Source organism: Marmota monax, unplaced genomic scaffold (genome assembly GCF_021218885.2).
Source record: "Marmota monax isolate L192 unplaced genomic scaffold, Marmota_monax_Labrador192_F-V1.1 WCK01_AAM20220418_F8-fsc00030, whole genome shotgun sequence".
In the NCBI taxonomy this organism is placed as follows: Eukaryota; Metazoa; Chordata; class Mammalia; order Rodentia; family Sciuridae; genus Marmota; species Marmota monax.
In genome coordinates, this window is record NW_026691988.1 from 22,271 (window position 1) to 1,175,703 (window position 1,153,433).

The window sequence follows — 1,153,433 nt, forward strand, 5'->3', positions numbered from 1 at the left end:
CATGATGAAAAATATCACAACTGAATTACAGAAATACAGAAGATAACTAGAAATTATTTTGAAAATCTGTACTCCAATAAAATAGAAAATATCGAAGGCATTCACAAATTTCTAGAGTCATATGATTTGCCAAATTGAATCAGGATGATATACACAATTTAAACAGGTCAACTTCAAACAATGAATTAGAAGACACCATCAGAAGCCTATCAACCAAGAAAAGTTCAGAACCGGATGGATACACAGCTAAGTTCTACAAGACCTTTAAAGAAGAACTAATAATACCAATACTCTTAAAATTATTTTGTGAAATAGAAAAAGAGGGAGCACTTTCGAACTCATTTTATGAGGCCAATTTCATCCTGATTCCAAAACCAGGCAAAGACACATCAACAAAACGAAAACAAAAACAAAAAACTTCAGACCAATATCTCTAAAGAATATAGATGCAAAAATTCTCAATAAAATTCTGGCAAATTGAGTAGAAAAATATATTAAAAAGATCGTGCACCACAATCAAGTGGGGTTCATCCCAGGGATGCAAGTTTGGTTAAACATATGAAAATCAAGTAATGTAATTCATCACATCAATAGACTTAAAGATAAGAATGGCGTTATCATCACAATAGATGCAGAAAAAGCTTTCAACAAAATACAGCACCACTTCATGTTCATAAGACCAGAAAAACTAGAGATAATAGGAACATATATCAACATTGTAAAGGCTATCTATGCTAAGCCCCAGGCCAACATCATTCTAATTGGAGAAAAATTGAAAGCATTCCCTCTAAAGAATGGAACAAGACAGGGATGCCCTCTTTCACCACTTCCATTTAGCACACTTCTTGAAACACTAGCAATTAAACAGACAAAATAAATTAAAGGAATATGGATAGGAAAAGAAGAACTCAAATTAGCACAATTTGCTGATGATAAGATTCTACACCTAGAAGACTGAAAAAACTGCACCAGAAAATTTCTAGAACTAATAAATGAATTGGGCAAAGCAGCAGGGTATAAAATCAACACCCATAAATCAAAGGCACTTCTGTATATCAGTGATGAATCCTCTGCAAGGGACATGAGGAAAACTACCCCATTTACAATAGCCTCAAAAACAACAAAACAAAACAAATCAAAAACAAACAAACAAACAAAAACTTCAGAATCAACCTAACAAAAGGGATGAAAGACCTCTACAATGAAAACTACAGAATACTAAAGATCTTAGAAGATGGAAAAATCTACCTTGTTCTTGGATAGACAAAATTAATATTGTCAAAATGACCATACTACCAAAAGTATTATACAGATCTAATGCAATTCCAGTCAAAATCCCATTGACATTCCTCATAGAAATAGAAAAAAACAGTCATGAAATCCATCTGGAAAAGTAAGAGACCTAGAATAGCTAAAGCAATCCTTATCAAGAGTGAAGCAGGTGGCTTCACTATACCAGACCTTAAACTATACTACAGAGCAATAGTAACAAAACCAGCATGGTATTGGCATCAAAATAGACTGGTAGGCCAATGATACAGAATAGAGGAAACAAACCCACATAATTACAGTAATCATATATTAGAAAAAGGTGACAAAAACATACATTGCAGGAAAGATAGCCTCTTCAACAAATGGTGCTGGGAAAACTGGAAATCCATATGCAACAAAATGAAATTAAACCCCTATCTCTCACTATGCACAAAACTCAACTCAAAGTGGATCAAGGACCTAGGAATTAAACCAGAGACTCTGCATCTAATAGATGAAAAATAGGCCCAAATATCCATTATATCAGATTATGCCCCTACTTCCTGAATAAGACTCTTATAGCACAAAAATTAAAATCAAGAATCAATAAATGGGATGGATTCAAACTCAAAAGCTTCTTCTCAGCAAAAACAAACAAACAAAAAAACCCACAAAAAACAAAAAACACAACCAGTGAAATCAATAGAAAGCCTACATTTTGGGAGAAATTACCACACACACACACACACACACACACACACACACACACATCAGATAGAGCACTAATCTCTAGGATATATAGAGAACTCAATAATTAATACCAGAAAAACCCAAATAACCCAATCACTAAATGGGCCAAGGAACTGAACAGGAACTTCCAAGAAGATGATATATAATCAATCAACAAATACATGAAAAAATGTTCAACATCTCTAGCAATTAGAGGAATGTAAATCAAAACTACTCTAAGATCATCTCCCTCTAGTCAGGATGGCAGCTATTAAGAATACAAACAACAATAAGTGTTGTTGAGGATGTGGGAATAAAGGACACTCATACATTGCTGGTGGGACTACTAATTGATGCAAACTATCTGGAAAGCAATATGGAGAATCCTTGGAAAACTGGGAATGGAACCACCATAATGACCCAGTTATCCCACTCCTCAGTCTACACCCAAAAGACTTAAAAACAGCATACTACAGGGACACAGCCACATCATTGTTTATTGCAGCACAATTCACAACAGCTAAACTGTGGAAACAACCTAGATGCCCTTCAGTAGATGAATGGATAAAGAAAATGTGGTATATACACATAATGGAATATTGTTCAGCATTAAAAGAGAATAAAATCATGGCATTTGCAGGTAAATGGATGGAGTTGCAGAATATAATTCTAAGTGAAGTTAGCCAGTCCCCCAAATCCCCAAATGTTTTCTGTGATATAAGGAGTCTGATTCATAATGAGGTTGGGTGGGGAGGAGCATGGAAGGATTAGACAAACTCTAGATACAAATGGGAGGGAAGAAAAAGGAGGGGGCATGGGGATAGGAAAGACAGTGGAATGAGTTGGACATCATTACCTTAAGTACATGTATAAAGATGCAAACACGTGACTCTGTGAACAACCAGAAATATGAAAAATTGTGTTCTATATGTGTAATATGAATTGTAATGCATTCTGCTGTCATATATAACAAATTAAAATTTAAAAAAAAGAATGAGGTGGGGCATGGCTTTGGATTGGACTATTTGCACAGAAAAGGCATGTTTATGGCAAACTGTCTAACCTCCAGGAATTACCTAACCCTGGGGAGGGGATTGCCTCCCCAGGTCTTTGAGGCTCCCAAGAGATTTATTATTAAATAATTCATTTACTTTTCAGATCTATCAATATCTATGTATCTACTTGCTTAATTTTAATGAGCAAAATTTTAGTTTATTTTTAAACAATTGTACAAAATACCACAACAGATATATCTTATTATTTAAAGATAAATTCGTTAATAAGATGTCAATAAAGTTACATCAAAATCTTTCCTGCATAAGCTTTAAAGATGTTTTCACATTTTTAAGTTATATTAGCAAAATAAAATAGTTGAAGAGTTCATAAAATTCATTTTCATGTAAAGTTGAATAAAAGATGTGATTTTTTGCTTATTTTTCCATAGTTAATCAATGGACTATAGTTAATCATAGTTAATCAATTGCATAAATCTAATAGTTCTTTTCCTCTGTTCTAAAGTGCCACATTTATTATATATTTTTGAATAAGTAAAGAGGAAACTATATTATTTCTTAATTCAGAAATTCTTTTAAAATGTGTATTTCAACAAGCTAGCTATCTGTCATCTTATGCATCACCCAGTGCTCATATCTACAAAGACTATGGATATACAGTAAACTTTAATATCTGATCAAACAGTCTCCAGATATCTTTTCCAGAAAAAGTTTTTGTTACATCCTTCAGGCTTATTTACCTATAGTAGGTATTATCCAACTTTTTATACACAGGGCAAATTTGTAAATACATTAAGCTCTTTGGATCATTAGTTCTTTATCACAGTTGCTGCCTTCTGCCCTTCTAGGGCAAAAATGCAATTAACAATATATAAATGAATTAGTATGGAGCATTCACATAACTTTTATTCATGAAAACAATGGATATCTGGATTTGTACCTGATCCAGAGATTGCTCTCCTCTGATCTAGATATAACTAATAACATATTGGCTAAGGATAATGTATTGGCCCATATCACTCCCATCATTAAAACTCTTGATCTTTTCCTTATTAAGCTATATGTCAGGTTTCATGATCTCATTCAGTACCTACCTTAATGGACTTATTTATAACAATTTCTGCACATAACCTCAAACATAGCAAAATAAGTCTTGGATCCCACTGTGATATTTTCTGTTGAGAGCCACAGTTTAGTCGGAATGATGCCTGTCATTTTGCTAGAGGGAATGGTTGAAAGGTGACCCTGCTCCAGGAATAGGGTGGCTCTGGGATTAGGGTGGATCCTGCTGCCTCCGGCGCCTGCTACTTTGGAGTTCCCGTTGAGTTCTCGCTGGGATTCCAGGAGAATTGGCACGCAGAGCCCGGTGGAGGGAGTGTGTTCCCGGAAAGTGTGTGAAGAGTGTCTGTGAGAATTCGGGAATAAAGAGTTGCTGTTTGAACCTACAAGGCTTTTTGGAGGCTCCGTTATTTGTGCCCAGCCAGACTGTGGCAATTTTCTATTGCCATAGTTCTGCAAAAATTTCTGAAGTTGCCCTTCAGAAATGCTATTTCCTGCCCTTGATTTTTTTCAAACATCAACACATCCTTTTGTTTATCATAAAATATCTGCCTCATTAACATGGATTTTCATTTGTCTGAGTTCCAATTGTGTTCAGATGACATTTTATACTTTCTTTTTTTTTTATTGGTTGTTCAAAACATTATAAAGCTCTTGACATATCATATTTCATACATTAGATTCAAGTTGGTTATGAACTCCCAATTTTACCCCAAATACAGATTGCAGAATCACATCGGTTACACATCCACATTTTTACATAATGCCCTATTAGTAACTGTTGTATTCTGCTACCTTTCCTATCCTCTACCATCCCCCCTCCCTCCCCTCCCATCTTCTCTCTCTACCCCATCCACTGTAATTCCTATCTCTCCTTGTTTTTTTTCCCATTCCCCTCACAACCTCTTATATGTAATTTTGTATAACAATGAGGGTCTCCCTCCATTACCATGCAATTTCCCTTTTCTCTCCCTTTCCATCCCACCTCATGTATCTGTTTAATGTTAATCTTTTCTTCCTGCTCTTCCTCCCTGCTCTGTTCTTAGTTGCTCTCATTATATCAAAGAAGACTTTTGGTATTTGTTTTTTAGGGATTGGCTAGCTTCACTAAGCATAATCTGCTCTAGTGCCATCCATTTCCCTGCAAATTCTATGATTTTGTCATTTTTTAGTGCTGCGTAATACTCCATGGTGTATAAATGCCACATTTTTTTTATCCATTCATCTATTGAAGGGCATCTGGGTTGGTTCCACAGTCTAGCAATTGTGAATTGTGCTGTTATGAACATCGATGTAGCAGTATCCCTGTAGTACGCTCTTTTAAGGTCTTCAGGGAAAAGTCCAAGAAGGGCAATAGCTGGGTCAAATGGTGGTTCCATTCCCAGCTTTCCCAGGAGTCTCCATACTGTTTTCCAGATTGGCTGCACCAGTTTGCAGTCCCACCAGCAATGTACAAGAGTACCCTTTTCCCCACATCCTCTCCAGCACTTGTTGTTGTTTGACTTCATAATGGCTGCCAATCTTACTGGAGTGAGATGGTATCTTAGGGTGGTTTTGATTTGCATTTCTCTGACTGCTAGAGATGGTGCGCATTTTTTCATGTACTTGTTGATTGATTGTATGTCCTCCTCTGAGAAGTGTCTGTTCAGGTCTTTGGCCCATTTGTTGATTGGGTTATTTGTTTTCTTATTGTTTAATTTTTTGAGTTCTTTGTATACTCTGGATATTAGGGCTCTATCTGAAGTGTGAGGAGTAAAAATTTGTTCCCATGATGTAGGCTCCCTATTTACCTCTTTTATTGTTTCTCTTGCTGAGAGAAAACTTTTCAGTTTAAGTAAGTCCCATTTGTTGATTTTTGTTATCAACTTTTGTGCTATGGGTGTCCTATTAAGGAATTTGGAGCCGGACCCTACAATATGTAGATCGGAGCCAACTTTTTCTTCTATCAGACGCAGAGTCTCTGATTTGATATCTAGCTCCTTGATCCACTTTGAGTTAACTTTTGTGCATGGCGAGAGGAGGGAATTCAGTTTCATTTTGTTGCATATGGATTTCCAGTTTTCCCAGCACCATTTGTTGAAGATGCTATCCTCCCTCCATTGCATGCTTTTAGCTGCTTTATCAAATATAAGATAGTTGTAGCTTTGTGGATTAGTCTCTGTGTCCTCTATTCTGTACCACTGGTCCACCCTCCTGTTTTGGTACCAGTACCATGCTGTTTTTGTTACTATTGCTCTGTAATATAGTTTTAAGTCTGGTATCGCTATACCGCCTGATTCGCACTTCCTGCTTAGAATTGCTTTTGCTATTCTGGGTCTTTTATTTTTCCATATGAATTTCATGATTGCTTTATCCATTTCTACAAGAAATGCCATTGGGATTTTGATTGGCATTGCATTAAACCTATAGAGAACTTTTGGTAATATCGCCATTTTGATGATGTTAGTTCTGCCTATCCATGAACAGGGTATATTTTTCCATCTTCTAAGATCTTCTTCTACTTCTCTTTTTAGGGTTTTGTAGTTTTCATTATATAAATCTTTCACCTCTTTTGTTAGGTTGATTCCCAAGTATTTTATTTTTTTTGAGGATATTGTGAATGGAGTGTTTTTCCTCATTTCCGTTTCAGAAGTTTTGTCGCTGATATACAGAAATGCCTTTGATTTATGCGTGTTGATATTATATCCTGCCACTTTGCTGAATTCATTTATTAGTTCTAGTAGTTTTTTTGTAGACCCTTTTGGGTCTTCTAGGTATAGAATCATGTCATCTGCAAATAGTGATAATTTAAGTTCTTCCTTTCCTATTTTTATGCCTTTAATTTCTTTCGTCTGTCTAATTGCTCTGGCCAGTGTTTCGAGAAATATATTGAATAGAAGTGGTGATAGAGGGCATCCCTGTCTTGTTCCCGATTTTAGGGGGAATGCCTTCAATTTTTCTCCATTGAGAATGATGCTAGCCTGAGGCTTAGCATAGATAGCTTTTACAATGTCGAGGTAAGTTCCTGTTATCCCTAGTTTCTCTAATGTTTTGAACATAAAGGGATGCTGTACTTTGTCGAATGCTTTTTCTGCGTCTATTGAGATGATCATATGGTTCTTATTTTTAAGTCTATTGATGTGGTGAATAACATTTATTGATTTCCGTATATTGAACCATCCTTGCATCCCAGGGATGAATCCTACTTGATCATGGTGCACAATTTTTTTGATGTGCCTTTGTATCCGATTCGCCAGAATTTTATTGAGGATTTTTGCATCTATGTTCATCAGAGATATTGGTCTATAGTTTTCTTTCTTTGAGGTGTCTTTGTCTGGTTTTGGAATCAGGGTGATGTTGGCCTCATAGAATGAATTTGGCAGAGCTCCTTCTTTTTCTATTTCCTGAAATAACTTGAAAAGTATTGGTATTAATTATTCCTTAAAGGTTTTGTAAAACTCCACTGTATACCCATCCGGTCCTGGGCTTTTCTTGGTTGGAAGTCTTTTGATTGCTTCTTCTATTTCATCTATTGTTATTGGTCTGTTTAAGTTTTGAGTATCCTCCTGACTCAGTCTGGGCAAATCATATGACTTAAGGAATTTATCAATGTCTTCACTATCTTCTATTTTATTGGAATATAGGTTTTCAAAATAATTTCTAATTGTCTTCTGTATTTCTGTAGTGTCTGTTGTGATATTGCCTTTTTCATCCCGTATGTTAGTGATTTGAGTTCTCTCTCTTCTTCTCTTCGTTAGCATGGCTATGGGTCTGTCGATCTTATTTATTTTTTCAAAGAACCAACTTTTAGTTTTGTTAATTTTTTCAATAGTTTCTTTTGTTTCAATTTCATTGATTTCCGCTCTGATTTTAATTATTTCTTGCCTTCTGCTACATTTGCTGTTGTTTTGCTCTTCCTTTTCTAGGGCTTTGAGATGAAGTGTGAGCTCATTTATTTGTTGGTTTTTCCTTTTTTTGAGGAATGACCTCCAAGCGATGAATTTCCCTCTTAAAACTGCTTTCATTGTGTCCCATAGATTCCGATATGTTGTGTCTGTATTTTCATTTATCTCTAAGAATTTTTTGATTTCTTCCTTTATGTCTTCTGTAACCCATTGATCATTCAGTAACATATTGTTCATTTTCCATGTGATGTAGGATTTTTCCTTCCGTCTTTTATCATTGATTTCCAGTTTCATTCCATTATGATCAGATAAAATGCATGGTATTATCTCCACCCCTGTATATTTACTGAGGGTTGCCCTATGGCATAATATATGGTCTATTTTTGAGAAGGATCCATGTGCTGCTGAGAAAAAAAGTATATCCACTTGATGATGGTTGATATATTCTATATATGTCAGTTAAGTCTAGGTTGTTGATTGTGATATTGAGTTCTATAATTTCTTTATTCAGCTTTTGTTTGGAGGATCTGTCCAATTGTGAGAGAGGTGTGTTGAAGTCACCCATAATTATTGTGTTGTGGTCTATTTGATTCTTGAACTTGAGGAGAATTTGTTTTATGAACGTCGCAGCACCATTATTTGGTGCATAAATATTGATAATTGTTATGTCTTGTTGGTGAATGGTTCCTTTTAACAGTATATAATGTCCTTCCTTATCCCTTTTGATTAATTTAGTCTTGAAGTCAATTTTATTCGATATGAGGATGGCCACCCCTGCTTGCTTACGAGGACCGTGTGCATGGTATATTTTTTCCCAACCTTTCACCTTCAGCCTGTGTATGTCTTTTCCAATCAGATGTGTCTCCTGGAGGCAGCATATTGTTGGATTTGTTTTTTTAATCCATGTTACCAGCCTATGTCGCTTTATTGGAGAGTTTAAGCCATTAATGTTTAGAGTTACTATTGATATATGGTTTGTACTTCCAGCCATGTTTGATTATTTATCTTCTTCTTCTTTTTTTTTTAATTTAGTTTGTTTCTCCATGGTTAGTTTTCCCCCTGCCCTCTGTCTTTATAGAGGCACTTCCCACTGATGGTTTTGGTTATTGTTTTTCATTTCTTCCTCGTGTAGTGTTTTGCTCAAGATGCTTTGCAATGCTGGTTTTCTGGCTGCAAATTCTTTTAGCTTTTGTTTATCATGAAAGATTTTTATTTCGTTATCGTACCTGAAGCTTAATTTTGCTGGATACAGAATTCTTGGTTGGCATCTATTGTCTTTCAGTGTTTGAAATACGTTGTTCCAGGATCTTCTCGCTTTCAGCGTCTGTGATGAAAAATCCGTTGTTAACCTTATTGGTTTACCCCTGAATGTAATCTGCCTCCTTTCTCTTGTAGCTTTTAGTATTTTCTCTTTGTTCTGTATATTGGATATCTTCATAACAATGTGTCTTGGCGTTGGTCTACTGTGATTTTGTGTGCTCGGTGTCCTGTATGCATCTACAATTTGTATATCCGTTTCCTTTTTTATTTCTGGAAAGTTTTCTGTAATTATTTCTTTCAGCAGGTTACTCATTCCCTTGGTTTGAATCTCTGTACCTTCTTCTATCCCGATGACTCGTAGGTTTGGTTTCTTTATGTTATCCCATATCTCTTGGATGTTTTTCTCGTGGTTTTTAACCAGCCTTTCTGAGTTGGCTAGGCTCTTTTCAAGATGATATATTTTGTCTTCATTATCTGATGTTCTGGCTTCTACTTGCTCCACTCTGTTAGTGATACTCTCAATTGAGTTTTTAATTTGGTTTATCGTTTCCTTCATTTCTAGAATTATTGTTTGGTTTTTTTTTATAATCTCAATCTCCTGATAAAGATGCTTAACTTCTTCTTTTATCTGTCTATGTAATTCATTTTCAAAGTGTTCTTTCACTGTTTGGATTTGCTGTCTCGTATCTTCTTTAAGGTTCCTTTCCATCTGTCTAAGGTATTCCTTGAGTTCTTTATATGACCATTTTTCTGCTGACTCTAGGTCCTCCTGAATATTTAGGCTGTCCTTCATTGTTTGTACTCTTTTTCTTCCTTGCTTTTTTATGCTGCTCATGTTACTTCTTGTTCTGTTTGACTGCTGAGTTACTGTTTACTCTTATAGATTTATTTGATGCTTGAGAGGAAAGATATTAGAAGGGAAGGGAAGAAGTCACTAAAGAGAATGAGAGTAGGCAGGTAGAATTCAAGGAAGGGGGAATAAGAAGATTGAAAAGAAATGAAAAGACAAAAGAAACAAGAATAACAAAGATTAGATAATAAAGAAAGAAAGAAAAGACGAAAAAAAAATTTTAACAAAAATAATAGTGATAATAAAAAATGAAAATTAAAATTAAATAATAATAATAATAATAAAATAAAAAAAATTAAAAAAAAATAGAAACATTGAAAAAAAATTAAAGAACAACAACAAATAAAAATTGAAAATGAAAGAAAAAGAAGAAAAAAAGAAAAAAAACAAAGAAAAAGAAAAGAAAAAAATGATAATAATAATAATAATAATAAATGCAGTCCTAGAGTTCTATTAACTTCTCTTCCAGTAGGTGGAGCTGTGCCCACTGGGCCAAGCTTATCCTCTCAATAGGTGGGAACCATTCACTGTGCAGCAGCTCTTTCTCCTAGACTGGGCGGGTCTCCAATCCTGAGTGTCTAGGGCCTTGTCTTGTGTTTCCTCAAGCCAGGCCGTGCTCACCTGTGGCGCTCACCACAATACTGGCTACACGCCAGGTCTGCTGCTCCTGGGAGCCCTGTTTTCATGAACACCTGGGCTCACTCTCCCTGTTTGCCTCCCTCAGACCCTATGTTTGTGGTGCTTGGGGCTGAGATCCCCCAGCGAATTTGCTTGCCCTCCTGTAGCCACGCCCCCGGTAGCTGGTGCAAGAGACCTCAGTTGTCAGCACTGGTGGGAGCGGTAGCCGGGAGTTCCGCGCCGCGAGTCCCGCGCCACTCCTGATTCCCTCGGTCTGGTTATTGCGTTCACAGGAGAGCTGGGAGTGGCCCTTAAGGTTTCCCCGCTGTGTGGAGAGAGATGGCTAGGGGATTACACACCTGTCGCGCTGGTTTCAATGCAGTTATCTCCTCCGCCCATGACGCCATTTCTCTGCCATGGTGATATCCCATGCAAATGGTGACCGTTTGTTCCCTTTGCCGGATTACCAATGCAACGGGTGGGTCCTGACTGTCTCTCCCAATCCCCGTTTCAGTCCTGTGGCCACTGCCTATGAAGGCTCGGTTGGCTTTTACCTCTGTAAGTTCCTAAGGGCCAGCCAATTATTTCAGCGGGATCATTAGTGCTGAGTCACACGAAGCAGGTGAACCGGAGCTTAATTGCCTCTGATTCGGGCTCTGTGTGTGTGTTCTGAGGGGCCCAGCCTGTACACCCCAGATCCACGTCAGCTCAGCATTGCCTAGTGATCCTGAGCAAACAGCATTTAGACAGTTTACGGCTCCCTATGCCCGCGCAGTTGAAGATGTCAGAGACTTGATCTCTCTGCGCCTGCCACCATGTTACATCTCCTCAGTAATATTCATGTTGCCCTTACAGCTTCCTGGTATAAGCAAGTTCTTGGGATTATACAAACTGCTGCTTCTGTTTCCAGTCCAGATTTCTAGAAATGAAACCCTGCCGCCGTCGCCTCCGTCTCTGGGCCGCGCTGACGAGCGTCGCGCTTGTCTGCGACCGTAGCAGAGCCGCCCTGGCCTCCGCAGCTCTTCAGCCCGGTGCCAGGCCCCAGGGGCCCAAGCGGCTGCCGCCGCGGCTCTCCGTCCCCCTCCTCCGGAGCACGGGTCCCCTGGCAGGGGGGTGCAGAATGACCCCAGAGCAGGCTCCGCCCGAAGGTGCAGCGGCGAACAGGCCACCGAGACGCTCGAGGCTGCAGTCCAGCCTTCGGAGGACAGGGCTCGGCACGCAGCCCAGCTCCAACCTCTAGGTGCGGCTGCCGGACAGTGTATACAGAGCCATCAAGACAGCAAGCTGAAAGCAAATGGCGGCTCCCGCGGAGTGGATTTTCGGCACAGAAACCACAGCCCCGCCAACAATCCCAATCCACAAACTCTCCCTGTATAAAAAATATTCAAAAAAAAAAAAAAGAAAAAAAAAAAAGGCGGGGCGCACTGAGCTTTCTTTGCCTCGGGTACTTACAATCCACTGCTGATTACACATTCAGCTTCTCCGCCCGGAGCGAAGTAAAGAGGAAGCAGATGGGAGCAAAGCGCCCGCGGCTCTGAGCAGCCAAGCATCTCTTTTTCGATTTCTTTGTTCTTCCTGCTCCTTGGCAAAGTGGTCCACTACAGATTAACGGTGAAAGGAGCTTTAACAGACTGTGCGAAATCTCTATTAAAGCCGCTGCTTTGAGCACCACGCTCAGCACTTCAGCAACCCCCGTACGCAGCGGCCATCTTCTGTAGACATTTTATACTTTCATGTATTATCATTGATGTCTTTTATCTGGATAAATTTTTTTTGTAAATATGTCTGCCTCACCCATAAGCAAGAAACAAACTAATGTGTCTTTATATAACAGTGCATAGTTCAGCATTTGGCATGTTTGTTGGTGCTTTATATAATCATTTACCAACTAAATGTAATCAGTGAATCCCAGGGACCACCATAAATATATAAAATGTTGTGTCTCTGTCTACATAAGCTTCATTTTATTTTTCTTCTAGGAAAGCTAAAAGGGGAGATTCTGGTGCATATCTGTTCAAAAGAAGAGCTAAAGAAGAGAAAATCCATGGTAGAGTCACCTTTGAGATGCTCTGGTGATATTTAGATGTTTTTCTTATGTACATCAGGGAACTGAAGTTTGGTTCTGTGTGTCCATTTAAAAAGCTCTTCTTACATCATGCCAATTTCCTTAACACTCAATAACATGCTTATATGTTTCTTCTTAACATTGGCATATTTTTCTCTTGTGATCACTATCTCTTTTTCACTTGTTCCCTCTTTATCTCCTACCTTCATTCCTTCTCATCTGATTATGTCTAACTTTTATATTTCAAATATTTTCACTATGCTCTAGTGGCTACACTTATATGCTTTTCATGCCTTTTGTGATTTTTTTTCTAATTAACATTCTAATATTTCATTGAACCATTTTAAATTACACCATTTTACTCCCCAATGTGGAATGATCAATGAGGATTTTACATTTCCAATCAGTATTCTTCTCCCTCTATTTTTATTACTTACATTGAAAATAGTGTGTCAGAATATATGTCATTTAAAATTATTCTTCATACTTGTTCTCATATTTTTTACATAGGCAATTTAAAATATTTAATGTTCCCTATTCATCATTCTCCCAATTTTACCAGTAGTTTCTCATTTAAATGAGATTGTCATGCAGTAGATTCCTCAGAAAAGCCTAGTGAAAGGAGGAACTAGGTGTCTTTCAGTGTCTACATTTCTATTGGACATTTGCCTACTCATTATCTGCCCAATAGTGGCCTGTAAATAGTGTCATAGTTGATTGGACTAGAGATGACAATTGATATAGGCAATAATTATATTGCTTACTTTCAGGTACATAAAATCTCTCTCTTATAAATTTAGATATATATAGGTAAGTCATGTTTATATGTTCTCATGGACATATAAACATATAAAGTAATAAACATTCTTAAGCTTTGTTATGGTTTGGTTTTGATGTGTTCCCCAAAGGCTCATATGCGAGACAATGCAAGAAAGTTCAGAGGAGAAATGATTGGGTTATGAGAGCCTTAACCCAATCAGTGAATTGATCCCTGATGGGATTAACTGGTGGTAGCTGAAGGTAGGTAAGGTGTAGCTGGAGGAAGTGGGTCAGTGGAGGAGTTCCTTTGGGGTATATTTTGTATCTGGTGAATGGAGTCTCTCTTTGGTTCCTTATCATCATGTGAATTTAGTCCTTCCTTCACACTCTTCCACCATGATGTTCAGCCTCACTTCAAGTCCCAAGCCCTGAGAAATGGAGTTGGCTGTCTATTGACTGAGACCTCTGAAACCCTGAGCCTTCAAATAAACTTGACCTCCTCTAAAATTGTTCTTGTCAGGTCTTTTAGGCACAACAATGAAAAAAACTGACTAAAAGAGGCTTGGAATATGTTTTGAGGAAAGTGATATTTTGGGGCACATATGATTACAGATCTGAAAGTCTGCAGAGAACCAAAGGTGCATGAAGAAAATGCTCAAAGAGAAACAGAGGTGAACTAGGATATTATGCCAGATATATAAAGAATAACTAGAAGACTGACATTATCCACTTTTGACAATAATACCACAGAAAAGTTAAGTGACCTTCTCAATTCATAACTAAGAGGTGGGCAGTATTAATATGTTACTGTAGATATCAAACTTCAGGACTTGGTTAAGGTGATTTGATCTTTTTACTAAAATGCTCTTTTCCCAATAACAACATGTACTGCCAATCAGTCCCAAACAGTTTATTTTCACATTCGTTTGGGTTTAATCTTTCTGGTGGTCCCTCCACCCCACTGTCAGCTCCTTCACTGGTGTCCCTCCTGCCTAAGTCTTCACCCACGATTTTCTTCAAACTACCTTTGCTTGGTGAGATGAAGTAGAAACCTATGGGACTAGGCTTTTTTAAAATTTCTTTTTTATTTCTTCTGGTTTTATTTCCACATTTTTTTATTATAGTTGTACATAATGATAAGATTTTTTGTTATATATTTATACATGCACAAAATATAGCAATATAAATTGGCCAATGTCACTCCCCCGCACTTCCTCTCCACCTTCCTAACTCCTACCCTTAGGTCTCTTTCCTCTACTGATCTCCCTTTGATTTTCATAAAATACCCCCACCTTTTCTCCCCTTTTTCTATTTAACTTCCACTGAGAGAAAACATAAGACCTTTGACCTTCTGAATTTGACTTATTTTGCTTAATATAATGGTGTCTAGTTCTACCCATTTTCCTGCAAATGACATAATTTCATTTTTATTTATGGTTGAATAAAACTCCATTGTGTGTGTGTATACACACACACACACACACACATATATATATAAATTATATATATATATATATATATATATATATATATATATATATATATATATATATATATCTCACATGTTCTTTATTCATTCATCTGTTGATGGACACCTAGGCTGGTTCTATAGTTTGGTTGTTGTGAATTGTGCTGCTATAAATGTGGATGCATGTATTACTCTAGTATGATTACTTTGTTAGGATAAACATCTAAGAGTGGTATAGCTGGGCCAAATTGTGGTTCCACTCCTAGTCTCTTGAGGAATCTCCATACTGATTTCCTTAGTGGTTGTACTAATTTACATCCCATCAACAATGTGAAAGTATTCTTTTCTCTCTATATCCTCTCCAGCATGTATTATTATTTGTATACTTGATGACTACCATTCTAACTGGTGTGAGATGGAATCTCTGTAGTATTCATTTGAATTTCCCTAAGTGCTAAAGATAATTTGAGTTATTTTACTATTTCAGCATTGTCTGTCTTTAGGTGATGTTAAGGGTTTAGTATTAAATTGACATTCCATAGATGCAAAGTTATTTTGCCTGATTTGGGGAGGAGACTTCGGAAGATATTTAGAACACTGATTCCATTGTTTTCTGCTATCAGGAAATCCTGTCTGTGTTTTTGGATTGAACAAAAAGTTATTCATGGTCTTGGTTACACAGATCTTTTTGCTTTTTTACAAATGGAGCATATATCCATCTCTCAGCTCAATGTTTGTGACAGTTGCTTCTTTTTATGGATGTCTAGTACATATTGTGAAGAATATTAGCCACTTTATATTTTTATTGACTCCTCAAAATAATCTTGCAAAGTAGATTTTATATCCATCGTCCTAACAGTACGTAAATAGAGGTATGGCCCATACTAAAAAATGCCCCAGGTCAATTGGAAAGCAGGAGTTTAAATTTAAACTACATTTTTCTTACATCGGTGTTTGTGCCATTGAAACCACCAAATTCATCCAACTTTATTTCTCTGGATGAGGCCCTGGAAAACCTTCATATGAAAGCTTCCTGTCAGCTATGGAAATCATGTCCTACCTCAAGTGTTTATTATTGACTTTGGATTAAAGAAGGGAATTCTATCATGCCATAGTAAACATGTTGTCTACCAAAACAAGCAGAAAATTAGTTAGGTAATGTGTTCTACCTCCTCTAAAATTGTTATTTTTTTAATAAGTTTTAAATTGGCTGTCAGTATTTATTTCAATTGTTCTAGTGGTTGGTTATAAGTCAACAAGATATATTGCTCTAAGATTAATGAAATCAGGTCATATAGGATAGCAACCAAAAGAGCCATAAGTTTAATATCTGTTTATTAATTTCTTAGTGATTTTTTTGGTTGCTGCATCCAATATTCTTAGATATTAAACCATTTAAGTATTTATGAATTTGAAAAACAAGAGTTATTGCTTAAGCAAAATAATCATGTTATAAATATAAATTTAAAAGTTAGGAATGCACAAATATTTAACACATAAGTTAAAACATTAGAACTTATAAAACTATATGGTTATGGTCATATTAATTTTATGAAACTACTTATTTTGAATATGAGAAGGTTGCTTTTTTTTTTTTTTTAATTTTTTATTGTGGGTTGTTCAAAACATTACAAATTTCTTGACATATCATATTCCACACTTTGATTCTAGTGGGTTATGAACTCCCACCTTCACCCCATACACAGATTGCAGATTCACATCAGTTACACATCCATTGATTTACAAATTGCCATACTAGTGTCTGTTGTGCTCCGCTGCCTTTCCCATCATCCACCCTCCTCCCTCCCCACCTCTCCCCTCCCCTCCCCTCCTCTCTCTCTACCCCCTCCACTGTATAACCCTGAGGGTCTCCTTCCATTACCGTGCAATTTACCTTCTCTCTCCCTTTCCCTCCCACCTCTCATCCCTGTTAAATGTTAATCTTCTTCTCCTGTTCTTCGTCCCTACTCTGTTCTTAGTTACTTTCCTTATATCAAAGAAGACATTTGGCATTTGTTTTTTAGGGATTGGCTAGCTTCACTTAGCATAATCTGCTCTAATGCCATCCATTTCCCTGCAAATTCTATGATTTTGTCATTTTTTAATGCAGAGTAATACTCCATTGTGTATAAATGCCACATTTTTTTTATCCATTCGTCTATTGAAGGGCATCTAGGTTGGTTCCACAGTCTTGCTATTGTGAACTGTGCTGCTATGAACATCGATGTAGCAGTGTCCCTGTAGCATGCTCTTTTTAGGTCTTTAGGGAATAGACCAAGAAGGGGAATAGCTGGGTCAAATGGTGGCTCCATTCCCAGCTTTCCAAGAAATCTCCATACTGCTTTCCAAATTGGCTGCACCAATCTGCAGTCCCACCAGCAATGTACAAGTGTACCCTTTTCCCCACATCCTCGCCAGCACTTGTTGTTGTTTGACTTCCTAATGGCTGCCAATCTTACTGGAGTGAGATGGTATCTTAGGGTGGTTTTGATTTGCATTTCTCTGACAGCTAGAGATGTTGAGCATTTTTTCATGTACTTGTTGATTGACTGTATGTCCTCCTCTGTGAAGTGTCTGTTCAGGTCCTTGGCCCATTTGTTGATTGGGTTGTTTGTTCTCTTATTGTCTAATTTTTTGAGTTCTTTGTACACTCTGGATATTAGGGCTCTATCTGAAGTGTGAGGAGTAAAGATTTGTTCCCAGGATGTAGGCTCTCTATTTACCTCTCTTATTGTTTCTTTTGCTGAGAAAAAACTTCTTAGTTTGAGTAAGTCCCATTTGTTGATTCTAGTTATTAACTTTTGTGCTATGGGTGTCCTATTGAGGAATTTGGAGCCCGACCCCACCGACTGTAGATCGTAGCCAACTTTTTCTTCTATCAGACGGCGCGTCTCTGATTTGATATCAAGTTCCTTGATCCATTTTGAATTCACTTTTGTGCATGGCGAGAGAAAGGGATTCAGTTTCATTTTGTTGCATATGGATTTCCAGTTTTCCCAGCACCATTTGTTGAAGATGCTATCCTTCCTCCATTGCATGCTTTTAGCCCCTTTATCAAATATAAGATAGTTGTAGTTTTGTGGATTGGTTTCTGTGTCCTCTATTCTGTACCATTGGTCCACACGCCTGTTTTGGTACCAGTACCATGCTGTTTTTGTTACTATTGCTCTGTAGTATAGTTTGAAGTCTGGTATCGCTATACCGCCTGATTCACACTTCTTGCTTAGCATTGTTTTTGCTATTCTGGGTCTTTTATTTTTCCATATGAATTTCATGATTGCTTTCTCTATTTCTACAAGAAATGCCATTGGGATTTTGATTGGCATTGCATTAAACCTATAGAGAACTTTTGGTAATATCGCCATTTTGATGATGTTAGTTCTGCCTATCCATGAACAGGGTATATTTTTCCATCTTCTAAGATCTTCTTCTATTTCTCTCTTTAGGGTTCTGTAGTTTTCATTGTATAAGTCTTTCACCTCTTTTGTTAGGTTGATTCCCAAGTATTTTATTTTTTTTGAAGATATTTTGAATGGAGTGGTTGTCCTCATTTCCATTTCAGAGGATTTGTCGCTGATATACAGGAATGCCTTTGATTTATGCGTGTTGATTTTAAATCCTGCCACTTTGCTGAATTCATTTATTAGCTCTAATAGTTTCTTTGTAGAGCCTTTTGGGTCTGCTAGATATAGAATCATATCATCTGCAAATAGTGATAATTTAATTTCTTCTTTTCCTATTTTTATGCCTTTAATTTCTTTCGTCTGTCTAATTGCTCTGGCCAGTGTTTCGAGAACTATGTTGAAGAGAAGTGGAGAGAGAGGGCATCCCTGTCTTGTTCCAGATTTTAGAGGGAATGCCTTCAGTTTTTCTCCATTCAGAATAATGCTAGCCTGAGGCTTAGCATAGATTGCTTTTACAATATTGAGGTATGTTCCTGTTATCCCTAGTTTTTCTAGAGTTTTGAACATAAAGGGATGCTGTACTTTGTCAAATGCTTTTTCCGCATCTATCGAGATGATCATATGGTTCTTATTTTTAAGTCTATTGATGTGGTGAATAACATTTATTGATTTCCGTATATTGAACCAGCCTTGCATCCCAGGGATGAATCCTACTTGATCATGGTGTACAATTTTTTTGATATGTTTTTGTATCCGATTCGCCAGAATTTTATTGAGGATTTTTGCATCTAGGTTCATTAGAGATATTGGTCTGTAGTTTTCTTTCTTTGAAGTGTCTTTGTCTGGTTTAGGTATCAGGGTGATGTTGGCCTCATAGAATGAATTTGGAAGTTCTCCCTCCTTTTCTATTTCCTGAAGTAGCTTGAAAAGTATTGGTATTAGTTCTTCTTTAAAGGTTTTGTAAAATTCTGCTGTATACCCATCGGGACCTGGGCTTTTCTTAGTTGGTAGTCTTTTGATGGTTTCTTCTATCTCCTCAATTGATATTGGTCTGTTTAGGTTTTCTATATCCTCCTGACTCAATCTGGGCAGATCATATGACTTAAGAAATTTATCTATGCCTTCACTATCTTCTAATTTATTGGAGTATAAGGATTCAAAATAGTTTTTGATTATCTTCTGTATTTCTGAAGTGTCTGTTGTGATATTGCCTTTTTCATCCCGTATGCTAGTAATTTGAGTTCTCTCTCTTCTTCTCTTCACTAGCATCGCTAAGGGTCTGTCGATTTTGTTTATTTTTTCAAAGAACCAACTTTTAGTTTTGTCAATTTTTTCAATTGTTTCTTTTGTTTCGATTTCATTAATTTCAGCTCTGATTTTAATTATTTCTTGCCTTCTACTTCTTTTGCTGTTGTTTTGCTCTTCTTTTTCAAGGATTTTGAGATGAAGTATGAGATCATTTATTTGTTGGTTTTTTCTTTTTTTAAGGAATGAACTCCAAGCAATGAATTTTCCTCTTAGAACTGCTTTCAATGTGTCCCATAGATTCCGATATGTTGTGTCTGTGTTTTCATTTATCTCTAAGAATTTTTTAATTTCCTCCTTGATGTCTTCTATAACCCATTGATCATTCAGTAACCTATTGTTCATTCTCCAATTGATGTATGCTTTTTCCTTCCTTCTTTTATCGTTGATTTTCAGTTTCATTCCATTATGATCAGATAAGATGCATGGTAATATCTCTACTCCTTTATATTGTCTAAGAGTTGCCCTGTGACATAATATATGATCTATTTTTGAGAAGGATCCATGTGCTGCTGAGAAAAAAGTGTAACTGCTTGATGTTGGGTGGTATACTCTATATATGTCAATTAGGTCTAGGTTATTGATAGTGTTATTGAGTTCTATAGTTTCCTTATTCAACTTTTGTTTGGAAGATCTGTCCAGTGGCGAGAGAGGTGTGTTGAAGTCTCCCATGATTATGGTGTGGTGGTCTATTAGACTCTTGAACTTGAGAAGAGTTTGTTTGACGAACATAGCTGCACCATTGTTTGGGGCATAAATATTTATGATTGTTATGTCTTGTTGGTGTATGGTTCTCCTAAGCAGTATGTAGTGTCCCTCTTTATCTCTTTTGATTAACTTTGGCTTGAAATCTATTTTATTTGATATGAGTATGGACACGCCTGCTTGTTTCCGAAGTCCATATGAGTGATATGATTTTTCCCAACCTTTCACCTTCAGCCTATGTATGTCTTTTCCTATCAAATGTGTCTCCTGTAGGCAGCATATTGTTGGGTCTTGTTTTGTGATCCATTCTACTAGCCTGTGTCTCTTAATTGTTGAGTTTAAGCCATTAACATTTAGGGTTATTATTGAGATATGGGTTGTTGTTCCAGCCATATTTGTTTATTTCTGTTACTAAACATTGTTTGTTTTCCTCTTTGATTGTTTCCCCCCCCCCTTTACTGTCCTACCTCCCACTGTTGGTTTTCATTGTTATTTTCCATTTCCTCTTCCTGTAATACTTTGGCTAGGATGTTTTGAAGAGATGGTTTTCTAGCTGCGAATTCTTTAAACTTTTGTTTATCGTGGAAGGTTTTAATTTCATTCTCCATCCTGAAGCTTAATTTCGCTGGATACACAATTCTTGGTTGGAACCCATTATCTTTCAGTGTTTGAAATATGTTATTCCAGGATCTTCTAGCTTTCAGAGTCTGTGTTGAAAGATCAGCTGTTATCCTGATTGGCTTGCCCCTAAATGTAATCTGCTTCCTTTCTCTTGTAGCTTTTAAAATTCTCTCCTTATTCTGTATGTTGGGCATCTTCATTATAATGTGTCTAGGTGTGGATCTCTTATGATTTTGCACATTCGGCGTCCTGTAGGCTTCTAGGATTTGGGATTCTGTCTCATTCTTCAAGTCTGGGAAGTTTTCTTGTATTATTTCATTGAATAGACTGCTCATTCCTTTGGTTTGGAGCTCTGTACCTTCCTGTATCCCAATGACTCTTAAGTTTGGTCTCTTAATGTTATCCCATATTTCTTGGATGTTCTGCTCATGGTTTCTTAACAGTCTTGCTGAGCTGTCTATGTTCTTTTCCAGTTGAAATACTTTGTCTTCATTGTCTGATGTTCTATCTTCTAAGTGTTCTACTCTGTTGGTAGTATTCTCCATTGAGTTTTTAAGTTGGTTTATTGCTTCCTGCATTTCTAGGATTTCTGATTGCTTGTTTTTTATAACCTCTATCTCCCTGTATAGTTGATCCTTTGCTTCCTGGATTTGTTTGCGTAATTCGTTGTCGAAGTGATCTTTCATTGTCTGATTTTGCTGTTTAATGTCTTCCTTGATACTCCAGATCATCTGAAGCATGTATATCCTGAATTCTTTATCTGACATTCCATCTGCTGCAGCTGTTACCTCTTCTAAAGTTGCGTTGACCTGCATTGCTTGTGGTCCTTTCTTTCCTTGTCTTTTCATACTGCTTGCGTATCTTTCCTGCAGGTGCGGGCGGCGGCTCTGCTCTCTCCTTATTCCAATTGGGGTGTCGTGGCTACCACGCCGGCAGGTCACTGGGCCTGTTCTGGGAGCTGGTGGCGGCTCTGTTCTGCCCCTACTCCAATTGGGGTGACGTGTCTGTCGTACCAGCAGGCCACTGGGCCTGTCCCGCTGGTCGGTCGCAGATCTGCCCACCTTTCGGGCACGGGTGGAGGCTCTGCTTTGCCCCTACTCCAATTGGGGTGTCGTGACTACCCCGCCTGCAGGATGCTGGGTCTGTTCCTGGCAAGGGAGGCGACTCTGCTCTGTCACTACTCCAATTAGGGTGGTGTTTGTACCCCGCCGGCAGGCTCCTGGGCCTGATCCGCCGGTCTGTTGTAGGTCTGCCTACCTTGAAGGCGCGGGCGGCGGATCTGCCCTGCCCCTCCTACCACGCCTGCGGACCCCTGGGCCTGATCTGCAGGTTGATCACTGGTCTGCTCACCCTACGGGCACGGGTGGCGGTTCCGCTCCACCCCCACTCCAATTGGGGTCACGTGACCACCACACCGGCAGGGCCTGATCCAGGCGTGGGATAAGGATCTGCTCTGCCCCTACTCGAGTTGGGGTGACGTGTGTACCACACTGGCAGGCCACTGGGCCTGACCCGCCAGGCTGTCACAGGTCTGTTTACCTTGCAAGCGCGAAGGGCGGCTCTGCCCTGCCCCTCCTACCACGCCCATGTACTACTGGGTTGTGGGTCTGCCCACCTGGCGGGTGTGGGTGGCGGCTCCGCTCCGCCCCCTCTCCAATTGGGGTCACGCGGTCACCACGCTGGCGAGCCGCTGGGCCTGCTCCGGGGGCTGGCGGCGGCCCGGCTCCTTCCCTCTGGCTCGAGGACAAATTGAGGAGACTCGGGTGACTGAGCCTCACCCCCCTTACCAGGAGACCAACTGCTTATGTCACCGCTGGTATTGATGAAGATCTCTCCTCCACCGCTTTCTGCTGACATCAGATCTCTGCCATGTTGGTATCCTATGCGAATGGCAGCATTTCGTTCCCCTTGCCAGGCAACCCAAGCAATGGGTGAGTCCTGACCTGCCCTCAGCAGGACCCGGACCGAGACACAGTTTCCGCGGGCTCCTAGCCCCGGTCCAGGGAAGTTCCGGGAGCCGGAACTCGGCCGCTCCGTGCTCGGTGTAAGCTCCTATAAGTGTAAGCTCCAAGAAGCAGCCCCCGCGGGCTCAGTTCCGGGAGCCGGAACTCGGCCGCCCCGCGCTCCGTGTTCACTCCGATAAGATCAGATTTTAAGAAGCCCCCAGGCGCTGAACCCTAGCAATCTGTCTGCAAGCCGCAGGCGAATTGCAGCCTGAAATTACCTGTTCTATGGCTGAATGAGCTGCGGTCAGTCAAAAACAGGTGTGGTGACGTCAGTTTACCAACATGGTGGCTGCTGGCCTCCTCTGTGGTCTGACCGGTGTGGAGAACCGAGATGGACCGCTTCCTTCCCCGTCTCGAACCCAGAATTCAGCCCTGAGTGCGGTGCTTGCGCGTCTGGCAGAAACTGCAGCGCTGTAACCCTGCGTCTCTATCCCAGCGCGCCTTGCAGACTCTAGCCGCGGGGCGATTTGCTTAATAAGCAGTGTTACCCTCCATGCGACAAACCTCTCGCGTTTGAGTCCCCGTAGCCGATCCTCATGCGATGGAAATCCTTCCTCCAGGTTCCGGCGCACCCCACTATTGCTGGAAATTCCTAACAAGATATCCTTTAGCCGTCCTGACTTGTCATACTCCCACACAGTGAAGCAGCACACGGGGGTAATGCACTCCCCTCGCCGCCATCTTCCCTCCTCCTCGAGAAGGTTGCTTTTTACTTATCAATCAATTCTAGAGATTTTAATTAAAACTTTCAAAACTGTTTCAACAACCTCTAGAATTAACTTCCTTGCAACTTGTGTCTTCATTAAAATTTTCCACATAAACAATGAAGTGGAAAAAATACAAAATTATTACTTATAAGCTTTTTTAGTAGCAATTAGCAATACTTGATCTCCTCATATTACTTCAATTTAGTGGTAAGATCAAAAATGATACTATGAAAAGCAAACATAGCATATCATTATTGCATAACTGGCAAAGCTATTTGGCAATATCTGACCTACCAGTTTTTATTTCCTTTGTGTGGATTTAGTGATAAAATCACAAATTGTGCAAAGAGAATATACATAGAATGACACAGTTGTGCAATTGGCTAACCCACACTTACAGTAAATCCATTAAGTGAAACACAACACATCTATGAAACATGATGAATCAGATCACCTTATTTTCTGAGGAAAAGTTTCAGACAAGATTTATGCTGATGGAAGGAGACTTGGTTAACTAATAATTTTCTGAAGAAAAGCTTCTTTACTGCTAACAGTGCAGCTTTGGAGCCTTGACTTCATAATAAGGACATAAATTGCACCAACTTTTAACATGTTTGGTTGTTTCATTATTTCACATAATGCAAAGGTTTTAAAAAAATATATAATTAATTTATGGCAATTTCTTCATTTATGTTTTTCAGATTGTTACAAATTCTTTGCTTTTGACAACTCTAATAATATAATTATGTTTTTAGTTGGGCTTAATGTTTCAGTGTAAATATGGGAAAGAGGGATGATATGATGATTTTCAAACTTGAAATTATAGTGTCCTGTTTTTCACTCTGAAAGGAAATCCAGTACTCAAAAAGCCAGAGCAAAATATTTCATCCTTGACAAACAGCAGTTGAAGCAAAGAAATCTAGGTAAGCCAAATTGCTAGTAATTTTGTTAATTTTTGTAGCATTTCTTTTTAAATTATTTGATCTTTTTAGTAATTAAGAACACAGTAGGAAGATTTTTAGAACATATCCAATTTGCAAGATAAAATATATATATTGATGTGTGGTACAAAAGTGTGCTTCTGTTGATGTGTACACTCCAAGTTGCAGTATGGGCTCTAGATGAAAGGACAGGACATGAGTGTGAGGACCAAAATATGTGTTCCTTAAATATTCCTGCCATATATCAAGAGTGACTATTGGTAAAGGATGGAATGGATGTCCACAGGAAATAATTAATTTTCTTTTTGAAGTATGTTGTAAGTCTGAAATTCCAATTTTATTGTTATTTATTCCTCTGTTCAACATAACATTGATTTTTTTTAAAGTATTCTTTCAAAATATATTACCTGTGTATCTACCCACACTACAAAAATACTTAAACTAAACAGGACTATTGTGAAATTGAGTAAAATCACAGATGAATATGGCTACGTCAGTAGAAACAGGGATTTGTGGTAGCAGTGCACTAGAAATGATATACTCTAATGGCTGTAAGAAGAAAGGATGCAGCTAAATTCTCCAGAGGCACATACAACTTCCTTCAAAAAGATTTTCTGGTGTAGAACAATCTGAAGGCCAAGTGGACAAAGTATATAATAACAATCAGTAACCTCAGAATCTCAACCCTAGCATTAATAAATAACATTCATAATTTCACTATTTAGAATATAGTTTTAATAATCTGATATTATTTTCTGTACCTCAGGAGATGTGAAGATAGCTATTCAAAACTGAAAATATAAGAACATGGGAGATCTTTCCATCTTCTAAGGTCTTCTTTAATTTCTTTCTTTAGTGTTCTGTAGTTTTCATTGTAGAAGCCTTTCACCTCTTTTGTTGACTCCCGAGTATTTTATTTTTTGAGGCTATTGTGAATAGGATAGTTTTACTAATTTCTCTTGCAGTGGATTCATCACTGGATGTATAGAAATGCATTTGATTTATGCGTATTGACTATATATCCTGCTATTTTGCTGAATTCATTTATGAACTCTAGAAGTTTTATGGTGTAGATTTTTGGGTCTTCTAAATATAGAATCATGTCATCAGCAAATAGGGGTAGTTTGAGTTCTTTTCCTATTTGTATCCCTTTAATTTCATTTATCTGTCTGATTGTTCTGCCTATAGTTTCAAGGACAATGTTGAATAGAAGGGTAAACGGGGGCATCCCTGTCTTGTTGCAATTTTCAGAGAGAATACTTTCAATTTTTTTTCCATTTGTATTGATATTGGACTTCAGCTTATCATAGATAGCTTTTACAATGTTGAGATATGTTCCTGTTATCCCTAGTTTTTCTAGAGTTTTGAATATGAAAGGGTGCTGTATTTTGTCAAAAGCTTTTTCTGCATCTATTGAGATGATCATATGATTCTTATCTTTAAGTCTATTGATGTGATGAATTACATTTATTGATTTCTGTATGTTGAAACAATCTTGCATCCCTCAGATGAAGCCCACTTGATTGTGGTGCACTCTCTTTTTAATATGTTTTTGTATGTTATTTGCTAGAATTTTATTGAGAATTTTTGTGCCATGTTCATCAGGAATATTGGTCTGAAATTTTCTTTCCTTGATGTGTCTTTATCTGGTTTTAGTATCAGGTTAATACTAGCCTCATAAAATTATTTTGAAAGGGTTTCCTCATTTTCTATTTCATGGAATAATTTGAGGAGTATTGGTGTTGATTCTCCATTGAAGGTATTGTAGAACTCGATTGAGAATCCATCCACTCCTGGTCTTTTGTTTGTTTGTAAGCTTTTGAAGGCATCTTCTATTTTATTGATTGAAACTGATCTGTTTAAATTGTGTATATTTTACTGATTCGGTTTGGGTAGATCATATGTCACTAGAAATTTGTCAATGTCTTTGAGATTTTCTATTTTGTTTGAGTATAAACTTTTAAAATAGAATTAATATTGTTAATGGCCATACTACCAAAGTGTTATGCAGATTTAATGCAATTAGGTATTAGAATCTCAATGACATTATTCATAGAACTAGAAAAGGCCATGATAAAATTCATTTGGAAAAATAAGCGACCCTGAATAGCCAAAGTAATCCTTAGCAAGAAGATTGAAGCAGGAAGCATCACAAACCAGACCATAAACTATACTATAGAGCAATAGTAACAAAAATGGCATGGTGTTGGCATCAAAATAGACATGGAAACCAAAATAGAGGACACGGAGACAAACCCACATAAATATGATTATCTCAGACTAGACAAAGGATTCAAAACCATACATTGGAGAAAAGATAGCCTCTTCAACAAATGGTGCTGGGAAAACTGGAAATACATATGTAGCAAAATGAAATTAAACCTCTATCTCTCACCCTGAACAAAACTCAAAGTGGATCAAAGGCTCTATAACAGAGGCCCTATGCCTAACAGAAGAAAAAGTAGGCCCAAATCATCATCATGTCAGCTTAGGTACTAAATTCCTTAACAAGACTCCTAAAGCACAAGAAATAAAGTCAAGAATCAATAAATGGATTGGAAAGTTTCTTCTCAGAAAAGGAAACAATCAATAATGTAAGGAAAGAGCTTACAGAATGAGAGAAAATTTTTACCACACGCACCACAGATAGAGCATTAATCTCCAGGATATATAAAAATTCAAACAAACTTAACACCAAAAAACAAAACAAAACCCCCCAAAAAACAAACAAACAAAAAAACCCAATCAATAAATGGTTAAGAAACTGAACAGACACTTCACAGAAGAAATACAATTGATCAACAAATATATGAAAAAATGTTTACCATAGAATAATGAGGTTGAAGGCCATATGCAATTAGAGAAATGCAAATCAAAACTACACTGAGATTTCATCTCACTCCATTCAGAATGGCAATTATTAAGAATACATGCAACAACAAATGTTGGAAAGGATGTGCGGAGAAAGGTTTACTTATATATTGCTGACGGGGCTGAAAATTAGTGCAACCACTATGGGAAGCTGTATGTAGATTCCTCAGAAAACTTGGAATTGAACCACCATTTGACCCAGCTATCCTACTCCTCAGTTTATACCTAATAGACTTAAAATGATCATACTACAGTAACACAGCCACATCAACATTTACAGTAGTAGCTCAGTCTATATAGCTAAACAATGGAACCAATCTAAGTGCCCTTCAACATATGAATGGATAAAGAAAATGTGGTACATATACACAATGGAATATTACTAAGCCTTAAAAAAATGAAATAATGGCATTTGCAGGTAAATGGTTGGAGATGGAGAATCTCATGCTAAGCAAAATAAGCCAACCCCCCTAAAACAAAGGCTGAATATTTTCTCTGATAAGTGGATGCTGATCCATAATGGGGGGAGGATGTATGGAAGAATGAAGGAAATTTGGATTGTCCAGAGGGGAGTGAGGGGAGGGGAGGGGCTATGAGGATGGGAAGGACAGTGGAATAAGACGGACATTATTAACCTACATACTTGTATGATTACACTACTTGTGTGACTCTGCACTATGTACAGCCAGAGGAATGAGAAGTTGTGCTCTATTTGTGTACAATATGGTATGTTTAAATGCATTCTATTGTCATGTATAATGAATTAAAACAAATTAAAATACAAAAAATATCTTAAAATGGTCTCTTTAAGTTAGTTAGGCACAATAACTTGGATGCCATAGAAAAATGTGGTAGAAGACCATATGTAAATCATACCATTTGTCAATGTAGAGATAAATATCAAATTTTTGTTGGACTAAGACATATTCTGTTGATTTTATCAAAGTCATCAAATTTTGCTCAGGAGATGAGGCATGAAGATTGCAAGTTTGAGGCCAGCCTCAGCAACTTAAAGAGGCCTGAGACTCTGTCTTAAAAAATTAAAAAAGGGCTAGGGATGTAGCTCGGTGGTAAAGCACCTCTGGATTCAATCCTCAGTAGCAGCCCTCCAACCCCCACCCCCACAACAATGATCACCAAATTTTGAACATCATAAAAATATATATCTGATTTTTTGGTCTAATTTTTAAGTTTTTTTTTTTTTTTTTTTTTGTGTGTGTGTGTGTGTGTGAGTGAGAGAGAGAGAGAGATGCTGGGAATTGAACCCAGGGCCTTGTGCATGCTAGGTAAGCACTCTACCAATTGAGTTATATCCCCAGTCTCTGTTCTATTTTGTTTTTATGGAAGGAAAACTCCTAGGGATTTTACCATTCACCAGTAAGGTCAAATCATTACAGTTTACAAATGTAATAGTTTCGTAGTTGTGTGTTTCTTGGCTTCTGTTCCTATGAGTACACTGAACACACTGCTGTTTCCCACACATTCTTGTCCCCCATAAATAAACCTTGCACCCTCCCCACTTGACTCACCAGGAACATTCTCTTTCAAGTCTCATCAAAGGTGTTACCTCCTTCTCAATGTTTGGAGCCCATCTGAGATAAAATTAATCACTTTCTCCCCTATATTTTCATGATGTCATCTACATATTTAAAGGTATTGTGACATTAGATTCTAATTTTTAGAAGCCTGCCCATCCAATTTTATTTTGACAGCACCCATGTAGGATCTACCAAACAGAAGATTTCCTATGCTCATCAGTGTTAAATAAACTGTAACATAACAGATGACACTTCCTATTGCCTTGACTCCCTTATTGGTGGAATCTTCCCTGTCCCCAACCTAAATTGGTAGAGTGTCCAGGCATAAATCCTTGAAGACAGGGTTAGAATTGGATTTAGAGGTTTTTTTTTTTTTTGGGGGGGGGGGATGTTTACTGGGGATTGAACTCAAGGACACTTGACCACTGAGCCACATCCCCAGCCCTATTTCATATTTTATTTAGAGAGAGGGTGTCACTGAGATGCTTAGAGCTTTGCTTTTGCTGAGACTGACTTTGAACTCGAGATCCTCCTGTCTCAGCCTTCCAAGCCACTGGGCTTTCAGGCACGTACCACCACGCCCAAGTGGATTCAGTATTCTTGATACATCAGTTTTCTATCAAATAAAAATGAAAAGAAATGTCACTTTATATGGATTTCAAGTAAGATCCACTAATCCTTAGTAACAGCATAATAAACAAATTACAAGGGAGCGAGAGGGGAAAAGAAATGAGGGAACTAGTTTAAAATACACAGGACACATGAGCAAAAGAGAAATCCAGAAGAAACTTTGAAAATGCTTCATTTGAATGATTTTTTTTGTTGTTGTTCAGTGAAGCTAATAAGTGACACAGAATGTGGCTATACAAATTAAGAATAAGCTTCAATTATTTCTCAAAAATTAAAAACATAGATACACACAAGCCAGTCAGTCTCAGAACACAAGACCACAGAGCTTTACTGGAGTTTATGTGGGCCACAGAGAATTAGTGTTGTCTCACTTCAATAAACACTTCTTAATATTTTTTTCCAGAAGAAAGTAATTGATAAGATTGTAAGGCTGTTTGCAAGACTAGAATCTGTAGCTCCAATTGTTCCTCACTTCTTATAATCCCTTCTTTTTTAATATGATTTTCCAGTAACCCTTCTCCCTACATCAGGTAAGATACTGGAAGAACCTCCTTCCCTTTGCTCAGTCATATAACTTGATTTGGATTACATGGTATTAACTGACTTGATGAAGCATAAGCTTGAAAGGGATTTCCACAACGGATTTCTTTTTTTCAACTCTGCCACCACTGTGGACAATATCCAGTCCTGCCTGACAGAGAAGAAGGAAACTGTATCAGGGCTGAGCTTCCCCAGTCACCCTTGCTGGGGCTGGTCAGAGTCAACACACCTGAGAGTGAGGCCTGGAAAAACCAGCAGAGCCGCCCTGCTGAACCCGAATACGTGAGCCGGAAATACCATGCTCTGACACTAAGGTTTAATAGAGTGGATCCTACTACTGTGTTTTGTTGTTATTATAGTTGTTTATTTATTTTTTTTATTTTTTTCTTTAATTGGTTGTTCAAAACATTACAAAGCTCATGACATATCATCTTTCATACATTTGATTCAAGTGGGTTATGAACTCCCATTTTTACCCCAAATACAAATTGCAGAATCACATCGGTTACACATCCACATTTTTACATAATGCCATATTAGTGACTGTTGTATTCTGCTACATTTCCTATCCCCTACTATCCCCCCTCCCCTCCCCTCCCATCTTCCCTCTCTACCCCATCTGCTGTTGTTCAATTCTCTCCCTTGTTCCCCCCCCCCTTTCCCCTCACAACCTTTTCTATGTAATTTTGTATAACAATGAGGGTTTCCTTCCATTTCCATACAGTTTCCCTTCTCTCCCTTTCCCTCCCACCACTTGCCTCTGTTTAATGTTAATCTGTTTTTCTTCAACAAAATTAACAAAATACTGGGTCACACACATAAACAAACAAAACAAAAAACAATTGCAGAGCCAGGTTTTAACCCTGACAATATCCCTTAAAACCCATGTTCATTTCTATTATTCTCCCTGCCTCTTGTTGTGTGGTAAAAGATACTATATCCTGCATGTATCCCATGTACCAGGGGTTGGTTAAGCTTGATGCATGTGTTTGTTAATTAATCACCCAAAATACTCAGTGTGGCATATACCATTACTGTTGCCATTTTAAAATAAGAAACTGGAGTTATTACTCTGTTTCGCTGCCATTTTAAAATTGAGAAAATGGGATGTTTTACTCTTTGGAATCCCAGGTCAAATGGAATCAAGATTTGAAAATCAGATCTGTAGAAATCCAAATAAAAATCTTATTCTACACAATATTACTTTACTTCAAGGAACACTCAACAGCTTAGAACCTTCAAAACAGTTCAGAGAACTTGACAACCAGAGGTCTTGCAAACTGGCAGATTGACAAATGAGAGGACACACCTGAACAGACATTTGGAATCTTCCATGGTAGTCATCACTGAGAGATTTGCCTTTCACCTGTAGACCTTTGGACAGATTCAAACTGCCTGAGGAGCTATTATCAAACTTTCAAGTGAGGTAGATTAGTAGACAATATGTATTGCAACCTGAATAAATAGTGAGCCATAAATGTATCCATAATACAGCTGATCTGAAATGATCCCAATTATCAACAGAGAAGAATGTTCTAAGTTAAAGGGGTTTTTTTTGAGTAAAAATGCCAATTGTGACAGAGAGTTATACATTTTCTGCCCACCAAATCCCCATTAAAATGACAATAAGAAGAAATATAAGCAGAAAACAAAAAAGAAACTAAAAAATGTAAAAGCTGGAAAATGAAAAGAATAATTTAAATCCCCCAAACAGAGAGGAAAACTCACAATTAATGAAGATACAATTTGTAAAATTCTCACTTATTTAAGGCAGGACCTTGCCTTCTGGGAGAAAGGCGAGGCTAGAGTCAGGGAGGTGGGAAGTACACAGGTAAGCATGCACACAGTCACATCGGGACCTGCTGTTCACCCTGGGGTGGGTAGAGTAGAGGGTCAACTTGTCACAGTAGAAGGGAGGGACTGTGTCAAGGGAATGCAAGTGATCAAAGTTTCCAGGATGCTGAGACCCCGTCTCTAACTCTGTCTTCCCTCTCTTGACTTTAAGAATATCAGCAACCAGGTCATCACTTTCCCTGCAGGTGTCTGAAAGTCCCTCTTCTGGAGAACTGGAGAAACTCAAAGGATTAGGTCATTGATACCAGCTCAGAGCTTCTAAGTGCTACTTTTAAATATGTAAGGCAGGATGACTCAGTTAACCAGATACCTCAGGAGCCTCCACCATGGGAAAGATACACCAGAAAAAAAATAGCAAACAGTAGGGAAAAACTAAAGAGTAGGAGGGAGAGGTTGCATAGAAAGGATGTGCCATTGACTGTATATAGACTTTTCAACAGCAAAAGTGAAGTTAAAATTTAATGGAGAAATGACCAAGATGCTAAAAATTACCATTGTATTTTCCTGTACTGATCTAAAGCCTTAGTCATTAATAATGATAGAATAAAGTCTATTCATTGAGTGGACTCTCTCTCCACGCAAGAGGATAGAGGACAGTGTGGCTTCGGAGTTGATAATCAAGACCTCTGCAGACCAGGCAGGAAGCAGGTTCGATTTTATTGTGCAGTTACCATTATATAATCTCGGGCAGTAACTAAGCAGATTACAGGCAGCGACCAATGCAATTTCTGCTAACTGTCCTTGCAGTGACCAATTGAGGAGTGGGCTGTGGAGCAAGTGCAGGGACTGCAACACATGGCCTCGTGCCCAGGGCTGTACTGGGGTAAGCAGCCTGCCACTCATGAGCCTAGCATGGGGAGATGGCCTGCCACTGAGACCCCCTTAATGTATGCCATGTATGCAGTACTCCGTGCACTTGTCTCCACAATTCATATATACAGTGCAACAATTTTACTGATCATTTACATGTTCAGAATTGATTAGAGTGCCATATTACCAAAATTACCATATTACCTAATCAAAATAATGTATACCAAGAGATACAGAGATATGAAATTTAGAAATGGGTGATACAACACAAAATGGGCAGAAAGAATCCCCAGAGTGTAGTACTAGTCATCATAGGATCATCAATCAATCCTGTAAGTGGCTCTGAAACAGCTATTTAAGAAGAGGTTGTGGGTGGGATTCTTGAAGCTTCTAGCAACTTGAGAAGACAATTCCTTGCTGGTGCGGAATGCAATAGTGTTTCATACGCGGCCTACTAAGAATTCAAACATCCAGGGCCATGATCAAAATTTTCCAGGCCAAAGATTACAGGATATAGTGATGACAGACCAAATAATATAGACTCTGAGTATCAACATACTACTAAACAACTCTACAGACAGAGTACTGGTTATGAATGGCTTCAGTGTGTAGTGGGTACAATGTGGGCTAAACCATTAATTTCCACAGTGCTGATTCAAAGGACAATACCTAAAGCTAAAGATAAATGAAAAATTTATAAGAATATGCTTTAAAAATATCATAATAAATACACAAATAATCACAAGTGGTGAAAGTGGTGGTCTCTTTGGATACAGCACCCATTCGTTTTAAAAACACTAAAGAAAATAGGAATTTACCTCAACATCATAAAGGCTGAATGTGACAAACCTAAAACCAACATCATAATAAAAGGCAAAAAACTGAAAGTATTTCCTCTAAAATGAGGAATAAGACAAGAATGTCTATTCTCACCACTTCTATTCAACATAGTACTTGAAACTCTAGCTAGAGTGATTAACATGAAAAGAAAAGTCAAGGAATACCAATAGAAAAAGAAGCAGTCAAATTGTCTCTCTTTGCTGATGATATGATCCTACACATAAAGACCCAAAAAACTCCACAAGAAGACTTTTAAAGTAAAATAGCAGGTACAAGTTCAAAAAACAAATATCAAAATATTTCTTATGCATCAATACTGAGCTTGTTGGAAAAAAAAATCAGAAAAACAATTTCATTCACCATAGCCTCAAAAATAATTAAGTAAGTAAAAATACTTGAGAATAAATCCAATGAAGAAAGTGAAACACTTCTACAATAAAATGATAGAATACTAAAGAAAGAAATTGAAGAGCACCTTAGAAGATGAAAGATTTCCTATGTTCTTGAATACACAGGTGGACAAAAGAGTCATATTACCAAAATGGATCTACCGATTCAATGAAATCTACATGACTATACCAATGAGATTCTTCACAGCAATACAAAAATGCAGTCCTAAAATTCATATGGAAGAATAAAAGACCCAGAATAGCCAAAGCACTTTTGAGCAAAAGAGCAGTACAGGAGGGTATCACAATACCTGATCTCCAATTATGCTTCAGAACTAGAGTAAGAAAATCACGGTGGTTTTCCCATTAAAGTAGACATAAGTAGACAATTAAAATAGACAATGGAATGTAATGAAAGACTGACTTGGAAACAAATCCACATAAATAAAGTCATCTGATGCTTGACAAAGGTGTCAAAACCATATTTTATGGGCTGGGGTTGTGGCTCAGTGGTAGAGAGCTTGCCTAGCATGTGCAAGGCCCTGGATTTGATCTTCAGCACCACATAAAAATAAATAAATAAAATAAAGGCATTGTGTCCAACTACAACTAAAAAATAAATATATATTTTTTAAAAATACAGCATATTTTGGGAAAAACAGCCTTTTAAACAAATGGTGCTCAGAAAACTGGATATCCAGCTGTCTAGATCCCTCTCTCTCAATCTGCATAAAAGTCAACTGAATCAATCAGTAGGATAGTGTCAAGTTAAAAAGATTCTGCAGAGCAAAAGAAACAATAAAGACTATGAAGAGAGAGCTTAAAGAACGTGAGAAAATCTGTGGTGCTATCTTCCCAAAGGAGATTAATATTCAGAATATAGGAATAACTGAAGAAACCTATCACTAAAAGAAATAATCCAATCAATAAATGGGCAAATGAACTAAACAGACATTTCTCAAAAGAAGAAACAATAATGGCCAACAAATTTACAAAAAGAAAAAATGTTCTATATCCTTAGCAATCAGGGAAATGAAAATCAAAACTACACTGAGATCTCATCTCACTCCAATTAAAATGGCAATCAAGGATACAAATAACAATAAATGCTGGTGAGAATGTGGGGAAAATGTGCCCTTATACATTGTAGGTGGGACTGCAAATTAGTATAGCCATTTTGGAAGCAATATGAATATTCCTCAAACCACTAGGAATGGAATCACCATATGACCCAGCCATCCCACTCCTTTTTATTTATACAAAAGAACTAAAATCAGCATTCTATACTTCGTTATACAGGCATACCCATGTTTATAGCAGTGTAATTCACAGCAGCCAAGTTATGGAACCCACTTAGGTGTCTGTCAAGAGATGAATGGATATAGAAACTGTGACATATATAAACAACTGAGTTTTACTCAGTCATTAAGAGATGAAATTATGTCGTTTTCTTGCAAATGGATGTCACTGGAAATCATTAGGCTAAGTAAAATATGCCAGACTCAGAAAGTGAATGGTTGAATATTTTCTTTTGTATGTGGAAGATAGAGAGAAAATGCATAAAAGGAGAAATGGAAAAGGGATCTTATGAAAACAAAAGGGAGACTAACAAAGTACGGGTAGAGGATTGAGAGGGAGAATGAAAGGGAAGGCACGGGAAAGTACTGGGGAATGAAATCTACCAGATTATGCTATTTCATATACAAATATATCACAATAAGTTCAGTTTTTTTTTCTTTTTGTGGGAGGTCATGGGGAAGGTACCACAGATTGAACTCAGGGACATCCCACCACTGAGCCAAATCCCCAGCCCTATTTTGTATTTTACTTAAAAGACAGGGTCTCACTGAGTTGCTTAGCACCTCGTTTTTGCTGAGACTGACTTTGAACTTGTGATTCTCCTGCCTCAGCCTCATGAGCCTCTGGGAACATAGGAATGTGCTACCACACCCAGCTCCAGTTTTTATATATAGGTGTAGATGGCATTAATTAAAACAACAACAATAGTGGAGATAAGTAGAGCAAGTTGATCAGGGAAGAGAAGAGGGGAGGGAAAGTGAAGACACTAGGGAATGAGAGTGATCAAATTATATTTTGTGCATGAATGAATATGGCATAATGAATCCCACTAACATATATAATTATAATGCACAAATTTAAAAACATGAAAAATTTAAATCCTTAAGTTGTATTGCCTATCATAAACATATAGATATTTGCATATTCATATGTAAGTCTGACATTCTTTAGGATTAACTAGGCTTCAAGCGGATGTATAGTTAAAATGGGGTGGAGAGATTATGGCTCAATTCAGAAATTCTTAAACTTCAAGGGACTAGAAGGAACCAGATGAACTTTCATAGAATATTGATTTAACAATTTATTGCTTTTTATTATGAATTGAATTGACCAACATAATGAAACATGTTCCAGCCACTAAGTATTAGGTATTAAGAGTAGATTTTTAATAACGAGTCGTCCAAGAAACTGAGTTATTTTTGAAACATTCATGGCCTTCTTCCAAACTGTTAAAAATGAACCTCCTGTGAAAATAGAAACATTTGTGCTTCCAGTTAATAAAAATGTGAATACAACTCAGAAACCTCAAAATATACAAAATAAGTTTTTTTTAAATTACAAGGTTTATAGAATATCATTATAGCTCTACCTGACAATTACATTTGGCATAGAAACAAGAAAATGTGAAGGAAATGGATCTGACAAAATATTATCAAACAATGCTATAACCACCATATTATATGGAATCAATATAGGATAATTTCTAAGTATGATTATGCTATTTTAAATTTTAAAAATTAAGACCCACAGCCATGCCCTTCTTACCCCTGCTTAGAATGTTTTGTTTTCTGGTTTAAAGGTTTTGCTAAAAGGAAGGAGAGTAGGTAACTGTTCATTATTCAAATGACAATAAAACTAAGAAATATCTGGCAAGTTTATAACCCTGGGCTTAGAGTCAGTGCAAGAAAAGATGGTTTGAAGCTAATGCATCTACCCAATTCTAATTCTAACATGCTGATATTTAAATGTATAATATTTATATAATATTTGATAGCTTAAATTTTTAAGGAAGAAATGACTATATAGTGAAAAATATTCCCTCAGGGATTCAAGCTAGCCTCTAGTTTAAATCTGTTTTAGATCTAATATAAGGTGTATGACTTTGGGCAGTTATTCATCTTCAATGGAACTTTTAACTCAAAAATAAGGATATTTATCACCCACTTTGTATAATTGTTATAGACATTAAATGAAACGATATATGAAGATTTTTTTTCATTATATTTACCTGATGATCAATAAATATATAACTGCCTTTCTCTATTCCTGGTCTTTCTACTTTCACCTCAACCATCTCTATTACTCATTATATTCTCTATCTTGATGGACAACGTTAACTTACACTCCTCTAACTGAACAAATAAAAAAATCAGTGAGTCATCTTCCATGCCCCTGGTAAAATACAATTGCCAAGTGTTAATGATCTGATATCTTCAGCCCCATTGAAATCTGTCTTGTCATGTTGACTTCCACAGCTATTGCCATATTAATCTTGTGACTCTTATCAAGAGTTCCAGATTCAGACCCTTACAATTTACCCTCCAATATCTTTAGTCTTTGTAGCTTCTAAGCCTAAGACATTATATCACTTCCATGCTTAAGACGTATTAGCTCTCCTTTAATCAGTCCAAACATGAGGGAACTGTGCAACTCACAGTGATTCCCACAGTTATATATCTATAGATGCTCATTTTCTTTGGGAAAACCACCCTTCCCTCTCTGATGTAGACTCATGATCAATGGAGATAGCAACCTCTTATGTATTCCCTTTTTCCTGTATTACAATTATGGATCAGAACTTGGGCATCTGCCTTCAGTTCAGCCATTTTTACTCTAGTATCTAGTGTTTAACCTAGATACCAGAGTAAAAATGACAAAATAATCATATGTTCAGTGCACAGGAAGAAACTAACAAGTTAATCATTATATGATGTACACAATGGAAAGGGTAATACTGGAAAGTCTACTTTAATATAATAAGGGATAAGGATGCAATTCTTGGTACAGACAGGTTAGTCAACAGAATGGTCAGAGTTGTGGTCAGAGAAAGTAAACCTTTAGAGAAATTGAAAAGAGGTGCAGGGGTCCATCACTGAAGGAATGCAGGGAGGTGGATAATTATAGATAGTATGCCATGCCTGGGAACTGTGTACCCAGTCTGACAGCAATGGTATGGTGCTACAGAGGCAAGGGAGAGGTACAGAGAAATAATACAGGGTATGATTATCACAGATTGCTGGATTTTAATCTTAAATCAGAAATCAGAATGCTTTTAGGATAACAAAAACAATTTAAGATACATATAAGATATTGATTTTAGAAATGCTGTTACTGCAGTAGCTAAATGATATATTGAGAATGATTTATCCAAAATCTAATTAAGATCACATAAAGAAATAATAATGAAACTTTTTGAGAAATGATAGTTTCCCTAGAAAAATCCAGATAATAGAGAGGAGGGAATAAAATAAAGTCTGAAAAGACTGAAAATGAAAGAACTTCATACTTTAGGAGAAACAACTTATAGAGGAGCATGAGTGTATGATACAGAAAATGTAAAATATCTGTGAGATACATAACTGAAAATTTCCCAGTGTTAATGTAAGGGCAAGTGTTTCAGAGTTAATGTTTGATAGTTAGGTCGTGGCCAGATATACCAATGACCATACTGGCATTAATGCAAACAGACTGCTCAGGTGTTTTATCCAGAAAGAGTGAAAAGAGCATCAGGCTGAAGACAGAAATTATCCTAAAAAATGGAGGAAATGGAAAAGCCTAGAACAAACAAAACGTACTTTGTTAGTGATATGGGGAATGAGTTAGCTCCCTCTGTGCTTTTTCCATATGCTATATCAAAGTAATATATTAGTGTATTAATGAAAATATACTGTGATCATTTATATATCTATTTTACTTAGTATGAGGTCTTAACTTTTTTTTACAATAATTACATTCAGCTTACTAAAAGAATGATAACCAATAATTCTTATATGACTTTGAGTCATTCAAGTTTTGATTGCATTACATTTTATAAGCATACCTGTCATTTGATTTATGTTAGAAATGAGTGTAACTGAGGACATCAGTGCTTTTTCTCGTATGTTGAAGTCACTTGTGAGAATTGGATCATCTTCATCTGTGAGTGGCCTATGTGGGAAACCCACTAGAAATTCTGCTGAACTTTCAAAGAAAGAGTGATATATTGCTGCTGCACAAAATTCTATGGCAAGTAGAAAATTGAAAGTGAAGTCTCTTTCAGTTGCAGAAGAATATTGGAATCTAAAAGAGATAATTAGCAACATGAGTTACAAAATACTTTATTATAAATGCAAATAAAAGACCAAATGTGTTTTTTTCCTGTGTTCCTTAGATTTAGTATGCAATTTACTGACCAGTTTACTCACCAGAATCTACAACACCTCATGTGGGAGTTAATCCCCACAATATCTTCTGTATTCTACCTGGCTGAACAATCTCTTGAACAGAGAAAGAGAAGCCTAAATTTTGAATTATAATTTTGAAAAATATAGCATATAGCAATCCCTCTCTTAACTTCCATAAGATTTATTCTTCTCCATTCCCCATTGTATTTCTCCTATAGTTAATTTCTACCATACTCACTTCTTTGAGCATTAATTGCTATAAATGAAGGAAGCTCAGGGACTGGGTAAAATGAATTAACATAATAAGTAGAGGGTTATCTGACAGTAATTTCTTAGAATTTTCCAACAAAAAGCACATTTTACACTAATGCTTATTAAATTCAGATTGTTAGAATATATTTTCATTTATGGAAAGTAAGAAATGGATTCAGAATTTGCTATAGTATCAAAGTAACTTCTTGGTTGTGACTTGGGTAATAAGCAGTTCCACCTTTCTTTTGATTCCACTTCATTTAAAGTTTTGAAGTTACAAATTGAAATATAATTCTTTATTGCAAAAAGTAACTGTAAAAATTTAATAAAATATAATATTAAAATTATATGTTTGATGATATCAGAGAGACAACAAATTTTGAGAAATTATAAAAATGGAATTTAGAATTGTAATGCAAAATAATAATAATAATAATAATAATAGAGTTCATGTAAAAATAAATAAATAAAAATTTAAAAAAATGGAATTTAGAAAAAAAGGAAGCCATGTGGTAAGTATGATATATGTGGATATTGTCCACTCAAAATAATAGATGTTTTTGAGTGTATCCATTTTCTAATCCACATCTTCTTTTGCCTTTGAAGACTGTTGTGCAAATGTTGAGAAGATGAGAAGAGTCTGAAGAATCATAGACTAGGAGAAGAAATATTATAGTTAATGACTAATTACATAGGAGATGCCCTGATATATATTCCTAAATTTCATTTAGGACCAGGCATAAAAATAATTCTCCGTGTAGTGGAATAATACCATCCATAGGCAAAAATTTTCCCTACAATTTTCAATTGAATTTTCTAGCACACATCCAATATATCTGAGTAAATAAGAAAATAAATATCTGAAAAGCAAGAGGAAACACACAAACAGATACATGGGCATTCATGAATAACAAGATGCAAAAGAGATACATATATTGGAGCCATTAGGGGTGGACTTTAAAATAGACATAATAATGAAGGGTAAGTTGATAAATTTTAGAAGACAGCTTATATAAAAATTTAATCAAATGGAATTCCAATAGTAAATTTGTAATAACAACTTAAGATTTCAGTGGAAGAATTTAACAGCAGAGCACATGTAGCAGGCAGAATGAAACAAAAAATAACATTGTATCATGTATCAGAAGATGAGAAAGAAAAATAACATAGAAAAAAGAGATGAAAGTAATGAAAGTACATAAAATCATGAAAATTTCCTGTGGTACAAGAACAAAAGGTTTAATCTATATTTAAGGAAGTTTCTTAAAAAGAGCATTTTTACAAATCAATAAAATCAATATTGGAAAAGAAAGTGACTGAAAATTTTCCAAAACTAATGAAAGATACCCAGCTACAAATCTAGCAGCTACAAATTCCAAGCAGATTCATTACAGAAAATATGTCAAGGAATATAAAAGCAAAATTACAGAAAAGGCAAAGAAAACATTTAAAATTGGACAAAAAAAGTCTAAAAGTAATCAATAGAAAGTTAGCTTTAGATTTTAAAAGTGGACATAAGAAGTAACCTAGAAAAAAACTTCCTAATAGAAAATGTAGTTAAATATATATGCATATATAATATACATATTTATACATGAATACACAAATTTATAAAATTGAGTTATATAACAAATTAAAATATTCTTTAGAAATAAAAGCAAAAATCATAAAATTTTAGACAAACAAATTGAGAGTATTTGTGATCAGAAATCTGAAAGAAAGCAATTTCTAAAAGGACTTCTAAGGAGAAAAAAAACAATATACTAGAAGATGATTTAGAGATGTCAAATGAAATATAGAGGAATGGGAAAAAATATAATTCAGGTGCTGCTAAACAAATGTTACTTTTTAAAATAATTACTTGTAATAATATTTATCAAGTTAAATTACTACAATTGTACACCTTTCCCTTTTCACAAATAGTGAAGTCTCTATATTTACCTCCTTCAGAATATCAAACTTAACAAAGAGCAAAGCATGAATATAAGTGACTTATAGACACCTACTTCATTGGAGTACATATGGGAAATTTCTAAATTTGTTGCTCCAAAAACCAAGACTCAACAAATCACAATGGATTAACATCATACAAAATTATTTTTTTTACATCACAAAAGATTCATAACAACAACAAAAACCCCAGGAAACTTCACATACTTTATATATTTGGAAATAAAGTAATACATTGAAACTAGGTTGAAGAAAAATTCACAATAAAAATTAGAAAATAACATTTATTAAATGTAATGAAAACATGACATACTAAAATTTGTGGGATATAGGTAAAATCATATCTAAAAGAACGCTATACTCAATGCATCTGAATTATCTACAATTTCATTTCTTTTTTTTTAAATAACTTTTATTTATTTATTTTTATGTGGTACTGAGGATCGAACCCAGGGCCTTACACATGCGAGGTGGTCACTCTACCGCTGAGCCATAACCCCAGCTTCTACATTTTCATTTCTTGATATGAGTAAAAATAACAAATGAAAACAAATTAGCTGAAAAAGGCAAAATTACAGTTAGGAGAAAAATTAAATAAAATATAAGCCTCAAATAGAATTCTAGAAGTGAAAAATCATTCTTAGATAAAATGTGAGAAAGAAATTATACCAATTTTACACAAAATCTTCTAGAGGTAGTTTACAACTCATTCTCTGAGCCAGCATATCTCTTTATAGTCAAAGTTAGACAAAATAGGAAAAGCAAATATCCAGAAAATATTGCTGAAGAGTGTAGATAAAAAATTAACTATTTCAGTTTATCAGATGAAGTAACAGATAAATAGATAACCATATTATGGCAATTTGATTTATTCCAGAGGTGAAAGATGAATATGTCATCTGAAGCCAATCTATTTTTCACATTAACCAAAAAATGAAGAAAAAAGTCACATGATTTTCTAAATATCTGCAAAAATTATGTAGTGATTCAATGTCTATTGATAAGCAAAAATAGCAAGCTAAGAGTCGAAGAACAGATGTTATCAGACAAAAGTTATCTATCATAATTCTTATCCTAATTTTACCGCTTTTATTCAACATTGTACAGCAATGCAATTAGACAATAAAATTAAGCATCACAATTTTAAAGGAATAAATTCCCAATATTTACATAGTAATTTATATGTGTAGAATATGAAAAAAACCTTCTAACCTATTAGAAAGTAATAAGTGAAGATAGCAAGATTCTCAGATATTAAATTATCCAAAAAAATCACTTGTATTTGTACATATACAAGTAGCAAAATAAATGGAAAAATATTATTTACATGAAATGGCACAACTTCACTAATAAGGCATGGACTAATGGGGATAATTGTAGGCTCGTGGGTGTGGTTGAAGGAAGCAGGTCACTGGGGACATGGCCTAGTTTACACCTGTCTATCTCTTCCTTCTGCTCTCTCTCCCACCCCTCCCCCTCTGCTTTCCAGCTGCAATGAGCTAAGCAGTTTTTCTCCACCATGCCTTTCCACCATGCCCTTCCACCATAATGTTCTGCCTCATCTCAAGGTCAGAGCAAAAGAGTCAGTCAATCATAAACTGGGACCTATGAAACCACGACCCCCAAATAAACTTTTCCTCCTCTAAGTTATTCTTGTCAGGTATTTTGATTGCAATGATGAAAAGCTGACTGATTCAGACATAAGAACTATTTTAATATGAACAATATTGTCAGAGAATACCATGAAACTTCGTTCTGAAAGAAGTGAATACATACAAGATCCTTTTATTCTTCTTTGGTGGATGAAATGACTGTAATTTGAGTTGCAGATAAAAATGGTAAAGCTATTTTCTAAACATTCTGGAAAATATGAAAACTGTATATTTAAGGGAAAAAAGCAAACACCATACATATTATACAGTACAAACTAGAAAGAAACTGATATTTAATTGTATCACAGAAGGTAATTATCTTACATGTCATTGAACATTGGTTTTCCAATGTCAATGAGGGCTTGATGGGCATCCCACATGTAAAGTATTGCTGTGTCTTTATCAGTGTTGTACACAGGAGTACCTCCAACAATGGACAATATCTTCCTGGACTGCAAATACTTCAGAAAAAAATATGATCAATTGTGAATAGAATTCAAAGCCAAATTAAAATAAATTTAATCACTCTGCTCACAAACTCCCGACTGAGAAATACTAGACTAGATGATTGTCTAGACATAGATTTATTATCAAAAAAAATTTAACAATTGAAAATGGCATTAACTTATCATTTTCTTTACACAAAGATTTATGCCAATTTGCTTATAAAAATTATAATTTGATACTTATTTTTATATCAATTTTACTGAAAAACACTTTTAAAAATAAAGTTATACTAGCTTATTGCTACTTTTCCATTTAGTATCATTTTAAGATACCAAGAAGAATATTTCCAGAAAGGGATGTCATTCTATACTAATAATTGTAAATGTTTAGTAAATTTTAAAACCATAAATCTAATGAAAGATGTTTACTGTCTTTATTCATGCAACTCAGAAAAAAAAAATCACTGCATTCTTTTACCTGGTAAAACTTTTTGGCTGTATCCATAGCTTGTGGGAAGGATGCATGACATTCCTCAATAGAATAACAGAAGTAAGACCTGTGTTCTTCTGGAGATAGAAACACTATCTCCTGTGATATATTTCTCAAAAACCCAGATTCAATTGCAGCAAGAAAATATATCGTAAGCACATAGAAATTAAAGCCTACAAAGTAATAGAAGAAAGGTGTCTAGAATTAATATCTATTCAAGAGAGGAACTAGAGAAAGGACTATGGCTCTGCCTATGTAACTCCGTCAGTTTATTCCACAAACTATTGTATTGGAATTTGTTCTCTAAGAAATACAAAAGATTGAAAGAAATTAGGGTTAATCATAGTCAGGAAATCTTTCATGCTGGGGGATTGTTGGTGCACATAGTTACAAATATACATAAATCTCCCTAATTAAACCAATTTCCCAAATATAGATGTTGTATATTTCCTCCTCAAACAGGAAGCATATAAAAAAGATGTGGCAAAGGAAAATATTTCCCTCAGTTGGTGTATATATGTATGTACATAATATTTAATACTTATAACTTGTGGAAACTCTTTGCCTAAATTGAGGAAGAAGTTTTGAATTTATTTGTTTCCCACCCTCCTTTTAGTTCTTTGTGATATCCATGTTTCTTTTAAAAAAAAAATTAAAATATGTTCTAATTAGTTATGCACGACAGTAGTATAAATAAAGTATAACTTCTCATTCTTTTGGTTGTACATGTTGCAGAATCACACTGGTCATGTAATTCATACATGTGCATAGGGTAATAAAGTCCAATTCATTCTATTATCCTTCCTTCTCCATACCTCTTCCCCTCCCTTCACTCCCCTCTGCCTAATACAAGTGCCTCTATTCTTCCCTAGCAAACCTCCTCCCCTTATTGTGAATTAGCATCCATGTATCAGAAAAAAAATTGGGGCTTTGGTTTTTTGGGATTGACTTATTTCTTATTTCCTTTCTATCCAACCTGCTGGACATTTCCTTAACTTTAAATTCAATATATTTCTTTAGATTCTTAAGGCTAACTCATTTCAACCAAGGGCTCACTCTTAGACTCCTACACAAAGAGTGAGCAATTTCTCTGTTTGGATTGTTTATCTATTTCTGAGTTCCTGTGTTCACCTTGTGTAATAGGACTCTATCAGCTTCCAGGCCTGGGTTTATCATAAACCGATTTCTCAGAGGGACTTCTGTGGTCACAGGTATGATTCAATCCCTTCTGTCAGTGTAGTACATCCTCTGGTTGTTAAGTTTCTGCTTAACAACCAGAGAATAGTTTTGGTTGTCGATATGATTGATAATGAGAAGCAAAGATAAATATGACACAAAACATGAGGGCAAAAACAAGTCATGGACAAAGGATTGCAAGGAATATTCTTCTGTCATGTGGATGATAAGTTATTTCCTCATTATTCAAAGCCTGATATGCTCGATAATTTTATTCCACTTATTTATACTTTAACATGAATCATCACAACTGAATAATTGCTAATAAAATCCTTACTTTGATTTGTCTGTAATAGACCTAAAAGACCTCTATTAATTACAAAGTGTGACCATCCTTTTGAAATGTGCATTTATAAGATTCACTTTTAAAAATTTTGTCTTTAGTGGATTTTATTTGGGAATGAACCTTGGAGAATCTACATATACATTACAACTAGCCTATAGTAAAATTCTACCAGAAGGACTGAAAAAATCTTACAGTTGCAAATGTGAAATCACTATCAAGTTATTTTTTTTTAATTCTTTCTTGCAGATTAGGGGTTTAGGAAGGCAAGCTGTCACAGCAATTATAAAATAGACTTTAGAGGTAGAAGGATGATTGGGATCTATTACTGTCTTTATACAAAGAAACAAATTACTCAACTTCTTTTACATTCTATTTGATGATCTATATTATAGGAATAGTAATATGGTGGTAAATATTGAATTAAAATAATTCTCTGAAGGGGCTTTGGTAAAGTTCTAGAGTATAGTTCAGTGTGAAATAAATTGTAGAATTGGGAAAGGAGCTGAGAGTATGTGGAAAAAGCATCAGAAACATCAGAAGTCTGTATTCTTTAATATATAACTAAACATAATAATATGTTATATATTATAATTTAGAAATGACCATCATAAGAGTTATCTTTCCTATTATTTTTTTCTCATTAGAACTGATTAATCCCTAGGGAGATTAGAGAGAAAACTGCATATTGTTACAAAGGAAATGTCAGGATTCACCTAACTCATCCTGTATGATATAAAAATAGAATAAGCCTCATGGCCACAGATCATAAAGGATCATGGGGCATAACACTTACCTCCCCAGCCACTGTCAATTGATATACAGCCAGGGAATTCACCCTCATATGCACAGACTGAACTATTAGAAGGCTTGACAAATCGACCTACAAAATAAACAGAGTAGATTTTTAAAAACCCTCTAAAATGAAGTTTAAACTTTATAATAGAGAATCATGAAAAAGAGGTGAAAAGATACACAGGTTCCTTGAACAAAAATAAATAAATTAATTAATTTTAAAAAGAAGGAGGAGGAGGAGGAGAAAGGAGGATTAATTCTTGCTGGTGATGTTATCCATAGTACCTCATTTATTTACACGTACTTTTGAGTGTTGGAAGATTTTCAAAGACATCAAGTCTGTAAAAGTCTCTCTTGACTAAGCAGAACCAACAGAACATTTCACTTCCAAGGCAGCCTCTGAGTCAACTGGTTCTTCCTAAATAAACTAAGAACTTCCTAAAATAATTAACTGTACAAAAAGTGATTTTCTGCATCAAGGTATGACATTCTAATACTTCTTTCTTTCTGAGCTCAGATTGAGTTTCTTAGTGGTCTGGTCACGTCCACAGAAGACAGATTTGAAATATAATTTCAGGAAACATATTACACTTCAGTTAGGCAACCTCAGTAATAAGAAAACTGGTCTAAGGATTAGAAAGAAGTTATGCTAGGTAGAAAAATGCTCTTAGACAGAGGAAGAAAAAAAAGAACTTTCTAAAAATGCTGAGTTCCACATTGAAGCATCTAATCTCTGCTTGGTTTTCCCAACCTAGTTGTTTCAGTACAAGAAGTGAGTAGTTTATTCACTAGTAATGATCTTCCCTATTTTCTTTCCAAAGGAATTCAATACTGAGTGTGATGTCTTAGCTTCTCTTTCCATTAATATTATATGAGGCAAAACCCAGGCTTTTCAGAGAAAGTATATTGTTTCCTTTATTTTGTATAAAATTTCACCCTTGGTCTTAAACACCTTAAAACTCTTAGTAATGAAGAAAGAAAGATGCGAAATTTATTGGAAATAATTAAAATATACATACCTGTTTTATATAGCTTTCCATAAAATAAGGTGAGTCCCCACAGCACGTTGCCTGTATCATTTTTTCCAAATTGAACAAAATATTTGTTTGATTCTCTTATAAGGATTTTATATATTTGCAGTCGATCCTTATACTTCCAGAGATCAATGATTATTTTATTATCCTGTACTGGAAATTCTGCTATGTCCCCATTAATCTGGTCCCAAAAAGGAGGGTATCTGTCATTTCCATCTGTGACTGACCCTGGAATTTGGGCTGATCCCACAGAAAAGCAGCTAAGGAATAGAAAAGTGGGGATCACCAAAGCAGACCACATCTTCTCACTGCCTTTGGGATTAAGCCTAAGTCTCAAATGAGAGCAAATTATATAGCAAGTGAAAGTCAAACAATCCCTCTGCCAATTCAAGAACAAATCTCTGATCAGACAGTAAGCTGATCAAAGTGCACTTATGTAACTAATTCGCAAATAAATGGGCATCTTCCAACGTATATTTAGTAACTAAAATGGTTGAAGGCTATTTCAAAATGCTTCAAGGAAGTAATTTGAATAGAATATTTACTGCAAATAGTCAAATGGTCAATTATTTCTTATAGTTTAAATTAAACGTGGTCAAGTTTTCCAAAATAATGCTGTAAGTATTTATTCAACCCAAATTAGTACTTTAAATATTTTGCAAAGACTGTCTCCCATTTGACAATGATCAGCCAAAACAAAACAAAAAACAAAAACAAAGAGAAAGAAATCAAATAAGTTTTGCCTTGGATAGATTAAAAGATAAAATTAAACTCTATATTTAATATCATATATTAATACATTTTCTTTCTTTCTTTCTTGAAAGGCCCTTTTAAATCATTGTTATATGTAATCTTGCAATAATTCTATGAGAAATACATTTCTACCACCATTTGAAAGATTATAAAAAACAGTAGAGCCAAAACAAAAGATTTAAGTACCATTGACTGGGGTTTACACAGGATATAAACTGTTTGCATTTCTTTTCTTTTATTTCCTTTTTATTTTTATTTTTTTTGGGGGGTATGGGAGTACCAGGGATTGAACTCAGGGGCACTCAGCCACATCCCCAGCACTATTTTGTATTTTATTTTGAGACAGGGTCTCACTGAATTGCTTAGCACCTTGCTTTTGCTGAGACTGGCTTTGGACTGGTGATCCTCCTGTTTCAGCCTCCCAAGCCACAGGAATTACAGGTGTGCTCCAACATGCCAGGCTATAAGCTGTATCTATTTCTAAAAGATATATATAAAATATAATAATAGTTATAATAATAGTTATACATAAACAAACAATCCCCAATTGTTTGATACATAGCCCCACCTTTGCAATTTGGAGGTATTGAGAGTCCATCCTCTCTCTTGAAGATGCATCACCATTGTTTGAGTACCTTTTTTCTAGGTGGGAAATAGACTCAGAGATTTATAGTTCATTGTCTTTAGATTTAGTATCCACAAAAATACATTTCATTTGAACTCATTAAAGTGTTTCTCCTACAGTGTCATAGTAACAACTGAGATATTTTTTAACCCCACACAGAATGGCAATGACAACTTTCTCATTATCTTGATTATGTGTGTTTGTGCTTTGTTTTCCCCTTGGGTTGAAGCAGAAACAGCAGAAAGAGCCATGTATGTGGCTATTAACATGTAGGAGTGCTGGGCTTTCTCTTTCCCATTCCCAGTGGCCCCAGTCTGCACCATCCACTTCTCTGCAATTGCTGCCATCATCTCTCCCATGACCAATTAGCGAGGGCCTAAGCCTCCACCATGGCCATCAGTTTCCAGAAAGAGGTAAGAGAGAAGCAGAGGGTGGCCACAGGTATTATGCCCCAACCAATTAATGACTGTGAGAGCATGTGTGTGGCCTCCTGGAGAGCCCTACCCCTTTTGCCTCACTTAGCTGTGACCTCTCCAGGAAGGGAACTGGAAGGTAGATGGGAGCAAGGTATAGGTACTTGGCATGATACCGAAGTTCAGCATCCTCTGTACTCTATATGACCATGAGCAGGCGCTGCCCCACAGCTGCTATAATTTTACCGGGACCACTCCTGTTCCTTTATTTTTAATCATAATGCAGTTAACAAGCAACAATGTTCCCTCTATGTAGAAGGGCATTCATGTAATCACATGATAGCCCCTCAATACCTACAATAACTGCTACCCCCACACACATGGAGATAGAAGACCATCCCAGGAGTTTCCTCTAGCATATCTCCCCTTTTAAGCCATAGTCCTGATGCCCATGGAGTTGGTTTTTTTTGTTTTTTTTTTTCTCCTGGCTGACCTACTTTCTGCAGCCTGGCATAGTGGGATAAATTGGTAAGAAACAAACAAACAAAAATGACTAACCAGGTGTTGTAATACACCTGTAATCCCACTGGTTAGGGAGGCTAAGGCAGGAGGATTGAAATTGCAAGTTCAAAGTCAGCTTCAGCAATTTACAAAGCCCTAAACAACTTAGTGAGACCCTGTCTCAAAATTTAAAATGGCTGGGTATGTGGCTTAGTGTGTAAGCACCCCTGAGTTCAATCCCTGGTTAAGAAATAAAAAGGAAAAACAAGATGGAATGTGAGATATACCATTATTGAGACAATTTCTGAGTAGCACATGAATGATCACTATCAAAAAAACTACCTCTTAGAGATTATCATCTATGAGATCATCTAACATTAATGTTCTTAGAAATGATTTCTAAGCAGAAATATCAGCTCTGCTGTCCCTAGGTTGCATATGATCCAAATGCCGAGGTCCTCTACATTCAAGAGTTTATAGTGTTAAAATTACCCAAGCTCTCTTTAATGAGACTATACCAATATTGCTGGAAAGTAGCACTTATGAGAAGGTTGGGGGAAGTTAAAGCACTTAGTAAAACACTTTGCATGTTAAGAGTAATCAAGTACTTTTGAGGATATAGTAGATGATTTTAATGATTAAAGATCAGTGCTATTTGAAATGGAGTTTTCAACACAACGGTAAATAACCTATACACATCAGATCTCTGGAGAAATCATCCTAAAAGGCAGAAACTCTCACCATCTCAAAAGGGTGTGATATGTAGTTAATTGGTATGTGCCAGAAATACAAAGAAAGCAAATGTCGGTTTGAGGAATTGTGTTAACAGAAGAAATTATACATAAGATATTTTTTAAAAAATAGAATTCAGTGCCCCCTGTTCTGAATAGGCCAGAGAAGTATAATCATCCTTTTATTAATCTATTTTTTTTTAAGAATTGATAATATATGGCAAAAGCCAATAGACTCCAACCATTTACTGATTTTGTCCAGAATTTATGTTCTTGGAACAAGATGGCTTCCTTAGTAGATTCCTTTGTAGGGACAAATGCCATGTCCAAGGGACATGAGCATACAGCCAAGTTGACTTCTCCATTTTAAATAAATAATTCTGTTTTATTTTTAAAATAAGGTGGCATTTGTGTATGTGTGTTTTGGCTATGTTATGTGAACAAGTTATGCAAGTTTCATCAATTCTGGCACACAGGCACAATTAACTTTTGTCTATAAAGATGAACACAAGTCCTTGGGCAAGAGGAGTAAACATGGAATCCTCTTTCAAGAAACTGGCCAACTTCACCTTGGTCACATTGTTTTTAAATGCCTGCATTTGCTCAAATTTCCAAATATTTATTGAGTATTTATCATAAGTTACTTGGGCATATGTTAGGGTCTGGTAAGATAGGAATATAAAATTGGAAAAAAAACACAAAATTTCTAGTATAGTGAAGCTCAATCCAGTTTAGCAAACTAAGTAGAAAAGCGAATGAGTCTTGTATTAAAACTTCTTCCAGATAGTTGTAAGTAGGATACTTTGACAATACAGGAAATACATTCCAGCACAAGAAGAAAGTCAAGTACTTTATCCCAATTCACGTGCAAATAGACTTGCAGGGGAACTGGGTCCTTCCTGAGAGTTCTGCTTGTCCCTAGGACTGGACACTAACTGGCATTTAGTATGGAGGTAAGTAGAAAATATCCAGAGACATACAGGAATGTCACACACAAAGAGAAATTTGTCCTATATCCATACTAACTGAAGCACTTATATAGTTGCAAATAGGTAATTATTTGAGCCCAACACTAATTTCACTAAAGAAATTATTTTATACTGTCAATATAAAAGCCATTATAAGGTAATTCAAGGGAAGATTGATAAAATTTTTGTCAAGTGATGAATTCTTATGTTAGTAAAAAAAAAAAATACCAATAGAAAAGGCTTTGAGACCATTTCAATTTTCAGCAAAAGCAAGCATATATAAGTCTACATTTGCAGTAGTTATCTTTGTGTGCCTTACTTATCAACATAAACATATGTTTTATCACATTTTGTAGTGTGTGATTGTGCTTCAACATTGGCATATTAAATACATATTTTGTTTTATGTATTTCTTTTTATTTCTTTTCATGTTGCCATTAGAAGATTGTGATATTTTCCTAATGAATTGAGGATAGCCTACATTATACAAAAAATTCATTTCATGATAAAAGTGAATCTAAAAATATTTATTCTAAAAAAGAAATTTTATTTAATACAGTTCTAAAATAAGTTTAAAAAATAAATGTACAAATAGATCTGTAGGGCTAGGAAAGAGTGCATTGAAAGCTACTCAGGATTTTTAAAAGGAGGTAGGAGTTAAATTAATAAGACCTTTGTTATCAAAGAAGAAAATTTAATTGTATTCTAATTTCACTATCCTGTAGACTCACCTTCTCCTGAGTCTGCCTCAGAAATGATTTGAGACCTTTGCTCAAAATATGGTGATATTCCAGGTTTTGTAACATAATAATTTTGTTTATCAAGTAATTGCATCTTTGGATTTGTACCTTTATGGTAAATATTTCATATACTACTCACCAGAACTTTTGGTTTGGAGGTGAACCATCTGATAAGCAGTTTGCTGATGCTAGTTTACCATTGTTGTGTTGCTATATTTCTTTCATTTAAGTGTACAGAATATTGACCTGAGTGGGTTTGTTTGCTTGTTTTTGTTTTTGTTTTAAGTTGTTCTGTGTCTTTTGAATGCACTGAGTATCTATAGGGAAAAGATAATAGTTTTAGGGGCTGGGGTTGTGGCTCAGTGGTAGAGTGCTCGCCTAGCACGGGCGAGGCCCTGGGTTCGATCCTCAGAACTACATAAAAATAAATAAATAAAATAAAGGTATTGTGTCCAACTACAACTAAAAAATAAATATTAAAAAAGATAATAGGTGTAGCTCTGATAGGTATATGGAAAATTTATTTATTTATTTAAATTATAGTAACAGGGGCTTTATTAAGGAGTATCCGACTTGCCAAAATCAATACAAGGAAGTCCTTTACAATAATGAAAAATACTTCACAATAATAGTCAGTTAATGATGAATTCAAAACAATGTCTCTTAAAATTATTTTATTCTAAATTAAAATAATACCTCTTTAAATTAATGTTTATCTTCCCAAGAAATTTACATTCCATCTAACCTTTGTGCTATTTTTTCTTATCACCCCCAAATATATCCTATCCTCAGTTTTTCTTTTTCTTTTTTTTTTCCATAAAAAGAGCCAATACAATATCCCTATAAAATTGAAAGTCTGTGATTCAGGTCTAGAAAAGATGGATTTGGGCATTTCTCTAGGGTCCAGAAAGGGAGAAAGCAAGGCAGAGAGATTTTTAAGACAACATACCACTATTTTGTACCATCATACTCACAAAGACACACACATGAATTTATAAGTTCTCAGAATAATTTTTTAAAGAAAGTTTTTCTCCTGTTAATTATATTATTGATTTTTTTTCAGTTGTGTGTTATTTATTTTCCCTAAAATTAAATATTGACTTGAAAATTAATTTATTTCACTTTGATAGTTGGAAAATAAAATGATCAATGTAGAGAATGGTGCTCAAAAGACATTTGAACAACATAACTCAAGCATCTTTAGTAGTAATCATAATCGAATTATTACAAAGCTCGTATTTCTGCTTTCAGTAGAAATAATAATTCTCTTCTGGAGTGGATGACGTGTTTAGACTTGATCTATACAACTTTCCATAAATTATGATATATTCCTCAGGAAAAAAACTGCCTTAATAAGAGAGGTCAATTACACCTGTAAAACATATTTGGCTCCTTGTTTCAGGATTCTCATGTATTCTCCAATGCCACAGAAAAAAAAAAAAATTCAGGTATCTATGGCATTTTTTTTTAACCTATAACTCTTTATCCTCTTTCAGGGATAGGAAGATTTTTGTTTTGTTTTTCAACTGAACTTAATGCTGAATTTTGGGTAAACTCAATCAAAAACACAGTTTCAGGTAATTGGAATCTCTCATAGCATTCTACCTTTGACTACTGTGTTGGCAAGCACAATGTTCACAGAATCATTCAAATAGAACAAATAATTTATACCAATGTGATTCCCCCCCCTCCCCAGACCCTTTTTCCCTTGACACAATCTCATCCAATTCTGTAAGAGGTGGTACATAGGCCAATAAAGTCCTTTGTGATCTTTCAGGGTATTCTATTAATCACAAATCTCCACCAAGCAGGCCTCATGGGGGAGGAACTCTTCCCCACTAGACATACTGAACAACCAGTACATTGAACAACCAGTATACCGAACAACTAGTACATTGCCATTGTTTGGAGAAAGTGGTAGTTCAGAACTCAGCAAACAAAACAGCACAACACAAGCACCCCTGGGCTAGTGACTCTGGTATAAATATTTGCATCCAAAGCCCAGCCTCCATTCTAAGGTGACCTTATCTCTTCTTGGAAGAAGCCCTTCCTAGAATCATGTTTATGTGACGATTAATTGAATGTGTGGATGTGACTGAGTCTTGGGGTTCAGATATTTGGTTAAGCATTATTTCTGGTTGTATCTGGTAGGATGAGATTAACATATGATAGACTGGGTAAAGCAGATGCCCTCCGTATTGTGGGAAGTCATCATTTAATCTTCCAGTTAATCATTTAATCTTTCAATCACTTAATCTTTTAATCATTTAATCTTCCTAATCTTGACTAGGACAATAAGATAGAAAAAGGTAAAACTCACTCTCTCTGCCTAACTGCTTGAATTAGGACATAGGTTTTCTCTTGCCCTCGGACTGGAATTTTACAATTCCTGGGAAGAAACAATTATGGTTGTTGTTCAAAGAACACTAAAACTGAGTGATATTAGGCATCTTAGTTCTCCCAGGCCTTTGAGTCAGTCAATGAAAAGATGAGCTAAAAACTAAGGACTTCACATAATTATCTTTAATTGAAAACCCTGAAATTCAAATACATAGTTTTGATTAACGAGGTGATAATTTAATGTCCAATGAAGGTTATATTGTATAGTGGAAAAAACATGCAAGAATGGAAATTAGACAGCTCCTATTTTAAGTTACCTTCAGATATTAAGATATGTATTGACCTTCTGCTATATATATAATTTATTTATTTAGGTACCAAGGATTGAATCCAGGAGCACTCGACCACTGAGCCACATCCCCATCCCTTTTTTGTGTTTTACTTAGAGACAGGGTCTCACTGAGATGTTTATTGCCTCCCCGTTGCTGAGGCTGGCTTTGAACTCACGATTCTCCTTTCTTAGCCTCCTGAGCCACTGGGATTACAGGTGTGCACCACCACATTCAGCTCTTGTGCTTGATATCTAATGAAAATGTTTTTTTCCCCTCAAAATTGAAGACAATGCCACCAATTTCTTATTTCATCATATACATTAAATAAGTGATGTGTATGAATAAGTTACATTTAGTATAAATTGTTTAGTTTATGCTCAAAAGATGTTACAAAACTATCTCTGTCTACATATGTTAATCCTAATTCTATCCTGACCATCTCACTTTCTTAATATAGTTTTCATTTTAGGAGATGACATTACCTTAAGCTCCATCAACATAATCAAAAAAACACCAAGAATGACTTTCACTTCCTTCCTTTCCCTCAACTCCTACAGGCAAGCCTTACAGATCCATTGCCTTTAGTACCCTCATGTCATTTAAGTCTATCATAAGTACACACACTGATATTGCCATATTAATATACTTGAGAGACCTAGCAAGAGTTCCACATTTAGGCTTTTACCATTCATCTTCCAATATTCATCTTGTTAGATTTTTAAAATGGATTGCCATAGACCTTCCCTGTTTTGAGGCCTGTAACACTGTAGATAGCCTCCAAATGAGGTGAATGTGCAACTTATGTGGCTCTCATAGGTGTCATGTCTCCTTTAAGGAGACTTCTCCTCCTCCTCTGCTTTGGTCTCCTGTGTTAAACTAGAGCTTCCCTCTTCCCAGGTGTGCCTGTCCTTGGATCACAATGATAGGTCAATGATTGGGAACCTGGCCAGGCTGCATCTATTATGAATTTTTAGCCTAAGGATCAATTTCATCAACTTGCAAAGCACAGTTCCGGATAAACAGACTTCTTCTCTGTCTTTACAGCCCCCTCTCCCTTTCTGTTCCTTTTTTAATTTTTTTTTTTTTGCTTTTTTCTTTATTCCCTTCTTCCATCTTTCCTTAGTTCTCATCTGTTAATAAATATTTTTGAAAATATTTTAACTCCACTATCTGAGGTAACATGAGCTTATGGTTAAAAAACCATTAGCTTCTGATCAGATGCAATCTTGATTCTTCTTGAACCGGTTCTTGATTGCTGCTGTGATTGTGTGAGGATATCAAACTCTTGCTTCTTCATTTTTCCAAAGTAGACTCTGCCAGTGATTCTCCAGAAGACTTTGGTCTCAGTAGCACTGTTGATCCTTCTTGTTCTGGGCTTTAGCCTCTTGGACTGCATAGCTATTGGTTCTTCCAGCTCTCCAGCCTGCAGACTGCCATTGTGGACTATCTAGTTTCTGGTCATGTAAGCCAACCTAATAAATCCCTTTTTATAAAAAAAAAAAAGAAAAAAAAAAAGAAAACCTGAGCTTCTTAGTCCACATAGAGAAACTAACAATTAAATCACTGTATAATTGCAGTGTGAGAAGGGCAAATGAGTAATTTCTCTTCTATTCTAGCTTAAAGAATACAGTTATTGGTATTGATCTGAGATGGGCAGGGGTGAGCAGAGTAGTAACCCAAGGAAATGAACCTTTAGAGAATTGAAATACAAGAAATAATGTTATTTTACTTTTAAAAAATTTTTAAAAATATTTTTAAAGAATGTTATTTTAAAAGAATAATTAATTACTTTTTTCTGCCCCAGATATTAGAAAAATATTACAAAAAAAATTAGCAGCAGGACCTGGTACTTGTCTTGACTTCCTACTCTGGGTAACATCTTAGGTTTTTTATAACCAAGACTGGGAAGAAACTTTAAGTCTCTTAGGAGTCACTCCTTTTCTCCTCTCCAAGACCCTTAAGCCCTGAAGATGTTTATCATCATTGCAATCAGGGCATTAAAAGAAAGACTGCCCGAACAAGGGAAGAACTCCAAAGACTCCTTGTCCTTTATGTGGCAGGAGAGGACACTGGAGAGTTGACTTCCCTGAGGGATGTAGAGGCCTCAGATCAGATGTTCTCCAAATGATGGCCCAAGAATGAGGAGGCCTTTAGGATCAGCCAGTACCCCAAACAGTCAACATCAATAGGGATGAAACCAGAGGGTAACATTGGAGGTAGGAAATAGGGTCATTCAATACTTTTGGATACTGGTGCCACTTATAATGTTTTAGCCTCATTTCCTGGACAACTTTCTGCTTATTCCTGCTTGATAATGGGTGTCAATGGAATACCCAAGGTAAGACACTTTATCCCTCCTCTACGTTGCAGTTTGGAAGATATAATATGCACTTGTTCTTTTCTTGGTAGTGGCTTAATGTCCCCCTCCTTTATTGAGTCATAATATCTTAATGAAGTTGGGGGCTGGTCTACATTTTCCACTCAAGGCAACTAGTGTTTTCTTTTATGTTGTCAATAGTTGAACAGTCAGAACAACTGATTGATGATACCTCATTGGTATCTCCCTACAAGAAAAGACTAAATAAAATTACAATCTTTAATGCTAGAACAAAAGCAAGAGATTTCCTCATTACAAATTGCTACCCTTGCAGGTGTTACATTATGGCCTATAAAGAGACTTTATTACATAAAAACCTCTCTTTTAGAACAAATCAACTTCCAAGCTTTTGCAGTTATTAAGACACATTTGAATCCAGCTACTCCTCATCTCTCACAGTTAATGCTAGAATGTCAAGGACATAAAAATGGTTACTATCAAATTTGGGATGTATACGTACTCCAATCACAGAACATCTAGATCAGAAAGCTCCAATATGTTGGAAATAATTTAACCACATTTATGAAAAGAGGCATAATTCCACTCAGGAGTTAGGATGGACTCCAGAATCTTAATGTCAACATATTATGATTTTACTTTCTAATGATTGGTATGGAAAGATTGGATCTTCAGGCCTATAATTAGAAGGTCAACAAAATGGAACTCTAGAGATATGTGGGGCCAATATTTGGCCCTGATTTCTTCCAGGCTGTTTGTGAAGATGTCCTGTAGTAGGACAACGTGCAAACCTCCTCAATCTCAAGCAGAGATGGAGGCCATCTGTCTTTCATTAGTATGATCATTTAGCTTCATTGCTTATCCCACAAATTAGTCTAGAGGATATATTCTGGCACATAGAAGCTCTAATGATAATCAAAAAGCTCTTGATGATGCTGAGAAGGTATTTCTCTCCTTAACACAGAGGTGGATTTCAGTTTTAGAAAACCAAATGGTCCTGAATATTTTTATAGCAGCTCAGGGTGGCACTTGTGTCATCATTCAGGACTAAATGTTGTGTTTGCATTCCTGATAACTCTGATAATATGATTCAAGTCCTCAAAGATTTCCACTCCCAAAGAGGTACTATGTCTCACTGGCCTTTATATGGGGGCAGCTTTTCAGTTCATATTTTTCTGGAACTATCAGTGGAAGAAATTGCTGGTATCCATAATCATTATCTCACTCATTGGTGTATTCAAGTATTGCCATGTTAATTGATGCATTAATATTATTCCAATATTTATGTATTCTTATTTTTCTCAGAGGGCATTCATTCCCTAGATGGCTTTATCATCTGCTTCTATTTGAATCAGAGACTTACTGTGGTCCCTTGAATAGAATTTGCTAATAATGAAATAATTTCACTGACAGCAAAGATTGGCAATACCTACTTTATAAGCCTTATGCCCCTAATCAACAGGAAGTAGTTAATGGTTTGATTTTATCATTTCTAACCCCCTATGTGATTTAGGTTTCCACTTCTTGAGTGGGAGTATAATAACCACTGAAATGGAAACCAATATCACAGCAGGGTCATGGGGTTTCTTCAAGTTGCCTTTAATGAACAATCAAGTAATGGTATATACCAAGTAAGCATTTGTTGAAAGAATAGATAACTCTTTCATTCAAGGCACAGATATGTGATAACTAAAAATAAGACTTTTTTTAATTTATGGAAGGATTTTTACTGTCCTCAAAATATCTTTTTTTTTGTGAATGTAGAAGTCATTTCCAAGAAAAGGATGTTCTTGGGCTGCTAACTAACCATGAAACTGTAAAGATTTATACCTCTAACCATGTCTCCTTCTGGATAAAGTCAATGACCAGATACACTGCTCAAGTTCTTCACACTGGAAAATTTCCCACTTCTCATTGTCCTTCAGGGGTATACATCAGTAGTGCAAGGATATTGCAGATTTCACTTCTGAATGCTATCAGCTTATCATCAACAAAGATCAATTAATGGCTCATTTGTCTTTCAGAAGTAGCAAAGAAGATTCATCAATTCAGCATGCTAAGGTATTCCTAAATCTGACTTCCCAAATGTTGTTATCAATATAATTAAATTGATTTGGGGGGAAAATCCATACAAGAAAAAATCATTGAAAGGCTAAACCAGGAACATTTGTCAACAAGATGTACATTTGATTCATTTCTGAACATAAAGATCAGAAATATTTGCCTATCTATTACTCATCTCATAAAGAACCACTTCCATTAGTTCATCCTTGATATCACAGTGCCATGGATCATATAGATATGCCTAATTCATTTGTTTCAGTTAAGAATGGGTTAAAAGAATTAATACTACCTTACTATGATCACTCAGAGTGATTTTTTTCATATGTAAATAAGGTCATGTTCTTTCTTGTTTTTAGCCTACTTTCACTTTGACTTCTGGAGAAGAAAACAAAAAGATTATTTAACTTTAGGGAATCTACAAAAATATTAGTGACCGGCTTTCCAAATTTAAAGAAAAAAAAACTATATATACATCATTTATAAATTTAAATATCACACTATGTATACATATTTGTACAACCATAAGATAAAAATATTACAACTTTCCATAATGAAGTATTTTAAAATATTTTATAGCTTGTGCTATGGCACTTAGACACTAAATAATGCTACATCTATTTTTTAATACTACTAACAGTGTTGCAACATATATTCTCTTTCAAATAGCTTTCTCTATGGGAGCTTTGGATAGTTTAGCATTAATTTTACTTCAGAATTACTACAAAATAAAATTCATCTCTTTTTAATATTACCAGAAAAATTCTCAGTAAGACTGTAGCAAATCACCAAATATGATAGCATTATAGTACATAATTATGCATACATAACTCAATTTACAACTAGATATTGATTGTCACTTAACTTTGATTTATTCTCCTGAATAAATTAATAGAAATTTATTGCATGATTTTTTTCTAGTATTTTTTGTTGTTTTGGTAGTGCTAGGGCTCAAACTCAAGCCTTGCACCTGCCAGGTAAGTGCCCTTCTGCTGAGCTATACCCCTGGGCCTATTTTGGGTGTTTAACTTTTGCATTTTCCTTCTGATATGACTGGATATTGGGGATATTGGGACCCTGGATTATTTCTTTTTTCTTTTTTTTTTGCTCCCCAGCACCAATCCACCCTGTTTTCATAATGTTCAATTTCACTACAAGTCCCAGAAAAACAGAGCCAACAAACCACAGACTGAAATCTTCAAAACCCATAAGTCAAAAAAAAATGTTCCTCCTTGTAAGTTGATATACTTAGATATTTTTCCCCCAGTAATGGAAAACTGACTAACACGGGCACTATTGTATTTTTAAAAAGGAAGAAAGGAAGCAAAAGAAAACACCTAAAACAAAAGAAAAAGTTCTCCATTTGCTTTTTTTTAAATTTTTGTATAACAAGTAGAAAAATGTACTTCTAAAGACTCTAAAAACCATTTAATCTGTGAAGACTATCAGTAAAAAATATATTGGTCTTCTATTAGTACTCTGCATGTCTAAACAATTTTATAATTGTGGCTTTAAATTCTGTCAGACCATTCCAACATCTAAGTCACCTCATCCTAGATACCTGTTGATTGTATTCTTTCATCAAAGTTGATTTTGTCATCTCCATGTGCTGTTTGAATTGTATCTTGGACATTTGACTATCACAGTATGAGAATCTGGATTTTGTTTAAACTCAGTGGAGAATGTTGTTTTTGTTTTGGTGGTCAATCTATGTGTTCATATAAGTCAGACTGTGAATTTCTACCCATCTTCTGCAGACTATTTTTTTGTGTTTCAGTGAAGCTTTGATATCTTTGAGGAATCTCCATACTGTTTTCCATAGTGGTTGCACCAATTTGCAGTCGCACCAGCAATGTATGACTGTACTTTTTCTCCCACATCCTTGCCAACATTTATTGTTACTTGTATTTTTGAAAAGTCACCATTCTGACTGGAGGAGAGGGATTCTTAGGGTAATTTTAATTTTCATTTTTCTAATTGCTAGAGAAATTGTATATTTTTTCATATATTTGGTGATTGATTGTATTTCTTTTTCTGTGAAGTGCCTGTTCAGTTCCTTAGCCCATTTATTGACTGAGTTATTTATTTATTTATTTTTTGGTGTTAAGTTATTTGAGTTCTTTGTGTATCTTAGAGATGAATGCACTATCTGGGGTGCAGGTGGCAAAGATTTTCTTCCATTCTGTAGACTCTCTCTTCACATTCTTGATTGTTTCCTTTGCTGAGAAGAAGCTTTTCAGGATGAATTCATCCCATTTATTGATTCTTGATTTTACTGCTTGGATTTTAGGAGTCTTGTTAAAAAGCAGTATGAAGATTCTCAGAAAACTTGGAATGAAACCACCAATTCACCCAGTTATCCAACTCTGTGGTTTATACCCAAAAGACTTAAAATCAGCATACTACAGTGACACAGCCACAGCAAAGTTTATAGCAGTTCAATTCACAATAGCTAAACTATGGAACCAACCTAGGTGTCCTTCAACAGATGAATGGATAAAGAAAATGTGATATATATATATATATATATATATATATATATATATATATATATATATATATGTATATGTGTGTGTGTGTGTGTGTGTGTGTGTATTATTCAGCCATAAAGAGAAATGAAAGTGTGGTATTTGCTAGTAAATGGATGGAGCTGGAGACTATCATGCTAATTGAAATAAGCCAAACCTCCCAAAACCAAAGACAGAATGTTTTCTCGGATATGCGGATGCTATTCACAATGGAGTAAGGAGGTTAGGGAAGAATAGATGTACTTTGGATTAGACAAAGGGGAATGAAGGGAAAGGAGGATGGATGGGAATAGGAAAGATAGTAGAATGAATTGGATGTTACTATCCTATATGTATATATGATTACATGACCAACGTCATTTCATATCACATACAACCAGAATGAGAAGTTATACTCCATATATGTATAATGTGTCAAAATATGTTCTACTATCATATATAACTAATTAAAACAAATTTTCAAAAAGTATTTACAGTGCCCCAGAGATATTTGAGTTTGCATCATTTTGTGTACTACCCTGGTCAGTCTGGGACATGTTCAAAGGATGTGACTTAAATTCTCAAAAACCTATGACATGTTAATTGTAACCAAATGTATATACATGCATGTTAATGCCAACCTAGAACATCATAAATAACTTTATAGGTGGTTTTCTGAGCTGTTGGTTTAGGAATCTGGAGATTATGTCTATCAGTTTAAAGTTGGTGACCTATCAGGTTCATTTGAATAATAAAAGACTGAATTAAAACCATCTTACAAAGAATCTATCCAATTAAAAATAAATAAAAAATAAAAATAAATCTAACACACAAACGTTTTCTGGAAACTGTTGTAAAGTTTATTCCTGTCTAATAGCACCACCCTGTGGCTTTTAAACTCTTATCTAAGATTTAACAAAATCATAAATCTTGTTTCCTTTAGGCTATCTCTCGGTTCTACTTTGTAAGAAATAAAATTACAACCAATTTAGCTTAAAGCCTTAACTGAGTGTATCTCGTTCTACAAAATAGACTAAGTATTCTAGTGTGTGTTGCAGAACAGTTGGTTTGGATAATGTGGAACAAGAAGACAAAATACTAAAATAAAAAAGATAGGGTAAAATTCAGATAATTCAGATTATTTTTTCTTTCTTTCTTTCTTTCTTTTTAAGGGTTAAAGGAGAGAGAGAGGTCTTTCAAATTACACTAGCTTGGGTTGACTAGGCCTTTTCCAATCCAATTGGTGGCAGAAAATCCCCTGTTCTCAGGAAAATATTAACAAGTATCAATGACTGTGTTAAATTAAAATGGGGAGAGAGAACTTGTGTTTCTAGAAGTCTAGTTTTATAAAAGGGATAAGTGGTACAATTTGAAGAAACAGTTATATTAGAAATGTTGCTAAAATGAGCCATTGGATATGCTAATGGATCTCTTAGGTAATATATAGATTAGTGCTTGACAGATCCAGTACTTCATCAAATTACCTACGGTTGCTTCTGTTTGTGAAATTCTAATAATTTTCCTCTTTTGCTCATACAATCCTGCTGAGCAAAAGAGGAAAATACAATCAAGAAAAAATTAAGAGGGATAAAAATTTCATATGATGGGCAGTCTTAGTTTCAGATCTGAGGGAATGCTGTTCACAGCTTGAAGTTCTTAACTTATTCTGGCTTAAAGCTCAGAGATCTCCTGTTATGGAACCCAGCATTTACACCTCGAGCACAAGAAGTATTCTGGACTTCAGGAACAGAGTAGTTACTGTTCATGAACCTAAGTCAGAAAAGAAGGCACCAATATTGGAGGAAAAAGAAAAACTTCAGGATACGGTTTAGTCCACAAAAGATAATAAAATCTTACAAACAATAAGAGCTGTAGTTTAATAACAGGTACAGGTATGCTATAATTTTCTTCTGAAACACATTTTTCCTTCTATAGGTTTACCCCATTGATGCCAAAAATAATCAAAGTCAGGCTAATTACTTTTTCAAAATAAATCTAGTTTCATCAAACTTGGCATGATTGTTTTTAAAAGAGCAGCAAGAGTAGTGATGGACCAAATGGATTCTTTTTTTCTTTGCTGAAACTTTTTATAAGTGATCTTGAATAAGACTTCTCAAAATCTCTGAAGGCTAGCATGCCAAACTAAGAGCTCACCATCAAACTTTGCTTCTAAGATCTATAGATTTGGGTGAATTCCTCTCCTCTTGAGACGCCCAAATATCTTGAGGTTCTAGGGCATCCAAGAATTGATGCTCCTTATTCACTATAAGCCTGGGAATATTTCAATTCAGTTATTCCAGGAACATTTTCTAAATCAAACCCTTGGTTATATAAACAGTATTTATAATCTATTATAAAGAGAATAGCTCTTATTCAGATATGACAATAAGTATATCATCATAAAATAAGAATATTCTTGGAATTTTCCTGCTCTCAAATCCCCTCCTGCACTGAAGAAGTTCTATCCTCTCCCCTCTCCTCTCCTCCCCTCCCCTCCCCTTCCCTTCCCTTCCCTTCTCACTTAAATAAATCCTATCCATTTAAAAGAAAAAGAACACCCTTAAGGGATCAGATAACCAAAAAATCCCATAAATATTTCAATTTTGTTTATAAAAGTAAACATTACTAACTTGCAGTTAGGTATAAATAGCTTAATCAAAAAAGAAAAAGAAAACATTTCCTTAGATGTGGAAAACCGAATATTAAAATAAAGAACAAGCAAAGTTTCAAGTAAAAAGTCAAAAACATCCTCATTAGCTTATTTAGTCCAACATAATTCTTGCTTTACTGGATCTTTGGATAGTGGTTTTATGAAGCCATAGATTTTTTTATTAGAATTTTGAATATCCATACCCAGTTCAATAATCTTAAGCTAATAACAGAAGTCTGTATTTGAAAGTACCTGTCAAGAGTCTTCTTCATGGATCTCCTTGAAGACAAATCACTTTTGATCTGTAGCTGATGACAAACACTTTCAGAGAAAAATCAATGTAAAACAATTAACTGAGTGTGAATGATAAGTTTAATATGGTTAGGATTAAGGATCTAATAAAAGCTCATTTAAATATTAATGTAAGTGACAAGGAAATTTGGTTATTTCTGTGGCATGCAACATTTTAATGTATTAACCATCATTATTAATTATAACATACCCGGACACATCAGATTTCTAAAAATTTCATAAAATTTCTGGAACACTTATCTTAATAACACATTTATCCTATGTAACCTAAAGAAGGTTTAGCATCATTTATTATTTGACAATATTTGCCATATAATTTGACATATCAAGTAAACCTAATTAATGTCTCTGCTTCTTGACTAATCCTTTAAGATTTTTCAGGGTACCTCTAGAATGTTCCAAATTTAATTCAAGCTATTAACAGTTTAATTTAGAATTTGATTTTGGAAGTCCTCAAAAATTTAAAAGATTTAAAACAATCAAATATGATCTTGTTTTCTATTTAATCAAAATGATAATAAAAGGTTTTATAGGCAAGGATAAAAGGTTATATGCTATAAAAAAGTTCTAACGTTTTAATGGGAAGATTGAGTTCTCTTAAATAATCAATAATTGTATATCAGGGCACCTTTAAAATTAAGAATTTAAAGAAGCCTTGAATTGTTTTTCTTTTCCTCAGCCCCAGCTTCCTTGAGATAATCATCTCTTGCTAGATGAGATATCTGCCTCCCCAACTACCACAAAGTAATAGTGCCAATAGAATTCCCAGAATCAGAATTATAACAGACCTTCCAGCTGGCAGGTCTAAAGTCTGGTTGCATATACATATTTTTATTTTGTTCTATATGAATGATCTCCTATAATTGTTTTGTTATATACAGATGATCTCTCCTATAATTGCTGATGTGGGTTCAGGAAAAGCAGATTTAAAATGGTTGCTTTCCTGGTTTTGAACAAACCATGAAAAATCTGTTTCTTATTTTAGCATCATGTCTCTTTTGTTATCTAGACTCATAATGCAGGTGGGTAACTGAATCCAGTCCATTTGTATTGCCAGAATCAAGCCTTTGGCTTGAGTTCTTGTTAATAAAATGATTATCAAAAATAGCATCATGCACAAGGAATTATCTCACTTCCTAGGGCAATTACTTAAAGGGGAAAAATATCTCTTGCATTCTCAGACCAATGCTCCAAAGAAACTTTATTTTTTGCTATGTTACAAAGAAGACGAAATTCTACTTTGGCCTTAGTGCACTATTAGTACTAAAGATTATTTTAAGTAGAATATTATAAATGAATCTCTCCAATCTGAGTCAGCTTTGATCACATAAGATTTCCACAACCATATACAATCTATTTTCCTTCAGTCTTTTTTTCTCCCTACAGTTTTCTCTTTCTCAGTCTGAAATAATTACTCATTCTACCTTATTACAGAATTGATCCCTTTCTTTAAATTGTTTTTAAGAAAATACATCTTCATGCCTTAAAACTTTCCTAAAGTACATCTCAGTTTTGATAATGTTTTATATACAAAGCTGTTTCCTTTATTATTTTAATAGTTCTGTTTACATATGGAAATTATAATTTTAATTCTTGGTAACGTAGCTATTGGAGTTTTAGAGTAAAATTCCCAGCTCTGGGTGTTCCAGCCCATCCCAATCTGACAATCAAAAAGATAAGCAGTGAAGGGCAGAAGAGTAACTTTAATCAGTGTTTCCTCACTGGGAAGAACAGATATAGGGGTACAGTGACTAAAGATCTGTCTTCAAGCAGAAAAGTATTCTGTAAACAAATATCATCTCAATTTCTAGAAACATATTTCATCATAATAACATTTTTCATGTTCATTTAATAGATTTAAATGTTTAGTTTTTCTATATCTCATATAAAAATCTGCCAAAGTGTACAAATTTAAACTTAAGTTCAGAAATTCTTTCAAGTAGGTTCTCCATATACCAAGAGAGAATCCTTTGTTGCTGCTGCCACATAAAAGCTATTGGAAAGATGCCTGTTTATGGCCACCACACAAAAACCCAGGTTGGATACCTGGTATTTTGTATTCCTAGCAGTAAAAGTGGAACCTGTGGATATAGCCTATACCTGTCTCTATATTCTAAAAGTGATTTTACTGTAGAGCCCATAGATCCAGATGCCCTGCAAAGACTGGCATCTTCCTAGCAATAGGGCATGTGGATCTAATTTCAAATACCCACCTTCAGAGTTCCAAAGTTTGATTAAGACTAAACCTCAACTACTGACTATTCCAGTTTAGAACTCTATACCACCCCTGCTACAGAAATACACAAATTTTCAGTATCCCCTGCACCCTTCTCTATCCCACTCTCTACTGGGAGTCTAGAAGATAACATCTAGTACAACCAGATTTGCCTTCTAGACACAAAGGCTAACAGGTAAGTAAGGAAAACAAAGGCATTGGATTTAATAACTTCAGCCATTGACCCAAAGGTAACAGAGTCAAAAATTATTACAAAAACTAAAAATCCATCCCTGCCAATAGTTTTGACAATCTCAACCCTTTATTTCTCAGTAAGATTTTTATTCCACTTTTTAAAATCTTTTTTCCTGTATCCCTTCATTTAAAAAATATATTTTTATTTTTTTTACTTTTCTTTTTAAAAATTTTAAACTTTTAAATTTTTTAAAATATTATTTCATTATAATGAGTGGATTTTATATTTTTCCATTCTGCAAGATTTTGTGTGTATATAGGTGGGTATGTGTTGGTGGAGTATGTCTCACCGTGCAAATAGGTTTGATGTCTGTGTGTGTGTGTGTGTGTGTGTGTAATTTTGCTTTTACTTTAACTTCTCTCCTCTATATCTGTTTAATATTTAGCCTTGGTTTGACATAAGTGGGATATAAATGTATCTGGTTTTGATCTTACATTTGCTTCTTTGTTGCACTTTGGTGTTTTGTACTTCTTATTCCCTCTTCTTCATTGTTTTGCTACAGTGAAATGAAAGCCAATTTTCCCGTTCCCTCTTCCTTGTTCAGTTTTTTCAATATTTTCAGTTAATTTTTTATTCTTTCTTCTTTATAGCCGACATCTCCTACCTATTTTATGCCTCTCCTGTGTTTATTTTTAAAATAATTTCTACTTTTTCTAGCCTTCCTGCAGTATTTCTTCACTTAAAAAACTGCAATTAGAATAAATAGTTATATAGTTTATGAAATTCCTACCTCTTTTATGTTATTTTGTTTATTAGTACATAGTAGACCTCCACTGTCTAATGGGTGTTCTGGTTCACAATTGTTATTGTTGATATGTTGTTAACTGCTAACCCCACAAAATCCTATATAAATGGCAACTAGAGTGATAGATGTCAAAGTAGACACTGGACATTTATCTTAAGGCTATTAATATCTTAACGCTATCTGCTATTAATATTAATGCTATTCCTTTAAGAGAGGCTGGAAAGATATTGAGACACTTCAAGTTCACAAAATAGAGATTCTGCTGCAGAGAAATGCCCACAATTCAGCCAAGTAACAGTTAATATAACCTCATACACTGAGCCTCATTACTTTATTACTCATGACATAGAACTGGGGAGATAAAAACCCCAACACCAACAAACAGGCCCCAAGGAGGAACGGTGTCTTCAGGTCATACCCCTGGACATCTACTCATTTATCAAAAACAGAGAGAAGTCCCAGAACAATAACAACAAAGCTACACACAAAAAGACACGTGTATAAAAGAGGAAGGGAAATCAATCTCAATTGTGCACATGTCCAAGACCTCTGAGAAAATAAGTAAACAAATCCATCCCCTTCTGCCAATATTTACAATCCTCCCAAAAATAATCACACATATATGGAAGGAGAAAAAATCCTAGAGAAAGATTATAAAAAACTGAGTATTAAATGTATAATGAACTAAAACCAAAACAACAACAACAAGACACTTCTTGACATTTCAGATAGAGCTGATAAAATAGTACTTTTTGACAACACAACCTGAACACTGATGGACAGGTTCCAAACATAAAATCCATAAAGATATCTCCAACTTAAACAATACTGTAAATCAAATGGACCTAACAGGTAAATATCTACAGAATATTTCACCCCAAAACAGCTAATTTTATCTTCTCAGCAGTTCATGAGGCTTTCTCCAAAAGAGATGGTATTCGGTAACACAATGCAAGTCTTAATACAAAAAAGTGGTTATAGTCCCAAGCATCCTAACAGATTATAATTGCATGAAATTAGAACTTAACAGAAAAATAATAAAAACCACATAAACATACAAAGGTGTTTTATATGAAACACGATCAAGATCTGATCTTGTCTTTTATATTAAACACATCCTTTTACATATTCATAAGATGAAGAATGGGTCTTGGAGGAAATGATAGAATAAATTAAGAAATTCTTAGAAAAAAAATAGAAAGACATATCATGTCAAATCTCTCGAACAGTATGAAAACAGTTCTAAGAAGAAAATTTATAACATTAATTGTCTACATTAAAAAATAGAGAAATCCCAAATAAATGAGCTTATGCTTCACCTCCAGGCCTTAGAAAAGGAAGAACAAAAGAATTCCAAAACAATAGAAGACAGGGTATAATAAAGATCAGAGTTGAAATTAATGAAATCGAGATAAGAAAATAATACACAGTATCAATGCAACAGAGTTGTTTCTTTAAAAACATAAATAAGATTGACAAATTTCTTTCCAAACTCTTCAAAAGAAAAAGAGAAAATATAAAACAACAAAATTAAAAATGAAAAGGGAGATATCACAACAGGCACTTCTGAAATCCAGAGTACTGTTAGAAAATATTTTGAAAATTTATATTCCAATAAACTCAAAAATCTAGAAAACATTGACAAATTTCTAGATACATATGATCTGACCAAATTGAATCAGGAAGATACAGAAAACCCAAACAGACCAATATCAGTAATATAATTAAAACAGCAATTGAAAACCCTACAACAACAACAATCCCAGAACCAGATGGATTTCAGCCAAGTTCTACCAAATCTTTAAAGAAAAACTAACACCAGTCTTTCTCAAATTATTTCATGAAATTGAAATGAAGGGAACACTTCCAAATACATTCTATAAAGCCAGTATAAACCTGATACCAAAATCAGGAACAAAGACAGAGAGGAAAGAAAACTCTGATGAATAATAGATGAACATAGCTCTGATGAACAGATATAAAAAATTCCTAATAAAATATTTTCAAAACACATAAAGAATATAATATACCATATTCATGTAAGCTTTATACCAGAGATGCAAGGTTGGTCCAACATACACAAATCGATAAATGTAAATCACCACTTAAAGAAAATTAAAAAAAAGAATCATGTGATCATCTTGATAGATTCAAAAAAGGCCTTTGATAAAATCTGGCACCCATTTATATTAAAAATTCTGGAGAAATGAGGATAAAGGAAACTTTCCACAACATCATAAAGGCTTTATCTGACAAACACAAAGCCAATAACATACTGAATGGAGAAAAACTGAAAGGATTTCCTCCAAGTCAAAAAGACAAGGATGTCCACTCTCACCACTTCTATTCAATATAGTACTTTAGACTCTAGCCAGAGCAATCACAGGGCAAGAGAAGGAAACTAAAGGGATACAAATGGGAAAAAAAGTCAAACTATTTATTTGCTAATGACATAATCTTACATCTAGAAGACCCAAAACACTTCACTAGAAGATTTCTAGAGCTAATAAAATAGTTCAGCAAAGTAGCAGTAGCAGATTGATTTATACTCATGAATCAATACCTTTCCTATACTCCAATTGTGATTCTGCTGATAAAGAAATCAAGAAAACTATTCCTCTCACAAAAATCTAAATAAAAATAAAATTAAGTATTTGGAAATAAATGCGACTAAAGAGGTAAGAGAACTCTACAATGAAAACTATAGAACACTGAAGAAAGAAATTGAAGGTGATCTTAGAAAATGGAAAGACCTCCTATATTCTTGGATAGGTAGAATTAATATTGCCAAAATGATCATACTACCAAAATCAATATACATATTCAATAAAATCCACATCAAAGTGCCAATTACATTCTTCATAGAACTAGAAAAACACAGTTCTTAAATTAAATTGGAAGAATAAGAGACCCAGAATAGCCAAAGCAATTGTGAGCAAGAATAGCAATGCAGGAGGCATCACGATACCTGATCTCAAAGCTATAGTAACAAAACATCATGGTATTGTCATCAAAATAGACATGAATACCAATTGAATAGAATAGAAAACACAGAGACAAACCCACCTACTTAGAGCTATCTGATAATTGACAAAGGTGCCAAAAAATAAATGTCAGAGAAAAGACAGCCCTTTTAACAAATGGTGCTGGGAAAACTGAATATCCACATGTAGAAGAATAAAATTAAATACCTATTGTTCACCCTGCACACAAAGTCAATCTGAAATGGATCAAAGACTTAGGAATAGACCAGAAATCTTGCAACTGCTAGAAGAAAATATGATCCATATTTCATCACTTAGGTTCTGGCACCAACTTCCTCAACAAGACCCCTAAAGCTCAAGAAATCAAACCAAGAATGGATAAGTAGGATGGCATAAAATTAAAAAGCTTCTTCACATTAAAGGAAATGATTAAGATCTTGAAGAGAGAGCCTACAGAATGGGAGAAAGTTGTTGCCAGCTGCACCTCAGACAGAGGATTAATATCCAGAATATATGAAGAACTCAAAAAGCTTGTGCATGCCCGCACACACACACACCCCAAATAACTCAACCAATAACTGGGCAAAAGAACTAAACAGACATTTCTCAAAAGGAGAACACAAATGGCCAACAAATATATGAATAAAGTTCAACATTTCTAGAATTGGGGAAATGCAAATTAAAACTCTGTTAAGATTTCATTTCACTCTAGTTAGAATGGCAATCAAGAACACAAATAATAAAAAAAAATGCTGGCAAGGATGGGGGGTATATTTATACATTGTTGGTGGAACTGCAAATTAGTGCAACCATTCTGGAAAGCAGGAGATTCCTCAAAAACTAAGAAAACCACCTATACACTGCTTCGTATTTATCCCAAAGAACTAAGATCAGCATACTCTACTGATACAGCCACATGGATGTTTAGAGCAGTGCAATTTATAATAGCCAAGTTATGGAGCCATCCAGATTCCCATTGACAGATTAATGGATCAAGAAAATGTGCTTTATAGTTTTATTCAACTATAAAGAAGAATGAAATTATGGTATTTGCCAGTAAATGGATGGAAATGGAGAACATCATGCTAAATGAAGTAGGCAGACTCAGAAAATCAAAAGGATGATGTTTTCTTTCATATGTGGAAGCTGGAGTGAAATAAAGAAAAGAAGACAATAGGACAATCACATTTCATAAATAAACAGGGAAGATCAGTAGAGTAGCAGGAGAATGAGGGAGGGAGGGAGGGGGAGGTAGGAGGGAGGGTATAAGGAAGGGGAGGAAATATGAAATGAACTTAACCAAATCACATTATATCCATACATAAATGGACCACAGGGGACTTTACCTTTATGTACATGTAGAAAGAACAAATCAAAAATAAATAAATGAGCAAAAGGAAGATCAGTAGAGTAGAAGAAGGAAAATGGAAGGTGGAGGAAGGAGGGAAGGGAATGTGGAGGGATGGGATTGAATTCAAATTCAATGCATGCATAATTTTGTCAAAGTGAACCCATCTACTATGTTCTACAATTATGTTCTAGTTAAAAAGTATTTTAAAAATCAAGTTGAACATACAATCCAGAGGTAGAGGATTTTCATGTAGACATCCAAATGAGCAAATGTAGATGGTGGGCAAAAGTGAGAATTGTTCTTGAAATAACTACCCACATGTATGCTCATAAACAAACCAACAGAACAAAAAACTTTAATTTTAAAAATTATAGTCATGAGGGGCTAGAGAGTGGCTCTGAATGATTATGCTAAGCATGCACAGGGCCCTAAGTTGAATCCCAAACACCAATAAATAAGTAAATAAGTAAAAATTTAGTCATGAGTCAAATATACTAATATAATTTATACTTATATGTTATCCAAATTATGTTTCTGATGAAAATGGAATAAATTGAGGTTACCTATGCAATAAAGCTAAAACTTCTACCAATATTTGTTGAGCTTTTTAATACTTTTTATAATTTTCCAGTTTCCACATATTTTCCTAATTTTTTAGACAGAAACATGATGTTTCTGAATAAAGATCTTGAAAATTTGAGGGTTCATCCAAATGTCTGTTGATATTTTTTCAGTTTTATGGAAGGAAAATCCAGGCAGCCTATCTCCAAATCTTTATGTTGATTCTCTGTCCATTGCTCTGTACAATTACCAGTTAGGTTTTTCAATGTAATTTCTATCTTTTAGCCACTTAAACTACTACAAATGGTTAAACTGAGAGACCTGATTTGAGGCTTTGTAAGTTTGTAGAACTGGTGTGATGTCCCTCTGACTTGCCTGATCTTTGCTTGTATCATGTAAAAAATGTTTTCCAACACAAAGAAAGGTGAAGGCAAAAGATTCAGTTAAGTCTAGATGGTGGGCAAAACTGAGGATTGTGTGTAGATTTTTTTCAAAATAACTACCCAAATTTTAGAAAGGCATATTTTGGAGGCAAATTAACTTAGGATGCTTTCAAACTCAGGTGTTTTTAAAATAGATGACCACATTCAGGGAGCAGCCATTGATGAACAGGGCAAACAAGCATTTTCTTTCTTTTTAAAAAATTTGTTCTTTTTAGATATATATGACAGTAGCATGTATTTTGACATAATATACATACATGAAATATAACGTTCCAATTATTATCTTGTGGTTGTACATGATGTGGAGTTTCACTGGTTATGTATTCATATACGAATATGGGAAAGTTACGTCCGATTTATTCTACTGTTTTTCTATTCATCTACCTTCCCTTCCCTTCATACTCCTTTATCCAATCCGAAGTACTTCTATTCTTTCCTTCCCCTGCCCTTTATTTTGTGTTAGCATCTGCATATCAGAGAGAACATTCTGCGTTTGGTGTTTTGGGGTTGGCTTATTTCACTTAGCATGATGGTCTCCATAGATGACCACATTCAGGAGGCAGCCATTGATGAATAGAGCAGAAAAGCATTTTCTATATCTGGACTTAGTATGGATATCTATGAAAAGAAAACTGTGACCAGAGCATAAATGTGGTTAAAGAGGCAAATGTGGTTGGCCTGAGGTTGTAGATTTCTTCCCAAATTCAGGTGAAATTGGTAACTAAGCCAAAGGCTAATAAATTCTTATCCATTAAGTGTTTAACCTTTTCACTTTTCATAAGTTGTGTGGAGAGCAGAGTGTGCCCTGCTCTGAATTACTCCATGATGTCTATAGAACAGTAATTCTCAGACTGTACAAAAACCTGTGTGACTCCAACTTAAAAAGTAGTGGTTTATAAAAAATATTTGAGAAATTCTCAAAGATCCTTGAATTTTATCTACTTAGCAAAAACATACTCACAAATAAGTATTATTTGTCTAAGACAACAAGTACAAAAATAAATCCCCATTAGCCATGGAACAACTCTGGGCAATACATGGATATCTCTAACTTTAAGACAGAATGAAATGATTATCATGTTTATACTTTTTTGTTTTATTCTCCACTTGATTCGATTTCTTCACATCAACCACCAACTGCTTTATCATGCAATAGTGGTGTCTTAGAATTCCACAGAACTTTATTTTTGTTTTTGTGCCCTTGTTGTATGAATCTGTCATCCCCATCTCTTCCTCTTTTATGTGATGCCTACTGTCCTGCAATTTACTTACTGTCTGGATATGTGTTTGTTAAAGCTTTGCTGTCTTTACTATACTTAACAACTCACTTTTCTTCTCTCTTGTGTTTGACAGGCAGCTGTGGTATATTGGAAAAAGCAATTGATATATCGGCCAATGCAATACCAAAGCAGAACAGAATCAGAGGACTGAGACCACCCTACCTTAACACTTACTGTACACCTGCAGCAATCAGGACAGACTGGGGTTGGCAAAAGGATAAACAAATAATGGAATGGAACAGAGAGTCTAAAAACAGAATTACACAAGTAAAATCAACTGATCTTTGGAGAAAGAACAATGGCGATAATGTGAAGAAAAAGTCTTTTTAACAAATGATGCTGAAATCACTAAATATTCACATGCAACTAAAGGGAGGAAGACACAGACCTTAATAAAAATTAACTTGGGCTAGGGATATTGCTCAGTTGGTAGAGTGCTTGCCTTATGTGCACAAGGCCCTGGGTTCAATCCCAGCACCACCGATAAACAAACAAACAAACAAATAAATAAATAAATAATTTTATTTCAAAATGAAATAGAATTGGCTGTAAAACACAAAAGGTTGCATAGAGGGAGGGATGAATGGGCAGAACACAGAGGAATTTTAACAAGTGAAATATTTTGTTATCTTCTAGTATTATCATAGTAATAGATACATGGCGTTTTTGACAGACTCACATTTTTCATTATAGACAGATGTATAATGTCAATTTGTAGATTTGACTAAGCATTTTCTGAAAGTAAGGGTTATTTAGAAGGGAGAAAAACACTGGATGCTTATTAAGTTTTCCTGTGACAAAAGGGAGCCAACAAGCTGGGAGTAATTGTGCTTCCAACATCAAATCCCAAACAGAGAGCAAGTACTGTGGCCTGGCTTGTGCTCCTGTTTAGTCATCATTAGGAGTTATGAAATCAGCAGCTGTTGTGTAATGAAGGCTGGGTGGCTAGAGACTAGAGAACTGGAGAGCAAAAAAAAAAAAAAAATCTAATTGTGTTTCACTATAGGGAGCAAGAAATAGGAGAATATAAGATTTATTCTTTTTTTAATTTTATTTTTTATTCTAATTTGTTATATATGACAGCAGGATGCATTTTAATTCATATTAAACATATAGAGCACAATTTTTCATATTTCTGGTTGTATACGAAGTATATTTACACCATTCATGTCTTCATACATGTACTTAGAATAATGATGTCCATCTCATTCCACCATCATTTTTACACCCCTTGCCCCCTCCTTTCCCTTCCCTCCCCTTTGCCTATCTAAAGTCCATCTAATCTTCCCATGCTCTCCCCCCCAATCCCACTATGAATCAGCCTCCTTATATCAGAGAAAATATTCATCATTTGTTTTTTTGGGATTGGCTAACTTCACTTAGCATTATCTCCTCCAACTCCATCCATTTACCTGCAAATGCTATGATTTTATTCTCTTTTATTGCTGAGTAATATTCCATTGTGTATAAATGCCACAATATTTTAATCCATTCATCTACTGAATGACATCTAGATTGGTTCCACGGTTTAGCTATTGTGAATTGTGCTGCAATAAACATTGATGTGTCTGTGTCCTTACAGTATGGTGTTTTTAAGTCCTTTGGGTATATACCACTTGCACATCAGATAGAGCACTAATCTCTAGGGTATATAAAGAACTCAAAAATCTAAATACCAAAATAACAAATAACCCAATCAATAAATGGGCCAAGGACCTGAAGAGACACTTCTCAGAAGATGAGGTACAATCAATCAACAAATGTATGAAAAAAAATGTTCAACATCTCTAGCTATTAGAGAAATGCAAATCAAAACTACTCTAAGATTGCATCTCACTCCAGTTAGAATGGCAGCTAGTAAGAATACAAACAACAATAAGTGTTGGTGAGGATGTGGAGGAAAAGGCATATTCATACACTGCTGGTGGGACTGCAAAATGGTGCAGCCAATATGGAATATATCATTTCTACAAAGCTAGCTGGACATACAAAAGTGATTAGCTTGGCTCTTAAAGATACAGGAAAATAGCCTGAAAGATGACCCATAATCTTCAGTCTTGAAGGATGAGCAGGACTTCACCTGGTGAGCTGGGAGGGTAGGGACACCGGGTAGGGAGATGGCACAGAAAACATTGTAACAGAAGCTCCTGCTGCATGCCTAGGCAGTTAATTGGGATAGCACAAGGAACTGTGTGATTGAAACACTATATTTTGGCTTCAATATTTATTTGTAAACTATTACCCACTGAAGATTACTTTTATTTTATTTTTTTTATTTTTTTTGCTAGTTTAGTAGGACATATAGCTACACTGACCACTAACTTTATTTTTTTTTTATTGGTTGTTCAAAACATTACAAAGCTCTTGACATATCATATTTCATACATTAGATTCAAGTGAAGATGACTTTTAGACAGGAAAAGCTAGCTTCAGGGTAACTATCAAGAGAGATAACACATTTTTAAAGAAAGAATGCTGATTTTTTTTTCCTCAGTGGTGCTTCATATTCTAAGTGCTCTGATTTCAGCCAAAAAGTCTTACTTCAATGATTTCCTGATTCTAGCAGAAATGTCAAATTCCAAATTTTGTGTTTTAACTCCAATTCCAAACAGTGTTATTTAGTCATGGCTCTAGACGTGGTATTTTCTGATATTGGATTATACTAAGAATAATTACATGGAGCAAATAAGTAAAAATTAAACATTTGATGAAACAATCCTTTATGAATTGAAAGGTCTAAGAATCAATCAGGTTACACATTTCCAAAGAAGAAATGCTAAAATCACCAACACCTCCAAAAATATACATTGTGCTGAGTGAATTCATGCATTTAGTTTGAGGAACTGATAACTATTTAGTCATCTCTCTAGAAAATTATGGAAGGTGAGGCTCAGAGACAACTAAATCAGTTTGCATGTATTTCTAGTTTCGGATTTTAATATTTTGAAGCATAATTTGCAAGTTTGGGCTAAGTTTGAGGACTACACCCTTATTCTTACAATCTCATTACATTAAAAAAAATTTTTAGTTGTAGATGAACACAATGCCTTTATTTTATTTATTTATTTTTATGTGGCACTGAGGATCAAACCCAGTGCCAGCATGTGCTAGGCAAATGCTCTGACACTGCACTACAACCTTAGCCCCCAATTACATCTTTTTAACAGAGGACCTGTCACCAAGGGTTCCCACTCTTGGAGATAAAGACTTCTTCATCAGTGGTCTTGTAATTTTTTGTATGCTGTCTGACCTGAATTTTTTCTACAAATCTCCTAGTTCTACAAGTAATAACTTTTGATACATTTTATATTGTATGACATGAATAAATGAAAATTTAGAAGTTGAATCATAGGTATAAATCATTGCAATGCCTTCTCAAAAAAATGTGACTTCCTTTTATAATCTTCTCCCATGTATTTGCCGAAACAGTTAATGGGGACCTCTAGGGTGTTCCCACAGTGGGTTTGTTCTCTGCATGGGGTTCTCAGCTGCAAGCCACTGTTACACACTTCAACTGATCTCTTCCTTTCCTTGGGCTCATTATTTTGTGTCTTCCATTACTATTCAAAGGAAAAAAAAATAAACACAAAGCCTTCCTGCTTTACCAGCATTTTGCCTATATATTTTGTGCATAAGCAAAACAAAAATCTCTTCCCCAAATCCAAGACTTCTAATGAAACCCTCCCTGATTCCTAGTTATGAAACAAAGGAAGAAACAGAAGCAATTGAAATTGTGAAAATTAGTTCTGGGAAAAATGGGCTCAGTTGAGACAAGTTATAATTGAGTAATTTGCCATCCTACAGCAAGAAACTAATGAAGGTATAGAAGGAATCAGGGTATACATTTTTAAAATTACATTAAGAATAACATTTTAGATACTAAAACTATATTATAGATTTGGAAGATCAATATTTAGAATACCAAAAAAAAAAAAAAAGAGGTAGAGTGAAGAGTTAGAACTTTTTAAAAACTTGGATGCTTTATACTTTGTGACATTCAAGTTTACTCAATATTTGCATCAGATTAGATACTGTGTTTGAAAAAATCCATACAAAAATGGAGAAGCAAGCTTTTAAGGAATGTAACTTCTTAAATATATAAACTAGACAACTAGCAACATCTAGTGGTCATTTCCATGATCAAATAATCTCTTCATTACTGTTGTTACAATTCAATTACAGGCCAAAGTTTTGGCAGGATTTTGAATTAAGTTTAAACAAAAGCATAATAAGAGAACTAAAAATAAGCATTAGCTTTAATGTATATATAATGCAATCAGACATCTCATAAACTATTACTTGCAACTCTGATCAGTTTCTGATCAACATAAATAAAATCATCATAAAATATATAATAATTACATAATAATGTATAATGTAAATATAATCAATTTAAATATTATCATTGAGTAAAGCTTATCTAAGAAAATGTTTAGCTGATTTGTTTGTCATAAGAAGGGCTATGATTTGGCCATACACAAGAGAAAGAACTTAAATGTTGAATTGATACTTTAAGGCTTCCATTATAGATAATTCCATTATTTTAACTAATCGAGTTGACATGAATTTTGAACTTGTATTTATTCTTTATCAGCTGTTTGAAATTGAATATAAGCACAGAAGCTTCTAATCTGTGGGATATATATATATATATATATATATATATATATATATATATATATATCAGATTTTATATATTTATATATGAGTTTATTCACACAAGAAATAGTAATAGCTAATAATAATTTGGCAAAAAAAAAAAAAAACGTAGCCTGGAGCTTTTACATTTTTCATGGTAAATCTGCAAATAAAGAGGTAAAAGTTGAATACAGATTAACCTGCCAAGAAATGGATGATTCCTACTAAGATAATTCAAATGCTCTAAAAGATTATTTTGTAGGGTGCTAATACATCTTATCAACACTGAAAATTCAACAAGATTCCAAGCTAAGAGCAAGGAGGCAAAATGAAGGAAAGAGATTAATGATTATCACGTCTATTTCAAGCACCAGGCACTGGCTTGGTGCTTCATGTGTTTCCACCATCATCCTCCATCCCCATAACAATTCTGGAAACAGATGTCTTTTTCTCTGTTTTTAAAGAAGGAGAAATAGGGGAGACCCATCCTTGTGATAACCCAAAGGTGAATCTGAATTTGATCCAATAAGACCCCAAAATTGATATTCTCAGAGTTTATCAACTCATCGGATACACTAAATGTATAGGCTGATCAATAAATTTGTTTATGATTAAGTTGGTATTATACCATATGTTGGAATTTTGACCCTATGCTTTCTTTTAGCTGTTGCAAAGATTCTGGGCTAATTCCTAAGCTTTTAATGCAGTTTGAGTTGATTTTTGTGCAGGGTGGAAGACAAAGATCTAGTTTTATTCTTCTACATGTGGATATGCATCCTTGAACTGCTTGTAAAAAGTACTATCTTTCCTCCAACAGGTGTTTTTGGCATCTTTGTCAAGTATCAGATGACTCTCTCTGTGTTGGTTTCCCAGTGTCTTTTATTCTATTCCATTTATCTTCATCTCTGTTTTGATACCAATATCATACTGGTTTTGTTCTGTTGTAAAATTTTAGATCAGGTCTTGTAATGCTTTCTACCTTGCTCTTGTTCAGTTTTGTGTTAGATATTCTGTGTCTTTTATTGCTCCAAATAAATTTTAGAATTTTTTAGTACGATGAAGAATAGCATTGGTATTTTGATGTGGATTGCACTGAATCTGTATACTGCTTTTGGTAGTATGGACATTTTGACAATATTATTTCTGTCTACCCAACAAATAACCTCATCAATAAATGGGAAAAGAAGAGAACAGGCATTCCTCAAAAGAAGCAGCACAAATGCCTGGCAAATATGTAATAAAAAATGTTCAACATTACTAGAAATCAGAGAACTGAAAATCAAAACTATATTTTAAGAATTAAAAAAACACTATATTGATATTTCATCTCATTTCATCAAGAATGGCAATCAAGAATACAAATAAAATCAAACATTGGCAATACTGTAGGAGGAAAGGTACACTCACACATTGTTGATGGGGCTGCAAATTAGTATAATCACTTTGAAAACCAGTAAGAAGATTTTTTTTAAAAGACTGCTAATGGAACAACCATAAGTCCCATCTATCCTACTCCTTGGTAAATATTCCAAAGAACTAAAATCAGCATACTATATAGAATCAGGAAAATCAATGTTCATAGCAGTGCAATTCACAACCATCAAATTATGGACTAATCCAAACACCTGTCAACAGAAGAATGGATAAATGAAATATCATTATATATATATATATATATATATATATATATATATATATATATATATATAAAATGGAGTTTTACTCTGCCACAAAAAAAGAATGAAATTATGGCATTTGCTGATAAATATATGGAACTGGAGAACATCATGTTGAGTGAAAGAAGCTAGATTTAGGAAGTCATGTGTCAAATGTTTTCTCTTATATTCAGAAGCCAGAACAAAATGAGACAAAAAAAAAAAAAACGGTAGGAATCTCATGAAAATAGAAGGTAGAGTGGGGGAAGGGGATAGAGGGGGATAGAGAAGGGATGGTAACAAAGAGGAACTGTGGAATGAAATTGACCAAATTATGCTACGTGCAGATATGAATGTAACACAGTGAATTTCACCTTTATTTGTATCTATAAAGCACCAATTTAAAAATAAATATGTAGAAGGAAGTCTGGGAAAGGAAACAGAAGTAAGGAGGAGGAGAGGAAAAGAGGAAGTACTAGAGACTGAAATGGAGCAAATTGTATTCCATGCATATATGATTATGTGAAAATGAACTCCATTGTTATGTATAACTACAATGAATGAATAAAAATATTTAAAAATTATACATGGCAAGTAAATTAAATTTACAAAGCGTTAGAGATTTATTCATTCAAAAATCATACATTGTATAACTACATGGTGTCACTGAAGATGCAAAGACAGATGACACAAATAGTCTGAACACCAGGAAATCAGTGAAGAAACTGCATGCAAACAGATTCACAATGCTGAAAATATGTTATTGTTTATGTGCTACAGTTAGTAGAGGACCTGAGGGATGATTTGGATTACATAAATAAATCTTGCAGAATTTGCAGAGATGTTTGAACTCTGCACCTGGTAGTCCATCTGAGGTGGAATGAAAAATCATGACACTTAGCAAGAGGAATCCACATAAGGGAAAGGAAGAGGTGGCAATAGCACAGGACTTGAGAGTTATTTTAAAGATAAGAACACCTCAAGGGTATGACTTGTCATAATGCATCATTTCCAACAGGAGACCCTGTTGACATGAGAAGGAGCTATTGACTCTGGCACATTATCTGGTCTAAACTGACATGCTCCCTTTCCTGACACCACTCCAAAAGAGCTGATAATTATTCATTTCTGGTTTCAATAATGCTTACTACTTAAAATAGTTGAAACACTGTTCCTTGGTTATTTTTAAAAGTATGATACAATTGCTATACAAAAGTTGAACTATATACCTCTATAAAAATCACTCAACAGAGGGGCATGGTTTTAAAAATTTTATTAACACGTGTTCATTGTACACATGAAGTTGTTCAGTGTGATATTTTCATTCATGCATACAGCATGCACTAATCAAACACCATGTCTCATTTCCCACCCCACCAACATACCCTCCCAATCTCTAATAATCACTCTTCTACTTTCAGGTTGGCTGAGAAGGGAAATTTTGGTATTTTTTTTAACAACTTTTTGATTAAAAAAATTAATGTGTTTAGTCACTCTTATACACTCACACTATCCACAACTGCACCATCCCTTATTTTTCTTATATGTGTGTGTCTCATAGTGGTACATATTGATGGATACTTTAATGTTTGCAATTCGGCACTACTAAAACAGTGTCCATGGATTCCCCACTCCTGGTTTTCCCTAATTTGTGATTATAGCCTAGAGTAAATCCCTGTAAATAAATTGGTAAGAAAAAAGAAATGATTTTTGATATATTTAGCTGAATTGAACTCCAAAATTTTGTGTTACTTTAGGTAGTCACCAAAAAACATTAAAGTTCCTATTTCTACATACCCACACTCAATACAGGAATATTTTAAATGTGTGCCTCTATCATAGAATGAAATATGGTACTTAAACATTAAGTCAATTTGCTTTTATTTTGAGTTTGCATATTTTGCCAAGTCTTTATTTCATGATTTATATTTATCTTATTGTTTTGTAATGCATAAAATTTTGTTATTAAATAAACATTTTATTTAAATTAAATTAAATTTATTTTAAAATATTTTAAAATTTTACTCTGTAGTTTAAATTTTAATCATGCTGGTTTAGATATGTTTTCTGGAAAGTTTTAATTCATTTTCTATATGGGAACTAGTAATGAAATCACAAGTTTCAAAGAGGCTATTCTGAAATCTTTCCAAATTACTCATTCAATTATTTAGTCATCTCAAATCACTTTTATCTCCTCCAATTATTGTTGATAACTTTGATTCTAAATTCTAGTATAAATAGGGAAGCAAACAGAAGGGAACTTTCACTACTTCTGCTATGAACTGAATGTTAGTGTCCCTTCCCCAGAAATTTCTGTTGAAATTCTAATCCCCAGTGGTGTTTGCAAATGGAGCCTTTGGGAGGTAATTACATCATAAGGATGGAGGCTTCACAGTGGGATTAGTGCCTTTATAAGAAGAGATTTTTAAAAAAATTTGCTCTTTCTCTCTTCCTTGGGAGGATACAAGACAGTCTGGAACACACAAACCCTTAAGGAAACAGACCAGGAAGGAAACTCTTTGCTCTTGAAAGTTCCAGTTTTCATACTTCTGAGAAATCAATTCTTGTTGTCCCAGACTCAGACTTGGGTAGTTTTTATGGCAACCTGAACTGACTAAGACCACTTCCTGCTGTCATCTCTGCCCTCCTATTTCTGTGCCTTTGCTCTTGTTCTTATGGATGAATCATGCATACTTCTAACCAAGGCCAATTCTACTTTCAGTGTCCTAGAGCCAATATTAATTTTGAAACAGAATTTTATGATGTGTTTCACTCTCATTTAGACCCTTTGTTTTACTGACCATCAATAATTCTCAGTTACATGGTTGGAAGCATTAAACTGTTCCTCTGTATTCTATGGTCCAAGGTATAATAGTGTGCCCTAAGCTTAGCCCTTATACATTTTTCTGGTATTCACAGATGTTCTGTTCTTAACTTATATAAATAGCAATAAATACAATAAATACATACAGCATATATAAACATATGTATGTGTACACATACATATACATATAAATATGTATGTGTATATATATATATATATATATAATGTATATATAAATGGTTATAAAATGGTTACTTTAAACTATATGAATAGTATAAACACTTATGCCATATATAAATATGCAGTTCTTGCTTTACACAGTAGTGCAGGAGGATAAAAATGACTATCCCAGCTGAACCTGGGCAAAGTAAACTCAGTAATCAATGGGAACTATAAAAATTGTGCTACAATATAAAAAATGTCAAAATATTTTAAAAATCTTACTGTCGTTTATGAGCATATAAAATGGAAAGAATGAAAGTATAATTACCCAGTTTATTATAATTTAAAATATTAGAAATACTGAAAATTAAAATGTGTTATTTCTTCATAAAACTCCACAAGAGCCAGTTACCAACTACTTGGGAGACTCAAGCATCAGAATTCTTGAGCCCAGGATTTCAAGGCCAGCCTGAACAACAAGTGGAACCCCATCTCAAAGAAAAAAAGAGGAAGAGAGAAAGGAAGGAAGGAAGGAAATCAATCATATTGTGAAGAGTCGCCATGTGTCCCACAATACAGAGGAGGCATACCTTGGCAACTTGTTGTACTCTCTTCTAAATTTGGATCAACTTCCAGCTTTGCCTCCTTCCAATGATGTAAAATATCTCAGAAAGTTCCCTTAACATGCTGCCACAGCCTCCTCTGAGCACCCACTTTCTCTCTGTCAGAACCACTTTCCTTATTGTCACTGAGTGTGCCCTCATTGAGATCCTCCGACTGTATACACAGAGTCCTCCCCAGTCAGCAGGGTGCCCTTCCTCACAGTGGGCTATTTTCCCATAACTCCTCTGTGCTTGGTTCTGATTTCACCATCATGTCTTCACTCTTCCTTTCTTTGCTGCACGTTCAAATTCACTGGCTTCTGTGATTCCCTCTTTGGATCATTCACTTTTGTAAAATGTACAGTGGATTTATCAGTGGGAGACCATCCAGGATCTCTGTGTGAACTAATTACAGATCTTAAATGACGGATCAGCAATTCTTTAAAAGAGGTGACACAATGTGTCACTGATATCATGTGCCTGTGTTGTTTACCTACAGGGATGTGGACTAGAGAGCTAGCAGTATTCTTAGTTTTTTCATCACTGCTATCAAGAGATGACAGGAACAAGAGAGAGGAGCTAAAATATACTTGGGGCTCATGGCTTCAGAGGTGAATGGCTTAAACAATAGAAATTTATTTTCTCATAGGTCAGGAGGCAGGAATCTGAGACTGAGGTATTGGCAGGGTTGTGCTCTTTCGAGGCCCCTCTGGGTTTGTGTAGAGCAGTCTTCTCCCTCTGTTTTCTTGTCATCTACCCTCTGCACTTGGTGAGTACATTTCCAAGTCCAATCATACTGGATTGCAGCTCTCTATTTAATTTTTATTTACTTCACCTCTTTAAAGCTCCTTTCTTTATAAATGATCACATTCTAAGGCACTGGGGTTTAGAAATTCAAGACATGAATCTGAGGAGCCTCATTCATCCCAAAGACTCTGCCCCATGGCGCCCCAAATTTATTTCCTTCTCAGGTACAAAATATTTTTATCCTTCCTAACCATCCTAACATTATTTTTAATTTTTTTTTTTTAGTTGTTGATGGACCTTTATTGTATTCATTTATTTATATGTGGTGCAGAGAATTGAACCCAGTGCCTCACACATGTGAGGTAAGAGCTTTGCCACTGACCAAACCCCAGCCCCACCATCCTAACTGTTAGGGTCTGTAAACAAGTCAAGATGGCGCCTGACATTTTGCCAGAGGGAGTGGTTTGTGAAGTAACAACAGCGAGCCATTAAGTGTGGAGATTCCTTATTAGTTGACTGCTCTATCTAGTTTATGTTAATTAAGATAAGCTGTGTGTAATGTATATATACCCCTCCTGTCCTACAAAAAACAGCTCCCCCTCCTGCTGTATCAATGTACACAAGTTGCTCGTCACTCACCCCCCAGTTATTTTGCTGCAGCCGGACTGCGGTGCCTAACATTTTTTTTTTTTTTTTTTTTTTTTGGTTTTTTTTTTTTTTTTTTTTTATTGTTGGTTGTTCAAAACATTACATAGTTCTTGATATATCATCTTTCACACTTTGCTTCAAGTGAGTTATGAACTCCCATTTTTAGCCCATATACAGATTGCAGAATCACATCAATTACACATCCATTGATTTACATATTGCCATACTAGTGTCTGTTGTGTTCTGCTGCCTTTCCTATCCTCTACTATCCCCCCTCCCCCTCCCCTCCCCACCCTTCTTCTCTCTCTACCCCCCCTATTGACCTTCATTTCTCCCCCTTGTATTATTTTTCCCTTTCCCCTCATTCCCTCTTGTATGTTCTTTTGTATAACCCTGAGGGTCTCCTTCCATTTCCATGCAATTTCCCTTTTCTCTCCCTTTCCCTCCCACCTCTCATCTCTGTTTAATGTTAATCTTCTTCTCATGCTCTTCGTCCCTACTCTGTTCTTAGTTACTCTCCTTATATCAAAGGAGACATTTGGCATTTGCTTTTTAGGGATTGGCTAGCTTCACTTAGCATAATCTGCTCTAGTGCCATCCATTTCCCTGCAAATTCTATGATTTTGTCATTTTTTAATGCAGAGTAATACTCCATTGTGTATAAATGCCACATTTTTTTAATCCATTCGTCTATTGAAGGGCATCTGGGTTGGTTCCAAAGTCTTGCTATTGTGAATTGAGCTGCTATGAACATCGATGTAGCAGTGTCCCTGTAGCATGCTCTTTTTAGGTCTTTAGGGAATAGACCAAGAAGGGGAATAGCTGGGTCAAATGGTGGCTCCATTCCCAGCTTTCCAAGAAATCTCCATACTGCTTTCCAAATTGGCTGCACCAATTTGCAGTCCCACCAGCAATGTACAAGTGTACCCTTTTCCCCACATCCTCGCCAGCACTTGTTGTTGTTTGACTTCATGATGGCTGCCAATCTTACTGGAGTGAGATGGTATCTTAGGGTGGTTTTGATTTGCATTTCTCTGACTGCTAGAGATGGTGAGCATTTTTTCATGTACTTGTTGATTGATTGTATGTCCTCCTCTGAGAAGTGTCTGTTCAGGTCCTTGGCCCATTTGTTGATTGGGTTGTTTGTTATCTTATTGTCTAATTTTTGGAGTTCTTTGTATACTCTGGATATTAGGGCTCTGTCTGAAGTGTGAGGAGTAAAGATTTGTTCCCAGGATGTAGGCTCTCTATTTACCTCTCTTATTGTTTCTTTAGCTGAGAAAAAACTTTTTAGTTTGAGTAAGTCCCATTTGTTGATTCTAGTTATTAACTTTTGTGCTATGGGTGTCCTATTGAGGAATTTGGAGCCCGACCCCACAGTATGTAGATCGTAGCCAACTTTTTCTTCTATCAGACGGCGTGTCTCTGATTTGATATCAAGCTCCTTGATCCATTTTGAATTCACTTTTGTGCATGGCGAGAGAAAGGGATTCAGTTTCATTTTGTTGCATATGGATTTCCAGTTTTCCCAGCACCATTTGTTGAAGATGCTATCCTTCCTCCATTGCATGCTTTTAGCCCCTTTATCAAATATAAGATAGTTGTAGTTTTGTGGATTGGTTTCTGTGTCCTCTATTCTGTACCATTGGTCCACCCGCCTGTTTTGGTACCAGTACCATGCTGTTTTTGTTACTATTGCTCTGTAGTATAGTTTGAAGTCTGGTATCGCTATACCGCCTGATTCACACTTCCTGCTTAGCATTGTTTTTGCTATTCTAGGTCTTTTATTTTTCCATATGAATTTCATGATTGCTTTCTCTATTTCTACAAGAAATGCCGTTGGGATTTTGATTGGCATTGCATTAAACCTATAGAGAACTTTTGGTAATATCGCCATTTTGATGATGTTAGTTCTGCCTATCCATGAACAGGGTATATTTTTCCATCTTCTAAGATCTTCTTCTATTTCTCTCTTTAGGGTTCTGTAGTTTTCATTGTATAAGTCTTTCACCTCTTTTGTTAGGTTGATTCCCAAGTATTTTATTTTTTTTGAAGATATTGTGAATGGAGTGGTTGTCCTCATTTCCATTTCAGAGGATTTGTCGCTGATATACAGGAATGCCTTTGATTTATGCGTGTTGATTTTATATCCTGCCACTTTGCTGAATTCATTTATTAGCTCTAATAGTTTCTTTGTAGAGCCTTTTGGGTCTGCTAGGTATAGAATCATATCATCTGCAAATAGTGATAATTTAAGTTCTTCTTTTCCTATTTTTATGCCTTTAATTTCTTTCGTCTGTCTAATTGCTGTGGCCAGTGTTTCGAGAACTATGTTGAACAGAAGTGGTGAGAGAGGGCATCCCTGTCTTGTTCCAGATTTTAGAGGGAATGCCTTCAATTTTTCTCCATTCAGAATGATGCTAGCCTGAGGCTTAGCATAGATTGCTTTTACAATATTGAGGTATGTTCCTGTTATCCCTAGTTTTTCTAGAGTTTTGAACATAAAGGGATGCTGTACTTTGTCGAATGCTTTTTCCGCATCTATCGAGATGATCATATGGTTCTTATTTTTAAGTCTATTGATGTGGTGAATAACATTTATTGATTTCCGTATATTGAACCAGCCTTGCATCCCAGGGATGAATCCTACTTGATCATGGTGCACAATTTTTTTGATATGTTTTTGTATCCGATTCGCCAGAATTTTATTGAGGATTTTTGCATCTAGGTTCATTAGAGATATTGGTCTGAAGTTTTCTTTCTTTGAAGTGTCTTTGTCTGGTTTAGGTATCAGGGTGATGTTGGCCTCGTAGAATGAATTTGGAAGTTCTCCCTCTTTTTCTATTTCCTGAAGTAGCTTGAAAAGTATTGGTATTAGTTCCTCTTTAAAGGTTTTGTAAAATTCTGCTGTATACCCATCCGGTCCTGGGCTTTTCTTAGTTGGTAGTCTTTTGATGGTTTCTTCTATTTCCTCAATTGATATTGGTCTGTTTAGGTTGTCTATATCCTCCTGACTCAATCTGGGCAGATCATATGACTTCAGAAATTTATCGATGCCTTCACTATCTTCTAATTTATTGGAGTATAAGGATTCAAAATAATTTTTGATTATCTTCTGTATTTCTGAAGTGTCTGTTGTGATACTGCCCTTTTCATCCCGTATGCTAGTAATTTGAGTTCTCTCTCTTCTTCTCTTCGCTAGCATCGCTAAGGGTCTGTCGATTTTGTTTATTTTTTCAAAGAACCAACTTTTAGTTTTGTCAATTTTTTCAATTGTTTCTTTTGTTTCGATTTCATTAATTTCAGCTCTGATTTTAATTATTTCTTGCCTTCTACTTCTTTTGCTGTTGTTTTGCTCTTCTTTTTCTAGGATTTTGAGATGAAGCATGAGATCATTTATTTGTTGGTTTTTTCTTTTTTTAAGGAATGAACTCCAAGCAATGAATTTTCCTCTTAGAACTGCTTTCAATGTGTCCCACAGATTCCGATATGTTGTGTCTGTGTTTTCATTAATCTCTAAGAATTTTTTAATTTCCTCCTTGATGTCTTCTATAACCCATTGATCATTCAGTAACCTATTGTTCATTCTCCAAGTGATGTATGCTTTTTCCTTCCTTCTTTTATCGTTGATTTTCAGTTTCATTCCATTATGGTCAGATAGGATGCATGGTATTATCTCTACTCCTTTATATTGTCTAAGCGTTGCCCTGTGACATAATATATGATCTATTTTTGAGAAGGATCCATGTGCTGCTGAGAAAAAAGTGTAACTGCTTGATGTTGGGTGGTATATTCTATATATGTCAATTAAGTCTAGGTTATTAATTGTGTTATTGAGTTCTATAGTTTCCTTATTCAACTTTTGTTTGGAAGATCTGTCCAGTGGCGAGAGAGGTGTGTTGAAGTCTCCCATGATTATTGTATGGTGGTCTATTAGACTCTTGAACTTGAGAAGAGTTTGTTTGATGAACATAGCTGCGCCATTGTTTGGGGCATATATATTTATGATTGTTATGTCTTGTTGGTGTATGGTTCCCTTAAGCAGTATGTAGTGTCCCTCTTTATCCCTTTTGATTAACTTTGGCTTGAAATCTATTTTATTTGATATGAGTATGGACACTCCTGCTTTTTTCCGAAGTCCATATGAGTGATATGATTTTTCCCAACCTTTCACCTTCAGCCTATGTATGTCTTTTCCTATCAAATGCGTCTCCTGTAGGCAGCATATTGTTGGGTCTTGTTTTGAGATCCATTCTACTAGCCTGTGTCTCTTAATTGGTGAGTTTAAGCCATTAACATTTAGGGTTATTATTGAGATATGGGTTGTTGTTCCAGCCATATTTGTTTATTTATGTTACTAAACATGGTTTGTTTTCCTCTTTGATTATTCCCCCCCCTTTACTGTCCTACCTCCCACTGTTGGTTTTCATTGTTATTTTCCATTTCCTCTTCCTGTAATGTTTTGCTGAGGATGTTTTGAAGAGATGGTTTTCTAGCTGCATATTCTTTTAACTTTTGTTTGTCGTGGAAGGTTTTAATTTCATCTTCCATCCTGAAGCTTAATTTCGCTGGATACACAATTCTTGGTTGGAACCCATTTTCTTTCAGTGTTTGAAATATGTTATTCCAGGATCTTCTAGCTTTCAGAGTCTGTGTTGAAAGATCAGCTGTTATCCTGATTGGCTTGCCCCTAAATGTAATCTGCTTCCTTTCTCTTGTAGCTTTTAAAATTCTCTCCTTATTCTGTATGTTGGGCATCTTCATTATAATGTGTCTAGGTGTGGATCTCTTATAATTTTGCACATTCGGCGTCCTGTAGGCTTCTAGAATTTGGGATTCTGTCTCATTCTTCAAGTCTGGGAAGTTTTCTCGTATTATTTCATTAAATAAATTGCTCATTCCTTTGGTATGGAGTTCTATACCTTCCTGTATCCCAATGACTCTTAAGTTTGGTCTCTTAATGTTATCCCATATTTCTTGGATGTTCTGCTCATGGTTTCTTAACAGTCTTGCTGAGCTGTCTATGTTCTTTTCAAGTTGAAATACTTTGTCTTCATTGTCTGATGTTCTATCTTCTAAGTGTTCTACTCTGCTGGTAGTACTCTCAATTGAGTTTTTAAGTTGGTTTATTGCTTCCTGCATTTCTAGGATTTCTGTTTGTTTGTTTTTTATAACCTCTATCTCCCTGTATAGTTGATCCTTTGCTTCCTGGATTTGTTTGTGTAATTCCTTGTCGAAGTGATCTTTCATTGTCTGATTTTGCTGTCTAATTTCTTCCTTGATACTCCAGATCATCTGAAGCATATATATCCTGAATTCTTTATCTGACATTCCATCTGCTGCAGCTGTTACCTCTTCTAAAGTTGAGCTGACCTGCATTGCTTGTAGTCCTTTCTTTCCTTGTCTTTTCATACTGCTTGCGTTTCTTTCTTCTTGGTGAAACTGTTGTGTTTTTGAAATTTTTCCCCCCCCTATATATTTATGTTGCTCTTGTATAGTTGAAAATTCTCCCTTGCAGGTGCGGGCAGGGGCTCTGCTCTGCCCCTCCTCCAATTGGTGTGAGGTGTCTACCACGCCCGCGGACCCCTGGGCCTGATCCGCTGTTCTGTCGCAGGTCTGCCTACCTTGCAGGTGGGGGCGAAGGCTCTGCCCTGCCCCTCCTACCACGCCCGGGGACCGCTAGGCCTGATCTGCAGGTTGGTCGCAGGTCTGCCCACCTTGTGGGCAAGGGTGTCAGTTCCGCTCCGCCCCCACTCCAATTGGGGTCACTTGACCACCACACAGGCGAGCCGCTGGGCCTGATCTGGGCGCGGGCTAAGGCTCTGCTCTGCCCCTACTCCAGTTGGGGTGAAGTGTGTACCACGCTGGCAGGCCGCTGGGCCTGATCCACAGGTCTGTCGCAGGTCTGCTTACCTTGCCAGCGCGGGCGGTGGCTCTGCCCTGCCCCTCTTACCACGCCTGCAGACCGCTGGGCCTGATCTGCAGGTTGGTCGCAGGTCTTCCTACCTTGCGGGCGTGGGCGGCGGCCCCTCTCCTCGCCTCTGGCTCGACGACAAAGCGAGAGAGACTCGGGTATCTGTGACTCACCCTCCCTACCAGGGGACCAACTGTTTCCGTCGCCGCTGGCACCGATGAAGTTTTCTCCTCGGCCGCTCTCCGATGACATCAGATCTCTGCCATGCTGGCATCCCCTGTTCTATGGCTGAATCCCATTTTCTTCTCTTCCAATAGGCGGAGCTGTGCCCTCTGAGCTGAGCTTCTGCCCTCTATGTGCTGACAGAAATCCCTGTACGGTGGCTCCTGGGAGTCTCTCAATCCTGTTAGTCCAGAGCCCTTTCACTTATCCGGCCCCTCCCCCTGTTCCTCCTCCCAGCCAGCCAGCCAGGTCCTGTTCACCAGAGGCGGTTCCCCAAGGATCTGATTACACTTGCAGCCCCACCGCGTGTCCTATATCCCGAACGATGAACACCCTCTCTGTCATTCAATTAAGCCCCAGTGCTGTGGTGGGGTGATCTGGGAACCAACAGTTAAATTTTTCAGGACCCCTTTGGTGGGCACGCCCCCAGAAACTGGCAGCTAAGATCTTGGGTGTCGCCGCTGGTGTTAAGGGGAGGTGGGGATCTGGAGTCCCCTCTGCTTCCCTACAGACACGCCCCCGGTGGTTTCCTGGCTGCTTGTATCTGGAGGGGGTGGGAGTCACACACCTGCTAATGTGGATTCCGCTGGGAAGGAATTCTGTTGGCGGAACTCTGGTGATGTCACCACTCTGCTATGGCAGGCCCCAGGCTCCTTGCCAGAGTGTCCGAAGGGAGGGGTGGGACTGGTCTGTCTCTGGTTGGTTTCAGCTCCCGGTTTGCTATTTCATGAAGGCTTGGCGAGAGACCTCTTCCTAGAGTCCCTGCACCGCTCCTGCTGCGCTGCGCTGCGCCTCGGAGGCTATCCGCCCTGACGCGGGCCGCGTGCAGGCAGCCGACAGTCGCCGAGTCGCGCGGGCAGCGGCTGGCGGGTCTGGACCTCTGCACTGAGTGGCGGAGATTCACTCGTCTAGCGCAGACTGTCACCTCCAAAAATCCTTCCAATTCCCGGCCGGTCTCTCTTTAGTGGAATTTTGCTAGGAGTTTCTCAGCAGGTCATATCTAAGCGTATCCATGCGTCTCTCTGACCCCTTTGTTGAGGAGGTACTGAAAGCGCTGCCTCCCCTCTCGCCGCCATGTTGGATCCTCCTGCCTAACATTATTAACTCATTCTAATATCAACTCTGAGCTCAGAATTTCATCTGAATATCATATAAATCAGGCATCTTGGAGACTCAAAATATGATTTATCTGAAGGCAAAATTCTTTCCAAAGTGGTTCTATAAAACAAGTTATCAGATTTCAAGATTCAATAGAGAGACAGGCATAGAATACACATAGCCTTTCCAAAAGTGACATGCCAGAACAAAAGGGGTCATGGTCCTAAACAAGTCCCCAAACTAGCAGATCTAATTACATTACATGGTATGGCTTGAGAATACTTCTTTTTTTAAAATGCATTGTCTTTCAGACCAATTTGGGGGTGGTGACCTTGCTCTCCACATCCTCAGGAGTGGTGATCCTACTCCCTTGGTTTTAGATAGTGGCACTCTGTTACCAGTTGTAATCCCACATTTTGAAACTGAGGAAGAGACATCTCTATCTCTCTGGCCTATGTCGTTGGACACAGAAATGATTGTGGCTACCTTGTCAATCTCTAATTTACTTTAAGATCATTCTTTCTTTTCTTGAGGTATAATATGCATTTGTAGGCAGATACCTCTGGTGGCCCATTATGTAGAATCCCAGCATATTATATCCTTTTTTTAAATTTTTTGCCATCTCTGTCACCTTTAGTCCAAGCTGGCAAATTTTCTTTTTTTTTTTTTAATTTTTTTTTATTGGTTGTTCAAAACATTATAAAGCTCTTGACATATCATATTTCATACATTAGATTCAAGTTGGTTATGAACTCCCAATTTTACCCCAAATGCAGATTGCAGAATCACATCGGTTACACATCCACATTTTTACATAATGCCCTATTAGTAACTGTTGTATTCTGCTACCTTTCCTATCCTCTACCATCCCCCATCCCTCCCCTCCCATCTTCTCTCTCTACCCCATCCACTGTAATTCATATCTCTCCTTGTTTATTTTCCCATTCCCCTCACAACCTCTTATATGTAATTTTGTATAACAATGAGGGTCTCCCTCCATTACCATGCAATTTCCCTTTTCTCTCCCTTTCCATCCCACCTCATGCATCTGTTTGATGTTAATCTTTTCTTCCTGCTCTTCCTCCCTGCTCTGTTCTTAGTTGCTCTCATTATATCAAAGAAGACATTTGGTATTTGTTTTTTAGGGATTGGCTAGCTTCACTAAGCATAATCTGCTCTAGCCAAGCTGGCAAATTTTCTACAGGCATGAAATTCACAATAGTCTTTTGGGCTTGCTATGCGATTCACAAGGGTCCAAACCATCAGACAACATCGTTCTCTACAGATCTTCCTGGAAAATTCCATCTCTGTTCCGGGCTTCTGCTTGAATGGTTAATTAGATGCATGAGTCACACTAATGATATAATTAAATCACTACCCAGTCACTCCTCATCCCTCCAAAATAAACTTTCTGATTTTTTGTCATATAGATAGACAGGATTTTCTAAATTTTCATATTATGTCTCCTTTTAACTTAATATTTCTTTGATTCATCTCTCCTTTTGTATTTTATTATAAATAGCAAGAATAAACCTGTCCATACTTCCAACAATTTGCTAAAAAACCACCTCGGCTGAATATCCATGTTCATCATTTCAAAATACCTTTCACAAAAATAGAGGGCAATTTAGCCAGGTTCTTTGCCACTTAAGAACAAAAATCGCCTTTTCTTTGTGGCCCTAAAATGCTCCTTATTTCTACCTAAGGTCTTACAATAAATGCTCTTATTGGTCATGCTTCTACCAATCGTTTCTTCAAGGTAATCAGGTTTTTCCAACATGGCATCAACAAGCCACTTTCACATTTTTAGTTGTTTGTGATAGTAGCCCATCACTCCCTGTGCCAAAATCTGCATTGATTTGCTGGAAATGCCATAACAAATACCACTTGCTAGGGCTGAGGGTAAGGTGGGGTTAAATAACAGATATTAATTTTCTCACAGTTATTGAGGAAAGATATGTGAGCACATGATATTAGTTGAATTGGTTTCTTCTGAGACCTCTCTCCTTGACTTGTGGATGACTTTCTGCCTCTATCTTCATAAAGTCTCTCCCCTATGTATATTATGTCTGTGACTAAATTTCTTCTTCTAATCAACAACAGTCAGGAATGGATGTATGACTCAATGTTAAAGCATTTATGTACCATGCATGTAACCTGGGATTTGATCCTCAGCACCGAAAAAAAATACATTAAACAAAATAAATACATAAAACAAAAAATTTGATCCCAGGTCAAATTTGATTTGAGTCCACTGATATGACCTCATTTTACTTTAATTAACTCTACCCCAACTGTTGTCACATTCTGAGGCATTGGGTGTTAAGACATCAACCTACAAATTTGAGAGAAATACAATTCACCCCCAAAATACGTTTGTGTGTGTGTGTGTGGGTTACTCTAAAATCTGTGAATCTAGTCTAAATCATTGTCCTGACCCACGTATGGAATTTCTTGGTGTCTTATAAGCATCTAAAATTAACGTGTCCATTGTAGACATGAACTGAAATGTCATACTGTAGCTTACAAATATCTGCAATTATTAAATATTAGTAAAAATAATTTAGAAATGCTTAAGGAGACAGGAATATAAACTACTCTAATTTGATCATTAAAAATTATATCCATGTATTGTGTTATCACACATTACCTCATAAAAATAATGTAATTTATCACATTAATAGACTTAAAAATAAGAATCATATGTTTATCTCAATAGATGCAGAAAGAATATTTCACCATCTGGGGTTGTGGCTCAGTGGTAGAGAGCTTGCCTGGCATGTGCAAGGCCCTCAGTTGGATCCTCAGCACCATATAAAAATAAAATAAAGGTATTGACAACTACAAATAATAAATAAATAAATAAATAAATAAATAAAAAAGCATTTCACAAAATTCAGTACCCATTCATGGTCAAAACACTAGAAGAACTAGGGATAGTTAGAAATATACCTCAATATTGTAAAAGCCCAAGCCAACATCATTCTAAATGGAGAAAAAGTGAAAGCATTTCCTCTAAAAACTGGAACAAGACAGTGATGTCCTATTTTCTACCACTTCTATTCAATGTTCTCCTTGAAACTCCAGACAGAATTCAATATAGTTCTCAAAATACTGGCCAGAGCAATTAGACAGACAAAAGAAATTAAAGGCATTAAGATAGGAAAAGAAGAACTTAAATTATCACTATTTGCAGATGATATGATGCTATACCTAGAAAATACAAAAGGGTCTACAAAGAAACTGCTAGAGCTAATAAATAAATTCAGCAAAGTGGCAGGATATAAAATCAACACGCATAAATCAAAGGCATTCCTGTATATCAGCAACAAATCTTCTGAACTGGAAATGGGGTGGTTTTACTCCATTCACAATATCCTCAAAAAAAATAAAATACTTGGGAATCAACCTAACAAAAGAGGTGAAAGATTTATACAATGAAAACTACAGAACCCTAAAGAGAGAAATAGAAGAAGATCTTAGAAGATGGAAAAATATACCCTGTTCATGGATAGGCAGAACTAACATCATCAAAATGGCGATATTACCAAAAGTCCTCTATAGGTTCAATGCAATGCGAATCAAAATCCCAATGGCATTTCTTGTAGAAATAGATAAAGCAATCATGAAATTCATATGGAAAAATAAAAGACCCAAAATAGCAAAAGCAATTCTAAGCAGGAAATGTGAATCAGGAGGCATAGCGATACCAGATTTCAAACTGTACTACAGAGCAATAGTAAAAAAAAAACAGCATGGTATTGGTACCAAAACAGGCGGTGGACCAATGGTACAGAGTAGAGGACACAGAAACTAATCCACAAAATTACAACTATCTTATATTCAATAAAGGGGCTAAAAGCATGCAATGGAGGAAGGATAGCATTTTCAACAAATGGTGCTGGGAAAACTGGAAATCCATATGCAACACAATGAAACTGAATCCCTTTCTCTCACCATGCACAAAAGTTAACTCAAAATGGATCAAGGAGCTTGATATCAAATTAGAGACTCTGTGTCTGATAGAAGAAAAAGTTGGCTCCGATCTACATATTGTGGGGTCGGGCTCCAAATTCCTCAATAGGACACCCATAGCACAAGAGTTAAAAACAAGAATCAACAAATGGAACTTACTCAAACTAAAAAGTTTTTTCTCAGCAAGAGAAACAAAAAGAGAGGTAAATAGGGAGCCTACATCCTGGGAACAAATCTTTACTCCTCACACTTCAGATAGAGCCCTAATATCCAGAGTATACAAAGAACTCAAAAAATTAAGCAATAAGAAAACAAATAACCCAATCAACAAATGGGCCAAGGACCTGAACAGACACTTCTCAGAGGAGGATATACAATAAATCAACAAGTACATGAAAAAATGCTCACCATCTCTAGCAGGCAGAGAAATGCAAATCAAAACCACCCTAAGATACCATCTCACTCCAGTAAGATTGGCAGCCATTATGAAGTCAAACAACAACAAGTGCTGGCGAGGATGTGGGGAAAAGGGTACACTTGTACATTGCTGGTGGGACTGCAAATTGGTGCGGCCAATTTGGAAAGCAGTATGGAGATTCCTTGGAAAGCTGGGAATGGAACCACCATTTGACCCAGCTATTGCCCTTCTCGGACTATTCCCTGAAGACCTTAAAAGAGTGTACTATAGGGATACTGCTACATCGATGTTCATAGCAGCACAATTCACAATAGCTAGACTGTGGAACCAACCTAGATGCCCTTCAATAGATGAATGCATAAAAAAATGTGGCATTTATACACAATGGAGTATTACTCTGCACTAAAAAATGACAAAATCATAGAATTTGCAGGGAAATGGATGGCATTAGAGCAGATTATGCTAAGTGAAGCTAGCCAATCCCTAAAAAGCAAATGCCAAATATCTTCTTTGATATAAGGAGAGCAACTAAAAACAGCAGGGAGGTAGAGCATGAGAAAAAGATTAACATTAAACAGGGACAAGAGGTGGGAGGGAAAGGGAGAGAGAAGGGAAATTGCATGGAAATGGAAAGAGACCCTCATTGTTATACAAAATTACATATAAGAGGAAGTGAGGGGAAAGGGAAAAAAATAAATCAAGGGAGAGATATGAATTACAGTAGATGGGGTAGAGAGAGAAGATGGGAGGGGAGGGGAGGGGGGATAGTAGAGGATAGGAAAGATAGCAAAATACAATAGTCACTAGTATGGTAATATGTAAAAACGTGGATGTAACCTATGTGATTCTGCAATCTTTATACGCGGTAAAAATGGGAGTTCATAACCCACTTGAATCAAATGTATGAAATATGATATGTCAAGAGCTTTGTAATGTTTTGAACAACCAATAAAAAATATATAAAAATTGAAACTCCAGACAGAGCAATTAGACAGAAAAAAGAATTAAAGGGACTTTATATACAGAGTTATGAAAAATTGTGCTGTGAATGGATAATTATGAATGTAGTGCATTCCACTATTGTCATGTATGAAAAAAAGAAAGAAATTTAAAAAAAAAGAATTAAAGGGATCCAGTAGGAAAAGAAGAACTGAAACTATCACTATTTGTTGATGAATGATTCTATATTTAGAAGATCCAAAAATCTCCACCATAAAACTTCTAGAACTCATAAATGAATTCAGCAAAGTAGCAAGATATAAAATTAATACCCATAAATAAATTATGTTCCTATAAATCAGTGATAAATCAACTGAAAGAGAAATTAGGGAAACTACCTGATTCACAATTTTCTCAAAAAAATGAAATATTTGGAAATCAATCTAACAAAAGAGGTGAAATCTCTACAATGAAAACTACAGATCACTAAAGAAAGAAATTTAAGAAGACCTTAGAAAATGGAAATATCTCCCATGTTCTTGGATAGGCAGAATTAACATTGTTAAAATGGCCATACTACTGAAGTACTGTACAGATTTAATGATATTTTTATTGAAATCCCAATGGAGTTCTTCATAAAATAGAAAAAGCAGTCATGAAATTGATTTGGAAAAACCAGAGACCCATAATAGCCAAAGCAATCCTTAGAAAGAAAAGTGAAGGAAGAGGCATCACAATACCCGACCTTAAATTATACTACAGAGCCACAGTAACAACAACAACAAAAAAATGGCATGGTATTGACACCAAAACAGATATGAAGACCAGTGGTACAGAATAGAAGACACAGAGACAAACTTACTTACATAAATACAATTATCTCATCCTAGACAAAGGTGCCAAAAAATACATTGGAGAAAAGATATTCTCTTCAACAAATGGTGCTGAGAAAGCTGAAAATCCATATGTAGCAAATGAAATTAAACCCATATGTCTCTCCCTGCATAAAAATCAATTCAAAGTGGATCAAGGACTTAGGCATTAGAGCAGAGACCCCATACCTAATAGAAGAAAAAGTAGGCCCAATTCTTCATCCTATTGGCTTAGGAACTGACTTCCTTAACAAGACTCCCAAAACAAGAAGTAAAATTAAGAATCAACAAATGGGTTGGAATCAAACTTTTTAGTTTGATTCCAAATCAAAAGAAGAAACTTTTTAGCTTCTTCACAGCCAAGGAAACAATCAAGAATGTGAAGAGAATGGGAGAAATCTTTGCCACCTGCACCTCAGATAAAGCACTAATCTGCAGAATATATAAAGAACCCAAAAAATTAATACCCAAAACCCCAATCAATAAATGGGCAAAGAAACAGAACCAGCACTTCACAGAATAAAAAATATGATTGTTTTTTCTCCCCTATTCCCCTCACAACCTCTTATGTGTAATTTTGTATAACAATGAGGGTCTCCTTCCATTTCCATGCAATTTCCCTTTTCTCTCCCTTTCCCTCCCACCTCATGTGTCTGTTTAATGTTAATCTTTTCCTCCTGTTCTTCCTCCCTGCTCTGTTCTTAGTTGCTCTCATTATATCAAAGAAGACATTTGGCATTTGTTTTTTAGGGATTGGCTAGCTTCACTTAGCATAATCTGCTCTAATGCCATCCATTTCCCTGCAAATTCCATGATTTTGTCATTTTTTAGTGCAGAGTAATACTCCATTGTGTATAAATGCCACATTTTTTAATCCATTCATCTATTGAAGGGCATCTGGGTTGGTTCCACAGTCTAGCTATTGTGAATTGTGCTGCTATGAACATCGATGTGGCAGTATCCCTGTAGTACACTCTTTTAAGGTCTTCAGGGAATAATCCATCTACCACATCTATGGTAGATGGGGTAGAGAGAGAAGATGGGAGGGGAGGGGAGGGGGGATAGTAGAGGATAGGAAAGGTAGCAGAATACAACAGTTACTAATATGGCATGATGTTAAAATGTGGATGTGTAACCGATGTGATTCTGCAATCTGTATTTCGGATAAAAATGGGAGTTCATAACCCACTTGAATCTAATGTATGAAATATGATGTCAAGAGCTTTGTAATGTTTTGAACAACCAATAATAAAAAAAGAAAAAACAGAAAAAGAAAATAAAAGCTTATGGTTAATCCAAAAAAAAATATGATTGGACAACAAATATATGGAAAAAATGTACAACTCTAGCAGAAAATGCAAAGATTCCATCTCACTTCAGTCAGAATGGCAATTATCAAGAAGACAAGTAATTGTAAATGCTGGCAAGGATGTGGGGGTAAAAGGTACCCTCATATGTTGCTGGTGGGACTGCAAGTTGGTACAATCACTGTGGAGACCAGTTTAGAGATTCCTGAGAAATCTTGGAATGGAACCACTATTTCACCCAGTTATCCCACTCCTCAGTTTAAACCCAAAGGACTTAAGATCAGGATACTACCGTGACACAGCCACATCAATGTTTATAGGAACTTAATTCACAATAGCTAAACTATGGAACCAACATAGGTGCCCTTCAGTAGATGAATGTATAAAGAAACTGTGGTACATTAACCCAGTGGAATATTACTCAGCATTAAAAGAGAATAGAATTATGGCATTTGCAGGTAAATGGATGGAGTGGGAGAATATCATGCTAAGCATAGTAAGCCAATCCCCCCAAACCAAAGGTTGAACGTTTTCTCTGATATGTGGATGCTAAATCACAATAAGGGGTAAGAGGTAGGGAAGCTTAGAAGTACTTTGGATTAGAAGGGAAGGGAAGGGGAATGGGAATAGAGAAGACAGTAGAATTAATTAGACATTACTATTCCATGTGCATATATGAATACATGACCAACATTATTCCACATCATGTACAATGACAAGAATGGGAAATCATACTCCTTATATATGTATTATGTCAAAATACATTTTACTGTCATATATACATTTTACTGCCATATATAACTAATAAGAACAAATAAAAATACACCTACTGTCATGTATATCTAAAAACAACAAATAAAATACTGCACCTATATTGAATATTTAGTCCTTTTTCTTGACATTACTTCCTAAAGAATGCAGAATAGTGACCGTTTATATAGCATTTACATTGCACTCAGTAATCTAGAGGTGATTTAAATATAGATGAGAATATGTATGTGTTATCTGCAAATTCTATGCTATTTTATATAAATGACTTGAGCATCCACAGATTTTGGTATTCTGAGGGGTGTGGTTCTTACCAATTCCCTGTGCTATCAAGGATTACTGTTTATCTTTTTATACACAAAACAAAATAGTTAACTTATTCAAGCACAAACAACTCTAAAGGAATATAAAATAGATCACATGGTATAATTCCCATTTCCAGAAGAGACAATTTCCATATCTCTCATAAACTCAATTTCTATTTTAAATTTTTAAAATCTAAATGAGAAGTATATGTGGATATGTTTTACATTTTAATACTTTTACATTATAAGCCTTTAATCTATATAAACAATTGTTTTCATGTATGAGAGGTGAGAAATACTATAGCAGACTTCCTCTAGTAGTATATTATTGCACTAATCAAGGATATGAGCACTTAGAAACATTTTTGCTACTATATTACTAACTTACAAATATTACTCTCCACTTATCTTTTCATGCATTGGACATATTCAACCATAGCTTGTAGTTACATCAGAATGCAAACAAAAAATAAATGTCCGGGTTATCTCCAAAAGAATATAAATATTGTACATATTAAGTACTTTAAATACTTAGATAATACAGACTGGAGAGTTTAGCTTTCACTTTTGAATGCTGCACAAGATAAAAAATTGAAACACAATGTGGAAAGCATTTTCTTTCAACAAAAGGGTTTCAGGCATTTTAAGGAACATACTGAAGAAAACGTACTTCTTATCTTTTATTAGCATGTAGGATAAATATAAGAAAATATTTATGAGACCATCCCAATGGAAAAATGCATGCCAGCAAGAAAGCTGAGCAGAAACGTATGCCTAAGAACTGACATATAATTAAATAAAGTGCATACAAGGGATTCTATTATGTATTTTGAGAGAAGTTTGCTGAATATCTTCCCCCACTGTTGTCAGGGTCAAACAGCAATGCTTTCCATGTGTAGTTTTTTTGTTTCTATTTATTATAAAATATTCCATATATACAAAACATACTCCCCACACATACATGTATGTTCATAATGAGAAATATAAAACTGCCAATATATTTTAAGTCCCATAGGCTCTCTAACCTCCTTTCAATATTTACTTGAAGGGTAAGTAGTATTCTGAGATTTATGCTTGTCATTCCATTTCTTTGTCAAATATATACAGTGAACAATTCTAAAGTATAAAGCTTAATGAATTCAAATCTATGTATATCACATATAACTGCAATAAAGAAGAGTAAACTGCATTATTTCATTGTATGATTACACTACACTTATTTGATAGTTTACTGCTAATGGGCATGGGCTGTTTCTAGTATGGAGTTTTGTTAGATTTATACCAAGAGTGGAAATTCTGGGTCATAGGTTACAAAACTGTTTAGTTTTAAATATACTGCCAGTTTTCCATAGTAGATGTACCAGTTTAAACTCCCACCAAAAATATGTGAAATTTGTTTGCTCTATACTAATAAAGTATTCGGAACTTATTCTTGTCACTTAAAAAAAAATTAGCTTCTGCTGAGTTTGTAGTGATATATCTCGTCGGTGTTTTAATTTGTATTTTCCTAAAGACTGCCTGTAATTTTGAGCTCTCTGTCACATGTTTATTAGCACAATTTAGATAGCCTCATTTATGAAGTGTTGTCATAAGTTCTCTACCCTGTCTGAAAACTAGCTTGTCTGCATTTGTTTTAGCTATTTGGGGGAGTTTTTCCTTACATATTGTGGGTAGAATTCTTTGGTTGTATATCTATGATACAAATATTTCTCCCATTCTGTGAGTTCTCATTTAACATACCATTCCTACTTGATTTTCAAATCTTTCTCCTACATTTATTTTCTTTCTTAGTGTACATTCTTCGGATATTCTTATACCAAGGATTCAATTGACTATAAACTTTTTTGTTAATTTACCTGTATAAGTGATTTATTATCATTTTTGAGAGTTACACTGGATTCATTGTTCTTTTATACACACACACACACACACACACATACATGTTGTCGATGGACCTTTATGTTATTTATTTATATGTGTTGCTGAGGATAGAACCCAGTGCCTCACACATGGCTGGAAAGCGCTATACTACTGAGCCACAACCCCAGCCTAGGATTCATTGTTCTTAATGGAAAGCTCCCCTGGACCTAGCACTTAGTTTTCGAGCCTTTGTTTTGAGATTACAGAAGTCTATTGTTGTATATTTTATGCCCAGACTTACTTTTGTTTGTATCTACTCAAATTTCATTGATATGACTTGCTAGGATATCATAATCTAGGTGTATTGGCATAACCCTATACTACTCTCATAGATCTAAACAATGCAGGTGTGGTGGTCTCTGTCATATTCCCATCTAATTTAGCAGTTTGGCCTCACAAAAACTTGATAAAATATGGTAGCTGATAATGGACAAAACCATAAAATAGACCTGATTACAGCTATTGTATTTTCTCTAGATCAGCTTTACAAAGGCTCTATTATATACCATGAAATCTCTGATTTGCCAGTTACACTATTTTTAGTGCCTAAGAAGAAGGATCAAAATAGTTCTTGTGTTCATTTCACCCCAAAGCAATGCTGACTCTCCTGCTTTCTTTCAACATAGCATTTGAAGGTCCAAAATCACTTTGAAACATTGTATTGGACCACTCTATGTCAAATATTATTATATTGACCTGATGTAAGACGTATACAATCCAGGGGCTGTTAGATAAATGCTTCAAAGATTTAAGATGTTACCCTGTGGATAATGCTTTTAGGGTTCCAGTAATCTTGGAATGTCAGGACAACTCCTATAAGAGAAAGGAAGTTATGGCACTTAGTTACTTAAGGGCTGCTATAACAAAATACCTTAGATTGAATAAGTTACAAACAATAAACATGTGTTGCTGTAAGTTACAATTCTGGAATCTGGAAAGAGCAAGGTAAAGGTACATACATATATGTTGTCTGGTCAGGGCTTATTCTGCTCCTAGATGGCACATCTTGATATGTTCTCACATGGCAAAAGTGGGGAGAGGTGGTTCCCTAAGTGCCTTTAATATGGACAGTAATACATTCATGAGAATGGAGCCCTCATGATTTACAATTCCCAAAGACCCCCCACACACACACACTTAATATTAATATTATCGGGTTGGGTATCAGGTTCCAAAATATGAACTGACAATTTGCATGGTGAGACCACTGATTACTGGAGACGAGTTCTGCTCCCTCAGTGTTGAAGCATAACACAACAGAAGTACACCAAGGCAAGCATATAAATCGGGGTTTATTTAAAAAGGGGTAACATAGGCTTCTCCTAGGAGGGACAAGAGGGCCATAGCTTGTATCCCGGTATCCCAAGAAGTGAGGTGTTCTGCCTTTTTATATAGCTGAGGTTTCCTTTGTTCTCCTGCCCTCTTCCCCTTATCTTTCTCTTTCCTGTTTTCATGAGTAGGCCCAGGAAATGCTCAGTGGGATGACCAAGAGGTGGGAACCAGGTGGGCTGAAGAGGGAAGGGCAGGATGGAGCAGCCCAGGACACGTCAATTAACAATTTTATAACTCCCTCTAGGGAGGGGCTATTCCTGGGACAGGTTACCTTAGCAATAGGTGGAGCAGGGGCAGGTTATCTTGATAGGGTGGTGGAAGGGCTCTGAAGGTATTTCAGTCCCTCAGAGGGCAGTCTCCAACTTCCCAGACTCACTCAAATTGTCCTCCTTGATCTGACCTGACTCAATTGACCTATCTATACTGACTGCCCGTCTAATTCTGGCTTCAATGGGACCCAAACCAAAAAAAGGTACTACTTCAGGTCACATCTGTGGTTTGAGAGGACTTGCATCTCCCCTATATAATATAAAATACCCAATGGTACTAGAATTATTTGGTGGTAGATAGTAAATGAAAACTCTAGCAAGCCCTAACAGAATAATTACTGTGTAGTCCCAGGAAAGTTGTCACAACATTTTATGGCAAAGCTCTCTACCATCTGAAAGGCAGCTGTCACCATGCTACTGGGCCCTGGCAGACTATCTTAAGACTGCAGCTGCCCTCATAGCTTCTATGAGACACACCAATTTTCTAGGTGAGGAAATTCCTATAAGATAGAAGTGTCATATCTTGTACTGGGGTTAAGCAGGTTAAGATGATACAAATGAGCCATGTGAATGAGTGACTAAACCCTTAAGTTACCAACTACTATTATTCCCACAAGACACTACGGAGTTCATAGTAAGGTTCTTATAAAAGTTGATAAAATAAACTTCAATGACTAATGTCTAAGATGATTAATCATACACCTACAATGCACTTATAAGATGAAGGATAAAGATATCTTCAGAAGAGGATGTAGTTATGCCTATAAGAGTGAGCAGAAAGTATAAATTTTGGATAGCACATTTTGGTGTTTATCCAAGAGCATCCACTGCAGAGGATGCACCGTGAAATCAATTAAACAAGATGACTCAATCTCTAGGTAATCAATCAACCTTTCTAGGTAGTCACTTCAGAACTATGCAAAGGAGTCCTGAGTAGAGTAAGAATGGTGGCTGATAGGAAGGTAGTTTTGGGGCCAGCAACATGAACTCTTTCTTCCAAAAGTTGATGTAGCTATTGAAACTGTAAGTTGTTTAAATTCCTGCACCAAGACCAACTAACGGTAAGCACTATCTCCCTGATACGGTACCATATTTTGAAGACGCCACCTGGATATTTGGCAACAACTTTATTACCCTGGACTCCTTCCATCTAGGTTTTGTACTAACAGGAATCAACACCTATTCCAAGTATGCATTTACCCTCCATTTACACAGTGCCTTAGCCAGCACCCTGCATCTGAGGGCTTGCAGAATTTCTTTTCTCCCAATATGAGATCTGCATAATATTGCTTCAAGGGGACATGCTCTTGAGATTTGTTTGTCCTTTATATACCAAATCATCCAGAGACTGCTGACCTTCTGGAATTGAGAGGAACGCTTGAAGGCTGAACTGATCATCTGATCATCCCCAGCATGATCCTGTGGGGATGAGGCTGGAAAGATGAGTTTGGGCTTGTCATGATACCACCCATTTGCTTAGATTCTTTTGTACTATTATTTTGCACTTCCACACTCTTAGGAACACTCTTTCAAAAAACACTGAACAAAAAAATATCTACCCTAGTCTATGTTTCTAGGGAACCTAATTTAAGACAACAAGAACTAGACAGGTATTTGTTATGGCACATGATTGGAAGTGGGGAGGAAATAGCTAATGGGAAAAAAAAGATGCACGTTCCTAACAATAAAAAGACTTGTCTTAACATTTCACATCTTGTTTAGGGTGAAATATATTTTTCATGCAATTATAACTGGTAAATATATTTAAGACTTAAAAATTGTCAAGCAAAGCTCTAAGCACTTTGCATGTATTTATTCACCAAGTTTTCACAAGTAACCTATGATGTAGATTCTATTTTCAACCCAGTTTTACACACCAAGGAATCTGAAGCAGAAGGAAGTTGTCAAACTTCTCCAAGGAAACCTAATAATCAGCTGAGACAGAATTCAGACCTGACCAGTCTGAAATTATCTCTCATATATTTTATTTAAAATTCTCATCAGTTTATTCAGCAAATATATAAATGAACATCAAATATCTGTCAGGCACTATTCTAAGTGCCCAAGTAGACTGGACAAACCAAACAGAAATCCCTGCCTTCAGGGAGTTTACATTGATGTGTAAAGGAAACAAAAATAAACTAGACATGTAAAATATATAGTAAGTGAAATGCATTATGAAGAAAATTAAAAGAAGGAAGGAGATGGAAAAGACCAGGTAGGGTTGAGGTTTCAGTTTGATAAAGTATGGTCAGGGCAGACAGCACTGAGATGACAACATGTGGGTAAAAACTTTAAGAAAGTGAGTGAATGACTTTCATGAAACACCAAGCAAAAACATTCCAGGCAGGAAGGAGTACAAACGCAAAGGCCCTGAGGCAGGACCAATCCTGTCCTGGCTGATGAATAATGCCAAGATCAAGTTACTTTAAAAGTGAAAAGAGAACATCGGAGAGAAGTAGCCAGAGGGATAGCAGGAATAGATCATGTAGGATCAGGATCCTTTTAGGAATCTGAGTGAGATATGCAGTGACTGTGTTACCTGTAGCACAGTTTTTAATAAGATCATTGTGACTACTGCAGTAAGAATAGAATGACAGGTAGCAAGGGAAATAATGCAGAGAACAATTACAGAGTTATTGTAGTAACCTGAGAAATGATTGATGCTTGGACCATAGTAGAAGTGGAAACAGAAAAAAGTGGTAAAATTTTGGAAATGTTTTGTAGTGAATTTAGAAGAATGCTTTCTTGCTGTTTGATTCCAGTTTTAGTATTACAACCTATCAATCTATATTTATATAACAATTATTGCTCTTTCCTTCAACACATTTTGTGTATTCTCTTCCTTTCAGAAGTCACTTGGATCAGAAACCTTTGGATAAATATCTAGAAGTTACATTAAATATTGACTCAAATCTTACAACAGTTCTTTCAATTAAAGTCCTTGTTATAAGAGTTTAGGCAGCTCCTCTCAAGGAATCAAATTCTTCTCTATTTCTCACTTCCTTTATATTTTCATTCCTCAAACTGACTGAATTATGAAGAAGGAAACATTATTAATTTATAGCATTAATAACAGGTAGTCTTAGGATCTATCTATGCAGCATACCCATACTGCAAAATTTAGTCATTGGTGATTGGGCCCAGCACTGTAGGGCCATTGGAGATGAGGAGAGCATGGAAAATTATTCTGTCTTGACTTCTTTGACACCTGCAGCCTTGTCCTTAGGAATGAAAAATTATTTCAACCCTAGTTTTTTTAGTCAGCTTTTTCACTGCTGTGACTAAAAAAATCCAACAAGAACAATTTTAGAGGAGCAAGGATGTTTTGAGGGGCTTATAGTTTCAGAAGTCATGGTCCATGGACAGCCAGCTCCATTCCTCGGGGCTTGAGGTAAGGAAGAACACCATGGTTGAAGACTGTGGTAGAGGGAAGCAGCTCACATGGTGATCAGGAACAGAGAGAGAAAGAGATTTCACTCAACAGATAAAAAATATATACCCCAAAGGCATGCCCCTAGGGACTCACCTTCTTCAACCATAACCTACCTACCTATAGCTACCACTCAGTTAATCCCATCATGGGATTCATGTACTGATTGGGATAAAGCTCTCATAACCCAATTATTGCTCTTGTAAACATTCTTGCATTGTCCAGGTATTGGGGAACACCTAATATCTAAACCATAACACTAGATAAATAATTTTTAATTTAATAATTATAGGGAGTTGATTATTTTGAACATGGCAGAGAACACATATTGATGAAAATTATAAAATTTATTTTCAATTTTCTAATGTCTTCCATAGGTGAGCACAAAGTTTATTATAATTTTAATATAAGACAATTGGAAACACAGTATGAAAAATTGTTTTATTAGTTTTTGACTTCCAACAAAAAATTTGATGATTTATAATCAAAATAGTATATGCATTGTCTCAATTTATAATCAAAGAATTATACTTACTAAAAGTAGAAATCTAATTATTCTCCTATATCAAATTAAAAATAATAATAAATATCCTCTATTTGAAAAACATCAAATCCTATGAGTCCAAAAACACCTTGGTGCAGTTTTCTACAGCTATGGGATTGAGTGGCCATCTCTTTTGTCTTCAAAATTAGACTTTGAAAATGTGTTGTTCTTATGGGCATAAACAGATAAAATAAACAGAAGCCAAATCATCTCATATAACTTCAGAAATTGTAGATAATAAGTGATATTACCACAATCTAATCACTAAACAATCTTTAGGTTACTGGAAATCAGGATTTATTGCAACTTTAAATGAAAAAAAAATTTAAAGATAAGGGAAGTAAGCTACCTCGGAATATAAACACTGAAGCAAAGATCACTAACTGTAATTTATTTTTCCCCCTGTGGAAAGTTGTGTCATGATTTATTGTTCTCAGATACTCTTTGGTGCTAAATCATCTAATAAGTTCTCCATATAGTCCAAGTTGATTATGAGTTGAAGTGAGTTTTTATAAGGAGTATGACCTATATAAAAAAAAAAAGTCTAAGGCTTTGTACGTAACTTTAACCAAATAAATTCTGTCTCTTCATTTTCACAGGGAAAAAAATAACATTTCTATATACTTCATGCCTAATAAGATAAATTGTCAAATGTGATTGCTCTTAAAGTCATTTTTACAGATCTACAACTTTAAGTGTTATTCTAATATACAATAATTAGATCACTGTGGCTTCCAGTCACCCAAATATCTTATATTTTATTACTATTCTATTGCCCTTCTATTTGCACCAAATATTATGATTACCTAAATTGTTTTCCTACAATTCTAGTAAACATCAATATAAAGAATTATCTAATATATAGTACACAAAATAATAAGGCATAATACATTAAAGACATAAACTCAGGATTTTCAGAAGCTAGAGGAAGAAGTTTTGGAAAATTTCTACAATTCACAAAGGCTTTGACTATTGAGATTCCAAAACATTTATTTACAGTGCATTTATAAAACAAACTCCTAAACAAACTCATTTCCACAGTTCTCAGGGAATCACATAAGAAACCTGGGTATTTTAAATCATTCTCAGATATGATTATTTCTTTAAGTTAGTCTTAGAATAATGGCAAAATAAATTATAGAAAAAAGGATAAAAATACGTGGAGAGCTAGCGTCCTATTTTTAACCAATTTTACATAGAAATTGAAGTACAAAAATATTTTCACTTGCTTAATTATTGGTAGTGGAAACCAGAGACTCAAAACTGTTCACATTAAATAAACATGCCTAGTGATGAGACAATACATACAGATTTTGGCACAACAAAATAGTCTATGTGAATTCCATATCATAGAGCTCTCTTTGAGTTTTATCTGTTAAAATTTTAAGATTGTTCTCTCTTTGCAGTGGCTAGTGAAAATTCTCCTGGCGTCCTTTGGGGATAGTTGGTTTTCAGCTCAAGGCAAGGTTCCATTTCCTTTGCAACATTTATGTTCACTGCCCAAGTGGCTTCCATCACATCTTGTTATTTTTGATGTTTTTCATTTTTGAAGATTTCTACAAGTAAAGAAAAGAAAAGAGGGGTCCATCAAAAATACGTATTGAATCCATCCAGGAAGGAAACCATCTGCTTTCAAGTACTCTTTGTAAGAGACTCACATGCATATGCTTTTCAGAAATAATTGGGAACCAAATAAGAAGAGCCAAAATATAAAATAAAATAAATGGAAGAGATGCAAATTCTGCAGATATTTGGTAGACATTTCTATGAGATAGGAGATAATACATAATTCCATTCCTAAAGTGTTTTTCAGTTGACAGAATGCTTTTCCATGCATTTTAGTTTATCCTCATTACAACTCTATTTTATGGGCAGTGCAAGGTAGGCCACAGTAAAGTTGTGACCTGCCAAACAAGTATACAGCTAGTAAGGGGTTGAAGCTGATGGTGATCTAAAAATATCTGATTCCAGATCAACACTCTGGCTGATGTCCTAGACCTGCAGAATATAACCACAGAGCAGGGAGTGGGCATCTGTACATGGGAAATTGAAGGTGGAGCTATAGGTCTCAAGCATAAGCTGCATGATGTAAAGCTCTGAGTTAACCTGTAGGCAAACCTGACACTAATACAATGTCCTTCCAGACTTTCAAGTACAGCAAATAGGAATTCCATCCTCCATTCCTTCCCACCAGGGCTTTGTGAAGAATGAGGATGAGTGCTTAAAAAGCCCCACTAGCAAACACTACAGTGGTCAAGAGGCACAGAGGACCAGAAACCTCCGGTTTGCCCATACCTTGATCATCCTAAAGACCATTTGAGTGCTGGCCACTTAAATGGACAGGAGCTCTCTTTATCTTTTGCTCCTGAATAGTCATGACCTAAAACAGCCTCCTTCCTTCCTTCCTTCCTTCCTTCCTTCCTTCCTTCCTTCCTTCCTTCCTTCCTTCTTTCCTTCTTTCCTTCCTTCCTTCCTTCCTTTCTTCTGTTTACCTCCCTTCCTTTCCTTTATCCTTTGAATTCTTTCTCTGCCACTAATAGTAGCATAATCAAAAGTAAGTTATCTAACCCTGTGGGCCTATTATTCATCTTTAAAAACAGGAGAGGGGCAGGGATAATAATGCCTATTTTATGAAGCTGCTACAAAAATTAAATAGATCTATAAATACAAAGAGCCTAAAACTGTCTCAATAACTCTTAGTAATTTTTATGAGTCATGTGAAACACAAAAATAAAATACACAGCTTTGTGACTTCTGAGGAGTTCACAGACTAATTGAGAGAAAAAAAAATTGATGTCAAAATAGAATTTTTCTGAACATGTGAACCTTCCTAATGACAAGAATTTACTTTCTTTGTCAATAACACTTCTCTGTGTTAACTGGGGCTGGAGTCTGGGTCATCAGTGGCTGATGGGGAAGATAGCCAGGGCCTTGTGTCCTCTTTCATTTAAGTCTCTCTCCTCATGATCCCCCAACTGCTGTCTTCAGATCTTTTAGATCTTTCTTAAATCACAAATATCAATACAACTAGCCACTGTAGAATATACATTATAGATAAAAGAAACAAGATTTTTAGGCAGTAGGCCCAGATTTAATTCCCACTTCTATTAGTTACTATCTTTAAGATTGTATCTTCCAAAAGGGATAACAACAGTATTTCTTACTTCACAATGTTGCTTTTCTTGCTGGGGGGAGATAAGGAAAAATGAAATAGATATATTGTATTACAAAGAAACAGAATCTGAGGACTTAGTTCTGATTCCTGAGACTACAACTCAATGACGGTGCGTTTTGAGGAATCTCTGAATTTCATTTCCTTATCAGTGAATGAAGTTTGATAATAATAACAACTGAATCATTGAGTTGAAGAAATATCAAATGAAATAATGGATCTGCAAGTGCTTTGTAAAACATAAAGTGCTACCGAAATATTACCTGCTATTACCATCTCACATGCACATAAAACTATTATAGGCCTGTGGTTAGAAAGTTCAATCTGTCATCTTGACAGTTATTAGTCTCACTCTCCCTTGTCAATAAGCTGATTTAAGATAGTACATAGTCAAGTAGAAAAACAGGAAGTGAGGAAATTAGAATAAATATGTTATTTCAAGGTGAGATAATGGGATTAACCATGTGAATTTTAGAGGGGGCTTTTTAAGTCACTCTCCCCTTCCTGAGCTGGCCCTATCATTAGCTAAGTGGGGATCTTCTACATAATATCCATACTCTGGTGGCCAGCTTATGGATACAGCAGAAGAGTTCACATAGGCTGGAAATCCTGTTCCTCATCACATTAACTTTCAAGAAATCTCAAAATGTGAAGGAACTGTTTTTTCACACAATTATTTGTTTTTAAACCCAAATTCATTTGAAACGCTTCTCTTTTTGAGGAATTCATCATCCATTCCTTTTGGAAGTATCCCAAGTTCAACCAGAGGTGGTTTCTTAAACTGCATTAAATATTTACCAAACCAAATGCTTAGATGATAAATTAACTGAGGAATGCGGAGTCATATAGACTAAGTTCCATGAAGAGCAAGCCAAACACTTCAGCTATAGAAAAACAGGCTGAGTTTTATTTCATTTTTCTCTGTAAGACATATAAGCTAAAGAAGTGCCCTTTGATAGTCAGAATACATACTCTTATAAAAATAACCTGTTGTTCAGGCCACAAAATGAAGTTATAAGCATAAAATCAGAGGGGTAATTCTTTGAACAAGAAGATTGAAGTGAAAGAATATCTCCATTTCCTCATATTTTAGAGGAATCAAATTCAAGTATATCTAAAATTGATTTGCATTCCCTTTTAAAGCCGACATTTCCTAAAGTGTTAATTTGAATCCATGCTTTTCACACCTCATGCTCCCTCTTGGGAACTTTGAGTGCCAGACTCCTAAAGTTGCTCAATCTGATGTAGAACAGTAAAACCTGCAGTCAGCCAGGCACCTTCTGTGATTGCATTCTATTCTGAATATTTCATGGAATCTATCTTCAACAGTTTCAACAGGATTTCCATCTATCTTCTCCTATCTGTACCAACCACCTACTTTCCTTTCTTTAGTACCTTTTGTAATGACATTGTTGGCTGAGTCTGAATAAACAAATGGTACACATTATTAGCTGCTGTATTGTTTCCCTCATTTGCAGTGATTAAGTGGGTACTGTACCATTGTTCAGAGATGAGTCATATTTGTACTCCTGGCAACTGTTTTTGCCTACAGAAAATACAATTAGATAATTACAAAATAGAAGTCTGGGGTTTATTTCTTTATTCGGTGTTGAGAACCTATAACAGGTCAGATGCTTCCTATAGGAGACAGCACCGAAAGCCATAATATGATCAGTAGAAGAAGATTAAACCAATTAGAGAAAGCAGCCTTGGTGAGCCTTCAGGATGGAACTCCTTGGAGTTTTTGAGAATCAGGTATGTGGCTGACACAACTAAAGCCATGGGATGGGGGAGGAGTGGAGAGGCTACTATGAATTCTGAGAGGAATTCTATGATTTGGCAAAGGTTTGATCACATTTACTCTGGCTTTTGTGTTGAGAATGGACACTATGGTACAAGGGCGGAAGCAAATAGACTAGTGGGGAAGACACTATAAAAATCCTGATGCGATGATGGTTGATTGTAGTGCATGACTTGGACTAAGTTGATAGAAGTGGATTAGAAAGGAAGTGGTCATATTTGAGATATCATTGAAAATTAAGTCAGTAGTATCTTGCCAGTGGAGTACATGTGATAAGAGACAATTTAAGAAAGAGGATTCACAACTCTTTTATTGCATTATTTTTCAAAATGGTTCATAGACACCCTGCATCAGCATCTCCTGAGAAATATGCTGAAATTGTTTCCTGGTACAGTTTAGGACCTCTGAATCAGACTCTCTAGAGTAAAGGTTAGTAAACTTTTTCTCTAAAGAACAAGAGAACAAACATGTCACAACTATTCAGCTTTATGGACAGAGCACTGAAATAGAGACAATATGTAAATGAATGAATGTGGCTAGGTTTCAATAAAACTTTATTTATAGACATTGAAATTTTAATTTTCTGTAAATCAGAAAGTATAATCTAATATATAGATTGTATGTTTATGTTTTTAAACCATTAAGAAGAATAAAATGTTTTAGCTTCTGGGCTTTACAAAAACAGGCAATGGCATAGTTTTGACTGAAAACATGAATGTTGAAAAATCCTAAATAAGTGTTTTTAACATTATTGTTAAGTTTTTTTTTTTAATTTACAAAAACTCTTCTGTAAGGTAGACATTTTTTACTCTAATTTTAAATATTGCAAAACAAAATCACAAAGAATGAGTCATTCTTTGAATTAGAGTTCATTCAGTCTTGTGTCCGCCTGGTTACAAAGCCTTTTCAAATTCCACTGTACCCCACCACCTTGTGGAATATTCTTCCAGTGGATAATGATTCTGTTCAACCACAGCCTGAGTGGGAAGTAGAGTGAAAAGGAAAAGAAAAACATTGCTTTGTCTTGAGAAGTTTCTTTTTTCTTTTAATACTGTATATGGCTTTGCTTTTATAATTAACATTCTGCTGATGAGAGCTCCCATTGGTGAAGGCTGACGAGGAGGCTTGCCACAAAGAGCAAGCACTGCAGGAAATAAATTAATCTCCAGGGAAGAAGAGGGGCAAAGTTGTCAGTGCTCACACAACTGCCTAATAGGAAATGATATTTCAAAACTGTTCAAACAATAAGATGACTATGCTTCTCCCTCTAACATATTCTTAAAACATTCAAACTTCTGAGAAGAGGGTTGCTATTAAGATGAAGGATGATCATATAAAATTTTAAAGTCATAGGAAGTATGTTGTATCTATGACAGCATTCCCTAAAAGTGTAAAGGGAAGGGAATGATATCATTATTCTGTTTATATGATGAAAAATCTGCATTGATATTAAATTGAAGGAAGAAACAATATCCTATTATACAATTTATGAAAAGCAAGAAGTGAGAAGCTTGAAGGCTGCAAACATAAAGAAAGGACAATGACATGATGTTAATAATCCTGATTTAATCAGCATACATTGCATATGGCGTATTGAAATGCCACACTGTAACCCGTAAATAAGTACAAAATAAAAATAAATGATTAAAAAATTAAAAAAAAATAGAACTATCATTTGGCTCAACAATTAAAAAATTAGCATGAAAGCCATACTGGCTTTTTTGTTTGCCAAATTAAAGTTCTCCTTTTTTTTTTTTTTTTTTTTTTTGGTATTGGAGATTGAACTCAGGGACACTCAGCACTCAATTACTAAGCCACATCCCCAGTCCTATTTTGTATTTTATTTAGAGACAGGGTCTCATTGAGTATCTTAGTGCCTTGCTTTTTGCTGAGGGAGGCTTTGAACTCGTGATCCTCCTGCCTCAGCCACCTGAGCCTCTGCGATTACAGACTTGGACCACTGGGCCATGCAAAGTTATCCAATATTCTGAATGACAAGATTTCTAGTTTTTAGCATAAAAATAACTATTGGACTTAGAAAACTATTTATAATAACAGTGGACCATAGTTATTCCTCTATTAAAACTGAGAAACCATAATGTATTTTATGATAATGTTATTGAAAGTAACTGACTTTGGATAGTATATAATCAGGTATTTGATCAAGGTCTTAATATGGATCCCCACCTTATCTAATTATCTAGTCCTAAGAGGGAACTGATTTATGTTAAGGTTTTGATATGGGGGTGTCCCTTCAAAACTTCATGTGCCTCTGCAGGAATACTGAGAGGGCAAATAATTAGATTATGAGAGATGTAAATTAATCAGTCCATCCTTTTTTGAATGGACAGAGTGGGTGGTAACTATAGTGAGGTGGGGCATGACTAGAGGAGGCGGATCACTTGAGGCATTCTCTGGAAGGGCTGTTCTTCCCTGTAGCTCCTTTCTCCCAGTCTACTTCACAACCCTACCATGAGCTCAGTGGCTTTCCTCTGCTGGGTCCTTCCCCCATTATGTGCTCCTCTCTCTGGGCCCAGAGACATGGAGTCAGCTATGTATGGACTGAGATCTCTGAAACTGAATGCCAGATTAACTTCTCCTTCTTTAAGTTGTACTTGTCATGTGTTATCGTTATGGTGACAAGAAGCTAACTAAAACAGAGATTGGTACTGAGAAGTGTTGCAGCTATAAAAACTAACCTGACCATGTGGTTCAGAAGCTTTTGGAAATAGTTTGCAGAAGATACTTGGAAATGTTTGGAAATGCAGGTTGGAAAAGCCTTAGAATGTTGTAATTGGAGTTTAATTGGCAATTCTAGAGAGAGCTCAAAAGAGCAGAATAAAGGTAGGACTGCAGAATGCACTTATGAAGTTTTAGAGGGAAATGAAGACTCTACTAGGAATTCAAGTAGAGGTCACCATTAATGTTAAAGAACGTGTCTATATTTTCCCCTTGTACTGAGATTCTGAGTGAGGTTTTATTTTTAAATGATGAAATATTTAATCTGGTGGAGAAAATTGCAAGGTAGCATGCTAAGAGCCATAGCCAAATAGTAATGATGCATGGCATTTTTGGTTGAAAGGTGATGCTAGCAAGCCATTGAGATGATATGATTATGTTAAGATCTGCATTCAAATGGATATTAGATCCCTGCTGTCCACCTTGGCCTGCTACTTTGGAGCTCTAGCAGGACTCCCAAAGAGTTCCCATTGGTTGGGAAAGTGCGGTAGGAGGGAATTCCGGAGGAGGAATTTCCTGTTGGGGTAGTGTGGCCGGAGATAACACCACGTGTGTGGGTTGGCAATTTTCCCGGGAGCATACAGGGTATTGGCGGGAGTTTTAAAAATAAAGTTTGTTCCTGTTTGAGTGGCTCGTGATTTTGTGCCCAGCCAGACTGCGGCAGTAGCACAGCATTCAGTCAGTGGCATGGATATTACTGGCAACTTTTAGCCAGGTTTACTAGGAGAATTGGGAACTGAAGGAAGAGTTTAAGGATTTTAAAAACTTGCCATTTGGCCAGAAAAGTAAAGTAAAGCTGGGGCCAAGGAAGCTGTGCTTGAAGAGATTACAACCCTTAAGAGATGCTAAGTACTTTGCTCAGAAACCACATGCTTTGATGGCATCTCAGGTATTTGTAAGGTCACACCCACAGGCTCCAGGGTACATAAGCCAAAATCCCTCCGAAAGGAGATCATGAGATCACAATGATTCCCTGCTCATACAGTGGGGCCTAGGAACTCTTTTCACCATACTGAGTTGAGCAGACACTCAGAGGCAACTACAGATAGGATGCCAGGTGGCCCAAGTATTGTGCAAGTTGTCATCTACATGGTGCTGGTTTTACAGAAATGCAGGTTGCTGGAGTTAAGGGGTCATGAAGGCTTCGATAAAGATTTCAAAGGAAGGCCTTGGAGACCAGGCAAAGTTTCGCATGGTTGGAGTCCTCATCGGCTGCCACTGAGAGGTCAATGTATGAGTTGAGGAGGTGAAGCCAAAGCTGGAATGGATACCCCAGGAATGAAAAGATACCAGTAATGTGAACTTCTCAGAGAATCTGCTGGCTGTGGAGACAGACAGGCTAAAAGAGAGTCCATGTGCCTACAACCAGCAAGACCAAAGAGGCAGGGCTGCCCAAGTGATTTTGAAAGTACTTCATGTAGCCATGTGTCCTAGAGGATGAACACAGAGTTAGAGGCAGAGTTCTAGGACCTGTTTGCTTAGCTAAGTTTTGGTCTTGCTTTGACCACAACTGATTTCTGTTTTAGTCAGCCTGTGTCACCATGTCTAAAATATTATATAAGTATTATATAAATTAAAAAAAGTTTATATTAGATATTTAGATTAAACTAAATCTCAGTAAAAAAACTTCTTTACATTCTTATAGATCTATTATCTATTCTCTACCCTCCCCTCTTGGCCTCAGCAGAGTACTTTCCTATGGAGCTTGTTTCCTCTCACCTGTTTAGTTTCCCAAAATAAGGAGGATCCTAGATGTGGAGTATCACATATATGTGAGTTTTACCCAGATATGAGACAGTTTGAGCTCAATAATCTCAGCCTGTTTTGATATCAGAATAGGTTATTGAATCAAAAGCTTTCAGAATTAACAGGGCATGAAGATTACCTTGTGTGCCTCCTGGTTTGATGAGGAAAGTAAAGCTCAGAGAAAGCAAATGACTTATGAAAAGCTACATATTCAGGTTTTGGCAGAGCTGATACTAGAACTTAGGGTACTGTTTTTTGGTTTTGGGCTCAAGGTTCTACGCACTGGTTGACTTGTCTAATTTATGGAAGATTTCATCTACAAATTTGGGATAATTCAAAGAACACAGTAGAAACTCCAAAAGGAAGGGAATTGCAAAAGAGAAAATGAACCAGGAGAGTACAAAATTTGCTTGATAGAAAGATTTTATTCAGGGGGAAAAAAAAGCACATTTAAAAAATCATACTTTCTGGCAAAGATTTCGGTTTCTAGAGGGACCCACAAGGAGGAAAATGAGAATGGCTCCTATTTGGCCAGAAAAATCACCAGAAGCAATTGTAGTAATTACTGAGTGACCCACATAATAACCAGCTCCTCCTCATAACTAAGCAATAATCCTCTTTTACCAAATGACTTTGCCCTTGGCTTAAGAAAGCCACCTTATGCACGGTCAAGCCCTGTCTCAGGGACAGCTGTACCTTATTATTGACTGGTGCAGGGGGTATAGAGGCCTACCCTAATTTTGGACAACTCTCAAGACCCCCACTCCACAACTGCCTTGGGGACTTTCTGAGGTCTTTGTTGTGACTATATCATGATTCACCTTCTCCCTCTGCCCATACATACTTCTCTTATTCTGCCTTTTTTGTTGTTGTTGTTGTTGTTGAGAACATTTCCCAATAGATTTTCCATTTGCAAATCAACGCAGGGAACCGGATATGCACCAAACAGCTTAATGCAAACATTTCTACTTAACACGTGTTATCTACTAAAAATAGTTGTTTAGCTGATTAACCAAAGAAACCTTGTGCTTTCCTGAGATATTGCTTCTGAGGCAAGAAGGATAAATAGTCCATTAGAGAGAATCAGATCATCCATGTGTCTCCAATGTTTCTTAGACTCAGAAATTAGAGATGTTGCCAAAGAGGGCTTTTCATTCCTTCCCATGTCAATAGCATTAACAAAGGCCATACAGTTTCCATGAGGATATAGTTCTCAAAAGAGAAAAAAAAACAAAACCCTGTATACCGAAACTCATGGACTGAGAGCTACAATATCAGATGACTATAGCCAGCACTTTGTAGAGATGTTACAGGGAAGCAAAGTTGTCTTGAGCAACCAACTCACAAAGAGTCAGTGGTTAACTACTATAGCAATGACTATTTTGGAGTTTATCAGATGACTATACTAACTTTCATTTATTTGAACCAAAATAATCTTGAAATTAGCCTGTGGTGTATATTAACCGAATTTGACAAATAAGGACATAGAAAGTATAGTAAATTGCTCTTGGTACACAGCAAGTTGGGGAGAGAAAATTTAGACCTAGGATTCTCAGTTTAGACTTCAAAGGTCTGAACTTTACCCTCATGCCACTTAGTCATGCTATATAAGAAAAGTATACTATTATTCATGGGCAAAACAACATGTAAAGTTAGTGATAATGTTCTTAAAATAAGATGTGAGCATCACTGAGCCATCAGAATGAATTAAGATCCACAGAAGAAGGTCATCTGAGATCTGGTGAAACATTTTCATCAGTTTCTTAGTGAAAGGAGCTCAGCTGACAGCAATGGTCTAGAGTTATAGTTTATTATACTTCTGGCTGTGTGGAGTCAATTGTTATTATATAATTCATGTTCAGCTGTTCACAGCAAGACCTCCAAGTTGTTTACACTGAATATCTTGATTAAAAAATTCCCTCTAGTAATTATTGATGCATATTTGGAAAGGTTCTAACTCATCTAATTGAAAGAACGGATCTGAGGGAGCACGATCAGAAAAACAGTACCCCACCTTAATTAAGCTTTTAAAATTTTTGTTTTTTCAGTATTTGATATGCTATAAAGATTCTGCAACCCACGATTCTCACCAAAAGAGAAACTTAGAAAATGAACAACTCTTGTCTGCAAGGAAGCTGGGAGTGGAGGCACATATGTAATCCCAGCTGCTTAGGAGGTTGAGGTAGGAGAATCGTGTGTTCAAAGCCAGCCTCAGCAATTTAGGGAGGTCCTAAGCAATTTAATGAGACACTGTCTCAAAATAAATCGATAAAAAGTGTTGGGGATGTGGCTCAGTGGTTAAGTGTGCCTGAGTTTAATTCCTGACACACCACACACACACACGGAAAAAAAAAAAAAAAAAAACAGGAAAAGCTGAGAGAGCCTCTTATTTTTCCACTCTGAACACAAAGGAGGCTACTGCATATTCAGAGATGAACTATCCACACCAAGTAAGGTAATGTTAAATATGAATTTAATTAGTTATTTTGTACATGAAGTCACATATACTATATTATATGAGGTACAAAATAAAGCTTGAACATTTTTGTTTTGGTTTTATTTTACTTTTATATTTTTATGTATGGAGTTGTCACATAAATATAATTCATAATGAAGAAAGATTCTATAATTTATTGCATTTAAAAATGGGAAAAGAAGTAAATATATTGCCCAGATGTGCATATAGGGTAATTTCTAAGTAAATCCATATTGGAATAATCTTAAGAATGGACATTTTGTTTTACTCTCTTGAATGAAGTTAGGAAATTTCACTTGCTTAGAACCATTACTTTAATTCCAGTTTCTTTTTGTCTTTAAAAACATCACTTGCAGGCGTATGTTGAAAGCAGGTGCTTCCCTGGTTTATGACATACTCTGCATTATTCACTGAGTACAGAGAACCATGGCCTTGGCTGTAGTCTCCCAGAGATGCACACGCAAGGAAAGATGAGATACCGAGTTTCTCTATGATTGAAACAGAAACTTTGATCTCAGGAATTGTGTTATCTGGTATTTTTTAGGATCCATAATCTTAAAGGAAAAAAAAATAGTTTCCAATGAATTAATAATGGCTTGAGACTCAACACACGGCAGCAATTTTCACCACTGAGGTTGTTTCTTTTATAGTCACACTTGATTAGTATTTGAAATGTGGAGGAATTGCAATATGCATGGTTTTCAAAGTCCTTTACAGAATTTCATTTTTATCACTCAGAGAGAGTCAATGAAAAGGTAATAAGAACAGCTCTATGGGATATTTTTATAGGAGTGTCAGAAGCCAGTAAGCTAACTACATGAAAGAGCTCAGATTGTACAGACAGGGTTTGGAGCAGAAACACTTCAGAGACTTTATATCTAGTGTTTTGACTTTTACATGTCCTTGGAGAAAAAAGTGTGCTAGCTACAAAACCAAATAAGGAGGGAAAAGGAACAAACTGTATGCTTAAGAATAATTACAGTTTCAATTTTCCTTCAAACTAAATGTGAAGTTTCAATATAAAGTGTAATAGATACTGGGCTGGTTTGTGTATCTAAAATATTGCCAGAAATGAAAATTCTTATTTCCTTGCTAAGTCATCTCAAATTTCCACCATATGGAAGTGAGTCTGGGTAGCTTAATTGAATGCTATCAACTTCACAAGTCCATTTGTTTTTGTTTTGCCCTCAGTACACAGCAAGAATATCAGATCATCATCACTATAAACTAAACCTTTGTAATTCAAGTCTGCATTAGATTTCTTATCTGACGCTTTTTAAGATTTAAAAAAATCTCAATTATTTTAACCTCTTTTCAAGGCATGAATTTTTCTTTTTCATTCTTCTGGAAAAGATGTCAAGATATTATTTTCATGACAACACAAGCAATCTTAAAAGAAAATACTTCCTTACTAACAAAAAACATAAATGAGCGGGAAAAAAATTGGTAGTGGAAAACAATAAAGAGTCCCATCATTATTGTAAGTGTGTAGTGTCATGCTGCACTTAAAACTTCAGTGAGAATTTCAGGGCAAGGAAGTCACTTTGGCTAAGCCATATATTCCAAACAAAATGGTAGGAAGAAATTGTATATGGTGTGTCTTTTGTAGACAATTGAAACCACTATCTTGTAAGCTTAACTGACCTGTAGTAACATTGGCGCTGACTACTGCCGTGATCCCTGCTTGCTCTTCTCTCTCTCCACATTGGCCAAATCATTCGGGCAACCAACTGGTACTCTTGAATCCAGGCCAGCTTGATTTGAGTGAAGTTTCTTGGACACGCCTACATGGTGACTCTGAAATGACACAGGCCAGCATGATTGATTTTACAAGTAAATTATCAGTCCAAAATAAATGTTTCCCAGAGATATGACAAGGATAAACACTTATCATATGGCAAGTCATTTCTGTATGTCTTAAAGAGAACAGTCTATATGTCAAAGTAAGTTATAAATTATAAGTTCCTCAATATATTTTGATAATTTAAGTGTAGAATTTTTAAGGCCATCTAAGTGGCTAGAAGAAGTTGTTTGGCACACACAAAAAAATCATTTTCAAAGACTTTTTTGTATGTGTTACTTTTTTCCTTATGAAGGCTTAGAAAATATTTTTAATTTAGAGCATTTTAACTGGTTTTATTTTTATAGTTAAATAATACAGACCTTGTTATATGTTACATATTGTTTAACGAAGAGTGGGTATCATTTCTGTATTATCTGTACTCTTTACATAAACTATAACATCTATTTGAAATTTACATATATTTTTATCAGCATCTTGAAAAGCTGAGAAACTCTTCTAGTCAGCTTAAGAATAGTAATTCATTGCATAAATCAATTATATTGTATAAATGAATTATTAAGGCACAATATCAATGGCCCCTATAACTCATCTCACACATAAGAGATGCCATAGTGCTTGACATTCCACTGACATATTTTATACTTTAAAAGGATCATCAGATAGGAAGACCTAAATAAGAAATACAGCTGAGGAACTTTGATTCATACCCAGATTCAGACTAGAAGAATATCAGTTTGAATGTAATTACAAAATATTTGAAGATTCATAGTCAAAATTAGCCACATCAATTTTGGCCATCTACATTAGTTTGTCTCACTAAAGGATAGAAAGAATAATGAGCAACTTTTCTCTAAAGTTCCTTCTACCGAATAGTATAGCATTAAATTAATTAAAGATTGATTGTATAAAATCAAAGGCTTTTAAAGCTTGGAAAGGGCAAATAAGGAAATTAGAGTTCAGTGTGATTAAATAATTCACCCGTATTAGCAAAATGAATAGTGTCAAGCCTCAGGGATTTGTGCTTTTTTGTCATCCTACGATTGATCTGCTGAGCTTTTCCCTGCAGGGGACTGGTTGCACTGATGGGCCCAATTCTCCACTATCTGTATCCATGTCCTTTACATGAAATTTTGCAGAGCCATTTAAATCTGGGTTTTATCTTGTCCATTGGCTTCTTCTGGACCAACAGCATATTTACTGAAATGGAGGCTTAAGAGACGCTTGCACAATTTGTTTTGCTCATGCTTATACTTCCACTAGGCCATGAGAACGTGACCTGTGTAGATCAGCCTGCTGGAGGCTGAGCGTGAGATGGAGCGGGGTTAGGTTATCAGTTGCCTAACATGAGGCAACTGGCAGCCAGAGGAGCCTAGACATTTTGAAACTAGACATTTTGAATCAGGATAGAGTCCTATTACCCTGGTGTTGAAGACTGAACACCCAGGAAATGCCAAGGCAAGAGCAAAAAGGTTAATTTAAAGAATAGAAGAGAGAGCGAGAGCCAGAGTGAGAGCAACCTCTGGAGAGGTGGGAGTGCAGAGCTGGTGCCTGAGAGAGTAGGGTGTCTTGTCCAGATTTCAGGTTTCCCTTCTTCTAATGCCCCCTCCTCCCATTCCACCTTCTTGGTGACCAGAAGGGCAGGAAAAAAGCCAATCAGGGGATAGTTCTCCCTATTTTCCATATCTGCCCAAAATGGCAGAAAAGGAGCCACCCAAAGGGTATTCATTAACAACTGCTTGCTGGGAGGAACAATTCCCTAGTGACCTTGGTAAAAGGTGAGGAGAAGGGAGAGAAGTGTTCTGGAGGTATTAACATTCCATATCCTTTTTTAAAAAAAGTTATTCATTTATTTACTCATTCATTCATTCATTCATTCATTCATTCTAATTAGGTATATATGACAGCAGAATGCATTTTGAATGAATACTGTATGTAACTGCACCAGCTCCCATCTTCCCTGGCCTGACCAGATCACCTATCTACACTGACTACCTGTCCTTTGTTCTTACTTCAATTTGAGCAAAACCTGTCCAGTTCACCTGAAACCAGCTCAGTTTGGCTAAACCTGGCTAAAACACAATCTCATGAACTAAGTGTATTTTGAGCTTGTATGTCATTAAGTCTTTTTGGTGGCCATCCAGGATTGTGTGATAGTAGATAATTGGTGCATTCAACAACCAATTATCTATATTTTCTCAGACACTGGGTGTGATATGAGAACGCAAATATAAAAGTGACCTAGTTTCAGACTCTAATTTGTTCAAACAAAATTTCTTAAATTGTTTAAGCAGAGAATTAAAATAAGAGTATGGTAAATCATTTGTACATAATTCTCAAATTCTTTTTCTAATGATAATGTGTCCTAGTGATATTACCGGGACAAATCAGAAGATCAGAGTTTGAACGTTGATATTAACTAGAATTAAATCACCACACTTGTTTACATTTGACTTATCCACAGCCAATGAAAAAAATCTATCAGCCAGTATGACTTTTAAAATATATTGTCAGGCACACATTATCACACAAATTTTGAAGAAAAATGGATTCAACCAACATTTAAGTATCCTCCTGATTTTGAATTAGATATCTTTGGAAAATGTATTAGTTTCAAGTTATTAGGTATTAAATCATAGTTTCTTAGTATTGAGAAATGAACTGAAGAAGGAATGTACTTAATGACTTTGCATGTCAAATTCAAGTAATAACATTACAACATTGAGGGGAAATCTAACAGTTCATGTAAATTATGCATCTTACATTCCATAAAGCAATGAAGAAATACTGAATTCTAAAAAGTTCTTAAACCCTTTGTCATGAAAGCCCAATGAGAGAAAATAAGCACTTGGTCGGAATGGGGTCAGTTATTATTACAAAGGTCCTGTGCTTCATGGTACAAACCTCTGGCAGATTGGACATTTTAAAAAGATATTAATATTTCAGACATTAAGAACTCCTCTTTGCTGGAAGCAGTCCCCACACTGGAGTCTCTGCTCATCAAGCCCTGTCAGATTACCCAGCCATTTCTTTGCTTTATGTATTATATCTAGGCTCCTGTGACCTAAAGGGAGGTAGCTTTCTCTCAAGCTAGTAACCCTTTCCAATTTTTCATCTTGTTTACCTCCTCAGCCTCTCCTTCCACTTCCCTGCATCTCTGCATCATACTGAAACATGTATTTTCTGTTACAGTAAAATTCTCTCAATGCTCCATTCTTCATTGCTCTGTGCCTTTCATTAACTCCCAACTCTCTCCCTTCTCTCACCTCTTTCCTAGTGCTCAAATTCTTCCACTGTACCTTTAGAACTTTGTCCCATGGTTTTCAACCTTCACTGACTATTCCACTTTCAGAACATCGTTTCTAACTAATTGGCTAAATCCCTATTCTCCATTGAAGACATCACTTGTCTTGCAAGTGAGGATGACTACTTTATTCTTTTACATCCTGGTTATCCTCAGGTTCATGCTCTCCTCTTCCTGAGTGCTAGCCATTGCATCCTTACCTCCTTGCTGAATTGATATTCCCATAATGTTAGTCAGTAACGAAATACCTGAGAAAAATCAGGTATAAAGAGAAAAATGGTTTTGAGATCACAGATTTGGAGGTTTCTGTCTGTGATCAAGTGGTCCTGTTGTTTTTTGGGCCTGTGGTTCAGAAGCACATCATGGCAGGAGAACATGGAGGAGGAAGCCTATTAACCTTATGGTCCAGACACAAAATAGAGAAAAAGAGACTGGCATCCTGCAATCCTCTTTGAGGGCATGTCTTCAATGATCTAAAACCTCCCACTAGGTGTCACTTCTTAAATGTTACCACCACTTTCCAATGGCACCAAACTGAGAACCAACTCTTTAACCCATGAGCTTTTGTGGAAACATTCATTACTCAAATTATACCACCCACCATCTAGCTGTGTACCATCTCTCTTCTTGTTGGTATCATCTGTCTACTAATCTCTACTCATCATGCATCCTTCATAAAAACACTTTGGCAACCGCATTATTGCTGTCCCTTTTAGCTTCAGTGTAGCCATAATTCTAGATGACATCCACATATATATAAGTATCTTTTTCAATACTCCAATTGGATTTCTTTATTGCAAATGAACTTTTAATTTCTTTACCTCAGACTTCCACTACCAAAGTCACACGTAAAATTTTTCATCACCTTAAATGTTTCAAACCCCCAAATTACTAAGTGGCCATCTCCTATTCTCACTTATTTTCTCAACTCCAGACAAATATCCTATCTCTAAGACAGCTTTGTCCATGACTTCATTGAGACCTAAGATCCACCAATCCCCCTACATTCTCCATATGCATTGGGCTTTTGCTCTTTTTTCCCCCCTTTCTTCTCTATCCAGCATCCATTCCAGTTCAAAAACTTCAATTTGGCTTATAACCTGCCAGAATTTATCTTGTTCTGCCCAATAGCATCTGACATGTCTAGTTACTCCCTCTCCTGGATCTCTGATGTTCTTCTTCCTATCACTTGAAGTACTCATTCTGATTTGCTGGACCAATCTCTTTTATCTAAATATTGAGTGTTAGGCATTCTCGAGGTATTGTTATTTACATAGTTTTCTCTTTATCATCCCTAGAGAAATTTAACAATGCCATAGTTTAATTAATCATCTACATGTTTATGACTCTAGAGGGGCAATCTGCCTTATTATGAAATAGGATGAGGGTGAAACGCCATGGTAAATATTCTGAACTCCAACTCTAATGTACTTTCCACTCCACAGTCCTACCTATCTCTTCCTTCCTGTCAGAAGGTTTGGGTATTCCATTATTCTGGAATGCTGGGAGCCATTAGCCAAGTAGGTATGACAATTTCCTTGCCAGCGTACCCCATGTTGCTGACATGTTGCAGTGACATTGAATGTAGGTGACCTTGCTCAAGGACCAAGGCAGATTAGGGTGTTCCCGGTTTTAAGATAATCGTGTTTAGGGCGTTCCCAGTTTAGGTTCCAGGTTTAAGGTTTAAGATTATTCCTGCTGGGAATAGGGCGTATCCTGCTGCCTGAGTTCCCCTTGAGTTCTCACGGGGATTTAGACAGTATATTTTGGAGATAGAAGCCCAGTGGAGGTGGATTTGGGCAGAGAACATGGATTTCCCCAGAACGTGATTGTAGACGGCTGGTGTGAGTTCGGGAATAAAGAGTTGCTGTTTGAATCTACAAGCTGTGTGGTGGCTCGTGATTGTGTGCCCAGCCAGACTGCGGCATTTGGTGGCCCGTACGGGGAACTTCTGAAGCTTAGATGTAAGTGAAATTTCTCACCCTTGAGGAAGAGCGAAAGAATGGGTGACCAATTCAAAAAACAATATGCTCCTGTTTTGATTTATTTTGTTTTTATTTCAAGTTGCCTGTTCTTAGAACTTTCTCAGGCAAACTGGGGAAAATGGTTGACTCAAGGTTTGAAGTTGTTAGCCTCCGAGCAAGAGAAATTGTTAGAGGAAGGAGGCACCCCAGTGAGACCAAGAACAATTAGGGCATATGTTGATACAATACAAAAATGTAGCCCATGGCTTTTTAAAGACGAGTTATTAAGTATACCAATGGGACCATCATGGTATCCTGTAGAAGGATTTTTCTTCAACAAGAAAGAGATGGCTAATTCTGTTTACTACATTTGTCTAAGATCTTGGTTTTTACAGACATCTGATTAATTTACAAAGCTAAAGTGTTAAAATATCAACCACTAAATATGAAATCAAGTACTCTTTACTTATTAAGTTCCATAAGGTAATATATTTAAACATTATGTGTGTTTTCATAAATTGGTAAATGGAAAAATGTTTAATATTGCTTTGTGTCTGTGTCTTTGCTAAAACAAGGTTACTAAGTGTTAAGATTCTATCATGTGTAATTTATATACAAAGAGTAGAAAAATTTTCAGTTGGGTTTCAATTATAGTATTATAGTATCATAAAAAACATGAAAGTCTTTCATCTTATTAAAGTGGAGTAATTTGTCTAAATCAGAAATTTTATAAGAGTTGTTTCAAAATGTGAATTTATAAAAAGGGTTAACAGTTAAAAAAGAGAGAAAAAGATTCAAGATGTGGAAATATATTAATATAAAAGGTTAAAGGAAAAAGAAATGTTTCTAGATGAGATAATCTCTGTGTGGTAAAGTAAAAAGTTGTAAAATGCCATTTAAAAAGATTTTGAGGAAACTAGACTTACTTTAAAAGCTTGAGAAAGGAAGAAAGAAGAAAAAGGTATTTGTACATGGCAGATTGAGACAAAGCTTCTCAATGGAGTTTAAAAAAAAAAAAGCCTTTGGTTGAAGGGCAGCCATGTAAACTAACATTGAAGCGATTTAAACAAAATCTAAGCCTCGTTTAAAAGAGTGAAGTTGTAGGTGGTGAAAAAGTACATTTAAAAGTACAGTATAGATGATAATTGGAAGGCTTTAAAAGGTTAAATTGAAGGTGGTTAAAATGCCTTCATGATGGAGGAAAGAAGCTTAATCTTAAAGGCATTACTTTAAAAAAAAATGGGAAGATAATAGGATAAAAGATATTTAGATAAAGAAGATTAAAAATTTAAAGTGAAAAACTTTAAAGACAGAAGTATAGAAAGTTAAAAAGAAAAAAGATAAAGAAGATGTAGAAAGATTAAAAAAATGTAGGAAGACAAGAATTTTAAACCCACAAAATAGGAAAAAAAAAAACTAGGAGGAAAATAAGCAACTAAGGGTAAAAATACAAACCTTAGGAAAAAAAACTAGAAGATAGAAATAAGATAGAAAATGGTTGAAAATGTCAAGTAAGGTATTACACAGATAGAAAATGCAAAAAGCTAAGACAACTATTAGATACAGACATATACTTATTAAAGCAAAAAGAGGGAATTGGAAGGGGGTATATATCCCCCAAAGATAAACTTAAAATAACGCTTTTTACTCTCAACTTTTTAAATTTGGATTCATCAGGACTTAGTGCTGCGGAAAGGCATATGTATCCAAAAAATGTACATAAGCCTAAAGTACTTTGGAAAGATATTCTAACAGGACAATGGAAAGGTCCTGACCCAGTGATTGTCTGGAGTTGGGGGTCTGTTTGTGTTTTTCCACAGGGAGAACAGCAGCCCATTTGGATTCCAGAGAGATTAACTAAAACAGTTTCTACAGATCGAAAAGAAGATGATTTGACTCAAATCCATAACAGCTGATATCCAGAACTCCAGCTTGGCCATTCTTACATCTGCGACAGTGATTAACCAGGATGCTTTTTTCAATAGCTATTTTATTATTGCATTTTTCCACATCATAAGGTTCTATTTTTATTTTTTGAGCTCATACAAACCTAGGTTAATGTTTTTCTGATCAGTTTTATTTTTTGACTGTGGAGTTTTTAAACATTGCAATGGAGATTTCACCTAGGTAAAGCTACAAGGCCTTTACTATTTTCTTATGTGTTGTACGTTTGTGTACACTCTTGTGTTTTGTGTTGTATGTCTGTATGTGCGTATGTCCATATTTCTTATATGAGGAGCGCTCATGAAAAAATGGATCCGAATTATTATTATTTTTTTTATTCACGTGATTTAAATGGTTTAATTTAAATTATGTAAACAGCTGTTAAGGATTGTTTTTAAAGGTGGTTAACAGATCTGTTTGTTTACTAATTTAAATTAGGTAAAAAGCTGTTAAGGATTGTTTTTAAAGTAGGTTAACAGATCTGTTTGTTTACTTTCACCTTTCCTTTTCATTATATTTAATAATTCTTTTCAGGATAATGTCTCTTTAGCATCATTGCCAGAATTCCTATCTCCATCCCAGTGCCGGTGAAGAACTCAACAAGTAATGCTCAATCAAAGAGTCAACTTACTTTGGGAGGAAACGGATTTTGGGAGGAAATGGACATATTGATAGATTCCTCTGCTTTGAACTGCTTGCAGAACTTGCCTGGACTATGTAACTATCGTTTGGTGCAGCGAATTGTGGTAATGCTGGCGTATCTTTGCTGATGGTGTCACTAGTGATGCAATTTTTATTTCCTTGCCAGCGCACCCCATGTTAATTGTGGTAGTGCTGACATATCTTTGCTGATGGTGTCACCAGTGATGCAATTTTTCCCAAGGAGCCGTCAATTGGCTTGGTGTCGTGGCATTTCTGTATCCTCCTCCCTTCTGCTAGTGATGGTCTAAAATTTGGGGGCCAATGGCTTATGCTGGACCGGTAGTCAGTGACGGGTATGATCCAATTGCAGTGGTATCAACCTAAGACAGGAGGCTGACGCCTAAAGGTCAGTTTTCCGATGACGGGTAAGAACCATATGTTGAATTGGACAACCTACCAGGCACGGTCCATAAGCCACATTAACCTCACTCCCCCACTGGCACCAAGGCCAAATTTGGGGGCCAACAGAGGTGAGGCAAAGAACCTCACCCCCCCACTGGTGCATAGACCTATCCACAAGTATGGCTGTATGCTGGACCGGTAGTCAGTGACGGGTATGATTCAATTGCAGTGGTATCAACCTAAGACAGGAGGCTGACGCCTAAAGGTCAGTTTTTCCCATGACGGGTAAGAACCATATGTTGAATTGGACAACCTACCAGGCACGGTCCTTAAGCCACATTGCTTGTTGTTTAATTAATCAGAAGGGGGGAGATGCTGGGAGCCATTAGCCAAGTAGGTATGACAATTTCCTTGCCAGCGTACCCCATGTTGCTGACATGTTGCAGTGACATTGAATGTAGGTGACCTTGCTCAAGGACCAAGGCAGATTAGGGTGTTCCCGGTTTTAAGATAATCGTGTTTAGGGCGTTCCCAGTTTAGGTTCCAGGTTTAAGGTTTAAGATTATTCCTGCTGGGAATAGGGCGTATCCTGCTGCCTGAGTTCCCCTTGAGTTCTCACGGGATTTAGACAGTATATTTTGGAGATAGAAGCCCAGTGGAGGTGGATTTGGGCAGAGAACGTGGATTTCCCCAGAACGTGATTGTAGACGGCTGGTGTGAGTTCGGGAATAAAGAGTTGCTGTTTGAATCTACAAGCTGTGTGGTGGCTCGTGATTGTGTGCCCAGCCAGACTGCGGCATTTGTGCCCAGCCAGACTGTGGCACTGGAATATTCTTCAACTCTTTTCCCTTAATTTTACTAAATCTTGAGTTTCTACAAGTTTTCTCTTACCTTATAAATTTTAGACAGAACTCTATTTTCTATTTGAGTATCTTGTACTTCTACTATGATACAATTTTCACAATTATAATCAAATAATACCTGGTTTCATGTTTAATATATCTCTCCCTAATTAAAATATAAACACCCTTTGAAAGTAAGGACTATGCTTACACTATCTACTGTCCTCATTTTTTAATTTGAGTGTCCTAACAGTTTTAGGTTTTAAATAACTACACATTAAGTAGATGGATAAATCCATGAATCACGTGTGAACTTCATTTCTATGATGCATTTTTTTAGCCACATATCAGTGATTGCTGTGTAGTCACACATTATACACAAAAACAAAGCTGTATTATATCCAAAAAGTGTTCCTAACAGTACTACTTATTGTATAAATGAAAGGCATATATGTTTGAAGATGTTTTATCTGTAAAAATACATATTTCAAATCCTGTATTTTTAAATAAACTTATTAGTGTAATCACTGCAAACATTATAATTATGTAATGCCCCATACATCTTCGATTCAAATCAGATTGACCAACTATCAATGGCAATTATAAATCACAATAATTATCATGTTAGAAAAAGTGAGAATTGAGAATTAAGAGTGTTCACACAGTAGCCCTAGACATGAGAAAGTGACCTGACAACAATTGAAGAAATAAAAGTATCAGTCACTGGTTTGATGTCAAGTCTTCAACCTGCAGGTAGGGTCCACAGGAAATTGATAAAATATGTACAAAGAATGGATGGGAACCTGGATAAATCTGAACTGGCTTTTGCAATCACTCTATAGTTGTACTTCAAAATTTAATTCTGTGTAGTTTCCATTTAAGTAATCATTAGAAATGAGTTTTTAGGGTCTTGCTAATATAAAATGGCTATTAAATTATTTTTATGTTATTATTGGTTTATAGTTTCCATGTTGTTTTAGTGTTTCCATTGAATAATAATCCAACTACAAAGTACTAAATGTATATCTCATAAACAAAGAAAGGAACAAATGAACATCACCCCCAAAATATGTTAATTCATATATCCATTAAAAAGAATCAAAGGATTTCCCCCAAATATTATACGTAAGTTAATTTTGTTGGATAAAAATCATACTTTTCCAAACATTTTTTTTTGGAGATTCCTAGTTCACAATATGATATTCTTTGTGTCTCTTCTCTCCAAAGACCAGTAGGCTTGTTTTTCCTGAGAGAGCTATGCAGGACCTGTCTTGGGCAGGGATGAAATATTGTTCATATTTAAAACAAAATAAAGTGTCCCAGATAATGTACATTCCTTTTTACTTTGTAAAAATGCAATCATCTTCTAACTGACTATAAAAAGGTACATCCTTCTTTGCTTATAGAAACAACTGTTCCATGGTCTATACTTTTTCACTTCAGAAAGTAAATTTAAGTGATAGTTCAGAAGAAATTTCAAATGACATTTGAAGACATTTTTCATTAACTTTCTGAGAACTAAATTTGATTTAAAACAAAATTAATAGCCATAATTCAGATATTATGCATTACATTAAAGTAAAGAAGGATCAAAAAGGAATCATAAGTAATATAGGCTTGTTCGGCATATTTAAAGTATCATTCCAAAAGAAAATGCACTCCTTTATATCATGTGTCTTCACTGTGTGTGTGTGTGTGTGTGTGTGTGTGTGTAGGAGGTGGTCTCTTTTTTTTGTAGTTGTGATATGGTTAAATTACCATAAATAATTTAATAATTTAGACGACCATTGAATTGTTTAAAGAAAAAAGAAAAAAACTTAGTGAGCACACACAATTATGTGTCATTTGTCTTCCACTATGTCTTATGCGTATATATGTGTGTGTTTTCTATTGTTATATGATTGAGTGACCATAAATAATTTATAAGATTAGTAAGTGATTTATAAAAACACAAGAAATTTCTCATTGTGCATTATAAATATCCAATTTAATGGAGGCCGATTTTTTTTTTCAGTTAAGTATTTAAACAAGCAAGAATGTAAACTGCAAAAGTAATCTAAATCTGATGATCCACAAAGTCCTTTCTTTCAGACAGTATTCTCAGGTTTCATATAATTATCCATATATACTCTTAAACTGTCTTCTTTGCACAGAACAAATTATTCTTTACATCAATTAAAAGACAGTGCTTTGGAGCTTACTCCACCAGATTCCGAAGGCACACCGTCTCTTGACACCTCTCCTGTTTTCTGCAGCCATATGTTGTTTTTAGAAGCTTTGCTCAGGCTTGTATTTTTAGGTGTCACTTCATCAGCCCATTAGAATCATATCCACTTCTTCTCTTCTCCCCAGAGCTTTAGAATGTGGCCCTCTCCCATGAAACTGCTTGCTGGTTTCATTCACCCTTCTCAGGAAGTGTTCCTCACCCACTAACTGTGAACATCTTCAAATGGACCTTGCTGGCTGAACTTTACTCTGGTGGTGGATCAGGGACTTCACCAGAAGTACAGGCATAGACATGTGATAGGATATGAGACATCTTTGAGCCCAATTGTGGTTGCCAGATGGTATAGACTTGTCTTTCTTCTGCCTATTCCAAGTATCAGCACAAAGTCAGACATATGAAAGAGCTCGGGTTTCTATGTGCCCTGCCCTTTTCCTTGGCTCATAGAAGCCGCAGTAGTCCTATCAGAAAGAAAGATGCTTGGATAAGGGAAGCTTTGGAGCAAGGTGGTAGGTGAATAAGATCCTCTGGCATCTCTTCCCACAGACACACTAGGTCAAACATCTATTGTTATACCAAGGGCTAAGGATATCAGGTGAGAGACCACTCACTGGGCTGCTGTTAGTGTAACAAATGTATTGAAGAAGCCAGGGAACAGAGAGAGTTGCCTGAGCTACCCCTCTCCCAACTCCAAGCAGCCCAGGATGAAAAGAGGCACCTCCCCCCCAGGATATGAGAAAGAGAATTAAGTCAGGGCCTTAGATCTGAAACCTAGTACCAGGCCCATAGAGGAGAAATCTAGTGCTGGAAAAAGTCCTATAACCAGGCCAATACTTGCAGACTAAGCCTCTGGAATTGTCTTATGCTGGAGGACTGACAGCTTCTAACACCCTTCCCCCAAACTTAGATGTCAGAGTTAGGCATGTGACTACTATTGCTGGGGAGCAGAGCACAGAAGCTAACATAGGCCTCTGTCTCAAAGTCAAGGGTCAAGCCCAACACAGTGAGATCCAGCACCTGGTACAAAATGTAAGTGACCATGTAAGGAGACCAGAATTCACAAAGCCTCTAGACAGGCTTAACATCAAGTACAGACCTATGCACTGGCAGGAAGACACAAGGCTTGCTGAACTTGGAACAGACCTGGAGCAAACCCACTATCCTCCTGAGACTATGTATGCAGCATTCTGTAGCTGAGACTCATGGACAGCTCAGGTTAGCATCAACTTTGGTTGTAAAGGGACTGTCTCTACCACCAGCTGCCAACCTCATGCAGCATATCTGTTGAAGTCTAACCCTGGGTAGATCCTCAAAGCCTCCAGCTCTAGATCTGCCTGTGGATAGGGCCTCCAGAATAGCTCCAAATATAATTCCACTCTAGTTATCATCACCTGTGGCTGGTTTTAGTAGTCTTGGGCCATGAGTCCATATTAGAAACAGACACCCTAAGGCAGCATGGGCCTTGGTTCTAAGACAGTGTTATGCTGGTATTAATGGGCTGTGGGCTCATGTTTTGACAAAACTTGGCAATTTTAGTGTCCATAGGTGACATAGATGCTTAGGTTTGGTGTATTCACAGTGACTGGATTCAGATCTATTCCAAATCCCACAGTATCTGACCACAAGCTGGTAACTACAGACATGGCATTTGGACCAATGGTGACACCCGCTTAAATGAAAAGAATACTATTGCTAGGTACTCTCCTATTTCTTTCTGAATAATACACCAACATTATATTTGGAAATAACCTGGGCTTGGATTTCCCTCTGGGACTGAAACAGTGGCAACCTACAACAGCTAACTCCTGGGTCTTGGTGACATCTGGTGCTGAAATACTGGAAGTGACAACAGTATCAAGATAATAATCATCCTGCTCAGAATTTATGGGAGCAAGGTGATGCAAGGGCGTTTCTATATATACAAATCAATAAACATAACACACCATATCAACAGAGTGAGGAACAAAAACCACATGTTCTTCTCAATTGATTCAGAAAAGTCATTCAATAAAATTCAATGTTCCTACATGATAAAAACACTGAACAAATTTGCAAACAAGGTACAAACCTCAACATAACAAAGTCCATTTGTATTAAGCCAGTAACTAACATTATATTGAATGGGAAAACTGAAAGCTTTCTCTCTAAGATCCAGAATGAGACCACTACTCTTATTAAACATACGGCTGGGTTGCCTAGGAAGATCAATTAGACAAGAGAAAGAAATGAAAAACATGTAAATAGGAAAACAGGTCCAACTGTCACTGTTTGCAGATGACATGACCTTTGATATTAGAAATCTCCCATATTGCTACAAGAGTCTGTTAATACCAATAAATGTTTCCAGCAAAGTTGTAGCATATAAATGAATATAAAAAATTAGTAGTGTTGTTATATTCCAATAGCAAATTTTATGAAATGGAAATCAAGGAAATTATCCCATTTATATTAACCACAATAAAACCAATAAAATAATACCTTAGAAACAAATTAAACCAAAGACGTGAAAATAAAAGTTATAAAGCACTGATAAAAGAAATTTAAGAGAACACAAAGTGGAAAGATATCCCACTTTTATGGATTGGATGAATCAGTACTGGTAAAATATCCACACTATCCAAAGCAATTTATAGATTCAATGAAATCCCTATAGAAATACCAATGGCATTCTTCATGAAGCTAGAAAACACAATACTGAAATTTATGCAGAACCATAAAATAACTCAAATGGCCAAAATACCATGAACAAAATAAACAAAGCAGGGGGCCTTGTACTGTCTACCTTGAAAACATACTACAAAGCTATGGTCCTTAAAACAGCATGTCACTGGTATAAAAACAGACATATGGACCAATGGACAGAAAAGAGAACCTAGGAATAAACCCACATTATCTATTGTCAATTGATTCTTGACAAAGGTGCTGCAAACACACATTAGAGAATGACAGTTTTTTCAATAAACAATGTTGGAGTAATTGGATATCCTTATGCAGAAGAATGAAACTTGATGCCTATCTTTTATCAATTATGAAGATCAGCTCAAAATGGATTAAAGATTTAAGAAAGATAAGACCCAAAACAATGTAACTACTAGAAAAAAACACAGGGGAAATTCTTGAGGACATTGAAATGGACAAGGAGTTTTTTGGCAACAGAAAACAAAAGGAAAAATAGACAAGGTATTACATCAAACTAAAAAGCTTTTGCACAGCAAAGGAAATAATCAATGCAGTGCATAGACCATCAAAAAAATTTAAAATCACTAAAAAATTATGTCTCTATTTCCCTGGTTGCCCTGATAAGATATGACAGCCTCATATCCTAGTCCTTCAAGGACATCCTCTGCCTTCTAGAATGGCTAGGACTACATCCAAGAAAAATGATTCTTCTAGGATTCAGAATCTTATCACGTATCATCATCTATCAACAATCTTACCATTTCTCCGGGAAAGAAGTTCTTCATTTACTATTAAGACTATTTTAAATTTTCACTTTCAAGGACATATTTTAAGAATACATTATGTATTCAAATGAGATATTGCCAGCACTCATATTTCACTTATATAATTCAGCTGCATCTTCTATTTCCATGTTGAAACTGGGAAAAGAATAATTTGATTCCTAGAATTCCCACCACTTTTATTTAATGTTGATTTGATTACCCTCTTAGGAAAAATTTTTAGCTCATGGATACAGGAAAAAATTAATATAATTATACACTTTTATGATAAAAAAGTGTAATATTTTTTGCCTATGGTACTCTGGTGGAGACTTCACCACCTTTTATTAAACTCAATTAATTCTCCTTGCTACTCTAATGCTTCATGAATTCAACCAAAGATGAAATGGGCATTTGAAGTAAATGTTTAGCCAAGACTTTTTTTTTTTTTTAAGTGAGGCCTCAACAGTTAAGTAACTTAGACATTGTTGATATAATTGTCATTATAAAGGGGATACATGAGAAATCCTGCTGCCTTCAAAAACAACCCCATCCCTTCAGATACTGGACAAGCATGAAAAAGAATTAGCTGTTTTAGAACAGCAAATGCCTTCCCTGTAAAATAACAAGGTCAGCTTGTTTTAAGTGTTGATATTATGAAAACTGGAGTAGCTCTTCGGGCATAGACAAATCTTCCTTTCTTTCCCCCTCATTTTGCCTTCCAGCAAATATACAAGTAATTCATTTGCATGGTTATTGTTATAACTTTAACAGCTCCTGTTTTAATGGGAAAATCATAACTCTCAAATTCTGTGAAGGTAATCTGTGGCCAAAGGGCAGAAAAATAATCTTATTTTGAATTACAGAAGCAGGAATTACAATGGAATAAACTATGCACCACATTTTTTGGTTAGATTAGTTTTTGTTGGAATTAATTTTGAATTAAGGAGCATAAGAATAGCATTTGAGCAGTCTCCAGAGAGCAGTGCTTGCTGTAGATGGCGGATGGGAACTGTGGTATGCTATATAATAGGTCTGTATCTAAGAAAATTATTCTAAATTTATTTATTAAAAATCACATTTTAAATTATCTTAACCTTCTGTACATTAACATATCACCTTTCACATGAATTCAGAAAGTATACATCCTGGCAACTTGATTTAAAACATTGCCATGTTGTTATTCAAACTAGAAAAATTTTAAAAATTGTTTTAATTAGTTACACATGACAGTAGAATGCATTTATACACTTTGATATGTCATTTATAAATGGGGTCTAATTTCTTGTTTTTTCTGATTGTACATGTTGTAGAATCTCATTGGTCATGCAGTCATATATGTACATAAGGTAGAAACAATTTTGATAAATATGAGTCCTCTTAATATTTCTTTGAACATTTAGGTTGTATGACATACTAAAGGCATACTTGCAACTAAAGTGTTGCTAAAATATAAAAAGCTCAGTTGGGCACGGTGGTACATACCAGTAGTAATCTCAACTGCTTGGGACACTAAAGCATGATGATTACAAGTTCAAGGCCAGCCTGTATAACTCGAATGTATCTTACTGGTAGATTATTTTCCTATCAAGCTTAAGGCCCTGGGATCAACCCATAGTATCAAAATGTTTATCTATTTATCTATCTATCTACACACACATATATGCATATACCTATATATGTATATATCTATATACATACATATGTGTGTATGTATATATAGAGAGAGATTAAAATAAATTTAACTTAAGGTGAAAAATTTTTAAAATAAAATAAAAATAAAAAGGGAATCAGACATAGGTCCCTGAGTCATAAAAGGTCAGAAGACCAGCTTTTATGGAAAAGGGTTTCAAAGAAATGTCAGGATTGAGCTAAGGTGAGGAGTGGGAGAGCAGACTTCAAGGATCTCTTTCTATGTTTGACTCTTGTTCACAACAGCATGATGTATATCTTTGCTCATAATGCCCTCTTCTGCTCATCTCTCCACTTAACATCCCTCTCCCAATATGGCATCAAAGGATCCTAATATTCACACATCTATTTAGCTTTTTTCTTCATCTTTGTTAACCTCTTATAAGTATAATCAAGACTTGGACTTTATTGTCTCTCAGAAGTTCTCCATCCTCAAGATCTTGGGTTTTAGCATTCTTCTGTGCTCACACTTGCTATTACTAACCCTGTTCTTCCCTCTCATTCTTCAATTCATTTTGGCCAATGGGTCTCCTTGCCTCACTGACCTGAAGTCAAGTCCAGGGGTCCTTAGATTCTGTATGTTATCAGCTTGATTTCTGTGTTTATGAGCTCCTCACTGTCCATTTTTTTCTATTTTCTTTACCAGTCCCTAAAAATGTCTTCTTATTCTCTCACCTATCATAGAAAGTCTTTAAAGTTTTCAAGAGGAGAGGTTTTATAGATTGCACACTGTTTCCAGAAATGAAGGCATATAACATTGGAAATATTCCAAAGGATCATCCTCAATACATTCTCTACAGGATGGTTCTTTTTCTACAGTTATTTTTGTCCTATTTTAATTAAATGATCAGCTCAGGTGTGTTTGTGTATGTTCCTGGCTACTGACAGATACTTATCACAGATTAGGTAAGCAAATTTGTTAAATAAATCTTAATGCTAATACATCTTTAATTTTGGAAAAAGTGTTTTGTCAGGAGATAATCAGGAAACCTTTAAATAGTGAGAAAGAGTGGCAAAATTTCTCCATGTCGCAAAGTAACATGAGGATTTTTGCTGTTTTATACTTTTGGTTTTATTCATTAATTACATTCAGAACTTCGTCAACTCATGGTTACAATTTCTTTGCTGCTGAACTTCGTCAACTCATGGTTATAATTTCTTTGCTGTTGTGACTAGTTTATAAAGACATTGGGAAAGCATTTCATAGGTAGATTCATCTCTTTAGTGTTTCTTTAGGATCACTTTTAAAAATTCTAAGCAATCCAGTAGCTCTCTCAGTGGTTATATTTACTCAGTTCATCCATAAAACAATGCTTTCACTGAAGCAGTTATTAAGGGTAGAATAATGTCTTAATGCATAAAAATACTCCTTTATATATTTTGTTATTGAAACACAACCTAGCAACTATAATGGACAGATATCAGGAAAAAAAAAAAACTGATCTCTCATGTGACTTTATAGAAAATTTCCCTCAGTTATTTTTTCATACAAATAATAACAAAAAATAACATTTATTTGAGCATAGCAAGTGTCAAGCACTCTTCTAAGCCTATCACATACATTAGCATATTGAAATCTTCAATATTTTTCTGAGCATCTTCCAAGAGTATTTAAAATATGGGTTTTAATTTGTCACTATATCACTTCTTTTTATTGTTTTAGCTAGCAAGAAACAGTATGTTTAATAATATCTAACTCTTTCTTCATTACTATTAAAAATACCCCAAAGAGTTAACATTGATTTTAGTGAATTTTAAATGTAATGTCATAGTGGATTGAATTTAACAATTTTAAACAGTACTGGAAAATTATAGATAATTATCTTCATATTCTTATTGCTTAGTTTTAAAATATATTGTTAATCATGATAGCTTCATTTTCTCAGTGAATAATATTACATAATACAGAAGAAAATATGGTGAAGTTCATTGTCACTCAGTGTGTTTGTAAATCTTCATTTCCATTTTCTTTATAATTACAAATTTTCGGCCGACATCTTGATAGGCATGACTAGTTCCTCTTTGTTCCCTCCTAACGTGACTAATAGAGAAATATTAGAAGTGTGAAAACTATCAATTCTATTTTTTAAAAAAACTGTTTTATTTTGTCTACATTATAAGTACAATAATATAATAAATATGTTTACCACAATATATAATACTTATAGAGAAATGCACAAAGAAAGGACATAGCTCAATAATTTCATACAAATTAAAGGAACCTATGAAACAGTTGCCCAGATCAAGAAAGAAAATATTAATAGTCCCCAGATCTCTCTAATGGCTCAACCCAGTTGCACTTAGGATCACTTTCAAAAACTCTAGACAATGCAGCTACTCTATTGGTGGCTGTATTTAACCACTGACCTGATACCTAATATCATATCTTAGTTTGCATTCCTATTTGACAACCTTTGTACATTTTGAGCCATTTAGTTTATTCCATTTTGTTTTTTGCTTCTTTCTTTATGTCCACGATATACAGAATATTCTACTGTAGATATTTGTCTTTACTAGTATTGAAGAAGATTTGAGTAATTCTGAATTTATAGCTACCAACAATAATACTGCTATGAATATTCCTGTATGTGTCTTTATTTTTTTTGCATAATTCTATTGGGTTACATATGCACAATTTTGTGTAGGCATGTAATTGCTGGGTCATAGAGCATGTACATGCCCAACTATAGTAGATAACTGCAAATAATAATTTCCCAGGAAAATACACTGAAACCAGGAGTGAATGGTATTATAGGATCTCCAAATCCTCGCTAAGACTTGGTACTATCAGTCTACTTAAAATTTTCAGTGATTCTGAGATGCTGATGTTATCTCACTGTGGTTTTAATTTGCATCTCCCAGAGAACTGAAGACATTAAATTGCTTTTCATTGTTACATTGGTCATTGGAAGCACTTCTTATGAATATCTACTATTTTGATGTAACTATTCCAATGTTTTCCCCATTTTCTCTACTGTGTTGTTTGTAATTTTGTTATTAATTGATAAAAGTTCTTTATATAGTCTGAATATAAGTTCCTTTTAATATTTCTTATCTACTTGCAAGTAGCTTCCTCTGTTTTGCCTTTGCTTTCTCTAAGTGGTGTCTTCAGTTTTAATGGTGCTTTCATCTAAAGGCTGTTCACAGTAATTTTTAAAATTGTCTATTTTTAAAGGTTTCATTTTGTTTAAACTACAAAATATAATTTTCACACTGTGTTCATTGGATCTATTGCAGAATATAATTCCCTGAAATCAAGGGTGCCACCATGTCTCTCTATGTGAGATCTATCTCAGCTTGAAAGACACTCAGTCTCTGGAAACAAAAATAAAATCCAGTAACCAGAACTGTCTGATAATTTTTAGTTAATATGATCATCTCCAGCTGCTAATTTTAATTCAAAGAAATAACCAGACATTTTGTAAATTTTGTAAATTTTGATGAAAGCACAAGTACTTCCTATGGAGTAGTCTTTCTAAAAACTCAAATTTGTATCTGTTAAGCCTCAAGATTTAACTATTGATTCACAGGAAATCAAGATAAAAGAACATCTTGGAAGGAAAGTATTCAGAGGAAAAGCAATCCTAGAACATATGATAACTAGAACATGTAGAATATGTTACATTTAGTAACCAGGAAAGAAACTGATATGAAGAAATTACGTGTGAAGTACACAGAGTCTTGGAATAAGTGTTTGGGAACAACATAGAACACTAAAACATCATCAATTAATTATAAGTTTCTACTTGAGTGACTGTACAACTGGCATTTCTGCTCCTATTCACTGGCAACCATAGGAATATGATCAGTAAGATTCATGTTGTAGCAAACACTAAGAAACAAATCCAGTTCTTCCAGTATACTAAGAAAAAAATGAAGAAAACCTATAAATTAAGAGACATAAAAACATATCATTCAATTGCAATAATTAACATTATTTTAGATCCTGATTCAAACTTTAGGAAAGCATTTATGAGATACCCAGGCAAATTTAAGCCTTTACCTGATACATAATGACTTGGAAGAATTATTATTAACACAGTTATTTGTTTCTAAGCATCCCTACCTATGAGAGTTATCTGCTGAAGAATCTGCATCTGTAATTAAATGAAATGATGTCTGTTTCCACCTCCTCCTCCTCAAACATACACATACAACAACAGGGGTGAAGAGTAAAGAATATAGATGGAAGAAACAAAATTAATCTTCAGTGGATGGTTGATGAAGTCAGGGGCTGGTTTCCCAGAAGTGTGTCAAGCTACTCTCTCTTTGTGTGTATGCTTGAAACTTTACATAATAAAAAGTTAAAAATAGTTTGGCCTGAGACTTGAGAATAATGATATGCTACAATGTGAGTACACATAGAAACATACTGGATTTCAGAAAGTAGGCTATTGTTCTTAAATCTTAGGGTCAAGGGTGATGATCACTATTAGGTTGAAAGGATATTTCTGGGTCACCTATGGTCTCAGAGGAGAACTTGAAAAATTCGACTTTCCTCTAAGAACTGCAATAGAAGCTACTGTACAAACAGTTTGATGGACCAAGATTGCAATCTAACAATACTGTGCAAATAATGGCTGGGATTTTGCAACTGGCTTTCAAAAACATCTGAAAGATAATTAGAGACAGCACATGTTTCAGGCAAACCTGTAATAGAGTACGAGAACCTGCTACTAAAAGCAGAAGTTACCAATAGGCTAAAGAAAGAGACAGATAGATCCAGGATTGCACAATTACACTGTAAGTCTCTAATAAATTGTAATAGCGCAATTCTGAATCTTGGGCAGCAGCAAGGTAGGAGGATCCCTGAACCCCCCAAAAGGAGGAAAATGTTTATATGCTTAGCTACATATAGGGGAGCTGCATCCAAACAGAATGTACCTGGCCTTTCTCAAATCATTAACATGTCCTACATTAGTTAAGCAGTCTGGGCATCAGTGGCTGGCGCAGCATGCTCCCCTTACAACTTTAATGACTTTGTTTGTGATATAGGAACTGGAATGTGTTCCAGAGTCACTTGGAGGGCAAAATGGTGGTTATGACCAAGAAGATTGTCCCATCAAGCTGGATCCCTATAGCATGCTACTAAGTCTGTTTGAAATAGGTATGTTTGTCTTGAGAAAAAAAAAAATTTTTTAAATTTTTAGTCAGAAATTTTTGTAGCAACTTCAGCGTTCCTTTGATTGTCCCATTAGATCTGAAGGGAGCAATGCCTTTTAGTGAAAAGAAAACGCATAGCCAGCATATGCCCTAAATGCACAGTGATCATTTCAGTTGAGCACAGATTATCTATTAGGTGAAGATCTTCAAGTTATGTAGAACAAGTATTCTTTTTTACTCTTACTATACTGAAAACATCTATTTGTTGGTTTCAATGATCATCTTTATAAATGAAATGAATTTTTTGCATTTCTATTATTATGTTATTCCAGAAATATTGGTGTATTTTCCCCCCAATATGAAAAATGTCTGGGATTTGTTAGACTTTAAATACAGGTGCACAGTGTTTTTAAAATCCATACTGCAGATCATGACAAGTACTTGGAAGAACAAGCCAGACAACTTTTCTATCAACGGAAACTGTGTCTAGCACCTTTGGGCTGGGCTCAAGACCAGGAACAATCTGTTATGGATATTGAGAACTTGGAAAGCCAAAAATGTCATTTTCCAGGGCAGTTCCTCTGAATCTGAGCATTAATTGGTGGTGAAGCTTTTCTCACCTAGGTAACTGTGTGTCACTTGCTTCGGGATACAGAATATGGAGATTTATTTATGTAGTGATAGTCAATGATTTTTTTTAAGGAATGCCAGAGAAATCATCTGGTATGAGCTCTTTTTGAAAACTTTTAGCCACAAATCCTGTAAGTATTCATTAAACCACTACATTAAGAAAACAGGAAAGGAGACCAGGCTGACACTATGTGCAGACGGACTGTCATCTGTTCTTCTGAAAGGAAGAAAAGAATTGCTGAGACAGTTATCATTACTAGAAAGACTTTTTAACCTACATAACAAGACAAATTTTATTCACCATACATTTCCTCCCCTCATCCATCCAGAACTGGTACCTCCAAAAACTCCAATTCCTTTCTGCAGCTCAGGATACTACATTAGCTTCAATAATCTCACCCTCAAGTTTTATATTTTATGGGACTTCTGTACACAGCTATGTCATTGAATGTGGATTTACTTCTATTAACCTGTCTTATATCGATTAATGTGTTGCTTAGTCAAGGAACACAGAAGGGAGCAGTTTTTCCCTCACACACACCACTTACATAGACCTGAACTACCTGGGAGTCTTCGCGAGGGGACAGAAACAGACCAGATTCTCCAGTGTGATCCATATCATCATCCATCATGGCACTTATTCTAGGTTAATTACAGTGAATTAAAGAGAGAAGAATGTTTGAGTTCTATTGTCTTTATCACCTATCCAAAGTTCATGCTTGAGAAGAACATAAAATTTAGACATGTCATTTTTCTTTAGGTTTGTTATTAACTCATATTTTAGTCATATATTAAGAGAAAATTAATTTGTTGTATATATATATATATATATATATATATATATATATATAATTTGTACATTAAATGGAGACACAAAGTCAAACTGAAAAATTAGTGACTATATAGTTGTCACCCACAACCACACCATCCCAAACTTCCTAATATGCTTCAACCCACTCCCATGTTGACTTTGGAGTAAGAAATTCCATAAGGTTGAGACTAGCATTGATAAGGGACATTAAGAACTGAATATTTATTGATATGGTTTTATAATACCAAGAGTAACCTCAGGCTCATATAAGTGTTTTAAGTTCTTTCAAATCTCTATACAAGTACATACTTTGTCATTATTATTCACCAAAGTGAAATCAGTTGACAGTGGAGTTGTAAGAGCCAAAGCTTATAAACAAATCAAGTCAAAAGAATGAAATGATATTCTCAAATGCAAAGCAAACTACATTCTAGACTAAATACCCATCCTTTTCAGATCTATGTTTAGATTACTTTCATTAATTGCCATTTTATTTATTCCTCTATATTCTTTTATCTCCTAATGTGGTGGAATTTGAATTTTCCCTTAACCTTTTTCACAGTAAGAGGAATTATCTCAGGTTTTGAAAACTAGAAAATTGTGAGCAAGAAAAAACTGGATGGTCAAATAGAATAAAAGAAAAATACTTGTCAGCATGATATTTGCAATATGTCAGAGGATATGTAAAACAGCAGAACAGAAAATAAGAAGGAATTTGTAAAATAATAATTATTGGCTATGAATGGAAATGTTGCCTATTTGATCCCTGTAGTGTTCGATTTCAGTTTTCATTCCACACTTGCCTTAAAAGTTGGATAAACCAGTTGTAAACAAATGCTTAAGAGCAACCTGGAGTTTTACTTGTATTCTGGTAGTAACCTTATGCTTCCACCAGATGGCAATCGTCTCTGGCTTTTGGCAGCTACATTCCAGAAGCTTGCTGCTGTTCACTGCTGACAAATCAGTGACATGATATCTATGTACTCGGTTTGAATATGGGAAATCTGCCAGAGCTCTGTGGCTCTGGGATTAAATGTCGCTCATTTGAAAAGAGATTTCCATGGGCAGAGGTTTTTATTTTTTCTAGTCGTACATATATCTTCAGGACAAAGGCTATTTACATAAATTTCAGGCTTCTGTGGAGCCTCTCAGGATCACAGTTGGCACCTTCTCTTGATGTTGAAGACTCCAACAGGCTGGTAAAAGCACTAGTGAGTGTCTCAGAGTATTGTGTCTCTTAAAGCAGAGCCAACTAAGAAGTATTCAAATGCCACCCATTTCTCAAGTATTCTTATCAAATCTTAACTCCTTGAATATTTACCTAAAACATTTTCGTTTTCTTGGCAAAGAGCTATGTAAATACATTCACTTTTACTTTTTTTTTTTAAATACATATGTCTCTGAGACATCTAAATAATGTGTCAGATTTCAGGATTTTACTCTCCACCTACATGGGTACAAATATAAGTTAAACTAATTCAAGAATAAAAGGCTTAACACAATGATCAGAAACATTTGCATTCAGGAATTCTAAGCAACAGAGAGTTCAACTCCCTTTACTGCTAAAGAGAACCTTCCTTGTTTTTTAACTTTTTTAAAAAAAAAAAAATTATACCTCTAACAAACTGACATGGATCTGTATTAGTGAATTACTTTTTCTGTACAAGATTTCATACAGTCCTAGATGCTGTCTGTACTTTATACAGGGAATAGACTGGGGAAGTTCTCACAGGATGCTTGTGTAGGACAAAATGTGGGACTTGGGGCAAAGAGACTTCTTAGGGAAGGGCAGACTGTGACTTGGGGAGGGACAAAAAAAAAAAAAAAAGAAAGAAAGAAAAGAAAAAAAGCATAGCTATTGAACAAAATTATGGGTAAGTCCTCCCTTGCCACAGAGTCTCAATCTCTTCCCCCACCCCCATTCAACACAATAGAGCATGCTGCAAATCCAGAGACTGCAAATGTTTTTAATATGCATAATATAAAGAAAGTGTTAGAATTCAGTATAAATTTAAGTAAAATAAATACTCATTACCCAGAACTAAATTCACAGTCATCCACAGAGAATGGGACTGTAATCCAATTTCCAAATAATGTAGCATATGTGAATACAATCATGCATAGGAAAGAAACATTTTCTATGGACGGGGAATTAGGGACTATATTTTTTAGGTAAACAGTGCAACATGGAGAGACCATAGTGCAGTTTAGAAAACAGCAAGTTCTATCTTATTTCACTAGTAACGAGTTATAGGTTTTTCATATAAAATTAAAGTTGTCAATTTAACTCCTGATACCTCCTCTGTAATTCATTCTATTGTCCACACAACAAATTCCAGATGACTGACTGCCCATGCATGACCTGGAAGATTATTCTGCAACCACATTTTATGCCTTCCCTTCTGTGCTTCACTTTGTAATTCCCTGGTAAGCCCCTACTTTGCTAATTTGCATGTCCATTCTGCTGGACAGTGTTGTTCTAGCAGTGACTTAGCTTGCTTACTTTTCAATTTTTATTGAGCCCTTAATACATGTAACTAATCTATTAATCAAGTAGCTAGTTTTCTGACTATGCTATTTCTGTAAAATTCCTAAATGCCCAGGCAATATATACCTATTCATATTTCCTTGAGAAGTCCTAGAATCCTTGTGTATCATGTTAGTTTCCTTGGGCTATTCTAGCAAACTATCACCAAATGGGTGACATAAACAAAATTTATTCTCTAAAAGTTCTGAAGGTCAGAAGTTTATCACCCCTGGGCTGGTGGCTCCACTGTTCCAACCCCTGCCTTTATATTTGCATTGACTTTTCTGGGACTGTTTCTCAATTCCTTCAGCTTCTCTCCTGCAAGGATATGGTGATGGTATTCAGGATTCACCAGTTATTTCATAGGAAACTCCTGTTCTCCAGATTTTGCCTTATAAGGGAATATTCTAGAAGAATTGATAAAGAACATTTGGGAACTAAGTCAAAAGGAGAATAAGAAACCCAAGATGAAAACTGAATTCCACTTCTGTAGAACAAAAGAACTGAGAGCAAGACGAAACACAATGGGGCAAAAATTAATGAAAACCATTTCCAGCTGCCTCCAATGACTAAGAAAACAGGAAGGCAGGCCAGTTGGAAGGGGACAGAGACCTTGTGAAACTGGAGGGCCTGGACAGACTACTTAATGCTGTTAATATAACAAAATGTCTCCAGCAGATAGACTAAAATGAGGTTTTTTTTTTAATGAATCTACAATCTGACATTTTGCCAATATTCTTGTATTCCAAAATTTCAATTTATTGATTATTAAAAAAAATCAGTTTTTAATACCCTGAATTGCAGGGTTCACACAGCACATAAACATCCATTCTCTACAAGGCTTTTCTGATTGGCCACGATTCCCATCAGTTTTCTCCAGTACCATTTCTGGCTGTACCCAAGGACAGGGTTGGAAAACAGTCAATGGGAAAAGAAGCCTTGAATCTTGAGAAAAGATGCCCCTTCTGATCCTCTAGGGAAAGAAGTGGGATGTTAATTAGAGCATTGGCAATGAGAACCTAATAGGCTTTTTTTCTGCTTTGAGGGTCTTTTCTGGGGAAGTAGGAAATTTTGACCAAAAAGAACACTTAAGGAGCTGGACACAGTGATGCACACCTGTAATCCCAGCCGCTCAGGGGTCTGAGGCCAGAGGATCTAGAGTTCAAAGCCAGCCTCAGTAAATGAATACTTAAAAGCATTTAGAATACCTATTAATATTAGGTGCTAGAAATTCAAATGTTTTCAGAGTCCATGAAACAGGGCTTAGTCAGACAGACAGAAAAAATAAATAGATAGCATATTTGTGATTGATTCCAGGATTGAAGTTAGTTGGTGATCTCTGATAAATGAGAGAAGCTTGTCAGAGAAATCCAACTTAAGAAGCCCTTCGTGGATTTGAATGTTTCTAAAAACCTCTATTGGATACAAAGTTCAAACTGTTAATAGTCATAGTCCAGTGACTTTTAAAATTGCAACACGTGATTTAATCAAATTCAACTGCATGTCAGATCCAAATGATTCTCCTGAAAACTGTTCTTAATTGGCCTGAAACCTCCCACTGTCATCAAAAAGTGTGGCCATATATAAGGCTAGCCTTGTTTTGCTGACTTGCTGTACAAGAAATGAGAGCATAAATAACTTGGCCAGTTTTTTCTTCTGCTCTCTGAAAATAAAGCTAGTATATTGTTACAAATGGCTGCAAAGTAGAAGAGGACTTTATTTATCGAAGCAACTTGTGATGGACATAATATTATATCTCCAGAGAGCATTTATGAGTTACTAGGGCTCCCTGATCAAAACTGTGAACCACTTTCTACAGTATATTTTTTAGGAAAAAGAAATAATAACTTAGAGAGCATTTAATTGTATATGTATATGTATATTTAATAGTAAAGACTAATTAACATCCAAATGCCATTTTAGAGTGTTAGTTTTGTAATCATGTTTGAAAATATTTCCACCTCTCCCCCTCCACTGTATAAATAGAAAGACATTCACACTTTTGCTTGCCTGCACCTGAAAGGTACTTAAATTTTATAGATTACATCTATGAGAATCAATAAAACCCTACAAATACTGTAGTTCAGTAAGAAATTCTGTTTTAAATCTGCACACCTAGAACCTAACTTCACTATTCCTTAACAAACCTGGTTTATAGACACAGAAGCAGCAAAATAATTCACAATAATAATTCACAATACATAAGTTATAAATATAGGGTAAGCTTCCTTGAAACTTGTTATTTTCTGGTACATTTGAGCACTTTTTAAGGGTCAAACAATAACCTACACTTTATTTAAAATTAAACTATCATTTTTATTTCCCTTGGTGTTTCTTCAAATTTTGAAACTAACTATAAAATAGCATCATTTGATGTTGCTTATTAAATTTCACTTGGAATATTATAAACTTGGAATCATAAAAGGAAGAAGAATCTGCTGAACATATTACACAACCTACTACAAAGCAAAATAAAGATTTAAAAATGGGGCAAAGGAGTAGAATAAACCAACTAAGAAAAAAATTTCCAGAATGAATTGTTAAGGCTTGACCACAGAGAAATCTTGTATAGGAAATTTCCAGAAAGTATTCACCTGGAAATATAGAAATATTAAATTTATAATGACTTTTCCAATTCCCTAAAGTGACCTTTGGACAACATTCTTGGTTACTGTGTCTTTCATTTAATACTTTTCTACATTAACTCATTTTCAAAATAGACTTGAGCATCTAATTAACTTCTTAATCTGAAAAATGGGCATAATAGCTAGTGGCTACCCAAAATAACAGGACAAGTTTACCCAGGCTGCTCAGGTTAGATGGAAGACAAAAGGAATCATTAAAACTCTTCAGCTGACAGTTGTTTCCCCAAGAGGGTAACAAACAGGCACTTGTGAAAAGTGACAAAAGAGTTGGCTGGCAAGACAAATAAATGATAATTTAAGCAAGTCCTTTGCGAGAGAGCAAACAGAGTCACATAAAACATAGAAAAGTGGGGGAACCATAAAGGATATGAACCACTGCAAAAACAGTACAGAGGTCCATCAAATAATGAAGCTAGAGCCTGAGGGGACAACTTAGTTGTAGAGTACTTGCTTAGCACATACAAGGCCCTGGGTGTGATCACCAGCTCCAGAAAAGAAAGAAGAGGGGGGGGGGGGAGAGAAGAGAGTGGGTGGGAGAGAGATTGTATTTCCACAATATTATTTGTATTTCCACAATATACAGCAATTCCACATATAGTTATATATTGGAATGACTGAAAGCAGAGATTTTAGCAGATATTTGTATATCCATTATACAGCATTATTTATAATGTGGAAGTAACCCACATACATATATGGACAAACCATCCACCCATAGTTTATCCCTATGATAGAATATCATTCAGCCTTTAAAAAGGATGGAATTTGGACACCCACTACAACACAGATAAAAAACTTAAAAGATATTATGCTAAAGTGAAATATGCCAAAAACAAAAGGGCAAAGATTGTATGATTTTACTTCTAAGAGGTACTTGGAGAAGTCAAATGCACAGAAAGATAAGGAGAAGAGTTGTTACAATGGGCTGAAAGAGGGAGATATGGAAAGTTGTTATTTAATGGGTACAGAGTTTCATTCCAGGGAATTAAAAAAGTTCTGGTGATGTGTGGTGATAATGGTCACACAACGGTGTGGATGTCCTTATTACCCTGAGCTGCATACCTAAAAGTTGTTAAAATAGTAAACTTTAAATTATCCATATTTTTTCCAAGAAAAAAAATATGATATGGAAGTTTAAAAAGTCTATACACTTTTATAGACCTAGAGAAGATGTATAGAAACAAAGTATAGAATTGTGGCTACCAGAGGCTGGAAAGGGCAAAGAAGGATAGTAAGGAGAGGCTAGTTAATAAACACATAATTACAGTTAGGAGGAATAAGTTCTAGTGCTCTGTAGCAAAGTAAAGTGACTATAGTTAACATGAATTTACTGTACACTTCAAAATAGCTCAAGAGAGAATTTTGAATGTTCCAAACACAGGAAATAATGTTTGAGGTGATGGATATGGTTTCTGTACTTATTTGATCATCACACATACATGAATCTATCACACTGTTTTGCATAAATATGGGCAATTATCAATTAAATATAAATAAAACACCTGCAAAAAGAGGGGTATAAAGAATATGTCTTCCTGGATGTTGCAAAAATCATTTGTTAAGAACATTGATACATAAAAAGAACAAATTATTTTAGAAATAATATGTAGCATGAGGAAGGTGATTCGTTAAGGAATGAAGAGTGAGACAGTGGGCTGTTCTGAGGATGGTCAGCATGTTAATAAGTGGCCCAGTAAAGAATGCTAAAAGGCCAGAAGCACCACTAGGTGACTGTCTTCTCCAGGTTAAAATAATGATGTCTCGGCTCCAGTGGAAGTTTTGCATTACAGCCCCTTAATTTCAAATTTATCACTTGGCTGCTAATCTTCAAGGCACCAAACACTGCAGATATGAAGTCTAAGCTTGGGAAAATGCCGTCCCCGTCAATTTTTTCTCCCACCCAAAGCCAAGTTAAATGAAAAAGGCTGCTTGACATTTAGAAATGTATGGATGTGAATGAAATGAAGAAAGAAGTTCATGTAAGAGAGACGCTTGGTGCTTAAGAGGAGTAAAAGAAAGAGATTTCTGGGAAAAAAAAGAGAAGAACTGAAATGTAATGTTCTAAAGCATGCACTATTCAATAGTCCTTAAAGGTAAGGGGACAGAGCATAAAAGGTTTCTTAAGATAGATTTCTTAAGGATAATGTACAGTGTTTCTAGTTGCTAAGGTACTAGCTTTGGGCAGATGCTGAATTCAAATAAAACTGCAGACAGCGTATTGTGCCCCAGGCTGCTTGACCTACGTGTGATGATGAAAAAGATGATGATTAAATCAATTCCTTTCAGAAATCCTAGTCCAAATTTCTCTACAACACAATGCATCATAAAAGCCAATCTTTTTTATTTAAAATCAGTTTTGTTGAAAATAAAGTATAAATAGTTAAGAGGAAGTCTATGTTTTCCAATATTATTCTAGTGATTTCCGTATTATGCCTAGAGGTGCTTCCTCCGGTAAAAGAACAACTCACTGTATTTGACTTCCAACAGTATAATATACTATCCTTTAAAAATTCCTTTTGACCCAGGGAAAAAAATAGTACAGACAAATAATTGAGATCTGGAAATAAAACTATTATTAAATCCTTGAACTTGATCAACTTTTCAATATATGATATCAGGTACAAGGATCAGAGTTTCCCAGACAACAGACTCTTTATTGACTACACCAGAAATTATTCTCCAATAAGTTACAGAAGCTGCACATTTCTTTATTAGGTTACTGGAGTCATCTGTCACTTTGCTTGGAAAGTTAAACTAGGGTCGATCTTGGAAATTTTTAGTGGAAATAAAATTTGTCTTTTGTTGTCTCTTCTTAACCCATCTTCCTCTCTCGATTCCCTAACCTTTCTTCATATCCAGTGTTACCTCACACCCTCCACGCTGTATACAATCGAAAAGTATGAGAAGTAAGACTAACAGAGAACGATCTTTGCATTCACATGTTTATCACAACATTATTTACACTGCCAAGCTATGGAAACAACCCAAATGCCCATGGATAGATGAATGGACAAAGAAAATGTTACATGAATATACTATGAGATATCATTCAACCTTCAAAATTTAGGAAATTCTACTAGGAATAACAAATGAACCTGGAAGATATCATGATAAAATAAACCTTTCACCAAAGGGCAAACACTCTATGATCCCACTTATGTGAAATATTTAAAATAGTCAAACTTTAAAAGCAGAATATAGAATGGTTATTTCCAAGGAATGAGAAGGAGATGGTGGGGGGATGTTCTAGTTCAATGGGTATAAAGTTACACAAGATGAATAAGATGATACGTGCTGTACAACGTAAGCCTATAGTTAACAATATGATGATGTGTGCTACTTAAAAATTGGTTGAGGGTAGATCTCATGTTAAGTGTTGTTAACACACACACATACACACAAATAGAATAGTAAAGGGACATTTTTGGAGATGATGGATAAGCTTATTCCTCGGTGGTGGTGGTATCATGGGATCCACATATGTCCAAACTTACAATTGTAGACATTAAATACATTCAATTTTATTTTATAGCAATGAAGCTACAAGGAAAGAACAAAAAATGAAACACCGTGGAATTTGTGTTGAGAGGCATCAAAATGTAGAGATATTTAAACAGAATCCTCTTACTACATGAAACAATAGGCCAATCTGACCCCCACAAAATTCTCACATGTATCTAACTAAAGAACTTCAATTATTCACCCACCCTTATGGGCAGCAATTTGGAAACATGTGTCAAGGCCTTTTAATATGACTACCCTTGACCAATAATTCTACTTAAGGAAAACGTGTGCCTACATAATATTAACTATAAAATTCTTTAGAAAAAAAATATTAGAAACAATCATAATGTCAAATAATAATAAAAATGTCCAAATAATACAGAAAAACCTAGAATCCTGAAGTTGTGGATTCATGAGATGTCTTCTTGTTGTTGTTGCTTTTGTTTCTCTATGTTGTTCATGCTGGTCTCCAATGTGAGGGGTCCAAGTGATTCTCCTGTTTCAATCTCCCAAACATCTGGGACCACAGGTGTCAGGTACCACACCCAGCTGCATTTAGTAACTTTTTAAAGGCATTTAAAAAGATGATATATAATATTTACAATATTTCTGCTATAATCTTTTTCAGAGAGAGATAGAATTTTTAATATTTATTTTTAGTTTTCAGTGGACAGAACATCTTTTATTTTACTTTTATGTGGTACTGAGAATCAAACCCAGCACCCCGTGTATGCCAGGCGAGCGCGCTACCGCTTGAGCCACATCCCCAGCCCTCTGCTATAATCTTACATGGATAAAAGCCAATGATGGTGTTGGTATGGCTATAAAATGTATCTGTCCTATTATGTTAAACTACAAGTACTGGTCTGTTACCATCAACATGATTTGTTAGTATTATGCCCTTTGGGTACATTTGGTTTTCAATTTTAATTCAACATACTCAATTATGTTCTCTCTAATGCAATAGAAAAAATAGTGATACTGTTGGGTATTTTGTGGTAGAAATTTGGGTTATAAACAGTTACACCTGTTCAATTTCCTATTGTAAGTCATTTTCTGTTTTATTTTTACAGTTAGTGAACCATAGATAATATTAATTAATTGGTATACACAGTCAAAAACATAGTTATTCCATAGGACACACGCATGCACAGAAGACCTAGATGGTCTTTGTTAAGGTGAAAATTACCAGTGAATTCTGCTTCAATGTAAGGAATTTAACAAATAACATTTACTTAAAGAGAGAAGATTTTAGCTGTTGTCTAAGTCTCTTCTTATTTCCATAAATAAAAGTATAATTCTCAAAGATTTTCTATACTACCAGAATAAAGTTTAATAGCATAAAATGTCTGATAATATGAGTATTTAGAAGATTAAGGTTATTTGTTTCAAATTCAGCTTATAACTAGTTAACTAGTTTTTTCTGCATTTATCCCCAGATATGTTTTTTACTTTGTTCTAAAATTATTTATCAAATATCATTAAGTTTGGGCTATGTATGAAAGGAAACACAAAATATTAGTGACTCAATGAAGAGATTCTTTACTTTTTTTCTTTTTTTCTTCTTCTTTATGAGGTACTCGAGATTGAACGTGGGGTTTTGCATATACTAGGCAAAAGCTTAAACACTGTGCTGAATCCCCAGTGAGAGATTTTCTTTTTCTTTTTTTTTTTTTTCACAGAAATATACAATACGTGTAGGCTGTTCAGGGTTGGCATGAACTGCATAGTACTAGAGGTACAGGTTCCAGCTCCTCTCTCTCTCTCTCTCTCTCTCTCTCTCTCTCTCTCTCTCTCTCTCTCTTTTCTGTCTCACCAACACTCTCAAGATATTGCTTCTGCTGGGTACGGTGGTGCACGCCTAGAATCCTAGCAGCTCGAGAGGCTGAGGCAGGAGGATCTTGAGTTCAAAGCCTCCCTCAGCAAAAGCGAGACGCTAAGCAACTCAGTGAGACTCTGATAAATAAAATACAAAATAGGGCTGGGGATGTGGCTCAGTGGTTGAGTACCCCTGAGTTCAATCCCTCTTAACAATAAATAAGTAAATAAAACAAAATAATAGATAATTGCTTCTTCCTTATGGTTAAGATGGTTTCTGAAACTCCAGCTATCAGTTTACTCTAGCGACCAGCCCTGTCTTTTAACTTCCTTTAGAGACATTTCTTGCAATTTACAATTGCCATTTCATGCATATATCTCATTGGCCCTAACTGTGCACTCTAACTGACCCAGCTGTAAGAGATGATGGGAAAAATAGTGCTTATACAGGAAGCTGTACCTTACAAATTAAGGATTGTATATTATTAAGGAAGTAAAAATGAACATTCAGAAAATAATCAATAATGCGATACACAGACATTGCTCTTTATTACAACAAAATGCTTATCACAATATGAGTGCACAGGAAATATTTGATTAGTGGTATCTTTAAAATTTAATTTAACTGTGGTAACAAAATTTAATCATAAACCTGGTAATATGACATAAAAATTTCAATTCTAATTATTTGTATCTAATTATAAATAAAAATGTGCTAAAAGATTAAATAAGGGTGCATTGAATTAATATCTTATACTAAAATTTATAAACAATAAAAAGCATAATACAAGACTGATTATGTAAAAATTTACAGTATATCTATAAAATATAATATGCACAGAAAATGTTGGCTCTATGTAAAATTAATTGAAGAGCTGATTACAAATCAGACTGAACAGAAGTAAAGAAACAAAAAGGAATTTTATCAAAATTATTAAGATAATTAACTGCATATTGAATTATAGGCAAGTTTATAGTCAAGTTGTTTTTTTTCTAGATTTTCTACTGCAAGCACTTTTACATAAAAACTACTCATGATAAAGTTATTTTTTAAAATTATATTGGAATATGTAACATTGGCATCAAAAGAAGTTAGTGCACCTAATTCACACTGAATACATATTCTTTTCTCTATTACATGCATTTTAACTTCCCTTAGACACATTTCTTGCAATTTACATTCATCTTTAGATATTTCCTTTTTTCAGAAACCAGCCCCTCTCCCCTGTGCACACACACACATACACACACACTACCACACTGCATACTTACACAGAGAGCAAGTTAGCTATAAATGAAGAAAGGGATAAAGAGAATGAACTTCCAGGAAAACCATAAAAACCATTTAAACTTCAAATAGCCTAAAATGACACCATGCTATGAAGACAGCCCATACAAAAAGAGATTCAATGTTTCCACTAGTGTCTTCTATAACTGGTATTAGTTTGGGGTAGTGGCTGGCAGGATCTGTCTTATCAGAGCCCTACCCTTGCCTCCGTAAAGTGGCTGGGTGTATGTTTGGGACTACTTACTGGAAGAGCCTACTTTACCAGCACACCCAGTCAAGATCTGATGTCCAGATGAAAGTATTATGGATACTGCAGCACAATAGGAAGCAAAACCATGTCAATAATCTCAGCTCCATTACCGCGACTATATAACTTTGGGAAATTGACAATTTCTCAGAAACTCAATTTTTAAGTTAACCTTTGATAAAATGATTTTATAATGTTTAGGTGCTTCACTGAATTTGACATTCGGTAAAATTCATACCTAAAATTATTTCATAGTCAAAGCAGCTCTGGATTGAAAGACAAATTGAGATGTCCAGTCTCCATTCCATTCCAAACTCTTTAGCGATATTATTCTAGACAATGCTTTTAGGAGTTAAACGCCTATGTATAAATGAAGAAGTGCTATAAGATGAATTTCTAAGGCCTTGATCAGTTTTACAACCCATGATTCTTTGAATGTGACCTTAAGACAATTTTACATCCCAGAATATTGCCTTTGGCAAAACTCTCCTCATAGTCAAACCTGATCCAGCCCAGAGGCTATTTTGCCTACTGAATCTAGAGCTCACCACAGGGTGAAAGCTATTCTTTAAATGGAAAAGCATGTAATTGCTCAGTCTGTGCCCTTCACAGTGTGGGTAGCTTCATCATTACCCATTGTTCATATCTGACAAGATCCTAGAGATATGTGGTGATTATAAACTGACTGTAAGGCAAGCCAACTAAACTCTATATTTATCCAAACCCCAAGATTGATACTTTCTGTATCAAGTTAAGGGGTAAGAAAAATCTTCATGAAACAGGATATGAGGTATTGCACATCAGCATCTTATTTTGAAAAAAAGATTTGAAACAGAAGAATGATTTGTATTCCTAAGAAGCCCTATCGCAGTTTTAATTCTCCCTAAGGATTTTTGCTGTGTGTGCCATATGCCCTCATAGGAATGTGGAATCTCTAATACAGCAGTAAACTTACAGGTAAGTCTGAAATAGATGCTGTGACATGGCCAGAGACATTTCAGAGAATTTGTGAGAGGGGATTGACTCCAATTAAGTAATCTTATTCTATAAGACCCTGACAAAGCATTACTGGGCCATAGGGTTAAATGTTTCTGGACCTTACTAGATTGAAGATGAAGTTTAAGCCATAAAATAGACCTTATCCCTTGGACACGTAGCTGAACTGAAAGTTTATTAGAGCATAATACATCCTAGAGAATTGCTGCTGGCTCCATTGACCACAATAACACCATGTCACAAATATTACAGAGTATAGGAACAGATTTGGAGTTTTGAATAGACCAAGATATTAATAAGAGGTACTTTGTTTGATCTTTTCCTGAGGGGTTAATAAAATACCCTAACCTCACCTCATTCCTTTACAGAATGTCGCCACTGCATTCTCGAGCATTTGGAAATGCTTATCATTTCTATAAGTATCATTGTTATCCTAACAAAAAAAAGTTAATGCCTTCATTGTAATTATTGTTATTATGGAGATATTACCCACATTTCTTTCTGGGCCTCAGTCAACTTACTCGATTGACCTGGCTTGTAATGAGAAAGCTGTATTCACAGGAGCCAGAAAATTACTAGTGTCCTTTTCCTATTAATAGTATATTGTGGTTTCCTTTAATTGAAAAAGAAATTTTCTTCCAAATGAGAGAAAACAAGATTATATAGTTTACACATCAATCTATTGAGTCAGGTATAAATATTTTTTAAATAGTTGTGGACTATAAAGAAAACATCTTTTCATAACTAGTTTTTAAGGATTGACTTTGTTCATTTATTGTATATATTTTATATAATATTTCCTATAGTCAGTCCAAAGAAGAAAACACAAAACGACTCATTAATTATAGAAACAAACAGTTCATTCATGTCTGACCATAAACTCTAAGCCAGGCTGTAAATGCATCATTAATATCAGAACTATTCTTTTAATAAAAGTACAGGTTTAGATTCCCTAATAGTGGCACAAAACAGTCAAATGAGATCTTTTTATCTGATTTGAGGCAGGAAAAATCTGCTTGTTCTCAGATTGACTGGATAATTACCGCTACCATTTTAAGTTAATAATTAAAGTTTATGAGAAGTTAATATGATAAAGAAGCTGCTTAAGCAAGAGAAAAATGACTTGTCATATATAAAAGAACTTCCATAGAGAATTAGTAGATTTATCAGCTGAAACCTTACAGGTCAGGATATAGTGGGATGAAGTAGTCAAAGTACCAAAAGAAAAAAAAAATCCTGCCAGTCAAGAGTATTTTACTGGGCAAAGCTATATTTCAGAAATTATGAAAAAATACTTTGTCAAATAAACAAAAGCTAGGAAAGTTCATCACTCTTGCCTTCTAAGAAATACTTATAAGGACTCTTCAAGTTGAAAAAAATGGATTCTAATTAGCAACATGAAAATGTAAAATTCATTGGCAGAGGTCAGGATATAGTCAAATTCAGAATACTGCTACAATGAAGGTGCATAAGTCATTAACTCTCACATAAAAATGATAAAAGAACTAAGAAAGTCACTATAACTAAAATAATTTGTTAATGGGTATACGATATAATAAGAATAGTGACATTAATAACAAATTGTGTGTCGGGAAAAAAGCTAAATTATACTATTTTTGTATGTGGTTGAAGTTAATTATTATCAACTTAAAATAAGCTGTGATAACTATGTGATGTTTTATGTAAGCCTCATAATAACTACAAAGAAGAAAAAAGCCTGTAGGAGAGACACAAAGGATAAAGAGAAAAGAATCAAAGCACATCACTACAAAATTAGCAAATCACAAAGGAGCATAGAATGATAGAAGGACAGGAAGAAATGAATTTACTTCAATTTCAAGGATAAAAGTAGGCTGAAAGTGGAGGGATGGGAAAAGCTGAAACAGTCAATGGAAATGGTTACCAAATGAGAGCAGATACTTATGTTAGAAAAAAATAGATTTCAGTTAAAAATTGTCACGAGTCGAAAAGGTCATTTTATAAAATGCCAAAGGGGTCAATTATCAAGTTTAAAACAATATTAATATTTACACACTCAACATTGAAGTACCTAAATATACTTGAATGTTTGTATAACGTTCCATCCAATAGCATCTGAATATTTACTCTTATCAATCATACATGGAACATTCCCCAGGGCAGATTGTATGTTAGGTCACAATATAAATCTCAAAAATGTAAGATTAAGGGTAGGGATGTAGCTCCGTGGAAGAGCACCTGGGAGGTCTTGGGTTCAACCCCCAGCACTTTAAAAAACAATAATTAAAGAAGCTTGAAATCATGTCAAGTATATTTTATAACTACATTGTATAAAACTAGAAATAGGAGGAAAATTAAACAATTAATGGATTAGTGAATAAATAAAAAATTATACCAAAATATCTTGGAACAAATGAAAATAAAAACACAACATACCAAAACTTATGGAATATAGTAAATCAGATTTAAGAAGTTTATAGCAATAAATGTCAATATTTTTTTAAAAAATCAAGATTTCAAGTATACAACCTAACTCCACACCTCAAACTGTGGAGCCAACCTAGATGTCCATTAGTGGATGAATGGATAAAAAAATTATGGCATTTATACACAATAGAATATTGCTCAGCACTGAAAAAGTATAAGATCATAGTATTTGCAGGGAAATGGATGGCATTAGAGAAGACTATGCTAAGTGAAGTTAGCCAATCCCAAAAAAACAAATGCCAAATGTTTTCTCTGATATAAGGGGGGGTGACTCAAAGTCGGGTAGGGAGAGAGAGCATGGGAAGAAGATTACCTCTAGAGAGGGAATAGGGGTGGGAGAGTAAGGGAGGGAGAAGGAGAATAGCAAGGATGGTAGAAGGAAAATACATGTATGAAGATGTGAATTTGGTGTCAACATACCTTATATACAAACAGAGATATGACAAAATGTGGTATAAAGGTGTATTAAGAATTGTAATGCAAAAAAAAAAAAAATAAGAGAGCTCATGTATAATGGAAAAAAAAGAACTGGAAATAGAAGAACTACTGCCAAAGTGAGCAACGGGAAATATTAAATTAGAACAGAAATGAATAAAATAGACACAAGAAAAACTGTAGAAAAGATCAATAAAACTAAGAGTTTAGTTTTAAGAGAAACAAACTGAACAATCCCTTAACTAAATTAATAAAAAAGTAAACCTGAATAAAATTGTATATGAAAGACAGGCCATTATCCAAAGTATAATGGAATACAGTGAACAGTTCTATACCAGCAAATGGGAAAACCTGGTAGAAACTGATAAATTTTTAGATACATAAAACCTGCCAAGTTGGGATCACGAAGAAAATAGAAAGTCTGAACTGACCAGTAATGTAAAGAGACTGATAGTTTCACTGGTAAATTCCACCAAATATTTAAAGACGAATTAATATAAATGTTTTCAAACTGTTCTAAAAATTGAAGAGGAGTAAACACTTTTAAGCTTATTATGCTAGGTTGGGATTATCCTTTTATCAAAGCCAGAAAACGACACTGCAAGAAAACAAAGCTACAGGCCAATATCTCTGATGAGCACACATGTAAAAGTTCCAAAAAAAATACTGGCAAACTGTGTTTAACAATACATTAAAAAGATCATAAACCATGATCAAGTGGGATTGATCCTTAGGATGCAAGAATGGTTTAATATGTGAAAAATCAATAAATATGGTATAGCATATTAGCAAAATGAACAATAAAAGTTTCATGATTATATCAATACATGTGAAAAACTTCATAAAATTTTACAAGCATGTATGAAAAACAAAACTCTCAACCAAATAGGTATAGAAAAATATATCTCAACACATTATAGGCCATATATGTATAACAAACCTATTGCTAACATCAAACTCAAGATTTACAAGTTGAAATCTTTTCATTTGATATCAGAAAGAAGGCAAGCTTGCCCACTCTTGTCACTTACATTCATAGTAATAATGGAGGATCTAGTCAGAGAAATTAGTCAAGAAAAAAAAAAAAAGATATACAAACTAGAGTGGAAAAAGTAAAACTCTCTTGGTTTGCAGACGAATTGATATTATTCATTGAAAACCATGAAGATTTCACCCGAAAACTGTTAGAAATAGAAAGTGAATTCTATATAGTTGCCAGACAGAAAATCAACACTAAAAAAAAAATCAGTTATGTTTTGGTAAAAAAGAGCCTTCTCAAAAAGAAAATAAAAGGATTTTCTCCCTCTTTGTCTTTGTTAGCTTAGCGAAGTGTTTATCAATTTTATTTTTTCAAAGAACCAACTTTTTATTTTGTCTATTTTTTTTGAAACTTTTTGTTTGTTTGTTTTAATTCATTAATTTCAACTCTGATTTTTATTATTCCCTGACTTTTACCACTCTTGGTGCTGGTTTGTTCTTCTTTTCTAGGGATTTGAGATGTAAGGTTAAGTCATTTTTTTGGTGATTTTCTGTTCTTTTAGTGAATGAGCTCAATGCAATGAATTTTCCTCTTAGAACTGCCTTCATACTGTCCCAAGGATTTTGATATGTTGTCACACTATTCTTGTTTACCTCTAAGTATTTTTTTATTTCATCTGTGATTTCTTCAGCCATCCATTGGTCATTAAATAGCAAACTATTTAATCTCCAGGTGTCAGAGTAGCTTCTAGTTTTTATTTTATTGTTAACTTCTAATTTCATTCCATTATAATCTGATAGAATGCAAGGTATTATGTCTACATTTTTAGTATTGGACAAGAGCTGCTTTGTGGACTAAGATATGGTCTATTTTAAAGAATATTACATGTGCTGCTAAAAAGAAAGTGTATGCATTCATTGATGGATGAAATATTCTCTATATAGCTATTAAGTCTAAATTATTAATTGTATTTTTTAGTTTTATGGCTTCTTTGTTTCACTTTTTATTTGAAGACCTATCAATTGGTGAGAGAGGAGTGTTGAAGTCACCCAGTATTATTGTGCTGTGATCTATTTGATTCTTGAGATTATGGGGGGTTTGTTTCATGTTATGTAGATGCTCCATTGTTTGGGACATAAATATTTAAGACATAAATATTTAAGTTTGCTATGTCTTCCCTTAAGCAGTATGAAATGTCCTTCTTTCTCCCTTCTGATTAGGTTTGACTTGTAGTCCACTTTATCAGATATGAGGATACAAACTCCATCTTGATTGCAAGGTCCATGTTAATGGTGCTTTCTCCTGTCCTTTTACCTTCAGTCTGTGGATGTTGTTGCCGTTGATGAAGTCTCTTGGAGACAGTATATTGTTAAGTCTTGTTTTTAAATCCAATCTGCCAGTCTATGTCTTTTAATTAATGAGTTTAGACCATTTACATTCAATGTTATTATTGAGAAATGATTCTTATTTCCTGATATTTTGAATTATTTCTGTTTTTTAATTTGAAATAGCTTCTTTTTGATTAACTATCATTTTAGTGGAGTTACTCTCAGCTGTATTTTATTTTTATTTTTTACTTCTTCATGAAATATTTTGTTGAGAATATTTTGTAGTGCAGGCTTTTTGGTGGTGAATTCTTTTAACTTTTGTTTATCATGGAAGGTTTTTATTTCATTGTCAAATCTGAAGCTTAGCTTTGCAGGGTATAGTATTCTTGATTGACACCATTATCTTTCAGAGTTTGGTATATATTACTCCAAGATCTTCTAGCTGTAACAGACTCGGTTGAAAAATCAAATGAGATATAAATTGGTTACTCTCTAAATGTTACTTAATTATTTTCTTTGGAAGTCCTTAGAATGTTATCCTTATTCTAAAAGTGATGATAGAAAAAGAAATATCGCCACAGACAGCCCTGAAATACAGATGATAATCAGAAGCTACTTTGAAAATCTACATTCCAATAACATAGGAAACCTTGAAGACATCAACAAATTTCTAGAGACATCTGATCTGCCCAAATTGAATCAAGGGGACATAAAAAAAATTTAAACAGAGAAATTACAACCAATTAAATTAAAGAGGCCATCAAAAGCCTACCAACAAGGAAAAGCCCAGGACCAGATGGAATCTCACCCAAGTTCTACAAGACCTTCAAAGAAGAACTTACATCAATATCCCTCACATTATTCAGTGAAATAGAAAAGGAGGGAACCCTTTCAAACTCAATCTATGAAGCTAGTATCACACTGATTCCAAAACCAAAGACACATAAAGGAAAGAAAATTTAAGATCAAAATCCCGGATGAACATTGATGCAAAAATTTTCAATAAAATAGGCAAAATCACATACAAAAGCCTATCAAAAATATGATGCACCATGATCAATTGGGGTTCATGCTAGGGATGAAAGGTTGGTTCAACATATAGAAATAAATAACAGTAATCGACACATCAATGGACTTAATATTTAAGACATAAATATTTAAGATTTAAGACAAGAATCACATGATTATCTCAGTAGATGTAGAAAAAGCATTTCACAAAATTCAGCATTTGTTCATATTCAAAAATCTAGAAAAATAGAGATATTAGGAACATACCTCAACATTGTAAAAACTATATGTGCTAAACCCAAGGCCAAATTAATTCTAAATGGAGAAAAATTGAAAGCATTTCCTTTAAAAATTGGACAAAGACAGGGATACCCTCTTTTACCACTTCTATTCAATATAGTCATTGAAATCCTAGCCAGAGCAATTAGACAAAGGAAACAAATTAAATGGATCTGAATAGGAAATGAAGAGCTTAAACTATCCTAATTTGCCAAAGACAGTTTTATATTTAGAAATTGCAAAAAACTTACAGGGTGCCATGGCACACACCTGTAATCACAGCAGCTCTGGAGGCTGAGACAGGAGGATTATGAGTTCAAAGCCAGCTTCACCAAAAAGTGTGGCACTAAGCGACTCAGTAAGACCCTGTCTCTAAATAAAATATAAAATAGGGCTGGGGCTGTGGCTCAGTGTTAAAGTGCCCTGAGTTTAATCCCTGGTACCAAAAAAAAAAAAAAAAAGAAAAGAAAGAAAAAGAAAAGAAAAAAGAAAGAAATTTCAAAAAAGTCTACAAGAAAGCTTCTAGAACTCATAAACAAATTTAGCAAAGTAGCAAGGCATAAAATTAACACCAGTAAATCAACTGAATTTCTATACACTCATGAAGTACCAGATGAAAAAGAAATCAGGAAAACTATCCCATTTAAAATAGCCTCAAAAATAAATAAATAAATAAAATACTTGGGAACCAATCTAACAAAAGAGGTGAAAGAACTCTACAATAAAAACTAGAGAACACTAAGGAAAGACATCAAAGAAGGTCTCAGAAAATGGAAAGATTTCTCATGCTCTTGGAGAGGCAGAATTAATATTGTCAAAATGGCCATACTACAAAAAGCATTATACAGACTTAATGCATTCCTATTAAAATCCCAATTACATTCTTCATATCCCAATAAGAAGCCCAGAATGGCCAAAGAAAAATAAAAGGCCCAGAATAATCAAAGCAATACTCTGTGACAAATGATACAGGAGACATCACAATGTCAGACCTTAAATTATGTTACAGAGCTATAGTAACAAAAACAACATGGTTTTGGCATCAAAACAGACATGAAGACCAATGGAACAGAACAGAACACGCAGAGTGAAACCTACACAAATGCATTTATCTCATACTAGATAAGGCACCATAAATACACATTGGAGAAAAGATAGCCTCTTCAACAAATGGTACTGGGGAATCCATATGTTGCAAGATGAAATTAAATCCCTCTCACCCTGCACAAAACTCAACGTGGAATCAAGTACCTATGTATTGGACAGAGACCCTGTGCTTACCAGAAGATAAAGCAGGCCCAACTCTCCATTATGTTAGCTTAGTAACTGACTTTGTCAATAAGACTCCTAAAGTGCAAGAAGGAAAATCAAGAATCAATAAACAATATGCTATCAAACTGAAAAGCTGCTTCACAACAAAGGAAACAATCAAGAATTTGAATAGAGAGTTGACAGGAAGATGGCGGTGAATGGAATGCATCACCTCCATGTACCTCGTCACTGCGCGGGTGAATAACGAGTTAGAACAGCCAAAAGCTATCTTGTTAGGAATTTCCAGCAAAATTGGGGTGCACCGAAACCTAGAGGAAGGATTTCCATCACCCGAGGATCAGTTACTGGGGCTCAACCGTGAGAGATTTGTCCGCCCTGAGATTCAAGCTGCTTATTCAGCAGCTCGCCCCGCTGCTAGAGACTGCAGCGCGAGCTGGGAAACGGCGTCCATAGAAACGGCGAGCTAGCAATGCATAGAAATGGCGCTACTGATTCTGCGGGCTCCTGCCAGCTGTGCCCTCACTGTGCTCAGTGCTGAATTCTGGGTTTGAGACGGGGGAAGGAAGCAGTCCAGTTCTGTCCTCCACACCGGTCAGACCACCGAGGAAGCCAGCAGCCACCATCTTGGAGAGCTGACGTCACCATCGCCAGTTTTCAACTGATCGCAGCTCATTCAGCGATAGAACAGGTCTGTGACATTTAGTCCATCTCCCATACAGCAGGGAAGTCACATAAAATCTCTCCCCGGCTTTCCAGGGGCATGATTAACAGAGTGAGCGTGAGTAGAGGCGTGGGGGAAAGGTAAAGGCACCTCACCCCCAACTCCTCCCTCCCACCAGTGGCGAGAACGAAACCTGTTTCGCCAGCTCTAGGAGGAGGGGCTAGCAGAGGGAATCAAAACAATAAGGTGCCAGTTCCCAAAAGCCGCACTCCACGTCCAGGAAACTGCAGGCACAGAGTGTAATTTGAACTGCCGAGAGGTATCACACTGGGAAAGGCCTGGCTGACAGGAGAAGCCAGGGGACTAGAAACCAGGAATAAACCTAAGCTAACAGGTTTTGAGAGACACCAGTGGGGGGAGGAGGGAGCGGCCTCACACGGATTGTTTCCTACAGCCAGAGGGCAAAATCTTGGCCCGGAAGGCACAGCACCACCTACTGGAAGCGAAGAAAATAAGCCTAACAGTGTCCCTTTTTTCTTTTAATTTTTTTTTTAATTTTTTAATTTTATTTTTTTTTCTTTTCTACAATTATACTATTATTTTTTCAAATGTAATTTTTATTTTACTGCATTTTATTATTATTATTTTTTATTGTCTTTTCCTTTTCTTTTCTATTCTTTTCTCTTTCTTTCCTCTCTCCCTCTCCCTTTCTTGGTTTGCTTCCTTACCTTTTCCCCATCTTTCCTCTTAAGCATGACCACTCAGATTACGTACAACTTACTAAATGCAAATAGATGAATATTACAAATCAGTCCATAGTCCGCCTAAGCCATTAACTACCCCCAAGTACTACTGTCTTTTCTCTTGTTAATATCCGCCTGCATAGGAGCAACCCCCCAAAGAAGCTAACATATACTAACCTCCATACCTTCAGAGCACCCGACCTCAACATAAAATCCTAAGTTCAAAACTTAATTCTATACATGCCATCAAATTCTGTAGGCCTCTAATGAAACTAATGAATTTACCTTAATTCACAATTAAATCCAACATCTCTAAACATTGTCTCCCAACAAAAAGGAGATATATTGGAATTATAAAAACCAAAACAAATTTAAAGAAGAAAACAGAAACACAGCAGTCAAACAGAGTTGGAAAGCAACGTGAGCACCATGAAAAAACAAGGGAAAAAAGGATTACAAACAATGCAGGACAACTTAAATTCACAGGAGAACCTAGAGAACCTTCAGAAAAATGGACAGAGAAAGAACTCAAGGCATACCTAACTCAGATGGAACGGAATCTTAGAGAAGACATTAGACAGCAAGTCCAAACAATGAAAGTATACTTTGAAAACGAATTAAATAGGCAAATTCAAATGGCAAAGAATGAGCTATACCAGGAGATAAAGATTAAAAAAAATAATCAAACAGTAATCCTAGAAATGCAGGAAACCATAAACCAAATTAAAAACTCAAATGAGAATATTACAAATAGACTAGATCAAATAGAAGTCGGAACATCAGATAATGAAGACAAAGTGTATCAACTTGAAAAGAATATAGTCAACACAGAAAGGATGCTAAGAAACCACCAGCAATCTATTCAAGAGATATGGGATGTTATAAAAAAACCAAACTTGAGAGTCATCGGGATAGAAGAAGGTATAGAGGTTCAAACCAAAGGAATGAACAATCTATTGAATGAAATAATCCTAGAAAACTTCCCAGATATGAAAGATGGAATGGATTGCCAAATCCTGGAAGCCTACAGGACCCCAAACATACAAAACCGTAATAGAACAACTCCAAGACACATAATTATGAAGATATCCAACATACAGAACAAGGAGAGAATATTAAAAGCTATGAGAGAAAGAAGACAGATTACATTCAGGGGTAAACCAATTAGGTTAACGGCTGATTTTTCATCACAGACGTTGAAAGCAAGAAGATCCTGGAACAACACATTTCAAATGCTGAAAAATAATGGATTCCAACCAAGAATACTGTATCCAGCAAAATTAAGCTTCATACTTGACAATGAAATTAAAATATTTCACTATAAACAAAAGTTAAAAGAATTCACAGCCAGAAAACCAGCACTGCAAGGCATTTTGAGCAAAACACTACAAGAAGAGGAATTGAAAAACAGCACCCAAAACTAACATTGGGAGGTAACTCAGTAAAGGGAAGAACAAAAAATATAACCAAAAAGGAAAAACGAGCCATATTAAAATAAATAAATAAATAAGCATGACTGGAAGTACAAACAATATGTCAATAGTAACCTTAAACGTTAATGGCTTAAATTCACCAATCAAGAGACAAAGGCGGACTTGAAGATGGCGGCGAGGGGAGTGCATTGCCCCCGTGTGCTGCTTCACTGTGTGGGAGTATGACAAGTCAGGACGGCTAAAGGATATCTTGTTAGGAATTTCCAGCAATAGTGGGGTGCTCCGGAACCTGGAGGAAGGATTTCCATCGCACGAGGATCGGCTACGGGGACTCAAACGCGAGAGGTTTGTTGCACGGAGGGTAACAATGCTTATTCAGCAAATCGCCCCGCGGCTAGAGTCTGCAGCGCGCGCTGGGATAGAGACGCGGGATTACAGCGCTGCAGTTTCTGCCAGCCGAGCAAGCACCGTACTCAGGGCTGAATTCTGGGTTCGAGACGGGGGAAGGAAGCGGTCCATCTCGGTTCTCCACACCGGTCAGACCACAGAGGAGGCCAGCAGCCACCATGTTGGTAAACTGACGTCACCATCCCTGTTTTCGACTGACCGCAGCTCATTCAGCCATAGAACAGGTAATTTCAGGCTGCAATTCGCCTGCGGCTTGCAGACAGATTGCTAGGGTTCAGCGCCTGGGTGCTTCTTAGAATCTGATCTTATCGGAGCGAACACCGAGCGTAGGGCGGCCGAGTTCCGGCTCCCGGAACCGTCCCGGAACCGCCCTGGCCCAGGGCTGCGGAGCCTGCGGAGGCTGCTTCTTGGACCCTGCTACTATCAGAGCATACACCAAGCACTAAGCAGCCGAATTCCGGCTCCCGGAACTGAGCCCGCGGGGACTGCTTCTTGGAGCTTACACTTATAGGAGCTTACACCGAGCACGGAGCGGCCGAGTTCCAGCTCCCGGAACTTCCCTGGACCGGAGCTAGGAGCCCGCGGAAACTGCGTCTCGGTCCGGGTCCTGCTGAGGGCCGGTCAGGACTCACCCGTTGCTTTGGTTGCCCGGCAAGGGGAACGAAATGCTGCCATTCGCATAGGATACCAACATGGCAGAGATCTGATGTCAGCAGAAAGCGGCGGAGGTGAGAACTTCATCAATACCAGCGGTGACATAAGCAGTTGGTCTCCTGGTAGGGGGGGTGAGGCACAGTCACCCGAGTCTCCTCAATTTGTCCTCGAGCCAGAGGGGAGGAGCCGGGCCGCCGCCAGCGCCCGGAGCAGGCCCAGCGGCTCGCCAGCGTGGTGACCGCGTGACCCCAATTGGAGAGGGGGCGGAGCGGAGCCACCACCCGCACCCGCAAGGTGGGCAGACCCGCGACCCAGTGGTACATGGGCGTGGTAGGAGGGGCAGGGCAGAGCCGCCCTTCGCGCTTGCAAGGTAAACAGACCTGTGACAGCCTGGCAGGTCAGGCCCAGTGGCCTGCCAGTGTGGTACACACGTCACCCCAAATGGAGTAGGGGCAGAGCAGATCCTTCTCCCACGCCCGGATCAGGCCCTGCCGGTGTGGTGGTCACGTGACCCCAATTGGAGTGGGGGCGGAGCGGAACCGCCACCCGTGCCCGCAGGGTGAGCAGACCAGTGATCAACCTGCAGATCAGGCCCAGGGGTCCGCAGGCGTGGTAGGAGGGGCAGGGCAGATCCGCCGCCCGCGCCTCCAAGGTAGGCAGACCTACAACAGACCGGCGGATCAGGCCCAGGAGCCTGCCGGCGTGGTACAAACACCACCCTAATTGGAGTAGTGACAGAGCAGAGTTGCCGCCCGTGCCAGGAACAGGCCCAGCGTCCTGCAGGCGGGGTAGTCACGACACCCCAATTGGAGTAGGGGCAGAGCAGAGCCTCCACCTGTGCCCGAAAGGTGGGCAGATCTGCGACTGACCAGCGGGACAGGCCCAGTGGCCTGCCGGTACGACAGACACGTCACCCCATTTGGAGTAGGGGCAGAGTAGAGCTGCCGCCCCCGCCTGCAGGGTAGGCAAACCTGCAACCGACCAGCGGATCAGGCCCAGTGGCCTGCCGGCGTGGTCCACTCATCACCCCAATTGGAGTAGGGGCAGAACAGAGCCGCCGCCAGCGCCCAGAACAGGCCCAGTGACCTGCCGGCGTGGTAGCCACGACACCCCAATTGGAATAAGGAGAGAGCAGAGCCGCCGCCCGCACCTGCAGGAAAGATACGCAAGCAGTATGAAAAGACAAGGAAAGAAAGGACCACAAGCAATGCAGGTCAACGCAACTTTAGAAGAGATAACAGCTGCAGCAGATGGAATGTCAGATAAAGAATTCAGGATATACATGCTTCAGATGATCTGGAGTATCAAGGAAGACATTAAACAGCAAAATCAGACAATGAAACATCACTTCGACAACGAATTACGCAAACAAATCCAGGAAGCAAAGGATCAACTATACAGGGAGATAGAGGTTATAAAAAACAAGCAATCAGAAATCCTAGAAATGCAGGAAGCAATAAACCAACTTAAAAACTCAATGGAGAATACTACCAGCAGAGTAGAACACTTAGAAGATAGAACATCAGACAATGAAGACAAAGTATTTCACCTGGAAAAGAACATAGACAGCTCAGCAAGACTGTTAAGAAACCATGAGCAGAACATCCAAGAAATATGGGATAACATTAAGAGACCAAACTTAAGAGTCATTGGGATACAGGAAGGGACAGAGCTCCAAACCAAAGGAATGAGCAGTCTATTCAATGAAATAATACAAGAAAACTTCCCAGACTTGAAGAATGAGACAGAATCCCAAATCCTAGAAGCCTACAGGACGCCGAATGTCCAAAATCATAAGAGATCCACACCTAGACACATTATAATGAAGATGCCCAACATACAGAATAAGGAGAGAATTTTAAAAGCTACAAGAGAAAGGAAGCAGATTACATTTAGGGGTAAGCCAATCAGGATAACAGCTGATCTTTCAACACAGACTCTGAAAGCTAGAAGATCCTGGAATAACATATTTCAAACACTGAAAGAAAATGGGTTCCAACCAAGAATTGTGTATCCAGCGAAATTAAGCTTCAGGATGGAGGATGAAATTAAAACCTTCCACAATAAACAAAAGTTTAAAGAATTCGCAGCTAGAAAACCATCTCTTCAAAACATCCTCGCCAAAGCATTACAGGAAGAGGAAATGGAAAATAACAATGAAAACCAACAGTGGGAGGTAGGACAGTAAAGCGGGGTGGAAATAATCAAAGAGGAAAACAAACCATGTTTAGTAACAGAAATAAACAAATATGGCTGGAAGAACAACCCATATCTCAATAATAACCCTAAATGTTAATGGCTTAAACTCAACAATTAAGAGACACAGGCTAGTAGAATGGATCACAAAACAAGACCCAACAATATGCTGCCTACAGGAGACGCATTTGATAGGAAAAGACATACATAGGCTGAAGGTGAAAGGTTGGGAAAAATCATATCACTCATATGGACTTCGGAAACAAGCAGGCGTGTCCATACTCATATCAAATAAAATAGATTTCAAGCCAAAGTTAATCAAAAGAGATAAAGAGGGACACTACATACTGCTTAAGAGAACCATACACCAACAAGACATAACAATCATAAATATTTATGCCCCAAACAATGGTGCAGCTATGTTCGTCAAACAAACTCTTCTCAAGTTCAAGAGTCTAATAGACCACCACACCATAATCATGGGAGACTTCAACACACCTCTCTCGCCACTGGACAGATCTTCCAAACAAAAGTTGAATAAGGAAACTATAGAACTCAATAACACTATCAATAACCTAGACCTAATTGACATATATAGAGTATACCACCCAACATCAAGCAGTTACACTTTTTTCTCAGCAGCACATGGATCCTTCTCAAAAATAGATCATATATTATGTCACAGGGCAACTCTTAGACAATATAAAGGAGTAGAGATCATACCATGCATCTTATCTGATCATAATGGAATGAAACTGAAAATCAACGATAAAAGAAGGAAGGAAAAAGCATACATCACTTGGAGAATGAACAATAGGTTACTGAATGATCAATGGGTTATAGAAGACATCAAGAAGGAAATTAAAAAATTCTTAGAAATAAATGAAAACACAGACACAACATATCGGAATCTATGGGACACATTGAAAGCAGTTCTAAGAGGAAAATTCATTGCTTGGAGTTCATTCCTTAAAAAAAGAAAAAACCAACAAATAAATGATCTCATACTTCATCTCAAAATCCTTGAAAAAGAAGAGCAAAACAACAGCAAAAGAAGTAGAAGGCAAGAAATAATTAAAATCAGAGCTGAAATTAATGAAATCGAAACAAAAGAAACAATTGAAAAAATTGACAAAACTAAAAGTTGGTTCTTTGAAAAAATAAACAAAATCGACAGACCCTTAGCGATGCTAAGGAAGAGAAGAAGAGAGAGAACTCAAATTACTAGCATACGGGATGAAAAAGGCAATATCACAACAGACACTTCAGAAATACAGAAGATAATCAAAAACTATTTTGAATCCTTATACTCCAATAAATTAGAAGATAGTGAAGGCATAGATAAATTTCTTAAGTCATATGATCTGCCCAGATTGAGTCAGGAGGATATAGAAAACCTAAACAGACCAATATCAATTGAGGAAATAGAAGAAACCATAAAAAGACTACCAACTAGGAAAAGCCCAGGTCCGGATGGGTATACAGCAGAATTTTACAAAACCTTTAAAGAAGAACTAATACCAATAGTTTTCAAGCTACTTCAGGAAATAGAAAAGGAGGGAGAACTTCCAAATTCATTCTATGAGGCCAACATCACCCTGATACCTAAACCAGACAAAGACACTTCAAAGAAAGAAAACTACAGACCAATATCTCTAATGAACATAGATGCAAAAATCCTCAATAAAATTCTGGCGAATCGGATACAAAAACATATCAAAAAAATTGTACACCATGATCAAGTAGGATTCATCCCTGGGATGCAAGGCTGGTTCAATATACCGAAATCAATAAATGTTATTCACCACATCAATAGACTTAAAAATAAGAACCATATGATCATCTCGATAGATGTGGAAAAAGCATTCGACAAAGTACAGCATCCCTTTATGTTCAAAACTCTAGAAGAACTAGGGATAACAGGAACATACCTCAATATTGTAAAAGCAATCTATGCTAAGCCTCAGGCTAGCATCATTCTGAATGGAGAAAAACTGAAGGCATTCCCTCTAAAATCTGGAACAAGACAGGGATGCCCTCTCTCTCCACTTCTCTTCAACATAGTTCTCGAAACACTGGCCAGAGCAATTAGACAGACGAAAGAAATTAAAGGCATAAAAATAGGAAAAGAAGAACTTAAATTATCACTATTTGCAGATGATATGATTCTATACCTAGCAGACCCAAAAGGCTCTACAAAGAAACTATTAGAGCTAATAAATGAATTCAGCAAAGTGGCAGGATATAAAATCAACACGCATAAATCAAAGGCATTCCTGTATATCAGCGACAAATCCTCTGAAATGGAAATGAGGACAACCACTCCATTCAAAATATCTTCAAAAAAAATAAAATACTTGGGAATCAACCTAACAAAAGAGGTGAAAGACTTATACAATGAAAACTACAGAACCCTAAAGAGAGAAATAGAAGAAGATCTTAGAAGATGGAAAAATATACCCTGTTCATGGATAGGCAGAACTAACATCATCAAAATGGCGATATTACCAAAAGTTCTCTATAGGTTTAATGCAATGCCAATCAAAATCCCAACGGCATTTCTTGTAGAAATAGAGAAAGCAATCATGAAATTCATATGGAAAAATAAAAGACCCAGAATAGCAAAAACAATGCTAAGCAGGAAGTGTGAATCAGGCGGTATAGCGATACCAGACTTCAAACTATACTACAGAGCAATAGTAACAAAAACAGCATGGTACTGGTACCAAAACAGGCAGGTGGACCAATGGTACAGAATAGAGGACACAGAAACCAATCCACAAAACTACAACTATCTTATATTTGATAAAGGGGCTAAAAGCATGCAATGGAGGAAGGATAGCATCTTCAACAAATGGTGCTAGGAAAACTGGAAATCCATATGCAACAAAATGAAACTGAATCCCTTTCTCTCGCCATGCACAAAAGTGAATTCAAAATGGATCAAGGAGCTTGATATCATATCAGAGACGTGCCGTCTGATAGAAGAAAAAGTTGGCTACGATCTACATTCAGTGGGGTCGGGCTCCAAATTCCTCAATAGGACACCCATAGCACAAAAGTTAATAACTAGAATCAACAAATGGGACTTACTCAAAGTAAAAAGTTTTTTCTCAGCAAAAGAAACAATAAGAGAGGTAAATAGGGAGCCTACACCCTGGGAACAAATCTTTACTCCTCACACTTCAGATAGAGCCCTAATATCCAGAGTATACAAAGAACTCAAAAAATTAGACAATAAGAGAACAAACAACCCAATCAACAAATGGGCCAAGGACCTGAACAGACACTTCTCAGAGGAGGACATACAGTCAATCAACAAGTACATGAAAAAATGCTCAACATCTCTAGCTGTCAGAGAAATGCAAATCAAAACCACCCTAAGATACCATCTCACTCCAGTAAGATTGGCAGCCATTAGGAAGTCAAACAACAACAAGTGCTGGCGAGGATGTGGGGAAAAGGGTACACTTGTACATTGCTGGTGGGACTGCAGATTGGTGCAGCCAATTTGGAAAGCAGTATGGAGATTTCTTGGAAAGCTGGGATTGGAGCCACCATTTGACCCAGCTATTCCCCTTCTTGGTCTATTCCCTAAAGACCTAAAAAGAGCATGCTACAGGGACACTGCTACATCGATGTTCATAGCAGCACAGTTCACAATAGCAAGACTGTGGAACCAACCTAGATGCCCTTCAATAGACGAATGGATAAAAAAATGTGGCATTTATACACAATGGAGTATTACTCTGCATTAAAAAATGACAAAATCATAGAATTTACAGGGAAATGGATGGCATTAGAGCAGATTATGCTAAGTGAAGCTAGCCAATCCCTAAAAAACAAATGCCAAATGTCTTCTTTGATATAAGGAGAGTACCTAAGAACAGAGTAGGGACGAAGAGCAGGAGAAGAAGATTAACATTTAACAGGGATGAGAGGTGGGAGGGAAAGGGAGAGAGAAGGGAAATTGCATGGTAATGGAAGGAGACCCTCAGTGTTATACAGTGGAGGAGGTAGAGAGAGAGGAGGGGAGGGGAGGGGAGAGGTGGGGAGGGGGGAGGGTGGAGGTTGGGAAAGGCAGCGGAGCACAACAGACACTAGTATGGCAATTTGTAAATCAATGGATGTGTAACTGATGTGATTCTGCAATCTGTGTATGGGGTGAAGGTGGGAGTTCATAACCCACTTGAATCAAAGTGTGGAATATGATATGTCAAGAAATTTGTAATGTTTTGAACAACCCACAATAAAAAATTAAAAAAAAAAGAGACAAAGGCTAGTAACCTGGATTAAAAAAACAAATCCAACAATATGCTGCCTTCAGGAGACTCATATGATAAGAAAAGACATACACAATTTGAAAGTGAAAGGCTGGGAAAAATCATACCACTCATATGGCCCTCGGAAGCAAGCAGGAGTGGCCATACTAATATCGAATAAAATCAACTTCAAGCCTAAGTTAATCAAAAGGGATAAAGAAGGCCACTATATACTGTTAAAAGGAACCATCCACCAACAAGACATAACAATTATCAATATGTATGCACCAAACAATGGTGCTGCAACGTTCATAAAACAAACTCTCCTCAAGTTCAAGAGTCAAATAAACCACAACACAATAATTATCGGTGACTTCAACACACTGCTCTCTTCATTAGACAGATCCTCCAGACAAAAGCTGAATAAAGAAACTATAGAACTCAATAACACAATCAATAACCTAGACTTAACCGACATATATAGAATATATCAACCATCATCAAGTGGATACACGTTCTTCTCAGCAGCACATGGATCCTTCTCAAAGATAGACCATATTTTATGCCAACTCTTAGTAAATATAAAGGTGTGGAGATAATACCATGCATCTTATCTGATCATAATGGAATGAAACTGGAAATCAATGATAAAAGAAAGAAGGAAAAATCCTGCATCACCTCGAAAATGAACAATATGTTACTGAATGATCAATGGGTTACAGAAGACATAAAGGAAGAAATCAAAAAATTCTTAGAGATAAATAAAAATACAGACACAACATATCGGAATCTATGGGACACAATGAAAGCAGTTTTAAGAGGGAAATTCATTTCCTGGAGTTCATTCCTCAATAAAAGAAAAAAACCAACAAATAAATGAACTCACACTTCATCTCAAAACCCTAGAAAAGGAAGGGCAAAACAACATCAAATGTAGCAGAATGCAAGAAATAATTAAAATCAGAGCTGAAATCAATGAAATTGAAACAAAAAAAAAACCATTGAAAAAACTGATAAAACTAAAAGTTGGTTCTTTGAAAAAATAAATAAGATTGACAGACCCTTAGCCATGCTAATGAAGAGAAGAAGAGAGAGAACTCAAATTACCAAAATACGGGATGAAAAAGGCAATATCACAATGGACACTACAGAAATACAGAAGACAAGTAGAAATTATTTTGAAACCCTATATTCCAATAAAATAGAAGATAGTGAAGATATTGATAAATTTCTTAAGTCATATGATTTGCCCAGATTTAGTCAGGAAGATACACACAATTTAAACAGACCAATAACAAAGGAGGAAATAGAAGAAGCCATCAAAAGACTACCAACCAAAAAAAAGCCCTGGACCGGATGGATATACAGTGGAGTTTTAGAAAACCTTCAAAGAAGAATTAATACCAATATTTTTCAAGTTATTTCAAGAAATAGAAAAAGAAGGAGATCTTCCAAATTCATTCTATGAGGCCAACATCACCCTGATCCTGAAACCAGACAAAGATACTTCAAAGAAAGAAAACTACAGACCAATATCTCTAATGAACATAGATGCAAAAATCCTCAATAAAATCCTGGCAAATCGAATACAAAAGCATATCAAAAAAATTGTGCACCATGATCAAGTAGGATTCATCCCTGGGATGCAAGGCTGGTTCAATATACGGAAATCAATAAATGTTATTCACCACATCAATAGACTTAAAGATAAGAACTACATGATCATCTCGATATATGTAGAAAAAGCATTCGACAAAGTACAACATCCCTTTATATTCAAAATACTAGAAAAACTAGGGATAACAGGATCTTACCTCAACATCGTAAAAGCTATATATACTAAGCCTCAGGCTAGCATTATTCTGAATTGAGAAAAACTGAAGGCATTCCCTCTAAAATCTGGAACAAGACAGGGATGCCCTCTATCACCACTTCTATTCAATATAGATCTCGAAACACTGGCCAGTTCAATTAGACAGATGAAAGAAATTAAAGGCATAAAAATAGTTAAAGAAGAACTTAAATTATCACTATTTGCAGACGATATGATACTATATCTAACAGACCCAAAAGGGTCTACAAAGAAACTATGAGAATTAATAAATGAATTCAGCAAAGTGGCAGGATATAAAATCAACACACATAAATCAAAGGCATTCCTGTATATCAGCAACAAATCTTCTGAAATGGAAATGAGGACAACCACCCCATTCACAATATCCTCAAAAAAATAAAATAAAATACTTGGGAATCAACCTAACAAAAATGGTGAAAGATTTATACAATGAAAACTACAGAACCCTAAAGAGAGAAATAAAAGAAGACCTTAGAAGATGGAAAAATATACCCTGTTCATGGATAGGCAGAACTAACATCATCAAAATGGCAATATTACCCAGATTTCTCTATAGGTTTAATGCAATGCCAATCAAAATCCCAACGGCATTTCTTGTAGAAATAGAGAAAGCAATCATGAAATTCATATGGAAAAATAAAAGACCCAGAATAGCAAAAGCAATTCTAAGCAGGAAGTGTGAGTCAGGCGGTTTAGTGATACCAGATTTCAAACTATACTACAGAGCAATAGTAACAAAAACAGCATGGTACTGGTACCAAAACAGGCGGGTGGACGAATGGTACAGAATAGAGGACACAGAGACCAATCCACAAAATTACAACTTTCTTATATTTGATAAAGGGGCTAAAAGCATGCAATGGAGGAAGGATAATATCTTCAACAAATGGTGCTGGGAAAACTGGAAATCCATATGCAAAAAAATGAAACTGAATCCCTTTCTCTCGCCATGCACAAAAGTTAACTCAAAATGGATCAAAGAGCTTGATATCAAATCAGAGACCCTGCGCCTGATAGAAGAAAATGTTGGCTCCGATCTACATATTGTTGGGGCGGGCTCCAAATTCCTCAATAGGACACCCATAGCACAAAAGTTAATAACTAGAATCAACAAATGGGACTTACTCAAACTAAAAAGTTTTTTCTCAGCAAGACAAACAATAAGAGAGGTATATAGGGAGCCTACATCCTGGGAACAAATTTTTACTCCTCATACTTCAGATAGAGCCCTAATATCCAGAGTATACAAAGAACTCAAAAAATTAAACAATAAGAAAACAAATAACCCAATCAACAAATGGGCCAAAGACCTGAACAGACAGTTCTCAGAGGAGGACATACAATCAATCAACAAGTACATGAAAAAATGCTCACCATCTCTAGCAGTCAAAGAAATGCAAATCAAAACCACCCTAAGATACCATCTCACCCCAGTAAGATTGGCAGCCATTTTGAAGTCAAACAACAACAAGTGCTTGTGAGGATGTAGGGAAAAGGGTACTCTTATACATTGCTGGTGGGACTGCAAATTGGTACGGCCAATTTGGAAAGCAGTATGGAGATTCCTGGGAAAGCTGGGAATGGAACCACCATTTGACCAAGCTACTGCCCTTCTCGGACTATTCCCTGAAGACCTTAAAAGAGCATACTATAGGGATACTGCCACATCGATGTTCATAGCAGCACAATTCACAATAGCTAGACTGTGGAACCAACCCAGATGCCCTTCAATAGATGAATGGATAAAAATAAAATGTGGCATTTATACACAATGGAGTATTGCGCAGCACTAAAAAATGACAAAATCATGGAATTTGCAGGGAAATGGATGGCATTAGAGCAGATTATGCTAAGTGAAGCTAGCCAATCCCTAAAAAACCAATGCCAAATGTCTTCTTTGATATAATGAGAGCAACTAAGAACAGAGAAGGGAGGAAGAGCAGGAGGAAAAGACTAACATTAAACAGAGACATGAGGTGGGAGGGAAAGGGAGAGAAAAGGGAAATTGCATGGAAATGGAAGGAGACCCTCTTTGTTACACAAAATTACATATAAGAGGTTGTGAGTGGAATGGGGGTAAAAACAAGGAGAGAAATTAATTTTAGTAGATGGGTAGATAGAGAAGATGGGAGGGGAGGGGAGGGGGGATAATAGAGGATAGGAAAGGTAGCAGATACAAAAGTCACGAATATGGCATCATGTAAACATGTGGATGTGTAACTGATGTGATTCTGCAATCTGTAATTGGGGTAAAAATGGGAGTTCATAACCCACTTGAATCTAATGTATGAAATATGATATATCAAGAGCTTTGTAATGTTTTGAACAATCAATAAAAATAAATAAATAAATAAAAAGAATTTGAGTAGAGAGCCCACAGAATGGGAGAAAATCTTTACCACCTGTACCTCAGATAACACATTAATTTCCAGGTGATACAAAGAACTCAAAAATCTTAACACCAGAAAAATAAATAACACAATCAATAAGTGGGTGATGGAACTGAACAAACACTTCACAGAAGAAGAAAAAGAAATTATTAAAAAATGTGAAAAAAATGTTCAACATCTCTAGAAATTAGAAAAATGCAAATTAAAACTACCCTGAGATTTCAGAATTGCAATTATCAAGAAGACAAGTAATAGTAAATGCTGGCAAGGATGTTGGGGGAAAGGTACCCTCATATGTGCCTGGTGGGACTGCAAGTTGGTACAATCGCTATGGAGATCAGTATGGAGATGCCTAAGAAAATTGGAATGGGAACCACTATTTCACCCAGTTATCCCACTCCTCAGTTTATACCCAAAGGTTTTAAGATTAGGATACTACATTGATACAGCCACATCAATGTTTACAGCAGCTAAACTCACAATAGCCAAGCTATGGAAACAACCCATGTGCCCTTCAATGAATGAATGGATAAAGAAAATGGGCTATATATACAGAATAGCATATTACTAAGCCATAAAGAAGAATGAAATACTGGCATATTTTATTAAATGAATGAAACTTAAAAATATCATGCTAAGTGAAATTAGCCAATCCCCAAACACCAAAGGCCAAATGTTCTCCCTAAATGTGGATGCTAACCCAAAACAAGGGAGGGTAGGTGCAGGGTAAGAACAGAAATCCACTGAATTAGACAAAGGGGGACAAAGAGAATGGAGGGGAGAGGAGAATAGGAAAGATAATAAAATTAAACAGACATAACTTTCCTAGCCCTTTATTTGAATACATGACAGGGTTACTCTGCATCATGTACAACCACAAGAATGGGATCCTAAATAGAATAAGTTATACTCTTTGTATGTATAATTTGCCAAAATACATTCTACTGTGACCCCCCACACTCCAAAAATAGAAAGCTAATGAATGAATTTTTTAAAAAAGAAAATAAATGGAAAGATATCTGTGTTCGTGGATACAAAGTATTAATATTATTAAAAAATCCATATTATCCAAAGTACTCTATGGATTCAATGCAATCCTTATCAAAATTCCAATGGCATTTTCACATAAATCAAAAAAAATTCTAAAATTTATTTGGAACCAAAAAAATACCCCCAAAAAGCCAAATCAATTTTGAGAAAAAACAAATCTGGAAGTTTCATACTTCCTGATTGATAATTATATTACAAAAAATGGTTATCAAATTGTTAAGGTACTGGTATTTTTTATTGTATGATTCCATTTTTTATTTGTTCTAATTAGCTATACATGACAGCAGAATGCACTTTGATACACATATATAGATGAAGCATAATTTTTCATTCTTCTAATTGTACATGATGTAGAGTTACCTTGGTCATATAGTTTTATATGTGTACATAGGGTAATAATGTCTGATTCATTCTACTATCCTTCCTACCCACATAACTCCTCCCCTTCCTTCACTCTTTTCTACCTAATCCAAAGTAACTCTGTTCTTCCCTTCCCCTGTCCCCATTATTGTTAATTAGCATCTGCATATCAGAGAAAACATTTGGCCTTTTGGGGGGTATTGGTTTATTTTGCTTAGCATAATATTTTCCAACTCCATTCATTTACCTGCAAATGCCACAGTTTCATTCTTCTTTAAGGTTGAGTAATATTGCATGTATATGTACACATTTTCTTTATCCATTCATCTGTTGAAGGGCTCCTATGTTGGTTTCATAGTTTAGCTATTGTGAGTTGAGCTGCTAAAAACATTGATGTGGCTGCATCACTGTAATATGTTGATTTTTTTTAAAAAAAATATTTATTTTTTAGTTGTAGTTAGACACAATACCTTTATTTGATTTACTTATGTTTATGTGGTGCTGAGGATTGAACCCAGGGCCTTGCACGTGCTAGGCACGCGCTCTACTGCTGAGCTACAACTGCAGCCCCTAATATACTGATTTTAAGTCCTTTGGATATAAACTGGGGAGTGGGATAGCTGGGTCAGATGCTTCCTTCCAACTTTTCTGAGAAATCGCCATACTGCTTTCCATAATGGTTGTACCAATTTTCAGTTCCACCAGCAATGTATAAGTGTGCTTTTTTCCCCACATCTTTGCCAACGTTTTTTGTTGTTTGTATTCTTGATAATTGTCATTCTGACTGGGATGAGATGAAATATTGGAGTAGTTTTGATTTGCATTACTCTAATTGCTAAAATTGTTGAACACTTCATACATTTGTTGATTGATTTTATTTCTTCTGTGAAGCGTTTGTTCAGTTCATTGGCCCATTTATTGATTGAATTATTTGTTTTTTGTATTTTGTGTGTGTTAAGTTTTTTGAGTTCTTTATATATTTTTGAGCTCTTTATATATATTCTGGAGATTAATGCTCAAGCTGAGGTGCATATGGTAAAGATTTTCTCCCATTTTGTAAGCTCTCTCTTCACATTATTGATTGTTTCCTTTGCTGAGAAGAAGCTTTTTAGTTTAAATCCATCCCTTTTATTAATTTTTGACTTTATTTCTTGTGCTTTAGGAGTCTTGATAAGGAAGTCAGATTTTGAGTCTACTTTTTCTTCTATTAGTCACAGGATTTCTGTTATAGTGCCTAAGTTTTTGATCCACTTTGAGTTCTGTGCAAGGTATTCCATGAAATAGAAAAGGAGGTCACCCTTCCAAACTCATTCTATAAGACTAATATCACCCTGATACCAAAACCAGACAAAGACACATTGGGGAAAGAAAACTTCAGACCAATATCTGTGATGAACACAGATGCAAAAATTATCAATACAATTCTGGAAAATCACATACAAAAGCATATTAAAAATATAGTGCACCATGATCAAGTGGAGTTCATCCTGGGGATGCAAGGTTGGTTCAGTATATGAAAATCAATAAAGGTAATTCATCATATCAATAGACTTAAAAATAAGAATCATGATCATCTAAATAGATGTGGAAAAATCATTTGACGAAATACATCTCCCCTTCATGTTCAAAATACTAGGAAAACCAGGGATAGTAGAAACATACTTCAACATTGTAAAAGCTATATGTGCTAAACCCAAGGCCAACATAATTCTAAATGGAGAAAAATTGAAAGCATTCCCTCAAAAAACAGGAGCAAGACAGGGATGCCCTTTTTCACTACTTGTATTCACCATAGATCTCAAAAGTCTACCCAGAGTAATTAGACAGGAGAAGAAATTAAAAGGATCTGAATAGGAAATAAAAGGTCAAACTATCCCAATTTACTGATGACATGATTCTATATTTAGAAGATCCAAAAAATTCCACCAGAAAACTTCTAGAATTCAGCAAAGTAGCAGGTTATGAAATCAACACCCATAAATCAAATGTGTCCCTATACATCAGTGGTGAATCTACTGAAAGAGAAACTAGGAAAACTACATTCACAATAGCGTTAAAAAAAAATAAAATACTTGGGAACCAATCTAGCAAAAGAGGTGAAAGACCTCTACAATGAAAATTATAGAACACTAAAGACATAAATTGAAGAAGACTTTAGAAGATGGAAAGACCTTCCATGTTCCTGGATAGGCAGAATGAATATTGTCAAACTGGCCATAATACCAAAAGCGTTATACAGATTTAATGCAATTCTTATTAAAATTCCAATAACATTCTTCATAGAAATAGAAAAAACAATCACAAAATTCATTTGGAAAAATAAGAGACCCAGAATAGCTAAAGCAATCCTTAGCAAGAAGAGTGAAGCAGGAGGCATCACAATACCAGACCTTAGATTATACTACAGAGCTATAGTAACAATGGCATGGTATTGGCACCAAAACAGATATTTTGTACCACACACATAAATGAACTAAAAATGGATTAAAAACTTAAACATAAAACCTGAAACCACAAAATCTTTTAAAAAATTAGGGGAAATGTTTCTTAACCATTGGTGATGGCAATGATTTTATGGATGTGACATCAAAATCACAAGGAAGAAAATAAACAAGTGCATTATATCAAACTAAAAAGCTTCTACCAGCAAAGGAAGCAATAACAAAATGAAAAGGGAACCCATGGAATTGGTGAAAAGTTTCCAAACTATATATCTAATAGTGGGTTAATATCCAAAATTTATAAGGGACTGCTAAAACCCAATGGCAAAAAGTGCCAAATAACCCAATTTAAAAATGGGCAAGAGACCTGAATAGACATTACTCAAAACCAGATATTCAGATAACCAATAGGTACATGGGAAAAAATGATCAATATCACTAAGCATCAGGGAAATGTAAATCAAAACCACAATGAGATATCACATCATACCTGACCAGATGGCTATTTCTAAATAATTGAATGAAACACGACGAGTGTTGGTGAGGATACAGAGAAAAAATAACCCTAGAATACCATTGGTAGAAATGCAAAATGGCACTACTGCTATGGAACACAGGATGGTCAGTCCTCAAATAATTAAAAATAAAACTACCAAAGATCCAACAATCTCACTTCCAGGTATTTATCCAAAGGAATTGAAATCAGGCTCTTGAAGAGACAACTGCAGCCTCATAGTCATTGCAGCATTATTCACAGTAGCCAAGATATGGAAACAACTTAAATGTTAATCTCTGGATGAATAGATAGAGTATGTTGCATATACATACAATGGACTATTATTCAATGTGTTAGTCACTATTTTTGCTGCTGTGAACAAACAATCTGGCAAGAATAATCTTAAGGAGGAAAACTTTAATTGGGGTTTCATGGTTTCAGGGGTCTTAGTCCATAGATGGAAGACTCCATTCCTGGGACCAAGGTAAGACAGAACAGGGAGGAAGAATGTAGCAGAGAAAATGGGGAGAAAGTGGTCAAAGTACAAAGATATATAATTTATGGTGCTCTACTCTATATAATGCCTAAAGTCAACAATAATATATTGGACACTTGAAATTTTTAAAGAGGATAGGTCTTATATTAAATCACAAAAATAATAACAATAATAATAATAAAAAAAGCAGGAGTAAACTTTGGGAGATGATACATATGTCTATGGCCTTGATAATGGTGATGGTTTCATTGGTATATACTCATCCCAAACTCAAGGAGTTATGTACATTAAATATGCACATATTTTACTTGTGAATAATAACTCAAAAATGTGCTTTTTAAACAGAACTTAAAATATTAATTGCTTAATATTTTATTTCACATTACTTAAACATTTTATAAGGCATATATTATATAAGCAGTCGCTGACCTATAAAAGGGTTATATTTCTACTCCTGGGTCAAAAGCTTTGGAGATTTTTTTTCTGCAAAATCATCCTGAATCATGTTTCTGGGCTTCCAAGTACTTCCACAACAGTTGCTTTAATATAATTGAAATTTAACCTGAATATATTTTCCTAAAAACTTATATTATTTACTAGGTTACATTTAGTTCATAATTCATATATTAAAATGACGAAATGTGTATAAAGTTGTAACTTAGGACAATGTGGCCCAGTGATGCCATCATGGATCTAGATTCTTGCTCTCTCTCTACTCTGCCATTCCTTAGGATGCCAGTTTTGTCTGCTACTCATTTCTTTTCATGGTCATAATTACTAACTGCAATGCAACAAAATTCTTCTTAATTTTTATTAACTGGAAAACAAGGAAACCTCTTCCTCAATCATGAAATATAATTTCTTCCCTTCAGTTTCTTTGGGAAAACAGATCATCTGCTCATCTCCAGAACAATGATAGTTGACAGAGAATTGCCTTAAATGAATAAGAAGATAAATACAGGGCTTGGGATTGAGATTTCTATCAGGAAGAAGGAGAATAGCCATGCATTCTGAGCTTTCAGGAGGCAAAGGATTTGGGAAGGGCAGCAACAGAGGAGACACTAAAAACAAGTGAGCAAAGAGTGGTGAGTTGTGGCAACCATTCAAATTAGTGAATTGTTCATAAATTATCTTCTGCTTTGAGAGGTGCTTATAATATTCATAATACAATATATGTAGAGTTCTTAGAAATTGTTGCAATACATTGGGATTTCCCCCAAGAAATCAAGTTAAAAATTATCTTCAAACTATATCACACCCATTCTTTTTAAAACACTCTCTTTATGAAGAAAACAAAATAAGACAGCTTATTCCTTTGGTAATACTTTTTTTTTTTAAAGAAAAATCTTGGTCTGCTGATATGCAAGAAATCTTTCCATTAAAACTGCCAGAATCCACAGAACACATGTATTTCAGGAACACATATTGCTTCAACACTATAACTGACGTAAGCATCATCATCACCTACTATATCCAGGAGACACAATTTGCAGTTACAGCCCATGATAGGCACTCAATCTCTAACTAAAAAAATACTTCACTACTTTTCAAATTAAAAGTATTTCTAAGGGATTGGTTAGATTGGTTTCCTGGTCTGAGCAAGTTTTGGATTTGTACTGAGACACCAACACAGAGGTTGAAGAATAAGAAGTTTGAGGTTTCCAATAAAATGTTTAACATCTCACAGTTTAGTCTAAAATATAATTTCTCTCTCCCCCTCCCTTCCTCTCTCTCTCTCTCTCCCTTGACTGTTGGAAAAAAAAAAAAAAAAAACATCTGGCATTTTTATCCTGGTCTCAACTTACTATAGCTTTTAATTGGGTATTATACAAATATTTTCCACAAAGGAGCAGTAAACAAACAAACAAAAAACAAAACAAAACAAAAAAAACAGCAATACTCTCATTATACATATTATAATTTAGCAATTAATATTCAATGTTAACCAATCTGAATAAAGGAAAGGATTCATGGTGTGTAACCAAGGCTTCTCATTAAATAATCCTCCTTTTCAAAAGAAAATAAAAAGGATTCATTATAAGTCTCTTTTTAAAAAATAGGAATTTCATTTCAAAACAGTTCAACTAAACTTTTTTAAAAAATCTAAAATATGTAAAAATATCAATATGCAAGCAGGAGCTCATTTGTGCAACTATACATGTACAATTGCACACAGCTGCTGTCAGTTTAAAAAGTCCCACACAAACATCTCATTAACTTGTACATCAATGCCACAAATGCAACTGTAACATCATGGACAGATTTTACTATATCTGAGGTTATTATCAATCAATTTCACTTTTGCAGCAGCCAGAAAGATGAAAACTACTGTGACAGTCTTTAGCACCAGGCTTCCATGACCAAATTCAAGTTTATTCAAGATGGCTGTCTGCCCACTGTCTCTAATGTCTACGTTTGACAAGATGATAATAAAAATACAGAGAAGAGAATGATCCGTATACAAAACATTTCAGAAAAATTTCTAGCACTTCTAGAGGAAGCTCTTGTTTTTTTTTTCCCCCACAATTTCTCTAATTGCCACTCAAGTGCATCATCTAATATATTTCACTTATTATTAACTATTTACTAATATGACAGCCTCTTTATTTAGCTAAAGGGGAAAAAATAGAGTGATAGTGTATTTTCCAGTATTTTAATATGCTAGTCAAATTAATTCCAAAAGTAAGTATCATCAGAGTGGTTAGCTGTTTAGCTTTTATGAGAAAAAGTAGTAATACCACTTTGAACTCCAAAATGTATCTGCTCCACAATCCAATTATTTATATCCTAATAGAAAATGCCACCATAATTAATCTTAGATTATTTTTCCTGGTAGGTGTATAACATATCATGACTTTTCAATTCAGACATTTTCTCATTAGAACATTTCAAGCAATTTTTGATTGTTTTGTGACAAAATAACAAACTAGTACTATAATAAAAATGATAATCATTTTGTATTAAAAAGGAAAAGAAGGAAGTCAAAAATATCTGCACTTCAAGTCAAAAGAATATTCTTTTATTCCATAATAAAATTTTCCAGCAGAACTTTCTGTGACATTCCAATAGAAATGTCTATTTCTGCACAGGTATAGAACAGTTAGAGGAAGAAAAGAACTTGTCTATTTTCCATGAATAACTTGTAAAGGGAAAGTCCATTTAGAAAGAAAAAGAAGAACATCATTTAGTGTACTCAACAGTGTACTCTTTGGATGATTAAAAATTCTTAAGCCTTGATATGCATCATATAGTGCTTTTTAGTTTACAGAATGTTTTCATATATGTTACTATCTCATTAGATGATCAAAATCAAGATTTCTGTTCTATCTTTGACTGGGTTAGCTAATTAATATGATTCTAAACAAAAGTTAATTTTGAAGAACTGAAGGTTGTTTGAGGCTGGTGTTTCTGATCAAAACTAGACTTTTGATTAATAGAGTAGGTTATTATTAGAAATGATTTAAAAACAAAAATCTAAAAAGAAGGCCTTTGTCTGAAGTTTGCTATTCTTCTTATTTGTCATGACACATGAAAAAAATCACCTCATCCACTTGCAAATGATTGAAAATATATAATTAGAAAATGTCTTCCTTTACCTTCATCTTTAGATTTTTTTCTTTCTTTATACAGATCTGTACTCTACTATATGTAAATATCAGTCAAAAAAGGCATGAAAATGTGGCTAATCTGAATTGAGATGTGTGTAATATAATATACACAAAAGATTTTTAAAACTTCAAAAAGAATGTAAATGATTTCTAATAATTTTACATTGATGACATGTAAATCAAAGAAATTGACAGCATTATGTAAATATCAATGTAAAATACATAAGTCTAATTTAACCTACTTCCTTTGCTTTTTATATGGTTATGAAGAATTGTAAAATTAGAGTGTATATATGACTCACAGTTGTGGCTCACATATTACTGTTCAATAGATAATTCTGAAAGGGGAACATAATACAGAAATATTAAAAGCTTAAAAGCTTGTTTAATTAGGGGTTAGTAAGAAGACATAAGTGAGAGAATAGGGTATCTAACACCAGTTTAGAAAGAGGAAAGTTTGAAAAATAATCCCTGTCACAAAATTGAGTTTTACAATTGGTAACATTTACTCACTACTTACTAAGTACCTGGTATTGTACATATCCATCCTAGTTAATACTTATAAAATCCCTATGAAGAAGATAATAAATCGGAAACAAACTAGTTTTCTTTGTATTTTTTCAGTTATTTTCCAAAATTTAGCTTTTCTGTCTTACATTTTCTTGATGATTGTGAACTTTAAGGTTTTTCACTCTAGTAATTTTTGAGCTTCCTTTTATTTTTGGATAGAATAATTAAGATATTAAAAATAAAAGGTGGTTAACTAAAGTATGTATGCAAGAGAATCCTGTGATCAATAGAATTAAAATACCAGCAATGAATCCACAGAAAAAGAAATTAGGAAAACTACCCCATTCACAATAACCTCAAATAAAATAAAATACCTTGGAATCAATTTAACAAAAGAGGTGAAACACCTCTACAATAAAAACTAAAGATCACTGAAGAAACAAATTGAAGAAAAGCTTAGAAGATGGAAAGATCTCCCATGCTCCTGTATAGGGAGAATTGATATTGCTAAAATGGCCATGCTACCAGAAGCATTATACAGATTTAATAGAATTCTTATTAAAATCCCAATGACATTCTTCATAGAAATAGAAAAAGCAATCATGAAATATATTGGAAAAATAAGAGCCCAGAATAGCCAAAGCAATCCTTAGCAAGAAAAGTCAAGCAGGAGGCATCACAATACAAGACCTTAGACTATACTACAGGGCTATAATAACAAAAATGGCATGGTATTGGAACCAAAATAGACTTATAGACCAATGGTACAGAATAGAGAACACAGAAACAAATCCACATAAATATGATTATCTCATTCTAGACAAAGGTTCCAAAAACATTCATTGGAGAACAGATAGCCTATTCAACAAATGATGCTGGCAAAACTGGAAATTTATATGCAGAAAAATGAAATTAAACCTCTATCTCTCACCCTGCACAAAAATCAACTCAAAAGTAGATCAAAGACTTGGGCACTAGAACAGAGACCCTGCGCCTAATAGAAAAAAAAAAAAATGTGGGCCCAAATTTTCACCATGACGGCCTAGGATCTGACTTCCTTAATAAGACCCCTAAGTGCAAAAAGTAAAATTAAGGATCAATAAATGGGATGGATTCAAATTAAAAAGCCTCTTCTCAGCAAAAGAAACAATCAATAATGTGAAGAGAGAGCCTACAGATTGGGAGAAAATCTTTACCACATGCACCTCAGATACAGCATTAATCTCCAGAATATATAAAGAACTCAAAAAACTTAACACCAAAAAACACAAATAACCCAATTAATAAATGGGCTAAGGAACTGTACAGACACTTCACAGGAGAATAAACACAACTGATCAACAAATACATGAAAAAGTGTTCAACATCTCTGGAAATTAAAGAAATGCAAATCAAAACTACACTAAGATTTCTTCTCACACCAGTCAGATAGACAATCATCAAGAATATAGGCAACAATAAATATTGGCATGGATATGGGGGAAAGGGCACGTGGTATAACCACTATGGAAAGCAGTATGGAGATTCCTCAGAAAACTGGGAATGGAACCACCATTTGACCCAGCTATCCCATTCCTCAGTTTATACCCTAAGGACTTAAAATCAGCATACTACAGTAATGCAGCCACATCAATGTTTATACCAGCTCAATTCACAATAGCTAAACTATGTAACCAACCTAGGTGTCCTTCAATAGATGAATGGATAAAGAAAATTTGGTATATATATTCAATGGAATATTACTCAGCTTTAAAGAAGAATAATATTTTCTCTAACATACGGAGGCTAATTCACAATAAGGGGGGAAGGGCACTTGAGAAGAATAGAGTTACCTTAGATTAGGTAGAGGAAAATGAAGAGAGGGAAGGAGAGGGAACGTGGGGATAGGAAGGATAGTAGAACCAAACAGTCATTATTACCTTATGCATATATGTGACTGCATGACCAAGGTAATTCTACAACACGTACACTCAGAAAAGTGAGAAATAATATCCCATCTGTGTATGATATATCAAGGTGCATAAATGTATTCTACTGTCATGTGTAATTAATTAAAACAAATTAAAAATAATATATAAATGCAACTGCTTTGTAAGTGTATACAAAGTTACATTCAGGCTCTCACACAGAGCCTGAATGGAACACTGGTCCCCATATTCCTTCCCTTGTTTACCCCTTGTCTATTTCAGGCTCTGTTTCCAACAATGATGTATTTGGTAATGACACTGATGGAAGAAAGCCCCCATGGAAGAGCATGGAATGCAGGCATCACCCTAAGGTAATGCTGATTGTGTGTTAACCAACCTATAGCTCAATCAAAGCTGTGTCTTGTCTCCCATTTTTCTACCTAGTTTATCACTGGATTTTTTTGAGTATCTGTATTTTTTTCTTACACCTCTTACTTAAAATCTCCAGAAATTGCTTTAACTCTTCTTTTCTTGAAAAAAATAATATAAATGTTTTTGATTTACTCCCTCATCATAAAATTAGATCCACTTCCAACTGCAGAAAGAGTTTTGGCTTCAATTTTCATTCTGTCATCTTCATTTGTACAAGTTACCACCAAGTAAAATCTCATTAACTGGGAATTTCAAAGCTTCATGTAAACTACAAGTGTCCCATAAATCTAATTCTGTTACTGGAAAGCCTTGCACTCTCAAGGGACACCCTCTGGGACTTTCAAGAATTCTGAAAGTCAAGAATATTATTATAATCTATATTTTTTTTCCTTAAAAAATCAAAAATGCCAAAAGAAAAAAAAATGTAAGTGGTCTCTTCAGTCTCTTGATGGTTTTACAAATATAAGGCCAAGTTTGTGTATAAAGCCATTTGAGGGATAAGAATTGCTACTTTCTTGTGCTTCTTGACTACTCACCAACTTTGTCAGTTGGCTATTTTCTAGGAAATGTGAGTTTAAATGTGTAGAAAACGACCTATGGGAGAATAACAAAGACACAGATTGGAATGAATTGTCAACTAGAAAAGGTCCGTGGGGAAGCTGATTCCAGTTCACCAGCTCTGAAGAATAAGAATTTCAAATTTAGTTGGGCAAATTACAAATTGTTGTTGCACCTGAATATTATTTTTAAATAATGAAGATAATTTTATAATTCCAAATGTAAGGAACTACTGTGTAAGCTATTTAATCAAAATTGGAATATATTGGTATATTTAAATTCCAGTTCTCAATAGAAACATCTTGGGAAAAAATTGTGATTATTCCTAAATAAATTGTTACTGATACTCAATCTAGACCAAAGATTTATCAAGAGGCCAATGGCTAATGCAGAAGGAGATCAAAATTTCAAGCAGAAGCACCCAAATTTCAAAGAGTCAGCCTTTATGACTTTCAATTTGTGACACATATTTAATATAACTGTCCATAACATCCTGATTTCAGAATTTTAACAGTTTCTAAATTATCATTTATAGGGCCCATTATATTTCATTCTTAGCTTCTCCAATAACTGCTTACATTCTTATATCTTTGTGATGTCCACCAGGAATTCCCAGTGTAAATTCACAAATTCTATATACTTTTTCTGTTTGTTTAAAACAGTAGTGAACAGTTTGTTGAATGTAACATGAATGATGAACTATTAAGTAGCGCTTGGAAAGCGTTGTTTTTAACTTATGTTTGATTTAATGATATTTTGGTTAGAAAACAAGTTGGTTATTAGATGTAAGAGTTAGCTTCTTTTCTATTCTTCTCCCAGATATAACAAAATGCCCTTCCTCAAGTAAATAAAAATATAAAATTTATTCCTCAAGTACAATGTGATAAAGATATTTATTGATAGTTTTGATAGAATCCCCCAAATATTCACACATATATCTTCCCTATCTATTCATGATCTCTTTGTCTGAATTATAGCATATACTTGTATACAAACACACAGTTTACAATACTCTTTATCCTAGCTATTTAATGATTTTTTTCCCATTTGCACACATTATAAATTGGTGGAGGAATAATACTTCTCTCATTTATTTGAAGGAGAGTACTTTCAGAGTGAAATAACTGTTAACTAACACTATTTGTATTCCAGGGATTCATCTTCCTTTCCTTCTAACTAACTTAAATGCCACGCTGTGTTTCTGGATTCGTTAGCAACTCCGGGCACACTTCCCTCCAATTGCCTCTGTCAACCCAGCAAGCTGTTCCTTCTGACTTCAAAGTGTAAATATTTTTGCTTCATCATCAGTTTTGTAGTCTGAAGGGAGACTTAGCTTACCTAAAAAGAAACCATACTTTGCAAAGAAAACAACAGAATATAAATGCTAATCAATGTTTTCTTTTAAAATATGTATGCCTTTTCCTCCAAGAAGAAAAAGACAAAGAAACTTTGTTTTATTAAAGAATAAAGGCAAAGTGTAAGAGATTCCGTCAAAGAGTAAAAGTTGTATTTTTAAAATTCAGGTTATTAAAATCACACAACACATTTAACCAAATTATTTATGTATTCATGTATTCCGATAATTATTCAAATCAGGAACAGAACAGTTCCAAAAAAAATTTAAATGTTTCTAAGCAAAAGTTCCTAAGTTACTCATCATTTCTGCAAAGTTACCTGAATATAGCTGCATAATGAATGGTAAAGTATCACTTATTATTCATATTGGTTTTGCTTTCAACTAAGAGGCTTTAATCCTTTTGGCAGCCCTCATTTTAGATTTTAGAGTACAAAATCAGACTTTCTAGCTTACCACATGGCAAAACCCTGAAGAATCTTTCAACCCGGAAGTGGCAATATGTTGAACTCAATCTAAAATATAAGTGTTGCAGGCAGGGTTTCTAACAGCGGCAGAAAACAGTGTGCATTTCCACAGCAGTTTGCAAATGTCTTTGTCAGGTGGCTGTTTAAACTCTGATCAAATTTTACTCTTGTGGGGAAGTGAAAACATGAATTATACTTGGGGCATTTATTTGATTTCTTAAAACTACACTCCAAATGAAAGTTTTAATGAGAAAAAATAGATGGGAATAAAACTTTTAAGGATCCCATTGGAACTGGGTAAATCATTTGAGTTAGGGAACCTTGGCTTTCTTCAAGTTTCTCTAATTGGTAATTGAAGGAGCTGTTTTTAAATTTCCAAGATTATTATACTTACTATGAATAAATGGAAAGAAATGCCAATTTTTGAGGACCTATAGTGGCTTGGCAATGTCTGAAGTGTGGTCCTATAATTAATACCTTCTTTGCTTTCCCCCAGGAGCTTAACAGATTCATAGCATCTCCTCATTTCACAAGTGAAGAGAGACACAAAGATCCAGCAACATGCTCAAAATCTCCAAGCTCATACACTCAGGCATTGCTCTCCACTGCTAATCATGCTTATTGTCCAGGCTTAAGAAGATTTTATTTCTGTTCCATTATATAGGACCTTAAAAAAAAAAAAAAAAAACTAACTTTACATTGGAAGTTGAAATGGTGAAAGTAATTATATACAGTTCACTTATACATCATTTAAACCTAGAAATGGAATTCTCTCAAGCTGCAGGATGGGCTTTTTTCCCAATTCTTTTTACTTCTCCATAATTACAAAATTAACATATGCATATGACTTACCTCACTATTTCTCTCTCTTCCCTCACCAGAGTCACTGCAATCAGCGTGGTGCATACCATACCACATGCAAGTGTAGTAACATGCATATGATTATGTGGAAATGTATGATTTTGCTTTGTGATATTTTTAATGAATGGAAAAATATTATGCACTTTGTCTCACTATTTGCTTTTTTCACTTAATAATCAATCTTGGACACTTTTATTTTTAAATATATCTATTAGGTCAAAAAGTATATACACAGGGTATAAAAGAACCTGTTCCCTCACACACCCTTATTCTTAAGTTTTCTTAAATCACATTTTTTTTGCCTCTGATGAATTAAAATGTCTTATTTTAAAATGTGCATATTCTTGAATTTTAGTGGGATTAAGCAGTACTGCACATAATTATTGGTCACATGCATTTCTGTAAATGTTATATTTGTTGTATGTATCCCTCACACACAATGGGAAAAAAAGCATCATTTACTCATTTTTCAGAGAAAACGTTCATCTGTTTAGTAAGAAATTTTAAGATCCTAAAGGAATTCCTGTAGCTGACCTAATAGCGTTTGCTTCCTGATTTAACTGATTAAAGATCAAGCTCTTGAGGCCTTCTTCAGAAAAAAATAAATAAATAAAACAAAACTTGGATGTGATACTTTTGAATACTCAAATGTATTCTTGTTTCTGACATTCCAATGCTTTCACTCTCTACCTGTTTAGTAAGCATGCTTGCCAACAGATTTTTAATTCATATGGCTCTTTCTTGGAAACAGCAATTATATCTCTCAAGGCCAATGTCAATGATGTTTTCTCACTCAGAGAAGTCTAAAAATGTAAGAAATTCTAGTGAATGATTTAGAGGTTCAATTCTTTCATTTGTAGTTCACTGAAAGTGGGGTGAAACAGTTTTGATGTAATTCCTATTTCTATAAGAAGTCCAAATTTGTTAGACTTCTCTTGACCCTGCTAGTCATGACCTAGTTAGCAAAAAATTGAAGTTATGCTGAATCAACCTGAAAGCATTAGATAAGACCCAGAATTCAATGTCTTCATGTATATAAAGATTTGCTGACTTGAACTAAGTACCTAAACCTTAGGAACACTTTTTGCATGATTTTGAAAATAAAGAAGCTAGAAGTAATTCCTAGATATTACTGATAAAAGGATAGAACTTTGGTCTGGAATATACTCCTTTGGTGAGAAAGGCAAGCAATGTAGCTTTTTATAATACTCTCATATAAATAAACTAATGTGGAAAAATAGAGACCTATCAGAAAGTTTTTGTAAAACCATCTTATGATTCTGATCATCACACATATTCCTGATACATTTCAGTATGTCTAGTATGCCAAGTAATAGCATCAGAATCTTCCAAAAGAAGAATTTACATTTTTAGAGCATGTTTGAGTTTCTTTATTCCATTTTTACCATTAAAATTAGAACATTGTTAAAAAATATTCAGAGATCTTCAAAAGATCTATATTTTAAAGTTATCTGTTTTTCTGCGGCTGATAAACTGCTAGAAATCTAAACTTCCACTGAAGGATTTTAAAAAGATCTTTTCATGACAACAGGAAGATTATGGGTATTTTCATCATATACATGACATCTGGTATCTTTTTCCTGCCAAGATCTATAAATGGTTTAAGCTGTCACTTAACTTTGTAAAAAACCACCTTAATGAAGAAGCCAGAAAACCTAAAAAATAATAAATAGAACAACAACTACATAAGGATTTAATAATGGTGACTATGTAATTATATGTTAGTGAGAAGATATAAGATGAATTAACTTTCAAAGTGAAAAAAAATCACAGTAAATTTATTCATTTTTATTCTAAATAATCTTAAATTCTAACACAAAGTGGTTAAAAAAATCTCAGTTTCCTATTGCTACCTAACAAATCACCCCCAAATTCAGTAGCTTAAGACACCATTGCAATAGTTCTATAATTCTATGAATAAGCCACATCCAGCTCCATATGATGCCGCCTGGGTCTGCAACATCTAACACAGCTCATTACTTGTCTGACATGTTGTTGAAGAAAAAGAGGCTCTGATAGGATGCTGGGCTGAGCATCACAACAGTCTTTCCAGCCAAACAGCCAATTCTTTCACATAATAGCTCAAGTCTATTCCCTCAAAGTAAGGTAGAACCCACCACTCCCTCTTTTGGCTTAGATAGAGAACTTGCCCAGTGACACACCACATTCAATTGGTTACAGCAAATCACTGGGAAAATGCAAATCCAATATGGTAGACAACTACAAGATGGCAGAAGACTAGGAGAGGTGGTTTCTTGGGGGCCCTTTGGGGAGAATAGCTACCACAGTTAGCCCTCTTGCCAAGGATGTTTCATATTATTTCTAATTTGAAATGTACTCACTAATCTCCTTTAACCTCCCAAATCTCACCTCCATCAGGATCATATTTTAAGTTCAGGATCTCATCATATAAATCAAGTCTAGGTACAGCTGAGGTTAGCCAGGGGAGGATTAGACTATAAAATAAAGAAACAATCTATATGTATTCCACATAGCCAACTTACAATGGGGAGACAGGGTGAGGAGAACCATAAATAGACACCTCTACAGGAAGATAGAGGGACATAATAGGAGTGACAGTATAGTCACTAGTCTGAGAAAATTCTGATATCCAGCAGAACACAGTTGCTACTTCACTTTGCTCAGGAGGCCAGGAATATGTTGACGGCCCATATTTGCAGCTGCACAGTGTTCTCTGCCTGCTTCCTGACCATAGAAAGCTGCAGTCTCAAAGGCCTTTTTATATTTTATACAGTTTGTGCTCCCTTTTTCCCAACCCGGTATAATTCCTTTGAGCACCTGTGGACTCAAGTACAGTTTATGATCAAATTCATTTGACAAAACTTATAGCCCCATAGTTTTCTGGTAAGGTCTTTCTCTATTTGGGATCATTTGTGAAGGTGCATGTGGGAAGCCACCTGTGAATTACACGAGGGTCTCCTCTTGGTATGGTAGCCAGGGGGATTAGGTTTAGCATTGCAAATTACCCGTTGCTCTCCTGCAACAAGATTGCCCAATGCATGTGACCTTTATCTCCACTCTACTAGGAGGATCCTTCATAGTAGCTCCAAAGATGGGCATATCTATTGGGAACTGAACAGCCCACCATTAACCTTTTATGGTGAAGATGGAGGGCCTTTGATGTTTCCCGATATAAATAAAGCAGGCGCAGACTCCATTTTGCCTGAGTTTAGCCCAGTCCTTCTGATTGGCTTGTCCATCCTGCCCCCGCTTTTGAAATTATTTTGTATCCTGTGGATTTTTCATGGTTCTGTTTTCCTAGCTTTTATTTCTCAGCCAGCCCATTCCACTGAGGGGAACTCCATTTCCACTGTCTGTGCAGGACACAGTCAAGAGATACAGAAGTGAATAGCAGAGAGTATAAAAAATGTATGTCTTCAGGATTCTTTTTTTTTTTTTTTTTTTTTTTTAGTTGTCAGCGGACACAACATCTTTATGTGGTGCTGAGGATCAAAGCCAGCACCCTGCGCTTGCCAAGCGAGCGCCTACCGCTTGAGCCACATCCCCAGCCCTCATCAGGATTCTTAGAAGCACTTTCTACTGCGAAGAAAAATAAGAGGCACATTTTTTTTTTAATTTCAACAAAATTACAGTCAAATCTTTCGTCAGATCTTGAACTCAAGGCAACAACACTTTACTGGCAATATTCTGGATTTGACCTTTTTCTCTGAAAGTTTTTCATCATTTAAAAAAATGTTATTCCTCTTTGCAGTGAATGTTCCCCATCTCTGGCAATAAATGATATGCTTTCTGTTATTATAGGTCAGTTTTATCTTTCTATAATTTTATATGAGTGGAATCATACTGGATTTACACCTTGTTATTTGGCATCTTTGGGTCAGCATAGTGCTTTTGAGATTAATTCATGCTTTGTATTCTCTTCTCTGCTGAATAATATTCCATTGTATGGAATACAATGTGTTTTGTTTATCTGCTCATCTATGAAGGGAACTTTGGTTGTTTTCACTTTGGGGTTTTAATGAATAAAACGTATGTGAATACTCTTGCCCATGTCTTTATTTATATAAGTTTTCATTTTTCTTATAAATACCTCTTAATGGAATTGCTTAGTCTATGGTAGGTTTATGTGTAACCTCTTAAAAAACTGTCATAGAGTTCTCAAAATAGTTTGAATTATTTAATGTCCATTACCAATGTTGAGAGTTCCAGTTCTTCCACAAGCACATCAAGCATTGTTATTAACAACATTTTTAACTATAACTATTTTGAAACTCTGTTGGCTTACCAAAGATTTAAACATAGAACATATAATCATATATTTATTGACCATTTGAGTGCCTTGTTTTGTAAAATGTCTGGTCAGATATTTTTTCTCTTAAATTATACTGTTTGTCTTCCCATTATGAAGTTCTAAGAGTACTATTTTAAATGTATAACAAATGTAAGTACTTTTCAAATTTGTGTATCACTAATATTTTCTCAGACTGAGGTGTTTCTTTTAATTTTCAATACCATATCCTTAAAACACAAGAAGCTTTTGAATCTGATGAAGTTCAACTTAGCTTTTCTTTATAGTTCATGCTTCATGTGTTCTATTTTCAAATATATCTTTGAGTGCTCAAATTGTGATGACTTTTCTCCTCTGGCTGCATCTAAAATAGTAGAACTTTAACTTTTTAATTTAGATGTATGGTTCGTTTTAAGTTAATTTTTTTGCCCACTGTGAAGTTGTTTAAGTTTCATCTTCCCCCAACAGATCTCAAGTTGTTCCAATATTATTTGATAAAAAGACGATTTTTCTCCATTAAATTATTTGGGCAACTTTGCTGAGAATCAGTTAGACATTTATTTATATGTGGGCCTGTTTCTCTGCTCTCTCATGCTATGTTAATCTCTACAGGTGTGTCCTTATGCAAACAACACACTGTTTTCATTACAAAGACTTATTAGTAGCACTGAAATGAAATTATGTTATCTCTACAATCTTATTCCGCTTTTTTTGAAATTACTTTGGCTCTTTGAGGTCCTCTGCATTTCCATATACTTTTTAGTATTAGTTTGTCAATTTCTACTTTTTAAGAAGGCAGCTAGGATTCTAATTGGTCTTATATCCAGATTAATTGGGGTTAATTAACAGCATAAAAATGAGAATCTTCTAATTAATGATCATGGCAAATTTTTCTATGAATTTGAGATTTCTATAACCTTTTTAGTGTTCTTAGTCTTTTCAGAGAAAAGCATGTTAGTTTCATGGATTATTGTTTGCGCATTATCTATTTATTTAATTCCCACTTTTATCTATATTAATTTCTCCCTCTTGCTTACTTTACATTTAATATGCTACACTTTTTTTTTCTGTTTTGTACATTCTTAAGTGTTAACATAGATCATGGATTTTAGACAGCATACTGTTAATACTTAAAACTATCAATTTATCTGAAATGTTGCTTTAGATGCATTACAAAAATTTCAAAATATAGGGTTTTTTTGATAAGTTCAAATCATTTCATAATTTCCCTTGAGATTTCTGTTTTTGATTCATGATTCTTTAGAAGTATTGTTTAAATGACAGACAATTAGGAGTTTTTTTACATATATTTTTTTCATTATTGATTTCTAACTAATTTCACTGTAATCAATAAATTATTCTCTATAATTGTTTATTCTAAATTTGTTACTTTTTAAAAAGTACCTACATATATTTTGTGGTAGTTCATAAAATGACCACCCTGCCAATGATGACTGCCTCCTGCTTTCATGTTCTTTGGCAATCCCTGACTTTAAGGGTGGGCTGATTTAATAACTACCCTCTAGAAAATAAAATAGGACAGTAGATATATAATTTCCCTTCTGAAATTAGGTTGAAAAGATAATGCAGCTTCAATCTCAAGGGATCTTTCTTGAACCTCTCACTTTGGGGGAAGCCAGATGCCATTTTGATTGACAGCTCTGTGCAGAGGCTCATGTAAGCAACCTTGGGTCAGAACTTCTAAGTCCTACCCCAAACCAGATTTCTGAAAGCAGAATCTTCCTTAATCAACATTGTAGATGAGGGCAGCCCTAGCTGACACCTAGGATCATAAGAGACCCTGAGCCAAACCCCTTAGGTTAGCAGCTCCGAGAGTCTCCACCCAGAGAATATGTGACACAAAGAATGTCTGTTTTTTCCATGTCTTGTATTTTGGTATAATTTGTTATGCAACAATAGATAGCTGATGCAGATGTCATTCACATTTTTAGTGAATTAACCATGACCTAAAAATAAGTGTGTTTTGTTATTTTTGAATGGAATATTTCTTTTCTAAAAATTTTTGAAAAAAATATGTTCTAATTGGTTATATATGACAGTGGAATGCATTCTGACACATTATACACAAATGGAGCACAACTTCTCATTCCTCTAGCTGTACATGGTGCAGAGTCACACTCGCAGTGTAGTCATCATGTACAGAGGATAATAATGTCCGTCTCATTCCATTGTCCTTCCTACCCCCAATGAATGGAATGTTCTCAAAGTAAGGAAAATTAAATCAATTTAATATGAAAGTCTTGTTCAGTTCATCTATATGTGAACTTTTTCTTAATTTTTTTTCTATGAATTACTGTTATATTGGTGTTGCAAATTCTCATGACAATGGTGGATTTGCCTATTTCTCTTTATTGAAGTTTTTAGTTAAGTATTTTGAAGTTCACATATAAGAACCAGGATATCCTCTTGGTGAACTGACGGCTTATCAGTATAAAATTCCCTTTTTTATATGCAGCAATATTCCTTGCCCAGAAGTCTGTTTTGTCTTATAGAGCTACTCCAGTGTTCCTTTCACCATTTCCTCTTCATTGACTTTTAAACCTGTCTGTGTCTTTATATTTACAATGCATTTTCTGTAGATAACATATAGATGAGTGTTTATATGTTTTTTGTTTGGTCCGGCAATTTCTGCTTTTTTGCATAGAGTGTTTATCTATCTACATTAAAGTGAATATTGATGAGCTTGAGTTTCCACCTACAACTGTTTTTTGTTTTCTGTTTGTTTCATATTTCCTTTTTTCCTTATTTCTTACCTGTTGGTAATTGCAGGTCTTTTAGGATTTTGCTTTATCTACACAATTAGCTCATTAGCTTTACCCCTTCTATTGATTTTCAAAGATTGTTTTAGCATTTATAATACTAATCTGTAATCTGTGACAGAGTTGCTTCAAAAAATATTATAACACTGTTGATCTATGTAATATTCTTCATAATAATGTCTCAGATATCATGATCAGGAAAACAATTCTCAAATAAAATTGCCAACATTCAAAATATAAACAGAGAAAAGATTGTCATATGACAGAATATCCAAATAAAGACTGAGCTTTTATTCAAATAATTATATTTTTAAATAAAAGCAATTTTGGCTATTTAAGATAGCATGGTATTTATTCTTTTAGACTGTGAAAACTTTTTGTTGTTGTTGTTGTTGAATCAGGTACTATAAAAGAAGCAGATAAGGGATATAAGAAGGAGATAAGGGATAAAGCCCATCATGCATTGTTTATGTACCTTTAGCTTCAGATTATTTGATTCTTCTAAATTCAATCAGGAACTATTTACATAATACTTGTTTAAATCATGAAAAAACTGTTCATCATATTAAAAAAAAAACATTACTTAAGCTTTCTGAATAGGATGATTCATTAATAATTACACTTTTAGTTTACAGTGCAAGTGGAAAAGCCATAGCATCTGGAGCTTGAGGATCTCTGGAAGGGTGACAAAGTTCCCTAATATATACTCACCAGAATCTATTTGTGAAATCAAGCTTGTAGGAAGGCTGTTTTACTTAACTATTACAAAGGTTGGAGCTTGACAAATATACAAATGCAAAGTACTGCTGGGTTGCTTTCAAGACTTTGTTAAAATGAATGTAGAAATCTCAATATGTTCTCAATACAGGAGGGACTACTGAGGAAGTGAAACAACAGTTGTGTGTGTGTGTGTGCGTGTGTGTGTGTCTGTGTGTTTACACACACACATGCACGTGCATGCACATTTATGCATCTCAAAGCCAAGTCTTAGAAATAGCATACTGGAATTCAATCTCTAACAAACAAATGCAGATATGAAAGAAGAATGCCTTTTGATAATCCACCTTCAAAAACAAGATGAAGAGAAAGAAATTGAGACCAAATTAGATTTTTTTAAATGAGCTAGATCTTCCTTCCTTCCTTCCTTCCTTCCTTCCTTCCTTCCTTCCTTCCTTCCTTCCTTTCTCTCTCTCTCTCTCTCTCTCTCTCTCTCTCTCTCTCTCTCTCTCTCTCTTTCTTTCTCTCGTCTTCCTTCTGAATGGTAGATGTAATTATAAGCAATAAACAACTGTTCCACTCTTTTGTTTTCAACTTGTATTTTTATATTTAAAATATATTTTCTATTGACAACATATAGTTGTCTTTACTTTTTATTCAACCTGACGATTTCTGTTTTTTAAAGGAGTGTCTAGTCATTCACATTTAATGTTTTAAAAGATCCGTTGTCTTTCAGGGATTCTGCTAATCAGATGAACTTTGAAATTTCTTATGTTTAACCTTTTTTAATTTGCAGCCCCTTAGAGCTGGCTGAATATTGTAACCATTTCATTACAGTAATTCTTTTGTCATATAGAAACCATTTGTTTTAAAAGGAAATCACCAGGGCATAGTGTTTCATTTTCTTTATGTGTACAGTTTTGTATTTTATTTTTAGTAGGTTACATGTGACAGTACTTCATCCTGCCAGACTACATTGAAGTGTTTATTGTTTTACTTAAACCATATATTTATTTTAGTAGATCTTATATGTACATATAAAAGAACTATAGGTATTATATATTATTTGTTCTAATCCAATGAAGTGTTTATTAAAGTCGAGTCCTAAAATTCATTCAGATAGAAAATTTGTTGTTGTTGTTTTCTTTTTTTTCCCTATTTTTTCTTAAAAATAGTGAAATGAATGGGAGAATAAAGAAATACTATCTAGTAGCTTTCTTGAATCCAACTTCTCACTTTACGGGGTCCATTTTATCATCTTGCACAGAAGGAGATTCATCTAACTTAGGAGCTACTTCATGTTCTGCATCTCCAGCAGGTATATACTGAGTCATTACAAAATTCTCCCTCTCTTGAGAAACATAGGCAAGGACTCAATGAAAGAAAATTTCTGCAGAGAATCGAAACTACATACTGCCTACATGTGATGATCAGTCAGTCGTTAAAATAGATGGTTACTGCGCACACCTAGGGTTCAGCACGCTCCTCGGAGTGCCCCTTCTCACTTACTCTGGACTTCATCATCCTTTATGAGGAATTGAAAGCCTTTCTCTCTGACTGATCTTTCCTTAGGCATTAAACAATGATAAACTGCATCTTTAAATAGAGTTCCACTTTAGACACACTCCCTTTAAAAAAAATACCCTCCTCGTATCTCTCAGTGATGTAGTAACAATTTTGAACTCATTTGAGCATTCTCTGCCAGAAAGGAAATACACAAATAGCTTTTTTAAGAAGAGATAGTAAAATTAACTGTCTTCAGAATTTTACCAATCACATAAAATCAATCACCAATCATTTGAGTCATTTTACTTTGCTCATTCATTCACCAAATGAAATTTTAAGTCACTGAAAGATGCTGTGCTTCACAGAATAAAATACCTGTCTTGAAGGACTCAGATGAAAGACAGTATTTCTAATGCAGTGTAGAAAGTGCTATAATAAAGGTATGAATTGATGCCTGTAATTCACCTTTCTCAAAATGGAGCCTGTAAATCTGCAAATCAAATTATTTAAAGCTGTGTGATATAAGACAAATCTTGTAACCTCTCTGGCCCCTCATTGCTCCACCATTAAAAGAAATTTAGAGGGGCCACTTTTAAAACTTAATATATCCACTTATACCAATCTATATAGCTTTATTTATCCAAAAAGTCTAAAAATTCAATTTTATAAGCAGTATTTCTTAGCATATATTCCCCTTTCTAACATTCTCCATCAGAAAATTTGTTTCCTCAGAATCCATTTTCCTTCTTCAAGAAAAGTTCTGAGACTCTCATGTAGGTTTTCACTGTCTACTCAGTTCACATGATCTGAATGGAGCAGGATACCTGTCTCCAGAGCAGAATATGCAACTGATAGTCAATGAATACATAGCATCCTCCTGGACACATAGGAATGGAGACACGTACACTTCAGGGATTCACATACAACCCAAAGGAAGTCAGTGAGGGAAAACAAAACTCTGTTCTGTGGCTTCTATTTGAGGCATCGCTGAAGCAGGAGTCACACTTTTGGTGAACTGAAGTCCTGATGGCATGGCTATTAAGATACTCAGCACTGCAATAGAAATGAAGGGAACTACTCAGGGAGCCACAGACAAGACTTCTTTTGCAATTTGCCCTTAATGGAGTGCTTCTGGGTTTTCAGATGATATATATCATTATTTACTGAACCCAGTTTGGACTGAGTTTTCTATCATTAACAACTCAGAGTTCTAACTGTCATAGCATATATTTATGAAAGAATTTTAATTCCAGACTTTCACGGAGGCAGCCACACAATCTATCTACCTTCCTATCTACACACACACACTAACAAAAAAAAGTACACATAATATCAATGGTACATGTGACAAATTATATAAAACTAATAAGGAACTTTGCTTCTTAAGAAGGAAATTCTTGACAGTAACAGTAGTGCTTGCCTATGATCCCAGGTACGCAAGAGGCTGAGGCAGGAGGATTACAAGTTTGAAGCAAGCCTGGGAAAATTAACAAGATCCTGTCTCAAAATTAAAAATTAAATTAAAAAAAAAAAAAGAATTGTAGCTCAGCAGTAGAGCACCCCTGAGCCCAACCCCCAGGACACACACGAGAAAGAAATTCTTTCTCCAAATTAATACATCTAACAGAAAGTCCTATGTGGACTATTTCTCATCTTTAGTTCTGATTTAGTGTACTCTTTACCATATGAAAGGATTTTAAAAGCCCAATTATAAATATATTCCAGTTCATTCTTAAGAATGAACAACTGGAGAACTGTTGTAAATGTCTTTTCTTGATTATTCAAAAATCTGAGCCTATAGATCAAAACAAAAGAAAAAATATCATTAATGGAATGAATCATTGTAAAAATATTATACTGAAAATCATTTTTATAGAACAGAAGGCAAATGATTATTTCATAACTAATTTTTATTACCACTGTGTTTATATTTAAACCCATTCATGAAATGCCCATTTACTCTCACTAATAGGTAAATTAGGCACTGAAAGAGCCCTATCTCCCGGCATTCATTTGCCTTTAGAGGAGCAGGGCAGTGGTCTCTTGAGGAAGCAGCTTTGTTTGTCATTCAAATATTAAAATGTTTTATGAAAGCATCAATGCCATTGATAGCTATAGGTACCCAACAAAATACTTAATATTTTTTATTTGCACCTTGAGACAATCCTCTCAATGCATGCAATTTTATAAACCACATTGAAAATGTATATAAATACATTTAAGACAATTATTTCTCTGAGGTCACAAAAAGCAAAATTACACTGTTATGGTATGGTTTTCAGCCTACATATTTGAACAGTAAATAGAATCATAATATCTCCAACAGCTTGGCCATCTGTTATTGTTCCAAAAAGCTTTAGGGAATATTCAGTGTAATAGAATATAAAATAACATTATCAAATGTTATAGTCTGAGGCTTTCTGATATATAATCTGCAAACCTTCCTACCCAAATAAACCCAATTTGGAAAAAAAAATATGACTTATACTATGAATATGAATCCAAAATTTAGGGGGAAAGGAGTAGGCTTGTTAATTCTGAATGGATTTATTTTTATAATTAATTTTAACTGGCACATAAACACATTAAACTTATGTGTGTGTGTGAGTACTAATGGGATAATGTGATGTTTTGATATGTTATACATTATGTAATATTTAAATCAGATTAAACACATCTATCTCCTCAAACATTTATTATTTCCTTGTGGTAAAACCTTAAAAAATCCTTTCTTCTAGCTTTTTAAAACACACAATTCATTATTGTTATCTATAGGCACTCTATCATGCAATGACACATTACAATTTCTTGCTCCAATATAATTGTAACTTGGTACCCATTGATCAGCCTCTCCCCATTCCTCCGTCCCTGATACTATACCCAGACTTAGTTATCACCATTCTACTCTCAAGTTCTAGATCAACTTTTCTATATTCCACATGTGTGTGAGATCATGAAGTACTTGTCTTTCTGTTCCTGTCTTATTTCACTCAACTATATCTCAGTTCTATCCATGTTGTCACAAAGAACAGAATTTCATTTTTTATGGCTTAATAGAATTTCATTGGGTATATGTACCACATTTTCATTATCCATTCCTCAGTTGATGGACACTTAGGTTGATTTTATATCTTGTCATTTGTGATTAGTGCTTTAAGAAACATGGTAATACAGATGTCTCTTTAGTAGACTGGTTTCATTTCCTTTGGATGGATTGTTAGTAGTGGGATTTCTGGGTCATATGATGGCTATATTTTTAAAATTTTGAGGAAATGTTATCCTCCTATTATATATATATATATATATATATATATATATATATATATATATATATATATATATGATTTTTTTTTTTTACTAATTTACCTTCCCACCAACAGTTGCAAGGATTCCCTTTCCTTTTCCTCCACATCCTTGCCAGCATTTTCTATCTTTAGTCTTTTTGATAATAACCATTCTTACTTGAGTGAGGTGAAATTCTATTACAGGTTTTGTTTGCATTTCTCTGATGATTAAACATGTTGACAACTGATTCCCCTTCCTCTCAAGGAACAGCCCCATCACTAGGGTATTTATTGAAGAATCAATAGCAATTATTTAATATTGCATCTTCCTGAGGCGTTGAGTCCAATTTCGAAGAACAAGATATAATATATGTAGGTATTCCTTTCATATTATAAATCTCCCCAACTAGTTTTTTAATTTGTCTATGGCTCCTTCCCATACCCCATACACAGCCACACACACACACACACACACACACACACACACCATCTTCTTTAGGCTGGGAAAAAAAAAAAAAAAAACTCCGATATCTTCTCATGCAGATAAACAACTCAGGGTCACCAGTATGCTATGTTTGCAGCACCAGTCCAGTTTGCTCCTAGCTGACAATCTATTGAACACATGTCACCAAGTTCTTTGTATGACATAGCCTTAAACTAGCATTGTTTCAATTAAATTTAAGCTTACCACCACCACCAAGAAAATGTTTTCATCTCTGAATTTCAACAGTCCTACAAACGTTAACAAATACATGTGTAATGAAGTTCACACTTGTATACATATTTCTGGGAACTTTCTTTGGGCTACATCATATACCTCATAGAGAACAAATGACATACATAAACCCTTGACACCTCAATCCATAAAACGAAACTCGTTTCTCATCAGTATGAACATTCACAAGACATGAGTCTCATAAAGAAAAGACATCGTATCTTATTAAATCTGAAATTGTAAATAGCTTGTGAAATTACTTGTAAGAACTCAGTCGGCCACAGTGATAGGTAGGTAGATGGGTAGACAGTAGGTAAATGAGTAAGTAGGAACACAAGTAGATAGGTAGGAAGATATATAAATAAATTACAGATAAATGATAGATAGATAGATAGATAGATAGATAGATAGATACCCTGCCAGGAAACACAAAGTTTCTATGTCAGAACCTGGACAGTTTAGTCACAGTGCATCTTAGCATTGAACAAGACTATAAGAGCCTGGTGCTTCCTCCACATACAGAGGGAGTTTACCACACACTCACAAACTTTGAACCTGAGAGTCCTGGCTGGCATACGCATCTATTGGTTGAGGGACAATCCTTTATTTTTTAATTATAAGCACATTTCCACAAGAAAGAGGGTTCTCTAAACTCCTCAGAAACTACAAATGGTTGGCCCTTTATATTCAGAGCTTCTTCGTCCATGGTTTCAAAAAACTACCCATCAAAATTATTGGAAAGAAATCATGCTGAATATCTATAAACTATTTGTCTTGTCATTATTTTTCTAAACAATACAGTATAACCACAATTTACATAGTGTTTACATTGCATTAGACATTATAAGTCATCTAGAGATAATTTACAGTACACAGCAGGATATGTGTAAGTTTATACACAAACTCTATATCATTTTATGTAAGGAAATTAAGCATCTACAGATTTTGGTATCCACAGGGAGGCATGGAACAAATGTTCAAAGTTATTTAGGGAGAACTGTACTATCTCTATCTTGCATGACACATTTTCTAGCCAATCCTCTTATAATCAAATTTTACAGTGGTCTTTCCTCAAAAAGATTGGACTGAGTGATGGCATGAAAGGATTCATGGAGTCCTGCTTCCCAATAATTAGAATTATGGGTCTAGGCTAAAAGGTATAGGGATCTTTCCTGATTTACTCAATTGCTATTTGTTATTAAATAATGGAAGACTAGGGGCCTAATATAAAGGACTCTTCCTATTTCATAAAGGAAAAATAAAAATGATTTTTTGGCATTATTGACATCAATTAAACATGAAATTCATAATTATTGTCTTATTCTCTACTATCTGAATTCTAAGAGTAATCATTTACTAGAAATTAAAAGGTATTAAAATATATTTTTAGATTACAGGTTGATTCTAGTCTGCATCTCACTTTAAAAAAAGACATGAAAATTGTGATCATAACAGAGTTTCTTTCATCACTGAAGAAGCAGCATAGTTTTATATTTTAGCAATAATTTCTGTTTACTTTATTCTAACTCCTGCTTACTCTCCCACAATATAACAAAACTTTAGAGCCATAAAACTCATTTTATTTACTTTTACATAATAAAAATACTTTCAAATAAATTTCAAAAGCAAGACAAAATGGACCTGATCTCTGGATCACACTTGAGGAACAAAGTTTCGTTGTTCTGGCCATTACCGATGTTAATCACTTAGAATTCTCATAAAGTAACAGTGATTATGTTTTCATTTATCTATTTATTTTGATACTGGGGGTTGAACCCAGGGTGCTTTACCACTAAGCTCCATCCCCAGCACTTTTTTAAAAAATTTGCTACAGGGCCTTGCTAAGTTGCTGAGGCTGGCTTTGCATGTATGATTGTTCTGCTTTGGCCACCCAAGTTGCTGGGATTTTACGTGTGTACCACTTACCTGGCTATAACAATTATTCTTTTAAAGCAGAAATCATGTCTTTACTTAGCTCCTCCAAAGTCTTTGATGGCTTCCAATTTCACTTTTTGAATTTGATTAAACAATTGTGTATGATTAAAAAGTCTTAGAGCTATTTAGCTGTGCTCTAAAACCATATAAATTCAGTATATAATTCAAATACTTTCACTGGGAGATTTTTCAGGTGGCATAAAAATTTGTTCTCTTGTTCAACACTAGACAAAGACTTATTAAACATCTCTTGAGGATTGTCATGCACGTGTTCAGAACATGGTATTTGTTGTACAGAATATCTCAGTCTAACAAAGGAGTTAAGACATGCACAGAGAAACTGATATTACCAAATAAAACATCAAAGTAAAAAATGCTAATGAATTCCAAGCAAACTGTGGTCAAGATCATTTGATTACTTCATCCCCAAATACTACTCAACGAAATTCTGAGTAAAGTGAAAAATATCCAGAAGCCAAATCTGCTCAGAGGAAGACAGAGAAGAATAGAGAGACATTAATTTTATGAAGCTAAAGAAAATAAGCGTGCTGTAATGCCAGCGTACAATCTAGGTGTATGGCTACAGGCATAATATGAGTTCATGTGGGTAGCACACAGAACTATAGAACCAACAAAGAAACTGCTCCAAAACACCTGTCTCTCCAAAAACATGTCAGCAACACATTTTTGTGCAAAAATATAAAGATACTTTCCTCTAAACTTGTCATAGATGAACATAATCACAATACCTTTCACTGAGATGAAACAACTTATTTCAAATCATGACATTTACATATGAAACAACAGAAATTATCTCTTAGTAAGACCATATTACATACATATATATTTTATATGTATTTATATCTCTTAGGTGAGACCATATTAAATACAAATATATTTTATCCGTAGGAATAATGGAGATGTGTGTGTGTGTGTGTGTGTGTGTGTGTGTGTGTGACTATATATATATATTTACATGTCTCCATTATTTCTATGGACTTTATACAACCACCTTGTGAGGAAGATGCTATTGCTCTTTCAAAAACAAAAACAATAAACATGGCTTCTGTGCAAAGAACAAAAGAGTGAAAATTTGAAAAAGACACTCATAAGCCAGTTTCCCAGGATGCATCACAGGACCCCAGGTACCTGGCTTCTCCTGGCAGAAGACCAGAGACTCAGGCTGGCCTGGCATTAACTGTGAACCTTCCAACCCTCAGCAAGTGTCCTCAGCTATAAATGATGACCATGAAACCTATCCCACGGGATTGTGTTCTGTTGGTCAAATAAATGGAACTACATGAAACCACTATGTTTTACCATGACAGCTGCTGGGAGAGACACATCTTTAAAAATTTGCAATGTATTTACTGATAACCTGATGTTAAGAAAATTCTGGGAAATGTCATTTTAGATTGTGTTTCTGGCTGTCTTCAAATGTTCTTCATTTTGAAACTGTTCCCTGAAAAGCCTAAGTCGCCAATCAAACCTGAATTACTGCTTACCTCTATAGGACCACTCTCCCGAAGACTGATTACCTTTTAACCGTGATTCGCGATTTAGTTTTCATAATAGGAAATAACAGTTTCGCAGAGTGGCCTGGCAGGGCTTTATAGAAAGCTCCAGTCAGGCTGACATGTGCTTTTATTAACCATATTTCCTGTAGCTGCACAGACAATGAGAAATCCACTTCTGTGAGCAGAACCAATTATAACTGAACAGGTACACTTTTTCCCCAGCCTGGTCATGATGTCAAATGTTTGATTAGAAAGGTCTTGTGCTTTTAGCTAAATGAGGCTAAATTTCTTTCCATTTGCAAGAACAAGCTATTTCTGCCTTTCACTGCACAGCCTCTTAGTATCTTAATTCTGGTCTCTGGATGGCAAATAGAGTCACAAATGTGACACCCTCGAGATGGAGAAAATAATATTGTTGTATTGTCTGAAAACAAATCAAGTTGGTTTCTGGAAGGAATTGTCTATACTACTGCACAGAATGAAAGCATCAGTTGATATAGGAGGGAATGGGTGAAGCTACAGGTGAAGAATGGGTACCCTTGGAGGGAACATGGGGATAGGGTTTATAGTCATGGAGGGGAATCTCAAGAAGAGGGACAAAAAAAAGAGAAACTTTAAAACCCAACGAGTAGAAAGCCAGGTAGAGTACTGCGATGTGCACATCTGAGGAAGGACACAACCACAATAGATCAGATTGGGAATCATTGAAATGGGGAGGAGTGGTTCTGAACAGAGGTAACCCAGAAAATTCCTCTCAGAAGGTACAAAGGAGAAGCCAAGTTCCTACTGTATGCAGAATTAAAAAGGAAAAAGCTGGACTCATTAAATCAGCCATTGCTGGCAAGCACTCCTCTTTGAGTGTCAAGCACAGAAATATTCACAAGACCATGTCACCAGAAAGACCACTCTCCTCCAAAACACCACAAACTCATTTGAGAATCCTTCCTGTTTCTCCTCCTTAGAATTCTTCAGCTATAACAAAGCAGCCTGTTGATAAGTTCAGAAATGCAAATGAAGTTTTAGTTACTTATAGTCTTTTACTGGCCAGTGTATAAATACAGAATCGTAGATCGATAGAATATTAAGGTTGGGGAAAAATACAATCATTGACTCTAATTCCAATTTATAAGCAAGGACTCTGAGATTATCCCAGGTTACACTGCAAGGTAGGAAGAGGGCCCAGAAAGGAACCACATTCTCTTAATTTCTAAATAATGTTTGTTTCATTTTACCATAGTTATCTAAATTCAGACTTAAGTTTCAACATTTTCCAAAAAGAATTACTTCTACATAAAGAAGTTAATAAAAAAAAAAAAAAAAAAAAAACAGGAGTAGGGATAAGAAAAATTTTAAAGGTCTGCAGTAGAGAAGTTATAAAGAATCCTTATTGAAAGCAATAGCCAAAAAAAAAAAAAAAAAATGTAGCCAGAAAGAAATACTTTGGGCTTTGCACTAAAAATAGATCTGGAATTAACCGTTTCTTACTACAGCCCATTGTCATCCTCCTGGTCCATAGCAGCATCAGGTATAAGTGCCCTCCTAATTGGTCTGTTTCTATCGCCCCCCCAACACACATACACACACACACACACACACACACACACACACATACCACTACTGTCTAATCACATCACAAAACCAGAATAAGCCCTTTGCAATGCATGTCAGTTTACATCATTTCTCCTCCCAATCCTCCAAAGGCTTCATGTTTCATGAAAATTCAAGCCCAAATCACTAAGGTGGCCTCTTAGAAAAAGCTGTTTCTCATATTTCCTCTCAAATCTCGCTCCCTTTTATCTCCTTTAGTTGCTATGTTCCAGTCATCCTGTAACACCTTCCCCACCCACTGCACTACTCATTTTAACCATTGAAGACTTTGGACAGATGTCATCTCCTCAGAAAGACACACTTTTGGTGAAATTATCCTATCCTCATATGCTCTTATGCATTCTTATTTTGCTCTTATTTTCCACCAACTAAGACTTGCTGTTCTCCAACATTTACCTGATCATTTACTTGTATCATTTACTGCCCTCTAGAATAAAGCACTAGCTAGTTTTGCAGCTCAGTGGTAGAGCACTTGACTAGTATGTTCAAGGTCCTGGATTCCATTCCCAGTGCTGTAAACAAACAAACAGAAAAGGATGTAAACACTCAAAAGAGTATCAAATCATTTATTGAGGTGTTTTGTCACTGATGGAAAACAGCCCTAAAATATAATAATCATATTTGCTGAATGAGAGACTTCATAAAAAGCAGATGATCATCATTTCAAAGACAATTTACTGAGAAGAAAGTATATAAATCCTACATTATAGACAGGACCACAGCACAGAGGGTTCCTAATGCTTAAGGGAGAGATCTATTACTTCCATAATGAATTTGAAGAAATATCAGAAGTAAACTAGAATTTTCAAGAGAGATCCACATATCTTTTTTTTTCTGGTGGTTATGTTGTATTTATTAAACATCAGCATGTCAAACAGCAATACCAAATGTGGGTGGGACTAAAGAAGAAAGAAAGGTATTGAACAGTATTCTACTGCTAGTAAAAGAAAATTGCCAATTTCTGGAGGTACACATATCTTTAATGAGAGTATTTACCTCAATAGATTATCAACTATTTACCAAGATTAGCAACCAAAATATAAAAATTCAAGTTCTCCCAAATCCAACATATGTTTAATATAACTTCAAAAACATTACAAGATTTTTTAAAGAAATTAGTGAAGTACTTTCAAAGTTCATTGGAATTAATAGGCAGCTGAGAACCTAGATTACTACTGACAGAGAAGAATACAAAAGAGATAAAAAATACGTATCAATATTAGGATATTACTAGGAAGTACTATATTGTGAGTTACTGATACTGATTTAAGACAAGTTTGGTAAATCTAAAAAACAGACCAACAAATTGGGAAATTGCTTCCAGAACAGATGAGGCCAAATCGCTTTTTAGTGATTTAGTTAAGGGCTAAGGATATATCTCAGTGGTAGGGCACATATCTAAATTGTACATGAGTTTCATCCCCAGACCACAAAAAGAAAAAGAGTAAGAAGGAAGGAAGGAAGGAAGGAAGGAAGGAAGGAAGGAAGGAAGGAAGGAAGGAAGGAAGGAGAGTTTAATCAATATATGCTGTTGGGAAAAATGTATTAATTAACCTTTTGTCTAAAAATGATTTATTCACACCTCTTACAATATAAAAAATAGATTTCTCATGGATAAAAAATAATAAGAAAAAGATTCTGAATAAATTACAAGCAGATGACTTTCAAGGTAAATAAAGTTTTCAGAAAGCTTTACAATGAGAATGATCATTTGAATGGATTAAATTTGTTGACTATTACTATTGCTACAATTATCATTACTAAACAAATGTCCCATGTGACTGGTACTGAGTGGAACATCTGATTGTGTTAGATAAAAACACTTGGAGGGGCTGGAGTGGTGGTTCAGTGGTAGAGCACTTGCCTGGCATGTGTGACGTACTGGGTTCGATCCTCAGCACCACATTAAAAAATAAATAAATAAAATAAAGTTATTTTTTAAAAGCTAACATTAAAAAAAAAAAAACACTTGGAGAGGGTTAAGGGTCAGAGATCATTCATTAGGCATTAGTGCTTAGAACTTTTATTTCTCATTCATAGTTATCATCAAACCTTCAAAAAAAAAACCTCATGCTTATCCATAAGAGCATTCTGAGAAGTTCTTTGAAAAATAAAAGAGAATGAACTTAATCTACAGTTTAGGTAACTAAAGACCACAACGACCTGATGCAGTTGGAACACCTGTATTGAGATGACCCAAAGTGATTGAAAACTAAATAAGAAGTAAAAGTGAAGAGCAAGAAAACAAAGGAGATGAGAGAAGTAGAAGGAGACTAGAAAGACACTAGACTCTAGCACACTGAAGTTAACACAGGAATTCCCAAATGTAGGAATATCATATTTTGGGACTAATGGAGGAGGGACTGCCAAAAAACATAAAATTTAGGGTTAATTTGATTTTATTAGTTTAAAAAATACCTTACTATCCAAAAGAATAAATGAGATAATTGCATTGCACCTGCATACACATGTATATCATATATATAGATATGCACACAAAAATGCCTAGGTGTATACATATGCAAACACATACACACACACATACACACACACACACACTTATGAGGAATCTATTGAGTGAATTTGACTACACAGAGTATAATTAGGAACAAGTTGATTCTTGTTCTTTTATTTTTTATTTATTATTATTGCTTTACTAGCAAAGGAGAAACACAGGGGATTCCTATTCCCAAGGCTGTGATTCTGCATCAACAGGAACAGGGGGGCTTTTTAAAAATATATATATATATATTTTTAGTTGTCATGGATATTTATTTATTTATTTATTTATTTATTTATTTATGGTGCTAAGGATGGAACCCAGGGCCTCAAACATACTAGGCAAGCACTCTACCACTGAGCCACAACCCCAGCCCCAATTTTTGCTATTTTATATCCCTTCAAATTTCTTGTAGGGGTACTGTGTTTGGGATTGAGATCTCTGATAGCTTCGTGACTGTGGTATACTCGGTGGCTGGGAAGCATCTGTGCAAAGACACAGAATGCCTGATTGCTGGGAAAACTTCTGTGCAAAGACACAGAATGCCTAGTTGCTGTAGCAATTTTCTTCATGAGGAGACTCTAAGTTAGAGTTTTATCAGCCTCCACCTTGATCTCAGACACTCAGCTCCTGGGAATAAAAGAACTCTCTTGTTATACAACCACAATGTTTCACTGAGCCTAAACCTGTCCACATAAGTAACTTTATACAATGGACTTTCTTGAGAGCTACACAAAGCTCCTAACATTGCACATTCCAACTTAGTATGTAACTGAGGAATAAGCTGCATAATGTTGCTAAGTCTGTAACTTGCCTAGTAATATAATGAACAATATGTACTAATGATGCCAATGACCTAAAGTAACCTATGGATATACATAAAGCTAGGGGCTCGAGCAGCTTTTTGCTTTTGCCTCTGCACTTTGCTTTTGTCTCCCTTTTGCTTTTCTTTACAATCTCTGAACTAGTTGTTCTAATCCTGAAAAAAACATCTTGGGGAAATCCCATAATTTTTTAGTGAACAGGCAGTTCATAAAAATTGACATTTGTATAATAGCCACTTGACTCCAGCTCACTTTAGAATGATAGCAATGCTCCGAAACATTCCCTAATTCAAGGCTTCTTCCTGCATTAGCTTAAGTGGGCTTGAGTCTTTGCAGTCTACAACAGAGAAGCTAAATAATAGCCTTTCTATCTCATTTCTTCTCTTTCTTGACTTCTAAGCACCGGGCTTGGGGAGAAAAGGGAATAAGGAGAAAGAGTACACACTCTTGGGTTCTGACATCTCTGACATCTCTAAATTTGATAGGTTAGGAGTCCTAAACTGCCCCGTTCAGTTATGAGATACCTCTGCAGATCACATGGAAACCATTCAGTTGGGAGCCACAGTGAAGCTTCCTTACCTAAGGAAACGACTTACATCTGTCCCTGTCAGTTCCTCTGTTTCAGGAAGCACACCTGTTAGTCCAGGGCCTTCCACTCTTTCAAGTTTACATCTTGAGAAACCACACCATCTCTCTGCCACTGATGAAAGTAGTTGGTTCTCAGAAATTATATAGACATAAGGAAGCCCTCTTCAAAGCGTCCTACCTCCAAACTTTGTAGATATGCATAAGATGCCAGTTCCTAATATCCTCAAAGTCCTATGGATGCATGACAAGACCTCCAAATGCCATGCTTGTTGGTGCCATCACTCACTTTAGAAGGAAGAATGCAAATTCCTTTGCTCATAATTTCAAGAATAAAAAAGTCCATAAGACATGGCTTATAACAAAATGATCTTCTCTTCCCACTTGCTAACTTTTCCATATTTCTTTTATTTGATCTGAGGTAAGAAAAATAATCTTAGTATTAAGGACACTTGTTCCCTGGTTTCAAAAAGGGGAGACTGGCTATTACAGCTGGTACTGGCTGTAGGATCTTCACCTTCAAAGTCATTAATAGATGTTCTAGCCACTCACTTTTAAATGCCAGGTTCATGAACTGGCATTTCATTCTTAAGTTTTGGGTCTTCAATGATTTCAGGAAAAATAATCAAATGTAACAATCTGTTAAACTATACACATGTACATATGCATAAATATTCATACATGACTTTATTATAGATACAGATCTGATGGAGTAATCAGGTGTGTGCCTAAGCCTACATGTGTATTAATAATGGAAAAATAATATTGATAGAACAAAATATTAGTGATTAGATTGCTGTTGATTTTATCTTTTTATGTTTTTTTTTCAATTTTGTAATATAGCTTTCCTTACTCCTAAAACCATAAAATTGTGTATCTATATGTAAACATGATGTATCTCTTTGTAAAAGTGTGAACTCAGTTTAAAAAATAAAAGGTCACTGGAAAAATAAGAAACAGACTTTTACATAAAGACATTCATTATTTCATAAAGAATTAGAATTAGAATTCCTGCTCCAATACTTACTGGTAGCATTGGCAGTTATCCTCTGAGCCTTGGTTTCCTTGTCAGTAAATTGGGAATACCAATAACATTCATAGAGATACCGAGATAACTTAATGATAATTATTTAATTATTTAAAATTATTAAGTGCCCAATAAATGATTGTTAGTAACAAATGAAAATCCCAAAATTCCATTTGAAGATTAGGAACTCAACAGAATATAAGGTCTGTGATCTCCAAATTTTATAGTATGTTAAAATGCTAAATGCATAAATATGAAACAAGGTGTGAAGAGTGGTAGACCGGGAAAAACAAGCGATTGGTGATAAACCATCAAAAGGACTGTGACCAAGGATTGTGGCAGGATAGTTATAAAACCAGTTTTTCTTCTTAAACCGATCAGTCAGACAGTGGCATGAATAACAAATCTGAATATGATTCTGACCAGAAACAAAAAGACATGTTACAAGATGAATTCAATAATACAGACAAGAAATGTTGAAGATCTGAATTAAGAAGATACAAGATACATTTGAGAGATGCTGAAGAGGTAGCATCTTTAGAAGTTGCAGATTGGCAAATTGAAAGTTGAAAGGAAAGGACTTCCGAGATGCCTGGTTTACACTAGTCAGTAGGTGATGTTGGTACTTCCAAAGATAAGAAATATAGACGCAAGATTAAATCTAAAAGAGCTCGGGGTTTTGTTTTTGTTATTTTAAGAAAGTGTAGTAGTTCTTATATAAATTCACTAGCACCCAGTATCTATTTCTATGCTTTGTGAAATATTATACTTTATCACCCTAATGTAGACAAAGACTGTGATATTTTTTTCTGGCCAATTAAGTAAGTGCAGGGGATAGGGATAATGATCTCATATTTGTGGATTATTTTGATTCCCCATCTTCCCTTTCTCATACCATAATGATTGACAGTATAAGGAGCCAATTGAGGATGCTGCTCCTCAGAAATTCTTCTACTGACCGATCAGAGTTCTGTGAATTTCATGTGACCAGCTGAGTACCTTAATTATTTCTACGAGGTTTTGTGAGAACCAAAAATAAACACCAATCACTTACACTTGAATTTTGATTCTGAAATCTCAAATGTTTTCTATGGTTCTGAGTCCCCTAAAGTATTGTTAATTATTTCTACTTGAAAAATAATGATCCAGGCTTATGGGATGAGCTTCATCAGGCTTTTGTGAGTATTGAAAGTTTCCAAATGGAGAAAGTTTGGAATAGTGGTTGATTCACTGTTAGCATTTACTTAATAAAGTCTGCTGGGTTCCATCTTTCAGGGTTTTTTTATGTGTTTCTTTTTTTTTCCTGATATTTTAGACCTCCTCAGAGAATTCCATCGTCTTCTCTCCAGGGTTGCACTGTCTGGCTTCATCACTCCCTCTCACAGAACTTCATTTACCATTTTTATCTTCTGACATTTGAATGGTCAGCCTCAGTCCAGGCTTCTTTCTTCAATCACAGACCTAGAGCTACTGTCATACTAGACTTCTCATCGCAAACGCGTCAGACATTTCAGACACAACATACATTAAAAGTAAACACTTTTGGTAGAAGCATCCTTCTGTATCCTATATTTTTATTTTAACAAATTTCACCATATTCACTTAATGCTTATGACAGAAACCTGGATTCTATCCTTGTATTGTACCTTTCTTATTCCCTCCTTAATCAACCACACACCTTACAGACTCCATATCCTTCAAACCTCTGGAATGTGTCTCTTTCTCTTGCAGAAACAGGCATCTTCTCTCTTATATCATTGCTTTAGCCGCCTAACTGGTGTCCTCACCTCAATTTGAATTATCTTACTATAACTAAAGTATTTTAATAGCTTTATTCAGTTATGATTGATCTTGTCACTATTGTAACTCTATAATTTGTTGATTTTAATACATTTATAGAGTTGTGCAATACTGACCGCAATCCCATTTTAGAACTTTTTTATCACTGAAATGGTCCCTCAGGCCTGTTTCCAGTTCATCCATACTAGGTCCTACCCACAATTCTAGGAGACCACGGAGATATTTTCTGTGTCTGCTGGCTTGTCTTTTCTAGTTATAATGTATCTAAAATAGAAATTGTATTGTCATTTTTCTGCTGGGAATGCTAAAATGATTTCTTTTTTTTTTCCCTCTCTCGAAAGTTTAAGTTCCTGACATATTAAAGCAGTTTGAGAAGGATCAGTCTTTTTCAACATGGAATCAACTGATTCTGTTCTTCTTCATTCTCTCCTGTACTAGAACAATGAAATATTCTATTTCTTTTATCATTTTATCATCGAGAGAGAGAGAGAGAGAGAGAGAGAGAGAGAGAGAGAGAGAAGAAAATGGGAATTGGTTTAACTTATGAGTTTAACTGGGAGTAAAGGGTTATTGTTAAAGAAGGAATGAAGAGTGAGGATGGTGAAGGGGAATATCTCTTGGAAAAACAAAGAGAAAAAGCAGCTAAAAAGAAGAAATGGGTGTAATTGTGAGTAGAGTCCTTCAAAAATCAAAAGCAAGCCATGGGAAATTGGCCAAGGAGAGATACAGGTCCAAGTTAGGTAAATGTGATGGCTGAAACAAGCAGAGGTTGAGTGATGGAAGACTGAATTCTGACCCTTGGGAGAGCACAATGTGGCAGGAAACCTAATAAGTTGTGCTGCAGTGGCCTCGTTCCCCATCAATATTGGAATAATTAAGAGGTAACCAAACACTTGACAACCCCAACCTAAGAAACCTGGTAATGTTGTAGCTTTCACGCTCTGACCCTCTGTGCTCTTCAGCATCTTTACCTTTACTCCAGTCACTGTCAACCTCTTCCAGATCACAGCAGAGTCAGGCCTGCCCACTAACATCCACAGGCCATCTTCCTTCGGCCTGGGTCACATGACACCACTCTGCCTCTGACCCCAGCTGTCTAAACAGGTTCTAGCCTGGACACAGAAGTAGACTTTTCAAAGCACATTTTTTAATATCAAATTTTAATAAATTGGCCCAAGAATCCTCCTCATGTTTCCTATCAAATAGTACTTTTGTCTATAATATTAATATTTTAATTAATCCATTTAAAAAGTCTGCTGAGCATAAGCACTGTTCTTCATTCACCTAATGAATCACCACTGCTTATCTGGCAAAGGGTACTTAACGAAGGCTATACACCTGATGAACTAAAGTAAGAATCAATAATAATAACAATAATCACTATGTTAGCATTTTAAAATAATTATAGATAACTTAAAAGCATGTGCATACAATGTATAATTAGAGTAATATTCAAATAATTGGAAATCAACAGATTTGGAGATTTTTCTCCTCCATTTTATTACAATTAGATATTTTTGTTTTCCTCTAGATAGATTTTAATCTTTCTGAATTTTTCTTTGCTTCTTCAGAATAAGTCCACTCTTCTGAACTCCTTCACATGTTAATTCTTATTGGACTTTCCCCTAATAAGATCTATAACTTTCATGATGAAGAGAAGTCTTCATATTTTCTCTGGATTTTGCACTATCATCTAGTTGATATGAAATCACCAAATCACTGCTTCTGGTGTAAATCTTAGCTTTAGTTCCTGAATCTTATTTTTAGCAAAAGCCTGTATTGTTATAATACAACTTTTGCAGATACTAAAGTCCATCAGCTAAACTTTTATGTCTCTTATAGAGCTTAAGGTGTTCTTAACCTACTTCTTTTTTTTTCAATATTTATTATTATTATTTTTAGTGGTAGTTGTCAATACCTTTATTTTATTAATTTATTTTTATGTGGTGCTGAGGGTCGAACTCAGCGCCTCACATGTGCCAGGCAAGTGCTCTACTGCTGAGCCCCAGCCCCAGCCCATCAACCTACTTCTTATCATTGAACCAGGAAGGAAAACTCCTGAGTTTGATGGACCTACATTTACAAGAAGAACATGTCACCAGAAAGTCTTATTTCCTCATCTGATGACTACCCCTGACCTTTGAACTCTTCTACAGGTAGAGTTGAAAACTCTGTCATGGCTACAGACCAAACACAGTGTTATACACTGGCACCTCCCAAAGACTGAAATTTTCTTAAAAGATGACATCTAAGCACATTTAAGCAGATTTTAAAAGAAAATTTTGGCATGATTTGTGGTTGCTTTTCTTGATGAATTTATATAAATACTCCAACAGAGAACTATGCTACATGCATAATTTAAAAAATGTATGAGTGTGCATAGGAACTTAAAAAGTGAGGTTAGATATAGAAGAGATTGAAGACTGAGCTGTAAAGCACTTATGATAAACACTGCAAAAAAAAAAAAAAAAAAAGAAAAGAAAAATTTAATCACTGTAGTGTAAGGAAACCAGGACCTCATGATACTCTAGGAAATGGGGTATTTCAAAAACGAGGTTGTGCTCCACTGTGTCATTTGCTACCTAGTGTCAAAGTAATATAAAGACCAAAAAGTAACCATAAAATTTGGCAGCTCAGCAGTGTGTGGTGGCACACACCTATAATCCCAGTGAGGAGGCTGAGGCAGGAGGATCAAAAGCATGGTGCCAGCCTCAGCAACTTAGCAAGACCCTAAGCAATTTAGAAAGACCCTGTCTCAAAATAGGAATTAAAAAGAGCTGAGGGTGTAGCTCAGTGGTAAAGCACCCCTGGGTACAAAAAAAAAAAAAAAAAGAGAGAGAGAGAGAAAAAAGAAAAAAAAATGGCCTCTGAGTCTCAGTGGTAACCAGGATGCATATATACCTATCAGCCTCAATTTCTTTATCTGAAAAAAGGAATAATAACATCATCCATTTCACAGAGCTGTGTGGAGGATTAAACTAGAGGATAATACATGCAACCACCTGGCATAGTGCCAACAACAGAGGAATCAAGAAAAGCTCACTCAAAAGGGGGCAGCTGGGGTTTCTATAGCAGAAATTGTGATCAGTCTGGATCACAGATTTTAGGATTGAACATGGAATGCTTGCCAAGTCTGCAAAAGAGAATTTGGTTGAAGCAACATATAGAATGCATAGGAAATGAAGAAATGATTAAAGCTTAAAAGAGAAGTTAGAACCAAAGTCAATGGCCGTCGGAATGTCTAACAGAAGGGCTAGGGCAGTGCCCATCTTTGGATAACAACTGAGAGAACACATCTTACCCATGTGACTGTGTTTTACCCCATTTTAACAATAGAAATTGTGGACTTTTTAAACATTAATTAAGATTTTAAAGCATTTGAAAACAAACTTGTATTAAGGACAAGTGTATATAAAATAATGTCACAAGTTAGAATAGCATTCTTTTCAATTACACTCTGAGAATTCTTGTTTATTGCTTTTATATACTGAATGACTATAATTTTATAATCAACCCTTTTCAAGTTGTACATGTACATATAGAAATGAATTAATATTATACTTCTCATTGATTCTAACATATTAAATGATCACCATTTGGTTAATTTTGTAGTTACTACCTTTCTGATTTTATAGATTTCTTTTTTTTTTCTCTTCTCATCATAACTAAAATTAGTTTTGTAATTGACTCATGGTAAATATCTTTCTTGACAGCATATCCTACAAAGTAGCTAACAGTAACCTGTTACATTAGCATGTAACTTGATGGTTAAATAAAGGATAGAAGCTTTCAGAGACATCATAATGGTTAGGGTCTGGATGAAAATATATGAAAAACTGTTCAAGACTATAAAAGACTGGCTGAGAGATTTTCCTTAAATAATACATGCATGAATCATTTCTCTATGAATTTTTAGAGCACATATGGGCCCTTGGTCTCTTAAATTCAAAGTTCATTTTTATTTTCTACTGTCTTTTATTTTTAAGACAATTTCCTTCAAGTTTTCTCCTTTTCAAAATTTGGGTGAAAGTACTGATTTTTGGAAACATATCCCTATGCATTCTTTCATAGACAACTAATGTTCATTTTTCTATCCTAACACTTACCCATAAAAATGCATAAATATTTTCACTGATATAGGCCTGACATCAATGAAAATTATCACCAGGAGATTGAAAGTAATAGTTGGCTTGCAAGAACCTAGGAAGTTACAGCAAAATTTATACGCTCCCATATATAGTTTGTACCTTATCAATTTATTTAAAAGTAAGTTTTTATTCTAAAATAAATTCAAAACTCATAAATACAGTAAAATCAGATAAATCAGTTTCAAAAACTGCAAAGCCAGCTGGAATTCACCTCTTCTACTTTTCTCCAATCTATTTTGTTTTTTTTCAAAACTGAAAGAATTAAAGTGAATGCAGTGAGCTCAAAGAACATAACCTAAATACCTAGTAAACCCACACTCAATTCATTGTTGCCAGCACTAAAATTCCTACTTGATTGATTATTGGCAATTCAATGCTCTCAATTCATACACGCTGTTCCTGGAGTCCTAGGCCAGAAGCCTGACTTGGGCTCCAACAAATGAAGTCCAGTCATTTGCTCCAAAAATCAAACAGAAAAGGTAATGGTGAAAAACACATGAAAGGAACTTTAACCAGTATAACTACATCAGGGAGACAAAGAGTCCTCCCTCCTTAGTCTTGACCTTGAGGGGTTGAAAACGTAAAATAAATAAATAAATAAACAAAAATTTCAAACAAACAAAAGAAAATGACTTTGAGGTTTTATGGAAAGGGGAGTGAGGGAAGGGTTGACGTTTGCATAGCTGGTGGCTTTGCACAGATGGCAAAGCAGGTCATTGATCAGTTATGGTCTGGCCCATCATTATCTTGGGATAATTGGGGAGTGTCAGAGAAAAGAAAGTTACTATTGCCTCAGGGGAGGGGATGCTAGCTTTCACTCAGAGAAAAGGAAATAGATGCAAAAATTGGAGGCAGACATGCCTAGTCTTTAATTCCTCGTTTAGTCCCCAACTGGACACTTGCTGGTGAAATCGAAGAGTCTAAGTCCTTGTTACAATACATGCATGAAACATTCTAAACTTTGTTTTTGCTGCTGGTCATTTCAAACAAAGGATTTCTATGTCATGGAAATTTAAGAAAATGCAAATTATTCTAATTGTCTTAAAAGCCAGAAATCTAATGCAAAGTAATTTACTGCAAATTACACACATTTTGCTAATTTACTGGGAAAACATTTTTTTAATTCACATTTTTCTGTGCTAACAAGAAATAATCATTAAAATTTAAAATATGGAAATCACCATTTGGTGGTATTTTAATTCTTGACACTGCAGATAAAGGGTAGAGAAACAGTATTAACTAAAATTTTTCATCACCACTCCTGGGTAAGAACATTCTCAGTTGTTTGAAAGCTCAAAGAGGGCCAATATTCAATCATCCCAGAATAAAACAATGTTCTTTAGACATGAATTCTTCAGAGAAACTTAGTGTTTGTTTGTTAGTTCTGTGACTTGTTCATTGTTTTTTTTTAATTCTTTTAAAATCAGATAATATTTCTAGTTTTTTTTTTCATTTAAAGCTCCCTTAAAATAGTCTTTTTAGTTATTCAGCGAGGAGTGTGAACATAAACCATGTCACATCTAGAGCAAAACTTTAAAAATTGGGACTACTCTGTCACTCCTAAAAGCACAAGAGGAACTTATAAATATTCTGTACATTCCATTGGGCACAGATTTCTACCTGGAAGGTTTCAGTTATAACTCAAGCTTGGCCAGTTCTCAGCCCAGCACTGCCTTTGTATTTGTGCTCTGCCCTGTCCTCCCAGCCTGCCCACTGTAACTGGCTGTTTACAGTCCATGCTATTTCCTAGACCAACCTCAGGCAACTCAAAAACCATGATTTATTAATCTGTATATGTCATGCCCTAATGCTGAAATTGTATCTTGCAGTTTAAATCTGTTGCTTTTTAAAAGTAAGCTCCAAAGTCACCTTTATTTTTCTCTTTCCCAGATTCAAATATCCAATTTTTAAGCTTGTCCACAGTCCATTTTCATTGCTTATGGACTTTGAAAAATCGGTATAATCTTCTTTGTTTTGAGGGAAAACAGATTTGCAGCATGTATATTAGAGCAAGAGCCTGCAGAAGCTCAGAGGCAGTGAAAAGTTCACACTCCATGTCTTTATACCATACTCAGTTAATAAAAACAAAAATAAATTGCATCAGTTGTGACCGAATCCTATCAATAACAAATGAATGGAGATAACACTCTTTTCTATTCTCTACTGATCTAGATTCAGCCCAGGAGTGTGGCCTTTCTCAACACATTTCAGCCACTCTAAGTGTCACAGCAGATCAGATGCCATGTTTGGGTACCAGCAGCAGCTGTTAAAGTGCTCTTTCTGCTCCTCCCAGGAACCATAGCCCTCCTTCTGCCTTTCTCTGCTCTCACTCTAATTCTGGTACAAGTTTCTTTTCTGCTTATTGCACAGTGCCTTGCCATCACTGCCTCTCTTGCTCTTTGCTTTAATGTCTCCTGTGGGTGTTCTTGTCCAACAGAAATCTAGAAATTCTAGCAACAAAGTGGACACTTGGGTATTAAATGGCCAAACAGAGTTAGTGAAATGCAAGATTTCTGGTCCCAGCTGCAGTCTCTGAAGACATGGAATATCTCATCTTTCAACCAAAGGTTTGTTTTTCTATCTGGTTGTAGGTCCTTTCATCAGAATACAGAAGTTACATTTCTCCTGTGGGGTACTCAGAAGTCATGGCCATATATATCCACGACAAGCAAAAGCCCCAGTGAGGATCTGTTCTTCCAAACTACCTGAAACAACTTCTGACACAGAAACTAACCTTCAGGAAGGAGAGTCTACCCACAACATTCCTATGTTATTCAGCTAGGAGTGTGATTTCAGGCATAGCTTTGTTTATTTAGCCATTCTGTGAGCACGATTTTAGGCACAGCTTCCTTCATTTAGCTACTCTGTGATACTGTTTCCATCTGATTAAAAATCCACATTCACTGTGTTTAAAAATACAATTTCTATATTATTTCCTATACCTAAAGAAAATTTGGGGGGTCACTTGGAATAATCTGAAAACTTTATTTAGATTCCATGCCTGTTTTCCCAAACAGTGGTTACATTTAAAAAATAATAAAATCCTTCCATGTAAAACTGCAAAGGCCTCGAGGGAGGCTGTCATTTCTTCTGGTATTTAGGATCCTACCCTCACCTGCATCTACCCACACTTAAATAATAAAAGTCTCTCCCTCTCTCCACGACAAGCAAAAGCTCCAGTGAGGATCTGTTCTTCCCTCTCTCCCTCTCTCCCCCATCCTTCTCTTTCTCTTATTTAGGAATTGCTAAAGTTAAGAGAATAGTTGGTTGTAGATTCTTCTTAATCTTAGCTTGAAAAACAATCCTTTCTATTGCATAAAATTCTTTTTTTTAAGAGAGAGAGAAAAGAGAGAATTTTTTAATATTTATTTTTTAGTTTTTGGTGGACACAACATCTTTATTTTATTTTTATTTGGTGCTGAGGATCGAACCCAGCGCCTCACACATGCCAGGCAAGCGCGCTACCCGCTTGAGCCACATCCCCAGCCCCTGCATAGAATTCTTATAACCTGTCCTCTGGTAGTCTTAATTTCCAAACATAACTGGAAACATATATCTGATATAGGTAAATTTGGCTAAGTGCATTTTAGATTCTTACTCTTAGACTGCCCATGCATCTGTCCTGGTACTTAGCAATGCAAGAAATGACCTAAAGTTAATGATCTATTAGAAAGGCAAATATATAATAAAGCATCTTCTATAATTTTCTATGCATGTGAAAAAGTATTTTAATGAACTATATGAATCTGAATATTTAAACTCTTAATAACCTTTACAAATAGTTGTTTGAATTTAAAGCAACGTTCCATATGCAACCCAAAACCTTAGAAGCTTGTTCCTAATAGCTGCTTCCTGCCTATAAAGCATAAAATAAAGTTCTATCCAATCACTTCAAATCCATACATGTTAGAAAAGCTTTAATGCAGTTATCAGAAGAAACATAAAAGAAATATATGAAAGGGTGACTTTGTGATAATAAGAAATAGTTGGTCATAAGACTTTTTTGAGTAGATTATGCAAGAACTAACATCTTCTGTTTGTATTCCTAAAAATGATCCACTAAGCAGATTCCTATCTGCATGGTGAGAAGAATCATCTAAAATGAGACAATCAGTATGTCTGAACACAGGTAAATTATAGCATCCTCTGACATTTTAAAGTGATTTCAGATAAAATATAGTGCTTTATTTACTACATTAGAATTTATGGAGCTAACCATAAATAGGAGTAGTATATTCTTCTCAACTCTCTGATAATTCTCAATCAGAGCAAGGATCCCCTGATATTCCTGACTTACAGACCTCTATCTCCTGCTATACAATTTTTTGGGACAATATCTGCTCTGACAATTTACACTAAAAATGTGCTCCTTTTTACTTCAACCAATGTTAAAGATATTGTAATAAAATATAAATCTGCTTTCTTTGTCACAGACCAGTTCTTTAAGTGTGGAGTCTATACCATCTTGTATTAACTCCTTTGACTTTAGACTGTAACTCAATTTTTTCAAGCTGTTTGTCAAATGAAAATGGCTCCAGGAGCTTTTAACATCTTAACAACTCTTTAAAAACTCCAGTTAGTATTTTCAATAGTGGGACTCAGAACTGGACACCAAGAATCCACATGGGGGGCTGACCAAGAAACAAGCAGTTAGAAATTATTCAGTTGATCTGGAATTCAACATACATGTTAGTCAAAGACTGTATTCACTTAATTTTAGTAGCCTAGACATAACATTGTTGTTTTGTCAATTTATCTCCTAATAAAATACTTAGCTGGGCAGGAAGCCGAGGCAGGAAGACTGCAAATTCAAAGCCAGCCTCAGCAATTTAGCAAGACCCTGTGTCAAAGAAACAAAAAAAAAAAGGTGGTGGGATGGGGTACTGGGGATGTGAGTCAGTGGTTAAGCACCCCTGGGTTCACTCCCTGCTACCAAAATAAATAAAATAAAATACTTAAATCATTTTCACTTGTCAAAGGACAGTGTTTTTAAAAATTTAACCAATTATTTCTCTAAGAATGCTTTCTGGATGGCATATAGGATTTTCGATCTCTTTTTTTCTGATTATAGGAGACACCTATTATTTTGTATTTCCTAATCTTCACATACTATAGTTTCAGCATTTCTATTATTTGAAGAAATCAGACCTCACTTTCTTCCCTCCTTCTATGATTTGAATGTTTTCGCTCCCTCCACAATGTGTTAGAAACTTAGTCACCAACACAATAGTGTTTGGAGGTGGGGCTTAATGGGAGATGCTTAGGTAGGTCTTGAGAGCTCTGCCTTCAAGGATGAATTAATGTCCCTATAAAAAAGGGCCTACAGGAGTGAGTTCTCTCTCTTCTGCTCTTCTCTCTATGAAGATAAGACATTTCTCCTCTCTGGAGGATGCAGCAAGAAACAGCCTTCTTGAAACCAAAGAACAAACCCACTGGCAACTTGATCTTGGACTTCTCAAACTTCAGAACTATAAGGCAAACTTTTTGTTCTTTAAAAATTACTTAGTATGTAGTTTTCTGTTAAAGTGACACAAATACTAATACTAAAACACCTATCAATCTTACTTCTGATAAGGGTACCCAATAAATTTATTAAATCAGGAGACAGGTATTTGATCCATCCAACATCCTTCTCCCTTTAAAATTCCAGCTACATAATAACATGACATTCTTTTCTAGTGATAAAACCATGAAATATCAGATGCAAAAACTCCCAGAAGTTGTGTCACATGTGAACAAAATTAGACTGGAAAAGTAAAATCAAAGTGTAAAGTAAAATAAGGACCATTCTAGTCATTTTCAAGACCCTGGTTCCAATTGATTCTGAAGATGAGCTATACCCCTTGGTTCTCCATGGACACATGGGCTAATAAATTCATACAAGAACAACAATTTAAAAAATTTCTTTCCAATAGAACAAATCCTTATAAACAGACATATATATTTTGCCAAGAATTTTACTTATTTCTTCCTCCGTACTTTATAATACATAAGTTATTATTATTGTAGTAAATTACCATAAACCTGGTGGCTTAAGTAACATAAATGTATTGTCTTCTTACAGTTCTGTAGGTCAGAAGTCTGACATAGGTCCCATTGGCTCAAACCAAGGTGTCATCAACTGTATTCATTCCTCTCTGGAGATTTTTTGAGAAGAATCCATTTGCCTGTCTTTTCTAGCTGTTGAAGGGCATCTGCATAACCTGGTTCACAGCTCCCTTCCTCCCTCTTCAGAGACAGCAAAACAGTATCTATGAACATCCTTCTGGAGTCACGTATTCCTCTAATTCTGACTTCAACTGGGAAAAGTTCTGCTAAGGATTATAGTCATTAAGTTGGACCTGACTGGATAATTGAGGATAATTTCCTCATCTTAAGGTCCTAAGTTTTAAGCACATGTGCAATGTCCCTTTTGCCATACAATGCAACATATTCACAGGGACTGGACATTTAAGTATATACATCATTGAGTGGGTGGGTCATTATTCTGCCCCTCAACAAAAATGAGGAAAGCATTCCATGTTTTTATTTATATCTTTCCATTCAGTAGTAAATATGTTAGTAGAAGAAGCCTAAGATATACCCTCCACATTAGTAACAACCTACTAATGAAAATTATCTGTGTTTTTGTTTTATTTATTTTTTTAATGACTGAAAAGTATTTTGTAGAAAAGAAAATTTCTGTTGGTTTTATTTTTATTTATTTTATTTTATTTTCTGAAAATAAGGTTGATGATCCTTACTGAATTTCCACAGCATACAATCAAAATGCAATCTTTGAGAAGTAGAATTAAAAGTATTCTCATATCCATCTATGAGCCTGGAAGCTCAAGGCTACTATCCTTCCTGAGTATAGAGAATAAACAAGGCAACTCTCTTTGTTTTACTAATTGCCTTGTTTCCCTAAGCTGCTAGCACAACATCTGGCAGAGTGAAATGCACTCCTTCCATACACCATAGAACCACAGCCCTATAAACAACCTGCACATCCTGGTGTAAGGGCAAGTGCATTCCAGGCAGCCAGCAGGCAGTTTTCAACAGGCAAAGACCTCAAGTGGAAATGAAGCTAAACCACCACCCAAACTCTTCAGAGTGGTTATAGACTTGTTAATTCTGTAATGATCTTGTACTGTTGTAATTTTATTGATTTTGCATTTCAATAGAACTGTTAAAGATGACAATTCTAAGATAGGCAAAATGTGGGCAGATGCTCACATTCTCACACACAGTTCTGCCAAGATATTTTTATATCTTTCTGCACATAAAGCAAAATGAAGACATGTGTTATAGATGCATGTTACCAATAACCACCCAGAAGAAGTGAGTTTATTGTATGCTCATTTCCTGGATGAAGTATTCAAAAAATTCTACCTAGGAAAAATGAACAGCACTTAAAAAAAAATGCTTCTGAGGCAACTTATTAGGCATTCTTAATTGCCAAAACCCATTGAAACGGAAATTTGGGCCATCATATCCAAATGTTATCCCTGGTAGTTCTAATCAGTACAGAATCATGCCACATCTACTGGTTAAGCATGAAAATACAAAATACTGTAACAGTTTACCCTCTGTTAATGTTCATCCATCCACGGTGCATCAGAAAGTCTCATTTCAAATACTGCATGGAAGAAAGAAAAGCAGACAAAAAGCAAACTCAAAACCGACTTGAAACAAATTGCTTGCCTCAAGAAAAACACTCCAGAAAAAGTCTTCAAAATCACTGTCTTACCTTGGGAGACTTAGGCAGATCCACCGTCCTTTCTTCTGCTAAATTGAGCAGGGTAAACTTCATCTCCTCCACTGAAGGATGTTTGGGAGGGCGGGGTGGGGGGTGCAAGAGAGAACTTTCATATCTCCTCATCATATAATATTGTTCTTCAGTAATCTCTTCCACCAGAGCCCTGACTAAAAGTGGTCCTGTGTCCCTAGACAAATTCCTAACTAACTGAACAGTTATATTCAAGCGACCAACAGGAATTTCCCAACATTCCTTGGGGTTGGCAAAGTCACTGATGAGTAGATAAGAGTCTGTGATACCTTCCTCTAGCTGTAGTCCCGGGGTAGCTGCCAAAATGTCCTCTTCGATGGAAAGATCTCTCACAGACACCTTCACATTGAAGGGCAAACGGAACTGTTTACAGAGCTCAGAAATCTGGTACTGTTTCTTGTCATGAATCACCTCTACGAAACCTCCTTCCATGTACAGAGGGAGTAGGGCTGCCTCATAGGACTTTTTGAGGATCTTTTCACAGGCCAGAACGTTCACCACTTTTTTTATTCCCTCACAGAGAACTTCAGTTGTCTCTGAATGATGCACTAGAAACTGGTCCCCAATGAATACAGAGGACAGCTCCTCATGAGGAGGATGAAAGGCTTTGGTGGCCACCACGTGCAGAGGCTCCTTTTCACTCTTAGCTATCTCTAGGTCATAGGCAGTCGGGAACTCCCGAGGTCGCCGCTTGAATTTGCCTTTGTAGCTAGTGGGGATCAAAAAGTGTCTCTTAGGAAAATTGCTTCTGATTTCCGAAGCTAAGATCCTTGAAGCCTGGTACTTTTTGTGGATCACGATGGTTTTTCCAGGCTTTAAAACACTTCTGGACAGCTGATTTCCTTGAGGTGCTTCTATGACTTCAGCCACTATAGGAAACTCTTTGCTGGTCATTTCAAACAGATCTTCTGTAGATAACAGCTGAAGAAACCAGTTTGTATCATAAGAGTCAGTAATATCTTTGACTTCAACATCTAAACTGGGGAGAAGTCGGACTATATCTTTTCGAACTGAAAAGAAAAAATAATTTGTACATAAAAATGTTTATCAGAAGTCACTCTCCTAGCGTCATAGATCAAATTCATTTAGAAGAAATAAGAATTAAAAGGATTATAATATAACTTATGTGTGGACTTATTTTTTTAAAACTTTTAACATGAAAGAAATCGAATATAAAACTAACACCTGAAAACCTAGGTTCAGCTTAAGAAACAAACATTAATCAATTTCTTGGCACCCTATAACCTCATCAGAATCACGTCTTCCTCAATGCTACCTGTGGGTAACCATTTTCCTGATTCTAGTGTTAATCACTGCTATGTTTATACTTAAAGTTTTATGACACATAACCCAACGATATAGATGTGTGTGAATATGCATATAATGTATATGGGTGAATATAATGTATTTGATTTAAGGCATGTTCTTGAGGTTCAAACTTTATATGTAAAAATATTAAAGAAGAAAGTTTTAGTACTTCCAGTAAACTCCTTCACATATAAGGCCCAAGACATACATTCTTTAAATAAAATTCTATCCTTGGGACTAAGATAACATTGAAAAATCATGAATTATAAGGTACTTAAGATTAATATATGGAAATGGATATCAAGATGCAATCTTTTTCCAATTCCAGAGTTAATTTCTTTTTCTACCAGTGCTATATTATACCTGGATAGAAAAAGGGTGGTACAGATGGGTCACAGTCAGGGGAACACTTAGGAGCCCTAGGTTTACTGGTAGGTGCTTACTTATCAATGTGTCACTAGGAAAAATGAGTTTCTGTGTTCTTTCCAAGAAGTCTTTTTTGAGACTACAGAGATGCTTAAAATAGCATCAAAAAATTATTTATCTGTTCTTCATGTACTACCCACATAGTATCACTGTAACAGACTTGAATTAAAAATAAAGTTATGTGTTAGTATTAGCAAGATTTTGTAATAGGTTGTTTTCTTGACAATTTTCTAACACAAGTTTCATAGCATTTTAATCAACCAATACTGTCTTTCAATATTCTTTCTTCCTTAAATGTTGTAGAAAATGAACAACTTGGAAAACTTAAAAGAAACTATTTTCTCTTATAAACATTACTTGTTATTACCTTTTATAATATTAACTGTTTATAAGTATCTGAAAACACTCTGTCATTTGTGTTATATGGTCTGATTAATAGTTTGTGAAGACAATGTAAAAAGGTATTGTTTTATTTTTTTGAGAAGAAAAAATAAAAATTTATGGTCGTCTATAGACTGAAGTTCTATAAAAATGGTAAATATTCTTTTATTTTTAGAAAGGAAGGGGAAGGCTGGGAAGCATTTCTTCCCTTAATCAGTTCATTGTATAAAATTTTGTATCCTTTGACTTTTGGGATTGTCATCACAGGTTCCCCTGAACACTACAGCAATTTTAGTAACTAAAATTTTGTTATTTGGATCAAAATGAACTAGGTGTAAGAATTTTAAAGCTGATGGGCATCATAGGCTCAAGATTCCTCAAGTGCAGGGAACATCTAGAGAATAGCAGAATAAATGCCATCCAGGACTTTCCAGGATTTCTCAATTAGTTTGTCAGATCATGCAGGCCCTGATGCAAGCTAGATCCCAAAGTAGCTATGCTCAGTGGGAGCTGTGTGCCTTGAGTTCCCTTATTACCTTTGCATGATTTTACTGATGCCAGAAAATGCCCCCAGGACAAAGTATCTGAACTTGGTTTCTGTATCCAATAACTGACCTATCTGCAAAACTTCTGTTCCTACACAAATAAGTAATGGTACATATTTTATGTCACATCACCTATTAATAGCATTTGACAAAGTAGATTTGACTCCCTCTTTTTGACATATTTCCCTGTTATCGTACTTGTGATTTTTCTCAGGTTTTTTTTCTAGTTTCTTCTCTTTCCATACCACCCATGCACCACTCACACACACGCCATTTAGTATGTCTTTATTCTTTTCCTTTCTCTTCCTACACTTACACCTACAGTAATTTTATAGAATCTCATCTTTTTAAATATCATCTATATTCTTTTGACTCCGCAAAGTATAGCTCTAATCAAATCATTCTCTTGAATCCCAAGATCTTCTATTTAAGATCTTCACTTGGACATGTAGTAGATGTCTCAAAATTAGTGCACCCTGACTGAAATCTGATCTCCCCTACCAACGCACACACACAAAAAAATTGACTATCTGGTACTTTCTCTATATTAGTTATTGGGAATTCTTTTCTCCTTCTTCAGTTCATAAATCTTAGGGATATCTTTAAATTTCCTCTTTTTCTAACATCTGTAGCCCCTTACATCTGCTCTACCCTGGTCTATACCTGTTATGGTTTAGATGTGAGGTGTTCCCCAAAAGCTCATGTGCAAGACAATGAAAGAAGCTTTGGAGGAGAAATGATTGGGTTCTAGCCTTAACTTAATCAGTGAATTAATCCCTAATGGGATTAATTGAGTGGAGATTGGAGGCAGGTGGGGTGTGGCCGGTGGAATCAGTCCATTGGGGGCGTGGTATGGGGTATATATTTTGTATCTGGAGAATGAAGTCTCTCACTCTCTCTGCTTACTGATCATCAAGTGAGCTTCTTCCCTCTGCCACAATCTTCTGCCATGATGTTCTGCTTTACCTCGAGCCCTGAGGAAATGGAGCCATCTATGCACTAAGACCTCTGAAACTGTGAGCCCTCAAATAAACATTTTCTCCTCTACAATTGTTCTGGCCAGGTCCTTTAGTCACCACAGTGAAAAAGCTAACAAAACAATACCACATTATTTCTGACTTGCTTTATTGCAAAGATTTACTCAACAGTCCCCTTACAGTGAGATCTCAAAAGAGTGACTAGAGAGTCTTTTTAAATGCTAATCAATTGTTTCTACTCTGGGAGACTGAAGCCAGAGGATCCCAAGTTCAAAGCCAGCCTTAATCACATAGCAAGACTCCATCTCAAAATAATAAAAAGAATATTTTGTCTGTCATAATATCCATTGTTAGACCCACATGTCAATTACTTCACTTATAATAAAAGCCAATGTCCTTACCTGGCCACTTGGATTGCATTTGCTACTATGTTGCCTCACTCTACCTCACTGCTCTCTTTCTTACTTCCTTGCTATTAATCAGATTTTTACGTGGCCTGTTGCCTCTGTCTGCTACATCCTTCAGCCAAATATGTTCATGGCCAGCTCCATTTTCTCTTCAAATCTGCTTAAATATCATCTTGTCAATCAGACCTACTTTCTTTCTTTTTTTTTTTAGTGCATTGCAGTTATACATAATAGTGGGATTCATTTGGAGACCTACTATTTTTTTTAACATTTCTTTTTTAGTTGTAGGTTGACACAAAACCTTTATTTTATTTATTTCTTTTTTAATGTGGTGCTGAGGATTGAACTCAGAGCCTCATGCATGCTGGGTAAGCACTCTACCTCTGAGCCACAATCCCAGCCCCTTAAGACCTACTCTTAATAGTCTATTTAAAAACACAAACATCCTGCCCTTTGTAGGACTATTGTTTACCATGTTACCATGCACCTTCAATTATTCCATATAACTTGCTTATTTATTATGACATTGCCTATTATTTGTTTACTAAATTGGAACATGTGTTCCCCAGGGGCAGAAGTCTTTGTTTTGTTTATCAGTATATCATTGTCTAGAATGGTGCCTGGCCATAGTAGATATTAAATATATGAATTTAATGAATTTTTAAAAATTGTCAGCACAACACACTCAAGTGAGAGTTGAAAGAAATGATCTGGTAAACAGTATGAATTCCATTGAGGAGAAAAAGGTTTCCACTGTTAAAAACTCCTGCTATACATCATAGCATATTTGCATATTTCATTTAAAACATATCTTTAATATTATATTTTATCTTACTTAGTAACCTATTCAATAAATAGTTATATTGTTGAATTTCTACAAAATAATAGAGCTATTAAGGACTGAAATAGGGGCAGAGTAAAGTCTTTTTCACCCAAGGTTTTATTTTTCAGAAAAAAAAAAAAAAAAAAAAAGAAAGAAAACATTAGAAAAAGTCATGTTGTATGTCCCTAAAAAGAAGATTCACTACAAGGCAAGAGCACATGCAGTCAAAATCCACAATCTTCTCAGGTCCTTCAGAAAACTGAAGTCACAGGACAACCCCAACCCCCCAAACTAGACAGTAGATGAACACAGAGAGTCTCACCCAACTGGGAGCAGAAACCACTGCTGGAGCCCAGCAACTAGTAACACATAAAGGATAACCGACTAACTGCTAGAAGTTAAGTGTATATTTGCTTGAGAGATCAAAAGCAGTGTGAGCCATGCTTAGGAGGACCTCCCACACTTCCCTGAGTCTTACTTCCAGGAGACCCACCAAGTTCTCAGGGTGAAGACTGAAGAAAAATCCCCTCCCCTGTGCTTTTGGTAGGGTGAGGGGAAATACAACCATTCTAAAACACCCAAAGCACTCTGATCTCCTTTAAAAGAAAAAAGAAAAAAAAAAAAACTTTCCTCAAAAAATACTACTTTACCACAGCCTAACCAGCTTATAGAATTTTACCAGAACCTAACCAACATGGGAGAAAGGAATCAGCCAACCTCAGCTACCTCCAACCTCTGTATGGAGAAAGAAATACCTAACTTCAGCCTCCTCTATACTCCTACAAGGGGAGGGGAAAACCCAACTCCAGCCCCTGCTAGCCACTTTGCCCCTGGTAATGGAGAGAAAAAATACTAAGAATAACTTATAAAGGTCACATTCTAGATGTGCAGGCTCATTAAATCACTGGAACCTAATTATAAGATTATAGGATGCTCCTCCCAAAATTGATGGCCACATCAACAGGGTTTCTGTGTATTAACAGTGTATTTCCAATTGAAAGAATGACATTCAAGAGCCTATTTAAGAAGGAGTGTTTAAGGAAATACAACAAGGGAGATTCAAAACAAGACACTAAGAAATTTTAGTCTCTCACACCTATAGCTATAGTAAATTGTAAAAAGAGCCTAACTCCTAGTCAGATAATCATAAAACTTCACTCTGAAAGGTTGTTTAAATTAGTTTCTTCCACCTGAATACCTGAATCATCCTGCTTGTCTGACTTTCCACAAAAATAAATTAATTAATTAAATTAAATTACAAGGTATATTAAAAGGCAAAAGTCACAGTCTGAAGAAACAGAGAAGATATCAAAACCAATTTCAGATATATAACAGATTTAATATATGATTAATATGCTAAAGACTATTATGATAAAAATGGGACACTAAAGAAGAAAAAAATGGGTAGTGTAAGTAGAGAGATGAAAACTCTATAAAAGAAAAAGAAAAAAAGAAATGATAATAGCCGAGTGTGATGGCACACATTTGTAATCCCAGCTACTGAGGAGGCTCCTGGGGCAGAAGGATAGAAAGTTCAAGGCCAGCCTGGACCACATAGCAAGACCCTGCCTCTAAAGAAAAAACAGTGCTTCAAAGAAGTGATAGAAATTAAAAACATAAGAATAGAAATAAAAATGATTCTGATGGATTATTCAATAAACTAGACACTGCCAAGGAAAGAATCAATGACCTTAAAGATATAACAAAGGAAACTTTCTAAATTGAAAAGAAAAAGAAAAAGGATCAAGCTCTCTCTTTGCTTCCTGGTTACCATATCCTGAGCTGCTTTTCTTCATACCCTTCCACAGTGATGTTTGCCTAACCTCCAGCCTAGAGATTCAGAGTCAGACAACCATGGATTGAACCTCTGAATCCACTAATAAAAATAAACCTTTTCTCTGAAAAAAAAAAAAAAAAAAAGAAAGAAGGAAGGAAAGAACATAAAAGGAAGAAAAAAAAACTTTAAAAATATTCAAGAATTGTGTAACAATTACAAAAGATGTAATAAATGCATTGTGGATGTATTAGAAAGAGAAGGAAGAGGAAAAGGAAGAGTTGAAATTTTTTAATAAGACTAAGAATTTTTTAAAATTAATGGAGCACAGAAAACATTAAGCACAATTAAGTACAAAAAAACTCTACACATAGAAAAATTGTATTCCAACCTCATACAGTGGCACACACCTATAATCCCAGCAACTCTGAGGTGGAGGCAGGAGGATCACAACGTTTTAAAGCCAGCCTCAGCAATTTAGCAAAGCCTTAAGCAACTTAGTGAGACCCTGTCTCAAAATAAAAAAGGATTGGGAATGTGATTCAGTGGTTAAGTGCCCCTTGGTTCAACCCCTGGTATCTGTCCCCCAAAAAAGTTATATTTGAAACCACATAAAACCAAAAACGAAGAGAAAACTTGAAGCCAGAGAAGGTAAAATATCTTACTTAAAGAGGAACGAGTATAAGATACACATTGGAATTATCTCCAGAAATCATGTAGCTAGAAGAATAGAGTGACAGACTTCAAGTGTTGAAAGAAAAAAGAAACAATATTTAGAATTTTATCCAGCTAAATTATCTTTCAAAATACAAAGGAGACATAAAGAATTTCTCAAGCAACAATTCAGAGAATGTTAACAATAGACAATCCGTTCAAGGAAAAGAAAAAAAAAAAAGGTTAGTTCAGACACTCAGATGTACATAAAGAAAGGAATAGGGTTAGAGAGAAATAAATGAAGAAAAAATAAGATATTTTATTGTTTCATTTTTAATTGATCTAACAGGTAATTTCTTGTTAAAAATAATAACAACACCACTATACTGGATAATTACAGCTCAATAAGTGAAGAGAAAAACAACAGTGTTATTAAAGAAAAAAATTGGGAATATTTTATCCTAAAGTACACTCACTACCCATGAAATTATTTGTGTTGTTTGAAAATGGATTTAGATTAATAAATGTGCATTACAAACTCTAGGGCAACAATTAAAATACAAGAGTTTTTTTGTTTGTTTGGTTGGTTTTTTGTTTTAAATGGCATAATTAATAGGCTTTGATTTTAAACTATAATACATTTAATTTTTGTGGAAAATATTATTATATCTAGGGAACTCACCTCGAGAAGAATAAAGAAACCAACACACTTTTTGTTCTGTTTTTGTTAAGAAATGGTAAGTTACACTCTCCTATAAAAATAATTAAAAAGTAAAATGGGTAAATAATAATCTTTAATAAATTGATTAAAATTTTAGATTACCACTACTTACATTTTGGTATGTGTAGTTCTAGTGTGTGTGTGTGTGTATGTGTGTGTGTGTGTGTTATGAATTTTTAAAGCAATCAATCATGTACCATTTTACAATTGGAAAAATATAATCTCTCCACAAAAAGGATACATAGGGAATATAAGCTAAATTAGAAAATTTTCCAAAAAAATTCTCTTTGACTCCAGTGATAGAGATAAGAAGTTGCAACTCAGATGGTGAGACATTCAGGAAGGAATTTATTACATATTTTCCAGTTTTAAAATAAACTGAAAGAAAAGCAAAGTACAATTATAGAACCTTAATTTAGACTTCCAGAATCTCCTTGGGGTGGGAGGACATCAACTGTCTGGACAGGGTTTGTTTTCTGGTTCTCTAAAGAGAGCACCTGAGAACAATTATTTCCATTCCATCCACTCTAACAAGGTACCATTGCTTTCCCCCTTATTCTGCTGAGTCATTTCACTAAACTGTATCTTTCTGCTCGTTCTTCAGGGGAAGTCCCTTCACACTGTGGACAAGTGTTAACCATAATGTGGGGCTCTTCTTCATTGCAACTCTTAGCTAAGTTTGAGTTTTGAAAATCCCACTAAAAATTATCTTTGAAAAGAAAATAGAGGAGTTATTTTAAACTTCCTGTTAAGCAGTTGGTTTCCTTGAATAGGTTATATTCACTCATAGGATATCTCAGTCCCAACTCAGCACAAGAGGGTCTATTCTTCACTATTGAGCCTAAATTAGTATAAAACTGGAAATCTGCAAAGGCATTTTCATACAAATCTTGAAGGCATGATGATTATTTCTACGTACTTTTTTTTCTAAACAACTTTTATAAATTTTAGCCCTCTCTTCTCCCAACTCTGGTCTCTCTTACATTATTATTTAATAGTATTCATGAGAATCTAGTAGTTGCAGATTTTTGTTTTTTTAAGTTGTAAGACAGAATAGGTAGTGGGTCCCAATTAAGCCTTTTTTTTTTTTTAATATAAAGCCAGTCCATGAAGTTAACCTGTAGAAACCTTCCAAACATTCCAGTCAACTCCTTTGTCCTAGGGAGGAGGAAAAAGAGAAATGGGAAAAGGGAAGCTATTCAGATCTGAGTGAAAACCAGAGACCCAAGGGCTAACTAACAACCTTCACACTTTTCCATTACATGTTTAGCATAATTTTGACCAACAGTATTGGTACTTTTCTAATACCTATTTACCACAGATTTTGAACAATAACATTGGTACTTTTCCAATACTTGATTAGCATAGATATTGATCAATGTCCCTTCCCAGTAACTATATAAGCCCCTAGATATTACACTTACTTGGCAACCACCATTGGGTCTCCACTTACCCTGCAGGAGCTCTGTCTTTTACCTCCTCACTTGAAAAATCCTATTCTTTTACACTTCCTCTTCCACTCCTGTGAATTTCATTCTACAAATTCATGAGGTAAGAACCCAGAAGGCAATGCAGTTGGTCTGCTACAGCACTAGCTACACTACAGCTGCAGAGCTGAAAATCCAGTTTCAGTCAGATTTGTCAGTTACTTTTCCAAGACTAGCTACTTATTTTTCTCAAAAGTATTATACATTTGGCTCAGTGCAGGGGCCCATACTTGTAATCCCAGTGGCTGAGGCAGGAGGATTGCAAGTTCAAAGCCAGCCTCAGCAATGTAACAATGCCCTAAGCAACATAGAGAGAACTTGTCTCAAAATAAAAAATAAAAAGTGCTGGGATGTGGCTCAGTGGTTAAGTATCCCTAGATTGAATCCCTGGTACCTCCAAAAAGAAAAGGTATTATAAACTTCATCCTGATTTCTTATGTATTCCATCAGGTTTTTTTTTTTTTTTATTTTTGTATTGCATATTTTTATCACATGGAAGTTATTAGACTTCCTAATAATTTCTGAGTTCTGCATTGTTCCAAACTTTTAAACTAAAATTTATTTTATAGTTAATCTATTTTATATACATTTTCTTAGTGATATTCTGTGAATTATTTTTTTCCATTTATTCACTTTCATTTCAACTTAAGAGAAGCTATACTATGAATTTCCATTTTATATGGTCTCCTCTGGCTCTTCTGCTATTCATATTTTTGAAGAGAGAAAGTTTTTTTAGAGAAATCAGGAGTCATATAAAATGAATATACTTTTTTTTTCTTTTTCCAGGGCAGAGGACCAAACTCGGGGCCTTGGGTGTGCTAGGGAAGTGCTCTGCCACTGAGCTAAATCCCCAACCCCTGTACTTGCTTTTGATATACGTCACTATAACACTACACTGCCTTTCACATTTTCATTGGGTTTTAAATGCTAAGTTGAACTTAAGCATTTTTTCCACTAGGTTATGTACTTCAATATATTTTCCATTGATATTTGTGATGGTTAGTTTTATTTCTAAGCTTGACTAAGCTATAATACCTAGTTACTTAATTAAACACTAGTCTAGGTGCTGGTGTGAAGGCAATTTATAGATGTAGTTAATATCTAAAATCAGTAACCTTTAAAGAAAGAATGTTACCCTCTACAATGCAGGTGAACCTCATCCATCAGTTCAAGGTTAACAGTCAAAACTGAGGTCACCTGAAAAAAAGGAAATTCTGCTTCAAGGATATAGCATTAATTCATGACCAAATCATTAGCCTACTTTCCTGTCAGATAAATTTAGAACTTACCAACTCCCATAACTACATGATCCAATTCTTTAAAATAAGCAACATTGTATATAATAAATAATGTTCTTTATATATAATATTATGTAGATTTGTATGTAAATTTCTCTGAAGAACCCTGACAAATACAATATTAATATTTGGAAGTGAAAAAACAATTACACACATATTTCTGTTAGCAGTAAGTGTGCAGTCTAAAAGAAAGAAACAAAATGGGAGCTTACTTATGTACCTTATGGTTCTGAATTTCATGTCATCACAGTATGTTCATGGATGCATTAGGAAAAGTATCACTAGTAAAAATTCAAACTGTTATAAAAAATTGATATTAATTTGGGATCCATGAAGTTAACATTATGCTTAGCTATTGAAATCATAAGTATGTATAATAATAAATCAAATCTGGACATGATGAGTGAGAAAATATCTTGTTTCTTAAATAGGAGCTTTGTACTGTTCAACATAAATATATATGCACAAACAGAATTTTAGTTTATTTACTCATCCATGTACTTGGTTTACTGAATACTCATTGAACATTTACTACATCTCAATCACTAAAAGCTAAAAACAATTAAAATAAAAAATTTCCTTTATTTTTATAAATTACTGAAAATTATGTTTTACTGTAACAGTGGTCCCTACACCTTCTGGATGTAGCCCTCGTTGCTCTAAGGCTTATTTAAAAAAAATGTTTTTCCTCTCTCCTCCCTTTTCCCCCTCCCTAACAAAATTGGGGAAACAATGTTACCTTTTCTTCTCCTAGTTAATTGCCCTTGAACACACCCACTACAAGAAGGAGATGACTGCTAATGATCTGGGAAGTGCATTTCTCCCAAATTAACAAGATAATCCTGACAGGCATCTGGGTGCCCGCCCTGCCCAAGTCCCTCCTGATTGGGAGAGTCTCAGCCTTTGGGACAGGAGTCCCCTGTGTTTTTTCTTGGCTAGCAAAGTAATAAACCTTTTTTTTTCTTTTTCTCAAAACTGTGTCCTCATTATTAAGTGGCATTGATTGGCATTGGAGGCAGGGACAGAGCTTTTAGTTACAGTACTAAAAAATATTAAGTTTAGAAATTATATTTAACATTTGTCAGCAATAGCAACCAAGCCTTTAAAAGATTATTAGTAGGTTCAGGCAAAACTCTGGGCTAGAACTAAACTAAGTAAGTTGTAAAGTTTATGGGTGAAATATACACCTTGCCAAAACTTTTATCCTTAAAATTCACCACAAGAGCACAACAGGATAAAAGAGAGAGAGAGTGAGAAAGAAAGAAGGAGTTAGTTTGAAGCATCTAAAAGATATCTGTCTTCTTTATCCTAAATGAAGACCAATTAGATGAAAGAATGATCATGTAGAAGACTTCAAGAACTGGACACATAAGACCCCTGTAAATAATGAAATTAAGATAGGGCATTAAAAAAAGGAGTTTATACGAATGTCTGAGGAATAGTACAGCCCACATCTTTAATCTGAAGAGGATAGGTGATCACCCCCCACCTTCCTCTCTGCAGGAAATACTGTAAGTCAGAAACTAGACCTGACTGAGTAGGAGAGAAGCAAGATTCTGAAAACAAAGAGGGTAAGTCTAAATCTTTAAGGAGAGCAGTGAGACAGTAGCTGCCACACCACTTACATTCAATAATTTAATAATGCCCACAAGATATAGGAAAGATTCATCACCTGAGCAACTAAGTATCTTCCAGAGGAAAGACTAGCAGAACCTGACTGTGGGAATACCCCAGTGAAAGAGGACCTACAGTTCATAAGCTTGTATAGAAATAGTGTCTTGCTTATAAACTTAAAATGAATATTGCCTTACATGTAAATATGAACTAATGACAAATACTCACCAAGCATTTGATGAAAACCTTTAATAATCATAGACCAAACTTAAAAAAAATATATGGATGATTGACGGAGAGAGATAAAATATAGATGGCAATAGAAAATTTAAAGAAAATGTAAAATATTTTCAATATTTTCCCAGAGATAAGATATTGCATCCTTTAAGTGAGATCGGGTAGCATTTACAAATTGATGTAAGAAATAACACTTGGAAATTGAAAACATGCTAGCTGAAATTAAAATTCACTAACGCAACTGAAACTGTAATTAAGGAATTTTCACTGAAGGTTTTAAAAGAGAAAGAGGCATAGAAACTGGGCTTTCATGTGAGATTAGAAGTTGAAGAGAAAGAGAAGACAAAATATAGTGGAAAAGACATCATCAGGTAAAACATTTCAGAAATGATGAACCTATATTTTCCAGATTGAAAACTAGCATCCTAATGAAAGAACCAAACCACCACAAGCACGTTATTGTGAAACTTCAGGATGCGATGGATAACCTCTCAAAGGTAATACTGGAAGGTAGGATATAAGGCAGCAAAGCTTTCAAAATTTTGAGGGGAAATTATTTTCAACTGGTAGTTGTAAGGTCCTTGCTTAGCATCTGGATGGCCATCTGGACAGCTGCCATTTTAAGAAAAATTTTGCTTTTCTGCCCAAGGGCATTTCTGAGAAAGGCTCACCACTCCTTCATACCAACCCAATCCTTAACCACCTGCATTAGGACCCACCCAGCTCTATTCCTTGACCCTGCCCATAAAAGTCACAGAACCCAAGCCTGTATTGCCTCTCTCATCTATGGAGAGATGTGCCTTTATTTGTCAGCTCTGACAAATAAACTGTTGTGTGTATCTCTGCCTGGTCTCTATCTTCCATTTCTTGCTCACCGGTCTCCCGGTTCCTCACTTTCCTTTCATTGGTGCCGAAATCTGAGATTGGGCTCCCTGGTGTGCCTGCTCCCCTCTTCGAGGGTCACTGAGTGTCCCTGGGCCCCAATCTGAATTCCATCATGGTAACAGGCCCTCCATTCTGCCTAACACCTTCTCTGCACCCATCACCAGACATTCCAGGTAAAGACCCCTGTCTCCAGTCCAACTAAACAACCTATGGGTCCCGGGAAGTGACCATTGATCACCTGGCACTCCTAGGGTTACTGTGTTTTCGGGGGCACTCCCAGCCACAGCTTTCACAGCTACAGCTGATTCCTACTGTAGATCAGTTCTATAGGTAGTCTTTTATTTGAGTCCTGGGTTTTGGAAAAAAAAAAAAAAAAACCTGAGAGGGATTAGGAGTTGTTCCTGGTAAGCCCTCTCAGCCTTGGGCTAATCTCTACAGCTTCTGCCCCTATGTAGTCCTGGCTGGGCACCCAAATGCCTCTACAGGCCCTGACCCCCTATGCTTACACAGAGGTGGTGACTACCTCCTAAGCATAACTGTCCCCTTGACTGGGTGATACTAGTGACTGGGAGACACTCCACCTCTAAACTCACCTCCTACGTCACACCATAGGTGGCTCCTCATCCATTCCCTCCCACAGTCCTCTAGGCTGCCTGCTTTCTAACCTCGGGTCTCTCTCTGTCTCACCCCTAGACCTAAACCCCTCAAAACTTTGCCATTTGTGCAATCAGATCTGGCCACAACATCCTTTGGATTCTAAATGGCTGCTTAATGACATTCTAGATCCCAGTATTATCAGAGATATTTTCAACTATTGTGAGTGTTCAGGAAATTGGAAAGAGATATCATATGATAGGCTTTCTCCTCTCTACTTTCTAAGCCCTCTCTCTGCAACTCTTGCTCTCTTGCACAAGTCCTCTTATCTCTCACCTCCCCAATACCTGCTTCCAAAGGGACAGAAGATAATACCCAGGACTCCTTCTTCTTTGACCCAGCAGATGAGCCCCTGCCATACCACAATTCTCTTTCTAATGAAGCCTAAGCAGCAATTGTTCCCTCTGCCCCTCCACCCTTCTCTTCTCTCACCACAGGGTCACAGGCTGTCACTGCCCAACCCCCATCTCTGTGTCGTCTATACAAGGTGGCTAGGGTACATGGTGTAACCTGGGTTCATGTGCCTTTCTCTTTGTCAGATCTTTCACAGATAGAAAAGCAGCTTGGGTCCTATACTTCAAGCCCCACCACATATATCAAAGATTTTCAGTATCTGACTCAAACATATGATTTGACCTTCCACTATGTCCATACAATCTTGTTTAACACCTTCATGCCAGAGGAGTGCAACTGAGTTTAGGAGCAAGCTAGAAATTATGCTGATGAGGTACATCGGACCTCCCCTGCCCATCCGATTGGCACTGAAGCAGTCCCTGATCCGGACCCCAGTTGGGATTATAATTTGCCTGGAAGAGTAACTAGTAGAAACCAATTCATTACTTGCCTAATGGCAGGACTTAGAAAGGCAGCCCATTCCCTAAGACTACACATGGGAGACATCTACTAATAACTACTTTTTCTCCCAGAGTTTTCCCAATATTAAGGCCAAACTAATATGCCTTGAGAGGGGACCCCTAATTCCCCAAGCTGAGGTTCTGGGAGTGGCTTTTAATGTGTATAACGGGAGAGACAAGAAGGCCATGAAGCAGAAATATCAGATGCTCACTCAAACCATTCATCCGGCCTCAGTATCTGTCCCTGGTTCCACTGGCCCATGGAAGGGTCCCTCTGGACTGCCCGGACCCTGTTTTAAATGTGGTCAGATGGGTTGCTGGGCTCATATGTGTCCCAAGCCTCACAAGCCTCCAGGCCCTTGTCCTAAATGCTATCAGAAAGGACACTGGGCCTTTGACTGTCCCCAAGCCCATAGCAGCCACCAGCATCCAACCCTTCTGGTTCCACTTTCCAACTCTTAGGACTGGCTACAGAGGACTGATGAGGCCCAGGTCCCCATTACCAGACCACTACCATCACTCCATTGGAAACCAGGGTAACTGAGTATTTTAGGTAGGCCTGTCTCCTTTCTCCTAGACACCAGGGCTACATATTCAGTCCTCACAGAGTTCTGGGGGCCTACTATCAACCCTTACACTTAGCCTTGTTTGTACTTGTGGCTCTCTAATTTTTACCCACTCCTTTTTGGTCATTCCACAGTGCCCTGAATACCTTGTAGGAAGGGACATCCTTACAATGTTGGGGGCTATGCTTTCCTTCTCCCCTTCTATATGCTTCCATCCAGACTCGCGTGCCGCTCCCCGGATTCTCACCCTTACCTTAGGACCATCCCCTATTCCATCTGCCAGAGCCTTCCCATTACCCACTTCCAAGGTGGACCCTACTGTATGGGACGTTTCAAGTCCTTCTATTGCCTCACAGCACAAACCCATTCACATCCATCTCAAAAACTCCTCCATTTTCTGGCCCAATCATATTGCTCTCCCCCTTTGCTGCTGCTATCCTTCTATTTTTGCAGAGCAGCCTTGTCAGCCTCCTAAAAATAAACCCGCTTCTTATCCCAGGTGTGTGTGTGAATTGTCCTGTGCCACTTTTCTTTCATTGATGCAAGTGACTCGAGTTCTCCCATCAGCTTTGCTCTCCCCTCCAGGGAATTGAGCTGCTTTGGGATCCTGGCCTGAGGGCCCAGGACAATTACCACACACCTTCTTTCATTCACCTAGCACTATTCTTCTTCATCCACACTCTGGCCTCTTTGGGGTAAGTGACTTCACTTTTCCTCTCCACTCCTCCTCACAAGTCTACTCCCTCTCCTCTGTAGAACCTAGATCTTGGCCCAGCACCAAGATTCTCACCCATCCCTTCCCCGGGTCAAGTTCACTCTGACTTGCCATGGAGAACTCCCAATCCCTTCCCCTTGGCAAGCTCAATCTCAGGTCTTAGTTCTCAGCTCCTCAGCAAAGCTCACGAAAGCCCTGGCCGGGTAACCAAGCCCGGGACTAGAGAAGTAGTGGGTGACTTCCTTCTGTCAGTCCCAGATTCCAACTGGCCATGGGAACAGCCCAATCCCATCTAACTCAGTTCTCAGCTGCCTCCTCACCCACTTAGCCCCACTCCATTTGGATCCTGCTCCTCTTGCTCCCCTGCCCAGTTTCTACTTCTCTGGATTCCTCCAGAGACCCTACTTCTAGACAAACAAGGGACCCAGAACTCTCCTACATTGTAAAACCCTACGTAGCAATCTCCCTGGCTGAGGCCACACTGAAGCTAACATTGACAAAGGACAGACTCAGTAGGCTTGGTGGGAGGCCTAAGGGGGAAAAAGTGTCAATTTAACTTTCCCTTGGCTACAGCACAGAAGAATGACTTCAAAATTTTCTCTCTATCTCCCTGATCTCACAAGCCCATTTCAAGGCTGAAAAACAGGGATTTGCTCTAGGGGTCCTCAGATACACAACCTTTGCCCCTGTGGCTTATCTATCAAAGGGTCTTGACCCTACTGTTTGGGGATGGGTCTCTTGCCTACAAACATTGGTTTCAGCCTCTCATTAACGAGTCAAAGAAACTCACCTTTGGGGCCCCACTCTCCATCCTGGCTCTCCATCACCTAAAGGAACTCCTCACCTACAAGGGCTTACATTCCTTACCCCCGTCACCTTTTATCTCTACAGGTATCCCCGATGGAATATCCCAGTCTTACTTTCCCCATGTGCTCACTGTTAAATGCTGCTAATCTCCTCCTGCTCCTCAGGACTCTTCCACCTCTTCTCCAACCCATTCATGCAATGAAACTCTTAAGGAGTTTCTTCCACATCCCTCCCACATACAAGAAGGCCCGTTGCACCAGGCAACATACATCATTCACACATGGCTCCTCCTTCCTTCAGGACAGAGTTTGTTGGGCAGGATATGCTATATAGTCTCTAACCTCAGTTGTGGAAGAAGCTCCCCTCCCCTAAAATACATCCAATCAGCAGGCTGAACTTGTTGCCCACATCAGAGCCTTCACTTTGGCAAAGGGAGCCTCTTCATCTTCTACACTGACTCTAAATATGCTCTCTACATACTTCTCTCCCACTCTGTTATTTGGAAGGAGCGCGGATTTTTTACCACCAAGTTACTAATGTGGATTCTTAACCATCATCAGTTACTAAAGCCCCCTTTGTCTCTGATCTCCTTCAGGTCCCAAAGCTTCCCACTGCCATTGGAACTGAAAGATGTCAGCTAAATAACCCCCTTCTCCAGTGGACACTTCCTTTCCTGACCTCTCTCCTTGTCATAGGCCTTTTGCTAATGCTTGCCCCCTGTGTCATTAGATTTATTCAAGAACACATTCAAAGGATCTCTAACCAAACCGTGAACCAGCTTCTGTTACAGGACTTCCAACCCCTCACCAAAATTGGGCCATCCAGAATCAGCATCACCCGGCACCTCCTGACCATCACCACTGCCTCAATGACACCCCATGCCCCTAACAAGAGTACAGACACTGCCCCTTCTCAGCAGGAAGAAGCTACAGAAGATTGATCTACATCCCTGTCCCTTAAGGGGCACAAAAACAAACAAAAAAAGGGAGGAATATAAGGTCCTTGCTTAGCATCTGGATGGCCATCTTAAGTGACAGCCACCATCTTAAGAAAAATTTTGCTTTCCCACCCAAGGACCTTTCTGAGAAAGGCTCACCACTCCCTCATACCAACCCAACTCTTAACCACCTGCATTAGGACCCACCCAGCTCTATTCCTTGACCCTGCCCCATAAAAGTCACAGAACCCAAGCCTGTATCTTCTGTCTCCATCTATGGAGAGATGTGTCTTTAGGTGTCAGCTCTGACAAATAAACTCTCGTGTATAACTCTGCCTGGTCTCCATCTTTCGTTTCTTGTTCACCGTCTCCCGATTCCTTCCTTGTTTTCCTTTCAGTCTTTCTCTAATCAAACTATAAATTAAATGTTTATGTAGGATACAGAATTTTTAAACTTGTAGCTTCTCAAATTAATTAATATCCCATGTACTTTCTCCAGAAACAAGTGGGGATGGGACCATCAGAATTGGAAGAAAATCAAGAAAGAGAAAGTTATTTCATTGCAAACATCACTGATCAACACAGAAGCAGATCAAAAGGAAACTACCAGCTAATTTTAAACAGAAGGACAGTGTCTGAGCAGTAGGTCTATAAAACAACCAATGCAAATTGTAGTGTAAGAATGGGTAATTTCAGAAGGAACACTTTCACAGGAAAAAAAAAGAATATTAATTTACTGATAGTTTGGGCTCTGTAGAAAATTACATTGAGTGGCTTTGTTTCAACAAAGATGTTAGAGATTTAGGAGAGAAAACAATAAGGTAATCATTACAGAAAAAACGGATATACCACTTGGTTCAGCAGTGAATTGTCACAACAAAAAATAACTTACTTACCTTATACTGAGAGAATGAGGAAAAGAAGACTTATAAGAGAATACTCCTTTCATGGCCATATGTAAAAGTCAGTTGTAACTATCTAAAGTCAATGACTTGAAAAACACTAACATTCCTACTAAGGAATGCAAATACCAAAAAAATATTTAAATTAAGTATTTATTTTGCCACTCTAAGGTAATATGGGGAAAATTTGGGAGTGGTCAAGGGCAGAATGTTTGCTGATAACTTTGTTATAGTTTTCTTTACTATTTTCTGGCTTTTTAAAAATAACTTTTATTTGTGTATTATGCATAAAACTTTTTATTTTGATGAATTTTGAAATCATTTTTAAGAATTAAATGAGAGAAAAAGGAATTCTTGATACTAAAAACAAAGTACTTTTTCTGCTAATCTTTTATCACTTAAGTACAATACTCAGATGCTACCTTTCTGAGTCTTTTCCTTGTGTGATTTCAGCTCTACATTTATAAAATGAAGTAGTATTTTATATATCTAGGCAAAGAATGTACTCCCAGGTTTGGGGCAGCATTAAGGCTTTCTCCTAAATGAAAAAAAAACACCTTGTACAGTACTGATATTTTCAGTTTTTTTCTTCAGTAATATGAGTTTTATATTTCTGTGAAAAGAACACACATATCATCCAATGACATACATGTGACCACTTAGTGGTCTTGGATTGACATTTATATTTATTTTCCAAACAGGGATAATTTTTTTTTAAATCACTAAATATATGGTGAAGGTTAATGAGGTTTTAGGCCTATATGGGGCTTTGATCAAAGGTTCCAGAAACAAATATTTCATTTAAATATTCCTGCTCCTTTTCTTTTTCATAAAGCCTAAATTATCACATTAGTGACATATTAAAACCTAGTGACTCTAGTAGAATATTTTGTATTCCCTCTTCTCTCTACTTATTTGCCATGTTCTCTTTTCAGGAAATCAATATTTTATAGGTTTCTGTAGCCCCCAGTCCTTTTCTTCTTGCACTTTCCCTAAGGTTTCTATAAAACTTCTATCCCACTCTGACCTGTTCTTTTTCTTGTCACTTTAGAAAGGAAGGACTGAAGCCAAGAGGGGTTTACACTCTGCCTGATACTCAAGGCCTGTATAAAACACCTTCCCAAGGTCCCTTGACTTCACAGAGTGTTTGAGTCTTTAGTTGAAGAAAGTATAAAACTAAGACACGAAACAAGATCACAATTTGTTATGCATTTTATATCTAAGGGTGAAATGCCCATAACAACAAAAACAATATTGAATGGGGTGTTTATGAGCACACCATCTACCGTTTTCAGTGTATTCAGCAGTCAATACACATGAAAGTCAGTGTGGATATGGAAAATGAAAAACCCCAAAATAGTGTGGCCTGAGAAAAGGGAGTGAAAAAGAAAGCCATACATTGATAGATTTTCTTTCTTCCAAGATGAACCCTCTCCAACTCCTGGCCACCGGCCCCCAAACCAAAATCCAAATTCCTGAGTGCCCAAACTCACAGGCTCACTAAATCACCTCTCAGTATAAACTATATAAGCGCAAACTCCTCCTTTAGCCAGTGGCTCATTTACCACCATGGAAGTGGGTTCGTTGGAGGTATAATCTTGTTCCTGAATAAAAAGCTGAAATGACCCATGAAGTTTGCAACTGGCCTGGTCTTTTTGTACTAACAGTCAGCACTTGTCCCGAGGTAGCTAAGAACTACCATCTAAAATAATATCCAAGAAATGAAGATCCAGAATAAGGAACATGAAAACTTAATGTCTATACCATTAAAGAATGGAAATTGGACTAAAACATTTTGTGAAGGATTCTATTGCAATCAAAAATGTCTTTTAGGATCTTTTTTAGCAGGAAAAAAACCACTTAAGTCCACCTAAACAATTCTGATAGTGTTTCCTATTCCTCTACTAGTTATATTTAATAAGTTGCCCCTCCATCCAACCCAGTACATTAAGTCAGAAGACTGCGAATAAAGTTGACTGCTTTTCCCTTTCACTATACCTCCAAATTCTGCAGACTGTGCATCTCAAAAACATTAGTTCCAACTATATTTCTCTGACTTTCCCATTGATATCTGTATCATATAAACCTAAGTAGCCTACCATAGACCCAACTAATATTACTAAATTCATATCTGTGTCTTCCAGTTTAAAACTGTCTTGATTAGAATAAATTTCAACCCCTTAGAATATATTTCAAGAACATCTGTGATTGACTGTACTCCCTCTTGCATGTTTCCATATTTGTCTCAAATTGCCCACTCTTCTTTCTTTTACCTCCTAAATTTGAGCTCCCTCCTCTTGCCTACCTGCTTTCTTGTAAGCTGATTCTGCTTCCTCCAACCTTGTGCCTTCCTCTTCTATTTCCTATTCATCCTCCAAAACCCTGATCCCTAATCTAAACTCAAGTCTTCATGCTTAGCTTCTGGGTTTGCCCTCACTCACAACCACTTGGTAAGTAGAGGATTCCAGTGGTTTTTAGAAAATTAACAGATTTTTAAAGTGAGAAAACATTATATATTTTTATGAAAATGGGGAAAAAAATCAATCTCCCATTTCAATTGCCTGTTTGGGGACACCTAACAGAACACTAATGTGAGGTCAAAAATTTGCTGTGACCTCAATTTTTTTTTTTTTTTTTTTGTAATGTTAAAAAAAAATGTGAGTGGAGCTCCTATACCTTTAGTTTAATATGAACTGATCAATTTCCGGTTAGATATTTGAGAAAGCAATTTAATAGAGAGATCTACAACTTGTGAAAATACTTATATTATTTTTTTCCTAATTGTATGACTAAATAACAATGAAAGCAAAGAGAAATAGATTTTGAAATATCCAAGGAGACACCTTCTGACCAAATGTTTTCACACACTGCTTTATGTTCTCAAGTGTATTATATATAGTTCTCTAATAGTACCTTATTTCTCTCTCAAAACAACTCCATGTGGTAGATAAAAGGTTATCACTGGACAGTTTAAATGGCTCATCCAAAGCTGCCACTTGAAAGTTATTGATCCTTTTGATTCCAAGTTCAGAGCCCTTTGTTCCATAGTTGCCCAATGTATGTGTCATAATCTTGAGAACTCAAGGTGTTAATACTTTAGAGTAACACTGCTCCCTCCAGATATTCTATTTTAAAATATAAATAATTCAATAAAGATTGTATATTTAAGCACACTTATGTGGCAATTATGTGGTAATTTTTTTATATCATTGTCCCTTAAGTCAGGGAAACTCCATACTAAGAGGGATTTGTGACCACTGACAGGTGGTTGGAGGAGAAAATGATTATCACAAAATAGGATTTGGAAACTTTGCATCCTTACCACTTTCTATCTCACCTACCTCCATACAAGAAAGCCAATATCTAAACAAATGTGCTTTATTTAAAAAAGCAGTTCTTTCCCAACTATGTTTAGCTGGCACTAAGTGGAGGGAGGGGAAGGGAATAAGGAAGAGAAGAGATGGTGTAATGAGATGGACATCATTACCCTAAGTCCATGTATGAAGACACGAATGGTGTGACTCTACTTTGTGTACAACTAGAGATGTGAAAAATTGTGCCCTATATGTGTAATATGAATTGTAAAACATTCTGCTGTCATATGTAACAAATTATAATTTTAAAAAATTCAAATGAATTAGTATTTTGCTGTCTGTACCTGTTACTGTATCTTATACTTGAATAGATACAATTTATAATATACCTGTGTATACACTATCCAATTTGATTCTCTCAATAGATATGTGGTTTGCATATGTATAGAGGAGAAATCTAAGTCTGAGAGACAAGAACAGAGTCCTGTTCTTCAGTCTCTTTAAAACTCTTCCTTCCCAAACCCACCATCTCATGCTGATAGAGCATCCTTCTAAAATGTATACTTACATTTCATCACACCTTGAATCTCATAAACAGGCTTGAGAATCAGAGTACCATAAAAGTCTTTAGGAAATGGATTTGTTGAGTCCCACTTGTTTGAAAAATCTGTAAGTCTCACAGTTCTTGTTCTGTTCTTGGGAATCTTCCATTCAACAATCTCCTTCAGGGTATAAATATGTTCATCTTCACACTCATAGAATTCTCCTTCTTGTGCCAAAGGCAAAGTAAATGAATGATTTTGATGATTCCTTATTACTCCACAGTTCACCATTATTTCTCCATCAATATCTTCAACTGAATTGAGCATAATTTTTTCACCCTGTTTTATGGTGAAACTTTCTAGTTTTATATCCTTCCGATGATAGAAGCAAGGATGCCCTAGTCTACTGGGTCCAATATGAATGGTCCTTGTAATTTCTTCCATAGTAAGGTATGGAGTTTTATCAGCCACGATCTTAAAGAGACCTAAGAACATAATTGTGTGAATTAGAAAGGCATTACAATGAAAGTTCTCTTAAGAAAATCACAATAAGAGTCATAAAACAAATATAATGTTGCTTTCTGAAGTACTATTCTTTTCTAAAGATCACAGACATATTTTTTAATCCTGACTTTTTCTAGGTAAAATGTAGGCATACTGTTGTAGATTACTGGATTATCAGATCTGTAAAAATAAATGAAATAAGAAAACAGAAAATGCCCTGTTCCCGGAAATGGAAATTTTCTATGTGATACTGGCTCTGCCTCTGGTACCAATATGATCAAGACAAAGGCAATTAGTTTCTCAAGATCACATTTTTTACTTTTAATTTTTGAAAAGCAAAGATTGAATTAGATTAGGTTTTGCATCCATGTCTTCGTTAGAGACACAAAAATTAAAAGCTATTCCAGAGAGAAACTGATTCACAGCCAAATTGAAAATTTGTATTTCTGGAGCCAGATCATGATGTACAATATTGTAAATATATCAAAGGCCACCAATTTGTATAATTTAAGTTTAAAAATTTTATGTTATGTGTATTTTAACATGAAGAAAAACATTGCATAGTTCCAATGACTGTAAGATTTTTCAGAAACATTAGATGTGCTATAACTCACAAAATGGGAATATGACATGTAGAATTTCTTTCATGGTAAAACTCTGGGAGGAAACAAACATTCATAAATCATAACATAATATATCACAGCATATTGGTACTCCTTATATCCCTCCTTGGAAAATGCCAGGCTAGATCATTGTTTTACTATCATTATTTATTTTTTATTGCTTATTTAGCTTTTTCATTAAACATGTTCACTGTTTTCACTTTTGCACTAATTTCTGTTTGTTAATTTGAATTAACAAAATTGTTAATCACTATTTGAATTTTTTCTCTAATATTATCCCTATAATCATTGCCTCAGTGCAGAGATACAACTTCTTATAGTTGCATGTTTAACTGGTTCTCCTGTTTGAATTGCTTAGTTTTTATTTATGGGCACATCTGCTTTGCATCGCTTTCAGAAATTTATTTTTTGAATAAATTTGTTAAATTGCAGAGAAAATAAGAAAATTTAGTTAACTGCTTTCTCAAACAAACAAGTTAATGATATTATATAGTAGCATTCTCTAAGTAGAGAGCATATTTTAAAATTTATGAGAATGATATAGCTTATTAGTTTACTCCACAAATGTATTCCAATTAAATTCACCTGTATATCAAATTATTTGTTAACCAGGTTATAGTATATTTAGAATTACTGTACAAGCAAGCACTTCTAATAGGGTATTTTTAAAATCATGCTCATATGATAAAAAGAAATTTCAATTACTTTTAGATGTAAACTTCCTAAAGAAAATGTAAGTGACATAATTCTATAAGGAATGACTAAGTTAGAATGTCTAGTCAATCCTGAAAACCTTTAGAAACTGAAAACTCTTCATCCACTATAAGGTGTACTTGAAGGCAGAAAGGAAAACAAATGGTTACTTGGAAAGAATTTTATTATGCCTTGTATCAGGGAGAATCTAATAAATAGTATACTTGAATTTGCCACAGTAAATGAATTTGTGTGTGTGAGTGTGTGTATGTGTATGTGTGTGTGATTTAATCTCATTTGTCAGTGTGTGAAGATTTATTTCTAAGAGTCCACAATCATTATCAAGGTATAGAAAATTCAGCAGTTTTGGGGAAATAAGTTTTTTAAAAAATAGCTACCTAGAATCTCATAAAAGTAGAGACACATAGTTTTATTTTTATCCTAGGTATATTGATGACATAAGTCACCAAAGAATTAATTCACCGTCATATTTCTTGGGGAATAGAGTTCACCTAAGGTAATAACAGATCTAAAATATTATGAAGTAGAAACAGCCAGAAACCCTATGGGCCACTATTATTTCAAGTTAATCACACTCCTCAGTGCTGTCTTGTTGGATGTCTTTATTGCAGGAAAAATACATCTGTGAATCAATGTGTTTTCTCTTAGAAGTTAATGTAGCACACAGGTTAGCATACTAAGTGTCAGGATATAGGGAAAATATTTGATTAAATTACCATATCATCTATGATTGCGGCCAATCCAGAGTCCCTTATATAAACATCCATTTCATACCATGTAAACTAGGGCAGATTTTTTTTTAATATGAGTCATATTAAAAATTCAATTTTGCAATGAAAGAAATTAAATATAAACTAAAGCATCACCAGAACTGATTAACTCTAAATTTGACCAATTCTTCCTCCATCTCTTCCACAAAGAATATAAACAGTTTAATACTGGGGAAAATATGCTTTATTATTCTTCCAATGAGAAATAAAACATAATTCAAGAGCTAAGCAGTCATGAGAATTCTTATAAAATAAGCCAATATGTGATATTTCTAAAATAAGTTAAAAATCAGGAAGAAAATTGATTTGTATTTCCACTTTGGATTGTGAGCTATTAAAATAGATTTTATTGTTTTTTTAAATTAGGAGAAATTGTTCAAAAAGAACATGTCCCTTAAGAAACAAAAATTATAAAGAAATGCAATAAATTAAGATACTGAAAATTAGTTAATATGTGAATCTACTCTTTAGAATATTTTCTCTGAATCTTAGGTTTGGGAGGAGTTTGTACTTTTAACTAATTCTTAATGATTCACAATCATTTTTATTAATAGTGACAGCAATAACTGAAATTTTTTTAGAAAGTCACAAGTTTGAATACTTTTTTCATACACATCATTCATCTTCACAATAAACTTCTGAGCACAGTAAAGCTAATACTATTTCTGGGAAATACGGAAATGGTCACAATTTTCACAGGTGGTAACTGTGCCTCTAAAGTCTCAATTCAGATTTTGACATCCAAATGTTGTATCTTGCCACCATGCCAAGTTGCCTCCTTAGTACACGTATGACTTACAGGGATATCATTCACAAAAACATGTTTATTCTGGTTCACAAAACATGTTTGTGAGTCTCACCAGATGGTCCTCCTTTGCATGCATCAGCCTCTCACAAAACTCCCAGTGAGAGAAGAGCAAGAATCATTTCCCGGTTCATTGTGCAAAAGAGAGGACCACCAGACTTCTTGTCTTGTATTTTTTCTGTCTCCTTTATTGATTTCCACCCAAATAGTAACTTTAAAAATTAGATTTCCTAACAATATATCAGAATGTACACTGTAAAGATTTCACAATCTTGTTTTCCTGGTTCAAACCCTGGCCTGCTTTCCCAACTTTGACCAAATCTATTTCTTCTGCCTTAGGGTGGGCAAGAATGCCCTCAGGAGTGTGGTGCATTCCAGCTCTGGGCCATTCTGCCTGAAACTCAGGCATCCTCAAGTTTCCAAAGTCACCTTCCTTCCAACCTAGTCCCAGTTTCTCCCCCAGGTATTGATAGTGACATTGGGGACTACAAAAAACACACAGCAAGAAGGGACATACTGCCCTTGGAGATTTCCCTGATGCCTCACCATCATGATTCCCACCTCCAGCAAACCCAACTGGGACAAAAAGAAGGATTTCTGTGACCAAGCAGGTAAACCAGCCTGGCCTGCAGCTCCATCTGGTAAAAATGAACTGCCCAGACCAATTCCCTCAGCACAAGGCCAACAGGAATGCTTGAGGGAAGATACTCAGGGCTTGGTGGCATCCTGTGTATGATACCACACATGCTTCTGAGACTGTATTCATCACACTCACTTGCTCAAAGTCATTTGTGATTCTCCCCATGGTTTTTCTTTGGTGACAAATCCCAAACTCCCTGGCAAGTGAACTAATATAAGTAATCTTGGAGTGAATTTCCTACTGATTCTCATCCTTTTCTCACACATCATCAAAATTAGGGTTAGTGAAATATTAGCAACTTAGCATATAGAAGCAATTTACATGTATTATATAATTTCATTTTCAAAATAGCAATATGAGGTAGCTCATATTAACAAAACATTAACATATCATGGATAAAGATGCAAAGCTTTGAAGAGATGCCATAAATTCTCTATTATCTAAGACAGAATAGATTTTTGTGCCTCCAAAGCTAAAGGGCTTAATCATGGAGTTATATATTTCACCCTTTCATTATTATTGCAAATCATAACATGTAGAGCCTTTAACAAGCTAATAAAAATGATTCCAAAGTGAGCATTCATTCTCCCTTTGGATGCAGAAAAACATTTAACTTTTAAAATTCAATAGTATAAGAAAGTGAACTTTATTTATATTTAATACAACTTGACACTAGAATCATCAGTGTAGAAACTTAGTTGAGGTCTTGGAAAGAGGCCTGGCACTGACTGTACCAGGTTAAGGGTTTGCAGGGCTGCCCACACAAATTCAAGTACTTTCAGTACAGATCACCTGGATATATTTATGCAGGTCTCCAGAATATATTATTGTAGGCTTTAAATAAAGTAACTTATAAAATGGATATAAAACACAACTGAACAAAAACAAAAATAACGAAACTAAATTTTCTATTCCCATCTAAGTTTTACTTTAGCCATATTAAGAAGTACCAATAAAAAACTCTAGTTTTAAAAATATGAAAATTGACCAAAACATTTTTAACACTTCAAAGCTATCAAAAGGTGGACCATATCCACTATCATTATAAAGAAACTTTCCTTTGAGATATAGGTAAAGATAGGTCAAATATACAAACACTTGCACACACAATTTAAATAGATCAATATATGTATATGTGAAATGCACATTCAAAAATTTCTAACAGATGGAGGTATGTTTAAAAAAGTTTGGAGATAAATTATATTGCCATGTATTCTGACTATGAATCCTGCCCCTCCAAAAAGAAAGCAAAGGTCTCTCAGGTATTGGTGTGAAACGTTCCTCTGCCTCTTTGAACATACTTTGTTCTTCAATCAAATTACTAAACATCCTTGTTATTATGTACTTCATGATTACAATTCTCACTCCACATAGCTTTTATATCATTCTGTTGCATTCCCAAGAAATTTTTAGGTCAATATATGTTACAAAACTGTCTTCTTCAACACTATACCAAATGCAGAGCTTCTAGTAGAAATTTTCACTTAAGTATCTGTATTCAATTTCAGATTTAAATGGCATGCATAAAATAACCTATCCAAAAAAAAAAAAAAAAAAAAAAACCTTGGGCTGGGGATATGGCTCAAGCGGTAGCGTGCTCGCCTGGCATGCACACAGCCTGGGTTCGATCCTCAGCACCACATACAATAAAGATGTTGTATCCGCCAAAAACTAAAAAATAAATATTAAAATTCTCTCTCCCTCTCTCTCTCTCTCTCTCTTTAAAAAAAAAAACCTTAAAAACCTTGAGCAAATTATTCAAATATACAATAATAATGTCCCAACTGAGAAAATTTTCAGATTTTTGAGTCAATTATAGGATTATTGGGCAATATTAATGAGTGATTCTAACAATTTTTATAGAAGAATAGTACAAGGGAAGTCTAAGTTTGTATAAGAAAATGTTGCACAGAATTAATTGAATATTTGAGAGGAAGAAGTTAGATACATCAAAAAAAAAAAGTGACCCCGTGTGTTAAATCTGAGGTGAGATTAAGCCAGGCTGTAGAATTCCTCTGTGCAAATGTCTTTACATAATAACTGAAGTATAATTGTCTATAATAGCTATCAACAGTTTTAAAAACACTCTATAGAAAACTTTCAATTCATTTTTATCTCTTCGGTTCCACCAATGGATAAAAACAATTTATGTTTCTCAATAACATTTCAACTCTCTGAGAGGAGTGACTGCAATATCTAACATGTTTGAGATGTGTAACAAATAATTTATATTAATAATGTCAGTTCTTGAAATCAGGTAACATAACCTGATACATATTCCTAAAGCTCTGTTAAACCCACAACTTACTAATGAATATGCAGTACTTACTTGTTCATGTTAAAACTCTCTCCCAAGCGGTGACAAAGAGTAATAAACCTAGCTGAGGAGGGAAAATGTTTCTGTTTGTCTCATAACAGGTGAAGACATAGCTCCTGCACTTTTCGCAGTTCTTTTTGTATTACAAAAATAAGACACGTGGGGAGGAGGATGGCGGCGAGGGGAGTGCATTGCCCCCATGTGCTGCTTCACTGTGTGGGAGTATGACAAGTCAGGACGGCTAAAGGCTATCTTGTTAGGAATTTCCAGCAATAGTGGGGTGCTCCGGAACCTGGAGGAAGGATTTCCATCACACGAGGATCGGATACGGGGACTCAAACGCGAGAGGTTTGTCGCACGGAGGGTACCACTGCTTATTCAGCAAATTGCCCCGCGGCTAGAGTCTGCAGTGCGCGCTGGGAAACGAGGAGATAGCGACGCAGGGATACAGCGCTGCAGTTTCTGCCAGCCGTGCAAGCACCGTACTCAGGGCTGAATTCTGGGTTCGAGACGGGGGAAGGAAGCTGTCCATCTCGGTTCTCCACACCGGACAGACCACAGAGGAGGCCAGCAGCCACCATGTTGGAAAGCTGATGTCACCATCCCTGTTTTCGACTGACCGCAGCTCATTCAGCCATAGAACAGGTAATTTCAGGCTGCCATTCGCCTGCGGCTTGCAGATTGCTAGGGTTCAGTGCCTGGGTGCTTCTTAGAACCTGATCTTATCGGAGCAAACACCGAGCGCAGGGCGGCCGAGTTCCAGCTCCCGGAACCGCCCTGGCCCAGGGCTGCGGAGCCTGCGGAGGCTGCTTCTTGGACCCTGCTCCTATCAGAGCATACACCAAGCACTAAGCGGCCGAATTCCGGCTCCCGGAACTGAGCCTGCGGGGACTGCTTCTTGGAGCCTACACTTATAGGAGCTTACACCGAGCACGGAGCGGCCGAGTTCCGGCTCCCGGAACTTCCCTGGCCCGGGGCTAGGAGCCCGCGGAAACTGCGTCTCGGTCTGGGTCCTGCTGAGGGCCGGTCAGGACTCACCCGTTGCTTTGGTTGCCCGGCAAGGGGAACGAAATGCTGCCATTCGCATAGGATACCAACATGGCAGAGATCTGCTGTCATCAGAAAGCGGCGGAGGAGAGAACTTCATCAATACCAGCGGCGACAGAAACAGTTGGTCTCCTGGTAGGGGGGGGTGAGGCACAGACACCCGAGTCCCCTCAATTTGTCGTCGAGCCAGAGGGGAGGAGCCGGGCCTCCGCCAGCGCCCGGAGCAGGCCCAGCGGCTCGCCAGCGTGGTGACCACGTGACCCCAATTGGAGAGGGGGCGGAGCGGAGACGCCACCCGCACCCGCAAGGTGGGCAGACCCGCGACCCAGTGGTACATGGGCGTGGTAGGAGGGGCAGGGCAGAGCCGCCGTTCGCGCTTGCAAGGTAAACAGACCTGTGACAGCCTGGCGGGTCAGGCCCAGTGGCCTGCCAGTGTGGTACACACATCACCCCAACTGGAGTAGGGGCAGAGCAGATCCTTCGCCCACGCCTGGATCAGGCCCTGCTGGTGTGGTGGCCACGTGACCCCAATTGGAGTGGGGGCGGAGCAGAACCGCCACCCGTGCCCACAGGGTGAGCAGACCTGTGACCAACCTGCAGATCAGGCCCAGGGGTCCGCAGGCGTGGTAGGAGGGGCAGGGCAGATCCGCCGCCCGCGCCTCCAAGGTAGGCAGACCTGCAACAGACTGGCGGATCAGGCCCAGGAGCCTGCCGGCATGGTACACACACCACCCTAATTGGAGTAGGGGCAGAGCAGAGTCGCCGCCCGTGCCAGGAACAGGCCCAGCGTCCTGCAGGCGGGGTAGTCACGACACCCCAATTGGAGTAGGGGCAGAGTAGAGCCTCCACCCGTGCCCGAAAGGTGGGCAGATCTGCGACCAACCAGCGGGACAGGCCCAGTGGCCTGCCGGTACGACAGACACGTCACCCCATTTGGAGTAGGGGCAGAGTAGAGCTGCTGCCCGCGCCTGCAAGGTAGGCAAACCTGCAACCAACCGGCGGATCAGGCCCGGTGGCCTGCCGGCATGGTACACTCGTCACCCCAATTGGAGTAGGGGCAGAACAGAGCTGCCGCCAGTGCCCAGAACAGGCCCAGTGACCTGTCGGCGTGGTAGCCACGACACCCCAATTGGAATAAGGAGAGAGCAGAGCCGCCGCCCGCGCCTGCAGGAAAGATACGCAAGCAGTATGAAAAGACAAGGAAAGAAAGGACCACAAGCAATGCAGGTCAACGCAACTTTAGAAGAGGTAACAGCTGCAGCAGATGGAATGTCAGATAAAGAATTCAGGATATACATGCTTCAGATGATCTGGAGTATCAAGGAAGACATTAAACAGCAAAATCAGACAATGAAAGATCACTTCGACAATGAATTATGCAAACAAATCCAGGAAGCAAAGGATCAACTATACAGGGAGATAGAGGTTATAAAAAACAAACAAACAGAAATCCTAGAAATGCAGGAAGCAATAAACCAACTTAAAAACTCAATGGAGAATACTACCAGCAGAGTAGAACACTTAGAAGATAGAACATCAGACAATGAAGATAAAGTATTTCAACTGGAAAAGAACATAGACAGCTCAGCAAGACTGTTAAGAAACCATGAGCAGAACATCCAAGAAATATGGGATAACATTAAGAGACCAAACTTAAGAGTCATTGGGTTACAGGAAGGGACAGAGCTCCAAACCAAAGGAATGAGCAGTCTATTCAATGAAATAATATGAGAAAACTTCCCAGAGTTGAAGAATGAGACAGAATCCCAAATCCTAGAAGCCTACAGGACGCCGAATGTGCAAAATCATAAGAGATCCACACCTAGACACATTATAATGAAGATGTCCAACATACAGAATAAGGAGAGAATTTTAAAAGCTACAAGAGAAAGGAAGCAGATTACATTTAGGGGTAAGCCAATCAGGATAACAGCTGACCTTTCAACACAGACTCTGAAAGCTAGAAGATCCTGGAATAACATATTTCAAACACTGAAAGAAAATGGGTTCCAACCAAGAATTGTGTTTCCAGTAAAATTAAGCTTCAGGATGGAAGATGAAATTAAAACCTTCCACGATAAACAAAAGTTTAAAGAATTCGCAGCTAGAAAACCATCTCTTCAAAACATCCTCGCCAAAGCATTACAGGAAGAGGAAATGGAAAATAACAATGAAAACCAACAGTGGGAGGTAGGACAGTAAAGTGGGGGCAAATAATAAAAGAGGAAAACAAACCATGTTTAGTAACAAAAATAAACAAATATGGCTGGAAGAACAACCCATATCTCAATAATAACCCTAAATGTTAATGGCTTAAACTCACCAATTAAGAGACACAGGCTAGTAGAATGGATCACAAAACAAGACCCAACAATATGCTGCCTACAGGAGACGCATTTGATAGGAAAAGACATACATAGGCTGAAGGTGAAAGGTTGGGAAAAATCATATCACTCATATGGACTTCGGAAACAAGCAGGAGTGTCCATACTCATATCAAATAAAATAGATTTCAAGCCAAAGTTAATCAAAAGGGATAAAGAGGGACACTACATACTGCTTAAGGGAACCATACACCAACAAGACATAACAATCATAAATATTTATGCCCCAAACAATGGTGCAGCTATGTTCGTCAAACAAACTCTTCTCAAGTTCAAGAGTCTAATAGACCACCACACCATAATCATGGGAGACTTCAACACACCTCTCTCGCCACTGGACAGATCTTCCAAACAAAAGTTGAATAAGGAAACTATAGAACTCAATAACACAATTAATAACCTAGACCTAATTGACATATATAGAGTATACCACCCAACATCAAGCAGTTACACTTTTTTCTCAGCAGCACATGGATCCTTCTCAAAAATAGATCATACATTATGTCACAGGGCAACTCTTAGACAATATAAAGGAGTAGAGATAATACCATGCATCTTATCTGATCATAATGGAATGAAACTGAAAATCAATGATAAAAGAAGGAAGGAAAAAGCATACATCAATTGGAGAATGAACAATAGGTTACTGAATGATCAATGGGTTATAGAAGACATCAAGGAGGAAATTAAAAAATTCTTAGAGATAAATGAAAACACAGACACAACATATCGGAATCTATGGGACACATTGAAAGCAGTTCTAAGAGGAAAATTCATTGCTTGGAGTTCATTCCTTAAAAAAAGAAAAAACCAACAAATAAATGATCTCATACTTCATCTCAAAATCCTTGAAAAAGAAGAGCAAAACAACAGCAAAAGAAGTAGAAGGCAAGAAATAATTAAAATCAGAGCTGAAATTAATGAAATCGAAACAAAAGAAACAATTGAAAAAATTGACAAAACTAAAAGTTGGTTCTTTGAAAAAATAAACAAAGTCGACAGACCCTTAGCGATGCTAGCGAAGAGAAGAAGAGGGAGAACTCAAATTACTAGCATTCAGGATGAAAAAGGCAATATCACAACAGACACTTCAGAAATACAGAAGATAATAAAAAACTATTTTGAATCCTTATACTCCGATAAATTAGAAGATAGTGAAGGCATAGATAAATTTCTTAAGTCATATGATCTGCCCAGATTGAGTCAGGAGGATATAGAAAACCTAATCAGACCAATATCAATTGAGGAAATAGAAGAAACCATAAAAAGACTACCAACTAGGAAAAGCCCAGGACCGGATGGGTATACAGCAGAATTTTACAAAACCTTTAAAGAAGAACTAATACCAATACTTTTCAAGCTACTTCAGGAAATAGAAAAAGAGGGAGAACTTCCAAATTCATTCTATGGGGCCAACATCACCCTGATACCTAAACCAGACAAAGACACTTCAAAGAAAGAAAACTACAGACCAATATCTCTAATGAACATAGATGCAAAAATCCTCAATAAAATTCTGGCAAATCGGATACAAAAACATATCAAAAAAATTGTACACCATGATCAAGTAGGATTCATCCCTGGGATGCAAGGCTGGTTCAATATACGGAAATCAATAAATGTTATTCACCACATCAATAGACTTAAAAATAAGAACCATATGATCATCTCGATAGATGTGGAAAAAGCATTTGACAAAGTACAGCATCCCTTTATGTTCAAAACTCTAGAAGAACTAGGGATAACAGGAACATACCTCAATATTGTAAAAGCAATCTATGCTAAGCCTCAGGCTAGCATCATTCTGAATGGAGAAAAACTGAAGGCATTCCCTCTAAAATCTGGAACAAGACAGGGATGCCCTCTCTCTCCACTTCTCTTCAACATAGTTCTCGAAACACTGGCCAGAGAAATTAGACAGACGAAAGAAATTAAAGGCATAAAAATAGGAAAAGAAGAACTTAAATTATCACTATTTGCAGATGATATGATTCTATACCTAGCAGACCCAAAAGGCTATACAAAGAAACTATTAGAGCTAATAAATGAATTCAGCAAAGTGGCAGGATATAAAATCAACACGCATAAATCAAAGGCACTCCTGTATATCAGCGACAAATCCTCTGAAATGGAAATGAGGACAACCACTCCATTCAAAATATCTTCAAAAAAAATAAAATACTTGGGAATCAACCTAACAAAAGAGGTGAAAGACTTATACAATGAAACCTACAGAACCCTAAAGAGAGAAATAGAAGAAGATCTTAGAAGATGGAAAAATATACCCTGTTCATGGATAGGCAGAACTAACATCATCAAAATGGCGATATTACCAAAAGTTCTCTATAGGTTTAATTTAATGCCAATCAAAATCCCAATGGCAATTCTTGTAGAAATAGAGAAAGCAATCATGAAATTCATATGGAAAAAATAAAAGACCCAGAATAGCAAAAACAATGCTAAGCAAGAAGTGTGAATCAGGCGGTATAGCGATTCCAGACTTCAAACTATACTACAGAGCAATAGTAACAAAAACAGCATGGTACTGGTACCAAAACAGGCGGGTGGACCAATGGTACAGAATAGAGGACACAGAAACCAATCCACAAAACTACAACTATCTTATATTTGATAAAGGGGCTAAAAGCATGCAATGGAGGAAGGATAGCATCTTCAACAAATGGTGCTGGGAAAACTGGAAATCCATATGCAACAAAATGAAACTGAATCCCTTTCTCTCGCCATGCACAAAAGTGAATTCAAAATGGATCAAAGAGCTTGATATCAAATCAGAGACACACCATCTGATAGAAGAAAAAGTTGGCTACGATCTACAGTCGGTGGGGTCGGGCTCCAAATTCCTCAATAGGACACCCATAGCACAAAAGTTAATAACTAGCATCAACAAATGGGACTTACTCAAAGTAAAAAGTTTTTTCTCAGCAAAAGAAACAATAAGAGAGGTAAATAGGGAGCCTACATCCTGGGAACAAATCTTTACTCCTCACACTTCAGATAGAGCCCTAATATCCAGAGTATACAAAGAACTCAAAAAATTAGACAATAAGAGAACAAACAACCCAATCAACAAATGGGCCAAGGACCTGAACAGACACTTCTCAGAGGAGGACATACAGTCAATCAACAAGTACATGAAAAAATGCTCAACATCTCTAGCTGTCAGAGAAATGCAAATCAAAACCACCCTAAGATACCATCTCACTCCAGTAAGATTGGCAGCCATTAGGAAGTCAAACAACAACAATTGCTGGAGAGGATGTGGGGAAAAGGGTACACTTGTACATTGCTGGTGGGACTGCAGATTGGTGCAGCCAATTTGGAAAGCAGTATGGAGATTTCTTGGAAAGCTGGGAATGGAGCCACCATTTGACCCAGCTATTCCCCTTCTTGGTCTATTCCCTAAAGACCTAAAAAGAGCATGCTACAGGGACACTGCTACATCGATGTTCATAGCAGCACAGTTCACAATAGCAAGACTGTGGAACCAACCTAGATGCCCTTCAATAGACGAGTGGATAAAAAAAAATGTGGCATTTATACACAATGGAGTATTACTCTGCATTAAAAAATGACAAAATCATAGAATTTACAGGGAAATGGATGGCATTAGAGCAGATTATGCTAAGTGAAGCTAGCCAATCCCTTAAAAACAAATGCCAAATGTCTTCTTTGATATAAGGAGAGTAACTAAGATCAGAGTAGGGACGAAGAGCAAGAGAAGAAGATTAACATTTAACAGGGATGAGAGGTGGGAGGGAAAGGGAGAGAGAAGGGAAATTGCATGGTAATGGAATGAGACCCTCAGGGTTATACAGTGGAGGGGGTAGAGAGAGAGGAGGGGAGGGGAGGGGAGAGGTGGGGAGGGGGGAGGGTGGAGGATGGGAAAGGCAGCAGAGCACAACAGACACTAGTATGGCAATATGTAAATCAATGGATGTGTACCTGATGTGATTCTGCAATCTGTGTATGGGGTGAAGGTGGGAGTTCATAACCCACTTGAATCAAAGTGTGGAATATGATATGTCAAGAAATTTGTAATGTTTTGAACAACCCAAAATAAAAAATAAAAAATAAAAAAAAAATAAGACACGTGGAGGCCTTGGGGCTGGAAAGAACCTCTGTAGACCTTAGGTATCCCAAAATCTCCCACTAAACTTATTAGGAGGATTTTCAAAATACTACAGATTTACTGCTGATGGCACTAGGTGACTTTGCGCAGTGGGCTCTTTGGAGTAAGGAGGACACAACTATGCAAAGGTAGAGTGGAGTGGTTCATAGCATGGATTGTCCTTTCTGACCACCTGGGCTTTAGCTCTCAGCCTTTGCTTTGCTGGGTACATTTGAGAACTTAGTCTTGAGCTACAATTTCCTTTCCTATAAAATAGGGAAAAGTGTATCACCTGCCTTATTCAAGTAATTATGATTATTAAATGAGTTAATATGTGTAGCATGCTTAGACAAAGACTTAATACATGGCATGCACCATCACTACTCCCCCCCAAAAAAAGTAAAATATATATATATATATATATATATATATATATATATATATATATTTTATATATATATAAATATAAAATTTATATATATATATATATATATATATATATATATATATATATATATATATATATATAAAGTGGTTATTCTCTCTCCTCATTTTCTTACACTCTAGAATTCTAAGCTATTGCAGGATGTTTATGTCAGAAATATTAACGCCACTGGGAGTTCAGTGCCAAACAGGACACTATTATTTCACTCTGGAAATTAGAAGAAAACAAATATATAGAATTTACAGTTCAGCCTTTGACATAGATTGAGCAAATTTTCTCAGCAATAATAATTTCCACAGATTTTTGCCAGAGGGCTTAGTATTGGAAATGGGCCTCAGGTGACCTCTTGAGGTGGACTGCCTTTGAGGAAGAATTTCCAGGTTGCTTTCAGGGGATGGTCTGACCCCATGCTTTGATAAATGACTTAGAATTTAACCACTATAATTTCATGCCCATAGTGAGCAGATTACTGGATAGGGAGAATAAAAGATATAAGCACATTTTAAATGCAAACATTGTGCTGCTTGTAGTTATTCACAAGGTATACATTATACACAGTTACTGAAGTTCCCTTTGAACAAAGGAAACAGCAAAATGCCAAGGTATTTTTAAAATGTGCTTTATTCATGACTCTGAACGGTAGTTGAAGCCAATGGGGGGAGGAAAATACCCTCCCTCTATTTTAATGATCTTAATTTTCTAATAGAATGTTAGTGGAAAGAGTTTGGGAGCCATGTGGAGCTGATTGTGTTGTGCAGTATTGATGTTGCCTGCAAATTAAATGTACCTAAGTAGCCACCTGTTTATGCTTATGATTATGTAAAGCCCCATATGTTTCTCTCTCTACACATGGGAGGTAAATATTGAAAAATTATTCTGGTGTGAAGGGTGAAAACAGCAGCAATTCTTTCATAACTGCCAACATATGCCATGGTGTTTCCTTGTAATGTTGTGCTTTTTCTGACATATTTGCTGATTTTTGCCACACAATGTTCAGAAAAAAATGTGTTACCCATGGTTATGTAAAACAATTAAAAATCAGTTTACATTAAATTCTAATTAGGAAGAGGTATAATTTTCTGATGTAACCATAAATTTTAAATGGATTTTACAGCTTATGATTTACATAGATTTTGATTTGCACAATAAAGAAAACTGAACTTCCCCCACCCACGAAATTCACCAGAATAGAAAAAAGTGCATGTTCATGTTCTTTATAAGCACAACCTTTTAGTTCCATATACTAGTCAACAAAATGAACTCCAATAAAACAAATTTGCAAATTCCACCTAAAATCAGTACTAGGCTTTTCAAATGGCTAACTCCTCACTTCTTGCTCTAACTCACCCTAAAGGTTCTGATCTCTGAAGTTGCTTGCTGTTTGCTCTCAAGGAGACAAGAAAGGGCAACTGTCAACAGGAGCACCTGAGCAGTTTGGAGATGAACCTCCTTCCTGAATGGGGATATCTGATGGAGATAACTCCTAAGGCACTGCCTCAAACTTATTCAGAGAGTGAGCCAGACAGAAACTTCTAGAAAAGACCAGACAGACTGGAGTTGCTATTGTGTTCATTTCAGACACTGAAAATAAACAAACTGGGGTCTTCCCCATTTTGAGTCTGGTTAAGAGAGGTTTAAATACTGCATTCCAGCAACCTTAAGTTCACATGTCTTTGACATCCCAGTAAAGTATTCACAACAGGACACAGAAATTGACAGGAAAAGATAAAAATTACCACATTATCAAAAACTACATATATTAGACCAACTACTTCAAAAAGCCAGATGTGACTTTAAATATAGGGAGGACTGAGAAACAGAGACCCTCTGAATTTTTTAAGGATAACAAGAATAATATCAGTTAATAGTCATTCAGCACTTGCTATGTGCTGAGATAGTAGTAGTAAGTACTCAAAATAAGCAGCTCATTTAATTTAATTATGAGAAGAATTTTGTGAGAAAAATATTAATGTCTTCCCAGCTTCATAGATGCAGAAACTGGTAAACTGAAGTACTAAGACACATGAGTTTACTCAGTCTAAATTTTTATTTTCATGTTTAGGGGTGTAGCATGAGTACATTTATTTACTGATGCATATATATTCTCTATAAAAATTTAATATGTTCAAAATAAAATCACTTATATTCTCACTATACCAAAATAGCTCCTTAAAATTTTGGTTATTTTTTTTTCAGTCCTGGAATATATACAAGTGGGTAGAAAAGTTTATAACAACATTGAAATGCTACAAAATGCACTCATTAGGATTGTCTAATTTAACACTGAATCACAATTAAACCTCATGTTTTAAAATATTTTTCAAAAACAATTTTAATAACTGAATTTTATGTTGTAACAGATGTATCATAGTTCATTCTTTTCTGTGATTCTGGAAATTTAATTGATTTCATTATTTTGTTATTTCAAACAATTCTAAAACGATTATTAGAATTTATTCTATATGTAAAACCACTGGCCTAAAGTCCTAAACATTACAAAGGCCCTTATAACAGCAGGCTATTGGCTCTAGGGTGACAGGACCAAGACTTCAGTATATCCCTATTATCAATCATTATCTCCACACACACACACACACAAAAAAAAATATATTTGTTAAGTAACTGACAGATGGTATGTGAATTAATGTATTTTCAGAAGAGTTTATCAATCTATTATCAAATTTATTTCAATCTATAATCAAATTTATTTTCAAAAAAGATTCCAACAGTATCCTTCAGTCTGGTTTGAGAATTACCATTTAATAATATCTTTATTATTCATAATTATAAAAACTTAGCTAATTAAATATGAAGAAGAAAAATTTTTGTGTTAATTTACATGGATGGATCCAAACTAATTTCTAGATGCTTATGTAACATTTGAATTTCTTTTACCCTTTGTCCCTTTCCCAGTTAGCATTCTACTAGACATTTTTATTGATGTTTTTGTTTCACATTTCATAATTATCTAGTCTTTTTGAAATTGAGCCATTTTCATATTTAATTATTTCCTTCCTTTTTCACTTTTTGATATACAGCAAGTTCTATTGTTCTATTTTATGTAATCAAATACATTGTTTATGATTTTTCATTATATTTATAACCTGAAAGTTATTTCAAGTAGAGACATAAGCTATTTTTACTTGAAACTTTTAAATCTACTTCAAATTTATTTTGCTGTGTTATAAGGTTGATGATAAAACCTGATCTATTGTTTTCTAGATTGATAAATATATCAGAGCAATCAATTAAATAATTCATATTTTAACCCCAGATATATAGTTTTGGCTTTATCAAATAGAAAATAATATATTTAAAGTATGTTTCTAAACTAAAAAGCGAATGCCTAAGCAATTGGGGATAGTAGAATCAAATTAAAAAAGCATTATTTTGATGTTTCTATGACAATGAGTTCTGCTATTATTACAGTAATTTGTTGTTTTGGCTTTTGATTTTTAGTAATATACAGTATAATTTATTATAACTTTGTTAAGTTTTAATATTGGAAGGATAAATACTCCCTCGTTATTCTAATTTTAAATATTTGTGGAATATTTTCCTTGTTAATTCTCCCAAAAACCCAAGGACAAACATTATAATAGTTATTATAGTAATATGGAAATTGTGCTTATCATTGGATTAAACTTACAAATAATTCAGATATAAATGATATATTTATAATATGTGGTTTTCTTTTTAATAAACAAGAAAATATTATAGTATTTTTAAGTAAATAAATAAGGGAAAATATACAATATACTTATATTCACTGAATGGTTATAAATGATGTATGACTATATACATATTCGTTTTAATACATATGTATTTTACATAAATATTTTTACTTTATACATTTGGTTTTCATTCTGTCATCTTAGCAAACTCACAGATTCTAAGTTTCTAATTTTTATTTCATTTTATTCTATTGATATTTTTTGGACATTATTATTACCTGCAAATAGTGATTATCACCTCATTTCTAAAAATTTTGTAATTTGGACATTTCTGGCCATAATTACTTATCTAAAATTCTAAAACAACATTAAATCAGAGTCAAAATAAACACCTTTATAGGAACATCCCTTCTTTTGTATGACCCACCTGAAGTGCCACCATTCTGAGTGCCTCTACCTGACTTTGCATATGCTTGACCCTGTGACCCTCAGCCACACCTGTCTCATGCCCAGCATGTATTTTCTAGAATTCTAATGGTTTTAAATTTCATGTTGCTAAATTAAGTTGGGACAAGTATACCATAAACCACTGAAATATGTACTTCTACCAGATGAATTTTATTATATGCAAGTTGCATTTCAGAAAAGCTAATGCTTTAAAAAATGGGAGGTGGGAGAGATGAACAGTCAAATTATAGTCTCAAAAAATCAGTTAGATTGACACTTTTGAGAATTTCTAGTAGGAATACAAATTGTGAGAGTCTTTATGAAGCAGAATTTGGCAATATATATCAATGCCTTAAAAACATTTTACTTATGAACTTATAATTTTATATATGAAATTTTAATTTACAGAATGCAGATAAAGTTTTAGTTAAAAAGCTATTTGTTACAGTACAAATTGCTTTAATGACCATATGAGTAGATTTAATAAAATAAGTATATTTAATGACACAGGTATGTTCTTGGGATGTTAAATCATGTGAGTCTATATTGCATTAGAAAACAATGGGAATAAATGTGCCAAATATTAATTCTTTAGCTTTGGAGTTAGAATTAAACAGAATTTTTATTTACATCCCTGATTTTTCTTCCATTTTCTAATTTTACACAATATTCATGTGTTACTTATAAAACTGGGGAAAATAATTTATTTTATAAGTTTAAAAATGTTGAGTTCCTACGTCTACACAAAAGCCTAAATATGAATGTTTATAGTAGATTAATTCAAAATGCCAAAACTTAGAAGTAATCAAGAGGTAATTCTGGAGGTGAATGCATAATAAACTGTGGTTCATGCAGAGAATGGAATATTATTCAGTTCTAGAAAGGAATGTATTTCAAAGGGCCATGAAAAGCTATGGAGGAATATTAAATACAAATTAGAAAGTAATACAAATTAATCTGAAAAGACTAAATTATCATAGATTCCAACACTAAGAGTGAACCCTAATGGAAACTATGAACTTTGAATGTTAATGACATCAATAAGAACTCACCAATTGTAACACATGTGTCACTCTGGTGTGAATTTTGGTATTGGAGGAGGGCTGTGGTGTATATGTTTTATGGGTTTTAGGGAGTATGTAGAAATTCTCCTTGGGTTCCAATGGAAGAACCTCTAAATAAATTTAGTATGAAAAGAATATGCCCTACTCATCAGGTAAGATTCAAGGACCTAAAGACCTAACAACACAATTTTTTAAGGGCAATCAGGTTTCTCTCATACTAGTCCTTCCATGGTCATGCTGTTGAGATAATACCATGAAGAGAATTCAGAAGAACTGTGCAAATAGGAAAGTGGGATAGTAAGAACAAGGAGTTATGAAATAGATATTAGAAGATAGACATAAAATATCACAATGAAAACTTGCAGAATGGCACCAGCTATAAGGAACAGCCTATTTTTAAGTGATCTTTCTGTCGGAATTCTTTTCGCATGCTCAAATGCACACAGGTGGGAAAAAAAGATTATTTTAACATAGAACTGCGAAGTCTATTTGTCTTCCAGATAATACACATAGTTGTTATCCAGAGATCAAGGACTTACAGAAATAATCTGATCATGTACTATAGTGTAGAGGAAAAGTTGACCAAAAAAATTGAACTGTCAATTGCTATAAAAGCTGGAATTTCTTTTGCATGTTAAAGAATTCATGTTTTCTTATAAATTTTGTACAGAATATTTCTTTTTTATAGGAAAATATTTTACATAATAGACACAGCAGAATATTTTTAAAAACTTTTGCTTAAGTGAGAACAGTAGGAAGGAAGTTCCTTAAGAGAAGTTGACCCATAAAATTTCAAAGAAAGCCTCTTAGTTCCTTGAAAAGCAAGTTACCTGAAAGAGAAGGAGCTCTAAGTATGGCCACTTTATAACATGCTTAATTGTAATATCCAGGTAGAAAAACAGAAGTAAATTCTGCCTTACATCTTGCTTTTTTAAAATAAGTCCTTCAAAACCAGAATATAAAAATGTTATTCACTATAAAGCTAGTAAATATACTTTAAATATCTTTATAATGATTTTCTTATAATATTATAGAAACCAATATTTTAGTCAAATAAAAATTACCTATACTCATAATAACATGGTTAAAGATGAGAAATTTAGTCATTTCAATGGTAGATTAAAATACAATGAATGACCATTGAATGTTATATTAAATATAGTCTATTCAGGCATTATCCAAATAAAACAATAGGAAATTTTATTTTGAAAATGATAATGAGTCATATATTTTGGCACCAGGCAGAAAGGAACATATTTCATAAATTGGAGTCATTTAACCTGAATCAATTTCATGTGGAAGCACTTCTATTATTAATCCAATTTTATTTAGAGACAGGGTGTCACTGAATTGTTTAATACCTTGTTTTTGCTGAGGCTGGCTTTGAACTCGCAGTCCTCCTGCTTCAGCCTCCCAAGCCACTGAGATTACAGGCGTGTGCCAACATGCACACCATGTTTTATTCTTAATACTATTATAAATGTTTCATATGTTCAGAAGATTATGTGAAATAAAATTTTTTGTCTGGAGTTACTATATTTAGAGATTTTATAGAGTAATTTCATGCAACAAAATAATATAAATGTAGCTACTAAAAACTTAAAATCACCAGTGTGGCTTATATTTTATTTCTATTGGATGGTGCCAGTATTGATTTAACAAAGATATTTACTAATTGTTATGGTTTGTATCTAAAATATCTCATAAAGTCTATGTGCTAACAGCTTGCTTGCCAGTCTGCATACTATTGGGAGGATATGCCTTTATTAGGAGGCATAGCCAAGTGGAAGAAAGTGAGGCCACTGGGGGCATTCCCTTAAAGGGGATTTTAAGACCCTGGTTTCTTCCCCGTTTCCCCTCTCTCTCTCTGTAACTCTTTGCTTTCTGGCCAACATAAGGTGAGAAACTGTTCCACCACACATTCCTTGTTGATATATTTGGCCTTGTCACAAGACCAAAGCAATGAAGCCCAGCAATCAGATGGAAACCTCCAAAACCATAATACAAAAAAAATAAATAAAATAAAAAATAAATAAATAAATCTTTCATTCTTTTAAGAAGGAAACTTAAACTTTTTAAAAATTAAGTTTTAAAATAAACTTTTTTCTCCTTTGTCTATGTTTTGTCCCAACAACAGACATCTCACTAACACACAATGTGACTTTTAGTGGGTTGGTAGACCTACCTGTAGGTAACTTGATTTTCTCATCTGTAAAATGTAAATTCAATCCATAACCTATATAAACATAATAATACTCAGAATAGACTCTGGCACACTATCAGGACCCTCATTTGGGTGTGTGATATGGACAAGAAGGAGTGTAGCATAGCAGAACACCGTCCATTTCTAAATTTACTTCCACATCTCCTGCAAAACCTACCTCCAGGGGAAAAAAAATACCTATGTATAATACAAACCATACAGTCAGGTCTGAGAATATAAAAAGAATATTTTTTTTAGTCTACCTTCGTAAATTTTAAAAGCAGTTTACAGCTGTTTCCTTAGCCTTCCTTGAACATATGGTTTAGAGACACAATGTTAAGGTGCTGTTCAGGAGATGGCAGGGAAGGACTGTTTATCATAAAGATGTACTGAAACATTTTCAGTATATTTCTCATGACTAAAGACGAGACATTTATTGTTCATGCTTCATAACACTATAAAGGAGGAATAAATCTTCTAGGAGGTGATCTAGAAATTTGGATCTTCACTATAAACCAAATGTTATGTGATTTACCAATCTATGGGGATAATGCAATCAACTACTAAGTATCAAGATTTATTTTTGTTGTGTTTGTCAAGAATGGTGAGGTTTCTAGTTTCTAAAAAGGCTCAACTAAAAGAGCTATCTTTTAAAGACCAAATGTGCTTCTAAAGCAGTTTGCTTATTCCCATAGAGAACTGAAATGAGAGCTTTTTATTTCTTTTAATTTATTTGAACATTCTTTGAGTTGAAAGAGATGTACAAAAACATTATATAGGATGCAACCACTGGTATATATTGGAAGTTCAGTTTCCCATTTATACTTTAGCAAAAAAAAAAAAAAAAAATCAGGTTTCAGTTTCATTCATGAAAGTTGCTTTCCCATATTCCTACAAAACCTTCCTTCCTTGACCTTTGCTTGAACTCAAATTTTCTTGAATTCTATCTTTAAAACTGTTTATTGGTCAAAGGACAATATCTTTTTTCAGTAGATTTACTTATCATTAATTGGAAAGAAATCATTCTGGGGACCTTTCTAAGGTTTCTCCAAAACTTTTGAGTTACCAGGTGAAATTGAGGATCTATGTTTACATATTTTAATTCAGAAGAATGGATGATGCCAGCAAAAATGGTGAAATAAAAACTTCTAGAAATTGAAAATCTAGGTTACTTACATAAATATGTAAAAATTATTCAGGAATTTTTCAGGAAAAAAAAAACTGAGAAAACCCTTTATTCTCAATTCTGGCTGATTGTGATGTTCCACATTAGCAGGAAGTAAAGACTAAAAAAAGAATTTTCACTGACAAGTGTTGAAGGCATGCCCCAAATGAAACAAATCCCTCCACAAAGACTGGAGACTTTGTGGTTTCAGTTGTATTTAAAAAAATTTTTTAAAATACTCTGTCCAGATATTGGTTTTCCACTGAATTGAGCAAAGTCTTCAGTAGCTACACATGACAAAGAAAATGTGGACTTAACTGATTTAGTTCAGAAAAGCTATTCAACACGTGACAATAACAAGCTGTGGAGAAGAGAGAGAGAATACAATTTTTATAGTAACTACATTCACTTATTTAAAACATCCAGTTTTTTAGAAAAACAATAGAAATTTATGGACAAACAAAGAAAAAGAAAAAGAAAAGAATGGCCAATCACTGGATAGAAGAAATAAAACTGTCCCTGTAGAGACTCAGACATTGGACTTAACAGAAAAAAAAAAAATTAAGCTCTCTTAAATACATTAACTAAAGGAAATCATGTTTATAGAACTAAAAAAAGTATGAGAATTATGTCTCAAAAATAGATAATATAAGCCAAATTTTAAAATGAGCCAATTATGATAAAACAATCTGAGAAAGAGAAAAAAAAATTGTATAAAGAAAAAATGGAGTCTTAGAGTTCTACAAGATAAAAACAAGTATAGAAAGATGTGAAAAAATGGGAATTCCAAATGGAGAGGGGACAAAGGCATAGAAGAAATATATAAATAAAAATTGGAAAAACTTCCAAAATTTGATGTAAAAAAAAATTGTACATCAAAAAATCTCAACATACTCCAAGTAGGATAAATTTAAAGATCTACGCTTAGACACTACATGATCATGCTGCTCAAAAACAAAGATAGAGAATTTTGAAAACAGGAAAATAGAAATGATTAATCATATAAAAGAAATTTTGAAGAAGATTAAAAACTTAGAGCTAGAGGTGTAGCTCACTGGGAGAGAATATGCTTAGCATAAATGAAAAATAAATCTAGACACTTTCAGATAAAACAGAGATTCTGTCACTAACAATCTTTCCATAGAAGAAATACTAAGGGGAATGCTTCAAACTGAAATGGAGGGACATAGGGCAGGAAGTCTATTCCACATGAGGAAATAGAATATTGATAAAGGCAACTATAAAAATAAATATGAAAGATAGTTTAAATGTAGACTTTTGTTTGAAAAGATTGCTTTTTCTTGTGATTTAAATGATAATTGCACAATCAATAATTTTAAATCTCTGTTGTTTGGAACACAATATGTAAAGATGTAATTTTTATAACAACAGTACGAGGCACAAATGTAGCTATAGATAAGTTTTGTAAATCATCGAAATTAAGTTAACCCAAAATAGACTGTTATAAATTAAGATGATAATTGTAAATCTAAGGAAACCACTTGAAAACAATGAAAAAAATACATTTTAAAAATAGTCTGCTGGCTTCCATTTAAGGAGTTTTGGAGTTGACACTTGACACTTGACTCTAACAACAATCATAAAGATGAACCATAGGAAGAATCAACAACTCTTCCTAGATCTGAGGTCTGATACCCAAAGTTGAAGACACAGGCAGATAGTGAAAAATCACAACTTACCAGGGCAGAAACTTGCAAATAAAATCCTCCAGGGGAACAAGTATTGGGGGGGGGGGGGAACCTGAACTAAAATTTGCAAATTCCAGGAGATTCAGAGGAGCAAACCTCAGAGTTAAAAACTTGAGGGGACCTAGTCACAGGAGGACCTTTATACTTTCATAACTTTTACTGCCCAGTAAAAAAAACTTGACCAGACTCTCATAGTGAATATCAGAGGAAATGTCCCCTCGTGATTCTAGCAGGAGAGAGGGTAAAGAAACCATTTTGAAATACATTAGAGCATTCTGTTTTAACAAGACATGCCCTTAAGAAAAACTACTTTACAAACTACTAAACAACTGGCGTTTTATCGCATCTTATCTGACTGGGTGAAGAACAATAACAACAATACCCAGATCCAATCTACTCTGGTCCTCCACTCTAGGGAAAGAAAATACCCACCTCCACCCCGTTCTACTAAGCATCCTATCTCAAGGTAAGTGACAAGAAGCATTTGCAAAGTTCACATTTCAAAGGTGCACACTCAATGAAAGAATGAGCCCTCATCATAGAACCCGAGAATGCTACTCCTCACCCTACACATTACCACCACTTTACTTACAGCCTTTACTATAGTTCTTTGTACCCAACATGTCATATCTGGCTATAAAGTAAAAAATAAATAAATAAAATATATTACAAGGTATTCTAAAAAGCAAAAACACACTTTTGAAGATCCAAAACAAACTTGAGAATCAGACTCAAATTTGGTAGGCATATTATACTTATCGGACCAAGAATTCATGATTAATATGTCGCTAATGGATCTAAAGGATAAAGTACAGAGCATGTGAAAACAGATGAGCAATGTAAGCAGATAGACATTCTAGGAAATTATTTAAATGCTAGGAATCAATAATGATGCAACATAAATAGAAAATGTTGATGGGGTGATTGGTAGATTTGACAGGATCAAGCGAAGAAAGAATCACTGAGCCCAAGGATATGTCAATAGAAATTTCCAAGACAGAAAAACAAAGAGGAAAACACAGGTCTACCAAAAACAACAACCACAAAATCCTAGCATATTTATGGACTGAGATAATAGGCAATACTTTTTAAAAGGTTATAAAATATTATTATTGGGAATACCAGAGGGAAAGACAGAGAGAAAGAATAGAAATAATATTTGAAGCAATAATGACTGAAAACTTATACCAAACCAGATTCAGAAAGCTCAGAAAACATCAAGAGGGTAAATGCTGAAAAAAAAATGGACCCCCCAAATTAACATCATACTCAAACTTCAGAAAATCAAATAATGGACATTTATGTACTATTTCAACCAACACTGTAGGTCATCCATTCTTCACAGGTTCATATGGATATTCACAATATAAGCCACATTGTGAGCCATAAAATATTTCTTAACTAATTAAAAAAAAATAGAAATCTTAATATGTCAGCTCTTACACTATGATAGAATTAAAACAGACACCAATAATAGAAAGACAGCTAGAAAATCTCCAAAAACTTGGATATTGAACAGCATATTTCTAAATAGCAAATGAATTAAAGTAGAAAGCTTAAGATAAATTAAAAAAATATTTTAAACTGAATGAGAACAAAGACATAACATCAAAATCTGTGATCCTGTAACAGATATTCTTCAGGGGAAATTTATGGCATTTTATGCACATATTAGAGAAGGATAAAGACAGAAAAAGTTTCTACCTTAAGAAATTGGAGGTGGGAGGTACTGGGCGTGGTGGTGCATGCCTATAATCCCAGAAACTCCAGAGGATTGCAGAAAAGCTGACAAAATTGAATGGGAAAATGCGCAACTCAAAGTAAGAATTGGAAAATTTAATACTCTGCTTTCAATCTTGCATAGAACTAGAGAGCACATTCACCAGGAAATAAATTACTTGACTAACACTATAAACAAACAGATATCTTTAGAACATTCCATTCAAAGATAGTAAAATGCACTTTCTTTTTAGGTTTATATGGAACATTGTTCAGTATCAGCCATTTTTTTTTTTGCTATAAAATAAGTTGTAATGCATTTTTAAAAACTGAATCACATGAAATATATCTTCTGGTAACAGAATGATATTAGAAATTAACAAAAGAAAATTAAGAGAATTGGGCAAATAAGGCAAGATGTTTTAAAATAACACTGACTTTTTGAAATTCAAAATCTAAATGGAGTTTAAATTGAAAGTTTTAAATATAGAAAAAGATTTTGCTACTGTTAAGATTTATTAAAAATATTAATGGCCTTATTTTTATCATTCTCCTTAGTGCTATTGTAGAATTACTTCTTTATTTCAGATCATTTTCAACACCACCCAGAAGTTCTCTTGGAAAACAAAACATTTTCTGATCATCACCAATAACTGTATTCCTCTATTTTAATCCTGAGTCTTTCAGTAAAATTAGTTTGTAAAGATATTTAATTTATTTTTCTTAAATGATGAAAACTATCACTCCAACTGAAAGTTAAAAGGATTTTTCAAAATAGCAACTTCCCACTTAGACTTTAACCAAAAGTTAAGTTTTTTCACTATTCTAATAAAAAAAACCTCTTTCTACAGAAGATTTTAGTCATTTTAATTAAGTACATTTTTATTATGTACATTTTATCCTTAACACTGTGGAGATTATATCTATAAATAAGATTCAGCTTTAACCCTTTGCAACCTTATTATCTATTAAGTAGGTAGTGTTAGTCACACAGCATGCAGATAGCTTCAATTACATGCAAAATGCAATACATACAATAATTAAGACATGCAAAACAAAAATGATTCAAAAAAGGAGTTGTTACATCTAATTAGAGTACTTAGGAATGGTTTCTTATAAAGCAATGGTTCTCAACTTTGGCTATCCATGAGTGTCACCCTGGGAAATTTAAGAAATCTTGATGACCATGAAACCTTCATGACCAGTCAAATAAATAGAATGTCTTATACAAACGACCTAATCATCAGGAATTTTTAAATCTCCTAGGTGATTCCAATGTGCAGCCAATTTTAGAACCATTGTTGCACATGACAGTGATAAGGAATAGTTAGACTTGAACAATGGGTTAGGTTTCAAGTGAAAGGGATAGGATATGAGAGCACCTGAAGGAATCCCCTTCTAGAAAACAGCTACTTTACTTTCATTTTTCAAACATCAGCTCAATTATAACACTCCCTGCAAAGTTTTCCGGAATTCCTCAATGATAGCAATAATAATCTTAATAATGGTAATAAAAGTTGAAGCTTTTTTTATGGCCTGTGCTATATGCCAGCTATCAACCCAAGTACTTTAAATATATTTTAATATTAGTCCTCCCACAACACCAGGAGACAGATAATAGTACTATTCCCATTCTGCATGAAAGGAATAAAAATATCTTGTCAAGGTTACATTACTGAAAAGTGGCAGAGAGTTGAGACTGAAATTGATTCCAGAATCCATGTCTGAAACAGGACCAACTGCAGTCTAGTGCTCTTTATAAAGCCTCCCATAGAGCCCAGGTATACTTCAATCATACTATGAAGCACATAACACCAAAAATACTTTCATGTTTTCAATTCCACTACTCTTTATTTATTCAATATACAGTTATTGAGCATTTTCTTGTTTTCAAAAAGGGCATTTTGTACATGAAATATAATGTCATATATATGTCAAAGAATCTGTGAAGGAATTTTAGTCTAGAGTAGAGATCTGCAAATTATAGGCTAAAACCTAATGGCCACATGCTTTGTAAATAAAGATTCATGGAGCCACAACCACAGTCATTGGCTTGTATATAATCTACAGCTATCTGTGTAACATTAGAGTGGAATGTTTTCTATTTGTCCTTAAATTGATTGAATTAAAAGAATTCTATTTTTTTTTTTTTTAAGAACAGTTGTAGAGTGGGGCGGGGGGAGCTATCTTTTTTTTTTTAATTGTTTTTAGAGATGTACATAACTATTAACAATATAGTTTTACAAATGTGAAGTGGTTACAACATAGTATACCTGGAAAATTCATAGGCAGTTCAAATGGTTCTGGAGACACACAACCTTCAGTATTCTCACAAATTTCAGCTATAATCTTCTTAATTTTGAGACCAGTGATTTTAATCACTTCTCCTGTTGACAAACAGCATTCATTTCCAAACATTTCATAAACAGAGCCTGAAAGGAAAGAAAAGTAAAAGCAGATTTTAAAAAGGAATTAAACAGTGAAGGACAAAGTCATTGGAGTAAAAAGCCTCATGTGAAGTGTCTTTGCTTAGTTCCTCTCTTAGTTCCCTACTAAACAGGAGTTTAATCAAGCCTAGCAAAATGTACACCATGTACCAGGAAACATATTAGATTTTCACTCTATCCACTGGCAAAGTGTAAACAATCTTGTTTTTGCATTATTATAAATTGAATTTGTGGTTTCCTCAGCACTTTTAGCTCATCTTTCCAAGGTCAAAACAACAAACAGGCCTTCCACTGGCGAGTCAACAATGATTTAAGTAAGTAATGCAAACACAATCCAAGATCCAAAGGCGGGTCTGTTCCCCAGGGAAGAAGAGCACCATATCTATTTGTTAGATCTGCTCCTCTTCATTATTGTGAATATAAGACTATTTGCCCATTTTTATCTGATAGGTTTTGATAAGCTGGAAACAATACCTTTATGGCAACAGGGGGCAGACCAGCCCAGATAAACTGAAAAGCTTCACTGTGATTCAGGATTTTCAGTATCCTTCCTGACAAACCTTTCATCATAGATTCTAAAGTTAAGCTTTTCATTCATTTTCCTTGTTTGGTCCTCTGATGAAAGGACAAGGGGCAGTGAAATAACCAAAGAATAAGCAACTGGAAAGTGGAGAGGCAGAAAGGCCGAACAATCTACCCCTAGTGAAAAGAAAACAACCCAAAACCACAATTCTGGCGTGCTACTGCACTACAATTATGAAGTAAAAAAGGCTGATGTAAGTAAACATTGAGGAGCCAAAGCTTTATTTAAATAGAATATTAATGTGTTCGAACCTTTGAGATAGTTCATAGCCTCTTAATCACACTAAATTTAAAGTATTCGAGGACAAAGTTTTAGGTTTGCTTGATTTCTGAATTTTTTTTTTTCTATTGAATACTCCTTCACAGACCCTGCCTGACCTGATATATAGTAAGAACTTGGAAACACTTTTATGGCATTAATGGTTCTCATAAAAGTTATTAAGCTGGCATTCAATCTAGCTCTACAATCCAACTCTTCAATTACATCGGAGTCCCACCAGGTAAAGGGACACACTCAAATTAAAACAATTTAAGAAGGTTTAACATATGGGCTATTTGCATAGAGGTACAGCCAGCCCCAGGCAACCTAAGAAAATTAATGTCTGATCTCATTCTCCTTCCAGGTACCTTACTAGCCAATTTCCTCCAGAAACCAAAGGACTAGGGAGCTGCTAATAGTTCCATAAATGTCCACCATCCAGACAGGGTGGAAATGACCTCAGTACATCAACATTACTGTCCCTTAGCTAATGAAGAGTAATTTTGTAAGCTAGTGTGTATCTGTTCCTCAAGCTATCAGTATGTACTTCAACAACACCTTTTTTTTCTCATATTATTTCCTTAACTAGTTAAATTCTCATACTTTTTAAAAACTGTAATACATAGAATTATCAGCGGTCTCAAGTCCTTTGTGGAACAAATTGAGGCATCCAAATAAACAATAAATAATCCACAATGACATTTCCTCCAATAAACTTAGAAAAGCTGTTTGCTATAATCCTCATCAATTATTACATACTAACATTTTAAATCTTAAGTATTATTTCACCCTGTATTTAACTTTTTGTGAATTTAGTTTTTATTACTTCCAATTTAATTTTAAACTTCATGAGAGAAAATATTGCATTGTATTAATGTATGACTATAACATATCAATCTCCTTTCTCCACTGAGTCCTCAAACATAAGAGAATGGCTACTACAGTGTTGGGAGCTACTCTGGAAAGGAGCTATGTACACACTTTTAAGTCCTGAGTAAAGAGGTACTGCACTGGTGTTGCACCCATTGCAATGCAATTGGACCTTACCTCCACTTGGATAAGAAAGATGCATCACTCAATGGGGTTGGATTACAACCACTTGTTTGTTGTAACCCTACCCCTTGCCTCATTTGAATGGCTTCTCCCCAATAAAACCTGGGTTTAAGGCATGCTCCCTCTCTTTTTTGCCTGCCTTGCCCCCCTTGTGGGAGCTGTGGCTGAGGAGCAGTCACTGAACCCAAAGAAAAAGATATTTTCTGTGTCTGTGTCTTTATTTAGTTAGCCCAAATTCATTTGGAGTGACCCTGTTGATTTAGTCATATGATGCTGCACTGTGGGTCCAGCAGTGTGTTTGGCAGTATGTGTCAGATAAAATGCACAGTCTTTTTCACCAGAAGCTCTGCTTAGAAGAAGATGGCCAAGTACTGCTAACATCTGCAACAGATTATGAGAAAGTTGTAATGCAGGAAATACAGGACATTGTGGGAGCATATGATAGGTGTTTAATTAGAAATTGCATGGGGAAAAGATTAAAGGAGAATTCCTAAAGGAGAATTCCTGAAGGAGACGAGAGCTGAGCTGTATTTTAAAGGATGCATCACAAGATCATAGGACAGGTAGAGGGAACAGTATTTGAAAAGGCACTGACATGTGAAAGAGCCTGACACATTCTGGAAATTTCAAGTAGTTTGTTATGTCTAAACTGTAAGGTAATAAAAGGGAAGTGGTTAAAAACAGAGGCTAGAGAAGAACATAGAGGGAGTTCATACTGTGAATTCTTTCAAATCAAAATTATATAGGGGAGATCAGTGGAGTAGAAGAAAGATTGAGAGTAAGAGAGGAAGGATGGGAAAGAGGAGGAAATATGGAATAGACTTAATAAAATTACATCATATGCACATATAAATGGACCACAGGGAATTTCACTTTCATGTATATATAGAAAGTACCAACAAAAAATAAATTTAAAAACAAGTAAAAGGAATATGAATAAAGGGAGAGAGAATAGGGAGAGAGAATAGGGAAAGGGAAAGTGGGGTTGGGGTGGGGAATGAGGATTGAAATAAAATTCCATGCAGGTATGATTTTGTCAAAATGAACTCAATTACTATGCATAAGTAGTAAGAAAAATGCTCTTAAAAAATTGAAGAGTTGGGCTGGGGATGTGGCTCAAGTGGTAGCGCGCTCGCCTGGCATGCACGGGGCGCTGGGTTCGATCCTCAGCACCACATAAAAATAAAATAAAGATGTTGTGTCCACCGAAAACTAAAAAATAAATATTAAAAAACTCTCTCTCTCTCTCTCTCTCTCTCTCTCTCTCTCTCTTTCTCTCTCTGTCAAAAAAAAAAAAAATGGAAGAGTCATTTGAAGTCTGAAGCATCCTGAAATGCAGAGAATCTTCACCTCCAGTTCTAACGGTGCAAGAACAAATTCCAATTTAATAAGAGGTCATTTGTACTCTAGACATTTGCTATCCAGAGTTTGGTTCACTGTGTCACCTTGTTTCACCTGGGAGCTTGTTAGGATCTTACCCAGACTTCAGATCTGCTGAATCAGAACCTACATTTTTAACAAGATCCTCAAGTGATCTATAAGTACATTAAGTTTGTAAAGCATTGGTATAGGCAACAAAAGCTTAGCTGAATTTGTTACAAAACTAGAGATTGTTACAAAACTAGACAGAGAGAGGAGGACATGGCACACAGAGAAAACCTCTGGTATTACTGAGGTGAAAGATTGTAAGTGGGGACAAGGGAAAGAAATAGAGAAGTAGCATGGTAAGATTTTTCTTTGTCACCTGAAATAGAACATATTTTAACCCCCAATTTTATCTGAAGTCTGTTGTGCTTAATTTCAGTGCGATGAGTGTCTAATTGTCAACGTAATGGATAGCCAGTGGACTGACTTGAATACCATTTCTCAAAAATTCAGCAAAAATTAAAAATGGAGTGATATATTTGCATGAGATTCTGTACTAATTCACAAGACTAGAAACCAGAAAATTCTATGAGGAGAAAATTCTGTGAGTTTTGGTCACCACATAAAATGTTTTTGACTCTTCAGTTCTCTTTTTAAACATCCCTCTCATCATCTTTCAAAAAAAATCAATTTTTTTACATCTTTTAAGGAAAAAAAACTTCATGCAAATTAGGTTAACATTTATAATTTCTCTTTAATATTTTGTGACTCTCAATGTTTTTCTAACCAAGAAAGCTATTAATACACTTTAATAAAGAAATGCTTAGTGATGGCCAGCATTAGAGAGTGAATGACTGTAGTACAGGTGACAAGAACATATGGCCAATCTCAAATCCCTAAAATTGGAAAGTTCCTTGTATTTTGCTATGGCCAATATAATGTCTCTTAAAATACTTTTGGCTTCAATTTTAATATAAAACGGTGAACTTTATAAATAGACATTTTCAAAATCTCAGAAAAAACACATATGTGTAATTGCTTTTTAAAATTTTTCTGAGATGTGTGTCTGAAACATGTTTGTGTATATATAGACATACATATTAAAATGGTTTTGTTTCATTTTAACCACAAGACATGTATTTTGAATATGCAAGTCTCGAATCTCTTCTATCTTTACAGACTGATTCTTTCCAAGTCAGAGCATATGTATTCAGGATAATGCCAAACATCAGAGAAAAGTGGAACAAAGCAGCCTGCTTTCAGTGATCAAACATCCCCCCTGAAGGCTGTAATGAAAGAGCCACGTGCCTTTGAAATCACCTTCTCTGTAATGCTACTTTGCTCAATAAAAACGACACATTAATATCCTTTTATGAGCTCATCCCTTGTTGGACAATCCAAATAAGCAATGCTGTGATCATATCAGAACAGCCAAAACAATTGGTTCAATAGATTTTCTTCCCCTCAAAATGAGGCAGTCAGGAAAGAGAAAACTACATTGTTCGGAGATTTTCTCCTCTTGACTCAAATATACTCTGCCCCTTCACCTTCTCCTCAACCTGTCAAAGTCCACCTAACTCTAAAGATCCAGGTCATGCTCATCTTCTTCAAAGACTTCCTTGATTCCCACACCTGTTTAACAATTAATACCCTCCTCTGTGTCCTAATAGTATTTTGTATGTATTTTTATTATAGCTCTTAATGTGTTATTATCACGACCTGCTCTTAGGATATTACTTTCTGACCATTAATGTTACATATTTTTTGGAATGTGTTTCTAGTTAAGAAACACCATGCTAACTGTATGTATACCACCATACACAGCTAGAATCACAGTTTTTGTCACTTAGTAAATCCTTAATGAATGTTATTACTTTGATTTAATGTAGGATGACAACAAATATTATCATTTACAATGATATAGAAGGGGATATTCTCCATAAACTGAAGATTTTGGTGTGAGTTATATGTTCAAGTGGTATGTTTACTATCAAAAATACAAGCACGTGTGAGATTAGCTGGACACTTGGAACTCCCCAGGCAAGAAAATATTGAGTATAGGTGACTCTAGTATGATTTCTACCTACTGAGTTTGCCACATTTCCATTACATTTGCCATCTCTATAATGCTAGACTTGAAGAGCGGCTCATGTGATGACCTGAGATAGATATGGAGGAGTTAGGAAATTATGTCTGCAATGTGTGTGTGATAGTATATGACAATGTATAGAAAATCATATTAGATGGAAGTTACTCATGAAGATGCCTTTGCTTCTCATAAATATGTGTGACTATTCTTTGCTTAAGAATAGCACAAATTATCAAGAATCAGCAGTACCATAAAGGGAGACTTTAAGTGCAAAAATTCCTTTATTGGAACCATATTCCTAGATTTGGTGTTTGATGAGCCATTAAAGAAATATGCTCAATTTTCTCTTATATAGTTCACCATAGTAGTGAAACTTAATGGGGACTATGATTGCAATAGACATTTACATGGCCAGTTGTCCATATTGAGACTGTCTCCATTCCCTGCAAAATAGAGACAAAGTCTTTCTCACTATCTGAAGAATATATAGAAAAATAAATGACCACAATATTTGATATTTGAGTGCAGTATACAAATAAGTAGGCATGACACAGAAAGTCTGTTGCTTTACTATGGGTAAACAGTAACCATTTTTTACCTGTTTAAAAAAAAAAAAATATATATATATATATATATATATAGATACAGATATATATGTAGATATCTATATCTATATCTATATATAGATATATAGATATAGATATAGATATATATCACAGAAAGTATATGTGCCCATTGATAAGAAATGATTTTTCAAGGTCACACTTTCTTCCCCCTGACATATCAGTACAAGGAGAGAAAAACACTGGAATGGAGTAAGATAAACGATGGCTTCACTAGGAAGAACTGAGCAATAATCTCTCCAGCCTCTAAGGAAATGAGGTTCTTCTTGGTAATTGGAGATGTAAGTATTATCCAAGACAAGCCTAGAAACAGGAATGTGCTGGAAACTGCAGTGTATGTTGGTGAGTCTTTAAAAGTCTGAGCATGGGAAGAAATGAAAGTTCTAATAGGAGCTTGACAACCAAAACAGCAGATCAAAATGCTAGTAGGGTTGGAAACCAGAAAACCCAACTTTTCAACCATTCTGAGTAAAGCACATGGCTTTTGGATGACTAGGTTTTAGTGACAGAGAAGGAGTAAGTCACAATTTTATATATTACCTGAGAAATAATTATTTTATTAATGTATTTTTAAAATTGTGCTAAGAGGGTTTGCAAGAGGTTGTCATGATAGAAGTCATGATCGCAGGTCTTTGTGTCAAAAATTATCAAAGCAAATGGATTTAGGGTACAGCTGTATGAAATGAATATCCCCCCTACATATCCACAAAACTTTTACCTGTGATGGTGGAATAATTCAGTGGTTCTTTAGCTCCTTACTCATAAATCAAACATTCTTACATTTATTCAAATGTCAACCCAAAATGACATCACCAACAATAAAAAGATTTTTTAAATGAACTATACCACATTGGAAATTAGTTTATTATTTTAGGAAGAACTTAGTTTCACGCACATTTTACATATTTTAATATACTTGCCTATGCTGCATAAATTAATGTAAATAAATCTACTAGAGACCTCTATAGCCACTTAAAGCTATAAACCCACTTAATGAATATAAATGTACTGATTGCATTGATTATACAGGGCCTCCAATGCACTATAAAGTGTTCACATGATACATAAAAAACAAAGCTTTACTACGCTATATACTTCCCTATGTTCATTAACGTTAATAAAGCCTTTCATTAACTATTCTGCTTGTGAATTATAGTTTAGAAATGAGAGTAAATTTTAGATATTTTTATAGAAATGTTGGAGGTCCTGTCCATTGAATTAAATACAAATGATTTTGTTATTTTGTGTGTTTTTAATGTATATATTTTTTGGTACCAGGGATTGAACTCAGGGGCACTTGAACACTGAGCCACACCCCTAGCCCTATTTTGTATTTTACTGCTGGGATTACAGTGTGCACCACCATGACTGGCCTTAAATTTTTAATTAATTTTCATAATTAATTTATCTTGTATTTTATTGAATTATCAGTCCATGATGGATTGGAAGAAGAAAAATAAATTGGGCCTTCACCACAGATAGTTTGAAAGCCCTTCCTAAAGGCACTAAATTAAAAAAAATATGTATATGACCATAGACAAACCAGAATGTAGTTTCAAGGAACTAGAAAGAGTATGAGTCAAACATACTGAGAAAAAGAAAGTAATAAACTAAATATTTATGTAAAGAATTAGTCTGTGTTATTAACTCATCTATCTCAATAATATCAGTGGCCTGGGTCCCCTAACTAAAAGACAAAAATGTAATTAACTGGACAGTAATAGTTCTAATTGCAAATTATTACCTGGAGATTCAGATTTCTACATCATATTCATCTGAGTTGTGCAAGTCACTGCTTCAACCTAATTGACTTGGGGTGTTTGAGTTCCTCAACCTATATATTGGAAGTTTCAAAGCCATAAGCATGGGAAATCCCCTACTTGAATTCTGTGAGTTTGACCTATATGACATACCAGGTATTCTCCATGAAAGAGATGGCAAATACCTGAAATGTATTCTTCCTCCACTCATCATCTATGATGTATTTCCAACTAAGTCCAGATGTGACCTAATAATTGTCTTCAACATGAAGTTCCTGGTGATTCTCCAATCAAAGATGGTTTACCAGGTATAAATTGCTGTCAGCCCAATCCTGCACTATAATTTATTTCTTTTTGTCCCTTTGGCTGATACTACTTCTAAAGATTTTAATCCTCAAGTTGGGATAATTTACTGCCAAAGTCTTTTTCAAAAGATATGTAGCAGAATCCATCATTTATTCTAAGGCAGCTGTCTGCATTTAAGTATAAAACATCCAACTTGATAATGATCACAGCTTTATGTAGCCCAATAGCAGCTGGAGAATGAATTTAAACTTAATTTATATCTCTAAGCAAAGTTCCACCAATTCTAAAGATTTGTTGAATCACTGAGTCTCAGTGTCAGGAACTTAAATACCATCTTACCTTACTAATGTATTACAGTGATTGAGTCTCTTCACAAAAGTTTTACCAAGTGGTTGTCCAAACTATATTTGAACATTTTTGTTGATGACACTCCATTTATTTCAATAAATTTATTTTAAGGTAAACTACTGTTGAATAATCATCACCATTAAAATCCTCTTTATTTTGTTAAATGTATTTCCTGTTCCTGTCAGATACATGTGTTAGGATTATTATAGTCCTTGGAATAATACAATTATTTTAGCTCTTCTAGATAGAAACCTTAAAATGTTTGAAGACAGCTGTCATCAGTTGTCCCTTCTAAGAAGCAGAGTTGCCAAACAATTGGAGAATATCCAGGGCTTTGGCATACCATGTAGGTTACCCATTATAAAACTATTGAACCACAGCTTTCGTGGTAGTGAACATATTCTCAAAGTTTGGTAATGTGGTATCCTGCCTTTCAAAAATGTGTGTCCATAACTGTTCTTGGAGAGGCTAGATGGTACCAGTCAGGAATGTCCAAAGAGAGTTTCCCATAAGAAAATAAAATCATTGTATGAAGATCACAACATTTGGCTTGTCAGCCAACTGTCAAAAAGTTCCTATAGTATAAAAAACAAAAACAACTGAAAACTGAGTAGCAAATTAGAAAAATATTACCTGATCTAAAGCTGAATAATTCCCCTGCGTACTTTCTATTATTAAAGTCAAAACATGAGGATTATTTCCCCAGGGAAGAAAATAGAAGTTTTAGTCACTGCTTAATTCTCAGAGTTGGAATAATTTTTGAATACTTAGGGAAATAATAGTCTTTAAAAATACAGTTTTTATTAGAAGAAAAAAATCTACATCATTGCCAAAATCTTTCTTTTTTTTTTTTTTACAAATATAAGAATTAAATAATGGGAGACTACTATCATATAGTAGATTTTAAACAAAGAGGGATCCAGTGCATGAAGGAATTTCCCACTCTGATGGAAAGAAAATCAGAACTTTTTTCTAACTACTAAAAGAAAAAAGTCAAATACACTATATTTTACTTCCAAAATTGTTCTTTGTGTTACATCAGAAAAAAAAATTGTTTTGCAAATCAAAGCTTTCGATTTACAAAGTGTTTATGATTTAAAGAAGTAAAAGTCAGATCCTGAGGAAGAAGGTCATAGAATTTATGTTTTGCAGGAAAGAGAATAGAGGATTCCAAGTCTATCTTCTGGGAAAACATCAGGGAAAGAAAAATGTTAGTTCAATGTAGTGTTGTGCTGGAGAAAACTCCTTGGGCCTGATTTTGAGATACCCAAATCAGGAGAAATGCATTTCTAACCTCCAAAGCATCCTGTCTGATCAGCTTCAGGATGCTGTTGCTGAAGACCATGACTAACAGTCATTTAATGATACTTCAAATCAACCTGAAGAAACAAACCCAGTTTCTCAGCTTCTCAGTTCTGTCTGTTGAAGACCTTCTTTAACAGTTACCTGAATGTCCAGCAAAATAATATCTACTGATATGTATCAGAGGCACCCACATCCACCTTCAGGTTAAATGATTTACTAAAAGAATTCATAGAAGTCAGAAAAGCTTCCAGGCACGGTGGCACATGCCTGTAATCCCAGCACCTTGGAAGGTTGAGGCAATAGGATCAAAACCAGCCTCAGCAAAATGAGGCGTTAAGCAACTCAATGAGATCCTGTCTCTAAATAAAATACAAAATAGGGCTGAGGCCCCTGAGTTCAATCCTCAGTACCCTGTTCCCCTCAACCCCCAAAATAAGAAGTCAGAAAAGCTGTTACACTCATGGTTATAGCTTATTACAGAGAAAGGATACCGATCGAAATGAACAAAGGAAACACAGACATAGGGAAAAGTCTAGGAATAATGTGGCGGAATTGCCAATTGTCCTCTCTCAGTAGAATCACATGCACGAGCATAATTCTCTAAGCAATGGTCATTAGCATCATGTACAAACTATTGCCAATGAGTGAAATTCACTTGAGCCTTACTGTCCAGGGATTTTTTTATTAGTCACACAAGCACTGCTGACCCATTGAATAGATCTTAACTACTCAATATCCAGGTCCCTCTCCACAGTAAAACTAATACAATGTGTCCCAGACAAACAAAAAATAGGCATTCACCATAAATCACATTGCTAGAATAAACTATCTGAAGTGGCCTAAGTCCAGGGTATATTATGATATTCTTATGAGGCAGGATGTTCTAAGAGCTTCTAGGATATGTCCAAGGAGCCAGTCAAAGGTGAGGAGATATATATATATATATATATATATTTTATTTTTTTTTTGAACATCGAAAGCTGAAGTATGTGAATTTACTCAGTTAACCTTATTGAGTACTATGTCTTAAAACTTTCCATTAGCTTGTCAGGAAAAAAAAAACTGTTTAGGACTTGGAAAGGGAAAAAAAGATTGCTGTGGAGAGCTAGATATTGCCTACGAGACTCTGTGGAATTATTTGATTCTACAGAGGTATATATCTTTGGGTGCCATTATATTGCCTGTAGAAAATGGATAGAAATATAGATTATTTTTATCCATAGTAATGCAGATAATTATTTTCCATTTCAATATTTTTTCATTAGATATAAAATTCAGCTATATCTTATAGAAAAAGATAACCCTAAATATTACATAATTATGGCTGATAATCAGGGTTGAACATACTGTAAATTCATTTTAGCATTTCTGGTTGTGTGTGTGTGTGTGTGTGTGTGTGTGTTTGTGTGTGTTTGAGGATCAAACTCAAGGTCTTGTGCATGCTAACAAGACAGCTACCACTGAGATACTACCTCAGCCCTGAACTGGCTTTAATATTTTACTGGTCCTCTTACTTAATGAGTTAAAATCTTTTATACATTCATTTTATGTTCATATAGGAGTAAAGTTTTTCACTTTGTGAAAATGTTGCTTTATCAATTTTATATTAGTTATGCAGCATTTGCATTATCTTTTCTATATGTCTAGTCATTTGTAACAGAGTAGGTACCTAGATGCCCAGAAAAGCCTTGAAAATAGAAAGGAAGTCTCCAATGGCTATATATTTGCATGGTTTTGAAATACACTCTCCTTACATTTGTAAAATATCATATTAAATTTATACTGTACATGTTGATGTTGTCCCTGGTATCTCTCTTTTTTGAAAAATTTTGCACTGACTTCCTTTTCTTTGTTTTCTGACTTATTGAAGGTTTTTTTCCTTTAACTCAAATAAAATAGAAGATTAAAGACCTAGCTTGTCCTAGAAATATATTAAGTATTTTAATATTCTTTTATAAAGCATAATGTTCATTATGAGTTATCTACCTATCATGTCTTATAATTTTGCTTTATAGAGTTTTTCAATGACTAAGTTCTAAAATAACACTAACAATTATATATTTATGTCACTAAATAGTTTTTTCAACTCTAACTCTCTTTTTGGTAAGGATTTTTTAGTCATATTAAACCTAAAATACATAGAATTTCAATATCTTTGGAAGAATGATATTTTTACATTTTATGTTCAAAGATGTCACTGAGAAATTTAAAACTACAATACAATTTAAAAGTGCATTCTGAAAGGGGTGGGGCTGCAGTTCAGTGGTAGAAGGCTTGCCTCATAGGGTTGAGGCCCTGGGTTTGATCTTCAGCACCACATGAAAATTAAATAAATAAAGATAATGCATCAATTTACAATTTAAAAAAAGTGCATTATGAGAGCTCATTATTTTCTATATTGTGTTAAGTTTTTAAAACAATGAAAATGCTTCATAACAAATTGAACTGATGTGTAATATTGAAGAAATCTTACTATTCACTTTTAGTAAACAGTCTCTATCATCCACTGAGAATCTAATATTGCCTAATTCAGAGGAAAAAAAAGGTACTATCTAGAGATAACAAAAAAAAAGCAAAGGATCTTTTTTCTTAAGAGACATACATTCTAAATAGCTGGAGATGAAAGGTCCACAAATATAAAATGAACAATTAGTAAAAAAGAATACCAAACATAAAAAGCTTTGGTTACAACTAAGTTTTTTTTTTTTTATCATTAATAGTATTGTTAGTAGCCAAGAAAAAAGTTTTCTTTCTACTATAGAAAAAGAAATATGATCATTACTTTCTGATAACTGTTCCCTTCTTCCAGGGTAAAAATCATCAGAACTTTTAAGTCACATAACCCATTGTCAGTCTTGGGAAAACTCTGAGAAAAAACTGACTTGAAGGCAGCTGAGTTTAGCCAAGTAATTTCCCTGCATTAACTGGTATGTTTGATTCTTTGGAATACAAAATAGTGAATACAAAATAATGAAGAGTTGGTCATGAATCCACCGCAAAAACCCTCATTCCAGTGATGAAACAGATCCCCAAATATCAGTTTCTTAAGCAATAAAGTTTATTTTTGTCTCTCAGGTAACAACCTGGTCCTAAGTAGTCAAGGTTTACATGGAATCCTCATAGGATCTGGTTTTCTTATGTTGCTATTCGGATCTCTTCACCATGGGTTTCGTCTTTTATGTTCTAAGATGACTGCTCAAGTTTCTACCATAGTATCTAAGTTTCAACTAGTGATAGAGATGGAGAAGAAGAGGAAACATTCCTTTCATTTTAATGATATGGCAACAGAAATTTTGCACATCAAACACTATCTCAACTCAGTGACTGAAACATAATTAAGAGGCCACAGAAAGCTTCAAGAGAGCAGCACAATCTTGTCTTTAGCTAACATTGTTACTGCTGAAGGGAAGAACAGATAAAGTTCAAGGACAGCTAACTGTGTAAAGGAAATATGTTGCATTATTTAAGTTAGATTGCAGTGTGCCTGTAAAATCTTACGATTGTATTATGGAAAGATAAAAGTGTATTTTTATTTCAAACACCAAAGACAGGAAGTCTGTTGCTGAGGTCGAGACTGTAAAATGAAATTTCAGAACTGATTGCTATCTCCACTGAGGAAATAAGTCTCTCACTCTCTCTCACATACACACATACATGCACACTTTTCTCTCTCCATTCATTCTTATGCATTTCACTAGGAAAAATTTTCCAATATAAATTGCTTTCTTGGCTGGGAATGTGTAGGTTTCTAATAGTGCTTGTGTTGACTATGCACTGGACTTCGAGTCTAAACCTAGCACTAAAAAACAAACATATGAAAACAGAAAAGAAAAAAAAAAACAATGCTTTCTCTAGTGTCAAGTTCAAATACAGAATATTCAGTTGATTGATGTGTGACTAAAGTAATTTCTTCAGCTATTAAATAGGGATATGCCTTATTCCTTACTTTTCATATGAGGATAATATTACCTCAAATAGTTGCTTTGAGGATTAAGTAAGTTCATAGCTCCAACATGACATCTATTGAGGGCTTAGTATCAGCAAGTGTTATTACTATGATTATTATTTCTAAGTCTGAATAATAATAGTATGGTTTTTTAATTTGTGTATTGGTGTGATTGTTGTGATCAAGATGAAGTGTGCTTCCTCCTATGGATGGTGTTGGTTTGGATGTGAGGTGTCCCCCACCCTGAATCCCATGTGTGAAATAATGAAAGAAAGTTCTGAGGAGAAATGATTGATTATGAGTTCCTTAAACCAACCAGTGAATTAATCCCCTGACAGGATTAACTGAGGATGGGTTGAATGTGGTTGGAAGAGATCAGTTACTGGGGGTGTGTCTTTGGGGTATGTATTTTGTATCTGGCAAGTGGAGTCTCTCTCTGCTTTCTGATCATCATGTGAGCTGCTTCCTGCTACCACACTCTTCTACCATGATGTTCTGCCTCACCTCAAGCCCCAAGGAATGGAACTGGCCTTCTATAGACTGAGACCTCTAAAACTGTGAGCCCCTATATAAACTTTTCCTCCCCTAAAATTGTTCTTATCAGGCATTTTGGTCACTATAGCAGGAAAAAAAAAACTGTCTAAAACAGATGGGGCAGGTTTTTCCTTACTGAAAACTGATATTTCCTCATTAGTCATTCTAAGAAGAAAACATCAAGGAAGAGAACATAGGAACCTGTGAAAATGGATTTGGATTAGGAATAAAGATACATTCAAGGTCAATGTTTGTCAAATGTCTACCCATGAACCCTGGTATGCCACATAACCATGTTGGCTACATGGATTACATGTGTCTAACATATTGAAATCCTCATTTCCTGAAGTGATCAGGTTAGGTGGGTCTGGAATGAAAAGTAGCTTGGTAACCTTTGGATACTTGTTTCCTTGTCTGTCAGGCAAAGTAGGGGGCAAACAAATATTAGTACTGTGTATTTATATATGTCATAAGGTAAAGGGTGAGAAGGAATATCTCAGAAGTATTCCTAATGCAGAAGATAAGCTGCTTCCTTTCATGTGAAAATTGGCAGAGAAGTAACTGTTACCCAGGCAAGGATAAAAATCTATAACTATTTATAGAGGATCTCTGAGACTTAGTTGTTCATTTATTGACTTACTTTGTTTTTATGTATTCAGCAAATTAATTAAACACATAGTATATTTCAAACAAAATGACTATTCTATATAAGACTGATATATTGTTGAGCAAGCGATATACATGTTGTTGATCTTCATGAAATTGTTAACATATTAAAAGAAAATATTTTAATCAAATAATCATATAAATATATGAATACAAAATATAATTACTATGAAGGAAAATTGCATGATTCTAGGAAAACAGGTCTGGGCTTTTGGGCTCTAAGAATGTACACCTGTATCATATTTACTTAAAACTCAATTATCTGGGACTTTCCTTTCTGGGAAAATAGAGTAGATACATATTTTCCTATTCTTGTACAGTCCAAACTTAAGCTAGAGAAACTAGAAACCTAGAATTGCCAGCGGGTTCTAACAAATAAAGCCTCAACAAAGCCTGTTTTCTCTAGCTAAAAGACCAGAAAAGGAACAGTCTATAAGACCGAAGTCTTTGGGTTGGGGTTGTGGTTCAGTAGCAGAGTGCTTGCCTCGAATGTGTGAGGCACTGGGTTTGGTCCTGAGCACCACATAAAAATAAATAAATAAAATAAAGATATTGTGTTCATCTACAACTAAAAATTATATATATAAAAAGACATAGTGTTTATAAATTAACCACTGCATTCCAGCCAAGCATCATAGAAGAAACTGGCTAAATGTCAACCCCTGACAGTAAAAGCCAAGTAGAGGCCAAATAGAGGCCCTGCCAGCCTGTAATAAGACATTCCTCCAGGCTTTGCTTGGGTGGTATCAGAAAAGAAAGTTGACAGCCGGAACTTGCATCTTACTGAAGCAGCAAAAAATTCCCCAAGCCGGTCGCCACCCAAAAGTGTCCTTTTTCCTTTGCACTGGGGGTCATGGCTGTCTGGTGAAGAATCAAGACTTTGACCATCTCCCTGCCTGCCACATGGTATGAGGAAAAGCTGTTGGGAACAGTAGTAATGCACACTCATTTCCCTCCCAGGGTCTTGTCACAGTGAAGAGCTGGACTCTCACCCAGCTCAGCAGTAAAGAGGTCCTCTCCCCCCCTTAGTTGTCACACAGACTGAAGGGGAAACATGGATTTCTACCTCACCTGGTAGTAATGAAGCAATACAAGGTCCTCTGTGGGAACAGACAAGAAACAAAAAACAAACTGAAAATTAAAACATAAAATGGCAGACCGAGGTCCACCACATCATATTTACATTAAATGCATCTGATCTAAATTCACAAAAGCAGATTGATTGACAGAGTAGATTAATATATATATATATAACCCAAATGTATGCTATCTAAAAGAAGTTTACTTCAAATGTAATTATGTAGGCAGTTTTTTTTTAAGTGGATAGAAAAAGATATATCATGGAAATATTTACCAAAGAAAATAGAAATAGATATATTAATATCAGATAAAGTAAACATTAGAGTCCCCAAATTAATGTAGAAAGATACATTACAAAAGCATAAGCAGGTTCATCCACCAAGAATATATAGTGATCCTCAAAAGGCATTTGACAAATCACAGAGCTGAAAAACATGTGAAACGAACTGTTATAACCAAAATGTGAAATACACCAATCCACAATTACAGTTGGAAATTTCAGCATCCCTTCTCTCAACTATTGAAAGAAGAACTAGGCAAATTATCTGCAAGCACACAGAGAATTCTACAACAATGACAACTACAATATCTAATCTCCATTAATAGAATATTTTTCCAAACAGCAGCAGAATGTTTTCAAGTGCCCACAAGGACATAAGCTAGATGCACTGTGCCATAAAACAGACTTCAACAAACTTAAAAGAAGCATATCATGCTCTTCTATGACCACAATAAATCAGTATCAGAGAGATAACAGGAAATTCTCCTTCTCCTTGAAGGCCAAACAGCATACCTCCAAATAATCTGTGAGTCAAAAGGAAATTTCAAGAAAAGATAGTTATGTATCCTGAACTAAATGAAAATGAAAATACGACTTATCCAAATTTGTGGGACACAACCAAGATGGTTCTGACAGGAAAATTTTTAGCACTAAATGTTTATATTAGAAAAAAACAAAAAGTCTCAAATCAATAGTCTAAGCTCCTATGTGAAGACACTGTAAAGAGAAAAACAATAGAGAAAATCACTGTAGTAAACAGAAGAACTTTGAAACTATAAAGCATATTGACAAATCACCAGCAACTCTGGAAGAAAAAATGAGAAAGACAAATGACCAAAAGAGTATTGAAACAGAGGGTATCTTACAGACCCTCTAGACATCAGAAGGGTAATAACTTTACTTACATAATTTGCCAACTTAGGGAAAACGAACCAATTTCTCAAAAAATATACCACATATCACCAATATGGAACATATAATTTGTTAATTCCAGTAACCATTAAGGAAACTGAATTAATAATTTTATAACATCCCCACAACCAAAAAAAAAAAAAAAAATCCCCAGGCCCTAATTGTTTTCCTGGAAAATTCTGCCAAATTTTTGAGGAAGTTCTATTACTAATTCTATATAATTCATTCCAGAAAATATAAGAAGAAAAATAACCAATTTAGTTGGTAAAGCCAGTATTACCATCATACCAAAACCATAGACCAATATTCTTCATTAACAAAGACAATAATCCTTCACAAAATATTAGCAACTAGAATTCAGCTACATACAAAAATAGTTATACACCATAACCGACTGTGACAAATCCCAAAGACATAAAGATGGTTCAATCACAAGGAAGACGTCAATGGCCTCCACTGTACTAACAGGACAAAGAAGAAGAGGCATGTGGGTATATCAATTAAAACATTAAAATTTTTGAAAAAAGATTAAATTAAATAGCTCTTCAAAAGAATAATGAAAAACAGTCAGAAAAACTAAGAATTCAGGGAATTCCTCAAATAAAGTTTTATATATATTAAATTTCAAAGCTATAATTTTACTTGATGGTAAAAAACTGAATACTACCCACCGTAATTTTTCATTCAATATATTCCTAGAAGCTGTAGCTAATGTAGTAACACAAGAATCGGAAAGAAAAGACTTGTAACCCAGTAAAAAAATAAGTGTCTCTATTTGCAAATGACATAATTATCTACACAGAAAATCCCAAAGAATCAACAAAATAATTCCTAAAATGATTATATGAGCTCACCAAAGTTGCAGGTTACTCAATTAACATACAAAATATCAGTTTTATTTTCTATCACTGACTATAAGCATGCGGACATCATAATTAAAAAAACATATATCATTGCTCAAACAATAATTAGTTGTAAATATAACAAAACATGTATAGAATTAGTGTGCAAAAAACTAAACAATTTTGATACTAAGAAACTAAATGAAGAGACATATTGTGTCCATGGGTTGGAAGTCTCTTCATAGTTGAGATCAATTTTCCACAAATTGATGTATAGTAAATGCAATTCCTATTTAAATTTCAGCAAGATTTTTATTGTAGGTACATACAAGATTATTCCAAAGTGAATACGAAAAGGGCAAGGAACTAGAAAAGCTAAATAATTTAAAAAAATAATAATAATAAAGGCTGGGCACAGTGGCACACACCTGTAATCCAGGTAGCTTGGTGGGGGTGCTGAGGCAGGAGGATCATGAGTTTAAAGCCAACCTCATCAAAAGCAAGGCACTAAGCAACTCAGTGAGACCCTGTCTCTAAATAAAATACGAAATAGGGCTGGGGATGTGGCTCAGTGGTTGAGTGCTCCTGAGTTCAGTCCATGGGAAGGAAGGAAGGAAGGAAAGAAGGAAGGAAGGAAGGAGGGAGGGAGGGAGGGAGGGAGGGAAGGAAGGAAGGAAGGAAGGAAGGAAGGAAGGAAGGAAGGAAAATCAGCTGGGTACTATAGCACAAGCCTGACTTGTCTAGCATGTACAAAGGCTCTGGGTTAAATCTCTGGTACAGTGGACGGTGGGGAGGAGAATTGCACTATCTAAATTCAAAATGTTATTTAACCAAAATAGTCAAGGCTGTATGATATGGGCAGAAGAATAGATAACATACTTTCTAGAAATACTGCCTACAAAACACACAGAAATAAACCCTGATTTTGACAGTTGCAAAAGTAATTCAATTCAGGAAATATAAGCTTTTAAAACAAAAACAAAACAAATAGTAGGAGAAAAATTGGATATTCATAAATAAAAAATAATTAATAATTTACCTAGTACCAAACCTCACCATATACTTACAAATATTTACCAAAATGGATTATGAACTGAAACATAAAACTAAAGAACTTCCTTTTGTAAACTCAAGAAAATCTACATACTTAGTAGTTGATATGTGATTATAGCCAAATTGGGTCAATCTCAGTGGCTGGATATTAATATTAATGGAACGGGCAATTCAGAGAATAAAAATGTCACTTTCAGATTTATACAAATTAAAATTTGTTAAGACATTCAGTGTCTTTCCAAGATGTTCCGATAAAATAATAAGTCTATGGCTAGAACGAACTGAAGGAGCATAGATTTGAAATGCAGGCAATGAATGAAGTATTATTCTGAGAAAACTTTATTAACAGTTGTTTTCTTTTGGAGTGGCAAGAGACATTAGGGGAAATGAGATGTGTTACAGGGTGATGCAGGCATGCAAAGCAGGTAGGGAGACAGCTGCAAACAGTAAAACTGACTAACACGACTGGTTGAAAAGAAAAAAAATCAGCAGAAAAATAAGACCAAACTGACTTTCAGCTTCACATGTTGAGGTATAAAGATGAGGGGGTACTAAGATTCATTGATATGGAATATTGTGAATAAAATAAATAACAGTTCTTGATACATTTTTTCCCATATTAAATAGTCATCTTTAGAGAGAGAAGGTTCTATCTAGCTCCTCTTAAACAACTGTTTACAGATAGACTGCATCAGAATAAATAGGGAAAATTTTAAAAATACAGATTCCCAATTTTCTCAATCAGATTATAGAGGTAGAAGCCAGGAATATGTAATTAAAAAAAAATTTCCCTAGTAAATTTCAAAATTTAATTAGGTTTCAAATATTATTACACATTACCAAATAGATAAAGTCAAAACACTGTCAATCAGCTTGAAATAGCATATAGCTTTAGGAGTTAGCTAAAACCATAAGAGGGAGATAAAAGAAAACCAACACAACTAACTCTATGGTTAGATCTGTTCCACTAAAAGTAAGAATGGAGCAATCTGAGTGTGTAGAGATAAATATTTAAGATTATTATAATATGTAGGTAATTTACTTAAAATATTTCAGCATAGAAAATGAGATGTACATGTATTTGTTTAATATTTTAACCCTTGGGAAAGCATAAGGAAAATGCTGATTAATATTTGAAGTACACTTACCAGAAAGATAAATCCAGATGACTAGTCAGCAGGCAAAATTCCACACTCACCACAAATATCACTTACTCTTATCTCCTATCAACATATATTTTGGTCATTGTAACAATGATTATTAGTAAGGTTGCTTCATGGATGAAACCAGTGGTGCACAAAGTGTGCTGCTTAGTTCCAAATACAACATGGGCATTCCTGTTCTTGCAAAGGTGTGTGAGAATCTAGTGAGTCAAATTCGGGTTCTATGATTTACTGCTGGGGTTCAGAAGGTCTGATGAAAAGCAATTTTGTTATCTGATTCTAAGTAGAAGGGTAGCTGAATCCTGCTGCTGAACAGTCTTGAAGTCTTTAATGAACTTCACATGCAGGATACTGCCAGAGAACTTCAAAGGACAAATAGCCGGGACTACATCAAGTTCACATGAGGGTCACATAACTGATCTTATACTTGCTTGCAAAAAATTCTTTTATGCATTTGGTAAAATTTGATCTAAGGTTTTCTTTCATTGTACTAGACCAGTTCATTTGTGGGGAAAGAGACCAATAGCTGTCATGTACTTCCAAGGACTGAAGTCTATCCATATATGCCAAAAATAACCTAATTTTTAAATTAATTTGACAAAAGACTAAATCAACTCTGGTTCATTTGCAAAAATAATCATTTTTACTAGAAAGTTTGGCATGAATTTTTTCTAGCTGCCTCTAATAAGAAAATCTGAAATTAAAATTAATCAGTAGGAAATAGGAAAAACTGAATTTTACTGAACAATGAGCCTGTGATTTATTTTTTTTTTAACACAGTGCTTCCTTGAATCATTTTGCTTTGCTTTGGAAAGCTATTTGAATTAAAAAAAAAAAAAAGCAACTAGCATGAAACCCAACAGTAAAAATGTAATGTGAGAGATCACTTGTTAGATGAATAGCATCTTTTAGTAGTTAATTTGACTGTTAATTTTTTTAAAAAAAATGAGAATTCACAAAAGAATGGATTTTTTTTCCTGGTAAGAAGTTTTCAAAAGCAAAAATTAAAATTTCTATTTTTCTTCCATTTTCAGTAAATTAAAATACTCATTTAAGCTTTAAAGCATGTGTTAAGATATAATTTGCTAATTGTCAATTTATGGAGGAAAAAGTCTTTTGCAAAATATAATTTCTATAATGAAAAAGGAAATTCCCCTTAGGTATATTATGTGAAAATTCAGATGGTGTAATTAATAGTTAAGAGAAACAATATCGACCCAGTTGTCATATGACTTGCTGCACAAATATTAATGTATAGCATGTCTTGAAATATTTTTGCAACTCTTAAGTCTGACCTCACAAAGGTGGCCTTGAATTCATCAGGACCATGATGACTCCATGATCTTTATTGCTCTAAATTCATCACACTAGCAGTATCAGGAAACCATTCAAAGAATACCAGCTGAATTAACAGATATTGTTGAATATTTTATCATTGATTGAATAAAATATTTCTTTATATTTAAGTTTGATTAAAAAATAATTGATGCTGTCATTAACATAAAAAGTTTTATCATTCTCTATTAATGAATGAATGGCATAATTATATAAAACTTGTGACTTCATCAATCGACTTAAAGACAAGAATCACATGATTATCTTAATATATGCAGTAAAAGCATTTCACAAAATACAGTACCCATGATGTTCAAAACATTAGAAAAACTGGGGATAGTAGTAACACACCTTAACATTTTAAAAGATATATACACTAAACTCAATGCAAATGTCATTCTAAATGGAGAAAAATTGAAAGCATTCTCTCAAAAAACTGGAACAAGACAGGGATGTCCTCTTTCATCACATCTATTCAACAGTCCTTGAAATCCTAGCCAGAGCAATTAGAAGAAAAAAATTAAAGAGATATGAATAGTAAAAGAAGAGCTCAAACTATCCTTATTTGGTGACAACATGATTTTATATTTATAGAAGACCCAAAAACTTCCACTAGAAAACTTAAGAGAACTCATAAATGAATTCAGCAAAGTAGCAGTATATAAAATTAACACCCATAAATCAATTGCATTCCTATACATTAGTGATGAATCCACTAAAAGAGAAATAATGAAAACTATCTCATTCACAATAATCTCAAAAAATAGAATATATAGGAATCAACCTAACAAAAGAAGTGAAAGATCTCTACAGTAAAAACTTCAGAACACTAAATTTAAAAAAAAAAAATGAAAAAATCCCCACAAACTATGGAACACTAATGAAATAAATTGAAGAAGATCTTAGAAGATGGAAAGACCTCTCATGTTCTTGGACAAGCATTTTCAAAATGGCCATATTACCACATACAGATTCAATGCAATTCCTATTAAAATTCCAATGACATTCTTCATAGAAATAAAAATAGCAATCGTGATATTAAAAATAAGAGGCCCAAAATGATAAAACAATCCTCAGCAAAAGAAGTGAAGCAGAAGGCATCACAATGCTGGACTTAAACTATACTACAGAGCTATAGTAACAAAAACAACATGGTATTGGCACCAAAACAGACATGAATGGTACAGAATAGAAGACATAAAGACAAATCCACATAATTATAGTTATCTCCTATTAGACAAAGGGACCATAAACATACATTGGAGAAAAGATAGACTCTTGAACAACTGGTGCTGAGAAAGCTGAAAATCCATATGTAGCAAAATGAAATTAAACCCCTGTCTCTCACCCTGCACAAACATCAACTCAAAGAGGATCAATGACCTAGGCATTAAAACCAGAGACCATGTGCCTACTAGAAGGAAATGTAGGCCCAACTCTCCATTATGTTGGCTTAGAAACTGAATTCTTCAATGAAATTCCTAAAACTCAAGAAGTAAAATCAAGAATCAATAAGTGGGATGATATCAAACTAAAAAGCGTCTTCACAGCAAAGAAAACTATCAAGAAGGTGAAGAGAGAGCCTAGAGAATAGGAGAAAATATTTGCCGCCTGCACCTCAGGTAGAGCATTAATCTCCAGGAAACACAAAGAACTTAATAACAACAAAACCCATATAACCGAATCAAAAAATGGACAAAGGAAATGAACAGAAACTTCACAGCAAAAGAAATACAATTGTTCAACAAATATATAAAAAAAAATGTTCAACATCACTAGCAATTAGGGAAATGCAAATTTTAAAACTACATTGGTATTTCATCTCACTCCTGTCAGAATGGCAATTATCAAGAATACAAGTAACAACTGATGGCAAGAATGTGGGGAAAAAGATACACTCACACTTTGCTGGTGGGACTGCAAATTAGTGCAATGGCTATGGAAAGCAGTATGTAGATTCCTTAGGAAACTTGGAATGGAACCACCATTTGACCCAGTTATCCCACTGCTCAGCAAATACGTAAAGGACTTAACATCAGCACACTGTAATGATGTGGCTACATCAATGTTTATAGTAGCTCAATTCACAATAGCTAAGCTATGGAACCAACCTATGTGTCCTTCAACAGATGAATGGAAAAAGAAAATGTGGTATATATACACAATGGAATATTACTCAGCCAGAAATAAAAAATGAAATTATGGCATTTGTGGGTAAATGGATGGAACTGGGGATGATCATGCTAGGTGAAATAAGAAAATCCTAAAAAATCAAAGGCTGAATGTTCTCTCTGACATGCAGATGCTAACTCACAATAAGAGGGCGGGGAGGAAGAATAAAAATCCATTGGATTAGACAAAGGGGAATGACAGGAAGGGAGGGAGGATAGGAAAAGGAAAGACAGTAGAATGAATCGGACATAAATTTCTTATGTTCATTTATGAATCCATGACCAGCGTAACTCCACATCCTGTTCAACCACAAGAATAGAAAGTTATATTTTATGTATATATTGTATGTCAAAATACACTCTATTGTCATGTATATCTAAAAAGTACAACAACAAAAAAACACATTAATTGGAAGGTATAAGTATTTGTAAATTCAAAGTTAATATAGGTGCTATGGCATTCTCACTATGCTAGGTCATTCTAAAAGAGAGTAGATTTACTAGAAGTGTAGGAAATTACTTTTTTTAAAATGGGAATTATGTGGGAGTGGGGTATGTTAAAAAATTATAGTTAGGACAATCTTGTTACTAATCTAAAAGCCAGAATAGTCTCTGTTAATGAATCATTAAATAAAAACTCTCTGGGCATGGTGGCACATGACCATAATCGTAGTATGGCTCAGGAGGCCTAGGCAGGAGGATTACAAATTCAAAGCTAGCCTAGGTAATTTAGCGAGGCCCTAAGCAACTTAGTGAGACCTTGTCCCAAAATAAAAAATAAAAAGGGTTTGGGATGTGGCTCAGTATTTAAGTGACCCTGGGTTGTTCAATCTCCAGTACAAAAACAATAACAACAACAACTCATGATTTGACTTTGAGAGTTCCAGGAAAACACTATTTTGATGTTTTAAGTTTTTCCTGAAGTCAATAGAGAAGTTTGAAAAAAAAATGATAGAAAAGAAAAAGGCACTTTGGTTTGCGGTTAGAATTCACACATCCTTCATGGGGCAGGTGTTCTTTCCTTAACTGACACAAATGCTGAATCACTAAAACCAACCCTTCTACCCTAGAGAAAAACTTTTAGTTCCAATTATGCTTTTTAAAATTAGAAAGCTGAATGTAGGTAAGTAGAAAACTGCCCTAACAAAACTTTTAATAGATTATTTTTCTTTAAAATAACAAAAAAAAATACTATTGTCAAATTATAGTGTCCCATTTTCATGGAAAAAAAAGTACTATTTCACAAGAAAAGGTATAAATTTGATTTAAGTACCTTTCATGGCATAGTTTTTTTTTTAAAATTCTGGTTTTAAAAGATGTGACCATTCCAAATATTTATTAGGAGTAAAACAAATTAGATGTTCCAATTAAAAATCAAATTTTTAAATTCAAGAGGTTGAATACTGCATCAAAGATTGAGATTTCTACAAACAATTTTCTGGTTTTTATACACTAATTTCAAGTACTTTATCTTTCATTTCAACACTTACTCACTAGTCATTTAGAATTGCCTAAAAAAATCTACCAGTATATAATATACAAAAATGTAACTACTACTCTTAAGGCATCCTGATTTTATTTCCTTTCGTAAATGTTGTTCTGCGATAAGTAATTGACCAGTAATTTGTGCCTATTAAAATGAATACTAGCCAAAACTTCCATTTAATATCATTTGAAAATGATTCAGATAACAAAAATGTAATTTTATTTAAACTCTTGCTCATTATTTCTTCATATTTATGAAATTAAGAAAGCATATGATCTTTATTTATGTAAGATGAGAAATCACTGGTTACTTTTATGCATAGTCAAGATTGGTATGTAACAACACATAAGAGAAAATTTTGAATGTGAATATTCTATTATTGATGTAAATAATGTACCCCTTCATACAAAAATGTCTGCATTTTGGCAAACCTCCACTTAAATAAACATAAAAAAAATGTTTTGGCAGTTATTTTCCTCTACAGCTTTTAAAAAGAATACAACTGAAATACTTTCATCTAAGCTTCTTTGTGATGCACCTGTTTTAGAACTTTTTCCTAAATAACAAGTTCTGCTTAAGTTAAATTTTATAGAGAAATGTATTTCACTCAAGCACACATATAAAAATGCACTGAAATTTTAAACTTCAAGTTTTTGATTCTTATTTAAAAAAACACAATGTCTAATTACATTAAACCTGTGACTTCTTGCTCACCTACAGTGTTCTGCCAGTTGCATTTTGATAGCTAGAGTTTACAGACAGTAGCTGAAGTGTGAGTCTTAGATTAAAAACAAACAAAAAACATAATAATAACAATAATAAATAAAATAAAAACAAAAAGAAAACAGAATAATGATTCCAAAGTTTTTAAAAGAAAAAAATTCAAACATCATTTCTGTCAAGATTGTTCCTATAAGAATGTAGCCTAATACATAATTTTTGTACATTGTCATATTAGTATAATTCCAATAAATTTAAAGTTTCCAAATTTAGTTTGGACACTCATTTAAGTGCTTAACCATACACCATGCACACAGAGCAAATTTATATTTGTCTAATAAATAATTATCCATTTTAAATTTCAAAAGTTGTCAGTTTTTAATGTCTGAGACTGTCTGTCCTGGCTCTCAAGAGTAATTTCATACCTTGGAAGCATAATATATATATAAGCACATAGAGAAATTCAATGTTAGACATTTAACATTTAAATCATTACAAATATAAGTTCACGTAAAAAATACTACTGCTCTATTTTTCTTAAGCAGAAATTATTTTTTAAATGTAACACACTATATATCATTAGACTCTAAATAATTTTATTTCACACTTGAGTCTATATAATCCAATATCCATATTGTAAATTCATATCAAAAAGTGAAAAAAGTTTTTGTTTTTACTAAATACCTACAACCTATGAAATGTGAATAAGTACAACTAGAATATTAATTCTATAGTTTTTAAATTTGTTCTGATTTTACTATCATGTCCCTGACTGATTAAATTAAGCTAGTAAAAGATTAATTTTATTAACCATATATGAATTTTGTGGCTATTAATACAGACATAATTTTTGTCACATGAACTCTCATACAAACATTAAATCCATAGATTCATCTTTATATAATGTGTAATTCATTAAATATCATTGGTCAATATACTTATTCAATCAGATTCAGAGTCAATTCTTCAATGTCATATCATTAAATTCTCATTAGTAATAAGTTACTTAAATACAAGACAAACATGTAGCCACTAATGTTATTTCTTATGTATTTTTACCTAGGCAATCAAATTGTCATTAGTTAATTGTTACAAAATACCTTAGAGACATTGCTGATTCTATAATGAGAGCATTCATTATAGGATTTCTCAAACTCTTCATAAGGGCAGAACAAGAATAAACTTTAAGTTTAACCCACGAGCAGAAACAGGCATTATGATAGATAGGTTACCCTGAAAAATGGCAATCAACATAATAATCTCATAAAAAATTCCAACAGTTAAGTAACTTTATAAATCTAATGGATTAACTAATTTCAATAGATTAAATATTTATTTGTATATATATATATGAACACAAATGCATGTGTTAAGAAACATATAATAAGTATAATTATTATGTTGTATTACTTCTATTCACTTATTTCATAGACAAAATATATTTATTACATATGTAGTATATATATATGCTTATACATCCAACTTATATATATATAATAGTAAGTAATTATATATATATATAATAGTAATACTTATATATATACTTATATATATATAATAGTAAGTAATTATATATATATATACTCTGATGTTTCTCCTTCAATACAGAGGCAGATTTTTTGGTTTTATAGATGTCTCCTGTATCCACACCACCCATGTTGATGTTCTTTGGAACCCACGTTTTTTTTTTTTTTCTTGCGTGATACATGGACCATAGGACAATCCCTGAAATAATAAGACGTACATATCTGTAATGTCAGCCATGACCACTCCACCATTCCTTGTACTTGAGATGCATGATTTTGGCTGTCTCAAGTCTATTTGTATGAGGATGTTTTATAGGGTCCTCCAATTCATTGGAATATAACTGAATTATTCACTTTATGTTTTTATCGTTTACCATTCTACAAATCTGGAAAATTTTAACTCCTCCATTGTTCACTGCATCCCATAAATTGTCAAGCTCAGAAGATTCAACTCAAAAAGACCAGGGCTTGTGTTAGCTCCTTGCTTTTTATCTCTTTATTTATTTCCATGTGCTAAATCTCTGTTAGAATGGATATCTGATCCACTCATTCAGGATGTTTTGCTTTAGAAGTCTCAGAAATTCTTTGTTCTTTCTTTCTTTCTTTCTTTCTTTCTTTTTTTCTTGGCAACTTTCAAAATACCAATAATGGCTACCTTTTCACCACTGGCTACGTATTTAAACAGTAAGAATTAATTTTCCCTTAGTTTTAACTGATTCAGTTTTTATGGTAAGGATATTCTTCCTGGCTTGCACCCTGCTACCTTGTGGCATGGCCTTTCCCCATGTGGGTGGAAAGAGAGAGAACACTCTTGTGTCTCCTCTTATATGGACACTAATCCCATCCGATCTGAGTTCCACCCTTATGACCTCATTTAACTTAATTGCTTCCTTAAAGTTTCCTATCTTTAAATACAGTCTCGCTGGGAATTAGGACTTGAACATACTGATTGGAGGAAGGCAAATATTCAGTCCATAAAAAATAATTTATTTTATAATGTCTATTGATTACAGTAGAAATTCAATATTCTTGTTTTAATTTGGGAGCCATTTAAAATATGACTACAAATGTCTGATTATCCGCTATTCCTGAGCAGCAATTGGACCACATTTTGAATTTTAAAACTTGTATAACCTTCTAAATACTTTTCTCTCATTCTGAAAGTTTCTTATTTACTTAGTTATTTTTTATTTAGGCTACAAACACCAGCAAAATTATCACCTCTTGTTAAGCTTCCTCTGTCTTTCATGGGTGGTAAGTTACAGCTCCCTAGTGCTCTCAAAACTGTTTATGTCAGAGCATTATACACATTGTATTATAAATATTGATTTAATAAACTATATTCATCTCCTTTTACTGTCCCAAGGAGTCCTTCAGGGGAGGGATCATACTTAGTTCATTTTGTAGAAGGAAAGATGTATGAAATAAAATTTTAAAAAATGAAGGGATATGGGGCTGGGGTTGTGGCTCAGTGCTAGAGCGCTTGCCTAGCATGTGTGAGGCACTGGGTTCAATCCTCAGGACCACATAAAAATAAATAAATAAAATAAAGGTCTATCAACAAATTAAAAAGGTTTTTACTTTTTAATGAAGGGATACATATATATAATTTTAGAGAATGATTTCCATGAGTTTAACATATTTTTGCAGAAACAAGAAATATATAACATTTAATATATTCAAAACATTATACTTAAAAATTTTTGCTTCCAAGAGTGAAAAAACATCTTTTTGACATTTTAAAATTGCTACAAGAAACACTTTTGAGCATCTTATTTATGAACTCAAGACAAAATTATGCTTTGACTTCTGTGAATGTATGTATGATTTTTCATCAGCATTTTTCTTGATAAAAAGTGAAAATAAATGGTGTATGCTTTGTAAAGTCATAATGAAGAAAAATGCCTTCAGAGTTTTTAGCTCTTTTTGCTATTTAGGTTGGTATCTCCAGGTTCCCCATAATACATTACAGCATCCAAAAGGACTATATAAGATTCTCTACTGTTTCATCTTTGATAATATTTCTGATCATTTTTTTCTCTCCTAGCAGCCTTACTGGTTTCTCATTTCCCCCTCAAATGTGCCAATACATTCCTGTCATAAAACTTTGTTAAATAATGATAAACATAACCTTGAGTATAAGAGCTTTTGTAAGTTATGTGAGTCCTGGAAAATAATCAAACCCAGAGTGGTCCTTGACACACACCCATCATAAAAAACAGAAGGGAAATCTCTGACCTTGGGTTAGTCAACATAATACAAAAGAATAAGCCCTCAAGGGAAAAAATACATAAATTGGACTTTATAAGTATTTAAAAGCTTTTACTTCAAAATAAGTTTAAGAAAATGAAAAAAGAAAATATTTATAAATCGAATAATCCAGAATATATAAAGAATTTTTATAATTCAGCAACAAGTAACAATACAGTCAAAATGTTGAGGGGACATTTTATGAAAGAAGGCAAATAAATTGCTAATGAGCATAGGAAAAAGTATTCAACATCATTTGTCATTAGGGAAATGTGAATTAAAATGACAATAAGAAAATACTGGCTATAATATAAAGACAACACTTGAGTGAGGAGTGAGGATGGAGTAAAATTGGGATCCTCAGATGTTATTGGTGGAAATTTTGAATGGCACATTATTTAATATCTCCAAACATAAAACAAACTGAGCATCCTTAAACTGGCATTGGGTGTAAAAAAAATGTGATATATCCATACAATAAAACATCATGTAGCAATAAAAAAGGAACAAAATACATGCTACAATGTGGATGAGCTACACAAAAATTTGCTACATGAAAAAAGCAAGACGAAAAAGACTTTATTTTGTGTGATTAATTTTATACGAACCAATTCTGAAGGGCAAATTTATAGACAGAAATTAGATGAGTGGCTTTCTGAGGCTAGGAAAGCAAGTGGAGATTGATGGCAAACTACTTCAAGGCAGTTCTTTGAGGTGGTAGAAATGGTCTTAAATTGATGATGGCTGTACAACTCTATCAATTTAGTTGAAACTATTAAATTGTATTCTTATGAAGCGTGACTTTGGTAGTATGTAAATTATACCTCAGTAAAACTGTATGAAAAAATTTAATATGGGGAGACAGAAAAAAATGAATAATTAATTGCTTGTCTGTAAGAAGGAGATAGGTGTTTTGGTAAATAGGAAAATAAAGAACAGAATATGGAAGGTAGAGAAAGCATAGTGGGGAAATTATGGGAGTTATAAATCTCATAGAAAAATGAGTTAGCCAAGTCAATGTCTGAATACAGGAGCTTTCCAGTCCAAGGAAATAGTGTGAGCAAAACTTGGGGCAAGAGAAGAGCTCCTAAGTTTGAGGAACAGTGAAGAAGCCAGAGCATCAGGAAGAAGAAAGAATAGTAGACAACAAACTCAGGGAGACAGTACAGGGCTTTATTACTCACGGAAAGATTTTTATTCTTAGGGCAAAAAATAAAGTCATTGGAGGACGCTTAATACAACATAATGCTAAAACCTGTGAGGTTTTTGTTTTTTTTTTTTACTAACTTTTAAAAATCAATACCAAAACGGTTACTAAAGCAAATAAGGGTGAGTGGTAATGTTAGCAATATGAAGCATCCTCAAAGAAGCAATAGATCATTTCCTGAATACTAAGTGGTGAACTCACTTTCCTTTGAGCAGGTGTTAGCATCATTATTCAAGTACTTTCCCTGACATTACAAGATTCCAATATGCCTGATGTCTAATTTTTTGAATTGATAAAAAGTTCAGTTTCAACCATAACAAATTGCATCATCATATCAGTAAGAAAACCTTAGGTTATGTTAAGATAAACAAGAACATCAAAATATCAGAGATTTAAACAATAAGGTATACTTCTTATTTCATTTCATGTCTAATGCAAGTGGGTGATGATAGAATCTGCTAATTATAGTCACTTAGCAAGCCAGGATGGTGAAATTGCCATTTCAATGGAGTCTTTGAGGATGGAATATGTTAAATTATGTGCTGGTCTGTAAGGCCTATGCTCCAAAATGACACTCACTACTTTTGCTGTTATTATATTCCAGGACATGACATATGACCATTAAGGTCTGGGAAATGCAATCCTATCATGTACTCAAAGTAGGAGAAAATAAATTGATGAATACCGTGTTTTGATTTCTCAAATTTGTTCCTTAGTTATAAACCATTCTTTCAAAAAATTGAAGATGACATGATAGCACAGGTCAATTTATCTATACATACGTCATAATTATGCAGAACTTTAATCTAAGAGGGACTTATGGTGGTAATCTGTCATCTCCTAGCAAGAATCTAAAACCAGCCTGCACATTTCATTAAGTATAAGATTTGAGATAAGCAAAATGGTAAAACTTTATATTAATTCCTATAAGAAACAAATAAGAAAATTAAACTATCCCAGTATTTAATGTAAACGTTTACTAATATTTAATTTTAAGTTTACTAGTATTTGATGTTAAAAAGTTGTCAGTTATCTTTACATCAGAGACATATGATATGTGTAGTATACATTAGGCTGAGACACACTGTGAATCCCAAAACATAAGTGTCAAAAGAATGTTCCTCATGCATTCATTTTTTTTCAATATACTTTCATATAACAGAGTTAATGTTTGTCAAGTTAAGACTTGTTACACTCTAATTTTAATGATACTAGCCTTCATGAAATAGACAAGCACTTCACAGGATACCTACAAAGCCTCTCCAGAATTAAAGATTGCAGAACCTATCAAGAAAGAAAATGGCATAGAAGCACTTCTACTAGTTCAGGCTTGGCATCATCTGCATACAAATGCTATCTAATGAAATGGCTAAATTCAGATTTATGGAGGTTATTTCACATATAAATTGATAGGCACAAATATTAATGATAGGCATACTCTATGTGTAGGTTACATATGGTGTACATTGGAAGCTTATGAGGTAGCTTTCATAGCTCCCATTCAAAGTAAGTACTGAAATAATTAAATTAGAACTATTTGAATCACTGTATTATAAGGTGTTTAATCAACATTTTCAGTAATAAAAATATTTAATAGTTACATTAATTTGATGCATATATTAATTGTTAATGTTAAAATAAAGTTAGCAGGTTTTATGAGAGAGAAACAGGTTTGCATTATGAATAAAAATTAGAATTTAGAATCATTTAAAATATTACTGCTGTTTTTCATCTTCAGTACTGGGGATTAAACCTAGGATCCCTCTATAACTGAGGTACATCCTCAGCCCTTTTAGTTTTTATATGGAGACAGGGTCTCGCTAACATGCTCAAGCTGGGCTTGAAATTGTGATCCTCTTGCCCTAGCCTCCAGGTCGCTGGAAATTACAGAAATATGCCAGTACACCAGGGTCATGTATTCTTTAGCATGAAAGCAAATATTGATAGAGAAATAAAATACATATATGAAAGATATATTGATGAAATCTTTGATCAAATAAACTCCTGATCTATTAAGTCATAGATGGAGCCTTCTGATCATGATGCGATTCCTCTATGGCCAAAACTAAATTTTCAATTGTCTACTTGAAATGTCCACCTAGATAAATAATATTTACATTTAATGTGTCTAAAGTAGAACTTTTGCTATTCTCACCAAACCTAACTTCCCTTGCTCTCCACCACTTTGTCAAATGCACAAGATTTGCTCAGTGGCTTAAGGCAAAATCTTCTCATTTGCTCACACCCATATCAAATCCATTAGCATGTCTTAACATTTTTACCTCTAAAGCACATCCTGACTGTTCATTTCTCTTATACCTAAGGAAAGACACCATCATATATCTTCTGGATTATTGTATAGCCTTCTAATGTGCCTACTTAGTCCACATTTGCCCCACATCATCTGTTCTCCCCAAGGCACTTAATGATCCTCCAAAAAAAGACACTGTCAATCTCTTGCCTCGAGCAGATCATTGGCATTCACTTTCTGTAAACCAAAATCCTTGAAATGCTCTCACCCTTCTCACCTTCTCTCGTTTGACTCTCCTTCCTGCTTCCTATATGCTTGAGGTTCTGGGTTATATTTTCTCTTCCTCAAATAGTCTAAGCTACTTTGGGTCTCTGGATGTTTACTCTGTCTATTCACTCTGGAACCCTCATTTTCCAGATTTTTTCTTGGCTGTTTCTTCTCCATATTTAGATTGTCTACTGAGAAATCTGCTCTTCACAGTGGCCTTCCCTTACCACCTTATCTTATAGGCCCAACCCATTTCCTCAGCCCTATTGTGTCCCATGCTATATGTCACTACATCTTTGAGACCTATAAGATTTGGGTGGGCTTGCCCGCTTATGTCTCCAGCCTTCCAATCCGTGTCTTTTCTTATCAAATGTTCTGCTTCAGTCCCTTTGGTCTCTTCCCTGTGTCTCCACCACATGAAACAAGCTTTTAAAAGGTTTGTACTTGCTCAGTCCTCAGCAACAGTGCTCCTCTTCCAGATATTTGCAAGCCTCATTTCTAGAGTTTATTCAGACACCTGTTAAAGTTTCATTCCATCAACAATATCATAATCCAGAAGAGAGATGATGGTGCCTTGATTTAGTTTTAAGAGAAATTAACTGTTCATAGGGGTAAAAACATCAGCACTTATTAATATGTGTGAGAACATAGGAAAACTAAGGGATGAATCCTGGTTACTGGATCCAAAGATCTCCCCTCTACTTCATTTTATTCTTAATCAGTAATTTGCATATATTAAAATCTATCATTTATTTTTCATTTGTCCCATCTACTGGGTTATCAGCTCCAAAAGGGGAGACGCTTTGTGTTTTTCCAAATTATAATCTAGCCCTTGGAATAATGCCATTTAATGTATCATGCTTATTTATATAAGCTATTCCATGCTGAAGCTTGCTTAATGTCCATTAAACAAACATGCTTCTATGAGCATTCTTATAATAATCCTTATTTTTTCTTTTGTAATTATATTTTAAACTTAATTCCTAGACGTCAGATGTTTAAGCATATTTTACAATTGCAATTGCCCAGTGGCTACCTGGAAAGTCTATACACCCTCCATCTATGCCTCACCTCCTTTGTAGCCATCTGTGCTTATGTTGGGCTTTATGAATCTTTTTTCTTACCTTTGACTTTTAAAAGGTAAATAATGATTTAATTCATACACATTTTTTGTTAGATTTGAAGATATCTTATATTTTTATGGCACAAAAACTGCTTTTTACATTTTTTTTTCCATTCTTAAATTTTAGACACACTTTTGTTAATGTTACATAGTAATTATAAAAAGTGAAGATATTTACATTCTGTCTGTTGTATATGATCTGATTATTTTCCTAGTTTGTTGTTTGTCTTTTTCCACACTTGCATATTTTGGAGAATTTGGCAATAAGAAAATTATTTATTTTATGAATTTAATTTCTAGTCATTTTTAAAGTTCATAGCTCAATAGTTTTAAATCGGTTCTAGGTTAATGTTTTAATTTTTATAATTTTTCTCTCTATTCAATTTATGTTCATATATGAAGCAACAGAAGAATTTGAATTAGCTCTATTTTACTTTTGAGAAATGGTGATAAGTTTTTCTTCTCAAATACCAACATCTAGGTAGTAATAATAATAGTAATGATTTACTGGAAGATAAATGTGGGCCAATCATTTTGCTAAAGACTTTATATACAATAGCTCAATTAATCTCTACATTAACCTCCATAGTTACAATAAAGGCTACTTAATGACAACAAAACAAAGGCTAAATGTTGTAAATTGGCTATAGAATCATTTCTCATTTGTAATTTTCTCAGGAAGCAGAGTTCTAAGCTTACAACCTAAGTTCTATGAATGACATCAGTAGGACAAACTTACCTTCCTAAAATAATGAGTGCTTGGATAACATGTTAATAACAGTTTACTTTGTTAACATTGTCACTGTGGTTATCTGTTGGAGTTTTCAATATAGTATCTCACAGCCTCACATTACTTGATGCCAGTTGTTTTCAATTTCCCTCAAACCTCAAAGTAGGACATGTTTTACAATTTAAAAGAAACCTCAATCAATTACAAAGAAATACTATAGTACATTGTATTATTCACCAACAAAATACAATGAAATTATCATCATCATCCTTATCATCATTGTTATTATTATTGGTACTGAGGATGGAACCCAGGGGTGCTTTACCACTGATCAATACCCCCAATCCTTTTTATGCTTTTTATGTTTTTTTTTTCTTTTTTTTTTTTTTTTTTTGAGACAAGATCTCACTAAGTTGATGAGGCTGTTCTCAAACTCGAGATCTTCCTGTTTCAGCCTCTGGATTACAGGTATGTGCCACTACATCTGGCCAATAAAATTATTAATGAAAAGAAAAAGGATAGCTAAAAAAAATTCCATATGCTGTGCCAATAAATAAAATAAAAAGCCATGGAATTTAAAAGAAAATAAATTGTAATTGGAACTGAGTAATAATGGAAATGCTACATGATGAAAGGTCTGGGAAACCGTCGATAAAATTATTTAGAAAAAAATTAATTTTAAATACATTTATCAAGAAGCAAAAAAAGTTTTAAAAATGAATACTGATTTGCTATGGGAAGTTAGAAAAGGGTAAGAGAGCAAATAGAGAAGCAAGAAAAATAATGAAGATTAGATTAGAAATCAATAAAAGAAGCAAAATAATGGGGAATATGAGGAAAAATCACATTTTAGTTTCTCTTCAAAGATTCCATGATTGATTAGTTTTTACAAGAGAGTTCTACCAAATTTTAGGAAAGAACTTAAAATCAGAAAAAGAACTTAAAATCAGACATTAAATTTAGAAAATTACCTCAGAAAATAGAAAACAAATTCTATGTAGCTCATTTTAGAAAGCTAGTGTTATCTTAAAACTAAAACAGATAAATCTATCAGTTCATTTTAATTGTAATTAAATGCAAAAAACCTGAGTATAATAACAAATATCTATATTATATTTCAAAAAAATGCATATGTGATATTAAAGATTCTTAAACACTGGAAAAAATGTTTCAAAGTAACTCATATAGATAGACTAAAGAAAGCAAATCACATTATCTTAATGATGAAAAGCATTGATCAGATATTTATTTTGGAAACACCTAGAAAATGAGGCAAAGAGAGAAACTCACTTAATTTAGAAAAAGTTGAATTTTAAACCTTAAAACATTATACATCATAAAGGAATTTGGATGATTTTTTTTTTTTTTTTTAATGATTAGGGTTAAGGAAAAGATTCCCACTATTGCTTAGCATAGTACTAGAGGGCCTAGCCCCACATGGTAAGGAAAGTAAAAGCAAGCTAAAATGGTAGGAACAGTAGAACTCTGAATGATGTCTAATGATATCAATATTGAGTTAGGAAATCCAACAAAATAAAAAAGATAAAAACTATTAGAAATCACAAGAGAATTAATTCACTACTGCTGATAATATTTCATCACAGTTCTCTACCTCATTGAAAAACAGTAAAAAGCTAGGTCAATGCAGTAATATAAATTCACATGTGTATCTGTGTGCATTCTTGGCACTAGCCTAAGACACGTAAGATCTCTATAGAAAAAAAGGGGGGGATTTCATGAAATTAGAAGAGAGACCAGTAGAGGAAGGAGACTAGGGAGAGGGAAGAAGGGAAGGAAAGGAAGGGGCCTGGGGAATGAGACTGACCAAATTATGTTATGTGTCTATACAAATATGTCATAATGAATCCCATTATTACTTCTAATCACAATGCACAAATAAAAAACATAAATTAAAAGGAAAAAATAAAAAATAAAAAGATCTCTATGGAGACATTTTCTTAACTGTCATAAGTGTTCTGGATTTTTTGCTTTGTTTTTTAAATGGAAAAACAAAACTATGACCCTGGATGGAAAAAAGTACTCTTAAAAAACCTGAAATTTATAATTTAAAAGATTTCTACGTTAGAAATCCCTGCTTAAAATGATTTCATAGGAAATTCCACTAAATATTTAAATAAAAATAACCCCAAACTTTTATAATATCTTTGAAGGAATAGAAAAAGACTCTACCCAATTAATTTCACATATTCAACATAACTTGATTTAATATGAGAGCCTGAGTAGGACATTATAAGTAGTAAAAAAAATTAAGCCAATTTCATTCCCTAAAAGAGATACAAAATTTCTTTTAAAAAAAATAGCAAACCATAGGGCTGGATAGAGCATTCACCTAGCATGTGCAAGTTCCTGGGTTCAAGCCCCATTACAGAAAGTAAAAATCAACATATAAGAATGAAATTATATGACTATTATAAAAGACACAGAGAATATTTGGTAAATATATTCATGATTTTTATTTTGGAAAATCTTTTCAAAAACAGAAACTTCTTTAATGTAAAATGAGCATAATTGGTACTAAATTGCTGACTCTATCTGTGGTTGTGACTGAGATAGGGAAGTTCTTTATCCCTAATCCTATTTGCTATTGTACTGAAAGCAGTAACCAGTGTTTCAGTTCAAGGGGAAAAAGCACAATCATTGGAAAGAGAAAGAAAACCCATCCATATTCATAGAAAACATGAATGTGCTTTTTTAAAAAAATCAAAGATAATAATCTAAAGATATGCTCTTAAAATTCAACCAATGCAACAAAGAGAAATGCAAATGTAGAAAGATATCACTTACAATGCCACAAAAAATTCAAGAAACTAAAAATAAATCTGAAAAAAAATGCAAGTTCTCCATAAATATGTCATGGAACATTATTGACAGTACGAAAGGAGACTTATATTACTAGGGAGCTACACTCAGTTCATAGATCAGAAGACTTAATTTAAAATGATGTTAATTTTCTTCAAATCAATGCACTGCTAATCAGAATTCTGGGAGGACTTTTGTGGAAGTTGATAAGTCAATGCTAAAATGTATATGAAAATTCAAAGAGCCAGACTTGAAAGAGAATAATAAGTTGTAGAGCTTATTCTACAGTAGTAGTTCTCAAATTTGGCTGTATTATCAGGGACATTCTTAGAAACCTGATGGTGACACCTTACCTCTTTCATAGTTAAATTCTTAGATCTTAAGGAAAAATCCAGTCATCAACATTTTAAAACATCTCAGGTGTTTCAAATATGCAATCAAGTTTGAGAACAAGAGCAATGTATTATTTTATATTAAAAACTAAATTTTATATTGTTTGCAAATCTACATAAATTTAGACAGGATGAAATTGGTATGAAGATAGCAATTAAATGAATGGAACAGCATAGAAGTTCTCGAAAGAGACTCAGGCATGTACATAGAAGGTATAAACATAGTAATGCATCAGAAGAAACAGTTTTTCAATGTCACTGTACTAATTGTCTGTATAAAAGAAAAAAAAATCTTGGTTTCATCTTTAAGCCATATATAAAACTCAATTTCTTACCTGAAATTTTATTATCTGAAAGTAAGGATAAATATAATTTCTTGAAGATAACAGAATATTTTAATAAACTTAGGATACAGAAAATGTATTTCCTTGACAACGCATGAAAAGGAATACAGTTATAAATTGACCACAGTAACTCTAAGATTAAAAACATACATCCATTAAAAGATACTGTTAAGAAAATGAAATATTAAGCTACACAATGAGAGGGGATATTCGCCACACAGACACTTGACAAAGACTCAGTTTTATATATATTTCATAAAATGAGCAATAAAAATTTATAAAATCTAATAGAAATGAGCAATAGATATGAATGTTATAAAGAGAAGGTTCAAGTTAACCAAAAAAGCACATGAAAAAGTGTTAGTCTCATTAATCATAAGGGAGACATGAGCTACCACTGTATTCTTAGGAGAATGACTAAAACTTAGTAGACCAGTAATACCAAGTGTTGTCATCATATGGTTTAATTGCAAATCTCATAGACTGTCAACAGGAATGCAAATTGGAACTGCTTAGACTTTTTAAATACCTACCAAGTCTGAATATTTATATACCACATGACATAGCAAACTATCTTATTGTTATACCCAACTGAATTCATATACATGTGAACATGAACTTAACAAGAATGCTCATGACAACATTACTGGTAACAACTTCAAACTGGAAACAACTCAAATACCCATTAGCAATAGAATGATAAATACATTGTGGTTTATATATCCAAAACATATAATATGCACTAAAAATGAATAAACTATATAAAACAATGTAGGTTAGTTTTTAAAACATAACGCTAAACATGTATGCCAACTAGAAAAGAACACATACCATAATTCTCCCTTCTTATAACATTCATAAATGGACAAACATCATCATAGTGGTTAATTTGGGGGAAGACAACTGAAAAGGGGAAGGCATAATAATTGTAGTTTTCTATTTCTAGACTACAATAATGGTTATATGAATGTGCTTATTTTGTGAAAATTCATCTTGATTGAATTACAACATAGTAGTAAAATAATAAAGTATGAAGAAGGTCTAAACATCTTTCATTTGTAAAACAACATAAAAATGTCATTTCTTCCCAAGTTAATATATTAAATAAGTACACTCAATAAAAATCCCAGCTGGATTTCTAATGGAATCAATTGATTTAAAAAATGTATTCAAAAAGCATACCTAAATGAACTTAGAAAAATGGAATGACAACAAGGGCGTGGTCTGAATAAACACTGACTACATATTAACACATTTCAGAACCATTATTACAAAAATAGTGTGATCATTGATTCAATTAAGAAAAATGTAAACTAAAGGAATAGAAAACATATCAGAAACAGATGGATTCATATGTGAGCACATAGTATGATGTAAAGGTGGCAATGAAAATCGATGGGGAAAAGATGGCCAGCTCAAGACATTATTGTATAGAGAAAACTGAAATTGTATATCTCTACACCTCCTGGCAAATGTTCTCAAAGTGGACCAAAAATCAAATGTAAAATGTAAAACTGTAAAGTTCGTATAAAATATTAAAGAACAAATCTTTCCTAGACATGAAGAACATCTTAAAGCCTTAACAACTTAAACTATGAGACAATTTGGGGCTGGCTTAGAAACTGAAGTCCAAGTATGGCACACTTGAAAAAAGATGGTCTGATTCCAAATAATCAATGTACCAATGAATTAAACAAAACTATATAATAAGCTGTTCCAATTAATTATTTTACAAGGGTGTGGAGTATGTGCGTGTGTGTGTGTGTGTGTGTGTACATACAAGTTGGAGCTGACATGTGTCAATCTCTATTTCATAACACCTAGCAGATACTCCTTGACTATAATGGGTTTACCTCCTGAAAAATCCATTGTAATTTGAAAATATAAGTTTAAAATGTGTTTAATATTCCTCACCTACTGAGCTTTATAGCTTAGCCTAGCCTACCTTAAACATGCTCATAACATTTACATCAGCCTAAAGAGTTGTGCAAAATCATCTAACAGAAAGCCTATTTGTAATAAAGCACTTAATATTTCTTGCAATTGATTAAATACTATACTGAAAATGAAAAACAAAATGATCTGTGAGTATGCTTTTTATATCAACATAAAGTTGAAAAATTGTTTTCTATCCATCATGAGTCAGAGACTGTCTATGAATGGAAAAGACTTACCTACCAACAGTTTTTTAAATAATTTTCCCAGTATTTTGACTGGAATCTGACTCTACTATTGCTTCAATTCTATCATCTTTTTTTCAAAGTCTTTCTCTCTCTCCTTTCATGTATTTTATTTAAAAAAAATTTTTTAAGTTGTAAATGAACACAATACCTTTCTTTAAATTTATTTTTATGTGGTGCTGAGGATTGAACCCAGTGTCTCACACATGCTAGGCAAGTGCTCCACAACTGAGCTACAACCCCAGCTCAGCTACAACCTCATCCCTCATTTCATTTAATTTTGGGGTGCTAGGGATGGGACCTAGGGCCTCTTGCACACCAGACATGTGCTCTATCACTAAACTATAACCTCAGCCCCAATTCTACCCTTCTGTGAAGAAAATTACATATTTTCCTGGAAAAATGGTTCTTATATCTTGCATATGTTCAAACTAAACATTAAAATATTCCAGGTTATATATGAGAATTTTTAATTATCCTCTTATCTGAATTAATATACTTTAATTAGTTATACCAAAATTTGATAATTTTAATTGAACTATGACTTTTCAATATAATTTAAAAAAATTGTGATGAATAAGCATCATTTTCTTGTTTTGTTTTATTTTTATTGACCTCAAATTCACAATTCTTCTGCCTCAGTTTCTAAGTAGCTGGGAAAATATGTATACACCACTGCACCCAGCAATGAACATCAATTTTTATACCTTCAAATAAAAATTGCCATTATTTAAGAAATTAGGAGTCAGGCCGTTAGTGAAAGAATAAGGGAAGCATTGATGAAACACAGACTTAGAAATCCTAAGAGCTTGGGAAACATTTCTTTGAAAACAGTGTGCTTTTGATATTTGTTTTTGTTTTTTCATTGGTATTTTGTTTTATATTCTAGGAACAAATATCAATAACTTTAATTTTTTCTCTCTTGATTACAACCAGTTTCAAAGAATAAGCAGAAATAATTCACCATTCATGGAACTATTGAAAGCCTACAAAAATCCCAAGAAGCTTCACCTAAATCCTTATCCCCATTCACCCCAATGACTTACCTAGGCTCTTCTTTGTTTAATGCTATTGGGTCTTGACCACTCATCAGTTAATTAATTTCTTTTCTATGATCACCTTTCCTTTACAGAACACATATATTCTTTATAAAAATTCCCTCCACCAATCCCCAAGAATATACACTTTAGAAGCACTTTTTAGCTAGTAAAGGAACCAGAGAATGCTTACCTTCAAAATAGATGCCTGACTGGATTTCAAGGACCCTGGGGAGGGTCCTCAGGTCAAGAGAGTGAACAAATTCTTCCAATGATAATGCCATTGCTCTGGCTTGGGTTGTGTGTAGACCTGGTTCTTACAAAAACTTGTGGCTTCTGCGTGTTACTTGTCTACAGCTCAGGTCCTTGTTCATAATTCCTCCCTTAGGCAGGCAGGATGTCACACTGGAACCAACCAGGGTGAAGCATCTCTGTGGGGAGGTACTCCACTGTAGTTGCTGTCCTTGCTCATAATTCGTCCGGGGTCAGGCAGGCAGAATGCCACACTGGAGCCAAATCCGGTGGAACAGCTCTGTGTGGGGAGGATAATAAGGGTATGAGGAAGCAGGAGACAAGTGTTTTACAGCTCTTTTTGTTCTCCTTGTGGCTTCATTTCCTTCTGCCACAGTAGAACAGGATGGGGGGTGGGGTGATATGAGAATTGGCAAGTAGCTCACTCGGTCTTTTGATGGCCCAGGTGTGCATCTACAGTCATGCCAACACTTTCGGGTCAGAGTTGTTGGTGGCTTGTCTGATAGGAAAGATCAGAATATATCAGTATAACTCAAGTCTAATCTTAAAAATGACACTGCATTAATTCATTATTTCTCCAGTTCACTTCAAAGTTTGGCTTCATGCCGTATTTGCATACTCTTAGTGCTTTTATATTAAGTTTGGTTACAAAAGTGCTTTGTGTCAGCTCATTTTAGAAATCCGATACTCTGGAGAGAGTATCGAAACCACTCTTTATTCTTCCACATTAAAAATTTTGCTGAATCTTAAAGGAGGGTGGGGGAGAGATACGATATGCAAAGTGATACAGTAATTGATAGAGTAAAGCAAAATAAATTTTCTAATCTCCACACTGTAGTGGAAAGTATTCAGATCAGGTATTAGTAAACCTGGGTTTCCTAGCCTAGCTTTGCTTTTGATTTATAGGCAGATTTCAGGTCGTCTTCTCTGGTCCTTACTTGTCTCATTTTCTAAATGCAAAGGAAAAAAAAGTAGAAGAAATAAAATAAATTATATAATTTCTTCTGAGGCCTAAATTCTACAATTCAAATGTTGTGGTCCAAATTTGGAGTTCAAAATGCTCACAGCCAAAGCGAACATGGGCAACTTCATGAAAACCAGTCTTTTAAAAATTCCCCTCCTCTCTATTCTCTGTATTTAACTCAAACAGCATTTTAAAGCCAGAGTATACAATTCAAAGTGATATGTTTTTAAAAAATCTTAAGTGTAAATAAAAGAAGACTGGTTGATAGAGACATATTTTAAAGATACCAGGAAGGTACACATACTCCTTATAAACTGGAGTTCAGACTCCCTACTGGCAACCTGTTTTGGCTTTAGGCTGCTGGGTTCATAGCCAAGATGGTACAGATTCTGGTCATTCCCACTCTCTCATGTGCTTTATGAAAAGACCCAGGAAGAAAAATACTGCCGGATTTTGTTATAGAACTCACTAGACAATTTCTGGTTTTCATAATTATATTTGACCCTTAAAATAATTTGCCCAGTTTTACTTCTTTCTTTGCAAAACTGGAAGTTATGGTGGGTTACCTCAACTGGTTTTTCATTAATAGCTTCAACTTCCTCCCTTGAAATGTTTTTACCCCCAAATCTTCAAACTTGATCAGTCTGTCATCTGCCTTTTTTCTCCTCAACCAACCACATTGGTTACCTCCTAACAGTTTGCTTGACATGATTCAATATTGGGAAAGAGCTGCTCTGGACCATTTTGTAAAAATTGTACATTCATTATAATGGGTGCCATAAGGAAATTTTATTTATGTCTCATCCAAACTGGACTTAATTTTAAAAAATTCCCCAATCAACTTTCTATCACTCTACCTTTTTTTTTTTTTTTTTGGTACCAGAGATTGAACTCAGGGGCACTCAACCACTGAGCCACATCCCCAGCCCTATTTTGTATTTTATTTAGAGACAGGGTCTCACTGAGCTGTTTAGAGCCTCACCATTTCTGAGGCTGGCTTTGAACTCATGATCCTCCTGCCTCAGCCTCCCGAGCTGCTGGGATTACAGGCGTGAGCCACTGCGCCCGGCTCTATCACTCTAGCTTAAGCTGATAAGATTTCATAATACCAACAGTCTTTGGCAATTACCTATTATACCCCTGGTTCTGTTCTTTTGACCCGTGACCCTCCTTCCCTGACAGAATCTGCTTCTGTTGTATTCCCAATCTTTAGTTAATAACACTACATTCCCTCAGTGTCCCAAGCCAGAAGGTTTAGAGTCCTGTGAGACACCACCTTTTCTCCAGCCTCCAAATCCTTGGAGCCCCAGGAATGACACTACTCAATGCCACTTCCTCCATCCTTGCCCCCAAGTTTCATTTCTACCACTTTAGTCCAGATTGAAATTGCTTCTGTCACTATAGGCAAAGTCATCCTGATATGAACAACCACAATTAAATTGACAATGTTGAGCATTTTCTTGAACTACCAGGTAGTAAAATGAATTATTTAAGTTTAAACATTAAACTTAATCATTAAGTATTTCAATAATCATTAATGATTAAATGAGAGTACAGAAAACACTCTATATAATAATTTAAGTTTAATCATTAATGATTAATGAGAGTACAGAAAACAGACTCTATATAATAATTTACTTATATACTATATGGAAATATTGGAATTCCAAAGCAGTAAAGAGGAAAGAAAGTTTTATTTGACAAATGATTGTTAAATAATATTTTTTTAAATTTCATAACATGCCATGAAAAGAAATTAAATTTAGATATATTTCAAGTTAAATTTAAGTGAAAATAGACAAAGGGAAAAAATAGAAAAGTGCCCAAAAGAGGGTAAAACAAAAACAATCTCAAAGCATCAATTAAAGCTTAAAAGGAAAATATTAATAGATTTGACAACAAATCTATGAAATACTTCTGTACGTCAAAAAATAATTTTAAGAAAATGGGGGTAAAGCACACTTCAAATGAAGAATGAATGTCCTGTATGTATGAAGCATAATTATTAATCAAAACTTAAAAGATATTCAAGGGCTTCTGCTTCTGGCTATGAGTTTGTATCCAATCAACTCTCTTACCAAAGGCACCAGAAAAGCTGGATGATTTTTTTAAAAGCAGGAGAGCTGTCAGGGCAGTTGGGACACGAGAGGTCAAAATTCTGGTGAGAGGCGAACACAATGAGAAATACCCAGTATTCTGCACTTCTTCCTCAAGGCCTTTGTGGATTGGTAATTGGCACCAAGAGGCTGAGAAGTAAAGCAAAACACTGGTAGTTAAGAAGGAGAGAAGGTGTATAAAATTTTTAGCAGTTTTCAGTAGCTAGAGAGAACAAATATTGGAATTTGGAACTAGCAAAGCATCTAGGAAAACTAAGAGAAATGTTTTGTTCAGCCCCACATTTTGCCTTCAGGATTTTTGCCTGCTCAAAAGCAGCACAGAGTTGATTGTATGAGGCACAAATTAGAAAGTGATTGGTAAGAAGCTGAGGAAGCCAGCAGCACTTTCAGCAGCCCATACAGAGCTGTGGAGACAGGACCTGCCAAGGAGGAGGGGGAGCCCCTGCAAATGCCAGCCTCTCAGTGGGGGCCTCTGAAGGCTGACAGACAAAAGCAAAAGTAAATGCTCTCATGGAGGAAAAGCAGCCAGAATTTTGATAATTCTTTTTTATAACACATTTAGAATTCAGTTTTTTTTTTTTTTTAAAGTAAGGATGCCAGAAAAAAAGGTAAAGAAGGAAAAATGAGAGGTCCAGGTATAGAAAAAAGCCATGGAGTAAGTCAGCTATTAGAATTATTAGGCAATTTAAAATAAACTTTCTGCGTCTGATGGAATGTGCTTATAATTCCAGCTACTTATTAGGCTGAGGCAGGAGGATTGCTTGAGGTGAGGACTTTAAGGTCATTTGGGCAACTTATCTCCTGTCTCAAAAATAAATAAATAAAATAAGATAAAAAGCCTTCATGAACACATGAACACATTCAAAACTAGAAAACTGCCATCTATAAATATGTATCCAGTGAAAATTCTAGAGTTAAGAAATGCACTAAGTAAAATTAAGAATCCAAATAACAGGTCATACAGTAGAGAACTGTTAAATAGGAAAGCAGAAAATATTTATCTTCTATAGACAGATTTGTTTTAAAGTAGAATATCAGAAAAGAACATGAGGGATATTTCAGTCATAATAACTAGTTCTTACAATAGACACTGAGTTCTAACATGAGAAAGAATAGGGAGAGAAACAATATTTCAAGAGACAATGGTTTCCCCTCCCCCCACGCCTGCAAGGTATACGGAACTGTGACCACCCACAGAACAGGCCCAGCAGCCTGCTGAGAGGCAGAGTCGCCCCCTCCCCGCCACACCTGCAAGGTAGGCGGAACTGTGACCACCCACAGAACAGGCCCAGCGGCCTGCTGAGGGGCAGAGCCGCCCCCCACCCCCCGTGCCTGCAAGGTAGGCGGACCTGCTACCGACCTGCAGAACAGGCCCAGTGGCCTGCCGGCATGGTAGGCACATTGCCCCAATTGGAGGAGGGGCAGAGCCGCCGCCCGCGCCTGCGAGGGAGACTTTGCAACTATACAAGACAAATATAAATATATAGGGGGAAAATTCAATAGCACAACAGTTTCACCAAGCAGAAAGAAATGCGAACAGTATGAAGAGACAAGGAAAGAAAGGACCACAACAATGCAGGTCAACTCAATGTTAGAAGAGGTAACAGCTGCAGCAGATGGAATGTCAGATAAAGAATTCAGGATATACATGCTTCAGATGATCTGGAGTATCAAGGAAGACATCAGACAGCAAAATCAGACAATGAAAGATCACTTCAACAATGAATTACATAAATAAATCCAAGAAGCAAAAGATCAACTATACAGGGAGATAGAGGTTATAAAAAACAAACAAACAGAAATCCTAGAAATGCAGGAAGCAATAAACCAACTTAAAAACTCAATGGAGAATACTACCAGCAGAGTAGAACACTTAGAAGATAGAACATCAGACAATGAAGATAAAGTATTTCAACTGGAAAAGAACATAGACAGCTCAGCAAGACTGTTAAGAAACCATGAGCAGAACATCCAAGAAATATGGGATAACATTAAGAGACCAAACTTAAGAGTCATTGGGATACAGGAAGGGACAGAGCTCCAAACCAAAGGAATGAGCAGGCTATTCAATGAAATAATACGAGAAAACTTCCCAGAGTTGAAGAATGAGACAGAATCCCAAATCCTAGAAGCCTACAGGACGCCGAATGTGCAAAATCATAAGAGATCCACACCTAGACACATTATAATGAAGATGCCCAACATACAGAATAAGGAGAGAATTTTAAAAGCTACAAGAGAAAGGAAGCAGATTACATTTAGGGGTAAGCCAATCAGGATAACAGCTGACCTTTCAACACAGACTCTGAAAGCTAGAAGATCCTGGAATAACATATTTCAAACACTGAAAGAAAATGGGTTCCAACCAAGAATTGTGTATCCAGCAAAATTAAGCTTCAGGATGGAAGATGAAATTAAAACCTTCCACGATAAACAAAAGTTTAAAGAATTCGCAGCTAGAAAACCATCTCTTCAAAACATCCTCGCCAAAGCATTACAGGAAGAGGAAATGGAAAATAACAATGAAAACCAACAGTGGGAGGTAGGACAGTAAAGGGGGGGGAAATAATCAAAGAGGAAAACAAACAATGTTTAGTAACAGAAATAAACAAATATGGCTGGAAGAACAACCCATATCTCAATAATAACCCTAAATGTTAATGGCTTAAACTCACCAATTAAGAGACACAGGCTAGTAGAATGGATCACAAAACAAGACCCAACAATATGCTGCCTACAGGAGACGCATTTGATAGGAAAAGACATACATAGGCTGAAGGTGAAAGGTTGGGAAAAATCATATCACTCATATGGACTTCGGAAACAAGCAGGAGTGTCCATACTCATATCAAATAAAATAGATTTCAAGCCAAAGTTAATCAAAAGGGATAAAGAGGGACACTACATACTGCTTAAGGGAACCATACACCAACAAGACATAACAATCATAAATATTTATGCCCCAAACAATGGTGCAGCTATGTTCGTCAAACAAACTCTTCTCAAGTTCAAGAGTCTAATAGACCACCACACCATAATCATGGGAGACGTCAACACACCTCTCTCGCCACTGGACAGATCTTCCAAACAAAAGTTGAATAAGGAAACTATAGAACTCAATAACACAATTAATAACCTAGACTTAATTGACATATATAGAATATACTACCCAACATCAAGCAGTTACACTTTTTTCTCAGCAGCACATGGATCCTTCTCAAAAATAGATCATATATTATGTCACAGGGCAACTCTTAGACAATATAAAGGAGTAGAGATAATACCATGCATCTTATCTGATCATAATGGAATGAAACTGAAAATCAACGATAAAAGAAGGAAGGAAAAAGCATACATCAACTGGAGAATGAACAATAGGTTACTGAATGATCAATGGGTTATAGAAGACATCAAGGAGGAAATTAAAAAATTCTTAGAGATAAATGAAAACACAGACACAACATATCGGAATCTATGGGACACACTGAAAGCAGTTCTAAGAGGAAAATTCATTGCGTGGAGTTCATTCCTTAAAAAAAGAAAAAAACAACAAATAAATGATCTCATACTTCATCTCAAAATCCTAGAAAAAGAAGATCAAAACAACAGCAAAAGAAGTAGAAGGCAAGAAATAATTAAAATCAGAGCTGAAATTAATGAAATCGAAACAAAAGAAACAATTGAAAAAATTGACAAAACTAAAAGTTGGTTCTTTGAAAAAATAAACAAAATCGACAGACCCTTAGCCATGCTAGCAAAGAGAACAAGAGAGAGAACTCAAATTACTAACATACAGGATGAAAAAGGCAATATCACAACAGACACTTCAGAAATACAGAAGATAATCAAAAACTATTTTGAATCCTTATACTCCAATAAATTAGAAGACAGTGAAGGCATAGATAAATTTCTTAAGTCATATGATCTGCCCAGATTGAGTCAGGAAGATATAGACAACCTAAACAGACCAATATCAATTGAGGAAATAGAAGAAACCATCAAAAGACTACCAACTAAGAAAAGCGCAGGACCGGATGGGTATACAGCAGAGTTTTACAAAACCTTTAAAGAGGAACTAATACCAATACTTTTCAAGCTACTTCAGGAAATAGAAAAAGAGGGAGAACTTCCAAATTCATTCTATGGGGCCAACATCACCCTGATACCTAAACCAGACAAAGACACTTCAAAGAAAGAAAACTACAGACCAATATCTCTAATGAACATAGATGCAAAAATCCTCAATAAAATTCTGGCAAATCGGATACAAAAACATATCAAAAAAATTGTGCACCATGATCAAGTAGGATTCATCCCTGGGATACAAGGCTGGTTCAATATACGGAAATCAATAAATGTTATTCACCACATCAATAGACTTAAAAATAAGAACCATATGATCATCTCGATAGATGCGGAAAAAGCATTTGACAAAGTACAGCATCCCTTTATGTTCAAAACTCTAGAAGAACTAGGGATAACAGGAACATACCTCAATATTGTAAAAGCAATCTATGCTAAGCCTCAGGCTAGCATCATTCTGAATGGAGAAAAATTGAAGGCATTCCCTCTAAAATCTGGAACAAGACAGGGATGCCCTCTCTCACCACTTCTGTTCAACATAGTTCTCGAAACACTGGCCAGAGCAATTAGACAGATGAAAGAAATTAAAGGCATAAAAATAGGAAAAGAAGAACTTAAATTATCACTATTTGCAGGTGACATGATTCTATACCTAGCAGACCCAAAAGGGTCTACAAAGAAACTATTAGAGCTAATAAATGAATTCAGCAAAGTGGCAGGATATAAAATCAACACGCATAAATCAAAGGCATTCCTGTATATCAGCGACAAATCCTCTGAAATGGAAATGAGGACAACCACTCCATTCACAATATCTTCAAAAAAAATAAAATACTTGGGAATCAACCTAACAAAAGAGGTGAAAGACTTATACAATGAAAACTACAGAACCCTAAAGAGAGAAATAGAAGAAGATCTTAGAAGACGGAAAAATATACCCTGTTCATGGATAGGCAGAACTAACATCATCAAAATGGCGATATTACCAAAAGTTCTCTATAGGTTTAATGCAATGCCAATCAAAATCCCAATGGCATTTCTTGTAGAAATAGAGAAAGCAATCATGAAATTCATATGGAAAAATAAAAGACCCAGAATATCAAAAACAATGCTAAGCAGGAAGTGTGAATCAGGCGATATAGCTTTACCAGACTTCAAACTATACTACAGAGCAATAGTAACAAAAACAGCATGGTACTGGTACCAAAACAGGCGGGTGGACCAATGGTACAGATAGAGGACATAGAAACCAATCCACAAAACTACAACTATCTTATATTTGATAAAGGGGCTAAAAGCATGCAATGGAGGAAGGATAGCATCTTCAACAAATGGTGCTGGGAAAACTGGAAATCCATTGCAACAAAATGAAACTGAATCCCTTTCTCTCACCATGCACAAAAGTGAATTCAAAATGGATCAAGGAGCTTGATATCAAATCAGAGACACGCCGTCTGATAGAAGAAAAAGTTGGCTACGATCTACATACGGTGGGGTCGGGCTCCAAATTCCTCAATAGGACACCCATAGCACAAAAGTTAATAACTAGAATCAACAAATGGGACTTACTCAAACTAAAAAGTTTTTTCTCAGCAAAAGAAACAATAAGAGAGGTAAATAGGGAGCCTACACCCTGGGAACAAATCTTTACTCCTCACACTTCAGATAGAGCCCTAATATCCAGAGTATACAAAGAACTCAAAAAATTAGACAATAAGAGAATAAAGAACCCAATCAACAAATGGGCCAAGGACCTGAACAGACACTTCTCAGAGGAGGACATACAGTCAATCAACAAGTACATGAAAAAATGTTCACCATCTCTAGCAGTCAGAGAAATGCAAATCAAAACCACCCTAAAATACCATCTCACTCCAGTTAGATTGGCAGCCATTATGAAGTCAAACAACAACAAGTGTTGGCGAGGATGTGGGGAAAAGGGTACACTTGTACATTGCTGGTGGGACTGCAAATTGGTGCAGCCAATTTGGAAAGCAGTATGGAGATTTCTTGGAAAGCTGGGAATGGAGCCACCATTTGACCCAGCTATTCCCCTTCTTGGTCTATTCCCTAAAGACCTAAAAAGAGCATGCTACAGGGACACTGCTACATCGATGTTCATAGCAGCACAATTCACAATAGCAAGACTGTGGAACCAACCTAGATGCCCTTCAATAGACAAATGGATAAAAAAATGTGGCATTTATACACAATGGAGTATTACTCTGCATTAAAAAATGACAAAATCATAGACTTTGCAGGGAAATGGATGGCATTAGAGCAGATTATGCTAAGTGAAGCTAGCCAATCCCTAAAAACAAATGCCAAATGTCTTCTTTGATATAAGGAGAGTAACTAAGAACAGAGTAGGGACGAAGAGCAGGAGAAGAAGATTAACATTAAACAGGGATGAGAGGTGGGAGGGAAAGGGAGAGAGAAGGGGAAATTGCATGGAAATGGAAGGAGACCCTCAGGGTTATACAAAAGTACATACAAGAGGAAGTGAGGGGAAAGGGAAAAATAATACAAGGGGGACAAATGAATGACAGTGGAGGGGGTAGAGAGAGAAGAGGGGAGGGGAGGGGAGGGAAGGGGGGATAGTAGAGGATAGGAAAGGCAGAAGAACACAACAGACACTAGTGTGGCAATATGTAAATCAATGGATGTGTAACTGATGTGACTCTGCAATCTGTATATGGGGTAAAAATGGGAGTTCATAACCCACTTGAATCAAAGTGTGAAATATGATATATCAAGAACTATGTAATGTTTTGAACAACCAACAATAAAAAATTTAAAAAAAGAGACAATGGTTGGAGATTTTCCAAAGCTGAAAATAATACAAATCGATTGTTATAGTTTGTATGTGAGGTGTCCCCCAAAATCTCATGTGTGAGACAATGCAAGAAGATTGAGAGGAGAAATGACTGGGTTGTGAGAGCTTTAATGCAATCAGTGAATTAATCTCCTGATAGGGATTAACTGAGTGGTAACTAAAGGTGGGTAGAGTATGGCTAGAGGAGGTGGGTCTCTGGGAGCATGCTTTTGGGGTATATATTTTATAGCTTGCAAGTGGAGTCTCACTTTCTGCTTCCTGATCATCATGTAAACTGCTTCCTTCTATCATACTCGTCCCCCATGGTGTTGTGCCTCACCTTAAACCCCAAATGGAGCCTGCTGTCCATGGAATAAGACCCCTGAAATGTGAACCCTTACAAAAACTTTCCCTCCCCTAAAATTGTTCTTTATCAGGTCTTTTAGTCAAGGCAGTGAAAAAGCTGACTAAAGTATCAATACTCAGGAGTTGACAAGAACATCAGGGTAAATGCAAAGAAAAGCATACCAAGGAATACATATTAAAAATTTCAAAAGTCAAAGTAAAAAAAAATAATGCAATCTGAGGGAAAAAAACCCTCAGAAATAGAATAGAATTTATAGGATCAGTAATAAGACGACAGCTGACTTACCAACAAAAATCAGTAAAACCAGAATCCAATGAAATAATATCATTAAAATGCTGAAAGAAAATAACTACCAACTTAAAATTCTATAGGCAGAGAATAAAATCTACAAAACAAAGGAAGAACAAAGATACTTTCAGACTTATAAAATCTATGAATATGTCTCACAAGTAAACCTGCACTAAAGGAAATACTAAAGGGTGTTCTTCAGGCAAAAGTAAAACCATCTCAGAGAGAAAGTTGAAACATCAGGAAGAAATAAAGAGAATAAAATAATATGTGAGCAAAGTGAATAAATATTTACTGTGCAGAATATTAATTGTCATGGTTTTTGTAGTATAAAACGTGTGAACTATCTGTAGTTGATGCAATATATTGCAATACATATGGTAATATAAAAGAAAAACTGACAAATGATGTTAAAGTGTTCTAAGGCCAGCCTTTTAGAGAAGAAGTAAAAGTAATCAGTAGCATTGGACTGAAATAAGTAAGAATGCATATTGTAATTTCTAGAAAAAACCACTAAAATATAGTTAATGAAATGATAAATTGATTTTTGCTTAATCCAAGAAAGGCAAAGAAAGCAAGAAAAAGAAACATGAAAACTAGCAAATAGTAAGATGGTAGACTTAAATTCAAATATATTCCCAGTTGAATTAATTTAAATCCATATGCAATTAAATTTGAAATAGTAATAAACTACTGTTGACATATTTTTAAAGTATATGATGATTAAAATATATGTATATATTTTAATTATAAGTGCACAGTAAGTCTAAAGGATGGGAAAAAACATAGCATGAAATGTCCAGCAAAAGAAATTTCATGAAACTACACCATTATCAGATAAAGTCAAGAAGCATTATTAGAGACAGAAACACCATTTAATAATGAAAAAGTGATCAATTCATGAAGAAAATTCATAGCATGAAATAACATAGCTTCAAAATATCTAAAGAAAAATTAATCAAATCAAACAATAGAACCCATCATCAGAGTATGAAATATTTACACACTAAAAAGTTGCCAGAACAAGAAAATATATAATTTATAAAATCCATCTTGCTGAGGATGTAGTATTTAGTTATTCATATACTCTGCAAATTGCTGTGATCTATCTTAAAATCAATTTGATATGATGATTTCACATTTACTCATAATCACATACCCACAAAGATTTATTTAAATATTTAATTGATGTATTTATCACTTTAATGGCCACAAAAATAGAAAAAAACATTTTAAAAAACACATCTAATATTATTCTAATAATCAACTATGCTTGGAAATCATTGGTTGAAAAAAAAATCTTCTTCACACACTAGGCTTGCTCCTCAACACCTCTGCTGAAGAATAGAGATAGACCTGCCTATCAAATGATGATGTAGTTATAGTTAAAGTCATCATTATCAAGGATTTCTGCACTCAGAGAGTATTGGTGGGGGGGAGGCCAAAGCAAATAAAGAAGGGGGGAAAAAGATTTAAAGTAATCTTTGCACAAAATGCATATTCTTTTGCTAAACTCTATAATTCCTTTCCTAAAAGGGAACAGAACTGGCTGACTATTAAAAATGTTATCTTACAAGTAAGACCTTAACTCAAAATCAAAGGCTTAAAGCCAATATATAATATCTGAACATGAGTAATATTCCTTTGAGTGAAGTATAAACCTTAGAGATCCTTTAAGTTAGTACTACAACATTTCATTTTCTGTAACTTTCTTCTTGTTTATTGCTAAACAAGAAAATATTTGGCCTTTCCTAGAAAATGGGAATCACCTCCTGATTTTAGTTTAACTAATGTGACATTTATTGATTAAAATCACTGAAAAGTTATAAAGCAGTCTGAGTTACAGGATAAGCTGGTTCTAGAAAAACAGTCGGTATTATTGAGGCAGTAAATCAGGCTTGCTTTTATGTGGGTTGTATTTCATGAGATCTGGCTGTTATGGTGATCCATGGCAGTTCAAGACATGTCTTCATAGATTCAAGTGCAATGGAAGGGACTATCTTTTTCTAGTTGTAACAAGAAAAGTCCCTGAACAAACCCTGTTGGTTCCAACCTTTGATCGTATAATCATTTCTCAGCCAATCACTCTGCCTGAGGAAATAGAATACATTCATTTTCCAGGTCAAGGTTATATGTTCTGCTTTAGATCTTATTAGACAGTTGCCTCAGCTAAGTCACAAAAATAAGAGTTGGGACATGAGAGGGAGGTCTCAGAGGTAAACATCAAGATATTACCAAAACATAACAAATCAGCCATGTGAGGTGATGCATGCCTGTATCCCAGCAACTCAGGAGGCCAAGACAGAAGGATCACAAGTTCAAGGCCAGCCCTAACAACCTGGTGAGACCCTGTCCCAAAATAAAAAGGATTGGGAGTGAATCTCTGTGATAAAGCACTTCTGGATTTTATCCCCAGTACCTCTCTCCAAAAATAATCAATGTTTGATAGGCAAAATCACAGTACACTTACCGTGTTTCCAGTGCTGTAAATTGTTCCTTAGTTTTGCTATCCCTTCATCAGCATTCTCTTCTGTTTGCTACTGTATGTACATTCTTATTTTTAAAAATACATGTGAACTCTTTTCATAATTTAGAAAGAAACAGCGACCATCTATAAAACCCCTTCCTTCTCTATAGTTATACAAGGCATTGAGAATATAAGTTAAGTCCTTAGAGAGTTTCCATTTTAGCAGACATGCACACAAGTTAAGAACCACAATCCAGTGCATAAAGCTCACCATAGTGAGAAAAGAGTCCTTCATGGAAACACACAAGAGGGACAGCTAACTTCAAGAATTAGGAAGAGATTTCTCTAGGAGGTGTCTTCCTGAGGTTAATCATAAAGGTAAAAAGCAGTTAGGTGGATAGCCTGCTCACCTTGAGGAGACTTTAGTCAAATGAATGTTACCTGTATAATATTTGCATAGGGTTCTGCCTTTTGACAGAGTAGGAATGCAGGTTAAAAGGTGAGTCTTGGGAAGAGGAACCAGGAGAATATCCCTCAGTGTGGGTCTATCTGATGGTTTTCTCATGGTTAGAAGGGGGTTATGGCTTTGGGGAGGAAGACCACAGAGGTGAAGTATATAATCTCCCCTCCTACCATATGAATCCTGTCCTGACCTTTCCCTTGCTCTAGGCACTCAGTTCTTCTACAAAACCATTATGGTTGATCAAACATAAAGCCCCTTTACTGTTGCAAGATTTTCCAATTTCTCTCTCCAATGGTGGAAGTTCTGTGATATAATTTCAATGCTTTCCCCTTTTTATACAGCATTTAAAAAAAGCTTAACCAAAATAGGCCTGTAGAAAGGATATTCCCACTCCAACAGCTCTTTTCTCCTTTTCACACATATATTATTTCTGAAAGAAAAACCAAGAATGCCATTTGTATTTCTGTGTGATAACGTCATAGAGCCTCAAAGAAACAGCTCACTCCTAAGCAGTATTAAAATAGATTTTAAAAATATATAGTTTTATATTGCACATTGAACACTTGATAAGTTGGCAATACTCTAAAAATCAAGTCTTTTCTTTTTATGCTTTAGACCTAAAAATATATCAAGTATAAATTGTATTATTGAAATATAATATCTAAATATATTTAAAATATAAAGTATCTAGTTTGGTAACTTTCACTTAGGATATCTATTTGTCTAACCAAAGTTCATATATTGGGCAATAGACTATTCCCTTAACCTGATAAACGTATATATGAAGCTGCTGATTACAGCTTCTTATCAATTCATGCCATCAGACTAAACTAAGTCAGACTAGAAGGTGAAGGATAACTAAAGCTCTGTTATATTAATAACATATTCAACTGCCTGTGTCAAATTGATTTTAGGGAAAGTGAAAGAGAGCAACAAAAAGAAGTGTGCAAGCATAAAACGAGTACCCCCCAACACTCCCCCCCACACACACACACAAGGGAAAGTAATGCATGGTACACTTGGTCAGGATCCCTGTTTTCTAAAGTTTTAATAACTGAAGAATCAATTTTACTCACTTGGCAGATCATTAATTCATAGCTGAGGACATGGTATTTCCCAAATGAATCCCCGTTTTACCAACTAAGCACATGGTGCACAATTTGACTGTGATTATCTTCAAAGTGGAAAAGTTAGGTACTCAGGGATAGGGGCTACTTACTCTAAAATCCAATCTGTTGAAAAACTATCCGCTAAGACAAATCTCAAAGACAGGGATTGGAAAGGTAGAAACAGTACAGATTTATAAGTTCACTTTATATAAAAGGAATAACTTTAGATCTCTTTATTTTCTAGTGTATCTAATTTCCTTTTTTTCTTTCTTTCTTTTTTTTTTTTTGGTGTATATGAAATAGCTAAGAATAAATGAAGTAAAAGCCTGCTATAGATGATTATTTTTCATGAAGACTTATAGTCACAGTCCAAATTACCTTCTCAATGACTATGTTTTTAAATAAATCTAAGTATTGTAGCAAACCTCATCATTTTGTGAGTTCATTGTTATAGAAGATGTATTTATTTTATTCTTAGGAATCGTGAATTTATCTTCCAGAGGTTTTTTTTTTTTTTTTAATCAAGGAAGAAAATTCTTAATATAAACACTTACAATCACATTACATGACTGTTTTTTTTCTGATGGTGTGTATTCAAAAGCCATTTTTTATATGTTTCCTGCAACATTATTTCCTGAACAAAACTCAATAGAACCAGGTAATACAGAGAACCCATTCCTGCTGACATCATGCTTCAGGGGAGATAATTAGAGGACTTCACATTTGAAATGGAATTTGTAAAGTATAACAGTCATCATTTAAAAAAAATGTTTAAATGATTATTTGATTTTAGAATAGGTTGTAGATTCACAGAAAAACTATAAACATGGTACACAGAGTTTCTTATATCTACACCCTTTCCTCTTTTTTAACCTTTGACATTATGATGGTATATTTGTGACAATTTAGACATTATGATGGTATATTTGTGACAATTTAGACCAAAGCCATACTTTACTGAAACTTATTTAGTTTTTGTAACATCCTTTTTTATTTTTCAAGATCCTGCTCGGGGCACCTCATTTCATTTAGTTAGTGTGCCTCCCTAGTTTCCTCAGGGCTGTGATAATTGCTCAGACATTCCTTGTTTTTGATGCCTTTGGCATTTGAGGCATAGTGGTCAGGTATTTTGTAGAATGTCCCTCAGTGTGGGTCTATCTGATGGTTTTATCATGGTTAGAAGTGGGTTATGGCTTTGGGGAGGAAGAACACAGAGGCGAAGCATGTAATCTCCCCTCCTACCAACATGACCCCACTGATGATAACCTGGCTTATCTGACAGCTATGATAGGGATATCACATGAGAGTGCCTTCATGGGTTCATGTGCTGGAAGCTTGGACCCAAGTGTGATGATATCAAAGGTGGAAGAACCTTTATAAAGTATAAGGTCATTAGAGGATTGGTGGTATTGCTCTCAGAAGGGATTAATACTGCTAGTCTCTTGGAGTGAGTTAGTGCTTATGAGATTCAATTGTCATAGAAAGAGTGAGACCTTCTCTCTTTGCTCTCTGGTTTCTGGTCACACCATGTGTTCTCTTCCTCTCTTCCAATGCTTCTTCCATTGTGATGCCATCTCTCATGAAGCCCTGACCTCAGCAAGCAGAAGCCTGCACCAGGGATCTTGGATCTTCAGAACTCTGAGTTAAGTAAACCTCTTTTCTTTATAAATTACCTAGCTTCATGTATTTTTTAATAGCCATGGAAAATGGACTAATACACTAATCAAAGTAGTGTTTACTAGGTTTTCCCACTTTCCCCCTCTTTCCATACCATTCTCTCTGGAAGCAAGTCATTAAACATTGCCTACACTTGCTTCAGCTCCTTATAGGAGGATTATCCACATAAATAATTTGGACTTCTTTTGCATGATAGATTTGTATCTCCTCCATAAGCTGTTGATTTTATTCAATCATGTATTATACCAACATGAATTCACGGATATTTATTTTAGGATGTAATTTAATATTACTTTTTATATCTTGCAGCTCAGATTGTTCCAGTTTTGACCATTGTATAGGCATGTATCGATCAATCAATCTATCTATCTATCTATATCTATATCTATATATCTATATCTATCTATATATATATATATATCTGTATTTATATTATACATTAAAGATAAGTTCATTCTGATATCTTAAACTTTAATACTACCATGGTTCATTCCAATGGGGTTGTTGTTGTTGTTTTATTCATTTATTTTTTATTCTAATTTGTTATATATGACAGCAGAATGCATTACAATTCAAATTACACATATAGAGCACAATTTTTATTATGTCTAGTTGTATACAATGTATATTCACACCGTTCATGTCTTCATACTGTACTTAGGGTAATATGTCCATCTCATTTGATGGTTGTGTTTTCTAATTTCAAACTCTTCACTCTAATTGTGAGAAATTGGCTTTGGACTAGAGTTGTGGCTCATTGGTAGAGTGGTTGCCTAGCATGTATGAGGAACTGGGACAGATTCTCAGCACTATACGTAAAAATAAATGAAATAAAGGTCCATCAACAACTTAAAAAAATAAAATAAAGAAATCTGGCTCCTATTATCTGCCAATTACTTATTTGTTCAATCCAAGTATACTTTTATAGATATATCGGAAGTGTTAAATCACACTTATAAGCACCTTTGGGAGAAAGAATTTCATAAACTAGAGTACGATGCTTCTTTCTTTCTGTGTCTCTCTGTTTCTCTCACTCTCTCTGTCTCCTGCTCCTCCTCTTCCTTCTCCTCCTCCTCCTTCTCTTCTTCTTCTCCTCCTTCTCTTCTTCTTCTCTCCTCCTCCTTTCCTCCTCTCCTCCTACTGCTCCTCTTTCTTCTCCTCCTCCTTCTTCTTCTTCTCTACTACTAGAGATGGGAATCAGAGGTACACACCACTGAGTCACATCCCCAGACTTCTTTATTTTTTATTTTGAGACAGGGTCTTGCTAAGTTGCTGAGGCTGACCTTAGACTTTCAATCCTCCCGCCTCAGCCTCCCAATAGCTGGGATTACAGCTGTGTACCACTCTACCTGGTCTATAACAATTCCTACTGTCTTTGGTTCTACAGTTTTCAGTTATTTTCATATTTATTTAGGTCCATGCCTCTTCTTTCCCTCTTCCCACATTGTGGTTATAGTATATACTACTAACACAGATTCTTTTGTCACAGTCTGAATTCCATCCTGGGCTTCCTTTAGGAGCCATTGCATTTATTAGTTCTGAATCTATTAACACTGATATTCTTAATTACCTTTTACACAATGCAGAAGAGTACATATGAGTATTAAATTCTGTTACTAATTATTTTCTGGTATATGTAAATATTCAAATAAATGTTTAACATATGATTGTATATGTGATTGGATAAAAATTTAAAAATAATTCAGCAGAGGAGTTAAGTACACCAAGGCTAATACTTACATTCCACATAATCTGAATGTTTTTATTATGTGGCCATTACTTGCTATTTCGTCTCTTTCTATATTGTAAGTTCTTTAGAGGGAGGATCTGTGTCTAATTCTGTGGCATGCACTCTATAGTCTCAAAAGCACTATGCTAGGAAACATTTCTAAAAAGCAAAAAAAAAAAAAAAAGTTCTTTGCATATTTGTTGAATTTATTTTATTTTTATATTTTTTATAATGGAGATTGAACCCAGGGCCCTTTACCATGGAACTATATCTCCAGCTTTTTCATTTTTAAAAATTGTTTTTAAATTTTGAGACAGGGTCTTGCTAAGTTGCTGAGGGTGACCTTGAACTTGTGGTCTTTTTGTTTCAGCCTCCCAAATCACTGGGATTACCGGTGTGCAACCACTGAACCCAACTATTTGTTGTATTTAACTGAATAACCTGAAACTGATCCAGGCTGAGCTCTGCCTCAACCCTCCTGTTCTCCTCAAGATGGCAGAGTAAAGCATGACCAGACCTGGACACAGGCCAGTACTGGGGCATTTGTCTTACTGAGAGACTTCTCAGTTGCAGTATGTGGAAATTCAGGCTTTTAATCCTCAAAGCAAGATCTAATCTGTATGGAAGTAAATATTGACCATATACAGAAGCTGAATATTTTTCCCCTGTGTAAAATTTAATGGCTTATACCTTAGAATTCAATCCCATGTTCTATATTCCTAAAACACTTATATTGATTGTAATGACAGTTAAGGACTGTGGGCTTCCCAGGAATTTATCTGGAGAAAATTTTAATTTCCAACACTCTAATGAAGAGTACCAGAAACAGTAGAGACCAAATCTTGTATTGTTATTCTGGAAGGATCTTCTATGGAGATACTAAGAAAAATTTATATTTCTTTTTCTTGCTGCTTTGCAAATTTCTAGGGGATGCATCCCTTATGCAGTATGTCATTTCATCTAAAATAGAACTTGAGGGTGAAGGGAACTTTCAAATATACCTAAATGCTACTTCCTTTATTTGTTCTCCACTTTACAGAAAAGGCAAATGCTTTTTCCTCAGCACAGAATCTGTGAAGTCTTTGTAAATTCCTATTTTTTTGAAACATAGTAATATAGCAGATAAAATACTAAGTATAATATTTTTAAAGTGAATATAATTTGTTTTTCAGAAGAATGATTGCCTAGAAGCAGAATTTGGCTTTATTTTATATACTAAAAGTGAATTTGAAGAGATGCTAATTGTTGATATTGAACCATTTTTAGAATCAAGTTCATATAATTTTAATGCTATATATACTGAAGTCCCATAATAATTGTTTAATCAATCTTGGCCCTACCTATAAGAAATTTACTTTCAGAAGAACCAAAGAACATTCTCTTAAAGGTTTTTGGAGGGTGTTAAATGAGATGTATCATAACTGTCCTTTGGACAAACAAAATTCAAAACAAACATGAGCAGCAAATTGATGATGTCCTTTTGGTATTGTTTTATTGCTATTTGTTTTGGTATATCTGGTTTGGAGAACATATTTGTGACCATGAACTACAAATGGAAATTCCAACCACCTTTCTCCAAGTCTAGAGTTTGGTATGGAAAGCTAAGAGAGTTGAAGTTCCAGATTTAACATTTAAGAAAATTAACGGCCTCTACCACTAGTCACACTTTTGGGCCTATCTCTAGGAAACAAGTCTTCAGCCATGATTTGATTGTACTTACTAAATAATCAGGATAGGGAAAGATGGTGTTGGGGAAGGATGGAGGATAAAGACAGAGAAATCAAGCCTTACCTGAACCTTTGTCCTGGTCTTATCAGAACCAAAGTTTCTTAAGGGCAGAGCAAGTAAGGAAAAAGAATGTGCAAACTTTTTTCCCAGAACTTATTCTGAAGTGCTGAAGTTCCTATTTATGAGTGACAGAAATCTGGAGAGAGTCACAAAATTAACGCTATGTTTGTTTAACTAAAAAAAAAATTTCACATTTGGAAACCAAGAGAAAAGGTAAAAATAAAAATCCCATATATTTTAATTTTACAATTAAATACCTTGAATGAACAAAAAACTAAAAAAGAGGAACTGTGCACAAATATCTAAAACATTTGCTATATGCGTTCAATTATAATAAAATTCCTTTTTTTGAAAAAAAACTTCAACCACTTTACAATCAAAAGTCATTGTACACTCAGTCTCCACCACTGTCCCCCATCAAGCACCAACCTTTTTTTTTTTTTTTTTTTTTTTGAGATGCCTCCTCTCATGACAGGAATACAGCTAGATGCTGCCTCTGACAAGATGATTCTGATGAATGATGCCCTCATTCCATTGTCACACAGAGGTCCTTCTGCCTATCTCAGGAGAGGATAAGATGACTAAAGCTGGAATCATGTCCTTTCTGGGAAACTTGTATGTTGAGTATAGTAGAAGAAAGAGAGAGAGAGAGAGAGAGAGAGAGAGAGAGAGAGAGAGAGAGAGAGAGAGAGATGATGTTCTTTCATTTCAGTGGCTGCCAATAGTAACTTACCCAAGATAGTGAATTACCTCTTGCTGTGCTGTTAGATTCTAAATCTGATACTTTCATATTCTAATAGAACCAGTGAACTCTCCAATATCCATTTTTAAAATTTCCTTTTTGTTCAAGCCAGAGTCAGTTTCTATTGCTTGTAATCAAGGACTTCAAATGATATATTACCAAGCAATTGTTTCAAATGACCTGGAGTCACAGAGTGAGATAGAAGCCATTAAGCTAATGGATACCTAAGTTCAAGTCTACCAATAAGGAACAGAAAATCCAAAGCCACAACTAGAATTAAGAGTTTGATTCTGCAAGAGCATTGATTTCAAAATCTAGTCCATATAGAGTATAGAAAATGGAAATGAACAGAAATAAACAAACAAAAAATTTAGGAGTTGTGCATCCAGAGCAAACTAAGCCTGGCAAAGGCAAGGCATGATATTATTCAATTTATTACATAATCCCAAATCTTACAAAGAATAGAAGATGGGTTTTAAAAGTACAATGCTCTTCAAAGGTATCTCAGATATGGTTTGGAAGTCAATGTCAAGGGAGCTCGATGGAGTCTCCTCCAGTTACATTTTGGGTTTATAATACACAATACGTGCTTCTGTGCTTCTGGTACCAGCCTCTATATCAATTAACAGTCCTTTGGTTACAAACAATACAACACAAATAATACTGTATGCAGAATTAATAACATTCTAAAAACAAAACAAGAATTAGGGCAGTGGCATCTGGGATGCTTGAGCACTGTACCTAGTCTCCCACATGAACCCCCAAATCAGCAGTTTTAAGTAGTTCCCTGTGTCACAGGTCCTCATGATAGACATTGTTTCAAGTACTTACTCCATCTGCTCAGCCTTTGTTCATTTTTTTTACTTAATTACAGCTTGTCATTTTGCCTTTTTAAATTTTTTAAATTTTTAAAAAATTATTGGTTGTTCAAAACATTGCATAGCTCTTGACATATCATATTTCATACATTTGATTCAAGTGGGTTATGAACTCCCATTTTTACCCTGCATACAGATTGCAGAATCACATCAGTTACACATCCACGTTTTTACATACTGCCATACTAGTGTCTGTTGTATTCTGCTGCCTTTCCTATCCTCTACTATCCCCCCTCCCCACCCCTCCCCTCCCATCTTCTCTCTCTACCCCATCTACTGTAATTCATTTCTCTCCCTTGTTTTTTTTCCCTTTCCCCTCACTTCCTCTTATATGTAATTTTGTATAACAGTGAGGGTCTCCTTCCATTTCCATGCAATTTCCCTTCTCCTCCCTTTCCCTCCCACCTCTCGTCCCTGTTTAATGTTAATCTTTTTCTCATGCTCTTCCTCCCTGCTCTGTTCTTAATTGCTCTCCTTATATCAAAGAAGACATTTGGCATTTGTTTTTTAGGGATTGGCTAGCTTCACTTAGCATAATCTGCTCTGATGCCATCCATTTCCCTGCAAATTCCATGATTTTGTCATTTTTTAGTGCTGAGTAATACTCCATTGTGTATAAATGTCACATTTTTTTATCCATTCATTTATTGAAGGGCATCTAGGTTGGTTCCACCGTCTAGCTATTGTGAATTGTGCTGCTATGAACATGGATGTAACAGTATCCCTATAGTATGCTCTTTTAAGGTCTTCAGGGAATAGTTCGAGAAGGGGAATAGCTGGGTCAAATGGTGGTTCCATTCCCAGCTTTCCCAGGAATCTCCATACTGCTTTCCAAATTGACCACACCAATTTGCAGTCCCACCAGCAATGTACAAGTGTACCCTTTTCCCCACATCCTCGCCAGCACTTGTTGTTGTTTGACTTCATAATCAGCCCTTGTTCATGATACTTCTCTTTCTAATAGCATGTGGCCCCGTTAGCCGCATTTATGTTATGTGACCACATTTTAGGCTAAGTTAAATTGAGAAGGGACCCACACCTGAGACAAGCTGGGCCAGTCAGATTCTCTTTACCAGAAATTTAGAATATGAACTAGAGAATATGTTATAAATTAGGAATTAAGTGTCCATAAATGTAAAAATTTTGAAGTACTAATCAAATCCTCCTATTTTTGAGACTTATTTTTCCTAACTTCCTCATTTCAGAAACCTGGCAGTTGAACATTTTCTTTGATCTTATAATAGGCTTCTAATCAACTTCTCCCTTTTACTGAAGTTAGCATGAGTCAGCTTATTTCAAGGATACCTGAGAGAAACCAAATCAATATACTCTCTATTAAATCATTGCACAACCCATTAGAGGACATGCCTCCAGTGTCCTCACTTCCTAAAGGTCCACAACACAACACCTCCCAAAAGCCCCATCCTCGGGACCAAACACATGGTACTTTGGTGGACCTTTATCCAAACCATGGCACACTGTGCTTCTTTAGTTATATTCTTAGGTAGGTCCTAATTCTGAAACAGACTTAAAAGCTGCTTTTACTAAAAGCACAGACTATTCATTTGGACTTGCAAGTGTCTAATGGGTAACGAAAAGCAGGATAAAAACTTGGCATCTCATCTCCATTTTGCATCTATTCCCTTTGCCCTGTATTTTTCTCTTCTGCAGTCATTTAAAATTCCAGGAACAAGAGGTCTGAAGATAACATCTTCTAATGAGTCAAAACTAGCTATCAAGCAACAGCAACTTGCTTATCTGCCACCCTTTACCACGTCTAAAGTAATGATCAACCAGAACATAACTTGGCAAAACATATTTCTGGCTCCCTTCCATTATGTGTCTGAGGGTTCATTTTAGTATCCTTGAAGACAGGGTTCAGGACACTGGTCCCTTTGTCTTCCTAGTATAGCTATACTGATTAAAAATCCTTTCCTGCCTTTCATGATTACTTTGTAAATTGATTTGTTTGGGACAATTGGCCAGACCTGACTCACTGGGACTCCCAGAGTTTAGCTTCTGGCTCAGACTCAATAACAACTTTAGTATATAAAGTGACTCATCATTAACTCCCTGCTAAGCATTTAAGACTCCAAAGGACAGACTCCCAAATTTTAAATAAACAAATAACACATATCATGGTTTGGATGTAAGGTGTTCTCCAAAATCTCATGTGTGAGACAACACAAGAAGATTTAGAGAAAAAATGATTGGGTTGTGACAGTCTTACCCTGATCAGAGAATGAATCCCATGATGGGATTAATTGAGAGTTAACTAAAGGCGGGTAGAACGTGTCTGGAGGACATGGGTCCCTGGGGGTGTGCTTTTGGGATAAATTTTATATCTGTCCAGTAGAGTCTGCTTTCTGATCATCATATGAGCTGCTCCTCTCTACCACACTCTTCTGCCATGATGTTCTGCCTCACCTTGGGTCCCAAGAAATGGAGCCAGATGTCTATGGACTGAGATCTCTGAAACTGAGAGCCCCCACAAAAACTCTTCCTCACCTAGAGTTTCTCTGGACAGGTTTTTTAGTCATAGTGATGAAAAAGCTGACTAAAACCACACAGGTATAATATATGTCCTATGATCAGTGTTTTAATTCTAAGGAAAGACAATTTAAGGATTATCAACCTGCCCCTACTGCTAACAGTAATTTTTTTTAAAGAGAGAGAGAGAGAGAGAGAGAGAGAGAGAGAGAGAGAATCTTTTGTGTATATAAACACAACACAATGCCTTTATTTTTGTGTGGTGCTGAGAATTGAACCTGGGTCCCGTTCGTGCTAGGCGAGTGCTCTACTGCTGAGCCACAATCCCAGCCCAACAGTAATATTTTTTATAGAGATTTTTCTAGACTGTGTCTCCTGTAATTGACCACTTGAAGGAAGTAGACCCTAAGACTATATATACAAAACCAGTGATAACTGTGGCCTGTGAAATCTTATGCAAGTAGTATTACCACACAAAGCATTCTCAAAGCAGGGTATTTATATTTATTAAAACCATCTTAAGTGTTTGGGGAGAGGAAGAGGTGAGGTCAACAGGTGAATTGACATTCATTTGGGCCCTAATCCAAGTGTCAAAGTCTGGTTGCCCAAAGAGAATGGCCAGTATTTCTGGGCAAACGTTAAACCTATCCAGTTTACACAGATGCCACAGCACCTGCTGAGTTCACCTGTAGCATTTACCAAAGCCAACCCCTGCCAAAACAGAAATCCCCCCCCCTCCTGGCATGCTGAATAAGAGATTGGGATGCATTAAACATTTACTGAGACACTTCAAGATAGTCTCAGGTAACAGGAAATGTTTTGAGATTTATTTGGCATACTTTAAGTGCACATAAGACAGCGGGAGGCACACAGGGAATGTTCCTGAGATTTCTTTTTTCTTTTCAATCAGCCTCCTCTGTGACTTTTACACTATAATTTATTTTTAAAGAGGCATCATAGTTTTCTGAGTGCCATAACAAAATCTAAAATAAATGTTTTTGCCTGGATAAGCACTATTAAAAGGAAAGGATACTGAATTCATTTAAATACATTTGCAAAAGATTGATTTTCTCAAGGGAATGTACATATCCTATTTCTTTAATTATTCTTGAAGTTTTGCCTATCAACTGACAATTTCTTACAGAAAGGAAGCCAAACAGCCTGGGTTTCCTGACAGCAAAGAGTTATAATAATACTAGAATGAAAACCGGTTTGTCACTTTCCTTATCTGTTCTAATGTCTGAGTTACTGGGAGTCAGAAATGTAATAACCCCACGCTCATGAACACAGTTGCTCAGAATATATTAAACTGAAAGGTAAATTCAATGTCATTTTTCTCCAGTTTTTCAAGTTCAGTTTACTATTCCTAAGTTACTAGAATGATGTATAAAATTAGAGTAAAATATGGTCACATTCGCTTTATTTCTTTTTTTGACTACTTCATCACATCTATTATCTATCTATCTGTCTATCTATCTATCTATCTATCCATCTATCCATCCATCCATCCTGAGAATTGAACCCAGGGGTGCTTTACCACTCAGCTACATCCAAAACCTTTTTTTTTTTTTTTTATGAGATAATGTTCTCACTAAAGTTGCTAAGGTGGGCCTTGAAACTGTGATCCTTCTGGTTCAACTTCCTGAGCCAGTAGGATTACAGGCATGTACCACTTTGCTCAGCTGCCTGTATCCTTTTTACAGGTGAGTTTTCTTCCACAGGAGTTTCCACCTAGCCACAAAACTACTTAGCATTAGGATGATCAATCTTTTACTGAGAGAACTGGGGATTTCAAACAGCCTTATCTCCTTGGCTTTGGCCACTGCTATAGAGTGTCACTGTGGAAAATTGGTCCTGATCAGTCCAGTTACTGTTCTTCCACTGCACCGAATGGTCTTACTTCACTGTGCCATTATGTCTGACAACAGGGTTTATAAGCAATGCGTAAGCATCAGAACAAGTACTGCCCAACCCTGCACTAGGGGTAAGTCAGCAAGCCAAAAATCTCCCTTCTGTCTTAGCACAGTGCCTCTTTTGGAACACAGTTTATTTTTTTGTCATTGATCATGGTTTCTGGACTTCGTCTTCCCCCAAAAGAAATTGTTTCTTTTGCAAAGTAGTAATGTTTGCACAACATTTATACTTGTTGCCACTGAATAGTACACCTAAAAAATGGTAAATTTTATGGTACACATATTTTACCACATAAAAAGGTAATTATCTCTTATTTTTTCCTAGGTGGCACAGGGTCTTTCTTCCCACAGACCCCTGGCATTCTTTTCCCCCCTCAATAGATCTACCATCTCCATATCTTTGTGCACCAAAGGCAAGGGCTTCTTGTGCTAATCTCAATTATACAAAATAAAATTGTCCCTTTATACCCATTCCCTTCTCTTTCTAGAGTTGAAATGTGATTTCTCTCATCTTGAATTTATATAGACTTATGATGCACTTGAAACCAGTCAAATGTAGCAGATATTGTGCTGAGCAAATTCTGAGGCTAGATAGCTGTAACCATTCATCTCTCTTACCTGCTCAAACAATTACATTGGATCTCTGAACTGAAAAGTTAACAGTCCAACTATCCTGAGACCACCAAGATAGAAGGAAGTCCAAAGTATGACACACAAAAAAACAAGTGGAGAAGCTCTAAGACTACATGAAGAGAGTTGAGGCCCTTAGCTGCTCCTATTCAGTCACTGTGTGATTGCAACTGGATGAGACCCGGAGACAGATCTACACAGAAGAACCCTTCCAAAATTGCAGATTCATTGAAACCATGAGAGGTTATAAAATTATTGCTATCTCTTCTGGGTCTCTAAATTTTTATGCAAAAACAGAAACCTGAAACTGAATTTGGTACCTGAAAGTGGGGATTGGGCAGAAGCTCCAACAGCCTTGTGGAGAAAAGCCTAAGGGGCCCAAAGAAAAATTTTAGCAGAATCTTAAAGGCCTCAAAGAAGCTGTCAGTGAAAACTTGGAGGAAAGGGAGGACAATGTTGTCAGAAGGCTAAGGGAAAGAATTCCTTTTATGCAGGGACAGAGTTCAGCAGAGCTGTCATCTGAAGTAAGTGAAAATGTGTCTGAGGAACATGGTGACCTATCTAAGGAGACTTCTAGGAAGAATGTTGAGAGTGCTGACTGATTTCTTCTAGCCACCTATCATAAAATGAAAAGAAAGAGAAGACTAAAAAATTTAAGACATTATTTAAGTTTTTAATTGAATTTATATAACTTAAAAAAAAAAAACCAGAAATAGACTTTTCAGCTAGCAAAAGCTTCCAAAATAAAAATGTGTCTCATGACAAAGATCAAATTACAAAATGTGACTGTGGGATTCTCAGGAAGACTTAAAGCAGAGCTTCAAAGTATCTTTCAGACATACAAAAAGGATTCAAGTATTTTAGGGACACGCCTCATGTTCCAGAATCTTAAAGCCATTGTCTCTCAGCATCCTCACATGTAAACCCAATGTAGAGAATGGCTTATTTTAAAGCAGTCTGTGGGTGTGGCTTTTGTCTAATAAGATAGAGTATCAGTTAAGGCACAAAAAGACTACAAATTTTTTAAGGAATTGTCAGGAAAATTTCAAAATTGAAAGAGGCCCTGGGACTCTCAAACTTCCAAAGACAGAAGGGAGGATAAGGAAACTAATCCATTGCCAACATGAGAGATCTTTATTGGAAAAGACAGATGACTTAGAAGGTAGAAACAAGAGCCCAGCTAAAGGAGCAAAGGCACAAAGAAAAACTCCTTGAAAGTAGTAGTCAAATCTAATCCAAGAACGAATCCTGGTTACACTCCAGAATTACTACAGATTGTGGACCCCCCTTTGCTTCCCTTTTTGAGTGGCCATGTCTACTGGGTGATTGTACAATTGTTTCACCATGATACATTGGTTGTGCATGAGGCAGAAAGGAGGCCTTCGAGTTCATAGGTCTTTGGGTGCAGACAAGTACTCCACAAGACAGATCCAGCCACCTGAGATTAGTAGGCCTGATTTAAATGATGACATCCTACCTTTGAACCCAAAGCAAATTCTAAAGTAGGGTAAGAATTGTGGTAGGTCTTTGTAGGGGGCCAGTGTATTTTGTATGTATGTAGGATCAATGGAGGTCATAGGACACTCTGTGACAACTGCAGAGGGACAATGCACTTTGGGAGGATTTGTTACACAGGAAAAAATACCGGCCTTCCTAAATCTCAGCAATGCTACCAATAACATAAATCCTGTATTTTTTTACTTCATAAGCAAAGCATCAGAAGATTCTTTATGAATACAAACTGAATCTTGATGCTCCTTACCACCCCCCTTCCCTTCTTGCATAAGTCACTGTTGTCTTTCATCTGGCTCCTTCAGGAATCTCCTATTTGTTCTCCAACTTCCACTCTTTTCTTGAAAATTTTCTTCAGACATCTGACAGAGTAACTGTTTGCAGTGTAAATTATAGTGCTTAATTCTCCTGCTAAAACCCTTTCATACAGATATAAACAAATGATTGAATAAATAAATAAATAAGAGTGGCAGACAAATACCCTAGGTGAAAGAGTTCCAAATACTTTATGTAGTTATTACCCATTTAAGGGAGGTAGAGCATAAGTCCTTATACTTCAAGTGTGGTATATACATAGCAACTTTCTTCCAAAGAGTTAAGTGTAAAAAGTGTGGGAAATGTTGACTTGATGGTTTAGTAACTTGACAAACACTATTTTAATTGGGTAATCAAAATCAACACCAAAAATTGATGTCATGTTTATAATGTGCCCTTGATATGATATAATATAAATAGAATTTCACCTGTGTAGTCTTCCTTCCAAAATTTCACAGCTCCATCACCAGACAAACCACAAATTGAGGAGCAGTCTACAAAATTCCTGACCAGTATGCCTCAAAACTCTCAAAGTCATCAACAATAAGACAAGGCTAAGAAATTGGCACAGCTAAAGAGGAGCCTAAGGAAATATAACAAGTAAAGATAAGGTGGCATTTGGATAGGATCCAGGATCAGTAAAAGGACATTAGGAAGAAACTAATAAACTGTAAATGAAAGAGAGAATTTAGTTCATGATGTGTCAATTTTTTTTAATTAGTTACAAAAAATGCATATACTAATCAATGTCAATGACAGTGGAAATTGAGTATGAGTTATGGGCATCCTCTGTATCATCTTCCTAATTTTTCTGTAAATCTAAAATATTCTAAAACAAGGATTTTATATTTTTTAAAAAAGGAATTGAGGAAGGAGTGGCATCACAGAATAGCTATGCCAGTCTTAACCTACCTATCATGGAATTTCTTCTTGGGTCATGCATTTCCTATGTTGTTAAATTACTCCTGATGTGTTGTTCTAATTCTCACTGTTAGCTAAGGCAATGATATATGAGCATACTAGGTCTCAGAGGTGTGAGAGAAGAATGGCAAGACGGAGAAAAGGAAAAAAAAATGTAGAAAGGACAAATCTTTCAGAAGCAGCATCATTACCTTAGGTACGCAGATTATAATGCCATAATTGTGAGAGAAGCTCCATTTTAAAAACTGAAAGGATTATTCATTTTCTGCAGTTGAAGAAAAATTTCTAATTGTTGTTGTGGGTTGTACCCTCATGGGAAAAATGAGATTTAAAACATGGAAATTAGAATCTAGAGATATTTCGAGGTAGCAAATAGAGATTGGCAGGAAAAAAGAGAAGAAAAAAAAAGCGGAGAGAGTAATTGAGAAAAAATTGTTTGGGATTTGGTAATGGAAGGAAGATAATTGGGCAAAATGTTTTTGTCACCGTAGTTAAGAATACCAGGTATTACCTCTGACCTTTACAGAATTGTCCTCATTTGTCAAGTTTGAAGCTTTTACTATCTGCAGAGCAAGGAGGTGATAAATTCAGCTGACCCTTGTTTGTCTTTGAGATCTTGTTTATCCCTGACCAGGAGCCAGAGTTCACGAGTGAATGTCTCATGAGACTCCCCTGAAAGGGTCTGGGTCTCTCCTGTTGATGATTTGGAAGGTTCAACCAAGGTCAAATATGCACATCCAAATCATCAATTAAAGGGTCAAAGAACTGAACTTAGGTTAGAAACCTAGATGCCTGTATCTCAGGGGAAATAAAACCAGCAAAATAAAAACTCAATGAGATCAGAAATAGAAAAGCAGAATAGGCTAACCAAGGTGAGCCCGGGCAATTCAGGAGTGAGGGTATGGTCGAGCAAGGGGGAGATTGTGATTTTGATTCTAAGGCTATTAAGAAGGAACACTGAAAACCAGAGCACTGCAAAGGGGAGTTGTATTTGTTTGCTTCCAGTTATACCTCACCCTTTAGCAGTCTGTGGAAGTCAAGACCCCCATCATTTTTACAGGGTTTTAATGGTGTAGAAATGGAGGGGTAATTGTGGTCCCAAATTTTGACACTCAAGGAATAGAAGGGGTTCTAGAGAAAAACTTCACATTGTACTTACTTTCTAGAGATCCCCATGTCTCATTTTATAAATTAAAAACTTAGCATGATATATTTAATTGTAATTTCTTCCTTGGCCTATGTAAAGTTCAATCTGAAACAATTTCAGAGTGTTTCATTTTAATGACTGAAATGTGTATTCAATTCCTATAAAAATCCAAAGTTCCATTCCAAATGCAGTTGACATTCTCCAGCACATCATTTAAATTTCTCTTAGTAATTTTCTGCCTTCTGTGAGACAGTGATATTACATCGCCTCAAGGCATTTTGCATATTTTGTGGATTTTAACATTTAAAGTCCTGGTGGTTTTTACACTCTCATTATGCCCCTCTTCATGTCCCATAGTTTCCTCTACTCTTCTCTAGGAACAATGAGAAAGTTTAAATAATCTGCATGATTTTCAATAGGAATTTCTTTGAGACAAGTGAGCATTGGAGGCAGAAGTAGAAATGAAGATATCAGGAGTCAAGAAAGCAATTGGTTTTGAAGGCCATGAGGATAACATAATAGAAGTTTTCTACCTACTAGGTGAAGTCCACAAAGTAAAATGGAAGTTGAGGTCTAAAAATCACTTTCATTAAAAAAAATTCTAAAGCACTATATTATTTGAAGTCTTTTAGATAAAGCAATAGGAAAGTTAGCCAATCCCAGAAAACTAAATGCCGAATGTTTTCTTTGACATAAGGAGGCTGATTCATAGTGTGATAGGGAGAGGGAGCATGGGAGGAATAGATGAACTCTAGATACTGCAAAGTGGTTACAGAGGAAGGGAAGGGGCATGGGGTTATAATTGATAGGGGAATGTGATGATCATTATTATCCAAAGTACATGTATAAAGACACAAAATGGTTTGAATATACTTTGCATACAACCAGAGATACGAAAATCTGTGCTCTATATGTGTAATAAGAATTGTAATGCATTCTGCTGTCATATAAAAATAAAAATTAAAAAAAATAGCATGGAAAAAAACAATAGGAAAATTATGGAGAAAAAAAAAGTGATAAAGAATTCTAAGTCTCTGACTTTCCAAAAGTGAGCTCTCTGGAATGGAGAATATATACTAGAATGAAGGAAGGAGAGAATAGGAAAATCTTATCAAAAGGCTGTGATAAAAACTTCACATTATGTCTGGTACATTTTTTTAGAGAGTTCCATTCCAATGCAATAGTTTAAAAAGGAAGGGCTGCCTTATGTCTATTCTTATTATTATATATGTAGCATATTTTGCTTAAACATTTCATGTCAAATATCTAGACAATGACATGTATTCCTAGGAAGTTTTAAATTTTAAATAACAATATTCTGTATAAGTATTTTCATTTTTACCTCTTACCTGTTATTTGTTATTATCCATCTTCATTCTTTGGTCTAGATACTTTTAATTTACCCATTCTTTCCAACAAATACTTACTGAGAAATACTAGATGCTGAATTAACAATGCAGGCAAATTCTTTAACACACTCCACATCAAGAGCTAGGTTCTGTTTCCACTTATAGTGGGTATAGGTGGGCCTTGCAAGAGCTCTGTACTGTTAGAATAATTGACCAAGCAGAATACTTGTCCTTTCCTCTCCTCTCCTCTTCTTTTATTTATATGTCAGGTTTTAGGAGACTAGGAGCTTCTATATTCTCTTGTTTGAAATCCTTGCTCTGGAGGAAACCAGCCACTACCTGAGATGATCAATGACCCTGAGTCAACCATGGCATGAAAAAGCCCATGGTAACCACTTGCAGAGGCAATGAGATGGCCAGGTACTCCTGGTGACAGGCATGCGGATGAAGCTTTCTGATGGCTCTAGACAAAGGTTATCTGACTGCAACTGTATAAGTGATCCTAAGAAAGAACCAACCAATGAGACAATGAACAACAGGAGGGAAAAAAAAAGTACACTGTTATTTTAAATTACTAAATTTTGGGGTGGATTGTTATGTAGGGACAGCCAGAACAAAGTCAGTGCAAGGCAGCTACCTAGAAATATAAAACAGGAGATTCCCTCTCCAAGGAAAGTAGAAAAGAGTTTTGACTAATGTTATGAGAAGTATTTTAAAAGTGATGTGATTAAGTCTATGGAACATAAAGAAATAAAGGATTAATGATCAGTTAAGTCAGATTTTAACCCACATCTGGCTTATTCTAAAACTTGTTCCCTTTCTATTATCTCATTGCTTTTTCAAAAGCAATAAAATTTGACTTAAACAAGAATCAACACACATTTATACTTTATTAGGGTTCTAAAATATAGCAAGTAAAAATAAAAAATTATTCATTATTTATCTGAAACTCACATTTAAATAGGTCTCTTGTTTTATCTGGCAGACCTATGCCTTATGTCTTCTTAGCTATTAAAGCTAAAATAATTTTTGCTTTTTCTCTAAGGAGTGAAAATTAGGGAGCTCACCTTTTGGCATTGATGCCTTCATTTTTTTTTTTTATGAAATCTAATTGAGAGGGATCATGTTTTTGTACAAGACAGACTTACTGATTATTTTCCAAACAGATTAAGAGTGCTTCTTGGAGAAAAGAATCTTTCACTCACATTTGTATCTCACAGCAAAATACATGACATATATGGGACACTTTTAGTAGTAGCTCTTCATCACTATGACCAAAATACCTGATATCAAGTTAAAAGAGGTAAGATATTTTGACTCACAGTTTTAGTCCATGGTTGGCTAGCTCCATTGCTTTGTGTCTGAGATGAGGCAGAACATAATGGTGGAAAGGTCTGGTGGAGGAAAGTTGCTGGGAAGCAGGGGGAATGGAGGAGGAGGAGGAAGAAATGAAGACAAGAGCAAGATTTACCCTTCAAGGGCACACTCCTAGTGACCTGCTTTCTCCATGTAGGCCTGACCACCTACAGTTTCTACCACTTACCAATAATGCCATCAAATATGAATTCCTCCATGGATTAATCCATTGATGAGGTCAGAGCCCTCATGGGCCATCTCTTCCAAATTGCCTTCCCTGGGTGCTGCTGCACTAAGGACTGATCCTTCAATATATGAGACTTTGGGGGACAGCCCTGATCCAAACCATAAAAGGCATGTAAAAAATACTTGTGGAATGAAGATAGCAGTCAAGTATTCTTGACTGTTTTCCAGTGGGATGACTGTGCGATGGGCAAATGTTTAGCAGGTGGAGTTTGCAACTATTTGTTAACTTCATGTAGTTGTTTGGTGACTTAGAAATTAGGTAAACACATTGACCATTCTCTTACTTGTGTTGTAGTTCTAAATAGACAGAATAGACTGGTACTAGCATATCAGTAATGTTACATACTATGGACCAAAATCCAATTCAAAGCTATGTTAAAGCAAGAAAATTTTCATCATCATCATCTTCATCATCAAAATCACCACCATCACAACAACCATCGTGTTACACCTGTTGGCATTCTGTATTACCTTTAGAATTACATTTAATGATAAAATCATACAACTATGTAAATCTTTTGGGGAAGGCAAGGGAAGCTCTGGTTAAGGTTTAGCCACAGGGAAAGGCAATAGAAGCTATAGAATAAAATTATCACAAGATGCAGGAGCAGTGGAGTGGCATGAGAAAAAAGGAAAGAAAACAATTATTTTACTTTGGGGGGAGATGCTGAGGATTGAACTCAGGGGCACTCAACCACTGAGCAACACCCCCAGCCCTATTTTGTATTTTATTTAGAAAAAGGGTCTCAATGAGTTGCTTAGTGCCTTGCTTTTGCTGAGGGTGGGTTTGAACTTCCGATTCTTCTGCCTCAGCCTTCTGAGCCACTGGGATTACAGGCGTGCACAACTGCACCTGGTGCAGTAAATCATTATTTAATCTATGAGCTGGAAATACTGGAAGAAGAGCTGTCCCAGAATAGACAATCACTCTGGAAAATTATGTTAGCTTTTTGTTGCTATGAGCAAAACACCTGATAAGAAAAACCTGGAAGAAGAAAGGTTTATTTTGTCTCAAGGATTCAATCTACGGTCAGATGGCTCCATGGCAGAAACATCTGTCTCTCTCTGCTCATCTCATGGCAGTAGTGAAGCAGGAAGAAAGATGAGGGGAGGGTCCAGAGAGATGATAGGCCTTTCTAGGACATGCCCCTAGTGACCTATTTTACTCAACCTATTTACTCAACTAAATCCCACCTCCCAGGAATCCTGATTAATCTACTATTGAGCTTAGAACATTCATGACCCAATCACTTCCCCAAATCTGCACCTTCGAACACACCATAATGGGAAGCAAATGCCGGTAAAGGCCAGTAGCCCTGGTGACCGATGGCCCTGGTCAACTTGAGCATGGCACTTTCTAGAAAGTCTCTCTGAAGGGGTTATGACCCTCTGACCAGGCTGAGAATCTGCACTATTCACCATCCAAATGGCAGAGAAGTAGGTTAATCCAATCAAGGCTCTCTGAATTTGACCATTAATGGTGGCATTTATTTACTATTGGCAATCTCTTAACCTTATATAACCTTAGACAACTTTCTTAACATCTCTGGGTTCCCATTTTCTCACCTGTAAAATAGGGTTAACAATCTAAGGTACTCAAGAAATGCCTGCAATTAATTTTACTTATTTTCACTATAGATATCATATTGTATAAAAAGGTGTTTCATTAATCAAATGAAGTGCTTTTATATATTAATAAAATAATAGTGCTTTCATAGTAAACAAATCTACAGCCTGTGGAACCCAAAGCAGTTTTAGTCTTAAACCTCCCTGACAACATAGTGAGGGAATGAGAGGGGGGTTCTCTTTGAGGGTCCATGTATCCTGGGCAGTATGAGGTAATAAGCTTTCCAGCTCTCTCCTCTATTTCAGACACCAATTTGCAGGCCTAGTGTTCTTAGCAGATTGCCAGAACACCTCCGAACACTGACAATACGGTGGGTACAGAGCATTCTCTAACTCACAGCACACACCTGGGCATCAGTGCAAACAGGACTGGCTATTCTTGATGGTGCTAAACATAAACAGATTTCTGGACATGTATAGGGTAAATGTGTCCCTAATGAGGGAAGGTATATGACATTTTTGCTTTATATACCCTTACAAAATCACACAGGCAGAAGAGGAAATAGCTCAAATATTTATCCTGCAAGAAGGAGATACTTTGGGGTGAAGAGCAAAAAGATAAGGATTGCTGGTAAAGAAAAAAAGAATAGTATGTATTCTCCTGTGGGCCACCGATACAATGCCTCCTGAGTTTCTATTCTGATGAGGAAAAAAAAGGACTACAACTCCAAAATCTCCTTTCTTGGACTATATCTATTTTCCCCTATAAGTTCCAGAAGCTAAAAATAAATTATTTTTCTTGCAGCATTGTGTGTTTTAAGTTTTTGGCAACTCTGGCATATGGCTGAAATTAGGAATTTGCTAATAGAAGAGCAAGTATATACATTTCATTTTTTAAAAAAGAAAATATTTCTTACCCTTTGAATAGATTTTATTTGTTAAAATTCCAAAGCATCTCTTGGGGAAAATGCAAAACTAAAAGAACAAAAAATAATTCTGCATGTGTTCATTTTATCCTCTTGGTGAGTCATCTTATTTTCATTTTGCTGACTCTTTCCATGAGTGTTGTGATCCTAAGGCAACTAACCATTTAATGTTTTGTTGTTGTTTTCTAAATCCATAGGCTTGTGGCTTAAAACACATTTACAGCTGTTTATTTTCTTCTTTGCTCCCATCAGTTCTCGATACAAACACACTTATTACAATTCATAAAATGACAGTATGCATGTCTCTTTTCAATACTTTTAGGAATATATTTAGGGATATGTTTGTGAGCAGCAAAACAATGTCAACACATTTATCCATCTCTTTCCACTAAATCGTAGATCAGCTCAGACTATTTGATGTATACAGTGGGTTTTAAGTGGGTTGTCCACCACATTTCTCAAAATGGGTTATAACAAAAGCTATGCACATAAATTTGTGATACTTTGTTTATAGAGAGGGAAATCTACACATTTTGGAATATTTTAATTCTGTGTTGATTCTCCCATGACAGAAATGTAATCTTTGAAGATTATGGCTAGCAGTTTCTTCTTTAAACAAGCAAAATAATAAAACCCTCTTTATAACAGGGAAGCCCTTGAATGTTTTTCTCAGAAAAAAAAAATGAATAAGAACTCATCAAATAAGACTTCTATGTCCATTTTTGTCTATGGTAATGTAGTTTAGTTTAGGACAGACTAATTCCTCCGCTGAGAACAACTAGAAGAGCCTCAATTAAATAAATAAATACTATTTTTTGAAGGTTTTGGGAAATTGCTCAGGCACAAAGAACTGGGTGCATTTGTCAATTATTTGAGTAAAATGAGAGAACAACTGGGAAGCGGCAGAGAATCTAAATAAGTTTTTCAAATATCAAGGTGCTAGAAAGACAAAACTTGGGGAATTCAGGACTGCTAAGCAAAAAACAACTTATTAGCAGATGAATTTTAAATTGTGTTGAATACTTTATCCATGAAACAAAGATTAATATGAAAAGACTGACAGTATCATGCACCACCGAGCTTGCAGACCGACTGAAACTCTTCTCCACTGCTCAGGAGACTTGAATGACTTATAGTCACTATAAACATGTGTTCAGCTTTCAACATCTACTAACAGTAAACATGTATATTCCATGCCCAGATGCCATGTGGCACTGATTTTATTTTAATTAAAAATTTTTTGTTGATGCAATATAATTACACATAATAGGGGGATTCATTGTTGAATACTCATACAGGCATATATAGCAATATCATTTGCTTGCTTTCTCCAGTTCTTCCCCTTTTCCTCTCTGCCTCCTTCCCCTCTGCCCTCCCCTGTCTCCTTTCTCTTCTACTGAACTCCTTTCGATTTTCAAGAGATCCTCCCTCCTTTTTTCCCCTCTAGCGTTCACATATGAGGAAAAACAACAACATAGAACCCTTGACTTTTAGACTCTGACTTATTTCACTTAACAAGTTCCATCCATTTTCCTGAAAATGGCATAATTTAATCCTTCTTTATGGCAAAATGAAACTCTATTGTGTATAGATCCATTTCTTTATCTATTCATTTGCTGATGGACACCTTGGCTGGTTTCACTGTTTGGCTACTGGGAATTGTGCTGCTATGAGCATGGGTATGCTTGTGTTGCTAGAATATGCTGGAAACATTATTTTTAAAAGGAAAAACAGGACATAACCCAAATGGTCAACACAGTACGATGGATAAATCTTCTCAGGTTCATACAATAAATACTGTACGGTAATGAGGATGGATGAACTATTTCTAGGTGCAATAGCACAGCTTAATCTCACAAATCTTATGTTGATTGAAAGAAACCAGACACAGAAAAGATTTTCCTGCTTGATTCTATTTATATAAACCTTAAAACAGGTGATAGTAATCTATGCTTTTAAAAATAAAGATTATGGCTACCTTGGAGTTGATATGACCAAAGTGGTCATGAAGGAAGTTCTGAGATTCTGCCAACATTATATTATTTGTTCAGGTTTCTGGTTATATAATATTTCCTCTTTAGGAACACTTATTGAGGTTGTACCTTTATGAGTTGCTCATACCTGTATGTAGGCTATATTTTAATAAATAATCACTTTTAAAAAGAACTTGTGCAATACTTTCAGTTTTTACCTATAGCAACCCTACCAGACTTTCCAAGTGAAGAAGAACAAAGTAACATCCCATCCTGGTTCTGAGAAGTGAAGAAAAAAAAAATGTAGCCATTGGAAAACACTTAGAACATTCTAAAAACACTGACTAAAGCCTTGTTACAACTCCAAGGAGGGGAGCTCACCCAGCTCCAGGTCCCTATAGCCCTTATGTCTCACTGAAGGTTGGGGTGAGGTGAAGGAGAAAGCTAAGGAATACTTGCAAAGGCCAAAGGCCAGGGACAGAGACTAAGAATTCGAGATTTAATCAGAAGACTAGAAATCACTCCTCCTCCTTGGAGCCTTACACCACACCTGTAGGTTCTAGTATAGTAGCAATAGGTTACAGCTGAAAGGGTGGCTGTGTTCAGATTCTATTGAAGAAACAGTTTCTGGGAAAGCCCCACACAACAAGGAGACAAAAATCAGGGCACTAGAGGAATCTGAAGCCAATGACACCTCCAGCTACAGTGAACATTGAGCACAGCTCAAGTCCTGGCCTGATTAATATATCTCATACTATAAATGTATTTCCCTTGATTCTTATTACCTCACATCTGTCTTTCAACAATGACACCAAATCACAAGCATGCTAAAAAGGCAAGAAAAACGTTCTCCAAGATAGATCCATATATAATTTTTGCATATAGTAAAAACTGTCTCCTGAAAAACTGAATCAATCTACTTATTTTAAGGTAATTTTCCTACCTTAGCTATAAGGCTTAGTTACCTATTCAAGTTAAAATGGCAACAAACTTTTTAGAGATAGCACTGCTAAATTTAAAACATTTTCTGTTAACATGCTTAAATCCTGGCATCTCTGTTCAAATGTCACCTCATCAGTGAGTCCTTCCATCCCTAAAAATGGCAGCACTTCTCCAAACTCCTCATCTATCCTTGCTGCTTTATTTTTCTCCATTGCATGTACCTTTTCTGATATATTACTCCTTACTTGATTGTTTATTAGTTGTTTTCTCTCAATAAAATATGAGTTTTATGGGAGCTATCTGTTTTGTTCCTTACCATTTCCAAAGTGCCTACAAAATTTAAGTGTTTTGTTAATATATGTTAAATAAATGAATAAGTTCATATATACATACACCAATACTTATGTATAAATACATGAACCACATTGTGTAATACTGGTTAATTTTTACTATGCATTAAAAACTCTGCTAAATTGCTGTGAGTTTTGCATAGATTATCTTAAGCTTCACAGCAACTTTTAAAGTAGGTTCCATTATTGTTCCTTTTTTTTTTTTTTTTTTTTTTTTTTTTGAAAATGAGAAAAAAAGAACAAAGTGATTAGGTAAAGTATCCAACGTTCCCCATAGATAAATTGGGCTTTTCCTGATCACTTATATTTTGGCTAAATTACAAACATTGTGAGTTATAAATGATAGGAGCTCAGTCAAAAACAGAGCCAATTTACACATCTAGGTAAGACTTTTTAGAGCGCAAATGAAACAATCCTACTATCAGTAGATCATTACCCACATTCAAAATATATAAAGAGAAGATGTTTAAGTCAGCTGACCTGCCATAACAAATGCAGAGGATGAAAAGTTTATTTGGGGCTCACAGAAGTCTCAGTCCATAGACAGCTGGCTCCATTTCTCAGGGTTAGAGGTGTATCATCCGGACATCATGGAGGAAGAGTGTAGCATAGGGAAGTGCTCACAAGATGATCATGAAGCAGAGAGAGACTCTACTTACTAGATACATAACATGTACCACAAAGGCAAGCCCTCAGGGATCCACCACCTCTAGCCATGCCCTACCCACCTTCAGTTAAAACTCAGTTAATCCTATCTATGATTGGGTTAAAGCTCTCAAAACCCAATCATTTGTTCTCTAAATCTTCTTCAGTTGTCTTACACATGAGATTTGGGGGCAGTCTTTTCAAGCAGTCATTAATAAACACATGGAATATGTTATTCCCTTTTCTTTCCTTATTTCCCCAAAGGCTATGCTGACCAAGAGAATAATCCTGAGATGATTATTTCACTCCTACACTTGGTGAGCTTCAGAAACTCACATACCCTTCCTATTTCAGTGCCCCAAGGTGAGGTGTGGTAAGAGAATTCTCAGTAGATTAACTGGTGTCCTCTGGGGATTATACAGGAACATAGAACCAGACTTCTTTCTCTCTTCTGGATAATGCTGGGATTAAATTGGCAGCAATAATAACCCCTGATGGCAGGGCCTCAAGAGAAGGAAACATATATAGCCACCACTCCACCAGTCATGGCAGAATGAAAATTCATTCTTATTAAATGTTCCCACTTATTAAGATGGATTTCTGGGCTAGCAGGTTAATGGGTACAGAACATGGGATACACCCATCAAATGTAACATCTGAGTTGGGCACATTCAGAAGGAAGTCAGAAAGAACATCATTCATATCAGGAAACCGTGCAGTACAGAAGGCCCCAAAAGTTCTCCAATGAACTAAATTCTAACTTGCATTTGTGTGTATATCTCAAAGGAGGTACCAACAAAACCTATCTTCCAGTTGTATCCAAGAGAAAATAAAACTGCAAGACCAAAATGTAAAAATTAAATGCATAAAAACTTCACACACTTTTTTTCTAATTCACTCTCTCCTTCACTATGCTATGCTACCTCAGATTTATTTAATGCCAGGTAAGAAGGAGGAAGGGTGAATGAATAGTCCTCTCCACTAGTACAAGACCATGAATCCCACAGTCAGCACAAGTTGGGATAAGAAAGGATTTTAACTTGATTATGATTTGCATCATGTTGTAGTCTGGTTTGGAATATATGCAGTTATTTCAAATTACTTTCTCTAATTGAAAGTTATCAGAAATCTATGGGCTTTGTTTGTCCTAGATACCATCAAAGGATGAAGAAAGCATAATCAAACAGAATTTGTGGAAAGAAATGATGGAGAAAAATTAAACTTTTTTTGCTTATACCCCAGCAAGACAGGATTATTCTAAGCAAATGATAGTGATAATGCAGATTCCGTATTGAGCCTTAATATGTAAGAAAAGAAAGTATTAGAAATGAATACAAAAATAATCCTCATGATTTCTAAAAGTTACTTAAATATTGTAAAATCTAAGCAGAGAATCCTGGTTTTCTATTTTTTTCTGCCAATTTAATCCCAGCATTTTCCAGAAGAAAGAAAGATATCTGGTTCTATGTCTGGTACCAAGAATCCAGATTGTGGTGTTAGTCCTGGCATAAATGAGCTATTTTTGACAGAGTTCCACATTTACACAGTCAACCATTTTGCATCTGCTCCAATGGCCATATGTAATCTGAAATATGCATCAAATAATACTCAATAGAAAAAATACAATTAACAGAAAATCCATCTGCTAAGAGACCATCAGATCCTCAAGACTAGGTATTAAAACATCCCTTTAGGTGACAAAAAATAGCAATCGCTGTTTGAGTTATGCCAGTCATTATATGAAGCACTTTACTTATTTAATTATCATGGCCAACCTGTGAGGTAGGTATATTATCATTACCAATTTACAGATGAGGAACTTGAGGCATAGAACACATTAAGAAATTTGTCTGTAACCAGCTAGTAGGCATCAGACAGGACTTGAACTCAAGCAGCCTATGTTCAGCTTAATATTTATGTAAAGGATATGTCTCATGTGGCAAAACTGAACAAGCCAAAATTCTTCAAAAGCAGTTAAGATGAAATTATAAGAGAGTTGCTCCCCTGTGTTTCCTTAAGAACCCAGAACTCTAATGCCAGAGGTGTCAGTTTTGAAAAATTTCCTCTGCCCAAAGTTGATTATAGCATTATTATTAAATTCTCAGTGCCTATCTCTTTTGGGTCTTCAAACCCAGTATGGTGGGCAGGGATTTCTTTAAAGTCAAATTTAGCTGGAGGGGAAATATTAATCATTAAAGGTGGATTGGCCCCAAAGGCTTAGTGTTTCTGTTCTTTTATCTTTGCACTTACTTCTTGTAATACAAATATTACAAGAGTACATACTTCTGCATACTTTTTTTTCTTTTCTAGAAGCCTGAATGCATATTGACTTCATGTGTTCATTATTACCTCAGTTGAGATGAATGTTAAAATCATCAGGATGATTGTATTAATTCCTTCAGCTGCTAGGAGTGTTACTGCCAATGGCTTTAGGTCGAGTTTATCTCAAGGAATTGTTTTTGGCTGAAAGAAATTGACTCAGTCAAGATTAAGAAATTTACTTGAGTGCAGTGAATTTAGTGGGTAGGCAAAGTTATAGCCAAAATATCTTTTCCCCCTTGCTCTTTTGAGATAATTCTGAAGGGCTACCCATGAAATCAGGTGAGGCCTCTATTGCGACACATCACAGCTCAATTTTATCTTCTGCCCTATTTTTGCCTCCCTCAGACCTCACTTATGGTGTTCCCCAAGAAATGCACTCTCCAACAGATTGTGTGCAAGCTCCAGGGTCTTAGTTCTGTCTTCTGGGGGATCCAATCTGTTAGTTAGATTTTTATGGCTGTGACAAATACCTGAGAGAATCAGCTCAAAAGGAGGAAAGATTTATTTTGGCTCATGGTTTCAGTCCATGTTTGACTGACTCCATTGTTTTTTGAGTTTGTGGGGAGGGAGAATTTCATGGTGGGGAGCACATGGTAGGGCTAAATTACTTATCTCATGGTGGCCTGGAGAGAGAGAGAGAGAGAGAGAGAGAGAGAGAGAGAAAGGGGCTGGAGTCAGATTCTAAAGTACCATTTAAAAGTACACCCTGAATGATTTACTTCCTCCAAATACACTGTGATTCCTTAAGTTGTCAACACCTTTTAATAATGCTATCACCTGGGAACCAAGTCTTAAATATATGAGATTTTGGGGGACATTTAAGATCCAAACCATAATACAAACTAAAAGAGTTGGCAATGGACTTCTCCTAGGAAGCACACTCAGCAATGTGTTTTGGGGCTGGGGATGTGGCTCAAGCGGTAACACACTCGCCTGGCATGCGTGGGGCGCTGGGTTCGATCCTCAGCACCACATAAAATAAAATAAAGATGTGTGTCCACCGAAAAAAAGAAATGTGTTTTGGAAGCTAGAACCCCTGGTGATTGTGAGGCAATAAGACCATCTCTACAGGTAGGTAACCCTCACAGTCCCTAGTATGCATTTTTTAGAGAAATTCTCAGAACTTTTACCATTGGTGAGGTGGGACAAAAATACAACGCACTGGTGCAATATTATGTGCAATATTATGGGATGTTGAGAGATTTGAGGGAGGTGATAATTATCAAAATAAGAGGATCAGATAATTACTGATGGGATAAATGACTTATTAGCAAAAGACAGGTAAAGTTTAAGATAATTAATCATCAACATAAAGTGGTAAATCCAGAGAGTCTCCCTGACATCATATAGAGTCTCCTATTTTCTTTACCTAAAGAGTAGAAAAAGTTGAGGATCAGACCCAAGACTTAATTATAAGAGAATCTGCCCAAAGTAGATTGCTTTCTCAGACCTGGCAACTCTGTCTGTTATGCCAAGGTCAGAGCACTAATTGAAAAAGAATGGGACCCTGTGACTTGAAATGGGGACATTTGGAACAATTTACTCAAGGATTCTTAAGCCCCAGAATCCTCTGAATTTGTCAGCTAGAGAAGTATCTCATTCCCCACTCTTCATTATTTTTATTCTCCCCTTGCTCAGAGACATGTATAGATTCTGATGTAAGGATTATATTTATGCTCAAGTTGTAACCCCATTTTTTCTGTTGACCACTAAAAATAATATAATGATAATAAATAACAATTTACAATGTAATCAGGACCGGATAGTATGGTGCCTACTAAGTGAGGCACCTAGAGTGAAAGTCATCTACTCATGGTACTGAAAAACCTGGCAACAGGTATAGGTAGGAGCTGGAAAAGGATGACTGAGAATGGATCTTGAGCATGCTCCAAAAAGAAGGATGTAATGCACAGTTGGGCAAGGATGTGCATATCATTATGGATCTCTCTCCAATGTAAGATTCAATATACTGGCAAGAACTGCAGGAGACAGTGCTATTCCACTGCCAGATTGGCTCCAGGAAGTTTGGAAAAAGTGATGGCTCATAGTAAGTAAAATGGAAATATAAAAATGTTCAGCATAAATGGTGGAGGAAATAAAGAATTTAGAAATGTGTTGTTTGAGTTGATAGGCCATACTAACAACAGATCATGATTTACTCCCCAGTTTCTAGACCTAAACTTATTCTTAGATCTGGAACCCATCAACCAAAGGAGAGCCTGGGTAACTATGAGAAAAGAACCTGCAGTACCATTGCATGTATACAGTTAATAATTCCTCCAGCCTTCTTCCAAAGGGAACAATGACCATTTTTTTCCAGTGACTGTACATTGGAAAAGGGAAATACTAATTCAGAGGACTCTTATAAATATACTCATTCCCATTCCCAATTAGATTAGGAATATGAGAGACAGGAGATGTAGTCTTGGCTCAGGTCTCTCCACAATGAGTTCAATTAGTCCATAGACACACCTGTCTAGTCCCCAGATGTCTGACTCAAATGTATGTTTTGGAAGTTGGTTAAATTTTCACATTGGTACCTTGATTTGTGAGGTCAGAGCTATTATACTAGGGAAAATCAAAGAGAATTCTCTGAAATTTCCTCACAAGAGAGTGAGAAAAATAATACTTTCCAACTGTAATAGTCTACTCTTAAATATTGAAGTGTGCAGTTTAAATGTGTGAATTGTCTGATGTTAATCACATCTCAGTTAAACTGATAAAAAGCTTGCAACTTTGGAAAATGACATATATGTCACCCTTAAATACTGAGAAGATGCAGGAGGGGTGGTCCTGTTTGTGTCTCTATTTAATTCACTAATCTGTGTGGCAATGAACCCAGCACCCATCTTCCACAACTGTTGAGGGTAATCAGCTTTTAGCTGAATGCCTTTCCAGGATTAACCCTTAGTTTGCAAAAAAGGCTTAATCATTTAAGTTTCTGCCATTAGCCTCTAGAGAGCCAGTGACCAGTGATTGCTCAATCCTAGGTTTCCAAGGCATGTCCTCTTTGCCTAAATTAGGGCTATCCTGAAGGGCCACCCAGCTCTGTTACATCTGCCTCATGGTTAAACTTCTCCCTCTTCCCCAAATTTCTTTTCTTACCCGCCAGATATGTTGTTCTCAGGGAGCTGTCCCCAATTAGCCCCGCACACCGACCGCCATATCAGGGTGGCTTTTTTAGGAAATCATACCTGCACCATTTTACTACTCTATAAAATAACACTTCTTTTTTTTTTTCTTTTTCACTTAGATCATTAAAGATGTATATGGATTCATTTTTTTTTTTGATGGTGTTCTTCTAAGACAATTAATAGTACTTTTAAACTTACTTGTAAATGATTCCTGCATTTGTCAAAGGCCTAGTTTCAAATCTTGAAAACCACCTTCTTCCTGCCTTCTTCATAAGACTGCCAGCCCCAGGTAGCTGCACACAGAACGTAGGTGATCTGACTTATATTCACCTACTGTTCAGAAGCTCCATAATCTATACCCTTTATTGCTACAGCAATAGTATGAAGAAAAACCTTGCAACAACTCGTTTTAATATGAAACAACTCAGTTTTTACCTTACCAAAGCCACCAATTTCCTGTATCTTTAAGCCTCTCCCTCACTTCAAGAACCACAAAACCCTGTCATTAACAAAAGCCAACAGTATTTCTCAGCCTTAATTCAAATTCAAGGTTTCAGTTTCAGTTTTAACCACAAAACAGAGCTCCAGAAAAGTGCCTTTTTGGTTGCCTGGATAACATTTCATCAACAATAAAATAAAGTCCCAACTCCTGCCGTGTCAGGTCCTCCACACTTTGTCTTTAAAGCAATCTCCACTGTGCCCCAGCTAAACTGGCTGATATACAAATCACTAAGATATCTTGTCCTTTTTTTGTCATGCCCTCCTCTCTCACAACTCTCTCACCCATTACTCAAGCTCCATCTCTTATGTCATCTGTGATACAGTTTTCATGACCAACAGAGGGAAAAAAAAAAAAAAAAAAAAACGCCATAGCTCAAGGAAGAAGACTATAATCATTAATGCTGTGTAGAAGGTCCTATATTCTGTAGTCTCTTTCCATCTCCAGCTTTATCTGGCACTTTGCTTGTGATTTTCAGCCCCACTAGCATTTTTCTCTTTATAACACCTGTCTTAGTCTATTTTGTGCTGCTGTAACAAAATGCTTGAGACTGGGTAATTTATGAAGAACAGATCCTCACATTTCTGGAGCAGAAAAAGTCCAAGAGCAAAGTCCTATACCTAGTGAGGGGCCCCTTTCTCTGCTATCATATGCTAGAGAGCAAGAGAGAAAGAGCAAAAACAGACTGACTATGCTATTTTATAACGAACCCACTTCCATCACAAAAGCATTAATCCATTCTCGAGGGCAGAACACTCACATCCCAATTATTTCTCAAAGGATCAACTTTTGATAGAGTTGAACACGATGGTAATCAAAGTCAGGCTTAGAACAAAGCCGGGGAGAAATCGTGGGTAGAAATAGCCATCAGAATTGAAAAAATCATAAAGTGCAGAAGTCACCTGCAATCTGGGTGGGGCCTGTGCAGCTAATTCACCAGAGAAAATCTAGCAGCCACTGGCAAAACATTCTATCAGCCAGTCACCAAAGACTATGCAGTTTCCTTACACCCTTAGGGGAACACTACCTTCAGCTTCTTTTTTTCCTTCTAAATTTCCTATCGGCCCCTCTCATTAGTGAGTCCTCATCTGCTGGTAGAAATTCTAGGCAATGTAGTTCCCAGGCTTCTAGATAAGTTTGACAAGCATTTTCTATAAAAGGCCAGATAGTATTTTAAGCTTTGCTATTATAGTGTGTGGAGCACTTACAGCCACTGGAATTTGAATCAGATGATGTTTACATGTTACACACTCTTATTCCCCCCCCCCCCAACCATTTAAAAATATAAAAAACATTCTTGGCTAGTGAGCCATACAAAAACAGGTGGCAGGCTGGTTTGGGCCCAAAGTGGTTGTTTGCCAACCCTTGTTCTAAACTCTGTGAATCAAGGAGGGTGGAAGTGGCACTGAAATGCCAACAGAAAATCTGTTCCCTCACTAACAAAATTGCTATTATTTTAGCATCTCAGTGAGGCCATAGATGTGAGTTCAGGGAGAGGCAGTGGAAAGCAGGTGCAGATGCCCAAGGAGTCTGAACCACCACTCCTGAAACTTACTTGTGGATTGAAATTTACTTGAGCTGCTCAGATTCAGTTTTGCATATTCCATTCACATTTCATACTGCAGCATGAAGCACGCATCCAGCTTGCCTGACTTGGGTCTCATAACAACTCAGTTTTTGATGGTAGCTCCATTCTTACATTCACTTGGTGAGCCATATCATTGCCAGCTGTTCCTTTTCTACTAGGGCCAAGTTACTAACTAAAACAACTTTACCAATGGAGAAGAGTAGTTGGCAGAAGTGAAAATAGTCTTACTCAAAAAGGATCTACAGTGTGATGATACTGTTGTTGGCAACACAGTTTATCCTCTTTGGTCACAAATAGTTCAAATACCATTCTGTCTGCTAGATTGTAGGCGTAAATGGCAGGCAAGCTTGTGCAGAGCCTAGTCTTGCTACAGAAACCCCTCAGGCTCCAAACCTCTCTTAGAACAAGTAGACTTACAGTTTACCTGCTAAATGGACCAGAGCTGTATACCCAAATAGAGTATTTGTGTCTCCTAGTTTCAGAGAGATACATGAAGTACTGGGTCTCTTTCTTCTGTGGCCTTTGGAAAGTATGGCTGCTTGTCCCTTGTTAGAGAAGGAACCTAATATTTACATACCACTGCACCACAAGAAACGTTATAATACCACAGAGCTGTATGCTTTCACATGGTTCCTTTCCCTTCCTTGGTCATGTGCTTGTCTTCCGGAGGCTTCTCATCCATTAACTGCTTCCTGGTAACCTGGTTGAATTGGAATGCTCCGATATGTGGAGTGTCAAGACATTCAAGCTCCCTCTAAAGACAGAAGCTGCTATTCAAGGTACCTGTATGTATGGATGAGGTAAGGAGTTTGCACCATAATATAAATGAATGTACTGCTCCTTCATAAAAACGAACAAACAAAACAAAACAAAACAAAAAACAAGAAAAAGAAATTATCAGCTAAACCAAACAGTGTGCTTAGTGACCTAGATCTCATTCTGGTGCAAACTTCTTAATTCACTGGGGACAAGTAGAAAACATAGACCCGAAACCAATTCACAGGCAACACTTTTAGAATCCCTACTCTAGTCCAGACCCCAACATGACAGAGATCAGACATAGCTTCGATAAAAGACAGCAAAGTTGTTCTGCTGAAACTCAGGGCAAAGGTGAGGTGTTGTAGGTCATATTACTGATGGAAACTAAAAAGGAAGCATTTGCTAGGTCAGTAGGTTCATATCACATGCCGGAGGCTGATGTGGTTTTGGAAAGATACCAGCCATTGCTTGCCTCAGATTACCAGAGGTCTACTTCCTCCTGGCGGAGAGTCATATATGCTTATCAAATGTATGAGTGACCCAAACCCCTCATGCTATTTGAAGGACTGTGCCTTCAGGCTACTTCTGGAAATAATTTTAGTATATAAGTCAAGATTTATTTAGGAAATAGGTGGCATGCTCAAATAGTTAATTGAGGGATTTTTTTTTCAGGCTACTTCTGGAAATAATTTTAGTATATAAGTCAAGATTTATTTAGGAAATAGGTGGCATGCTCAAATAGTTAATTGAGGGATTTTTTTTTTTTTACGACTATTTTCAGTGCTACTAGCAAGGTGAGGGGACAAGGAAGGGTTGGTAAAGCAGCCAGGAAGTGAAAAAGCTAAAAGTCATTATCATCCTGAAGCCTAAACATTAACAAGATATGATATGGCTGAGGCATGAGGGGCTGCCTCCCAGAACATTGTGGAAAGATTGCAGCACCTATGAAAAATGTGAGTCCAAAGAAGAAGTGTACGTCATCACTTTTCTCATGGCTGTAATCTCCTGTTGGTACCTTGCTTTGGTCAAATCCAACTCTGATTCAGAGGGCATGGGAGTCCTAGTGATGTGATCTTACGAGGCCAGCCTCCATGACACCCAATCAAGTGTCACCCAATTAGAGAAGGGCAGAGATTGGCTCAGAAGAAGCAAAATAGACAGTAACATGTATTATTAGAAGGTAAATAGAGAAGGACATTCATTCACCCATGAGAGAAAATTTTGATAAAATAGGTTATATCTCTACAATCAAATATCATATAGCAATTGAAAAATGAACTAGCTTTCTCATGTAAATAAATCTCAAAACATAGTAAGTTAAAAACAGCAAGCAGCAGCAGGATACCCACAGTATAACATTTATGTAACATTTAAAATCCAGTAAAACTATATTTATGGATACATAAATATGTACAAAAAAGATGTTCTAGCAGAAACCACCAAGGATGCAGTTTTTTTTTAAAAAATATTACTGTTATGAGTTGAATATGTCTGAAAATATCTATGTTCTACCTTCACCCATTAATTATTGGGCTGAGTGTGTTTAGTTATCTATTGCTGTGCATCATGGGTTGAATTGTGTGCTTTTGAAAAGGTATATCAATTCCTAATCTCCACTACCTTAGAATGTGACCTTTTTTTGAAAATAGGGTCATTGTAAATATAATTAAGTGTCGTAAAATGTGTTCAAACTATAGGCTGAAGCCCTTAATCCACTATGATAGGTGTCCCAGGAGGAGAAGAGACACGGGGGTGGGAGGGAACCATGTGCGTACAGAGGTGGAGGTTGGAGTAATGCAACTGCAAGACAGAAAGACTAGGAAATGCTGGCAAATGCCAGCAGCTAGGAAGAGGCAAGGAAGGATTCTCCCCTAAAGCTTTCAGAGGGAGCATGGTCCTGCCAAAGCCTTAATTTCAGATTTCTAGACTCCAGAATGGAGACAATAAATGTCTATTGTTTTAAGTTGCCCAGTCTGTGGTACTTTGTAAAGGCAGCACTAGAAAGCTAATAAAACCTGAGGACTTAGGGCAAGTGACATGCTTCAAGGCTATCAGGCCTCATGAGGTACAGGTAGGTGACTCCATCATTTTGTCAAGGGTGTCAGCTGCTTCCCTGGTTAGCATATTTCAGGCCTCAGCTGTGCAGAAGTGCTATGGCTCAGGCACTGACCATCTCTGGACACTCCCAGTTCCCATGGCTTCAGCCCTTACTTACTACTCTGGCTTTCTATTTTTATTGTAGGAAAACCTTTCCATTTCTGATATATGAGATTTCTCTTCCTAGTTTCACAGTAGGCTCTGTGTTTATAAAATATGTTTGTATGTTGCTATCATTTATGAGTTTGGACTGGAATGGAGGAAGATTTTGTTTATATTCAATCAGTGATATTGAACTGGATGTATGCCATCGTCTCCTTAGACCCAGATTTATTTTTTGTTTCTCATGGTCCTGAGTCAAATTACTTACTAAAGAGCTCATTGAATTCACGAATACTATAAATGAAGTGCCAAAGTACTTAAGGGAACGAGCTACCCAGTGTACTCAAACGACAATCCTGGAAAGGTCCCAGGAGCAGATGCCTCTGGGTTTCATTTATTTGTGTGCTGTTTTAGAAGCAGAGACACTGTTTGATGCAGTGGGAAAAACACAGGAAAAGAAAGAAGCCTGGATTCTAGGCCTGGCTTAAATTATATCTAGTAAACATTTGTTGAAATCTACCATGTGCAATGTAATGCTTGGAGCTCTGGATTATGCAGTGTGAGGGTGGACAGAATGGAAGATAATGATGAATAATGTATCTAAACTGTTGGTTCTGCTTGCAAAGCCCCCACAGGCTATGTACTACTCTGGCTGACCTCATATTGTACTACTATCCTCCGTGTGTCCAGCCTCACTGGACATTTGGATTCATGTAGCCATCCAACTTATTCTCATGGATTGAAGAAATCTTCTCCATTGTTCTCTTCAGCTACTTAAGTCTCCTGTCAGAATATCACCTTATTGTAGATATTGTGATTAGTACATATCACTATCCAACATTTGTCTTGTTAATTTGCTGTATATATTTTTCTGGTCTTTCCATCTTCTTATTTGGTATCATTCCCTTGGACACGATTTTGGACAAAGACAAGATTTTGATTTAAACTTTGTTCTATATTCACTTTCTTCTAGATGCTATGACTCTAACAGTAAGAAAAAGAATATGCTAGAAAAGGTATTTTTTTTCATTAGACAAAGAGATATGAACTTAGTAATTAATGATACATAATATTTTTTTTCTTTGGATTCAAAAATGGAGCTGGCTTGCAATTATCTGCCATTAGGGAGTGGTTTAAGAATTGTATAATTGTGTATCAGATATAGTTGGATTATCTAGTGGACCATTTGTGTAGAGGGTATATTTTTGAAAGCATGTTGGAAATGTGTATCTGAACATACATAAACATATGCACATGTATCCCCAGCGCCCCAGGACGGATGGCTTCCCACATTCAAATGGTTTCCTCGTGGGGCTGTGTCGGTGCTTCTTGTGGCTCAAGCAATGCCCAACTCTGTTGACTGGATCAGGGATAGAGGCATTAAAACAAAGTTTAAAAATAAGAGAGGCTTTCCTCCATATCATGGCCAATAAAACAATCAGAATGTTCTGCTTTCAATCCCTGACACTTTAGCTTTGCTACTGGAGACTTACTTCCCAGAGGACACAATAATGGTTTTATCGATCTGGAAGTTGAGTCTGCCACAGGGCCTTTGAGGCTTCTCATGTTTTAAACTATAGGCAAGGGAGTGCACAGGACATTGGGTATTTGTACTCATGCCATGATTAATCATAATTATCAAGTGTAAATAGGGCTGCTGGGGCCCGTAATAACTTTGTTTAGAACTCAAGGGATTTTCTGAATGAAATTATGGCTATCCAGAACCTGTGCGTGTAATTTTATTTGGAAGAAGAGGCTTTTTTTTTTTTTCTGTTTTAAGGAATCAAAGTGAGATCATCCTGGATTATTGGGGTGAACCAAGAATTTCATGGCAAGTATCTGTACAGGAAGAGGTCCCAGGAGCAGGAAAAGACATGAACACAAGAAGAAAAATGCACAGAAAACTACGTGGATATGGAGGTAAAGATTGAAGTAACATAATTTCCAGTCATGGAATGCAAAGAATCATAGCCTGCCGCAAAAGTTTGGAGAAGCATGGGATGAATCCTCCCTCGGAGCTTTAAAAAGGAATCAATCTTGTTGACACCTTAGTTTAAGATTTCCAGCCTCCAGAACATTGAGATGAGAGATTTTGGTTGTTTTGGTCACATTCCTAGTAATTCGTTACAGCAGGCCTAGGAAACTCATGCTGTTTCTTAATGTCTCTTAGTCCTTTTTTTTTTTTTTGCCCAGTAATAAAATTAATAGGTAATCAACCAACACTACACAATTGAAGTAGGACTATCAAGGTGTCAGATGCTTTAGACATTAAGATTTGGATTACTCCACCCTGAGGTGCTGGCTGTGGGACATAGAATAGGCCTTATATTCTATGAAAAGGAAGTCGTAAATGCCAACCACAGCAGCATGACCAGTGACAAATGAAGACTATAGTGGCCAAGTGTATTTTCTTCCTTGTCTGCAATGTATATTTTATGTGCATTCATTGTATTATTTCTTTTTTCACACTTTCACTTCCCGTTGTTAGTTTTCTATGCAATTCAAGGTACTACCACAAAATCAGAGATGTAAAGCAACATGCATTTACTATCTCACAGTTTCCAAGAACCAAAAGCCTGGGCATGGATTTAAGTGGTTTTTCTCCACAGCAGCAATCTCTGCTGAACTTGAGGTTCTCTTGCAAGGTTATTAGGTTGTTGGCAGAATTCAGTACCTTGCAACTGTAGGACTGTTATTCCTAAGTCTTTTCAACCACTGAGTCTACCCATAACCTATAGAGACCCTTATACATGTAAACTGCCATTTGTAAACCAACTTGGGAAGTTTGTTTCTTCAAGGTCAGCAAAATAATGTCTCTCTCTGAATCTCATCTTTCAGGGAAGTTCGAACTCTACCTTTCTTTTTTTCAAAACCGAAGCAAAATATTACAACCAAAATATAGACATTGTTACAATCGACTAATATTATTCAGACTTACTGTTTTGCTCATCTGTGTGTGTGTGTGTGTGTGTAGTTTTACACAATTTTGTCACATGTGATTATGTATTCAGAACCATAGTTAAGTGGTTCCATTTACACAAATGCTGCATCTATCTACCCCACCTCCACTTCTAATCTCTGGCAATAACTTGTTTTCCACTTCTAAACATTTTTCATTTCAAAAATGTTACATGGATGGGTCATACAGCATGTAACCTTTTGGTGCTGGCTTTTTCCTACTCATCCTAATTTCCTGGGGATTCATCCAAGTTGTTACTTCTTATAAATAGATTATTTATTTTTCATTAATAGTGGCATTTCCGAGTACTAGTGTACTATAGTTTAATTATTCACCCTGGACTTTTTCTGGTGGACATGGAAGGCAGATAATTGAGCTTCTCCAGTCCTAAGGTTTGGATTATGCTTGGGATCTATCACTCCTTTCTTCTTTCCCGTTTCTCCTTTTTACAGTTCGAATGTGTGTCCTGTGCCTATCTTACACTTCATTTGGGAAGCAGAAATAATTTTCCTCAGGAAAAATTGTCTCTTCCATGTCTGATATAGATGATACTTAGGTAAGACTCTGGGCCTTAGACTTTTCAAGTGAGGTCAGAACAAGTTCAGTCTTTCACGGGTGTTTGGATGAAATGAATGTATTTCTCAAGTGAGAAGGATAAAAATATTTGGAGGCGAGCATGGTGGAATGCAATGGATGGAATGTTTATTTCCACCCCAGATTCATATGTGGGGAAGTCTAACCTTGAAGGTATTAGGAAGTGGGGACTTTGGAATATGATTAGGTTATGATGAATGGTCCTTATGAATATATAAACTTTGTGCCTTTATAAAAAAGAACCCTGAGAGATTCCTAGCCCTTTTGAGAACACAGTAAAAGGAATGGTCTATGAATCAGGAAGTGGGCCCACAGACACCAAATCTACCTGATTTTGGTCTTGGGCTTTTTCCAACGTATCGAACTGTGAGAAATTTATTAGTTTGTAATCAACACAGTCTATGGCATTTTGTTATAGCAGCTCAAATGGAATGAGACAATGAGATCTCATTTTTCTGGGATAAATGCCCATAGCTGGGTTGTATGTTATTGCATGTTTAGTAAGATTCTGCCATACTCTTTTCCAAAGTGGCTCTAACATTCACATTCCCACTAGCGATATAAGCATAATTCAGTTTTTCTGCATCCTCACCAGCATTTGGTATTTGATGTTGTCACTAGTTTTATTTTAGTCATTCTATAGCTGTGTAGTGATAGCTCATTATGGTTTAAATTTGCATTTCCCTAATGGCTAACAATGTTCAGCATCTTCTCATGTGCTTATTTGCCATCTGTATACCCCCTTCAGTAAGATGTCTTTTCATGTCTTTTGCTCACTTTCTAATAGTGTTTTTTTTTAATGTTGAGTTTTGAAAGTTGTTTATACAGTCTCAGTATAAGTCTTTTTATCAGACATGTACTTCGTAAAACTTTCTTCTAGTCTTTTTCTCCCTTCTATTTACATAGCCTTTGCCAGAATAAAAAAAAAAAAACAACCTTATTTTTTTTGATGCGTGTAATTTATCAATTTTTAGGGAATTATCATGTTCTGGAGGCCAAGTCTAAGAACTCTGACTATCCCAAAGAGAATTTTTTTTTTTCTATTTTATTATTCTAAATCCAATACAATATTCTCTTGATTCGTATAGCTACATAGTAAGCCTTACTATTAGGTACTCCCACTCTTTTATTCTTGGTCAATGTTGTTTTAGATAACCTTACACCATTGCCTTCCCATATAAATTTGAGAATAAATTTAAACTGTATTTACAAAAATCCTTGTTGGGATTTTTATAGGAATAGCATTAAACTACTAGTTTAATTTGGAAAGAACTGATGTCTTTACTGTGCTAATTCTTACAACCCATGAACAAATATATATTTCCATTTATTTATGTACATTTTGATTGCTTTTATCAGAATAGATTTTAGCATATTTTGTTGAGAATTCTTATGTAAAATTCCTGAGATATATTTGTCTATAATTTTAGTGTTTTAAAATTGTCTTTGTCTTCAGTAATGAAATATAATAACTTCATGAAATTGGTTTAAAAATCTTCTTTCCTATGTTTTGGAAGAGATTGTACAAAATTGCTGTTAGTTTTTTAAATGTTTGATACATGTCTCCCCTGAAACCATTTGGGCTTGGAAATTTCTTTTTGATAGCTTTGAATTTATAAATTTAATTTCTTTAATTAAATTAAAATTAAACTATTTGGAGCATTTCATCTTGTTGAGTTTTAACAGGTGCTGGTTATTAGAAATTAGTCCTTTATTGAGTATTAATTTTTATAGTATTTCTTATTGTCTTTTTAATGGTTTTGTAGATGTGCTCTTGTTCAAGTTTGATATCAGTGATGTAGTTTTCATTTTCTGATTATTTTTCTTGCTGGAGGCTTATCAATTTTATTGATTTTCTTAAATCAGAATTTTGTTTCATTGATATTCTTCTTTGTTTTCTATTTCCCTTTCCATTGATTTCTGCTCTTACATTTATTATTCTCTTCCTTCTGCTTTTTCTTGGTTTCCCTTCTTTTCCTCTTTTCTTGAGAGAGGAACTTCTATAACTTATTGATCTTGTTTCACTTCAAATGAAAGCATTTAGTGCTATCCTGTCAGCACTGTGTTTTCTTTTAATCCTTATTTTTTAAAAATTTATTTTAGTATCCAGGATTGAACTCAGGGGCACGCAAGCACTGAGCCACATCCCCACCCCTATTTTGTATTTTATTTAGAGACAGGGTCTCACTGAGTTACTTAATGCCTCGCTTTTGCTGAGGCTGGCTTTGTCTCAGCCTCCTGAGCCACTGGGATTACAGGCTTGCAACACCTTGCTGGGCTCAGAACTGTTTTGCTGCATCATAGATGTTTAGAAATGTTGTAACTTTCATTTTATTTTTTGAAACTTTCTCCTTGTCTAATTTATGATTTAGCAAAGCATAATTTAATTTATGTATGTTTAGAGATTTGCCTGTTGTTTTGTATTACAGAATTCTAGTTTAATTTCTTACTTAAAAAAATACAGGCATTTTTCAAATCTTTCAAATTTGTAGAATTTTGTTTTTATGTGCAGGTTACTTATCCATCTTGGTGAATGCTCCGTGGGTGCTCCAATAAAGCATATTTTGCCATATTTGGATAGAGTGTTCTATCATATTTATACTTTAAACTAGATTCTTTTGTTGAATGTGCTGTTCAGACCTGCACATCTTTGCTGATTTTCTATCTAGTAGTTCTGTCAGTTGCTGAGAGATGGCATAGTTTCTGATCATAACCATGAATTTCTTTCACCTCTAACCAGATTTTGTTTCATGCATTTTGAGGCTCTGTGGTTTGGTGTGCACACATTCAATATCATTGTTTTCCTTGTGGGTTCATCTTTTAATAATCATGTAATCTCCTTCTGTGTCTGTACTAATTTCATTTGCTCATAAGTCTACTTTATCAAATGTTAATATAGCTAATAATTTTTTTAAGTAGAATGTTTGCATGGTATACATTTTTCAATTCTTCTGGTCTCAACCAGCCCATTTTATTATATATGAAATGAATTTCTTATGTATAAAATACAGCTGGGACATGTTTCTTGTTGCTTTTGTTTATTATCTTCCCAGTCTATGAATTTTATTGGCATATTTAGACCATTTGGAGTTATTGTTGATAGATTAGCACTAAAATCTGCCATTTATTTTTTTCCTCTTTCTTATTCCTGTGTTTACGCTTTCCTTACCTTCCTGTGTGTGGGTTATGTGAATATCTTTTAGGATTCCATCTTGATTCATTTATGGTACTTTGTATCTTTTGGGGCAATATTTTTAGTGATTTATCTGGGCATTACAATATACATACATGAATTATTATAATCTAGTTCGTTTCAAGGCTTCTTCAAGTGAGTATGGAAATCTTACATTTAGAGCTTTTCTTTTCTAATTATAATTTTTGTAAATATCAGACGGTGTTATATATTTTTGTTTCTATCATCAAATGTAATTAATAAAACAAATGTGTAAAAAGGATATTCTCTTATGAATGCATACACATATATCCAAAATTCTGCTCTTTCCATTGTTCATTCTTCCTTCTCAGTGCTTCCAAATTCTTTCTTTCATCATTTCCTTTCCATTTCAAGAGCCAACTTTGGCTACTCTTTAAGATGAAGTCAAGGAAGAACACGAACAAATAGTAGCTCACAAATCTTAATATATTTACCATCTGCCTCTTTATTCATAGACATATGATTTCTCTAGTTTTTAATTTCTTAACCTTATTAATAAGGGCATTGGATGTGGTGCTCTCAAACATTTCTCTTACATTCTATTGTTCCACAGCTAAAATCAATCCTGCGATTTATTATGTGAAAGTAGATATTTTCCCCCTTACTGACCACATTTCATCTTAAGCAGTGAGGAATTGGACATTAGAAAATAAATAATTAACAAATATGTACTCACTTTATCATGCCAATAATATAGAATGAAAGTGGAAAGAAATCAATTTCAGTCTGCTGACACTGCTTCAGGGAATTAGATTTATGGAAGTAGAGTTCAGGTTTCCATTGTGGGCTGGCAGGAGTCCATGCTGTTTTGCACCTGCCATGGAAGTCAGCATGTGCCACCACAATCTGGAAACATGGTTCCACAGATGCTATTCTGCACTCATGACTCCAACGGGTCAAGCCATCCCCTGGTTCACAGAGCAAATGCCCTCCATTTGAATTTCCAAAGAATTATTTTTTAGTCATCATTTTGGGTGTGCTTACTAGGTGAAATGGGTTAGTTACTTTCTGAAATATGCTTTTCGGGATTCAATCTCATCTCTAGGGAGCAGAATGAGACATTTATTTTATGTTTTTATTTTTTCTACCATAGAAGTAAAGGATTCATCCACACGTATTTTTGAAACAGAAAATTAAAAAAAAAAAGAAGAAACCCCTGTTATGATAGATATTTCGACACAATTAAAACTGATGTTTTTTAAAAACATTTTTTTTTAAAGGTCAAAACAGGAAAGCCCTTTATTCTGCAATGTTGGTCATGAACCTGGAACTGGAGCTCCTACATACCAGACCAGATATAGTCTTCAGAGGGTTTGTTTGTTCTGAAGAGGTAGGATCAAAGGTTTGTTTTTGTTTTGTTTCTTCCTTTTAAATAAATTGGTGGCCAACATTACAAATTTTTAAAAGTATGAACACTTTTATTTCTATACTCTCATGAGAAATGAGACACTAAGGGTCCATATTCCATGTATCAATTGCTATACTAGCAGGAGGTATGTGTCATCCTCTTTAGATATTAAGTGCTTTCAACTCCAAGTGGGAGCCAGCCTCCCCATATTGTTGTCTCTGGACCTCCATATCAAACGCAGTTGTCATTTACCAGTATCATTCACGCTTCTGGGCTTATAGTAGAGTTGAAGATGGCAGAATATCGAGTCTCTATGTTTCAATTGACAGTGAAAAATGAAAGATGAATCAAGAGAGGCATTTGTTTAAATAAAAGAGATGAAAGATATTCGTAGCAGAAAACACATTTTTAATATATTTGTTGTAATAATACCACTTGGGTGGTCATTCTTAAAAATACATGGCCCGAGTCCCCTCTCATAATACTTCCTAGCCCTGTGGCCATGAGTTTGCCTTTCTCCTCTCAAGTGACAAGTGGATTCGATGACAAACATACTTCCTCTACTTTTGCAGTTTGATTTTGTTTCTGAGATTGTGAGCCATAGGCTAAATGCATGGCCTGTGTCCACCTGTGCATTCTGATTTCTACTTAAGAAAATAAATCAATGCTGACTCAATTTAGGGATTGTTTCTATATCTGGATAGATCGTCACATAGCCTACATCTAAGTAATGTGTGTCTCTGTTTGGCCTTATTGCAACATACTCCAGACTGAATCAAGACTAGTAAAACTTAAAAGAAGAGTAATCAGATGTTGAGACTAATACAACTGCATCAGAATAAAGCAGAACTCTGTTTTCTGTGTTAGATTGTAGGTATTGTAGATCATTTTTTTCCAATTGGAAAGTACACTAGGAGATATGTTATCTGTCATAAAATATCTCCCTTCTTTCCTCCATGGACAGATTTTAACATTAAAGAAAGAACTTTCAGGTGTTCTATAGGGACCTTATGTTTGTTTCAGTGGCCTAGAAATCCATCCATTAATTTATTTTAGGATTTGATATCAACAGTGTCTCTCTAGTGTTTGTTATCTTCCAGGTTAACATTTCAATTCACTTTGGAGGATGCTAGAAGTTCAGAAGTGTTATATATCTATCATATTTCCATTGATTTTTTTTGGACAATTTATATACCAGAAGCCACTTACACCTTACTTAGAGTTAATCCCAAGACAGGGCTTTTCCTTTTAGTTTCAGAGAGATAATATTCTAATACTCTATAGACCACTTGAATAGACCAGAGTTGTGAACAAATTCAAATAATATCACTCCTACTTCAATTCTCTGTAAGCTGTGGGGAGACTTTATGAAATAACATATAGGTAGAAATTATTAAGTGAGGCACAGCAGCTGTCTTTACCTTAGAATGGTATTAAATAAAATAGCACATTGAACCTGTATTAAATAGGGTTATGACAGAATATTGACTTCTGACTATTTTGTTATTAAAAAAAAGAATGCTTACAAAGCTCAAAAAAGAAATATAAATGTACAATTTTCATTCCTTTATGAAAGCAAGGCTAACCTCAAGAGTGGTCTTCCTGAGCTAAAAGATTATCTTTTATTGCCGTTGAACTGCAGTCATTACTGTCCTGAATTTTAATATTTATTGGTGCCTAGTAAGTTCTTCAGATGCTGGGAACCTCTTTCCTTATTGGTTCCATTTTCTGAGAACACAGCAGATCTGAGAAGGAATAGCTGTTGGTGTCTGACTTCCATGCTTGTTACATGAGTGCCTGGAATTCCAGAGATTCTTGGTAAGATAAATTCTGAATGAGCCCACCAGCATGTCAGTGTACATGTAAAATTGTCTTCTTCATATCCGGGAAAAAAAAAATCTTTCTTTTTGTTTATTCCTCAAAGTCAGGGATCATTTGGCTGCAACATGGTAATGCTTTCATCCAAAAACTTTTCCTTTCTCCAAAAACTAAATACCAGGAAAAGAGTAGGTAGGCAGCTCAGACTAGTGGGCTAAAATGCTTTCAAAAGAACTTGGTTAAAACTTGCAAATTCCCCCTTGCCTGTGTGTCTATGGCCCCACACACTTCCAACATTTTTCTAGTGATAATATACAGGAATGGAATCTGTAAAATTCAACTTCTTGACAGCCATTTAGGGATAACTGACAAAGGGATAGGAAATCATGAGATAAAAAAGGGTGTCAACTTTTATAGCTCTGTCAAGACATCTTCCCAGAGGAACACAGCTGGGTAGGACATGACCATCCATTTGCAGGTTTATTTAGGAAAGTCCTGAAGGATATAAAGTCTGAATTTTTGAATATGAGTTTACTGCAAAACAGATTCAGACCCCCTTCACCCATTGTTTCTTAATGAATTAACCTCTGTGGTGTCCAAACAGAGCAAGCATAATAATAATAACATATCTCCTAATATTCTTTCCAATTGGAAAAAAATGATCTACAATACCTACAATCTAACACAGAAAACAGAGTTCTGCTTTATTCTGATGCAGTTGTATTAGTCTCAACATCTGATTACTCTTCTTTTAAGTTTTACTAGTCTTAACTCAGTCTGGAGTATGTTGCATTAAGGCCAAACAGAGACACACATTACTTACTTAATTTAGAGAAAAAGAACTCCTTTTGCTCTTCACTTCAATTTTGGAGTCTGTGTGGACTGCTGAATTTCATGAACAGTTGTATTCATGGTGATTTTGGTGGTGTGAGGTGCAATCATGGACGTAGAAATGAAATCAGGATCATGTAGTAAGACCAGAATCCTCAGTAGAGAGGGACATAGTTAACATACTGCACAAAGAAATCCTGGATGAGTTTGTAGGTTATTTGTTAAATATTTCTGTTAAATATGATTTGTTCCTACCAAAACTCACGATTAGGTTTGGTCCCTAAAGTGGCAGTATTGGGAATGGGGCCTAGTGCGTGGTATTTTGGTCATGGAGTAGAATTTTCATGAACAGATTAGTGTCTTTTTCTTGAGCATAGATTAGCTACCCTGTGTTAGGTCCCTTTCTCTCTTTCACACGTACCTGCTTGTTTTTCCACCATGAGTTAAGGTAACATGAGACCCTCATGGTAAGCCAAGCAGGTGAAGATAAAAAAGCTCTTGGACTTTGGAAGCTCTTGGAAGATTTTCAGAACAGGAGCCAACATCAACCTATTTTCTTTAAAATTACCTAAACCCAGAAATTCCATTACAGCAACAGAAAATGGATTAAGACAATCTCCATGTTTAATAGTCAAATGCCTCCATGTTTAAGTGGAAATTAGCCTTCCTACAAAAACAGAAAGTCACTATCTCTGAATTCTTATAGTAAAAGTCACAAATGTTCTAGTAACACACATAGCAATTGGAGCTTGAGGAGGCCCATAATGGTAACACACATCACCAGAAAATCAATTAATGAGAAACAATAGGAATTTTAAAGTGTTCATCTTTGTGATAGTCCTGAAGCTGAGTATTTAGTAGATGAAGAGAAATAAGTCAAACTCAGATTTAAACCTATTAACAAATTTACCTTCTCATTAGGTTCAATTTCATCCATTGATAAAATGTAGAAGAGAAACTAGTTCTCAAGTTTGTTATAAAGTAAAAAAGTGTGTTAAATAAATGAATAGTGACATATAAATACAGAAATAATAATAATAAAAAAAAGGATGTCAATACTCTGGCTGTTCCTTCCTCCATTCACTTGGTCATTTTAGCATTCAATGTAGGGAATAAAACTAAAACAAACTATTGTTAGTGTTTGGATATTAGTTATTCTTTTAATGAAATTTTTGAGCCTTACTTGTATCAGTGAGTGTAGGAATATGCTCTTTTCTTGGAAGTGAAAGAAGAAGATTAAAAGGAGAAAAATCATGTGCAAACAATAACTGTTGTAATTATAAAAACTTTATTTCACTCTTTAATTAAATCTCTATAAGCACCATGTCATGAACTGGCAATCTAGAAAGAGGACACTGGAATGCTGTAGTCAGTAACAAACTGCAAGCCGATGATGTGAAGTTACAGCTACAAGGAGCATGTGAACAAGACCACATTTAGAAAGGTTCACTTGAGTATCCTGTGTTAACGCTCAAAACAGGAATCTGGCATTGATTCGTTTACATTTTCTACGGTCAGAACCCAAAGCATGTGCAGTTAAACATCAAAAGAAACATTTCATCACCTTGACAGTTTACAGTTTGCTAAAACTTGACCCTGAAAGCACAAATGTTGCCATCTTATGTTCTCAACCAGTGCTTGGCCATAGGCTGAAAAGATTGATTCCTTAAAAATTTAAACAATGCTTACAGGCTATGTTCAACATTGTGCAAGTCACCAGAAAGGCCTTTTAATGTGTGTATTTCTCATATATGATCACCAAACCATTGTTTACCTAATGAAATTGTGAAAAACTATACATTTTCAGCAAAACGTTTTAATTTGGTCCTCTATTAAAAGACAATTGCCAAGATGTTTCACATAAATTTAATTCACAAGCATGTACACAAGAGAATCACTATAAAGAACATTGCTTCCTGGTTTATGAATAAAAAGTTTATCCTCTACTTACACTAAAACATACAAAAAATAATCTACAAAAATCGTTTACAGTTGATTTTAGCTAAAGAAAAAGCTTTCTTCGGAAACAAAAATGATTATGTGGTGGTAGTATCTTAGCCATCAAAAAAGGAATGTAAGTAACCAATAAATATAATGTGCTTTCTCCATATAGACATATTTACACTTGAGTCTTTGGCTTATGTTATTTTCTAAAAAGAACTTTAAATGATCCAGCCATCATTGCACATTAAAAGAAAATAAGCCAGTTATATATATTTATATATTTATATAGAGATCTGCTACACTTGGAACATATAAAAAATGAAAGTTACTATGAATTTGCACAGCTTTTTTTTTCTTCTTTCTTTAACGATTCAACAGCTTTTCTTTTAAAAAGGGAGAGAAATGCCACATAGAAAGTACGAATTCATGCAACATGTGGTGGCTGTTTGACTGAAACGAGGAGAAAAGGCTGCATATTCACTGTACAAACACTGATAAGTTCTCATTTGAATCTGGTTCTTATTAAATATAATTTATGTGGCACTAAATGTGGACACTTTAATACAGTAATAGAAACTAATCAAGTCCTTTTTATTAAGATACACAACTTCATAAGAAAAATACTTTTACCTCTCAAATGTAAAATCCTCCCACCCCCCACATTAAAATCTTTCTGCACAGGTGTAACAGGTACAACAGTTGCTGGCTCAACAGGTGAATGGGTTTCTGGTTGGATGCACTGTGAAAGGTCTCACCCAACTAAGATGTTTCCAGGTACTCCAAAGCTACATCATAGCAGAAACGGTACTGCTCCTAAAAACATTAAGACAAAAAGGTTGAGAGAAGTTTTAAAAAGGTGAATGGTGAATAATAGCTAACAACTGAGTACTTGAAATCCAATTTAGATTATTAAAGAATTTCAAATTATTTTTATGTATACAAGGTGGAATCTAGGCATACATATTTTATACTTGAGTCAAATGACACCTGCTTAAAAAAAAAGAGAAATGATGTTAAAAGACATTTTATCTTTCTCTATCAAAAATTTGATATATTTTCTATCAAAAAAATTCTTAAATGTCCAGATTTTTAATATGATTATAGTAGTAATACTTCATCATTACAGAAAAATTTCTCAGCACATAAAAATATAAAGAATCAGAAAAAGAGATATAATTCAACCAACCATAAGAACCAACTGTTTAAATATTGCCTTACTTTGTTTCAGCCTGCATTATCTCAGAATGAATATAATTACATATTTTGGTATAGGATTTTATATTTTATTGTCTTTTATGTAACAATGTTATGAAGTTTTTCCCATGCTACTTAATATCTCTAACATTACATAAAAATCTATCATATTGATTGTTTCACTATTAAGTTGCTTTTTACTGTTTTCTCTGTTTTATATTGCTTACAAAGTGTGCAAATACTTTTCTCCATATTTTATATTATTGTGTTAGGAGAGAGGTGGGGAAGGGAAAGAAAGGGGGAGAAAAGTAGACAGTTGTTTTAAACTGCCTTTTGAAATTTCAAGTTTTTAGATTTGTCATAGTTCATGATCCTTCAGAGTATAATTTAAGCAAATTTTACAAAAATATTTCTTAAATAAAATAGTAATTCTTAAAAATTTTAATTTTATTTATATCTAACAATTTGCTTCTGCAAACTCTAAGACAACTTGGTTGCCAAAAAGTTTCTGAGTTAAAATCATCTTTCCTTTAAACTTATCCATGGACTTGAACAATTATCAAGAATTTTGAAAATTTAGAGACCATATTATAAATCCTGACTTATAATATGTAACTCATTTTGAACTTCCCAATTTTGTCCAAGCAGGTAAAACTTCAGGCTGAACTATAGTACTTTAGTACTGAACTTTAGTACTAGCTATCTAAAATATGCATTACTTCTAAACAGAACTTCTTGGTGTCTTTAACAATGAAACTGGTTAAAAAATTTTTCCCAAGAGGAGTTAATCATTTTATACTAATCATCAAGGTGAATATGATTTAAAATAGCCTAGTGCTATGGTAAGTACATACAAAGACCCAAAAAATGCTTAGAAATTTGTGTCTTTTAAAAATAGTCTCCATCAATTTTGTTTACAACCTAAATGTTTGTACCAAATTCAGGTAAACCCCACAGAACAATGAACTAATCATTAATCTTGATGTTTGGACAGGATTCATGGGGGCAGGAATGTAAAAGAAAACAGTAACACATTGGAATGTTCTACAATGGCAGAGTTAAACTACAGGATCTTAATTAAAAAAAAAAAAAAGCTGAGATATCAACCTTAAATTTCAAGCTAAAAGTTGAATTCTGAAACTAGGAGTGAACCCCAGGATGATTTTAAGATGACTGAATCCTTGTGAGGGAAGCTTAGGTTAAATTTTACAGATTACAAACCTTCAAACAATAGAGTTTAAGGGCATAACTATTATCTATCCATTTTGTAAGAAGATCTGCAAGTTCTGCCTTAAAAATCCTTCAAATCTACCCTCTCTCTCCTCAGTTGTTAGCACCTCAGACAAAACCAACACCATCTTGTCCAACACGGAGCAGAGGAGTCAGAAGGGGTCTTTAGAAAGGGTAGAAATCTGCTACCACTTGTAAAAGTGAAAGAGCATAAACCTTAGTCTTCAGATTTTGTCTCAGGAAGCAATGCACATGTTGTGTGAACAATCCAGGAGCAGGAAGTGGTGAAAATAGTTTAAGGCTTATTGAATTGCTCATTTTAGTTATCTGATCATCTTGATAAATGTAGGGCAAGAACAATGATGCCTTGGTTTTTCTGGTTTACTTTCCTGTGAGCATAAACTACACAGCTGCTCCTAACCTAATCCCATTATGTACATATGTGTAACCCACAGATAGCTCTCTTTAGAAGTAAAATATGTTAGAGAGGTAAGAACCTTCTTTCTTACTCCACATACAGCCTCACCCAGATGAAATTTCCCATATATACCTATCAGCTCATATTCTGCAAGCTGTGTTCTGGTTTTATGGGCCCAAACTCATAGAATATCATATGAACGGTACTCTATTGTTGTAAAAGCTGAAAACTGTGCATAATGATAGCTTAACAATTTATAATTTGATCAGGAAAAGAATAATTGTGAATACAGACTAAAATAAATTTCTCTGCCTTTTAAAAACACTGGGTGTCTAAGGTACTGAGTTAACCCGAGTATGACCTCAGATACATGTTTACCCAGTTAACTCAATAAGCTTTAAGAAATAAAAATAAGTGAGAAACAGCCAACATAGAAGGATTTTTTTAGAACCATTCAGCAAGGTTTATTACAGCAAATATTTGTTGGCTATAATAGAAAAAAAAGTCCTATGTATTTCCCAAAATTAATTACCTTTATCATCAATACTTTATGTGATGTTCACTAATTTATGTAGGCAGAGGAAGATACTTCACAATCTATCAATTAGGCAGGAAAGTCCTTGCATTTTCACATCAGCTTCTTCAAGTGCATTAAATCAATTGATAAGTAGGTATATGACTATATAACCTCTAAGACCCCTTCTATGTCCAAGACTGTGACTTACTGGGGCTTCCACCATGTTTGGCTTGCTGTTCCTCAGTGTCTTTACTGCATGGAAAACATCAACAACATTTTGCCGTTTCACCATTTCAACAACGATGCCAATGGCACAGAACATACCACTTCGACCGCCACCATTTCTGAAACAGAGAGTGTAGAGGTATTTTATCAGGTTTGGGGAACCACATGTCATACAAAGAATTGTCTTCAACATTTTTTTCATTCGTGTCTTTGTTTTGCTTTATATGCATGCATATATGTGTACAGGGCAGAGAGGAGGAAGCTTGAGGATGGGGGAGCTCAATAGCTTGCACTTAGGAATATGCTATAGGCACTGAGAACTGAAACTCAGATTCCTTGAGATTCTGACATATTTGTAATGTGTAAATCAGAGAAGTTGTTCAGAACAGTGTTCCAAAGAGTTTCAATTAGATGAACAACTATAAAATAATCAATATTTAGAAAATAGAAAAATTAAAATTAGTACTTAATTATAATATCATAAGGCAGAAGCTCTATTTAAAAATATAAATATATATGGGAGGTCTGTTAAGATTTCAGTTGAGAATTCTTTGACATAAAAATTTCAAAGGCTAATGAGGAAATGCCCACCAAAGCCTCCCTGACTGGCTGGGCCAACCTGCCCCACTCACAAGCAGTGGATGATCGTCCGGCCTTCCCCCTCCTCACATTCTTCCTGCCATTTTTCCACCTGCAGAATCAGCTTCAAAAATGATCGTTTGGAGCCAGGCACTTCTCGATGAGAAGCCCAACCTAGATATTGAAACTGCTGTACCATCAGATAACCTTCCTGTGGCTGTAGAGGGAAATGGATTTTTATGTGAATTGAGACTAGAACTTAGGGAAAAAATAAAAGTATATACAATTAACAATACAAATGAAATTTACATTGGATTGAGCCTACTTGATGCAAGTCCCAGTATGTACATGCCCATATGGAGACATTCCAAGTTATAGCATCAAAAAACATGAGAATCTTTGTCTATACCTGCTTTATCCTCACACTCCAAATTCAGTGATGATCCCTATCTTTATGCTTCCTAAATAACTTGCAAATTTATCTCCTCTTTAGGCCACTGCCAATTACAATTGTGACAATTATCTCCTAGTTGATCCCCCTGAATGAAATTTGATCTCCCTCCAACCCTTTGTTAGTACAGGCATCATGATTATTTTGAATACAAAAATGTTCTTGTCATTCCCTGCTTTAATGGCTTTCAAATGATCTTAGCATAAAATCCAAATCTCTGCTATAATTTAAAAGTTCTTATATAATCTGGCTCACTTCCTTCTCCAAATTTCTTTTTAATCTAACATGGTATTCAAGTTTTAGACATTTTGACCTCTTTAATCTATTTATCAAGTCACTTCTTGCCTGGGGGATTTTAGAAACTGTCTCTTTCATCTAGAAAACTTCCTTCTTGCTTGCCTTTTTCAATCCCAAGAAGAGTGACCAATATGAAATAGGTTTTGTGGGAACATTTCAAACTCAGTTTTCCTGGGAAAGCTCTCCATGTTGGGCAAGCAAAGATGGTTGATTACCAGCCTCAGCAACTTATTGAGGCCCTCAGTAACTTATCAAGACTCTGTCCCAAAATAAATAAAGATAAATTAAAAAAATAAAGATAAATAAAAAAATAAAAGGGCTGGGATGTGGCTCAGTGGTTAAGTGCTCCTGGGTTCAAACACTTGTACACAAAATAACAACAACAACAACAACAACAAACTATGTGGTTACCTCACTCTGAATAACTCCTATCGGTTCTTAATTTTTGGCTTAAAATACCTCAGTCTTAGAAAGGTATTCTTTGATCACTCTGCTTGTGTCTGAACATCCAGTGAAACAGTCTTTATTTTGGGCTTTTAATCCCTAGCATATGTAAATCATATTAGTATATACATGATTATACAATTAGTTGCTGAATTCTTATCTCCTTGGCAAAATATAAATTCCTTACAGATACAGACATCTTTCTTTTCTTCCTAAATTCTATCACAAGAAGTACACATAATACTTTTTAAATAATAATGCTGTTGAAAGGAAGCAAAACCTTAAACTCTTGATAGGAACTATAAGGAACACTATGCAACACAGTGAGTAAACAGTATTATAGGGCATCAGATCCTAAGTTCCACATCATAAGGGCTTATGCAACTTCTACAATACCCGACTTGTTATTTGTGCATACTAAAAGTTTGATGAAGTGAATAATACTAAATAATCAAACTGGGGACAAAATGCACCAGAACAAAAAAAAAAAAAAAAAAAAAAAGTACCAGAACATCAAATATAGAGGAAGATAAATAAAAACAAATAAATATATATGCTTATAAAAAGTAATACAGATTTCAGGTCTTGCTCCTGGAAAAATTTTTATACAAACATCTCAATTCACAGATGAGTTTTACTTTCTTCATTTAGCAGCTACAGTTTCTCAGCTAAAATATTACTAGAACCATAATGTAACAGATGTGCAGACATAATGAGATTCCATTTAAATTAACATCTAAGATATGCATGAATATTATGACATGATTGAAGTTATCCTTTTTTCCCTACTGAAATGAGCAATAGAATTGGATATGATTTTATCCCTTGCTCATAGTTATATACGTATAGACTAATTAACACGACACACATATACTCATTTGGATATGAGAAACACTGAAACAAGACAATACTAATCACACACTTAAAATAATACACATACATAAAGCTGGAACTTTAAAAAAAAACATAGCAATTTCCCTTTTAAAAAGCACAGTTCTATGGAGGCTACTAATTTTTCTTTTCACATACTGTTTGCTATCTGATTACGTAAAACAGTATTTATTATAAGTACTTTTTTTTTTTTGGCAAGATACTCAAACTTGTCATTAGAGCAAAGCATATGAACAGTCAGGGAAAAGATTTCTGAGGGCAACAACTAGTACTTAGCAGCTGGGAAAAGGCACAGTGGTATCAGCTGGCTCTCTCCTTTTACATCTGGACAGAACTGGACATCAGGCCATTAAGAGAAAGATGAGGTTGCGTGTTGGAAGAGAATAGGTGACGGCTATGATTTATCTCCTCTTTTGGTCCTGGATCTCTCTCTCATGCCCAGGTCTTGGAACAATGACACTGGTCTTTCCTACAGGCTGATCTGATATATCCCCTCATTCTGGGCTAAAGCTTCTCTGTCATCATCATCACTATTATGTTCTTATTTTTTAATCACAGGCCTCTGTTGAGTGTCAGTACTAATAAGAAATACAGTCATCCTTCACAGGAACCAGACAGAGGCCATCAGGCCCGATTCGTGATTGAACCACTGCACCTGAGTCTAGATCACCATGGGATATTTAGTCTAGTAACTGACCCATAAATATAGCTCAAATTTCTAATTTCTTGCATTTGAAATGTCTTTTTCCTTGTATTGAAGTATAAGATGTTTACTAGCTTTGAGATAGATCATGTAGTGTTTATGAATTCTTCACTCTCTATTGTCTGAATTGAATTCTAGCCCATAATGATCGTGATCTGCTTGCTCTGAATCAGCCTCATTAGAATGACCCAACAAAGACTTACTCTTGTTAAATTACATATCCTAAATATCCGGTTGATCACATCACAGTCCATTGAACAAGACATACATTCCACTTGAATAGGGCCGTATCGTAGCATCCCTTCTTCTGGCCAGTACTGGGGGCAGCCCTAGGTGATAAATGTTTTGAAAGAAAAAGAAAGGCACATTATTTTTTCTAATTACAGTACTATACAGCAAAAACTAGCATTTTATTACTACTTAAATTATAAACAAATAAATAAAGCAATCCATGGCTATTAACCTGGGACAAGTCGACTTCATTTAGCATCACAATGGAAGTACAGCCATAATCATACACTAATCTCCAGAAGTCTTTCACAGTGTTTGGCAGTGGGTATTGTGTGACGATGAAAGCAGCTGGTTGCCTGTAGCTCTGTGAAGAAAGGAGGTAGAAAATATAATAACTCAAAATGCATGATCAGATAGGTTGTCCAGATTCAACACACTTCAATGTAGGAACAGTAGAGGTGCTGGCTATACATAGAGATGGAGGCAGAGTGCTGCCTAAGCCATGGGGGTCACTGGAATTCACTGGAACTAGTAATGCATCAATTTGGTGGGAAAACATTGATGGCTCCAAAACAATTCAAGTCAAGAACTGAATTTTTACTTCACTGAGAAACATAAATATGGTACACATACAAAAGATGAAACTAAAGATTGAGATAAAGATCTTCCATTTGCTGGGCTGTTTCAATTTCCCACAGGTAAGTGAGTCTCTGAAAGACTGAAGGCAAAGTAAGCACAAAATCCCCAGTATGTTTGTCTGTCAATCTCCTGTGAGAATGTGTGTGTGTATAAATAAAACTGTTTGACTCCCCTCCTCTTCAAATAATAACAAACACAGGTATCTCCAACTTTCATGTTTTTATATTATATGGGTATCCACAGCATATTTTGCAATAGGCAATTCATTTTCTATGGTGCCTGGGCCATGAACATCAGTGAACATCGGTGTTTGGAATGACAGTTTCAATCATTTAAAATTCTCAAGTGACAGAGAGTTAACACTTCTTGGCCCCAGTCAAGGGTGTGATGGCATCTTGTTTACTAAGTGCCCTTTGATTAGGACTCAACATATTATCTTTTCCCAGAGGAGGGGATAGTCAAGGCAATGTCTATCTGGTCTGGGAAATCTGGTTTTCTTCAGATTCATAATCTATACTAAAATAGAAATATATTTTTCTATGTATTAATTTAAACCACCGGCAAGATGCGAGGTACAATAAGGATGAGAGCTTTCTATTTGAGCTTATCTCTGGATTATTTTTCTCTGTAGCACAGATAAGAGCAAGTCACTGGATAAGACTGGTCTTGGGAGTAGAATGTGGGCTATTCCAAGTTTCTACTCCATACAAGGCTGCTAATTTACAGATGGTAATTCTAGAAAACACAAGAGGAGCAAAAACTTAACCTCATTATAGTTAGAAAGGAAAGGTCTCTGACTTCAAATTTCTTCTTGCTATGATTTAGTAGTCAAAAGGGTCAAAGCTAGAAATGAAGATGGTAAGCTATTTAAAATGATCCTGAACCTTGATAGTCTTGCTTTTTCCCAGGTTACCTAAAGTAAGGTAGCTTCAAATCATTTAAAACTCTCTTTCCATGTCATTCTATTTATGGGTTACTAATACACCAAGTATATGCTGGAGTACCCACATTCGATAAAACTTAGAATAAGACAAGATAGCTCTTTCATGATAAAGGATGGATTAATATCATATTAACCTGGGTTAATACTTCCCTAGTTATTTTTAAGTAGTCTCTATTAACTAATGGTAAATAAAACAATTATCTATAAATTATTGGAATATTAAAGGCCACAGATTAAAGTCCCTTAATATTTACAAATTAATATAAATTTGGTACAATATGGCATTCTGTCATTTAAAACATTCATTCCTAATGATATTCAAAACAGATTAGGTATGACTTTCTTTTTTGAAAATAATTAAGATGGTACATGTAACCTACAGTCTATCCTATATAATAACTGATAATCAAGCTCTAAATCTACAATAAAACTTCAAAAAGTATAGCTACTTAGAGTTTCTGTAAGGAAAAATCTAAAATAGCTCTCCAAAAACTTGTATTTCAAAGTTTCCGATTTTTCTTTCTAAGCCATTTTAAATTCCTAGACAAGAAAACTAGCCAGTGTTCAGTTGTATTATGTAGATTTTCATGGCACTTTACACTAACAAAGAAGGCAGTCTCTTACATCCATAAGAGCAGCATTGATGTAGTTACTGCTCTCCCCATCAATTGTAATTAAAAAAGGCAGACATCTGTCAGGTGGCAGCATGTCCATGAAACGGTTCTTGTCATGGTTCCTTGGCAGGCATGCTATACTGCAGTCTTCAGCTTGTAGTCGAGGGGTGACTGAATTCAGAGTCTAAAAGGAAAAAGAGAACCCAGGTTAAAAGACAGTGACCCATTTAATAGCATAACACCCACCCATCAAGAATTTAGGAGGCCAAGTAGAAAGTGAAGGATTTGTGTGGGTAATGGTAGTTGCCACTATGACAGGCTGATAGACTTTTTAGTTAAAGCTAATGAAGCCTGAGAAGTGCAAAGAAATAAGATGCAGAGTCTTCAGTGTGCTTCTTCTTACAGGAAAGTGAAGCTAAACAACACAGCTACCCGTAAGATACATTGCCTAACCAAAGGAAATCCACTCAGGGTGGTCCATGATGCTGATGATGACCTTTCAGGGTTGGAAACTAACATTTGCCATCACATTTTGGTATTTGAAGACACAGTGAGTATTGGGAAGAGTGCTAAATTAAGATTCATGAGATTAAATTTCTAGAGTTTACCCTTGACTTCATTTTTCACCCAACTTCAGGGATGTTTTAAGGGCAGTAAAACAATTTGGGGCTATTTAGAGAAAGTTTAGTACAAACTTCGGCTATTTTTCTTAATGTGCTTGATCTCTTCACATGGTTAATAGCAAGAAGGTCAAGATCCACAAAGTTACATGGAGAAAAAGAGGTTATAAATACACACAAATCATTACCAAATTTGACTTTTATAATATTTTGTCCTCATTCTCTTCCCTGAGTATGAACTCATTTGCCCTTCAGGATACAGGAGAAATGAGCTCATTAATACAAAAGTGACTCCAATGATATGTATAATGAAAGAGACAGGTATTTTATTATACTTGAAATAGGGTCAAAGGTTATAAATTTGACTTGAAAGACCTTTCTTAAAAGAACTATTAGTGCTCAGAACAAATTGTACCAAGTCATAAAAGAGGCCTTAGAAATAGTCCGTACCTGAAATTCATCTTTGAGATGTGAAGAGTTAGTCTGAGAGTCTATTCTAATCATATCAAAATATGCAGCTTTAAATTCACAGACAGGGATAGCAGTTTCTCCACATAAGCAGGCTTCTAAAATGGCATCATGAATAAAAATGTACTGTTCCTATGAAAAGAAAGGAAAAGAAAATTTTATGCTATTTTAATAACATTTTTCTGTCAAAGGTAGATGCCTGATTCCCAGCAGGTCATTCCCAGATGATACAGATAATTTTCTCTCTATGGAAATATTACAGTACCAAAAATTTCCTATATGATTTGATGATCTAACATTGATTATCAATTTTTTAAAAAACCTACTACACTACTATTTTGTTTTATGGGTGATGAAAAGAAAAAAAGTTCACTAGAGATAAATTGATATACCTCTGTCTGGACCATATTGATACGACGAGATCTTAAGGCTTTGACACAGTTATAGATGTCAACAACACCCTCTCTTTCAGCCATGTCCAGCATGATGTCAATCACAATGTAACAGCCAGTTCGTCCAGCCCCAGCACTGTGAAAAACATGAAATTGAAAAATTGTGAGAAACATGTTTATCTTTATGGCATTAAATAAAGATCTTTTCACTTTGAGGTGAAATCAAATTGATTTAATGCAGTATGCGATGCTTAATTTGTACACGCTGTTTAAAAACTTATTAATGCACAGATAACTTCATGTCGAGTATCTGGCTTGGTATAAACAGAAGATTGGAACAAGAGTTTTAAAATGTTTCCCGATTGAAAATTATGAAAATGCATTGTTCAAATTCCATACTTTTCTCACATAGTCTTCATTTCACATTGATTTAATACATATAATTTCAAACTCATAGGATCAATTAGTTGGTGGATTCGGGGTATAAATTTTAACTCCAAATGGAAATTATTTCACATTCATTTTGTGGGTCCCCTGAACAACCATGTGGGAATGAGGATCAGCATCTCACAGACATGCTTGTAAAAACTAGGGCAAAAAACACATTTGTTCCAAAGTCTTTCAGAGGGAAACCTGAGTAGCCACAATCCACAGGAAATGCTCCTGGGACAGGTGGGAAGAGAATGATGGCTATTGAAGAGAGGACTCAACAGGAGAAACAATATTGGAATCATGATCTGAATTAATTGTTAGATGCAGACTGATTATCAGCAGGTCCCAATAACCACTATCTTATTGTATGTAACTAAAAAAATTAAATCCTAATGTATTTTGATTATCTTAACCCCAGAGAATGTTTCTCCAATTTTACATAGAGAAGTCAATGGAGCAAACAAGATCAAGGAGATTTTTTTAAGGGGGGGGGCTCACTTTATATTCAACTTTTTTTGTTAAAAATTCAGAGATGCATGGTATTAAGTGGCAGATGATATTTCTGTTTCAAGAGAGTATCTGAGACTCCTGGAGCACTTCCAAAATAAGCAATTTATGAGAAACTAAACCACTATGATAAATAAAGAAATCCCTGAATTGAAACCTTATTTATCTTATTTTCTAAATGCTTAGATGACTAATAACATTATTTCTTTGTTATCTAGTCTGGGCCTCCTTTTTAAACTCACTATTCGTTTAGAAATTTAAGCAAAAGCTATTGTGTGTGTCTCTCTCTCTATTTTTTTTTTTCCCTTACCATCTTCTCAATCACTGTTCCCAGGGTTTGAGACAGGAAAGTAATTGAGGAGTACATCAGATTTCTTGAGGAGGACTGAAATGAAGGTTCCTTTCCCAGGGTACATAGTATCTGATCCTTATGGAATACTTTACTTTTGTTTCATTCTCTGTTGCTTTCCCCCACTTTTGTACAAGGCCATTTAAATCCTGAATAGGTTGGATTTTCAGAAAGAAAAGAAATGCTTTAGTACAACCTATTATGTAGCTTGTAGGGCTACTGTTTGAGAATGGTGTGTAGCATTTAGAAAAGCTTTTCTGATTCAGTACTTATTTTTCTGGTCACATCTCAATATGAGGCCATGTAATTTGCTTTTAGTGTCTCAGAATGCTTATTTTAAGAGAGGTTTCTAATCAGAAGGAGTCTGGATATAATGTTAATTTGGGGGGCATATATTTGCTGAATTTTACTGATGTACTTTTCAAGGTCCTCTGATGAATGTTGTTTTGAAAAAAAAATTAAATCTCTGTTTTGCAGCACAAATTCTTGTAATTTAGGCCATTTAGTAACTCTGTATGTCTCACATTTAGTTTTAAAAGCTGGGGATTCTAGTGGGAATTTACTAGATTGGCAAGAAATCTCTATTTTAACCTACCATTCCAGACAATATGGGATTTGCAAAAGTGATAAAAAAAAAAAGATCAAAAACACAGATGTTGCCACTAAAAGTCAGTTTCCACACTGGTAATTGTGGATAACACTACACACATTCGGATGAATGTATGTATTTCTCAAGTTTCTGTTTTATATCCTACTTAAAGTTAACTTTTCTTTTATTGCATTTTACATTATCTGCAATACATGCAAGCTGGCACTTTGAAAGCACACATTGGTATTTGTGCGTAAAATCTTGCCTTCTTTCCTTGATATATATATATATATTGTATTATGAATTGAACCCAGGGGCACTAAACTACTGAGCCATATCCTTAGCCCTTTTTATTTTTTTGTTTTGAGAGTTTCATTAAGTTGCTTAGGGCCTTGCTAAGTTGATGAAGCTGGCTTCAAACTTGTGATCCTCCTGCCTCAGCCTCCTGGGCTGCTGGGATTATAGGCATATGCAAAGATGCCTGGCTTGTCTTGAATAACAGCTAACTGCATACAGTTAATGATTTGGACCACCACTCACCTGCAGTGAACAACAATGGGGCCTGCACTAGGAGGGTTGGATAACTTGACTCTCCGGATAAAAGAAAGAAGCCCGGTAGCATGGTATGGCACTCCATGGTCAGGCCAGCCCGTGAAATGGAACTGTTTAACTTCACGAATTTCATTGTATCCCCTCTGTGCAAAGATGGAAAGAAGTGTTTTCAAAAGGACCAAAATGAAGCCATTAAACATAATTATGGGTACTAGAACTGACTGACAGTGATAACAATTAAAAATTTAGTAAAGATGATGCCTTTTCTACAAAAGGATACTAGCTTAGGAGCTTACCATTATTGTCAGCTAACTGCCACAGAACATTAGAAGGTTTTCTCAGTTAAGTCTGGGAAAATTTTATTTATCTTGACAGCTTGCTTCTTACTGGGAATGACAACTCATAAAATTATTAGGGGAAAAGAAGGAAATCGAAAGCCTAAATGCTACACTATTGACACAATGAACTGAGTTCTCCAATGGTGTATAAAAGCAATGGTCCAGATTTTGCCTCATGAAGAGATGTTAATGCCTTGCTTATCCATGTTGAAAATGGTTTTGAAGCATAGCCTGGAGGGATTTCCAGCACAGTGGCACTCTAGATTTGTCTGTAAAAGTATACAGACCACTAAATTGTTCTATGGGTAAATGAGTTTCCTTAGCTCCCTGAAATAATTCAGCACCTAGAGTACTATGGATAGTAACAGAAATGCAAAATCAAAGAAGCAAGGCATATACTGTATCTGTCCTGTGGGGTGACTTTAAAAGAACCCTATAACTGTACATTTTAAAACCTCTTCCTTCATTCTTATTAAAAGAAGCATGGAGAATTGGATAGCAAAACTTGGAGAGCACAAGTGAAATAGCACAATTAATATTTATTTTTTTGAAATAGTTGGACACAATATCTTTATTTTATTTACTTATTTTTAGGTGGTGCTGAGGATTGAACTCAGGGCCTCGCACATGCTAGGTGAGCACTCTACCTCTGAGCCACAATCCCAGCCCTTCAAAATTCATTTTTAAGAACTCACATTTATAGCGAAAGAAAAAGAAACTGTGATCTCTATAGTTCTAACTCGATTGTGAATTGGAAGATCCCACTGTCACTTGTTCAATCAGAACAGGTAAAAATATTACAAGAAATTAATAAACCAAATTGAAAAAGATAAATTATCTTTGTAGTCTATCAGGAATAAACTGATATTACCAAAACCTTGGGAGTTAGGAGACTGTGTCTTATTATTCTTTCTGATTCCAGTTCCTATCACAATATACTACACAAAGCAGGGCGCAACAAATGCTTATAATAGTCATCACAAAACTACACAAATGGAAAAAATCACCTTCTTTGCTAATTTCAAGTCAACTTTAGAGATGAAGACCATAAATTATTTTAAGACTTGATTTTAGACAATTATTTCATCTCCTCTATATTAACACTTTTACTGGAGTGGCTGTATGGGACTTGCTTCATTTCTTCTGCTACACGTACAAGACTTCCTTTTTAAAGTAAATGTTTCTATCTGGTGGTGGACCTCCCCTATTATTCTTTTTAAAAAATATTTTTAATTGTAGATAGACATAATAACTTTATTTTGTTTATTTATTTTATTATGTAGTGCTGGGGATCAAACCGAGTGCCTTGTACATGCTAGGCAAGGACTTTACCACTGTGCTACAACCCCAGCCCCCATTGTTATTTTTATTTAAAATTTCCTGAGTACTTACCAAATACGTGATTCCCCCTATGAACCCCCAAGTCACTTTTTCAATTCTAAATAAGAACCCAAAAGTTCAAAATAAAAATCCAATAATTGTATTAAATCTGTAGAGTGATATGAATGTCAAGTACTTCCATGTTCTGTGACAAGATGCATGTCTCCATTCAGTCACATCTTATTTTATGCTCTCTGATACACTTTTGTGTTTTATTCAATTAGGAGTTGTATCTTGTTAAGCATATTCAAAGATATTTTATAATTTTTTATTATTGTGAAAGAATTTTAATGTTGATTTCTGTTTATGCTAATATAAAGAAGAGCTATAATTTATGGATATTAATGTTGAATTAGTCATTTAACAACTAATGTTTATTTGTTTCATTTAAAAATATTATCTCCAGCTTTCTTAAAACAGCGTTTTTTGTTTTTTTTTTCTAATTGTTAAGGTTAAAACTTCTAAAAAATATTGAATACTAGTGAGAATGATTATGCATATCATATTCCTAATAATAATAGCAATAACACTCCCTACATCAGTTTATTATAATAAACTAATAGTGTTTAGTTTTCCACTCCTTAACATGTACCCTAATAATTATTGTTGAATTTCCTTTATCAACTTTAAGACAACTCCTCATTTTCCTCATTCGAGTATTACTACAAATGTCTTTCAAATAACATTAAATACATTGATCTACTAATAAAATCATATAATTTTCTTCCTTTTAAGTACTGACATAATGAAACATCTGCAAGACTTTATATCTCAGTTGAATTATCCTAGTATTCTTGGGGAAAAATCATGATAAATCGTATGGTTGTATTTTCTTAATTCACTGCTAGATTCAAATTTTCAAAATTTTTTTATGTTAAATTGTTCTGCAAAATTTGTGTATTCTAGAGAGAGAAAGAAAAAGAGAGCAGAGGAGAGAGAGAGAGAGAGAGAGAGAGAGAGAGAGAGAGAATGTGTGCTTGAGAAAGTACAGTTTTTATCTAGTTCTGTTATAACAGTTATGCTAGATTTTCAAGTTTCTTTTTTGACTTTAATTGGTTTTTATGGCTAAAATAGTTTGAATGACACAGACATTGGTTATTCTTTTAAAGGATAAAGAAACCTCAACTATAAAATCATTGTGCAATTTTAATGGTATATTTAACAATTATTCTGTTTTCTTCTACCATCTGTTCAGGTTTCTAACTCTTCTTGAGCCATTTTTTTTTTTTTTACAATTATTATTTGCTAGGAAATTAGTGTCTCTAGACTAAAATCTGAGTTCACATACAATGTTATTTATAACTTTCTTAATAATACAAATAACTGTAGTTATATCTTCCTTATGTTCATATATACCTGTGTGTGCATATGCGCGCGTGCACGTGAGCACATGTGCATGTGTTACTCTGGATTAAAGCAGGGCTCTCTCCACTGAGCCACATCCCCAGCCCCTTTTATTTTTTGTTTGAGACAGGGTCTCACTAATTTGTCCAGGCTGGCCTCAGTCTTCTCATCTTCCTGCTTCAGTCTCACAGGTCCCTGGGATTACAGGTGTGCACCGTGCTCAGCCTTTCTTGTTTTCTAATATAGTATACTTCATAGAATATTAGAGAATTTTATTTGTTCCCAATTATAATTGACAATGATTTCGTTACTTTATTGATGTTTTCAAGAAACTAGATTTTTAGCTTATTTTTTCTATCATGTATTCCTTTTTTGTATTTAATTTTTTTCTTAATTTTTTTTTTAGTCATAGATGACACAATACTTTTATTTTATGTGGCACTGAGGATTGAACCCAGTTCATCACACATGCTAGGCAAGCACTTCACCACTGAGCCACTGTCCAACCCCTATATTTAATTTTTCTTTGTTGTATTCTATTGATTTTTTCTTTTTGGTTTTCTGATTTTTTTTCACATGCTTCTAAATTAAAATAGTTCATGAACCTAAATTTATCTTAAGGATAACTTTAGGTAAATTTTCACATAAACTGCTGATATAATTTCAGCAATCATTCATTCAAGGATTATCCAGAGGATTTATTGATTTCTAAGAAGGTAATTTATAATGTGATTGGTCAGTTATCTGTTATTACTTTCTATCAGATTTTAGAAACACCTAAAATTTTAAAATGTACTCAGGTTTACTTTATGAATAAATTCACGATTGATTTTTACTAGACTTGTATAAATTTAAGAGAACACATACACTATATTCTCTCTGTATATAATAATGAGATCCAGTTATTCATTAAATCAAGCTTAATGGTTCTGTTTTTGAAATCTCCTATAATCATTGCTTATTTCATCCTACTTGATTCATCAAAGAAATTTTCCTTTATATTTTATAGTTGGGATAATCATAATTATGCTGTTCTTAACAATGCTACTTTCATTTGATATTTCCTCTATTTTTTTTAATGTTGGTAGAATTACTTTCAAATATTATTGTTGAAGATCATATGACTATAATGATTTAACAATTTCTCTATTATTGCTAGACATATATGATTATCTATAATTTGCCAAGATTATAAATGAAGTCATTGTATATAAAGAAATTTCTAAGAGTAAATTTATGTAAGGTAAGCTTCTCAAACAACATCAATATTTTAAAGTTCTGAAAATACACTGTTTTATTGATTTACAGAGGTTTTAAAGCCATTTAATGTGATCAGCAACATATGAAAATATCTTACCAACACTAACAACCAGTCAGCATTATTCCTCATTTAAAAAAAAAAAAATCTTGCTGATTTGAAAATCAAAAATGGTACCATATAAAAGGTTAAATCTCTCTAATAGACATACTAGTAGTTGCCTTTCTTCAGAGATTCTAGAATCTCTAAGAATTAGGGATACTGATAATCACAGTTTTTTTTTTCTGTGTGTATAATTTTTAATATTTTTAATATAGATTAGTTTACTCTTCTGGGTAGTCATATTTGTTAAGCTTTTCTGCAACTAAGCCCGCTTTATGTGCTGTTTCAAGTTCATTATACCACCCTCCCTGATCCATTATGCCACTCTCCCTGATCCAGTTCCCCTTATCAATAAGTCAGATCATGTTGCCCTCAGGTTCAAGACCCTCCAATGGCTGTCTGACTCCCTTGTACAAATTAAAATCATCCTAATCATCATAAAAACCAGGCTCTATAATTTCTTCAAATTCATGCTTGTTTTGTTCTTCACTTACCCACCTCAGAACACCCTGGCCTCCTGGTGATTTCTCCTTGTGACAGAAATATAAGTCACAAAAATGACTTACCTCTACCAGAAACCCTGTTGCTTCCCACATAACCTGTCACACCCTCACTTCCTCTGGGTCCTAACTCATGTTGTTTTCTCAACAAGTCCTTTCCTAATCATCCTTCTAACATCCCTATCTCAATAATAGTCCCTAAATTCCCAACCATATTTTTCACCATAGCACTTTTCATGCTATTATTTGTTTATATTTACCACCTTTCTCCCCTCAATAGATGATAAACTCCAAATGAACAGAGGTTTTTAACATTTGTCCCAAGGTTTAGAATCATGCCTGGCAGAGGGTAAGCTCTCCAATAAATACTCATAAAGTGAATGAATGAATGGATCTCATGCTATCATCAAAACAAAACCTGATCAAATTATGTCATGTGTTTGCAAAAATATGGCATAACAAATCCCTCTATTATGTATAATTATAATGCACCAGTGAGAAAAATTTTAAAAAGAAGAAAACCTGACAGATTTTAAGATAAAGTATAGTTTCAATATGTGCCTTTTAAATAGAATTTTATAATACTTACCCTTTCCAGGGTGAATGTCCGAACTACATATTCAGCAAGTGGTTCCATTTCTACACAGGTAACTTTGAAGTCACCATAAACTTCAGTATCATCAGGCCAATATTTATAGCACTTAACCTAAATGACAAAAAGAATACTTAGTTGTACCTGAATACATAATACACATGAGCCAAGATGATTTAATTAAGGATGGCTCTTTTGGTCACACTTAAAACACAGATAAAACAAATCTATAACCAGGCTCAGTGACACAGGCTATAATCCCACTGACTCAGGAGGTTGAGGCCAGATTATCACAAGTTCAAAGCCAGTCTCAGCAATTTAAGAAGACCCTAAACAACTTAGTGAGATCCCCCCCCCAAAAAAAAATATTGGAGATGTAGTTCAATATTTAAGTACCTCTGGGTTCAATCCCCAGTACCCAAACAAAAACAAATAAAAAAAAATTTGTTACATGACAATTGGAAAGACATTACACACTCTCCTAAAAATATATAAGTCTGTTGGGTGCAGTGGCACACGCCTGTAATCCCAGTGGCTCAGGAGGCTGAGGCAGAAGGATCACGAGTTCAAAGCCAGCTTCAGCAAAAGCGAGGTGTTAAGTAACTTAATGAGACCTTGTTTCTAAAGAAAATACAAAATAGGGCTGGGGATGTGGCTCAGTGGTCTAGTACCCTACGTTCAATACCTAAAAAAGTTTGGAATGGCAACAAAAAAATTTATATATATATATATATATAATTTATATATATATATATATATATATAATTTATATATATATATATATACACACACACACATATATATGCACACACACATATATGTGTGTGTATGTATAAATATATATACCTAATAATATAATTGATTTTAGTATATTTTATTACTCAATGAAAAATTAAATAATTATAAAGGTCCATTTAGGAGAGCACTTAACCGAATTGCTGTGCCTATGAATTTTTTAAAATCATTGTTGGATCATATTATCTTTAAGTATATCATATGTTTCTTCTCAGTTATATTCATGTGAATATGATAACAAAAAACATCTTCTTTTCTCTTACCCGGCCAACCTCAACTAAGTTTGTAACCATCACAATGCAGGCAGACTGCTCTTGCCAGATCATTCTCCAGAAATCATATACAGTTTCATGAACTGGGCCTATAAAGAAATTGATTTTAATATTATGTTATCAGATAAACTTTGTAGTTAGTAAGAAGTTTAGATAAGATAAAAGCAGAGTAAATGAAATGAACTAGAAATGATCACTAAAAGTTCAATAAAGGGCTGGGGTTGTAGCTCAGTGGTAAAGCGCTTGCCTTGCATGCGTGAGGCACTGGATTTGATCCTCAGCACCACATAAAAAATATATAAATAAAATAAAGATATTGTGTCTATCTACAACTAAAAAATATTTTTAAATAAAGTTCAATAAAAATGTCACTGGAACTAATTAAATTTAGTTCATATCTAAATTCACACTATGAAGCACAAACAAGCCCCCCCCCCCGCAATTTGCCTTCTATATTTCTCAATTAAAAGAAAGATATCACTAGACTCTAGGTTATTTATATCTCTCACTAAGTGACTTCAGTGCATTTTCGAATACATGTGAAAAACAGTACTTTTATGCCACATCAACCAAATAGCATTTATTACCAATTCAATAAATGTTCAGCATTTATGAATAGTATGTGTTTAGAAGTTAATGAAGAAGCATCCTTACACATGATGACACATTCCAATATTTATCATCTTTAAACAGCAAAAGCATGTGCTGGGCTACACTCAGTCCCATAAAACTAGATTGCTCAATACAAGGGTTGAACTTTCTAACTTGAAAGAATATAAAATTAAACTCAATTACTCCAAAACTATGTGAAACACTTAGAAAAGGACTTCTATCAAAAAAATTAAAAAAGCATTTTTTTAGTTGCTTCTTGTATAAAACAGTTGTGCAGGTTTCTCTTTTGATGGCTGGGAATCAATTTGGAGAGAAAACTAAAGATGTTCTTTGCTTGGATACTTTTATTCTCTAGTGCACCACTATAATATTTCCCTACTATTTTCTTATTTTCTATGAGGAATAAACTTGACTAAATTCCCTCTAAATCTCTGTTTTGTTTCATTCTTGACTTGCCAAAAAATTGCCAGGAGTCAGTATAATATCTCATTATAACAATATTGGTCCTGGGTATTATTACATTCCAGGCTGAGAAATTGCTACAAAAACACAAGCATCTTATACAAGAAGAAATCTCCTCATTTTCTTTTTAACATAAATAAGGAATTCCTCTACCCAGCACTATTGACAGGTGCTTTGAGATATCTGAATACCAAGGACCAAATCACTAAAACTACCTGCAGCTTTTCTTTCACTTTTAATTAAAAAATAAATCAGCCAGGTGCAGTGGTACACACCTGTAATCCCAGCTACTTAGTTGATGGAGATAGGAGGATTGCAAGTTTAAGGCCAGCCTGGGCATCTTAGAGAGACCCTGTTTCAAAATAAAATGAAAATGCCTGGGGAAGCAATGTGGCTCAGTGACAGAATATTTACCTGGCATGTACAAGTCCCTGGGTTCAATTCCCAGGACTGGAAAAAATAAAATAAAAAAAAGAAAGTCTTGCTTAAATTTATATGTTTGCACAGATTAAAAAAAATTGTACTATACAATGAGTAAAGAACCATGTTAATCAGAAGAGCTGATTTTCCCCCCATATGAATGCATAAGCAAGCTTGTTCAAGCTATTGCATTTATTAGTACAACATCTTACCTTGAGTTGCAATGTAGTGGCTTGGTCTCTGGTAACCCTAAAATAGGAGAATGAACTTGTTATCATATTGCATCAGTATCAAAAATAAATGAATGAAGGCATAAAAAGATGCAGACAACCACCTGTTAAGATTAAGTTATAGTAATAAATCCAGACATGAGTAGTGAACACATAGCTCACTTCTCAAACCTATATTATCTGAAAGGTAAGCATAAAACAAAATTAAATATTTTAAAGGCTCTGATTAAAATATACATTGTATAATTAATTTTGTTTGCTACAGAATAACCTCAGATTTTGTTTGGTTTCACTAAAATGTTTATGCCTTCATGTTTATCTTTAGTCATTCATTCCTGGTAAAATTGTGTTTAAAAATATTTATTCTTACTTTATCATTCAAAAGTACAACACACTGCATTACAAATGGACAAGGACATATTAGAACCATAAAAAGAAAAATAACAGAACATTCCAATGTTAGAGCTGGACAATGCATGTGTGCATCAAATCAAAGCCCTGCTGAGATTAGTTTTTAGAGAGTATTCCCATCTTGTAACATGTTCAGGAATCTGCAAAAACTATTCTGTGTGTGCTGATAATGTTAATCTACACACACATAATTATAGGTACACACATATATAGGGAAAGAGGAGTTTTTCAAAAGTGCATCTTATCCTGAACAAAAAACTGAGCACAGTGTGCCCAAAACTGGGTAAACATTTAATTTTATTGCAATAAATTATTCCTCACAAGGAATTCATTGTTAGTTGCTGTCAAATGGTTTGAATTACAACAGACCGTGAGTTGAAAAATTATTGATGGTAAGACAATGTTAAGCTTTGAATCAGCTGTGTATTTACCAAACAACTCCAGTAAAAGAGTCTGTGGTAAATTTGTCCCACATTTTGATGTGGACCACTCAGTACCTATGTGCACTGAGATCTCCAATCTAAAATTTAATAGTGTGTGCTTCACACCATTGCAAATTGTGAAGATTTCTATTTCTTAATTTGCCAACATAGCATAAGGTTTTATGGAAAACCTTTTCCTATATTTTATAAGTGAATGCTTATAAAATAACCTTCTGTTTTTAAAAATAATGTTGTTTTATGAAATATTACTAATTACAGAATATATCTCTTAAGTATAATAAACTAAATAGGAGAGGGAAATTATAACATGTACAGTAATCAGCCAAAACACACTGGGGTCTTCTTAATGGAAAGACTGGATATGAGATCTTGTTTAGAACACAGTCCTGCATGCAAACCACAAAGTAGTGCTAAATAAGGCTCCACAGTGTATACTTTGGCAGAAAGCAGAGATCAATTTAAATAGGTAAGAGCAACTACAAATTGATAAAAGAAATGGTTTCTTTTATTTTGTAGAGTAGCTTTCTGTGATGATATGTCTAATAAATTTAAATACTGAATGAGAATAAGATTATGATCAGAAATTTAACAAATATACATAATACTTAACACTAAATTATAATTCTCGAAATTACTAAAACACAAACTTCATAAGAGCTATATTTTCTATTTATGAAAATTATAAAAAATGGGACTTCTATTTCATCTTTTATGTATAAAAAACTATGCAGTGATATTTTACTTCCATATTTTGCATTGTAAGTATGTGTACTTTGAATCTGTCAATTTCAGCACCTCAATTATAATTGCTAAAAAAATGCTGAAGCTCAAAGGAGTGCTAAATATGTGCTAGACATTGTGCTAAATGCTCAATGTGTATAACTTCATTTAATTCTCATAGCAAAGTGAAATATACTGTTATTATTATTACTATTCTTACTGTAAAGATGAGGAAACTGAAAAACAGACAGAGAAGTAACATTCCCAAAATCTCTAGTGTGATTTTGAACCAGGTAATATGACCAAAGAGCCTATTCTCCGTATATATACTGTAATGCATTGCAGCCTTACCAATATATTTCATTTGATACTTTCCCTTAAATAATTTGCATTTGTATATATGTATGTAACTAAAATTTAACAATGGAATTCATGATCAAACTAAACTTTTTCATTAGTATGACTCAATATTTATGTGTGATATATGTATTATAATTGCAATTTAGTAATTATTTTGCCTGAGTAATTTTATTGCTTTATAAGCCAATACCATACCACACACCACAAAATGGTCACCCTGTTTATTTCTTTTTGATTTTTCCTTTTTAATTTAATTTAATTTTATTTTTTGCAGTGCTAGTGGTTGAACCCAGGGCTTTGCACCAACTAGGCCAGTGCTATACCATGAGTTATACCCCCAGCCCTCCCTACTTATTTTTAACCTCGGGAATCAAATGTAAAATAAAATTTCAGAAAAACTAATACACATCATACTATCCAGCTTCTCACATGTTTGGGGAAGGGTAAGAATAAAAGCCAGAAACAGAAATCATCAACAAATAAAACTCGAGTACATAATAAATTGTTGAAGCCAAAAATGATCCTGTTTTTCTAAACAAGAAAAGGGAAGGAGATAAAATAGATCTTACACATGTAAAAGAATTACAAAAAAATGAACATAGATATACTGTATGAGACTAATTAGGTGAAGCATGCAGAAATAACCAGTAGTAAGCATTAGTAATAACCATAATTAAGAATATTCATATTAAATATAAGAGTGTTCTGTTATTTACATATAGTGGTACTTACATCCCTGTACAGCCAAATCTACAGCCCAAACCAAAGTCAGGTGTGAAAGAAAGCACAACAACATCAGTAAGTACTAGGACGTGGAACAAGGAAAAGTGTACAGTTTGTTCTTTATTTTAAAAACTAGCAATCACTTTATAGGCAATAACAAGCAAAAAGGTTCACAGATATAAGCTGATAAAGTAAGCATAATATAAAAATATATACTATCAAATACTTACATCTATATAGTTGGCATTAATGTAATCTGAAGAAGGATCATCTTCAACAGGTTGTAAAATTACTCTGGAGTGATCATCTAAAAATGTTTAAATGATAAAATGAGAGCTATTAAATTTCTCCCCTGTTTGGAGACAATGTCACTGGTAGAGATTTAAAATAATTCAGTCTCATACTATAATCCACACTTACCAATCCTCTATAAAAATTTACTACTATCAAATCAGTGATCTGAGGCAATGCTAGAACTTTAATGAACTTATTACTTATTACAATTATAATGTCCATGACTTGCATCTCATAGTTGGGAAGTTTGTAGACAATGTGATAATATCTGATGAATCATCCTTTGGCCCATGAACTTGTCTGACAACCTTCACTTTCCTAAACTTTGAATTTTGCTTTGTAGAGGCATGATTAAAGTCCTTAAAGGCCTTTGCCTCCACACTTTACAGCAAACTGAGCCATAAAACTGGACCGTGAATTTTCAACCTTGCTCTCATCTTTTTTCTTGAGAGTTAAGGTTAAATTTTGATGTATTTTAAATATTTTAAAATAATTTAAATTCAGAACAGAATAATTTAAGTAAATCAGCAGCCAATTGCAAGTTAAACTGCCTACTAATTTCTTTAGTACTCCTGTGGTTTCCAATGGCAATAAATTTATTTTTCTCATGTATACATTGTGAAGACTTAATTAGGATGAAGTCCCAAATGATGACCATCTCCTGGGCAACCTGGGTACAGCTGTTGTCTCCAAGAAAGGAATAGAGGTAACTGGAATGAATAAACCTCCAACCTTGACTGTGTTTGGTCAGCATGTTATAGCAATTTATAACTGAAAAGATCTTCACTATCCTGATTTTCTTAGCTGTTTAATAACATCCCCCTGCATTTATGTATAAACATGAAAGCAAATCGCAAGTTATCTCCACATGGTGAAGAATCTGAAGCAATTTAATAAATGAGGATGACAACTGCAGTTATTGCTCATTGTCAATGCTATTTTAATATTAAATAGTACTTTATAACAGATGTACCATGCTCTAGGACTCTCTAAGTTTAAAAACCACATAAGGAGCAACTGCAACTCACTATATATTGTTGTATACAAAATATTTATATTCACCAAGAATAATATGGGAACTTACATGCTATAATGTTTCCATATCGGTTTTTTGCTCTGTTTTGATCTTTTTTAGCTACATCCCAAGATGCTGATTGACCTTCAAAGAAGCTCTGGAAAAAAAGAAAAAAAAATTAACAGGTAGATTGAATTTAATTCCATTAAAAAAAAAAACAGGTTTGTGTGTTCAGAAGACAAAAATGGTTAAAAGCCACTTTCTCAGGGAGGCAGGAATTTCTGCAGTAGTAAACAGGCTTTAACTGGGACCTCAAAGCTGGTTTGTTGGCCTCATACTTGTTCATCTTGGATTAGACTGAGTTCAAATTAAAGACAAAAAGTAACCTTAAGAGGAATAAAAGGACCTTGAAAGTATTTCAAGTTTCAGATGGCTATAACTTTTGTGAGATGGCAGTAGAAAAAGCATCATTCTTTTCAAAATACATTGAATAATAATGCATCAAAAACTGCGAAAATTACTTTTAATGAGTATCTTTCCAATGTGTGTTCTTTAGCATTTATTGTAGGAAAAAAATAAAACCTCTGCTTCCCTCTGTAATTATTCATTAAATTGTGTGCAATACATCACATTTCATTTTCTTTGAAGATCATGAAAAAGACTGAGTCTCTACAACAAGGGACCATATGAAAATTAAAAAGAGTCCCCTTCTCCAAGAATCTAGGAACAGATGAATTTGTTGATTGATTTAATTACCATATGCAGCAATTTAAAATATGGGTAAAGATTTCTCTTTGCAGAAAACTTAAACTTTGCTTCAACACAGGAAATGAGGTCTTCAAAGAGCCAATAGTCTTTGAAGCAAAGTACACAGGAATACACATGAAATGAACAAAAGAACCAGCTCTGGAGGGTATTCTAATTCTATTCTAAAAAAAGCATTTATTTTGTTTCTATGACATAGTGCCCCAACATATATATCTGAAACCAGTATTCAAAATCAAAGGTAATTTTATTCACTCCCAAAATAAGGTATGAGAGTAGTTTATAGATTAAACATGGAGTTTACAAGATTTTTCATGAAAATGGATGTTTTGTGGATGCTCTTTCAAAGTAAAGTATTGCTTGGTCTCTTTCACTCTAAATGTGTGTGCCCTGTGGTGGGTGTAGTGGTATGGACATACTTTCATGCTTCAGGCTGACATTTCTCAGTATGTGTCAAACAGCTAAAGTACTTTTCCCTCTTTGTTGCATTATGTTTACCAGAATGTTCAGTTTAAATCACTTCCTAAGATAAATCCTGGTATTTGGGTATGAATGGGAAGGGCAAATAGGTTAGAAGAAGAATTTCCCACATCCTTCTTTCTGGCTACTTAATGGTGTTTATTGGATTTGCAGTATTCTCTCATCCTTGCCACTCTCAACCAACAGTTTATGAAATTAACCTGAGAGTGGCAAATACTACACTGGAAGCACAAACCTTCTTCCTTCTCAATAACAGAGTTAATAAGCAAAGAAGTAGAGAAATGCCGGGTAGTTAAGTCATTCAAACAGAGTCTGTAATGTACAATGGCACTCTGGGTTTCTTGCTACTAGATTTTTGAATGGGCAAATATAAGGAAGGTCTAACAAAGTGTTTTTATTGACACAGTAAGTTATGGAATCAAAAATATTCTTAAATATTTTAAATTTAAATATTTAAATATCTTAAATATTCTTACAATTAATGAGGAGCCAGATCTATCCTTGGGAAGTACATCTCTGTCCCTGTTTGCTGTATATACACTTGACTGTACATATAAACATTGGATTAGAGAGGTCACAGAGCATTCCATTCTTGTTATGCTCAAAGGAGGAAAAAAACATTAAATTCCACCATCATGGTTAAAAATAAAGTTTAATGTAGTACTGAAGCTTTCACCTCATATTCCTCTTTGAACCCATAGCTGTCTGATGTCTTCATGAGGTTAATGTGTTGCAGAAGGTCGGCTACCCTGATGGCTGGGTGCAGCTGTCCCGTCTGATAAGGGGATTCTGTCCCCTCACAGAGGTAGCGAGGTACATCTAGAAGGCGACTGGATTCTGCTGTAGCAGCGCTGTGGTTCTCATCTGGCATTTTTCATATTCCAGAAGATTAAAAAAGAGATAAAGTTATCTTGTTTAATATACATCAATGCAGAGAAGATTTTAAGACCTTAAGACCTTTCTGATAACAGAAGGAAGAGAGAGAACTACCAGCTAATAGGAGCCAAGGACAGGGTCCTCATAAAGAAAGACAAAGCCTTAACTTTCCACTACAGCTCAAGGGTGGAGGTCAGAGCATATGACATGTATATCAACAAGATGCAGAGGGACATCTGACCTGTGTGACTTTTTGGTTTTGTTTTTGATTCGGTGGATCAAACCCAGGGTCTCAAGCATGCTAGGCAAATCCTCTACCATTGAGCTACATCCCTAACCCACTGATTCATGGCTCTCCACCCCTTTCTTGTGATACTGGGGGTTGAACTCAGAGAAACAGTACTACTGAGCTATATCCCCAGTACTTTCTGTTTTTTATTTTGAGACAGGGTCTCATTAAGTTGTTTAGGCTGACCTCAAATGTGTGATATTCCTGCCTCACCCTCCTGAATAGCTGGGATTACAAGAGTGTGCCACTGTGCCCAGCTCTGCTCCAGTTTCACTAAGCTTGGAGGAGAGCTCTAGCTGAGTTCTTACTGTTTCTTGCATTGCAGTCAGAGCAGTATAGGTTGGGACCAGAGGATCAAACTGTCAACTGGAAAAATGTTTTCATTGTTGAGTAAGTGAACAAACCCTTTCCCATGCATATCTCAACCTCCCTCAGAAAACCAATCTAAGCAAACCATCTCCCACAGGGCTGATATTCTCTCCTTTGTGGCCCTCTTGTTGTCTGGGGCTTTTTAACACAACACACCCAGGAATGGAAAATGTGGGCATTCTATAGGATCACTCCCTTCCACCACCCAGCCTATGAGTCAGGTTACATGTGTATTTTTATTCAATCTCTGCCCCCTTGGTTTCTTCTTACTGTTATTTGATTGCTCACGTATTTTGACTCTTCAGGCCACCATGTGAGAGAAAACAGAGTATGCTTCTGGAGCAAAATGTGTGTGCCTCCCCTGGACTTCTTCTCCTGCCTTTCTAGGCTGAGTTATGAAACTACTTATTTTTTCCATAACCTTCTGCTTTTTAATATCTATATACATCTCTATTTTCTTTTCTAAGCCCCAAATGCTTAGAGTGTAGAGACAGAGTCAGAATTTTCTTCTTATTCTTAGTGTATTGCAGTCTTTCAATAAATATTTCAATAAAATATTGGTTAAAATCAATCGAATCCCTCACCACCCACATTTAAGTGTAGGCCCCATCCCAATTGTGTTATTAGCTCAAAAAAAATTAACTTTAAATTCTCATTCTGTCATAAGGAGGAAGAAAAGAACAAGAACATTTTGCCTATGAAGAATAAACAGTATTTTAATGACCGAAGTACTAATCATTACAATGAGAAAAAAGCATGCTTATATTTATCACATTTAAACTTACCACTTAAAAAAAAGACAAATGTTTTAAGGGGTGTTACTTTGAAAAGCATTATACTGTCATACTCATTAACAGAAAAGAAAGTACACTCTTAGGGGAACTTCTGTTTTTAATGATAATGCATATTGTAGAGAACGATATTTAATTAACAGTTAAAACATATTTCAAGTGCTGGTACATTTGCCTGTTCTATCACCAACTCTACAAATAGGATATGGCAAAAAATGAATTGTTGTCCCCATGATAAACATTTTTTCTTCCTGGAGAAAAAAAAAAAAAAAAAGAACCCTACAATCAGATTTGTGTTCCTCTATAATTTAGCTTGATTGCATTTATCTTTACTTTCTCTTATTTAAGCTGAATGTATTTTTTTTTTTTGCATTTACTCTTAAAAATACCACATTCAATTAAAAAAAAAAAAAAAAAAAACTCTGGTGGATTCTGTTGTGATCTAACCCCCAAGTGAATTAATGTCCTCTACTTGGGTCTTACCCCTCTACACACAAACGTTTGCTGACAAACATGATTCATAAGCATTAACCTCTTCTTAGTATAAGACTATGGTCAACTAATCTACTTTTACTAAAACATTACAACCAATAGACTGACATAAATTTATATACATTAACATGTGTATATGTGTGTGTATACATATATGTGTTCATATATGTGTGTGAGTGTGTGTGTGTTTATATATATATATATATATATATATAAAATATTTTACTGGAGATATATATATCTCCAGTAAAATTAAATTCAGAAGTAACTGAACTGAGTTAGGCACTATCAGAGAATATATGATTGAAGGTGAGAAATAAAGACAACAAATAACCTTAGGGAGCCCAATGCAACCACCCAAGCAGGCAGTGGGGGCTCTACAGAGCAGCCCTAGAGCTCACATTGCATTTGCTGAGGGTGCAGAATGTTTACAATTGTAGAGGCTCAGTGAGAAACACAGAAGTCACCCATACTACAAATCTTACAGATGATTGTTCCCCAGTATGAAATAGACAGTGCCTTTGTGTTGCATTAAGTTTTAATACAGTAGTACATTAAGCAGTAAGGTCTTCAAAATAATCACATATGAATTATGAATCTCAATACATTTCCACCTCATTAAACCACCTAATAATGTGACTGCTAGTGAAGGTACATGTTACTAATCATTATCCTTATTACACATTTAAGAATAATCACTTCAACTATATCCTTGATTGAAAGGTTTTCTAGTGTTCTGGTATTGCAATACACTTACCAGTTATAGGGACTTAAACCCAATGAAGCAGTAAAACACACACACACACACACAAACACAAAAATATGAATCAATATGAAAAGTTTCTGAGTCATTTTAAATCAGTAATAAATATTAATATTAAGCAATATTTGAGGTGATTTCAAAAATTGCTTTATAAATACAAAATCAATTAGATGCAAAACACCATAATCCTAAGAATGATGAAAAATGCAATAAATTATTTCTACATATAACATGATTAATGAGGGATTTAGCTTTTAATCCATTTTTTAAATCAACCAACTTGACTTTTAAAATGAAAAACAATGCATAATGAGTGTTTGTATAAATAGTTCATATGACTATTGTCTTAACTCTAGAATACCCCCCTTTTCAAAAAGAAAATTATTACAATAATTGTTTAAACTTCATAGTTTGTAAAAGTCTCACTCATTATCTCATTTTCTCTTTATAAAACTCTGTAGAAAATTTAAAGGAATTTATAGGAATTATTACACTGTTTTGAAGATGGGAAAGCAAAATGTATGGAATTTTTCATGAATTTTTAATCTAAACCCAAAAGGGGGGACTGAGATTTGGACCTAATTTTCTATACTCTTAAAAATTACTCTAATGAAATTTTAATATTTAGGCAACTAATTTTTTCAATGAGTTCCTTAATATTTTAATTGACTATTATTTATTCACTTGATACTGACAACATTCTAAGTGTTAAAAAAAAGATGACATTTGCAGATGCATCTGGTATCTCCCCATGATGATCATACATGGCTTCTCCCTAATGCAATGAGACCACTCTGGGGGAAAAGTTCTCCCAGTTCACTTCCTCCCATTTTTTATGCAGATTTCACAGAAAGAGTGTAGTAGGAATTAGGCAGTTTCTCTTAAAGTATATATATTTTATTTCAACTACAAAATTATAACTTAAAATAATTAGAGAATAAAAAGTCCATTCTTAACTGAATTAGTTGTATTGTTTGAAAATATTTTATAATGTAATTAAACATTGAATATAGGAGAGCAAATGCATGGATAAATTATAAGCTTAAGTTTGTATCTTCACAGGTAATGTTAAATAAAGATAAAAAATATGATGTAGGAATTTTAAAGATATATTTATCTAAAAAATTCCACATTTCTTTGGTTAAATCTTAATTAGAAACATTAGGGTAAAATTGATATGAAACTGGTGAGCATACAGCAAGTTGGCCACAAATCATTGGTGTGTAATTAGTTGAGAAATGGAGTACAATTTGAAATGAAACTCATTTCATTATGAAATATATAGCTGTATTTAAAAGTTGAATTTAACATCTAAATGGCCCGAATTATCACTAGCAATATCATCTGTCTTAGATATTATATAGAGGTAAACAAAGTGGCTTATTTAAAATTTTTGAAAGACAGCACTATTTACCATGTAAGGTTTGTGTACAATGCCAAACCCCATATCAGGACTACAGCAACTTTATCTGAATCTGTAAATTCTTGGTAAAGATAAACTAAAAGCAAATTCACACGGTCCTAACTCTACTTAAAAAATGTATTCTACAGTTTTTATAAAATTCATAAGATTTAGGAAGTCCTTTTCCATCAGGTAGACTTTCATATAAAATCTAGTTTTTCCATTATAACTTGTCCCTGAGATCGAATGCCTTTGGGTTCATTCCACTAACTTGGATATATTAGCATTAGCCATACATTAGGGGCTACAGAACTTTTGTCCCAAATCTAAAAGAACCATTAGTTAAAGGATAAAGTAAACTTTATACAGTATACCTTGCTAATTTGAAATCCACTAGAGCTGGTTATGTTGAACAGAGACACTCTCTCTAATAAGATCAGAGCTGTCTATTTTAAGCATCAAGACATGTTCAGAACTGCAAATAATTTACTATATGGATAAAGCTACAACCCATGCAAGGAGTTGTGATCCATGCAAAAAATAAAATAAAAAGTAATGGTAAAGATTTAGGGCCTCACCTAACACAGCAGTCGGCACAAGTGGATCATTGGGCACTGTAGGAAAACAAAGCTCATGAAGGAATAGCTGGTTCTAAAATTATATTTTGAACTCTTCTTTCTTTATAACAGATTTATGCATTCTTAAGAAATATAATGACTAAACTTTCTTCTATAACTGTACCTATAAGGGTTAAATTCTCTCTTCCAGCTTGAGTTCTCACAAAACATCAACAAAGGTGTATCTACAATTATAGTTCAGTACTCTGTTCAACTTAAAAAGCCAGAAGATTCAACTTGACATTACAAAGATTATAAAGTTAGAGCAAAAGAAACCATGCAGTTTGGAGCTAACAAGTATTAGAAAAATAATTATCTCATATTCATTCCATATAATGTTTTTCAGTTTAACTGTGGGAAGTAAATTTAATCCTTTCTCTAAGTTCATAAGTGCATATTTATAGTTATGCTGCTGAATTGAAACTTTATAATAAGGTTCTAACACAGGCAATAGAAAAGTTTGAGGAACAGAAATGCTTTCAAACCTATAATTGATTAAATATTAAATCAGGTACTTAGAGAGATGGTACATTTATATTTTCAGCAAAACTTACTTTCAACATGAATAGTATTTTATGTACTTCCCTGTCATTTTTATTGTGTTGAAATAAAAATAAAATCGATCAAGAAGGCCCCATCATGATTAAAACTAAATTCCAAAATTACTCATATAGCATTTGTAATTTCTAATTTGGTGTAGATATATATCATGAAAAATGATAGGATGCATTTAGCCCAAGGATTATCAAAAAATTTCACCAGAAAAAATTTCCCCTCTCTGAAACAACATATAAGCATTCAGCCAACAAACACTTAACTTTCAACCTTACCACTACAATATATTTGTAATCTGTATAGGAAATAATCATTCTATTGTTTATCTTTTTTCTTACATCCATATTTTTCAGACCAGAATAGCATATCTCTAAAAACTGTGACAAAAATGCCTCTAGGTACAAATGGCCAATGGCAAACCTGATTTATGTAAATCAAGTATCAATTTTTCTTGAGTATTTGAAGAAACAAATTCAGGTAAGTTAATTTAATTAGCTTAAAACAAGCACAGGTACTATAGAAGAAAATATAAAATTTGAAGATAAATAGTATTACCAAGACTGAGATAATTATTCAAGTCATCTGCCATTAAGTAGTACTTTGGTAGAAGTAGTTTAAAAACCCTGCCTTCATAGATCAATATTAGTAACTCTTAAGATGGATGGATGGATTGGTGGATTTCACCATTCCTTTTACATCCTTCAATTCAAACATACTTTTAGACGTCACACTATATATTTAAAAGCATATAGGTTTCTCTTTCCCCTAGTTAAATTTCTTCATATTAATATTCCCTAGGACTCCATAGTAGACTATTTTAATGGAATAAGTCTGCCAATACCATTAATTCCCAGAAAGAATTACTGTTTCTTCATATCACAAAAGAAACTTTATCTTACAAGAAGGGAGATGCAAATGCTGAAATAATTATAAATTCTGACATGAACCAATTTTATGTAGGCAATCTCATATCTAAATTAAAGGAATAACAAATGATATGGTCTGAGTGGTATATATTTAGAATATATCTTATGATTGAATAATAAATTTCATGCAGTTTAAGGTGAAATGAAATACAGTAGAAAGTCTAAACATAGGACTTCTTGTAAATCCCATAATATCCTCTATCTCCTTTTTTTGCTTTCTAGATACTTCTTCCCTTTCTTACTCTCTCATTATTTAAAAGTTAACATATAGAACTCAAAATAAACTTAAGAAGCTTCAGAATCACTTATTAAGATTTCAGTGAAGAACTTACATCTTGGACTAAAATTATGTTGGTCCATGAAGGTGATGGAAAGAGGATCTTCTGCATGCAGAGTGCTCTGGTCAGCATAGCTTCGGTCCATAGCATTCACCATGTGAGTCATCTCTTGCCGAGTGTTGCCCATAGCATCTTTGCGCTTTTTAGCCAGCTTGCTGCCAAGGCAAATACAAAAGGGAGCCCTGAGTGTGAGTCTTGAAGAAGAGCTGACACCAGAAACAAGTAGTTCAAGTGTGCCCAAGGACAAGGTAACAGATGTTGTTTAGAAATCCTAAGAACTGGTAACTTCTGGAATTCAGTTGACATTCAAGCCATTATATTGATTTGTTGCTGTAGAACTATTTGATTTGTCAGATATTTTAATATTCAAGCTGTCAAATCCAAAATTATCAACATTTCCTGTATTTCATTCTATTAACTTTCATTAAAAAATATAACTACATTTTACCAAAAATATAAACAAACACTTGTTAAGTAGAGGAGGTCAAGGAAGATTTAAAGCTAAGTTTTGGTCTTTCTCCTAAGTGACAGATTCCTTTGATCAACTTTCAGAGGTTCTTCTTGGGAATAACATGACTTAAGTTTGTTTGATCATAGCCACTTAATTAAGATAGATAAAGAAAAGTCCCATTCTTAATTCTCTCTGCTATTACTAAGTAAAAATGCAACATGAGTAGAATCAATCTCTTTAGTTATATATTTGTAATATTAATCAAAACCTAATCTTCAGTCTTTTAGAATCAACCATGATTAAGTACAAATAAATATATGGGATTAAATCATATAATGTGTAACAGAAGTACTGAGAGGATTTTGGAAAAATCTTATGTAAAGTTACAATGCAAATAATCATCATCTTGGAGTACTGATGTAGTCAAATCCTAAAAACACGATTTAGAACCTCATTGCAAAACGTCCACTAGGGAGGTAGGTCCCTTATGAATTCACAGCAGGGCACATTATTGATGGGATTTGGAAATTAGTAGAGTGAGCATTTTGAACTCCTCAAATACTGACACTTTTATCTTGTATATCAAGAATGTAAAATATATTTTGGTTCTCTGGGAATGTTACACATGAAACATGCAAGTAAAAATCTGTTAAAGCTATATAAAATATTTAAATCACATTAACCCTGCAATTTATATATGATATAAAGACACTGTAAAAGTCTCTAGCAGGGAAATTATATCACTAAGTTTATAGCAGCCATTTATGCTGCCTTAGAAATATTCTTTAGTTGTTTTAAGTACACCATTTCTCAGCTTGGTTATAAGGTAAAATGTTTTCTTCTGATCCTCGTTAGTTTCTGCACTGAATACTACAAAGTCTCATCTCATAGATTGAGTTTGTGCCCCAAAGTTTTTCCTTTAAAAATTAAGCTAGCAACCTGAGATGTACTCCAGTGTTTGTTTTTTTTTTCCCCTCTGAGAACTGCAGTACTAGATCTCACAAGCGCACCCCAAAACACACCACATACTGGCACAACAGATCTGGTGCCTGAATATGATGGCCATAAACTAAGACCTAGAGATAGAGATGGCTTCATTTCTTTTACAAATAATAACCACAGCACCAGAGTATGTATTAACAATATTTAAGAAAACAATCACAGAAATACAGTAAAGACTAGCACCACCAAGACTATGACTACACATCACTGCCATCACCACCGTCATTCATTGGCAATATTTGCTTTATATGGTGAAACAACTAACCCACTCTTCTTTCTAGGCCAGAAGATTAAAACCTTGTACATATCTATAGGTTTCAATGGGTACTATAAATACGAGCTGCTGCCTATGTAAGACACCAGACAGACAATGTTATGTAGAACTCGAGCACAATGCAGGGGCAACTTGCTTGAGTGGCTACTGGCATTTCATCTGAGCATCAAAAGTCTGACTTATATTTTTCTTTATAAAGACAAACCATGATTCTGAATGTTTGTATTAGTTTTCTTGATCAATTTCTAAGTGTTTTTTTTTTTTTTTTAATTTTTCAAACTAGCCTATAGGTCTAATTAAACCTTATGAGATCATGTTTCAGCCTATAGAAACTACTTTCCCACCCTTCCTTTAGGCCACCATATAGAATTTTGTTCCTGGACCTACAACATTCTTTAGTTTCTAATAGCTGGCTAACTTCCATACATTGTGTCTCAGCTTTAAAGACACTGCATCAGAGAAAATTTTTAAAACTGATCCTAGTACAACCTGTTTCAGGTTAGGCTACCCTGCTCTGTGATTTCCATAGCACAATGTTCTCCCCCTGTAATAACACTCATCACAGATCACTGCAAGTGGTTTTCAACTGTTTTCCCATGTTGGCCTCCATGGAGAGAAAGACTTCTATATCTGTTCCCTTGAAGCAGTGCTGCCACATAGTAGGCACTCCATTAATACTTTTAAATATACAAATTAGGCCTGTTTTATGTGTGTTAATTTTCATTTTTTAAATCTCAATTCTCAGATCAATCAACTGAAGATGGTATAAGGGTTCTAATTGTATAGATGAGTGTGTTGAGGCTTGAAGGAGTTAAAAAACTTGCCTGAGGTATTTATCTAATCAGCAATGAAGAAGGACCTTGTGCCAGACCTAAGTTCTGATCATATTTCCAGTTGATTACATTGTTTATATTGCCACATTATGAAGCATATTCTAATATAAACAACTACTTACACTAAGAGTTAAATATTGCTTGCTTTATAATTGAGAACAATACGAATATGGCACAAATGTGTTGCCATTTATAAATTAAAAAACAGCAGAAAAGTATTTTTTAAAACTCCCAATCTCTGTTTCTTGGGCAAAAAGAAAAAAAATACATTCATTCCCCCCACAACTCCCTCCAAAATTGGATAAAAAAAAATAGCACAACCTGAAATTTGGATTCAAAATACCATTAAAATTTTGAAGGTGCACATATAGAAAATAATGAGTAGAAATGATGCTTTTGAATTTAGGTTTCACTTTAAAACACATGTAATTTGTGTGTACTTTGTAATAGGGGAAAATTAAGAAGTAATGGATTTTTCAAATGCATGAAAAGTAAAAGTTCTCCTGCATTGAAGGACTTCTATTTTTCAGATTCACAAACTCAGATTAGTAAGCAAATTACATGGAATTATAATCTTTATGGGTATCTGTCAGTTAATACATTATCAGCTTGGTCTTACACCTAAATCCTCACAACAACCCTGTGAGGTAGGCTTTCATTCAGGTGATTACAAAGCAAAGAACTAACATCAGCATTAAGTGTTTTCATTAAATATTGATATTTATTATGACAATGCCAATGAAAATTAGCTCAAAGATCACATGTGGTTTGTGGTGATATTCTAGGTCATTTCTACTTTTGTAAAAAAAAAAGTCTTTATATTAGTGTCACTAGGTATGTTTAAGTAGCGTTTAATAGCATACCTGTGTGACATTCTTTCTAGTTAGGATTTAAAATGCTAGTAGCCCTATGTAACACAATAATGTTAGCATAAACTGCTACAGGAATCAGAATGTAGATATGTTAACCATGTACCAAAAATGGAATCCCACTCTAAATTTTACAGATACAGTAATAGTTAATGATAGGCTTATTGACATTCTCATAATTAAATACTTATTGATTCCACTATGTCTCATGCTTTGTCTTCCCCGGAGCAACCAGCATATATAATGTGCACTTCAGGACAGTTAAGCAATTCATTTTTCAAGTACTTGAGTTTGACAGATGTGCAAATGACTTTCATTATCAAAGCAGCCAACAGCATAAACTTCTGCAGGTGGATGTATGGGTGGGCCATAAAGGGGAAAAGTACTCCATCATTGTACGAAATGGTATGGTTAATTACTTTTGGCTTCATCAAACATGATTTAACAAGCATATTATGATTCATCACAATAAGCTAGGAGCACTGCTAGTTTACACCTGTTTGTTCTAGCAGATCTAGGAAGCCAAATGTTTATAATATTTAAAATGTTGGCAGAACTGTGTCATAATGATTGACTTATAAAAAATTGTTGTAAAGCTAGCTTGAATTTACCTAGTTATATAAATGCTGTGGGATGTATGCTCTTAACATACTTAATCTCAATCCTTAATCCTTTAACCTTGAAAGGTGTCATATCATTCCTTTGGATTGGCTAAATACTACATTGAAAGTGATAAACTGAAAATAACTCCAAAAATAGAATGGACAATCCCCTCTATCCTTATGAAAATGAGCCTGTCATACCTAAGGCTAAGATGAGCAAGAGACTCTGGAAAACAAAAGGAGATGTTTCACATGTACACTTGTTCCAGGGTTGACAAGAGGTATTTTTGTTTTTGTTTTTGTTTGTTTGTTTTTTTAACCTTAGTTTATAAAATCTTTGCTATATTTAGTTATAATAAACAAACCAAATATTTCTTCTCTAAAAAAGAATTTTTATTTCTTTGTCCCTGCAACATTGTGTTGCATCTATTCATTTTTACAAGAGCATACTGATTGCCTTAACAACTAGACCAAAGGTGTTCTGAAGTTCCAACCCATCGTGGATTCCTGGAAATGAGGAAAGAGGTGTTATCACTTGCAGACGTGATCTGATCTGTATCCTGTGAAGGCATTTTGAATGTTCTTCTATGAATATCTGACTTAGCTAAGTTTCTCAACTATAATGGTATCACATAAAGATAGTGATTAGGGAGTTAGAACCACTTTCTCTGCCAGACAAAGGAGGTGCAATACAGCTAAAATAGGGTACAGGTTTGATTAAGTAACTGAATGATTGTTTTGGCTGTAGACTAAAGCTACTTATGGAAAACTGTAAATAAAAATTAGAAGTAGCTGACATTCAGAAATACAATATCCCTTTTAAAAAAAGATTAGCAAAGTAGATAATAGTTTATAGTTTTAGAGTCCACCAAAAGATGTTCTTTGAAATATCACCAAAATTACGAATATTGTTTCTTTATTTTTTTGAAAAGGGATACTGCATCTTTAACACATGTAAAGTTGTACATCACCCATTTTCTACTTACAGGTAGTAGGAGTAAGAATAGTAGCTCCTCCTGGCAAGCAAATCACAGACAGTGGAAAAAGAGAAGCAATGGTGAATGAAAAGCGTGACTCTGTCACATTCAATAAAGCAGAAAAATGTGCGTTAAAAAAAGAAAACAAAATGAAATAAAATTCATGTTTTTTTGCTTTGCATTTTAATTTGCTCATGCATTGTTAGATCTTTTTTGCCATGCAATTAAACAGACAGATATGCCATAGAAAAATAAAATTTGAAATACATAATTTAGAAAAAAGAACATGCTGATATTTCTTTTATTGCCAAAAATTGAAAAATTAAATGGATTGTGTATTTTCAACATGCAGTTACGCATAGTATCATCCATTACCATTTAAATGTCATGACAGATGGAACAGCTGTGTATAGAGCTTGTATACTAGATTTTTTTCTTTAGATACAAAACATAAAGATCTATTATATTAATTATTTTATATACAGAATAATACCTATAGTTCTGTAAATAAGTCATACCTTAATGGTACACAGGTATATATACATACACTATGTGAATATACATATGTACCAAAGAACTTATACACAAAGATAGTTCTACAGTAGATGCATGTGAACATGATGTCATGCACAAACATTTACTGTAGTGAAACATAATTTCAAATTTATGTCTGGAATTAGTAATGTGTTCATGCTGCACATTTCATATATAATACACAATCAATGGAAAAATGGCATAGATTTGGAAATAATTCACCAGCAGTTAAATTAAAAAAAAATGACATTGCGTTCTGAAAAGATGCAATATCCCTTTTCTTAGCCTAAAAACTTACTTTATATATACCCTCAGTTGTAAACTTTTACTCAGTTGAATTCCAAACCGTTCTTTTATAAAATATTGAAAGACACACAGAACTTTCTTCAACATGAGAAATATACCTACATATACTATTTCAAGTAAGGTATAAACTCTTGAGAAACTTAACAATTTCCCATAAAAATGCAGACAGTCAGAGGCTAAAATATTTCCTACTATTTTTATTATAAATTTATATATTAAAAGGGAAGCTATAGTATATGCTAAAATTTTAACTAAACTCCATAATATCTGATACTGATATAATATCCATGCTTTTGTGTATGTATAATAAACCTACTTGTGTTTAAACCATATATAATTCATGTGTGACACATACTACATAATAGTATGGAGTTCAAGTAATTTAGACATAATATTACACAACAGAAGATAACATATGGAACTTCATCCACCTATAAAATTGTAACTTTTCCTAGTCGTAATGGTGCTGGTGAGGGAGAGAAGCCAAAGCTCTAGATACTTTCTATTATTTAAAGCATAATTATGAAAACTTAAATGTTAACATTTTGATAGAGGCTCATTTATCCAACCATTTAAAATATGAACCAGAAAAAGAATTTGTTACGCTATGCAATTATAGAGCTGTCAGAGCATTTTATTCACCCCCCCCCAAATCATGCTTAGTGACTGTTTTAACATAGTTCAAGAAGTTTAGTTTTCAAATTCTTTTTTATTTCTAAGAGAGAGAGCCATGGATATGGAGAGCTACTAAAAACTAATAAATGTTTTCAAAAAAATAACAAATAAAAATAAGCTCATTCCAATTCTGATCGAGGACACAATCAAAAGTCACTCATGCTCACATCCATCCAATCTGAAGTGATTAGAATAAATTTAATTGTGAAGCAATGTTTATTTAACTCTCTAAACTGTTTAGTTTATGCCACTTTACAAATATAAATGTAAACTAAACAGAGAGATAAGATCCCAAGTTTCTATTCTATGATTTTATTGATCTTTATTGGAAAATTTATGTTTCTAAAGTATTTAAATCATCTTGTCTCACATATGATGTATTTCCCAATCACAGAAGTAGACAAAAGCAAAAAGAGAAAGCACTATTTGGGGAAAGCACGTATGTAGCTAATTTAACACAAAACACTATAATGCATACCTAATGTTTCTAATGCAGATGTGTCTTCTCCAACATATATATCTCCAGGGGATAATTGTAAAGAGGCAATATATTAAAATAAACTCTGATGGAATTGTTAAAACATGTAGTATGAGTCTTATCTATAATGTTAATGCTTTATTTCAAGTACAAACTAGTTACCACAGTATACTATTAGATTTAATGCAATCTAAGCAACATAGTTTATTATATTATTCAATAGAATTCATAAACTATGACCACTTTGATACACAAAACTGTGGGAATGAACTCTGCATGTAGAATTTTTTTTTAAAGTCCTTCCAGATCGATGCGTAATCCAAAATATGTGACTGGAAGGACTGAATTGCCATATTACTTTCTAAGACAGCGATTCACAGATTATGACATTATATAATGGCCAAAAGCTCAAATTACAAAAATTGTATACTTTTAAATATTTTTTCAGCAGGAATATACTTTAATTTTTAGAAGAGACCAGTAGAAGTTTCAGCAGATCTTAATATCTTTAAGTGTTTCCAAAAGATGGCAATATTGGTTGATATAGAAAAAAAAAAGATAATGTTCAATTAAAATATTTACTCTTCACTTTAAATTTTTAGTCATTGAATATTTAATATACAATGTCATTAAACAACATTTATATTTTCATATCTTATTGGCAGCTGAGCTTTAGAGAAATACAGAATAACAATATAATTCAGACTCTAGTCCAAATGTACCACAAAATATCCATATTTTGTCATTCTTAATATAATACTTCAAATATAAGATAAAATAATGTCTCAAGTGTCTCTGCATTTGAGAAATTTAAGTTCTCACATTTATTTCAAGGTTAAACAAATATGTTTATATCCAAAATAAATTCTTATTAAACAAATAAGAATTTATTTGAAAAGCCCAATAACAAGTAAGAATTTATTTGAAAAGCCCAATAGTAGACTTCAGTGCTGGCAAAACTTTAAAATTAAAGTCTTCTCATTTGTTGTGATTTAAAAGAGTTCAAAGGAAAAAAAAAACTGTTTGAAAACTAGTGATATAAAGAGTATGTGAGCTGTACAGGACAATATCAGATCTTACCTCTTTTTTACAATTAATATGACAACTAGGAGGAGGAGGATGAACACCAATATTCCAGCACTAATTCCTGCGATTTTCACCACTCTGTCTGTCTGCTTGGCAGGATCTGGGATCACTTCTGGTTCTTCTGTTGCTGCTGCTAAACGAATCAGAAAAATAAGTTACTGAAAGCAGCTAATTATCACAGAAAGGAAAATTATCACCAGCTAACAGTTACTATAAAAAGACAATTTGTAGGGTCTGGGGTTGTGGCTCAGTGGTGGAGTACTTGCCTAGCATGTGTGAGGCACTGGGTTCAATTCTCAGCACTACATATAAATAAAATAAATAAATAAATGTCCATTGACAACTAAAATAAATAAATAAAAATAAAAATATATTTATTGTATGTAAATAAAATTTAAATTTATTTGTATTTAAATAAAAGCCACCTGAAAATAAAAAATATATATAAGTTTGCTAAAGTACAGCATAAGACATTTTTGGTCAAGTGGAAAGATTTCACACTAGAATTTTTTTTAAAACACAAAAAATAATAATAATAAAAAATAAAAAACCCACAGAAATAACTATCCAAGGGAATGGCAAATTATTTTTCTCCCAAGATCTTTAAAAGTCAAAATATTGGATTTTAGCAAATAATATACTGGGAAGAAATGAGGTCAGATCTAGATTCGTCTGTTTATCAATTCATTCAGCAAACACGTCTAGACTCAGTGCAAAGTGCTATTCTTGGTGCCTTCAGGTAGTGTCAATGACATTAATCTAAGCCAGAGGGTTAGGTTACGTAAATGCCTAATCCAATTGCTAGAGGCATAAACTCATAACTCAATATAAGAGACTTGAGATGAAGAGTTGGTTTTGCAGCAGAAACAAGTATTAAAGCAAAAAAAGATACATCCAAGAATATTTCACATTCTCTTAACAAATAAGATCCAGATAATAAACTCGGGAAACAGAACTTGGAGAAGATGGTTTTCTTTCTTGCCTCACTTCCTTTCTTTCTCAAAACCACACTCACCCTCATATATGGACACAATTAAATTTAGATTCTTTAGTCAATATATTAGCCCTACTAAACTCTCTGAAGACATTTTCCTTTTACTTCATTTGCCTTGCAAACTGGCAGAGAAAGTATTATTATTTATACTTTAAAGATATAAAAACTCTGCAGGCATAGAAAATGGGAGAGAGATCATCAATTGCTCAAGGACAGGGAAAAAAATTGATACATCTCTTATCTTCTAGCCTATCATTTCTCAGTGTCCAAACTAGTAGGCCCTACTGCCAAGAACCTGTGTGGCAAAAGCCAAAGGCATTCTTAGAATCAGTCTTATTTGGGAATTGTCTTATAACACCCAAAATATCAGCTTACATTTGGTGTCAAGAAATGATGGCTGAATAAACAGACATATAAACAAGTCTAAAACTCGAATGTCATCTCTTTCCAAAGGACAATTTCATCATTCTCTGGAAAATGTTACTCATTTTCCTATATTCCAACCCTTTCATTAGCTCCTCCTCTTGTCTTCTTTCCTCCTGACTCCCAGATCTTCACATATAAACATGTGTTCCAGTTTTCCCACCAGCTATGGTTCTGCCAAAAGGCACTTTGATAAGACTATATTTTGATTTTTCCAACTGAGAAATTTGAAAGAATAAATTTACCTAATATTATTTTATAAAATGGTAATTTGAAATTAAACCAGTGGGAAAGACAGTTTGAGGAAAAAGTGGTTAGAACACAGTTAACTTTATAAAGCAACTCACTAGAACTATTTTAATTTCATAGGATAAAACTTCCCTTTGGACCAGTAATTGGTAACAACTATTCTTAAGCAAACAAAACAAAGCAAAACAAAAAGTAAGCCTATGTTTTTTTTTTTTTTTTTTTTTTTTTTTTTTGTATTGTTTTGTTTTCTGGTAAGTGAAGGGTGTTCTCATTTATGACTTAACACTCTCCAGAAACGCATGCTTCAGGGAATTTCCAACCTTCCAACCTCAATTATGTATAGAGGTTGCTTAGTGCTTAACACATTGCAAAATATAGCTCTCAATTCATCAAAACAAGTAGTAAATATGTTGCAGATCTTTTCCTTTCCAGGGTCAGTGTACATATATATGTATGTACTTGTGACTTTAGAAATCCATTTATATGTAAAACATAGATGTAAATACTGAGAACAGGTGGAGTACATTTCAAAATTGAATATAAAATCCAAAGCACATTTATTGATTTTAGTTCTTAAATTAGATGTTTGACACCGATACTTCTTCACTGAGAAATGGAAGCAGACTGGTAAGACTGTTTGGTGTAAAAATCCCTAGTAAAAACTTCAGTCCATAAAACACATTCTCATTATTCACTAATTAAAGACTACTTTCATCAGGTTTGATCCCTTTGGGGTTTTCTGACATACCTGACTCACAGAATTAAATGTTTCTGACAATTCTTTGGAATACGATTTCTTGTTTGCATATAACATTGTAATTTGATAAACTCATCCTGTGATGGTATACTTTTTCTAAAAAATCCAGGTTAATTTACTTGAGTTGGGTAAGAGCGCTTTGTCTATCATGATTACAATTCTTGTGCAGAGTTGTTTACCAATATTCAACATAATTTTTAAACTTGAGTATAGAAGGTTAATCAAATTCTCTAAGTACTTATGATTTGGTGGTTACTTTCCCTTGATTGTGAATTCTCTTCAAAGTCTTTAATAATGACATTTATTATCACTTTTACTACTACCAGAAATATTTTTTCATACAATATGTCTGTATAAATTTATTACTTTGCATACTTTAATCACATGTTTTTCTATGTTCCATGTCCTACTAGAACAAAAGAACATAAATATCCTATTTAAAATCATTCAAGCTTAGAAGATTCATTAAGGGAAATACAAGCAATAGCCCCTAAGTGAGCATTTTCTATTTTCCTCAAGGAGAGCAAAAATCTATTATAGTGGTTGTACCCCTGAGCCCTGTTTATAATTTATGCATATAAACAAAGACAATGTGGAACAACTTCTTTCAGAAATGCTTTCCTTTACCATAAATTTTTTGTCTGCCGAAGGAAATTCAGAGAATTCCCAGTCTCCTATAGTTAAAAGCAGCATAATTCTTTTGTATAGTGAAAAAAACTACAAATTTCATATTTATTTAATAATTTTATGAGATGAATTTTGGGGGGGGGCACAAATAGCTAAGGTAGCTTTATAAATTTTAAAGTCACACTAATTTATTTTAAAAAATTAGAACTACCCAGACATGGTGGTAATCACATCAGTAATCCCATTAGCTCAGGAGGCTGAAGCAGAGGATTGAAAGTTCAGCCAGCTCTGGGGAGCTGGGAGCTGTGTTGCACGCCTGTAATCCCAGCATTTTGGGAGGCTGAAACAGGAGGATCGATAGTTCAAAGCCAGCCTCAGCAATGGCGAGGCACTAATCAACTCAGTGTGACCGTGTCTCTAAAATAAAATACAAAAATAGGGTGGGGGATGAGGATTAGTTGTTGAGTGCCCCTGAGTTCAATCCTTGGTAAAAAAACAAAAACAAACAAACAAACAACAACAACAACAACAACAAAAAAAAACCACAACCAAAAAAACACTATTCTAATTGTAATTGTTGGGATCAAAACAAAATTATTCTTCAAGCTTCATGATGGACATCAGAATACAACGGTCATTAATATGGTATTATGTAAAAATGTGGATGTGTAAACGATGTGATTCTGCAACTTGTATTTGGGGTAAAAAATGGGAGTTCATAACCCACTTGAATCAAATGTATGGAAGATGATATGTCATGAGCTTTGTAATGTTTTGAACAACCAATAAAAAAAAGATTAAAAAAAAGAAATAAAAAAGCCTCTAAATACAGCATGACAGGTGATCATATAGCATCTTTAGAGACATAATCACTCAAATCCTGAGAATTCTCTTTGTATTCACTAATGTGTTCTTCCTTTATCAGTTGAAGTTCTGAAATCTTGCTCATATTTCACATTGTAATCATTTTTTAAACCTCATACAATCAGTTATGTAGCTCCCCAAATCACCAAGAACAGGATTTACAGATTTTAATAAGCACTTTTCTCCTCTTATTTTACATGACCTCTTAAAAAGCATTTGCCATTCTTGTCGATTCCATACTCCTAGCAATACTTTTCCTGGATTGTCTTCTAGTTTTCTTAAGACTCTAGCTTCTTCTTTACAAATCACCTTTTTTGAGTCCCTCCTTGTTTACCCAGCCCTTAAAAGCAGATACCTCTTTTGAGATCCTCAAGGACCTCAGATTCTTGACACTTTTTCCACACTTTCCAGCTTCATGATCTTAAACACTTTCATTAGTTGAGTTATCATCCATGCTGATCAATCTCAAAGCAATACATCTTTGACAAACAGGTCCTACTTGAACTTCTGGCACATGTTGTCATCTGATTACTATTCTTCCCTTCAATGTATGACAGCTGCCTTACATTCACTATGTCCAAAACTGAATTCACACTTTTCTGATACCTAATTTTCTAGTTCCCCTTCTTTCGGCAAATAAAACAATTATCCACAGTGGTTCAAACCAGAATAATCCTCCCTCCCCTCTTTATCTCTAGAAATAACATATAAGTTATCATTTGATTTCAGATTCTTTGAAAGTGAAAGAGGATATTCAATAAACACGACAGGCAACAACTGGAGTTTTCCTGTGCAAACATGGTCACTTTACTTCTCCTTATCATGCAATTAGTTACAAAGAACTCCTACTTCTAAATGTGGTGTCTATATTTTTCTATGCCCATTCCTACTACTTTACCTTAGGTCAACATCTTCTCTTACCCAGACCACACAACAGCTGCCTATTTTTCTCCCTGACTACATTTCATCTATTTTACATCAAAACCCACATAGCATTTCTAATACTTCAATAGGATGGTAACACTCCAATGGTTAGAGTGCTCCAGCAGCTTCCCATGGTTAAGATAAAGTCCACAAAAGCAGGAATTATGTTTGTTTTGTTTATTATTGTATTTCTATAAAATCTTGAAAAGAAGCAATGGTACAAAAATAATAGTTGAATAAATAGAAGAATGACACTAATCCTCCCTACAGTAGATTGTACTGACATTTAAAAAAAATAGTTGCCTTCCTAAAGCACACAAGGATCTCTCTGATCTTATTGTTTTGGATGGTAGCCAAAGATGAACTTGGGACATACATTTTTAAATTGTTCTTGGGCATGTCAACAGTTGATGCTATCTGCTCCCTCACAGAGCTGTTTCCACCATCTGCCACCACCTGCCACCAAACCAGTACAAGGAAATTCCAGTGTACAACACAAAGGATCTGGAATCAGATCCTGTTTTCTTTTTTTTTTTTTTTTTTTTTTTATTTAAGAGTACTTGACTTTATTCTTATTTTTAAAATGTTATATACTTCTCTTTTTTTTTTTTTTTTTTTTATTTTTTTTTTATTTTATTTTTTTTTTTTTTAATTTTTTTTTATTGGTTGTTCAAAACATTATAAAGCTCTTCACATATCATATTTCATACATTAGATTCAAGTTGGTTATGAACTCCCAATTTTACCCCAAATACAGATTGCAGAATCACATCGGTTACACATCCACATTTTTACATAATGCCCTATTAGTAACTGTTGTATTCTGCTACCTTTCCTATCCTCTACCATCCCCCCTCCCTCCCCTCCCATCTTCTCTCTCTACCCCATCCACTGTAATTCATATCTCTCCTTGTTTATTTTCCCATTCCCCTCACAACCTCTTATATGTAATTTTGTATAACAATGAGGGTCTCCCTCCATTACCATGCAATTTCCCTTTTCTCTCCCTTTCCATCCCACCTCATGTATCTGTTTAATGTTAATCTTTTCTTCCTGCTCTTCCTCCCTGCTCTGTTCTTAGTTGCTCTCCTTATATCAAAGAAGACATTTGGTATTTGTTTTTTAGGGATTGGCTAGCTTCACTAAGCATAATCTGCTCTAGTGCCATCCATTTCCCTGCAAATTCTATGATTTTGTCATTTTTTAGTGCTGCGTAATACTCCATGGTGTATAAATGCCACATTTTTTTTATCCATTCATCTATTGAAGGGCATCTGGGTTGGTTCCACAGTCTAGCAATTGTGAATTGTGCTGCTATGAACATCGATGTAGCAGTATCCCTGTAGTACGCTCTTTTAAGGTCTTCAGGGAAAAGTCCAAGAAGGGCAATAGCTGGGTCAAATGGTGGTTCCATTCCCAGCTTTCCCAGGAGTCTCCATACTGTTTTCCAGATTGGCCGCACCAGTTTGCAGTCCCACCAGCAATGTACAAGAGTACCCTTTTCCCCACATCCTCTCCAGCACTTGTTGTTGTTTGACTTCATAATGGCTGCCAATCTTACTGGAGTGAGATGGTATCTTAGGGTGGTTTTGATTTGCATTTCTCTGACTGCTAGAGATGGTGAGCATTTTTTCATGTACTTGTTGATTGATTGTATGTCCTCCTCTGAGAAGTGTCTGTTCAGGTCTTTGGCCCATTTGTTGATTGGGTTATTTGTTTTCTTATTGTTTAATTTTTTGAGTTCTTTGTATACTCTGGATATTAGGGCTCTATCTGAAGTGTGAGGAGTAAAAATTTGTTCCCATGATGTAGGCTCCCTATTTACCTCTTTTATTGTTTCTCTTGCTGAGAGAAAACTTTTCAGTTTAAGTAAGTCCCATTTGTTGATTTTTGTTATCAACTTTTGTGCTATGGGTGTCCTATTAAGGAATTTGGAGCCCGACCCTACAATATGTAGATCGGAGCCAACTTTTTCTTCTATCAGACGCAGAGTCTCTGATTTGATATCTAGCTCCTTGATCCACTTTGAGTTAACTTTTGTGCATGGCGAGAGGAGGGGATTCAGTTTCATTTTGTTGCATATGGATTTCCAGTTTTCCCAGCACCATTTGTTGAAGATGCTATCCTCCCTCCATTGCATGCTTTTAGCTCCTTTATCAAATATAAGATAGTTGTAGCTTTGTGGATTAGTCTCTGTGTCCTCTATTCTGTACCATTGGTCCACCCTCCTGTTTTGGTACCAGTACCATGCTGTTTTTGTTACTATTGCTCTGTAATATAGTTTTAAGTCTGGTATCGCTATACCGCCTGATTCACACTTCCTGCTTAGAATTGCTTTTGCTATTCTGGGTCTTTTATTTTTCCATATGAATTTCATGATTGCTTTATCCATTTCTACAAGAAATGCCGTTGGGATTTTGATTGGCATTGCATTAAACCTATAGAGAACTTTTGGTAATATCGCCATTTTGATGATGTTAGTTCTGCCTATCCATGAACAGGGTATATTTTTCCATCTTCTAAGATCTTCTTCTACTTCTCTTTTTAGGGTTTTGTAGTTTTCATTATATAAATCTTTCACCTCTCTTGTTAGGTTGATTCCCAAGTATTTTATTTTTTTTGAGGATATTGTGAATGGAGTGTTTTTCCTCATTTCCGTTTCAGAAGTTTTGTCGCTGATATACAGAAATGCCTTTGATTTATGCGTGTTGATTTTATATCCTGCCACTTTGCTGAATTCATTTATTAGTTCTAGTAGTTTTTTTGTAGACCCTTTTGGGTCTTCTAGGTATAGAATCATGTCATCTGCAAATAGTGATAATTTAAGTTCTTCCTTTCCTATTTTTATGCCTTTAATTTCTTTCGTCTGTCTAATTGCTCTGGCCAGTGTTTCGAGAACTATATTGAATAGAAGTGGTGATAGAGGGCATCCCTGTCTTGTTCCAGATTTTAGGGGGAATGCCTTCAATTTTTCTCCATTGAGAATGATGCTAGCCTGAGGCTTAGCGTAGATAGCTTTCACAATGTCGAGGTAAGTTCCTGTTATCCCTAGTTTTTCTAATGTTTTGAACATAAAGGGATGCTGTACTTTGTCGAATGCTTTTTCTGCGTCTATTGAGATGATCATATGGTTCTTATTTTTAAGTCTATTGATGTGGTGAATAACATTTATTGATTTCCGTATATTGAACCATCCTTGCATCCCAGGGATGAATCCAACTTGATCATGGTGCACAATTTTTTTGATGTGCCTTTGTATCCGGTTCGCCAGAATTTTATTGAGGATTTTTGCATCTATGTTCATCAGAGATATTGGTCTGTAGTTTTCTTTCTTTGAGGTGTCTTTGTCTGGTTTCGGAATCAGGGTGATGTTGGCCTCATAGAATGAATTTGGCAGAGCTCCTTCTTTTTCTATTTCCTGAAATAACTTGAAAAGTATTGGTATTAATTCTTCCTTAAAGGTTTTGTAAAACTCCGCTGTATACCCATCCGGTCCTGGGCTTTTCTTGGTTGGAAGTCTTTTGATTGCTTCTTCTATTTCATCTATTGTTATTGGTCTGTTTAAGTTGTGAGTATCCTCCTGACTCAGTCTGGGCAAATCATATGACTTAAGGAATTTATCAATGTCTTCACTATCTTCTATTTTATTGGAATATAGGTTTTCAAAATAATTTCTAATTGTCTTCTGTATTTCTGTAGTGTCTGTTGTGATATTGCCTTTTTCATCCCGTATGTTAGTGATTTGAGTTCTCTCTCTTCTTCTCTTCGTTAGCATGGCTAAGGGTCTGTCGATCTTATTTATTTTTTCAAAGAACCAACTTTTAGTTTTGTTAATTTTTTCAATAGTTTCTTTTGTTTCAATTTCATTGATTTCCGCTCTGATTTTAATTATTTCTTGCCTTCTGCTACATTTGCTGTTGTTTTGCTCTTCCTTTTCTAGGGCTTTGAGATGAAGTGTGAGCTCATTTATTTGTTGGTTTTTCCTTTTTTTGAGGAATGACCTCCAAGCGATGAATTTCCCTCTTAAAACTGCTTTCATTGTGTCCCATAGATTCCGATATGTTGTGTCTGTATTTTCATTTATCTCTAAGAATTTTTTGATTTCTTCCTTTATGTCTTCTGTAACCCATTGATCATTCAGTAACATATTGTTCATTTTCCATGTGATGTAGGATTTTTCCTTCCGTCTTTTATCATTGATTTCCAGTTTCATTCCATTATGATCAGATAAAATGCATGGTATTATCTCCACCCCTGTATATTTACTGAGGGTTGCCCTATGGCATAATATATGGTCTATTTTTGAGGAGGATCCATGTGCTGCTGAGAAAAAAGTATATCCACTTGATGATGGTTGATATATTCTATATATGTCAGTTAAGTCTAGGTTGTTGATTGTGATATTGAGTTCTATAGTTTCTTTATTCAGCTTTTGTTTGGAGGATCTGTCCAATTGTGAGAGAGGTGTGTTGAAGTCACCCATAATTATTGTGTTGTGGTCTATTTGATTCTTGAACTTGAGGAGAATTTGTTTTATGAACGTCGCAGCACCATTATTTGGTGCATAAATATTGATAATTGTTATGTCTTGTTGGTAAATGGTTCCTTTTAACAGTATATAATGTCCTTCCTTATCCCTTTTGATTAATTTAGTCTTGAAGTCAATTTTATTCGATATGAGGATGGCCACCCCTGCTTGCTTACGAGGACCGTGTGCATGGTATATTTTTTCCCAACCTTTCACCTTCAGCCTGTGTATGTCTTTTCCAATCAGATGTGTCTCCTGGAGGCAGCATATTGTTGGATTTGTTTTTTTAATCCATGTTACCAGCCTATGTCGCTTTATTGGAGAGTTTAAGCCATTAATGTTTAGAGTTACTATTGATATATGGTTTGTACTTCCAGCCATGTTTGATTATTTATCTTCTTTTTTTTTTTTTTTAATTTAGTTTGTTTCTCCATGGTTAGCTTTCCCCCCGCCCTCTGTCTTTATAGAGGCACTTCCCACTGATGGTTTTGGTTATTGTTTTTCATTTCTTCCTCGTGTAGTGTTTTGCTCAAGATGCTTTGCAATGCTGGTTTTCTGGCTGCAAATTCTTTTAGCTTTTGTTTATCATGAAAGATTTTTATTTCGTTATCGTACCTGAAGCTTAATTTTGCTGGATACAGAATTCTTGGTTGGCATCCGTTGTCTTTCAGTGTTTGAAATACGTTGTTCCAGGATCTTCTCGCTTTCAGCGTCTGTGATGAAAAATCCGTTGTTAACCTTATTGGTTTACCCCTGAATGTAATCTGCCTCCTTTCTCTTGTAGCTTTTAGTATTTTCTCTTTGTTCTGTATATTGGATATCTTCATAACAATGTGTCTTGGCGTTGGTCTACTGTGATTTTGTGTGCTCGGTGTCCTGTATGCATCTACAATTTGTATATCCGTTTCCTTTTTTATTTCTGGAAAGTTTTCTGTAATTATTTCTTTCAGCAGGTTACTCATTCCCTTGGTTTGAATCTCTGTACCTTCTTCTATCCCGATGACTCGTAGGTTTGGTTTCTTTATGTTATCCCATATCTCTTGGATGTTTTTCTCGTGGTTTTTAACCAGCCTTTCTGAGTTGGCTAGGCTCTTTTCAAGATGATATATTTTGTCTTCATTATCTGATGTTCTGGCTTCTACTTGCTCCACTCTGTTAGTGATACTCTCAATTGAGTTTTTAATTTGGTTTATCGTTTCCTTCATTTCTAGAATTATTGTTTGGTTTTTTTTTATAATCTCAATCTCCTGATAAAGATGCTTAACTTCTTCTTTTATCTGTCTATGTAATTCATTTTCAAAGTGTTCTTTCACTGTTTGGATTTGCTGTCTCGTATCTTCTTTAAGGTTCCATTCCATCTGTCTAAGGTGTTCCTTGAGTTCTTTATATGACCATTTTTCTGCTGACTCTAGGTCCTCCTGAATATTTAGGCTGTCCTTCATTGTTTGTACTCCTTTTCTTCCTTGCTTTTTTATGCTGCTCATGTTACTTCTTGTTCTGTTTGACTGCTGAGTTACTGTTTACTCTTATAGATTTATTTGATGCTTGAGAGGAAAGATATTAGAAGGGAAGGGAAGAAGTCACTAAAGAGAATGAGAGTAGGGAGTTAGAATTCAAGGAAGGGGGAATAAGAAGATTGAAAAGAAATGAAAAGACAAAAGAAACAAGAATAACAAAGATTAGATAATAAAGAAAGAAAGAAAAGACGGAAAAAAAATTTTAACAAAAATAATAGTGATAATAAAAAATGAAAATTAAAATTAAAAAAATAATAATAATAAAATTAAAAGAATTAAAAAAAATAGAAACATTGAAAAAAAATTAAAGAACAACAACAAATAAAAATTGAAAATGAAAGAAAAAGAAGAAAGAAAAAAAAAAAGAAAAAGAAAAGAAAAAAAAATGATAATAATAATAATAATAAATGCAGTCCTAGAGTTCTATTAACTTCTCTTCCAGTAGGTGGAGCTGTGCCCACTGGGCCAAGCTTCTCCTGTCAATAGGTGGGAACCATTCACTGTGCAGCAGCTCTTTCTCCTAGACTGGGCGGGTCTCCAATCCTGAGTGTCTAGGGCCTTGTCTTGTGTTTCCTCAAGCCAGGCCGTGCTCACCTGTGGCGCTCACCACAATACTGTCTACACGCCAGGTCTGCTGCTCCTGGGAGCCCTGTTTTCATGAACACCTGGGCTCACTCTCCCTGTTTGCCTCCCTCAGACCCTAAGTTTGTAGAGCTTGGGGCTGAGATCCCCCAGCGAATTTGCTTGCCCTCCTGTAGCCACGCCCCCGGTAGCTGGTGCAAGAGACCTCAGTTGTCAGCACTGGTGGGAGCGGTAGCCGGGAGTTCCGCGCCGCGAGTCCTGCGCCACTCCTGGTTCCCTCGGTCTGGTTATTGCGTTCACAGGAGAGCTGGGAGTGGCCCTTAAGGTTTCCCCCGCTGTGTGGAGAGAGATGGCTAGGGGATTACACACCTGTCGCGCTGGTTTCACTGCAGTTATCTCCTCCGCCCATGACGCCATTTCTCTGCCATGGTGATATCCCATGCAAATGGTGACCGTTTGTTCCCTTTGCCGGATGACCAATGCAACGGGTGGGTCCTGACTGTCTCTCCCAATCCCCGTTTCAGTCCTGTGGCCACTGCCTATGAAGGCTCGGTTGGCTTTTACCTCTGTAAGTTCCTAAGGGCCGGCCAATTATTTCAGCGGGATCGTTAGTGCTGAGTCACATGAAGCAGGCGAACCGGAGCTTAATTGCCTCCGATTCGGGCTCTGTGTGTGTGTTCTGAGGGGCCCAGCCTGTACACCCCAGATCCACGTCAGCTCAGCATTGCCTAGTGATCCTGAGCAAACAGCATTTAGACAGTTTACGGCTCCCTATGCCCTCACAGTTGAAGATGTCAGAGACTTGATCTCTCTGCGCCTGCCACCATGTTACATCTCCTCAGTAATATTCATGTTGCCCTTACAGCTTCCTGGTATAAGCAAGTTCTTGGGATTATACAAACTGCTGCTTCTGTTTCCAGTCCAGATTTCTAGAAATGAAACTCTGGGCCGCGCTGACAAGCGTCCGCGCTTGTCTGCGACCGTAGCAGAGCCGCCCTGGCAAGCGTCCGCGCTTGTCTGCGCCCGTAGCAGAGCCGCCCTGGCCTCCGCAGCTCTTCAGCCCGGTGCCAGGCCCCAGGGGCCCAAGCGGCTGCCGCCGCGGCTCTCCGTCCCCCTCCTCCGGAGCACGGGTCCCCTGGCAGGGGGGTGCAGAACGACCCCAGAGCAGGCTCTGCCCGAAGGTGCAGCGGCGAACAGGCCACAGAGACGCTCGAGGCTGCAGTCCAGCCTTCGGAGGACAGGGCTCGGCACGCAGCCCAGCTGCCTGCAACCTCTAGGTGCGGCTGCCGGACAGTGTATACGGAGCCATCAAGACAGCAAGCAGAAAGCAAATGGCGGCTCCCGCGGAGTGGATTTTCGGCACAGAAACCACAGCCCCGCCAGCAATCCCAATCCACAAACTCTCCCTGTATAAAAAATATTCAAAAAAAAAAAAAAAAAAAAAAAAAAGGCGGGGCGCACTGAGCTTTCTTTGCCTCGGGTACTTACAATCCACTGCTGATAGCACATTCAGCTTCTCCGCCCGGAGCGAAGCGAAAGAGGAAGCAGATGGGAGCAAAGCGCCCGCGGCTCTGAGCAGCCAAGCGTCTCTTTTTCGATTTCTTTGTTCTTCCTGCTCCTTGGCAAAGTGGTCCACTACAGATTAACGGTGAAAGGAGCTTTAACAGACTGTGCGAAATCTCTATTAAAGCCGCTGCTTTGAGCACCACGCTCAGCACTTCAGCAACCCCCGTACGCAGCGGCCATCTTCCACCTATATATCCAGATCCTGTTTTCATTCTTAGCTCCTTCTTTTATTGGAAGAGGTAAATTATTAATTGGACTTTATATCTGAAGAAGTTATTCAGAATAAAGCATTAAAGAGCAAAGATGCTGAAGAACAAGAGAACTAGGCACACACACTTTTCATACAGCAAACATATTGTAGAATGATATTACAAACCAAGCAATATGCCTCTTAGAAAATAATGACAAATCCAGAAAGTGTCTCATGGGGTAGTGTAATTTTGACCTAGGACTAAAGTGGCTTTGCAAGTCATTGGATCAATTTGAAACCTGTGTATATCATAACCAGATCTTTGGGCAGGCAGCGTAGAGGACCAAAACACTTGAGAAGGCAATTCTACATCTATTAGGAATTATTTGTTGTATGACAATGCTCAAGTTAGATCTCTTAGAGATGATACCCTTTGTATAAAACAAAATAATAAAAGCACCAATATTACATACCTTTTAGAAATATTGAGTAACATAATGATGTGAAAAATTTTTATAACTGAAGCACTTAGGAGAGAAGTACTAGTAAATCAACCTGGGTAGATGTGACCTAGAGGTTAGCCCTCTGGGTCCATCATATAAAAATGAAAACCTGTGATCAGGGTAACTGACATTACTGAAGAACCGCTTTAAAAAATCTTAGCAGTCTATCACATAAATATATAATGATGGGTTTTGTAAAGTACATGTTATTAATTAAATAGTCTGCCACCTTGGATGCCTGAGCCTTACGGGCATCTTGAAGTATTTATTATTTAACTCAATCATCCTTTGAAGTCATTTTGCTTCAGCACCTCATATGATCTCATGAAACCTGTCCACCCTTGGATTGCTGACTACAAAAAAGGGTCAGTCAGAGATTTATATTGGTGAAATAAGAAAAGAGCTATATGCCACACATTTTGTCTTAACAGTAGCTGAAAAATAACTTATTCTTGTTTAGTAATAAAATTTTGATGAAAATTTTTGAGAATAGACTTTAAACAACTATGACATAAAAGTATAGATCAATATTATAAGTGCTTAAAATTATTTCACATTGCTTAAGGCATCTCTTTATAGTCTTAGGTTCTCTAAATTTGCTTTGGCTTTAAAATTATGGCTCAAAATAGTACATAAAATTCTGAAAATAAATGATAGAAATAATTTTAAAAAGTAACATCTTCTAATAATATATTTAAAGGTCAAAAATGTGGACAATATTATCTTACTTCATAGTAATTTAAGGACATATATTTTATTGCTCATATAATTTTTTCATCAAAATTTTCATTTAGTTAAATGTATTCAGTTGGGTAAAATAGAAACTGTGTTGTCTTCGTTATTAAACAGTTGAGTTTATGTTCTAACTATCTCTGAAATTTGTCATGGACTCTTGTTCTTTTACTGCATTCAAGACTCAATTATTTTGATTTTTTCACTAACCCTCCTGCTTCCTATATTGGTCTCCTCAGATTTAGATCATATTTTGGTACCAGGATGAGTTTTCTAAAATGCAAATGTAATTAACTACTTTAACTGCTTCCATTTCAAGATGAAAAGGCAAAAGTTTTAACATCTAAGGCTTTTCAAAATCAGACTCCAATCAACCTTTTCAACCTCATATATTGACAATTCTTTACAGTATCTACATGCTAATTATTTAGAACAGTCTACCCATTCCCAAGTAATCAAATCCTCCCCAGTCTATATCAGGGGCTGCTAAACTATGGCTCCTGGGTTGTATCCAGTCCATTTGGACTGAAACAAAGATGTGGATAGCCAACTTTATAAGATAAGGATTAATTGCTACCATTTTATATTTCCAACAGCAGGGTATGTAAACTCCATTTAACTTACATCTTAACACTTTGTATCATCAGACTTCTTCGTGTCAATTTGGTGGTAGAAAATGATATCTAATAAGCATTTGACTACAACTAAAATGATTTTTGAGGGACTTGGAATATTTCTATCTGTTCTCTGAAATGCTTAGTAACTTTCTTTTTCCTATTTTGTTCTTATTTTTTTTCTTTTGATTTTACATCTGGATACTAGTTATTTGTCAGTTATTTATATTGCCAATACTTTTTCCTATTGCAAGTACAGAGAAGGGAAAATACCTATCCTTTTAACCTCCCAAAATCATGGCTAGGACCTTTATAACAAAAGAGAGATTAATAGGAAAAAAGGATAAAAAATTATTTATTGTAAATTTTATGAGATATGGGAGCCTTCATAAGGAAATGAAGTCTCAAAGCCACAGTTAAACCTTTGTTTTTTATATCAGGATTGATGAATGGTGGACAGCCATAGAGAAAGAAATGACAGGACATATTAGTATAAGGTTAGAAAACAGGATAGATAGCAAAGCCAGTTTGTTCAGATTGTTTCCTCTCATCTTCAGAGATAAAGACTCAGTTTTACTCTAGGAAAGGTACTTTTCATATGAGGGTCTTAAGGAAGAGTACTTTTCATATGAGGGTCTTATGATCAGTGGGGAAATCAGAAAATCCTTCCTAGTTTTTATAGCTTGCTTCAGGGGAAAAGGGCAGGTTAAGGTCAAAGAGATCCTCTTACTTCTGTCATTTTTCTCAAATTATTTTCAACTTAAAATATTTAATATGCCAAGGTTCCATATTTGGGGGATAATGAATGTGTCCTGAATTCTATCAGTGGCTTCTCTTCTCACTTTATTTATGGTATACTGGTAAATGAATAGCAGTTTTAATTTTAATGAAATCAAATACATCCATCTTTTTGTAAGGCTAGTGTTTATTGTTTAATAAGTCCTTTTCCATCTTGAATTCATAATTTTTTTTTCTCTGAAAAATTTAAAACTGTGCATTTCATATTTAATTCTGTATCAATGTAGAATTTCTTTCTGAGCATGATGTACAGTAAGAAGTATTTCAAGTCCTCTCCTCTTCCTATGTAAATATTAGTTATCTGTGTATAATATATGAATTGATTCAAGGATCTATAAAACTACTTCTGTCCTATATCAAAATTACATAATTGCATGAGTCCCTTTCTGAATTTTCCATTATTTTCATGCAGCATATCTATTTCATGCTGATATTACATGGTTTTATTTACCATAGGTCTATAACGTGTTGTTATATATGAAAGGCATGAAACCATGTACATGGTTTCTTGAGCATATTAGCTCTTCTTTATATTTTACTCTGCATAACCTTTTCAAATCTAAAGTCCAACTAATAATTTATCTCTTTACTTTAGTCAAATCTTTTATTAACTCTACCCAAAGAGTTATTTTTAAACTTTGGCAACTATGTTTTTCTTTCCTGTTAAGTTCTATTTATTTCTTGGTAAATGACTATTTGTTTAGTTATTCCTAATAGCGTCTCGCTAATCTTCACGATCTATACCTTATTTCTTTGTTTTGTATGTAGCTATTTTATATATCATAGTTGGCAGTCCCACTACCTGCAGTCCAGTGAGGATTTAGATCTGTTGCTTCTGCTAACTCTCACAGTGAGTTACTTTCAAGAAAGCTTGGTGACCTTTGATTGTGAGTTAATTGCTTTCTGTTAGTCTGTAGGAATCCTACAGGCCTAAATGGATCTTGCTTTCATCTAAAACAAAATTTGCATTTTCTTCTACCAGTAGCTATGAGGCAATATGGGACTCAGACCATCTCTGCCAGCTCTGTGTGGCAGTCTCAGGCTAGGCTACTTTCTTAGGAACAGCCCCAAGACCAGTGTTTTCAGGGCAATATATCTTAGTATCTCCCCTTTGGGACTACGAAACCTTCTTTCTTTCTTTTTATTTTAATTGATTTTTTAAAAAAATAAATGACAGCAGAATGCATTATAATTCTTATTACACATATAGAACACACTTTTTCATATCTCTTTTATATACTTGTATACAAAGTATCTTCACACCAATCTGTGTCTTCATACATGTACTTTGTATAATGATGTACATCACATTCTACCATCTTTGCTAGCGCCCTGCTCCCTCCCTTCCCCTCCCACTCCTCTGTCCTATCTAGAGTTCCTCTATTCCTCCCATGCTTCCCCTCCCTACACCACTATGAGTCAGGCACCTTATATCAGAGAAAACATTTGGCATTTGTTTTTTTTTTTTGGGGGGGGGGGATTGGCTAACCTCTTTCTCTCTATTGCTCACCTTCCTCAGCTTCAGTCACATTTTTTCCCTTTGTTCTATGCCTTCTTTCCTCCCTCCCTCTCTCCTTTCTTCCTTCCTCTCACCCCGCTCCTCTCTCTCCCTCCCTCCCTCTCTCTTTCCTTCCTTCCTTCTGTCCCTTCTTTTTTCCCCTTGCAGAATAGTGAGTCTTTGGAGGTCTTTCCTCGCTTGCTGTGGGTGCAGCAGTATATCTAAAGATGAGTCCAATCCAGGGTAGAACTATGATGCTGAGATGTTCCAAGCACCTAATCTACTAGGTTTCAAGAACTGTAAGTCAGGTCATGAAATTTTACTTTCTTTATTTTTCCCAAGATTTTATCTATAATTAACTCTCATCTCTAAACACTAGTTAATTATTTTTCCATAACCCACAAATAAAACTGTATTGCATGTAGTTTCAGAAGACCTGCAACGTACATGGTGAGGACAGAGACATAACCTCCTTCATATTTCATTTCATTTTACTTTTTGTGGTGCTGGGGATTAAACCAAGGGCCTTGACATGTTAGGCAAGTACTCTACCATTGAGTTATGTTTCCTTGATGTTTTAGTCAGCTTTTTCGCTGCTGTGACTAAAGGACCCTACCAGTACAATTATAGAGGAGGAAGAGTTTATTTGAGGGCTCATGGTTTCAGAGGTCTTAGTCCATAGAAGGCTAGCTCCATTTCTTGGGCTCGAGGTGAGGTTGAATGAACATCATGACGGAGTGTATGACAGAGAGAGAAGCAGCTCACATCATGGTGATCATGAAGCAAACAGAGAGACTCCACCCTCCAGATACAAATATATAGCCAAAGGCACGCTCCAATTCTCACATCCTTCAGCCACAACCTACCACTTCAATTAATCCTATCAGTGAAAAATGACTGGGCTAAAACACAACTCAATCATTTCTCCTGTAAAATTTCTTGCATTGTCTCACATGTGAGCTTTTGGGGGACACCTCACATCCAAACCATAACACTGGCCCTCATTCATCTTTTTTATGTCTAATGATTTATACAGATCAACACAATGCAAAATGTTTGTCTTGCAAATATATAAATAACAAGAGAAAATGCTTAGAATTTGTCAAGGTGTGTAACTTATATAAGGGCAAACATCAACTACAAGATATTGTTAGAAGCTTTAACACTTCTGAAATAAATATATTACTGCTAGGGTGGAATCAACTATTCTGCTAAAACAAAACTATTAATCTGGTTTGAATTCCAGCTTTGGTCACTTGTCAGGTGACCTAGGGTAAGTTTTTTAACCACTGTTCTTCATTGGTAAAATGGAGATGAATAATCATACCTATCTTTTAGGTAGAATGTAAAAATTAAATGTGTTAAAATACGCAAAGAGCTCAGAGCAATACCTGGTACTCCACTTAATAAGGAGGCCTCAGTTAAGTGTTAGGGTGTATAACATGAAATTCAAATACAATCCTTTTCCACATCTTGATTTTTGAACCACAGGTATTATGACTTCAAATAAGCAGCATTAGATGGACAAAAATTTGGTTTCTAAATATACAGGGATATTACCTTATATTCAACACTGGACACATATTGATTGAATATTTGATAGGTAAAAACACTGTACAAGGCAAAAAAACAAAAAACAAACAAACAAAAAAAACCCCAAACAAACGATTTTCCTTTACAAGATATATAATCTAGAAGTAGAGATTGTGGTGAGTACTCAAATGACTGTAGTTGTTCACAGATTATGACAAGTACTACATAAGGGGCGCAGTCCCCCTACACAGGAGATGGTATTATATCTGGATGGTTGATATCTGAACCACTTCTTAAAGACATTCAACATACAAACCGAACAATGAAAAACAATTTCAGAGAAGTTTAGTGGTCTATTCATGTTCATACCATTAGTTTTTTGCCACATTAAAACTGTAGCTTATGCTTCATGACCTCCCATGTGTCACTTGTCACCTTTACTAGGGAGAAATATGATTAGTCACCTACAGATAATTTTCACCACTATTAAAATAAATTAACAAAAAAAAAAAAAAGAGGGAGGCAGGGGAATGCAATGAAGCTGTCAAACTCAACCTCTAAGAAAAAAAGAGGTTGAAGAGATAGAGATACAAACAAATGGGCAGTTGATCACACCAAATCCTTTCAGGAGAAAAAGTATACTTAGATGGATGAATGGCATATGGGAGGGAACTTGGAGGAAGTCATGAAAGCAAATTTAAAAAGGAAAACATGCTCCATGCCCCATCTTAAGCCTACAAAGAAGGTTTTTTTTTTTTTTTTTTTTTTTTTTGGTGTGTGTGTGTGTGTTGTTTTCTTCCTTCATTAATTAAAGCAAGCAGTGGTAATCCAGGGCATGCATTGGGCACATTTTAAGGCTCTGAAGAATCATCCTAAACAAGACAGAGCAGATATGTTGTGAAACAATGATGAACAAGAAAACAAACATCACTTGATACTGAAGAGTCATATACCAAGAATTAAAATAGGAAGATAACAGAATGAGAGCAAGCCCTTGGATGACCTCATCAAATTTGGACAGAAGACCGTTCAGAAGAAGATATGAACGATGGGGAAGCTTTTTACTTACATGTGGAACAATGTATTATAACAATAGCAAAGTTGCTCTACGTGCTTTGTCTATGTACTAGGAATTAAAGGGAGTTCAAAAATTATGGAGCTGTTTAGTTAATTAACAAGATTTCCCCCTTGTCTCAAGGAACAAAGGAGATTAAAAATAATAATTCCACCTTTATGTTTTGGGGAAATCAAATAATAGCATGCTGTACTCCTAGGGAACAATAGCTCTTCCATTATAATGATATAGATATAGGAAAGGAAGAGGGAAGTTCAAGTGATAAGCAACTATATCTTTCACTTATCAATTATTATGTGTGGGACATAAGTGTAATAGCCTGTTAAGAGTAAAATGGGTTCAGCTGAAGATTACCAGAAAATAAGATAAATAAAATAAATAATGCTAAATCATGTATCTACACACAGTGTGTATAACAGAGTAAGCTATGGGAAAACTAAATGTAAGCCCTAAAGCAAAATGTTTACAAAATGGTAAATGTGAATATCTGGAAATGTTAGAGGAAAAAAGCATTATGTTAATATCAGACATATTTTTTCCTCTCCCAAACTGTAGGATCAGAAAAGCCTCTTCCTCAGGGAAAATTTGGAATATTAAAATCTAGGCACTGCATGTAATTAAAAGGCAAATGCACTTGACATTTTTGTTGGCACAAACTCAGAATGCCAGATCTGGGCCAGTCATCCAAACATGCCATTCAAAGCACAAATGCTAGGGGGTGGGGGACTCACATGTATTTGAATGTATTATAATTTGAATATTAAAGAAATAAATAGAAATTAAACAAAACCTTTAATAGTACTCAGATTATAAAGATGTGATATGATCTAAAATAATAAAGATGACCAACCTTTTAATCCATTTGCAGTGTTCTTATTTTTTAAATCAAAGGGTTGAGACTGGCTGCTTTTCTTTGGCTGCTTTTAGTTATGAATTCTATTTTCATTTTGAGCAGGTCATTTTCCACCAAGGCTTAGATAATTCATTAATCTGGCATATCTCAGGAGAACACACAACATGGTTTAAATCATATTAATAGAGGTTGCAATGCAATTTTCACAGGTGTTTATTTACTAAATTAGAGACTGCCTTAATATTGGACAGAAGAGCCAGATTAAAAATGATTTTATTTGAGTTACAGCTGTTCTGAGAAAATTTAGTATAAGTCTAAATTATTAATAAATATTCTGGGATTTGAGATGGGTTTTTAATTCTAAAATATCTTTTTTGCTGTGGGTGAATGAATAGATTGGAGTCGTATTTTTAAATGGAGCCTGAATGTCCCAAATTATCTAATGACTACATTTCACAATTTCTAAATCTCAAAATATCAAACACATACTTGTATCTAAGAAATTTTAATGGATTACATTTTGTCCCTTTGAGATAATAAGCATTTTTTTTTAAATACTCAAAGCCTTCCTCTTGTCTGAATAGGACCCTTTCAATATAAGAAACTACCATCTGTTCCATGAAGTCTTTCCTAACCTTTCAGTGCTACCTTGGTTTTCTGAATTTCCATGCCCTTGTTGGTTTTGTTTCTTATCTGTACTCTAAATTAAAAAGAGCAAGGCTTTTTGAGGTTACTTCTAATGTATGTGTGTGTGTGTGTGTATTTAGGGAAGTTATATAACTTCTTTCAATGTCAATTATTTCACTTATAAAAATGGGACAATAATATTCTTTCATATATACACTGTATATTAAATTAAAAAATGTTGAAGAAAAGTCATAGAGGTCTATTTCCTCTGTTTCCCATGTCTGTTTTCTTTGAGGGTACATACCAATAAGCATTTTCACTCTCTAGCAAAGTGAAATAATTCAGGAAATATCTGATCAACAGATCCCTCACTTTACATTAGAATTTTGGTGTAATTTGCCACTGTTTGGAAAATAGAGTTTTACATTACAAATGCAAATAGGCTATTAACCTTTTGCCTACTATCGCCCAAGCTACAGTATTTGTTATAAATTAGTTCTTAGAAGATGTTAACTGTCTGTCAGTGGTGCCTTCAGTGTTCTCAAACTTTGAGCGATATCCTTTTCTTGGTAAAATCACAGACTTTTTTTCTTATCTTTCCTCCTTCGTCAAAAAAAAATAATAATTTCTTCAGTTTTGCAAATACATAAATTAGTCTTTAAGTCTTTCATTTCCTTCTTTTCATGTCTTTTTGCTTTCATTTCCTCTAGCTAAAGTCCATTATGTTTGTTTCATATTTCCTTTCTGCATCATATTAGATCTGTGAGATGTCTCCAAATAACCTAATTTGGTCTGCAGAAAACCAGAGCAATAGTATGGAGAGGCGCCTCCTGGAGGCCCCTCCCATTCCGCTGCTCACACACTGTACACTGTGGTTTCTATGCTGCATTCATGGTGGGATGAACTGGCAAAACTCTACCTGCTGCTCTCATCAGCAGCAGAGTCAAAATAATTCAATCCAAATTGGCATATGAAATTCAGCCCTGTCCATCTCTGATAGCATAATGAATGAGCACTGACAACTAGTATTATTTCTCTTGAGAACAGGCAGTTTTCAGGTATAGTGAACTGAGCCCAGTGTTTCTTTGCATGGTAGTGGGTACATTGACCTGCTAAGGGAGAAGGAGAATGGGTAGGTCTGATTTTGCTAAATGATGAGGCCAAAATCATGCCAAAATATCCCATCTTGAGCTCAGATTATATTATATTCAAAGAAAAATAACTTATTCTTACCTCTGCAAGGTATCCTTATTCCCACAGGGGACAGGGTAAAGGGCGCTAATAAACACAACCCTTGCCGCAAATGAAACTGCATTTGGAATTAGGATTCCTCTAATCCTGATATTATAATTCATTTAATTTGTCTTCCTAATATCCCCTGACCTGACCCACAGATCTGAAGAAACAGAACATCTGACCAAATCTGAGGGCTCCAATTTGTAACATGAAAATTCCAAAGTGTGACCATTCTTTTGAAAGAACATCTGCTGGGTTCTGACAGAATTGGAACTCTGCAGATTTTCAGGGTAGTCCTAAGAGGGGGGTCTAGGGACAGAAGAAGGGAGTATCCTTAAAGAAAACCTCTATTGGAAGATGTAAGTATAGAACGATGGTTCCTCAACTGGTAAAAATCACAGGACATACTTAGATCAGTCAAAACTCTCAAAGTTATTCCTTCTCCACAACTGTGGACTTCTGCAGCTTTCTTTCTGGACAGGGTATGACCTTGAATATCTATTTTATAGTTTGAACTGTTTGGTCTTGTGGGAAAAAATGAGGTGGGTTCATGGCTAGGAAAGGACTGACCTGATCTGCTCCATTTTTTTGAACCTAGAAAGCTGCCTGACTCTTAAAGTAGATAAGCAAACCATGACATTATGAATCTTCTTATTTGGGGGAATATTTTTAATGAAAAGAAAAAAATATATTGTTCCCTACTGTAATCTTTCAGTTAGAATAAATGTATAAATTAAATTCAGCATCAGTTAGAAAAAGTAATAATTTAAATTTTTCATAGTGTGTGAAACTAGAACTACCTGTTAACTAATATTTGAGAATGACTAGATTTTACCAGAGAATTTACAGAGAATTCTAGACTGCATATCACAGTATGAATAAAGGGTTTTAATTTCTTTATAGAGATGAATGAAGAGACTCACTTTTGTATAGGAACAGAGAGGTTGCCCAGCCATATCAGTGTTCTAGTTAAGAACTGGAAGGAAGCTGCGTGCGGAGGCACATTCCTATAATCCCAGCAGCTAGGGAGGCTAAGACAGGAGGATCACGAATTCAAAGCCATCCTCAGCAATGGCAAGGTACTAAGCAACTCAGTGAGACCCATGGGTTACCAATCTTGAAATGGAAACCAGCTCCCTTCCATACAGAGCAGCAAGCAACCTCCCTCTACTTGGTATGATTTGAATGTCTCCACCAAAATTCTGTTGAAATCCCCATTGCCAAGTATTAAGAAGGTAAGTGAAAACTTAATCTGACTATGGTTCTTGTAGATGGGAACTTTGGGAAGTAATTAGAATCAGAGGAGGCCTTGACCCAAATTAGCACGTTTGTTGTGTGTCAACATATGATTTTCTGTGCTGCTTTGGGACTCAACAGAGTCTCTCCAACAAGAAAACACTCACCAGATGTAGCACCTTTGTCCTGGGCCTCCAGAACCATGAGACCAAGAAGCCTTCATTCTTTATAAATTATTGCCTCTGGTGTTCAGTTATAGCAACAGAAAAATGGCCTAAGATCACCACTCTTTATGATGTAAAGACCTTCTCAACATGCACTAACTTCTGGCCTTGAATAGTCCAGTTTTGTCCTTTAAACTTCTCTGGAAGCTAGTTTCACAGTCCCTCCTAACATTCTTTTTTTAGCAGTCACATTAGTTTCACCACTGAATTTGTCTCTCACATGTCCCTTACTCTGCTATGGTTTCCCATTAAAACTCTGCTGGGAGCTGGGTGCAGCAGTGCATGCCTGTGATCCCAGTGGCTGGGCAGGTCGGAGGCCAGGCAGGAGGATCAGGAGTTCCAAGCCAGCCTCAGCAAAAGCAAGGTAAGACAACTCAGTGAGACCCTGTCTCTAAATAAAATACAAAATAAGGCTGGGGATGTGGCTCAGTGGTCACGTGCCCCTGAATTCAATCCTCAGTACCCCCTCAAAGAAAAAACAAAAACAACAAAAAACTTTGCTGAGAAGTAGTATTTCCAAGATGATGATAAAAGAGATGCAGAATCACTTTTCATTTAGTATATTTTTAAACCAGAACTACTTTATTTTTAAATTTTTAACTTTAATAGAGAACATCTGTAGAACAATCAGATAATTTGCAGATTTTAGTCTGTCCATTTTTATTATTTTGTTTTCTCAAATAGTCATTTAACCTACTCTTGTAGTTCAAAGCTACATAAATATTCAGAGTCAAAATAGTAACTTAATCCTTTAAGCATGTAACATTTCAACCCATATGAACACACTAAAATAATTCCTGTTAAGAGTTGGGTAAACATCTGTATAAATCTTATCCCAAAATAATCCCACATACTTTGGTTAACTGAAAGTCTAAGTACATGAGTATAACCATTTGCACTGTAACAGATGATGTTGTCAGTGTAAGATTATGTTGCTATGGCATCAGCAAACCATGATTTCATGAAATCCCTTGTTTACCAGGAATATTTTTAAGGAAAAAGATAAAATTGTTGGTTGCCTATTATATATTTACATTTATAAGAAATGTAAATGCAGTATCAAAGAGGAAAGTTAATGCTAACATTTTGTTAGTGTATAAAACCAGAACCACATTTAATTAATCTCCGATAACATGCAGAATTTGTCAGTAGATCCTGCAGCACCAGTGGTATAGTTCTGAAGTTCATTAACATGCACCAATACAAAGCACATGAGAGAATAAAACACAAACTCTAATATTTACTTTTTCATCTAAGGTCATGCAGAGTGTTAGTTTATTTTGCAGCATAATAAGTATATCTTTGACATATGAGGAATAAATTCTACAAAGCTGACAGAATTTGCTAGTCCTTTTAAATTAGATTATCTCAAGCTATTCCTAAATCTCCAACAAATGGTGAAACACAGTTTTGCATTCTGCATGTATGAACTTGGCTGACAACAAAGATTTGCATAAGACACTCTCTCCCTCTGAGGCCAAGTTTTGTTTTCCTTCATTAGTGTGTATGAATTCATATTCCAAAGTCTCAGAGTCAGACAGATTGTTTTCTCCAACTTTTGTTATATCAAAGTTATTTAAAATGAACCTCAAAGGATACAATACATTCTTATAAATCCTCTGCTAAATTGCCTACTTTATAGAGAAGGAATAAGCAAACACATTTACATGAAGATGAAAATCAATGGTTTGTAGATTAGAAAACTCTGGTTTTAATCCCAGTTCAATAAGGTAAAATGCTGACTGAAAAACTACACCTCAGAGAAAAGGTCATAGAATTATTTTCTATGTAGATATTAGCTTCCCATGGCCACTGGGGGGAAAAATACCACAAATTCGGTGATGAAAATAACACATTTATTATAATTCTGAGAACCAGATGTTCAAAGGCAGCATAGCTGTACCCAAACCAAAGTGTTGGTAGAGTCACCTTCCCCTGTCAAGGTTCTTTACTCAGTCTCCTCCTCGGTAAAATCATCTCCTTGAAAGGTAATATTCACAGCTTCCAGGAATTGGGACCTGACACTTTTAGACAGCCATTATTCAGCCTATATAATTTCCAGTGTGTTTCAAACAATGTTTTCAAGGTTCGTGCTTTAAGTACTGAAGAATACCATGAGGTCTATGTGATAGGAGATCTGATTGATGGTATTGCAAGGTCATGTACAAAGGAAGGCAAAAATTATCCAATCCATGTTTGAGAAATATGGGTGGGCAGGTCTCCTTCTCATTTTCCACTGTCACCTGTGTTTGCTGGAAACAGAAATTCTTGTCATTCTCCTGTCTTCCACACCAAGTACCTGCTGTAGAAGGGCCTGAAACTTGGTTCTATTTTATTTTTGTTCTCTTTGTTCATGGGTCGAATGGTCTCTTCTTTAAATCAAGTAAAAACATAATCCCATTGTGATAGCTGTGTCCCAAGAGCTAAAGAGCTATGTTTGGAAAAGGGATGAGAATCACTCTCTAAAGCATAAAAAACTTGAGACAGGAAAAACTGCTGTGAGATCTGGAACAAGTGACATTTTTTTTTTGTTTGTTTTGAGACTTCTGATCTTTAAAATGAGATCAGTAATTCTTGTGCTCTGAGTTGGTTTCTAAGGTTATCAAATATATATTTAAAGTACCTAGAAATCCCTGGCACATAGCAGGGACTTAGTATACAATTATCAGTATTACTTTGAGTGAGTGAGAAGTTATTGGCATAGAACATTAATTCTTGACAAAATTACAGAATTTTGAAAAATAAAATATTCTTTTTATATAGTGTGTCTTACATAATTTTTGTTGTTGTTGCTCATTTCTTTGCTTATGATGGAACAGAGACTTAGAGTAGTTGATTAGGTTTTGCTCATTTTGTGTCACTTTCCTTCCTACTGTGATAAGTAGAAGAAAACATCATAGTAAAATTGTGATTGACCCAGCTCTCTAACCAGTGTCCCATTCCTTCACTTTGCATTTTTAAATCTGCTTGGTAAATATTTTTAAGTACCTGCTGTACTACCTGAAAAGGCAGGTTTAAGTCTGACCCAAACTCTGCTCTCAGAAAGCCTGCACACTGGAATAGGAGGCAGACCTTAAACAAATTATAACTAATTTCAATGCCACTCAGGGGAAAGGCAATTTAGTTCTTTTTCAGACTTGACTTGTATTTTACAATGCTTAGAAACCTTTGGGATTCTAGATGGACCTTAACATCTATCTCATAATTTTCTCCAAGCACTTGTTCTCCCGCTAACATACACTTACCCTGGCAAGAGAAGAGAGTACCTATCACTACTGGATGACTGTTTACTTACTTGCCACTTCTTGGATTAATGGATACATCAATCCTTTCAAAAGAAGACTCTTCTACCATGTTTCCCCCTAGGCAATTGTTTGTCCATATAACCAACAGGCATCTATTTCCTGGTATGAATTAATTCATTCCCTGAAGAAATATATATGTAGGGCAATAATATAAGTTACATGAAATGTGACCTCATGAAATGAATAAGGCAGAACCCACATTCAAATAATTCAGTCTTTCGGGAAATTGGGTGCCTAAAAGTCAAACTGACCTTTACATTTTTTTTTTCATAGCTTCTTCTGTTGAATGACTAATTATTTAGGAGGTTCATAAATGCCAAGTTCTTCTAATATATTATTGCAATTAACTTTCACACATACCTCTGCAGCCGCTGTATTTCCTTTTAGAGATAAGGATGAGGATGCAGAGGTGGGTATCAACACTTTCCCCCACTACTCTGCAGTGGCTCCCTTACTGAGGTTTCCAACTCAAGTCCTACTCACCACAATCTACCAGCAGCCTTAAGATGTGCATTTTTAGGACCTAAATATGATCTCATAATTGTCCTGTTCAAAAGCATGCAAATCCTTCAGGGAAAATAAAAATGGAATGTAATTATAGCAAACACACAATTTATAACCATATTTGGTCACTTAAAATGAATGCATACAATAAGATAGGAAAAGTTCAGGATAAAACAGTAACTACAAACAACTGCAAACTAGTTACCGCAGTGTAAGATATATGGGAGCGAAGACAAAATGACAATAGTTGTTTTAGATATTATTTCAGAACACAACACTTTTTAATGTTACTAAATTTTTGAAATTAAAGGACAGGAGAAGATAAATTCTTTAAATCATTGTTGATAGTTACCTTGCAAAGTAAAGTCAATCTTGAGTCCTTTCATAACTCAGTAGAAAAATATCTTTCAGCCTAATTTCTTACCCATTTTCTACATAATTTTCTGGAACATTCATTCTACTAGCTTTCTTGCCTACATACTTTGGTTCATGCTGTTACCTATGTGGATATGGCCACTGTCCCCCTTTAGTGCTATTATTTATGGAATGATGTTAAATGTCCAGACACATTGCAAAAATTATTAGCTCCTCTATCAGGCTTTCCTACTGATCACAGCTTATTAAGAGTGTGGACTTTTTCATTCATTGTTAATATTTTCTTAGTGCTTAGTACAGGACATGAAGTAGAGAGTAGGTATGAAAACATTAAATATTTTTTATAAACTTTCTTAAGTGAGAACATTTTTTTTTTGATGTGATACTTTTGATGCTTTGGATTCATTAGAATATGAAATGGATTCCATTTTGACATTACAATTATCCTACTCCCTGATTCTGCCACATTTCTAATTCTTCAGTGAACTAAGAATTAAGTTTCAAAGCAAGGTTAGAATGGTGCTAGACTACTATTGCCTCCATTATGCAGCTATTAATGAGAGTACTTGGCCAACTGAAGGTCAACTTTCCTACTTTGCTGACTCTTCATAAAGCTTGTGAGCACCATGTTCCAGATGCAGAATGAGAATGAAGGTTAAAGGAAGGCAGAATCTGTTCTTAAAGTTATCACTGTCTTAGTTTAGGCTCCCTAGAGTCAGAGCCTGAGACAAGGATTTGTGTTCACATGATTTATTAAGGAGTACACTCAAGTGAAAAAGAGAGAAAAGAAAGAAACATATGATATGAAGAAGAGTCGGGAAAGTCATCTTGGGTGGTTCAACATCAACCTGATCTCATGGGAGCTCCAACTGCCTCAAAGTTGACTCCACCTTTAAATGAGTGACCTGAATTTTGTACTCTTCATGCCAGTTAGTCATTGGCTAGAGCTGATAGGGTTGGGAGGAAGGTGAATAAGAGTGGTCAAAAAAGAAAAAAATGCTTTTTTTGCTGCAATTCTGAGACATTAGTAGCTAACATAGCAACTGAAATTTCTACAAGTTTGGTAAAAAAAAAATCTGACATGAGCCCCAAAAGCAATGGAAGTCATGCAAAACACAACACTCAAGTGATAACATAAGGGTTTTGTAAGAAGAATGTGAAGCAGAAAGAAAAGAGACACTCTTTGAAAGATAAAAAAACATAAGATTTATTACTTAAGCAGCAGTGTTTCTAGTGCAATCAGCAGTGGTTCATATTTACCTCTATACCCTGACATTATCTGGAGAAGGACTTTAAAACCAGATTCTTACAGTAGGTGACTATGTCACGGGAGACATGGATGTTTCTAAGTGCCAATTTCTAGCTGAAAATCTTGAAATTGCATCCTTGGATTATTTTAATCTCATCAAAGCCTTCATATATGTGACTCAAGCTGAAAAAGGCAGGCTGCTTTATTTTCATAGAAGTCTTACAGAGCTGGACCAGTAGTGACTGGGTTATTATTTTTAAAAGCAGCCCAGTCACTGTACAAAGCATGTGCATATCAGGTTTGCTTTTTATTTCCCTAAGTCAGAAATCAAGTTCAAGAAGACTTTTAAGCTGTTCATGAAAAGATTCTCCTCAAAAGTTACTAAAATGTCATTTATCACTGGATACTCTAAACCTTTCACTTGGAAATTATTATGAACATCTAGATATTGCATAACCGAGTCATAGGATTCATCTTCGTCCCCTGTGAATTTTTAGAAAGAGACTTATTAGGTCCAATGGAATACAATAATTGTTATGACAGATAAAATGAAACAAAATGAACTTCAAGTTTGAAAGAAATGCTGGAGCCTATCACATCAGTGAAACTTTTATTAGAAATGGAAATTTTCTATGAAAATTAAAATCAAATCAAGGAGAAATAAAATCATATATGAAATAAATGAAAAGGCAGATATAGTAGTTGAAGTAGAAATAATGGAAACCAAGATTTAAATGCCCTTACTTTCTCTTGCCGTACTTGAAAACCACTCATTCAATACTGGATTTATAATTTAGGCAGCCTAGGTGATTTGGCCACGGCTACACACTGGGTTTGTATAACCTAAGTACTCTGCGGCCTGAGACAGTTTTTTTTTTTTTTTTTTTTTTAATCTACAATTAAATATATGATTCCTGCTCTTTGAAACTTCTGGGAAAGAAAGAACAGAAATGATACAAGTGGTGTAAGACAAATGCCAAATAAATGCCATGTAATCAATGCTGGTGATTCAAAAGAGTGGGATATGTGAAATAGAATCCCACTGAATCATTCTCATAAGAAATTGATGAGAAATTTTGACATCTATGTAAAATTTCTAACTGTTCTGTGTCAGAATAGGCCATGGTAATTATCTTTTGTTTTTCTTGTTGTAGCTCATGACAAAATGCCAAGTAATAAAAAGCTCAATTCCATGTTTTTAGATTATCTATGCTCTTATTTCCAAAGAACCTACCACCCCCAGTTTATTTTACAAACAAAATTGCTTAAGCTTGACCTTATTTTCTCTTCTCTTTTTTTTTTTATTTATTTTTTATTTTTTTCTTTTTTTTTTTTTATTGTTGGTTGTTCAAAACATTACATAGTTCTTGATATATCATCTTTCACACTTTGCTTCAAGTGGGTTATGCACTCCCATTTTTAGCCCATATACAGATTGCAGAATCACATCAATTACACATCCATTGATTTACATATTGCCATACTTGTGACTGTCATGTTCTGCTACCTTTCCTATCCTCTACTATCCCCCCTCCCCTCCCCTCCCCACCCCTCTTCTCTCTCTACCCCCTCTATTGACCTTCATTTCTCCCCCTTGTATTATTTTTCCCTTTCCCCTCATTTCCTCTTGTATGTTCTTTTGTATAACCCTGAGGGTCTCCTTCCATTTCCATGCAATTTCCCTTTTCTCTCCCTTTCCCTCCCACCTCTCATCTCTGTTTAATGTTAATCTTCTTCTCATGCTCTTCGTCCCTACTCTGTTCTTAGTTACTCTCCTTATATCAAAGGAGACATTTGGCATTTGCTTTTTAGGGATTGGCTAGCTTCACTTAGCATAATCTGCTCTAGTGCCATCCATTTCCCTGCAAATTCTATGATTTTGTCATTTTTTAATGCAGAGTAATACTCCATTGTGTATAAATGCCACATTTTTTTAATCCATTCGTCTATTGAAGGGCATCTGGGTTGGTTCCAAAGTCTTGCTATTGTGAATTGAGCTGCTATGAACATCGATGTAGCAGTGTCCCTGTAGCATGCTCTTTTTAGGTCTTTAGGGAATAGACCAAGAAGGGGAATAGCTGGGTCAAATGGTGGCTCCATTCCCAGCTTTCCAAGAAATCTCCATACTGCTTTCCAAATTGGCTGCACCAATTTGCAGTCCCACCAGCAATGTACAAGTGTACCCTTTTCCCCACATCCTCGCCAGCACTTGTTGTTGTTTGACTTCATAATGGCTGCCAATCTTACTGGAGTGAGATGGTATCTTAGGGTGGTTTTGATTTGCATTTCTCTGACTGCTAGAGATGGTGAGCATTTTTTCATGTACTTGTTGATTGATTGTATGTCCTCCTCTGAGAAGTGTCTGTTCAGGTCCTTGGCCCATTTGTTGATTGGGTTGTTAGTTATCTTATTGTCTAATTTTTTGAGTTCTTTGTATACTCTGGATATTAGGGCTCTGTCTGAAGTGTGAGGAGTAAAGATTTGTTCCCAGGATGTAGGCTCTCTATTTACCTCTCTTATTGTTTCTTTAGCTGAGAAAAAACTTTTTAGTTTGAGTAAGTCCCATTTGTTGATTCTAGTTATTAACTTTTGTGCTATGGGTGTCCTATTGAGGAATTTGGAGCCCGACCCCACCGACTGTAGATCGTAGCCAACTTTTTCTTCTATCAGACGGCGTGTCTCTGATTTGATATCAAGCTCCTTGATCCATTTTGAATTAACTTTTGTGCATGGCGAGAGAAAGGGATTCAGTTTCATTTTGTTGCATATGGATTTCCAGTTTTCCCAGCACCATTTGTTGAAGATGCTATCCTTCTCTTTTTAAAAGACTTTGATTTTATAGATCCTCAACTAATTTGAGACACCTGAGAAAACTGACACAAAGATGTATCATCTCCTACTTTCTCTCCTGCACCTGAAATGTCCAGTGACTTGTCCGAATTAGCATTCTCAGTCTCCCCATGTCTTTTTCTGCACCTTTCCCCAAGGCCCCCCCCCCCCAGTTGTGACAGCTACCAAGCTATACATGTGGCAGGCTTCAGCAAGCCATTATGCAGCAGTCACACAGAAAGGACCCCCTGTGGAAGGCTGATATTGTGTGGGCTGATCTCAAAGTCTTGTCTGATTTGGACTTATCACCTGTTCCTAATGTCCAGCTTCTGCATAATGCAAACTACTGTGGCTTTCTATGGCTTCTCCCTCTCATCCTTGAACTCCCTATATTCCCTGTGTCCTGATTTAGTCTTCTTCCCTAGTCAAAGTTGGTCTATTGGTTTAGGCCCCATCTCACCCTCCTGCTTCTGGGTTTCTCTGTGCTGTTTTTTCCAACCCCTTGTGATTTTCTTCTTTCTATCTTCTGATTCTATGTGAACCATGCTGCTTCTCCTGAGTCTAGTGCATCATGTAATTTAGATCATTAACAGGAGTTTGGCTCTTTTGTTATATGTTTGTAGGGGCCACTGTCCTAACAGATTCATCTAGTCATAATTTTAAGAGAGTGACTTTAAGCTCTGATGACATGCAAGTCAAGAAATGATCAACCAAATATAGCTCGTTATTTATAATAGCTTAAGAGCCTATTAATTGATTGCAAGTAGATTATAAAAAATCAAGTAAGCACCAAATATAAATAGTCAATTTAACAATTGGCAAAAACATTCCCCATTTTTAGAAGGATTAAAAAGGTTCAGTAATTCCAGTTTTCAAGTGTTTAAAGGCTTCTAAACTTTGGTGGGTTCTGCATTTTTAATATTCTAGTTCAATCCCATGAATAAAGGCATTCGTAGCATCTGCCACAAGTAGAAACCTGGTTACTACTTGTGAAATAATCGCCATGTGATGAGCAAAGGCACTTGGTACTATGTTACCTGGATGTGACCCCAGATCGTATTCCTTTGGATGATAAATACTTTCAAAATTCAATTTTGATAATCCATAAGTATTCTGTGCACCAGTGCCAGGCTTCCTTCCCCGGGAGGAAGAAGCTGAATTTTCAGCTGAACAACAAATGGGAAGGTGAATGAAAAAAATATGGGGATGTTGGAAAATGGAGATGTGGAGAAGCCAGGAAAAAAACACATTTCTGGTAGTTCAAAACTGCTTCCAGTTGTTCATGTTCCCTGAGGAGCAATGTGGAAAAGCACTACTAATTTTGGTACAGAAGGGTAGCACTTGGGGCCTGGCACAGATGGCAGAATTATGATTTCAGTCTGACAGTGGATGTTGCTGGGGAATGTCAGGGGACACTGAGGGACAAAACAATAGAAGAAGAAGACAGTTGTTAAAGTTTCATTTCCAGCTGACAGGGCTCTCTTTCCAAAGAGTTTAGGACTACATTAAACTCACGAGATCATAGGTATCTTGAACTTGTCACCTTGCCAGATTTCTGAGGATTTCAGAACAGTGTATGTCTGCTATTACTGCATGAAGAAAATTGTTTTATTTTACTGAAATACCAACTTAGAAATTAAATTAAATGGCGAGTCTACATTTAATGAAAGAATTTTGTATGAAGAGGTAAAATTGGGCATTAAAGATCAATTTCACAGTCAGCGATACTATAGTATACAACATTGGGTGTGATTAGGGTCCTGTAAATGCCCAAGAGTATTTGAACTTCTCAGATATCATCCACCTTCATACAAAATGAAGTACTGCTCTACTATTAGGACAGTTCCTTGAGTATAGACTGGTCCACAACTACAAGCCAGGCCTCTGATGAACAGCTATTTAGTCTAAAAAATACTCAAAATTATCATTTTTTTATACAAAGGAAAATGAATTTTTAAAAATCAGCAGAAAAATATACATGGATAGTTAAATGATGAAACCTATAAACTTCTCCTGTTTGCAGAAATAATCTGATGATCAAGTTTTGAATAGCAGCATTTCAATCACCAAAGTGTTTAATACAAGCTTCCCTTTAGTAAGACAAAAAAATCAGTAAAATATTCATTGATGAAATATATTTGCATGGTTAACAAGTTGTATTAATTCTCATTCATTCATACATACAATTAGTATGATAATATTAAATATCCAGAGTTGTGTAAAGTAAATACTTTGATTTAGAGACTGATTCAAAAGACAAACAAAGTTTCAAGTTCTGTGAAATCTAAAGTCCTTTTACATTATTAAACAGGACTAAAATATTAGTTTTGTAACTCATAATCCTGCTTTGGAGATGGAGTAGTTGGGTCAGATATATTTTGTTTTGTTTTTTTATTTGAAGAAACAGGATTAGGTAATCAGAAGTAGGTACAAATGTTTTGGTGACTGAAACCTGAATTGGAGTTATATAAAGTATACACATCCTTAGTAAATATTTGTGGATTAATTGAATGAAATATTTAAATCAAAGTGAAAGATGTGTTAAACCAGCACACATCTGAAGTAATGTTACTTTTTTATAGCAATGTCAGAAAAACACATTAACAAGGAGAAAGATCCAAGTGACACAGACACAGAAATTTTCAAACTGTTTAATGTTGTTTGTACTGGTTAAAGAAAATTCAGGAAGTGCTCATTTTCTGCTGCTAATATTAATATTGTCTTTCCATTCAAAGGGCATTGCCTATTAAAGAAATTATACTAATTTTCTTTTTTGTAAAACAATTACTGAATCCTTCAGTGCTTTCTACTGATCTCACATGGAGACAATATGACAACATGGTAATGATACAATATTGCTAAAGTTAGAATTTTATTTTATTATCTTCCACCTGAAGATGTACTCATTAAAATAATCATACCAAGTGTGGACATGTGTGGGCATTAAATTGGGGGAAAAAGAGAAAAAAAAGTTCTATGACTCTATAAGTGCTCATGGAGGATTGACTGCATAACCTTCCTAGAACAACACAACAGAGGTAGTTATCAAAACTAAGACTTGGTGTTAGGGTAGATTCTATAGCATGGATCTCAGTGATTTCTGGAGCTAAACAACCACTACAGCTGAGGCTCCACGGTATTTAGTTGGAAGAAGGCAGGCCTGATAGACAACCTGAGATGTGCAGTTGTTGCATTCTGTGATCTGAAAAGCAGTGGCACAGAGTATTGCCTTTGTCTCCTAAGGTGATTGTGTCCCATCATTTAGGTAATATGTTCATGTTATTTTATTTCCTGTGGCTCTTTTACATTAAAGTTAGAAAATTTGTTTACCTTTTGAAATTATATATGTTGGCATGTGGAATGGATTGTGGTCCATGATAGTAAAGAGGGTCTTAGAAACAGTAGTTATATTTGGGATCTGTAAAACTGGGCAACCTCTGTTCCACTGGTTTGAATCAAAATAAGAACAAACAGAGGCACAGGCAACCAAGGCTTGGCCAAGGGCTGTGAGAGAAAGAATCCAACAAAGGCCTGGAGTTATATAAGAATTTATACTCCATGATAGCTACATCATGTTCCTCAGAGCAGCTACCTTTGGGAGAGGCTTTAGAGACAAATGTTTAATCTTTTTTAAGGAACCAAACTGGAAGAGAGTTGCTGGCAACAGAACTGAGCATAGAATAGTAATTTTAGAAGTAAGAAATTACAACAACAATAAAAAAATTGTTAAGATGTGATCATTATTGGCCATAAACAAGAGACAAAACAACTTACATTTATAGGATAATGGAAAGACAAAGAAAGAATGTAGAAAAATGACGAGGAATGAGTGCCTAAAAGTTAACACACATCTTATTCTTGTTTGTATTCTTGAGACTGTCAACACACAACACAGGACATTGCAAATACTTAATAAAATAGGAAATTGAAATAAATAAGGAAATGAAAGAATTTACAAGAATGACAACAAGTAGATGTATCAAACAATGATAAAGGATGCTTGGAAAATACTACAGATCAACCCTAATCCTTTTGACTCTGAATGATGTGATTTGTCAGTCTCCTTCCTAATTCATTTTTAGTTATATTTGGAAGACAGTCATGTTAACTGTGCTGCCACCTTCCTCCTCCCCTTTTATTTTACACTACTCAAGATTATTCTTCCTCCTCTCAGTAAGCAGGCCTATACATTTGATCTTGAGACCTGTTTCTCTGTCCAATAGATTCTCTTTGGGAGGAAAAAAGAGACATTATATACTAAGGCATTGAATTCATCCCAGATTAAATGGGATTAATTACATCCCAGGGTAAATTTGAAACTCAAGTGTCCTATCCTGATGCTCCTTTACTTCCTGCAAAAAAGAAATTAGATAATTTTCTGATATGCTGAAGATGGCCAACTGTTCCCATGAATGGAATGAAACCAAAACACCATGCAAATGTAGGGTGAACCAGTTTTCTGAGAGAGTTACTGAACAGAGCTCTCTAGAACCTCCTAGAACATTTGTCTATCAAAATTCAAGAATGCATACCTTAAAATAGTATTTAGAAATAAAATTTAGAATGTATTATTCACTTAAAATTAAAGCACTCAGGAAATAGTCTAACATAGGATTTTGCTACATATGTATTTCAAAGAAGTCTTGATTAAAGAAAGAAAAATGGAAAGTCGGTAGATTTAAAATATCTGCAAAAATCACTATAGCATTATTTAGTTAATAACTATCTTGTTTGTGACAATGGATTGGGGGATGCACACATTACTGGTTATTTTCTAAAAAAAAAAAAAGTAATGCATTTGGCAACTGTGAACATACTTCTTTGGATCTTTTTCTCTCTGTAAAATTTGACATTATTTTTTCCAATTTTTAAAATAATTATGATATTGACTGTAAATCTGAATTTTGGCTATATGAAAATTCCATGTGGTTGTAACACTGATTTCCAAAGCCATATGTTCTTTATCAACAAACAAGATATACATCTTATATGTTTCACAGCAATGTGAGACAGAGATATCATTATATTGAACACTGAAAAAGACTTCTATCAAAACATCTGGTAAACAGAAGTCAAACTGAACTTATCTAGTGATGTGCATATTTTTCTAACTTTTCTTCAACCTGTTATATATCTTTGAAGAGATGTAGCTATTTTTTTTTCCAGAAGAAATTTAAAATACTAATGTACTTCATGAATTTTTTATGATTGTTGTGACATTCATCTTGTTGTCATTCTTCACAGTATTGTGTGAATTTTTCAAAAAGAGTCTTTAAGTCTTCTAAAAAAGTTTCTCTTCACAGTGAATTTAAAAATACTCTCCACATTTGCTTCTGCCAACTGGCTTACCTAACGCGTATTCCAACTAATTTGTGTGGCTACTTAAGATTTCTTCCACTTTGATTGTTTTTGACACATTTTACTATCACTAAAGAATAAAAGTACGGTTTTCTCAATGTCTAGATGCTATCCCACTCAATGTGAGAATGTCTGAAGAATTCTGAAATCAGAGGTTGTCAATGAGACTCTCAATGATTAATAAAGTGATATCATAACCCAAGATGATTCAGACTCACTGCAGCTCAGGAAATGTGGCAGGACCATTATGTAGTTAACTGAAGGGCCGAGGTTGTAACTCAGTAAAGCACTCATCTAACATGTGCGAGGCCCTGGGTTCAATCCTCAGCACCATATAAAAATAAATAAATAAAATAAAGGTATTGTGTTCAACTACAACTAAAAAATAAAATAAAATATTTTAAAAATAATAGTTAACTGAATTCAACTCTTCATTCTTCATGGGACAATTTTAGAAGGACATTCAGTAGTATCATTATGTACATCATTTAACACTAAAACATCACAAGTTGTTAACAATATCTATCCATCAGATAAGTAACATTTTTAAATTAGTAGGAGAGGGGCACGGAGGAATGATCATTCTAATATACTGTTTGCAAATAAGTCTAATTCTTTTTGATGCTAATTTGGCTGTACCTATTAAAAAATGTGTACATATCATATGGCCTAGTAATACTGTTTGTAGAAACCTATCCTATCTCAGAGAATATAAAGAGCTTAGCTAAGGATGATTATTGCATTACTGCAATGCCAGATTAATGCAATAGTGAGAAATATGAACAACACAAATGACCATCAATACAGAAAGAATCAAAGATACATTCTTATGATGGATTACTTATATTTTCTAATAAAACCAGCTGTTGAAATACATACATAAGATCTTCTACCTACATCATTGTATTGGTGATTTGTTTTATAAAATCAAAATCAAAAAAGCCTATATGCATTTGAGACAAGAATATAATTGATTAGTGGAGATTATTAGCAAATTCAAATTATAGGAACATATAATAGAAAGTAAACATTCTATTGAATTGAAAAGGGAAGTACCCTCTTTTAAGAACAGGTCTTGTAGAGTTGGGAAATCGCCATGAGAAAGATCAGACCTCATGTCTCATGACAGATGTGGCAAGTGTCCACTTTTACACCAAACCTACTCTGCATAGTTTTTGCATACAGATGTCATACCCTTCATTCCACAATCTTTCTTGAAGCTCAGTATCTGATTCAGTGACTAACAGAAGCACAAGATAAATGCTTTCTGAGTGGATGATCAAATCCCTAATGTTTAGCAGCTGTTGGAATAGTTATGCATAGAACCTTAAGCAATGAACAAAGATGCACGCACTCAAAGGATGGCTACTATTGCCATAATAATGTAAAAGTAAAAATTTTTTAAAACTTTAAATAGTACAGCGAAACTCTACTTCAAAAGTGTGGCCCAGTTAGGGTTAGAGAATTACAGCAGCAGACAGAACAAGAGAGCAGGAGGCATACAAGAATTGGGTGGTTTCCTTGAATGAAGGCCAAGGCTGGAATTTTAAGAGGCACAGAAGTAAAGCCACATGTTGTAGATAAAAGCTGAAGACAGTCTCCCTGAATTGAGAGGAACCACATCTGCATACACAAACATCTATCAGAAGAGTAGCATTGTTTTAAAAAAGATAATTTGTGTTTTTAACTGAAGGGTCAGTAATATTCAAGCTGTAAACTTGTTTCTGCCAATACCAAGGCTATTGAAAAGGTGATGAGCATCACTTTATCACTTCTCCTATTATCTGTGCAAACACCTGAAATCCTATTTGAATAGTGAATAATATGGATAAGAGGATTTGACAGTGTTTATAAAAAGCAAAAAGGATTACCTCTTGACTAATAAATCCAGCTGGAACTCCGAAAAAAATAGAAAATATAAAAAGTAAAACACCTTCCAAAATTTGAACCTCAAGTGAGATCTGTGACAAAAACAAGACATGACTAATCTAGAACTAGACAGGTGTTGGGATAACATGTGTCTTCTTTGTCTTTAAGATGAAAATAACACTTGTATATGGCATTTGAATATCTTTTTATAAAAGTTAAATGTATAATTATTTTTAAATAAATTAGAATTTCTCTGTGATCTTTAAAAGTATAAAATGGGTTATATAATTTATTTGAGAAAACTAATCACTCACCTAAAATTTCTTAATCTAAAATAGTATTGAACACATAAAACAAACTTAAAATACATAATTTGATATCTTTTCCTATATCAATCATCACATAGTGGTCACTGCTCATTCAGGAAAGATCCAATTAACTTTCTACTCAAATGCCATTTATTAAATTAGAAAGTAATCTTTAACATAATCCATATTTCATTAAAAACTGAATAGAATTCATAATTTCAGACACTAACTTGATAAAGGATAAAGAATATTTTGTTTGTATATAATAGAGCAATAATCACAAACCAATGCTCTATAACACTCTGCAAATGTGTCTCAATGAGACCAAATGGGATTTTAATCTTTTTTCCCTACAATAGGATAAATATAGAAAAAAGAGTGGCAGAGAGCATGTTACCATAATATTGCAATAAAACTAACATAATCCTTTTGATGTAGGGATTCACTCTAAAGACCTATTTTTAATCGTTAAGAATAAAATACTAAAGATTTTTCTGTGATTTAGTATTTGCCTTGTTAAAACTGAAAAAATTAAAATTGGGAATCTGTATTGTCCCTTTATACATAGTAATATCAATACATTCAAAATATGAGTGTATGTGTGTACATGTACATATATATACACATATGTAAATATGAATAGGTATGGGTTGTTGGTTGTAGTGGTGAGTGTGTGTGTCATTGCACACAAATGCATGCGTTTGTAAAAGCTGCATTTTTAACATTGCTTAGAAATATCCTTAGTCATATCCAAATGCATCCTTTGTAAATTTTCCTTTCCACATGACTGCAGGACACAAGTCAGCTAATTCCTACCTCATAGCAAGGATTCCTTTTCCTCCAGTTTCCAATAACATGTTCTTCATTGTCTTCTGAGCTAAACTACAAAGACTATAATATTCATATTTCTTCTAACAGTTTTTGGAAGGTAATCTAGATTTTATCTATAACATTCCTTAAAATTCTTCTAAGCTTTTACCCTCTATCTGATTCCAAAGTCAATTCCACAATTTTTAAGATATTTGTTATAGTAGTGTCAAAATCTGTATTAATTAACTTTTAGTGTTGTAACTAATTATGACTAATTCGTTTGCTAAAACAACACAAACTTTATTACCTTAAAGTTCTGGATGTTCAAAGTCCTAAATGAGACATATGTGACTAAAATTAAGACATTGGCAAAACCTTGTCTTTCTGGAGGTGCAAGGGGAAGATTCTGTTTCCTTATTTCCCCCAGTTTCTAGAGGGAACCTGTGTTCCTGGGCACATGGTCCCACTCTTCTTCAAAGCACATCACTTTAATTTTGCTTCTGTCATAACATTCCTTCTCTGACATTGACCCCGTTTTCTTTCCATTTATAAGTATTCAAGAATGATATTGAGTCCACGTGGAGAATCAGAGATAATTTTCCCAAGGTAAGGTCCTTTTTGCCACAAAAAGCATCACATTTATAGCATTTGGGATTTAAATGTAGATTACAAACAATGTATATTTAAGAGAATATAATTATCTTAAAATGTTAACCGCTTCAGTTTTGATGGACAGATTTAAAAAAGGATTGTGCAGGATATAACATGAGTCTTGCCATCTTTACTTTGTGATAAACGTCTACAAAAATATTACATGAGTAATAAAGGTATTTTAGTCTCCTGTGTAGTCACTTAAAGCAATGTCCTAGAATTGAATTTAGACTTTGCTGTTGCTGTTATTTGAATAAAACTCTAAATAATAAAATTCTCCCTAATAATCAAATGAAATCCTCAGTTAGATACTATCAGTATTACTATACCATGTAAAAATCTCCATATTGTTCTTTAATCACATTAGAGAAATAATTAGTATCATGGGCATCTGGTATGTGGTTTGGTTTCTTTAAAAAAGTACAGAAAATGGATTTCTGATTCAACACTTTCAACAGTCCCTTCTGTCTGAGAAAATCAAGTCATCACTGAACATCAGACTTCTTATCCATAATCAGAGGAAAATAACTTAAGTTGGGGGTTCCAAATATTTTAGCACAATATCATTTTGTAAAAAAATATTAAACGGAATATAGATATTTTATTAATAAGTTTATAACTCAAAACTTACTTAGAACTGATATCAATCTTATTTCTTATTATAAAGACAATAAGTGAAAACATGTTAGGTGGTAAATGTGAAATAAGAGGATTAGGATGACATAAGAAATAATATAAGAATTATTTACTTTAATATAATATCATGTTGCCCATTATCAATATGCAATGGCAAATGATAGTATCTTCTGAGTAATTCATCTTGAAATTTCAATATATACTTAAACAGAATTAGAAGGTAAATTTTATTTTTTACATTTGTTCAGAAATAAACTTGGGGTAAAAATTAAAGGAAGATACTTATTAATATTCTGCACATAAAAGAGTTGTGTACACTTGCATTGATTTCATATTTAAAATCAGTTCATTAGAAAAATTGAAAATATATTCTTGAAATTCCTAAAATTTGTGCAAAATTAACTAGGAAAGTCTTTGGAAAATGTAAGTTTTCCAAATAACTTTTGAAAATTCTACAAATCTATTTTCTAATGATGATTTCTCTTCTATAACAAATCCTACTTTTTCAATCCTCATATTGTTAAAATAGTACTGAATTAATTCATGAAATTCAATTCTTAGATTTCAAAGAGCATACTTTCTCGTACAATATCATACAACCAAATGTAATAGCAAACTTATCCACTTCATTGCACAAGCCAAAAACCTGTCAGCATTAATTTTACTTTCTTTCATATATTACATTTAGTCTATCAACAAGTCCCATTCCATCCCATGGATTTATATCTTATTTCCTTTGACATTGCATTAGTCCTAGCCATCATTATGTCTTGCATGTACAATTGCAGTGTCCTTTTAAATTATTTTTTAGTGCATGACATTTATACAAAATATTGGAAATAATTTTGACATATTCGTAAAAGCATATAACATAATTTGCTCCATTTCAATATCCAGCACTTCCCCTTTCCCTCCTCTCCTTGTTCCCCTTGGTATCCTTCATCTACTCCATTAGACTTTCTTCTATTATTTATTGTTTCCTAACTGATATACATAAAAGTGGAATTCATTGTAATATATTTATACATGCACATAGCATCCTTTGGATGATTTCATTCTGTAGGTCCTCCCCTTTGTCATCCTTCCTCTGCCCTTTCCTTTGATTTCCTTTGTCTACTCCACTGTTCACCCTTTTATTTTTATGAGATATCCCCATTTAAAAATTATTTCTCTCTGGCTTCTACATATGAGAGAAAACTTTTTTGACTCTTGACTTTCGGAGTACACCTTATCTCACTTAATATGATGTTCTTCAGTTTCATCCATTTACTAGCAAATAATGTAATTTCATTCTTTATGACGAGTAAAATCCCATTGTTTATTTATTTTCTTTATTCATTTATATGTTGACAGGAACCTAGGATGGTTCCATAAGTGACTATTATGAATTGTGCTGCTGTAAATAGTGGGTATGCATGTATCAGAATAGTATGCAGATTTTAAATTTTTCAGATAGTTACCAGGAAGTTAGATAACTGGGTCATATTTTAGTTCCATTCCTAGTGTTTTCAGAAATCTCCATACTGCTTTTAACCATTCTTGTATTAATTTGCAACCCGTCAACAATGCATGAGTGTATCTTTCCTCCTATATCCTCACCAGCATTGTTATTTGTATTCTTGATAATTGCCATTCTAATTGAGAGGAAAGCTCAGTGTAATTTTCATTTGCATTTCCCTGATTGCTAAGGATGTTGAACATTTTTTTCATATATTTGTAATTCTCTTCGGAGAAATGTTGTTTAGATCATTTGCACCTTTATTTTTTAAAGTTACTATTTTCTTTCAGTGGTAAGACTTTGAGTTCTTTATATAGTTTAGATATTAATCCATTGTTAGAAGGGTGGATGGCAATGAATTTCCCCCACTCTGTAGGTTCTCTCTTTACATTTTAATTGTCTCTGTTGTGCAGAACATTTTTAATTTTATGGCATCCCACTTAATGATTCTTGAAGCTTAAGAGTCTTATTAAGGCAGTCAAAGCCTGTGCTGATATGATGTTGTATTGATCTAACGTTTTCTTCTAGCAGTTGCAGTCTTTTAAAATCCTACTTTGAGTTGACATTTCTGCAGAATGAGAGACAGGCATCCAGTTTCATTGTGCTACATATGGATATCCAGTTTTCCTAGCACCACTTTTATAAAAAGCTGTCATTTCTCCAAAGAATGTTTTAGCACCTTTGTCAAGGATCAAGTGACTGTATGCAGATTTGCCTTTGTGTCTTCTGTTCTATTCCATTTATGTCTGTTTCTATGCCAAAACCATGCAGATTTTTTTTTTTTTTGTGCGGGGGACACTCGACCACTGAGCCACATCCCCAGCCCTATTTTGTATTTTATTTAGAGACAAGGTCTCACTGAGTTGCTTAGCACCTCACTTTTGCTGAGGCTGGCTTTGATCTTGTGATCCTCCTGCCTTCAGCCTCCTGAGCCACTGGGATTACAGGCATGTGCCACCACACCTGGCCCATGCAGTTTTTTGTTACTATAGCTCTGTAGTATATTTGACATCAGGAACTGTGATGCCTCTAGTATTGCTCTTATTGCTCATTATTGCTTTGCTATTCTCAGTCTTTTATTCCTCCATATGAACTTTAGAATTGTTTTTTTCTTCTTCATTTTTTAGTTCTGTAAAGAATGTCATTGGTATTTTGATAGGGAGCTCATTGCATCTGTAGATCACTTTTAGTAATATGGTCATTTCGACAATATTAATTCTTCCCATTTGAAAGCATGGAAAGTCTTTCTATCTTCTGAGGGCTTCTTCAAATTTCTTTCTTCAGTGTTGTATAATTTTCATTGTAGACATCTTTTACCTCCTCATTTCCATACAGAGGTCTTCTAGATATACTTTAAGATTCTTCAGACCTAGAAAGCTATTTTTCAAATAGACCTGGTAGACCTCCATAGAATATTTCATCCATCAACAACCAAATTTACATTCTTCTCAGCTGCACATGGAGCCATCTTCACAATATACCATGCTTCAGGATACAAAGCAAGTCTTGGCAAATACAAAAACAATCAAGACAATTCATTGCATCTCACTAATAATCATGGAATGGAATTAAAAAAAAAAACAATAACAAGATAACCAGAAACCATTTTAATACATGGATAATACATGGAGACTTTTGATCAAGGAATGGGTCATAGAAGAAATCAGGGGAAAAAATTTTAAAATCCTTAGAACAAATGAGAACAGATATACAACATATCAAAATCTCCGGGATACTATGAAGGCTGTTCTACGAGGAAAGTTTATAGCATTGAGTGTCTACAAAAAAAAAAAAATAAAATAGAAACAGAATCTAAATGAATAATCTAATGTTAGATATCAAGGTCCTATTAAAGCAAGAATAAACTAATTTCAAAATCAGTAGACTACGTGAAATAAAGATCAGAGCTGAAACTAGTGACTTTGAGAATAAAAAAACGTACAAAGGATCAATGTAACAAATAGTTGCTTCTTCGAAAAGTTAACAAAAAAGATTGATAAACCATTAGCTCAAATAAATAAAAGAAAGAGAGAAGACACAAATCAACAAAATTAAAGTTGAAAAGGGGATATTTCCACAGACATATCTGAAATCTAGGGGATCATTATAAACTATTTTGAAAATATAGTTCAATATTTCATATTAAACATATATTTCAATGAAGTGGAAATGCTAGAAGATATTAACAAGTTCCTAGACACACATGTCCTATACAAACTGAAACAAAAGGATATAGAAAACCTAAAACAGACTAATGTCAAACAACAAAACTGAGGCAGTAAATACATCTTCCAACAAAGAAAAGCCTAGAACCAGATGGATTCTCAGCTGAATTCTACAGATCTTTAAAGAATAACTAATGCAATTCTTTTCAAATTATTCTATGAAGTAGAAAGGAAAACAAATTCTTTTTATGAAGCAAGTATCATCTAGACCCCAAACCAAACAAAGACAATCAAGAATAGAAAACTGCAGACCAATATCCCGATAATAAACATAGATGTAAAAATCCTTAATAAAATCCCAGCAATATGCATTCAATAATACATTATGAAGGTCCCATGCCACAATAAAGTTTGCTTCATTCCAGGACACAAGGTTAGTTCAACATACACAAATCAATAAATGTAATTCACCACATAAATAGAATTAAGGTTAAAAAAAATCATGTGATCATCTCAACAGATACAGAAAAGCTTTTGACAAAATCCAGCTCCTGATCATGTTAAGACACTGAAGAAAATTGAGGTAAAAGAAAGTTACCTCAATATCAGAAAGGGTATGTATACAACAAACACAAAGCCAACATCATACTAAATGGAGGAAACAAAACAAAACAAATCAGTATCCTTTTAAGTAATGTGTTCTCTTTTAATGCAAACTGACATTATCTTGTGTTCCATAGGGTATCCAGAGTAATCCTTAAAAGCACACAGGAAATCATGATTCTCTGTTTCAATGCTCCAGTGGCTTTCCTTTACACTTAAAGACAATTGCAAAAACTCTCTACAATAGTTTACAAGGCTTTTGTGATCTTTACTATTCCTAGAATATCCAAAGTTTGTTCCTTTTATTTTGTAAGCTTTTCAGGCAGTATATATAATGGGTTTTATTTCTTTATTTCATTTAAGTCCCAGCTCAAACATCACTTCAGAGACTTTAGAGAGGATTTATCTGAAATCCTATCAGAATTAGCTTTACTCAGGGAATTCACTTGACACTTCATCATAATATTCTGTTTTTTTTTTTCATTGAATATGTCAACAATTTTAAACTCCTTTGATTATTTGTGCATGCACATTGTCTGTCTCCCCCTCTGAAACACAAGCTCCTTCAGAGAAGTGGCATGCTTAGTTCAGTACTCTAATTCTGTCACCAAGAATCATGACTGGTATAAGCAGTGTTTACAATTTTCCTGTTGAATTATGAATGAATGCATTCAGGGAGATCCTCACGTAACTTGTTAGCTTCGACCTTTCTGTTTTTTGATTATGCCAGTCACATTGCTAAAAGTTCAAATGACTTTATAAGACAGAATAGAATTCTTCACTTCTCAGACACGTCCATAAAAAAATCACTGCTCTTTTTCAAAACTCCCTTTACTAGGATACCTATAGAACACTTACATTACATACACAATTTTTACTGTACTTTTTTTTTTTAGACTTTGATTCTTTTCTCACTTTATTTCAGTGTGAAGAATTGGAGCATAAGCTTCTAAAAGTCAAGGACTTTAAGACTTCTCAAAGACCAGGAAGTCATTTGCTTCCTTTATTTACATGAATGACAATATTCTTTAGGGGAAGGAGATATAAATTTACCAACTTTTAAAACTATTTTCCTTATGGTGAATTATTAATATGAGAAACTATGGTGAAAATTAATATGAGAAAAAAGTAAAATTAGAAACTTATGCAAAAAGTTTCTCTATTTTGGCAATTCTAAGCCTGCAGAAAAATTTGGGGTTGGGGAAATGCAAAAATAGAGAATGAATTTCTATTCTAATTAGTAATTCATATTGTTTTTAAAGTACATAAACATAAGATGTAGTAGTTAAAAAAAAAGAAAACTGAATTTTTTTTTTCTTTTCCTAGTACTGGGGATGGAATCCAGTGTGTTCCACTACTGTGCTACATTACCAGTTCCTTTTTTATTTTATTGAGACCAGGTCTAACTAAATTGTCCAGGCTGATCTCTAAGCTCTGAACCTAAGCCTTCTGAATCTCTAGGATTATAGGTGTGCACCACTATGCCTGATTGAAAACTGATATATCTTCAGGGCAATGAAAAGAAGAGTAATTCCAAATTATTCTTCTGAATAATATTCTGAATTAACAACTACTACTAACAATTGAATCTGAATAACAATTTCATCTGTTTGAAACAGATATAGGGAGAGTTTCACCTCTAACCTTGTAAACTTTATCATCCCTCCAGAGAGTTCATTCTGATAAAAAATTTCTAAGTAATAAGTAACATGACCACTCAGACTAGAATCCACTCTGGAAATATTACATTTTTATTCTCTAGTTTTTCAAATGCAAAGAGTTACCGTAGTTTTGGAAATAAGTTGAAAAACTTCATTAGTTGTTAATTTGTTAGTATTTTTCTCTATATTAAAAAAGAAATTGTAATGCTAAAGGCTTTGACAGACCCAAGGAAATACTGGCTCCTAACAAAGGTTAGTTCCAAGTCATGTACCACTGATTAAAGTTTTATTAAAATTGTACTTGGGCTGAGCATAGTGGCCCATACCTATAATTCCAGAGGTTTGGGAGGCTGATGCAGGAGGATCTTGAGTTCAAAGCCAGCCTCAACGAAAGCGAGGTGCTAAGCAACTCAGTGAGACCTTGTCTCTAAATAAAATACAAAATAGGGCTAGGGAGGTTACTCAGTGGTCGAGTGCCCCTGAGTTCAATCTCTGGTTTCCCCCTTCCAAAAAAAAAAACAAAAAACTGTACTTGGTTCTGGCTTGGCTTCACTTGAACTGTATTCCATGACTCTAGGACTAGGATGCTTTTACATTATTTCCTTGCTTCTGAGTTCAAGGACAATGATGTATCACATCAGATTAGGGAGAATGGCAGGTGCTTATTCCCTTGCAGGAGAAAAGAATGTGAGTACCAGCAACAGCACTCAGGCTCAAGAAAGATGACAAAATTGTGCTCACTGGGTGCAAGTTTCAGAAGGGTCAGTAGCTTCCTCACATCGAATTATCCAAAGGACCAAGAAAAGCCATACCCCTACCTAAAGTTTCTCAATGGCCTGATTGAACTGTCACCTTTGGCCCCCAATTCCATTTGCTTAAAAAAGTGATATAAAAGAGTCTCTTAGTAAAATTTAAGAAACTAAGCTTAGAATTTTAGAGCTTGGAACCCTTTTAAATGTATTTTGTCTTTAGACCTCACCTATGCTTTTCAACCACCTTTTCCTATGGTAAGCTCAGCAAGGAATTAATGAACAAGGCTGCTGTGAGAGGAGAGATTTATTTTATTATTATTATTATTATTATTTTTATTTATTTATTTATTTTTTGGAATTGGGGATTGAACCCAGTGGCTCTCAAACACTAAATCCTATCTCCAGCCCCCTTTGATTTTTTTTTTTTTTTTTTTAATTTTGAAATAGGGTCTCACTAAGTGCTTAGGGCATCATAAGTTGTTGAGGCTGGCTTTGAACTTGTGATCCTCCTGCCTCAGCCTTCTGGGTCAAGAGAGGAGACATAAGAGTTGTACTGAAGTTCAAGTTCACCAGGGTTTTGTGAGTATGGCTCCTACAACGAGGAAGCTACAACCAGAGCTTCTGTGGTTTTACAGTAACTTCTTGACAGATTTAGTATTCCTTTTATTCTCATGTTTGTTATTTTGAATGTCTGTCACTTAAAAAACCATTTGCAGCCATATGTACACTCAGAGAAAAGGACACCAATGAAGAGTTGAGAAAATAGCATGAGATATTTAAGATAAAATCATGATTATGAAGAAAATTATTTTTAAAAAATGTACTCTTTATCTAGTAGTTAGGGAATAGACAGCAAAAATGAGAAGAATAAATGAATTAAACATTACTGGTGTTTTTATGATTTACAAACAAACTTTTTAATACTGACTTTTTTTTCTTAATATTGTAATACATGGTAAAAATGCCTATTAGCACTAAAGTCAAGATTTGTTTCTTAGTCTTATTACAGAGAATTATTCAGTATCTTGGTTCTTATTAATATTTGCTTGCTTTACTTTGAGAATAATTTTGTGTAAATGAGTGCATGACTCTATAAATGGTTATTTATACATTGAGAAAATTTAATTTAATTTTTTATTTTTTATGTAAAATTGCAGAATGCATTACAATTCATATTACACATATAGAGCACAATTTTTCGTATCTCTGGTTGTATACAAAGTATATTCACATCAATTCCTGTTTTCATACATGTACTTGGATAATGAAATAATATCAGAAAAGCTTCCAAACATGAGGAATGAATTGAAAAACCAAATTCAAGAAGCTTACAGGATGACAAATGTACAAACTCACAACAGATCCACACCAAGGCACATGAAAATGCTCAACATACAGAATAAGAAGAGAACAGTAAAAGCCATGAGAGAAAATTTTAAGTGACACAATATGCTAAATATTACAGAGAAAGGTAAAATAAAATTTCAATTGAAATAGATCTCTTATTAGTTTAATGTGAATGAAGCATATTTCTAGGGAAATACTTTTGAAAATACTTTGAGTACATTTATTATACTTTATATAATATTTGCATGATTCAGTACTTTTATATCTAACCATAGATATAAACAATTACTTATTCAACAATTTTCTTATGAAAATAAAGGTACCACTGTATAAAATGCTTTACAACAACATGGCATAAGATGCTTAGCTTCTGACTTACAAATAACTATGTTCATTTATGAATATACATTGAATAAGAACAATGTTAAATATTATACATGAAAATAAAAGGCAAACTAGTATCAGACAATCTAAAATTTTTATCTTTCAGTGGAGAAACCTGAGTCTGAGTCTAAAGATGTTAAGCATGCAAATTATACAAGGTTCCAATCTCATACCAAAAAAAAATTTAAGGTTCTAGTTTCATCTCGTATTTTTCCTCTTCCAGATCTAGAATTAGCCACTTCTTAAAGAAGCCCCAGTTAATTTTATTGAATAATGGTATTTAGATACCAAAATATGAATACTAGGGGTGTTTACTATTATTATGGTATCATTTTCCCCAGGCCCTCTCAGTGAACTGAGTTATGAACTGAGTTTTGAGACACACACAACACACCTTCAATTTTTTCTCTGTCCTTCTCTGGGTGTATGTGTATGTGTTTGTGTGTGTGTGTGTGTGTGTGTGTGTGTGTGTGTGTTACCTCTGCCCTCTCTGCTGTTATTTACACCCTGAGTGGTTGTACTCCTCACTCCACTTAGACTCAGTCATCCTACACATGAACAAATTTCTACATGGATGTTCATCTACCTAGACTAATGGTATTCGACATACTGCAGGGTTGCCTTCCTGGATTGACATCTTCACACAACTCAAATTTGTTCTCCCCCACCCAAAGCTTTTCACCTTATTGGGTTTCCAATACCCACACCAGGTGTTTCCCCCACATAAACACCCTTCTTCCCAAGCTTGGGTTCTGATTCTCCATGCTTCAGTTTACCCTTCTTGGACTCCAAAGCCCCAGCAGCCCAGCTCCACATGTAGAGACTTGTTCCTCCTGGAACAAACTCAGACTACCCAGACTGGGCTATGTTACCCATGTTGGTGACATAAATTTGATCAGTCTCTGATACTATGCCAAGTGCTGCTCTGTGAAATTGCCTCCCTCACATGCACATGCTCTGACCTGCTCTATGGACTTGAAGCTTCTACCCATTCCAGCTGTGGTTTTGCCCATGCTCTGCTCTACCTTGTGGTTTGGGGATGAACTGTGTAGGACATGTGGGAAGAGAAAAGGCTGGGGAAGAAGGGAAAGAATCTGCACCAGGCTTTCAAATAGTTTCCCCCACTTTCTACTACCTTCCTGCATCCATCTAACATATTAAGAGGATTTTTTTTATACACCAAATATTACATACAGCCAGAATTTAGCTGCCATCCTTTCAAAAACTCCCAGTGAGTCACTGTCGCCTTTGCAGTACAGTTGGAATTCAAGGCCTTGTCAAACAGGAATATAAACTTTCTAGTCTTTTCTTCCTTAACATTAACATAAGTGAGACTTACTATACTATTAAAGTATTATTCTTTTGATATAAGATGATATATTTTCCAGTCCTCAAACTTTTGTTCTACCTAATTACTTCTTTCTTGAATTATCTTGCCTTTCATTTCCAACTGACAAAATAACATCCATCTTTCAAAGTACAATTTAATATGCTACTTACTCCATAAAATCCTTCTCTTAGCTTCCTAACCATAAGTAATTATGAACATTAACAATGAAAATAATGAGAAGGAGTTATAATAGACATTTATTGAAAATGTCTCACATGTAAGGTACTTTACTAGAAAGTTAATATCTATTATTTTTGGTCTTACATCAATCCTTAAAATTAATTATGTTCAATCCCATTTCCATTGTACATTATCTTTAGTGAACAGTGGGTTATAAAGTTTATTTTCATAAAAAATCCACAGATTCCAATTTTTAAAGACAATACTCACACAATACTTAAAAAGAACTCATTAAAGAATGAGAAAAATATATGTAAAATAACAGCAAAAACTGAAAATAAATATTTTAAGTTAAAAATGATCTACAGCTTACACATATAAATAAACTAACCCTATGATATTTAGTTAAATTCTTAAAATTTAGTGACTGAAAATTTAAGTAATGAGTAGACAGATGCCTTTTTTTTCCCTATCCATTTCTACCCATTCATTATTTGGCAATACAGAATTTTTTATTGGTGTCCTTATGTTTTATTTTTCTTTCTCTCCATCTTCTTCATATTCTCAAGTCTTTACCTTTCACTTGAGGGTTCCCTCAGCATTTCTTCCATTGCTTGTGGCATTCCTAAACCCTGGCTGCTTTGCCTACAGGATCCATCAGTTGGTACCTAGGCCTGCTGGTACTGAAGTAATCCTGGAGTCAGTGTGAGCAAAGTGGAGTATGTGATCTTTCTTTTACTTTCTTTACTATTTTTTCACTTAACTTGATGCTCATTCTAACTGAAATATGATTTGGGGATGACCTGCACATGCCTCAATGAGGCTTTTTCTGTGATTTTTTTCCCTCTCTTTTTAATTTCACTGGTGTCCAGCTTTGGTTCTGTAATAGCTGAGTAAGAAAAATACAACAAGAATAGCTTAAAGTTGTTCCCAACAGTTACTCTTTCTATCTTGTCTTAATTTTCTGTTCAATAGTATTTTTATGTATCACCACAATTCACAAACTATATGTCAGTTTGATTTTTCTGTCATTATCTTTTCTCATATGTGGAATATGTCCTCACAGAATTGTACTTACCTATTCAGATAAGAGTCTGAAAACTCGATTTGCATATACATTGGTTGTTAAAAGACAGGTAAAAATAGGTAGTGGGAAGACAAAGTTGCTTCATGATTCACAAAGACTAAGTGAAGCAATAAACTGAGGCGCAAATGAGTACATGATTCTAAAGGCAAATGACAAATAAAATAAGAATTGCTTTTCAGAATGTTTTAAATCACCAACAAGCCCATATTCTTTAGTCAGAGCAAGCTTAGAGAAGGTCTCAATCCATGAATGAGTAGCCTGTACCAACCCCCATCAACAAATGAGGGTCTTTAAATTACTCATATTCCTCCTTCCCCTAGAATCAATAATGATTAATATTTAATCACTTTTCAAATATATGGTTTTCTACTTTCTGTTTATATGTATAACATTTGTGGTTCTCCCCAATTTCTTTTTTTTTAACCTATATCTTGGGAACTTTTATATAGATATCATTCAGAAAATGTTAACCAGGAGGCCCAAGACTGATATTCATACCCTTGGGTGTTATAAGGGAACTTGGATTTGGAGAGGGTTCCCATCGTCACATAACAGGTAAGAGTTGATTACTGGCCCTAAATTGTGCAAACAAAGTGGCTCATGCAGAAACATGCTTTCCTTTTGGGAAGTAAAAAATATCAGTACATATTAAGCAAAGGATGTCTATGTGACTAGCACTCAATAAAAACCTTCTACAATAAATCTTAAACTAGCTTCCCTGATTGATAAACATTTCATTTGTGTTGCCCTAATTCAATCCTGGAGAAATTAAGAATGTTCTGTGGCCCCTTGGAAATTCCTTGCTGGTCTCTTCTGAACTTTGGTCATGTGAATTTTTCCCTTGCTGATTTTGCTTTTATTGTTTATGTATTGTTTTATTGTATTATTATTATTGTTATGTATTGTTTACTGTATTATTTTATTGATTATGCTTTTATTGTATCATTCATAGCCATGAAAATCACTCATAGATATGACTAGAAATCCTAGGTAATCACCAAACCCAGGGGTAGTCTCAGGAACTCCTGATATATATATATATATATATATATATATATATATATGGATGATATATTTAAACTGTCATACATCTATATAGAAACTGCACACAACTTTTTTCTTTCATGAGGCATTTTATTTCTTTTTTTAATAAATGGAAAAATAAAGAGTATATTCTTTTGTGTCTAGCTTCTTTCATTCAAATGTTTATTTTTTCATGTATGTTATGTGTATAATTATAGATGTTTATATTCTCTGCTTTAGAGCATTGCATTGTGTGAATATACTCAATCAATTTAACAAGTATACTAATGACTATTGTTGGGAGCTTCCAGATTGTGGCTTTTGCAAATACTGCTGCTATAAGCTCTGATGAAAAGGTGGTCTTATGTGGAACTAATCATTTTTTTAAGAAGGGCACAGTTTTTGTTTCCTACTAAGAAATGTCTGACATCATGAAGTATTCTACATTTGTCAAAATAAGGTAACCACATATGTGTGGGTACGGTTCTGGATTTTCTCTTTCATTGGTCAGATTATTTATTCTTGTCCTAATAGTACACTGTCTGAATTACTATAACTTTACAATAGTATTTGATGTCATCCAGAAACCTTATTTTTTATTTTATTTTTTTTACTATTTCCATGAATTCTGTTGGTCCTCTACATTTCCATTTTAATTTCAGAATCAGACTTTCCATTTAAAAAAGAAATTAGATTTCTGATTGTTTTTAATCTATAGATTCATATAGGAGAAAATGACATTTTACCAATACTGGGCCATCTAATCCATGAACTTGGCATACCTCTCTTTTTTGTTTTATTTCTTTCAATGACATTTTGTATTTTTCAGTGTAGAAGTATTATATATTTCTTATTAGGTTTATTCTTACTTCAGTTTTATTTAGACACATTTATATTGAAAATAATTATTGCCAATAAGCTATTGATTTTTAACCTTAATTATAAAATCATCAAACTTAATGAATTATTTTCTGAAATGGATTATCACTTACTTCCCCTGGATTTTATCAATTTGCTATTACCCCAGTCTTCCCCAAGTATTTGATTATACAGTTATTATTTCTTTTAGAAACTGTCCTTTATGAAGTCAATAGTGATAACTTGATCATCTTAAGCATTAATGCCATCCTTCCTGTAGTATAGACTGAGCCACAAACATAAGGTATCTCCAATGGGCTTCTCAGGAAAGAATGGTAACAAGTCAAGGTCATTTCATGAAGCAATTTAATTTCAAAAACTATAAAAATGCTTGAGTTGTCCTTAATTATTTATGCTAAAAAATGAGTATTTATAGGTAGAGTTAATAGAAACTCTTTCAGTCACCACCTGATACTCCATGGCTTATCTGGAAGTAGGTAGCAAGGATAAACCGAGAACCATTTAACCCTCTTTCCCTATACCATTCTTCCATTTGCTATGCATTATGTGAACAGGTGAGTTTATTTTTCTTATTTGTCCCTATACCCTAGCATCTTATTATTATGACTCTAACAGAAATAATCAGAAGCATAATATTCCACATGCAAACACTAATCTACCTGATTTTAAATTAAAAAAACAAATTATTTAACTTCCAGTTAGTTTAGGGATGGGCTCAAGAGTGAGCATAATCTTTTAAAGTTTCTTCAGCTCATAGTCTTTTCTGCTTTGGTGGGCAGGATATTTTTCTGCAAACAAGATGGGAAGAAAGTCTACTTACTCTAACAATAGGGGTAGAAAGATAGGTCCTAGTGTCTTTTTTGTAGTGAGTTAAGAAGAAATCATTAGATACAGATTATTCCAGATATGTAGTAGGTATGGGATAACTGGTACCAACTTTAAGAATAATTCAAAGTATTATAAAAAGAAGGTTGGAAAGAGCACAAATGATAACCCCTTTTCATTTCTAGCTCTAATGTTATGTTTAAGAACCATAAAAGATATTCAGAGTTCTTATTTTGAGTATAAAATTTAAATACATCTAATGAAGTCAAAGAGGTTCTACTTTAATAAAACGATACATTCTTGTGCCACTGAGTTATATTCATTCATATGGCATTTTATAGAATTTCAATCTTTTATCATAATGATTACATCCAGAATCTATGTCTTAAGAAGTCATCGTTAGATTTCCTTTGGACCCTCTGCTCTGATACATCACACTCTTTAATTCTGATTAAATCAGTAGAATAAGCCCTTCGTATTGAAATGTGCACAGCAGGAAAGGAAAGAAGCTACAGAATAGGATATATTTATAAGAATAGCAGTGATCAAGTTGAAGAGAGGATTTCAGCTAAACTATCTTTGTATTTATCCTAACAAGTAGCCATTTGAATGAATAAGAAATCATTGATTGCCACTGAATTCACAAGAAAACTCATTTAAATAAAACTGATACAGAGACAGATTAGGATTAAATTCAATTTATTTTACTTTACTTTATAAAGTATATTTCTAATCAACTATGTTCTACATAGAATAAAACTGAATCTCAACTTTGGGGAAAAAGTATTCTATGCTAGAAGGCAAAATATATATCATGATATTAACGTACATTTAAATAAACAAAAAAAGCCACTCTAGTTCTATATTAATTTGTCCTAACACATCATAAACTGTGGTAATGCTTTTAGAATTTCAGATAGGACTGTGACTAAACCTGAAACATCAATCCTAAACTTAGTTTAAATTCTAACTGAAGATTCAACAAATATTTGTTATACTCATATGACTCTCACCCTGTACTTGCTCCTGTCACACAATGATGTACAAGACAATCACATAATCATACCATGATGTATAGGACAGCAATAAATTTAGCAAATTTAAGAATATGAGAAAAAGCAGGACACTACTACATATGGTTTGAAAAAGTTGGTGCGGTGAAAGGCTACTATAAACCAGAATATCTTCAATATTCAAAATGCAACTCCAGCATTTTCAGGCCACCTGGTTCTTTTCAACAAAGTTGACCTGGACAGGAAGCTGAAAAAGTGTCCAAGATCCTTCACTTACACCCAGTGCTGTGCTGGTGGGACCAGGTCAGGGTCTAACTGATGGGCAAATGAAACACAAAACATGCCATGGGAATCATACAGGATATTTCTACATAGTGTGTTTGGCCCAGGGAATCCTGGGCAGGGATGTCCTGCTCTTTGGCAGGGGTGCAAGAAGTAAAGACACATGTTATCCATGGAGGGACACCTACAACCATGCCATCAAGGACAGCCTTCCAAACCTCATATATTTCCTGTGCACTAGGTGTTGCTTCTACCTATGGTCATGCTGTTTTTAACGTTTGATTAGTTTTTATTTTTGTTAATTGAAAAATACTTACCTACTCTTGTGTTGATATATATGCACATTTATAATAGTAAAATTCCCACATTTTATATGTGTGATTTGACATATTTTTTCTAACATAGAAACTTTTAATAATTGAGGTGGTCATTTACCAGAGGGCTTCCTCATGTTTTCTTTATGGTCAATGTGATTATGCTCTTTTGACTATTAAGTGTGTCTTCAAAGTGCCATCTCAGAAAATTTTTATTTTTATATTGAAAAATTTCATACCAACGCTTGATCATACCTGGCTGGTCTTATCTTAAAAGGTAGTCAGGCAATATATTGATCATACTTTATAAATGTAGTTTTCTCATAAGTAAATAAAACAAAGTTGAATATTTAGAGCAGAAAATGCATTAGATATAGGCAGAAACATTGAAAGAATGAATAAAAGCATCTTAGTTTTGGGGCTGGGGTTGTGGCTCAGCAGTAGAGTGCTCACCTAGCGTGTGTGAGGCCCTGGCTTTGATCCTCAGCACCACATATAAATAAATAAATAAAAATAAAGCTATTTAAAAAATCATCTTAGTTTTTCCCTAAGCAATTTCTATCATGAAATTTGAGTAAGTTTAGCATTTGTACAAATTTCTTTTATAATGGAATAACATAAATTATGTCTTCCTGAAGTAAGGTAAAAAGTCAATTGTGATGATGATAAACAGTTAACACAAGTGTAATATTTACAAAACTTCACAGTATAGTAACCTTCCTCTCTGTTGTTGTGAAGAACATGTTCCAAGACCTCCAATAGTTGCCTAAAGACAGTTTTAAACTCTCTCTTTACTGTTATTTTTTTAAACTCTGCCTACATACCTCTAATAATGTTTAATTTATAAACTGGGTACAGTAAGAAATTAACAATAATTATAATAAAATACAATAATTGGAAGCTTCACTATTCTTGTAGTTTGGGGCCCTATTAAATAAAATCAGGTTTACCTGAACACAAGGCACTGCAATACAACAAAAATTGATCCAACTTCCGTGCAATTACACAGAAGATGGAAGGAGACCCTCATCATTACACAGAATACATGTATGACGATGTGAGGAAAAAAAAAGTGTGTCACATTAGATTAGGTAGAAAGAAGTGATGGGAGGGGAGGGGAGAGGAAGGGGGGAAAGGAAGAACAGCAGAATAAAATAGACATTATTATTGCTGTGTGTATATATGTGACTACATGACCAATGTGATTCTGCAACCTGTACACTCAGAAAAATGAGAAATTATATCCCATCTGGATTAAAATGTATAATATGTCAAGATTATTGTACTGCCATGTATAACTAATTAAAACAAATAAAAAAATTATTTAAAAAATTGATCCAATAACATCAGGGTCTACTAAATGACTAATGGTTGGGTAGTAAATTCTATGTGGTACACTGGACAAAGAGATGATGAAGTCCTGGGCAGGACAGAACAGGGCAGTGTGAGATTTTATCATGCTGCTCAGAATGGCACACAATTTAAAACTTAATTATTGCTACTTCTGAAATTTTTCATTTAATATTTCAGGGTGTGGTTGACTGTCAGTAACTTAAGAAGTAGAAGCAAAATCTCAGGTAAGAAGAGACTGCTGTATAAGTTATTTTAAACCTCAATAAAAATAAGGGGTAAGTACTCTTATTTTGGGAATAAGACCTTATATACTTTGCCCAGTGCTAAAGAATTACGAAGGGACAAATTAAGGTGTAAACCCAGATAGTCTAAGTCCAGTGTCCTTTCTCTGCTCACTGTACCATCCTGTCAACTGAAATAACTACCACAAAAAAAAAAAAAAAAAAAAATTTCTTTCTTACTAAGTTTCTGGCAAATATTCTATGCCATGTAGTAAGATTAATTTCCATGATCTCAAGTTGCAATCTAAATACCATATAGTATTTGTCAGCATGCTTTTATTTGTATTCAGAGAGGGACAAAACGATAGTTAACCAGGTCATTCGAAAGCAAACTGAGTAAGAAAATTTGAAATGCTACAAGCATTTATAACTTTCTTTTCTGAGTTCTAGAAATGCAGCATTACCCTATTTAAAGAAGTTTTTTAGAGGCTGATGCAAGACCTCTTTACATCACTAGCTCTACTTTAAATCTGGAGAGCACAGGTGATACATACTTAATGTCTTCCACCATTAACCTGTAAAAATTTCTGCTCTAACTCCTGATCTATAAGCTACCTTTTAAAAAATAAAACATAATTCTTATGTACTGCATTCCCCTCAATAATATTCTTCTCTTCACTTTTTAAAAAATCTTACTTATTTTTTAAAAAACTATCATGAGGAATCAGTATTTGAATTGAACAAGTATGTTTATTTTTTCTTCTGTGAAGCTTCTTTATTTTCATGAGTCAAGGGAAAAAATCTATATTGCCTTTACAAATCAAGAGTAAAACACAAATGCTAATTGAGAAGATTGATGATTAGATGGAGAAAAATGATAAAAGGAAAGATACCAGTACCCACAGAATATGGCTATTCATTTTAGCCCCCAAAGAATCCACTGCTGCTTATGAATGTGGGTCTAATACTAATTCTGGCAACGATCTACCCAGAGGACAACCCTCTGAGGAGCCCCTGGCTGCAGGCAGACAGCTTTTTATTATTTCTCTTGCTAGAATACATGAAGAAGTAGCTATCTCTCCCTTGTGGGCACAATCAAATAACTCTTAAATGAAGGACTGTAAACGGAGATGAGGAGATCCCCCCTCCCCACTTTGAACTCTAAACACTCATTCAAGGACGACAGTATTTTTTCCTCACAAAGAAAGTAGGCAACTGAGTCATAATAGGTAGGGTCAGCAGGAACTGTGTTGTGGTGATTACCTATCATGTACACAATCTCTGAATATCAGTGGAATTAAAAAAAGAAAATTAATCTTTAATCCAAATGTACTACTGATGAAAATATGGAGCAATTTCCACATTTAAACTTTTATATATGTATGAATTAATTAGCTTTGTTCTTTTTCTGTGTGATCCTTGATCACAGAAAGTTACAGTGGTTTTTAAACAAGTGACTTGCTATTTTCAACTGCTATTACTTAGTTTTTTTCTAATGCATTGCTTGATCAGCCACGCAAGATCTTTCAGGTACTAAATGGCAGAAATAAGTCCTTCTGAGGTTTTATAAATCCTTTCTATTCTCATAACAAGATTCCTTTAGTCAAGTATTAGAGGATGGGATGTAGCACACCATTCTGTGTTAAAGACACCCAAGTAAGTCAGAGAACTTGGCTGGCGATTTAACTGGGTCCTACTACAAATACTCAGTAATAGAAATGCCACATTTAATTAGCCTGAAGCAGGGAACAAAGCTGTTTTGCTTTAGAAAGGTGGTGAATAGATTTTAAAAAAGAAGAAGAAAAAGCAAACCTCTTACCTTTTGTAGCAATTCGTACACACTGGGTTTTAGTTTCCTGGTGGAGTAAAAATTAAAAAAAAAATCAATGTATAGGTAATGATGCCTGTTTCATAAACTATAACTAATCCCAAGATCAATGCATGGTCATAAAATAGGATTACACAGAAATGCAATATTGATATTCTCAGATCTACTCAGTGACTTTCTTAATGATCTTGTTTATCCTTTAGGGTTTAGGATGTGTGCCGGAGGTACCTGGTAGGCAAAATGGTGGTTACATGGAATTTTAAGAATTTTTTTTTGTTGGAGAATTACAAGATTAATACATTTCTTGTTTCTTGATATATTTTCTCAGAGAATTGTTCAAAATGTAATATACAAGCTTTAAGAAAATATCCAATATTTTCTAAAGATGTCAGTAACTATTTTCACCTTCTAACAAAGCAGGCTATCTTGTTCAGGACAAGGAGGGTAGAATTCTATTAGCATTTATTTTTGATTCTAAAGCCATCATAAAGGCAAATATAAATATTGCATAACTAATGTAATTTAGAACAAAATATAAATTTAATTTCTACCTGATGGTGGTAGACTCCGATAAAAACTAAATGTTACATACTCTTGCTTGGATCATAGCATGACTAAAGAGCTAAGAGATAGTAGTTAGGAAGGTAATCAAAACATTGCATCACAGTTGCAGTATCATTTATCTGTTCTTTCTTTTAATGCGGCTGTTAGTTAGGAGTTAAATTTTTTTTTTCAATATAGATTATTTTCTACCTCTTGCCACACAATAGGGTAGGGAAAGCAGAAGCAAAAAAATGAAGTGACAGAGTGATTATTATATTTTTAACACTGTGGGAGTGGTAATAGGAGATGCATGTCCCTGTAAGCTAGTTCAGGGTTCATGCCTCACTTCCCCAAAATTTAGTTCAGTTGGTGTCTATCTTTGAATGTCTAGGTTTGAAAATGTGTCAAAGCTAGGGATCAGAAGGCTATCTGAATGCAACATGATCTGACTACAACTGTCTTGGCCATCATTGCCATATATTCCCCATCAGATGTCCTAGTATACATCACAAACCCTATAGTAGGATAAGGTCATTAAGATGGCTGAGTATATTGTGCCATCCACTGACGCCTAGACTGTTTAGCAATGTTGGACATATTAGTAGTATTTGAAGAAGCCCAGGTTGACTTTTTCAAATATTCCAGTTGGACATTGTCCATTTATTTTTCTAGCGTAGCGTGTAAGAACCATCCTCCTTCCTTGGGGTGTGTTATCTTCCCATCTTACTCCCGATCAAGACACCCTTCTATCTAAGTTCCTAATAAATTTCATTCTGTGCAATGTTGTGTCTCTTCTCTTTCTTCAGTGTCTCAGTCTCATCTGCCTAGTCGCAGGTTCTCCCACATGGGAAGTGGATTTTTTCTTAAACAAGCGATTTCTTTTTTAAGATGCATTTACAACATCATCTTGAGAAGTTCCATATGTTGATGAGGCAATTTATCATTTCATCATAAGTGTTTACTTTGAAATTAAAATAGAATGCTGATGAGAGAATTAGGAATCAAATAAAAGAACTGTGTACTTTTATTATTTAATTTTGACCCTTGACCTTCATAGTAAACTATAAGAGAACTTTTCATATTCCTATAAAGCCCAAGGGGATTCTGATTTCCTAAAAGCAAACTCTGTTGACCTCCTTAGGCATTACCAGCCTCTGTTGGTAGGAGTCACATCCATTTTAAAATTCATTGCCAAAAAAGATTGTGAAATACACTCTTGCTAGTCTGAACTTTGATTTAACCATAGTGTAGTAGATATATCAGAAGAGAAAATTCATATCAAAGCCTTTAAACTGTGCCAAAGAAAATTTTTTATAAGTAACAAACATTCATTAACACTCTTCTCATGCAACACACCAAGTAACAAAAGTTAATTTGGAAATTCTCACCTCTTTAAAGAAAATCCAAACAAAGAACTAGGTTTGCTCTCTTTGTGCTACTTAATACACAAAATGTATTGACAACTCTCATACTGTTCTTTTTGGAGCATCCTGGTTACACCAGTGCATAGGAGCAATGTGTATACAAGAAGCGGGCATTAGATTAGTTTCTGAAGTCTCCCACCTACGTAGAAGCGAACCAGAAGAAGAGAACATCTTCTACCATGAATATCCTCTGTCTTTGGAGAACATTTCAGAAAAGGCTGTGGTATTTTACTTTGCCATAAACTATATACCAACCATATTTGTAAAAAGAAAGATAACACTTTCATTCAAAAGCAGCTAATCAATACCCAAGTTTTCATGGCCCCTGCGGAAATGCAAATGGGAAAAATCTTCCAATTAAACTATTCCAAGACATAATATGACTGATTTAATTAGATATCATATATTTCACATCATGTCCCAGGTGCCCACATTGGGGACTCAATTATACAAAACTGGCAATTTCTTAGAGAGCTACAAGTCCATCAGAATGTCATTATTCAAATGTACTTTAAATTATGGAAGTTTCTATTCTTGATGATTTTTTTTTCTATCCCTCTCTGCCAAAATATAAACAAGTAAAAATAAAATAAGTTTTAGGAAAGAAAATTTTTTTCTAAGAGAACAGCAGCAAGGGGCACAAAAGGCCAGGTTGTTTCTCCACATATGGAACCACAGGCAGTTTCTAATGTCCTGTTGTGTTTTCCTCTTCAATATTCATTTGGGATCAGCAGCAGTGTTCAAAAACAACTGTGTCCAAAATGGAAAAAGGAGGGGCCGTCAGGGAAACAGAGAGCAGACTTGTGTAATGGCACAGCATCCAGCCATTGCCAGGCAGCCTTCTGTTAAGTTCTGTCAGCTATACCGCAGGCGTCCTATTACTTTGTAATCAGAGGATTGTTACTTGTTATTTACTATTTGGCTTGTACCCCCTGAAAAGTTCATAAGGGTCTATTAGCCTGCTGTGGAACGTGCATTCTGTTTATCCTGCGGTAAATTTAATCTTTTGAAGTGTGCCACTACTGAGCAAGGAAGGCAGAACAATGCTTGAAATTTAATGGGGGTGGAGTCCCGGCAGCAGCACACCCACCTTTTCAAATCATTTTACTCACAATTGCCATTGTGGGCTTTCCTGAAGAAGGCCCAAGCAGAAGTAGTTACTAGGAAACAGGAATCCTGTGAAAAGTAACTGGCATGCAGCCTCAGCCCTCTTCAGTCAGCCCCAAACTGCATACTGTTGGCAACAGAAACTACACCCCTACACATTGATTTTCTCTTCTTGCTTTCTTTTATTTTTATGCTTTTCTTGACAAACGTTACTGAGTATTTATAAAATGTGGCTCTAGCTTTTCTAACCCTAACCCTTTGAGCAATGAAAAATCAAACCTCAGAGGAGGCTCACCTTCTCCACACTGCTCATTGCCTGGAAATAGATGTTGTATCCTTTGCGTGGAGCCAATGGAGGGTTCCAGAAGCCTTGATAGGTCCGATTGTCACCCACAGTGAATGGAGCAGGTTCAGGTAGATTCCCAGGGGGTAATTCCGCAGCAAAGTAATAGGGTGCTCCTCCGCTCATGGCGTTTTGGTAAGTGACAGGAACCTGGTAGCACTCCATGGCCCCAGCTTCTCTTTTCGTTCGATGTGGGTGCAGCTCTTCCACAACAATTTGGTAAGCACTTTTGGGAAAAGAGCAACAGTATACCCTTAGAAATTTAAGATATTAAGTTGGTGTTTTGTTTTTTTAAAGAACAGGAGGTATGAACGTAAACATGCCACATCTGAAAGTGTGTAAACTCTGCTTTAACCCATTGCATTCTTGGTATCATCTATTTTGCAATAAAACAGCATTTCTCATGCATTCTGCTCCCCTTACCAGCAGAGTTTGTAAGGAGCTGAAAAAGAAGTAAGAACCATCATCACCACAGAACTCTTCACATTCTTGAATACTGAGAGACAAGATACTTTAATAAGGAAACTGACATTAACCAGAGTCACATCAAAGATTGAATTCTTTGTCTGATATTTTTAAATGTTTAAAGTTAACATTTTCTCTTGAAATGAAACTACAGAAGGCCCAGCTCCAAGGCCCAACAGAATGACAGCCTCAGGGTGGAACTGGAAGCACCCGTGTTGCAGTTGTCACAGCCTTGGAGACAGAATGTGCTGACAGGCTTCCCCACCTCTTGACCTTGCCACGGCATCTACATTGGCTCAGAGCTACTCAGATCTAAAGTACAAGTGACATGCGGCAATACCAGCACAGATGGACAGAAATCTGTCCTCACTACTGAAATAGACCGCCTCCCTCTTCTGGAGTTGTTAATAATAAAACGTTACAAATTGCAGAAACAGATGGCATTTGGCCTATTAAAGCGCTAACCTGAACCTTCTAATACCTTTCTTGAACGTCTTGAAACTTTTCTACATTAGCTGTTATTTCTCAGAGGAAAGAAAAGAAAAATAATGTAACTTTAAATTAAGATCTCCCTGATCCCTAATGATTCTCTTTTTTTTTTGGGGGGGTGAGTTTATGAAACTGGTTTACTAATACAATTCTTCCTTTGTAGAAAATTCCTTAGGGGGAAAATGTTTATGTAAAAGACATACAGGAAACTTGACATTATTAAAATATCTAATGAATTATTAATATGTTTAAAAGAAATATATATAAAAATTACTGAGAATTCTAAGAAAATGCATTGCAGTAGTTTGTGTAAATTCAGTATAAATAACTGTGTGTAGGGTTGCATGTTGAATCATAAGAGATTAGGCAATTATTCCTTTTATTCCTTCTGTAGGGAAAACAGTCACTGTTCTATGGATCTTCGGCAGGAATATTTTCTTTAACAGACTCCTATAAAAAGAAAGAAAGGAAGAGATTGGAGGAAGAGAGGGAAAAAGAAAGAGAGTATGCACACACTGAATTTGCATGTCAAAAAATTAAAACATTTTAGAATCTAGTATGAAATTTCAGATTATATATATATATATATACATATACATATATACACTTAGTATTTACATAAATATAAATATGAACTCTGCTATACCTACAACCAAAAGGCCTTCATAGATTAAAAGTAAGGATTAAATTGTAATTTATACACATTTTTCTCCCTAATTACTAAATTTCCAAGTTTTCATAAAAATGTTGCGAGATAGTGGAAGGCTGGGATCTATCTCCTTAGCTATAGAAAGATGACAGAAATTATATTAGTGCCAGAAATTGTGGTTTGAGCAAGTGACTGAGGCAGAAGTCTATGCTATTTCAAATTACATGTACTGCATCACTCTCTGTACCTCTGCCGAGTTGGGTCACTAAGCTTGTAGGAATGCTATTGACAAGATGCATGCTCTCTGAGGTATCCATGGAGCAGGCACTTGTCAGTTTTACAATACAGGAAACATGTAAGCATAGCCCCAGAGAATGAAAAAAGGAATAATCACAGTCGACGTATGCTATGTTAAGCAATCTAGCCCTTTTCTTGTTTATTTTAATTTATAATTCATATTTATGTGTTATATCTTTGTAGACCCTATAGGTTCATCTACACATACTTATAAACTCACACATGCATACTCCCTAGGCAACTCTAACCTTATATTCTTGTCCTAAAGAACAATAATGATAATTACCTATCCATGCTAATAATTCAATCTCCTCCTCAAAAAATACAGTTCTCTTGAATTATCCCATACATCCAGAGAAACCAAGAAAATCTCCTTAATATTCAATCTCATCTAATTCTATTAAATTGACATAGATTCCACATTTCAAACCAGGATACTTTGTGCCAGAGAGCTCCAGATTTATTAGGAGCAAAGCAAAATTCCAGTGCTGGAGATGAGGGAAGGATCAAAAAGGATCTGCTCTATGGGAAAGAACCTTGCATATGATTCCATAGAAGATAAAAATCAACACCTTGAACTTTCAGATTTGGTACAATTTCCAATTAAATGAAAGAGAAATTACTTCCATTTTATATAAGATTAAGAAAACTATTTTTAAACATACATACACTCAACAAACCTGGATTTTAATCCTGCTATGCATATTTTATTTACAAATTTATTCACTTTTTTCTTTGAATGGCCATGGAAGAAATGAAGCGTTACGTTTTTTGTTACAATTGGGAAACTAAGACAAAGAGAAATTCAGCTCCCATTAAAACTTATGCTATGAGTCTTATATTCTTTGTTGTTTTATACTATACAGTTATGAACTGAATTTTGTGCCCTCCCCAAAGTTACATTTAAAACCCTAACTTCCCAGTGTGATGATATTTGGAGACGGGGTCTGTGGAAAGTAATTTGGTTAAGATGAGAGGCCCTCATCAAGAACCGAATCTTCCAGTATCTGATCATAGACTTTCCAGTCTTTAGAACTGTGAGAACTAATATACATATAAAAAGGCTTCCAAGCATATTTTCTAAAATATTCTTTTTGCAGTGATTGACATCAGACAGAAAGCTACATGGAGACAGCTAGATCTTTTTATCTCATTCCCTCCCACTTTACCACACCCTCCTACCAGGACAAATGTCTTCATGTTATCATACTCAGCTCAGTTTCTGGGTATTTTTCAACCTTGACTATACTTAACTCCACAAACTGATACAATAGCCATCACATTTTATATTCAAGTGTGGTTTCATATAGGATAATGGGCATTTAAATAAGAATTTGTAGAATGAATAAATTGCTTTTGCTTTTTGTGTTGATGTTTTTGCTTACTTAGGACATATCCAAATCACTCTTTTTCTTTCTGCATGAAAGTGCTTGTTTTGCTTCAAAAAGCCTGAACACTATTTGAATAATGGATTTCCTCAATTAGCTTTCTTCCAGTGACTTTACATCCACTCCTTCATTCATTCACTCAATAATTATATTAGTTCCACATAGGCACTTAAGATAGAGCGGTGAACCAAAGTCCCAGCTGTCTTGGACATTATATTTGCTTTTCTTTTTTGAAATTTTTAGAGTCCTATTTTTAGAATGCTTTCTAACCCTCTTAAGTTCGATGCAATTTACAATAAAAACAAAACCCAAAATATCTACTTTCTTTAAAACCATCTCTACTTACAAACCCGTAATTGTCCCTGGTAAACATTTAAAGTGACTTGAGAAAGCCACACAGAAGCAGATTTTTGGAGTCATCTTAAATTGCCTTCCATATTTCCTTCATCCCTTATACCCAAACAAGCTGAAATTGATTTCACTTTATCTTCTATAATATAATCCAGAAATACCCATTTCCAGTTTAAAAACTGAGGTTCACATCTGTGTGTCGTACTGCTCTTTCCTTTACAAACCCTCTCAGCAGGATACCTGATAAAATACAGAAAAAAATAAAAACTATCTTTCCATGTAATGATACTGCTGAAAATTTTCTAGTGGCACTTTACTGTCATCAGTTGGGCTCAGCCTTCAATCAGCTCCTTCGAGACCTATCACTTTGTACAAACCTATTTCTATCATTCTTCATGCACATTGAGAAGGCCTGTGTATGATCTGCAGAGAGATGGACTGTAATTATGGCAACTTCTTAAAAAAATGCTTACTTGAAGCAAAAAGTAGCAATAAAAATAATCAAAAGTCACTATCGGGAGAAATCTCATTCAACTTGAGATGAAACTGCAAACAGAATTACAAAGTTCATGCTTAAAAGAAACTGTCTTTTCTTCATCATTCAGTTTCAGAGAGTGTGCTCCAAAAACATATTTCCACTTTTGAAAGTCTGCTTTTATCCTTGTTATCTTCTAATTTATCAATACAAATTGATTAAAGGATAGAGAATAATGAGAAATCAAATTAAAAGTGATTTGACTGATGACATGAAATGGGCCCGTGCTTTTTCATTGTTATGGTTGTGTAATTATTTAATGGTACTTAACTTTAGCTAGATCTAAATAGTATTACTCAGTATTCTAGCAATTACACATATTTCAAGGCCACCTTAATATGTTTATTCATTCCGCCCTTACTTCATATATTCCTCATTCCTTTGAAGTGATTTTTTAAAATATTATTACAATTAAGTTAAAATTAATATACCAGCAGTATGAAGCATTATTCAATACTCAAATTGTGATTGCTTTATATTTAAAAACTAAAAATGTCAGTAACTACTATATTCAAATTTGATTGTTTATAGTAATATTTAGTTTTGGGGAACACCAAATAATGATTTCTCATTATACAATTTCCCCTCAGTTTCAAAAGTATAAGAAAAGATGAAGGGATTTTGCTATTAGCTTAAAAAGAGATTATATAAAAAACACTGTCTTTCCCTGATTTAATGATTAAAAATGTCGAGCTAACCCCCATATTACCTGTAATATACTGTCATGGAATTAATTTTTTTTTTTTTTAGTTGTAGATGGACACGATATTTTTTTCTTTCTTTCTCCCTGTCTCTCTCTTTCTCTCCCCTCCCTCCCTCCCTCTCTCTCTCTTTCTCTCCCCCCTCCCTCCCTTCCTTCCTTCCTTCCTTCCTTCCTTCCTTCCTTCCTTCCTTCCTTCCTTCCTTCCTTCCTTCCTTCCTTTTGATGTGGTGCTGAGGATTGAATACAGTACCTCATATATGCCAGGCAATCACTCTACCACTGAGCCACAACTCCAGCCCTGTCATAGATTTTTAAAACACATTACTAAAAAAATTCTCTTTGAATATGTTTATCGTTTTATGTTATGCAACCCTTTGGTGGTATCAAGATAATAAATTATACAATGGTACATAAATTTTCTCATATCTACCAAAAATCTTCCTTAAAGCTTCAAGGGAAGTTCACTAGCTTCAATGTTTTACTCTTCCTCTTGTAAACAGACTTTCCAAGATCCCACAGAATACAAAATTGGATTATCATTTCCTTACTGTCCACATTCAGTTGATCAGGAGAGTGGAAGTTTAATTTAAAGTTAAAGAATAATCAGGGATACCTGGTTACCACCATATTCCCTGCTCTCCACCTTAAACACATAACCTACTTCTCTATGACTTCCCTGTATATATAGAGGAATTATTAATTACTGAATTATTAGTTACTAAAATGGCAAAGCTCAAAATCCTGGCATTAGTTTTAACAAGTCTCATCTGACATTATGAAGATGAATATTCATAATGCCTTTTAATGTACCATTTCTTTCCCTTCTCTTCACTTCTATTATTTCACATGTCAAATCTGTACTATTTATTCTGGGGTTAATATCTTACCACACCCATGGGCTTATATATCTGTTCATTTTCCAATAAATATCATCCATTGAAAACTGGTGTGACCAGTGGCACCTCAACACACTATACACACTGCTGAGGTTTTCCTCCTCCCTCTTCATCTAGCTTTTCTGCTTCCCCACAAAGCATTCTCTCACTAGTTCACTCCTCAGTACTCAGTCTGCCAAAGCCCATAGGTAATATTTGAGGTGGAGGTAGTTGAATGACACAGACATAGGGTTCATAAAAATATGGGATGCTTTTTCAACCTAAGAAACTGACACCAATTACCTGACCTCGACCCACTGATCAGAACCTCTAAGGTATCCCCAGAAATTCTGGGACTTTAAAAAAGTCAAAAAATCCCTTTCTTAATAAAGTTTATTGCTTATATCATGAACATGGGACATAACACATACTATTGAGTATTATACTGTCATAAATTCTTCAGATGTATGTCTTTTCTTTAATATATTATAAATTCATTATAGAAATCATTTTTCATATTTATAATATCCCCATTTATTCACTAAATATTTATTAGGCACCTGTTACAAGCCACAAATTATTGTTAGCACTCAGTTTGCAATAAAGAACACAGTAGTGAAAGTATATGCTTACATTTTAGTGGAAAGATATAAATAAAATACATAAATAAAACAAAAAATACATAATATGTCAGGGAGAGATAAGTGCTCAGAAGAAGGTAAAGCAAGATAAGGGAAACAGGAAATGATGGGAGTGGAGAGTGTTATTTTGTAGGGAGTGTTAAGAAAGACCTATGTGATAAAATGGTCTTTGAGCAGAAACTTGATAGAAGAGGAAATTTCAGTTATGTGATTATATATATTTCTTATTTCCTCCTATATAACATATTGCTCAAAAACTCTGTGGCTCAAAGCAACAAACATTTATTAGCTCATAGTACCTGGGGGTCAGGAATTCAAGAGTGGCTTTGCTAGGTGGGGCTCAAGGTTTTTCACATGGTCAGAATGAAGCTGTTGGCTGGGGTTGCTGTCATCTAAAGGCTGGTAAGATTTACCAGAAAGGGCACACCTCCTTCTACTTGCTGGCAGAAACAATTTTACCTACTATGATTTTACAGTATATGCATGAAATTAAAATAACCTTTATTTGATTCATCTTAGTTCCTGGGCTCTTTATGCACAGAAAATGACAAAGAAAGAATATTTGAGGGGTTTATTTTGTACCTGCCTCCTTCTTCTCTCTCTTTGCTTCTTGGCCTCATTTAGATGAGCAGCTTTTCTCTACCGTCTGTCCTACCACAGGCCTCAAAACAATGGAGCCAAGTGAGAATGGACTGAAACCTTTGAAACCATAAAATGAGTGTTTCCTCCTTTAAGTTGATTTTCTCAGGTATTTTGTCATAGTAATGGAAAGGTGACTAACACAGTAACCAAGTGACCCAAGGAAGGTCACTAACATATGTAGTTTGAATGGATCACATCTATGGTTAGATATGTATTTTTGTTATGCCATCACTTGACTTTTTAGACAATTTTTTTCCTAATTGAAGAGAAACGGTGGTTTGAATTCTATTTAATGACTCTATATCCTAATTACCTCACTTTTAAAAATGTGGTCTTTAAAAAATATGATCCTTAAATGAAAAATTAGAGTTTACCCAGGAAATAAATTAACCTTAGATTGGGTATCTTCTTGATAATTTATCATAGGTACAGCTTATAATTGAAAAATTCTGAAATAAAATGCACATTCATTTATTACACCTTTTAATAAACTGAGTTATCAGAGGAACTTGTCTGTATTTTTACAATATTCTACTGTTTACAGAAAAAATTAAAAAGTTATGTATTCCACAAAATTGATTTGAAATGTAACACATATTCATTTTGAATGAATAAAAGAGCAATGATTGTCAAGTGATGACAGTTTTAAGTCTAGATTTCAGAGAGGTTATAAGGAGAGGCAACACAGTAGTTGTGTCAGGCAGTGACTTTTCATCTTTAGAATGATCATGAAATTAAAAAATGAGTTTTACTACAACCAACTGGCAGAACCAACTTGCCAGGATCACCTCACATGTGTGGCTTATCGACACAGCTAGGCAGGCTTACTGGGTGACAGAAGGTCTGTGTGCCTGGTGCTACTGAGTGCTGTGTTGTCCAGAAAGAGGAGTTTCCATGGCAAATCTGTCATTTCTTCTATCCACACCATGATGTCCTAGAGATAAATTATCCTTCCTTCCATAGGAAGAGTGTACATTTTTGATTTGGGGTATTGATGCTACAATTTCAAATTCTTGGGTAATTTCTTTTTCCCCTCTGCTACTACTTCTAAAATAAAAGCTACCATCATCTCTCATTTAAGGTCTGTACCCTATTTTCCTTCCTTCCAAGACTCATACATACTCCCTAACTAGGACCTTATGCAAGAACCACCCATTGCTTGTGTGCAGCTCCCATTGCTCCTGTGTTGGGGGTCCATTAGCTCTATTCACTGGGACCATTCCAGGCTTTAGCCTGCATTCTCTATGTACCTATAAGAGTGATCTTTCTAAAATATAAAAGAGCACTTGGTGATGTTTGCTTACAGACCTGGGGCCATCTTCAGCTTTCAGTCTGGCACTATATAGACTCTCCTTCTGGCTCCTGCTTATCTCTTGAGCAGTGGTTGTCTCCTTCCCATATACCCTTCACTGCCAATGACTGAACTTCTTGCAGTACTTGAACTCACCTAGCTATGTCACATGTGCCATCATTTGCTTTGCAATCACTTGGAAGGCCCACCATCCCTTCTCTTCTCAGTAACCTCCCCACTTTATTTAAAATGACCCTTGGACTGCCTTATGTCTCCCTCTCCTTCAAAACCCAGCACGAGTACCACATTTTGTTTTTTTTTTTTTCTTAGAGCATTATATTTATACATAATATCTGGGTTCACTGGACAAAATAAACACATACAAAGAATTTGTTTTCAGCCCCTATTTCCCTCCTTTTCTTCCTTCCTTCCCACCCTTGTTCTCCCTCTTCTCCTCTATCTTCCTATCACTTCTTTATTTATTTATTCATGATTGGTATTTCCCACATGTACATAGAGGTGGAATTATTTTTGGTACATCTATATATGTAACATGGTATTGTTAAATTAATTGCATATTCCTATCCCTTTCCCTTCTTCCATTCCTCCCTCATGTTCTTTTTTTTTTTTATTCCACTGATCTACCTTATATATTTATGATATTCTATACCTTCCTTTGCCTTCTCTTCCTTCTTTCCCTTACTTTGCTCTAGTTTCCACACATGAGAGAAAACATAAGACCTTGATTTTTCCAAGTCTGGCTTATTTTACTTAGCATGATTTTCTTCATTTCTATCCACTTACAAGCAAATTCCATTATTTCATTCTTTTTTTATGACTGAGTGAAACTCCATTTATATATATAATCACATTTTCTTGATCTATTTATCAGTTGAGGGGCATCTGTGCTGATTCCATAATTTTGCTTCTGTGAACTGTGCTGCTAGAAACATTGAAATGGCTGTATCACTAAAATATACTGATTTTAGTTCTTTTGGATAAGAACTCAAGAGTGAGATAGCTGGGTCATATGGTTGTCTCATTTCTAGTTTTTTGAGTAGTCTCCACACCACTTTCCATTATACTAATCTGCAGTCCCATTAGCAATGTTTAAGTGTATCTTTTCTCCCACATTCTTGCCAGCACTTATTATTGGTCATGTCCTTGATAACTGCCACTCTGACGAGGGTATGATGAAATCTTTGTGTAGTTTGATTTTCATTTCCCTGATTGCTAGGGATATTTAATTGTTTTTCATATATTTGTTGGCCATTTATATTTCTTCTTTTGAGAAATTTCTATTTAGTTCTTTTGCCCATTTATTGATTGGGTTATTTGTGGTTTTGGTCTTGAGTTTTTAGTGTTTTTTAATATATTCTGGATATGAATCCCCTGTCAGAGGAGTGGCTCTCATTCTGTAGGCTCTATCTTCACTCAATTGTTAACTTCAATGTGCAGAGTCTTTTTAATTTGTTGTCATCTCACTTATTGATTCTTGGCTTTATTTCTTTGAGCTTTAGATATCTTATTGAGGAAGTCAGTGCCTGAACTATAAGATAGAATGTTGACCCTATGGTTTCTGCTAACAGTTGTATGATTTCTGATCTAATTCCTAAGTCTTAAATCATTTTGATTTGAATTCTGTACAGGGTGAAAGATAAAAATCTAATTTAATTCTTCTATATATGCATATCCAGTTTTCCCACACCATTTGTTAAAAAGGTTGTCTTTTCTCTGACATATATTTTCAGCACCTTTGTCAAGTATCAGATGGCTATAAATATTTGGGTTTGTCTTTTTTTTTTTCTATTCCATTCATCCTCATGCCTACTTTGATGCCAATACCATGCTATTTTGTGACTTTAGCTCTGTAGATAATTTGAGGTATCATGATGCCTCCCACATTGCTGTTCTTGCTCAATATTGTTTTGGCTATTTTCAGTTTCTTATTCTTCCAAAGGACTACTGTTTTCTAGTTCTATGAGAAATGTCATTGGTATTTTGATATCTATTTCATTGGATCTGTATATCGCCCTTGGTAATATGGCCATTTTCACAATATTAATCCTGCCTGTACAAGAACGTGGGATGTCTTTCCATCTTCCAAAGTTTTAATTTTTTTTCTTCAGTGTTCTTTAGTTTACATTGTAGAGTTATATTAACTTCTAAATACCTAGGTTAGATTAAATTCCAATTTTATTTTTTGATGTTATTGGAAAAGGGATGATTTTACTGATTTCTTTATCAGCTGACTATCACTGTTGGAGTACAGAGGAGCTATTGATTAAAATTTATTTATCAGCTCTAAAAGTCTTCTGATAGTTTTTTTGCAGGGGAGGAGATTTTTTAGATATAAGATTATGTCACCAGCAAACAGTGAAAGTTTGCCTTCTTTGTTTGCAATTTGTATCCCTTTACTACTCTTGCCTGATTTCTCTGGATAGAGTTTTAGGAACTCTATTCAATAGAAGTGGTAAAAATGAAAAATCTTTGTCTGGTAAAGATCAGTTGAGAATCCATCCATTCTGTGCTTTTGGATAATTGAAGTTTCAATTTCATTACTTGATATTGGTCTATTTAGGTTTTCTATATCTTCCTGGCTCAATTTTGGCATATCATATGTGTATAGAAATTTTCAATGACTTCTAGACTTTGTAGTTTATTGTAATATAAATTTTCAGAATAATTTCTAATGATCCTCTGGATTTCAGAAGTATCTATGGAGATATTTCCGTTTTTATCTCTAATGTTGTTGATTTGGGACTTCTCCCTTTTTTGGTTAGTTTGGTCTAAGAGTTTATCAACTTTATTTATTTATTCAAAGAGCTATCTCTTTGTTGCATTGACGCTGTGTGTTTTTTTATTCTCAATTTCATTAATTTCTGCTCTGATCTTTATTATTTCCTATCATCTAATAATTTTGCAGTCAATTGTTCTTCTTTTCCCCAAGGCCATAAAATAGAGCATATGTATATTTATTTGGAATCTATTTTTATAATGTAAGCTCTCAATGCAATAAATTTTCCTCTTAGTACTGATTTTATACTGACTCGGAGATTTTAATAAGTTGTATATTTGTTTTCTTTTGTTTCTAAGAATGTTTTGATTTCTTTTCTCATTTGTTCTTCAATTCATTCTTCATCTTAATGAGTGTTATTTTATCTCCATATGTTTGCATGGTCTCTGCTATTTTCTACCCTGTTGATTTCTTGTTTCATTCTATTATGGTCTGACATGGGATTTTATAAATACTTTTATTTATTTGCTGAAAATTACGTTGTGACTTGGAATAAGGTTTATTTTGAAGACAGTTTCATCAGCTTTTGAGAAGAAACTAAATTTAGCTATTTTGAGGTGAAATACTTTGTAGATGTCTATTAGGTCCAACTGATTTACAGTATTATTTAGGTTGGATATATCCTTATTGATTTTATTCTTTGATGACCTGTCTATAGGGATAAAGGTATGTTGAAATCTCCCAGTATTATTGTATTGGGGTTTACTTGGGATTTAATATCAATGAGTATTTTTTAAATGTAATTGGGTATATTGACATTTGGGGCATATAATATACTATTGTTATTTCTTCTTGTTGGATTGTTCAAATTACCAGGATGTAATGGCTGCCTTTGTTGCTTCTGATTCATTTTACTTAAAATCAATTTTGTCAGATATGAGAAGAACTTCTATGGCTTGTTTTCAGACTCCATTTGTGTGGAATTTTGTTCCCCAATCTTTCATCTTCAGCCTACCAGTGTTGTTACATATTAAATGAACCTCTTGCAAAAAAGCATGTGGTTGGATCTTGTTTTGATTTTTTTTTTATGCATTCTGGTATTCTGGTAATCTATGTCTTTTAATTGGGGAGTTGAGAGCATTCACATTCAGTGTTATTATGGATAGCACTGAATTTTCTATCAGCTGTCACTGCAATAATACAGTATTGTTATCAGTCATCAGTTATAAATCTACCATCCCTAGTCCCAGGCATATACTAAACTGCTTTAGGCAAATTCTATTTCAAGTATCCAGCTCAGGTCCTAACATAAGTAGAATGTTATTGAGTCTATTATTACTCTTAGCCTTCATAGTAAAACTAACTAAACATAACATAGAAACTCTATAAAACAGAATTTTCCAGATAGAATTGGAGTTTGATACTAGAAACACCAGGCAGAAAGAATGTTCATTTCCACTGGAGTTGGGAAAAACTAATGGTAAACTAAAAAGAAATGGAGACTAATACAGTTATAAAATAGCAAGAATAGACTCAGTATTTAGGGCCAATATCATCAGAGAATTAAGAGCTGGATGCTCTTAGGAGGTTGAGCTAATAATAGGTAAATAGTTCTGGCTTTTGGGGGAGGCTACAGGTAGAGTGGAATGACACTAAGCAAAACCCACCAGAGAAAACATTCTTTTAGGCCAACAAGTAAAGAAGAAATTGAGCAGAAAGTCAAACAGTTTCAGTACAGCAGAAGGAAGTTAAGGAGATCCAAACAAAGATTTGCAGAACCATGCCATATAATTAGTGATATAATGATTGTATCAAATTGGGTTCTCATTGAAAAAAAAATTAGGGCACTATAGTGGATAGTCTCATGAGAAAACTTCAGTTAGCGGTAGGTAGTAATATCATCAGAGGGAAAAAGAGAGAACCATCTGACAGGAGAACTCAGAGAAAAAAAAAAAAGCACAGTTCATAGGAGCCAAACTCCCCAATTAGACCAGGCTGGCCCTGTCTGTTGGCCCCACCTGTAGCTGAGCAAGCCTCTACAAATAAACTAAATATGGCTTGGTGGGATTAAAATATAAGTTGATATTAGATTTTTTTCCTTGGTAGTTATTTGTCTTTTAAAAATTATTGTTTATATTATTAATTATTTTTGTAGTATTCTAGAATTTATTTATTTATTTATTTACTTATTTTCATCTCTTGGACTGTAAATTTGGAGTTATTGATCTCAATTCTAGAAAATTTCAATAAATGCCAATAAATGCAAAAAGTATTATTTCTATGTCAGCAAAAGAGGACATATCATTAGCTAGGATATTTTTGCACAACTACTACTTTGGACTAGAGGAATTCTTGCTAATTAGAAATTATGTGCTACAAAATGGCAAACAAAATGGAATACTTTTGACTTTAACATGTGTTATAGATAATATACTAAGTTCCTGAGAACCACCTGAGCAAAAGATTTATGAGTCTGCAGGTACCTTGATTGTCCACGATAAATCTGGGCAAAAGCCCTCTGCTTTTTTGTGGTCACTTTATCTTTTATTTACATCTCTAGAACAATACCAGGTACTACTTAATACATGGAAAATTTATGGAAAAACACAATTAAATGATTAAAGAGTTTATATAAGTTACATAGCATAGCAATGTAATAAATAATAATAATAATAATAATAATAATAATCTGTTTGCAACTTACATTAAGAAGAGCTGAATTCACTCAAATATGTAACTCTTAAAAGACAAATGCAAGAATCTGAGAGCTCATTTACACAACAGTATCAGAATTGAACCCCTACAAAGTAAAATTTTATCATAGGTAGGAATATGTGAATGACCCTGATTACTTGTCAATAGAGAAAGATGTTGAGCGCATGCATATTCTTTCTCCTTTGGATCTGCAATCAGATTCACTCACAGATCACTGATTCATGAATAGCACTGTGTACTTACTTTGAATTTTCAAGTAGCCAGCACTTCACAAGTGTTTACATTACAAGTACTCTCAACCACTTCACGTTTTCTGTAGTGTGGTATCCTCTGATTTTTACCCAGAATCAAGAGTTTCCTTTCTGTCTCACATTTTTTAATCAATATATTTTTTTAATTAGTAAAATATTTATATCCTTTCAGCAACACAGGATTATCTGAATGTTAATATGTATTCATAAAGTCAAATGTGTTCATTTTACACATAGATCAAAGATTAATTTTTCAACAAAAAATATGTAAATAATTTGAGATAATTTAATTGTGAAATATCTATACTTAGTTTGTGCCTTGATTTACTTTTAAGCAGAAGTCTGATAACAAAATTCCTACAAAATCTACCAGTTTTAAATAGAAATGTGCTTAAATTTTAAACATTCATCTAATAACAGATGTGCATAAATTAAAATGGAGCGCATAATTTGACTCTTCCCTAAAAACAACTGCTCACAATTTTATGAAAATGATGGGTATTAAGTAATATGAAAGGTTTTATTATTGGAAAGACAAATGAAATGCCAACTTGAACTTTAATATTTACTATGGAATTTCTCACATGGAACAATTCAGGAATTAAAAGGTCACATACGCTTCATTCCTTATAACTTTTTTTGGCTTTTATTCCCTCAAAGCTCCCTATTTTCAATCACTCATATGAAATTATTCATAACTTATTTATTGCAGTGGACAAGAGTTATTTCCTCATCCTATTTTTGACAAATATCTTCAAAGGTTTTATACCAGAGATTCCAACAGAGGAAGTAAAATAAAATGGGGCTAAAGAAAAAAAAAAGAAAAAGAATGAAAGAAAGATAAAAAGATCAGTACTCTAAAATCAGTGTAGAGGTGAATGATTTGTTTCATGAATATCTCAAAAATCCTCTTATAATTTTGCTTTTAACTGTAGGTCTATTTGCAGGCATTGTCTAAATGAACAACAAACAAAAACAAAGAAACAGTAAACCTTCATGATACTAATTGTCAAATCAATATCTCAGAAATGAACGGCTTTATTTGCTGCTAAGCAACCATTCAGAAAGCCTCTCTCCCACTGGCTGTTTTTTTTTTCTTTAACTGTTATTTCCCCTCTTACCTGATAGGTGCACCTTTGGCTTGTGCTGGTCTCAACAATACAGTTATTGTGGTTGCAGTTTCATTGAGAGAGGCATCAACTCCTTCATAGTCTGGCAAAGTTGGAGCTGATCAATGAAACAAACAACAAAAAAATTTAATCAAGTCACAGAACTGTACTATGAGTCAATATAAACAAATGCTCCTAACTTAAGGAAAAATTAATTTAACCCCCAATTATCTACAGTATAATACAACATATTTTGAAGCATAACACCAGCCACTGAAACTTAACCCCAGGAATGTAAAGCATAAAAAAACTATAAAATCAAAATTGTTGCTGAAATTTTTAAAATAATCTGGCAACTTGTGATTACACATTTTAAGCATTTTATGAAGATGTGTTCAGTTAGTTTCTGGAGACTTTCAAATCAGCAATGAAGAGATGGGGAGAAGATGAGCATCGCAGAATCAGGAGCACTGGCTCTGGAGTGACTTATGAAGATCTGGAGGTAGCAAGGGCAGAAGCTGACTTAAGTCTACCTGGCAAGATGGAACTATTTACACTCTAAATGTTGTGGAAAGACTTAGTGTTCTTGTTTGGATCATTTTCCTCTCAACGATCACAATGGAAACATAGCAGGCAAGTGTGGCTAATGGGCATCAGCTTTTATTTATAAAGAACAACAGTGCGTTAATTGTCAGATTCTTAAAAAGAATATTGAATAATATTTAATTGGGAAAAAGAGTTTTCCTAAACGTAAGATAGGTGAAAGAGTAACTACAAATTTCTTTTAACTATTTTTATGTAGAAAGATATTTGAAAGTTATGTACCCAGTGAAATGTGTCTATTTCCAGAAAAAAAAACTGAGATACAATGTCAGGTAATAAATTATTTGAAGAATGTTATCCATTCATTGAACAAAGGAATTAATATTTTATGAAGCATGAGAGTCTTATAAACAAAAACTATACCAAATTGATAGCTGGTACAAAGAGGAAGTCTGTTAATTTGTTGAAATACTGGGTACCATATGACTAAGGTCAGAAGGACCTCGAGGGCTGCTTAAAAAGATTACTCCCATCTCCTCTACAGTTAAGGTTTCAGTAGGTTGGGGAAAAGAAGTTTCCCTGGTAAAGTTGGTCCATACTTTTTACTTTTGTGTTGGAAGCTGGGACAAAGAAACAGGGAAGATTTCATGATTTAGGGAATATTTGAGTTGAAACTTAAGATAGAACTAAAAACTCATCAGAAAGAGACAGCATGGACTAAGATTCTAGAGAGAGGAAGCACAGTGTTTGAAGATACAATACCTAGAAGGACTGTGTGCTCTAAAAACTGCAAGCAACTTGATATGCCTGGACTTTGGATTCATGGGAGCAGTGAAAGATGAGAGGAGCTGTACAACGAAGGACCACAGATGCTAGTCATGGGTAGGTGAGTGGACATTATCTTACTGGGTATATTAACATTTGAAAATATTTGTTATGGTTAAGATATGAGGTGTCTTCCTAAAGCTCCTGTGTGAGACAATGCAAGATTCAGAGGTGAAATTATTGGGTTATGAAAGCCTTAACCCAATTAGTGAATTAATACCCTGATAGGGATTAACTAACTGGTTACTGAAGGCAGGCAGGGTGTGCCTAGAGGAAGTAGATCATTGAGGACATGTCTTTGGAATATATATTTTGTCCCTGGTGAGTGAAGTCTATTACTCTCTACTTCCTGGTGCCATGCTACCTGTTGTGTTCTTCTATCAAGTCATTCCACCATGATATTCTACCTCCCCTGTGCTTCAGAGCAACTGAATCTGCCATCTATGGCCTGTGACCTCTGAAACCCTGAGCTCCCTAAACAAACTTTTCCTCCTCAAGTGGTTCTTGTCAGGTAGTTTTATCACAGCAGGAAAAAACAACAAAAGCAATAACAAAAACACAACTGACTAAAACAATATTTAAGAAGGAAATACAGAAAAATATATTGAAGTAAGTCTGAAGGCTGAGATATTACTTAGATATTTCAAACAGGTATTTATTTAAACAAAAGTTTTTTAGTTGTCAATGGACCTTTATTTAGTTTATTTATTTACATGCAGTGCTGAGGATTGAACCTAGTGCCTCACACGTGGCAGGCAAGTGCTCTATCACTGCGTCACAACCACAGCACCTCAAACATGTATTTAAAATATGGTACCAATGAAAAATAAAAAAAGGAACAGTGATATAAGGAGGAGTTAAATTAGTAACCAAGTATAATTTAGGAAGTAGAATTGACAATATTAATAAAGTACATGCACTCTATGTATATGTGCGTTATGTATATGTGCACATGTGTATTTATTATGCACATTCATATAGACATTCAACCATTAACTTAATCTCACCTTCCTCTTAATTGCTTTAAAGATGCTTGGGGATACAACTATTGGACTCAATATATAAATAATAAATTACTCAAAAAATTCCAGGTGATATTGAGAACCATATTAACCATCAATATTATTAGCCTGACTTTGATTTCTACTTGCTTCAATATATGGAAATGGCAAGGAAGTTTTTAAAGTACAGTCAAATACTCATTGTTTTTAGGTTGATACAAGTAAAACTGTAGTTAAATGATTCAAAGAAAAATTAGGTGAATATTCTTTTCTTTATATTTTTGTGTTCAATGAAAACATAGTACCTTTGTCTTGAGAAATACACTTCTCCACACACACATATTAGGCTCTTAAGAATTTACAGCTGTTCAGTATTCTCAGTTTTATAAGCTTATATAAAATTTCTGTTTCTGTGGAGAGAGCTTACTCAATTATTGCACTACTGCTAAGTCTGGAGGTTAGCAACATATTCCTGTACATCCTAATATCACCAAGTCTTATTTTCTAATAAAGTGAGTAAATAAATACCTTAAATTGAAGATTTTTAATATAATGAATAAAGTTTTTAAATGTAACTTTATTAGAATATTAAGATAAATCAAATTTGCACAAGGTAATACACCAATTTCATTGGTGATACAAATTTTTAAATTTAAACTATATTAATAACATTTCCAAATAAAATTTATACTTAGAACAATGCAAGGAATATGTCTCTTCATTTTGATGCAAATTGTAGTTTCAGAACAATGCTAAAATTTTAAATGGGTAGTGTGGTGTATCATTGGTATATTCTACATAGAACTATAATGAAAATTTAAAAAATGAATGAAAATAACTGACAAAATCAAAATTAATATTTTAATATATATATGGCTGTCCTTTAAAACATTTACTTGCAAATTTAACTCTCAAGTTGCATTTATAATATAGATTTATTTAAGTAACCTTAAATAAATATGATAAAATGTCATATTAATTGGAGTAGATTTAGGACATATTATAATGCTAATTCCTAGCAAGAATTTAATCAGGTTTAACTGGTGATTTGACTGAAAGAGAAATAACATCTGTAAACAAAGTAGTCAAATGAAACTATAAAATTATTAATGGAATGTGAAATTTAATTACATTTGTTTATCAAGTTAAAATTCTCCTGCATGTTCCTGTTCTGAAATTTAGATGAATTTATGTGAGATTTCCAAGAGAAAATGAAAAGCCTATGTTTGTTTAAAATTATCAGAATGTTGGAGATAAGGTATGTGACACTCTGATACTAGAGCAAAGATCCTCTACTGTTCTTTTGGCAAAATCCATTTGTAGAAATCTGATACCATAATAATTATCAAAAGTATAATAAGGCCTTTGTCATTTATAATGAGCTTTGTAAGATTGTTAATAAAAATATATTGTAATTTCTAAAAAAACACTGTCAATTAAAAGTGAAAAGTGTTTGTAATTGGACATATAATCAATAATTTGTATTTAAATGATTCTTTAAAGTGCTTTCAATCATGCATAAATATAATCATGCATAAACATATTAAAGATTCAAAAAGTGAGATGAATAACACAGTGTACATATGAATCTCCAGATCATGCTATTACAAAGCAAGAGTGTGATCAATACTATTTGCACATTTTTCATTGTATACCTGAGATATTGGTGGTCACATTGATGGAAGTGGCTGGCCCAAAGCCTTTGACTGTGCTGGCTCTTATGAAAAACTGATAGGTAGTTCCAGGGTGGAGATGCATAAAGACATGGTGTGTGCTATTCCATAAATTGGACACTGTCTGGGGAGGTCCAGCTACCGGAACTGCAGGATCAAATGATCGTATGCTGCTATAACTGACCTGTTTTGAGAAATGCATTATCATATGAGGATATAACTGAAATAGAGATTTAAGTAAATTAAGTTAAAAAAGTAGAACCAACAGTTCAAGGACATTTCCATTTTAAATCTTATTACATAATGCCTGTTCAGGTCGAAAAATGTATTATCAGACACCATTGCTAGTGTGGATAATAACATCACATTTGCTTTCTATGGGAAGCTTAATTTATTCTTTTAATGAGCACTTGCTTATTACTTGCTACAATATGCAATAAAAAGATTGTTGGAAATCATAAAATATATTTTTCCTATTAGTTGTCCACTATAAGTCATGATAAACTGTGAATAACCCCCTTTTTTTTCTTTCTGTTTACATTTATAAATCATCTATGCATTAATAAGATATACTAGAGTTGTATCTGACAATAAATGTATAAGTATTTTCTTCCATCAAAAAATAAAATAATAAGTATTAACTAATTAATGTGTAATGACATTTAAATATGCATGCATACATACAGAACTTTGTAGTTACATACTTTAATGGTATCAGGGACTGAACCCAGGGACACTTAACCACTGAGCCACATCTCAGATCTTTTTCATTTTGAGAACCTTTCCATAAGTTGTGTAGGGCCTCGCTAAATTGCTGAGGCTGGCTTTGAACTTGCAGTCCTGCTGCCTGAGCTTCTGAGATCAAAGGCATATGCCACCACATGCGCCTTACTTTAATGTGTATGAAACACAGAAAGTACTCAAGATATGTACATTATTAACATCATTTTATACTTTGTCCAAGATATATAACAAATTCCATGAAAGCAGTATTCAAGTATGCTAACATAGTTATAAAATAGAAGACTCTGTTAGTGAGTCTTGCTTCATTCTGCAGTCACCAGAAATTTTAGAATTTAGTCTATAATCAAAATCGACTATGCAGAAATAACACTACACATTTGTGCAATTGATATTATCCTTTCCTTTCTTCTCTTAATATTTGAAAATACAATGATTTATATTCAAATTTGCAAAGAAGGTATGGAACAGGTTTATAATTTGTTTTATTGGGCACTAATTTCTTACACTGAAACTATTGATATTCAGTAACATCTCCTAAAACAGTGTGAAATGAGTTTCTTAGTTGTAGAAAAATGAGGGTTTTTTTTTTTTTTTGTATGACGATTCATTATAATCACCAGTAAGTCTGTTGACAACAACTATGCTTCCCTAAGACAGAAACAAAAAACTAGAATTTACTTAAAAGATTTGAAAATTATTAATTCTCATCCTCACTTCTTTTCCATTATTTTCCCTCTAACTTTTTCCTTTGTTTCTCCCTCTTATTCCTCCCATCCACATTTCAGTTAAATTCCTCATTCTCTCACTACCTCATATTGAGTGATGATTCCATTAGGATCCAAAGGTTCTTTCCAGTTCAAGAAGATCTTGTTTTCAAAGGATGTTCCTTGAAGAGATTTGACGGGGACAGGCCCAGGAACTAAAAACACAGATATTTGGAGTTGTAAGAATACTTATATCAGAAATAGAAAAAAGTAAATCATGTAAACTTGATATACAAAATTATAAAGAAATATAATTTTAAACAAACAAATATGTGACCGTAAATAAAGTAAGCTATATAACCAGTTTTCTGACTTGACTTTGGTATATAGGAACTTAAAATTAGTCTTTAAGTTTCTAAGACAAAAATACAGAAATGCAAAGTTATTTTTATTCAAAAGAATATTCCATTGCCTTAGAGAGTTGCATAAATTATGTAGTCTAGTTTTCTCTCTTGCATACCTCTAATAACATGAACATCTTATTTGTAATTCGTTTCAAGAACAGAGCTATATTTCCCTGAAAGATTTTTTTGAAGATTATACTAATCCCCCAAAGAGTCTCCATAAACAAAGTTCATATAATAATGAATTATAATAATAATTAACTCTCTTTGGACTGAGAAGCAAATCACACAGCACAGAATTGGAATGCCCATTAATAATCACCCTGATTTTTATTGCTATAATTATTAAATTCTTTATAGTTATAAAAAGACAGGATTGTTTTTGGCAAATTTAAAAACAGTTGTTTAGGATGAATAGGTTCAAGTGTCATTTCTTCAGTCTTTTAAATGAAATTTAATTTTTCATAGTTAAAAATCAAAGCAGTTTATAACACCAAAACAATTTAGGACTTAAAAATTTGTATAAGAATTCATTTTATTTTAATTTTGTTTAGTTTGGAGGGGTGTGTATTTTTCTTATATTTGGCTTTTTTTGTTGTTGGTTGTTTGTTTTTTGTAGTTATGTTAAGAATCTAAGCCAGAGCTTCATATATGACAGACAAGCACTCTAACACTGAGCCACAAATCCTACCCTTGTATCATGACTTTTGAAGTGTCCCCAGGTCTGATTAGATTTGAAGAGCTGCCAATCAAATCCTTATTTGGGTATGTCATATAAATGGCAAAACCCAGTGGCAATGCTGAATGATGCCTTGACTTCTGTTGCCAAAACACAAGAGACTTCTGCTGTTGTGTATGTTCCTTTTATAAACACTAAATACTTAACTACTATCTAGTCATGCAAATATCCATATTTCACCTCTGATAATGTTTAAAATACATACTATCTGGAGTACTTGGCTTAAAGTCTTGCTTCCTTTTGAAAATATCAACCCAATATTGAGCAAGTATGATTTTTAATTAATATTTTCCCTTAATCTAACGTTTCACTGAACTTCACACATGACATTATCTACAAATGCCGTTTCAAAGTACAGAGCAATTTTGTGAGGATTGAAATAAATTAAAAATCATTGGATCAAAGGAAATGCATTGCTTTGTGGCTAGTAGCATCAAGAAATCCTGAATGTGTCACAGGGGTAAGATTTATTTCAATCTACAAGGAGCCTATGAATGATGCTATGACCTCTGAGACAGAAAACATAATTTGGCACTTATTAATAAATTCATAAAGGAAAGAAACCCATAGTAAACAGAAAAATGCCAGTGCTAAACTTCGGGAGATAAGTCTTGCATCTGTGAACTGAAGCCATCGGCTGTCCCCAGCCCATATCATTAGTGCAGACAACTTATCCTGTCAGGACAAGGGGGCTGCAACAGGCACTCTGCAACCTGTGGCAACTGCTGAAGCTGCCATGGGCACTGGTTTGTTTTCCAAGTGGAGGGGAAAAGCTCAAATAATGAGGAAGTGTGCATTTGATGGCATTATAATGATAAATGGCTAGGTTGACTTAATGCCATTTGGCCCGTAAATAATATAAAATGGCATGGGTGTATTTCAAATTGTTCCCATCTAGGAATGATTTAAAATGTTTACAGAATTCTGCATTGAAAGAGGGAAAAATTGGACAATAGCTATCCTATGATATTTTTATTTCTATGCCCTTCTCATACATGTTCTCCTTGGTCATCAGAATTTGCTTCAAGTACCTACAGGGAGAATGTATGAGAAAATTATGTATAAAAAGTGCATATTACTGATTTTTACTTGGATTAGTATAGTCGTGAAAGAAAGCTACACTTGGGTGAACTATATAGCACATACATTAAGATGTGGGAAGGAGGTGTGGGCACTGAACAATTATATTCATTAATTGTCTCCATTTGAAGGAAGACAAGGTCTATATGCACAGGCAATGTCTCCACCCACTTATGACTTATGTAAAAACAGCAAAAAGTTACTAAAGCTATTGCATGACAGTCTACAGATTGCAGGGAATGTCAGTTCACATTTCCACATCAACAACTTTTAATAGAGACAGAATGCTGACTTTTGTTCCTCTGCTTGTGATTTATATGAGAGCTGTTTCAGCTATTTTTTTTTTTTTAGAATAAGAAAGTCCTTTAAAATATAACCCTAAAAATGGAAAAGAAAGAAACGATGAAATGTGGGTGGGACAAGGTTATATTAAATAAGCATGATAGCCTTTAAAATCTAATAAATGTGCATTTAAAAATAGCTTTGTATTCTCAAAAAAGGTCCTCAAACCAGGCTTTTTGCTGAGCTGACTTCATAATATTGATTTTCATGAATGCTGGAATAAAAAATGAAAACAAAACCTCATACAAAAAATTCTGCTCATGCATTAAAAAAAACGTGTGCAATAAATTAAATATAAATTCTACCTTAGGGTTCTGGTGGGAAATCATTATAGCTTTGCTCTCATGATTTATAGATGTCCCCAGAATTCTTTTCATATAATTATATCCTTTTATTACATGGTTGATAATTTATTCTTTTTCTATGTATATAGGGCAGCAATAATTTAGTAAGACCAACTTAATCAGATCATCATAATCCATCGATCTTTGCAACAATGGGTTATAATTTAGATATTCTTCCCTCCGTTAGGAACATTAAGACACATCAAACATTCTATGTAAAAACACAGCTCATATGGGCAACACTTGAAAACTTAGCTACTTACAAATACCTCGTATAAGTTTGCACATAATCTTTAAATATTATATATAAAACAAAAAGGAAAAAAAAACACTCTATGACTGCACTATGAAGTAACAATACGAAAATTAAAATTATTAAACTAGTAAAAATTATGCAAAGTATCAGGTCTGAAAATAATACTGAATTAGAAAACGTAATATTATTTTACTTTTACAAGACTATTTCTGGATAAAGTAAACAACACAGTATATTTTGATTAATTTAGTGGAAGTTTCTATAGCAATTAATTCCCTGATTATTAATATAGTTTTCTGTGTGCTCAAAAATACACTTAGTTTAAAAAAAATAATGCAACATGAAAAAGATTATAAAAGCCTGGATGCATTCTTTTGTTTATGGGATAGGCAAACTAACAAACCATACTAGACAATACCATCAAGATCAATTATATTGGTAAAGGATGATTGGCTAAGAAAAGCATATAACTCATGGAACTGAGTCTAAAATCACCAATTAAGAAATCATGCTTTTATCTTTTAAGTGCAGCAATAAAACATGTGAGTACTCTCTAATTACTAAAAACATGGATTACAAAATGTCTAGTGTGACCCAAGTGTCATAGCATTTATCCTACTTTGTAAGAAGAGAGAGAGATTTTACAGAGCTTTTGAACCCATGCTTAGACTTTCTATTTTTATTATTTACCTATGAATCAATCACTCTTAACCATTCTGTTTTGCATACATGAATGTTGAGGGTGTGTGTGTGTGTGTGTGTGTGTCTTTGTGATTCATGGGTTAGTGGTGAGAGATTTTGTGTTTATGTTTTAGGGCACTCTGCCACTTTGGTTAGGAAAAATTTAAACATAATAGCTGAGATGGTCATGTTTGATTACCTCAAACATGTCAGAGTACATTCATCATAAATAAGTCTCAGCCTTCTCTGAAATTTTGGTAATATGATAATGACTCTACACATAGTGTTTGGACTGTGTTTACTGTTTCCTTCAAAGTCTGAGCTAAATGTGGGAAAAGGGTCTCACTTCTGTTTATTATAATAAAACAACAGGACAAAACAGGGTTGAAAGTTCCCCTTTTGGAGTTGGAAGAGCTTGAAATAATCATTATTTCTCGAAACTACAGGATATTAACCTACTTTATGGCAATCTCATACTTGGTAAGCACCAAAAGGGACATCTGAGCCTAAAGTTCAGAACTTGAGGGAAGTTGGGAACTCCTGGCTTTAACATACAACCACTTTCCTGAAACCTAAACAAAAATGCCCTACTGTCAAGCTATTCAAGCAAGGTTTTAGGAGGAGATGGAATCTTCCAGAATGCCTGATTAAACCTGATTTAGAGATGAGAGTGGACAACTATAGAGGTAAAAGGATTCAGTGAGGTTACAGAGGGACTAAAGCCAGTATTTAAAGTCCAAGATTCTTGATTCCAAGTTTATCTTTGCCTCAGTTCACTAAAGAGCAAGCTTTTAGCCTACATGCCTTCATTCATAAAATGAAATTTTGAAATGAAATGTCTTATACCAAAAGAATGTATTATTATTATAATATTGCCATGTGTAGACTTTTTGTGTATAATTTTGTTGAACCAGAAAATGCATTCATTATTTACATTAATGATCATGAAAATACTGCTAAAGCAGGTGTGGACATCTTACAATATTAATATAAATATTTGTCCCTCTCACTTAAATATTCAGAAATGGGACAAAGTGCAGTTCAATTATGTGGATAATAATAAGATACATAAAGGATGAGAGGCTGCCAACATCATACAAGGGCCTTTATTGAGACTTAAAGACAGGAGCTGAGGCCTATTTTATAGTTAGGCTCATATAGGCCATTGATGAATAAATGGAATAGGCAACACTTGTTTTCAAATATTAGAAAAACAGAAGAGGTACTAATGGCTTGCAAAATGCAAAATTCCAAAATCTGTAAAGAAGGGAAGAGAACTTAGCAGATTTTAGAGTCCAATTTAATATTCAGTAATCTAGTGAATATTGTAAAAAATTAAAATATTCCTGTTATATGATTCCCTCTTTTAAACAGAATGAAATGTCAGCATACCATCTTCGTCAGTTTGAATAATTGTCTCTTCACTCTCCTTTCTTCCTTCTGGATTGGTAAGGATCATCTTGAGGCTGACGTTGGTATAAGGTGGCAGATGGTTCACAACATGCTGAGGGGCTTTGGGGTCCATGTCCAAACAGTCTGCCTTACTCTCATTGTGACCACGAAAATAATGGTAGCAGATAGTGACATTAAAAGTGTGGCAGCGAGTAATGTTGTAACCCAAGGATTCCCAGTCCACGGCAATGCGTCTTGCTTGTATCTCAGCAATCTTCAGAGTCTTTGGGGTTCGCATAGGCTCTGAAAAAACAAGACAAAGTTTCAGACAGCTGTCAATTTTACCATACATGATCTGAGAAAAGACAAACTCTGTGCATAATCCAGCATATGCAAATTCAGCAAAAGTGGAAGTCATATTTTATTTTCACTTATTGAATTTATTCATTGTCTTATTCTCGAAAGTTTCAATCAGGAAATATGATTTACCAATAAGAAAGAAAATGTAAAATGACAACAATCCTTAAAATTTGTCAGAAAAACAAAAACCTGGAAACGTAGCCACAATGCCTTTATTGTTGTTGCTGTTGTTCCTCCCCCTTTCCTTGTTGTTCTCCTCTATTGTCATTATCGAGCAAGTGAATTAACTAATATATCATAATGGATAAGAGTCAACATGTTCTGCTCTATGATTTGTCATGTCACTAAGCTATGGTGTATACTAATTACTCTAATTGTAACACTAAACTACCATTTACCAAAAAATGACACAGATATTAATTAACATTAATTATTTCAGTAATGATGTTGTTCATCAAAGCAAAAAAAAATCTGAGAAAAACTACAAGAATACATGTGGATATTAACATTGTCTTCTCTTCTTCTTGATCTCCTTCTGACTTTTTCTAGAAAACACTCAGTTCTAACAACCCATTCACTGTCATACAAACCAAATTGGGAAGTGAATTTCTATTCAACTGGAAAATGCTGGCAGGATGGAACACTCTGAAGATTGGAGTCCATCCATCACTGATTCCCAAGTGTATTCTTTCCTCATGCAAGACTAACTTTAATCGTCTAACTTAATCAAAATAATTACTCTATGAAAGTCATGGCCATGGCAAAGTCTACACAGTAAAGAAACCAACACACAGAGAAACTTTAATACATTGATTTGACAAAACTAAAGGTGAAGACCAAGGTCAGGGCATTGCTACTGCCTCCCTTATCATACTAAGGATAGTCAACTGTCTTGTTAAATGGAAATCAGGAGGGTAAAAAAGAAAAAAAAAATCTAAAAAGTCCTACTTGGGTGTTTTTATACATTTATATTTTTGAGATCAGAATCTCAGTTCTGTAAAAGTAATCAGTGCGCTACACAGATGGTGAGCACAAACTGGGAATCTGGTTCAATGTACTTAACGTAGAATCTGAAATAAACTCTCATAACCATTTAATTGAAGATCACAAAACTTCAAAAATCTACATGCATACATGCAGTTTAAACTTTGATAGAATCTAATACTTGGGTTTTAAATGCTGTTTGCCAATCTTAGGACTACTTACAACACCCAACCTCTCCACTGTTATTTCACATGCTACCTTAAGCATATAGATAGGCTGGAAAAAAGAGGCTTTCTAACTATTGTGTGAAACTGCTTTATATGTCTAACTTTAGGCTAACATTTTTCCAACTGGGTAAAAGAGTGAAGTGATGATATTTTCAATTCAGTCATGTTAGATTGAAGATGCAACTATTAATATTACTTGCATGAGCTAATCGGGCAGTTATAACTATAATAACCTTAAATTTCCTGACAAATTGTGACTTGGCTGCTGCTAGGTTGCAGCCAGACCCTATTCAGTGGCCACATTTAGATGGTGCATACAGGCATCCAGAATGAGAAGGTAAGATGTGCCATGAAAATACCCAGAATATCTGAATGAACAACTCCCAAACAGCAGTGACAGAAAACACCAGTAAAACAACTCTTCATTATGTTTTCGATCTAGCATTTATATGTTTGTCTTCACAGAGCCATCATTTTGAATCTGACATTTTTCCTTCCTATACATTTCTCTACTTCTGAGTTTTCATCCTTTCACCAGTCTTTACAGTTTGTGTCACTACTTAGTTTTTACTTATTTCACAATCTAATACGATTTTAAAAGCATACATACATCTGTAAAATAAAAATGTATAGCTCTATATTCTCACATCCTATATATCTAAAAGTCAGCAACAGTTATATTATTACCTATCATGGGGAAAATGTATAGGGCTCACTTTGAAATTTTTGTTTTATGTTTTTAAATGTTGCTTACTTTCACAATAAGAGTGAGTTATATTAAAAACTCATTTAAAATCAGGGAAAAAATGGCTTTATTAATCCTATATGTATATATAAACTATTAAAGTATTCTAATTTTAGTTATGAATACTTTATTAACTCATATTAAAAAGAGAGTTTGGGAAAGAAATATTTTTCTGAGGTGCAAATCTTTCAATAAAGTAAAAATGTTTCTTGTAATTGGTACTTCTCTCCATGGATCAAACAAATCCAGCAAACTACCTGGTTGTTACTAAAATACTGCTTTAAACTTAATTGCATTCTCATACTAATATTTAGAAACATAGATACAAAGTAAATACATATACACAGAGGATTAAGAGTTACCCTTTAATTATATTTTCTACTAATTAGAATATGCCTCTTAACCTTTTTTTCAGCTTTTATTGAGGTATAGCCTTCTCAAGTTCAGTGTGCGTTTGTATGTATACTTTTAAAATATACATAAGCATATGTACATATGTATGGATGCATATATAGTTTATAGTACATCATATTATATTTAGTGTGAGTATATATTTATATACAGTGTGTGTATATATATTTATATACATACATACATATAAATATATATATATATTCACAAACCCATATGATAAGGTCTTTACTTTCTACCTCCTATGGAGACTATTAGGTTTAATATAGGGTGACAATATGCATATGGGTTTTTATAAACAGTATTGACTTGATATGAAATATACTATTCTGAAATCCATTCAAGGAAAATTTTATCAAAGATCTCAATAAAATTTCTTTTTAAAAATTTTACATTTTTTTAAATTTATTTACTCTAATTAGCTATATATGCAGCAGAATGCATTTTGATTCATTGTACACAATTGCAGCACAATTTTTCATTTCTCTGGTTGCACATGATGTAGCTTTTCATGATATGTGCAGTCATACATGTACTTAGGGTAATGATGTCTATCTCATTCCACCATCTTTCCTGCCTCCACGCCCCCTCCCCTCTCCTCCCTCCTCTTTGCCCAATCACAGTTCCTCCATTTTTCCCATGCCCCACCCCACCCCATTATGTATAAGCTTTTACTTATCAAAGAGAACATTCAATCTTTGGCTTTTGGGATTCGCTTTCTTTGCTTAGCCTGATATTCTCTACCATCATTCATTTACCTGAAAATGCCATAATTTTATTCTTTTTTAATGCAGAGAAATATTTCATTGTGTATACATACTAAAGTTTATTTATCCATTCATCTATTGAAGGGCACCTAGGGTAGTTCCACAGTTTAGCTATTGTGAATTGACATTATAATGTATTTTGACACATACATACATTGAGTACTTCCCATTCTTGTGGTTGTACATGATGTAAGGTTACACTGGTCTTTTATTCATATAAGAACATAGGAGAGTTATGGCCAATTCATTCTTTCTTTATTATATCCATCCCTCCTCTCCCTTCCCTTCATTCTCCTTTGTCTACTCCAGTGAACTTCTATTCTTCCCCATCTCCCCCACGGACCCCCATTGTGGGTTAGCATCTGCACAGTAGACAGAACATTTGACCTTTGTTTTTTTGGTATTGGCTTATTTCACTTAGCATCCTAGTCTCCAGGTCCATCTATTTACTGGTAAATGTCATAAAATCATTCTTCCTTATGGCTGAGTAATATTCCACTGTGTATATGTACCATATATTCTTTATTTGTTCATGTATTGAAGGGCAACTAGGTTGGTTCTATAAATAAAATTTCTTAAATCCCTCATTTTAACACATGTTTCTAATGCTTCACCAATAAATGTATTTTATTGTGATATAATACATAAACTACAATTTTAACTTTCTCTGAGAAAAATTATTTGAATTGAGATTGAATAGAATAACTGAGAGCAGAAAGATATTGTTTGGAAAACACTATGGGTCCAATGTTTTGCATTTGTCTAATATTTTTCTCCTTTCCATTTAAAAAATTTTATTGACTATCCCATATACATGATTTTATCTAACAGTACTCTCTCTAGTGCACTCACTTCTCTGCTAAAATAATTTTTGAAGAAAAACAAAGACTTGAAAAGAGTTATATGGCAAAATTTCATCAGAAACACAGCAAAGAAAGAACCTTACTGCAATGAGTGATCATATAAAATGTTTAGATCAAATAGATTGTCTAGAAAGAATACTAAGCTTATAGAAGGCGCTGAAGCAAAACACTATATTAGACCTCAAAGAGCTCACCATTTCCTTGTTTAAGATGTTAAAGAAAGAAAAAGAAAAAGAAAAACTAATGCATTCTCTCTCTCTCTCTCTCTCTCTCTCTCTCTCTCTCTCATGTGTGTGTGTGTGTGTGTGTGTGTGTGTGTGTGTTTGATTTAAATGATATATAAATGGAAAATGCTATACAAATCCAAGAGGGAGAAATAACTCCCACCTGTTAAATGGAGAGGATATTTGTATTATGGCTCAGTAGACAAAGACAAGATCTCCAAACACAATTTGGGTAAATAATACAAAAGCAGGTAAAACAAGATCGATACAAATGTAAACAAAAAAATGACTGGAAAACAAAAACCTATGTAAGTCCATTTTTTGGCTGTATCTTATAAGATACAAAGACTGTGCAAACTTCAGATGTCAAAGGTTAAGAGATTGAACTTGATCTAATAGACTATGGGAAGTCAATGAGGGTGTCTCAGAAGGAAATTAACAGTCAAAGAGCTGTGTTTGAAAGATTAATCTGGAGGCTGTGTCAAGTGTAGAGAGACAGAGGTAGAGAAATTAAAAGATTTCATTTGTGTTAGGGAAGAATTAGGGGTTATGCGAGGAGGGAGAGAACAGGAATAGACAGAATAGGAGCCACTGATGTGGAAGAAAATTGGAAACACTTGTTGGCTACCTGGATTTGAAATATGTGAATGGATACAATATATAGTTAATGTGTTCAGACTGAATGGCTGAGAAAAGGAGACCCTCAGGGTTATACAAAATTACATACAAGAAGAAGTGAGGGGAAAGGGGGAAAAAAAAACAAGGGGAAGAAATGAATTACAATAGATGAGGTAGAGAGAGAAGAGGGGAGGGGAGGGGAGGGGAGGGGAGGGGAGGGGGGTTAGTAGAGGATAGGAAAGGCAGCAGAATACAACAGACACTAGTATGGCAATATGTAAATCAGTGGATGTGTAACCGATGTGATTCTGCAATCTGTATACGGGGTAAAAATGGGAGTTCATAACCCACATGAATCAAAGTGTGAAATATGATATGTCAAGAACTATGTAATGTTTTGAAAAACCAACAATAAAATTTTAAAAAAAGATTAAATTGTTAGGAAAAAAAAAAAAGATATCAAGGTCATGAAGTACTACACAGCCATAAAAAAGGATAAACCTTCCATTCACAATAATTTGGGATGGCTCTGAAGGGCATTATTATATGGGAGGAAGCCAGTCTAATGTGGGTTATATAATTAATGAATTCAAGTCACTTTATAAATGGCAAGATGATGGTGATGCTGGAAGAGAAATTAGGAAAACTATCCCATTCACAATAGCCTCATGAAATAAAATAAAATATTTGGAAATCAATCTAATAAAAGAGGTGAAAGACTTCTACCATGAAAACTACAGCACACTAAAGAAAGAAATTGAAGAAGACCTTAGGAGAGGGAAATATCTCCTGTGCTCTTGTATAAGCAGAATTAAAATTATCAGAATGGCCATACTACCAAAAGCGTTATCAGATTTAATTAAACTCCTATTAAAATCCCCATGAAATTCTTCATAGAAATAGAAAACACAATCATGACATTCATTTGAAAAAATAAGAGACCCAGAATAGCCATAGCAATAACTTTGGCATGAAAACTAAAGCAGGAAGTATCACAATACCAGATCTTAAACTATATTACAGAATCATAGTAACAAAAACAGCATGGTATTGGCACCAATATAGGCATGTAGACCAATGGTGCAGAATAGAGGATACAGAGATAAACCCTAGGATGAATTATCTCATCCTAGACAAAGACATCAAAAACATGCATTGGAGAAAAGATAGCCTCTCCATAAATAGTGCTGGGAAAACTGGAAATCTATATGTAGCAAAATGAAATTAAACCCCTATCTCTCACCATGCACAAAAATCAACTCAAAGTAGATCAAGGACTTAGGCACTAGACCAGAGACCCTGTGCCTAACAGAAGAAAAAGTAGGTCCAAATCTCTACCATGTCGACTTAGGAACTGACTTCCTTAACAAGAATCCAAAGTGTAAGAAGTAAATTCAAGAATTAATAAATGGGATATAATCAAACCAAAAAGCTTCTTCACAGAAAAGGAAACAATAATGTGAAGAGAGAGCTCACAGAATGGGGGAAAAATCTTCATGCATGCACCTCGGATAGAACATTAATCTCTAGGATATATAAAAACTCAAAAAACTTAACACCATAAAACCAAATAACCCAATCAATAAATTGGCCAAGGAACTGAACAGATACTTCTGAGAAGATATACAATCAATCAACAAACTTGGAAAAAAATGTTCATAATCTCTAGCAATTAGAGGAATGCAAATCAAAAGTACTCTGAGATTCCATCTCACTCCAGTCAGAATGGCAACTATCAAGAATATAAGCAACAATAAATGTTGGCAAGGATGCGGGGAAAAGGTACACTCAGACAGTGTTGGTGGGACTGCAAATTGGTGCAACCATTTTGTAAAGCAGTATGGAGATTCCTCAGAAAACTTAAAATGGAGCTACTATTTGACCCAGCTATCCCACTCCTCAGCATATACCCAAAGGACTTGAAATCAGCATATTAGAGTGACACAGCCACATCAATTGTTTATAGAAGCTTAACTCACAATAGCTAAGCTATAGAACCTACCTAGATGTCCTTCAACAGATGAATGGATAAAGAAACTGTGGTATATATACATAGTAGAATATTACTTGGCCTTAAAAAAGAATGAAATTAGGGCACTTGAAGTAAATGGATGTAACTGGAGAATATCATGCCAAATAAAATAAGCCAATCCCAAGGAACCAAAGACTGAATGTTTTCTCTGATATGTCAATGTTAATTCACAACACGAGCGGGTGGGGATAGGGAAGAATAGAGGTACTCTGTTTTAGGCAGAGGGGAGTAAAGAGAGGGGAGAGGGTTTGGGGGTAGGAAGGACAGTAGAATGAATTGAACTTTAACACCTTATGTGCATATATGACTATATGACTGGTGTGATCATACATCATGTACCACCAGAAGAATGAGAAGTCATACTCCATTTATGTATCATGTGTAAGAATGCAATCTATTGTCACATATAAGTAATTAGAACAAATAAAAAAGTTACAATAATAAAAAAAAACCTATGTAAGTCCATTTTTTGGCTGTATCTTGTAAGATACACAGACTGTGCAAACTTCGGATGTCAAGGTTAAGAGATTGAACTTGACGATCTAATAGAGTATGGGAAGTCAATGAGGGTGTCTCAGAAGGAAATTAACAAGTCACAGAGCTGTGTTTGAAAGATTAATCTGGAGGCTGTGTCAAGTGTAGAGAGACTGAGGTAGAGAAATTAAAAGATTTCATTTGTGTTAGGGAAGAATTAGGGGTTATTCGAGGAGGGAGAGAACAGGAATAGACAGAATAGGAGCCACTGATGTGGAAGAAAAATGGAAACACTTGGTGGCTACCTGGATTTGAAATATGTGAATGGATACAATATATAGTTAATGTGTTCAGACTGAATGGCTGAGAAAATTATGGTGCTCTTTAAATGAAACAGAGAAATCACGAAGAGACACAGTCTGAGAGATAAAATGATCCAGTAATTCAGTATTATTTCCTTATTGCTTTCTGCTGGCCAAGAGGGCATGTTCTAGGACCTAAGAATACAAAGATCAATTTGACAGTGTCCTAGTTTAGGAAACAAAACAAACAAGCAGTATTTAGACTCATGTCTGTTAAATTACTTATGGAACATTCTGGGGGAAAAAAAGAGGTCTAAATGGAGGTATTGGTCCATCTCAGATACAAAAAGAAGAAGAGGGAAGATGACAGTGAGCAGGAGAAGAGAGGGGGGAAAATGGAGAGAGGAGAACAGTAGTGGAGAGAAAGAGTAATGGACAGTGCATACCAGAGAACAGGAGAGTGAGCTTGTGAGCAGGGAAGGGAAGATGCTGTTAAGTACATGTCACATTACAAATACCCCAAAGCAGAGAGAGCTGGATAAAATCTAGTGCCTACTTTAATTCTACCCTGTCCCATTTTATAGATGAAAAAAAAAAAAAAAGAATTCTAAGGAAAGCCAGTAGATTTTTCCAGAGACCCATTAATTCAACAATAGACACCAGTTTCAGAAACCAGATTTTTAGACTGTTAAGTCAGCATTCCTCCTTACACACTGTGGGTGCTGTCAGGAGCCATCCCAGTCTAACATCTGGGCCACGATTTGCAGGTTCTCCTGGACAGTTTCTAGAATGTTTTCTGGGTCCCCATTGCAGAGGCATTCCCCACCTTCACTTCTACTCCTGGCAACCTTTGCCACACAAGCAGACACAGAAGAAACACAACCTCACCAAATAGCTTTAGGCATGATGTTCCAATCACATTGGTTTAGAACGTGAATGTAATAGATTGTTTACTCTTAGGACAATTAGGTATTTTCCATAGCCCAGAAATTTGATCTATTGTATGTGCTAATAAACTTTCTCTATAGTTCTACCCCTATTCTAGATATCTCTTACATTTCATCAATGAGAGATCAAGAAACCATGGAAATCATGCAGTCTAATCTCTTAATTATATATTCAACTAAAGTGATTATGCTAATTAAGTAATGTTACTTCAGTAATATTAAGAGAATTTTAAAAATATTTATAACCTCCGTTCCTAGAATTGAGTTTGACCTAATAAATCCCTGAATAAACATTTGGCAAAAAATCGGAGGCTCAGAGTGGTAAAGCAAACTGCCCATAATTATACTTCATGCACTTGTCTTTTCAAATATTGGGCATATTGTGAACACGTTATGTGTTATGAATGGCACTGAACACCTCAATCACAAAGAATATGAATACCTAGGAATAGAAACCCAAGTTAATTTTCATGTGAGGAAAGCATCCTGAAAGCATGGTTTTATTCTTTATTTAGGAAACTTTTTGGAGATTATAATATAGGATTTATTAAAGAGCTTTCAAAAAGTTATATATATATATATATATATATATATATATATATACACACACACACACACACACAATAGTAACTGGAAGAAATTCTATGAACAGTTAATGTTGGAATCCTCATTTAAAATGCTGTGGAGACTAGTTCTAGATCTGACCTCAGCTTAAATTTTGTTCCCTTCTGTTAAATTGGTCCTGCATTTTTAATAATAATATTTGCTTCTATTATACATTTTAAGATTTATTAACCTAACCTTGTATCAAACATGGTTTAGCTACATATTCTTAAAATTACTGCACCCATTTTGCTATCAGAGGGAAAATACATTTTACTAAATATCTCAATATGGTTGTGTGAGTGTATGTTTCAAAAGGAAAGAACCAAAGGACTGCTTAATAAAAAGTAAGAATTCAAACTAAGGAGTATGAAAGTATTTTGTAGAACTCACCACCATGGTTTCTTTACTCTGTACAATAATACTGAACTGTATAAGATAGTGAACATGGAGAATAATTTAACTTCAGATTGGAGATTTGTGAGTCAAGAACATCTCAAAGATAAAGATCATAAAATATATACCATGAAGTCAAGCTTTCTCTGATGGTTCTACTTGTTGGGAATCTGTGTTCAAGTACACACAGGGTCATCCTACTTTCTCCTAAATTACAGACCTGGAGGTTCAGACTGGAAAAACTCTAAGACATGAAGACTGAGCAGAGGAATTAAGAAAGCTGAAGGCTGCATGTGTTATGACATATCATACTTGAAGAACAGGGTGGGAGGGACAGAGGGGACTTTCAGGCCAGAGAACTGGAACTAGAAGAAATCCAGTCCTTTTCTCATTCTGCTCATTAGCTGATGACTTTCCAGCTGTCTTATGTGCCCTCCAGACATATGTCAAAGGAAATTGGCATAAAGCTCTCTTCCCCTCATTCTTTTCCAGTAAATCCTAGAGAAACGATTACCTACTAAATTAAAACAAACAAACAAACAAACAGAATACCCACAAAAACACAGAATGAGAAATTTCAGCTTTAGATGGAGTTATCTTCTCTGCCAAATGTTGATCAGCAAAGTTTACTAGTTTAGCTTGTTGCCATCCTTCTATTTCTTTCTGGGCATAGTGAGATAAGCCAGTGTGAAATCAAGATGAAATAAAAACAAGATAAGAGAAATTTTTCATTCAGATCTTTAGTTGTTATTACATAATTTGTAGGTAAATAAAAAAGTGACATATTGCTGCCTTTACTTAAATTCTAAATAGATAAAGCATGGGATTTATGCTTACAATAAGTCGAACGTTTAACCCAACCTGATGGGGGAAATGAAGAACTACTTAATAATTCTCTAAAGGTTAAGAAAAGTAAAAAAGGCAGCATGTACAGAGCCTTTGACTCTGAGTCACCTCTCAATAGCAGGAAGATTTAATAAGGACTTCTAGATAACAAATAAAAGAATTCAATTTTTTTTTTTTTGGTTGCTAAACAACACGTGACAGGATAGGTCAATATCCATGTCCTTTTGTAGTGATAATCTCCAGTTATTCTGAAAGAGTTGTGAAAATAAAAGCTTTAGCAGCTACAAGAGAATGGAGGGCAGGGATCATATTTCCCTAGAATCAGTTTTTAATGATAAAACTTATTATCCAGCTGTCAGAGAAAAAATAGAAGATATCCCAAAGCACAAGCCAAGGGAAAAAAAAAATAGAAAGATCTTGTCAAAAATGTACACAGACTAAGAACACTGAAGCATGACAGCAGCGTCTTGCTCCTGGCTGTCTTTTCATCAGAAATCTTAGAAGCTGACTGCAAAACACAATTTCCATTCCATTTATCGAAACAAATGCAAGGAAAGTGAATTATCTGACTTCCAGAAAAAATATATGCTAGTGTGAAATAAAAAAAACATAATAAAAAAAAGAACTCAGATGAAATTTCTGAACACACGTGAATTTAAACAAATAAATAAAAGGTGGAGAACATGGTGCCATACCTTGGAAAAAGAACAACTTAAGATCTTTGGAAGACACTGCCTTTTACATTTAGGTGCTTTGTATTTTTATTCTTTTCTCATGGTGGGATTGAGGATAATCAAGCTTTTACATTTCACATCTTTTCAATGTTATGGCATCATTAGTAATGCCAAATAGATTTCATCCATGCTCCCCTGGGTCAAATTGAGTTAATGGTAAGCTGAAGAGATGACTTGATTAGTACTGTAACATGAGGGAGCCTCAGGACCAGGAATAATCACAAGCCAACTGTCAGTTCTTTTGGCTTTCTGTCTGAGTTCCTGAAGTGACATGCTTGGACTCGGGGGATGTTCAGTGACAGAGGGTGCGTGGCTCACTCAGCTTTCCCACAGAGTTCCAGTAATATTTACGCAGTGCCATCAGAACCATACTAAGCACATCATTACATTAAGCCAAAGCAAGTCATTGCCACTGCTCTCCAGAGTCTTTCTGAAGTTTAACAGATAATTCTAATAAAATTAACATGCAGATTCTCTGTACAATAATGCCAAGGAAATAGTTTGATTTTTAAAGAATAATACAACCAAAGTGACATAAGAAATAAAAAAGAACAAGACAAAGATGATACTTTTTCCAAAGAATATTTCCAATGCACATCGTCTCATGGGATCTAATTCTCAAAGCATGGGCAACTGAAATTTGGGTACTTTCTAATGTTTCTAAGTTATAATTTTAATGTAATAATATTAGAGTGCATTGGGAAGAAACACATAATTATAATCAATGAATTCACTTTGACTAATCTGATATAGCACATTAAATTTACGTGTTATATAAATGAAACTTACGATATTTTCTATGCTAGGAGAAAATGGAGAATAAAAATTTTCTTGATTTATAGAAGAAAATGAGTATAATCTACATCTGTAGAAGCAAGCTAAATATTTTCTTAAAATATTTAGCAATAGCATTAAATCACAGACACAAAAATGATAGAGAAGTTGTATGTAGTCCTTTAAAATATGATATGTAAAGCTTCATAATATGTAGCATAATATGCAAGGTGTCTTTGGAAGAGTTGTATACAGCAATGACAAAATTCTTAAAGAAGATTTTTTTTAAAGCTTTCTAAAATCTCTTCAGTCAATTAATCAATCACCCATCTCTTCATTTGTTTTGAAAAATGAGATAAATATTTTGTAGGCCAAACAGTGTTGGCCTATACATAGTATCTGCTTGGGCAATTCAATCTTTTGAACAATAAAGCATGCACTTTTAATGGGTTTTAATTTTCAGAACTAATGAAGACAGAATGTAAAAATCCAGTTCTCCTCTGTCAGATTTACAATGATGCCAATTGATCTCTTCTTGTATTAACACTGTTAGCCACATGACTTTGTGATTGGTCACATCAAAGAAATGGTTCTATCACAAATCCTGTGATTTTGGAATTTCCTTATAACTTCTTTGCTTAACAGAATGAAGCAAAGGTAAGTGAGCTAGTTTCCATCCAATATCTCAAAAAGTTCTGTGCTCACACATCTACTAGAATATTCTAGTATATTCACATACTAGAATATGAGCCACACAAGGCACGGGATTAAGTTGCCATAGTTGTGCAAGCATCTGGAAACCAACAGTCACCAACCAGCAGATCTGTGAGCCAACCAAGATCATCAATGGGTCCTGGCCAAACATCCCATAAGCATCATCCACATGTGTTCACTGTGCCACAAATGAGACTGATGCAGCAGTTATGCCTAAATTCTTCATATAAGACACTATAAATCATCTTAATATTTACATGAAGATTATGTCAGTGATATCAACACAGAAGAGTACGTACAATGATGTAAATCATTTATTTCTCTACTAAAAAAAAAGTTGTGCTAAGCTGGCACATGCTATTTAGGATTCTGTCTTTAATAATAAGAAATATTCACTAAGTACTGACATGTGGCAGACATGGTTGTTTTCTGTTATTTGCTTTAAAACACAACTTTTTAATAGATGACTTTTTTGCCTGTATTTTCTAAATGCTCTTTGAAGGGAGGTTAATTTCTTCACAAAAACTAATGTGATGGAATATAATAACAATTCCATGATCAATAAGACATGTCAATACCTTTTACTAATGTATAACAATTGAGAAAGTCACTTATCAGTAACTGCTCCACCAATGTAACATATCATTTGTTAAAATATTTTCATTTTTATATCAATATGGGTTTGTAAGGGTATTTAAAGGCCAATCTGTAATGTGGTTTAATTTTTTTTTTTACTTATGAATGAATGGGACTGACAGAAAAATACTTTTTTTGTGTACCGAAGATTGGACTCAGGAGAACTTAATCACTGAGCCACATCCTGAGCCCTTTTTAAAATATTTTATTTAAAGACAGGGTCTCCATGAGTTACTTGGGGCCTTGCTAAATTGCTGAGGCTGACTTTGAACTTGTGATCCTCCTGTCTCAGCCTCCCAAGCCATTGGGACTACAGGCATGCACCAGCACACCAACTTGAATAAAATACATTTATATATATGTATTTAAATATATATGTAAATGTATTTAAATATATATTATACATATTATTCAAACAACTCTTAACAGTGCTTAGATACAAAATAATACCCTTTTCTCAATTATACAACTCTTTCGTAAACATTTTGTACCTGTCTTTGCAAAAGACAGTCCATTTACATTAGGAAAATCATTATAAAGTATATTATTTAATGAAATGTTAGGAGGACTCTCTTTAAGTGAAGACTACTTTATGCTTCTCCCCAAATCCAATGATTAACAATAAGAATTACATTACAATGATATTCCAAGAATATACCTTGCATTTTGTTCCTTAGAATGATTATGATTTTATTACTTCAGCTTAGGTCCTCCTTTCTTTCCTTCTAGAAACTTATTAAATACACTGAATTGCTTTTGATTACATATCTGATGAAAGGAAAAAGTTTCTAAAGTATAACAGGAGCAAACTGTACCATGTAAGTTTCAGAAGTGATCATGGCTACTGATACACTTCAACGTGTCATTTGATTTTATAAATATAAGTGCCTGGTAACATGCTTGCTTCAGGAGAACAGGAAGAAAGATAAGGACTGCAGGGATGATGATTATTTGTCTATTTCCTTTTCTGAAGCCACCATTTTTCTATGCTTTCATGGGTGATTAACAGCTTGCGGATCCTTCACATGTAATCAATAGTTGCAAAGTTTTATATTAGGTTTAGAGATTAGACAGCCTTGATTATAAATTTTATCGATTTATACAGCTTACCTGCAGAAATCCCTGTACATTTTTCAGAGATTAAATTAAAAGGAGATATATGGCCTGCACATACTAGAAATGCGCTAGTGTGATTATAAGGTGTGACCTCTTTATACTCATTCCTCTAGATGAATAAAACCTATCTAGTGCACTAAAACATGAATCAGCACGTCAACAAGCATCAAGCTGAGAAGGTAAACACAGTGAAAGTGTGACAAAAGGAATTACAAAACTGCAAGGAAACCTGCCTTGGACTATAATTAATACAGGCAACTTGCAAGGATTAGTTGCTTCAGCTCATTTGTAAATTAGGAAATTGACAGAGATAAGAATAATGAACCCCGTAACGCGTTCTACTGGCAAATCTGAGCCCATATTAAAACTGAAGATTCACAATCTCTGGAGATAAAGGAATGATGACAATTTTTTTAATTACTAGAATAAATATGGTCATTTTGAAGTTGGCAAATAACGTAGTGAACATAAAATTCATAAGCAAATCTGGTTTATGAATGCTGTCAACTTCAAAATGATTAAAGTGCTAACTATACATTTTATGCATACTATTTTAAGGTCTCAGAGTGCCCAGAAAAAAATAATGAACATCTATACACTTAATAACCATAGGGAAGATTAATTTTTTCCAACATCAAAATCTTACCTGTTTCATTTTATATTATGGATTTTTGAATATTAGTTCACCTTTTTTTTCAGAAATATCTTATTATTCAAATTGATGATGTCCCATATCTGTATAGGTTCTATATAATGAGGCATAGACCAGAAATAAAGGTGATTCATCGTGATATTCATCCTTTATCATTTATATTTGAAACCATATTCATTTATCTTTGAAACAATATTCAAAAATATATTTTAGAGCATGACTGCCTCCAGTTAGTCTGCAGGGTTAGTCAAATATTCCATTATATTCATATAGGCCTTGATGGAAAATTAAACCCACTTAAGATATATAAGAAAACAGTTAATGTACTAATTTTTTTAACAATTAATATAGTAAATAGATAATTAAAATTAATGCATTAAACATTAATAAAATAAATGTATTAAATTTACTATTATTAAAATAATTTATATTTTATGCAAGGTACTTGATGAAGATATTTATGCTAAAATCTATTATTATGTTCAAGTTGTTCCACAGGAAAGCATAGAATGCTGACAACACATGGAAATGACAACCTAGGCTGGGTGCAGAGACACATACCCAGCTTCTTGGGAAGCTGAGATAGGACAATCCCAAGTTCAAGGGATAGGGAAGCTTAATGAGACAATGTCTTAAAAATAAATAAATAAAAATAAAAAGGGGTGGGGATGTAGTGTGCCCTTGGGTTCAACCCCAGTGCTACCAAAAAAAAAAAAAAAAAACCAGAAAAATATATCCTAGAATAAGTCTGATTTCCTTTGTTTCTTCAAATATCCTAGTAAAACTAGATTGAAATACTATTTTCCTAATTCCTACAAATATTGACAGAAGAATAGTAAACAAAGGAGGCAGGTGTAAAGTGTAAAAGCACTGGAATTATTTTATGTTTTTTCTGCACATATGCTACTTTAGTAATCACATTCTTTCCACATCCAAATCTGTATTGCCAGTTCCAACCCATTTCTTGAATCTGGCTCTAATTTCCTAACAGCCTGTAGATTTCCATCTGGATGCTAACATACTATATCATTTAAAACAAGATTCATTATCTTCTTCCCATAAATGCCTCATTATTACTTTCCAAATTCTCTTAAGGGCTCCAGTCCCCAGACTAAAATTTTGAAGACATCATTGGCTGCTCTGTTTCCCAAATAGTCCTTCATCTGTTGCCAACTCTATTTACCACATTAGTTCTTAAAATCACTAGCATTCTTTTGTAACTCTTTAATTCAAACCCTAGTTTCCACCCCCTTGGACTATTAAGAATTCTTGCTACTGTCAGTATTCCCACTGCATTCTTCACCCTGACCTTGCAAAGTACAGATCTGATTAAATAACTCCTCCATTCAATATGTTTTGGAGGTTTCCTATTCTGAATAAATAAAACCTAACTCCCGGTCCTAGCACCCAAAGATCTAAAACATAGTGTCTTCTTTATCTTAGCCATCTCATCCACTGCCCTGCACTCCTGTCAATCTATTCATCAGATACCAAAGCTAATACAAAACATAAGTACAGTTTTCATTTTATCCATCTAATTAGAATACATTGTCCAGTAGAGCTTCCTATTTGAAGTATTTCAGTGTTCAATGAAAAGTATAGTATTCCCACAGTGAAAGCCTATGTAGGAAGCCTGACAATGTAATAAGTGATCACTAATTCTCTGTATTTCCATTAAGTAATTTAAAGCCTAATGTTTTCCATTCATTTTGTATCGGTGTGCTCAAAGTTTCCTATATTCACGTGTAAACTTGAAATCAGAAAATATGCCCTATAGAGAGACAAAGTATTTATATAAACTGAGCCGTGAAAAGTGATGCTCAATAAAGCATTGAAATAATTAATAAGCAAATATATTTGCAATGTAAAGATTTTTTAAACTCTAAGATCAGTTTCCACTAGACATTTAAATATCAAGAACAATTATCTTTATTAAATATTTATCAAGTAAATACAAATGGGCCAGACAAATGGGTTTTTAAATAGGTCAGACTATTTGCTTAGGATTTGTTAAGGTTTGGATATGAGGTGTTACTCAAAAGCTCAAATGTGAAACAATGCAAAGTTGTTCAGAGGTAAAAGGATTAGATTATGAGACTTATAACCTAATTAGTGATAAATTCAATTTAATATATTAACTGGGTGGTAGTTTAAGGCAGGTAGGTTGTGACTGGAGAAATAGGTCACTGGGGATGTACCTTTGGAGTTTATATTTTGTCCCTGGTGAGTAGAGCTCTCTCTCTGCTTCCTGGTTGCCATGATCTGAGCTTCTTTCCACCATGATGTCCTTCCTTACTCATGCCTTGATGTATAGTGTCAGCCAACCATGGACTGAACCTCTGAAAGAGTGAGCTAAAGTAAACTTCTCCTCCTCTACATTGTTCTTGTTGGGTCTTTTGGTCACACAGTGCAAAGCTGAGTACAACAGGATTCAAAGGTGGTTGATGAAGGCACAACTACTTCTTTTGCCCAACTCACATTTCATGAAGGCACAGGCCTATGAACTGGTAAGTTCAGTTTTAATGTGGTCAAAATAAAACACTATTAAGACAAGGAAGTAAATGAATTTAGACTCTTACAATAGGAAAAATAATAGTCTTCACCACAGACAGCAATCGATGTCTTTTCCAAATGATGACTACTTGTTTTTATTGTGAAGGGCTTTCCGAAATAACAAGGTTTCAAGGAATTCTCACACCAATTTTAGACAGTAATTCTTTATTGTTCTACACTTTCTTCCCAAATGAAACAAAGCATGCATGGAGAAGGTGAGCTTTTCAAACATTATTCTTTAGCTGGACTTCTCCCTCGACTTTAGACTCAGAGTTGCTTACCAAACATCTCAACTTGGTTGTCTAATGGGTGTCCCAAAAAATATCCAAATCTGGGCTAATGCTATTCCATAGCCTGTTCTGGAGCAGTCTTCCCCATCACAGAAAAACAACTTCAGTGATTTCAACTGTTCTGGGCTGCAACTTTGGACTTATCAAAAGCTTTCCTTCTTCTGATACCTCACATCATTTCATCAGTCATTCTTTTCAACCTCTAACCTATGTTCAGAATCTGACCCCTTAATCATGAATTCCACCATTGCTCTTTCGATCTTTCTTTCTTTTTTTAATCATAGCCATTATCACCTGGGGTAGCAATTAGTCAAATTGCTTAACTCAAATGCAAGTCTGCTTCCTTTTGGGTCCCTGGTTTCAGTTGTCAGGAGAATCTGGAGAAACTCTGCAGGGACTGCCCACACAAGTCAGGGTAAAAGAGAAAGTCCTCCCAATGAGTTTCTGGGACCTGCACATTCTGTGTTTCACCCACCAGCCTTGCTCCCTCCACTCTAACCTGCCATGCATATTTCCTTTCCAGGCAGTACCTTTGCATTTTCTCTTCTCCCGGGTTTTGAATGTTCTTCTACTGGAAAGCCACTGGTGTCACTCTCTCATCTCCTGAAGGGCTTTACCCAAATATCACCTGAATAATGCTCTCCTTGACCACCTCATTTAAAATCTGCTATCCGTTTACTTCCTTTTTTTCTCCCTACCATTTTTCATCATCTACTATCACTTATATCTTTACCTATTCATTTTCAGTATTTTATATCTCCCCAAATTAGAATGTTTAGTACATAATTATTGTTCAATAAATAGTTGGTCTGGTAAATGACTAATTGAATCATAATTTGAATTAATGGATCCTTGCATCTTCTGCAGATAGCAGGCTTCTGGCCCACAATGGACAAGCTTCACATTTTTGCTTATTGAAGATTATTCTTTAATAATAGAAAAGCCACCAATAAAATTCTATGGCTGAATTTAGTTTTGAGATTTAAGCAAATGACCAGACTCATCTTCTTGAAACAATTTTAAAAGCTTAAAGAGAAACAAAGTGAAGATTTCATTGTGAATAACAAAAATTATGGGTGAACTCAAATTAGGGAAGAGGAAAAGGTAACCTTTTTGAAACAGACCTTTCAAAAAGTAAGGTGGAAAATCTTTGATATGAAGGAAGTGTACACTTAAAGATGAAAATTTACAGAGCAATTAAAACATTTTATTTATCATAAATAAAATGATAATTCATTTTGAACTACATTCTATTGTTTTGATCTTTTAAGTATTTTTCTTATTTTCTCAACTAAAAGAGCAAGTTTCTTCAGGGCAAGGAACATATTTACTACTTCACTTATTTTTTATTCAGTGCTAAGCATAGGGTAAAAAAGCAATGAATATATTAACTTTAAGCAATTGGACCCTAAAGGATGTGTTATGAAATCTAAGGGCTTTGAACATATAATATCAAAATAAATCTCATCAAGATATAGGAAATAAAAACAATGAAGTCAATGGATGCTATTTTACAGCACAGGAAGAACAGATCTTTGGTGCCTTAAATTATTTGATATTCCAACTTACAAATTAGACAGCCTGCATAAATAGAGTTTAATTCATAAACAATTGATTTTGTTTTAGATTACATTGTGAACATACGGTGCCATTAAATGCACATTAAACTTCATTTCCATTTGCATAGAGGCCTAAAGAGTTAGTTCTTTAATTAGAGCTTGTGTCATTAATGTTTACCATGAGCTTACAGTCAATCAGCCTCTCTGATTCCTGGGCTGCAGTTTCTTTGTGCACTAGTTTTATTTTTTATGGGCTTGATTATTACAGTAACTTAGAACAAGTTTCAGGAATTCTATATGTTTCTACATGACACAAATATTTTATTTTACCAAGTATAGCCACACTGGGAGGCTAGAGTACCCTATTGCTGAGAAGACCATTTATACATATGAGCATAGGGAATGGGCTGCAGAAACAGACTGCAGGTAACTTAAGTGCAAATTATTTAACCTCCATATACACCAATTCCAAATCCTTGAAATGAGGAAAACAGCATCTGCCTTATAGAGCTTTACCAGAAGCAACATAAGATGCTACATATTATGCACTTAGAAAAGCACCTGGAATACATTATAAATAAAATATGGCTATGAATTTTATTATGTATTTTTGTAATTCATCAACAATTAAGATTACTAATGGCTCAGATTATTATTTATGAGAATAAAACCCTTGAAGGGCTTGGAAAAAAATGTTTCTTTTTCTTCCCTTTTATTTTTTTTTCATTCCCCAAATTCAATCATATGTCATTTGGGGCTATTTATCCACCCTCTATTCCCCATGTAGATGGCATGAGCATTAATTTTTAGTTTTCAAAATGTCAAGCTAAATAATTTTTGGGGAAAGAAGCATGGTTTTCTGGATTATTCTGCCTGTTTCAAGTCTTTGAAGAATATGTGTATAAAATACTAGGAAAATCATCTAACTTTAAATAAAAATAGCACTAACATCTAATAGAAATCTAACAAATAGAAAACTTTACAAAAGAATAAATAATGCCACTGATCACAAAACTTTTCTACTAAACCAAATCCCTTGGGGCCACCCACTCATTTTCATACATGAATGCAAAAGTTTTCAGTATATCATTAGATGCTAGTACTTACTAAATATTTCAAGAACTTTGGTACTGAATGTAAAGCTATAGGGAGAATTGTGCAAAAGTTGTTGTTGTTCATTTGTAAGAGCAGGAGCATGACTGACGTTTCCAGCACCAAATATTATGATCAAACTAGAGCTATGTATAATATTCCAATATTTTTTCAATGCTTTCATAGAATATTTTAGTATGTTTTCTGCAAATGTAAAAAAAATGTTTGGTAAGTGCAAAGAATTGAGGGCATAACAAGTTACTTTATGAATTCTTTCAAACTGGGTTTAAAGAAAGAGTCACATAGTTTTAATATTTGAACTATTCCAAATTAATTCCAGACATTTACAGGTAAACATACCCAATTAAGTACTATATGTAATTATATGTCAACAATAAAGATTATTAAGAACTCACTAGCATGTTTTGTCTATTTGCTTTTAGGAAAAACGTATAGCAAAAATGGAGGGTTTTAGGTAAATCATCAAAGAATAGTAATTAGCAATTGGAGTATGACAGTTTCATCTCTTTATTTACTTGCTTTGAGAATGCATTTTTGTTTACATTTTTTAAGAGAGAAGTGTGTCATTCCTCTGGTTCACCAAATAGAAAAGTACACCAGAAATAAATATATGTTTTGGAAATATTTTGAAACATTTTTTTCCTAAAACAGAGGGTATATTAAGTTCTCTAGTCTTACATAATACAAAAGTGATGGAGAAGTAAACAGTATTTATTCAATATCTTTAAATATTATTCATATCCAAGTAAAAAATACAATTTTAAGTAAAAGAGTGATCGATTAATTTTTATCAAAAATTGAAACAAAAATGAAATGGGTTAATAGTACATCGATTTCTCTTATGTTACACACAGGCCAGTCCATTGCAGTTGTTTTAAAAATGTAATAACATATTTGTGTAAAATCATAATTCTGGCAACAATTTGGGAAATGAGGATATTCAAAATTCTCCAGCAGAAAACCCGATTCTTTCATTGTGGATTGGCATCAGTGGGCAAGGGTTCACACTGAGGCCTATAATTGAGATGGCACCTCCTGCTCAGCAAGACCACAGCCCCTTTCAGGGGTACATGCCAAGGAATGTACCATAAGAAGCCTCAATTTTCTCTTTGACACAATTACGTATCTTTGCCTTTGTCAACAAACTCATCACGGCAATTTTCTTTTTAATTTCACAGGGATATGAAAGAGATCTCTCACTGCTTCAACATACCGAAATTGAAACAAAACCCTAAATATTGAAAGGTAAACTATGTGAATATTTCTTTAAATTCAGTTTTCAAAAATTCATATAGTTATGTTTATTAGATCCTCAGAATTTTTTTGTATTTTCAAGAAAATAGTGAAAGAAAATACCTCAAATTTATTTTTTTCCAAGCACATTCTTAATTGCAGAAATTAATATCAACAACGCTTAAAACTTAAGTGTAGAACTTCTCCATAGTGCTAAAATGATGAGCTGATTCAGTTATTCTAGTGAATCAAAAATAGCCAAATACTTAAAAGTTGACAAAAATCAACAAAATAATTAAAGATGAAAAATAATGTAAATCTCTAATATAATTATCAAGTATAACTATAATATATTATATTTACAGAGAAATAAAAAGACAGTCGATTTATTAACTCATGTAATATTGCTGTGGAAGAAAAGATATATAAAAGTATATTATTTTTTTTCAAGCTGACAGAGACTCTAAAAGGAAGGTACCCTCCCCTTGACTTTATAGAAAGAGAAAATGAGACTAAGAGGAGATTCAGCAATATGGTTCCAGCAGAATTCAAATCCAGTTTGACAGATGTAAAAAATCCTCATGGCCTCAATCACCTAATTATCTCCCAGTGGCCCCACTTCCAAGTATCATCACATTGGGGATCAGGGCTTCAACATATTAAATTTTGAGGAACCATAAACATTCAGCTCAAATATAGAAAATGATGAAAATACGCTAGAACAGTGAAGAAAAATTACCCCCCCCCCCCAGTATGTGCCAATAGTTACCTTCAATTTATATTGATACAACAGAATTATCATCAGGACTAAGGTGGAATTTACAACCACATCAGCTTTCTAAATATGCTCCATGCTTCCCATCATCGCCCTTTTTCAAATGTTTCAGAAGTTTGAAAACTAAGATTAATTATGATTTTCAATGTAACCCACTTATGTTCCTAATAATTGTTACATTATTAATGGCTTGCACCTGCTGGTCCAGTTGTCTCATCTATCTTAGTTTTCAGCTGTGTATTATTTACATTCATTAATTGTGCTTTTAAAATTGTTACTGCTTTATTACTATGTGGCAACAATTAAAAATGTATCAATGTCTCAGGATTGGGCCATCAAAATCCAAAAACAGTGATAACATAACCAGGTCTTCAATGTAGTAAACAAAACCTTAAGTGATAAATTAACATAAAGTGTCAAAACATAATGTGAGTCTGTGCTCAAAAAAGCAGTGATAAAAGAGGGAAGGAAATGCTGCCAAATACTTGAGACTTGGATGTTCTTATATAGATGACCCATTCATCTCTGGATCTCAGTTTATGGTCTGTAATAAAATATTTTCATATAGTGGCTCAAATCCATTGACACATATTCATGAATTTCAAAACAAGCTGAATAAACTCTGTGGAAACCAAAAAAGATTTTACAGAATAAGTAAAAATAATGTTTTCTGTGGTGAAACTGATAACTTTAGTCACCAAAAGTGGGCAAGGATAAAAAGCAGAGACTTCGAATTGATTCTCCTAGAAATAAAAACATGTATATCCACATGATTTGTGCAAAGCTTGTAAGGACACTGATACAATTAATGATAACTATTATGCACTCAAAAAATCTGAAAAAACTATTGGCAAAGTGTCTACTTCAATGAACATTGTTCAATGCTGCAGACTGCCGACACAGAAGAGTTATACCATGTGCAGATGCTTGTCTCCTGGAAGTGGCTGCAAATATTTTATTTAACAGTTGAACAAGCCACTGATATTCAGAGGATCTGCTCTTGATGGATGTGTGGAATAAACTGGAGAGTGAAAGTTTCCACAACTTTCAATACCAGTCATCCCTGAGAACCAGGACTACTGATGCAGGGAAGAGGCAGTGGAGGCAACACTGAAGGAGCACAGCTATGTATGCACAAGGGAAAGCTGGCACTTTGAAAGAGAATTAAATAAAACACGAATGTCAATACATATATTTTATTCATTTAAGAACAGCCAAGAGTCAAGCATAATACTGCTTGATCTGGATTCAGTGTTGAAATAATAAAAATTGTGAATAGAATTATCTTATATTTTCAGCATACTGAGGAAGGAAATACAGTGAATACAAGACTTCTTTCACAATCAGAAGTACACTATCAAGGTTAACAAGCTCACAGGTGTTTCAAAATAAAGGTTGAGATCAACACATTTCTTGCTGACATGGGTCATGCTATTAAAGACTGTTTCAATGATTTTAAGTGGCGTACCCAAACAGTAAAATTTTAGCACTAGAGTCAATTTACAGAAGAGTCTAAATTTATCATATTAGAGTCCAAAGATCACTGTGTTTAATTTTGAGGAACAAAATAAAAATTCTTAAGATAACCAAATGGTGGTACAAATGATACAATTACTGCAAGGTTAATTCGATTTCAATGAAATGTGGTTTTTTTTTTTTCCTGTTTTTAATATCAATGTCACATTGGTAAGTATATCTGAAAAAAAATATAATGCTCTAGTGAAATATGAAAAAAAATAATTTTTATTTCTGAATATAACAAGAACTTATGCTATGTCCTGGATTATTACACTGAGCCCTCTAGCCTCTAAGTAAGCCATCTTTTTGACAGTTTTCAAAAAGTACTTTCCCAGTAAAATATTATCTTTTCTGATTTCAAAATAGATACAAACATCCAAAACTGCCAGTTACTAAATACATTCATTATACTATAATTCTGAGTTAATACTTTGTAAGTTAGGTCAAAAAGTAAAAAAGAGAAAGTAAGGCCTAGACCTAGAATTTCAACTGTCCCTCAGAATATTCACCTTAATTCTGCATACAAATTATGATGAAAATTGCTATTAGTGACATCATGGTTTTATATGAAAAGAATATCATCATTTTAATTTGAAATATAGTTTTGCATTTAAAAAAGCTACCATTAGCAGTGCTTTCAAGTTCCATTAAACTCCCTTATGTCATTCATAAGATAACAAAATCATGAAAAACAATCATGACAAGCCTTACTGATTTGTCAAGACATTCCTTAGCAAAGTATGCAGTATCCTCAGTAACCTAGACTTTACTTATCTCTTCTCTGTCTCTCTTCACCACTACCTTCCTAATCATGCTTTTGGAACACTGAACTATCTGCAGTTCTCCATGTACACATGCATACTCTTACCTCTATAATTCTTTTCTTGCAGTTTCTTCCAATATGACATAGTGCCCTCCACAGTGGCCCCTTTTTTACCCAACCATCATATCTGGCTAACTTCCTGACCATCCATCAATATTCACTGTTCTATGATCCCTCATCTGGTCAGATGGTTGCCTTCTAAATGTTTTGTGATTCTGGCATCACAGATCTTATATTGTCACATTACCAGTTTATGTGCCTGTCTCTCCTCCTAGAGTGTGAGTACCTCTAATTTCATTTTCATTTTTATATCCCTAGAATCTGGCATGATATCTAGCACATTGGAGATGTGGCCATAAATGTCTTTTGATTGAATGAATGCTCAATTTCACCTGTAAAGATGGAGGGGAGGGTGTTGGTAAAGGTTTTACAGCTTTAATAAATTTATTCTAATGCTATCAGTACTCTCATTGCCTATGTCTAAGCATGAATGGTGAAATAAATCTTGATGAAATAGACAGCTGGTTGTGAGAGGTAGTTATAAATTTGTTCACCAAATATGTAACTTTTAGAAATATACTGCAACTTACTATCTAAACTTTTAAATATATCATTCTTAATGTTTTTTTTATTTCAATGAAAACAAGCCCATGTTTTCTACATTTACTTTGGCGCCAACTGCAGAATTTTAATAAAAAGAATGAGAAAATTAAGGAAAAAATAACTATAGTTAAAATAGTGCTTAGATGATCTAGTTTCTCAAAATGTGTATTACGGCTTTCATGGAAGAAAATACATTAAAAATCAAATCAGGGATTGCAGAATTTTTTGAAAATTAAAGTTTTTTTTTTAGTTAATATGAGATCTCAACACTTTATGATGAAGAGAATATATTTTAGTAAAGTATGATGAATTCTTACTGACTTAGCAAAGGGAAAATATTAGCTTAAGAAAACTGTTACACATTAGAAGCAGGTGACTTATAAAAATAAGTCTATTACAGGCTCAGAGTTCTTGAGTCCTCAACAGGTTATCTAGACTGGCACTTGCTCTGCCATGGCAAGATCATTTTCAAAACTCAGCAGACAAATGCTTCTGTGCACTTACAAAATATCTCTAGGGGAAGAGGAGCCATAATCTCCCTTAATAATTTACTAAGACTTTGCAAACATGGAAGCTAAATATAGTGTAGCACATAGAGTTCAGAGGCCAGATTCTTTTTCTTTCTCTTCATTGGTGAATTAGAACAGCCTAATTCGCTGGGTCAAAGTGGTTTGATTTCTTAAACCCAATTCAAACTCATGTCAGTCACTGAATTCATCTTTTCCAATTCTAGTCACCCAAACACTCAAACCCAACAGTCACCCTGGAGATACTCTGAAGACCTTGGAAGATAGTTTTCCCCTCTCTTCCACAAATTTCTATCAAAACAACCTCTAATTCTATTTGTTATTCTGAAGTCTTCCTCACTGTTCTGAGGTCTCAGAAGTATAAAATAACCTGCTAACCAGTCTCCTAATATCCAGTACATCTGTCTTCTCCTTGTTTCTAATTACACAGGAAAATTCTCTTCATATGGTAGTTCTACAAAGATATAAAAATGTGCAAAATGTAACTAGGAGCAAAACTACACTTATGTGCACACAGACTGAAAGAAAAAATAGAATCACATGAAAGTGTTTAAAGTTTTTTGGGCACATTCACAATTTTCCTGCCTTAGCAGGGATATTTTCAAATCCCAGGAAACAAATTCTTCTGTGTACTTAAAAATTACCTCTAGGGGAAGAAGAGCCACACACATGACAAAAATATGCGAAAAAAGAACACACACACATAACAAAAATACACACAAATATACATACCATCCTTAAAAATCTAATGTATGTATCTTAATGGTGTCTTATGCCATTTGATTAAAATTGTGATTAATATTATAAAGAAAAACTATAAGGAACAATGAAAATATATGACAAAGGATTTTTTTTTTCCCTCTATCACACTTGGTTTCTTATTCTCTTGTTTTGTGTGTGTGTTTGTCAAATCAGGGACCAAGAATGACTTTCTAGAAAAAAAGGCCAAGTGAGCTGCATCTTGAAGGATAAACAGGAGGAACTGATTGCTCACAAGTGTAGGTGGTGTATTCCTGGCAGATGGCTCTGGATAGTCCCAGGGGCAAGGCAGAGGGCTGCCCAGAGAGGCCACCAAAATCAAGGGAGTATGCAGAAGCAAAGAAATCAGACTGTAGAGGTTTTGCCCATAACAGGTTGTGACATATACATATCACAATCTCTATGTTCTTTTTCAATCACTTCTCTATGTGTTTTAATTTATGATAGCCAAAAATAATAATAATAGGGTGTTATTCCTAAAATGCAATTATATCATGTTATTGCCCTGTTTTTTTTTTATCACATTCATGACAATGTCAAACATCCCACACCACCCATCAAGTGCTCTGTATTATGACTGAGTCTGGCTCCTGACCTGTACCACATGCCACATTCCATGATCATGCTGGCCTCTAGCCAGTCTGAATAGCTTAATGTCCCTGAATGGAGAAAGTCACTTTCAGTTTCTAAGTTAAACATGCTTGTCCTTTGAGTTCATACATGCAGGCTGTTCAGAATCAGGTCCCAGTTTCTATATCAAGTCCTCCAGACAAAATACTCTCTGTGGTCACTTATAAAACTGGGAGTGACCACCCTGCCTCCAATTACCCATGTGTGTCTCTCCAGCACATTTCAAGCATACATTTAAAGGAAAATGGGCAGAATGAAGAAAAAATATATACAGGCATATGCTACAAGAGCAATGAGTTCATGAAAGAAAGCTGATTATAAAAAAAGAAATTAAAAAGTAATTACCTGTATACAATAAAGCTATTAAAGATTAATTGAAAGAATAAAATGAAAAATTTCAAACTAAAGTTTTATACAAGTTTTTTTTTTTTTTTTTTTTCTATCAACAAAATAGGAATGCTAATTCCGATCTTAAAACAGGTCTCAGGGATGATATGCTTGACATGCCATAACATACATAAAATTTACTGTAAAATATAATATTTATAAAGTACATTTTATTATCAGTGTGGAGCTTAGTATAAAAATTCGATTAATGTCAAATGCTTTATATTAAGCAAGTCTTATTCTAAGATACTTCAGAGAAGATATATGAATTTCTATGTAATGCATATCTTTCAAAAAATCTTCAACTCTTAATACATACTGGTCATTAACTTAAAAAATGTTACATTTTTCAATTGCAAAAGCAGTACACAGAATGGTAGCCTACAGTCACATGTAAAACTGCCTCCCCTTGATACCACTATTGCTTTGCTTAACATTTCTCCCACAAACTAATCACACATTACTGTTAATATATTTGTATGGTACAGCATGTCTAGATAATTTTTTGCTTATCACAGGATTTTTCTATTTTTATATAGTTTTAGGGAACTTATGATTCTTCTAATAGTACCTTCAATACTTGATGCACTTATCTGTTTTCTATCTATAGTACCAATGACTGATCAGGAATGGATTCAGTTTAACCAGCACACAGAATTACCTGAATTTAGATTTAGAACTCACAACTTATTAGATTTAAATTTTCTATGCTTCTTGTCTTTTTAAAGTTATAATTAATGTTATCTATAATCTTAGAAATGTAATAAAGATATATCTGAACTTTATTTAAATCATTAGCCTATTTGATTTATTATTGGATTATAAAAAGGTCATGTTAACAACTGTATATCTGTGGGAAACCACAAGTTTTCTCCACAATAATTTTTCAGACAGATAAGATGATTCACAAGCAAAGAGAAGTAGATAAGAAATGGCAGATAAGACATAGAACATCCAAAGAGGAATGAATCAGAAGATAGAATAAGAAATAATTTCAGGGGATAGTAGAGGATAGGAAAGGCAGCAGAATACAACAGACACTAGTATGGCAATATGTAAATCAGTGGATGTGTAACCGATGTGATTCTGCAACCTGTATATGGGGTAAAAATGAGAGTTCATAACCCACTTGAATCAAAGTGTGAAATATGATATGCCAAGAACTATGTAATGTTTTGAACAACCAACAATAAAAATTAAAAAAAAAATAAAAAATAAATAAATAAAAAAAGAAATAATTTCAGTATTCTAAGATTGCAAAGGGAACCCACTACCCTGTCATAAATTAGCAAGCAACAATTTGATGCAACAGATAGGAGCAGACAATTGGAGCTGGACCATTAGGTTCAGATTGGATCTATGATTAGCTGGGTGAACTTTGGCATATTATGTAAAATTTTCCAAGTTTGAATTCACTCATCTGCAAAGTGTTGGTACAGATGGAGTTTGGTAACCAACAATACATGAATAGACAAAATTGCTATTAAAATTTAAATTTGAAATTTGACATTTGTGATACTCACTTTAAAAATACAAATTAATTATTGGAAAAGCAAAACTGTTTTGATGAACAAAGATATCTGTATTATATACTTATGGATGGCAGTATTTATGATGCCCTAAAGCTCCTCCAGGGAACATACAGTTTATTGAAGCACAGTTTGGTAAAAATAATCCTACCCTAGGGTTTGAATAATGATAACTTTGGGGTGAATTATTAATATATGTTCAATAACAATTGAGCAACACAAATTGATTAGGTAATACTAATGCAAGAAATGTGACATTTAGAGATGCACACACTTATTAACCTAAGAAGCAACTCAATAAGTTTTACTGCACTGTCAACAGAAATAGCTATTTTTCAAACATGACATTTTATCATCCACTATATTTAAATCTAAAATTTTATTTTCAAGTCTCCAGTCTAATCTATTTTTTATCAATTAAGATTTACAGCTTGTGTGTGTGTGTGTGTGTGTGTGTGTATTTGCTTTTCAGGATATAAACATTCATATTGTGTTAAAAATATATTATTTTCATAGTGAAGCTATCATTTGTAATAGGGTAAATATGATCTGAGACACAAAATGTACAAACTCCATAAGGGGGTTGCCTTACAATAGAAAGTTGAGTAGTTTACCTATCATCCGTGAAAAACATTCATAGGCAAACAACAATAATATCAATAAAATAGTAATAGGCATCTATGGTTAAAATTGCTCCATGTATTCTTCTACCCATCCAACTTGTCATTAAAGGGATCTATAGCATGATTAGCATATAATGACGAAAATCTCAGTCACTATGAACTTGCATGCCTATGTCATAAAACACTTTGGCAATAGTCTCAGCTACCCTGTGCCAATTCTGGGGGAAAAAATGTAAAGAAACAAATACCTCTCCTTTAATATTATTTTGGTATACACACACACACACACACACACACACACACACCTGTGAATTTTTCTCTAATATAGAGAATTCTATTTGATGACTATAGACTATAGATTATTTCAGGAAAGTAAGAGTAATAAATTTCACACCACCTGGTGCTTTATATTACAGCACAGCTTTGGAAGCTTTCCTTCATCAATTTCCTTTGAGCCATTACATGCAAGTAGAACACGGACAAAAGTTTGAAACTTTGCCTTTTGATTTTCATTTCTGAATTATAAAAAATATGCTTATTTTATTTTAGATATGTCCTTAATCTTTCCCTATTTTACAGTATGATTAAATGATGCATCAGCAAGACATCTCCAAATTTTCTTCTAAATTACCAAGAAATTTAATATCATCAGCACTAAAATTGAACGGGGGTGAGAAACTCTACCATTTACTTTTCTCTTTCTCCACTTGAGAAATAAGATATATACCTCTGGGTTATTTGCATTCATTTTACATTTTAAATTGGAGAAGAAAATTTTCTGCTTAATCCAGGATCATCTTTCCATAGCCTTATTTTGTAAAAAAAAAAAAAAAAAAGAAAGAAAGAAAGAAAAAACAAATGAAAAGCCAATTCTTTCAGAAGGACTGAACTCTGAAGCATAGTAGCCCTTTTTGTGGTAGGGAACATTTGCCATTCCACTTCATTACTGGATTTTTCTCAGATGAGGCACAGTGTAGTTTTCAGCAGAACATCAAAAAACATTATTTAAATTCTAAATAGTACAATCCAGCTAGTTATTAAAAGCCAGGCAAACAAATCAAGTGACTTGAGTGCATTTGAATTTCACCCTTCTACTAAAATAAAGCGAAATCCATCAATCAAAGGAAATCTGTTAAATTCAGAAAGCATACCTACAGGAGTTTAAGTCTCTTCCAGTAATGAAAACATATTTTAAAAATTTTTAGCATGAAAACATAATTAAATAGAATAATGACAAGTCAAGCATGTGTTATACATATTCACACTTTGCTATTACCTTAAATTAAATTTCAAAGATAAAATATTGTTTTTGATGAATTGTTACTTAACTCCTGATCTTACTATCCAAATTAAAAATGTAAATTCTCTTAAAATACATAATATTTTGAATATTCATCTTCTTGCTAAAAAATATATTTCACATACTTCTTTACCTATAATAAAAAATCCAGAACTATAGACTACAGACCTGAACAGGTTTTCTCAAAGGATTTATATCTAGTGGTGGTGCTGACTTTGGCAGTTATTTCCAGGAGTAAGCTAAAGCTATATATGAGAAAATAATAGCTAGAAAAGTAAATTTACTCAAGGACCAAACTGACTTTATTCCTCAAAGGAAAGATTTTAGTTTTATATAGGTTTTCCAATCATGGTTATTTCTGCTTCTCCATTAATTCCACAATAGCATGATGGGGTTAGGTAAAATGGAAAGCCGGTAAGTATAATGCATATGAAAACAGTACTAAATTATTAACACTAGCTATTCCTCATTGTCAGTGGAACCAATGGGCATATTTTAAAAATTAATTAGTGACAGTTAGCATGTACTAGGCAACAATTATAGACCAGATCCTTTTTGAAGTGCTTTATGTGTCATTTTCCTTTCATTCCTCCAACCACCACACAAGAATGCTCTTACCATCACCTTCATGTAGAAACAAGATTAAATAATTTTCCAAGGCCTCAGTGTTGCAAAACAAAGTTCAACTCCTCAATATTATATTATGAATCAAATGAAATCTGAAAAAAAAATTTAACTGAAATAAATGTTCTTAAGTAATAATGTTTTTAAGTAAACTAACTTTTCAGTTGTATAATATTTTTTTTCTTATTACACAATTGAGTCTTAACCCTACTGTCAAGGATAACTACTATTTTTTAACGCACCAATTCAAGTCTTTTTAGGTGCAAACCTATTTATAGAGATATGGTCAAAAATTGATATTTCAGATAAGGGTTTTGGTATTTCCCTCTTAGAATTAAGAAATTATTGAAAATGTTATTTTCAAACTCTTATATGTGGAAGTGCAACATTTTTGGTTTTTGACAATTTACAAATGACTTCAATATGGTAATTCTATAACTGTAAAATTATCAAAACAACACTGCATATATAATGCCATGTGGCAGCTTTGAAAATTATTTAATGGCCATTGATTACTCAACTCATAACATAGGAACCAGAAAACAGTGAGTATATATACCACAGATTGTATTTTATTTATGTAATGTTTGTGGAAAAGTTTTCTTATGGAATATTTATAAGGATCAAGGTTGAAGGATAATACTATTCTTAACTGAACAGGAAAAAAGAGAAAATTAAAGCATTAGGACTATTAGAAAATATCTTAAAAACAGAAAAAAAAACACAGTTTGCTTTTTAGTTTAAATTTTTTAAAAATGTATTTCAACAAATGCATTGTTTTATTTTTTTATTTTTTTTTAAATGCATTGTTTTAATCATCATCATAGGGAATATAAAACTGAAAGAAAAGCATTGTATCTGAAATGGCATTTATATTCTAAAATATAACTTTCCATTATAGAGAAAAGAAGAAAATAGTACAGTAAATATTTTAACATCTTAATAATCTGCCTCTGCATATTAAATAGATAATGTTACACCTTTAAAATTATGCTACCAAGAAGTATGATTGATTAGTAGTAAACTACTATGTAGATTAGTAGTAAACTAATCAATAGGGAATGTTTATACTAATATTTTAAAGCAAAAAAAATTCATATCCTTATCTTCTAGAACTGGAAGAGGAAAAAATAATTTTAGAAAATAGTTATTTAAAGCCAAGTATAGTGGCATGTACTTGTAATCCCAATAATGGGATGCTGAGGCAGCAAGACAACTGGAATCCAGAAGTTCAAGAGCAACCTCATTCACATAGCGAAACCTCATTTCCAAAAATAAAGGTTATTTATATGGGGTTTAAAAAATAATCTGTCACAAATGTCTTTGAGTCATAACTCTATCCAGAAATAAATAAGAGAGCAGAAAAGAGTAATTTTGGTGTTGAAGAACTTTACAAAATATACATGAAACTATTACTCTGTAAAACATTAACAACAAAACATTTAAAGGTATGACTTAAAAAAAATAAGAAGAAGAAATAACACCGAGCTATAAATTATGGTGCTAAGGATAGCTCAAATGCAAAGATTCAGAGCAAAGGTAGAAGGGAGGAAATTTCCAATTTTAATCAGATTAGATTATATCATTCCCAGTGGGGACTGACATTCAGTATTTAATACTTCCTTGTGAGAAAATGTTGCAATGGTACATGGAAGTAATCAAGTCTTCAGAATAAAGTAAAAGTGACAATACTTGAATGACCCAATTAGTTTATGAGTGTATGTTTTTTAGGATATTCATATTTTCAAAAATTTTACGTCAAAATGATTAAACATAAAAATGGTAACATTAAGATTATATACTCATTCTGGTATAATACACTCAAGGCTATGGAGAAACATAACTACAAACTTACCTATATGGAAAACTTTTTCTTTTTTTCTTTTTTGAAAATGGTATAATAATACCATTTTGCATATGAAACTCAGGTAATTTAAAGAAACTCAAAGGAATAAGTCATAACAGCTGCTACCTTTTCCCTAAATGATTGCCTGTTTGGACTTTGTACCTTCCAAATGCTGAGTGAATTTTAAATGTCTTTTAATGTGCATTTTTTCCCACCCCAGCAATCAATGTGCAGATTATACCACACCTGCTCTCCTGCTTTAAGTTTCACTTTTTCTGAACTTAGCACTAGACTCCAAGAACTGAATTTAGCTTTCTGAGTCATGTCTAAAATGAACCAATAGAATTTTTACTAATTTGTGACCATCAGTCATTTAACTGTGCCTCTCCAGTGTTTGGAGATGTCTCATTCCATGGTAAAAGGGCAGTTAACACCTGTAAGGTAATTATAGCTACCAAATGCTGTTGGCCAGGAATATGAATATGTAATTGTTCCTGCCATCTGTTAATTGTTCTATTTGAATCACTTACTTCATCATATACATTTACTTGGCATCTATGTATTTCTAATAGCCTCTAGAAATGCTACATTTACTTGTACCAGAGTTTATAAGTCTTTACATTATTAAGATAGGATTTTTAAATCCCCAGGGGAAAACAGAAATTAAATGGATAATAAAGTATGGGTGGTGGTTAGTCTAGTGGGAAGGCAACCTGAATAAGGAAGTAAGTCACTTTTAGAGGGAAACAGAAATTCAATATAGAAAATAAGAGTAGACTGGAAGACAACTAGATAGTAGAAGTGGAATCTTACCTGAAATCCTAAAATTAAAAAAAAAATAAATAAATAAAAGCATTATTGGTCTCTATCCCAAGAACACCCAGCAAAGAGGACAGATAAAACTTTATACCAAAAGGCTAAAAATGCATTTCATGGAAAACTTTTCCTCCATAATCATAAGCCTTAAAATAGAACCCTGAAGTTCTACGGAAGCTTTCTGAACTTACGAAAATGTTTGATACGCATTTTATTTGTGTGTGTGTGTGTGTTGTTGTTGTTGTTGTTAAATTGTTACAAACGCTATTGACACAGGTTAGAGTTTTACCAGCTATGTGATGTTAGGAAAATTTCTTCACTTTTTAGTGCCTTCGCTTCATTAGCAACAAATCAATGATATTTGCAAGATTAAGAGAGCAGACAGGTAGAACACTCTTATCCATAAATAACATACCGTGAGAGATCAATAATTATTACTACTATTTTCATAATCATCATACTTGGTAGACGACCAGTTTGTTCATTTGTTCTGAAGGTTATTTTGCCATGTTTTTGCAGGTGTTTGAATACCTTACAGATATGAATGTTGGGAATGGATTGAGTAAAGGCCCTCAAAATACCTATCAGCAACTGGATCTTCAGAGTGGGACTTGATTTGGAATATGGCTCCTTACACAGGTAATTAAGGTAAGGATCTCAGAAGAAATCATCATAGATTATACTCCAAGTTTAATGATGAGGATTCTTTTAAGAATTGACAATGAGAAAACAGATGAAAAGAAGCAGTCTGTCACATGAGTTGGAGGCAGTGATTGAAGTGATGTATCTGTATGCCAAAGAAAGTCAGAAGTCAAAAGAAACCAGAACAGGAAAGGTAGGATTGTTCCTAGAACCTCCAGAAGGTTCATGGAGCTGCAAATATTCTGGATTCCAACTTCCCACCTCCAGAACCATGAGAAAAATTTACATTGCTGAAACCCATTCAGTGGGATAAATTGTTAAAGCAGCCCTAGGAAATTAATGCAAATGGTTAAGGAGGAGCTTTGTATGCATTTTTTTAAAATCAGCCCTGTATGTCCAATCTAATAACCTTCCCAAGCAAGAACATTACATCTTAAAAATAAACTATTCAGACAAGTTACAGATTTATAGAAAATTTGTAGACTGCACAGAAATACCACATATCTCACCCAGTTTCTTACAATGAGTGTTTACCTAACCAACCAGTATTGATAAACTAACGAAACTCTTAAATTTAGTCAGATATTTTGACTTTGTTGTTTTTATCTAGTGCCCCTTTTCTATTGCAGATTCCCATTTGGGATAATACATGACATTTATTCATCATCTCCTTCATGGTCTTATATCTGTGACTAGTTTCTAAGACTTTTTTTTGTTTTCTTAAGAACTTTGACAGTTTTGATAAATACTCATCAGGTATCTTGCTGACAGCCTCTCTACTGAAATTTGTCTCACATTTTTCTCATATTTAGACTGGATCTATAGGATTTGGGAATGGAGACCAGAGAAGTAAAATGCCATTTTCATGCCATATCAAGGGTACATACTACCAGCATGATTTTTATCATTGTTGATGCTGACCTTAATAACAGGGCTGAAGTGGTGTTTTATGGCCCATCCACTTAGGGCTCACAGATAAAAGATCAAATAATTTCTTCATTCATCCTTAATCACATTTCTCTTCAGTATTTAATCATATGTGAGATACATAACTGCTTAACACTTAAATTATCATATAACATGTCAGTAACATTCATAGCCTAGATATGTAAAGTAATATTAACATGTTCTAGAGATTAGCATGTGGAATATTTACTTTTGGGGTGATCACCATTCAACTGTTATCCTATAAATATGATACCATTGTTTAATTGTCTCACTTATTCAGTCCTTTTCTCCTCCACAAACTGCAAGCAAGCACTGATCTCTTTATCTTCTAGGATGGTCAATTTCATGTGTCAACTTAGAAGGTATTTTGGATTAGAACAGCACATAAATTGATAAACTTTAAGTAAATATATTGCCCTTCTTAATCCACACAAGCCTCAGTTCTGTACCGGGGTAGACCAACAAGAACAGCCTCCTTGAACAAATCCTCTGACTACTTTCAGGTTTCATCTGCAACACTCACTGTTGAGACCTGAGCTGCACATTGGCTCCACTAAGGGTCTTTGGCCTGCTGGCCTTTGACCTGGAACTTCATCGCCACCTCCCCAGGGTCACCAGCCTGATGATCTTAACTGCATATTTTGGACTCACCAGTTGATAAAATTCTGTAAGTCAATTCTTTATAGTAAATCTCTTTCTACATATAGACACACGCTATTGGTTCTTTTTCCTGCACAATCCTAAAACACTCTCTGTAGTTTTGTCTTGTTGAAATATTATCTAATGTGAATTATACAGTTTTTAACCTATTCAGAATGACTTCTTTCACTTAGAAATATGTATTTAAGATTCATGTGTCTATGTATGGCTGGATAGCTCATTTATTTCCATTGCTTTTAATTGTTAGAGACTATTCCACTTAATGCATGTAAAGTAGCCCCTCTTATCCAGAGTTTTCTTTTTTTGAGGTTTTAGTTTCCCATATCAACCAATATCTGAGTATATTAAATGGAAAATTTCAGAAATGTATAATTCATAAGTTGTAAGTTGCATGCCATTCTAGGTGGTATGATAAAAGCCCAATGGCATACAAACAGGTCTTACCCAGGATGTGAATCATCCCCTTGTCCCACATTTCCATATATATATACTACCATCCACTAACTACTTAGTAGCAGCCTGATTTATAAGGTCAACTGTGGTGGTATCACAGTACTCATGTTCAAATAATGCTTATTTTATTAATATTATCCCCAATGTATAAGAATATTGATTCTGGCAATTTCATTAGGGTATACTTCTATAACTGTTCAATTTTATTACTAGTTATTTCTGTTAATCTCTTTTTGTACTTAATGTGTAAATAAAACTTTTAGGAGTATATAGAAGAAACACAGTGTACATAGAGTTTGGTATGATCTGCTATATCAGGCCTGCACTGAACATCGTGAAATTTAATTCCCCTGATAAGTGGGGGAAATCTACTGAACGACAGTTTCTTTATTCCTTCAATAACTGGAAGCAACTTAGCTTCTTTCCAATTATACTGATTATGTATATAACTGCTATAAATTGCGATTTTTATCCTGAAAGACTATAAAAAGGGCTGAGCGTGGTGGCTTATGCCTGTAATCCTAGAGGCTCCATAGGCTGAGAGGGGAAGATCATGTGTTCAAAGCGAGCCTTACCCGCTTAGTGAGGCCTTAAGCAACTCAGTAAGATCCTGTCTCAAAGTAAAACACAAAAAAAGGATGGGGATATTGCTCAGTGGTTAAGTGCCTCAGGGTTCAATCCCCAGTGCCCCCCCCCCCCCAAAAAAAAAAAAAGTTGTAAAAAGAGCACACTTGCTGGACAATATAGTATGACTATGTTTAATTTTGTTAAAAAAAAAAATGCCAAACTGTCTTTCAAAGTAGTTGTACCAAATTTCATGGCCACTAATAATGAATGAAGATTCCCATTTGCTCTACATCCTTGCTAATACCTAGGACTGACTTTCTTTCTTCAGCCATTTTCATAAGTGTGTAGTGATTCTATGGTGATGCCAATTTGCAATGTTGAAAATACTATACTTTTTCCATTGAATCATCTTTGTACCTCTACCAAAGAGCACTTAACTCTATTTGTTTGTCTCTATTCTGGATTTTCTGCTGCATTTCATTGATAAACATCAATGTGAATGTGTGTGTGTGTGTGTGTGTATGTGTGTAAATAAACATATATATTCCTTTTTTGATACCATACTATCTTGACTAGTAGAGCTTAATGATTATCCTTGAAATTGGATAGTGAAAGTCCTTTACCTTTGTTTTCCTTCTTAGGTACTATGTTGGCTATTCTAGGCTTTTTGCTTTTCTATATAAACTTTACAATTAGTTTACTGATATTTACAAAACACCTGCTGTGATTTAAACTGAGGTTTTCTTGATTCCAGAGATCAAGTTAAAAAGAATTAACATCTTGAAAAATGCCATGAACATGGAACATCTATTCATTTATTTGTATATTTTTGATTTATTTTATTTATTTTATAAGTGTTTTGTAGTTTTCTATATATAGATCCTATGCTAGATTTATTTCTAATCATTTCTTTTTAAAATTTGTTCTAATTAGTTATGCATGATAGAATGCATTTTGACATATCATTTGACATATCATAAATGGAGTATAACTTCTCATTCTGCTAGTTGTACAGGATATAGAATCACACCAGTCATGTAATCTTATATGCACATAGGGTAATAATGTCCAATTCATTCTACTGTTCTTCCTACAACCCTGACCCCTCCCCTCTCTCACTCCCCTCTGCCTAATACAAAGTACCTCTATTTTTTCCTAGGTGGCCCCCCTCATTGTGAATTAACATCTGCATATCAGAGAAAACATCTGGCCTTGGTTTCTAATCATTTCCTTTTAGGAGCTATTTTTTATTTCAAATTCCAATTGTGTACTGTTAGTAATTAGAAAATCAACTGACTTTTTAAGCTGATCTTATAGTTTTTGACACTATTATATTCACTGTTATTTCCAGGATATTTTTGGTAGATTCCTAGAAACTTTCTTACATGAACCATATCATCTCTGAATAATAACAGTTTTATTTCTTAATTTTGTATATGTTGTATTTATATTCCTATTGCATACCATCTATATACTCTCACAGTAGTGGAAAATACAAGTTTACACCCAAGATGTTAGGAAGGGTTGAATCCTTCTGGAGGTTCTGAAGGACACACTGTCCTTTGCCTATATCCTACCTTCTCGGGGTTGCTGGTAGTCCTTGGTGTTCCTTAGCTTCAACATCATGAGTCCGGTCTATACCTCTGTTTTTATATGGCCTCTTTCCTTCTGTGGGTTTGCTTATTTTGTAAACATATCAGTGACTGGATTCAGGATCCATTGTAATCCAGTATTACCTCATCTCAATTATACCTCAGTTATAACTACGAACAGCCCCAGTCCAAATATGGTTACAGTCATAGGTATCAGGGTTAAGGAATAAAACCTATGTTTTGGAAAGACACAATTCAGTTACACTTATCATATGCTAAGCACTAATTAATTATTTAACAGGTGTTGGCTCTTTTAATCTTCACAATACAATAGAATGAAATAGGATTACATTTATCTCATTGTCTGTTGGGGAGATTGGGGGACAAAGAGGTCTACTAAGTAGCTCAAGGCTGCATAGTGAAGCCTCTTATGGAAATGCTAAGGCAGTAGTGGAAGAAACCACAGAAGAATCTAATCTAAGAGTTAGGGCTTAACTGCATTTAGGCAGCTATGATATGCCACACTGCAAAGCATTTGGTCTTTGCTAAGTCCAGTACCTCTCCAACCTGTGTGAGATAACATCCTATTATTTGTATTTTATATTCATGTACAGTCCTCAAATTATTGTACTAACTTTTAGAATTTCTTGTTACAAACCAAATGCTCACTGCTAGTCATGAGGCATGTTGTTAGTGGGCTCACAGGAGTGAGATAAACAATTACTTTTTAATTTTTGGTGAAGAGACTTTATTAGATAAAAATCTCAACTAGAACATATTCTTAGGATTTTATTTAGACAAACAGGATCACTATCTTGATGCAGAGTTACAACACTAACTACAGAAAAAGGTATTTGATGAAAGTAAGATTTGCAGTTTAGATTCAACATGTAAAGTAAGGTAAACATGATTATTTACAAGCTGAGCAAAATATTGATGTATTTGATTACTTTAAAATGGTACCTTGAATACTTTGCTTTACTCCACCCAAATTAAACTCTCTGTACTTAGCATTGTGAGCAGCAATTAAATTCTTAGTGATTCTTAGTGATTGGAAAATAACATTTTCCAATTATTCCTCTTTCAAGTTTATGAATCAGCTTAATAAGAGATTATCCTGGGATGGCAGAATGAACTATTAATTACATTTTTTCAATTATATGTATTATCTATATGAATTAGGTTTTCCCTAACACTGTGAATCCAAAACAAAATGCTGAAATCAACAGGCTGTGGAGGCCAACATAAAACAGCAGTTTTCATCTAAAACCAATGAAGTTCTTTTTTTTTTTTTAATTTTTTTTTTAAGAGGGATTGAAACGAGGGGCACTTAACCACTGAGCCACATCTCTACCCCTTTCAATTTTTTTTTTTCTTTTGAGACAAAATCTCTTGCTAAGTTGCTTAGGCCCTTGCTAAGTTGCTGAGGCTGGCTTTGAACTTGCAATCTCCTGCCTTGGCCTTCCAAGTCACTGGGATTAAGCTCAGTTTTTGTTTTTATCAAAAGATTCTGTTTGGATTGACTGGCTTATAGGAAAAAAAAATATAAACTTGATATGACTGTAAATTAATAGAAATATTTTATTTCTAATATTTATTTATTTCTATATTTATTATAATATGATTTTATTATTAAAAATTACTTTCAGTATTAAAATATCACTTACACACTATATGAGGACCTAAATCCTTAGCCCATATAACAAACCAACTAAGGTGATCTCTATTAATCTTTGAATCTTCATCTTCAGACATCTTACCCCCTCCTACAGACATACTTCTTATGCAGGTGTAGGCAACATCCTTTGCTAGAAAGTTCCTTCTTTTTTCTCATTCCCATTCTACCAAGAACATTCCCATCATTCAAGTTGAATTTATCCTTTGCAATGAACACACAAACAGCTATCAATTGCCCTTCCAAGACTCCCAAAATACTCTGAGTAAACTCCTTTAAAATAAAAAATTGCATGATTCTATTTCTCCAAAGAAAGTATGAGCACCTTCACAGGAAACAGGAGAAACCACAAGATAACTATGGACAAACTTTTCTAGATACTTATGACTTAACAGCAAAAATTATATTAAGATACCACAAGAAAGAGTGCACAATTCACATGTATTTTTAAGATATAGCAAAATCTTCCCCAAAAGTCACATTATCCCTTCAACTCTATCAGTGGTTGCCAGTCATTTATTCTCTAATGCTAAAATTTTATTTGATAGAAAAATTCTGACAGTTGAGTTACTTCCATATTTTCACAAGCTATTGCAAAATATCAAAAAGATGCTTCTGGAATCAGTGATGAATGATTCCCAAGTTTATCTTCAATGTCTCCACAATTGATTTCTCTGTACCTATCAGAATTAACCATCTTACCCCTGCTCCTTAGGATATTGTGCATGGTGCATATTTTCATTATTAACTTGGCTTGTTTTAAAATATAAAAAAAAAAATATTGCTTTAAAGTACCTTAACATACTAATACAATGTAGAAGTACATTGTATTTATTTGATGGCTGATTGACTTTGATCACCAGTAATTAAGTATTCATCTAAACCAACTGATATGCTCAGGTTCTTCTCTGGTGTTACTCTTTGCACAGTACCTTAAACACAGAAACTACTCAGCAAGTGTTTATTAGAACTGAAGAGAATCAGAATCACCATCACTTTTCTGAGATAAAGATCAGAAAGCAAAAGTGAGGTGGTCTATCTCTCCTAACAAAAATAGCATAAACACATAAAAGTATAAACACAATGGCATACATAACACATTTATAAGATGAAGATCATTGTCTTCAGAACAATCTCAAATTCATAATATTTATTAAAAAAAATGAAGGTAGAGCATTTTATTAGGCATGTCTCTGGTACCAGTTGGCATACAGTGTACTGTCAGTTCATGGTTAGCTGTGTCATCAGGTCCTTTGAGAACATTAATCTTGCTTAGACTCAAAGAAAAAATGCCATTCAAGGAAAGCAATGAAGCATTCTCTATATCTTTTATATTTAAAGGCTTTCTGTGTGCCATCAGATAAAGTCACATTCTAATAGTCATCAGAGTCATCTCACTAGTTTTGTATGCACAGTTCTGCTCATACTGCTTGGAGAGAAGATGTTGGAGTACAGTAAGAGTTATGATGTGGTGCAATAATGGAGAAATTAAATATTTTTTAAGGCCAAAAGAGTTAAACCTCTTAATGTGGAATATGATTTGTTCTACTTAATTCTGTTACAACTTTTATCTCACATTATTAAGTCCCTTTGCCTTGTATAGCTACAATACCAAATCTATTCCTGAAAATATTACATTTTTTTCCAAGAATGTGCTCTCAGTCATAAATATTGCAATGTACAGACTGGCCTGCCTTTCCTTAATTCAAGAAAACTAGCCACACATTTTATAGCCAAGACATACATGAAAGTTGTAAAAAAAAAAAAAACCTCACTGTCTCATCTCAGCAGATGATCCAGCAACCACTGAGTCACAAACCCCAAACCTAGAACCCTTACTTACTTTAATCCATACTCCTCCCTGACAAAGTTTATCAAAGTTTCATTTATTGGGTCTTTTATATTTATGAATTCTCTTTTCTTCACATCAATTCAGTATAGTCAGATAAAAATAGGTATGGGATAATATAATTTTATTTTGAAAATGCTGTGTTAAACAAATTAAACAAGACTATCCCAAGACTTACTAAGTCTTGAGCACATTTATCTTTACTGTAAATCTTCAAAGCACATTTTAAAAATTCACTCTGTAATTACATAAAATACTTGGAGACCACTTGACCAAGCAACAAACTACATTCCCACAAACTAAAGAACGGTTATTGTTAGGGAAACAGAGAAGTTTCAACTTTAATTTAGATGCCCAAGAGTCTGGAAATGACACATTAAAAATTAATGAAAGACTTATATAAAACACTTTCAAACAGTTGAATGATGATATTATATTTTCAAGAATATGGTTTCAAATTTGCAAGCTTCTGGGGTTAGTTCTTCCACCCCAGAATTATATAATTTGTTGTTGCATGAGTGAGCGATGGTTGTCTTATGTCTTATAATTTCCATCCATTTTGGATCCTCGAGGGATTGTAAATGCCTACTTTTTGCTCTATTTCCCAGATACCTTGTGTTCTATCTTGTTTTTCCTCTCTTCCATTTTAAGGGAAGAGATTTGAGGAAGGGTGCCACTCTGAGAGGAAAAAATCAATTCCCTAAGAAGCAATAAAAAGCATAACTGAAATAATATACTACAGATTGTGCAGGGACACAGCTTTGAGCATTCAATTCATACCAAGGCTTTCTTTCAAAGTCATTGGAAGATAAAGGAGCAATTGTACTTGGGCAATCTTCCAAATCTCGGCTGTGTGCTTGAAAAACTGCTCTTCTGGTAGCCAAACATGGATGATCACTTGGGGGTCTGAACAAGGGATGCTAGGCCTAATAAAATCCCAAGGGGAGCCACATCAGATGAGAGAAAACCATCATGAATGCTCTAGTCTGCATCTCTTTGTGGAACACAGGTAGCTTATTAGCTATTGTTCAACAGTAAAATTAGCTCAGTTCTGTTCACAGGCACCTTGGCACCTCAGTATATAATAGAAATCCATCTCTCACTGCAGTCTGGCTGAAAATCTTCCAGTGCCCCTCTAGCCAGAAGTAAACTTTGGACACCTGCAGAACGAAACACCCTCATTCAAATAAAATACAGTGCTATAGTACTCTTTTTGAAAAAGTGAATCTGACTTTTAAAATGCTATCAGCCTGTTTACAAAAGCATGATTAATTCTTCAAAGGTTATTTTTCACTGTATTTATTTACTGTCAAATTAGAGCTTTCTAATTCTATGATAGTATTTTGTCACATGAAGCAAAAGTTGAAAACAGAGTCATTAGTATGTTGTGGTTATATTTTCTTTAGCCTTTATCTCTTCATTAAAGAAAAAACATTATACTGGTGAATAATTTGTATATTAACTATTTAAATAAATGAATCCCATTGATGTTCAGAAATTATACTTTCAAAGGTCAAATCAATTTTTCAGGCAAATAATTACAAACCATTGTACAGCTAAAAACTCTACTTCAAAAATTAAAGTAGAGGAATAAAAAGTACAATAAAATACAGTATAAGAGAAAGTGTCAAGATTAGAAGCAGGTACAGTATAGGCTATATATTTTCAAAACAAAAATTAGTATCATCAATTGTGGTCTTTCCCTTTGATTCTCCCTTTTCCCAACTGGGCCCACTTCAGAAATCTGTTAATATTGAGCTTTACCCTGGATCTTTTGTGTCACACTGATGACAATATCACTATATGAACAAAACACATGTGGCTTAGACAAACCACATGACATACTTTATTTTCATTTAGTACGTGAATATCACACCCATACTGCCCTCCACAAAACGTTTTCCACCATACAACATATGCTTCGGAAAGTCTAATTGATCAAACATCAAACAGTAGTAGACATAGCAAGCCATCCTTCCTGTCACTTTGTAAAGGCCCTTAAGTCATACAAACTAGAAAGTGTCTTGATTTTTCCATCAGCCATATTTGAACAACTGGTTGTAAACACCACCCATTCCAATAAGAGAACAATTCTCTACAAAAAGACATTGGAAAGACATAGAGACTGACAACTTTATTCACATAACTGCAACTATGAAATGAAATATAAGTCATTAGTTAAAAATTCAGTCTTAGAGCTAGAGGTGTAGTGTCATGGTGGAACACTTGCCTAGCATTCATGCAGCCTTACATTCAGTCCCCACCATTGAAAAAAATATTCAATCCTAAAAGAGAGAAGCATGCTGAAAATTTTAACTCAGGGTGTTTACGTACTTAGAGATGACTAAGTCTTTCTTAAACTTCTATGTTGACAATGAATATTTAGAGTTTGTGCATATAATTTACACAAATTTGTTTGATTCTCCATGCTGTATATAATATTTAAGTTTGTAAAATATAAGCAGAATGATGTCATTTACAAGATATCACACTGAGAACAGAACACCAAGTTTTGTTCTACCTTTAAAATTTATATTATTTTGATATTTAAAATAGACTTCAGAAACACAAAATATTTTCAAAAATGACATACATAGTTGATGAACTAAATGAGAGTATAAGGAACCTTGGAATTTCTTATTTTCATGGACAAAATTGCAAAGAGTATGCTAACATTTTGGATTTCACTTTACTTTGAAACATCCTTATGAAGTGATTACATTAGACATAGTTTATGTGCTCATGATTGATGAGCAAAATTGCCTCTGAGCTATCATTTTTTGACTTCTTTTACAGGATAAAAGAGATAAGATTTATATTTTGAGGAAATACATTCCACAACGTCAAAATTAAAAGTGAATATTAAAAGTGAATATCTTAGTATATAGTTAAGCAGAAAAGCTACAAGTAAGTTAAGAAACCAAAAACACAACTATCTATATGGAATAATGACAAAAGAAAATTTTACAGATAAAAATATAATACACTGATACTGCCAGACTTCACATATTTATGTCAACTCCTTGCCATTTATTTCCCAAAGCTTCCAGTTTCAAGGATTTTAGGCTTTTGTACATACTAATCATTAGAATGATAAAAAATGCGAAATACTTCAATATTTTAAATCCTGCCCCTTGCAACTAAACCAACATAATAATTTCTGTAAAATGAGTTCTGATGTTTGGTTCTGAATGAATCTAACAATAACATTATTACAATAAAACACAAACATATTTACCAGGGATTAACAACACTAATTAGAGTAAACTGTTTTGGTGGAATTTATCCATTTCCATGTGTACATTCAAATGTATCTGTATGATGCAAAACAAACATACCTGCATACTTACAGATTTTCTTGGTGCATGTATAAACTTAAAACAATAGTTTCTTTGAAGAACCCTAATATATCACACTACTTTTTTTCATTTCTATTTAGTCTTATGTGAGGCAGGGTCTAACTCTGATTGACAAGTGTACAAACATAAAGCATGTGGGATCTGCCTTTTGCACTTTCATGTTTCTCATATTGAACTATGTGTCTTATCAGGGTAGAGGGCTGGCTGACTGAGGGAGCTGTACACAGAGTTGTGGTGTACTCACTCGCTCACTGGAGCTTGCACTCTCCCTTTCTCTCTCTCTAATCACAAATAATTTATTCTTCTGTTAGAGTTGATACAGTTTTAAATAGCAACAAAGTACACTGTGGTAGAAAATTGGCACAGAACCTATAAGCATTTCCCAATAAGGCTGTCCATTCTTGCCTGCTGGTTACTCTTGCCTGTTGGTTTGGTAAAAGTACAGCCATGTCTACCTTTCACTGTGGCTTTGGCTTAGGTGTAAAGAGTTGCTATACCTGCTTCTTTTATAACTAGAAAGCCCTGTTGCCTTTCTCTTGTTATTACAGACATAGGAACTTGGGATTTCCCAGCAGTGCTTTTCAGTACTATACAGAGTCAGCCCAGGAAGAGAGACTGGATGATGTGATGGCAGCCTGCCCTGATGCACCCTCATATCCTTTCCAACTGGACACTCTGGGGAGGTGCACTAGCAACTGCTCCATTCACTTTTTTTTTTTTTTGGATGAGGATGACCCCCTTAGCCAGGGGCTATGGTTCAACAGCATCCCCCTGAATCCACATTAACAAACCCACACAAAATGGGATCTTTAGAGAGACATTAAATCATGAATATGGAGTTGTGTATGAGATCAGCAACCTAGGAAGGGAGGAAACTAGCCTGGCTCATGACCTTCCTGCTGTAAGGACCTGAATTCTTCCCCTCTTGAAGATGCAACAATGTTCCATATTGGAAGCAGAGAACAGATCCTCACCAGATGGCCCTGACTTTAAACTTCCCAGCCTGCAGAGCGCCGTGGAAATAAATTTCTTTTCTTTATTAATTATGTACTCTCAGACACTTTGCTATAGGAGCACAGACAGACTAAGGTATCAACTCTGCATTAGGATATCTCTGCATTTTCTGAGTCTCTCAGTATTGCTAATATGAAATGCAGCTGATTTATAATGATAAAGCCAAGTCTATAAGATGTTCTCTGGTTTGCCCCTGAGTGTTACAACCATCTATAGAGTGAGCCTTTGTTATTACAAAAGAAAAGCACTAGATAGAATTTTAAGAGTCCATCAGACATATCAATGAATGCAGTATTGTGGGTTAAATTGTGCCCCCGCCAATAGATCTCAGTATCTCAGAATGTGACTGCATTTGTAGATAGGGCCTTCAATTTAAATAGGTGAAGAAGTTAAAATGAGGACATGAAGGTGGGCCCTAATCCAATCTGGCCAGTGTCTTTACAACATGAGGAAATTTGCACACATAGAGAAACATCAGGGATGTGTGTGCACAGAGAAAAGATCAGGATAAGAGACAGGGAGTAGGTTGCTAACTGGAAGCTGAGGAGAAAGGCCTCAGGAAAAACAAACCCTCTGAGACTTTGATCTGGAACATCAAGGTAGAACTCTGAGAACATAAATTATGGTTGTTTAAGCCATTTAGTCTATTATTTTGTTATGGCAGCCCAAGCACTCTTATACATATGATATTTAAAAATGAGAAAAAATAGCATATCTGAGGAAGCCATCATAGATGGGTCTTAAGGTTCTTCTATAGCTACACAATCTATCTATTGAACACACATCCCATCTAAATTCTTCAGATCGGGGATCCAGATGGGCAAGGGAAGAAACCCAGTTCCTTTAATAACAAAGCATACTCAGACACTTTGGATTCATGGAAGTTATAGGGGGATGTGTTCATTTTTTTTTCTCTATTGTGTGTGTGAGTGCATCAGGGTATAGGGGACTGAACCCAGGGTTGTTCTACCACTAAGCTACATTCATCTCCAGTTTTTCTTTTCTTTTCTTTTTTTTTTTTTCTTTTTTCTTTTTTTTTTTTAAATTTTGAGACAGGTTCTCACCAAATTTCTCAGGCTGGACTCAGACTTAGGACCTTACTGTCTTAGCTTCTCAAACAGTTGGGGTCACAGGCATGTACCACTGCAGCAATAGACTGCATTTCTTTTTAACCCAACCCCATAAAAGTGCTTTTATGTTGCCTTCTCATGTGAAGACAAACTTATCTGGCAAAAAATAAATAAATTCTTTGTTTGGTACTTTTTCTCAAAACCCCATAGGGCTATTATACATTTTTAAAGTCTCTGTGATTTCTTTCTGTTTATATATTTTGAGACACTCCTGGAGCTATACTAAACATGGGCTGATGGCCCACCAAGACAGTGAATCCTTTCTTCATGCCCCACTTTGTGTATCCTTCTGTGATAAATGAACACATTCTTCAAAAGGACAGTAAGGTAAGTTGTTGTGCCTGGTTCCTATCTAAATTGCAGAATATAGCAGATAGTGTCTAGTTAAGTGAAACAGTTCTAAGTTGGACTTCATTATTCTATTGCCCAGAACTCTCATATTAAGAAAAGCTAAAATATGGGTGGAAAAATAAAAAGCTCCCACATAAACTGCATTTGACCTCTTCACATCTCTTTTGTTTGGAGTGGTCCATTTGTGGGAACTATATTCTGCAGGGATATATGTAACTGTGAGTTATGTAACTGTGAGTTCTCTCCACCCTATTTTTCATTTGGTTACTTTCTGAATAAATTTTCAACAGGTACTTGCAAAAGGGGCTTGTTTTAAAAAGAAAATCTATATGGCAGTGGTCCAACTCTTCACATAAAAGAAATCTTTTATTTCAAGTCATGCCCATATAATGTTTTACTTTTGTTTTAGGTCAAGCACAGTTAGTTCTATTTCTAAAACCACAGCATAGGTAAGATACCATTTGCATTATAAAACACAGTTACATCAAAAGAGAGATGGATATATTTGTGACAAAGAAAGTGACTAAAATACTTCAACTGAGATGTTGGATATATATAGGTGCCCACTATATCAATTGTTGTAATTTTGAAATTCTATATAATTAAATGTAGAAAATCAATTTCAAAGTTCCTTCAAATTCCAGCAGTAAGCAGTCAATGTTTTCCATTTTAAAACTGTCATTAGGTCTTTTTTGTGTCTTCGGTCAATTTATTGGGATATTTAGGAAGACTGTGCCCCAAATTTGGTTTTAGGTTTATTTTCTAATCAAATGCTATTTTAAATTAAAATCTTAGTACATTTTAACAGTAATAAATTACTATTTACTGATCTAAACAACATCCAAAATTCCTTTTTTTTTAAAATTTTTTATTGTGGGTTGTTCAAAACATTACAAATTTCTTGACATATCATATTCCACACTTTGATTCAAGTGGGTTATGAACTCCCACCTTCACCCCATACACAGATTGCAGAATCACATCAGGTACACATCCATTGATTTACAAATTGCCATACTAGTGTCTGTTGTGCTCCGCTGCCTTTCCCATCCTCCAACCTCCCCCCTCCCCACCTCTCCCCTCCCCTCCCCTCCTCTCTCTCTACCTCCTCCACTGTATAACCCTGAGGGTCTCCTTCCATTACCATGCAATTTCCCTTCTCTCTTCCTTTTCCTCCCACCTCTCATCCCTGTTAAATGTTAATCTTCTTCTCCTGCTCTTCGTCCCTACTCTGTTCTTAGTTACTCTCCTTATATCAAAGAAGACATTTGGCATTTGTTTTTTAGGGATTGGCTAGCTTCACTTAGCACAATCTGCTCTAATGCCATCCATTTCCCTGTAAATTCTATGATTTTGTCATTTTTTAATGCAGAGTAATACTCCATTGTGTATAAATGCCACATTTTTTTTATCCATTCGTCTATTGAAGGGCATCTAGGTTGGTTCCACAGTCTTGCTATTGTGAATTGTGCTGCTATGAACATCGATGTAGCAGTGTCCCTGTAGCATGCTCTTTTTAGGTCTTTAGGGAATAGACCAAGAAGGGGAATAGCTGGGTCAAATGGTGGCTCCATTCCCAGCTTTCCAAGAAATCTCCATACTGCTTTCCAAATTGGCTGCACCAATCTGCAGTCCCACCAGCAATGTACAAGTGTACCCTTTTCCCCACATCCTCGCCAGCATTTGTTGTTGTTTGACTTCATAATGGCTGCCAATCTTACTGGAGTGAGATGGTATCTTAGGGTGGTTTTGATTTGCATTTCTCTGACAGCTAGAGATGGTGAGCATTTTTCCATGTACTTGTTGATTGACTGTATGTCCTCCTCTGAGAAGTGTCTGTTCAGGTCCTTGGCCCATTTGTTGATTGGGTTGTTTGTTCTCTTATTGTCTAATTTTTTGAGTTCTTTGTATACTCTGGATATTAGGGCTCTATCTGAAGTGTGAGGAGTAAAGATTTGTTCCCAGGGTGTAGGCTCCCTATTCACCTCTCTTATTGTTTCTTTTGCTGAGAAAAAACTTTTTAGTTTGAGTAAGTCCCATTTGTTGATTCTAGTTATTAACTTTTGTGCTATGGGTGTCCTATTGAGGAATTTGGAGCCCGACCCCACCGAATGTAGATCGTAGCCAACTTTTTCTTCTATCAGACGGCGCGTCTCTGATTTGATATCAAGCTCCTTGATCCATTTTGAATTCACTTTTGTGCATGGCGAGAGAAAGGGATTCAGTTTCATTTTGTTGCATATGGATTTCCAGTTTTCCCAGCACCATTTGTTGAAGATGAAATCCTTCCTCCATTGCATGCTTTTAGCCCCTTTATCAAATATAAGATAGTTGTAGTTTTGTGGATTGGTTTCTGTGTCCTCTATTCTGTACCATTGGTCCACCCGCCTGTTTTGGTACCAGTACCATGCTGTTTTTGTTACTATTGCTCTGTAGTATAGTTTGAAGTCTGGTATCGCTATACCGCCTGATTCACACTTCTTGCTTAGCATTGTTTTTGCTATTCTGGGTCTTTTATTTTTCCATATGAATTTCATGATTGCTTTCTCTATTTCTACAAGAAATGCCGTTGGGATTTTGATTGGCATTGCATTAAACCTATAGAGAACTTTTGGTAATATCGCCGTTTTGATGATGTTAGTTCTGCCTATCCATGAACAGGGTATATTTTTCCATCTTCTAAGATCTTCTTCTATTTCTCTCTTTAGGGTTCTGTAGTTTTCATTGTATAAGTCTTTCACCTCTTTTGTTAGGTTGATTCCCAAGTATTTTATTTTTTTTGAAGATATTGTGAATGGAGTGGTAGTCCTCATTTCCATTTCAGAGGATTTGTCGCTGATATACAGGAATGCCTTTGATTTATGCGTGTTGATTTTATATCCTGCCACTTTGCTGAATTCATTTATTAGCTCTAATAGTTTCTTTGTAGAGCCTTTTGGGTCTGCTAGGTATAGAATCATATCATCTGCAAATGGTGATAATTTAAGTTCTTCTTTTCCTATTTTTTATGCCTTTAATTTCTTTCGTCTGTCTAATTGCTCTGGCCAGTGTTTCGAGAACTATGTTGAAGAGAAGTGGAGAGAGAGGGCATCCCTGTCTTGTTCCAGATTTTAGAGGGAATGCCTTCAGTTTTTCTCCATTCAGAATGATGCTAGCCTGAGGCATAGCATAGATCGCTTTTACAATATTGAGGTATGTTCCTGTTATCCCTACTTTTTCTAGAGTTTTGAACATAAAGGGATGCTGTACTTTGTCGAATGCTTTTTCCGCATCTATCGAGATGATCATATGGTTCTTATTTTTAAGTCTATTGATGTGGTGAATAACATTTATTGATTTCCGTATATTGAACCAGCCTTGCATCCCAGGGATGAATCCTACTTGATCATGGTGTACAATTTTTTTTGATATGTTTTTGTATCCGATTCGCCAGAATTTTGTTGAGGATTTTTGCATCTAGGTTCATTAGAGATATTGGTCTGTAGTTTTCTTTCTTTGAAGTGTCTTTGTCTGGTTTAGGTATCAGGGTGATGTTGGCCTCATAGAATGAATTTGGAAGTTCTCCCTCCTTTTCTATTTCCTGAAGTAGCTTGAAAAGTATTGGTATTAGTTCTTCTTTAAAGGTTTTGTAAAATTCTGCTGTATACCCATCCGGACTTGGGCTTTTCTTAGTTGGTAGTCTTTTTATGGTTTCTTCTATTTCCTCAATTGATATTGGTCTGTTTAGGTTTTCTATATCCTCCTGACTCAATCTGGGCAGATCATATGACTTAAGAAATTTATCTATGCCTTCACTATCTTCTAATTTATTGGAGTATAAGGATTCAAAATAGTTTTTGATTATCTTCTGTATTTCTGAAGTGTCTGTTGTGATATTGCCTTTTTCATCCCGTATGCTAGTAATTTGAGTTCTCTCTCTTCTTCTCTTCGCTAGCATCGCTAAGGGTCTGTCGATTTTGTTTATTTTTTCAAAGAACCAACTTTTAGTTTTGTCAATTTTTTCAATTGTTTCTTTTGTTTCGATTTCATTAATTTCAGCTCTGATTTTAATTATTTCTTGCCTTCTACTTCTTTTGCTGTTGTTTTGCTCTTCTTTTTCAAGGATTTTGAGATGAAGTATGAGATCATTTATTTGTTGTTTTTTTCTTTTTTTAAGGAATGAACTCCAAGCAATGAATTTTCCTCTTAGAACTGCTTTCAATGTGTCCCATAGATTCCGATATGTTGTGTCTGTGTTTTCATTTATCTCTAAGAATTTTTTAATTTCCTTCTTGATGTCTTCTATAACCCATTGATCATTCAGTAACCTATTGTTCATTCTCCAAGTGATGTATGCTTTTTCCTTCCTTCTTTTATCGTTGATTTTCAGTTTCATTCCATTATGATCAGATAAGATGCATGGCATTATCTCTACTCCTTTATATTGTCTAAGAGTTGCCCTGTGACATAATATATGATCTATTTTTGAGAAGGATCCATGTGCTGCTGAGAAAAAAGTGTAACTGCATGATGTTGGGTGGTATACTCTATATATGTCAATTAGGTCTAGGTTATTAATAGTGTTATTGAGTTCTATAGTTTCCTTATTCAACTTTTGTTTGGAAGATCTGTCCAGTGGAGAGAGAGGTGTGTTGAAGTCTCCCATGATTATGGTGTGGTGGTCTATTAGACTCTTGAACTTGAGAAGAGTTTGTTTGACGAACATAGCTGCACCATTGTTTGGGGCATAAATATTTATGATTGTTATGTCTTGTTGGTGTATGGTTCCCTTAAGCAGTATGTAGTGTCCCTCTTTATCTCTTTTGATTAACTTTGGCTTGAAATCTATTTTATTTGATATGAGTATGGACACTCCTGCTTGTTTCCGAAGTCCATATGAGTGATATGATTTATCCCAACCTTTCACCTTCAGCCTATGTATGTCTTTTCCTATCAAATGCGTCTCCTGTAGGCAGCATAGTGTTGGGTCTTGTTTTGTGATCCATTCTACTAGCCTGTGTCCCTTAATTAACATTTAGGGTTATTATTGAGATATGGGTTGTTCTTCCAGCCATATTTGTTTATTTCTGTTACTAAACATGGTTTGTTTTCCTCTTTGATTATTCCCCCCCCCCTTTACTGTCCTACCTCCCACTGTTGGTTTTCATTGTTATTTTCCATTTCCTCTTCCTGTAATGCTTTGGCGAGGATGTTTTGAAGAGATGGTTTTCTAGCTGCGAATTCTTTAAACTTTTGTTTATCGTGGAAGGTTTTAATTTCATCCTCCATCCTGAAGCTTAATTTCGCTGGATACACAATTCTTGGTTGGAACCCATTTTCTTTCAGTGTTTGAAATATGTTATTCCAGGATCTTCTAGCTTTCAGAGTCTGTGTTGAAAGATCAGCTGTTATCCTGATTGGCTTACCCCTAAATGTAATCTGCTTCCTTTCTCTTGTAGCTTTTAAAATTCTCTCCTTATTCTGTATGTTGGGCATCTTCATTATAATGTGTCTAGGTGTGGATCTCTTATGATTTTGCACATTTGGCGTCCTGTAGGCTTCTAGGATTTGGGATTCTGTCTCATTCTTCAACTCTGGGAAGTTTTCTTGTATTATTTCATTGAATAGACTGCTCATTCCTTTGGTTTGGAGCTCTGTACCTTCCTGTATCCCAATGACTCTTAAGTTTGGTCTCTTAATGTTAGCCCATATTTCTTGGATGTTCTGCTCATGGTTTCTTAACAGTCTTGCTGAGCTGTCTATGTTCTTTTCCAGTTGAAATACTTTGTCTTCATTGTCTGATGTTCTATCTTCTAAGTGTTCTACTCTGCTGGTAGTATTCTCCACTGAGTTTTTAAGTTGGTTTATTGCTTCCTGCATTTCTAGGATTTCTGATTGCTTGTTTTTTATAACCTCTATCTCCCTGTATAGTTGATCCTTTGCTTCCTGGATTTGTTTGCGTAATTCGTTGTCGAAGTGATCTTTCATTGTCTGATTTTGCTGTTTAATGTCTTCCTTGATACTCCAGATCATCTGAAGCATGCATATCCTGAATTCTTTATCTGACATTCCATCTGCTGCAGCTGTTACCTCTTCTAAAGTTGCGTTGACCTGCATTGCTTGTGGTCCTTTCTTTCCTTGTCTTTTCATACTGCTTGTGTATCTTTCCTGCAGGTGCGGGCGGTGGCTCTGCTCTCTCCTTATTTCAATTGGGGTGTCGTGGCTACCACGCCAGCAGGTCACTGGGCCTGTTCTGGGAGCTGGCGGCGGCTCTGTTCTTCCCCTACTCCAATTGGGGTGACGAGTGTACCACGCCGGCAGGCCACCGGGCCTGATCCGCCGGTCGGTTGCAGGTTTGCCTACCCTGCAGGTGCGGGCGGCGGCTCTACTCTGCCCCTACTCCAAATGGGGTGACGTGTCTGTCGTACCGGCAGGCCACTGGGCCTGTCCCGCTGGTCGGTCGCAGATCTGCCCACCTTTCGGGCACGGGTGGAGGCTCTGCTCTGCCCCTACTCCAATTGGGGTGTCATGACTACCCCGTCTGCAGGACGCTGGGCCTGTTCCTGGCACAGGCGGCGACTCTGCTCTGCCACTACTCCAATTAGGGTGGTGTTTGTACCACGCCGGCAGGCTCCTGGGCTTGATCCGCTGGTCTGTTGTAGGTCTGCCTACCTTGGAGGAGCGGGCGGCGGATCTGCCCTGCCCCTCCTACCATGCCTGCGGACCCCTGGGCCTGATCTGCAGGTTGATCACTGGTCTGCTCACCCTGCGGGCACGGGTGGCGGTTCCGCTCTGCCCCCACTCCAATTGGGGTCACGTGACCACCACACCGGCAGGGCCTGATCCGGGCGTGGGAGAAGGATCTGCTCTGCCCCTACTCCAGTTGGGTTGACGTGTGTACCACACTGGTAGGCAACTGGGCCTGACCCGCCAGGCTGTCACAGGTCTGTTTACCTTGCAAGCGTGAAGGGCAGCTCTGCCCTGCCCCTCCTACCACGCCCATGTACCACTGGGTCGCGGGTCTGCCCACCTTGCGGGTGCGGGTGGCGGCTCCGCTCCGCCCCCTCTCCAATTGGGGTCATGCGGTCACCACGCTGGCGAGCCGCTGGGCCTGCTCCGGGCGCTGGCGGCGGCCCGGCTCCTCCCCTCTGGCTCGAGGACAAATTGAGGAGACTCGGGTGACTGTGCCTCACCCCCCCTACCAGGAGACCAACTGCTTATGTCACCGCTGGTATTGATGAAGTTCTCTCCTCCGCCGCTTTCTGCTGACATCAGATCTCTGCCATGTTGGTATCCTATGCGAATGGCAGCATTTCGTTCCCCTTGCCGGGCAACCAAAGCAACGGGTGAGTCCTGACCGGCCCTCAGCAGGACCCAGACCGAGATGCAGTTTCCGCGGGCTCCTAGCCCCGGTCCAGGGAAGTTCCGGGAGCCGGAACTCGGCCTCTCCGTGCTCGGTGTAAGCTCCTGTAAGTGTAAGCTCCAAGAAGCAGTCCCCGCGGGCTCAGTTCCGGGAGCCGGAATTCGGCTGCTTAGTGCTTGGAGTCTGCTCTGATAGGAGCAGGGTCCAAGAAGCAGCCTCCGCAGGCTCCGCAGCCCTGGGCCAGGGCGGTTCCGGGACGGTTCCTGGAGCCAGAACTCGGCCGCCCCGCGCTCGGTGTTCGCTCCGATAAATCAGATTCTAAGAAGCACCCAGGCGCTGAACCCTAGCAATCTGTCTGCAAGCCGCAGGCGAATTGCAGCCTGAAATTACCTGTTCTATGGCTGAATGAGCTGCGGTCAGTCGAAAACAGGGAAGGTGACGTCAGTTTACCAACATGGTGGCTGCTGGCCTCCTCTGTGGTCTGACCGGTGTGGAGAACCGAGATGGACCGCTTCCTTCCCCCGTCTCGAACCCAGAATTCAGCCCTGAGTATGGTGCTTGCGCGGCTGGCAGAAACTGCAGCGCTGTAACCCTGCGTCTCTATCCCAGCGCGCGCTGCAGACTCTAGCCGCGGGGCGATTTGCTGAATAAGCAGTGTTACCCTCCGTGCGACAAACCTCTCGCGTTTGAGTCCCCGTAGCCGATCCTCGTGCGATGGAAATCCTTCCTCCAGGTTCCGGAGCACCCCACTATTGCTGGAAATTCCTAACAAGATATCCTTTAGCCGTCCTGACTTGTCATACTCCCACACAGAGAAGCAGCACACGTGGGCAATGCACTCCCCTCGCCGCCATCTTCCTTCCCCATAATTTATTTTCCAAAATTCCTTTTTAGGGCAAAAAGGGGTTCACATCTAAAGAAGAGCTAAACTAACTATATTAAATGTTCACACTAACTTAAATAATATATAGTAACACAAAATTTAGTAGATCATCTGAAATTTTTCAATAAATGAATGCAGAAATTATTTATCTTTCAGGGATTATTTTTAGAAGTGTCCAGTATTAATCAAGTAAAACAAATAGGGAATATGCCACAAAATTGGTGTCTTCAATTTCAGGTCCTGTCCTTGCCCATTTGAAACGAAAAACATGCCACGTAGTTGTAGAGATATAGATACTTGATTTACAAAATGTATAGCATTATAAAAGTAAAGATTTACATTTATCGAGAAAAGTCATATACCTAGACCTATGAGAAAGAACTTATACCCAGTCTCCAAATTAAAATTGGAAATAATATTTGTGTTCTTCTTGTTTAGGTTTTATGAAACATGAAAGAGATATTGAACATGAACAGTCACTGTAAATACCAGGTACTGGCCAAAGTAATTTTTTCTTGCCTAGCAGTGATTTTGTTAGTTAGTCCCATAAGCATAAACCATATAATTTACATGTCTCAGTCTACCCCTTCTTGATTCTTTCCCATTCTTTAATAGGGAAGAAAAGATGTATAATCTGGGTTACTGAACAATGATAAGTAAGGATGGGGAAGCCTCAAGAAATCTCATTTATTTGTGTGACAATTAAATAATTTCATTTTTTGATTGAAGAAGTTTCAAAGTGTCTGCTCTACCCTAGAAATAGGTATTCAATGGACTTATGCTATACTTACTCTTAAATTCTTGGATGACTTTACCACACTGACTTTTACTTTTATGTTCTAAAAATAGCTCCTCACTTTTCTCACTTCTCTGTCAATTGTTAGATTACCCTCAATTTTCATTTGATTTGCTAAACAATTCACTTTTATATTAAAACTATGACTTTTCCACCCATCACCTGGAACTCCAGAGAATTAGATATCCTGTTTTTGAAGCATAAGCAATATTCCCTCTTTCAGAGCCTTTGTTTAGTTTTCAGAGTGGCAGAATAATGGGAGATAAAGCAGGGGTCTTGTACTTGGGAAACCTAATGGACATATTCTATAATCACTTGAGTGCTTTCTTTGCAGATAGCACTCCTCATCTCACAAGTCATGTGGGAAATAAAAAGAAATGACAAAGCCCGTGTCTCCACAAGAGACTTCAATCAAATGGAGGATGGAGTAGGCAATTAAGCACCACACGCAGAGGTATCTGTCAGTAAAAGTTAAAAGAAGGAGGAAATAATGTGAGCCAGAACAGTTGATAGTAAACAGGGTGAGGTGAGGGGAAAGGAAAGAATGTGTCCAGTGGGAGAGAGGTTGTGCTCTGGTCAGATAACAATGAGAGACAAAATTGGACAGAGAACAGCCAAGGTCATGAGAATCTTAAACACCAGATGGGGATTTAGGATTTTTGGAAAATAGAGATAAGTTTTTGCAGGTCCTGAGCACAAGATCAAGTGTGTTAAAGGTAGTGAAAGAAGATGCATCTGTTGGTGTGTAGGAAAGCCTGGCAAGCCAGGTTCTCCTGGAGCAGCTTGATAATCCAGCTGTGAAGTCAGGAGAGCCCAAGCACATAAAGCAGTCTCTGGTATTTCAAGGATAAAATGCCTCACATACACACAGAGTCACTAACATAAACTGAGTGGAATTTCTTGAAACTATAGATGAAAGGGCTTCTATCTTCTCTTTGCTAAAAGATCCCCTATTGAGATAACAGTTGGGAACTATGAAATGTGAAACTTTGAAGATGAACTTTTGAATACTTAGGATTCTTTTTAATGATTAAGTAACACAGCTAATAAATCTCTTAGCATCTCTTTCTTTTCCTGTTTACAATGCTGATCAAAATATATAAACTTATCTAAATCTGGTATCACTGCATTGAGAATTTCTGATTAGCAACCCAGGAGCTCTGGGTAAAATACAGACACTGAAGAGTTAATGAGGGTAGACTCAGCTTTACTTTGTCAAATCTAACTGACATCACATACTAAGAGCTTGGTGCAATTCTAAACTTTAGGACACCATGTTTTGCTTTTATTTCTCTAGCAAGAGGTGTTTTTTTTTTTTTTTTAATTTAATCCAAATAAACTGACATTGAATAATTAAAAATGAGAGACCAGAAAGTGGCACACCAACAAATACCATAAACTATCTTGGGCTTCTCAGACACTACTATCACATCCCCTTTTCTTCAGTGAAGAAAGACAATTTCTAATTTCCTGTATAAAATGCCATTGTGCTCTTGTCTTGCATCCAGATGTGCAAGTTACAATAATGCTTCCTATTCCTTAACTTTGGCATTATGTAGAATTCCCTGTATGCCTGACAACACAGACATTCAACATTTATGGAAGCTAATGACATTGTTTCACATTATTCTAAAGAGTAATACTAAATATAAGGGTACACTTATAGTTAGAAAAATGAGAATATACAAAAACCCTATAGGTCTTAAATACACTTTCTGTAAAACCCATTGACATTGGTAAAAACCAGAAATACGCAAGTCACTTCTCCCACCCCCACCTTATTTTGAAACATTACTTTGGAAATAAGTACCTCAAAGTATATGTCATAGTAGTCAAGTATCCCATAATAAATGTCAAAAGCTTATCCAAGATGCCTCTACTTTACTATCCTATCAGTTTCAATTTTAGCTAAGGTGTTCTTTGGTTGCCTGATTCTTGCAATGAAACTTATTTGAATGCATTGACTAGTGAGTCATATACATGTAATTTTCAATGATTTGTAGAAAACAAATTTTTCAAGAAGAAATAAATAGAATATTTGAGCTATTGAGTATACTCCCAAAATTATTATCATCATCATCATTATTATTATCACCAGAATGCTTGTTTTACAAGTAAATATTTTCAAGAGAAATGATCATATCTCAATGAAGCTGGTAGACAAACACAGTTGGCGTTTTAGATTTAATTTCTTTCTTGACTTTTTTATTAGAAAATTTTTTAAATTCATAGAATTACAAATTAGTTTTTATTTAAACTAAATAATAATATATTAGTAGAAAATATTTAATGTACCTTAAATATGGAGATTAAATATCTAAAGACAAAAGAAGCATTTTGCTTTTAAAAGAGAGCTTTAGACTCTCTTCAGAATGAGAAATCATAAAGGAGAATTGTTTCTAGGGCATTGGGCCTATCCTGCCTGTTCTTTTTTTTCAGTAAACTGATTTAATTATAGTCTCACATTCAATACATTTTGATCACCTGTGAAACACAACTTGATTTCTTGATTGATAAAAACTGTAAGTACTTCACTTTTTGATGAATAAAACTACAAAGAAAGATCTAGACTATTTTATTTTATACAATATTTATTAAACAACATTCAAAATTAATATGCCATAAATAAAACTTTGAAAATGTGTATATCATCTTATTATGTTATACTAATAAAAACTTTCTTATAGCTCAGGGAAACAATTGTGACCAAGAAAATTAATTTTTCAGTATGGATTATTGACAAATATTGTCATGTCTTTACAGATAAAATAATATCATTTTATATACTTTGAAAGACATATACACTATAAATTAACATGGGATAAATCTTTATATCTTCAGCTATCTCCAGGGAAGTTACAAAGAACATAGTAAGATGAGCTCTTTATAACAAATGTGTGAGGAGATATTAGAATACTTTAGTCATTCACGTGTATATTCAAAAAGAAAAATAGAGACTTAAATAAAACCCCTCATCCAAAATCCTGTAGCTATGTGGAATATGGCGTCTTCTGATGGCAAGACATTAGTTAGAACAAAATTAATTCAAATGCAAACCTCAGATACAGCATTTTGACTACCTTCTAACCAACTTTACTATGCTAAAGCAACTGTTTTAGTGATTACAGATGTATTGATTCCATTAGGGCTGCAAAACCATTTTTTATTTATTTGCTTTTATTATAAATGTATACCTTTTCATTTTAGCCCTGGATTTCTGAAACTGCCCTTTTTGATGAGGTGAGATGAGTTTAATATTCTGTTTAACACTCACTTCATGTAGAAGCCAGAAGAAAAGCACTGAAATCATTTTCTGGTTTCACCTTCAATTTTATAAGACAGTTCATTTTTCAACAGCAAATGGGATACTGCCTCATTTAAATTAAGGTAAATCTTCCACTCTTCAAATGTCAAATACTTTCTCATAATTTTCCCTTTCCCCTTAGACTTACATATATACACAAATTACATGTTAATATTTATTTGTGCACTGATTTATATATTATCAATGTGTGAATGCACATCTATGCCTACACACATATAAATGTACATGAGTATTCACATACATGTGTTTTTATAAAGACCATATAGATACTTCATAGCCATTGAAAATGACAATCCATGTACTTACTCTCCATTCTCAAGTTACCATTCCAGAACCAGAGAGCAATAGTTATTCAGTTATGGGCTCAATAAGCAACACAAATACATTCATTTTTACTTTAAAATTAAAATTGAGAAGCCTGCAAAGAAGCTGATAAGCCTGTCTACTAGAGTGTAAAGTCTACCACAGGCCATAAGATCTTGTACAGATGGATTATGTGTAATGAAGGAAAATAAATAAATATCATCTAAGGTGAACAAACCCATCACAGCTCTCACCCAAGGCAAGGCTAACATTTGAAGCAATGGGAAATTATGAATATAACATTCCATTGAAAGGTAACAATATAAATACTGCACAGTGTGTGTATATGTATGTGTGTGTGTGTATCTTTCACAGTTATGTGTTTTCCAATGCAGATATATTTCTCACAGATGAAAATATAAAGTGTCTTTTTGTTTTTCATAGAGAAGTAGACTCAAGAAAATTAAATGTATAAATGCAAAACAAAAGTAAATAAATCTTAGTTTTCAACAAACATGTTAATTTAATACTAAGTGAATGTTCTATCCATACAATGCTTCATAATCTATGTATCCTGGTATCATACATGTAAAATAAATTTTTTCACATACAAAAGGAAGCTTTGGTTCCATCCGAAATAGAGAACACTGCTTTTATCCAAAGCCAAATATAATTTGGTACATGGTTTCTTGATAAAATTTCAAATAATTATAACTATACAAGATATTGGTGGTTTCTGAGATAAAACATTATTTCTCAAATATGTTTTAAAAAATTTATCCACAATGAAGGAAACAGAATATGTAAAACTATTTTTTTCCAAAATTGGTCCTGAATCTTATTAAAGTGTCTCCCTTCTCTTCTGTAATGCAGATCTCTCCAGTACAAACCCCTTTCCTTTACCTCTCAGACACAGGGGTGCTGAAGGAAAGAGCAAAAGATTGGCATTCAGCTTCATGATAGCAGACATCAATATAACTGAGTTCTCCCTTCTTTATTTCCATTCTTCCAGTATCGTTATATTTTGGATCTGGAATGTCCCTCAAAATTTCACGTGTTGAAAAATTGGTCCTCAATGTAGGACTGTATAGAGGTGGGGATTTGGAAAGATGTCTGAATCAAAAGGGTTCTGACCTCACCAATGGATTAGATGATCTGATGATAATACATTTGATGGATTAAAAAAAAATTAATGTACTACACAGAAATGGTGGAATTTGTAGGTCAGTGGGGATTGGTGGGAGAAAGTGGGTCATTTGGGGGCAACTTTAGGGGTCTAATTGTGTCCCTGATTTCTCTTCTCTTTTCTTCTTCTTCCTTTTCCTGTTCATCCTCCTCCTTCTCTACCTCCTGCTTCTCCTCCTTTTTCTCCTTCTTCTTTTCTCTCTCTCTCTCCCTCTCTCCTTTAGCCTCTCTCTCTCTCTCCCTACCTCTCTTCTGGCTGCCACGAGCAAATGTCTCTGCTACACCTTTCATCCATGATGTTCTACCACACTTCAGTCTGACCCTGGACTGAAATGTCTGAAACAAGAGCCAAAATAAATCTTTCCTCTAGTTTATGTCAGGTATTTCGGTCACCACAATGAAAAGCTGGCTAATACCTTTTCATGTATTTCCCTCCAAACAGGTTCACCTCTCACTAGAGAACTGGAAGGGAACTAACATTCACTTATGTAATTGAGAGCTGGGCATATAGCTCAGTGGTATAGTACTAGCCTAGTGTGTGCAAGACCCAGGGATATGTCCCAAGCACAGGAAGGAAAGAAGGAAGAAAGGGAGGGAAGGAAAAGAAAATGAATTAATGCATATGTTTTTAATGATCTGATTTGCCATGTTAAGTGTCATCAGTACACATAAATGTTTTCTTTCTAATGGGGACTGACTTCACCTAAAACATGGTATTAGAAAACTATGCTATAAGATTGTTGATAAATGTAGTTGTTTTAAAAAATTACCACAATACGGTAACTTTTTTGCACTTTAGTCATTACCAGTAATTGCACCATTTCCAAAATATAAATTTGGGCATTCCTCTTACTGATTTCTTGCCCATAACTGTGGACTCAAGGTCTCTAGTGCTCCCACTGAGGGATTATTGACCTCACTGCCCTTTCTGGTCTACTGATATTTTTATGGACTATCATCCCCTTGCTTTACTTTCCTGTTCACTCAGCTTAGATTCTACTGAGAACACCATTAGTTCCCATTCATACACTCTCAACTCTTCTTTTCCTCTAGAATCTTGCTAGGGAAACACCAGTTATATCTATCCTCTGGCTATTCTGTAATTCAGTAGCTAAAAGTAACTGAATCACAACAAAAGTATAACTATGATGACTGGTGTCGTAATCAATTTTGATTACAAACCTGAGGTGACTCCTTAGCACATTTGCTCTGCTATTCTCCATACCTATTTACTTTCCTGTGATCTATTTCACATCTTGTCCTCTCCCTCTACGTCTTCCTTATGCCCACTCTTACTCTTAGCTGCTTAGCTTGATCCATTTTGCGCTCAGAAAAGAAGATCCTCATCACCCTGCCCTAGCTAACTGAACCACAGTTGTCTTTGTCCAGTGCATGTCAATAGCCTGCTTATCTTCCTCTAACAGAGCTTCTTCAATCCCTGTGGTGCAGGATCAGACCTCTACCCCAAAATCTACCATGAATATACAGTTTTGTAGTATACAAAAATAAAAAAAAAAAATACTAAATAACAAAATGAAAAAGTGAAAACATGCAACATTTATCAGATTCAAAACAAAACAGTTATTTCATCAAATTATCAATGCTTACTTTCCAGTTTTGTCTCCTCTTGTTGCACATCAACAATAAATTACGAGCCAGGTGGGTGAAAGCATGCCCCAGCACACCCAGTGTTTCTCATTTTAGGTCTAGCTCTTATTGTTCACCCTGCTGGAACATTCCTCCCTCAGAGAGTCACATATCTTGTTCCTCATCTTTTTCACCTCAGCCCAAATGTCACCACCTCAGTGATAACTCCTCTGACCATTGTATCAAATCTCTAAAAAAATCTCCCACTTTCCATCCTTTCCCCCAGCATTATTTTTCTTCATAACACTGATGATTTATATGGCATTCTTACCCAGTTATTATTTATTGTTTTGTCTCCCAGTACAATTTCATTTCCATGAGAATTTTATTATTTTTTTTTTACTACTGAGTTCCAAGCATTTAAATTATGCTAGCCGCACTGTACATATTTAATGGCATTGAATGAGTGCACAAATCACACCAAAAATATAACCAAATATAACTAATTTATAATTATCACAGGTTTTAATAAAAGGCAAAAGGTATCTGTAGTTCCTAGAATATCAATGCACAGTTCTGTGTCACAATGATATACAATCAATGCTTTTCTACCATGTACTCCAAAATTAAGGGAGGGGAAAAATATTGCATCTATCTCTCAGGTAATGCAGTGCCATAGTGACAGGGGCTAGATTTTTACTATTAAAATGTGCTTTTAAAAATAAAGTTGACTTGATCACAGCCACACAATAAAAAGAGTTGTAATTATTTTGGGATGCTTAAGATGAAATGAACTAGAACAAGCTTTTGTACAGAGGAAATTCCCAACAAAATGAAGACATGGGCAATTAAAACAGACTACCTTTAAAAAAAAAAAAAAAGCAACAAGAAGAGAATTTATAAGATTATTTATTGTAACTTAAAATTTTGCAAAAGAACAAAACTCTTATCACACTCATGTAAAACAATAATAAAGAGGAAAAGAGGAGCCTTGAGGAGATATTGGATAGATTGTGGCACTGATTATGATGATACTTTCACAGGTCTACATTTACATTCAAGTTCCTCGAGTTGTGTCCATTATATATGTAGAGCTTTTTGTATTTCAATCATACCTCCATTAAGTGATTTAATTTTAAAAAATCATTTAGAAAACTAAATTTATTTTAGATCAAAATGGATTTACAATGCATTCATTACATTAAACAAAATATGTGTGCATGTGTGTAATTCAGAATATGAAGAAAGCAAATTGAAGGAAAAAATATTCACATTCATGAAGGCAAAGAAACAAGAGTGAAAAACATTCTATTTTGAAGAATTAAGAATGAACAAAAATGATTTAAAAATTGTTAAATCAACATAGCTCTTTATGATTAGATTTGTGCCCTAAATATTTTCTATTACATTAGATACAATGTGTATCTTATTTCCTTACAAATTTCTTTTTCTGATATGAAAAAAATAAATTAATTTTAACAATCTTATTGAAAGCTATTGATGTTAGTTTTATGTTCCAAAGCCCCCTGCCTTAGAAAACAGCAAAGATATTCTGGAAACTGATCTTTTCCTCCATTTGGCTTGATGGGAGCTCAATCTCCTCACAAAACAGGCTGAGCCACTCTGGGTCATATGCTACATACGTGGCTGGAGGGTCTGGGAAGAGCCGCTTGTCTAAGTCAGGCAGCTTGGGACTTTCCAGTGAGTCTGCAGTGAGATCTTCATGATGGTGGTGCCACACAATTGGAAAAATAAAGCTAGCAACACTGAAGTTTTTCTGCAAAGGGGCACAAGTCAACTGTACTGCAATGATGGACAGATTTGATATCTTTACCATGTAGGGGTGGGTGAAAATTCATACAACTATACACCAAAAAGAACAGATCTCACAATATATAAACTATACTTTAATAAAGTTGATTTTAAAAATTCAAAGTAATGATTCACATAATTGTTTCCTAGAATTACATTTTGCTATGTTATTTTAAAATTTATATTATATAACATATATAATATATGTATATATATAAAATTTATATATATATATATATGTTAGAAGAACTATATTGGTTTGTTTGCATTATAACCTGCATATACTATATAAGAGGCCATGACATGGTGAAAAATTAATTCTTTAATATCATTCTATGGAACAATGTATTAAATGCAATAATTTTATATTTTATTTATAAAACCTCAAGCATGATAATTGCCTCAATTAAGAACATGTTTTAATATAAATGAATGACCTGAATAAAATAAGCACCTGTGAAACAAAGTGGGAACATTTTTTATATTCCAATCTAATTAGCTCATTCTTCCACCTTAGGTTTTTCCTCTTGTTATCTTCTGAGCTAGTGCCTTTGCTTCTGTTTTTAATTGTTTGTCTAAGCAATAAATACATTGTTATTTACCATATGTATATAAATATATCCTGTATATTATATGGAAGGTTGAATGGGAGGAGATATGATAAACATTTTTGAATGAAGACTATATTTAGAAATGCTTAAACATTCTAGTAAAGAAATATTCTGATTAAGACTAAATAGCTACAATGATTTTTTTATAATTTTTAAATTTCAAATTATAAGAAACCACAGGCATTTTTTTGTGGTTTCAGAGAAATCATTCATCATCCTTTCATACTAAATAGCAAAATCCAAATTCATCTTCTAGGGTGGATCTTCAGATGTTTATCATTCAAACACATTCATCATTGTCTTCCTTCCATGGGAGAAGCTATTGCTGTGGATCTATGACGTTTTATAGTTTTAAGACTATACATGAACAAACAAGTAATATAATCAAGAATAAGAATCAAACCTTTAAAAGGAAATGAATCCAAAAGGTAAACCTGAATATCAGTATTCATACAGAGAAGTCTTCCTAGTAGCAGCATACATTAACTTGATGGGTTGAACTGAATGGTGCAGACGTTTGTAAAATTCCCTCATACAAATAAATGTGTTGGTATCCTGGTTTACTACTAATTCACATGGAAATAGCATAAGATTTACAAAGTCAGATAAATAAAGTCAAGAATTGAGGAAGTACTTTCCATACATACATATCTGATGGGAAATGGAAATGTAGCTCAGTAGCAGAGTGCATGCTTGCTTCAATCCCAAGCAACACACAAATCATTTATATATATATATATATATATATATATATATATATATATATATATATATATACACACACATATATATATAATATATGTATATATATATAATATATATGTATATTTTATATATATTATACACACACACACACACACACACACACACACACACACATGTTCTCTTCCAGATTCTGTGTTGGAACTACTACATATAGTGATTAAGACTACACATACACACACACATGATGGATCAAGAATCACTGACGTAAGTTTAGAGGTTGCCCTCCCTCCACTCACTAAAGTGAAGGCTTTGCTGCCTGCTTAATCCCCATCACACAATTCTTAAAATGTACACATTTTCCATGTTGTGGAGAAAGTTAAAAGATCAATTCATGTAATAATAAATGTGAGGGACAGAAAAACCACAACAAAACACGCAGGAATTTGAGTTGACTGATGGATTTGAGGTAAGGAATGGCTACCAAAAATTGCAATGCAATCTTGGTGACCAGAGAGAAGAAGGTGAGAACCCATTGTACCTAGAATTGGTGTAACCACTGCATGTGGAGTCCAGTTCTTCATGTCGTATTTTAAGAGAGACACTGAGGAACTTGTTTGAATGATGGATATCTGCTAGACCATCATGGAAGATGGGATTTAGCACCAGGATGGTAAGAATACTTTTGACTTAAAAAGGTAAATGCTGTCTAAACATAGAAAGGGTTGCTTTGTGAGATGTATTTCTAATAATTGATATTTTAAAATATCAAAGACTATGCAATACATTACAAAATTACAGATAGTAATGATAATAATACAAAGATCCTCCCTCAGAAAATTTCTTCCACAACCATACTCCCCCAGGTACTAGTAATTGTTGTGTTAGAAGTACTATATAAAGTGATCATCTCTTATCAGGGAAAGGATACAAATGAGCCTCTGTAATTTCTCCCAATTCAAATGGTTAATGCATTTTATTATTTCTTTAGTGAAGAGACTTACCTTAATAGGTTACAGGTATATTATTAGCATTTTTTCAATATACCAATCAAAGCAAAAACTAAGAATTGACTGATTGTCAAAGGAATACATTAGCTTTTCATTTCTTTCCTTTTCAATTTTTTCCCAAACATTTTAGAGCTATTAAAAAATAAAAATAAAGGGGCTGGGTAGAGTGGTAGTGTGCTTGCCTGGCGCATGTGAGGCATGGGTTCATACCTCAGCACCACATAAAAATGAAATAAAGATATTGTGTTCATCTACAACTAAAAATTAAATATTAAAATAAATAAATAAAAATAAAGATGTTCCACTTAAAAACCATGTGTCCAGCTGCACTGGTTTACTTAGTATGAACAATAGCTAGTGTGCAGGAAATTTATTTGCATGTTAATTAACTTTGGTGGAATGAGACCTGGTTTACTCTAAGATTATATAATGTCTTTCCAAAAAAGGAACAAAGCCAAAGTTTGGGGAAATGACAGAATTTAATTACTGTTTCCATGATTTCAAGGGGAATTCATCGACCATATCTTACATAAATGACTGATGCATTTTAATCAAAAGGAACCATGAACTTAATCAGTCTGCTTTGATAAGATGGTGTAGACTGTCACTGAATATCAAATAAAGTCTCTATGGCATAGCATAGCTAATAAAACAATAGGAATATTAACATTGATGATAGTATTTGTAAAATAGAACATCTATATTAAAGGTGAGATGTGCTGCAACAGTTTTTCAATTTGTCTGATTTAAAGATTGTATTTTAATTTTTGAACAGTTGCTATTTTGCAGTAGCAATATAACGTTACACACACATGTCATAATCAGTTTAGAATTAGATAGATAAATAGTCTAATTTCAATCTAGTATCCACTGTGCAACATTTAACCTAATCTAAGGTTATTTCTTCATTAATTTTGATTGAGGTTAAATACATACACCATTGGGTAGTTGTGAGAATTCAAGTAGATAAGTCATGCATGTGAAATACTTGGTTAAGAATCTAACCCTTTGTAAAGTCTCAATAATGGAGAATTTATAAAGCATTTGTACAATAACATTTTATGTTGAGACATTGAGGCCCATTTGTATTACTGTCATCACTCTTTCCTCATTCCTGCCAAACTAAATTAGCTTTGGATTTGTGTGCATATAAATGAAAGGTAAGAGAAGAAACAGTCATTGCTGAATGCCTTTAAAATTGAGATCACTTCTAGCTAATTGCAGATGTTCACCATAGGGAGTGGTGTTGGGATTGCATGAGAATTAGAGGATCTTCCCCAATAACTCTAAGAGAATCTTCTCATTCCACCGGGTTGTAAAAGATAAAGAATGTTAGCTCATGGGCTAGGAGCAGTACATAGTCTTAAACCATTCGTTAGCACCAATTTGGGTTACAAGCAGTGCCAAGAAGTTCAGTGAGTTTGACTAATTTTTGCTACAAGCAAGATATCAGCAAGCCAAAAGATAAAACTCACAGGACTGGGGAGGGAATGGGTAAAATATTGATAACTATCCCACTGGCCTTACTGTTGTTTTGTTAAGCTTTAAATAACACAAAAATATTGTTTGCAATTTTATTCCTTGTGACTTCACAAATACATTTTAGATGTGGCTGAGGAGTTACACGACCTTAGGTTGTTTGTGAAGAAAAACCCCAAACCAAATAAATTATTACAGGTCCTAACATTTTAGCCTCACTGGACTCTAAAGGTCTATATGATGCACTCACCATTCTCTCCCTTGGAAATATGTCACCCCTCTGTTTCCTCTCTGTCTTGTTCATCTTTCTAGAGGCACTCCAAATGCTACTCCTTCTGTCTAGCCTTCCCTGCTTCACTGAAACTTTGAAACAGTTGACTGCCGTTGATGCTTTGGAAGTGTGTGCTGTTATCATAATACAAAGACATCTGTTTATCTATTCTTTTCCTCCTGGATATCACATATCACATTTTCATTGAAGAATCACAAGTATATAAATCTACAGATAGAGGAAGAAGGAAGCACAAGCCTTCAAAGAGAGATTCAAAGTCATATCCTGGTTGTATCTCTATAACCTGGGAGGATTTAATCAAATTTTCTGTGTTTATTCATCATTTGCAGGAGGATAAAGACCATTGAACATCCAGGTTGTTGTTTTGAGGAGTAATCATAAAAAACATCAAGTGACTGCTGTAGCATTTGGTAAAGACAATTATCTTTTTAAAAGTCAGTTATTATTATGATTAATGTCAATAACTCAAATGTGAAGTACTATGTGATACATATTTTAGCAGGAAAAAAAACAAAATGCTGAAAGAAAACAGTGTAAAAAAGTAATTTTGATTGAGATGCAAGGGGTGTGAAGCCTGTCATTTAAGAATTAAAAAATGATTTGTAAATTGACTTAAATTTCCAGACTTGTAGAAAATTGAACTGGGAGTTAAAATCTAAATAAAAGTCTAAATAGCTAGGAGGAGCTTTTCCATTTTATGGATTTTAGACTTTTCCTACACGTGTAAAAGAATAATCTGAGCTAAAACATCAAAAAAAGCCTATATGATTGCTAGTGTAGTATAACTTTATGAATGAATACAGTCATAAAATACAAGTCAAGGGCCAGGGGAAAGAAAAGAGAAATTAAAGCATTCTTAAACAAAGACAGTATTTCATCTTAATCTATAGCTTTATATATCTCTTTAGTGATTATTCTGTTGCATTAGATAAGACAAGAAAATATAAATGGTAAAAGCCCACCCACAACCAGTGAGGTGCTTTCCCACAAAAGGACTATAAATTCTTTACACATAAAAACCTTAGAACAAATATTCTTTAAAAGAACACAATATGCACACACATACACATATATAAGAAGGAAGATGGCATAAATACAAGAAATTTTCACCTTCTGTAAATCTATGCTTACTGAACTTTACCCCCAAACCATCTGCACAGGAAAGGGTATAACAGCATGACTTAGATTTGCCTATTAGAAGGGTACTAAAAATTGTAAAAGAAGTTTTAATGAAGTAGTGAAAAAGAGATTAACAGATGATTGAGTAAATAAAATATTGACACAAAATATAGTATAAAAAGGAAATTCTTTGGAGACATTTTATAGTGAAGGATAGAATAGCAAGGGAACACTGTAGTCAAATAAAATTATTTTCTTCAATGGGTTGATTTAAGAATATAAATATTTGTAGATTGAATGGGAGATAATCAGTCTAAAATATGATGATATGGTTGAAGAGAAATATATGAGATTAATATTTTGATGGGAAAAGTCCATGGAGAAATAAGAGCAGCTAAATTCAAGTGGACAGGAGAAAGGGATCTGAAAAAGGTTAAGGATATATTTGCCTCTGAGTCAAGAGAGAGGTAGGAAGGAGTGAATTCTGAGAAGTATTTTGTGAGAAAAGAAAGTATAATCATGCAGATGGTTAAAAGACCTTAATGATAATATTTTTAGCTGAGAATTAAGTGAGTGATTAGATGCATGAAAGAAAGGCCCATTGTTAAGTTGGCCAGTAGCCCTTGAGAATAAGAAGTACAGTAGAGATGATTAAAGTACTGAGGTAAACTGGACTTAAAGAAAAGCCCATCAGCACAGAAAAAGGATTTCTGATGACATTATGAAGGGGCAGGCACTGTGGGGTTTACTAAACAATGAGATGTGGCCCGTCCTGGAAGAACATTAGGGGAGAGGCAGCCTGGCCAGAGAGGGTAACCTGGGGAAATATTCAATTAACAAAACCTGACAGAGTGGACAAAGGAGGAGAACTGAGAGACTCAGGAATTTTGAGTTCACAATGGGACTGGGAAACACATACACCACCACCACAACCACACATGCACACACACAAACACACACACATGTACCCCAGGATCAGCATAGTGGGGTGTAAGAGGTGGATTCAATTGATTTAATGCTAGAAATCACAGCATCTAAAAAGTACTTAGGTGATCATTAAAATATAAAATATATGTCTGGCTAGTTAAATCATCTATAGTGACAGGGTAAAAAGCAGTGGGGAAAGAAAGACCCACGTGACAAGATAGTGACTAAAAATGAAAAAGATCACAGAGAGTTAGCAGATCAGTTGTGACTCGCAAAGGGGGAGCAAGTCAAGGTGAAGAGGGTAAGAGGACTAACAAGGGCTTCCCCTCAGTCTAAGGGTCAGCACCGAGTGGCCTGCCTGGCACAGGTTAGAACTCAGAACAAATCTGTTGCACTGACCTAGTAACATAGGTTCTCTCTTTGAAACTACAGAATTCAATTGCACTAGAAGTTTTCACATGTCTTCCATCTCTCTGAAACCAAGTAAAATGAGGAAAATGACCCAGAACCTAGAAGAGCTTTCACCTTCAGCAAGAATTAAATGTGTTTGGAAATAAAAATGAAGTATATAAAGAAAATAGTTGGAAGTCAGTTGATGAACAACACATATAACATAAATAACTGGAATGCCTTATGTGTGAAATAAAAAATCAACAGAGACCTAAGAGAAACAGGATTTCAATAACTTAAAATGGCAACATGAAACACAGCAAGGTTGTGAAGACTGATAAAAAGATGTTGGTGAGGTATGATGCAAACAGGACAGGCTTGAGGAAGCCATTAATACATGGAATATGAAAATAGTTAAGTCTATTTACTAATGCTCATCATCATCTACCATGTGGACTTTCCTATTAATTACAGTATATTTACTGTATAAAAGAAAACTTGTTTTCCAGAATTTTATTTAAATGACTCAGATTCTAAACCTGTACTATCAGGTGTCTGGATTATTAAAACTACAATTTTTCAACCCAGCTCTACATTTTGAAATCCATCTTTCCATTTACAATGAATATAAGTAAATATGTTGCCTCCCCTTTAAGAATAAGCCAGGTTATAAAGAATTTAGGATACAGGCATTACAACACATCCTGACAGGCATTGACAACGTTTCAGGTACAATACCTGCTAAATGAAAAATATGAAATTCAGCAAGACCTTGTTAATCATCTCATTTGATGGAAATTTATTCATCCAACACTCTCAAGAAAGAAGGTCCTTTTTCTCTGAAATATTAAAATAGGTAAAAAGGGTTTATGATATCTAGCATAAAGGTCTAGTTAGGCCTTCCATTTATCAAAATGTGCTTCACCCTCCATGATCCTAAGAAAAAAGTGAAACTCTGCAAGTATTATCAATAATAATGGTGGAAGCTTAAAAATTCATAATCGTGTATTCTTTAGCTAAGGATTGATTTATGATTGGAACAGGCCATAAGGGTGATAAAAGAATTTCATAAGGATAGAAACACCTGAGTCCAGGTTTATTTGCTCAGACTTAACATAAGGGTCTAATTGTGATATATAATTTAGTCATCTCATCTGCATATCATATTTCATAGAGATATTTGTTAATAAATGATTGTGATATATTCATAATTTACAATTGAGATACTGAATATTGATGAAAGAGATAATTCAACTCATAATGAATTTATAACAATCATGGATCTCTTTTGAAAAATATAGCTTCAGAATGCCAATAGCAAAAAGCATTAGGGGAATAAAAAGGGAGAAATTGAGTAAAATTTATTTATTTATTTTCATTTTTATTTATTTATTTTTGTGTGTGTGGTTCTGTGCACAAGATTCAGGACCACACCCATGCAGGTCAAATGTTTTACAACTAACTGAGCTACATTATCAGCCCTAAAATTAAATTTTAATTATATCGATCATGAGCATTTCTAAGAGATATCTACAAAAAAATAATCACTCAGCAGAATTTATTCATATAATAACAAGAAAGGTTTAATGATAGTAATCTACCAAAGTTTAAGGGAGAATTCCTTCTAACACAATCTACACATGTCTGTAAAATAAAAATCAAATTGACTTGATTAATGAAGGAAAGTTTTTAAAAATTTCAAGAAGGCACAAATTGAACTATCTCATTTTGTGACCACAATGCAATGTAAATAACTAAAAGCAACTGAATTTGTGTGTGTGTTAGGGGGACTCATATATGGAAGTACTTCAACAAAGAGGAAATAAAAATATAAATAGAGACAGTTTTGAAAGTAATGAAAAGGATACCCGATTTCAGCTATTCTAGAATGCCATTATTTGTAACATGGATAGTAATATGAGATGAAAATACAACTACATGAACAAAATTATATTTGATTTTATGATTATTATAGAAAATATTAAACATAGAAAGACAGAATGGTATAACACTCATATACCTAGTTTCAATAATTATTTGTTTATTCATTCCAATCAGGATCTAAACTATGTTCACATATTGTATTTGGCTGATATGACATTTATGTCCCATTTAATTTATAAATTCTCTTTTTGTCTCACTGTGTCCTTCCATTCTCCCTCTTTCATTGCACTTTTGTGACAAAAGAAGCAGGATTACTTATCCTAGCTTTGTAGATGCTTAGTATTATTTACACATATCAAAATTCCAAGAATTTTCTTTATATTGATGGTTAGTTATAGATCCTTGATCAGATTTAGGACTTAATTTTTCCAAGAATATTTCATTCTTATAAGAGGCACAGAATATTCACTGGTCTTTCTTTCAGAACGTTAACAGCCATTAATGATTACCAACTAAACTTATTTTCAAGTTACAAAGAGAAAATATAATTCCATCATTTCTTCCTTAATCATTAGTTGGAATAATTCCAAATTGGGATTATTTTTCTCTGAATTATTAAAGTAGGTAAAAAGGGCCTCTGTCTTCTACTATTTCTTTACCCTGAATTATAGTAAATTCAGTAAGAGCAGGTTTGATTCTTTCCCTATTATTTGTAACTTTTGATTTCTTAGCATCATCCAAAGATCATCAATGATATAAATTTTGTAAATCATCGTTATAAACTTATTTTAACATATTCGTTTTAATCTCTTGAAGTTATTTACTTTCTTTCTTCTATTAAACTGTCCTTCCTTTTTTTGTTTCTCAGACTATCTCATTGTTGTCTAGAATGAGTGACTTTAAGGTAGCTCCTCAATCTTTATATAATACTAAATTTTGATTCCTTCCTTATTTTTTTGGTGTTAGAAGATGTTTCAGGCTCCTGTATAATTTGTGGTTCGAATGCAGTATAAGTCATTCTTCCAAAGAGCTACATAAGATTGGATAATTGAAAATTTACTAGATCAGGGATATGTTATTACAAACTGTAAACATGAGGAAGGACCATAAGTGCTGAGGTTGGCATCAGTAAGCATGGTATTGTGGGCAGCCTATGCATCCCTAAGTTTCTTCATTAGCTCTAAGAACTATAAATTCTGTATTCATGTAATAATTACTATACATTTTTATAAATTAGAATTTTGATTACATTTTTGCTAATGATTTACTATGAGTGCTTATAGTTTGGCACCTAAATATTTTTCTGTAATCTTTGTCAGAGTTGCAATTCCTAGTACAAGCTATTACATCAAAAATCATATCTCAAATAAAAAAGGTGGAATTTCTTAAAAATCAAAATATAAGATGCACAAAAGCTTCCACAAAGATTATCTAGAGAATAGAAAAAAATAAGTGATACTCATTAACAAATAAAGGACAAATGTGATATGAAAGTTATTAGGAAATAATGTTTATTTTTAAAAATGACATAAATATATAGAATTTCCAGGATCTGCTTCTAAATGGTTCTTGATCAACTGTGTATACTTGTGTCTGTATGTGTACATCACACAGAAAAGTTTATCAGAGCAGCAGGTAGCATCCTGGTTAAGTACACACAGCACTGTGGGGGTCAGGCTGCCTGGGTCCTCCTTTTAATAACTGTGCAACCCAGAAAAAATGACCTAACTCTCTTCTCTTTTGGTTTCCTTTCGTTTAAAATGAGTCTAATAATAACTTATCATGTTATTGTGAGAATGTAAATGAGTTAATACAATCCCACAATCATTTATATAAAATTCAGAGAAAATGTTATGAAAATTAGAAGTTTATTCAAATTCTGAACTATGATGAGGCAGTTTATACTTTTAATTATCCTCCCTGCTTTATCTACAGAGGTATTAGCATGTCTGATCACAGGATGTTGCTCTTAAACCCATGGAAAATTATTATGCTTTCATACCTGAGCACAGGCTATTGATTCTCTACAAAATCTCTTTAAACTTCTTGATATTATTGCATCCTTTCAACATCTTCTTTCACTTATGTTTTTTTAAAATGGGAAAGATACTTTAAGACTTATAAAGATTACTTATTTCCTAAAACATACATGATATTTTGTCATGATTATATAGATAGTTGTACATTTCATCGGTATTTAAGTGAAGTAAATATATAAAGTACATTAGAGATGACCAAATAAAACAAGAAAACTATAATGAATGACATGTTTTCAACTGCTAAAGTATCTTGATATTTGTTTTGGCTTTGTATGCAGCTTGTGAGTGGTCAAAAAATATCTACAGCATTTAAATGACTTTATCTCTCTTCCAAAGGCATAAATATTCAAGAAAAATAATTTTAAATCATCCAGGATGAAACAACAACTTTTTAAATGAATGGCCTCTCTGTCTCGGTTGTATTGACAAGTTGTGCTTACCCTGGAAAGGGAACAAAGTGCACATTTAATAGTGGAAGGTCAAGGCCACTGAGGAAAGTCTGAATGCTTTAACCATGATACATAGGCATTTTAAAACAAATCACCAGGAGTTAATTTATGTAGAGCTACATAAGCTTCCTGGATTTTATTTCTTATTCTTTTTTCATCCTTCATCTAAAGCCATGTGAAGTACTAGTGTTCTCAAATATGTGACCTTTAAAGTCACTCAAAACATACTTGCCTATGACCACTTCAGGCTTCTTTTCCTCTCTCAAACCTGTATTAAATGATCATTTGTTAAAGCTTTTCATTTTTTTCCTCCTCATTTGAATTTTGAAGAATGATTACTTCTTTCTATGCCTCAACCTAAGATTTATACCTATGCTTCTTTTCTATATGTATGTGGAAAATATAATAGTTGACATCAGTATTCCTCAAAGGTAATAATTTTTCAAGTTTTCTCTTAACTCCTCAGGATTAATACACACAAAAAAATCATTTTGAGGTCCAAAATCTTGTGTTTGATTCACTGTATAGCACTCCCTTTAATTGCTGAATAAACATAGGTTAGTCAATGAGACCAAAATTAGTTTTGAGTAAAAAAGACACTACTGAAATGCCTTTCTAAGGTGTGAAAAATTGTAACATTCAGTATAGCATAAAAATAATTTCATGGAAAAAAAGAAGTTTGGATCAGTGAATAAGGAAGAGATCCTAAAACCTCAGTCTTCAGTTTTATCTATGTTAATAATGAAATTGGGTATAATCACAAATAGGTTTGAAACATTTTCTGTTTCAAGATTGAATTGATCCCCTCTCCTCGGTCTATACCCAAAGGACTTACAAACAGCACACTACAGGGACACAGCCACATCAACATTTATAGCAGCACAATTCACAATAATAGCTAAACTGTGGAACCAACATAGATGCCCTTCAATAGATGAATGGATTAAAAAATGCTGCATATATTCACAGTGAAATATTACTCAGCAATAAAAGAGAATAAAATCACGGCATTTGCAGGTAAATGGATGGAGTTAGAGAAGATAATGCTAAGTGAAGTTAGCCAAATGCCGAATGTTTTCTTTGATATCAGAGGGGGCATGGGGTAATTAATGATGGTGGAATGTGATGATCATTACTATTCGAAGTACAGGTATGAAGACACAAATTGGTATGAATATACTATGTATACAACCAGAGATATCAAAAAGTGTGCCCTATATATGTAATAAGAATTGTAATGATTCTGTTGTCATATATAAATTTTAAAAAAATACATAAAAAAAAGATTCAATTGATCATGTTTTTGGTCCAATGAAGTAGACTGAAGTCCCCAGACTAGAACTTTTCACGGGCTACATATAAAAGCTCCAAGTAATTTCCATCATCTTTTGTCTTCTTTCCTTAGGATGAGAGCCTACCAATGAGGTTTATTCCTAACTGCTGTATTTTTGCATAACATGACAAATGTAGATATATTCAGTTACCACAGTTGCTTGGCCACTTGTTGCAGGATAAATTTGTATTTAAGATAAAAAATAAAAGTTGTAAAAATCCTTTTATGGCTTTAACAGAAATTAAGGAATGACAAAGTTTTTGTACTTTCTAAAGTACCAATTTCAAACTCTTGTATTTTAAAAGAAAATGAAAATGACCATAAAAGGAGGTGCATTATCCTTAAAAGTCCACTAGTGCCAATAAAGTCAATTTTTTTCCCAACAATCTCCTTAAAAAACTACTGCAAAGACATTAAGATAAATGTGAGGTATCAATCATTTCTATGACAATAGGGTGTGATGTCAAAACAGAGGACTGTGGATTTATAGTAGAAATGGGTGGTTTGTGAGTAAATAAAAAATTTAGTATAAGGTCTAAAGAATAGACAAAATAACAGAGACTGTGTTTACTTATATCCTGAGGGATTTTTAAAAATAGTGCAAGTTATATATATTTTGTTATAAAAGTGTTAAATTTCAATTATGCCCTGATATTTTTTCAAAATTATTCCTATTTCAGAGCATTGGAAAGCTCAAATAATTTCAAAGGTGACAATTATTACTTATGATTTATATTCCTCATACTGTAACAAACTAATATATCATTCATCTTAAGTAAAACAAATGCATACTTATGCAGTAAAAAAGAATAATATTGAAAAACCCAATTTTTTCTCAAGGGGGTAAGTGTGGGTCTTTGGAGAAGACAAAAACATTACTTTTTCTTTTTTAACATTCAGTACATAAACAGGTATACAATATATTTGTGGTTTCAAAATTTCAGGAGGAAAGATTGTGGGGACGGATTCTAAAAAGGATGGGGGGGAATCATTAAAAAAAAAAAAACATTTGAAAAACACAAGATACATGTGTACTAACTGAACAAAGAAATATGGAATGATGGGAAGTGGGGAAAAACACAGCCATAGAAAAGTACCCTCAAGAGGAAATAAGCTCTAACTTTTAACACTAGGAGCTACCTTAGTGGGAAAGAGTTGCCATACTTTAGATCCAAAATTTTCTGTTGCCACTATCTTAACTTAGTCATGTTATCTGGCCCTGTCATTTCTCTTTCTTGAACCTTGCTTTTTAAAATTTATAATGAAGATGATAACAAAATGTAAGCTCATCCATTTGTTGAATGGAATGCATTGATGCAGGTGAATACTTCTAGAACAATGTCTAATGCATTGAACATAATATTAGTGTGTATGTATGTGGTTGATAAATTTATATTGAACATTTGAAACATTGAGCCTATTTAGAATTGAAAAGCTCTTGAAATAATGTTAAAAGATGAATTTAAATGAATTAAGTTAAATATAATATAGACTCTCTAAGCAGTTGGAGTGAGCAAATGAAAAACAAATGAGCTATTGGACAAAGTTTTAGAATGCCTATTATTACAAAATTTTAGGTAAATATACCTCCATCTGTTGAAGATGATTTAAACATTTATGAGCCTTAAGAAGAGAGGCCAGGCCAGATGGTCTTGAATGCTCTTCCACCTCTATTATGTTAACACCTAGCTCAAAATGCCAGATGTTAAAATAAACTACTTTTAGTTTATGAATGCTAGCTCAAAATCATATATTATGGACCTAATGGAAAGAATAGGACTTGTAAAGAACACAATAGCTTATAATTTTGGAAACAATTTTAGCGTATGAAATTCAGTCAAAAATACCAAATGATGCTTGCATTCACAATTTAGAGTACCCTGACTTTCTTGAGTGTAAATCAGAAAGAAACAATATTTGATTAATGCATTACTGAAAGTTCATGTTCTACTAACCCTATGTGAATTGTCAGTGTGTATTCCACAGCTCGTTATGATTTATCTTCATCAGCCATAGGCCAAAATTACCAGACTCCAATTACTCTGCTTCCCAGTTTCAAGAGAGAGAGAGAGAGAGAAATTATGTCAGTCTACCACAGGAGATGGCTTAAAAATGCCTGAGGTAAAGAAAGTAATCTACTGTTCTCTGACATTCACTGCCTGAAAGTCATTCACATTAACAACCATTCAAACTTGTTTAGTGCAAGCCAATTGCTCCTATTTCCCTCTTGTCAGTCACATTAGCTTCAATTCAAATTTAACTCTTATAAAATTAAAAAAAAAATACTATTCTACCAAAGTCTAACAAGGTCATATATGGGTCTTGACAGAACATAATGCTTCAGAATTTATCAACTTTAATATAATAATTTTCAAATTTTGGTTATGAAAAAAAACCAAACTACTCTTTAGAACATATGTTCATTTTCATTCTTTTTTTTCCACTCCTAAACCTGGGTGTGAGGATGGGCAGATGAATAAATTTATTAAGATAGAAAGAAAAAATAAAATTATTCACTTATTGAGAAGATAGCAGCAGCAGAAAAAAGTCCCTAATTTCAACCAAGAGTGTGTCATATTTATGATCATGAGGTAGAGATCAAGTTACATATCAAACTGCATAATATAATCTAATATTCTTTCACTAAGAACTATTAAACTCATAGAACAGACCATTAACTTCCAGACAATTTAGAGCTTACAAGGTTAACATCAGCACTACAAAAATGAAATTGGGCTGACATTTAAGTAACAGCAAGTACCAATACACCATTATACAGCGTAATGAGGATACTAGTTTTGATGTTTATCTCTTATGTTAGACCATAAGAGTTTCAAATTTTATAAGCTGATAAACTATTTTTTATATCCTTTAAGACATAAATCTTACAAGTGTGAATAAAATATATGATATACAATACAACTGCCATTGAACTGAAACTTATATTTTTCCCTGTAATCTTATTCTATTTTATCTCATTTTCTTCCCTGTATTCCTCTGGGTGTTTCTCATCTGTGAAAAAGAAAAAAGAAAAAAAAAACTGGGCTTTTTTTTTCTAGGGTTTACTGTGTCATATATAGTGGAAAAGCCAGAACATGGGCATAGGTCATACACTCCCTAAAAAATGTCCTAACAATTTTCACACGCACAGAATGAGCCTGAGGCAAAAGCAATACATCCAAATATATTTAGAGATAATTAATTGTCAAATCCTTGGTGAAAGCTATATTTCAACTCAAGAATGAGCCAAATGCCTCTTTATGTGCTCAATTAATGAAAGAAAAGAGACATACCCACTTAACAATTGACTCTACCTGGAAGAGGTCCATTAGTGGTGAAAATTGGGAAATAAAACAAGTTGCAGAAAGCTACAAATACTGACAAGGTCTGTAGTAAACCCTGCTCAGGGATGGCCATCCAGTCCCCAGGGAGGACAGAGATGGGACTTCAGCACTCAGACTTTTTGCTTTCTGGTTTTGTTCTACATAATTAGCAAAATTGTAGATGCTGATTTATCACTGAGTAAAGTACTGCTCTTAAAATTACCTGAGATTATCAAAACAAAACCTACTGACTATTAAGGAATAGAAACTTCTTATATTTCTATGCCATCACTTATTAGAACAAAATGCAGTTTCATTCTACCTTTTCTTCACTGTGAAGTTTTGAATCTCTTTGGATGGGATGGCCTTTAAAAAGTTACAAATTCTTCTTTTCCTTATGATATTGGCTATATATTAATCCATATAAATTAGACTATGCTGTGAGTTAAGTATAGCTGCATAAAAACATGTTTCTCAGTTTCCTATGTAACTTTATGTTTGATGACAGATCAAATTGGAAGAGGTATAGCCACAGGAGGAACAGAAAGAAAATTATAAACAAGTTAAAGTAGCATACCTCCTGGAGAATGCATTTTACACTTTATGTCATGGTTCTCTTGGATAGACTATTGAGGTCTAGTCCCAAGGGAGGAAAGTTTAAAAATTCACAAAATAAAGAAACAAAAATATGACACCCAAAATCACTTATTATTGATTGAAGTCAATAAATTTTAATTTAAATATGTGATGTATTACTAAATGTATTACTTTATTAGTGTATTAAACAGAAGCAAGTTGAATAACTTCTATAATTTGAAAGCAAACAATAATAAGATAAATGGTATTACAAGCTATCTGCAACATTTATAACATGATATAAATCAGTGATGTTTCTTAGAGACAAAGTCATGGGTACTACTAACACAATTGTAGTTTACATACAAGTTACAAAGAAAGGAAATGTTAATTTGGAACTAGAGATTAGTGGAAGAAAGAAAATTTTTCTTTCTTTTTTAATGTGCTGGTTCTCCAGTGGCCTAAATTCACTCAAGGACATACAATTTAAGATTCCCTGTTTTAGAGGGGTACTTTCTAGTCCCCTCCATCACCTTCCCTTGACACAAATCCCTTGTTGCTTCTTTTCTTCTGGTGGATACCCCACAGGTAACTTGATGTCTTTCCTGCCAGTGGTTACCACTGAAGCTACTGTATAAACTAGCTCGCTCTCTCTCTCTCTCTCTCTCTCTCTCTCTCTCACACACACACACACACACACACACACACACACAAACACACACATACACACACACAAATATTCATATATAGGGCTGGAGTTGTGGCTCAGTGGCAGAGCGCCTACTTTGCATATGTGTGGCACTGGGCTTGATCCTTAGCACCACATAAAAATAAATAAACAAAATAAAGATATTGTGTCCATATATAACTAAAAAATTAAAAATTCATATATAAAGTTATTTGAAAGGGAACATTAATGGTGAGTCAAAGAGGAAATACTTTAACACAATAATTGTTCAAATCCAGAGGTATAGCACACATGGAAAAATATGTGTATTCTTCAATAAAGCATGAGCCATAATTCTTGATCTCAGAAGTTATAACCTTCTGCTTATTTTCAGACACATTCTTCATAAAAGAAAACCTTCACCCCTGGTTATACTGGATTACTAATAGCTTCCTATTTTATGTGTGCTTTGTATATGAAATAACTAATAAGTTGACTCAACTGTTCTATAGTTTATTTTGTTCAACCTTTAAATCACCAACTTTTCTAACTTCGGATAAAAAACAACATGCATCTGCTCCAATACCATGAATATCTCCATCTTTAAAAAGTTCTTATGAAATATAGTACTAGTCTTAAGCCAATTTCTACTTTTTGATTTTTTTGCTGAAATAAACTGGTTTGCTAATGTACATATATAATGAATACAGCTTTAAAAAGGCTTACAATTTTGAAAAAAACAGGTGGAGTTGGGGGAAGATTCAAAACACTTAACAAATTGTTGGGTGTGGGAGGAAGGCCACAGAACAGGAACATTTGGAAAATGGCAGAGAACATATAGAAAAATGAAATTAACTGAAGAAAAACTGGGAAAAATTCAAGTGTTTTCTACATTTGGAAACACATTTCAGACAAGGAAGATTTTCCAAACTTTCACACGAAAAGTTCAAAGAGTGGAGGATAGAAAAAAGAAATGATCAACATTGATTTGGCAGAATTCACTTATGAAGGAAATATCAAAATCCAGTAAGAAAAATGAGATATGAAAACTTTGAGTAATTAGGTAAATAAAGATAATTGAGAATATAAAATCAGTTGTACACTCAAATTTCAGTTTTACACTTATACTGCCCAGAGTTAAAGTCTCACAATATAAAATTCAAGTGAAGACATTTAGCAATTGGGACTGTAATAGAGGAGACCATTAACAAATATGACACTTTGGGTTAGAGTTTCATAATTTTTAATAAAAAGTGAAATGGATATACCATATCACATTATCATTCTAATTTTATGTATATATATTGTGTGTATATATATGTATGTATGTGTGTGTGTGTGTTGTGTTCTTTTTTTTAATTTCTTTTTGGTACCGGATATTGAACTCAGGGGCACTCAACCATTGAGCCACATCCCAGCCCGATTTTATATTTTATTTAGAGACAGGATCTTACCGAGTTGCTTAGCACCTCACTATTGCTGAAGCTGGCTTTGAACTTGTGATCCTCCTGCCTCATCCTCCAGAACCCCTGGGATTACAGGTGTGTGCCACCACACCCAGACAGATACATGTTTTTAAAAAGACATTATGTGGGCTGGGGTTGTGGCTCAGTGGTAGAGCGCTTGACTAGCATGTGTGAGGCACTGGCTTCTCAGCACCGCATTCAACGTCTAAAAAAAATTAGAGAAAAGCAATATCAATAAGAATGTGCACAATAACATTGTTGTGTTTGGAAGAATCTAGAAATAATTTAAGGTTCATCAATAAAAGAATGAAAGCTAAATGGCAATTCATAGAGAATTTTAGACACAAAATTAGTAAACTTAATTTATGTTTCTACATGATAAATATATGAAAAACTAAAATCTAAAATTTAAATAGATAGGCCATTTTATATACTTAATACATTTTTTTCTTCTTTTTCCTTATTCATATGCTTTAAACTTTCAAACCAATGATAATGCATTGGAAAAATCAGTGCATTAGAAACTTAAAAAGCCCTAACAATTAGCATATATATACAAATATAGATGTGTGTGTATATATAACTATATATGTGAATGTATACAAAGCAGACCAGAAATGTTCAGAATATTAGGTAAAAAATGACTAAAATTTTTATAACCAATAAAATTATTGTTTTCCCCTCACTGCCTTCACTAAAACAAATTTTCAAATATATGTCTGCTTGGATAAAATTAGTTATAAAATTAATTTATAACTTCACAAAGCACTATGAAAGAATGTTCAGGTATTAATAAAATATTAATGAAACTAAAAGTTAATCTATCTTTTTCATAAAAGTTTATGGAATAAAGCAATTGTAGTTCAATAGGAAAAAGTAGATGGAAAAGTAAAACATACATAGGGGTTGGGGTTGTGGCTCAGTGGTAGAGTGCTTGCCTAGCATGCATGAAGCACTGGGTTCGATCCTCAGCAACACATAAAAACAAAATAAAGTGTCCACCTAAAACTAAAGATACATAAATAAATAAATATTTTTAAACATACATAAAAAAATGCTTCGAACTATTTAGAAGTAGTATTGTGCTATGATTTGAAGTGTTTTCTAAAGACTTATATCTTGATCCCCAATTCAGCAATGTTCAGTTTTAGGGATTTGGGGAAATGTCTATATTATGATTGCATTATGTATTATGTATTCATAGATGAATCCATTGAGAGATTCAAATTTGGTTCAATAATCAGAAAGCCGTAAAAACTATAGGTGGTAGGGCCTAGTTGGAGGAATTACTCACCAGGTTTGTATTGTGGCAGCATATATGTTGACCCCAGCCCCTTCTTCCTCCTTCCCTCCCTCTCCCTCTCCCTCTCTCTCTGTCTGTCACCTGGTTGCCATAAAGTGAGCAGCTTTCATTCACTGTATCCCTTTGCCATGATGTTCTGATTCACAAGGCTCAAAATAATGGAACCAGCTGACCATGGAATGAAATCTCTAAAGCTATAAACCAAAATAAATCCTTCTTCCTCTAACTTGTTTTTTCTTAAGTTTTTTTTTTTTTTTCTCAAGTATTTTGTCCGAATGACAAAAAAACTGACTAATATACATTGGATATTTATCAAAATTTTGAATGATTTTGGCATTTCCATATCTCTTAGAGAGTATTTCTTTAAGTTTTGATGAGGACAAAGTTACAAAAACTCTGACAAACACATCCTCTCCCTAGCTTTAATATAAACTGCTCATAGGAGATATACCTTTTGGAAACTCAATTTGTTCACAGCCTTAAGACAAAAGAATTTGGTAGCAGTGATTCACGAGGATTGCCTGAAGGATGTGTATCACAGACCTTCCTCAGGACATTCTCTATTTGATACTTAAATCAAGCCTGGACCCCACAGGGGATATATATATATATATATATATATATATATATATATATATATATATATACTTTTTTTTTCTTATCCTCTGAATTAAGACAAGTATATTTTTCAGACATTTTTTTCTTATAAAAACTATGACTTCTCTAAATAAGTTCATGGATTTTGGAGTCTCATCTGGATTCACATTCCTTATCAACCATTTAGAAGCTGTGTGACTTCAAGAAGGACATTTCACTTCTCTGAGATTCTTTTTGTGGAAATAGAAAGTTTAACAACATCACCAATTTGTAGGGCCTCTGCAACAATTAAAGAAGATAATCCAGTGTCAAACACTGAGCTTAGTTTTTAGAATATCATTGATAAATATTAGCTATTTCTTTTAAGTAAAATAAATACCATAGTTACTAAATAATACAGATTTTGCTTTAAGTTCTAATACATTCAGAATTAAATCTATGGTATCTTCTAATAACATAAGACTATATGACATACAATATCTTTTATACTCATTGTCCACTAAATTTCTTTTAAACCTTAGTATCATTGTTTTTTTTTTTATTTTCATATCAATTTATTGTTCTTCTGTTAAATCTTGTATATTCTATTAAATTCAAATCATTCTCGACATTAGGAAGGATGTAAATAACAAATACATGGATTAATAACATAAGTTATTTGAATAATGTTTTTTCTTCTGAAAACTTAGCATTGATATTATGTTCTCTGTTACTCAATATCACTTAATTAATATCCTCTCAAAATTACCAGCAAAAAAGCATAGACACTTCTGAATAAAAATATTTAACATTGGGGCTGAGAATGTGGCTCAAGTGGTAACGCGCTCGCCTGGCATGTGCGGGGTTCTGAGTTCGATCCTCAGCACCACATAAAAATAAAATAAAGATGTTGTGTCCACTAAAAAATAAATATTAAAAATCTCTCTCTCTCTCTCTCTCTCTCTCTCTCTCTCTCTCTCTCTCTCAACATCCCCCCAAACTGGGAGCAATGATAAAAACCAAAGAACTCTGGAATAAATCTGATGTTTTACTTGAAATATAGCCCATACTATGCCTTATTCATAACTGTAAAAGAAACTCATCTCAACAGCAACAAACTGATATAATTTGGTTGATTAGAAAATCAAAATGGCTCAGAATAGATACATAGCCAAGAAAAAAAATAATTTATATTAAATAGTAAAGATCATGTTACCATATCATTTGCTGGCAAGAGCTCGACCAAATGAAATAATCTTAAAACACATGTTTTAAAATGTTATGCCAGAAGTATTTTTGTTTTGTTTTGTTTTTTTGTTTGTTTTGTTTTGGGGTACTGGGGATTGAACTCAGGGGCACTTGACCACTGAGACCACTGAGCCATATCTCTTGCTCTATTCTGTATTTTATTTAGAGATGGGTTTTACTGAGTTGCTTCAGGCCTCTCTGAATTGGTGAGGCTGGCTTTGAACTGAGGATCCTGCCATCTCAGCCTCCAGAGCTGCTGGGATTACAGGCAGGCACCTCCATGCCTGACCATGCCAGAAGTTTAATAAGCTAATTATGTTAATATTCACCATGAAAAAAAATCTATAACTCATTTCAAATTGAATACAAAGCACATATTAAATTATTTTTCCACGTTTTTCTATTATCCTTTTTCATTTGACTTATTATGGTATTGACTTTACTTTTAATTCAGTATTTCCAAAATGGCCATATTCCCTCAAGTAGTGTTTAATTCCACTTTGTATTATTTGGTTGCTATGCAAAAGTATTATAGGTTGCACAAACAGGTGAGTTAAAACAAATCCAACTATAAAGAAACAATTCCTAGAAAATGATCAAATACACTGCATGATCAAGCAAACATTTGAATTCTCTTCTATGAAAATTTTAAAAGGTAAGTTTTAAAAGCAGAATAGAAATTATATAAAGTTAACTCATATAATTTTCATGATATACTTATTCATTATAGTCCAATCACATGATAGATGATTCATTTTCTTACATATTACTGATACTCAAATGCTATCCCAAAACTTAATTTAGAACTGATCCTACCTACTGCACCTGACCTAGCACTTTATTGAGTTATATATTAAATAAAGAATTCTGAAAGCACTTACGGTCCCCAAGGGTGTACTATTAAGTAAAAATTGAACTGAATTATATTCTGGGCCAAATATTATCAGTTTTGAAATATTTTAAGAATGTAATCTAAAACAATATTCTCAAAGCAGGGCAACAAAATAGAACTTAATGTGAAAACAGAAAATGGTACTCAGAGGTGAAACCCCTCAAACTAAGTTGTTGAAATAAAAAGACTTTTGGATGAACAGTAAATGATGGAAATGTATTCTCCTTAAAAATATGAGGAAGTAAATCTTACGACATCTCCCAAATAAGTAACAATTTAATTCTTTCATGCATTTTGATAGAAATGAAAGTGAAGAAGGATTTTACTCAAAATAAAACCAGCCCCAAGTGTTGGCAAGTTTGTGGAGAAAAAAATAACCCTTGCGTACTGTGGGTAGAAATGTAAATTGGTGCAGCCATTATAGAAAAAAGTATGGATGCTCCTCAGTTCATAAAAATAGAACTAGCATATGACCCAGAAATTCCTCTTCTGGGTATATACCCAAAGGAAATTGAATCAACACTCCTAAGGGGTTTGCATGTACACTTCAGCAGTATTCACTATAGCAAAGATATGGAAACAAAATCAGTGTCCATCAGTGTATGAATGGGTAAAAATTGTGATAGAATGTGCCTCTGTGTGTGTGTGTATGTATGTCTGTATAAATATACATAAATATATATATATATATATATATATATATATATACACATAAGTATATGTATATATATATATATATATATATACTTTTATTTAATTCATATATGTACAATATTTTTGGAATATATATTTATACACTATACACACACACACACACACACACAGAGAGAGAGAGAGAGAGAGGGAGAGGGAGAGAGAGAGAAAGAGAGGATGTGCCATTCATGAAAACATAGGCAAACCTGGAGGACATTGGGTTAAGTGACATAAGCCAGATACAGGCAAAACAATGCTTTATGATTTCATTGTATAAAGAAAAAAATCAAATAAATGGAAACAGAGTAGTGCAGGGGTTTTCTTGGGTAAGAAGGGGAAGAAAACAGGGAGAAAGAGGTCAAAGGGTGTAAATTTGCTGTTAGGTAGGGAAAGTCGAGCAATGTAAAGTACAACATGAGAACTACAGTTGATAATATTGCATGAACACTAGAATACTACTTAAAGATAAGGTTTCAGCTGTTCTTACTTTCTCACAGGGATAATTATAGAAGGTGATAAAAATGTTAGCTTGTTGAACTATAGCATTATTTCACCAAGTATACATGTATTAAAATATGTTGTATGCCTTAAATACTTGAGAAATTTTAAAAGAGCCAAGAATAAATATGCGGCTCCAAGAGCATGACTATAAAATCCTCAATTAGACACATTAACAGAAAAATGTATGTATCCTGAACTTAGTGCCCAATGTGAAGCTATAATATTATTAATATTTTTAGTCCTCATATTAATCCTTCATGATAGCTTTATAATTCTATTTCTAAAAATATGGAAACTGAAATGAAAGCTTAATAGTGCTTCATATTAGTTAAAGTCACATGTATTCCTATAAACCAATCTCTTTTTATCTTCTTCCTTGGTAGGAGTTTCATCATGAAAATCATTTTTATCTTTTTTAATTTTTTTTTTTTAGTTATAGACGTACACATACCTTAATTTTGTTTATTTATTTTTATGTGCTGCTGATGATTGAACCCATGCATCACACTTGTTAGGCAAGTGCTCTACCTACTGAGCCACAGCTCCAGCCCCTCATTTTTATCTTTATAAATGAAATTACTTAAAATGAAGCTAAGAAATTACAAAATTTCTCATAATATGGTTCCCTGATATCAACAACCATCATGTATTATTTGTTGTTGTTTGTACTGATGATTAAACCCAGGTGTGATTTACTGTTGAGAAACATCCCAGTTTGTTTGTTTGTTTATAGACAGAGACTTCCTGGGTTACATAAGACCTTGCTAAATTGCTGAAGATGGCCTCAGACTTACAATCCTCCTACCTACAACCCCAGATAACTGGGATTATAAGCTTTTACCACTGTGCCTAGCTCATACAGGATATATTTTTACTGTTTCTTCTTCATTTCTTCATTCTTTGATTCTGTTACATGACATTATATTTTTATTTCAAATTAAGACTTTCTGTATATAACTTTAATGGCTGCATATTAAATATTGAGATATTACAAAATTTATAAATTAATCCCTTTTGTCAATCCTTTAGTTTCTTTCCAATTTCTACTACTATAAAACCATGTTACTTTAAAAATATGCATTTGTGTCTTATTTTAAGGCTAATAATACAACTGAGATAAAATAAATTGGCATTTTAATAGTAAAGATTATGACCCTTCAAGAACATTATAAGAATATACTTTGATTTCATTTGAAAAAATAATGATTAAGTAACTAACAGTGATAAAATAAATGTTGAATCTTAATGAATAAATTTTCTTTTGTTTTATTTGCTTTTTTAGTTAAATGGTATATAGAATATGTACAAACTTTAAAAATGACAATATGGATTTTCTTTAAGTATTACTTTGGCTATGATAGGTAGTATGTTTATTTTTATTAGAAAAATTAAACTTCACACAATAGCCACTAGAAAATCTACAAGGCAGACCCTAAGAACTGCCTACAGGACTGCTTCTGAGTAATGGGGATGAGCTAGACCCATCTACATTGTGGCAGTTCACAATAATGACTGGGAAGATATCTACATCACTGTCTTTATATCTAAATTTAATTTATATCAATCCATATCTATAAACCTAACTATAACTATTGCTATACATATACTCAGCACAGGTTAATGTACCAAGAAAGAATAAAAAAAAAAAAGACTAAAGAGGCAAGTAATTCTTTATAATCGTATTTTCAGGCTTAAAAAACCATTGATTTAGTCTTCAGTTTCTAAAGACAATGTTTCTTAAATCAAATCACTTTATTTAAAACATAAACAGATCTTACCTGGCTTGTAAATTTACCTGAGAAGTGACCTCTTCTTAGGAGCCAGTTTGGGAGTTCACATTTAGATTTCATGGGTCACTTTTTTAAAATTTATTTTTTATTCTAAGTTTTACATATGACAGCAGATTGCATTACAACTCATATTACACATAGAAAGCACAATTTTTCATATCTCTGGTTGTACACAAAGTATGTTCACACCATTTGTGTCTTCATACATGTACTTTCGGTAATGATGTCCATCTCCTGAATAATGGGATACTTTTTAAAGTAGCAATTTTGTTACCTTTCATTTCTTCTTTATGAGAGTTTCAGATGTTTTTACTAAGAAGGAAAACTTAAAAATCCAACTAGCCCCAAGCCCTGCATGAATGCATAGGGCATTTTATGAGTAAAAACTCCCAAGTAGAAAATCTTCAAGACAAAAAGTCAGAAGGTTCATATTTCACACCAAACCATGGATTATAAATGACTTTAATAAAACTCATGTTGTAGACACTCTACAATCACTTCTTTTAGAAATAGAGTCCCAGTAACAAAGTAAAATAGTACTGCAAAATCATTTAAATTTTTGTATGGGTATGTGTGGACACACATGCAAATACACAATGGAGAAAATAATAAACAAGCAAATACATATTTCCATGGAAATTTTCCTTCAGTTTCAACGTAAGACATATCTTGAGGGTACTGATGTGGTTTATCTATACAGGAACAAATAAATAGAAGGAATCTGAACTCAGGGAAGGAGTGAAGGCAGGTTGGGGCAGGGAAAAGAGAAAGAAATGCAAAGAAAAAGTAACATCTCAAGTAAAATTTTACTTTGCTCAATACAATTAATCAAAGTCATTTCAGCCAGAATGTTACAACCTATTTACACCAGAACTTGGTTTGAGTGACAAAGAATTTTCCAGCCAGAAGTGATGCAGTATTTGTCAAAAAGATTGAATTGCACTTTCATATTAGTACAAAAAAATGATACTGCATGATTATTGCCACAAGCATGAGGTTGTTTAGGGGATAATGTGAGCACCTTAACAGTAGGTAGTAATGGAAAATGTCTAACTCTCTCTCTTTCCTTTCAAGGAAGGCTCTTGTAATATGCCTTGTTATACTGCCAAACCATTTCTCACTCCTAAATCCTTAAATACCACCTGTCCAAGACAAGAATATATTTTTAAATGAAGACATATGCAATAACCCATGCTAAAAATCACAATATAACAAATGCTTGGCTAGTTCTGTAAAAATTAAATATTATGTACAGTTTATAATATAGGAACAGCTCTGTTTCATTGTTCTTCTGTAGGCAGACACATGTTTATTTCTCTATTATTCATAGGCTTCAATGATTTTTATAAAGACTATAATTATACCCTCTTGATTTTTAGAAGAATATTTCTTATTCTGAATTAATTTCTTCATTAGAACAATTTTTGATCTGAAAATGGAGAAAAATACTATCGGTCCATTTTTAACAATATTCATAGATGTATACATGCTTCTGTCAAAAACATAGTTTCACGAGTTTAGCAGAGTTCCAGATTTTTTTAATCTCATAGCAAGTTTCATAACAGCAGTCATATAATTCATTATCTTAAAAGATTATAGAAGGATTGATAAACCAAATTCAATGTATCACTATACTTGGGATAGTAAGTATTTCCCAAAGACTTTGTGGTAAAAGCTTGATCCTGAGTGTGGCACCAAGTGGTGAAACCTTTAAGAGACTGTGGAATGAATCAGACATTCACATATGAACGTAGTGTTAACTCTACATCTTATACAACCACAAAAATGGGACATATTATACATCCAGGCATGTATAATATGTCAAAATACAATCTAATGTTGTATAACTCTCAGGAAAAACAACAACCACAACAAAAAGAGTCAATTCCTATTGAGAAGTCTTTAAGTCATTTGGGGCATGCCCTCAAAGAATACTGTAGGACCTCAGTCTCTTCATCTTCCTCTTTTTCAATTCCTGGCCAATAATCATGTCCATTCAATCACGGACTGAAACCTCTAAAAAGGAGTTAAAATTAACTACTTTTCTTAAGTTGATTATCTCATGTATTTGTTACAGTAACAAAAAGCTCACTAATACAAATATATTTTGAGAATCTTTTCTAAAACTATATACAACTAAATCAGTAATTTGACTATAGTTTTAGAAAAGGCTTATTGGTTGTTTGCAAAAATTGTAAATGTTGTAACTGAGAGGAAAAAAAAGGTCAGCTAACAAAGTGAAAATCAAATTACTTATTCAATATAATTACCATTATATTAAGACTAGGAGTGTTCAAGAAATGAATCACTAGAAATTCTCCCCACTTTTTCTTTTTAATAATAGGCAACTATAGAGTCATTTCCTTAAGATGATATTTTACTGCTGTTCTTAGAATAAAATAATTTTGTCTTGCTGACCTACTTTTTATTTTATAAGAATTTCACTAAAAACTGACTGAGAAGAAAATACTTATTTCTGCTCTTCACCGAAATTGAAATAGGTATTTCATTTCCCCTATTTTAGTGGAAATTTTTGGAAAGTCTAAATATTTAGGAAAGTCTTAATATTTAGGTTTGTCCTAGAGGCCTCTGATTTATGGCTTTAAAGAATCAGATTAATTATTATATTTTTTAATCAAAGCACTCCAGTGTAGACTTTGATACAAAATTGAAAAAAAAAATGTTATGATTGAATGTTCTAGTGAGGTATCAATGCAACATTGTGTGTCCTGTACCAGTATTCCAAAGAATGAAAATCACACACCAGTGCTACTCTTAATCCTTGGTTCATATGCTCAAGCCCCTCCTAAAGGGCATAAGTGGGGTAAAAGGACCCCTTGTATCTTTCAGAAGAAGGACAATGAGAGGTAAAAGAGCAATACTAGAAAGAAGATAGAGATAGACCCAACCACATTAGCTTATTTGCACGTATGCTGAGTACTGATTATGAAAACCAGCACTGAACCATATGTTGATTTTGTTCTTAGCACAATGCTCCAAGCTGCCCATTTGAGGTTTGGGGGAACTCATAAAATATACCTATGTATGTCATTAATTGGTTGGGCATGGTGGCACACACCTATAATCCCAGCAACTCTGGAGGCTGAGGGAGGAGGATCGCAAGTTCAAAGCCAGCCCCAGCAATTTAGCAATCCGCTAAGCAACTTAGTGAGACCCTGTCTTTAAATAAAATATAAAAAGGGCTGGGGTGTGACTCAGTGATTAAGCAGCCACTCCCTGCTACCAATGTTGGGGGGGGGGAGTAAACATGCTTAACAATTTTTAAACACAAAATCACAGCTATATATTTTTAAGTTATGGTTATATCATTAAAATTTTCTGCCTTAATAGTTCATGCAATAAAATAATAATGTGTACAGTATAGTTTCTCCTGGAAAAAAAAGAGTATAATTTCTGATAGTGTCACTGAAAGAAATTTACTTTAATATCCAATTCAGGGGAAAAAAATAGCACACCCATGACTCACACCAGAAATGAAATGCTGAAGGCACTCAAATCTGTATGCCCTACTCTCTGCCCTCTCTATTGAACCATAGACCCAGGGCTATAATTGCCTACACAGGATCTCATTTCTCAATATAAACACAGAAATCTTCCTTCTAAGACTTTCCCCCACTGTTTTACTTTCAAGTTAAAACCAATCGCTAAACCTTAATTTCCAAAGCCAGAATTCCCTTCCAATGTGTCACTAAATTGTACTGATAGTACCTCTCAAATCTCTTTCAACCCTGCCTCCTCATTGGAATTCTTATCTCCACTGCCTCAGTTCAGGCACTGATCAATTTTTGCTTAGACTGAAGTAGCAGACTTCTAATCTCCCTGAAATCTCCTTTCAGTCCTTTTCCTACACTAGCACTGGAGAAAGATTTCTAAAAAAAACAAATCATTCTAAACAATGTAATAAAAAAATTCAAGTAACTCATTCCTTAAAAAGATCACTTCCTTGAATAAAATATTTTCATTTATTAAGAAACTAAGATGCCAATAGATTAATATGAAGATGGATAGGTGTATAAAAATGGAATATCACATATACAACAAAAGGTACATTATAGTGGGGAATATATGAGTGTTCACTACATAATTCCTTCAGATTTTCTGCATGTTTATGAGCTTTAAATTATTAGGAAAATATTTTAATATAATGGCTTATAATGCAATATGGGCTGATATTAATAAGGATGTTGTCTGTGGCATACAAAATGCTGAGTAAGTACTTTGAATTATATCTAATAGAATGTAAAAAAAAAATGTATGATACATAAATGATGGTTTTGGTTCTTCCAGAAAAGGGGATAGTGGGGTAGAAAATCCCAAATTTATAGCTCTTGTCACTTCTCATAGTGTAATATGTCACTATAGTTTAAAGATTCTGAAGTCAGAACTGGAAAGAAAAATGAGCTTAATGGCATCCACAGACAGTAAAATAGACATGCATATGATATTAAAGTCATCAGAAAATTTTGAGTATGTATACCTTTGCTTAAAATATAAATATATTTGTTAAGCTTACATAATTTTTATATAATTTAACAACCAGTAAATTCTAGAAAATTTAACAGTTGATGTTTAGTTTTAGGACAACACTGGTTTGAATGCAAATGTCAAATTGGTCAGGTTCAATTTTTAACCTAAAGAGGTCAAGTCATTTCCCATTAGTAAATATTGGAGTCAGATTTTGAAACTAGAGTTTACTGGCTCCCAAATCTTAACTCAAAACAGCTAACTCTCCTGATCTCCTACTTCTTAAAATCCCACTCATACTTCAGGGCTTCACTGTGCAACCATAGACCACATTGATTATAGCGATCATTGGTTGAATTATTTACCTATATATCTATCTTTGAACCTATAGAGGTAACTCAGCACAGAAATGCACTCAGGGAGCCCTGATTTGTATTTAGGAGCTTGCACTAATGCCAGACACACACATGTGAGGTACTAAGGTCATGGTGCCCTGTACTGTGAGTGTCTAGAAGTCAGAGTCTCCATCCCAGAATACCTAGCAATCTCAATAGTGCCTGACACACAGGTGATTTGTGAAAGAAAACAAGAAAAGGCAATGTAAAGGATATTCTTCACTTTCTTATCAAGCAACTATTTGATAATGATCAAGTCACTTCACTATTGTGTCCAAGTGCCCGAAGTGGCAATTAATAGGGGAGCTGGACTTGATTAATTATACAATATATTCTCCTACTAAAATTGTTTGACTACATACATAGAGTTGCTTAGAAACTAAGTGAACAGTACATGTCAAGAACTTTTTAATCATGAAGAAAGAAAGATACATGTGTGGTCCTCACTGAAGCATGTACAATGGCCAGTTATTTCAAACTGTCAGTGACAGAACAATAGCGAAATCAATTCAAGCACTTACATCCAGTAGAATATTAAGCAGGCATTAAGGATGAGTGAATGTCCTGTAAAAACATTTGAGGTAGCCTGGCATGGTGGCACATGACTGTAATCCCAGCATCTGTGGAGGCTGAAGCAGGAAGATTACAAGTTCAAGGCCAGCCTCAGACTTAGTGAGGCCCTAAGCAATTTATTGACACCCTGTCTCAATAGAAGTTAGGGATGTGGCTCAGTGGAAAAGTGTCTCTGGATTCAATTCCAGCACCAAAACAAACCAGCCAACCATGAGGGGTGAGCTAAGAAAATGGCAAACCAAATAAACAGAAGGTAAAATTGCATATATCTTACACTTACAACTAACAGAATCACCACAGTAAAATAAAATAAAATAATAATAATAGTGCCTTCACAAAAATGATGACAGTTATATAAATGTTATAGTATCATGAGTGGTTTTTAAAAATACTATTTATAAAATTTGTTAAATTGTTGTATTCCAAATAATTTACAAAACAACCTGGGTTTATGGATTCCATGAAGTCTTTATAGAATCTGAGAATTCCAGCAAGGACTCTCCAAGTATAGGGGTAGTCAGTGCACCCCTGTGACATTTTGACATTTTGTCTATCTAAGCAGAGTAGAGTTGATTCTTTTAGTTATCAGACACCTACACAGTGCTCATAAATAAAGTACAAAATTCACTATAAGAGAGATATAGAACATATACGAAAGGAGACATGCTTAAATATTGCCCAGGAATATAATTATTAAGATGGTATAAAATTGCCAAAATAAATGACATACATTTGCCCTTCTTTTGGGAATCTAGTTCATGTTCATGAGTAACATTAGTATAAAAATATGACCTTTAGTATATTGAGTGCAATATAACAAGAAAGAACATAGTATCTGTTTAAAGTAATTTAATAGGTAAATATAAAACACATTTCGATTGCTTAATATTCTTTTGTTATGGAGAGATAATACATGGGGTGGAAAATAATGACATAGTCAAAAAAAAGATGGATTATTTAAACTCAACTTTCTGAGATGATTTAGCTGAGGCAATTAAAATGGACATCACTCAATGATTTCTAGGCCACATCATATGTAGTGACAGCTGAATTTGCACAGGTTTTGCCTAGGGTGACATGAAAGGCACGAATTCCTACCATTTGAAGTGCATTTTTTACTGAGTTCATGAAGTACAATATAACATGTACGATTCCAGATTGGAATATGCTCATTATCTCTTTCTTTTTCATATGCTTTTTTTTTCTTTTGCAGTTTACATAAAGATTGTTGGAGAGGAAAAAAAAAAAGATGGAGGAGTCATGCCTACGGCAATTATTAGCTATAAAAATGCCCTATCTTGTAGTAAGACAGCAAAGGCTTGAAAGTGCATTCTTATGTTGATGCTCCCATGTTCACACTTAGGTTAAGAGTCAAATTAAAAGATGAAAATAATGAGATACATGCATATAATGCCATTTCTTTTCCATCAAGAAATTGCACCAAGTGACCAACACTCACCCCAAATGCTAATTATAATAAATAGTTTGGGACTGAATATGAGTTCAGTCTCCATGATCATTTAGCTGTCCTCCTCCCTGCCAAGCCTGCTCAAAAGCCACCCCCCACTCTCCCCACCCCCTGCCAATCCTGGTTTAGTTTTCTTTCTTATTCCAAAACAAAGATGTCTATCGCAATTCAAAAAAAGGAAGTAAATACAGTGGCAATGGAAAGCAGAGGTAGTTTCTTCCCTGCTTATAAAAGAAGAAAATAAGGAACAAGTCTATATACCATTGTGACCAGTGTGGCACCATTAAAGGAGAGGCAGAAGCTCACAGGCTGGGGGCTCTTGGACATGTTTTCATGTCAGGATCCATAGCTTTCTTATTCTATTTAGATCCTTTTTACACTTCTATGTTGTTATCATTCAAGACATGGTTAATACAGCATTTTACTTTTAAAAACATTTCCATTTCCTGATATTAAATAAAATTCTTAGGACTTGAGGGGAAATTCAGGACATAGCATGAGATGGATGCTGTTATTCAAATCATTTCCACCTGTCAGCTTGATTGCAGTATGCAAAATTCAATAAAAACAATGAAGCCAATGAAAAGAGTACTTAATTATACCATTAACAGACTCAACATGTGGTAAAGTAGTAAGGATAAATAAATATAGTGTCATTTTCACTGGTTACCAAATGCTTTTCTCAACAAATGTATGTCAGATGAGAGAAATTTAAACTGAAAACAACCCAACTCTAGTTAGTAAAGGTAATTACATTTTTACTTAATATATCACCTATACTGAGATGTGCCAGGAACTGAGATGCATGATTAACTCTATGTCCTGCTCCTGAGTTAAAAATGAAAAAAGATAGTAGGCAACATGATTTCATAGCCTCTTAACTTTCTTATGCTGGGAGCCTCTAGATTTATAGAGCCTTAGCAGAATGTACACATGTCAATTACAGTATAATTCAGGCTCACTTTATTCTCACATTTTTAAAATATATTTATTGAAAGAAAAATTTTGATTAGTAGGAAGTATTATATTTTCCCAGAATTTACAGAATTCCTATTTCTCATCTGAAATGAAAGATGCAGTAAAGTGATTATTAGCAATATCTATCTATATTTGTGTTTTCATTTTCTCTGTCTCCAGTTCTTCCTTAGCCCTAACCTATCTTTCACATAGGTGGGATGAACTCTCTAAAAGCAAACCTGGTAACATGAGTCACTTTCCTAAAAACAACTGAATAACAGATCAATCATAGGAGACCAAGCTGCAGGCTTCCTGCCATCCTCAATTCAACCACAAGCCCAGAGTGAGCCCAAGATCCACAGAATCCACCTATTTTCAGAGCCCCCAAATTATCAGCAATGTTTAAAACTAGAGTAAACATGCTGTTCTCTCTGTTTTGAATTCTATTCACATCTCCTTGCCTTTTATTTTGTTTATGTCTGTCTCTGGTGACCAGTAGGCCTTATGGTCAAGGAATTGCCTGTGTAACACTGGAGACCTGGCACTTAACCCATTACTACTAACAAAGAAAGAGGCCAAGAAAAGGGTTTCTGAATAAACAAATGTTTTTTTTTTTTTTAAAAAAAACCTAGATATTTTCTACACAATCTGAAAAATAAAATCAGGTTATTACTTACTAAACAAGGAAAGAAACCTAAATTACGATTTTACTCTTAGATTTTTAAGAATGTTAAAGAACTGTATTCTGTTACTTATGGATTTTTATTTCCAGTTGTCCTGCCTTCAATAATAGTAGTATTGCTTTTTAAAATTATTGCTCAAAAGCAATAAAGAAAGCATATAAGGCTCTGTGGTAAATCATTTGCCTAGCCTGAGTGAGGCCCTGGGTTCAATTCCCAGCACCGAAAAACAAAACCAAAATTGTACACGCATATGATTATATATAAGTTAATACATTTCAAAGCGTTGATATAATCCTTCAATATAAATCAAGTTGTAAGTCATCCTTATCCTATAAACTAATTCTTACAAAAGCTGTTCATTTTGTTTTAAACTCTAGGCAGAATTTCAATGGATAACTAGTTTTTATGATTGATGACTACCATGTTGCTAATGAAGCTGTAGTCAAAAGGCCAAAATTCAGTCACACAGTTTATAGATTTGGAGAATCTAAATATTATTCTGGGTTTTTTTTACCCTCCATTTTGGAGTTAGGACAGAAAAAAAATGCAGTTTTAGTAAATGTTTACATTTAAAAGAAGACACTTTCCTTTTCACTGCTTCATAGACCTACATGTTTCAACTAAAATCTGCCGAGAGCATTGAACTTCAATATAAGAGTAGAGAGTAGTTTTCCCAACTGCGTAAATATATTACATTCTGGACACTCTGAACTATTGACCTTCCCTATGAGGGAGATGCTGCTAAAATGTCAGTTAATCATAAAGCAGTTCCACAATAGGCTACCCAGAAGCAGAAGGCAATTTAAAAGAGCAATTTTAACGTGCAATTGCCAAAGTATGCAATGCAGACAATTCCTGATGATGGCATATTTTATTTCTCTTTAATAAGAGAAAGAGAAACTGTATTTTCTTAGCTTCTATACCAGATGGTGTACCCAGAGGAAACAAACACAGTAAAAAAGCAAGCATACTTTCTCTGATTGTTCAATGGAGTTTTTGAATTACTTCCCATTTAAGACAACTTCACATTTGTGCCATTTTTTAAGATGTATAAAAAGCCTGAAGAAGCATTATGTGAACAACAACATGGGTCAAGCTGTAAACTAACAGCAAAATAATAATACCCCTCAGGTTCATAGAGAAGTCTGAGGCAGGCGTAGGTGGCCTGAGCCACCAGAGGCTGTAATTACCACCTCTCCTAACTTGAGAGACCCTGAAGCAAGTAATTGCACTTACCAAATGATGATTTTCATGTACTTTAGAAAGTAAACAAAAAATAGCTTTGGTAACCAGGCAGGAAATTATCAGAGAAGGACAAAAACACTTTTTTATACTTCTTTAAAAAACTGTTTCAAGTATTTAAGCACAGCATATATTTGATTGTTAAGCACCAATCCACTGTGCTCTCAATAAATAGGAAGATGCAAACATTAAACTATGCTTTCTTTGGGAACTAGGTTGACTTGCAGAAGCTATTTTTTAAAAGGTATATGTCTTCTGGATTTTACCTGCTGTCCTTTTAATTTTTTATTCCATACTATTACGAGGGATTAAAATTACCTGTGTTGGGGTAAGAAGGAAAATAATTAAGGCTTTTAAAGTACTGATAATGGGTTTGAGGCCAGGCTGCCCTGTAGTTTTCCTAACTGTGTAAAGGTATTACAATATAATGAACAAGTATCAACTATGTTGTTTTTCTCCCCAAGTCCTAAATTTAACAAATACAAAAGTAAGACAATAATATATCTAGCTGATAGATTGGTGTGGACATAAAACATCATGATAGATTCATTTCACGTGAATTCCAAAGTCAAATTAATCCACATGTAGCTATAAAAAAGTTTACATTTTCTTTAGAAAATTTAACATTTTATCCATTATACGCATAAGTAAAATCTTTAAACTGATTTGCTAGAAAAAATATCTATTGATGAATTTCTTCCAAGCAATAAGTCATTTACTGTTTCCTAAAATAAAATATTAATGAATTATGTGCATTAAAATGGTATTGTGACAATGATAAGTAAACTAAGTTATTCTTTGGTACTTAGAAATGACAAATATCATTCCTCTGTGATACAGTAAAAAAATGATAGAAGAATTTCTGCAAGTAGCCATCACTCTCTGTAACTCACAAAGAATCCATGTGAAAATGATTTCACATATATAGCAAAGTATTTATACTTATCTTTAAGGTTTCCTGATGATCTAACATGCATGCTATTAACGCGCATGGCTTCAAAATGATCAACATTTATTCAACTAGATGATATTAATACTAAAACTCAACAATTACAAGGTGAATACACCCAGGTCTAAGTAAAACCAGATGAATTGTACATCTAGTACTCCGTGCCCCTTATAGAAACAGTGGTAACTAGGGCATGAACAATTTAATAGAATTAGATGGCAATTTCCTCCAAAGATTATGTTTGGGATCTCAAAAGGATCATTTCCCCTGATTATGAAGAAATATCCAACTTCTGAAATCGTTATCAAATATCAGCTAACATCATAGTTAGCGTAAGTTGCGTTCTATTTTGTTGATATGGAATCCTAGGCTGAGGACAATAGTGTCACTATGAAGTCTAAGTTACGTTAAATTGAAGGGAAATGGATCTTAAAGAGTGGAAACAGATGGACATCATACTTTAATACCGACTTTATATTTGTTACACAATGTTTGTCAAGTATATTCAACTTCTGGTTTTCAAAAATTGTTTAAAAATCATTACCGCATATGCTTCCATGAGCTTTATCTCCTATTCTAATTTTAGAGCAAGATTAGTAGACTTTCCTAATGAATTTTGTAACCATGGCTTCTCTCAAATCTACAATGCACTTGAAAATCTAGTCTGTAGCACTTACCGCCTCCCCCCACCCCTGCAATATCCTGTATCAGGCACACCTTGTGAAGACATTAATTAACAATAATAAACACATGTGACAAAGATTCATCACATGTAAAAGATGGTCTTAAAAATAAAATTTCTATAGTTGGAAATAAAATGACAAGTGATTGAGCCTAATACCACTTAATTCTATAAAGAGTACACAGACAAAACTTTCCCCAAAGAATCAGATAAAAAGACCGATATGGTTCCAAAGTGTCAAGGCACTTTCTAAGTAGGGAAGTGGCTATGGCATGGAAGATATTTTTACTTTATTCCCTCCCACACAGATGAGGCTATTCTCAGAATAAAGTACCTCAAATCAATTTGCAGTCATTTTTTTTTTTTTACTTATTACAGTTCAATGCACACTCTGAACATAAGCATTCAACAGAGATAAATCAACGTTCATTAACATAGTGCTGTCATTCACCTAATAGAGAACAGCGAACTTTAAAACACAGCTGATTTACCTGCAATCTCTGCAGCTCTCATACCAAAGGCCAATTTCCAATAATTCCTAGCTTAAACAAAAACTATACTATACTAACATACACTGCTCATTTTTAAAGACATTTTGTTCAAAATAAAGGACAAGAAAGCAGATGATTAACAAGCATGGGTAAAAGAAGTGAAGAGGAAGACCACGGAACAGTCAATTATCATTGGTTGGTATAATTTGTATATCCATTATGAAGACTAAGTGCAGTAAAAAGGCAATTTTATTAGAAAACACATAGATGATACCCTCAGTAAACCAGACTCTTGTTCCCCATTTCATTGTCAGCACATTAAATTTGGAATAGTGAAGTACTTTTCAGTTTCCATACTGTTTCCTCTTTTAATGACTTCTGTGACTAGGTGGTGGGGTTTCACTTGACTCTCCCTGAAAAAGTATATCTAGTACATATAAGAGTAATTTGTAACATGAAGGATGTACCTCTATAGACTATGTAAAAGCCAATTATCAGATTTAAGCTGAGTCATGGAGACCGCCCAGCCTCTTCTGGGTAAAGCTGCTTTGAAAACACCAGAGGCAATTGTGGGTTCAATCACAAATTAGGGGTCTCTTTAGTCTCTAAATCTCAGACTAATGGTTGTCTAGGTATTTTCAATTAATAAACATCTTTAAATAGTTTCAACGAATATATAAAAATGTAGCTAAATTTAAAAACATATATAAATATTTTATGGATATAGCTTTATTGTAGATTAATATTCTTGGTGAGTAGTTCTATAATATTATAGATGTTCAAGAAATAAAAGACATTATATAAACATTTTCATAGATTCTCAGTTTAGGAATTCAATTTTTATGAACTCATAAGATATTAAGGATACATACATTCATGTGCTAACTCTATATTTCAACATAATGCATGATGGATGTAAAATGCCTCTTTAAACTAAACTACAAATTAAACCATTTTTAACAATAAAATATGTAGGGCATGAAAAATGCACTCAAATCACTTAGATTATTAAAATTTTTAGTGGCTTTTAATAGCTAAAAATTCTTCCCACTATAAAAACAGTGTAATAAGGTGTTAGGATATATGATTACATATTATTTTATTTCACTTATTATTCTTTATGTTTTTTTTTTCACATACTATTATTTTCACCAGTCTGTCTCAAGCATGGGGAGAATAATAACAAACATAAAAGGAAACCTTTCTGTTTTTGAGAGATGAGGGTCAGACTGCTGAACTAATTCTCAGCAATAGGATATTGTCAATAGAACAGTTATTTTTCAAAGCATTATCCATACTATATGATATGGCCTCTATGCTGAATATAATATTATTGAGGAAGACCATGTCTACGTGATAAAAAGGGTATAAGCATTTGCTTGAACTAGAAAGGTCTTCCTCTCTCACTAATACTTTCATCCACAGCTATCAGAAATGATTGGTCTACATACACAGAAGGTTCACCAAAATGATCAAGCAAGACTCTAGATTCAAAACAAAATTAGGATTAATAATAAGGAAGCACATACATTGCTTTTATGTCAGCCAAATATGACATAGTCAAGGTAGGTAATTACCTAGTTCACTGGACTTCTTAGAATAGTGTGATATTATATGTCAAGTAATTAAATCATTAAATATTGTATTTGTGTTAGATATCTCATGCTAGATTCCTTCACAGGTAGAATACCCACTATTCAGTCTTACCTGCACATTTGGTTCTGGTGATTAATGGAGGTCCTGGAAGTCCTGTTCCACCTTCCCCAGGTCTTGTAAGTAGTACTCGGATCTCATATTCAGTATCTGGATCCAAATGCCACAATTTATAAGTTGGAGCATTGACTGCATGAGTTTCTGTCCAGGATCCTGATGTCATTCGATATTCCACTTCTTTCAGGATAATGGGACCATCTCCAATGATTGAATTGGCATTCAGTTGAATCAACAAATATGTAGGCCCAACGCCAAGTAGCTGGGGAGGAGCAATGGGTCTTGGTGGTTCTAGGAGAGAAGAGTGTGCTCTGATTAGATAACAATCTGAAACATTAAAATACAGAGACATATTAATGCCTCTTGAAACCCAAAGCCCTATTGAGCGATTTATTTCTTAGTATATGGCAAATATTTAAAAGAAGACCAGAACTGAAGTTGTCTGGCAACTACACTTTTAAAGAGCAAATACTTCGGTGAAGCCTTATGACCATATTGCACAATTTTTTTTTTTCATCAAAAGCATGTCTTTCCAGGAGATAAAATTTGTAAAGACATAATAAACAAGAGACATAAAGAAAATATTTAGACATGAAAAACTCTCATTAGCTAACAGCAGACCTGATTTTTACTGTTTTATTTCATTTATGAAATATGGCAAAGGGATATTTTATTGTTGTTGTTGTTGTTTTGTTTTCTACTTCTTCAGAGCTCCTATATATGAGATCAGAAGGTAAGCAATGAGGCTGAATATGAAAGTGGATGTCAGGTGCTTAACTGTTCCCATACACCCACATCCCAGAGTGAGAAACTGAAATTTACACCTAGGCAAAAATCACAAATGATTCCGAATCACTGGCCTTTGGGAATAGCATGTGATAAGGCAATGTATCACATATTAAATTCAAATGTCAAAGGTACACTGTAATTTAATTTTGGCTTGCTTATCATTCTTTGCTTCAAAGAAACTTGGAGAAATATCACTTCAATGTCTGAACTGATGGAAATGATGAATGATGTATTGGACCACATTTTACCCCTTTAACAACAAGGCAGGTGAAGTGAAAGACTGACCTTGGAAGGACTCCACAGCCCCAGCCCTGTCTGTAGGGTCTGTCCACAGAGAACTTTAGGTCATGAAGTCATAATTAGGACACGTGATCAGGTGGGCTTTTCTCTGAACTTTTAGAACAATATTTCTCACATTTTTAAGGGACATTAAAAAACTTTGCAGAAAACTGTTAATAAAGTTGTAATTGCCCCCAAGTTGATTTAACACTTATTTCTAAATGTTAGAACAAATCACATATAAGAGAAACTATGAAATGCAACAACCTAATGCTTTCTCACACTGACCTGACCCGTGCCAGGTAGTAGTGGGCTGGAGATGTAGACACAGAAAATTCAAGGACACACTGCCAGCATCCTTCACACTGTATTTCCTATTTACTGGCATTGCATTCCATAGGAAAAAAAAAATGCCACGGGGTGGGGGGGAATAAAAGTCCATTGACAGGTTTTACCTTCTTATGCTTGTTTAAATAAATCAAACATTTTTAGTTGGAGCCCAAAGATTACATTTTAATTCTGATGATATAAAATTTACTAGCTTATAAATCCCTGACTTAAAAACATCCTCTTAAAAAAAAAAAAAAAAAAAAAAAAAAAAGATAAGACAAGATGGCCTGGGATCCTACACATAGTAAGATCATTTTCAAGAATCTTCCTTCAAAATTCATAGGACAAATATTAACAAATTACTAACTAATAAGTTGTTCTACATATTGGGTAATACTGTAGGGGAGAAATAATTATAATAAATCAATAAATTCATTATATTACATTGAGAGTTATATAGGAAGCAAACAGCATCCTGTAATAAAGAATAATAGAGGTAATACACTTTTCATCCTATCCAAAATCATTATAAAAATAAAAGTAATCTCCCTTCAATAATCAATGCTCATTAAGTTAATAGCTTTCAAACTAGTTACTGAAAGAATGATATAATCTGGGGCTAACTGTGCTCATGTTTAAAATAAAAATAAAACTTAAGATTGAAAATTACACTATATAAACTGCATATATTTTGAACTACTTCTATTGAAAAGTAGTTAAACATTTGATTTATAAACTTTATCCAAAAATCTATTTCTTATGCTTTACAAATTATTTCAACAATATGTAGTTAACATTGTTTCCTAGGTGAACTATTTCCAATTTCACAAATGAATTCAATGAAATTATTTGCAACAAAAAGTTTAAATAAAACCATAAAATTTTTAATAAAATTCTATTTTTAAATAAAAATAGAATTTTCATTTGTCAGTTAAAGTTCTACATTTCATAGAACTAAATTTCACTCACAAATCCAACAAATTTTATAGAGTTACAGAAAAATTTATAGAGTTACAGAAGTTTTTAGCAGACAAGAAGGAAAAAAAAAGTTAACATATTCTCTAAACCCTAAACTAAATGAAACTGAATAGAGAAATGAACATAATAGAAAAATGCAAATGCCTTCCCAGACTCTCGAAATGCCACAAGGATTTAAAGCAGCAGTGTGTATTTTGTGAATAAACTGAGTTGCCACAAATGTGCAATATTTGTTTTTATTCCAGATGGCTCATATACTGACTAATGTAAGTTAAAGTAGGAAACAGTGTTAAATTCATAGCACTGTGCTTCTACCCCAGAGCAGCAATACCTCACTTGCTTTATAGTTCAAAGATGACCTGAAGAGGTCTGATTCTTAACATGATGAATGAACAAAAACAATACACCAAGTGAATTATAAATAACAAACCCTGGTTGACCTACAAATGTATAGGTGCTCTGAAACCTGACCTTATGCGTGTCTATCAATGTTAGATCTTACCCATCAAAACCCTGAACACTCTTGCCATAGGAAACAAGAAGGAAACAAGAGAGAAAAAGATGGAAAGCAGAGAAAGGGAGGGGAAAGCTAGAGCAAAACACATTAGAAACAGGCATAGTATTTCTCCTGTCATTTCAATCTTTAATGAAGTGACATAAAAAGAAAATGAAATTTGAAGTCAGGAGGCCTGGTTTCAAAAAATGCATATGTAATAGTAGGGTAAACTTGAATATACCTTTTAACTTGTATTACATTTTCTTCATTAATGAACTAGGCATTCTTAGAAAAATTTTTAGAGATGACATTTTAAAATATTTGTGACACTAATTTCTTTTTTTTTAAAATCAGAGCATAGATAAATTTTAAACCAGAAATGAATATCCAACTCTAGTATTATGTGTAAATAAAACAAGTAAGGTTGATGTAGTCAGGATTGTGTTCTGAAGAAAGGCAATAGTTCATTCTGTTCAGTTTTCTATCCCATGTGCTAGGGTCAAGCACAAGATTTGTCTAATAATCAAAGCAAGAGCTCAAATCTGGTACTGTGGCAATATTAAAAGAGGAATATAAGCATATGCATTGATTAACATCATGATTATAAGAAGTGAAACTTACATTAATGAGACTAATATACCACAACACATTAAAATTTTTACGTTGGAGGTAAAAAGTAGACTTATATTAGCATGTGTATTTTGTTTTTAGACCCTGGAGAACAAGGAGATTTATTTATAAAATCTCTATTCATTTCAATAAATTATGCATGAATTTTAATCAGTTAGCAAATGAACAAGTAATTGTTCTGCAGCAATATTAATATTCTTCATAACTTAATACACTATCAGACTCAGAGGTGTGGTGCAAATAAATCCCAGTTGTACACTAGGTATCAACTGAAGCATACAATCCAAAAATACAAGATAAACTTTGCCAATGTTACCAATTAACTTTCAATTAATGACTTACATTCATTATTCTAGAGCTAACCTATTATAAAATCCCAATTATGTATTCAGCTTGCTTTATTTGTTTTTATATTTCAATTTTTAAATGTGTCTTAAAATCAAGGAAACCATTATGAAAGTATATTCTCATCCAATTATTCCTATTATAATGGTATTTTACAAACGTGTCACTTATCAAAATTCAGTTAATCAATAAAATGCAAAATCAGTAATAGAAGCCAGGAAGTCAGAAAATGTCAGTAACAAAGTAAATGTCAAGGCAAATAACACTTCTACCACCATCATCCCAGACAGATAAACTGAATGCCTCTCAATACTACCTTCTTCCTAACTGTTTTATTTGGTTGTCAATAAGGCCGAGACATAAAAGTTTCCTAGGATTAACCCTCCCAATATAGAAGGAGACAAAGATCTTAAAAATTACCACAACCTGGTAACTAAAAGAACAAAAATTTATTCTTAAAGTTCTTGAAGCCAGAAACTGGAAATCTGTATCACTGGATAGAAATTCGGTGTTAATAGGCCGTACTGTCCCTCAGTGCTCCAGGTAAATATCAATTTCATTCTTCTCCTAACTTCTGGTGACTGCTAGTATTCTTTGTTTTACAATGGAATCCCTCCCATCTCTGCCTTGGTGCTCACACACCTCCTCCCCTGCTGTCTATAGGCAAACCTCCCTCCATCTCTCACATGTGACTGCATTTAGGTCCTGCATAGATAATTCAGAACATACTCACCATTCCAAATCCTTAATATACTAACATCTGCAAAAATTATTTTAACATATAAGATAATATTGTCAAGTACTGTGGATTAGAAACTGATATATTTGGGGGACAATTTTCAGTTTAGCACGTTATGGACTGTGATTTCATCATTCCTTTAAGGAAATAGCTCAGTTCTTTTTCCTACTTTGTGGGAAACTTCTGAGTAGGAAAAAAAACTTCATCAGAGAAAGTTCGGTTCAGAGCAGTGAAAAAAATATGAAAGAGCTTAAAAATATATCTGTTATCCTTTTTGTATTTACAATTTATTTGTTGTGAAAAGAAATGAGAATAGAGATGATGACCTTGAAACTGAATGCAAGAGTTAGTGCTTCCTTGCCAAATATAAATTCCTGCAAAACCCACATTAGAATATTTTTGATAAAGACAGATGTCTTCTTATTTATTACTAGTTGTTTAAGTGAATATATCACTACGAGTTGGATTATTCTATTTCTTATTACCCTCTTTATGGTATTTTTATCTAGTTGTGTTTTCTGTTAAACAATAAATTCACTGTTTATGCTTTTTGTTTATTTTTTCTTATTCACCACCTACTGGGTTTTCAAGTAAAGACAAAGGAACATTAAGAAGCTAAAAGAAAGAAATGTGACATCATCATACCACATAATGCAGGTGTTCCTAAGCTCCCCTACAATAATTTTTAAATTATCCTAAATAGAATAACAGCATAATTTAATGGTACTTGAGTGCTTTGTAAAAATTAAAATAATATCACTGATAAATAGATAAATAATCTTTGCCCAAAATACAAAAATCAAAGCAAGTTTTTCATAATTGGAAACATTTTCTTTGGGCATTTACTATATGACAACACAATTTGCTTTATTTTTGCTTAGATGTTAAAACATAAAATACATATCTGAAAACTTTTAGATTTATTTATCAAGGTTTCTACTGTACCCCAGTTTATGAACTATAACCTAGAAATATTAATGAAGAGAGTGATGTTCTGATGTTCTTTCATGATTTTCACACTGTAATTCTTCTGATACTTAACACTTTCAGTCCTAAAAATTCCTTAGGCAATCTAATACTAACCCATCCATTTTTCTGGCTACTATCTCATAATTTTTACTTCTACAATGATATAACCAGAAATGTCTACAATTTTTCTTTCTTATAAATTACTGTTATCATAATTACATATTTATATATTGACATCATGTCAATCCCTTTTTTTAAAAAAATCTATCAAGCCAACTGATGGATACATTCTCAAATTATAACATTTACATGGCTCAAAATCTTGCACTGGTGGACAAAAGACACAACAAAATGAAGATGTTGACATACCTGAGGCCACTATGCTGGCAATACACTAAGTACGATATTAATCAAGGAGAACTATTACAATTTATTATCATCCTATGAAAATTAAATCGATGTTAGCATACAGTTATGTTTAACTGTGCATATGTATGTAAACTGTGCTCCACTCCGTATTCTCATAAGATTCCAAACACATATAACTTCTGAGAAACCATCAAGTTTCATGGTTTCAGATGCCAGTAGGTAAGTTGGTAAGCAAACAGTACATTGTTTATGTGTACCTAAAATTCCATCACTTTTAGTTCCTCTGTAAGCAGGATAGAGCCGAGGTTGAAGAAAGACAGCACAAGCTCTCCTTTAAATGGGGTGCTCATTTATCCAAACAGGCTTGACTAGTACCAACAGGCATTGGTAAATGAGCACTCCAGTACACAGCTGCTCAAAGTCAAGCGAACTGATGTTTTTGGAAAACATTTCATCAATATATATCAGGAAATAAAAATGTGTTTTTAAATCAAAGTTATTCTTCTTCTGGGAATTTGTTATAAGGAACTAATTTAAGAGACCCAAAAAGTTTAATCAAAATATTCAACAATAGCTAATTATAATGTATCTATTCAATAGAATTCCCACAAGCCTTAAGAAGGCACACTGTAAAAATTATTAGTTTTCATTTGAAAAAGTGCAAAACATATTCAATTGTTGTTGTTGGTGGTGGGGGGGACATCACTACCAGAAGAAAACTTTTAGGTTTAGAAAATGTAGCAGAAAAGTTAATACCTGCCTGTTATTGGGGGACTATGAGACCATGAGTGAATTGCTTTTTTCTTTTATTCCTGTAATCTAATAAAATTTGTAATATGCCCATAAAACTTGCTCATAGTTATAGTCACAGTATTTCTTGCACTGCCTGAAAAAAATTTAATGTTATTATAATAGAATAAATGGCTGGCTCAACAATGCCTTAAAAATAAGTTACAGATGCCATAATAAGTACACGTACCTATACAAACTTTATGTAGTCAGTACAAGAAAATATACACAATTTCAGCACAACAATCTTCTTCTGAAGATGGGGATATTTGCATACTTTTGTATTTATTAAATTTACTTTCAGATGCTGAAATCAAGTCCTCAAAAGTGAGATTTACTACCTCCTTCTTTGAACCATGTAGCCAACAAATTGCTCTGACATTGATACACAACACCTACAAAATGTTACTATTTAATTAAAGGAGTTAGTTGACTGGAACAAAAGAACACTTTCTAAGCAATTGCTTAGTGACCAAGTGGCATCAGATGATTTATCCAGCTTATTAAAAGGGGGGGGGGGGAGCACAACTACAAACCTAGCAATAATTCTTTTTTTATTTTGGTCAAATCAGAGCAATTAAAAAATTTGTAGAAGAATATTTTCATTGAAAAAGTTACCCCCTTATATATTTTAAGTAGTTAAAATATAAATTATAAATCAGGAATGATATACAAGAACATATCATTCTACAAGCATCAAAAAATATACATGTGATATTTTTTGACCAAAAATGTAGTTCAGGGTAGGAAAAAATTCTGATGCTAAATATGCCATTCTTCATATGGAACAACAATTTTGTATCTCAAGTCAGTATCTGATACCTATTCATTTTTTAAACTTCAAGATCTGTAGGATTAGTCTACTTAAACTCTGTGACATGGCTTTTTCCTGCTGCCTAAAGTGCTGAAATAAGAAGAATCAGTTCATCGTTGAAACTGCAAATTTTACATTCTGAGTTTTATATCCTATGCATTACCATGGCATTTTATTCACCTTGATTTGAAAACATTGCTGCAATAACTTTATTACATGCTTCAAATAAAAAGACACAGACAGAACTCTGTTTTTGATCTGTCAGCAGAAACTGAAAACAAGTTGAGGATTACATTTAGAGTATATGAAAAGATAAAGGGATTTTTGAGGAGTAAAATTTATTTGCTTTGTAGTACACAAAATCAAACTACAAGATAATATGGATTTGCATCTCATTTTGTTCAAAACCTACTCTTCCTTACTAATCTCTTTGTAATAATTGGTTCAGAATCATGGGTTATTGTAATAATTTAACAACGTTACAAAAGCCTCTCTATTACAATCCACAAGACAACAAGTCACATATGTTATAATGAAAATTATGGATCCTTTTGCATGAGTCATAACCTCATAAATACAGAAGATTTCTCTATGGTCATTTACTCTCCCATTTAAGCTTTGTCAGAGCTCAAACTGTTCATAACATTTAAGAGAAAGAACATCCAGGTGTTATTCTTAGAATAACAATCAACTCAGTAGTAAAACTAGGAAAGCCCTTCAACTCTGTTTAGTTCCCTGAAGTCTACAGTCATAAACAGGCATTCACATCACTATTTTATCAGTCACATTTATGAGGTAGAAGAATAAAACATATACACGGTTGGATAAAGGAGGAATACACATGCCAGGACAAAGCAGGAGAACTGTGTTTGGCAATAACAATGCATGTCCTGATAATATGTTAAATACACCTAGCTTGTATGATGCAGGCCCTTATGCATTCTAAGGAATTTAGAGTACAATACCATTCATATTCATTTTATGATAGCGCATATTGAGACAAAATGCCTGAATACGGTAAAAAAGAGAGAGAGCAATTAAAAGAAAAGTCTCTACAATAACATTATGATGTCTTTATATATAAACATTTATACATGTGTATGTAATATTTTATAAATAATAAAGAAAAAATATTTAAAATATTTTATATCTTCCACATATTTAAAATAAATACTTTGAATAACTTGATGGGACTAAATTCAAAATTTTCAGAAATTTTAAAACTGTGCAATTAAAAGTTTTTCCCCACACTTAATTATAATCAAAGACACATAAGTTTGCCTACTTGTTCCCTGGGTCTTAACACTCAATTGTGGTGGCTGGTAGTATAATACATAATAAGCATATGTTCTTTATTTATAAATAAACACTTTGTGAACATTCCAAGTCCACTTAAAATATTACGTGGGGTTTTATGTATATGAAGCTACAAACAGATGGCCATTATTTTGCTGTAATGGCAGTCTGGCCACGGAAGCAGGAACCTCTATTTACTACCTCCACTAGTGACCTGATTTCCAGGCAGGTAAACTGCAAGATTATTGACTCTAAGTTAATCAGTGGAAACTTTAGCTTTTATTTCTTAATGACTCTGGAGGGTACAGAGTAACCACTGGGAGTAGAGGTGGGGAGTTGGGAGCACTGGCATATCCGTTTATGCAACAAATAAAATATTTGTTTTTTATAAAGGAAATGAAATTTTGATGATGTCGTAAAACCATCTGAAGAACACGTCAGTCATTGTGTACATAACGAACTTTATGTGAATACTACTAATTCTAGAGCGTTCATCATTTTAAGTCTCTTTTCAGTTCCAAAAACAAATCATCAGAGACTTAAAAAATCTTCATAGAAGAAAAATGTGACACAGGCACAGACAAACCAGTGTATATTCATTCCCCATACCATATGATATAAATAGCAGTTGTACAACACTTCTTCAATTTGGGGATTCAAAAAAGCAAAAACACCCAGGTGTTTTATTGGTTGAAATATTCTGGATTAAATCAGGACACAGAGGACATTTAATGAGATACAAGTTCAGGACATGTAGCTGATTCCAGACAATTGCTTTAAGACTCATGAAATTTGAATGGAGACCAGAGAACAGACTCTTGTGTGCTTCTACTTGTGCTTCTGAACTAAGAAAATAAGGTTTTGTGTGGTTAAATTGAGCTTACACAGGCATAATGACGAAAACAAAGGACAATGTCACAAAAACAGAGCCCTCCTGGTTGTTGCCATAGTAATAGGACTTCTGAATGATCATGTTAATCATTACGAAAGTTTAGATATAGCTCATCCCCTAAGGGTTCATACATTGGAAACGTGGTCTCAGTGTGACAATGTCATGGAGGGAGTAGGACCTCTTAAGAGATTTGACCAATCAGGAGGTTTTAAAGTCATTAGGACATTTCCTTCTGAACAGGTGAAGATAGTTTTCCTGGGGTCTTGAGTTAATTCTCACAAGTGTTGCCATAAAGAGCCAAGACTGGCCCCTCTCTCAGCTCTGGCTTTCTGTCTGGCCATGTGATCTCTCCCCTCTCACATGTAAAACTCCTACAATTTCATCTACCATGACTTGATACAGACAGGGGATCTTGCCAGGGCTATTAGCCTACTTTGGGGACTTTCAGTCCCAAATGGAAGCTAAACAAACCTGTCTTGTTCTTTAAGTACTCAATCTCAGGTAATTCATTACAGGAAAGGAAAACTGACTACACAATCATCTAGTTCTATTAATATTCCTTTTGAGGTCAAATATCTGTCTACATACAATATTCTGAGTACGATCAAAGTTAAAATAACCACATCTAGCTTTATAATCAGATGGAAACAGGAGGTACATAGGAATAATTAGGGACTATTTGATAAAATAGCATTTTTATATTAATGACATTTTAAGGTATTTAATCACATACACAGCTATCTGTGTGAAAAATATTAAATTAATATGACTGCTGAGAGAGCAAAAACACACAAAAAAACTTTAATTTCAATACCTTCAAACACTTCCATTTCTATACCATAATGAGGCATCTAGACATTCAGAATATCAAAATAAGTAATATCATCTAAAACATAAAATATTGGAACAGAGACCTACTTCTGTGATTCATTAGTATACAGAAATGGAGGGTTTCTAGCATACTTAAATAAAGGGTTTTCTAGACCCCAGGTAAGGCAATTTGATAGCAAAGGGCTGGGTTTTTCCTTCACAGCTACCACTCCTAAATGACAAGAAACCTCCTTCATCTACTTTGATAAATATCATACCTTTTTAAAAACCAGGATTTGAAATAGCTGGTAACCCAGACTATTCATATGCACTTTACTGTGAACTTCAAATTTCCCATAATTTTCCAACTTTACCCACATCAACTGGAAATTTGCTAGGGGAAAGTATGATAACAAATAATATGTGCTAATATTTTCATGAACACTGAAGATTCTTATAAATGGTACCTCAAAGAGCAGCTGTAAGATGAACGAAGAACTGAGGGAGTAAGCCTACTACTTTAAACAGTATAAAGAGGAGAGGAAAGTATATTCCTTTGGCATGTGTTTTTGTACAGTGACAGACTAATATAATATGATGGTTCAGAGATCTTTATATTGTAACTGAAGGGTACCATTTTCTACTCCAAAGTCATATCCTTATATTTAAAATGTATACGCCTATGTCTAGGTTTAGGTTTTAAAGTTAGAGTCTGACATTGGGCAAATGTCAAGACAGTCAGTTTTGGAATTAATCACAAAAGTATATCAGATATATCATTTCTGTACAATACAATGGTGTGTTCAAAAAGTAAAGGCACTAATTGGTTTATGGATATTTTTAATCTTCTTTTAAAAGTTATTTTATATTAATGTATACATGCGAATCATGTTAAGGGGATAAAAAATGTACTCATTGTAAATATTTTCCTCCTTTAAAGGCACATGTCAATTTATGTGGTGAAGATGAGGTCAATGCTCAAGACTGTGCTATCCAATCATGGTTTCAGCTAGGAGATATTCAAATTATGAACAGAATGGCCAGGAAAAAAAATACAAGATAGTTTTTGTGACTATCACAATACTATAAATAACATAAAAATTGAAACAGAGGCACGGAATACAAAAATCACCATAGTGATCTGAAAACATGGACATGGATCTTTTCTAGCTCTCCCATTAAGAGGATGGGCCCATGCGCTTCAATCTAAGGGACTTCATACCTGGTTCAAGGAACAGAGCACAAAGGAAGGAGATGGAATGAGACTTCTCAGGCTAGGTCTTGAGGAGCCACATATGTCTCCACTGTTCAATAAAAACTAAAACCTTTGTTCTTGGAGCCCTGAGACACCACATAAAAACTACAATTTGCTGGAGAAGTTATTCCAGCTTAAGTGCCAGACATATGGATGAAGTCTTAAAAATTCTAGCCTCTAGGAGTTTGAATCGCCTTCATTTATTCATTTTGAGACTTCTCAGCCAAAGATCCAAATATCAGAAGACCCAGGAAAACCATCACTACCACGACTTTCCAAATTTCTGGCCCACAGGAACAGTAAACATTATACAATGGCTAGTCTTATGCCACCAAAGTTTTTTTTTTTTTTTTCTCTCCATATTATACTGTACAGGACTGGAAAAATGGAGTAGTATGTCTTATTAAGACAGGTGAGGATAATCTTCAAGGAAATATCTAATTTTTTTTTTTGGGGGGGGGTGGAAGGTAACTAGGAATTGAACTCAGGACTGCTTACCCACTGAGTCATATCCCCAGCCTTTTTAAAAATTGCTTAAATTTTGAGAGAGTCTCATTGAGTTGCTTAGGGCCTTGCTAAGTTGCTGAATCTTGCTTTGATCTTGTGATTGTCCTGCCTCAGCCTCTGAAGCCACTGGAATTAAAGGCATATGCCAGAATGCCCAGTTAAGATGTATTGTTTGAAAAATACACTGCCCTTTCATGATCTGTCCCTGCTGACCCGTCCAACTCTATGTCTTGCCACTCTGATTTCCAAATACATGTTCATGTTTAGCAACTGGTATTTTGCCAAGAAATAACTTCTTGTAAAATCAACCCATCTTTACCTTTCACATACTGACTAGAATGGTATTTTCCCATTTACACACTGAGTAAAATCACCCAACTTCAAACCTCAGCATTGTCATTATTGCCCCTGAAAACACTTCCTCTCCAGGCTGCTAATAAATGCAGTATTTCTTAAGAGGAGGCTTATCTATATATTTTGTCTCTCTTGACCACATTAAGCTCTTTGAAGGCATGGATTTTAAATTATTTACATTTGAGTTTACATCTTCATATGCTTGACATATTAGTAACCAGTGTTTGCTAAGAGGGGACACTTATGGACAAATGAAAAAATTAACCTAAGCTAATTAAAAATGGAAGGTAGGACCATATCAAGTATTGGTAAGGACACATAACAGTAAGACCTTTCATGTTCAAGTTAGAGTATAAACTGACACAACAAATTGAGAAAATGTTTTGTCATTAGCTAGTAAAACTACTCATAAGCATCCTTATGACCTTGCAATTCCATACACTACAGGCAACAATACGAATAAATTTTAAAAAATTAATTCTGAATAAGAAAAGTTAAATGAATCAATATGAACTATTTAGGATTATATTGACCTAAGTTACTCATTGCGTAACTTTACAATGGTCACCCTGGGGTGGCAGAGTATTAATCATAATGGAGTAAGAAAAATTTTGAGAGAATTAGTAGTATCCATCGAGTATGTGTGTGTGTTTAATAAATACTTTTCTATATGCCTATACTATTCTTCAACAATAAATAAAGTAACGAGTCTTAAACTCCTCTGAAAACCCACTTAGACCCCTACCACGAGAAGACTGTTAAGTTCAGGTGGAATCTCATCCTGAGATTTCTAATGCTATTTTACCATTCTGGAAATAAAAATAGAGGCAACAATCTGTTAGAAAAAAAAAGTCAAAGATTTTCATCTGATTTGATCAAAGATGACTGGGCCATAGAAAAACCTACCTTGCTGAGCGCCACTCAGGTGGGTGATTTTAGTATTCATATGAAATTAGAATAAGTGCTGATGGGCATTCGTTACTTACAAGGCACTGTTATTTCAGAAAGAGAATAAGTTATTAAATTCTGATGATTTTTTTCTTTCCAATCTGGGGAGCTCTGAAGTCAAAGAATTTCATCAGGAGGAATAACAGATTAATTTATTTGCTTTTAATAGACTATACTTGTGCCAGCTTCTGCCTAACTTATAGCAAAGCCCTCCTGGGCATGTTGAGATATTGGTTGCATGAGCTCATCAATGTACAAGAGTCAGTATTGGTGTATGTGCGCATGTTTATGTCAGTTCATCAGAATATGGGAAAAACATGTATGAAGTCAAATGTCATTTTTTAACTACTCTGAGCTTGATTTAGAAAGGGTTATCTATCTCTTGCTCCTCTACAGAGAACAGGACTAAAAAAATGGTAGGTTTTAATTATAATGTCACTTGTCAGGGCAAGACAGAGTTAAAAATAATATCCAAGTAATTTAAAGTAAATACATAATCTCTAAAGTTATAAGATAATAATCATAGTAACCTCATATTTAGCATCATTGAAATTTAAGGGTAAGAAAATCTCACACCTCTTATACGTATTCACATTTATTTAAATCTGCACCTCTAGTGGCATTTTTCTTAATACCACTATGTAAGTTTAGTTAGTTCTTGGATAGCCATGAAGAAACTGAAAAGTAAGAGCACCTTTTAAGACCTATGTTCCCTGTGGGGAAAAAAAAACAGAAATTAATATTTATTAAACTAGATAAGATAAATAGATGTAAATATAGACATAAAACCTCTGTCACTGCACCTGGCACATTGGGTATGTAATATTAATAGGTGCTTCTTTTTACAACTTACACTAAACACTTAGACTCTGTTTCGTGAAATTTACACTAACTATAAAGAAGAATAAATCATTAGACTATGATCATTATCTCCCATTATATGAATTAGTTACTGAAATAAGCTTTTCATTTGGAGCTATCTTAACTGTTAATAGTTGTTAAAAACAGACATTCAAATAAAAAAGTCAAGAAAGGAATGAGAAGTCCCTAGGGACATGTCCTGCTTATTGACATGTCACATTAAAAAAAAAAAAAGGCACATTTCAAGATAGCACTTTAATTCCCAGAGAATTATCAGTAATAGAAGCTCAAATAGTATTTTTTCATTTGGGAATAAATATTTAGTGAACAGAAGGTCTATGAACTTCTTGGACCCTCATGAAAAGAAGCCAGATGAGGGAAAGGAATTATAGAATAAGTGACAAAAAAATAAATTATAATATGCCATAACTTAAAGACTAGCTCAGATGAAACCTTAAGACCCTATAGATTGTGTATCTTATCCATTTCATTACCAACAAACACAATGACTAACCTATGGTAGCTACTCAAAAATATTAATCTAACCAATGAATATATTAGTTTTTCATGTTTGTAATAAAATAATTTTGTTATTTAGAGTAAACTAAAGAGAAGGACTAGAGAAAAGGTAAAATTGGCTGATATTTAATTTATTTTATATTGATACTTGGGAAACACTGTTTTGTAAAAATCAAAGTAAACACATACATCCAGCAAGAAGATATAAGTCCATTACCCAGCAGAAAGATACAAGGAGGTAATGAGAAAGATATTCATCAAAACCATCTCAATGTATCTGGCCCTATTTCTACACCATTTGATCCAAGCATTGGTAACAATAAAACTCTTTATTTTCAATATAAAAATAAGATTATCATTATTAATTTATAAAACCAACCATAGATAAGCAATATGTTTAAAATACATACAGGAGGAAAAGGCAAGAGAAAATTTAGATATTGGAGAATATTTTGTTAAAATACTATTGTTAGGGAACAGACAGTGAAGATGTTGGGAACATGAAGTTAAGAGAATAATTCTACAAAATGGGTTAACTGAGCTGACCCCATATTCTTTCTTTTCCAAAAATCAATTTACCTGCAGCACTGCTGGCCTAAGTAGACATGATGTGTCACATTCTTCAGAAAACTACCTGTTAACTGCCAGAGAAATGCAGGCCCAAAATAATGTTAATAAGAGGAACCCAAGTTATCCTGAAGGGGGAGAGTTTTGTGACCAGATCCTGAAACTCAGAGATAAGGACAGTTTCTCCTAACCATAAAATCTGTAAGAATGTATGGTTAAGAATCCAATTAGAACCAGTCAGCATGGGTCAAGGTAACCTAGAGTTGCCATTGCAGTGGGTACTTGACAGTCTGGTATCATCTTGCTGTGAGTCAAAATCAAAAGTGGACATGGGTGGGACTCTCTGGAATCCCCAATAAAACTGGAGCACAGGAGAGGCACATTGTTCCTGTCCTCACTGAGAGCATTCACTCTATCTGTCTTAAGAGTAGCTCCTTACCCTTTTCCAATCCTTTCAATCAACTCTTTCCTGTTACTCTGAGTGACATATCCGAAATCTTTCTGACTTTATCACAGGAATCGGTTGGAAGGGGTGATATTTATGCTGCCTCACTCACAAGGTCCCAGCTCTGTAACACTATGATGAATTTTTGAAGCATCGTAAGAATAGTTTTAGCCTAATACCATAGGTTCAAGATGATGAAAGGTCACTGATATATTGCCAAATGCATTTTTATGAGATAATTTCAATTAGAATTGCTGCAACTATTCCAGCCACAATTTAGACATAGAATCCAATTATCCATTTCATTTTCATTTATACCTCATGGGCTAGATCATTTATCATGTTTCATGATAATGATCAGAAGACACATGGAAAGTGATTTCTGGAGGTAACAAATTACCTACCATATTAGCATAGCTTACAAGTTCCTGTCAACAACTACTATGCATAAATATGAGGTAATTAAATTTACAATGTGCAGGAGTGTTTGATATGCTACTTGCTTCTTTCACAGCTGCCAAAAATCTGTGTTGCTAAATGCAGCAAACCTGTTTGGTTGCAAATCAGGAATCATTACACCCCAAATCTTCAACAGGTAGATGGTATGCTGTGGCTCTAGTTGCTGAAATGTATCTTTCATCATCTGGTATTATTACTTCTAGCCACCAAACCATCCATCATTACTGCTGAGACAGCTTGGAATGATAGCCCTGGACCCTCACATTACTGCTCCTTGAACTCTGTCTCATCCATCTTTTGCATCATTCCTGATTCACAGTTAAGTATCCTCTTCTGGCTGCAAAACCAAGTGTGAACCTGCAATGCCTTTAACCTACAGTGCCTCTCTAATAGTAATTGATTTCTCTTTATCATAAGCCACTGTTCAGAAAAGACTGCCCATGACTGCTGATGCTGAAAGATGATTTTTAAAAGACTTGATGTACAGAATTCCAATAGTTATAGGAAATGCATTTTTTTGTAAGTTGGGCTTCTGGATTGCATTCATATTTCGCTTTGAATATTTATTCATCAAAGTGGGAAACAGAAACACAAACTCAGACAACTCTCAGTGCACAAGTACACATACCTCAATGAAAATATAGTATGTGACATGTGTATTAAGTCAACATTCAAATGAGAAAATTATTAACCAGAGTTTCAAATATGCTTGATAAAAATCAAAATTTTAAGATACTTAAAACTTTGAAACTGCAAAAAATGCTAATCTGCAAAACAATGCAAAGGAGAAGAACTTAAATTTAGATGCAAGAATATAAATGAAAATTGCCTTATAATAGAAGTTCCTCACTCATTCTTCTCCTCTTCACTCATTGCAAAGAGAACCTTCAAAAATGATACGAGTAACACAAGGGTTAGTGTATCATAAACTATCCAAGACTAAAGGTTTTAATTCAGTTCCATCTGAATGCTGGTATAAAAGTTTAATAAATAAAAATGATCAAAATGTTCCCAGTGGCAGGTTGGGATTCAGTTTCCAATTCAAATGCTCTTTAATATATGGCTTCTCTGACATCTTGCATTTTTACCATCCATGTTGAATTCCAAACACCCTACTTTTCATCATTACCATGCATCATCCACTCTGGCCATGGTAACTACTTTTTAGCAATCCTGCACAAAACACAGAAATGTCAAACCCAGTGGGAGTTTTAACATAGGAAATTTATGACAGGTGGGAACTCTTTATCTACCCTTAAGTAAATATTTCAAACCACCTACTGCATTGAGTGGCATTCTTCTGAGTATTGAGAAATGCTGTTGGCCAATAGTCTTAGAAAGAAAACCCCCCTTCTCCCAACCCTTTAAAACATTTTCTGCAAGAAAAAGACAGGTCTAGGAGGATTGTTATCAGGAGCATTCAAATTCTGAATAGCAGAGAAAGTGGTGAAGACTTAGAGAGTTTGCTTTATTCTATAAAATGTTTCACAAAAAACAAGAAAAAATATTTCACTTGACAGCCAGAAATCCACATGAAGCATAAGGAAAACATTTACACATTGTATTCCTTACATACGTTTTTATATGTGGATAATATCAGCATAAAAACACACATTATGTTTAACTATGTTAGGATTTTTTTAAATACTACTTAATTGAATACATATGCTTTTCTCTTAAGCTAAGCAACATGAAAATGTCTGATAGTATTGGCTAAAGGCTATGAAATGGAAGCTAACAAAATACAAAGAATTTCTAAGGAACCATCAATTTATTTTGCACTGAATCCATATTTAATACACTGTGATTTTTTTTTAAAAGTTACCCTCATGCCTAAAGATTTGAAAACTAGATATCTTCTCACTCCAACTGAGTCTTTACAATTGGAATTCTAATCTATCTTCTTATAAGTCTTCCAATTATTCATAATATCATATATTTCACCTGGAATCCCAGGCTAAAAATCTCAAAAGCTCCTTTGACTTCTTCCCTCCAGACATTCCATAATATCCATAATAATATTTCTGCCATAACCTCTCACCCATGACCAATTCTTTCTACTGTACCTCCCCTTCTCCAGGACTGTTCATCATTTCAAGTTTTTAGGATTGACAGAGACCACTAAACTTACTCCTTAAAAATTAATCATCCTCCAAATCATGTCCCATCCCAGTTTTTCTGAAGTGGATACAAGTGCACGTGTAACCAACTCCAATTCCCTCAGAGGTCCTCAAATCAAATGACACAATATACCTATATGTCTTAGACTAGCATTCAAATTCCTTTGCAAAGTACAATTTCCGATTCATCTCATGTTTGTTCCCTGAAAAACATAGTATAAGAGTCTATATTTAATACTTGTCCAGAAGAACATGTATTTAACAATGTCATTTTCTCTTCTTGTAATGTCTGTTACTTCTTTCAACTGCAACAGTGCAACTATTTATTTTAACTTATTTCAATTGTGCAGATCCTATGCATCCACCACAGGTCAAATGAAACTTCCCTTCCTCCTCAGTGCATCAAAGGCAGTGATGAGGCTGCCCTCCTCCATTCAACACATTAAATACATGCCATTCACATGACATTTATAACTTTGCTTTTGTTTCTTTGATAGCAAACACTTCATTATGTCTTCTGGACTTTGATCATGGCACTGGCTAAAGGGACACTGTTGTGAATAAGCAAAACGGAAATGTCCTTCCTTTCATCAATCTAATAGAGGAATCCAAGTTTCTTTGTTGTTATTTTCTTTCTTGTTTTGTTTTGCTTTTTTAAGGATTGCTGAAGGAGTACTGTAGGCAGAAAAAGCCAAGGTCCTAAGGTAGCAGAGAAGATTAAGAGAGTAAAAGAAAGCGTGTGTTGCTAGAGTTTGGTGAGCAAAGAAAATCCCACAAGGGATTGAAAAAGGCGAGCACAAGTGGAACACACAGAGCCCTCAGATTGTGATGACACATCTGGAATGCAGTGCATAAGCAGGGACCCAGCAGAGCCACAGAGAGCATGTTCTGACTTATTCTCTGACATATGGCCTTTCTGGCTGCTTGCTGAAGACTGATTTGAAGGAGGTAATTCCTGGTAGAGAGAGACCAGTGAAGAGCCTTTGCTTTTTACATGTATACTAAAGAAAAGATGGTATTGTGGACAAAGTGGTGGCAGTGAGGAAAATGGAAAGGTCTAGACATCCAGAACACATGCAATACAATACAGATAAATGAAGGAAGCAATCAACTAGTAAACTGTACAGACTGTACTTGCAACAATGAAAAACTCTGAGACCGCAGTCTTGTCCTACACATATTAATCAGAATAGTCATTGCATAACAGTCTTTTAAAAACGTAACAGCTAAATAACTTTGAAAACAGCAAAACTCTCTAAAACAAAATCGATGAATTCAGTTCTGTACCACAAAGTAATTGCCATTTGGCTTTTCACTGTTTGGAAAAAAAAAAAAAATGAGTACCATCCTGAATAAAGTAAAAATGTGAAAGCATGCATATAGTTGAGAAAAAAGAAGGGAGTATAGCAAATGTAAAGATTGTAAAGCAAGAGTAAACTTGGAAGTGTTGGTATGCCTGACATGGATTAAGGAATGTGAGTGTTAGAAAAGAAATTTGGAATGATAGTTAGGGGACAGTTCATTTGAGTCTTTATGAACAGCAAAGGACTGGGACAGTGGTATATTTTTCTTCTCTAATGTGAAGGACATCACTGGAAGAAGTAGCATGATAATGTGGAAATAGCCATGGAATCCTCCATATATATACAAAGATGAAAGAAAATGGCAATGACAATTAGGAGGATATAAACAACAATGTGGGTGAAATTTCTCCCTAACAACCATATAGATAATTATTCATTTGTTGTTTCTTTGTTTTAATACAATCACAGATTCTGTACCATCACATCTAAATCTGCTTCCAAATTGTGTAACAGAACAAAGAAGTAACAAAACATTTTCTTAGTTTAAGGCTCACAAGGCAGAAATTGGAGAGCAAAAGAAAGTCATCTTCCAAAGTCTATGCTAAAGTTTAAAAATAAGCCTGTTCCCGTAGTAAGAACAGAGAACAAACACATATATAGGGCATAATTTTCTTAAAACCAACATCAGAGCTAAGATAAAGCTGCAGAAGAAGAAACTGTAGTAGATTCATGTGGTGAGAAAAGCTGCCATATATTTTACCCAATTATTTCATCTCTATTTCTCTGTCCTGAAAATCCTCTTTTAATACTGAAAGGGTAAATTTTTTCTTATTTTCTAGAATCAAATGATTATGCTAAACAAATTCCAGGCTGAAGTCTTAGAAAATATAAATATTTATCTGTACTTAAGTTTGTTGATCTTATGCATGCTTTTAATTATTATGAAACTAGATGTTTTCTAGTAAAGGAGAAAACATCATTTATATTAACCCAGAAGGAAAGAAAAGGAGTTTATATAGTAGTATGATATGCTTTGAACAAGTTGGCTTTGACTGATTTATTCAAAAAATGCAAGTACATATTATTCTCTGCCTTCTTTGTAGGACTTCTAAATTATGACTGTTTTTCATGTATTTTTTTGTTAATGCTTTTAATAATAGGCTCCTGATTACATTTTAGTAGTAAGCAGAATGTGTATTGGCTAGCTTTTTAAAAGATGGAAACATTTATTAGGGAAATAATTTATGAAAACTGAAAAATTAAGCAAAAACCCACCCATAGGCCAATACACTTATAGGGAACCCAGCTATTATTGACTACCTTTATGATGAAGTGGTGGGGAAAGGAAGAGGGATTCAAGAACTGTCACTAATGAAGTAATAGCCCACCAAGACACTTTAGTCACCACCCTCACTTGCTATACAACCAAACAAGATGAATGACCTCTCTCTATCACTGCCTGGTTTCATTTTGTCAACTACATAGCTTCTATTCAGTGAATATTCTATCAGAAACTGGCAATGTAACACTATTTACCATGTTAGGTATTAAATAAAAGGTTTTCATACATTAGCTGCTTTGGTTGAGTATATTTGATTTGTTAGGGAACCTTTTTGCCCTTCTAAAATTAAAAATGCAATCAAAATCTAAGCCAAAATTTTACCAAAATAGTAATTCAACATTTTTAAACAGAATTAAGGGCTAAGACCCTGAAGTTTCTTTGGTGTTTTGCAGTGCCTCTTAGCACTTTAAGTATTCAACACATACTGCTAGAGGATTTTCCAATGAAGTGGCAAAGGAACCCAGAGAGACTGAAAAATTGTAGTACAAACTGACTTCACAGCTTTCTTTTGGGTTTGGGATAAGAGAAAAAAAAACTGTGAACAGGAAACAATATAAATAATGAAAACATTATTAGTCCGTAAAGTAGATAGGAGTCCTTTGGTAGAAGTGGACCCAAATTATATTTATCACAAACTCTAAGAGATGTGAAAGGTACAGAAGAAGAGCATAGAGCTTTTATAGATAATCTGACATAAAATTCAGTCACCTTTCACAAAAATAATCATTTGGCATGTAAATGATTCTGCTTCCTCCTTGGATCTTTACAATTTTTAAAAATGGTCCAATAAAAGCAAACTGCATAAAATTCACTTAAAAAGTGGTATCCAGCACCCCTGCTGCTGAACATTCTGTGAACTGCACATGTGAATCACCCATGGAAAATACTCAAATATCCTCCTAAAAAGGACTCTCATTGCATTTTTATATTTTTAAATGAACTTAGAGAAAGTAAATGAAATGAAAATAGTCACTCAGGTGAAAACAAGAACTGCACTCTACCATTTTCATAGACTTGCCTATAAGGAAACTCATAGGAGAAGAAAATTAGTACACAAACGTATCCAGAATGGTAGCTTACAGAAATAGGTTTAAAAAAATAGTTTGGGTAACAATACTGAGGTCTAGTAAATATTAAATGTAAGATTTTGGCCCCATTACATTGAAACAGAGTACTATTATTAATTCTAATTTTTTTTTTAACTTTGCAAAATCATTCCTAAACTAATTATGTGAACAATTCAATCAGTATCCAGTTTCAGGTTGTACCACAGTACACCATCTGAAATAAGGACATCTAGTATTCTCTTGCTCATTTTGAATTTAAATATGTACCAGACATCTTGAACACTGAATCACCTGAATTACAAGTAGGTATTATGAATGAAAAAAGATTCCAAATGTTCCTTTTATCATACTCAAGGGTAGCAGAGTAAAATTTTTAAATATGAGACATTTGAAATCTGTTTCTAATTTAAGACATTTAGTTTCCACTAACTGTATGTGCTTTCCTAACTATAGAAGGGGATCTGGGGAAAATTAGTATGTGGTCCATTGGTGTGTTCTAAGACTTTTGTTATATTTCAGATTTTATAAAACACAGTTGTTAAAATTATACTCTTCATAAATAATTTCGAACCTCCTGTCCAGTTGACTAGTTTTTACAATTAATATATATATATATATATATATATATATATATATATATATATATATGCCATCTTCAAGTCACCATTAAGAAAAGAAGATCTTTATATGAATTCCTCAGTCTGACAGCTCTACTATGAAAACTAGTTAAAAATCAATACTAAACTGCATTAAACAGAATGCTGAAGGTCCAAAGCTAGAAATCCCATGGACTTTAGACATCAGCTAGCGAAAGTGTTAGTTAAGTATGTCATATTTTCCACTTTCCAAAAGTCTTGGTTGCTTATATAAAAATGAAATACTCAGACTTGACTTTTAACTGCTAGGTACAGAAAGACTAGAATACTAGACTAGAATACTGGTCAAATCAATATCATTTTTTAAGGGAAAAGTATTTCATGCTCAACTTACAATCACTCTTACTACTTCATTTGAGAAAGGAAAGAGACTGGGTCAGACACTAAAAACTATCTGGCACCAGCAAACTTGGCTCCCTCTATAGGTTGGGGGAGGATATATGGTTCATTGACTGTGCCCTTCATCTTCCAGGGTCAGCATAATCACTCTGCCTTCAACTATACAATTGTATTTGTTAATTTTGAGAAAAGTATTGATTATCTTGATATAAAGATTGAACTAGGCGCTGAAGTTAAAAAAAAAAAAAAAAAACGGGTGAACTAGATAGTCAGGTGCTGATAAAATAAAACCCAAAAATATCAGACCAAAAGCTGTCTTAAAAATTCACATGAACTCTTGTGGCAGTTTGGACTTCTCTTTTTTTTTTTTTTTTTTTTTTTTTTTTTTTTTTACTAGTGTACTGGTTAATTCATACCAAGTAAGTGATTTCATTGATAGGCCCCATTCACCAAACAACCCCACTTATAACCTAATGACCAATACTGTTGCTTAACACAGAATAACACCCTTCTCCAATGTCACCATATTCTAGTCTGTATGTCTATTGAGATTGAGCTGTTCCTTCTCTTGAAACATTTGTTCAGTTACTATTTCACCAAATAAAATGAATAACTACCTCTCAATACCAATACTCTGGACACCTGTGTACAAAAGTACTCTACTGAACATTCTAGTTCTCTCTCCAACAAATTTCCTTCTTTCCTTTCTCCATCTCTCCCTCCTTCACTCCCTCCCTCCCTTTTCTCCTCTTCCTTCCTTTATCTGGATAGTTATGTAGAGTCCTCTTTATCCCCAACTGCATGAGCCCAAGAAAGCATGAAACCGTATTTCTGTGCTATGACTATGGGATAGGCTTAGCTTAGGATGGAATCCAGAATAACTGACTACAATGTGAAGAACTTCAAAGACACAGATCCTGAAAGATTGAATCTAACAACCCTGAAATCACGTCTGAACGTCCTAATCACAAAAGTCAATAAACACTCTTGTTTTTCAGCATGCTTATATTGTCTTACAAAGGGCAGTATCAACATCACTCAATTTCTTACAATTTTAAACAACTCTAAGTAAATTTGGTATCTATTTTGAGTAATATTGGGTAGACAGATTTATATCCAATCCAATTTGCAGCTAGAGGTCACTGTCATAATTAGAGATAGATAAGTTCACTTCTGAATACTTTTGTGTCCAGAGCATTTGATAATGGCTAATAGTGAAGAGTAAAATGTAATAATCAACCATTAACAATGATACACAAAAAGCTGTACTTTTCAAATTAAAGAACCAAAAATGTTCTTTACAGATAATGGTTATACTTTTACAGGTAAAAATGGTTGATGTAACAATATAGCAAACAATTCAGAATAGAAATTATTCTAGCAGAGAACTTTATAGAAGTTTATTGTAGGTCAGTTGGTTAGTGATGTAAGTGGGTCTTTGATATAAACAGGTAGAGAAAGATCATAAATCAGGTAGACATTGAGCAAAACTATCAGGAAAATAATTAGACGACAAACTTGGTGTTTTCAGTTGAAGCTGGTAACCTCCCCCGCCTCCCCAGATATATTTCACATCCTCTGTGCTTCAATTTTGAGAAATCATTGAGCAAAAATGTGTGTTCTTCACCTCATCTCTATAAAAACTTTGTCAATAAAAATTGGCTCCCACAAGCTGCAGACTTTATCATTACTCAGAACGATTTGGAAGCAACGTTAAGGCATGACAAAGTAAATTCTGTCTCACCGTGTTTTCTTGTTCTTCCTGTGGCTATGGGAACACAGAGATCGATACTCTTCAGCATGAGAATTTTGCAGGGAAATTTTCATTTATAACAAACAGCAACAAAAAAAGCCTTAAGCACACCCTGTCACTTTCAGTTTAAGAGAAAATGCACTAATAAACTCTTACCCATGGGTCATCTTTGACAACGGGCAATACTATGCCAGCTCTTATTAAAGAGTATTCATATCACTGCCCCAAAAATTTCCTTTAAAATTACCATCTTTTGTATCCATGTAACAGGATGTCAGCTTTAAAAGTGCCAATGAGCGATAGGACCTGTCATCATAGTTAATTCTCAGCACTGTTTCAACACCAGGACAGCTAACCCCCAAGGGTATGTTTTTGGTTAGCAATATTTATTTGGTGGTTATCTGGACAAACAAGAAAGCTTATTCCTCCTCTACATTGGATTTCAAATGAAAGAGAAAGCAAAGTATCACCTGTAAATATTAGATATAGACCTTAAACTCTGTTGAAAAAAATAAATAAAACTGTCAAAACTACCAAAATATATTTCCACAATGTAGGCAGACTGTGAATAACACATCCAAAGACCCATTATATTTTAACCCAACCTTTCTAACATTAATTCTAAATTGAAATATATAGTAAGTAGAAGAACTTTCTTTAAAAAAAAGAGGAAGAAAAGGACAAAATTCTTAATGACATTTAAGAATCACCCTTTAAAATTTTTTTTGAAATATTTTGTTGTTTCTAGGTAAAGTGATTTATCATTCGATAAAATGATAAAACTTACCTGCTAATTAAGATAAGCAAGGAATGTTGGAGAGATACCTGTTTGGTAGAGCACTTGCTTAACACCTTGAAGCCCTGGCTTTGACAATCCATACTGCCTCCCCCAAATAAAGATAAACTAGAGAGTTCTAATAATGACAAAATCATTCCCTTTTAAAATATAAAAGGCAAAAATGTTCACACAAAAGAATGATTTGGACATATAAGGAGGAAATTTGAATAAAAACATCAATACTCTCTTCTAATTCCTAAAAAAAGCTTATATATTAACTATACATAATGTAATACAATACAATCTAGCATATGTAACTACCGGTATTACGCTAAAGTATCCAAAAACACTCAAAATGCACTGTCAAGACAGCATTTCCTTCATGGCTGCATGCTGGGCGAGCTCATATAACACTTTAGGGATAAGGGGAGTATGGTGATCCAGTGACACACCCTCATCTCTGTAGCCACAGCACAATAATCACCCTGAAGGACACCTTCAGCTGTTAAATTCAGGTTCAGTTAGAGAAGCTGGAACAAAATTCCACAAAGGTGAATATATACTCATATATGAACACAAGATAAATGGTTTCTCTGTTTGAACCTTAGATTCAAGTATTATCGTATTTTGTTGTCCTTTAATAAATGAGGCTGTAATTCTATGAACTTGTGCAGGTGATATGACCTGACTATGGAGATATCAGAGAATTTTCAGCCTATAAACATTTTTTTTTTAAAAAAATGAGCTCTCATGGTTCCCAAAACAGAGGTATATAAAGAGGCTAAGAGGATTATTTAATAATGTTAATATGAGAGAACACTGAATTGGAAAAAAAAAGAGCTTGCCATTCGAAGATAAGAAACATGGATGTATATTCTGGCTGCATCGATTATTAGATTTTTGTGGCTCTGGGCAAACTCTCAAATAACCTGAATTTCAATTTCCTTCTTTCTATAATTGCTAAAGGTTAAATATTAAAATCAAGTAAATCGTGAAATAATGCATGTAAAAGACATTTTATGTCAAGTATTATAAAATAGAGTAACTTGAATATGGATATGTAGCATATATTTCATTCCAGCCCTTGTACCTTGTCATATGCTGGGCTATTTAGGCCTTGGTGCTTCTGGGTCTTACCACTGCCCCAATATCCATACCCCTCACCTGGGCAACTTTCTCTCAGCCTTCAGATCCTACCTTACAGATGACTCATTCACAAATGCCTTCCCAGATTCTTCACAAAAATCTCAGTCCAGTTCAGATGGTTTTATTATAATTTCTTAAAATTTTCCACGGAGAGACTTAGGAAATGCATCATTATTTTCATTTGTGTCAATACTGACTGATGTTTGATACTCTATTCAACAAAGCTACTTTTCCTCTAAATTTTTTATATAGATGAAGTCTTCTTCATCTTCTTCTTTTTTTTTTTTTTTTTTTTTAAGGTTTCAGCTCAGTTGTCACCTTCTCAAGGACATTTTCTAATCATTGTAGCTAAAATATCAATCTCCATCACTTTGTGTCTTTTCCTTCATAACACTTGCCATGATCTGACAGGGCATTTTCAATATCTTTGTATAAAGAGTAGCTAAAAGTAACAAAATGTTAATCCAATGTAGAACTTTGTTTTCATTTACAAGTATATCCTCTGGGGTAGAACAATGCCTGGGAAATAATAGGGACTTAGTAAATTTTGATTAAATGTAATGTTTTATATATTTGCATTATTTTGTAGGATTCATTACAGATACATACTGATATATCCAATCCTTCACATTCCTGTAATAAGTTCTAATTTTTTAAGATTGAGTAGGAGACCATAATTAGTAAATATTTAATACTGGGGTTTTAAACCAGTAAACTACACAGGTCTAAATCAGAATAGAACCTTTGACCTTGACCTCACTGCCACAGGGTATCAAAAAACAACAATTTATTGCAGTAATATCAGCAGAAAGGATTTAAGCAAGAAAAAAAAATGGATCTAATGTTAACATGTGAACTTATGACAGTAATACAGAGTGAGATATTTAAAATGTTTTGTCCTATTAAAGCATTATAAAGCAAATCCCTTTTGATGAGAAACACTTGCAGACTTCATGACAAACATTGCAAATAGCATCTTAATTTTAACTTAATATATTATCTGAACTTTTATAATGACATGATTTTTATAGTGACTTGCCATGAAAATCACTGTGGTTTAAAATGAATCAAAATGTGTATAGAGTTGCTTTTTTTTCTAATAAAGACATGAAATTTCATGAAGTGAAAACAATTTTACCTCTCACAATAAGTTGAGCAAAATTGGACACACCAGAACCTCGTTCTGACTGAGTCACACAGCGATACAAATCCTGATCAGTTTTTGTCACTTCTTGCAATCTAAAGGAAGCAGCAAATCTTCTGTGATTGATGTTCTTAGTCTGGGCTACAGGTATATCTTCTCCATTTCGTCTCTGCAAACAAAAACCAATCTTTAGAAACAGGTTCTTCACCTTTCTATAAATCCAAAGCATCTTGGCAAGCAGTATCTATGATAAATTATTCTTGCTGCTGAATTAGAAGGAAAATGTCTATGTGGATCCATAAATTTTTACCATTGTCATTCAATCGGGAAATGGATATAAATACTGGTATTCTTTAAAGGGTTTAAGCATGACATGATGTTAGTAACTATCATTTATGAATTAACAAGAGTTAATGACTCCAGTAAAAGTCACTCACTATCCCCATCCTCCCAAAGAGTATGTACCACCTTCTTTTAACCTCTAGAATACACTGCATGTGCTGTTCTCTTTGTTTCAATAGGAGATCAGGATGCATCTCTTCATTCCAAACAGGAAACGTGTATTTACCACAGAATGACAATTATGACTGATGAATAATTTAGAGTCAACACAAAATCTCTATTCTTTGCAAACTCCTATCTCTTTGGCATTAATGACAGCCAATTTATACATTTTCCAGAAGTAATCAAAAGAGCCTAAATGTTAAAAGCATGCCTGTCAACTTTCAAAATGAAAACTTGGAAAACATATTTATGATATCAGGATACCTAACACAAGACAAGTAAGCATAAACTATATAGGGAATGATTGCAATTTTCAAGTATAATAAAATTTATAACTTCTATATGTTGAAAGACATTATAAATAGAGTGGGGAAAAAAAGCAAGCCATGAATTGTGATGAGATATTTGTCAAAGAAATAACCATCAAAAGATAAACAGCCAGACTATGTAAAGATCTTCTATAGTTCAATAAGAAAAAAGATAAACAACCCAATCAAAAAATGGACAGGCTATAAAAAGAGAAAATGTGTATGTCTAATACCCATGTAAGGAGATCATAAATCTGAATTTTAAACGTTCTATATGTCAAAGACAGACGAAATGAAACAAAAAGACATAATTTTTCTTCAAAAGAAATGTGTCATGACTTTCAACCTTATTTCCTGTCCGGGAAATGCTAAATATCCCTTATACCCTTTTATAACACTTGAAATATCATTTCAGAGGACTAGCTATGGGAAACAAAAACCAATAAATTACAGGTCACAGCTTAAACTCTTGGAATGATTTTAGAAAATGATTTGTTATTCAGAAAAGTTGAAAATGTAAAAATTTCAGCACTCACAATTCCACTTCCAGATTTCTGCATTTAAATCATTCTTCTGAATGTGACCAAGGAGATATATACAGGAATGTTGAACTCAGCACCATTTTTAAGAGTTCAATGTGGGAAAGATCTAAATATTTATGTGTTTTACTCATCCAAAAAAGTAGCAGTTAAACTAAGCAAACTAGGACCAATTATGTGCTGGTAAAATATGGAACATCTAATTCTTCAAACAAAAATATAAAGTTATGATTTGTAGCATTTGCTAGTTTCTGGGGTGCAAATATTCCCACATGGCAAAATTCAATCTCTCAATGTGATGTCATTTGTCTCTCAATATTTCTGAAAATTAACAATTCTCTGGTGCTCACTGGCTCCAACATCTCACTGAGTAGTACTATTATAAATGTGTGTATGAATCTCAAAATATTCCTTGAAAAAGAGTATAAGACACATATACAAGATGTGCAGGCCTATTAAATTAGGGTGGGGGTACATTAATAACCATTTTAAAAATGTTTTCTTTGATATTTTTGTATGTTATAAAGATGGCAGTGTACTGCTTTAACGATTTTCTTGTTCTTGTTTTGTTTATTTGCAGTGTTGGGAATCAAAACCAGGGTCCGGTAATAATTTTCTAAATCCTAAAATGCACTCTACATATAATATTTTTCCATATCTGATATTATACATGTGCATATTATACATTATATATTTTCAACTGTGATAAAATGTATAACTTCTATATTTCTGTATGTGTAAATTTGTATGCATACACATACATATATACCTAAGGAAACAAAGTCCCACTTGTGATTGTACCTGCTTTTTATACACTGAGTGTTTTCTTGATTCTTCTCTTTACCTACCCATTCCATGAATTTTTTAACAATAACTCCTACTCATCCCCCTGAATAATAAGAAAAAGCAGCTTATGTTCAAAAGCCATGAAATACAAATCCATAAATCAGCCTAAATTCTCTTTCCTCACAAACCACGTTAAAAAAAATCATTACACATGCAAATCTCAGACTGTACTTTTCTTCCATAGCTCATCATCTCCGTACAATCTTTCTAATAGGAAGGTAGACCACAATGTGGCATTCTGGCCTCTTCTACACACCCTGGTCTAGTCTTCCTCATGTGTCCCTCTAGCTGTGCCCTCGCCCTCTATTACCTTTAGTTCTGTTGCTTATTATTATGTTTTTTTTTTTTTTTTTTTCATTTCTGCCAGCCAAGCCAACTCCTGCTGCCTGTTCTGCCACTGGGTTCCTCTGCAGATGTACAAACCTACCTAAGCCTTTAAACACTGTGCCTTTTTAAGTCCCTTCTACTCTTGCTGAGGCTGGTCTCAAATTTGCAATCCTTCTTCCTCAGGCTCCTAAGTAACTGGGGTTACAGGGTAAGCTACTAAGCCCAACTAGTACTCCATCTTTTTACCTTAATCGACGTTCCTTTCACAATACTAATCACAGTGGTGAGCACCTTTTCTTTGAGTCCGTAACCCTCAATCAGAGAGAACTACCATTATCCCAGTTTCTAACTTGCAGAGTCCTCTTCCATACTCTCCCCCAACTACCTCTCAACTTCTAGAATTCTCAGCAAGCCCAATTATCATACCCATCACGGTGAATGCTCACAGACCCAATTACCTTCCCACCACAGTCCTGTGGAAATTCTCAGTGGTTTTCAAATTCACCCCAACATAGCTTACAGCACTACCTTATAACATCCAGGTTCTTATGCTGCCACATTCCTTCCGAATCACAATTGCCCATGTTATTTCTTTGCTCCAAACGTTCAGTCCTCTATACTATTAGTGAGACCTCACTTTCTGTCCCTGTGCTTTATAACCAGCAATTTCACTAGACTCAAAATTGTTTCTTTTAACTCTCTTGCAAACTAATGGCTAACATTGGAGTTGTGCTATTTCTTTATTACTGAATTTGGATGAATTTTTTCATTTGCTCTTATAAAAAAAAATTGTTGTCCTCAGAAATTAGCATCTCTTAGACATTTCTATTTGATTTCCACAGTGACTTCAGTTTTGGTGTGGCTCTGTCTTCTCTGCTTCCATGTCCTATTTCCATCAGGTTGTATATACTCTTCCCTTTCTTGCCCTGATGGCCGTGTCATTGATATTCGCTCAAGATACCCACCAAAATTATGATAGAAACGATTAATGGTCCTTGGTATCTTGAATTTTTAATGTTATTGTCTATGTTTCTTTTTGTCACTTGTATACAGAAATCTTGGAAGGTAGGATTTCAGGTTTCACTTACACATATTTTCGAATTATCATTATTTAGAAGGTACTTAAATACTTTATGAAAATGAACTAAATTCACTGAAAATTTTAGTGAAAAGAATCATGTAAATCCTTCAACTTTTATAAGTTATTATCTTAGAATATTTCCTAGAAATATCTCTTAAACTCCATTTAAGACTTAGAGGATTTCTTCAAATAAAATAATTATAAAATTTATTATAGTCATGATATTATGATTATCTTCAATAATCACTTAGATAAGCACATCCTTGTACCTGAAATTATGTCAGCTATTATTCTAGTTTGGTCCTTCTCTCTCATATATACATCATGTCATAGTAAATGTTCATTTAAAGAAGAAACTATCTGGGTTCATAATGATTACAAGTGAGATATACAGCCTGTAAATAGCAGAACAAAATATCAAAACCAGGACTGATGACTCTAAATTTGGCAGTATTTCCTCTAAACTAAGTCAAAGCTGACTCTTTCCCTTTTATCATCGTCCAGTTCAATGAATTGATTATTTGCTGCTAAGACATGATCAATGCATTGTTCTGAGAAATTATAATCTACTATGTTATGCATTGCTTTATTTACATATCTTCCAGTAATGCATTATACTTAAATGTGGCCTGTGATAGCATATACATTCTAGAAAGGTTTCAAAGCAGAGGTTGAGGCTTCTCTAAATTAAAAAAAAAAAAAAAATTCCATGCATGAACAGCAGCATCAATCTGTGCCATGAGCTCCAGCCGGCTATCACCAAGGACATTCCCTACAGATTTTGGACTTTACCAGCCAACCCCTGCAATCATATAAACCAATTTCTTACAATAAATTTGCTTTACTTGCTTGAACACTGATCACTGTAAGAGATAATTTCAGTACCAGAACTTGTTCTGGAGAAACACATTTTTATGGCTGAGCATTCTGATTTGGTTCTGGATTTTCTGGAATTTATTCTTTAATCTTATTAGACTTAAAAGCATTGCGTATTTTGATAGAGATATAGAAAAGACTGCTGCTCCGTAATATGATATGGCAAAAGAGATGCACACTACCACCATCAGGTACACTCTTGGTCAAATTTATTGCACTACAAAAAAAGGGGAAAATCAACCATATGAGTTTAGAATTATAAAACTATACAATTCACAGTAAAAGGGAAGGTGAGTAGAAAAAGAAGAGCAATGTAATTAATCATTAGGTCTTGAGGATTTGGAAAGTTGGCAGTTTTCAGTCTTTCTGAATGTGGTACATGAAATAGACAGATAATGGGAGAGAGTAATGAGAAAGAATGTCCAGACAAAAGTGAGGATTGTGGGGCGGAGGGGTAAAGGAGTAAATCTCAGAAAGTAAGTGGCCGTAATTTTTGTGAAACTTTTTTTTTGGTAGTGCTAGGGACTGAACCCAGGGCCTTGCATATGCTAAGCAAGTGTTCTACCACTGAGTTATACCCCCAGCCCTGCCATATTTTTTAAAAATAACTAAAATCTATAAAATTAGGCAAGTTAGTATGAAAGAAAACAATAGAAATGAAAAAACTCATTTTAGAAATTATGATTATGATTGAGTAGATTGAATTCAACAGTTGATTCCTTAAGCAAATCAGAATATGAAATAAGATAATTTGAGTTTAAGAATATGGAGAATAAAAGCAATTTGAGAGTAAGTGACCAATAATGATATTATGAAAAGAAAATCACAAGATGAGCGGACTGTCTTCAGAAGCAAAGGAACACAAAGAGTAATAAAAGTTATCATAAAAAATTTCTACACTAAAAAAGTTTATTTATTATATAATTAAAGAATATTACACTTACCCAAGAATAGTAACCCACAGTGATACACAGTATTAGAAATTCTGATAAAATTAGAAATTTTACATGAGTAGAAAAGAATAATTTCATGTCTAGAAAAAAAAATTATGATCTAAAAGAAAAAAATTGGACTCTGTCACCAAGCCTTAATAACAAAAGAAAATATGAGGAATTAATGTAAGGAAATGAATGTAAAGAAATGAATGTAAGGAAAGACAATGTGAAAGATTAGGGTGATTATGCATAATCACCCTAAGTATCATAGGTGCAGGTAGCCAGTTTTCAACCTGTTAAGAACAGAAGCAATACTACTCCCACCAGGAGTCATCAGCTGCAGTATATACAGCATTTTTATCAGCACATGGAACACTATTAGGTTAGATAAGATGAGAGGCCACAAAACAAATCTCATCTAATTTTTAAAAACTGAAATCCAACTATAATTCAAATAAACCAGCAATCAATGGATCAATGAGGAAATTGAGAAAGACACTAAAATTTTTTGAGATGAATGATAATCAAAATGCAACAAACAAAAATCTGCAGGATACAGGAAAAAAGCCACACACACACACACATGTACACAGACACACACACACACACACACACAAAACAAGGTGGAGATAAAATTTTGAAGCAATCAAAGTGTATGTCAAAAAATAAAACAAAATAAAATCTCAAGTAAACAACCTCCAGATGCTTCACAAGAAGAGCAAAACCATGAGCAGACCAAACTCAAATATTAGTAGAAGGAAAGAAAAAAAAAGATTGTAGCAAAAATAGATCAAATAGAGACAAACATATAGTTGGTTTTACAAAAAGATAAACAAAATTATTAACCCTTAGATCAATTGTGAAAAAGAAGACATGTTAACTGACACCAAGGAATTACAAAGAACCATTAAATATTATGAATACTATGCCAAAAGATTTGATAATCTAGAATAAATGGGCCAATTCCTGGGCTCATTCACCTTACCAAAATTGAATCATGAAGAAATAGAAAACGTGAACAGACCAAAAATGATTAATGATATTGAATCAGTAATAAAGTCTCTTTTCAAAGAAAAGCCCAGGACCAGATGGCTTCACTGCTGAATTCAACAAAACAATTAAAGAAGAACTAATACCAATTCTTCTCATATAATTCCAAACAAATTGAAGAGGAGGGAATTTTTCCAAACTCATTCTTCAAATAAGTACTACCCTGATATCAGAACCAGGAAAGTGTAAGACAAGAAATAAAAGCAACAGACCAATAGCCCTGAATAATGTAAATGAGAAAAAAAAAATATCTCAACAAAGTATTAGCAAGTGGAATCTAACAGCACATCAAGAAGACTCATTAGCATAATGAAGTGAGATTCATCCCAGGCATGATAAGATGGTGTGTCATACAAAAATCAATAAACATGAAAGACATTTAACAGAATGAATGGAAAAAAAAAAACTGTTGGCCATCTAAATAGGTGCAGAATTATGCATTTGCTAAAATTCAATATTCATTCTTGATAAAGCTCAGCAATTAAATACAGAAAAAACATACCCCAACATTAACAAGACAACTGCCAACATCGTACTCAAAGGAGGAAATTTGAAATTTTTCTTTAAGATCTGGAATAAGCCAAAGATGCCCACTTGCAACCCCTTTTATTTACCACAGCATTGAAAGTTTCAGCCAGAGCAATCAGGCAAGAGAAAGAAATAAAGGGCATGAAATTGGAAAGAAGGAATTAAAAATCATATAGTACCCCAAATGAAGGTATACAATTGGTCAATAGATAGAAGAAAAATTGTTCATCATTACTAATCATCAGAGAAATGTAAATCAAAACCAGAAAAGGTATCACCTCACGCCAGTTAGGATTAGCAAAAGGTAAGCACTGGCCAAAAATTAGAGGAAAAAAAAAGGAGCCTTACCTACTGTTGATGGCAATATAAATTAATACAGCTATTATGGAGCTCTCCCCAAAATTAAAAATAATCTACCCTATAATCTAGCAATCCCCCTTCTGGCATATAGTCAAAGAAAATGAAATTAATATGCCAAAGAGACATCTGTGCTCCCATGTTTATTGCAGAATTATAGCATCAGCCAAGAAATGAAATAAACTTAAGTGCAAGTCAATGGATACACAGGTCAAGAAAGCATGGCACGCATGTACAATGGAATACTACTCATCTGTCATTTAAAAGGATGAAAATCCTTATATTTGTGACAACATATATGAAACTGGAAGATATCACATTAAGTGAAATAAGCCAAGAACAGAAAGATAAATACCACACAACATCACTCAGAAGACTCGTTAGCATGATCAAGTGAGATTCATCCCAGGCATGATAAGATGGTGTGTCATACAAAAATCAATAAACATAAAAGACATTAACAGAATGAATGAAAAAACTAAATGAATGAAAAATATAAATAGGTGCAGAATTAAACATTTGCTTAAAAAAAATAGCCTCATAGAAGTTAGGGGAACAAGAGTAGTTAGTTATCATAGGCTGGGGACAGAACAGGGCAAGGAGTAAGAAATATTGGTCAACAACAGATAATAAGTTACAGTTAGGAGACATTAGTCTGGTGTTACATTGCACAACAGGATGACTATATCTAGTAATATTGGATTGTGTATTTCAAAAAATCCAGAAGACAGGATTTTGAATGTTTTCACCATAAAATAATGATAAATCTATAGAAGATAGATATGCTTCCCCTATTTTAACTTCATACAATGTAGATATGTATCAAACATCACACGGTTCCCCATAAATATGTACAACTATTTTTGGTCAATTAAAAATAAAAATATACAAAATAAAAAATAAAATGTGGTACATACACGCAATGAAATATTATTCAAACTTAACAAGGATGGAAATCCTGTCATAGGTTATAACACAGATGATTCTGAAAGAGAGTATGCTAAATTAAACAATCCAGCCATAAAAAGACATGTGACGTCTGACTCCACTTACATGAAATACCCAAAGAGGTCAAATTCATATAATGGCAGTTCCCAAGGAAGAGGGGAAGGAGAAATGGACTGCTTCTTCAAAGGAGAGAGTCTTAATTTTTTTTTTTTTTAAAGAGAGACAGAGAGAGAGTTTTTAATATTTATTTTTTAGTTTTCGGCGGACACAACATCTTTGCTTGTATGTGGTGCTGAGGATCGAACCTGGGCCGCATGCATGCCAGGCGAGCACGCTACTGCTTGAGCCACATCCCCAGCCCCGAGAGTCTTAATTTTAAAGGTTAAAAAGGCTAGGAGATTAATGGCACAACAATGTGAATATACTTAACACTACTGAACTATACACATGGTTAGGAATACAAAGTTTATGTTTTTTGTCTTAATTTAAAATAATAAAATTTTAAAACTAAAAAGGAAAACAAAGAAAATGAATTTCAGAAATGCAAATATTACTGGGAAGACATGACATATGGATAATACTACACATTAAATATTGTTAAATTTAGAACTAGGAATAAATAAGGGCTAAAGAAGAGAGTACATGATATATATATATATATATATATATATATATATATATATATATATATATCTGTATTTTACAATGGAGCTTTAAGTATTCCAAATAATATGAGATAAAACAAATGAGTAATTATGAGATGTTCTAAACCTATCTTCCCTGAGCTTATTAACAGCCAAGAACATCAAAGCAGAAAAAAAGTTATAAAACATATAAAAAATTAAGTGAAAAATCTGTAAGTTTGAATTTTAAATATCAATATGAATGCTTTAGGCATTTTTATCTTTTAGTGTATGTGTATATACGTCTGATCTGTATTCACTGAAAGTTTCTGTCTTGCAATACAGTTTCTCACTAAAGCAAACCAAGGCACCATGAAAAAAGACTGATTTAGATCTAGAAGGGACAAAAGGACACTCAAAAACCAGGTAGCAAGAAAACTCTCAAAAGACTACCAAAGTAATGTCTAAAGTACTCAGGAGCGACGGTGAAAAACCCCACTGGCCAAAAATGGGATAACTTGAATTTTAAGATTTGTATTTAATATTAAATACATCACATTGACTTGAAGTCCATTAAATATGTTTAAATTCACAAGTTCATAATGATTTTAAAGAAAAAAATCAGTCATTTTTGGAGACTGATAGAGAACCAATGCATATTGAAAACTGGTAAATAAAGATTGGCTTGTTTATCTTTTTGTCCTTAGTGAACTGTATAGGTGACCTCATAGTAGATAAGGAGAACTATATAGACTAAACAAATAAAAAAGAAATGATACAAAAAGAAAAATAATACTGTATCACACTTTTCAACCTCCAGAAAAGAAAATTGGTATTAAACATCAGCAGCTGCCAAGATCACATAAAGAAAGACAACACATTTTATACCTCCTACAAATACACCAAGTGCTACCTATGCTGTTGCCAAAGGATCAAATTTGACCCTGGCTCTGGCTGCTAATTTGCAGAAAATTCAGAGGAAGAAGGGAACATGTTGATCAACAGAAGAGGACATTAGTATGCAACTAGGAAAATACAGACTATGTGAAACTAGACATCAAAAGGCCTGTGTTCCTTAACAGACAAACTGGGAGGAACAGAAAGAGATGAAGGGCAAACTGACAGATAAACAAACAATTAAAATACATTTTTAAGAATAGATAAGACTAAACTCAATAACAAGGCATGCATATATAAAAAATCATTTTCAGGTAACTTGCAGGTGCAGGGAAAGAGCTCAGTGGCTGGATGTAGATACATGGGAGGAACCTTAAGAATGGCAGGCAGTTTCTTTCCTGACTGGTGCGGCCTTTACCTTATTAAAATTCATTGAGCCATAACAGTCTTTATATTGGGGCGATTTTCAATATCTATATTTTATTGTACAATAAAATGGTTTTATAAATATTCTATCTATTTATTGTCAAAGCCCCATGCTCTAATGCAGATCACAGGAGCTAACTGAGAAGGTCCTAAAAAGCACCGAACTGGATGCATCCAGAAAACACACTGGGCAGTTTTACCAACAGTGAGCACACATTTCATGTACACAGAGAGCAGTAACTTGGTCAGCCACAGATATTAATAAGAAGTTGTCTTTGGGCTTCTATGATTGCCAGGCTTCTACAGTCATGCTCTAGGGATAGATAAGGAAAGTGAAGAGGATTCCACACATTATTCATTTATAATCAATTATGTAATCTATAGATGTTACACCCAGGGTTTATACATTATTAATGGAAAAGAATGCACTGTCTCTGTAAAACATTTAGCACCTTTACATAGAAAGCTACACAACATTAACAAAAAAGACCTTGATTTTTAGGTTTCTTACATATTCCTGATTAAATGTTCTCATGCTCATTATTATACACATACACAGATCCAAAATGCCAGAAAGTAAAAGATAAACCTTATAATCCATGATACATGGTTAGAGATTTTTATCTCAAAAGCTATGAGCAGAATGCTCTCTATAAACCCATGAAGGAAAAATGTAAAGCATGAGCTAGAATAATCCAAAGGCCCAAGGAAAAGTGGGCCTGACCAGAGTGATAGCTAATAGCTACTAAATAGAACACGGCCTCTTAAGTGGAGCAAAATTAATTGCAGACCAGGATGTACATGGGAAAAGTCACTACTGCTCAACTAGAAGATAAACTGAAAAAAATTAGAATTAAATAGCATGTGAGTATTAGTCTGTCAACTGAAGTCTAGAAGAGGTTACAAGAAATTGAGACAGCAAAAAAGGCAAGGTTTGAATTCTTCTTACTCCTATTCTGTGACCACAAGGTAATCAATAAGCCAAGACTGAAGGCAACAAGCATTTTTAGATAGATTAATTTCCCTCAGAGATACCAAAACTACCCAGAGGCTTAACTTGGCCACAAGCTGCAAATTGTCTTAGAAAACTTTCACTAAGATTTAAGGAAGCCAAAAGGAATTGGGATATCTCATTTTTCACTCCTAAGGATCATTTATATGCAATTATGAAGGTAGACAGAGGGAAAAGATAAACAAGAGTTCTAACAGGCAAATTAGTTCCACCCCAAGTAAATGAAAAAATAAACTGATTAACTGTCTTTAAAAAAAAATAAACTGAGGAAATGCAGTAAACTGTCTTTTTATTTTACTCTCATATCATCTCAGATTCTGTCAAGTGGTCCCAGACAGATCTAAAACCATTTGTCTTCTTTAATTTTTCCCTCTCTTTTTCTATTCACAGGTTTTCTAATTCTACTGACACTGTCCAGTCCGAGGCTTTCATTACTTGATGTCAGTATGCCCAACAGTAGCCACTTCTTCCAGGGGGCTCCCTCAAGGTCTAGTCCCAGGCCTCCCACAAAACTGTTTAATTTTCATTTCTCACTGTGAGACTTCCACTTCTTCACTTATACTCCCATCCCACTCCACACACCTGTGTGCATGCCTGTGCCTTTTGTCTTCCAATTCTGCAATGATAACGAGGCCCACTTAGTCTCTTCCTACATAGATGCTATGTGTGTTTCAGTATAGATTAAGTTTTCTCCAATGATTTCACCAATTCCTGCAGTCTATGTGGCTTGCTACTCATCTCTGAAATAGAATAGCCCTTGATTCTAAGCAATAAATCCCTACTCAGTTATAGAATCATCCCTTGAGGCTGAAAGGATCATGTAAAGCATTCAGCTTCAGGCTTGACTGTCCTCCAAATCTCCAGCATGTGCTTGTCCAGATTATGCTTAGATACTTCTGCTGATTGTAATTTCACTACCTCCTGGAGAAACTGATGCCTGCTTTGAGCAGCTCTACAGTTACAAATTTCTTCCTTAAAATCAGCTTATGTGTCTGAATGTAGAGCTTCAAACCCCAAGTCATTATTGTAGTTGACACCTCCCTTGTCTCTTCCCTACATTTTAAAATTTTAAGAAATTGATCTAGTCTTCTACAAATTTCAAAATGCATTCATGCAATGTCACTTTAGTCATTCTGACATCACTCCTTCATGATTATTCCCTGTCCTAGTAATTATATACTGCTTCATTATTCTAATATTGCAGAAGTTTGTCAGTCACCCTTAAAGCAAATTAGACAGGCAATGTGAGAATTTTGGAAAGCCTTGACCATAGGAAAGTTTGCAATATATTACATTATTTTTTTTTTCTCTTCTCGTGATACCTAATGTGGAGCTGATTACATATTAACATGTTTAATCATGCAGACTTTGAAAAATTCTTCTCAAATTAGTTTTCGATGAATTGCCTACTATATTTTGGAGTTTCTAGACATAGATGAATTTCTTATATTATTATAGTGAAGCTTCCTTCACTATAATAAGTGTAAATTTTTCAGATGTTTTCTTTAAAAGGAATAGTACCAGGGAGATAAAAATCTGTCATGGAGATTAAATAAGCTACAAACATCTGAGTACTTCACATATAAGTATAGATAGACACTCTGATGAGTGGAAGCATCATAAAATGTGTTATAGGCAATAACAATGTGACATTTGAAATAGTGTGGCCATACATTTCATCAGGTGAAACTTTGTACTTTCAAATTAACTAAGTCTTATAAAATTATACTTCAGAATTTCCATTATGTTATAGTATCCATATATAGTATAAGGAACAGAGCTATAACATTTCTCTGGATAGATGAAATTATGGATGTAAGCTTCAGATCAACCATTTTTATTGACCTTAGCTAGCAACAGTTGGTACTCCAAGAGGTTGGCTCTCTGGTTGTTTGTTAGAGCAATTTTCATCTTGTTTTCCTAATTTCACTCTCCAATTATTACTCTCAAGCCATTGCTTAAATTATCTGTGGCTCCATAAGGAATGACATTTCCTTTGGCTGAGAAACCAGCTGTATTACACTACATTAGCAGTGATGAGTCTCACCAAGGGCAAAGCAGTGGCTGACTTTTCTATTTTGGCGGGCCCACTGAGGAGGCACTACGCCAACACCTGAGGCTACTCCTGACAGATTGGCCCAATTGCCACGGCTTTGATGGCAATCTGCATAGGATTACCAGTCACACATTAAACAGCCTCATTTCAATTCACCAAAACAAACAGTGCCACCAAATCTACCCACACAATTTGCTACTTTCAATAACTCCACGTTTGCATTTCTTTGCCCAATTCAATGACGCATGTCTGCCAAGCTCTGTGATGATGGATGGAGTCATTAGCATTTTAGTTTCTACACTGAACCTGAAGCCAGAGCATATGGTCTGACAGATGTTCCAGCAATGGGTTCTATTTGATTTGCCATGTAGGTGTCCACCTATACTGGACCTTCTTGAAAGAATACTACTTTAAAAGTTACAGTATAACTCATTTCTAAACCTCTCCCATCTTCAGGTGACAAGAGGTTTTTAAATCAGAACATGCTTTCTTCTATATTTCAGTGGACACTTCCAATTACAAATTACCTCTTGACCTAATTAAATCACTTCAAATAGGCAAGATGGACAAAATGCAGGGGATTTTTATGGTCTATTGACATCTATGGCTTGATTAGTACTATCAGTAAGTTGAATATTTAACTATATTCACTTTTCTCTCTTCATGAATTTTTTTTAGGTAAAATGTATATACAGCAAATTGGGCAGATCTTAACCTTTGACATATGCATGCATATCCATAGACCCAATTCCCCAAACAAAACATATGACATTTACATTAATCCAGAATTTTCTCCCTTCAGAATTTTAGCCTAATCGTAATCTCCTACAGGAAAACATTCTTTAAATTTCTAGTTATGCTTTTCTGAAAATTCATACAAATGGAATCATTCCATCCACACTCTATTGTGTCTGCTTTCTGATAACATGTAGCCAAGCCTCATGCATGCTGTTATAATGGGTCAGCAGTTCATTCTCTTTTTATTGCTAATCAGAATGCAATTTCTTGAATAAGTCACAAATGGTTAGTCAACTTTATTATTAATAGACATTGGCATTTTTATAATTACTAGTTATTCTGATTAAGACTATTATGCATATCCTTGTACAAATATTTTTGTGGGGATATCTCAATTTCTCTTGAGTAAATACTTAGGAGTGAAACTATTGCACCACATTAGTTGCATGCTTATATATTCACTTTTTCCTGTGATTACTTTAACCACTATTCATATTAATAAGAGACACAATAAAAAAAAAAAACATGGCCAACATTTTTAACCTAAAAAATTGTATATCCTAGTTTTATTTTTCCCATATGGAAACTATGCTATACCTCTCAGGAATATAACTGATATTTTAATATACTGTTCTAATATATGTGAGATGTAAAATTTCCTTTGTGATCTTATTTCAAATAACCTGAGTTTTACCATAAGACTTGAGTTATGAACCACAAATATTCTACTATTGAGAATACCATAGGAATACAATCAAAATAGCTTACTTCTAAAACTTGGAAGAACTGAAAAATGCCTATTTATATGGAAAAACACAAACCATTATCTTGACAAAAATTTTACATATTTATGTTTAGAATACACATTACTTAATTTAGGTTTATGATAGAAGAGGAAATTTGAAGGTCTTTAAGAGTGACTAAGGGAATTATTCGAAGTTCCTATTAGTACAAACAATAGTATACTTTTAACACATGTACTCTATAACATATTTTTTTAAAAGAATGCTCGAGAAGGCCTCATGATTTCACCATATTTCTAGTCTACGGACACTAAAGAGATTACTAAAAGTATTCATAAAAAGTATGTTTTGTATATCATGAGCTTATTTAGCATGTACAAAGAGATTAATCTGACTTATATATTTCATTACATATCTACAGTGAATGATGTCCAAAGACAAATTATATAATCTGATTTTTATAAGAAAGAGCACTTCCTATAGATATTTCTAGAACCACCATAATATGCCTTATGGATTATCTGTGAATAGGTATCTCTTTATGTGTCTGCTTTATTCCCCCTCCACTTTTCAATGTACTTAATTGGTATGTCATTTTACATAATAAAAATTTGAAGTATGAATCATAACCTAGAAATAATAGGTAAGTAAGTGAACATATTCCCTAAATGTATTTTCATATTCAAAGTCTTAAAATATCAAACATGATTAGGTATTATGTTCAGTTCTTTCCACAGAGTTATAGTATGTCATTTTTTTAATAGAAAACGCTGCTTTTTTAGTTTTTGTTAGCTTGCTCCATATTTAGACAACATTTTACAAACAAAAGCAAGCTCAATTCAATCTAATCTAAGTTATTTGAAGGACTTAAAAAGTTGGTCACCATTTATTATTTCACCTGGGCATGGCAGGGGTAACAGCTACTCTATTATTCCATTACTTCTATGATAGAATGCAGTGACCTTTCATTGAGTTGCTTCAAGTACATTCATTCTTAGTGTTTTCAGCAGATATTTTCAGCAATTGTTCTCACAATGAAACTTAATTTAAGGAACCATTTTTTCCTATACAAAACTAATAACATAAAAATTTTATATTCTTCCATCAAACAAAAAAGGTTATCAAGGCCACGTTTCAGACCATCCAAAATAATATAAAGACCTAATTTAGCGTCTTACAGCTGGAAGGGATTTTAGTCTCTATCCAACATCTCCTTTTATAGATAAGAAAATAAAGGTCCAGAACAGTTCAATGAATCACTAAGCCCTCCACACTTGACTAGGTTAGAAGGCTTGGGAGAGTAAGAATTAAGGCTACAATTAAGAAGGGTGCCTCCTGAACCCTAGGATGTTATTCTACACCAAATGAAGGTAATTTGACATTTATTTGTATGGGTTAGCTGATAGATTCTCCAGGATTCTTCCTTTTTATTGTGTGTGTGTATTTTTTTTTTCTTTTTAGTACTATCAGGAAAAGATTTTCTGTTAACAGTCACTTCTAATAGACTCACTTATATATGAGGACCAGTCTTATCAAGTTGATTGTTACAGTGTATCACTACAAAGACATTTTTAATCTAAAAACATCCCTAAACAATGTAATTGATATGTTACAATGTTTCATAAAGAAGAATTATTTAAGAGAATAAGTTAAGATAATATATGTAGTGCTATGGAGAAACAGTAGAACACCCTTTGAATAAATAAGGTGAATACGCACATTGCTAAAGAACTGTGCAATGTCAATGTCAAAGTCGAAGAGAAAAACACCAAGTCACCTTGTGTGTCAAATGCAAAGGGGAGAACAGGGAGAGAAAAGAATGCAGAATAAAAGTATTTTCTCTCACTTCCTTTTGAAAAATGGCAGGAGTAATATTTTAATAAACCATAATGAAATGAGCCAATCTACAAAATAGGAAACAACAAAAAATGAGAACTATTGACTGCAACCCACTCAGACCAGCACGGTCCAGAAAACCTTTGTTGCCACAAGGCAGCTGGCGTCTGTGGACATAAAACCCTTTTTATTTCAGTGTCACATTAAATCCTGGGGCATAAAACCAGCAGAGACTACAGAGTCTTTTCTGGTTTCCCAAGAAAAGACTACACAGCTCAAAACAAAAGCCAAATTTCAACTAATGGTCCCATTCTAGTGCAAATATAAGCAAAATAATCAAAAAAATGTATCTGAAATTATTTTTAAATTGATTTCCTTTGGGGCTGGGGGAGGGAGGGAGAGAGGAAGAGAGGATAAGAGAGACAGAGAGAGAGAGAGAGAGAGAGAGAGAGAGAGAGAGAGAGAGAGAGAGAAACTGACTTAACATACAGTTGATAAGACAGTTTGTATATTACACAAAATGTTCTCCAGGAAAACTTAGTCTATATTTTGATATATGTAGGGGAAATCTGCATAATGAGAAAGTGGAAAAAGAGACCTCGTTTTCTTTTCAAATTTGGGCAAAAAAATATGGTCTCCTGATATTTGCAAATCAAATCAATTACAAGAGTAGTGATAATTAGACTAATATGTAATATGAATTATGTGTTTTAATATTCAAGTAGATTGTTGTAAGATTCAGATACCATAGACCCTTACATATCAAACAGTATAGCTGACATAGGTTCAATAATCATTTATTAGAACCATCTCCCCAGATACCTGCAACCTAATAATTATATCCAATACTATGTTCAAGGAACTAAGTTAAATTTATAATTATTTTTCTTTTTGGTCTCTATTGGCATACTCAGGAATTTGAAATTTCAAACTAATTAAATTACTTTGTTCATATTAATGAAGATATAATAATACTAGTACTACTACTACTAATAAAGGTGTTCAAAAATTATTGTTTCTTATATATAATCTAATTTAAAATATTTAGCTCAACAGCTATCTGTCTTAGGTCCAGTCTTCTGGCTCCACAGATGCTCTAAGCTCCTCCTACTCGTACCCCAGCACCCCAAGATTGATAGATACACTTCCAGTAAATTCTCTGAAGGCAAATCCTATTCCTTGGTCTACAGTTCTTTCTGATTCTTTTAAAGCTCTTTATATGCCCCATTTATATTTCCCCAATATGTATGTTAAATCACAACTAATTAAATACAGGTTTATTAAGTATTTAATATGTAGAAGGCACATGTCTTGACCTTGGATCTGTGATTAATTCTCATACACAAAAATTTCAGTAAAATTTAATTGGCTTTCTTCCAATTTATATTTCCTGAAATACTCTCAAGGGATTCTTAAAACACTCTTAAGAACTTGAACAGAGTATGACAGTTCCTATGTAAGTAATATGCTCTTATAAGTTCAGTTTTCAAAATATTATTAAATAAGAAAAATTTCACTTTCATTTCTATTTCAAATGGATCTAAAATTTTTTCCTTAAAGTTTTGAACATAATTTTAGAGAATCATTAGGTTTCACTAGATCCAAATATTTATTAATTATATGCCCTCAAATTTTTATTCAAATTCTGCCCAAGAAAGGAAATGTCTGATATGAATCTGCAGCCAATTAACACACAAGCAGCCTGCTCATGCATGTATGTGAACACACACACACACAGGAAAAGGTAATACTTCGAATAGTAGTGGAATGTTTTTTGGTTTGTTTGTTTTTAATCAAGGTAACTCTGCAGCTCAGCTGCCACCTGGGCCTTACCTGCAGCCATAACTTGTTATGCACAGCATCTCTCCCAGTAGCAATACACTGAAACGTAGCATTCTGCCCTGCGTTGACCTCTACATCCCCCAGACGGAGGAAATGAGGAGATTTATCTGTGAGAGTAGAGAGAACAGTTATTTTTTCCACATGAAGAAAATATGCCAAGTTACTTTTCTTCAACAGAATATAGTTCTGAATGTTTCTTCCTTTGGCCAAGACTAATATACAGAAGAAAATAGACTTTTCTATGTGCTAGAAGATACCATTTCCTCGCTCACTCTCACAGTTCTCTTTTCTCAGTAGCTACATTGCCTATTGCCCGGTAATTGCAAGACTACTGTTCTATGCAGAGTGAGCATTCAACAATTAATATTAACTGACCGTTGTAGCAGGTTGCACAAGGACAGTAATAATGTTATAAGTCAAAGTAGCAAAACACACTAAATAGGCACATACCAGAGCATACTACAAATATACAATGAAAACAAAGATTTCTAAAATACTGATTGCTGGATGGCTGTTGAACTATTTTCCTATAAATAAATTTCCTTTCTTTCTTTTCTTTTTTTTTCCTTTTCTTTTCATTTCAGTAGTTATAGCCCTCTAAGTGCTCCAAAGAAAAAGGAAATATTTTGTTTTTCAAAAATATTATATAAGCTATTAAGTACACTCCCTACTTCTTTATAGGTTCTAGAAAATCACCCCTAAGAGATACTAGATCAACAAAAAAGTGATAATTGTATTCAAAATATAGATGAAATGTATATGGGAATACTATATATTTATATGACTGCCAAAAAACTATTTTTTTCTTTTTTTGAACTCAGGGGCACTCAACGTCTGAGCCACATTCGCAGCCCTATTTTTTTTATTTTTTTTTATTTAGAGACAGGGTCTCACTGAGTTGCTTAGCACTTCCCTTTTGTTGAGGCTGACTCTGAACTTGAGATCCTCCTGACTCAGACTCCCAAACCACTGGGATAACAGGCATGTGCCACCGTACCCACTAAAAAACTATTCTTTGTAATTAACATTCAAAACTGAGGACCTCCCCCCCCCCACCAATATTTTTCATAAACAACAAAAACTAAGACTTAGTAAATAAAAGAAAAGCTCTTGGAGAACCAACACTGAAGTTGCTATTTTTGTGCTCGATTCCAAATTTTGTACTTATTTCCTCACAAAAGTCTTTCTTAACCATCTGCTGTTTAGGAAGTGAACATGAACTATAGATGGAAACATTGTTCTCTTATGCTATAGAAAGAATTTTCTTTTCTTATGAAGGAATTTAGTAAGTCATTTTGAACTTCAATGAGGTCATTTTGTCCTTTCTTACCACATAAGAGGTGGAACAGACAATGTGTCCCTTGCCTGCTACATCTTTCCTAGAGCATTACCTAGAGCACACTGAAAAGAAATGCTTGAGCTAGAACCAGGGTTCCCCAAGTCTTAACTCTAGACAAACAGATTAGAAATGCAAATTTCCAGGCCTACCCTAAATATAATGAATCAGAACCAGTGGAAGAGCTGACAATGTGTGATTTACCACACCCAGCAGAGGGTTCTGAAGCACACAGGAGTTTGACAACACACAGCAGAGGGGCAAGCCTGAGCCCTGCACATAGTGGCCCCTGTACATTCTCTTCACAGTGTGGTAGAAATGTTTCTACCCAGAGGATTACTAAACAGAATATATACATATAAGATGCTGCTGCTAAGAAACTCAAGTAAAATCTAAATTCATGCATGGTGATTTTTTGCCCAGGTGCATTGAAAGTTTACAATAATTGTCTTTTAGGTAATGTGATTTAAACACAAACTTAGGTATGCGGTCCAAAAACCAATCGATGTGTGATTGATGCCATAACAAAATTATGTTTAAGTTAAGATGGCTTTTGTTCTTTATGTTTTTAAAGGGCATACTAACCAGATATTTATTATGACATCAGAAAAAGAAAAAAAAAAAACTAATTTTAGAATAAAGTGAACTAAATCATTCCCTTCATTTTACGTAAACCTAAAATTAGTAGATCAAATAACTTAGTGAGGCTTCTTTTTATTTTCCTTTGTGTTTATCTGATTTGTTGTTCTCTTTCTTTTCCCACACAATTGAATAACACTGAAGGATGCAAAAAGTCCTACAGAGAGTTGCCTTTGATTTACATTTTGCTCTTAGTAATTAAATAATTAAAAGGATGCTTTAATATGTATATAGTTAGAAGCCTTAAAAGTATATGATTAGACAATTACAGAAATATCTTAGCATTTCTTTTAAAACTGAAAAGAAGCTAGGAAAACAATGAATACAGCAATGACCAAGTGGTAAACAATCAACCAGCACTGTCAATTTAAGACAAGCGTTGAAAGGACATTGAAAAACTCAGTTCTTAATCACAACCTACCACAAGGATAACTCAGTACTTGGATGTCATCGATGGCAATATAGCCGCTTCTTCCTCCTGAGACTTCGGCTTCAAATATTACCTGTCAGAAAGAAACAGAAAACATGTACAACAATCATTTTCATGGAATGTCCACAGTGGGAGGAATACAACTGTAATACATTTGAAAGTAAATTTCATTTTTGTTCTATTAAGAATTAAAACTTTATTTTATAATGAATGGCAATTTCCTAAGCCTAAGAAAATGAAAATTAATTAAATTACTGAAGTCAAGCACATCAAAATTTTTAGGCAAATAGTATTAAGCATCTTAGATTTCATGAATTAGCAACATAAAGGCAGAATGGAGGCTGATACAACAAATCTTTATAAATGTTCTCCTATGGACTTTCTTCATTTTTGTTATTTACTTAACATCCCTTGAGTATCTACCATGTTCCAAGCACTGTGCTAAACACTGAAGATATCAAATACATAAAAATAAAATCTGGATTTTAAAATAGCTGAATTTTCAAGGATGGAAATCAACAGAAAATTACTGGTGTTGTGAGCAAAAGGGATGACATACAATGAAATAGAGCAGGTCTGCATGTTGGGGGAACATTTCCCCGCAGTATCAGTAGTTTCCTGGTGGCCTTTGCCAGGACAATTTTACTCTAGTGGTGGAACAGAAGTTTGATTGACTAGGCTGCTAATAATAATTATTGAGCAGTTATTGTATAAAAGAGATTGTCCTAAATTAGCATGCACATTCACACTGGCTTCTGTGTTGTTTATCTAAGTGCATTAGCCATGAACACACTTGCCATGTTATATGCTAAATACTGGAAAACAGGATTAGCAAGATATAGACAACAAAATCTAAAACTTGAAATAATGTATAACTGAGGCAATTGCATCATATAGGATTCTTTCTAGGGGATGAGAAATCTATATCAAACTCCAATCTCTCCTATTTACAAATTCTTAAGCCAATCAGAAATTTGAGGTTTGGGGCTTTCAGAGCCAAGTCCCAAGACCATTATATGCATATGATACAGCTTTAATGATAAAGTTTTAAGATGCTTAAATAGTAGCATATTAAAAAGCGCTACATAAACCAAATGACTAATTATCATCATTGTTCCTATGTGAGGGCTGTCTAAGTGAACCCTAGGAAAATAAGTTTTATTTGCTTTAATAGTAGTCAATGAAAGGAAAAGTACAGAAAGAAAAAGTAAGAAAAACATTTTTGAAGAAAATTACATTCCAAAGAATAAACCACACATCTGTGTAACAGCTAGTCATTGTTAGCTATTCTAGTTTTGTTGTAGTCAGCACTGACAAGTTTAACATCTTAGCTTACCTTAATGTTACTTTCTAGAATGGTTTAACATCCTTGCTTCATGTAAGTGGTAAGTTAAAACAAGATTACTATGCCTCTGAGAAAAAGCTCTCATTAGTTCACTTAAACTGAGGTTTAGTCAAGATAATAAATTTAGGCCTTGATTTTAGGGGAGGCAAAATGATTGGTTCTTTATTAAAGGGAAAAAAAGTTCCTCTTTTTAGTGACCTCATTTTCCCCACTAAGTGTTGTCTTTGCCTCATTAACAAGAGCTAGAGGAAATTTTTAAGATCAGATTCCTTTACTGCTGAAGGTGTAATCAGCTTTATTACTTCAATGGAGCCCTCACCTTGTAAGGCTCTTCTGTCCATTCAGGGGAAACAAATCTCAACAGCTTAATTACACAGAGCTCCCTTAGGCTAATGTGCAGGTCAGAGCTAATGCTTGGTGTCAAGTGGTCAACCAGGGCTTCCCAGAAGAGGAGAGCCAATGGAAACCACACCAGAGGTCAGCTTTAACCTGTCCAGAAGCCCAGCCTGGGAAAGGGATGAGTGGGGTCCGCTCTTCATGCTGTTTTTACTCCACTCCATTACCTGAAATACTGAGGTGATGATTCTAATCAAAATTTTGCTACCCCAGCAACATCCCTGGATTATTAACTAAATAAATGAAGTAAAGTTGAATTTAAATGGGGGAGAAAAAAAAATGGCAAACTCTAAAGAACAAGGACAGTTTTATCCTGTGGCCAACAGTTAATGCAGAGGAGGAAGAATCTCATAGAATGGAAAAGGGAACTTATTGTCGGGGAGCCTGGGGTCTAGGTGCTGGTCTGCGTCATGTGTAACACAGCAATTAATAAACTTGTGTCTTTGTGGCCTTGTCTGGACAATACTGTCCTTGCCTATATCACAGGTTTCTAATGAAAATTGAATGATATGTGTGAAATTATTAAATAGCACAGAAAATACCATGCAATGTATAATGGATGCTAGAAAATCTGAATTTTTTGCTCTTAATTTTCTTTCAATGCATCATAGCAGCAAGAGTCGAGATCCAAGGAAGGATGCATTTAGCTCTCACTTTTAAATTTAAATAAAAGCTTATGTAGAGCTCCATGAATACTTTAACCTACATAAAATTTAAACTTTGATTTTCTCTTTACAAAAGAAACTATGACTATTCACCTCAGGGCTTTAGAGGATTAAATGAGATAATTCACTTTCAACATTGAGCACAGTCCTGGCACACAGTAAGTATTATATATTGGTTTGCAGTACTGCCATCATGGGAAGAAAACAACTGTAAAAGACATATGCACTAAAATTAAATTTCTTCCCTTTCCCATCTCACTCTCATCCAAAACCTAGATCCCCACCCACTCTCAATTTGGAAAACATAGAATAAACTGGTATTTCCTTCTCATAATTCTCCTTATATCTACATTTTTTTGTGATTTAAATTTTCAAACATCACATTTAGCTTTCAAAGACAAAATATGTCCAAATCAAAACTTATTTTTTCTAATATTCATTTTGAAGCAGTGCAAATTTCAACAGTGAATAAAATATTCATCTGTAGCATATACAAAGATGACTAAAGCTGCAGACTCAACCTTGCGAGATAAAGCACAACATTTGCAACTCTCATTATAACGTGAAAGTTCACATTTTACATATTTATAAATATATGTACATGTATATATACAAACCTATGTATACAAATCAATTTAAAGCATCATCATTAGACATAGTTGATTTCTCTCTACCCTGTGAACTTTAAACACTGTAATTGCTTGTAGGTCTAGGTCTTCTCTTTTTTCCCCTCTGACAGGATTGAGAAAGATAAGCCTACAAAAAAATGGACTGAAAAAAAAGTCTGAAATGTATAACAATATGAAAGAAAAATGGAGATATATGGTGTCATGGAACCTAAATCTAATAAAATAATATTTGAGGGGCTGGGGTTGTGGCTCAGAGGTAGAGTGCTCACCTAACATGTGTGAGGCACTGGATTAGATCCTCAGCACCACATAAAATAAAATAAAGATATTGTGTCCACCTATAACTAAATATTTTTTTAAGAAAGACTATTTGAAGGGGAAGAGATATATAAGACCAAGTGTTGATCAAATACTAGGTGAAAGGGAATTTTAAAACGCCCCTTACTTGTGACATTGAGATCAGAAGTGACCAGAGAAAGAGCTACCTGTATGAAATAACAAACAAAACAACAACAAAATAAAGAACATAATGGGCATTGAAGAGAATTGAGGAGTGGAGACAGAAATTTTAAAACTCCTACAGGAAGTTTTCCTGAGGGAATAGAAAGAAATGTCACTAAGGATATAAGAAGATATGTGATCAAAGAGAGTGGTTTTTTAAAATTTTTATCATTACTTTTAAGATGATAAACATATTTAGATATTGACAAGAATGATTAAAGTTGTCAGGGAATATTTGAGAGTACATGAGAGAGAAATGAAAATGGTCAGTGTGAAATACGATAAGATTCAAATCTCTTGCCACAAAAGGGGCACTACCTTGGCTAGATTATGAAGAAAGGAAAGGCATGAGGCTATAATATGTAGGATTGGAAGATAAGCAAGTTTCTGTAATATGGCCACAATTTTCTCAGCCATGAGACATGAATCTTAGTTGATGAAAAGGAGAAATGATTGAAGTTTGGAGAGAATCAAATGGAACAAACTGAAAAAGAGAATAAGAAAGAAAGCCAAACAGATCCACATAGTAAGTAGGATTTCCAACTGTCTTGTCAGACCAATTGAAGTCAATGGCTATGAACTTTTTTGCCCAAAATCTATCATATGGTATGTATTTTTTAAAAACATCACTTTCTTGGATTTAAGCCCAGGAAAAGTGAATAGAATTAAAGGAAATAAAGAAACAGCGAATGTATAATGAAAATAATAATGGCAAAAAATTTTTAAATAATGAGCAAGCTGATAAACTGGCAAGAGATAGATGATTTCATTGACTGGAGCTCTTCATGAAGCTATGTAAAGTGAATACAGTAGAAAGAGAGGGGTTTATGGGTAGAAAATGAGAGGTATACATACATATAAAGTTGGAACACTTGTGAGCTATTATAACATCCATTTAAACAAAGCATCAGGTTGCTGAGGTAAAATAAGGGAGGTGAACTTTGGAGGTGGTGAAATAAAGGAACTATCCGTGGACTTTCTACAAATATACTGAAATCATCAGGATTATGGCGTGCTTTGGAATTGTAAGGATCAATGATAAATGGTGCTGGTACCAATGTTGATGACAAGTAGAACAAAATGAGGTTGGAGACCAATGAAAGGTAATAATGAGGATGATGATATGGATGAAGGGAAAGAAACCAAAAGAGGCAAAGAGATTTCTCCTATCCATTGGCCTGGTTATAAGTTACATGGTAATTAATAGAGAGAAACCACAAACAGACCATGACTACAATTATATAATTAATTCTATAAATAAATTTTTGATGTTCATCTCCTCTACTAACATGTAAGTTCATTGAGAGCAATGTCATGTCATGTTTTTCTTAACATCACTGAACAAGAAGAATCCTACTGAAAGTCAGGGTTGGAAAGAGTAACAATGTTACAGAACACAATTATGCAATATCAGTGGATTTTACTTAATGGTTTTGCCTCTAAGGGAAAAATGGGATTAGGTATTTAGCCCATTTTTAACTTGCTCATAAATTTTTGTTGACATAATAAAATGACACTCCCTTGAGAAAGTTCCAGATAATTTTACCAAGCTAATGTAGAAATCATGAAAACATAATTACTTCCCTAGAATAGTCAAATAATTCCATTTGGCATAAATTTCTGCTGATAGGCCTCAGAAGATCTTCTATAGAGTAAGTCAAGTATCAAAGTGAAAACTTAAGAATTCTAGAATCTAATTTCTTTTCCAATGTGAACATTCTGTTTCTGTCTGTATAGAAAGATGAAGGCACACAGGGCAGAGAGGTGACACCAAAGTCCAAGGCACAACCTGCAGCTGCTGTCACCCAGGGTAGCTCCTCTCAGAGGCACTGTCAGTTTGGAATTCTGCCTTATCAACTGAGGATTAGCTGAGAGGGTTAGAAGAAAGAAGCTTCTCTGTGTCAGACCCCTGCATGTCAGGCTTACTTGCCACTCAACTCATGTAATAGCTCCTTTCTAAGAGTCTAAAGTGAGCAAAGGCCTTGACTAACAGCCTGCAGGCTCTCCCTAACTAATGAATTTTTCACAACCCTTGGCTATTGGTTGTTGTTTGTTTAGTTTCTAAAGGAGATATACACCCCAAATCCAAAGGCACATAAATAAAACACACCAGCATGGGATACTGAAACATTCTTTGGCTTTAAAGATGTGCCTAAGAGTCACTAGGGGGCTCTAATGGCATGCCAACTGAATACAGAAGGCAGTTAAAACATACAATCAAGCCCAAATCGATTCTTCACCTGAACCCTGTCATGTGTCCGATTTTAGAATATCTTTAGCAGCTCGGTGGTATAAATGCATAAGGATTCAAAATCAGTTATTTTCCTTCAGATGTCCCTTTATTCAGAAGGACTAGTCCTATCAAGACTTCACAGCAAGACTATAAAGTCTGCAAGGAGTAATTAGGTCTTCAGACACTCTAAAATCAACACCGTGTATTGCCCTATACCTCCATACTTACAAGCTTTTCACATAGTTTAAGTACCTGTCACCAGCATCCGCTTAATTGTTCTAAATATATTCTCTCTCTCTTTCTCTTACACACACACATACACACATACACACACACACACACACACACACACACACACTCCTGCCTATTATCTACCTATCTACCTACCTATTTACTTCTCTTTATAGGAATATAATAGTGATTTATTAATTTTAGGATGTGAATGTTATGCACAGTATCACCAAATATTCTTGGATAAAATATTAATATGTGACATTATGAAGGTTTTTGATACAAAAGTAAATTGAGGTTTAGCATTGCAGATTGCCTACAGGATGACAGGGATGCCACATTATGCAACATGGATGACAACATTAGGTGTAACAAAACACTTGCATGAAATGCAGAAAAAACCTCCATCCAAACACAGTCCTTTTCAGAGTAATATTGTTTTGTCTGTTAAACAACAGAACATCAATCAAAGTATATGCCAGTGTCCAGTAAACAGTAAAAATGCATGACCATAGATCTACAGGAGAAAATAAAACCTAAAAGATTTCACACCAAAGTGGAGTGTCTAAAAGCAAAGCTCAAAGAAGAAGATTTTCAAAAGGCTCCATACTGAAATGAATATGCAAGCCTGTATATTCCTATACCTCAAATTAGACCAGAGAGTTAGCTACCCCAATGTGATTACCAGAAATGTCTAGAACATCTAAACAAACTAACAATTTCTAAAGCTTATGCTAGAATATCTTAAGTTCACAATAACGATCCAATAGATATTTATATTAATTCTTCATTCCTAAAATCATGTACTTATAAAAAAAACTATCAGTGATCTTTATAATTTAATAGATAGTGATGCAGGTTAATATGAATCTAGAACACATGGCATTTTAATCATATTGTGATGAAGAGTGATCTGGAGAAATTACTCCTCCATGAAAACAAATAACCCCAAATGCTGAACTAAAAATGAATAATATTCACAAAATAAATTCATGCATTCTCTGTCTCAACATGCCTCTGAGAAAAAGGTATATACTATCTTCTCCAAACCGTTTTGCTGTAAGACCCTTAACAATATAAATACACACAGGTGTGTACAAACAGAACCAACATGTGCACAGAAGCATTAGGCAGCAGAGCCTCAACTGTGAGCCACAGACCTCCACTCAACTCCTGGCTGTGACCTCAGGGAATCAGTGTGAATTGAAAGAAACTGCATACAATTTAGGATGTTTTTACCTAACATCTGTCATTCTACAGGAACTGATTCATTACAGGCAATGTCCAAAGGTCTAGCAGGTAAGAAACAAGAAAGGCAGGGGCAGCTCCAGGAGACACGGGTGCTAAAGACAGTGAGGAGGCACAGGTCATCTCTTCTGAGCTACAAAATTCTCAGTCCCATAAACCCACTGGCTTCCTCATTCCCAATTTCTTATATCCCTGTCACAACTACGCCTACGTGACTCCCTTTGTATTTCAATGCAAGGCATATGTGTGGTGAAGCTGACTGAGAGGAGAGACCACAGTACAAGTTCTACCAACTCCCTTTAGAGCTCTTCCAATTCCAGGATAGGCAGACAGGCAGAGGATAACAATATATGCCAAATGCCTTTAAAACATGTATTTAGAAATAAAATTGAACTAGGACCCATGATCCATGGCAGAGCCTTATTTATGTTAGATTTAGGTTTAGCAAAAGAGAGGAAAAACCAAAAAGGCAATTAGAAGAGAAAAATGAAACAAAAGTTTACTGAAATAATCTAAAATCTAAAAATGCCACTAAACACATTTTTCATCCTATGGATCTGTCCTTAGATACACAAGCAAGTAACTTACACGATAAAAGATTTTGTATAAAAATGAAAGTGCGGACGCCAAGGGTAGCAGAAAATTCATCAGCAAAATGTCATTTCTGTATCTTTACTATCATAGCTCCACCATCTGGGTTATATTTTATAGTTACTTGTCTGAGCCAAAAATAAAAGATGACTGGTTAAGGTTTCTATTTCTATCAACATGACACTGAATTACAGTACTATTTTTCCTCACTTCCAGAGATGTGCCATTTGTCTTCCTACAATCCACAAGCAGAACCTTTTAAATTTTAGCACCAACAGTCCAATCTTACACACAGCAGAAGTAGATCACTTCACTTCCACAACTGTATCTGAAAAAAAAAATGCTTTCAAACTAACATGATAATTCTGCACATTGCCAAATTTAAATGACTCTTAGGAGCATTAATTTATTATCACACAGTGCAATTAAGAAACTTAAAATTACTAGCCCACCCTGTATGTATCATCATAGTAAATATCAATCAATATATGAAATCTAATGACAATACACACTTATAGTGAAGAGCAAACTTTACATAAACCCAGTGATTAACTGTAACTAAACAATCACCATAAATTTATTAGTCTACATCCAAAGTTCAATCAGATGCTGAACTGAAGCTGTCACATCACAAGTTCAAACATGTTAATAAATGTTTTGTCAAAAACACACAACTAACTACAGCATCTGATTTAAGAATGAAGTAATTTCAAAAGTACTATGAACTTTCTTTCTTTGAAATTTTGTTAGAGTTGGGGTTAGGAGAGATCTTTACCTAAAATCCATTAGAGTAACTAGTGTATGTACTCATAGATGATTTTAGGGATACAAAGCTCATGAATTCTTTATCTGTTTCATTTTAAAAGCCAAGGATAGTAATATCTTTGGCTAGAAAGATTAAGTGGTATAAGTAAAATTATGAATTGTATAATTTATGATGTTTGTGCTTTTAGGTAGTAAATAATATAGTAAAACAAATCAAACCTATTTATAAGGAAAGGTAATAAACAATATATTTAACAGTTAACTTCTACAGAAGAAAATGGTGAGAAACTTTAAAATATATCCTAGCACTACAAGAGTGTAGTTATCCTAGCCTTGCTAAAAAATGGGTGGACATACATATTTATCTTTATTTTTTTTTAAATCTACTTAAGATGAATAAATTTAAAGTATACAGTTCAATTACTTCTTTGCAGAATATCGCTTCAAATATTTGGTGATATATTCAACTATTCATGTGTATAAATAACCAAAGTAAATCTTTAAGAATTTAAAAATATTTCTTGCTAAAAATTTTCAGTAAAAAAAAAAATTGTTATCTAGAATATTTGGAGATGTAGAGTTAGTACGAAGAAGGAGGAGGAGGAGGGGGAGGAGGAAGAGAAAAAAGTGGGGGAGGTAGCAGGGATGGGGAGGAGGTGGACAAGGAGGAAGAGAGGAGAACATCCTTTCCACATACAAAGTGAACATTATTTTTGAAACATAATCTATCTGAATATCTGGAGATCAATAGAAAGGGGTTGTTTGAGGCAAAGGAATTAAAACTTACAAAACTAAAAACAAACAAATCTTTGGAATCCTTGATATAACTACAAAGGCCTGAAACCATTTGTGTGTGTGTATGTATGTGTGTGTGTGTGTGTGTGTATGTGTATATATATACATTTTTAATGTGACTGATTCATAGATCAGTTTTGTTACCCATGTAAAACAAAAGGGAATGATATAAAACTGAGCCTTTAAGATTATGAAGAGCATAAAGAAAAGAAACTAACTTAAGGTGGATTGGGTGACCTAAAAAGGACTGTCATTCAAACGATTCTACTATCGGAAAATCAAAGACCATTTCCAGAGAATTTAGGAGATATTTACCCACTTAATCTTTGCACAAAAACTACATATTGGCTTTAACATAAAAACAAATAATATAGATGTTAAATGCTATAAAATACCATAAGGCACACTAAGTTAGATTTTTTGAAAATGTATTCCTGTCACCAGAAGCAGTAGCAGTGCCTGGGAACTTCTTTGAAATGCTGTGGGTACTGGGCATGGTGGTGCCTATCAAGAATCCCAGCAGCTCAGAAGGTTGAGAGGAGGATCACAAGTTCAAAGCCAGCCTCACTGCAATTTAGCAAGGCCCTAAGCAACTTAGTGAGACCCTGTTTCAGAATAAAAGCAAAATAAAAGGCTAGGGATGTAGCTTAGAATTAAGTAGCCCCTAGATTAAAAATCCCCATTCCCCCCTCAATAAAAAAAGAAGGGGAAGGAGGAGAAAGGGAGGAGGAGGAGGAGGAGGAGGTGAAAATAATGATAATAATGTTGTAGGTGGGGCCCAGTGATCTATGTTGTCACAGACCCTCCAGGTAGTAATCCTTCATAGCACTCATCTCATCTAAATATTATATAATACTCTTTGTACTATAGTTGGAAGAATTGGTCATAATAACCAGTCTTCTTTCTTTGGTAACTTTTTCTTTTCATGAAAAAAAAAAAAATCAATCTATAAGTGGATTCATGGGTTTTCTTCATCAGATACCCAGGTAAAACAAAAAGATTAACCTATATAAAATTCTAATTTTGAAATATTTAAACAATTAGTCATTTATTCATTAAAATATACAAAGTGCCTACTATTTGATAACAAGAAATATTCAATTTTGGGTTTCCAGTCCCCAAGAGAGTCACAGCATGGCACAAGAGGTGGACATATTAAGAAACAACTAAATTGTACTTATTTCTGATAAGGCAGAGTTAGAGAAGTGAGAGAGGGCAGAGGAGGGAGAAGATGACTTGGGTGGGGGCAGTGGGCAAAGACTTAAGACATGCTGATCTTTAAGTGATTCTCTAGTCAAAAGAAACTTCATTCACCAAGCACTTGGTTACCACACACTAAATATTATAGCCACTGGGAATAGAAAGATGGACAGAAAGCAGAGTCACAACTTCTAGGGAGGACAAGACCTGTGATATATGTAGAGCACTAGCATAGGACACAGCCAAGAGTTGGTGAACTATTTTCTAATGGGAAAGCAGACAGTGACTGACAAAAAAAAAAAAAAAAAATCAGAACAGAGTTTTGAAACTTAAGGCAAATAGTGAAAAGGAATACATTACTCATCAAAAGAAGTCCATTTGCAAATGAATGACAGTGGGAAAAGTCATGAGCTACTGGCATAAGCAGCATAGTTAGAAAGAACCAGAATAGAGGAGAAAGGCCTGGGAGATAGCAGTGTGGTGAGCCGCTTCTGCCGTTTCTGCAGACTATGGTCGCCATTACAAGATGACGCTGGCTCCGCTGTGGTCTGTGACTCCTTATTTGGGAGAGTTGGCGCATGGTTTTTCACCACCCTATGAGAAAGCTCCACGTGGCAGCTTCGCATTGGGGCTTTAGATGCTTTATTAAGGCTGGGAGGGGCATCCGAGAGAGAGAAGAAGAAATATCAAGGGCCTGAATAAACTGCTGAAAGAAGATTCCTGAGTTGCGTCTTCCTTGCGGGCAAGGGGTTGCGACATAGGAGGATGGGTCTGAATCTTCCAGAGTTTTATGCTTAAAGCTGCAATCTGTCCTTTATTCCATTAGTACTCTAATGCCTTTGAAGGATTGCACAACTGGGATAATGTGATTGACCTTAAAAACATTAATGTGGGGTAACCACAAAGCAACTGAAGGACTGGGATCCCATGAGAAAAACCTATACATATAATAGTACAACTGAATGTGCTTGGATATCAATCAAGATACATTTATCAGACACCTACTATATACAATAGTGGCAGATTTAACTTACATTTAAATTGTAATCATCTACATATTCATGGTGATCATACATGTATTAGCATATAACCAGGTAAAAAAACATAGGTGTGTACACGTGCTTTTTCTTTTAAATCCAAAATTTGATAACAAAGCAATGAATGCTTAAGACAAACAACTAAACATTTCACACAGGTTTTATTTGAATTTGAGAATTAAAGTTATAAACATTATCTTCACACTAAGATATATAAAACAGTGAGTGAAGTTGGTATAAAAAAAATGCTAACATTTTACTCCCTTCATTTTATGTTAAGTCCAGCTGTCACAGACAGAAGAGTGGCAAAAATTAACCTTTAATTTTCTCTATACTTCATATCACCAAAAAACCAACATGACTTACTGAACTAATCCAATTCAAAGTTTCTATTCTCAAAAATATGAGAGTTCTCTTATTAGTAAACAAACCTAAATTTTACTGTCCATAAGCTCGTAAACAAACGATCTCAGCAGGAAGAAAAATTGTTTCAGAAATCAATTAGGACCACTAAGAATTAATTAAACGGGGCTATTTGAGGAGATACTCTCAAGTAGGAGACTGAAAATAAAACCACCTCCTTTACATTTAAACTTCAATTTTATTATGTAAATAATGCTTTTTAAAAAGCACTATACTATTTGTAACCATTTTCTTGTGTAAAAAATTAGGATTATATGAAATCTTATAATTTTTATAATAAAAACCAATATAAAAGGCAAAGTCAAGCAAGGTAATAACTAAAACCTCCCTTTGACTATATTAGAAAGATCCAATATCTTATACACTCAATGATACCACAGAGTTGGGCATGCATTTCTTCTAAGACCAGTTTGCTGTAAGAATAGCCTGTTAATAAAAATAAGGGAAGCTGGGAGAATCACAGGGAGACTCATGTTTGAGGTGGGAAATGGTAGGATCCTGCACCAGACAATGCTTCCAAAAAGATTTCACATCACAAAATATACAAAACTCTAATAGCTGTATGGCACCTTGGAGTAAATGAAGAGGGGTGTGCATAGTTCAAAGCTTCAATTCATGACCCATGTTGTCCCAATATCAAACCTCTTTACACCTGTAATAAGGCTGCCAGGAACACTGGCTTGAAGCAATAACCATGGGTGTGAGAATGGGCCAGATCAGGATAGGTGGCTTATACATGGGATATGGAGAGAAAAGTTCTTCACAACAGAGCACTTAAAGAAATCAAAATATTATACATTGCTATTTGACTACAGAGCACATGTATATATGCCTGTGTGAATGCATGCGCACACGTGCGTACACATACATCCAGTGGGACCCTCATCAAAAACATCACTAACCATCTCAGCGGAGAAAGCGCTTCTGGGTATATGTCACATTCTGTGTATTTCGGCAGTGATTTTACTATTTAAAACAAGTTTGTACTGGTTTAGTAAATAAGAGTGGGATGTGTGTGTGTGTGTGTGTGTGTGTGTGTAAAAGTTTTAATAGCATTTCCTCCTATTGAAATAAAATATGCCCTTTCAATCAAATTCTCAGGATTAGAGCAAAAGAAAAACTGAAAGTATATTTTAGAAGAACAATTCAATATGTTTTCAATTTTCATTCATTTATGTGAAAATCATAAATCCTTAGGAAAGTACCATAAAAATTCTTACTACTTTTCTAGCAGTAGAAGATTTAACTTAAAACATGATTCTTCCCTTGTGATTTTAACAAAGTTAAAATAAGCAAAGAATATGACTTGCTTCTGTGACATATATATAAGATTTTGTCCATATAGTTGCTTTCCTTCTCTAATCTATAACATATATGTATATAAAGCAAATGGACAACATGGATATAATTTCACTTATGAAGGACTTAAAGCATATGTATGTGTCCAACAAAAGGTAGGGAGGGTTTATGTGGAAGGGATAGAGTGATATGAAATAGGAATTATTCTTTTTACTTTATTGATGTCCATATCTGAATTTTAATAAATAGGTAAAAATATAAAATGTGTAATTTAGAAAATACTTTTAGGCATACAGAGTATATTGATATTCTCTGGATTACACTTTTAATGGCATGTCTTCCTTGAGAAACATTTTTGAATTCCACTTTTCATTTAAAAAAAAAGAGATTGTATGTTGTATTAAATATCACAGAACAGGCTTAGGGCAGAGCTGTGACATAATCTGAATTATGATCTTAAGAAGCTTATTCTGAAGACTGTGAAGAGAAGTGGTTTCTGGGAGAGCAAATGCCAGAAGCCGAGTCAATAATAGGGAGACCATTGCTGATGTTCAATGAAAAGATGTCATTACCTTATGGGATGACCAAAGAAGTGGAGAAATGGCCTTATCTTTGCTATGTCCAATAACTACCATAGCAAATGGCATGCAGTGTGCCTTCCATAAACATGTCTTCAAGTAAGAGGGAGAAGAAGGCAAGCCAGCCAACTGGAAGGCTGGGCTCACTTGACTGCTTTTCTAATTTGAGTTGGAGAGGTAGACCATTTCTCTTGGAAATGCTTGTATAATGTCCATTTCTAAAAGCAGTTGCCAGTTCCCCTAAGATATTAAAGATTTATAAAACCACTATTATAACAAATTTGGAAGCAAGTGAGGTGAAAATTATTTCAAAACAGACTACTTTATCAGTTCAATTTCATTATTAAGGTGTGCTGTAACTGAAATTTGAAATGCTGGAAGATATTGGCCAAACAATTCGAGCAGAGCCACCCTAAAGGTACTTAAGAAATACTTCTTTAATGGTGCAGCATATAATGGTATATTTCTCTTCTAAAATCTGGGGGGGGGGGGGGGGAAGAAAACTAAATTATCAAACTGATTTGAATTCCCTTAGCTTTTTCATCTCTCTTTTTAGTTATAAGGTGAAGTTTCTACTTAGTATTTCATCCTGAGCCTGCATAGCAATAATTTTTTTTTTTTATCCCTCTTGATCCATCACTCTGTCAAGCCTCTGAATTTAATTTTCTATTTTACCTGCACCAATATAAATTCCATCTTGTCTTTCCTTTTTTCTATATCAAACTCAGGGCTTAAAATAAAAATTTCAAAAACTACTGCAATTTCTACTGAAAACTATACCATTCATTGCTTTATTTTTTTTTTCTGACTCTGAGGACTGAAGATATAAACGTAGGAAATCAATATTCATACAGATTTTTCAACAGTTTATGTGGATTTGAAATTTGAGGGTAATGTTTTTTGGGGAAGAATGTTAAAAACAACAAATAACAGTTAATTTTTCAAGCTAGCCCTTAAAATATTATAGTACATAATATCGATGAAACAGTATACTAGAAATATTTAACAGATTCATTTTTAGGATACTTTATGAATTACATGGTCACCATCTATGAATTAGGATGATGTTTAAAACACAATGAAGTCTAGCCACACGTATATAGGTATCAAAGGGCAAGTACTATAGGTATAAAAATTTCCAGTGTATAGTACAACTGGCCAATAAAACAAATAACAACTGCCACAACGGAAAAGTTCTGTATCCATCCTACATAACACTTCCTAGCCAGAAAACATGTGGGTAATGAGAATTTGATGTATGGCTAGTGAGACTGAAGAAATGAATTTTTAATTCAATTTAATTTAAATTAAACTTAAATAATCACATCTAGCTAGTGGCTATCTCATCAAATAGAAGACCTTTGAAATATGAATATCATCAAATTTGTGAAATAGCACTTAGGAGATATATTAGAGATTATGAAATCAATCATAAAATAAAAGGAACTGGCATGTCACCACAAATTTCCATATAAGAATAATATAAATTCCCTAAGAGTCAAGAATGCAGGTTTTACTCTTGAAGACAGCTTCATGTTGGACTCTAACATAGTGGACTATTTATTTCATGGCATCAACAAGAGTGACATGACCAAGTCTAGAATCTAATACCAAGAGTTATTCAGCCTGAGAAAAGTCTCTCCACATGTGCAAATTATGGAACAAATCAAGCATGGTTTATGTAGACCAAGAAATGCAGTATGACTTGACATTACAGTCAAATACTACTTTCTGGGTTTGGATTTCATCCCAATTTTCTGGATGACAAATTAAACAGCATGATGAAAATAATATTGCAACTCAAAATTGTTAATACACCAATTTTATGTCCAGTTTCCAACATGTTTTCCCTAGATTCAAACAGTGTGAGGCAAACTCAAGATTACATTACTGAATTCCAAATAACTTCAGAACAGTGAAAATGTATTACAAATTATATTACTTAAAAGGGGATATTTATCTTAAGGGAATCAGATTAAAAATCTTAATTTAAAATACAAACCCTGATACTAAGTTCTGTTTTTTCCCCCAGAGTGCACTCTTCTGAAGAGTATTTGGCTCCCCACATACAAAAAGAGAATACTGAATTCCCAAAGAAAATAATTAGAGTGTTTATTTGCTTAAATTATCTTTAATAAAGGTAAATCCTAAACTAGACCTAATTATAGGGTTATGAAGGGAATTGGGTCTAAGAAGGACTGAGAGAGGGATAGGAAATGATATGTCACTTTCCCCAGAATCAACTAAACTCAGTTGCTTTGGAAAAATCAGTTTGAGACTAGGGACTTAGACAACAGAAATACCTATGTAATACACATGTTAATGTATAGAATTCACACTAAAAACTTAAGTTCTCTGACTCAAAAGCCTCTCCAAAACTATACTAATCTATCTGCAATAATCTGTAGGACAGAATAGAAGGTATTAACTAAATGTTTTGAAATTATCAAGAATGTAATCAATGAAATATCTATTCTCTTTTTAAAAAAAAGTCTACTTTATGAAATTGTTTTACAAATCAAGTTTTTTGTGGGTTTTTTTGTTTGTTTTGTTTTGTTTAATAAGAGGCTGTTACTTCTTCCTTCCAAAAATTTGGAGCTGAGTTCAAAACTAAGGGAAAATAAGTGTTCTAAGTACTTTACATTCTAGATAATTCACAAACAACTCAATCAGTCTTCATTCAGTGTTTGGTGAGAGGTGGCAGACCCTGCCCCACAAGAGCCCACCATCTCCAGACATCCAGATCTAAAGAGAGCCAGCCCTAAGACAAGTGAGAGAAGAACAGCACTAAGACTGGCAGGCTTCCTTCCATCCACAAAGTAAGGGGAGCAGATACTTAGCCTACAGGAACCTTCTCAGGGCCAAACAAAAGAAAGAATCTAAAAGAATCACTCAACAGGATTGGGGAAAGCAAATATTTCACTACCAGATAAATGCTTTATGAGACACTCTTGGGAGGAAAAAAAAATTATATTTCTTGTTGTGGAGATTGTTAATAGAGGAACCAGTTCAGCAGTAACCTGTAGAAGAAGTACCAGAAGAGAATGGAATGCAGTGAGCCCAGTATTTTTGTTAGCAAACATTCAACAAATGACTGGAGGTAAGAAAGACAACAGATCATGGTTTGTGGCAACATGGTTAGACCCTCACCATGACCAAATTCAAGCCATCAGTATGAAGGCAGTAAATGTGCTCAGGGGAGAGATGAACAGCAACACCCTTCTATACAGTATTTTCCAGCATAAAAATACAACAGATGTAAACCACAATCAAATACATAGACAACAAAATGCAACAAACTAAGAAGCAAGATGTTTAGAGTATTTAATCCTTTGTTTCTAAAATAATAGTTTTGATTACTCACTCAGCGATGACTTATTAACAGCAAGATCAAAATTGCCTCAAAATATGTCAGCCAGCTTGAGCCAATACAAGCCAGATCAGTGGATGGAGTCTCCCTGATGTCCTTGGTATACAAAGGAGGTTTACCGGTCTCCACCGCACTTGTAGAGGTGATGCTATGCTTTTCAGCCTAGCCAAGCCCATTGAAGTGAGAGATACTTCTGTTGGAAAAGCCAGAGTAGTAGAGAACTCTGGTCCAGCAGATGTTTAGCTACATCTTTCCAATGGGATTCTTGAGGATGGTAGTTGGTCCTGCTGTGTAGAAGAATATCATGCCAACTAAACCATATTATCAGCTGTAGAAAAACACACACCCCCACCATCAATGGAGTTCTTCAATAAAGCTAAAAAGCTACAAAAGAAGAAAAATCAGAGCAAGATCTAGGGGTCCTTCCCACATCTGATCCAGCAAAGGAAGAAGACATCTGCCTTCTGTATGTTGGTGTCCAGCCTCAGACCTGGGTAGGAGAAAACAGGAGAAAGAGCTGTCTACATATTGGGTCTCCTTCTTCAACAGTCAAGCTGCAAGGTCAGGTGACAGGAGGTGCAGGGAAAGCAAAATAAGAGTATGTAGACTTAAATACAACTAATTTTTTAAATTTACTTTTTGGGCTAGAGATATATTTATTTTTTAGTTGTAGGTGGACACAATCTCTTTATTTTTTTAATTTTTTTTTAAATGGTGCTGAGGATTGAACCCAGCACCTCAGTGTACCACTGCTAACAATAGAGTTTTAAATAAACAAAAGTAAGGATTTTTTTAATTAAACAGTTTGCTATTTTGAATATTAATATCATGAAAATGATATGTGTGTGTATACACATATCTGTGTGTGTGTGCGTGTGTCTCATTATTTACCTGGGGGCATTTTCAATCATTGATTTATATCAAAAGCATAGAGCTATGAAGTACTCTAAATAAGCAAGTCATTATCATTAAGAATATTAACACTAGAGTTAATTTAGATAGGTCTTTATAGTTTAGAAAGTACTTTAATGAAAAGTATTTCCTTTGATCCCAACAAAACAGCTGATAGGTAGGTAAATTAGACAATAAGACTCAGTCACATCTTGTAAGTACTAAAAAGGAAACTGAGAGAAATTTGACATGCCCACTTCAAAGCCAAAGTTCAAATATGCTTGAAGTCCTGTACAATCAATTATTCAATATGTCTTGTTCTAGTCTATTTATCAATTATATCAAAACCAACTACATGATTGAGTACTGATTTGACTAGTATAAGTACTATAACTACTATGCATAGATTCTTCTGGGTGAAACAATTTTTTATAACTTAAAATTCCAATTTTTAGTAAACTATAAATATAAGCAGATAATATTTGTTATTCGTATATTAACATAGAGAAAAATTATAACCATGTACTAGAAACTATTCCAATTGCTTTAAAATATTAGATAGTTTGGTCCTAACAGTACCTCTGTGAGTTAGGGGCTGTTATTACTGATGAAGAGATAATAGCAAAGGGAAGTTTCTTTCTCAAGGTCACACAGCTTATTGAGTGGCTGCACCACAGTTCAAACCCAGATGAAAGTCTGGCACTACAGTCCCTGCCTGCCCTTCAGCATTAGTCTTGCTGTGAAACATCAAATGTGCACAGATTCATAATCGATATCATTTTTGGAGACTGTCCTGAACCATAAATTAAAATGTAAAGGTATATTTTAATCTATAAGGTGGTACAGAATTTATTTCAGCCCTTTAGATGGCATTTTAGAGACTTTTTTAAATAGTTAAATTAGTAATATACTTTCATCTAAATGTTTATGTCCCCTCAAAATTCACATGCTGAAATCCAAACCTCCAAGGTTATGAGGAGGTGGGGTCTTTTGCAGGCGATTAGGTTATAAGGTCTTCACCATCAAGGGATCATATAAAAGAGGCCCCAGAGAGACCTTCCTGCCTCTGCCACATATAGTGAGATACAGTGAGAAGGTGTTATGGACCAGGAATCAGGTCCTTAGCAGACACCAAACCTGTCAACTTTGATTCTGGAATTCACACCTTCCAAGACTCAGAAATTCTGTTGTCTATAAGTTACCTAGTTGGTGGTATTTTGTTATATAGCCACCTGAAGGGACTGAGGTAGCAAACAAATTTTCTTCCTGAAAGTGTGGTAGGAGGTTGTAGAAACAGAACAAGAATCAAATGCAGAGGACAGGCAGGCTCTGAAGCTATGGAAGAACATAAATGTGTTAATTCTCTGAATTATAAAGAATATTAGTATATATGCTGCAAAATGTTTATTACATAGCAAATAGTTAAAAAAAAAAAAGTCTGTTTCTCTTCACTTTCCAGTGGTCAGACAGTAATTGAGGGCTTAAGTAAATGGGTTTCCTCTGTGAAGTTTACTCATTGAACCATAATACCTAAGATCTTTCCCAGAATCATGATTCTATGTCACCCCCGCCAAAGGCAACATATCCATAAGACCAGGGTATTGATAACACAACCAGGGACATGAGACATCAAATGAAGGAATTGCCCTACCAGATGCCAGAAACAAACCAAACTTGGGCTAAATACTCAGTTCAGAAAGTTTTATGTATTTCTTGAAACTGTGTTTCCACACTTGCCTAGCCAAGAGAACTTAGAAGTGGAATAAGTAAAAACACATAATTAAAGTGAGATGTGAAAGAATGCAGAAGAGAGTACTCTTTCTAGGGAAAAAAGAAATTGCTAAGCAATATGGGTGAAAATTAATCTCACCTTGTTATAGAAATAATCAAATATCATTAAGAAGCACTGCATTATTTATTTTGACATGGAATATTATGTTACTCATCTGATAAAACTCTTATAAAATCATATAGCTAATTAAATGTTAATTTTGACACTTTAGTTGTCACAAACAGGAGAAAACAAAAATACCCACATATTTATGTACACTCAGAAATTAACAAGTCAGCATCAGTGATGAGTCAGTAGGAAGCAAATGGAAAAGGGGAAAGTCTGTGATTCATCTACCAATCATAAATATACTTTTTTACAAGGAAAAGTTTAACTCATCTCTTCAGCAAATTTACCCAGAAGAGAAATCACTCTGAGAGTCAATAAAGTATGGATTATGTTACATCTTCTCCTTTATCTCTATCTTATTTATCATTTCACCAAAACTTATAGGTGTTTCATCATTAAAACTGATTTACTCTGGGGGATGGAAGGGACTCTTCCTTATTGTTTGTTGTTCATGTTCGTAATAAAAATAAGAATATAATGCACATGCACATGTACATGTGAAACAAATAAAAATTAGCCCTAATTATATAATTTAATAAACATGATACAGTATTCTAAAGTAATTAAAACATCAGGAATCTCAAATGATTCATCCCTGGACTTAGAACCAAATGCTTGTGTGCTCTTTTTTCCATTTGTTGTGAAACACTATTAATAACCACGCTGACCCCACGCATCCAGCCAGCACATATACTCCAATCAAACATAAACGTGATGGCCAATGTGAGAAGGAAAAAGCAATTGCTACTCTTTATTGCACATATATCTGCCAGACAGTGCCTTAGGCAATTCTGTACAAACTGAAGCCTAGACACAATCAGTGAGTTGTACAAGGAAAGCAATAGCAAGTGACTCTAGTGGGATTTCATTATAAGTGGACTTGATCCTAAAGCCCATGCTCTTTAAAATCCTGTAACTCTTCCACTAATATTTAGCTATTATTAATAATTCATGAAACAGCTTCCTCAGAAAAGTTTATACAAAGTAATTGATCAAGAATACCCTTGTCTCTAGGCCTGGGACTGTGGTTACAGACATTCCTTTAAACACTGAGGACCTATGTTAATTATCATCTTCAATATGCCTAGGATAAATTCAAAAACACAAAACTTCACATCAAAATTGTCAATAGGGGTAGACTGACTTCAAATACATGATTTCTACAATAGGAAATCTGGCGATTCTTCTTGGGAAAGGCATGAACAAAAAAAAAAAAAAAAAAAAACTGAAGGAAAAAAAAATCTGTATTCTCTAGTAGTTTATCTGCATGTGCTAATGCACCATTCTTATTTCCTAGTGATTATAAAGAATGTGAAGTTTGGTCATAATGTATACTGAACTATCATAAAACCACCAGCATATATTTTTATACACACACACACACAAAAAAAAAATTCTATTACTCTCAGCCTCCTAGAATAGTGGGGGAAATTGGATGGCATGACAGGGAAGACTGGAATGAAATCACTCAGTTATTGTGAAATAATCATTATGTCAAAGGAAAAGATAGGTTTACTTGTGCCTTTCCCATTCATATGCCCCAGAGGTGTGGAATTATCTCATAAGCATTGCTATTCCCCAGAGAAACACATTTTGCTTCATGATATAATTTTTTTTAAAAAAATGTATCACCTGAGGTGCTTATTGAATTGATGATGATGATTTAAATTAAACCACATTTGTCACAAAATTCCAAGGATCATCCATTATTGGATAAGAAAAGACATATTTTCTACATGAGCAGAAACACAAAGTGCAAAGTGAGAGAACCATTAATAAAAGCTTATATAAAAAAAGACAGAAAACTACTAGAAAGGCTTGTGATTTCTGCCTTTTTGGAAATGGGTCTTATATTCAGAAAGACAGAGCAAGAAAGACCATCATAAGGAACAAAACAGTTTACTTATATTTGCCGACTGCACTACCAATTCAAACTCATTATTCTGTAATAATCACTGTAAGCCAGTGAACAGTAAAATTATTTTTAACAATTCATTTGTTTTACAATCTCTAAAACACAATGACTCTCATTAAATTATTATATAAGAACCTGATCAAATAAGTTTAATTTAATCCTTTTTCTGCAGTACTAAGTATCCCTTAAAAATGGTCATCTAAAATAAAAGTTTCAATACATTTAACCCATTCTTACTATTTTATTCTTTTCTACCTAAATTATACTAAAAGAAAATAAAATATTCATCAATGTCTACCAACAAAAGCAGAGGGTTTAATATATTTCATTGAAAGATACTTTACAAATTTCTTTTCTCATCTTGGCAAGAAATAGGAATTGTATGTTAACACTCCTGAAGGAATAATCATTAATCTTATCATTTGCTTCCCACCAATAAAATGTAAATGTGAACTCTTAATGAACATGACTTGAGACTGTACATCTATTATGTGATTTTCTTCAATCATTTCCTTCAATGAGTACTATTGCCCTCATCAAAAGAAACTATTCAGATGAAATAATATGCAATAAACTATCACTGTGATGTCACCTACAGAAAGAGAAACCACATCAATCAGTAATATCCTTGTCAAGTAAAATCAGACAGGAGAGAACAACCCGGTAATAAGTATCTCATATCTCACATGCTAAGGGCTAATTACTTCCAGCAAAGTCCCAGAGGGCATGAATTTATTCTCTTTAATAAAATAAAGGTAGTTTAACAAAATGGCCTCTAAAATTCAGCTTCAAAATTCTGGAGTTTATCAATCTTATAAGAAGGGGGAATTGGTAACTAATTGTCCTGCAAAACCATAGCTACTTCATTGACGAAGTTCATTAATTTTTTCCATTACTAAGAACTAAATAGCCTATCCATGTACCAAATACTATAGGCAAATGCAGCATACCTGTAAGTATTAAGAAAAACTAAATTCTCACAATTAAATGTATAAAAAGAATTATGGGATATTTATGGGGAGTGATAAAGGTGACAATGTCTTATACAGGAAAATATCTGTGAAACAAAAATCATTACATAACATAAATCAAGAATACATAAGAAACTACAATAAATATCTCAGGGAGATTCTTAATTTTATCACCAATTTTGTGCCAAGCACTGTGTAAGGCAACATGAAAAAGACAGAGTAAAATAGAATATATGGTTCTCATCCTCAGTAGAAGAAAAATCTCTTTAAAAAAAAAAAAAATCTACTTATGAAGTATCAGGCAGTGCTGTGGGGCATTGGGAGACAAAGCTAAAAGAAAGACTATCCCAACAGCCAGGAAGCCAGAGACTAGAAACATAAGGGTGCTTACAAGAGAATATTATCTGGGTTATGATAAATCTATACACATAAATCTACTGAAAGGAAGAAGACAAGATGCCCAGTGAAGCTAGAGAGGCTCAAAAGGTCACAGGTTGATTCACAGGAAGTCATGATTGGAGAAGCCCAAGAATCTGGAAAATGGTCTGAATCCTCATAATCAATGAAAGTGTTTAAAGAAAATTTATTCAGTAGCAGTTTGCAGAATGCGCAAACCTAGGCTACTGATGGTCAGAGAGGAGATGCACGATCACCAATCCAGGTGATGGTGAGAACAGAAGGGGTCTCTGAGTATGAAACAAATTACAAAGAAAACATAAATCTCAAGAGCTGATTTTAATATGGAAAAAGGTGGAGAGGTTCACATTGTATGAAGATTGAGCTAATTCTAGCTATAAACTTGCTGGTCATAAAGACTCTCTGTATGGTTGTGTCACAGACATAAGGAAGTTGGAATATAACTAGAAGGTAAAATTAAATATAAATAGTAAATTTACATATTGTAAATGGGTTAGGAGGCTAAGGCAACTGTATGGAAGCTCAAGGCCAGCATAGGCAATGTAGGAAGACTCCATATCATGGAGTCTTGGTAAATACAAATGTTAAAATGAGAAACCAAACAGAAGTTTTTATAAAATGAATTACAGATAGCTAAAAACATAAAATTTCCAGCTATAATTTGGTAAAAATCTTCATTTATGTGCATTTCTTTTACTACTTACATATGTCTTAGGGATAAGAACTGGCATATGAAAAGGACTGTCTAATCATTTCAGACAGTTATTTTCCAGTTTCCTAAAATCAGATATAGTCTATGAAAGAAAACATTCTCTAAAAGCAAGTCCCCTTGTATTATATGCTGCATTTTCTCCATGTAGTGAAACGAAATCAATTTAACATTCTCTGTGGCTGAAAGAGTCTTTAAACCAATTAAATTAACCTTCCCTTCTGCTGACTGTATCTTAGCCCATAACAGGCAGCTCTTGCTTTGGGGCCATACTGGTTTCTTGGAAACCACATCATAAAACACGTAAGTTGTGAAACAGATTATGCGTTCCCATCATACCAATGTAGATTTTGACATCAACAATTGACAAAAATGCAAACATATAACCATACATAAATATAATCATTTAAATACAAATGTTACAAATCATCTAGGATTTTTTAAAACCCTTTTTATAACATTATTATTATTATTATTATTATTATTATTATTATTATTATTATTTGGTGCTGAGGAGTGAACCTGGTGCCTCACATGTGATAAGTAAGCACTTTACCACTGAGCCACAACCCCAGTCCTCATATATGATTTTGTGCTGAGAAAATATGAGAAATTATCTAAAAGCACAACATCATATTCTTTTAAAATGAGAAAAATGGCAGTGCTTAAATCTGACTCTAAAGGTTTCAGTATGTTAGAAATTGTACTTTGAGTTGTAGTGATTCAGACATCAAGATATTCTAAATTCTATTGTTATACTTCATTTTTCACCAACCTGAAAAAGCTACAAATAGTACCATAATTAGCACTCACTATTAAAAAAGTACAGCTATGTATTATAAACATGTTCCCCATGAAAGTTGCATTGTCACTATATCCAATTATAAAAAATCTTCTGTGTACAATATAATGTTAGAAAGATTAGGAATATCATTTACACATGGGTTTTTGGAGAGGGTGTGTTATGAAGCATCTTGTAGTCTTAACAATGTATTTGTAGAGTTATTTCATTGTATTACTATTTATTTATATTGTTAGCAGTACCAGGAATTAAACCCAGGAGTTATTTACCACTAAGCTACATCCCCAGTCCATTTTTTTTTTTTGTAATATATATATATATATATATATATATATATATATATATATATATATATATATATATATATATATATATATATATTAGTTGTAGATGGACACAATGCCTTTAATTTTTATGTGGTGCTGAGCATAGAACCCAGTGCCTCCCCCATGCCAGGTGAGTGCTCTACCTCAGAGCCAGAGCTCCAGCCCTCACACCAGTCCTTTTTTAATTTTTTTTTTATTTTAAGACAGGGTCTTGCTAAGTTGCTGGCCTCAAACTTGTGATGCTCCTTACTCAGATTCCTGAGTAGGTGGAATTACAGGAGTGTACCACCATACCTAAGCAAAATTATTGTAGATGATCCATATTTTCTTCAAAATGCTATTCAAGAGAATTTTGTTTCTCATCCCAAAAGGAGAAATAAAATGAATGTCAGGACTCATTCTCTTTAAATGTAGGCAGCACAGAATCTTGTCGTAGAGAAATCAGTGTGATAATCAGGTATCATGAGACCAAAAGTCTAACTCCTGCTTTGTTTTTTAAATCACAGATATGCTATATAAAAGGAAAGGTCAGGACTGGGTAGCTAAGGTCTTTTTTTTTTTTTTTTTTTTTTTTTTTTTTTTATCCTCAAGGGCTATGATTTTGACTTCAATTGTCATTTTTTGGCAAGTAAGATTTGCTTTATTTGGGTCTTTAACATTGGGAGCAGCCTTGAAGGAATAAAAAGGACAAAGGCTGCATGAGTTCTGCAGTCTATGGAGGGAGGGAATACAAGCTGAGACAGTTTGCCTTGATAATAGTGAGAGAAACACAAACCTCAAAAACAGTCTTCTGAAGTCAATCCAAGGTAACAGAGATGGCTGGCAGAGGACCAGGTGCTGAAGGAGCCACAGCGGTTGCCAAGTCAAAAGCAAAGAAAACATGGTACCCAAATGCCCCCAGTCAGAGTAGTGATTACCAGTTAAGTGCTTTAAACTCTGACAGGGATAGAGAGGGGACTGACCAGGTGTCCACACTGTAGATGTGGTCCTCCCAGGTTCTTAAAACAAATCAAGATGAAAGCACCACAGGGAGGTTGAGAGCAGATGATTTCATTTACCCCCACCCTGTTATCAGCTTTGTAAGAGCTGTAGCTGGAAAATGGCTGATAGAACCAATGTACTAATCTCCCCTGCTATGCTTTGATCTGGTTTTCTGGCAGAAGCAGCTATTAACTACTCAAAAAAAAAAGAAAGGTCTGATCAGGTGCAAATCCCTATGGGTACTCTGGCCTAAGCTCAGAAGCCCCCCTCCTCAATCAAAGTTTAAAGCATTCATGAGACGCTAGCACACTAGTGTTCTCAACTTTGAAGGAATCATTACTTAGGCTTGGCTAACTGTGATTATTATAAAACTTCTGGTTCTCTTCCAAGATTATTGATGCATAATCTCTGGCCAATGCTTTGAGTCTTTAGCACATTCGGCTAGTTTATTCACTTTATTGGGAATAGTTGGAACAAATGCAATTAAAATTAATCTCAAACTGAAAGTTTATGGTGAAGTTATCGATAAAACAAAAAGTATTATTTTAATAGCAGTCTTTAATGTAGTTGCAATTCAATTTCCTAAAACAAGAGACCCAATAGCAACTATCATGAAGTTTTGCATAAGTTAATTATAATGGATTTATCCACATATGAACTAGTCATTAAAACGTGTTTAAAACAATAGAAAATGGATTCCTTTTTAATATGACATTAAAGAAAATATCAACTGCTTGCAGAAGTTAGTGGTACTTAATCTCTGTGGAGTCCTAGAACTCATTCTATGCAACCCAAAGTTCTTCCTCCCAAATGGACTGTGTAAAATTAAGTTTACAAGACTCTGAATTGCCAAATAAAAGATTATGAGTCTGGACATCTAAAACTCTTTCAAACTGACAGTCTAAATTTCAATACCCTCTGCTGTAATCACTTTAAAAATGAATTCAGGACCAAAATATATCTAGATGTCATGGGCCAATAGTTTTTCTATTTGAGATACAGGAATGTCTAGGGTCATCTCCCTAAAGTGTACTCATGGATTTTCCACTTGAGAAGCATTCCAGTAAGACATATCAGGAATACTAGTCAATGGAGAAGTACCAAAGTATTTCAAAATGTCTCAACATCCACAAAATATGAGTTTTGTAACTTTCTTCATACTACAAAAATTTTAAAAATGCTCAGCAAATGAAATTATGACCCATTATCCCAAATACATACATGCAGATATAAGCAAAGGCCCCTTTTGTATTTCTAATATATTTTGTTGAATTTATTACATTAAGAATGAACATAACAGAAAATACTGACCTAACACAACTAAAAGGTCAATTCTTCATTATGCAAATTTTCCATTATCAAAATTTGCTTGAATTCTTTTACAATAAGATATATTGGTTGGCTTACAGGGACAGAAACTGTGCTATAGCGATGAGGCTTCTGGTCCTAGCTCCCAGGTCCTGGACCAGGGTGATGATGGAGGGTCCTGTTTAGGATGGGGGGAGGCTTCAGCAGTCCTGCTGGGACCTGGATATCTAAGGTAAAGAGAATGCTTGATCAACAAGCTCACTGAAGACTGGAAGAATGATGGATTAGAAAACTTTTACATGGTGAGAGGGAAGCTGACTGAGAAGAAATCACCTTCTAAGACATTGTGTTTCTCTTTTGTGGCATAGTGGAAATGTGAGTGAGAACAAATTGGTGACACCTTTCAGTGGGAAACATTGCCCAAGGAAGGGCTCATCAAGTTTGCAAAGAAGTCAGTGATTCTGAAATTGAAAGGTAAATTGAGGTGTACGGGCATTGGATTGATAATATTCATCTCAGTTAAAAATGATGGACTTGGGAAAAAAAAGATATATTGATCAATAGCTTAGCAAGTTTAAATAAAAACCTACTATTTCAAATTAACAAGATGTTCAGAGCCTATAATACTAAAATATTATTTTTGTTATTATTGTTTTCAGTTTCTCGGAAGATGTGCATTCTAGAACACAGAGTTAGAAAACTAGAAGTATAATCCAGTGTTTCATGAAGTATACTGTGGACCTATAAATATAAGTTAGTAATCATTAAAACAATTTGAAAATGCTTTGGAGAGCATGTTAAAATAGCCTGGCTCATAATAAAACTTCTACCTGGGATTTACAATTCTTCTAAATAAAATCACATCACGCCCCATGGGCAGATGATCTACAGACTGAATCACTGGCATTCACACCTAGATTTTAAAAAACTCAGGTAGCTCCCAGAATTGTTTTTGGGTCCAAACAAGTGACTCATAAATGCCTCACAAAAATTAACAAGGTTATCATACTATTAAATTTGTAGGACAGTTTACAAAGAAACATAATCTGAAATCACCTGATTTAGCTTAAATGAATGAGTTTCTGTACCATTTAATATTATTAAGAAAAAAATATCAAAAGACAGGCTTATGGTTTAAGTTACAAAGAAAAGCAATATAAATGAACATGGCCTTTTGTTATTGGTAAAATCTGACAACTAAAATTATTCAGTGCTTGAAAACCCTTGTAATACAACAGTTACAGTTACACTAGGAGCCAGTTCCTATTTCAAGTGGAAATGGATCTGTTAGATGTTACTATATGCACTTAGCAGGCACACTGGCCTTGTGCCTCACTAGCACAGTGCCATGCCCAACACTCCTTTTAGTGATAACAGCACAATTACGACATGTATTTTATTCTCATTTTGGAGATAAAGACGCAAATCTTCAGAAACATGGACTCACTTGACCAAGTTCACGGTAAATGACAAAGAACTAAGATTGATGAACCCTGATGATTCTGAATCCTGCACTCTTGTTCTGCATTCAGTTGCTCCAAATTATTTCCATTTGAAGTGGAGTGTTCAAAACCTGAGATGGTTAACCTATTTATAAAATTTGCTTGGCTGCAGATATTTATTTATAAACAACAGGCGATCTTCATAATGATACATTGGAAAGAGTAAAGAAAGCATTCAAGAGCCTATGCCTCAGGATTTTCACTTAGAGGATATTGGGCTATGAAGAAAAAAACCACTGATCAAATGGTAGGAGAGAGCAGTACAATTGAATTTAAGAATGGTTACAATGAGGAGGGCTGGAAAGAGTAAAAACAACAAAACAGGAATAAGAATTAGCATTACTTGAAGTTATATAGCAGATGATTATGATCCCAAAGACAAGGAGTTTAATACTCATTCGCATACTCTGGAATGACAATTAACTATAGCAACAGAAGACATGGCATAATACCAACAGAACTGGTTGCCAAATGATACGACTTAAAGTCTCACTTTGTCAATAACTAAGTATGTAACATCACATAAGTAAAACTTTTTTTCAGGACTCCAGTTGTTTACATCCATAAAGTGAGAAGGCTAGACAAAATGCTTTCTAAGGACCAATTCAGTATGAAATTTTCATGAAACCAAAAGACAGCTTGTTGTATTTGATAAATTATGTGTACCTTTTTTTTTTTTTTAAATGTGGTGCTGAGGATCCAACCTAGTGCCATGCACATTCCAGGCGAGCACGCTACCGCTTGAGCCACATCCCCAGCCCCAAATTATGTGTACTTTTTAAGTTTCTTTCAGAATATAATATCTTACATTTTTGCCACATTATACATTCTTTGTTTCTCTTTTTGTATATATTTTTAAAGGAGAGAGAGAGAAAAAGAGAGAGAGAGAGAGAGAGAGAGAGAGAGAGAGAGAGAGAGAATATGATTTTTTTTTTTTTTTTTTGTAGATGGACACAACACAATGCCTTTACTTTTTTTTATGTGGTGCTGAGAATGGAACCCAGGTCCCACCCCTGCTAGGCAAGCGCTGTACCACTGAGCCACAATCCCAGCCCATGTCTTTTCTTTTTTTTTTTTAACAACTCAATTCATAACTGAACTTGTCCTCTAAAATGGGGTAATATATTAACCAATCTAAAATTGGGTAATGTATATTAAGTTTTACAATGTATATAAAACTTTGTAGAATAATTTTACAAATGGGATGATATACATAAAAGTTGATTTAAACTCTAACATATATTAAATATTGAATTAAATATTACATGATGAAATTTTTAATCATTTGTTAATATAAGATAGTAAGCCTTAATTAAAAACATCAATATACTAAATTATTCAATAGACAAGAGCATAAGATTCTGCTTAAGGCAACACATATAAAGTTTGATGATATCCATAAGTAATTTAAACATGAATTTGTTTATGTCTACTAAAAGCATTTACCAGGATATTTTATTTAAGACAGCAGGAATATTATTATTATTATTATTATTATTATTATTATTATTAGAGTGTGTGTGCCAGGGATTGAATTCAGGGGCACTTGGACCACGGAGACACAACCCCATCCCTATTTTTTTTTATTTTATTTATAGACAGGATCTCACTGAGTTGCTTAGCACCTCACCATTGCTGAGGCTGGTTTTGAATTTGCAATCCTCCTGCCTCAGCCTCCCAAATCACTGGGATTACAGGCATGTGCCACCACACCCAACAAGAAATATTATTTTTGACCACAGAAGTTGAAAACAAAATAAATTCATATCCCTTTATTCTACAGATGTTTTGTATTTGATTATTTATTTGACTCCAATATAGAGAAACTACTGACTGCTGAAAGAATACCTTAACCACAAGGAAATTACATAAGTATAAAATTGAGAGGAAAAAAATGAGAATAAAGATATCAACTAGAACTAGGAATAAAGTTCAAATATGTTTACCGTAAACATTTATACACTTCTTATTAAGAGAGCCATAAATTGACTCTAATCTTTCTAGCAATAAATGTGGCAAGTGGCTCCCAGTGTAAATTGATCTTATAAAACAATTCTGTTGGGAAGAAAATTGATACATTCATTCTTCCAGTCTCTGCAGATCTGGTTTGATTTGGGGTTGGGTTTTACGTAATGTAGAAACACAGAGGAAGAAGGGAATGCCTAATTTCAAACAGATACTGTGTCTTTTAGGTATGGGCACCAATGAGTTCAATATTGCTCCTTGAAAAGGTATACAGCATGAAACTACTCAACAGTGCCATTTAAATGTATACCCATATTTTTACAATCTCTAAATTTTAAGAAATTGTGTGTATAAGGCTCGTACCCTCTAAAAATTTGAAGGTGCAATCCTACTGCCAAACGGTTATTGACTTTCTAGACAAGAACAGAGATTTCTTTAGAAACAAAGTTTTTCTAAATCTTGTCTAACTGACCCCATGCCTTAAGAGTTTTTTCCTTACATTCCTACACACTAGTGTCAGCATTTCCATTTTACTAACTGGAAAACAGATTTCTACTTAAGTATATAAAGAAAGCGATTCAATAAAACACACATTCAATGTTTAACATAGAGGCAAGCTTTATTAAAAAAAAATACCTTTGAAGCTTAAACCAAGATAATTCATTGAATGGGTCTTTTCAAAAGAAGAGTCATATTACATTCACCAAAGAAAATAACACAGTTGTATGAGCACTTGTCAACGTATGTGTCACTTTTTGATTAAGATAAAAAACTACAAAACTGTCATGCAAAAAGGGATAATATTTTGTCCTCTGTTTGAGAACAGCCATGCAGGAGCTCTGTCAAAACACTGAAAATCAAGGTAAAGAGAAGAGAGGTCAGAAGACAATCACATGTTGCCCTAATGAAATATGTGACCTGGTCTTCAAAACAATATTCCTGCTGACCCTGCCTCTCAAAATTGTTATAATAGAGACAGATTCTGAAAGGAGATCGATAGTTGGGGTGGGAGTGTACATTGAGTTTGGGCAGCCTAGCTCATAACTGACTCTTGACCAAAGAAGTAAAGGTTGGGGAAAGGACACACATTCATTTCAGTGGTTAAAATAACATTCTAGCATGATTTATGAATCAATCTCAGCCAATGGTTGAGGCCTGAATTAATGCCAGTCTCCTAATCCAAACAAGTAACATCCTAAAATATGGACAAACCTTGCAGAAGTATCTGGCCCTTCTCTGGAACTTAAAACTATTTGTTGAATAATTTGCAGAATGATCTAAGGAGCTATTTGCTAATAGTGAGGATAATAAAAAGTAACTTGATATGACAACATGGGGACACATACAGCCCCACTATTTTAAATACAGAAGAGAAAAAAAAGAAAAAAAAAAAAACTACAAACCAGTGTTTTCAAATTACCAGTGAAATTCTAATGACGTTTTCAGTGAAGAATTTCTACATGTTTCTAGTGAAAAGCCCAAAGAGGCAGAACAATAGTAAAAGAAATGCTACAATTCTTAGTTTGTCTACATTTTAATAAAGAATTGGTCTAATCTCTCACCCCCCACGTATGGGCAAGATGCAGAAATGAGAGATGGATAATAACAGAATGTCACTTTATGACAAGCCTATCCTCTGTATTGAAAGTTTGATTAATGCATTGTTACCAACCCTGAAGGGGCCTTCCAGCAGAAGGCCACAGGGCTTAGCCTTTAGCATTAGTCTATTTATTATTATTATCAAACACTTGAAAGAGAACATAACTGGCTAATACTTATCAAACACAAACAAGACTATAAAGAATATCTAATGCACTAGCTGAGAAAATTAGGATAAAAATTCTTAGGCTGTGATAATTAGATGCATCTAACAAAATGAAATTTGAAACAATGTACAACCTTGACTTTAAAACAAATCTCCCCCTCTCTCAGGTCAGTTCTCTGATTACACTTCAACACATTCATACACTGAAAGAGTGGAGACTTCATACCATTAATAAGAAGGGTTTAGGGAGGAGTCCTGAGCAAAGAGGCCAGGGATGGCAGTAGAATCAGGACCAGTTTGATCTGGTCTTCTGTCCACAAAGTGCTGTGTGTTTAGCTTTCCCACAGGGTCATTAATCATCCTCAGCATTTACTTAGACTAGAAGTAGCTCACACTATAAGCACCACATGTAGGCTATGAGGGAGTGGGAAGTCCTAACACCAGGGAAACAAGTCTCACAAATGTCTACAGAGGGCAAATTTAAGGAGAGAAGGAGAGAGACAGAGGGAGAGAGGCAGAGAGAGAGAGGGAGAGAGGAAGAGGGAGAGGGAGGGAGGGAGGGAGGGAATTGCACAGACAGAGAGGCCTGTGGAAAATTTGTTCAGCGCTTAAAATTGTTCTTTGTAATCCAGACTGATTCTAATTAACAACAATGAAAAATAATATAAACCAGATCCTAGATGAAGAAAAATAGAAAGATATTGATTTGTGATGTTTGAGAAAATGAAAAAGCAACAGGTACTGCAGCATTAGACGCCTTTAATTAAAACCACAAAGTAAATGGACTCATTCCCCAATGAATGGCTTTCCTTAGCAGACTACAAAATTGCTTATCAGTTAAATCTGTTAGGGCAACAGCCACTTTGATAGAGATCAATGCAGTTGGAAGCCAAGTAGATATATATTCTAAGAGTAAACCAAAGAGCTGTTTGGGTTTTGTTTGTTTTTTTTCTTCATTTTTTAAAATTGAAACTAATGGAAGATGTACTCTGACCAAGAGACTTTTGAAACTTTTCAGATAGTTAGACACAGAGGGAAATACAAAATGCATCCGTAAAATGTATCCTTTAAAATATTTTAATTTTGACAACATAGTTATATAATTTCTGCTGCCTCTCCCCCTGCCACCAATTTTAGTGCAGTGAGAGGAATGATGTAGAAAATCCCATAGTTGGGTAGTAAAAACTTTATTAATTACTAATTTATAGAAGACCCATTGAGTGTGTGTATGTGTATGTACAAAGATTCTGCTTTCATTTAGTAGTAGCAAAATAATTTTTAAAACATTCAAATGTATGGCTTTTTTTAAAAAAAAAAATTGTCCTCATCTCTCTTAACATCTGAAAAAATAAATTTATACTATGGCATTTCCTTATCAGATTTAATATTTCCTCCAGCCCTCAATTCAAACCTCCCTGACAGCCTTTAGCAAGTTTCTTGATAACCATCTCTCCTGAGCCAGGGTCTCCTCTAGGCTTGGAGTATTAGGGGAGGATCTTCCAGGTTCATCCCAAGGGCTGACAATTAGCACAATAATAGCCACCAGGAAACTTCTAAAAAGCAGTGAATAAGTTTTAAGATAGTTCCTATTCAATTTTAGAAACCAGAAACTTAGCACTTTCTTTCTCTTCATTGTGAATGTCTGTCAAGAAATTTTACCAAAGAAGATAATATTACCTAATAAAACAGAAACTTACAAAGTAACTTATGATAGCATAATACTTTCAGAAAGCAATTTAACAATACAGCTCATTAGTATCCTTTCTGAGTTCCAAAGTCATCTTTGGAAAATGAAAGTCTACAGAAATGATATAGACTATGTTTTTTAAAAGCATGTAAAATAAGCAAAAAAAAATGGATTCAATAAGAGAATAAGTGAGTGAACTATAATAATTTCTTAAGCATATTTTAAAGTCTTTGAAAATTATGCTCTCAAAAACAATGTCAAAATAAGATGGGGAACTTTATTACATTAAAACATTTAAATTTTTAAAAACAGGATATGGTTGCAGCTAGGAGAAAAACATTTAGAAAAATCTGGAAAATACTATTATATTAATTGCATTAGATATTTCAAACTTTTAGAGTAGTTTTCAAATCAATATTCCTTACATTGTGTAGCATATGATTTGAATAATGCTTTTCAAAAACAACTTGGATTATTAAACAAATGAAACTTTGAGAGAAACAATCTAGGTGATAGTGATTTAATATTTTGACCCTCCAGCAGAACTGTAGGAAGCAAAGGAAATCTATACTTGCAAACAGGGGGCCACATTACAGCACAAAGCAGCAATTATTTCTCTACATCAATATACAAAGACAGTTGACATCATGCTGACCCTGCAAACAGGATCCACTCTGCTGAACCCTGCTGAGCTGGTCAGAGATCATAGGGCCACCCAAGGTCAAGCAGGGGGAGCAAGAGCTGAGAACAGGGCAAGCCCAGATGTGGACTTCTCCAAACAGGGCAAAGGCAGGAGGTGCTGAAAGAACTCTGGGATCCAATGGTGAAGAAAATAATCTTCAGTCATTTTGTAATTTAAAAAAAAAAAAATCCACATTTTAAGCATATTTTATAAAGATTACAGTATCCTACTCTTTTTTTCTCTCCTAATGGGAAATGGGCTGAAGAAAGGACGTTCAAAGATAAGCAGAAAGCCTCTAAAGTTAAGCTGAATTCCTTTTCAATTTGACTCTCTTGAAAAATCTCCCTCTTGAAAAATCTCCAGAAACTCCCCTATGTGTGGCACTTCCCTAGCCCAGAATTAGGTTCTTACAGAATATTGTAATCTATTCTCCCTTATGTTCTTCCCAGAAAAAAAAAAAAAAATGCTCTCTACCTCAGTGATAGGGGATCCCATTCCTGTGGCCCCTGGGTCAATAAAGAATAATCCCTATATCCACACTGAGCCCCCACCAATTCCAAACCCACCACATGTCCCTCTAGGATGAAATCCTAATAGAAGGCTGAGAGGTGCACACCAGAGCCCACACCCTGGTACACCAACTCATTTTTCCCACAACTCCTTAATTTCTGGGGCTGCTGCACCCAAGAGTCCCAATCAACCTTCCATCTTTAGGAATATGAATCCAACAAAAGCTGTACTTTTCCAGTGTGTTTAATAGCAAGAAGGTGAAGGGAAGATGAGGAGAAAAGGTTATGTGCTTAAATTGGAGGGAGAGAGAGATGGAGAGAGGGAGAAAGTGCTAACAAAGGTTTGCCTCTCCAGCTCTTTCCATTCCTGGTTTATTTGCTTTGTTCTCAGTGAATCTATATGGCACATGGTGGAAATACTCAGGCACCTTAGGACTGTATAGTGCTTTCAATTAAAACATCTTCTTCTCCTATGGGGAATTGTCTCCAGGGTGTTTTCTTAGCAAAAGGGAAAATCCAGAGGACCTGTACTCAACACTTCAAAAAGGATAGAACACCTGACTAGGTTTCCATACATATTATCAATATATCAACACAAAATTACTCATAATATAACTCAATTAAGCTATTATATGCAGGTGTGTGAGTCACACACATGCCAGAGGAGTTTGTTGTAATTTTAAAATAATGCTATCGAGAATCTGAGTTTGTCCCTTGCTGAAATCCCAGTTCAGTAGCTCACTGTCCCCTTTTGCTCCCCAAGAGGCAAGATAAAGGAAACAAGCTATCCAACAGAGTTTTCCTGTGTGGATCTGGAATAATTCTTTAAACAAAGAAGCTGATAAAACTTGCTTCACAATTGCAATTTTATGCTACAGGCATGTTCATATTTTTGCCAAGGGATTCGGTTTACATCATGCTCAACAAATTTATGTATTCAGTGTATAAACATTTTAACATAATAATAATCCTCTATCATAATAGAGAGACAGCACAGTCTAGTGAATCATGTGCTGAATGCCTTATCCAGCTCTATCTACCTCACAGGGATTCCATAAAGATTAATTAGTAGATACCTTTAGAAACTACTGTGATTGCCTTTGCGGAAATAGTTTATGAGTACCGTGTATTTATTATACTGGAACTTATGAGATGAAAGGGAAAAAAGAGAGGAAAAATATAGCTATAAGAGTAAAAAGAGGAATGGTAGCTGGGATCAAAATGAATGAGACAGCGACTGAAAGAGATCACAGAATTGGTAAAGTACAGGGCACATGAATGCATTGGTCCCACAAACACAACAAGGATGGTGTTCTCCTGCAAGCAATGCAGCAAGCCAGCCCCTGCAACAGGTTAAGAAAAGCCAGACTGTCCCTGGGCAACTGTCTAGGTCCCTCCTGGAAGGAGGGAACAGCCAGAACCCAGCTTGACATTGATTGCACTCATCCCACACCATAGCTCACTCCACACCTGTCAGGGTTCCAGAGTCCTCCCTGTGCTCATGTCTTCCACATACCATTTCCTCCAGGGCTGCCCCAATTTAAATGATAAGATGACAGGGAAACAAGAGAAGAAGCTCTAAAAGAGAGCCCAAACAGGAGTCAGAAATACACATCAGGTGTGAAACAAAAGTTCTTTAGGGAAGCTTTAAAAAAATAATACTTTTATTAAAAAGAAGAATTCACAATCATTAAAACACAGAGAAGATATTTCTTCTTTCTCCTATTTCAAAAATAATACTACTTTTTTTTTGAAGGGGGATCCTTAAAAAGAATATAGTTATGTATGCAAATGTTACTACCATTAAATTTCTAAACATCACCTGGTACAAATGAATAATTCCAAAATTTGAATCTGTAAAATATAATCATTCCTAAACTGTCATTTTCAGATACAGGAATGTAAATGAAAAGAAAGTATAAATAGAAGAAATCTACAAAACAACAACATACACTTAAAACTAATACATTAAGAAAATAGATTAATTATGTAGAAACAATGAAACTAAAATGGCCAAGTAAGAATTCTGCCTGATTTCATAGAATCTAAATGTGCCGAGAGAGAGAGAGAGAGAGAGAGAGAGAGAGAGAGAGAGAGAGAGAGAAGAGAAGAGAAGAGAAGAGAAGAGAAGAGAAAAAAGAAGAAAAAATTCTGAAGTAAGGTGATCTTAAAATATTCAGTACAGGTAAGCCTTCAGAGGGATCTCAATTTATTTTTTTTTAAACTGGATATGACTCAAACTTTCTGGTTTAGCATTCATAGCTCTTCACAACCTGGCTTCATTCAATTTAATTCAATGTTTTACATTCTCAGTTTCTGTTTCAAAACAAATCCTAACTTCTACTTAATCTGGACTTCTATAATATACTAAAAGTGTCCACTTGCCAAAGCACCTTTTTAAATGTCACTGTCTGTCCCCAGGATGTCTGGAGTAAATTCTAACAAATCCAATATTCTCCACATTATGATGATCCCTACCTCCATGCATAGGAGCCAGCCCTGCCAAACCCTCACATTCTTGTATTTATACTTTCTTTTAGACTACATTCCTGTATCTGAAAATAACAGTTTAGGTATGATTACATTTTATGGATTAGAATTTTGAAATTATTCAGGGCTATATGACACTTCTCATGAAGCAATTTGACTACAGATACCAACCCGTGTGTATGTGTGTATGTGTATATGTGTGTTCTAAGAGGTCAGAGACTCTTTTTTGCATAGCTTAGCCTCAAGTGGCACCCTGCTTCAAATATTCACTCAATTAAAAGTGTCAAATGCAATAAAATTTATGAAGATTATTCTTGATTTCACCAGAGTTTGAAAGGACAAAACCCACAATAACCTACCTTAAAAAGGCTGCATGATATTCATAGAAAGATGCATTTACAGAACATTTTATAAAGTACACAAGATTTTATAATTATTGTTAATAACATACAAAGTAGGTCAGAAGAACCATCTTCTCTTATGAATAAGGACACTAGATTGCAAATAATACTCTGTAAGGCTCTACATGTTGTTATTTAACAGAACTTCAGGCCATTGTTGCTACATTATATGGACTGGGAAATGTGGAGGGCTTGCAAATATTTTTAAACCTTAATTTATTTCTGGAATTGAATGATTATCACCTATTAAGAAGAGTATGGAAAAGTTCATTAAATATCTTAACCCAAGCTTGGGCTTGGCGTTATAATATGCAATGAGAATATAAAGTTTAATTAAGCAAGTATAATCCTTATTCTTTCTGAGTTTTCATATCAATAATCTATACATGCACAATACTAAGAGAGATCATTATTCTCTCACCAATTTTTTATAAAACCAGCTACAAACTAATTTTTATCAGCTCTGTGCAAATGTAGCAATGTATGTCAATATTCTGAGATCACGTTGGTAACTCAGAACCTCAGGGTGTTCTATCATCAAAATATAATAGCCCAAGTTAGGAAAATTGGAGTCATTCACTATAATCATGATAATCCTTAGGCACCAGAAAACCCCTCTTACTTTTTTCTATGCAAACTCATGATTCCCTTCCTCTTCCTCCCAAAAACACCATTCCACATGTCCTCTGGAAGATGTCTGCCATTATTAGATTCCACCCTGCATGTTGCTCTCTATCTGAATTTACTACAAGGATGAATCTTCACAGTAAGTAGTTGTAACCATACCTTTTTTCTTTGAGAGAGAGAGACAGAGAGAAACAAAGAGAGAGAGAGAGAGAGAGAGAGAGAGAGAGAGAGAGAGAGAGAGAAGAAAGCTATCAACACTAGTATTCCATCACTTTATTATGAGGTACCATGGCATGGTCTTCTTAACACAGTTACTCTGATTTGTATTCATTGTGCTTTTGATGTGTGTTTAGTTCCCATCAAATTTAGAAAACTTGTTCTCTTCTTATTTTGTGAAACCTCGATTACATGTTAGACCACCTGATACCCACAGCTCACTGCAACTGTTCTAATTTTTTCACATTTCTTGTTCGCATTCTTTCTATTGCTATGACCTCATAATAACTAGAACTCTACCTGGAAATGCCATTTGGTTAATTTTTACATGTTCCATTTCTCTCCATAAATGTTGATATTTTCCTCTCTCTAGAGCACATGACATCTAGTAGCTGCTTATCATCTCTAGTTGCTAATGTCTTCCTTCCCATTGTGGGTTTGTATTGTTTTTTTTTTTCCCCAAGACTATGGTTCATATTATCCTGCTTCTATGCATGTGAGCTAATTTTTATAATGGATGTTAAACATTGTGGATTTTATTTTGTTTGGTGCTGGATTTTGCCATAAACCTTTAAAGAAAGTTGAGTTTTATTTTTTGTTTGTTTTCTTTTGGTTTGTTTTTTGAAGGCAGAGATACACTCATATGCATGAATCAACATCATCACCTCAAGGGCTGATTTTAAGCTTTATTAGTGTGTACCCAGAGAAGCTTGCAAAGAAAAGTGATTGATCCTCACTGTAAGTTGATATGGCTTCAAGCACTCAACGAGGTCCTTTATACTATGAAGGTTTTCCATCCTGGCTATTGGGAACACAAACTACTCCCAGTTCTTTCTGAATTTTGAGAATTGTTTGTCCCATCAATTTCTAGTGCTTCCTTATCCTGCGCTTTGGATTTTCACAATCTGCAAACATGCCCTCTGCGAAGCTCTGGGGCTCTTGCTTTCTGCACAGTGTCTTTCTCCCAGTTCTCTATTCCACAGATTTTCACTCAACTCTGATCTCATTACCCTCCCTTCTGTGATGGTGCTAGCTTCTGTTTTGGGGTTCCTTTTATTGTGCCAGACCTAGAGATGTCTCCAGGCAGTGAACTGACTTAATCTTGGAAATCACCTTATTTCTTTTCCTTCTACAAGGAATTGCAGTGTGGTACTACTTGTTTATTGTTAAATGTTTGAAAACTCTTTATCAGAAGGAAAAGTCCTGAGCAGTTAATCCTGCTAAAGCTTGGACGGTTTCATCCAAGCATAATAATATAAAATCTCTTTTACTTTCTGCTTTTTCACCTCAGAGAGACTTCCAAACCTTGATCTACCTTAAGCTCCATATTTGAACATCTAAATTCCTCTCTTACCTGTAACTTTGATTCTTTGTTCCCCCTATTCCTCAACCTCACATCCTGCAGTAAAGCTTCCTGTCTCAAACTTTATCAAGAGAAATCAGGAAATCAGACACCACCACCCTTAACTTCTTGCTACAAAGCTAAAAAATGTCTACACATCATCAATGTTTTTACTTCCTCTCCATCATCCTTAGATTAGCTGACCTCACTTTTTCATAGCCAGCTCTATCTTTTGACTAGTAATGTTCGTCGATCTCATTCCATTCATCATCAGTTTCTTCTGATTCTTTATCTTTCCCCATTTGCTCCTTTCCATTAGTGTTTTATAAATATGCTCAAGTACTCTCTTTCTTTAAAAGCCTTCATTTGATCATCATTACTCTGTGGCTGTCATCCAAACATTCTCTTTTCATCCAAATTTCTACTCTTCTTCTCAAAGTGGGATATCTGCTTTCTGTTTTATCAACCCCTACTATTTTACTGACCCACTGAGCTATGGCTCCTTCATCCAAACCTCTCCTGGAGCTTTCTCCTTGAAACACAATGTCTAATCATCAAAAGAAAAGGACATTCTTCATCTCTCTGGCTCTGTGATAGCTTTCTTTTTGACACTTCACTACTTTGGGGTCAGCAAAACTTAGTTTTTATTTCATTGTCTATTCATTAGTTGTTCCCATTTCTGGATTCTCTTCATTTTATTTCATGAATATGGATGCACAGAAACATCTTTTTGGCACATTAAATACATTTTGTGTTAGTCCATTGTACTTTTTTTTTTGAAATCTATAAGTCTAACCTTTGGCTGTAACAATAAAAAAGCTAACCTAAATCATTTCCCTACTTCATATGAAAAAGATTTTCAAGTGCATGTTCAATTTTGCAAGGAGCACTTTCTCAAATAATAATTTTCTATTTGTGTTTTAATGAATCCCAGAATTTTTATGTTGATACTTTAAGAACTAATTTAAAGGAGTATGGAATAAATGGTGTAGGAGACAGAAGAGCATGAAATCCAATACCTGTGACGAATTTCATGCCACTTTTAGTGATGTTTCTGGTTCTGTATTTAACCTTGAAATTTTAAGTAAGATATCTCTCAAATAAAGAATATGAAAGAAACCAAAATATTTAAAACCCTCTGTACTAAATTATAAGCTCTTTCAAAAAAACTTTTATCTTGATAATACTCTTGAGGAACCCTCTCCTTCATATTGTATAGTCAGTTAACATTAACTATATAATTTAGTTGAAGCCAGCTTTGAAAACTAAGACTTCCTTAACATTCAGCAGATACCTTAGTGTTTTTGAATTAAAAAGTGTTAAATTCCCTCTCTGGTGTCACTATCCTCAGGTTCATGACCGTGGATCTTTCTTATCATCAATATGTTGGCTTGCTTCCATTTTCCATCTGAATCTCAGCTCCAGTGACTAATTCTGTTGTGGTTATAACCAGTGCTTCTCAAAGTGGGATCTCTGAATCACTTGCAGCTAAGCCATCTAAAACATATACTATAAATGAACACTTCCATGTCCTACTAAGGATTTAGTGACTTATGTCTGTGTAGTAGGACCTTTGGAAGTGCATGTTTAAGAAGAACACCAGGTGATTCTTAGGCAGGACAACATTTATAAACCCCAGGAATACAACCTAAGTTCTAAAAATTCTTGTTCCTATCAAACTTCTGGGAGCTGTGTCTATTTCAAGGTACAGGAGTATCCAAGTATATTACCTTACTAAGATATTGCAATAAACATTAACACTACAACAAATAAAATTCATTATATGTGAATCTTTTCTAGGAAATGAGTCACAAATCCAACCTGTAAAATCTAGGTCCATCTGCATACAAAGATATTGAAATTCAATGTCCAATTTATACTGTTTAAATGACCCAAATATCAAATTACTTGAACAATGCATTTGATTTTCTATTATTGTCTGATCAATGAAATTGCATTCAAATTATTTAGAAAATCATGCTTTTTTTTTTTTTTCAAAAAGAGCAATTTACCCTACAGGACTATACTTTTAAATAACAAACTTGAAGGTTTTAATGAGACATCTTTGAGCTCTGTTTCCTCCCTTTAAAGTCTCAGCCTCTTTCCACATATGGAAATACAGAAAATTTGACCTGTGCCACTTAACAGATTTATGAAGATGAAATAAGGTTTAGAAACTTCCTCTATATTTCTACATCAAAGTAATCTGAGTTTAAACATGACACAAATTGTTAGGTCTTTTTATAATGTTATAACTCAAGGACAATTTTTCTCGGATGTGTCCAACAACATTATTAATTTAACATTTTATTTTTTCATACATTATATAACAATGAGATATCTTTATACTGCATAAACGTCATGTTGCAAAATAATGGCACACTGTTTAGTAGGTTTAAGGCAGTATTATTAAAAGATACTTGATTTGTGAAACAGTAACACAATAAGATGAAGAACCATTCCATTTTACGATTTTCACAATTGAAAAATAGCCTACTAAACTGACTGAAAAAAGATGGGAAGTTACCAAACCTCCAAATGAATCTTGGTGGGTTACTCCTCCTTGTCTTAGGGAACGATTCTGATATCTACTCTTTGCTTAAAGCTTCACTTTTAAATAACAGCACTTTTGAGGGTAGATATGTAGCCTGGGATAAAGAATAGATGCTTTTGCATCTCACGTAAAAATTGACACTACCACTACCTAAATCTTTTCAGCATTTGGAGAGCTAGCAGGCAAAGAAGCACACAGTAATGTTTAACTGTTCATGGGAAGAAAACCAAATTAATCCCATATTCCTCATAGTTATCTGTATAGCAGTGGTTCTCCAAATATGGTCCCAGCATCAATTTCAACTGGAAATTTACTAGAAATGCAAATTTAGGTTCTGCCCTAGTCCTGTTGGGTGACACTTCTGACTATGGGTAGGGGACCCAAGGTCTGTTTTATCAAGCCCTTCAGGTATTCTGGTGCCTGCTCAAGGTTGGAAAACACTTCTGTAGAGATTAGAGGACCCAAAGCACTGGACTCTAGGACAGAGAAGTGTAGAGTGCTTTAAAGGACTGCACACTTAAGCAAGTTAATTTTTTTAAGCTCTCAAAATTTCTAACTGATTTAAGCTTGGACTTCTATGCTTCTTAATGGAGAAGCAACATACTGAAAGTCCTAATAGCCAGATAAAACCTCTAATGATGGATTTCAGAAATATAAAGCACAATAAGTAAGAAATTAATGTGTAATAAAAAAGGTATGTAGGAAATAAGAAATAATAGCAGATACTACTTACTGAATTCCTACTCTATGCCAGCCATTAGACAAGGCATTTCATACACTTTTACCTTTTAGTTTAATCTGTACAACCATCTCATTTCACAAATAAGGAAAGTGGAAATTAAAGTTAAGTATAGTAGGCAGAATAGTGGCTCCCTGAAAATGTCTCCATACTAATCCTGGAAACCTGGGAAATGTGTTACCTGGCAGAGGGGAATTAAAGTTGCTTATCAGCTGACTCAATATAGGATGATAGCCAGACTGCCCTTGTGGGTACAAAGTAATAATAAGAGCTTTTTATATGTAAAATAGGGAGATGAGAGTCAGAGGTAGGTAACTCCAGAACAGGGTAGGGAGACTGCAATGGAAGAAGGGTTCTATTCACTGCTGGTTCTAAAGATGAAAAGGGCCAGCAGATAAGGAAGGGGAACAGGCAGACTCTTGCAGCTGTGAAAGGAAAGGAAGTAGATCCTCTCCTGAAGTCTGTTAAAGAAGTACACTCTTATCAAAACTTCAATTTTAGACCAGTGAGACCCAAGTCACACCTATGACCTATGGAACTGCAAGATCACAAATCTTGTAATTTTAAGCCATTAAATTGGTCGTGATCTTTTATGGTAGTAACTAGAAAGCTAACACAGTACAAAATAGTGTCCAAAGTCACAATGCTACTAAGGTGCTGAGCTATAATTTGAACTCAGATCCAAAAATCCCTGCTTTTTCCCTGGGGCCATGTTGTCTTCCAATCCATAACCACAGATGTTCAATATTCAGTAGCTCTTAAAGAAAACTGTTGTTTTTCAGGCTGCGCTCATCACCATTAGCGATCTCACCAGGAGAACCATACCCTTTCCCAGCTGGGATCATCTACCAGCATAGCAGCCCTGCAGATGTGTTATTTGGTGGGTATATTGTCTTTAAGGAATATATTCTCTATTTCTCTGGGCTTATCATTTCATTTTCTGTTTTCTGCATCTAGTTTATATATTTATGCTATCAGTGTGGCCCTAATGGGTATTTGTTTTTAACCATTCTTGTTGAAAATATATGGTAAATTTGTTTCATCATAACTTTTTACCTGCTATGACCACTTGGGGGAAATCTATGGTTTTAGAATGTTCATGCCAATGAATATGTCGTGAATGAAAAATATATACATACCACTTTTAGAACAAGAACAATAAATGGGCATTCTTTGCAGAAGATTTCATTGCCTACCCATAGAATATTTTTATAAAACCTATTTAAATTAAAAGTATAGCTTAGTCAGGTATCAATAAGATATATTACTATATATTCCAGAGACTTTCAAAAAGCAATTGAGAACACACAAAGTTATTTTGTCACAGGAAAAAAAAATATTACAAACACAAACAAAAAAATGTTTTTAATTCTGTTGTTCACTACATGATTATAATCTGCACATTTCTCATGGAAATTATGCCATATATTCCAAAAGCAAATTTTGTATTTATTTTGAAAAAAACAATCAAATGAATTTTTTAAAAAGACTGAAAAGTACTGGCCTACAGAAACATCATATTTGTTATTTTATTTTCTGTCACTAGTAATGGAACTCACAGCCTCACACATGCTTGGTAAGCACTCTACAACTGAGCTACTTCCCCAAGGCTTATTTATTTTATTTTATTTTAAGATAGGATCTCACTAACCTTCCCAGCCTGGCATTGAATTTGTGATCATTCTGCCTTAGCCTCCCAAGTAGCTGAGATTATAAACACACACAACTGCACCTAACTCAGTATATATTTTAACATATAAGTAACAAACCGATTGAAATTCTAATTGTAATTTTATTAAAACTAAAATAATTAACATGTAAATTAATAAGAAATTAACATATCTCTCTCTTTGAAATCATTGAGTTTTATTTCAAAAATCATTTTACATTTGTCTTTCCCAGGCCCCAGATACAAATAAAAATTCCCAAGGCATATCTTTCATAAGTAGGTGGATTTGTATGTTATTTTATCTATCTGTCCTGAATTTTTCACCTTTTCCAAGAAACAGCATACAATATCCATTAAGGACAGAGTGCATAATCCCTGTGAATTCTTTCTTTGCCCATCTCAAGCAATAGGTAATCCTTTTCTGGGTTACCTACTATACTGACAGGAATCCATGGCAGCACTTGAATTCCGATGTGGTTATGTATTGACTCATCTGTACCCCTTATAAGGCATGCAGATATGTACTCTATAGTAACAGAGGCGGTCAACTTACATTTATATTAAAAAACCTGAAAGAATTCCTATTTTGTAAAAATTTGAAATTAATACCCTAATGATATTTCCTATCTTTGTGACCTCAGATAAGAAAATTTTATCAAGCCATTTAGTTTCTCTCTTGACAAACATGGAAATGCTTCATTTCATCCAACTGATATGAAAATCAAAATTATATAATGCAAGTAAAGGTATCAGTATAGAGTAAGTGGAAACACTTGTTATTCTCAGTCTGATTTGTATTGCTAAAACAAAATACCGGAGACTGAGTAATTTTTAAGGAACGTAAGTTTATTGATCTTTTTTCTGGAGTCTGCAAAGTCTAAAATCATGGCACAGGCAAGTCTGATTGACTGGTGAAGACTGATTTGTTGCTTCCAAAATGGCGCCATCCTCAGAAGGAAGTAAGTGTCTTCTTATGGCAGAAAATGGAGAAGGGATAAATGTCTTTTATATGAGGACCCTCACCTCATTAGTCGAGGAGCCATAACTTTCACTTAATCAAGTCTCAATATTATCACATCAGCTACATTTGAATTTTGGATGGGAAACATTCAAGGCAGAGAAGTAATGACCTTGTATTACAAACCTTTACGAACCCATGGATTCATTTGACTGATTTCTGAAACCTCACCAGAAGTACCAAGCATAATTTTCCAGCCATTTTATGGCTGCATAAAGTGCCTAATTGTACACAACACAAAGCTCATGCCTTTTCCAAAGCAATACACCAGGTCAAAAATAGTTTTTCCAGGAATAACCTGAGTTATTATATATATATTATTATATATATATATTATATATATATATATATATTATATTATATAGTGTTCTGTCCACTATAGTTAATAATAATATAATGAAGCTATCTGAGAAAGAAAGTAGCCACTCTGACTACAGCAGAATTCATTTCAACCACCTTTTTGTGTCTGCCTAGTACAGATAACTCATGTCCAAAAAGCATGAAGCAGACACACATCAGTTCCATAATGACACCCTGGTATCTGATGGACTGAGCCGAAAATAACACACCTTACAGAATCTGAGGCAGTCTTCCTGAGATCTCATTCAGATTGAAATTTTGTGCTTACAACTGGGAATAATTTTTTTCTATCTTTCCTCAAGACAATTATCTTCTCCCCACTTCTCTTGGTATGGTCTGTAATAAGATATACCTTCATCTTTCTTTTAATCCTTTGCAACCTGAAGTCAAAATGTTGTGTCATAATCATTCTATTTTGCCACCCAAATTACCACACTGGTCTTCATTGGTGTCTTCCTGTATTTCAGACCCCACCTACTTGTTTCTCTCTATAATGAGTGAATTCTGCAAATGTCTGCAAAAAGCAATTTGTATACTTAGTTTTATTAAGTTAATTTATCATATTAAATTTTAGGGCAAAAGATAGGCAAACTGCATTTCATCTCTCTCATTTTGGTAGAGAGTGTATATTTGAAATTAACCTGAAATCTATCTGCTATATCCAACAAAATTTTAAGAGTTAGTACGTATTACATTAGTTAAGAAGCCAATTTTTGCTTATCCACTATAATGGAATAAGACATGGCAAGTGCAGAGCTTATACTATATGTGTATGTTTCATACTAATTATATTTTATTTAATAATTAAATATTTTATGAACATTTATGATATTTAATTATGAAATAATTACAATTTTGTAAATACAAGTAAATGGCAGTGGGCTAACTTAAAAAAAAAAACCTTTGGGAAACAAAGCCAGAATCATTAAATATACATTATATATGGGCTGGTCAGAGGTAGAACTCTTGCCTCACATGAACAAAGCCCTGTGTTCCACCACTAATACCATAAAAAAAAGTGTAGAATTATAGAATGAAGTAGACAACATATGATGTCTTACAGAGGTACATAGTTTCACATGTGATTTCATTCTGGTGTATGGAAATCCTTCAAGTAGTTACATTCAATTTTCTTTCTATAATTAGCTATAAGATTAATTTGCACTTGAGACACAGTCTATGCAACAAACTCTATGCATCACCGTATGTTATGGTTTAGATATTAGGTGTCCCCCAAAAGCTCATGTGTGAGACAGTGCAAGAAGGCTTAGGGGTGAAATGACTGGGTTATCAGAGCCTTAACTCAATCAGTGGATTGGTCTCCTAATAGGATTAACTGAATGGAAACTGAAGGCAGGAGGACTGTGACTGGAGCAGGGGGGTCATTGGGGGCATGCCTTTCTGGTGTATATTTTGTTTCTGGTAAGTGAAGTCTCCCTCTCTCTGCTACTGCTGCTGATCATCATGTGAGCTGCCTCCCTCTGCCACGTTCTTCCACCATCATGTTCTGCCTCACCTGAGTCCCAAGGAATGGAGCCAGCTATCTCTGGATTGAGACCTCTGAAACTGTGAGCCTCCAAATATACTTTTTGTCCTCTAAAATTGTTCTTGTTAGGTCTTTTAGTCACAGCAGCATAAAAGCTGACTAAAATACTATAGTATTTTTAAACCATTTTTCTTCAAATTTAAAATAATTGAAACAAAACTTTTAAAATAATTTAAACAAAACTTGTAGTACCAGGATGTATTTAAAAAGAAACTTTACTAGCCTAAGAATAATGAGATAGTTCATAAAGATGAAATGTATAATATCCTTAATGTGGCTATTCATCATTTGTACAAAACCATTAGCAAGGATCTGCGAAGGTACCTAAGTTCCAAGATAAACAAGTACAAATAGAAGCTTTTTTACACAGAAAAGATAGAGTAAAAAGGGGGGATGGGTTAGTGTTTTAATGAAAATATGCCCTATATATTGAAAGTACAAACATAATATGCATAACTTTCTAAGATTCAATACTCTGAGATAAAGTTTGCTGTTTAGATTAGGCAGCTCTAAGATTCTTTCAAAAACAACTTTAACTGGGCTCTGCGGTACAGGCCTGTAATTCTGGTGACACAGGAGGTTGAAGCAGTCAGATCATGAGTTAGAGGCCAGCCTCAGCAACTTAGTTTAAAGAAAACCTGTCTCAAAATAAAAAAATAAATAAAAAGAGCTGGGGATGCAGCTCAGTGGTAAAGTGCTACTAGATTCAATCACCAGGATCAAAACAAACAAACAAACAAACAAAAACAACTCTTTGAAATCCCTCCTCCAAAACTGGACTCATTACCATAAGATAGATGCAGGAAGATAAGCTAAGATAGAGGAGAAGTTCAGGCAGGCCCACTTCAATGCACAGCTCAGTCTTCAGTCTTTTAGTGTCTGTGTCCCTGGGGAGATTATTGGAAAGCAATCTCAGGTTCCACCCTATACACAAGTGAAATCAGAATCTCTGGGAGTAATGGCTAGAAACAGGGACTTTAACAAGCTTTCCAGGGAATTCTAAGTAAAGAACAGAAGCACTGCTCTGTGATAGAGGATGGCAAACTTTTTCCTAAAGGACCTGATAGAAACTATTTAGGGCATTTCCAGTCATATGATCTCTGATACAAGAACTCAGAGCTCTACGATTTTAGCACAGCACCACAGACAATGGTAAAGTAATGAGCATGGCCATGGGCCAATAAAACTTTATGAACACTGAAATTTGATGTACAAAAACAGGCCACAGGCCAGATTTGGCCAGCTAGTTATAATTTATGCTACAGGATATGGGAAATATCTTAGGGCAGGAACAGATTCTAAGTATCTCTCAATGTAAATATATAGAAAACATATTTAAAAACTGGTCCTCGGGAAGAAAAAAGGGATTGTTTTTTTTTTTCATATTGTAGTTAAAAGGAAAGACTCCATAGTAACGCAATGGTATACCCATAGCAGGCCAGAAGAGTTGTGATTGAAGTAGGGAAACTGGGCTGAGATTGGAAGAAGATAAGTATAGACTGAGATCAAATTTGATCATTCTAGCTACTTTTGGTTCTTGTTTCTCATTATCATTCATGGTTAGGAGAGCTAAACCCTAACTTAGTGCTAGCAAATCCATCTGGGTAATCTTAGTCAAGTTAGTGTTCACATCTACAAATTAAGGTGATTATTTTAAATAAACCTTAATTCTCCAAAATCAATTTATTATCATTATTATTATTATTATTATTATTATTATTATTATTATTCTGAAAACAAAGGACATGTAGAACTAATAGAGCTTAAATTTCAGGATCCTATTAAATCACACAGCAACCCCTTACAAGGCCAGTACGCTACACTGTAGCAATTATTTATACTATATTATATATAATTATAAGAAAAAATCAAAGCTAAGTTCAAATTTATATCCTTATAGAGTGTGGGCTAAAGAACACGAAAATAAGTAACATCACCCAAGTCAGCTTGCTGTAAAGGCTATCCTCTTCTCTGAGACTTCCAGTGACTCTCTGTGCTCTTAGATCACAGATACGTCCTCCCAGGATACTAAAGGTTTCTAAGTGACCTGACCCAAATTCTTCCCTGACCTCACCTCCTCCTGTTCCTCTGTTCACCCACCAGTCACAGAGGCTGCTTGCTACCCCTGGACAGGCATTCTTCTACCACAGGGCCCCTGCACAGGCTCTTCCCCTCCCTGAAATGTTTTTTTTTTTTTTTTTAGCAGGTATCAATATGCCTTATATCTCATCTTCTTTGCTCAAGAATATTCCCAGTGAATCCCACCCAGGTTCTTCAATGTAAAGTTATGACCCATCCTCCCCTCTCACCTTTCATCACTTACATCCCCCCTCCACTGTCCTGGTCTGCTTTCTTTGTCATAGTAATTATTACCATCTAGACTTACTTAGCTTTGTATAATTTTCCCATGTTCCCCTCTCCACCAAATATACATAATAAAAAAGCATTATTTACTGGTACATATTTATAAGTTACCAAAATACTGCCTGCCACGAACACCTCTGTAATATATGTGTTGAATAAATAAATGAAAGTTTGCCTTAACAGAAGGTAAATATAACGGTTTAAGAAAATATATGGTGGTTACCCAATTGTTAAAAAAAAAAAAAATGGCATTATTTTAAATACATTTCTATTTTTTCCAAAATAAGATCTTTAACTCATATTATTCTTTAGATCTTAAAATCAGAAATTTTCTCTTCATTTTGCTCAAAGGCCCTCATGTTTGGTACTAGGTACAAAAACAAATATTTTCCATTACTGTTTTAATGTTTTAAAGTTAACTGGTTAACGTCTGCATATCAGAGAGAACATTTGACGTTTGGTTTGGGGGGACTGGCTTATTTCACTTAGCATGATAGTCTCCAGTTCCATACAAATGCCATAATTTCATTGTTTTTTTATGGCTGAGTAATATTCCATTGCATATATACCATATTTTCTTTATCCCTTTATCTGTTGAAGGGCAACAAGGTTGGTTCTATAGATCAGCTATTGTGAATTGAGCTGCTATAACTATTAATATGGCCAAACTAACACATAATAATGGTGTGGGTGGGAGGCGGGGAGATAGAAATTCATGGGATTAGATGAAGGGAAATGAAGGGAAGGGAGAGAGAGAGGTATAGTAAAGATAGTAGAATGAATAAACCATCAGTATAACTCCACATTATGTCCAACCACAAGAATAGGAACCTAATTAGAATGGGTTGTATTCCATGTAAGTATAATATGTGAAAATACATTCTACTGTCATGTATATATAAAATTAACAAATAGAAAAATAAAATATAAAAATGAAAACTGGAAAAAAAAATAAGGTTAACAGGTAAGCTTAATGTAGCTGTGTATACCTGTAATCTCAGTAACTGGATAAGCTAAGGTAGGAGGACCTCAAGTTGGAAGCTATCCTTAGCGAATCAGCAAGGACCTTAAGCAACTTAATGAGACCCTGTCTCAAAATAAGAATAAAAAATACAAATATTAAAAGGGATAGAGATATAGTTCCGTGGTAAAGCATCCCTGGGTACAATCCCCAGTACAAAACAATGATAATAACTGATTTAAAAGATCTACTATACTAGAATAGTGGTAAATTTTGCAATTAATTTTACAGGCTTTAAACATAAGACAGTACATAAGAAGTTCAGGAAAAATGTTAAATACAAAAATTTATTAAGCTACAGGGCAATAATAACAAAAACAGTATGGTATTCACACCAAAACAGGCAAGAAGAAAAACAGAACAGAAAACACCGAGACAATCCCATATAAATACAGTTACCTCATACTAGACAAAGATGCCAAAGAAAAATGATACCCTCTACAACAAATGATGCTGGGGAAACTGGAAATCTATTTGTAATAGAATGAAAGTTAACCCCATTTCTCACCCTGCACAAAAATCAACTCTAAGTGGATCAAAGACCTAGTAATTAAACCCCAAACCCTGCACCTGCTAGAAGAACACACACAGGTCCAAAACTTCAATACACTGGTACAGAAACTGACTTCCTGAACAAGACCTTTAAGCACAAGAAATAAACTCAAAAATCAATAAATGGGACAGCATCAAACTAAAAAGCTTATGCACAGCAAAAGAAACAATCAAGACCATGAGTCAGAACTTCCAGAATGGGAGAAAATCTTTGCCACCAGCACCTCACATAGAACATTGATCTCTAGGACATACAAAGTATTCAAAAAACATAACACAGAAAAACAAAAAGTAATTCAATCAGTAAATGGGCAAAGGAACTGAACAGATTCTTCACGAAAAAATAATGCATATAATTAACAAAGATATCAATAAATGTTCAACAGCTCAGGCAATTAGATAAATGCTAATTAAACTACTCCGAGATTCCATTTCCACTAGGAATGGCAATTATCAAAAACACAAGTAACAATAAATGTTGGCAAAGATGTGGTGAAACATTGATGTTGGGACTGCAAATAAGTGCAACCACTCTGGAAAGTAGTATGGAGATTTCTCAAAAAACTAGGAATGCAACCACAATTTGATCCCATATGTTCAGAACATTTAAAATCAGCATGCTGCAATGCATAACCACATCGATGTTTATAGCAGCTCATTTTATAATAGCTAAGCGATGGAACTAATCAAGATACCCACCAACAGATGAATGGATAAAGAAATTGTGGCAATGGAATACTACTTAGCCATAAAGAAGAATGACCATGACATTTGCCGATAAAGGATGCATCTGGAGAATATCATGCCAAGTGAAATAAGCCAATCCCAATAAACCAAAGGTTGAATGTTTTTACTGATATGTGAAAGCTAAACCAAAATAAAGGCAGGAGGGAATGAAAAAAAGTTCAGTAGATTAGACAAAGGGGAACAACTAGTAGAAAGGAGAAAATGGAGTAGGAAAAACAGAAGAATAAATCTAACACAATTTTCCTATATAAACATATGAAATTACGTAAATTAACCCCATTATCATGTCCAACCACTAGACTCAAAATTTGAAGAAGATATGTCCTATGCCTGTATAATTTTATCAAAATGGATTCTACTGTCATGTGTAACTAAGAAGAACCAATAAAATAAAATGTAAAAGAATAATAGTACCAAAATGCTACCATCTTTCAAGCACTTACTTTGAGGCAGACGCTTTGCTAAGCATGTTATATAGCTGTTGTCATTTCATCCTCTAACATACATATCATTTCAATCCTATCCTCCCCATTTATAAAGTCTCAGAAAACTTTAGCAATTTTCATGTGGTCACAAAACTAGTAAGTATCAGAGTCAGGACTAAAAAGAATAAAAGAGTGATTTAATCTATGGTCATATATTAGGTATGGCTTCATGCCATGTTGTCTAATAAGTGTACAAGAAGAGTTCAATGTGGTATCAAGACATAATTGAAGCCAGGACACTTCTCAGGACACTGGACCAGTGGCCAGATGTCAGCCCTCCTTAGACTTCAGGGTGGATCTGCTGCCATTCATCTTGAATTTTCTGGATTTTTTTATTGTTGGTTGTAGCATGTTTTTGTTTGTTGAAGTAGTTATTATTACCCTATTCAGTGGCACTTTTCAGAATTTAATATGCATGTATATTACACAGGATCTTATTAAAATGGAGGCTCTGATTCAGTGAAAAATATTCACTATGATTTCTGGCATGTAGTACCTTCATTTTAAATAATATTAATTGTTGGAAGCTGCTCTGGAAAGGAGCTATGTACACACCTTTAAGTCCTGAGTAATGGGTACTGAACTGGTATTGCACCCATTGCAATGCAATTGGACCTTACCTCCGCTCCGATAAGAAAGATGCAGCTCCAGGAGTGGGCATCACCTGAAGGGAGTGAATTACACTCACTTGTTTGTTGTAACCCTACCCTTTGCCCTTTTTCGGATAGAATGTTCCATGGATTATCTCCCCCCATTAATAAAACCCAGATTGGAGGCATGCTCCCTCTCTTCCTTGCCTGCCTTGCCCCCTTGTGGGAGCTGCAGCTGAGGAGTGGTCACTGAACCCAAAGAAAAAGCTATTTCTCTGACTTTGTGTGATTATTTCATGGCAGCTCAAATTCACTTAGAGTGACCCTGATTGATTTAGTGGCATGAAGCCGCAATTAATTACAGTATAAATGCAATTTTTTTTTATTTGTGGGTAAAATGAAACTCATAAATATTAAAAAGAATGTATTTATTTAATCCATCTGCACAGACATACTATTATGGTCCACTTTAGAGTTTCAGTCATCCTTGTGAACATATCATTTGATAAGTAGACTGCCTGTTTCCACTGCTGGAAGATTATATTACTTCATTTTTCCTTTTAGGATAAGGATATTACCATAATGACTTATGTTCTAGATCTCTCTAAGCTAAAATGAAATGATTTACATTTATTGTCTTGTCTCCTACAGGTAGATTATTTTATAGCACATTCAAAAATTGATACACCAAGAATAGCTGATAAGACAGAGAATTTTATTCTAAGTTCCTACTAGTAAATTACAAATAAAAAAGTAACAAATCAAACAACTAAAACAGCTGTTCTTTTTCATAGGAGTCAGAAAAAATAGAATATCCTCTGCTTTGGAATTACTTACCTTTCCTTTGCTCTAGTTCTCTATTCAAATGAAAAACAAAGTCTTCCTTGCAAAAGTCAATAAATCCTTCTAATTTATGTTCTTTGTGATTTCTGTAGGATTTGGTACTCTTCCTTATCCTCTTTTGGAAAGACCCTCTTCCCTAAACTTCCTGTTACTCAATTGCATGGTTTTCTCCTAACTCTGTATCTTTGCTAACTTTGTGCATTTCCCTTCTCTGGCACCATAGCAGGCCGACTACTGGACACTTGTATAGATCATCCAAGTATTGGTGTTCATAACACCTTCTCCTTACTCTGTTTGTTCTCTTTGGGCAATATAACCTCCCTCTGACTTCCATCCATATCATCAAGACAATGACTCCTGAATATGCTTTGCCTTGTTAAGACTTTCTACTGACCTTTACTATATTCAAAGAATGAGTTAATTCCACATGGCTGGCCAAAAATCACCTAAATCAGCATCTTCCACCCCCTCAACTCCCAACACTACACACACACACACACACACACACACACACACACACTGCCTTCTTCCAATTAATCTGTAACGCAATAAATGTCATCATGGTCTACTACACTTATACACCTTGAAAACTGGACATCACCTTTGCTTCCTCTCCTAATCCCCCATGCCAGGTAACTCTCAATTCCTATCAATTCTAGGTCCATGCTATTTCTAAAATCAACAAACTGTACAAGGCTGGCATTTCCAGTGAACTATTTCAGCCTCTCCATCCCTCTCTCAGACCTTAGGGCCCTCCTAAGTCACCAAACTCAATCCAGTAGTGCCTACTGGCTCCACATGCCCAACTAGATCTTCCAAAGTCAGCCTCCCCATTTTTTGTCCACATTTTCTCCACCCATTCACTGAGATTTTTCCTTGTTACTAGGCATTGCTTGAAGGAGCTGAGGTCTCTGTCCTTCTGTGAGAAGATATCCTTGAGAAGTATAGGACTACATGTGTGAAGGTGTATTTGGGGCTGAAAAATGTACAGTATATAAATACTTGGCGGTCCCATTGAATACTGTATCATGCTATCATATTTCTCATCAATTTTCTTCTATTCCATGCCTGAGTTATTCTTGTATTGAAATGATTTAATATGGTTGGATACCATTCCATGTGAATACATAGTACTCCATTACAAATCATGTATTCTTTAAGTATGTATAACTCTTGACTACCTCAAGATGTTAAAAATAATCTCTGCTATAATTAATTATCTTAAGCCAGAAGATTTAAGTTAAAACCAAGGCATCAAGATGTATTATTTAATTTTTTATTCCATTGAAGCAAATTTTTAAGCACTTTTTTTCTAAAATGAAAAGTTTATCATTAAAACATATGGACAATTGTTATATCAAATCTAAAGAGTATAAGGTTTCCACCATGATTGCCATTCCAAGAGTTAATTGTCTCCATTACAATGCTTTATTTAATAGTTATGTGAAGTCTAGAGAAAGTCTAGAAAGTCTATTATAACAGCAGAGACATTTACCTTAAAAAGACAAAAATTGTGTTCTAGTCAGAAAGAAACACAGTCATAAAAGATCCTATCATAGCCCATGACCTATGCAGTTCTGGAGCATTAAAATTATTCTGAAGTTTGTTCATATGTTGTGTCTGACTTACTAAAAAATACCAGGAGAGCAGTTCTAATGCCTTCTGCTCTTCGCTAGTAAACTAGGAGTGTTGGAAAAGGTCTTCCACACATAGGACAAGCAAAGCCTGAGTACTGATAGAATACAACTTCTGCAGTTAATGTTACTGCTAAATATGAAACTAAATGTTACTACTGTTTCACATTTGGGAGGCAAAGCTTTATCCATATATTTTACGTTATTTAGGTATATATTATTCTTTATATCATATAAAAAATGTTTCACCAATAAATGTAAATGATAAAAACATACAAAACAACCTTTTGATTTAACTTTAAGGATAAAAGATTATTTAATTGTTGAATATATAAAACATCTAAGTTAAACTGAGCATAGTTCACAAAAAGGAAATCCTGGCTCCTTCTGACACTTCCTCTATAAGACCTGCGTGATTCCTACAACTCGGGGATTAGATAAAGTAATCATTGAAGCCCATCCCATTCAAACATGTGTGACTCTACCAATCCTAAGTTTTAAAGCCATTTTTCACCTCAATCAAGAACCATGGCTTAAAGAAATGCATCTCAAGGTTGGTTTGTTTCAGAGAACTGAGAGGAATGCTAAAATGCCAAGGAATATAGTTTAACAATCAGCATATGCTCCCTAGTCCTGCTAGAAGGATATTAACAAAATGATAATATAGAGGCAGAAAAAGACCAGGCATGTGTTTATAAAACAAGACTCTGAGCAAGTCTAACTCACCACTCCAGTTTAAGAGATGGGTTAGACACTACTGTTCAAACAGGTATAGCAAATGGCAATTCTGCCATTCATCTACTTTGCTACTTTAATTTGTTTTCTTAAATACAATTGCTTTTGGAGAGAGAGAGAGAGAGAGAGAGAAAAAAAAAAAAAAACTCTTTATTCTACTTCTTTTCCCAAGTATTTTCCTCTCAATTGCTACAAAAGAGACTTATACAGTAAGCTGATGTGCATCATCGTGGATTTTTAAAGAACTCTTTTTGGAGCTGTCACTTCACTGACTCATCAGAACATTTCAGTGCAGCTCAGTTAATATTTGAAATAAAGATGTTGAAAGTGGAGAGATTTGAGCCAGATTTTCCTTTTATTTTTTTCTATGTTACATGAATCACCAAACAATTCTGGATTTATCTTCTACATCTTTAGCTTAGAGGATTTCAAGATATCTTTTTTTCCCCCAAAGAGGTCATAAACCTAACAGGATTGAAATAGTTGGTCTAGGCTTTTCTACTTTGACATGCTCTGTTTATAGAAAAGGGAAAAGGAGGGAAAAAAATCTATGGAAAAGTAAAAGTATTTATTATTCCTATAGGGGGACTTTACTTTTTCTATCTGCCTTAGAAAGTCAAAGACACAGAAAGAAAAGAAAAAAGAAATAAATAAAGCAAAAACAGAAATTAACCATTTATAGTTTACATTAAGAAATATAAATAATTCAGGAAGTAGAGAGAATTTTATATACATCAAAAATTGAATCTTTAGAAAAATATAATATTTGTCAATTAGCCCAAATAAAACTCAAATGTTTTCTTTTCACATAATAAAATCAAGAGCATCTTTTAAACTCTTTTCCCAAACCAAACGTTAAAAGAAATCACCCATGAGAAGTCAAATACAACTTCAGTGCATAAAATTAGTATCCTTCTACTAATGAATCCACCAATGTTTGTCTGTTACATGCTAGATATTATGATAGCTGCTACAGGAAATACAAGGAACTACAAGAATCAATACCTTTAGCTCAACAAAAGCATTCATGAGCACCAAAAAAATAAAAGGATAGTTTTGACTTAGGATTTTGAGGAAGTAGAAGAGTGGATACAAGCTAATGAGCCAATAAATTCAAATGAAACTTATGAAACGGTTTGAGAAGAAATGGATTTAGAGAAATTATGTCATAGTACAAGATATGATTATAAAGCAGAGTTTGGACTAAACTTAAGAACTAGAAACAGCTTTAAGAAATAGACACTTTAGCCTGAGAACAACATAAGTTACAAGCAGTGTAATTTGAGAGGACCCAAGTCCTATTGCAGAAAAATGAATACTAATGTGACATTAGCAGCACATGATCTGGGTGGGGGGAAAAAAAAAAAAAAAAACAGGTGCAAAAGTCTGCATGAACCACAGCAGAGGCCTGAGGTTCAGGCCACATGGCATCAAATAGGGCAAAGTAGGAATGAAATCTCATTTCAAAGAAAATCTTCAAAAGGAATCCAGAAACAAGTTAGATGTGGGGGAAAGGCTGAGAAGACATGAGAAAAGGAGTTCTTTTTAGTATAAATTTTAGGTGTTGTGTATCCACATGGAAATTTCAACCAAGCAGTTGGAAAGAGGATTGATTCAGAACTCAGAATAATGAAAACACACACACACACACACACACACACACACACGTAGGCAAAGTGCATAAATCCAGCATGGAGAAAGATTACATAAGATACTCCACTTGATGCCATATATAAAATCATTCTTAATGTCCTCAAGCATATAAATTTGGAAGGCAAACCATAACTGTTTCAGAGGAAATGTAGAAAAAAGTAGCTTCACAACTAAGAAAGGCTACTTAGCCAATGTCTGTTTTTTGGTTTTTTTTTAATCTGAAAACAAACAAAAAAAAAATCAATAAAATTATCAATGTTAAAACATTCTGCCAAGCTCAGAGTTGAAAACATATAATCCCAACAACTATGAAGGCTGAGGAAGGAGGATGGAAAGTTCAAGTTCCTACACAATTCAGCAAGACTTTATCTCAAAATAAAAAATAAAAAAGGCCTGGGGATGTGGTCCAGTGATAAAGCACCTCCGGGTTCAATCCCCAGTACCAATATAATAATAAAACATTTTGTTCAAGGAACTATAAGTAAAAATAACAACAATAATCCCAAAATGAAGAATATGCATGATTGTCAAAAGTTTCATGTCTACATTAGATAAAAAAGGCCAACCAATGAAAAGAAAGAGAGAAATCAGTAGAGAAATGAATAAAGACAAAAAGGAACACCTGAAAAAGTTCAAACACAAATAACAAATATTTAAGAACATGTTCAATATCAATAGTAGAGTATTCAAACATCAGAAAATTTGGACAAGTTTTTCCCTTACTCAATGGGGAGAAAAGTCTGAAAATATACAAAATGAGCACTGATGAGAATATGTGACAATAAAAACACATAGTAGAGATTGGATCCTAATGGTTCAAAGCATTTTGGCAAAGAGCTTGATGTCACCTTGTCAAATAAATAATATATCACATGAGTTAGTGATATGACTTAGCAATGGTGTATACACATACAAGAATACTCATACCAACTCTGGTTTTTAATGTAACTTTTAGAAAACCCAGAAACAAAATAATACCCAGAGGCAGAAATCTGATTAAGAAATTTTAGCTTATTCAAAAATATAATACTATACAAAAGTAAAAGCAAATTAATTATAACTACATAGAAAACATAAATGTGAACAGGAGTATCTAGTTGCAAATGAAAGTTCAAAACATGAAATAATTTATATATAATTTTTAAAATACACACATTTAAAATATTCAAAGCATGTAAGGAAAAAGAAAGGAAATTAACACAAAATTCATAATTCTGCATTCTTTGGGAGAGAAGGAAGGTTTCAATGGAGAGGACTCTTGGGGGATTCTGATGAAATTATTTAAGCAGAGGTGTGTGTGTGTGTGTATGTGTATGCGCACATGCACGTGTATGTTTGCTGTGCTGGGGCTTTGCACATGGTAGGCAAGCCTGCTGTATTCTCAGCTGCTATTTAAGCATGTGTATGGATACATGTACATGTACATATGTTTTACTTCTATCTTTTGTGCACAGTCAGATATTCATAAAAATATTTCTTTAATACATTCTCCTGAAACAAAACTGACTATATATTTAGAACTTCTTAAATTAAGAGGAATGAGAAGGAAAGAAAGATCAGAAAAGAAAGGAAGTAAAAAAGTAGTCAGAGAAGTTTGCTTGTTTTGTTTTAAAAGGATAATACAGACTTCCACGTCTAAGGAAGAAACAGAGGGTCCACTCAAGTCAACTGTCTATGAAAGTCAAGGGAAATAAGGACGTGGGGAAGTTGAGAGACATCTCATTATCTTGGTACAGTAATTTTCAGATACATGAAAGGGATAACAACCAAGTTACAAGGTATGAGAGAATGATTTGACAGGAATTAGAGGCAGAAGGTAAAAACTACTCCCTGAGAAAAACTGGCTGACAAGAACAGACAGACAGAACAATGCACTTTTTTTTTCTTTTTCAATGGATGAAAATTCACAGGTGGGTATCAGTGGGCACATAGTCTGTTCTGAAGGAGATCCAGAGAAAAGAAACAAAGACATAAGAGAAAGATAATTTGGGGGATTATATGTCACTTTTATATTGATAATACTATAACTTAGAGCTTTAAAAAAAATGATAGGGATGCCATTCCCTATTAGATGTCTTCCCACTGAATACTCAGAAAATAGGTCAATAGGTCATAAATTACAACCCTGCTGTAAAACAACTTCTTAGTTCAAAGAGTAAAACTTCCTCATTGCTTTGTAACTTATCACAAAGGCTAATCCTGTTGAATATTCACTAGACTTTTTTTTAATGAGTCTCAATAAATTTTATGGTAAGAGCATCATCTCTTCCACACCCCAATTTTTTCCTAGCTCTACTACAAGACAAGATTTTTTTCCTAACAGAAAATTGTTTCCAAGGGTCAGGAATGACAGGAAAATGTTAAGGTATAAATGGGGTCCACTGGACCAAGACTGAAGCAGAAAGGGGTAGAAAAGTCTGGAATCCAGGTGGCTTCAGAAGCCTCTGAGAATCATCCAAATAGTAGAGAGATGTCCCAGACCAGATGCAGGAGCCCTATGCAAGAGGTGATGGCCATGCTGGAATCTGGTGTGGCTACTACATTAAAGAGCAGAGTCCTCCTTTCACTGGAGTTACTGACTCTAAAATCTGTTGCATAAGAAACTGTCATAAACTTCCTGTTGTCCTAACTGAAGAGAAAACTTTAATAATGCTAAGGAATTGAAGAATTTTTACATGGCCAGGTTGTAATAAACAGTTCAAGTATCATTCTAGTTTGTATTTTCCAATCAATACTCTTAAAATTAAGATATTCATATATTTTAAAAATGTTTTCAACTATGTAGGTTAGTCATTCACTCCCATTATTACAGAAAATTCCCCATTCTCAGACTGGTACCATTTCACTCCCTCCAAGCAATGTGATCATAAATAATACGTTAAGACTCTCGTTTACCCACTGTCTTGCTCTAGAAGTAGAGAGATTGAAAGAAATAATTAAAAAAATGAAATAAAATCTTTCTGTGTCTTTCCTTATAAACCAATGCTATTCATTTTTATCATGGCTAATCACTAAAACCACCATACTGTACTACGTTGTTTATTGACCAGGCTTTTGCTTGGGGAAGAGAGGAAGTCATAGTTAAGAAGTGAAAAGTTAAGAAGCAGTGGATAATTCTGACTCAAAAATTCTCTGCTTGATGGCTCTTTCAAAAAAGAACCTGACCACCCAAGGAAGATCCCAAAACAAACTCCTTTAAAATTGCTCTACTTTCCAACTCAGGGCCTTGGCTGAATAACTCAACTGACTCCAGACTGAGCTGCAAATGGCAATGAGAAAAGTAGAAGGACCTTTTACTGCATCACAAAGGCAATGTGTTGACAATTCTCAGAAGCTAGTGGACCTGTGGAAAGGAACTCTCCATGTGAACAAGGAAGTTCCTGCTGCCAATCAGTGGGGCACTCCTGGCTGTAGAGGGAGTGAATGCCATTTACTAACTGGGTTGCATTAAACCCAGCAGGTCCATGTGTGAACAGCAGCTCGCTTTATTTTCCAGGAGATCTGGGGGAGCTGTCTGCCCTTTTGTGGCACAAGGAAACTTCTTGGCATATGCATCACAGAACTTATCCAACTTGGAACCACTGGCACATAAAGCAAATAAAGGATTAGAAGCTACCCAGGTGTAGGAGATTAAGGACTTAACAGGCAGATGGAAGAGCACATCATCTGGACATCCTTCATCTTTTATTATAAAGGAAAGTTCCCAAGTGATCCCTCTGAAAGAATAAGCTTAAATGAACAAAATTTAGCAATTCTGGTGACAAAGGAGGAATTCTTGAATAGACTTGGAAAAAAAAAATGCAAGTTTGTCTGCCAAAACCTGATTACCTTTCATAACAAATCAATCTCTACCAAGCAGAAAGGAACAAAAATATCCCTTGCCCACACAGGTCAGCATCCAAAAATGCTGAACATCACAATTCAAGAGTCCAGTCTGAACAGATGGGATGTGAATCACAGCAGTGTGTGCAGCAAATGCTGAAGTGGACCCACCTTTGATATGCTGAGCTTAGTCCTCCAAAGAACTCCTAAAAGTCATCACAGTCATTACACCACACTGCAGGTCAGGCCCTTTGAGTGTGCCACAAGCATTTAGAAATAAAAATATACATACGAGCCTCTGAGCCTAGATTTGGGAATTTCTCAATAATAGACCAACCTATTCAATGCAATCTATCATTTCTCCTCATCCCAAAACCCTCCACTTCAGCCAGACCAGTGTGGCTATCCCCCAAAACATTATGATCATTCTTACTTCTGACCAATGAGACTGCTCTCTGTGCCTTGCAACAGAAAAGCCTAAATGCCTTTTGACCCATGACCAGCTCAATTTTTCCTGACCTCAGAGCTTCTCTGCCTTCTTGGAGCTCTCAATCCTATTGTTTTCCTCATTGCTTTGCATCTCCAATTCAATAGCAACACCAGGCTGCTACCATTGATATTTTATCTCCACCATAACACTTTTCCCAATTGCTTTATTATGGCTTTTTTCAAAACATGTATACAATTAGAGATACTTATTTAACAAACCACATTTAAATATCACATGACTTCAAAAAAATATCAACATGTGAGAAATTGCCTTAGTTGAATTTATATTCCTAGAAAAGAAAAGAAGGAATTGTTTTAGTATCTTTTGGTTAGTTCTCCCCGTGGGCTCAGATTACTACTAAACACTGCATTCTAATTCAATGCTTGCTTATGAAAGTGAATTGAAATTGAGTTCAATAAACCTCCGTACTGTCCCTCAAATTCAGTTTACTTCACCTGTTCAATTCTTAGAATGACAATCTGTATTTCAAAAGAAATATTAACAATTAATGCTAAGGAATACTTTTTCCTGAGAAACTCTGTGGACACAAAATTACACTATCACTGAATATCTAATCAGCAAATCAGAATTTCTTTTAACACAAAGATGGCAAAGAGTAGTAAGGAATTCTTATCAGTAAAGAGTTTGCACAGTATGAAGGGAATGGAATTTCACAGTAGCAGAAAGGAAACCAAACTCAAATTTAAGTAGCAATAAGATCCTAAATAAGTCACTTCGTCACCTGTCTTAAATAAATGTCTAAAATAAAAACAATTATACTTTGCCAGTGATTTATTAATATTATGAAGATTAATTCCTTTTTACTTTTTTTTTTTTTCTGTAGCACTGGGGATTGAACCTAGGATGTTTTAACAGTGAGCTAAATCCCCAGACTAGTTTTTTATTTCATTTTGAGACAGGGTCTTTCTAAACTGTCCAGGCTGGCTTCGAACTTGTGATCCTTCTGCTTCAGCCTGCTGAGCTGAAAGGATTTAAGGTGTGCACCATCACACATGATAGATTATTATTTTTAATATGTCAATGACCATCTAAAATACAAAGCACCACATGTTAAATTAACTTTATCACATACTCAGATTCTTTACAAGAGGGTCTATAATCCATTCGAGGATACAAGACATAAAAGTCTCTGAAATACAACAGGATAAATTTGCAAAGCAGGCAGCACAGATGCACATGTGTGGGTAAGGGAGTGATCATGGAGTGCTGAGCTGTTCACCAGAGGCTTCTGGGTAGAAGTGGGCATAAATGGGGCTGAAGGAATAATTACAAAGTGGTCAGGAAAAAAAAAAGAAACAAAGACAGATCAAGAGGGAGATGTATCTATTGTTAATGAACATCAACAACAAAAAGAGCCAAAATTGTCCAAAGAAGAAGTAGAGCTCCAAAGCAGGAAGTGCAAATTATGAAGTAGCACAAATAAAGATTTAACTTTAAAGGAAGAGTGCCAATATCTGAGGAGCTCAATGTCAATCAATTAGCATCCCCAAAAGTAACAGAGATTAGGGCATTGAAAATAATTAGGAAACTTTCCATTATGGAGACAGGGCACAGAGCTGTACAGGAAGCAGTAAAAAAAAAAAGGGTAAAGAACAAACACTTGGAGCATGTATGCATATAAGACCACGAATGAGTAAATAGGATCCATCGACCAAAATCTGAAAGCATTTGCTGTTGACTTGAACCGTGAAACACCAGGTAACTGAAACCTGCCATCTCATCTTGAAGTCCTTGAATATTATGCCTGTTTCTGTCCATCTGCAGTGCCAATCTCCTTCCAGATTTAAGGACTTGTAGTAGCTGGGGTGTTATCTGGGCCTCATGCATTTCCTCTAATCTGTTCATACATAATTATTTTTTTTGTCATTCAACTAGATCTCTAGTTGAAGATCATCTCCTCAAATAGGTATTCCTAGAGCAATTGGTCTGCTCTGATTTCTAGAACTCTAGCACTCACATTTTTCAATTTTTATTATCTGTTTTGTGTCTATAAGATTCTGGTCTTTTTTTCCCATTTATTTCTCATGTATTTGCACTCCAACCCACCTTAAGCCGCTAGAATAGAATTCTAGGGGATAGGAACCTTGAGATTTATTCAGTATCCAGAAAGAATAATGCCTAACATGGAATAGGTTGCTCAATAAACATGTGAGAGGTGGATGGATGGATAAATAATAGCAGACCTTCAGAAAGAATGTGGACCTTAGCTGTAGTCTTCAAGCTGTTCTGGGTCCCCTGTCTTCACTTTGCGTATCTCATTTCCCTGAAATGTTTGGAGAGGAATCCTAATTTTTTTTCAATTCTTTACCTTATTCACTAAGTTAAGTAATACACCTTGAGCCTCTTAAAATACAAAAGTAGTGAGCACACCAGCTACTATCCCCTACTGCAGACACTGAAATTCAAAAGGATAGTCACTCTATGAGCATGAAGGCCTTGACCACATGGACGAGACATTGAACACAGGTCAAATGACATCTAGTTCAAATTTTTACCCTTTACCCAATGTACAAAACAGCCTCTACATTTTTTTCTACTACCATATAAAATAAGACCTTCCACTTATAGTTATCATATCACATAGCTTTTTGACCCATGCTTATTATTTTGTCTATGATGACCCTAATTCCCTCCCCCAAACCTCCTTCTTCAAAGAAGGTGAAGAAGAAAGAGAAGAAGGAGGAGGCAGAGGAGGAGGAAAAAAGTAAACAAACAACTAAAATTCAAACATAGGAATCATCTCGGTATTAAGGGAAATAAAGTGATTTCATTCCATTGTAAACCTACATTACTGAAAGTGAGAACAAACCAGAAGTATGTTTTAAAAATCATTAAACCAGAGAAGCACTATATGTGTTTCTAAATATTGTATCTGTGCTATTGTTACAAAACAATGCAATCTTAAGATAGTTAGATTTGTATCAAACCTTGTTCTTTGGTATAAGAAATTTTTCATTCCCTATTAATCTACTGAATGATTACATGGGATAATTCATATCTTATTTTTAAATATAAAATAAGAATTGATTTACTGCTTCTAGGTAAGATCATTCTAGGTAAGATCATGAGAAGAAAAAAATTTTTAGAAGATCATTCAAAGAATCTTAAGAATCTAATTCTCACCAGGGAATTCCCAGGGGTGAGTGAGGACAGGGGTTATTTGTAATAACATGCAGCAGCTAGTTTTATGATGACAGTTTTAAGAATACCTTTTGCAAAACAAGACAGCTAAAATTTACTACAAATTGTCTGTTACATTACATGAATACATATTTATATTTACAGTTCCCAAAGTTTATCGTCCTTGGTATTCTAACTTGTGTTACCACCTTTTGATTAATTACAATTGAAAGAATGATAAAACAGATACAGACTGTAAATACATCTGATGTGCTTTTCAGTACTCTCTTCCTATTGCACTCTCTCAACAGAAATTAGCCTAAATTAAAATAGGTAATTGCACTTTTACTTTTCTATCATTTTCAAAGGAATGAAACTGAAGTCACCACAGCACAAAAGTTAAATTTTAAATAAAAACATAATGTCACTCTCTGTTGTTTTTCTCTTGAAGAGCCAATATTTTTTTTCATAACCCACATGCAGACGAAAATGAAGAAAAATCAATCTTCAAAATGAGAATGGAAAAAGAGGTCACAAAGAAATCCAAGTTGTACAAAAAGTGAAAAGCTCTAAAAAGACAAATTCTAATTAACTATCAAAGTCAGCAGACAAATAACTGGAGAAGGAATTAACCTGAAATTGTTGCCTACATTTCTCATGTACAAATGGCACTGCATTGATAAATGGGAATAGTATTGGTCAGAAACACTGTTAAACTGATCAGAAGGAAAGGATTCTCTTGTGTGTGTGTGTGTGTGTGTGTGTGTGTGTGTTTGATTACTTTTTTTTATATTGCCAGATTAAGATTAGCATGATGAGGTATGCTAAATAGAGAAATATGGAAAATAAGAAATAAGAGTTAACTCAGATTGAGCAAACTGAACTGGATACAGGTGAGTGAGCAGACAATGAACCAGGAACTTCTTCCACTGCTCTCTAGAGCACCTATCTCCCCCCTTCCCTAAGATAAAACAAACTCCCGGGGCAGGGAGGAATGATACATTGAACAGTTGAACAAACAGTTTGACAATGTGTACCTCTCCTTAACGCTCATTATTTTTCATCAGTTACTAATGAGAAATTGACTTCATTTCATGGAACTATTTCTCATAATGAATAATGAAAGGGCACTGTGAGAGTTTCTGATGCTTTAAATAAAAACAGGTAGGGCTGTACAGAGTAACAAGAGACTTCTGTCACATGCACACACAAACACACACACACACACACACACACACACCAATTATTATTTTGCTAGACAGAAGAACTCTTTTTCTCATTTGTTTCTATTAATTTCAAACAACCATAAATTTCATTGATGAATCAATACAGAGCTTCAGATCAAAGTAGAGCAGATGTTTGGGAATAAAAGCAAATCACTGACAGGAACCAGAGAGAAATCACACTCATAGGGTTCTACAATCTATGAAAACAATGACTATAATAACATGGGAGTCTTTCCAAAACTATCTGCTGGAGTATTTTAAATGCAACAAAGAGACTTGTGAAGATTTAAATGCAGCAACAAAAGGTTACTTTGTAAATAGCCTATCAAAAAAAGGTAATATTTTGCCATTATAAAAATAAGCCACATTGACCATGTCCGGCAATTACTGTTGTCATAACTAAAATAAGCCTATCTAGTTGCGCCTAAATTCTGAAGACATTGATATGGCTAATGTCCAAACATTTTAAAGCCAGCAAATTACTTCAGAGAAGAAAGAAATAACTCTTACCTACTACTAAATAATCAGCATCTCAGTCCATCTATAGAGGAAGAAACATCTACTTATCAATAATTAAGACAAATTAAGATGATATATATGAAAGTGTCCTACACATATAGTTATACAACAGATCCTATTTCCTTGCTTACTTTCTACATCCTTAAGCCATCAATCAGTTGTCTTACAGCATATTTATTTTTTGAAGTGTGTAAGTCTGTCTTTTATCTCTAAGTAGATTGGATAATATGGATTATTTCATACATAGAAAAACATTCAAGATTTTAGTTCTGCCGTGTCTCACATGTACTACCTACAAACAATATGTTGATAGTTCAAGAAAAATGTGATGTGGTAATATTAAGATGATTTGGGCTGCATAATAGAATACTCATCTAAATGATGTTTAAACAGTAGCTGTTACATTTACTACTACTACTACGACGACGACGACGACGACTACTACTACTACTACTACTAATACTAATACTAATACTACTAATAATAATAATACTTTCCCATAGGTATGACCCAGATTTCCACAACAGTCTCTTCTGTCACTTTTAGTTGTTCTACCACATCCTTCTTCATAGTTACAAAATGGCTGCAGTAGCACCAGGCACCATGTTTTCTGGCAAGAACACCCCCAACCTTCTTTTTATTTTTTTTGTTGTTGTTTGTTTGTTTTTTGTTTTATCAAGAATGAAAATCTTTCCCTGAAGTCTCTGGCAGTCTTTTCTTCTGACTCATTAACCAGAATCATGTCATATGGCTACTCCACTCACAAAGAAAATTAGGAAAAGCAATTCCCCAACATGAGAAATTCTGCCAACATGGAAGACAGGAGAATGACTATTGGATAGATAACAACAATATCTACAACACTGCTCACTATCCATGATGCTAATTCAGTCACTTTTAATACTTTTAAATGAAGAAGATATAGCTGTAAAATATATTTAGGAAGGTGGGCATGGTGATGCAACCTAATAATCCCAGCTACATGAAAGTTTGACACATGAGTATTTCAAGTTCAAGGCCAACTTGGCCATTTAGCAAGATTCTGTCTCATTATCAAATTTAAAACAAGGGCTGGGAATATAGTTCATTGCTTGCCTAGTATGTACAAGGTCCTGGCACGGAAAGCCAAAAAAAAAAAAAAAAAAGATATTTCAGAAAGAATAGTTTTACTTCTGAGGTGTGGATATGAATGAGTTCTAAGAACTATGACAGAGGAGTGACACTTCCTCTTCCTCATTCTTTGTGGGTTGGTTCATAAGCATGCTCTTCTAACATGGGTCCCTGTGCTTCAAGTCTTTCATTTAGAGCCTTTTTATTCAGTAAAACAGTCTTTTGGTTTAAGTCCCATTTTTTTTTTTTTAGACCTAATGCCAGCATGATCTCTGGAGAGCAGCAATCTTTCTACTGCCAAAATATCAGTACAATACATGTTAATATAATCCTTTAAAAAGGAGACAAAGCCAGAAAATCTCATGCTTGTCCACTTACATTTTTTTCCCCAAACTAATGGAAAATCTTAAGAAGAAAATGAACTGCAAAAGTTCAGTGTTTATTTCTCTGCGAATTACAGAGGAAAAAGGCACATTCCACAATATTGTCACTTTGCAATTTCTGGCCAAACCCCTGTAGTTTTCATCACGCATCATTTTTGTGATTAATGATGTGCACCCACTTAATGGAAAACAGCAGATTAGGTTTCCACTAATAGTTTTGCAAGTTATGTATGTAGTCTGTCTGCCTCATTTGGTAACAACCTCACTGTTCACTAAGAAAGTAATGGATTTAATCCCAAAGCAGAACTTAGTTTTATGCATAAAAGACAGGTCAGATTTCCAGAGTGGAGAAAATCACCCTTTTAGAGGTGTACAGACCTTCAGTTATAATGTAACAGTGAGATGGTGCCTTGTAAGGACTTTTTTTTTTTTTTTTTTTTTTTGCTTTCTACTTCTATTTAGCAACCAATTTAAAAAATTTCAGTACTAACCTGAGGCCTATAAAACTACATGCCATGGCATCATGCAACCATGGCAAATAAAACAAATGTCATATAATTTTATTAGTAGTATACTACACTGAAAAGACATCTATTGTTTGGAAGACACAGGTGAGAAATAGTTCCTTATATATGCAAGCATTACTGCATAGTGTAAAATTAAATTTTCATTTGCTTGTTACGTTTGACTTCTGAACATGTACAGTCAAGGGCATTCTTCTGCTTAAAGGTACCTGGAATGAAAACATAATCTGCCATTCTATGTGGCCAGCATTCTTACCCATTCATGAATTGAACTGGACATGAAGAACCGAAATTATTGGCCGAACAAACAGATTTCCATAAATTATATTAAAAAACAAAGGTAAAATATGAAATGCCAAATAATGAAACTCAGTGGGTCAATTTATTTATTAAGTTGTTCAGATTGTCCACAATCTGAAGCTAATTCATCTAATTCATCCTGGTGAGTCTAATTAGATGTTCTATTTAAAAAAAAAAAAATAGATGTTTTGGGGCTGGGGCCATAGCTCAGTGGTAGAGCACCTGTCTTGCATGTGTGAGGCCCTGGGTTCGATCCTTAGCACCACATAAAAATAAATAAATGGAGATATATTGTCCACCTACAACTAAAAAAAAAAAAATATATTTAAAAAAAAAAGATGTTTCATGAGTGTCTTATCTAAATCAATTTGTGGTCAATAATGTGTTTTGTTTTGTTTTCTTTAGAACAAACTTATTTTATTTTTTAATTCTTTTCTTGCTGAAAAAATGTTCAAAATTTTTTGTATAAAATATTTCTAGGATCTTAAATGCTTACTTGCACAGGTTTGACCAGAGAGAGAGAAATTTGGAATAATAAGTTTGTCCCTATGAAAGACAAGTCTAACTAGTACTTTGGTAGACATAGGGTAGTCCTTTTATCACACAAAAATACAGAATTTCAAAAATGCCCTTTGATAACTTGTACTTAAAGCAAGTGAGTTTCCCTTCAAATATGAAGAAGTAAAAAAATTCTACCAGGTTCTGCTTGTAAACCAGCACTTACCAAATACTTGAAAGCTATTTGATATTGAAAGCTGCTGACAATGTATGGGAGATTAATTTTTCACAGTATTTTCTAATAGCAAAAATTTATTCATAAGTATAGTATATGTTATGCTGGTTGTTTATAATAATTGATACCTGTACAGGTACAACTAGGTATCTAAATGACTGAATCAATAAAAACACCAACTAAGTAATTTATTGAGCACTAAGCACACAGCACATGTTTACTTTTACTGACTAAGTTTTGTAGGTTTAGCAAAAGAGGTAAAAGCAAAATAATCATTTAAGTAATTATCTATGGCTCAAATTTGAATCTTCAACAACAAGACATTTACCCATAAGTTCTATGTACTTAGTCATTTATTTCTTTAACATCTCCAACAATAATCTTACTGGCTGGTTTGAAACTCATGCGGATACTTTTTGCACTGCTTGTCTAAATAGCCACAGGCACATATAATGTAGGGAGCTTAATCATGCAAAATGAGGCTGACCAAAAAAGTATTCATCCAGTTTGAGGGACTAAAACTCAACCTTAAAACTAACAGCACAATAAACTGTGCCACAAGAGTCGATGATAGGGCTCTTTAAAGTTTTCAAATAAATAAAAATATATACATCATTTCTTAATTATGAAGGAAAATAAATTAATTGTTGAATTTATCAAAATATACTACCATATTGTCATTATTATTGTTTTTAAGGAACATTTAACAGTTTGATTCCTAAAAGAACTATTAGCAGATCAGGGCAAATACAGTGGTGAATACAGGTTACATGATCCAGAACCCACATTTGTAAAAATATTGTTAAATTAACTCATGACTTGAAATTGTCCTTTGTTTTGTGGAGGCTGAATGTGTTGACAGTCTTATTCTGCTGAATCAGAGCTTCTTCCTGGTATTATGTTGAGCTCCAATGACCGACTCTCATGAAATCAGTATACTGATAAAGCCATGTGGGGTGATCCAGTGATGACAGCCATCTACCCACTGAATTCAGAGATGGGCCCACTGATCCTTCAGCCAATGCTTTAGAAGCAGCTACACACATTCACACACAACCCCCCCCCCCAACCCACATATTATATATGTAGCCCTTTGGAAGCTGTGGGCCCTAAAATGCAGATGGCTCTCCCACACTAAAGAGAAACATCCGTCTGTTCAGGAATAATGGAATCAACTATCCCTAATGAAAATCCATTGAAATCTCATCAAACACATAACTTGAAAATGAGAAGCTTAACTGGAACCATGCCTATAAGAGATTTTTAATAAAATTAAAACGTCAACTCAAGAAAAAACAAGTAAGACAAAGCCTTGTATTTTTCTTCTTCAGGAACAAAAACAAGCCTAACATAAATAATTCATTTTTAAATAAGAAAAAAAAATAGAGCTATTTTTTACCTTATATACTGTTCACTCTTATAAAATATGCCATTACACAAATGAACTCTGATTAGACTCTATAATAAATTACAAATAGGCAAGTCTTAAAAGTTTAAATATTGAAGTCTAACACGCACAAGAAAAATGAGCCTTTACAAAAGACAACTGTCTGTTTTCAGGCACTAAACCTCATAATAAAGTTCACTGAACCACTCTCCAAAAGAGTAGACAGACATTTTTTAAACCACATAAACTCAGTCACACAAACATAAAATAAGCATTGACACTATTCAGTGACTACTTCATCATACTCAGATTAAGTATTTCTGGGGAAAAAAATCCAAAGATGTTGGGGGACAACTTATTGTTATTGTTGTTTTGCTTAGTTTAATATTACATTTAACTGACAAAAATATAAATAAATAACCATAATGCCTCCCCCTCAAGACAAACCTGAATAAAATAATATTTCATATTTATTTTCCAAATGTTATTTTCAGGATATCAGGAAACCAGTTCAATCTATTTCAGTCAAATCAAAAGGCTATTTCTTCCTGAAAAAGTAACAGAAATACATCTGTCAATAACCAGCTCTTTGCCAAGCAAATGACCAGTTTTGGACTTGAACCTACTTTCTTCCTTGTGTGGAAATATTTTCTCAATTTCAATGTTTTGCACCAACTCATTCAAACTATTCATGAAGAAATAGGGTAGGAAGATGCAAAAGGGACAAACACCCTCTTACTATGCAGCCAGTATTTACATCTAAGTATTCCACATGCAATGACATCCAAAAGATCAAAGCATAAAACAGAAAAGCACAGAGGATTACCTGATACTCATTTGGCCAAAAGGTGCTCACTGCTAGCTCAGCCCGAAGCCACTCTCTTCCAGTGAATCCAGTCACGTTCCAAATTGGATTAGCAAGAGGTCCTTTATTCACCCTCACTAATATGTTCAGAGTGCCAGGATTCAGCCCCTTCTGGCTGTACAACAGGTAGCTGAAGTCAATGCAGTGAGTGTCATTCTCCTTCATGGTGGGCAGCTGCAGCCTGGCTTTTTCTCCAGGGTCATGATCTGAAGAGTCCACTATCATATAGGAACCTGAAATGACATTACAGATAACAAAGTGAAACAGACCTATAAGTCAAGGGGAATATGTAACAATGAAAGGATGCTAAACTTTACTGAATATTAAATTCAACTCCAAATGAGCAGGTCTCCAGAACAGAGTCATAGAAAGGCATTGATCAAGTAAGTAGACCATTGCATTGTTATTAAATAACATTGTTCAAAGTATGCAGCTTCATTAGCTCATTTAGTTTCCATAGCAACATGTTAGTATCCTTATTTTACAAATGAGGAATTTGAGACACTATGGAAGACACAGACTAGACCAGGTAGAGCCTGGTTCAAATCCAGATTTTACTAAAAAAAAATTATCTTGTCTAATTAAGCAGAAGTTATTTTAATATTTAATGAATATTGACCTAATTGACACAGAGGGTACACCTTTCTTTTGCCCTACTCAGGAGTATTGCAGGGAAATAGGCTAAGAGTGATAGCAATGGAATCATTCCTCATTTCTAATTCAAAGATCATTGTTTACCCATATTATGTGACCTTTTGCAATGAAGTAACCATTTGAATCTCAGTTCATGGAACAAGGATATTTTGTAGAGTTACTGTGAGCACTGATGTTAAATTTTTTTAGACAAGAATCGGGCTGGGCTGGAGTTGTGGCTCAGTGTAGAGTGCTTGCTTAGTATGTGTGAGGCACTAGTATCAGCATCACATATAAATAAATAAATAAAGGTCCATTGATAACTAAAAAAAGAAAAAGAAAAAAAAGGCATATAGTAAAGAGACTCATCACCACTGCTATTGGCCTCAGTTCTGTAACATCCCTATGTTATTCTGGGGCTGCAAGAAATCAAGTTTGAATCACTCATCTACTCCATTCAATTGAACGAAATTGAATTGAATTCCACTCAATTGGCTATCTAGCATGGGGAGGCATGAAGTGTAAAGAGTGCCACCTCAGAGAACACACAAAGATGTTCCACTGTAGGCAGAAGTCACGTGGTGACTGAGAACAAAAATGGGATTTTGACACTAGGCTGCCATGTTAGCCCAAGAACCACTGCAGGAAAACAACCAGTTGTTCTCATGTCATGGTGGATTTTAACAAAGACACGCATCACAAAGCATAAATATACCTGTTTATCATACGTCAGATAGAACACAATTTTTATTATAAAATGTTTCCCCCAGCATATGATTTTAAGCATAAGTAGGTGTGGTGTTACAGAACCCATGTTTGCAAGGGTTACCATTGACCCTCTCCTTCTAACATGTACAATTAATCAATCCTCTGTATTACCCCATTGAAAATGTAGTAAGTTTTGCCCAAGGTACATTAAAAGACTGCCAGTCTACATAGCTGATTAACCCCTAATACTAGATTCAAATCATGGCAGAGAAGAATTCCCATCGAGTGGTACTCAATGGTTCAGAGCATTTTTGAAGATTTTATGTAACTCTTTACTATAGTCCCAAGCATAAAATGCACATACTACAATAATAGTAAATGATATTATTATTATTTACTTCAATTTCCCAGGTCTCATCTTCTCTTGTAAGCTAGAATTTCTTTCTTTGTCTCCTTGATTTTCACAGATGATACATTAATAGAATGAATAGTCCATGTAAATTTTTGGAGAAGATTGTATATTTTTAAACAGGATATCCTGGATCTTAACCCAACTGGTTATATTCATATTCTAAAGTCAACAGCTAAACCAGGTGCAGTGGTGCATACCTATAATCCGAGCAGCTTGAGAGGGTGAGACAGGAGGATCACAAGTTCATGGGTAGCCTTAGCAATTTATAGAAACCCTAAGCAACTTAGTGAAACCCTATCACAAAAAAAAAAAAAAAAAAAAAAAATTAAAAGGCTGGGGATACAGCTCATCAGTATAGTGCACCTTCAACCCTTAGTACAACCCAAAAATTAATTAAACATTTAAAAATGTAAAGTCAGTAGCTGAGTTAATAAGATGTCATTGGGATAGACCATTGCACAGTAGACCAAGAACTGCTCTCAACTAAGACAATACCTGAGATCTTAGATAAATACTTTGGGGTATTGGGCCACAGCTCTTCACAAAACCATGTCTTTTTTCTCCACTGCTATAACAATTTGTTCAGTAACATATTATGACAGCAATACATTTATATTATTTTTACAAATTTGTGATTATGTCTCTGATTACCAGTCTTAAAGTAGTGATCTCTAAATGTTTTACTGGAGAAGGGAGACCATTAGAGTAGAATAAGGAGATAAAGGGAGGAAAAGGAGGGTCTGGGAAATGAAATTCCATAATTTATGTTATAGACATGTATGAAAATGTCACAATGAATCCCCCCTGCTATGTATAAAACAATACATGATTTATTGATAACCTAATACTTACTTTCTTCTATTATAAAATAAATTTTGGAGTAAAATATGCTTTGTGTCAAGTTTTATTAATACATTATGATATTTACCATAAAAACAATTTAGCAATTTTAAGCCAATAGCACTTTTAAGCTACAATAATTTTATTATTAAAGAAATGGGGAAAACAAACTATATTAATTGGTATGCTGTACCAATTTAATCATTAAAAAGATACAAAATTAAAGCATACCCAAACTATTTCAGAATATCAAGGCCATTCATGACAGGTTAACAACAACAACAACAAAAAACAGTGCCAATAACTCATTTCTATAGAACGTGTCTGCTATAGGGTCTTATTCCAATGCTGACTGATATTGCTGTGGAATATAATGCATTTATTATTGCACAGTTTTGGAAAGGAAGAAGCACTAGCACCACAAAGCCATCTCGGTCCTTCTGTCTAGTGACTTGATACAGTGGTACTTGGCACAGCTGTCTCCATGGAGGTAGCTGCCTGTTTGACTGGAGATTCCTCTCTGTCATCAAAAGCATCAAGAACTCTGTTGTTATTACCAACTTCTTTTTTTTCTGCAGTCTCCCAAAATAACTGACCCACAAACCTTATGGTCTGGAAATCCTACAATATGCACTTCTCCATTTATTTATGTTATCACTTAAGTTTATTTACTATTGTTCTGGTATCAGATAACTAATCTCTCAAATTTCTAATTAGAGTCCAGTAGTATTTAGTTGTGATTTGGCTATTCCAAAGGTTAATAATGAAACATCTGTGTTCGGTCCAGATAATTTACTTAACATAATGACTTTAATGTGGCCTTACCAACATTCCTGACAATCTTCAGCAATGAGTTTTCAAATATATCATTCAGGATACTGGAGAAAAACATACATGCTTATTTTTTTTTTAAGTCTAACTTTCTGAAAGCATTTTGGCAATGAGAACCAAAATCCTTGCACAAGGCCCTGGGTTTAATCCCCAGCACCCAAAGAAAAACAAAAAGGGGGGGGGGAAGCCCTTAAAGAAATGCATTCTCTCTGATCTGGCAATGCCAAGTCTACAAATGTGCACTAAATAAATAATCATGCACAGTGCACAAAGATATGGCTAAAAAAGATGTTCATCTCAACATTACACTGTTTAAAATGGCAAAAAAGGGGGGGGGGGATCTGAAATGAATAATAGGTAGTTTGCAAAACTTTTGTTAATAAGTTTGATGAATAAATATGAATTCATTTAGAATGCTGTTATTAAAAACATTTCAGAGAATATATTTACAATATAATTATGTAAGTTAAAAAATATTATAATCATTTATAAAATATATCTATCTTAAATATATTTTATAAATGTGTATGTATTCCCAGACCCCCACACACAAAAAACATGCACATGTGATTGGAATAAAGAATATGTAACAAAATGTTAATTGTGTATTATGAGGGGGACACTAATTATTTTTGTTATTTTTCCTTATTTACTTGTTCTGAATGATTTATGATGACTATACATTAGATTTGTACTTTTCTATTTTAAAAGAGATTAAAGGAATATTGTATTATATCAGAAAGATCAAATGAAACTTGAGAAATATTAAGTAAATAAACTGGAGTTTTGGCCTTTTAAAAATAAATTTTCTTTACATCCTACAGATTAACAGCATCATGGCATTAAAACACACATACAGAGAATACAAAAATCGGTTCTTATTTCAATGCATGGAAAGACAAAGACAGAAAGTACTTACACTCAATGGCAACTCTGACTGCAAAGGATGGCCAAAGAAACAAGTCTCACATTCCTAAAAATCCTACTCTCATCTACAGATGCAGAAGTATTGCCCTCTGAATTTATTCTGTTAACAAATTTCTTATCTTTAAGCAAAGCTTCTAGGAATAACATCTACATGTGAAATATAATTAAGAGCTGAGAAAATAGTGAAAAATAAATAGGTTTGTATACTTCATTCTTAAAACTCCTTTCTACCTGTGTTTATACTTTTACTATGTTAAAATACTCATTTTAAGTACTGGAGGAATTGAACCCTTACCTCATGTGTACTAGACAAGCACTCTACTACTAAGCTATATCTTTTTTTATTTAGAGACACAGTCCAGCTAAATTCTCCCAGCTGGCCTTGACATTTTGACCTCCTGCTTCAGCCACCAGAGTACCTAGGATTTCAGGGGTATGCCACCATGCCTGGCTAACATAATATTTTCCTTAAGATATTTTTATTCACATCCATTGAAGATGCCTTATAAATTAGAGAGAAACTTCTACTTCTCTGCTTAGCATTCACTCTGCATAATCCTGTTCAAAGGTACTTTGGTTATTTACATTTCACTTCTCTTCACAGACCACCTTCTCTAATCTCAACCCTTACTATTTTCTCCACATTCCAGGCCAGTTTTCTTTTTTGTAACTGACCTGCAGTTTCTGGATTTCTGATTATATATTTCTTAATTATATACCTCTTTTACACAAACTTTAAGTAATTTACATGGCGATAATTTATAAGAGAGCATCCTCCCTCAGAAAGACAGCCATGTTCTCTCAGCAACCACCTGATATACTCAGAGATCAATCAGAAGAGAGAAGACACACAGTAAATTTACAGTGAACATTTAATATAAAGAGTTATTACCTAAAAGAGAACAAACATGTTTAAATTTAAGAGATCTACTCTGCTTGGTTACACATGAGAAAATATGTGGGTCCTCAGTCAGTTGTTCCTTTGGACATATTCATTCCTTTCTGGACCACATAGTACCATCAAACGAAAGAATGTGTCAATCAAACATTTTTAAAGGTTAAAGGGTTAGAAATTTCCTTAACCCTCACAACCTTTCTTAACCCTTCCCTCCACCACTCTGCCCTTTGTCCCACTGAGTCAAATTTTTCCTGAGCTCTTTCCTTTGGCTCCTCTCTAACTCTGCCTTTTGTGCTCTTTCTGTAAATTTAGAATACTCTTCCCTAGAAACACACACACCAAAAATTTAAGGAACTCACAGATCTAAGTTTAAGAATGCCTGCTGTAGGATTTCTCCAATATCTGTGAACCCAGCACTCTGCTATGGCTATCCAACCTGCACAGCTTTTATGTTAGGTGGAACTGAAATGTTTTGAAAAGTAGTTGCTAAAATGAAAAGCAACTTGAGAGAGCATAATCAGAGTGGTATTACCCCACAATGCAAGGCAGTATTTGTCCTGTAGCCAATTTTGTAATCATCACTTGCCTTTTCAAAGGAACTGAGATTGCAATGAAAAAGGAAAGGTAAGGGGAAGGTAGCACAGCCTACAGTCCCTGGGAAATGCCTGGAGACAAAATTTCATACAAAGATTACAACCCATTGTCTGGGTAGGTTTGAGCCCTATTATTAATAATGGGGGCCAAGGCTGAAGGTCAGTAAACAGTAAGTGTACAAGGCTTCCACATTTTCCACATAAATCAATATTCTATTCGTAAAGTCAAAACATTCTACTCAGTAGTCATATCTGAAAGCACCAAAATTCTACTTTCACATACTAGAAGAACAACTAGGCCTTAATTTTTATTCAAAACTAATAACAATTATTAACCACTCAAGTGTTACCATAGTAATAATGGAAACTATGCCCGAATAAATAAATGGGAAGCAATGACCAATCAGACAAGAACTCAGGCTGACTAAAGTTCATAACTGAGTTCTCAGGTTCAAGGGTGACCAGGTCACAGGAGTGGCTCAACTAGCAACCAAGGAAGTGTCTTCATTCATTAAACTCTAAGAACCACTGCTATTGCTGATCATAATATGTAAAATATCCACAGGTTGGGAAAAACATATGCTCCATTGTTATTCAAATGGAAGCACATTTCTGTCTATAAAGAGGTTAAGAATTCAGGCTCTGATTGAGGAGAGACTTGAAGTAAGAACCAGGCTCCTCCACTTACCACCTACACTAGGAGACAACCTCTCTTCTCTATCATTTCACTGATTAAAATCTGGAGGCTCAGAAAAGATAAGTGTCTTGGATATAATAAAAGTACCATTTGAGTGGATTGTTGTAGGGATTAGAGAAGTAGGAACTATCAAAGTAAAAACATGTTTTGTTTTGTTACTTTTTCACTTACAAAGTATTACCTAAACCAAGAATCTTTTTGTTTGTTTGGATTAATAGTCCCATGTCAGAGGGCACAAAACAAGCAAAAGAAAGGAAAAGCAAAAGAGATGGAAAGCAAAAACGGTGAAGAGCCCAACCCAGAGGAGAAAATGAGATAAAATTGTCCTTACACTCTAAAGTGTGAGGTCTAGGAAGATACGAGGAAAGAGGGAAGACCTGAGTGGTGGACAAAGTGGGGCTATGTTCATCTTCTATCTCTTCTACAAGCTTCATCAATTACTCAAACAGAATAAAAGAAACTGAGGTCCCAGGAAACACAGAAGCAAAAGAGAATAGTATAGTAACATCACCTCCAATGTTGAGATCACTCCAATTGGCAACAAGATAATTATTCTCCTATTAAGTCAAGATTTTGATATAAATTTTAAAAGAAGACTGAGGTTCCTTTAAAATCTTATGTCTCTGTTAATTTAAGGCAGCTCTTTTGGAATCAGTATTTCCTAATACTTAAAGTATAATGGTGAATCATATCACTGTTCTCTGGGATAAATTATTCTACTTCCTGTGCCACCAAGCCAGTTAATACTTAAAAAAGAAAAAAAAATACATGGAAAAAATGGCCTCAGCATACCTTGTCAATTATGAAATGCCAGAAGGGCCAGTGGTGAGGAAATGAATAGCAAGCTAATACTTCTGTGGTTGTCAGCAAACAATTAATTCAACTTCCTCTCAGCAAGCACAATCACCCAAGGATATTCCTCCAACAAAATATTCCTTTTAAGCATAACCAGAAAAGCTGCATGATCAAGTGACCTCCATTCCAACTGTGCTTTTTTTGCCCAGGGAGCAAGTAGGGGTTGTATGTTAATGTTTTCATAAATGCTAACTTAAGGCTCAATGGGTGAACACAAACACTGAGAAATTGTAGACTTTCAGTTCCCACACTAACTTTTTAAGGCTTTCCTCTAGGGTGTACTGTAGAAACTAAAATAGAAAAGGGCTTCAGCCAAAACAAGTAGCAGTTGGATCTTGGACCAACAATCAAGCACAGGTGTCTTTGCACCCACTTTTCCCAAGGACGTATCTCTTTTATGAAAGATAAGGGAGAACTTTGAATAATTTTTTTTATAAAAAAAATTGACTTTATATCTTTAGTCTACAGTTGAGATATGTTTTCAGGATTCATTAGTAATTATAAGCTAAATGGAAAATTGAGTCAAAGAAATAGGATCAAATTTACCTCTCTTGAGAAGATCTACAAGTAAGGCTATGACTCTGACTTTTTCTCCTTCTAAACAGCAATATTATCAAGTGTCTCTAAGAACTGGTTGGGTAACTTTAAAAAGAAGAATTGCTTTGAACCCAATCCTACAAACAGTGACTGAACTTGATAATCACCACAAATTGATAGTGGGTAGTCTACTTAATGGTAACATATGTTCACCAGAAACAAATAACACAATCCTGATGGCTACAGCAATTAACAGCATACCTGAGCTCAGTAAGAATTAGACATATGACACCTGGAATCCCCACAAACCTGGAATATATCAACCTTTTAATGCTCAATTACCACCAACCACCAGGAAGAACTCCTAGGTTCCAGTTCATAATGATACAACATGCATTTTTGCCTGAATTCACCACTCCTGTTTTCGCTTGAAAGTTTTGTATTATCATTTTCTCTCCTGGGAGTTTTCATCTTTCTCTATGTGTACTTATGTTCAATTATACACTTTTTAAAGTTACAAATGTTACATTATTTATGTTTTATTAATATATAGACTATAGAGTTATCCAAACTCAGTAGTTAACTTCTTTAGGGCTATTACTTCCCATTAAGCTTTCTGCATGGTGATTTACACATGTAAGGCATTCCAGCATGGAGTTGATAAGGGGGGCTTATGTAAATTAACAAAGCACCTAAATCAGTCCAATATCTTATTGAATTCATCCACACTTCCATTGCAAAAGTTGCTAACTATGTGAAGTGCTAAATACAGAAGGATATCCAAAAAATCTGAGCTTTAAGTGGTGAAATCACTTGCTCAGGATTCAATCCAAATCTAGCGCTAAAACAATTTTCTTTAGCAGCTACATTGTGTTGCCTATCAAAGAAAAGAAGTTTAATTAATGTTTTTAAATTGCATTGAAAGGGCTTTAACAAATGTCATTTTGGTCCTTTTCCTTCATGAGGCTTCTTCCACAAGCCTAATACATCACACAGGTAATCAAAGCAAAAAGAAATGTAGATCAAAATAATACTGTGGTAACTTGTATAAAGGCAGGTTGATTGTGAAATATGATATATCAAGAACTATGTAATGTTTTGAACAGCCAACAATAAAAAATTTAAAAAAAAAAAGGCAGGTTGACTATAAAGTCATATTAGGGGACAGTTGATCTTATCAGGTAAATCTGAAGAGCTCTCCGAGAAAGTGATGCTTGGGTTATGATCTGAAGAATCAAAGACTGTTATTAAAGAAAACAAGAAAGAGTACTTCTGGCAGAAGAAACTACTTTTGCAAAGGATCTGGGACAGGGCCAGGTATAATGGATACAGAGACTGTAAATCTGGCTGACCAGTAGAAAATCTGGGAATTGAGGATGGAGATTTAGAAAGTACACAGACCTCTTTCCCCACATCCTCGCCAACACTTATTATTGTTTGTCTTCATAATAGCTGCCATTCTGACTGGAGTGAGATGAAATCTTAGAGTAGTTTTGATTTGCATTTCTCTAATTGCTAGAAATGATGAGCATTTTTTCATATATTTGTTGATTGATTGTATATCATCTTCTGAGTGTCTGTTCAGGTCCTTGGCTCATTTACTGATTGGGTTACTGGTAGGAATGAAAATTGGTACAGCCAATATCGAAAGCAGTATGGAGATTTCTTGGAAAATTGGGAATGGAACCACCATTTGACCCAGCTGTCCCTCTCCTTGATCCATACCCAAAGGACTTAAAAACAGCATACTACAGGGACAGCCACATCAATGCTTATAGCAGCACAATTCACAATAGCTAAATTGTGTGGAACCAACCTAGATGCCCTTCAATAGATGAATGGATTAAAAAATGTGGCGTAAATACACAATGGAATATTACTCAGCAACAAAAGAGAATAAAATCATGACATTTGCAGGTAAATGGATGGAGTTAGAGAAGGTAATGCTAAGTGAAGTTAGCCAATCCTAAAAAAACAAATGCCGAATGTTTTCTTTGATATAAAGAGGCTGATTCATAGTGGAGTAGGGAGGGGGAGTGTGGGAGGAATAGACAAACTCTAAATAGGGCAGACGAGTTGGAAGGGAAGGGAGGGGTATGGGGTTAGAAATGATGGTGGGATGTGATGGACATTATTATCTAAAGTACCTTTATGAAGACACGAATTGGTGTGAATATACTTTGTATACAACCAGAGATACGAAAAATTGTGCTCTGTATGTGTAATAAGAATTGTAATGCATTCCACTGTCATATATAAATAAAAAATTTAATACCCCCCCCCCAAAAAAAAAAGAATTTACATAGACCAAGGGAGCTCTATCAGTAAAGGTGAGTAATTTTATCTTTATCCTAAATTTTATAGGAAGGCACAGGAAAGATTTATGCTGGAGGAGATGGAAGTTGACATTTACATTTTAGAGAATGACTCTGGCTACGATGTGGAGAACAGAAGTGATATGGGGAGAAGAGCATAATGGATAAGGGAAACCAGATAGAAAATAGCAATAGCACATAGGTAGGGAAAAAATTACATTTAATTATGGGTGTAGATGGTGGAGATGATGATGCAGCCATCAAAGACCTATACAGGAGATAAAAACAGAAAAATTGGTGATGCATGAGATACATAAGTGTAGAAACAAGTATCCAGAATGTACAACTGTATTTCTGGCTCATATATCCAAATATATATTGTTGCCATTCTTTGCATTATGTATACTGAATGCAGGACAAGTCTAGGTGAAAGGTCAGGTCAGTTCAAGTTCTTTAAAGCAAATAGCAGAATCCACTGTATTTTTGCCAGAGATGAAACCTAATTAAAAGATATTAAAAACAGCATCAAATGATCAAATACACTTCAATACTCCTCCAATGGAGACCCACTGCTGGTTGTAGACAAGCCCAGGTTGGGTACTACACTTTGCTGCTTCTACAGATGAAATATCATAAGCTTCATCATCTGATGATCACAATGAAAAACTGTTTGATTCAATGCCATCATGATGTTTAGTATTTTTCTTTGATAGTGATTTCTAGCCTCTTCATTTATCAATAAATTCAACAGTGTATCCCAAAGTGAAAAAAAAAATAAATCTACTTAATGAAAATTCTTCTCTGGGTGTTCAGATGCACACATGATGCCTCTTGTCACTCACTATTCATTAACCTCCTAATCAAATTCTTGTAAGTGGTCTGAATGGTGGAGATTTGATGGTTTGTGGGTATCCTACCTTGAAGAAGGGCTGAAAAGTTGAGATTTTTTAGTTCCTTATTAAGTCATAAGAATTCATACAGCAAGAAATTTACCAAATAAAGAAAAGACCACCAAAAAGAATAACAGATACTATCTAAGGAAAGAGGTGCATTAATTTTGCTGAGACACGCAAGAGAAGATATCAAGTAAAGGTACATGTATGAATCTTTCTCAAAGGAAAGATCTTCACTATAAACATTTGTGAATCATCCACATGTGTATTTTATACACATAAATCCCAGAGAGCAATCATGTATTTTTCTTTTTAAATTTTTTCAGAAGAATCTTATCAAATTAATGCTGGACTAAATATTTCTATGGAACATGGAATATAGCAATCGGATTCCAAACTTTTTTTGCAACTTCAAATGACAGAACTGCTACAGAGAACAAAGAAATGAAATTTATTTATTTTTTTTTAATTTTTTATTGTGGGTTGTTCAAAATATTACAAATTTCTTGACATATCATATTCCACACTTTGATTCAAGTGGGTTATGAACTCCCACCTTCACCCCATACACAGATTGCAGAATCACATCAGTTACACATCCATTGATTTACATATTGCCATACTAGTGTCTGTTGTGCTCCGCTGCCTTTCCCATCCTCCACCCTCCCCCCTCCCCACCTCTCCCCTCCCCTCCCCTCCTCTCTCTCTACCCCCTCCACTGTATAACCCTGAGGGTCTCCTTCCATTACCATGCAATTTCCCTTCTCTCTTCCTTTCCCTCCCACCTCTCATCCCTGTTAAATGTTAATCTTCTTCTCCTGCTCTTCGTCCCTACTCTGATCTTAGTTACTCTCCTTATATCAAAGAAGACATTTGGCATTTGTTTTTTAGGGATTGGCTAGCTTCACTTAGCATAATCTGCTCTAATGCCATCCATTTCCCAGCAAATTCTATGATTTTGTCATTTTTTAATGCAGAGTAATACTCCATTGTGTATAAATGCCACATTTTTTTTTATCCATTCGTCTATTGAAGGGCATCTAGGTTGGTTCCACAGTCTTGCTATTGTGAACTGTGCTGCTATGAACATCGATGTAGCAGTGTCCCTGTAGCATGCTCTTTGTAGGTCTTTAGGGAATAGACCAAGAAGGGGAATAGCTGGGTCAAATGGTGGCTCCATTCCCAGCTTTCCAAGAAATCTCCATACTGCTTTCCAAATTGGCTGCACCAATCTGCAGTCCCACCAGCAATGTACAAGTGTACCCTTTTCCCCACATCCTTGCCAGCACTTGTTGTTGTTTGACTTCATAATGGCTGCCAATCTTACTGGAGTGAGATGGTATCTTAGGGTGGTTTTGATTTGCATTTCTCTGACAGCTAGAGATGGTGAGCATTTTTTTCATGTACTTGTTGATTGACTGTATGTCCTCCTCTGAGAAGTGTCTGTTCAGGTCCTTGGCCCATTTGTTGATTGGGTTGTTTGTTCTCTTATTGTCTAATTTTTTGAGTTCTTTGTATACTCTGGATATTAGGGCTCTATCTGAAGTGTGAGGAGTAAAGATTTGTTCCCAGGACGTAGGCTCCCTATTTACCTCTCTTATTGTTTCTTTTGCTGAGAAAAAACTTTTTAGTTTGAGTAAGTCCCATTTGTTGATTCTAGTTATTAACTTTTGTGCTATGGGTGTCCTATTGAGGAATTTGGAGCCCGACCCCACCAAATGTAGATCGTAGCCAACTTTTTCTTCTATCAGACGGCGTGTCTCTGATTTGATATCAAGCTCCTTGATCCATTTTGAATTCACTTTTGTGCATGGCGAGAGAAAGGGATTCAGTTTCATTTTGTTGCATACGGATTTCCAGTTTTCCCAGCACCATTTGTTGAAGATGCTATCCTTCCTCCATTGCATGCTTTTAGCCCCTTTATCAAATATAAGGTAGTTGTAGTTTTGTGGATTGGTTTCTGTGTCCTCTATTCTGTACCATTGGTCCACCCGCCTGTTTTGGTACCAGTACCATGCTGTTTTTGTTACTATTGCTCTGTAGTATAGTTTGAAGTCTGGTATCGCTATACCGCCTGATTCACACTTCCTGCTTAGCATTGTTTTTGCTATTCTGGGTCTTTTATTTTTCCATATGAATTTCATGATTGCTTTCTCTATTTCTACGAGAAATGCCGTTGGGATTTTGATTGGCATTGCATTAAACCTATAGAGAACTTTTGGTAATATCGCCATTTTGATGATGTTAGTTCTGCCTATCCATGAACAGGGTATATTTTTCCATCTTCTAAGATCTTCTTCTATTTCTCTCTTTAGGGTTCTGTAGTTTTCATTGTATAAGTCTTTCACCTCTTTTGTTAGGTTGATTCCCAAGTATTTTATTTTTTTTGAAGATATTGTGAATGGAGTGGTTGTCCTCATTTCCATTTCAGAGGATTTGTCACTGATATACAGGAATGCCTTTGATTTATGCGTGTTGATTTTATATCCTGCCACTTTGCTGAATTCATTTATTAGCTCTAATAGTTTCTTTGTAGAGCCTTTTGGGTCTGCTAGGTATAGAATCATATCATCTGCAAATAGTGATAATTTAAGTTCTTCTTTTCCTATTTTTATGCCTTTAATTTCTTTCGTCTGTCTAATTGCTCTGGCCAGTGTTTCGAGAACTATGTTGAAGAGAAGTGGAGAGAGAGGGCATCCCTGTCTTGTTCCAGATTTTAGAGGGAATGCCTTCAGTTTTTCTCCATTCAGAATGATGCTAGCCTGAGGCTTAGCATACATTGCTTTTACAATATTGAGGTATGTTCCTGTTATCCCTAGTTTTTCTAGAGTTTTGAACATAAAGGGATGCTGTACTTTGTCGAATGCTTTTTCCGCATCTATCGAGATGATCATATGGTTCTTATTTTTAAGTCTATTGATGTGGTGAATAACATTTATTGATTTCCGTATATTGAACCAGCCTTGCATCCCAGGGATGAATCCTACTTGATCATGGTGTACAATCTTTTTGATATGTTTTTGTATCCGATTCGCCAGAATTTTGTTGAGGATTTTTGCATCTAGGTTTATTAGAGATATTGGTCTGTAGTTTTCTTTCTTTGAAGTGTCTTTTATACTTAACCTCTAACTTACACAACTAGCTTTTATAACTAAGAATTTTCTTACCACTTTTTTAAAAAATGTTACTCTAATACTGATTAACAATTTGAGTAACTTCCAAGACCCCACAACAGGTTCTGTATGCAGTTGGATAAAAACCATTTAATCTTGTCCTCATAAGCACGCAATACAAGTTTGGCCATGAAAAACACATTCACCTCTTGACCCTCAGGAAACACATCTTGAATCTAAACACCCATCTTCTGATTTATTTCTTTCAAATACAAAACCAAAATTCCCTGTTGAGCGTGTTGTGCATTTATCCTGATCAGCATTCAATTTAAAGACAATGTGTTCTGGGGAAGAAAAAAATTGACAAGACACTACAACAGACATTTGTATCTGGAGAGGCAAAATTGGAACTAATTGTGATTGAAATACAATTGTGATTATCCTCTCCATGGTAGTTTTGGCTTAAAATTGCTTCCCAGAACACAGAAAAGCAAGGAAATATCCTACTATACCAAAGAAATGAAAACAAGTATATAAATGAGAATCTAACAAAGAACTTCATGGTGATAAATTGCTTCAGACAAACTTCCTGCTGGGCTTCCAGGAAGGTCTGGAGTCTAAGAACTTCGTTAGATTTAGAAAGGGTCTCCTGAGGAGCACTGGGCATGCCACAGGAATGGGTAAAAATGACCCCAGGAATAAGTCAGGTGTGATAGAATGAGGGTAAAGCATTATTCATAGTTCTAGTAGGCCAGGATAAATATTAGGATTAAAATCAAAAGATCAAGATTACTACCATCATTGACCTCCAAAACAGAACCTGAAAAGAGTGGTAGAAATGCAAGTCTTCAAGGAGCAGAGCAAAAAGGAAGATGAAGGGGCCTGCAAAACCTAATTGTTTAACAAACTTAATAGATTTGTTTAGATGACCTTCAAGAAGCATCGATTTGTCCAGTAGCTAGAACAGCCTCCTAAAATAAGTCATTTTGTCTCAGTACAAACTACTTCTTGACTCTCTATCAAATTTGTAAAATTAGCTAAGAGTTCATTGGTCCAAACGACCAGAGGCAACCCGTATGGCTGCTAAGATAAACATGGCAACCAGATAGGTTTCAAGACTTCTTCTGGTGATGAGCGTTTCTTTCAGACACCAGTCCCAGGACATTAATTCTGGTATGGAATCCCCCTCATTCTAGCAGACCCAACAACTAGTAAGCACTAATACTTTTACCTTTAAAACCTCCAAATGTGCAAGAAAGCATGCTCTGTTAATTCCTTGTGGGCCTGAAACAATTTAAGAGTAAACTCCTGATTCAGTGTTTCTCAAATGCGAGTAAACTACCCATCTTTGAAAAAGAAAACTTTCTCATTGACTTCAGCATTTTCTTAAACTCTGCACAGATAAATACCTCGAGTTTTAACTTGTTTTTCTGAACATTTCTTGAAAAGATTCAGAAACCCTCCCCTAAAAATGAGTGAGGAGCCATCACTATTTTGCATGGTTTCTCTTTGTCTGAAGCTTTAGAACTTGATGCTGGAAAGGATTTGTAAAGTAAAAACTAAATGACTGTGTTTCCTTTTCAATTTGTTTACAAAGAAACTGAGCATCTAATTTGAAGGTCAACTGGAACAGTAATATAAGATTTATTAGCTGGAAAATTCAGGTTTATTTGCCATAAACTTTATTTTATAATCACATTTGCATTCATACAGCTCAGGAGTCTTTTGTTCCCCTTGTTTGTAACTCATTGTTATTTATGTAATTATTTCAGAAGGGGTCACCTTAAAAAACTATTTGTGAAACAATGGAATGTACACGAATATACAAAAACCAAGTAACAAACTATTAGTACTATGAAGATAGCCTCTACTTGGGACTAAGCCCAAATTTTCCAAAAATGCATATCCAACTTCTCTCAAAGCCTAAAAGCAAATTCAAATAAAATTTTCAGTGGAGATGGTCAACTGTGATTGTCTGTTAAACCATAACCAAGAAGTAACACCATCCCCAGGTTATTTATCTTCATAGTGAAATTGAATATAATTAAGTCAAGAAAGCAAATATCCCCCTGCCCAACATCACTTTGTGTTCCTTGAGTGCCTATATATAAGAACTTGCTTGTATCAAGATATATTATAAATTGTAAGTTGATCCCCACATTTAGAATAAAGTAAAAAAAAAAAACAGAATTGTGAATGAAATTGAAATGGTAGAGCCAAAGGAAAAAAAGTGTTATACGTTCAAAGCAAACTTCTAAATACCTTCTTAAAAAAACAAAATGAAACAAAAACAAAAGATTCCTTCTAGCAACTTTTCAATAAAAACTTATAAATAAAATTATCTTCCTTATTCTGAAAAGGCAATGGTACAAAAACTTACATCAAGTACAGATTTCACTGGCGAAAATTCATAAATATTATTTTTTAAATCAGGAGTGAACAAAATATGTCCCTATCTGTCTGTTTCATTTTGTTATAGACATCTGGGATAGTGCAATAAGAAAGATCATATAAATGTCTATATAAAAACAAAATACAATCAATAAGAATAATGCAAGGTTTCTAGCACTTACAGACTAAAAATAAAAGTTAAATTAAAAAAAAAAAAAAAAAACAGAAGCCAACATGATAAAATGGCAATTCACATGGGTTAACTATATAGTACAGTAAAGTTCTATTAACAATCTCCCTTAGAATAAAGAATTTTAAATAGAAATTCAGTTGGTTAAGTATTTTACTCAAAAACATTTTATAAATTGTGTGAAAGCAGTCATGCTTTCATTTTTATCTGCTTAAGAAAATATATAAAGGCAAAGTTCTTATTTGTCCCAAGTATTGTTGAAATAAACAGGAGAGACTGTAAGCTAAGAAACATCTGCAGTTTTTTTCTATTTTTCTCAGCATGTAACTTAGAGAAATTCTGAAGTCAGATTAACCTCAGTTCCAATCCTGGTACTATCACTTAAAAGCTAAGTGATTTTCATAACTCAATTCTTTTTTAAATAGAGTTGGAATCTATTTGTACAAAAAGAGAATACGACCTGTCAGTTAGGGATGTGGAGAGGCATACATGGACTAGGTTATCCCTTCAGATATTTCAAGTACTGCATACAAAATACAATGAAAACAGATAAATTTCTGTGTTTCGGTTTCTAAGGTCTCAAAAATACTGCCTCTCTTCTCACCTAAAGGAAGCTCAACTCCCTCACACAGATCCTCCATTCTAAAGTGAACCAAGAGCACCTGACCAACAGTGCCAAGGTAAATGTGTTTCTTATGCCATTGTCTGCATCCACTAATAATGCTCCCTCCTATCCCCAGAAACAATGAAATCTCATCTTTCAAAGGCCAGCTCAAGTCATGTCAGGATCCTTATGCTGAATTCACTTAACAATTAGAAATCTTCATTTCCCAAAATAGTGTAAAATATATGCAGTCAGATTCAATAAAATGAAGCTGTGACTACCAGTCCTTCATCCATTCTATCTAATCACCCCTTATTACCAAGGAGATCTTTATGTGTACTATTAAACTTTTGTTATGCCTCTGGGGACAGGAGAAAAAAAAAAAAAAAAGAAGGGAAATGTTTTTAAATCAATCTGGAAAGGCAAAACTGTGTTGTTTTATTTAATAAAGGGTAAAAGTTACCCAGGGAAACAGAAAAAAAAAATTGAAAGTAGGTCTCGAAATCTAAGTCAAGTAATTTTTATTTTTTCTTTTCTTTTCTTTGCCAATAAACAAAATTGGAGCAACTACTATAGGATGTAAAAGTTTGAGAGTCAGATAAAGCGAGCTTTCTAGAAAGTTTCCCTACTTGTAATAATATGATCCTATACAGAGATGGATACACAGATACATAAAAACACATATATTTGAATCTTCAGTAAATACATGCTATTTTTAATATTTAAGTTTTGAATATATGCTTCCTGTTGGAATGACATCAAAGAGAATTCAGCCTTTAAGTATGAGCAAGAAAGATGTAATTTTGTTTCCATTACATACATGAAACATTCAACTCTGAGACTGGCACTGAGTAAGCATTGAATAAATAATAGCTGTTCTCATCCTGCTATCTATTGTTTAATTATTCCGGGTGTGTTTGCTGTCTTCTCCATAAGACAAGTCATTTTGCTGACGGCAAAACCCTATACTACTTCAAACTACAGTGTCTAACATTGTACTGAAGAAGGGGTCAGGAATCAATAAGTATCAGCTAATTGAATCACTGACATTTGAGAAAATCCCAACATCTGAGACACAAATAATTAAGTTATGATGTGAAGCTCAGCTTCAGGAGAAGCAGGAATGTTTTCCAATTTACTTCTCTTCCAACACTGTTCAGGATTCTTCTGTAGTACATAATTCAGACTCCAGAGATAATACTGTGTGCTAATCACCATGCATGGAGATGTACTGCATACATTTCTATCCCTCCTCCCTGATGTGTCTTGTACCATGAAGCTGTTTAAAACATTCTTGCCTGATATACAAGAGGTTCTGAGATAATCAACTTAAATGTATAAGCCTTATTTCTATTAGAATTAAATATATCTAATCATCAAAATGGAAATAATTTTCTCTAACTACAAAAGAAAGCAGTAGGTATTTTAAATACTATATCTGTATTTCAAATTATATTTTAAAAGTATATGGATTTCACACGGAAAAGGGCTAATTTTAGCTTGCAAAAAAAAAAAAAAGAATCTATTACCTTGGCATATTATCTACTGTTTGAAAAATTTTCCAATGAATAACAAACAGAACTGGCATCTTCTCCGTTATGCTCTGAATGTGGCCAAAATCTCACAGGATTCTGGGGTCTTCAGGCATCAGGGAGATCATTTGATTTTTCCATGTATACATTTTATAGTTTAAAAATCATAAAAAGATTGAATTTAAGTGATATATGGCAAATATCTTAAACATTCAAGGAAACAAGATGAAAATTGAGAAGCAGGCTTTTATTTTTGTTTGAGCATAATCATGTCATTTTAAAGTTTAAATTTTTAGCCAACTTTTCATAGTTCCTATAGTACAACAAAACTTTCACAAATTTCCTGATTATGACTAACAGATACTGGAAGGGAAGTTCCAATTTGAAACATTTTATAAATTATATGAAATGAAATTGCTTTTTCTTTTCAATTGCCTGAAATATTAATACAGTTCAAGCTTCTCTGTAAATAGGCAGACCTTAGAGAAAGACAAAACACTTACAAAGTTTATCATTGTTCCCTATGATGCAATTGAAGTAAGGACAACAAAGTCTAATTGCTGGTACCACCCTTACCAAGTCTATGAGTTCAACAAATTATTTCCCTTTATGAAGCACAGGTACTTCATCTGTCAAACAGGGATGGGATAGCCAGCCTCAAAGGATTGCCATGAGGAATATATTAGAAAACACCAGTACAGCACTTAGCTTGAGATCTGACACACAGTAAATGCACAACTAATAAAAATCCCATGCTTGCTCTCATTTAAAATTAGTTTGATTATGTGCATCAAACTAATTTTAAATGATAAAACTGACCTTCAAACACAAATACAGTAAACAAGGTTCCTAACAAGGCTACCTCACTAGAAACAGTACTAACATTTTAATCACTATTTTAATCTTTTATCTGTAATTGCATAAGGAACTGAAGCCATTGCTTAACAAGCTTGATGGAACAAGTGGGAGGAATGGGAAAGAAGTGAAAAGAGGGCCCTGTAAACCTTGTGGCTGTCTGCTTCTCAGAGGCCTCTGGATTTGCCTCCTTTAGACAATCACATCCTGTGAGACAGTCCACAAACCTCCTCTCTTGTCAAGGTGGTACAGCCACACGTTGCTGTGCCGGCAGCTGAAAGAATTGACAAAATTCATTGCATACTTGGAATTTACCATTTCTGGTTGATCTCTAACTTAATGAAACTAGACATAAATTTATAGTAAAAAAAATGATCAATATAATATGTTCAGATCTGTGTGCTTATCCATTTTTAAGGAGCAGAAAAGTCCACCCTATACCAGGGGACTTTCAGTTTCCATTTAATCTGTAAATTGATCTATGAGGAGGACAGGGACAGTAGGGGCATACAAAGCAATCTTGTTACTTTCCTCGAATAATATACAGTTTGTTTGTTTTTTTTTTAAAGGGAAATTAACATTTCACCATTAAAAATTGACTTTTTGAACTATATTATTTGGAAAAAAACTTATTAAGAAATCTGAGTTTTACTAAGAATTTTTATTAATTTATAACATTTCACTTTCTACATTACTTTTCAATTAAAATTTAAAAGTGCCAAACCAACATTAAAACATAACATTCCATAAATTTGCAATAGTAACAGGCTGATTTCATTTTAGCTCAAAATATTTCTTTTAAGGTTTTAAAATCTGTGTCAGAAATATAGTATTTATTGGAATTAAATCATACTAATGGCCTGAAGAATTTGACAAAAAAAAATCTGAACATATAGCTCTCAAGTATAAATCATCTATTGTAGCTTTCACAAAACACATATACTTTGATAAAAATCTGTGAAGAATAATATTATTGAGAAGTCCCCATAACATTATTGGTATTATGGAACCATGAAATGAACCAGTATTATAACCAAATATGTAATTATTTATATAATTTGAAAATAAATTTTCTACTCAGCATATAAAAGAGAATATAATATTAACGAATCTGATTAAGTCAAGCTCCTAAATATAATAATCTGGCAGAAATAAATTATTGTAGTCAAATCATGATGAAGACTTTTAAATCCAGTTTTCAATTTAATACCCATCATCTATAGGCTAAAGAAGAAATATCTTCCTTTTGCAAATAAAATAACTATTAAATATATTAAGACAATTTATCATAGCTATAATAACAACATAACCATTCCTCAAATCTTTAAAACTATTGAAATTAAGACCTATGTTTTTGCATTTTATTCACATTAAATATTACAGTCATAACAATCTCGAATATATTTTTTCTAAGAAGCACAAACTAAGCACACATTTGTGAACTGAAATATTTCAATTTATTGTGCTTACTAAATATACAATCTATTTTTATTTTCTCCTATTTCTATTATATGCTAACATATGAAAACTTTTATCAGATATATAATCCTAATAAACTTAAAAGAATGCTTTTCAGATAATTATTAATTATCTTTAGGTATGTTTTTGATAGTCATGCATGAAAACTTAGAAGCTGTATAACAATTTGCTTAACTTCTAAGTTGGAGGTAAACTAAGTCAACTTTCTGTTGAACACTGATAAAAAGAAATAATCACTAGTTTGACTACTGATGAGTAAAAATATGTGGGGCACAGCATAGGAATGATGGCATCCTTATTAAATAAAAAGTACAACCAAAGCCTACAGATCTGAGAATTCTCTAATTGCTGTGGGTTTTTGTAAATAGAGACTTCCATACTCTACCCACCCTCCTTTATACTATACCAGAAGACAATTATAGGAAAAGAAGACATGAAGATAAAGGAGAAATCACACACACACACACACACACACACACACATATGTATTTGGAATAAGAGAAAACTCTCATATGCATTGCAAAAAAACTCAATTGTGGTGAAATCTAGAAAAGGGAAGAAAAGTTTACAGCCTATTCTGCTCATTCATTTAATCAAAACAAAACATTCAAATAAATTTGCTATAAATATTACTTAGGTTTTGCTGTTGTTGTTGTTGTTGTTGTTTCAGCCTAAATCTGTCCAGTAGTAGTATATAACAGAATGAACAACTGCAATTGAATGAGAGAGTAACATTATGCTTTCATGATTTTGTCCTATTATCTTCTTTTTAATTGTATCAAACATAAAATAAATGAACAACTGGAATGGGAGGTAACAGGCCTATATAGCAATTTACATGCAGAGAGTTGACATTTTTACTACCTAAGTTAACAGCAAACCAGCATATCTTCAGAAGCTGATTGTGTTACAAGGTAGAGAAAGATCACACAATATTCACACTGTTCATAATTATATACATATATCTGTGTATGTGTGCATCATTGGCTCTGTTTACAAAATACATGAAGAATTTTGATGAAAAGAGGCACTGCTGAAAAGGATAGGTGTTATGCTATGTTTTGTTTCACCTGTGTAGTAGAAAATGTTATGCAATTGAAATCTATTCAAGCATTGGGATTTGGACAAGGTTGCCAATAGTACAAACTCAGTAATGATCACAGGAGAAAAGGCCATGGTACAGTGAATGCATAAATCTTCCTCCAAAACATAACAGAGTTTTGAACAGAGTTTGCACAGAAAAATAGGGTGCTATTAATAATTATCCCCTGGAAAACAGGTATAAACTAAGGCTATTACAGGAAAATCAGGACAGATGGTCAATTCATACACCAGTTTCAAAATATAGAACAGAATAATCATGTAAGAAGAAAACCGTGTACCAATTCCATGTAGATGGATCTATTCCCACATCTAGTTGATGGAGAGAAAAGAAAGAAAGAAAGAAAAACTCCTCCAGGTAACAAGATAGGAGCCAAGAACAACAGGCCAGAGGGAGTAGTTAGAGAATCAAAGGCACTAAAATGTTACAGGGTACCTATGGCTAGCTCACAGCAAGAGAGAAGATACTAAATTACCAATCAGGGTCATATCTAAAAATGTTCTTAGACTTCAAAGGTTTCAGACTTTTGGAAGAAGCATATCAACAGTTATTATATGTGCTAGAGTGAGAAGGGAAAAGACTTAGAGAAAGGTAACTGTTAAAATTCAAGGATCAGGTTGGGCATGGCAGTGGCTGCCTGTAATTCCAGCAACTTGGGGGATAGAGGGAGGAGGATCGCAAATTCAAGACCAACCTCAGCAACATAGTAAGGCCCTGAGCAACTTAGGGAGACCCTGTCTCAAAATAAAAAATAAAAAGGGCTGGTGATGTAGCTCAGTGGTAGAGCATCCCTGGGTTCAATCCTAGGTACAAAAAAACAAACAAACAAAAAAACATTAAGGACAAGTAGATAATAATAATTCATATCTATGAACAAAGATAGTCCTGGATTCAACTAACAGCAACATGATTCAGTAAAACATACACTAGGTTAAGGCTTTCAAACTAGTTAAGGAACATTAAAATCTTTCCACAGAAATTTTGCCTTTGATTTGAACAGGGAATTATAAATGTTCAAGCCAATAATTTTAAAAGAAAATTTTAACATAAAAACTGAGATTCCTAGTTTCTCTAAAATCATTGAAAACAACAAAAACACTGGGCATAATTTCTGTGTGCCAACCCCCCCAAAAATCTCTAGTGTTAGATTATTCTTTAACATTCACACTTTTTAAAACAAGAAATTGTGAAGCTAGCTTTTATTACCTATTTATTGGCTACTATATCTTTCAATTTGCAAGCCACCTTACCTCCTTTGGAGCCAGAATGCTAGTATTTTCTTTCCAGTTTAATGTTGTACACATTTACTTTCTAACCTAAAAGTTGGGGATGGGGAGATGTGCAGGAAAGATGATGTCAACTCTACTTTTCAATTCTAAGTACCTCTGTAAACAAGTGTGTATGATGCATCTCTACGTGCTCAAGCACACCAGAGATGCACATCCCTGAAATGAAAAAGGAATCTCAGAAAACACTAAGACAACATGGGAAACATCAGCCAATTTTATAACTTCTACCCTATTCTACTCCTTGAAGTCCAAGGGCCTGCAGAGCAAGGAGGCTGGTGACATAATCTCAGCATTTCACATAAAGAGAAGGCAACATCATTATGTCAGAATAAATGACCACTTCATACAGATATATAAGAAACACATCTGCAAGTCCAAAACAAACAAATTCCTATTTAATATAGGCAATGAGACTAGTGTGTTTCATGCGGCAGAAAATTAACTGTGAATTTAAATGGCGAGTTCAGACAGATAGGATAGAATGAAAACCACCCTATGATTCCTTCAAGATTATAAGGAACATGTATGATAGGTAGCTGTAAAGGATACAGGACCTTCAAAACTAAAGAAAATATATCTTGAAGGATAGATGATCAACTTCTCACATAATTTTCACATCTGAAATTGATTACATGAAAGTTCCTGGTAATTCATTTTCTCACCTAGTTCTTACTAAAATTGCACCCCATAGTTTAAAAAGTCCCTTTAAAATTAGACGTTTGCAACCTGAAGTCCCAACACTAGGGCATAGATTTTCAAACATTTGTTCACAGAAAATCTATGTAAAAATAAAATCATGCAATGATATTTTACACACAACAAATGAACCTAAAATGTCATCGGTGACATGGTAAGAGGACTTCCTGCAATGTGATTGAGAACAGACACACTGTATTCAGGATTTGGAGAAAGGATGTCAAGGTTTGGTAAGATATTGAAAGGGAATCAGGTCTCTAGGATCTGGACCATTCAACCCAAGTGCATGCAAAATAGCTCAAATTCTATTTAACATTTTGCTATTGGGACTTCATTTGAAGCATTCTATTAATAAAATTGTCCATTATGCATAAACACTAAAACAAACATTAATACAAAAACAGGACACTACTATAAATACTCAGTGCATTAGTTGCATTATCCTACAATTTATTCTCCATTCTGCAACCACAGGGATCACTGTGAGTTGCAAATTTGACTGCATATCTTTCATGACCCTAAATGAAGAGCAGGAGTTTCAACATAAGCATGATATTTTCCTGACCCTGCCTCCTCCTATCTCCACAGCTTCTCTATTGCTTTATTGCATTTCCTCTGAAATGCCATGTCCTCTCACACCTCTGTTTGTGTATGCAATTCCCTTTGCATGGAAGACAGCCCTGCCCTTACCTTTGCCTAGTTAACTGCTGTTCTCCACAGATCCCAGATGAGAATGCAAATTCTCAAAGGCTGTGTGCTTCCCCTAAAAAGCACATACAGCACATATACATGGTTTAATGACCACAGACCATCCTCACATTGCAAAATGCTGTAGGAATGTAAACACAACCAGGAAGACTGAAACTGCAAATAAATATTAATAATTAAAGATAAAAATAATGACTGTTAATATCTTTTAAAATTTTTCACCAAAACACTAAAAAACTATCTTTGTTATAAATTTAAGTGGGAGTGAAACTAAAAATTATTTACTACACTGAAATATGAAACATTAGAAATGTTAAGAAAATATATTAATATTAAGGAAACTAAAACTCAACACATAAAAATCAAGTTAGCTAATTAGAAAAAGGGACAAGACAGAGACATTTCATTTAAGACATTTCACAAACAGATGAAAAAGAAAGATATGTGCTATTATTACCCTTTAGAGAAACGCAAACTAAAAGTACACTGAGCTCACTAAACAAACACCAGAAAGGTTAAAATAAACAATAGTGTTGGCATAAAATGCTGATGAAGATGCTGAGAAAATGAATCACTCATATATTGTTAGCTGAGATCACCTTAGAAAATAGCTTGAAAATCTTTGGTAAGACTGAGTATGTATTTACCATGCTATATAACAACTACAATCTTGTACATTTGTCCCAAAGAAATAAAAAAATCATGTTCAGGAAAAAAGATGTAGGTGAGTATTCACACACACACACACACACACACACACACACACACACTAGCGCATACAGAAACAGCAAAAATGTCCCTCAATGAGAAAACAGTTAAATAAAAAATGCACGCACATGCGTGCGCAAACACACACACACACACACACACACACACACACACATCCCACTGGGGACACACCTCTACAGAATCATTGTTAATTGAAAATATTATTAGCAGAAAATACATTTAATACACCTAACCTACCAAACATCACAGTTTATCAACACAGTAAGTTCAGGGTACTGATGATTGACCCTTGTGATTATTCTTGTCAGTCACTTTCCTCCTTCAATAACCTACTTTTACAAAAATTCAGATATGCTTACCACTAGAAGACAAGGAGGCAACCTAACTGCACATTTGCTATCTGCAATTAAACTGAACAATGTGTGATCAATTATGGATCTGGATGGACATCTCTAGTGATTTCTGGGTTGAAAATATGATAAGGTTTGAACTTTCTAAGATTATGCATAGTTAATAGACCATGGTTACCAAAATTTGAACCACGTTGTAGGGAGAACATTATCCTTGAACAATGCAGTACAAGAAAGGAGTGCATACACTTGTTTCACATACTGACCAATACACAATCTGCTGCTTTTCCATAGAATCACATAGTAATTCACATCCACATTTTTACCAAAAATTCTTTATCCTGTCTTCAATTTCTTATGTAAATATCTAGACAGATTTTGATGACCATTTCCAATAAATCTGCACACTCATAATCAAAATGAAATCCCAAACCTGAAAGAAAATCACATAGTCAGACTGACTTAATGCTTATGTTGAAACTGAGCTCTAGTGAAAGAATACTATACAGATCCTGGGGTCTAAATCATTTCATGATTATCTGCTGTTAATAAAGCAAAGCAAAACAAAACAAAAATCTCCAGAAATAATTTACACATGATTTGCTGGGTTTTTTTTTTTTTTCTATTTTACTCTTTACCCAGCAATTAATGTGCTAAAATGCTGGTTTTCGTTCTTTGAACAGACACCCACTGACATCAGGATGAACCATCTCAAAGTGTGCAAAAGAATCGCATTCCAGGCTGTGAAGTCTGCTGAAAATGCCCATTTAATTACTATCTTCCCTGATTAAACCCAGAAAGTGCCTCAATTTCTTAGATGAAAACTGCATCCTAGATACAAAAAGACTTATCTTGCATTCTTCATAACTTTGCTTTTAAGGTCCAAATATTTCATACTTGAAATTATCTATATAATTTTATAACAGTGCCATATATAAACTTACAAAAGAAATACATATTTCTTATAGAAAACAGGAAAAAACAGAAAATGTCAAAATTAGAAGCAATTATACCCAGGGATAATTACTATGTGTTTATTTATTTTTCCAATATATCAAAATAAAACTTTTTTTATGTTGACAAAATTGTGTTTCTGTGACATTCGTTCTTATAAATTGCATTTCTTCACATAAATTAGTCTTCATTTGTGACAATTTCATTCAATTTTCTTATATCACCTAAAATTAGAATCCATATAAGTGGAGTTATGAATGACCAACATCATTAGAAAGAGTAGGGTGATGTGTGTCATCCAATGTGAATGACAGCAGAAGAACACTGTTACTGTTCCTATTTTATATGGAATATGAGGCTTCGTTTATTATCACAGAGGTAATACATGATGGAGCTTAGATTCAAGTCCAAGTTACTTCCCTCTAGAAGCTTTCTTTCATCATATACTTTCACCCTTCTGGTCAGTCTAATCCATTAAAGGTCAATTTGAACTAATCAGGTTCATATTGGGGTAGATTTTAAATTAAATAGTCATTTCATTGGCAAATTTTTACAACAATCAAATAACTCAACATAGCACAGTAAACTTAAGATGAATTTAACACTGTAATGGAGAATTAAAATTGTTTTTACAGAAATCAAAAGCTATGTTTTTCTTTTGGTAATAGCTAACTCTAAAGGGTATTTTGACTCTGCTATTTTACACCAGTGAAATATCCTCTCTTTAGCATTATTTACAATTGAAATACTCCTAGTGAAGAGGAAAGTTTCCCTGCTTCTACATGCCGAACAGCATAGTTTAATAATTACACCATGTCCAAAAGTCAGAGAGTATAGGCTGAAGCCACTATACAATCTAGTTTATCATGACAGAAAAACAAACTTCTAGCCATGATGTCCAAATTATATATATAAGTAGTAGGACTGAAATACTTAAGATTAAAATGCAATTTGATATTATCAGTTTTGATTTTCACTTTCTTTTCTTATCCAGAGAAGAAGGTTTTTAGTGCCTTTAACAACATACAGTCAACACATATTTATGGAGGGCCTTGTTTATGGAGTGCAGATCTTCTTTCCTAAGTAATAATGTATATGTTGTGGTTTAGTTACAGTATGACATGTATACAATATCAATTTTCACTCCCTTTCTTAACATTCAGCTCCTAAAACCCTGGATTCTCCTTGGAAAAAAGTAACTTTTACATGCTAATAATATAACTGGTGGCTTATAGCCCTGGGTGGCTTACAATGGGTGTTGGTCATAGGAAAGACCCAACAGGATTAGATGACTGGACTTGCAGCCTCATCCCTCAACTTTTCCATAGGACATGGTTGCTGAAGTTTTAGTTGAACACCAATTGCAAGTGAGTTAGTCAATTGTGCCCATGTAATGCAACTTCTATAAAAAGTCAGATGGTCTGCGTTTGAGGAGCTTTCTGATAATGGAACATAGTTTAGTTCCTCTAGGGTGCCACATCCTTTTCCACATCTCTTTATCTGTATCCTTTGTAATATCCTTTATAGTAAACCAGCAAGCTTACATAAAAGGATTTCCTGAATTTTGTGAGTCACTCTAGCAAATTAATGAAATCTTAGTAGGAAGTAGGAATCCTAGCAGTAAGTAGGAACCTAGTAGGTAGTAGGAACATCTCATTTGCAGCTGGCACAATAGTGAGGGTGACAACCTACTACTTGAAACTGACATCTCAAGTGAGGGGATATTTTGTAGGGAAGAGCCCTCAATTTGTAAGAGCTGAGGCTACCTCCAGGTGGGGGGAGGGGGTCTACACACTAAATCACAAAAGTGGTCTGTGTTGAGAGAGTTCAAATGTGCTCCACATCTGAGTTTTACTTTGTGTGCTTTTAGTTACTTATGGCCAACCATGGTCTGGAAATATTTTTAAAAAATAAAAAAATTTAAAAATAATTCCCAGGTTTCAAATTGTGTGCTATTTTGAGCAGAGTAATGAAATCTCTAGCTATTCTATCCTGGATGTGAATCATCCCATTGTCTAGCATACTGTGAAGTCTACCCACTCATACATCATGGAGGAGCCATCTAGGTTATAGGTTATCAGATTCAGACCAACTGTCACAATATCATAGGGCTTACATACAGGGTTTGTTTGCTACTATTATTGTTTTCAGATATCCACTGGGGGTCTTAGACTACTAGTATTTCCTGTGGACAGTAGGGGATGACTGTAGGAGAAACTGGTTTTGGCTCTTTTCTACATCCTTACACACATGTAACATGCATTTGAATATTTATTGTGCCTTTTTCAGAGATACTGAAAAACTCTAGCAACTGGAAAGTAAAGATTCATGTACATTTTAAAAATATTTATACTGAAGTTCCCAATTTTTCTACACATAAACATTTTTCTACTACAATTTCATAATTTAAGAATATAGCTGACTTCAATTTTCTGCAAGTTGCTCTCAACCCTTCCTTTTCTGTGGTTGTTAAAATAGCTTTGGGAAAAGTTACTAAATGGTAAAAATCACTTTATACACAAATAGGGAACTGTCTGTGCCCCAGAAGTTACTCATCCTAAGGTGAAGTCTTCCCTCTGTGTTATCCCCCTTTCCTGCTGTTTAATCTAAGCACTCTTGCCACTCTGCAGTTGAAATCCGTTCTGCCAAGGTCACCGATGAGCTCTTAATGATCTATTCAGCCATTTTCATTTCTCATCCCATTGTATCTTTCCAAAGCAACAAGAATTATTTGCCATTCTTCTGTCTTCTTGAAATTCTCCCCAGCATATTTCTTTACATAACTAGTATTATTTTTGCTTCTACTTCCACGATGACCCTCTTCACTCTTTCTCTGCCAATCCCTCAAATGAAGGGTTGCATCCATTTCTTCTGTTATCACATCATAAATTGCAGTGTTTCATGGACAATCTTAAACACCCATAGCTTCAGCCATAAGTTTGTGTTAGGAAGCCTATATCTGTATTTCTATTTCAGATCACTCTCACAATGAGTGTAAAGAAAAGATACCTTTTCTTTTATTGATACTTTTATTGATACTATATCACCCAGATAGGCAACATCTGAGTTGAAATCATAAGTCTTACTCTTTGACTCCACTTTTATCCCATACTTTTTCTAACATAACACATAGTTTTGCTAATTCTGCAATAGAGGAAATACTAAGTTTCAAAGAAATGTGAATTCCAGTGCTTTACAGGATGGTAGTGCTTCATGGTGGAACAGGGCTTAGATATAAGGAAGGCTTAAAATAAGTAGAGGAGAGAATTTCTAGACACAATTTAAGAAAGCAGATGGAGCCTAGCAGTGTGGGAAGATGAGAGAGGGCACAGAGATCCATCTTCTACACCAAGAAATTGTTCTTTTTTTTTTCTTTCTGTGATTTCAATTACCAAATGATATCATGAAAGTTAGCTATTATCAGCTATTAAATCTAAGCTTTAACATACTCATTCTGTAAATGTATCTTAGGAACTATTTCATCAGATACAGATCAAAGTTCACATTTTAATAGTCTCTCATGGTTTCCCAATATAAAGCAACAGGAAAAAAGTAAAGATAGAGATTGTGGACCTCTGATTATTAACTGCCTTTTACACATTGTGTAACATGATCTATGATATTATCAGTTTCCTTAGAGGGCAAGAAAGGCAGGAAGAGGGAAAAAGTTTGGACAGGAGACTGGTAGTTCAGAGCCCAGGTGGGGAGCCCCACAGTGGTGCTAGGAGTGTTCAGGATTCAGCGTTTCTGGCCACTGTCACAGTACACACAGTTCCCAGCCTCACTCTATTTATATTTATAGAAGAGCTAGCTCTGCATAGCCAGAAGAGAAAAACACCATCCAAATAATTATAAATATTCATACATTCAAGAGCAACTGTCTTTAATTTTCCAAAAGAAAAATACAATGATTTCATGTTTGGTGCCTTACTACAATTATCTTGTTGCTGATCTTATTATGCTGATCATTAACTGTTGTTTATATATATATCTGTCCGACATGACTGTAAACATTTCTTTTATAAATGCATCCTTTTCTAAAAACTTAACACACAGCCTCACCTTTGTGAATAGATGAAATGCTGATTTGTTAGCAGTAACTACTAATGTTGTCCTATAAACATCACTATATTCATTTCTCTTTGCAATCCTTACAAAGCAAATTTCCACAAAATACAGTAATAACTGCAATGTGTCAATTATAATATTATTTCAGACCTGTGAACTTACCCAAAAGTAAAATTTATTTATATTCTTATAATTTTCATACTAGAATACATCAAAATTCATTACCTCCTTCAAAAATTAGAGTGATCAAAGCAGCCAAATGAAATGCTAAGCAGTTGAGATGAAGCAGAGACCAAATTCCACTTGATCCTTGATAATACCAATTCAATGTAATGGTCAGGCCAGAGCCTCCAATCCCACTCAGACACTCAGGGTAAGGCAGGAGCAGAGCTCGTTTGACCTGGTGTGAGACTGACTCTTCCTCTTCATTACTAGGGTTCATGAAGGTGGAAGAATTCAACACCTGCTACCTGTTCAGAGCAAACCAATAGTGTACAGCTGAATGAAACACTGCTCTCATTGCAGCGAAATTTTAATACATGGGGTCTATTTTAGCTATAGTGGAAGAATAAGAAAAAGATGAAAGGGAGAATCCTGAGCACAGCTTTGGGGTATTTTTGAAACACTGTGATGCTTAGTCTACCAAAAATTCTCACTGGACAGCAATAACTCAATGATATAGTGCTGTCTTCAGCAGTAGGCTACCTGGAAGTGAGATGTCTTTCTAGGACTGCTGTTTCAAAGCAAATAATTATCCTGATAAATCATGCAAATAGAACTCTTGTTCAGCTGGATGACAAAAATATCCACTGCATTATCTCAGCACATGGGTATGCAGAAAAAATAATATGAAATGAGAAGCTGGTTTCCATTTTTAAGTTATCTGCAGGCAGCAGTTGGAAAGCAGCAGTACATTTCAGGTAGGAAAAGTAGTTCTGAAATTATAATAGGCTGTTCAGATTTGAAGGCAGAAGGAGAAAAGTAGGGAAATTGATAATATAGAGAGATAAGTAAAAATTTTTACTTATGTGATACTTATACTAATGGATTTTTACCATGTGAGCTAGTTAGAAAAGCTATGCAATGCAGAGAAAATCCTATTTGCCCATGTTTTCATAAAGATACAGACACCAAAAGCATATTGGCAACCAAATATCCTATAGGATCCCACAGGAGGGCAACCACAGTACACAATAGTTGCCTATTAAAAAGGATAATTTCCAGATTTCCCATCCAGATATTCTGATTCTTGGGCCTAGAGTCTCCCTGTCACAATAAGCACCTTAATTAGTCCTGATGTATAGCATTCTTGTGTCACACTTTGAAAAACAATGATATGATGTCCTAGTTCTCTAACCAATGCCCCTCCCTTGGCAGCCTGGGGGCAGGGATTAGGGAACAAGGCAAAAAAAAAAAAAAAAAAAGATAAATTAGTTCAAGGAAGTTTTATGAAAGTATGTTTTTGTAATGCTAGAACAATTACTACCTTGGTGAACTTCATAGTTTTACTAAGTCAGAAACAATTTTAGAAACTGTTTTAGATTTTTCCAGTTGGATAGCATATCACATTATTTATTTTCTGCTTAAATTCTATGCCTCGTGGATAACTAACAATATTATATTTTATAGTCATGATTAAGTATTTAAGAATTGTGAAGTTCAATTGCTTGCAAAAAGTCATGTGTTAAATTTGCAGTAGTACCTATACTCTATACAAATTACTAATATTTAAATTTTACTCAACTTAAAAGAAAATATTTTTGAGTACAATCTAATGTTATCCTATGAGTGATAATATAATACTTCAATTTTCCCTAAATAATTTTTATGATGGTGCACACCTATAATCCCAGCAGCTCAGAGGAGTTGAGGCAGAAGGATCACAAGTTCAAAGCCAGCTTAAGCAACTCAGTGAGGCCCCGCCTCTAAATAAAATACAAAAAAGGGCTACGAATATGGCCAGTGGTTAAGTTCCCCTGGGATCAATCTCCAGTACCAAAATAATAATAATAATAAATTTTTATGAAACTTAAAAGCAATCCAAAAATGAAAGTAATTTTTCTTTTGTGCTTGTAGTTCAACAAAAATCCTATAGTACATTGGTGAGTAGATCTTTGCTACTAACTCAATTAATCAAAATTAGCCACAGGCTACAAAACACACAGCTATATTTTAGTAGATCATTCATGTGATGCTATACCTTGGTAAGGAGTTAAAAGCACACTGGTCTCTGATGGATATTCTTTAGTGTTGTAACTCAAGTTGCTGCTCTTTGAATGATATAAGTAGGAAAAGTCTTTCTTCATCAATATGTATTTATTCCAAATTAAAACTTCTTATTTCTCTTTAAATATAAGCTTCATTTTCTCTATTTTTGTTGTTATTGCTTGGGGTTAGAATTCACAAAGCTTTTACCATCCAAAAGAAGTCATTTAAGACAACCAAAAATAAGACTTTCTCAAAATACAGAGCTTTACGGGGCGTTTCACAAAGTTATACCATTAAAACCTAAGTCTAAGAAGTTTAAGAACCACAATTTGCTCTTATTTCCAGGGCCTGTTAACTTTACAATGAGAAAAAACAAGTTAACAATTATTAGCCAAATATTTACAAGGTCAGAGTACTAAACCTTGGCACATAATATTTTTAATTTCCTTTAATTTCTGTATTTCTGAAAGGGAAGCAATATCTTTGAAGTCATGGGCCCAACAGTAGCAGACAGGATTTTAATATTTTACACTATTCAGTACCATCACCTTGAAACTTCATCAATCAGAAACAAAGAACAAGTCAAAGAACACTGGCTTGCACTGACTTGCATTGTCAACGTAGATCACTAATTAGCAGTTGAGACATATATGAGAAGTACTTACCTAACATGCATGGTGAGACTGAAGCTAGAAATGTGCCTTCAAAACTTTTTTACTTCCCTTGGCAGAATTCCCTAGACTAATTCTGCAAACTGTTCATAAGGCAGGACAGGATATGACTCCCTTTATGGTGATTCCAGCATCAATAAAACTTTAACATGCTTTTAAGTACACAATAAGAAGATTAATAGCTAGGGAACTAAGCAAGGTGGATCGCTATGCTTTTGGATACCCAGTGACAACCCACACTTGCCTCAATTTGTTTTCCACATAGCATCACTGGCACTCAAACAAACTACTTTTGTTTGTTTGTTTGTTTATTTGGTACGGGTATTGAACTCAGGGGCACTTGACCACTGAGCTACACCCCCAGCCCTATTTGTATTTTATTGAGAGACAGGGTCTCACTGAGTTGCTTAGCGCCTTGCTTTTGCTGAGGCTGGCTTTGAACTCAAAATCTTCCTGCTTCAGCCTCCTGAGCCACTGGGATTATAGGACTGAACTACCATGCCCATCTTCTTCTTGGTTTTTGATATGTAAATAATAACAACCAAAGTTTCTGAGTAACATGAAAAAACTTATGTTAAAATTCTGAAATAATGTAATTTCATTGAAAATCAGAGAATGTTTTAAATGAAATAAAAATTATACTTTTAGTTATACAAGACCCTTTTTTGAAACATTTAAAATGCAATTTAGGATATCCAGTGCCAACCTCATCATTTTCAGAGCAAAGGAAGAATCATTAACTACTTGAAATTATATAGCTAAATGCCAAATATCTACATCTATAAGGACTAGCTTTTCAATCATTTAGAAAGTTTCATAAGTAGTACAATTTGTAGGGATTCAAGAAATTATTTCAACTATTTACTTTATAAACCACATATGAATAGTACCAGGATAAAGTCATATACATAAACCTACTATCTCAAGAAAGCAAACTACTTACCAATGAAAGGATCTACTCTCCTATTTCCATTTTGTGACAATTAATAGTAAACTGTTCTACTCTGTAAAACTAAACTTGAGTTACTCAATTTAAAACAAAAATAGTCTTCAGTGACTTTTGTTATTTTTTTCTGCTTTTATTGATTTATAGCACAAGAATGGTTCCATGCAGGTGATTAAGTACACTGAATTATTTTTTAACTGATAGATTTTAGTTAATATGGAAATTTTTTGTTTTAAATAATTATTAAATTAAGTAACACTGAGTGATTTAAGTAATTTAGAGAAGTTGTTTAATCTAAATGAAGACGTTTTATCAATTTATAAATGTCTTCCAAATAGTATGTTTCAAAGATTACAGCTTATTTTCAACCACTCACAACTATGTCTAGAGTATAATAAAAGCCATATGTGGTAGTGCATAAGTGTAATACCAGCAACTTGGTAGGCTGAGATCGGTAGAAGGTAAGTTCAAAGCCAGCCTGGGCAACTTAGGAAGACCCTGTCTCAAAATAAAAATAGAAAGGCCTGGGAATGTAGCTCAGTGGTAGAACACGTCAGTTTTAATCCTCAGTATCTACAAAAGAAAAAATACTGGAATACAACACAAGCCATATTCTCATTGATATAAATTTATCTTTGATATTTTAGAGTATGAAAGGAAACCTTCAGTGTATTTAATTTGTCTTTGAGTCTATAAGGAATGCTTGCACATAATTAGATCATGTTAAGTATACAGTATTCTAAAGAGGATTTAAAAACAAAGATCTGAATTACACTTTAATGTGATTAAGGCAACTCTTAATTCTTCAATGATCAACAAATTTATAGAGAGAAGGTCTTTGCAATTTTTTGCTAAGTGTAATAGGAATTCTGGTTTCTGCATTAAAAAAACAAACTGAACACCTCTGAATTTCCAGTTTTACTAAAAGGAAAATTAAATATTGGGTGAAAATTTTGAAAGGGCTGTATCAGATAAAATGGCATTGGTGAATGGAGGAAAACATCACATTTAATACTAAAACTGCAAAGAGGAAAATTACAGAATATAAATGTATACTCTTTTCAACAATGAAAACATTGAATTTAAGCTGAAACAAGCAACCATGAATATACTTTTCCCTCACAATGTCTGTATGCCAATGACAATATGAATTGAAATTTGACATACACTTGATACTTGAAGAGCTCTGGTATCAAAACAAAGAAGTTGATGTACGAAGAGAATAAGCATAGTAACAGAGGTCAAATTTGTTTTAATAACTGTAAGTCTTGAAACCTAAAAAGGAAGAAAGTGGTAGGATACCCGTCTTCTGAAATTGCTGTATTAACTCACTGATATGCATCAAGTATTCCACCTGCTCTCTCCATTCCCCATCAAACTTCTGTATCATTAATCCTTTTATGGGAGTAAATGATGTATACATAAACTTGTGTTACAGAACTTTCCATTCCATTTAATGAATTTTTACATATAAACACATACAATTATAAACACATAATCGATTGTCACCTGAATACAGAGGTTCCGTTTGCTGTCAAGCATTATTAAGTAAATTAAACATTATTAAGTAACTTTTATCAAGTCAAAAACCCATCATTGATTTCTTCCCAAAATATTAAACAAATAAATAAACAATAACCTCTTCACAAGCAACAATACTTGACTTTTTTTTTAATATATGGGTAAACATTAGTGATCACAATTGCCCATTGTATATATGTAAACATAGCCTAAACATGTACATTTTTATTTAAATGTGGCAACAAATAAACATCTTTTCTCTTGCGTACTAGTTTTTCTTATTAGTATGAGCCACAAACCCAGAACATCATTAATGTTCTAAATCAATTTTTTAAAATATTTTTTCTATGATTTGAAATACCTAAATCTGAAAATATTAAATAGTTCTGTTGTACTGCTGTCAAGAGTCAGAGACTTTGTCTCTTCCTAGTTGCAGTGTGATATGGATAACCTGCATGTCTGTACTATTAGGGGTTAATTTGAGGACAGGCTAGTAAAAGAACCGTGTATGCATATATCTATATTAGATGTGTTTTGAAATGACAAAGAATGCCTAAAGAGCATTATGATTCAAGCCTAACTTAATTTCTATAGTGTCCTTTAGAATCTAGGGCATTATGACAAATAGACACAGGCATAAATAAACACTTGTAAGGATCATAAGCCAAATTCAAGCTCTTATCAATGGAATAATCCACATGTTCTATTTTATTTTTCCTAGCAATTTTATCTAAATCTCCATAGCTACCAACTATCAAAGATATTTAATCAGTTTAAAAGTCTTTTCTGGTTTTAAAGTGTGACTAAAGTGACATTTGAGATTTTATTTCCTTTGAATAGAGATACAGGTTTAAAGAAAATTTGAGGTTATGCTTAACTATAAACAAATGTTTTGGAAAAATGAAACTAACTTTCAGAAGATCAAAATTCAGATTTTGAAAGAGCTTCCAATGTTTCTTGATAACTGATTTGAAGTAGGACTAGAATTTCTTTCAGCCAGCTACTATTAACACACACATGCATTAACTCAATAGTACATACCCACAGCCATGGTGTGCCTGGCTTAAGTTACTGATAGCACTTGAGGCTGTATTTGAGTTTGTTATGTAACATACTGTCACTATCAGCTTGTACCTATGTACTTACAGAACAGGTACAGGTACACCTCCTTAGAGTTGGGTGTTTTCCAAGTCAATGTTCTTACACAATGTTTAAGTTAACACAAAAAAACAGAGAAATCCTGATAAGATTGGTTTAAAACCTAACCAGGTTTGATACTCAGATGCTAGGCTGTTCTTAACTCTCAGAAGTAACACATAAGAGTGATACAGATGTGACAGTCACTCCCCCACCCCAACTATCAAGCTACAATAAATAGAGTTTTAGTGGTCTCTTAATGCCTTGGCAAACATTGGGTAAGAACTGATCCAGATTTCCCCTTAGTTCAGATTAGTCTCAGAAAAGGAGTTATTTGAGTAGAAAATAGATAAGACTTTCCAAAGAATACAATGATGGACGAACCCTTGCCATATGAAAAATGTGTCAGTATCAGGGCCATACAGAGAAGTCCAAGGCAAACAAATAATTGAAATGGACCTAAGATTCTTCTGGGAGTAATATGTCACTCTAACTAGCTCTTTAGGCACAAATTGTCAGTGTGAGGTAATGCTTTTGGAAAAGTCTGCAAAGTTTTTCTTTGGATCACTTAGGGGAAAACCTGATAGCTATCCAAGAAAGTTCTGACTAATACAACCAATTTAATTAAAGTTCTTATACTCTGAATGAAAAACAATGCAGATTATTTCACACCTCTTCTGTTGTGAAACACTCAAATTCTTATACTTTACATATTTCTCAATTTTAGATATTAAATAAAAATGTCACTCAAAAAGAACACAAACACCTCTGTTTACTAAGCATGTGTGTATTAAGTATGGACTAAGGGCTTTACATATCTCTAACATGCACAAGATCCCTATAAAATGAATATCAAATAGCCAATTTATGGGTGACTAAACAAAGGCATAAGAAGTTGAAGATAACATAAACTATAGGAGACAGACATGAGACAGAAATCAGAGCCCAGAGACTTTGTATCCACAATGTCTTTAAGCTTCATAGAAATAATAATACACAATGAGGACACAGAAGCACCCATGTGTATCATACATTATCATACATTAAAACCCCTGTATGGGTTCATGAAACAGAAAAGAGTGAATTACAAATATGGTGACAGTTTAAATGCTTTTAGACTTAATAAGCTTGCATGTCAGATGGCAAACACAGATCCCTATTCTGTGTACTTTGTCACTTCTTTTCTACCTCTCACAGTATTAAATTGTCAGATGCATAGAAAGATTCCAGTGCTAGAAGATACATCACAGAAGCAGACTTGTAACACTGAGTGATCTTCTCATCAGATGCTCAACAGTTTCAGCTCTGTATAGAGAGCTAACTGTGTTGGACCTTGATTTCTCTGCAGCACCTTCCTCAAGAATGTAAACGCAGAATTAATAATGTCAAAATGACCATACTACCAAAAGCACCATACAGATTTAATGCAATTCCATTCAAACTCTCAATGAAATTCTTCATAGAAACAAAAAATGCAGTCATGAAATACATCTGGAAGAATAAGAGACACAAAATAGCTAAAGCAATCCTAAGCAAGAAGAGTGAAGCAGGTGGCATCACTATACCAGAACTTAAACTATACTACAGAGCAATAGTAACAAAAAATTGCCACCAAAACATACTGGTAGACCCATAGAGGACACAGAGACTAACCCACATAATTACAGTTATACTAAACAAAGTTGCCAAAAACATGCATTAGAGAAAAGATAGCCTCTTCGATAAATGTTGCTGGGAAAACTGGAAATCCATATGCAACAAAATGAAATTAAACACCTATCTCTTACCATGCACAAAACTCAACTCAAAGTGGATCAAGGACCTAGAAATTAAACCCGAGACCCTGCATCTAATAGAAGAAAAAATTGGCCCCAATCTCCAACATGTCAGATTAGCTCCTGACTTCTTAATAAGACTCCTATAGAGCAAGATTAAAACCAGGAATCAATAAATGGGATGAATTTAAACTAAAAAGCTTCTTCTGGGCAAAAGAAACAGTCAGTGAGGTGAACAGAGAGCCTACATCTTGAGAGCAAATTCTTATCACTCCCACATCAGATACAGCACTAATCTCTAGGGTTTATAAAGAACTCAAAAAGCTAAACACTAAAAAAACAAATACCCAATAAATAAATGGGCCAAGGAATTGAACAGACATCTCTCAGAAGATGATATACAATCAATCAACAAATTTATGAAAAAAATTTTCAACATCTCTAGCAATTAGAGAAATGCAAATCAAAACTACTGTAAGATTTCATGTTACTCCACTCAGAATGGCAGCTATTAAGAAAAGAAAACAACAGTAAGTTTTGGCAAGATGTGGGAGAGAAGGCACACTCATACATTGCTGGTGGGATTGCAAATTTGTGCAGCCAATCTGGAAAGCAGTATGGAGATTCCTCGGAAAACTTGGAATGGAACCACCATTTGACCGAGCTATCCCAATCTTCAGTCTATACCCAAAGGACTTAAAAACAGCACACTACAGGGACACAGCCACATCAGTGTTTATAGCAGCACAATTCACAGTAGCTAAACTGTGGAACCAACCTAGATGCCCTTCAGTAGATGAGTTTATAAAGAAACTGTGGTATATATACACAATGGAATATTAATCAGAATTCAAAGAGAATAAAACCATGGCATTTGCAAGTAAATGGATGGAGTTGGAGAATATAATGCTAAGTGAAGTTAGCCAACCGCCCCCCCCCAAAAAAAATGCTGAATGTTCTCTCTGATATAAGGAGGCTAATTCATAGTGGGGTTGTGAGGGGGAGCATGGGAGGATTAGATGAACTCTAGATAGGAAAAAAGAGAAGGGAGGAGAAGGGAGGAGGGGAAGGGGTAAAAAAGATGGTGGAATGAGATGGACATCATTACCCTAAGTACATGTATGAAGACACAAATGGTGTGAATATACTTTGTATGCAACCAGAGATATGAAAAATGTTGCTTTATATGTGTAATATGAATTATAGTGCATTCTGCTGTCATATATAACAAATTAGAATAAAAAATGAATGTATAAAGAAAGAGAGAAAAAAATTAAACTCCACAAAGGAAGAATGTTTTCCTGTTTGTTTCCTTTTCTAAATTCTTTGCCTGGTACATAGCAGACCCTCAGTAAATATCTGTTGTTGCATGTCTAAATTAAATGCAGTTTTACTATGTTCTTCCTGCTGGTTTTCCAATATTGTTCATCGATGAAGCTGAATTATCTATTCTTCCCTAATCTCTCCAACTTTAATTCCATCCACTGAGATGACATTTACTTAAAGAGAGATTATCAATATAGAATACTGGAATTGAAGAGATATGTAAACTACCCATGGAAACACCCTTACATAGGCCTAATGACTTGGTCTTCACATCCCACTCTTGCCAATTTCAGTGATTCTCCTCATGCTTCCAGCATTATCCACCCTGACAAATATTGGAGAACTTTTTCGAACTCCAATATGCTGGCCCTATTCCTAGAGATTGAAATTTAAGTGGCCTCAGGTAGGGCCTGCACAGCTGATTTTTAAAAACTTCTAAGCAGCCTAGATGGATCACCACAGCTCATTGTTGAATCTGAGTTAACAGAAAGACCCAAATAAAATAAAAGATAGCTTTAAGTATGGTAATAGAAAGCATCTCTCCTTCTAAGTTGTTTCAAAACTCCTAACTTAGGCTTCATTAATACTAGATCTCTCCATTAAATACAAGTCTCTGAGCATGTAATAGTGATGCTGAAGTAGAAGCCATTAACTGCTATAAAAAAAGACAAAGCAATGCTCTACTGGACAGTTTGAGACAGCCTTTGAGGGAAAAAAAATACTCTCACTTTAATGAGTTACAATGTCGGCTCAATTTTATAAGGCAATTAGAAGAAGGAAATCTATGACCTAATTTTTGAGATCTGACTCTCTGGCCTTCGTAACCTTGCCCACATCCACCATCAAAATTAATGCGAAATGGACAAACATCATCTTATTCCAAAATTGCTGAACTCTCGGTTTAAATCAACAGGTCTAAGGAATTTTTTCAGGTAGCAATTTTATTGAAATATAGACATGAACAAAGGAAACATTTGGGGGCAGGCAGGGACAACAGGAAGCAAAGACTGGAGGACAGAATAAATTAGAGGGTTAAAGAGAGCAGAAAAAATAAACTGAAGGAGGATCTGGAACAAAAAGAAGGGGTTAGGGCCATGATCCATACTTAAACCTGTGTGAACAAACAAAAACAAAGTCAAGAATGTAAGAGCTATTCCAATAAAGGGAGAGGTGCCATAACAATTAACTGTTCTTTTTTTTTTTTTTTTTTTTTAAGGGAAAAAGTCAAAACCCAGGCCAAGCTGTGACAAGGCCAATGAGCAAGATCCTCCTGCCTTTATTGGTTGCTTCCTCTGACTAGCTGGAGCTTCCTCTGAGTAATCCTAAATTTCCCTCAGTGAATCTTTATCATTCTTTTCAGGTTACTTCACATTCATATGAAACACAAAATAAGTGCTACTGACCCAAAATTGCTATTAACTAGAAGAAGGAGGATCTGAATCAGAAGTCATTCTCCTTTCACTCTTTAGGGTAGAAAACCAGGCTGAGGGATCAGTGACCTTGATTATAACTTTAAGTAGCTCTGTGTCCTCACTTAACAAGTCCGGACAAAGTTTTCATATCTGTAAAGTAAAGCTGGGTTTCTCATGTACTACAAGATTACAGAACACAATAATGATCTTTAAAATTTAGATACTAGAAAAATCTCTCCATTAGTCAGCGAATACCTAAGAATGAAAGACTTCACTTTTTCTCAAAAGAACAAAAATCACCAAAGAGCTAAGCTGAACAGTTGACTTAATTCACTTTGGTTAAAGAGCCTTGACTTTGCATGCAATTTAAACCCTACAACCATTTCATGGTCAAGCTTTCTACTTTTAGGATATAGTGGGCATTTCACCAATGGAAAAAAAAAAAAAAAGTTTTCCTGAAAGTACCTCTACTGAGTTTCACCCCAGACTATCTCACTGCCTTTTCACATAAGTTTTACTAAATTATTTCCTACTTCTACAGTTCTGAGAAAAAAAAAAAAAAAGATGAAGTTTGCAGAAATAAGTAAGTTTAGAAAGTAGACTTTTTCCAAAGTACAGCTTAGCTTCTAAAAGCTCTGAAGGAAAAAAATAAAAAAATTCTCTGTTTTTAAATAAAGTTCAAAGACTGAGCATTCAAGGTAAAACCTCAGAGAAAGGTACAGCGCAAACATATTCTAAGACATTCAAAATATATCAGGCCTTAATAATATACAACTGCATTAAATTTTGCCTTTTACTGCATGAAGTAAAATAAAATGTTATAAATCAAAAGTGACCATTGTTCTTCTCAAAATGCTTGACAGATACAAGGCTGTTTCAAAGAAAGTTGTACCAAATAATTAAATTTAGCAGACTAATTTTTAATAAACTTACAGAAACTCAACATATTTTTTCTGAGAAGATGGACAAATGATGAAAATGTAAAATTAAAAAAAAATTAGAAGATTTTTAAGAAATAATTTTTAATATCCCTTATCTTACTTACATTTCAGTAAACAACTATGGTGGCTATATGTCATGAACTTATGAATGCCATATTTCTGAAAAACAGTCTAAGGTACCTTTGTAAGGAAATTTAGTAGAGAACTGAATACTTGTTTCTGATGACAAAAGATAAGAAAAAAGTGGAACTCAAGTTCCTTTTTCCAAAGCTGACAGCACCACGGAGGAAGAAACCAAATGAGAAACCATTAAAAATATTTACAGCCTAAATAAGCACTTGTAAATTATTCAACATGTAGAAGATTTAAGACAAAGTCTCAGATGGACAAGATCCAATAACAAGGGGGAGGCTGAATTTCAGGGGCTTACAATCTGCCAGAAAGGGCATGTCGTTGGTCCCTTGCACATAACAAACCTAGAATAAATATTTTTAAAATAACCATTAAAAGAAAAGCCATTCAATGATAACAGCTGTGTTCATGTTGTAGTACTTGCCTTCCCACCCACAGAGCCTCGTGTACTAAATAAACATCATCATCCACCAGGGCATCCCTGTTATTGATATAGCTAGAAAGTATTATTCATTCCTTACCCAAATGAGGAAAAGATTTTGGAAGGTTAAATTAGTTGCTCACAGCTACAGAATTAACAGTAAAATAGGGAATAGAACTCAGGGTTCCCCAAGCTATTGCTCCAGATTTTTTTCATTTCCTAAACAAGATATTTTCCCTTTATAAGCCTTTAGGGGTCTTAAAGTATTTTTGATAGCAATATTATTCATGAAGTACTGCACTATTAACAACAAGATAACTAATCATTTCAAGTTTGCATTTTTTAATTTTAAAATCTACTTAAATGGGCATTATTTTTCTGATGAGAAATATCTAGTCAATAAAACTCATGTTTTAAATTCAAAATTATTACAGAAACATTCCAAATATTTATATAAAAGTCCCACCAACAAATCATCATTTTTAAAACTTTGCTACTATCATTTTTTAAAGGAAAAAAAAAGCAGCCAATTTATCTTATTAAAAAGATCTTTCTGGGCTGGGGATGTGGCTCAAGCTGTAGCGCGCTCCCCTGGCATGCGTGCTGCCCGGGTTCGATCCTCAGCACCACATACAAACAAAGATGTTGTGTCTGCCAATAACTAAAAAAGAAAAATAAATATTTAAAAAAAATTCTCTCTCTCTCTCTCTCTCTCTCTCTCTCTCTTTAAAAAAATAAAAATAAAAAGATCTTTCTTAGTTTATTACTTAATGATAAAAAGATTACCTTATGACTTATAATTTTAAAAAATCACTTTAAAGTGCAGTCTGTTGGCTTTAGAACTAATTTTGAATATTCACTTCAAGCAGTAGCACAAACAATACTAGATACAAGTCGTCTTTCCCCTCTTTGCCCTTTGTCAGCTTCGGCAATAACTTCACCATGTCTTGTGGCTATTGTTTCAGTATAATTGAATTCTTAGAAGATTTCATTTGCCTCAAAACATTTCAAGAGAACAATATGAACAACTCAATTATAACCAGACAACTCAGTGAATTGAAACAGAATAAACAGAAATACTGGGATTTGTCCATGAATTATACAGTACCTCACATTCCCATATTCTTCCACTCCCACCACCCCTATCAACAAAAACTCAAAGAGCACTTGTTTGTCTTTGCTTCTTCTTTCCCCTGACAATTATTATCCTGTCAGTTCCTTTTATTAGTTGTACCTGCTTAATGATTTTTGGACTCCTCTGCACTAGAGAGTTAGTAAGGAAAAAAAAAATGGCTACTTCAATATTGATCATATCAAACAACACTGTCATTGCAAAGTATTCCTTTTCAAATTGGCAGCCTGTTATCATAAGTTCATTTTATATATTTTTTATGGAACAACAACAAAAAACTTTACCACAATTAAAGGCTACAGTTGAAGTTGTTCTTTCTCTTGCAGATCTAAATTAGTAGTTACATTACATGGTAGACCATTTCAAAATTCGTTATTATCTGACATGTCCTTCTTCTCCAACCCTTCAGCATATTTCAATCTTAACCCTTTCCTAGGTGAAGCAGCTACTTGCCAAATTGAAATTAGATACCAAGAGCACTCAGATCACTAACTCACTCAACTAACCACCAACATTTTCCGCTCTGAAAAACAAGTAAATGTATTTAATCTAAACAAGAAGAAGCCATTCTAGATTTTATGCTTTACCCCTAGCTTCTCGGCTTTCAATTGGCTCTGTGTTTAAGTTATGAGTTCAATGACATGCTAATTCAAGAAAGGTTGCTCAGAGATAAGGAACTCTGAGCAACAGAAGTTCATGGCATGAACATTGGCCTAGTTCCCTAGTTCTGTTCCTTTTACTCTGGGTCCCAACTAGTTCACTGTCTTGTGGGTAAATTAAGTGGTCATCCCAGGCCTTAAGCTTAAGTCTTTTTATTCCGTGTCCAAGTTTGGACTGTATAACTTTTAAATTCCTGGATAGCATTTTCTATGAACAGCTCTGCTAGCAGTTTCACATAACAAAGGAAAGAACTTTAGAGGCATGGCAGAGGGATACCAGAGAATGGAAATAAAAATAAATAAGTGAAAGTAAAGGTGAGGGAGAATTTATAGAAAGGAAAAATATTTATGTTGTTGTTGTAGATGAAGAGCATGCCTTTATTTTGATTATTTTTATGTGATGGTAAGGCTGGAACCCAGTGCCTCATTGAGGCTAGGCAAGAGCTCTGCCACTGAGCTATAGCCCCATCCCAAAGGAAAGATTTTTAAAGTGCTTTGGATATATTGGTTAAAACCATGTTCATCCACATATAAGAGCAAATGAATCAAGCCAAAAAATTAGGCTTTTGTTAATCCTAACATTAAATGTATCTGAGATAAAACCAAATTGGGAAGGGGGGAAGGGGTATTTTAGGCACATTATATACATTGTTCATTTAATCCTTAAAAAATAATTTTTAAAGAGTTGAATAATAATCCAAATATCTATGGGTAAATAAGGGTTATCTGTATTTGGGTAAATGATACCTCCTACCTTAAATTATTGAGGACAGATAACAATAAAGAGTCTGTGATTTAAGTGCTCACACATGATGGTCTGATGAGTCTGAATGACTGACTCCAGGTACACAGACTGGACCCCTACCTGGCCCTTAGGAAAATGTTTAACTTCTTGGTACATCACAGAGACATTTCTGATAGGTCACTTTTTTAGTCATCATTTTTGCCCCTGTGACTAAAGGACCCACTCAGAGAAATTGTAGAGGAGGAAAAGTATTTGGGAGCTGACAATTTCAGAAGTATCAGTCCATAAGAGGCTGGATCCATTCCTCAGGGCTCAGGGTGAGGCAGGACAACATGGAGAAAGAGTGTGGCAGAGATAAGCAGCTCACATGATGAATAGAAAGCAGAGAGAGACACTCATCTCTCCAGACAGAAAATATATACCCCATAGCCATGGCCCCACTGAACCACTTCCTCCAGTCACACCCCCACCTACCTCCAGCCACCACCCAGTTAATCCAATCAGGGATTAATTCACTGATTAGGTTAAGATTATTACCCAATAATTTCTCCTCCAAATAATCTTGAGTCCGTAGATAAGCTTTTCTTCCCCTAAAATTGTAATGGTCAGATCTTTTAGTCACAGCAATGAAACAGCTGAGTAAAACAGTCACTGTCCATAATTTTTGTGTCTACTCTTTGCCAGATTTTGAGTAGAATTGTGAAATGAAAAAATAAAATAATAGAAAAAAGACAATGATATCCAAGAGTTTGGTGTGTATATTATTATATGGATGTAACATATACCACTGATGTTGGAAAATAATGAGAGAGATCATTTCAAGACAGAAATATTGACCTAAGACTGGAAACATTCCAGTAATAATTTTAGTTACTATTTTTAGTCACTATTTTATTGAAAGTATTATAGTGCTTTTAAGCTCCTACCAAAGATTTTGTACTAAAACTGCTGGGCAACCAACTTGATTCACTTCTAGTGTTTATGTTAATTTTTAGGACTTTTAAAACACATTCAAAAACTTTTTCTAGGTTTAGGTGTTGATTTTATTCCTTATAAAGCAGTACTGGATCACATTTTGATGTGCAGCACATACACATCAATCAGACACTGATGCATATTTGATACATCTACAAAAACAAGGTAAGTACTGTAACACAAAGTGCTAGAAATGAGGTACACAAAACATGTGCACACACTGTTTTTCCTTCCATTACTTTGTTGTTTATCAGAGTAATACATTAGAATCACCTTGGGAATTTTAAATAATCTATGCTGTAGGCCCACTCAGACAATTATACAAAAATTTCTAGGGGCTGTGACAACATTCATTATAAAGAATCCCTGCTTATTCCAAAATTTTAGCCAACTTTGAGAACCAGTATTCCATAATTGTCTCACATCGTTGCCTAAATGTTACTTGAAATTATTTTTCCTTCAAGAACTAATGTCCTCACTTTCTATTATGCTAATAATAGCAGGTAACATTATAAAATACTAAAGATCAATATGCATCCACATACAGTGGTCTGGAATGTGAGCTTCTCCATTACTTATTCACTCTTCTGTTAGTATGCACTCCAGACTTTTGCTTCTGAGACAAATCTTCACTGGCCTACAATCACCCCTTGGTCTCTTTGCTATTCTTTTCAGCAACAAAAGTGTTGTGACTATGTGTGACTATCTTATGTTGGAATCAATTATAGTCATTTTTCTTACTTGCTACATAAAAGAGAAGAAAAAAACACCAGAAAGATGTAGTCCCTATCCTCCAATTTTCCAGGACTTTTCTAGCATACATTTTAATATTAATTTCACACATTATTTTCCTTCCTTATTCATACCCAAAAGAATATAGATTGTTAATTCTGTTTTATTCTAAATTCACCTGCATCATTCTCAATTTGTTGATGTATTCGCCAATATGGCACATATTCCTTTGATGGCACAGGTCACTTCTATCTTCCTTTGTATATTTCTTTTCATCTTCAACTCTAAACATTGGCAAAGTAATTACTTAGTCCTCGGAACTGTTGTACTATTTATAGCAACCATCGTGATCTCATACAGTCTCATGGTTTCAAATGCTATCTACACAGACTTTCAAACATGCATGGTCCTCTTCCCTGAATATCAGACTTGAATTTCAAACTTAACATCTCTAAAATCCAACTCCTGTTCTTCCACAAACATCTGCTTCTCTCACATTCAACTTCACCTCAGTCTGTGAACACTGCATCCTTCCACCTGCTCTGGCTAACAAAAACAATTTTTATTCATCCAAGACTCTACTCTTACTCTTGCACCACAATTTCAATCTCTTACCAAATTCAAATGACCCTCATATTTCATAATCATCTCTCATTACATCTTGGTCCTAAGTTAAAACCATCTCTGATGTATATTATCACAATAGGCTTCTAACAGGTCTCCCTCTTGTACCTTTGCTTCATCCTGATGTCTATTTTCCACATTCTATAGTCAGTGTTGCTCTGTCCAGATGAAAGTAAAATCACATCATTCCATAGAAAACTTGGCAAAGTCCTGTTGCTGGGCATCTACTAAAATCAGTCCCCTCTTACTACCCTGACTTTATCTCCTGAAACAATGCCTCCCAATTTCCAATAAAGCCAAATGGGGCATTTTACTCTCCAGAAAATGTCCCGCATACCCTCCTTCAAAGACTTCCTGCTTTGGCTGGAATGCTTTTCCCCTAGATATTTTCATGGATACTCCATCCACTTTTTAGTACTTTTTCCCCCCACTTCATGGCACTTAGAAATACTGCATATTGTTTTTATACTGTTGGAAGTTTGTTTTAAATTTTCCTTCAAGATATAAGCTGTTTGAAAGCAAGAAAATTTTTTTCTGTTTTCATCAGGGTTTTACTTTCAGTGCCTAGGAGAGGGCATGTCACCTATAGAATCAAACAAGTATTTATTAAATGTGTAAAGTAATGAATGAGCTGTTAAACAACAAGTAATGTAACTGCCTAAGTTCTCTTCATCCTAGTATTTCAATTTTTTTTATTCACAATCTTGAAGAAAGCAAAAAGGAAAAGAAAAATGATCAACCTCACTAAAGTAAGAAAAAAAAAAGAGACGGGGGAAAAACAGAATGAAAGTTTACTAGACAAAGAAAATGTACTTAGCTCCAAAATAAATGGGAAAAAATGTCCTAATTAACATGGAAGGTCAACTAAAATGAGAACTACATGCAATTTTCATTCACTCTACAGACTTTAATCAACATCAGAATTGTAACAAGCATATAAATTAGGTTGTATTTTAAACACATTAAAACTATTCTTTCTTAATTTTGAAAAGATCCTTGTTTCTTCATTGTGCATGGCTCCAATAGGAAGAACTATGCTTCAGATACCATCTTTTCCTGTAGTTTGTTTCTTAGGCTCCAGGTTTGCAGATTTTTTTTGGAAATACAAGTTTACCACACATCTTAAAGAGAAAATTGTATTTCAATAACTATGAACCTTAAATTGCTTTCACCTGTATACGTTGACAAATCATTATATTGATGCAGTAGAGAGGAAATAAAATAAAGTAAGCTAAATGAAACAAAGTAGTCTCTGCTTCTAGACAAGACCAGGTTGTTCCTGTTGAACCAACTTGCCAAAGATGAGTAGTAGGAACTACTGAATCTCTGGAGATATGCTGCAGTGTTAATCATGGAAGTAAAAAAAAAAAAAAAAAAAAAAAAAAAATCATATATGGTAGAACATCATCATTTCATAGATGAGCATACATATACATAATATCTATACAGAAATGTACACACAAAAAAACCTTTACAAACACACGAATAATGATTCATTTTAGGGAGAATAATAACATCAAATTCTGGTAGTTCTCTTAGTTATAAGACTAATGTATGATGTTCATGAATTTTGGTTCATTTTAATCTTTGTACACTGTATATGCACTAGTTTTAAAATAAAAAGAAAAGTAGCTGAAAAATTTTCCCTTGAAAATATAAAGAAGAAATGTTGAGAAAAATGTCTTTCAGAATATGACTGCCAAAAATCAGACCTCAAAATAATTACTGTTCATGTATATATAAAACCTCCCCCCAAGGAAGTCCAATGAATTTCATGTAAATATGCTGTTTAATTAAATAACTTTGGAAAAGATTTTACAGAATATAATTTTGTCACTTTCTTGATTCATCCGTTTTCTTTTTAAACATGCTATTTTTACATATGCATAATTATCTTCCACTTTTATCTCCACACCAGTATAATTGTTACACTAAGCAAAGTTCAAATAAGACAGAAAATAATAAAATGAAGTAATGAGTTATTTGTTACAGGTAAAATGACCTTAGAAATTAAACTTTGAGGTAATTTTAATTATCAGATGTCTATCATAGGAAAGCACTATTCTAGAGTAGGAAGGCAAAACCAAATCAAAGTACCTAATTTTTGGCCATTTGCATTGACCCTTAAATTTCGCTGATATACTCCTTGATATTCTCCTACAACTCTGTGTAGTGTCTGATCAAAAATTATCTCTATGTTCTTTTTGGAACTTGGTAACCCCTACTTCAGCCACTTCATTCCTACATACTCCAGTTTACCTGGTTCTTGCTTCCTGTTTCTCTCTACCTATTCTCTCTCTTCCTCATCTCTCTCATTGCTACCTGAGGTCATGGGATAAAACACGAATCACCTAAGTGTTATGTAATGCTCTATCATGAACCATATAATTCACTCCCATTCTTTGAAGTATCCGCTAGTAAAATGAAAGGGAATCATTAAAGATCTAAGGCCCAATCCACGTACATTCTCAGCAGGGTACACTTTAACTTCTTAGTGTTATTAAAACCTACTTTCACTGTTTCCAAAGTATGTTCACAACCACATATTATTCTGGTTGTTACAACTACCTCTGTGAAAGGAAGGCTAAATATTAATGTCCTGATGTTACCTTTAAAGAAAGAGAGGGCATTTGTTCAAGTCATCTGCTATAAATGCTAGAATCTAGATCCAGAGCTTTCCAAAATAAGAAGCATTTTGGTAAAAGTGCCTCAATTGCTTCCTTTTCTTTGTAAGGTACTGCAGAAAAGAAATACCTATTGATATTCCCCAAAATATCAAATCCTTTACACAGTGTAGATGTTCTCAGACTCTTGGAAAGTGTTAGTCATATGTTTCTGTCAAACACTAGTTGGCTACATTGGTGGATAAAAGCTTTGTTTATTCACTTCAGGTCAGACAGCAGTTTCCTTGGTTCATAATCTGCTGTTAAATGCTTGCTAACATTTTGCTGTTTATGAAGTTTATGTGCTTACTTGTTTGTTTTTACCTAAAACTTACCTAGAATAATCAACAATGGGCTACAGTAGATGAGAAAGACAATAAGGCTTAAAGTAATTTATCTACTGTAAGCTTTACCTAGGAGAGTAGAGGAAGGAGTACAGGGGGAGGAAGGGGGGAGGGGAAGAAGTGGAGATGGAAGTGTAGCAAATTATATTCCATGCCTGTATGACTATGTCAAAATGAACCCCACTGTTATGTATAACTATCATGCACTAATTCAGAACATAAAAAAGAAGAAAAATAATTTTTCTAAGTTTACCTTCATATAGAAGAAGAGGAAGAATATCTGTCAACTCCTGATCAGCAAGTGGAGTGTCAATCCTAATAGTGCAAAACATCAAAAAGTGGGTTTATCTAGTAGGGGGAGGGGGAACCCTGCAAACATTATTCTTAGTAGGGAAATTTTCCCAAAATAAACTTCTGAGAATAAAAGATTTATTATCAAAGTTTAAGTCCTTTAAACTCTGGATATGGGTTTCCTGGAAATAGTGAAATTAAAATTAAAGGGGCAGTGACTTTGTAGAAGACATCATTTTTTATTGAGTCTATATAACATAGTACACAAAAGATGAGCAAAATGGGAGTTTATTTTCCACATGAGCTGTGTCTTAGGGAACTCTCCATTTTTTTACTATGTTGTAGTAAAAATACAGTAAAACAGTATTTTTTACTGTTGCTATTTTGTGCAACTTTTCTAATATTCAGTGTTTTTTTTTAAATCACAAAGCTACACATAGACATATACAAACATATACATATACAATATGCTTAAACAATTCATAAACCTTCCAAAACAACATAGATCCCTAGGCTTAAAAAATCTACTTGGAAGGCTGAGGCAGAATTGCAAATTCAAAGCCAGACCCAGAAACTTACTGAAGCTCTAAGCAACTTAGTGAGACCCTGTCTCAAAACAAAAAATAAAAAGAGCTGGGGATGTGACTCAGTGCCCCTGTGTTCAATCCCCAGCACCAAAATAAAAAAACAAATAAAATATAAAAATAAAAAATCTGCATTTGATATTCAAATTAACTTATAATTCATTAGTTATTACACTGTGTAGACAACTGTACAAAGAGCTGAGTAAATTAAACTTATACTATTTTTTTTTTCATTGAAAGAGATAGCCAAAGCATAGATATGATAGCCAAAACAATACACTTTCTCATTACAACAAGAACTCACAATACTCTGCAGGTAGCCCTAGTAGCTGATACATGGTTAAAAAAATAATTATTATTATTATTCAAATACATAGTAACCAAATAAGTAGTTGTAACAAATTCTACTTTAAACACTAAAATCTATTTCCTTGATAGAACATCCAGATTTTAAATATAATAATAATAATAATAAGAGAGACCTGTCAGATGCAGACTTGATCTTTCAAATCTAGAGATTTACAGATTTTTGATTGAGGGCATTTGTATAGTAACATGCACTCAACTTTTGCAGGACAAGACATTTTTAGCAATATTTTCCAGTTTCTCATTGTTTTAAAGTTGTTATTTACTTTCTCTCTACCTTTATGACATTATGGCCTGCAGATACTCTCAATATTAAGTAAAACTATGTATTTCTTCAAGAAAATAATGTCTATATAAGAGTGGTCACAAAGCAATTTGGTAATCCTAATAGTAAAGCTACATAATAACTGTCTTAAAGAGTGGATAAATAATAAACCTTTTCCAAAATGATTTTCACACCTCAAATGTTGTATCTTAGTTAAGAATAATATTTGAAAGTTAAAGTTGACCTATAATACTGTTTCATGAAAATCATTTTCAGATATCATTATATATCATAGTGCAAAGCACCTGTATGTGGTGAACAATTACGTAGGGAAAGTAATTTTCTGAATTGGACATAAAATAATTCCTAATGAGCTAATAATTCCTAATGAGCTACTGAAAAATTATAATGGGGAAATGCAATTTATTCCTTGCTAAAATGAGTAAGTGAGAGGAATGCAAATCAATTTTTTACAGATTAATGAGATTACTAAACAGCCATGTCACCTTGGGTCAAAGGAAAAATGGCAAATATTTATTAAGCAACAACTACATGCTGGATAATAGCAAATGTTTCACATATATGTGTTTTCTTGCATTGTTACAAAATTGCAAGAATTTTGTTCTTTCCTTTATTGAAGGAAAAGTGAAAACTCGGGAAGGTTAAATGTCATGACTAAACCAGAAGCAATTAGAACCTGAACTTAAATTCAGGTTGCTCTATTTCCTGCATCAGTTTAACCTATTTCAACAATATTCTCTTTTTAATAAAATAAAAAGCCAGAACAGCAGTAATCTCTAAAGTCTCTTAGATTAAACAGAATTTTATTTTGATGATGTTAAGGATTATTATTCTGGTATTACCACAAATATATTCTATAGGATACTATGAGGTTGGAGATTTTATATATCAAGACAAATGAAATTGAGCATAAATAAATGGTATGACTCTTTCAAATGTATAGATTCAGTGTAAAAACATTTAAAATTGGATAGTAAATATTTAAGAGCAGCATGAAAGAAAATTTAAAACCTTATAACTTGGAGCTGGAGTTGTGGCTCAGCAATAGAGCACTTGCCTAGTGTATGGGCTCTTTCTCATCCAGCAAGGAGGTCCATGGAACAGGGTAGAGGAGAGTGTGGCTGCAGAGTCGCTAATCAAGACCTCTGGAGACCAAGCAGGAAGCAGGTCTGATTTTATTGCACAGTTACCATGTAAATATAATCAGGCAGTAGCTAAGCAGATTACAGGCAGCCACCAATACAATTTCTGGCCAACTGTCCTTACAGCAACCAATTGAGGAGCAGGCCATGCAGCAAGCACAGGGACTATAACATGTGGCCTCTCACCCAGGCCTGTGCCTGCAGGTAAGTGGTTTGCCACTCACACGCCTAGCACAGGGGAGTGGTTTGCCACTCAGATGCCCTTAACATTTGCCATATATGCAGTACTCCATGCACTTTGTCCCCACAGCCTAGCACATGTGAGGTGCTGCAATTGAGCCTCAGCACCACATAAAAATAAATAAATAAAATAAAGGTACTATGTCCAACTACAACTTAAAAAAAAATAATAAACAACTTATATCTGGTTTTGGCTTGCCACTAATTTCTCTTTATTCTTTCCACTCTAATGATTTCTTGGTAACTGTAGGTCTCATTTGCTACACATAAATGTGGAGCATTAAAAATTCCAAAAATTTTTGGACCACTGCCACTGGGCCAATAAAAAAATTACTGAGCCTGTACACTAAGATAGTATTATGAAAGCAGTTCTAGTTTTCAAAATAGCTTTTGGTAAACATTATGACTAGGGAGAAATTTGAACTTTGAGATAAGGATTGTGGCATATAACAACACCAGTCAGCTCTTCCCAGTGACTTATCTTCATTAATTTTAATTTGATTTCAATTTTGAGTAGAAGAAAACAGAATAAATAATTACCTCAAAGAAGTTAAGGAGAGTCTGTTACTTAGTTTCACTGGAAATGAATCTCTCTGACTAATCCAACAAAAGTTATCATAATCAGAGCACAGTAAAGCAAAGACTGTCACACTAGGAACCCTAAAGTTCAGGAATTAATGCCAAGGGTTAATAAATGAGATGGCATCAAATTAAAAAGCTTTTTACACATCACAGGAAACAAGAAGGTAAATAGAGAATTTATAGAATTGAAGCAAATCTTTGATAACTACTCTTCTGACAGAGGATTAATATCTATAATATATAAAGAACTCAAAAAATTGAACACCAAAAAAAAAGGAAACATAACCTTGATAAATGGACAAATGCATTAAATAGATGCTTCTCAAAAGGAGTAATATGAATGGCAAAAAAAAAAGGGAAAAATGTTCAACATCATTAGCATGTAGTAAAATGCAAATCAAAACTACACTGAGATATCGTCTCACAAAAGTCAGAAAGGCAATCATTAAGAACACAAACAGTAGACTGGAGTAGCAGTGGTAGAGTGTTTACCTAGCATGTGTGAGGCACAGGGATTCATCTGCAGCACCACATAAAAATAATAAATAAATAAAATAAAAATATAAAAATAGAATCCAAACAGTAATGTGTTGAAGAGAATGTAGAGAAAAATGAACACTCTTACATTATTGGTACAACTGTAAATTAGTACAACCACTATTGTATGGAGGTTCCCCAAAAGGCTGGGCAGGGGAGCACTATATGGCCCAGCTATACTACTCCTTGATATTCAGCCTGAAGAATTAAAGTCATCATTACTTCAGGGATACACGTACACCCATGTTCATAGCAGCACAAATTACAATAGCCAAACTATGGAACCAGCCTAGGTGTCCACCAACAGATGAATACATAAGATGTATATACACACGGTAGTTTTATTCAGTCCTAAAGAAAAATGAAATTATGACTTTTTAGGAAATTAGATGGAATTGGAAAACATCTTGCTAAGTGGACTAGGCTAATCTAAGAAAGTCAAGGGTCATTTTTTTTTTTTTCCATTTGTGGAAGCTAGGGAGGAAAAAAGGGAAAGAAAGGTGGAAGGGACATCTTGTGAAAAACAAGAGAGATCACTAGAATAGAGGAAAGGGACCAGGGGGTGGGAGTAGAGGAGGGAGGAGGAAAGTGCTGAGGAGGGGTATTGTCCAAATTATACTGTTATATTGTATATGTAAAAACACATCCCAGCATTATGTATAAGCATAAGGCACCAATTAAAAAATTTGGACAAAAAATATAAATGCCTATCATATTAAGCAAGGAAGGTTTTACTATCCCAATAATATCCTTAATATCCAAGTTAAACTATGTAACTTAGAAAATATCATCTTCAAATAATACTGCTGCAAAGATCCAAACTTCCAAAAATCGAGAAACAGGATATGCATAGCGCATGAAGATTGCAGAGCAATCTTGCAATAAAATCATAATAATTGTTTGGTTGCTGATTAGGAAAAATATTTTATGCATTATACCATCTACTTTGAAAATCTATTCCAAAGCAGTATGAGAATTCCTTAGAAAATTTGGAATGGAACAACCATTGAACCCAGTTACCCCATTCCTCGGCTTATACTCAAAGGAATTAAAATCAGCTCACTACAGAGACACAGCCATTCAATATACCATTCAATTCACAATAGCCAAGCTATGGAAGAAACCTATGTGCTCTACAACAGATAAATGAATAAAGAAAATGTGGTACATATACACAATAGAATATTTCTCGGGCATAAGGACAAATGAAACTATGGCTTTTGCTGGTAAATGGATGGAACTAGAGATTATCATGCTAAGTGAAAGGAGCCAATCCCAAAGGCAAAATATGTCCTCGCTGATATGTGGATGCTAATCTACAACAAGGGCAGGAAAGATCAGAAGTTGATTGGACTAGATAAATAGAAATAAAGGGAAGGGAGAAGGGATGGGAATAGGAAAGACAATATAATGAATCAGACATAATTTTTCTGTCCTTATATATGAATGCATGACCAATGTACCTCCATATCATGTACAACTACAATAATGGGATTCTAATTCGAACAAGTTATTCAATGTATGTAAAATATATAAAAATACACTCTACTGTTATGTGAATCTAGAAAGAACAAATAAATTTTAAAAATAAAATAAAATAAACAAGAAGGAAGTCTATTCTAGTCAGGCATTTTGGTTAGAAATCTAACACATTACAATTTTTCCCATTTAATAGAAAATTGGGGCTAGGGGTGTAGTTGAGTGGTAGATTGTATGCCTAGCATGAGAAAGGCTCTGGGTTTAATCCCCATCACCACAAAAATAATAATGGTGGTAATGATGATAGAAAGTTGACTTCTGTTATAACACTCGCACTGAACATCAGATTTTCAGAAACAGACTTTTGACTGTGAGTGGGGATTCCTTTAAACTAAATGATAATACATTAATTGCCAGGGGAAAATACAGTAATTTTTATCTTTTTAAAAAATGTGTTTGGTTGTTTCAGAATATGAAAGAGATTAATGACAAAACTTCAATATTGAGGAAATTTGAAAAAAAAAAAAATATTTGCCTTGGAACAAATACCTGCAAATGAGGAGTTCTGAAAAAGCAATGAACTGTGTATAAAAGCTTTTTGGCAAAGTTAGCTTAGCTTTATAGGCTTATCTTTTTTTTTTTTTTTTTTTTTTTAAGCTTTCAACTGCCAAATACTATAGTAATGTCATACTGGACTTAGGATTGCATTTGTATTCTCTTTTGAACAAGAGGTTGTAAAATTTGTTTCTGTTTCTCATGGAACTCCTGGGTTTAATTGATCCTCCTGCCTCAGCCTTCACTGTAGCTGTACCACCACATCAGAATAATAAAAATTATTTTTTTTTTTTTTGGGGGGGGGGTGGTTCTAAGGATTGAACCCAGGGCCTTGTGCATGCAAGGCAAGCACTCTACCAACTGAGCTATATCCCTACCCCTTAAAAATCATTCTTAATCTTCTGTTTAATCTGAGAAGGTACTCTGCATCTCTCCAAAATAATTATTTCTGTACTAAATTGATTTTATTATAGTATTGATGACATATACTACTCATTACTTCTGAAGGATCCAAGTTTCTTTCTAAATTTGTTACCTTCTGCAACTTTTTAAAATATTCATTACTATATTAATATAATTATCATAAGTATTAGCTTTCCTAATGTAAGAATATTGATATTATTCCTTATTCTCCAGCACTCAGGCCAGAATTCTAGTCAAGTGACCAATCTTCTACGGTGACTGTTTTGGACCTTCTTTGCATGATGTGCTACTAAATTCAGTAAAATAAAAATTTCAAATCTTTCTTTTAAATTGTCTTTGGGATTTCTTTTAGGGCTTTTGACAACCATAAAGATAAATTTCCTTATTTTATTCAGACCAGAACCATTAAAATAATTAAGCTCCTTGGTTATGCTCTGTATTTTATAAACAGCTGAACACCATTGTAAAGGTTACATAGGAAGAACATTATAACATATTGATTTTATCCAGAAACATTTAATTAATATAAAAGGTGTATCTAAGAAAATAGTTTATAGAAAGAACCTCGCAATATGTTAATACTCTAACTGTCCTGGGAACCTTCAGGGAAAACAGTAACAGAATATGTGAGGCCTTAGATTCAACAAACAACAACAACAACAAAAGGATTTTTAAAACACACACACACACACACACACACATATTAAAGAACCAGGGGAAAGAAGGTTGTACTGAAGTACATAACCACTTAATGAAGTTTGTGAAACTGTCCTATTTTACACTCAGAAGCCTTCAGCAAATAATTCAGCACCTACACCTATCTATGTTGGTACGTAAAGATTTCATAATGTTGTGGGCCTTTTTATGTTATTATGTGCTCTAAATATATAAAATGTGTACTTTTTGCTGAGAAATATTTATTAGTGAATAATTTTTCTCTCTGGGCGCAGGAGAGAAAATCAGGCCTTGACAACAGTGCTACAGCACTCTCAACGGAAATTAGGTTGGAAAACCAACAGTGTTCTGAAATTTTAAAATGTTTTATACATGTAATAATAACCTACTATAAATTAAAAAAAATATAGCATAGCTATATATTTTTCACAACAGTAACAATATGAGATCATTAATACTGTCTATATTTTAAGTGACCCCGATTTAATTATTTCCTTGTGCTGCTTTTTGATATACTTATTTCCTTGGCATTCTTGTGTTTGAAAAATAATAAGCTTTTAAACAGAGATAGGTTGTAGCCATCATGAGGCAAGTTTATTTTTGGAAAGGCAAAATATAAGGTCATAACTGTGCTTTCAGTCACTCTCCTCCCAAGGAAAGTCATTTTGCTTTTTTGAACTATGTATTGATTTTATGGTATATGTTAAAGGTGACTGTATAGACTTTGTATTCTTATCTCTAATTCATTTAGGAGTTTGGAAGTTCTGTAGCACTGACACAAATATATTTTCTCTATTTTTTTTTAATACTTGGCTATTTTCCCCCCTGAGATATATTGGAACATATCTAACTTAGATACATTATGTACCTGAAATATCAGAAGAAAATTCCTGTCTCAGCATGCCATTTCTGTTCTCTGTAATTTAGACATTCTTCATGCTGCATTTATGTCCGTAAGCGTAATAGTCCTAACATTAAAAACCAGCCTTCATTTAGTGGCTCACCCTTCAAGTAGTCCATTATAGCCTTTCACTCTCTCACCCTGCCCTGCCTCCAACTCTCACCATTTTTAATAAGCAACTCAAATGTAGTAAACTATCTTCTCTGTGCTCAGGGCAAAAACATCAACAGACACATGATAACATGTTTTGGAATAGCACATTGAAATAGCCCATAATTCTTGTCCTAAAATACCCCACTGCAAACAAAGTCTTAAAATTATTTCAAACCCTAGACTGTAGTCTGATTCCTTTAGTCCATGATTTTTTTTCTTCTACCATACAAGCTCTAATGAGGAAGTAGATAATATATGTGTTTCTACAGGTTTGCTTAGACAGACATGCAGCAAATGTTCATCAAATGACTAAAAATAACATACAGGCAAATCAAAGAGAGGGCAGAACATCTCCCCAGGAGAACAGTATATACTGAGAAAACCCTGAAACCCAGCAGCAATTCCAACAGCGGCGAATCTTAGATTCTATTTCATATATAAAGCTTTAAAATTCTAGAAAAAATAGCATCTTATATGAAGCGGTAGAAAAACATTCTTGATTAAATAATTTAAATGGCTCATTACATAGTGGATTTAACTGTCCAAACCAAGTAAAGGAATTTGTCAGCTAAACTGCAGTGATAAAGTAAGAAGTTACTGTGGCACTGATATGAGACAGACCAAAGTTCAAATTCTGTCCTTGTGTGGCATTATGCAAGTTATTCACTCCACTTTTCTCTAAAATGTCACTTATTCTGTAGGGTTCTTTGGAGGATTAAAATATATAGATCATGTCCCTACTGTAACAAAACTCAATAATCTACCAGTAAGTGGTAACTAATAGCAATGAACTCTCCTCTCAGAGATGCCTATCTGAAAGGGCTTGAGTTTGCAAAATCACTGTATTCAGACTATCCCTTAAAGTCATATATCTCCAAGATTTCTTCACAAAAGCCACCTTGATGGAGGAGGAGTGGTAGAGAGGAAGTATTTAAGAGTCAGGGTCCTGGAAGTTACAAAGAAGTAGGCCATGGGACCATTAGTTCCTTGTTACTGGTTTTACAGATTTGAGTAATAAGAATTTTTTTTTTCCTAAAGAATTCTATTGTTTAAAAGAAATGTGAAAACTGCTGAATGAAGCATATCCTTTCAGATTTAAACTTCTGTGGTTTGAGACTCCTAAGATTCTAACTCCCCAGTACCCAGCATTTTGAGGTCCACCCTGTTGTGTTCATGAACTGAGGTTAAGCCTTCTCTTGCCCTTCTTCCCTCTCCTTCCTGTTTCCCTTCCTTTCTTCTCCCTAGGGCCAATCCATTTCTCAGTTCCCCTCAGGAATACTACTACATATATTCACACATATAGTTTTACTTGTATTAACAGACAATGTTAATTAGATGACAAAAGAGACATTTTGACCCGATGTCTCTATCCTCAAACATAAAAGCAGCCATAATGTGGGAAACTCAGCATCTCACTACCAACACTACATGCACATAATTTTGCCCTTTTACTCTCTGCCATGCCTTGTTTCTGGCAGATATACTGCCAGATGATTCTGTCAATTCAACTGTGTGAGATTTATGGCAGATATGATTCTCAAAAAATACATGCATCATTATCAATTGTGTATAATAGGGTGAGGAAAATATTAAGTAAAGAGATCTACTAATTTTAATAAGCAATTACTATTCCCAGAAAGACTATAGATTAGAAATGAGAGGTCAAAAACTTATTTGAAATTTCTTCTCAGAGGTATTAAAATGTATAGCACAATATATATATAATATTATGTAAATATAAATTAGAATTGTCCACTACAATACCGAGACTACTATCAAATAGAAAACTTACCTAAAACTGTGTTACCTATAAATGTTATCATCTGTATCAAATTGTGGACATGAATGTTTTATTTACTTTTCACCACTATCAGAAAAAGCCAAGTACAAAATCATGTGACCTAACCACACTCCCTCTTAAATACACAAGCAACTGAATCTCACCAAATAAATATTTGAAGAAGGCAGGTCCCATTTTAACAATCTGGCTAATAATTTATGCTTAAAATCTAAGAGAAATAAAGATACTCAGTTTTACATGTAACAAACTAATAAAAAGGCACTTTCTTAACAGTATTGTTTCTTTTGCTTCTTTGTTTGTGTCATCTAATTTTGTGTTCTACATTTTAGTTTGGGGACTTGACACAGAGACAGACTTGAAATCCAGGAGGGTCTTAAACTATTGAATCACACCTGGCTAAGTTTTATAAGACAGGATGGTTTCTTACTTCAATTTTTAGGTTGATTTAATGACCGAGGGCTTTTATATTTTACAATATATAAAATGTGTGTAATTTAAATTAGGAACTCTGTACAGTGATTTACATTATTATCAGTAAAAGTACCAGATTGAAGGTGGAATATAATGTAGTCATAATTTTAAATACCGTCAAACGAGTACTCTAGAGACTCCAAACTAAAATTCAATTAGTCATTTTACAAAAACGTGTTAAGAAGGAAAAGCAGTTATAATTACAATGAAAGATGAATTACAATCACAGTTCCTACACTCTGATCACGAACAGAACATATAGTAAAATGGTCAGATGAATTTGTTTTATGATGTCATAAACATAAAATACTTGACGAACCAGATCACAGACCCAGATGTATTTGAGATCAAAGAACAAATGATGGTTTTCATACAACATCTCATTCTTTGTAGGTTAATGTTATATATTTATATATCCAATTTTTGATGAGTAAACATTGGATGAATTTGACAAGAAAGCACAGAGAGAAGAGAGAAATGAAAAAAAAAAAAAAAAAACCTTTTCTGGGTAGTATTAGTAACATTTAAATATATCTAAAATAAACAGGTGATACCATTTATAAAGGAAATAAGCCTAATATTAATAATTATGTGAAGTTCTTCTAATTGCATTCAAATGTGAACTCAATATCATATTTGAGAAAAGGGGGATTTTATTCAATTAATTTTTTAATCCAGAGAAAACCAGCTTTACTATTCAAACAAGGACCAAAATATTTTAAATCTGATATTAAAAGAGTTGACATTTTTTTCTAAGCAAAATAGTGTATTGGAAAAATTAAAATTTTTGAAATGAGATCTATACTCATGAGGACATTATAGTCTAGTAAAAAAATATAAAGCTGATAATATAACATCAGCAATTTAATTATATACAAAGTATAGTACAGCCAAGTATATATGTGGTTATAAGAATAAAATAAAATTAAGAGTTCTAAGCCAGTCAGGAAAATCTTCCCAAAGCAGTGGGAACTTGTGTAGACATAGCAATAATAGGTAAGAGTTTGGTCAATGGATAAGTGGACAAAGAAATATCTAAGCAGAGGTAAGGGAACATTAAAAGGCCAGAAAATGTCAAAGAACAGAAAGCGAGAGAAGAGAGAAGAGAGAAGAGAGAGAGAGAGAGAGAGAGAGAGAGAGAGAGAGAGAGAGAGAGAGAGAATGTGTGTGTCTAGAGGAATAGAGGGATTAGAGGGATCCAGGATGGTGGGAAAAGAAGAATTTGATCCCATTTGAGGTCTCATGTTATGCATCTTTTATTCTAATCTGTAAAATTTTAATTAGTTTAGTTTTCCAGTAGTATATTTGTGAGCACTGATTTTGTTACCTTTTATTAACTTATAAGATACATACAGAATACTACACAACTCACCTTCAGACCATCTCCCTAGGCCCTCCCATAGGTAATAACACCGTGATTTCCAACTCAACAGTTACTTTTACCTCATTTTGAAATTTATGTAAACATAACACATACTCTTGTGTCTGGTATTATTCCCACGAGCCTGTAGCTGTGACATTCATTCACATCGTTGTGTATAACAATAGTCTATGTTCATTGTGGAGTAAGATTCCACCATATGAATATCCCATCATTTATTTGTCTATTGCACTGCTGTTCAAGTTGTTTTCAGCTTGTGTCCATTATGAATGCTGATGCTGTAAATATTCCTACATGTGTCTTTTGGGGAATATGAGCACTCAATTCTGCTGGGCTTATACCCAAAAATGAATTAGCAGGTCAGCAGGCTGTACAAAGTAGTTGTAAGGATTTACATCCAATCATAGTCTATGTGGGTTTTGCTTGCTCTACATTCTCACCAACACCTGAAATCACATTTGCAGCAGTTTCTCATTATGACTTTAATTTGCATTTCCTTGATGACTAAGTTGAATAGGTGCTCAGATTTTCAAGTCATTTTTAGGTGTTAAGACTCTTTCACAAAGTGCTCATTCTTTGGCATGCTGTTATTAAATATATTTAGCAGGCCTGTTAGCCATCATTGTCATCTAACAAAAGTAATATGTGGCAACTGCTGCAGAGTGTTATAAGCAATTTTTGATAGTATGGTATCTTTCCATGTGGAGACATTATTTTCCTCCTTTCTCTACTCTTCAACACATACTCCTTCTTGTATCATTCTAAATTATTTATTCACCCTACATTTCTTCTTCCCCTCTTGGCATCTAGTCCAAAAAGTCAATTAACAGAAATGGATTAGCAATGTCCAAGTACTGCATAGAGCTCAATAACAAGTTCATGTCAGAGAGCCAACCTTCCTGCTATAGCGGTTACTGAAGCTTGGGATTTTGGTTTGTTTGAGTGCTTGTGTGTGACTTTTAAGTAGACAAAAGAAGGAAGCCTACCTGTCTATACATTGGAAAATAAAAGGATCATTCATAAAACTTTAATAGGAAAAGTCTAAATGTCTCCTTTGCGCCAGTTTATGGCAGATAATGTTCATTCAGCACTTTGAAGAAATATCATAAGGAAAATGAATAAAACAGCATTTTCTATAAAGAAAATAAATATGGTGTTTTCTCTCAACTCTCTTCAGAACTAAACACAGTTATACTCAGGAAAAAATAAAGTGCCATGACCTTTTTTCCCTCCTTTGAGTGATTAATTACTTAATGTCCTATTAATTGGTCAATCTGGCTGAATTTCAAACACTTTCATTTTCTGTGCATATCATATTTTATTGTAACCACCAATTAGGTTGTGCATCAAAGGTGAGCCAACAAGGTCATCTGAGCAATATCTCTTCAGCTCTTCATTATCCACCATCAATGGTAATTAACAATGGTAACATTTCCATAAATCAACGTCTTTCTGATTATTCTCTAATGATAAACAGTCAAAATGTGTGCATTCCAGCCCACCCTCTTTAATTTTACATGAAAAATTCAGTCTAAATATATCACAGAGAAAATTCAGGCCAAAAATTGCAGTTGTTTCTTTAATTAAAATGCACCAGCAAAATAAGGTTATGTACCTTTGAAAGAAAAATACAAACTTATGCAGAACACTAAATGAGTCTGCTGAAGATATAGGGGTCAAACACAAGAAGAAAAGGATGTCAAGCACAAAGTATCATTTTATTCCTCTGCAAAGGAAATTATGGCTCATTCCAGCCTCAGAAATAACCATTTGTCTAATCAGCCATGGGAAGTGACAATTCAGAATAAGCAGCAGATTTAATCCATGTACATACTATAGTGTAGACTTATAAAAATTTTTTCAAGAAAAAAATGTGGGGGTGGGGGGAGTGGATCTCATGAAAATAAAAAAGACACAAAGCATTAGAGTAGAGGAAGAAGGTTAGGAGGAGAGAAAGGGGAAGAAAATTGGCCAAATTGTTACGTACATGTACAAACATGTTAAAATGAATCCCACTGCTAAATACAATTATTACACACACCCCAAAAAATAATTAATTAAAAAACAACACTTTTTAAAGGACACATATACTATATTCATTTATAACACAAAATATGGAAATATAACTTTTAGACTTTCCTTTATTTGCTTTACATTCTTGTGATATGTTGATATTTCTTTCTTTATATTTTATGAATCATACTAATTATCAAGTTCAGGGATGATGGTGGTAAAAGGGATTTTTGTCCATCACCGGAATTGATATTTTCACTACTAATTGTTATGTTTAAAATTGCCTATCTAAAATTCATACTCAGTTTAGGAAGGACTTTCTGAATTGGGAGAAAAAATAATTTTAAACTATTTTATTTAATTGTAATAAAATACTAAAAATGTATTTTTAAAAAGTTGTTAGTAATAGAAAATCAGAATATCAATTGATTATATACAATAATATAGTTACATATTATATTTTATACACACATTATTATATGATATATAAGTATATGTGATATTTGTTTCTTTTTAAAAATTGGGTAGTTTCTTCTCTTTACCACTGCAATTTTGAAATTCCTGTTTATATTTTTGATTTTTGTAATTAAACAAGTTGTTGCTAAACACAGGACCCATATTATTTCCAAATTATTATGTTGAACTGAAAGCACAAATATGAATCCAACATTGTATAAAATTATATATATATATATATATATATATATATCGATGTCTTCTATTAATGTGGTTTTCACAAGTAAGAGAAAACAATCAGAAGATGCATTACTCCATTACTTTGTTCTCACCCAAAAAATAAAAAAAAAAAAGAAGATGTATTCATTCCGCAAAATCAAAGGATATAACAAGATCTTAGCAAAACCAATGAATAGGTTTCAGCACTATTTCTATGTTATTCTCTGGGAAAAAAGGCTTTCCATTTGATAATTTTTGTCTCTAAGATGCTCCTCCATCAGAGCCACTGGTTTGCTCATGATCAGCAGGAGCGTGAGACAGTCTCTCTCCCAACCATGGAACGGAAGCCCTTCCACTCAGTATAACTGAATCAAATTGGTAATTTTATTGAATAAGTATCAAATGAATCAATCCAAGTGTAAGATTTTTTTCAGTAGTCTTTTTTATTGTTCTGCTTTTTATGTTTTTATTTTTTGGTTTGTCATTTTTATTTCATATTAAGTAGAAAAAAAGCAATTATTTTTTTTGCAAAGACAGAGATAAGAAAGGTATAATGAGAAATTTTGAAGAATATATGGTTAGAGAAAGTGACTAAGGGAAATGCAAATAATAGTTTAAGACTAATATATGTCACCAAGAAATATAATAAATTCGCTTATTATAACAAAAAATTATTATAGTTATTTCTAAAATATGAAAATGCTACATACTCTGAAGCCATTTCCCCATGGCTAAGTAAATAAAATGGTTCTCAAGAGGGAGTACTTGGGAGGAAAATGAGCAAATTATATTCCATGCATGTATGATTATGTCAAAATGAACCCCAATTTTATGTATAGCTATAATACACTAATAAAAATACTTTTCAAATTTAAAAAGAGAGAGAGAGAATGATTCTTACCTTGAGGCATTTCAGGTGGCAGGTAATGGGGCTCTTGAGCACTAACATGTACCCATTCGAAATCATCATAGAGATCCTGGTGGTAATCACAGGCTCCTGGACCATCATCAAAAGTACATCCACCTGGAAACAGAAAAGAGAACCAGTGTAATATTCCAAACACGTGTTCTAAACATGGGGCAGCAAACACTACATTGAAATACTTGATGTGATACACATAATCATAATAATCAATGGTCCTCCTACTTATTATTATTCTCTTTAAATTTCTACATAAAAATAAGTGTCTATCAGTATATTTTGTTTAAATTAAAAAAACAGTTTGAGCCCCAGAAAGAAGGTTGAAGCACAACTTTTGAATTATTTTTAAAAATAGAACATATGGTTATATGAATAACTGCATGAGGATGGTAAAAAGAATTTCCTGAAATATATAAACCACCTAAAATCTAAATAATGTTTAACAACTTTTGTGGAGAGGAGAAGAAGGAATAGTGAAAATTGTCTTTCTTTGTAATGCTTGTCCAAATAGGTGAAGTCAATGTATACATCTTAACACATCCCTTGCTTTTGGTGCAACTAAACTGGAAAGCAGTATAGAAATTCCTTAGAAAACTTGAAATTGAACCACCAGCTATCTTGCTCCTTGGTCTATACCCAAAGACCAAGCATACTACAGTAGCAAAGCCACATCAATGTTTATACCAATGTTTATAGCAGCTCAATAACTAAACTGTGGTACCAACCTAAATGCCCTTCAATATATGAATGGATAAAGAAACTGGGGTATATATACACAATGGAATATTACTCAGCATTAAAAGATAATAAAATTAAGGCATTTTGCAGGTAAATGGATGGAGTTGGAGAATATCATGCTAAGCGAAATAAGCCGATTCCAAAAAACCAAAGGTGGAATGTTCTCTCTGATAAGTGGATACTGACTCGTAATGGGGTTGGCGGGGAGAATGTAAAAAATTGAGGAACTGTGATTGGGCAAAGGGAAGACAGGGGAGAGGAGGGAACATAGGGGCAGGAAAGATGTGAAATGAGATGGACATCATTACCCTAGATACATGTATGACAACATCTATGGTGCAAGACTACATTGTGTACAACCAGAGAATAAAAAGTTGTGTTCCATTTGTGTACAATGAATCAAAATTCATATTGCTGTCATATATACCTAATTAGAATGAATAAATAAATTAATTAATTATTAAAAATAACTATAAAATCTGCTCATAATAGGCAATGAGACAAATTGAACTTTATAAATAGAGTCTAAAGCAGTTGAGGTGTGAGAAATACACTCCCATAATTATTTAAATTATTTTCATACAGAAAGGTGATTTAAATGTAGGGGGACTGAAGCACAAATTCACTCAAGTTAGTTGTTAATCATTGCTTCCACTTTATTTAATAACCTGATTTTTCCCCCCATTTATGTCAGCATTTTTTTTTTCTGGTTTTATTTTTAAGGGTAATTGTATGGCAGAAGTAGAATGACTACTTTATACAGGCACACACAACTCAAAATATTTTGTGAATTCAAATCATGAAAATAAGAACTGGCCTATATGTCTAATCTTGAAAGAAAATAAATTAGAACTAATAAAAATCCAGCAGTGGCTTTAATGAGAAAAACCAATAACCTGATTCCTTTCAAGTAGCTTGTATTTTTGGTTTCCATGGGGATCTGTGTGAAGAGACTCAACAAATTCTTGGACCAGCAACAACAGGCTAAGGGATGGTAAACCTTGGGCCTTTAAATTCTTATCACTGTGCTCATCAAAAATTTGGCCCTTTGAGTATGAATGAAAGTCACATTCCTCACCAATGACAGAGAAAAGGCAGCATCAAAATCAAAACAGTACATCAGAGGTGTCCAGATGACACCACAGACCTAAAACCTTTTTCAAAAGCAAAAGTGCCTATCCGTGAATTCCTCTTATGAACACACCATTCCTTTAAAATAACCCAAAGTCCAGCAGCTTAAAAACTTAATATTGTCCTTTAAATATGCAATATATTTTTTATAAATGCTTTCATGAAAAATGATGTATTTTTTTTAATTTAAAATTAATCAGTTAAAAGAGGTTACAAGAAAACACAAATTCATACACCAAGGGAAAAGTTTTTCTCAAAAATATTATTTGTTATCACATCCCTAAAGTGACTTATTGCTTTCCAACACATGCCTTCAGGGGCCCCATTACCTTTATATTGGTAAGAGTACCCTAATGTAATTTAAACTACCAGTGGAACCCATATTGCCTCATTTGGAAGACAAATGGCCTTAATTGCTGTCCTTCAGAGCCTCTATAAATTTTAGACTCCAGCATTCTGATTAACAATAACACCTAAGAATAGATGTATGAAATAAATTGCACATCATTCCAGAAACATATCAAGAGTGTCTTGAAAGTCCTTGCTGGTCTTCTTGACTTGCATGAAAATAACATGTTAAAAGATAAGTTTTAATCTATAATTTACAATGAATTCTAATCCAAGGGTAGCCATAGAACTCTTCACCACATGTATAACATATTTCTAAATCTTTCTTTGGTAAGAGGTTTTTCCAATTGCTTTTGTAAACAACAGTATATCTCAAGGTTAAGGAATAAAACAGTGTAGTAGAAGATAGGGAGTATAAAAACTAAAAACAATGAACCAAACAGTGGTTATGTGGGATAACAGTGTGATTGGAATTCTAAAGAGCAAATGAGAAGTAGATACCTGTACCTAGTATGTTGAGGAAGACTTTACTGAGTTACCCCTAATGAAGGTGAGTAAGAATGTGCCAAGAAAACCAAAGCTAGAATGGAAACAGGATTTCAATCAAAGGAAAGGCAAAAAGAAATGTCAGAGAAGGCTAAAGCAGCATGAGATAGTAGCAAATCTCAAATAATTCTCTATAATGAACATGAAAAGTATGGAGGGAATGCGGCAGAAACAAATCTAAACAAGGAAGATTTTAAATGTCATAAATGGAGTTTAATGTTTCTTCGTCAGTTGTATTGAAAGCACTGAAAGATTTATACCCAGAATATGGCACAATTCAAGCCTCATTTAAAATTAATGATAACAACTCAAAATAAAACATATAAAGGGCTGGGGACATGGCTCAGTAGTTAAGCATCCCTGGGTCAATCCCTGGTAGCAGAAAAAAATAAAATAAACCATACTTAATAATAACATCAGTAGCTGTCACGTGTAGAAGAATAGAAAGTGGAATGGAGGAAAATGGAAGTAGATATTTGGATTCAACCTTACAATAGACAGCATGTAGAATATATCTTGAATTAATTCCATCATTCACTCTCTCTACTGATATTTAAGACTCACTAGAAAGTCTTAAATAGAAAGCCTTCTATGCTACATACAGTCCTGTCTATACGTGTTCCTGATCTGTAGTATTCCTATCTATTTAAAAGAGAAATGTCAAAACAAGGTTCTTATTCATAAATTAAAGCATCACTCACGAATTTTAAGTTTTACAAAACTAGACGGCAGAACAGAAGATGGCAACACTGAACTGGCATTCCAAAAATTTAGTTAGGCAGAGGAGAGAAAAAATGAGCAAGGAAACATCTTGCACTTTCAACTGTTGTATTTGCTACTGGTGCTAAGGCTACAAATGAGTAGCTGCAAATCATGCCAGAAAAATGGTGACCATAGATCTTGACCCTGGGAGGAAAATTACTTCTGAAAAGTATTTCACAGATTGCTAATTCCTCTCGACCAGTCATTTAGCTGAGGGACAGCTGCATCACTGCAGTGGTCTGCTTCCACCATGGAGAGCCACTTGAAGGTCTCTGCAACCTGTTCTCCTGAAAACAAAAATCAGACAGATTTGAACTTGCCAGAATTTCTTTCCTTTTCTAATGCAGTCATGGAAAGGGATAGTACTAAGTAATATTTGGTATACCAGCCCCTCTAAAATAATTCTCTGGCTTCAAAATGATACTGCCCAAATATCTAAAACATTTAGAGGAATTCTTGAGAACTTAGTCTATGAGAAATATGAAAATAAAGACCCTTTCTGTAGAATTATGAAGAAATGAGAAATGCTAAAACTCAAATCCTTTCTGAAGTCAAACTTTTCAATAGAAAAGGTTTACTTCATGTTGAACTACAAAAAAGAAAAGAAAAGAAAAAAGAAAAAAGCCATTAAGAACTTGGACAGTCGTGAATATTTTGTTCTTTTAAAAATAAAGTGTTCTTTTAAAAATAGTGTGCTAGAATCTTCCACATTCTCCTTTACATATCTGTAATCTTCTGACTGCATATAATAGCAAGAAAAAATACAGTTATCTTTTGTGATTCTATACTGAAACAAGTTTCATTTAACTAAATATATAGAACATTTTCTTAATTTCTTATATCGTGTGGAATATATCAGACTTTAAAAAGTAAGAAAGTCCTGGACCAAACATGTTGGCAAGTACATCTTTAGCACAGTCGTTAGATGACTCTTAAAACTGAACTAGTTAAACTTCTAATGTGAATTAAGCTTTAATATACAAATTTGAACTTTTAAGTAGTGTGGTAAGCCATTCTTATAGACCGTGGCCGCCATTAGAAGATGGTGCCGGCTTCCACTGTGGCCTGTGATAAACAACTCCTTTTTTGGAGAGTTGGCACACAATCCCTTACCACCCTATGAGAGAGATCCACGTGGCAGCTTGGGATTGGTATGCGGGAGGCTTTATTAGGCTGTGCTTGGGCGCTCGGCGGGGAGGTCGCTAGAAGATGATACATGAAACAAGGCCTGAATAAACTGCTGAAAGAAGAATCCTGTGTCGTGTTTTCCCTTGCCGGCAAGGGGTCGCGACAATTGGTGGCCCGGACGGGGAATTATATTCCTCAAACCCAGGATCCAGAATTTTCAGCAGTCAGGGTGGTGCACCGGTAAGTTCCCAGGTAAAGTGGGAATCTGCAAGCAAATAGCGGGGCGCTCTCTCTATAAATAGAGAGAGAGCGGGAAAAAGGGACGCTCCCCTGTAAAAGGAAGAGAGCGGGGGGGGGGGGGGGGAATTCATAGAACGGAACGCTCCCCTGTAAAAGGAAGAGAGCAGGGAATTCATAGAACGGAACGCTCCCCTGTAAAAGGAAGAGAGCGGGGATTTTTGTACTTTCACTTTCTTTATAGCTTTAAAAACATTATGGGTGTTGCTTCTTCAAGCCCAATTTTGTTGGCCCTAGATGGGTTGTTACATTCAAAAGGACTTAAGATAAAGCAGAGTACTTTGCAGATGTTTTTAAGAGAAGCTGATATAGCGGCTCCTTGGTTTGCTTTTTCAGGGAGTCTTACGATTCCTAGTTGGGACAATTTAGGGAAAGATCTAGATTTCGCTCGTGAGCAAGGCACCTTAGAGGGTGGCGTTATACCACTTTGGAAGTTAGTTAGAGGATGTATAACAGATGGTAAATGCCAGGAAGCTGTGAGTAAGGGTCAAGCTATTCTTGAGCAACTGCATGAGGAAAAATCTGAAGGATCATGTAGCGAAGTGGCAGAGAGTATTAAAAGTAACAGTAGTGAGAAGGCAAAAGAGCCTGAAGATAAAAATAGGAGAAGGCTCTACCCAGACTTGACCGAATTAAAAACGCCTGAGAACACAAGCTACTCAGAGAGTTCTGAGGACCTTGATATATTGTTACAACAACTACATAAGATAAAAATGAAAAAGAAGAAAAAGGAGACACAGGGCACGCAGGCCTACTGTAAGAAGGGGAAGGGAGTTAACATCGGTCAACAAAACTCTGAGGAGGAGGAGGTAGAATATCTAGAAGAAGATATGGTGCCGATTGCCCCACCTCCATATGTGGGGGGGAGCCAAGGTTCCGAGAGATCTTTTCATGCACAAGTTTGGAGGACAGTTAAAACAGATATGGGACTTGCATACCCTGTATTTCAGGACAATAACAGGGGAAGATATCATGAGCCTTTAGACTTTAAGATAATTAAAACCTTGGCAGAATCTGTCCGCACTTATGGCATAGATGCCGCTTTCACTCTCAGGTGGAGGGACTTACTAGATTTTGCATGACTCCCTCAGATTGGGCTAGTCTAGTCCGCGCTTGTGTTTCCCCAGGGAAATATTAGGAGTCCAAAGTTGGCTGTTTAATGTTTCTGGCAGTACCCAAGACTCGGTGCGAGGTAGGAGACTTAAAATTACTTCATTACTTCACACAATTCACAATTGTTTAATGCTACATTACCCTCCGCAGCAGTCTGTCTCCAATCTCCGTTCCTGTTTCTTTTGGCTAATGTTACATTACAGGGGATGCTTAATTGTTCTAATATTACCTGTTATTTGTCTGAGTGTTGGAATGGCTCCTGGACTACGGCAGTGGTTATGAAAATTCCAACCTTTGTCCCGATCCCGGTTACTGCAGATCCAGAATCTTTTCCTATTGTTGAACTGATTAGAGCCCGTAGAGATTTTGGAATTACGGCAGCTATAGTGACAGCTGTGGCAGTGTCTGCTGCTGCAGCAGTTACAGCTGGAGTAGCCATGGCCAGCCAGGTTCAAACTGCTGCTACTATTAATCAGGTTATTCAACAAACATCCACCATACTTGAATCTCAAAGTAGAATTAATCAACACATTTTATCTGGGATTCTAGCTGCTAATCAAAGGATAGATCTGCTTCAAGCTCAAGTTGAGGAATTGTCTGACCTAGTACATTTGGGTTGTATTGATCAACATGCACATTTATGTATAACCTCTGTCAGATTTAATGATTCCAGGAATGCCTCCCGCATCATCGGGGAATATCTATCCGGAACCTGGTCCATGGAAGCAGAAAACTTGATCCAGTCTCAACTAACTCAGATTGCTGTTCTGAATAGCTCCCGTGTTGAACCAGTGACTTTGGGTCAATTCACCAGTTGGCTATCCTCTGCCTTTTCCTTTTTTAAGGAATGGGTGGGAGTGGGCATTTTTGGGTCAATGTGTTGCTTCGGTGTTGTACTTTGTCTGTGGCTTTTCTGTCGCCTAAGAGTTCGACATAGCCAAGAAAAGGCTATGATCGTCCAGGCTTTTGCAGCCCTAGAGAATGGTATCTCCACAAGTTTGGCTTGCGCAACTTAAGCAATAATTTCCTGGGTTTTGGCCATTGCACCCCAAGTCATCTTTGACATTGCACTGGGTTTGGCATGCCCTCCTCTTCCTGCCTTCCCAGTTTTGGAAGGCCCATGCACTCTGCAGGCCTTGTTGCCATTGCACGCAGGTGGGCTTCCATGCTGGTGCTGCACTTTATGCTTTGGACCCTTCGTTTTCTCAAGGGCTGAGGGATGGTGTTGCCACTTCCAACCTCATAGTCACTGACCGGCTACTTGTAAAATCCCCTTTCTTTTTCACCGTCATCACGATGCAGGATGCGAGGCAAGGCACTGCACTTGAGTGATCCCTCAACGGACCTCAAGGAAAGCATGTCCTATTGCATGCGGGTTTGATGTCCACGCCCCGCCCTACGAAAAAAGGCGTCGGCTGATATGGGACCAGGTCTAGGGAAGGGCCCTCCTTAGGACTGAACCATACACTGCAGCCACTTCTTCACAGTGGGATAGGACCTCTACTTTCGCCTGCATTATTTTATAAAATAGAAGGGGGAACTGTGGTAAGCCATTCTTATAGACCGTGGCCGCCATTAGAAGATGGCGCCGGCTTCCACTGTGGCCTGTGATAAACAACTCCTTTTTTGGAGAGTTGGCACACAATCCCTTACCACCCTATGAGAGAGATCCACATGGCAGCTTGGGATTGGTATGCGGGAGGCTTTATTAGGCTGTGCTTGGGCGCTCGGCGGGGGGTCGCTAGAAGATGATACATGAAACAAGGCCTGAATAAACTGCTGAAAGAAGAATCCTGTGTCGTGTTTTCCCTTGCCGGCGAGGGGTCGCGACAAAGTAGTAATCAAATTTAGAATGATCTTCCTCCCATGTAGAACATAGAGAAAAATTAAGATATACCTCATTAGACATAAAAAATATTGAGTTAAACTAACTTCAAATGAGTCCTCTTTAGTTATGCTAATCTGAGTTCCTAATATAAATATACTGCTATAGCCTCCAAAACATATCAAGAAGCAAATATTTCACCAAAAAAATTCAAAAGATATTCAGCTATTACTGAATATCTTAAATGTAGTTCCATTTATAATTTGAGTGAATATAGTTTATTTGCAGAAAAACACATTATTGAGAAAAGTATAGAAATTCATGCTTTTAAGTAAAGTTCATATTCCTATAAAATACAATGGGATATTTTAATAGATTTTTTTCTCTTTTAACTCTATACTTCTGTTGACAGTACAAAATAAGAGTTGACATATACAATCAATGTTTAGGTGTATGCATCTCCTATAAAGATAAGCAACACTTTTACTCAATGAATAAAAAAGAATATTGAAATACTGGAATTGAAATACAGGGGGAAAAAAAGCTAAGTAGATTCAAATGCCTTTAAATGCACATGGATAAATCACTGATCATAATATATTGTTCTAGTGCAATACCAAAAAGGATCTACTGGAAGAAAATTAAGAAAATCCATGAATAAAAGGTTATCAATTCAGACCCAGAATAAAATCCTTTACACTGCTAGTAATTTATTAGTATGTGAGAATATTATTAGAGTCTAGCAACTTCACAAAAGAAAAAGGACTGGGTACACATCTGTGGAAATTCAGACCCATCATTTGTTGATAGGTAACAATAAATCTTAATAATGAGAGAAGAAATCACTTCGAACACACTCATTAATTATCTAATTGTTCATCCCTATAATTCCATCTCTAGCCAAGAATATATGTTTAATATATGTAATCTAAGATTAGTTAGCTGGTAAGGCTTCTATTCAAATTGTCTATGAGACAAAGCAAATGTTATATTTTAAATAATTTTCCTTCAATAAAACTGAATGGAATAAGAACATGAAGACCAATTTTATATCCTCCATCTTTCCAGAAAAGTAATATTAAAACTTCCTGTACCTCAATTAATAAAAACTTGAGGAATTTTAAGGAACTGGTACATGCTATCCACTTACATGGTAGAAAAGTATATATGTATCTCGATACAGCATGAGGTAATTGCTAAATACATACCTAGCTTTGCTATTTTACTTCTGGGAATTTCAATTTCCTCCCTAGTAAAATCAAGACAATAATAGCTACAGTGCAATGATGTAAGGAATAGCCATATGCATGTAAGACTATTTACACTAACACGTTTTTGTAAAAGAAAATTTATTATTTTTCATGTACATTTTTTTCATGGTTTGTCCTGTATATGTGCCATCATATTACAGTTTGGATCCCATGCACATATTTAATAGATAAATCCTAAGTGAAAGAGAAGCTGCACAGTAGTACAAGTCAGAAACCTAGAGACTGTGAGAGAGCTGGAGACACTTTCAAGGTCCTCTAGTCCAAAGACTTTAAACCCATAAGCCTACAAAGGAAAATATATGGACCTTGTAACTCTGCAAATACATGCACAGGACCATGCAAATTTGTCTCCTAGTATGGGTTGCTAAGTTCAGCATTCTTTCCATAACTCACATAAAACGAAGACTAGCTATGTGATTGAGGTAAGCAGATATTAAAAGAAAATAAAAAGCCAGGTTATCTGCATTTTCTCTCAAATACATATAACCACATGTCCACTGCAAGAGCAAACCCAGAAGACAGGTGTGAGCAATCCAAATTTCTTTCTAATTTCTTTCTAATTTTCAGGTCTCACACACAAATTGGAATCCAGAAATAAGACTCTGAGACATGGTCAGCCCCGACAGTATATATGTGACTTCATCCAACCTCATTATGGAGCTAATGGGTGATTTCATGCCAAATAGCCTTAGAAATGATTTCACAGATGAAAAGAGGTTTATTAAAATGTAAAAGGAATGTATTAACGAAAAGTGTCTCAGAGTAGGAAAAATTAGAATTGCCTATGGTCACAGAGCAAGAAAGTATCAAAGTGAGAATCTGAATCTAGGCACCACAAGTTCTTTACTCTTAATCATTACACTAAATGGCTCCCCAAAATAAGGCAGAATTAGACATTTTCAGAATCATCCAGTAGAGGCCCCTCCCATGGACTCAGCCCCAAAATATTATCCAACTAAAAGCACATTTCCCATTCCACATATGCAAGAGCACAATGTTACTTCATCCTTTGAGGATAAAATGTAGTGAACTTTGAACCACATCACATGTCAAAGTCTCCCAGGCATTCTTGATGTCAAAAATGGGAAAGGGTCTTTCTTGAATAAAGTCATAAAAGTCTAGTTGATTAGTATTTTTAGCAAATAATTTTATTTAAACAGGTTGACTGAAGGACAAATTTTCATATGATAGTAACATTGCCCTCTTGATATTGCTTGGCAAGCTTCACTTTTCAACACATCTTCCCCAAAACATGCGTAAATGAGTTATTGTACTGTGTTTAAAAACATTAATATAAAAACATTTAAAAGGTGAAAACAATTTTTTTTTCATTACTGTCCTTACACTAACTGTAGAATAAGATAACAGGTATTTTCCCAAAGAACATTAGTGAGTGTATATACACAAGTTTCTTTTTCTTTTTCTATATTCCAGTAAAAGCTCAACACTTTTGCTTAGTGTTAGATACACAATCTGAGAAACCCACTGAACAAAGTAATTGAGAGTAAATGTAGTGAAAAATAAAATTCCCAACTGAAGTCATATTTACATTTTGGTAAAATTGGAAACCACCCAAGCTCACATTTAAACTTCTCTTTGTTTTGTTTCTCTGAAGGGATTACTGGTGGGCTCCACTTCACCCATATCAGACACGTTCTGGCTTATTTCAGCAGTTGCTCCTGACTTAGATCAAGTATGGCGGGTGATGGATCATTTTTCATTAGTGAAGGGAATTCTGTGAAAGGCTGAAGCCATGTAAAACAAACTCTATGACCCAACCTCCTAGAAAAGGGGCAAAGACGCCGCTCTGAGGCTTTAGATTTGAAGTTACTTATCAGATTGATGAAGAAATTCTAACATGCTCAAGTACATTTTAAGAAAGTCAAAAATTCAGTTAAGACTTTTAAATATAATTCAAGGAAAGAGATATAATTTAGGTAATAATTAAGAAAAAAAAAACTCAAAAGTTAAAAAGGAAACTCTTTCAATATTTTTCCTTAATATGAAAACGCCTTCCTATCCAAATGTTTTGGATGTGATTAATGTAGAAGATAATATAGGCCAAGGTCTGAATTTTCATAGCTCTTTAAACTTATTCTCAATAGTAAAGAGTTAATGTTTCTTTAGTAAGTATGAAAATTGGGAAACATCATCATTTCAACCAGTATTTTTCTACTGTCTATATTAACCAGTTCTTCTCTTCCAGCCATCATTTAGGACAGCTTGGCCTTCTACCAGATCCACAGCCAACAAGCCACTCATACAAGAAGCCAGATCCCAACTCTCTCCTCATAGTCCTCTCTCAGTAAGTACATATGGCTAACATTTAGTGGAACTGCTCAAAAAATAAAGATTTCTCAGTGGCAAAAAGCACTGTTACAGACAAACACATAAGTAGCACTTAAGTCAATGACCATTGTAACCTAACAGAGAGTTTCACTGGTGGAATGGTGAGAAAGGTTTGACATTGGGCCTCACCAAGATTTAGGTCTGCCTGGGTATTTGTTTTCTCATTTCTATACCAATAAATAAACCATTTCTCCTTACTTTCTCATCTCTACTTCCAATGACTACTTAGGAATGGTGTGCCAATTAATTTGAAAATCTGTCCAGAATATCCTATGACATAGGAGTTAAGTGCTCTATACATCTGGGCAATCATTAAGTGAAGATTTCAGTTAGAAAAACATATGGGTGATATTATTGTTCTATATTTATATGAGATTTTAAATGTAAATTGATCAATAATTTGGTGGATTAGAAAAGAGCAGATGAGTTTACAGTATAATATCCATCACTCCTGAGCACTTGTGAAAGGTAAAACAGTGAAGTGAAAATAAATTCAGAAAGAGAGGTCACTACCAACTCTACTCCCTGGTAGAACTTCTAAACTGCAAACTACCACAATTCAACTATTCTTACATGAAAGTATTTTAAAGATTCTGGATCTGCTTCTATTAAGATTTCATGGGAAAAAATACAAAAAGAAAAAAAGAGATTCGGTATGGAAAAGAGATCTAGAGCTGGAGGAATAATTTAATAGCGAATAGAAGTTAACTTTCTTTTGCTGCAAACTCCTGCAGATCAAGGCTCAGGGTTCCCAAAAACAGTAGCATAAAAATACCAATATACTTGGAATACCCTTGCCTCACCAAGTTTAGATGATTGGCTGATACATTATAACTCATTCTTCAATATTTTTTTTTAATTTTTCCCTCTAGCATTTGCCCTAAAACATAAGAACCAACTTTAAATCTATCAAATTGTAAGGTTTACTGGAAAAAGGCAAATACGTTTCTTCAAAAACAGACATAAAAACCTGGAAGTATTTTAAATTTCCTATATGAAGGGAGAAGCTGGCAAATACAATTTGAATAATGAAAGCCACAGGAGTATGAAGATCGCATTTGAAGTCTGGTGTCTCCACAGTGTGATGGTTTTCATGCCCCACTCCTTACCTCAAGCCATAGCTATATTGGGGTATTTTCAAATCTTCAGAAATAGATAAAGTAAAATATATTATTTTAGTGTCTTTCTAGAAAGGCCATACTGGCAAGTAATTATTTTTGAATGTGTCTAACTAATATTTTAATAAACATAGGGAAAGTCTCTCCACTTTATTACTCATATAAGGGGAAATTGAAAAAAAAAATGAGGAGTTCTTAACATTTGCAAAAAGAGTACCGACTTTATGTAAGGCTAAGCAGAAATAGAAATAATAGAAGGACAATGGAGACTTTGCTTCTTAGGGTCATTTTCTGTTCCAGGTTTTTATTGCACTTGCACTTTAAATCAAACATTTCATGTCTGTAATCTACCCTACATAAATGTTGGCATATGTGCAGTCCTGAGTCCCACAAAAAAAAAAAAAAAAAAACAACTAGGTCTACCTCCCATCCCCCTACCCCCCCCTCTCTCTCTCTCTCTCTATATATATATTTATATATATATATATATTTATTTATTTATTTATTTATTTATTTATTTATTTATCAGCTTCAAAGATACCGTAGGTAACAGGACTCCCTTCAGCCTTTAAGAGGGACTGACAGCAAAATTGCTCACAGTTCAAACTTTAGGCTAATAACCAATGGTAAGTTATTTTGATAGTTCATTCATGTAAATAAGCTAAATATTCAATGCTATTAACTGATAACAACAAAGCATATTTTAAGAAACAACATAGAATGTCACAATTATTTGAACTAATCCTGAGGGAATTAAGAGACCCAAAGATATTACAGTAAGAAATGTCAAATCAAATGTACAAAGGAAAAGAAAAAAGTGTCATAGGAGATTGGTGACATAAAAGTATCCCCCCCTTAATCGACAATTGTTTCAGATAGATATTTAGCATGCTGAAAAAACAAACAGAGAAATTTCTTATGAGAAGTAGAGTTTTATATAAACTGCTCAAGATGAGATGGATGACATCAACAGTCTTGTTAGGTCATCCAAAAAGAAAATTATCTTTAAAAAAATGACTTGAATATAACTTCCTAGTATTCTTCTAACATCGAATAACAAACTGTACCTATTTTTTTTAAGTGACTTTGGGCCTTTTCTGAAGATACAAACATAATTCACAATAGATTAAAGTATAGTGGAGAGCCTAGCCCATCAAAAGCATTTCTAATGCTACTTAATCTACAAAGGATTGGTTATAACTTTGCCATAAAATATATACACATGCATATTTCTATAGAAAATGCTTGGATTATAATTCTGATCATCTAAATACTATTACTTATAAAATTATTCAATTCAATATTGAACTGTTATAAAAATATAAAATATAGTATTATAAAATAAAATTATAAAATATAATCTATTCTCAGAAATTACATTTACAAGTAGTAGAAAGTACAATATGATGAACTAATGAAAACACATGTTAAATGTATTAGGGTGAATAGGAAAATATCTCCCAACAATTAGTCATTTCCTTGACCCTGGCTCTTAGCTTTCAGTATTGAAATTAATTGTAGTCTACAATTTGGATGTTGCCACAGGTTTTACCCAGATCAAGATAATGCACGGAGAAAGCAGGACTGGAGAAAATAAGACATGAAAATATGGTATACAGCTCACAATTAGCTGATATTCCAGATAACTGTATTTGATTAAGTTTTTCAGGAGATGCTTCACAAAGCATAAACAGGAAATGGGGCTGCTGGATCCCAGAACTAGGCTACTGGATTACCAAGAAAGGTGACAGAAGCCCAGAGAAAGTCACAGAAAGGAATCTACATGAGGGCAATTAAGACTAACAGCTTGAAGGGTATAAGAGGGTGGAGAGTCACAGAGGAACCCTGAGACAGGGACTAAAAGTAGCCACTCAATCTTAGTGACCCACTTTTTCTCAGTGGCAATAACCATAATTCAAGAGTCATAATCATGTTGCTCATGATAACATGATCACTTTAAGAACAGCCTGCAGATGCATGGAAGGCAGATAAGTAAGAGGCATTTAGATTTGTGTTCAATGTGTTTTAACCTGCAACCAGTAAATAAATTCCACATCTAGGAGGAAATGTGTGATATTCAAAAGCCACTTCCTACTGAGATCACATCTAAAAGTAAATATCCTCAAAAGATGACCATTATCCATCAGTGAAATTCTGCAGTCCACTCAGACTCCCTCTTAAGTAATTTCATAGAAACAGACAAAAGATAGTGTCACTAGAGGCCAGGAAAGGTAGAAGAAACAGGCACTAATATACAGTTAGGAAAGAACAATAGTAATATTCTACAGAACATTAGGGTGACTATGGTTCGTAGCAATTTACAATATAAATTTATTTTATTATTTTATATTATTTTATTTTTAAAAAAACCTCAAAGATTTTAAAAGATCCTAACACAAAGAAAAATACCTGTTTAAGAAGACAGAAATGTAAATTGTCCTGGCTTATTACACATAGTATATATGCATTGAATTATCACAGTGAATCCCATAAAAATGTACAGAAGTTTTAAAAAGACCTAAAATATAACCTCTTCATTTCTACAGACAAAAACCAAACACTCTTTTATTTAGTATATGATTCCTTGGTCAATTGAATGTGTTGCATGCCTAAATTTCCTGGAAAAGTTTTTGTAAAGTTTCCTTATTACAAATATAGAAAATATCAGCTTTTATTTTCCCCAGAAAAAGAAGAGGATTTTAAAAAGTTGATTCCTAAATTGAGAGCAGTTTAACTTCAGTCCTATGATCAAATCTATTCTCCACATATTTACAGTTTTAAGCAGCAAATATAAGAAACGGCAAAATACAATTGGAATGTAGTTTTTTACAATTATAATCTTTAGATGCATTAGAATTCACAAACAAAACTCAGAAAGGCTTTTACGGATCTCAAAGGGGATTAATGAAAATATTTGGTCAGAATACAAATGAAGTGTAAAGCCAACAGTTATTTTTAAAACACCCCAAATATTTAACACAATTCACAGCACATAATAAGCATTAAATAAACAATAGAGTTCTTTTAATTTAAAAGATCAGGTATATTCCCACAAATCATCAAAAATAAGTGCTAATATTTTGGTTTACATTCTTTCTAACCTTCGCCATATTATATTTCCTTGCTGTTTATTTATGATATTCAAGGAAAACACTATTTCTTTGAAAATTTACAGTTTCAAATCATCTTGCTGATTATCTAAATTTAATAGGTTTGCAATTGATGCTACTGGGAGTTCTAAATATAAATTCACAATGTCTGTATAATGCTAAATTCGTTCTCCTTTGTGTGTGTGTAATTACTGAAATTCCTATGAATTTCTAAAACAATATTAATAATGGCAATACTGACAGATGTTATTAATTAGTGCTTTATCTGTTAGTTGGAATATTGCTTATTGATGGATTAATATCTACCTCCATTCATCTTCAGTGCTCCTTTCACTGAGGACATTCTTTAGATACAAGGTAAGAACTGTGTGAAAGATTGCAAAGTTCCGGAGGGAGTGATAGTAATGGGCATCTCAGCACACAGGGAAACACCAGGAGGAACAGTAGTGGAAGTAATGACTCCATCCAGTGATGACAGGGTAGCTACTACATGTCAGGCACTGTTCTCAACACTTTATATGAAGCACCCTCCAAGTGGAAAAGATGAGAACTAACATTTCCATCTTATTAATAAAGAAACTAAGGTAGAATTTAGTTTATTGAAGGTTGTATAACTAGCAAGGTTCCAAGCCAGTGTCCAAATCCAAACCAAGCAGGAACTTCCCCAATTTTTTTTTTTTTTCAAATGGTTGGAAAAAAGCACTGCAAAGGGAAGACGAACATCAAACCCTAGTAGAGAGTCAATGGGCAAGCCATGTCTTACCAAGCCACAGCTACAGGTATGAGCAGCCTCCCAAACCAAAGGTCAGATACCACTGGCATTTTGACAGATGCAGAAAAGATCTCTAGAGAAAGAAGGTGTATTTTTGCACAAACTATAACCAACTGCAAAAATCTCTGATGAAAGGTGAATTTCACACTTCAAACACCCTCACATAGTGGAGTAAGGACAGCCTCTTCTTCCAGGTATCTCAGAGACTTCTCAAGCCAGTGAATTCTAGGTAAACAACTGGCACTAACTTCTTTCACTCCTTTCTCCTGTTTCTTCTCCTGTAGAGCAGGAGGAAGGCAAACACTCATTTTAGCAGCTGTGACTCAGCTGTCTACTCTACATGCCTGCACTAGGAATTTGGACAACCCTTTAGAGATGCCATTTATAAGTGAGAAATTGTTGGAAGAGTAAGGATACATGCCTCATTCAATTAGCATTTCTTTTGTGTAATAAATATTTTTAACACAGTATATTTCAGCATCTACAACCCCTATATTTCCTCCATGGCAAAGGACATCTAATTTCCTAAAACCAGCTATTTGAGGATGGAACTGTACTTAATCCTGCCCACACATCACTAAAGCAGGACAAGACAATGATACATGATCTGCCTCATTGCAGAGCTCAAAGCAATGCCAGGAAGGAAGAGAAAATAATAAGGGAATCTACCAAAAGACCTGACCTTGCCCCTTTTTCTTCCATAAAGTTAATCTTAGTTTTCTAGGAAAAGCCTGAGCTCCACTTATTCTAAATGTTAATTTACTTAAAAGGAAAGAATTTTAAAATGTGAGGAATTGCAAAAGATTCTCAAGATTTACCAAGTACAACTCTCCACCCGGTATAGGAATGTCCTATAGAGTCTCAGGACAGATGGCCTCTCTGCATCTGCTTAGATACTTTTCACATCCTTCGTCTTAAGAAAGAGCCAGACATCTGTGACATCAATGGTATTCCTCTGGGATGTCTTTGAAATCACTTGACTATTCAGATGAAATGGCATGCCAGTTTTGAAAATTAGATCTTCCCCAAAGCTACACCCCATTGCATGTCATATAACTAGCAGACATCAGTCCTATGATCAAATCTATTCTCAATATATTTACAGTTTTAAGCGGCAAATATAAGAAACAGCAAAATACAATATGTGCTGTAAGGACAGTGCGAGCACAGGCCACTCTCTTTACCTAGAACACAGCACAAGTTCATTGGTTACAAGGTGCACATACATGAAAATTACTATAAGGATCACTTTGTGAAGAGTATCTTACTTTGATCCAATTTTTCTAAACAAAGCTTCTGTTTTGTTAAATTTCCTTACTTAAATTATGTCTACTTTTTAATTTTTCTCTTTCCATTCTACTTAATTGACCCCAACAATTGTGTGTTTTAAAAAACTAATAAAAAGTAAAGAAGTCACCCCCCCAAAACCCCAGAATCTACAGTACTGATATCTCATGGGTCACATCTGAGAAAAAAGTGAAAGTGAAATCCTACAGCCTTTAAGAATAAATAGAATATAACAAATTCTCTACGACATTTCCCAAACTCCAAGGCACAAACAGATATGTATTATATATACATGTATAATATTAAGTAAAATAAATGCTCACAGAGAAAGTACATATTTTCTTCGACTTCTAGTATTAACTTTTTAGAACTAGATGGGATGTCAAGATTTTACCTGAATCAGCTCCCAATTTCCAGGTAGGAAAGTACCGCCATCTCCTTTTACACAGGGGACTTCCTAAGGTTAATTGATTTTCCTAGACTCATAGTGAAGGATGAGACTCTATCCAAGAACCTTCCTTGACTAGTGCAGCAGTTCTTTCCCTATTGCACACCACCCTGCATTGTTTATTAGTATTCAGTTGCCTCTGAGTCAATTTAATTTCTATACTATTTTTTTGCTAGTGTGCACAAATAAATTTTCCTCAGAGTGGAAATTTTTTATAAAAGTACAGAACATTGTATGTCATTCACCTAATTTTAAAAAATGAATGAAATAGGTTTAGAAGTTGGATTTCATTGCCACTACTTATTTTTAAAACCTCATCTTTCAGAGGAGATTAGTTCTTTTATTGCTCTGTCCAGTTGATCTAAAGTAATAAAGCCATTTCTAAGCTTTACTAAATGTGGTATAGAGAAGATGAGAAACCAAACACTTCAGAAAAAGATTACATTTTTTAAACGAAAGAAAGTAACCTAAGTAGTTCTATTAAATCACATATTGCATGTCAGATATTATAGGTGGTACTTTCCTTTATTTATTTACAAATATTTTGTTTAATTTTATATTATTTAATTTAATGTTCACAAATATTAATTTTTATACTCAATATGAAATGTTAACATTATATTTATCATAAATATTTAATTTCATTTAATATTTACAAACAAGGTCACTCAAAATTTTCAGTTTGCAGTTCAGAAAACTGAGACACAGAATGGCTCATCAAGTTGGCCAAGGTCACATGGCTGTTAATTGATAAATGAAACTTCCAGGTATTTGATTACAAAGAATCGATCTGATTCTTCAATCCACCTAAAAAGGACAGCAACTAGGGTTCTGATGGTACATAGCAGAATGAGAAAATGCTAGAAACTGTTCACAAACATTTGATCTAGATTGGGCAAGCACTGCTAAATCGGGTAATTGGTAAAAAAAAAAAAAAAAAAAAAAAAAAAAAAAAAAATTTATATATATATATATATATATATATATATATATATATATAAAAATAATAATCAATGTATGCTCCCTTGCTTACATATTCATGGTTTGGCACAACCTTGAAGAAACCACCATCAGTCAGAACTATCCTCTCTAAGTCACCTTCCAAGATTTCTCCCCAACAAGCAATGCCAAATTAAATTTTGGAAAGCTAAAAGGTAAAGAGGTTCCTCTCTATGAAACTTAGTTTTTATTCTGTTAAAAATATGGAGGAGATATCATATTAAAAAATGTAATTTGGGTTGCCCTAATTAAAGAAAGATTTCCTTTTCATGAATACAAGTCAACTATTATCTTAACAAACACAAAAGTACTGTACTTATATTTCAGTAGTTTAAAAAAAAAAAAAGCACTATTTGAGAAATACAGTGAGGAAAAATAAATAAATAAAACCTAAGACGTTATTCTCACAAATCATTCCCACAAACCTTTGGCAGAGAAGACTCCTGAGGATAATGTCCCCTTTTCAAGTAACCTCCTATTCTAAGGGAACAAGCTGCAGGAAAGAAGCTGCACCTGAACCCCAGAGACAGCAGAGGGGACTTTGGAAGACGACGGCATAAAATTCAACAAACATTACAATTAAGGTAACATTAAGCCCCCTTCATAAAAGAGCAGTGATGTTCATACACTCAGTCAGAGTTACCTGTGTGAATCCAGTAGGCTTTATGACACATAGGAAGTTTTAAATACTATTTAAAATTCATTAAAAGTGTAATATAAAAAATTCCATTCTTAGACACATGATTTTTTAAAACTACAAAGATAAGACCAACTCAATATTTTGAGTTGGTCTTATCTTTGTAGGCAACATGAGAGCTCACAAAAACAAGTTAACAATTAACAGTAGCAATGCTGCATTTTATATTGGGAATGCAGAGACAATACAAGTGGTTCCTCATCAATGGGACTAGAGATACATGGGTAAATAATTATAATATGAAAAACATACACCATGTATACAGGCAGCACAGGATAAGTGATTAAGAAGCCCTATACTTGAGAAGATGGTCAAAAAGACTTCACAGAAAATTTGACAGATGAGCTAAATTTTAAAAGTAGAATGGAGACCACCAGACAAAAGCAGCATGACTAAACTTTGAGGCCAGTGTCAAGTTTAGGAGGGGAATGGTGAGACAGGAGCTGGAGAGATAATGGACACTTGGTAACAACTGGCTTTGATGCTATGCTGAGTATCCGAAACATACAGGTTAGGCACACCAGTGAGATCTGTGTTCTCCAAAGACTTTGTCAGCAGCAGCATAAAGGATAAATTTGAGGGGGTCAGACACAGGTTGATAAGTAGAATTTGAAGAAGTGATTGCAGTTGTCTGGGCGACAGTGAAGGTCTGAAATAACTAAAGTTTAAAATCAGATCTACTGTTGGTGCCAGAACATATAGATGCTTCTTTACAAAACACTGGGGAACACAGTACAGAACTACAAATGTGTAAGCATTATTTTCTAAATTAAAAGCAGCTTATACATAAATATTTATACATAAAAGCAGCTTATACATAAATATTTTCTTGGATTTCCTTTAGAATTAAAATTGAAAGAAAATGAATGAATACATAAAAGCAAATATATACATGCATACACTCACCCATACAAATGATTCAAAGGACAGACCAAAATATTTTAGGTTCTACAATAAGAAAACAAATATCCCAATCAACAAATGGGCCAAGGACCTGAACAGACACTTCTCAGAGGAGGACATACAATCAATCAACAAGTACATGAAAAAATGCTCACCATCTCTAGCTGTCAGAGAAATGCAAATCAAAACCACCCTAAGATACCATCTCACTCCAGTAAGATTGTCAGCCATTATGAAGTCAAACAACAACAAGTGCTGGAGAGAATGTGGGGAAAAGGGTACACTTGTACATCGCTGGTGGGACTGCAAATTGGTGTGGCCAATTTGGAAAGCAGTATGGAGATTTCTTGGAAAGCTGGGAATGGAACCACCATTTGACCCAGCTATTCCCCTTCTTGGTCTATTCCCTAAAGACCTAAAAAGAGCAGGGATACTGCTACATCGATGTTCACAGCAGCACAATTCACAATAGCTAGACTGTGGAACCAACTTAGATGCCCTTCAATAGATGAATGGATAAAAAAAAAAAATGTGGCATTTATACACAATGGAGTATTACTCTGCACTAAAAAATGACAAAATCATGGAATTTGCAGGGAAATGGATGGCATTAGAGCAGATTATGCTAAGTGAAGCTAGCCAATCCCTAAAAAACAAATGCCAAATGTCTTCTTTGATATAAGGAGAACAACTAAGAACAGAGCAGGGAGGAAGAGCATGAGAAGAAGATTACCATTAAACACAGAGGTGGGAGGGAAAGGAAGTGAGAAGGGAAATTGCATGGAAATGGAAGGAGACCCTCATTGTTATACAAAATTACATATAAGAGGAAGTGAGGGAAAAGGGAAAAAAACAAGGGGGAGAAATGAATTACAGTAGATGGGGTAGAGAGAGAAGATGGGAGTGGAGGGGAGGGGAGGGGAGGAGGGATAGTAGAGGATAGGAAAGGCAGCAGAACACATCAGACACTAGTATGGCAATATGTAAAAAAGTGGGTGTGTAACCGATGTGATTCTGCAATCTGTATACGGGGTAAAAATGGGAGTTCATAACCCACTTAAATCAAATGTGTGAAATATGATATGTCAAGAACTATGTAATGTTTTGAACAACCAATAATAAATATTAAAAAAATATATATATTTTAGGTTCTAAACAAATGGGATATAAGCTTCCTTATTTTTTCAAATTCTTATTTACTCTAAAATAAAGACTTTATTCTTTCCAAATTAGGAGAAAAAAAAAAAAACTCTTTAAAAGTCAAACAAGAATATTCATATCATATAATAGATACTGAATATATATAACGAAATATGTCAACAGCATGTGAAGTAGAAAAGTTTATCTAAAATCCATGTTTTCCCTTTTATATGTATACTCTCTGATGCAATTTAAAAATAATAATAATTCCAGTTTTCTCCTTGGGCAAATGTTTACATTATCAGAACATAATCTGATTTAATAAGTGGTCAAGAATTAAAGACAGACGGCACAGTAAGAGGTAAGACAGTCTGAGGAGTTATAATACCAGACAACACAAGCCACCACACAGGTTGTATATAGGAAGATGTGTTAGTCTTCTTTTTAGTTGTAGTGGCCAAAAGATTAAACAAGAAGAAAAGTTTATTTTGGTTCAAGGTTTCAGAGGTTCAATTCATTGTCAGCTGACTCCATAGCTCTGAGCTCAAGATGAGGCAGAACATGATGGAAGGGAATGGGAGAGGAAAGCAGCTCAGCATATGGCAACCACCAGTGACAAACAATAAATTCCAAAGGCTTGCCCCCAGTGACCTACTTTCTCTAGTCACACCCTACCTACATACAGTCACCACCAAAATCATTCCTATAAATTGATTAACCCCCTGATTAGGTTCCACTTCTCATAATCTAATCATTTCACCTCTGAAAATTCTTGCATTGTTCCACACATTAGCTTTGGAGAACACCTTATAGCTGAACCATTACAGAGGACAAGAGAAAGCTAAATGTAATTGCAAAATTGCTCTATTGGTAACAATTCTCCCTACATCCCAAGAATAGTCCCTTAGTATCAGCAACTCCAAAGAAAAGTTTTATATACTATTTATACATAGAAAAATGTAATGGTTAATAACGCAAATTTTAAAAACAATAATGCAATAAAAAAAGCATGAGAGTCATTTAATAATAGTAATAGGTACAAATCACTTTAATACAAGAAAACTAATTTGTTGGTATATCATTAAAGATTCTGCATCTATCACTATTATAAACCATCTGACTTCACTAACACTAAATAATCAGGTAATAAAGTTAAACCTTCCATCTTACATTCTTGAATTACAAGAAAATTTCTTTAATAATAATAGCATTTCTGTCACTTAGTGCCTCTTCCTTAATTTTCACATCCCTAATAATATTGCTATGAACTAATGGCAATGGACTATTTTACTCCCCGATAATGAAGCAAGGTTCCAAACAAATCTTATATATCTAACATGAGAAGAATAAAATGGAAGAGTCATAATTCTCCTCATCTCCAATTCCTAGCCACATCCCCAGAAACTCCTTTTTCTGTGTTCCTCTACCCCTCTTCACAGCTTGGAGTAATCTTCCACTTTACTTCCCACCCACGCCTACAGAAAGTAAAAATGTCTATGTACAAGGGGATTTGTTTTTTAATTAGGATTTTTAAATGCAAAAACAGGCACTAATGTTCTATAAGACACAATTTCTTGTCAAAAAAGAAAGCTCGCCTTTACCAATACTAGAATTCAGGAATCTCAGTAATTATATAATATTGAACATTTAAAATCCAATGGATGCCTAAAAAAAAAAAAAAAAAAAAAACATAATCATAGTTCCTCCAAATTCTTTCCCAAATTTCAAATGTTCCAAATAAAATTGTCCATTTAGGAAAGATGTGGTTTAAACTCAGGCTATAATCCTCATTTAAAACTGGTTCTACATGTCTGAAAGCATGTATGACAATACATGTCAACTGTATCCATGTCTTTAACCTCCTGCTCATCACCAGAATACTCCTGAAACAAAGAAGCAAGAGAGGGAAAAGACTTAAACCAATCAGGTCTCTGCAGAATTTTACATCTTGTATAAAGGGCCATTAACTTTTTAATCAAACTACTTTCTTGCCTCCACCATTTTCTTTGTCCATTCCTATTTTTGACACCCATTCCAGCTCAGAAATAACTTACTGTAATGACCCCCATCCCCCAGCTCTGGAAAGCACACCAACACATACCACTCCACCAATATATTAAATCAATCACATGATTCTGTATTCATTGTCTTCAGAAAGTCTTGTCAGAACTTCAGGGAGAAACAATCAAATGCCTTCAAAGAATTATTAATTCAGTAATCCCAAATAAAAGTATAAATGGTAAACACCACAGTGGTGGTGGTAGTTGTTTTTCAATCCTCTTACACTATGCTTAAAGAAAATTAAGAAAACCATTAGGGGGCAGGGGGCCATTATCTGAAACATAATGTATCAATCCATGATCAAGGAAAGAAGATAATGAAAAAAGAAGTTGGAGCCTTTAGCTGCCTCTTTCAAATCATGGAAAGTGACAAGACAGAGAATGGGAATTCAATAGGAATCCAATCTGTGATCCAGTCTGTGAATCTGTTGAAGATCTAGATGTCCAATAAGTTTGTTGATTCTAGGGTTAGAGATAATTGCATGCTTGGTGCTTCCAACCAAAAGCTACTAAGCAAAAATGTTGAGAAGAATAATGCCTTCCAAAATCTTCCGCCTATAAAAGAAGTTAACAACGATTGAAAGCTATGCTTCGAAATTCTCAAAATCAAACCTTTCTTTCCATTGAAGCCAAGATGTTGGTTTAGTTAGGTATGAAATCCTTCATAATAAATGTTTAGTACTGAAGCTCAATTAGCATTTATTAAATGAATAATCATGCATAGGAACATGTGTAAGATGTACTATGTTGGAAATAGTGCTGGGAAAACTGGAAGTTCATACGCAGCAAAATGAAATTAAATCACTATCTCTCACCATGCACAAAACTCAACTCAAAGTGAATAAAGGGCCTAGTAGTTAAACCAGAGACACTGTGCCTAACAGAAGAAAAAGTACACCCAAATCTTCGTCATGTTGGATTAGGTCCTGACCCCACCAGACTCCTAAAGCACAAGAAATAAAATGGAGAATCAATAAATGGGATGGATTCAAACTAAAAAGCTTCTTCTCAGCAAAGGAAATGATTAATAATGTGAAGAGAGAGCCCACAGAGTAGGAGAACATCTTTACTACACACACATCAAATAGAGCACTAATTTCCAGGATACATAAAGAACTCAAAAAACTTAACATCAGGGGCTAGGGTTGTGGCTCAGTGGTAGAGCACTTGCCTAGCATGTGTGAGGCACTGGGTTTGATTCTCAGTACCGCATATAAATAAATGAATACAACAAAGGTCCATCAACATCTAGAAAAATAAAATAAAATAAATAAATAATCCAATCAATCAATGGACTAAGGAACTGAAAAGACACTTCTCAGAAGAAGATATACAATTGATCAACAAATACATGAAAAAATGTTCAACATCTCTAGCAATTAGAGAAATGAAAATCAAAACTACTCTAAGATTTCATCTCACTCCAGTCAGAATGACAGCTATTATGAAGACAAACAACAATAAGTGTTGGTGAGGATTTGGGGGAAAAGGTACACTCATACATTGCTGGTAGGACTGCAAATCAGTGCAACCACTCCGGAAAGCAGTATGGAGATTCCTTAGAAAATTTGGAAAGGAACCATCATTTGACCTACCTGTCCCACTCCTCAGTCTATACACAAAAGACCTAAAATCAGCATACTATAGGGACACAGCCATATCAATGTTTATAGCAGCTCAATTCACAATAGCTAAACAGCCAAACTGTGTAACCAACCTAGATGCCCTTTAATAGATGAATGTATAAAGAAGATGAATGTATTACTCAGCATTAAAAGAGAATAAAATTGTGGCATTTGCAGGTAAATGGATGGAGTTAAATAATATCATGCTAAGTGAAGGAAGCCAATCCCAAAAAAACCAAAGGCTGAATATTCTCTCTGATAACTGAATACTGATCTATAATGGGGGGAGGGGGCATGGAAAGAATGGAGGAACTTTGGATTGGGCAAAGGGGAGAGGGTGAGGAGAGGGGGAATGGAGTAGGTAAAATGGTGGAATGAGATGGATATCATTATCCTAGGTACATGTATGACTGCACAAATGGTGTGAGTCTGCATCATATACAACCAGAGAAATAAAAAGTTGTACTCCATTTGTGTACAATGAAATAAAATACATTCTGCTGCCATATATAACTAATTAGGAAAAAAAGATGTAGTATGTTGTGAGGGTATATCATTATATTTCCAAATGCAGTGTGTATTTAGTCTACTTTGAAGTTGATTTAAAATATGGTTGCCTGTTCTCCTTAAAAAATGGAATGGTGTCATTGCTATAAAGTGTACAGAGAAAACAGTCATTCCTAAAATAATTAAATGAAATATATATATATATATATATATATATATATATATATACATATATATATATATACACACATATATATGTATATATATACAGTCTCTCTCTATATATATATATAGTCTCAATATAGATATACAGTCTCAATATATATAATTTATATATATAAACAGTCTCAATGAGTTTGATGTTCTGAGAAAAGTCTTTTTTTTTCCCTTGTGCATAATGAAAATAACCATTAAAATAAGCCTCAACTCAATATATTGGCACAAGTGTGCCTAAAAGTCTTACTAGTGAAAAGATAAAATATGTAATTTTCCTTCTTTAATCTGTGACTTATCTTCTCTTTTCAAACAGTGTTTAAGTACCACCCACTATGTTCCAGACCCCCCAGTAGACAAGAGCAACGTATCTTAATACATCATACTTTGTTGTTCCCTCAGAGAGCTTAAAGTTCCATGGAAAAGCAAAGGCACAATGCAAATAACACAGAGCAATCTGTGGACACTAAAACAGAAAGTACAAGCAGAGTTATGGGTTTACAGAACAACAGGAATGCAATTCTACAGTTGCCATTTATGGTCAGGAAGAACTTACAGAAGTGACAGCACAGACAGCCTTAAAATACTTTGCCAAATGATGTTGAGGGAGGGCATTCAAATTATATGAAGAGCATAGGACAGAAAGCCATAGGATATATTGGGGAATATTGCATTGTGCAGCTTTGATTTAAACCAGAAAAAAAAAATAATGGCAGATGAAGATAGCAATTAAATGGTTAATCTCAGTATAATCATATTCAAATCTGTGCAAAATGATAAAATCCAATTATGGTAATTGGATGATGATCTCTGTGCATATACAGAATTATATGTTAGTATACTCTGCATGCTTACCTTACACCCATTGTTCACCTGCCTCTCTTGAACTTCAGAATCACTTTTGCTATATCAATTTCTAGCTGCTTGTAGAAAATCATCCCTTCTCAGATTTCCTCAAATGACTAGCTTGTTTTTCCTAATGTCATTTTCAAGTAAATAAAAACATATCATTGCTTTGGAACACTGTTAAAGAAAACTATTAAAATATGTTGTCTCAAAAATTATACAGTGAAAAAGTTTGGGGAAGAAACAAATCTCAACATATAAAGCATAAAAGTATAATTTTCAGTTTCATGAATTTGAAAAAGTGAGAATAAAAGAGGAATACAATTTAAAAAAAAAAAAAAAAAAACCCTAGGAGGACTGATAGCCAGTAGCAGTTCATAAACATTTAAAGGGAACTCTGGGGTTTATGGCAGAAGATATGAGTCTCTTATCCAAAAGAGTGGGAATGAGAATGGGGAAATAGTAAAATTGTTTAAAATTATTTAGTTTTCCTTTCTTCCTTGAGAATTCTAATGAATATACTCATCTTACAGAGACCCAAACCTTGATGAATACTAACAATAGGAATTTTTACAAAGCATTCAATAATACCCTTCATAAGTATTCCGCCTTCCAGACTTACAAGCCATTTCAGGAAGGGAGGACTCAGTAACTAAACAAGAGTACCCCTCTGCTTCCCGCATCTTACTACAATATACCCAAAATGTACTGCAAATAGAATTAGGCAGTACTGCTGTTCTTTTAACCTAAAATCACAAAGACCAGCATACACAAAGCAGAGTTAGAGACTGATTATAAAGACAGAGTTATCATCAAGTAATATTTTTTGTGTGTGTGCTCTGTAATAAATCTGAGTAGCTAAAATGCTGTTCTTAAAATCCTTTGACATAAAATAGGGTCTGGTTTGGTTACTCTTTTGGCAGGCTTGTAAGAACACCTAACTCTTATAAACTAACAATTCATGATTCAGGAAGCTAGACCCATTCAAACAAGAAAACACACATTGCTAAGCAACATACAAAGCTCACTCACCTGAGAGCCCTGGCCAGCAATCAACAGCCCACAGAGCTGCTCTGCACCTCGACTAGGAGTTCCCCTGCCTGTAACCCCTTTTTCTGTTAAATACTTTCTAAATGTAGGAAGAAAAGGTTATGTTTACTATTTCATGATGCTTTTTCCCTATGTACACATTTTTAATCAGGTATTTAAGGTACAAATTTAACACTGTATTTCTTGGGTGTGTGTGCACAATTGCAGGGGCATGTATAAACTGATTTTGATTCTTTATAATCCCTCTAACATTAAAAAATCCACTCTTTCCCCACCTTTTCCCAACAAATATAACTCTTTTGTTTTTCTGTGAAAGATCTAAATCACTACAAAATTCTCAATGTCCACATGTAACTCAAAGAAAAATGAAGGCAGCTCACAGAGAAATACAGGCTGGGAAGATGAGGGGAAGAAGGTACTGGGCTCTGTGCCCCAAATGGGGTTATTCCAGAGGCCAATGCTTCCCTGACCTTCCCAGGCAGTGTTGTTTATTGATAATGTCTTCTTTGGACTCCATCAAATCCCCATGTATCTTTCTGATATATTCCATTTCCTCTTTCTAACAGTCAGATCTCTGTCTATATAATCAAAAGATTCTTAACTATCACATCATTGGTCCCATTTGTTGTAGCATGGAAGAATGCTTTTGTTCCCAAAGAACTCAAAATAGTTTTAGGCATTTCACAGATGTTTTTCATTTGAAAAATAAATAAATAAACAACTGAGGATTTCTGCTGTTTGGAAATATTTTTAAAAGAAAGATTAAGAAGCTGAAGTGCTCAGCATTATAACCTGGTCAGTCAGTGGCATAATACTATACTACAACTAAAATTTTCAAAATTATAACTCTTTGTTCTCTAATCTCATCTTAAAACAGGTTTAGCTCTCTTGGAATAAAATCTCTTCATGAGTCAACTTGAGTCTGGTCTCTTCTGATTACCTAACATAAAATAAATCTGCTTGGCTGGAAAAAAAATTGAGAAATCCAACTTTTCTGATTTAAAAAGAGGCAATCATTTGTGACTTATTTTCTCTTGTTCTTTATATTCGATCTGACCACTGGTTAGTAATATAATCACTGTGATTAACGATGTAGGAAAAAACATTTTCAGACTCCTCTCATGATCTAGGAACATTATCAATCTAAAAATGCAAAAGAAAAATAAAAAAGCTTAACATTTAATAACATGATTAAACTCTTATCAAACCATAACAGACAAGTTTCTGGGAATTTTTGTTGAGAAGGAAAAAAATAGGACCATTAGTTTCATGACATTCATGTAGTCAGAGAGTCAAACAATAAATTCCAGAGGAATATAATAATTCTGTAGTGAGTAAACTCTATACCTTTTAATAGAAACTGTATTGAATTGATATTTCTGTTTGGGGGAGGGCTTTATTTTTATTTTTCATTTTTTGGTATTTTCTATTTAATAAATGTTTTAAATTCTTTAGACCATAAATGTAGAATGTATGCTAATAAACACTTACCAATTTAAGTGTACTTTTTATTTAAAGTAATAAAATGACTCTTAAGAAAACTATAGCATATAAAATGCTTTAGTGCAAAAATAATCATTTTTAGAACTATATGACAAAGATCTATTGCAGAGAAACAATGGCAGACACTGCAATGTCATTCTGAGAATGAAAGTTTAGGACTGCTCATCTCCTCAAGTTAGTAGTTAGAAGATCAAGAGTAAGGCCCACACCTCTCAACAAAACAGGTTTTTAAGATATGCTATTTACAACTGGATAAAATGAAGCCAGTGAGTGAGACATATCAAAAGTCACCTGCAGAATTCATGAGGGACTCCTGGTTCCAATGTTCAGTCACTCTTATTCTCTGAATAAAATCAGCATTTCCTTTGGTCCAAAACCTGGAGAATATATATCCAGGGGTACCTCTCTCCAGGAAAGCAATAGAGAACATCCTACTCTTAAATGTGCTTAGGCCCAGGTTACTCTCAGGCTACTGTATTCTTTAACTCGAAAATATCCTTGACAACAACGGTATTACAATAAACCTAATGTTTAAGTACCAGTAAGACTAAAGATGCTAATTATTAAGAATGACTAAATACTAAGATACTTTCTGACTTCAGAGGTGTTAAAAATTGGGAGAGGGTGTTTTATAATTTTCTTAAATACATATATTATCTATACACAACCACCATCAAAGAACTGCTCATACTGCTCCTATTAGATCCCTTTCTTTCAAAACTTTCTTCCTATTACCACCACACTCACCAATTAGATATTATTACCTCAAGCTCAGTATTCTGGAAAAGGCTCATTACTGAATGTCTTCCACAAATCTCTTCCCAGTTTTCAATGAACATCACCTCATACACAGTCTGAAGATTGGCTCATGACTTGTCCACATTAGAAAATGTCCACATAAACATCTACAAATTCTTCATTCTGGTATTCAGACCTTCTACCACTTTATTTCAACCAAACCTTTACAAACCAACATTTCCCATTAAGTATCTGAAAGAAACTGTTTCATAGCGTTTTTATTTATTTTATTTTTAAAAAGTTTCACAATTAAATAAGCTAATATAAACAGCACTAAATACATTTTTTTTTTCTAGGAAACTTCTCAGAATCTAAATGCCTTGTGTTTGAAATCCTACAGTTTCCAAAACTAATTTCACCATAGAAACCTTCTGTGCATGTTATCTCTTGGGACTAGCATTCTCAGAGAAATAAACTATGACTTAGTGCTTCCCATAATTACTCCTCTGATTCCTGCCATGGGTCCTTATACATTCCAATATTTTTGTTGAGATGCATTTCCCCCTCATGACCTCCAATGTGTATCAGAATTTATCAATTCTACTTTTGTTCAAGGCCAAGTTCAAATATCAGTTCATTTTAAAAGCTCCTTCTGAGGTCCCAAGCTAGGAGTAACATTTTCCAGAGAACACTAATCTCACCTTTTGTTGTTGTTGTTTAAGTGTCTACCACTTTCTACTTACTATTGAAACTATTTTTCTGGGTTTTGTTTTTATCCAATCTGTATAATCCTCTTGAAAACTGCAACTGGAATTTGTTCATCTTTTTATTCTTCTCAGCATCCAAGAGAGGGGCTTTAGTTATTTCTTCAGTGAAAAATTCAAATGTATCCTGATCCTTATAATGTCTTGTAACTCCCTGTAACCCCTATCACACACCAAGCTTCTTCAAATGCTTTTTGCTTTGAAAAAAAAAGGAATAAAAAGTGCCAGCACTCCCAACATTCACCATGTCTCTGAAATCATATGGGAACAAAATCTAACACTTTCAGAAGAAAAGGTTGTAGTTTTAAAGCTTTACTGAACATTCTGTCATTTTTGTCTTGTCATTTCATAACCTATGGTTTGGGGAGAAGAGGTGAAAACAAAAGAAAAACGTTCTTGCACAAAATAACCTATTGAGTCATTATTTTCTTAATTTACCTAAAAGTAAATATACAATGTTCTTACCATAAGAAGTGTCAAGAAAATATTTTGTCTTTTTTAATATGCTGATACACACATGAGATTTCAGAGCCATGACTTTTCTTGGTATTAATTTCCACCTTTCCATAAAGGAATCTTTTACCTAAACAAGACTACACCTGGTGAGGTACACACTGTCCTTTGAAAACAGAAAACACCAGAAAGGTGAAAGTCTATGGTCTTTATATATTATTATATTTATTATTGCATTATTAATTATTGTATTAATAATTAATAATAATAGGAATAGGGGCTGGAGTGTGTAGCTCTCTGGCAGAGTTATGTGTGAGGCCCTGGGTTCAATCCTCAACATCACCAGAATAAATAAAATAACAATCATAACAATAACACCGAACATTTGCTACCACTTACTATGTGCCTGAGAGTGTTTATGTACTTCAAGTGCTTGATCTCAGTTCATGCTCAAAACAATGCTAGAAAGACAGCACTATTAAGAAAAGTACTTTTCTCACCTCCACAAGTAAGAAAACCTAAAGGGTATTACGTAATTTATCAGAGTTTGCCCACCTGGTAATGAATGATAGGATCTTCACCCCAGCAGTCTGACTGCAGAAACCACACTCTAAGCCCCTGTGCATTTCTGCATGTCTTCTATGAAAGGCATCTAAAAAATATTACACAGTTAAGTTCAAGGTGAGAATGATGCCTATCAACAAGCACATTTCTTGCTATTACTGACAATCTGAAGATGTGTCAAGATACTGGAAAGCAATGATGTCTGTGCTCCTCCCTAAATGAGTTAAGTATGTACTATAGAAAGTAGACAGTATAAAATTTGAACATGAGTTTCACACTTCCATGATTTGATTTAGACATTTATAGATTCATTAAGTAGATTTAATAAGTCTAGTTATAACCTTTGTGCTCCACAAAGTAAAGTGGAACTTTGTCAATTCCTGGATGAGTACCCCAACAGAATCAGTCCCTTCTCCTAAACTTTTCCCTCCATCCAACATCCCCACACCCTGTACTAATCATAGCCATCAGCTAGTAAGACCATGTGACACAAAACTCTTGGCATTGTTCTTTCCATATGCAGTAAAATAAAAAACAAGAATCTGTGGACACTGGAATGATGAATCCTCTACCTAAGGATACAACAGATTCATTTGCTCATAGCTAAGACCGAGTCTGTTCTTCAATTGAAGTATTAGATGCTCAAAATTTTATGGCAGGACTACCCAATATTGATCATTGTACCCCTAGACTCAGATAAAAAAAAATTATACCAACCAAAACATGTTCATCAATACGAAAACTAGGATTGTAACAGGACAAAGAAATGTTCATGGAAGTTTACACTTCACAAGCAATAGCAGACGGACCTGAGAATGGAACAGGGAGGGCTATAAAGGATACCTTCCTGAGAAGCTAGAATAACAGAAAAAAGGATGCTAGTGCAAAAATTGGTGGTTATGAGGCATTGCAGGCAAGCAAACATTGAGTATGAACTTTGAAATGCAGGAATAACATTTAAGTAAATAAAACAGGGGATTTGAGATTGACTTTTCACTTCATAATGAACATTTGTTACCAAAACTTGGCAATATGATTTGACTTCAAGATCAATAGCAAGTTAACTAATTAACCAACAAACAAGTAGGACATCCAGAATGAATTTCAGTTATCTAATTAGATCATTTCAATTGTCTGATTACAGTGCATTCCTGAAGATAATTTAAGGTCTTCAGTTCAGCTTGTACTACTAGGAAGGTGTGATTGAAGGCAAGAGGCATTTCCACATACATATTAAAAAAAATAAAAAATAAAAAAATAAAAAAAGAGGCAGAAACAGGTTGTTCTAAGTACCTTCTAACTGAAAATGTTTACAGTGATATGGTCATAAGGTCTGTATTTGAGTTGCTTTCCCAAAGTGAATAATTAATTTGTCCTGTCCCTCATTTATAGCCTTGTTACCCCCTCCCTTGTGACAGAGTAAATAGGAGGTATATCAAACATGTACCAAGAGAGACTAAAATTGTGGTCATCTAAGGGATAAACCTATGATCCAAAGTTGATCATTACATTATTCCAAGCAAATGAACTAACCACCAATACCAAAAACATCTTGGCTTCTTGATAACAATCAAGATCCATACTTACCAATTTTGTCCTATTAATTAAAAAAAATAGCAACAATCTGGAAATAAGACACACAACTCTATTTTTAACAGCATGGCCAGACTGCAATGAAACAAAGGTAATAAAGCCACTGTCAAGTGACAGCAACATAAATTTTGACAGCTGAAAACATCCCCATCATGTCATCTACAAAATGCATATCCCTTTAAAATTTACTCCAGTGCTTTCTAGTGCTAAGACACAGTAGCAGGAACATCTCTGTTTAAAAAGAAAAAAAAAATCAGAGAGGTTCTTCTAGAAGTTTGCCTTACTGATTCAGATTGTAAACTTGCTCTGCTTAATGAGGTCTGCATTATTAATTAGACAACTTCTGCCTTGAGAGACTTACAATAATAAAGATCAAATATACTCAAAATATCCACTGTGATATGTTTGTATAATCACCAATGCTATGAAGTTTCTTTTAAATCATAGGTGTTTTTTTTTAATTTTCTTAGGTATGAAATTGTATTTCTTAAAAGATCAGATAAACTTTGATAGTTTATACAATATTTTACCATGATTGTGACAACAGAAAATATTACATGTAGAAATAATATAGGACACCTGGATGGATGTGGTTAAAATTGAGGTTTTTACATCATATGAGCAATTCAAGGGAAGAAACTTAGATTTAAAAATGGTAGACTTTACCAAAAAGCTTAGTCACAATTGAAAAAAAAAAAAAACTGTAAAATAATGGAAATTCAGTCTCAGGAAACAATTTAATACTGTTATGACAAGACAGCCAGTGACTATCCCACTCCCCTCCCCACACACACACACACACATAAATACTTAAATGAACCTTTATTGATCTTGTGCTTTTTTAAATACTCATGAGGTAAATAGGAAGACTTTATATTATATGGAGAAAGACTAGTTTTGCCCTTTTTTAAGTTTTAGTTTCCTCATCTGTAAAATAGAGTTCATACCTTCTCTCATCCAAGATTATTTGAAAGATTATATGAGCACTGAATTAAAATGTTAAGAGACCAACACATGTTAGTTCTCTCTCCAAATTGCTCTGTTTGACCTAATTTGATTCTTGAAGTATTTACTGGGTGTCCATTAAATTCAGAGAGTATAGAAAGATGACTAAAAGGTGTTCAATATCTATAATAGCAGAAAAGTTAGGACAAAGAACTAATGCAACACATTATTCGGTGCCATGAGAATATATAAAACACACATGCAAAAGAGATTAAGTGTTCTGGGAAAAAAACAACAACAACAAAGAAGGAAAATCGAAAAGAGGAGACTTTTAGATATGATTTTGGGATATAAGCAGGAATTTGCCATGACAAAAAGACAATGGAGGCCATGTCAGGGAAAAAAAAAAAAAAGGAGACACTAATTTGGCAAATGCCTCTGAAGTCTAGCTTGTGTGACACCAGGAATACCTGGGTCAGCTGAGGCCAGGACCCAAGCATACCCACCGCCTTCCAGAAAGAACAAATACAAACTGAGCATTTCGTCCCCAGTGACTACTCCACTCTCCCCCCCACACACATAAATACTTAAATGAACCTTTATTGATCTTGTGCTTTTTTAAATACTCATGAGGCAAATAGGAAGACTTCATATTATGCTGAGAATGTTTTCCAGTTTTCTATGAATTTTAAATAAATATATAGACTTTAAACCACAAGCACCTATGTTATCCAAAACATTTTAAGAAGAATACAAAGAATCTTTGTGAGAAGTTAGAAAAAATGACTTATTTAATAAATAAGACATTCCAAGCTATCCTGCCTGACTAGTGGTCCTGTGGAGGGGTTAGAATGAAATCACTTTTTCAAAATATGCTTTAGCACTTAGCAGATGCCACAAATAATGTAAAGAGCATATCAACTGAAATGGAATGCTGTTTCTGCTAGGGCAAACTTCCTGTGAACTGGAAAGGATGAAGAAATGTTCCTGTTAAAGCACCAAATATTCGAGCATTCCACAGGATTTAATTGCTTATTTCTTTCTTTCTTCCTCTTTTTTTTTCCTTTTTTAATGAAGCAACAGTTTCTGATAAAACTTCATTAAGTAAATAGAATACATTAAAAGATTAACATGAGATATCCTTCTAATCACAGAAACCTAACATAAAACCTACCACATGTAAAGCCAGGACAGAGAGATGATTAAGACTTGGCCTCAGGTCAAGGCAGACCTACCATGCCAAACTTACATTTCATGGAAAATGTACTGTGCTCTACCCCTCCCTCCAACCTTTTAGAAAAAAATCAAAAGATGTAGTATTATATATATTTTTTTCTCCAATGGAAAAAGAAAGAAAGGAAAAAAGGAAGGAAAGGAATTTTTGAAAACAACTTCTGATGGATTTCTAGGACAATTTGTTAAAATTTTTAAAAACTACCACAGGTTACCACCTTTATAGCTACTGTTTCTGAAAGTACTTTTGTTTTGATAGGCTCAAAATAGAAATTTTGAAATCTTTCTGATAAACACTGCTACTAACTTACTAAAAAGGTAGATGGTGATAACTTATTAGATGAATCTAGAAATACAATTTAAATATAATTCAGTTTTTTAATTTAAAAAAGCTGATATAAATTAAACTTCTTAGAAATTACTATTATGATATATAAATCAAAGTGCACCTTTGGTGTATTTGCAAATGCAATAATGTAATTGCGAACAATTCTTAAGAAATAAAGGGCTAAACACATGCAAGTTGTTATTATAAAACTCTTCCACTTACAGTTATGTAGTAATGGGCTTTCACAATCTTGCTTTATATGAAATTCTAGACCCATTTAGAACCATTACAAACCATTAAAATTATCAGCCCCGCTGTGAACCTTATAAAACTATATGCCTCATGTCTCTTTGTGGATCTTAAGATGAATCTATCTTACGTGAGACATTAATTCAAGATTTTGAAAGTATTAATATTCTTGCGAAGGGCTCAGTTGAGCATTTTGAGCGCAAGTATGAAGCACAAGAAAAGCATGTTACCTCTACTACATAGGTATGTTGTGTTCACAAATACATACGGATATATATATATCCGTATATATATATATATATGCACATATCCAACTCAATGTACTTTATATTTTTACTTTTACTTTTATATTTTTATTATGAACTTTTATTATTACCTTAGTTTAAATTCTTTCCTTAATCCAGGTATATCGTTTTAATTATCTTCTGATTTTGTAATGACATTGTGTAAAGCATATAGAAAAGACAGGAGACATCTTTAGTTTGAATGGTTTTTTGTTAAGTCACCCCCATCACAACTCAGAGATCTCTTAGGCTGACACTTGATCCTAGTGATCATTAGCATATAGCAGCTGACAAACTCACTCATTTAGACAAGGGTAAAATTACCCCCACAGGAAGATGACAGATTGGCTTCCAAAACAGCCCAGGTGAATTGAAGCAAAAACATGATCTCCTCTCTGGGACAGTTCACAATCTCTTGGAGGAGGCAGATGAATGTACTGAAAACCAAAGTCTCTGAGCACAATTACATGATTGTGGCTTTTTCTCCTGAGTAAACCAGCCACAGATAGTCAAATGGCACATGGAACTTTCCTAAAAAAAAAGGATTTTGCTCCATTTCCAAAGGACTCATGATACAGCATAAGCAGATACTTCTGAATCTTCCTTTCAGCTTTTTTGGAAAGTTGTACACAAACAAGGAAAGAAAACATAATGTGAGCAACAGAAGAGCAAATCCCACCACTTGGTAGCTGTATGACCTTGAACAAACTTACCCTCCTGAGATCTAAATTCATTGATTTACCATGAGTCAGTCCTAGAACTTGCCCCATATATTCTTGGGAGCATGTCAGGCACTTAAGGAACTCAATAAATGTAAGTAGTTTAAAAATACACCCAATAACTCAAAAGTAAACTACTGGACTCTCTGATGCTGGCCCATTCCAAAATAAATGGGACTATTTTCACTCCAAGAAAGGAACTTAAAAATAGGCCTTATAAGGAAGCCTCCACTATCTGTTAACTTTATGATAAAAAATCAAGAAAATACCTATGCTTGAGATTGTCTCAATAGTTTCTACCGTCATTTAGAACAATTTCACAAACTCAAAATTTCCAAAAGCTTAGTTTGCAATGGACATCCTAACAGGGTCTCATATTAAGAGTCACACAAATGTGCAATTAAACTAATTGGTCTTTTGAGGATGAAACTGTTCGATTTGAAGTGTTTCCTGGTATATCATGGTAATATTACTATTGCTAATAGTAGGGATTTGTTACTAAAAGTTATTATCTTGATGTGAAATTGATCTCAATATAGCCAGTAGCTTAGATCTGAATTTACTACAGCTCCCAGGAAAAGACTGGGCAAAGACCAAGAGTCTTAAAAAACAGTCTGGGTCATTGATGAAAGTGGAAGAAAATGATGGTTTTCTATCTTGTTGGTAGGTGATTTTAAAGCAGTTTTGTGTCTGTTACTTCAAAGAGAAATACTGACCACCATTAGAGACTGATCTTAAGGGACAAGTCACAAAGTGCAGATGAATAAGGGCAGAGAATAGGCAGGGCTGTTTGTGAAGGGGTAAAAACCTCCTATATCACTGTGACTCAGTCACTGTGTGAAGCCAAACAGAAATTTTTTGAAAAACCAGTATTCAGAAATTATAATGAAAGCCAGTTGCATGCTTTCTAGTTGTCAAAAGCATTCTAATAAAAACTGAGATATCAAAACATACCAGTGATAAACATCTTGGCATCATGAATGGCTGCACTTTAAGAAGAGACACTCCAGTCAACTGGCCAAAATGGAAAAAATTAATGTACAAAGAATGGCAGGAATTATACTTTAGAAGTTTTAAAGACTCACAAATTATACTTTAGAAGTTTTGAGCAAAGGATATGGGAATAATAATAATAAATAAAACCCAACTCCCTTTTTTATTCAAAAAAGATGATTTGCAAGTTGTTCTTGGGGTCTCAATCAACATTTTTCCAAATCATCATTTTGAACAATGTTACATTTCCTAGGTTAACTCCCCAAAGACTGTCAGGCTTTAAATTCAGTTTTAAAGCACAGTTTAATAGGAAAAGTGACAAAATAATAAAATACCAATACTCACAATTAAAACAGCAAAATGATCCAACTAAAGAAATCTCTTACAAATATATTTCATTTCATAACCCACTTGAATCAAAGTGTGAAATATGATATATCAAGAACTATGTAATGTTTTGAACAACCAACAATAAAAAAATTTTAAAAATTTAAAAAAAACAAATATATTTCATGTGCTAGAACTTAGAGAAAAAGATGATTTCAAATTTTTGAGGAGGAGGAATATTTTGAAGCACATGAAGTTTCTAAAGACAATTTTCAACATATTTCACTTACTTTAGAAATTGATGTAAAGCTACTTTCTTTAAAACAACTTTTCTTTTCCATGCTTGGAGCATATACTGACACTAATTTCATCAATTGAGATTATTTATGGCACCTAAATGAACAGGCACACTGTCAGCTAAATAATAAAAGTTAATAATCAGTGAGTGATTTTTCCACATAAAATGATATGCTGAGAATTTTACATGCAGTATTTTATTTTGCCTGTCATTTTGTAGGGAGCAAAGTCATATAGTACAAGGTCACTGGCCCAGATCACCAGGAAGGAAGAGGATTAAACCCAGGCAGTGTTTACCTTTCCTTAGTAACTGAGTAACCAGCCTGACTCCTCTTACAGGCTATATAAAACCATCAAACTCAGGGGGAAAAAAAAAAACAAAAAACAGAAAATAGAATGGTGGTTGCGAGGCTCTGGAAACAGGAGAAATAGTAGTAATTGTTCAATGGTGGTATGGTTTAGATGTGCAGTATCTTCCCAAAGCTCATGGATGAGACAATGCAAGAAGATTTAAAGGTGAAATGATTGGGTTATGAGAGCCTTAATCCAATCAGTGATTTAATCCCCTGATAGGGATTAACTGAGTGGTAACTGAAGACAGGTAAGATGTGGCTGGAGGTGGATCACTGGGAATGTGCCTTTGAGATAAATATTTTGTCTTTGCTCAGTGGAACTCTCTCTGCTTCCCGGTCATCATGGTCTGAGCTGCTTTTCTCCACTATACTCTTCTGCCATGATGTTCTGCTTCACCTTGGGCCCTGAGTAATGGAGCCAGGCATCTATGGAATGAGACCTCCAAAATCATGAACCCCAAAATAAACTTTTCCTCCACTAAAATTGTTCTTGTCACACCTTTGGATGACTGCAATGAAAAAACAAACTAAAACAAATGGGCATGAAGTTTCAGTTATGCAAAATGAATAAATTCTAGAGATGGGCTTTCCAACACTGTGCTGCCTGTGGTTAACAATAGTGTACTGGGCACTCAAAAAATTGTTAATTTGCTGAGACAAGTGTTCTTACAACAGAAAATACACATAAATAAAATTATTTTAAATCACAGGCAGACTCCAGAGGAGCCATTATTTTGGCTACAGTTTTGGTGACAATTAAGCTAAGGACAGGAAGAGAGAACAGAATGAAGATAAAGATGTCCTTGTTAGAACAGAATGAGATAATATTAAATGTGCAGCAAGCAGAGAAATAATAAAAGCACCACCAAAAGTAACAGTCAGGCAGAGGTGATCCCTGAGAGGATGGAGAGACTCTGAACAGGACAACAGTATATACCAAATGAACACAGACAGCAAGTAAGTAGAACATAAGCAGCTCCCACCTTTGCCCAGAAAGTGTGGCTATTCCTAGGCAACCAGGGTTCAAAAAAGGAATATGTTAGGGATGATTCTCTGGATTAAAGCTCCTAACATCCCAGGAGGTTCTGAAAGAGTGGCTGTGTGTGGCTGACCCCCACTGACTCGTCCACCTCTGCTCACAGTGAGGAGATAAGTGCAGATTTGGCACGCTGCTTCTGAATGGATGCCAATCCCCGGCTGCTCGCACCACCTACTGCACTCCTATACACAGATTAACAGTAGAACCATAATAATTCTTCAACTATATGTTTCTTCTTTGAAATGCAATTGCCAGCAGGGATTTCTCTAAGAAGAATGTGCTTTATCACTGCCAGGGGACACAGAAGCTTGAATTAAGGAAACAGCTGGCTGCTTGCCACAGGCAGGGAAGGGAGAGGAGAGAGCTCGCCCACATTCATCTCTTTACTTCTGTCCAACTAACTACTTCTAGCTCTCTTCATCTGCCTTCATCTTACCTCCTTTGATTTAGGGATCAAATCAAAGGGCCATTACCCACCTCAAATGCAATGCAGTATCAACTTACAAAGTCATATGAAGATTCAACTAGGGCTGCCCCAGGTGCCAAGTGAGGCTGCAAAAAGCCCAAAGACAAAGGAGTTTACTCCAAGATGGAAACTTGAACACGCTGCCAAATACAAGTACACCACTCAAGTCCTCCTCAATAGTTGCTTCTAAATTCATCACCTAATAATGGTTAGCATTTACCAAGCTCCTAGTGTGCCAGGCACACGATAGATACCTCTAATCCCTGCACTGACTTGGAGGTAGCATCTGCTTTCCCCTTGAAACTGAAGTTCAAAGAAAAACATAACCTAAATATTACAATGTAACTATTTAATGATGGGTCTGTATTCCAACCCAAACTCCAAATTTATTTTGCTTCCATTGTACAATGCTGCATTTCTGATCCCAAGGGCACACTGCAACGTGCTTACAAACAACTTTCCAATAACCAAGAAATTGCTGTTAAAAAAAAAAAAAATAGGAAAATTTCTTAGACCAAGATTCCACAAAATGGTCAAAGATCTTTACAAAATAAGAAGTGGATGTTTAGAAGGGAGAAACAGTAAGAGAACAATCATGCATTTTCCACTTTCCCTCCTATTTCATAGTATTTTACAATGCAGTTATGGTGGGATGGGGTAATAAATGGACAACATAATACCTGTATCTAAAAGACTAAACTATTATGGAAACAGAAACTTGGATTCACCCACCACTAAATCCCCAGAGCCAAGCACAAAGTCTGACCAACATCAGTTGTCCATTTATTTTTTTAAGAAAAATGTACATATATTCATACTGATGTAATTTGAAACAATCTCCTTCACACATAAGGCTAATTGAACCATGAAAGAATTATGGCAGGTTTTTTATAATAACAGAACACTTTATTCATAATTTCCACTTTGATTTTAGAATTCTAAAATCTGTGCTATAGTGTAAAGAGAAAGTATCAAGAAAACAGGCCAAATGACAAAGGTAAAGCTCATGATTATCATGAATGACAGGGTCGATAACCCTGTGAAAGATTACATGCTGTTCCTAATTAGTCTTCCAAAAGTTTGAGAATTATTTCACTGAAAATGAAAATGCAGTTAGTTGCAAGTAGTTACAGACATCTAAATATGAGTAATGTTCTCATAGAAGATAATTAAATATATTTGGCCTATAATACACCTCAATCATCTGTGAGTTCAACGCCTGACTTTACATTCTCATTTTGATTATGATTTAACTTCTGACTCACACAAAACACAAGAGAATGAATTCAGAATATCCCATCCTGCCATTAGCTTTGCTTAGAATCAGTGGTTGCAGGTAAAATTTCAAAGTAGGTTAAAGTAGCCTTTGGCATCCCTTTATCTGTTTTCTTGCAAAACTCCTAATACCTAATTTCCTACCTCTCAAGGTGTCCACCCTGTCCCCATGATGGCTCTCTGTTGGATCCTGCCTCACCTACGTGTTCTGCAGTTGCTCATTTCCTTCTATCCTCCCAATCATAAATCTCCCCCCTTTATTTCAAATGAGTATTAAGAAGGTAAAAGTGTAACAAAGTTAACTTCACACTGAGATGGGATATAAGAAATAGAAAAGAGTCATAAAGTAAGGACAAGGAAATAAGATTTTCTAGAAGTTTCCCAGGCCTGTCACTCTAAACCAGTCACATGGTCTGAGGATCCTAAGACAGACCAACCACCAGAAACCATCTTGAGATCTTGGGACAGATATCACTCTTAGTGTCCATATTTTTAAATGAAATATTTTTTAAATGTACAACTGTTCACATCTATGTAATCTGAATACCTTCCATATTCACCCTCACCAAGTTTCCTTTAAAAGTTTTTGAGAACCCCTGAAATGCATCATTCATTCTCAAGCTGGACCAGATTCTCTCATTAATGGGTATTCCTTGCTTTACCCCAAAAGACATCTCTCTCGAGACTGTGCCCATGCTCCCCTGAATATGGACATACTTTCCTAAATAAACCTCTGTCCCTATCTTCTTCCTTTGTATAAATATGTATATCAACAAAGAAGTGGGAATATACCTTCTTATCCACTCTCCTATTTTATAGGAGGTAGCACACGATACATCCTGTCAGATACCTTTCATAAAAACCTTTAATAAAATGTCTTGACCTTTCTAGATAAGTACATAAGAAACTACCTCATTATTCTAAATTTTTTAACAGCTGTAAAGTTCTCCACTGGATGAATGGACAATAATTGATTTAAGTAATTCAATCTTTTGCTATTAAAAATAACAGTGCAATGAACATTTCGTATGTAGATATTTTGAATAAATTCCCAGGGGAGGTGTTATTGAATATATCCATCAATATTTGATGGACATTGCTAAATTGTCCTCTATAGTGTATGCACCAACTTACACTCCAAGCACCAGCATGTGCTTTCCAAAACCTCTGCTAGCAAAGAACATTATCAAATTTCCTAATATTTACCAAACTGATAGGTAGGAGAAAATGACACTTCTCTATAATTTCAATTTGCACCTCTTTTTATAAAGATAATTGAGTATTTTTCTCGTCTGTTTAAATGTTTATATTCCCTTTCTGTGAATAGTTTCTTCATATATTAACCGTAGTATGAATTTGGGGCAGCCACTTAAACCTGCAAAAACCATTTGATGATTTTTTAAAGAATCTTAATCACCTAAATTAGCCCTTAAGTGGTTCTAGTTCAGATAACAAGAAAATGCGAAATGAAAACTTTAGGCAGTGGGGAGAACACATTATTGGGCAAAAGTAATCAACAAAGGGCTAGGTCAGCCTGGCCTACGTGTTTCTTATAAATAGGAAAATGAAACATTAGAAAATTAAGCCAACTGAGAGGCAGCATTTGTTTCTGTGTCAGGGAGGCCCAGAGCTCACACTGAAAGTTCCTCTGAGAGGTCAGTCCTCCATCCCTTATATCACAGCCCTGTGTTCTTGTTTCTTCTCCAGATGGCCCAGAAAAAAAAGGCTAATCTACATAATCTCTATCTTTGATGAAAATAACAAAGGTATAATGCAGTCAGTTCCCAAAAAAAGGATTAGAAAGATGGATTCACTAAAATTGGTCCCCTAAAAAGCAAGCACAAAATAAGTAATTGAAGTGAATAGAGAGAGAGAGAGTAGTTACATGTGAAAACTAGAAAGCTGATTTTATTCACCATTATAGTAATAAGAAAAAATTAGGAAAGTACAAATAGCCCATACGATCACCCTAAAATAGTACGTCATAAAAGAAAGTCTAGAAAGGTAGAAGAAACCATAGCTAACACCAACACTCAGCAGCTCCAATAAGTACCACATCTAAAGAACAAGCATAATAAAAATTTCAGAGACCTCACTGCCAAAGCCAGACCACCCACATTGTCAGCAAAATCAGATTTCAGGTACTTTCTGAATATTGACTAAAACCAAGTAAAAATGGATACTAGTGGACATGTTCTCAAAGCATTTCATATATTCCTTCCAATTCTGAACAGAGATGTGTATTTGTCAATGTTTAAGCATGCAAAAGCTCCAGAATAGGGGCTGGGGTTATAGCTCAGTTGGTAGAGTACTTGCCTCACATGCACAAGACCCTGGGTTCAATCCTCAGCACCACCAAAAAAAAAAAAAAAAAAAAAAAACGACAAGAAAGCTCCAGAATAATAAACAGAGCAGGTGAACTTGACTTGCAGAAATTCTTTGGTTGAATCTTTCTTTCTTTTTTTTTTTATTAGTTGTTCAAGACAATACAATAATCTTGACATATCATACATTTGATTCAAATAGGGTATGAATTCTCATTTTTCCATGTGTACAGATTGCAGGATCACATTGGTTATACATCCATGTGTATACATACAGCAATCCTAGTGGCAGTTGTATTCTGCTGCCCTTCCTAACCCCCACTCCCCTCCCCTCCCCTCCCATCCCTATTGTCTACCCATTCTACAGTGACACTTATCTCTCTCTTTTTTTTTCCCCTTCCCTTCCCCCTCACACCATCGTATATGTATTTTGTAAACCCATGAGGGTTCTAACCCTACTAGCAGTCACCTCATTTTTCTGTGCATGGCTTGTCTCCTTCTATTCTATATTCTGTTTATCGCTCCCTACCCCACCATTATTTTCTGTGTACATTCTCTTCCCTTTCTTTAATGTGGGTAGGATCAGAGTTGGCCAATGATAGATGGTTCAATAAACCCCCCCATCTCCTCTCAAAATCACATTAAGTAAACTACATTCTAAACTAACATACATTTCTGTGCTATCAAAAAAAGGTCCATAACAAGTCCCTTGGCCTCCCACCTACAACCCCAACTAATGTGAGCCCCTCCTATATAAGCCCTCCTTTGTAGACAACTAGTCACCAATGGCCACAAATCTCACCTCCTCATTCCTAACCCTGGGTCCTTCAACCTATCTATCTCAAATATCTCTCACAATGGTGGTGCGGTTTCAAAGAATGAGAATACATCCTCATATATGGTAAAAATTAAAAAAAAAATCTTCCAACTAAAATTGTGTCCCCCCCCCTCAAAAAAAAAAAAAAAAAGGTAAGTCCATCTCCCATGTATGCTTATAACCAAACAGAGTCAGGGGACATAAAGGGTTCATTGAAAAGGTCTAACCAATTCACTGATTGACTCTTGCATCTGCATGGTTCTAATTAGTATAGCCAACACATTAATACATTAATACAGTATGAGTTAAGAGACAATTGGAAACTCTGAGGAATAATTTAAAAGAAAAATTAAGATTTTTTTTGTAAAATTTAGGAATTAAAATTTTTCTTCATCAGTTCTCTTCATCACTCTACCTCCCTCATTTACTTATCTCTTCCGTCTCCAGGTACCTGGCAGATGGTGTGATAAAGAATAATTTCAGCAAACTTTGGTGTTTATTTATGATTTAGACTAAGCATATTTAAAGACGGTGTGCTGATGACTATCAATGTTTTCTCTACCACTCTCTTAGTTCACTGTCTATTCACTGTCTTCGTGCTCTAATAACAAAATACCAGAGGCTGGGTACCTTTATAAAGAAAAGAGGGTTTTTTTGGCTCCTAATCTGGTAGTTGGGAACATCAAACAGTATGATGCCATATGGTGAAGACACTCTCTATACTGAAACTTTTGCTGGTCACTGTAAGCCTTCTTCTCAATTTCCCCTGAGTTTGGCAGACCAGAATATCCCAATTGTAATAAAAATACTCCTGATCAGTTTAACATGAATGCCCCACACTAACTCTGATAAAATTCTTAATCTCTCACTACGCCCCCCCTGTGAATTCAGATGGCCCTGGTCTGCCATTGGCAAAAATCCTACTATGTCTATTTAACAAAAAAGTCCCCCCTCACCCTTGATATTTTCTCTTAGTAATTGCCATCTACTGATTCCACCATCACCTGCCTCCTTGTCTAAAAATTCATGCTGTACTTGGAATTTAGTTCAGTCCTACATTGAGGTCTCTTTTCCTCTATTGCAATAGTCCCTGAATGAAGTCTGTTTTTATTGCTTCAGCAATTGTCTAGCTCTGGTTTTCTCAAGAGGCTTAGAAGAGAGGCCACAACTGGAGTTATAAACTTAGATTAATGAATGAGTTTATAGATGGTACTAGTAGCTATAGACTAAACATCATGGGAAGAGTATGGAATAAAGAGAACAGGGCCATTAGGAAGTACCAAGGACATCAAAGTAAAACTTGAAGTTCATGTAAAAGATAATGATCTTCCAGTTTAAGCAAAGTTGGAGTATCTAAAAGGGTAAGAGGAAAAACCAGAAAATGAGATCAAGAAAAACAAGAGAAGTAGCTTTTTAAGAGCTTACCACCTAAAGAATATTTATTGTCCATTCAAAGAACAATAATATTTCCTCAAAATCCACAGCCTACACTTTCAAGGGCAAGTGCAATTCACATACTACCACTTAACACAGGCAAGAGAAGAACTTGAGCCCTAACACTTGTGTAAAAAATACCTCATTGGACTGCTAGGATAAATAATGTATATATACTATACATTTATACAATATTAAAATACATATTATATAATTATATATAATATTTATAAAACATGCTTGTGTGCATACAATGAGTACATAATTTATGGCACCTACTGCTGCTCAAAAAATAAGAATTCCTTTCTTGAAATTGAGAGACTGAAAATTTAAAAAATGCATTAAGTACATTTTCATCTAATTACAACATACATTCTTCTTCCTAACATCTTACCAACTTTTACTATAGAGCAGTGCCAATGGGTACAGAACAATTATAAACCTTGATTTTTTTTTGAAATGCTTTGAATTTTTTTGGTTTTGTTTTAGATGTACATACTGGAATTTATATTATCATTAAAAGTGTATGAACCAAGTACAATAATCCATAATAACAATAAGATTGTTAATTGGAATTTGAGGAAGCCTCCCAAATAGTGATTGCTGGATGGGTAATACACTGTTCAAAACGCTCAATTATTTGCCTCTCTTCTATGTTATGGAGACTGAGCAATAATTGACACAGTTTCCAGGCACTCTCATGTATGACAGAACCAACAGGTTCCATCTTGTTCAGGTGAAGTGTGGGCCAGTTTTCTTCCCTAAGAATCCAACAGTGGCCTATCGCCAACAGACATGCTAATTGAGGGATGAAGACAGAAGAGAAAGACAGGAAGGAAGGAAAGGGAAGAGGCAGGAGAGGAGGGAACATAAGGGGGAAAAAAATCTGTTGAGATTTCTCCCAGTAATGGTGATAACTCATCTAGGACTCTGCAACCTGAAACTTCTCACTAAACTTCTGAGATGTCTGGCTGGATAAGTGATTTCCAGATAAACAAGAGAAAGGGTAAAACCTCTTTCAGAAAACTCCCTCAATTAGCAATCACCTTCATTTAGCAGCAGCACCTCTACCATGCCAGCTGCAGGGGAAATTAATTAAATTTAATAGAAGCCACGGGGGAAGTAATTAAATTTAATAGAAGTCATGGATCCCAAATGAAGATAAACTGTATTTGTAATCAGACCTACTGTGTCACTTATTCACTCCAGGTTTGTAAAAGCATGAGCCAAGTACAAAGCCCCTCCATAGGAACTGAGTTACCTGGGAATCAATCTCTCACTTTCACTTCAGAATGTGAAATGATTGATACAGTACTTTAACAGAAAGCATCCTTAATTTTTCCTGAATTCTTTTTTTCCAAAATAGAAAATCAGTAACACTGCTACATGTCAATTATGTGTAAAGGAGCCCATCTGAATAGCATAGAAGCTGTAGCATAGACAAGAAGTAATGAAAGGTTGGCATGTTTGCTTTGGGAAGGAAAACTAGCAGCCCATTCATCTAAATGCAGTTATGTTTCAATTTAACTAAATTACAAGGTTTGAAATTAGCTATGCTTCAAGCGCCCTGGGCTACCGCTCCCACCAGAACACTTCATCTTTAATACCTGCTCCAGCTTGCAAATAAAACTAAGGAAAACAGTAGGGCAAAATGCTCAAAACAGCTTTTTAACAAAGGCTTTTTCTAACAACTGCAATCTTATGGTTTTTTTTTTTTTTACCCCTCCGAATATCTAAAGCTTAAATGAGACAAAGCTAATACTTGTCCTTCAAAAAAAAAAAAAACTACGAATTCTATACAGTTGCTTAAATATTTACTTTATTAATCATGATACAGTATAAGCTTCTTATGGACAAAAATAATTTTAGTTTTAAGTTTCTTATCTATAGAATACTCTGTGCAGTGCTTTGCCCAGGGTGACTGGTTAAAAAATGTTTATTATCCCACTTTATTGGAAAAGGGATAACATCACTCTGAAAATCATTACCAACAGGAAAGTCAGCCCCTGGTTTGAGCAAGTAAGAGTTGGTAGTGCAGAGTCATGCAAGAAAGCTAGGATTTCTCGCTGACCTGTGATATAAGAAAAAAAAAATACCATTTTGGAATTATTTTGAGAGCTAAAAGCTATGGAATTTAGTAAATAGCTTTGAGAGAAAATAATAATAGCTAATATACAACAAGTATCTACCAGATGCTGGGCACCGTGCTAAGCACTTTACGTAGATTATCTCATTAAATGCTCACAAAAAAAAAAAAAAACCCTAGGAGTTGGCTACTATTTTTATCTCTAATTTACAGTGGAAGAAAGTCAGGTTTAGAGATGTTACATAACTGATCTAAGAATCCAAGAGCTAATTAGTGGTGGGATTTGAACAAGGATTAACCTATTAGGAGTGCTTAAGGTAGTGGGAAAACCTTGGCTGTTTTCCAGGATGCTCTTTAAAGAAATGTCTACAGCACAAAAACAAAGGCCTGTTTTTATTTAGATATATTGTTTCCAAGTGAACATTAAGAAAATACCCCATGATTCATGAACATCCTCTGACATTGTGGCAAACACAAGTGTCTGGTCCACAAAGCCAGCCACCAGCCCTGGGAGATGAGCCTTTGAACATTTCACCTGCATATACAGAGTGCTTGGTGTAAAAGTATATGACAGTCCCACTGGACTGTCTTCCACATTCAGGCCAGCCTCTCCAGAGCCTGCCATATGACCGATGCAACAGATACTTCATAAATGTCTCTGGACTACCTGAAAAACTATTAATTTTTTATAACCTTGGTTCTAGAGTTCTAGGGAGACAATAAATGGTTGTTATTTATCATTATGAAGTCATCTGAGTACCTACAATTCTAACCAGTCACCTGTTCTGCAAAGACTTTTTCTGGCTTTCTCTCTCTCTCTCTCTCCTCCCCGCCCCCTCTCTCACACACACCCTCTCTCTCTCTCTCTCTCTCACACACACACACACACACACACACAGAAAAAAAAAACCTGAACTTCTACCACGACTACAGTATACATACATCCCTATCTTGTATCATTTTTCCCCTTTTATATTCTCCTCTATAAAATGATAGAGATCTAGCCTTTATTTTTTAGTTGTAGTTGGACACAACACCTTTATTTCACTTGTTTATTTTTCTATGTGGTGCTGAGGATTGAACCCAGGGTCTCGAATGTGCTAGGCGAGTGCTCTACCACTGAGCCACAACCCCAGCCCCTAGAGACCTATCCTTTTTAATCCTCAGCCCTCAGCACAAAGCATGGTACATATTAGGCATGACATAATTTACAAAAATAAACAACATGCATACACCTTTACCACAATTTGCCCCTTGCCCTCAAGAATCAAAGATTTTCTACTCTGTGTGTTGGAGGTGAGATAGGAAATTATGAATATCATTTACTGCTTAAACTTTAATCACTATATGCAAAAATTATTAACCAAGCACATCATTTAAAAGGGGTCCCCTCCCCTAACAAAATATTTGGTGATCATGTAGGTTTCTTCTGTTTCTGTCCTGTGTCATGCCAGCATTATAAAATGTTTTTAAATGTGTGTACTCAAGTGATTTTTAAATATAAACAAATGCATATACATATAAAATCAGCTTCAAAAAAACTCGTTGTGTACATACAGTTGAAAAGCAGACTTCTTTAAAATTCTTTCAATATTGTATTTATCAATATCACTTTATATTATTTAAAACAAATCATTATTTATAGCTATATTTTATGGATTATTTTATTAGAATATATTATCTAGTTCACCCATAGTGTTTCAATCTATAGAACTGTTCTTAGTACACCAATAGAACTTGAAAAGAAATGTGTTATAGGCCTTATTACTGTGACGATACTTCTCTTATGGCTCAACTTTATACTTTCATGTTGCTTTTTTTTCCAGGAGGCAAACCTGGATAAAAGGCATTCAACAAGGGATGGGGCAGAAAATATTCAAAAGAAAAGAATTACATAGTCTGATCTCTGCTTTCCAGGAAAAACAATGATTTTTTTTCTCCAAGGTGCAATTTTTTTAAGCTGACTATTAACCAATGGTTAAAACAAATAATGAACATGTGTGTGGCATAGGCCTTGTGTGTTCCATAACTGAAGAGTCAAGCACATTCATACTCAAATTATTTTTGCCCATACACTCACTGTGTGAAATTGAACTATAGTAGCATGAAAATCAGACCAAGAACTCCATAAGCAGAGAGATGATTAATACTCTGACAACAGAGAAGTATGTCACCTGTTCAAACCATATTTGCTTCTAAGGATTTATATATGGTTATAATGATGAACACAATCACTTCAGAAATTCACTTTCAAGCATTATTATGCTTAATTTATTTGAAAATTAAAAACAAATTATCCTTTTTTTCTGTAATAGCAGTTTAATTTTCCAAGATGTTAATGAACCAATTAAACAAAACCATTTATTCTAATGAATGAAAGAAATTCTTTTAGAAATATATGCCAAGATAAATTATTTTACGTCCGTGAACATTTGTGTTACTGTACACGACAACCACCATCTAATACAAATATACTCAAAAGTGTGTTCTGTGGAACCCTTTCAGGAGTCCCTGAGATATGACTTTCCACAATGGCACCAAGAAACATTTTCATTCTCAGTTTCTGATGTGATAATAATGTTGGTAGGTGAACTGTTGGTACCATTAGCATGAATCAAGACAGGCACAAAGTTTTCTGCTAACCATTTTACTCTCCACTGACATAATCACAAGTAAATAAAATACAGTTTTACTTGAGAATGTCTTTGATAACATTGGTAAAGCTTGTTAATTTTTAAAATCACTACCCTTGAGTACGTCATTCCTGTATTCTGTGTGATGAGGGAAGTGTAAGCATTTCTGTCAAACAGGAGGGATTGATCATCTCAAAGACAGGCATCTATGAGTTGAGATCTAAGATGAACCAGCCACTCTTCACAAAACATCATTTCGCTTGAATGAATGACTGAAGACAAACTATTTCAAAGTGGTCATGACCAATAATGTTGAGAAAAAGCATGAGAGAGCCTGTCATGTGAAGTAAGATAATTGACATTTGTTGCCAATGATAAAGTTTGACCTTGTAAGCAAAAGTTAACATCCTGAAGTTCATCATCCTGAGCATGGCAGCTTCCCAACACTTAAAACATTCTCTGATATTAATAAATGTGACTGTTTGATTGGTAATGGAGTGTGTCAATATTTAGAAAATCTGCATAAGGTGGTAAACAAATATTTCCCAATTGACCAACACAAGACATCCAAAGTGCAAAAACAAGCAATGTGTTTTACTGTAAGAAAGTACAAAATATTCATTGGTAAAGTTATAGATTATTTATTCAATTTTTTTTTAAACTAGACTCTGTATTGTTCTGATACAGTATCAAAGGAAACAGCAACTATTTGAAAAGTCTGCTAAGATATACCTTTTTCCAGTTAGATTTCTGTATGGGGATAGGTTTATTTTCATATTTTCTACTGAAACAATATATTACAAGAGAAAGAAAAAAGAAGCATATATCCAGTTGTCTTCTTGATAGCTAGATATTAGAGATCTGCAAAATATACTTTTAAAAATATCAATCTTCTCATTAAATTGTTTATTTGTTTTGTAAATGTAGGAGTTTTTTAATTTAAGAAAAAAAAAATATGTTGGGCTGGGGACATAGCTCAGTTGGTAGAGTGCTTCCCTAGCATGCACAAGGCCCTAGGTTCAATCCCCAGCACCACAAAGAGAAGAACAAACTTATCTTAACACGTAATGAATATTTAATTGTTTTTTAGTTTCATGGTTTTAATTTCTTACATGGTAAATATTGATGGCCACAATCCACATGAACAAGTTATTTTGGGTTCTCAAATGAGTTTTAGAACAAAACATTTGAGAACCACAGGGTTCTCTCTAACCACAGGGTTCTCTCTAAACTCAACTAAAGGCTAGTTGTCTACATTTCAGCATAATTCTCAACCAGAATTTTTGCCATGCTTGCCTAATAAAATTAAAGTACATGCACTTAAGGAAATACTACCAAATGCCACATACCATTTTAATTCCTCATAATGCAAGATCAGAATGCTTAGTTCTTGCCCCCAAGTTGCATGCCATTTGCTAGGAGATATCCTAGTCACACCAGGATGATTTGGGGACAGGCCATGTGGAAAACTAGGCCCACCCTTAAAATTTACACAACTGCTCTACCTATGCAGATGAAGATGCATCTTCCAGATCTAGTGCCACCTTTTATCTCTGATTACCTTATTTTCCATTTTTTATTTGTTTGGGTCTCCTTTTATGTTTTCTGCATTTTCCAACCCTTATCTATAAAGGTCATCCCCATTAAATAAACATGGCCATCTGAGTCCTCACTTCTTTTTACTTTGTTTGCAGAAGTGCATTTGCTACTTCTTCCTAAATTAATTTGTTGATGGTTGTTCGTTGTCTTCATTACCAAGGAAAGTACAATCATATCCTTTTTGCAAATTTTTACATATAAAAAATTCTAATAAGGTAAAAGATGTACCTTATAAAATCTAAGCCTAAATCACTGGAAGAAATAATCCAAATTCATGTTTCTTAAGTTCAAATTCAACAATTATAATGTGGCAATCTACACAAGATAAGACAAACAAGATCTCTTCTTCAGTGCTCACTTCCAAATAATGAGCTATACCTTTTTTAAAAAAAAAATCCACAGCAAAATTCTGAGGTGATCATGGTTAGTCAATATCTTATTCCTTCACCGTCCAATATTAGGAAATAACTAAAGAATGAAAACAAGCAGACTATAGAGATATGACCAGGTTCTGACATGGAAAGAGTTAATTTGGCCATCATCTCTAAAAATTCATTTTGTGGATTGTTATATGAGGTTCCTTGTTTTGATTAGAAAACAACCTTAAGTTGACTTCTAGAAAAGGCTATTGTCCAAACTCCTGTTAATTCCTACTAACTGTTCCCCTGCCTAGTCAGCATAATATGATTAAGAATAAAGCACTGGGCAATCAGCTGAGCTGGGGTTCAAAGTTCACTGTGTTACTCAGACTACTCAATTTCCACAAGCCTACTTCCTCAGACATAAAACCAGCTAATAAAGCCAACTTGCAGATTTAATGATTACATGATATCATCATGACAAGTAAAAAGCATTGTATCCATCAAAATGTGACCAGTTAGAAAATATCAGCTATGATGGTGTAATCAAAATACAAATCTCCTATACACCTATACATATGTCCATCCACTGTGGCAGAATATGATAATCAAAAGCAGTCTTTCCATTTTTTTTTTTTTTGTCTCAGAATGGAAGTAGGAAAAATCCACATGAGAGATTAGACATGTGAAATACCCCACTCTGAGAGGAACAGGGAATTGGGATTCACTACATAAGTTCTGGGTCTCACAGACATCTGCACCCCTCAAAGCCTTCCTTTGCTAGCCCCATAAGTTTAGATGAATTTAGCTTCTGGTTTTTCCTCTGTTGCATTAGAAATTCGATTATCTACTTCATGGGGTGTTACAGAGGTCAAATGAGCTAATAGCCGAAAAGGGCTACTAAGCTCAATACTGGACACAACAGAAGCTCTGAACAAATGTTAGCTATTGCATTATTATTTTCATGTTGCCCTTGAAGTGTTTCTTCTACAGTTCATTTACTTTAGTTTCTAGATGAACAAATATAAGCAAGCAACTCCCAAAACACTTCTACAGAAATTGCTTTGAATGACATTCATATACTTGTGATAAAGTTCGGTAAAGAATATATCATGTGGTAAAAACAATAGATATCTTATAAATTTGCTTTTATAATAAGTAATAAAACTTTGATATCAGGGATGCATCCAAGCTCCAAGGAGATGTTTCTCTATCCTGACTGCACATAAGAATCACCTGGAGAGACTTTTAAAAATACAATGCAAACTAGAGCTCCAACTTAGTATGCTGAATACTGATGCATAAGAGAATTTTCCCACATAGTCATTACAAACTGTATTTCAAGGTAACCAAATAGCTCTAACAGATAAAGCAAAGTTCTTTCACATTAAAAAAAAAAAATGAAGATAATATATGGATGAAAAACCAATACAATAAGAAAAATCTCTATTTTGCAACACTTAATGGAATAATAGAGATCAATGAATGACAGAACCACACATTGAAGGATGAGGAGGGATCCTACAATAAAACAACTGGTCTTTTACCACCCAACAACCCTGGTCAACCTTACCAATACTAAAGGTGAGACATTCATTATATTCCTTGAGATATGACTTAGTAGAAAGCACTTCATGGGGCATTGGGGAAGGAAGAGGGAAAGACAGAAAGAGGAGGAAGGAAATGGAAATACCCAGGGAAAGGAGAAAAAAAGGGGGGGGGGGAATTTGGGGAAGAGTGGGGAAAGAAAAAAGGAGAGCAGGGAAAAGGAGGAGGGGGTGAGAAGGGTTAAGTGGGAAGAGGACGGGAAATGAGGAAAGTGAAGCTATGATGGAAGCTGCAAGGTCAGAGTGCTGCATAGAATCTTAAGGTGTTTCAGTTGCTGATTCTGGTTTGTCCTGAAATATAACATGTTCTCCTCCGTTAGGAACTAGGCACCAAATTTCCTTATTTTTTTTTTCTGCTTTTATTTTTTATTTTTTATTTTTTTTTAATTTTTTACTGTTGGTTGTTCAAAACATTATATAGTTCTTGATATATCATATTTCACACTTTGATTCAAGTGGGTTATGAGCTCCCATTTTTACCCCATATACAGATTGCAGAATCACATCAGTTACACATCCATTGATTTACATATTGTCATACTAGTGTCTGTTGTGTTCTGCTGCCTTTCCTATCCTCTACTATCCCCCCTCCCCTCCCCTCCCCTCCCCTCCTCTCTCTCTGCCCCCTCTACTGACATTCATTTGTCCCCCTTGTATTATTTTTCCCTTTCCCCTCACTTCCTCTTGTATGTACTTTTGTATAACCCTGAGGGTCTCCTTCCATTTCCATGCAATTTCCCTTCTCTCTCCCTTTCCCTCCCACCTCTCATCCCTGTTTAATGTTAATCTTCTTCTCATGCTCTTCGACCCTACTCTGTTCTTAGTTACTCTCCTTATATCAGAGAAGACATTTGGCATTTGTTTTTTAGGGATTGGCTAGCTTCACTTAGCATAATCTGCTCTAATGCCATCCATTTCCCTGTAAATTCTATGATTTTGTCATTTTTAATGCAGAGTAATACTCCATTGTGTATAAATGCCACATTTTTTTTATCCATTCATCTATTGAAGGGCATCTAGGTTGGTTCCACAGTCTTGCTATTGTGAATTGTGCTGCTATGAACATCGATGTAGCAGTGTCCCTGTAGCATGCTCTTTTTAGGTCTTTAGGGAATAGACCGAGAAGGGGAATAGCTGGGTCAAATGGTGGCTCCATTCCCAGCTTTCCAAACCAAATTTCCTTATAATGACCTTTTTCTGTTAGCTCAAGTTAACCAGTCCTGTTCCTTAAATCCTCAAAGTTCTGACTACTAAAAAGCAGAATTCAGAGAACAAGAGAGGGAACTATTTAATCCAAAACTTTACTACACTTAACAGTAACTATTTCAAGACTGATTGTTGGTATTAGATATTAGAAAACTAATGCAATCAATAATCAATAATTTATTCCAATTTGGAATTGCTTCAATACAATTAATGTAAATTGAAATTCTAACAAGAATTTCATTGAAATTTCAATGATCATTCAGAACACTAAAATGCATAAAATCTGCTAAGTCAAACACATTCTCTACATGTTTTGGAAATATAAATCTGGATGGATGGACAGATAGAAGAAAGGCAGGAAGGCAGGAAAAACTCTTTGGTCCATGATTGAATGTTTATATCCTTACAAAATTCATATACTGAGCCAGGCATGGGGACACATCTGTATCCCCAGTGGCTTGGTGCACTGAAACAGAAGGATCACAAGTTCAAAGCCAGCATCAGCAAACTAGTGAGGCCCAAAGCAACTTAGCAAGACCCTGTCACAATTTTTTTTTAAAAAAATGAAAAAAAAAAAAAAAGGACTGGGGATGTGGCTCAGTGTTTGAGCACCTCTGGGCTAAATCCCTGGTGAAAAGGGGAGAAAAAATTCATATATTGAAACCTAATCCCAAACATAATGGTATTTAGATGTGGTGCCTTTGGGATATGGTTAAGTCATGAAAGAAGAACCCGGATAAAAGGGATGAGAGCTCTTACAAAAGAGACCCTGGAGAACTCCCTCACCCTTCAACCACCTGAGGACACAGGCAGAACATGGCTGGCTTCGAACCAGGAACTGTTCCATCTCCAGATACTGAATCTCTTGCAGAAGACCTACCAGCTTCCAGAACTGTGAGAAATAAGTTTTCAATTTTTTTGAGCCACACAGTCTATGGTAGTCTGTTACACCAGCCTGAATAGACTAAGACAAATTCTGATGAAAATTCAAAAAGTGTTGTATAAACAGTATAGATTTGTGTAGTGATAACAAACACCTTGAAAGACAAGTCCTAGATTAAGCTCTGGCTAGCCAGCCTTGAAGAAATGATTTTACTATTCCCCCTTTATGTCAAATTGGTATAAAAAGTAAGGGTTCTTTTTAAGATTAAATGTAGCATTGCACATGAAAGTCTTTGCAAAATGTTGATCTCTAGGCAGAAAACATTAATATACTTTTAAGAGTCAATTAACAGCATAAGCAAGATTGAAGACAGAATGATAATGTAAAACAAACTATGCTAAGTAAGTCACTCAGAAATATAGTTTTTCCAACTCTTAATTGATAGACTAATCATATGTATCAGTAAAATAATGAAACTTAATTTCTGTAAGATTGTTCTGTGATTCAGATGTTTAGTTAATTCAGACAGGTGTTGCCTACAACTCATCTAAATTAGCCAGTTTTTATTGCAATGCTATTAAGCTGCACAGGAAAAAAAAAAATTAAATGAACCCAAAACGGGTATATTTGCTCATATGAAATCTCATTACAAATTCTTATCATTAAGTACACTCATTTTCTTCCTAGCCTCATGCCAATTCTCTGCTTCTCTGACCTTGAAAGCAGAGATGCTGCAGGTGAAAACTATATTCCCACTTAGGGAATCCAGCGAGATATGCTCAGAATCTGGAAATATGTTCACCTTCCAATTGTCAATTTAGAAAAATGAAAACATAAGCAACATAACCTACTTTAAAAATGATCTATCCATCTGAATATGAGCCCAGTGGCAAGTGCCCTGACTACAAAATAGGATTCAAATCCCAACTCCTCCACTTACTCTGGGATGTCTTTGCAGGGTGACTGTACATTTCTTTCTCCCTCTCCTCTCCAACAGTAGTTGTCTCCTAGAAGTGCTAAATGGTTTAAACTTGAGGATGCATACTAAAAATTTGGTGCAATGTCAGGCACTGACAAACCCCTCACATACACTGACAGTTGTCCTCAACAGGGTGCACTCTTAGGAATGTTAGAACAGGAACAGGTAAGCAACCATGACAACTTTGTTGTTCACACTTTGTTGTCTGAAGTGAAAATTAATGGAAGAATGAAGATATGAAAGTCATTTTAGAAGAGGCAAGAACATAATTGTTGGTGGTGTTTGTCCATTACAGTGAAGAGTGAGAAATCATATTCATCCTAGAGATGGCTTTCAGGTGTCTGGACAGAAATGTCTAGAACAATTTATATAACAAACAACACCTAATTCACCAACTTCCAGGGCTGATTCTCCCAGGAGACCTCTAAACTATAATGTAATCCCCTGCATGGACTCTGTCATCAAAAGAAGCTGATAGACAGAATCAGGGAATTGTCACAAATTATACATCATAAGTCAAGTCTTCTCAGTTTGCTTACTATGAATCTGTCTCCTCAAAATAGAAAGTCAAAAATTGAACCCTGTAAAGCTCAAGATTTCCCTAGCAGGGAATGAGGTGACCTGATCAGTATTCTGAGAGTACACAGAAGAAACAGCCCCTTCTCCCACAATCAAGCGGGGAGGCTGAAGTCAAAATGAACTCCAACATAATGAGCCCAGCCTAATGGGAAGCTACCTACCAAGGGCTGTGGAACAGAAAAACGTCCGAAATATTTTTAGATTCAACAAAGATTTTTAACAGAAATCAAATCTAATTGATACTCTTGAGTATTAGCAATAAAGTATGAATGGGTAGAATTATATATGAAGTAAGTTACAGAATACTAAATATCTTGCACTGCAGTACAAAATGACACAAGAAAAAAACTTTGAAGCTGTGTGGTCCACACAGTATGAAGGTAAACCATAGTCTTGATACCCTCAATCATGGATGCGGAGATGAAGTCATTTAGAATTGAGGTATCCTACACACACACACACACAAAAAAAAAAAAAACTTAACCAAACTATGATGGCTCTGGATTTGACCTTTCTATCCTATTGAAAATTACTAGAGTCTTTACTACTTCCAGTTTTAACCAAAATCAAAATCAGATTCAAACTTTCACTTATAACTGTCATAAAGAGAACAAATGTTATTCATTTTATCTATGTCAATATAGAAAGACAGAAGAGAATTCTTTCAATCACTTTATTATAGTCATATTTTTCTCTTTTAAAGTAAGCTTAAAGTTAAATATTTATATATTTTTTTTCTAAAAATGTTTCTATTTCCCTTATTTAAAGATGTGTACTTTTAATAAGAATTCTCAATCCACCCTTATAATCCAAATCCTATTTGGCCCTGCAGTGAAGTCAAATGTGGGATCCTGATATCAATTTGTTGCCATGGAAATAATTGAGATGTCAATGTTTCCACATTATGATTGTACCAGAGGAGCAGATGGGCAGACAAGAGGGAAAATCTTTGGAAATATCTCTCTAATAATTAGCCAAAGTCCCAGGTACTACTCTAAATTTGCAGTATTGTAGAAACTTGAACATGATCTATCTAAATGGCACAGAACACAATCAATTTCAAATTTGCTGGGGAAAATGTTTTCAAATCACAAAACGAGAAAGACTCTCCACATTCTTTTATTCATTTGATTGTTTTCTTGCTTATATCACTTTTTGTACTGCAGAAAAATATACACAGAAGTTCAGAATAAATCACATTTGACAAAAGCAAACCTTATTCCACAAAGAAAAGGAGATGTTGGGTGAATTGAAGAGACAGACTTAGTCTTTCAACTTCTTTCCACAGTCCTATTGAAAATATTTTTCTTGCAAAGAATACTGCACTTGGCCAAGTTATCATATAGTTAATGGCTTGCAATATATCTTTGCTATAAAAATGTTTGTCGGGTACTATATTTGCCACTCTCTTATGAACCTGTTCCAGAAAACTGGGCACCTGAATACAAAGAACAAATTCTTTTTTGTATTCATTTTCATAGTACTTAGGCATATCTCCTGGACTAAGCTGAATAGTCACTTGTATAATCAGTTACAGAGAATTTTACCTAAAAATGTCAAGAATCAGTTTATATTAAAATACATTTAAAGAATATGCCTGTGTATATGTGTGTATTACACATACATGCATATATTTCTAAATCATAAGGTATAAAACTGTCACTCTCCTAAATTCCATAAGGTACTGTCATTTGGAACCTTTTACTCCACCACCCACAGTGAGTCCTTTCTATCCAAAGGTGAAAATGTTGTTCTTCCCCATTGTGGGCTAATTGCACCATCTGTTTAGCCACAGTGCTATTAATGTTAACTCCTTATCACTCCCACATGCCCTGCCCTCAGACTCCTTATACTGTCAAATGTAGAGAGTAGTAGAGAAGGTACAGAAATCAGTCTCCCAGTTTGAATACTCAACTTTCTCTACTGGGGCAAGACTCTGGTCTCTGTAGAGACTCCAGCACTCAGACATCTCTCCATCTCTTTAGTTTAATGGTGCAAACTGTGAAACAATTACAACAATGATAAAATCAATTGCTTTCCATCTACCAATGCTAAAACTGGAAAACATATAACTCTTTAGGAAAAGAGAAGGGCACGAAGCCAGCGAAGGCAGGTCTGATGAAGAGTGAATAATCTACTTGGCATGGTCATGCACACCTATAATCCCAGCTACCCAGGAGGCTGAGGCAGGAAGTTCACAAGTTTGAGGCCAGCCTTGGCAACTTTTGCAAGACCCTGTATCAAAACAAAATTTTAAAAAGACTGAAGATGTAGCTCAGTGTTAGAGTGCTCTTGAGTTAGATCCCCAGTACCAAAAACAATCATCTGACAGGCATTTCTTATCCTTGAAATTAACCCAACTTGTTTATTTTCTTATTATAAAATAAAATTGATAAAAAGAAAAAAGTCTCACTGATTATGGGTATTCAGCCATATACCCAATATAGAGATTATCCTATACTAAGGATTTTAAAATATAATCTCAAGAGCATAAACTAGATATCTGAATACTGAATAACCTCTGCATAAGTTGTTCACAATAAGAAACCATGCCATGTTGAAACATGCCTTATCATTAACACACACACACACAATGGCAATTATGTGTGGTGAAGGATATATTAATAAACTTGATTGTTGTAATTGTTAGGCATATTGTACACCTTGAATTCATACCACTTTTATTGGCGACTTATAAAGCTAGAGAAAAAAAAGAAACTATACTATCAGAATAATAGTGCATTTTTAAAGATGATTATTTGTTTAAATATATGAAGAAATCCATTGTGCTCTTCTCTTTATTCTTCCCTATACTCATCTCTATCACTGATAGAAAAACACACAGAGAACAAATAACAATGTTCTAATGATTATTAGAAATATTTCATTAACTATTAAAGTCCACAGAATTAAATACACATAGAAAGCTATTCTCTTAGCTTGAAAAATGGAACATTTAAAATGGGTGCTATGGGTAAAAAGTACTCAGAAGGTAGGAAGAGATTAATGATAAAGTGTGTTCAGATGTTTGGCAACATTCTCATCTGGAAAATGAACATGAATTTGATTCTCTCTATATTCCAGGTCAAGTTCTAATACTTAATAAATAAAAACATCTTCTTATAATTGGATTAATACTAACTAATACACTTGGCTTCAATAAAGTTCAGGACATGATACCAAAAACTTAGCAAAGTATATCGTATTCCATAATTTTCATAAGAAAAGGGGGGTGGGAAGGCAAAAAAAATCCATAGATACCAGTGCTCCTTTGTCCTTTCTCAACAAGTCCAACTGTGGGAGTCCATTGCCCACCATCTTGGTCCATTCTGATGACACTGCAATGACCTAGAAACCTTTGTACCCAAAGCTGCCACTGTAAAACAAACTGTAAAACAAACTCACAGCAGCAACAAAAATGGAATCACTTGGACTAGTGAAATAATACATGCTCAAAGATTGGCCCTGCCCTCTATTGAAGCTACCAACAGTCTAGTTAGTATTGTTCTTTAAGTTTAAATTCCTCTAGGCTGGGTATGTAGCTCATTGATAGAGCACTTGCCTAGCATAGGCCCTGGGTTCAATCCCCAGGACATCATGCATGCATGCATTAACAACTAAATACCCCAAATAATAAACCTTCATGAGTCACCCCCCCTGACATGCACATGCATGGGGGTGGGGCAGGGGTTTATCATGGTTCTGGGAACCCAACCTTGACCATGCTAGCAAGTGCTCTACCACTGAGTTAAACCCAGAGCCCAAAGGTTTCCATTTCTAATAAACAAGGCAACCATATTGTTTACCTTTTAGAGTAATAATACTGAATTAATAACTGTATAATCCATTGGGAAAATGTACAGACATAACACATTGCTGATTATAGATTCATTACATCATCAAAATGTCCTTTCTCAGGCTGGGGTTGTAGCTCGGTGGTAGATTGCTTGCCTCATTCACGTGAAGCCTTGGGTTAGATCCTCAGCAACAAAATAGATAGATAGATAGATAGATAGATAGATAGATAGATAGATAGATAGATAGATTAAAGATATTGTGTCCATCTACAATGAAAAAAATACTTTTTAAAAATATTCTTTTCCTCCTAAATCATTATAGACAAATATAGCTGCAAATCTGTGGATTCCTTGTCCGTGCAGTCATTCACATAATTCAATTATCTATTAAATTCTTCACTTTGAAGGAATAAAACACAACTGCTCTCTCAGTGCAGCTGAGAGAGAAAATGAGGAAGAAAACTTTCCCTACTGAAATCATGGAACCTCTGAGGGGAATAACAAGAACCACTGAACTTTCATTTCTTAGTTTTTTTCTCACTTAAGGTCAAACCAACCGAAGTTTAGTTTTAGAGTTGTTTACTTAAATATTTATTTTTAAGTTTGGGAAAGTATCTCAAAATGGAGAAACAATTAGAGGGACAAATATAAAAATACCATTGACTTAAAATATTGCAGTTTATGGCTATCTTTAAATGGAAATGATAGAAAAGAAAATGCAGCTTGATAAAAATTGAAGAATGACTCTTTAGTACTAATCTTTTTTTGATTTTTATAATGGACCAATTTATTCAAAGTGTTTCTCTTCAGCACACAGACCCCTGCATTGTCCAGGGTTGTTAAGAAAAAAAAAAAATACATGTTTATACACTTGTTGTATAAATAGATATGTGTAACCACCTTAAGAAAAAAGATTTTTTTCCTTTCATTATTCTTCTTTTGTGTATATGAAATCCAGATGTCCTAAAGAAAAACACAATTCATCGGATGTTAGAACATCATTCAAGTATAAAGAAATAAGTAAAAGCTATAAAAAGGCATTAAAATCACACTTAAATACATTTGACTAACAAGTCCCCTTAGGGGGAAAACTGCATTAAAATAACAGCTCTGCACATATAGCAATTTTAAAACAGGGATTGTAACTGCTTACAAAAATTCCAACCTACAATGACCTATTTCTTTTCATTTTTTTAAGATAAAAGCACATGACCACTATTAACATTAACAAAAACATATACTTTAATATCTAGGAAAACTCAAATTTGTCCTTAAAAATATAAAGGGGAGCAGACTACCAAACAAGACCAACAGAGGACACTTCAATCTCCCAAGCATAATCTTGTGCTTATTATTCAATATCTATTGATATGTAAGTCACATTCCATAAATTCACCCTTTTAAAATATACAATCCAGGGTTTTACTATATTCAGAACTGTGTGAAAATCACCAGTATCTGATTTTACACAATCCTAAAAGAAACCAAGAATGACCAGGTGAGGTGGCATATGCCTAATCCTAATCCTTTAAGGAGGCTGAGGAAGAAGGAGTTCAAGTTTGAAGACAGTCTTGGCAACTTAATAAAGACTCTATCTCAAAATTAAAAATTAAAGTGGCGGGGGGCTAGGGATATGGCTCAGTGATAGAGTACCCCTGGATTCAATCCCCAGTACTTCAATCAATCAACAGGAAAGGGAGAACTATCAGTAATCATTCCCCACTTGCCCTCTCCTACTACTCTAGGCAACCACTCACTTTCAGTCTCTTTGGATTTACCTGGTGTAGACATCTCATATATAACTGGAATTATGTGGTATATGGTCTACCATGCCTGTTTTCATCCACATAGTGTAATATTTTTGAGGTCTGTCTATGTGGGAACATTTTATCAATGCTTAATTGCTTGATGCTACTGAAAAATATTCCATCTAACATTTATTATTAAACAGAGTTTTAGGAGACTTTTCTGTTTTCCAATTTCAGGTCCCCGTGAAAATATTTTTTTAACATTTATTTTTTAGTTTTCGGTGGACACAACATCTTTATTTTATTTTTATGTGGTACTGAGGATCGAACCCAGCACCCCGTGCATGCCAGACGAGCGCATTACATCTTGAGCCACATCCCCAGCCCTGAAAATATTTTTTGAGAAGTAAAAACAGAATGAGCAAGAATGTGTCCTAAGATAGTTGGTAGAAAACAATACAAGAATCTAGAGTGGCACTCTCCAACAGAAATATACCCATGTGTGTAATAATTATAAATTTTGAAGAAGCTGTGTTTTAGAAAGAAAAAAAGCACATGAAATTAATTTTACCAGTATTTAATGTAATCCAAAATATCACTTCAAAGTGTTAACAATATAATGTTACAGTTATTAACACTTACCATTTCCACTGTACAACTTCTATTTATTGCAGATTGTAATTTAGATTGGCCACTTTTTTTTAATCTTTATTTTTATTTATTTATTCATTTTATGTGGTGCTGAAGATCGAACCAGGGCCTCATGTGTGCGAGGCAAGCACTCTACCACTGAGCTATAATCCCAGACTCCAGACTGGCCACATTTTAATGGCACAAAAGGTTTATGTGTTTACTTGCTACCATTTGGATAATACAGATGTAAAGAGTGGAGAAACAGGAATGAGACCCAAAGAAAGGTAGGCAAGGTTAGGAAAAGATGAAGGGCATGGCTAAGTCACAGAGTGCTTAGCCGGCATGCATGAAAGCCTGTATTCAATTGCTGTACCACAAAAATAAAAATAAAAATAAAAATTTTTAAAAAGAAACATAATAATGAAAAAAGAATAGAGAATAGAATGCAGTATTGTAATGAAAGAGGTAATTTTTACTTTAAACATTTTTTTGAGTCCCACATGTATACACTTATTACAATGCAACACCTGGTAAACTGTTGACTGTTTGCCAAGAATTCAGTAAATAAGGTAACAATATGTCTATCCTCAATAAACATAAGATCAAGAATAAGCTAGAAGGTGATGTGCCCTAGAATTGCAATGCAGATAAAGTGATACAGAAAGGGTTTAGAAGTAGTAGAATTTATCCAGAAACAGAGAAGGTCTGCCCTTCTAAGGTTGTCTTACACACACACACACACACACACACACACACACTCATGTGCATGCACTTTTTTTCTCTCTCTTTCTCCGTCTTTCTTCCTCTATCATCCAATCAATTAATCAATTGAATTATAACATTTTAAAGTCTGCTTGATTCTGGGGTATCTTTGCACAGCATGAAACTATAAATAACAACTATATATTGTATATTTCACAAAGCAAAAAAGGGGATCTTGAATTGTTTCACCATAAAAAAATGTTGAGGAAATTAATATGTTTAACCTGGTTTAAACATCACCGTGTGTGTGTGTGTGTGTGTATGTGTGTAATTTTTGTGTGTATGTATATCAGTTAAGATTTTTACTTTTGATTTTTAAGAGGAAAAAAAAAGCATCTATTTGATACTAGTTTTCTTATTACTTGGAAGCCACCAGCATACTAATCCCAGCATGGGATTCATAATCAATTTAGAATTTGAATCTCTTATGTGCTGAATGTCTCTGTTATATATTCACTTCTTCAAACTTATAAGGTTTCAATTTATCTATCTTAATGCCACATGTCTAACACTAGACTTATTGGTATATACTTCAACATTGCAGATACTTTTTATTTCTTCTATGTTGGGGACTAACAGGGCCTTTCTCATGCAAGGCAAATGATCTGCTACTGAGCTACACTTTCATCCTCTCAACAACAATGATATTCCATCCTAAGTAGAAAACAAGTTTATTTTTAAATTGTGTGCCCTTTCAGATGGCAAAAAAATTAAGGTAGCTACTAATTAAAAAGTAAAAAAAAAAAATAGAAGCATTTTCATTTAAATTTTATTTACCTTTTACAAAATAATTCAGCCTTCTCCATGAAAGTCAAATTTTACTTTTAAAATAATGGTTCTACCCATGAATTTCCATGACAAATTTAGAGATAAACTAAATTATATCTGGAATCCAAAGCACATATTCATTATTGCATAACATTTTAGGCAACAAGCCAAATTACAATAAATTTTTTAAAAAAAGTTTTATATAATCTTTATGTAAATAAATGGTTGCTTCAACTGGGAAATCATTTTAAAAGTCACAAATCCAACTATCAAGTCAGAGGGGCATTCTAACTCCTACATAGGGAGAAAATGTGAGGTCATAAATTAGATAAATGCTGGTATAGAAGCCAAAGTAAATTCCTTCAAATCCCTAGAACTTGTGAGAAAGAAATGAATGTATCAACATCACCAAAGTCCAAGTTTGTGATCTGCCCTAGGAGATGGTAAGGGAAGTGCAGAGCTAATTGGGGTAGAGTCAACAAAGCAGAATGCTGACATCTGTCATACTGATAGAACTCTAAATCAAAAGTAATAAATTAATAATTTTTAAGATCTCATTATTTTACATACCACAAGTCCTTTGGAGGCTTAATCTTAGTTAAAAAAAAAAAAAAAATAGGGAAAATAGCAATAGGACAGATGGCCACACAATGGCGGCAGCACTTCCCAGGAGATACCTGAGACATTAGCATGATAAACTCTTTCAACATGAGATGAATAACACATTAAAAAAAAAAGAAAGAAAGAAAGAAAGAAAAAAGAAAAACTCCAATGAAGTTAAGATCATTCTGGTGGGGAAAAAAAAAAAAAAAGAAAACAACAACACAGCAAACTCACTGCAGGTCTGTCTGCAGTAGTGGGAATAAGAGAGGTCACAAAGATGATAGAGGAAAAGATTAAAGCCAATCTAGTCTCTTTTTCTTGGGCTTCTTCTTTGCACTGAATAAAGGTTTGGGATTTTGCCATGGGCAGCCCTACAACTGCTCTGATATATTAAATGTTCCCATGCAAACCAAATGTGACCTTCAATAAAGCAATCATATCGAATTTCTAATGACTACTAATTTGATGACTTAAGCCAACTGAAGGTAAGGAATGGGTCAAAGAACAGTGGGGACAGGAAGGGGAAGTGATGATTCAAAAAACTGGTCCTTAAGAAGTCTCCAGGGGCTGGGGATGTGGCTCAAGTGGTAGCGCGCTCGCCTGGCATGCGTGCGTCCCAGGGTTCGATCCTCAGCACCACATACAAACAAAGATGTCGTGTCCACCGAAAACTAAGAAATAAATATTAAAAAATTCTCTCTCTCTTTAAAAAAAAGAAGAAGAAGAAGTAAAAGTCTCCAAGCCTCGGGATGTAGCTTAGAAATAGAATGCTTGCCTAGCATGTGTTAGCCCTGGGTTTAATCCCCAGCACTGAAAAACCAAAAGAAAAAAAGAAGAAAAGAAAGTAAGTCTTCAACTACTAAATCATGAAACAAAATATTGGGGGGGGGGGGGGGGCTGGGATACTAAGGATTGAACTCAGGGCCACTTGGCCTCTAAGCCACATCCCCAGCCCTGTTTTGTATTTTATTTAGAGACAGGGTCTCATTGAGTTGCATAGCACCTCGCTTTTGCTGAAGCTGACTTTGAACTCAGGATCCTCCTGTCTCAGCCTCCCAAGCAGCTGGGTTTATAGGCATGTGCCACCAGGCCCCACATGAAATAAAATCTAATATAAATCCCAATAAATTTTTAGTAAACAAGCAGATTATTTTTTCTAATAGGACAAAAAATAACTCTACATATTTGAAATCAATTTTGTGAATATGTCCTTTAAATTAAAAATTAATTTTATTACTAATATTACGATATAAGTAGCTCAATTAAAAACAATTAATGAAAACTATATCAACACTAATGGTAAGATCTTTGGAAAGATAATTACTATGATAATATATTTAGAAATTCTTAGGGTTGTGTAAATATAACCAAATCTATTTTTTATACCATGAAAAAAAATACTACAAAATTGTGGAATCTCTTTTTTACTTTATTTTTAATAATATAATTGGTAAGTTGCAAAGGTCAAGTTTGCTTCCAGGTACTAGTTTACTATTAATGATTTTCAAGCTTAACTATATTATCTGCCCAGAATAAAATGAAAATGTGGGCCCTTTATTCAAAAACCAGGAAAAAGTTACTTTGCCTTTTTTTCGAGTTGTCTCAACTTCTCATAGGATTTTTTAATTTGGTATTGAATGTCAAGCTCTTCTGGGCATGGGGATACTCACAGTGTGATGACAGACCCTCCCAGGGCCCTGGTGATCTGAATTATAAGCCTTAGGAAGTTGCCTGGCTCCCCAGTTGCTGTGCCCAAGCCCTAGAGACTGAGGAAGGCAAAGAGTCACTAGACTGGTAGCAGAGGGGAGAGCCTAGATCCCATCCCAGGGAGGCAGTGATCCCCTAAAGGCTGCGGGGAGGCTACTGAAAAATGAGTTGAGGGTTGAAGCCTCAAGCTCTTGGTCTACTGTCCCATGGTGCTTCATTTCCAAAACCTAAATCAAAGGTAAAATCAGTAGGCATTTGAAGGAAACAAGCACTGGACATTAACCCTGAGCACAAATCCTTTTCTGGGTTTGGGCTGTGTGTGGCTATACTGGTTGCCTCTCCCCACAGCAAGTCCTCACAATTACTCAGACTAAAGGAAGGAATTACTGAATAGCTTTTGTTGTTGTTGTTTTGTAGCAACTACTTCTAGTTTTCTTGGTTGAATCTGTCTGCAGACTATATACTGCCAAGCCTTTGTCAGTGCCACAATTACAAATAGGAGAAACTTAAAAAGAAGAAAAACACACTAGATACACAATATCTTCCAAAATTTAAAAAAGATAATAGCATTGGTCAAGAATAACAAAAACGTTTATACCAACAAATAACTATTATTTTTTTTTACTAAAAAAAAAAAAAACTATTACAACTGATGTACAAGAACTTCCTCCTGACCCCAGGGTAACAACTGTCAGTAGATTGTCAGTAAATGAATTTCAGGCCTTTGAAATGTCAGAATTACCAGAAACATAGGACTATTACATTTCTAATAATTAGGGGAGATGGATAACAGGGTGGGTGGTCAGATATTTGGATATTTTTAAAATAGATTATTTTTTTATTTAGAATCTTTTTTAAAAAACTATGATTCTGTGAGTACAAAGGAAAGAATATATGGTTCATTCTAACTGGCATGCAACTGAATATACAATTAAAATGAATCAATAGATAAGGTATGATGCACTTAAAACCAATGCATACATTATTCTTTGAGCTAAGGCTCTTAATATACATAAAATTTAAGTAAGACAATAAAATAATAACAGATAAAATAATAATATACAGATGAAAAAATAATACAGATGAAATATACCCTGAAACAATGGTAGCAAGGCTAAAGTTAAGAATGAACTAAAACTGAGACCTAAAAACAACAAAAGAGATTTACTATTATGTTTTGGGCAAAAGGATTTAAAACGTATGCCCACATCAGGGCAGTAACAGATGGTATACCATCAACACTGGCAAATCCTTATTGCTAACATCATTCAGTTTGAATTTGAGAATGTAAGATAAATATCGCCAAATGAAGAGAAGTAGTAGCAGGAAGTCCTGAGTACAGATGGGAATTCTGTAAGACAGAAAATGACCACTTCCAGTAAGTTTCAACATTCACTCCCAGAAGAACTACACTCTGATAAGAAAATCTGTAGGTTTGTTACCTCGTCCAAGGTCACCAGGGATTGTTGTGTTACCCATGCAATCTATATTTCCGGCACTCATTGCTCCTGTTTCAGCCAAATTAATACAAATGATCACTCCTGACTCTTCATACTCTTGGTTCCCATCATGGATACCTACTAGTTTTTTCAACCCTCTGGTCACGCTCAGATTTCATTTGCAGATTCACAGTCCTCTCATTACCCCTTGAATATTGAGATTCCTTATTAGCAATAATTGCTTCAATTAAAACCTAATATAACTGTTTCACTGAAGTTAAATTCTCTAATTCAGACATATCCTTTGCCCTCTGGTCCAACCACCCAATTGATCCCTATGACTTCCCTATCATAAAAGCATTCCAAATATACTCACACACATTTTTAATCTGTACCCCCATTCTCTGTCTCAAATGTGTTCCTCTTGAACTCACAATTTCTACTAATATTAACAGGTTGGTATGGTTATGCTACTAAATATATATGCATAATACACACTTGGTCTTAGACAAAATTTCAGTCTGACAGTATCACATGAATCTTAAATTTCAAGCTTTTCATTAACTCCATTAATCAGCAGGAGTTTATCAGGACCCTTACTTAAATGCCTGTCAATACCATAGCTTCTTTCTTACCATGTAATGTTTATTTTCACATAGTCTAATTTGTCTCTGTCCAAGAGGAACCTCCTCTCACCCTCCTCTACATTTTCATCTCAAACACTTTCTCCTACTCTACTCTGTGAACTCAAGCATCTTCACCTAGAGATTTTATCTATTGTTCCTTCAAACTAGAATAATTTGCTCTTACCTATTTTTCATCCCCCTTCTCGTTATTAATTCTTATTTATCTCTCAGATCAAAGCTCAAGTTTTTAGTGAATTTTGTCAGATGTACAAAACACAATGTACCTGTCTTTCACTGCGCACACAGATTTAATGTGTAATTAACCAATTAATATGTCCCTTTTCCTTTAGAGTCTAAACTTTAAGAGGCTGGAAACCAAATTTGCTTGTATTTAGTATCTCACTATCTGCTAGGCAATTAGTAGACACTCAAGTTCTTGTCTGATTTAAAAAGTCTCAGTTGACAATGGAGCAGACATTTTTTTTTTTTTTTAATGATGTCTGAATTACCAGACTAAAGTGGAACTCACAATTTCTACTAATATTCACAGGCTGGTATGGTTATGCTTCTAAATATATATGCATAATACACACTTGGTCTTAGACAAAATTTCAGTCTGACAGTATCACATAAATCTTAAATTCCAAGCTTTTCATTAACTACATTAATCAGCAGGAGTTTATCAGGACCCCTACTTAAATGCCTGTCAATACCATAGCTTCTTTTTTACCATGTAATGTTTATTTTCACATAGTCTAATTTGTCTCTGTTAAGACTCCTTTCTTTCTGTGTTCATGTTTATATTACTGTTCAATCTATTATCTTTGAAGTTTCGTTAGTTGAAAATTGTTCTGGAATAGATTTAAAAGATTTCACACCACAACCACCAGCAACTGCATGACTTCTAAGAATGTTATCCAAACTTCGTTGTTGGTAATTCACTTCTAGACATGTACACATACCCACAAAACAGACTTCTACTTTTTCTCTTTTATTTTCCCTTAATTACCTCTCATCTAACTATTCTTTGGTTCTTTCCTTTAATCAGAGTTTTTTCTATCCCTTTGAAAATTTGCAATGTTTCTATTTCAATCAGAAATAATTTCCCCAAACCTTTATACCAAATAAAAACACTGCCCCAGGCTGCAGGAATTCAACATACACATTAAACACTTTCTGAAAAAGAAAATGTCTCAATGTATCTGATTTCACCAACACAGGATGAGTTCCTTTTCCGCAGAAGTTCCCTTTGATAAATTAAACTTGCAACTTTAAAACATGGTATTTGGTGAATAGTGATGATAAATGTACTTTTCATGTTTGCAGAAAAATTAGGTCACAATATCTATGGCAAGATTAAGAAAAGTAGACCAGTATCTAACCTTGAAAAAATAGAATTGGCCACTATAAATGGATGCTTTCCTCCATTTACTTTATCTAGTCAGAAAGCATGTATCAAACTACCTATAGAGAAACAAAAGATTATCTTATGTACTAAGCTGGAGATGTATGCCAAGGAAGGTGCTATTACAAATTAATAAAGCAAGAACACACACAAGTAGAGCTTGCCTGAGTCCCTCAACTTCTAATAATCTTCAGCTACCTCCAAAATTTATATTCTTACCTGGAAATCCACTACACATCCAACAAAAGAAAATGCTGGCCATTTCTTGTATTATTACAATCTATGAACACCCTAGAATAACTTTGAGCAGATGTTCAAACACAAGACTTAGGAACATAAGATAAAACAGGAGTAAAACAATCAAATAAATGATGTATCTGTGCCTCCAAACAAATAAGCATTTGGCTCCTTCTACACCTATTTTAATATGAGTATTCAAATTCCTATAATGGTTTGTATCCTAACACCTGGAACCACTGAATAAAGGAGGCTTTGTGACTTTTGTGGCAAAGAAAGAAATAAGGTTGTAGAAGAAATTAAGTCTACTGATCAACAAATTTTGAGATTGGGAAATTATTCTAGATTACCCAGGTAAACCCAGTGTAATCCCAAGTGTCCTTAAATGTGGATGAGGGAGACAGAAAAGGAGTAAGAGAAAGATGGCAGTGAAAGTGTGGGAAGAACTCAACCTGATATGGTTGACTTTAAAGTGTTGTGTGCCAAGGAAGTTGGTGACTTACAGAAGCTAAAAACAGAGAGGAAACGGATATTCCCTAGAGTCTCAGAAGACACCCACACCATAGACACCTGAGAATAGATTTGTGTTTTTAAGTCATTAACTGTTTGTTGCAAATCATTGAAACAGCCATAGAAAATACAATACTTCTCAATTAGCAAAAAGTAAATTATACTTCCTGCTATTCTTAAACATAATAATAAACTCACCATTTTGTTCCTTAACATTTATAATTTAAAAATAAATGCATGATCTACCTAAAAGAATTAGTTAAGTTACTTCTCCTTAGGTCTCATTTTCTTTCTTTCTTTTTTTTAATGGAGATTATTTGGATGTTCTAAGGACACTTGGATCTCTGATGTTCCTTGTGGGTTTATCTCCTGAATGCTGAATGCTATTGTTTGTGCTTTGAATTTTCCAATGACATCATTTTGTTAACATCTAATGAGTTTTTAAACAAAAGTAGTCATGTTAAAATAAATCTAATGTAACTTCATAAAATTATTCATAATAACCTACTTTCACTTTAGATCTGTGAAAATTATTTGCTTTACTATGCCACTTCTCTTTCAAAAAGACTGAGGTCAAGCAAGAGAATCCTTCAGTTAATACTTGAAGGTAGCTTTTTTCTCTCAGCAGAGGCAAGACACACACACAAAAATCAATATAGTATAGAATTTTGCCTTTAAATAATTCTTAACTTGGAGATCTTTACTGGTTCAATAAGACATTACCTAGAATAAGGAACAATACATCTGTTTTTTTAAAATGGCTAAAAGGCCTTTGTTGTGACTATAACATGTCCTGATCATACTGCTTAATGTCTATGGTTAAGGAGAAAAAAAAAAAAAACTCCTCATTTTTATAGATTTTGATCACATAGTGAATTGCTATCTCTTAAAAAAATGGGGCGAAGGAAAATTGGGGGGTAAGGAAAGTTAAATATATATAACATAGGGGCTAGGCTATGTCTCCTATAAATCTGAGGATTATTTTTTAAAGAAGAATACATAATGCTTTCAATAAACATCCTGACAGGACATCATTTAAAAGTAAATTTTATGCAACAATGTTCTCTTGACTTTAAATGAATTTAGTATTCCTGGAAGTGACTGACAGTCAAGGTCAATGGTAAAAAACAGTCAAAGAATACATTTATGCAACATTTTTCCAACTACTGTCATAAATATGACAAATACTGAAGATATTTTGCAGGAGGCCCAGTTTTCTGATATAAGCACTGTGAAAGATATTTTCTGTGTACAATACTACTCAACAAAATAAGATGTTTAATTTTCAAGATATCTGGAAGTACAAAATGGGTCAGGAAATGAATAGCAAAAAGAAAAATACATGGGCCAAAGGATTTCAAATCTGATGGAAAATTAGCAGAAAAGGGTTGGGACAATCCTGTTCCAGAAGAAAACCAATAAGGGTAGAAAGTCGTAAGGAAGAGTCTGGGATAAGGTGCAATAGAGTCAATACAGATGAATAAGGGCTGTATTATATAGTCCAGAAAGGTCTTAAAGGGAAGCTATTATAAATTAATGAGAAATGTAAATCAGAAACAGCTTTAAACAACCTCAAAAAAAAGAAAAAAGAAGAAAGAGAGAAAGAAGAAAGAACAAATAAAAGCAAATGAGAGAAAAAAAAAAAAAAAACTACAGGACAAAAGCAGACCAATCAATAAGAGGAAAATGGTCTGGCTGTGAAAGGGACCAAGCTAGAGATCCAGTGGGGACAGGAGGGAGGGAAAGAGAGAGAGAGTGTGAACTGGATGTTTGCTCACTACAATCTGAAGCTGGTTTTCAAATGATATGAACATGGTCATGTTGATTATGATTTCTCTTTAATGATTTTAATTGAGCTAATGCAGAATAATAATATGTCAGAAGCTAGTAAGTCCATGTGACAGGTTATGAGAGGGAGAAAAGGAGTATGGAAAAAAGGCCATCACAGATGAAAGGGAGGGAGGGAGAAGGGCATCTAGGAAAACCTAGGGAAGCCTACAGCAACACCACAGCCAGCATCAGCACCAACACCCTCTGCTTTCTGCCCAAGATTCTTCCCCCAGGATAGGGGAGAACCCAGTAAAATTTGCTGATTCTGCTGATCCTTTGCTCCTAATTCCATTCTTTCTTTCTTTTTTTTTTTTCTTTTTTCTTTTTTTTCCTTCCCCTTATGAATTCTGCCTTTGATTTGTGTATCCTCCAAAGCCTGGCTTTGGGCTTCTGTCTATTCACATGGTTCAGTGTATCACAGATGGCACAACACAGCTGAGCACAGCGAGTGGGTGTGCACCCTCGTGCGTCACTTGTTAGTTTTGTTTTTTGTCCCCTCACTCTCTCTTAGTGTGAGGAAGTCCCTTAATTTGTTTATCTTGAAATGATTTCAAACATACAGAAAAGTTCCAAGAATAAGACAAAGAACTCCTGTGTATCCTTTGCCCCAATTCACCAATTTTTCAACGTTTTGATCTATTTGCTTTCTGTCTTTACACACACACACACAACTTATTCTATATACCTATATAGAATTTATTTATATTTTCCAAACAACTTAGTTGTAGGCTGAATACAACGTGTATTTCCAAACCAAAAGAACATTCTTTTATATAACTTCAGTACTATTATTAAATTAATAAAATTTAACATTGGCACAGTATGATTACATAATTCAGGGATTATCAAACTGGGGATCAAATCCACCTGGTTTTATAAGTGAAATTTCTGGTACACAGCTATGGCGTTTCTTTTCTATTATCTATGGCAACAATGAGAACAACAGCAGAATTTTGTTGCTGTAAGAGATAAAGTACAACTTTCAAACCCAAAAATGTTATTTGGCCCATTATCAGGAAAATAAAAATTACTTAATCTTCACATAATTCATAGTCCATAACTAATTGTTAATTATTATAATAATGTCTTTTTAACTCCATATTTTCTAGTAGAGGAGTCAATCGGTATCCCGAATAGTTCCTTCACTTTTCTACGTCTTTCATGACATTACCATTTTAAAGAATATAGGCCACATATATTTTAAAATTATTCCTCTATTTGGGTTTCTGATGTTTCTTCATGACAAGTTTTGCATTCTTTGTCAGAATGCTACAAAAATAATATTGCATTCTTATAGGTCTTGGAAGAGGTGAGTTTTATAACCTATAATCAAACAGTATTGGTGTAAGAATTTCCTATGGGCAACACTTGAACAGAAAGAAAGGGAAAAGTTTGAATAATAATTTTAGGTTTTATGATTGGCTTTGGGGAAAAGAGGTGCTGTTTCTATGGCCAACCTCAGAGAAGAAAAATTCTAGTTTCTCTAGCTCACCTGGGAAGAAAGCCAGGAAATCAGAAGCAAAGAGAAAGTTTGCTTCATTTTGAGGTATTTTTTCTGAGCTTCAATAACCAAGGGGAAATCTGTAGAGTAGAAGAAAAGGACCATGGAAGGAAGGAAGGAAGGAAAGAAGAAATACTAGGGAATGTTATTGGTGAAATTACATGGCTATATTTTTATAAGTATGAATATGTAACAAGGAATCTCACCATTATGAACAATTATAAAGCACCAATAAAAAATGGAGAAAAATAAATAACAATAAAAAGGTAAATTCAACCATTAACAAAACAATAATACATAGATGCATGTGAATGTCTTTCTTACCCTCTTTAATGTTGTTAATTTTTATGTTACTTAATCATTTATTTCTTGTTTTTATAATTAATAGGAAATAAATCTATAGAGAGATCTCTTAAGATCACACAATATTTTGCTCTCCATCAAACATCTGCCTACAATTTAACATCCAATGATGCCTGTTGCCCAAATCAGTATTTACCCTTATAGTAATTTTCCTAATTCATTTTCAGTATCTCAGAATTCAAGATAGTATCAGTTTATGATCAGAAATCAGATGTTCAGAAACATTAAATGACTCATCTGTTCCAAGTTAACTCTCAAAGACCACTCAAAGAACTTTCAAAACTCTCAATTTCAAACTTCCCAAAATTTCTCAGAATGCTTGAACAAATGTTCTGAGAATCCAGTGAACTCAGTCTTCCACATCGGCACACAGAACCCTATCTTGTGAAGCAACCACTCTGTTATAAAGCTACATTTTTAAGTCCTTTTTTTTTGTTTTCACACTAAAATGAATGTTCATAGCTGTAGAACAATGTAGAAAACCAACATTAAAGACAAAATATCCCCACATCAAAGTCTGACACATTTTGTATACTCTAAATTTTGAGTTCACCTATAAATCATTCCTTCTCATATAAGTTACCAGGTCTACAGATCATCATTCAATAACCAGTGTTTTAGGTTTGAGGTCATAATAACCAATAACTAAATTCTACTTAAGATAATAGCCAGTGTTTTTCTAGGTAACACTAAGAGATATTAATTATGCACTTGGCTCTAGTAATTCAAAGTAGAAACGTGGAATAAGGATGATTTTTTAAAAAACCTGAAAGTGATACTGGGGAATATGATAGTTAACATCAAACAGGTGAAGGGTTCTCATATAGTATTAGAAATTTGTATCTTTTAAGTCATTCACTAAAGTTTGATCTTTGTGACCAGGAAAATACAGCATTTTTCAATGGAAAAAAATTGATATTCGAAGTCACCTGACCTTAGAAGGAAGTCAATGATGTCAGAAAATTGGCTAAATGCTTAGAATAAACTGAATTGAATGAATGGCAAAAACAAACAAACAAATAAATAAATAATAAAATAAAATTGGCAAAATGAGGCTGTATAATATATTGTATTTGCATATCCTTTTCTCAAATCAAACCTAACTTTAAGATAGTTCAATAGTTCTGTTCATCAAAATTTTATCAAAATCCCAATGGCATTCCTCATAGAAATAGAAAAAGCAATCATAAAATTCATCTGGAAAAATAAGAGACCCAGAGTAGCTAAAGCAATCCTTAGCAGGAAGAGTGAAGCAGGTGGCATCACTATACCAGACCTTAAACTATACTACAGAGCAACAGTAACAAAAACAGCATGGTATTGGCACCAAAACAGACTGGTAGACCAATTGTATAGAATAGAGGACACAGAGACTAACCCACAAAACTACAATTATCTTATATTAGACAAAGGTGCCAAAAGCATGCACTGGAGAAAAGATAGCATTTTCAACAAATGGTGCTGGGAAAACTGGAAATCCATAATTAAACTCCTATCTCTTACCATGCACAAAACTCAACTCAATGTGAGTCAAGGACCTAGGAATTAAATCAGAGACTCTCCATCTAATAGAAGAAAAAGTAGGCCCTAATCTTCATCATGTGGGATTAGGCCCCAACTTCCTTAATAAGACACCTATAGCACAAGAATTAAAACCAAGAATCAATAATTGGGATGGAATCAAACTAAAAAGTTTTTTCTCAGGAAAAGAAACAATCTGTGAGGTAACAGAGAGCCTACATCCTGGGAGCAAATTTTTACCCTTCACACATCGGATAGAGCACTAATCTCTAGGGATATAAAGAACTCAAAAACCTAAGCACCAAAAATAAAAAATAAAAAAATAACCCAATCAACAAGTGGGCCAAAGATCTGAATGAACATTTCTCAGAAAAGGATATACAATCAATCAACAAATAAATGACAAAATGTTTATCATCTCTAGCAATTAGAGAAATGCAAATCAAAACTATTCTAAGATATCATCTCACTCCAGTCAGAATGGCAGCTTCTATGAAGACAAACAACAATAAGTGTTAGTGAGGATGTATGGAAAAAGGCACACTCATACATTGCTGGTGGGACTGCAAATTGGTGCAGCCTATATGGAAAGCAGTATGGATATTCCTTGGAAATCTGGGAATGGAACCACCATTTGACACAGCTATCTCTCTCCTTGGTCTATACCCAAAAGACTTAAAAACAGCATACTACAGGGACACAGCCACATCAATGTTTATAGCAGCACAATTCACAATAGCTAAACTGTGGAGCCAACCTAGATGCCCTTCAAGGGATAAATGGATAAAAAAAAAAAATGTGGCATTTATACACAATGGAATTTTTACTCAGCAATAAAAGAACAAAATCATGAAATTTGCAGGTAAATGGATGGCATTGGAGAAGATAATGCTAAGTGAAGTTAGCCAATCCCAAAAAAAACAAATGTCAAATGTTTTCTCTGATATAAGGAGGCTGACTCATAGTGGGGTAGGGAGGAGGAGCATGGGAGGAATAGATTAATTCTAGATAGGGCAGAGGGCTTTTAGGGAAAGGGAGGGAGCAGGAGATTAGCAAAGATGGTGGAAAGTGACAGACATCATTATCCAAAGTACATGTATAAAGACACAAATTGATGTCAAAATACTTTATGTACAACTAGAGATATGAAAAATTGTGCTGTATATATCTAATAAGAATTGTAATGCATTCCTCTTTCATTTATTTTTTTTAAATCAATAAAAAAGTAAAATAAAAAACTAAAATTTTAAGGTTTTTTGAACTTTGGCAACAAATGAAAACTCATGACTGCCTCAGGCAAAAGCAAGAGGGAAATCATTCCATACCAAGACTCACAGCCATTATATTTTTCTCTGCAGGAAAATGTATTCTCCAAACTGTCAACAACACAAAGTCAGGAAAAGACACTGCTAAAAGGAAAAGATCATGCATGAGCGTTGCAAATGCATTAAAAAAACATCCAATGTCTCAAGTAAAACTAAGCAATACAATGCAATAAATTGCCTAAGAACCATTAGTCCTTACAAGGTCAAGAACCAAGGCCTCTTGGAATCAATTTTATAAAAAAAAAAAAAAAAAAAAAACTTGAAACAATCTTCTTTACAGTAACAGAAAGTGGCGAGGTAGGCAGCATTCATAGGTTTATGATGATATAAAATTGGCCCATCCTCCCATTCTCTCTGTTCACTTTGAATTCCAAACTCTGCTTTCATGGGAAGCTAAGAAATTAGAAGCATCTCAGTGTGGTGTTTGCCAACAGGGCATCTAGCTTCAGAGTGCTTGGGCCAGGTGCTTTTGTTCTGTAAAATGGAGATAATAAGGATTAGCACCTCATTTACTTGCTATAAAAATTATACAGGATAATATATTTAAAGACTGCCTTGAATATGGAAAACATTTAAGAGGCAAAGCTATGCTCATTTGGCAATAGAGAGACCCTAAACATTTAAGACAGGACTCACACTATCAGATTTTTGTTTCACATAAATCATGTGGAGGGTACAATGAACACTGAATTGGTTAGAAGAGGCTATTTGTATAGCCAACGCACAAAACAGACTACACAAAAGTCCAGTAATAATATTCAAGGTCTTAGCAACAGCAAAACTGGAATAGGCAGGAAGCACAGGTAGAAGAGATTTTAACAGACAGAAAATGTTGGGGTGTAAGGAAGAATCAAGTTTGCTGTTAAGTTTTGGGCTTGGATGACTAGACCTGAAGGATGTCAAGTATGCTTGTCATGCAAGTTATATAGTTGCTTTTCTGTGGGTGTATGGTACCTGAAATTGAACCTAGGGGTGCCCTACAACTGAGCTATATTTCCAGACCTTTTTTTTTTATTTATTTTATTTTTTTGAAACAGAGTCTCATTAAGTTACTGGGGCTGGCCTTGAACTTCTGATCCTGTTGCCTCAACCTCCAGAATCTCTGGGATTACTGGCATGTATTACCATACCCAGCTACAGCTGCTTTTAAACATGTTGAAAGTAAGGTTCTCTTGGTCATCCCTGTGGATTAAAGCCTGAAACAGATCTGAAGCACAAAGAAGGTGCTGATCTGGGATACCTATTAGAGTCATTATTTCACTAATGAAAAAAATATATTTTTTTAATTTATTGTAAAGAAGAAACAGGTGGCATTTCCTAATGAAAGAAAGTGTTATTTTAACCACATTCCATTATAATGTTCGGTGTCAAATATTTGTGCACACTCATTAATATAATTAATTATAATCTTTCCATCAATTTTCTAAAACCAGTACTTGCTTTGATGAACAAATTCCTTTTTCTTAAAATTTTACAGGAGAATGCTTTACCAAGACAAGTTTTCCTTATGGTTCGAACATTATTTTGTTCATTAATCCTCCAATGATAACATTAAAATAGTGCATATCCAACTTTGCTGCTTCCAAACTACTCCCCCTTCCCCTACAATTCTTGTGTCCATATCACCTTCTCCTTTCATACCGAAAGCCTACCTAGACTAGGCACAGTGGTGCAAGCCTATAATCCCAATGACTCTGAAGGCTGAAGCAGGAAGATGGCAAGTTCTAGGCCAGCCTCAGCAACTTATCTAGGCCCTGTCTTAAAACAAAAAACAAACACACACACACATACACACACACTATATATATATATATATAAATTTTTATTAGGGTCCCAGAATCAGACCATCAAAAACAACTTGGGAAACATATATCCAAATACAAAATTGTAAGCATGCATGATGATGATTTTTTTTTAATATTTAATTTTTTAGTTGTTGTTGGACACAATACTTTTATTTCACTTATTTATTTATATGTGGTGCTGAGGATCGAACCCAGGGTCTCACACATGTGAAGCAAGCACTTTACCACTGAGCCACAGCCCCATACCAAATAATGATGCATTTTTAATTAGGGTTGGGGATATAGCTTAGTTGGCAGAGTGCTTGCCTAGCATGCACAAAGCCCTAGGTTCAATCCCCAGCAACACACACACACACACAAAAAAAAAAAAAAAAAGAATGAATTTTTAACTAAATTGACTGTGGTAATCATTGCATAATTGATATGTTTAGCAAACCATGGTTGTATACTTTGAATATATATAAAGATATTATCAACTAAATAGTTAAGAAAACAAACAGAATCCATCTCAGCATCATGGTCAGAAGCATGCTCAGAATTCCCTGTGCATTGGAAACCATCATTGTCTGAAGTCAGCAAATCCAAGAGTGTGTCAGCAGTACTAATTATCAGCAAGGAATAAATGTTGGTATGGATTAAATATGTAGAATAACAGGAGAATCATCATTAACAAAGCATGCTTACTCTAATAAATATATAAAGCACGTAGATTTAGTTTTACTTCATACTTTTTAGTATAGTATATATGGTAGTCTTCAAAATTATTTTATTTCATTTATAACCAAGAAGATATTTGATTTTGGTTTGATTCAGCAAATGTGTTCATATTTTTTAGGTTTGTCATTTATTTACATCTTGGCAATCTGCAATTAAGTATTGGGGAATTCAGAGTATGTGATAATAAGGTCTAAATGATATTAAGTTTCAACAAGTGTAGGTTCTTTCTAAATTGAATTTTAAAAAATCAATCTTAAGATTCAAAAAAGTATTCAAACACTGTTTCCACAAGTACAATAAAGATGCTTCCAGGTGTATAGTTTCTCAAGTGTTGTGGTTTGGATGTGAGCTGTCCCCCAAAAGCTAATGTGTGAGACAATTCAAGAAGGTTTGGAGGAGAAATGATTGGGTTGTGAGAGACTTAACCTAATCAGTGAATTAATCTCTGATGGGATTAATTGAGTGGTAACTGGAGGCAAGGGGGGTGTGGCTAGAGAAAGTGTTTCATTGCGGGGGGGGGTGGCTATGGGGTATATATTTTGTATCTGGAGTGGAGTCTCTCTCTCTGCTTCTTGATCACCATGATGTGAGCTGCTTCCCTCTGACACTCCACCATGATGCTCAGCCTTACCTCAAGCCCTGAGTAATGGAGCTGGCCCTTTCTGGACTAAGACCTCAGAAACCATGAGCCCTCAAATAAACTTTTCCTCCTCTATAGTTTGACCCTTTAGTCAATGCAGCAAAAAAGCATAGCACTAAAATACCAAGCATTTAATAAAGAGGCAATAAAATGTTAAAATGTGATTTTCAAATTTAATGAAGTCAAAGCAATCCAAAGTCAAGAATAAAATGTTTATCCATTTTGGTGTGAAATCACCCTGAGTGATATTTTAGAACAAGTAACAAGCTTATTGCAAATAAAACAAGTCAATTTTACTTCAGGAAACTAAAAAATTCTATTAAAGAAAATATACAGTTACACTTAGGAACTGAGTGATGTGCTCTAAGTAGGAGAAAGAGAAAATAGTAAATTTTCATGGTGGCATTCAACATTTACTATAAATTTGTAACCTTCTCTGTAACTTACAAATTCTAAAGCTAAACCTTAAGAACAAAAAACTATGTAACGAGCAACTGATAACCTGTGATATAAATTTAACACAGAAAATACTGAGTAATACAATTTAGACATAAATAATCTCCCATTAAGAATAAAGCAAGAGTAAAATTATGGAATTTGACAGTAAATGGTTGGAATTGGAGAATATCATGCTAAACAAAAAAGCCAATCCCACAAAACCGAAGGCTGAGTGTTTTCTCTAATATGTGGATACTAATTCACAAGAAGGCGGGGAGGGGGGCACTAGAGAAGAATAGTGTTACTTTAGATTAGGTAGAGGGAAATGATTGAGAGGGAAGAGGAGGTGATGTAGGGATTGGAAAAATAGTAGAATAAAACAGACATTATTACTGTATGCATATATGTGACTGCAAGACCAATATGATTCTGCAACATGTACACTCAGAAAAATGAGAAATTATATCCCATCTATGTATGATATATCAAAGTGCATAAATGCATTATACTGTCATGTATAACTAATTTTAAAAAATTTAAAAAAGAATAAAACAAACCTGATGGTGAAGACACAGTTCATATTAAAAACCACCTTCTTTACCTAAGTCAAAGAGAAGAGGTGCTCACGTTCAACTCTGAGGCATTTGGAGTCAAAAAACAGTTCCTCTTCTTGTCATTGTTCTTGTCCATGGCCAACACCAAAAAAGAAAAGTCCTAGAGAAAAAACTAAGCACTGGGAGCAATTGAAGCATCACCTTTCTTAGCACAGATATGTTGATACCAGGTAAAATTCATAAAGGAGGGGGCCTGGTGTTACTACCTACTTGGAATAAATGAATGTAAGCAATCCTGGGAAACTGTGGGATACTAATATTCAGTAAAGAAAAACAAGTAGAACAAAGACTAAGCAGTGGAGACATGAGCACCATCTCACTCATGCAGAGACTCTGCCCATCTTACCCACATCTTCTCCCTCTGCAGTGGTTTTTCTGACAAAAAGCATTAGCAAATGCTCAGTTCCTTCTTTTTTTTTTTTTTTTTTTTTTTTTTTTTTTTTTGCCTACTCATGAAATAAAAGTCTGGAGCAATTGCTTTGCCCAAGCTTTGGGAACTGAAGGGGATGCACCTGCCCGCCTATGAAAGTGCTGCTTGCTACTTTTACCTGATATATCTGTTCTGGGAATGTTGTGGCTTGTTTTTGGTCATCTCTACCCTTATAATTTTTCAGTGAGCCCTAATATGACTCTTATCCTGACAAAGGCAAACAAAATAATGCTACAAAAATAACAGTATGGATATAGTCCATTTGACTATGATACTTTTGACACTGAAGGAAAGAGGATCTCAAACACAGATGGGTTTGTTAACAAAAGGCTAACAAACAATGTCTTGAGTGTCTGCTACTCAGCAGAACATTTTCACAGTTCCTTTACCTTTCACCCACATCAAAGTAGTATTATGGCTAAGAAAAAAAATAATAATAATGCGAGCCAATTTGCAGGCAAATTAAGAAGTGCCTCCAATTGTAGGTCAAGCTATGTTACTAGGAAATAAAATCCTGAGAGGAAATTCAGCACTATTCCTGATAGCACTTCCTCTTAGAACTAACAAAGGAGTTGAGCAGTGGGCTCCATACCAAACTTTCCTTAGCAATATCCACCCGCAGAATCTTCCTTCTCTCAACCCCTATGCAGAGGAGTCCTCATTCCTTCCCAGAGAGCTTCAAAGAAAGTAAGAGGTCCTCAATATGTTAGAGAGGTAGATTTAAGGCTGGGATAAAGCACTGCCAAACAGGGACTACAATGGACTACAATGGAGTGTCATTGTATTGATCTAGCTGAAAACCTCAGTGATTAGCCCTGACTCTAAGATCCAGAAGACTTTCTCTTCTGGTCTTGCCACAGTGTTTACCTGTATTTGATGGTCCACAAGTCTACAGGTATCAATGAAACTGAATTACTTTAATGCAAAAGTATCACAACTAATTAAATATCTCAGACAAGATTCTGCAATTTATTTCTGAAATGATTCTGACACTGAAACAAACAAAAAACATTAATTTTAGCCATGCTTATGCACATCACGAAACTCTTGAGTTAAGCTCTTATTTACGAAGTAAAGACTAATAAATTCCTATTTGACTCAAATCCGAATCCATGTCCAAATTCCACTGCAACAGAATGCAACTTAATCTAGAGATAGTGGTAGTGAAGAAGCCAAGCAGACAAGGACCTCTTTGCAAGACAAATTGGGAGAGGTTGTAGTTTCAATATCAGTAAATAAGGAGGCAGTTTCAAAGATGGAAATGTTTTCTCTCTGCATCCTGAAAGAGTTGTACTTTTGGATAGATGGTATTGTGGGTAGAGTGCAATTTAGGCATCCTTTGAAAGAGAATTGATTAGAAAGAATTGTTAATTGTTCACTGAAGGAAAAAAAAAAAAAAAAAAAAAAAAGAAAAAGAAAGAAAGCAAGCAGCAGCCTACCTTTATGTTTAGCACACAGATAAATTTAAATATCTTGAATTTTATTTAACACTATTCTTGGGGTTTTTGTTTTTGCTTAAGGACTCTAAAACTCTACTTTCTTAAAAAAAAATTCTTCTAATTCAATATCAGAAAATAGCTCAAGGAAAATGCCCAGAGGCCACCTACTATCTTTACCAAAGTCAGTGACTTTATCTCTTCAGTGCCCTTGGCCTACCCTCCTACTTCCCTACCTTATTTTTGTCATTAATTTCCACACTGTTGGCTCTAAATTACATGGAGGATTTTCCTCCACTCCATTGCCAAACCTTGAGCTAATTTTCTTTTTCTTCCCCACTCCTCCTTCAATGAGCTCATTTGCTTTCTGGTCTAAAGACAACCTGAAGGTGGCTAACACCCAGGAGCCATCATGGGGCTGACCTCTCCCATTCTCCTTTCACCTGGTTCTCCCAGATACCTGCAGGACATTTCACTCAGATGTCAACTAAAATTGAGCTACTGAAAGCCTGAGCTCATCTTCTTTCCCCAACAATAAGCAAGTGTTCACAAACTTCCCTGTCAGTGTTTCTTTCCTCTGTGCTCCCAATCTCCTAGCCTCATAAGTTTAGTTATTTTCACCTCTCTTCTTCATCCTCCACGTTCAACCTGTGAACTGCCTGCCACTTCCACTTCTATCCTATGTCTCTGATCTATCCTTTTCTCTTCAATTTTAAATGTCATTCCATCCCAAAACCTTACTCCCCACATATAAATTAAGTCCCTAGGTCATCCACAAACCTTCAGCTTGTTTACAATACTGCATTATCAGAAAAACTTTCACAAAATGCAGAAGGCAATTCATAGATCAGTTTAACACCTCCTGTGTCCTGAATATAAACTAAGGACCAAAGAGAGGAGGCAACTTACCTAAGTTTACATATATGGTTGCAGATGGAGCCACTATTACCTATGCGGGGGGGGGGGGGGGTGACGAGCAACTTGTGTAGATTGATACAGCAGGAGTGGGAGCTGTTTATTGTAGGACAGGAGGGGTATATATACATTCCACACAGCTTATCTTAATTAACATAAACTAGATACAGCAGTTAACCAATGAGGAATCTCCACACTTAATGGCTCGCTGGCATTACTTCACAAACCACTCCCTCTGGCAAAATGCCAAGCGCCATCAGGACTTGTTTACAGACCCTAACAATATTTCATGTTCTGAATAAATTAAAAAACACAAAAAACAAACAAACAACAACAAAAAAACTAACTTGTGTCTTGACAGGTTCTTGGCCTTCCAGAAATAAGATGCATTTTCTGTGATGATGCAAGTTTCATTCAATGCCATAACATTAAGAATCATTAAAATTTTTATCAACAAAATTGTTTTTTCCCTTAATGATTCTGTAGGTTAATGGTCTCAAACCATAAGGAATCAAACCAATAAGGAATCTCCACACTTAATGGCTCACTGGCGTTACTTCACAAACCACTCCCTCTGGCAAAATGCCAGGCGCCATCCTGACTTGTTTATAGACCCTAACACTACACAATTTCACACTGACCACTGTGAGAAACAGAGAGTCTGGTGGTCCATTTTCAGAATATAGTATTCAGCCTTAATTAGATCCAATTGTAGCTATTTTAATTACAGTCTTCCCTTTGATTGTCCTAATTTTAAAATTAGGTAGATTATAAACTTGAGGCATCCAATCAGGGAGTAGGACAGTGCTGTATCAGGTATATAAACAGGAGGACTGCCAACCCAGGTGCACTTACTAGCAGGTTCTATAGCACACCATTCTGTGAGACATAAAGTTTTGCCTTGCCCACTCACTTTCGAACATGTATTTGATTTCTTGTGTCACCTCGTTATTTCTAACACCAACCATAGCCATGGCCCAATCTCATTTCCATGCACCACACAGTACAAAGCCTAAAATCTTCATTCAAGCCACCATAAATTTTCACTGCTTCACCAAATTCATTTCTCACTCTTCATCAGTATGACCTCCCAAGTCACTTTCTTTGTTACACCCAAACAAACAGAACTTTTTGCCCCATGGCTAGAGTGGTGAATAAATGATTCTGTTGTTGATACATAGCCCAGCGCTGAAAATAAATTGTAAGACAAAAGAGTGTCAATTATGTTTGCATTTCTAATCCAATTTCAGAGAGAGCAAGAGAAAAATTAAAGCCCAAATAACACCTAATCTTTTGAGGTAATTTTAAAATGTATATTTTCTGTTCATACCAATTATTTAATTTTGTTCTACTGTTAAAACCAAATACACAATCAAGTTTAACTTTTAACTGGACACATCTCTTTGCCAAGATTTAGAACACAAAATCCCTCATTTTTTTTAATTTGTATTTTTTATACCAAATGCTTTGCATTTTAATGGCTTTATATCTTTGGATGCTTGCAACTTGCAAACGTCTACTCAATCCAGATCTGGAGACAATGGACTGAGTTAAGAAGAAAGAGAGGAGATTCACTTTGCAAGGGATGGGTTAACTTGTTATTTTCCTGTAACAAAGACCCATTTCCCCTGGCAGCATCTAAAGCACTGCACTGCAGAGATTGCCCACCAGGCCCATTTGATTAAGAATCCCTTCTATACCTTTTCCTCTTCCAGTTCTAAACCTACCTCCCTCTTTCTAGACCTCAGTCAATAATTATCCTCATTTACCTTGGAGATACTTTGAGCACATCCCTTCAGGTCAAAATGCCTCAAATTTATATACTCTTCATTTAGTGAGACCTAATCTTTCAGCTTCTCCTAGGATTTTCACAACACATTCATTGGGTCTTATCTTTCCACTATAGCACAGGATTTTCCTGAAAACAAGCCTCAATAAAGGCCTCCCCTCCCCCATTGACTTTTTTTTTTTTTTTTTTTTTTCCTGTGCTGGAGATTGTATCCAGGGTCTCCTGCCTGCTAGGCAAGTACACTACTATTGAGCTACCACCCCAGCCCACAATAAAGGCTTATTAACCACTTCAAGAAGGACAACCAAGCAGCTGTGAATTTTCTCAGAATTTCATTTTGTTCTGATCCATTAAGTTGTCCCCAAAATAAATAAATAAATAGAATTCTGCTTTTGTACATTCCAGGCATTAATACAAATTGGCAATTTGCATGGTTCTTTTTACGTTGTTATTTGTTCTTAGTACTTGCTCCTTGCAGTTCAAACAAGAAAACTGACTCGTGGGCCCTAAGGGGAACTAGACAGGTACCGAATGATGTTGGAAAATATTCTCAGGCTCTTTGAAGGGGTGAAGTACCAAGTGAAATAGCCTAGTCTACAACTGAAACTGAAAATACATTCCAGTGGTTCATCTCTGTCTACTTTTTCCCATAGTTCATACTGCATTGTAATATATCAGTTTTTACCCACAAAGTATTGTGGCTACTCTGAAATGGGAGCAAAGAAAATTCTGACTGTGAAAGATATGTGGTCATAGGATAAGAAATAAAAGGAGAAAGAGGTAGGGAAAGAAAAAGAGGAGAAACAGGCCTGCTTGAATAAAATGTGTGTATCAAAAGAAAAAACTAAAATCATACTTTAAAATATAGGTTCAACAGAAATGCTACAGACAAGTGAAGCAGCAACATGGCTATTTCTAGATGCTGGGCAATTGCATTAAGGTAATGTGTCACAGCCAATTCACAGAAAAGGAGTATCTCCTCAAAAGCCACAGCTAGCCCCTTCAGAGAGTCCGCCAGCAAACAATGTCTGCTACTGATAGACACACAAGAGCAGAAAAAAGCAAGGTGTGACAAAAAAACAGAGAATTCCCTCTTTCATTGCTCCCTATCAACAAGACACCAATTGTTCTAAGGTGAATGGCTTATTCTGGGAATTCTTCTGACTGATGGGAGGGATCAGATATCATCTGTCTCCTACAAGTAAAGGCATCAAGCCAATGACCAGTTCTCATTATTCCAGAGAACAACAAATGAAGTCAGAGCAAGGAGGAACCAGGTGGTATCCTGCTCATAAAACAACTTGAGGCTTCAACAGTCTGCTTTTTTTATTGGCTGAGCCAATTAAGGGCTAATGTCCCTAGATGAATGGTTCTTGATAAAATAAAACTTTACTAGTATGAATATCTATTAAGTATTCAGGCATGGGCTTTAAACTGTGTAGTACAGACCAACACTGATCCAAGCAGTTTCTCTATTTATTATTCATTTTTAAAAGTTTTAACAACCTATAATATTATTACAATAAAGCTTAATAAAGCTTTAAGAGTGAAATTTTTGTCTACCAACTTTTTATTATTATTATTCTCCTAATCCATTTTTATCTTGCATCTACCAGTCTGAGTATTTAAAAGGAAAAAAGAAAAAAAAAAAACAAGCATGGCTTTTATAAAAATAATATAATTCTAACATAATCTGATTTTTCACTTTCTGCAAGAATTTGATTTCTTATGAACTCATTTACATCTGCCATTTAATTAAAAAAGAAAAACGTTTTTTATTTTTTAAAAATTTAAAAATAATTTAATTCTGATTTTTCACTTTTCCTTCTCATCATCTTTTCCCTGTAAGATTATGATTTAGTAATTTAAGTAATATTGAGTAATAGTAATATGGAGTCTGACTCTAAAAAAAAAAAGGAGTAACTATGTAGCCATAAAAATAAGCAAGGGAACAGGAAACACACACACATACACACACAAACACACACACAGATTATTGAATATCTTACAAAATAGAAGAGTTCACACATTTCCCAAATGCCCAGAATATTGACATTACACTGAGCATTCATGATCATTTTATATGCAATCACGGCTCTTACAGGATATGAAGAGCCAGTCCTAAATAAAATTTCTGTATTCCATCATGAGGTAGTCAGTGCCCGCAACTGGTTCACAATTATACTATAATTAAACGGAAACTCAAATTAAAGCTACTGGGCTGATGGGCTATGAAATACCCACAGGCCAATTATGTCAGTTTGCCATTGTCTTCTGTAGTGCACAGATTTTATCTTTTTATAAAAATAACAGAACGGAGATTTGGTAATGACATCCTGGGCAGGATGTCCTAATAATTTCCAGGGTCAGTCACTTCCTTTTCATTTATTTTCCCCTCTTCATGGTTCTATTATATATCCCAAGTTTCCCTGGATTCCTCAGAAACATATCCTAGTTGAGTGCCCTTCAAATATAGCAACACATAAATCCCAGCTATATACAGGTTGCGGTTTCCATGTTTATCAAATAAAACAAAGGGGGAAGAAAACATCTTTTTCACTTGGTGTTATGATTTTATTCATTACCCTCAGTTCTAAATTTTCTAAATTATGTCCCAAACAGACTAAGTAGATTTCAGGAGCTTCGATCTTTTAGCAAACCTATGTTTTCCCAAGAGTAGTGGAGTTTAGTTCCACAAACCTTTTCTTTCTACTTTCTTCCCTAGAAGCCTTCACAATACCTGCTTGTCTACATTCTAAACTCCTAATAGTAAAATTAAAATCTAATTATTTTGGAAAAGTAAGATTTTCTATAGTTATTTTCAAACTGGTGTGCTATCTTGTTTCATTTTCAAGTGATTTATTAACCTTCAATAAACTTCTACCTGCAAGCTTTAATAAGTTAAAAAAATCTAATACCAGCTTCAACAAATTTGAATAAGACTAAGTCTGTAAGGCTAATTTCCTTGTTGCTGGCTATCAAGTGATAACACTAACATATATTTTTTCTCGTGGTCAGAAGTAAACTCGGGATGAAGCACTTTCTGACTAAGCCCTTATATGGTAAATTTTTCAAACACATATCAGTTGTAAATTTTGTTAAGGTTATTTTTTTAAAATAAAGGGTTAAGAAAAAATTGAGTTATACTTCTGCAATGAAAAAAGAGGCAAAAGAAAATTGCCCCATTTGTATTTTTTCAAAGTGTCCGAAATAAATATAATTAGCAAGTTTGTTCAAATCAAATCCCATTTTAAAACTCAATGGTTTCCTTCCTTTCAGAAAATACAAATCAAATGCACAACCCCAAGTACTGTAATTTAAATTTGCTTCAAAACACATACATGCCTCATAAAAATTAAATTTCCATTTTAACAAGCAGACAATGCCAACAGGACGCTCACAGGATCAAAAGCATTAGAGAGGGGTCTCTGAACCCACAATAAAAAGGAAGAATAATCTACATATAACATATGCAAATTATATGAAGTTTTAATTCTCCCCACACATAAATACAAGCTATATAATTACTATTCAACTATATGATTAAGAAAATTATCAGAAATACCTACTACTCTATAAAATTGTTAACCTATGGCTCTGTTGCAATCACCCATAATTACATTTTTTTTTAAATCACTTAAGTAATGACATTCTAAATTTAGACCAATTGTTTATAATAGCACACATTACACATTTTTCATCAGGTTCTAAGAAAGTAGGCAGCTCTCATGCAATTCAGTCTTCACTCATTCTTGCTGCCATCAGATTTCCAACAATTTCCTTCATGGGTGTGAGGGAACTAGAGAGGGGGAAACTTTCCTAGCAATTGATACTAACATAATCTTAGGATCATCCATAATACTAAAGTGTTGTACTTAGTAAATTATTCCTTGAAAATGCATGCATAAACACAGAGATGATGCCTACCCATATAGTAATCATTGCTATTAAAAACCCAAAGGTCCCAGTCATGGAGAAGAGACAGAGATAACCCAGGTGTATTGCTGTTTGAAATAAAATGAAGGAGAATAAAAGAACTGAGTAAAGAAAAGAAGAGAACTCTATGGGCCCCATCCACTGTCACAGTGAGGGATGCTAGTGAGCAAAGGGGGATTCCACAGAGGATTTGTGGAGTAGCTTTCTAGAGGACTAAGGCTGCAAGTAATCTCCACTACAGAAATGATGTAGAAGAGAAGCTGACAAGGCCCAGGAAGAAACAGAATGGTGTTCCTGCTGGAAAATGTCACTGAATAATAAAGTAATGATCATCATTTTGACCAAGAAGAAATTAAATTATTATTTAACTAATGCCATTTCAATAGTGATTGGCAGCCTTCATATCTGTGTTCAGTTTTGAGGATAAAATTCATGCTTCTTCATTAAATAGTAGCAACTTTTTCTTAATAGAAATTTCTTAATATTTTTCTCAATAGTTAATTTCAACTCAGGGAATACTACCAAAAATGCAGAAAGTTCTTTGTTATTTCCAGTTGCTTTAAAAAAATGAAAAATGGGTAAAAAGAAATTTAAATATTTAACATGGGTTAAATGGTAAACTATGATACCAATTCACATATAGTTTTTCTTTTTTATGGCAACTATAAAGAAAAGGTTTAAAGAAAGAAACATGCATTCAGTGGATTTTTAATTTGAAAATAAGCAGAAAACAAAATTCTATCTATATTGTAAATATAATTACTGAAAATAATTTGGGCCTACGAAAAAAGAATATGGACACAGAAAAGATAATTTGATTGAGGTGACTATCACTTTGGTTATACATGACAGAAATGGAACTCAAATTAGTCCAGGCAATAGGAGAAATGAGTCTTCCTGAGGAATCAAAGGAACTGTTGAATAATTAAACCCCACATGTTCATGAAAGCTCTCACAGACAACTGGAACCAGGGGATTTCAACCTGGCAGAATAGTCCCAGCTTTTCTCTGCAACATTCTCCACTGCTCTGTCCATATACAGTAAAGACGGCACTGCAAGTTCTTATGTTCAAATCTTGCAATTTTTACCACCTATGAGACAATGGCTTTCTGATCCCAGGTTAAAAAATCCTGAGGACAGATTCATATTTTCTGGTGTAGTTCTGCTACCCACCCCTGTGGCTAAAGGAAGGCAGAACATCCTGACTGAAAATCCTTTGAAAATGGCACAAAATGGGGAGGTGTCATTTCCCAAGGCAAAATCTGAAGATTCGGGGTTCCATAAACACAGTTGCCTACTCTTGGATCAAGTAGAATATGCTGTTTGTAACATTAACCAAAGCAGATAATTATCTTTGATACAGGGATTCCACCTCACCTTTTATGTTGAGCATGCTGGATAATTATACCTCAAATAGCTTATTCAAATGTTTCTCCTCTGTTCAGTATCCTCTTCTCATGATTGACATGAGGCCCTTTCAGAGGACTGGTGCCCTTCTCCTCTATGATGACCACCCAGGGCTTCTCAACTAAAGATTTCTTTCACCATGTCTGCCTTTTCTCCTTATTCCCCCATAAAAATTTCATCATAATTACTGAATTTCACCGTGTCATTGAAATGAATATGATAAAGAAATTCATAGTTCAGAGCAAATCCTCCATATATATAGTTAGTTTTATCAGTAGGTATCTTGGATTTGCATTTTGGGGAATGGGGACCAAAGGGAAGAAAATCATTATACTTAAAATCGTATAATAGTTTTGAAGTTGTTAAATAAATAAATTTAAATGTCCTTTAATTCTTTAAAACTATGAAAGTAAATTCTGAAAATGAAAGTGAATTGCAGCTATCATAAAGATGCAATAATTATTTTTTAGTTGTCACTGACAAATGAAATTATTTGAAACTAGAACAAGTTGACTCAGAAAAAATTACATGAAGACATGAAACCACCATTTCTAATGAGAAAGAAAAAAATCTCTACTTTATGTTAAAATAATATACTTTACTCATAATCTACATTCCTGTATTTTTGCTGTAATAGGCATGAAAAAGAGCACACTTTGAAAAGATAAATAAGTAACAGTACATGTGACTCTCTGGTAAACTGCCCAAGAATAAGCCCAGAGCTTTGAAAGTATTTCCACAGCAACCAATTTTAGTGTCACAAATAAAGGGCTGTATCTTCAGGTATTAATAAGGTAACTTTAAAGTACAAATGTTTCATTTTCTTAAATGGAATATATTTTCTATTGAGATTTTACACAGAAATACAGAGATAACAAAGAGGTTCCATGATAGAAAAACAATTCTTAAGTCATTCCAAAGGCAATTTATATTTAGAGTTTCACATTTGAAGAGGAAAGCACCACCGGTGAATTCTCCTGTTTCTTCTAATCCTGGTGAGAGTCCTGCACACAGAGCAGGCAATGGGTTGGCCTGTGGGCTAGATGTAAACCCAAGGAAATCATGTGTATGCTCAGAATCCTACCATGATAAAAACTACTGGTATTAACATGGCTTCAGAAATTAACTATTCTTATAATACAATTCTTTGATCATATAATTTTGAATGTAAAATCAAACATATTCATCAATACAATCTAATTATATTCTTTTTATCTGTGCCTAATGTATAATCATCAAATTATACATTACAAAAGGCACATAACAGACCACACAAACTGCTCTTCATGTAATTATATCATTAAAAATAGGATTAGGATATGAGTCCAAGTGTTTGGTGTAATTTTTATTTTACAACATATAGAATTGCAAATTTTAAAGAAATATTTAATAAGCTTAGAAGTATGTTGTAGTACTTCCCAAACCAATTCCAGTATAGATATGCATATAATCCATTCTTTATCTGCATTTACAGGATTCTACAACTTATCCTCAATGATCACTGTATTGCATAAAGTTCCAAGAATACTATATTTCACAACTATTTTAAAGGATATATCAAATATATTTTTAAGTAACCAGAATGTTCTCAATTCATCAATTACAACAATCTTACATATTAACATAGTCACTTTAATTCAAATAATATCTGTTCCTTTCTCCTCTTTCCTTCTTCCTATATTCTCTCTCTCTCTCTCTCTCTCTCTCTCTCTCTCTCTCTCTCTCACACACACACACACACACACACACACACACGCACGCACAAAACTTTTTCAAAAGGTGGCAGACAGGGATATACTACAAATGCAACCTTTAACAGAAATAATGAGGCTAATGCTGAGGAAAAATGAAGGTGAGTTTTGCTATTATTTGAAAAGTTAATGCATGACAAGAAAAAATTTAACAGTGTTTGCTGACCCTGCTCATTCTGAACCATGAAATTGCTTGAGCCAGAGCAAATTACTAACCATGACAAGAGTAAGGGATTCTGCAGATGTGTCATTCCTACACTGTACAGCTCAAAGTGAACACTCCATGGATATTGTGCAATAGAAGGAAAAGGGATAGATAAAGGAGAGGAGAGGAAGGAAAATGCCAGAGGCAGTATGCGATCACACCACCCAGGCCCAGATACTGGGAAACTCTGCCTTCATGAGAAACAGCAGAATGTGGTATTTAACTGCACTGACTTCATAATCACACTCCCCAACTTTAAATCACAATTCTGTCATTTCCTAGTTGTGACCCTGATCCAGATGTTCAACCTCTCTGTGCCTCTGTTTCTCCACAGTGGAAAGTGCATAAGGCTGGCATCATAAAATACACAGATGAAAAAGCTCGTTTAAAATTTTTTTAAATTCTCTTGACATTCCAGAGATAAGAAATCCAAGATCATCATACTAGTAGGGCTGGTTTCTCTTGAGGCTGCCTTCTTACAGTCCCTTCCTGAGATCTCATCTTAAAAAGTCCCTAGACATAGTTGATTAGAGGCCCAACCTTAAGACTTCATTTAATCTCAACTACCTCTTTAAGGCCTATCTCCAAAACAGTCACCCTGGGGATTAGATCTTCAACAAATGAATTTGGAGGGAACACACTTTAATCCAAAAGAGTATATAACAATGACACCCACCTCACATGATCATGAGTAAATGTGTTAATCTACATAAAGTTCCTGGCACATGGCAAGTTGGATCTAAGAGCTAACTCTTCGGTAGGTGCCATTACATTTATATGTCTGACAAGTACTCACAAATCTCAGTATCAGGTGCCCAAAACCTTTGTAGTGTGTCTTTGAAATTTCTTATATTGGAATGGAGGCATCTTAGAGGAAAATGTAGGACACATATTGCTGATAACATTTATCTCAATTTAAAAGCTGGTGGCTAATATAGAAATGTTGGTGATTTCTAACCAGGAGAAAAACCAATAGATAAGTTTGATTTTCTCACCTTCCCAGTGGAATACAAAGGCGTTTTGTATCTCAGGATTACGTGCTGATAAAGAATGCGGAAAGAATGTTTATGAGGAAGCAGACAAAAACAGCCTGGCTCCTGTGTATCCACAGTTGGCAGCTATAACTGCAGTTTGGGCTACACCATTAGTTCTCATTTATTTTACCTGTGGTCAGTTCCTAAACTGGAAACTCTGATTAGAACATCAGATTAATTTAGATGGGTTCAATTACTCATAAGAACACTAAAGTAAACCATAACACACACACACACACACACACACACACACAATTAGATTTATATCAACCTGTAAGATTTTCTTATTACTTTTCAATTGTCCTTCATGATTCTGGCTTGGATTCTATGTACCACAAACATGATGAATGGAAAATAGAATGGTGGATAGGAAGCAAAGATGATTGAAAGCTCAAAACACTAAAGCTACCAACACCCTCAGGTTCCAGGCAGTATGAGTACTAGGCAATGAAACATCCCCTGAGAATTGATTCACTATTGTTTATATTTTTAAAAAATTATTTTAACATAGCTTTCTAAATATCGAGTCTGATTCTGTCACTACTTAAAACCTTCAATCTCATTGGTTTCTCACTAAGATGAAGCCACTGCTCTTAGTAGAAGATTCAAGGGATTCTTGACTTAGTCCCATCATTTAGTCACAGTCCTCTCCAATACCATAATACACACCAATAGCAGTTTCTAGTGCTTTGGGGTCTCTCCTTGCCTAAAAAAAATTAAATAAATAAAAAATAAAAAAAATAAAATCAATGATGTCATCTATCTTAGGTTTATCTTTAAATTTCCACACTGATACCACATTCTGGGCAGACTTTATCCATTCATTTATAAAGTGAGTTATTTGTCTGTTCAATTTTCCACAATGTCCTAAATCTGACATTATTCTTGAATTTATCATGCTGTTATTTTGTGTGCCTAATGCCCGATTCAAAATTTTCAATAACATCCTTCAGCTAGCAATCTCCAAACCCAAGTATCAACGTATTATCATTGTTGAATTCATACATTTCTACATTAGACAAACCTGGGTTTGAAACCCAACCCTGTCATTTACTACTCATGTGGCTCTTAAAGAAGCTGTCACATAGACAAATAATACTCATTTTATAGGATTTTTAAAGGATTAAATATTCTTGCCACACTACCTGTCATGAAAACAACAGAATCACTGTTGTTTTTTCTATGTTCTCCATTTATCTCATATAACTGTTTTCAATATTCCCTGCTTTCCAAGCTGGATCATTTGGCCTGAAAATACATTAAATCTTCTCTTCATCTGAGATGCCCTATCTTCAGTCATTGAACACACATATATACATGAATATACATGCACACATACACACGCATTCATATGTAGTCCAGAGAAGAGAAAGGTAGCAGAAAAGAATTTCAAAAATAGTAAAGCTTATCAATAAGCGAAGCTAAGATGAAAAGAACAGAGAACCAATACGGAAACGTGCCTTGGGATCCAGTTGTTTGGAACTAAAATAAAGAGACATGCTCTCCCTTCTCTATAGAGAGCCCCACAAAAATGATTTTTGGAGGCATAGGAAAGACTGATGTTTGTTGACTTTTGTGACAACACAAACCCCTACATTTTTCCTCAATCCAGAAAGTGCTGTTCAATTTAATAACAGAATATAAGACCTGAAATCAAATGAAAACAGCTAGAATGTGTGTTTTTACTGTTCTCTAATAATATAATGCATATTAGCACAACAATATATGTTGAAGGAATGAATGGATTGTTCCTCTGCAAAAAGAAAGCACTCACCTTTTTTTTTTTCCCAAAGCAAATTCCATTTAAGAAACTTCATGTACAACCACAAGAATGGGATCCTAATAAGTTATACTCCATGTATACATAATATGTCAAAATATACTCTACTGTCATATATGTCTAAAAAGAACAAATAAAAATTTTAGAAAATAAAATACAATAAGAACTGGTAATTAAAACTGAATTTTTAAAAATTAATTGAGTATAAATTTTTTTCAACATGGTTTAAAAATATACACCACTATACTTAGACTACAACTGATTCATAGAATGAGAAAAGAACTTTAAAATCACCAAATACAAATGCTTTATTTTAACAAACTAGTGACTTGTTATCCCAGCCCTTTTCTTCCATATCTCTTATCTGCAAAATCCAAGGGTAATACTTAACTGTCCCCTCATCTAGGATGTCTTCCCAAATTCTTGCAGAGCCAGTTTCTCCCTCAGTCTTTTCTCAGCACTTTGCTCCTTACTGAGCTGTAATAATTTTCAATATTTCCATTTTGCAAACTGGACTGAAGCTCCTTTAGGTTTTGCAAAGGCTAAACAGAACCCAATGTAGTACCTGGCATACCCTAAGTTTTTTACCATATTTCCTGTTTTTAATGTTGAAGAGTAAAGCCTTGTCAGTTGATATATCTGCTTTTGTTTATGTAAGATTAAGCTTCATGTTAAAGTTCATCATAAACATTTTTAAAGACATAATGATTAATTAAATTGGATCTTACACTAAATTTTTTTGAAAAAGCTGCAGTCTAGTAATTTGTAACAAAGCTTTCCCTTCAAAATATATCCCTTAAAATTAGTATATTGGGCTTCAGATAAGACTTGGGAGGCTTTCTGATCAGCCAGAATTACAGTGTGTAAATAAGGAACAACTTTGAAACCACTGCCCAGCAGCTGGAGGGCTCAGCGGGAGCACTGGAGTAAAAAAACACTTTTGTTTCCCAGGGGCAAAAGGTTAGAGCCAAACACAATAGTACAACAGAAACAACAAAATGAGAAAAAATGTTTACAGGATTTATCTTGCCTCTTTGGGAAAGAAAATAAAATATTACAAGCCTTCAATCGAAGTGGCACCATGCCGTCATGCAATCCAAAAGCATTTTAAAATCTGCCCATGATGTTTTTTCTAGTAAACATTTCCGAAAGAGCCTGCAACTTGATTTATGTGCATGAAAGGGAATTAGAGTATACCTCCCTACATCTTACAATTCACGTTAAAACGTCATAATGCCCTCAAAGTATGTGGGGGAAAAGCAACCATTGAATTCCTATCTTTCTGACTTCCCTAACAGGCCAAATTGTGAAATCTTTGCTACTCTCAGAAAAAAGGAATCTCAGTTCTCAATGTCTGAAAATGTGTCCTTTTTCTAGTGCAACCGGATAAAGAAAATATTTTAAAAAAATTAAACTTTTCTTCCTTTCTTTATGTTTTATTACATAACAACTCAGGGCAGTCTAAAAGAATATGTGTGGGTGAGTGGAGATATATATATATATATATATATATATACACATACACACACACACATACACACACACGTGGCAATACACATACATACATATTCACACATATACATGCACACATACATGTGTATTCATATGTATCCAGAGAAGAGAAAGTTAGCAGGAAAGAATTTCAAAAATAATAAAGCTTATCAATAAGGGAAGCTAAGGTGAAAAGAATAGAGAACCTATAATATGGAAATGCGCCTTAGAATCCAGTTGTTTGGAACCAAAATGGGTAATTTTAACTGATTTAAGTTTTTCAACAAATGCACACACACATATGATTACATTCATACCTTAAACTGTAATATAAATGGAAGTTATTTTGAAAACTAAGAATATTCAGCCATGAGTTTTGAAGATGGCGGCGAGGGGAGTGCATTACCCCCGTGTGCTGCTTCACTGTGTGGGAGTGTGACAAGTCAGGACGGCTGAAGGATATCTTGTTGGGAATTTCCAGCAATAGTGGGGTGCGCCGGAACCTGGAGGAAGGATTTCCATCGCATGAGGATCGGCTACGGGGACTCAAACGCGAGAGGTTTGTCGCACGGAGGGTAAAACTGCTTATTCAGCGAATCGCCCCGCGGCTGGAGTCTGCAAGGCGCGCTGGGATAGAGACGCAGGGTTACAGCTCTGCAGTTTCTGCCAGACGCGCAAGCACCGCACTCAGGGCGGAATTCTGGGTTCGAGACGGGGAAGGAAGCGGTCCATCTCGGTTCTCCACACCGGTCAGACCACAGAGGAGGCCAGCAGCCACCATGTTGGTAAACTGACGTCACCACACCTGTTTTTGACTGACCGCAGCTCATTCAGCCATAGAACAGGTAATTTCAGGCTGCAATTCGCCTGCGGCTTGCAGACAGATTGCTAGGGTTCAGCGCCTGGGGGCTTCTTAAAATCTGATCTTATCGGAGTGAACACGGAGCGCGGGGCGGCCGAGTCCCGGCTCCCGGAGCCGTCCCGGAACCGCCCTGGCTCCGGGCTGCGGAGCCTGCGGAGGCTGCTTCTTGGACCCTGCTAATATCAGAGCAAACACGAAACACCAAGAGGCCGAGTTCCGGCTCCCGGAACTGAGCCCGCGGGGACTGCTTCTTGGAGCTTACACTTATAGGAGCTTACACCGAGCACAGAGCGGCCGAGTTCCAGCTCCCGGAACCGTCCCGGAACCGCCCTGGCTCAGGGCTGCGGAGCCCGCGGAGGCTGCTTCTTGGACCCTGCTACTATCAGAGCATACACCAAACACTAGGCGGCCGAATTCCGGCTCCCGGAACTGAGCCCGCGGGGGCTGCTTCTTGGAGCCTACACTTATAGGAGCTTACACCGAGCACGGGGCGGCCGAGTTCCGGCTCCCGGAACTTCCCTGGACCGGGGCTGGGAGCCCGCGGAAACTGTGTCTCGGTCCGGGTCCTGCTGAGGGCAGGTCAGGACTCACCCATTGCTTGGGTTGCCTGGCAAGGGGAACGAAATGCTGCCATTCGCATAGGATACCAACATGGCAGAGATCTGATGTCAGCAGAAAGCGGTGGAGGAGAGATCTTCATCAATACCAGCGGTGACATAAGCAGTTGGTCTCCTGGTAAGGGGGGTGAGGCTCAGTCACCCGAGTCTCCTCAATTTGTCCTCGAGCCAGAGGGAAGGAGCCGGGCCACCGCCAGCCCCCGGAGCAGGCCCAGCGGCTCGCCAGCGTGGTGACCGCGTGACCCCAATTGGAGAGGGGGCGGAGCGGAGCCGCCACCCACACCCGCCAGGTGGGCAGACCCACGACCCAGTAGTACATGGGCGTGGTAGGAGGGGCAGGGCAGAGCCGCCCTTCGCGCTTGCAAGGTAAACAGACCTGTGACAGCCTGGCGGGTCAGGCCCAGTGGCCTGCCAGTGTGGTACACACGTCACCCCAACTCGAGTAGGGGCAGAGCAGATCCTTATCCCACGCCCGGATCAGGCCCTGCCGGTGTGGTGGTCACGTGACCCCAATTGGAGTGGGGGTGGAGCGGAACCGCCACCCGTGCCCGCAGGGTGAGCAGACCAGTGATCAACCTGCAGATCAGGCCCAGGGGTCCGCAGGCGTGGTAGGAGGGGCAGGGCAGATCCGCCGCCCGCGCCTTCAAGGTAGGCAGACCTACAACAGACCTGCGGATCAGGCCCAGGAGCCTGCCGGCGGGGTACAAATACCACCCTAATTGGAGTAGTGACAGAGCAGAGTCGCCTCCCTTGCCAGGAACAGACCCAGCATCCTGCAGGCGGGGTAGTCACGACACCCCAATTGGAGTAGGGGCAAAGCAGAGCCTCCACTCGTGCCCGAAAGGTGGGCAGATCTGCGACCGACCAGCAGGACAGGCCCAGTGGCCTGCTGGTACGACAGACACGTCACCCCAATTGGAGTAGGGGCAGAACAGAGCCGCCACCAGCTCCCAGAACAGGCCCAGTGACCTGCCGGCGTGGTAGCCACGACACCCCAATTGGAATAAGGAGAGAGCAGAGCCGCCGCCCGCACCTGCAGGAAAGATACGCAAGCAGTATGAAAAGACAAGGAAAGAAAGGACCACAAGCAATGCAGGTCAACGCAACTTTAGAAGAGGTAACAGCTGCAGCAGATGGAATGTCAGATAAAGAATTCAGGATATACATGCTTCAGATGATCTGGAGTATCAAGGAAGACATTAAACAGCAAAATCAGACAATGAAAGATCACTTCGACAACGAATTACGCAAACAAATCCAGGAAGCAAAGGATCAACTATACAGGGAGATAGAGGTTATAAAAAACAAGCAATCAGAAATCCTAGAAATGCAGGAAGCAATAAACCAACTTAAAAACTCAATGGAGAATACTACCAACAGAGTAGAACACTTAGAAGATAGAACATCAGACAATGAAGACAAAGTATTTCAACTGGAAAAGAACATAGACAGCTCAGCAAGACTGTTAAGAAACCATGAGCAGAACATCCAAGAAATATGGGATAACATTAAGAGACCAAACTTAAGAGTCATTGGGATACAGGAAGGTACAGAGCTCCAAACCAAAGGAATGAGCAGTCTATTCCATGAAATAATACAAGAAAACTTCCCAGACTTGAAGAATGAGACAGAATCCCAAATCCTAGAAGCCTACAGGACGCCGAATGTGCAAAATCATAAGAGATCCACACCTAGACACATTATAATGAAGATGCCCAACATACAGAATAAGGAGAGAATTTTAAAAGCTACAAGAGAAAGGAAGCAGATTACATTTAGGGGCAAGCCAATCAGGATAACAGCTGATCTTTCAACACAGACTCTGAAAGCTAGAAGATCCTGGAATAACATATTTCAAACACTGAAAGATAATGGGTTCCAACCAAGAATTGTGTATCCAGCGAAATTAAGCTTCAGGATGGAGAATGAAATTAAAACCTTCCACGATAAACAAAAGTTTAAAGAATTCGCAGCTAGAAAACCATCTCTTCAAAACATCCTAGCCAAAGTATTACAGGAAGAGGAAATGGAAAATAACAATGAAAACCAACAGTGGGAGGTAGGACAGTAAAGGGGGGGGGGAAACAATCAAAGAGGAAAACAAACAATGTTTAGTAACAGAAATAAACAAATATGGCTGGAAGAACAACCCATATCTCAATAATAACCCTAAATGTTAATGGCTTAAACTCACCAATTAAGAGACACAGGCTAGTAGAATGGATCACAAAACAAGACCCAACAATATGCTGCCTACAGGAGACGCATTTGATAGGAAAAGACATACATAGGCTGAAGGTGAAAGGTTGGGAAAAATCATATCACTCATATGGACTTCGGAAACAAGCAGGCGTGTCCATACTCATATCAAATAAAATAGATTTCAAGCCAAAGTTAATCAAAAGAGATAAAGAGGGACACTACATACTGCTTAAGGGAACCATACACCAACAAGACATAACAATCATAAATATTTATGCCCCAAACAATGGTGCAGCTATGTTCGTCAAACAAACTCTTCTCAAGTTCAAGAGTCTAATAGACCACCACACCATAATCATGGGAGACTTCAACACACCTCTCTCGCCACTGGACAGATCTTCCAAACAAAAGTTGAATAAGGAAACTATAGAACTCAATAACACTATTAATAACCTAGACCTAATTGACATATATAGAGTATACCACCCAACATCAAGCAGTTACACTTTTTTCTCAGCAGCACATGGATCCTTCTCAAAAATAGATCATATATTATGTCACAGGGCAACTCTTAGACAATATAAAGGAGTAGAGATATTACCATGCATCTTATCTGATCATAATGGAATGAAACTGAAAATCAACGATAAAAGAAGGAAGGAAAAAGCATACATCAATTGGAGAATGAACAATAGGTTACTGAATGATCAATGGGTTATAGAAGACATCAAGGAGGAAATTAAAAAATTCTTAGAGATAAATGAAAACACAGACACAACATATCGGAATCTATGGGACACATTAAAAGCAGTTCTAAGAGGAAAATTCATTGCTTGGAGTTCATTCCTTAAAAAAAGAAAAAACCAACAAATAAATGATCTCATACTTCATCTCAAAATCCTTGAAAAAGAAGAGCAAAACAACAGCAAAAGAAGTAGAAGGCAAGAAATAATTAAAATCAGAGCTGAAATTAATGAAATCGAAACAAAAGAAACAATTGAAAAAATTGACAAAACTAAAAGTTGGTTCTTTGAAAAAATAAACAAAATCGACAGACCCTTAGCGATGCTAGTGAAGAGAAGAAGAGAGAGAACTCAAATTACTAGCATACGGGATGAAAAAGGCAATATCACAACAGACACTTCAGAAATACAGAAGATAATCAAAAACTATTTTGAATCCTTATACTCCAATAAATTAGAAGATAGTGAAGGCATAGATAAATTTCTTAAGTCATATGATCTGCCCAGATTGAGTCAGGAGGATATAGAAAACCTAAACAGACCAATATCAATTGAGGAGATAGAAGAAACCATCAAAAGACTACCAACTAAGAAAAGCCCAGGTCCCGATGGGTATACAGCAGAATTTTACAAAACCTTTAAAGAAGAACTAATACCAATACTTTTCAAGCTACTTCAGGAAATAGAAAAGGAGGGAGAACTTCCAAATTCATTCTATGAGGCCAACATCACCCTGATACCTAAACCAGACAAAGACACTTCAAAGAAAGAAAACTACAGACCAATATCTCTAATGAACCTAGATGCAAAAATCCTCAATAAAATTCTGGCGAATCGGATACAAAAACATATAAAAAAAATTGTACACCATGATCAAGTAGGATTCATCCCTGGGATGCAAGGCTGGTTCAATATACGGAAATCAATAAATGTTATTCACCACATCAATAGACTTAAAAATAAGAACCATATGATCATCTCGATAGATGCGGAAAAAGCATTTGACAAAGTACAGCATCCCTTTATGTTCAAAACTCTAGAAAAACTAGGGATAACAGGAACATACCTCAATATTGTAAAAGCAATCTATGCTAAGCCTCAGGCTAGCATTATTCTGAATGGAGAAAAACTGAAGGCATTCCCTCTAAAATCTGGAACAAGACAGGGATGCCCTCTCTCTCCACTTCTCTTCAACATAGTTCTCGAAACACTGGCCAGAGCAATTAGACAGACGAAAGAAATTAAAGGCATCAAAATAGGAAAAGAAGAAATTAAATTATCACTATTTGCAGATGATATGATTCTATATCTAGCAGACCCAAAAGGCTCTACAAAGAAACTATTAGAGCTAATAAATGAATTCAGCAAAGTGGCAGGATTTAAAATCAACACGCATAAATCAAAGGCATTCCTGTATATCAGCGACAAATCCTCTGAAATGGAAATGAGGACAACCACTCCATTCAAAATATCTTCAAAAAAAATAAAATACTTGGGAATCAACCTAACAAAAGAGGTGAAAGACTTATACAATGAAAACTACAGAACCCTAAAGAGAGAAATAGAAGAAGATCTTAGAAGATGGAAAAATATACCCTGTTCATGGATAGGCAGAACTAACATCATCAAAATGGCGATATTACCAAAAGTTCTCTATAGGTTTAATGCAATGCCAATCAAAATCCCAATGGCATTTCTTGTAGAAATAGAGAAAGCAATCATGAAATTCATATGGAAAAATAAAAGACCCAGAATAGCAAAAACAATGCTAAGCAAGAAGTGTGAATCAGGCGGTATAGCGATACCAGACTTCAAACTATACTACAGAGCAATAGTAACAAAAACAGCATGGTACTGGTACCAAAACAGGCGTGTGGACCAATGGTATAGAATAGAGGACACAGAAACCAATCCACAAAACTACAACTATCTTATATTTGATAAAGGGGCTAAAAGCATGCAATGGAGGAAGGATAGCATCTTCAACAAATGGTGCTGGGAAAACTGGAAATCCATATGCAACAAAATGAAACTGAATCCCTTTCTCTCGCCATGCACAAAAGTGAATTCAAAATGGATCAAGGAACTTGATATCAAATCAGAGACGCGCCGTCTGATAGAAGAAAAAGTTGGCTACGATATACAGTCAGTGGGGTCGGGCTCCAAATTCCTCAATAGGACACCCATAGCACAAAAGTTAATAACTAGAATCAACAAATGGGACTTACTCAAACTAAGAAGTTTTTTCTCAGCAAAAGAAACAATAAGAGAGGTAAATAGGGAGCCTACATCCTGGGAACAAATCTTTACTCCTCACACTTCAGATAGAGCCCTAATATCCAGAGTATACAAAGAACTCAAAAAATTAGACAATAAGAGAACAAACAACCCAATCAACAAATGGGCCAAGGACCTGAACAGACACTTCACAGAGGAGGACATACAGTCAATCAACAAGTACATGAAAAAATGCTCAACATCTCTAGCTGTCAGAGAAATGCAAATCAAAACCACCCTAAGATACCATCTCACTCCAGTAAGATTGGCAGCCATTAGGAAGTCAAACAACAACAAGTGCTGGCGAGGATGTGGGGAAAAGGGTACACTTGTACATTGCTGGTGGGACTGCAGATTGGTGCAGCCAATTTGGAAAGCAGTATGGAGATTTCTTGGAAAGCTGGGAATGGAGCCACCATTTGACCCAGCTATTCCCCTTCTTGGTCTATTCCCTAAAGACCTAAAAAGAGCATGCTACAGGGACACTGCTACATCGATGTTCATAGCAGCACAGTTCACAATAGCAAGACTGTGGAACCAACCTAGATGCCCTTCAATAGACGAATGGATAAAAAAAATGTGGCATTTATACACAATGGAGTATTACTCTGCATTAAAAAATGACGGAATCATAGAATTTACAGGGAAATGGATGGCATTAGAGCAGATTATGCTAAGTGAAGCTAGCCAATCCCTAAAAAACAAATGCCAAATGTCTTCTTTGATATAAGGAAAGTAACTAAGAACAGAGTAGGGACGAAGAACAGGAGAAGAAGATTAACATTTAACAGGGATGAGAGGTGGGAGGGAAAGGGAGAGAGAAGGTAAATTGCACGGTAATGGAAGGAGACCCTCAGGGTTATACAGTGGAGGGGGTAGAGAGAGAGGAGGGGAGGGGAGGGGAGAGGTGGGGAGGGGGGAGGGTGGATGATGGGAAAGGCAGCGGAGCACAACAGACACTAGTATGGCAATTTGTAAATCAATGGATGTGTAACTGATGTGAATCTGCAATCTGTGTATGGGGTGAAGGTGGGAGTTCATAACCCACTAGAATCAAAGTGTGGAATATGATATGTCAAGAAATTTGTAATGTTTTGAACAACCCACAATAAAAAATTAAAAAAAAAAAAAAAAAAAAAAAAAAAAGAATATTCAGCCATGTTACCAAAACAAAAAAGAATTATGTAAAAAACAAGAAGTATAACCTGCAAATTTTGTTTATAAATCCTCTTGGAGGAAAGGCCCAAGAAACCCCACCTACTCTAATGTTCTATATCTTGGTAAATATTATAGTTCAAACTGGGTATTCAGAAGGCATCTCTCACCCTTCCTTCATTCTTAATACCCACAAACCTACTAGTAAACCTTGTCATTACTACCTCTTTCTGACTAGTCTACTTCTCTCTGGCTCTGCCTTCATCTGGACTAGATTGCTTAGATTACAACAACATCCTCATAATTGGTCTCACCAAGTCTATATGGCCTCTCCAAACCAGTTATCAGATCCCTATAAAAGAAGTATCTGACCATATCTTTCTCCTTCTTTGGCTCCACCATGTCCTTTGAATTGCATTATCACAATCACTCAGAGAGAGCTGCATGGCCTGGCATCTGCCTGAAAGCCTTGGCCCCTCTCAGCCCGGTTCTCCCTCAGTCTCCTCTCCAACATGGTGGGTGAGCTTCTCCAAGTTGCTTCATCACATCCTATCCTCTGCAGTCTTCATGTCTTTACACAGGCTGTGCCCTTTGCCTAGAATATTCTGCCCAGCTTTCTTCATATCAAGAATTCCCGTTCACTCTTTGGTTCTCAGTGACTACAGGCAAGGGCGATCTACCTGAAGATACACTCTCCTGGTTCCCTGTTTTCTTTATAACATTTAAAAATTCATGATAATTTACTTTTCTGCAGTACAGTGAGTTGAACCCAAGAAGGCTCCACCCCCATCTACAACCCCAACACTTTTTTTCCTTTTTGTTTTGTTTCAAGACGGTTTCACCAAGTTGTTCAGGCTAGTCTGGAACTTGTCATCCTCCTGCCTCAGTAGCTGGAATCATATTTGTGAGCTACGAGGCCCAACTAATGATTCCTTATTTACTAATGTAAATAAGTAGCTCACAAATATGATTCCAACTACCCTGAACTGTTTAGCCAAGATAAAAAGTCCATGATGCAAACAATCACATCCACAGTCCGTAAAGCATTACATAGTGAAGGAGTTCAGTACATAAACTGAGGGTGTCCTCCAAAATCTTAGAAGAGGCATTCCAAAAGAGAAGTCTCACCTCAGATTTCAGCAGTGTGATTATTAGAAAAATTATTTTTCTAAATCTTAAGGTAGAAAAGTTCACACAGATAAAGAAGGGAACTAGTACTAAACCCTGTTCAGTATTAAGGTACCAAACAGAGAATTTTAATTAGAAAATATTACCTCTGATTATTGTATATTTCATCCAGGGAATTTATCATGTACAGTTTCCCTACAGTTTTTTTTTTTTTTTCAAAATGCTGTACATAGAGCTTGCATTTAATAAATATCTGTTAATTTACAATTTTTAATATCAAATACTAAGACAAAATGAATTAACTTTAATTTAGGATCTTGGGATTTAAGACAAGGTCCAGATTTCATTCTTATGTGGTACTGCCCTAGAGAATCAAAGCCCATAATCTTTGAAATAATATAACCTCCTTCACTTTGGCTATTAGGTATAACATATATAGCCTTTAAAGTTATTACTATCTTGTAAAATCTACTGTTTTCTAAACAAATAAGTGACTAAACCTTATCAGACTGTTCTTAGATTTATAAAAAGCTTAAAATGCTACAGAAGAAACAATAAACAAATGATGCTGTAATGTGGCATTTTCAGGTATGGCTTTTGAAATTAGTGAACTCTCATTTTATGATACGATTCTTTACAAAGAAGACTAGATTTCCCTCACAAAAATTTATTGAAAAATGTTTATAGTGCTTGGCATCACAGTAAACTAAAGAAGGCTCCATAAACCAAGGTGGTTCCGGAATCAGTAAAATATCATAGACAATGTTGGGGCTTAGAAAATGATACTCCAGAGGCTCAGTAGCAGAGCACTTGCCAAACATGCACAAGGTCCTGATGTGATCCCCAATGCTGTACGAAACAAAAACCAAGTAAATAAAATGGAGTTGTTGGGCAAGGTGGAATATGCCTGTAATTCCAGCAGCTTGGGAGGCTGAGGCAGGAGGATCACAAAGTCAGCCTTAGCAACAGCAAGGTTCTAAGCAACTCAGTAAGACCCTGTCTCTAAATAAAATACAAAATATAGCTGGTGGCCAAGTGCCCCTAAGTTCAATCCCCAGCATCCAAAAAATAAATAAATAAAGTTTTATATAATTTCAATGTGACTAGTGAGAACCAACTAGGCCAACCCTAAATTCATTTGAAAAAGAAAGAAAGAAAGAAAATAATACTCCCTCATATGGCATTTTAGCAGGCTGAATATTTTGAACTGAAGAATATTAACAGACCTCAGAAGCAGCCCCAGAACCAACATCTCTCTGCCCTTCCCTGCCCTTCTGTTTCTCACCCCTTATTCTCTCCCAACATAAGTCACAGAAGCCAGACTTCCTTTTCCCCAAGCTGAGTCACAGAAACTAGAACTCATTTACCCCAAAGCAGACCATAAAGCCTAAAAATATGACTTCTAAACTTCTCTGCCTTTCTATGTAAAAGCTGTCCATAATGAAATTCTCTGACCTACTTTGTCTGATAAGAGATCATAAGACCCCAATTCTACAAAGGGTACCCCCCTACACCCAGGAGGAAGGGATGTCCCAAGGAGTCCAGGAGGAATTCAGACAGAACAGGCCCTTCTGAGTTACCCCTTCAGTCCAGCAGGCACACCATTTTTTTCCAACCATGTGTCTACATACCTATCCATTTTTTTCGTACAATCTAAGCATAAAAATGGACAGCTTTCCTTGAGTCTTTGGGTCTTCGCTTTGAAGACTCTGAGTCACACAAAACTTTGATTAAATAAATTTGCTATGCTTCTCTTTTAATCTGCCTTTTGACACAGGGGTGACAGCTGTGAAGAAAAGTATCACATATTTCCACACCTCCAGGAACAAACACAAGGTTACTTATAAACCCCAAAAGATAACACCTTAATAAGATAGCCAATAACGATGCCAAAACCCTCCCACACACATAATAGCATACGATTAATCACCTGCAAAACTGTCTTACATGACTATATTCTATACCACCAGCAATTAAGTTTTAACCTCAGAGTTACAGAAAAGTATGTGAGCCGGAGCCAATAGCAGAACTCCAATCTTAACAGTAGGGAATAAAGTAATAGTGAACATTCAAGTAAGCTCACTTTTTATATATATTTTACTTATTTTTGTCTGCCATATATTCTGAAAAAAAATAATACAAACTAACAGAAAGAAACGTCTTATTTTGTTTTGAAATGAATACATATAAAATTTTACATTCTAATCAAATAAACATCAAAATGAGGGTTATACACTTATACAACCTTGGCTTTCTTGTTGTGACTGAATTTATCCTATTTTCCTTTTTCCATTTCTTGTCTCTTACTAGTAACGCATCCATATGTTGATGAACCTTGTTCTCTTTGTTTGGATCCAAAGTTTAAGTGATAGCCATTTATCAAAGGCTTGGAGATTTTATTTTATTTTATTTTCTCCTTTCTGTGGGATGTAGCTAACACAGAAACAGCAAAATCTCATAAACTGGAGGTGGAGTGAGGTGATTCTGTGAATCATTTTAAAATCTGAATTGCAGATCATTTTCAATGAATATGTTTTTTATACTTTAAAGTTTTTTGTTTTTTTTCTAATAAGAAGTACTCTATAAAACATTGTTTTTCTCATGAACAGGTAGCATTGCTTTTCCATTAGCATACTGTTCATAACTGAACTGTGAAAAAGTAAAACAATTAGTCATTGTAGCAACTGAAAATAAATTCCCAGAAACTATAGTCATCCCATTTACTTAAAACTGTCTTCCAGCCTGCATATTAAAAAGACAAATCACAGTCTAGCAGCCTCCATTCCAAGCATCCTCACTTCCAAACCATGGCCAGCTTCCCATTTCAAAACAGGTAGCCTTCCTCACCTGTGCTCCTGGGTGCTGAAGGGCTCATACACTGGACATTTGGAAGACATAAAGAGAACTCTCAGTATTGGAAGAATGCTGGCTTTTCCTGCCCACTTAAACTAACCAGCTCCCTTCAACCCATGGGGGAGACATTTACTCAGTTGAATAAACAACACTTGGCAAAGAGCCCTTCCTCTGCCTAATTAGCATCTCAACATCCTCCTCTGCTTTTAGCAAGACTAGGCTAAGGGGCTGCTGGAGAACAGAGGCATCAAAGCTCCTCTGTCCAGAAACTGCCTCTTCCTCTAAATGTTGAGAGCTGTGTCTAGGTATGATAATGTCCATAACTCAAAGTCTTCATGATACATTCTGAATTATGAAGTGATGCCATACTACCATTCAAAATACAAAATGTATCATTACATTCTAAAATTAAGACAGAATAAATATAAATAAACTAAATAAAATCTTGACAAAAGGTATCCAGACAGGACAGATTGGTTTTCTGAGCCTCAAGGATAGAATGAATGGAAGAGAGGTAGGAGACAGTCTGCAGACAAAAAAAAAAAAAAAAAAATGACTTTACTAGCTAGAGGTTGTATGTTTAGTTTTTGTTCCTTTGTTTTTCCATTTTAAGTCTTGATATCTTTTTATTAGTCAGAATTTTTTAGATGGTCTATTCAGTATCACCATGGGCTTTTAAAAACATTTTTCCCCCAATCAAGTTTTCTTCACATAATGTTTTGTTTTAAAATCAAGATGTAGGTTTATTTGAAGACAAATGTGAATAATGAGACTGTACAGGTATATCCAAAGTATGTTTGCCTTCTGTTGTTTTTTCAAGTGTTTTTCAAGCACCAAAATAGGAAAAGTAAATATCAATAAAAACCCTAGCGTCTTTATTCACTACAAAATCTTATCATAAATAAGAAACAAAGACTAAAGTACTCTACAGGACTTACCTGTACTTCTGAAATAGTAAATTGTACATCTTTTAACTTAAAGATACTTCAAAAGACAATGCAACCTTCTTTCTCTCTTCAAACCTGGCAAACGATTAGTATCTGAAGAACCAAAGATCCAGCCACTGCAATATTAGCTTACATTTGGGTTAGAAATGCATATTCACACAAATACCTAACTTGATCTCATACAACGTCAGTAGCTGCACTGGTGTAAATTATTAATATTGCCATGACTTGGTCTTTGGCCCTTCAGATACTAATTGACTACCAGGTTTGACAAGAGGAGCTCAGATTAAGTGTCTTTAAAAGTATGTTCAAACCTAAGGAGCAAATACTAAATTAAGAAAAACCTTATAATCTTTATATGATAGTCCACCAGAAGTGCCACAACATAATGGTTATAAGAATGATCTTGGAGTTTACAAGCTGTCTGATCTTGGATGAGTTACTTCATCGAATGATCATGAACATCATATGAAAGAGTGTAGAGGTTTTCCCACTTTTTTTGACCAGGTCCATAGTCAGGTCACATTGCAATCCAGTTCACAGACAAACAAATATATGTAAACTATTCAAGGAAAACCAAAGTTTCGTGAAACAACACTTACCCACCTTCCTCTACAAGATGCATGACTATTTTTGTTATAATTATACTTTCTTCTGCTATTTTACCTACTGAACTGAATTCAGTACCCACAAAATGGTTGGTTACATCAAATTTGGAAACCCTGAGCTGAGGGTGATAAAGTAATTAGCTCAGTGCTAGGTTAAAAAGAAACACATAAATAGCAGTTATTTAAAACAATATTTTTTTTAAAATTATATCACCCTAAGTTAGTAGACCCAAGACACTAAAAAGGATTTCAGGTTTGCCTCTGAAATGATGGTCTAGCCAAGACATTTAAACAGCACAGGGGAATATACTCCAGTGGCCTCAACTTCCAACGGAGAGACAGGCAAAATTCGGATGCCCCACATTGTTGTCATCATGTCATCAGGCTTCAGCAAAGGAGTGGCTAAATATAGTGAGAGATGAAGTATAGACCTTTATCAGGCCTTGCTGAACAGGCAAAATTTTGAGATACAAAGTAATAGAAATTAGAAATTGTCTGTCAAAAACAGATGCTCTAAAATGGGTCAGACTGGTTAACATAATCATGTGATTAACCGAGAAGGGGAGGATCACATTTTAATGATTGTGGCCACTATTGGTAAGCTCTCCAGTCTTATGAATTATCATCTATCTAGCATAATTACATCTGTGACTATGCTTAGCCAACTGGGCCATCATTTTGAGTATCAATTAATTGTTATATTACTATAGGTAGAAAGGTGAGAGACTGAGTTTGAAGTCTACTGATCATACATAGCAACTTTTAAAACAAAATAATTCTTTGAGGGCTTATACTAACACATGCCTCTTTTCTGTAATTATGTAGGTGCAGAAAACAAAACTGCCAGTCCAGTGTTTCGTCTGAACTAATTTTGAGTAATATTTGTTACTTCCTTTTCTCTTACTTGGTTTTTTCAAGGAGAAAGACTACTAAGGAGTGAATTAAAAATGTATATTTTGTTTTGTAGTCTAGAAAGTATTTCTTATGAAATCCTCTTTTAAGTTAAGAAGTTTAGAATGTTTCCATAACCTTGAAACTATTAATGCAAGGGAAACATATGAGACAAAAGATGTTATATAAAATATACAACGAGAAATCATACAGAGAAAAATCTATTTTGCCAAAATGGATAATTTGGAGAAAATTGGCACTTTTTCATATACAGATGCTCCTTGGCTTAAGGATGAGATTACATTCTAGTAAACCCATCGTAAACTAAAAATATCATAAGTAAAAATGTATTTAATGTACCTGACCTACCAAAAATCATAGCTTAACAACAGAGTGCACTGTTAAGTATCAGTTGCTCACCCTCAAGGTCACAGGAGACTGGAAATGCAGCTCACTGCTGCTGCCCTGCATCATGGAAGTATGATACTACCAATCTCCAGCCCAGGAAAAGATCCAAAATCAAAATTCAATTTACAGTTTCTACTAAATGCATATCACTTTCTTATCATTATAAATTTGAACAATCGTAAAGTCAGAACTCTCTGTACTACTACACTTAATACACACACACACACAACTCCTTTAATCAGAAGGAAAAAATACGCACATATTTTATTCCCACTATACCAATCACAAGAAATACCATACTATATACTCTGGACTATAAAATAAGAATAGCTTAGTTTTAGACAGCAACTTCTTTTGGGCAGAGTTTAACAAACACATATAAAGCACACGAATTTTTGTTTGACACTACATAAATCCTACCAAATATTTTTTGGGACATGGAATATTCTTGTTTTATAGAAATAACCATAATAGGAGCAAGCAGTAAAGTAGCATTCAACAATTGCATATGACAATGGTAGAGATTAAATGAAATTTAGGAATCAAGTGAAATACACCAAAGTAACTATAATAACTATCATATGAGTTAGAAGTAACTGATTGAGTAGAAAATAATGACAAAATATCATTGAGCCCCAAACTCACATATAGCTTTGAGATGAGAAACATACGCTTTCTTAAAAAAAGAGTTTATAGATGTTAACAATTTCACATATACCAAAAAATCCATGAAAGCAACAAAGCATAACAAGTTTGGATACAAACCTATTCACTTTTATTGACACATTTATTCTTCCAATATTTTTGAACAACTTAAATACCAGCTGTACTTATGGACCACAAGAGATATGTTAGTACAAAGACAATATAATAATTTTCAGGTTATGTTTACTGGAAATCCACCATCTATTATGTGACAGTCTGGGAAAATGGTGATTAGTGTGAAAAATGTACATAATTTGAAAGCATTGAAAACCTAGCTTTGTGTGTAGTCTTAGCAGGGCTCTATGCTGACAGCCCTTAAGGAGAGCTTGAATGGTCATGCCAACACACGAAAGACAGTTATCATGTGCCATGCAGAAACTCAAGTAGAAAGTCAGTCTTCTTTGAGGGAATTTCCCTCCAAAATAGGCTCCAAAGTGGGTGAACCAAAAGTCTTTGGCATGAACATTTTATATCAACTTAAATCTTGTTGATACTAGACAATTGCCAATAGGTTTCAAATTGGAACAGACTTTTTTTACACTGGACTCTGTTCATTTGGGAAAATGTTATAGAAAGTTCTTAAAATTGAAAGGAGCTTACTCACTGGATTCCTTACACTCATATTCAAAATTATAATGCTTGGAACAGTGTGATGCAACCAGCCCATACCAGCAGCTCCTGGCATCTACTATTATAATGTTCAAAAATTTTGTGAGCTGGTTGCTACTTACAGCCATTATTAAAATCAAATTACATAAGCCTATAGTTAAATAAATAATGTTAAGAATAGTGGTATCAACTAAAAACCATCACCTCCTAATTATTTTACTACAATCTGCATTTGGGGCTATTTTATTCTCTTGAATTTGTATGCTGGAAATACTACATAATGGTGTAACTGTGCACCGCCTCCCAATTCAGTGTTCAGTGATGTCACAGTGGTAGTTGAAAATCAGCCATGGTGGGAGTTACTTGCACCACGAAGACTGGCAAATTGTGAAGTCTGAATATTTTGAGCTGATTGTTAAACATTTACCATCAATACTGCTACCACATTGCCCATGTGTATTGTGTTCCCATTCTTAGGGATTTTTCAGGTTGATAGCATTCTGACTCAGGAAGGATGAATTACCCCAGAAGTGAGTGAGTGACTGCCTTTATTGCACTCTATCATTGTACTTCCCACTTGAAATTATCTGTGGGGTCCTTCAATTCAGGGACTTTTTCATCTTTTTGTCCTCTATGCTATATATACTGCCTGGCACAAAAGGGATAGGCATTTAATATTCAGTGAATTGAATCAGATGAACATGTAAAGAAATGAGACAAGCTCTGCCATATACATTTTGTTGAATGAAAAGGCCACTAGCTCACCCTCTCTAACTCTAATTGGGATCCTAATCAATCATATAAATGCACAAATCAATGACTCCTGCCTTAAAAAAAGTATTGCCAAAAAGAACACACTAAAAATTTAGACTGCTATAACTTGCTTTAACCAGCTCTAAATGATATTATATTTGACATACAAGTCACAATGTACAGAAAAAATCTTTTTTGTCATTGCTCCAACTACAGACAATGCTTGATATGGCTATAATCTCAGCAATGGATGAGGCAACAAGTATTTCCAACTAAAAGGAAACTTCTAGAACTTTCAAAGCATCAGCCCCTAAAAAGGTAAATCCTGATGTGACATTCTGCCGCTCCCTCCCCCAACCCTTAACTACACTAAAGGCAACATGAGACATTCTTTTAAAAAAAATCACATGCGTTTATAAAATGTGTTGGCAACTGGTGAAGTTTGTGGTGTAATTATGAATGAGTGCTGGGGTGGAAAGAATACTTGTATCCAATGACGTGCTGACTCCAAACTGAGGAAACTGCTGAGAGACTAGGAAAGATCTCAGATGGATATTCAGACAAACAGCACGTAACTGCAAAATCCAAAGGATTACCCTATAGATTCTTGCTTCTAAACTAAAGGTGAAATTGCCTCAAAGCAATTTCCAGACTTCAGGTGAGATCTGCATTCCTGATTAAAAAAACAGATAGGAAAGGACACAATCTACTTTGCAAAACCTAAGAGACATAGCCTTAGAGCAAGCAATCACAATACCTAGCTGACTCTGGAGCTATCTGCTCTAACCTCACGTGGTTATGGCTTTCTTCAATTCCCTAGTGCAAAAGGTTAGAAGTCACAGACCAAACCATGCTGGTTAGAATTAAGTTTCTCCAGTATGTTTTTGTACATAAATTTGCTGTCTATTTGTATAATGTTTTCATCCCATACATAGGTCCTCCATTCTTGATTAATCATTTTCTAATTCAGTATCCTTTAGCTGTTGAGACAGACATATGAAGCAAATGGCTTTCCAAATAATAACTGAGTCATAATTTCAGACTTCAGGAAAAGTAGTATGCATACACTCTTAGGTAATTGTTCAAAGTTAAATGTGCCACAGAAGTTTTGGATTTTTTTTTTTAATGTTCCTTTTCATTAGGTCTGTGAAGCTGATCAAATAATGTATCAAAATAACAACATCTGAAGAAATGTTCAAGAAATTAAAAGAAAAATTTTAAATGAAGAGGAGCTTATGAAGACACTTGCTGCCCCTACAATCACAAAGACTTATTAGGGCACAGAGTAGCATTACTATGGTAAGTTAAATATTATAAGAGCATTATTTCAGTGAGATCCAAGCCTACAGTGAAAAGAACTTCTCAGCTAAGAAAGCTAACATAGCTGGAGAGCAAATATTTTCACAAGTATAACACAGGGAAAAAGGAAGTTGGTTTCAAATAAAACTAGAAAAGATACTATAAAACAGGTGAATGAGCACAAGACATCTGAAACTTGAGTAGAACACAAAATCCTGTCTAAGTTTAAAGAGGATTTCGTCTGCATCAACTAGCCAAAGAGCAGCTCTCCAACTGACCTAACAAAGTCAAAAGCTTTGAGAGACCATAATGTCATGTGCCAGGACCAAACAAGGGTTTACCAAGTAGACAGAGACTTTAAAAGTTTTGGAGTTTAAATGGATGTGAAACTACCTCATTATTTGGTGAACTAAAGAAGATTAAATGACCAAGCAACCTTCAAAAAGAAAAACAAAAATGTTACCTAAAATATACAGGTAAATGGATATTTTAAAAAGGAAGTGAGCATTTGCTTAGCACATGTGTCAAGGGTAAATAGACTACTGATATCCTTTCCTCATTCTGTAACCTTTGGTGAAATAACATTCTTTAGGAGTTATAGAGATCTCTCTCTCTCTCTCTCATATTTTTGCTTATGTCAAATTCCCTCATTTCTAAATCTGAGTGCTGCTTCTAGACAGGACATTAATCTCAATGGCACAGACAATGCTTGAAGTGGCAGAGATTTCTCTCTTCAACTTTCGGGTCAATTCCCATTTTAATCTTATTCCCAATATAGGGTTATTATATTTTATCTGAGACCATATCTCTCCAGGGGATAAGGAGTTTTATATATGCCAAATACTTCCAACTACCCCTCCTCCAATGTGCTTAAGAAATTTTAATGTATTTTCCAAAGATCTTGGGAGTATTTTTATAACTAAAATTTAATTCTCTCATACACTAGTTCCCTCCCCCACCACTTCAATTTTTTTTTCGCCATTCATCCAAAGATTCTGATTCTTAGGAATATGTGTAAATTTGTTTTTTGTTTTCATAAACACTGAATTATGTTCTTGATAGTGCTGCCTGTGGTCTTTGTTAATTAGCATATTAAGTTGATTTATTTCTGTTATCCTATTATCTAGTCTCTGATGGTTTTATTTTAAAGTAAAAGATAATGCAGTTAGAGGTTTTAAAAGATAACAGCATGGGATTAGATATTCTGCAAACATTAGTTAATTTAGTCCAGCAATAATGATGATAATAATAATAGCTAATGTGAATGAATTTGATCTGTGTGCCAGGCACTCTTTAAAGCACTTCAATTCAGTAAAAGATAATGCAATCCTCAAAATGCACATCCAGAATAGGAACTTTCATTACACCATTTTGCAGATGTGGAAACTAAAGGGAAGTAGTTAGATCATGCAGCCAAAAAAAAAAAAAAAAAAAAATCAGTGCCTTCATACACACTCAGGCCGACTCCAGTGTCTATAGTCTTATACATTATGCAATATATGGAGATCAGCACTTGGGGGTCTTTTGCTTCAATATAAAATGGGCACGAAATATTAGTGACTCAACAAAAACAGTTTCCAAGTTTCCATTTTGAAACATGGGTTTATGTCATTTGGCAATTTTAATTTTTCTTGGGAAACACCACCATTAAGATAGAAATTCAAAATCTCTACTTTCTTGTAAGACATAGCGTATATTCCAATGTCAATACTGTTGTTGCCTTCATAATGACTGACCAAAGTGCCAAAGAGGATGCAGATTATGGCAGGAGCACTTAGGGGATGGTCATAGACCACTCTCATCCAGGGCTGCCAGGTCTCTCTAGCAGGCAGTCTGTCACCCTCGTGGCTGCCCACTACTAAGGGCAATGGGCTCCATGGAAGCAGCAGCAAAAGAAGGTCTTTCAGAGTCCAGGCAAGGAAGGCAGTTCAGAGCAGCTGTAGATCACACCAAATGCGAATCTGCAGCTGTGCAGCCAGGAATTCTGCATATGAATGTTCCAGTTAGATCATAGTGCCTATGAATGCACTCATATAACAGGCTGCCCACCAGCCTTCCGGATCCTGGTTCTAGTAGGAGAGGACTGACCAATAGCCTCCAGAAAACAAACGTGTTCCCTCCCTGCTACTTTGTTTATACTTTGGATTATTCAACATTTGGAAAATTCCACTTGGTGGAATTTTTACAATGCTGATGGCAAATTTTTGCATATTCTTCTGCAAATGTTTGCTTTTCTGTGGGTAGTCTCAAAGATATGGGAAGACAGCTGGGTGAACTGGAATTGTCCTGGGCAAGTTCTGAAGTAGACCAGCAAATTGTGAAAGACACAATTTCAGCCCAGAGACTTGCCGAGCCAAGGCGGTATGGTCAGTTACAGAACAGCCCCAGGTTAATTGTGAATCACTAGATGTAAAGCGATGCAAAGGTTACAATTCCCTAAGTCATGCAGTTATATCTGCTCCACATGCCTAGGGACAGGTTTGGTTTATGAGTCAGCATGCCCAGACTGTGGTGCAACAGTGGCACATGATACATGCCCAGAGACACAGAGAATGGGAGAATACACAAAGGGTTATAAACCTGATCAAAATCATACTCTCACTTCTTCATGAAAATATTTGAAAGGAAAAAAGTACACACAACCACAGTTCTTAAAACAAGTGTTTAATCTTCAATATGACTGTCTTATAATATGTCATCTTTATTGACATATGTGGAGAAAATACAAATGTTATTTGGTAGCATGCATATTCACTCATATGTATATATGTGAAAATGAATAAGTGGAGCTGCACTTCATGATATGTGACAGCAGTATTATGTACTTCACAAGAATGGTATGAACTTCTATTCATCATGCCAATTTCTCCCAAGTTTAAAAGGGCAATGCATAACTTAAACGTGAAAATATATGAAGCCTCCATTGCTCTCATCTCTATTCTTTTTTTTGTGCCTTCAACGATTGTTTATCTTTCACTGCTTTATATTCCTAACAAAAGTGATTCAAATTTTATGGTAGTTTACAATTATAGAAGGACTTCCACATATATTATTTATCTTACCTTTAAAAGTGTCTAATTGAATAACTAGACATTAAAAAGATTCTTTATTGTCCTTTGCCCACTTTAGTGATAAGGAAATGAAGGGTCAAACAGAAAGGAATTACACACAGATGTCAAAAGGTGACAGAGCTAAGACTAGAGCCCAAGTCCTGCAGCTCTGTGTCCTAAAACAGCCTCCTACACAGAGCTCCAAACCCTTTTTGCGCTCTCTGACCCAGGTCACTGCCAGTCCCTTCACCTCAAGTATTAATATATCTTAAAGCATTTAAAATAAGCCTAGACAAAGGAGCAATAATGAATCAATTCTACATAGTAATCTGCTTCAATCTAGTCAGGTTGTTAGGGAAAATAATGACAAACTTCATCATTCAGGAATCACAATCATCACAACCAAACATAAACAAGGGAGAACAAAGGAGTCGTGAAGACAACAATACAGGGGAAAAAGGATACTTTAGTATGTTTTTTATGACACTGTGAAAGGGAAACAAGATGAATTGTACAAACCTTCCTCCAAAACCACTATCTTCACCTCCAGATGCCAGGCCAACTTGTCTAGCCACAGAAAGCCTGTTGGCACCCAGGAGTGCCAGGGAACCATTGTTTGGCTTAAACTGGCATAGCCATGGTCCTCAGTCCACCGTTTTAGTCCACTAGCACCATCTGTTTAACACACACTGGGCAGATCTCCCACTTTGAGAGGAGGTAGCTGAGCAAACGGCTGCATTATATTCAGTATTCAATATCTCAAATATTTCTTACAGCAACTCTTGCAAATGTTACTCAGAGGTGAGATCAAAATTATATACAAACTCTACTTCTCCTCTGGTGCTTTGTAAACATTAAGTTTTCAAAGAGTGAAGAATTAGTAGGTTTTATTTATTTGTCAGGGGCTTAGCTTAAACTTTTGCCTTCTATTAAAAATTAATATATACATACATATGTCTAAAAATACAAACATCTATAAATAAATCCTGTCAGGATACCTGAAAACCAAGCAGGTATCTAAGATTTACATTTATACACATATGATTGTCACTTTGTATCTGGATTACTATTTCAATCAAAGTCAATCATGAAGTCAGGTTTGTATTTGGAAATATTGTTTTAAAAATTCTGGCTACAGCTGGATGCAGGGGTACATGCCTATAATCCCAACTACTCCAGAGGCTGAGGCAGGAGGATCACAAGTTCACAACCAGCCTGGGCAACTTAGTAAGACCCTATCTCCAAAAAAAAAGGCCTGTGGCTGTAGCTCAGTGCTGAGTGCCTCTGGGTTCAATCCCCAGTACTAGAAAAAATTAATAAATAAATTCTGGATACAAACCAAAATAATTATAGATGATCCTAAAGAATAATTCTTTATATAAATAACCATAAAGCAAAATGACCTATATGTTGTAATAACACTGACCCATATATTAAAATCTAGATTTTCAGCTCCAGTTCTTTCAGGATATATGACTCTGGGCAAATTATGTCAAATGAAGGGATGATTAATTTTAATATTGGCCTTATTCAACATTGAGGCAAGAAGAACAAAATAATAAAAATAGTAAAAGTTCATGCTTTTAAAGCAGTACTTAAAGGGAAAACCAAAAAGTAAAAACTCCCTAAATTATAATCATTTGATCTGTAATGCATACAAACTTCCAGGCATGAATTGGTTCTTTTCTGGCTTCTTCTTTTCCATTTAGAAACTAAGGTTTAGGCCAGTGGATTCTCCTGGTGTTGCAACCTGATCCCAGTGTCCCTTCCCCACTACTTTCTTTCTTGCCTTCAGAGGGATTATAAAGACACACAAATGTTCTCTGATTCTTTTACTGCTCAAGCCTCATTTAATTCCATCTCAAGCACACACTGCAGTTTCCGTTCCAGAAGGCTCTTCCCCACCAGTGAATGGAAAGAGGATCCACAGTTGCCTATCAATATACATACAAGCTGGGTGAGGATCTAGTGCTAAACCCAGAATGCTGGACTAACCAATCTGCACAGGACTTTCCTGTAATCTGAGTGCCTGATTCAACAGCTAGAGACATGATCTGCTGGATTCAATAACAGTGAACCTCAGAGCCTTTTCACTTGTAACCAGTAGGTAAGCATTTCATGAATTGATTCAAACCTATATTGTGTGGGGTGAGAGCTGCCATACCCATCTTGCTTCTCTAAGGAGCCTAAATGGCTCGGGAAGCCCCTCAAAGCTAAGTTGAGCAAGCAGAGAGAGATCATATTCCAGTGGAATAATGGGAGTTCCTAAATCAGGTTCCAATTTGACTTGTCAATTGAGAAAGACAATAAATGCCCCTCTAGGGTATGTCTAGGCTAGGTTGTATTTCTGCTAATATGTAACAACAACAACAAAATGTCTAATCACTATGCATATGTGCCCATGTTCAATAATGAAGCTTGACTTGACTCGTTCCTCACATAGCCACTTAGGGCAAGATATAAATACTTCGCCCTCTCTGTCTGTTTGTACAATGGACATGATTCCAATCCGAAAGTTTTACTGTAAGGAGTTGAAAATGGGTAAAGCACTGACCTTAAGGTCTAGCAGGTCACAGGCCCTCCATAAAGGGTAGTTCCTATCATTGTCTCTGTGCTCACTTTTGGAAAAACTGTCCTCTTTAACATGTGAAAGAACAAACAGCCCTAATTATTGGTAACAGGAATAAAAGTAGAGGCAGGAAAAAAGACAACCTGACAACCTTAGAATTTGGAGTAAAATTAGAAAAGTAACAAGTCAGAACGTTATAACTCTTGAGGATATATGAAAGTGGTTTTCAGAAGTTTTCCATTATTAGCTCTCCCCTTTGAGTAATCTGTCTTCAATAAGACCTTTTTCTTTAAACATAAGTGTTAAAATTAAGTAAATACAAGGGTCATGTTGTCTATTTATTAATATAATAACTATGTTTTTTTGAGTTTCATGCAAAGTAAGTAGATTTTTATTTATAGTATAAAGATACAGAGAATGTGGCCATCTGTCATACCCAAATCCAGCTTATATCAAAATATGACCAATTATTATGGGTTAACATTAATTTATACTTGTTGCCTTTTAGTCCCTGAAATACCAATGTCATTCTGCCAGTATTTTTCTGAATCACCAGTGAATGGCAAAAACAAATATACCAGTTGTGATTTAATCAGAGACCTCACTGTTGAAACAGCTAGCACCAGTAGACACATTTAGAATAGTAAATGGATAACAAAAAACACTTACAGGCTCATTAATAAGAAGGCAATTAGGTCTTCTGGGAAAATTCATTTTCTAAAAGAATGCTAAAGCAAGCTATAAAATGCAAGCAAAATTGTGTTTTGACATGAATAGTGTACACTGTCTATTACATCATAATTTTTCTCTTGAGAAAACTGACAAGAATTCCTGTTCTTAAATATGAGCACAAAAGATAGTAAAAATAATACTAGTGATATTTAATGCATTCTACCTACTAACTCCCTTTCATTAAATTTGACTGTCCTATAAATCAACTCCTTATTAAAAAGATCTTAGATTATACTGGAATAAAAAAGAATTATAAAGCAAGAGACTAACAATGTTAAAAGGCAATGCTATTTCCTGTATATAACATTATGCTAAGTAAAAATGATTTGTATATAGCACATTTGGTTCCTTCGATAGTATGTTTACCTCTAAACATTCTTATACAAAACACTCATAATCCAAACTACTTAAGACTTATTATTATTTTCTTATGAAATATTTACTTCATATTGTCTGAGGATTCTTAAAATAAAAGCCTATGTGATATTGTTCTGATATGTCTGAAATGTGAAATTATAATAAAGTAAACATTGATAAGAATTATCAATACAGGGAAATTTGTTTCATGTCATAAGTAATCCTTTCACAACAGTCTTACAATTCTACAATAAAATGCATGTGGCCATCTTTTTAAGCTCACTTTGGCCTAGAGCAGTGATTCTTGAAATTCAAAAACATCACTGAGGATTTTTACTAAAATACAAATTGTGACCAGTAAGTCTGGCATTGGTTCTGATCACAAATCATCACAAGTTCCCAGGTGCTGCTGCTGCTGTTGGTCCATGAACCATGATTCAAGTAGCAAAACCCTAGGGCAACTTGCAGTGCAGGAATCCAGTGGCCATAAAGCAATCAGCCATCCCCGCGCCCCTACCCCTGGCCACCCCACCCCCCACCCCTGTGGGTGGTAGTAAGGACCCTAGAAAGGCTTCCTCTCTCCTTTTGAATTTGCTGAATGACTCAAGGCAAGTCACTACAAGAAGCTGTGACAAGAACACCACCTAAGCAGCTGCTGGGTCACTCACTGTCCAGCTAGAATTAGGAAAATTTCTGTGGCTGTTCAGCTGCTGCCTTGAACAGGGTTTGGGGAATCAGCCTGAGCAGCTGGTTAAGGAATAGAATTCATTTGGAAGGGTTTATATAAATAGATCCCAATCTCAAAGAAGATTTATTAGTCTCTCATTAAAAAGCAGAGAATGGGACTGGGGTTGCAGCTCAGTGGTACAGTGCTCACGTAGCATACGTGAGACACTGGGTTCTATCCTCAGCACCACATAAAAATACATAAATAAAAAATAGAGATATTGTGTCCATCTACAACTAAAAAAAATTTTTTTTAAAAAGCAGAGGAGAGACTGAGGTAGGAAAGGACAGACTATATAGTTACTTTATTTTCCATTTCAGTTTCTCCAACTACAGAAAAATAATGGCCCATTATCCACAGTCTTCCAAATAATATAAATACAAAGTGTGGATCCTATCCCCCAACGACTGTAGCTCTTTTCGAACCTGGAACGTGGGACAATGAAGTACTATCACTGTTAAGATACAACCAGTTTTCAGCTTTCCCAACAAAATAAATGCAAGCAATAACTCAACTATATACTATATCATTTCACTTGATTTCTGAATTTCTCTTATTAAAATTGCTATAATGACACCTGAAGAAGAAAAATTTACTGAGCACTGCTCACTTCATCATTTTTTAAAATATTTATTTTAAGTTGTTTTTTATTAGTTGGGCATAATACCTTTATTTTATTTTATTTTTATTTTTATGTGGTGCTGAGGATCAAACCCAGAGCCTCACACATGCTAAGCGAGTGCTCTACCGCTGAGCCACAATCCCATCATTTCTATTAACAGAATTCAACAATTCAAGCAGAAACACAAATCATTTCATTAGGACTACTTAATTTGCTCCTAAAAGAACTATAAGTAAAATAAGCCGATTAGAATTTTTATGGATTATCAGCACACAAAGAAGAGCACCAAAAACTTCAACCAGAGTCAAGTGGAAAAGCACCAGTGCTCCGCCACAGAATCAATATGAGCCTCACCTTCCAGACCCGGTGTCTTTCCAGAGCCTCAACAATCTGGAAAACTTCGGAAAACCAAGTTTTTAAATTATGTAAATTCAGTTTTTATTACCAATATATTAACTGTAAATCAAAAGAATTACCACAAGAATCTAAAAGGAAAATAAACACACCTTTCAAAACAAAATCTTCACAGAACTTATTAAACTTCTTATGTGCACCTACATTCTTTAAGAATGTTTTCATAAAACACATTGGCACTAAGATGAAGCATCAAGTTTGTGAACTGTCTACCTCAGAATTCACACTGTAAACATTCAAACAATTTTAAAGAAGTTTACAAAGTGTAGTTATATGTAATTTATTTCACTTATCTCAAAATAATCAGCCAATCAGTAGTACTCTAGTTTTCTATTCCCATTTACAAAATGAAACATAAAGTCTCTCTTTCATTCACAGACAGGTAAGCATGACAAATAAACATTCTGTGACATTAAAAGATTATTTCATAGATATGGAAGTTTGCTTTTGACTTCAGCTGAAATAAAAAGTAGCCTGACTGATACATTATTCACTTTGTTATCAAATACCATTTAAAGATATATCATGAATTGATATGTCTTGTACTATTTTTCAGTAACTATCACAAACAGCATGAATTCTGATGAAAAAACAAGTCATGTTCAAAAGCAATTACAACCTTTTTTAGGTAGAGAAACATCATTTGATAAAAGAACACAGACCAGATACATATGATCAAAGGGTTGAGTCTGAGAGGAATACACAGAGGGAAATTTTGCATTGACAGAATAAGAAATGAATCTGTTTGGACAAAGGCAAAGGCTGATTCCAATAAACAAGTCAAAAATAGGACTTTTTTCTCTCTTCCGAAATTAAGAGATCAAACACACACATACACACACATACAATCCCTGTGTTCTTTGTTTTGTCTGTAAGAACAATCTGTAAACTCTCTTGATGTTTCCTGTTCTCAATCTTCCAACATTCCTCTTCCTGCCCTTCATGAAGAGCAAATAAGGGAAATGGGAACAGCACAAATCCAAATTTAGTATGATTCACTCTCTTTAATAACACCTGGAGTAAACTAGTACAATGCACTTCAAAAATATTAGTAGAAACCAATACACTTCCTTTATATGAAATAATGCTGCATGCCTATATATTTAAGGCTATAAAATAAGTAATCGACCATCATTGCTGGACATATGAGATTGGGTGGGAGAACTGGCATTGGCCTTGGGTAGTAGATAGTCTTATTGCCAATTTTTGAGAATATATCTGGTTCCAAAAGAAAACACATAGGTTATAGTTTTGTATATAAGTATGTGGGACTTTTTGTTACTAGAAGACTGGGAAGAATTATGGGAGAAGGGTGGAGTAGCAGAGATGTGGATTTTTTTTTTTTTTTTTTTAAATTCACAAAGAGAAGAGCTGTCAACAGCACACATGCTAATACCCAAATAGCAGCCAAACCTGCATCTTTCCGTCTGGGCAGGCCAGACACAAATGATATCTCGCAATCTAGGAAAATCAGCAGTCAGATATAAGGGGACTAGAGAGAGGAAAATCAATCCCAGAAATGTCCAGTTGCATATCATTACTCGTGGTTAGAATCTGGAGTTTGAAGGCACAGAGGCACCAGGGGTTGCTGGCCAATCAAAACCAGAAAAGTAAAAGGCAAACCTTAAAACAAGCAGGCTACAGTTTATCTTCCTAGTAGGAAATAAGCATAAGAGCAATTAATTTTGTATCAGAGACAACAAGGAGTCAGACACAAGGAAAGTGGCACTGCTTAAATGAGTTGCAAGGTCCTCAGGGATCAGCAGTGTAACCTGCCAGGAATGGCATCCAAGGCTGATCTTGAGCTGCATTTCCAGGCTCAAATCACACAAAAGAGACAATAGTCCCTCTCTAGGTCACTGATAAGACTGCATCTGAAAGCTGCATGTTATTCTCCACAGAAAGATGAAAAAGCTGAATCAACAGTTGAACAAATGGCTAAAGAAATTGATTTAATTTTTTTTTCCCATCGTTATAATACCAGGAAAGTTCATAGTGACTCTTCCACAGGCTTAACTCATATAAGGATCTACACAAGGTAGGTAAAATAAAAATTTTTGAAGAGCAATATGCTGATACAATTATATGCTGATACAATTATGGTAAGGGCCATTCTAGATTGTTTACGTTTAATAGGGGATTAGCAAGGGCAGTGAAATGTGATGGACATCATTATCCAAAGTACATGTATGAAGACTCAAATTGGATGTCGACATATTTTATATATAAACAGATATAAAACATTGTGGTATATATATGTAATAAGAATTGTAATGCAAAAAAAAAAGTACTTGTATAAAGGCATGATTTGGCATGAACATACTCTATATACAAAGATGTGAAAAATTGTACTCTATATGTGTAATAAGAATTGTAATGCATTCCGCTGTCGTGTATTTAAAAAATAATAAAATCAATAAAACTTTAAAAAATGATTAAAATGAATGACTGGCTGAATGAAACACACATGTATACACACACACACATACACACACACACACACACATCCTGAACAGCCTGTAGTTACTAGGGAAAGAGTTATCAGAGTTCAGGAACAGTAAATGAAGAACTAAAACTAAGGCATTTCAGCTACCTCAGTGGAAGAGGATATCTCAGAAACCTGCACAACTCTTTACAACTGACTATGCTGGTTCACATAATATTTCACTAGATCCTCATAAAAACTATGCTGGATAGGTCAGGACAGATATTATTATCCCCATTTTATAGAAGATAAAGCTGAGTTTCCAAGTTACCTCATCTGTGACCAGTTTTATAACTTATCTGAGTCTTATAGAAAACTTTCTTACAAAATGATAGATAACCAAGAGATGATAGCTATACCACCCACTAAGTATACTTTATTACCTCTTTGTATTTCTATGCCTCAGTTTTCCCAGATATATCACATACGATTTTAAGTAACAAACTAGATTAAAAGAGTGTAAGTTGATATTTACAGAAAACTCTGATTTGAAAGATGATTATCATGGAGCAGTTTTACACCTTAACTGGAAAAGTTAAGGAAAAGGCCATAATCAATAAAATATTCCTAAATTTGTTATTTAAGCAAAGTAAATATAATTCTTAGTCCTTAAAATTTTATTAAGCTTTCTATATTAGTAAATATATGACAATGTTGAAAAGTGGCAAACTAAACATAGTAAGTTAGATTTAACTCATTTGGAAAAAAAAGCTATACTTGGAACATTACTTTCAGATTTTTAAAATGTTATTTAAATGCTCAAAAGTTCATCATTAAAAATAGAATTTAAAAAAATCAAAAAAGAATATGCCTTTAGTCTGTACTACATCTCTAATCCATGTCTCTGCACTAAATCTAACTGGCTGTCATAAAATTTGAAGGTGGTTAAATACCAAAAGATTTATGATAGCCAGAAAAAGGTAATATTTACAAAACAAACTTTTAATTTATGGACAAATACAGACAGATCCGCACTGTGACTTTAAACTCTGGAAATAAAAGACATTCATTTGTGGGCATGTATGTATATACTGATTGGAAAATTTTTCAGATATAATCCTGTGAGAATTACATTTGTTAGGACTGTACATTCTGTTAATAAAATTTAACATAAAGTCAAATGTTATGTTTTGCCACTAAAGAAAAGCAGACATATTTAGCTAAATCACTCAGAACTGAATGTCTAAGACTACAGTTGTTCATTTGTGATATCTAACCTGCAGGTATTAGAAAAGCACTTCTGCATTTTGTGCTGGAAGAAATTTAATATTTACTTGCTCATGAAAAGGTAAATAACACTTTAGAGGAGAAAAAGTTTCTTTACTATAAAAATGTCCATCAGCTGTTGAGACATTAAGTTACAATTCTTAAATATATGTGAGTTTAATCATACAACTGGTAGAGTTCAAACTTTCAATTAACAAACTACATGTCTTTTCAAGCGTAGGCTCTCCATGGAGTGACAAACACTGTGCAGAAATCAATACTCTCTCCAACTTGCCTGCATATAATGAGTCACATCAAGCATGGTTCCAATACTAACAGGCATTGTATGTCAGAGATGCATGCAGTGATGCTTAATCCAAAGAGAATTTAATTAAACCACCAGATCACTCATTGCATAGAGTTGTTGCCCTCTGTGCCCATCGAATGAATATATATATATATATATATATATATATATATATATATATATATACACACACACACACATATACATACACACACACATATACATACACACACACATATACATACACACACACACACACACACACACACGGCTTTCCTTCTGCGTGCTATCATTTCATAACCTTTGCCAGGGTGGACGGTACAAACTGCCACCTAAGTCTGTTGCAGTTCTAAGGGGCGAGGGAAATGCAGACGGAAAGTAAATAAATGATTGCTCTGGAAAACAATGTGAGTTTATTTCCAGGAAACCAGGCAGCCTCAACAATGAAAGAAACTGTCAAGTACAAAATAAGTTCTTTCTCTCTATCCTGTGGACTCAGCCAGGAGCTCGGCTGTTGCTTTTCCCCCTTTTCTCCATCACCTCGGCCACCTTGGCGTTTCCATCTGCACCGCGAACCAAGGCAGCAGATGCGCCCGCCAGCCAAGCTGAACCGGGTGGGTTAGCCAGAAAAGTTGTCATAATCCGCGGGAGGCAGAAGAGCGCCTGGGAGCCCGCTCCCCAGCGTCCACCTGGTGAAACTTCAGAGCCCCCAGAGGAGAGAAGGATAGAAGCAACCAACCAAAGGAAAGAATAACAAAACTGGAAGAGAACAGAGGACGGATCCAGGAGAGCAGGGGTCACGGACTCATTTGAATGGCTTTACTTAGAAAGCAAAGGGCTAACATAAAAGACTGCTCTCATCCCTCTTTTAGGGTTCCCCAGGCGGACAGTAGTTGTTTAGAGCACCCATCAAACAGGCTGGCTCTGAGAGGTGCGGAGCGAGCTTCTCTTTGGGTTTAAGGAAGAGCGGGCTCCCACACGCGGCTCAGGATTCTCGGACTGGGCTCTCAGACCTCGCTGCACAGGACTACTCTGCACAGATCCTTAGAATCAAAACATCTTAAAAGACTCGACCAACAAACACATATTCCAAGCGGTGCCCTAGCCCACAGGACAAAACCAGGATCAACACTACGCTGGAGGAGGAGAATGGGGACTAGAGGAGAGACGGGGAAGTAGTTGGACAAGAGTCAAGGAAGGTTATTCCCGGGACAAAAAGCACCTGGCAAAGAGCGCTGAGGTCAGTGCCTTTGCGTCTCCACGTTTCTGACAATGGCTTCCCGGGGAATTTTGTGAACACTCTGGTGGCAGACAGCAACAAGCCAGCACCGCGAGCAACAGAGCAGTTGTCCCCGGAGTCCTAACTACTTTTTCTTTCTCTCTCCTCCACTAACCCAGTGCAGCCTGCGCTGGGCACCGAGGCCACTAGTTCCACACACTCCAGCACAGCCGTGCCCATCTGCGCCCCGAGACAGCCTCAGGGAAGAACAATGGGTCGCCAAGACCAAAGTTACCTGCGCCAAGTGGCGCCCAGCTCAGTGCCCCGCGTCTCACCTGGTACAAACTCCGGGAACATCTCTTCCTCTACCCAGGGACCGCCTCACCCCGGAGGGCCAGGAAAGCTTTCCCCAAATCCTTGCCCCCGGCCCAGGCAAGGAGCCAGATCCACGTCTCACAAGCCAGGGCTGGGGACATTTGTCGGGGCTCCGGACGCCCAACCCACCCGCGCGCCACCCGGGACACTCACCTGCAGAGAACTGGCCTTGGGCGGACCCCAGAAGAGGCCAAGGGGAGAGGAGCAAGAGGGCCACAAAAGCAGGCATTGCCGCCGCCGCCGCCGCCGCCGCCGAATCCATGTCGAGTTTGGGAGAAGTTTCAAGCAGCTTTGCAAAGAGCTGCAGGGGGATGGCTGCGAAATCCACGACGGAGCAGGGAGCTGGGCCTCCCGGGCTCAGGGCGGAGAGTCCACAGCCGCCCGCCAACACTTTTTCCTTCTTTGCAGAAACCAAACTACCTCAGGGGCGAAAGCGTCTCCCGCGCCGCCGGCCGGCCGCAGCCGCAGCTCTCCATGCTCGGCGGAGGCTGCTCCTGTTAGTCAAGAGTTACTTTGCTCGGGGAGGGACGGGGGCGGAGCCTGGGGTGACGTCGCCCCGCGGGCTCCGGGCGCTTCTGAGGAATGCGGGCTCGGGCTCGGGCTCCGGCTCCGCGCCGCCGCCGCCGCCTCCTGCCTGAGAGACGCGCGCCAGCCTCGGCCGCGCGCTCCGTGCCCCGCGCCACTCGCTGCCTTTGTTCGCCGCCTGAGCCCAGACGCCCGCGGCCGCTCGGAGGCAGCGAGCGGGAAAGGCAGCTCGCCGACCTGCTCCAGAAATCGGAGTTTGAGAGGCGAGTTTGTAAACAGTGTGGCCGGATTCCCGAGGTCGAGCGCAGGAGACAGACCACAGCCGCCCCAGGAGAGGTGTCCGGGGGTTATGTCACCAAGGCTGCGGTCCCACCAGAGTGGTTGCCGGTAGGAAGAAAGGGGACTGTGGAAGCAATCCCTAAGGCAATATCGACCTACAGGGGAAATTTAGTTTCTTATTCATGCAATAAGGAATAAGACACTCCACCCCCATAAAAAAAACTTGTTGTTCCTTGTTCGTATAATAAATAAAACTTGGACCAGAATAAAATGCTCGGTAACTTTCCAGTGTGAACAGCTGGCGTGTCTCGTTTCTGGTTTATTTGTCATTTGCCAAATATTTGAATTTACTTTCTGCTTCACTGACTTTGCTTCTTGTTCTGAAACCTTCTGGCCTCTTTCCACTTCTCCATCACGTAAGAATTGCATCAGGTCTCATTATATTCTTTCCTTTCATACAGGTCTAATGGAATAGAAAAGGTTTGGGGATTTTTAAAAATATCTCGTAGGTATTTAAGACGTAAGTATTTAACAAAACGATTTTACACCGACAGTGAAAACAGCGATGTATGATTGATCTGCAGGAAAGTAAAGCTACAACAGTGAAGTATTTTACTTCTTCAGCAGCTTGGAGTGGTTTTGCCATATGCCACCCTGACTTGCTTCTGCGGTAAGAACGTATGGTACATACTTTATTCATTTTTGTAGCATATCGCAAAAATAGGTGTGATCACAGTGGAATAAATAAAACTTACTCAGAATTTGTATGTCATATATAATTTCTAACAATAGTTTGTTGATTGACATATGTCACTCAGACATCTTAAGATATGCATCCTCATTGAGTTAGCCTTTTTAAATCAAGAAAATGTGAAATTAAATTTGTATACCATTCATATAACGTACCTAGCCACATATTTCTTTAATCAAATATATGCTGTTAATGACCAGGTTTAGGACAAAACCTAGAAATATAAATGAAAATAAATACCACATGTATATACAGATATGTTGCATGTATTATATTATACATATATGTAAGGAAGGATGGTCTTCTTTAAAAATTTGATCAGAACAGACATTTGATTAAACAGAATGTTGTGTGGCTTGATCATTCAGCACACCTATAAGACCACTATCAATTCAATTCAGCATAGTTAAGTTTATCTCAGGTACAATGTAGATGTTTTAAACACAATCTCTAACTTTGAGCACACCGTCACCATTTCTATTTCTTAAAAAAAGAATTCTCCTAGGTCACAGGTAACAAAAACTGATAAGGCATGTATTTTTCTTTTTAGGGACTTAGCAGACCTTTGTAACATTTAGCAACAATTTGCCTCAGAAAGAATAAACAAAACCCTACCATCTGTGTACTAATTCATCTGTTGCTCTATACTTGTAAGAAAGATGAAATTCACTGCTTTGTCATTTGCTGTTTAAATACACAAACAAAAAGCTTATTTAAAGAATGACATATGTGTCACAGTTCTTACCTTGTCTATTCCTTGGGACAATTTAGAGGATTCGTTTCAGTTCTCTATCATAGAAATAAAAACAGTAACAAGTAATGTGTAGAGAATGCTTACTATATGGTAGGCACTGTCTTGGGATATACAATGCTGCATTGAAACAGTAAGATACACAATGTTCCACTGAGTTCAGGCAACAATCCCTTGGCATAGATACAATTATTCTCATTTGACAAAGGAGGAAATAAGTAACTTACCCCATGACACCTATGCAAGTGAGAAGTAGAAGAGGGAAAGGAAGAGAAAGAAGAAAATTCTCAAAGGGAATCAGCAAACTAGCAATGATGCCTTCTCAATAAAAATTTGAACAATTCAGTCCTTTTGTCCATAGGGTCCTTAACTAATGCCGGCCCATAGGAATTAAAATCATTTGAATGAAGATCATATGTTTCTTCCATATACCAAAGTGTCTGGCAAATATTAGAAACTTCTTAAGTTCTTGTTTATTTGAAAGACTGAATGAATATACCAGTTCATCAATCAATGGATGAGTTAAAAATTTTCTACAACTTTGAGAAATGACTTCATAACTTATGTTAAAATCACTAATAATATTTTGTTTAGTAGGTAGGTAGAATATTCTAAGGAAATATTACAAAATATGAAAATAATAATACAAATATCCAATAACAGGTAGACTCATGGACATTATATAGTAGAATATTAATATTTCATGATCACCACAAATGAAGATCATGAAGAAAATAAATCGTGAAATGGAAGAATGCTTATGATAGAATGTTGGGTAAAAAAAATAAAACAGAATTTTAGTTTAGGAAAATATAACTTCTAGAGAAGGGTATTAAGGTTATACAATAATGTCAGTGTATGTAATAACAGTACCTCAGGGGGAAGCACTTGCTAAAAGAAGCTGTTCGCCTCATGGCAGCCAAGAGAGAAAGGATGGCTGAGGTCCCAATATCCCCTTTAAGGACATACCCCACTGACCTAACTTGCTACTTCTAGGTCCCCCATCTTAACACTGCATCTTTAAAATTTGTGTTATATGTATATTATTATTATAAAACAGTCAAAACAACAAAAATCTACATGTGACATGAAAATAACCAAGCAAAGAAAAAGAGAAGGCTGAAGGAAAACCCATAAGCCATAGTATTAATATAATTAGCAATAGAGATAGAATTATAAAATTTATAGCTGGCATTCTCTGTTTTCCTGTTACTGTGGGGTGTTTAGTTATAGTCTGTCTTTTAAAAGAGCACAGATTTACATTCTTACAGAGTTACTGCATACTAACTCTAGTCATGAACTTAAACCGGCACTTGGCAAAAAATAAAAATAAAAAAATATAAATTGTTTTCTGTAGAATCTACTTCTACCACACTTTAACAAGTGTAATTGGAAAATAAGGTCTCAAGATCAAATAATCTTGAGAACTCTGAACTGAGCCAATGTAACTAGGTTTATTTACTATAGTACCTTTTCCATAGTTACCAATATTGTATTGTGCACTGGGAATCTATTTGAAGGAAAAAGAACACAGCATACCTCAAAGTTGTAGACCATAGAAAACTGTAGTAAACAAGTGTGTTAGTCAGATTTCTGTTGCTGAGATAATCAACCTATAAGGAGAAAAAAATATTTGGCTCATGGTTAAAGAGGATTCAGTCCATAATCACTTGGCCCCATTGCCTTTGGACCTGCGGAGAAACAAGTGTATCAATTGGAAGCACACACTGAAAGGAACTGTAGAACTCATGATAGCCAAGAGAGGAAGGCTGAGGTCCCAATATTCCCTTTATGGAAACACCCCAGTGACCTACCTTGCTACCCCTAGTTCCCCACCTTAAAGGTCCCACCAATTCCAACAGCACCATAGGTTGTCACCAAATGAATCTTTGGTTGACATTTAAGAATCCATCTGTGACAAGGGGTATCTCTCAGGACTAAGGTTACAGGGGGAAAAAAAATCTGGGAAGCCCTCCCTTAAATAACAATTAGTATCTTTATATCTCAATTTCCTGCAGAGAAAAATTAGATTCATAAATCAGATTTTTCAGAAGATTGAATGAACTATGTATTTTTCTTGGAGATGTAAACTTGTTTATAGATGTAAATATGAAAGGGCTGGATGATAATAGTTGCTTAGTAAATGTAATTTTCTTCATTGAAGTGTTATATGCACAAACCCGTACCCAGCAGAAGCAAGGTCTTATTTACCCAATGACAGTGTGAGTGTACACACAGCATGCATTTATAAGCAATTAGATAATATTCTTAGCTTGTTAACAGGAACTAATTGGTTATATTATGCTTTTCAATTTGTAAAGCATATTCACCCATGTGATCTCAATCTAGCCTCACTCCAACCCTGGGAAGCAGGCAAGTCAGGTAGTGTTATTAATTCCACTTAACTGATGAAGAAACCCACAGCTCAGAGGGATTAAAATACTTGCCCAAGGTTATGCAGCTGGTAGTGCTGTGTAACTCTGACTTGGGTCTTCTTGTTCTACATCTCAATCCCTACTCCAATTCCTGTGTACTTAATTCTCACCTACAATGCCAATTTACCAGGCAATGGGTTGGTAGATGGAAATTCGTGTCTATAGTCTCTTTGAAAAGTGAAAGAAAAAAAAAAAACTAAACTAAAAATAATTTATTACAGTAAAATTTTCTTACAGTAAAATTCTTTCAAGTGTTTGTGCATTGTTAATAGAGGGACCAGGGAAGAGAACGATGGGGAATTTCTGACAATAAAGCCCTTGGCTAGAACAGCAAGATCCAGAACGGAGACAAAGGGTTTGCCACACCCTTGGAAGCTGTTGTTCTGGAAGTGTGTTGGCCTGGTGGACTAGAGGAAAGCCTCCAAATCCGTGGAGTTGCACTCTGACCTGGCCACTTACCACCAGAGTCTCTAGAAACTAGAGGAATAGTGATGGCAATGTACCTGAATCTCTAAGGAAAGTCTCTTCTCTAGGCAATTTTGAATCAGATGAAAATAAATATACTATATGCAAAACCAGAGTTATTTTGTGAGTCCCTTGAACCCTTGAAAATATCCATAACTGGGGATTAGTTCAGAAACAAGAGTCAAGAAAATGCATGCTCAAAGGTTTTATCAAGGGAAGGGGAAAAAAAAATGTGAGCAGCTTGAGAACTCAGTGTTGCCAATTTGGAAGAGCAATTTGCCTACAGCTGGATATAATTAACAAGCTTGGGTCAAAAAAGAAGCCAGTCATAAAAGTGTGAATTAGATTGAGGTAGAGGAATGGGACAGTGATAGTCACTTCCAGATCTGGTATATTCTCACTTGGGAGCTCCCCCCCATTTTTAGAAAGCCTAGTCCAGTGATATTAATAAGAGATTAAGTTTTGAGGAAAGAAAAGAATGTTTGACCCTCCACTAGTCTACTATGAGTTTGCTAAATCATTTTTCTATGACATTACATCATGCCTTATTCTCTCTTTATACCAGTGAGTATTTTTCCATACCCCACCGAATGTATTTTGTTTTTCCAGATTCACTAAAGGAAAAAAAGGGTATAAAGGCGACTGCTATAAAGCATCCCATTGAATCCTATTTAAATTCTTTTGGTTTGAACGCATGCATTATCCTGAGATATTTTGTGTTTGTTATTTTAGAAAAGCCAGGAAGGAGGATAACTTAAAACTAATTAAATAGACCATGCATTCAATAATACATTTTGTGGGGTTAAGAGCGCATATGCAAAGTTGCAGCCTGATGAGAATTAACACAGCTGAATAAGAAATTCTCTAATGATTCTGCTCCTTTCTTCCTCCCACTTATTTCTGAAGGGGGTTAAGGGGCTGGCTTCACATATGGAACCCTGTGGCTCTTGCCATCTTTCTTCTCTGTTTATTCTGGTCTTCAGACAGAATGAAATAGAATTCTGAACACAAAATGCGGTGCTTCCAAAGCTCTGGAGATTTTTCTAATCCTCCAAATGTTCTCCAATAAAATCCTCCCTTAACACTGTTGGTGCTGCCACAGCATTCATAACCGGGGGAAGCCTGACAAGAAAATGAACCATTGAAACCTACATACAAACACAGGGGTTCATTTCCATGCTGAAGTCCTCTTTAAGCAAAGCAAAGAATTCATTTTGTCATTTGCAAGCATTTATTAAGTGTACAACACAGTGCTAGTTACCCTATGGAGGATGCAGGAGAATTAGCAGTTTACTTGTGAGTTTAACAGGCAAAAAAAAAATTAAGTGACAACAAACTGCTCAAAGGAAGAGGAAGATAAATGAATAAATAAGTGTGTGTGTGTGTGTGTGTGTTTGTGTGTAAATGTGAAGGAATAGAAAGCAGAGTACTAAGTCATGGCGAAGTGCTGTTGGAGGGGAAAGCTTTTAAGAATGGCTAGCTTTGAGCTACATCTTTTTGGGGGGTAGAGAAAAGTATCAGGGATTAAAGTCAGGGGCACTCAACCACACACCCCCAGCCCTATTTTTGTATTTTATTTAGAGACAGGATCTCACCAAGTTGCTTAGTTCCTAGCTGTTGCTGATGCCAGCTTTGAACTTGTAATATTCCTACCTCAGCCTCCCAAACTACGGGATTATAAGTGTGTGCCACCATGCTTGGATTGAGCTACATTTTGAGGCAAGTGATAGTTGTGGCAGGCAGAAACAGAGGCCTGAGGGGTCAATCCCTCTTTGGAACATGAACTTCTAACTGGAATAGGCTTCCTGGGTTGTAGCTGGTCTTGATAACTGACCAAAGCATGTCTCTCATTGACTGTGATACTTGTGATATCCTGAGGATGATTTCTCCATTTCATTGAAGAATTTTTGAAATTCCCTGAGAAGCTTTGTTGGAAGATGCATCAAATATATAACAGATTTCTCATAACATCAGATTTCATGCTTTCGAAGCATCACAAGTCTCTAAAACTAAATAATTAGAGTATTAAAAAGTCACATGAAATTTCTTTGGGCCATAAAAATATAGTTGACTTTTTTACTTGTTGACAACTACAGCTGATAGAAACTAATGATCCAATGATCTCAGCTGAAAGCCAAAGAGCAAGAAGTGAAAACAGTCTAAGCATTGGAGGTTGAGTTCATCAAAGCCTAGTTTTATTCCAGTTTCTTTATGATGTAAAATGATCATCTAACTACCTTATACAGACTTTAGAGAAGCTTGGTAAATAATGTAAGTGTGCATAGTATATAATAATATTAGCTAATTTTAAAAAGACCTTACATGGGATAGTAGGCAAAATATTGAAAACATGTCCCAACTCCCCAAAAATGAAATCTATGACCTAATCCTTGAAAGTTGTGAATATGTGACCTCACAGGGTAAAGGAACTTTGCAGATGCAATTACACTAAGAATTTTGCAAGGCTATATTATCCTGGACCATTTAGTGGGTAGTCCAGGAGGTCCTTCTAGAGGAAGCAATTGAAATTAGAATCAGAAAGAGAAGATGTAGGATAGACGCAGAAGTCATAAAGAGTAAGAGTTGCTATACTTGGGACTGTGAAAATGTAGGAGGCTATAAGCCAAGGAATACAAGTGACTTCTAGAAGCTGGAAAGGTCAGGAAAGGGGATTCTCCCCAAGAGCCTCCACATGAAATATAGACCTGCTTTCTCCTCAACTATACTTCTAGTGAAACCCATTTCAGACTTCTGACCTCTAGAGCTTAAAGATAAATTTGGGTTAGCCACTAACTGTGTAGTAATTTATTAAAACAGTAATTGGAAGCTAATATACATGGGTCATCTCATTTGAGTCTTTAAATATCATACCCATTTTACAGATGAAAAACTGATGCTCAAAAAGGTTAATCCATGTAGTTAAGGGTTGGAACAAAAGTGCAAGCCCATGAAGTGTGATTCCATAGTCTATATCTTTGAGAAATGGACTATTTACATTAATTTGGAATAGGAAGAATATATTATTGGCATATGAAGAATATTTTGATAGCAAATTTATAAATTTTGTTGAATAGATTTACAACTTGTATTCACAGTTAATATAATGCTTAACATTCCATATAGTTCCTTTGTTCTAAATGCTAACAACCATATACTAATCTGGTATAATAATATTATTTAGCCAGAAGAACACATAAATTAGGAGAGGAGATAACCTTTGTGAGTAGTTATTCTGAAGACTAATCGTCATGTACATTTATTTAGTATATTTCCTGATACAACTTTCATTATGGATTGTAAGCCATTAGGAAGCTGAGACTGTATTCCTCTCTGTTCTACAAGCCCATCGCTCATGTCATTCCATACACTATCTTACATCTATAGGCCATTATGGACCTATTGGTCATTAATGCTGGGGGTCATTGCCTCCTTCAGAATCAAATTTTCCTCTGCTAGGCTCAAGGACTATCACTATAATTTCCTGGAAGTAGGATTGTATATTGTTTGTTACTTTATTCATCCCATAAAACAGTTACTGTCATACAGTTGTTCAACTCATTGTATTTGAGAAATGATTGCATGAACAGACTTTCCAAGGCCAAGTGGCTTATAAAGACTGGCAGAAGAAGAAGTAGAATCTGACATAAAGACAGAACAAACATCTGGAAAGAGGGTTTAAGAATAAAAGAATAGCTGGGTTCTGTGACACCCAACTATAGCACCAATTATTCAGGAGACTGAGGCAGACTGAGGCAGGAGGATTACTTGAGTCCAGGTTTTGTAGCATAGCCTGGGCAACATAGCAGGAGCCTGACTCAAAAACACAAAGAGGGGAAGGGAAGGAGGGAGAGAGGAAATTCTTAACTCCCGTAGCCATTTGAATAGTTGAAAAGTACCATTCTGATGCAATGTATAAAGTTCATTTTCCTTTATTCTACTTCTAACATGTTTCTTGTTTTATAGCTCTAACATTATTCAAGAATGCAGACTTATTAGTTTCTTTTTGTATTCTTCCTGCTGTCTGATGAAATGCTTTCTTTTATGCATAACAAACAGCTATTAACATCACTTATTTACATCCAGAGACATTGAAGGTTTATTTTCATAAGTTATTGTGTGATATACTCAGAACTCTCTTCTTACAGAAGTTACGGGAGCTCTGAATCTAAATTTAAGGCAAAAAAGTGCAGGTGCACACACAATTTAGGACAGTTCCAGTCACCTTAGACTTCACTTCAGATTTTCCCTTCCCAGATAGGTGTCAGAGGGAAAGCTACATAAACACCTCTTATTCAAAGTCTTGTCTTTCAATTATAAAATTCACTGATAAACAAATCATGATCAGGCTGATGGCCCTAGGATCCGGTTACTTTATATACACTTTAATTTAGGGTGGTTTGATTAAATAGCTCTTCTGCCACCCTGCAACACACAACCCTTCATATATGTGTGTGTGTGTGTGTGTGTGTGTGTGTGTGTGTGTGTGGCAGGGCAATAAGGAGGCAAAAGTTTTTGACCCATGTTTACATTTTACTGGAGGCAGATGGACAATAAAAGGAATCATCTAGAAAAAACTAATATTTTAATATCTGAAAAAAATATCCCCAAAGAGGGACTTTTGCTGTATTTTGCTCCCAAACCAGACTAGATTCAATGTAACATTGTTACCAAAATTAAAATTTTGATTCAGTATAAAAAAGAAATGTATGATGAGTAGGTTAGTTTTTTTTTCTTCTAAACTATGGGTATTTATATTTTATGAATTATGGTGTAGCCATCTGGCTTTCCATTTTTACTTAGACTGCTAGGAAACTCAGATCTAAATTTGCATAATGATCATGTAAAGTTTATTGGTCTGCATTGGTATATACCAAATTTCCAGTGATCTTACTTTATCATTCTACATGGGTTTCCTTTCACTTTGATTTCTTTATTTGTATCTTAATGTATAGATTTAAAGGACTACGTCTACTGACCAAAGAGCAAAAGTTCCTAAGTGAATGGAATACTTTATTTTTATGCATTCATAGAATAATCAAGAGCTCCTGCCTTCCTGTTTCTTAATCTTTTTGGATTACAAATGCCAAGTCATAGACACCTTGTCCAGGATTTTCACTGGGTCCTCAAGCATAGCTTATTAGCTAACCATTAGCTAGCTAATGGTTGGCTAACCAACCACCGGAGTGGGGAGTAGTTTCAGCATTATGAGGGCTCTCAGTTAGGTCTCTATTCTGTTCATCTTTAAATCACAAAATTCTACTAGCTTTTAAAGTTTACTTTATGTGATATTCTGCAAACTATCTAAGTTTTTAAGAGAAGGAAATTAAGAAGAATTAATCTTGATACAGAATCTATAAATCATAGCAAATGGACATGTTTAAGGAAATAAGTAAGATGTTTGAAATGTTCTTTAAATTATTGCAATTTACTTCTTTATTAAAAAGCAATTATGGGATTCAGATTCAAAGTATGATTTCTCAAAGAAATATGAAACCCGAGTTGGTAAGTGACAAGACCCATCACAGAGCTATTTTGTATAGTAGTAATGCAACTCCTGATCAGTTTACTAAAGAGCCCAAGGGACAGATTAATTATTTAGCAGTGCAATAAATTGAAAAGTTGGCCCCAACTACTTCAATATGAATTGAAATAGCAGACTCTGCAAAACTCTCAGCAATAATCACAGAAAAATGCAAGTGCGTTTGAAATCAGGTTTTGCAGTTGGTCTAATATTATTGTCTCCCTTTTTCCTTCTAAACCCCTCAAATCCATTTTCCCCACTCCAGCTCATCCATTTCCCAGCCTCCCTTCCCAATCTTGACACTAACCAATACCTCCCTCATACAGTAATTCTTTTTTTTTAAATATTTTTATTTTTTAGTTTTCGGCGGACACAACATCTTTGTTTGTATGTGGTGCTGAGGATCAAACCCGGGCCGCACACATGCCAGGCGAGCGCGCTACCACTTGAGCCACATCCCCAGCCCCCTCATACAGTAATTCTTGCCTGCATCTTCCCTCCTTTCTTGTTTCTTCCTTCCTTCCTACATATAATGTATATAGGGCATTGAGGGGTAGGTGAGAGAGCACAGGCCCACATACTTCCAACAGCATAAGTTACCATCTAATGGTGAGGGTGAGGTACAGTGAGAATGATGTGGGGAAAAAAAAGAAGAATTAGGAATAAATGTAAAAACAATAGGCACAATTGAGGTACAACATGCTGTGAAGACACAGATGAAGAGGTAATTAATTTCTGTCATTTTCAAGCAAGGGTAGGTGACAAATATCTTCACTCTGCTTATTCTCTTCCCATCTGTTTCTCTCACTTCTAATGGGGACAATTTGGGATCCGGCTTGTCAGTTTCTGCTACCAAAATATGAACTTGGAGGATGAAATTTATTCTGATGTCAACCACAGAAAACGCTGGATTTAACATAATACAATGATGGGAGCAGTTTAGCTACTAGGTCTCTATAAGGAACAACAATCCTTGGTCCCTGTAGACCTTGCTGCTGTTCAACCCTCAGTGCTGGCTGCTTTCAGCCATCCTCTCCCTTCTCCCTCTCTGCAGATTTCCCATTTCTTCTCAGGGTTTCCCAGATGTTAGGCTTTTGCTTTCTCATCAGTCCCTTATACCAGCCTAGTTTTAGTTGTCTTGTGCTTCACATACCAAACAGTCTTTGGGCCAAGATAACCTGATTGCCTATGGGTTGTGAATTTGGAGACCTTTTTTTTTTCCACAGTCACTTTGTCTAAAATGCCAACATTTTATGTCTTATTTCATGTCACTGTGAAGTCAGAGCAGAAGGTCTCTCAGTCACTTACTGTTATATTTACAATTATTTCATCATATCATGTTTCTCTAAGTATCTGGCAGAGATGGACTACCCTGGGGAGGTTAATTCACTCATTCAGTCACTGTTTGCTTTGAGTCCTATTATATAGTGTTACAAAAATGAATAAGACTTGTCTGACTCATATGCCAGTAGGGAAAGAAACATACTGTGTTCATTTATTTTTATGTTTGTTTGCTTGTTTGTTTTATGGTGCTGGGGATCCAACTGAGGGGCATTGCACATGCCAGGCAAGCTCTACCTTTGCATTACAACCCTACCACCACAACTATAATTTTAACAAGTGATAATTGTATGGAGAAATCGCCAACAGTGCCTTGGGCATTGGGTAATGAAATAAATCAGAGATTTGAGATCAATCTTGAAGTTTAAATTGGGAGTTAGCCAAAACTAGGGAAGGAGAAAAAAGTATCAGAATTAATACTTTGAACTGGGGAGTGTTTGAGGGAAGGCTGGGATAAAGATCTCAAGCAGCCTAGAATGGCATGGGACATTGTGGGTAGGAAAAAGGTAGATTCAATATCAGGGGTAGGAAAAAGATAGATTCAATATCAGGGAGAAAATGTGAAAAGGTAGAGTCATGGGAGGATATAAGACAGTCTTTGATGATTTGAAATTTTTACTATTGAGAACTTAAGAGGCAAAGAAGTCAGGATCAGAATAGTAGGATATCTTGGAGGGAATTAGAATATGAATAATGCGGCTGGAATCCTCAATTTTTTTTTAAATCAGTTCCTTCTCCTCCTTACCTAGGGAGCTCTTCTCTAGGTCACAGGTGTGTGTCATCTGTCATACACAAACATTGAAGAGTACTGGAGTCCTAGTTCTACCATTAATTTAGTGCTTGCAAGTTCCCTAAACACTCAGGGATCTAATTTTTCATATTTCACAGGAACGCCTGAGATACAATGATCCTTAAGATATCTTTTAGTTCTAAAGGCTATAATTATTATTATTATTATTATTATTTATATTTTGAAAGAATTGTGCTGTAAATAGCACTATCTAAATAGACACAACTCCTCCTACCAGGAACATAAGCTTTACCCAAATTTGGCATTAAAGAACTCAGGGTTTTATTATTTTTATTTTAAAAAGAACTTTTTTCTTCATTTTAAAAATAATATGTGTTCATAACATATTCATCACATAATAATATGTGTTCAGGAAAATTAGAATAAAATTGTAAAACATCACAACTCCTACCCACTCAGACAATATATGTCTAATACTTGGTCTACGACCTTACTAAGAAGATTCTTATTTTGTGTAAGATTGCATTAAATAAATGGTGAATTATTTTCTATTAGAAAAAAATTTTTTGCTTGTTTGCTTCTTCTAGTGCCAAGTGATTTTCATACAAATAACGACTGAGTGTTTCATGGGATTCAAAGAATCTAGGCAGATTGGCATCTCCCTACAAAGTCAATCAAACATACACTAAGAAAACCTTGATAGGATTACAAGTTAATATAAACATCTTCCCTGTGACTTCGGATTAATGCTTTCTTAAAGCTCTTTCAAAGATAATACTCAAATACTAATACAAGTGTATACAAGGCACTGTACAAGGTACTTTCTATTTGCTAAACAAGGTATTTTCTATTTGCTAATTTTAAACCTCATAATAATAATTTAAGGTAGGTATTCTGATCCCAGTTTTACACATAAGATGTCAGAGGGTGGAGAGGGTAACTGACTTCATTACAGCCACTTCTATAGGGAAATGCTTAGCCAAGAATTGAACCCAAAACTGCCTGATGCCAAATGTCATATTGATAACATTACAACAGCATTCACCAAACAGCTTCCAAATTATGTTAGTATCCAGTGAAGTAATGTTCCATTAAAAAAAAAAAAGCTCTATTTTCAGTTATGTTTGTAAAACTCTGTGTTGCAGGAAAGAAACATGTTTAACTTAAGGTAATGCTTAATTTTTAAAATTTTTATTATTATTATTATTATTATTATTATTATTATTATTATTATTATTATTATTATTTGGTACCAGGGATTGAACTCAGGGGCACTCGACCACTGAGCCACCTCCCCAGCTCCCATTTGTGTGTGTGTGTGTGTGTGTGTGTGTGTGTCTGTGTTTAGAGGCAGGGTTTCACTGAGTTGCTTCACTGTTGCTGAGGCTGGCTTTGAACTCAAGTTCCTCCTGCCTCAGCCTCTGGAGTCACTGGGATTACAGGCATGAGCCACTGTACTCAGCAATTTTTAAATATTACTTGATAGTGAAACTGCTCTTAAAAAAAGAGGTCATGTTTTGAGGGGCACATATAAGGATATATAGGTGACTGTATTTTTTTCCTATGAGCATGAAATCGATTATGAAGAATTTGAAAATCTTTCTTTCCTCTAATATTACAAAGGTAATAGAAAATATAGGGTAATTTTCCTAAATGATTTATTTTCATAAATAAGTTTTATGAAAATAAATTTATGTTAATTTGTTTATTTTCATAGATAATTTTTTTCAGATATATTTCCATAGTGTAGTTATTGTGGACTGAAAAGAATGAATATTATGTGGGGACCAAATAAAGTTACTGGCTACATGTAACTTCAAGGTTTAAATCAGGTATCTGAAAATAAATTTATAAAGCAATTTATAGAAAAAAAAATTCTGTAAACAGTTTCACAGGGCATATTTTTTCTTACCTGGATGAGTCTCAGTTTCCTTGTCTCTAAAATGGGATGATAATACGAATATGTAATTGATATTAACTATTGAAGAAATGTGTCAGATTGTGGGAAGACCCACAATCTTAAATTGTAACAGAAGAAATACAGATTTGATATATAGAGTGATTTACATAACAGAGTAATCAATCTTCTCAGCAGGCTGGTTTTAAGAATATTAGTTTGATGGTATTGTATAGCAGGGATTATAACAGGTTTTTATGTCACGTATCTACAATTTGGTAAGTCTGGCATTTTACCAATATGGCTTCCTCCATTCCAGTATAGGTCATAACCATCATCCAGTAACTCATCACTCTCTTTGGGACTCTCAATTATTTTTTGTCTCAAGGATTTAGTTCATAGACTCAAAGCTGACATCCCCAAGTTTCACCTGATTATAATAGGTGACTTAAACTTTGACAAAGTTATTACTATAATTTTATAATTGTTTCATAAAGGGAAACAAATAATTTTCTAAGCCAGGAAACTTGGAGAGAATGACTTCAAAGGTAGCAGACTTATCATTATTAAAAAGCTAAAAGAAAGTTGGTCCTGGCACTTGAGCCCTAACAAATGTTTCCACTGGTGGACTGGCTGTCAGCCAGAACACTCTAGTGCCAACCACCAGCATCACAAAGTAAGGAAACCCAGGAAACATCCACTGAGCCAAATTCTTTCCTATTTGGTACAATTGAAATAAATCCCTGCCCACTAGAAACATGACCTTTAAATTCAGAGAACCCTTAAAAAATGGAATATAAAAAAATACTAAAGTTGACTATTTTCTTTATGGCCTTCAGGCCAAACAGAAAATAATTTATTGTAAAATCAAATTAATAGAGTTTAACCTATAATACCTTGAATGAACCCCTTTCAAAACTTTGGGAGGGAATTAATAATGTTCTTATATGATCATAACTTTCTGTAAAATTTGCAAGTGAAGTTATTGTTACCTAATTATGATTTTGTCTTTCCTTTTTGATGTGCCCTGTACCATATTTTGATACTAGAGTGTTGGTAGGCATTTTTGGTAAGTCATTAATAAGAGGAGTTGGAATATAATTAGATAAGTCTAGCACAGTGGTTCTCCACTGGGAGTGATTTTGCCCCCTCTTGGGAAAAATTTAGTTCACAACAGGGACAGGGGTTGGTGATGCTAATGGCATCAAGTGAAGAAGGAGGCTGCCAAACACACTAGAACTTGCAAAATGCCCTTTCCCCATACAGATTATGATCCCCATAATGTCAGTAGAGCCAAGATTGAGAAACCCTGACTTAGTCAATTGCATTTTTGTGGTCTGCAAATATTTTCATGTATACTTACATTATTACTAGTTGTTGGGGAATGGAAATGGCTTTTAGGAAGACTGTGCTGACTTGCCCAAAGTCATAATACGAAGATATAAGACCAGAGACTATCATGAGATGGACTTGATCTACATTAACTGACCCTAGACATATATACATGGTGGTGAAGGGAAAAAGTTTTCAATAAACCAGAAGCTGGTTAAAGATTAATGTTACAAACATTAAAAATGTACAATTAAGGTAGGATGACTGCTCAAAACAGATGTTCTTTTCTGTTAGGAATGTAATAACACAGACAGGAGAATGATGTAAAATGGAATGTATATAATTCATGTGATTGAAGGTACAAACCTATAGCAATATTATTAAAGCCATATATGTATATTTTTAAAGTCACTTGTTTTGTACAACCCAACACGTAGGGAAGTCTTGGAATAACATTATCAAGAATGAATAATGAAGTTGAAAGAAAGTTTTCAACAGTCTAATTAGTTTGAAAAATATATATTTTTGAGGCTGGGTGTGATGGCACAACCCTGTAATCCCAGCTAGTTGGGAGGCTGAGGCAAAAGTAAAATTTAAAAAAAAAAATTATTTTTCTTGAATTTTTGTGGTTTTTAATTTTATTTGTCAGTTTTACAAATTTTCAATTTATTGTAATTTCTTTTACCATTTTAAATATTGACTTTCAAACCTAATTTTGAATGTGTAAGTTTAATTTGTTTTTCTCTAAAAATGGTTTACAAAATTGTATAAATTTTAGACCGAACAAAAAACCTAGATATTTCTCTAGATATATGTTCTATTGTTAAATAAAATTTTGAAATGTTATTTGTTTTATTTATTTAAAAACAATGTTTGCTTTCTGCTCATGGCTCATTTTAGAAAGCAGCCACACTGAGAAATCCATGTTTTTTCTGTTCTGCTCTGTCGTTCAAGAACTAAAATATTCTCTTCCATTTCCCTTACTTAATGGAAAATGAAGATGCAAGGAAAAAAATCCTATTACTTCTGTGAAACCTGCTGCCCTAAAGTCACAAACATAATTTATGGATTCTAGCCATGCTTGCATTCCTTGCCATGCCAATAAAGTTTATTGAAATTGGAATTGGAATTAAAAAGCTTAAACTAAAAGAACCAGTCCAGAAATCAGAAATGTGTGTGTGTGTGTGTAAGTATGTGTGTGTGTGTGTGTGTGTGTGTGTATATATATATATATATATATATATATATATATATATATATATATATATATATATATATAAAACATGTGTGTGTATTTTATATATTTTTTTTAGGTTTTACCCAAATAAAAATATTGTTTTATCTTCAACCAGACTATCATACCAGTTAGAACAAAGTAGTCAGTTTTATTTTTTAAGCCAGCTAATCATGTGAACATTGAGGAAAAATTTTCATTTTTACTTATTGTTTTATGATCTAAGACTTATCTTTCCATATTGAAATGAGAGTCCAAGAAAAAGGGACCGTCTTGCCTTATGCTCCAGTCTTTAAGGGCTTTAAGATTTAGAGAGAACATGACAAAAAATGTCTATGTAGGGCCAGAATTACTAGTCAGGGTGAACATTATAAAAATGTAAGTAAAAATGAATTCAAAAGTGATATGAGTACATTGAATTGGTTGAAACATAAAATCCCACAGTGAAGTATTTGTGGATTGCTGCAGGAGATCTACATTAAAGTACATTATTTCATGCAGAGAGAATCTTGCTGAAATTATAAAGTACTCCTATGGCAAAAAGGAAAGAACAACCCACAGCTTTATAGCAGCAGCCAGAGTAACAGCACACATCTCAAAATAAATCCCTCACACTTTCAGAGGGATGACTCTAGCTAATCAAGTATCTCAAAACATCTGGGTCCTACTTGGAATTGCCTGAGCATTCTGGCCAAAGAGACAGAAATGTAGATTCCAATAGGGCATAATAATATTTCAGAGGCGCTGCTTTTGAAGCATTTCTAATTTCACTTAGTCTCAGAATGCCCCAGACTAATAGGGAGACCCAAAGATGATGAGTATCAAGAGCCCTCTATTTCAGATTAGGGAATATTCAAAGCTAAAAACAATTAGTAGGCTGGATGTGTGGGAATAATACCACAAATGAAACATTTTCTAGCTTCTGATTTAACTTCTTATATTCTACTTTGTATAACTCTGGAGGAATTAGTTTTGTTGTCAGAAACTTTTAGGGAGTATATGTTTTCCTTTCATTTGCAGAATTTAGTTGAGAAATCTACCACTTACTTGCCATTAAGGAAAATATCAAGACAGAATAAGGAGAAAAGATTTCATCTTTTACAGAATAAGGAAAAAAGGAAAGTAGTCTGATGTAAAGAAATGCTACCAATCTAGAGATAAAGAAAACTTGCATAACTGTAACCTGGGCAAAAGTCTGAATTTTATCTGTGAAATAGACAATGTTACACACCTGAGTGAGTTGTGATGAAGATTAAATAACAATGATGTTTGTGAAACTTCATGCGGGGCTAGGGACAGAGTGGGCTTGTTGTTGTTGTTGTTTTAATAGTTATCCTAATAATTTTGTTTCTTTATATATGGATAAAAATTTTAAAATTTGAGGGAGTTGGTGATAAAAAAAATTCAGAGAAAAACTTACTCATTAGGTGGTCCACAAAATAGAGTTCTTATTTGCTGAGAAGCAGGCATGGGAAAAAAAATTCTAAAATTATCTCACCTGTAGAAGTAGCCACTCTGAATTCTTTTATTCCTTTGCAAATAAACTCAACCTAATATGAGTAAAAATCAAGTTTTTAAAAAATGTTTCAGAACTTGTGTTTATTTTTATGTGGTGCTAATGATTGAACCCAGTGCCTCACACGTGCTAGGCAAGCACTCTGCCACTGAGCTACAGCCCTGGCCCTAAAAATCAGGTTTTTAATAAATAATATTACACATGAAAATCATGCTCAAATTAAATAAGACTAAAACTACTTGAAAAAGTAAGTACATATTTTACTTCAAGTAGGAAACTTGGACTAACAATTTCTACCATCACATTTGGAAATGTCTAATACATTATCCACCACAATGAACTAAACTTTATGTTATTAACAAGTTTCTGATAGAACAGAAGTCAGTTGGGTCTCAATATCAACTACTAATACACTTCTATATAAGGTTCTTGTACATAGACCCTCATTACAGCATCTTAAGGTTCTAGTATAACAGGAATATATTCTATTATCTTAAATGTACTATATAAAGTGTGTATAGAATTGTATCTTAAATATACTAGATAAAATGTGAAATTACAATTCTTACTATTTTACCACATCACCATTCATAATACTTGAGTTGATTCTTCTAAAAATAATAGTATTGATAAACAGAAATCTATTTACATTCTTTCTCATCTAATCATGTACAAATCACTGACAAGCCTTGCTATTACCTAATTTTAATTGTTCACCTAAAATGAGCACCATATAAATACTGATCTCATGAGTCCAAAGCTATACTTTTCAGAAACTACATAGTGATTCTATAAAATTTCTAGAAAAACCAAATGGAGACACAATCACTGAACTCTTATGAGTCATAGTCTTTACTTTTAGCAGTTTGAAAGTTAAAAGAATCAGTTAAAATGTGTATATTTTTTACTTCCCTTCTTTTTAAGGTATTGAAATTACATGTCCACAAAGTTTTATTGCAAATCTGAAATTCAAAATGATCTGAATGCCAAGAAGTTTTCTAAAATTCATTTGATGACAAACCAACCCTAGCTGAACATGAAGATATTTATGATCTCTGTTTTGTGTGCATATGGATGTTCATGAATTTCTCTGCAAAAATAGTCATGTCTTTGATAACACTAGATATATGTACTCTGTGGTAAGTATTTCATATCAATGTCTAAAATCCTATAAGTTTTTGACTTTGATATACATCTAACCCTGTAGTTAGAAAAGAGAGTGTGACCTGGATTTCCTTCTGAATTGCTCTTGTCTCAAATTTCAACTTTTTTCTCTTTATATATTTTTTTAAATTCAGTTAATCCATATTACATTAAATGTCAGCTGTGTTTAGAAATTGATCATGAGTTAATAATTCAGGACCTCTTTTGAACTATCAAAAGTGGAACTAAAGTTATTCTGGTTACAGAGAAGGGGAAAATACTAGATTTCATATAGAAGTGAGCATTTGAAAACAAAGATATTATCCCTTGTTATGGAGAGGAGTAGGATGCTAAATTTTAGGCAAACTTATTTAAATGTACAGGTTTTATTTTATCCACACATCTCAAACAGCAGATGCCTGCTGCTGTATACTAACTGCTAAGAGTCCTATGGTTTTCTACCATAATCCAGCTGTTTTCAAAGTTTGTGATGGATAGTCCTTACTGCTCTGCCACCCTGCTCTGTGAATCATGTAATTGTTTACTGTCCTGGTCCATTTAACTCCCATTTAGGACTATATCTCATACATATCCAGAGTATTTGTACTTCCTTTCTTTGATCATAAAAGAAAAACCAAACAAAAGAATATTATCTTTAACAAACTTTGATGCATATGGAGTCCTTCTCTTCAAACACAACACTTCTTTTCCACACATGGAAGTTAAATTACATAAACAATTCTTCTCAAGAAATAGTTGTAATAATTTTTTGTCTTTATTGTCAAAATGTTATAGCACTTGATCAAAGGATGAAAATATAATTTAAGCAAATATGTATGTTAATGACATTCATATGGATTAAAAAATTAAAAATTGGAAGTAAATATCTCTAACTTGGTAAAATATCCAAATCAAGTTAAAAGGTTAAAAATGTTGTTTATAAAATGCCCAAACTGAAGCATACAATCTGATAAATTCTGACTTAAGTATACATCTGTGAATCAAGACTGAACATTTCTATCGTATCCAAATGTTTCTTCCAGGCTAAGTCAACTTCCTTTCTTGATCTCCTGCTATTTTATGTGCAGACAACCACCAATTTGCTTTCTGCCACTGTAGAATAATTTGCATTTTCTAGATTTTACAAAACTGGAATCTTACAACATATGTGACTTTTTTATTAACCTAATTTTCTTCATTCAATATAATTATTTTGAGACCCATCCAAACTGTTACAACTGATGCTTTATTCCTTTTTTTTTAAATAGCACAAATTATACACCTTTATTAAAAGTCTGTATAAATAAAGAATTGCTAGTATTACATTGAATGGATATGCTATTACTTCTTTACCCATATAGTTGCTCATAGATCAATTTGGATTATTCCAATTCTTATATTACAAATAAAGCTGCTGTAATACTTCTGTATAAGGGCATAAGCTTTCATTTTTCTTGAGTACATACATAGGAGTGGAAGGGATGGATCACATGGTAGGTATATATTTGACTTTTCAAGTACCTGCTCATTATTTTTCAAAGCAGTGGTACCACTTAACACTCCCATCAGAAGTGTGTTAGAGTTCCAGTTCTCCATATCTTCATCAACATTTGGTATGAGACAATATCAACTTTTAGTCTGAGACATTCAAGTAAAAATATAGTGGTATTGAATTAAAGGTTTTTTAAAATTTGTATTTGTTATTTTTAGTTATACATGACAGTAGAATACATTTGGATATAAAGATCTATGAGATGATCTTTCATTTCATCTGTGTAACTTTTCTGTTTTGTTTTTTTTTTTTTTTTCATTTTGGTACTAGGGATTGAAACAAGGGGTCTTAACCACTGAATCACATCCCCAGCCATGCTTACTTATTTTTATTTTTTGTTCTGAGACAGGGTCTCATTAAGTTTCTTAGGGCCTCACTAAGTTGTTGAAGCTGGCTTTGAACTACCATATACTACCATGACCATCTCATTTGCATTTCTTCTTTTAGGGAAATATATATTCAAATCCAATATCCATACTTTAAAATTAATTCAACCTTTTAGAACCATTTTAGAAGACCAGGAAAACTGAAGTGAAAGAGTAAAGTATGCCAGTAAACCCTGGATCCAGTTCCCCTAACATCATATATTAATATGGTCTGGCTATTCCAGTTAATTAACCAATATTGATATATCATCATTACTAACATACATAATCTATTTATACTTCCTTACTTTTTACCTGTATTTGTTCCTGGAATCCATCCAGATCATCACATTTATTTTGTTATCACATCTTGGTGACGGTTTCTTAGACTTTCCTTGTTTGTAAGGTACTTGATAAGTTTTGTAGAATGCTCTTATAATTGAATTTGCCTATTTTTCTAAAAACTTTGATCCAATTATAGTTTTTTGGGAAGAAGACAATGATGGTAAAGTTCCATTTTTGTCATATCAAAGATGTTCACTAAAAACTTATCACTGTTAATGCTTACCTTGATCACCTGATTAAGGCAATGTTTGTCAGATTTCTCCACCATGAAATTACTCACCCCCTCCCTATTTTCTTTCTTTCTTTTTTTAAAAAAAATCTTTATTTCATTTTTATGTGGTGCTAAGGATTGATCCCAGTGCCATAAGCGTGCTAGGCAAGCACTCTACCACTGAGCCACAACCCCAGCCCCTCCCCTCCCTATTTTCCATGCTATACTTTTGGTAAAGAAGTCACTTTTTTTGAAGGCAAGACGTGTATATGTACATTATTTGGAATTCAGCATGAAAAACCAGGCTCTACCTCAGAACAAAGCCTGTCCAAGGAAGGGACATCACTTTGTCCTTGGAAAGACCCACACAGCACTCCTAGGCACATTCCCACCCTGCTAAGTTGTTTATCTACAAATAACAGGAGAGATCTGCTGTGCCAGGTGTCCCTGACTCAGTCAGGCTAGGTGGGGATCTATAGCAACCCCCTAGCAGCCACCAATCAGCATGAGACAGGGAAATACCTGGGATGCCAGATGACCCTCCCAGTAGTTTATGGTGGTTGATAACGTGTTGGGAAACCATGTACACCCCTCTTGGCTTAAACCAATCAGTTCAAATAAATCCCCCTCTTGTAGTAACCAATCACCCCTACCCAACTTGTTCCCGCCAGTGAATGTGCTAATCATGTTTTAGAGTTGTTATTTGATTTTCCCGCGGTGTGTGATGATTTGCTAAGAGATGCTATGATGTATGTGGGGGTCCCTGCCTTCTCCAAAGAATGTATAAAACTGCTGCAAACCCTGGGCTCGGGGCCTCTCAGCGTCACCAGTTGCTGTGTGCGCGCAGAGGACTGAGCTAGCTCGCAATAAACACCTCTTTACTGCATACATTGATCTTGGGTCTCTGGTGGTCTTTTGGGGGTCCCGAAATCGAGCATAACACGCACAGGAGATTTATCCCTTTTCCTGTGGGGGCTCAGATCCTAGGGAAACAGAGTCAGGATCCTGGCAGAAAAAAAGAAAATGTGAAATGCAGTTGGAATGCAGACATAATTTATTTGGAGGTGGAAGCAGGCCAGAGCCAGCCCCCAGCTTCAGCCTTTAGCCCCCTGAATCTTTCCATAGGACTTTTTTTTTATATGCAGGCCAAAGTAGGCCCCGTGCCAACATGCTATATAAGTGAGCACACGCTCATAAAGCAGATGCTTATGACCTTGAGTACATATAATGAATCTGGGTATTTATGAGCTTGACTACATACTAACACATAGCTGACCAGATATCTTGCTGAGGGAGTCCAACTATAGCCTTCTTGGGTCTACCCTACATCCCTTTCCCTACATGATTTAATTTAATGTTTTATTTATATCAATGAAGACTGGTTCATAAAGAGTTATTTGGTATTCTCCATTTTATCTCTTCAATACAAAACTTTCTGTTGTTGTTATTGCTTAAAGCATTCCAGCTCTGGCTAATGAGATGTCTTTCAGTTGATACCTCTCCCTTGACCCACCTTCTTCAATGGAGGGCTGCTTTTTATTTTGTAAGAAGCACTTCCTTGCTTTGTGGTGTAAAAGATGTTCCAGCTTTTTCTTGTTGCAACCCACTTTAAATTGTTCTTTTCTTATTCATGAGATTTGAGGGTTCTTTAGACAATATTCTTGATACTAGATTCTTATCAAACAGGATTTATACATAAAGTCTGTGGCTTGTCTTGATTCTTCTCAACAATGCATTTGGAAGAGCAGAAGCTTTTCATTTGCTAAACTTCCACTTAGAATTTTTTTTTTAATTAGGTGCCAAAAACATATATTGTAGAAAAGACAGCCTTTTTAATAAATGGTTCTGGAAAAACTGGTTATCCTTACAAAGAAGAATGAAACTAGACCATTATCTTTCACCCTGCACAAAGTGGATTAAAGACCTAGGAATTAGAACAGAAACTATGCAACTCCTAGAGAAAATGTATGGTCAACACACCAGCATATAAGCATAGACAACTATTCTCATTAGGACCCCTAAAGCTCAGGAAATAAGGCCAAGAGTTAATAAATGAGATGGCATCAAATTAAAAATCTTCTGCATACCAAAGGAAACAATTAGGAATGTGAAGAAAGAACTAAGAATAAGGGAAACTCTTTGCTAATATTCTTCTGACAGAGAATCAATATCCAGAATATATAAAAAATTCAAAAAATTTACACCAAAAAATCAAATAATTCAATTAATAAGTGGGCAAATGAATTAAACAGACACTTCTCAAAAGAAGAAATACTAATGGCCAACAAATGCACAAAAATACGTTTGGCATCATTAGCAATTAGCGAAATGCAAATCAAAGCTACAATGAGATTTCATCTTACACCAGTTAGAATGGCAGTCCTCAAGAGTACAAACAACAATAAATGTTGGAGAGGATGTGGAGAAAAAGGAACACTTTTATATTGTTTATGGGATTGTAAATTAATATAACTACTATGGAAACCAGCATGAAGGCTCCTCAAAAGACTAGGTAAGGAACCACCACATGACCCTGCCATACCACTCCTTGTTATTTAGCCTAAAGAATTAGTCATGATAACTACAGTGATACATGAATACCCATATTTATAGCAGCACAATTCATAATAGCCTGGGTGTCCATCAACACAAAAATGGATAAAGAAAATGTGATTAGATAGATAGATAGATAGATAAATTATGTCATTTGCAGGAAAGTGGATGGGACTAGAGATTATTATATTAAGCAAAATAAGTCAAACTCAGAAGGTCAAGGGTCATATGTTTTCTCTCATATGTGGAAGCTACAGAGGAAAAAGGAAAAGAAAGGTGGGGATGTGGAATCCCATAAAAATCCAAAGGAGATCAATCAAAGAAAGTGGCTGAGGGGTACAAGGGGGGGGGGGGAAGTGCTGGGGAGTGATATTGGCCCAATTATATTCTCATATTGTCTGCATATATGAATATGTAACAACTAATCTGATCATATGTACAACTATAATGCATTATAATATAATTGTGGGGGGAAAATAATTTTTTTATTCTATTTGATGGATAATAATTTCAGTTTTTAATGTAAGAAATCTTTGCCTAGTCCACTGTCATAAATTTTCTAGTACTTTTCTCCTAGAATTATGATAAGTTTGTGCTTTAATATTGTCCATCAGACGGGGATTTCACCAAGGAGCACTGTGCTACCACTGAAATACATCCCCAACCCTTAGAATTCATTTGGATTTTATTTGTGTATGTAGGATGAAGTATGGCTTTTCAGTCCACATAACTAACTAACTAATTAATTAATTTTAGTGCTGGGGATTAGACCTGTGGTCTTGTGCACACTAAGTAAATGCTGTTCCACTGGGGTCCATAGCAGCCCTCATTTATTTTAGCATGTTTAGCACAAATTGATGGAGAGAATATGTGTTCATTAGTGAATTCCCTTGTACCTTTGCCAACACTTGATTAGTTGTATCTATGTGTGCCTATCTCTGGGCTCTGTATTTTCTTTCTTTTTCCTTCCTTCCTTCCTTCCTTTTCACAAAGCCTTTCCCTCCCTCTCTTCCTCCCTCCCTCTCTCCTTCCTTCCTTCCTTCCTTCCTTCCTTCCTTCCTTCCTTCCTTCCTTTCCCCTTGCACCACACTGCCTTGGTTATTACACCTTTACATTGTTTAGAAATCAAGTGATAGACACACTTCTTCCAACTTGGTTCTGCTTTCTCAAGTTTATTCTGTGTGTATCCATTACATTTTGTTTTGTTACCAGCAGGAGTTAGGATCTTCCACCCAGTGGAAGAATGAACATTGCCACTGAGGTAAGCAAGGGAGCAGGACTTTCATTAAAAAGGAAAGTGAGAGAAAAATTCAGAACTCCTATTGCAGTGTGCCTGGAGGGGCAAGAGTGTCATTTAAGTCGCCACCTTTTAAAGGGACTTAAGAGGTTGATAAGCTCCTCTTCATTGGTCTTTGATATTTCAATTGTTTTTAATTATGCAGTCACTTTTGGCAGAATGGAGACTTCTGCCCTGTAGTGGTTAATTTGAATTGTCAACTTGACTAGATTAAGAGATGCCAAGGATGAAGAGGTTTATGGGTGTGTCAATGAGGGTATGTCTAGGAATGATTGGCATGTGGGATAGGAACTGAAGTGGAGATCATTCCTAAGTGTGGACAGCCCAATCCAATAGGATGGTGGCTTGGATGGAATAAAAGTTGGAAGAACAAGGAAGCAGCAGAAGATTCAAGCTCCATTCTTCTTGAATGGGTTCTTGATTGCTGTTGGCATCTGAGAACATCAGACTCTGGCTCCTTCACTCTTCCAAAGTGGACTATGCCTATGATTCTCCAGGGAGTTTCCAGAAGCCTTTGGTCTCAGACTGGGATAGCACCATTGATCCCTCTGGTTGTGAGGCTTCAGCCTCTTGGGCTGTGCAGCTACTGTTTCCTTCAGCTCTCCAGCTTGCAGACAGCGATTGTGGACTATCCAGCTTCTGGTCCTGTAAATCAATCTAATAGATCATACTTATAATCAAACTTCCTGTTGATTCTGTCCCTCTAGAGAACCTTGACTAATACATGCCCTTTTTGAGAAACAGGAACTGTCTTATAACATGTTGGGACACATTAAAGTGGCTGTCCCCACACTTGTCCTCTTGTCAACTTTTACTGTCCCTGCCCTACTCATCCCTGCCTATCTTTTTATATCTGAGTCTTGTAACCCATTTTTAGAATATTTGTTTTGTGAGTACTTATTATATTCAAAAGAAGTTCTTAAGTTTTAGGAAATTCATTGGAAAGATAACCAATGCACTTGAGAAGGGGGCAAAGAACAACAACTATTCCATTGAGGAGGAAGAAATAGAAATAATAAAAACAAAAAAGAATGCTTCATGTAATTAATAAAGTAATGGGTATCTGCAAATTAAGGTTTTTTAATTCTTAAAAGAAAAACTATTTTAAGTGATTATAAATATTCAAGGTTGATGATAGCATAGATAAACAGGTGTTACCATAAACACTTGTAGTAGGAGGATAACTTGAAAAACTTTCTGTGTTAAATTTTGGAGGTTTTCTACAAATACGCTTGGATTCATAGTCTGATGCTGGCGTTCTTGAACATGGGGACTGCAAGAGTTGTTGGTTAGTGGGTGGAATCTTAACTATTCAGAATTTATTCCTTCAGTTAAATCTAGTACCTCAGTATCTCTAACAAATCCTGTGTCTTCTGCTGGAGTGGGAGAAGAAGTCAGGCTCAGTGGACTCCAAGGCATAACTCTGACGGCACCAGTACCAGAAGCATACATGTCACCACTCTTTGCAGGATTCCAAAGAATGACGCAGCTAGCTGCTCTTTAATATTCTCCTTTGCAGGTCTTCGATTGCATCTTGCTCTGCCAATATGATTACCACTCCTCCATCTGCTTTTCATCTTCCAAAAATTCATTCACATCTCTCACTTGCTGTTGTCCTCTCTCTAATTCCTTTGTCCTTGCAGGTTTATTCTTTTATTAGCAATACCTTTCATTACTTTTATTTCTAGAGGGAGTGAGAATAAGCGGTAGAGTTCAATCTAAGGTGCTAATATGAAACCTGCTCCCTAAAATTATTATAGAAATATGATTTATTTAGAGTCCCAAGATGGCCGCGAATAGAGTGCATCACACCCCGTGTACCGCGCCACTGCGTGGGTGAATAACGAGTTAGAACAACAAAAAACTATCTTGTTAGGAACTTACAGCAAAATGGGGGTGCACCGAAACCTAGAGGAAGGATTTCCAGCACCAAGGTCCGGTAATTGAGTCTCATACACAAGCCAACTGTGCGACCAGAGATCCGGGCTGACTGTTCCGCGCGGCCCGCCCCGCAGCTACAGACGGCGGGGTGAGGATAACCCGACTCCAGACAATTACTGGGTCAGGACCTTTCCACTGTCCTGTTAGAATATCCTTCCAAAGTACCTTGGGCTTATGTACATTTTTTGGACACATATGCCTTTCCGCAGGACTAAGTCCTGATGAATCCAAATTTAAAAAGTTTAGAGTAAAAAGAGTAATTTTAAGTTTATCTTTGGGGAATATATACCCCTTCCCAATTCCTTCTTTTTGCTTTAATAAGTACATTTTAATAGTTTGATGAGCTCTTTCAACTATGCCTTGTCCCTGTGGATTGTATGGGATTCCTGTTATATGAGTAATGCCAAATGTTGAGCAAAATTGTTTAAAAGAGGTAGAAGTATAACCAGGGGCATTATCTGTTTTTAACTGTTTTGGAACACCCACAGTGGCAAAATTTTGTAAGCAATGAGCTATAACATCTTTAGTTTTTTCTCCGGCATGAAGGGAGCCCATCAAAAATCCAGAATAAGTATCAACTGTAACATGCAAATATTTTAATTTTCCAAATTCTGGCAAGTGTGTGACGTCCATCTGCCAAATATGGTTAGGTATCAATCCTCTAGGATTGACTCCAAGATTAACTTGTGGTAAAAAGGTCACACAATTTTGACATTGTTTTATTATTTTTCTAGCTTGTTCCTTAGTTATTTTAAAACGCTTTTGTAAAGTATTAGCATTGACATGGAACTTTTTATGAAAATTTATAGCTTCTTCTAGTGTAGAGAAAATATGTATGTCATGTGTAGTTTTATCTGCTAAATCATTGCCCAAACTAAGGGCTCCAGGCAATCCTGTATGTGCCCTGATATGTCCTATAAAGAATGGATCTTTTCTGTCCCAGATTAGACTTTGTATAGTGGAAAGCAAAGAGAAAACAGTAGAAGAAGGGGAAATCCTACCAGCATCTTCAAGAGATACTATCGCATTAACTACATACTGACTATCAGAAAATAAATTAAATACAGAATCTTTAAACATCACAAAAGCTTGTAAAACTGCATTAAGCTCTACCTTTTGAGCTGATTGTTTGGGTACTAAAAATGTAAAAGTTTGATCAGGGGTAACTACTGCTGCTGTACCATTATTTGACCCATCAGTGAATATATTTGGAGCATTCATGATAGGTGTTTTTCTTGTCATTTTTGGAAAAATTACAGGATGCAATGACCAAAAAGACAATAAAGGATTAGATGGTAAGTGGTTATCAAATGAAACATTAGATTTGCACATGATTATTGCCCAAGTATTTAACTCATTAGCTAACTCATCAATTTGATTCATAGTATATGGAGTAATAATTTTATTGGGAGAAATTCCAAACACTCCCTTTGCTGCTTTTATTCCTTTGAGTATTAATTGCCCTACAGCCTCAGGATACCTAGTAAGAATAGTGTTAGGAGAATAAGATAAATGTATCCATAATAATGGACCTTCTTGCCAAAATACTCCTGTAGGAATATTTTTTGTTGGTAGTACAATAAATAATAAAGGAAAACTTATATCAATTCTATCCAAATGCATATTTTCCATATATGTTTCAATGATTTTTAATGCCTTTCTTGCTTCAGGCGTTAACATTCGGGGTGAATTTGGATCTGATGGACCTTTTAGGATATCAAATAAAGGTCCCAACTCTCCTGTTGGTATACCTAAATAAGGCGTTATCCAATTTATGTCTCCTAATAACTTTTGAAAGTCATTAAGTGATTTGAGTTGATCTACTCATATTTGAATTTTTGGTGGATGGACCATGGTTGAGGATAATAGAACTCCTAAATAATTAATTGGAAAATTTAATTGTACTTTATCTATTGCTATCTCTAGATTATAATTTTTTAATAAGTTTGTAAGTGTGGCATAACATTCTAGCAATGTGTTTTTATCTTCGTGTGCTAATAATACATCATCCATATAGTGAAATATTTGTAGTTCAGGATTTTGATTTCTAAGTGGCTGGATTACTTTGTTAACATAAATTTGACACATAGTTGGGCTGTTAGCCATCCCTTGAGGGAGTACTTTCCATTCATATCTCTGATCAGGACCTTCATGATTCAGTGCAGGGATAGTAAATGCAAAACGTGGACTATCCTCAGGATGAATTGGAATTGAAAAAAAACAATCTTTAATATCTATAACTAAAACATACCAGGTTTTTGGCAAAGCAGACAACTGAGGAATCCCTGATTGAGCAGGTCCCATAATAACCATCTCATTATTAATGGCTCTTAAATCTTGCAATAATCTCCATTTACCAGATTTCTTTTTGATGACAAAAATGGGAGTATTATGGGGAGATACAGAAGGTTGTATATGTCCTTCTGCTAATTGTTGTTTGACCAGGTCATGGGCTGCTTGTATCTTTTCTTTAGTCAGGGGCCACTGAGGAACCCATACTGGTCTTTCTGATTTCCAAGTAATTTTTATTGTCTCAGTGGCCCTTTCTGAAAATCCAACCCATGTCTGTCTGTTCCTTGATCTATTTGTATTGGTGCTGCTATACCTTGTTCTTGTTTTTCTAATCTTTTTCCTTTCCTAAAACCTTGTCTAGTCATAATAGTGGGTGCATTTTGGTTGATGTTATTTGTTAATGTCAAACCTAATTGATCTAGGACATCTCGTCCCCATAAATTTACGGGAAGATGATCCAATACATATGGCTGTATAGTTCCTTCACATCCTTCAGGATCCTTCCAATCTAATACCATTGCACTTCTATGGGGATTAGTTGCCACTCCTAGGCCTCGAAGCGTTTGAATGGCTTGTTGTAATGGCCAATGTTTTGTCCATTCTTGACGAGAGATGATGCTAAGGTCTGCACCTGTATCCAGTAGCCCATTAAATTCATGTCCTTGAATATTTAGTTTTAGCATGGGGCGAGAATCTAAATTTAAAGAAAGCATAGCCCAATCTACACCTGTGGAGCCTAATCCCTTGGAACCTCTTTCTACAGTACGACTGGAAAATTTATCATGTAGGCTGGGTATTATTAGTAACTGTGCTATTCTATCTCCTGGTGAAATTACTGATATACCCTTTGGAGAACTGGCTATAATTTTTATTTCACCTTCATAATCGGGATCAATTACCCCAGGACTTATCATAAGTCCTTTTAGAGTAGAAGAGCTGCGTCCCAATAATAAGCCTACTGTTCCTTTGGGAAGAGGTCCTTTCACCCCTGTGGGAATGATTTGAACTCCCATCTCTGGAGTTAGTACTGCTCTGGCGGAGGCGCAGATGTCCAACCCTGCGCTCCCTCTGGTTTGTCTGATGAGGGATCTGATGGACAATGTGTCCTGGGCACTACCCTGATGGGGTTGCTGGGTTCCTCCAGTGCTCCGTATATTTGTGGTTTTGGGCCCCGGAGCATTGGGCCCCCCTGTCCATTTTTTGGCAATGGAGCCCGATGCCTTTCTCCACGATATCGTGGATAAACACCTGGTCCTTGTTCGTTTTTTGATAATGGAGTACCCTTTATGGTGGTTTGAGAACGGCATTCATTAGCCCAATGTCTCCCTCTACGGCACCGTGAGCAAATACCTGGTATTCTACTCCTTTGATACCTAGTTTTGTTAAACCCTCCTCCAATGGGGCAATTCCTTTTAAAATGTCCTGTTTGTTCACAATTGTAGCATGTTCTTGGCCTGGCATCTAAAGCCTGTTTTACTGCAGCTGCCACAATTTGCCCTTGTTCATTAATGTCTCTGGCATCTAAAGCCTGTTTTACTGCAGCTGCCACGACTTGCTCTTGTTCATTAATGTCTCTACATAATTTAATATATGTGTTTAAATCTTCATGTTTCCATGGTCTAATGATATCTCTGCACCAACGATTCGCTTGCTCATAAGCCAGGTGTTTTAGTAATGGCATTGCTTGTTCTGTATTCCCAAAAACTCTGGTAGCTGTTTGAATAAGCCTATCTACAAATTCAGCATAAGGTTCATTAGCTCCTTGTATTACCTTAGATAATTGACCTTGTAAACCTCCATGTCCTTGTAAAGTCTTCCATGCCTTAATTGCATCTGCAGCAATTTGTGTGTATACGCCAGGATCATATGCAATTTGTTGCTGCTGATCCTCATAAGGTCCCTTTCCTAACAACATATCTAGATTTCTCTGAGGATAACCAGCTGCTGCATTTCGCCTAGCCGTCTCCTTGCAAAATTCCTCATTGGCAACCTTCCATAACACGTATTGTCCTCCATTTAGCACAGCTTTACACATATTAGCCCAATCTGCTGGCGTCATGTTCAAGTTGTTAATGGATTCGACTATGCTTACAGTGAAGGGTGCTTGAGGACCATAGGTTGTTACAGCCTCTTTTAGCTGCTTCACTGTTTTGAAATTTAAAACTTGGTAAAATCGCTGCCCTCCTGCCTCAAATACAGGGCATGTTAATATTTGAGATCTTGTCTCAGGATCCCAACTATCAACTGCGGGGGTTGGGGGCCTCCCAGCATATGGAGGTGGCGCTGTTGGTTGGACACTTACGCCCTCTGGTGGTAGAAAGGTGTTAGTAGCAGTCTCCTGTAGAGGTGGTGCTGTTGGTTGGACACTTACACCCTCTGGTGATAGAAAGGTGTTAGTAGCAGTCTCCTGTTGTAACTTTCCCCCGATGGCTTTTTCTGTTTTACACTTTCTTTCTCTGTCTGACTAGCTTGAGAGGCCTTCTCTTTTACTTGAATCTTTTCCTCTGTCTGACTAACTTGAGAGACCTTCTCTTTTACTTGAATCATTATGTCTTCTCCTTCCTCTACCATTGTCTGAACTGAAGGATTTGGACTAAGCAAACAAGATACGAATGTCCACAATGGCAATGTGCCAACTGGCAGAGTCCCTGGGCTTTTCTTTTCTATTCTTTTTAACTCTTCACCATGATGGTTCCATTGTGATATATTTAACAACTCCTCCTTAAAAAGCCATGGGCTACATTTTTGTATTGTATCAACGTATGCCCTGACTGCTCTTGATTTTACTGGGATGCCTCCTTCCTCTAACAATTTACTTAACACTCTTTCAGTTTGTTTTTTACTAATTTCTGATCCCATATTTCTACTATAATACAACCCAACAAGATGACGCCAAACAAAACCGAGACAGAATGAAATAAAAAGGGAACAACAAAAAGTCATTATAGCCTTTCTATCCTCCTGACACGTGCATCCGTCCTTTCTCCCTATCTGTTCCTCAGACGTAAATAGTTTTTCCTCAGATGTGAGCGGTTTTTCTTCCGTCTCACTCATCTCCAGGGACAGGCAACTTAAAACAAAAGTGAAGCAAAATAAAAGAGGAATCTTAAAATGGCTACCCATCCTCTCGCCCTGCCCTCAGGGGTGAGCAGTTTCACTTACCCTCAGTCGCTCCCCATGCGAGCCACCAAATTTGATTGGCTCACAGCGGCCCCAGCAACATCTAGCTGATTGGCTCCTCTGCGGTGATGCTCATTGGCTGTTTCCCTGCCCTTTCAGACCACGGAGCTGCTCATTGGGGGACTTTTTTGGCTCTGCCCACGTGACCCAGCCAATCGGCCTCAAGAGCAGGAGGATTGTGGGAGGTGGAGAGAAGCTTGTGTGGGAGAGAGAGGCTTGTGGAAAGCCGGTGGTGGCAGTTGAGGCTCTGAGGGTTTTTCCTGAGAGGCTGTTTTGTTTGGCGTGTGTGGTTCTAAAAATAAAGTTAGTTTCTTTTGACAAGTGGCTCCTGATTGTGCCCAGCCAGACTGCGGCATTTGGTGGCCCGTACGGGGATCGAACCCGCGACCTTGGCGTTATCAGCGGGGAGCCGCTGAGAAGTGACCAGCAAGCAGGGAGATTCCTGCAGATTCTGTGGAATCCTGCCTCCTGAGCACTCATGGAGCCCAGGCTCTGTTCAGGATTTCAGACGGGGAAGGAAGCAGGACAGCTCTATCTCCCACAACGGAAACTCCACCAAGGAAACCAGCGGCCACCATCTTGGAGAGCTGAAGTAACCACCGCCACTCTCCGACAGATTGCAACAATAAAACAGGTACGTGTTACTCAGCTCCTCTCCCATACAGTGGGGAATTCGCAAAAAATCTCTCCTAGGCTCTCCGGGGGAGGGATTATCAGAGCAAGCCTGCATAAAGACGCGGGGAGAACTAGAGACACCTGACCTTCAATTCCCCCTCCCATCAGCGGGGAAAAGGAAACCTGTATTGCCAGCGAGGGGGGAGGGGCAAGCGGAAAAATCAAAACAATAGAGTGCCGGGGGGGGGGGGGGGGGGGGGGGGGGTTTCAATAGCCACCCTCCACGCCCAACAAACGGCAGGCCCAGAGCACAGTTTGAACAGTTGTAAAAGCTATATATGCTAAACCTCAGGCTAGCATCATCCTAAATGGAGAAAAACTGAAGGCATTCCCTCTAAAATCTGGAACAAGACAGGGATGTCCTCTATCACCACTTCTATTCAATTTAGTTCTTGAAATACTAGCCAGGGCAATTATACAGACAAAAGAAATTAAAGGCATACAAATAGGAAAAGAAGAACTTAAATTATCGCTATTTGCGGATGACATGATAATATATTTAACAGACCCAAAAGGGTCTACAAAGAAACTGCTAGAGTTAATAAATGAATTCAGCAAAGTGGCAGGATATAAAATCAACATGCATAAATCAAAGTCATTCCTGTATATCAGCAGCAAAACTTCTGAAATGGAAATGAGAAAAACCACTCCATTCACAATATCCTCAAAGAAAATAAAATACTTGGGAATCAACCTAACAAAAGAGGTGAAAGATTTATACAATGAAAACTACAGAATCCTAAAGAGAGAGATAGAAGAAGATCTTAGGAGATGGAAAAATGTACCCTGTTCATGGATAGGCAGAACTAACATCATCAAAATGGCGATATTACCCAAAGTTCTTTACAGGTTCAATGCGATGCCAATTAAAATCCCAACGGCATTTCTTGTAGAAATAGATAAAGCAATCATGAAATTCATATGGAAAAACAAAAGACCCAGAAGAGCACAAGCAATTCTAAGCAGGAAGTGTGAATCTGGAGGTATAGCGATACCAGAGTTCAAACTGTACTACAGAGCAATAGTAACAAAAACAGCATGGTACTGGTACGAAAACAGGCAGGTGGACCAATGGTACAGAATAGAGGACACAGAAACCAATCCACAAAATTACAACTTTCTTACATTTGATAAAGGGGCTAAAAGCATGCAATGAAGGAAGGATAGCATCTTCAACAAATGGTGCTGGGAAAATTGGAAATCCATATGCAATAAAATGAAACTGAATCCCTTTCTCTCGCCATGCACAAAAGTTAACTCAAAATGGATCAAGGAGCTAGATATCAAATCAGAGACACGCCGTCTGATAGAAGAAAAAGTTGGCTACGATCTACATGCTGCGGGGTCAGGCTCCAAATTCCTTAATAGGACGCCCATAGCCCAAGAGTTAATAACAAGAATAAATAAATGGGACTTACTTAAACTAAAAAGTTTTTTCTCAGCAAGAGAAACAATAAGAGAGGTAAACAGAGAGCCTACATCCTGGGAACAAATTTTTACCCCTCACACTTCAGATAGAGCCCTAATATCCAGAATATACAAAGAACTCAAAAAATTAAACAATAAGATAACAAATAACCCAACCAACAAATGGGCCTAGGACCTGAACAGACACTTCACAGAGGAGGACATACAATCAATCAACAAGTACATGAAAAAATGCTCACCATCTCTAGCAGTCAGAGAATTGCAAATCAAAACCACCCTAAGATACCATCTCACTCCAGTAAGATTGGCAGCCATTATGAAGTCAAACAACAATAAGTGTTGGCGAGGATGTGGGGAAAAGGGTACCCTTGTACACTGCTGGTGGGACTGCAAATTGGTAAGGCCAATCTGGAAAGCAGTATGGAGATACCTGGGAAAGCTGGGAATGGATCCACCATTTGACCCAGCTATCGCCCTCCTCGGACTATTCCCTGAGGATCTTAAAAGAGCGTACCATAGGGATACTGCCACATCAATGATCATAGCGGCACAATTCACAATAGCTATACTGTGGAACCAACCTAGATGCCCTTCAATAGATGAATGGATAAAAAAATGTGGCATCTATACACAATGGAGTACTACGCAGCAATAAGAATGACAAAATCATAGAATTTGCAGGGAAATGGATGGCATTAGAGCAGATTATGCTAAGCGAAGCTAGCCCATCCTTAAAAAACAAATGCCAAATGTCTTCTTTGATATAAAGAGAGCAACTAAGAACAGAACAGGGAGGAAGAGCATGAGGAAAAGATTAACATTAAACAGAGACGAGTGGGGGGAGAGAAAGGGAGAGAGAAGGGAAAGCATATGGAAATGGTAGGAGACCCTCAATATTACACAAATTACATATAAGAGGATGTGAGGGGAAAGGGGGGGGGACAATGGAGAGAATTGAACAACAGCCGATGAGGTAGAGAGGGATGATGGGAGGGGAGGGGAGGGGGTATAGTAGGGGAAAGGAAAGGTAGCAGAATACAACAGTCACTAATATGCCATTATGTAAAAATGTGAGTGTGTAACCGATGTGATTCTGCAATTTGTATTTGGGGTAAAAATGGGAGTTCATAACCTAATTGAGTCAAATATATGAAATATGATATATCATGAGCTTTGTAATGTTTTAACAACCAATAAAAAAAAAGAGAAAAAAAAGAAATATGATTTATTTAAAAATTTAAAAAGTTACTTTAAAATGAATGCTAAATTTGACAGATGAGAGCAGCTCCATTTCTTTATTTCTATGATAATATAATTAAGCATAAATCAAATATAGATTAAATTGACTGTTTTATAATGTCCACATCCCATATATTCAAAAGAGCCCTATCAAATATCACAATTTGATGATTCACTTTCTGATTTTAGATGGAAATTGTATTCTTAATGTGCTGAACGATTTCTAATGTAGGATAGCTGCACTGGGTTTGCATGTGGCAGAATGAATGTCAGCTTATTGTGAAGGAAATCTTCAGGGCTAAATTCAGGGAATGTTAACAGTTTGTATTTTCTAAGTTCAAACTGTGAGAAATTTATGAAAGAAACAACTTGATCACAGCATTAGAAATGTTTGTTTTTTTTTTAAAGCCAACTAACCACTAGAAAAGTTCTGGAAAAATGTTACTTGGAAGGATAATTTTTTCAGTCTCATGCTTCTGTAGGATGCTATTGGTTTGTTAACATGGATCAACTTTTACAGATGTTTTCCTCAAATTTTGGAAATAGAAATTAAATTTAATTAATGCTATCTGTTGTGTAAATACCTGCCGTATGAATGTACTTATAGGTTTCTGCTTCCCTGTGGACTATAATATTGTACTGTCAATAAGAAGCTTTATCTCTTCTGTTCTATAATTGTTTTCATTTCCATTAAAAGAGAAAGGCACAAATAATAGAATGAAAGCATGCAATCTATGTTATGTCACTGAATCCTTGATGTCTATTAAAACTCCACCTAAACTTGCAATTCCCTTGACAGAGCACGTAGGAAGGCCTTTCTCCAGCTGCTGTTTTTGCTGATGAGATGCCAAATGTCTTTACAGATACATCTTCAAAAAAAAAAAAGAGAGAGAGGGTCGGAGAGATGGGAATGCAATTACAGGAGCTCTGCTCTTAAAAGAAGTGGTTCAGAAAAGGTGAGTGATTTTATACTTACTAGATCACCACACAAGGATGATTTCAAATGATGTTCATTAACAATAAAAGAGAATTTTATCTGATTTTTAAATATTGGTTTATAGCTAATAAATGATGTATGAAATGTCCGTCAACTGCCACTCAAAACTGTGGAGCTTTATTCTGGCATGATTTTTTTCATTAAAAAAATCTTTGAATTTTTAAACTTCGCACATTCTTTTCATTTACTTGGAATTCAATTTATTTTTATACATCAATACTGTGAGCTATGCTCTGAAGACCTGTTTTGCTACAACAAATATAGAAACATTTGATGTACAAATATTATTTTCATGAATATCTTATTTTGTGTACAATAATGCAACAAAGCAATAGCATTGGTTTTGTAAATAAAAAATGCTAAATCCAGAAGCAAAAATTTTGTGAATTTCCTGTTTCAATTCTTAAAAAATATAAATATTTTTTTATTACTCCTGCTCACACTAACTCCCAAATAACTTCTCCTTGTTGGTATTGGTTTTGATCAATACATATATTTGTGAACATATATTGGCATTAATAGTCTTTCATGAGGATCAGCATATAAAAACATCTAACTTCAAACTTAGGATTTTAGAAATGTTTATTGTTTGCTTCTTGCTAAATTCTTTAGGGGTTTGCAATCAAGATTATAACTTAGGGTAGAGGAAATACAAATCTTCAAAAGTAAAAACAACATAAACAAAATAACAACTTTGTTTAACTGTTGTCTTTTTTCTCTTCTCCCTTCTTTCTCATCTCTCTCTTTCTCTCTCCTTCCCTCTCACCCTCCCTTTTCCTTTCTTCTTTTTTATAATAACAAACAGCAAATTGAGTTCACAGCTATTTAAGATTGGAAGATATTTCTTATTCATCACTAAGTCAGTTTACACATCTGTTTTTTAAAACATCAAATTGTTATAAAAATATGTAGGAAAAATAAAACTGCCTTTGAGGCTGGGTGATACATTTTTACTGTTCTTGTATATAGGTGTAAATTAAAATGGAATTAAACAACCAAGAGAAAACAGGGTAAGAATTAAAAGCACTTTGTTCTTTCATTTTCTTCACTACAGAGTATAATCAATACTTTACAACAGGGTTAATACACTGTCTTCAAACATGCTATTATTCTTTTAGAAGAGCACAATAACTTTATTAGTTATGCTGTCTATAGTCTTTCCAAAGTGATAAGACCAGGTGGGTATGTCAATCGAAAACATTTCTTGGTGCCCTCTGTTGGAATATTTTTATTATACACCAACATTATAACAAGAACCAGACAGCTGCAGGTAATTTTAATGGTGGAAGTTCTAATTTTAATTAGTATAATTAACCAAAACAAAACAAAACAAAAAAGAGGTTGGTGTTTTATTCTTTCTACTTACTAGTCATTGAATATTCAGATCTTACATCTGCTCTCCATTCAAGTGAATCCAGAGTTGCATTATTTGTTTCAAAGCAGTCTTAGGGTTAACTCATATGATGACAATAACTCAGATTCCTTCTAGTATGTCAGCATAGTCAATGTTGCTTTTTGTAAGTCACATTTGTATATGAGTTTTTGTGTTTCCAAAAATATGTTTAAAGTCAAAGCAAAATTATCTGAGCACCAGTTGACTCCATTACTAAAACTTGTATTTCAACCTATGTTTTAGAGATGAAAACAGAAAACTCTCTCTGGTGGTTGTCTTATTATCACTAAAGTGACTAATATTAAAACATTCTAACTAGAGAAACTGAAATAAACTAACTTGAGTTAAACATTTATAGCCAACAAAATATTTTATTAGGTAACTCACAACTGTGATTTCAAATGGGGAGGAGGAAGCCATCTATTATGGATTAAATTTTGTAACCTAAAAAGATGCTGAACTTGTAACCTAGCACCTATGAATGTGACCTTATTAAAAAATGGGATCTCTGTAGATGTAATCAAGTTAAGATGAGGTCATCTTGGATTACAGTGGACCCTAATATAATGCTGGGTTCCTTATAAAAAGACAAAATAGAGACACAGAAACACAAAGACGTAGACGTGAAGGAAGAAGCATACGTGAGCACAGAGGCTGAAATTGGAGTTAAATTGCCACAAGTGAAGAAATCCCAAGAATTGCCTGTTATGACCGGAATCTAGTAAGAGCAAGTTAGGACTGGTCCCCAGAATCTTCAGAGGCAGCATGGCCCTGCCTCACTGTAGCTTCCAGCTTCAAGAACTGTTAGATAATAAATTTCCATTTTTTAAGCCTCATAATCTGCTGTGTTTGTTACTGCAGCACTAGGACACTAGTACTGTATCCCCTAGCCAAGGGAAATTACAGCTAAAGAAGATTCTGTTATATATGAAAGTCCTAAAAGCCCTAATACCACATGATTTGGCTGGGGGTGTAGGCAATGTAGGAGAGGAAGGCATATAAACTGCTTTTGCACATGATAACAAGAGGACAATTACCTAACACCCAATTGTTGAAACCAATAACTGAAATAACAGGGCTCATTTTGAGTTTCCTAAACACTTGAAATTCTAAAAAGGGAAAGTGCAATATGCGCATCATCACCTTATCAAATACTTAACATGGCTTATGTTTTCTTTTAAGAACATTCTTTGAGCAAATGCCAAAATAGAGAATCATCAAATACAGAATAGATCCTTAATTGAAAGTTTCAAATGTTAGAACTAGAAGTCTTAATACCAATCATATTAACTTATTACTGTCTGGCTTTTTGCCCTAGCCCTTGCTCTTTTTTGCTTTGGCCCTGGCTTAATACAATCCAGCATCAGCTTGCAATATTACTTGAAAACATTAAGTATCCCCTAATATTAAGAGAGCAAAATATGGATGATTGAAAGATGATCATGTATTAAATTGATGGAGCAAGAAGATAGAAACAACTGAGACAGATTGCATACAATGTAATTAAAAGATAGCACATTATATGAAGAAGAGAAAATAAATATAGGAAAGGAAACACAAGAAAAAAATAATCTGAAAAAGAGAGCCCTGGAAAAATAGGGGAGATAGAAATAATATTCAAGGCAGGAGAAAAATTGACATAAATTGCATCTGAGAGCAATATTTTAGAATGATATATAGGATTATAATTTCACAAATATCCTTATGAAGTGATAATTTAATTCAAAACAACCATTAAACAATTATGTATATGCAGCTTATTTTTAAAATCACATATGTTATTGGAGAGATTTGCAAGAGCTTTGTCAGAACTATACAAAATTGATGTTTAGAGGTTACAGCATTGTTATTAAGTTAGCATTGTACATGCTGGTTAAATAAAGTCAGGAATGAAAAGGTTCACTGAGCTGTTTTCTTTTAGATATTTTTACTATGGGCTTCTTTGACATTTAGTTAATTAGTGTTTATAAAATAATCATTTTCACAAAATGTGATACAAAGTTTCACAGACTATTCTCAGACTTGTGTGTGTGTGTGTATGTATATGATGGTATCTACCCATAAGCAATACAATGCCTTTTTGTTGTTGTTGTTGTTTTGTTTTGCAGAAAGCCTTATCTACTCAAATAATGTTCATACTCAATTACTCCTCTGATAGGAGCAAGCTCATCTGCTGCTGTGAACAGATAAGAGGCACAGAGTGTGCAAGAAGAGAGGAATGGAAGAAACATTTTATAATTTATTATAATCTGCTGTCAGTAAGTTACCAAAACAAACAAACAAACAAATGACAAAAAACAAAACAAACAAACAAAAAACAGAAGAAATAGACATGATTACTATAAGGACATTGCATTCTGGTTTGCTTTTCTACTCTCTATGCTATTTTATCCTTTGTTCTAATTATCTCCTCACTTTGCTTGTTACCTTAGTCCTTACAATAATTAAATTTTTAGAATGCTATTAGCCTGAAAAATGTATATTCTCACCATTCACATTGGTCTATACTACCTATTCTCCCTTTTTAAATCATATTCCCCCTCCTCTCTACAACATAATAGGTGCTTTTGTTTTGGCACCATTCAAAGTATATTTGTTATAGACCCATATATATTATACCAATTTGTTAATTTCTAAAGAACTGTCCATCATGTAAGATTCTCTCTACTTTTGATAATTTTATAAAGATAAGTATCTTATCTTTACAATGAATAAGTGAGGGATGAGGTTGATTTGGGATGATGAATATCAAGTTTAATTTCAAATTTACTCAAACTCCTTTGTACTATAGGGGATAAAATATTTCTTTAGGAGGGCACCATATGTTTTTTTACATAATATTATGAAAAGAATTAAAAAGTAAAAATGTGTGCACTGCAGATCTTGGCAGAGGCTGGCACCTTTGACAGTTCCAATTCCTCCCAGTTACTTCTTCAAATACCCAGGACTAGATGTCTTTGACTATTTGTCAAAGGATTTAAATAGCATTTTCTGTTCAAGTGCAACACAATCTATTCTCCGCTAATATTTTAGTGGAGATTGTCCATGAAGTTCACTCCAATGACAGACCTTGGAAAAAAGGGATAGAGCCTTAACAATGCAGAGAACCTGGGAATTTAGAGAGACTCACAAGGGAGACACACAAGGTAGAGGAGTCCAGGACAAACTGCCTTACTTTGATGGCCCTGTAAACTATATGCTACACAAATGTCCAGTTGTCCAAATCTTTGTCACAATGTCTTTCATACCCACTACCTAACTTTCATCTCTTTCTGTAATTCGGAGTTTCTGACTATTTGATTTCAGAGATATAGGCAGTTTTCCCTGTTCCATATTCCCCCAGATACTTTTACTCAGACAACATTGAAAACATATTTGTTTTCTATGAACTCAGATGTGTTAAATAAATTTGCTATTTGGAAATAAAGTGCAAAATATTTATGAGATAGACTTGTCTCTCCTCTTTGGGTTTTCTAGTAGTTTGACTCTAAAAGACTGGTTTTCTTTTTCTGAGTTGGGGTGTCATCTCTATAGCAAAGTCCTCCATTCTGTTGCTGCACACCATAACATTCAGACAATCCTTTAATTTTTTTTTTTAACAAATCTTTTGGTTACTTTTTTCTTCACTATTGTTTTGTGTTTATTTTTTCCTCAGTAAACCTACGTTCTTTATATCCTTCTATAGGATGTTCAAAGTTACCCACCCAATCAATCACAGAGTCATTGTCATTCTTGGTCCTCTTTTTCAAGCTGTCTAGAATCTACTCTGCCTTTCTCTACATGCCATAATCAATTCCAACCCTTTGCTTCACCTTGATTATTAGGAGTTCCTTCCCATTGGTGCAATAGCTACGACTCTTGTCTTTCAATTTTCTCTTTTTCTCATTTTGAATCCATTTAATTTCCTCCTCTCTGAATACTTTTGTTCTCTCAGAAACTTCCACATTTGTTCAACTTATTTCTCTATCTTATAAATTGTGGTATAAAGGTGTATTAAGAATTGTAATGCAAAAAAATAATAATAACAATAAGAGAGCTCATGTATAATGGCATAATTTGGCATGAACATACTTTATCTACAGAGTTATGAAAAATTGTGCTGTGAATGGATAATTATGATTGTAATGCATTCCACTATTGTAATGTATGTAAGAAATTAAAAAAAAAAGAAAAAAAAAAGAGATCCTCAAGCACGGTGGTGGTGCACACCTGCAATTCCAGCTACTTCGTAGGCTGAGGCAGAAGGATCATAAATTTGCAGCCAGCCTAGTCAATTTAATGATACCCTAACTTGAAATTAAATTTAAAACATATATAAATTATATATAATTTATATATATAAAATATATAAGACATATTTATATATAAAAAATATATATTTATATACATATATTATATACATTTATATATATAGTCCTAGAATAGAGCTTAGTGGTAGAGTGCCCCTGATTTCAACATAAATTCTGCAAAACAAAATGAAATAATAAATAAAATAAAATTCTTTATAGCTAAGATTCTTTAAACTCCGTTGACATACCCTACACTTTCCTTTAAATGTACATATTATTGATTTTGGTAATGAATGATGTGTGCTTTTTTAAAATATTTTTTTAGTTGTTGATAGACCATTATTTTATTTATTTATATGTGGTGCTGAGAATAGAACCCAGTGCCTCACACATGCCTTGCAAGTGTACTACCACTGACCCCCTAGCCCCAGCCCTGTGTGCCTGTTTTTAAAACATGATTAGTAAAAAGACAGTCAGCAAAACCTACCACTGTTAGAGTATAAAATTGGGATACAAATTCAGAATGTTACAAATATACAATAATCCCTGCTCCTTCAATTAATAGCTAACCCCAGAAAAACTGAGTGTTGAAGCTGTAACAGTGTTGAGGATTTGAGTAGCCTGATTATGTGAATGAAATAAAGCCTTATTTATTTATACAAGTTCAGCAGGCCTTTAATGATGTTTTGTTCCATGAGAAAGTTTGTTTCTATGTGATATGAAAAACAGATATGTTGAAAGAACTATGCATACTTTGTAGGAAAGAATAATTTAGTAACTTCTCATATTACTATGCCTTCTTTGTGCTTAAAATGAATTATTACCTAAAGTACTAATTATCTGGGCTGCAGAATTAATGTTCTAGATACAATATTACACTATTTCTCATATGTCCTCATGATTCCACTAATATTACTTTAGTTTGGACCTTCTTTAATAATTAACTAAATGACTATATTAGCCCCCAGACTGGAATTTCTGCCTCCCATGTCCCCTCTCTTTCTATCTATGCATCTACCCAAGTATTTATTACCCATTCTTTACCATGTTCTTAATGAATGTATGATGATACTATCCTGATGTTAAGATGTTGCCTCCCTTAAGGATCTAATGAACTAGCTGAGTTCATTGATATTCAATTGATCCTTGTATTTCACGTTTTTAAAACCCTGTAACATTTTGCAGTGACTTTTAGGATAAGATTCAAATTTATCAGGGATTACAAGACCCTTCACATTTTGGCACAATATGTTATTACTTGGGGGGCAGAGCTGGATCCAGGGATAACAGATGTCCTACAACGTTCAGGACAGTTGTGTCTAACAAAGGATTGTCCCACATCTTGCATGATTTCAAATGCCTCAAAATGTTTAAAGAGATGAAAATTTTATCTGGACCTAGAGCCTAACTTTGTTTTTCATAGTGTGCAAAACTTTCATTTTATTTCATTTTTTCGAATGGTTTCAACATGCACACATTCTGATGCTAATTTCAACCAAAATACTGAATAGCCCAAGAGCCTGATTTCTCTATTTTCATCCTTTGGGAACCAAAACAGGAAAATGAAGAGCAATAGAGGAAATCCTGTGCCATCTCCCCTCTGTTGTCCTCTGGACAATTTGTTAGGATATGTATGTATGAATGTGTATGAATGTGCCTGTATGTGTGTGTGTGTGTGTGTGTGTGTGTGTGTGTGTGATGAAGATGGTTTTGGCTGGGAAAGAGGCAGCATCATAGGCAAGTTACAGGATAATATAAGTTGGATCTAGAAGGTCCCCCAAAGGTTCATATGATGTAATGAAGACTTTGTCCCCAATGAAGAAATATTTATATGTAGGGCTTTTGGCAACTGACTGGATCATGAGGGTTCTAATATCATCTATCAATTAATCTGCTCATGGGTTAATAACGAAAGGGACTATTGGGAGGGGTTGGAAACTGTACAAGGTGGGGCCTGGTTGGAGGAAGTAGGTCATGCCCTGGAAAGGTGTATGTTGTCACTGGCTCCTTCCTGCCTCTCTCTTTCTGCTTCCTAACTCTGTACCACTTGCCCCTAACCCTCACTATGATGTTCTTCCTCACCAAGAGTCCAAAGTGATGGGGACAAGTGATCCTGGATTGAAACATCAAAAACTGTGAAGCAAAATAAATCTCTCTTTTAAGCTGATATTCTTGGTATTTTTGAAACTGGATTTTGAGATGAAACCCTATTCTGTTATAGGTGCAGTCTGTGTAAGTAGCATGCCTCTGTAGCCCAGAAAATCCGTTTCAGTGTTAGCAGCTAATCACAACAGGGATTGCCTACCTGCTCAGTTCTGAGGGTTGCAGTTGGCAAAGCCTGATTCTTTGGCACTACCATTGAGTGGTGTGTTGCAGCTCTTAATATGGACCATTCCCTTCTACTGTTGCTGCAGACCTCAGCAGCTAACCACCAACTTCTTTTCAGGTTCTTGTCTTGTAAATCAAGAAGAATGAAATTCACAAAACAATCTAGGCAAGAGTAAAATCTATTCAAGTGTGAAAGATCAAAACAAAACTCTGGCAGGGGCAGGAGGAGACCGCATAGAAGTTGCCAGGTGGGTGTGCTAGTTTAGGTTTTTATATATGGTCAAAATAAATAAATAAATAAATATATGGTTGAGGCTATTGGTTCACATTTATGCTAATCAGGGTTTGGAAATATACTAATTCTATTGATGAATCCTCCATCTGTACTTCCATTCAGGTCAGCCCCATTTTTGTTTTCTCAGCTGTCACCTGCAATCCCAGCTTCCTAGGAGGAGGTCAGCAGAAGCTTGGGAGTTCCGGACTGTAGCACATCTGCACTGGCCTGCCTGGCTGCCTGTGTGTGACAGGTCAGTGTGTCTTGACTTGCCTTGGCCTTGGCTACCTGCACCCCAGCTCTGTACCTGCATGGTGGGCTGTGTGCTGCAGCTGTAGAGATCACTGCCTGCCCTCCAGCCAGCCTAGACTGCTGCACCCCAACTCCAGGACAAGGGCTTGGATTCATTTTGTCACAGCAGTGAAAAGCTGTCAGATGGTAAATAGAAAAAGTACAGCTGGAATTCAGTTCTCCCCTGCTATTACCTTGAGGCAGAAGCATCAGCTTTAAATCCTGGTTCAAGAACTCTTGTCTCAAAATCCTCTGTGGTTAATAATGGAGAGTAAAATAGGTCTTTCTTTATGCGGAGCTGAAACAAAAAATAAATAATAAATAAATGCAGGTGGGGACCATCTGACCTCAGTCAGTTGTGCTGCCACACCTCATTTTCCAAATTCCTGGGACAGTAGCAATCAACCTATTTCACCCCGAAGTTATATATGTAACTTTAAGAAATACAAATGCCTGGATCCCTCAATTACAACTCAATGTAGTTGGTTTAGGGTGTGTCTTGGAAATTGTGTATGGGTTCTCTCCACAGCCCAGGATTATGTATTATAATCTAAGAATCTGCATATGGTGATGAAAGCTGAAAGGTGAAGAAGACCTGACCTGAGATTTGGGGGGAGTTGGGAAGTGAGTGTTTCTTGGGTCAAGACTCTTCATCTTGCTAATCATTAGTCCCCCAACCATACAGACTGACACACTGGAAAAATACTCATTGCCTGAAAGCCTAGCCAGGAATCCTAGCGAAATGGTTCCTAAATTTTGTCACACAATGGAATCACCTGAACATTTTTCAAGGAGTGCTCACACCTGGCTCCCACTCTTAGACATGTTTATTTAATTGCTATGGGGTGGGGCCTGGCTTTGGGATTTTAAAAGTTCCACAAATGATTCTCATGGGAAGCAGCAACACTTGGGACACAGACCTGGTGAGAGAGAGCTCTCAGAACAAAATATATATATATATATATATATATATATATATATATATATAAGAGGTAGGTAGCTAAATACACACCATTTACACATATAAATATCTATACCAGAACAGCAATAAAGAATCCAAAATCAAGATAATATTATATTTTTTAAATAGCAAATACTGCATGCAGGAAGATAATGGGTATTTTATAAGAACTAAAAGAGAAAAAAATTAAAATATATAATTTCCTGTCAAGCCAAAGTAACTTCAATTATGTAACATAATAAAATGATTCTCAGGCATGGGAGCATCTCGAGGTTTGCCACACAGAGTCTCATATTGACAACAGTTTGGGGTAAAATAGAAGAGAAAGTCCAAGAGATAGGTTATTTGAATTAAAGGAAATGAAATAACTTGGCAAAATTTGTTCTTGTCTTGGTCATCACTGTGACAGATATCTGAGAAAAACAACTTAGCAGAGAAAAGATTTATTTTGACTCACAGTTTCAGAGGCTTCAATTCATGGTCTACTGGCTGTAAGGCAGAAACATCCCAGAGGAAGAGTGTGGTATATGAAAGCTGCTCAGTCATGGCATCTGGAAAGCAGAGAGAAAGAGGAAGGAGTCAGGGACAAGATATAGTCACCAAGGGCATGCCCTCAGTGACCTTATTCCTCCAACAATGCAACTGCAACTGCCTACAGTTTCCATTGCCTCTCAAGAGTCCATTCAGGTCTCAATGGATTAATCCATTGATAAGATAAGAACTTTTGTAACCCATTCCCTAAAGCCCTAACTCTGAGCATTGCTGCATTGGGGACCAAGGCTTCAACATTTAAGTCTTTGGGAGGACATTTCTTTCTTTCTTTTTTTTTTTTTTTTTATTGGTTGTTCAAAACATTACAAAGCTCATGGCATATCATCTTCCATACATTTGACTCAAGTGGGTTATGAACTCCCATTTTTACCCCAAATACAAATTGCAGAATCACATCGGTTACGCACTCACAGTTTTACATAATGGCATATTAGTGACTGTTGTATTCTGCTACCTTTCCTTTCCCCTACTATACCCCCTCCCCTCCCCTCCCATCTTCCCTCTCTACCTCATCGGCTGTTGTTCAATTCTCTCCCTTGTTTCCCCCACCCCCTTTCCCCTCACAACCTCTTATATGTAATTTGTGTAATATTGAGGGTCTCCTACCATTTCCATATGCTTTCCCTTCTCTCTCCCTTTCTCTCCCCCCACTCGTCTCTGTTTAATGTTAATCTTTTCCTCATGCTCTTCCTCCCTGTTCTGTTCTTAGTTGCTCTCTTTATATCAAAGAAGACATTTGGCATTTGTTTTTTAAGGATGGGCTAGCTTCGCTTAGCATAATCTGCTCTAATGCCATCCATTTCCCTGCAAATTCCATGATTTTGTCATTTTTTATTGCTGCATAATACTCCATTGTGTATAAATGCCACTTTTTTTTTATCCATTCATCTATTGAAGGGCATCTAGGTTGGTTCCACAGTATAGCTATTGTGAATTGTGCCGCTATGATCATTGATGTGGCAGTATCCCTATAGTATGCTCTTTTAAGATCCTCAGGGAATAGTCCGAGGAGGGCGATAGCTGGATCAAATGGTGGCTCCATTCCCAGCTTTCCCAGGAATCTCCATACTGCTTTCCAAATTGGCTGCACCAATTTGCAGTCCCATCAGCAATGTACAAGTGTACCCTTTTCCCAACATCCTCGCCAACACTTATTGTTGTTTGACTTCATAATGGCTGCCAATCTTACTGGAGTGAGATGGTATCTTAGGGTGGTTTTCATTTGCATTTCTCTGACTGCTAGAGATGGTGAGCATTTTTTCATGTACTTGTTGATTGATTGTTTGTCCTCCTCTGAGAAGTGTCTGTTCAGGTCCTTGGCCCATTTGTTGATTGGGTTATTTGTTATCTTATTGTTTAATTTTTTGAGTTCTTTGTATATTCTGGATATTAGGGCTCTATCTGAAGTGTGAGGGGTAAAAATTTGTTCCCAGGATGTAGGCTCTCTATTTACCTCTCTTATTGTTTCTCTTGCTGAGAAAAAACTTTTTAGTTTGAGTAAGTCCCATTTGTTGATTCTTGTTATTAACTCTTGGGCTATGGGGGTCCTATTAAGGAATTTGGAGCCCGACCCCACAGTATGTAGATCGTAGCCAACTTTTTCTTCTATCAGACGCAGTGTCTCTGATTTGATATCTAGCTCCTTGATCCATTTTGAGTTAACTTTTGTACATGGCGAGAGAAAGGGATTCAGTTTCATTTTGTTGCATATGGATTTCCAATTTTCCCAGCACCATTTGTTGAAGATGCTATCCTTCCTCCATTGCATGTTTTTAGTCCCTTTATCAAATATAAGAAAGTTGTAATTTTGTGGATTGGTCTCTGTGGGGAGGACATTTCTTGTGCAAATCATGACAGTCATAAGTCAAGGAAAAAGAAAAAAAAATAGGTTCATAATAATCCAAAATTAAAAGTCTAGAAAAAAACTTACATGATGTGGTTTTTGTGGAGGAAGAATAAGGGACTTAAGAATTCACTCATTTCTTTTCTTCATTTTGGTACCAGGGATTGAACTCAGGAGCACGTGACCATTGAACCACTTCTCCAGTCCTATTTTGTATTTTATTTAGAGACAGGGTCTCACTTAGTTGCTTAGCACCTTGCTTTTTGCTGAGGCTGGCTTTGAACCTACAATCCTCCTGTCTCAACCTGACAAGCTGCTGAGATTACAGGTGTGTTCCACTGCACCCAACACTCATATATTTTCTCTTTCTTTTTTTTTTGTTGTTTATGAAACTTTATTTTATTTATTTGTTTATATGTGGTGCTGAAAATTGAACCCACATGCTAGGCGAGTGCTTTACCACTGAGCCACAACCCAAGTCCTCATTTCTTTTCTTAATAGAAGTACCTTTTTTTCCTTAAAAAAAAAGAAAGAGCATTAAAAAAAAACAAAGAATAAACAAAAAATAAGGTAAGTCTGCAGAAACATATTCAAATAATAATAATGTTGAATATAAATAGACTACATTCACCAATTTCAAGTTTGATATTGAAATATTGGGGACTGGGGATGTAGCTGAGTGGTAGAACACTTGCCTAACATGTGAAAGTTTTTATCTATAGTACCAGCCCAAAGGAAAAAAAAATATAGGTATATAGTATAAAAGCCACCTGCACTTCATTTGCATCCAATATGAAGCAAAATGAATAGATTTACCTTTCTGTTGAGAACAATGGAAAACTAGACTGAAGTCTAGTGAAGACAATGACATTTAACAGGAAAGGCCAGTGTTCCTGGCAGAGAGAAAACAAGTAAGGCAAATCCTATGACTTCCTCATCATGGAGAATTTCTATAAGGAAGAGGAAGAATAGGTGGAGACCAGTGATCTCTCTGAGTGGAAGAGATGGGAACTAAGGATCTGGGGAGACAAACACAGCTGAACTTCACATGGCAACCAGAGCACCAGAGAGGAGAGAGCCACACAGAAATAAAATTATGGACAACAACAGGGCATCACCCTCTAATATTCAGTAAAGTCTGACCAGGGGAAGCATTTGAGGAAAGTACTTCACTAATAATTGAGAGAAATAACAATCCCAAATGACTAAAGGGAACAGAACCCAGAATTCATACAGGATGAGAAATTGTACTTGTTCCCACGGGCCAGATTGGAAAACACAATTCATAGGGTTCTGCGTAGAAGGATCCTTGGAGGTGGGTAATAATTAATCCTAGACTAACTGTGGTTCTATCATGTATAACAAATTTTACAAGCAGGACACCGAAGGATCAAACTACTTCCACAGAACTTAATTCCATCTGAGAAAAAGTTCAAAATATTTTTAGAATACAAAATATCCAGTACTCAATAAGGTAAAATTTCCAATGCTTGATACGAAATAAATTTTTAAGCATAGGTAGGTGCAGTGTGCATGCTTGCAATCCCAATGGCTTTGGCGGCTGAGGCAGGAGGATTGCAAGTTTAAGGCCACCTTCAGCAACTTAATGAAGCCTTAAATAACCTAGTGAGCCTTGTCTCAAAATAAAAAATTAAAAAGGACTGATGATGTATCTCAGCATTAAAGTGTCCTTGAATTCAATTCCCATTACTCCTGTCCCCCCCTCCCCCCCCCAATATCAGGCATAAAAGGAGTGGGAAGAAAGGGTTCGGAATGTGGCACAGTGGTTGAGTACATGATAGCATGCACAAGGACCTGGGTTCAATTCCCAGTTTAAAAAAAAAAAAAAAAAGGAATGGAAGTAACACATTCTGTAATATGTCGGAAAAAAAATCAGTTGAACAAAACCAATCAATCAATGAGAACTGATAAAGATAATTAGCAGACGAGGATATTAAAACCCTTAGTTGCATTCTATATGCTAAAATAGGTAGAAAAAAGACTGAATAAAGAGAGTAACAGAATCAGAACTTCTAGGAATAAAAGCTTCAATCTCAGATGAAAACCATACAAATGGCATTAATAACAGACAAATTATTGCAGTAAAAATTATGAACTTATAGAAATAACAAAAGAAATTATCCAATATGGAACAGGTAAGAAAGATATAACAAGAAAATGAATAGTGCATCTATTAGTTCTGGAATGATTTCCAGCCATCTACTGTATATGTAATTGCAACTTTAAAAAGGGGCAGGGCAGAAAAGAAACATTTGGAGAATGGCCAAATTTTTTTCAAAATTAAGGGGAAGAAAAAGGAAATAAATCTTAAGAAGAAGAAATAGAAAGAATCTAATCTAAGTCACATCAAAATCAATTTGGTAAAAAAAAATGAGTAAGAGGAAATCTTAGAAGTGAGAGAGAGAGAGAGAAAAAAAAAAGAAGCTATAACCAAGAATCAAAGGTAAGGATTATACCAGATTTCTCATTGAGAATAATGCAAGCAAGAAGTTAGTGGAGCAGCATTTTTAAACAACCGTGTGTGTGTGTGTGTGTGTGTGTGTGTGTGTGTGTGTACAAATATGTATTTACACCTAGATGTCTATAACTATTAAAAATACATTTCAAATATAGAGATAAAATGAAATTATTTTTCTGGTTATTTATGTGTAGGAATTAAGAGATACAGAAGGGATAACAATGTGGGTACATATGTAAGAATTTTCTTATTGAATTCAAATCTCGGAGTGATAATTGACAATTTAAAAGGTTATACAGTGTATTCTTGGATTTCTTACTATAAGTAATAATTGCATAAAAATGGAATGGAAAAACATGAACATAAGGGTGTCATATGTGAAGTGCCATAATATCACTAGAAGTTAGACTATAAGAAGATAACAGATACAGATAAAATATAACTGTCTAAGATTGAAAATAAAAGAATGGCATAAAAAGAAGGTGTAGGTTTATTAAGATAAGATAAAATGACATTGAGAAAATCATTGGAGATGGGGAGGATCATTCCAAACTGACAAATATTTTTAGAAAAATACATTCACCTGATATAATAGTCTTGAAATATGTGAAGCAAAAATAGAAGTGCTATGGAGAGAAACTGATATCTCCAATATCATAATGAGAAATTTTAAAACATCCCTTTAGTTTTGTTACCCCAGTGACTTGAGAGACTGAGAGAGGAGGCTTACAAGTTCCACACTAGCCTTGTCAACTTAGAGACACCCTGTCTAAAAATAAAATAAAAATAAGGAGACAGGAAAATGGTGGAATGGAGAGGTTGCTTCCCTAATGGCTCTGTGTTGTGAAACCAAGAAAAGCAGACAGGCAAGTTTTCAGCAAGGTGAGTGATTAAACAAAAATTGGGGTGGGGGAGACTTTACTGCAATTTAATACTAGACACTCAAAACAGATCTGGGACCTAGGAGATCAAATATAATAAAATAAGGAAGAAATTCCCAGGGTCACAGCTGTGGCAGCAGCTGGAGGCACGAGCCAGTATAGTCACTCCATGAATGCAGAAAGCAATATGGGCATTAAAGGAACCCCCATTCTTTGGAGGACTGAGGCATGTTGGGGTATGGAAAATTTAGAGATCAGAATCACTGCTTGACCAAATAGTAAGGTGTACTGCATAATATCCTTGTGTGGGAAAGAAGGTGCCAACTCTCCCAGTGGTACCCAGCACACATCAAAGGAACCATTTTGAAATCACTTGGGTGGGAGCAGCATGGGTAGCTGATTTCTGGCTGACCCAAGTCTGGCTCAAAAAACAAGCCAGGCACACCCACGATGCACAACAGAGTGTGCCTAAGTGGTTGGGAGAAGTCAACCATGGAGAGGGGTTTACCCAGGGGAATACTGGTTGAAGGAATCCACTTGGCTTCTCCCTCCCCTTCTACTGCATTTGTTTGCAGGACCAGTTAGGAGAGAAGCCCTTGATGGGGAATTCAAAAGAGTTGGGGCAGGAGAGACTGAGTTTGAAGACTGAATCAGAGACCAGAAATTGTGGGGTCTGAAGGTGATGTAGTGGGCTAAGAACTGACTCCTATACCAGTGAAACCCAAAGGAGATTCCTGGGGTGCAGTCTTCCAGTGTGGACCAGCAATTGGTAGGTCCTGGAGGTTTGCTGATTTAAAATCTCCAGACTAATTGGCAATCAGCAAAGAGACTGGAGCATAACTAAGCCGAAACTCTGCCTCCAGGAGTTTTGCCCCTAGGATTAATACTCTCATCCTAGCAACACCACCCTGAAGGAGGAGAAAGCATCATACTCCAGGCAACCCCACCTAACTGCTGAGAAGGGAAACAGAATCTTTTGAACTTCAATGGAAACAATTTTTCATTGAGATCTTTTTTTTTTTCCTCCTCATGTTTCTACCATTTTTGAAACCAATTATTTTTCATGCATCAGTTTATTGAGGACTAGGTTGTCTGATTAGTATATTTCAGTTTTCTTTTGTATTCTTTTATTTTTACTTTTTTCTTTCTATTTTAATTTTTACATTTTAAAAAATATTTATATTTTAACTATAGTTGGACACAATTTCTTTATTTTCTTTATTTATTTTTATGTGGTGCTGAGGATTAAATCCAGGGCCTTGCATGTGCTAGGCAAATACTCTACCACTGAGCCACAACACCAGCCCTCTATTTTAATTTTTTTAAAAACTTTTACTTCATATATTTTTTCTCTCACTTATTGTTGCTCTTGATTCTCCTTCTCTCTTTTCTCTTGCTAAACACCAACCTCTATTATTCCCTCTTTCACTTTTTAATTTTTTACTTCTATCATCTGTCCTCTTTCTTCATAAACACCACATCCTACACTTCTGTTCTCTTTTTGCCCACCTTTTAAAATTGCAAACATTTTTTTCAAACTTACTATTTATATTTAGGCAATAGCATATCATTTCTATTTATTGTAACAAAACTGTAGATGTCTTAGTAGTAACTCTTTGGTTTAAGGTTATATACTGTTTGCATTGGTTGCTATTATAATTTATCTCTCCCTTAACGGCAAGGTAGTGGAAATATTCAGGGACACTATAAGTCTATGGGGTAGGAACTATACTGCCTCAGATTCACACTGCTAGATGGGAAGACACACAAATAACAAGAAAAAACCAAAGGAAGAAATCACTCCAAACAAAACAAGATGCCCTGATAATGGAAGCTGTTGTCTCCACAATGGAAGAAATGTCAGAGAAGGAGTTAAAATGTACATAGTTAAACTAATCTCAAGGTAAATGATGATGTTAGGAGTGAAATCACAGAGAAAATTCAGGAGGTGAAAAGTAACTTCAATAATGAGATAGAGATTCTCAAATAAATCAAGCACAAATCCTCAAAATGAAGGAAACAATAAACCAAATTAAAAATGCAATGGAAAGCATCGAAAACAGACTAGATCACATGGAAGACAGAGTTTCAGACAATGAAGACAAAATATGTAATCTTGAAAATAAAGTTGACTATGGAGAAAAGAGGTTAAGTGATCATGAATGGAACTTCCAAGAAATATGGAATAGGAAAAGACCAAATTTAAGATTTATCAGGATAGATGAAATCATGGAGATAAAAAACAAAGGAGTGCACATATTTTTTCCCAAAAAATAATACTAGAAAAATTTCCAAACATAAAGAATGAAAGAGAAACTCAAACACAGGAGGCTTATAGGACATTAAATTATAAAATTATAATAGAGTCACATCAAAACACATTGTTATGAAAATGCCTAACATACAGAATAAGGATAGAATTTTAAAGGCTGCCAGAGGAAAAAAAGTCAGATTACATTTATAGGGAAACCAATCTGGATTTCATCTGATTTTGTTCCTCAGACCCTCAAAGCTGGATATCTTGGAATTTTATAAAAATAGTTTCAAAGTTTGATATATATCAAGCTTTGAAACAAAATGGATGCCAGACCAGAATTCTATTCTCAGCAAAATTAAGCTTCAGATTTGAACATAAAATCCAAACCTCCCATAATAAAAAAAAAAGATTAAAAATTAACAACTAGAAAGCCTATACTACAGTATATTCTCAGCAAATAATCCATGAAAATGAAATGAAAAAAAAGTGAAAACTAGCAAAGGGAGAAATTATACTAAAGGAATAGTCAAACAAAGGAGAAACTAATTCTAATTAAAAATCACAAATAAACCAAAGTGATTGGTAATACAAATCATATCTCAATAATAACTTTGAACATAAATGGCCTAAATTATTCAATCAAAAGACATAGACTGGCAGATTGGATTAAAAAACAAAACTCAACCATGTACTGTTTCCAACAGACTCTCCTCATAGGCAAAGATACCCACAGACTGAAGGCAAAAGGATGGGAAAAAACATAATTCACGTGGATCATGTAAACAAGTAGGGGTTTCTATCCTTATATCAGATAATGTAAATTTCAAACCTAAGTTAATCAGAAGGGACAAAGAAGTACATTTCATACTGTTCAAAGAAGAATTAACACCAATACTCCTCAAATTATTCCATGAAAGAGAAAACAAGGGAACCCTTCCAAACTCATTCTATGAAGCTAGTATCATCCTGATACCAAAAGCAACAAAGACACATTAAGGAAAGAGAACTTCAGACCAATAACCCTGATGAACATAGATGCAAAAAAATTTGCAATGAAATACTGGCAAATTGTATACAAAATTATAGTGAAAAGATGGTGCATCACGGTCAAGTGGGGTTCATCCCAAGGATGCAAACTTGGTTCAACATAAGGAAATAAATAATGTAATTCATCATATTACTAGAAATAAAGACAAGAATCATATGATTATCTCAAAAGATACAGAAAAAAACATTTGACAAAATGCAGTACCCAATTATGTTCAAAATACTAGAAAAACAAGGCATAGTAGAAATATACCTCAACATTTTAAAAGCTATGTATGATAAATCCAAGGCCAACATCATTCTAAAAAGAGAAAAATTAGAAGCATTCCCTCTAAAAATGGGAACAAGGATGGCCTCTTTCACCACTTTTTTTTTTTTCAACTTCATCTTTGAAACTTAGCCAGAGCAATTAGAAGAAAGAAATTAAAGGGATACAAATAGGAAAAGAAGAACTCAAACTATCCCTATTTACTGACAACATGATTCTATATTTGGAAGACAAAAAAACTCCACTAGGAAACTTCTAGAACTAATAAATAAATTCAGCAAAGTAGCAGGATATAAAATTAACACTCATCAACCAATTGTGTTCCTAAATATCAGTGATGAATCAACTATAAAAAAAATTAGGAAAACTATCTCATTTACATTAGTCTCAAAGAAAATAAAACATTTGGGAATCAATCTAATAAAGTAGGTGAAAGAACTCTACAGTGAAAACTATAGAACACTAAAGAAGGAAATTAAAGAATAGCTTAGAAGATGGAAAGATCTCCCATATTCTTGGATAGGCAGAATTAATATTATCAAAATGACCTACTACTAAAAGTATTTAATCCAATTTTTATTAAGATTCTGATGATGTTCTTCATAGAAATAGAAAAAGAAGTCATGAAATTCATTTGGAATAATAAAAGGCCAAGAATATCCAAAGCAAACTTCAGCAAGAAAAGTGAAGCAGGAAGCATTACAATACCACACCTTAAATTATACTACAGAGCTATAGTAACAAAAACATCATGGTTTTGGCACCAAAGCAGACATGAAGACCAATGGTACAGAATAGAAGACACAGAGACAAACCCACATAAATACAGTTATCTCATACTAGCCAAAGGTGCCATAAATATACATAGGAGAAAAGACAGTTTCTTCAAAAAATGGTGCTAGGAAAAATGGAAATCTATTTGTAGTCGATTAAAATTGAACCCCTATCTCAACTCCAAGTGCATCAAGAACTTAGGCATTAGATCACAGATCCTGTGCCTACTAGAAAAAAAATAGGCTAAAATATGAATCATGTCAGCTTAGGAACTGAGTTTCTTAACAAGAGTCCTAAAGTGCAAAAAGTAAAGTGAAGAATTAATGAATGGGATTAAATCAAACAAAATCTTCTTCTTAGCAAAGGAAACAATCAAAAATGTGAAGAGAGTGCCTACAGAATGAAGAAAATCTTTGCCACCTGCACCTCAGATAGAGCATTGATCTCTAGGATATATTAAGAATTCAAAAAACTTAACAAAAAAAGATAACCCAATCAATAAATGGGCAAAGGAACTGAACAGACACTTCACAGAAGAAGAAATATGATTAGTCCACAAATGTAGGAAAAAATGTTCAATATTTCTAGCAATTAGAGAAATGCAAATTAAAACTACACTGAAATTTCACCTTATTCCAGTCAGAAGGGCTATTATCAAGAATACAAGTAACAATAAATGTTGGTGAGAATGTGGAGAAAAAGGTACATACATACATTGCTGATGGGACTGCAAATTGGTGCAACCACTCTGGAAAGCAGTATGGAGATTCCTCAGAAAACTTGGAATGGTCTCCGTGGTATATATCCAAAGGACTTAAAATCAGCATACTATAGTGACCACATCAATGTTTATAGCAATTCAATTCACAATAGCCAAACTGTGGAACCAACCTATGTGCCCTTTAACAGATGAATAGAAAATGTAGTACTTATACACAATAGAATATTACTGAGCTGTGTGGAAGAATGAAATTATGGCATTTTCTGGTAAACGGATGGAATTGGAAAATATCAGGCTAGAGGAAATAAGCTGATCCCCAAAAACCAAAGCCAAATGTTTTCTCTGATATGTGTATGCTAACTCACAATAAGATGGAGAAGTGGGGATGTATAGAAGTACTTTAGATTAGAAAAAGGTGAATAAAGGGAAGGGCAGAGGAAGGAAAATAAGAAGGATAGTTGAGTGAATTTGAAATTACTATTGTATGTGCATATATGATTATATGACCAATGAATTTCTATATCATGTACAACCAGAAGAATGGGAAGTTATCTCCATATATGTATAATATGTCAAAATACATCTACTATTTTGCATAACTAATAAGAACAAAAATATATAAATATATACAAATTAAAAAAAAATAAAAAGTACTGGGGATCTAGCTCAGAGGCAAAGTACCCCTGGGTTCAATCTCAAGTACAACTGGGTTGGATCCTCAGCACCACATAAATAAATAGGATATCTTTAAAAAAAATTTTTAAAAACCATGATTTTCCATTACAAGACTGTTAACTTAAAAGTTAGCAAATATGACAAACAATTACTAGAAATTAAGAAATTTGCAAGAATTTTCTAGAAATTCAGCTTTGGTGCCAACAAAGTATGTTTTGCTAGAAATGATGTGGAGCATTTCTCATCATTTTGGAAAATGACATCACATTAACTGTGTTAATAGTATTTGACATCAGGGCATTTGAATTAGAGTGAGGGGTGTGAGGCAAATAGGGGGTGCCTTTTACAGTGTCATTCAAATGTCTATAAATTTTTTGCTCAAGGAACCTCATACCTCATCCTGGCCCTAGTGTTTGAGTCATGAGCAATTCACCACCTATACTGGTCTACATCAATATGTTAAAGAAGAGATTTGTCTCTCCTTTTTTTTTTTTTTTTCCTTTTGATGCTGAAGTTTGAACCCAGACATTGTAAACACATATTCTATCATTGTTTGAGCTACACCCCCATTCTCTTGTGAGTCCTTTTAGCCAGTTAGAACATCACTAAGATAACAGCAAACCAAAGAACCTGATTATATCTCATTAATAAAGGTAACTTTAAAAAATATTTCATTGGAAAGCAGTATGGAGATTCCTAGGAAAGCTGGGAATGGAACCACCATTTGACCCAGCTATCGCCCTTCTCGGTCTATTCCCTGAGGACCTTAAAAGAGCATACTATAGGGATACTGCCACATCAATGATCATGGCAGCACAATTCACAATAGCTAGACTTTGGAATCAACCCAGATGCCCTTCAATAGATGAATGGATTAAAAAACTGTGGCATTTATACACAATGGAGTATTACGCAGCACTAAAAAATGACAAAATCATGGATTTTGCAGGGAAATGGATGGCATTAGAGCAGATTATGCTAAGTGAAGCTAGCCAATCCTTAAAAAACAAATGCCAAATGTCTTCTTTGATATAAAGAGAGCAACTAAGATCAGAACAGGGAAGAAGAGCATGAGGAAAAGATTAACATTAAACAGAGACGAGTGGGGGGAGAGAAAGGGAGAGAGAAGGGAAACTATGGAAATGGAAGGAGACCCTCATTGTTACACAAAATTACATATAAGAGTTTGTGAGGGGAAAGGGGAAAAAAAAAAAAAAACAAGGGAGAGAATTAAACAACAGCAGATGGGGTAGAGAGGGAAGATGAGAGGGAAGGGGAGGGGGAATGTAGAGGATAGGAAAGGTAGCAGAATACAACAGTCACTAATATGGTATTATGTAAAAATGTGGATGTGTAACCGATGTGATTCTGCAACTTGTATTTGGGGTAAAAAATGGGAGTTCATAACCCACTTGAATCAAATGTATGGAAGATGATATGTCATGAGCTGTGTAATGTTTTGAACAACCAATTAAAAAAAAAAAGAACCAATAAACATAACACTATAGCCAAAAAAAAATATTTCATATTTTCTAGCATGTATTTTAAATGTGTCATATATCTCATTGGTAAATAAACTACTATGGAAAAAAACACAATACAATTATTTGTATAATCCTGAGTTGACAATTTTTTTTTCAAACTACTCAGATATCATTCTGGAAGATAACTGTACCACTTCTTCATGGTTCTTGCTGTATCTCGAGTTTGCTTGTGTATCTCCTCTCCATCCATCTTTTATTTCTCATCACTAACAAATGTATTTTGCCGCAGCCTGGCTGGCTGGGCAAACTAACCGGGGGGTGACGAGGAACTTGTGTAGATTGATACAGCAGGAGTGGGAGCTGTTTATTGTAGGACAGGAGGGGTATATATACATTCCACACAGCTTATCTTAATTAACATAAACTAGATACAGCAGTTAACCAATGAGGAATCTCCACACTTAATGGCTCGCTGGCATTACTTCACAAACCACTCCCTCTGGCAAAATGCCAAGCGCCATCAGGACTTGTTTACAGACCCTAACAATATTTCATGTTCTGAATAAATTAAAAAACACAAAAAACAAACAAACAACAACAAAAAAACTAACTTGTGTCTTGACAGGTTCTTGGCCTTCCAGAAATAAGATGCATTTTCTGTGATGATGCAAGTTTCATTCCATGCCATAATATTAAGAATCATTAAAATTTTTATCAACAAAATTGTTTTTTCCCTTAATGATTCTGTAGGTTAATGGTCTCAAACCATCCTTTTTTTTTTTTTTTTGGTACTGGGGATTGAACTCAGGTGCACTTGACCACTGAGCCACATTCCAAGTCCATTTGTATTTTATTTAGAGAGAGGGTCTTACTGAGTTGTTAAGCACCTTACTTTTGCTGAGGCTGGCTTTGAACTCATGATCCTCCTGCTTCAGCCTCCAGAGACACTGGGATCACGGACATGTGCCACTGTACATGGCTCAAACTATGGTTTTGATGGAAGTGTTCCCTTCTGGAGTGACTTGGCTGAAATTTTTTTTAACTTGACTTTTCCAACTTCTAGTGACTTCCAGCATTCCTTAACTTGTGGTCTCCTACTTTACCTTTGAAACCAGCAAAGGTAAACTGTGTCCCTTTCACATCCATACCTCTTTGACCTGGCTTCTGCCTACACATCTGCTTTTCTTACTTTGAGTCTCACCTACTTTCATTGACCCATATGATGCATGGGCCCACCCAGACAACAGAGCGTAAGATCCCTCTTTTAAGGTTAGTTGATTTGCAGTTTAACTCCACCTATGCAACCTTGATTCTTCTTTGTCCTGTAACAGTATACTCACATATTCCAGGGATTAGGATGTAAATATTTTTCTTTCCCCAAGAGGAGGCATTTTTCTGCCTACCACATTTTTTTCCCTAAAACGAGCCTTTGTTCTAGCATTCATGTGTACTTCTGCCCTTTCATTCCCCTGTGCCTATACAACATAATACTTGTCACAAATCACATCCCATTCATTTCAAGTAGATGCAAGCAACTGACAATTTCATACATCTTCTGGTATACTTGTGTCCAAGTCCTTCCATTGTGAAATATAAATTATTTTTAGTTTCTCCTATTATGGAAAGTTTTTTTCTCGCCTATAAACTGTAAGTTTATAGTTAGGGCATCTTTCCTTCCTTCCTTCTTTTCTTCCTTTTTCTTGAAACATGTGTCTCTGAGTAGGGACCATTTAAAGTCAGTCTTTAGGAAGACAAAGAGTGCGGCATAGAAAGATCCTAGGGAACAACAAGAGCATTCCAGGCATGTACACAAACCAGTGTGGAGGAGGATGGCTCATCTTCAGTTTGGGTAAGACTGGAGAGGTCATGTAGGTCAAATGCTTTTTGGAGAGTTATTAACAACATCCACCCATATCTTCAATACATTTGAAGTTTTTGAAGGTAACATTTCCTTTGCGTGTAAGATTTTAAAAAGTCTTGCATGTGCTAACGAGGCTACATGAAATCAGGGAAATCTTTTCCTTTGTGAATGGTGAGCAGGAGATGGAAACCTAGGTTGTAGTTGCTGTTTTTTCTTTTCCTCCCTTCTGAGCTATAAGTTAGAGCTCCATTTTAGATTCCCCCACCCCCCATTCAGTGGGCAGTCACTGATAGAGATCTTTCCTGGAATAGAAATAAGAGAATAATGCACAGCAAAACTATCACACCACATGCTGGGCTGTATTGAAGGTGTGATCCTAAATTTAATTAAGAAAAAGTTTAGACCAGAAGATGGCAGCGAGGGGAGTGCATTGCCCCCATGTGCTGCTTCACTGTGTGGGAGTATGACAAGTCAGGACAGCTAAAGGCTATCTTGTTAGGAATTTCCAGCAATAGTGGGGTGCTCCGGAACCTGGAGGAAGGATTTCCATCGCACGAGGATCGGCTACGGGGACTCAAACGCGAGAGGTTTGTCGCACAGAGGGTAACACTGCTTATTCAGCAAATCACCCCGCGGCTAGAGTCTGCAGCGCGCCCTGGGAAAAGAGGAGATAGCGACGCAGGGATACAGCGCTGCAGTTTCTGCCACCCGTGCAAGCACTGTACTCAGGGCTGAACTCTGGGTTCGAGACGGGGGAAGGAAGCAGTCCATCTCCGTTCTCCACACCGGTCAGACCACAGAGGAGGCCAGCGGCCACCATGTTGGAAAGCTGACGTCACCATCCCTGTTTTCGACTGACCGCAGCTCATTCAGCCATAGAACAGTTAATTTCAGGCTGCCATTCGCCTGCGGCTTGCAGACAGAGTGCTCGGGCTCAGTGCCTGGGGGCTTCTTGGAGCCTGCTCTTATCAGAGCATACACCAAGCATGGAGCGGCAGAGTTCCGGCTCCCAGATCTGCCCTGGCCCAGGGCTAGGAGCCCGCGGAAACTGCTTCTCGGTCCAGGTCCTGCTGAGGGCCGGTCAGGACTCACCCATTGCTTGGGTTGCCCGGCAAGGGGAACGAAATGCTGCCATTCCCATAGGATACCAATATGGCAGAGATCTGATGTCATCAGAAAGTGGCGGAGGAGAGAACTTCATCAATACCAGCGGCGACAGAAACAGTTGGTCTCCTGGTAGGGGGGGTGAGGCACAGACACCCGAGTCTCTCTCGATTTGTCATCGAGCCAGAGGGGAGGAGCCGGGCCGCCGCCAGTGCCCGGAGCAGGCCCAGTGGCTCGCCGGCGTGGTGACCGCGTGACCCCAATTGGAGAGGGGGCGGAGCGGAGCCGCCACCCGCGCCCACAAGGTGGGCAGACCCGCGACCCAGTGGTACACGGGCATGGTAGGAAGGGCAGGGCAGAGCCGCCGCCCGCGCTTGCAAGGTAAGCAGACCTGTGACAGACTGGCGGGTCAGGCCCAGCGGCCTGCCAGCGTGGTACACATGTCACCCCAACTGAAGTAGGGGCAGAGCAGATCCTTCGCCCATGCCTGGATCAGGCCCTGCCGGTGTGGTGGTCACGTGACCCCAATTGGAGTGGGGGCAGAGTGACACCGCCACCCATGCCCGCAGGGTGAGCAGACCTGTGACCAACCTGCAGATCAGGCCCAGCGGTCCGCAGGCGTGGTAGGAGGGGCAGGGCAGAGCCGCCGCCCGTGCCTGCAAGGTAGGCAGACCTGCGACAGACCGGCGGATCAGGCCCAGGAGCCTGCCGGCGTGGTACACACATCACCCTAATTGGAGTAGGGGCAGAGCAGAGTCAACGCCTGTGCCAGGAACAGGCCCAGCGACCTGCCGGCGGGGTACTCATGACACCCCAATTGGAGTAGGGGCAGAGCAGAGCCGCCACCCGTGCCCAAAAGGTGGGCATATCTGCGACCGACCAGCGGGACAGGCCCAGTGGCCTGTCGGTACGACAGACACGACACCCCATTTGGAGTAGGGGCAGAGTAGAGCCGCCGCCCGTGCCTGCAGTGTAGGCAAACCTGCAACCGACTGGCGGATCAGGCCTGGTGGCCTGCCGGCGTGGTACACTCGTCACCCCAATTGGAGTAGGGGCAGAACAGAGCCGCCGCCAGCGCCCAGAACAGGACCAGTGACCTGCCGGCGTGGTAGCCACGACACCCCAATTGGAATAAGGAGAGGGCAGAGCCGCCACCTGCGCCTGCAGGAAAGATACGCAAGCAGTATGAAAAGACAAGGAAAGAAAGGACCACAAGCAATGCAGGTCAACGCAACTTTAGAAGAGGTAACAGCTGCAGCAGATGGAATGTCATATAAAGAATTCAGGATATACATGCTTCAGATGATCTGGAGTATCAAGGAAGACATTAAACAGCAAAATCAGACAATGAAAGATCACTTCGACAATGAATTACGCAAACAAATCCAGGAAGCAAAGGATCAACTATACAGGGAGATAGAGGTTATAAAATACAAACAAACAGAAATCCTAGAAATGCAGGAAGCAATAAACCAACTTAAAAACTCAATGGAGAATACTACCAGCAGAGTAGAACACTTAGAAGATAGAACATCAGAGAATGAAGACAAAGTATTTCAACTGGAAAAGAACATAGACAGCTCAGCAAGACTGTTAAGAAACCATGAGCAGAACATCCAAGAAATATGGGATAACATAAAGAGACCAAACTTAAGAGTCATTGGGATACAGGAAGGTACAGAGCTCCAAACCAAAGGAATGAGCAGTCTATTCAATGAAATAATATGAGAAAACTTCCCAGACTTGAAGAATGACACAGAATCCCAAATCCTAGAAGCCTACAGGACGCTGAATGTGCAAAATCATAAGAGATCCACACCTAGACACATTATACTGAAGATGCCCAACATACAGAATAAGGAGAGAATTTTAAAAGCTACAAGAGAAAGGAAGCAGATTACATTTAGGGGTAAGCCAATCAGGATAACAGCTGATCTTTCAACACAGACTCTGAAAGCTAGAAGATCCTGGAATAACATATTTCAAACACTGAAAGAAAATGGGTTCCAACCAAGAATTGTGTATCCAGCGAAATTAAGCTTCAGGATGGAAGATGAAATTAAAACCTTCCACGATAAACAAAAGTTTAAAGAATTCGCAGCTCGAAAACCATCTCTTCAAAACATCCTCGCCAAAACAATACAGGAAGAGGAAATGGAAAATAACAATGAAAACCAACATTGGGAGGTAGGACAGTAAAGGGGAGAAAAATAATCAAAGATGAAAACAAACCATGTTTAGTAACATAAATAAACTAATATGGCTGGAAGAACAACCCATATCTCAATAATAACCCTAAATGTTAATGGTTTTAACTCACCAATTAAGAGATACAGGCTAGTAGAATGGATCACAAAACAAGACCCAAGAATATGCTGCCTACAGGAGACGCATTTGGTAGGAAAAGACATACATAGGCTGAAGGTGAAAGGTTGGGAAAAATCATATCACTCATATGGACTTCGGAAACAAGCAGGAGTGTCCATGCTCATATCAAATAAAATAGATTTCAAGCCAAAGTTAATCAAAAGGGATAAAGAGGGACACTACATACTGCTTAAGGGAACCATACACCAACAAGACATAACAATCATAAATATTTATGCCCCAAACAATGGTGCAGCTATGTTCGTCAAACAAACTCTTCTAAAGTTCAAGAGTCTAATAGACCACCATACAATAATCGTGGGAGACTTCAACACACCTCTCTCGCCACTGGACAGATCTTCCAAACAAAAGTTGAATAAGGAAACTATAGAACTCAATAACACTATTAATAACCTAGACCTAATTGACATATATAGAGTATACCACCCAACATCAAGCAGTTACACTTTTTTCTCAGCAGCACATGGATCCTTCTCAAAAATAGATCATATATTATGTCACAGGGCAACTCTTAGACAATATAAAGGAGTAGAGATAATACCATGCATCTTATCTGATCATAATGGAATGAAACCGAAAATCAACGATAAAAGAAGGAAGGAAAAAGCATACATCACTTGGAGAATGAACAATAGGTTACTGAATGATCAATGGGTTATAGAAGACATCAAGAAGGAAATTAAAAAATTCTTAGAGATAAATGAAAACACAGACACAACATATCGGAATCTATGGGACACATTGAAAGCAGTTCTAAGGGGAAAATTCATTGCTTGGAGTTCATTCCTTAAAAAAAGAAAAAACCAACAAATAAATGATCTCATACTTCATCTCAAAATCCTTGAAAAAGAAGAGCAAAACAACAGCAAAAGAAGTAGAAGGCAAGAAATAATTAAAATCAGAGCTGAAATTAATGAAATCAAAACAAAAGAAACAATTGAAAAAATTGACAAAACTAAAAGTTGGTTCTTTGAAAAAATAAACAAAATCGACAGACCCTTAGCGATGCTAGCGAAGAGAAGAAGAGAGAGAACTCAAATTACTAGCATACGGGATGAAAAAGGCAATATCACAACAGACACTTCAGAAATACAGAAGATAATCAAAAACTATTTTGAATCCTTATACTCCAATAAATTAGAAGATAGTGAAGGCATAGATAAATTTCTTAAGTCATATGATCTGCCCAGATTGAGTCAGGAGGATATAGAAAACCTAAACAGACCAATATCAATTGAGGAAATAGAAGAAACCATAAAAAGACTACCAACTAAGAAAAGCCCAGGTCCGGATGGGTATACAGCAGAATTTTACAAAACCTTTAAAGAAGAACTAATACCAATACTTTTCAAGCTACTTCAGGAAATAGAAAAGGAGGGAGAACTTCCAAATTCATTCTATGAGGCCAACATCACCCTGATACCTAAACCAGACAAAGACACTTCAAAGAAAGAAAACTACAGACCAATATCTCTAATGGACCTAGATGCAAAAATCCTCAATAAAATTCTGGCGAATCGGATACAAAAACATATCAAAAAAATTGTACACCATGATCAAGTAGGATTCATCCCTGGGATGCAAGGCTGGTTCAATATACGGAAATCAATAAATGTTATTCACCACATCAATAGACTTAAAAATAAGAACCATATGATCATCTCGATAGATGCGGAAAAAGCATTCGACAAAGTACAGCATCCCTTTATGTTCAAAACTCTAGAAAAACTAGGGATAACAGGAACATACCTCAATATTGTAAAAGTAATCTATGCTAAGCCTCAGGCTAGCATCATTCTGAATGGAGAAAAACTGAAGGCATTCCCTCTAAAATCTGGAACAAGACAGGGATGCCCTCTCTCTCCACTTCTCTTCAACATAGTTCTCGAAACACTGGCCAGAGCAATTAGACAGACAAAAGAAATTAAAGGCATAAAAATAGGAAAAGAAGAACTTAAATTATCACTATTTGCAGATGATATGATTCTATACCTAGCAGACCCAAAAGGCTCTACAAAGAAACTATTAGAGCTAATAAATGAATTCAGCAAAGTGGCAGGATATAAAATCAACACGCATAAATCAAAGGCATTCCTGTATATCAGCGACAAATCCTCTGAAATGGAAATGAGGACAACCACTCCATTCAAAATATCTTCAAAAAAAATAAAATACTTGGGAATCTACCTAACAAAAGAGGTGAAAGACTTATACAATAAAAACTACAGAACCCTAAAGAGAGAAATAGAAGAAGATCTTAGAAGATGGAAAAATATACCCTGTTCATGGATAGGCAGAACTAACATCATCAAAATGGCGATATTACCAAAAGTTCTCTATAGGTTTAATGCAATGCCAATCAAAATCCCAACGGCATTTCTTGTAGAAATAGAGAAAGCAATCATGAAATTCATATGGAAAAATAAAAGACCCAGAATAGCAAAAACAATGCTAAGCAAGAAGTGTGAGTCAGGCGGTATAGCGATACCAGACTTCAAACTATACTACTGAGCAATAGGAACAAAAACAGCATGGTACTGGTACCAAAACAGGCGGGTGGACCAATGGTACAGAATAGAGGACACAGAAACCAATCCACAAAACTACAACTATCTTATATTTGATAAAGGGGCTAAAAGCATGCAATGGAGGAAGGATAGCATTTTCAACAAATGGTGCTGGGAAAACTGGAAATCCATATGCAACAAAATGAAACTGAATCCCTTTCTCTCGCCATGCACAAAAGTGAATTCAAAATGGATCAAGGAGCTTGATATCAAATCAGAGACGCGCCATCTGATAGAAGAAAAAGTTGGCTACGATCTACAGTTGGTGGGGTCGGGCTCCAAATTCCTCAATAGGACACCCATAGCACAAAAGTTAATAACGAGAATCAACAAATGGGACTTACTCAAACTAAAAAGTTTTTTCTCACCAAGAGAAACAATAAGAGAGGTAAATAGGGAGCCTACACCCTGGGAACAAATCTTTACTCCTCACACTTCCGATAGAGCCCTAATATCCAGAGTATACAAAGAACTCAAAAAATTAGACAATAAGAGAACAAACAACCCAATTAACAAATGGGCCAAGGACCTGAACAGACACTTCTCAGAGGAGGACATACAGTCAATCAACAAGTACATGAAAAAATGCTCACCATCTCTAGCTGTCAGAGAAATGCAAATCAAAACCACCCTAAGATGCCATCTCACTCCAGTAAGATTGGCAGCCATTAGGAAGTCAAACAACAACAAGTGCTGGCGAGGATGTGGGGAAAAGGGTACACTTGTACATTGCTGGTGGGACTGCAAATTGGTGCAGCCAATTTGGAAAGCAGTATGGAGATTTCTTGGATAGCTGGGAATGGAACCACCATTTGACCCAGCTATTCCCCTTCTTGGTCTATTCCCTAAAGACCTAAAAAGAGCATGCTACAGGGACACTGCTACATCGATGTTCATAGCAGCACAATTCACAGTAGCAAGACTGTGGAACCAACCTAGATGCCCTTCAATAGACGAATGGATAAAAAAAAATGTGGCATTTATACACAATGGAGTATTACGCAGCAATAAAAAATGACAAAATCATGGAATTTGCAGGGAAATGGATGGCATTAGAGCAGATTATGCTAAGCGAAGCTAGCCAATCCCTAAAGAACAAATGCCAAATGTCTCCTTTGATATAAGGAGAGTAACTAAGAACCGAGTAGGGACGAAGAGCATGAGAAGAAGATTAACATTTAACAGGGATGAGAGGTGGGAGGGAAAGGGAGAGAGAAGGGAAATTGCTTGGAAATGGAAAGAGACCCTCAGGGTTATACAGTGGAGGGGGTAGAGAGAGAGGAGGGGAGGGGAGGGGAGAGGTGGGGAGGGGGGATGGTGGAGGATGGGAAAGGCAGCGGAGCACAACAGACACTAGTATGGCAATATGTAAATCAATGGATGTGTAACTGATGTGATTCTGCAATCTGTGTATGGGGTGAAGGTGGGAGTTCATAACCCACTTGAATCAAAGTGTAGAATATGATATGTCAAGAAATTTGTAATGTTTTGAACAACCAACAATAAAAAATTTAAAAAAAAATAAATAAAAATAAAAATAATTACTTTTACTTTTCCTGAATTGACTTGACTTAAAAAAAAAAAGACAAAGTTTATTTTGGTAAAATAATATCTTTCCAGCCTTCTTAACAGATACCAATGAGAAATACAGCTGAGACAGTAGGGTGGTAGGAAGCTATCGCAGTTCCCCAGGGGCATGCCTTGGGCTGGAAATCTCAGCACTCTCACATGAAGTCATAACAAGATTGCTGCCACACCAGTAAAACCTGCTCTGTAGGACTGCACCAGGCTGGATTTTTTTTTTATTCGCGCTTTTGTTTTTCTTTAAAGCACTTTTGAGTTTCTGTTTCCCAAGTCTGGAAGAGACAGGCATGTAATTTTGGCAGAGATTTTCCCAGTGCTTTTTTTTTAGTTGTTTTATTGTTTATTTAGAGTGTGAGGTGATGTATTAATAAGGAGACTGGTACTGTAGGCGAAGACCAGGCAAGTTCCTTTTATAGCCCTGCCAGGACTCCACATTCTAGGCAAAAAGAAGGTTCAGCCAATTATCCAGGTAATAGAAACAAAAGGTAAAACAAAGAGGAGATGATTTCAAGTCCTCCCACATCTGCTTGTGTTAATGGGGTGACAACCACAGTGTTCTGCAGTTTCTGTCTGTGACTTGTGATGGGAAATAGATTCTGTGCAGCTCAGTAGGCTGTGACTTTTGTGAATGAAACACAGGATACATGTGGTTAGCTTAGGCATGTGGATAGACATGATCCCATTCCTGGTTCAACATGTACTCCCTATTATTTCTCTGTCTTCCTTCTCCCTTTCCTGTATCTCCTTTCCTGTACACTCTTAAATCTTAAGTACAATTTGGCGTCAGTGTATTTAATTCTATTTACAATTTTCCATGTTAAGATCATGTGGTCATTTTAGATAAACAATGCCACTTAGATTTTATCTCCTTCTCCCTCCTTTCCTGTCTCCAATCATTTTGTCTTTCCTATTATAGACTTGGTATCTATAATATTCCAGGTGTTGTGTTATATATTAGTAAAACAAAGTCCTAATAATCTCACAATATAGTTGTTGGGGAAAATATAAGTAAATAAATAATTATAATTATTTGATAGAAATATGTATTGGTGGCTGTTAGAAAATATAACTTTATAGTAGCTCATATACTTACACACAAAGAAAATAGCACACAAGACAAATAAACAAAAAACTAATAGTAAATAGCAAAGTTATCAACCATATTTAGTTTTGTAAGAAATTAACCTGGCTTACAATTATTGGTGTTCTAAGACCACAAATGGATTGAATGAAAGACTTTTTTAAAAAGAGGTTTATTCTCTTTCACTGAGTTGTAAATTCATTATAGTATGGGACATGTTTGTTTGTTGTTTGTTCTAGTACTGGGTTTTGATCCCACTGAGCCACATTACCAAATATTTTTACTTTTTGAGACAGGGTCTTACTAAGTTGCTGAGACTGGCCTCAACCTTTTGATCCTCTTTTTCCAAGATATCATTTCATGACACACAATAGATACCTAATTAAATATTTGGAAGAAAGGATAAAGGAATACCACAACTTAAAGTAGTGATTCTATTTTTGTATAAATATCTATAAAGTATATTTATACTTCCTTAGATTAGTAAGAACAACACTGAATACAATTTACCATTGCTTTCAGAACTCGGTCGTTATTAGGAGTCATAATTATGAATTGCACTTTAGGGGTACAGGCAGATGAAGATGTAGGGCAGAGGACCAAGTGGATATCAACATTTTCTTTCTTGAAAAGATCTCTACATTGCTGATTGCTTGCTTCTAGTTTATTTTCATGTTTTTCTTTTTGTTTTTTTGTTTCATGTGTGTGGAAGAAAACCATGTATTGTTTGGCCCTAGGGAAGTCTAATGTGGCCATTTTTTCCCAAGGTAAATCATAGAATAAAAATATAGAATCTTCTCATTTATTATTTTTTACCTTCCAGAAAATTTATCTTTGTTATTGCCAGTTGATTTTTCAGCAACATTCACATCATTATCTCTTTTTTTCCAAACTGTCACTATTAACATACCAACTTCACTGTATTTTCCACTTATTTAAACTAACATCTATTGAATGAAAACGTATTGAATATTTGCTATGCATTACACGTCAGTCTAGGAGTTTAAGGTACATCATGGAACAAAACAGGCAGAATTCCTATTTTTGTGGAGTTTATAATCCAGCATGTTTAATTGAAGTTTCTTTCTCACTTTATTAAGAATTTGGTAGGTAACTGGGAAGGCTCTTTTGAAGTATAATTTCTAAAGGCAAAAATACCAACTTATTAAGAATTTTATAATACTTGCAGTGGACAACTCACTTTTAGAAGATACAGTTTTATCACAATTTTATAGTAACTTGTAAGATAGGTTGGATGGGTATTACTGTTTTTTGTAGTATATGAATGTAGAATTTGGGCTTAAAGTTAATTACTTGTAAAGGTCACACAGGTATCAATGATGGAGCTGAAGCATGAATCTAGAATATTTAAAACTTCAAAAGCTGCCTTAGTACTTTTTAATTTTGGAAATGTTAAATATTTGTTATTTAATTGGTTCTTTATAGTAATATACTTGAATGAATTCATTATTTAATTTGTTCTTCACAGTACTATACTGGTGGTACTGATGGTGGGGGCCAAGCTCACATAGCTGGTAATTTTGAAACCAGGAATCCAGCTGTGTTCATTGGGAAAATCAATTCTGTATGATAAATACCACAGCAATATTTTCTTTAATGTCTCTATATTCTTATAAGCGACCAAAATTTTAAGAATTCATTGTAAAGGTAATACAAATGTTTGAATACTTTATAAATTAATTTCCCATGAAATCAGCTTTTTTTGTAACATTGTATGTTCTGAATAATACACAGGTATATAGTTTGAATAGTGAAGTGACAGTAGTAGGCAGCAAAGTCACAAAACTTTATTAAACAACACATTCTGATTTTTGGAGTAAATTCTACAATTTTCTTAAGTGAACATATCATTCAGCAAGGCTTTTAAAAAAGTACATTGCAGGTGGCAAAATAAGTTTAAAATAAGGAGAAATACAAAACAAAACAGAACTCCAGCCACATATCTATTAACACATGCCTTGTAAATATAGAGCTAGAAATGTACATTATTTTTGATGGACAGAATTTCCAGTAGTGGAGGTTTTATTATATATAAAAGACAGCAGGAATGGTATATGCAAAAGCTCTTAAGGTACCCTTTTCTTTTTAAACTCAGCAATTTGAGATTATTATTGTTTGTCAAGCAGGAGCAAATTGGACCATCATTTCAACAGCTTTGTAGAAGTATTCCAGGAGATGGTGTTGATAAATGAGTCTGAAAACGCCATATACTTTTCTTGCAGCTTCACTGTTTGATGACTTACTTTCCATGGACACATCAGCCCTTGGGCTTCCTGTCCTACTGCTAAACGTGAAAATTGCTTGTCAGAAAACAACTGGCTCAAGAGGTTTACAAAGAGCTGACTAGGCCTATGGTTGAGCTCAGTGGTAGAGCACATGCCTTCTGTGCACAAGGTCCTGGGTTTAAGGCCTAGCACCAAAAAGTAAAATAAAATAAAATTAACCCCCAAACCCCATAAGAGTGTCTGACATTTGTTAATAGAAAATATAATCTGCTTTTTATAGAACTTATTGTCAGCCTTCTATGTGTATCTGAATGCTGCCCTGGATCTTATCATGGTATCTGTTGCCAATAGATTTATTCCCCTCTGAGGGATACTCTGTCGCATACTATCTGGGGGTACCATCAAGATGATGACCCTTCAATATAATAATGCCTTGAACTTGTGTGGATTATAGACTCAGATTGTCCCCATTCATGAAGAGTCTAGGCTAACTGTAGCCATGCTGTATTTTGTTCTAAAGGGTTACTGAGGTAGTTAGCATAAAGGGAAGAGAAAAAAATTTTCACGTATTACATACCTATTAAGTGCCAGGGACTGGGAAATGCTCATTTAATTGTTGCATACATTTTAAAAAAAGTTCTGTAAGTTTCATATAATCCTCAGTTTACAGATGAGAAATCTGATACTTAGAAAGTTAAATAGATTCCAATAGGTCAAATAGCAGGGGTAGAATTTCACACTCAGATTTATCTAGCTTCCAATATCGTGCTCTTTGTATTTGCCATTTGATTTACTGGCTCGGTTTGCCCAAAACCAAATGATAGTGGAAGAGTTTCTCTTCTGTCAGGTAAACTAGCATTTCAGATTAAGTATTCTTGAAAAGTCCTTTATTTCCCATAGCTCTATTGTTTGTTAGCTCTCTGTTGGTGAAAATAGATCACATATACTCAAAATCAGTCTGGTTAAGGTGGAATTTTCCGAGTTGGGTGGGAGTGGCACTGCCTGACTGGTTTTGTCCAATCTTGCTCCAAACCTGGACTGAAATAGGCAGATATGTTTCCATCAGTCCAGATATCTGTGTTTGACAATAGGTTAGAAAGATTCTTTGAGATTTTATGAAATCAACCAAAAAACTTATTCAGAATGACTAGTTGTGCTCAGGAATGGAGATTATATTCACCTTCTGTACAAATGACTGAGTTCTGAGTACCTGGCCCTGGAAAGAGCTCGTACATGTTGTTGTCCTGGATGCTCCCTGTCCTTCATTGTTGAGTCCTTGTATCCTTTTTGGTGGTTCATCCATGATCTCCTACCTGGAATTGCTGATACTTTGTTTCACAAACTTCATTAACAAAATTTTGATTATTTCATCTACAAATATCCAGAATTCACTTTCAGTAGAATGTTTATCAGTAGATTTCTATGATGTCTTTGCATACCTTCAATATGCTTACTGCTTGATTTATTAGCACCTCTTTCTTCTTAGCTTTGTTTGTACTTCTTTAGGTAGGAGTGCTTCTTTTTTCTTTTGATTTATTTGATTTACTTTCATTGGACATAGTAGAGAACTGTTCTTGAGTTGGATTAAAAATTAAAAGTGAATAAGCCACTTATGTAACTGAAAGTTTTCATTGTAATATAGACTTCCGGTTCTCATCAATGAAGAATCTGACTTGATTTCTCTGCTATTCTCTTGGCTCTAATCCTGGAAATTTAACTTTGCCCTAAGTCTGGCTTATCTTATGGTGATAAAATGGCTGCCTGCAACTTCTGGGGTGACCTGTTTCTCCATTTAGGTTTATAGAAGAGAAAGAACATTGCTTCCCCAAACATTGAGCTAAAGTTTCACACTTTTCCCTAAATGGACCACTTATTAATAATCAGGATTCTCCTGATTTTTTTTTCTTAATTTAGGGGTATCCCTGGATGAGGTCAACTGCACCACAAGTACATGTGGTTTCTATAGAATGACAAATCCTTAATGGAAGATACCCCGAATGCCACAACACTACAGTGAATTAAGCATTAAATTTGTTCTTATTCTCTTTTGCCACTAGCACTAGAGCAAGGGAAGTTAGAGGATGGTTACTGGAATCTTTTTGGTGAGAAAGTCACATTCTTTTTGTGTGACCATGATGAAAACAGATTTTATTACTCCTGTAGTCCTGGAACACAGTGTCATAAAGTGCTTTTAGAACAGTTAGTATAGTAGAACCAAGTGGTTTAGCAAGTGGCCCTGTCTCCCAGGCCAGAAGCATCAGCATCTCTTGAGAATGTTTAAAAATGCAAATACTGAAACAGAAACTCTGGGAATGGAGGAAATCTGAATTTTAGCAAACACTGAAGTGGCTTGTGATCATGCTAAGATATGGGAATCATTGCACCAATAATTATATCCACTGTCACAATCTAGTGGTTTGCATATTTACTTAACAGGCTCATTTATTTTCCTATAACTGATGTTTGAGACTGTGTGGCCAGACAAATGGGCCACAGATAAATTATTTCTTATTATTTGGAATTAACACAGATTACGTAGTGAATTTTGATATAATGATAATTTTTTAAAAACTGTGAATTTGTTCCTATGCAATTGATATGTTGGGAAACAAGTTTAGCATAAGAGGAATTTTGCATTTACTTTTGCACTATTTTATCTGGTAGACAAAGGAGGTGAATGCAGAAAACTGCACACAGCTGAGATGGCTCTTGTAGGAATATGCAAAACCTAAACTCACATCTCACAAGTATAATCAATGGCTCACACACATCCACATCTTGTGTGACAACTTACTGTCAATTTCAGAAAATGTTTTCAGGGCAAAGTTTTTATTTTATAATCACGATCATTTTGTTTCCTTTTTAATAGAATACACATGAATTTAAAGTGAACAATTAGGGAGGGGTAGCCTTTCAACTATTTTTAGTCTTTATATTGATGTGTTTTGTTTAAATCTACCATTTTAAGCTTTAGATACTGAAACATACTTGTCTGCTTGTATTAAAAAACATTCCAAGAAAATAATTGCATTTATCCTTAGTATCCTCTCTTTGATGACCAAGTAATATACAAATACCTGAAAATTATTCAGATTGTCCTTGCTTGAAACCAAGATTTATTTATATGAGCCAATTTTTTTTCAAAAACATGAGAAGTTTGACATCACAGTAGGAAGAATTAAAATAAATTATTATTATTAAATTTATTATTATTATTATTTCCTTCCATCTATATTTGCTTTATTTACCTTTTTCCTAAAGATTTTTGCTCTTTTATTTTTAATCAATTCTTTAAGGAATGCCAATAAAGAAAATGAAAATGTTATCAATTATAGTTATCCTTGTTGTATGAAGGGGGAAAGTTCTTGGGTGATTAGCTGTGCATATGCACCATGAAACAAGGGCTTAGCCTTAGCTGTGTCTTACTTCTTTATCAGGAGGAATAATTTGCAGTGTTGTTGTTGAACCTCCAAGGGTTGGCTCTGTGACAGGTGAAGAAGGGCATCAGAGTAGATTTCTTGGCCTACAGAATAAATAGAAAATATGGAAGGACGAACTCATATACAGTTTCCTGTTTACAATGGGAGACTTTAGGCTTCATAATTGTGGACTCATCTAACACACTAAATATTCTAAACTAATAGGTTTCTTTTCTATCCATTGGATATGTTTGTGCCCTATTGAGTTTTTCGTGGCTAGAGTACTCATGAGAATGTAACTACCAGGCTGTCTGATGGGTTAGAGTGCCTTTTGAGAAGAAATCAATGGATACTGGATTTATTCTTGTTAATGAAGTTTTAAAGGCTCTACAAATCCTCTAACATGCAATGTGAAAAAGAATGAGAAACAACAGTAAAAGAAGCATCAAGTGAAAATATAGGAAGCATATTAAAGCTTGGACTAGAATTTCTTCTTGGTATCTCAGAGATAAGTTTATCATAGAATATTTTCCTGCTAACCCATACTGATATACCAAAGATGTTAAGTGACATTGTCTTTTTAAGTTTTAGAAAATTAGCTTAATTTCTATAGATATACAATTGAATAAAGTAATTATATTGTACTACCCCTTAACATTTCTTGGAGATAACATCTCTCATTTTCCAAAATTAATATAGTCATAAAGCAAGATCCCCCAAGCTGAGAACTCTGGTCAACTGATCATTTTTGCCTTTAAACAGTATATGTGAGAGCATGGTATTTTAGATTTATGTGTAAAACTATTTCTGAATAATACGATATAAGAAAGAGTAGAAAAAAATAAGTTTTGTAATTAAAGTAAACACTTGGCATAAGTGATGTTGTGTCGCAATGCTTTTGTGATTTATTTACGTCTCACTACCTTCTCCACTTCCCCACAGCCCTGTATCTTGTGGTGCAATGGTAGGCAATCATCATCTCTGGGATTGTGAAAGTTCAACAACGAAATAATAGCACCTGATGGCCCTTTAAAGCATTTAACAATCAAAGGTGCCTTGTCCAAAATGCATTTACCCTGAACAGAAAAAAAATGTGAGACTGTGAAGTTTTATCTCTCTAATTATTCATTGCTTATTATTTTGCTGTTTGCATACCCTCTGTGTTTTCTACATCAGTGTTATCTATCTTAGATTATGATCTGTCTTGACCTAGACTCTGTTTTCTAAATTGCTCCATGCAATTAAATGCTTTGTGATTATGATAAAAAGCATCATTATAACTGTTAGATTAGAGGTCTACACACAAAGCTGTATCCCATGGAGAGCAGCTACTGTCACTGAGCAACAGCTGAGTATGCTGTGTAAAGGAGAGACTTATAATCATTAGGTTTAAAACAATTCCTTATGTTTATCTTTCAACACAGAACACCAGGCTACTGTACATGTATGTGCGACTTGCTGCTTAATCTATACCAGAGAGACTGACCCTTAAATTGGGGTATGCAAGAAGATCAATTAATACATTTGTTAATTGAGGAGTTTTTTGATGGCGGCTTTATTGACCTCCAATGGCTTCTTAAATCTTCAGTCATTATTAGACTCACTAGTGACTCATAGTAAATGTTGAGGCATTTACCTGTGTAAATTTATTTAAAATATGACACTTTCTAGCAATGAAGCAGCTATAAAGTTGAAAAGTTCCTGGCAATCTTCTTAACTAACTTCGATTAATATTTGCTTAGTATTGGTTATGGTCCATAACCAACAAAATATTCTTTTCCAAAATTGAACTAATAGTTTTTTTCAGATGTTCACATTAAACAAACAAATGAAAACACACACACACACACATACACACACACACAATTATACAAACCTGTTTCAGGCTTGAATCAGTTGACTATTTTATATAATCTATAAAAACATATGAAGAAATATGAATAGTCATTAATGATTATTTTCCCCAAATGGGTTCTTAGTCTTCAACTTGCTACCAAATATTAAATAGGCTTTAAAAAGGAAAGGGGAAAATAAATGTTCAATTAATGCATTTAAACCTTTCACTGTGTAATGAAGTATATCCAAATCCTTCATGAATGAACATCTTGAATACCAAATGGACAAACATTTTTAAATTTCTAAAGTAAATTTCCAAAGTCTTTAAGTTATTCTTTTGTAGTGCACAATACTTTTAAGTCTTCAAAAAAGTACTATTTTATTAAAAAAAACCATGAAGTTTGAAATAGAAGCTTATATTTGAGAGTGTTGGTGAGAAATAATCTGTTAAAGACAGCTTTTATAAACATAAACTGCTGGAGAAAAATAAGAATTTCAAAAGACAATGAAAACTTTCTGGCTCCTCAATAGAATTTAGCACTGATGAATACATCTCATAACTGAAGTCTTTGGTTTTTTTTTAGTTCTGGTTCTTCCATGAACTCAAGGTTTGACCTTGGGCAGGTCATTCTATCTCTCAGGGCCTTGTTTCTCTTATGTCAAAGGAATACATTTATTTGTAACAACTTCAAAGTCCTTCTGCTTGTAAATACAATAAAATTTTCATTCAGTTACCATGGCATGATTTTGGAAATTGTTTAAATGCTTACAGAAAAATATCTTGAATGTATACTATACACAGAGCTGCTATGTTGAAAATCTCAGACGTGTCACTTGAATGTATTATTTCTCTGATCACTATTACTGAAGAGGGGTATAATTTTTTCTCTTAAAATTTGTGTACATACCTCAAATTCTGATGGAGGAAAATTACATTAACATCTATAGTAGAAACAGAAAATTAGCTCTAATTTATAGTAATAGATATGTAGATAGCACACATCGTTATCTACAAATTACTTGTTAAATTTAATAACCTCTAGTGCTCAACTAATTGTATTGAACCCCTCATTTGTATAAGTGTGTTTATCTTAAGTAAAGTTTATTTCAAAGATTATTGCCTCTGAGTTATACAGAAAAGGTCAAACTCTTAAATCAGTCCTATGTATATCAACTAAAGACCTCGGGTCTAACAATATTTCTTGCTATTCTTTCAATTGCAGGGTAGATAAAGAGATGGTATCGCAAAGTAGGTATTTTTCTACAAATAGTTCTGTTTAGTGAATTTTGGACTATAAAAGCATTAACAATAAAAAACATTACAAATGCATATTTTTTTTTGTTTGCTTTCCTGTTGTCTGCCACCCTGACAATGAAGCAGAAAATACAGCACATATAGCAGTGGGTAACCCTTGTTCCTCTGCATTTTCTGAGCTTGAAATAATTGGCAACGTGAATCTGAAATGCAGATACAAAAAGTCACCGGTGATTTGATGGCTTCTCTTTTTTTTTGTGTGTGGCTTTTCATGTTTTTATTTTGGTATATCCCTCCCCCCATACAGTATCAAATACTACCTCGGTATTAAAAAACAAAATCAAGAGGGAGAAATGCGAAGAGGAAAACAAGAAGAATCAGCTCATTATTCCTCTCCTGTGCATGATTGGGCTCTTTCGATTGGTGCATTCAACTTTGTAGTGTCAGTTCTTTTCTTTTTCTGTAAACATCAATACTAGCAAATGAAAAGCAAACCCTCAAATGTGAGGATAAGCACCAATTATTAATGTATGTATATAATCTGCCTGGGTTTCTAGCTATTGATTTTCACATGAGTATCTAGGCTGAAGTAGGTTTAAATGTATAGATAGTCGTTCTGTATCCTTACATTTATTGTAATTAATATCTAGAAAAACAAGAACGAAAAGACAGATTACTACTCTTATCATTTACCCCATTTGCCTCTGCAAAAATAGGAGAGAGAAGGATTACTTGTTATCTACTTGCAACAGACAAATTTAAACTATAGTGAATTTAAAACCCTTAGGCATTTTCCTTAAAGTTTGCTTTAGTGAAAATTGATAGAAATCAAAAATGTATATGGAAAAAAAATGTCAGGGACATTGCTTCTAGCAGAGTTTTCTGAATGATTTCCTAGGTCAAGCAATCTGTCAACCATTTTCCCCTAGATCATAGGATTAGTGTATCAGATCAGATTCTTATTCTGTGTAACAATGAGCAAAGCTATTTTTGGAATGTGACAGAGTGTATGATTTGACACTCCTAGAGGAGACTTTTTAAGATTTTTCCTTCCAAAAAAACTGAGTGGATATTACAGTAAAATATAATTCCTATACAAAATACAGCTGGAAAAACTAAAATGCAGTTTGAATACATTTAAAATGAATCTTCAATACTTTCTTCATTAAATAAAAAGATTGCAAATTAAAAGTACTCAAAAATTGTAGTTGACATTCAGAAACTCATTAGCTTCATTCTTCTTGAAAATCACCATAGCAATTAGTCTTAACTTTAATTGGTCAAAATTGTTCATCATTAAAACTCTGATTTTTTTAGAAAGACTATTTTTTCCCTTTGCCATGGACTTTTTTTTCCCCTCAAAATTTTAAATCCTCTTCCACTACTAGTTCCTGAAGTGATCAAACACATTTGCATTTCATCTGTTCAGAGAAGATATTTCTTCCATTGAACTTTCTCATTCTGTTTTTTTTCCCCCTGCTTGGTTAAATGTCTATGAGAATTCTCTGCTAATTAGTTATAGATTGTATGAAAATCTATACTTCTTAAGAAAAGTTGAGAAAATGTGTATGCAGGGTCCAATTTATAACAGAAGTTTCAACTAGGAACTTTTGTATATTCTTATTCTATCTTCTTGGTATAGTTTTTAAGTTTTCATCTCGATTTAACTTCTTCAGTTTAAGATATTGCTTCCTTATTAACACAGTTACCATCTTGAAATTATCCACTATTACTTAATATACGCAAATGTTTATATTCCTTTCCTCCTTCTTTCATGTGTTTAATCAATCAGCCATGTGTTAGTTCTGTATCTTCTAATGTTGTTGTTGTGTGAGAAACATGGAATAAGTAGAGGAGAGAGATATGACTGATGATCAAAACATATTTAAAATGTCAGGTATGCAAAGTACATTTAAGTGTTAAGAAAGCAAAATCAGTAGAACATACAGGACATGCAGTGGCCAAAGGAAGAGTTTTTTACCATGTGGAAGGCAAGTGATGACCCAGAAAGCTTAAAGGTGCAGAGGAGGTTTGAGCTGGTTCAAAGGAGTTTTTGCTGATGGCCAATGATTGAAGGTATTCTCCCTATAGGACAGCCAGAGGAAAAGCTCCTGGCAGGAAACTGCCAGAAGAATTCAGAGAAAATAATATGTCTGTGCCACAGTCCGGCTGCAGCAAAATAACGGGGGGGGGGGGGGGGTGACGAGCAACTTGTGTAGATTGATACAGCAGGAGTGGGAGCCATTTATTGTAGAACAGGAGGGGTATATATACATTCCACACAGCTTATCTTAATTAACATAAACTAGATACGGCAGTCAACCAATAAGGAATCTCCACACTTAATGGCTCGCTGGCGTTACTTCACAAACCACTCCCCCGGCAAAATGCCAGGCGCCATCCTGACTTGTTTACAGACCCTAACAAGTCTGGCTAAAGCAGAATGAGAAGGAACAGATCAAAGCAGGAACTCATTAATGGATGATGCCACAAGAGAGAGTTTGTATTTCCGACAATAAAAAATAAATTCAGGGAAAAAATCAGCCATGAAAAACAGCAAAAAAATCAGCAAGAAAAACAATATAACACTTTTTTTTTCTTTTGAAGAGAACATGATAGATACTTGAAAAAGTAGATATAAAACATTTTAGAACTAGCTTTTGCCAGTCTTCACTAAAGTGGAGTAAAAACAGAAGTATAGGGGCAGGAGAGGGGGGAGAGAGAGAGAGAGGTTTTTCGTCAGGGAATAACAATAGGTATGGACTACAGAATTTTGAAAACATGGGAGCTTCAGCACAGGTCCTCAACTCCATCTCCTTCACCAATGTTTTAGTGTAGTGGGCAAATACAAAATTATGTTCAATTTATTTTATCAAAAGCCATGTGATGAAAACCAAAACTATAAACAACATGTTGAGAAAATATTTGTAGAAATAATACATATGACAGCAAGAAAAATGAGGTGTGGAGGAGAGCGGATATATAGAACTCTTATTTTGCAAAATTCTTACATTTTGTTGGAAGTTTACAAAGTTAACTGTAACTAGATAGTTAATTATACGTATTGTGATTGTTTCAACATATACTGAAAGTAATGTAAAGAGGCATATTTTAAAAGGTAATTGAGCAGAACAATAATATCAGCCATCTTGAGTTATTTGACATTGAAAGAATACTCCCAGAAACTTCAGAATATACATTATGTTTATATGCACATTGAATATTCAACAATATACGTGGTGTGCTAAGTACTAAAACATGTCTAAATACATTTCAAAAGATTGCAGTATTGCTGAGTATATTCTTGGCCACAATACATGTAAATTAGGAATAAATAAGTGCCTAGAAGAATGAAATATTAAATATATGAAATGTTTAAATAACTGACTCTAACTTATCAGTCAAAGGTGAAATCACAAGGAACACTGGAAAGTATTTTAGACTGAATGATCATGAAAGTAAAACATAAAATAATTTGTAGGATGGCATGGTAAACTCCCTTTTCTTTCATGAGGGAGTAAATAGCATAGGATTTGCCCTTTCTATGTAAACAAAAGGAAAATTGGGTCAATTGTATGAAACAATTGTTTTCAGAAATTGGCAGATAGATAACAAAAGAATATTATTTCTTTAACAAGCTCAATCAGTGAGAAGGAATAAGTAGCACATGAGAATGATAGTTATCTTCAAGAACAATGTGAGTCAGAAGATTATGAAATAAGGTTTTTAAATTGATAAAAGAAAAATAGCTATCAAGCTGGAATTCTATATGCAACAAAATATTATTTTTAAAAGGCAGGCAAATAAAGACTTTTTAAAATGAACAAACACTACGACAATGTGTTCTCAGCAGATTTTACCCATAAAACATATAAAACAAAATTCTTTGGGTTGAAGAAAAATGATATGAGATAGAAATCTGGATGTGTGAAAAGTGGTGAAGAATGCCAGAAATAATAAATATTCACAAAAATTTAAAAGCTTCTTTTTCATGGTAAAATATATATAGCATAATATTTTATAATTTTTACCTTTGGAGAACATAGTTCAGGGGAATCATATACATTACAATTGCTATGCATTCATCTATCACAACATTCATCTCTGGAACCTTATTCATCTTCTCCCACATTCCTTATTTTTCCCTAATATTTCATTTTTTTTCATGTGAAAATGAGTAGTCTTTGAAGCAAAATTAATGACAATATATTTTTTTAAATTTGTAATATAGATAGAAGTGAAATATACAACAACAATAGAAATACTATTATTCCTTGAATACATTACTTAAGTGATTTAGTAACTAAGAAAATTATATTGTGGAAAATTAAATATTGGTTTTGTGAACCATAGAGGAAAACTTTATAATTCAAAGCCACAGTGCAGATGGGACTGAATACTGAAATTGATGTCATTTAAAAGAAGAAAAAGAGGAAAAAAGGAACAAAAACAAGTGGAATGAATAGAAAATGAAAGCAAAATTCTAGGCTTCAATGCCACTATATCAACAATTACATTAAATTACATTAATTCAAATGATCTAAAATACTTTAACCAAGAGATAAAGACTGTCAAATTGTACATTAAAATAAAGGCTTACCCAATGGGTTGCCTATGATATACATTCTTCATGTAATACTAGAAAAGTAAAAAGTATAGAAAAATATGTATCATGCATTAGAAAACTATTATGAGGGACTGGGGTTATGGCTCAGCAGTAGAGCGCTCACCTTGCACGTGCAAGGTCCTGGGTTTGATCCTCAGCACCACGTAAAAATGAATAAATAAACAGAATAAAGTTATTTAAAAAAAAGTAAAATGTCTGTTAAAAAAAAAAAACTATTATGACACACTGAGGCAGAAACAGCATCATTTTAAGGTAGTCCTGCCACAAATGCATATGCTGAATCTCATCATGAGGAAACAGAAAACCCAAACGGAGGGAAATCTCACAAAATGATTTCTACAAAAGTGTCAGGTAATAAAAATCCAGGAAAACCTGAAGAATTGCTAAAGAGACCTACTTGTGGGGATTCTGAACAGGATTCTTCAAATATAAACCTTATGGGACAATTGGCCAAACTTGAATGTGATCCAAGAAGCTAACTTAAGAAGTTAAAAGAACTAAATGATAATGTGTCATTAAGGTTAATTTTCTGATTCTGATGGCTCCATTTTATTATACAGTAGAATATTAATGTCTTTGTAGGAAATATACACTGATGTAGTCAGGGTGCTGAAGCTTCCGGTGGGTAATTTATTTTCAGATGGTTTAGGAAAAAAATTGATATCTGCGCAACTTTTCTGTATGTTTGAAATTTTTTTACATCCAACTTTGAAATTCACCACAACAATAAGCAATAAATACAACACTGAAATTCTCAATAGTAAAACTAGATGCTGGAGATGGGATAGTAGTGCCTTCAAAATTCTGAATGAAATTGTGGTTCACCTTAGAATCCCATATCCAGTATACTGATGAATCAAGCACAAGGGCAGAATAGTAACATATCAGATGCACAAGAACTCAAAAAATTTGTCTTCTGTATTGGAAACTGAAAAATTGGCTCTATTAAAATGAGGGAATTAAAAACCCCACAAACACTGTGAAATAGATATACTAAAATGACAGTATTCAGGTGGTGTGCTTCTCAGCTTTTCATCAGCGTAACAAAAGTACCTGACAAGAACAACTTAGGAGAGGAAATGTTTTATTTTGGTTCTTGGTTTCAGTCTGTGATTGTCCAGCTTCAAGTCAGAAACATCACAGCTGAACGGCAGAGCAGAAGAAAGCTACTTAGCTCACTGCATCTGGGAAGCAGAGAGAAAGGAAGGGGCTGGAGAGAAGATAAATCCCCCCAGGTTATGCCCCCTAATTACTGACCTAATTCCTCCAACAATTTGTACCTTCAAGTAGTCCATTAATGATAGTAGCCAGAGCCATCATGATCCAATCATTCCATAAAATCCCTAGCTTTGGTAAACTTTGCTGCTTTGGGTACAATGCTTTTAATATATGAATTTTGGGGGAACATTCCATACCCAAACCATAGCAGGTAGACTAAAAAGTTAAAAGAGGAGCTCAAGGCTAACATGGTTAGGAACATATATTTGAGATTTTTTTTTCCTGCTAACATAAGAGAAATAAGCATGGTGGTACAACCTGAGGGGAAGCCAGAGAGTGGGTGATCAAATAGAAAGTAGTGGGAGTACTTTTTCACCAAGACTGATCAAAGGGAGAAGGTATCCCAAGTAGAAAGAAGTATTTTGTAGACTTATGTACTAAGGAGAGCCTACTTTTCTCCATACAAAGGGCGTATGTCAAGGAAAATAATAGAAGCTAGGATAAAGAGGATTGCAAAGCTTGAAGAGTTGAAATAATGTTTGCATCTCATAATTGAGGGAACTACAAGAGGGATACAGTGAAATTGCCAAGTAGCACGGGTGGTCCCCCTGAGGAAGTAAACATGGATTTTTGGCAGCTTTGGCCACATGTTTGTATTTTTTTTCCCTTAAATTCTTTCAACAGTCTGGTTATAGATATTAAATTTAGACTGGGGGTTTAAGCTAGTAATGACCCAGGGGCTGGTACAAGCTGAAGACAAAAGGAAGAGAAAATATGTAAAGTTGATAACATTAAGAAGGAAAGGTTGGAAAACTGGAGATGAGATAGTTGTTACAGTGGGGTTAAAGGAGGAAAAAACTGGGATGATGTAAAGGTATGGTCCAAGAAAAAGTGGAAGGGAGTGGGAGAAATTCAGAACTGGAACTGACTGTTTAAAAGTAGCATGGTGGAAAACAAACCATAAGCAACCAGGAAGAAGGAAGAAAGTGCACAGGGCGGAGGGAACATGGCGCCCTCCCTTGTTTCCAGGGAGTTAGGCTGACTTAGGCTTCCTGCTGTGTCCTTGATGTTGTTGGAGTGATATTCCTTAGATGAATAAAAAAATTCCACCACATCACATTACCTGAGAGTGATAAACCACCTACTATGAACTTGGCCTTTTCCAGGTTTCACCTATTTAACAGCCAAATCCTGTCTAGCAACGTTGTTTTGTTTTTTTAATTTCCTCTGCATTTCAGTGATAGTTGTCTTGGCACACAGTCCCAGCTGCAGACAGCTTTTATTTTTAGGTTTCCTTATTTGAAAAGAGTAGTCCCTGCTTAGGGATTTCACTGTCATGCTAAGCTTTCCACTGAGCTATGACCCTGCAGCTCTCTTCAAATTCAAGTCACTGGGGAGGACTTTTGAAATTCTGAAAAGACAAGACAACATTTTGTACAAAGGGGAAAAAGCAACCAAAAAAAAAAGAAAGAAAGAAAAAGAAAAAGAAAAAAAAAGATTCCAGAACCAAGTAGATATCATGGGGAAAATAAATAAATAAATAAAAACAAACCAAACCAGAAAAGTGAAGATAATGGCTGGAGACAAAAAGACAAAAGATGATACATCAAATTCTTAGTAAGCCAGCCAAAAACACCAAGGAAGACCAAGGGCAACAAACTTCTAACTCAGAGTTAGAAGTTTGCACACAGGGAAGAAAATTTTTGCTTCATAACTCTCCAAAATGCTACCCAAGTCACTACAGGTCATACGATATTCCCTCTTATTAAAATAAAGAAGTTGCATTTTGGTTCACATTATGAGTGAGCTGGTTAGTTTTGGGGAACTCACCTTGGCACTCATTCAGGTATGGATTTTCAAAGTGGTAAGTACATTATTTGAGTGAAACAACCTTTAATTGAGCCTACATTCTAAAAAGGAGTCGTTCAGTTAGGTAGACTCGTGTCTAGAATTAAAACTATATTTATTTAAGCATTGTCATATTTTATAATGGCTGTTAGCATCTCTTTTCCAAATATTTAGCAATCCTAGCTATGATACAAGATAAACTAAGGATAAGCCACCAAGTAATTATAATCAAATATAAAGGTACAATTCAGGGCATGCATAACGTGTCTTTAATACACTGAAGTCTTTAGCAATATGCATTTTACAGGATGCCCAAATGTGCCACCTTTTGGTCTCTGTGTGGATCAGGAAACTTATGATGTTCAAGAGAGGCTGCAGGGGTTTGGGTTGGGGCTCAGTGGTAGAGTGCTTGTCTAGCATACGTGAGGCAAAGGGTTCGAGCCTCAGCACCACACAGAAATAAATAAAGGTATTGTGTCCAACTACAACTTAAAAAATAATAAAAAAGACAGACTTTTAGGAGGGAAGACACACAGGAGATGCAAAGTTGTAGGAGGAATATGCTAGAAAGATTTAAAGTTTGTGGTTAGCACATGAGGTTCTTTTTGCCCTAAAATGCTTTAGGAGAGATTTTCCCGTCTTTCAGTCCCTGAAAATAAATGGTATATTCATCTAAATTACCTGAGGCACTTGAGGTATACTTAAAAGAGATACTAGGAGCCACATTGATGCCTCATGAATCATTTCTATGAACTCAGTGATGGCTTCTCCCAGCCCTACTCACAGATTGACTCCTGGTTGCTGCCTTCTGTTCTCTTTCTGTCCTGTATCCTGCCAGGCTGGCTTGCAAAGTAGAAGGGAACTGAATAAGCAGAAACCGGAAAGCAGGCTGCCTCAGTCTTGCCATGGGCCATGCAAGTCTTGCCTTGTTTCCTCTACACTTTCTACAATTCTTTGGCTTTTCAGAAAAATTGTGATGACCTAACTCCTTGGTGACACATTTTGCTTTTCTCTCCACATTTTTGTTGATCACTTGCAAGCTGTTTTCTGGGGCCTCTAAAATTTCTGACTCATGTAGTTGGCATTGGGGCACCCCTGTAATCCCAGTGACTTGGAGGCTGAGGCAGGAGGATTACAAGTTCAAGGCCAGCCTTAGCAATTTAGTGAGACCCTGTCTTAAAATAAAAAAATAAAATGGACTAGGCATGTAGTTCAGTGCTTTAAAGAGCTCTTGAATTTAATCCCTAGCACCAAAGCCAGCCAACCAAAAAAAAAAAAAAAAAAAAAAAACCAAGAAAAAAATCTTTGGACTTCCTGACTTGTGCTATTTATGTTCATTTTTCAATCACTCTCTTTGCTCATTTTCCTGATACTTTAAAATGTATCTTTCTGTAGTGTTAACTCTACTCTTGACCTCTCCTTTGCCTTGCCCATAGATATCCTGTTGTAATTGATGTTGAATGAAAAAAGCTAATCAATTATTATTCAAAATTCAGAAAAACTTTGAAGTGAGAAAAAAAATCTTACATTTATTCCATTGTTTTCCCCAAAGACTTTACTCTCATTCTTTATGTAAGGGCATCATTGGCATTAAGTGGCAAATACCTTCTGGGGGCTGTATGATCATTCTGAGTTAAGCTCTCCATTCATATCCAATGAGTCACTAGTTCATACTGTGAACTGATATTAACTTTGCCTCATTTGCAAACACCAGCAAGCATTTTGGAGATAAACCATAGTTACTTCAAGAGCTGGCTTTGACATGATTTAGGACTGGGTTCCATACCCAGTTCTTCCAGGTCAAAACTTCAATCAGGATAATAATGTAGGGATAGTTAAAACAATACCCCAAAGTAAAGACCTCAGACCCAAGTTCCTCTCTGATATTCTCCTGCCCTTCTGCTTCTCACTTCTCAGTATCCTTTATCCTAGGGTGGATCATAGAAACCAAACCCTCATTTTCTCAAAGCCAGCTAAACAACCTCAAAATATTACTCTAACTTTCCCCTGAATTTCCAGGTAAAGAAATTGTTTGATCTAACTGATTTGATTTTAGGTCAAAGACTTCCCATTCCAGAGGATCTTTTTGTTCCATACCCAGAGGGAAGGAATGCTATACAAAAAGGCCAAGAGGAATCCCAGCAATTAGGCCTTGCTGGGATTCTACCTTTGTCTATTGCTATTAGATGATTCCCTTTCCATCTAGTCAAATATCTACATGACTGTCCATGTTTCATGGAACTGAAAGATAGATAGCTCAACCTGGTTCAAAGGGTCTTTAATCAGACGATTCTCATGTCACATAAAACTGTGATCAATTAAATTTCTTATGGCTTCTCTCTTGTTAATCTACTATAAATTTATTTCAGTAGACTCCAATATTGAATTTTCAAAGGGAAGGTTTGAAATTCTCTATGTAGTAATGATAATAATAATACTATTCAACACCCCAGTCTTATCATAGAACTTGATTCATAGAAAGTTCCCAATATTTATTAAACATTCTGATGATGAATAAAAAATGTTCAATGAAGAGCCAAGATTTAGACTAATCTTTGCAAACACTTCCCTAGCAGGTGCCTGGCTTCCAAAATTTCTCATATCCGTGGCATTCACTATAACCCTAGCAGAGCTTGCCAATATCTGCTGTGGAGTGTCCTGATATTTTGTTTCTGTTTCTGGTACTTGTTATTGAACCTACGGGCATTTTATCAGTCATCTACATCCCATGTTCTTTTTAGTTTTTACTTGAGACAGGATTTCAATAAGATGCTGAGGATCTCCCTAAGTTGCCATGGCTGACTTGAACTTGCAATCCTCCTGCCTCACCCTCCCAAGTCTCTCACATTACAGGCTGTACCACCATGCCCAGCTTAGCCTGATTTCTTAAATGTCTACATCTATACTTTTTGGTTACGTGGAAACACTGACCTTCCCAGTCTATGCTGACAGTTTCCACCTGGTGTGATAGTCCCTGTCTATCACAGTGTCTAATCAGATTTCAGGTCTGGGGCATACCTCCCAGAGGCATGTCTCTCAAAGTTCAGAGGCTGACCTTAAGAACCACTTGGAAAGGTTTCCTCCTGCATATGACTCAATGTTTCTAGCTGAGATATTCATTCTTCATTACAAAAGGCCATTGGGAAACAAGGTCAGGAGGAAATTGGCACTCACCTCTTTTATTATCTATTTCTTTTCCTGATTATGACTGCTCTCACTATCTTTAGGTTCAGATGATTCACATCTATCTGTGGCTAGAGTTCTTCCTTTGACCTATAGCACTTGCCACTTGTGATGATAATTGGTTGTTTTCAGCATGTCTCCCCTTCAAACCCTAAGCTTTATGAAAACAAAACAAGATTATGTGCTCCTTGATTATTGATATATCCCAGCTTCCAGGCCAGAAATTGGCATTATCACATGATGGTTAAGAGCTTAGGATCCGGGAACCTGACTGCTTGGTTCAATTTACAGTTCCACTCCCTATTGTCCATGTGAATTTAGGCAAGTTATTAAATTACTTCTACTTCACTTTACTTATCTGAAAAATAGGTAATTTATTTATCGTGGAAGGAATAAAGGGATCGAACTTAGTGGCTCCCTATCACTGAGCTACATCTGGGCCCTTTTTATTTTTTTATTTTGAGACAGGGTCTTTCTAAGTCCCTGAGGCTGGCCTTGAACTTTTGATCCTCCTGCTTCAGCCTCCCAAGTAGCTGAGATTATAGGTACATGTCATGGCATTTGCTCAAAATAGGTATTTTAATAGTGTCTACTTCTTAGAGGAGATTAAATAAGTTAATATTCATAAGCACTCAGGATACTATTTGGCACAGAGCAAATAGTTATTAAAATAGGTGAATAAATATTTGATGAATCAAGATACGTTGCAGTAGGTCCAGTAATCAGCATTCTGCAGACAGCATTTAATCAATCTGAATAGTTCAGCTGCTTTGAGAGTCTTGATATTTTTTCATTTCCTGCCTCTCAGATTTTTATTGTATTTATGTCAAGTCCTCTTGTCTAAACATTTAAATGAGGAAAACAATGTTACATAGCATTAAAAACCATTATCATTTCACCCCACGCATTCATTGTTACACATCACACACAAGTGTTAAGCCCCATTCAAGGATTTATAATACTGGTCAAATCTACTCATTTAACCAGTGTGTAGTAACGTGGAGTGTGGTGTGCAAAGTAGGATGTTAGCTCAGTGTGTGTATGTGCAGGTATGTCTGAGTGTCTGTGTAATTCATCTATTTGCATGTGTGTGTGTGTGTGCTTTGGGTGGAACTGGCAATGACAAAGTTGAATAAGATAAAGAGATGAAGTTTCTGCTCCGTGGAACCTTGAAATTTAATAAAGAAGATAACCATGCAAACAATTAAATCACAAGCTACAGTCCTCTGTGAGCCTCTGTAAGTACCTGCATCTTGCTCTGGGAAAGTGTAGCAATCCCTCTTGGTGTCTATAATTTTACCCAGGCTGGCATCTGAGTCAGATTGTGGGCTCCTAATGTTTCACTTTATCAGTTGTACAATGCCCCACATCTCTGAACACTAAAATAAAATGCTGCCATTAACACAATGTGAAAACAATGTGTTTCTGTCTTTTTTTTTTCCCCTGGAGGGACAAAAGTACTGCCATGAAGCTATAGAAAAAGATCTCAGTAAAAAGACTTTCCTTAAAAGTATTTCCTAGAAACATTTTAATGTATTTAAATAAACAAACAAAACAAATGAGGAGACTTTTGACCTGTGTGGCTTCCATGTTCTCTCATCCTGGTTCTTTGGATCTTTAGTGAATCACTTGTTTGGGTTATTTTTTTCTACCCCCTTTCTGTCATAATAGGAAGAGAATTCCCAGTGGGGAGACTACAGAAGTCTGTCAGCAGCAGGAACACTTCTCTATAAAACAAAGAACTACCTCTCCCTGTACTTCAGTAGTTCTTTCTCAACACATGGGCTAAATTCCTATACCTGGTTTCCTCCTGAACATCAGGGTTGGGTTGCCCTACTCTCAGACAGCTCTCTTCATTATGATTATCAGTGCTAATGCCATGTCATTAATCCTCGTGGGTATACGGAGGATTCACAGGAATGAATGGGAAGGTCACCATGGAAACATTTGTCTCCCTAGCTGACTCACTGCAACCCCATAACTGCCGAACCACATCCTGTCTCCTGGGTGCGCAAGATGAAACCACAAATTTGGCATCCCCTATAAGACCATATTCTTTTTTAAAAGCTATTAAAAATCTATGCCAGGGAAATGTTCCTTGGACTCATGGTAATAATAATATTTGTGATGTGTTTAAGTGGGTGATGCTATGCAATTAGCTGTTAACAACTTTTAATAAAGGCACGCAGTAAACATTACCTGTGGTTTTTCGGCTCCTGGTTTCTGTACAGTGTTGTTGTCTCTGGAGATAAGTACTGGAAAGAAAAAGTGCCCATGTGGAAACTAAGCAAAACACTTGCACTCTCACATTTCAGAAGTGATCCTCCTTAGGGGGTTAGTGTGGTCTATCAACCTGTAACCCAGTGAAGTGGAGAGTCATAAGAAGGCCTTTGCTGGATATATACATATATTTGGGGGCTTCTTCAATGAAAAAAGTAAGATAATCCATGTAGAAAAATTACATTTGAGGTCTGCAGACTTCTTGCTCGGCCTTATCACAGGAAGGCAGAATATCAGCATTTCCTAGATGTGAAACTAGGTCTAGGTTGGGAGATATCAGACTTAAATAAAATCACATGAGAACTGTAGTGCACATCCCAGATACCTCAGTATAACTAAATGGAGCAATCTGTCTAAAGTTGCTGTGTTCAGAGTTGGTTCAAAGTTGCTGTGTTCAGAGTTGTCTGTAGCTATATGCACTTCTGCAAGCTTGGGAGGGAGGAAGTCAGCAGACTGCATCCCAAGCTGTGCACAATCCCTAGCTCTCCTCAGAGACAGATCTTGAGTTCTTGTTTATACTGTGGATCCCAAGTCTAAGTTTTAAACATAGGTAGTAATAATAATAGATACTTATACAGCACTTGCTTAGTTTATTTGGTTCTGTAAATGATCATATGATGTAGGTAGGATTCTTTTTTCAGCAGACTAAGAAACTGAGGCAAGGAGAGATTAAGTGATTTTCTTATGGTCACGTAGCTATTAAACGGCTGAGTTGGGACAAAATTTAGGCAATCAGCCTCTAGAATGCATTTACTAGACATCCAGCTAAGTATTTGCCTCTTATACTGTCATATTTAATCCCTCTCTCTTCTGTTACTTTCTTCTGCTTCCTTCTTTCTCTCCCTCCTCTTTCAGTCTCTTCTCTCACCTCCTTCCTACCATCTGCCCTCTTTCTCCCCTCACAACCATGCCCACTTGACACCTCTATCCTTCCCTCCCTCTATCCCTATCATTGGAAGTCCACCAGCTGGTCCAGGACAAAGACAAAGGGCTTCTCCCACACTAGCTTCTACTCAGAAAGCAGGAAAGGCTGGTCTTTACTTCTAGGTCCCCCCTTCCCACCAGCCCTCCTTTGTTCCTCTTCTATCCCTTTCTTTCCCTTAGGCACCCGGTTCTCCTGCACAATTTTTCCTATCAACTTCTCCCTCAAGAAGAAGATGACTTAAAGTCATCATACAGCAAATGCAATCTCTTTATAGAAAAGTGTTCTCCCTTTATGGATATTTGCCTTTTTCCTTCGTTATTAAAGAATAATATATAAATGGTGATATGGCTTGAACTGTGGCCCTCCCTGCAAATTGACAATATGGCTGCATCAGGAAATAGGGTCTTTTAAGAGGTAAAGTTAAATGAGGCTTTCCTGATAGGCCCTAATCCAATACTAGCTTCCTTGTAAGAAGCACAAGAGAAACTGCAGATGTGAGGACGCAGGATGAAGGCAGCCGGAAGCCTGAGGAGAAGCCAACCCTGCATACACCTTGATCTTGACTTTTAACTCCAGAACTGTGAGGAAAGAGATTTCTGTTGTGTAAGACACCAAGTGTGGCAGCCCCAACAGATGAAAACACAGGCCAAATATATAAATGTTTTATGACTTGGTAGCATTTTACACATTTGTAAATTCACCACAGATCAAGAAATAGGACATTCCCAGTATTCGGCAAAGCTTCCTCCTGCCTCTTGCACTCTCTTCGGCAACTTGTGCCCACATGGTCAGATCTGCTCAACTGTGGACAGGGTTAGCTTAGGCCTGCCTGTGTCATGGGTGTCCACAGAGCCAGTGCCTGGATAGGCAAGTTGTTTGGGGGATCAGGGCTGGTGAGGCCACTGTGCCAGAGATCTAAGGCAACATTCTCCAAGCTTCTTCACAGGTGGTAAGGATGACAGAATCTTCATGTGTTTTCTCTATTAATCATTTTTTTTTCTGAACTGAGGAGGGAAAAAGGGTATTGTCTTATTTTTTTAGTTGTAGGTGGACTTTCATTTTATTTATTTATATGTGGCACTGAAAATCAAACTCAGTGCCTCACGAGACATGCTAGGAAAGTGCTCTACCAGTGAGCCACAACCCCTGCTCAGATGCATTGTCTTAATCCCTTTTCTGTTACAATAGCATACCTAAGACTGTAAGAGAAGAAAAATTTAGCTCATGGCTCTGCAGGTTGGAAGTCTGAGAGTGCCCTTCCAGCACCGGCTCAGCTTCTGATGAGGGACTCATGCTGCTTCAGTTTAAGGCAAAAAGGGGAAGGGCAAGTGGGCACATGTGCAAGAGGCAAACAGGAATGAAGGATGACCTCACATAATAACCTGCTCCAGAGGTAATTAATCAAGTGCTGAGAGAATGAGAACTCACCACAGATGAGAATTAACCCAGTTCTATAGAAAGGCATCAATCCATTCATGAATGCTCTCTGCTCCCCTGACCCAAATACTTCTCACTAGGTTCCACTTCCCAATACTGCTGCCTTAAGGAATGGAGGTTCTAACACATAAACCACTGGGGGACATGCTCACACTCTAGCAGGTTTTATCAGCTATTTAAAATCTAACATTTTGATGTTTGGTTGGCCCAAGTTCAGAATTATATGAACTTACCTACTATTTTTATTATAAACTCTTTCAGACATTCAAAAAATAGATATTAATATGATTTTGTAACTTAATAATACATAAATACAATTTAATATATTTGCCTGAAAAAATTTTTTATTTAAACAACTCTAATAAATCACAGACTTTCTTTCATTATTCTTTGGATTTTACAAATGAATGATGAGTGCCACTAAGAGAACCATATAAAAACACAAATTACACAATACTCCCATAATCACTTATGCTACTTTTTATCTAATGTACTTCCCATTGTGTTCCTTACCATCTGCTAATCTACTAAAGTGCTCCAAGAATCAGAGTAGTAAATTTTAAAATTGCTCTCTTCCTTTGATATGTATGTGATAGAGGATCCAGGGATTCTAACTTTGATGAAGTAGTGGGATCTCTGGAAGTTTAGGCAGATTTGGGGCAGCTGGCATCACGAATATCATTTGTCTCAATCCCCAGCCTCTAGTCAAGAATGGGTCTTATAATTTATTTACTTATTTTTTTTTCAACCACACACTTAAGAGAAGCAAGTGGTGACCACCCCTTGAGGAATGGACAATTATGCCAAATAGTTACAGAAAATTGGGACAGATTTGAGAGAAGAGGTCAGTATACACTCTTCAAAGATTGGCTGGCTAGATATAGAGGTGACAAAATATTACTAGTGCAGAGTCAGAAGGAGAATCCTGTGTCCCAAGAGAACATGCTAAATGATGAGGAAATTGGGACTTGAAGGGAAGACATAAACCAGTAGAAACACATTAAAGGTGTGGTAGGCAGAACATTAAATTCAGGCCAGAGTTTGTTAGTGTTTTGGTGGAATTATCTAATCTAGGTTAGTGAAGGTGAACAATTATGATGTTTTTGAATACATGAAAGTTATTAGCATCCTGTGCTCACAGCAGAGAGCTAAAGAGAATATGTGAAAAACAAATGGCCAGGCCTGGAGAAAAAGAGGGAGGGAGGGAAGGGAAATTTAGAAATTGAGAAATGAAGAAAATGAAAGTAAATTAGTTATGGAAAACCTGTAAATGGTGAGAGTCCTACATAAGTTTGGAAAAAAAAAAGAGATCAAATTGATAAACAGGTGAAACCATTAAGGGGTACATGCCTTAATTAACTTATAGGAATATATATATTCCTATATATATATATAATATATATATATATATTAGTTGTATATATATATAGGAATATATATATATAATAGGAATATTATATGTATTCCTATATATAATATATATTATATATATATTATATTATATGTCCTTTTATATTATATATATATATTATATAATATATATATATATAAATATATATTATATATATATTATATATATATATATATAATATATATATATATTAGTTGTAGATGGACACAATATCTTTATTTTTATTTTTATGTGGTGCTGAGGATCATACCCAGGGCCTCATGTGTGTGAGGCAAGGGCTCTACCACTGAGCTATAGCCCCAGCCTTATGAACATTTCTTAAATCTTTAGACTAATCCATGTGAATGAGAAACTGTGTGAATTCTAGTAATAAAAAAATCTGACACTAGGGTCACATCCCCAGTCTCTGTTAGTCCTCACGGTAATCTTTTCTCTGGAGAAGGATAAACTTACCTGACTGGTGAGTTTCAGAGCAAATATAATCACTGTACCCTTTCCTTTTGCTGCTTCTTCAATCTGTCTGCCAGCAGAAGGGGTGCATTGTCTTCTCTTTGCCATTTGAGAAGGTCTTTGTCCCAAGGTAGTGCATCAGTAGCTTCCTGGCTATAACTATGGCTAGTGAGGGAGGGGGTAAATTTGTCCATGTTGAAGTAAAGGCTTATTACCAAGTTTGCACTGCTCAATATCTAAGTCATCAATATCTAATCTGCAATCAGCTTTGTTATTAATAAAGGTGATATGTGAATGTTATTTGGTCCCAAGTTTGACCATAATGAAAAGGGATGTTTTATTTCAAAATATACTCAGTGATATTCTGAAGTAGTCCATAAATGATTGGGTAGGATTAAAAGAAATTTATAATAATATACTAATATTTACAAAAATTAGTAATGAATATGGGAATTAGGACAGGGCATGCATATTTGGTCAAGGTGGGAACAGAATGAAAGGTCTTGAACAATGATAATCAAGCTAATAGCTGACATTTACTAAATGTTTATCCTCTCTGGTTAATTTATAATTACAGGCCCTATCTTTTCGATGAGGATACTGAAGCATAGTAATGGTGACAGATGAGAGTCAATAAGAGGTGGAGTCTATATTCATAGTCAAGGGCCTGAATTAGAGTTGGTTCTCTTAGTTTAAAATATGCTGAAACTTTATTAAAACAAATTTGTCTCTGAACTTTCACAAAAATGCTTTGGTTATCAGTGTAACATTCTCTTTTGTCCTTTTATATTAGAGTCCATTCCCAGGAGAAATGTAATGTGATGCCTTATTAAGACATGCGGCCAAAGTATTCTCCAAATAAGTTTCCCTAATTTATCTTGCCACTAAGAGAAGATGTGTGCAATTTTATTTTGCCTTGTCAAAATAGGTTGTTTCCACTTTTTGGCATTTTATTTCAATCAGGAAAGACGATGGCATGCAGTAAGAAGCAACCCCTGAACTTTCATGACTTAAAACAACTTAAGTTTATATCTTGCTCATGTTGCATGTCTTTTGCAGTGTGGGTTCGTACACTTCTCTATGATATCCTCCTCTGGAATCCCACCCAGGAGATCTCTGGAGGGTTTTTTTTTTTTTTTGTCAGTTATTAAGTGTTGGGCTGAGAAGTAAACAATATCACTAATGTTCTCAACACCATTAGTCACAAGTCACTTAGCTTCAGCCAATCGTAAGTGGCCTAGGAATTGTAAAAGAACCATCTTAAAATTAAAAAAAAAAAAAAGGAAGAGAGTTAGAAGATACTTCATGATAAATGGTAGGATTGCTACACAGTTTTATGTTTCACAGCTGCAAAATGGCCACTAGCTTTTTTGTTTTTTGCATCTGTATTATAGCAATTTATTTTTTGTGAATTATTTATTCATGCTCTTTTTGTTTTTTTGTATTAAGTTGAATATGTTGGAACCTGGTTGAAAACCTGTTTGTTCTCATGTTATCAGCAAGGAATTATCTACCACCTCTTCTTGCTCTACTCCTTCCTTCTTCCCACCCAAGAAGTTCCACACAAGGAAATATTCAGGAGGGTGGTGTCTACCTGATCTGCAACATACACTATAAGCAATGTATCTCATAATGAATTCAACAGGGGCACTGATTTTTAGCTATGTTTGTTAACCTATAAGTGACTCATTTTTATAGCAACACAAATTAAGTCATATACTTGATGTACTCTGCCAAAGATATATATTTTTCCAAGGTGTATTTGTTAGGCACCTTAGCTGTAAATGACAGAATTCCAATCTGAACTAGTTTAAAAAGTAAAAACATGATCTCAGGTAAAAACTTGCAGGGCTTCCTAAGTATGGCCATGGCTAGAAATGTGAAGTTAAATAATATATTCAGAAATTTCTTTCCTTTTCTCCATTTCTCATGCCTGTATCTCTGTGTTAATTTTGACACTTGATTGCTTTTTTTTTCTCCACATGGCCTTATTTTTTTTGAAGTGCAAACATATAAAATTTAATCTCTTAGTAATTTTGAAATATATATCATATTATTAAGTAAACTCACCACACTGTGTAATAGATGTCAAAAATGTATTCTTCCTGTCTAAATGAAACTTTGGTTCTCTGACCAATATCTCCTCATTCTCCTAACACTCATCCCAAATTCTGGTAACCAGCATTCCATTCTCTGCAAACTAATTCCCATACCCACTCCTTTAGTGGCAGTTACTTTCCTATCTGGGATAGGTAAGGCCCTTTGATTGCTCATCTACCCACAAACTCTGGAGTGAAGATAGGCAGTTCCCCAGAGGAAAAGGAGAGCCTCTGTGACTCAAAAGAGGGACTGATGCAGGACATATCATAACTGCAGATAACCATGACATGGAGAGTAATCTGCCTTCCTCCAAAATATCATGATTTCACAGGATTGTTCAGGAGGGAATTTATTATATATGATAGAGTTTTTTAATTAAAGTTGTTCAAAACATTTAGAGCTTCAAATTCAACAGTAGCAATTTGGTATAGGTTGTAAAAGCAGTTGAGTATAGTTCACAAGGCTCTTGAGTCAGTCCAATCTCAATTTGAATCTTAAACTCATACATTTACTACGATTGCTTTCATAAGGTATTTGGTTCTATGCCTATAAATTAGGGATAATGATATTACTTTTTATCTTGTAAATATTAAATTTATTTATGTTAAATTATTGCCACAGTGCCTAATGCAATAATAGAAATAGTAGATGCTGCCTATTATTATTTTTAGTACATCTGTTATTACTGTTACTGATGTTATGCATGGATTGCTCAACACAACAAAATGACCCAATTACATATAACTTATCCAGAGATCTGAATTTGGCTTAACTATTATTTTTAGACCTTATCATTGATATAAAATGAAGGTGGTGTACATAAAAGATTTTAAATATACCCTTAAGCAGATTTCAGGAAGTGAGAAGAAACTGGACTTGCCAGATTGCACATATCTTAGTGCTGAGTGTTTTGAATTGAGGAACCTGTATGAAAATGAAATGGAGAGATTCAGTTTAGGATTCTCATTCTGTATCTGAAGACATAGGGATAGTAGAAATAAATGGAAAAATTATTTTTAATATTGGAGACTCCAAACCAGCTATTTGGAGAAAGGGGTTATGTATTTGTTTTTCTCCTAAGCAGATCTTAATAATAAAAGAATAACATTAAAATAATTTAAAACCTGCTGTCAAACAAAAGAAACAAGAATGTAAAGGGAGGCTACAAAATGGGAGAAAATTCTTGCCAGCTACTATTCTGACAGAGAACTAATATACAGAATATATAAAGAACTCAAAATACCCAACACCAAAAAAATAATAATAACCCAATCAAGAAATGGGAAGATTAACTAAAGGGACAGTTCTCAGAAGAAGAAATACAAATGACCAACAAATTTATGGAAAAGAAATTGTTCAACATTCTTAGCAATTAAGGAAATGCAAATCAAAACTACACCAAGATTTTATCTGAGTCCAATTAAATGGCAGCCATCAAGCATACAAACAATAATAAATGCTGGATGGAATGTGGAGAAAAAGAAATTTTTACAGTGTTGGTGGACTGTAAATTAGTACAACTATCATTATGGAAGTTCCTCAAAAGACTAGGCATGGGCCCACTGTATGACTCAGGTATACTGCTCCTCAGTATTTAGCCTGACCTGATGAATTAAAGTTATGCTACTATGGTAATACATGCACACCCTTGTTTACAGCAGCCTAATTCACAATAGCCAAATTATGGAACCAGTATAGGTGTCCATCAACAGATGATAGGATAAAGAAAATGTGGTATGTATCCACAATGGAGTTTTATTCAGTCAAAAAGAAATGAAATTATGTTGTTTGCAGGAAAATAAATGGAATTGGAGAACATCATGTTAAGCGAAATAAGCCAATCTCAGAAGGTCCGGGGTTAAAAGTTTTCTCTCACATGTGGAAGCCAGAGAGAAAAAAAGGAAAAACCTGATCTCATGGAAATAAAAGGGAGATCAGCAAAAGAGAGAAAGGAGATCGGGGACAAGACGGACGGGAGGGAAAATAGAGGTACTGGAGAAGGAAATTGACAAAATTGTGTTAACTGTGGTATCACAGTGAATCCCACATTATGTGTAATTATAATGCACCAAGAAAAAAAACTTTTTAAAAGGCACCTATATCTGGAGGCCATTTAGACAAAGATATGTGGCATTTTGAATACTTTTAATTAATGCCAATACTTCTGGGAATGTGGAAATACCAAACCTGAAGGCATTGATAAAAATTAAGTTGCCAATTTTTCACCAAAATTAAATTAAATTAAATAAATCATCCATCTACCATTTACTTAGTGCCTAAGACATGCCCGATGCTGTGCCAGATGTAAATGTCAGTATTAGTCTAAACTCAATCTTTGAACATTTCACTGGAACCTAATAATTTCTCTTATTGAGTTCTAATGGAGCACTGGGGTGCTGTGGCCCCAGGAAAAAACAAAGTATAATTTTCCGTTCAATTTTTCATTACTTACATCAATAAAATTTGATAGCTATAAAAATAAAAATATTGAGCTTTTCTTAATAAATTAGGCAACCCAGGCACAGTGCTTGGCATTCTGATATGGCAAATGGCCAAGGAAACTGAGAAGTAGCTGTCTTTTTAGGACACGATTTCCAATCTTCATTTAGGCTTATATGCTTTTATTCCCCACTCATTTGGGCTACTTTCTTCCCCTATGATGGTATTTGAACACTGAGTCCAATCAAGGGCAATTTGGCCCTTGACATAAACAGTGCCGACTAAAGATAAGAGGTTGCAATACAAAAGCAGAAGGAAAAGCGTCCAGTTGTAGAAGGGGTGGGAGCAGAGAAAAAGAGTCATTCAAGAAACTAATAAGGCATTGTGAGTAAGATCAGCAGGAGGGGACATTACACCAAAGGCAAAATCGGAAGTAGACCTAATGGGCAGGAAATGGTCAAAGAGCACCACAATCCTAAAGAAATTTAATAGGCAGGGTGAAAATAATCTATTAATTTTGCCAGTTAAAAGATTTCTTCAGGAAATAATTTAGCACAATTCTTGAAATTGATATCAAAGACATATGGATACATTTAAGGATTAAAAATGATGTGACTAGACTTGAGTTATTTATTTTGTTTTGAACAAATAAATGAATCAGAATTTTATTCTTTGTTTTATATTTTGTATACTACTTGTTACAAGAGATCTCCCTATAATAATTTTTAAACTGAAAAATAAAAGATTATATGTAGACTTTTCAGTATAAAATAAAAAGATGGTTAGTGACATAAAGTAATGAAAAGAGGTTTTCATTGGGATGGAACAGAAAGCTACAAGGGAGAAGGGTAGGGAAAAAAAAGGGTAGGAAAAAATAGCAAGTTTTTATTATTGAAAAACTTTTAAGTCTTTTGTATAATGGAGTGATAACTAGATGAGGTTTTATGGGAGTCTTGCTTTATTTTTTTTAAATTGCAGAACACAATACATATTTTACTGACTACATTGGAAGCAGTTTGTAAAGGAGATACTATAAAAAGAATGAAGAGACAAAATTAATCTATGGAACCTAATTCCAGTGGAGACCAAGCAAAGTTTTAATCACACACACACACACACACACACACACACCCCACCTTAATTTTAAAATTTACTAGTCTTGAGACTCAAAGTTCTTGGAACTCAAAAGGTTTAAAAATAATTTCACTAGTTGATCCTACCCTATCTTCAAGCAGATTTCTATTTGTGTATACTTTCTCCAACTCATCCAGTCATTTTGTATTTTCTTTCTTACCACCATTCTGTTCCTCTTTTCTTTTCTGATGCCTCCTATTCAATCAGACACAAAGTCCCATGAAGCTTCTCTTAAATATGTCTCTGAATTTTTTCTTAATCAGGTTCTCCTTTTCTGGATTTCTACTAACCTGGAAGCCCTTTGGGAATGAATTGTGTTCTTATTAATACTTTTTCTCATTTCAAGTCCTAAAAGTTTATAAAATGTGGTGTTTGATAAGTCTTGCAGAGATGAGTTCAATATTCATTTCCCAATTTCATGTCTTACTACATTTGCATCCTACAGTCCACCTACACTGAACAACCAATCTTCCCTCAGTAATCCAGATGGTTCCTTAGCCTTTATACATATGACCTTTCCATGAGCTGTTACTTCTTTCTATGTTCTTTGCGGCGCACTGCCCATCTGGAAAATGGCTCGTTCTTAACATTAGTAGAAAAAATCAATGCCTTTTTGAAATTTACTCTTATTCCTGTATGTTTGTGCAGCCTGTGCTGCAGAATACCAAGTAATTTCTTTTTTCTTTTGAATACATGATAAAATATTTTTCAGCCTAACATTTCGTTTGACATAGCCATAGAATATGAGCAGTAACCGTATATACACTCTCCGGCTTGGACAGTAAACTCCTCCCACTTCTGATCCTTCATACCATCTAACAATTCAAAATGGCCAATTTAAGGAACTCTTTCAAGGAGATTGCAGGAATCGCTTATTGAAGATGGTAGAGTTATTGGAAAAAGAGAGCCCAGGTCCCTGAGTCATTGCTTGGAAGAGTACTGCCTGATCAACAAATTATGCATAGGACCATTAAGAGAGACACATTTTTTACTGTGCGAAAACTACTGAGATTTTCAAATTTATTCATTATAGCTGCTAGTGTAATCTTAACATAAAACTTTCACTACATTTAATTTTTTTTTGGTTGTAGATGGACACAATACCTTTATTTTATTTGTTTTTATTTTTATGTGGTGCCAGGGATGGGACCCAGTACCTCACACATGTTGGCAAGTGCTCTACCACTGAGCCACAAACCCTGGGCTTTTCATTGCATTTTTTTTAAAACTCCATAACATTTTATTATCATGTAAATATCTATCCCTCCACAAAATTATGCCTGTGCTATAGAACTAGTTTTCATCAATCTTCCCAGTATCTGACAGACAATAGGCATTGCTTTATAAAATAAACCTTTAATTTTAATATGTTGTTCTTTTACCAAGTTATTGTTTTATCTGGGAATTGATTTTTCTATTTTTTTTAATTGTTAAAATACACTTAAGTTAACCATTTTCAGGTATATATCTCAGAGGTGTTAAATTTACAATGTTTTGCAACCATCACTACTATCCATCTCCATAACTCTCTTCACCTTGTGAAATTGAAACTCTGCACACAATAAGCAATAGTTCCTCATTTCTTCCTCCCTCAGCCCCTGGCAACCACCATTCTACTTACTGTATTTATAAATTTGTCTTGTCGTTTAGCATTTTGAAAGTAAAAGCACACTACCTTCTGGCCTCAAAAATTCTTGATCTTACTGAGAGCCCCTTGTATGTGATGAGTAAACTCTTTTTAATTATTATTATCATTATTTTAAATAGCAATTTTTATTTGTTCTTTTTAGTTATACATGGCAGTAGAATGTATTTTGACATATAACTTTCCATTCTTGTGGTTTTACAAGGATAAGAAATTTATGTCCAATTCACTCTACTGTCTTTCCCATTCCCCTTCCTCCTCCCTTATCCCCATTTCCTTCTGTCCAATCTGGTGTATCCATACTCATCCCCTCTCCCGGCATCCAACCCCCACATATTTTTGGGGGTTGGCTTATTTCCCTTAGCATGATATTTTCCAATTCCATCCAATTACCAGCAAATGCCATAATTTCATTCTTATTTATGGCTGAGCAATATTCCATTATGTATATATACCACATTTTCTTTATCCATTCATTGTTGAAAGGTACCTAGGTTGGTTCCATATCTTAGCTATTGTGAATTGAGCTATTAACATTGATGTCACCTTGTTACTATAGTATGCTGATTTTAAGTCCTTTGGGTATATGCAAAGGAAAGGAATAACTGGGTCAAATGGTGGTTTCATTCAAAATTTTCTGAGGAATCTTCATAGTGCTTTCCAAAGTGGTTGAACTAATTTGCAGTCCTATCAGTAATGTATGAGTGTACCTTTTTCCCAACATTCTCACCAACATTTATTGTTTCTTGTATTCTTGATAATTCCACTTCTGACTAGAGTGAATTGAAATCTCAGTGTAGTTTTTATTTGCACTTCTCTAATTGCTAGAGATGTTGACCATTTTTTCATGTATTTGTTGATGGATGGATTGTGTTACTTCTTTTGTAAAGTCTCTTCAATTCCTTAGCCCATTTATTGATGGGTTATTTGGTTTTTGTTGTTAAGTTTTTTGAGTTCTTAATATATCCTGGAGGCTGGGGATGTGGCTCAAGCGGTAGCGCGCTCACCTGGTATGCGTGCGGCCCGGGTTCGATCCTCAACACCACATACAAACAAAGATGTTGTGTCCGCCAAAAACTAAAAAAATAAATAAATATTAAAACTCTCTCTTTAAAAAAAATATATATCCTGGAGATTAATGCTCTATCTCAGGTGTAGGTGGGAAAGATTTTCTCTATTCTGTACACTATTCCAAGACCTTCTAGGTTTGAGGGTTTGGGTTTTGAGATCAGCTGATATCAAATTGGTTTTCCCCTCAATGTTACCTGTTTTTTTTTTTTTTTCAGGCAGCCTTTAAAATTTTATCCTTAGTCTGTTTGGCATTTTCATAATAATGTGCCTTGGTGTGGGTTTGTTGTAATTTGGTATATTTGGCATCCTACAAGCCTTCTGTATTCTGTATTTCATTTTATTCCTTAAGTTTGGGTGATGAGAAACTTCAATTTTGCTGCTCTCAAGATTACTTCTTGCTTTTTAAAATTTTGTTGCATCTCAGTGTGGGTACCTTTAAATTCATCTTATCTGGAAGTTGCTGGGCTTCTTGATTGTTTGTATTCATGTCCTTCATCAAGTTTGGGAAGTATGTAGACATTATTTCTTCAAACATTCACTGTGTTTTTTTATTCTTTCTTTTCCTTCTTGAGTATTGAAAATTTCTATAATATGCATATTGGGTTCACATGCTGGTGTCCTTTAGGTTGTGTTCACTTGATTGTGTTTTCTTTCTCTTCCTTAGGCTTGATAATTTTTATTGTCAAGTTCACTGGTTTTTTTTCTGTATGCCCAAATCCACATTTGAATACCTCTAGTGAATTTTTATTTTCAGTTACTGTATTTTTACCTTCAGAGATTCATATTGTTTTCTCTTTAGATTTATGTCATTATTTCCATTTTGTTCATAGAATACTCTTTTGATGTTCTTCACATCTTCCTTTAGTTATTTGAACACCCCCCTGCCCTTTTTTTAAGTAGATCTGCATCTAGCCTTTCTCCAGTGAGTTTTTGCTGATTTTTATCTTTTCTCTAAGTGAGCTGTGCTTTTCTATTATTTTATATGCTTTGTCATTTTGTTGTTGCTGAAAAGTGTTTACTTGAATCTCATAATGTCATAACCTTGGAAATCAGACACTCAACCTTTCCCTCGGTTTCTTATTTTAATTGCTATTCTATTTTTGTTATTATGGGGTTTTGAATATTATTGTCTATTTCTGAGTGTGAGATTAGACTGAGGTATAAGCTTAAGGTCTTTTTAGGTGTTTTTCAGAATTGTGCCTTTCCCTGTTCATTGTAGTCACTTTTTAATTTTACCCATATTTGTAGCTGTTTTTGAATACCCTAGTTTTTCATATCTAACTTTCAGAAAGAAAAAGAGATCAGGGAAAGAGTGTTGCCCTTTAAGTATCTCAAAATTACTTCAACTGGAGATGGTGAATCTTGCAGCAGTGGGGGAAGGTACAATAACAATGGCCACCCCTTCTTTGTACTTCTGAAACCAGAAGCAAAAATTATTTGTCAATATGTAGATTCTTATATTTGGAGGACAGGGTCCACTTTGCCCATACTGGTTCCCACTAGCTGCATACAAGTTGATTCAGGAAGACATGTATGACTGCCTGTAACAAAGTTTGACATGGAGGATGTTTAGCTGTGCTAAGATTTGAAATCACCAATGCTAAAGGCAATTTGATTTACAAGCCTTCTTCCGGTAGTTATTGAACTTCAGTGGACTCCAGAGTTCCCAAATAGTTACATGAGATAGCTTCTGCCAAATAAATTTTTCCCTAGGTGGAAAGATGTATTTTTTCTGGTTCTTTTTATTCTACCATTTTCCAAGAATTCTCCTCAAATTATTTTTTAACGAATAGGCTTCATAATTAAAGGTAATGAGATTTTTCTTTTTACACACGAACTTCTCTTTAGAAAATATGTTGGGTATGAGAAATTGTATATTTACCTAATAACCACTGGCAGTTACTTCTATTCAGAGTAAAGATTGATATTGGGCATATTTTGAAATTTCAATGTGGTTTTCCAATTTATAATTTATTATTTGTATTTTCATCAGTTCCAAGCACAATGGTATTTTGGGCAAATTAACACCCACAGTAGGAATGTTTTAATACTACTGAATAATAACAGTGTGTAATTCAAAAGGTAAAATTCCATTATGGAAAACTTGCTGGGAACATCAAGTGGACTGACTGTTATAAAATTTGGACTCATTGTTAGAAATTATAAGTTTATTGAATAATAAATACAGTTGTCATTTGGCCTTCAAAAGCGAAGTTTTGTATTTGTGATAAAAGGAGGTAGTTTTATAGAATTTCTTTCATTACTGTTCTCTTTTTTCCCCCTAAATCATCAAACCCTGAATTGTTAGTTGTAAAGGGAGTGAAAGGGTAATTGTTGTTCAAGTCAAAAAAAATAACTCTTTTAGTTCTTTCTAAGCATTTTCTTTTGTTCCAGGGCAAATAAGATATTTTCACGTCTTTTTAATTATAATGAATGATTGTTAAAACCATAAAGCATAGCAAATTACTTTGTTATTCAGGATTACTCTAGAAAGTAATTCATCAATGTAGATCTTGGAAGTACTGGTTACTAAAATCCATTACAAGCGCTTGTGAATGTTAATGTTATATAGACCTTTATTTTATATTTTATCTTTGGAGTAAACTGTCCTTAATTTGAATTGACAATTATTTAGAATTTGTAACTCAAACACTAGTCTGAAGTTTCATTTATTTTTAAAAAAATTGATGTAAAAATAAAATTTTTAGAAGACATTAAAAATCTATCATGGAAAATCCTCCAAAAATCCTCAGGGGAAAGGCTTCCTTTCCAGGGCTGCACTATTGGGTAGTGGTGGAGCCATTAAGAGGTGGGACCTAGCATGAGGTCTTCAATCATTGAGGCTGTGCTCTCAAAAGGAATAAGCCATTGTCTCTTTCTCCTTTTTGACCCTGACCATTGAGTAAGGGTCTTCGCTTTGCTCTGGGTTCCCCACCATGTTGTGGTGGTTTGCCATAGTCCCCAAAACAAGGGAGCCAAGTAATGTCAGACAGAAATCTCCAAAGTTTTAAAGTAAAATAATACTTTTCTTTTAATAAGCTGATCACCTCATGTATTTGTTATAGTAATAGCTGACTAACAAAATCAATAATTGTGTTTATGTCAGCACAGAAGCTTGGAGAGGATACAACTACATTTCTTTTAAAAATTAATTAACTTGAGGGGAGGGGAGGGGGGATAGTAGAGGATAGGAAGGGCAGCAGAATACAACATACACTAGTATGGCAGTATGTAAAAAAGCAGATGTGTAACCGAGGTGATTCTGCAATCTATATATGGGGTAAAAATGGGAGTTCATAATCCGCTTGAATCAAATGTATGAAATATGATATGTTAAGAGCTTTGTAATGTTTTGAACAACTAATAATAAAAAAATAAATAAAATAAAATAATATATATAAAATTAATTAACTAAAAAACTAAATTAATTAACTAAAAAACTTAATTTTTAGTTAATTAAAATTAATCAACTAAAAACTTAATTTTTCTTCCTGGGGATTGAACCCAGGCATATTTTACCACTGAGCCACATCCCAAGTTGTTTTCTCTTTTTTATTTTGACATAGGATTTCGGTAATTACTGAGGGTATCAGTAAATTGCTGTGGCCAGCCTCAAACCTGTGACCCTCCTGCCTCTGCCTCCTGTGTTGTTGGGATTTCAGCACATGCTACCAAGCCTGGCACAACTACATTTCTTTCAAAATATCATAGAGATTTAGTTTTCTGTTTTGTTCATATATTTCTTTATTGAGCAATAAGACACAGGCAGGTAGAGTTTAAAAAGTTATCTTTGCACTTTTATATTGGGGGAAAATAATGCACATTCTCAAGGTAATGTGCACAGATAAAATATAAGAGATTCTAGGAGGACAATGACTGTAAGTGTGTTCTTCCCTTCCTCAATGTCCTCCATCACAACTCTCTGCCTCTTCCAAGGCAAATAATTCTGGGATCTATGAAAGGGCTGAGTGGAAAGGAGGTCTTTATGTTTTTTTCCCCTCTGGTGAGATAAATGCTCAAGATGACCACTGGAGCCCTGGGCTGCATAGAGATTGGTCCTTAGAGTAGAGGCTAACATATTTGTGGGCCTGGTCTTCACAAGTTTCTGAAGGGGAAAATCATTTTTTTTAAATAAAAGGAGAATTGTGCCATTCTTTCACTTTCTGTATGTTAGCAAACCATATGTGAGAATGGCAGAACTTTAGCAAGACATCTATGATACTAGTATAACACAAGAAAGACCTCTTTTTCTTCCAATATTTGTGTAACATTCCCCACCTTGATATTCCACAACTATCCCTGATTTCCACTGAGGAGATAAATGAAGTAAAACCAACAATATCTAAAGAGTTCCAGGAGACAGGAGAGGAAGATTAGTCAGAGCAAACAAAACTCATGCCAATCAAAATTTATCTCCCAGGGGAGACAAAAAGCAATTTGAAATAAAGAGAGTGATTAAAGAAATTGAAGTACTTCCCAGGAAATCTTTTTTTGCTTAAAACAAACCAATAAAATATTAAATAAAATCTATCACCTCATCCCCTATAAAAAAGATAAAATGAACATACAGTTGAAAAATACAATTTTCTAATTTAACAATTTACCAGTAAAATGAACAAGTGGTGGTCTTTGGTGATGTGACAAACAGATATGTTCCACAAAACCTGATTCTTTTTTTTTTCTTGGACATATATGTAGTTTACATTACTCAGTCTTACTGTAAATGCCCATCCATGTCAGTGAGTTCTTGCTAATGAAATATAAGAACAGAGAAAATAATTACACTATCACAGAAAATTTCCTTGGGGAAAAAGGAGACCCAAGATAATTTAATGATGCTTAAATATAATTGATATAAAATACATAACTAAAATTTTCATAATAAAACCTTTTTAAGAAAAGATTTTTAGCTGGTCATGGTGATGTACACCTGTAATTCCTGCTATTTGTGAGGCTTGGGCAGGAGGATCATAAGTGTGAGGCCAGCCTGGGCAATTTAGTGAGACTTTTTCTCAAAAAAAAAAAATCTTTTTATGAGAATCCAGATTTTTAAAAAGAAGAAAATTATAAGGGGAAAAGAATCTGTTAATGGAATTCTCATATTTACTTATTTAAAAAGTAAATATGTAAATATTGAGGACTGGGGAATAACATCTTGAAGGTAAAAAGACTATAAGCCAGGAATCCTAATCTCCCTTATAAAATGTATTATTTGTATTTCAAGGGAAAGAAAGGTACTTGTAATTATACAAACCATGCCTTATATGCTGTATTGGAAAAAAAAATCATTTAGAAAGCAATGTATTCTGTCAATAAGTAAAATAAAAGTGACACCTTATAATAGAGGAGGAGGATAAATAACCAAATAGCCACACATATAAATACTAATAACTCACTGTCTTGACTATTAACATAATGCTAAATGTAGGATCTTGAAACTAAAGCATTTTATTAGGATTTACTATTAGGCTACACACAAAAGTAGTGAAAATTATATCAGCAAAACTTGATTTTGGAGTGGGTCAGAGAAGAGAAAACTGAAAGTATTTAAATAGTTTTATTTGGGACACATTAAAAAAGGAAAACTAAACAAAATTATTGGAGTGTCCAGAATGTCTATGAATGTGGTAGTTGGGAGTAGTGGTATGAAAGCACAGAGTAGGTGGAATTAGAGCATCTTGGTTAGGGAAAGAGTTACCACTCATTCTAAAATAGTAACAGAGAGATGAGAAAGAATTTTGTCTGATAAAGTCTCAATAGTCTAACCATTAGAAAGCATAAAAATAGAAGACAGGTCAATTAGCATGAGTAAAAAATGTTACAAATACTCACAAATATCTATTTTTCTGCCTTGCAATAGAAATATATTTTATGAAGAAATTTAGGAATCCTGGTGTTAGTTCTTCTTTGAGGGTCTGGTAGAACTCAGCTGAGAATGTGTCTGATCTTAGACTTTTCTTCTTTGTTGGAAGGCATTTCATTACCGCTTCAGTCTCATTGCTTGATATTGGTCTGTTTAGGTTTTCTATATCCTCTTGGTTCAATTTGGGTCAGTTATATGTGTCTAGAAACTTGTCAATATCTTCTAGATTTTCCAACTTATTGGAACGTTATGTTTTAAAAATAATCTCTAATGGTTCTCTGTATTTCAGAAATGTCTGTAGCAGTATCCCTTTTATTTCTAATTTTGTTGATTTGTGACTTGTTTCGGATTTATTTATTTAGTTTGGCTACGGATTTGCCAATCTTGTTTATCTTTTCAAAGAACCAACTGTGTTACATTGTTCCTCATATTGCTTTTTTACTCTCTCACAAATTTCAGCTCTGATCAAAATTCCTGTCTCCTACTAGGTTTGAAATCAGTTTGTTTCTGCTTTTCGAGGGCCTTGAGATGTAGCATCAGATTGTTTATTTGAAATATGTTTTTGTTCTTTCTTAAAACATGTAGGCTCTGAATGCATAGACTTTCCTCTTAGTACTACCTTTGTAGTATCCCAAAGATTTTGATATGTTGTATCATTGTCTTATTTGATTCTGCAAATTATTTTTATTTATTCTATCCTTTCTTCATTGATTCATTACTAATTAAAAGAGTTTTCTATAAGTTTTCTTGCTGTTAATTTCCAATTTAAATCCATTGTTATTTGATAATATGTTTAGAGTAATATCAATTATTCTTTGTGTTTGCTAAGTCTTGGTTTGTTATTAAATATGGTCTATTTTGGTTTCTACGAGCTGTGGAGAAAAATATATATTCAACTCTTATTGAAAGAAATCTTTTATAGATGGGTATAATGTCCATTTGACTTATGATATCATTTTGGTCAACAGAATCTTTATTGATTTTATGTCTGTATGACCTCTTGTTGAGAAGGTGTGCTGAAATCACCAAGGTTGTTTGGGGGTCTGTCTGAATTTTAAAGCCAATAAATGGTTGTTTTATGTAAGTAGGTACACCAACATTTGTAGTATAAAAATTTACTATTGTTATAACTTCTTATTGAATTGTTTCTTTTAATAGCGTATAGTGGTCTTCCTTGTCTTTTCTGATGAATCTTTGCTTGAAATCTCCTTGGTAAGATGTGAGAACAGGTATTTCTCCTGGATTTTTGGACTACATTTACATAAAATATCTTTTTCCAACCTTTCATTTTCAGTCTGTGGATATTTTTGCCGATAAGGTGAGTATCTTGCTAATATCATATGATCAGGTCCTGTTTTTTAATCTATTCTGCCAGTCTATGTCTTTTAATTGAATATTTGAGACCACTTATATTGTGCGTTATCATGGAGAGATGTTTATTATTTTCAGTTATTTTGGTTTGTTTTGTAGATTTATTTATTTTTATTTTGTAGTTGTAGGTGGACATAATACCTTTATTTTATTTATTTATATGTGATGCTGTGGATTGAACCCATGGCCTCACACATGCTAGGCAAGAACTCTACCACTGAGCCACAACCCCAGCCCAGATTTAATTCATTCTTAATTTTCATTTGCTGAATTGCTCTCCTGGAAAGCTTCATTCGTTTGAAAGCTCTGGGATCTGTTTTTTAGTTCTTTGTGTAGTTATTTCTCTAAATATTTTCTTTAGAATAGTTTAGAAGTCATGAATTCTTTTAGTTTATCCTTATCATGCAGTTTCTTTTTTAATTTTTTCTTTGATTCTGAATGATAGCTTTACTGGCAATTGTTTTCTTTCTAGCTTAAAAGATTTCATTCTAAACCCTCCTGGCTTTTAGAGTCTAAGTTGAGAACTCTGGAATGAGTTTTATTGGTCTAACTTTAACTGTAATCTGATGTTTTTCTCTTGCACCTTATAATATTCTATTCTTATTCTCTGTTTTTCTCTTGCACTTTTTAATATTCTATTCTTATTTTCTGTGTATTGGATGTCTTCTTTTTAAATCTTTTCTATCTGGGGCTCTATATGCCTCCTGTATGTCAATTTCCGTTTTACTTCTAAGGATTGGAAACTGTATGCTATTATTTTACTGAAAAAAATTATGGTGCCATTAGCATGTATTTCTATGCCCCTTTCTGTCCTGATGAAACTTAAATTTTGTCTCTTAATGTTGTTCCAGAATTCTTACATATCCTGATGTTTTTCATTTTCAAGAGTTCTCATTGCCTTCTTTTCAGAATCTCTATCACTTCATCAAAATGGTCTTTCATTCCTCCTGTAATTGCTCTTTTAGTTCATTCCTCAATTTGTTTCTTAGATCTTCTTTTAGCTCATTTATCATTTTAATGATCAATATAAAAAAGTCTTTCCCTGGAATTTTATCCCATTCTGTGTCTGTTTCTTTTGGGGTTATTGTAACTTTGCAAGGGAGATCATTTGCATGTTTTCAGAGGTCTTGGACTTTTGCTTTTGTGGAGACAACTGCCTCTTCCTCTTTAGTGAGGATTTCCTTCATTGTGTACATATTTCTTTTGCACTAAGACCTGTGTTGTCTCTCTTAGCTTCAACACATAGGCTCAGTGTTATCAAGTGTTAGTTTCAACTGTCAATGCCTCTCAGTTTGCCATTGCAGAACTGCTGATTTATTTAACTCTTGTAGGGCTGCTATAACACTGTGGGTTTTCCTGAAACATTGTTTTGGAATTTTTCTCTGATTTCTCTGATTTTGCTGTAAGAGTAGATGTCTAGTGGGTCCTGATATCCCACTCTCTTCCTTCCTACTTGGAGCCCAATCTTGGATATATTTTTTTTCTTCTCCCCATTGTATGTGTTCAATTATTGCTGAAGCTTGAGTGGAGTTAGTTTGTGTATGGAAAGTGTTCTGTTGCTTTGCTTAGTTGAGGGTATAGTTCAGTTGTGGATTCCCCATCCTGTGAACCCATAGTGTACAAATCATTTCCCAGATACTCTCAGGAAAAGGCAAAACAACAACAGCATTGGGACAAATGTCCAGCGCCTACTATGGCATGTTTACCATTGATTACCACAAAAGAGGACTAGTGGGGTCAGCATTTAACAACAGCAACAGTCAACAACTGTGAACTAGGTGTTGCTCTAAAGGGCCCTCCCCAGTGCTAATAACCACAGCAATGCAAATGGCAGGGGTAGAAATTATAGAAACTAAATTTTTTAAGAGTTAAAATTACAGTTTATTAAAAGAAAAGAAAATATGGTAGAAAAGCAAAAGGAAGTTTAAAGTATTCAGAAGACAGACAGGTAAATTAGGAGAGATGTATAAAGGTAAGACCATAAAGAAGGAGTAAAAATAACTCAACGAAAGAATAAATAATGAGATGGTGAAAGAGAGAACAAGCAAATTTGTCTATTGAAGGGGGAAATAAAGGAGAGAAAAAGTAATAAGAGAAACAAACACGAGAGTCAAAACAAATAAAAACACAAGCCAAAAGAAATAAACAAAAACACTACCCCTCTAAAGTCAAAACAAGGTGAAATAACAAATGGTTAAGGCAAAAAAGGGGAAAAATTGATAAAAATTAAGAGAAAAAAGTGAATACATATATTCATTTGTGTGTGTGTATATGTGTGCACACACACACATACCACATTCATACTCACACTGGATGGAAAAGGACAAAAGCAAAGAAAAACTCTTAATGAAACTCCACTGCCCACAAATGTGATATTCTCTATATCAGACTCCAAGTGCAAATGTACATACCTGTGCACACTCTGCGTTCTTTCTGGCTCATCCCACAAGTTGCCAACAGAATGCCAATGGAAAAGTGAATGACTTTAAAATATTAACCACTATCCCCAGCCTGAGTCCCTCTAAGAATAACCCTAGCCAAGAGGACTTAGATCTCAACCTGCAGGCACAAGCAGGTACAGTTGGCTACTGCTTATGAAGAACAATTAGGTTCCCACAGCACAAAGATACAGAGGGGCCACCCCCCAATATGGGAATCACTCAAGTTCAGATCACACCTGTAGTTTATGGATTTCCCCAGGTCAAATTTTCTTTGCAGATTGACTATCTTTCTGCCTGGGTTGCCCCTCCCCTGTACAGTGAATAGGCTCCTCAATTATATGTAAAAGCGTCCCAGGCTTTTGTGACTTTTTTTTTTTTAATTTTGATACTGGAAATTGAACTCAGGGGCACTTTACCACTGAACTATATCCCCACTTCTTTTTTTTTCACATTACATTTATTTTATTTTTTTTAATCTTTTTAAAAAATTTTTATTGTTGGTTGTTCAACAATATATTGTTGATATATCATATTTCACACTTTGATTCAAGTGGGTTATGAACTCCCATTTTTACCCTGTATACAGATTGCAGAATCACATCAGTTACACATCATCCCCACTTCTTTTTAATATTGACTTTATTTTGAGATACGTTCACACTAAGTTGCTGAGGGTCTTGCTAAGTTGTTGAGGCTGGCCTCAAACTTGCAATCCTCCTACCTCAACCTCCTAAATTGGACCACTATTTCTTTCTCTACTTATTTGAGATAAACTTTTGAATTTCCATAAATAAGTGAGAACATGCAGTGGTTGTCTTTCTATGCCGGACTTATTTCATTCAACATAATGTCCTCCAGTTCCATTCATGTTGCTGCCAATGATGAAATTTCATTTTCTTTTTCGTGGCAAAATAACATTCCATTATGTTTATATACCACAGACTCTTTATCCTCTCATCCACCAGTGGATACCCAGGTTGATTTCATTTATTTTACCAGGGATTGAACCCAGGGTGCTTAACCACTGAGCCACATCCCCAACCCTTTTTAATTTTTATTTTGAGATAGGGTCTCACTAGTTTGCTTAGGGCATCACTAAATTGCTGAAGCTGGCTTGGAACTTATAATCCTCCTGCCTCAGGCTTCCAAGTCCCTGGAATTACAAGTGTGCACCACCATAACCAGTGACATTGAACATGCTTTATATACCTGTTGGTTATTTATATGTAGAGTTTCTTTATAGAAATGTCTAACCAGTTCACTTACTAATTTTTAAATGAGAATATTTGGGCTTTTGCTGTTTAGTTGTTGGTTTTATATATAATGGAAATTAATTCCTTATCAGATGAGCTGTTTGTAAATATTTTATTACGTTTTGTATGTTGTCTCTTCACTCTTGATTGTTTTAATTGTTGTATAGAAGCTTTCTAGTATGATTTATTCTCATTTGCCAATATTTGCTTTCTTTGATATTAATTTTTGTAGTCAAATAAAAAAAATTCTTACCCAGCCATCTCCTGAAACATTTCCCTTGTTTTCATCTAGTAGCTTCTTTTTAAGTCTTATATCTAAGACTTAAAAATATCTAAAAATATCTTCTATTTATTTTGAGTTGATTTTTGTATACAGTGAGAGAGGAAGCATAGTTTCTTTCTTCTATCTATGGATATCCATTTTCTTAGCATCATCCATTTTACATATTTTCTCCAATGTATGTTTTTAATATGTTGTTGAAATCAGTTGACTGTAAGTATGCAGATCTATTTTTAGCCTCTTTATTCTGTGTCTCTGTGTCTATTTTTTTGATAGCACCATGCTATCTTTATTTCTATTTCATTGTGTTATGTTTCGAAGTCAAATATTGTAATTATTTGCCCTTTTTGTTCTTTTAGCTACATATTTCATTGACTAGTAGGGCTTTTTTGTGGTTCCATATTAATTTTTATTTTTTTCTAGTTATCTGAAGAATGTCATTGGTATTTTGCCTATAATTTTTTAGTCAAATCTACAGATTGCTCTGGGTAGCACAAAGATTTTACCAATATTAATTCTTCCAATTAAGGAGCATGAGATATCTTTCCATTTTTGTCTGTGTGTTCTCTTTAATTATTTTCATCAGTGTTTCGAATTTTATTGTACAGGTCATTTACTTCCTTCATTAAATTAATTCCTAAGTATTTGAAAGTTTTTGTGCCTATCTGAATGGATTTTTTCTTGATTTCTTTCTATTGGTATTAAAAAAAAAAAACCTGCTGGGCATAGTGGTGCCCTCCTGTTATTCCAGCAGCTCAGAAGGCTGAGACAGGAGGATGGTGAGTTCAAAGCTAGTCTCAGCAATGGTGAGGCCCTAACCAATTCAATGAGACCTTATCTGTAAACAATATACAAAAAGGGCTGGGATGTGTTTCAGTGGTTAAGTGCCCCTGAGTTCAATCCCTGGTACCAAAAAAAAAAAAAGTGTAGATATTTTTATATAGATTTTGGATCCTGCATACTCCCTGAAATCATTTATTAGTTTTAAGATTTGGAATCTTTAGATTTTTCTACATAGAAAATCCTGTTGTCTACAAACAGAAAATTTGACCTCCTCTTTTCCTACTTGGATACCATTTATTTCTTTTTCTTGCCCTATTTCTCTGCTGAGGAATTCCAATACAATATTGAAACAGTTGTGAAAGCATACATTATTGATATTAACGAATTATTTCAGCTTTTCTCTGCTTGCTATGATGTTGGTTGTGGGTTTGTCATATACAGCATCATGAAAGAATGTTGAATTTTATTGAATTTTTTCTTCTACTGACATGAACATATGTGGTTTGTCTTTCTTTTTGTTGATTTAATGTGTTATATTTATTAATTTATCTATGTTGAATCATCTTTGCACCCTTGGGATAAATCCACTAAATGGTGCTTAGTCTCTTTGATGTGCTTTTGGATTAGTTTTGTTAGCATTACTGCTGAGTATATTTACATGTATATGCACATGGATTTGGACCTATAACTTTCATTGTTATTGTTCTGTCATTGTCAGATTTTGGTATCAGGGTAACATTGGTTTAGCAAATGAGTTTGAAAGAGTTTTCACACATTCAACTCTCCAGAATACTTTGAAAATAGTCACCATTAATTCTTCTTTAAAGGTTTGGTAAATCTCATGAGTACAGCTAGCCAGTTATAAGCCTTCCTTTGTTCAGTAACTTTTATTACTGATTCACTTTTATTATTTGCTATTAAGATTTTCTGTTTTTGATAAATTTGAATAGTTATCATGTCTAGCTATTAATCCATTTCTTTGTAGTCTTATAATTTGTTGGTACATTGTTGTTCATAATATTTCCAAATGATCCTTTGTATTTCTGTGGTATTAGATATAACATCTCCTTTTCTGTCTCTGATTTCATTTATTTGGTTCTTTTTCTTTTTCTTGATTAGTCTAGCTAAAGTTATTTTTGTTTTGTTTTTAACTTTGTTTGGCTCATAAAAAAATTTCATTGACCTAATTTTGTGTTTTCTTAAGTCTCTGTTTTATTCATTTCTGCTCTGAACCTTGTTGATTCTTTCAGATTTAATTATGTTTATAAAACTGACTGCAATAACATTGGCTACATATTTACAATTATTATTTTCTCTTGTTGAATTGATAACTTTATCAATTTATAGTGGTATTTTTCTGTCTCATAGTTTTTGACTTAGATTCTATCTTAGTAGACTAATAAAATGATAATAATTCTTATTGGCTTTTGATTTCTATTTATATGATAAATCTTTTTCAGTTCCTTAATTTTAATCTATATGTTTTTTTGATGAAGTGAGTTGCTTATAGTTAGCATGTTTGAATATTTTATTTATTTTTTTATCCAGGCAGCGTATATCTTTTAATGAGGGAAATTTTTCTATTTACATTCAGTGCTATTATTTGATAAGTAAAGACATACTCCTGTCCTTTGGGTAAAAATTTTTTTACAGTTTGTTTTGAATACTTTTTTTTCCATTTTGTCGCTCCCTCTTCTTTTTTTTTCCCTATGTTTTTGACTTGTAGCATTTTATTTTATGCAGTGAAAGGCAAAATTTAATGCAGATGTATGCAACCAGAGTCTGATATATTTTGAATGTCTCATGTCTTAGAAGTTTTTTTTAAATTTTTATTAGAACATCCAAAGTAGTGGGGTTCATCCTGACAAAATCATATGTGCATGGAATTTGATATCAGTTCATATACCTCCTTTTCACCCCTATCTTCCTTAAAAACCCTGCTGGGCATAGTGGTGCCCTCCTGTCATTCCAGCAGCTCAGAAGGCTTCTTCAGACCTTGCTCATCTATTTAATTATTTATTTATTTTTGATTGGTTATTTTTACTTACACATAAAGGTGCAATTCCTTGTGGTAATTTATATGTGGTCATAATATGATTTTTAAAGAATTCATTCTGCATTGCTTCCCCTTTCCCAACCCTCCGCTTCATCTCTGAAACTTCTTCTACACTAGCGATATTCCCTATATCTTAATGATATCCTATCCTTTTCTTTATTTTACTCTAGCTTCCATATATGAGGGAAAATTTTGACCCTTGAGTTTATGAGTCTGTGTTTATTTTACTTAGCACCATGCTCTCATTTCCATTTGCCATAATTTTATTCTTCTTTATGACTGAGTAGATCTTCATTGCGTATATATACCTCATTTTTAAAATCCATTAATTGACAGACTAGCATCTGGATTGATTGAATAATTTAACTATTGTGAATTGTAATGCTATAAACATCGAGGTGGATATATCACTATAGTGTGCTGATTTTAGAAAAATACAAAGGAGTAGGATAGCTGGGTCATATGGTGGTTCCATTCCTAGTTTTTTTTTTTTTTAATTTTTTATTGTTGGTTGTTCAAAACATTAAAAATTTCTTGATATATCATATTTCACACTTTGATTCAAGTGGGTTATGAACTCCCATTTTTACCCCGTATACAGATTGCAGAATTACATCAGTTACACATCCATTGATTTACATATTGCCATACTAGTGTCTGTTGTGTTCTGCTGCCTTTCCTATCCTCTACTATCCCCCCTCCCCTCCCCTCCCCTCTCCTCCCCTCCCCTCTTCTCTTTCTACCCCCTCTACTGTCATTCATTTCTCCCCCTTGTATTATTTTTCCCTTTCCCCTCACTTCCTCTTGTATGTACTTTTGTATAACCCTGAGGGTCTCCTTCCATTTCCATGCAATTTCCCTTCTCTCTCCCTTTCCCTCCCACCTCTCATCCCTGTTTAATGTTAATCTTCTTCTCCTGCTCTTCGTCCCTACTCTGTTCTTAGTTACTCTCCTTATATCAAAGAAGACATTTGACATTTGTTTTTTAGGGATTGGCTAGCTTCACTTAGCATAATCTGCTCTAATGCCATCCATTTCCCTGCCAATTCTATGATTTTGTCATTTTTTAATGCAGAGTAATACTCCATTGTGTATAAATGCCACATTTTTTTTATCCATTCGTCTATTGAAGGGCATCAAGGTTGGTTCCACAGTCTTGCTACTGTGAATTGTGCTGCTATGAACATCAATGTAGCAGTGTCCCTGTAGCATGCTCTTTTTAGGTCTTTAGGGAATAGACCGAGAAGGGGAATAGCTGAGTCAAATGGTGGCTCCATTCCCAGCTTTCCAAGAAATCTCCATACTGCTTTCCAAATTGGCTGCACCAATTTGCAGTCCCACCAGCAATGTACAAGTGTACCCTTTTCCATTCCTAGTTTTTTGAGGAGTCTCTATACTGCTTTCCAGAGTGGTTGTACAAGTCTGCAGTCCCATCAATGATGTACAGGTACACCTTTTTCCCCACATCCTCACCAGCATTTATTCTTGTTTGTATTCTTGTTCAATGACATTGACTTGAATGAGATTAAATCGTAGTGTAGTTTTGATTTCATTTCCCTGATTGCTAGAGATGTTGAACATTTTTTCATATATTATTTGGCCAGTTGTGTTTTTTTCTTTAGTGAAGTTTCTGTTTAGTTCTTTTACCCATTTATTGATTGAGTTATTTGGGTTTTCTTTTTAGTGTATTAAAGTTTTTCAGTTCTTTATATATTCTTGATATTAACTCTCTGATGGAGGTATAGCTGGCAATAATTTTCTTCCATTCTGTAGGCTTTCTCTTCATACTCTTGTTTCCTTTGTTACAAGAAGCTTTTTAATTTGATGACATTCTACTTATTGATTCTTGGTTTTATTTCTTATACCTTGGGGGTTTTCTTAAGGAAGTTGGCACCAGTACCAATATGATGGAGTGTTGACCTTATGTTTTCTTCTAGCAGTTGCAAGATCTCTGATCTAATTCCTAAGACTTTTATTTTGAATTTTGTGCAGGGTGAGAGATACAGATCTTGTTTAAGTTTTCTACATCTGGATGTGCAGTTTTCCCAGCCTAATTAATTAAAAAGGCTGACTTTCCCCCAAAATATATTTTTGGTACTTTTGTCATGTATCGCGTAGCTACAAGTATTAGAGTTTATCTCTGGGTCTTCTATTTTGTTCGATTGGTCTTCCTGTCTATTTTGATGCCAATACCATGCTTTTTTTTTTTTCTTTTCTTACTACATCTCTGTAGTTAATTTCAGATCAGGTATGGTGATACTGCCCATATTGCTTTTCTTGCTCAGTATTGCTTTGGCAATTCTGGGTCTTTTTCTTCTAAATGAATTTAAATACTGTTTTTTTTCCCTAATTATTTGAAGAATGTCATTTGTATTTTGATGGAGATTTCATTGAATCTATATTGCTATTAGTAGTATGGCTATTTTGACATTACTAATTCTGCCTATCCAAAAACATGGGAGGTCTTTCCATCTTCTAAGTTCTTCTTCAGTTTCTTTCTTCAGTGCTCTATAATTTTCATTATAGAAATTTTCATTATAGAACTCTTTTACCTTTTTTGTTAGATCAATGATTTATGGCTTTTGACATTGTATCTTGCTACTTTGATGAATTCATTTATCAGTTCTAGAAGCCCTCTAATGGAGTCTTTTTTCCTAGATATAGGATCATGTCATGAGCACACAGAGATAGTTTGATTTCTTTCCCTATTTCCATTCTTTTAGTTTCCTTCTTTTGCCTCGTTATGGTGAGGATTATATTGAATAGGAGGAGTGATCATGGATAGCCTTGTCTTGTTCCTGATTTTAGAGGAAATGTTTTTGGTTTTGCTCTATTCAGCATGATGTTGGATTTGGATTTGTCATAAATAGCCTTTATGGTGTTGAGGTAAATTTTTTTCCATGTCTAGCTTCTCCAGTGTCTTTAAAATCAATGGCTGCTGTATTTTGTCAAAGGCCTTTTATGATCTGTAAGATGATCCTGTGATTCTTGTCCATAGTTCTGTTTAAATGATAAATTACATTATTCATTTGCATGTGTTGAACCAACCTTGCTTGCATAGCTGGAATGAAATTTAGTTGATTATGGTAAATTATCTTCTCTATGTGTTTTTGAATGAAGTTCACTAATATTTCATTGAGGATTTTAGCATCTGCATTTATCAGGGATGTTGGTAATTCAGTTTTCTTTCCTTGATGAGTCTTTCTCTGATTTTGATATCAGGGTTCTACTGGCTTCAAAGAGTGTATTATAGAATGTTCCTCCCTTTCAGTTTCATAGAGTAATGTTAAAAAGATTGGCATTAGTTCTTTAAAGGTCTGTTAGAACTCTGCTGAGAATACATCTGGTCCCTGGCTTTTCTTTTTTGACAGGCTTTTAATTGCTGTTTCAATTTCATTATTTGATATTTGATGTCTTCTGTAACTTTCTGGTTCAATTGGGCAGGTTCTCTGTTTCTAGAAATTTGTCAGTGTCTTCTAGATTTTCTTGTTTATTGGAGTATAAATTTTCAAAATAGGTTCTGATGATCCTCTGGATTTTAGGGGTCTATGGTGATATCTGCTTTTTTACATCTAATTTTATTGATCTGGGTCTTCTCCTTTTCTTTTGGTTATTCTGGCAAAGGGTTTATCAATCTTGTTGATCTTTTTGGAGAACCAACTCTTCATTGTGTTGATCCTGTGTATTGTTTTCTCATTTTAATTAAATTTGGCTATGATTTTACTTTCTCTATTATACTGATTTTGGAGTTAGTTTTTTTCTTTTATTATAAGGCCTTAATATGGAGCATGAACTTATTATTTGGGATCTATTTTTTTTTTAAATGTACATACTCTGTGCTATATATTCTCCTCTTAGAACTGCTTTCATGCTATCCCAGAGATTTTGATATGTTGTATGTCTGTTCTCATTTCTTTCTAAGAATTTCTTGATTTCTATTCTTATTTCTTCTTTGATACATTCTTTATTTAAAAGAGTATTGTTCAGTCTCCATGTGTTTATGTGTTTTCTGTTTTTTAATTGCTATTATGTATATGTCTTAGCTATATACATCATATTAAATAATATATAACATTATATATATATTAATTTAATTATATTTAATATATTAGTATATTATACAATAGATAACATATTATATTATATACAACATTTAATTTGTGACCTAAAATATGGTCTAATTTCAAAAAAGTTCCATGATCTGCTGAGAAGGAGGTAAATTCAGATGTTTTGGAATGAAATATTCTGTAGATGCCTGTTAGGTCTTATGGTTTTATTCAGACAGGAAATATATATTGGTCTTGTTTTTATGACCTGTCTATTAGTGATAAGGGTATGTTGAAATCACCCAGTATTATTGTGCTGGGGTCTATCTGGGATTTAATGTCAAGGAGCATTTTGTATGCATTTGGGTGTGCTTCCATTTGATATTCTTCTATTTTTATAACTTCTTGTTGGATTGCTCTGTTTTCCCGAATGCACTGGCCTTCTTTGTCCCGTCAGATTAATTTTTGTTTGAAATCTGTTCTGTTGTATATGTTTCTCAATAGCTCTTCTAACTATTCCTGCTTACTCCTGGATTTCATTTTCATGGAATATTTTTTTCCATTCTTTCAGCTTGTGAGTTTCTTTGCCTATAAAGCTAGTCTCCTCTAAGTAGCATAGAGTTAAGTCTTTTTTTTAAATCCATTCTGCTAATCTATGTCTTTTTTTTTTTTTTTTTTTTGGCACAGGGATGTGGCATTAGACCACTGAGCCACACCCTTAGTCCTATTTTGTATTTTATTTAGAGACAGGGTCTCACTGAGTTGCTTAGTGCCTCGCTTTTGCTGAGGCTGGCTTTGAACTCAAGATCCTTCTGTCTCAGCTGGGGAAGATGGCGGCGAAGGGAGTGCATCACCCCCATGTACCACGTCACTGAGCGGGAAAATGACGAGTTAGAACTGCTAAAAGCTATCTTGTTAGGAATTTCCAGCAAAATTGGGGTGCTCCAAAACCTAGAGGAAGGATTTCCATCACACGAGGATCAGCTACGGGGGCTCAAACGCGAGAGATTTGTCCGCAGGGAGGGTCACGCTGCTTATTCAGCAAATCGCCCCGTGGCTAGAGTCTGCGGCGCGTGCTGGGAAATGACGAGATAGCAACGCAAAGATACAGCGCCGTGGATTCTGTGCACTCCTGCCAGCTGTGCAATCACCGTGCTCAGTGCTGAATTCTGGGTTTGAGACGGGGGAAGGAAGCGGTCCAATTTGGTTCTCCACACCGGTCAGACCACAGAGGAAGCCAGCGGCCACCATCTTGGAGAGCTGACGTCACCATCCCTGTTTTCGACTGATTGCAGCTCATTCAGCCATAGAACAGGTAATTTCAGGCTGCCATTCACCTGCATCTCGCAGACAAATTACTCAGGCTCAGTGCTAAAGAACCCGTGGAAACTGCTTCTTGGAGCTTGCTCCTATCAGAACATACACCGAGCTCGGTGTGGCCAAATTCCAGCTCCCAGAACTGCTCTGGCCCAGGGCTAAAGAACCCACGGAAACTGCTTCCCGGTCAGGGTCCTGCTGAATACTGTGGAGGCAAATACCAACCGAGCCTGCATAGGCAGTGGCAACAGGATTGAGACGGGGCTTGTGAGGGCCGGTCAGGACTCACCCGGTGCTTTGGTCACCCAGCAAAGGGAATGAAATGCTGCCATTCGCATGGGATACCAACATGGTAGAGATCTGATGTCATCAGAAAGCGGTGGAGGAGAGAACTTCATCAATACCAGCGGCTACAGAAACAGTTGGTCTCCTGGTAAAGAAAGTGAGTCACAAACACTGAGTCTCTCTCAATTTGTCATCAAGCCAGAGGGGCAGAGCAGAGCCACCACCCGCTCCCGAAAAAGGCCCAGCGACCTGCCGGTGTGGTAGTCACGGTAGTCAGGAGCAGAGCAGAGCTGCCGCCCACTCCTGCAAGGTAGGCAGACCTGCGACCGACCGGTGGATCAGTCCCAGCGGCCTGCCAGCATGGTACACACGTCACCCCAATTGGAGTAGGGGCAGAGCAGAGCCGCCGTCCGTGCCGCAAGGTAGGCAGACCTGCGACCGAATGGCGGAACAGGCCCAGCGGCCTGCCGGCGTGGTAGACACGTCACCCCAATTGGAGTAGGGGCACAGCAGAGGCTTCGCCCGCGCCCAGAACAGGCCCAGAAGCCCGCCGGCGTGGTAGTCACGTCACCCCAATTGGAGTAGGGGCAGAGCAGAGCCGCCACCCGTGCCCTCAAGGTAGGCAGACCTGCGACTGACCGGCGGAACAGGCCCAGTGGACCTGCCGGCATGGTAGACACGTCACCCCAATTGGAGTAGAGACAGAGCAGAGCCACCACCCGTGCCCGCAAGGTAGGCAGACCTGCGACTGACCGGTGGAACAGGCCCAATGGGCCGCCGGCAAGGTACTCAAAATCCTAGAAAAAGAAGAGCAAAACAACAGCAAAAGAAGTAGAAGGCAAGAAATAATTAAAATCAGAGCTGAAATTAATGAAATCGAAACAAAAGAAACAATTGAAAAAATTGACAAAACTAAAAGTTGGTTCTTTGAAAAAATAAATAAAATCGACAGACCCTTAGCCATGCTAAGGAAGAAAAGAAGAGAGAGAACTCAAATTACTAGCATACGGGATGAAAAAGACAATATCACAACAGACACTTCAGAAATACAGAAGATAATCAGAAATTATTTTGAATCCTTATACTCCAATAAAATAGAAGATAGTGAAGGCATTGATAAATTTCTTAAGTCATATGATCTGCCCAGATTGAGTCAGGAGGATATAGACAACCTAAACAGACCAGTATCAATTGAGGAAATAGAAGAAACCATCAAAAGACTACCAACTAAGAAAAGCCCAGGACCGGATGGGTATACAGCAGAGTTTTACAAAACCTTTAAAGAGGAACTAATACCAATACTTTTCAAGCTATTTCAGGAAACAGAAAAAGAGGGAGAACTTCCAAATTCATTCTATGGGGCCAACATCACTCTGATTCCTAAACCAGACAAAGACACTTCAAAGAAAGAAAACTACAGACCAATATCTCTAATGAACCTAGATGCAAAAATCCTCAATAAAATTCTGGTGAATCGGATACAAAAACATATCAAAAAAATTGTGCACCATGATCAAGTAGGATTCATCCCTGGGATGCAAGGCTGGTTCAATATACGGAAATCAATAAATGTTATTCACCACATCAATAGACTCAAAAATAAGAACCATATGATCATCTCAATAGATGCGGAAAAAGCATTTGACAAAGTACAGCATCCCTTTATGTTCAAAACTCTAGAAAAACTAGGGATAACAGGAACATACCTCAATATTGTAAAAGCAATCTATGCTAAGCCTCAGGCTAGCATCATTCTGAATGGAGAAAAACTGAAGGCATTCCCTCTAAAATCTGGAACAAGACAGGGATGCCCTCTCTCACCACTTCTGTTCAGCATAGTTCTCGAAACACTGGCCAGAGCAATTAGACAGATGAAAGAAATTAAAGGCATAAAAATAGGAAAAGAAGAACTTAAATTATCACTATTTGCAGATGACATGATTCTATACTTAGCAGACCCAAAAGGGTCTACAAAGAAACTATTAGAGCTAATAAATGAATTCATCAAAGTGGCAGGATATAAAATCAACATGCATAAATCAAAGGCATTCCTGTATATCAGTGACAAATCCTCTGAAATGGAAATGAGGACAACCACTTCATTCACAATATCCTCAAAAAAAATAAAATACTTGGGACTCAACCTAACAAAAGAGGTGAAAGACTTATACAATGAAAACTGCAGAACCCTAAAGAGAGAAATAGAAGAAGATCTTAGAAGATGGAAAAATATACCCTGTTCATGGATAGGCAGAGCTAACATCATCAAAATGGTGATATTACCAAAAGTTCTCTATAGATTTAATGCAATGCCAATCAAAATCCCAACGGCATTTCTGGTAGAAATAGAGAAAACAATCATGAAATTCATATGGAAAAATAAAAGACCCAGAATAGCAAAAACAATGCTAAGCAGGAAGTGTGAATCAGGCGGTATAGCGATACCAGACTTCAAACTATACTACAGAGCAATAGTAACAAAAACAGCATGGTACTGGTACCAAAACAGGCGTGTGGACCAATGGTACAGAATAGAGGACACAGAAACCAATCCACAAAACTACAACTATCTTATATTTGATAAAGGGGCTAAAAGCATGCAATGGAGGAAGGATAGCATCTTCAACAAATGGTGCTGGGAAAACTGGAAATCCATATGCAACAAAATGAAACTGAATCCCTTTCTCTCACCATGCACAAAAGTTAACTCAAAATGGATCAAGGAGCTTGATATCAAATCAGAGACACGGCGTCTGATAGAAGAAAAAGTTGGCTACAATCTACATACTGTGGGGTCGGGCTCCAAATTCCTCAATAAGACACCCATAGCACAAGAGTTAATAACTAGAATCAACAAATGGGACTTACTCAAACTAAAAAGTTTTTTTCTCAGCAAAGAAACAATAAGAGAGGTAAATAGGGAGCCTACATCCTGGGAACAAATCTTTACTCCTCACACTTCAGATAGAGCCCTAATATCCAGAGTATACAAAGAACTCAAAAAATTAGACAATAAGATAATAAATAATCCAATCAACAAATGGGCCAAGGACCTGAACAGACACTTCTCAGAGGAGGACATACAATCAATCAACAAGTACATGAAAAAATGCTCACCATCTCTAGCAGTCAGAGAAATGCAAATCAAAACCACCCTAAGATACCATCTCACTCAAGTAAGATTGGCAGCCATTAGGAAGTCAAACAACAACAAGTGCTGGCGAGGATGTGGGGAAAAGGGTACACTTGTACATTGCTGGTGGGACTGCAAATTGGTGCAGCCAATTTGGAAAGCATTACGGAGATTTCTTGGAAAGCTGGGAATGGAACCACCATTTGACTCAGCTATTCCCCTTCTCAGTCTATTCTCTAAAGACCTAAAAAGAGCATGCTACAGGGACACTGCTACATTGATGTTCATAGCAGCACAATTCACAATAGCAAGACTGTGGAACCAACCTAGATGCCCTTCAATAGACGAATGGATAAAAAAATGTGGCATTTATACACAATGGAGTATTACTCTGCATTAAAAAATGACAAAATCATAGAATTGGCAGGGAAATGGATGGCATTAGAGCAGATTATGCTAAGTGAAGCTAGCCAATCCCTAAAAAACAAATGCCAAATGTCTTCTTTGTTATAAGGAGAGTAACTAAGAACAGAGTAGGGACGAAGAGCAGGAGAAGAAGATTAACATTAAACAGGGATGAGAGGTGGGAGGGAAAGGGAGAGAGAAGGGAAATTGCATGGAAATGGAAGGAGACCCTCAGGGTTATACAAAATTACATACAAGAGGAAGTGAGAGGAAAGGGAAAAATAATACAAGGGGGAGAAATGAATGACAGTAGAGGGGGTAGAGAGAGAAGAGGGGAGGGGAGGGGAGGGGAGGGGGGATAGTAGAGGATAGGAAAGGCAGCAGAATACAACAGACACTAGTAAGGCAATATGTAAACCAATGGATGTGTAACTGATGTGATTCTGTAATCTGTATACGGGGTAAAAATGGGAGTTCATAACCCACTTGAATCAAAGTGTGAAATATGATATATCAAGAAATTTTTAATGTTTTGAACAACCAACAATAAAAATTAAAAAAAAAAAAAGAAAGTTTGCTGGTCACTCCCATTAGAATGATGCCTCCCACCTAGAATCCCTCATTGAACTTTAAGCAATACCGTTTTCATAGACCGCCACCTCAGGGGTGCCTTTATTGTGGTATACTTTGTATTTTCCTTTAGAAGGAATTGTTTTAAGCTTAAATTCATTTCTTAAGGAAATATTACATTCCTACCAAACTTGTTTGATGTATCCAACACATTTTAATAAGAGATATTGTAACAGTGTGTGATTATGGGTTGGAGCTGTAGCTCCATGGTAGAACAGTTACCTAGCCTGCTTGAGGCCCTCGGACATTCTCTAGCACCACTAAATAGATAAGGGATTCAAATTGGTGCAGCCAATATGGAAAGTGGTATGGAGATTCCTTGGAAAACTGGGAATGGAACCACCATTTGACCCAGCTATCCCACTCCTCGGTCTATACCCAAAGGACTTAAAAACAGCATTCTACAGGGACACAGCCACATCAATGTTGATAGCAGCACAATTCACAATAGCTCAACTGTGGAATCAACCTAGATGCCCTTCAGTAGATAAATGGATAAAAAAATATATACACAATGGACTATTACTCAGCAATAAAAGAGAATAAAATCATGGCATCTGCAGGTAAATGAATGGCGTTGTAGAAGATAATGCTAAGTGAAGTTAGTCAATCCCCAAAAAACAAATGCTGAATGTTTTCTCTGATATAAGGAGAGTACTCATAGTGGGGTAGGGAGTGGGAGCATGGAGGAATAGATGAACTCTAATAGGGCAGAGGGGTGGGAGGGAAAGTGAAGGGGCATGGGTTAGAAATGATGGTGGAATGTGATGGACATCATTATCCAAAGTACATGTATGAAGACACGAATTGGTGTGAATATACTTTGTATACAACCAGAGATATGAAAAGTTGTGCTCCATATGTGTAATAAGAATTGTAATGCATTCTGCTGTCATTTATTTTTTTTAAATCAATAAAAAATTTACTTTAAAATTTTAAAAAAAAAGATCCTTCTGTCTCAACCTCCTGATCCACTGGGATTATAGACGTGCACAACTGTGCCCTACTAATCTATGACTTTTAATTGGAGAGTAGAGCCTATTAACATTCAGTATTACTATGGATATGTATTTGTGGTTTCCTGCCATCTTTATTTTTTGATGTATTTAATATGACTTGATTGTTATTTATTAGATTACTCTTCTATTGATCTTCGTCTATTTGGGAGCTTTCAGGTTTGTTTTGGAGGCCCTCTGTGTGAAGTTTATCTTTGAGCTTTTTTTTGTTTGTTTGTATATTTTTGTTTTTATAGTTCTGGCTTAGTGCACATTAATAATTTTTTTTTGGTCATCGAAAATTTTTATTTTCCCCCAAATTTGAAATGGAGCTTTGCCAGATATTGTAGCCTTGGCTGGCAGTTGTTTTCTTTTAGAGTGTGGAATGTATCATTTTTTATCCTCCTTGATGTAGGGTCTGAATTGAAAAAAACAGATGTGAACCTTATTGATTTGTTTTTAAATGTGCCTGGATGTTTCTCTCTTGTAGACTTTAATATTTTTTCCTAATTTTATATATTAGGCATTTTTATTATAATGTGCCTTGGATAACTTCTCTTTTGATCAATTTCTATTTGGGGTCTCATATATTATATCCTATATGTGAATGCCTATCTCATTTCTGATAGAAGAAAATTTTTCTGTAACTATCTTTTTGAAAATTTTCTTAGTACCTTTATTTTATGTCTCCATGTAGTAATGAGACTCGCTGTTGCTTAGTTGATATGTGATTATTTCTTGGCAATGGGACCTCTACCCTGTGTTCTTGAAGTATCCCAATCTCTTTCCAGCTCCTCGTAGCAGGAGAAAGGGGCAGAAATGGCACTAATGACAGCAACAGATGTACAGCCTTAAGATAAATGTCTAGTGTTGACGTTGACATCTGTAATGCTAATTACCATTTATATAGGAATGGTGAGTTTTTTTTTTTTTAATTTAATGATAGTACCAACAATTAAAAAGAAGAAAACAACCATGAACTAGGTCAGGCATTTGACGGACGGTGTCCACTACGCTGTCCACTGTGTTATTAATCACAGCAACTTGAATGGGGCAAGAATTACATGAACCATATAATTTCTATTATTTAGTGGGATTACAGTTTCTTAAGTAAGAGGAAATAGAGTAGGAAGTCAAGAGAAAGTTTGAAGGGTTTGAAAAACTGATTAGTGAAGAAGCAGGAAATAAGTAGCAGGGGTCAGCTGTAAAAAAGAAGAACTAAATAATTAATTGAAATAATGAGAAAAAGAAAGAAAGGAGGAGGAAGCAGGAAATTTTGGGTTTTACTAAGGGAAGAGAGTGATGAAGGGGAGAGAAGAAGGCCCAGAACTTAGGTATGATTGAATGAGCAAATGTACCATCAAAACAACCTGTACCTCATCTAAGGCTTATCAAGACTAAATAATAGATACATACAGGAGAGAAGTATTAATGTGTAAGTGAAGTTATAAGAATATATGTGTGTGTATGTGTGTGTAATATATATAATATATAACATACATTATAATAATATATAATATACATAATATATAAAATATATATAATTCTGATCTATCCATATAGTGAGAGCATAAACAATCACATACACACACTCACATACAAAATCATACATAATGAAAAAAACTGAAGAAGAATACAATATAATGAAATGATTTTTGAAAAAAAATAAAGTTAATATTGAAAAATAATGGAAATATGGAGGAAAAAAGAAAATAAAAGAAAAAGGAAAATATCTTAATGTGAGATAGAGGGTTTGTTTTCACTGCAGTGGTCAAATCTGTTGGCATGGACAGATTTTCTTTTTTACGTTTACCTCTGACTGTGTATTTTTGACCACTATCCTTGTGTTCCTCACCTAGCTGCCAGCTGGGTATAGTAACTCTCAGCTTCTAATCTCCAGGTATTGCGAGGGATAGACTGGGTGATGCTGATGAATTGTGTAATCTGTAGAAGGGTGATGCAGAGTTCTGGATTTGAGTTTTCAGTTATTGGGGTTGGTTTGGACTTTTGTGGATTTTAGAACTGGGAATATTTGGACCACATACCCTCTTGGTTTGGAGCTGCTGATCTTTTCCAGATTTTTGGATCTCTGGGGCTTCTGGTAAAATCCACTATTAGGAAGTAGAGACTAAGCCTCCACAGGTTTTACCTTTTCTTCCGTGGATGTGAATTACTGGTTATCCACCCTGGAGTGCAGATATGCTTATGTGGCTCAGGAGGATTTTTGCAATGACGCTGATGGGGTGGAGCCAGCAATTATGAGAGTTTTCTCCCTTGGGATTCAGAGACGGAATGTCCAGATAAAATTTTATTTGGGCCTGTTTCAGTCTCTCTGGGTCAGGCACCCTCTGGGAATTTTTTCACTGGCTGTGGATAACCTCCTTTGGGTTCTCTTATCTTTTGTTTCTGTTTATAGCTGCGCAAGCTGCATGGAGATAGCTTTCTGTGCCTATGAATGGTTTCCTCATCTGCTAGCCTGGTTGGCACCCATGGAAGGCCTTCTCTGATGCCACACACAGGACTTGACACTCCCAGAGAATACTTTCACGCCTGTAGACTGCTTTGTATTTGTTTTCCCTGAGACGCTTTCCCTATCAACTGTGTGTCCATTAACATTGGCCTTCCTGAATAGACCACAGGTTTCTGCAAGTCAATTTTTCTTTATTTTTAAATTCCTTTATCCACTGGCCACGTGTCTCTTTGGTCTTCACTCCCTGCTCTGCTCTGCTACCCTTTATGGCAGGCAGAGCTAGAACGTCTGTAAGGTTTTATTTCTTATTTTCAAGTTACCAACTTTCTATAGCTCTATGAATTTTTTTTTATCAGTTTCATTGAGGTTCCTTGTTTACTCACTTCACTGAGGAGCACCACAGATTCACACCACTTTGTAAATCTGGTGCTGAGGAACTTCTGGGATGTTCTTCCTCTCCCAAATCCATCATCTTTTCCTCTATCCTTCATCTTTGTGGAGGGGTTTTCTATATTGATGGAGCTTGTTTCGCTTTTCTCTCTTTTATGTTTTTGCTCTGCTGGTGAGCTTTATTTTTTCTTAGGTTTTCATTAGGGTGGTTATCATTTCTTTACTTCTAGTATAGGATTTCACTAAGTATTTCTTCTAGGTCTATTCAAACCGTGACTAAGTCCCTGTTTTGGTTTGTCTCAGAAGGACAACATTTTACCTTATTTCTGAAAGATAGATTTGCTGAATATGGTATTCTTGGAAATCCTTTTAGTTTCAGAATTTTGAATACATTGCATTCTTGCCTGGCTTCTTGTCTGATGAGGAATCTGAATTTAATGTAATTTTAATTCCCTTATATGAGACTTGATGTGTCTTTCCATTTTTAGAATTATTCTTGTTCTTTTGAGAGTTTAACTATAATATGCCTCAAAGTGACTCTTTTTCATTCAAATATATTAGGAATTCTTTGAGCTTTCTGAAATTGGATGTCAGTATATTTCTGAAGATTTGGAAAATTTTCGGCCTCCTTCTTTAATTAATGTCAGTAACACTGCTGGAAATTCTCTGTGGCTTTTTCTTCTGCACTCATAACTTTAATAATATGAAAGGTTTGGGAATTATGGTGGTATTTGAAAAACCACCAACCAGTCTGTAGTAGCATTAAAAGAATCCAGTTGTGCAAGATTTGGTGAATATAGTCTTCATCTGTAGATAATGTAAAGAAAGTTATTCTTTACATTATCTTTAAATGTAAAGAAAGTTGTTCCTGATGTTCTAAATGACTTTCGATTCATATACTAAATAATATTTTAATTTCTTATATTTCTTTTGATATTATAGACATCACCACACTTAGAGTCCTTTTAGACATTCACATTTATTTCTGCAGGGTTGTTTTTGTTTGTTCACTATGTGGATTCCTTTATGTGTATTGGTCTAGAGATAATGCATATTGCTTGTTTCTCTCAAAACCCATTAATTCAAGATTATCTTCAATACGTACAATTTGTCTTTTATATGTTCTGCTTGCTGGTTTTGGACCCAGAGACTTAGATATTTTAGGGATGTTAATTAAAATATCTTCACATAGAAAATTTCTTGAATTCATAATATTAGAAATATAGAGCAATGTAGGGTGAATTTTGTGAAAAGCAGTACCCCTCTTATTTCTGACCTCAGTTTTCATAATTTCAGTTATACTCAACTGTTATCTAAAAATAGTAAATGTAAACTTTCAGATATAGATAAGTTATGAGTTTTAAATTGCATGCCATTTTGGCATGATGAAATTTGCCACCCTGTTCTGTACTGCTCATTACAGAAATCATTGCTCTGTCCAGCGTATCCACATTGTATATGCTTCCTCCCTGTAAGTCACATAACAACCATTGAGGTTATTGGATTAACTACTTCAGTATCACAGTGCTTGTGTCAAGTAATCATCACATTATCAACTGGCATCAAAGGGAAGTGTAGAGATGCTGGTAATTTTGTTATCATATAGTCATTTGTCATGGAACAAAGTTTCTGTTAACTTACATATAGAAGAAGGTGATCCCAGAAGATCATGAGTGAATTGAAAATTTTATGTCTTTGTGATGTTATTATCATTATAACATCCTAGCACAGTGCATTACTTGTGTGCTTTTGATGATGTTGATGAAAATAAACATGCCATAATGTCAGTCATATAAAAGTATAGCACATACAATATGTATAATACATAATACTTGATAATGATAATAAATGACTAAATTACTGTTTTATGTATTTGCTATTACTGTAATTTTAATCATTATTTTAGAGTGTCTTATTTCTACTTTTATAAAAAAAAAGTATACTGTAAACAGTGTACCATATCTTCTGGCAGCATTTTTGATAACATCATTTTCCCTGTGCTTGATTGAACTTTTTTGTCATTTTTCATCATGGCCCTAAGAACAATAAGCTGTGGCATATATTCCATGTGGCCTAGGTGTGAAGAAAGCTGTAATTCTTGGTTTTTAGTTAAAGTCTATGATGTTGGCACCGTGGTGAAATTGCCTAACAATGCCTTTCTTAGAACATATCCCTATTGTTAAACTACATGCTACTGTATATTATAATGTTGTATTTTATAGTTATTATTGTTAAAATCTTACCATGCCTAATTTGTAAATTCAACTTTATTATAGGCATATATACATATATATACATATATATTATAGGCATATATATATATACATATAGGCATATATATATATATACACACACACACACACACACACACAACACACACACACACACACATTGTTCTTCTAAGCATTTTGGAACATATGTCCTGGTAAAGGGGGACTATTATATTAATTCCAACATGGCTTTGTTCAGTTGATGTGATTTTCAGTCTTTGGCTATTGTTTTGTGGAGATAAATGATTCATAAGCAGAAACAAAATTTGTTTTGTGTTCAAGTTATTTTTAAATGTGTAATTTATGCAGGAACAAATTAGTATTTCAAAACAAATGCTATAATAAAACTAACTATATACTCTAAAGAAGTTAAGAAGTTGAATCAATCTTTACATGTGTTAACTGGCCAAAATCTTCCTTTAAAAGAAGGATATCATGAGATTGAAGTTAAAAAGTCCAGTTATGTACTGTCTTTGTGGGAAACAATAACAAAGAGATGAACAGAGAGATATATGTATGATAAGTGAAAAAAAAACAAAGTAAAATTGATATTATAAATATCAAAAAGCTAAAATTTATGGATAATAGCACTAGTCAGGAAAAGATTATATAATTATAAAATTACTATTTATGAAAGATATATTTACTATATACTTATGTATCAAATATATCAATGAAGTATATAAACAAAAATCTATTATAAATTAACTTAAAATCTCTTGGAATTTGGATTTATAAGGAAATGTTATAATTTTACTTTCAATTTTAAATAGGTTCAGGGGGGGAAATAGCAGTTTTAAACTTATTATATATATATATATATATATATATATATATATATATATATATATGGGAATATATAAATACAAACATACACACATATAAATGTATATGATCATAAAATAGTATTTTATTTCTTAAATAGAGAAAATAGTTTAGTCTTGTATTTAATATATAGGTAAATTATAATATAAATATTAGAATCATTTATCAAGGAATTAATATACCATTATAGAAGTTTTATTTTAGAAATGATTTATTATCAGGAATTCTGCCAGCAGAATTTAACATAAGACTTAATACAAAACAAATTTAAAGAGAATAACCATATGGCTATAACAATAGATGATAAAAATGGCATTTAAAAATATATTATGTGTTCTCATAAAAATTGGAGTGTATAAAGCAAAATATCTTTAAAATAATAAGTGCCATTTATTGAAAACACAACTGATGTTTTTCCCCCTTAATTGTGAAATAATAAAAATCCCTTTAAAATCACTAAGAGTATCCATTTTCAAATAAAAAAGTGCACAAAGGATATGAATGAACAGTTTATCAGACAGCAAACCTAAAAGGTCAACAAATGCATCAAATGATGATCAAGCTAACTTGGCACCAAGAAAATGAAAATTAAAATGAGATGCTATTATATACCATATTGGTCAAAATGTAAAATGAGCCACATTTTCCTTCTGGTTGTTGTGGTATAAATTTTATTTCCAAAAATTGCTTATGGATATGTAAATCATCATTTTGGACAAGAAATCTAGTAATACTATTAAAATTTCAAAAATTACTATACACACTTAGATCTAGCAATCATATAATGAACCATAGATTTAAAAGTGTCACTATGTAAGTATAAATATGTTTAATTGCATTGTTCATGACAGAAAAAAAGGTAGGTCATAGCCCTTATAATGGTTGAATTATGGTTTTAACATATAAAGAATTATTTAAAGTGAATTCGATTAGAACTATTGAAAAGTACTTTGTGGGATTTTCGTGAGGTATCACTGGATGACAAGGAAATAAAGCACAAAACGTATATAGTAAGTTTATTTTATGTAGCATATAATGTAATAATCTGTACATATGCATGCATGTGCTAAAAATATAGTAAAATAGTGTTGTGGTTTCAGTGTGAGGTGTCCCCTAAAAGCTCCTGTTAATGCAAGAATATTCAGAGATTAATCATATTGGATTATGAGAGGTATAACCTAATCAGTTCACCCTAGCTTGAAGGTACTGACTGAGTGGTAACTGTAGGCAGGTGGGGGTAGCCAGAAGAGGTGGGTCACTGGGGGTGTTCCCTGGAAGAGTTCATCTGCTCTGCAGACCCCCCAATCCATGCCCACTTCCTGGACTCGCCTTGAGCTGAACAGTTTTTCTCTGCTGGGCCCTTCCCCATGATATTTGCCTTGGCACAGAGGAATGGAATTGGCCATTTATAGACTGGGATCTCTGAAACCATAAGCCTTATATAAACTTTTCCTCCTCTACGTTTTCCTTGTTCGGTAATTTGGTCATAGCAATGAGTAAGCTAATACAAAGAGTTTTAACATTTTCTTTGAATTTCAGTTATTTTATTGGGGAGGGAAAATAAATTTTTGTTGTAAAGTTGGGAGCATAGAAGGTGTTATCAAGAATAAAGAAAAGGGGCCAGGCGGTGGCATACACCTGTAATCTCAGTGGCTCAGGAGGCTGAGGCAGGAGTATTGTGAGTTCAAAGCCAGCCTTAGCAAAAAATAAGGCACTAAGAAACTCAATTAGACTCTGTCCCTAAATTTAAAAAAAAAAGCATAAACAAGCAATGATCATAGGCTACAGAAGAAATTAATAAAATGTTCAATATATGCTCTCACATATATTTGTGGAAATTTGTATCTGCTAGTCATACTTTTTAGAAGAACAGAAAAGTTGATATTTCTTATAAAGCAATATAAATCCCAATAATGGTAGTCTCAGTCAGAACATCAGGGTACAAAAACATGCACTTATAGGAATAATTTGGGTTAAAAGTATGTATTCTGTTTAGGCTACACTTGTATCCAGCAAAACAGAGAGGGCCTTAAGAACAGTAGCGGTGCTTGCAGAACGCACATTTCAAAAGGAACCAGCAGGATTTTATTGAAGTAAGGATCTCATTACTGTGCTCTGTGTTCTCCGTTGACTACAAGAGGCAGTTCTAAAGTTTAAGGCAATTAGCCACAAATGTATGGGAATGTGAAGAATTCCTGTCTTACAATTTGCCTTGATTTACAAAAAAGACATATGATGACTGGCAACATCATAGATTCTGATTCAATGGTACAGGAAGTATGGCTGGGTTTCTGAGCTACAAAGGTAGGATGAGAATGCTGGTATTTACCCTCCCCTGTCATTCTATTGCTCAGCAAGAATCAATATCCATTTCAAATCTATCTGGAAGTTTTGCTATTACGAATGTTTACACATTGGACCTGTTTACCAGATGGAGCAATAGCCAAAGAGGGTTGTATTATATAATTCTCACCTGATAGTGAACTTAAACAAAAAGAGGGTTGTAATTATTAACTCAGAAGCACCAATAGAGGGTATCACAATGAATGTTATGTCTTGGTCAGGTAAATAAATATGAGATGGAACTTTAGACAAGCATAGAATAGATGAAACTTTAAATGTGGTCAGCTTTGACAGTGCATTAGAATCATCTGGTGCTGTGGTTTGAATGTGTGCCCTAAAGTTCACATGTTGGAAACCTAGTTCCAAATGCAATAGTGTTGAGAAGTGGGAGGTTTAAGACATGATTAGGTCCTAACAGTTCTGCCTTCATAAGTTCATTAATGCTATTATTGTGGGAGAGGGTAAATTGCCACAGGTATAGATTATCTACAAGTATAGATTTATTACAGAAGTGAGTTTGGTCCTCTTGTTCTTTCACATGCTCTTTTGCCCTTTGGCTTCTGACATGGGATGATGGAGCAAGAATGCCCTCACTAGATGTGTGAGAAGCCCTGAACTTCAAGGCTCTTAAATTGTGAGCCAAATAAACTCTCACTGTTAGTAGTATTCAGTCTGTGGTATTTTTAAAAATAACATTGTCTTTTAAAAAAAAACATAATATTTTTAGTTGTAGATGGATACAACACCTTATTTTATTTATTTTATTTTTATGTGATGCTGAGGATTGAACCTAGTGCCTCACATGTGCTAGGTAATTTCTCTACCACTGAGCTACAACCCCAGCCCTAGTCTGTAGTATCATAGCAGAACAAAATGAACTAACACACCTGGGGAACCTTAAAAAATACTAATACCTTCCCTGTTCCTCCTAAATTCTGATTCAATTATCCTGCATATAGAAATTTAAAAAATCACCCTGTAGTTGTATTATGAAACCTGGGTTGAAAACCACACACACACACACACACACACACACACACACACACACACACACACTTATATAGAGGTCTGAAGACCTTTTGAGATGGATGACATTTATTTATATTATTCACTTAGTTCAGATATTCAGGTTAGTTATTATTTCCATCACATTCAACTAATGCAATGTTTACTAAGCAAACACATTGTCACTGAACTAGAGGCAGAAATTCTCCACCCAGTCCCCACCCTCATTACCTGATAACTAATATGCAAATTTGATGACACTAATTTCTTTTTATTGCTGGCACACATCTCTTAATGTGAGTCTGGCTTTGTCAGAAAACAGAGACCAGTTTTCTATTCTATTTTTTATATTTGATTTTAGATAGCAATTAGGAGAGAAAGACCCTCAGAAACTTTTATTTGGTTCCTACTGTTAAGAGCTTTGGTTTGAATGTATCTCTATTTGATGGTTGGAAATTTGATCCCCAAACATATGTTAGTGATACTTAGAGGCAAGGCTTTGTTAGGTAACTAAGATTTGATATGATCATGAGAGTGGGGCCCCTGTTATGGCATTAGTAGCTTTGTAAGAAAAGGAAGAGAGGCCTGAGCCAGGAAGCTTGCTCAATCTTGCCCTGTCATGTCCTCTGCCATGTTATGAGGCAGCAAGAAGGACTCTTTGCAGATGCTACAGCTTTGTTTCTAGACTTTCTCAGCCTCCTGAATCATGAACTAAATTAACCTCTGTTCTTTATAAATTACCCAGTCTTTGATATTCAGTTATAGCAACAGAAAATGGACTAAGCAAGGATTAACATTTCACAGTCGGAATCTCACAGATCTGTGATGGAGGCATTATTACATCTATTTTATAAATGAAGACACTGAGACTCAAAAAGATTAAGTAACATGTATAAGACCGAAAAGCCACTTAGTGACAAAACTAGGATATAAACTTCAAACTACTTTCTAAAAACCTTTGGATTACAATTTCTGTAAAGTCACAGGAGAGTGAAATTATGTTCCCAAGTAGAAATTGTGTCTGCCGTATATCTGAGGAAGTATTCTGAGAATGCAGTTCCTTTGAAGTTTCTTCTTATATCTTAAGAAAATTCAAATTCACTTTTTGATTTTTATTTCATACTTTATATGTTAATTAAAATTCTTAAAAAATTGTGTATAACTTACCATTAGGAAAAAATAATCTGTTCCTGCTTTAGTGGGTGCTATTACATTAAGTTTATGAACTTCAGAAAATTGTGCTGGAGAATCGACTCCACATGTTAGGCTGAGCATCTAGGAAATCTCCCTGCTCTGGCTTGTAACTGCTAAATTGCAATTTGGTTATACAAATGTTCGGTTTTACAAATGGTAACAGACTCTTTTTCCGCTGTGTTTCTGAATCTCTGACAAGTCTTGTTGCAAAAAGACCCTCCAATTCTGAGTGAATTGGAAAGGCCACTGTGCCCACTGGACAGGCTAGTCTCACTGATGTTGATCTTTATTTGCTCCTAAAAATATACTTTTCATTGCATGTATCAAGACTCTCAAGTGACTCATAGTCCCTAATATCAACTCTCTTCATCCTGTTGAAACTTCATTGTCTTTGTGGAGATCTGATGTGTGTTTCAATAACTTATCAGCACTTTACACTCTTGTAATTGTTTACTCAACTCTTGTAATTATCTGTTTAATTTGTATGTTTCCTGTTGGTATAAGCTCTGTAAGGTAAACATCTGGTCTGTTTTTTCACGTAATATATCTCCCACATCTAATATTTTGCCTGGTCTATATTAGACACTTAGTATTTATCAAATGATTACAGCATGGGACTCTCTCAACTAATTTATTTCTAAAATACGCTTTTACACATCAAGCTTCACTGACCTTGAAAAAAGTCTGAAGTGATTTTTAATTTCAATGATTATATTTTCTACTTTTTTTCTTCACCATCTTTAGTATTCATAGAGTCTTTGTTACTTCCGTTCTTTTTTTCTGTCAAGAATATTTCAGGGACATCTCTGGGACGACTGAGGGACAACTGGCTTCATGCTATCAGGCTGCTATGCATTTCCATCATGTTTGTTTTTATTGGTTTCAGGCCTATTTTTAAATGAGTGATTTTTAAAATCCCTCTCAATATTTCCAGTTGAAAATATAACTTATAATTATTTTCCTTCTTTAAATGAAAAGGATAATAAATTCCCTTATTTACATATAATTATTAGAATCTTCATGTTAACTGAGGAGTTCATAATGTAAGTAACTAGAGTAGTAACAAATCTGCCCTGTTGCATATCCAGTAGCTATAAATATGCAACCACTATATTTCATTTATCTGTATTCTTTATTTATTGCATGTCAATTTAAGTAATTTTTCATATACACAAGTATATATGTATATAATAATTTTTTGTGACACAGGAAAATTATTATTTCACATTATCTCTTTTCATTAGCAGAGAAGATATTTGTTGTCTCTTAAAAATAAACAACAGAAAGCAGCTGAGAATATTGTAGTTCATCCTTGTCCAAGGTCACACATGCTCATATGGAGTTAGAACCAGTCACAGATCTGCTCTTCGATTGGTGCTGTCCACTCTGAAATCAGTGTAGTGGCTCCTTTCACTCTCTATTTTAATTTAAGAATTCTGGCAGGATGGAAAGAATATACAGAAAATGGTTCACTGCTTTCTCTGCTATACACTTTATCTTGTAAGAATTTATGGTACGTGGTGCTTGAGAACAGTGCCTGCCTGGCAATTCTTGCAACATCTCTAGGGCTGTATATCATCCCATTTTCTTATTTGCCATACTGTAAATCAGTTTTGCAAATAGACACTCATACAGGAAAGTAGCACTTCAGATTGGACAGTCTATAACTTTCCAATTTTGTATATGGTTTAGTAAGCTGTATCTGCTAAATATGCCACATGTTTATCACAGTCCTCTCTGAACCACCATTAATATTAACCAGTAAGTAGTAATCGAATTAACAGACTCAAAACTCTTTTGGCAAAGAAATGATGCTTCAACGAACTTTGTTATGAAGGCTGTATGTGGTTAATTAATACACTTTGAATACAGTACATCATGAGGCTGAGGTAGGAAAACTTCACCAGGAGAAGGGGGGGGGAGTTAAAATGGATGCTGTATAGTAAAAAGCTGCTTTATAAATGTTGGCAGAAAGCAGACATGGCAGAAAGTGGGTATTTGGAGCTTTCTCAAGAAAAGTTTCGAGCTAATTCAACTGAGTATAAAGTAGAGCTGCATGCTTAGGGTGAGGTTCTCCAGTAGGCACTGACTATGTATGTGTTTATGATTTTCAACAAGAACTAGCTACTTTTGCCCATGACTTTGACAGTCTCTGGTGGGTAAGAATCAGCATGAGTCATTGAGGGAGCATCAGACTAGGCAGAGGCACCCCAATTCCAGCTAAAGACAGGGCCTACCTCCTTACTGAAGGCTGAGAAGCTGCAGTCAGCCTAGATCAAGGTCTTAAGGAGGGACTAAATAGGTGGCTTGATCTGAAAGACTTGATATGGCACTATGTCAAGTAGGTCAGACAGGCCAGGCAGAGGTAGGTATGGCGAGAGCTGCATGAACTTGTGACTTGTCAGAGTAAATGTCTTGCCTCAGTTCTTTTTGGCTAAGGAAAGCTCTGTTCTTTGTGTTTCCTATTCCCCTATGAGGTAGAATTCAAAGCTCTCAACATTTCAAAAAAGTCTAGAAAAGCCCTGTTTGCTGGAAATAACATGGTATCCTTTAATTGCTTAGGTAAAGTCTTTGTGTTCTGAATTGAAATTGCTTACTAATCTTTGTCCTGACTGGTAAACCCATTCTCTGGTGCTAGGAAAATAGAAATTTGTACTAAGAAAATGGGATTCATGAAGACAGGTGTGCATCTGTCCTCAAACAGCACAGTCCTATGAGAGGATCCATAATATCTGTAGTTCTCCTTACTATGCCCTTGACTGCCAGCTCCCTTCCTTAAAAAAGAATGTGGGGCAGAATGATAAGAAGGGTTCCCCAGAGTATATCCACCCCCACTGCAATCTGACTGTGGGTTGACAATTTATGTAACACTAACTCTGAATATGTAGAGCTGACAGTTGTCAAATTAATATTTATACAAAATTTGCTCTGTATGCAAAATCAGTCAGGCTCAAGTGTCAACAGTGGACACTGGTATTACAGTGCTTTAAATGCCATCCTGGTATGACTGAATCTTATCTTGGCACAGAGCTATGGTAGTTTAAGTGGGTGCTGGGCCTTTTAGTGCATTGTAATTTAGTATCTCACATAAGACAACTTTATTACCCCTCAGAAAAATCATGGGACTTTAAAAACTATTCTTACTTTTCTTTCCCATTTAGTTCTAGTCACAAATTCTCACCAAAAAAAGAAGAATTTTCATTTTCTCATAAATTTGGTACAATTCAAATAGAACTTCATCAATTGGAATAGGCCCTAGAGTTCCTTTAAGGCCATTTGATGACCAAATTTTCTCTTTTCTATGTTTACAAAATATACAATAAGCTTATGCTATAAGCTAAAAAAAATTAGTCTAAAAAATTGCACAAGCTGAAAATGAATACATAATTAAAAATTATATACATGTATTTAAAAACATTTGGAGACATTGGAGCAATGTCTTTATGTATTATTCTCATAACAGTTCTCAATGGTATGAAGATGTTTGAGAAACAAAGATTTAATCAATGAGCAAATGCTGGACAATTTCTGAGAAGGGAAATAAATAGAACAAAGAAGAATTAATAGGAAATATAATAAAGCAAGAAAGAGAATTCTCTTTCACTTCATCAGACACCTTCATCATCCTGTATATTTTTTTTCCTATGGCACTTGGAAAGTTTAGCATTATATATATTTAAGTGCTTATCCCACATCCAAAAGATATAAAATTTACAAGGACAAGGACATCACTTGTTCTCATCTTGAATCCCCCACATACCATGCACAGAGCTTGCAAAAGGTGAGTATTCCATATATTTTTTGAAGACTATATAAATAAATTTCTTTCAAATAGGTAAAATAAAAAAGTAAATGAAAAACTTACAAATTGAGTAGATAACTAGAGATTAAGAGAGTCAAGGAAGTAAGTTCAAGAATGCTGTAGAGGGAGGGATTGACAAAAGACTAAAGACTGTGTTATGTGCCCTGATTGACAGCCTGTTGGGTCCTAGTGCCCCACCGTGCTCAGGTGATGATCAAGGATAGGAAGCATCACAAGACCTGAAGGGGACTCTATCCTCTGACTGGCTGCAAGCTGTTATCTTACTTTGGATTCTAGTTACATACTGTGTATACAGTAATTGTGTAACAGGCCAGGTGAGCATTAAACAAAGGCTGTTTTCATTTCTTCAGCTCCCTGTGAAGTTCTTTAGCATAACAGATGATAAACAACATAGGCAGACAGACATTTTTAAGCAGATTTTCAGAGTGGTCATGAATATATCATTATTGTAATTTTTCAAAGTTCTTGTTATCTTTTAATTGTATATTCAACAGGAACAAATCTAAGCTTACCTGTATAACTAGTTGGTATGTAATAATTAATACACATAATAAAAATAATAAAAGACCATCTTAGCTAATAATAGCAAGTTATCTTCCTTACATAGCTATTTTTTCCAAAACAATTTGCAATATAATTTATTCAGGCTAGTTTATGTTCACTTTTTTTTTTTTTACGTACTGTCTGCAAGAAGCAATTTGTCTTTTTTTCTTAATAGGCTTATAAATTTGAGTTTTAAAGCCAATTAATGAAAAAATCACCAAATGAACTCAGCCTAATTTATTTAACTAAGTGCTTTTACAGAATAAAAAATATATGGAATTTTATGTCTTCTTTTGTCTTTAATGACTTTCATTGTAGTACCTTAGACTTTAGCACCCCAATTTCATATCCTGAAAATGGGGTTAGTAATTTTTGAATATGACAGAAGTGTTAGAGTTTTTAAAACTGCATTAAGAAATCTGTTTTTGCCTCTTATTTACTAAGACTTTTTAAAATGTCTTCAAGGTTTTACAAAACATTTATTCACATACCAGACTTGATATTGGGGTTACTAAGATAAAAAAATTGATTTTTATCCCTAGGAAGTTCATTGTTCATTGGAAATAGAGATGCAGAAACCAAGCACTTCTCTACACTGTGATAAATAATGTAAAAGAGGTATTCACACAACATATAAAGTTGCAAACAAAGAGTAGAGGCATGTTATTTAACTTCAAAATTGACTTTTCTGTCAAAGAAGATTTTGTAAGGCAACTATAAGAGTTTCTTGTTTGTTTGAAGGAAAACAAAATAGCAACCAGAGGATGTGTGTGTGTGTGTGTGTGTGTGTGTGTGTGTGTGTTTCTGTTTGGGGAGTCTTGTTGGGAGGATATAATTTGGGTATTTCAAGTATGTGCAAAGCATGTGAAACATCATTAAGAATTTAAATAGCAGTTTCTCAATTTTAGTTCTATATAGCATTTATATATAGTAATCATTGATGAGATGTTGTGGCAGACAAATGGGGACCAAAATATCTCTTTTTTCTAAGGATAATGTGGACCCACTGGATTTTATACAGAATTGTTTCTTAGTTCTCTCTCTCTCTCTCTCTCTCTCTCTCTCTCTCTCTCTCTCTCTCTCTCTCTCTTTCCAGCACATAATCTCTTTCAATATTCACAAAAAGAATATAGCCTCCTTTAAAAGATTTTGACAATTCTAACTAAACATTATTTCTAAGAATAAAACAATCATAATCTCCAATTGGATTTTCCCAGTTACTTTATGATGAATAAGATTCATTTAACCTCCTTTTACCCTAATTTCCCCCAAACATTTAGATGAGATTATTATATGATTTCTTTACAATCACTTAGTTGAAAATAAAAAAGATTTAGGATCAGTATGAAATGTGGATAGAGAAACTTCAGAATGAACTTAGGAGATCTGTTAGGAGGTTACTATAGACTTCAGGTAAGAATGATAAATGCCTGAACTGAAGTAGTAGTGGTAAGAGCTGAGAGAACAGGATTGGCATGGGAGATATTTAGGGGTTTGGATCAATAGGACTAGGTGATAGATTGAATGGGGGTTGGAAAAGACAGAAATGCTCAAGTTGACTGCCCAGGTTCTGATTCAGCCTTTTGGGTAGAAGGGGACCATATTACAGTGTGTTGAAGGGTTAGGTTCAGAAATACAATAGGAAAGATTCTGAGTGTAATTGGGAATTTATTGATTTAGAGATGGATGATGTATAAAGTGTATGGTCATATTGACTGGAGCTCAAGAGAGAGATCTGATAGGCAAACACAGATTTGCAATTCATTGCTGAATGGATAGTAGTTGAAGTTATAGGGTTGGCTAAAATGTTCCAGGACAAAGTTAACTGGGATCAGAAAAGGACAATTGAAGAAAATATGAGGAAAATCCCATATTTACAGGGAGGAGGAGAAGATGAAACTAAAGGATACTGATAAAGAGCATCATAGCAGTAGGAATTAAGGAAAAATATCTCTATTATCTTGGGAGATAATAGAGAAAATAATTTCAAGATAAAAGAAAGAGGCAATGTTAAAAGTGACTTCGAAATCAAGGGGGATAAACCTCTGCAATTGTTCATTTAATTTTGGTGTTAAAAAGTCATAATGGCCATCATCAGGCATTTTAAGGGCTTTTTCTTTTATCAAAAGGATTTTTTTTTTTTAGAGAGAGAAAACCAAATGAAACCAAAATATTCTGATATCACAAAAACATTTCTTTCACTTATTTTTCTAAATGTTATAGGACCCTTTTGTCATTTTTTTAAGGAAAAGAAACAGGAAAGGGAGTATTTTATTTGCTGCTTCAATATACATTGTTTGATTTTTTCAGTCAATTGTTGATTTTAGTAAATCTATATTACTCAAAATGACAAAATTGCTTTCTCAAATCTCTTCCTTTTCAGGACATTACCTGTATTTCCTTTATTATGTTAAGGAATAACTCAGGATGTTGTTTTCTAGAATATTATTAACAATTCTAGATTCATGTACAGGGAGTATAGTTTAAAAATTTAAACCAACTTCTGGAGAATATAAAGGAGAATTAATTTTAAAGCAACAACAAAACCTTGTAGCATCTCTTATGAAGGGGGTCCATGGGCTTCATCATAACAATCAGTAAATTGAAACCATTAAGAAAAATTACTTTCAGAGTGAGATTTTTCTCTTTGGTTACAGTTTAACTTTTAAGTATGGGAAACAACATATATAAAGTTCAAATCTGGTGTCAATAAAGTCAGGAAAGAGGTGGAAAATACAAAGGTTTCCCTCTATTCCCTAACAATATCTTGTAAACAACAGGTCAAAACTTATTTCAAAGTAAAGTGATCACAAAAGCTCAAAATAGCCTTGGGCAATACAGGAGAGCAGAGAAAGCACTGAACTGTATGTCAAGGACAAAATCAGATGAGAGACTACAGCTGAAAAAACTGGCAGCAGGAGTAACATTTTGGGTTTAGGAAGGAAAAATGAGATGCTTCCTAGGGTTTGTCCACTTTCTAAAACAGGATTGTGTGTTATGTTTCCTAGATATGTAGCATTTACAACATGGATGGCTAGTAATTCTGGAGATTTAAAAGAATTACTTATTTAATCCCAGGTCATTACTAATATTTCTCAATAAATAATCTCTTTAATTAACTAAAGAATGTTCCAAAAATACATAGCATTTCCTAAGTGAGGGCATCCTTTGTGAATAAATACACGTCTTCTTACTTCTTTGATGTTGTTCACCCAAATGGCCGAGACAAGACTGATGAAATGGGATTTTTATTCTCTCAATAAATTTAGCATTGCTATTTGGAGTCGTTAGCCTTCATTCAGATCATCTACAGAGCATTAGAATTCTCTAAATTCAGATCAGGAGGGACAGAAGACTGTTGTTTCTCTGGAATCAAAGAAGCCCTGTAGACACTTCAGAAAGTTATAAGCACAGAACTTTCCAAAATCTCCTATGAAGCTATATCTGGTAAATGTTATTTACTTTCTAATTTACTTAAAATATTCTCCATTGGGAAATGAATTAGAATGTTCATCTAAAATTTCAATAATCTAGCATGATGCATATGACTTAAGACTTTGAAAATCACAGCACATGTCAATATAAGTACATGGACACACACACATGATTTGGATATTTGATTTAGGACATGACATAAGGTAATGTAAGATTAAACTCTGACACAGAAAATTTTTAAGTCTTTGTGAGATTACATGCAGTTGAAGAGATTTAGAAAAGGCTTCATGTCTTGCTTCATGTGTATAAAGAATTTTTAAAAGAACTGCACAAAGGTACTTTGTGAAAGAGGCATATATCTCTAGAAAATTTATTAAACCAATGATAACCAAAGATTGTCAAGAAAGAAAAAGTGATTATTTCAATTTCTGTGATTTTGAGAAACATCTTAGGAATGACTCATTATTTCATAAGTTTGATTTCCAGTTTTCCAAATGTGAGGGTTGTTGGGAACAAATTAAAAAGCATTAGAAAGTGCATCAAAATTTCTCTTTGGAATGAAAATATTGCCACTAGAGATATTGAGTCAGTTTCTTAGCTCCTGCTTGTGATTCCCTGGCCACAGAGGGTGATTCCTTTATGACACCAGATTCACTAGAAAAGAATCCTTCCCTTGCTCCACCTGACAAAAATCTTACTCATTTTCAGGTTGTTTCTGAATGTCACTTGCTTCATGAAGCCTTTTCGAAATCTCTTCAACTGAATGTAATCTCTCCTTCTGCTGACCTCATAAAGAATCTCACTCCTCACCTTGTGACATTCATTTGTATAATTTGTTCATTGCCCACACTATTTTGTAACTTCCTTGAAGGAACACAGTGTCTTGTATTTTCTGTCTCCTTAGGCCAATATCAGATGGATAAACAGATAGTCAACTGATGCTAGAATATTTTATTTTTAATTCAATTAAAATACAGAGAGGAAGGGTAGGCAGATATAAAAGGATTTTAAAGGACAGACAGAAGACACTTTGGCCAAAATATTCTTTATCAGAAGCATGGGAATTGGCCTAAAATAGAAGGTGTCCTGCCAGTCTATGGAGGGACAAATTCTTGTTTGTCTACACATGTTTTTCACTCTTATCACCATGGCTTGTTTATTATATTTTTGTCTTACTCACTTGCCTCCTGCAGTTGGTTTCCAAAATGGTCATGTGCCAGTTGGCCAGAGCATGAAATGTTTATTTGTAGGAGTCAAAGGTGTTACAATTACAAGGTCATCTTATCTCTGAACTTTTAACCAACCATTTAGTTCATCCTAACATTTGATATTTGTGTACTTCCGACTTGTAAACATAATTTTACTTCTGACTTTGGATCTCATTTTAGAAACATCAGCTCTGATTTTTGAGAATCAAATTGATCTTGGCTCTCCTAGCTCTGACTCTTTCAACCCTGGCATGCTCTTTTGTAAGATTCCTTTAAGGACTTTTTATTGGATTAAATGGAGATAAGGACAAGGAATGGCATAGAAGACAATATTTGTAATTGCTTTTCAGTATTACCTAAATCTTTTTTTTTTTGTCATCTAGCTCTTCCCCTTTAGTTTAACTGATGGCTATTTCTGTGCTAAGCGGTTCTGAAGTCTTTGTTAGGGGCTATTCTGTTTCTATAATGATCCCTTAAATCAAGTGCAACCTAGAACATTCAAACACAGATTTTTATCTTCTTGAATTACTCATTCACTGAAAATTCCAATACCCATAAGTAAAACTTCAGAGTTGGTTAAAAGTCTTTAAGTAATTAAATTCAAAGACATATAAATTTATTTCCATGGAATATCAAGATTAATAAAGATGATATTCTAGAAGGTAATATTGTGGAGCTAAACTTTTCTTTATTTTCTCCTAAAGATGTGAATAAACTTTGGATATTCTGTGATATTCTATATCATAGCTTTCAAAAAAATTAAAAAAATGAATTTAATTAAAAGGTTCAAAATACATTAGTAGGAGTAAATTATGCATTTAAAATCATGAAATGTATACAGTAGAAAGGATGTGCATAACATTAATTTACTTTAAAAATTTAGTAAATAAAATTAATTTATTGAAATAGTTCTAATTTTATAATTTTAAAATTAATTTCAAAAATTAATTATATTTTCTAAAGTAAGTTTCACTTTATAGAAATAATTTAAATTTTGTTTTCTCTAAATGTACTATAAAAATAATCTCACAATTTACAATTCAAATTGACTTAATTTAGTATGCCATTGAAAATTTGTTTGTAATTCCTGGTAATAATAGGAAAAACAACTTGTTTATTTATCCAAATTATTAGTACTGTTTGAAAATGCATGCAATATTTACTCATGATCTATTTTTACTGTTGAGAAATTTCTCTTTGGAGGAGTATGGAAGATAATGAAATGTCCACACTTTAGGAAAAACAAAATATAAGGATATGCTTATTCAATGGTTAAAGTACCTTAATCTCACAACTCCCTTTTGAGGTTCTGAGTTTTTCTTTCTTTTCTTTTTTTTTTCTTTTGTATTTTTAAAAGGTTTGAAGAAAGAAATAACAAGAAGTTATGTAACTAAGGTGAAAACATTCTAAACAACTCAAAAGTCAATTATTTAAATAAATTTATAGTATATCTGTGTATCACAACACTAATTAAGCAAAAAAACTTAGTAATTAGTAAATATATTATTATTTGATGACATAAAATACATACTAGATATTGGCAATTAAAAATGGATAAAAAATGCATGGATGTTTATTCATATGTATATCTTTTAAAAATAAGTTAAAAACATATATAAGACAGACTCACAGAATCACATAAAACAGAGAAACCTGTTAAAACTTGTTTTAGCATTTATTTCAGGGTAATAGATTACAAGTAATTTTCATTGTTTCATTTACTCTGAATTTCTCACTGTATTTCTCAGGGTGTTTTCTTATTGTTTTTCTTTTCTTTCTCTCCACCCCCTGACCCCTACCCCCAGGTTTAGAAATTGAATCCAGATACATCCCCAGCCATTTCCCTGTTTTGTTGTTGTTGTTGTTGTTGTTTGTTTGTTTAAGACAGTGTACAGGGTCTTGCTAAATTGCTGAGATTCACCTAAAACTTTCACTCCTCTATTGTTTTAGAACCGTAGATACATATACACATAATTGTAAACATAAGAACTCAGATCTGAAATATAAAGTTATATTCTTTTTACTACTATCAAAGATAGACTACCTAAGTCTAAGAAAAACATTCAAATACTCTTGTTGGTGTGTGGGTGTCTTGGGTGTCTGTGAGTGAGAGAGAGGGAGGGAAGGGGGGGAGAGAGAGAGAGCAAGAACGAGTGCAACTGACAGACTCTGTTTACCATTAGCTATTCTTGAGTGGACAACCTTCCTGATAATTATTTTTTGGGCAGACGTGAAAATCCTTCCTAAATTGCACATAACAATACTTTCTTTTTGAGTTCTATTGGTTGCTATTGAAGATTCATAAGAACATTTGTTATTACCTCCAGAGCAATTAAAAATTTAGAGTTCCAGGGAAATCTGACTATAGATTCTCTTGAAATAGCTGGGCTAGCTGAATTTACAGTGAGGTTAATATTCAACATTAAGGAATTTGGTTGTTTCTGATTAAATGGCAAATTTAGCCAAAGTCCTGTTTGGAAAGTTCCAAGCCAAAACAATGATGCACAGAGAAGAACCTGGAAAAAAGAAAATAATCTATTTGAACAGCAGCCTAGGGATAGTAATTGGGTTTAGAGATCATAGGCCCAGCGACCAACCAGTAAGATTGTATTACCAACCCAAAATCAGCAGCAAAAGAAAATAAAGCCAGGTGCCCAGGTCAAAGTCAGGTATGACAAAGGTTATAAATCAAAACAAATAGAATCAGAGTTTAAGGACAGGTGGACCAGCAGGAGATGAGTGGGACACCTAGTAAATTGTTATGTGTGGGTGTTGATTCTGATTCTTTTCTTTTCCTCCTTTCTTCCCTGCCTCTCTCCCTCTCTTCCTCTTTTGTCTTCCTTTCTTCAATTTCCTAGCCCCCTTTTCTTCCTTTTGTAAAAATCATCTCTCCTACATGTACTGCTTAAAGTGTCTATTATAATGATGAATACATGTGTTCCCTACCTTCACAGACTTCTCAGACTATCTGCATTGAGATCATAGGTTAATATTTGTCTTTATTTATCTTGAAATTAAATCTCAAATTAAACACTCATCTGCAGTGTTTTGATTGTGCACAATCTAAAATAGGAATCTAATGCTGAACACATGGCCTGTGTTGTGAAAAGTTATGGGCTTTGGGGCAGAAACCCCACCCTTGACCTTCAAACTGAAATGAACATTCTATGCAACGTAATGTCTACAGCTACTGATCTTATACAGTAGAGTTCACTTGTAACAGTGGTGCAAAAAGACTTGGGTAATGGCCCCATGTTGATTTGGCGATAAAATGAGAAATTCATTATGAAACTTCAAGAAAGAGGGATCATTTTTCTTACTAGATAAATGAGTTCTTGCTATAAGAAACACTGGGGTGAAATTTTACAGAATTAAACAAAACACAGTGACCCACTGCTGTAATAGTATAAAGTATGATATCAAACCCAGACTTGGAAAGAATACAAACTTAGGCTTAAAATATGTTGTATTTCAAGTGGAACTTTATGACAGCTGAATAAGGGATATGATATTGCCTTTTAATGAGCTAATTTCTTCCCAATTTTAATAGTGACCAAAGGTCAGCCCTTTTGGATTGTGTGCAGAGCACATTTGTAAGAAAGTGTTATAAATCATCCTTATGTTCAAGTGCAAGGAACTACAACACAACTCTATGTATTAAATCAAAAGTGCCTTTCACAATATGGGAGGGAGAAGCAAATGCTTATAGTAACAATGTCCTAAGTGTTTTATGAAATGGAAAGTTAACTTTGCTACTTTTGTAATGGACAAGGTTTATGTAAAACATAGGGGTTTTTTTTGTTTGTTTGTTTGTTTGTTTGTTTGTTTAGAGGATACTAAACCATGTAGAACAATTATCATTTTGATATGGCTATATGTTTCATTTGTCTGTTTCTGTGTTAATCTTTCTATATTAACACTACATTTTAGAAAATATTAACTGTATACTGAATGTCCATAATGGATTAGATTTAGAGAGGGGTTGTTGGAACATTGGAGCATTTCTGATTGATCAGTTAGAGAGACTGAAATATAGCTAGTGTCACAAGTGACACCAGCACAGAAACTAGAAGTAGGTAGTTGGTGTTGATGGATGGTTAGAACACAAACTTCCAAAGGGATCCAGAGAAGTATTTCTGATAAAATGATAGCTAGAGAGATATGGCAATGGGAATATAAATTGGTATAATCTTTTTGAATTGCAAATTGTTAATAAAAATTATGTAGCATTAGTTTAGTACTTTATATACAACAGAAACTATGCTGTTTATACATATATTTTAATAACAATTGTTTACAATGTGTCAGGAGTCTCAGAGGTATTAATTTTCCTTATCTAGTATTTCTATATCTAAGACCTTAAACTATGTAATCATCAATATCCATATAAAGAATTATGTAATAAGGTATTTGCATCAACATGATTTATGTGGCATAGAGTTTGAAACAAATGTCTAACAATGAAGACTGCTTAGGTAAAAGTACATAATAGGATATTACACACTCATTGAAATCATGTTTGCAAAGAATACCTAATAAAATGGAAAAATAATCTGCATGCAATATTAAGTGAAAAATAAAGTGAGATGCAAAAAGGTATATGTAAAAAAGATTCAAATTACTGAACAATAAACAGATACTCTTACAAAAAGAGAGGAAATAGAACAGAATGTTAATTGTGATTGTATCTGGGTGATAGGAATTATGAATAATTTTAGTCTTTTCAAATGCATTTACAAGTAATCCACAATAAGTATACATTAAATTTATAATTACAATAATAAGCTTAATTTTTTTTCTAGCTCAATGTGATTCCTGGCTTCTCTTCAGGAATATTTCCTTCACATGGCTCCCTGCCCAACTACCTTGTCAGTCAGACACCTTGCCTGTCTGAAAATAAAATCTTTGTGCTAATTTTTTAATCTTCAGAGCAGAGTGATTTTCTTGTAGACTTCTAAGATTTTAGTGTATTCCTCTTAGGAAGTCAGCTATTGACTATGGAAACTCCTTATCTGAATACATTCTGGGATGGAGATGTAAATCATTCCAGTCTACCTTTAGTTGGTCACTGACACCCTGGCTGACTTCATGCTTTATTGAAGGAATTTCATTAGGACTTCTAGTAATATACTGAATGTCCCAAAAGTTACTTAAAATTCGGGGATGTCAGGGGAGTATATCATGTGGGCCTCATCTCTCAGAGGCTTGGCTCCATCTCACTACACATATGCCTGTCCGCACCGAGGACTTTGCTAGTAAAACAGGCTACCAGAATGTTCTCCTAAGAATCCCTGGGATTCCTTGGTTAATTAAAAGTAAGGGATTTGGGGATTAAAGGCAATTTCTTTCAGAGACCTTGGTAACTACCATGTAGTGAACTCAAGAAATATTTGATGAAGAAAAGACTACTACCTCCAGTTTTGTCAATTAGACACCCTGCTTATCTGAAAATAAACATAAAGATATTTTTAAATATAGCAAATATTTTATTAATGAAAATAATAAAGAGTTTTTCAGAGAATAAGTCAGATGTGGGTAAGACATAAAATACAGAGATCATTTTGATTAGTAGGGGATTTCATAGGATAAATGTCCCATCTTGGGACAAATATTCAGAGTTATTAAGGATAATTAAGAGGACAGTTTATAGTGTGATATAAGTGAACATGGAGGTACTTGGTACCAACTCTTTAACAGAAGAAATAGTAAACTTTGATCCAAAGAGTTAAAAATTTTATGACCCTGAACTTCTGTCCAACTGTAGTAGGTTGAATGATGGCTGCACTAAAATATCAAGTCCTAAGCTCTGGAACTTGTAGATTTTAACCTTATTTGGAAAAAAAGGGACATTTGCAAATTGACTAAATTAAGGATTTTGAGATGAAAAGATTACCTTGGATTACCTTGGTGAACTATCGCAAGTGTCTTTATAAAATAGAGGTAGAAGGAGATTCCGCACAGACACACCAATGAGAAGACAAACAGAACAGGAGGCAGGAATCTGATGATAGAGGCAGAAACTGGAGTGATGTGGTCATAAGCTAAGAGATGCTGGAGTCACCAGAAGTGGAAGAAGCAAGGCAGGACACCAGCGACTTGAGGGACTGCAGTTCTGTGACCTGTTAATTTCTGACTGCTGGCTTTCAGAACCATGAGAGAATAAATTCCTGTGCTCTTAGGCAAAGAAATTTGTGGTAGTTTGTTTTATGGGCATCCCTGGTAAATGAATGAAGTGATTAAAATAACCCTTACATTGAAGAACTGTGATTACTGCAAAAAGTCATTCTAAATAGTGTGCTTGTAATTTGATGAGAGGTAAAATCAGCTTTGAAGAGCAGGTCTGCAAAGGTAGTAGGCCAACAGAACAGTGGTAAAAGAACTTGTTATAGTAAGACCATGGGGGAGGGGAGTGAATGGGGGGGAGCATATGAGGGGAGGGGGTTCCTTTCTAGGTGCCCAGTCTCTCTTTCAGTCGATTTATCCCACTGAAGCACCCAGATGAGATGGTTTTCTGGGTACTGTCCTAGGTAGGAACTGAGACCATAGTCTGTGGTGTTATTTATCCAAATTCTGGATTATTCTTCAAAATCATATGCATTTTGGTGAACAGGATTTACGGTATAGTTTATCAATATGGAAACCATTACAAAGAAAGTTGCTGAACTAAGTTTTCTGGACCCTAAAAGAGTTCTTTTTAAAGGAATGATTTAAATTACTGCTTTGGAAATAAAACAACAATAACAACAAAACCGTGCAGCTTCAAAACTCAAAAGAGACCACCTCCAAAAGCATTCTTTTCTCAAAATTACCTGGTGGATGCCAGACTTAGTAAATTTACATTTGACAGACAAATACAAAATTTTTTCCTATTCCACAAAGGCAACATTATAATCTAGCTGTCGGGCCTTAGCTCCATTGAGGCACTGAGATGTGGGCCAGATGAAGATAATTCAGGGAATCCAGCTGCAGCAACAGTCTCAGGGAGCCCTCCCTCAGTGAGCTGAAATCCCAAACGCTTATCGCAAAAGCGAAAGAAATTTGATAATGACCTGGCAGTGGTGACCAGACTTATTCTTGCTAGAACAAGAAAGAGATTGACATACTCTTCAAACGATCAAAAGGGAAATGCAAGGGCTTTCTTTTCAGACATTCAAGTCACAGTAAGTTTGGTCAGATAGTTTGAGGGGCCCAGTTGAGTCACTTGTTAGAGTATATAAAATAAAGTTGGGAAAGACAAGGAGAGATTGGAAAGAATGAGGTATTTATTTACTAAAAGGACCAATGAAACTGATCCCCTCTGTTAAAGAAGGAAAAGAGGACATTGCCAGGTATTTAAAATGCGTGGACAGGGGATTATTTCTAGAACACACCTAGGGGTTAGTTGCCATGAGAGGTTTGAAAGTAACAAAATTCCATCATGTCAGTTATCACAATAACAGTTTAAACAAATAGATATTGATGTTTCTGTTACAAAAGTGATACAGTCCACTATTAAAACAAAATAAACCAGAGCTGAAAATTAAGGCACATGACATGGATGGTGACATTCCCATGGAAGTCTGCTCCTTGGTGTCAACTCTGGTCAACAGCTCAATGTACAAAATGACAAAAGAAAGGTCTGAAAAATTTGTAGATGTCCTCTAATCCAATTCCCTTACTTTAGAGAAAAATGAGATGCAAAGAAAGCTATGGAGTTGCTGAAGTTTGTGCAGGTACTAAGAAGATGATCCTGGTTTGCTCTCATGTCAGCTACAGACACAGAGACCCTTTATTCACATGTTTTTTTTTTTTTTTTTTTTTTGTCCCTTACGTTACCAGGGGAAATTATCTTAGATAGTATGAACTAAACTTGAACATGGAAGAGATTTTAAAAAGGAGAGCTGACTAAGGTGGGCAGATGAAGAGATAGTTTATGATTTAGTTATCAGCTAGAATGCGTTGTAGAAGCCTCCATTCTTAGTTTCAAATTGTAGGTAAAAGCACAATAACAGTCTTTACCAATCTCTAGAAGTTTCTTTGTTGGACACATGCATATATATTTTAGCTCTTTCTCTGGGAAATCAACCTACAGTTCATGAATCATTGGGCTAATTTCTATGTGCTTTCCAATCTCTCCTCTGCAATACCCCCCAAAGGCTGCTTAGTATGTGGCAAATAATATCAAAGAATTTTAAAATTTTCTTTGAGATACCAGAATTTTACTGATTACTGATACTTTTTTTCTGTAAAAGAAATTTACAATTTCCTTTCATTACTCATTATTTTCTTTCATTATTTTCCAACTTATTTAACATTTGCCTTCTCTAGGGGGAAGGCTGCAATACTATGAAAATCCCTGAAAAGTGTTGCAAATGTTTTGCATATTCTAACCTATCCTACTGCAGTTTATCTCTTAAATATGTCTCCCTTTCTTTGTGATTTTATGCCTTCTCAGTTTTTCAAAGTAGTGACTGAGCGAAGTACAGATATGGTCTACATTTTTTCCTCCTAGTGCTGAGCACAGTGGTCACCATGCTCTATAAGATATGTGTATGAATGAAACTGTGAAAATATGTATATGACTGATCTGTGTTTAAGTGTGTTTACATACATACATATACACTGTTCAGTATTCAGTTCACACAGTTTTGAATAAGAAGAGAGTTTGGACCTCAAGCCAGGTAGATTTGGCATCAAATGTTGCCTCTTGCTGGTTTGGACAAGTCACTCAGCTTCAGAACCTTAGTGTCTTCATCTACAAAATGATAATAATAAGTATCTTCAGGTGTAGTCTGTCACAAGAATGGAATAAGATAATGAAATAATGTGCCCAATATAATATCTGGTATATGGTTAAGTGTCAACGAAAAGCAGTTATTATTATTTTCTCATAAAATCACACTATATTTTTAAAGGACTAAAACAGTATTTCATGAAAATATTCAACATTTCTCTTCTCCACTCTGATTTCTGTCCTTTAGAAAACACTACTTCTTGGAGATCATTTGCTGATTGCAGTTTTATTCGGTCTTTCTCAAACTCACATTTTCTCCCCTGCATTATCTCTGACAATGATGGCTGTTCTGCTCTTATCGATTTCTGGCTCTTCTCCTTGTTCCTGCATGTTTCAGGCTGAACTGTGCCGAGCTATGGAACCATTTCAGGTACTCTGCCCTCTTGTGCAATTGCCTCAGAATCAACTTCCCCCACAATTGGTTGCCACTGGTTACATTTTTAGCAGTTGACCAAAATGCTTGGTTGGGTGTAGATTAGGTTGTCATGCCTCTGGAGTGCTTGCAATTCAGAACTTTTACTGGATACTTTCTCTTGTCACTTGATGCTAAGAAGAGCATGTCAACAGTAAAACTGATCTGGAAGCTGAAGATGATGTAACTGATAGATTTAGGTGTCATATTATATAGTAGACAGAGTGTTGCTTGATAGAACATTGTTTGACTCTGTGCCAAAAGACACATTGAGTTCACTCTAGCTGTCTAGCTCTTCACATATCAGCATGTCATTTGCTATCATGCTAAAAACGTAGCAAGAGGCCAGGATTATTTTTAGTTTGAAAAGCTTCATTTACTTCTTCTAGGCTAAATAGATCTTTAATGAATAACTTCTTTAATTTAGTCTTGTTTGTAAGACATGAAAAGGGAATAAATATTCAGTGATTTGAAAGATGGGTTCTCTGTACCAATGAAATATTTAAATGCTTTAACTAGGAACATTAATCCACCATAACATTTCTTTTTGACACTCACAAGTATTTTCTGTTAAGCAGGGGTAATCTCTTTTAAACTAAACATAAAATCACAAACACAAAGGTCTTCATTTTGAATTTTTAATAGTTAGATATGAGCCTGTGTTCAGATTGCTCATAGAGGTATATAGGTAGGTCCCTATTCATTGCATGCACAAGAATCTCTTCTAAATCAGTATTAAATTTAGGACTAATTTTAAAATAAAATCCTGAATTATAGTCACTGGCATGAAATGTTTTGGAGCACAGGAGACTGGATTTTTTTCCCCTTTCCCATATTCCCAGTCATCATTTAATGCCATCTCATACTAAATGCTATATTTTTAATAAACTCAGATGATGCATAATTCATAAAAGATTTCAATTGTTGTTAGGAGATAAAATATGTAGACTAAATGAAATAATAGGAGCTCACTGATAATAAATTTTCTGAGATTAACAGTGTAGTCTGTGGAGATATCTGTAGAGGATTATCCTTCCTTGAGAGTAAGAACTGTGAAGGAGTTCAGTCATTTGACTAAAGATCTCGAGTTTATGCTTGTGTGGTGAACTCTTTTCCCTTCATTTTCTATTAAAAAGTATAAGAAGAAAAAAGTAGTTATTTTGAGTAATTTCTTGCCATAAATGAAGACAACAGCCTCCCTACACCATACACACAGACTTGAGGAGGACCATATGCATAGCATGATGTCCTGATCTGGGACTTCAGCAGAATCAACATTGATGTGGTTTTGATGTTGTTTGTTTTCCTTTTAAAATTGTCTAAAAGAAGACTTGGGCCATTTCAAATTTATAGCATTTTTTTTTCCTGTTGGTGGATGTATTGTTTAAATATGAGGTATCCACCAAAAGGTCATGTGTGGGACAATGCAAGGTTTAGAGGTGATATGATTGAGTTATGAAAGCCTTAACCAATCACTAAATCAGTCCCATGATATGGAATTAACTGAGTGGCAGCAGTAGGCAGGTAGGGTGTGGTGGGAGAAGAAGGGTCATTGGGGATGTACCTTTGGGGTATATATTTTGTACTTGAAGAGTGAAGTTCTCTCTCGCTCCCTCTCTCTCCTCCCCTCCCTCTCCTCCTCCTCCTCCTCCTCCTCCTCCTCCTCTCTCTCTCCTTCCTTGTGCGATTCCCTGAAAACTTTCATCCTCTTCTGCCATGTCGTTCTTCCTTATCTAGGGCCCAGAGGAATGAAGTCAACTATCTGTGCACTAAGAGCTCTGAAACCCTGAGCAACAACTGAACTTTTCTTTTTCTAATTGTTCCTGTCACATCTTTTGGCCACAGCAGCACAAAAGCTGACTAAACCAGTAGATTTCCATTCAGACATCAGAAGCCACTCTGAATACTCAGATAGAAGGGGTTATGATAAAGAAATGACAAGTGTAGCCATTGTAAGGGTGGGGGTGAAGGTCAGGGAAGCCTATCTGCTCATATCAGAGGCCAGTAGACCCAAAGAGGATTCTCAAGTTCACCTGGATGCTATGTGAATCTCAAAAATCTCCAAGAAGTGGCTTCTAATGTTCATGCTGCCTAAAGCACCTGAAGTGACTGATTTGGAAGCCCTCTCACACTGAATCTCCTGTCTCCCTGTGCATTTCTTTAAATCTCTGCCAGAAAGCAATGTTTTGTTTTTTTTTTTTAAGTTATTTTTATTTTTTTTATTTTTGCTTCCTTCTGCATTATATTTATCTTTTGCAGACTAATTCTGTAACAATCCATTTAAAAGAGCTCTGGGAAATGGAATTTCAAGATTTTTTCCTTTGAAGCAGACAAAAATATATGACAGGGACAGTAATGATGTTAGTTTGGACTAAAATCTAAACTGGTCCAAATTTTTTCAACTCAGAATCCATATACACTCTTCGATGCATATTTTAACTTCAAAAACAACCACCCTGCTTCATGCTTCCATAGGATATGATAATTCTGTCTTATATAGTCATCCAGTTTACCCTGTCCCCAGAGGGGTGGATATAAAGTTCTATGAACCACTGCATCTATCTCTGAGTGATGTTTATTCTTTTCCTGGACTTAGTTTCAATTGTCCATTAATATTTTATACCTTTTAGGCTGAATTATAAGACTAATCTTACTAATATGCATCATATTAGAAGAGAATGGTTGGCAAAAATGGATTGATGGATTAATATATAAAGAAATAGGCTAAACTTCTACATGCCTCATTTCTACAAATAAATAAATGGTTATGATTAGCATTTTTAATTCATTTTCTCACTACCCATTTCTTTTGTCTTTAGTAAATAACTTGTCTTGTCATCATTTTTTTAATCTAATAAGGTAATGCCAATCTTTCTTTTCCTCTTTTTCTTTTTTTTAAGGGCTGCAGTTATTAGAGCTTTTCCTTCATTGGACTGCTTTACTCCTTTGTTAACCTCTTACATTAGATATGAGTACTATGAGGCAACTCAGTAAATTCCTTGAATCCTCTTGCCTTTATCATGTGGCCATAACTCTTTTTCTCGTTGATAATCAGTATTATGCTCTCCAGTTAGTATTCAAATTCTTTGTCTATTTCCTTGATGATATGAAGAATTAAAAGTGACTTGGCAAGTTCCGGAATCATTGTTCGGTCTTCTAGTGGAAGCATTTAGTTTTCAGAAATTAAATCCTCTAAACCTGCAGAGCAAAAAGGTAGAAAACAGGATGAAAAGATTTGTAACTGAACCCTTAAGGATAGCAGAGAGAGTAGAACCATGTCCATTCACACTTCTTGGTTCCTTGATGCATGTATTCTGGCTTTGGGAAAAGATAGTATCATATGTGTTGCTTTTTCAGAAAATACACTAAATCTTGTAGGACAGTATATCCCTAATGAGGTACTATGATTACTTAGACAGCGCTATAACTCTTTAATAGGATATTCACTGCAGTCTCAAACAGGACAACTTGAGGTGATGTGGTACGTGATAAGACCCATAAATTCCATGGGTGTGAACCTCTCCCTCATTCCTTGCTGGTAAATGTATTCTTTGGCAGGAAGCAAAGTTGTGTGAGTAGCATTATAGAGAACCAGGCATTCCATTAGCCCATGGTTAATGGTTATTAAAAAAGCAGAGCACTCAGGAAAGGCAATTTATATCTACTGTGTTTGTTCTGGTGAAATATGTTCCTTCTTCCGTGATGGAAATAGTCAACTTGGCAAACAGATCCCAGTGGGAATGGAGCCACAAGGAGTCAGTATCAAGTACAGCTGATGGCATGTCATGTGTTTAACAATGGTGGCAGCTGAATTAGTCTTGTTGAAGGGAAGGCTATCTTTCATGACCACATGTGTAGCTTCTATACCTGATGCCTTGGCTATCTTGTGTATGAGCCCATTGTTCAAGCTGAAGTGATTGGAGAAAGGTTGACTGATGTTCACAGAAAGTGTTATCTTCTCCACTTTGCTACTGAGAAAATGCTTTGCAGTTGAGCATTAACTTAGAACACAAATACTTTCAGACTTTTACCATTTCCAGAAGTTTATTGCTTCTTATTCAGAATTTTGTTTCTTTCAAAATTCTGGGAAATGGGAAAGCCATTATCCACTGTCCACTGTGTAAATCTTTTAGGAAAATGAATGTGGTTCTGACTACTAGGAAGATTTCCTATCTTCCCCTATATAAGGGCCATTACACTGTGGAACTGAAATTTCATAAGGGAATACAAATTTATTGTGTGAACATATCTGTAAACCAGCATTGATTTATTTTACCTCCGTCACTTGATCATGAATGCCTTCTGAGGTCCAAAGTCAGCTTGGCTAGCAATGTTGGTTATAAAACCTTTGAATTTTGGTGTCAGTTCAAATTCTCCCTGAAGTCCTATTTTCTACTTTGTTGAGAAAGGGACTGGTTCCCCGTCCTGTGTGAGCTTTCTCCTTTTTAAGGCAATTTAAGTAACTGACCTCAGTTATACATATGCCAGTTAAATTTGATAATGGAGAGCTACTACACACTCAAAAGGAAAAATTAAAAAACAAAAGAAAAAGGGCAAAGGGTTGGAGGTATGACTTAGTTATATATTGCCTAGGATGCACAAAGCCCAGGTACAAACTAGTATTGCAAAAATAAATTAAAAAAAAATATTTATTGAGATTTAATTTAGACAAAGAAATGCATCAATTTTAAGTGTAGTTTAATGAGTTTTGACAAATATGTGTGTGTGTGTGTCTGTGTGTGTGTGTGTGTATACACCATGTATGACCTCTACAAGAACTATTAACGAGAACATTTCCTTCATTTAAAAAGTATGTGGTACTTCTCTGTGGTCAATACCCTCATTTACTCCTACTGCAAAACATTGATCTGCTTTCCATCACTATAGATTAGTTTTGGCTGTTCTAGAATTTCATATAGTCTTTTATATGTGGCTTAATTATATTGTACAATGTTTCTGAGTTTCATCAAAATTGCTGAATGTATTAGTAGCTAGTTCTGTTTCACTGCTTTGTAATATTCCATTTTATGAATATTACTGATTTATTTATCCATCCATCACCATTTGAGATATACTCGTACAAGTCTTTCTGTAAGCATGTGTCATAATTGTCTTGGGTAAATATTTATGAATGGAATGACAATATCAAATATTAAGTTTGAAACTCAATGTTTCACTTTATAATGAACTCCCAGAATGTTTTCCACATGGCAGTAGTATTCTGTATTCTCACTAATGAGTTCTCATTACTTTACCTTCTTGTCAAGATTTTTGTTGGCAGACACTTTTAAATTTTAGACATTTCTATAGTATTTGGTGACATTTGTTTACATTTTCCAGTTGATCAATGATGTTTCATATATTTCTTGACAATTTATTCATATTTTGTGAAGTAACAGTTCAAATCTTTTGCCCATTAAACATTGTGCTGTTTTTCTTATTACTGAGTTGCAGTAAGTAGTCTTTATTATGGAAACAAGACCTGTGTCAGATGTGTACATTGTGGATGTTCATTCCCAGTCGGTGGCTTGTCTTATTTCTGTAAAAGTGTCTGTCAATGGGCAGTCATATTTAATCTTGATGAAGGACAATTGTCAGTTTTTTATGATCAAGTTTTCCATGTCCTTTGTAAAAATAATACACAAAAACAATACAAATAGTGTATCGCAGTCACGATGATTTTTTCCTTTTTCCATCTAGAAATTTTCGAGTTTTAACTTTTACACTTAGGGCTACGATTTATTTCAAATTAATTTTTACGCATCATTTGAAGTAGAAGCTCAGGCTTAATTTACAATGTTGTCTTTATCTGTAGTTTTATTTAGTTCTGTTTCATATTATCCGTATCTCCGTTTAAAAATGCTTAATCTTCTCTTTAGCATTTTGAACACCTTGACACAGTCCTATTAGCTGTTTAATTGTCCTTGTTAACACATTCTATCATCTTCTTAATTTCTGGGTCAGTTTTGATTGATTTGGTTTCTGCTCTTTATAAGTCTTACTTTCCTGTCCTTTTTATGTTTGCATGGCAGAATTTATAAAATTAACCTTTTGGGGCACTGGATGTTTTCATATTACTATACATGTTTTTGAGCTTTGTTCCAAGACATAGTTCATTTTTCTGGAAACAGATTGATTATTTCTGGTCTTGCATTTAATTCTTGCTGTGTGGAATCAGGGCAGCTAATTTTGTCATACTATGGAGGAAAAACCTTTATGCATATTATACCTGATGCCCTGTTTTCCATGCTGACAGGGAGTAGAGGAACTGGAACCCATCCTATGAGAACTGATGCTTCCAATCTTTCTGGGCTGTTCTCTTCATCCTCAGAGAGTTTCCTCACAGAAATGCACTAAAGACCCAGAGAGAGGGGGAATCCTGGGATTTCTGGATCTCTCTCTGTGTGTCCATTGGTACTCTCACCAACAAGATGAAGTCTTCTCTGAGAGACTGAGCAATTTGTGAGGGAATAGAGTGCTCCTGATCTGAAATGATGTGATGCCAATCAATTTGGAGGCACCATTTCCTCACTGTCAGAAATGTCTCTCATGCAAGCAGGAAAGCTCTTGTAGCTGACTGCATATCTTCTTTCCTGGACAATGCTTATAAACTCCCTAAGAATCTGGCCCTCTGGCTTTCTTTTCCTTTGTTACATGATGAGCCATTTTTCTTTTAGTGATGTATTTTTTTTTCTTTAGCAATCATTTTGTAACTTTCTTAATTCCAATCCCATTATGATTTTTTTCTGATTAGTCATCTGACTTGGAATTTACAAAACTCTTTATTCATAAATATTTATAGTCACATGAGTCATTCACATAGATGAACAATTGAGTAATTGTAGGTTGATTTTTTTTAAATCACTTACTTTCAGACACCAATTTCATTGTAAAAGTTATGGCTACAATTATTGTGTATTAAAAACTTTGGACATACTCCTGTTTTAGAAAATATCTTTACTCATGTCGTCTATCTTATTTACATGAGTTCCTGTATAATCTCAAAATTTTAAGTATCATTTATCTGTTAATGTTTTCTAGTTTACTCTTAGCTCTTTAATTTTAGTTGTATTTTATTTTATATAAAATTCAAGTTCATACATAGTAAAACTATTGATATTAATATTGTTTCTTCTTTTCCTTCCATGTATATTGAATTAATTAATCTTATAATATGAGAGACTTGATAAACATTAAATTTTATCTGTAGCTGTATTTGTAGATATTTATTCTAAATTTCCTGACAAATGGAGTGCAGTCCCTTCTCTACTTTCCTCCATCCATGAAACTAGTCTCAAGAAAAGGTAGAGGAGGCAGAGCAAGATGGAGGCCAAGATGCTTTGGTAATCCTCTCTCCACAGACACTGAATTAAACAGCTATTCCTGAACCAAACTACCTTTACAAGAACTACAGAAACCAGATGAGAGGCCATATTGCCTGCTTTTTAGTATAATGAAACAAGAAGGCTATTCAAGCAGTCAGGCAGGAAAGAGGTACTAGCATGGCCCCTCCCCAGCACTGAACAGCAGAGAGGGAGCTTCCCACTTGCAGGAAGGAGAGGAAATCAAACACAGGCCTTAGACTTGAATGCCAACCATAGTGAAACCCAGTGCTGACCAAAGCCCATGACCTCTCCTGCCATAACAATACCTAGGACCACACCAGTTGAACTATAAAAGGCCTGCCTCTGACTGTGACCACCACCCCTCCTTATCCTCAGACTGCAGATTGGGCTGGACTCCACCACTGGGGCACAGCAAGTGAAAGCATGCACAGGGCTTTGTCTTTTGAAAGTGAGTGCCAGGTCTGTTAAAAATAAATAAATAAATAAATGTTAGGAAAAGAAAAGAGAGAAATGTTGGGAAGCATTGACATAAAGTCTAATTCTAAAATTAAAAAAAAAAAAAAAAACTAGTTCCTTCCTTCCTGACGGGTCCCCTCCATCATTTGGTTAACCCATAGCATAATATGTGATATTAAGCACATATTTATTTATTTACTTCATTGTTACCGTGATGAATGCTAAGAAGATCAACCAAAATCTAAGTGGAAGGAAATCAACCAGGTCTGGGTGGTAAGAAATAATTCATTAAGAAATAAAGCATTTCTTGTATATTTTCTAAGCCAGATTTTTACAGTGGCAGACTTATTCCAGAGGCATGTAGAATTAAAAAAAAACATTTTATAATTACTTATAACAAAAATGGCAGAAATATGAAAGTGTATGGATTTAAGTTTCTGATTTCTTTTTTCATGTCTTTGACATTAATTTTCCATTTGAAATAAGTGTTAGTCTTGAAACTTAAAATGTAGAGTATAATACATATTGTCTAGCTTTGTCAGAGGTTGCAATGAATGCAAAGAATTTTTCTGCTTTAGAAATCTAGCATTATAAGTGGAAGGTTTTAAATATCCGATAAACAATGCTGGTTATATACATTTTTCTTACACCATTTCAGTTGGGCTTTTCTTCTGTCTGCTCCCCAACTCACATTGCTCAGGATTTTCTCCACACATATAGACACCGGGGAGAAAAAAGAAGGTAGAAGGTAATAATTGAAACATGAGTTATGCACCCAATACAATAGGGAGCACTTGGACATTTCTGTTTTCTTTTCTTTGGTTGTTCATTCTTTTTCTCATCCACCTAATTATATCTTATTCTACAACAGAGTAAAGTTGTTTTCCTTTTGTGTGTGAAGGCCATGGATCTTTGATATTGTAATGACTTCAAGGCATCATTGAAAACTTAGAAATTGGATAAGGGTGTAATTGTGTATGTCGGTTTTGAGGGATGGGATTGGGGTAGAAAAGTGTGTTCATAGCATTTCCCACCTTTAAAAGAAAACAGTAAGTTATAATTGTTGGGTAGCCCTGTTCAAAATTCTTACCTTACCTGAAAACTCTAGCCAATATTGATCTTTCTCTGGAAGTAGTTCTGAAAGGCTTAATGTACTTAAACATAAATTGGTTCACACTGCAACAAACTGGTTTGAGAAATCAATCCCTTCTCTTACACATCAGGTAGAAAGCTCCTTGAAGTATATTTCTTTTATGCCTTTAGTGTCCATTTTAGAGCACCAGGGTACAAACTTTAAAGGTAATTAGCTAATTCTTATTAACAGATAGCATAAATCATTGCTCATTAACATCATTGAAATTTTAATTATTTGCTGAAAATTCATATGCCATTTTTACATTTCTATAAATGACAATTGGATTTGTTCTTCCCAAGGATTTAAAAAAAATTTAGTTGTTGATGGACCTTTATTTTATTTGCTTATTTATATGTGGTGCTGGGAATCAAACGCAGTGCCTCACATGCACAAGGCAAGTGCTCTACTGCTGAGCTACACCTCCAGCCCCTTCCCAAGGATTTTTTCTTTATAACAATAGCAATGAAAAAAAGTCTAGTGTAATAAACAATATACTTAAGAGTCAGTTCATTTTGTTGTTACCTATAATATTATTGTACTGTTTTAAAAAGGACCTTATCAATGTCACTTTATTTTCCTATTATGTCAGGATTAGTAGATTAAGTGAGGGTGTTTAACTGCTCACTATATAATAGGCCAAGTAACAGCTAACCCTCCAAGATATCTACTTTATCATCCCTGGATTTGTGAATAAGTTATGTTGATATAACTTCATGGCCAGTGGAGTGAGGCTGCAAGTGTCATTAAGGTTGCTACTCAATTGACCTTACAGTAAGGAAATTATCCTGGATCATGGAGGCAGATGAAACATAGTCACAAGGGTCCTTAAATATGGAAGAAGACATCAGGAGGATCAGAGTTAGTGATACAATGTTAGAGAGATTGGTCAGCCTCCTGCTAAGATGTTTGGTGGCCATAGTCATGTAGACTTGAGCAGCTGGCAAAGGCAAGTAAATAGATTCTCCCCTGGGCTTCCAGTGGAAGAAATACTGTCCTGTATTCACCTTGTTTCTAGCCTAGTGAGATCCATTTCGAGCTTTTGACCTTCAAGTTGTAAGATAATAAATTTGTGTTGTTTTAAACCACACAACTTATAGTATTTGTTTTAGCAGTAATAGAAAACGTAATCATACTACCAGATAGAAACATTAGATTACTTTTATTTTTATTGTCCACACACTATGGGCCAAGTAATGGGTTAAATAGGTTAAATCTCTCTCTCTCTCTCTCTCTCTCTCTCTCTCTCTCTACACACACACACACACACTTTAAAAAATATTTTAGTTCTGTCTGACTCTACAATCTGTATTTCTTAACCTGTTGTATCAACCTCTTCTTTCTCAATCATTGGATGAATGATTAAAATATGTAATATTAAGCTTGCACACAAGGAACAACATGCAACAATCAGTAAAGGCTTATAAACAATTTACTTTATGAGTAAAAATTGAATCTTCTATTGATATTTAATTCATAGTTTTCTAAAGAGTGGCATTTTGGTCAATAAGAATATTTAGTAGGTTGGAGTTATTCTACCTTTCTGGTTAGAGGGGTCAGTAGCTAGAGCAACTTTGAGTTTAGCTATTTATATTTTAACTGTTCGTTACAGGCATCATTTTAGAGATCCTCAAGCCTTTGGAAGTTCATTTCTTATAATTCTGAGAAAAAGAAGATCTATGAACCTCGTTGCACACCCTGGCAGATCATCTTAATCAGGGTGTTTCCCTCAAGGTTTTCCAGACATTTGTCATACTGTGAAAAAGTAGAAGCGTATTGAACCCAAAGCCAAGTTAAAGATTCCCTAAAGGTGAGCATCACATAAAACAACCGATCCATTTTTTTCTCCAACTTTCCAAACTTGTTTTTTGCCATTTGTTTGAAATGTTTTCTCTCTTGCTCTGTTATGTGCAGTGCCCGATTCTCCCTGTGGTATTTGCTTTCCATTAACTTCCTATTGATTTTCAGTTATGTGTACACAGTACTTCAGGAACATAAACTGTGAGCACCAGACTTAAAGAAGTTCTGAACTATAACTGTTTTATCATGGTGACAGAGTACTATGTCGTGAATATTATCTGTGGCCTCTTAAAAAATGTATTTAAAGGCAGTTGTGACAAGTAGGGTCAAGTCTCACTGAGTGATGATATAAAATAAATTATAGTGGGAAGACATTTGGCATCTGGAGATGAAGGATATTCAAGTAGAAAGAGGAAGTTGGAATAGATAGAGATGAGTTTTTGAAAATAGAGCATTACAGAAGGCTAAATAAAGTGTAAATCATTATGAAAGAAAGGTACCAAATAATGAGAAAAGTAAGGAGAAATAGTAAAAAAAATAATACATAGCATGTTGATACAATTAAAAGGGGATATAGTTTTTGAAACAAGTGAAATTTAAAAAGTTATTTTAACTTATTATGATTAATACTGTCTCTTACATTTAAACTCATTCACTTCTTCTTTTCTTTAGAATCTCAAACATAGTAACAACACTTTGAAACCAGAGATTCTTGGCTATATGTTGGGGGAAAGTGTTTAACTTCTTTAATCTCAGTTGCATCATATATAAGAGAAAATAATGTTCAGAGTTACTGAATGGGAGAGTGGCTGTGTGGTAACATTCAGTATAGCCTCATGTTTCAAGAATTTGTGAGTATCTGATTGTACAGAGCTAGAATTAAAAAAAGGAGTTTTCTCTGTTTTTTTTTTGCATCAAAAAAATAACATGTTTTTAGAATTTCAAGATTGTGTTCTACTTTCATATAGTATTTTTAGAAACAGAACTAAGTTATAAGTCTAGGAAAATTTAATCATGTTCCTGAAAAATGTTTACATAAAGACCTGTATTACATGAAGAACCTTTAAACAGTATCCATTACATGTATCCTTCAAAACTTCTTTCTCCACCAAGCAAGGGAAAAAAGAAAAGCATGTTATTGGAGGAAAGATAAGTTACCTGAGATATCTTAACTTCATTCTTTTTTCTTAAATATGTATCATTTTTTCAAATAAGAATTTTATATTTATCTTAATGAGTTAATTACTTGAAACACTAATTTGTTGTTTTTGTCTTATTTCACTTAAATAATTTAAGATTCTAAAGCATGCAGTTACCAAATATCTTATGTTGATCTTATTTATTTTCTATCAAAAGTTGTTATAAATGCTTGAAGTACAAGAAATAATACTTTGACTTTTTTTTTCTTTTGGCCTGGCTGAATTGGGGCTGAGTTGGGCAGAGAGGGTTTCTGGAATATGACTGACAGAATGACTTTTTCTTGCACATTAACTTCTTGAACTGTGAACTGATTAAAAAAAATAACTTTTCTCTGGTCCAACTACAAACTAAAATAAAATTAAGCATTCCATGTACAAATTATTTGAAAAGGAGATGAATGCCTATATACTGTTTACTTTTCCCATTTTCACCTTCTCCTAGGAGCACTCCTGGTGGGGCTAAGCATCAACTAGACAAGTTACCTGAGAATAACATAGTGTGAAAGTTTCCCTGGAGCATCTTTCACTATTGTCATTTGTTACTTTTTTCAAACTGGCTAAGAGGAAAGTTTTCCCAGTATCCAGGAAGATAATAGATATGGCACTACATATAATAGCCTGGGCTTATTTTATTTTTTTTTTATTGGTTGTTCAAAACATTACAAAGCTCATGACATATCATCTTTCATACATTTGATTCAAGTGGGTTATGAACTCCCATTTTTACCCCAAATACAAATTACAGAATCACATCGGTTACACATTCACATTTTTACATAATGCCATATTAGTGACTGTTGTATTCTGCTACCTTTCCTATCCCCTACTATCCCCCCTCCCCTCTCCTCTCATCTTCCCTCTCTACCTCATCTTCTGTTGTTCAATTCTCTCCCTTGTTTTTTTTCCCCCTTTCCCCCTCACAACCTCTTATATGTAATTTTGTGTAACATTGAGGGTCTCCTTCCATTTCCATACAATTTCCCTTCTCTCTCCCTTTCCCTCCCCCCACTCATCTCTGTTTAATGTTAATTTTTTCCTCATGCTCTTCCTCCCTGCTCTGTTCTCAGTTGCTCTCCTTATATCAAAGAAGACATTTGGCATTCGTTTTTTAAGGATTGGCTAGCTTCACTTAGCATAATCTGCTCTAATGCCATCCATTTCCCTGCAAATTCCATGATTTTGTAATTTTTTAGTGCTGTGTAATATTCCATTGTGTATAAATGCCACATTTTTTTTTATCCATTCATCTATTGAAGGGCATCTAGGTTGGTTCCACAGTCTAGCGATTGTGAATTGTGCTGCTATGATCATTGATGTGGCAGTATCCCTATAGTATGCTCTTTTAAGGTCCTCAGGGAATAGTCCGAGAAGGGCGATAGCTGGGTCAAATGGTGGTTCCATTCCCAGCTTTCCCAGGAATCTCCATACTGCTTTCCAAATTGGCCACACCAATTTGCAGTCCCACCAGCAATGTACAAGTGTACCCTTTTCCCCACATCCTCGCCAGCACTTATTGTTGTTTGACTTCATAATGGCTGCCAATCTTACTGGAGTGAGATGGTATCTTAGGGTGGTTTTGATTTGCATTTCTCTGACTGCTAGAGATGGTGAGCATTTTTTCATGTACTTGTAGATTGATTGTATGTCCTCCTCTGAGAAGTGTCTGTTCAGGTCCTTGGCCCATTTGTTGATTGGGTTATTTGTTATCTTATTGTTTAATATTTTGAGTTCTTTGTATATTCTGGATATTAGGGCTCTATCTGAAGTGTGAGGGGTAAAAATTTGTTCCCAGGATGTAGGCTCCCTATTTACCTCTCTTATTGTTTCTCTTGCTGAGAAAAAAACTTTTCAGTTTAAGTAAGTCCCATTTGTTGATTCTTGTTATTAACTCTTGGGCTATGGGCGTCCTATTAAGGAATTTGGAGCCCGACCCCACAATATGTAGATCGGAGCCAACTTTTTCTTCTATCAGGCGCAGAGTCTCTGATTTGATATCAAACTCTTTGATCCATTTTGAGTTAACTTTTGTGCATGGTGAGAGAAAGGGGTTCAGCTTAATTTTGTTGCATATGGATTTCCAGTTTTCCCAGCATCATTTGTTGAAGATGCTATCCTTCCTCCATTGCATGCTTTTAGCCCCTTTATCAAATATAAGAAAGTTGTGATTTTGTGGATTGGTCTCTGTGTCCTCTATTCTGTACCAGTGGTCCACCTGCCTGTTTTGGTACCAGTAGCATGCTGTTTTTGTTACTATTGCTCTGTAGTACAGTTTGAAATCTGGTATCGCTATACCTCCAGATTCACACTTCCTGCTTAGAATTGCTTTTGCTATTCTGTGTCTTTTGTTTTTCCATATGAATTTCATGATTACTTTCTCTATTTCTACAAGAAATGCCGTTGGGATTTTGATTGGCATTGCATTAAACCTATAGAGAACTTTGGGTAATATCGCCATTTTGATGATGTTAGTTCTGCCTATCCATGAACAGGGTATATTTTTCCATCTTCTAAGATCTTCTTCTATCTCTCTCTTTAGGGTTCTGTAGTTTTCATTGTATAAATCTTTCACCTCTTTTGTTAGGTTGATTCCCAAGTATTTTATTTTTTTTGAGGATATTGTGAATGGAGTGGTTTTCCTCATTTCCATTTCAGAAGTTTTGTTGCTGATATACAGGAATGCCTTTGATTTATACGTGTTGATTTTATATCCTGCCACTTTGCTGAATTCATTTATTAACTGTAGCAGTTTCTTTGTAGACCCTTTTGGGTCTGTTAGATATATTATCATATCATCCGCAAATAGTGATAATTTAAGTTCTTCTTTTCCTATTTTTATGCCTTTAATTTCTTTTGTCTGTCTAATTGCTCTGGCTAGTATTTCAAGAACTAAATTGAATAGAAGTGGTGAGAGAGGGCATCCCTGTCTTGTTCCAGATTTTAGAGGGAATGCCTTCAGTTTTTCTCCATTTAGAATGATGCTAGCCTGAGGCTTAGCATATATAGCTTTTACAACGTTGAGGTAAGTTCCTGTTATCCCTAGTTTTTTCTAGTGTTTTGAACATAAAGGGATGCTGTACTTTGTCAAATGCTTTTTCTGCATCTATTGAGATGATCATATGGTTCTTATCTTTAAGTCTATTGATGTGGTGAATAACATTTATTGATTTCCATATATTGAATCAGCCTTGCATCCCAGGGATGAATCCTACTTGATCATGGTGCACATTTTTTTTGATATGCTTTTGTATTCGATTCACCAGGATTTTATTGAGAATTTTTGAATCTAAGTTCATTAGAGATATTGGTCTGTAGTTTTCTTTCTTTGAAGTGTCTTTGTCTGGTTTCAGGATCAGGGTGATGTTGGCCTCATAGAATGAATTTGGAAGTTCTCCCTCTTTTTCTATTTCTTGAAATAGCTTGAAAAGTATTGGTATTAATTCTTCTTTGAAGGTTTTGTAAAACTCTGCTGTATACCCATCCAGTCCAGGGCTTTTCTTGGTTGGTAGTCTTTTGATGGCTTCTTCTATTACTTCCTTTGTTATTGGTCTGTTTAAATTGTGTGTGTCTTCCTGACTCAATCTGGGCAGATCATATGACTTAAGAAATTTATCGATATCTTCACTATCTTCTATTTTATTGGAATATAGGGTTTCAAAATACTTTCTAATTATCTTCTGTATTTCTGTGGTGTCCGTTGTGATATTGCCTTTTTCATCTCGTATGTTAGTAATTTGAATTCTCTCTCTTCTTCTCTTCATTAGCGTGGCTAAGGGTCTGTCGATCATATTTATTTTTTTGAAGAACCAACTTTTAGTTTTATCAATTTTTTCAATGTTTTTTTTTTTTGTTTCAATTTCGTTGATTTCCGCTCTGATTTTAATTATTTCTTGTCTTCTACTACATTTGCTGTTGTTTTGCTCTTCCTTTTCTAGGGTTTTGAGATGAAGTGTGAGTTCATTTATTTGTTGTGTTTTTCTTTTTTTTGAGGAATGAACTCCAGGAAATGAATTTCCCTCTTAAAACTGCTTTCATTGTGTCCCATAGATTCTGGTATGTTGTGTCTGTATTGTCGTTTATCTCTAAGAATTTTTTGATTTCCTCCTTTATGTCCTCTGTAACCCATTGATCATTCAGTAACACATTGTTCATTTTCCAGGTGATGCAGGATTTTTCCTTCCTTTTTTTATCATTGATTTCCAGTTTCATTCCATTATAATCAGATAAGGTGCATGGTATTATCTCCACACCTTTATATTTACTAAGAGTTGCCCTATGGCATAATATATGGTCTATCTTTGAGTAAGTTCCATGTGCTGCTGAGAAGAACATGTATCCACTTGATGATGGTTGATATATTCTATATATGTCGGTTAAGTCTAGGTTATTGATTGTGTTATTGAGTTCTATAGTTTCTTTATTCAGCTTTTGTCTGGAGGATCTGTCTAATGGAGAGAGCGGTGTGTTGAAGTCACCCATAATTATTGTGTTGTGGTCTATTTGACTCTTGAACTGGAGGAGAGTTTGTTTTATGTACGTTGCAGCTCCATTGTTTGGTGCATACAAATTGATAATTGTTATGTCTTGTTGTTGGATGGTTCCTTTTAACAGTATATAGTGTCCTTCTTCATCCCTTTTGATTAACTTAGGTTTGAAGTTGATTTTATTCGATATGAGTATGGCCACTCCTGCTTGCTTCCGAGGGCCATGTGAGTGGTATGATTTTTCCCAACCTTTCACCTTCAGCCTGTGTATGTCTTTTCCTATCATATGAGTCTCCTGAAGGCAGCATATTGTTGGATCTGTTTTTTTTAAATCCAGGTTACTAGCCTATGTCTCTTGATTGGTGAATTTAAGCCATTAACATTTAAGGGTACTATTGAAATATGGTTTGTACTTCCAGTCATGTTTATTTATTTATTTATTTTAGTTTGGCTAGTTTTTCCTCTTTGGTTATTTTTCTCCCCCTTTACTGAGATACCTCCCACTGTTAGTTTTGGGTGCTATTTTTCAATTCTTCTTCTTGTAGTATTTTGCTCAAAAAGCTTTGCAGTGCTGGTTTTCTGGCTGCGAATTCTTTTAACTTTTGTTTATCGTGAAATATTTTAATTTCATTGTCAAATCTGGAGCTTAATTTTGCTGGATACAGTATTCTTGGTTGGAATCCATTATTTTTCAGTGTTTGAAATACGCTGTTCCAGGATCTTCTCGCTTTCAACGTCTGTGATGAAAAATCAGCCATTAACCTAATTGGTTTACCCCTGAATGTAATCTGCCTCCTTTCTCTCGTAGCTTTTAATATTTTCTTCTTGTTCTGTATGTTGGATATCTTCATAATTATGTGTCTTGGAGTTGGTCTATTACGGTTTTGAATGTAGGGGTCCTGTAGGCTTCCAGGATTTGGCAATCCATTCCATCTTTCATATCTGGGAAATTTTCTAGGATTATTTCATTTAATAGGTTGTCCATTCCTTTGGTATGAACCTCCATACCTTCTTCTATCCCAGTGACTCTCAAGTTTGGTTTTTTTATGACATCCCATATCACTTGGATAGATTGCTCGTGAGTTTTAAGCATCCTTTCTGTGTTGACTATATTCTTTTCAAGTTGATAAACTTTGTCTTCATTATCTGATGTTCTGACTTCTACTTGATCTAGTCTATTTGTAATATTCTCTTTTGAGTTTTTAATTTGGTTTATGATTTCCTGCATTTCTAGGATTACTGTTTGATTTTTTTTAAAAAAAATCTCTATCTCCTGGTAGAGCTCATTCTTTACCATTTGAATTTGTTTGTTTAATTCGTTTTCAAAATATACTTTCGTTGCTTGGACTTGCTGTCTCATATCTTCTCTAATATTCTGTTCCATCTGAGGTAGGTATGCCTTGAGTTCTTTCTCTGTCTATTTTTCTGATGCCTCTAGGTCCTCCTGTAGATTTAAGTTGTCCTGCATTGTTTGTAATCCTTTTTTTCTTGTTTTTTCATGTTGTTCACATTACTTCCCAGCTCTGTTTGACTGCTGTGTTTCTGCTTTCTCCTATAAATTTGTTTTGGTTTTGTATATCTGTTGTCTCTCCTTTGTGATGGGAGACTATGCCTAGAAATGTTGGGCTTTTTTGTACTTTAAAGCTGATTCATTCAATTCATAAAAGGCTTCCGGATTCTGTATGCATATAGTGATTTGTTGTCTGTTCTTAGGACTTTATGTTTAGGTTAGGTGTTATGATAGTATGAGGGTTAGTATGTCTTGGCTACTTTAGAAGATTGCTCTACTGAAGGGGGATACTAACAGGTGACTGGATCAGGGTATTGGTAGTAGGTAGGTATTTAGGAGCCCTATAGACAGCCTCGAAACATTCACCTATTTGCATTTGGACAATTACACGTAATGGAAGACGTAATGCTTGGGATGAAAGTTGGGGGGTAGGGGAAGGAAGGTGCTCTTAAAAAGAAAGAAGGAGAGAGAGATAGATTAGAGGAGAATGGAAAGAACAATAAGACTTGAAACAGGAAAGAAAGAAAGAAGGAAAAGGGGAGAAAAGAACAAAGAGAGAAAAAAAAATTGAAGTCTTAGAGATCCATTTCCTTCTCTTCCAGTAGGCGGAGCTGTGCCCTCCGAGCTGAGCTTCTGCCCTCTATGTGCCAATAGCAATCCCTGTAAGGCGGCTCCTGGGAGTCTCTCAATCCTGTTATTCCAGAGCCGTTTCACTTCTCCGGCCCCTCCCCCCTTCCTCCTGCCAGCCAGCCAGCCAGGTCCTGTTCATCGGAGGCGGTTCCCCAAAGATCTGGTTACACTTGCAGCCCCACCGCATGTCCTATTTCCCGAACGACTGAGCACTCTCTCTGTCATTCATCTAAGCCCAAGTGCTGTGGTGCGGTGATCTGGGGACCAACAGTTTAATTTTTCCAGACCCCTTTGGTGGGCATGCCCCCGGAAACTGGCGGCTAAGACTTTGGGTGTCGCTGCTGGTGGTAAGGGGAGTTGGGGATCAGGAATCCCCTCTGCTTCCCTACAGACACGCCCCCAGGGAGATTCCTGAGTTTTCCTGGCTGCTTGTATATGGAGGGGGTGGGGAGTCACACACCTGCTAAAGTGGATTTCGCTGGGAGGGAATTCTGTTGGTGACGTCACCTCTCTGCTATGGTGGGCCCCAGGCTCCTTGCGGGAGTGTCCAAAGGGAGGGGTGGGACTGGTCTGTCTCTGGTTGGTTTCAGCTCCCGGTTCACTACTTCATGAAGGCCTGGCTAGAGACCTCTTCCTAGAGTCCCTGTGTCACTCCTGCTGAGCCGCACCTCTGGGGCTAGCTGCCCAGTCGCGGTGGCCGTGGGCGGGCGGTTGCCGAGTCGCGCGGGCAGTGGCTGGCGGGTCCGGACTTCTGCGCCGCGTGGTGGAGATTCAGTCGTCTGGGGCAAACTGTCACCTCCAAAAATCCTACCAACTGCTGGCCAGTCTCTCTGAGTGGAATTTTGCCAGGAGCCTCTCAGCAGGTAGAATCCAAGCGTATCAATGCATCTCTCTGACCCCGTTACTGAGGAGGTACTGAAAGCGCTGCCTCCCCACCCACCGCATGTTGGATCTCCAATAGCCTGGGTTTAGATTGTTTAAAAGGAGCTTCCTTCAAGGATGGCTATCTCATTATGACTTCTTTAGATAACTGGTTCACCTTCTCCAACTGTTATATCATAAGGGAGCTTGGAAGAATTTGAGTGAGGGTGTGTGTTGTTGGGAGTGGTGCATAATTCTTACTAGTTTATTTCTTCATAATTTGGTTAAAGAAATGTGTATGGTAGAATGGCTGTAACTATAATTTGTTTATCTATTTTATCTTTGTTTTTTTAATAAGATTTAGAAAACAGAACATTCTTTTTTTTTTGAGTTCTATTTACCAAAGTTATTTTTGGTTCCTCCTAATTTAGGATCAACAGTGTTACTCTTTGAACACCTCTATTTCACATATTTTTGCTTATTTCCAAAGTGAGAAAAATCATAAAGGAAAATTCCCACTTGCTGTCTAATTCATTTATCCATCTGAACATTGAAAGTAGGATCACTTAACTGACATTTAAGAAATACCCCCTATACTGGCAGAACATCTTTCTGGTCCTGTCTTTATTTCACACTGGGTTATTTGGAGGTCATCAGTTCCAGATAGGAAAAGAAAATAGGTATTGCAATTGACTGTGGTTAGGGGCAGTGGTTCACATCTATAATCCCAGTGACTCAGAAGGCTGAGGCAGGAGAATCACAAGTTTAAGACCAGCCTCAGCAACTTAGCGAGGCCATGTCTCAAAATAAAATAAATAAAGGCCTAGGATGTGGCCCAGTGACAAAGCACGCCTGGGTTCAATCCTCAGTGCCAAAATAAAGAAATTAATAATAATAATGATGATGATAGAGTCTGAATTTTTACATTGACAATGAAGACTGTATTAAAACATTCCAAATACTTATCTAATGTTGACTCTGAATTAACTCTCAATTTTTTCAACATTCACCACATTTTTCTTCTTCCATAGGAAAATTGTTCAATTGGCTGCCTAAAATACATAAATAGCAAATACAAATATATATCGAAGGACTGATGGCTACTCATTCTATTGCTCTTGTTTGATTTCTGCACTAGTTTCTCCTCCCATTAAACTTTTGCTCAGTGCCATACATTATCATACTTCCACATAGGAAACACTGAAAAAAAAGGTTCAATGTATTGTAATGTCCTCCCTCCTTTCGTAAATGTCAAACACCAAGTATGCCATTATCAACACAGTGAAAGAGCCAAGATTTACTTCAGCAGAAAGGCAAGAGGACGTCATCACCTCCTTCCTAAATGAGACCTAGATGAAATGATAATTGAATATGGATTGCATATACAGAATATATTTTACATTTATTTTCTAAACCAATGATCAGTATACCTAGTGATCATTTTTTCCACTCATGTCTTCATTCTTTTATCAATTTCTTTAAGGCACGTTATATTTATTGAACATGTACTACTATACAGTGAACACTGTATTAAAAGCTTGTTATATCACAGAGAACAAGTTAAACACAGCATTTACCCTCTAAGTATTTATAGAACAGTGGGATATCAAGTTGAGTATCAAAACAATGCTGGTAAAATATACCAAAGAGTAAGCAGTAGGGTTTTATGAGGATTTATAAGTATATTGGTTTTTATGTCATAAAATTAGTAACAGTGTAATTTGAATAAAAATTTCAAAGGAACCCAAGAAAGTAAAGTTGAATACAAAAATATTTGTTCATAACAAAATAATCAAATGACATTTGTTGGCCTATGAATTTTGCCAGTTATTTCAAATGAAAGGAGAAAAAATAACTTACCTACATAGTTTTTTTTTCTCTAACAAGCCAAAAGAAAAACCAAAATCCAGTCACAATCTAAATCTGAGAAATTAAAAAAAAAAAATAAATCAAGAATGAGTCTAAACACTATCTTATAACTTTGAAAAGTAAAAGTAGGAATCTAGAAATCAACAGAAGTTTGGCAGAAACAACAGAAATAAAAGTTGTGACCCTCAAGAGAAAAAAGAATATCTAGATCTTCATGAAACAAAGCTTTAAAAGAGAAAAGTTAATGTTAGAAAACCACACAAAAGTCTAAAAGCTGAGAATGTTCAGATCCCTAAAGAAATAAAGATACCATCATAGAGATTTTATGGGCATTTTATTTTCACAATAGTTGGTACTGATATTTCTTTTTCCCCAGAAAGAATCTACCATATAACAACTAGTAATATGGCAAAAGCAACAGGTAAATTGGATAAAAGACTTCATCTCTGGCAGTACGGGAGTTTACCCTGCAATTTGTCTTTTATTTTTTCACTTAGCCAGTCCCTGACTGTCTCACATAACAATTGGGTTGTAGATTATCCCATCATTGAGTCTGTGAATCACAGACCAGGAAGGCTCACAGAAATGCTCCTTCCCTGACTCTACCTAACAGCTTTCAAATAACCTCAAACATGGCTCTTGGTTTATAAAAACCCTTTATGAAGGAGAGGCCACTATCTTTCCTTTAAACACATTATGGAAAGCATCTAATTGGTAGGATATTTTTAGATACATTTTCAAAAATTCTGCTTTTCCCAAGTCTCTTCTTTGTCAAGTACTATGGCACAATGCCAATAACCGGTATTTTTAGTGTGTCGTTCTAGTACTTAACTAACAGACCCCTAGGAGGAGGAGAATAAACGTATTCCTTTCAACTGATAAAATAGATTTTTTTTCCTTAATTTTATCTAACACAAATTCGTACTCAGAATTTGTCTTTTATTTCTTCCTTATTCTTATTCATTTCTTACTCTCCCTTTAAATGGGGTTTAGAAGAAACTCTGAGCAATGATAAAAAGTAAGAATTAAAATTGTATTTGAGATTTCAGGTGGATATGAAAGGGTTTGGAGAAGTATCTGTTGATGTAATTTAGAAAAGTGGAACTTTATTTTCAGAGGTGGTTTCTCCGTGAAGAAGTACCTTTGTCATTAGAACGTTCTAGACCAGATGAACTAGGAGCATTCATCTCTACTTGTTCAGGATCTGAAACATAATTGTGACTGCCTAACTTATAAATTGGTACATTGCTGTTTTTATACACTGTGCTTAGGAAGTTAACATTGTATTTTAAAACACTCATTTGAATGTTTGCTATTGGATATCTGCTACTTTTGTCTACAAAGAAACTTATCTTTTCTCTGGTACAGTGCTGTTCCCTGCCTGCTCCTTTGGAAAACTATACTGGCCCCACTCTTAAGCTTTTTATTCCAGACTGCAGAACACCAGCCTGGATCCAGATGTAGCTCTGAGGTAGGCCTAGACAATGAGTTTATTTAATTCCTCTACCTACAAAGAAAGTTTATGGGATAGAAACATTTCTCTCTCTCTCTCTCTCTCTCTCTCTCTCTCTCTCTCTCTCTGTGTGTGTGTGTGTGTGTTGAACTTTTGTAAAGGAAGAACTCATTCCACTGTGGGGAAGAACAGAGCTTGGAGTTGTTGGCAGCCATCTTGCTATTCCCTAGGGTAAGACTGATAAAGGAAGTCCACATGGAGAAACACTGATGTGACAGAAGGAGAGAGACCATGTTCTTATTGATATAATTGAACCACTTGATTTATTTCCTTCTGAATGTTCAGTTTCTTGAGTTTATAGATTACCCAACTCCCCTTTATTTCCTACAAACTACCATGGCTTGTATTTTTCTGTTACAACTGAAACAATCCTAAGTAAATACAATATGTTTGTTTGGCTTCCATGTCCACAGAGGGATTTGGGAGCCTCCACAGTGAAAAGGCTGAGAATTCTACACAGGATTCCTTTCCATTTTGGCTCTCTTTGCCATCTGAGGAAGGGACCATGAAGGCAGCATGAGAGGCCACCCAGCCAGTTAACTATCGAGAGCTGTTGTGGGTCTTCCTGTTTATGCTGATAGCATAATAATATGTTGTTCCTACCCTTGTTACGAAACAAGGTGGGTTTATTTTAAACTGCATTTTTTTTTCTCTAGTGAATAGGAGAGAAAAACTAGATTTTTTTAGGAGAATTCTACCAACATCTTTGGTAGAGCCCAAGAGGCAGCAAGAAGAAAGGAACAAAAATGGCATTTCTACTCTCTAAGCTGCTCAAATGGAATAATAATACAGCAATTGTTGCTTTATAACTTTCTTATTCCTATCCAGCAATACTAGTGTTACAGAGGATCACAGATGCTAGTCACTTCCTCTTGCTAACCTTTGAAGAGGTGGAAAAAAGAAAGAAACAGCCCCCAGTGAAAAGATAAGATCTATAATATAGAAGTTGAATTCTTTCCCTGGAGGAGGCTATTATGAGACACTGGAATATTACAATACTATTCTGGTGGCTACAGGACAAATAAATAAATTCACACTAGAGTTAATTTTATTGGATAATATAGTAATTTGTAATAGTAGAAAAAATATCTCATTTTATGAATTTTCAAGGTGTTGCATTACTTTTTTTCTTTTTCAGTACTCAACATGAAATGCATTTATGTACTGGAAGATGAAATGTCAAGTTAAGAAGGCTCTAAGTCATTTGACATGAGGAAAAGTGTTGGGTTTTTAGTTGATAACAGATTTTATTACTTATGAAACTAAAACCATAGAAAATAAAAAATATACATTTGTTATTTAAAATTGAAAATTATACAAATGATAAGTGGAAAACTTGATACATTCTTACAAAATAAACTTAGCAGGATAACAAACACCCAGATAAGGAATATAGCATGACTAACTTCCCCAAATCCTTACACAGTCTAACAGGAATCATTCATTATGTTGGAATATTGGGGGAGATGTAATAGAGAAATTATTTGGCTTAAAACTAGAGACCCAGTGTTACACAAATACTTACAGCATTAAGTAAAACAGAATTAGAATAATGTGTCTTAAGTGATATTTTGTTCTTTTTCATTGAACAATAATCTTAGTAATACTGATAGTGAGAATCTATGGATTTAGCAATTTCCAGAGCAGTCATTTTAATTGAATTTAAAAGGGATATTATACTGGATAAAACTCTGAAAATATTTTTATAACTGTGCTATGGTTTATTATGCAGAGTATATTTAAAGCTACATGTAATGTATTACATTAGCTTCTTTTAATCCTGCATATTACATATTTTTCTTCTTGCAATGAGTAATTACTGGAACTATTCAGAGAATGATTTTAAAAGTTTAACAAAGAAGGCCTCTTACAAATTTGCTGTCTTCTTGAAGGTACACATTCTGAGTTTGTGTGTTGGCTCACTGTCACTACTGCCAGAAGAAGTATTTGAAAAACCACAATAATGAGGAACAGTGTTTTTGAGGGAAAAGCAAAGAGGTTAGTCTAACTAACTCCATGCTACGTGCATATATGCAAGTGTGTGCTTGTGCACCAAATGTAAAATAAAGTAGGAATCTTAAAATTGGACATAGTCTTCCATAATAATAGAACAAGTGCACTCAGTATATATGGAATGAAGGGAGGAAAAATAGAAAAAAAAACTTTAAATACATAATAGAAGATTAGGGTCTTCACATTGTAGGTAACAAGAAGATATATAATTCCTCTCATTCTGACCAGAAATTCCTCTGATAAAGCAAAGATTCAAGCTCTTCCATAGATGGACATTTTCTGAGTTCGTCAACTGATAAAGAAACTGCAAAACATCTTGCAATTGTGTATAAATGTGGTCTTTTGATATTCTGTGAACTGTGACCAATCCATCTTTCCCAAAGCTTACTCCCACTTTTATTCTGTGACATTAAAAGGTTTTAAATTATACCATCTAGATTTGTGACAATAGTGAATGCTAGAGCAATAGATAACAAAAACTAGAGTGATAAAAATCAGTGCCATCCATATATTTATATATGTAATTGCTATACACATACATACACACATATTTATTAAAAATTTCATGTGATAAGATTTTTGAAAACTTCATAAATGTTAGTCCATTAGAATTTCTTACATAATTCAAATTTTATGAATCTTTCCTTGAAGTAAGTTTCTATGACTTTTTAAATATAAACTAATAATTTTTGTTAGTTTTGATAGTTTATTTTTACTTGATTCTTAGGACTTAGTTCTAACAAAATTGACCCTTTGGTTGTGCTCACATCAATAGCTGATGTCAGCATATTATTAGTTAGATATAGATGACATTTCTTGATCACTGATCCTTTCCCCACACTGTCACCATCAACGTTGTTACCAAGCATGGCATGGGCAATGTGAGCCAATTATTTTCTGATTCCTACAGCCTGCGTAATTTGTTTATCCCGTAGGTACTATCTCTAAAAATAGTTTTGGGTTCTGGAGACTAAAAGAGACAGATGGTGTATGGGGAAATATTCACCATCTTACCAAGTGCATAACAGATCCAAGTAGAGTATAAAGACAACTTGGATGTTTCTTATGGGCATCATGACATTTTGCTCACAAGTCCCTGACATATTATAAAATTAAACACAAAAAAAGGAGGAAAATACAACATTAGGAGTGTTTTCAGCCTACTATTTTAGGGGAGTGAGTGAAAGTTGGATAATCATTCCATTTGGCATCTTTGGATTATTTTTATGGATTATGTCCCAGATGGATATTAGCATATTATAGGGCATAGTCAGATAAATGGTCAAATTTTTAAAAAAGCAACAGCTAGTAGATTGGCTCCAACCATTTCCTTAAAATGGCAGATTAGTTTTATGATTGGTGTTTTAATACAGCTTCACAGCAAAGCAGATTTATATAATTTGGCCACCTGCTATAAACATCAATTTTAATCAATCACATATATCTTTGCCAATATAGCTTATCATTGGTTAATGTTTGAGGATTTTAAAATAATTTCATGATAAAATTAAGTAGCCGTCTGGAATTGTAAATTTTCTCTAAATGGTTTACAAGTCATCAATTTGAAATGCTACATATGTGGAGAGGACACACATGTAAATGCATATTCATTTTGACCCTGTTAGCAATATTTTTTGTGAGGACATTTTTATCATAAATGATACAGAACATTTACCTACTTAACACAGCCTCTAAACAACCATGGCCAGAAATATGTTTGAGGTTTGCTGGTCTAGACCTGTGTGTTTAGATAATGAATACAGCTGCTCTAGCCAGGACTACTCAGTGATTATGAGCCAATCTCTGTAGCTTTTCACTTAGCATAAAATTATTGCAGAAACCAAAATCTGCTTTATGATATTTATTTTGAGTAAAATTGCTTTAATAATATGCCTCTAATACATAGACAATTTGTGCAGAAAATGTATTTATGCTGTCTATGCAAGTTAGCAGCCTCCCATCAGAGTAGCAGTTTCCTAAACTGTTTAGGAAAGACACACTCAAATAATTTACACAAAAATTATATTAAAATCTGGGTCTGTGAAAGAAAATATTTTGAATATCTAAATTAGCAGTAATTTATGCATGTAACCCTTCAATATGCTTATTTTGAGGACATGGCTTATTTTAGTTTTTCTTTTCTCAGGCTTATTTTGGATTTGTTGACTTATTAATTACTAGTGGTAGGGAATGTAGGGGTTGGTTTTTATCTCCTCTGTTTTATCCCCCTTTTTGTACTTTTTTATGGTTCATTTTAACATGCCACCTGTGGGGGTTTCTCTTTGAAATTACCAGTACTCCTCCAGCTAAAAACATATTTTATTAGTTTTATAGCTTATCTCTGCCTTTTATTCAAAACTGTAGGTTTTGAAAAAGACTGGATACAAAATAGAAAATGTGAAATGTGAAAATGAACAAAAATATTTTTTAAAATAGATTTAGAATTGTCAACAAAAGACTCATTCTTACCATTTATAAAAGAAGCCATTTTAAAGCCATTAGGATGACATGTTATATTTTTAATTTCTGTGGTAATATAAAAAATATATAAAATATTTTAATATACATTTTAAAGTTGTAGATTGAGATAACACCTTTATTTTATTTACTTATTTTTATGTGGTGCTGAGGATCAAACTCAGTGCCTCACATGTGCTAGACAAGCGCCCAACCACTGAACTACTGCCCCAGCCCATGGAATATGGAATCTTTATAGAGATTAACTTTGAGCATGTAAATACACAAAGTCATAGGTAGAATCCATCTTGTGCATCCTTCATTCCATTTACAATTAAGATATTTTATATATTTAAGTGTATCTTTAGGTTATCATTTCATATTGAGACACAGAATTCTTTAACACACTCATATATACATATAATGGGCTGGGGACTCACCTTCCATCATCTGATGTAAAAACCTGTGAGGTCACAGTGTCTGAATCTAGATGGTAATTTATCATCAATACATCAATATACTACATTATCTCTCATGTAATTTTTGTGAACTAATTTGATACCCAGTAGAGTAATTATGAATAGATATCTGTTCAGAAAATAGGGAGAAAATAATCCGCTCTTCCTTGAGGTAAGTAATGATTTCACAAAGGAATTTGTATTTATATTTAGCTGTAGTATTAGAAGATGGGATTTATTTGACTGCCTTATATGATTGTGGATAGTCTCACAATGGCCATCTGCACACTGGAGAACCAGAGGACCCAGTAGCTGCCAGGCCAAGAAGCTGGTGTCTCAGAACACGAGGAAAAAAATGATGCAGCCTCAGTTTGAGCCTGAAGGCTTGGAATGTCCTTGGAAAGTCACTAGGGCAAGTCTGTATTCAAAGGCTGAAGAATCTGGAGTCTGACATCCATCCATGAACCACAGCAGCAGCAACAAATGCCCTAGTCTATTGTGTGTGTGTGGTCATGAACTTCCTTCCTCTTCTGCTTTGTTGCTCCATCCAGGCACCATATACATGTGTGCGGGTCTTTCCCATTGAGCTTGCTGATACATGACAATCTTCTCTAGAAACACCTAGAGGTAAACAACCAAAATTGTGCTTTACCAGTCTTTAGGCATCTCTCAATTGAGTCAAGTTGACAACCAAGATTAAGCATACTGAGTATGAAAATAAAGAGTTTATTCAAACCAACATGAGGATGATCATCCAGGGAGACAAACTTCTAATCATCCTAGAATTTGTGCTTCTGAAATGCCATTTGAAATGACATAGAGCTGGCCAACATTTTGAAGCAAACGACTGACACAAATTGATGTATTAACATATATTAAAAAAAGATTTTATGTATTTTCTGAAGCTTTATAGCTAACAAAATAACAAAAAAGGAGGTTATGGCAAATCACTTGCTAAAATATGCCTTGGGTGTCAAGAAAACATAAGACATCGAGTGTTGATTGGTCACTTATTCGTTCTAGGTAAGAGATTGAATAATAAGAAAAAGGCTTTTACTGAAGTTATTTATTATTCTTATAGCATCATGGGGCCTCAGAAACTTGCTGTATTCCAGGTCACAATGACCAAAGTGTCTGCAATCTCATGCCTCATGATTCCCCAGTCTCAAGTATTTTGTGATCTAATTTGAGTTTGTGGTATGTGTGTGTGTGTGTGTGTGTGTGTGTGAGAGAGAGAGAGAGAGAGAGAGAGAGAGAGAGAGAGAGATTTTTAATGTTCTTTAAGATGCATAGAAATGTATTAGGCAACTTAGAAATGAGGAGCATTCCAACAGAAAGAATAGTACTAAAGATTATAGTCAATTAAGAAAAGGCCTAGAAGTTGAAGTCCATAGGATTGGAAAAGTAAGCAAAGGGCTTAAAGCTTATCTAAAGTCAGGAAAATAAGGGCATTTTGCTATTATAAAAATGTATTCTGTATGCATAAAGAACTGGCCAATATTTTGAAGCAAAGGAATGACACAAATTGATAGGTTTTTAATAATAGATTATAAAGCGATACTATGGAGTTTGTGTCAAATAGGAAAAGACAGATAGCAGAGCCAATTATACGTATACAAATGGTACTGGTCTAAGAATTTTTTTTTTTAAGTAGAAAATGAAACCATAGGTTTTCTGAGAAGACTTGGAAGACCTCTCTTACATATGTCACTTACTAACATTAGTTTTACTTTTAGATGATATTTAAAGACTTAAAAATGTTGCATATATCTAAATTTTAAAAATTTAACAGTTAACAAAAAGTTTATCATCCTCTGATGATTTTAGTGCATCTTCTTACTTTTTTAAGTCTTGTGGGTTTTTTTTGTGTCTAAGTTATTATTGTACATGTTACCGAGATATTTCTGTAACACTAGTGAATTAACTCTTATAATCCCCAAATTTATTTTTAAAAATAAATGTCTCCTCTAACAACATTTTATGAATATCCAAAAGCAAAAGCAATTTCTTTGTGTTTTGTTTCCTATTCTTGACTCTTCCTCAAAAACAGACAAACTGTAAATTATTAGAACAATATCCAAAAGGCAGTACTCTGAATGGAAAAAAGAAGGTACATAAATAAGAAAACAACAGAAGATAATTAATTCTTATGAAATTGAAAATCAAAAAGATAAAATGTCATGGGCCTTGGAAAATAGAAACTCTTGTTATGATGAGTATTATTACTTATACACTCACACAGATAGATAGATAGATAGATAGTATCTTTATTTTTTACTCTATTGTCTTGCTTATACTATCTAAAATCCCTACTCTAATGAGTTATGAAACAGGGTATTCTTATGCATGGGATTATTTGTCCATGTCAAATATTATTTGATGGTTTTGACTTGATTTGACAGGTCAGGTCAATCAAAACAATCAAACAAGCCTCTACACCAATCTAGTCTAATTATACTGTCAAAATTTAGAGGTTTTGCAATGACAAAGCATATCAATTGTTTGCTGCAAAGAGTTTAGGGTCCTTAGCTACCCTCTGGCATTTAAAATGCTGTTCACTTTAGTGAATATGTAAAGGAATAGTTGGATTAAATTTTGAGCAAAGCAATTTATTTCCTTACTTAATGCTAGACTAGTACTAATGATTCTTGTAACAATTGTCATAAAGATGATTCATATTTTTCTATGTGGCTTTATAAATGCACCATCTAGCATAAGATAGAAGATTCTAGTTTAATTGCTACCATTTATCTTTCTGGGTCTCATTTTCCGCCTGGAGTAACATTTCTAGAAATGATAAAAAATAAATCATTACTTAAAATATTGGGTTTTAACAACAGAATTCGAGGTTATTACATAAATGTTTTATAGGGGGTAGTGCTATAAGTATTCTAGTTTATGTAGTAGTATGTCTATTAGGCCATAGATATAATTGAAAAGTTAACAGTTATATCATCTTTTGGAGGACAAGGTTTCAATTAAATAAGCTCTTGTAATTTTCTGTGTTTTCAATGTAGGATAAGTGTAAATTTGCTTTAATGTTATCCTTTTAAACAATACCGTAGATGAGTAACATATTTTGGTCATTCTCCTCTTGTTCTCTGTATCTTCATCCATCCTGTATTACTCCTTGATTCTTTTCTTTCCATTCATCTCCTATAATAGAAATCACAGATTAACTATTAAATGTTCTAACATAGTGACAGATACATTGCTGTACAATGACTACATAAAGGCAAAACCAGCTATTTAGGATCAAGTCCAAAAATTTAGTTAGGTTGAGAGAGTCTTATATTCAAGAGGTCATGTTCCAGCGAGGAGACTGGGAGGTTCTATCAGATGACTCAAGTAAGGAAATACTCGACAAATTATGGTTCTACATGATGTTTTAAGTATGTTGTGACAAGGAAAAAAAATGCATGGGGCAGAAAAGAGGCATGGGAGGAGAAAAGAAGAGAGAGACACAATCTGTGGTTTTAGCTATTAAAGAGGGTGAACTCATGATACAAAAAACCAAGTCACTTCAAGTTCAACTGTGTATATTAGCTGGACCATTGTGGCCTGACCAAACAGAGTAGACCCTTGTCAAAAATATTAACTTACTGAGTCAGAGACCTCTTTCTGTTTTTTTTTTTAAGTGGAAGAATATCATGGAATGAAAATGGTATCTAAGGAGGGTAATTTCAGAGAGCCATAGTAGTTGAAAGGATGCAGAATTAAAAATTCTTTTTATATATAACTTTATTTTATTTATTTATATGTGGTGCTGAGGATTGAACCAAGGGCTTTGCACATGCAAGGCGAGCGCTCTACCGCTAAGCGATAACCCCAGCCCCACAAAATTAAAAATTCTAGCTTCACTATTTACGAACTATTTGATTTGGGCAAACTGATTCACCTCTTTGTACTTCAGTGTTATTATCCTTCAAATGGGAAAAACAATGATACACATATCATAGAATTGTTGTAAGAATTAATCAAAATAATATATTTAAAGTATTTAAAATAATACTTGGATAATAGTAAATGGTTGCTAAATATATAAAAAATAAATAGAGTCTGTATGAATGAATAGCTCATGAGAGAAATGGTAAATATAACCACTTTAGATGAAAAAAACATCCAGTGTGAGGTAGGTAGAATTTGAACTAGAAATGTGAATTGTGGTATGTATAAGATGAAGTGGATATACAATTTATTTTCTCTGGTTTTACAAGGCCAATCCAGTTCTTGCCCAAACATGTCAGATTAGTCTAGATGTAACATTAGTTCAGTCAGATAAATATTTAAAAGAGTCTAAGATTTTATATTCCTACTTGAAGGAGCAAAGCTTGTTGAGAACCCAAACAGTAAAATCAGACTAAACTTTTATTTACAGAGTTCTCAAGTATATTCAGAACAGGAAACTGTGCAACTTCTATAAACAACATCATTCTAAATCACTAACTCTAGACAAACAATCCAAGTGCAACAGTTGAAAGGACTTAGAGGTGGTTCCGAGGTCTTACATGTGTTGGGCTCATTTAGGATCATCCAGCCCTTGTAATTTGTATAGTTTTTGTGTGTAGCACCTAGGACTTTTGGGCATTTGTAAGTCTAACTTGATCCATAATGTATCCCTTTGGAGAATCCTAGTAATGTGACAATATTTTGTAGAAATTGGAGAATAATGCAGGTTAAGAAATGGTTAATTGTCCTGTTGAGAGATTGATTTCTATTCTCCATTATTCTAGGAAGAGAGTTCTATTGATGACAGAAATGTGAATTTCTCTCTATGTCACTTTGTTCAGTCTGTGGGGAGTAGCAAAGAATTATTTTTTACAGTATGTTTTCTAATGATTTGTCCAAACTAATTTTGTATTCCAGAGTCACATTTTGCTCTTGGGTTTTTCTCCCCACATTTTCCCCCAGTGGATTATTTATACTTTTAACGAAATGATGAATGGTTCTTTGTATATTCTAAATGTGGTTATATCCTCTTGAGAAATTGAGTGAAACAAATAAATTCTTGCAGAAGAATCCTAATATGGTTACCTGTTCCTTTGAAATTGGTTTCATCTTTGATTCTGAGAATTCTCTACAAATTGAATGCTGTATATTAAAAAGCTACAATATTTCTTATTTTTAATAGCAGAGATAAAATTGTAGAAACAAGTTAAATAGAGAAGGGATTTTGGTTTCTTCAAGAGAAGAGTGTTTCATAACATTAAATAAATCCATTTAGGAATTTAAAAATGCTTTCTCTATATGTTCCTGTGAAATTTCTAAAGGCAAAGTTATTTCTCTCTGGGATTCTTTCTCTCGCTCATTTCTTTCTCTGCTGTCTTCTTCCTCTATTATTGTACTTTGGCTCTTAATTTTGTACTATAATTTTGACTGAATAAATGTAAGTTTGTTTCTTTTTAATGTTCTTTAGTGACTTTTTATTATACATCATAATGGGGTTCATTGTGACATATTCATATGTGCACATAACATAATCTGCTCCATTTCATGCCCCCCCCAGTACTTTCCCTTTGCCTCCTCTCCTCCCTTTGCTTGATCCCCCTCCTCTACTCTACTGGTATCCTGGTCAGTTTCTGTACAATAATATATAACATTTTATTTAACACTATTTGTATATAAATAGTTGATTTTGGAGAAGAAAGAATAAGGTGAAGTGCAGATACAGGTCACAAAATTACCCATATATCACTTTTTTGTTGTTGTTCTTCTTCTTATGTGGTCAAAGTAATATCAAAATTATAGTTAAGTTTTTAAAATTTACTAAGTTGGAATGACTGAAAACATCTTTTGGAGATGTTTTTTTAAATGTAAGCTATGAACACAAGCCTAAGTAATTATACAAAATGTAGGGTGCATAGAAAATATATAGAACTTTTTCTGTCATTAATCTTGAGGAGAACTGTTCTTCGTGAGATGGACTTCAGTAAAGTACAAAATTTTAAGTTTTTAAAAATTTTAAGCGCTGATTAAGGCATTTTGACATTCCCAGGGAATGTATACATGTACATGGCATAGTCCTGCTTCTCTAGTGATTTGTAATTCAGTTAAAGAGAAAAGAAGTAGACACTGTGAGGATATAAGCTCCTCTGTGAGTGGCACAGATTTCACTGTGGGTCAGGAGAATAAAGACATTTTTGAGTCCTTGGGAGGATATTGGGAAGATATGCATGCACATAGTTCTCTGAAAAAGGATCATATATTCCATTAATGTCTATTCAATTTCTGGAGCCACAGTTGCTCATTGTTTAGGGAATTTTTGGAATAATCCAAGATGGTCTCTTGGAGAAAGTAAGATAAGCCTGGCACCAAAATTTTGTGTTAAAAAAATGCTGGAGTGGAGACATTCAGAGAAATGGCAGAGCAATCTATGAGAGGATAACAATGTGAATGGATGATAGAACACAGGAAAGTATTAAGTAATTTTTTCAGAAAATGTTGAGTAACTGCCAATTTGAATTAGAGCTGCCAGGTTGGGCCAAATTGCAGCAAATTTTGGATTCCAATTAAGGCTTTATCAGTTTAACAAGATCTTTAACTGTTTTTGAAAGTTGAAATTGTGGTGTGTGAATTTGACTGGGAAATGGAAAGAGATGCAGTTGATGCTATTTATTATTATTTTAATTTTTACCCAGCACATATGAAGTACATGCAACATTTCATTAGCTGGAAGGAAAAAGGAGAAGTAAATATTAGAGACAATGACAAGATTGAAGGTTTTCAAGTACAATTATACATGTATAATAACAGAAGCTATGAATTCCCTCATTCGCTCCAACAAAAAAGGATTATACTGTGAGCCAGGCACATTTCTACGGGCTTGAAATACATCAGTGAACATAGCAAAGCTACAACTCCCAGGGTGTTTGCCTCCTAGAGGATGCCACAGGTATTCTTCATGAATGGGACAATTTTGGCAGCACAAGTGCTGATTGTGACAGGGGAAATCATTATGAAGTGGTGGAGCTATTTCTAAATTTTTGCAGCAAAACAGTAGGCAAGAAATTTGCTTTGGAGTTAGATATTATTTGTCATTAATATCCCATTTGAACTAATGAGTAATGCAGCTCAAGAGTAATTATACTTAAAATTGTTTCAGAATGATTTTACACTTCATCAATTTGAATATTCTACAATGACGTGATAGAGAAAGAAAAGAAAAAAAAAGGAGAGAGGAGATAGAAAAAGATATGGGGAAAAAAGGAAGCTCTTTGGACAGCCAGATAGCATATTGAATTGATTATGTAGTAAACATTATATAAAACAAAATACTTCAATATATTGAAGTTTTTAATGTGAGATTTAACTCTGAGAATATACTTTCCTCTAACATTTCTGTCTATCAAAGGATTTAATCCTGAAAATGGATTACAAGTAAAATATTACAATTTATACAGGATACTAGTTCTATAATATTAAAAACTTTCCTTGCTTGGTGTATATTTATGTGCCATTAAAAATTAATGAATGAATACTTTTGGAGTATTTTCTATACTGAAGTGGCTGTAAAAGACAATGGGAACAAAATTTTAAAAGAATAAACAGAATTCATCTCTAAGAAATTTACCATCTCAACAGGGAAATAAACATGTTAAAAACCAAACAAAACCAAATCTATGATTAAACTTGGTTAAAAGAAACAAGGTGTCTAATTCTGCTTGGGACTATCTAGCAAGCTGACAAAAAGAATGAATCTGAAGATAATTTCAGAAGGTAGATCAGGTCAGAAAGGGCATTTCAGGCAGAGGCAATGTATAGACAAATAAATGCACTAAAGAGGCATAAAGGAGAGAATGTTAAGCAAACTGCAAACTGAAGGAAGGACTGCTGGTGCAGTTGTAAAAAGACATGGCCCTGGAGTGTGGCCAAGAGCAGCTCAGGGAGAGCCTTGCACACTAGCCCTTATTAGAACGTCCCGCAGTGGAATCTGTTGAGCTCTGAAATGTTAGAAGAAATAATGCTGTCATTATATTCCTCAAGCATAATACTTCAAGTAATAACATAAATCTGTGAAGTGTTGTGAAATAGGATGGTTCAGTCTTACACAAAGCACTGGTCATTTTTGCAGGATGAATCAAGATTCCCTGGGGTAAAGGAGAGTATGACCATAAATAGATACGGGCTTAATGAGTTTCCAAAAGGCAATACTCATCTATTCAGACTGTAGAGCCACAAAGAGCATAACAAAAATTGATTAATTTATCCAATAAATATTAGCTGCCCATAATGTACCACTGTGGGAGATGAGACTTGCTCCTAAAGAGTTTATAAGGTACCACAAAACGTGCAGTCTTTGATTGTGAGGAACTAAAGCAATAGAATCAGCTGGACATGTTGTGGCTACTTCCTGCCTCCCAGGTATAGTGAGTGAATTATATTGCTGATCTTCATAGAGTGGGAAGGTTAATGGACAATTATATTTCTTAATGTGCTTATAAGTGCTTCTTTTGTGAACTGAATGTTAGACTGTTTATAAGACATGCTACAAAGTGGTCTAGTGGGAACTCTGTAAACTGGTGCTACAGACCTAAAGCTGTAAAAGATAAAACAAGTAAGTCAGTACTTTCAGTACACTATAATAAAAATAAGAGAGAATAAAATGAATGAGCCCAACAAAGGGCTAGCTTTACCAACTAAGATGGTGTTGTTTGGTGGCCTACAAGCATTCACTGATTTTGTCCGTGTTTTGCCCAGGGACTTTGAGCATCAGGAGAATTTGGCTTCCTACCCAACCCCAGGGGTGAAGTTTGATTTGTCCAAACCAATTATGGTAATTCTATACCCCTGCCAAGTGATTCATGCTGGCATGGGCATTGACAGAATTTTGGCAACAAAGATATGAAGGGAAATCAGTTGGATAACTTCTGGGATATTTCCAGCTATTCTTATTTAGGGATACAAGGAGAAGAATGTGCCCTCCATTCTGGCTTTTGGATGTTGTTGTGGAAGGATGTGATAAAGACACTGCAGCCATCTTGCTGTCAGTAAAGGGTCAGCCTGAGTACATATGTTTCCATTCTGAGGATGGTAGTATGGAAAACCTAAAGAACCAAAGTTATTCAAGGTACAAGGACTGATGAGATCTTAATAATTTAATTAATCAATTAATCATCCCTACCTTTCCACAGCTCCAAACTCCTACATAACATAGAAAATGTCATTGCTGAACCCAGTTTTTATTTAATGCCTTTTCTCTTTCTTGCAGGCATTGCTGGGGGTGGTGGGTGAATCTTTTCCTCTACCCTTTTAGATTCAGTATGTAGGTTTCTGCAAATTAAACTGAAGAAAGGAAAGATTAGGAGAAGAGAAGATATATGTTTCTTTTCTTTTTAAAAATCATACCCCCCTTTTTTGGGAGGTATGATTAATGTTCAAAAACCTGTTCATATTTAATGTATACAACTTGATGAGTTTGGAGATAAGTATATACTCATGAATCCATCACTATGCTCTGTCATAAACCTGCCCAGAACCTTTTAAAAATTGCCTTTTAACTTTTTATTTATTATTATTGTATGATGAGAACACTTAACATAAGATCTACTCTCTTAATATAATTGTAAGTATACCTCAGTTTTAACTATAGGCACTGTATTCTGCAGTTGTATTCTAGGACTTATTTATCTGGAAGAACCAGAACTCTGGGCTCTTTAATTAACTCTCCCCATTTGCACTCTTCCAGCCCCTGCAATCACCATTGCAGTCGCTGCTTCTGAGTTTGACTGTGTTAGCATCATAATATAAGTGAATTCATATGGCATTTATCCTTCTGTACCTATTCACTTCACTAGGTTTGTCTCCAGGTTCATCCGCGTTGTCACAAATAGAGTTCCTTCTATCCTCACACTGCACCATACTGCATTGTATGTACGCATCACATTATCTTTATCCATTTGTCTTCTAAAAACATTTAATTTTCTTCTATGTCTTGGCCATTGTGAACAACCTGCAATTAACATGTTCTAATTTCAGTTTCTTTGATATACACCTACCTCAATGTAGGATTGCTAGATCCTATTGTAGCTCAGATTTTAACTTTTTTGAGGAACTACCATACTGTTTTCCACAGTGGCAGCACCAGTTTAAATTCTCAGAGTGTTCCCCTTTTTCCCCCCCACATCCTTGTTAATATTTGTTATTTAATGTATGTATGACAATCATCCCTACAGGGGAGTGGTAACATCTCATTGTGCTTTTGATCTGCATTTCCCTGATGGGTGGTGACACTGAGTACCTTTTCATATGCATGTTGGTCATTGTATGTCTTCACTGAAGAAATGTCTATTCAAATCTTTTGTTCATTTTTGTAATAGAGGAATTTGGTTTTCGATATTGATTTGTAAGAATTATTTATATATTTCAGATACTAACCCTTTATAGGATACATAGTTTGCAAATATTTTGTTCCATTGTGTATATTGCTTTTTTATTTGGTTGTGTCCTTTGCTGAACAGAAGCATATCAAATTGAAATAGCCACATTTCTCTATTTTTGCTTTTCTTGCCTGTATCTCTGGTGTTATACCCAAAAACTATTGCCAAGATCAATGTCAAGGAGCTTATGTTTTCTCCTTGACTTAGTTTTGAGTTGGTCTTTCATGTGTGACATAAGTGCATATGGATACGGTTTTCCCACCACCATTATTTGAAGATGCTGTCCTTTCCCCATTGTGTATTCTTGGCAGACTTACCGAATATCAGTTGATCATGTTAGTGTGGATTTATATGTTGTTTGTTCTGTTTGATTGGTCTGTATATCCATTTTTTGTGGGGTGGTACCAAAGATTAAACCTAGGGGTACTTTACCACTGAGCTACATATCCAACTGTTTTTATTTTGCTAAGTTGCTTAGAGCCTCATTATATTGCTAAAACTAGTGTTGAACTTGAAGCCCTCCTCCTCAGCCACCTGAGTTGCTGGGATTACAGGCATGTGCCATTGCAGCTAGTTTATGTATCCACTTTTGAGAGAATGCTCTACTCACTTTGATTGCTTACTTCATGATATACTTTGAAATCAGAAGTGTGATGCCTCCAGCTTTGTTCTGTTTTTTGTTTGTTTGTTTTAGTTTTTTTTTTTTTTTTTCAAAATTGCTTTGGCTATTTGGATTCTTTTGTGGTTCCATATGAATTTTGGATTTTTTTTTCTTTTTCTCTAACATTAAACCTCTGTCTTTCACCCTGCACAAAACTCATCCTGAAGTGAATCAAAGACAGGCACTAGAACAGAGACTCTGTGCCTAATAGAAGAAAAAGTAGGCCCAGATCTTAACCATGTTGGGTTAGGAACTGACTTCCTTAACTAGACTCCTAAAGTGCAAGAAGTAAAATGAAGAATCAATAAATGGGATAGAATCAAACTAAAAAGCTCCTTCTCCACAAAGAAAATAATCAATAATGTGAAGAGAAAGCCTACAGAATGGTAGAAAATCTTTACCCACATTCTCCTCAGATAGAGCATTAATCTCTAAGATATATAAAGAATTCGAAAAACTCAACACCAAAAGAAACAAATAACCCAATCAATAAATGGGCTAAGAAGCTGAACAGACACCTCACAGAAGAAGAAATACAATTGATCAACAAATTTATGAAAAAAAATGTTTAGCATCTCTAGCAATTAGAAAAATGCAAATCAAAACTACTCTAAGATTTCATCTCACTCCAGTCTCAATGGCAATTATCAAGAATACAAACAATAATAAGCGTTGTCAAGGATGTGGGGAAAAAGGTACACTCAATACATTGCTGGTGAGACTGCAAATTAATGCAACCATTATTGAAAGCAATATGGAGATTCCTCAGAAAACTTGGAATGGCATCACCTTTTGACCCAGCTATTTCGCTCCTCAGTATATATCCAAAGGACTTAAAATCAGCATACTCCAGTGATGCAGGCACATCAATGTTTATAGCAGCTCAATCCACAATAACCAAACACCAGAACCAATCTAGATGTCCTTCAAGAGATGAATGGATAAAGAAACTGTGGTATATATACACGATGGAATGTTACTCAGCCTTAAAGAAGAATGAAATTGTGTCATTTGCTGGTAAATGGATGGAGCTGGAGAATATCATGCTAAGTTAAATAAGCCAATCCCCAAAACATCAAAGGCTGAATGTTTTCTCTGACATGTGGATTCTAATTCAAAATTAGGTGGGGCGGTAGCTAGGGAAAAATTGCATTAGGCAGAGAGGAGTGAAGGAAGGGGAGGGGGCATGGGGCTAGGAAGTATAGTAGAATGAATTGGGTATTTTACCCTATGTACATATATGACTACAAGACTGGTGTGATTTTATATCATGTACAATCAAAAGAATGAGAAGTTGTACTTCATTTACATATGATGTGTCAAAATGCATTCTACTGTGATGTGTAATTAATAAGAACAAATAAAAAATTATGACATTGTATTTTTATAAGGATTTCAATAATCTGTAAAACAGTTTGGACATTTTAATGATATTAATAAAATCTGTGAAAATGGAAATTAAATAATTTTATTTGTATTTGCTTTAGTTCATCAATTTATTTTTTTAAAGTTTTGGTGCATAAGTCTTTCACTTCTCTGGTTTAGTTATTTTATTAGAGGCTATCATAGATGGAGTTATTTTCTTAATTTCCCCTTCAAATAATTCGTTCTTAGTGCATGGAAATGCAATTGACTTTTAAACATTGACTTTGTGTTTTGCAACTTTGCTAAATGCATTTATTTGTGTGTATGTTGTATGTGTGTATATTTTTGTCTTAATATTTTTCTACATGTAAGATTGTGTCATCAGCAAACAGATAATTTTGTTTCTTCCTTTCCAACTTGGGTACGGTTTTTGCCTTTTATTGCTTAATTGCTTTGTTCATGACTTACAGAATTATGTTTGAATAGAAATGGACAGAGAATCCTTGCCTTGTTCCATATTTTTAAATGAGAAGCAGACAGTTTTCATCATTTTGTTTTTAAGCTATGATCTTTTCATATATGGTTTTTATTATGTTGAGGTAAGTTTCTTCTATAATTTGTTGAGAGTGTTTTTTTTTTTTTTTTTTTCATGAAAGCTGTGTTGAAATTTGACCAATTCTTTTTCTGCATGGTCATGTGATTTTTATCCTTTTTATTGTTGTGTATCACATTGATTGATTGTTGTGTGTTGAAGCATCTTTGCATACCTAAGATACGTCCTGCTTAGTTATGTTGTATGATCTTTTAATGTACTGTTAAATTCAGTTTTCTAAAAGTTTATTGAGGATTTTTGCATCTACCTTCCTTGGGAATGTTGGCTTATAGTTTTTCTTTCTTTTTTTTTTTTTTTTTGTGTGTGTGTGTGGCTTTGGTTCCAGGGTGATGCTGGCCTCATAAAAATAAATTGAAATGTTTCTTCTAATTTTTTATTTATGAAAGAGTTAATTTTAGTTGTATTTTAAATGTTTACAGTGGTTGTGAATCAATTTGTTCCTGGGCTTTTGTTGTTGTTGTTGTTGTTGTTGGAAGGCCTTTGGTTACTGATTCAATCTCCTTATTTATTGTTAGTATACTTAGGCTTTCAAGCTCTGCTTGATTCAGTCTCAGAGAGATGTGTGTTTCTATGAATTTCTCTATTTCTTCTGGGCTGCCCCATTGTTGGAAAATAATAGTCCATAGTTGTTCACTATGATCTTTTTATAAATGTGGCATCAATTTTAATGTCTGGGTTTTTTAATTTCTGATTTTATTTACTTGAATCTTACATTCTTTTGTTTTTTTTTTTTTTAATTTTCTTCTTTTTCTTTTTCACTTTTGGGTAATGAGGATTGAACCAGGGGACACTTAACCACTGAGCCACATCCCCAGCCCTTTGTATATTTTATTTAGAGACAGGGTCTTGCTAAGTTGCTGAGACCAGCTTTGAATTTTTGATCCTCCTGCTTCAGCCTTCCAAGCCACTGGGATTTTATGTGTGTGTCACCTTCTCAGCTTGAATCTTTTATTTCTTACTGTAGCAAAACATTTGTCTTTCAAACAACCAACTCTCAGTTTCATTGAATTTTAAAATATTTTTCTATTTTCTCTTTCACTTCTTTTTGCCATAATTTTTTATTATTTTCTTCCTTTTACTTGCTTGGGACTTAGTTTGTTATTCTTCTATTTCCTGGAGGTATAATGATAGTTAGTTTATTTGAGATAATCCTTTTGCTTTAATTTAGACAATTGATCACTATTATTTATCACTATTTATTCCTCTCTGTTTTTGTTGTATCCCATAAATTTTGATATGTTGTGTTTTCATTTTAATTTGTTACAAAATATTCTAATCTCCCTTTTGATTTCTTCTTTGGCTCAATAATTTCTTACACATGTGTTGTGTGACTTTTCATGTATTTGTGAACTTTCCCATTTTCTTTTGTTATTGGTTTCTAGTTTTATTCTTTTGTGGTCAGAAAAGATAATTGGAATGATTTCAGTCTTCTTAATACTTGTTTTGTGACTTATTATGTGACCTATTTTGGACAATGGCCCATGTGTACTTGATAAAATTTCATATTCTGGTATGGGTTGAATGTTCTGTATAGGGAACTGTTAAGTATTTCAATTTATAGTTTTGTTTGAGTCTGCTGTTTGTTTATTGATTTTCTATTTGGATGATCTGCTCATTAACATAAGTGGGTTATTGAAATCACAATTATTATATTGCTTCCTGTTTCACCTTTCACATCTGTTAAGTTTTTCTTTATGTATTTAAGTTCTCTGATGTTGTTTGTGTATATGTATATACAAACATATATATATATATATATATATATATATATAACATATACATATATATTTTTATTGAATTTATCCATTTATAATTATGTAATGAACTTCTTTTATCTTGTGAGAGTTTTTTTAAATTTATATATAACAGCGGAATGCATTACAATTCTTATTACATATATATAGAGCACAATTTTTCATATTTCTGGTTGTATTGTGAGAGTTTTTAAGTTAAAGTCTATTTCATTTGATGTAAGAATAGTAACCAACACTCTGTTTTTATTACCATCTTTATGGAATATCTTTTTCTATTCATTTATCTTCAGCATATGTTTATTTGTATATATAAATTTGGTTTCTTATAGATTGCACAAAGTCATGTTCATTTGTTTTTCAAATCTATCTAATCTATGTTCTTCAATTGGTAAGTTTAATCCATTTACACTTAAAGTTATTTTTTATGCCAGGAATTATTAGTCCATTTGTTGTTTTCTGTATGTTTTACGGGGGGTTGTTTTGCACTCTTTCACACCATCTTTCTTAATGTGTGTGTTGTTGTTGTTTTAGTAACAATATTTTGTTTCTGCCATAGACATTTTCTTTGTGCTTATCATGAGGTTTGCATGTAACTTCCTATTTCGAGCCAATGATAACTCCAATTTCATATCAAAAACTACACTTATACTGCCTACCACTTTGTTTTTATTAATGTTAGAATTTCTTTGTTTTATATTGTATATCCACCAACCAATTTTTGTGGTTGTGATTATTTTTACTATTTGTTTCTTAAATTCTATACAGGAGTTAACAATGATTTATGCATCACCATTACCATTTTAGATTATTCTATATTTATGTATATACTTACCTTTATTATTTTTTAAAAAATTTTTATTGTTGGTTGTTCAAAACATTACATAGTTCTTGATATATCATATTTCACACTTTGATTCAAGTGGGTTATGAACTCCCATTTTTACCCCGTATACAGATTGCAGAATCACATTGGTTACACATCCACTGATTTACATATTGCCATACTAGTGTCTGTTGTATTCTGCTGCCTTTCCTATCCTCTACTATCCCCCTTCCCCTCCCCTCCCCTCCCCTTTACCTTTACTATTAAGATTTATTCACTCATATAATATCATTCTGTTTTTTAGCGTCTTTCATTTCAAATTGAAGAACTTCCTTTATCATTTCTTGTATGGCAGATTTAGTGGTAATAAACTAACTTAGTGTTTGTTTGGGAAAGTCTTTATCTCATTTTTCAAGACAGTTTTTTACTTGTCTGCTATTTTGGTTGTCAGGTTTTGCCTTTCATTGCTTTGAATATATCATTGTTCTCTTTCACACCTTCAAGATTTCTGCTGAAAAGTGTACTGATAGCTTCATGAGATCCCTTCTACGTTGTGATGAGTCTTATTTCTTTTTTTTAAACATTAAAAAAATATTCACTTCTTTTACTTGTACACAATATCTTTTGTTTTATTTATTTATTTATTTATTTATTTATTTATTTTATGTGGTGCTGAGGATCAAACCCATGGCCTTGCATGTACTAGGCAAGTGTTCTAAAGCTTAGCCACAACCCCAGCCCCATGAATCTGGATGTTCATTTCCTTCTCCAGATTTTGGAAAATTTCCTCCATCCATTATTTCATTAGTAAGCTCTTAATCCCTTTCACTTTTTCTCCTATATCCAGGATTCTCATAATGTGAATATTGGTTCACTTAATGGTGTCCAAAATGTCCCATAGTCGTTCTTCACTTTTTTTTTTCCCCATTCATTTTCTTTTTAATCCTCTGGATAATTTCAAGTGATCTGTCTTTGACTTCCTGGATTCATTCTTCTATGAGATAAACAGTATTGTTGAAACTCTGTTAAGCTTTTTTAAAATTTTTTTTTTAGTTATACAGGGGCACAATATCTATATTTTGTTTATTTATTTTTATGTGGTGCTGAGGATCGAACCCAGGGTCTCACACTTGAGAGGCGAGTGCTCTACCACTGAGCCACAACCCCAGCTCCTCTGTTAAACTTTTCATTTCAGTCATTGTTCAGCTCCAAAATTCCTGTTTTATTTTTTGATTGTTTGTTTTTCTTTCATGATTTGTATCTCATTGTGGAACTTCTAATTTAGTTCTTGCATAATTTCCTATTCTGTTCAGTTGCCTATCTGTTTCCTTTGAAGCATACTAGGCATCTTTATTTTATT

General features: G+C 35.0%; 3 protein-coding genes across 16 annotated transcripts; all 3 read right to left on the reverse strand.

Annotated features, from left to right (window-relative positions):
• Positions 1 to 36,484: 36,484 nt before the first annotated feature.
• Positions 36,485 to 48,061, reverse strand: LOC124095777 (protein LEG1 homolog). Its single transcript, XM_046449085.2, has 6 exons — positions 47,703 to 48,061; positions 46,685 to 46,771; positions 44,358 to 44,542; positions 43,758 to 43,894; positions 39,237 to 39,475; positions 36,485 to 36,660 (listed from the first exon to the last, which is right to left on the reverse strand). The coding sequence occupies exons 1-6, from the start codon at positions 48,016 to 48,018 to the stop codon at positions 36,554 to 36,556; spliced, it is 1,071 nt and encodes a 356-aa protein (XP_046305041.1). The 5' UTR covers positions 48,019 to 48,061; the 3' UTR covers positions 36,485 to 36,553.
• A 61,268-nt stretch (positions 48,062 to 109,329) lies between these two features.
• Themis (thymocyte selection associated) lies at positions 109,330 to 327,334 on the reverse strand. 2 transcript variants are annotated; one of them, XM_058581016.1, is made up of 6 exons: positions 284,545 to 284,681; positions 282,257 to 282,337; positions 255,939 to 256,397; positions 233,046 to 234,094; positions 122,991 to 123,143; positions 109,330 to 110,968 (listed from the first exon to the last, which is right to left on the reverse strand). In XM_058581016.1, exons 3-5 carry the CDS (start codon positions 256,354 to 256,356, stop codon positions 123,012 to 123,014), a joined length of 1,599 nt encoding a protein of 532 aa, XP_058436999.1. In that variant the 5' UTR covers positions 256,357 to 256,397; positions 282,257 to 282,337; positions 284,545 to 284,681; the 3' UTR covers positions 109,330 to 110,968; positions 122,991 to 123,011. The 2 variants fall into 2 exon arrangements, with proteins under 2 accessions (XP_058436999.1, XP_046305057.1); XM_046449101.2 differs by lacking the exon at positions 282,257 to 282,337 and adding an exon at positions 326,917 to 327,334 and having other exon boundaries at positions 109,331 to 110,968; positions 284,545 to 284,703.
• Positions 327,335 to 389,277: 61,943 nt separating this feature from the next.
• Positions 389,278 to 950,073, reverse strand: Ptprk (protein tyrosine phosphatase receptor type K). 13 transcript variants are annotated; one of them, XM_058581041.1, is made up of 35 exons: positions 949,719 to 949,779; positions 886,263 to 886,358; positions 817,349 to 817,471; positions 750,291 to 750,562; positions 676,599 to 676,680; positions 674,194 to 674,309; positions 655,725 to 655,899; positions 627,639 to 627,932; positions 522,331 to 522,633; positions 517,198 to 517,307; positions 515,627 to 515,828; positions 511,615 to 511,720; positions 496,417 to 496,690; positions 493,039 to 493,075; positions 432,253 to 432,391; positions 431,173 to 431,214; positions 429,189 to 429,218; positions 424,166 to 424,326; positions 422,314 to 422,349; positions 417,430 to 417,617; positions 415,578 to 415,665; positions 414,430 to 414,506; positions 414,209 to 414,226; positions 411,525 to 411,561; positions 409,810 to 409,907; positions 408,749 to 408,865; positions 403,226 to 403,380; positions 400,809 to 400,944; positions 400,399 to 400,548; positions 399,339 to 399,512; positions 397,365 to 397,496; positions 397,105 to 397,230; positions 394,169 to 394,332; positions 393,520 to 393,655; positions 389,278 to 390,765 (listed from the first exon to the last, which is right to left on the reverse strand). In XM_058581041.1, exons 3-35 carry the CDS (start codon positions 817,356 to 817,358, stop codon positions 390,712 to 390,714), a joined length of 4,239 nt encoding a protein of 1,412 aa, XP_058437024.1. In that variant the 5' UTR covers positions 817,359 to 817,471; positions 886,263 to 886,358; positions 949,719 to 949,779; the 3' UTR covers positions 389,278 to 390,711. The 13 variants fall into 13 exon arrangements, with proteins under 13 accessions (XP_058437024.1, XP_058437009.1, XP_058437007.1 ...); XM_058581026.1 differs by lacking the exon at positions 886,263 to 886,358 and having other exon boundaries at positions 432,253 to 432,388; positions 949,719 to 950,073; XM_058581024.1 differs by lacking the exon at positions 886,263 to 886,358 and having other exon boundaries at positions 949,719 to 950,073.
• Between the last annotated feature and the right edge of the window lie 203,360 nt (positions 950,074 to 1,153,433).

Bases quoted from the DNA above. Each gene is read 5' to 3' on its own strand.
- Themis (XM_046449101.2), bottom strand. From the start codon at position 327,007: ATGGCATTATCATTGGAAGAATTTGTTCACTCTCTTGACCTGAGGACC. The intron at 234,095-255,938 runs GTAAGTATACAT...TTTTCTTTTCAG, and splicing joins GATTCAAGGTGTGATGAAAT to TTCGAAAAGATATAGTCCGA. The intron at 123,144-233,045 runs GTAAGACAGTGA...GTGTCATTTCAG, and splicing joins ATCTGCCTAAGTCTCCCAAG to AGTCACCATGTAGGCGTGTC.
- LOC124095777 (XM_046449085.2), bottom strand. From the start codon at position 48,018: ATGTGGTCTGCTTTGGTGATCCCCACTTTTCTATTCCTTAGCTGCTTT. The intron at 44,543-46,684 runs GTAAGTGTTATG...ATTACTTTGTAG, and splicing joins AATTGACAGTGGCTGGGGAG to GCTTTAATTTCTATGTGCTT. The intron at 43,895-44,357 runs GTAAAAGAATGC...TTTTTTCTGAAG, and splicing joins CAGCCAAAAAGTTTTACCAG to TATTTGCAGTCCAGGAAGAT.
- Ptprk (XM_058581024.1), bottom strand. From the start codon at position 949,827: ATGGATTCGGCGGCGGCGGCGGCGGCGGCGGCAATGCCTGCTTTTGTG. The intron at 674,310-676,598 runs GTAGGTTGTGAT...CTACTCTCACAG, and splicing joins AGTACTGAGTTATCCTTGTG to ATAAATCTCCTCATTTCCTC. The intron at 414,507-415,577 runs GTAAGTTCCCAT...AAACATTTTTAG, and splicing joins ATATGGAAACATTATAGCAT to ATGATCACTCCAGAGTAATT.